The sequence below is a fragment of the Hippopotamus amphibius genome, chromosome 13 (assembly GCF_030028045.1).
Source record: "Hippopotamus amphibius kiboko isolate mHipAmp2 chromosome 13, mHipAmp2.hap2, whole genome shotgun sequence".
NCBI classification, from domain to species: domain Eukaryota; kingdom Metazoa; phylum Chordata; class Mammalia; order Artiodactyla; family Hippopotamidae; genus Hippopotamus; species Hippopotamus amphibius.
This window is the reverse complement of record NC_080198.1, coordinates 20,801,045-21,954,477: the sequence shown is the minus strand read 5'-3', so window position 1 is coordinate 21,954,477 and position 1,153,433 is coordinate 20,801,045. Positions and strand designations below refer to the sequence as shown.

At 38.5% G+C, this 1,153,433-nt stretch overlaps 2 protein-coding genes, 1 long non-coding RNA gene and 1 pseudogene across 3 annotated transcripts; 2 read left to right on the top strand and 2 right to left on the bottom strand.

The window, feature by feature from the left end:
* The first annotated feature begins 282,707 nt into the window (after positions 1-282,707).
* Positions 282,708-768,767, top strand: TAFA1 (TAFA chemokine like family member 1). Its single transcript, XM_057705999.1, has 5 exons — positions 282,708-283,009; positions 284,943-285,063; positions 647,975-648,115; positions 762,037-762,161; positions 767,648-768,767. Exons 2-5 carry the CDS (start codon positions 284,946-284,948, stop codon positions 767,663-767,665), a joined length of 402 nt encoding a protein of 133 aa, XP_057561982.1. The 5' UTR covers positions 282,708-283,009; positions 284,943-284,945; the 3' UTR covers positions 767,666-768,767.
* On the bottom strand, positions 622,619-623,782 carry LOC130834921 (telomeric repeat-binding factor 2-interacting protein 1-like; annotated as a pseudogene).
* A 182,308-nt stretch (positions 768,768-951,075) lies between the features above and the next one.
* On the bottom strand, positions 951,076-1,080,466 carry TAFA4 (TAFA chemokine like family member 4). Its single transcript, XM_057704583.1, has 4 exons — positions 1,080,453-1,080,466; positions 1,075,603-1,075,718; positions 967,947-968,102; positions 951,076-951,227 (listed from the first exon to the last, which is right to left on the bottom strand). Exons 1-4 carry the CDS (start codon positions 1,080,464-1,080,466, stop codon positions 951,076-951,078), a joined length of 438 nt encoding a protein of 145 aa, XP_057560566.1.
* On the top strand, positions 973,268-975,432 carry LOC130834338 (uncharacterized). Its single transcript, XR_009048670.1, has 4 exons — positions 973,268-973,339; positions 974,055-974,223; positions 974,839-974,914; positions 975,109-975,432. It is a non-coding gene; the product is annotated as an uncharacterized LOC130834338 (long non-coding RNA).
* Positions 1,080,467-1,153,433: the final 72,967 nt, after the last annotated feature.

Below are 1,153,433 nucleotides of genomic sequence, written 5' to 3'. Positions count from 1 at the left end.
ACACTAGAGGAATTTTCAGAGAGGGAATGTTGCAGGAAGCCTCACAAGGACATAGGCTTTCTAGAAAACCATTGAAAGGGTAAATATTGGTTTTGCAGACCCAGAGTGACTCACTGAGTAAGCTGAACCATTTATAATTTCCTCAGCATTTAAAATCTCAAACCGTGAGAATTTGAGTTTTCTCCTATGAAAGGATGGGTGGAAGGATTTCCTCTAGGACTACTGGTTCCACGTCTTTCATATCACTCAGGGCTCCAGCTGACATTCTTAATTTAACGATTCAATATGAAATATTTCCTTCTTTCACTACCGTACCCATCATTAGGTTGGAGCTACATCCAAGGTGTCAGTATCAAAGCTTCACAGATGAATTCCTTTGAAAAGGTTGCTGAGCAAAGCCTCTATTTTATTTCATAAAATGTCAGATGATTGTCCCTGGATGTTTGCCCTGCCCTTTTAATTGCTGATCTGTACTACTGTCAACAAACTGGAACTCCACCCTCCCCATCGTTCATCCCATTTTTGCCCATGGCAAATGTGACTGTTGTTCTTTTCCTCAAATAAGTCCAAAATGTGAATTACATCAGTTCCTCACAGCCAAACCTCTTTTTAATTGCAGATTAATCTCAAATGTCCCCCCTCCAGATTAAAATGAAGCACACAAAGTGCTGCCAACTGTTTCTCCAACTCTTCCAAAGTGGAGTATATCCAAAATGCTACCAAGCATTCTGATACATTGAACCACATTAAGACACATAAACATTTAAAATCACATCTTCTTTGCTGTTTGGGGAAAACGTTAACATTTGAGTCATGGAGGTTGCTGGTAAGGATGAGTGTCTATCTGTTGACTGCCCTCTGCTTTCCTTTGAAGTTAAGAATGAGTTTTGCCAATTTTCAGTTGTTCACCATTTATTCTGCCATTTGTGATCAAGTGTCTGAGGCTGCATTGCTTATGAGGAAGGACAGAACCATTGGAGACAGCCATTTAAAGAATTTAGTACTTTTTTTAGAGCAGTTTTTGTTTTTGTTTTTTTTTTACTGGAACTTTCATTTTCCACTCTTTTTTTTTAACTGAAGTATAGTTGATTTACACTATTGTGTTAGTTTCAGGTGTACAGCAAAGTGACTCAGTTATATATGTATATATTTTTTCAGATTACTTTCCATTATAAATTATTATCAATGTAAGATTTTGAATATAATTCCCTGTGCTATACAGCAAATCCTTGTTGCTTATCTATTTTATGTATAGTAGTTTGTTAATCCTATAATCCCAATTTATTCTTCCCTCCCTCCCTTTACCCTTTGGTAACAATGTTTGTTTTTTTGTCTGTGAGTCTGTTTCTGTTTTTTAGGTAGATTCATTTGTATTATTTTTTTAGATTCCACATATAAGCGATGAATAGTTGTCTTTCTTTGTCTGACTTACTTCACTAAATATAATATTCTCTAGATCCATTGTATATTACTGCAAATGGCAACATTTCATTCTTTTTTATGGCTGAGTAATATTGCATTGTATGCATATACCACATATTCTTAAGCCAGTAGTTTGTTGATGGGCACTTGGGTTGTTTCCATGTTTTGCCTATTGTAAATAGTTCCACTATGAACACTGGGGTGCATGTATCTTTTTGAATTAGAGTTTTCATCTTTTCTGGGTAATATACCCAGGAGTGGGATTGCTGGATCATATGGTAGTTCTGTTTTTAGTTTTTTGAGGAACCTCATACTGTTCTCCATAGTGGCTACACCAATTTACACTCTCACCAACAGTGTGGGAGGGCTCCCTTTTCTCCACACCCTCTTCAGCATTTATTTGTAGACTTTTTGATGACAGCCATTCTGACCAGTGTGAGGTGATACCTCATTGTGGTTTTGATTTACATTTCTCTGATAATTAGCATTGTCGAGCATCTTTTCACATGCCTGTTAGCCATCTGTACGTCTTTTTTGGAGAAATGCTTATTTAGGTCTTCTGTCCATTTTTTGATTGGATTGTTTGTGTTTTGATATTGAGTTGTATGAGCTAGAGCAGTTTGTTAATTAATTAATTAATTGATTGCATTGGGTCTTCATTGCTGCACAGGCTTTCTCTAGTTGCAGTGATTGGGGGCTACTCTTCATTGTGGTGTGCGGGCTTATTGTGGTGGCTTCTTTTGTTGCAGAGCATGGGCTCTAGCCGTACGGGCTTCAGTAGCTGTGGCATGCAGGCTCAGGAATTGTGGTTCGTGGGCTCTAGAGCACAGGCTCAGTAGTTGTGGCACACGGGCTTATTTGTTCCGTGACATGTGGGATCTTCCCAGACCAGGGATCAAACCTGTGTCCCCTGCCTTGGCAGGCAGATTCTTAACCACTGCGCCACCAGGGAAGTCCCTAGAGCAGTTTTATTCACAGCAAAATTGAAGGGAAAGTACAGATATTTCCCACATACCCCTCCCCACACATGCATAGCTTCCCCATGATCAACATACCCGCCAAAGTTGTATGTTTGTTATATAACAGTGACGAAACTGCCTTGACACATCATAATCTCCCAAAGTTCATAGTTTACATGAGGGTTCACTCATGGTGTTGTGCATTCTGTGGGTTTGGACAAATGTATAATGATATGTATCTCTCATTATGGTATCATACAGCGTAGTTTCACTGCCCTAAAAATCCTCTTTGCTCCACCTATTCATCCCTGACTCCCCCAACCCTGGCACCCAGCTGATATTTTACTGTCTCCGTAGTTTTGCCTTTTTCCTAATGCCATATAGTTGAAATCATAGAGTATATAGTCTTTTCAGATTGGCTGCTTTCACTTGGTCATATGCATTTAAAATTTCTTCATGTCTTTTCACGTTGTTGTAGCTAATTTCTTTTTTAGCACTGAAAAATAGTCCACTGTCTGTATTACTACAGTTTATCCATTCACCTACTGAAGGATATCTCATTTGCTTCTTGGTTTTGGCAATTATAAATAAAGATGCTGTAAATGTTTATATGTACGTTTTCATGTGTACCTAAGTTTTCAAATTCTTTGGTTAAATACCAAGGAGTGCAATTGCTGGATTGTATGGTAAGGGTATGTTTAGTTTTGTAAGAAACAGCCAAACTGTCTTCCAAAATGAAAGTTCCTTTTACACCACATCCTCGTGAGCATTTGGCATTGTCAGAGTTCTGGATTTTGCCCATTCTAGTAGGTGTGTAGTGGTTTCTCGTCGTTGTTTTAATTTACATTTCTCTGATGTTATATGAGGGCGGATGGCCATTTTAATAGCTGTTTTACCTTAGGCTTGTCCCTTGACTTCTACAAACTTCAGCATCCTCATTTGTAAACTATGAATGGTGATTGTCAGGAGACAATTATAAATAACAAATGTAAACTGTGTGATTTAAACAGGCCTTCATCAGTGAAGCTATTGTTAGGATCCACAAAGTGATAATGTCCAAGTGTCACACAAGTCAGGCCCCCTAGTATTTTGGATTTCATGAACTAAGACAATTTTTTTGATGGAGCTGATAGAAAGTTGACAAACTTTACTTTTATCTTCTTAAGTGAAGATGATAAAGAAGACAGTCAATCCAACTATCATTTACTCTCATCACTTATCTAAAAGAAAGGAATTTTTGCAATAATAACAATAAAAAAAGGAAACACACAATCAAAGAAAACAATACTGTCCTTTAAATTCAATAAATACAGCTTTGTGAAAGAGGTTCTTACTCTTTCATTTTGCTGTGAATGGTAAAAATAATTCATCTGAAGTAGGCATTGGTTGCACTGATGAATTCTCAGGAAAGTCTGGAACACTTTCTTTGTTGACGTGTTTTGTCTAAAGCCATGTTTTTCTCCTTGGCTGGGCTCCTCTTGTTTTCTGAATGATCAACATGTCACTGTTATATCTTATTAGGGAAATAGGATGGTGTCATGTCTTTTTTTTTTTTTTTTTTCCCACTGAGATTGAGTTTACATTCTGCTGTTTCAAATGCATCCCTGTTAGGCTTTGCTGCTTTCTGATCTATTTTCAGTGGCTCTGCATCTGACCTGAAAACATGCATATGGGTGCTTGTTCACTGATGTTCCCATCTGTACAGATCTGCTCACATTCTCAGATTTAGCATGCCTTATTTTCCCTTCCCATTTTCAGAATACCACAGGAGAACTCCCTGAAAATCTTGTCATCCATGGCTTTGTTTACAGTTTCTTTAGAAGTGAAGATGGCCACAGGTATTCATTTATCCTCTACATTTGGCAATGATTCCTACCTTAATTTTTAAGGTTGTAAATCCTACAAAGTTGGGCATTTGGTTTAACATATGTATCAACAGAAGAAGTGTACATTCTGTAACCATGGAAAAACACATGGGATTGTCTCTATAAGAGTGGAAACGTTGGAGGAAGAATGTCATGTTGATATAGAATTAGAATATCGAGTTCAAAGATAGACTTCTTTGTAATATATAGACTAAAAGACCCTTTTGGGTGGAAAAGTTAACATACTAGCAGGGGAAAGATCTGCTGATGGTCACATGGGGAGTTAGATCCTGGATAAAAAACTGTAAAACCATGTTGCAAAGGATGCTGTATTGGTGACGGAGCTGTTAAAGAATGTCTACTATTCTAGAATTACTTTACTAGTATCACACTTAGGGTTTTGGATTATGACCCACCTACAACATAAATATGATTGTCCTGAGACTTAAGGATTTTAATTGCCCTGAAACTGAGTTTAGAGTCATAGAAGAGTCAAGAACAGCAATAGCCAAACATAAATATTGCATTTGCACCCTAAACCCAATTTCCAGTTACACATTAAGCATATACTGGTATTCAGTGCACCGCGAGGCAGTTCCCAGTAAAGATCCGAGCTTTGGTGCCAGAAAAAACAGTTTGACCCTTGGCTCCAAAACTTATTGATTGTATGAACTTCAACAATTTAACTTCTTTCAGACTTAGTTTCTAACCTCTAAAATAATATTAACTTCAGGGATGTTTTTGTCAGCAGTTTATAGTACTGTGCTAGTAAACAAGTAGGGTGTGTTCATTCATTGGAGTGAGGTTATACCTTGAAGGTTACTCCTCTAAACAATTTTTGCACAAACAGAATATTAATAGAGTTTTGGAAACCAGAGTTAGGAGGGTCAAAGTTAAATGATCAGATATGACAATTACAGGGAGAATTGTGTGAAACATATGAGCAGGATGAAATATATAATGAAACCATACAGGATAGTTTATGGCATCATACGTAGTAGTATGTGATGGTATATAACATGGGTTGGCAAACCATGGGCCTGCTGCCTGTTTTTGTAAATAAAGTTTTATTGGAATGTAACAACGCTGATTCATTTATATATTATCTATAGATATGGTGCTTTTGTGCTACAATGGTGAAGTTGAATAGTTGGGACAGAGACCAGATGCCCACAAAGCCTAAAATATTTACTATCTGGACCTTTATAGAAAATATTTGCATATCCCTGGTATATAATATACAATGGGTTCATTTCTGTTTTCACTGGAAGATAGCAAAGCAACAAGCAGCCTTTATTTCCTGAACATTCACTGCAGTGCCCAGCTCAGTGTTCTGCACATATGCAGCCAGCTATACATTCCGTGGTGTACTTTTGCTATTTCCTATAACTTTAGTAAAAATAAATAATTAACATAAGATAGTTATTAACAAGGGCAATGTAAAGAGCTAATTACTTTCCTAAAATCTGCTTCATAAAACCACTATCCCAGCACAAATCTTATTGGTTTAGCTTAGTAGTTCTAAAACATAAGCATGCATCAGAATCACGTGAAGGGCTGGCTAAAGCAAACATGGCTGTGTCCCACCGTCCAGATTTCTAATTCAAGAGGTCTAGTGTGGAGCTCCAGAATTTGGTTCTTTTCACTGTGCTGCATGGCTTGCGGGATCTTAGTTCCCTGACCAGGGACTGAACCCTGGCCTTGGCAGTGAAAGCACCAGTCCTAACCACTGGACCGCCAGGGAACGTCCCTTTGTATTTCTAACGAATTCGCAGGTAACGCTGATGCTGCTGGATCACAGACCACCTTTGAGCATCACAAGCATCTGGACTCTCTGCACAAGGTGATTGGATTGCAATCTGTACAAGGCCCTGAACTTCTGTATTTCATTCATTTAAGTATATCCAGCCTCTGTCACAGGGCCTGGCCTGTCTTTTCTCGGCACTCAACACATTTGTCAAATGGATGAATAAAAAGCTACTACCTGCTCGAGAACCATTAGAGTCTCATGAATCCTGAGAAAAGACATCCATTGTGAGCCCACTCTGAGAGAGGAGGCTTGGTGAGGCTTCCGCAGGAGACAAGATTCCATCTTAATCACATCTGGACACCCATATGGCATATATCCCCATGTCCTTGACAGACATATTAAAAAATCTATTGTATGTAAAAATGGACACTCATTTGCAATATTTCTGGTCCACAAATGCTGCTTTGTGAGCTAGACCAGGGGTCAACAAACTTTTTCTTGAAGGCCCAGTTTATAAGTACTTCAGGCTTTACAGGCAAAGAGGCAAAATCAGGCCGTTAGACAGATACTTATATAATCATTTAAAGTGTCATCATTTAAAACTCTTTTTCATTTGAGGACTATGAAAAGATAGGCAGTTGGCCAAATTTGGCCCAGGGGCTGTACTTTGCCAACCCCTGGGTTAGGTACAAAAGAAAATAGGAGAGAGGTCAGGGAGAGAAAAGAGAAGGTCTGAGTATAAACTCTGAGGGGAAAGAAAAAGAAGTTAGCAAGGTGAAACCTAAGTAGAAACCCATTTTATTCTTCTACTTGGGCAGGCCCTGAGACATTGGCATCTAGTCGTTCAAAGCTGTGATGGACATAACTTTATGAGACACTTTCTAGTTTAACTCAGGGCTCATTATCCCAGTTACCAGTATCTGTAACCTGATACAGCAAACAGCTTTGCTTTAGAGTCTGTGTGAAGAAACTGCATGCTCTAATTCATTCTGACAGATACAGCTAGTTTAGTCGTTTGCAGCTGTGTGCATCCTGCCATCATTTAGAAAGTCGCCTGGTACACCCCCAAATCCACTACCCCAATTACATTACCCCACCTCAGAGCCTGACTGTGTGCAGAGTGTGTACCCTCACTCTAGGTCTCGCATCCATACGAGCCCCTCCCCTCCTTCACTCTCCTTATGTGTCCTGGAAGCACCCTGTACAGCTGTGAGCTTGGCTGCCAAACTGGCAGGTGAGAAGCTTAGTTCAAAGGCTCTACGTTTGGTTGTACCAGTTTCTGTGAAGAATATTAAGAAACAAGAAAATCCTACCTGGAACTCCTGTCATATGTCCTGAAACACAGACTTTATGATTTTGACTTTGTTGTTATTATTGACATCGTTGCTTGTTGGTTTTCTGGGTAAGCAGACCCTGAGACACAGATTAGTATGCAGGAAGTTTATTGGGTGCTGCTCCTGGGATCAATACCTGTTGGGAAGTAAAAGAAGGATTGTCAGAGGAGAGTTTCTAGAGGGGGCCCGAGCTGTGAGCTGTCAGTAGCCAACCTTCTCAGCAGCTGAGGAAATGAGTACTGCAGTCCTGGGAGCAGTCGGGGTATATCTGAGAGGCACACTACAGCATTCGCATTTTAACAATTTATTTTTTTCATGAATACATTTATATGTATCTCTAAGAGATAAGGACACATTTTAAAAAACCCATCATACTGTTATCATGCCCAAATTTAATTATCAGTAATTCAGTTTCCAATTGTCTGATAAATATTACATAACTATATGTAATTAATTAATTTGTTTGATTTGGGTTTCAAGTAAGATCCATAAATTTCCATTATTTGATATTTCTTAAATCTCTTTTGGTCTGTAGGTTTTCTTTCATTTCCTTTTTTTTTTCCTTGAAATTTATCCATTGAAATAAACCTGGTAGACTTCTGTACTATAGAGTTTCCCACAATAAAAATATACTTTATGATTATGAAAGTAATAAATGTACATTACAGATAATTTAGAAAATATGGGAAAGTAAAAAAAAACTTTTAAACTTCTTGAAACCTTTTCTACAGATTAGCAATTCAGATATGTTGGTATATGTCTTTACGGCAGCATTTCCTAAAGTCTGTGCCACTGGACACTGATCCCATGATGTGTCCCTCCAAAAGAGGACCCATTGTTGTATTAGTTTTTTGTGGCGGCTGTAACAAATTGCCACAGACTTAACAGTTTAAAATAACACCTGTTTATTATCTCACAGCTCTGTTCAGAAGTCCTTCTGGTCAGAAGTCCAGTGGGCTTAGATGAGTATTCTGCTTAGGATCTTACAAGATTGAAATTAAAGTGTTGGCTAGCCTGTGCTCTTAGATGGAGTCTTAGGGAAGGGTGAGTGGGCGGGTGGAAAATCTACTTTCAGAGTCATTCAGATTGTCATGAGAATTTTGTTCCATGTGGTTAAGGGACAGAGAACCCGTGTCCTTGCTGCCTGTCAGCCAGGGATCATTCTTAGCTTTAAGAGTCAACCTCCACTCTCTGGCTTGTAACCCCCTTCATCTTCAAAGGCAGCATCAAAGGTCAAGTCCCCTCATGTTTTGAATCTCTCTGGCTTCTCCTTCTGTCTCACCTCTCCAACCTTCAGCTGGAAAAAATCCTCTGCTTTTAAGGGTTCATGTGATTAGATTGGACCTGCCCAGATAATCTGAAATAATCCCCCTATTTTAAGGATTGAAACATCAATCTCATCTAGAAAACCCCTTTTGCCAGATAAGGTAATATATTCACAAGTTCCACGGATTGGGATGGGACAAGTTTTGGGGAGCACTCTGCCTACTGAAGTGACCAATTAAGTTTGGAGGATGTGTGTTTTCTACCTTTATTTTGTAGATTTAAAGGTCATCAATATTTTTGAAGCTTTGAGTCAAGAAACATTTTCAACTTCTTTTAACCCAGAAATCCTTAAGATTTTTTGACCATAGAAACAAGCTTGTTTATATATACAAAGCACTTATTATAAATATTCTACAGAGTTAGTTTCTGAAGAACACATTTGAGGTATGGACTTTTCTCTTTATATGTATTACTTTATATCTCAGTGTATTTTAAACATTTAGGATCATATATTTACTACTGTAAACTACTTTTTTGAGTTATAACAATAATATTCTTCTAACCAGGGGTCAGCAAACTTTTTTTCTGAAAAGGGTCATATAGTAAATATCATAGGCTTTGAGGCTCACACAGTCTGTTTCACAAATACTATCAACTCTACCTTCATAATGTGAAAGCTGCCATAGAGTTATACAATGAGTGGGAATGGCTGTGCTTAGATCAGGTGGTGGGCGAGATTATTTGCTGACCTCTGTTCTATACTGTATCCCTGGTCAGGGAACTAGAGCCCACATGCATGCTACAACTAAGAGCTCGCATGTCACAACTAAGGAATTGGCAAACTGCAACTAAGGAACCTGCCTGCCGCAACTAAGACCTGGTGCAACCAAATAAATAAATTAATTAAAAAAATAATAAGCTGTATTTTTTTAAATGATTGCATAAGACTCCATTATAAGGACATTTGTATTATTGTTGCTTTTAGTAAATTTTATTGTACTATAATACACATATGGAAAGGTGTATATATTATATATAATAGCTTGATGAGTTTTCACAAACTGGCTGTAACTATGTGACCAGCATCCAGGCCATAATCACTTTTGGGTGGACATTTCAATCATTTCCAATTTGGGGTTTTGATGCCTGGTCTACTTTACTACTACATTTGTACACTGGTCGTATTAGTTTTCTATTGCTTCTGTAACAGATTATCACACATTTCATAGCTTAACAGTACAAATTTACTGTCTTACAGTTCTGCAGGTCAGAAGTCTGACACAGGTCTCACTGGGCTAAAATCAAGGTGTCAGCAGGGCTGTGTTTCTTTCCAGAAGCTCCAGAGGAGAATCTGTTTCCACACCTTTTCCAGCCACTAGAGGCTGTCCACATTCCTTGGCTTGTGGTCCCTTGCTCTGTTTTCAATACCAACAGCCTTGCATCTCTGATGATTCTTCCATAATCACATCTCTCTCTCTCTGTGCACCATAGGAAAGATTATTTGATTTTTAAGGACCCATGTAATTAGATTAGACCCATCCAGATAATTCAGGATACTCAACCGGTCTCATGATTCTTAATTTAATCAGTCTGCCTTTTGCCATGTAACATTTGTGCCATGGTCTAAGAATGAGGGTGTGAATGTCTTAGGAGGTGGTAGAGCTATTATTCTGCCTATTCACACTGATTCTCTGAGCCAGTCAGCAAGCACACATCCTAGTTGGTAGGAAAGCCAAGCTCCAGAATTTTGCCAACTTTGCTTTTCAGTTTTTAAAAACAGTACAAGAAAACTCAGTAGCACGATCAGTTAGCTAACATAGATCATCTACACAATAGATAGACTTGTAGTGAAAATGTATCCAGCCCACTTAGGGTAGAGTGTAAGCTGTATGCTATTTAGGGCTCTAACAGAAGCCATTCTTTATATAGTTATCTACCTCTTGCCTAATGCATACATGCTTTGACAGTAGTTCCTTTACGTCTCCTCCTTGTAACTGACAAGCTCTTTTGAACTCTTTGCCTTGGCATCGCACATCATTTTTCCAAACAATTATTTGTTGGAGGCTCATATACAGGTGTTCCATCCAGTCTCTAACAGCATAGAAACACACAGCTTGGGTGTGTTTTCCGCTCTGAGATCAAAGGTCTGAACGACACAGCATTTGTCTTTTCGAACTTCTTCCCAAAGAATGGGAGGCTGGAGGAAAAAGGGCAGAATTTTGTGTATGAGAACTAATTTTCAAAAAGCTCTGCAAGGTCTTAAGAGAGCAGTTGGTTAGAAAGTTTCTCTCCAGCCAAGATCACTCTGAAATGAAAGAAAATGAATAGAGGTGCATTCAGAGAACACAGTCTGACCTGCTGGGGGCAGTGAGGGATCTCCTAGGAGGAATAAGTATAGAAGCTTTAACTATTCAATCTAAGACAAAATCTAGGGGTGAGTGAGAGGAAGAGGTTAGAATAGCGTCTTCAAGTGTCCAATGGAGTGTAACATGGAAGCGGGCTTGCGCTGGTTCTGGAGAATGCAATTCTTAGACCTTAGCCTTCATTGCCATCATTGGGAAGATTCTAAATGCAGGTTCCCAGACTCCATCCACCAGTGGTTCCAATTCAGTAGATGGAGGGTAGGGACATAAAAGCTGATAAATTTTAAATTTATTTATTTATTTATTTATTTATTGGCTGTGTTGGGTCTTTGTTGCTGCACACGGGCTTTCTCTAGTTGCTGCGAGCGGGGGCTAATCTTCATTGTGGTGCGCAGGCTCCTCATTGCAGTGGCTTCTCTTGTTGCAGAGCACAGGCTCTAGGCACGTGGGCTTCAGTAGTTGTGGCACACAGGCTCAATAGTTGTGACTCACAGGTTTAGTTGCTCCGTGGCATGTGGGATCTTCCCAGAGCAGGGCTCAAACCTGTGTCCCCTGCATTGGCAGGCGGATTCTTAACCACTGTGCCACCTAGGAAGTCCCTGATAAATTTAAATAAGCTTCCATGGCTGATTCTTATACGGGTGTTTCAAGGACCTCATTCATATATTTATTCATTTACTCATCAGAGGTTATTGAGCATTTACAATATACCAGGCACTATTATAAATGTGGGGATACAGCAGCAAATAAAACATACCAGCTTCCTGTCCTCAAGGGACTCATATTCTAGAGAGGAAAGACAGACGATGAACAAATACATTAGGAAAAATTTACATTATTTCAGATAGTGGTATAGAGAAAACAAAGAGCAAGAAAGGAGTTAGGGAGTGCCGGGTAGGGGGATGAGGTTGATTTTTTTTTTTTAAATTGGCTGTGTTGGGTCTTTTTTTGCTGTGCGCGGGCTTTCTTTTTAGTTGCGGTGAGTGGGGGCTACTCTTCATTGCGGCTCACGGGCTCCTTGTTGCCGTGGCTTCTCTTGTGGCAGAGCACAGTCTCTAGGTGCGTGGGCTTCAGTAGTTGCAGCACATGGGCTCAATAGTTGTGTCTAACGGGCTCTAAAGCGCAGGCTCAATAGTTGTGGCGCACGGGCTTAGTTGCTCCGCAGAATGTGGGCTCTTCCTGGAGCAGGGCTCGAACCCGTGTCCCCTGCATTGGCAGGCGGATTCTCAAACACTGAGCCACGTAGGAAGCCCTGAGGTTGATTTTTAAACAGTTGACATTAAAGCAAATAACTGAGTGAAGAAAGAGAGCAAGCTGTGTGGTTTCTGGGAGAAAAATGTTCCACTCAAGGTATTGGCAACAGTGGAAGAGCTTAGGTAGGCATGTAGTGGTATGTGTATGGAATAACAAGATGCCAGCGTGAGCTTGGATACTGGGCTGGGAGGAGAACAGCTGATGCTGTGAAGTGAGATACGCTATTTATGCAGCAGGGCCACCAGTGAGGGAAGACTCCTTTGGAAAAGGAATGGATATATTTACTCCAAGAATAAAGATCTTTGGGTCATCTTGGGAAGGTTACTTTCAGGCATATTGATATGTCTTTTGCAGGTACAGTTCAAATACCTGGCTGGGGGTTGAACCAAGCCATTGGTCTTTAAACCTGGCTGTGTCTCAGCATCACTTGAGGAGGTAGAAGTGGACATCAGCTCTTTTTACCTGCCAGTATCTTTGCCCCCTTTTCTGGTAATAGCATCCCATTTTTTGTCTTTGATCAATTGCCACTCTATTATTTGTAGTTTTGATGGAATTGACAATCAAAATCTCTGTTCTTCCCTGGCCAGGAAGTAGGAATGTGGCGCAAGATATGTTAGTCACTCTTTCCCACTGTAATTTAATCTTGAGTAGCGTGACACGTGTGTGGATATGGCAGGGGCCGATTCTTACTAAGGCCTGTGGAGAATCCAACATTTAGTTATTGCAGTGCAGTCCCCTGGAGCTGTTCCATTTCTTGTCCTTTTAAAGGCCTGTGTTTTTAGCCTTTCCTTTGACTTTGTGAGCCACACCAAAAATATTTATTTTTGCTTAATTAAACTAGAGTCGGTTTTTGTTCATTACTTGAACCAAAAAACAAACCCTCTGATGCAGAGATTCATAAAAATACATATCCCCAGGCCTCACTCCCATCCCACCAAATGACAATATGTGGTAACAAAATTCTAGGACTCAGTAGTTTGGAAAAAGTCTTTAGGTAATACTGATTCAGTTTGTCAACCCTGGGCTACATGGTGCTCCAAACAGACCCTTGCTCTGGAACCTCTGTGCCTCCCAGCTGATCTGGAGCAGGGGTTTGCAGCTTGAAGCCTGGTGATTCCTATTCTCCTGTCCAGTGGTGATCCTCCTCTCCTCAGCCTCGTTAACTTGTGCAGACTCAAGTCAAACAGACAGACAAACCAAGTTCCTATGTTAGGAAGAACCCTGTACAGACAAGGGCCAAGGGAATGTTTGCATTAGCCCCACTCGCCAGGGTCTAGCTCTGTGAGCTTGGGTAACTCACTTCTTTCTGCACCTCCACGTGCTTGTAGAGAGGGTACATTTTCAAATTCTGCCCCAGGAAGCCCTAAAGTTTTTTAAAAAAAGGTACAAGGGGCTATTACAGTATATGTGGATATGTTTATTATTTACTCATTTTTAGCTCATTTTATGCACTTCTCTCCTAATATAAGCTCCATGAGGGTAGGGACCTTTTTGGTTTTGTTCATTTCCATGTTCTCAGTTTCTAGACTAGTCCCTGGCTCTTAGTAGGCTCTTAGTATTTTTAGAATGAATTAATTTTTTAAAACGTACTGGACATCTATTGAAGTTTTACCAAAAGTTTTGTTATTAACTATCAACTTGAAAACCTTGCAACTACAGGTAGCAGTACTTTCCGAGTCCGAGGCTAAGGTGGGCTGTATCAGAATTACCTGAAAACCTTAAACTGCAGGTTCCTAGGTTTGCTTCTGAAGCTGTTGATTCAGTTATCCTAGGGCTTTGAATGATTTATTCTTACTATTTTTTTAAAGAACTTTTATTGAGATATAATTGACATACAATAAACTGCATATATTTATTTGTTTGTTTATGAATTTCCTTTTTTTGACATACAATAAACTGCATATATTTAAAGTGTACAATTTGATATTTTTTTATTAGTAATGTGTATATGGCAATCCCAATCTCCCATATTACTATTGTTATTGTTGTTATTATGTGGTGGCTGTTTTGAATTGCATTGTTTTAAAGCAGTAGACTAGATGATTGCTAAAGAAGTCCCTGACATCCTAGAAGATGGTTCTGGTGAGAAAAACAATGCCAAAAACTCCACCTAAGCATCCCTGAGATCCATTCCCTTCAAAGTTTGGTTCCCTTCATGAGGAGTTGCTGATGTTGCCTGAGAGGATTTTGCTTCCTTGCTTTAGGACTTGGGAAAAAAATCCCCTAAAGTAATTTCACTGATTTGTGGTCAAAGGAAAAGGAAAGCAGGAGGGGAGGGGGAGGGGTCCACATTCCTTTTGGTGCTCTGGGATTTCTCAGGGGTAGTAGAAATTCTTGTTTATTAACATATCTTACGTGTGCTTCTTCCCTGTGGCAGGTAGGGCAGATTAGGCAGTGAAGAAGGTTGACAGATTTTTCTGTTCATACAGAGTTTTAAACTCTAGCAGGGGAGACAGATATTAAACAATGACACAAATAAGAATTTAAATTACTGTCATGAAGAGGCAGAGAATGGAGGGTTTTTAGAGCAGTGGAACTATTCTATATGATACCATAATGGTGGATACATGTCATTATGTATCTGTCTGAATCCATAGAATGTACACCGAGAGTGAACCCTAATGTAAACCACGGATTTTGGGAGATGATGATGTGTCATTGTAGCTTCATTTATTGCAACAAATGTCCCACTCTGTTGAGGGATGTTGATAGTGGGGGAGGCTGTACATCTGTGGGGGCAGGAGGTATATGCAAAATCTCTACTTCTGCTCAATTCTGCTGTGGACCTAAAACTGCTCTTAAAAAAGTCTTAAAATTAAAAAAAAAAAATTTACTGTCGTGACTATTTCCTTACTTGGGGAATAGCAATTGAAAAAGAAGAATTAAGTATTTATCCTTAGTGTTTCTTGTATGAACAGCATTTTAGCATAAGCAAAGAGCCCAACCTGGTAAGGGAAAGTTCTTTATATAAGAGCTCTTACTAATAAAGGGGAAAGGAATGAGGAATCACTATTTTATTACCCATGAATAATAATTAGTGCAGGTCACACTCATCAATGAATGGAACCATTAGAAGGAAAGTTCCTGGGGAACTTGACAACGGAGGGATCAGTCTGTTACATCCCTATGCTTACCTGAAATTTATTGTCTCAGAGTTCTAGAGGCTAGAAGTCTGGAATCCAGCACTGCTGCATTCCCTTCAGGAACTCTAGAGAATTCATTCTTTGCCTCTTCCAGCTTCTGGTTCCTGCCCTGGAACTTCCTAGGCTTGTGGCCACGTCGCTCCAATCTCTGTCTCCATCTTCACATAGCCTCTGTGGGGCTACCCCAAACTTCCTCTTATAAGGATACATATGATTGCATTTATAATCCACTCAGATGATCTAGGATAAGTTCTTCTTTTTACAGTTATTAAATTAATCACATCTTTTGCCATAAAAGGTAATATTCATAGGTTCTGGGGATTAGAATGTAGACATAGCTTTTTGAGGACCACATTCTTTCCACCAGATGTGTCTTCTGATGGGGTGCATTATGAACCACATGGCATCACTTGTCATGTTTTCTTGCCATAAAAGTTATATCTGAGTTTAATACAGCCTGTAGAACTATGATTCTTTACAGGAAATATTGGGGATAGAGAAATAAGTGGAATGACTCTCCAATGTGGCAAAACTAAATGTAGAACAGTGTACAGGACAACTAACATGTTTTTTGTATAAACCAATCGCATTTAAAAAGACGAGAGCGGACTATTCTAGAGTAAAAGAGACTTGAGGACATAATAACCTTAACTAATTAAGGACGTAATTTGTTTGGATCCTAATTAGACCAAAGAAGCTCTAAAAAAACATGTTTGAGGCAATTGGGGGAGTTTGATTTTGGACTGAGTATTAGATGATACTAAGGAATTGAGGTGAATTTAGTTAGCTTTGGCAATGGCAGTATAGCTGTGTTAGGCACCTCTTGTGTTCTGGATCTGGTCTCTTCAGCTCCATGCTCATCTACCTGTTGCTGTTGTACCCAGAGTTGTGTGGGGGGAAACTGATGGCACCTCCCCTAAACTGCCCCACAGACCTCCCACCTTCTGCACCAGGCTTCTTTGTTGCATCCTGCAGATCACCTTTAGGGACGTTTCCAGCCCTGCTGTCTCATTCTGAAGCATTCCATTGCAAACTTGGGAGTGTAAGAGAGCTAACACTCACCCAACGGGGCATCCCCGACTGTAGGTGGTATGGGAATAAGTGGATAAGCCCCATTCCCTTTTTCGGTTACTCTGTGCACAATTTGAATAAAATTCAACAGCTCTTCAGAGAGTCCTCAACAAAATCAAGCCCCAGGTGCCCCCAGGACTGAACCTCTGATAATACATCTTTGGATTGGCTTTCCCTCCTTCCCTGTTCCACTCTTCCCAGCTCCGCATTCTCCCTTGGGATCACTTCCCAAAGTACTGACTTGTATGCAGGCCTTTGTTTCAGGCTCCACCCAGGTGGAGACAGTGGTTATAAAGAAATTTATCATTTTTAAGATCCGCATTTTGGAGTATTGAAAGATGAAATGACATGATCCCTGGGTTTTGCTTTCAATATTTCACCAACATACGGCCACTGTGGAAAACAGTATGGAAGTTTCTCAGAAAAGTAAAAATGGAACTACCATATGACCCAGCAATTCCACTCCTGGGTATATATCCAAAAAAAACAAAAACACTAGTTTGGAAAGATACATGTACCCAAATATTCATAATAGCATTATTTGCAGTTGTCAAGATATGGAAGCAACCTATGTGTCCATCAACAGATGACTGGATAAAGAAGATGTGGTGTATATATACAATGGAATATTACTCAGCCATGAAAAAGAATGAAAATTCGTAATTTGCAACAACATGGATTATGCGAAGTGAAGTAAGTCAGACAGAGAAAGACAAACAATGTATGCTATCACTTGTATGTGGAATCTAAAAAATAAGGCAAATTAGTGAATATAACAAACAAGAAACAGACTCACAGGTACAGAGAACAAACTAGTAGTTACTGGTGGGGAGAGGGGAGGGGGGAGGGGCAACATAGGGGTAATGTATTGAGGTACAAACTATTAGGTATAAAATAAGCTACAAGGATATATTGTACAACATAGGGAATATAGCCAATATTTTATAATAATTACAAATGGAGTATAACCTTTACAATTATGGACCACTATATTGTATACCTGTAACTTACTTAATATCATACTTCAACTGTACTTCAATAAAGAAAATTAAAAAAAATATTTCACCAACATAAAAGAGAAAAGAGAAAGAAGGGGTAGCTGAAGCAATGTGGTAAAATTACGACAGTTGTTCAATCTGAGCGTTGAGTATATGGGAGAAGATTCCTGAGTAGTTTTAAATTTATTGTAACAAAGTGCAAAAAGTTAAAATTACTACGAAGGCTGTGAGGCAGAGGAACAGAGTGCTCTGATAGTGTATACAGAGGACCTAGTCTAGGCTGAAGATCAAAAGACTTTTCTGATGAAGTGGCTTTTAAACAGTGGCTTAAAGAACAAAATGGATTTCTCAGACCCTTTTTTTCGAAGGCCCTTAAGGTACTTTGGTGAATCTTCCTGCAGGTTCAGGATCACTTCTGGAATCTTGCTTTGAACACTAGATACAAAGCCTGCCACCCATGTCCTTCTAGGGCTGTTTTTCTTTTTAGCACTTACTGCTTCCAGATATCCCATTTCTCCCTTGTTGAATGAATCTATGCTGTAGGTGGTAAATCATTTTGTGTGAAATATATTCATTCACCTATAGTTACCAACTGTATCTCCAAGTGACTCTTTGAAACCTGGTTGTTTCTTTTCCTTGTTATGAATGGTAGAGAGGAAACAGGAGGGCTGTTTTAGGGTGGTCCAATGCTTTATGAACTCCCTGGTAAATTTGATGGAGTGAATGCCTTCCTGGGCTATTTGCAACATTGGAGTGCTTAGGTCTGTTTGATGCCAGTGGGTTCAGGCCAGGTTCTCTGTGCTGTCATTTAGTACTGTGAATGAAGCTGCAGGAGAACTTTTCCCTGGTCAAAGTACATTCACCCTCTACACTCAAAGGAGAAAGGAAGACTTCATAGCTGTGTTGCTGACTGGGTTACGAAAATGCATTTTGCCTATAATTTCAGAAAATAACCAGTGAAGTCATTCTTTTTAATTTGCTTTGCTTTATAGTGCCTTACTTACAGATTTTTTTCCTTCACTGCTATTGACATTTCATTCCCAAGGCTTACTGATATGTACCAGTACCATTATGTGATTGTACCTTGCATATTTGCTTTCTATATCTCAGGGTACTTTTGTAACTATCTCATTTAGACCTCAACACAACCCTGGGATGTTTTCTCTCTTCCTTTCCTCCTTTTTTTCTTTTCTTCTCTTCTCTTCTCTTTACTTTTTCTTCCTTTTTTTCTTTTTATTCTATTTTCTGTCCTTTAACTTGTGGGATCTATACAAACACCAATTAGTATCAGAATTGAATTGAATTGTAGGGCATCCAGCTGGTGTTGTAGAGAATTGCTTGGTGTAGGGGACCTCCCCCAGCGCCCGCCTTTAGTGTCAGGGTGTTGTGAGTGTGATAGAAGAGGAGTTTATTTCCTAGGTGGATTCCCATGGCCGTGTTGATGTTATGGTCACACTGTACAAATGAAGATTCACATACGCCAGTCATTGTTTGCTTAAACTTTCTAAGCACTCACCTAGTATAGCGTAACAGTTAAGAATGGGGAGTTTAGATCTACCAAGAGCCATTCTTTATCCTTTACTAGTTGTGTGACCTTCCTAAGCCTCTGTTTATCATCTGTAAAATTAACAGTGGTAATGACTTCATGGTGTTATTGTGAAGAATTAATGAGCAAATACACAGAAAACATTCTACATAAAATTTGGTATATGGGATGAGGTTATCACTCTTGTTCATTTGCTTGTTAAATGTATTTTGAATACCTCGTATGTACTGGACATAGACCAAGTGCTGGAGATACAAAGGTGAGCCCTGTTTAATTTACCTTCAAGGAGTTCACAAAATGTTGTACAAATATTTTTATATAGCAAAGCAGGATTATGGTAAAAAATGATTAGTGCTCAAAGTCGCCCAATCCACAGAGTTGCAGTGATATATGTCAATTGTACAGTCTGACAAGGCACTTAATTTGGCTCCATGTATGACCATAACTGATTTTAAATTTGACAGTTTCCTTTTGCGTTCAATACCTGATGCTTCCATTCATTCCAAAGAAATGTCTTTCAAGCAACACTTTTCAAAAATTATGTTAGAATATTATCAAATAACCTAATGCAGTTAGAGCCACACATTGCTGATGTGATCAATTTCAAAACCTCTAGCTTTTGAATATAACACAGAATAATTTATGGTTAAACTCCACTTGAGTTTTCAAATTAGATTCCATGTTATTTTAGCTGAGTAGGAGCTTATAGAGCCTGAAGGCACAAGGAAAATATAAGCAACTGAAAAAAGAAAAAGAACATAGACTGACAGCCTTACCAAAAAGTGATCGAATTTGAAATTTCATAGAAACTGGGCAGTCACAGATTGTTATGATACCACATAATGTCAAATCGATACTAACCATAAACTGGGTTTGTTAATTATTACAAACTTTCATTGCTGTGCAGAGGTCAAACAGGGAAGGAAACAAACGATGGTTATAAGCCAAAGACTCAGAGGGGTATATGCCAGCTTTATTGAAAAATATTTGCTGGCTTCAGGGCAAAGCAATGCATACCCCAGGATTAACAGCATCTTTACCCCATCAGCAATGCTGACAGAAGAAGTCACACAGTTTTAGTTCCTTTTTTTTGCAAAAGAAAGAATATTGGAAAATTACCATGTACCTCAAATTTAAAAATTAAAACCAAAATGGCTTGACTAATCTGGGGTGATGTCTCAGTTTCTTTTTATGAAAACATAGTTTAAATGAAATACAACATGAGACGGTTGAAAATCTATTCATCTGATAAACCAAGTAATTCGAAGATGTGGCTTAAATAACAGAAGCCATATGATAGTGGAAATTTCCTGATTTCAAAGGTAAACAAGTGCATTCTCCCCCAGTGCTGGTTTGCTTAAGCCTCCTTGCTTTCTAACATTACTCGTTACCCAGATCTTTTCCCCTCTTTTAAATGAATAGATTCATTTTTATCTATTATCCAGCTAATCTGAGTTGTCTATTGCCAACGTACATTTCTTGACTAATTTCCCAGCTATTCTCATCCCACTCAATCTTTTTCCTGGTTTTCTAGGACTGTGCTTTCTCCTGATTATATCTTACTGTTATCACACATTGGCATTTACTGTTCACTCTCTGTTTTTGTTTTTTGTTTGTTTTTCCTGTATGATAAAGTCCTACTCATCTTCAGGGACACATTTCCAATATTCCCTCCTCTGTGAGGCCTTGGCTGTATTCCTCAGGTGATTCTTGCCCTCACTGTTTACATTATCCTAAGTTATTCATTTGGTTTGGGTCTGCCCAAGTGGACTGTAGACTTCCAGAGGGGCAGGACCATATCTCATTTATTTTTGTATCTTCAGAGCCCAGCACAGTCCTGGCACATGGTAGGTCCTTCATAGATATTTGTTGGATGCAGGGCTTCTTTGTATGATGATTAGCATCGTACACAAAAGCATCTAGCTAAGAGGCAGTGCACTAAAATCCAGCTTGCCATGGCGTGTAGCAGCCCTAAGGAGAGGCAGCTATTTTGTAACTTATTTACCAAGGAGGACCCTTTTCTGCAATTTCTATAGGGGCTATCATATGTGTTAATAGCAGACATAGTTGGAGGGGTAGATAAACAAGTGAATGAAGTTTCCCATAATTCCTAGAGCTATTAAAATACAAAAAAGCTAAAGAAGCTTTTTCACTGGGCTAAAACTATTATCTCGTGTAGTTATCATAGCTGATCAGATTCAACAGGTAATTGCTTATCTCTTTATTCTAGTCAATCTCCGACTAACGCTGTGAAGGATGAACCCTGACATCTGTGTCTTAGATTGTATTACTCCATTGGCAATGGCATCTGAATGGTATTATTATTATTATTTTATTTATTTATTTTTTCATGTTTATTGGTGTATAATTGCTTTACAGTATTGTTAGTTTCTGCTGTACAACAAAGTGAATCAGCTATATGTATACTTATATCCCATATGCCCTCCCTCTTGAGCCCCCCTCCTACCTTCCCTATCCCACCACTTTAGGTCTTCACAAAGCATCCAGCTAATCTCCCTGTACTCTGTAGCAGCTTCCCACTAGCTATCTATTTCACATTTGGTAGTGTATATATGTCAATGCTACTCTCTCGCTACATCCCAGCTTCCCCTCCTCTCTTCCTCAAGTCCATTCTCTACTTCTGTATCTCTATTCCTGCCCTGCCACTAGGTTCATCAGTAGCATATTTCTAGATTTCATATATATGCATTAGCATATGGTATATGTTTTTCTTTTTCTGATTTACTTCACTCTGTACAGCAGACTCTAGGTCCATCCACCTCACTACAGATAACTCAATTTTGTTCCTTTTTATGGCTGAGTAATATTCCATTGTATACATGTGCCACATCTTCTTTATCCATTCATCTGTTGATGGATATTTAGGTTGCTGCCATGTCCTGGCTATTGCAAATAATGCTGCAGTGAACATTGTGGTACATGTATCTTTTTGAATTATGGTTTTCTCTGGGTATATGCCCAGTACTGGGATTGCTGGGTCATATGGTAGTTCTATTTTTAGTTTTTTAAGGAACCTCCATACTGTTTTCCATAGTGGCTATACCAACTTACATTCCCACCAACAGTGCAGGAGGGTTCCCTTTTCTCCACACCCTCTCCAGCATTTATTGTTTCTAGATGTTTTGATGATGGCCATTCTGACCAGTGTGAGTTGATACCTCATTGTGGCTTTTTTGTTTTGTTTTGTTTTTAACAGTTAATAAAATATATTATTTTTCTAGATTTGGTGACATTTGTCAGATTTTAAAAGTTTATAATTTCCTGGTTTTTTTTTTTCATTCTCAATGACTATGTATTTTTCTTTTTTTTTCTTTCTTGTTTTTTAAGAACTTTTATTGAGGCACAGTTAACATACAATAAACTGCATATATTTAGAGTGTACAATTTGGTATTTTTTTTCATATTAGTAATGTATATATAGCAATCCCAATCTCCCAATTCATTCCCCCCCAACCCTCCCCGCTTTCCCCACTTGGTATCCATATGTTTGTTCTCTACATCTGGGTCTCTATTTCTGCCTTGCAAACTGGTTGATTTGTACCATTTTTCTATATTCTGCATATGTGTTGATATACGATATTTGCTTTTCTCTTTCTGACTCACCTCACTCTGTATGACGGTCTCTAGGTCCATCCATGTCTCTACAAAAGTCCCAGTTTTATTCATTTTTACAGCTGAGTAATATTCCATTGTATATATGTACCACATCTTTTTTATCCATTCATCTGTTGATGGACATTTAGGTTGCTTCCATCTGAATGGTATTATTTTGAATGGGAGAATTTCTTATGATAATTTTGTGTGTGCATACTGTCCATCTTTCTCTGCTACAGAGTAGTGTCAACTCTTAAATGTTATGCAGTGATACTGAAATATGTCAATAAAGAGTTCATCAGCTGTTACATAAGCATTTATATCCTCAGTAAAAGAGGATGGCTCCAAGGTTTAATTATGTAAGAGCTATTACAAAAAGAAAAAAGAAAGAAAACAAAAAAATTTCTAGGCAAAAGGCAGGCTGTTTAGTCAATTGAAAATAAATATTTTGTTAGAGTGGATTTGTTCCAGCATGAAACAAAAAATGCTAATTTCAGATATTTTTTCAAATATCTGAAAATGCTAATTGCTATCCTGTAACACCTCATTTCATATTATAAGCAGACCATAAGAGAACGTTGAATATAATCTCATTTCTTCATTCACTCATTTAATTACTCAAAAATATTTCCATTTCTTCAGTGCTCACTGTAATGCTTAACCTATAGTAGATACTCAGTGAATATATTGAGTTTATTCACGTATGCATTCTTGCGTTAATTTTCATGGGACAGCCACCAGAGGCTAGACATTGTTAAGTCCTGGGGATGTGTTGGTGATCAGCACAGATAGTCTCTGCCCTCATGGGGCTTAAAATAATTGATCTACTTTATAGTTTCCATTCTGAATGAGTAGACTCTCTTCTTAAATATTCTACTAAATGAGGTATTTAATGAATAGTTTTCAATCCTGGCTACACTTTAGAACCACTTAAGATGCTTCTTCACTATACTTATGCCTGGGCCCCTAACCCAGACCAATTAAATCAAAGCCAACAGAAGTGGGAAACAGGCATAGCTATTCTTCAAAGCTTGCAAGGAGATGATGAGGCACAGCTAAGACTGAGAATAATAAGCCATTCCCTACCCTTTTGGACTATCACTGTTAGGGCTTGAATTGTGTCTCTCCTCCCCCCAAATTCATTTGCTGGAGTCCTAACCCCTAGTACCTCAGAGTGTGACCTTATTTGGAAGTAAAGTCCCTACAGAGGTAATCAAGTTAAAATGAGATCAACAGGGGGCCTGTAATTCAGTATGACTGGTATCCTTATACAAAGTGGGTATTTGGAGACAGAGACCCACGTAGGGGAACACCATGTGAAAAGGAAGGCAGAGATTGGAGTGATGTTTTTACAAGCCATGGAATGAAGTCCCTGAACCCAGGGGAGATGCTATGTCTCTGCTCAGTCCAAGGCACATTATTTCCATTGAATTAAAGTGTTGAAATGTAAACAACCAGCCTACCTGGAGCTGGAGTCTGATCGCCAGACTCCATGATGAATAATCAATGCACAGTAATTCCACTTGCCAAGCAAAGCTCAGGGTCGACAGTAGCTGCCTCTGGCAGATCGATAAAGTACTCAAAGACACTTGTTTCAGTGGCTCTTTAAATTCCGCATCATCATTTGATTTGCTCCAACAACATTCAAGTCTTGCCTCTTTAAGTTATTGTTTTAGCAAATTCAATTTACAATTACTTACAATATGAAAAGCTTAAGAGATTCACTTTAATGCCTTATTAGCTGTAAAATCAACCACTGTTTCAACTGCACCATGTGAGGAGCCCTGAAAAGGCTTTCGTTGCTTGCCTAAGCTTTCCCTCTGAGTTTCTGACCGAGTGACAGCTCCTTCAATTTCAGAGCTGTCCTCACAATACTTGCTTTCTAAGCTCCTAATCATTGGACCCAAATTTGAATTACATTTCCCTCCAGTGTCAGGGATTCCTGGGGATGAAAACAAGCTACTCTGAAGACATGACTCCCAACTGTGAATTTTTGCTTATCAAATGTGAATGCATGCAATAGACAATTTATAAAGCTCATAATGATGCAGATTTTATTTTTTATTTTTGGCCGCACTCGTGGCACATGGGATCTTAGTTCCCTGAACAAGGATGGAACCTGCCCCACTCCTGCAGTGGTAGCGTGGAGTCTTGATCACTGGACCTCCAGGATAGTCCCAGATTTTATTTTTAAATCAAGGGACAAAATGGCCATTACAGCAGGCTGCCTTATTAGGGGTAAAGAGGAGAGTCTGTTGCTATGTTGGTTGAATCATTTATAGCAATGGATATTTGTGTCTCTAGATAACTAAATGTTGAAAATGAAGAAAATCCTCACTACTTCAAATATAAGACCTTCTTGCTATGGTGCACAAGGTCCCACAAGACTTTTTTTAGCACCTGTCTCTTGGAACTCAACTTCAGGCACGCACCAGTAATCATGGCCCTCCTGCCCCTGATCTTGATGTCCCCAAGTGTGGAAGCCTGATCCCACGTGCGTTGATAGATAGCATTTATTGATAGAAAGCTGTTCCCTCGCATGTTTTTTTGCGTGGCTTGTTTCTTCTCAACATTCAGGTTTCTGATTAAACATCATCAAACCAGAGAAGCCTTCTCTGACCATCTTCTTTGTTCCCCTGCCCACCTCAGTCACTCTCCATCTCTTTATCTTGCTTTGTTTTCCTCACAGCCATCACCTCTTTGTATGTAAAATTATTTCATTGTTTTTAAATCATTGGTCTTTCCCTTCCGTACTCTCAAGCACTAGGACATAAACTCCTTTGAAAAAGGGACCATTGTTGATGTTCATCTGTTTGTACAGTGCTGGTGATTGACATATAGTTTGTGCTCCATACATATTTGTTGAATGAAGAAATAGCTGAAGCAGTACTTTACTTATTGCTGCCTAACAAACTACCCAAAAAACCAAGTAGCTGAAATCAAAACTCATGTATTGTTTGTCTGGATTGGTGGGTGGTCAGGCAGTTCTGTTTTCTGTGCGTGGTCTGGGTGGCTCCCTTGCAGCAGCTGGGGTGCCTAAGCCTCTTTCTCTACACATTCTTTCATCTCATATTCTTTAATTTATTCAGTTATGGTGATCTCAGGACTTAAAAGGGTAAAAGCAAAAGCTGCAAGGCCTTTTAAGACTCAGGCTTTGGAACTCACACAAAGTCACTTTTGCCAGATTCTGTTGGTTAAAGAAAGCCACAAGACTTGCCAAAATTCAACTGAGTAAATAAAAAGACTTGGCCTCTTGATAGAAGGAGTGACAATGGAGCATGGGCACAGGGAATGTGACTCATTATGGGAACATTAATATAATGATCTGCCCTAAGTCCCAGATGACATATTTTTGTGCAAAGACTCCATCTGACCTATACATGAGCATAAGCTTTGGAGACATAGGATTCATGTCTCACACATTCATATCTCAGACATTGCATTTCTATTGACTCTCATAATACCCCACATACCATAGACAATAAATGTCTCGTTTTTGCTGCCACTGTTGTATTTACATCGCTCTATTTAGAATATGCTTTATTTTTACACTCACATCAATGGACATGCAGGGATTCTCCAAAGACCTTAGGTACATCATTTCAAGAAAATGGGAGTGGAATCTGGAATAAATTATGTTGATTTTAATTCAGACATTTAAATTTTGTTTATTGCTTTTACAATTGAAGAATTGATCTCAACAAGGTAGATGAAGCAAAAATAGATTGGTTTTATTGAATTCACAGTGACCTGGTTAAAAAACATAGTTGTTATGAGATAAATAATTTTCTTTCCTATTTCATTACAGATTCTTTTTTCCCTCAAAAATTTATTGGCTTAATATAGTAAGTAAAAAAGAAGACGAATTTTATTTGGAGTTGTGCAGAATTGTTTGGGGCGCAGTTAGAAAACACATTTCTTAGAATGTATCTTTCTTATTTAGATGATTGCAAAGCTTATTTTGATCAAGAAGATGCTTCTTACTGTGTTATGCTTTTTATGTTGAATGAGCAACACTCTGATGGACAATCAGACAATTCACATCGAACTGACTTAGATCCTTTCTCCTTAAAGAAATATTGAAATATGAATCATTAATCGAAATCTTTTCTTAGAAAATGAAACACTCAAGCTTGATTTAGAACATTTCTAGAACATAAGGGAATAGAGGAGAAAGTAAAAATCACCTCATCTCCTGAAATCACATCTTGACCATTTATGATTAAGATATATCATGCAATATTTAATTAAATTTTGAATGTTCCCTATTTGAATTCAGGAGACCAATAGATTTGGATACATTTCCTGAGAATTCTGCTAACCAAACTGCTGCTACCAAATAGATTTTGGATAACTTAGAATGCCTTATTGTTAGAAATTGTTGTGTAAACTCCCCCCAACGGAGATAGGATTTGGATAGCAAGGTGTCCTTTTATATAGGTTATCTATGCTCTTTAAAGAAATCGGTATCCTACTGATCCTATGATCTATACTGTTTGTAAGTCACTGTTTTTCCTTGAAAAATGTATTGTGAAGGGAAGATTCCAGCTGGGTACATGATTTGTCAATCTCTCTAAGGCCCCACATAAAAACAGAATAAGTAGACAGCAAAATCAAAGCCTTCAGAGAATATTTAGCACAAAGCTATGTCGCAGGGTCTTTTCACAGATTCCACATACAGCCCATGGGGAGAAATATATTTACACAAGTAATAAACATGGTGTGATAAATGCTCTGTTCTGAGCACTATTAGGGTGAGGTTGGGGTGCAGAGGGTTCCCATAAAAGCTTCATAGAGCATCAAAGAATATTTACAAAGAAAAATGTCATGTTGGTTACTTAGAGATAAGCCTCACATATAGAGTTCTTCCTTCATTCGCCCACATTCTTCTTATTCATTCAGACACTTTTTTGCATGGTACTAGCTGTTTATATTTGATATTCTAAAGTTCTAAGTGTTGCTTTCTACTTTTGCAAGATCAGTTACAGATATTTCAAGAAAATAGGTCTTGTTATTTACATACACATCAAGGAAAATAGTAATGACTACTGTCTCATCCTTAATTAGAGTTGGATTCATTGTCTACTCCCCCACTTCACCTTTATTTTACTTTATTTTTTCCAGCTTTATTGATATGTAGTTGACATATAACATTGCACACATGTAAAGTGAACAATGTGTTGATCTGATACATTTATATATTGCAAAATGATTACCACCTGTATCTAACACCTCCATCATGTTACATAATTATCATTTTCTTTTCCTGGTGTGAACATTTAAAATCTATTCTCTTAGCAACTTTAAGTATGTAATTCAGTACAATTAACTATAATCACTGTGCTGTACATTAGATCCCCAGAACTTATTAGTCTTGTAATGGAAAATTTGTACCTTTTAGTGGCTATATTTTTAAACAGTGTTTTTCAACAAAGCCCACTATACACAAATAGTTGCAAGTTTTAGGTGTTAAAATGCAAATGTAGAAGGTTATTAAATCCATTGTTTCTATGCTTTGGCCTTTGCTATGTCCCAACTTACAGTAGATAGAGTTTGATTACTAAACAATTACTGAACCTTGTATTATTTTTTTATAATACATGCTAGTGATATAAGTGATGCACGCTGATTTCAGAAAAATTATAAAATATTTATTAGGAAAGGTACAAAATATTACCTGTGCTTCCAATTTTGGACAAAAGCTAATGTTTAATGTTTGGGCTATATATTCTTTCAGGATTTTTTTCTATTCAAATATATCATTTTCTCAAAATGAGATAATTTATATACTATTTGCAATCTGATTTTCTTTTAACAATTTCAATAAATAATTCTCCACAGCTTTGTTTCAAATGGCTTTATGGTACTTTATTGTATGGACATAGCATAATAAATTAACTGACCACCTGTTATTATTAGATATTCTCATAGTCTTCATTTTTTTAATTTCTTGAAAATTATGTAATAAAAACTACACATTTATTTTGACTAATTTGTCCAATTGCTTAATTAAAAATAATTCATGGGGGCTTCCCTGGTAGTGCAGTGGTTAAGAATCCACCTGCCAATGCAGGGGACATGGGTTCAAGCCCTGGTCCAGGAAGATCCCACAAGCCATAGAGCAGCTAAGCCTGTGTGCCACAACTACTGAGCCTGTGCTCTGGAGCCCGTGAGCCACAACTAATGAGCCCCCATGCTGAAACTACTGAAGCTTGTGGGCCTAGAGCCCATGCTCTGCAACAAGAGAAGCCGCAGCAATGAGAAGCACATGCACTGCAACAAAGAGTAGCCCCTACTCTCCGTAACTAGAGAAAGCCTTCGCACAGCAATGAAGACCCAATGCAACCCATAACAAACAAACAAACAAACAAATACATTTATAAAAAAATGAAAAATAAAAATAATTCATGGACATGTAATTAAGATTTATTATTTATTTGTTTATTTATTTATTTATTGGTTGCATTGGGTCTTCATTGCTGTGCACGGGCTTTCTCTAGTTGTGGTGAGCCGGGCTACTCTTTGTTGTGGTGCAAGGCTTCTTATTGTGGTGGCTTCTCTTGTTGCGGAGCACGGGCTCTAGGTGTGCAGGCTTCAGTAGTTGCAGCACGTGGGCTCAATAGTTGTGGCTTGCAGGCTCTAGAAAGTAGGCTCAGTAGTTGTGGCACATGGGCTTAGTTGCTCTGTGGCAATGTGGGATCTTCCTGGACCAGGGATCGAACCCATGTCCCCTGCGTTGGCAGGCGGATTCTTAACCACTTCTTAACCACACCAGGGAAGCCCCATGCACATGTAATTAACAGAAAAAAAATATGCATGTTAATGCTTTCAATCAAATTACAAGATTGCTTTTCAAACTGTACCATTTTACATCTTACTAGAAATGTCAGATGATGCCCTGTTATTCACAAGTAATGAATTTTTTTGCAAGTAATGAATTTTTCCCATTGTTATTTTAATTTTCATTTGATTATTTTAGTAAGGTTAAACATATTTGTTTTTCATATTTATTGTATACTAATAGACCAAAGGAAGAGTTAATAGTAAATTAAAAGAGCTTAATTAAATTGGGCCATGAAGCATTTATTGATTATTGGCCCTCAACCCAGTGATTTAGTGTATTAATAGAAGAACTTAAAATTAAACTTTGGTTTATCTGTGTTGGAATAATTTGTAGCTTTGAAAAAGAATTCAGTAGTCTCCTATATACTGAAAAGAAAAAAAATCTATAAGAAATGTTAAGTGATAAAAAGCATAATGCAAAATAATCCATATAGTGAAATTCTGTTCATGTAAAAAACAAATCATAAGACGGAACTTAAATTTTTTACAATTAAAGTTTATTTATTAATTAAAATTTTAATTTTATCATACATTTTATTTACTTATTTAAGTTCAAAATGTAGAAAGGCTTATCTGTGTTGAGACTCTTTCCCACCTGTCCCTAAAGGCTATCAAGTTTGTTTTATCTTTTTAATCCTTTCATAAATATTTTCATGCATTAAAAAAAGAATGGGTGCATACTTTACACAGTGTTCTGTATCTTGCTTTTTTCATTTGACAGTATATTTGAGACCTTGCCATGTTTATACATGAAAGTTTCCTGACTTGTCTCTTGTGGCCTCAGAGAATTTTATTATATGGATGAGTCATTTATTAGTCTCTTAGTAATAGATATTAAGCTTTTCCCCAATCTTTTGCTTGTAGTAAAAATGCTGCATATATAGATAGATAGATAGATAATTTCAAAATGAATTTTAAAATGTCTGAAAACTTTAAAAACAAGTAAGGTTGACTACCACCATGGAAAAGGGAAGGAGAAAGGAGTTTACTAGGGAGGATTTTACAGCTTATAACATGCACTTTTTGATTGTGCAAATCTTTTATTCTCAAAGTTTTACTACTTCGAATTTTAAAACAAATTTAGAAATCATTAGGTTAAAAATAGTGATTTAGATTCAGAATTATGGTTTGGACAGATAAATCCATTTGGGAAGTTGGCACTGGAAAGAAATTTTAATGGAAAGTTGGTCATTTCTAAACCAATTCTTTCTCCTCGTGGTAGTGGTTAGGCAGTTAAATATCACCTTGCAGAGAAAAAAAGAAGAGTTTTTGTCCTTTAGAACCTCAGTTCTAGAAAGAAATAGGCATAGAACTTGATTTTGCTCTTTTGATTCTCAAATTCCTCAGTTGGAAGCCAGGATGACTGAAGCCTGGTGGGGCAGGTTTTCTGTAGTTGAAGGAAGTAACACATGCAGACATTAAATATCTGTGTAACACACTGTCTAGAGGGATATTTGTAAATCAACAGTGATTCCAGTGAAAATGAAGATTTATACTTTTAAAATGATTTATCCCATTACATTTTGACCTCAGACTTTTCACTGGATCTTAATATTTCACATTGTAATGCTTGATCAGATTGAATATTGAACGTGAGAAAGAGTACAAACATTTATGAAAAATGACATAATTTATTTTGTGAAACCAGTTCCAAATACATGAAAACATGGGGCTTAAATTAATTCATCAAGAATATCAATAAGCTGATAAATCAGGGGCATTTTCATTTCAATCATAATCTTTAAGCTATATTCACAGAAAATTTACTTATTAAAGCAGCCATATGTGTGATTAATGGGTTGGTAGTGGTACTAATTACTCATTAGAATGCAAGGACTAAAATACCGTAGGACTTGAGAAAATGTAGTGATTTTCATTAAAAGTGTTGGCTAGGTCCCAGATTCTCAATGGGTTTGTGTTCCAAGCTTTAAGGGCATGGTTTTGATCTAAAATGAAAAGGAAATTATCTTAGGAAGGTCTAAAGTTACTCTAACATAGTGAAAACTTTCTTTGCTATATGCTTATTTCATCAAAAGTCCCCATTTTGAGATAAGGAACCAGGTTTCCATCTGTCTACATATATTTTAAAAGTTAAAAATTTGGAATGTGTCATTTTTTTTTAACCTATTGAATGCTTGATCATCTACTGTTAAGGTAAATGTTCCTCCGTTCCCCATGGCTAATTGTATGAGTCCTATGTTAGCCTGCTGGCCAGTGTGTGTTTAAACAGTAAAACCAAACTTTAAAATTCATAAATTCAATTGGACATCAGATTAGCAGCATTAATCACCATTAGAAGGCAAATAGTGCATGTAAGGATGACTTTCTCATATATTAAAAATATTTTCTCCATCATTACCACTGAACACTGCAGCTTAGAGTAGAGGAGGACCTGCTGTTAAGTAAAGATGAATACCCTGAAATAAATCTAAATGTAAAATGCAATCTGAAGGACATCAGATTATTTCATGTTTTGGATTACACAATCATGTTAGAATTCTAAGTATCAACTATAATTTCCACATGAGTAACACCATTAATTTTCATGGGCTAACAACAGCAACAAAACACCCCACCCCAGAAAACGCTTTCATTTTAATTACACGCCTTAGAGATGAGTTCTGTGAATCACAGGGGTTTTTGCTTTTGACACTGGATACAGAATAGAGAGCTTGATGCTTTAAATTTCATTTTAAAAAAGTCAGGAAGGATTCTAAATATATTAACATTACAAATAGCTTAAAAACATTGAAACACCAAATTAGCATTTTGAGAAGTGAGAGAATTTTATTCTTTGAGTGATGGATCTAGTGAAATTTTTGCCTCTGTGGAAAAAGTGAGCGTTCAGCAGTTCTATAACTTCCCTGTTCGTGGGATGGTAGAGAAGGGCAGCAAAATCCCCAACACCAATAAAGAATTAAGAAAGAACAGAATGATGTGAAGAAATTATGGACATTAATTTGCTATCCATAAAGTATCCAGTGTATACGTCTAAGTAAGATGACCTAGCATTAACAACTGAATATATAGCAAGCTACTGTACCTTTTCTCGAAGACGTTAATTATACTCTTACTTCCTTTTTCTTTCATGAGGAGTTTGACTAAAATAACTTGTCATTCTACAGCGACAGTGGGTAAACATTTCATGGGTAATGGGAGACTGAAATAATTACTCTTATACCTGCAATTGTCAACTCTTGACATCTCACAGAAAGACCCACAGAAAAATCTGTTGGTCATGTAAAGCTCTTACTAAACCTACTGAAGTAAGAGAGATGACCACCTTTGTAAAGTTTTAGTGCTGTCTGAAAATGTGAAATTAGGGGAGGCTATTTATAGAATTTTAGGGTACAGCCTGGGTGATTTTAAAGTCAGTCCTGCCAGGTAGGAAACTGTTTGTGATTGGGCAAAGTCTATGACCTAATAGCTCTGGACTGGTGGGCACAGTGAGATAAGGGTCTTGAAGACACTTTGACAAGCAAGATTAAGCTATCTTAGTTTACACTCTCAACTTCCAAGAGCAGGTGTTTCTTGGACCAAGCCTTTTAGTAATATTTGTTTGTTTTAGATGTTGTTTAATGTAGGGAAAGTATGCTCCACCTCAGTGTTATTTAATATGGGGAGAAGGAATTGTGTTGTGTGATAGGCAGCCTCTAAAATGGCCCCAATAATCCCTGTGAGTGTTCATGTCCTTATAGAACCCTCTCCCCCTGAGTCTCGGCTGGTCTTAATGGCTTCTATGAATAGAATAGGAAAAAACAGGATGAGTTCTCACCTCAGATTAGATTATAAAACATTGTGACTTCCATATTGCTATTCCTTCTTTTGCTCCTTCTTGCAGCCCTTGCTCTGGGGGAAATAAGCCGCTATATTATGAGTAACCCCATGGAGAGGCCCATTTAGCAAGGAACTGGTATGTTTAGTCAACAGATGTCAAGGCCATGAGGCCTGCCAGCAGTGTGAGTGAGCTTGGGCTTGGATCCTCCCCCAGTTAAGGTGTGAGAGGACTGTAGACCCAGCTGCCACCTTGATTGCAGCCTGGTGAGACTCTGAGACAGAGGCATCCTGCTGATCTGTGCCCAGATTCATGACTTTCAGACACTGTGAGACAATGAATACTTGTTATTTTAATTTACTATGTTTTGGGATTATTTCTTAAGTAGCAATAGATAGCTAATAGGTATTGCTTTCGCTTTTCAGGATGCATGAGTATATTTTATACTGAAGTATCTACTTATTTCAGAATAAATGGATTTATTGGCTGGACTATTGGTTACATTTACTAACTCTGTAGAGTGATATTGAGACTTGCGAGCAATGCATCGTGTTATGTCCATTATGAACATTTCTTCCTTCTGCTCTATAGAAAGTGGCCATATTTGAAGTAGATAATAACTACTCTATGAAGGCACAGCTAAAGGGACTGATGTGGGGTTAATGCTTCCTTCATGAGGACACTGGATTAGTGCACTGAAAAGAGTTACTCTATATACGGAGCATCTTCCTTCAGCTTTGTCTCTGTCACTTGGTGGGCCTGAATTTTGCTTGAGAAGAGCAGATGTGTGCCCGAGACCTGCTTCAGAAGCAGGATTTCTTAGCCTTAGCATCAAAGGAACATTGCCAGAGGTTGTTTGGCACTGAGTCCTGCCCTGCCCACTGTCTGTGATCGCTTCCACACCATCCACATACCAGCTGCATGAAGGAAACCATTTCCTTCTCTCTTCACCAGCCCAGGCAAATCCAGTTCTTGAGAGGCAGACATTTTTCAGGACTTTATCATTGTTTAAATGTAAAAAAAAAAGTGTCAAGTGTTACTCTGGCAAATTTTAGAAGGGACACATGGTCACTAAATGGGACAAGGAAAACTGGAACGTAAACCCAGGTAAGAAATGGCTTCTAGGATAATTTGTTGTGGGACAGTTGCCAACATTGTTCTGAAAAATTTCAAGATATCAAGTTTCTCCAAACCACTGTTAACAAGCTAATGAATTCAACTGCTCCTGCTGAGGGTGAGAGACAGGCAAGAACAGTTGGAATGTTTTTGTGTTCTGTGTGTCTCCGAGTTGACTTTGGTCTCAAATATGGATTCAGAGTAGTAGCTAAATTCCATTTCTTTCAAATATGCAACTTAGTTTGGGCCATACACATTTACTGTGATTGTTTACGTTTGGGTTTGAGGAATTTATTAGCTCTTTCCATCTTTATTTTTCTTTTCTCTGTCTACCAACTTTTGTGTCCATCAGTTACCCATGTCTCCCTACTTTTGCAATGTCTGTGAAGATGTTGAATGAGGAAAAAGAAACTAACGGCCTGAGTGACATCTGTTGACTGTCCATGGATAAATATGCATAAGGCAGGTACTGTGCTGAGAGTACCATGCATTAGTCCATCTGTCCTTACAACATCCTTCTGGATCGTGTGATCTCAGGGTCACTACGTACTAGCCGTGTGGCCTTGCTTTTTCTACTTTCAGTGCCTCATTTTCCTTATCTGCAGTCTCTTCTGCCATCATGAAGAGCTTAACTGATACACGATTCACAATGAGAGTCTTTGCAAGCCATTGTGGAGGTTTTTATTTACGAAAGTCGATGGTTCCTGTGTTGAGGACCCTGATTTCTAATTTGTTACATTGCTTTCTCAGGAATGGTCCTCACATCTGTTCAGGTGTGCTGTTGCTAAGTCTGCTATGAAGTTGGCTTCTATCCGTAAAGCTTCAGGGTTCCCAAATGCCTATATTTCTGTTTTGCTCTGGGGCTGAGGCATCCAAGGCTCCAGTCTGAATCATTACATCAGAGAGGAAAGGTGTTGAGCCTTCTTTAGCTTGAACTCTAGTGTAGATGAGTCTATCCTGGGTAATCCAGAATTTCTAACCAGTTTTTCCGGGGTCAGATTCAGGATGAGGTCATTCAGTGAAGCAAGGTATACTTAAGACCTTGAAGGTAGAATAGGCAGAGCTCTGTGGATGAAGGTTGGTAATGGGATGCACCTGGGCAGCCAGAGTTTTAATCAAAAGCCTAGTCAATAGTAAAGTGGCTTCCAAATGGGCAGCACATTAGAATGCACATGTGATCTTTTAAAAGAAACTGAAGCTGGCTTCTACTCCAGATATTCTAATTTCATTATGTGCAGTGTTACCTGGGATGAAGATTTTTAAAATTCACCAACAATAGAATTGCTGTACAGCAAAGGTTGAGAACCACTGGAGTAATAGTTAAAGGCCTGAGTTTTAAATTCATACACATCTTAGTTCAAATTCCAGCTTTACCACTAGACTATATGACTTTAGTTTTTTGACAACTCTGAACTTCGGTGTTCTTTTCTTTTGTTTCCTTTTCTTCCCTTTTCTTTTCTCTTTCCCTCCTTCCTTCGCTCCATCCCTCCCTTCCTTCCTTCCTTTTACTTTTGTAAACTGGAGATAATAATAATATCTGGCACGTGCGCTTACTATTAACTTTAATATATGTTTAGCACAGTGCCCAACACATAGTAAGTGCTCAGAAAAGACTAGCTAGTTTCAGTGCCAGAGTTTCAGTGTTCGGAGGAGGCTTGATGGTGATTAAAGCAAGGTGTACTTAAGACAGCATGGCGTGGAGAGAAATGGGGCTTCCCTCCTTCTCTGGCTTCTCCCTATGGCTGCTTCCAGGAATCAGGTAAGGGGGAGTATTTGAGAGAACTGCTGTCTGTTACTCCCCAGGGGTTCCGCCTTACAGAGTCTCATCAATCAACCCATTTGACTTATTGCCATTATGTGTAATTCTGAGGTTTGTGTCAAAGGAACAGGTTGGTCCTGGTTTTTCTAATTATGGAGAAATCAGATAATATATATTATACATGTATTTTTATGGCAGGTCATTTAGAAAACAGGCTTTGTTTCTAATAATTTAACAAAACAAGAGAGGTGGTCTAAGGCTTAATTAAATCATTTTAAGTGCATGTTGGACTGGCAATTTATGGATCCAAATATTTCAAATCTGTGCTGAAAACAGCTGAGAATATACTCAGGACTGTTAGGATTTAATTTGTAGAAAGATGTGTGTATTTTAGATTCACATTGTCCTTTATTTCATTTTTAACTAGAGCTAAGCATACATTTTGTAGATACTCCTGTCATTGTTGGCAGATGGCTGCATTCATACTAATGAACAGTGTCTTTTTTTAATTAAACTTTTCATTTTGAGTTAATTGTGATTACTTCAAAAAGTAGATTCACATGCAATTGTAAGAAGTTTAATGTACTCTTTCCCCAGTTTCCCCCAATGGTAAAATATTGCAAAGCTATAGTACAATATCACACCAGGATTTTTTAAATTTAATTTTTATTTTATATTGAGGTATAGTTGATTTATAATGTTGTATCAGTTTCAGGTGTATGGCAAAGTGATTCAGTTATACGTATACATATATTTATTCTTTTTCAGATTCTTTTCCCATATAGGTAGTTACAGAGTATTGAGTAGAGGTCCCTGTGCTACACGTTAGGTCCTTGTTGATTATCTATTTTACATATAGTAGTATGTATATGTTAATCCCAAACTCTTAATTTATCCCTCCCCTCACCTTTCCCCTTTAGTAACCATAAGTTTGTTTTCGAAGTCTGTGAGTCTGTTTCTGTTTTGTAAATAAGTTAAGTGATATCATATGATATTTGTCTTTCTCTTTCTGACTTACTTCACTTAGTATGATAATCTCTAAGTCCATCCATGTTGCTGCAAATGGCATTATTTAATTCTTTTTCATGGCTGAATAATATTCCATTGTATATGTGTACCACATCTTCTTTATCCATTTCTCTGTCAGTGGACATTTAGGTGGCTTCCGTGTCTTGGCTATTGTAAATAGTGCTGCAGTGAACATTGGGGTGCATGCATCTTTTCAAATTATGGTTTTCTCCAGATATATGCCCAGGAGTGGTATTGCTGGATCATATGGTAGATCTATTTTTAGTTTTTTTAAGGAACCTCCATACTCTTCTCCATAGTGACAACCAGGATATTTTTACTGATACAATCAAAACCAAAACATTTCCATGACCAGTGTGTTTATGTTGCCCTTTTATAGCCACATCAACCTTACTCTCTCCTTAATGCCTGGCAAACACTAATTGTTCCTTTTCGAATTGACTTTTTTCACTCAACATAGTTTGGTATCTGGGTAATACTAGCTTCATAAAATGAGTTGGGGAATGTTCCTTCTCTTCTGTTTTCTGGAGGAGCTTGTAGAATCAGTGTGAATTCATCTTTAAACAATTGATAGAATTCTCTAGTGAAATTATCTGAATCTGGGAGTTTTAAAATTACAAATTCAATTTCCCTAATAGCTATAGAGCTATTCAAATCATCTATTTCATATTGGGTGAGTTGTGATGGCCTGTGCTTTGGTGAGGAAATGGTCCGTGTCACATAAATTGTCAAATTTGTGTGTAGAGTTGTTCATAGCACTCCTCTATGTTGCTTTTGATGTCTGCAGGGTCTGTAGTGATATCCCATTTCATTCCTGTTGTTGGTAATTTGTACCTTCTCTCTTTTTTCTTTATCAGTCTTATCAGATATATGATTTGCAGATTTCTTCTTCCATTCTGTAAGGTTTTTTCACTTTCATTATAGTGTCCTATGAAGCCAACAGTTTTTAATTTTGGTGAATTCCAACTTATGTTTTTCTCTGATTGCTTATGTTTTAGGTGGTATACCTGAGAAACCATTGCATGATCTAAAGTCGTGAAGATTTACACCTATAGCTTCTTCTAGGAGTTTTATAGTTTTAGCTGTTACATTTACATCTTCATCCATTTGAGTAATTTTTTGTATGTGGTATGAGTTACAGGATCCAATTTCATTTTTTGCATGTGAATATCTTTGTTTTGATTAATGTTTCCTTGATACATCTTTTTACATACTTTTACTTTCAATCTGCATCTATTGTTATATGTTTCTTATAGATAGCATAATTTCTATTCCTTAACTTGTGCATTTAGACTATTTATGTTTAATGAAATTATTGATATGTTAGGGCCTAGGCCTGTCATTTTATTTTTTCTTTTCTGTTTGTTCTTTTTTTTAATATTTTTTATTTTTGTTTTGTTTCTTGGGTTTTTTTTTGTCTGCCTTCCTGTAGGTTATGGGAACATTTTCTAGAATTCAATTTTGACTTATCTATAGTGTTTTTGAGTGTATTTCTTTGTTTAGTTTTTTAGTGGTTGCTCTAAAAAACAAAAAATGGTTTCATAGACACAACTTATCACAGTCTACTGATGTCATTTTACCAGTTTGAGCGAAGTATAAAAAATTTGCCTTCATTTATGTCCCTTTACCTTTCCTCATGTATAATATAATTGTCTTAAATACTTCCTGGTCGTACATTTAAAACCACATCAGTCTTATAGTTTTTGCTTTAACAATCAAATATATATTAGAACACTGAAGAGAAGGAAAATCTATTGTGTTTATCCATACTTTTATGGATACAAATCTATTGTATTTATCATGTTCTTCCTTTCTGAAATTCCTAACTTCCCTTTTTTATCTCTTTCTTTGTGTTTAGAGAACTTCCTTTAGCTATTCTTTCAGCGTAAGACTACTGGGGACAAATTCTCTTAGTTTTCTTCCATCTGAGAAATGTCTTAATTTCTCCTTATGAAGGACTTTTTCTCTGCATATGAGGTTCTGGCCTGGGATTTTTTTTTCAGCACTTGAAAATATTGTGGGGATTCCTTCTGGCTTCCACTGCTGTTGTTAGAATTTCTGGATTGCTAGTTTCTTCTGCCTGGAATATAAGAAGCCAAAAAACAAACAAACAAACTCAAAAATCCCCAAACCAAATAAGCCCTGGGAACTTACCACTGTGTTGTTCCTGGGGTCCCAAGGCCCCCAGCTCATTTGTCTTCTTCTCTCTACCTTTCCGAATCTCTGTATGTTTCTGTCATGTGTAATGCCCAGGGTTTTCAGTTGTAGTTAGCAGGAGGAATAGGAAAAAGTACATCTACTCCATCTTCCCTGACATGGAAGTCCCCCAAATTCTGTCATTTTAATGGCTAAAGCTTTTTAATTTATTACAATGTGCATCTTGGCTTCTCTAGATTAGACAAAAACCAACACAGATTTTTTTTTCGTGTGTTCATCACCTGAGTCAAGAGAACACCCTAGAACATGTGTCAAGCAGCCTTTGGCAATAAAGTTAGCATCACAGTCTCCCAAAAGGAAATGTTGACAAATACATTGGATATATAACTCAGGACTGACATTTTACTGCTGCATTTAAATTTGTGAATATTATATTTGTTTGTTTGTTTAAATCTTGAGTAGCTTGTTAGCATACTACCAGCAACCCATTCCATTTGGAATTAAAACCTTTCTGTGGACATTAACGTTGTAGAAAGAGCAGAAATCAGCACTATAAAATTGGTTTATTTTATAACCAAATGTCAACTGATTACTCCAGTAAGTTAAAAAGCCTTGCTCATTTTAACCAGGGTTATATTCATTTTCAGAGGAAAAAAAAGTCTTGTGTCATAAAATATCTCTGCTCCCCTCCTACCTCCCTGTTATAAAAAGTTAAGTATTCTTTCATCTGGGTTTTACTATAGGAGTGTCATAAATGATCAGATATATTAAGCATAGACTTTGTGGGTGCATTCGTGAAAGTGACCCTTATGGCCTTCAGTCTATGGACCACTCCTTGTGCCTGGGGCTGTCGTTCAGTTTTGTAGGCTCCCACAGGGAATCATTTGACTTAGTTTGTTCTCCCAAGCACTGTCTTCCTCTTCCCTGGGATTGTGTCCAGGGCATGCCCAATTTCCCCATCTTTCACTGCTCTCAGCTCAGTTCATCACACCTCAGGAAATCTCTTTCTTACTGGTACCCATGCCTTTTTTTGTTTGTTTTAAACAGATTTATTGAAATAGAATTTACATACCATAAAATTCACCTCTTTTAAAGTGAATCTTTTTTAAAATTATAGTTGATTTACAATGTTGTGTTAGTTTCAAGTGTACAGCAAGGCCATTCAGGTGTGTGTGTGTGTGTGTGTGTGTATCCTTTTTCAGATTCTTTTCCCTTAAAGGTTATTACAGAATATTGAATGTGATTCCCTGTGCAACAGTAGGTCCTTGTTGTTTATTTTCTATATAGTAGTGTGTATCTGTTAATTCCAAACTTCTAATTTATCCGTCTCTTTCACCTTTGGTAACCATAGTTTTGTTTTCTATGTGTATAAGTCTATTTCTGTTTGGTAAATAAGTTCATTTGTATTAGTTTTTTTATTCCACATATAAGTGGTATCATATGATATTTGTCTTTCTTTGTATGACTTACTTCACTTACTATGATAATCTCTAGGTCCATCCATGTGGCTGCAGATGGCATTATTTCATTCATTTTTATGGCTGAGTAATAGTCCATTGTGTATATATATATCCTCTCATATGTCAATGGACATTTAAGTTGCTTCTATGTTTTGGCTATTGTAAATAGTGCTGCTATGAACATTGGGTGTATGTATCTTTTTGAATTAGAGTTTTCGTCTTTTCCAAATATAAACTCAAGTGGGATTACCCACGCCTTTGTTTTAACTCTGGTTCACAATTTTTTTCCCTTACAACTTCAATTACATTCAGAAATCTCAGAATCGTAGTCTCTTCTTATACAAATATGGAAACAAATACCTGGGGAGATTAAAGTAGTTTTGTTAAGATTTGTATGTTGACAGTAGAAAGAGAGGAAAAAGAACTTCAGTTCTGTAACAAAGAAAATTCTTTGTTAGAATAGTTCTATGATTCCCTTTTTCTCTTTTTGTTACATTTCTGCATCTCCCTGGGGGCACTGGAGGAAGGAATAAAACATCACTAACAATGGGTGATCAATGATAGGAGTAGACCCAAATCAAGAAATATGAACAACTAGTGACCTCTAATTCAAATCCACTTGGAAATCTCTGGAATCCAACCCACCTGGTATCCGAATCTGGAGACAGGTTGTGTGGGTCTTCCTTGGTATTCTCACAGAAGTGGTATAAAACATATACTGTAAGTTGACATTTGTTGTAAAATAAATCAACTCTTTTGGTAGAAAGTGACAGAAAGCCAACTAAAAATGCCTGAAACATAAAGGAAAAATCATTGGCTTATGTATTTAAGGAATAGGCTTGAGGCACAGGTGTTTAAAATTTGTAGTCAGGAATTTAGCTTTCTATGTTCCTTGGCTCTACCCTTCTGTGTTGGCTTAATTTCCAAGTAGGCTCAACGGTTGCTTTTTGTTGTTGTTGTTGTTGTTGTTGTTGTTATTGTTTTATAAGCAGCACCAGGCTTGCATCTTACAAGCCTAGAAACTCTGGGGGAATGAAGATCTTTTCCCCAAGAGTCCTGGTAAAAGTCATGCACCTTGGTTCTGACTGGAATTGCTAAGGTCATGTGCTTATCACTGGCCCAGTCACTAAGTTGAAGGCTGAAATGCTGTGATTAGCCAACCCAGGACTAAATCCCCAGCACACTTCTTAACCTCAGAGATGGAGTCAGTAAACTTCATGAACTGAGAGTGAAGTAGGTTTTTTTTTCCCCTGAAGGAATATTGAGATGCTATCACACGATGAAGGGGGAAGTGATGCCAGGAAGATAGATCAACATGTATCCGTTATCCATGGGGGAAGTGGTAATGCAGTACTGAAAGAAGTCAGGGGAGAATTATTCCCATGAATGCCAAGGCTATCCTTGCTGCTATTGCTGGGTCAAGTATCTCTTCTGAGTTGGGGATGGGATTATACATGTTCAAATTTTTCACAAAATTTGTTTCAGAATTTTTCTGAAAGTCTTCATCTATCTCATTCCTTTTATTTAAAACTGAGCCTTCAAGACGTTTAAAAATGGAAATATAATTTAATTTTACTTTTTCTGCTTTATTTAACCATGAACACCAAGGCAGTATGAACTCATTTGTGAATATACCTTATTCTAGCAAAATTACAGGCTAAATGAATTTGGGGGCTAAGCTGGAAAAGTAATCACTTTTTAAAGAAATTTATTTATTTATTTAATTTATTTATTGGCTGTGTTGGGTCTTCGTTGCTGCACACGGGCTTTCTCTAGCTGCTGCGAGCGGGGGCTACTCTTCATTGTGGTGCGCAGACTCCTCATTGTAGTGGCTTCTCTTATTGTGGAGCACGGGCCCTAGGTGCGTGGGCTTCAATAGTTGTGGCACATGGGCTCAGTAGTTGTGCCTCACGGGCTCTAGAGCACAGGCTCAATAGTTGTGGTGCACGGGCTTAGTTGCTCTGTGGCATGTGGAATCTTCCCAGGGCAGGGCTTGAACCCGTGTCCCCTGCATTGGCAGGCGGATCCTTTACCACTGCGTCACCTAGGAAGTCCAAGTAACCACTTTTTATAAATACTTTTTTAACGGAAAAATGAATTTCATGTTCCACATAACTGGTTTACAAATAGACCATTGGAGTACAATCCATTCGCAAGCACACACTGCTAAAAAATCTAACAGATGCATCACTGAACTCTAATTACATGGAATCATTTTGATAAACTTTGTCTTTCTCCTCTACTCAATAACTAGGTATCTACCTGGAGCAAAGTCAGGGCAGATATGATCAGACATATGAGAGATGGGTCAATCATGTTTATGTGTATGGATGTCTTAGAGAGGACCATGCCAAACAGAACTCACTGTCCTTCCTGGTGAGTATAGGGGGAGATTAAGAAAGTATTCATATGTTCAGTGAATTTATCAGGAAATTTTAATTCCATAAAGATAAAAAGATCTTAGTGGCTCTTAAGATGGGCAGAATCTTTGAGCTGGTCAGGCTTTGGAGAAGTCCTTTAAAAAAATATAATTCTCAAGAGAGAACTTCCCATTTCCACAAGCAGTGTTTGTCCTGATCACCCTTGTCTGTTACCTCTGACTTCCCTAACTTGTAAGACTAATGGCAGTTGTATTAAAATGCAGTTCAGTCTTTTGAGGATTTCATCCATTCATTCACTGAGTATACACAGGTCCAGGGCTCTAAAAGGTGAGGGCAGCCAAGCCATTGGTCCCCAAGCCTCAAGCTTACAGAAACCTTGAATCTTGACATCTGCTCAAGCACCAATGTGCATGGGAGTAATGTGAGACCTCATCACAGATGCTGTATCCACCTGAAATCTGAGGGGTCCAAGAATAATTAAAGAATTAAACTAAAAGGATGTCCTCAACTGAATCTAAAAGCTGCTTGATTCCAAGAGAATCTCTCAGAAAGTGTTAGAGATGTTTTGCTGGGAAAATAGAGAAACCAGTAAGGAAAGATCTCAAGAATTTACATTCTGTTGGAGGAGATTGATGTGCAGAAGTTCACTATAATACAAGGCAAAGAGAAACAGTTGCTATGCTGGCAGTACAAGCTTTGGACTAAGCAAGGACTCAGAAGAGCTGCAGCCCCACATTTTTGACCTTGTCTGTAAGCTCTTGTCTGACAGCCTTTGGCTCCTACCACCTCTGCCTTCACCTCAGTGGTGAGTATCTTACTCTTTGTAGTTCCAGATAAAAAGAATCTCCTGGCCCGGAGATTCACAAACTTTCTTGGTTCATAGTACCTCTACGCCAAAAGAAATGCCTAACAGTTTTGTTTGTTAAGTAGCTAGGTCCAAAAACTTTAAAATGTATAATGTATTTATGTCCTAACAACTTAGTAGCCATCTGAAAAAATACTTACATGTTCAATGAAAAAAAGTGTTTCTTTCATTCTTACATAGTCACCATTATTTATTGATTGATTTGTGTGCCTGTTGGGCACTGCACAACTTCTGAAATCTTGCCTTCAGATTGGACACTGACACCCTTGTTTCCAGCTCCACATCAGTTTTTGCTGGGCACTAGTTTTTTATCACAGCAACTTCTGAAAACCCAGCTTGTGAAGGTAGGGTGTCCAAAGGAGCTGGAGCTAATATTGAAGCTGTGAATTACTGTAAACTAGTAATTCATGCAGTGTGAACAGATCTGGAGTATCGCTGTGTTTCTCTTACAAATAAAATACCCTGTAGCACTTTTATGTTTGTGGTAGTGCCCTGTGCACAGTTTGGGAAACAAGACCTTAGCTGTCTTTTCTCTATATTCATTCTGGTACAAGAGCCTTCCTCCTAGTGTTAACCATGGCCTCAGTCCCCAGATCCTGTTTTCAGGTTTGGATAGGAATGCAGGGTTTTGCTGGGTCAAAACATGGACTCAGAGAGTTGCCAGTAAACTGAGTCAACATCAGTTATGTTGCATCGAACTACACCCAGGGAGAAAAACTATTCGATCTGGAGAGGATAACAGAATACTCCTATTACTTAAGTCTAGAGTCATTGTAGCTTGACATATTTTTATTTTTCATGATTCAGAAGCAATTCTGAGTCTTGAGGTCCTCACCATGATCACTTACTAATGGTGTTCTAGTGAGTTCAGTGGGGCCCAGTTTATAGATTTATGATGTCAGAATGCCAGTTTTATATTCACTGTACTGTATAATATATTATTTATCTAATTCAAGTAATATGAAATTGGTCTAGAGCTTCAGATGACTTTGGAATACCTATGTTTTCTGCAAGCAATGAGGAGAATGAGACATAGGTTTGTGAGCATAAGAAATCATGTTGAAAATGGGAACCTAATAGACTTGCCAAGTTCTCTTTCAGGACAGGACATGTGTAAAGGGGTTAATGTTTCTGAAATGTAAAATAGATCCATTTTTTATTTAAATAAATCATATTGCCCAGTGATTCCCCATCAATGAAATTCACAGCATTCATTGGCTTAAGGGAAGGACAGGTATCACCCAGGATAAAGAAACCATTGCTGGGCTCTGAGCCTCAATGAGAATATTCTGGACTCCCTACAGCAGTGATTCTCCAACCTTAGTGAGCATCAGAATCACCTGGAGGGTTGCTAACAGACAGATTACTGGGCCTTTTTCCAGAAACCCACCCAGAGTTTCTGATTCAAGAAATCTCGGGTGGGACCCAAGAACTTGTATTTCTGATAAGTTTCCAGGTAATACTAATGCTGCTGGTTTTGAAAACTACTCCCCTAGGGGACAGTAGTTCCTGAAAGTCAAGTGTGCTGAGAGGGAAAGGGGATTTATAAATTTCAGAGCTTCCATTTCCATATCAAAAGCAAAGCCTGAAGTTCTAAAACTGGGACTTTACTGTAAATAATGTTAGTAGGCATCACCACGCAAGATTTGAGGTCCCTTCTGCTGCTAGAGAGAGGTGACAAAAGGGTGGGAAAGGAGACAAAGTGACAATAGAGTAACCCTCTCCTTAACACCACCTTGGAGTCTAATTTAAGTGGCAAGAAGAAACAATCCTTAGTTAATGTCAGGGAATCAAATATTCAAAGCCAGTGCCCATTTTCTTGCCTTGAAAGGTGTCAGTCCTCCCGTGAAAACTTTTCTGCTAGGGTGTTTCAGTACTCCCCCCTATTGCTATTAGATTTTATTCCTATGCATAAAAAAATTATTCTTACTTCAGAATCCAAGATACAGCTTCATGAAAGTTTCACATACTTGAGCACTTAATTCACTGATGACTTAAAATAAGACATCATTCTACCGCCCAATGAATCAATGTTTTACAAAGCATCAAATCTCCCCCCCACCCCGCCTTTTTTTTGTGAACAGAAGGTTCATTCAGGACTTTTAATTGTTAAGAATCTTCCTTTTGTTTCACACTGAGGACAAAAGCTATATTCTTTTTGCAATGGGTACAACCCTGCAATGGCATTCTTTTCCTATTTGGGTATGACAGATACCCTCTCAGGAACTAAACTCATTTCTGCACAATGTACTTGAGACTTGGAGAAGTAAAGCACAATTTATCTCCTCTAAATAGCACTCCCCAGTTCAGAGCATGAGGCAGATAACCTCCATGTGAACTTTGCCTATGGATGTTTATCTACAGCCTCCAACTAATATGGATTTATTCTGGTAATATACAGACCATTTTGCAGATAATGTCGAGAGCAAACATTTTATTACTGATTTCTTGTAAATTACACATGGCTGTGTTTTAATGGATTTTCCTTGCAAGCCTCAGTCTCACAATATGAGTAATTATACAGATTTTTATTATGATCTTGAATATTGACTTTTAATTATGCACTGGTTAACAAAACAAATAAGGCTGTCATTTCCATCAAGGGAACATTAAGGATGGAGGGTATCTTTTGACATCCCTCCTACTTTCCCATCCCAGTACTAGTTTTTAACATCACCCACGCCAGGCATAAAAATGCAAAAATCTCATATTACTTTAAGAAGACCCTGGAGCAGTGTTTAATTATGTTTATCGCAAAGGATACATGGCTTACGGTAATGATAGTTGAAGGGCACCTTAACAACTGTATTCAAAGGGGCATGAGAGGCATTACTTCCAGCTCAGTTGAAGACAGACTAAAAAACATACTTTAAATTGAAGCCAAAAAAGCTAGACAATCCATTGAACTTCCTGACCACAAGGATATCTGGGGAAGCAAGTCATTAAAAAATCCAAGGACTAAACTCCACTCCTTCTGGTATATTTCATTTCTTAAGACGGCCTCGTAGAAACTCAGCATCTCACAGCAATGGCCCAAGAGTCCTGCAGATCCAAAGTCAGCATCCAGAAATGGTGACTCTTCTAACACTACTCTCATTGGAAGGCTCAGTGATCTCATCTTTGAAGATAAGAAGAGGTGGTAAGGAACTCCTGTTGGGCGTGTATATTTTTAGATTCTGTTTCTGAGTTTGAGGAGGGTTAAAGGCTTTTGAAATTTCTTCCTGGCCATTCAGGCAGGAAAATAGGTCAAGAGCTCAGTAAGACCAAGGAGATCAGTGGTTTATTTCTGTATGGCAGTTAGCATTCTCTTTAACCCTTTGTTCCCCAAATATGCTGAAGTATATCCTGTTCGGAAGTGTTAGAGGTGAAGACAAATTCAGGATATTTGAGGTCTTAATGAATGTTGTTTAATAAATCTTGGTAGGAGATATGAATGAGTGAATGAACAGATGAAATTTTGACAATGACACAAGTGAGATCAAGTAAGTTTAATGCATTTTATTTAGAACTGAGGAAAACTGGAGTAGGAAAGGACCTCAGAAATGAGTCTAATCCATTTTTTAAAATTCAGGTTTTAACTCATGGGGCAATGGAATAATTTGCTCCCCCACCCCCCAGAATAATATCATCAGAGCTGGGAATTGACGCCAGTTCAATGATATTTTCATTATGTTATACTCTTCTGGGATGCCAGTTCTCTCTGCAACTTATGGGAAAACTTAGAGGTATTTTTTGCTTGTTTGCTTTTTACTCCTGTATACAACAACAACAACAATAAGCACTGAAAAATCCCCCATACCAGTTATTTAGCTCAGTCAGGAAACGATAGAAACTAATGTCCTGCACCATATTACAATTCTCTATTCATTTCTTGGAAACCCAACTTTGGAAACCCAACAACAAAAATAAGATAGTATTAATTACTTCAAGAAATCATCACCTTTGGTGTACCTCAAAAAAAAAAGAAAAAAAAAGAAAGAAAGTGGATAGTAAATTAAAAAAAATAAAATAAAAAAAATAAATTTCCCAAAGACTATAAAAAAAAAAAGAAATCATCACTACACAAAACAATAGTTTTGTCATTATGATAAAATGTTACAAACCCTAGCTAAACAGTGAGAAAAGGTGTTGCTGGAAAATATCAGCTACTTTAGGAGTCAGTGGGCTTCTTCATAGCTTATCAATTGATTGATCCCTGACTTATTGGTTGAAATGGAATGTAATTCAGGGAGTCCATGGAAAAGTGTCACTTTGAGTGGCGAATGCCTGTATTTTGGGACCAAAACAAAAAATGGGGCATTTTTCTAACACAAGGGAGCTTTAAGATTGCCTTAACACTTTTAGAGAGAGAAGCACCCGCTTGATAGAATTGCAGCCTTTCTGGCCAATTATCAGGCATTCTTTCTATCCTAATGATGGAATCAACTCTCAACAAGAAAAGAAGGAGCACAAGCCCATCATGACTTGAGAAAACTGTGTTTATTTTAGAGTCTCAAGGAGCCATGTGTTGTTAAATAAAATATAAAATGTGCAATAAACTTCAGGTATAAAGGACTTTGTTGGCTATAAAATTTTATTTTACTGCTGTCTTCCTATGGCTAAACACGTTCGAGATCAATAAAATATTAAAATATTCAAGATGACAGAACATGAATCCTAATTCCAGAAATACAGCAGTGAGAATGAGTGACAGGGGCAGACACAGAATGCCTATCTGTCATCTGTATAAAGTCCCTCATTTCAGTATGTACTTAATTAAAAAGGTTGCAGAGGGTAGACTGAGCATCCTTAATTGGTCATTTCTGTTACTCTTCACACAGACACTGGTTGAAAGTGAGAGTGACAACTTTGAGCCAGAATCTTCTTGTTACCGTGAGTCGAAGGCAGGCACGTCTGTCTTACTGACACACACAGTCAGGATGTTGGAGAGTTTTCTGGAGGCCCAAATTGTTTTTGTAAGTCTGTGGGAGCTCAGAAAAATACATACTGTTCTGAATTTCCCTGAACTTGCAGGGAGGCAAGAATTTGTACTTTGAAATAGAAAACCCCTTATATATTGTCTAAAGAAAGCCTTTGTTACTGAAATAAATCTCCCTTTGGGGAATTGTAGTTTCCAGGGGAGCTATGCCTACTAATTAGACTCAAGGTTGATTTGGACATTGTGATATTATATTCCCTCAGGACAGGAATTACTAAATAAGGAGAAGGAAAATCTTAAAAAGGAGGGAACAGTGGAGTTTCCTAAGGAACCCTTGCAAAGTAGGAGAATTAGAAAATTCTTTTGGATCTTCTGTCAGACTTAAAAGCATGATTAGGATGGCATCACTGAAGTTCGTCATTTTTTTTTTTTAGAACTTTTATTGAGATACAGTTAACAGATAATAAACAGCATATTTTTAGAGTGTACAATTTGGTATCCCATTCTCGCAATTCATCCCCCCCAACCCTCCCCGCTTTCCCCACTTGGTGTCCATATGTTTGTTCTCTACATCTGTGTCTCTATTTCTGCCTTACATTTCCTCTTTCATAGTTGTTAGCATTTGCCTTATGTACTGAGGTGCTCCTATATTGGGTGCATATATATTTATAATTGTTATCTCCTCTTCTTGGATGGACCCCTTGATCTTTATGTAATGTCCTTTCTTGTCTCTTGTAACATTTTTTATTTTAAAGTCTATTTTATCTGATGTGACTATTGCTACTCCAGCTTTCTTTCGATTTTCATTTGCATGGAATATCTTTTTCCATCCCCTCACTTTCCGTCTGTATGTTTCCCTAGGTCTGAAGTGAGTCTCTTGTAGACAGCATATATATGGGTCTCGTTTTTGTATCCATTCAGCCAGTCTGCGTCTTTTGGTTGGTGCATTTAGTCCATTTACATTCAAGGTAATTATCGATATGTATGTTCCTATTATCATTTTGTTAATTGTTTTGTTTTTGTTTTTGTAGGTCCTTTTCTTCTTTAATGTTTCCCGCTTAGAGAAGTTCCTTCAGCATTTGTTGTAGGGCTGGTTTGGTGGTGCTGAATTCTCTTAGCTCTTGCTTGTCTGTAAAGCTTTTGATTTCTCCATCAAATCTGAATGAGATCCTTGCTGGGTAGAGTATTCTTGGTTGTAGGTTCTTCCCTGTCATCACTTGAAATATATCGTGCCACTCCCTTCTGGCTTGCAGGGTTTCTGCTGAGAAATCAGCTGTTACCCTTATGGGAGTTCCCTTGTATGTTATTTGTCATTTTTCCCTTGTTGATTTTAATAACTTTTCTCTGTCTTCAATTTTTGTCAATTTGACTACTATCTGTCTTGGTGTGTTTCTCCTGCCTGGGACTCTCTACACTTCCTGGACTTGGGTAGCTATTTCCTTTCCCATGTTAGGGAAGTTTTCAACTATAATCTCTTCCAATATTTTCTTGGGTCCCTTCTCTCTCTCTTCCCCTTCTGGGACCCCTATAATGCGAATGTTGGTGCATTTAACATTGTCCCAGAGGTATCTTAGGCTGTCTTCAGTTCTTTTCATTCTTTTTTCCTTATTCTTTTCGGCATCAGTGCTTTTCACCATTCTGTCTTCCAGGTCACTTATTCGCCCTTCTGCCTCAGTTAATCTGCTGTTGGTTCCTTCTAGTGTATTTTCATTTCAGTTATTGTGTTGCATATCTCTGTTTGTTTGTTCTTTAATTCTTCTAGGTCTTTGGTAAACTTTTCGATCTTTGCATCCAGTCTTTTTTCAAAGTCCTGGATCATCTTCACCATCATTATTCTGAATTCTTTTTCTGGAAGGGTGCCTATCTCCTCTTCATTTAGTTGTTTTTCTGGGTTTTTATCCTGTCCCTTCATCTGGTACAAAGTCCTCTGCTTTTTCATTTTCTCTCTCTTTCTGTGGCTGTGGTTTTCAGTTCCACAAGATGAAATACTGCTGATACTCCTTGATACTGCTGTCTGCCCTCTTGTCCGAAGTTCGTCATTTTTGTTGCTTCTGGAGTATCATAGTTATATTTGAACTTGATTTTTCAAGTTCCAGCTTTCTGGTACTTGTACACATGGTTTAAGGTGTTTTTTGTGGCTTTTGTTGTTCCCCTGAGTGTGTATGTGTGTGTGTGGCATGGGGTAAGGGCAAGGGTTCTCATTATTGTATCCTTAGTTTCTAGCATAGTACCTGATACATAGCAGGATTTCAACCCATATTTTTATTTTATTTTATTTTTTTAGATTTTGTTTTTTTTTATTTTTATTTTATTTTATTTTATTTTATTTTATTTTATTTTATTTTATTTTATTTTATTGTTTTGGCTGTGTTGGGTCTTTGTTGCTGTGCACGGGCTTTCTCTAGTTGCGGCGAGCAGGGCCTAATCTTTGTTGTGGCGCACTGGCTTCTCACTGCGGTGGCTTCTCTTGTTGTGCAGCACGGGCTCTAGGCATGCAGGCGTCAGTCATAGTGGCATGTGGGCTCAGTAGTTGTGGCTCGTAGGCTCCAGAGCGCAGGCTCAGTAGTCGTGGCTCATGGGCTTAGTTGCTCCACGGCATGTGGAATCTTCCCGGACCAGGGCTTGAACCCCTGTCCCCTGTGTTGGCAGGCGGATTCTTAACCACTGTGCCACCAGGGAAGCCATTCAATCCGTATATTTTAAGGAAAAGTATTTTAGAGCATGTACTTTTGTCCCTTATTTATAAAAATCATACTTATTCATCATAAAAAAATATAAAGGAAAACAGAAATAATAGAGATAGAAGTTAAATTCACCCATAATCTAACATCTAGTGACAATTACTATTAATGTTGTAGTGTGATTCCAATGATCTAATTTGTATACGTATATGTGTTTATGCACAACTATATCTAGAAACCCAGAGGTACATACATATATACATATATATGCCAGACACTCACAATTAATATAAAACCAAATATTCAGTTATATATTCTTTTTTTTCAACTTAATGAGTTGAGAGAGATATTCCACTGAGTGGAAATTGTTTATAGAGTTCACAGGGTCCACTTACTAAAAATCTCTCAAACCATGGACTCCACAACCTGGAGTTGAAGAAGCTTCCCTGTGTTTCGCTTACTGTCTAGTAGTACTGTTTATTGAGCAATTACTAAGTGCCAGGAACTCTACTAAGCACTTGACTCATGGTATTCTGTTTCAATCTTCTCAACAACTTTTGGGGGTAAGTGCTATTAGGATCTTCTTTTTTTTAAATTAATTAATTTATTTTATTTTTTATTTGTTGGTTTCATTGGGTCTTCATTGCTGCGCACAGGCTTTCTATAGTTGTGGAGAGCGCGGGCTACTCTACATTGCAGTGAGCAGGCTTCTTAATGTGGTGGCTTCTCTTGTTGCGGAGCATGGGCTCTAGGCACGCGGGCTTCAGTAGTTGTGGCACGTGGGCTCAATAGTTGTGACTCGTGGGCTCTAGGGCGCAGGCTCAGTAGTTGTGACACAGGGGTTTTGTTGCTTCATGGCATGTGGGATCTTTCTGGACCAGGGCTTAAGCCCGTGTCTCCTGCATTGGCAGGTGGATTCTTAACCACTGCACCACCGGGAAGCCCAGGATCTTCTTTTTAAGACCTGGAGAATGTAAGTAATTTTCTCCAGTTCACGCAATGGTAAATGATAGCACTGGATTTTGAACCCAGGCCGGCCAAATGCAAATGCTGAGCTGAACCCTGGGTCTACTACTGCTGTGACTGTTGCCAGAACTTTGTCACACATCTGGACCTATCTTTGAGCTCTCCACCTTTTGATCACTTGGTACTGTTGATCCTATTTCTCAAATATCCCCTGTTTTCCAATCCCCTATCAGTGCCTTAACTCATTGTTTCTCAACTAGGAACAGTCTGCCCTCCAGTGAGACATTTTTCTTTGCTGCACCTTGAAGGGGGATACAACACCATTGGGTAGAGGCTAGCGGTGTTGCAAAACGTTCTACAATATTCAGGACGGGCTCCCACAGCTAAGAATTATCTAACCCAAAATGTTAATAGTGCCAAGGTTGAGAAACCCTGCTTTAGCTCATTTCCCCAGGCTCTCTTGTCTAAACACAAATAGCCTCCTAATTAGTTTCCCTATCTTAAGTTTCATCCTCATCCACACTGCTGCTATAGTTCTCTCTTTAAACACAGATAAAATCATGTCACGCTATTGCTCTGTTTAGCTCTGTAGCTCTGGAGGACTGCCTGGGTCCAAATACAGATACAAATAGTTCTAGACTGTATGACTTTAGGCAAGTGATTTATCCTCTCCACACTTCAACTTTATTACCTGTAAAATAAAGGAATAATAGCTAGCATCTACCTCACAAGGTTCTTGTGAGGATTTTAACACTTCATGGCTCACACAGTTAAGTCTGCGATAAATGTTTTCCATCATTAAAAAAAAAATCTTTGAAGGTTTTCTATCACCTGCAGAAGAAAACTCAAACTCAGCATGACATTCCAGACTCCTTCACCATGGAGTCCTGCTCAGCAGGCTCTTCTCTGGCTTGCTGACCTGGATATCTGTGCCTTAGTCTAGAGGATGACTACCTGTAGAGGTAGAGGATGACTACCTGTTATCCTCTAGATTCATGGAGATTTGGATGTCTTTGTCTTTGCTCTTTCTACTCTGCCAGCCTGGGAAGTCCATCTCCCTCTCCTTCACCTGGAAACATCTGTCTTCTTCAAGACTCAGGTCAAATATCACCTCTTCTGTTTAGCCTTCTCTACGAGCTAGTCATATGTACTTACTCCTTTCCCTACATGATCACAGTATTTTGATTATTCCATTTATCAGTTTGTCCATCCATCCATCCATTCATTTGCTGTAATACATAGTAGTTAAGATCACGAGCTCTGGAACCAGATTTTGTTAGTTCAAAATCAGATTCCAGAATCAAGTTTATGTAACCTTGAACAAGTTACTTGACTTTATGAAGCCCTATTTTCCTTGCCTTTAAAATAAGTGCAACAATAACATATAGTTGATATATTATTGTAAGGACTGAATGTGTGTGAACATTATGCTTGCTATGCATAAGCCTTAAATAAATGTTAGTTCTCATCCAGGTTGTACTTGTTGAGCACCTACTCTCTGGCGGGCCCTCTTCACATTGTTCCCTGAATTGTATCAGGTGGTGCATGTGCCCAAATCTCTCATTAGATGTAATGCTTGTTGAGGAAAGGTAATTTTAAAAAATCTCCTCCTTATACCCACACTTGAGATTTAAGTGACAAAATTAGCATTTCTGCCAACATCTGGCCTGCGTTTCATAAAGTTGTGCTGGTCAGTATTTCTCTCGTAAGATGATGTGTACGTATCTCCTGATGTGAGGAGCATGGCTGATCAAAAGGAGTCTCCTATTCTCCTGCAATGATAGACCCACAACCCACCTTTTAAGTTGCCACTCTGGGCATAATACAATCAAAAGAAATCTTTTCATGATTATAATAATGGTCTTGAGCCTTCTCGATTACCCTGGAGCAGGCTAGATGATGTTAGTGACATATTCTTGTAGAAGGAACTCAGTGACTGCTTAATTTTACATGTGGATTTTGAATGCTTTGTATTGTGTTAAAATCCAGATTACATTTTTCTCACTAAGCAAGTGGTCCAATCTGAGTAATATAATACATTCTCCTCTGTTGCCCAACATCGCCAAAGGCAAGGTATTACTTAGGGAACCACCCCCTCCCCCCAACATACATACACATAAATGCAAAATAAATAGATCTGTACAATCATTATTGAGCTAAAATAGCACTTAGAAATGTATTTTTATTGTGAAAAATGGCCAAATAAGATTTGCTGACTGTTTGTAGCCCTGTAATATGTCAGATAAATTGGTGCCCAGAAGTCTGACATTTCAAAAGCCCAAGAATATGTTGTATTTTTTCTGATATGCCATTTTTGTAATTCTCCCAGCTATTTTCCTTTTGCAAAAAGCAATTCTTCTGTGCCCAGGCAGTTCAATTAGAGCATTGTAGAAGTTGTCAGAATGACTTCAGCATAAGTGCCCCTGAGCAATAGGTATAATATTGGAGAGGCACAAGTTCTGTTCTTACCACCCTGGTGTGGGCAATGGTGTTAACTAACTTGGAAAAAGGAATGCACCATCTGCACCTTCTCCACTCAGTTAACCTGCCCAGAGAATTATAAGCATATCATCTTACCTCAGAGAGGGTCCCTGTGTGGGTCAGCTCAGCATCCTTGAGCCCTTGTTTAGCCAATAGCACCCTGATTGCCCTCTCAATGTGTACATACTAGGTGGGTCCGCCTTTGGATGGTTTAGCACGTCAACAAATTCTCCCCTTGAGCATGGGCTGGCCTTAGGTACTTACTTGTAGTGAATAGAATGCAGCAGAAATGACACAAGTGATACTTGAGACTAGGTTAGAGTCCCGAAACTTTTTTTGTAAAGGGCCAGATAGTAAATATTTTTGGCTTTTCAGGCCATACCCATCTGTTCTCTGCCACAACTATTCAGCTCTGCCGTTGTTACAGGTAGCACAAACAGGCTTGGCTGTGTTCTGATGGAACTTTATAAAATTAAGTGAAGGGTCAGATTTGATCCAGAGGCCATAGTTTGCCAACCCATGTATTAAGTCATAAAAGATAATGTGGCTTGTGCTGTCTCTTTCTCTCTCTACCTCTAAATAGACTTTATTTTTCTAGAGCAGTTTTAGGTTCACAGCAAACTTGAAGGGAAGGGACAGATACTTCCCATATACACCCTGCCTCCACACCTGCATAGACTCCCCCATGATCAACATCCATCACCAAAGTAGTACATTTGTTACATCACAATGCTGAAACTACCTTGACACATCATAACCTCCCAAAGTTCATAATTTACATGAGGGCTCACTCTCGGTGTTGTGCATTCTTTGGGTTTGGACAAATGTATAGTGATATATATCTCTCATTATGGTATCATACAGAGTAGTTTCACTGGCCTAAAAATCCTCTGTGCTCCACTTATTCATCCCCTACTCCCCCAGCCCTGACATCCACTGATCTTTTTACTGTCTCCATAATTTTATCTTTTCCAGGATGCCATTATAGTTGGAATCATACAGTATATAGTCTTTTCATATTGGCTGCTTTCCCTTAGTCATATGCATTTAAGATTACTTCATGTTTTTTCACATGGCTTGACAGCTCCTTTCTTTTTAGCACTGAAAAATAGTCCATTGTCTGGATGTACTACAGTTTATTTATCCATTTACCTACTGAAGGAGAAGTTTTGGCAATCGTGAATAAAGTTGCTATAAACATTTGTGTGTAAGTTTTTATGCAGACATGAATTTTCAGATCAGTAAAAAACTGCTAAACTCTTTTCCAAAGTGGTTGTATTATTTTGCATTCCCACGAGCAATAAATGAGAGTTCCTGTTGCTCCATATTCTCTCCAGCATTTGACGGTGTTAGTGTTCTGGATTTTGGCTACTCTAATAGGTGTGTAGTGTATCTTATGGTTGCTTTAGTTTGTATTTCCCTAATGATATATGACGTGCAGCACCTTTTCATTATATTTATTTGCTGTCTATATATCATTTTTGACATCTCACTATCCATTCAAGCCACTATGTCCAGCTGCCCAGAAGCCACCATGCTGGAGAGGCCATGAGGAAAGACTACATAGAGATAGAAGGAGATGCCCAAGTAGCCTCAGCTGTCCAAGTTTGTTCTCACAGATTTATGAGGAGGAAGTCTTCAAGATGACTCCAGCCCAGCCAAAATCTATCTGACGGCCACCATAACTGTGAGACCCTCCCAGCAAGAACAATCTAGCTGAGTGCAGTTACTCTCCAGAAATGGGAGATGAAGGGTTGGGAACATGACATAGTCTTGGCCTTTCACTATGTTGCACCACCCTGCCCATATTGCTTCATATAAGGATGCACATGCATCTCAGTTTGGTCCAATGAGACTCAGTTCTTTGATCTTCACAGTAAGAAAGAGTGGAGGAACTCTCTTTTTGTTGTGTTTCTAACTGGATAGCATGTAAGCCTGGGGATGATAGTGGACATTTTGACATCATGCAGGGAGACCTTGTCCAAGACAATAACCAATGAAGAAAACAGGGCAGACAAGGGGAGAGAGAGAGAGAGAGAGACGGAGAGAGAGAGAGAGCGAGCACATGGTATCAACTATGTCATCTATGAAGCTATTCCTGAGGATTAACCCTGGGTATTTCAGTTATAAGAGCCAATTGCTGATTATATATATTCATAAATCATAAGTTCAGGTTGATGGATTTTTAAAAAGCTGGACACAGCTATGTAACCAGCACCGAGGTCAGGAAACCAAAGTTTACAGCTTTCCCAAACCCCTGCCTCTTGCCTCCTTTCAACTCCCCAGAGATAAACATTATCTTGAATTTTAACAGCATATATTAGTTCTTCTTTTGGTGCTTTGTAGAAATGTAGTCATCTACTATGTACTTTTTTTATCTGACTTCTTTCATCTGACATTCTGCATGTGAGATTTTTCCATGCTTTTGTGTGTAGATTTAGACTGTTCATTTGCACGTCTGTATACTTTTCAACTGTGTGAATATTAACACAATTTATTTAGTCTATGATTGATGGACATTTCCAGTGTTTGTCTATCATGAATAGCGATACTATGAATATTCTTGGACATGTTTTTTGGTGAATATATGCCCATGTTTCTACTGGGTTTGTACCTCACAGTGAAACTACTGGGTCATAGGGGATGCATATGTTACGCTTTATTTGATTGTACCAAATCATTTTCCTAAGTGGATCTTCCTCCACCAATGTAGAAGAGTTCTGATCACCCCACTTTCTCATCAGCACTTGAGTAATTTCCATCTTACTCATTTTAATTATTCTTCCAGGGGCGGTGCAGTATTGCATTGTGGTTTTAATTTATATTTCCCAGATAACTCATGAAGTTGAGCACCTTTTATTTATGTTTATTGACCATTTTGATATCGTTTCTGATGAGGTGTCCAAGTCTTTTGCCCATTTTTCTATTGGGTTATCTCTCTTTCTCTCATTGATTTATAAGAGTTCTTTATATATTTCAAATGTGTATTTGTTTTGAGGAAATATAGATATGTCAATACATTTTTAATTGTGTGTTTGAATTGGGACTTTGTCACTTAAAACTTTGGCTTTTTAAAGAACGTGGCTTGGCTGAGACACTCAATTTAAACTCCAGGGCAGTAGTACACTCTCTATTCCATAAGGGGAAGACCCAGATGTTATGGCTTGGTTGAACAGTGAAGAATTCCTCTAACTGTCCCAAGTAGGCCCTTTTTATGAGCTATAAGTTTGTCAGGCAAGCACATAGAGTGACAGGTCATGTCCCCTTCTTTGCTAAAATAGGCGAGTTAGGGAGGAGGGATATTTAATTTGAAATCGGCTACATGGATGAATTCCCTGCATTTTCTATCCTCTCAATTTACCTTCTCTACTATTTGCCTTTCAAAGTAGGTTACACTAGGATGCACTGCATTGTCACATGTTGCTCCTATGTGCACCAGACTCTCTGATGATCCTCAGGTTGGTTCTTAAATATCTTTTAGAAGCCCAGACAAAGAAACCAATGCATCACTGATTCCAATTGTGAAAAAGCAGATAGTGGGACTTCTAGGCATTCAGATTCTTCAGGGAATTGCCTAACCTCAGAAACTCTCAAATTCTTCCTTTCTTCCATGCCATTAGCAGCAAAATATAAATCAAACACAACACTTATCATCACGAGAGAAAATGTCTTTTCCATTCTCCTCTGAAACCTACCTTCACCTCCAGGTAACACATGGAAATGTGGATTCTTGAGCCTTTTTGTGTGTGTGTCCTTGACTTTAGGTCACCTTTGAAGTGCATGCTGGTAGAGGACCCAAGTATCAATTAAAAAAATAGGTAGCTAGGGACTAGGAAAAAATAGAAATTTACAAATCAGTTAAAACGGCAAATATAAAATAAAGATGCATCAATAAATAAGACCACATTCTACCTCAGGATTTTTAATATACTTAACTCTGGAAATGAGCTATACTGAAGAGATCAAGAGATGAGATATGTACAGGAAATATTTTATTAACCACTTCGCTAACTTCAAGTAGATTTTATGTAAATAATAAAAACATTGGTTACTGCCTACAAATAGTTAAATTTGAATTTGCTGTTCACAAAAGTAAATCAGCAAGGCAGCAGTGACTTTTAACACATAAGCATGGAAACCTAATTCAGTTCTCCTTCTCAACATGTTTCTACAAGGTCTTAAGATCAATTAGAGTGTTTTTGCATGGGATATGACTGGTATTTTAGAGGAAGTGAGGCTCAAAGGATTGAGAAATAAATATTGATTCTGCCTTACCCATCCTCTCCAATGAACAGACTGGTAAACAATTGCATCAGTCTCTTAAGTTTGACACAGTCTCAGGAGGTCAATATTGCCCCTGTGGTTATGCTGATTCTTCCCGTGATCTATCAGGTGTGGTGAAGCACCTTGCCTTTACCTTGGTAAAAGGAACACAAGTTGATCAGATTGCAAAACTCGTCGACTTTGATATCTCATCATGTCTAGGCAGTTGATGGCCCTGCCTCTTAGGACAGTAGTCAACTACTTTGCATCAATAATTTGATATGAGGACATTTTCGAGATGCTACACTTTCCTGTCATCCCTTGCTGTGCCAAACATCTATCTTTCCACATTCATTATGGCCAGGTAACTCAGTGGGCTTAGTAACACTTGGTTTAATTAAAGTTTCTCAAGGAAGAACCAAGAGGGCTCATTACCTTAAAATACTACCTGTGGACAAATTAGAAAAATGTTAACTAAATTTTAAGCATCTAATAGAGTTGCCCAATGTGTATTTGTTGTAATAGAATTTGAAAGCCATTGTCACATCTGAATCTGGATTCCAGTTTTTAAAAACCTAGTATTATTCAAATTTATAGTTAAGGGAAGAATGCAAGATAGTATGGTAAATAATTTTTTGGGGAAATGAGAAAAATGTGAAGTGGCAAAAGAGCAATAAAAGAGTCAGAGTTTAATAATACGGATAAAAATCATAGTAACACTGCCACGCATATATTTGTATAAACATTGATTTGTGCCAGTTTTACAAACAGACTAACCCTGTGGCATTATATTGAGTGAACCCTATTATACCCATTATAGAAAAGGAGACATTGGATGATTTGACTGAATTCTTTTTAACACCAGAGCTAAGCCTGGAATTGGAATCTCTAACTTACCTGTTTAAATAGGCAATAAGAACATCTCAAAACAAAAACAAAACCTCTAGAGAATTGAAATTGGTTTTGGGAAACAAAGTTATTATTTGCTTCATTTCTAGTGAATTGGTATTATTACTTAGAGCTACTGTTTGTTTTGCTTTTACTCTAGACACTGCTAGTTACTCCGTTAAAAATACATAACAACTCTATGATGTAGGAGTTATTACACCCACTTTCCAGGTAGCTTGTCAAAGGTTACATAAGATGACCACCAGAGAAAACATTACCAACATCCTAACAACAAACACATAACAATAGCAACAACAACACCCTGTAGAACCTAGTGCTAATGTCTTGGTTTCTAATGCCATTCTCCAAAAAAAAAAAAAAAAGGAACAAGAGTTTCTTGGAAGAATGGCTAATTCTAGGACTGGGACAGGAAATTAATAAGATGAACCTAGAGCATCCTGGAAAGTCAGGAAGTAAAGAAGTGCTCTGAAAAATGAAAAAACAAAACAAAAAAACCCTCACGCTGATGGCGGTATATCAAAGAGACACAGAAGTGAAATGAAAGCACTCCCAGTTGCCAAAGTGGGACAATTTGAGCAACAAAATAGCGTGGTACTGAATTATAATTCAAAGTGCAAAATAAATATCCACATGTCCATGCCAATATAAGTAAATGATGAAATAAGAATAGAAAAATCTCCTGTGTAGAAAATTACAAATATTTTATGAGGACACCCTACCTCAAGGAAATGGAATGTAACTCCCCACTCAGTAAGTGTGGACTGTGCACAGTGACTCGCTTCCAAAGAGGACAGTATAAAGGAGGAGGGTAACACAGTGAAGAAACCTGACAAGCATTACCTCAGCCAGGTGACCAAGGTCAACATCATCATGTCATGTTGATGGCACGCACCCTTGATATGATGTGATGAGAATGGCTCTTTATCTCTGTGGTCTTTCTTCCAAAAACCCCATAGCTTCAGTCTAATCATGAGAAATACACCAGACAAAGCCCAATAGAGGGACATTCTACAAAACACTTGATTAGTACTCCTAGAAACACCCAAGGTCATTATAAACTCGGCTGAGAAATTGTTCCAGCCAAGAGGAGCCTAACTCTTTAGAATCTTTAGACATGACAGCTACATATAATATGTTATCTGAGATGGGATCCTAGCACAAAAAAAGAATATTAGGTGAAAACTAAGGAAATCTGGATAAAGTATGGGATTTAATTAATAACACATCAATTTGTGTTGTTCATAACACAACACATGTTCAAAACACAACTATTTTTTCATTAATTGTGACAAACATACCATGCTGATGTAAGATATTAACAATAGAAGGATAAGCAATATATAAGAACTTTGTACTAACTTAGTAACTTTTCCATAAATCTATCCTATAATGAAAATTTTATTTTTAAAAAACCTCTTATAGCCTTGAAATAAAATATGGGGAAAGCAAAACATTCAGTAGAAAATGTATTTATTTACTAACTAATCAACTCATCTGTTCATTTGTTTGTTTATTCACTGATATCCTTAATTGTTCAACAAATATTCTTTCATGTCTACTTTGTGGTAGCATAGTCCTAGGTTGTAATGATTCCTTAGCTCTGCAATGGGCATCTAGCAACTGGCACAGTCCTGGGAAGAAGTTGTATACCATGTTGGGTAGTCCAAAATTCTAGGGCAGTGCAATACACTGATGACATTTGGTAGTATCCATAAAAGAAAGGAGGGTAGTATTAGAGGGGGAGGTGGCTACTTGAAGATTACTGTGAATGGAGAATTTCCCATAATTGGAGTCTGATTATAGATTATATTGCATACACTGGGACATTGAAAATTACTTTGCTTTTTTTGACTGCATGGTCTTCCAGTGTACCATAGTGTTACTCAGAGCTTACAATGACTACCTCTTTATGGTTGACTGTGGCACTATTGTTTTCTGAGAGTAGAAAATAATTAAGCGACTTTATGAAACTTACCACTTTGGGCCTGCAACATAATTCAACAGAAGTTGGTCTCATTTTTTAAGTCCCATTCTATAAAAGAAATGAATTATACTCATGGTCATTTTGTGGTTCACCAGGAGTATACTCTGATTGTCAAACTTATTTTCTAATTGAAAAATATATTGAACACAAAAAATGAAGTTCTTGAAGCATTTGAACACCTATTTGTTTTGCAGTGACCACTGCAATGTTGAGGAAGGCTAACTAGAAATACATCTTCAACTTGATGATCTAATAGCTATCCTCCAAGCCTCCAGACATAACACATAGCATAAATCTGTGTTTTTTGGAAATATCACATTGTGTTCCTGAGGATTTCAGCAAGGAAATGATCTCCAGTGTAAAATCTATATGAGATGTATGGAACTCTCTACAAGGAATATTGGATTATTGCACTCTGTAGTTTTGAAAACCATCTTTCTTGGATGGCAGCAGAAAGCTTCAATATACTTGCATGAATTATAGATGACACTCAGTATTCTTGTTAAAGTAGCTGCAGGATGCTTTTCTAAGACCCCTCAGCCTATAGATGTTATTATGCATCTGTCGCACCAAAGATTTGCCTTTGGAGATACTTTAGTATTCTAGACATTTTTCAGTAAATTGAGCATAATACTCAAAGACTGTTTTTTTTTTTCTCCTTTTTTTCCTTTTAATTCTGAGAATAGTACAGACATGTATTTAACCTGGAAGTGAAGTCATGGCTTTTAAACAATTAGCCCCAAAGAGGAATTGATTTCAAAGAAAGTCTGTCTGTGAAGGGGTGGGAGACAAAACCAACATTGATTCTGGAGTACAGCTTCTTAACAGTTCAGACTTTTAGGTGCCTAAAAATGAACATCTTGTCAGCAGAGAAATGGGGTAGCATACAGATGAGAGCCCCAAGTCACCATTCTCCTTTTCAAAGACATACTGCTGGGTTAATTCGCATGCTTTTCCATACCTTTTTTTGATATTCTCTCTAAACACTGTACACGTTACCAACATGAATGCTTATCATTTCAGGAATTTTCCTTAGTAACAGACTAAATAAATCAATAGTCACTTGGGCTTTAGGAAGTACTTACTGTTTAAAAGTCAGTGGAATGAAATCAGACTCTTGAGTATTTAAAGTGGAGGTATATTCAGCTGAAAAAAAAAAGGTATTTTGTATTTTAATTCATAGTCCTTTTTACTGTAGAAGAAAGTAATTTTTAATACCCTAAAATGGTTTTCTCATTAATTACAAGTTGGTAGAGTCTTCAAAGAAGTGGACCAAATCATGTGTATGATATTGGATCACGTAGATTCATTTTTTTTAACAAAATAGTTTTCTTTTTTCCTTTAGATCTTTATTGGAGTATAATAGCTTTACACTGTAGTGCCAGCTTCTGCTGTACAACAAAGCACATCAGCTGTATTTATACATATATCCCCATATCCCCTCCCTCTTGAGTCTCCCTCCCACCCCCCCATCCCACACCTCTCGGTCATCACTAGTCATCGAGTTGATCTCCCTGTGTTATGTAGTTGCTTCACATTAGCTATCTGTTTTACATTTTGTAGGGTATAAACGTCAATACTACTCTTTCACTTTGTCTCAGCTTCTCACTCCGCCCCCCCCACGTCCTCAAGTCTGTTCTCTACATCTGCGTCTTTGTTCTTCCTCTGCCACTGAGTTCATCCGTACCATTTTTTTTAGATTCCATATATATATGTTAGCATATGGTATTTATTTTTCTCTTTCTGACTTACTTCACTCTGTATGCCAGACTCTAGATCTATCCACCTCACTACAAATAACTCAATTTCATTCCTTTTTGCGGCTGAGTAATATTCCATTGTATATCTGTGCCACATCTTCTTTATCCATTCATCTGTCGATAGACATTTAGGTTGTTTCCATGTCCTGGGTATTGTAAATAAGGCTGCAATGAACATTAAGGTACATGTATCTTTTTGAATTATGGTTTTCCCCGGGTATATGCCCAGTAGTGGGATTGCTGGGTCACATGGTAATTCTATTTTTAGTTTTTTGAGGAACCTCCTTTCTGTTTTCCGTAGTAGCTGTATCACTTTACAGTCCCACCAGCAGTGCAGGAGGGTTCCCTTTTTTTCAGTGTCTCCAGCATTTATTGTTCCTAGATTTTTTTATGATAGCCAATATGACTGGTGTGAGGTGATACATCATTGTGATTTTGATTTGCATGTCTCTAATGATTAGTGATGTTGAGCATCTTTTCATGTGTTTGTTGGCCATCTGTATGTCTTCTTTGGAGAAATGTCTGTTTAGGTCTTCTGCCCATTTTTGGGTGGGGCTGTTTGGTTTTTTGATATTGAGCTGCATGAGCTACTTATATACTTTGAAGATTAATCCTTTGTCAGTTGCTTCATTGGCAAATATTTTCTCCCACTCCAAGGGTTGTCTTTTCATCTATATTTATGATTTCCTTTGCTGTGCAAAAACTCTTAAGTTTCATTAAGTCCCATTTGTTTATTTTTGTTTTTATTTCCTTTACTCTAGGAGGTTGGTCAAGAAAGATCTTGCTGTCATTTATGTCATAGAGTGTTCTGCCTGTGTTTTATAGTGTCAGACCTTACATTTAGGTCTTTGATTCATTTTGAATTTATTTTTGTGTATGGTGTTTGAGAATGTTCTAAATTAATTCTTTAACAAGTAGCTGTCCAGTTTTCCCAGTACCACTTATTGAAGAGGCTGTCATTTCTCCACTGTATATTCTTGCCTCCTTTGTCAAAGATAAGGTGACCATATGTACATGGGTTTATCTCTAGGCTTTCTATCCTGTTCCATTGATCTATATTTCTGTTTTGGTGCCAGTACCATACTGTCTTGATTACTATAGCTTTGTAATATGGTCTGAAGTCAGGGATTCTGATTCCTCCAGCACCGTTTTTTCTCCCCAAGATTGCTTTGGCTATTCTGGGTCTTTTGTGTTTCCATATAAATTGTATAATTTTTTGTTCTAGTTTTGTGAAAAATGTCATTGGTAATTTGATAGGGATTGCATTGAATCTGTAGATAGTTTTGGGTAATATAGTCATTTTCACAATATTAATTCTTTCAATCCAAGAACATGGTATATCTCTCCATCTGTTTGTGTCATCTTTGATATCTTTCAGTGTCTTATAATTATCAGTGTCTTATAATTTTCAGTGTCTTATAATTTTCTGCATACAAGGTTTTTGCCTCCTTAGGTAGGTTTATTCCTAGGTATTTTATTCTTTTTGTTGCAATGGTAAATAGGAGTGTTTCCTTAATTTCTCTTTCCGATTTTTCATTGTTGGTGTATAGGAATGCAAGAAATTTCTGTGCATTAATTTTGTATTCTGCAACTTTACCAAATTCTATGACTAACTCTAGTAGTTTTCTGGTAGCATATTTAGGGTTTTCTGTATATAGTATCATGTCGTCTGCAAACAGTGACATTTTTCTTCTTCTTTTCCAATTTGGATTCCTTTTATTTCTTCTTCTTCTCTGATTGCTGTGGCTAAAACTTCCAAAACTGTGTTGAATAATAGTGGTGAGAGTGGGTACCCTTGTCTTGTTCCTGATCTTAGAGGAAATGCTTTCAGTTTTTCACCATTGAGGATGATGTTGCCTGTGGGTTTGTCATATATGGCCTGTATTATGTTAAGGTAGGTTCCCTCTATGCCCACTTTCTGGAGAATTTTTATCATAAATGGGTGTTGAATTTTGTCAAAAGTTTTTTCTGCATCTATTGAGATTATCATATGGTTTTTATCCTTTGATTTGTTAATATGGTGTATCACATTGATTGGTTTGCATTCCTGGGATCCTGGATAAACCCCACTTGATCATGGTGTATGATCCTTTTAATGTGCTGTTGGATTCTGTTTGCTAGTATTTTGTTGAGACTTTTTGCATCTATGTTCATCAGCGATATTGGTCTATAATTTTCTTTTTTTGTAGTATCTTTGTCTGGTTTTGGTATCAGGGTGATGGTGGCCTCCCTCTTCTATATTTTGGAAGAGTTTGAGAGGGATGGGTGTTAGCTCTTCTCTAAATGTTTGGTAGAATTAGCCTGTGAAGCCATCTGGCCCTGGGCTTTTGTTTGTTGGAATATTTTTAATCACAGTTTCAATTTCAGTGCTTGTGATTGGTCTATTTATATTTTCTGTTTCTTCCTGGTTCAGTCTTGGAAGTTTGTACATTTCTAAGAGGTTGTCCATTTTATTGGCCTATGGTTGTTTGTAGTAGTCTCTCATGATCCTTTGTATTTCTGCAGTGTCAGTTGTTACTTCTCCTTTTTCATTTCTGATTCTGTCGATCTGAGTCTTCTCCCTTTTTTTGCTGATGAGTCTGGCTAATGGCTTATCAATTTTGTTTATCTTCTCAAAGAACCAGCTTTTAGTTTCATTGATCTTTGCTATTGTTTCCTCATTTCTTTTTCATTTATTTCTGCTCTGCTCTTTATAATTTCTTTCCTTCTGTTAACTTTGAGATTTTTTTTTGTTCTTTCTCTAATTGCTTTAGATGTAGGGTTAAGTTCTTTATTCGAGATTTTTCTTGTTTCTTAAGGTAGGGTTGTATTGCAATGAACTTCCCTCTTAGAACTACTTTTGCTGCATCCCATAGGTTTTGAGTCATTGTGTTTTCATTGTCATTTGTTTCTAGGTATTTTTTGATTTCCTCTTTGATTTCTTCAGTGATCTTTTGGTTATTTAGTAGCATGTTGTTTACCCTCCATATGTTTGTATTTTTTACAGTTTTTTTTCCTATAATTGATATCTAGTCTCAGAGTGTTGTGGTCAGAAAATAGACTTGATATGATTTCAATTTTCTTAAATTTATTGAGGCTTGATTTGTGACCCAAGATGTGATCTATCCTGGAGAATGTTCTGTGTGCACTTGAGAAGAAAGTGTATTCAGTTGTTTTTGAATGGAAAGTCCTATAAATATCAATTAAGTCCATCTGGTATAATGTGTCATTTAGAGCTTGTGTTTCTTTATTTAATTTCTTTTTGGATGATCTGTCCATTGGTGTAAGTACAGTGTTAAAGTCCCCTACTATTATTGTGTTACTAGTGATTTCCCCTTTAAGATAAAGTATTAATACAAAGTGCACTAGAATTGCAGTCTTATCATCTTATATTGTTTGAAAGGAAATTAGACAAAATTACACCTTGGAAGTATACAGAGCCAGGACTAGTGGACAATGAGTCTATAGGATCCTAGAGATTCTAGTTTCTTCTCTAGGGTTAACTTTTTGAAATTCAGTATTCTCATTTATAATAAATTTCTAGTAGATCTATAGCGCATGATTTAATATTAGAATAATGGAGTTAAAAGTGACCTGAGGGTAATTCCAGGGTCACCCTCACTAAGTCTTACAAAAGATCAATAGCTTCGTGAATTAGAATTAGAAATACACAAAAAAGATTCCTAAAAGAATAAAAAAATGAGTGCTCTAAAAATGTAGGGCATGGAGTTCCAGTTTCAGCTCCAACATATAAAGTGCTTGGCTGTCACTACCAACCACTCTCATCCTTACAACAATGGCAAAATATCTATACAAACTGACTAAATCAATGAGTTTTCTTAGCTGCATCAGGAAATAGAGGCCCCAAGGCAAACCACCATCTGAAAATCTGAAGAGACAGAGGAATACAGAGACTGTCAGTCAAGATCAATTTACCTGGAGCAGAAGACACTAGAGCCACAAATTGGTAGGAATGAATTGCTGAAGACTGAGTGTGGACTAACTTGAGAGTAAGAAACTTTCAGGGCACAGTCTTTATTTTTTTCTTTCTTTCTTTCTTTCTTTTTTTTTTTTTTTTACAGTAAACTACATATATTTAGAGTGTACAATTTGGTATCCCAATCTCCCAATTCATTCCCCCCAAACCCTCCCCACTTTCCCCACTTGGTTTCCATATGTTTGTTCTCTACATCTGTGTCTCTATTTCTGCCTTGCAAACTGGTTGATCTGTACCATTTTTCTATAGTCTGCATATATGTGTTAATATATGATATATTTTTTTCTCTTTCTGACTCACTTCACTCTGTATGACATTCTTTAGGTCTGTCCATGTCTCTACAAATGTCCCAGTTTCATTGCTTTTTACAGCTGAGTAATATTGCATTGTATATATGTACCACATCTTTTTTATCCATTTATCTGTTGATGGACATTTAGGTTGCTTGCATGTCCTGGCTATTGTAAATAGTGCTGCAAAGAACATTGGAGTGCATGTGTCTTTTTGAATTATGGTGTTCTCTGGGTGTATGCCCAGCAGTGGGATTCCTGGGTCATATGGTAGTTCTATTTTTAGTTTTGCAAGGAACCCCCATCCTGTTCTGCATAGTGGCTGTATCAATTTACATTCCCACCAACAGTGCAAGAGTGTTCCCTTTTCTCCACACGCTCTCCAGCATTTACTGTTTATAGACTTTCTGATGATGCCCATTCTAACTGGTGTGAGGTGATACCTCATTGTAGTTTTGATTTGCATTTCTCTAATAATGAGTGATGTTGAGCAGCTTTTCAGGTGCCTCTTGGCCATCCATATGTCTTCTTTGGAGAAATGCCTATTTAGGTCTTCTGCCCATTTTTGGATTGGGTTGTTTGTTTTTTTGTTATTGAGCTGGATGAACTGTTTATATATTTTGGAGATGAATCCTTTGTCTGTTGATTCGTTTGCAAATGTTTTCTCCCATTCTGAGGGTTGTCTTTTCGTCTTGCTTATAGTTTCCTTTGCTGTGCAGAAGCTTTGAAGTTTCATTAGCTCCCACTTATTTATTTTTGTTTTTATTTCCATTACTCTAGGGGGTGGATCAAAAAAGATCTTGCTGTTATTTATGTCAGAGAGTGTTCTTCCTGTGTTTTCCTCTAGGAGTTCTATAGTGTCTGGCCTTACATTTAGGTCTTTAATCCATTTGGAGTTTATTTTTGTGTATGGTGTTAAAGAGTGTTCTAATTTCATGCTTTTACATGTAGCTGTCCAGTTTTCCTAGTACCACTTATTGAAGAGGCTGTCTTTTCTCCATTGTATATCCTTGCCTCCTTTGTCATAGATTAGTTGACCATAGTTTATCTCTGGGCTTTCTGTCCTGTTCCATTGATCTATATTTCTTTTTTTGTGCCAGTGCCATACTGTCTTGATCACTGTAGCCTTGTAGTACAGCCTGAAGTCAGGAAGCCTAATTCCACCAACTCCATCTTTCCTTCTCAAGATTGCTTTGGCTATTCAGGGTATTTTGTGTTTCCATACAAATTGTAAAATTTCTTGTTCTAGTTGTCTGAAAAATGCCATTGGTAATTTGATTGGAATTGCATTGAATTCAGGGCACAGTCTTAAGGGCTCCCTCACACTCTCATGAGTTTGACCTTCAGGAAGCCCACCAGATTTCCATGGTAATGATCCTAGGAAAAACCCTCATGTTTTGGTCAGGTAAAGGGAAAAAGTTATAGTTTTGAAATGCTTTCAGGGCATTCTCCATAACAAAGTCTTATTCTTCAAGGGGAACAACTTTATCAGAGCTTTATTTGACCTGGGGAAAGGGCTGTTAGCCAGTCCTAGGCCCCTCTAGTCTTCCTGTGTCACCTAAAGTAAGAGAAAAAAAAAAGGCTAGGAAATACTTCTGAAGGTCACAACCCAGGGTCTCAGACCCATTAAAAGCCTGAGATTTAATAATAAGATTGTAGAATGCCTCCCCCCACCGCTCCCCAGCTTACCAGCACATCAACAAGGCTCCAAAATAATAACAGTGGATTACAGCAGAAAAAGCTGCAGGACACAGACTCTATTTAAAAAGGAGTTCTTAGGAAAATCCAACAGTGGAAGAAGCTAACAAGAACACCAGAGGAAACTGAAGCATCTGGTATGCATAGCTATGGAAAACATTAAGCACAACCCAGTTTCTTGACAGGTTAACATAAAACCACATACTAAAGACCTCTTTGTCTCAATTCCCGTTGCCTGAATTATCACATTTGACTTTCAAGAAAAACTTATAAGGCATGTTAAAAGGTAAGAAGCAAGACAGTCTGTAGAGATAAAGCTCTCTTCAGAACTAAAGTCACATATGACAGAACTTGGAATAATTCAATAGGGAATTTAAAATAGCTATGATTAATTATATTATGAGCTCTAATGTAAAAAGTAGTCAATATGCAAGAACATGTAAATAATGTAAACTGAGAGATGAAAACTCTAAGAAAGAATCAAAAGGAAATGATATAAATAAAAAACACTAACAGAAATGAAGAATACTTTTGGTGATCTCATCAATAGCCTGGAAACAGACAAGAAAAGAATCACTAAAATTGAAGATATGTCAATAGAAGCTTTATGAATTTAAATACAAAGTTAAAAATGAATGGAGGGACTTCCCTGGCAGTCCAGTGGTTAAGACTTCACCGTCCAGTGTAGGGAGTGTGGGTTCAATCCCTGGTCGGGGAGCTAAGATCCCACAGGCCTTGCAAAAAAACCCAAAACATAAAACAGAGGCAATATTGTAACAAATGCAAAAAAGATTTAAAAATGGTTCACTTCAAAAAAACTTTTAAAAAATGAATGGAGAAAGAAAACCATCCCAGAATGTCCAAGAATTGTAGGGCAATTGCAAAAGGTATAACATATGCATAACTGGAATACAAGTCAGAGAAAAAGGAGAAAATGGAGCCGGAGAAATTGTTAAAGTGATAATAACCAAGAATTTTCTGAAATTAATGATAGATACCAAACCACAGATCCAGAATTCTGAGAATAGCAAGCAGGATAAATATCAAAAATCTAAATGTAAGTGTATCATATTCAAACTGGAGAAAATCCAAGTCAAAAGGATAATCTTGCCAGAAGCTGAAAGGGGTTTACAGTCTTACCTATAGATGAATAATGCTAAGAATTACATCAGACTTTTTGTCAAAAACCTCAAAACCATGCAAGGAAGTAGAGAATGGAATGAAATATATAAATTGTTGAAAGAAGAAAATCCCACTAACCTAGTATGCTATATTCATCAAAATTGTTCTTCAAAAGGGAAGGATATATAAAAATTTTCTTAGATAAAAACTGAGTGAAACTGCCTCTGGTAGACCTACCCTGCTAGAAATGTTAAGAGAAGTTTTCAAAAAGAAAGAAAATGATTTAGGTCAGAAATTTGGATCTTCATAAAGAAAGGAAGAGCATTGCAGAAAGAGTGTTTGAAAGTAAAATAATAGCATATAGATAAATGAGGTAAATGACAGCAATGTTATAAGGGACTGGAGGGAGGAAGTGAGAGTACTCTGCTATAAGGCACTTGCACTATCCAGGAAGCATATCCAGGAAGTTCATTGGATGTGGTTAGTTGTAAAGGTATTTTGCAAACTGTAGGGCAACCATTAACACATTAAAGAAGGAAATATAATTGGTATGATAAGAGATGAAACTAAATGTAATCATATAAACTATGCTCAATTAAAGACACTCTAATCAACACCGTACTGGAAGTACTAGGTAGTGAAAAACAAACAGACAGAAAAGGAAATAAAAGGTACACAGATTGAGAAGGAAAAAGAAAAATGCTGTCTTTGTTTGCAGATGTCATGTGAACACATCTATTTGGAAAATCCCAAAGAATCAACAAAAAAACTCCTGAAACTAATAAGTGATTATAGCAAGGTTGCAGGGTACAAGTTTAACATACAGAAGTCAATTGTCTTTCTATATATCAGCAATGAACAATTGACAATTGAAATTTAAAGCACTATACAACTTACATTTGCACCCAAAAAAGAAAAATACTTAGATAGAAATATAACAATATATGTATGAGATCTATACTATATATGGACAACTAAAACTCTGAGGAAAGAAGTCAAGGAAGATGGAAATTAAGAAAGAAATACTCCATGTTCATGCATAGGATGATTTAATATTATTGATATTAATTCTTCACAAATTTATCAATAGATTCTATATAACCTCAATCAAATCCCAGCAAGGTATTTTGTGGATATTGGCAAACTGATTCTAAAGTTTGTATAGAAATGTGAAAGACCCAGAATAGGTAACACAATGCTAGAGCAAAAGAGGACAAAAGTGGAGGACTGACATTACCTGACTTTAGGTTGTACTATAAAGGTACCAAATAAAGACAGTGTGATGTTGGTGAAAGAATAGACAAATAGATCAATGGCACAGAAGAGAGAGCCCAGAGAGAGAGATCCAAAACAAATACAGTCATGATTGTTGAAAAAGAGCAAAGGCAATTCAATTGAGAAAGAATAGTTTTTCTGAGAAATGGTCTTTGAAAACTAAGACATCCATATGCAATTAAAAAAAAAGAATGTGGGTACAGACCTTATATTTTTCACAAAAAAATAACTCAAATTGATTATAATTCTAAATATAAAACAAAAAGTGTAAAATTTCTAGAAGATAGCATAGGAGAAAATCTAGGTGACCTTGGGTTTGACAATGAGATTTTAGATTTAATATCAAAATCATGATCCATTAAAAATTGTTAACTTGAGTTTTTTTTTTTTTTTTTTGGGCACATGGGCTTAGTTGCTCCGCAGCATGTGGGATCTTCCTGGAGCTGGGATTGAACCCGTGACCTCTGCATTGGCAGGCGGATTCTTAATCACTGCGCCACCTAGGAAGCCCTTAACTTGAGTTTTATTAAATTAAAAAAATACTTACCTGTAAAAGTCATTTTTTGAGTTAATGAAAAGACAAGCTACAGATTGGGAGAAAGTATTTGCAAAATATATATCTGATAAAGGAGCTGTATCCAACAAAGGTATACTAATAACTCTGTATAATAAGCAAAAGATCTGAACAGGTAACTCACCAAATAAGATATACAAAGGGCAAATAAGATATACAAAGGGCAAATAAGCATATGAAAAGATGCTCAACATCATATATCATTAGGGAATAGTAAATAAAAACAACAATGAGGTACCAGCGTGTATCTATTATAATGACTTAATTCCAAAAGCCTGGCAATACCAAATGCTGTAGAGAATGCAGAGCTATAGAAATTCTCATTCATTGCTGGTGGGAAGTTAAAATGATACAGCCACTTTGGAAAAGTTTGTTAGTCTCTTACATGTAACTGCAGTCTTGCTCCTTGGCGTTTACCCAAGTAGGTTGAAAACATGTGCACACAAAAAACTGCCTACAAATGCTTATAGCAGATTTATTCCAGAATTGAAAGCAACCAAGATGTTCTTCAACAGATGAATGAATGAAACGTGGTACATCCATACAATGGGATATTATTTGGTAATGAAACTAAATGAGCTATCAAGCCAGGGAAAGATTTGAAAGAAACTTAAATGTATATTATTACATAAAAGAAGCCAGTCTGAAAAGGCTGTTTGTTGTGTGATTCCAATTATATGACTAGAATAAAGCAAAACAATAGAGAAAATAAAAAGTTCAGTGGTTGCCAGGTTTATAGGGAAAGGGAAGAATAGGTCAAGCACAAGGGATTTGGGGGGCTGTGAAAGTATTCTCTACAACACTGTAATAGTGGATATTATGCATTTGTCAAAAGCCAGGAACTTTGCAACAGAAAGAGTGACCATAATATAAATTTTAAAAAGTAATTTAGGAGGTTAGGGGATCCCAGGAACAGTGAACACTTGACAAGACCATCTGACTGTATTGTAAAGTATATAATACCACAATGGTGGCAGTATGTCAAAGGAACACAGGAACCTATTGAAGGAGCTCTCAATGACCAAAGCTGGAAAAAAATGAGCAAGAAAATAAAGTAGCATTGGATTATAACTCAAAATATAAAATAAATATTCATGTATTATATATATGTATACATACATATACACACACATACACAGACATACATATATAAAATATAAATAATGATTAAATGGGAAGGATAGATAAACCTGTGCAAAAGAATTCCAAACAAATTGTGTAGGTATTATACCCTAAAGAAATGGCACTTTAACTTTCTATTCCTTAAGTGTGGGCTCTGCACAGTGACTTCATTGAAAAAAAAATACAGTATGGAAAGATGGAGGAAAGAAGTAACTACAATAGAAAAACCTGACAAACATTACTTCTGCCAGGTTATCAAGGTCAAGGTCAACAACTCTAAATCACATGGGAAATATATACACAATATAATTTAATGGAAACAGCACTTTATCACTATGATCTTTTCCCCCCAAATCCAAAGCCTCATTATAATTACAAAAAAAGAATCAGAAAGGGCCCAATGGGGGGGGCATTGTACAAAATACCTGAAGAGTACTCAGACTGTCAAAGTCATCAAACCAAAGAAAATCTGAGAAGCTGTCCCAACCTAGAGGAGCTTTAGGAAACACAAAGACTAAATGTAATATGTATCTGAGATGGGATCCTGGAACAGAAAAAAGACAGTAGGTAAAAATTAAGGAAATCTGAGTAAGGTATGGGATTTAGCTAATAATAATGTATCATTGGTTTATTAATTGTGACAAATATACCATTCTAATGTAAGATGTGAATAATAGGGGTAACTGTCTGCAGAGGCTGGGTGGGCAGAGTATATGCGAACTCCCTGTGTTATCTGTTCAATTTTTCTGAAAGCCGTTTTAGAAATAAAGCTTATTGATGAAAAAAATGTATTATCATTGATAAAATTTTATACATAATAATATTAACTTATAGTATAGTTTATAAGAGTAACTTTCATTTTAGTTGTTACTTCATAAAATTATTAAAGTTCTTTAAAGAACTGCTCCACCCAGCACATCTACAATGTGGTTTTGTTTACAAATATTTTATTTGCAAATATATAATTTTACAGTATTGTAACTGTTGGGCAAATTGAGACATTCCTTAATGGAAATGATTGACATACACAGAATTTTTGAAAAGAATCCAGCTAAGTTTTTTTCTAGGATGTTTTATAGGACACAATTTATTCAGAATTTAAGCATCTCTCCCAACCATTCACGCTTGTAGGTTATCATTGTCAATGACAATTACACATACATTGAATTTTACACAACATTGTAATGATAAGATATCTTGGATGAATTCTGTTATGGAATGTTATTTTTAAAAGCAGTGTTATTAAGTTTAAATCCTGACCTGCTAATGTACTAAAAATGAATTATGCAAATTGCTTCATTTCCATATATTTTCTTACCTAAAAGTGGGTTGTTAAGAATAGTAACCTCTTTTATTTTCTTCTTAGTATTAATTAAGGCAATCATTGTAAAGCTCTTAACACTGAGCTTAGCATATTTTAATATTAGCTGTTGATACTGTTATTACCTTGTAGTGCCCAAGACATGTTTGGGATTAAAAACAACATAAGAGATTAATAATACTTCACATTTGCACAGAACCCTAGGGCTTTTTAAATGCTTGATGTGAAAGCACTTTAAAAACCTATAACATTTTTGCACATGTAACAAATTAGTATTTTCTTGGAGTCTTTGCAGTTCACGTCAACCGCTCAATAGTTCTGTGAGGTTGGCAGGGAAAGTGTCTCGATTTTATAAATGAGGAATTGAGATTCAGAAGGTTTACTAGTGAAGTCCATCACCTCTGCTGTGCCATCTTGGACAAGTCTCTTAACCTTTCTGAGCATCAGCTTCTCCATTAATGAAATAAGGGTACTGCCATTTACCTTTAGAATAGTTTCTGAGCGAGCTAATGTACATTATGAACTTAGCTTCATATCTGATTTTCTAAAAATGCTATAATAATTATTATTGCATTGTATTATTTTTGTCTATTCTTTTATAGGATGTTCAGCCTCACAGGGAAAGGCAGAGTGGGTGGACAGTAAAGATAAGGGTCATCTTTTAATTTTCATCCTTCAAGACTGAGTTTGATCAGTGTGGCTTCTGGATTCAAGATTTTATTTATTTACTTAAGCATTTATTGCACACCTCCCATAGCCAAGCGCTGGATGAGATACAGTGACTTATGGAAAGGTGAATACAACCTAAATTTTGCTCTCAAGGAGACAATACTCCTGTATAAATAACTTAAAGAACATGTAGGGAGGAGATGTAAAAATTTGCAGCAACAGATGAGATCACTTTATACTTGTAACAGTTAAGAAAGTATGCAGGAATAGGTGGCATTTGAACGGGATTTTGTACAAGGAGTGGAATTGTGTAGCATGCATTTGTGTGCTGGAAATACACATTTTTTAATTTGGTGACAGACTGTATTTTATTCTTTCAATAATTATCAGTGAAATAGTTATTTTAATAATAAAGATACATGAGCTATTCTGTTACTATGTTTCCATTATGCTCATTAGTTCACATACAATTGTTAATAGGTAATGATGTCAATTTAACACAGAAGTGATGTTGGAGTCACATGTGCTTTTCTTAGGCAGGGGAAGCTGGAATGAAGGGTGTAGAATTATAACCTTCAGCAGGAAGGGAAAGACCTTCAGTTTATCTGTTCTTTAGGCAGGAGACTTTTCAACTCCATCTTAAAGAAAGTTAAAAATAAATGTCTGTATCCAACATCCTCCCCAGAGGGGAGCACCTCCACTGTGCCTGGCTCTTGTCTTGTAGCAGGTTGCATTTCCTGCTGTGCCCACCTTAGCAGCAGCCGCACTGACTCAGAACTTTTTTTCCATCAGCATTGGCTTTGCCCAGAAGCCAGCATTTGCACTGTATTATTGTTCATTTCTAATTCCTTTAAGGCAGTCTCACGGAGCTGCTTTCTTGACCTGTTGAAGTTCTCTTCCAAGGTACCAGTTGTTGTTTCCTTGTTGATTTGGTTGTAAAGTTGAATAGAATTTGGAGTGCCCTTAACTGTACTTTTCCCCACAAGGGCGTCATTTTTAATGTACTCTTTTATAGAAGACAGAAGTTTTATTCAGAACACACGTGTTATTTTCCAGCTAGTACTGCCCTTAGATCTTGGCAAGAGAGGTCCTGGTCCCCATGCTTTAGAAGGCCCACCTCTGGCACTTCTCAGGATAAGGAGTTCTTGTGGTCTGGGGGCGGGGTGGGGGGCGGGGAGGGAGGGGAGGTGTCTACATGGTGCTTGTACAACCTTCTAGAAAATGCTCTCCTTACCTAGACCTACAATTACCTGCCAGATGGTCCTGATTCCACTCACAGAGGCTGTGTGAGCTCCTTTATGAATCTCTCCCACCCAGGACAGATCAAGCTGCCAGTTTGGTATACCCTAGAATCAGAGGGTATCTGAGAGGCAGTTGTTTGCAAGGAGTGCTGATGGGGTTGGATGTGCAGGACCTCACAGCATGAGATGAACCTGCTTGTGTGAAAGAAAGGTGAGCAGGGTGTGGCATGAGAGCTGGAGGATGGCTCTCCCCAGGCCACCATTTTCTACTTTAGAACAAGAAGGACTTTGAAAATTCTAAATTCAAATCTGACCTTCCACCTTTTTTTAATAAATTTATTTATTTATTTATTTATTTATTTATTTATTTATTTATTTGGCTGTGTTGGGTCTTTTTTGCTGTGCGCGAGCTTTCTTTTAGTTGCGGTGAGTGGGGGCTACTCTTCATTGTGGTGCGCAGGCTTCTCATTGCCATGGCTTCTCTTGTTGCGGAGCACGGGCTCTAGGCACGTGGGCTTCAGTAGTTGCAGCACATAGGCTCAATAGTTATGGCTCATGGGCTCTAAAGCGCAGGCTCAATAGTTGTGACACACGGGCTTAGTTGCTCCATGGCATGTGGGATCTTCCTGGAGCAGGGATCGAACCTGTGTCCCCTGCATTGGCAGGTGGATCCTTAACCACTGCACCACCTAGGAAGCCCTTACCTTCCACATTTTTATGAGGATGTATTTGTCAATGTAGAAAGAGAGACTATATTTATTTAACACTGTGAGATTTAAGTATTTAGTTTTGTTTGTCATCTTACTCTGAACCCGGTCAATATTAGGGGCAGACCTTGTTAACAGCAAAAATACACATACTAAGAAATTGGACATTGGAGACATGAACGTTCCATCTAGTTTGAAAGAGCCTCCAGCCTAAGTAGTAAAATATAAGGATTTAAAGGAAATAGTAATGTAAATTAGAATGGTTATTTCCAATGATTTTCAAAGCACTGTAGAGGACATTTTTATTATCTTTGCTATTATTATGCTGTGTATCAGTATCCTTTACCCTTGCCCCCACACCTATCCCCATTCTGGTGAAAACAGAGCTGCCATAGCCTCACCATAGGATCAGGCACATGACCCATTCTGGGCCCATCATTGTCTTTCTAGAATCTTCTTGACTGACAGTGGTAGAATTGTTTTTTCTGGACCATGGGTGTTGAATAGAGTAAGGAAGTGCCTCCATATCTGTGGGGCTGTGTCCTCTCCCAGACGAGGGGCCTGAGATAAGAAGGTCAACAGGAGAGAACTGCAGCAAGTGAAGAATCAGTGGAGAGATACTGGGTGCACCTACTTCCAGCCAGCCTAGGACCTGCCTTTGGTGCTTTGTTCATGCAAGCCAGTGAATTACCACATTGTCTAAGCTAGTTTCAGGTGGAATTCAACCAGTATTCTGACTAGCAAAAGTGCCTGTTGGGCGTAGAATCTTGTACAGATTGTTGCACTGGAAATGGAAACCTCTCAATTATTCCTGCTCATTGATCACATTTGACACCACTGTTCATTAGTGGGGAGGCAGTTTTGCTTCCAGGATACATTTGGAAGGTCCAGGGACATTTTTTGATTGTTACTACTGGGGAGGGGACACGAGTGGAGAGAAACCAAGGATGCTGCTAAGTATCCTGGAATGCACATGACAGACCCCTATGACAAAGAATTATCTGGCCCCAAATATTAGTGGTGCCAAGCTTGACAACCCTGATACCAAACAAAAAAAAAAAAAAAAAAAAAAGGAGGGAGATAGGAGAGCTAGGTTCTAATCGTATGTCTGTCCTTAACCACTGTGTGACCTTTGCACAACTTATTTCACCATTTTGGACAGAAGTACCATGAAGAGGCTGAAGCAAATGATTTTTAGGATATCTCTCACCTCAGCACTTACAGTATTTTATTATCTTTCACAAAAATGGGGTTTGTTTTTTCCTGCCTGCCCCCTTTTTCTATCAGCAGAGTCTCTTTTATGAATTTTCATTCCTTGTAGTTTTTCAAACTCAGTGCTATACAAACCAAATTTGCAATATACAAAGTTATCTTTAAGAACTCTATATAAAACAATATTCAAGAGCTTTAAACTTGGAGTGACATTTAAGGATAGAAACAGTCAGATAAAAAGATAAGTTTCTGATTTGCTCTAAAATGAATTCTCTGAATCTGCATTTCTAAAGCCTCGTGGAAATGGTTGCTTCAGTTATTATGCATGGCAAGGTAAAATTTCCACAGCCAGGAAGATTTAATCAAAAACCTTTCCTTATTTCTGCAAGCTACAAAACATTTTCTCCTTTCCTGATGGTGAACTTCCCATGAAATCTCTTTCATTTGTGACTTACATAGTCGTGGTGACAGCCTTTACCTTCCAAATCAACTAATGGTAAGAACATGGTGACAGATTCCACTGCTGGGAAACGTTAGTGGGTTAGGTGGTGAAAGGTTATATTTAATCACATCAATGGAAAACCTTGTGCAGCCAGAGTACAGTTGAGACTCAATTACATTGAAACAGAGACATAATCATCATAAGATTAAAATATATTGTAAAATAGATATCCAAGTGAGAACGATATAGGAGGGGTCATGAAATGCAGAGATGGAATTAAGTCAAGCAGTATTTATCTCCTGAATACCTATGGTGTGCTTTGTTCTCTGCCAGTCATGGGGGAGGACTGAAAAACCAAAACATGGCTCTTAATCTTCAGCCTCTAATTTACTTGAGGAGACAAGCCATATATGGAGCAATTAGAACAAACACGAAGCTGTGAGTGTTTTGGAGGAGTTTATGCATTCAGTGAAGGAGTTGTACATTGTGGAAAGGAACAGACAGGATGGAGGGGAACTCTGGCTTAGATTTGAGGGAAGGGAATTTTACCAAAATGTCTAACCAATATTTCCTACCGTGGAAATGCCTTATTCCTTCATTTCACTTATTTATTCATTAGTTTTTTCAATAAATATAGAGTGCCTCCTATGTCCTAAGCAATATTCTTGTGCTGGTGAGCAAATGCATTAATGGTAGAGACTAATAGACAAAATAAGATAAGTAATATGCAGGTGGTATTGTATCTTGAAAAAAAAAAGCAGGAAAGGAATAGGGAGCAGTGGTAAGATGACATTCAAGCTAACACCTAGAGGTGGTTTGGGAGTTAGTCATGCGAATATCTTAGGGAAGACCATTCAAGGTAGAGGAAACAGCCAGTACAAAGGCCCTGAGGCAGGGGGTGACTGGCATATTTGAGTAATAGCAAAGAGACCAGTAAGCCGTTGAAAGGTTTTGAAGAGAAGAATGTCATGCTCTGACATGTTTTAAAGGATCGCTCTGACTGCTAAAAATAGACCATAGAAGAACAGGGAGATCATAGAAGCCATGTATGATGCTATTAGAACAATTCAGGTGAGAGATGATGGTAGCAGTGGAATTGATGAAAAAGTGGCCAGGTTCTGGATGTATTTTGAAGGCAGAAACAACAGAATTTACTGATAGATTGGCTATGAGGTGTAAAAGAATGAGAACAATCAAAGAAAACTCCAAAGATTTTAGGTGCGTTTAGATACAATTTTGGAAAGCAAAAATATGAAGACAACACAATGCTTCTCCAAACAAATACTATAAATATGCATATGTCTCCAAATGCTCAGATGCTGGAGTTCATATACTATTGTTTGTTTGTTTTTTGATATGCAGTTTGGAGCCAAGCATAAACCACTTCAGCATATTTAGTCATAGATGTTAACATCTGGTTATGACCCATCCACCCAGAGTTGGTTGGAGTCAGGGTTTTTTTGGCTTGCTTTGTTTTGTTTTTACAAGTGCTCAGCCTTTTATGACAGCTTAGAAGTTGAAGCAGTTTCTGCCCCTTGCCATCTTTCTTGTTTTAATTAAGATTTTTGTTTTTAAATAATTGTAGATGTACATGTAGTTTAAAGAAATAATATAGAATGATCCTGTGTACCTTTTATTCAGTTTCTCCAGTCAGTGACATTTTATAGAACTATGCAGCATCACATATAAGATATTAACCATGATATTAACCGTGATACAGTCAAGCTTCAAAACAATTTCATCACCAGGAAGATCCCCAGTTTTAGGTGTCCTTTTATTATTACACCTAGTTTCCTTCCTCCATTCCCTGTTCTTAATGGCAACCATAGCCCCTCTACTCTCTGTTGTTTATTGTCACACTTAGAACAGTACAATTGCTTTAAGAAAAAACTGGTGACATTGGAATGTGTTTAGAGAACTGTTTAGAATGGGGAAGGACCATAAAAGCATGATATATGAGGAAAAATAACTGAGAATGTCATAAAGAAAATCAAACTCAGAGCAAAAAAATGAGCTCTTTTTATGATTTTGAAGGGCTACCATGTGCGTGAGGGTTTAAAGTTATTCTGTAGAAACAATGGATGCAGATTCTTTAAAAGATAATTCCATTTTCAATTAAAGGAAGAACTTTTCAGATTGAGGAAAACCATTACTGATTACCTCAGGAGGTGGTAAATTTTCTCTTGGTTCAAGTAAACAGAGGTAAAGCAATCACTAGCTAACAATTCAAGAATTTTCTAGGGGTTTGAACTGTATAATTTCCTTTCAACATTGACGTTGTGTAATGGTCTTTCCTTTTTCTTAGTGCCTTCATTTAGTTTAATTTTTTATTGAAGTATAGTTGATGTACAATATTGTATTAATTTCAGGTGTATAGCATAGTGATTCAGTATTTTTAGATTAGGTGCCAATAAAAGTTATTACAAGATAATGACTATAATTCCCTGTCTATGCACATTTAGTTTAATTTTCAATTGGAAAAAATTTTTGTGATGTTATAGACCAATATTATAAACTAAGATACAGTTGTAAGAAATAGTGCAGAAAGATTCCATGTACATTATGTCCAGTTTTCACTAATGGTAACATTTTACAAAGTTATGGTACAATATGGTAACTAGTATAATGACAGTGATACCATTCAGCAATCTTATTCACATTTTCCCATTTTCATATTTTCACTCATTCGCACGTTCTATACAGTCTTATCACATGTATATGTTCTTGGATCCACCACCTCAGTCAGATACTGAACAGTTCCAACAGCACAAAAGGGTCTCTTATGTTGTCCCTTTATAACCACACTCACCTCCCACTTGCATCCTACTTCTCCAGTCCCTTCCCCTGCTCACCATGCTCCCTTCACCCTACCTCCACCCTGGGCAACCACTAATCTGTCTTCCATTTAAAAGTTCCCTCATTTCAAAAATGTTACAAAAATGGAATCAACAGTATGTACCCTTTTGAGATGAGTTTCTTTCACTCAGTGTAATTCCCTAAGATTCTTCTAAACTATTGCTTGTATCAATAGTTTATCTCTTTTATTGCTGAATCATAACCCATGGCATGGATGTGCCACAGTCTATTTAACTATTCACATATTGAAGAACATTTGGGCTGATTCCAATTCTTAACTGTTACAAATAAAGCTGCTACAGATATTTGTGTACAGATTTTGGTGGCGAAAATAAATTTGTTTCTCCGGAAAATTTCTATTAGAGTAAAATTCCTGGGTTGTATGGTAGATCCATGTTTAGTTTTTAAAGAAGCTGCCAACCTGTTTTGCAGAGCAGCTGTACCATTCTACATTCCCAGTCTCTTATTTTCATTCTGTGGTTTGTCTCCTATTCATGAAATTATAATTGGGCTGAATGATCCAGAATTTGAGAAGGATTTTAGAAACTTTGACTAGACAAAAAAGTAAAGTATGTTCTGTACTAATTTGAAGAAGAGAAACTCCTGTTTAACTAAACACCTCTATGTAATAAGTTCACAAAAGAAGCTACATAATAACACAGAGAGTATAGTTCTTTTGGATTTTCAGAGAAGCCTTTGTTAAAAATCTACCAGACCCAGCTGTACTTAAAACCAAAGCCATAGGGATTAAGGGAAAAATATAAAGAATCAAAGGTCTTTACTGTGAGTTGAATAGCCCACTTTATGCCTGAATTCTTGTGTACTTACAGCAGCTTATAAAATGTTCCATCTAGAGTTGCGGAAGCTCTCCTTGAGGTTGTTAGCTTTCCCAGACCTGCTTTGATGTCCTAGAACTACTAATGTGGACAGGATGAATTGGGCTGCAAAAGGACGTGAGGATGTTGAGCATCACACCTTGATCACATCCCATCAGAGGGACTCTTTGGAATTAAAGATTAATCATCATTTTCATCCTGGGAACAATAAGCACATATTATAAATTCTAGTATTTATAGTTACGGCTGCCATTTTTGAGTGTCTACTATGTTGCAGGAGCTGTGCTAGATAAATCATATACACTATATGCTGTCTTCAAAAGAAGCTTGCAAAGAAGACATTATTTTATCTCTAACTTATAAATGAGGGTTCTTAGATTATTAGAAGTTAACTACCTGCATTTATTAGCCTAGTCCATGAAAGTGATCTAAAAGATATTATTACTATCCATGCTGCCATTATTCTAAGGGACCCTCAATTCCCACTGTCACCTACTCTTAATGATTTCTCCGTACATTGTGACTTAATTACAGATTGTGGGGACAGGGGAAGAGTTGGGGAGATAGATGGTACAGGTAGAGTCGCTTAAGGTACACAAATATAATAATCATACTTATAATAATAGTATTTTTATTATGCTACCATTTGTTGAGTTTCTGCAATATGTCAAGTTCTCTGCTAAGAGTCTGACATGTAAGATCTTGTTACCAAACAGCAACTTAGTAGGATATAGTCAATATGTTATTCTTGTGACTATTAAAGCAGCCATATAAGTATATGAGAAAACAGGCTTGAGGAGGTGAAATAATTTTCTATAAGGTCACACAGCTGGAGAGGGACCATGCTAGAATTTAAACAATGACCTATCTGACTCCAAAGCCCTTGCTCTGTCTGTTTGCTTTTTTGTGTTCATCAATGTGAACACACACACAAATACACGTACACATGCACAAGCACACATTAAATTTGTGTGTGTGTGTGAAATATTAGAGACATTGGAGACTCTTGGTTTTAAGTTGCCTTAATTTTTTGAAAATGGCTCAGATGATTATGCAAGGTTTACGAGCATGATGTACTAAAAATTAATGTATCTGTAAATACAAAATATTACATTACTAAGTTTTATTTTTTAAGTATATTTAGCAGTGTAGAAACTTAACGTTTCTTCATGGTGCTAAAGTGAACATTTCACTTTATCTTCCTCCCACAATAGACAGAAAGTGATTTTGAGAGTTTTTATGGCTCTTAAGCTTGAAGCAAAATCTTGGGTAATTGTCTTCAACAGTTAATGGAAGAGCCAGGAGAAGGATCAGTATAGCGTTATGGTCATTGACATGGTTCGTTCATGCTGATCAAGCTCTCCAGTCTCAACCATTCACCTTTATACTTATTACTCAAGTTTCTTTGGGGCTGGTGATCAAAAACTTGTCTACTTGTGATGGGTCGTAGATAATTTCCTACCTGGCAGAAGTTCTGTGCTCTCTTCCTTTTTCTGTAATAGACACTTCATAAATATTTGTTGAGTCACGAATGGATGTTTACATCTTTCTCTTCCACACTATTGACCTTCTTTATATCAATTGTTCTTTAACATTTTCACCATCTCTGATATCTCCCAAGAATGTCCGATTAGAAAGGTGACTCCCTGTGTTGTGACTGACCATACTGTTTACTTCAGTGTAACAACATTTAGTGAGTGTAGCATCTTGACCAGGGACCCTGCTGGGTGCTCAGGGCAAGGAAATGGCTGACATCACCTGGCATTCAAGGGGTTGCCCATCTGGTAGAGGACACAGCGCAGTGATAAGGGTATTTGTGTAAGGAATGGAGAAAACCTGCTAGAACAGATGATTAATTGTCAGAGAATATGGGCAAAGGTGGCTTTCCACAGGGGATGATATCTGAACTGGGTTTTGAAGGATAACTAGAGTTTTCTTTGTACACAAACTAAACAAGCAAGAGCTTCTATCTTACATAGAAAGTATTTTTGTTCCTTGAATTTGATTTGGAAATTATTGAAAATCCTATGTTGATTTTCAGGCTGTGGGCTCAGAATCAGAACCTAGGATTTAATGTATTAGGACTTTCACTTACATGGTATGCTCAGGTGAGGACTGGTTGATACAAATACCTCCTTTTGTGAACAATGGCTATCCCAACATTTTTCTAGTTCCTCGATGAATGAAAGCAGAATGAAAATCTTTGTGGGATATACAAATAAAGATGTCTTAAAAATTATTTGAACTCATGAGACTAGATAAGGATTCTGAGGCAGTATCACATTCAGTGGGGAAAAGCACTGTGAGCAATGATCAGGATATGTGTATGTATATGTGGGGTGAATTGTGTTACACTTCTTCCATCTCTCAATCAGGAAATCATGGACCTCCAGAATGAGTTGGGAAGCTAGATCACCTCATATTTAAATAATTATGAGCCCCTTAAACACCCATGAGGAATCAGCATTGTGTTTGTTTTTTTTTTAATTTTATTTATTTATTATTTTTTGGGGGTTACACCAAGTTCAATCATCTGATTTTTTTTTATTTTTTTTTTATTTTTTTTTAATTTTTTTTTGGGGGGTACATCAGGTTCAATCATCTGTTTTTATACACATATCCCCGTATTCCCTCCCTCCCTTGACTCCCCATCCACCCTCCTTTGAGTCCCCCCCACCCTCCCCATCCCAGTCCTCTAAGGCATCTTCCATCCTCGAGTTGAACTCCCTTTGTTATACAACAACTTCCCGCTGGCTATCTACTTTACAGTTGGTAGTATATATATGTCTGTGCTACTCTCTCGCTTGGTCTCAGCTTCCCCTTCACCCCCCGCCCCCTCTCATACCTCGAGTTCTCCAGTCCATTCTCTGCACCTGCATCCTTGTTCTTGTCACTGAGTTCATCAGTACCATTTTTAGATTCCGTATATGTGAGTTAGCATACAATATTTGTCTTTCTCTTTCTGACTTACTTCACTCTGTATGACAGACTGTAGTTCTATCCACCTCATTACATATAGCTCCATCTCATCCCTTTTTAGAGCTGAGTAATATTCCATTGTATATATATGCCACATCTTCTGTATCCATTCGTTTGTTGATGGGCATTTCGGTTGCTTCCATGTCCTGACTATTGTAAATAGTGCTGCAATAAACATTATGGTACATGTTTCTTTTGGGATTATGGTTTTCTTTGGGTATATGCCCAGGAGTGGGATTACTGGATCATATGGTAGTTCTGTTTTTAGTTTTTTAAGGAACCTCCAAATTGTTTTCCATAGTGGCTGTACCAACTTACAGTCCCACCAACAGTGCAGGAGAGTTCCCTTTTCTCCACACCCTCTCCCACATTTGTTGTTTCCAGATTTTGTGATGATGGCCATTCTGATCAGTGTGAGGTGATACCTCCTTGTGGCTTTGACTTGCATTTCTCTGATGATTAGTGATGTTGAGCATCTTTTCATGTGTGTGTTGGCCATCTGTATGTCTTCTTTGGAGAAATGTCTATTTAGGTCTTCTGCCCATTTGTGGATTGGGTTATTTGCTTTTTTGGTATTAAGCTGCATGAGCTGCTTGTATATTTTGGAGGTTAATCCTTTGTCCATTGTTTCATTGGCAACTATTTTTTCCCATTCTGAGGGCTGCCTTCTTGTCTTGTGTATGGTTTCTTTCGCTGTGCAAAAGCTTTTAAGTTTCATGAGGTCCCATTTGTTTATTCTTGATTTTATTTCCATGATTCTAGGAGGTGGGTCCAAAAGGATCTTGCTTTGATGGATGTCACAGAGTGTTCTGCCTATGTTTTCCTCTAGGAGTTTGATAGTGTCTGGCCTTACATGTAGGTCTTTAATCCATTTGGAGTTTATTTTTGTATATGGTGTTAGGAAGTGTTCTAAGTTCATTCTTTTACATGTTGCTGTCCAATTTTCCCAGCACCACTTATTGAAGAGGCTGTCTTTTTTCCATTGTATATTCGTGCCTCCTTTGTCAAAGATAAGGTGCCCATATGTGTTTGGGCTTACTTCTGAGTTCTCTATTCTTTTCCATTGGTCTTCCTTTCTATTTTTGTGCCAGTACCATACTATCTTGATCACTATGGCCTTGTAGTATAGTTTGAAGTCAGGAAGCCTGATTCCACCAACTCCATTTTTCCTTCTCAAGATTGCTTTGGCTATTCGGGGTCTTTTGCGTTTCCATACAAAGCGTAAGATTTCTTGCTCTAGTTCTGTGAAAAATGCCATTGGTAATTTGATCGGGATTGCATTGAATCTGTAAATTGCTTTCGGTAGTACAGTCATTTTCACGATGTTGATTCTTCCAATCCAGGAACATGGTATGTCCCTCCATCTGTTTGTGTCGTCTTTGATTTCTTTCATCAATGTCTTAAAGTTTTCTGCATACAGATCTTTTGCCTCCTTAGGCAGGTTTATTCCTAGGTATTTTATTCTTTTGGTTGCAATGGTGAACGGGAGAGTTTCCTTAATTTCTCTTTCTGCTCTTCCGTTGTTAGTGTATAGGAATGCAAGAGATTTCTGTGCATTAATTTTGTATCCTGCTACTTTACTAAACTCATCCATTAGTGCTAGCAGTTTTCTGGTAGAGTCTTTAGGGTTTTCTATATATAATATCATGTCATCTGCAAGAGTGACAATTTTACTTCTTCTTTTCCAATTTGGATTCCTTTGATTTCTTTTTCTTCTCTGATTGCTGTGGCTAAAACTTCCAAAACTATGTTGAATAATAGTGGTGAGAGTGGACACCCTTGTCTTGTTCCTGTTCTTAGAGGGAATTCTTTCAGTTTTTCCCCATTTAGAACGATGTTGGCTTTTGGTTTCTCATATATGGCTTTTATTATGTTGAGGTAATTTCCTTCTATGCCCATTTTCTGGAGAGTTTTTATCATAAATGGATGTTGAACTTTGTCAAAAGCTTTTTCTGCATCTATTGAGATGATCATATGGTTTTTATCCTTCAATTTGTTGATATGATATATCACGTTGATTGATTTGCATATATTGAAGAATCCTTGCATCCCAGGGATAAAGCCCACTTGATCATGATGTATGATTTTTTTAATGTGCTGTTGCAGTCTGTTAGCTAGTATTTTGTTGAGGATTTTTGCATCTATATTCATCAGTGATATTGGCCTGTAATTTTCTTTTTTTTTGTGACATCTTTGCCTGGTTTTGGTATCAGGGTGATGGTGGCCTCATAGAATGAGTTTGGGAGTGTTCCTCCTTCTGCGATATTTTGGAAGAGTTTGAGAAGGATAGGTGTTAGCTCACCTCGAAATGTTTGATAGAATTCTCCCGTGAACCCATCTGGTCCTGGGCTTTTGCGTGTTGGGAGATTTTTAATCACTGCCTCAATTTCCATCCTTGTGATTGGTCTGTTCATGGTTTCTATTTCTTCCTGGTTCAGTCTTGGAAGATTGTATTTTTCTAAGAATTTATCCATTTCTTCCAGGTTATCCAATTGATTGGCATATAGTTGCTTGTAGTAGTCTCTCATGATCTTTTGTATTTCTGAGGTGTCCGTTGTTACTTCTCCTTTTTCATTTCTAATTCTGTTGATTTGCATCTTCTCCCTTTTTTTCTTGATGAGTCTGGCTAATGGTTTATCAATTTTGTTAATCTTCTCAAAGAACCAGCTTTTAGTTTTATTAATTTTTGCTATTGTTTCCTTCATTTCTTTTTCATTTATTTCTGCTCTGATCTTTATGATTTCTTTCCTTCTGCTCACTTTGGAGTTACTTTGTTCTTCTTTTTCTAATTGTTTTAGGTGTAAGGTTAGGTTGTTTATTCGATCATTTTCTTGTTTCTTAAGGTAGGACTGTATTGCTATAATCTTCCCTCTTAGAACTGCTTTTGCTGCGTCCCATAGGTTTTGGGTTGTTGTGTTTTCATTGTCGTTTGTTTCTAGATATTTTTTGATTTCCTCTTTGATTTCTGTAGTGATTTCTTGGTTGTTTAAGAGTGAATTGTTTAGCCTCCATGTGTTTGTATTTTTTGCAGGTTTTTTCCTGTAATTGATATCTAGTCTCATGGTGTTGTGGTCTGAGAAGATGCTTGATATGATTTCAATTTTCTTGAATTTGCTGAGGTTTGATTTGTGACCCAAGATGTGATCTATCCTGGAAAATGTTCCGTGTGCACTTGAAAAGAAAGTGTATTGTGCTGTTTTTGGATGGAATGTCCTATAAATATCAATTAAGTTGAGATGGTCTAATGTGTCATTTAAAGCTTGTGTGTATTTATTTTCTGTTTGGATGATCTGTCCATTGATGTAAGTGGGGTGTTCACGTCTCCCACTATTATTGTGTTACTGTCGATGTCCCCTTTTATAGCTGTTAGCATTTGCCTTATGTATTGAGGTGCTCCTATATTGGGGGCATAGATATTTACCATTGTGATATGTTCTTCTTGAATGGATCCCTTGATCATTATGTAGTGTCCTTCCTTGTCTCTTGTAATAGTCTTTACTTTCAAGTCTAATTTGTCTGATATGAGTATTGCTACTCCAGCTTTCTTTTGACTTCCATTTGCATGGAATATCTTTTTCCATCCCTTTACTTTCAGTCTATATGTATCCCTTGGTCTGAAGTGGGTTTCTTGTAGGCAGTATATAGAAGGGTCTTGTTTTTGTATCCATTCAGCCAGTCTGTGTCTTTTGGTTGGAGCATTTAATCCATTGACATTTAAAGTGATTATTGACATGTGTGTTCCAATGACCATTTTCTGAATTGTTTTGGGTTTGTATTTGTAGGTGTTTTCCTTTTCTTGTGTTTCCTACTTAGAGAAGTTCCTTAAGCACCTGTTGTAAGGCTGGTTTGGTGGTGCTGAATTCTCTTAACTTTTGCTTATCTCTAAAGCTTTTGATTTCTCCCTCAAATCTGAATGAGATTCTTGCTGGGTAGAGTATTCTTGGCTGTAGGTTTCTCTCTTTCAGGACTTTCAGTATATCCTGCCATTCCCTTCTGGCCTGCAGAGTTTCTGTAGAAAGGTCAGCTGTTATCCTGATGGGTTTTCCCTTAGATGTTGTTTGTTGCTTTTCTCGTGCTGCTTTTAATATTTTTTCTTTGTGTTTAATTGTCGTTAGTTTGATTAATATGTGCCTTGGTGTATTTCTCCTTGGGTTTATTCTGTATGGGACTCTCTGCGCTTCTTAGACTTGGTTAAGTATTTCCTTTCCCATGTTGGGGAAGTTTTCCACTAGAACCTCTTCAAATATTTTCTCAGACCCTTTCTTTTGTTCTTCTTCTTCTGGGATGCCTATAATTCGAATGTTGGTACGTTTAAGGTTATCACTGAGGTCTCTGAGACTGTCTTCTAATCTTTTTATTCTTTTTTCTTTTTCCTGCTCTGTGGCAGTTATTTCCCCCATTCTATCTTCCAACTCACTTATTCATTCTTCTGCCTCAGTCATTCTGCTGGTTATAGCATCTAGAGTATTTTTAATTTCAGTTATTTTGTTATCCATTGCTGTTTGTTTTTCTGAGTTCTTATGAACTGTTTCTTGTACTTTCTCTATTTTGTTATCGAGATTTTGTATCATTTTTACTATCATTGCTCTGAATTCTTTTTCAGGCATTTTTCCTATTTCCTCCTCATTTATTTGGTCTTGTGGGGTTTTTTCCTGCTCCTTTGCCTGCATGGTGTTTCTTTGTTTCCTCATTGTTGTCCAAACTTTTGGGGTTGCTTGTCCTGGCGATAGAGGTGTTTATAGAAGACTGTCCAAGCGTCACACTAATGTCCAAGTATTGGATTAAGCAAATACTAAGTCTAGGAAACACATACATGTATAAGACACACAATTACTGAATCCATTAGGACATAAGCCTCTGGAAAGACCTGACAGAACCCCAGTATGCTATCAGATATTCAAAGAGAAACCCAACAGAAATTGACAACTGAAACAACAAATCAGAGACAAAAGCAAAAGCAAACAAACAAACAAATAACACCTTACACATGCAAACACTAATCCTGGGAGATTTTGTAAGCTAGGATCAAATATAGAAAAGAGCTAGAGTACCACCAGACAGAATGGAGATTCTCAGAATGAAATTAGACATTTGTACTAAGAACTAAGATAAAGACAAAAACCTAATATTAAATACCAAGGTGGTGCGTCATTTGGAGAATAGAGCAAGGAGTCTGAGCAGATCGATAGTGTTACTTATAAGTATGTTAAGATAAAATAAACTTAAAATGGTTGGAAGAAAGGGGAACAGAAGAGCATAGTGTGGTTGGAAATATGCAAATAAAAAGAAAGGAATAGAAATGTATAAAAGATAGGGATGAAAGGAAAGTATGAGAGCTATATTGTCCATACTAATAACAGCTTAGCTAGAAATAGAAGTATATAAAAAGGCAAAAAAATAAAAATAGAATAAAAAATAGCATTAAAAAATTAGGTTATAAAACTTGTAGATTTCTTAGGACTAAGTTCATAATTAATAAAGGAAAAAAAAAAAAAGAAAGAGAAAAAAAAAATTCCAGAACTGATCCCAGAATGGACCAGTTCAATAGGATTGATACTAATATTTCTGTTTCCTTAGAGTCTCAGCTAAAAGTGTCCTTCTACTCGCCTTGGGTTTTTTTGCAGTATTCTGTGACCAGCCGAGGTTCCTTTATTGTTCGTCTGTAAGCGTCAGTGTGTGGGGAGGGAGAGGGTACAATAGTGGCTCCTTCCCCTGGGAGTGAGTGAGCAGTGGCGCACTGTTGTTTCAGTTGGGCTTGGAGGTGCCTGTTGCAGAGGGACGCCGGTGGCTCAGGTGTAAACAGAAAGTCTTAGAGTTGGGCCTCTCTTGGGTTTTTTGTTTGTTTGTTTGTTTGTTTTCCGGGCAGCCTCCCTGCTGCCGGTTTTCCAAGGGGTTTTAATCCAGCCCCACCCGAGTGCCTGAGGGTGCTTGTTATCCCTGAGTGCCTTAGGTGGCCCGCAGGGCGTCTCTCCACTGCCTGTTGCAGAGGCCCCAAAAGAGAGAGAGAGGCTACGCGCGTGGCTCCTCCCCCTCGCCCGTGAGCCTGCAGCCTCCAGCCGCCATCATGGCCGGGCAGCTCTCAGGGGCAGGCCCTCCTCGCCGCAGACCTCTTCCCTCCTCTCCTCTCGGTCCGTCACCTTACTGGCAACAATGTTTCTCACCCTGAACCAGCTCTCTGGTTGCCACGCTCCTGCTTCCGTACCCGCTGTTCAGCTGTGGATCGTCGTGTCGGTCCAGGAGCGCTGAGCTGCGGTGTGGACCCTCCGTGTGTTTCTCACTCCCTCCTGTCTTCCACAGCTCCGCCGCTTCACCCTCTTTGAGCCGTCGTAGATGCCTCAGCATTGTGTTTTCAGCAAATTAATGAAAGATGATTTTCTAGAGTCCTTCCTTGCACAAGGGCAACCAAAAAATCAGTTATACTGTTTTATTTTACATAAAATAATGGTGTTGGCTAGAGAGTGATTACACATGATGTTTAATAAACACTTATTTTTACCTGGCTCTCTGTCATCCATCCTTTATAATAGGAAAACAATTTAATTTTGTGAGATACGCATGGAAATAACCACTAAAGCTTGTACTTATAGCCTGACAATGCCCTGTAGCGACTTCTATACAACAGAGGAGGCTCTTTCAATAAATACATGTCAAATGAAAGAATAAATCCCAGAGTCACCTCACACAGCAAGGGGAATAAGAAAGAGGCTAAACATGGGGAAATATTAAAGCAAATTTCTTGAGTTGAATTTTTCTGGCATACATGAAATATGGGATGGCAAAGTGTACTCCACTGTTTTATTGCCACTTCTTGGGGAAGGGCTATGTAATTCATTTGACGCTTCCCTTCCGGTGACTTATGCTGTCATCCCAGACTCATGGTAATGTAAGTTTACAGCACTCCAAATTGACGTATATTCTCTCTCCACTGTGTTTGCAGTTCCTCTCTACTTCAACTGCTTTCCCAGGGGAAGGGATTAATGCCCAACAGGCACCACACAGGGTATTGCTGTAGGTGACATTGCCCCAGGTAAACAGTGTCAGCAATGCGGTCATTCCAATGTGCATTGCACAGTGAATTTGTGTTTAGCATCTAGCTGGTGGCTGAAGGAAAGTATGGTGTGCCTACATAAGCCAAATTTTTGTGAAATGAACAGGATTTGTTTTCATCCAAGTACCTTCTTTCTACTCTATTCTAATCAGAAAAAAAATGTTTTGTTTATTCTAGATAACATTAGGGAGCATTCGCTCTGATGCCAGATAGCCTTTGTATGCATGACACAGTTGATCCTTCCCAAACCGTATCAGGCAGCAACATTATTGTCTCCAGTTTTCCACTGGAAAAACTGAATATTAAGGAGCATAAGTAATTAGTCTAAGATTCCATAGCACATAAGTGCCAAAGCTTAGTTTAAATCAAAGACTGTTGGATACCAATGTTTGTACTCTAATCACCGTACAGTATGGCCTCCCGAATGGAAACCGTGGTTGACATCTTTGCAGTTACATGGCTGATTTAATAGTCATTCCTAGAAGCTAGCAGCCTAGGAAGTTGTGTCAACCCTATAGAGCAAATGTTGGGAACGTAGTTTATAACTTGAACAAAATGTCTACATGTCAGGGAGAATACCAGAGAAATAAGACACTGGTTTATTTCCCTCCATTTTCCAATCTTTTATTCTGGTCTTAAAACTGCTAGGTTGTAACTAATAAATGTTATTGGGTGAATAAATGTTCATCCAATATACCATTTTTGACATAAATAATGTAATATCCAAACAATGCAGGAACTGCCTTAAATAAAACATGCGAATACTGGGTCTTTCTTGTAATAATTTGAAAAATATCAATAATGCTGTCAGTTTAACACCAGAACATGCTATCTGCCCTTTTCATCTTCCTGGTTATATTAGAAAAGGAAAAATGCACCCCTTCATCACATTAAAAAGTGTACTTCCCACCACCATTGTCTGAAGAGTTGTTTGAGGAACCCAACATTTAATTTTAGAAACAAATATCTGTTTCATCTTTCTGAAACTTTGAGGAAGGTGATCTCTTTAGTGAATAAGAACAAAGACTTTAGAATCATATTACTTAAATTTGACCCTCAACTGAGAAACTTTGGGCAGCATACTTAACTTTCTCTGAACTTCTGTTTCCCTATGTGTGAAGCAGAGATAATTACGTCTACCTCAGAAAGTTGCTGTGAGGATTAAATGAGGTAATGCATGGGTATCGATTCATTGACCAATTTAGATTTCAGGGCAGTACAAACAGGAAAGAACATCATTTATTTTTTCTCCAAACACAATCTCCAATTCCTTGTTCCTTAAGATTATCTAGTTGGGACCGTAGCTATAGGTAACATTGAGTGATAAGAATAATTTCCTCCTGGTAATTGTCTTAGTTTGGGTTTTCCCCACAAAATGACCAAGACACAGGAATTTGGATGCAGTTGGCCTGTCTGGGAGATGGTTGAAGGTAGTACAAGTGAAGAAACGGGGAGACAGGAAAAGAGAAAATTGTCAATAAAAGCTATGTATGAGTAGGTCATTGCTCTGAGTAACTAGGGCTTAATGTCTCTGAAATACCACGTGAAACAGACCTTAGAACATTGTCCTTAGAGGAAGGCAAGTGTAGTAGATGCTTCTGGTTCCTGAACTGGATCCTTTTATAGCGCATGCGTCCTCTCGTTACTCTGAACACTGGTTGCCTCACAGCCACTCCTCCCCATCCCTTCTCCAGAGGATTGTCCTTGGTTAAGCTCACCCTCTGTTCCAGTTGCCAGTAGCACTGACTGACTGATATGGGGATACAAAGGCCTGCCTTTTACCTCTGAGGGAACAATTCTGCTGCGTGGTTGATGCCACAGAGCCCTCTTCACCATGGATCAGGCCAAGGCTAGACTTACTGTGACTACATCTAACTTGATTCTTTCCCGTTTCTTATTCTCTTTCATTCCCTCTCTTACCGGTCCCTCCTGAGACGTCTGCATTGCTCCATCTCACACATCTAAATCCCTGTCTCAATCTCTGCTTCTAGGGAACTTGGTCTAAGACAGGGACATTGGGGGCAATTATTCAGCATAGTGCATCTCCCATTGGTTGAGGGTTCGGTGACACTGACCAGTTGCTGCCTTCTGTGGCCTCACACCACAGCCTATTTCTGATGGCGTTCACCTGTTCCCCTCTTGGAGTGATCTTGGGTGTGGTCCCGTCAGGATGGTTTGAGCCAGGTAACCAATGTACTTGGGAACCTTGCCATACGGGGTGGGCAGCCTGTTCCCACTGCTGACCTCTCCTGCTCCCAGCCAGCATCCCCTTCCAACTTCAGAAAATTTTAAGAGAAAATGAATATCAACTTCTTGTTTCACAAATGTTCCCAAACTTAGGGGATGCATGTGAAACTCCCTCATGAGTCTTGTCACTGAGCTCTGTATAGAGAGGGATGGGGAGAGTGGTGGGGAATGCTAAGATTTTCTGTAGACCTGAAAGCAGTCTGCTAGGGAATGAGACATTAGGCTCCTTATCTTCTTTTCAGTCTCCAGTCTCTTGTTGGAAACCCCTCACTTGGCTTGTGGAATGGCTACTGGGCCAACAGCCATCCTGATTCAATCAATCTCTCCTAACTCTAGTCTTCAGCTTATACATGAAGACTCGGTGAAGGGGGTGAGGGTCAAAGGACCAGTTTGGCCATCTTTTTTTGATAAGGGGTTACCTATTGCCTCTTTGGGACTTAATTTCTAGAAGCCACAGAAAACATTCTGTTTGATATTCTTTTATTATATACATATTTAAATTAGTACTTAAACGCTCATTAAATGGTAGCTGTTAATTCAATTATAAAATTAGTTTCTAGCATCTTTGAAAAGTCACCACATTTTACTGTTTGTTTTAATGATGTGACTCAGCATGTTTGATGAAAAGATCACAGTGTCTAAGAATCAGAAGACCTGGGTCATCATGAACTCAGCCCCATGACCTTTGCCAAATCATTTCACCTTCCAAGTCTTTGACTTCACAGCCATTAAATAGGATAATCAAAGCTGCTTTACATACCTCACAGGGTTGTTATAAGTCTGAAATGAAGGGAAACATGCAGAAACACATTTCAGAGTGTAAAATAATGAAATGTCAGGTAATAATTAATAAAGTCACCCACTTTTGAGGGAATCTACCAAAAGGCAGTTTCCCCTTCTCTTCAGATACTCACGCCAATATGACAAGCTGCTGTGGCTGAGACCTGACTCATTTGCAGCAAACAGATGCCATGCTAAATGATGACAAAGTGATAAACATATGTAAATATTTCATATGGAAGTGAAATCAATATGGACACATGTAAAAGACACAGTTCCCAGACTGGGAAAGCCGGGCTGTGCATAGTCACAGCAGAAAAAGACATGGGTGTCGGAGTGGATCATCAGCTAAAAACAAGACCAGTGTTGTTATTTAAAATCTTATCAGAAACTATTACTAGGCATGGACAATGCATAATTTTGCTATTTGTCCCAGACTTCATGATGTAGCATGCTATTAATCAGGCAAGTGTATCATATGGAGGAGAACGGGCTGGATTCTAATTCCTGCTCCTAGTGACATTGGCCTCATCAACTACCTCTCCACGTTCTTTGTTGGTTCAAGTTGGCATGGTTATGTATATCTGTTCATATCTGGTTACAGATAGTATGACGTTCTGTATGTGAAAGTGTTTTGAAGAAGTATAGTTATGCTGTAGGGGTAGAGGGTGATATTAAACAAGTGACAAAAAAAGATGAAAAAAACTAGAAGAAAGTAAGAAAACAGCTGGAGAAGAAGAAGCCAGAAGGTGTCCTATTTTATTGTACCACTATGGGCTGCCCAAAGGAACAAGTGTCTCTAAATTTCGTGGAGAGAGAGGGAGGGAGGGTGAGAGGAAAAAAGAGATTGAATGGACTCAATGATATAAAAACAAAGACCAGAGTCCCAGCCTTGGACTAGAGATCCTGGAGGGCTGTGCCAGCTGTAGGTTTGAAGCCATGCTTTGTGTGCTATGGACACTCACTTGTCCAGTGGCAGAGAGGTTTTACAGTATCTCAAAAGTGTAGCCCTTCTAAATGGCTCATGATCAACACATGAAATCAGGCATTTAAGTAAATACCAATGTCATTTCTCAGAAACAAGAGAGCTCTTTATTATGAAAAAATTTAATTTAAATATATACAAAGTAAACAGAATAGAATATTGATCCTCTTACATACCCATCACCCAGCTGCAATATTATCACCATTCTGGAAAGACCATTCCTTTAAGAAACATAGTCTTTTTAATTTAAACATTTTCATTTGAAGTAATTTCAAATAAAAATTGAATAGATAGGATTATATAGAGTAATGTAATATAAATAGAATAATTTCAAGTAAGAATTAGAATAGTGTAAAGAATATGCAGGAATCCTTTATCCAGATTCACTTGCTGTAAGTATTTTATTCTTTTTTGTTTGTCATTGACACAGGTGCACTTCCTCTCCTTCTCTGTAACATTTTCTGAACAATCTGAGGATAATTTATACCAACAGTGGACATTTACCCCAAAATATTTCACTGTGTGTTTCCTAAGAATAAAGGTATGGTTATATATAACCATAACAGAGTTACCAATCTCATAAATTTATATTGATACAATTTTATTGTGTTCCAAGTATACCAGTTGACCCAGAGATGTCTTTTACAGCACTTTGCTTCCTCTGTTACAATACCCAGTGTAGAGCCAGGTATAGCATTTAGATGTCACCTCTCTCTGCCTCCTGTAATATGGAACATTTCCCCAACCTTTATTTGTTACTTACAAAGTTGACAATTTAAAAAATGAGAGTCCTCCTTTGTACCCATTTGTTTTAATAGTGTTCCTCGTTTGGACTTTGTCTAATATTTCTTCATTATCGTACTCAGGTTATGCATTCTTGGCCAGGACACTGCCTAGGTGATGACAGTGTGTCCCCCTCAGGTGTCATGCTTGGAGATAGAACACTCATCTGCCCCTCATTGGGGGGTGTTAATTTTGAACACTTAGTCAAGGTGTTGTCTGATTTTTCCACCGTATTTTTTCCGTAGATATTTTTTTCCTTGCAAAATAGAAACAACCTGTGGGGAGATGCTTTAAGAGCATGCACATATTCTGCTCCTCATCAAGTTTCCCTCCTATATTTTAGCATCCATTCATAAACCTTGCCGATCCAATTTTTAAAAACAATTTATTATTTTTGGCTGCAGTTGTCTTCATTGCTGCACACAGGCTTTCTCTAGTTGTGGCGAGCGGGGGCTACTCTTCGTTGCAGTGCATAGACTTCTCATTGCGGTGGCTTCTCTTGTTGTGGAGCACAGGCTCTAGGTGCATGGGCTTCAGTAGTTGTGGCACATGGGCTTAGTAGTTATGGCACATGGGGTTAGTTGCCCCGCGGCATGTGGGATCTTCCCAGCCCAGGGCCCTGAACCCGTGTCCCCTGCATTGTCAGGCAGATTCTTAACCGCTGCGCCACTAAGGAAGTCCCACCTGATCCAATTTTTACTACAATTATTGCAAAATGCTGATTTTCTATGCCAGTACTCTTTCCACATTTATTAGGTGGTACATGGCTTTCTGTTGTAAGCAAGAGCCTTCTCTTTCCCTCTACTTATTATCAACTTGGAATAATGAATTCCTTTTTTTCTCCAAAATGGCTTTTGGTACATTACTACATATAGTTAATTATTTCGGTACTGAAATTGTCCCATATTTGGCTAGTGGGAGCATTTTTAAGCTGGCTTCCGTGTCTGGGACACGCCCCCAAAGTAAGTTTGAATACTTACTTTATAGCACAACAGGGTGTTTCAGGCTCATCTCATACCTATTCGCCCAAGCCCTGGCATCAGCCATTGCTCTGAGGATCCCTAGTTGGTTTTAGTGGGAAAAAGTATTAAATCCTAGCTCTTGGCACTAGGTGTGCTCATTGCACCTGGGATGTGGCATTTTGGCCCTTTCAGTGCACAGAGGTTGAAAACATATACATGCATGCACGCATTTATATGCATACACGTGCATACATACATGCTTAAACCCATGCACTTATACATGCATATGCACATACACGTATGTGTGCATGCATGATACTTATGCATATTTCAAAATTATGAGTTCACATCAATATTCCCAGTTTCCAAACCACACCTACAGGGTTCTTTCTTATCTCTTCCCATTTTATGTTTTTATGCACCCTCTTCCTGATTGAGAAAACTGGCTCCCAAATTTATTCGCTTGCTCAGTCTTAGAATACATCTAAAATAGTTTCACAATTGCTTGGCCCATTCCATGATAAAAAGTAAGCCATATTAAAAACACTTCAAGGTTTGTTTGCAATTGCCGTCACCCCCTTCTCCCGCAAACTGAGGGTATATAGTTAATTACTTGGATAGTTCCATCTTTGCTTCCTCCTCTCTTCCTCCCTTCCTGTCTCTCCTTCCGTTCCACTTAAGGGTAGTTTTGGTTTGTTTGAAATATCAATACAATTAAATTTATCTGGTTCATTTGGCTTCCAGTTTTAGTCCCTTCTGTAGATATGTATGTATATATATATGTATATGTATATATACACATACGTATGTGTATACATATGTGTGTGTATATATTAATATGTAGAAGAGTAAAGGCTTCAGAATGTCAAACTACATACAAAAAAGAATATTCAGAGGTGTCCTTTTTTTCTGCTCCACTCCTTCCCCAGCCCAATATGACAGTATGTTAGAACAAAACATGACAGTATATTAGAACACATTAAACCTAATTATATGCATGCCTTTAGGGGAATGAAAAGGAAATAGAGTTAGAGGTGAATTGATCAGTCAGTTGATCAAGATGGGGACTTTGCACCACAGGGCAGTAAGGATGACGTACATAAACTGAGGGACACGACTGACTACACTAAGTGCTTAAGGTTAAACATTTTTTTTCCCAAAGCCCCACAAACATACAGCAGTATTTCCCTATGTATGTTCTGCAAAACACTAGTCTCATGAGATAGCTCTGAGAGGAAAAAATTATTCCTGGTCAAATAAGAATGGGTAATAGTACACATTTGATCTCATTCCTGGAAGTCTTTCTGTTAAGAAACTAAGTATGTTTCCATAGGTTGAATTTTTTTTTAACTTAGGGAAACAGAGAGTAGAAAAGTAGTTGCTAGGGCCTGGGGGTGGGGAAAATGGGGAGAAGTTGATTGAAGGGTACAAATTTTCAGCTATAAGATAAATAAGGTCTGAGGGTCGAATGTATAATGGGGTGACTATAGTTAATAACACTGTATTTGTATAATTGAAGTTTACTAAGAGAATAGAACTTAAATGTTCCTACCCCACCACCAAAAGTAAATAAATAAATAAATATGAGAGGTGATGGATGTGTCAATTAACTAGATGGAAGGAGTCCTTTCAGTATGTACATGTATATCAAGTCAACATGATGTATACTTTAAATATCTTACAATTGTGTTAATTATACCACAATAAAACCTATATACAAAAAGAAAGGAGCTAAGTATGCTCCCTTACTTGACATGGATATCTTTGAATGAATATTTATAATACTTATCTTTTAGAAATAATCTCTAGAGGGACAAATTTGGGAAAATTTGTGTCCATGCACTCACTCCATTAAAGTTTATTGAATCCTTACTCTATTCCAGGTGCTGTTTTTGGTGCTGTGGATGGATAGCTGACAAAACAAATGAAGTACTTGTCCTGGAGGAATTTATAGTTTAGGAGGGTTTGTAGGGGCAGTAGAGGCAGATAGAGATATCATGTCTAGTGGTGACATATGGTATCCACTATTGTAGCCACTCAGGAAAGATGAATACAGACTGCCAATTCCCTTTCCACCTTCAGGTAGACTTCAAAATGCTGACCCAAAAGGGAAAAAAAATGGAGGAGTAAACGCTGCAACCAGCTTGGACGCTAAGCATCAGGTCAAGAGGGAGTATATCAAGGGGGCTTCATCCTTCTACTTCATCTACATACATCTGAGAACAAGCCAAAAATTAAGGGTGTAAAGTTAAAAAAAAAAAGGGAAAAATTCTTGAGTTTTTAATCACATTCCCATGTTGATAAAATATTTATGAGCTCTCCTTCAATTAATTAGAATAAACTATGTAACATTGCAGGAAACAAATTGAAAATTTAATAAAGTAAGTTCACTTCCAATTTCTTTGGAAGAAAGAAGCTAATTATATTTAGTTCTGTAATTATAACTTTAATTAAAATATAATGCAAAATATTCCATAAAGTGAAAACAGTGCTGAGTAATAAAATGGGGGTTTTAATACAATTTGCTCTTTAGATTAAAATTTATAATTTAAAATGAAGTCTTTAGTGTACCATTCTCCAAAAATTTCATCCTTTCAGTCTAAATTTAATTTAACAACCTTCCTATAAAAACTAACTGATGTTTATTTACTGTTTTAAACCTGTTTCCTTCTGTTAGTTGTGTGCTGAAAATCTCTTTCATTGGTTTTAGCCATCTTCCTTTTAGGCTTGGTTTAAAGAGACACTCCAACTTCCCCCTTGCACATCATAATGTACAGCACATCCCTTTTGAGTTGGAACATGGCTTGAAACTTTCAGTGACTTGAAACTTGAAAGCTCAGATGCTCTTAGAAGTATGTTCACATATCAGTCCCCTTCACCTGGCTGGCACGGAGATTATTTGATTGCTCCAGGCAGACATCCAGGTAGAAGGAAATTTAGATCCTCTAAAATGAAATTAGGAAGGTGATGAGATGACCTTCTGGTTATGTTTTTAATAATCATTTGCTCTCAAACACTTCTCAGAGGAATAGAGTTGACTAATAGTTTGCCCAGATGTTAAACTTAAATTCCAAAATCTACTGAAATTTGAGGCCATTTGCCATGATGTTAAAGTTGTATCCATTTCTAAAGGCCTTTTAGACTGTCCTTTAATTTGAAAGGTACTCTGCTTTTACCCAAATCACAGAGGTTTATGGAAGGGAAATGCTAACCGTGAGTAAGTCTCAATTTTTCAACTCAAAATCTCTTTGTACTTCAGCATTCAATGAAGGATTCACTTGGTTTCATCTGAGTCAATTTAAAATGACTAGAAAATATTTATTGAATGAATACTGTATAAAAAAATGTTATATTTGCTGTGCAAAAATATCTCCCTGAGGAGTTGTTGAAAATTGGATTTCTGTGCCACTGTTCCTGCCCTCACATTCAAACCCAGTATGTTTGGTGTGGATCCCAGTGATTTTATTCAGTTAGAGAAACGACTGAATGTTCACAGGCTTCTAGAGTTGAGTTATATAGTCCTTAACTCAAAGAACTTACATCCCTAGAGGATGATGTTAATTTGACCAGTAGTTCTTTCTGCTTTCCTTTGGGGCAGAACTGATCTTGCCTATGCAGGAGCGGAGAAGATGGTTGAAGTAAGGAAGGAGTAAGTAGGGAGAGGGGATTGTTAGCTCTTTGAACGTGGGGAATGAAGGTCCTGTTGCCTATGATTTGAGTAACTTGCAGGGTGATTACCTTGATTACAAGGTAATCAAGAAAAGATGTGATTGGGGACTGTTAGGATGCAGGGCAATGATGCATTCAAAATTAGTTTCCAATTCGCTGCTTTGCTTTAGGGCCCACAACCTTGAGTGCCCATTCCTAGAACACTCACTCGAGAGAGGACATTCCTAGAACATTCTGAGAATATTCTCGTAGCTTTTCAAACCTCCCCATCTTTTCAGAAAGGATTGGTGGCTTCGGGAAGGGACTTTATATGCTTCATTGTGGTCTCTTTCACGTGTTTAACTGGGGGTCTGCACATACCAGGTACTCTAATTATTACGGCCTAATTGTAAGTGATAAAATTGTTTGAAAAAATACTTGGAAAAGTTTTGCTCATTCTTCGAAGTCAAACTCCAGCAGGAACACATTTAGAAAAATCTCAACATCTCACCTACTCTTGCTCCAGCCACATCCCTGTTGTAATGAATGTGAGCATCTTTCCTATCTTCTGCTGTAGGTATATTTCAATGTTTTTTAACCAAATAGTGTACTATACACAGTACTCTGCATCTTCTTTTCAGGTTTTGTAAAAGCAAGCACTTCCCTGCAGAGCCTGTCTGCTCTTGCAGAGCATAGACACCTAGTGAGGGTGTCACAATGAAGGCTAGATCTATGGCCATTACAGCTCTATTCCCTGAACAGGAAGCCTCCAACTCAGTGGTTCTGGGAGGGTGGGGCAGGGAGGATGCATTTTGCCCCCCAGGAGGCATTTGGCAATGCTTGGAGGTATTTTTGGTTGTCATACCTGTAGGGGGTGCTTCTGGCATCTAGTGAGTAGAGGCCAGGGATGCTGTGAAATATCCTACAGTGAACAGGACAACAGCCTCCCGGCAAGCAAAGAATTATCTCGCCCAAACTATCAATAGTGTCAGGATTGAGAAACTCGAGAATGGAGGAACTTTGAGGACCCTGTCCCTGCAGAAGGAGGGGTCTGTTTTCATGCTTGTGAGAAATTCTGCCGGGAAAGAATATATGGTCACACATTTTTTCTGTACAATGTTTTTCTGTTTATAATGTACTTTCTTATTATCATGGACTACATGTTTGTGCCCGCCCCAAAATTCACATGTTGAAATCTTAATATCCAATGCGATGGTATTAGGAGTTGGGGCTTTGGGGAAGTATTTAGGTCATAAGGTAGAGTCTCCATGAAAGACATTCGTGGTTTTATAAAAAGGACTCCAGAGAGCTCTCTCCCCCACCCTCTTTCTGCCATGTGAGAGTACAAGGAGAAGTCAGCAGTCTACAACCTGGAAGAGGCCCCTCGCCAGCATCCGACCATGTGGGCATCCTGATTTTGGACTTCCAGCCTTTGGAAATGTGGGAAATAAAATTCTATTGTTCAAGTCACACCATCTACAATACTTTGGCATTGCAACCTGAACTAAGACACTTATTTCATTCCCATGTTGATGCTTATCAGTTGTGTGCAAGTGACCCCTGTGAGCCTCAGTTTCCTCATAGGTTAAGTGGACCCAATGTCAGCATCTACCTGACAGGGCTACGGTCGGAATTCAAGGAGATGGGGCACCTGAAAGTGCGTGGCCTGGACAGTGCTCCATATGCATATGTGGTTACTATTGTTTGGGATTCAGAGTTTTACTGGATAAACAACAATCACTCTATGTATTCCAGTATCAAGTGACTGAATTTAGGGAATTAGAGGCTTGGGCTATTTTTGGAAAGTGTGAGGAAGGAAAGGTCAGGAAAGCTGTTGTTTCTAAACCTCTCAGCCTGCAGCCCTGAATAGGCTGGTGTGAACACTTCCTGAAAGCTGCTGTGACTCCCAAGAGCTCCAGGAAGCCCACCTGACCGCCTCAGCCTGACTTACCGAGGGGAAGGAGCCCAGAACACGCTGCCACTATCTCACATACCCACAGCACTGAAGCCGGAGGTGTGCAGGGTGCACCCAGAAGCTGCTGCACACAACTGCTGCAACACCACTTCATTATAGTAATCACCTGCTTCCCCTTTCTGTTCCCCGCATCTCCTACCATTGATTCTCCCTGGCAGAATCTAACCTGGAGATGCTTTGAGAAGGGAACTGTGGGAATTATTCTAGCTCCTTCTGTGCAATGCAGAGGACACCCGAGAAGGAGGTGACAATGATGTCGAGGTGACAATGATATCAAGGTAACAATGGACAATTGGCATGCTTTGTCATTACTCTTATTTCTGTAGTTTTTCAAAATGGATATTATCCTCACTTTTTAAATGAGAAAGTTGCCACTCAGAGAGGTGACATGACTCTTCTCAAAGTCTAATTTGTGCCAAACCTGGATTCCAAAGTCAATACTCCCCCAACTACACCACCCTCTAGATGTGGCTGCCAAAAATTATTTACCATTTTGGAGTCATTAATGAGAATGAAAGGTTTACTTTCCCAAATATCTTTCTCCCGTAGGTCTGCATATCTTTATTACTTATTTGGGTTAAAATATTGAATTATGCTTTTAAAGTAACAGTGAAGGGGCAGGGGTAGATATAAAGACATTATTGATTATTGAAACCTTAGAGAAAATATCTTTTTCATCATATTAAGAGTATTATGTCAGAGAGATCCTATTGACCCTTTGGCTGGTTTCCCTGTAGAGCAATGTCATCAAGAGAGACTGGACTTTTGAATTTGCCCTGGGTTTTGTGATTTGCTTTTTAAGTGACTTGGGCAAGTTATTAGCTTCCCTTGAGCTCTGGTATTCTCATAAATGGAATGGAGATGACACCAAATACCTCAGAGGTTTAATATGAAGATTTAGGATAATATCAAGAGAACATAGAGACAGCAGCTTATTTCCTTCCACACTTGTATGAAAAATATTTGAGGTGCACCATTGTGTTGGGTGCTTTGCTAAGCATCATGAGGATATAGACGAGGTCCTGGAGTTTACAACCTAGTTTGTTTGGGAGAAAAATGTTATATACAAGTAAAGAACATAGGAAAGCACAAACACATAAGATAGTACAGATCGTCACAATCACAATAAAGAAATAAACAGGTGATAGGCAAGAGAATGGGGGTGTGGAAAGATATTTTGAATGGGTTAATCCTCCTTGAGAAAGTTCATATTTGATCTAGGACTTGAAGCTTAAAATTAATTCTCTGCAAATATTTATTGAGAAATCTGCTATGTGCCAGGCTCTATTCTAGGCACTGGAGATGAAACAGTAAAAAAAAAAAAGAAAAACCAAAAAAAAAAAAACCCCCAAAAAACAAAACTGACCGTCTCTGCCCTCAGTCCTAGTGAAGGGAGATAGAAAATAAAAAAAATTACATAAGTAATTTTACAGTATCTCAGAGGGCAATACATTCTATGAGGACAAATCAAGTAGAAGAGTAAAGTAGGGCACACAACACTGCTGAGAAGACATTGGAGCAGGCCCCAAAGGGAGTCACAGATGAGCCATGAGAATATCTGGGGGAGGAGTATTCCAGGCTGTTGGAAAGCAAATGCAAAGGTCCTGAGGCAGAAGCATGCCTGCTTGTTTGAGGAAAGCTTCGAAGCCAGTGTGAATAGAGTGGAAGGAACAAGGGAGAGGGTGGTAGAGGAGAAGCTCTGAGAGGCAGCATGGGTCCAGATCACATGGAGCTTTGTAGTTTATGGTGAAAATGTTGCCTTTTTCTTTGAGTGAGATGGATGATCCTGCTTGTGGAAAATAGACTGCAGGGAGCAGGTGTGAGAGCAGGGATACGCATTAGGTTGCTAGAGCAGTAATCCAAGTGAGACAGGATGGTGGCTTGTGCCAGAGAGGTAGAAGTGGTAGTGATGATAAATAGCTGGGTTCTCAATATATTTTGAAGGCAAAGCCAATAGGAGGGATACACTGAAAGATTGAATGTTGGGTGAACAAGAAGGAAGAGTCACACATGTCTCCAAGACTTATGGCTAGAGCAGTTCAGGAGATGGAATTGTCATTCATCAAGATGGGAAAGAGAATCACTTCTCTTAAGGTCTTATTAAGTTTAAGATTCTTCTAGATATCTATCTGAAAGTGGAGGTCTGAAGTTTAAGTCAAAGATAAGAGATCTGAGTTTGGGAGTTGAAAACATATAGTTGGCACTCAAGCCCATGAAACTAAGTGAGGTCACTGAGGAAGTGACTGTAGATCGGGTAGAAAAGAGGTCTTAGGTCTAAGCTCTGGGGCCCTGCAGTTTACAGATGGAGCAGATAAGGGACCCAACAGAAAGGATCTGTTAGTAAGGTAGGAGAAAACCGAGGGAAGAAAGTACTTTAAGAAGAAAGTTTGGTGAACTGTGTCAAATGCTGTGAATAACTCAAGGAAGGCATAAGCTGGAAATACTTTGGATTTAGCAAAGTGAGGTCATTGGAGATTTTGGCATGAGCAGTTTTGACATAGGTAGTATAGAAGTAAACTTCATTGGAGTAGGATTAAGAAAGACTGTGAGAAAAAGAATTAGATTCTCTTTGAGGATCAAAGAAATGGAAACTCAAGGCGGGGGCAGGGTATAGATGTGGGGTCAAGAGAAGGTAGACTGTTACTTAAGAGTCACTGGAACTTCAAGGTGCAGAGGTGCCTCAGAATCACTTGGGAGGTGGGACATGGCGCTTGTTAAAACAAGAGAGCTGGGTTTACTTCCAGAGTTTCTGATTCAGTAGGTCAAGGGAGGGGCGGGGTGGGGGAGTGCGACACAAGACTGTGCATTTTCATCATCATCTCTGGTGATGCCGATGCTGCTGACCCAGGGAGCTCATTTTCAGTATCACTGCTCCTGGTCATCGATTTCTTTGTTGACCCCTCTATCTAAAGTAGCGTCCATCCGCCTGTCCCTTTCTGCCGCTCTCTCACTGTATGAATCTGCCTTATTTATTGTTCGTTATTTAAATTTCTATTGGTATAGTCTTTGTAGGAAAGGAGGTCTGTCTGCCTTGTTCACCATTGTTCCCCTTGTATGTAACACAGTGCTGACATACAGTTGCAACTAAAAACAAAAAAAATTGGCATGGATTAATAAATGAAGAAATGAATGAATAAACAATTCCAACAGTGATAAGCATTGTTTTGTACAAGTTATGAGATGCCTAATGCTTCTTTGGAACTGTTTGTAAAGAAAAAAACAGTTATGTTTTGCCAAATGGCAAATGAAAATGTTAACAGTTAAATTTCAACCTCCGAGACACTGTGAGGGATCTGAGCAGGGTATTTACATTTCAAAATTCATGGTAACCAGCCCAGAGATACCCAATGTAGCTATTATGTGGTATTTCAAATACAATCACATAACTTTCAAAGAAAATGCTGCTTGAAAGCAATAGATTGTTTTGTCATTAACTATTTATATGTAGGTCCCCAACTGTCACCATTTTAGAGACCTCCGTAATGTAAGAGAAAATAGTAAAACCGTGCATTGGTCTTCAATGCACTAATTGGCCTATACGCCAAGCCATTTGTAGAAAGCTTTGTGTAACACATCTAGGTTTTACATGAGGGATATTTAAGGCCTATTCAGTTGGAAGAATTTATCTGTGAATCCAAGTCTCTTAAAAAAAAAAAAGCAACTGAAACAGGGCAGCCAGGTTCCTGTTAAAGTTTTTTCAAGAGTGTTAAATGAAAACATCTCTGCTTGATATTCATCATTTGGCAATGACCATTTCATCACTCAGACACCATGAATAAAAGATATTACTGTTAGTCATTAGCAACTTGGTCAGGGAATAGAGAAAAATTGGACATTTAAGAACATTTTACTTTTCTTTCATTTCAAACTAAATGACACTCTTAAATGATGGCTAGTCAAACCTACAGAATCTATTAGTAACTTGAAAATAAGTGTGAAGGGATGTCAAAACCCAAAGGAATCTTAAACTTGCATTTATCAGGCTTGTCACATCATTGCTACTGGTAATAAAAGCATTTTTGTTTTATGTGGTAATGTCTACAGAGAATAACATTTTTTTGCACCAGAGTAAAAGATGATATTGCAACATTCATCACATCCTTTGATATAAAGTAGCCTAAAAAAGGTTTAAAATTGACATTCATTATGTTAAGGCTAATTTATTTTTATTTTTTATTTTTTTAAGCTCTTTATTGGAATATAATTGCTTTACACTCTTGTACCAGTTTTTGAGGTACACCAAAGTGAATCAGCTATATTTATACATATATACCCATATCCACTCCCTCCCATGACTTCCTTCCACCCTCCCTGTCCTGGCCCTCTAAAGCATCACCCATCATAGGGTTGATCTCCCTTTGTTATACAGCAACTCCCCACTAGCTATCTATTTTACCTTTGGTAGTGTATCTATGTCTATGCTACTCTCTCACTTCATCCCAGCTTCCCCTTCGCCCCCCACCCCAGTTCCATGTCCTCAAGTCCATTCTCTACATTTGTATCTCCACTCTTGCCCTGTCCCTGGGTCCATCAGTACCATTTCTTCAGATTCCATATATATGAGTTAGCATACAGTATTTGTTTTTCTCTTTCTGGCTTACTTCGCTCTGTATGACAGTCCCTAGGTCTATCCACCTCATTACATATAGTTCAATTTCATTCCTTTTTATGGCTGAGTAATATTCCATTGTATATATATGCCACATTTTTATCCATTCATCTGTTGATGGGCATTTAGGTTTCTTCCATGTCCTGGCTATTGTAAATAGTGCTGCAATGAACATTATGGCACATGTTTCTTTTTGGATTATGGTTTTCTCTGGGTATATGCCCAGTTGTGGGATTACTGGGTCATATGGTAGTTCCATTTTTAGTTTTTTAAGGAACCTCCAAACTGTTTTCCGTAGTGACTGTACCAACTTACATTCTCACCAACACTGCAGGAGAGTCCCCTTTTCTCCACACCCTCTCCAACATTTATTGTTTCTAAATTTTTTGATGATGGCTATTTGACTGTAGTGAGGTGATACCTCATTGTGGCTTTGACTTGCATTTCTCTGATAATTAGTGATGTTGAACATTGTTTCTTGTGTTTGTTAGCCATCTGCATGTCTTCTTTGGAGAAATGTCTATTTAAGTCTTCCGCCCATTTGTGGATTGGGTTATTTGCTTTTTTGGTATTAAGCTGCATGAGCTGCTTATATATTTTGGAGATTAATCCTTTGTCTGTTGCGTCATTGGAAAATATTTTCTCCCATTCTGAGGGTTCCCATCTTGCCTTGTTTATGGTTTCTTTCGCTGTGTGAAAGCTTTTAAGTTTCATTAGGTCCCATTTGTTTATTTTTGATTTTATTTCCATTATTCTAGAAGGTGGGTCAAAAAGGATCTTGCTTTGATGTATGTCATAGAGTGTTCTGCCTCTGTTTTCCTCGAGGAGTTTTATAGTGACTGGCCTTACATGTAGGTCTTTAATCCATTTGGAGTTTATTTTTGTGTATGATGTTAGGAATTGTTCTAATTTCATTCTTTTGCATGTAGCTGTCCAATTTTCCCAGCACCATTTACTGAAGAGGCTGTCTTTTTTCCATTGTATATTCGTGCCTCCTTAGTCAAAGATAAGGTTCCCATATGTGTGTGGGTTTACCTCTGAGTTCTCTATTCTGTTCCATTGATCTTCCTTTCTGTTTGTGCCAGTACCATACTGTCTTGATCACTGTGGCCTTGTGTTGTAGTTTGAAGTCAGGAAGTCTAATTCCACCAACTCCATCTTTCTTTCTCAAGATTGCTTTGGCTATTCGGGGTCTTTTGCGTTTCCATACAAATTGTAAGATTTCTTGTTCTAGTTCTGTGAAAAATGCCGTTGGTAATTTGATAGGGATTGCATTGAATCTGTAAAATGCTTTGGGTAAGATAGTCATTTTCACAATATTGATTCTTCCTATCCAAGAACATGGTATGTCCCTCAATCTGTTTGTATCCTCTTTGATTTCTTTCATCAGTGTCTTATAGTTTTCTGCATATAGGTCTTTTGCCTCCTTATGCAGGTTTATTCCTAGGTATTTTATTCTCTTTGTTGCAATGGTAAATGGGAGAGTTTCCTTAATTTCTCTTTCTGCTCTTCCGTTGTTAGTGTATAGGAATGCAAGAGATTTCTGTGCATTAATTTTATATCCTGCTACTTTACTAAATTCATCAATTAGTGCTAGCAGTTTTCTGGTAGAATCTTTAGGGTTTTCTATGTATAATATCATGTCATCTGCAAAGAGTGACATTTTTACTTCTTCTTTTCCAATTTGGATTCCTTTTATTTCTTTTTCTTCTCTGATTGCTGTAGCTAAAACTTCCAAAACTATGTTGAATAATAATGGTGAAAGTGGACACCCTTGTCATGTTCCTGTTCTTAGAGGGAATTCTTTCAATTTTTCCCCATTGAGAACAATGTTGGCTGTTGGTTTCTCATATATGGCTTTTATTATGTTGAGTTAATTTCCTTCTATGCCCATTTTCTGGAGAATTTTTATCATAAATGGATGTTAAATTTTGTCAAAAGCTTTTTTTGCATCTATTGAGATGATCATATGGTTTTTTCCTTCAATTTGTTGATATGATGTATCACATTGATTGATTTGCATATATTAAAGAATCCTTGCAATCCAGGGATAAACCCCACTTGATCATGGTGTATGATCTTTTTAATGTGCTGTTGGATTCTGTGAGCTAGTATTTTGTTGAGGATTTTTGCATCTATATTCATCAGTGATATTGGCCTGTAATTTCTTTTTTTGTGACATCTTTGCCTGGTTTTGGTATCAGGGTGATGGTGGCCTCGTATAGTGAATTTGGGAGTGTTCCTCCTTCTGCTATATTTTGGAAGAGTTTGAGAAGGATAGGTGTTAGCTCTTCTCTAAATGTGTGATAGAATTCGCCTGTGAAGCCATCTGGCCCTGGGCTTTTGTTTGTTGGGAGATTTTTAATCACAGTCTTAATTTCCGTACTTGTGATTGGTCTGTTCACATTTTCTATTTCTTCCTGGTTCAGTCTGGGAGGACTGTATTTTTCTAAGAATTTATCCATTTCTTCCAGGTTATCCAATTTATTGGTATACAGTTGCTTCTAGTAGTCTCTCAGGATCTTTTGTATTTCTGTGGTGTCTATTGTTACTTCTCCTTTTTCATTTCTAATTCTGTTGATTTGCGTCTTCTCCCTTTTTTTCTTGATGAGTCTGGCTGATGGTTTATCAATTTTGTTAATCTTCTCAAAGAACCAGCTTTTAGTTTCATTGATCTTTGCTATTGTTTCCTTCATTTCTTTTTCATTTATTTCTGCTCTGATCTTTATGATTTCTTTCCTTCTGCTCACTTTGGGGTTTCTTTGTTCTTCTTTCTCTAATTGTTTTAGGTGTAAGGTTAGGTTGTTTATTCAATATTTTTCTTATTTCTTGAGCTAGGAGTGTATTGCTATAATCTTCCCTCTTAGAACTGCTTTTGCTGCATTCCATGGGTTTTGGGTTGTTGTGTTTTCACTGTCATTTGTTTCTAGATATTTTTTGATTTCCTCTTTGATTTCTCCCATGATTTCTTGGTTGTTTAATAGTGTATTGTTTAGCCTCCATGTGTTTGTATTTTTTACAGTTTTTTTCAGGTAATTGATATCTAGTCTCATGGCGTTGTGGTCTGAGAAGATGCTTGATATGATTTCAATTTTCTTGAATTTACTGAGGCTTGATTTGTGACCCAAGATGTGATCTATCCTGGAAAATGTTCCTTGTGCACTTGAGAAGAAAGTGTATTCTGTGGTTTTTGAATGGGATGTCCTATAAATATCAATTAAGTCAAGATGGTCTAGTGTGTCATTTCAAGCTTGTGTGTCCTTATTTATTTTCTGTTTGGATGATCTGTCCATTGATGTAAGTGGGGTGTTCAAGTCTCCTACTAGTATTGTGTTACTGTTGATGTCCCCTTTTATGGCTGTTAGCATTTGCCTTATGTATTCAGGTGCTCCTATGTTGGGTGCATAGATATTTACAATTGTTATATCTTCTTGGATGGATCCCTTGATCATTATGTAGTGACCTTCCTTGTCTCTTGTAATAGTCTTTACTTTAAAGTCTAATTTCTCTGATATGAGTATTCCTACTCCAGCTTTCTTTTGACTTCCATTTACATGGAATATCTTTTTCCATCCCCTTACTTTCAGTCTATGTGTGTCCCTCGTTTTGAAGTGGCTTTCCTGTAAACAGCATATGTAAGGGTCTTATTTTTGTTTCCATTCAACCAGTCTGTTTCTTTTGGTTGGAGGATTTAATCCATTTACATTTAAGGTGATTATTGACATGTATGCTCCTATTACCATTTTCTTAATTATTTTGGGTTTGTTTTGGGTTTGTTTTTGTAGATCTTTTCCTTCTCTTGTGTTTCCTACTTAGAAAAGTTCCTTAAACAATTGTTGTAAGGCTGGTTTGGTGGTGCTGAATTCTCTTAAATTTTGCTTGTCTGGAAAGCTTTTGATTTCTCCGTCGAATCTGAATGAGATTCTTGCTGGTTACAGTATTCTTGGCTGTAGGTTTTTCTCTCCCAGGACTTTCAGTATATCCTGCCATTCCCTTCTGGCCTGCAGAGTTTCTGCAGAAAGATCAGCTGTTATCCTTATGGGTTTTCTCTTATATGTTATTTGTTGCTTTTCTCTTGCTGCTTTTAATACTTTTTCTTTGTGTTTAATTTTCATTAGCTTGATTAATATGTGCCTTGGTGTATTTCTCCTTGGGTTTATTCTGTATGGGCCTCTCTGTGCTTCTTGGACTTGGTTAATTATTTCCTTCCCCATGTTGGGGAAGTTTTCCACTATAACCTCTTCAAATATTTTCTCAGACCCTTTCATTTTTTCTTTTTCTTCTGGGATGCCTATGATTCAAATGTTGGTGCACTTGATGTTGTCACCAAGGTCTCTGAGACTGTCTTCTATTCTTTTTATTCTTTTTTCTTTTTCCTGCTCTGTGGCAGTTATTTCCCCCATTCTACCTTCCAACTCACTTATTCGTTCTTGTGCCTCAGTTATACTGCTGTTTATACCATCTAGAGTATTTTTAATTTTGGTTATTTTCTTATCTATTACTGTTTGTTTGCTCTTTAGTTCTTCTGAGTCCTTATTAACTGTTTCTTGTATTTTCTCTATTTTGTTATCAAGATTTTGGATCATCTTTACTATCATTACTCTGAATTCTTTTTCAGGCATTTTTCCTATTTCCTCCTCATTTATTTGGTCTTGTGTATTTTTATCTTGTTCTTTCATCTGTGACATATTTTTTTGTCATCTCATTTTCCCCCCACTTTGGATGGGTGGGATTGTGTTCCTGTCCCACTGGGTATTTGGCCTGAGGTTTTAAGCACTGGAGTTTGTAGGCTGTTGAGTATAGCTGGGTCTTGGTGTTCCGGTGAGAATCTCTGGGAGACCTCACTCTGATGAATATTCCCTGGGAACTGGGTTTCCCTGTTAGTCAAATGTTTTGGACTCAGAGCTCCCACCTCAGGAGCTCAGGCCTGACCCTGGGCTTGTGAATCAAGATCCTACAAGCTGTGTGGAGCAGGAAAATGAAAAAAATTTAAAAAAAGAAAAAAAGAAAAAAAAAGTAGGAGAACAGCAGAACAACAGGAGGATAAAAAAACATGATAATAGGAAACTAACAGATGTTTTAGAAAAAAAAAGGTGGAGCAACAACTGGAAGGTAAAACAACTGCAATAGCCTAAGTGAGGAGGTGGGAACAACAACAACAAGAGCCAGAAAAGGCCTTGGCTATGGGCATGGGTCTTAGACAAGGGCGGGTGTGTGGGGCAGGTTAGGCAATGGGTAGGGCCTACGCTTAGAAAAGTCCCTGGGTGTGGTGGGGAATGGGGCTTAGGCCCAATGAGGCAGAGGGGCCCAGGAATGCCTCTGGTCCTAAGGCTAATTTAAAAGCCTGATGCATTTATAGAAGTTTTCCTGGTTGCTTTTTATAAAGTTCCAGCATTCAGTAGTCATTCAATTTTCAGAAGCATTTTCTTGCAGGGATTTCATGGATTTTGTTGTGTTCCTAGCAGTAAATGCTCAGGTTTTAATAGTGGTGGTAACCAATTTATTAGTGCATTTACTTTCTTATAATCAGTAAGAGGCTGGTCCTATTGCATTGCAATGACCAAGAAACAAAGAATTGTCATTTGTCAAGTTCTGTAAGATTTAATCAGAGTCTAAGCTTTTACCCTCGTCTATCGTTTTTCCCCTCAAGGTCTCTAAAGCACTGATTCAATGAAAGAAAACTTAATCTAGGCGGTGAAAAAGAACCCAAAACTCCAGGCACAGTTGATATAGATTGCTACACATTTATATGTACATTGATTTTTACATGACCGCAATCAGAAACAAAATACCATCCTCTGTGATCAATTCATTCCAAGTTCTCTTTTAAGATAAATTAAAAACAAAATGAATCCAAAGCGGCAGTTCTCTCTTTTAGCTATAGTTCTGAAACATCTCTCAAGAAGCGAGCATGTATTTATACCTCCCTCATTTGATGGACAGCTAGGACAACAATTGAATTCTTTGAAACTGTTGAGAATCTGCATGGAAGGTAGGTGCAATATCTGCAAGGAATTCAGATTTAAGACAAATTGCAATACTAGAGAAGCAAGAGATTCTACTTCTGACATTTAATCATCTTTCCAATGTTAGAGCGGGGAAAGGGAGATATAACATGACTTACATTTTCTGAAGGTGCTGGGGGCGGTGTTTATGTACCTCTCCATGATTGTGACCAACACTCAAGCTAGTGCAGTATTTCCCAGAGCATAGCACACATATCTTCTGGTAAAATGTAGATTGATTTAAAGAGGTACATTAACCAATGCATTTTATTTTACTGGTTAGAGATTCATTTTTATATCTATTAAAATATTGCTAGAATCTTTTTTGTTTTGACTTCATGGATAATATTCTTAAAGCAAAGTTAAGAAAAAGAGTTAATATAAAAAAATTAATGAAGATAATAGCATGGGGTATTGAAGACATAGGTGTAGTGTGAATGACTGAAGGATGGGAAATACTGCTAAGATGTAGTTATTTTTCTTTCTCTTAAGACATCATTGAGCTGTGTTCAATATTTACATGGTATTTGGAGAAACGGGTGGGAGGAGAGAGAAGGACGGAGGCACGGAGGGAGAGAAATGGACCTGACTGTTGGAGAGGTATAGCTATTGGAAGTTCATCAGAGAGGAAAAAAATATTTTGAAAACTTGAAAATGAATACAAAATATAGAGAATGATATACCAAACACCAACTCAACAATGATCAACTGATAGCCAATCTTATTTCATCTATATCTCCATTATCGCAGATTATTTTGAGGCATCCCAGATATTATATCATTTTATCTATAAACATATCTGCGTGTATCTTTAAAAAATAACAACTCCTGTTAAAAGCAAAGTAGACTTCCATTCTCTGGTCTGGAACTTATAAGTTGCCACTCTGTCCTAACAAGTCAAAAGTTGAATAAAGTGAAAAATCAGCAACTGTTTTTGTATCTGTCACTGAAGTGAAGTCACAAGGCAAACCACTACCTCAAAATTGGAGAGACAAATAAGTGGATACAGAGAAGCATAACTTACTGGAGCAGAAGCCCACAAGAAGAAACCCCCTTGGGAACCAGTGCCGGGTAGGAAAACCTGAACTGTAATTGGTGAGTTGCTAGAGGCTCAGTGTGGACAACTCTGAGAGTCAAAAACTCCAGGGAGATCCAGCCATGTTGAGGTCCCCACATTTTTGTTAGTTTTACCTCCAGGAACTCTATCATGTCCTCACAGTGAATACTGGAGAAAAATCCCCATGTGCTTCTGAAAGAGGAAAGGGAGAAGAAATCATTTTGAAATACACCAGAGCATTCTGTTCTTCTCAACAAGGCTTGCCCTCCAGAGAAGCTATTTTATCAGAGCCTAACCAGCAGAGGTTTTATTGAGCCTAACTGCTCCAGGCATAGGAAAATCCCCAACTTCAGCCCCCTGTAGCCTTCCTGTCTCAAGTAAGTGGGGACAAAGTATTTGTGAAGTTCACAAGCCAGAGGCACAGGCTTATAGACTGAGACCTAAACATAGGACTATAGAGCATTTCCTTCCCATGCTCCCTTACTGCTACATCACTAAAGGCCAATTTACAGTAGTCTCCTTTATCTAGTACATCATGTATGTACACTCTTACAAGGCATACTAAAAGGCACAAAAACATAGTTTAAAGAGACAGAGCAAGCATCAGAATCAGAGTCAGCTATGACAGGAATGTTGGAATTATTAGACTAAAGAATTTTAAACCTATGATTAATATGCTAAGGGCTTTAGTGGGAAAAGTAGACAACATGTAAAGATAGATGGATAATATAAGCAGAGAAATGGAAATTCCAAGAAGGAATCTAAAAGAAATACTAGATATCAAAAATATGGAGAAAAATATACCAGGCTAATACTAGTCAAAAGAAAGTGGGAGTAGCCATACTAATTTCAGATACAGCAGGCTTCAGAGCAAAGAAATTTATCAGGGATAAAGAGGGGCATCACATGATGATAAAACAGGTCAGTATTCCAAGAGGACATAACAATCCTTAATGTTTATGCATCTAACAACAAAATGCAAGAAACATAAACTGATAAACCTGCAAGGAGAAATAGATAAATCCACTCTCATAGTTTGAGACTATAACACCCCTCTATGATAAATGGACAAACTCAGCAGGAAGAGAATCAGTAAGGACATACTTGAACTCAACAACACCAACAATCAACTGGATATAATGGACATCTATAGATTATTTCATCCCACGACAGCGGAATACACATTCCTCTCAAGCTTACATGAAACATTCACGAGCGTAGACCACATTCTGGGCCATAAAACACACTTTAACAAATTTAAAAAGTATAAGTCATACAATGTCTGCTCTCAGACCACAGTGGAATTAAACTAGTAATCAATAACAGAAAGGTAGCTACACATTATCACATAATAATCAATATCAATAATGTGTAGCTACCTTTGTATCAATAAACAAGTAATGATGAGAAACTTGAAGCTTTTCTGCTAAGATCAGAAACAAGGCAAGGATGTTCCCTTTCACTACTGCTTTTCAACATGGTACTGGGAGTCCTAGCTAATGCAACAAGACAAGAAAAGAGAATAAAAGGTATACAGATTGGGAAGGAAGAAATAAAACTGTCTTGTTTGCAGATGAAAATATCCTCTATGTAGAAAATGTGAAGGAACTGACAAAAAATAGCCCCTGGAACTAATAAGTGATTATAGCAAGGTTATATACAGAAATAAATCACTTTCCTATATATGGGCAATGAACAAGTAGAATTGAAATTAAAAACATGTTATTACTTACATTAACAACCCCCAAAATAAAATACCTAGGTATACATCTAACAAAATACATATGTAATCTATATAAGGAAAACTATAAAATTCTTGTGAAAGATATCAAAGATGAACTAAATGGATGGAGAGAGATTTCATACTTATGGATCAGGTTGTTTGTTCTTCTTAGTTTAATCTTTAGACTCAATTCAATCCCAATAAAAATCCCGGCAAATAATTTTGTGGATTTCCACAAACTGTTTCTAAAATTTAAATGGTGAGGCAAAAGATCCATACTAGCCACCTCAGTATTAAAAGAGAAGATCAAAGTTGGGGGACTGATATCAACAGATTTTTGGGACTTTCTATAAAGGTATAGTAATCAAGAGAGTAGTATTGGTGACAGGATTGACAGATAGATCAGTGGGACAAAATGTGGAGGGCAGAAATAGACGTATATATTATACATATAGGAAACTGATCTTTGACAAAGGAACAAAGGCAATATGATGGAGCAAAGATAGTCTTTACAACAAATGTTGCTGGAACAACTGGACATCCATAGGCAAAAAAAAAAAAAGAATCTAGACACAGACCTTACATCCTTCACAAAATAAAGTCAAATTGAATCAGAGACCTAAAGGCAAACTGTAAAACTACAGAACTCCTGGAAGATAACATAGGAGAAAATCTAGGTGATCCTGGGTATGGTGTTGGCTTTTGAGATATACCACCTCCAAAGACACAATCCATGAAAGAAATAATAAGCTGGACTTCATTAAAATTAAATAATTCTGCCTTTTGAAATACAGTGTCAAGAGAATGAGAAGACAAGCCATAGCCTGGGAGAAAGTATTTGCTGAAGATACATCTGATAAAGGACTTTTATCCAAAATATATAAAGAACTCTTAAAACTCAACAGAAAGAAAATAATCTGATTGAAAAATGCACCATGGACCTTAACAAACACCTCACCAAAGAAAACACACAGATGGTAAATAAACACTTGAAAAGATGCTTCACATCCTATGACATCAGGGAAATGAAAATGAGAAAGTTAAAAAAATGAGATGCCACTCACTTCACACCGATTAGAAAGGTCAAAATCCAAAGCAATGACTACACCAAATGCTGGTGAGGATGTGAGGCATGTGGAACTCTCATTCATTGCTTTTGGGAATGCAAAGTGTTGCAGCTACTTTAGAAGACAGTTTGGCTGTTTCTTACAAAACTAAACATACTCTTAACATATGACCCAGCAAGAATGCTCCTTGGTATTTACCCAAATGAATTTAAAACTTAAGTCCTCACAAAAACCTGCACCAGGAGCTTTATTCATAATTAGAAGCAACCAAGATTTCCTTCAGTAGGTGAATGGATAAACTGTGGTATTGCATTTAGACAATGGAATATTATTCAGTGCTAAAAATAAATGAGCCATCAAGTCACAAAAAGACACAGAAGAAACTTAAACGCACGTTGCTAAGTGAACAAAGCCAATCTGAAAAGGCTGCATATTGTATGATTCCTGCTATTTGATATTCTGGAAGAGGCAAAACTGTTAAGAAACAGTGAAAAGATTAGTGGTAGCCAAAGAGTAGGGAGAGGGAGAGATGAATAGGCAGAGCACAAGGGACTTTTAGGACAGTGAAACAATTCTATACGATACTTCAATGGTGGATACATGTCGTTTTACATTTATCAAAACTCATGAAATGTATAACGACAAGAGTAAACCCTGATGTAAATTATGGACTTTGGGTGATGATGTGTCGGTGTAGATTCATTGATTGTAAAAAGTGTAGGTTTCTGGTGAGGGATGTGCATAGCAGAGGAAGTTGTATGTATACGGAACTTTCTGTACCTCCTGCTCAATTTTGTTGTGAATCTAAAACTGCTCTAAAAAATAAAGTTTATTAATAACAAAAAGTACCAGTGTGATTCTTATACCAAATAAATGACAGAAATTTCCAAATGCCATCAAACATCTACTCAATATTTAAATGTCCCTAATTACCTTATGAATTTATTTTTAATTTTCAGTTTGCTTGAATCAAGCTCTAAATAAGGTCCATACATTGCCATTAGCTGATTCATATCATCTCTTTTAATCCATAGATTACCCCCCTCTCTCTCCCTTACCTTTTCCTTAGTATTTATGTGTTGAATTAATGTAGAGTTTCTGAGGTCTAAATTTTGCTGGTATCCTCATGGTATCATTTAATCAGTTTCTCTGTCCCTCCTATTTTTGAATGGCTGGTGAGATTGTTAGAATTATAGATTTCATAAGGTTCAGTTTTGATTTTTTTTTTGGTAAGAATACTTTAGGTGGTATTGTGTGCATCTATCAGGAGTCTGAAATCATCTGGTCTTGCCTTATTTTGTGGAGTTAGCAGTCATTGATGCGTATCAAAATCATTATTTCATCAGGTGTTACAAAATGATGACATCCTAATTCTAGCATTCCTTCTGCAATTTTTAGCTTAAATACTTCTCTACAAAGGGAAAATTTCCCTTATCAACTATTGGTTACCTGGAAATAGAGCTCATTTAAGAAAGACGAAGTATATCTTTGAATTCTGCCCCCCACCCTATTTACTAGTTTTTTCTTAAATTTTTTTTAGGTCTTTATTGGAGTATAATTGCTTTACTCTGTTGTGTCAGTTTCTGCTGTACAACAAGGTGAATCAGCTGTATTTATACATATATCCTCATATCCCCTCCCTCCTGTGACTCCTTCCCACCCTCCCTATCCCACTCCTGTAAATCATCACCAATCATCGAGTTGATCTTCCTGTGTTATGCAGCAGCTTCCCACTAGCTATCTGTTTTACATTTGGTAGTGTATATGTGTCAATGCTACTCTCTCACTTTGTCCCAGCTTCCCCTTTTAAAAATAATGTGGCTGTTCCCCTGACAAAAGCGACCAACAATGTAAGAGGTGACACAATTAAATTCTTGCTGGCAGAATATTGTCAATGAATTGTCCCAAGTCAATTACCAGTTGTATTATATCGATAGTTTAATTATTATACCAATTGGTTTTAATTTTTTTTTCTATTTTAGTGAAAATGAAAGGCAATCTTTAAGCTATTGCAGAGCCTTTAATATTAGACTGACATTTCTTCATTTTCAGGTGTCAAGCACCCAGTGTGTCCAGCCCTCTGGCACGTAACATATATGAATGAAGTGGTTCAGATGAAGATTGTGGCCGACATGGGAGTGTGGGTTCTCTCTGAGGGTAGCAGAGGTTACTTAGCTCTGGCCACCATCACCCTATAGAAAGTTGTGCGGAGGTGGTCGGAGTGGAATAATATAGCCAGATCTTCAGAAGAAGCTGGTAATCTGAATTTTTCATATGCTGTCTCCTAACTTTTAAAGGTTGTCAAATAATGGGAAAATTTAAAACACCACCACACAAGGTCAAAGAAAGTACATTTGCACACGGATCTAGCTTATGGCCTGTCAATACATTATTTCTGCTGTAGGTAATTCAGTGTACTATTTGAATTTCTATTGTCTTCTATATTTTCCTTTTGGAAGTTAAGGGGGCATGTGCTCCCCTCCTTATTCCCCAGTCTCCCTTCTAGTTCCAGATTGTGACCATACCTTAGGAAGAGCTGATCTGGCCCAAAGGCTTCACTTTCCTGGTGGGACACTGAGGCTCAGAGAGGAGAACTGTTTTGCGTAAAGTCAACTGACTGTGTGGATGATCTAAACCTTGAATGCAGATCTGATGTCAATGCAATGCACCTTCTACTGGGTACTGCAGCCTTTTATGAGCATAGCATTAGTCCAGCACCATTACCACCTCTCCCCACTAGAAGCATCTACTTTCCCTGGCCTTGGCCTCCCATCACTTGTCCTATTGCTACGAAGCAGGGAAGGAAGGAAGGAACTAGCACTGACCTAGAAACTGCAATGCTCTGAACTCTGTCCTAGATGCATTATATCTGTTACCTTAATAATTAACCATCACACAAAATCCTCAAAATGTGGGTACTATTATCTTTTAGATAGGTGAAAAAACGGAGGCTCAGAGATTTAAGTAATTTTTTCTGGGCTACAAAAGTACTAACTAACAGACTTAGGTCTGTGTGACCCTCAAGCCTGTTTGTTTTTTTTTTCTTTTCCCCTCATAACCTCATACTGCCTCCCATCTCTAAGCTCCCAATGACACCCAATGTCATTTTCTTAATTTCTGCAACACCATAACCCAAGCCAGATGGCTTCAGTAGTAGTGCTGCTTTCCTAGAGGACAGCCAAGGACCACAAACAGCAGGTTGTCCTGGAGGTTTCTCTCCCATCATATCTACTACTCTTTTTCCTCCTCTTCAAATTGCTTTTCTGGAACTCATTTACTAGAAAGAACAAATCCACTGCCTAAGTTAGGGCCCTGGAGGAAACAGATAAAACATTCAAATGGGGTATTTGAGTTGAGTATTATGAGGGGATTGTTGTAAAAGTGTGGGCAGTGTTAAGAGAAAGAAGAGGTGGTGAAGCACCCCGTGACTGGCAACAGCAGGGAGCAGTTACTGTTGCCCAACCCCAGCTGTGGCCTTGGAAGAACACAGCCCCTGCAGCCTCATAGCCTAGCAGGGAAGGAACTGGGGAATAAACATGATTAAGTCTCCTTCTTCCATCAATAATAATAATAATAATAGATATAATAATAATAGACAAAGGGAGAGAGTGGAACTGGAGGGGCAAAAAAAGAATATGGAATATTCCGCCTGCTTTTCTATATGCTGTTGCCACCAAAGTAGACAGGAACCCTGTTCTGAAGGGCACCTCTGTTGGAAAAGATCAGAATGCCTCCTTCTCCTTCCCAGCTTCACTTCTGTCTCCCTGGCTGGAGTCCCAGCCAGCTTGCATGCAGACACACCTTCAGTTCTGCACTGGCAGACGTGAGAGTCTCCACCATCTGGGTCAGGCAACTGGGGTTTTCAAGTTCATACTATCATATCTTGAGTAGAAAAGCTGTGTTCTTTCCCTAGCACATCTGCACTGTTAACATCTGTATGTTCCTGCTCTTTCCAAAGGCCTAACCTGTGTTTTCAATTCACTCTCTTGCTTGCTCTGGCCCTACTCTTTTTCTTGAACCCCTAGGAATATTTCTCCCCCAAACCTCTCTGCTTCCAGGCCCAGAGTGCCAGAGAAATCAAGTTATTTTCATTTTATGAATATGCATATACAAAACCCAAGATATTTTCTGAGAGAAATTGCAAATTTGATCTGCAGGAAATGTGTTGCTATTTCTGGCAATGGGTAGAAGCATTGCTAAATTACACCAAGGGCAAGCTAGCTTTGTGCTCTCAGAAAGCATTTTGTCCTTTCGGAGAGCAGAACTACTTTTTCAGGATGCTGCTGTTGCTTGGAAAACAGCTTTTCATTTCCCAAACAACCATACAAAGTTGGGCTTTTGCCCTCCTTCAAAATACTTAGGAAAGAAGATGTATGCTCTTCTTCACACGGATGCATAAGTACTTTGCTTCAAAAATCCTAGTTTCTTTCCTAGACGCCTTAGGATTTCCTTCCTCATGTTAAGTCCTCTCTCAGGTAGTTAGCAAGAATGTTACAATTTGATACATTTTGGGCTCCTCACAGCTTCCCCCCTTCCCCTTACATTTGCTTGATGTATAACAACATGTGTGAAAAAGGAGTATATAATTTTTTTCACCATCTGCAACATGGTACAGAGAGTAGCAAATGAAAAAGACAGACCAAGATCAAAGGGTGGGAATTTAGTCATGAAAACACTTCAAAAATTGAAAGTTTATGCCAGTCAAACTTCGTGACAGTTGACAAGGATAGACCAATATTAAGTTATTTATGTGCCTGCTATATAAGCCTTCATTCCTCTGCTAAGCAGGGGGACATCCTTAATTGCAATTTTTCTTTGCTCCTCCCATTTCTTGATGCTGAAGCAGCATGCCCAGTGGTTTAGAGCACAGGTTCTGAAGTCTGACAGACCTGGGTCTGTGTCTTGGTTCTGCCACCCTTTAGCGACATGACTTCAGATAAGCCCTTAACCTCACTGAGTCTCAGATTCCTTACCTATAAAATCAGGAAAATAATAGTCCCACTGTAGAAGAATTCTGTGATTATCAAATGAACCAAATGCATGTAAATTATTTAGCACCAGGCCTGACATACAGTAAGTGCTGAACAAGGGTCAGCTATCATGTGTTAATTTCCATTCAGCTCCAAAAGCAATGCCACCTGTAGACTTATCTTCCCTGCTCCCTATGAACTTTGTTCAAAATTTGACAGCCATTTCCATAAATTACTGTTTTTAGTATCCTCTGTCCTAATGATTTGGTTTTGCATCATTCACAGAATTCTCTAGGCCCTTCCTTCATCGAGTGCCGTATTCTGAAATGCTCTTCCTTTTCCTTAAAGCCATTCATACACTGGAGTGGTAGCACATCTGATTGATGGCTAGAGCCTCTTGGGCCCTCCCCATCCAAAATAGTACAGCCCTCATCCACTTTTCAGCTTCAACAAGTTTCTCATTGCTGTTCTAAGACCTAGCCCAATGTCATTATGTTACATGAATTTAGAAAGTGATTGTGTCATTTTCAGTCTGAAATTATGTGTTCCCTTGGGAATTCCCTGGCGGTCCAGTGGATAGGACTTGGTGCTTTCACTGCCGGGGCCTGGGTTCAATCCCTGGTTGGGGAACTAAGATCCCACAAGCCATGAGGCATAGCCAAATAAAAAAATACTGTGTGCTCCTCTTCCATCTTTCATCTCACATCTCACTGCTGCCTTGACTCAAACTACAATCTAATTATTTTCTGTTGTCGACACAGTTTGTTCAGAAGCAGAATATTAATTTTAATCTTAATTGCTAAATCCATGACTTACTTTGTATTGAAATCATTCAGTACATATTACTGAGGGGTGTGGAATTTTTTCTTTTTAATTTCTAGTTTATTGGTGCAGTTAAAATATCCTTTAAAACAAAATGTAAGCTTTTTTCTTACTTTGAAAAGAACTGTAAAATTTAAAGTATTTTTAAATTTATAAAATATACATAGGGTATAAAGAACAATGATATAATGAATGCCTGTGTACCCACTACTCAGTTTATAGGGGAAAAATATTCCCTTTTCTTTGAAATCCCCTTAAGTGTCCACTCCTGAAATCATCTCTTTCTCTCCCCTTCAGAGGTAATGCCCTTAACTGAATTTATTATCTTTGCTTTTGCTTGCATTTCAATGAGTAAATGAATATTTTACAATTTACTTCTGCATTTTATGTTAATGGGTATTTGAGTTCTTTCTAGTATTTTTAAAATTAAACTTTTCAGTTTGCAATAATTGTAGACTCACATGAAGTTGTAACAAGTAATACAGAGACGTCCCATATAACCTTTACTCACTTTCCCCATTTGTAAGGTTTTAAACTCTAGTACAATATCACGGCCAGGATATTGACATTGATGTAGCGAAGAAAGATACAGACCATTTCCATCAGCCCAGAGATAGCCATACTCACTTTCCTCCAACCTTGCCTCTGTCCTTAATCTGAGGCAATCCATAATCTATTCCCCATTTCTGTAGCTTTCTCTTTTCAAGAATGTTTTGTGAATGGAATCATACAGTATATAACCTTTGGGGACTGGCTTTTTCCATTCTGCATAATTTTCTGGAAATTCATCCAGCTTGTTGCATGTAACAATAGTACATTTCTTTTTATTGCTGAGGTGTATTCCATGGTATGGATGTACCATAGTTTGTTTAAGCATTTTCCCGTTCAACAACATCTGGTGTTTCCAATTTTTGGCTATTACGAATAAAGCTGCTGTGAACAATTGGGTCCAGGTTTGGGTGTAAACCCAACTCCTCATTTCTCTATGCTAAATGCCAGGAAGAAATTGCTGGCTCATATGATAATTACATCTTTAGTTGTCTAAGAAACTGCTGAATGGTTTTCCAGAGTGGCTGTGCCATTTTACATACCCACCAGCATGCTTGAGTAATTCAGTTTCTTATCCTTGCCAGGTTTCGATATTGTCATTGTGGTTTATTTTACCCATTTCGATAGGAGTACAGTGGAATCATGTCATGCTTTCAATTTTCATTTCCATAATGGCTAATGATTTTGAACATATTTTCATCTGCTTATTTACCATCTATATATCTTCTTTGGTGAAATGTCTTTTGCTCTTTTGTATTTTGCCATGTTCTATTTAGCTTGTTTGCTTTTTTAATGTTGTGCTTTAAGAGTTCTTTAAGTATTCTGAATACTTGACCTTTGTTGGATATCTGGTTTGCAAATATTTTCTCCCTATCTTTAGTTTGTCTTTTGATATTCTTAATAGGATCCCTAGATTCCAGCCACTTTGCCTTCTCTTGACTGTGTAGAGTCATACATATCTCCTCCTCTAACCCCACCAGAAATTTAGTTGCACTTAGTGGAAGGAATAAGAAAAACTGCCTCTACTCTTTTTCCCTGAAATGTAAGTGGCTCAGTTCTTTTTTTTTTTTTTCCCTTTGCCTAGGGCTGTGCTGTTCAATATATTAGCACAAGTGAATATTTTGACTAAAATTAAAATAAAGTAAAATGAAACATCCAGGTCCTTTGTCACGCCACATTTTAAGTGCTCAGTAGCTACATGGGGCAAGTGACTACCATATTGGACAACCAGATTATAGAGTATTTCCATCATCATCAAGGTTCTATTGGGCAGCTCTGCCTTGGAGTACAAACCCAAGAACAGAATTAGTGGGTGGAAGAGTATGAGCTCCTTAAGCTTTATTACATATTGTTAAGATGTTTTCCAAAGTAGTTGTATTGTATCCATTAGCAGTGAATAAGAATTCCTATTGTTCCATATTTGTGGTAACACTGGGTAAGGTCACACTTCAAAAACTTTTGTCCTCCTAATGGTAGTGAAAATAGTGAGGTACCATTTTCTCATTTACTGAAGAGAATGGCTATCTTTTTATGTGGTTATTGACCATTATGAAGGAGGCTGTTCAAATCTTTTGCCCATTTTTCTATTGAGATGTTTATTCTTTTCTTATTAATTCATAGAACTTTAAAGAGTATACTGGATGCTCACATTTTGTCGAGTAGATGTACTGAAAATGGCTCCTCCACTTTGTAGTTGTCAGTTGATCTATGACATTTGTTAATCAGTCTAGCATAGGCTAAATGGGGGTAACAAATAAATCTTGAACCTCAATGGATAACAAAGGCTGATGTTAGTCATTAGTTCTCCATCTTGAAGCTGTGCCTTAGAAAACACATGCAAAGGGAGGAAAGCTGAGGACTCTGCAGGTTATTTCTAAGTGTGAGACCTGGAGGTGGCTTCTGTCACTCCTGTCCAAATTGCATCTCATCATGTGGCCCCAAAGGAGGCTGGAAAGTGTAGAATACTCCCACACTGGTATTGGGAGTACTCATAGTCTCTGCCGCATGGTGTTTTAAATGAACAGATGCTCTTAATTTTAATGTAATTGAACTTAACTCTCTTTGTGGTTTCTACTTCTGCTGTGTTTAAGAAATCTATCTCCATCAGAGATCAACTCCAGAAAAAAATGGAGAATTCCTTGGATGGAAGGGTGAAGACATTTCTTATATTACCTTCTAAAATTGTTATACTTTTGCTGTTCACATTTAAGTCTTTAATTCCTATAGAATTGTCTTGCAATTTTTTTTTCAGAACTCTTAATAGAAAAATCCCCATTTCTCATTAATTTGTCAATTGAACTTCCATAGGTGTATGGATTTATTTCTGAGTTCTCCATTCAGTTCCATCAGTCTATTCATCTATCCCTGGACCAATACCACTATATCTTAAATATTAGATTTTTATAACTCTTCATACCTGGTAAGGCAAATATCTCCACTATATATTTCCTGTTATGGGCTGTTTTGACTATTTTTGGTCTTTGTCCTCATTTAAATTTCACAATCTTTTTGTCAAATTTCAAAATAAAAACTATTCAGATTGAATATATACATCAATTTGGAGAGAAGCAATAATTTTACAATATTGAGTCTTCCCGTTTATGAACCATGGTACATCTTTAGATTTATTTAGCTCTTATTTAATATGTTTCATACAGTTTCATGAGTTTTTCTATGTTGTTAAGGTTTTGTGCAACTTTGGTTAGATTCATTTGTTGGTGCTATTGCAAATGCTATCTTTTAAAGATTTACATATTTCAACTGTTTATCCTATATGGAAACTTAATTGTTTTCTGTATATGTGTGCTCTTGTCTTTTTAATTTTTCAATATTTCCTCCTGGCTTCCATACAGAAGCAAGGTTTACATGGTTAATTTTCTTTTCTACTCATGAGAGGTACAGTTTTATTTCTAGTTCGCCTGCTGAGGGTATAATTTTTTAGCTCAGGTTAATGTGTGTAATCTCCTAGGAAGCTTCCCACTCTGAAAGATTCTTCTTATGTCTTCACTCTCTGTGAGGCCATGAAAAGTGAAGTTCAGAGTTATCTGGGTTCAGAAGATGCCCTTGTGGAAAAGGTGAGCTCTGTCCTCTGCTTACCATGTTGGACTCCAGTTTTTCTTTAACTCTGGGTCTCTGAAGAATTCTTACCTTCTAGCCAATTTGTCAAAGCAGTAAAATAGATGTTCATATTTTTATTTACTTTTATTTACTTTTGAGAGTTGAGAGTCAGTTAGATTATTCAGTCTACCGTGTTGCCAGCAGTTGAAATTGAGATACAGGCAGTAATACGTATATATTGTTAAACACCTTCAAAAATACCTAAAATGTTTCTAAAAATATATCTCTATAATTATTTTTAAAGGCTTGATTTAAATGACAGTTCATTTGAATTACAACTCTTGATAGCAAAATACTGTCACTCTATACTGTCACTCTACCTTTTTTAACTGGTTGCTTTTCCCCCCTCACTTTTCTTTCTTACTTGGCTATTAAGTGAATAAAGTGCTCTAAGGCTTGTGGTCAACAAAGTTATCTTATCCTTCTTGTTAAATGGATTGACATTTAAAAATATTCCACTCAGCCTCCTAACACTGTGGCCAACAATTTACATCCTGATTCGGTGAGAGTTGATGCTAACCTTGCTAGATCTTGCAAAGTCAAGTTGTCTCTGATATAAACTTTCTTTCCTTTCTTGACAATTAATCAACAAGTGGCTATTGAGTTTTCACCACAGACCTGTTCTGTGATAATGGCAAGCTTGTTCTGATAGCCATGGAGCATTAAACCAGATTTTCCCCAGGGTGAGAATCTAACTAAACAGATCTTCTATGACTACCCTAACTCTGCCCCTTCTTTCACAGATTCCCTATAGGAATTTCTCAGGGAGACTGGAAGATACAGTTAATTGCTTTTTGAGTTTTCTCCTCTGTGTTGGTAAAGCCAACAGATAAAACATAGAAATAATAATTTAAGCCCTAAGGAAACCTCTGGCAGTTGAATCAAGATTAACTGAAAATTCTTCATTCGTTTTGGTGCGTTATCATTATAATTAACATTAAAATACTTAAAGAAATATCCCAATCTACTAACTTCCTCTTTCTTGAGAAGTGAGCATTGGCCCACAAGGCATCATATGTGGGTATATAATGTCGTCGCTAGAGATCTGTTGTAAATCTTGTTCTATAATTTCAAAAAATCTGATAAATATGTCTCATGGGTCATGAAGCTCAGATCATTAAAACACTGCCCTTCTGAGTGGTCAATAAAGTTAATTGATATGTGTTCCTAAATATTTTAAATGTCATTAAAAATACTTATGTTTTAAAATAACTGATCTCTGCTGTTAAAAAAGAAAATAGAGCTGAGATAGAAAAAAAATCCATTATTTCATTACTCAGAAATAACCACTATAACATTTTTGAAAATGTTTTATTACAAAATAATTTCAAATTTACAGAAAAAGTGTAAGAATAATGTAGAGGACTTCTATGTACCCCTCAACTAGATTTTATATATATATATACACACATATATATATTCTGCATATATGTAAAATCTATTATTATATATATGTACATATACATAGATGTATATATTTACTGTTTTTTTATAATCATTTGACTGAAAGTTGCAACTATCATACCCCTTTATCCCTAAGTGTTTCAGGATATAGTTCCTAAGAGCAAGGACATTCCATTACATAACTACAATTCTATGATCAAATTTGGGAAGTTTAGCATTGATACAATATCCTAATTTAAAATGCAATCTGTATTTAATTTGTCATTTTTTTTCAAGAATGTTCCTTATAACAATTTCCCCTGATCCAGGGTTCAATCAAGAATCATGTATAGGATTTAGCGGACATGACTCTTTGGTTTCTTTTAATCTGAAACATTTTCTCAGCATTTCTTTATCTTTTATGACATTGACATTTTGTGGAGAAGAGGCCAGTTGGTTTCTAGAATGAGTCTCAATTTGTTTGATATTTCTTAATTTGGAAAGGGCTTTGAAAGAGTTGTATAATCTCACTGTCAGCCCTGCCTCCCAGTCTCTTTTGAGATCCTAATTTACTCTGACTTTTATACCTACTGTTCTTCCAAGATTGCTTTTATTCAGGTCACCAGTGATCTTCATGTCACAAAATTCAATGGTCGTATCTCAGTCCTCCTCTTATTCAGCCTTTCAGCAGAATTTGTTAGAATTTATGTCATCCTCCTCTTTGAGGGTATCATACTTTTGTCACTAGGCTTCCTTCACATAGCTCTTTCCTTTGCTCAGTGGTCCCTCCTAAGTTTTGCTGGACTCTCTTAAGCTTCCATTCCCTAAATGACAAAATAATACATGGCTCAGTCCTCAGACCTCTTTGCCTTCTACACTTATTCTGAAGGTAGTTTCACCTAACTAGAAAATGGATTTAAATACTGGTCCAAATCTATAAAACCAGCCTAGAATTCACTCTCGAACTCAAGATCATGCATCCAACTCTCTGCCTCCCATTTGGAACTCCTATAGGCATCTCAAACTTAACATGTCCATTACCAATTTCTTGGTTATTTTTCTAAAGCCTGCCAGTCTTTTCACTCTGCTCAGAATAAAAGTCCAAGTCTGCTATAGGGCATTACATAACATGGTTTCCCATTGATTTGCTTATCTGATATCCTACTTCTTCCTCTTTTACTTACTCTGTCCCTCCATACCAAGTACACTTGTACCTCAGGACCTTTACGCTTGCTGGTCCCTCTGCCTGAAATCCTTATTGCCTTACTTCAGTTTTCTGGAAAAATAATTTCTCATCAGAGAGTTGTTTCCTAACCTTCTTATACAATATCGAAATGTTCCCTGCACCAGCCCTATCACTCTTTATTCAATATTCCTATTTTATTTCTCTTTGTTGCACTTATTATTATCTTAAATACAGCTTTTTCTTTCTACCCCCTACCCCACTAGAATACTAACTCCATGTACATAGACATTTTGCTTTGTTTACTGTTACAGATGCAGCTCTTAGAATAGTCCTTGACTCATAGTAGGCATTCAGTAAACATCTGTAAGGTGAATGAATGAAGATCCTTTCAGATCTTTTCTATACACAGAAATGTCTACTTAAAAATTATTTGGACAATGCTCCCTCTGCGGTTCTGTCAGTTGCTTTCTTACTTAGTACCACGTCCTGAACATCTTTCTACATCACCAAATATAGATCTAAATCATTTTTAATAGCCTCAGAATATTCTGAGGTGGCATGACTGATTTATTCAAACTCAACTGATGGACAGTTGGATTGTTTTCAATTTTTTGCTATATCAAGCAATGCTGTAACGAATAACCTTGTATTGAAGTCTCTTGTAATCCAATTTGTCAAACAACTATTGAATATCTGCTTTTTGCAACTCACTGGTCTGAGCAATGGGATGGGAAAGCAGAGACAAATGTGACATTGCTTCTGCATTCCGGGAGCTCATGACCTACTCAGAGAGACAGATGATGATAAATAAGGATGATATATTTTAGAGAATTATGAGTACTGAAAGACCAGTAGAGAAATAAAATGTGCTAATAGAATTCAGGGATAGGAACTACCAGAGATAAAGAAAGGCAAAAAAGCTTTCTAGAAGGCCTATGTATTTAAACTGGGCTTTGGTAAAGGTTTCATTCAGTTGACAGAAAGGCTGGAGAGGAGAGAGTGCCACATAGTCAGAGGATGGTAGGAACTATCCTTGGATGTTAACTCTCTAAGTTGACTAGAACAGAAGATGGGTGAGTGATAAGGCCAGAAATGTAGGTCGAGGCAGGAGCATATGGCAGATAAAAAATCACTGTCCAGTCAAAGGACTCAGGGATAGAAAATAGTATAGACATGGATCCACTCAACTTACCTATCAAATTTTCCATTTTGGGAAAACAGTTGATCTGGACTATCCTGGCCTATGGGAATGCAAATTCATTACTTCTAAATATTCTGGTATTTGAAGAGAAACTGAAAAATGTGTCTTTTTAAAAGATAAAACTTCCTGATTTTTAACTGCTGGCCATCAACTTATATTTTTTCACAGCCTCTTTTTTGTGAACCACAGAACAAAACAACAACAATAATAAAACCCCTAATTCACTCACTCCTAATGGGCTATATGTATCCTGTGAGTCCCCAGTTTGCAAACTCTACCCTGAACAGACACTGTTCACTAGTGTGGTGAATTTCATTCTTTTGGGCCTTGAACCACAGCAAACAATTTCATTCTACATTGTGACGCACATAAATACGCATAACATGCACACATATAAACACAGATAAATGAAGCAAAACTTTCAGAAAACAACACTTGATCCTAGCAATGAACTGAAAGGAAAGCACTCTGATCTAGTCTGCTTCAATCTATTCTATTCTAAAAAGCAATGTTTGTCTTGACCTACTAAATTAACTTTAGGACTCACAATGGTTTCAAAACTTATTAAAAACACTGTCCTGTGATGATTCTTTTGCCTTCTAAATCTATGTTTTCTTGTAATATTGAGTTGCCTTCTCAGGTGTTTAGAATTTAGGGAGCCAACTAGAACATAAGTAGCTCTGGGCAGGATCAGCTTTTTTCTCTTAGACCCACAGTCTCAGCAAATGTAATAGGTGTTTGACTCTTGGATGTTGGGACTGGGGCCTCTGAGGAGCTCCACAGATCAGCTTTTATATTCTGAGTCCCAACAGCCTTGGGTCTGTAAGGACTATTATAATAGGACTGAGTAAGCCTATAATTTAGCTGGAGGAGATGGTCAGTGGATGTCAGTTAAGAAACCACTAACTCAGCCAGCTCCCCTTCAACAATGCATTTGTGAAACTCAGCTTAAGGTTGAGATCCTCTTGACCTCAGTGTCAAATTGACTCAGCTGACCACTCCTCCACTTCTAACCTCAACCCCAGCCCAGGTTGCGATTGGTAGATTCACTGTGAAGGACAAGTCATAAGGAACCCTACTATTTTAAGCTTCATGTGATCAGAACCCTTCCCGGTTACTAAGAAACACAAATTATTTTAGTTACCTTGGAATTAAACGTAGCCTAGAACACATCAATATTTGTCAGGTTGTATTGCAGATGAGCTACTGTATTCATAATGGATGTGTCACCATCATAAATATGACAAAAGGACATTTTCAAAAAGATGATTATCCACTCTGATGGGAGAGAAATACAAGCTTAAGAAATTAAAATTCTCACCAGTGCCTTGTCTCTCTTTCCTTTGCATTATTTAGGGATCTCTGGTGACTTGACTGAAGGCCTCCCTGCCCCCCTGAAACCCACAGAGTGCCAAGCTTTTGGAATATATACCACCCTGATATCAAAGGAAGGACCCCTGTTGGAGGAGTTGACATTTCCCCTCTCATCTCTGGGTTAATGCGAAGACCTGTATTCAAAGGTACCTTTGTCTCTGTGGGAACACTGTAAGACATCTTTGGTATTGATTTATATTGGTTGCAGGTACATGCTGGATCAAAGCACATGAGAGAGGGAGAAAGAAGCCAGATGCAGAGTTGATCCAGGGGAAAAACTGAAGTATAGGACATTTTGCTTCTTTGTTTAGCTAAGCTGTGTAATAATAACTGGCCAACATTTATTATTTATTATTATATTATTTATATTCATATTTTATTATTTATTATAGCATTTATTATTTATTCTTCTTTATTACTGAGCAATCATCATATACAAGACCAGTGGTCCCCAACCTTCCTGTTCATTCAAATCTCTTGGGGGGCTTTTTAAAACTATAGTTGTCCCGGCCTTACCCCCAAAGACTCTGCTTTAATTGGTGGTGGCTGGGGCCCAGGTAGTGGGACTTTTTAACAGCTCTCAGGTGATTCTAATATGCAGTCAGGGTGAAGAACCACTGTGTTAGATACTCTTTAAAAAGTTTTAAATTATTAGCTCTTTCAACCCTCATAATAAGTGTATAAGGTTGCTATTGATATTATTATCCTCAATTTTCAAATGAGAAAATAGAGGTAAAGAGAGTTAAACATCATTCCTATGACCATACAGGCCAGTTAGTGGTGGAATCCAAACTTGAATCCAGGTAGTTGGATTCCAAAATGCAAAACAAGTTTAATGCAAAGATCAAGGGCAAGAGGAACCCTTTCTGCCACGTTTCTGGAGCAAGAGGCACAAAAAGATGACTACAAAAGAAGACGAAATGGAGAAGTAGAAAGTTTCAAGCATCTGCAGACCTGGCTTCATGGGTGTGCAGCCCATACATGGGCTCAGAAGTGGTCCATTCTTGGTTTAATGCTCTGTGTTGCTGCCTTGAAATTCTTAATACATTTTGAACAAGAAGCCCCACATTTTCATTTTGCACTGGGCTTCACAAATTGTGTAGCCGGTGCTGAGGATCAGACTCGTGGAAATTGAATACTGGCCGTTTTCCTTAGTTTGAATCACGTGTTTGATGAGGTAGGTTATTGCTTCCCTGGAGTGATGTCAGCAATTTCAGTGAAGTAGGGACCACCCTCCACCTTCTTGGAGAGCACTTTTCCTAGAGGTGGAAAAGCAAACATCAAAGGCATTGACAAGGGAGCAACAGAACTCGGAATTAGTTGCATGCACTCAGACGCAAGGGGCCAGAGTGGAGGGAGGGGCAAATGAAAAACAGCAGATGCTCTAAAAGATAGGCCCTTCCATCTTTCTAAATAATAATTGCTAACATTTATTGAGTGCTTTCTATCTTCTAGGCACTGTTTTATGTAGTCTACATGCATTGTAGACTACAGTGATTAAAGGTGGTTTCCTTTAATCATCACCACTATGGGGTTATTAAATATTGTCATTTTATCCCCTTTTCATGGATGAGGGAAATGAGACACAGAAAGATTATATAACTTACCCAAAGTCACAGAACCACATAAGAGGAGGAACTGAGGTTTTCACCAGGCTCGTGCACCTCCCCACTACACTGTGTGGTCCCCTAGAACATAATGGATCAATTCTTATGTGTTCACCTGAGCTCCTGACCATCGCACTCTCCGGAGATGCTCTTTACCAATCTCCTCTCTCATAATTCCTTTACATGGAAGGAGTCAGGTGTCACAGGAAACAAAAAAAGATCAGGAACTAGGAGGCCCCAGTTCTCGTCCAGTTTCATCCCTACTGTTTACTAGTCAGATAACTCTAAGCAAGTCATTTTATTAACTCCTTTATTTTTACCCCATCATCACACATTCGATAGTTATTCATGGGGCACTTTAAATGTGCTAGGCACTGTGCTCCTTTCTTGAATTTCAATAGCAAATCAGAACAGGTCTCTTCCCCCTTGGAACATACCTCATTCTGAAAAGGGATTTGAGGTACTTAATTATCAGTCTCAGTTTCCCTGTTTGTTAAAAAGAAATCAGATGTGAATTGAGTTATGGATGGGACTGAGGGGAGATAATAGCTATTTAAATTTAAAAATAGAAGGATTTTGAGATGATGTTGTGCAAATACGACCTGTTATGACATGGATTTCCACCCCTGGACAGTTTGGGCTGTTTACTGAGTTCCCAAGTATGTCTTGTGATTACATCTCGTCTCCTGTTTGAACCCTACACTTCCTTTAAGACTAAGAGCAAATCCCATCTATTTCAACTGATTTCTTTTTCTGGAATTCTGTAAAACCAAATCATAACAAGGATGGTGATTCTCAGAGTAACTAACCTTTATGGAGCACTCACCATGTGCCAGATGCAGGGACAACACTCACTTGGATCAGCTTGTTTAATATAACCCTTACAACAACCCAGGGAGATAGGTACATTTTACAGGTGAGGGGACTAAAACTGGGGAAGGAGTACTAATACCAGATACTAATCCAAGAGTCAGGATTCAAACCTTATTCTGCATGAGTCTAGTGTCCAGGCTCTTAAACACTGCTGTGATCAAGCACTCGTTTAGTATTTCTATTATCACATAAATATATACTATATATGCATATTTACATTCATTCAAATATTATTTAACTTATTTTTGCATGTTGATATAACTCAACTTATTTGGTACTTAACTCAAAATATTATTGTACATTGACTTAGAACATATGTCATGTGTTAGCTTCCAAGCTCCTAGAGAAAGCTATATTTTAGACTTAATGTCTTATGTAGAATTTTAAATCATCTCTTTCACAGTGTAGATACTGTAACGTATTGATTGACCAAAATCCAAATGGAAAATATGCAATAATACCTAATCTCAAGTCAAGTAAAAAAATCTGCAAAAAATTTGTATTAGACTGTAATTTCTCTTGATATAATGTCAATTCTTTATTGCCCAAACTTCTAGAATTTTATTTAGAAAGACTGGTTTGTTTTCCTCACAAAAAAAGAGTGGTTAATGTTATTGAGCGTTTTTCCATATCCCAGATATTGCCTAAGTACTCTACCTGCCTTAAGCCATTTAATCTTCATAAACGTAGTGGATGTATTGCCCCTTCCTGCCTGGTTCACCCTTAGGCATTTACATTTACTCCTTGTAACACCAGTACTTCAGGGGAAGCAAACCTGTCTCCAGCTCCAGAATGAGTCTGACCTGTCTCCTATATCTTTGATAGTAATTGGTGTACAAACTCAGGCATAAGACAGCCAACCATTCCTGGACAAAGGGATTGGTTCAGGAAATGGCATATGATTCAGTGTAAGCAAAGGAGACTGGATGGGGTGTTTGCTGAGGGCATTTGGGAAAGAGAAAGCCATGGAAAAAGATGGCTTCCCTTGGCTGTGGACATTGTCATGGCAGACTGTGGTAGCCTTTTCACTACCAGCTCAAGGATGAAGTCAACAGACAGAAAAAGGGAAGGACAAGAGAACCACAAAGAAACAGATTCTGGGTCCTGATTAGTCTGCCCTATCTGTAGGACTTTTCATATGTTGAGCCAATGAATTCCCTTTATCATTAAAGCAGAGTTGAAATGGAGATTCTATTCCTTGTCTCTAAAACCATTCTATTATATGAAAACTCTGCTATGTTATATACCAGTATTAATATAAAAGGATACATCAAGAATCAAAATATGATAATAATAAAAATATATATAACATTTGCAGAGTGCTTAATATTTTAAAAAGTGCCTATTGTGCATTTTAATCTCATTGAGTTTCTATAAGCCTAATAACTTAGGTAACACAGGAAAGTTTGCAGTAGAATTATATCTTATTTAGGAGATGGGTTCTAAATATACAGGGGTAAAATTATATATAGTCAAAGTTACCTTTGAGAATCCCAGCCTTTAATATGTACAACTCAGTCAGCTTCCCCTTTCTCTCTCTTCCATCATTTATTCTATCAGTCAAAAATATTTACTGAGCACATTCTATGTGTCATGTACTAGCATGGAGTCATGACAAATTCTCTGATCTCATGAAAGTTGCTTTCTAGTGTATGAGAAAATTATTGAATAGATAAACAAGATAATTATAGACTGGGGTAGTTTCTAGAAAGATTAGGATTATCGAGATCAACAAGGAGCAGAAGACTTTTAGTGATGGTTGTCAGGGAAGGCTTTTCTGAGGAGGTGACTGAGACCTGAAGGATGAGACTGTTGACAAATGCCCAGAGGAACCTTGTAGAGAGAAGGAAGAACAATAATGGCAACGACCTCAGCTGGGAAAATGTTTGATGCTCATGAGGAACAGAAGAATAGACTACCTGGATAGTAGTGAGTGATGGGGAAAGGGGAGGAGATGACCTCATAGAGGAAGGTGATCATTAGAATATGCAAGATCTTTCAGTAGGGTGTGGTATGGAAATTGAATTTTATACAAATGGAGATGGAAGGGAAAACCAGCAAAAGGCTTTGAGTAAGGTAGTGGCATACTCTGATTTGAGGTTTTAAAAGAATTATTATGACAAGGACTAAGAGAGGAAAATAAACCAAGTTAGGGAACTATTGAAGTTCAAAAAAGTTATAGTGGTGTGTGGTAGGGGAGGAGAGAAGAAGTTAGGAAATGTATTTTGGAAGAACTAATACAACTTGGTGATGTTTGGATATTAGGAGTGAGTAAAGGGAAAGAAGGCATCAATGATGATGCTTAAGGTTTTGTCTTAATCAGCTGGGGGCAGAGGGATGACATGTACATGGACAGAACTACAGTATGAGCATTAGAATGAGAACTAAAGAGCTCTGTTGAGGACCTATCAAGTTTGAGATGCATATAGTGGGCATGTTATTGTGCAGTTGAGAAAGAGAACACAAAGAGGGGGCTAAATGATCTGTTCAAAGTTATACGATAAATAACTGGAGAACCTGAGCTTGAACTCAGGTGGGTCTGAAGACACAGGTGGCTCCCTTCCCCATGAGCCCACATGATTTTAGCAGTGACTGACCAATTGAGGTGTCATTAGATTATCAAACACCTCACAAATAGTACCCACATGATTTTAGCAGTGACTGACCAGCTGAGGTGTCATTAGATTATCAAACACCTCACAAATAGTAATGAATACATGTTTACAAGCTTCACAATGGTAGCAACAGCTTTTAATTGCTTGTGAGCATCTCTATTGACAAACCCCACAGAGCCAAGATGGGAATGTCAGTAGCGCTACAAGGCTAAGTTGGTTGATGGAATGAGTAGCAGATATTTCCTTCCTTGGCTAATTTTGCTGTCCTTTGGGTATCATCATCTCCAGGATTTCAACTGCAGAAATTCCTTTTGCCAGGTAACGACAGAAGCTATATACGGTAGTTGTGTTATATAACAGAGTTCCATACAAGAGCATAGGCTAGTAGGTGAAGTCAGATAATGATACAAATTATTTTTACTTGGCATTTGCCTACGACAACATTATTATGGAGAATACCATTCCTTATTTTCATCTTATTGTGTTCTTATATGAGCCTGTTGAGTTAGGTTATGCAAGCACTGTTACAGTTATTATTGTAGTAGAGTTGCATCAGTTTGGCAGTTGGGTTCTAAAGTACAGAGGCAGAATCTTGTCTATAGTCAAAGTTACCCCTGATAATCTATCTTTCAAAAAGTCCAACACAGCTAGTTTTCCCACAAATATTATAATTCACTGGTGCCTGTTCCACTCACAACTGGTAAAATGGATGGCTTCTCTCTGGGGTCAGGCCATAGCAAAAAATAGAGACGCAATACAGCAAGTTGCTCACTGTTCCTTCCTTTTTCTTTTCCTCCCCTTCTTCCTTCCTTCATTCCTTCCACAGATTTTATGGCCTCCTTCATGACAGATATTATTCTAGACACTGGAAATACAGTGATGAACCAGAGAGATAAGTTCTTGACCTCATGAGGCTTGCAGTTTAGCGTACATCCTGAGAGGCACACAGGTTGCAGGAACTATGGCCCAGGCCCCTAGAACACACAGCCATTGCCATTAATTATTAGCAAAACTCTTGCACTAATTAAATTGTTTCTCTCTCTCTTTGATGCGTGCTTACATTTGAATTTGCATAAGAGAAACTCCAATCAGACACAATTCTGTATTCCCATGATATATAGGGAAAAAATAGGCTTCGAAAGGTGACTTCTCAAGCATCTGATTGTAGTAGAATTAGGTTTTGAATCTAGGTTTTTAAAGTCCTAAGTTTTGCCCCCATGAACATCTTTCTCTCTCCTTTACATGGTCAGTCTCTCGGGCCTAAAGTCTGTCTGTACTAAATTCTGACCTCCTGTGTCCTTGCTCTTGCCTTTTGCTTACTGACTTTTCCCCAAGTAGATATAAATTTCTAAGTTTTTATCAGCTTTACCTTAAAAAGAAGAAAAGAAAGGATTCTTAATGTCTTCATTGCTCAGTCTTTTGTTTTTGAGATCCTTGACTCTTGGTCAAGATTAGTCTAGGCATGGCTATTCAATAGGAAGAGCCTGACTTCACTTTACTGACATCTTGCCCTTCCAGCTTCCCAGAAGATTCCATTATATTCCTACTACCCAGGTAGGGAACTGTCATTGTTACTGAGGATAAAACTATTTAGGTGAATGTCCCTCTGCAGAATCATTTATCTTCCATTCCAATTTATACTGTACACAGGGCTTTGATCCAAAACACAGTGATTTATTAGGGTTTCTATTTAGAACTGTGTTTAAAAACACTCTGCTGTACATTGTGGGATTGTTAAAGTAAGAAATACCCATATAATTAAATTTAGAGTAGAAAAATTGGTGTGAAGGAGGAGAGAGCATTGTCTAAAGTACATAAAATTCTTACTGTTAAGACTTTGGAACCCTTTGACTGTGTCGTGTCAGGTTGTCCTCTCCTATTTCTGGGTAAAAGTAGAAAATTTAATCAGTCTCCTCATTTATCTGAATGTGCTTTATTATAGAGCTACTTTAAATGTTTTAGAGTAGTTGCCACTGCAATTTTATGATATAATGACTTGGTTTAATGTCATGTTTGTACATTTTTTACATTTACCTGAGGTAAGGTATAAAAGAAAACAAATGATTACTTACAAACAGGAAACTTTTACAAGTTAGCTTTTAAAAATAAGAGAGATAAAAGCATGAAGTGTCCTGTGAATAGAGCAGTATCATTGAGTCGGAAGAGTACTGAATTGCTATGCCCTTAAGTCACTGTGGAAGCTAAACATGTGGCCACATTTCTGGGCCTTGGTTTCTGTCATGGTAAGTAATGTTAGCTGCAATGACAGACAACCTCAACATTTCACTGATTTAACACAATAAACGTTTCTTTCTCACTCACCTCAGTCTGAGGAGTGTGTGTGGGGAAGTGGGTTCTGACTTTTCCATATTTGTGGCTCAAGCACATGGTCTCAAATTACTACTATTTTAAAGTTTTTTAATGGTTAACACGATTGCCCTCATAAAGTTATTCTTTGCTTGTAGGACTTTTCCTCTTATCTTTTTCCTACCCCACTGAATGACTACAACATTAACTTGGATAGTAATGGAAGAAACATATCTCTTTGATACTAAATTATTAGCTTCCAAGAAAATGCTTAGTCTATAACATGTAATATTTTAGGCTTCTTAATTAAGTATTTAAAATAACAAATATAGTAACATTTGAGTTTGATGATTCTGGAAGTGTTCTTCACAAAAACTCAGCCATAAAAACAAAGATGTCTAGTTGATTCTGAAGAAAGTTATTTTTTTCCAAAAAGCATTTCCCCAGTTTCTTTATGGAATTACAATGTTTTTTAAACATCCGAATTCTTCTCTCTTTTCTTTCTCTTCCAAGAAAAGCAAACTGAAATACCAAGTATTACCAAGTATTTTTTTTTCTTTTAAGTCGAATATCTACCAACATCTCAAGGAACACATTTTGAATAATGCCAGTGGAGGAAATAGGAAGAATTAGAAGACTATAATAAAATATTTCAAAGAAATTTTAAAAATTTTAAAAATATTTCAAAGAAATTTTAAAAATTGGGGGTGGATTAATTTGATAAGTGTGTGGGACAGATTGGTGAAGGATGGGACCAAGGAGGCATGCAAATATATTTGAAGTCTTTAATTAAAACAATAAAAACACCCAAATAACCAAATAAGCAAATTAAAAAAAAGTAAGTGAAAATCAGGGGAAATCTGCTATTTCAAAAGAAAAAAAATTAAAATAAAAAAAATAAAAGGAGTGGCCAATAATGTGGAGTGATGAAAAGGGGGAAAGCAGTATATCAGCCATAGAAGGAGGAAAGCAGGGTGATTAACGGCAATATTATTCAGTCAAACATGTTGAGAGTTATTTCTTGACTCTTCCCTACTACCTACAGGACTTAGGGAAAGTGGCTTCACCTCTCTGACCCTAAACTTATTCACCTGAATACAGAGGCATAATTACAATACCTACTGCATATAGTTGTTGAGAGGATTAAAAAGCACATTGCAAGTACTCATGAAAGACCTTTTATTATAATTTTTCTTTTTTTTAATTGAAATGTGGTTGGTTTACAATAAGTGTTAGTTTCAGGTATACGGCACAGTGATTCAGTTTATACATATACTTTAAAAAACATTTTATTTATTTATTTACCTATTTATTATTTTTATTTATTTATTTTTTGACTGCGTCAGGTCTTCTTTATAGCACGTGGGATCTTTCAGTGCAGCATGCGGGCTCTTCACTGTGGCATGTGACTTCTCTATAGTTGTGGCACGCAGGTTTTCTCTTCTTTGGTTGTGGTGCACGGGTTCCAGGGTGCATGGGCTCAGTAGTTGTGGTACGTGGACTTAGCTGCCCTGCGGCATATGGGATCTTAGTAGTTCCCTGACCAGGGATCAAACCCACATACCCTGCAGCAGGATGGATTCTTTACCACTGGACCACCAGGGAAGTCCCTATATGTTCTTAATATATATAATATATATATATATTCTTTTTTCAGATTCTTTTCCCTTATAGGTTATTAGAAAATATTGAGTATAGTCCCCTGTATTACCACTTTTCTTATTGAATTTGGATTACTTTGGAGAAATTTGGAATGAAAAATGAATTTTTATTATAAATAGGGGATTTAATTATTTTTAAAAATTTTTGAAAAATTATGAAGCTGCATTCTTCAAGCTATTATAAGTAGTTAATACATCATGATTAATAAAAGGTTGCTGTGGTCAAAGGGAGAAGTCCATGTACTTGCTTCCATTCCTTTTCCACCTTGAGGTGTTATTCAAAGAAGCAGTGTAGAATACCAGGAAATCTACAGTTTATTCTTGAAAACCATTGGATAAAACTAAACCACCAGTGGCAATTTTTTTTAAATTTATTTATTTTATTTATTTATTGGCTGTGTTGGGTCTTCATTGCTGCACACGGGCTTTCTCTAGTTGCTGAGATCAGGGGCTACTCTTCATTGTGGTGTGCAGGCTCCTCATTGTAGTGGCTTCTCTTGTTGTGGAGCACGAGCCCTAGGCGCATGGGCTTCAATAGTTGCGGCACATGGGCTCAGTAGTTGTGGCTCACGGGCTCCAGAGCACAGGCTCAATAGTTGTGGCGCACGGGCCTAGTTGCTCCGTGGCATGTGGAATCTTCCCAGGGCAGGGCTTGAACCCTTGTCCCCTGCATTGGCAGGCAGATCCTCCACCACTGCGCCACCTAGGAAGTCCCCAGTGGCAATTTTTAAGATGAACTCTGAGAAGCTCATGGTATGAGTAGATCTGTTTCCCTGGAGGCTATGTGTAAGTAGAGACAAATAAATATATCCTAACCAATGTAAAGCATATGGAACCCCCAAAAGCTGAATTCTAGTGCTAGAGAGGAGCAAAAGTGAATGAACACTATGCCTCACTACTGATTTTAGAATTTAGTGGTTTTCATTATTCCTAATGAAAATTTAGTTTGCATAATAATTATTATAACTTTGCAGGGAAGGTGCTGGGTCTTATTCATTATAAGATCCCCAGTGCCTCACCTAATACATGCCACTTAATGATCGTCAGTAAATAGCAGAGGAATAAATGAATGATGGAGCAAGTGGATAAAGGAATGAATCTTTGAGTAAAAGGGGAAGTGCATAAATGGATATGAAAAAGAAACTTAAAAAGAAAAATATATCCAACACGGCTACAACTAGATGCACTAAATGAAAGAACAAAACTTCCTGATTTGTAAGAACAAAACAACTGAACTATGTGATTTTTCTTCTGGCTTATAAAGCCCATAATTCTATGTTTTGAGTTTCAACAGTCTCCAACTCTTTAAGCTTCATTCTAGAGTGCATTAATAGCATTGCATTTGATAGAAATTCAGAATTCGAGAGGAAAAGCCCATTTGGAAGAGACCATAAAAGAATATACTTTGAGGCATGTTGTACTTGAAGATCGGACATTGAAGCAGAGCTATCTAGTAGACAACTGGAGATATGGGATAAACTAGAATGTGTAAAGATTAAATGTGGTTCTCAAGTTCCTTCCCTTCAGAGAATGTAGTTTTGTGGTAAGGAGCAATCTACTAGCTGAGTATTTTCGGTATGCCCTGAGCATCAGTCATCATGTAATACCGAAGACATGGAGAGCACTGGTTAATTGTGTGAATTGATTACATGGAGGTCAGTGAATAGAGAGTCTAAAACAATAATAATAGCTTACACTTACAAAGCATATACAGTGTGTCAGGTGCATTAGTATTTTCATGTATTTTTATAGTCTTCCAGCACTTATGTGATATAGATCAGAAACCTGTAAACTCTTTCTGTTAAGAACCATATGATAAATATTTTAGACTTTGTTGACCATTCAATCCCTATTACAGCTGGTCAACTCTGTCCTTGTAGAGGAAAACAGTCATAGATGACATGAAAATGAGTAAGAATGGATTTGTCCCAATAAAACTTTATTTGCCACCTCTGGATATAGGTCATCAGCCTCATTAATGTCTTTTAATCTACAAAGCCAACTCAAGTCTATCTCTACCAGAGCCCATTCTCTTAATCACACCATTACATTGCTCAAAATAGGCTTCAGAAAAGAACCTCAACAAAGGAATGATGGCTGGGTTGGAAAGAAGAAACTGGTATTTAGACACAGGGAGACCAGATGGCAAAAGTCCAAATATGGTCCACCAACACTAAAATGAGAGAAGTAGAGGTGGCAGTGGCTGGAAGAGAATGGATATTGTAGGGACAGAATCCCCATGAATTTTCAACTGACTAGATTCATGATGGTACACTAGGACTGGGAATGCATATACAAGGATTGCCAAAGTATTATATGAAAACAGATCCTGACATTGTGCTTGTAAGCTGTGGCTATTAAAAAAGATAACCAAGATGAACCAACCCTACCCTTATGAATCAAAACACTGCCTTACCCCAAAGCATGAAGAAAATACTTGAGGTATGACCATCAGTGCAAATCTCCTGAATAAACCCCCTGTCCAACCAGTGCCTCAGCACTGTCCAATACAGGGTCAGCTTCCTTTCCTGAACTGGCCCTGACCTTGCCCTTAATCAGAGACATACTTTAGTAACTGCTTGGCACAATTGCCTGGAGGAATACCCTGTAAATCCATGACAAACTGTGTTACTCACATAAATGCTTTTGCAGCTACAGATTGTCCACAGGGCCTAAAAAATACCTTTTGCATGTTTTCAGGTTAGTGCTTATGCTTTTGCTGGCCAGGTTGCCCATCTCTGAGAGATGCCACAGAGTCTGTACATGGCTACATGCCCAAGCGTTTTCTGCTCCTTTCATTGGAAACATCCTTTTTTCCAGTTTCCTGCCTTTTGCAGCTACATGAGAACCTTAGGTCCACATTGAATCAGAGCTATTTATTCCCATGATTGTCTCCTTAACTTGATTGTAGCCAAGCTGAGGGCTAATGGCAGGCCAGTGTCTCCTTTGTTCTTCTAGTCTTTGGGTTAGCACATAGCAGGTCTGCTGGTTGAATCCAACATCAGATAATAAAGGTCCTGGAGATTTGTGGGTAAGGGAGGGAGCTGAGGGACATGAGGGCTCATGAACACATTTTTAGAACCACAGTGGTAGAGATAAAAATGATGGTTAAGTTTTCATAACATCTTTACATGCCAGACAAATACGAAGCTAGGTGTACTTCCTTCAATTGTTAAAATACTTGGTAGCAGACTTCTTTAAACTTTTTAGTATACGTATCTAAAAAGATTTCAGCTGCTCAGAAAATAAGCATGCCACAGAGGTGGAACTGACATGATTACTCTCACTATAGACGCTGAAAATGCCAGGCACTCAAGTTTCCAGTCTGCCTTACAGCTCAGGCATGGGCTGATGACAGACTCGGTAAGTTAGGCTACCCAGTCCAGGATTTGGGTGGTTTCTTAGTTTCGGATCTCCCAAGAGCTCACCTTGAGACATGGTTTTTGGTTAGTTTGTTTATCTGGGGAGTAATCTCTAGAAGCTCAAGGGAAGGAATAGGAAAGAGAGAGAGGGGATGGAGAAAAGCCCATTAAAAGGAGTGTTGATGAGCAGATTACAGCTATAAATAGCTGAGTCTCAATCTTCCTGACCACTGTTGGAGGAATCTTCTAGAAAGCAGGTTAGAAGAGCCTCAGTGAAAAGCTGGGCTATTTATCCACCAGCTTCTATACATCATTGGTTGAGGCTTTTCCCAGTGCGTAGGCTAAGTGAGCTCCTGGGAACCAAAGAAAGTCTCAGGGAAAAAAAAAAGTCCCAGGAGGCAAAGTAAAAAGACACGAGAGAGATGGGAGATGACCAGCATGCCAAGAATTGTCTGCTGTAGTGTCAGGTCAACTCTGAGCTGGGCAGAGGCATCAACAGTAGCTGCTCTGTGTTGGGACCTAGATGCCAAAAGAACAAAACAGTAGAGGAATCTTCTGTGATGACAAAGCCCTAGCTGAAGCACTCAGAATCTTGGATCAGCATTGGTACCCAGGGTAGTACCAATTGGTGCTACAGTAGTCAGTGATCTACTCTGAGGTCATTTCATTCAATCCTCATGACCAGTCCTTCACATCAGACGGGAAGGAAACAAAGTCTTAGGGAGGAAAACATAACTTGTCCACAATCATATAATTACTATTGCAAGATGTTCCCATTCGAAAAGTACATAATCGATAGTCAACAAATGGCTGCTCTTAAAATTTAGAGGAAATTAAGAATGTTATAATAATGCTAGTAATGAAAATTTCAGCTCTTTGTAAAGCACATGTCAGTGTGTTTTCTTAAACATCTGTTGACATTGCTTCATTCATGGGGCGGTAGTTCTAGTCTCTTTTTACAGATGGGGAAACTGAGGCTCAAATGTATAATAATTTGCCCAGGAAGCTATGGAATTAATTTCAGTCCAAGTGCGAGCTGTCTGAGTCTCTACCCAGCATGCTTCCCCCTTCCACCCACCATTCCCCCACCTCCCAATAGGCAGCAGAAGACAAATGTGCTATGCAAACAGTGCAGTTCATTTCCCTTGTAGGTGTATACCTCTCCGTATTCAATTCCCATGAAACATTTCATGAGGTTAAAGTATCTGTTTGCAGGAGTTTTGAAAAATCCCACTGTTGCAAAGGTAAACACAAAACTTTAATAATACATATTTCAGTCTCCCTAGTTGCAGGATGGAGTTAGCAAACAGTTGATATAACTACCTGCCATTCTCTAGAGAGAAGAAAGATTTAGAGGGGATGTGAAATCTGGAGAAATGGTTCCGTAGAGAATTAAGACTCTTTTAAAGGAAGTCTCCAGTTGTTACAACTGGATATGTATGAGTATTTCCTTAGGGTTTAAAAGAGAACAAAATTAGATTTTACAAAATACCTAGTGACAGTTTGCTGATCTAGACATTTGGGTTATGTGTACTTTCTCTCATTTTGGAAAGACTAGGAATGGAAGTTAATGGAATTCCAGGTGAAATATTGGAAATTTTGGCTGTACACAGTTGTCCCCATAACCTACAGAAATGTATAGATCTGCCAAGGCAGGTGATATAAGGCTGAAAGATGGAGTGAGTCATTTTAAAGTCAGTTCTTTTTGTCGTCAGTCCCCAAATGCACTGAAGTACATGCAGTTTTCAATGCACTGAGACTCTTGGGTTAATTAAGTCATAACCTTTGTATATTTGACCATTCAGTTTTTTTCTGATGCTTCCATGATAAAAATGAATGCGAGAAGTAATTAAATTCCAGGCCTAGGCTATTGGACTGTCAGAATCAGATAACAAAACAGCTCCTCTTGGGTTTCTTCCTGATACAAATATCAAACCAAAATGAGTGAGAGCAGAACAGTAAAAGAAAACCGTTATTAGAAACCTGTATCAAATAATGTATGCATAATTGCTCATTTGAAATCGATCTGTTGTACAAAGCACCAGAAAGTGATGCTGCGGGCTGGAGAAGCCTGTATCAAGATGAATTTTTACACAGCACACATATGCTGAGCAGCACGGGGCCGTTCTTCGAGTTAGCTCTTTCGGTTGTCTGTTACTGCTTAATGAAATATACCAAAGTCAGTGGCTTAAACAAAACCCATTTTATTTATTTGCTCCCAAATGACAGCTGGGCTGCTCCACTGGGGTTGGAAACTCTACTTCCAAGATGGCCTCAGTCACACATGGCTGGCAAGTTGGTGCTGGCTGTTGGCTGGGAGCTTGACTGGGGCTTCTGGCTGGGACCTTGTTTCTCTTCCACATGCGTCTCTCCATGCCGCTAGGTTGGACTTCTTCCAGCAAGGCAGTTTTAGGATAGTCAGATCTTACTTGATAGCAGGCTTCCCCCAGAGTGCAGAAGCCGAAGCCATAGGCTTTCTTAAGACAAGCACAAAACAGGTACATCATCATCTCTGCTACATTCTGTTGGTCACAAAGAGGGTCCAGGTGCAAGGGAAGGGGGGTTCCAAGTGGGCGTGAAGACCTGGAGTGTCGTTCATTAGAGGCCATTAAAGTCTACTGTACATTAACTCTGTATATTGTAATTTAGGACCAATTTGTGCACTTTCCTTTGGGAATTCAATTTGTGTGCAAAGATGGGAAATAGATGCCCTGCCATAGTGATGGGATGGAGTGTTCAGTCATCCTTGTAGGCTGGGGAAGGATGGGAATTGGGGAGAAGTGTGGAATTGGACAGTTACAAGATGTTGAACTAGCACTGTCTGACAAACTCTTTTTAAAAATCCACAGTATTACCTGTTCACAGGAGTAAAATGCCATGAATGGTATGAAACCTATCAACTACTTGAAATAAATACTTAGCATAAATTATTTGAATAATTCTCCCATTATGCTTTCAAGCAATAGAGATTTTAAGTGATTTGATTTAAATACAGAGTATTAAATCCTCCATTTCTCTGGAAGAATTGTGGAAACTGGGGTAAGCATTTCTGCGTGCCATTACCATTCAGCAGGTACACAGCATCCTTCCTTCTAGGTGGGGAACAACTGTGACCTAGGAATGGAACATCTCTTCTGTTAAAATTCAGACTCAAGTATTACTGAATATACCTCCATCAAATATAGTTATCCTTGACAGCATCATTAAAATTTGATATTTTGTTACTTAACTCTCTGGAAATGTATCAAAGTTAGGGTCTCTACCCTTGCTAATGGGACTTTTAAAACATGTCTTGGAAGTTTATATCCTAAAGCAACGTACCCGCTGATCAAAGTTTCTGGACCTACAAGCTTCATGATAATTTTCATAGTGAAGATTTCTGCCTGATGTTAATTTCCCTAAGGACTGCCCAGCTTCTTAGAAGGGATATTTCCTAATTTATATACCTTGTTAGTGAGGGCTCTGTAGCATCAAGGAAGATTGCTAAGCACTTGTAGCCTGAGTCATGACAAAATGAGGATAGCTGACAATTATTGAGCATGCTCTCTCTCTGCCACACACTGTGTTAAATTATTATCACCATCCCCATATCACTTTTTTTTCCAGGAGAAAAAACTGAAATACAAAAGAACTAATTATGTAAATTAGCAGAGCCAGGATTCAGACCTTCACAGCTTTGCTTCTAGATCTAAATGGTGAACGACTGTGGGACCTTCTGCAAAGGCACACCTTTCTAGACCAGTGGTTCTCAGGTGTGGTCCATGGACTGGGTTTTGTGGAAGGGCAGAATCCTGATCCCAGTCCAGATCTACTAAATCAGAAGCTCTGGGGGCAGGGGCCCAGCTAGTGTGTTTTCTCCCTCCTGGTGATTCCAATACACGTTCAAGCTTGAGAATCACTTATTTTGACAATTTACTTCAAGGAAAATGCTATAAATCACAGGTTTTTCTGATTAATGCTATGACTCCAAGGGCTTCTCAAGGAACCTACTACTCAACAAAGATCAACGTACTTCAGAGAAGTGATCCACATCCAGAGAACATTCCAGATATGGCTTGACTAAATGATCTTGTCTTTCACATTTGGGTTAAAAATCTGAATTTGCTCTATTTCCTGACTCTCCACTTGAGTCTATGCTTCAGTTTTCTCATATTAAAATATAGATAATGATGCTTGCTTTCTTCCCTCACAGAAATAGTCTAAGAATTAATGAGCTATATTAAACTCTTTCAGTTCCTGGAAGAAAGGCAGTATATAAATACTATATTAATATTTTAAACAGGTTAACTTTTTCTATGTGAATAACAGTCTTTTTTCTTTCAATGATCAAACATGTTGCCTTTTCTCCAAAGAATTTTTTGATTTTTAAAAAAGTTCTTCTTTAAAGGCGTCAGACAGATTTCTTTCTCAACAACAGGGGGGAGAGTATCAAGATGAGAAAGCATTTTTTTTCTGAAGAAAGCTGAAGTTCTAAAATTCCTGATTTCACTAGTGATAAGAGGCAGTGTGGTGATATACCAGGAACACTAGGTTAGAGGTCCAGTAATGCCAAGTTTAAGCTATTTTACTTTTTAGTTTTATACATTAGGGTGGCCTCTTCCTCCTTCTTGGCTTCAGATTACTGAACTGTAAAAAGTGACAACACAGCACAGAATTATAGAGGAGTACAGGCCCTGGCTTCAAGGAACTGGGTGTGAGTCCTGACTTGGCTGTGTTATTTACCCTCTCTGACCTTTAATCTCCTCGTATGCATAATGAGAACAGTGATAGAATTAAATAAGGCAGTGCATTTAAAGTGCTCAGCTCAGTGCCTGGCACTCAACAAGAAGTGCTAGCTATTGTGATCATTAATAAAAATGCGCGTGTAGACTACATGATCCCAAAGAGGTCTCACTGCCTTGGAATTTTAGGGTACTTCTTAAAGTTTCTCTCAGACTCTCCAGTTGCTTTCTTTCCTAGGAGTCAACATTCATTATGAATTAATTGGGCACTTACTATGGGCCAGGACCATTCAAAGCACTAGGGCTATACTGATAAAAAGATAAAAATCCTTGTCCTTCAGGGGCTTGCATGCCTGTCTTGAATTCTTCTGAGTGCGTAGAAGTACTCAATACATCTTAGTTCCATTGATGGAATTCCTTTTTCTGACTGAAAGATCTTCAACGCAAACAGGAAAATATTTTTCTTAGCCTTCACCTATTCAAGGAGATAAAGATTTCCCTTTGATGTGTGTTTTGCTTATTTATTTATTTATTTATTTTTATGAAGGAATGGCTTACCTCTCAGTGATGTGTAAAGAATTGTGGGAAGGAGGTGGGTGTCCCTACTTCATCTTGCCTCTATTGAGAGAAAACTTGATAAATTAGGGTGGGTTGGAAGGGAGGGAATAGCAGCTTGATTAATGGGGAGCAAGAGACATTTTGAAATCTATCTGTGTTGCTGCCAATCCCTGTTTTCAGGTTGAGAAGAAAGGGGTTTTGAAATTTAGCTACCTCTCTGTGTAGCGGAGTATTCATCTAACTAGAGGTTCTGGGAAATCTGAAATGATGTTCTTCCAGTCTGTTGGGAGGAGGATGTTGTTAAACCTTTTTGGATTCAGACAGAAAATCTTCCTCCTGATGCTCTGTCTCCGTGGCACAGGAATAACAGTGCCAGATCTCAGCTGATGTAAACATTTTAAGCAGGAAGGAGTGCACTTCTTTTATTTCTTATGACATAAATTAAACATCACAGCAGACATCGGGCTGGAAAAAGTTACAGGAACCTAAGGTACTTCCAGCACTTGATTAATGCAGTCTGGCCAGTGGGTTCTGAGGGGCAGTGAGATCAGCAGCAGGTGTGGAGCCGGGTGATTCCTAGCCAGACCCACAGACAGGCTGGTGCTCAGGAGGGCAAATATTCTGGCTCCGGTTGCTCTATCGTGCCTAGTCTGTTTAGGTCTGGAGACAGGAATTGAAAATACAGGCAGAGAGATGGGACCAGCAAGCCTTATCATCCAACTCACAGCAGCCCAGAGTCATGGTCAGGACAAGCTAGGAAGGGTCAAGTCCAGAGGCCAGGCTGGGCTGGTGAGGGAAGGAGCCAAAACAGTGTCCAGGCTAGAACAGAGGCTGTGCAAGGGTACTCGTCCACAGGGAAAGGGTATGTGGTTATGAAAAGGCTTGCCGGCAAAATAAGGTCAAGTCCAGCTTGCTGGGCCAGACTGCATACCAGTTTAGTATCCAGGGAGACACGTTCTAGTGGATGTATTAGTTTTCTAGTGCAGCTGTAAAAATCACCACAAACTTGATGGCTTACATTAGATATTTAATCTTTTGCAGTTCTGGAGGCTAGAAGTCTAATATCAAGGTGTTTACAGGGTTGGTTCCTACTGGAGTGTGTGGAAACAATCCATTCCATACCTCTCTCCTAGCTTCTGGTGGCCGCGTGGCAATCCTTGGGGTTCCTTGGCTTGTGGATACATCAACTCCAGTTTCTGCCACCCTCTTCTTATCATTCTTGTCCTCTTCTGATAAGGACACCTTCATCAGTTAGGGTCTACCCTAAATCCAGGCCGATCTTATCTTGAGATTCTTAACTACATCTACAAAGATCCTTTTACCGAATAAGGTCACCTTTTCATGTCTTGGGTTTAGGACTTGGTCATATTTGTTTTTGGAGCCACTACTCAATCTACTACAATAAACACCAAGTCAGAAAACTTGGGTTTTTAACCCCAATTAATAGTATGATAATAGCTACACTTTAAGTTTTTACCATTTGTAAAGGTATTTGTCAGGCATTTATTGAATATCTACTATGTGCCAGGTACTATTCTCAATTCTGGGACTTTAGGAATAAACAAAGCTGGCAGAAATCTCTGTCCTCATGGAGGCTACAATCTAGTGGGGGTAGGTGGAGATAGACAAACAAATGATAGGTTGAAGTACATGGTGTGTCTGATGGGGAAGAGGACCATAGAGAGAGTGAATTATGGGAGGTGGATAGGAAGTGCTGGGGTGTGAGAACGGTGCGATTTTAAATAGGTTGGTCCTGGAAAGCCTCAGGTAAGGCTCCTATTTGGGCAACGGCTTTAAGGAGGGGCAGGAATGAGCCTGGTAGATGGCTGGGGAAAATTCTTGCAGATAGAGGGAACAGAAAGGGCAAAGGGTCTGAGGCTGAAGGATGAAAGGTGGGTAAATGGGCCAGCCAAGCAGAAGAGGGGTGAGCAAGAGGGAAGAATTGAAGTAGATGAGGTGGGAGAGGTAACAGAGGCCAGATCATGCACCTACAGCTGGCTGTCCACTGTAAGGACTTCGGCATGTGCTCAGAGTGGAATGAGGAGCCACTGGGGAGTTTGAGAAGAGGCATGACATGATGTGGTTGCATGATTGCAGGATCACTTCTGCAGCTGTATTGAAAACAGACTCATGGGCAGAAGAGGGCAGAGTGGGGAGGCTGTTGGGACTATTGCCCTAATGCCAAAGAGGGATGACTAGGATTTGGACCAGAGGTGGCTGGGAGAAGTGATGGGGTGTTGCATGTGTTCTGAAGCTGGAACTACTAGAATATGCTGATGGTTGAATGTAAGGAGTCAAAGATACTGCCAAGGTTTTGGCCCTGAAAACTGGAAGCATTTACTGAGATGGGATAGTGCTAATTACTTTACATGCATTAGACAATCTACAGCCCAGCCCTGTAAGGCTGGTAATGTTACACCCATTTTATGGATGAAGAAACTGAGTCTTACAAAACTTAAGTAAACTGTCTAAAATCATGTAACTATTAAGTACCTCAAATAGGATTGATTTATTTATTTATTTAAAATCAGTTTGTTTTTTTGTTTTCTTTTTTAAAAATTAATTAATTACTTTATTTATTTTATTGGCTGTGTTGGGTCTTTTTTGCTGTGTGAGGGCTTTCTTTAGTTGCGGTGAGTAGGGGCTACTCTTCGTTGTGGTACGCAGGCTCCTCATTGCCGTGGCTTCTCTTGTTGCAGAGCACAGGCTCTAGGCGCGTGGGCTTCAGTAGTTGCAGCACATGGGCTCAATAGTTGTGGCTCATGGGCTCTAAAGCACAGGCTCAATAGTTGTGGCACATGGGCTTAGTTTCTCCACAGCATGTGGGATCTTCCTGGAGCAGGGATCGAACCTGTGTCCTCTGCATTGACAGGCAGATTCTTAACCACTGTGCCACCTAGGAAGCCCTCAAATAGGATTTAGATCCATGTCTCTTATATTTATTTATAATTCCAGACTCCTAACTCTCAATGCCCCAGTTTTTTTCCTCTGTGAAAAGGATCTTGTTATCTACACGCACAGGATTGTAAAGGTTATATGAGAATGAAAGTAAAAATGTTTTATAAACTACAGTGTGCTGTACAATTTTGTATGTTATCTATTGCTATGTAACAAAATACCCCAAACTTTGTGATGTAAAGTAATAGTTTATGATATATATTTTTTAAGGATTATTTTTGTTTTATTTTATTTTATCTTATTTTACCTTCTTTTATTTTATTTATTTTTTTCGCCATGTTGGGTCTTCATTGCTGCGCATGGGTTTTCTTTATTTGCTGAGAGCAGGGGCTCCTCTTTGTTGCTGGGCTTCTCATTCCGGTGGCTTCTCTTGTTGTGGAGCATAGGCTCTAGGTACTCGGGCTTCAGTAGTTGCAGCTTGTGGGCACTGTAGTTGTGGCTCGCCAGCTCAGTAGTTGTGGTGCATGGGCTTAGTTGCTCCTTGGTATGTGGGATCTTCCTGGACCAGGGATCAAATACGTGTCCACTGCATTGGCAGACAGATTTTTAACCACTGCACCATCAGGGAAGTCTCCAATAGTTTATTATATTATCTCTCATGGTTCTGGAGGTTGATAGAGCTCAAGTTGGTGGTTCTTCCTTGGATTTCTCAAATAGTTGCAGTCAGATAGTCTGGGGCAGGAGTCACCTCAAAGACTTCGTCACTCACATGTCTGGTGGGTGATGCTGGCTCTTGGTTAGGACCTCAGCTGGAATTGTCAGCTAGAACATCCACACATGGCCTCCTCATGCGACTTGGGGTTCCTCACAGCCTTATGGCTGGATTCCAAATGAAAGCATCCTTAAGAGAAAGAATCAGGTAGAAGATGTATTGTCTTTCATCGATTGAGCCTGGGAAATCACATAGAATCACTTGTATCATACTTTTGATCAAGGCAGCCACAGAATTCTACCAGGTTCAAGAGAAGGGATAGAGACATCACCTCTTGCTGGGGGAGTAGCAAAGTCACATGTAAATCACATGTTTAAAAGAGCACATGGGGTAAGAGATGTTATTTACAGCCATCTTTGGAAGATATGATCCACAACTAAGTGGAAGATATTATTACAAGGGAAGTTCATCAAGGCAAGAAGTCTTGATAAAATTAGACAGATTGGGCTCTAGGTTTAAGCCGTGCACAAGGAAACTGAGGGAGAAATTTAGAGCAGGTAACTAGAAACAGCCCCCTAGGGTTGCAGCAGAGTAAGCAGACAGCATCATACAACCAGATGATGATGGATGTCTGGGCCCAAATCAGGAAAATTTTGCTCATTGTTGCATTTTTCCTATCATTTTTATGATTTATTCCTAAACTTATAAAAGGAGCCCAGGTAATAATGTTATAGAAAAAATAAAACTATAAGGAAACATAACAAGAAAACAATTACCCACCATCCCACCATAGGTCCAGAGTCCATGTGAATGTACTGGTGCTTGGTCCTGTTGTCTGCCTGGGTAAGCCCTTATACAGGGCGTAAAAACTTTGGGCTTGGAAATCCCACACACAGGGTGTGAATTCTCTTTTAGCTGGGTGATCTCTGGCAAGTTACTTAACTTCTCTGTGCTTCAACGTCCCAATCCAGAAAATGCTGATAATTATAAAATAACTCTATAATGTGACCCAGGGGCTGGAAAATAGTAAGTTCTCAGTGCACATTAGTTTGTAAAATCATTATTAAATAAATACATCATTCTTTTTATAAAAATGGTGTCATTTACAAAAACAGCATGCATGCTGTTTTTATCTGCTTTTTTCACTTAATTTTATCTTGAACATATTTCCATATAACTCTGGAAACAGACACCTATATCACTGTCTTTAGGAGATACACACCTCCCCATTATATACATGAACTACAGCTTGTTTAACAGATTCTAATTGTTGGATACTTAGCTTTTTAAAAAGTTAATTTTTACCTATTATAAATAACACTAAAATAATCAACCTGAATACTTGCCTAATTATTTTCTTACTGTCTGGCACATTTGTTCAATTAAAAAATGAATATTTACAAATTTCTAGAAGTGGATTTGTTGTGCCCAAACTGTGCCATTCAAGTTTATTTTAAAATTTACTTTATATGAAAAATTCCAAACCAAAGAAAGGAAGGGTTGTGTAATGAACACAAATACATGGCTAGTACCTGTATTAGCCTGTTAACCTTTGCCGTATTTGGTTGATCTATGTTTTTTCTTGAGTATTTATAAATAAAACACATCCATCATGATGCTTTATTCTAATACTATAGTGTCTCATAAAAATGAGAGCTTTTTTTTTCCTGCATGACCATTATCACATATAACAAAATTAAGTGTAATACCCTAATATCATCTAACACATTTATTTTAAAATTTCTGAATTGTCCAAATTGCCTTTTACATCTTTTACAGTATATTTTTCAAATCAGGACCCAACCAAGAACCCGAATTACCTTTGGTTGTTATTGTCTCTTAAGTGTTTTTAAACCTAAAACAGTCCCTATCACCTTTGTTTCCCATCTTTAACACTGACTGGTTGAAGAGCCAGAGCTGGCTGACCTTTTCGCCTTCTCACTATTTAAAAAATCCCATTTTAAAGAAAATTCTCAGAAGTGAAATTGTTGGGCTAAAAGGCCATCCTGGTTGTAGGCAGCCCTCCCGGTGTGAGTACGGGCTGCTCCAAAGTGAGGCTCTACTTGGTAGACAGGTGCCTGAATTGTAAAGGTTGACTTTGGCAAGCTGCTGGGGAGGTCTTGCCCTTCCAGCAGGGATTCAGGGGTTTGCTGCTCACTAAAGTTTCCTCAGAGTAAGAGGGACCAGTTTTCAAAGAGTAAGAGGGACTACTGTAAATTAGTGCCAGAAATGACACCAATTTTAATGGACAAGGTAGCCTGAAGTCCAATACAAGGAAACAAGATGTTTTGAGAGATTTCATTTGACTCCAGCTTCAGAGGCAGGTGAGTCTCTCCTGGGTACATTTCTGGGTGGGATGGCTTTGGAAAAACCACTTAAAATTCCATTCTATTTAGCACTTTGATATGTGCAAGGGGCTGAGCCCTTTCTGAGGGACCTGTCTGCCTTACATACTGTTGGGTGGCAAAGATACAGCCTCCTTATCCTCCAAGATAGAGCCTCTCAAATATTTACATACATAAGAATCACCTGGAGGGCAGAGAGTGCTTATGATAACCAGCTGAAATTTTGATTAAGTAGATAAGCCTGTGAAAAGTTCGTTCGGGTTTTTCCATTAGAGCTTAGTTCCCTTAACAGGGACCCTAAGAGATTTTGACTCGAGTGGTCCAGGACCAGGCTTGAAAAGATCTTATCAGGGAACCTCAGTTTGCTTATTTGAAATAGGTAACACTTTATAGCAATTACTATGTGCCAGACATCCTTCCTACTACTTCATACGCATTGACTAACTCAATCCTACCAGCCACCCTATGAGCTAGATAGTCTTTGTACCCATGTTTTATAGATGAGGAAATTGAGCTCAGAGAAGTTAGGCAACTTGCCCAAGATTCACACCGCTAGTAGGTAGTAGAGCCAAGATATGATAATACATGGTTGTGTAAAACTTAAATAAAAAATTACCCCTTACTGAATTGTAAATTCAGAAGTTCTTAGAGTAAGAGATTGTTGCTACTGTTTGGTGATTTGCAAGGAATATTTCCCATTATGGTCAAAGACGTATGACTGAAGTACCTTTTTATTGAAACTGTGGTTGACTAATGGAGAGTAGTTGAATGCTTGGTATACAGAGAGCACTCAATGTGTGCTGATTGAATGAATGACTGAATATATTCTAATATGTATATTCCAGTTCTCTGCAAAGGTTAGTCCTTGAGCCCAGGCACTGATAACTGATGATATACTTCTATGTGTCCTTTCTTGATTTTTCCTCTTGGTCTAATTCTGCTTTTTCCACACAATAGCACCAATTGGAGGTCTAGTTGCTCAGTCATGTGAATTGTGGATTACCAAGTGACCTTGCTGCCTTTGCTTTCTCCTTTCCATCTGCCATGCTGATATTGTGAGGAAATCTTTGAACTGAAGCTTTTCAGGGCAGGCTCCTAGCATTGACGAGGAGTCAGTGGTCATTGGAACACCCCACAGTCTGCTCCCTTAGACACTTAAGGCTTCCAATTTGTTCACATAAAAATGGTGTTTAAAAGCACAGGCTTTGGTTCAATTTTCAGTTCTGACCTCAGGGAAATGGATTCAGTTCTTTGAATGTGAGATGCTTGCTCAGTCATGTGATATGTCAGTAATTAGCAGTGAGGACTTTGGAGATATTTTGCCTTTGTTTGAATCTCAGCTAAATTGTTTATCAGGTCTCCGAATGTTGAGAAAGTAACTTGCACAGTGGGGCAAATAATATCTACTTTAGAGGGTTAGTTTGAGGATAGAATAAGTAATATAGTAAAGCACTTTAGCACAGTGCCCAGCATATAGGAAGTAATCATTAACGTTAGACTTGTTATTGCTATGAAAATGAGGTCATAATACCTACTCTTTTGGGAGGTTGAAAGAATGTAAATTACTCTGACGTTTTGTAACTGCTCTATAAATAGTTAATTGTTAGGAGTACTATCACTGTACCATGAAGTTAAGCTCAGAAATTTACAAGAATATTTCCAGTGCTAACATTCCGTAATTTAAAAAAAAAATAACAAAATAAATGACCTGCCATTTTAAACTTAAGAGATATGGCAACCCCAGAAGAAATAACCACGTGATGTTTCGGAGGCTGCTTGGGTCATGAGGAGCTCTGAACTCAGGGCTGCCTTCTAGAAAACAAGCTGTTGGTTTTAAGAGTGAAGATTGATATAGATGTTTCCAGTGAGAAACTTCAGTTCCTGAAGATTAGACAAGATCATTGAGATCTGCTCTTTTTTCAACTAATGGAAATAGTCCTTTTGAGTGTTGTTGCATTATTCAATTTTGGGATAAGAAACACACAATCCTAAAGGATGCTTTTAGAAAGCAAAGTTGAGTCTATGGCTACCTTGTCCTGACATTCTGGTGAACCTATCTGGTTTCCTTCTGTACCCTGGGAGAGGCTGCTGTGGTGGCAATGCAAGATAAAATACAATATGCCTGGGCAAATATGAATTTCAGGTAAACAATGAATTTTTTTAGTATAAATATGTGTGTGTATATATAATATATAGATATACACATATATAATATATATATAATGTGTGTGTGTATGGCTGAATGTGTCCCAAATATTGCAAATATTTATTTGCTAAATATGGTAACCCTAGGCTGTGGTACAGGGCAGTGCTTCTCAAACTTTACTAAGGGTGTAAATCTCCTCAGAGTTCTGTTAAAATGCAGATTCTGATTCAGTGGTTGCAATGACGTTAAGGCTGCTGTTTTGAAGATCACATCTAAGTAGAAAGGATGAAGGGTAGAGTTTCTCAAACTTGCTGGATTAGAAGAATTATCTGCAGTGCTGATTGAAAATATAGATACTTCGTTATAACAAAATACCACAGACTGGGTGATTTAAACAACAGAAATGTATTTCTCACTGTTCTAGAGGCCGGAAGTCCAAGATCAAGGTACTGGTAGGGTTTAGTTTTTTCTGAGGTCTCTCTCTGTCTTGCAGATGGCTGCCTTCATGTTGCCTTTTTACATGGTCTTTTCTCTGTGCTCCTATATATCCCTGGTGTCTGTGTGTCCTATTCACCAATCAAATTGAACTAGAACACACCCTAACAACCTCATTTTAATTTAATCACTTCTTTAAAGTCCCTATCTTAAATAAAGTCACATTCTGAGGGACTTGAAGGTTAGGGCTTTAACATATGAATATTGGGAGAAACAATTCAGTTGGCAGCACCATCTGAGACCCACTGAGAATTTTTTTTGGAGGGGGTTTCAGGGGCTGATCAGTTTGCCAGCTTATCAGGCAAACTTAAGACATCTGGTGTAGAGCAATGACACTTAAACTTGAGCCTGAATCAGAATCACCTGAAGAGCTTTTTACCACCTCCCTGGCACAACCCACCCCCTCCCCACCCCCAAGTTTCTGATTCAGGAGGTTGAAGTTAAGGTCCAGACCCTACTTTTCTAACAAGCAGCCATCATTAGAATTACCACCTTAGGAGAATCCTTAAACCTCCTGAAGAGTGGGGTGGTAGTAACATGCCCCTTCTGCGGCTGCTGTGTGGATTTCCTGAGATTAGGAGGCAAAAGCTCTTGGGGACTCTAGAACCCTACATTAGATGAAAGTGTGTTTTTGTACATTTTCTACAAGTTCTAAAACATAGGAAACAAAGTCAGTGTATTTTCATATACAGAAAAACATTGATTTTTAAAAACTTTCCTCTTGTTCTATTCTTGAGAGTCAATGAACTGTATTTTATTATTGTCACCATAGAGGTCTTTGCTAAATAGTACATTATTAGATCCCATGTGGCCATTTTCCCAGATGTCATGGGGGATTGAAAATCAAATCTAGCTACTGTTGGGATGGAAAAGAGTTGAAAGGACCTAAAATCATGTGATTAAAACTTCAGTCTCCTGAGAAACTGCTTTCTTATTACAACTGGAATTCCTGAGACATAAGTTACTTTGATGTCGATCCTGTTAATACCATGTAAACAAAATCTTGCAGAAAGAGAAATCAATAGGTTTTTTTTTTTAAATATAATTTTCTAAACTACTTACAAGACTGACCCTTTCTGGTATATTAAAAATCTAGAAGTTAGCCAATCCAGTTAAATACTGAGGTCTTCGGAAAATGTACCTTTCTCTACATTACAATTTCAAAAGGGTCTCTCATTAAAAACCAATACTCAGTCATTTTTTTTTTTCTGAAGTAAAATGTGATAAGTTGGCAAGCAATTTTAAATGTCCTGTTTATAATCATGGACCATATATTGATAGTTTTGTTGCCATAAGTAGCAGTTTAGAGCGTCTCTTGGGAGTCCAAGAAACCAGAGATGGGAAATAGTTTCTGTTGTTGGGTACTCTTAAACATGTTTTTTTCAGAGCTTAATCTCCCCTTTGGTGCAGTGGGTTTAAGAGTACTACCTGCCATGACTTTGGTGAGAATTATATGTATGCAAAACCACTAATATGTGCTTGATGATACCTAATAGCTTCATACGTGGCAGGTGTCTTATGTATATGGTTATACGTTGGAATGCGTCGACTATTTTTTTCTGCTCATTTTAACTTTTTTATTTTCTTCTTCATTTTTTCTTCTTTTCTTTGTCCTTCCTCACTGAACAATCAAAATGTGGTCTAGTTTGAATAAGGGTACTTTGACCAGAAACATTGTGAGTAGGCTTTTTGTTTGTTTTGTATTTTGATCTTTAAGTAATAAGGAAAATGAGACCTAGAGTTTAAATAACTTATCAAGGTCAACCAGCTGGTTGTGACAGAGCAGAATTTAAACACAGGATTCTGACCATAAATGCCATTTTCTTGGGTTTATGCTCCTCTGATTATTCTTGGACTCAAGGTTAACAGTTATTGGATTTGGTGTTGAAAACTGACATGGGGAAGATGTATAATTTACTGCTGTTAACTTGGGGGGCAAACCATCCAGCTGATTCATTAGCAGAGCCCTTTTTCTCTTTGATAATAGTCTTTGGCTATTGGGTTCATTGATAATTCTGCTAGACAGATGCAAACTATTATATATAGAATGGATAAACACAAGGCACTACTGTATATCACAGGTAACTATTCAATATCCTGTAATAAACCATAATAGAAAAGAATATTAAAAATATATATATATAACTGAATCACTTTGCTGTACATCAGAAAGTAACACAACATTGTAAATCAATCATACTCCAATAAAAATAATGAACCATGCACTCTAATTTGAACTGTATTAAAATTTGAACTGTAGTAAAAATTTCAAAAAAATTCTGCTAGAGATTTACCAAGTTTACAATTTAGAATTCCTGGTTAAAAGGTAAAGTATGGTTGAAGAGTAGAACAAATCTTCTGTTGAAAACTGAGAAGTGATATTCAAAATATCTACTCAGATTGGATGCTAGGGTATGAGTCTGTCTAAGTGTTAATGCTTTGGTTGCTGGATTGAAGTAGTTCTGGGCAGCTGGGGCAGAGGTTGGATACTTGGAAGCTTAGGGTAGTGGCTACTCACCAACCAAGAAGTGTTTAGTTTAACTACTAGCACAGCAATACCAGTGTGAACAGGGTGGATATGTACCTGGGTTAAAAGCCTAGGTTCCTTAATATCCCCATCCCTTTAGATAATCAATAAAAATTGATGTTAGTGATATAAAGTCAAATTTGCAGCACCAAGATCTTTAATTTTTCTGGGATAATAAGAACTGTAAAATAAAGGTTAATATCAGGGTTTTAGATTAAAAATGCCACACAATCTTAATTATAAGTGTACGTCATAATTGCCTGTGCAGTTTTGCCAAAATTCATGTGCCTATGAATTTTGCTATGATTCGATTCAGTGAGAGTGGAGTGTGTTTCTGGAGTCAGTGTTTTCGTGAGTCTTCCCTAGAGGCTTCTTATCCCTGCTGTATTGGATATCTTCTGTTTCACCCTCCAGATGTACACAACTTTTTTTCTTTTCTTTTTTTTAACCATGCTGTATACTCAGGAGGCCAAGGTCTGTGGACAGCCTTGGTGAACTCTCTTACTTTCTGGCTTCCTGTTGGGAACAGCCAATGGAAAGTCCTGGCAGGATATGGGAAGAGGGAAGAAGGGGGAGGCTGGGACATTTTCTTCTCTTGGCTCCATTCTTAAGGGATCACTTTGGACTGGCTGTCACTTTGACCAAAGATTACAGCTCTTTGGGAGGTGGTCCTCTCCATGTGTCCCTTTCTTTCCAAGTACTCATAACTGTTCTCCTTCCTGGCCCCTTCCAGCTAAGGGGAGGGAACAGCTCTGTTGGCACTAACATCAGGGTACTATTATAGCCTTTAATGGTTTTCTTACACCCATTTGCAAACAGTCCCTTTATTAACTCTCCTCTTTATTCTATTTGTGCCATTTATATCCTGCTGGGACCCTACCTAATGGATGCTGCCTTATCCACTTCCCTAATCTTTCTTTGGACTTAGAGGATATTTAAGGAACTTCCCATTACCAATTCTCTGACTCTATCCTTAGCTCAGATAAGTCAGGGGGATTTCTGCCATGGTTGGTCTCCCCCAGGTTCAAGGAGAGATATGGAAAACCAGCTGGCGTTCTAACATTTACCTTCTACATCCTGCCTGCTTTGTGTGAACTCTCTGAAGAAAGGCTAATCCCAGATGGCAAAGAACAAATAAATTGAGGATCATCCTAGGGACAGAAAACTTAAGTGGACTTTGCAAGTTTCATTCAAATGATATAATATGATTAAAATATAAAGGAGTTTGCTCCCAAGGAGAACCACTTAAAGAGGCCTTAACTAGGTCTTTGTTTGGCAGCAGAATTTTATGCCTCTTGGTATTTGCATGGTCAATTAATCCCTTAAAGTGATGACTACTAGGCAATTTATTTGGACGGTACAAGAGGCTAATTGGTAATATTGTTACACAAAATCTTGTGGGCAAAAATTATGCCTGTCTTTTAAAAAATGTGCCTTTGGTATTTGAAGGGAGCGCTTTAGTGCCTTGGGCCTCAGAGGAATTCAGCCTGCTGATGTCAGAATTAATGAAGAATATGGACACTTAAGTGTGGGATGGATGGAGTGAAACATGCATTAAAGATTAATGACATTAGACTAGTGGGAGAGCCACATTTTCTGGTGATCAAAGACTCTGAGGCTTTCATCTGCCAGTGCCTGGGAGAATGTTGAACGTCTTGGAATTTGTTGTATTGCCTATGGTTAAGTTTTGTCAGCCTGCTCTTCAGCAAGGTGCTCCAAGGAAAACCCCTACCTTACAGCTCTGATCTGTTCATTCATTCAGCAAATGTGTTTTGAGTACCTACTCTGTGCCAGCACTGTCAAAAAAAACTGAAAATGGTGATGAGTCAACACACATACACTGCCTTCTCTCAAGGAGATTGTGACATAGCGAAATGAATGAGTTTTCTTAAATAATAGAGTAAGTGAAACAGTATGGCCCCATGGTTCTTCCCCCTCCAGCCCTATAACCTCAGTCTGCCTTTGTCTGTCAAAAAACTTTAGTCAAAGAATAAGTTTAATCAGAGAAGTGAGAAAATGCAGAAGCAAAGGAAAGGAGTCAAACAAGACCAAATAATAATAGTCATTAAACAAAGTCAAGGACCTTTAGTTCCTCCTCAATGGCTATAGATAATATTCTGAGCCATATCCTTTGAGCTGTTTTGTAGGTACTGAAACACCCACCAAGTGGAAGAAGTTTACATGATGACCAGACTGTAATCATGACATAAGCTGCCACAATTCCAAGAACTGGCCTCAAAGACACAGGAACAAACTGACCCCAGCACTGAAGATTAACTGTATTTAAAACAATCAAGTTGACACTGACCAGACCAATTTCAGGATGATTGTTAGAGCTGACTGTGCTGTTTCTACATGTAGCTCCTTCTCTCCACCTATACACCCTTGGAACTCCTGATAAAAGCTCTTGCCCACTGATTGTCAGTGCAGGGAGTCAGCCTTTGGACACGAGTCCACTGCCCCAGGTTGCTGGCTTCCAAAATAAAGCAAACTTTCCTTTTCCCCAACCTTGCCTCTTTATTGGCTTTCAAGTGGGAAGAAGCCCAACCCAACTTTCGGTAACATAAGTGTACATTTATATTCTGAGTTGGAGAAATTAACGTTTCTTGTAATAGTGTTTATTAGAAAAACAAGAAATCCTCCAGATTCAACATATCTGAAGCATTGGATGAAATATAATAAGAAACATTTCACAGGTGGGGCTGAACACCTCTAAAAGTCAATGAAATTGTCAGATGCTAGAAAAAAACAAGCTGAAAATAAGAGAGACGCGTCTGAGTTAAAAATCTGGTTGCTTTGTTTGTGGAGCAAGAGGGGACAATGCTCACAGATAACACAAAACAGTTCATCATGAATGAGAATCAGCAGACACACTGGGCAGTAGAATTTAAGCCCTTCCCACCCACCCCACCCCCAACTAAAGTGATGTTCTGGAAGAATCAAGATTGCACTCTTAGAGCACTGAGCCAAATGATCTGGTCTAAGGTGGGCCAGGCATCTGTTGTGGAAGCTTCTCTGAAGACACCATGCATGGAGTGGGCTCTGTGGGATGAGTTGCACTGGGGGACTTGAGGCCAGGGCTGGACAGTCCTAGCAGAGAGTTGACTGTGTGATATGTATCTGGGCCAGATGGGTCCTGGTATGTTGAAAGGACTGAAAGGCTACTGGGGCCAGAGAGAGAGAGAATGAGAGGGAAAACTGCAGGACAAGACTGGACAGCTAAGACAACAAAAGTCCAATCTTTATAGGCAGGATTTTCACCTGCGTCTGAAAAGCAATGGGCAAATCTTAAGTGTTTTAAGTAGTGTGATAACATCGGAGTTGCTCTTTTTAAATCTCCTTTTTTGCCACTTTGTATAGTAGGACTACAGTGTGGTGAGAGTGGAAGATGGTCCAGGCAAGAGAACAAGTGCTTTAAACCCCTGCTCTTATGCTCATCTGCCAATCTGAAACCACGAAGCAGAGGATGAAGAGGGAGAGATAAGAGGTAGCAAGAACATAGAGTTTTCTTTTTAAAATTTGAGGAATGCAGAAAATATAAAAATATAAAAAATTGTATAACATACCCTGGGATTTTCACATTGATAAAGATTTTCTTTTGTCAGTCTTGTTTCATGTTTTTTTTTTTTTTTTAATGAAAAAAAAAAACAAAGCATTAACAGATAATGTTCATTCCCTTTACCCCTCTCTGATCCCATTTCCTCTCCCATCCTCTCCTGAGTCAGGAGGGTGTACTTCAGGTCATGTTTTTCTATTTCTGGAAAATACTTTCCTATTTTCTAGAAAATTTTTATATACATATGTATAGTATTGAGTATTTAAAATATTCAGAAATTATGCCATGCTAGGTGTAACAATCTACAATGTAGGTTTTTCACTCAGCATTATATTTTTGATCTCTGTCCATGTTGAATCACATATGTATGGCTTTTTCATTTAAAATTCCACTGCATTCCATCTTAATTATCTATTCCACCACTGATGGATGTTTGGGTTCTTTATAATACCATTTCACGAATGCTGGTGTAAGCATTCTCAAACAGTGTTCTGGGGCACAAGTATAGTAGTTTCTATAGGTTATATACTTAGAAATGGTGTTGTTGAGTAGTAAATTATGCCCCTTTTAAAAATTACGGCTCTGTTGCCAAATTGTTCTTAAAAGTGGTTGCAGCAACTCGGTGGCTTCCAGAAGTGTACGCTGTTATCACTTTGTTAGGTCAGACCTTTTTTTCCCACTGATCTGAGGAGTATGAAATGGTATTCTGTTGTTACTTTAATAGGTGATGCTTTTGGTTGCTACTTGAAGTCGAGCTCTTTTTTTCCTATTGGGTTTCTGCTTTTTTGTTTGTTTATAGGTTTGGCTCGTATTTTCTAACTCATTTGTGGACTTTTTTTTTTTTTTTTTTCTGGCTGCACTGTGTGGCTTGCAGGATCTTAGTTCCCCAACAAGGGATTGACCCTGGGCCACAGCAGTGAAAGCGCTGAGTCCTAATCACTGAACCACCAGGGAATTCCCATTTGTGAACATATTTCTCTCTTCTGAATATTGTTTTCTATCTGTGTGTGCGTCACAAATAACTGCCTGTATTCTGTCACTTGTTTACGTTACCTTATATTATTCCTAAATTGATGCTTTTCATCTGAGTGGGTTTTGTTTTCTTTTGTGAATTGTACTTTTTCTTTATTAATGGCTTCTTTGGTGCAGCATAGCAGAATGGTTAGAATCTTTGTCTCTGGAGCCAGACTGCCTGAGATGGAAGCAGGATTGCCGCTTTCCTATCCTATCCTGTCCTGTCCTGTCCACCTTATCTTATCATATTGCATTCATGAAGACCTTCAGTACAGTGTTGAACAGTAGAGGTGGTTGGAAGAGGTGGATCAGTGGAGATCCTTGCGAAGTGGCAGCCTTGTCTTGATTGGGAATTACGAAATTCTTTTTTAGTTTGTCCTGTGTAGCAGGCATTGAGGAGGGCTTTTGTTGCTGATGCTCATCCTCGTAGGGACTTTGGTCAAGTGATCATTTGCTTGGAATAGTGACATTCTATGTCAGGATAGTCAGAAACACTGCAAACTATTTTAGGTCCACCACTAATTTGCTGTTTAGACTTCATACGTTTTTAAGTTTCCATTTTATTTATTGATGTCCCTTACTAGACTCGTGAGGATCTTGCAGGTCAATATTACTGCTCCAAAAGCCTGAAATACTACCTGGCATATTATAGGTAGATAGTTATTGAATGATTAAATTAATGACCGTGCTCCACCTCTCTGTTCAATGATATCTGTAAAATGGGAGCATTGGAACTTGCTCTAGCTCCCACAGTGAGTTGGGAAGATTAAATCAATGTGCTTTGAAAAGCTACCCAGAACTGATGATGACCATAGGTCTTGGTGGATAACAGCAGACAAGGAAGCACAAGAAGGTGATATATTTTTCCCACACTAGAATGTGAATTCCATGAGAACAGGAATCTTGTCTGCCTTGCTTATGGCTGTGACTCAAGTGCCTAAAATAGTATCTGGAACTCAGATATTTATTGAATGAATGGAGTAAATTCTAAGCAAGTAAAATTTAATCAAGTTCTTCATTTGACTCAGAGAAAATAAAGGAGAACATAAAGTTGAATTCAAGGGTTTGATATGAGAACATATACATGAATGAGGCTGTATATGAGAAGAGTGAAAAAGAAAAAAGCAGAAGAAAAAAATGGATAAGAAAACTATAAATGAGAATAAAGAAGACATTGTCTAGGACTTAAAAAAACCCTAGACAGAAAAGGTCAATTTGATATTTGAGCTTGTCTTTCTAACTGAGTGGGATCGATTGAATGACCAATCTGATTGCATAAAACTGGTCATTAAGATAGTAAGGGAACCACGATTTAACTGTAAATTCTTGCTTTAGTATTTTTAAGTCTATGAAGAAAGATGAGAGACAAGAGTCTGCAGATCTCTGACCTTTTGCATTCTTCGGAAGTGCTTTAAGAGTTGGACAGTTGCCCGTGCTTTGAAAACAATAATAATGTATCCTGAAGAACTTTGAATTTATACTTGGGTTTTGTCCATCATAACATTCTCTGTGATCTCATAAAAGTAGTTTTTAGTGTGCAGCTGCTGGTTTTGTTTGCCCTGCATCTATTTCTTTTTTCTTTTTTCTCCTAATAGTATCCCAGTTTGTTTTGGGGAGTAACTTCCCAACCTCATTCATTTGATTTGAGTTACGATGGACCACTCTTCCATCTCCTGGAATGGCCATGTGACCCAGGCCAGGGCAATCAACATAGACCATTTTTCTGGTCTTGCTTGACTCAGAGATGGAACACAAAGACCAAGATAGGCAAAGACACTCACTCTTGGAACTTTGGGTCTAACTATGGGGAGAAAGAAGTCATTCTTCAACTAGGGCTTCTGCACTGACTATCATGCGAAGAAGTGAAGCTAAGAAAAACTGAAGATAATGTTTGAGCACCTGAATCCTTTCTTCCCTGAAGCTCCTCTAGCCTAGCCATTTCACTCAGGTGAGCCAGTACATTCTGTACTTCATTTGAGTAGGAATTCCCTTGCAATTCAAAAGGGTCTTGATTAATACATTTTGATTAAAAAAAATGGAATTGATTCTTGAGAGCAAAGTCCTCAGACCTAGATTGGGGAAAGTCAGGAGTATGTGTCATACACCATATTCTAGATAATTAGTTATTGAAAATATATCTTTAGAAACTTAACCTTTTATCAGTGTTTGTACCTCTATAGCTAGATGTGGTTGAATTAGATGATCTCAAGATTATTTCTAGGTCAAAGTGTAAAAGTCTGAGGCAGCTTTTCTTGCAGTGACCTTATGATCTCTCGTATTTGCGGGCAGTTCCTGACGACCAAGACTAACTCTTACTGTTTTCCAGAGTATACCCTGCCATTCACTCCCCTTTCTTATTTCTGTTTACATTTCCTAATGCCCCATAACACAGGGAGGCACTGCAACTGGGGTAATAATGATGAAAGTAGCTACCATTTTGAATTCTTACAATACCAAGAACCTCACATACATCATTTAATTTAATCTTCCCAAGAACTTAATGACATGGGAATTAATATGAAATAAATAATCTCTGATCCACCATGAGAATCTTGGGGTTATTCAGTTTAACTTCACCTCACCTACCAACCAAGTGCAGATAGATATATTTTCTCCAACATCACCGTAATTACTGGTAATTAATGTCCAGAGTCTCATTACCATTTGAGGAGCTTGCTGTTTCCCTAAGAAGTTGAGAGGTGAGAATTTGAGGTCATAGGGTGTCACTGGGTCAATCAGGTGAAATCTACCAAGTCTTTTTCTATTAAAAAGCATTATTCCTGCTGGGTGCTTATAGGAGATGTTCTGTTCTTTTCACTTTCAGGGAAGATCAGTTGGCAAGTTCTTCCTTCAGCAATGGCTGGACAATTAGCGATGAAAGTGCTAGCTTATCTCTCACGTGACCCTCTGGTCTATATGAGCTCTGCCACTCCAGGTGATCCTTTTATGAGTTTGCATATCTGGATCTGCCTGAGTAGATGGTCTTCAATCTTTTATGGAAGTTGTCCCTAGGATCTGAATCTAACCTGCCAGAGCTTGTTGAAAATTTTATCTAATTCTTCTAACTTTCCTTTGATCCCTCTGCTGCCTTTTCCCTTTCCTCCTTCTTCTTCTTACTTTTTTTGGCAAACATTTTTTTTATTGCTCTTTAACAGTTGACAGGAGGGTATCAAACCCACAATGCAGATTGTTAGCAATCCCCTCAAAGTTGCTTTTTCTTCAAAATCATGAACTTAAACTTGAAACCATATCAGGAAGTGAAAGGAAATTCCTAGAATTGATCTTTCAATTTCATAAAGAAAAAGAGCTTAACTTTCTTTTTTAAAACATTGTGTAGAATCTAAAACTATTTCAATCCTCGTTTTACAGATTAGGGAACTGAGGCTCAAAGAATTTAAGCAATGAGTCAGATCACAGAGTTGTGAAACTGTAGAGTTCTGGTTCAGAGCTCAATAGGACTGAAAACAAAACCCTGCCATTATCCATTGAGCTTAGAGGAAGTGAGCAGGAAGTGGCCCATGGTGTATTCTTAGGAAAATGATCCCAGAAAAATGTTACAAATAATGGTTTTTAGGAAAAAAATCCATAAGTCGTACGCTTTGTCAAATACATAGGTTTCATCCTGCTGGCTGATGTAGACAGTATGTCAGTCGTTTTACAGTGGATCATGTTAGAAATTGTGTGGACGTGGTATGTCAGTTGCTGTGACATCCAAGGCAACGTTAGAAATGCTTCTCCACTTCTTTACATAAAGAACTAAGAGGTTTTTCGGGCAGGTGGGGGTGGGGGGAAGCAGTTGTGGGGAGCTTAAAGGCCATCATGAAGGATTCCTTACAATATAGTGGTTGTATCCAAGCTGGAAGGGAGAGCTGGTGTGAAAAAATACCAAAATGAAAATAAAAATCTAATGTGACAAGCTAAAAAGGTGAATAATTCCCTTAAGATTAATTCTGATTACAATGAAGTTTCAGAGGCAAAAACCCAAGAATGATATCAGGGTGATCTGGATTAAAATCTATTTATGAGGGGAAAAAGTAGAGGTCTTAGCTGACAACAGCACTGCTTATATAATGCAGCTGCTTAATAGATGATGTAATCTTAGGTTAAGCCTTGAGCCACTGCATACAGTATTGTCAGGTTATATCTAGAATGTAGGCTCCTTTCTTAAGGTAGTTAAGAAGGTGAGACAATTCTAAAATTCTAGGCTAGCTTTATCTAAGGAAGACCAGGAAATGTTGCTCAGAGACATGCACACCAAGGTAAACCATGTTTTCTCTCTCTGGCCTGTTAACAGTTCAAACTTTACATGTCGTAAATGGAATTGGTAATTTTCCTCATATTTGTTTTTTCTTCAGTACCTCTAGCAAGTGGTAAAGGGAACACTACTAAGATGAATAGAGATAATGTGTTACTTAGCTGTGAGCTTGGCACATGGCAAGCTCTCAGTGAACAGTGGCTTGGAGTTACAATGATTACAATAGATCACTTCATTTAATCCCTTTGAGAACCTTCTGAAGTAAATACTACTGTTAACCTGCATTTTTAGATGAGAAAACTGAGTATCGCTGAAGTTAGGTGGTTGAGCCAAGACAACACAGTTTGTAGGCTTCAGAGTAGGAGGCAAACTAAGGTCTCTCTGAACTTGGAGAAAGCTTATACTGTTAACCAGTACTCTCTCCTGCCTCTCAAGAGCATCTAATGGGATTGGATAATGGTGATGAAGTGAGTCAAGGTTATGATGTCCACATTCTCTTTTAACTTGTTCTGAAAGGCTTGTTACTTTCCATTGGGTCTTTAAAGCTTCCTGCACCACTCCTTTGTACTTTGAATGTTCTTCTCAACTAGGCAGAGAGGGAACTGCATTAGCTATTAAATTGGATACATGGCCATATACTATTTTCTGACTGAACTTTTTAGCACTTCAAAGACTTGAAGTACAGTTTAATGGTGTTTTAGCTGTCACTGGAATTAACAGTTGAGTGCTATTGTGTGCTGGGTTTTGTCCCCCCTTCGGCTGATATTTAGGGAAGTAATTATTCTCCTTGAGGCTTGCAAGGATGTGTGTACTGTGAAACAAACAATAAAGACAGACCTCTTGAGGTGTGCCATGGATTATTTATTTCCCCTTAATATTCCTCTCTGAGAACAACTCACGGCCTACATTTTTGATCTGCTATAACTTTTTCCTTAATGGAAAGGTAAAGAGACCTTAGATCTAACTCTTCCAAATTTGTATCATCACTAAATCACACAGTGAACAACCCCCAGAATCTTCTAGTCCTTAAGATTGCCAACACAGGGGAGCAAAGGCAGAGTTAGCCATCACTGGACACTGATGAAACACATCCAAAGTGGTAGCTTTCCTAAGAGGCTCATGGGGTGGACTGAGCAGACTCACAATTGCCTTTTGAAGAATTTATTCTTTTTTTTTTAAAAATAAACTTATTTATTTATTTATTGGCTGTGTTGCGTTTTTGTTGCTGCGTGTGGGCTTTCCCTAGTTGTGGCGAGCGGGGACTACTCTTTGTTGTGGTGCATGGGCTTCTCATTGCAGTGGCTTCTTTTGTTGTGGAGCATTGGCTCTAGGTGCACAGGGTTCAGTAGTTGTGGCACATGAGCTCAATAGTTGTGGCTCGTGGGCTCTAGAGTGCAGGCTCAGTAGTTGTGGCTCATGGGCTTAGTTGCCCCCATGGCATGTGGATTGAATCTGTGTCCCCTGCATTGGCAGGCAAATTCTTAACCACTGAACCACCAGGGAAGTCCCAAGGAATTTATTCTTCTATGTCCCCTCCTTTGTCTATACCAAGGGATAGACTTCTTTCCCCTATTTAAAATTTTCAAGTATATAGTCCCTGTATTTTGCCCATTGAGATTTGCTGGTTGTTGGCCTGATCTCCCAGTTAAAGCAGCGTATCTCCTGCTTTCTTCTCTGTTATCACATGTGTTGAGTAATCATTATGTGCTAGGTTAATGCAGGGGAGCTCCTCCTAGTCTTGAGGAATAGACAGACCAGTTTTCTCCCATGTTATTCAACACAACTCCTGGTTTGAAACATTCAGGAGATGCTTAATAGATACTTGTTAACTTGATATGCTTAAGAATGAGGCAAGAAGATGATGAAGCCCTGATTCCCTCCCAATAATAACCATGAGAAGCTTTCTGAATCAACCCCACCTGTGGCATATGGAACGTGAACAGCAGCAGTTGTAACCCTTTCAACATTAGGAATATTTGTTGTTGTATGGGAGCCATGACCACACAGGAAAGTAATGGGTGACAGAAAGTGCTCTCTAAGACAGGAAGGAGTTGTGGGGTTTGTGGGGACTATAGAGGGTGTGCCAAATCTAAAAGTATCCAAATTCAAATCTCTGAAGACAAAACGAAACAAGAAAGCATCCACAGACCTATAGGCTATTAGTTGTTGGGCTCTGATTAAAAAGAAACTGGGGCAAGTTCAAAGAAAAGCATCATGAGTATCAGGGGTTCAATTATGTGTTAGAAGGAGTAGTTGGAGCTGGATGCTTTATCCTACATAAAGAGAACTCAAATGGAAGATAAAATTTTTTTAGATATATGAAGGACTGACCAGAGTGGAATAGGACTCAGTGTCTGAGGGCTAGTATTTGGAATTCAGAGGAAGAAAGAGATTTTGCTTGAGTATGTTTTCTTGAAATTTTGAATGAATTCTGATGAGTAATGAGTTCCCATCACTGAAAGTGTTCAGGTTTATTTTAAAAAACTTATAGCTGGCATGTTGAAGAGGGGTTTAATTTGAGGATATTTATGATCTTCTACCAATTTTGCTACTTTATGATTCCTTGAAGGTCAAGGTGCAGAGAGACATTCTGGGTGCATGGATAGGGTGTCTTTTCACACACAGTTCCTTGCAGATGGAGTAGGTAGGCTATTTGTCCACTATGCCAAAGCGCCCTGGAACTGGATATATACCAAATGGAAGTACAGATAGACCTCTTCAGTCTTAGGCACTTGTCAGATCCCAACCTTAATGTGCATAGACTGCTGAAAGACTATTATGCACTTCATATCTTAACAGTAGGCAGCATTGACAAATATTTAAAAGTTTTTTCACTCTATTATTAAATAAACAATAGTTGTACAGTCTAGAGAATAAAGAAACTAATAGGATATTTGCCTAATAAATTAGTTACATGTCATAGAATAACAAATTATCCCAGACCATTGTGGCTAGAAACAACAATAATCATTTATGATTTCATAGCTTCTGTGGATCTGGAATCTGGGAGTGGCTTAGCTGGGCAGTTCTGACTCACAGGGTCTCATGATATCATAGTCGAGATGTCTTCAGGGCTGTAGCCATCAAGGCTTACCTGAGTCTGGAGAATCTGCTCCTGTGGTTTACTCACATGGCTGGCAAATTGATGCTAGCTGTTGGTGAGAAGCCTGAGTTTCTTCCCACTTGAGATTCTCCAGAGGGCTGCCTGAGTGTCCTCATAGTCTGGCAGTTGAGTTTGCCCAGAGTGACTGGTCCAAGAGAAAGCAAGGCAGAAGCCACAATGTCTTTATTGAACTCGCAAGTCACACTTCTTCATTTTTGAAAGGTTCTATTGGTTTCACAGGCCAGTCCTATTCATTATGAGAAGACACTACACAAGGGCATAAATACCTGGAGGCAAGAAACACTGAGGACTGTCTCAGAGTCTGGCTATCACATGTCATCAGCTCTGCCCTTGTGGATTCACATCTCAAATATTCCTCCAAGTCTGAAATATTTTAGTCAAGGACAACTTCATCATAATTCTATATTTTAAGGCTTTTTACTTTTATTTTTTCATTTACTCTTTGTAAGGGTGTTTTGAAGGACAAGTGGACAATGTTCCATCCTAGAGCTCTTGGATTGTAATTCCTCACAAAATCTTTTATACTTAACTACCAAAGGGCAAATGGATTGGGAAAAACTCGTTAGACCAGATATTGAACAATCTAATATTATTTTCTGAAATTTTGACTTGTTTGAAAATTTTAACTAAGGGTTAAATATTTTCAGTTCTTATAATTACTGGTATATAATTTAAAAATATTTAAAAGGCATAGAAATTCATGTTGTCCAACATTGGTTACTGATATTTAATATACTGCTCAAACCCTGGCCAACTCTACTATTTTTTTTAGTAAGAGAGTCATAAAAGGAAGGTTATATTGAGTCTATTCCATCAACTTTTTGAGGGGTTTACTAAACCTATCAAAGAATTGCTGTGTCAGAATATATCACTTTTAAAAAATGGGCACTTGGATGAGATATTTTTGTTTTCCTGGTTACAATTTTGTACCACTGTCAGTTCCTAACTTTTTCCCCCTCCCACCACAGATTGTTATAGTATTTAACGTTTATGTGTTCTCTCTCAGTACCAGCTGGGGCCATGGCCAAAATTCTGATTGGGAGTGGGTGGTGGGGTTGGAAACTATATATATGGATGGCTGAACAGCTGTGATAATCTACGTTTTTGAGGCAATAATCATGAATAATGCAACTTTAGCTATTAAAATAGAATGAGGGGATAACATCCTACTGGGTGAGAATTTTAAGGAAAAGTAATAGTTTTAGAATTATAATGATAATACCTATGGCAAGGTGTCAAGGTTATTACTCACTGTGTACTCAATTTGAGGATGAAAATGTAACATCTTTAACCCCTGAAGGGTAGGTGACAGGGAATCCATATGATGTTGTCTCCTCTGAGAAGTCTTTCCCTCTCTGATTCCCCTAAATTGGGTCAATGCTTTTGCTGAGTGTTCCCAGAGCTTCCCGTATTTATCCACTATTAGCAGTTGTTATGACTCATTGACTCATTGATATCTCTCACAAGGATGTTGATTCAGTGAAGCAGGGTTACTATTTGATTCCCTGCACTGAGAATACTATAGGCGTGTTAGTCAGTAGACCTTTAGCAGCAAGTGAGGGAAAAGTAACTCAGGTATGCTTGACCATAAAAAAGTAATTTATTGCTCAATATAACTGAAAAGTCTTTTGGTATATGGCTTCAGGCACGATTGGGCCCAAGTACTCAAAAGTATATGTGCCTCCATCTTGAACCTTTTTTGCTTAGTACTTGTATTCTTTTAGACAACTTCTTATGTTGAGGTAGCAAGATGGCGACCAGAAAGCCCCATGCTTATGGAGAAGAGTTTCTCTTCCTCAGTTATTCCAGCCTAAGTACCAGGTGCCAAAATACTTTATTTTGGTGGATCCATCTATGGTCACGTGTGTTGAGCAATTCACTGTTATTGGAGGGACAGAAATGTAGTAATTGATATGAGCTGTCTACAGACGAGGGACCTGCCAAGAATGTGGAGCTTGAAGGTTTTGGGTAGTCACTTAGTTTAGGGAAAAAGAGAGAAAAGGGAAGACATTCTGAATAGGAAAACTATAGCAGCAAAGACAAAGAAAGGATCATGGATGTTGAGAAACTAAAGAGGCAAGTAACTGATGGACTTAGGATCTGATCTCCAGTTTTCTGAATGTGAATAACACCCTACCATTATGCCACATTGCTCTCTTATGAATGCTATCCCGTAAATGCTATTTTATGCTATTTTTTATACCTTTACATTCTAACGGAATTTCAAGCACTGGGTAGGGTAAGATATCTCCAAACCATCTGGAGAAGGCAGAAGGAATTGATGTTTTTAGCACTCCATGTATTGGTTGAGCAGATTTTACCCACCTGGGTGATAAAGTTAGGTATAACTCTTAAAGCAGCTAAAGTAACAAAAGAAAGATAACAAATGACTCAAATGTGATGTCTGAAAATAGAAAGCAGATATATTAATCTATAAAGGCAGTGATTTTCCTGCAGTGAATCTCAAAGCAGAAATTAACTTAGGGTTCTTACACAAAGGATATTGAGACAAAGTAGTATGTCATTGTTTAATCCATAGTTGTTCAAAGGTCCAAATGTTATTGGTTGGTTCATTGGCTACACTATGTCCACAAAGGAGATAAGTAGTAGACATTTCCCATTTCACTTTCATTAAGTGATTATATGCCTTCAACACCTCACCTTCTTAGTTGCTGGTGTTCTTTTTATCCTCCCCAAACAGACACTCACATAATGTTCATACATATGCGAAAGCAGAGCATCCGACTCCCCAGACATGAAATATTACATGACACCTGATATGTATACAAAAGTACATTGTGTTGATGTCTTTGCACTGAGGTCATTTTCTCTGTTAGAATTTTAAATGCATGCAAAATGTCATTAAGTAGTTCAGAATATGATTTATTATTAATTGCCACTAAGATTTACTGGAAACCTTATTATGTGTCAGGTCCTGGCGCCAAGCACTTTATAAGTGCAATCTAATTTAACTGACCAGTATTTGTATAGATTAATAGTGGTCTGAATAGAGTAGAGGCAAAATTTATTTAGCTCCTTCCTTGGAATTCACATTAGGAGAAAGGTAATAACCTTCCTTATCTCCGTTTTGAATTAAAATAAGTGGCCAGAACATTGTCGTCTATTTCTTTCCCAGATCCATATCATTCAGGACCTGTCTACAACCATGAGCAAGGTGGCTGTGAGTTTCTGTCCCAGCCAGATGTTTCAGGCTACACCTGGAGGCAGACAAATGTGTCCAGTGGAAAAGTCACCACTTGTACTGGTGACCTTGTCTTTGGTACATCAAAATAGCCTCACTGAGCAGTTTGCAAACGTCTGGGCTATTCTCTGATTTGGATGGGGAGCAGGACCCTCTTTTAACACAATGGTTTAAAAAGCCAACAAATAAATTTTGTTCACACTTTAGTCCCAAGATAAAAAACAAGCACTCAAAGTTTCTAAATCTTAAATATTTAGTTAATAATTGATAAATGAATTCCCTAACGGAACCAGAAATTATGGTCAAATTTTGAACATTAAGTTTCCATGTGGTGAATAATTCTTATACTAAAACACACATTCCCATTTTCCAACTGCCAGTGAGACCTCAGAACTATAACCATCCTTAATTTGTGTATATATTTGTGGGTTAATCGTAGTAAAGTATTATGGTATAGGTTTTGTCTTAATGTTGACACTCTAGCCTCAATTGACATTATTTTCATTATCCTATTTGGTCAGATGAATTTCTGGTTATGTTATGTAAATGCTAGACCTTTGAGTATAGAGAAAAGGAATGCTAAATGTTCATCAAACAAAAGAAATTAAAAAAAGACCAAAGAACTACCAATATGGGATTTTCACCTAGAAACATAATGATCCACTTCTATGACTTGGCTTGCTCCACAGGAAGGGAGAATAGCTTCTGGCCAGCTGTTGCTTCTGCAGTATCTTGGCTCTCTCTGGCAGGAGGAAATGCTTTTTCCTTCCCTCAGGCAGAAAAGAATTTGGAATTTGGGGAAACATTGAGAAAAAGGTCAAATTTGATGGGAAAGGGCATTTGTAACAGCTGGTGAATGCTACTTTAGCTCTTATGAATCATTGGCTATTTCATACTCTAGAAAGCATTTTTATTTTCATAAAAATCTCTGAAGTTTGCATAAAAGTATTGGTCTTTGTCATTCAAAAATTCAGATATTAAAATAAGCCCTGGTGACCTCAACAGTTTGTTACAGGTAATAATTTTCAACTTTCTTAAATAAGGTGAAAGAATGTGTCACTTAGCTAGTGAGTGAACCAGGGAAGGACTTCCCTGGTGGCACAGTGGTTAAGAATCTGCCTGCCAATGCAGGGAACATGGGTTTGATTCCTGGTCCAGGAAGATCCCACATGCCACAGAACAACTAAGCCCATGTGCCACAACTGCTGAGCCTGTGCTCTAGAGCCCATGAGCCACAACTGTTGAGCCCTTGTGCCACAACTACTGAAGCCCACGAGCCTAGAGCCTGTGCTCTGCAACAAGAGAAGCCACCATGATGAGAAGCCTGTGCACCACAATGAAGAGTAGCCCCTGCTCACCACAACTAGAGGAAACCCATGCATAGCAAGGAAGACCCAACGCAGCCAATAAATAAATAAATAAATAAATTTTAAAAAGTCAATGAAAATTTGATATCTTTGATGTTTCCTATGTTTAGTAACATTTATCAAATTGATCAAAATTGATACTAATAGCAACTTAGTTTCTTTGGGAAAATGGCTACCACATGAAGGTGAATTGGAGGAAAGTTGAAAAGTGGGTTATTGGTGGGGTGAAGCCACTCAGAAGAAACATGTTTCTTGATGTGATTGAAAAAGAAGCAGTCAACCTGTATTTATCAGCTTGAGCATTTGTGGTGATCTCATTATCTATTTCTTTATCAATGTCAGGACATAAATGTCATTTAATGTATGTGCTTTAGTAGGCAGTTTTATTTTAATGTAAATAACATAATTAGAAGGATAATCACTATTTGGGATAGGACAGAATGAATAAAAAATGACTTAGTCTTCAATGATCCTCACCTTCTAAACAATTACCAAATTTGACACTGGCATCTTTCCCAACCCTGAAATTTTGTATTTTGTAGAAGTAAAATAAGGGGGAGACTTAAAAAGGAAAAAAAGAGGGGAAAACCAGCATAGTGCAGGTTAAAATTCAACCCTGCATTTATTGATGAAGAAAGAAGCACAGAGCTGACATCATTGAAAAGGATGGAATAAGGACTTCCAAAAGTTCCCTCCTTCATAGAAGCAATGACAAAACTGGATACATTGTCTGAATCAACTTTTTCAGAACTTTGGAGGTTAATAAAGGCTTGTAGCAATCTCAGGAGTGTTCATTCAAGAAAAACAGGTGAATCTTCATCAGAAGAGCAAGCTTAGTTGCATTTTAACTTGCTCTGTTCCCATCTCCCTCCTGACAGCTCCACAGTAGCATTGAAATCCAACAGATCACAATCATGGTGAAAGAATGGGAAGACAATGTGGTTGGAGCTTCTTCAAAGCCACGTTCGCAGAGAACTGTCATTTTTTGACCTGTTTGATGGTTCCGGAGAAAACCCCACTTGCAAAGCTGTCTTTATTTGACCTGACTTACAGCTCACTAAGTGGAGAAAGTCTTAGTGAAGAAAACATTTTCCCTAGGGACATTTGTCAAAAATATGTAGAGGCAAATGTTTAACTTTTTGGCTGTCTGAGGCAATGGTCAACAGTTAGGGCAAATAATAGGCTAACCAAAAAGCTTAGAAGGAAAAGCTCGGGAATGAGAAGTCCATAAAGGCTTTGAAAAACTCCCGCATATCTCTTGGAATTTAGAAAGCCATGAACATGTGTAGGGCTGTGCACATGCCAAGGGCTGTGTGAATGCTCAGGAAAGACCTGAGATATATGTCCTAAGCACTCACCTCTAGCTCACCTTGAGTTTCTGTATAAGAATGAAGTAAAGAACTAAGGTAAAGTTGTCAGCCGGCTGGCTGAGTGTCAAGATATGTCCCAACATGCACACCGAGCTTATAAACAAAGACTGAGATGCCTATTTGTTTCAAGAGTTTAAATAAATTTCTGTTTAGGGAATTCACTGATGGTCCATTGGTTAAGACTTTGCCTTCCAGTGCAGAGGGTGCGACTTTAGTCCCTGGTCGGGGAGCTAAGATCTCACATGCCTCATGGCCAAAAAACCAGAACATAAAATAGAAACAATATTGTAACAAATTCAGTAAAGACTGTAAAAATTGTCCACATTAAAAAAAAAAAAAACTTAAGAAAAAGGAAGAAATTTCTGTTTAATAATTAGCAACTGTTAAGCTAATTGAGCAGACATTTCATTTATCAAATAAAACACAGATTACAGATTTCACTAAACAAACAACAATCAGCAACAATAACAAACCCTGGGGAGGAGGGAAAATATAATTTTCAGAGTTTCCACATATGTCCCATTTTCCTTAAAAATTATGAGACATGAAACAAAACAAGAATGGATAGTCCAGATACAGAAAATAAGCAATTGTTAGAAACTGTCCCCGAGGAAGCACAGATGGTGGACTAAGTAGATAAAGATTTTAAATCAGCTATTTTAAATATATTAAAAATAACCAAAGAATATCATGTTTATGAAATCAAAGGAAATAGGAGAATAATTTTTTTCACCAAATAGAGACTACTAATAAATATATAAAAGTTATATTTAAAAGCCAAACAGAAATTTTGGAGTCAAAAAGTGTAATAACTGAAATTTAAAAACTTACTGGAACGGCTCAACAGCAAATTTGATAAGGTGGAAGACAAAAAATCATTGAACTTAAAGATAGGTGAATTGAGAACAGTTTGAAGAACAAAAGAAAAAAAAAAGGAAGGAAGAAAAATGAACAGAGCCTTAGAGAGTTGTGGTGTATTCGAGTATATGAATATACACGCAATCCCAGGAGAGAAAAGAGCAAAAGGAGTAGAAAGAATATCTGAAGAAATAATGGCTACAACTTCCCAAATTTGATGAAAAACATTTATCCACACGTCTAAGAAGCTCAGTGAGCTCCAGGTAGGATAACCTCAAAGAGAGACACACCTAGTCACACCTAGACATAATCGAACTGTTGAAAGGCAGAAACAAGGAGAGTCTTGAAAGCAGCAAGAGAGAAGTGACTATCACTTACAAGATTAACCACTGATTTCTTATCAGAAACTGTGGATGCCAGAGGCAGTGGGGTGATATATTCATTGGGTTCAGAGAATAAGACTGTCAACCAATAAACCATTAAAGCTAACCTTCAAAAATAGACAAATTAAGTGATTCTGATATAAACAAAAATCGAGAGAATGCTATATACAAAAATTAACTCAAAAATGGATCAAAGACCTAAAAGTAAGAGAAAAAACTATAAAACAGAAGGAAACACAGGTCTAAAACTTCATGACCTTGTGTTAGGCAATGGTTTCTTAGCAATAACACCTAGAGTGCAAGGAACCAAGTAAAAAAATAGATTAAAGGACATCATCAAGAAAGTAAAATGATAACCCCCAGAATGGAAGAAACTTTGCATGCACACATGCACACGACGGATAATATACACTTTTTCGATATATTATGTAGCATAACTTTTTATATATGGTATGAGGTCATCTCCAACTTCATTCTTTTGCATGTGGATATCCAGTTACCCTAGTACCATTTGTTGAAAAGGCTCTTCTTTCCCACTTGAATTATCTTGTCAACCTTGTTGAAAATCAATTGATCAGACATTTATGGGTTTATTTCTGGACTCCTAATTCTTTCCCCTTGATCTGTATGTATGTCTTTATGCCATTACCACACATATTACCACACACATTACTGTAGCTTAATACTAGGTTTTGAAATTGAACTTCAGAGGCATTTAAGATGTGGAATTGAGAGAAGTGATCATCAGTTTAACAGGCAGCTGAAACAAAGACACATTATAGTGTTTATGTTCAGTGCCCCAACTGGGATATTTCCAAAACTGCATTTTGCCAGTTGGGTCCATGTCAAGACATACAGCCAGAATGCTAATTTGTATGACAAATTGAACAAAGAAACATCACGTGGGAGTGTGACATTTCTGAAACTTGAGTCACCAAGTACCACAGCAGTATTTTTTGCTATAGCCACTTACCTACAATTTTCTCATTTTTTTCCTATGATTGATTCACATTAAATGCCTAATTGTTTTAAGTGATACCTCTATGTTAAGCACATCATAAGAAGTATTATCGATGAAATCATGGGTTTTAAGTGCTGGTAATATTTCTTCTAATACACATTAGAATAAGTACATAATTATTAAAAATAAAGTTTGTACACTTAACACCTAAAAATTTTTTAGGAGCCATAAGGCACATGAAAAACCTATTTTGGGAGACACTGCTGTTTGGAGAGATCCTTACTCTTATGAGGAGTTATTTGACCAGATTTCCAGTTTCTGTTGTATTAGTTTTGTCATCATTGAGCAAGGCAAATTCAGTGACCTTATGTGAAAAATGTGAGCAAAATATTTTACCCCAATATTAGCCATCATTTACTGAGGACTCCCTGGAAGCCATGATCTTGGGATGGCCTATCAGAAATTATGTGGTCAGTTTGTCCATTATCTACTGTCATGGACTGAATTGTGTCCCCCCAAGAGATATGTTGTTGTCCTAACCCCTAATACTTGTTAATGTGACCTTATTTGGAAATAGGGTCTCTTCAGTTATAAAAAAGTCAAGATAAGGTCACACTGGATTGGGGTGAGCCCTAAATCCAATGACTGGTATTCTTATAAGATGAGAGAAATTTGGACACACATACACATTGTGAGAATGCCGTGTGACAATGGAGGCAGAGATCTGAGTGATGGGTCTATAAATCGAGTAACACTGAGGATTTCTAACTACCAGAAGCTAGGAGAGTCAAGGAAGGACCATTTTACTAGAGCCTTTGGAAGGAACATGGCCCTATGGACGCCTGGATTTTAGTCTTCTAGCCTCCAGCAATAAGAGGATACAGTTCTTTGTTTTAAGCCACCCAGTTTGTAGTAATTTATTACAGAGCCCTAGGGAAAAAATACATCTACCTTTTCTTTTCTATGTGAACTAGATGAGGGCAAGTGTCTCTCATTTTTCACTGCTAATCCTCAGATTCTAGAACAATTTTTCACATTTAGCAAATAATTCCCTTTTTTGTTGTTGTTGAATGGATCAATAAGACTTAACAATCCTGAGAGTTATACATTTATTGTATTATTGAATAAACCAAGCCTAGGAGAGTTTGAGAAATAAGTCTAAGTTTACACAACTAGTAAATAGTGAGCCAGGATTCAAACTTAGATAATCTAATTCCAAAATCTCTGGCCTTTTCCCCATACTCTGCCTACTACAAAATATAGAGGTGCTGGAACCAAACGATCTCTTGAAGTCCCTTGAAGCGGAGAGCTGAGGGGGTCTATGATAACATACAAGCTTTTTAGAGATCATTGCTAAATATCAGGTCATTGCTTATAAAAATATTTATTGAGGTTTTAGCAAAATTGGGACTCCTAGAGAGAAAAATAATAATGACTAGTTTTCATTTCTCTAATTCAGTAAGTAGTGAGCACTTACTATGTACCAGAACCCATACATAATTTACTTGACAGATCATTTACTTTTCACAGTAGTGGTGCAAGTTGAAATGACTATCATTTCTATTTTACACATGAAGAAACTGAAACAAAGTTATGCAACTAGCTGAACGTCACAGCTTGGAAGTAGCCAAACCTAGATTCAGTCCAGATTTTGAAACTACAAATCTCTATTGCCTAAAATGCTTGTACCCTCCCCTTACATGTTCCACGCTTTCTACAAGTCCTAGTTCAGCATCTTGCAGCCCAGGAACCCTTTTTTTCATGTTTCACGTATTGTGGTATATTCCTTCTCTGTACCACTCTTCTGGCCCTTCCCTCTACTTTGGTGGGTACCTGGTCCACCTCTAGAGCTACACTCTTAAGCTCCCACACTTACATGCAGCAGATACATAATCCACATGGCTTGAGTTGGTGGTATAAACGGTGCCAAAAAAGGAGCTGTGTGGATACCTGAGACACATTGTCCAAATTTCCCTGGATTCTGAACTGGTTCAGACTACCATGCTGCCTCTGACCTTTTCAAAGTTTTTAATCTCTAGCATTAAAATCTCTTAGGGTGTTTGTTAAAAATTCATTTTCCTGGGCTTTGCTTCAGACTTACTGAATCAGAATATCTCAGGGTGGGATCTTCTCAAACTCAGCATATGCTACTGCAATGCCTACAGTGTCTTCTCCCCCAGTTCAGTGACTTCACTAGAAAAATTCTCTTTGTGTTTTTGGTGTCACTTTAGTTGTCCCAGTCTCTAAGAATGTTTCTTTTCACCACAGGCTAAAAGTGAGAAGCTCCTACATTGTGTTCCCATTGAGCTCTTTGGTATTTAGCATTTTGCATGCTCTAATATGCTTGTATTTTTACTTCCAAGTCTCCCTTTGACATCTCTGTGTGCTCCTTGGAACAGAGGTCTTTCACTGTCATATCCCAAGTTTTTATCGCAGTCCTTGGCATATATAGGTAGTCAATAATGAAATAGACAAATGCACCAATAAAAAGAGATAATGTAATTAATGAGCAATTAGGAATATTTAATTTCTACTCAAATTTCTGCCAAGAACACACGGGGACAGAATATGTCTTCTTTGTTTAGTGTTAGCATGGGTATCACATCTTGCCCGCCCCCCCCCCCCCAACTCAGCTATTTTTCTCAGTTGCAAGATTCGAGTTAGAATTCATTGTCATAGAAAAACAGAAGGAAACCACAAGAGTTGATGGGATTGTTTATCTTACTCATCTAGTTTGCGAAGGACACAAATGCAGTAAATTTAGATGTTAATGGAACAGCCCTAGCCTCCTAAATAATTTTGGGCCAGCTTGGCATGGCTTCTGTTGAAATGCATGAAGAAACCAGTAATGACAAACACATAATTTTGCAAATCATAGTATTTCAAACAAAACACACCCTTTTGGCAATCCAGGCTAACTACAAATAAAAGGAGCCAACATCTCTTTCTCTTAAAATCTAGGATGTTTTCACTTCCTGATATCATGTGGCAGGTGCTTTATTCTGCAGGCACTTAATAAATGCTTATGGACTAGATTTAAGTAGCTGGTACCCTTCACACTCATGCATATGGGAAGAAAAAAGTGCTTTTGGGAAAAAATTCTTTTGTGGTCCACACAATTACACAAATGTGCCTTTGGAGAGAAGAAAATCTGCTCTGTTCACCCAATCAATGAGCAGTGGTTTGTAGAAAAATTCTTGAATCATGATAGAAAATATTCTTGGTCTTGGTCTTGAGTTTGTCTCTAGCCAGGTGGCCTTAGCTAAGACATTTGACTTCTTTTATGTTTTTATGTCCTCACTTGTCAGAGGAGGAAAATTCCAGCCTTTTTGTTAGCTCATATGTTTATTCTGAGGATTTAATAAGACAATGTGCTAATGAGGGTTTGTCTTGTATATACGAGTAATAAGCAGTCAGTTAATAAATATCAGGAATAAATAAGTAAATGGACCGATGTGTATGAAAGGGCTCTAGAGATATAGAATTATTCAAGTGTATGTGCGGAGACCAGCTCGGCGACTCGAGGTGAGTGACGGGTGCCGCAAGCTTAAAGAAAACACAGACACAGATTTAAGAGAAAGATGGGACCGGGGGACTCAAGACCTCTAGGATCAAGAGCCTTGCTGATTGATCCCACGTTGCTTTTATTGAGTTCTTGGCATAGCCGAAGGGTCTAACACTCCCAGTTTAGTCCCACAAACAAGGTTATCTTTGAAATAAACAAACAAAGGCCTCACATGACTGGGGCAATGATCTTTGTTTGCCTCCTGGGTCCGATTTGAGCAGGGTGTGGATCTGAGCTGGGCCTGGATTTGAGCTGGGCGTGGAGAGCAAAGCAGCCCTGGGGGCAGGAGACCTCTCTCAGAAGGATTAAGGGTCTGTGCTCCACCCCTGTTGGCCCCTCTGCAACTGTGCCTGTCTTAGGTTGTTCTTCCCCTGAGGAATCTTACCCGTCTCTGGCTAACCAGCCATCCTCCAGGGCCAAACAGGGTGATATGAGGTGTGCAAGTGAGAAAGGGCTGCGCCCCCAGAGAGGGTCAGTATTCTATTTCCACGGTAGCCTATGCCCCCATGGTCTCCATGCCCAGCACCCTTAGTTCCTCCACTGCTCAAGCAGGACATTCTGCATCCAGTCACTCGGCCCACATACTTTAATTACTTTTAGTAACATTTACAAGGTTTCAGAAAGACTTCTGAATGTCTTCCCACATGTATGAAGTTAAAAGATTAGAAATTTCCAAAGAAAATTATTTCTAAAGGACTCAGTCTTCTTCCTACTTAGCCAGGATTAATCTCATCATTTGAGCACTGTGCTATGTCAGAGTAAGTCCTGAAGAAGAAGGGCCATAGATTGGATAGGTTTGATAGAAGGAGAAAAGGTAAGGGCTTAGGGAAGGAAGAAATGATTGGAGCCCAGGGTGTAATGTTCCAGGGTGGGCCCATGGATTGCCACACCTTGGGATCTGAGGCAACAAAAACCTGGTGGCAGTAGGGAAGAAGAGCAGAGAAAAACCTAAGCTGAAAAGCCAGCTTCTTTGTACTACTGTTGAGAAAGTTTCCAATGTACATGAAGAGTTCTGTGCTTTAGGCACTGGGGTCATAAGTAGTGATGTGCTGGTTAATATTCAAAAATCAATTCTTCAGAACAAAAAGTCTTGATTGTAGCATTAGCTGATTTCCATGGTGTAAATACACCCACTATGGCTGATTTCAAGCTGCCATTGGTTTAACAATAGGCTTGTAAAATTTCTGAAAATTTTATAATCAGCTTTCAGGAGCCAGTGTGAGCCAACTCTGGCAAAACATTATATAAATTAGCTATGAAGTTATGAAAACTTACTATGGAAGGTTTCAAAGAGTAGAAGGAATTAGCTAACAGACTCACATGTTCCCATTACCTAGTTTCAGTAATAATCAAACCAGGCAAAGTCTTGTTACATCCGTGCCCCACTTGCTCCTTCCATGCCCAAACGGAGTATTTTGAAGCCTGTACTACAATATGTCTCTAAAAGATAAGGGCTTTTTAAAAATATAACCACAATACAAAAAATACTAACAGCAATTCCTCAGAGTCATCAACTATACGGTCCATGTTCCAATTTACCTGATTGCATATATACATTTTTGGGGGAGGAGGGGTATACAGTTGGTTTTTTCAAATCAGAATCCAAATAAGAGCTATGCATTGCGTTTAGTTGATATATATTTTAAAACTCTCTTAAGCTGTAGGTTCCCTCTTTCTTTCCCCACCCCCTTTATTTTCTTTGCAATTTATTTACTGGGGAAACCGGGTCTCTTGTCTTGTAGTTTTCCATAGTTTTTGGATTTTGCTGGTTGCACTTCCGTGGTGTTACTTACATGTTCTCCTATCCCCTGTTTTATTCTGTAGAGCGCTAATTAGATCCAAATCCTTGATCTGATTTAGGTTCTCTGTGTGTGCAGGTGTGTGTGTATGTGCTCACACATGGGTCTTTTATGAGGGGATGTATTATGTCTGGTTCTCTCTCTTTTACTGATGAAGATTGATCAGTGATTTCAGCCTGAAATGGATGACAGTCACTGTTGCCAAAAAAATAACCCACCCAAAATCTGAGATAAATATTTTCTTTCTCAGTCTTGAAGATGCCTTTTTACCACAAACACATAAATCAATATATGAGTATAAACAGTTACTAAATCCACCCGTCTACTTTATTCATGGTCACTTCACATTTGAAAGCTCTTGCTGTGTTTATTTTCTTTGAACTGAATTTGGGGCTTTGACTAGGAAGCCATAAATCCATTTTTTGATGAAATATGACTTTGCTACTAATGCCAGATTGGAAAACATTCCTTGCTAATTTTTCTTCTTAACATTGGTTTGGTAAGTAGTAAGTATTCAATTTCATTCTGTACAGGGTAACACACCACACATCCAGCTTCAGCATTAGAGAAATTTTTTTCTTTAATGTTTAATATTTGATGGAGAAAGCATTACCAGGGACATTCAAATCTGCCAGGTTGTACAGGCAGAAATTGAAAGGTGCCTAAAGTGTGGGCAGGTGAACAAGTTCTATCACCTGGAGTTTAGCTGCTGCTTCTAACTTTCTCTAGCCACTAGTTAGGCCTTAATACACTTAGAAGGTTGCTCTTCTAATTTGAACTGTGTGAGACTTTGGCTGGAGGGGAGTTCTGTGTCCCAGTGATAAAAGAACACATAAAACAACCCAGTGCCTGATCATTCTCCCTGGCTGTCAGTGAATCATGTCTAATAGCATCTCCATGCAGTTTGTGCCAATTTGCTTGCAGTGGCATCCTTTTCCGTGGGTTTGCTGCTCGGCAGGCCCTGAAGCAATCTATGAATAACTTCCCAACAGATGCTGTTTATGAATTGAAGCAAATGGCTTCCCTGTTTCTCTTTTTTCTCACTTCAATAATTTTCAGTTACATTACAATGAATATTTATAGTCCTGTAGCAGTGCATAAAAATGGAGAACAAGCGGACCTGGGCATTGTTTCATACGTGAGTGCTATTCTAATGGGTTTTGGCTGACTGGTTTTAATAATGTTCTGTTGATGGACTGAAAAGAGGATGCAAATTGTAGATCAGTCATTTTCATTCACTGTTTTAGCAGGATGGGCGCTGACAGAGCACTGGCTGCCTCCGGTGCACACATATGATACCTTAACTCACCACAACAACCTGTCCTGTAGTCTGTCTGTCTCCTCTTGATACGTCTTTTGAGTAATTTCAAATACTTGACTTCATCAGAGACTCTGACACTCATTTAGGGGCTCATTAGGTTGATTTCACCCCTCTCTACAGGTACGACCATTTGTGACGCAAGTGACTAACTGCATTAGAAGCTGTAGCCCAACTAACATCATATTCCTAGGAATTAAAATGTAAAATCACAAGGAATCTGTTGGTTTTGATTTGCTGGCTTCCTTTACAGAAAGGTGCTGGGCCACATTTTACTCTAAAATGTCTTTTTCAAAATGTTTCATAATTCCCTGCTCTCTTAAATATTACAAAAATGAGAGAACTTAGATCTAAACATAGCTTCTAAATTTGATTCTAAGGAAACTACTCTGTCTTCAGTGGCTTATGTTTCAAATAGCTGATATACCTTACTTGCATTTTCTGCTTACAATAATGAGTCAGTTAACTAGCCTATATTTTCTGAACCATTGACTGTGTCATATTGGCCCACACACAAATAATTGCCTCTTTGGCCATTTGCTTATAAATAAGAGTGCTGAAAATTGTATGTAAATATGTACATGCATGCACAGTGAATATATATTGAAGCCTCCCCAAATATTCAAATTGTCCCATTTTCTACTCTTGCTTTATGAAATGTTCACCAACTACCGAAATGAAACCGTATTTATTATGCATGCAAACCCACAATATCTTCACCACCTATCATTTGTATGCTATACACAGAAGGTTGTGCTGTAACACAACAATAAAAAATAAAAAAGGCAATTTGAAGAGGAGTATGTTTCTTGCTGTAACTGCAAAATGTGCAAAGAGTGATTTTCCTTTGAAAAGGAGTATAACCCACAATCCTGAAATATCCTAAAAATTAGCAAAAAGCTGAAGAATTTAATATTTGATAGAAAAATGTTATTTTAAAGGAAACTATTGTACAGCATAATGTCTCAAAGTGATTATCCTGACACAAAAATATAGAAATAAAAACTCTGGAAAGATTTCTGGGCCTGGAGCAAAAGGGCTAAGAATAGAGTGAGGTGAGGTCCCTACGTTTACAGAACAATTCACCACAGCATTTTTCCATTTGTTTTAAATAATGGTAATGCATTGTCAAAGTAACAAATGTAAATGGTACATGAAGCTAAAGTGAAAATTGTTCCCCTCACTAGAATAACTATAGTTAACCGTAAATTCTGTATAATTTTAGGTGGTTATATTGAGTTTGTAGCATTAGTACAGGGATGCTTTTTCTTCATGCATGAGATTTTCTCTTTTACTATTGGAAATTTCTAGATCTTCATTTCCTTTCTGCCTCTAGTTCTGTGGTCAACAACTGGTCTGATTTCTAAGTAAGCAAGCCTTTTATTCAATTTGTTTTCTTCCATATTTCTTATCCCTTTACCCTAGAGTAACTTAGAATTTCATTTTAAGTATGATTTTTGAAAAGAAGGAGGAGACTTTGGGGAAAACCATCTTGTTGATGGTCTTTTTTATAGCGGTCACATCAGGGAATGAGTCCACTTCCCAGAACATGGGTGCTGCAAAAATATTTGAGTGTGGAGGGTTGTGTATGAGAAACTGGCACCTAGAATATTCCAAAGCCACACTAACCCTGCGGGGGCTTTGAACCTAGATCTGTATGAGACCAAAGACACTCTCTTGAAGAGTGTTCTCCTCCAGCCTCTCACACAGAGAGACAGAAGTGGGACAAACTCATGGATAGAAAAGGCCTTCCCACAGGTAGTGTGCTCCAGATAAAGAAACCATTCTGGATCAACCTCTGCCTGTCAACTAATTCTCCCCTTTCTCTGACTAAAAGGGCTGCAAGCGTCCCCACATCAGGCAGAAATTGGGGATTTCACAATTAGGGATTGTGAAAGTCATTTGCAAAATACTTAATGTCTATGGATGTCCAAAAAAATCTAGAATCATTGGCAAATCTATCACTATCATTATATAATATCATTAAAGAGATCTTCAAATTAAAGGAAATAAAATATTATCTATGTTTCCAGACTTTATGGACACCCTGTTAGAGAAACATGAAGAAACAGATCATTTTTTTCTCCTTAAAAGTGTGTTTCATACATTGTGGTCTTATATTATTCTTTGATTCCCATATCCAAGGTGACTAAATTGCTTTGTTATGTTTGTCACGTCTCCCCTTTCTCATCTGTCCTGTCATATTCCTCCATATAATTCATTTATCCATCCATCTCTTCGTTTATTTGATAAATAATATTTGTTGAGCAATTACTGGCAGTCAGTGTTGTCAGCACTAAGAATTCCCTAGTAAATAAGACGGAGCTCAAACCCACCCTAAGGGAATATTACCTTTAACGGGGTTTTTGGAAAATCACAAAGCTTATTATGACACAGTGAGATAAGTGTTGGAATAAGTAAGGGGAATAATATGTAAAGGTGCCTGGATAGGTGGGTTTGGGATGGGGGAGGTTGGTATAGAAATAGAGACCTGAAGGCTAGGTAAGAGTTGGCAGTGAAATGTGTAGGGATGATATAAAAATGTTCCATGCAGAGGAACCAGGATATGTAAAGGCCAAGTGGGAGAAAAGATCATAACTTTGAGAAGAAATGAAAGAAGGTCTGCATGTCTGGTGTCAGAGTGTGATAAGTGAGTGGGAGCCTGGGTGGAGATGCAATCAGAGCAATGGCATCATTAGAAATGAAGACTGGAGAGGTGAGGAGGTATGAATGGGCCTGATTTTAAAAGGCTGGGGAAGGCATGGTAAATACCTTGGGTTGCATTATTCTGAGGGTTATGGGAGTTCAAGATGGGTTTTAAGCAGAGCAAGGACATGAAATTTTCATTTTGGAAAGATCACAGTGTAAAGACAGCATGACAAGTACATTGGGAAAGCAAGACTGAGGGCAGTGGGGCTGCTTAGAATGCTGCTGTGTCCAATTGAGAGGTGACTGTGGTCTGAAGTGAGGGTGTCCAGAAAAGTAGATAGACTAGCATCCTTAGTCAGAAACCACTATATTGCTTATTGGTCTTTCCCTCAACCTGACATTCAAGATGTTTCCCAATATGGAGCTTGCTCCCTGAATTAATCCTTAAAACCCAACAGGGAGCTACAGTTGAGGTCAATAGGAATTCTTTATAGTGTCCCCAAAAAACTTCACTTTCTGTTTTCCCAGCCTTTTAGTGTTGTTATGGTCTCCTTTGTTTGTCTTACCTATGTTCTCTGTGAATCTTTTGTATAAATTTGTGTATGTTTATAAATTCCATATAAATTTTGTATATCTTGAAGATCTGTGGGGAAAGGAATAGGCTTTGGTGTTGGACACACATAAGTTTAAGTCCTGGTTTTGCTACTAAGTATCTAAGTGAGTTAGGATTTCTTAACCTCCCAAACCTATTTCCTTACTTTTTAAATGAGCGGCATCATCTTCATCTTCACCTTCATCTTCATCATCATATTTATCTTTACAAGCAAACACTAATCCCTCACAATAACCTTTATAGTGTCTGGTTCATTATGCCTGGAAAGGGGCCCATGATTTATAACAAGCACTGCCATGAAATTCCAAGTCATATGTAGAGAAATGGTGTATTAGTTCATGTTTCTTTTCCACTGGGTGTAGATATAAATTCAAATGTTTTGAGATAATGTAAACTAAAAATTCCATTATTGGGAAAATCAGACTTTTTAAACATTAACACCAATTGGCTAGTACAAGTTCTAAATTATTTTAGAAATTACATGTAAAGTTTATATTCTTTTATTTGCATAAGATAATAACTAGCGGTTAGATGTAGTTAAAAATGATTGTTTCCCCAGTTATCATAAAAGCATGCTTTTTAAAGAGCATATTTTAAACAGCACAGAAAGTAACTAATGGCAATTTCTCATGGAAATTACTTTTTTGTCCCTGGACAAAGAGTTCAGAGTCAATCAAAAACCAATCAATAGAAACACTAATGTAAACTATAATTAAGGATGACAAATAGGTTCTTGTGTGATGTTAAATAATGTATTTATAAAAATAAAAACCCAGAGTAATACTTAAAAAACCAAACCATCAATGTCTAGAGGATGCATGCTGGTGACAATTTCTGCCAATTTCTGTACAAATTTTTATGGATACCAGCAATTGACTATAAATGCCTTATGGGGCTGCAGATGCTGGAAGTATGAGTCCTGTGATATTTTAAAGGTAGTTTAGGTTTTTATGTCGGGATGACTCATTTTTAGCCAACTCTTGATATTCAGCCGCTATACTGATAGAGTTGCATAATTCTGATATTTTTTTGTGGGAAGAGCAGAGAGATCTCTGATGTATATGGGGCTCTTAGAACTTGAAGGGCTGGAAGTCTCCCATGTGTTAGCTGAAATCAACACCTATAAGAACTCACACAAAGCAAGAACGAAGATGCTGTCCATTTCAAAGCAAGGTTTTATAGGAAAAAACACAGGCAATAAAAGCTTGGAATAATTTTGGATAACATGTCTAAAAGGAAGTCACCACTTGGGAAACAAACAGGGCTGTCATTTTGCACACCTCCAGGGGTCCCAGTTCCTTTGTGCTCCAATGAACATCATTCACACTGGGAAATAATTATTCCCGTGGTATATGATACAGAAAATTAAGGTAGAATACCAGTGCACTCAGACTTTATAGAGATATCATGATAATCAACTTATTGGTAATGGGGCTGAGCATTTGGAAGAAAGGAATAAATTTATTACATTTTTGTATCGAATAGTGATGTATCGATACTAAATATGAGTGATGTATTAGAAGTATAGCAACCCTTCTAAGCCTTCAGTATTTCTAAAGAGTTATTTAATGTTTTATACTTCTAATGTGCTGTCTAATCAATAAAGTATAGATAAAAGATACTGAGCAAAGTTACAGCTTATATTATTAAAGAACACAAATTTAAGTTGATGACTTGAGTTTGTACTTACTTAAAAGCAAATTTCTGTTTCAAGTCACCAGCTGTTTATTTTGTATTTCCCTGTTTGAAGGTAATTTTCAAAGGGATTCACATATCTAATGGAGGAATGCAGAGATCATTGTCTTTAAACTTTGGTCCACTTCTATCTGCATGTCTGACTTTGAATTTGCCTGTATGAAGGACTCTTGGGCTCTGGGCTCTTTGCTTTCAAGAGGCATTGAGGGAGGCTGAGGACTTCTGTGTATCAGACCTGTGAGTATAAGGCATGGCTGTAGCAAAACCAGCTGGTAAGATTTAGCTTGTCAGGAATAAGCATAAAAATACCTGTTCCCCTCTACCACTTAGTTAAGTGGCAGGATCACCTGATCAATCTAGTTAGTTCTTTGCACTCAGTCAATCCTCAGGTTAAGTTTACTATGTTCTTTTTATTACTTGAATTGAAAAATCTTGCTAAATAACTTGTGATTTCAACTGTAGAGTGTCTTAGGTGTATTGGTAACCCTTAGAAGAATGTGCTTCTCATGGGCTTGGTAGATATATTTCTGGAAAAACTGACAGTGTTTCAAGATCTAGATTTCTATGACTTTCTTTCTCTCTCTCTCTCTTTCTCTCTCTCTTTCCCTCTCTCTCTCTCTCTCTCTCTCTCTTTTTTAACTGTATGTGCAGAAATAACTTGATATAGTGAACTGGCTTTTTGGGTTCTACTTTTTTCCAACTCTACCCAAGGTGATAATAACTATTTATTGAGTGTCAACTATAAGAAGAGTGATGTGCCTTAGCAGTTTAAATACAGTATCTAATTTATTCTGTGCAAGAATCCAGCAAGAGAAGACTCTGTAATGTTTTCCCCCTTTTATAGATGAATAAATGGAAGATCAGAATGATTACATAATTTGTTCAAGGCCACAAATCTAGTGTTTAAATCTAGGCATGTTAGAACTCAATGTTTTTCTATAACTTTTCAATAACTTCCTATCTGCCAATTGTGTAGACCAGGCACGCAATTTTATTTCTGTAGATACAGTTTTACCACCTATATAATAAAAGGTCCACAGTAAGTTACTTCTAAGGCAACAATACAAAATCTTGATTCCATTAGTTCATTACTTTTCTGTAGAATATAATTCAGTGTAATGAGTGTTTTTCTTGATCCCCCTATTCAAAGGGGTTAGTGAATAAATTATTAAGCACCTTATTAGGACTTGTTATGGAGGGGGTTTTGCCAGTTAGTTAAGCTAAGAACCTGAGAAACAGCATTATCAAACATGTCTAATGTACTATTCCCTTCTCCAGAGGCCAAAGAAGTCCTTCCAAAAACTGAAAACTTAGAGGCAGATTCGTTACTTATAAGACTTTATGTGCTTACATTTTATTCCTGGAATCGTCAGGGCAGATTTTTTTTTTTAGGTAGGTCGCGATGCCTGTTTTGCAGAGGACTAAAGCAATCAGCTAAAAATTTATTTTTAAATGATACTTGTTGCGTCTCTAGGGCCTACCCTGGGAAGATTTTTAAAAAAGAGCCCTTTCTTAACTCAATTAAGAAAACCACAGCGATATTTCCATTTCCCTGTGTTTTCTCCCAGCGTGAGATGACTCAACCAGAAATAGCGCGATAATATCGCAGATGTTCGTTTGCTCGGGTAGCTGGTTATTGCTTATCTCAATGATATTTTAATACAAACACACAACTGTTCACCCTGTTTTATGGCTGTCAGAATTTTGCTTCATATTTAACAAACGGAAGTTTATGAGCAGATGTATCATTGACTCAGAATTACTTTTTCCCTCGTGTTGTGTGGAGAAGCTAAATGCTGGAGAGGATATTAGCTACATCTGCACCGATAGACTGTTGGATTCAGGTTGCTCATCTGGTCTGTCAGTTCTCACCAGCTCGATAGCCCTGAGCTTCACTCTCCACTGTTAAGACCAAAAGATCAAAATTTGATTCTAGGATCTTAAGCAAAAATTTTCTCTGTTCTTGACAATGAACTATGTTTAATAGCACCATGTTCTCCATTTGCTCCAGGTACAACTTTACAGAAATACCAAGACAGTTTGCTCACCCATCATCATCTTCAAATGATTTTTTTTTTCTGATCTCGCTCAGTACACTGAACAAGGCTTTGGAACCAGGCACATGTGGCTTTGAGTTTTGACTCCCTCCTGATTTAGCCATATGACATTGGTCGATTCATTTACACTTTGATCTTGGTCTCTTTCTCTCCTCCAGCCTCATCTTGAGCTGCCATTTAATTTCACGTCAGTTACACTGGGCTTTTTGCTTTATTGAAACAAGTTGTGGGATTTGTCTCTAAGGGACCTGAAATACTAAGGGATTGCTATACCAGGGGAATTCATCCTGCATGACACTGAGCTAGGTATGGGGCTCTTAGCAAAGACTTCCACCTGCTTGAAAGTCAGTCTCTAAAACCACTGAGATGAGGCAGATGCCTAATGAAACGAAGTAACAAAATGAGACTGGCAAACAGAGACCCTTCCAGCTGACCTGCTGCAATTCTCACTCCAATCACAGTATGATCAGCAGCTGGGAAAATTTAGGCCAAAGAAATTTATAGCTCTGACTGAATATTAATATCCAGGCCAAATTCAATGTATGATCTCTCATACTGAACCATAGGAAATTATAAGGCTTTTCCAGCAGGTTGTTGCTCTCCCTACATCAGACTTGGCACACAGGCATGCACTGCAGTCTTCTGGAGGGAGCTGCAGTCAAGGGTCAGCCCCTGGGTCAGCCATGCTCCTATACATGTCTGCGCTCCTATCCCAAACGCCTCCGCTGACACCTCCTAATCAGGGGCCATGGCAGAGACATTTGTCCACTGGGACTTGGTACCTTCCACTCCTAACCCTTTCTCCTTCTCTCTCCCCTCCGCTGGCCCATGGTGCATAAAGATTCAAGAGCCTTTTGCTTCGGGCTCCAGGATGAGATGATTCCCTACTACGTGCATTGCTTCCACCTGACCCTTGCCTAGCACAGTTCCATGAGGGGGCAGTAGAGCTCTGGGAACCCAGCACACCTCTCTTTTGCATCTTAGTTGGCGCTGTCACAGTGAGTGAGTGAAGCCTTGATGGTTGCTGTCATTTTGGCTCATTGTCCTATCTGACCACCTTGATACCTGATTGCTCAACAGATACGGCGCTGTGTTTCCTGTTCTGTGTGCTTTAATAGCAGCAAGAAGGAAAGCTAAGATTTATTGAATACTCATTGTGTGCTTGGCAGTGTTTTAAGTGCTTTACAAAAATGAACTCATTTAACAAAATTCAGAAGTAGGTATCATTTCTGGTCCCATTTTGTAACTGAGATAACTGAGACAACAAATGGTTAGATTGCCTAAATCTTGTATGTAAGTGGGAAGACCAGGGTTTGGATCCAGGCAATGTGAGTTCAGAGCCTGTACTCCTGACCTCCAGAGTATATCACTGCTCCTTTCCTTCTCTTGAAAGAACTTGAATCCTCTGCCTGTGACTTCTGACATATCCCCATCAATCAATCAATCATGTGACTGAGCTGCTAGGCCATTACATCTGTGTCATTTCCCTTCTCAGGCCTTGTGCACGTAAAGTCCACCCTTACGTTCACCCACCCTGCTGCCTTGTATTCATCATCGTAAAGATCATTTTCTCAGAGAAACTTTCCTTGACTCTTTTCTGCATTTATTCTCATATCCTCCTGTACCTCTTCTTTGAGCACTTGTCACAATTGCAATTGAATTATTATTTGTTAACTCATCTCTGGTGCTAATGTTAGGTTCCCTGTGGGTAAAAGGTCGTGACTCTTCTGGTCATCATTGTACCTCCACAGTGAGGTGTAACGCAAAGCTCATTACCGAGCTTAATGCGAGAATTGTGGTTGAATAAATCAAACTTTATTGTGCATAAGTTTCCTCATTTATAGAGAAGGAACAAAAACAATGATCCGATCAGGATTTTGTGGGGATGAGATATAATGTATCTGATAGCATATACAGCAATGCTTGGCATAAATTATAATAGTCGTTCAATAAATACTACTTATTATTAGGTATGGTAGCAATAGAATCATTCTTCAAAATGTTTTTTCCTCTTTCCTGTGGGATGATTATACAGCCTTGACCCTCTGAGGTTAGGTTAGGCCTTGTGACTTACTTTGGCAAATGAAATGCAAGTGGAAGTGATATGTATTGTTTTCAAGTTGAAACTTTAAAAGTCATTGATCCCTCAGTATTCCCTTTTTTCCACCATGAAGTTGGCCAAGTCCTGACATGGGCCACTCCTTCAAAGATGAAGCATATGTGAGATACTGTGCAGCCCAGCCTTACTTCTACTGACCTCAATGTGAAATGCGATCCAGAAATTAAACTTTGCTGCTGCAAGCCAATGAGATGTTAGCATTGTTTTGCATGATAGTAAAAATTAGCTTAAGCTAACTGATATCTGAGCCAAATGTCAGTGTCAATAAATTATTGTGTGTATAGTGAATCTTTTTGGAAGTCATTTTATGAGGGTACTTTTTCCAGTATCAAATGCTCTCTTAACAATTTGAGACACATACATGAATGTATATACAAAATAAAAATAATAGCTAACATTTATCAATTATTTACAGGAATTTAATAACTTTTATAAATGCTTTGCAAGTATTAACCATTTTAACCCTCAAAAGCCTTGTGAAACCAAGTAGAAACTATGATATCCATTTCACAGATGAGGAAACTAAGGCGCAGAGCAGTTAGATTACATGCTCTGAGGATATACATCTCATAAGTGACATTCAGTCCAAGAATTTCAGTCCGGGTGTTCTGAGTTCAGAGTCTGTGTTTAATCAGTATACTACATTGTGTCACATACATAAATGCACAAACACGTAGATGTTAAGTACAAACAAAAACACCTACAAAATGCTAAGAACAATGAATATCATTGATTAAATATGATTTAGTTTCATCATATGGAAAATGAAAGGATGGACTGCATTAAGAGTCTTCTCAGATCTCGAGTTCTATCATTTAACTTTCTTTTCTTTTATTCGATAAGATGAGTACGATTCAGCCAAGAAGAGGATCAGTCTTATGCATTGAAATCTCCTACCTGTTGCCCAAAGGCGAATGTAGGTGGACCAATGTTTCAAATTCACAGATGCTTGGAAAGCATACCTTCATGAGAGTTGTTCTCAAGGGGATTATTCAACACTCCTCCTTCATTTACTGATTTGACAAGGGCTCTAGGATATCCACAGCAAATATCCAAACAACCACTCTGAAATTGGCTAGATGACCCAGAGTACTAAGAGAGCCAACACCCAGCTGAGATTTTTGGGTTTTCTATGATAAATCATAGAAAGATGTGTGCTTTCATTTTGTTGAAAGTGTAAAATATGAATATACACACATTTTGAATCATTTAGGAGGTAAATGGAAAGTTGAGGAAGAGCCAAAATGCTAGAGTTGTTGGAAGCAGTGAGTTTTGAGTCATCCAGACCTGGTTTCAAATCCTAGCTCCGACTCTGTGTGACGCTGGAGCATTGCTTAACAGTCCCTAAATTTCACGTTCCTTATCTATAAATTGAGCATGATGAATTCCTAAATCATATGATTACAATGAAAAATAAATTTAATTTTTATCATTACCAGCATATAATACATGCTCCCAAATTAATAAAGTAGCTATTATTTATAATTACTTATTAATTAAGAAACAAATCTCTTAAAAGGAAAATTCTACCTTTTAATATGTTGGATAGGTACTTACTAACCCAAATATCTCCCAAAGGACTTTTCCGTGGATTGATAATATCATGAATGTTACCGCAGAAAAACGAGCTTCCTTTTAAAGACGTTAGTGCCATTTGGCAAACAGGAAAAGCCCAGCATGCCCCTACTATGATTCAACATAGTGTTTAAGCAGCACCTAGATAAATAGATATCCCAAGGAAGAAACTGTTTTAGCATAACAACAAAATCAGATAAAGCAGAGACAATAAAATAGAGCAAAACAAATAGATTTTATAAAGTGAAAACCAAACCACCCTGGCAATTACAGCTCTCATAAGATTTATGTCTTTAATTTGTCTAAATCAGTGACCCAAGGAGTATTGGCATAAAAATTTCAAATTCAGCAAAAACCTAAATCACTATAAGGAAACACTGAATTTTTATTAGTTACCTTCTTTCATTGACTTCTTCCAAACAAAATGAATTCTTCCCTGAGTGCAGCAAAATGAAGGATTGTACTTTACTAAGATATTATCGATCTGTGATTCTTAGCATCCAATACGTCACAGAAACACAGAAACACAGCTTGACTGTGAAATTGACACTGCTGAATTACCATTCAAAGCTTTTTTTCCCTTTGCTTCTGTTTAATATGAACACTTAATCACATTTATTTGCTAGAAATCAACAGAAATGGACTGGCTAACTTGGGTTAAGAAAAAAACAAAACTTTTTGGAAAAATAAAGTATAGCTCAAAGACTCAGGAGAATAGGTCATATCCAGGCCTCAGAAAAGGACAAAAATCAATGCCAGGGATTTAGGAGGCATGGACAAATGACCAATCATTTCAGGTCCCCTCAGATGTGATGAAATAGCTGCATTGGATTTCAGTCTTGAATTACTTCACTTAAAATTCATATACTTCGGGAAAACTGATTGTCCTTCACCGGCCAGAGGAGGGCAAGGCACCTTGATTAACAGTGTTCACAATGAGGAGAAGAGATTCCTCACATTGGGGATCCCCACCAGTCTCCAGAAATGTTTGTAGTCCTGTTAACTAAAATCTTGATTTTAGCCTATAACCCGAAGTGTGGAGCTAGATCACCAGAGACTTGCTGAGAGTTGGTTGATCTGTGTTTTCTTAGGTTATGTGTTTGTCTATTTGGAATCCATTCATTATGGGGCCAATTGAATTAATGATATTTTCTTATTTCTGTATTCTTAATGCTCTGGCATCTGGGAACCTTAGGGTCCCAGGGAGAGATGCCCCTCCCAGGGCTGACCAATTCTTAGAGACAGCCATAGGCTCAACCAGAGGACATCTCTCACATGCAAACCCACCAATCCCAAGTCTATAGCCCCAACCACCTCTTTTATCTAGCTCTCACAACCATGCCAAGATTTCTCCTGCTCTAAATCATCCCAGGGCCAAGTACCAGACACCTTGGGACCATCCCTATGCCCCACAGCCCACTGGAATGATTCAAACTAGCCAATCTAAGCTGTTGACTCTGTCCTATCTTGTCTTTCCCATGAAAACCCCAGTACAGGTTCTGGCTGAGACTTTCCCCTCACTCCTGTCTGTCTTCTGCCTCCTGACCACCCTGATGCTCCCCTTTTGGCCTTTTGTGGTGTGGTATGCCCCCTCCTCATGGGAAATGTGAGTGCTAAATTCTTTCTTCCCTAGCATTGTCCTCTCCGTGTTGTCATTCAGTCAGACCACTCTAAATTAAATCTTGGGTACAACTTTAGAACAATGGCAAACCTAATTTTAAGAATTTTAAGAATGACCACCTCTGGATTATCTAGGCAGTGAAGGTTGGAGGGAAGAATGAAGAAAAGTGTAGGAGTGACACACCCTTTTGTTTTCACACCATTGCCCCACCAGGGGCGGGAAGGCTATGTATCCTTCTACCTAAATCCAAATAAGATGTGAAGGAAGGGGAATGCCAAGGAGGTGAGGGGAGGTATTTGTCGATTTTTGATTAGGCCTGTGGTCTTAGAGGGAAGACTAAAGCACACTTTATGGTTTCACATAGGCATAGTGAAAGAGACTCCACCAGGAGAAGTTTCAGGAAGGGCCAGATGACTCAAGACGGGGATGAATGTTAGGAAGTCCTGGGCTAGGAGGAAAGTTGAAAGTGGCCAACTGGACAACAGGCACAGTGTTATGGGAACTCTAGTCAGAAGCTCCCAACGGGAGAATGCACCAGGCTCAGCTACTAATCTTCCTGGGCTAGGTTCTCCAGGCCTCAGAGACCAATCTGTTGAGGAGTCTGCAGAAGGATGGGCAGGGGGACAAGAGAAGCCAACCGCACCCTCTGTGTTCTCTATATATTCTCTGGTTAAAGTGGATTTGAACCAGGGAAGGAAAGCAATTTAAAACATACTATGGTGGTTATAATGTACCTTAGACTGGGCTTTTAGTTACTGAAATTAGACAGCTCTTGTAACTTGAAAAGGCTGGGAGAAGCTATGGGACTTGTCCAACTTTTCAAGTAAGAACCAGAAAGAACCAGCATGCAGTCCAGGTCAGGAGAGACAGTGGGAGCAACCTGACCAACTTTTTTCATGATTGCATTTGGCCGAGTCCAGCATTTTTCATATGTTGTTGTTTACACAGACAATAAAGTAATTTGTAGACCCAAGGAAACAAATCTAGTACTAAAACAATGGCATTACAGAAGAGACACAGTAATTAGAAATACTAAGGAAGAGAATCAACATTGAAAATTAAATTATTGACATAGAGGGAAGACTAGACATAATCATAATGAATTCTGATGAGAGTAAGACAATAAGAATGCTGGCAGATAAGACTAAAACAACCAGCGTAAGAAGAGCTGATCTGAGGTGATATTCCTCCAAAATTAAAAAAAAAAAAAAAAAGTGGAGGCTGGGTATTCCTCTAAAAGAAGGAAAGAGCCTGAAATGAAGAAAGATCCACATCTGTAGATCAACGAGCACACATTGACACCCTGATCCAGGAACACATTCAATCCTTCAGGTTTCCATGCATAAAAAGAAAATCATGTGCTGGGGTAAGAACTCTGGCTGGCCCCAGACTTTTCCATGGTGACACAGTAACGTCCAATGCCAGAAGACAAAAAGCAATGTCTACAGTGTTTTGACACAGAGACAGTACCACCCAAGGAAATTTTACCTGGCAAAGTTGCTCTTATTTCCATTGGTCACAGAGAGACATTATCAAACATAAAAGAAATCAGGGAATATAATTCTATTAGCTCTTGTTGGAAGAAAAATATCTTGCAAACTAAAGCCAGCCAGTTGAGAGAACAATGAGACTAAGAATTCAGAAATGACAAAGCCAGGAATGATAAAAAAAGTCCTATGGGGAACACTGATTGCATTTAAATATAAACATAAAATCTTGTAGATAGAGGAGAGTAACTCAGTCAGTCTCCATTCTACCCTCCTTTGATGGTACAAAGTTGTGAAAGTAGAGCCTTCCTTCCCCAGCATCCGTTGGTTAAGATTGTGCTAATGTTCCTGAATTCTGTTCTCTCTGCTTGGAGGCCCCCACGGGAAAGCCTTGAGTTTTCTGCTGAGATACTGCAATGAGTGATCATGAGCTGTGGTTTCGGGTCAGGGTGAAGGACATCCCATTTGTCTTCTTTCTTGGCACTGTGGATCTGGGAAGTAGGGTGCGGCTCTGAAACAGGTAGTTGTGATGGCAGTGTTTTCTGGTATCTGTGTCTGTCCCTGCCTGGAGTTGACCATTCCAAGATGGCTTTTTAGTACCCCACTTTCATGACACTGGTAGAGGCAGTAACTCTCATTTTGGACCTGTTCTTTCATATTATAAAGTTGTATTATGTTTTGAGTTGAGTAATTGTGTCCCAGGAACTGTACTGCACATTGCAGGATGTTGAACCTCTATCATTGAGGGGCCCATAGCACCTGTCCTCCTCCCCACCTTTAACAACCAGAAATGTTTCCAGATATTGCCAAATGTCCCCTGAGCGTTAAAATCAACTCCTGTGAGAACTACTCGTCTAAAGTCATACAGCCTATTCTACAGTCCTTCTGATCCTCTTGTTTGGTTTTATGCTGTGCTAAGATTTGAAAAAAGGAAGAAGGTTTCAAATATTTACGCAGAGCAAGAATTTTGGAACAAGGATCACAGCATGGCTTTCTATCACTGGAACAGCAGGGCTCTGTTTAGGGAGGCTGAATTACTTTCTACCTGAGTGTGTAACATGAACAGTGGCTGAGAATACTATACTATTCTCCCCAATCCTCATTCTAGGAGTCTCTTCCATCTTCACCAATCTTGTGCTGGAGGTCTTGGGATGTTATAAAACTATATAGCAGAAGCATGTTCTAGGCAGAAAATTTACTCTGCCTCACCCTGGTATCCAGTGCACTATTTTATTGTTTCTTATGATTATTATTTGTAGTACCCTAAGGGGTACAGTTGATAAATTATAAAATAGCTATTTCTTATTCTATTTCCCTCTCCTCTATTCTCTACTGAATTTTGGGCAGACTTTTTATAGCATCACTTTTCAAATGATAAATTATAATAATACATGTTCATTTTAGAAAATCTGAAAAATATAAAGAGTACAATAAAAATTACCTATAATCCAGCTGGCCACAGATATCTATTGTTTATGTTTGGGTGCATTTTTTAAAAATGTTATGTATCTCTATATGTTGTGCATGCTTATATTATATTTGTGATTATATGCTCTTTAAACCAAATTTCATGTCAGTGTGTAGTTTTCATGGTGCTTATTCACATAACTGTATTATAGTATGTAATATTCTACATAACATTACAATGCAAATGTGAATTTTCTTCCCACTATTCTAAGTTCGTGTTTTTTAGGGCCATTCTTCTCCATCTTGTCTGTGCCATTCATTTGTTCAACAGGTATTTATTGAGTAGTTCCACTATGGTGGGTTCTGGCTTAGGCACTGAGTGAGGATCCACAGCTAAGCAAGAAATCGCTCCTGCCGCTGAGGAGCTTTTCAAGCTGAGATGCATGAAGAAACATAATTTCAATGCCATTTTCATTGCTGTCACTGCCACTGAAGCTGCTTTGTTTTTTGCCATTATTTAAAATTAGGTATTAAGTTCCTGACTGCTCAAAGGACTCATTTGGGCAGGAAGCTAGAGATCTCAGGAAGGCATGCCGATAAGACACAACAATGAGCTGTTGACCTCAGTTGGAGGTTAGGACAAGTGCATTTTTGTGGGTGAAGGCAGGGGTCAGTACCCAATTGGGAGGAGAGCTGGAAAAGTGATCAGGAGCGCACAGCACAATGAGTTGTTTGCCCAGCCAGACTTTGGAGAGTCTTTGAAGCAAAAAAAGTTGTAAGAGAAAAGGATGGATTTGTAGCATCAGCTGGTGGAATGTATTTTATACAGAATGTTACCTGTTGCTTTAGACTTCAACGTCTGCAACATTTCTTAAAAACAGAATTATAGCAGAATTAATTTGCATCCATCCCAGGCTTCCAAGTAGCCATGCCCCTCAGCCATTACAAACAGGCAGGCTTGACTTGGACTCACTAGACATATGAAAGGAGTTCTGAAGGTCAAACACCCTGGAAGTCAAGAAGACTGTTGATATCTTACTGTAGTTCTCCGTATCTAGGGTTTAAATTGACTAAACAATAGTCAGCTCTGGCTGCTGTATAATCATGATGACATTTTGTTGCTCAAAGACGCCTTGAAAAGTATTTTTGACCAAAGTCTTCTATCTGTTCTTATGGTTCTAGAGTTTTTGTGGACTTCCGTCCTCTTGGGACAAAAGCCAGACTACTTACTGCGAACTGCATTGTGATTGCTGTGGTCAAAGCCACAGCAGTTTCAGCCCTGGGTCTGGACGCACAGAGCTCTGGCTTTCCCAGTAGCTGCCTGGAAGGACTTTGTACCATAACCCAAAGGTGCAGGAAGGTAATAGTCCATGGGGAGAACTATGGCCAGTAAGTGACAGGAGAGGGAAATGAGCCAGCAGATTAAGTGTTGCTACTATCACCCTTGATGGACTGTTCTTATTTATAGCTGTCCAGTATGGCATCTGAGGGACTGGGTAACTGCACTGTGTTCTTCTGGGACACTGAGGCCAGCTTGGTGATCCACCACCTGGTCTTGGTTTCCCTTCCTTTCTGCCTAACTTCACCCTTTCCCTCAGTCTCCCTAGGATTAAATACCCCTTCATAAAGCAGGAACATATTTTTAAAAAATATGTCTTACCAACCACAGTTGGATAGTTACAGAAAATTCTTAATTTTGAATTTTAATTAATTTCAAAAATTTAAATAAGGTGTTTACAGACAATCTCCCTGAACATTATTGCAAAAACAACAGATTTCACCTCAAACTAGTGGTGACACTGTAACTAGCAGGGCAGTCAGTCAGTGGGAGCAATTTGCCTACAAGGTCACCATGCCTGTGGGGTGTGAAAGTGAAGGACTGGAATTAAAGAACGTCCATCAGTGTTTGGAGTGTCTTAGAGAAGTGTGTTATAGGATGCCAGCATTAGGTCAGTGGGTATCCCAGTGGGGGATAAACATAAATGTTTATAGTCACAGAGCTCAGTGTACTGGAAGTGCGCTTGCACAAATTCCCAATCCTTTGGCTCTGTCCCTGCAAAATGTGTCACTGAAAAAAAATGAAAAGACCAATTCACCCTACTGGTACCTAGCACCTTCCAAGCAGCCAGCTGGGTATTTCTACTAAGGTATGATCTGTACTTGTCCAACCATATTTTCCTAAATGGAAATGGCACCAAGAGAGAGAAAATTTCTCAGGCATAAAATCATCATACACGCTTAATACTGAAGGGGATGTTTTCAAATTAAAATAAGGTCCCTAAACCAGAAACTAACATACTACTAGATGAAGTAAATTAAGGATATTGACTGCTGAGATCTTTGAAGGACTGTCTGAGGTATCTAATATCAGTATAACCATATTGCCAATTTTTACTCCTGTCGATGAATAACTCAAAACGTCTTTCAGAAGCAGCAAGTTAAATGCCTAACTCTCATCCCCTGGGGACCAAGGAAGCAAACCAGAGCTCCCACATTCTGGCCACTGCTCTATCTGTTGGGGACAAACTTTTCAGTAACTAATAAATATTTTTCTTATTCCTAATTTAGTCCCAGCTCGGAGATTACTGTAACTTTTCTTTGACAGCTTATTTCCTTTGAATAGTCATTTGTTATAAAAACCAATGGGAAATGAATAATATATACATTTTAAAAACTACCCTTTCTCAACTCTCTCATTATGGCCCACTGTGTTTTTAGTAGCTTGTGTGTTAGAGGAGTGTTTGCAGTATTCATGACTTGAACATCTAATTTATGAGCTCTTAAAGCTACACTAATCATCAGCACACTGTTAATATTGTACTCGAAGGATTTTCCCTCCAACCCCTATTCCAGACAAAAAGAACATTCTTAAAAGTAATATTCAGTGACTTCAATAAACAGGCAGGTCAGGTTGGAACATGAGCCACTGGCATTGATGTGTGGATGGTAGTAGTATAAGAAGTTATTTACTGCATGAAATGCCAACCTTGCCAATTTTTAAATGTTAATGGCCTTATGGTAAAGATGAAAGGTTTATGCATTCCACCTAGGGATTTCAGAATTTTGCAATCTTGGCATGGGAATGGCTTGATTATCTAATAAGTCATTTTTACTTCTCTTTTAATTATACGTGTTTATGAACTTTTATAAATTTAAAAGCAAAACTTTCTGGTATGTTGTATATAATAATTGAGCCTAAAAGACTGAATTTAATATGCTGGATTTACTGATTTGTGGGGGAGAACAAATTTTTTTGTTAGTCCTGGGGGGAAAAAATGAACCAAAATAAACTTTAAATGGATTATGCAGATTTATCTAAGCAAATCCAGAATGTTCACTGCTTTTATAGGAAATTCTAATTGACTCACTGTAACTTGAATGTATCATCTTTAGCAAATTAGAAAGACTTGCCCAGGGCCCAGCTTATTCTAAGAGACTTTGCTTAAATGTTGATAAAATTTTAGTTCATTACTTAATTTTTATTTATCATTTATGAAGCTACTTCTAAAAATGTTCAACTCAAAAAATATCTTATATTTGGATAATATTCTTTAGATGTATTTCACCTTAATTGATTGCATGCTAATTGCAATATTTTAGAAATCTAGCCTTAAAGTCCTTATTTTAAAAGATGGTTAAAACTTTCACAAATTATTCATGACACGCTACTATAGTTATTAATATGCTATGTACATGTGATTTGTATGGATGATACCACTAAATCTATCAGGAAGCATTACCCAAACACTTGCTTAATAATGGAAAAGCTGTGTGTTCTCCAATCTGAAGTTACTTATGGTTTCAAGACGTTTAGATAAATGTATTACTTTTTCAAAGTTGAATTCAGGAATAGGTAGAAATTTCTGTGGCTGTGCATAATATTCAACTTGGAATTTTCATTAACCTTTTTGAGAAACACATTTTGAGCAATAATTAAATTTTACACTAATAAAAATGATGAAATAATTTAGTAATTATAGAGGATAACCTTCTAACCACCCACTAGTATAAAAAAATGGAATGTAGACAAAAAGTACTCGTTAGTATCATCAACGATAATCATTGTATCTTTTGGCATATTTATTTTTAGTCTTTTATCTATACAAAGCCTGTTTTTGTTTCAAATAGTGCTATATTCAAATGCATAATGAAATTCTACATTATACTTAGGCTATACATTTTTCTATGTAATTTCAATGCAGTCATGGTGACATGAAGGTGTCAGGTAATTCCACACGCAGAAAATAGTTTAAAAAGATTCATATCTAGAATTTGCCATTTGTATATCTTCTTCTGTGAAATGTCTTTTCATGTCTCTTCTTGTTTTCTAACTGACTGTTTGTTAAGGTTATTTATATATTCTAGGTATGAGTGTACCAGGAAAATGCACATTAAAACCACAATGGGATATCACTGTATACTTATTATAATGACTAAAATAAGAGTAACAACACCAAGTGTTGATGGGGAGCTGGAGAAACTTGATCACTCATGCTGATGGGAGTGAGAAATGGTACAGTCACTCTGGAAAACAGCTTGCAGTTTTTTTTTTTTTTTTAAACTAAGCATGAAGTTGCTATATGATACAGCAATTATTCTCTTGGGCATTTGTCCCAGAGAAATGAAAACCTGTGTACACAAAAATAACAAACTATACACAAATGCTTACATCAGCTTGATTCATAATAACTAAAACTGGAAATATGCCAGATGTCCTTGAACAGGTAAAGGCTAAACAAAATGCAAACATATTTATTCCATGGAATACTACTCAAAAATAAGAAGAAAATAGCTATTGATATAGCTCACAACTTGGATGAATCTCTGGGGAATTATGCTAAGTGAAAAAAAATCAATCCCAGAGGATTACATAAAGTATGATTCCATTCATATAATATTCTGAATTGAGAATATTCTAGATATGGAATACTAATTAGTTATTTCCAGGGGTTAAGGAAGGATGGGGTGGGAGGGAGGTGGATGTGGTCATAAAAGGGCAACACAAGGGATCTTTGTGGTGATAGAACTGTTGAGTATCCTGATTGTGGTGATAGATACACAAACCTACAACACAAATGCTAAAATTTAATAGAATGAACACACACACACACAAACACAAGTGAAACTGGGCAATGTGGAGAAGATGAATGTATTGTGTGTCAATACCATGGTTGTGATATTGTATTGTAGTTTTCCAAAATGTTCTTATTGAGGGAAACTGAGTAAAGTATACATGGAATCTCTCTTTATTATTTCTTACAACTTCATGTAATTTACAATTATCTCAACAAAAACTACTCCAACCTCCCTTACCAGATGATAGAGTTCAGAGTACAGAAACATCTGAACTTCAGAGAGGAACTTTTGAAAGTAGAAAAGCTTCAAAGGTACTGAAGTCCAAAATCTGAGTATGAAGTCTCCTCAAATTCCTAACTGACCACAAAACTACACATGCTTGGAATTAAGAGAGCCCAGGAAAAAAGTGAAATAGAAATTAGAGAATCAGCTCCCACTAAAATTCAGAGCTGCTGCTGGTGAGGTTTGTGAGTTTGCTGCATTTTTGACTGAGTGTGTTCTCCAAATCACACACAACTCAAATGGCAGAAAGCAGAACGCTTCCTTATCTTAAGTGTCAGAGGTATGAAGTCGAGGCTGGAAAAACATCTGGAAATTTAGAGAAAAGCCCCCAGAAACAAAATAACCACAGAAGTGAGGCTTAAAATCTAAGTGTAAAGTATACCCAATTTTTTGGCTGACAGCTAAACTTTGCAGGCACAGGGAGACTCCCGAGGGACAAGCCAAACAAGCAGCAGCTGGAAGTCAAAGAAAACTGATCAAACACCAGCTACTGCACATTGTAGGGAGGACTCTTTCACAGTTTGATTCTGGGCAAGTAAATTGCCTTCTGGAACAGAAAATTAAAACAAACAAACCAATCATCCTCAGACTATCCCAGAGTCATTACACAGTATAATCTACAACATAGTTTCAAAGCAAAAATTGCTAGATATGCAAAGAAGCAGGAAAGTGCTTTTTTGACTATGAGTGACAGTCAATAGAAACTGAAACTGAGTGGTCCCTACAATGTATTGAGCAAAGATTTCAAAGAGGCAATTTAAAATATATTCAGATGATTAAAGGAAAATAGAATATTAGTGAGTAAACAGATAGGAAATTTCAACAGAGAGATGTAAACTGGAAGAAAAAAGCAAATGAAAATTTTAAAGCTCTAAATATGATACTTGATATAAACACCTCACTATATGAACTCATCAGAAAATTTGAAATAGCAAAAGAAAAAAATTCAGTGAAATTAAAGTATCAGTAGAAATTACCAAATCTGAACAACATGGAGAAAAATGTTTAGCAAAATTAACAAAGCCCCAGAGAAGTGTGGAGCAATATTTAATAGTCTAATATATGTGCACATGGAGTCCCACAAGGCAAAGTGAGAGAGAAAAGAAAAAATAAACGGAAAAAAGATTGGTCAAATCTTCTTACATTTGCAAAAGAAAACCCATTAACTTAGAAATCCAAGAAGTTCAGTGAAGCACAAATAAACACACATGCACACACACAGGCAGCAGTTCAATCTCAGTATCAGTATACCATAGTAGAATACCTGAAAACCAAAGATAGAAATGTTGAAAGCACTGGGAGAATAAAGACACATTACATGCAGAGAACCAACAGTGTGATCAACAGCTGATGTATCACCAGAAATGATGTAGGCCCAAAGACATTGGGACTTACATATTCAAAGTGTGGAATAATTAAAACAAACAAACAAACAAAACCAACCAACCAAGCAAACAAAAAAAACCCTCCATGGCCGTTAAGAAATCTATAGTTAGTGCAAGTATTCTGTAAACATGAAAATAAGATAGACATTTTTGAAAAAATTTAGAAAAGGCATTGCTAGCAGACTACTGTTTCAAGAAATACTAAAGGAATATCTTTAGGTTCAAAGAAACTGACACCAGATGGTAACATGGATATTCAGAAAGAAATGAGAAACACTGGAAAATATACATATGTGGTGAAATATAAAAGGTTATACAAGTAATTTTTTTCTTTTCTTAATTTCTTAAAAAATGCAGTGTAGGATGTATAAGGTATATTAAGATATATGACAACAATGGCACAGAGGAGGGTGGGTAAATGGAATTATACTGTTTCAAGATTTTCATATTTTAAAAAAGTAATAATTCAATATTAAATATAAGTAGATTGCCATGGATTAACAATGCATATTGTTATTCCTAAGCAACTAATAAAAAATAATGCAAAGAAATACAGTCAAAAGTTAATAGGGATTAAAATGACTTACAAAAAATATTTTCAGAAAACCAAAGAAGATTGGAAAGAAAGAAGAGAGGAACAAAAAGGATATGAGACAAACAGGAAACACATAGTACAATGGCAGATTAAAATACTGTTATACAACAATCACCTTGATATAAATAGATTATCTATTCTAATTAAAAGGAAAAGCTTGTTGGATAAGATTAAAGGAAAAAGATCCAACCATTTTCTGTCTACAAGAGATGTACATGGTACACAAATAAATTGGAAGTAAAATGATGGTAAGTGATACAGTATTCAAACAGTAAGCATAAGAAGGGTATGGATATATTAATATCATGTAGACTTTAAGACAAGGAGTAATAGAGACAAGGAGAGTTATTTGATCCTAAAAAGATCAATACAACAGGAAAATAAAACAATTATAGATTCTATGTACCTAATAAAGTGAGAAATAACAGAACTGAAAAACTGGATAATTTAACAGTAGCAAGTATAGTTTAAAGTTTCAATATTCCCCTCAGTAACTGATAGAATAAAGAGTACAACAGTAAGGAACCAACTTGACCAAAGTGACATTTATAAAATGGTCATACCTAGACAGCAGAATATACATTCATTTTATGAACACATGGAACACTCACAAAGAAACACCAAATACAGGGCTATAAAACAAGTCCCAGTGATGAAATAATAAAAATAAAAGAAATCAAGAAAGAATATTATGAACAATTTTATGCGATTAATTTTGACACTTTGGATAAAATGGACAAACACCTTGAAAAACACAATTTGCCAAATCAGCCTCAAGAAGAAGTAGCCCTATGCACATTGAAGACATTAAATTCATAATTTTAAAAAGCTCCAAGAAGGAAAACTGTAGGACCATATGGCTTCTCTAGTGAAATTTATCAAACGTTTAATAAAGTATACCAATCTTTTGTAAATTCTTTCAGAAAATATAAGCATCTGGTTCCCAGTACATTTTATGGAGCCAGTATTGCACTGACACCAAAACCAGATTAAGATAGCTCAAGAAAACTACAGACCATCTATCATAAATACAGAAGCAAAAATCCTTAATGTTATATTAAATCAAGTTCAGCACTATATAAAAGGAATAGTTCATTACAAACAAGAAAGTTCAATCCCAGGAATTCAAGATTTGTTTAACATTCATTATCAATCAATGTAACTTATATTAATGGAGTAAAGGAGAAAAACTGTTTGATCATCTCAATATCTGAATTTTTTGAAAAAAATTTAATACCCATTCATGATAGAAATTCTTATAAAACCAGCATAAGAAAAAAAAAGTTCTCAACTTGGTAAAGAGCAGTTACAATAAATTCACAGCACATCATACTTAGAAGAATATTAAATATGTTTTGCCTAAAGTCTGGAATGAGTCAAGAATGTCTGCTTTCAGCGCTTCTATTCGATATCATACTGGAGGTCCAAATCAGTGCAACAAGATAAGAAAAAGAAATAGGAGGCATCCGCAGAAAGTGAGAAAGAAAACTATCTTTATTTGGAGATGACATTATGATGTATGAAAGAGTCTATGAAATATATTTTAAAAGCTATTAGAACAAGGAAGTTTAGTAACTTCATGGGGCATGAGGTCAATATACAAAATGAACTATATTTCTAATAGCAGTAATGAACAGTTAGAAAATGAAATTAAAAGTACAATTGAATTTACAATTGCATTTACAATGACAGCTGAAATAAGCAAGAGTACTTAGGAATAAATTGAACAAAGATTTTTATGTGGGACCTGTACACTAATTACTACAAAACATTGCTGAGATAAGTTAAAGAAGACCTAAACAAATGGAGAGAGATACTGTGTTCAAAGATTGAAGATAAAATATTATTAAGATGTCAATTCAACAACTGATATATAGATTCAATGCACTTCCCACCAACGTTCTGTCAGGATTTTTGTAGAAAGTGACAAGCTGTTTCTAAATGTATATGGGAATACAAAGGGCCTGAAATTGCCAAAATAACTTTGAAAAAGGATAAAGTTGGAGTTATACTACCTGATTTCAAGACTTAGTATCAGTCTTTGTAGAAATCTACAGTGAGCAAGCCATATCATGGTCATGTTTAAAAGACGGGCAAGTCGATCGGAGGAACAGAATAGAGAAAAAGAGTAAATTCGCACATTCATGGTCAACTGATTTTCAACAAAGTTGCCAAGTTCATTCAATGGGGGAAAGGAGAGTCTTTTCAGCAAATGATCCTGGTATAGTTGATGTGGGCAAATAATGTCCCGTGCCCCTCAAAATTCCTGCATCCTAATCCCCAAAACATGTAAATATGTTTGGCTACATGGCAAAGAGAAATTAAGGTTGTGATGGAATTAACTTTGTTAACCATAAAATAGGAAGATTATGCTGAATTAACAAGCTGAGCCCAATATAATCATAAGGATCCTTAAAAGAGGAAGAAGGAGGCAAAGAAGAACCCGAGAAAGACTGGGTCCAGTGCTGCTGGTTTTAAAGAAACCATGAAGGAAGACGGCCATGAGCCAAAGAATGTGTGCAACCTTTATAAATTAGAAAGGACAATGAAGTGAATTCTCCCTTAGAGCCCCCGGAAAGGAACACAGCCCTGCTGACAACTTGATTTTGACTCAGTGAGATCTGCATTGTACTTCTAACACAAAGAACTATAAGGTAATACATTTGTGTTGTTTAAATCAGTGATCTTGTGTCAATTTCCTATAACCATAGAAAAGTAATATAGTTGGATATCTGTATGGGGGGATATCTCAACTCTTATTTTATACCATTCACAAATTAAATGGAAATGAATCATAAATCTAAATGAAAGACCTAAAGCCATAAAACTTCAGAACAAAAATAGGAAAAAATCTTTGCATTCTTGGTTTACCCAAGATTTCTTAAGTATGACACTACAAGCATGAACCATTGAAGAAAAAATTGATAAATTGGACTTCAAAATTTGAAACAATTTCTCTTTGAAAGCCTCTGTTTAGAAATAGAAAGGTAATTGATAGGTAGAAAATATTTGCAAAACCATATATCTGACTAAGGACTTGTGTTCAGAATATGTGAAGGACTTAGAAAACATGCAACTCAATAATAAATGGGCAAAAATTTGAACAGACACTTCAATGAGGAAGATACATGATGACCAATAAAGACACTGTACATGCTCCATATCACTGGTCATCAGGGAAATGAAATGAAATTCTCAAAGAACAATCACTTAATACCCACTAGAATGACTAAAATTTGAAAAACTAATGATAACTAAATCTTGGCGAGACTGAAGCCAACGGAACTCTAACCCATTGCTTATGGAAATACAAACATGTCACAGCCGTTTTGAAAAGAGGTTGGCAGTTTCCTATAAAGTTAAATATTCACTTGTTTTTATGATCCATCAGCTCTTTTCCTAGGTATTTACCCATGAAAAACGAAATATAGTTCTATCCTAGGATTTCATAGCAGCATTATGTATGCTATCAAAAAACTAGAGTAAACCAAAATTTCCATCACCTGGTGAATGGAAAAACAAAATGTGATATAGCCAAACAATAGAATACTATTCCATAGTAAAAAGGAGCAAACTATTGATACGTGCAATGATATAGATGACTCTCAAAATCATTATGCTGAACTTGGGTACAAAATATTATATACTTTATGATTCCACTCATATGCTATTCTAGAAAAGGCAAAATTACAGTGACAATCAATGCACATTGACAATTGCCAGGGGTGAGGGGAGAGAATTGATTTCAGTGGGGTAAGAGGAAACATTGAAATGGGAGAAATGTTCTCCGTCTTAGGTGGGTGGTAGTTACAAGGCTGTGTATTTGGGCAAAACTTGTCAGACTGTACACTTAAAATGGATGCATTTTATGAAGTATAAAGTATATCTCAGTGAAGCTCTTAAACAATTAAAATATAATGACCTTGTTGTGTTTGTCATGCTTATGCTCTGATGTAATTAGCACTAATAATAAATAATGATTACTGAGTTTCTACTAGTGGGTTTGTACTTGAGTTATGAGATTCTGTGAGCCTCAGTTGCCTTGTAGAAGTATTGGAAATAATCAAGATTGGTCATTTAAAATAGATCAACTGGTGTGCATGGGAACCAATTAATTGAAAGGGGCATAGGCCAATTATAAAGTCCTGGTATAAATATCTGGTGTAGATAAAATGGTGCCTCATTGTGTATCATTCCTGGAAATAATAACAGTAGTGTCTCCCTAAAGATTATTATAAGGATTAAACAAAGCGAGTTAAGTGAAAGGCTTAGCACAGTGCTTGACACCTTATTCATCCTCTGTACAAAGCAATTGTTACCTTCATGCAATGTGAGCTTTTTCCATGGAGAAATGTGCACCCAGTCATTAGTAGTCAAATGTTGTTTCTGCCTGTCCAAAATATCTTTCCCTCTCTTTAGGTAACAAAACATCCACTTCCCCTTTGAGCAACTGCCCTTTTCCCAGTCAACGGGGTCCTAGTAAGGCAGTGAATACCCCGGAGGTACTCAGGTAGGCCCAGCTGGAATGTTTGATCCCTATGTTGCAGTGATTAGATCAAGAGAGGCTCTTGATCCCAGCCAGGCCAATTAGAAACTTATCTGAGATTTAGCAACTCAGTGATGTAAGTTAGTGTTGCAGTGACTTCCAGTTTTCTGTGCCTTGTTGGAAAAGCCTGAGAATGCAGCCCTCACCATGGTAGAAGAATTAAAAGCTAAGTACAACAGAGCCCTAGGGGCAATGTTTGGGCTTCTGGAAACAGCTGAACCTGTGACTTTCCAGTGTCATAAGTGAATTAAATATGTCCTGCATACCTCCTTTTGCCTAAAATCAGTTTGATTTAGATTTCTGCCATTTGCAACCAAAAGAATCTAGTATTTCTAACATTGATTTGAGAAACACCCTTTTCTCATGTATATGGTTGTTTTCATTTCTTTATTTTTTTATTGAAGTATAGTTGATATACAGTATCATGTTAGTTTTAGGTGTACAGCACAGCGATTCAGTTGTATGTATGCATATGTGTGTGTACATACTCTTTTTCAGATTATTTTCCCTTATGGCTTATTACAAAATGTTAAATAAGTTCCCTGTGCCATACAGTATGGTATATATAGTAGTGTGTTTATGTTAATCCCAACCTCCTAATTTATTCCTCCCCAACACCTCTCCCCTTTGGTAACCATAAGTTTGTTTTCTATGATAGTGCGTCTGTTTCTGTTTTATAAATAAATGCATTTGTATCATTTTTTTAAGATTACACATATAAGTGATATGGTATGATATTTGTCTTTGGCTTACTTTACATAGCGTGATGATCTCTAGGTCCATCCATGTTGCTGCAAATGGCATTATTTCATTCCTTTTTTATGGCTGAGTAATATTCCATTGTATGTATACACCACAACTTCTTTATCCATTCATTTGTTGATGGACACTTAGGTTGGTTCCATGTCTTGGCTATTGTAATTAGTGTCACTATGAACATTGGGGTGCATGTAGGTTTTCAAATTATGGTTTTCTCTGGTTATAAGCCCAAGAGTGGGATTGCAAGATCATATGGTAGCTCTATTTTTCATTTTTTAAGGAACCTTCATACTGTTCTCCATAGCTGCTGTACCAATTTACATTCCCACCAACATTGCAGGAGGGTTCCTTTTTCCTCACACCCTCTCCAGCATTTATTATTTGTTTTTGTTTGTTATGGTTTGTATTTTTCTATTTATTTGAAATTTTAATTCTCAGGATCCATTTATTGATGGTAAAACTTGAATATTACATGATAAAACAGATTTAACAGAAAATATTATTAGGCCATTGCATATAAGGCTATCTGGTATTTCTGACATTGAGGCCCACTGAGGCAGTTTGCATTTGGTTCTAGGCAATGCCAATACCTTGGAACAAACTATGACAGATTTTGGAGAGTTTTATATATTTATTTAAACTTAGATATACTGCATTGATAGTTCCAGATCTAGGATAACTGGCACTCGTGATCTTTAAAATATTTCATTCATGTTCATTGAAAATCCTTATTCATGGATATGCTGATTATCTCCTCCCTGTGAGAAACTTTGGCATTTGAAACCTGGTTCTGCTACTTTCTAGCTGTGAGATCCTGAGAAATTTTCCAAATCTCTCTGTTTCTTTCCTCATCTCTAAAATAAGAGTGATAATTGTTCCTATTTTTCATGAAGGTGTAAGGACTAAATGAAGTAATATATAGAGGGCTTAAAAACAGTGCCTGAAACTTACCTAGTGCTAAATAAGTGCTCTCATCACTGTCATCCAATTTCCTTGTTAAAGCTGTGTTTTCATAGGATGAAGAAGAGGATATAAGACACAGGTTTAAAACATTTCTAACAGCCATTGTAATTAGTGACTGGATTAATGAATTAAGTTGAATGGATGAGAAATTTTAACTAGTATTTTTAATAAGGTCATTCTTTCCCAATGCATCTTCCTTAGCCGGTGTCTTGCCTGGGGTAGGGGCTTCATATGGGTTGAATGAAATAGATTCCTGGTAGTTCATTATCCAAGCACATGCAGTAACCTTGTTGACCCTATGATATTGTAAATTCTGCGTCCTCGTGTGTGACTTGCTTGTTAATTACATAGTTATCTGTTCTGTGAGTAAAACCTTAACAACGACAACAAAAACTTAGCCATAAAGTGAAAGCCTTTCTATTACTACAATGAATTATAGCTTTCTCTGCCAACTTAAACAGTATTTTGAACAGAATTTTGTATCTTGTGTAAGATACCTTAGGGTTATCTTTTTGCTCTTATTGAACTCTGCGGACAACAGTGGTGTCCTGAGATGCCCCTCCTGATCCCGAGAGCTATACTTTTGAACACTTGTGTCAGATGCTGTATTATTTTCTCTCCTTTCCCTTGGTGTTAGACACCCCTTCTTGCTCCAAGTGTGTCTTACCTGCTCCCCTTCCCTTTCTCATTTGTTTTTTACAATAGCTTTTGTACAGGGAAATGAAATAACTAAAATTGTTCAAAGTATGTCTAAAAGAAGAGTAAATAAGTAATTAATGAGTGTACTTTCCTAGGAGTAAAATACATTAGGTGATTTATTTTATACATCTTAGTGCCTCTGGGTTCTATTTGGGGTCTTATGTACCCCAATCCTCCACCCCCCATTGAATTCCATATATGAGTTTACTTAAAAATGTTCTCCATCTGAATGAACTGTTCTCATAAGGTTTCTGGCAAAAAGCCATGAGCTCAGTTGGTGGGGCTTGTATTTAATGTTAGTTTTTAAAACAAGTGATATGGATAATATGACTTGTCTTTATGTAACACATGAACAGAAAAACCTGAGGATTTAAAAGTAACAATTCCTAAATAATATCTACCGTATACCACTTGAATATGCAGTAAATTTTTCAATATTATAAAAACTTAGGTTTTAATCAGAATTGTCTGTGTTATGGTTTTCATTAATCATCTGATCAATGCCCAGATTTACATTTTTATCTTGCTAAATGTGTAAAATAGTTCATATTTATGATGATTTTAAACTTAAATTAGGATTTGGGGTAAAAGCTTCACCAGGCCCTTCTGAAAATAGCAATAAGAGATAATGATTACAAAAATGAATCTATCACTTGTGGTCAACTGTATAATAGCAAAGTGAATCTCCCTTACTAGGAAATACAACAAGCCGTTATCTAAATTAAGGATGAGGGATGTTCAGTGACACTGATAACATACAGACTTGATATAGAGTTTCTTTTAATTTTTTTCTCACTGTTTGGGCTCTAGGCAACAGCTATGGAGGTAATAATGGTATTTTCATAGATGCTGGTATGCTTTCAGAGGAGACTTTCACAATATGGAGAAGTCACAACTTTCACCATTAGTTTAAACTAAGGGGTCTGATTTTGCCTCCTCTAAGTCACATAATTCTCATTTTATGTTAATAGAAATTATGCTTAATTATCAAGGGGAGAATAGATTTCTGAATTATAGTCTCTTCCAAAAGAGTTATGAATGTAACCTCCATTAACACTGGGGAATGTTAAGAAGGCAACTCTTTGAATGTTAAGATAAAAATATGTCCCTCTAGTGGAGAGATATATTTTTATATATTTTATATACATATATTTTATCCATAACTGAGTAATTTTGACTCAAGTGACCTATATTGAGAAATAGATTTAATAGTGGAAAGATTGTAGATTGATGGATCCCTGCTAGGCAGAAACAGAAAGTTCAGAGCATTAACAGTAAGTGGAGGAATATAGGACATGATGTTATTCCCAAAATTATCAGGAAGAAAAAATATAATAGAGGGAAAAAAATAGTGTGAACTGTTTCCCACCCCCACCTCCCTGGATGTTCAAGTTAGTGTTTCCTGAGACGGAATTTTTGTGTCAGATTTCTCATTTGAAACGGTCAGTGTGTTATAGGTTCTCATCTAATTAGAAATAAACCCAAAGCATTTGTTTATTTTTGTGGCAGTCACTGTGTCTTCAGTGTACAATTCTCTGAAGCCCATTCGCTGGTGTTGTGAGAAAATTTGCTGCCTCATCTGTGATAAAACTGGGATACACAGTAATCTTCCAATTTAAAGTCCAGATAAGAATGTTTTCTAGTCCTCAGAGCAATCTGAGTCTCTCTCTAATAGAATTGCTTCTTCATGGAAGGAAGTTTTTGGAGTAAGTTACATTGGTTCTCTCTTCCTTCCTTCCTCTCTTGCCTCCCCTCCCCTTCTACCCTCATCCTGACCCCTTCTTCCTCCCCCTCCTTTCTTTCTTTTTCTCTCTTCCTCTTCCCCTCCCTTTTTTCCACCTTCCTCTCCCTTTCTTCCTCCCACATTAGTTCCTATAACATTGCTGAAAAAATCTGTCCCAGATTTTAAGTGCTTTGAAATTTTTATGATAGAAAATGCACCCAGAATTTAATCTGATTATTTAGAAAAGACCTGCAGATTCAATTTCTTGTAATAACTTGTTGCTATTTTATTGACTTGATGTCTTTACGACTTAGCTAGCTTCATCTGAAGTGGGTGGTAAAATGAAAACAAACCAACAAATAAAAAATCCAAACAACCTGTATTTCTTCAATATGTAATACAGACTAAAAACTGTTTCAAAAATTTAGGAAATGTATCACTGATTTTTTCTGTCCTGAGTGCATAAAGGAATTTAGATGTGTATGTGTGGTGCATTAAACTATTTTTAAGGCTAATTTCAAAAAGAGCAATCATCAAGCTACAAAGAAAACTGAAAGATGCAGAGTCCTCAGTTGTATAACTTGGCTTCTGAGTAGGCATGGCCTTTGATCTTTGAACTGAGGGCTTGTATCTGCACCATCACTTCCTGAATGATCTAATTATTTCCAGGCTTTGGTCTATAAATCAGATACTTTGACATTCAATAGCACAGCTGCCTTCCTTAGAATCTAAGAATGTAGATTGATTTCTCACATAGCCATTCTTAGAAAATATAAGACTTGCCAATATCATGAAGGCAATAAAATGTTTTTTTTTTTTAAAGAACTATATACGTAAAGGAATTTGATCCCAGTTGAAGCTCAATCCTTTCTGCTCTTTCATATTCTGTGGCTAATTTTATTAAAATCAGTGGCTCAACACATAGTATAAGTTCATTAGTGGTGGTTCATAGGGAGGGGGAGAGATGATCTCTAATGACTCCCAACTTTCTGGCAATCATACCCTCTCTCTTTCTTTGATGAAAGGAATAAAACAAATTGAAAGTTGAATAGAAAATCTGAAGCTTTTAACAGGCTTCCAGGCACTGGAAGACTTGTCATCACAGTTACCCAATAGCATTAACGGCTGTATCCCTTGACTTGGCTTGTCTTGTTGAAGGTTCTGCCTTAAAATCTGTCTATACTGATATGGTGTGAGTCCCAAGATAAATTGTAAAATGCAATGAAGCAAGAAGGGGAGCAAATATACATATATACACATAAATATACATGCATATACTTTTGTGTATACATATATGATATGTATACAAACATTCACCATCTCTGAAAGGCTACACAGGAGTGGGCAATGAGATTGCCTTTAGAATGAGCCAGAGAGAAAAAGACAAATTTCATTTTCACTCTGTGCCTATTTAAGTTTACAAATAAGATTAAAAGTAACTTCTCCTATGTAACTATTCATAGTACTAAGCTGATATTAAAGCTGATCTCCTCAGTTAGATGTCTCCTAATTATATGTCGATAATAAGGTGCTTACCCCAATACCTTGACAAAAATCTTTTGTACATATGTTGATTAAATGTTTTTTATAATGTGACAGATGGAAAATGACCAGACCACACTGTTAATTAGGGTCTAAGCATTGGCTTTATCACTGTTGGTCTTCAGGAGTTCCATTGAGAAAGAAATGTAGAAAGTTCTGATACAAACTGGAGCATTTTTATAAAACTAACTCTAGGTTTGTGTATACAAATGCCTCACTGGAATCTTGTGGGCTGTCCGAACATACTCTTTTTACATAATAGATAGGAATACTATCTATTATGTAACAATACATAATATATGGAAATGCTAAGTTGTAGCAGAACCTCAATGCAACTAATGATTTACTGTTAGAAGAAAATGTTGAAGAACTGATGAAAAAAATGTATGGTCTGTGTCAGTTAGGTACGGTTGAGTAAAGAACCACCCAAAATGTGATGCCTTAAAATAACAAGCATTGGAGAAAAAGATGGCGGCGAAGTAGAGAGACGTGGAGTGCATCCCTCTCCACAGATGCATTGGGAATGCACGGAAGGACACAGTCATTCCCACAGAGAACCAGCTGAACACCAGCAGACGGCCTCAGACACCGGAAAGGGCTGCGGAGAACCTGACATAGCCGGTAGGGAGGCATCTACGAGGGCTCAAAGAGGGTGAAGCGGCGGAGCTGTGGCAGACGGGAGGGAGTGAGAAACATACGGAGGGTCCGCAGCGCAGCTCAGCGTTCCCGGACCGAGACATCGATCCGCGGCTGAACGGAGGGTCCAGGAGCGGGAGCATGGGAACCGGAGAGCTGGTTCAGGGGGAGAAACATTGTTGCCGGTAGGGTGACGGACCGAGAGGACAGGAGGGAGGAGGTCCGCGGAGAGGAGTGCCGATCCCTGAGAGCTGCCCGGCCATGATGGCGGCTGGAGGCTGCAGGCTCCCGGGCGGCGGGGAGGAGCCGCGCGCATAGCCTCTCTCTCTCTTTCTGCGCCTCTGCAACAGGCAGTGGAGAGACGCCCTGCGGGACCACATAAGGCGCTCAGGGATAACAAGCACCCTCAGGCGCTCGGGCGGGGCTAGATTAAAACTCCTTGCAACGCCAGCAGCAGGGAGGCTGCCGAGAGAAAAAAAAAACAAAAAAAAAAAAACCAGCATCAAAAAGAAAAAACCCCGAGAGAGGCCCAACTCTAAGACTTTCTGTGTACGCCTGAGCCACCAGCGCCCTCTGCAACAGGCACCTCCAAGCCTGACTGAAGCAACAGTGCGCCACTGCTCACTCCCTCCCAGGAGAAGGAGCCACTATTGCACCCTCTCCCTCCCCACACACCGAGGCTTACAGACGAACAATAAAGGAACCTCTGCTGGTCACAGAATAACGCAAAAAAAAAAAACCCAAGGCAAGGAAAAGGACACTTACAGCTGAGACGCTAAGGAAACAGAAATAGTAGTATCAATACCTATTGAACTGGTCCATTCGGGGATCAGTTCTGGATTTTTTTTTTTTTTTTTGATTTATTAAATACGATCTTAGCCCTAAGGGATCTACAAGTTTTACAACATAATTTTATAAGGATATTTTTTACTCTTTTTTTTTTTTTTTTTCCTTTTAAAATACTTCTATATCTAGCTAAGTTTTTGGTAGTACGGACAAAATATCTTTCATACTTTCCTTTCATCCCTTTCTTTTATACACTTCTATTCCTTTCTTTTTCTTTGCATATTTCCAACCACATTACGCTCTTCTGTTCCCCTTTCTTCCAACCATTTTAAGTGTATTTTATCTTAACATACTTATAAGCAACACTATCGGTCTGCTCAGACTCCTTGCTCTATTCTCCAGATGATGCACTGCCTTGGTATTAATATTAGGCTTTTGTCTTTATCTTAGTTCTTAGTACAGTTGTCTAATTACATTCTGAGAATCTCCATTCTCTCTGGTGGTACTCCAGCTCATTTCTATATTTGATCCTAGCTTACAAAATCCCCCTGGATTGATGTTTGTATGTGTAGGGTGTTATTTGTTGTTTGTTTGCTTTTGCTTTTGTCTCTGATTTGTTCTGTTTCAGTTGTCAATTTCTGCTGGGTTTCTCTCTGAATATCTGATAGCACACTAGGGTTCTGTCAGGTCTTTCTAGAGCCTTATTTCCTAACGGATTCAGTAATTGTGTGTCTTATACATGTATGTGTTTCCTAGACTGAATATTCGTCTAATCCAATACTTGGACATTAGTCTGAGGCTTGGACAGTCTTCTATAAACACCTCTATCACCAGGACAAGCAACCCCAAAAGCTTGGACAACCATGAGGAAACAAAGAAACACCATGCAGGCAAAGGAGCAGGAAAAAAACCCACAAGACCAAATAAATGAGGAGGAAATAGGAAAAATGCCTGAAAAAGAATTTAGAGTAATGATAGTAAAAATGATACAAAATCTCGATAACAAATTAGAGAAAGTACAAGAAACAGTTCATAAGAACTCAGAAAAACAAACAGCAATGGATAACAAAATAACTGAAATTAAAAATACTCTAGATGCTCTAACCAGCAGAATGACTGAGGCAGAAGAACGAATAAGTGAGTTGGAAGATAGAATGGAAGAAATAAACGCCACAGAGCAGGAAAAAGATAAAAAAATAAAAAGACTAGAAGACAGCCTCAGAGACCTCAGTGATAACCTTAAACGTACCAACATTCGAATTATAGGCATCCCAGAAGAAGAAGAAAACAAGAAAGGGTCTGTGAAAATATTTGAAGAGGTTCTAGTGGAAAACTTCCCCAACATGGGAAAGGAAATAATGAACCAAGTCCAAGAAGCACAGAGAGTCCCATACAGAATAAACCCAAGGAGAAATACACCAAGACACATATTAATCAAACTAACGACAATTCAACACAAAGAAAAAATATTAAAAGCAGCAAGAGAAAAGCAACAAACAACATATAAGGGAAAACCCATCAGGATAACAGCTGACCTTTCTACAGAAACTCTGCAGGCCAGAAGGGAATGGCAGGATATACTGAAAGTCCTGAAAGAGAGAAACCTACAGCCAAGAATACTTTACCCAGCAAGAATCTCATTCAGATTTGAGGGAGAAATCAAAAGCTTTCCAGACAAGCAAAAGTTAAGAGAATTCAGCACCACCAAACCAGCCTTACAACAAGTGCTAAAGGAACTTCTCTAAGTAGGAAACACAAGAAAAGGAAAACACCTACAAATACAAACCCAAAACAATTCAGAAAATGGTCATTGGAACACACATGTCAATAATCACCTTAAATGTAAATGGATTAAATGCTCCAACCAAAAGACACAGACTGGCTGAATGGATACAAAAACAAGACCCTTCTATATGCTGCCTACAAGAAACCCACTTCAGACCAAGGGATACATATAGACTGAAAGTGAAGGGATGGAAAAAGATATTCCATGCAAATGGAAGTCAAAAGAAAGCTGGAGTAGCAATACTCATATCAGACAAATTAGACTTGAAAGTAAAGACTATTAAAAGAGACAAGGAAGGGCACTACATAATGATCAAGGGATCCATCCAAGAAGAACATATCACAACGGTAAATATCTATGCCCCCAATATAGGAGCACCTCAATACATAAGGCAAATGCTAACAGCTATAAAAGGGGACATCGACAGTAACACAATTATAGTGGGAGACTTGAACACCCCACTTACATCAATGGACAGATCATCCAAACAGAAAATAAATAAAGACACACAAGCTTTAAATGACACATTAGACCATCTCGACTTAATTGATATTTATAGGACATTCCATCCAAAAACGACAGACTACACTTTCTTCTCAAGTGCACACGGAACATTTTCCAGGATAGATCACATCTTGGGTCACAAATCAAACCTCAGCAAATTCAAGAAAATTGAAATCATATCAAGCATCTTCTCAGACCACAACGCCATGAGACTAGATATCAATTACAGGAAAAAAACTGCAAAAAATACAAACACATGGAGGCTAAACAATTCACTATTAAACAACCAAGGAATCACTACAGAAATCAAAGAGGAAATCAAAAAGTATCTAGAAACAAATGACAACGAAAACACAACAACCCAAAACCTATGGGACGCAGCAAAAGCAGTTCTAAGAGGGAAGTTTATAGCAATACAGTCCTACCTTAAGAAACAAGAAAATGATCGAATAAACAACCTAACCTTACACCTCAAACAACTAGAGAAAGAAGAACAAAGAAACCCCAAAGTGAGCAGAAGGAAAGAAATCGTAAAGATCAGAGCAGAAATAAATGAAAAAGAAAGGAAAGAAACCATAAGAAAAATAAATAAAACTAAAAGCTGGTTCTTTGAGAAGATTAACAAAATTGATAAACCATTAGCCAGACTCATCAAGAAAAAAAGGGAGAAGATGCAAATCAACAGAATTAGAAATGAAAAAGGAGAAGTCACAACGGACACCTCAGAAATACAAAACATCATGAGAGACTACTACAAGCAACTATATGCCAATCAATTGGATAACCTGGAAGAAATGGATACATTCTTAGAAAAATACAATCTTCCAAGACTGAACCAGGAAGAAATAGAAACCATGAACAGACCAATCACAAGTACAGAAATTGAGGCAGTGATTAAAAATCTCCCAACACACAAAAGCCCAGGACCAGATGGATTCACAGGCGAATTCTATCAAACATTTCGAGAAGAGTTAACACCTATCCTTCTCAAACTCTTCCAAAATATTGCAGAAGGCGGAGCACTCCCAAACTCATTCTATGAGGCTACCATCACCCTGATACCAAAACCAGGCAAAGATGTCACAAAAAAAGAAAACTACAGACCAATATCACTGATGAATATAGATGCAAAAATCCTCAACAAAATACTAGCTAACAGACTGCAACAGCACATTAAAAAAATCATACACCACGATCAAGTGGGGTTTATCCCTGGGATGCAAGGATTCTTCAATATACGCAAATCAATCAACGTGATACATCATATCAACAAATTGAAGGATAAAAACCATATGATCATTTCAATAGATGCAGAAAAAGCTTTTGACAAAGTTCAACATCCATTTATGATAAAAGCTCTCCAGAAAATGGGCATAGAAGGAAATTACCTCAACATCATAAAAGCCATATATGACAAACCAAAAGCCAACATTGTTCTCAATGGAGAAAAACTGGAAGAATTCCCTCTAAGAACAGGAACAAGACAAGGGTGTCCACTCTCACCACTGTTATTCAACATAGTTTTGGAAGTGTTAGCCACAGCAATCAGAGAAGAAAAAGAAATTAAAGGAATCCAAATTGGAAAAGAAGAAGTAAAATTATCACTCTTTGCAGATGACATGATACTATATATAGAAAACCCTAAAGACTCTACCAGAAAACTGCTAGCACTCATTGATGAGTTTAGTAAAGTAGCAGGATACAAAATTAATGCACAGAAATCTCTTGCATTCCTATACACTAACAACGGAAGAGCAGAAAGAGAAATTAAGGAAACTCTCCCATTCACCATTGCAACAAAAAGAATAAAATACCTAGGAATAAACCTGCCTAAGGAGGCAAAAGATCTGTATGCAGAAAACTTTAAGACATTGATGAAAGAAATCAAAGATGACATAAACAGATGGAGGGATATACCATGTTCCTGGATTGGAAGAATCAACATCGTGAAAATGACTGTACTACCCAAAGCAATTTACAGATTTAATGCAATCCCGATCAGATTACCAATGGCATTTTTCACAGAACTAGAGCAAGAAATCTTACGATTTGTATGGAAACGCAAAAGACCCCGAATAGCCAAAGCAGTCTTGAGAAGGAAAAATGGAGTTGGTGGAATCAGGCTTCCTGACTTCAAACTATACTACAAGGCCATAGTGATCAAGACAGTATGGTACTGGCACAAAAATAGAAAGGAAGATCAATGGAACAGAATAGAGAACTCAGAAGTAAGCCCAAACACATATGGGCACCTTATCTTTGACAAAGGAGGCACGAGTATACAATGGAAAAAAGACAGCCTCTTCAATAAGTGGTGCTGGGAAAATTGGACAGCAACATGTCAAAGAATGAAATTAGAACACTTCCTAACACCATACACAAAAATAAACTCCAAATGGATTAAAGACCTACATATAAGGCCAGACACTATCAAACTCCTAGAGGAAAACATAGGCAGAACACTCTTTGACATACATCAAAGCAACATCCTTTTTGACCCACCTCCTAGAATCATGGAAATAAAATCAAGAATAAACGAATGGGACCTCATGAAACTTAAAAGCTTTTGCACAGCAAAAGAAACCATAAACAAGACTAAAAGGCAACCCTCAGAATGGGAAAAAATAATTGCCTATGAAACAACGGACAAAGGATTAACCTCCAAAATATACAAGCAGCTCAGGCAGCTTCATACCAAAAAAGCAAATAACCCAATCCACAAATGGGCAGAAGACCTAAATAGACATTTCTCCAAAGAAGACATACAGATGGCCAACAAACACATGAAAAGATGCTCAACATCACTCATCATCAGAGAAATGCAAGTCAAAGCCACAATGAGGTATCACCTCACACCAATCAGAATGGCCATCATCACAAAGTCTGGAAACAACAAATGTTGGAGAGGGTGTGGAGAAAAGGGAAGTCTCCTGCACTGTTGGTGGGACTGTAAGTTGGTACAGCCACTATGGAAAACAATTTGGAGGTTCCTTAAAAAACTACAAATAGAACTACCATATGATCCAGTCATCCCACTCCTGGGCATATACCCAAAGAAAACCATAATCCCAAAAGAAACTTGTACCATAATGTTTATTGCAGCACTCTTTACAATAGCCAGGACATGGAAGCAACCTAAATGCCCATCAACAAATGAATGGATACAGAAGATGTGGCATATATATACAATGGAATATTACTCAGCTATAAAAAGGGATGAGATGGAGCTATATGTAATGAGGTGGATAGAACTACAATCTGTCATACAGAGTGAAGTAAGTCAGAAAGAGAAAGACAAATATTGTATGCTAACTCACATATACGGAATCTAAAAATGGTACTGATGAACTCAGTGACAAGAACAGGGAAGCAGATACAGGGAATGGACTGGAGAACTCGAGGTATGGGAGGGGGCGGGGGGTGAAGGGGAAGCTGAGATGAAGCGAGAGAGTAGCACAGACATATATATACTACCAACTGTAAAATAGTGAGTGGGAAGTTGTTGTATAACAAAGGGAGTCCAACTCGAGGATGGAAGATGCCTTAGAGGACTGGGGCAGGGAGGGTGGGGGGGAATCGAGGGGGGGGGCGTCAAGGAAGGGAGGGAATATGGGGATATGTGTATAAAAACAGTTGATTGAACCTGGTGTACCCCCCAAAAAAATAAAAAAAAAAAAAAAAAAAATAACAAGCATTTATTTGGTTCATGACTCTTCTGGGCTGTCCTAGTGTGGGCTGGTCTCCCTCACGTGTGTGCAGCCATTTGGGAGCAACCATGATAGAGCTGCAGTTGAATCTGCTTATTACTTTGGTCTCTCACACATCTGTGATCACAATTAGGCTGACTGGCCTGTGACTCACATTGTCTCCCCAGCTCCTGAAGGCTAGCCAGGGGTTGTTCCATGACCAAGGCAGAGTACCCAGAAGCAAAGTGACGGCTCACGTGACCTCTTGAGGCCCAAATTTGGAAGGAGCATTCTACTCCCTTTACTGTATTCTCTTAGCCAAGCATACCACAAGCCAGCCCAGCTCCAAGGGGCTGGGAAACAGACTCCACTTCATGCTAGAAGGCCTTCAAATTCAGTCTTCTAAAAGAATGGGTCCTTGAAAGGAAACCCCTTTGGCCACATGGTCTTGAGCTTTATGGCAAGAACCCTGAGTTGGGTGAAATGTATTTAAAATTTCAAAAAATGTTTTCTAAACAGTGTTAAAAAAGGATAATTAATTTTAACTGTTTTGGGAATATGTCATAGAAATTCCATATCTTTTATTAGTTTTCATATTCTTCTACCTTCAACTACATTACAATAGTTGTTGTAATTTACTGAGAATTTCTAATGTGCCAGATACTATACAACTCATGAGGTGTTTTATATACATTTATCTCTCAGGTTTACCACTGTAATGTAAGATATCATTCCCGTTTTTTGGATCAGTAGACTAGGTTTTATCAGCTGACAGTGAGTGACAGACCAGGCCATTGATCCAGATCTGTGTGGCTTTAAAGTTCAAGCCTTTTCTTAGTACAGTGGAGTTTCATATCTGGGATTATTTTTTGTGAATTAAACTGTGGGTGTACCACAGAGGGGCCATATCTGGGGATTGGGAGAGAATGAAAGAGAAAATAATTTAAATATTAGGGATAACCAGCCAGGCATTTACCCAGTGACTATGTGTCCTACAGGAACTCTGATTTGGGGACCAAAATCTACTGTTAGCTCACGTAATTACAACTCCAGGTGCCTCTGAGGTGGATGTGATTTTGATATTTTTGTTTCTTTTTAGTAATATGGCTCTAAAGGCAAGCCAGCTCTTTTCTCTCATAGTCAATAGGAGGAAAAAATGGTTGAATTAGTGTTAGAGGAATAATCATCTATCTTGTAGGGTTGTGAGTTGTATTTCAGTCTCTTGTCTGTCACATTATCAGAGAATTTTCAGGGGTATTTTCTTTCTTTCTTTTTTATAAATTTATTTATTAATTGGCTGTGTTGGGTCTTCATTTCTGCACACGAGCTTTCTCTAGTTGCGGTGAGCAGAGGGCTACTCTTTATTGTGGTGCACGGACTCCTCATTGCTGAGGCTTCTCTTGTGGAGCATGGGCTCTAGGTGCGCAGGCTTCAGTAGTTGCAACACATGGGCTCAACAGTTGTGGCTCATGGGCTCTAGAGCGCAGGCTCAATAGCCGTGGCACATGGGCTGAGTTGCTCCGCGGCATGTGGGATCTTCCTGGAGCAGGGATCAAACTCGTGTCCCCTGCATTGGCAGGCAGATTTTTAACCACGGCGCCACCTAGGAAGTCCCTTCAGCGTCATTTCAACTCCACATACTTTTTATGTTAAGAGCAAAGTTCTGACCCTAAACCTCAATAGTATGCAAATCTAGTTAACTATGCTATATTTTCTGGAGGAATGGATTTTAATGTTTGTCTAATAAAATGCCTTTCTGAAGTGGGGTACAAAATATTCATTCTACAATCTTCAGGTGTATTAACCAGTTAAACCTATCAGGAAAATAAGTGGCAGAACAACAACAATGCTATCACAATGCTATGAAAACACTACTCCATCCAGTTTGTAGAACCAGATTTTGCATCATGTTTTTTGAATGTATCACTAGTTAATGTGTAAACAATATTCTGGAAGGAGAAAGACAGTCCTGTTCTTAAGTACACTTAACTGTTTATAATAAAATTAACATAAAAACAGTGTATAAATTGAGGTGAGCAAATGAAATTTTCTTGTCACAAGCGTTCTATTTTTATTTTATAGGGCTACATTTTTATTTGGCTGTAATTTGCATAGAGAAATGTGCACATGGACGTGTACAGTTAAATATATCTTCGCAAACTGTTTACACCTGTGTGAGTAGCACTCACAGACAAGCACATTAGAAGCCCTCTCATGCTTTTGTACAGATATGACTCCTCTAACCCCCAGAGTAACCACTATTCTGACTTTTCATAGATTCATTTTGCCTACATTGTACTTTATATAATAGAATCATATGGTATGTACTTTTTTGTGTGTCTGACTTTTATTCAGCATTGAGTTTGTAAGCTGACCCATGAGACTGCATGACATTCAGATAGTTCATCCTCATCGCCGATGAGTGATTATACTGCATGAATCCATTCCAGTGGCATGGGCATTTGGGTAGTTTCCAGTTTAGGGCTATTAAACATAATGCTGCTATGAATATTCAAATATGTATCTTTTATGAACATGTACACATTTCTGTTATGAGTGTACCTAGGAGTGGAAATTTGGGGTCATGGGCCCTGCATGTTTTCACCTTTGGTAGAAAATATCAGTTTCTAAAAGTGGTTCCCAGTTCAAACTCACATCAGAAATATGAGGGCTCCTTACCCATGTTATTTTCCATTGCTTTTATTTTAGCCAGTATGGTTACCTTACCTAAAATATTGTAATGATTGAAGTTTCCTATATTTCACATATATAAACACATATATATTTATATAAAATATAGGTATATTTTATAATTGCTAATCTAGAACACTGAGATTATATATATAATATATTATATATACATATATAGTGGATTATATATATATATATATATATATATATATATATATATAATCTCAGTGTCCCAGGTTAGCAATTCCAAGAAGATAATTATTAAAAGAAACCTCTGATTATTAGAGGGAAGATATTATACTTCATAGAGTTACACTGAAACTCACCTTCATGAAAACAGAACACAGAAAAATTATAGATTTAAGTCAAGAGTGATAGTAGGTGGTTTGTGGTTTTTTTTTTTTATCTCCCTTATCTCACCAAACTGTTAGGAATGACTAGCCCATGCTTTATATTCATTTAAAAAACAAACTTTTTAATGCAACAAGCTTTTTTTTTAATTGTAGTTTTCTTTCCTAAATATGATCAGAGTCTGACTAAAGTTAGAAAACAATCTTTTCAAAGTGCTCTTATGCATTACAATTCTAAGACACAATTCTATGTAGAAGAAACACCTATGTGACTTCCTTTTCTTAGCATATGCTTAAGTTAAAGAAGCCCATGTATACATGCAAGTTCCCCTTTTGCATCTCAGAAAATAAACTATTTATCAAAATGGTAGATCTCTAGACACCTTGTGATTTTTGGAGAATTAAAGTTTTTATTAGTATTTGATTAGGGAATTATATATTATAAAGTCAATAATAGCATTTTTGTGGATTGCTCAATAAATTATAAGTAGATAAGAAAAAGTTAAAATAATAGAAATTATAGGAAGACAGTATTACTCTACAAAAACAATGGTGGCAGGATTTTAAAAGTTGGTGTTTCTTAGTTTGAGTATTGTGTTACAAAAGGCTTTATAAATCAAGAATATAGTCATTTTCAGATGATATTATTTTGACTTGCTTGTATGCATTGTTTCATTTCCAATAACCCTAGTGGCAAGGTCACAAGAAGCATTGAGCCATGTACAGTTAACCACTAATTATTTTAAATATTCTTTAAAAATAAGCCATATGAAAAGAGACTGTTTATATTCATTTGCAGGTCATGACTTTTCTGAATGGTATTCTAACCTTATGGGTAAATAGCAACTGGTGTGAGCAGTGCGTCTTTTAAACATGTGAGCCGTCTTTGGGGGAAGACCAAAAAAAATCCAATAAACATATTACTCAGCCATAAAAATTAATGAAATATTGCCATTTGCAGCAACATGGATGGACCAGAGAATGTTATATTTAGTGAAGTAAATCAGACAAAGACAAATATTATATAATATCACATATCTGGAAACTAAAAAATCTCTCTACAAAACAGAAACAGACTCACAGACATAGAAAACAAACTTATGGTTACCAAAGGGGAAAAGCAAGGGCAGAGGAATAAATTAGGAAGTTGGGATTAACAGATACAAGCTACTATATAAAAAATAGGTAAGCAGTAAGGATTTACTGTATAGCACAGGGAACTACATTCAATATCTTACAGTAACCTATAATGGAAAATAATCTGAAATATATATATAATATGTATATATATAACTGAATCACTTTGCTGTACACCTGAAATTAACACAATATTATAGATAAAATATACTTCAATTAAGAAAATACATTTACCAAATAATGTGGAAAACACTAACATCTATAAAGAAAAGGAAATTAAATGTAACATTTTCTAGGCATTACCATATTAACATTTTTAGCATCCTACCTGGTGTACAAGGGCCTAATTAGTGATAACAAAAAACAAAACAAAACAAAAACAATGTTAAGTGCTGTTATAGCTCCATTTTACAAATGAAGATGTTAAGAGTCAAAAAATTAGAATAAGTAATTTGTCAAATCACATAGCTGATAGTTTTAAGATATAGGATTCAAATGATTAAACAATAGACATGTCATCTTTTTAGCTACCTGGATGTACAGTCAGAGGACCTTAGTGCAGGCAAACATCAACATAAATGAGGAAAGGGCTCGTGATGAAAATAGGAAGGTGTCCTAGAAGAAGTGACATCAGCAAAAAAATTCACATTAAAGGAGCTCTCAGAGATATTTCATGACATTGAAACTCAAGGATAAAGTGTTGGAAGGTGACTCACACTTAGAAAGGGGTATGACAGTTTTCCAAGGCATAGAAAAGATGCTGGCTCGGTATCATAAGTTCTATGGTACACAGAAGGCAAGCAGAGTTTAAACTACTCTTGATGTGATTTTTTTTTTTAACAAAGAAATAAAACACCTTGTCTTACTCAGCTTGGAGTGCTGTAACAAAATACCACAGACTGCGTGATTTAAAAAAACAGAAATTTATTTTTCACAGTTCTGGAGGCTGAGAAGTCCAAGAACAAGGTGCTGGAGGGGTAGATTTCATTCTGATGCATCTTTTCTTGCTTGGTTAGGGGGCCTAACCATCCCTGTATGCTCCCATGCTTGTTTGTGTGCTTGTGCACAAGGAGAGAGCTAGAGATCTTTCTCTTTCTCTTCTTATAAGGCCATTAATCTTAATAATCATAATAGATTAGGGCCCCACCTAAGCTATTCATCTTAAGAATGAGGACACATATACCCATCTGCTCCCAGCCCCCAAGGTCAGAAGTAGTCCCATGAACATTAACTACCTCACAGGCCCAGGAATTAAGCAGCTTCTTGTAGGTACCACACGCCATGACTTGTTAGATAAATTTTGGGGAAAGAAGCAAGAGATATATGAGGACTGGCAAAAAACCTCCCATTGAAAGACTTCTTGGAGCTATTTCATGACATTGGAAGTGCAAAGAATAAAATATTGGGAACTGACCCAACCTTCAAAAGGAGTGAATTACTGTGAGGTTGCACCAGCACAAAGCTGGTCAAAACTTGGAAGAAAACCATCGTGACATCAGTAGCTGGAGTGAATGATGGGACAAGGAGGATATAAAGTGCTGTAGAATAGTTATCTGATACACTATCAGATATACTATATATGTATATCCTTGTGTACTGTTTAGATTTATAAGAACATGACTGTCAAGGGTGATTAGGCAAGCCAACACTGAGATTCTTAGAGTAAGCCTATGGCCCCTGAGGGGTCTACAGTCATCCCAGGCTAGTTGTAACCCTGGACTTTCAGCAGAAGCAAAAGCAAATCCTTCGTAGTGCAGTGTATCCTCATTGTAGCCCCTTCTAGGTTCCCAATTCATTAAGGTCAACCAATAGGAGCTCATAAACCACCATGAGTGAGAGTTAGCAAAAGCAAGCTAGCAATCAAATTTAAGCACATAATTATTTGATGTAGGAATATCAGATACAGGATATAAATGAACTATTTAAAGAAATAAAAGGTAGAATAAAAATTAGCAACCAACTTTTAAAAGTTGTCAAAAATAATCAGATATTTGACAAATGAAAGTCTATTTTTGTATCCAGTGTAGCCAGCTCTTTGACATTAGAACTGTGCTAGAAAATAAACATATGTAGTTCATGCATGTACATGTATACAGAAAAAAATCAATTCAAATATTATTAGGCATTAAAAAGCCATTAAATAAAAATAAAAATCTCGACTCACTAGGAAGACATAATAATTCTAAACATGTATCCACTTCACAAAATAGCCTAAAAAATATAAAGCAAAAATTGTTAGAATCACGGAGAGAGATACTCTAACATCACATTAGGATATTTCTATAGCATTGTCATTTATGTGTCCATCTTATTAGATATTATTTATTTTATTAGTCTTTTCAATATTGCTAATTCCATGAAAATGATTGAATCTTACTTTTGGGCATAGAACATGGTAACATGTAATCAAAGTTCCAAGTTCACTTAAGAATGTGTTCCATTTAGTTGTTAGGTACAAGGTTGAGTTTGTATTTTCTATAGAGTCTTATTAATTGTAGCCCTCAAATCTTTTATAAATTTATAAATTCATTCACAAAAAGAAAGCAGATGGCTTTCTAGGAAAATTCTACAACAGTTTCAAAGAACAAATCATTCCAATTTCATGCAAATTCTTTCACAGGATATAAAGGAAAGACTACTCTGTAATTCCATTCTATGAGGCAAAGTGGAAATAATAAGTGATGTCATTCATAAGTTTAAATGCAAAGATATTAGTCAAAATAATAGCAAAGTAAAATTTGGCAATCTATGCAAAAGGTAGTGCATCAAAACTAAGAGGAGTTTATTCCAGGGATTGAGAAGTAAGTTAACATTAAATGTTTCTTCAGTGATTTCTTGGGTATGACATCAAAAGCACAGGCAACCAAAGCAAAAATAGACAAGTGGGACTATATCAAGCTAAAAAGTTTCTGCATAGCAAAGGAAACAATAAAATAAAAAGACAACCTGTGGAATAGGAGAAACTATTTGCAAGCTATGTATTTGATAAAGGGTTAGTATCCAAAAATATAAGGAACTCTTACAACTTAATAGCAAAAAAACAAATAACCCGATTTGAAAATGGGCAAAAGAACTGATAGACATTTCTGCAAAGAAGGCAAATGGATAGGCAATAGATATATAAAAAGATGCTCAACGTGGCTAATCATCAGGAACAATGCAAATCAAAACAATGAGATATCACCTCACACCTCTTAGGATGGCTATTATTTAAAAGACAAGAGATAATGAGTTGGCAAGGGTGTGGAGAAAAGGTAACCCTCATGCACTGTTGATGGGGATGTAAATTGGTACCGCCACTTTGGAAAAGAGTATGGAGGTTCCTCAAAAAATTAAAAATAGAACCGTATACAACATGATCCAGCAAAAACACTCCTGGGTATATACTGAAATGAAGTGAAATCACTATAGGAGAGATCTGCAACCTCATATTCATTGCAGCATTATTTGTAAAAGCCAAGACGTGGAAAAAACCTAAATGCCCATAAACAATGAAAGGATAAAGAAGATGTAGTATATAGCCACAGTGGAATATTATTCAGCCTTACAAAATAAGGAAATCATTCCATTTGTGACGACATGGATGAACCTGGAGGACATTATGCTAAGTGAAATAACCCAGACACAGAAGACCAAATACTGCAAAATACTACTTATATGAGAAGTTTAAAATAGTCAAACTCATAGAAACAGAGAGTGGAATGGTGGTTGCTAGAGGCCTGGAGAAGGAGAAAACAGGAAGGTATTAGTCAAAGGATACAAGGTTTCAATTATGCTAGATGAGTAAATCGTGGAGATCTTGGGTACAGCATAGTATCTTTAGCTTTTGGGGTTTTTTGTTTTTTAAGTTTTTTTTCCTTTTAAAAAGAATTTTATTGAGATATAATTGACATACAATAAACTGTATATATTTGAAGTATACAATTGGATATTTTTTCTTATTAGTCATCTATTTTATGCATATAAATATATATATGACAATCCCAATCTCCCAGTTCATCCCCCACCCCCCACCCCCAGCTTTTCCCCCTTGGTGTCCATATGTTTGTTGTCTACATCAGTGTCTCTATTTCTGCCTTGTAAACTGGTTGATCTATACCATTTTTCTAGATTCTGCATATTTGCATTAATATATGATATTTGTTTTTCTCTTTCTGACTTACTTCACTATGTATGACAGTCTCTGGGTCCATCCATGTCTCTACAAGTGACCCAATTTCGTTCCTTTTCATGGCTGAATAATACTCCATTGTATATATGTACGACATCTTCCTTTTTTTTTATTTTATTATTTGTTTATTTTATTTTTGGCTGTGTTCAGTGTTCATTGCTGTGCACGGGGTTTCTCTAGTTGTGGTGAGCGGAGGCTACTCTTCATTGTGCTGTGTGGGCTTCTCATTGCTGTGGCTTCTCTTGTTGAGGAGCATGGGCTCTAGGCACGCTGGCTTCAGTAGTTGTGACACATAGGCTCAGTAGTTGTGTTGTGGCTCATGGGCTCTAGAGCACAGGCTCAGTAGTTGTGGTGCACGTGGGCTTAGTTGCTCTGTGGCATGTGAGATCTTCCAGGACCAGAGATTGAACCCACGTCCCCTGCATTGGCAGGTGGCTTCTTAACCACTGCGCCACCAGGGAAGCCCGTGTACCACATCTTCTTTGTCTTTGAGTCTGTCAGTGGACTTTTAGGTTGCTTCCATGACCGGGCTATTGTAAATAGTGCTGTAATGAACATTGGGGTGCATGTGTCTTTTTGAATTATGGTTTTCTCTGGGTATATGCCCAGTAGTGGGATTGCTAGGTCATATGGTAATTCTATTTTTAGTTTTTTAAGGAACCCCCATACTGTTCTCCATAGTGGCTGTATCAATTTACATTCCCACCAACAGTGCCAGAGGGTTCCCTTTTCTCCACACCCTCTCCAGCATTTACTGTTTGTCAGTTTTCTGATGATGCCCATTCTAACCGGTGTGATGTGATACCTCATTGTAGTTTTGATTTGCATTTCTCTAATACTTAGTGATGTTGAGCAGCTTTTCATGTACCTCTTGGCCATCTGTATGTCTTCTTTGGAGAAATGCCTGTTTAGGCATTCTGCCCACTTTTTGATTGGGTAGCACAGTATCTATAGTTAACAATATTGTGTTATATATTTAAAAATTTGCTAAGAATATGATATTGCATACACTGTTTTTATAACACTCAAAATTAATGATAAATAAAGAGGGTTGAGAGAACTTTTGGAAGTGATGGATTTGTTTATGGCATAGATTGTCTTGATGGTTTCATGGATGTATACTTAATGCCAAACTCATTAAGATGTATACATGTGTACAGCTTTTTGTATACACCTTATTTATAAGCCACCTCTTATAAAGTGGCTTTTAAATACATTTATTCATATATTTTCCACATTAATGCATTGAAGGATAAAGATGTAAAGTAAGCACTTAATAAATTCCATGCTCATTTGTGATAAAACTTTTAGCAAACTGTGAATAGAAAAGAATTTTTTTAATCTGTTAAAGAGTAAGAAAATCTACAGCAAACATAATTCTTAACAGTAAAACAGTAGAAGCATTACATTTAAAGCTAGGAACAAGACAAAGATGCCACTTTTACTGCTATTATACAACATTATACTGGAGACCCAGCCAGTACAGCAAGGAAAGATGGAGATGCAAAGAGTACAAGAACTGGAAAGGAAGAAACCAAGCTCCCATCTATGTTTGGCATATAATTATTCTTGTAGAAAACTGTGAGGTATATGTAAATAAGTTAACACAGTAGAATTTAGCAAGGTGGATATAATACTGGCAATCAAAATTTGCATTTATATATAAGCAAAAATTTTTTAAACACAATTTTGAAAAGATGTTACATGTGTAACAAAGATTATATGGTACTTACAGGACTTCCCTGGTGGTCCAGTGGCTAAGATTCTGTGCTTCCACTGCAGGGGGCACAGGTTGGATCCCTGATCAGGGAATTAAGGTCCTGCATGCCGTGGAGTGGCCGGAAAAAAAAAGAGAATATATGGTACTTAGGAATAATTTCAAGTGTGCAAGACTTATGTGCAGAAAATTATAACACTTTATTACTTCATTTTCAAATATAAATAAATAATATGTAATCACTTTTATGAATAGGAAGTCTTAATATTATAAAAATGTTAATTCTTCCAAGTCGATCTATAGATTATATAAAATTCTAATCAAAAATCCCAACAGACCTTTAAAAAAGAGATTTACAAGCTGATTTTAAATTTAAATGGAAGATCAAATGCCTGAGAACAACCAAGACACTCCTGAAGAAAAAAAAGAGCAAGAACGTGAAAGTATTAGCTCTACCAGAGAGGAATAACTACAATAAATTTATAATAATCAGCACAAAATAGTGTGATAGGCAATTTGACTAATGGAACATACTCAAAAGCCCAAAAAGAAACCTAAACTTATGCAGCACTTTCATATATGGTGGAACCTATGCAAACTTATGGAAAGAAAAATGAACTTTTCCATAAATGATACTGTGACAGTTCATTACTCAAATAGAAAAATAAACAAACAAACAATATAATGGGTTCCCTATCTCATGCCCATAAACAAAATCAGTACTTGATGAATTAAAAACTTAAATGTGAAGGCAAGCATTTAAAATTTTTAAATTTTTAGAAGAAAATATAGGGATTACTTTTATAGCTTTAGGATTAAAAAAATTCTTATAACACAAAAATGATTAACCATTAGTTTCTTGTGCTTGCTGTAACAAATTACCACACACTGGGTGGTTTACAACTCAGAAATTTATTCGCTCACAGTTTTGAAGGCTAGAAGGCCCCTGTGCCTTCCGAATGCTCTAGGGAAGAATCACTCCTTAGCTCTTCCCAGCTTCCGTTCCTTGCTGGCAAGCCTTGGTTTTCCTTGGCTTGCAGTGGCCCCATTCCAATGTCTGCCTCTGTTTGTCATGTGGTCCTCTTTCCTGTGGCTCTTCTCAATCTGTGTCCAAATTTCCCTCTTGTAAGAGACCAGTGATTCGATTTAGGGCCTACCCTAATCTAGTGTGACCTCATCTTAATTTCATTATACTGGGTTGGCCAAAAAGTTCATTCAGGCATTTCACAGGATGTTACAGGAAAACCTGAATGAACTTTTTGGCCAACCCAATATTTGCAAAGACCCTATTTCCAGATAAAGTCACATTCACAGGTTCTGAGTGGACATGAATTTTGAAGGAACATTATTCAAGTCAGACCAACCATGAAGGAAAAGATTGATAAATCGTTTCACTATTTACCGTAAAAAGAAAGAAAAGACAAAACATATATGAGAGAAGATATTAGTAATACATATAATGGATGATTTTATATAAATATAATAAATATGTAACTGATATGAATCAATAAGGAAGATAACCCAGTAGGAAAATTGGCCAGGGTCATGAATAAGTAGTTGACAGAAAGGAAAACATATACCTAAGAAAAATGTGCCAAAACTTTTAGTAAGCAAGGAAATACAAATTAACATCACAATAAAATATTATTTATTTCCCCTAAATTATGAGTTTGACAATACCAAGTGCTGTTAAGGATGTACCATACAGGACCTCTCATACATCACTAGTGAGGTTGTCCACAGAAGCTTTATTTTTAACAGCATTACACTAGAAGAAACCCAATATTCATCGGTAGGAAAATTGATATATTGTGATATATTCACTAAATGCACTATTATATAACAATAAAAAATGGATTAACTATAGATACATATGACAGCACAGTTGATGTTTCAACCAAGCAAAATTATCTGACACAGACATATATATGACCAATCTGTTTACAAAAGCAAGAGAATGATAAATATGAAATTCAAGACAGTGGTTACCTTCAAGGAGGAGGCAGAAAGTTGATACAGAGAAGGAACATACAAAGATATTCACAATATTCTAGATTCTGGGTGATAGATTTATGTGCTGATTTTATTAGAGATAGTAGGGTAGATGCATGTTATATACGCTTTGTGCATAGCAAATATGTCATAACATAAATAAAACAAAATTTACATACGTTTTAAGTATCATGGTATGGGAACCCAGATATATTCAACACTTTGGAACTAGTCCCATCTTAATTGCAGTGTTGATGGATGAAGGATTTAAGCAGACGATAGAATTACTGGCAAATCCCTGGAGTCCCACTGCCTATATGGGAATCCTGACCCTGCCATTGACTAGCTGCAGGATACTTCTTAATTTCTCTTTACTTCATTTCTTTGTCTTTAAAATGAGGATAAAAATAGGACTGGCTTTACAGGGTTGTTATGAAAATTATATGAAAGAATGGGAGTAAATCCCTTAGTATACAGTTGATTAAACACATAGTAAGTGGGCAATGACTATGACCTAGGCAGATTCCATCAGCGGCCTGAAATGTGCTCACACACAGGCTCCCTTGCACCTCTGACATTGCTTTGAAAAGGCCTTGCCCCTGGTAGCTGCTGCCCCCTTTGCCTCCAGAATGAGCAGACATGAGCCCAACCTAGGATGAGAAGCCATGCCCCAGTGGCCCTCAATCTGAGTCAGGGCTGCCTGTCTGAGCTCAGCCAATATGCAGTTAGAGAACTAAGAATAAATAATTGTTCTTAAGCCTATGAATCTTAGAGCATTTTGTTTGCAAAAGTAGTTAACTGATATATGAGCTGCTATTATTGTTGTTGGTATTATTACTATTAAAGATTTCAAAGATAGTTGTTCCTGGGTCTGCAAAGGTTGTCTCATTCACGTTAGTTGTACCTAGGCAGGTTGGATTTAATGCCTTAAAAGACTAAGAATTTTCCGCTGCTATCTTAAGCAGCTGCCAGAAGCATAAATATTTTGTTTCTGTTGACCTCGTCTCTCCTCTAGCTCCAGAATACATAGGCTTGAGTCAGCTCAGCTGCAGCACACTGCCATTGTCAAAAAGACCTGAGGACAAAGATGAGATGTACTCTCCCCAGTTCAGTAGTCAGCTGTGTAACAGCTCTTTGACATCTCTATTATGAATGTTGTCCTTTGCTGTTAGAGCATCATCATACAGTCCATAAACCACCCATGCTCTCATTGTTTTATTGATTTGCACTGCAACCTGCCTGAGCTGGGTTCAGCGTTATGTTGCCTCGTGCATAATGGAGAGCTCTAATCTCAGAGCTATTGCAGTGACTTGCCCAGGGCCACAAAGCTTGTAAATGGTACAGCTGGACTCAAATCTGCAATTTCTGATGCCATGTACTGGCTTTCTCTTACTGCTTCATGGATGCCTTTTAATACCTCCAATTTTCTTGTTTGAGAATACACACCTTTCAACAGATTGCATCACCAACAGATTGGGTCAATCTCTCAGGTCATACTGGTGCCACGGGAAGCGTGCTAACACATAAGTAGCAACAGTCTGTCATTCCAACATCAGACAAATACACAGATTCCAAAACCATAACTTTGCAACTCTAGGTCTTTGTTGATTTCTCAAATTATGTTTGGTTAGAAGATCTGGAGGTGGGAGATGGGGGTTACAGATGGGATAGCAACAGATCTTTACCTGAAGTAACTTGGACATATCTGAACTCATTAACTGGCCTATGCATTAATAAGAGACTGCAGAATCAACACACAAAGCCCTCTTTTCCTATGCTTATTTAGAAGTTAGGAATCGTGTAAAATGAATTAATATATGAATTTATCATATTTTCTTTAGAACTGCTGCACAAAGAGAAACACAGTAATGGAGGCTTTCCAAGGGATTGGAACATTATCAGACATGTTTATTAGTGAAATTCTTTTAAATAATGTTGCAGTATTTTAAATCATATATCTTATTTCTACCAAATAAGATCATATAAGTTTCTAAACGTTTCTTGTTGCTGAACGAGAACTGGGTTTTGTGATTTAGAGTTAGTGAGGAAGACCTGGGCATTTGACTGTCTAAATTACAATCTCATTTCTACCACATGCTGTTTGTGTGACTTTGGACAAATTACTTAAGATCTCTGGCCCTCAGGTTTCTCACCTCTAAAATGAGACAACTGATAAGACCTTTCTCGCGGGTTTTGTGAAGATGAAATAAGATAATGCACATAGAGTGTTTAGTTATTTTAGTAATTCAACTAAAACCAGTTACTAAAATAGGTGTTCAAATGTTAGCAATTTATTACAAATTGTTCCTCAACCAGACATTAGCTGGGTATGACCTTTAGCAAGTGATTTCACCTTTGTCAGTTTAGCAGTGTATAGTATTGATTGATTTATCTGAGTATTATGAGGTGGTTCAGAGATTGGACTTGGGTCAGAACTACTTAGGTTTCAGATTCCATGGGCAAGTAACAGAATATCTTGAAACTCCAATGCTTTTTTTTTTTCCTTCAGCGCTGAAAATAAGAGAATCTACATCATAGGACTGTTCAGGAGATTAAATGAGAAAATCATTTAGAACAATGCCTCACACATGCCAATATTTTTTAAATGGTAGCAATGATACAACAATAAGGGAGTTGGAATAAAAAGCTGAAATTCATTATCTTTGTCTTTTCTGGTCTGAAAGTGTCGCCTCTGTAAACCTCTAACAAGAATGTGTTAGGATCAAGCCATTGACATCTTTGTGTTGTTAGTTGCCTGTCCCTGGATTATTGGTCTCTGGCCCCTGTTAGGTAGCTTCACCTGCACTTGGCTTTGGGCTCTCCCTCCCTAAAGGGGCACATTTGGGGCTGAACCAGAGTCCATACACATGCAGCGGGTCCCACAGCTCACAGCTGCTGTCAGTACGTTGCCTAAAACACTCTCTCCATGAGAGCGTTCCTCTGAGTTGTCATCCTAGTGGTGGTTGAATAGAAGGTTCCCCTCAAAAGTCCCTTCTTCCTGCATTAGATTCCACATTTCTGACAATTCTGCAATCCCATTTCTGCATCTCCTTTACTCCACTCCAGACAGGTTCTATCCTCTCAGTCCCTGGAATTCTTCTTTCACTCCAGCTTATAACAATCCAGGCCTATCCACCATTAAATGTCTAGCTAGAAACATTTATTCCTTCATAGTAAATCTGAAATTCTCTCCTTCATCTAAACCTCTCATCACATTAAAAAAAAATATCTAAACTCTCTACCACGGCCTGTAAAGCTCTATCTGTTCTTGTCTGCCTCTCTGATACCATCTCCTGCTTCTACACTTTAGGCAAACAAGCCTCTGTCTGTCCCTTTAGGACTTCAAATTCATTATCCCCTTATTACTTTAGTACTTACTGTTCAACTCTGCCTGGAAAGCTTTCTTCCAAAATATTTCCTGGTTGGCTTTTTTTCTTTTTTCCCTCAAAGAAATCTTTCCTGACCATCCAATAAAAAAACACAAAAACAAAAAGAAAAAAATTCATTCTTATTCCCATCACTCTTGTACAGTGGTTCTCAACTGGGGAGAAATTTATACCCCAGGGGATATTTGGCCATGTATGGAGATCTCGTTAGTCATCATAACTGAGAAGGTGCTATTGTTGTCTAGTGGGTAGAGCCCAGGGATGCTACTAAACATCCTACAATGCACAGCACTGCTCCCACAACAAAGAATTATCAGACACAATATGTCAGCAGGGCTGAAGTTGCAAAACTGCATTCAGCATATCATCTTTTTATTGGAATTTGTCACTCTTTGAAACTCTCTCATTCATTCATTCTTTTCTTGATTTGGCCTGTCTCCTGAATTAGGATGCAAGCTCCATGAGAGCAGGAATCTTATCTGTCTTGTCAATGTTGCATCTCCAGTGTCTACTATAGTGCCTGACACTTGGTAGAAGCTATAAATGTTTTAGTTGAATTACTAAACCGATCAGTGAATAAATTTCAGCAGAAACTTTTACTGTGTATGGTACTTAACCACATTAAGTCATACATGGTGTGTATTTGTGTGTATGTATGTGTGTGTTGGTTATTTGTGCATGTTCTTGGATTATATACTTGCTGGCAGGGATATGACTCCACAGTGACTAGCATGATGAATAAACACATGATGGTTGAAATGAACTCATTAGTAGGAAATACCCAATGTGAGTATATTTTGCTTTTCCTATGTGTCTAAGTATCAGTGTAGCAATCTTCAGGATCATAGGCTGGTGATTTTCTTAACTATGCTCTGCTAAGAGTGCTTCAGTGGTTCTTTGTACATTTAATTCTGATTTTATTTTTAACTATATTTTTTAAGAACTTTTATTGAGATACAGTTAACATACAATAAACTGCATATATTTAGATTAACTGTATTTTTAAGTACATAAAAATTAATAAAACCCAACATACACTCTCATAACACCTGTGAACCAGTTTTGAACACATTAAAATTCCAGGTTCACCATCTCTTTTTGTGCAGGCTTTGAAATCCCACCCCCACCCTCTGACACACAACCCTATTTCTATGCCTAGGCAGTGTTTGACAATCTTGAGAACATGTTAATGATTAGGAATTGTTAAACTTTGCACTGTATCATTGGATTAAAATTCAGAAGTGTACCCGTCTGCTCACTTGAAAGCAGGCAGGTGAGAACAAGCTCAATGAAATGGCAGTGATATCTCTGACATAGTTCTACAAAGGGCGGAGCAGCACACAGTGTAGTGACAAGAATGTGTGTGGTGTGTATTGGCACTGTCCTGTTCTGGATAGTTTCAGCAATTATTTTAAGCACGATAGAATGTGGACTTTACTTGTTGTCATGGAATCAGGGCACTCTGCACCCCTTTGTTCAAAAGGGAACCAGCGTATCCATGTGATGCTTGTTGGAAACTGTGCCTCCATCATTCCCACACTTCTGCAGTCTATGCACACACTCCTGTGTACATAGGAGACCAGACACATTTAAGATAACAGGGACCTGTGGATTTTCCCTCTTCCTCTGGAAAGGAGGTCAGGGAATTCAAGAAGACCATGTAGATGTTAGGAATTTCTGATCAAGTTGCTAATTGTGTTGTTTAAATTTTCTATATTCCTAGTAAGTCTTTTTCTGCTTGTACAAAATGTACACCATCCTTCCACTCTGACGGTGAACTTGCCTATTTTTCATCTTGTAGTCAACATTTTTTTTCTTGCTTTTTTTAAAATTAATTTTTATTGGAGTATAGTTGCTTTATAATGTTGTGTTAGTTTCTGCTGTACAGCATAGTGAATCAGCTATAAGCATAAATATATCCCTTTGTTGGATTTCCTTCCCATTTAGGTTTGCAGTGTTGACATTTTTACTTTATGTATTTTGAGGGTTTTTTTGTTTTGTTTTTTTTTGGTTTATACTAGTTTAGAATTGTGTATCTTATTAGTGTATTATACCTAGTACTAAACTATTACTATTTGTATAAATTATTCTTGTCTTAAAGTCTATTTTGTCTAATATTATTATTCTTTACCCACTTTCTTTTAGTTAATGTTTACCTGATATATCCTTTGTCTTTCAATTCCTCTGAGTCTTTAAATTTAGATCTATCTCCTGGAAGTAGCAGTTAGCTGCTGGATTTTTTAAAACCAGTATGACAATTTTGTATAACTAGACTAGAGATCTTAGCACATTTACATTCGTATGATTTCTAACATATTCACATTTATTGTCATCTTATTTATGTGCTGCAGGTCTTTTTTTTCTTTGTTTTTTCTTTTTTCTCTTATTTTAGATTGATGATGGAGTTTTCCTTCATTCTACTTTATCATTTTATTAGTTTAGAAGGTCTGTGTTGTATGTCTATCATTAGTAATTACCCAAGCTATTGTAACATGTCTGCCTATCTTAATGACATCTGAAGTTAATATTTTTATCATGCTGCAGAATGATACAAGACCTTACATCAGTTTACTCTGATCATCTCCTCCCAACTTAAAGATTACCATTGTCCAGTGTTTGTTTTAATTCCTCCCAAATTAGACAGTATTATTATATTTTATAGTGTTAATGATTTTTTAATTTACCCATATATGTGCCAGTATCTTTTCTCACATTTCTTCTTGCAACTTAGTCTTTCTATGTGACATAATTTTCCTTCTGCTTGATATACATCTTTTAGAATATCTTTTAGTGAGTCAGAACCTTCACTAAAACCTACTAAGTTGTAGCTGTATGACTCTTACTCTTATGATAGTGTGGGTGAGCAAATTCTTGATATTGTTAGTGATCAAACTTTAAAACAAGTTTCACCATAGTTCAAGTTTCTGGGTGCTCTAAATTAAGATGACTGGAAAGATCACAAATGGAAATACTTAAGAAACACAAAGAAATACAATTACTACCGTTACCTTGAACTACGGGATGTTGTCATATTTGCTGGTTATCATTGGTCAATATCAGGAATTTCATATTGTGTATCCTAATATTTATAGCTATTCATATATAAAGGTTCAAACACAGAAACTGATAATAATCTTAAACTAATTTTAAATATTTTAATTGATTAAAATTGCCTTCTTATTGATGGGCATTAATAAGAAAATATAAATTTGAACATAAAATTAATTTACATGAAAAAGATATCAGTTTGGTTTGTTTTACGTATTGGGTTTCTGTAAAATATTTCATTTGAGAACACAGTTCCTCTAACTAAACCAAACCAAAGGAGGAAGCATGTATTTTGTCATTAGATATATAATTCTTTAACTCTTTATTATTCTTTGATACAGAACCTTAAGATATACTGCTCTTGTTTTTTCAGATCAGTAGTATGTAGTCTCTGCTTCACTTTGACTAGTACACACAAAGCTTTTGAGAAAACTTCTGCAAAACTGTGAGTTAATCCAGACTTTTCTCTCATATGCTATGCCTGACATTTCTCTCACCAAAAGTGAAGGCTAATTACAATTTATATCTTCAATTGCATGCTTTTCCTAAAATTCTTTAAATACTTTCTAGCATACAATCACATACTCTTACTTGGAAGAGAATTTGATGTTTGTGATAAACCATTCTAGAATAAACGAATTGTTAACAATCCAGCTAATGACAGTAATTAATTAAACTATTTCTTATTAAAATTTCCTGCTTCCTGCTAAAATATAATATCCCTCTAGTTTACCTGTTTCATTGACACAGACTGTTAAACATAGTGATTTATTATGATAATGTAGTCAAAATGACTCTTCCCTTGTCTATAATATACTTCCAATTCATATAGCTCATGGAAATAAACATTGCAATTCCCATTATGTTCTTCACGCTTATCCCCTTACCTCCTGACATATTTTTAGAATTAAAGATGTAATTTTGGTGAACAAATAAAATAAGAACAACCGTTAAGCAAATTCAATAATTATGTAACTGGTTGACATTTCTACTTTTAATAATTTTATAATTTAATGATTTAAGTAACGATCCGTTTTTAGAATTCTTTTCCTGTGGAGGGATTATTTAATATAGATTTTAGTTTAAAAAGAACAACAATGTTGACATCATCATCTTCCTCCTCACCAGCCATTAATCATCATCTTAACAACAATTGTCAGTTACCGTTCTTTATATCATATTCTCTGCAAATTAACTTAAATTAGTTCATTTAATCCTCAGAATGATGCAGAGAAGTACATAGAATATGTAATATTCCCCAATTTAGATGTGAGAAAAATGAGTTCTATGCATTTTAAGCGACTTAATCAAGCCAAGACTTGATTCTAGACCCTCTGTTTCTGCCTAGTGTTCTTTTTCCTCCCTCTTGCAATCCCAGTACTTGCAAAGCTGAAACCTATCACCTGTAACTAGCAGTGATTTCTATATAAACTACAGATACCTTCTTAAAACAATTCTTGAATCTCAAAATTGAATATTTCTGTATAAACTAGAGATACCTTCTTAAAACAATTCTTGACTCTCAAAATTGAATACATGATTTTAGTAGATTAACCTATTGTAATACCTTAGTCATCAGCCACAGTTTGGACAGACCTATTGTTCACCTTGGTAGTTGCTAGTTTTATGTAATTGTTGAGCACTTGAAATGTAGATATCAAATCCACACTGGATTTCAAAGAGTTAATCCGACAAAAAGAAAGTAGTATATCTTATGAATAACTTTTAATATTACATGTTGACATGAAAATATATTTTGCATGTAATGTGTTTAACATATTATTAAATTAATTTCACCTGTTTTTAAAAACGTTACTAGAAAGTGTAAAATAATACACATGGTTCACATATATATTACATACTACATTTTTATTGGACAATACTGCCCAAGAGTTGTCATTTTTCTTGGGCACAGCTTCCTGATTTTACTCTTTATTTAACATGATTTCCCTTTTAAAGTGATTGAAACTTTTATGCTAGTCCTTAGGCTTCATATTAACATAGTCATTGGTTTATTTCCTGTATTTGGCACTCTACACTTTTATTTAGACCCTGCTAGGCTATTTAAAAATTTATTAAAACCTTCCTAGATAGTTGAAATAATTTTCAAATTAGAATTTCAGATGTGTCCTAAAAGTCCAGTGTGTTCCAAAAAAATAAAGGTAGAGAGAGGGTTAGATCACAAACAACTTTATCCTGCAAGGTTAGAACTGAATGATAAATGATAATGATAAAAACTTAATGATAAAGTAAAATTTTGCTGAATAAATACATTGAGAAATTTCTGCCTGAGTTTTCTCAACTATGTATAAAATATATATATATATTATACATATATATTAGCATATATACTTCCCATATATATATACACACACATATATATATTAGGGTTTTATATCAATTATTTATAACTATATAATATATATATATTATGTATAACAATGTGTGTAATATATATTAAGGTATTATTTTAGGGAGATTTTATATATACATACATATAAAATAACTTTATAAATATATATATGTATATACTCATACATACATACACATACAACTTTCCCACCTACATATATACACACACACAACTTTCCCAATGTGTATGTGTGTATGGTTTTCAAGGATAAAATGAGTTAGTACACATACAACAGAGAACACTGCCAGCCATAAACAGTAAATATTTGATTTTATTTTATTATAAATTTTATTGAAGAAACCTCCTAGATCATTCATTATATTCTCAAATGATCTATGTCACAGGAGAACTTCATAGCTAATATGGGAGTGATTGTTAATAAAAGACATTTGTAGAAGCATATCTAAATAACATTATTGTCTTTCCATATCCTTTTGCCTAAATATCCCTTCATTTTTTGCAACTATGCTCTTTATGTTTTTATTGTTCTTAGAATTTCACTACTAAAGGGAAAATGATAGGTCATTATTTCCTCAAACTCCCTTACCTAACATATGAAGAGGATGCCACCAAAAAAAGTTGTCATGCCTTGCACTCAGTTATTTAAGAGAGGGAGGAGTAATAGTGGCATTTTATTGAGCAATTGCCACAGGCTAAGGCTGTGTAAAAGCTTTGAAGACTGTATCTCATTTAAGCAACTAAGCAAGCAACCAAAATACTATAACTTCTCCCTGAAATATGTGAGAAAATGGAAGCTAGAAGAGATTGACTTAGTTGTCCCAGGTCACATGGCAGGTAGACTGAGAACCAGTGTATACACTCTAGTTTGATTTCAAAACTTGTGGGCTTGATCTTGTATTTTGTTGCTTTCCTTGTTGGTTTTGTTGTTATTTTGAAGCCAAAGTGACAACATAAAGGGATTACAAGACTCTCTACTTTTGGTTAGTCTTGGATGAAGGTGAATTGGAGGCATTTGTCGAATCTAAACTCTAATTGGCAGCAAATGCCAACACACAAAGGAGGCAGTCACAGATTTATGGTTGCAGAGCCCTGGGCAAACACCTCAGAGAGGCCCTTGATCTGTTCATCTCATTGGGAATAAACATACACGATGAGGAATTAACTGGGTTATGATAGACAAATATATAGACATACTTCCTTGAGGGACATGTAAAGTGACTGAAGGAGCAAAGAGTAAGAATGTCAAATGGACTGTGAAAATGACTTTTTGCATCTTCTCAGTTTAGAGACAGCAGAGCTTAACTTCTATCTCCCAACAAAAGCATTAAATGATCGAACAAATTTCAGGATCTTTAACAGACCTAGTATTAACGGATTAAATAACTTTAAAATTAAAGAAAATTGAATTAATTTAATTGCTTGCTAATGAAGGAAAAAAATCTTCTCCCTTTATTATTAAACTGGTTTAAAATTTTATCTTAGGTAATATGTCTAAACTAATATGAGGTCTACTGGGCTGCATGATTTGAACAGCCAAATTTGATTTGGAGACGACATGAATTCTTTGGATCCTTCTAGCTTGAAAAAAATCCTCCACAAATAAATAAATTGTTCATTCCTAATTTAAGGAGATGGAAGGAAGAATAGAAGATGAATAGATTTTATTCAAACCAAAAATATTGTTTCTAGTTTACTGGATCCAATGAGTACAAAATAAGGTACTTCTAGAAAATTCACATGGAAAGTGGCTACTGGTGGTAAGAATGGGTGTAATAGTTTGCTGTTACTGCTATAACAAATTACCACAAACTTGGTGCCTTAAAACAGTAGAGACTTGTTATTTGTTCTGTAGACCAGAAATCTCACTGGAGTAAAAATCGATGGGTCTGCAGGGCTGGGATACTTCTGGAGACTTTAGAGGAGAATCCGTTTCCTTGCCTTTGCCATCTTCTAGGTCCTGCCTGCACTTCTTGGCTTGTGGCTTCATTCCTCCATCTTAAAGGCAGAATAGCATGTTCAAATCTCTCTCTATGACTTTCACACATACACTCTCTTTCTTGTTTCCCTTTTCCACTCCTCAGGACCCTGATGCAACCAGCCTTCATCACAGAGACACAGTTCCGTCAGGCTGTCCCAGTCTTCCTTGTGATCAGCTTTACCCATCCCTCTCTTCCCATTTCTTCAGTCATCGTCTTAGTAGCCACAGATCCTGCTTTAAATTACTGTTGTTTTCATTTAGATAACTTATTTTATTCTACTCCATTATCATTCTAGAGGCTTTATCCACCAGATTTATCTGAGATCAAATTCGTTTCGTCATCTGTCCTCTTGTGACTTTTGACTAATCCATAAACTTGCATCAATACTGTTGGATCTTTTTTCTGTGTGATTACTGTGTGTCACCACTGGCATTGTTCATTCCATCTTCTCCATATAATTCCTACTATTCAAAAAATTACCTGGCTTAATCCTAGTTCTCTGTTTCCATTGTACCATGTGTACACTTGCTCACGATATATATACAGATGCTCACAATATCCAGGTGTGTGGACAGATGTGTGTAATATTTGAATATGTATACAGACACATGCCTATAATTATATGTAATTTATGGATGTAAATATTTGGCAAGAACACATTCACTTAAGAGAAGAATAACATCCAGTGCTTGTGCTAGATATTTGGAAAGTTTGGAAGATGAATTATATGGAACGAGTTATGATGAAATTATGGAGGTGGTTTTCTCAGAAGACATTGGTAGACCAAGGAACATTCTCTCTGTGCAAAAACCAAACCTTGGTTTCTGGAACCCAGACAAGTCTCACTGACAAGAGGTAAATCTTACCACAAGATCCTAGAAATATTTAATCACAAGGGAGTCAGCTTGTAGAAGAACCACAGTCTCGTATTAATATGGATCACTACTGGTGAATTAATGTTAGACTGTAGATGTGATTTTACCATATCCCTTAATATAAACCATGGTGTGAAATAAGTAAGCCTACAAGTGCTATATTCAGATTCAATAAATGGTCATTTTTTTCTGTTGAAGGTTAATAAATAATTTAATAAATCTCCCACCAGGATCCCATGGAATTCCAAATAAATCAGTAGATTTTCAATTTAGCTGTTTAGTGCTTGTAATGAATCCTTAATGTCTAACAATGTCTACTGTTTACATTTGCCTGGGGTCTCTAAAACATGAGATGAGACGATTTTTCTGGTCCTTGTTGTATGGCTGCCATGGAATTAAAGTGTTTCCTGAATTTCATATTTGAGCAAATAACTTCCATTCTTCAGTCTCTTGTGGGAAAGGACAAATAGGTGGGGCTGCTTTGAATGGTATGCGGTCTTGTCGAGACTGAATTTGTTATGAATTGCATGGTTCTCAGTTGTACTCTCATGCATCCTTAAAACAAACCACAAATTCTATGGGACATATTTTGTTCTTATAAATGATGATTTAAGGGCCATGAAACTGAAGTTGGTATAAGGCTACAAACAGCATGTTAATTTTCTTTAGAAACATAAAAGAGAGCTTGTTTTGAATATCGTTAAAAGTTTAATAAGAGTTCCTTTCAAGGCGCTATACAAAAGCAGCGCCACAGAAAAATAAATATGCACCCATCAGCCTTTGCTAAAATGTACCCACATTTCCAATTTTACAATACTTGTAAAGTCAACAATTTCCTCCTTTTAGAATCACTTAAAACAAGTGGTAAGAATTATATTGTTATTTAAATAGGGAACATTCATGTATAAAGAATGGATTTCTGTCTAAACTTGAGATTGCAGAATTTAAACATGATCCTATTTGAACACTTTGGATAGTTCATCAGGAGGAATCAAAACAGCACAGAAGAGCGAGTTAGCTGACTGGACTCTGGGGAGCAATTGGTTCCTAACCTTTTCTATGAGATCAGATAACTGAGTTCATTCAGCAGATCTCCACTGAGGTCCTATTATGGCTACACTTTGTTCTAGGCACTGGGGTATAAAGCTGGACATGTTAGCCGATGTCCTGCCTGAAACCGATTGCATTTACTTTTTATTGGGGTGACAGAAAAAACATAAAAAAATTGATATCTAGTGTAATGTCAGGTGGTTAGCTGTAAGTGCTATGAGGGAAAATAAAGCAAGGTCAGGGCCAAAATGATAGAGGTGTGACCTAATTGCCCAGGTTTAACTTTCCTCACAAGGAACTTTACCTATGATTTTGATTTGCACAAGAGTTTAAAGCAGCTTGTAGAAATACACAAGGCACAGAATAATTATATAAATATTCAAGGGAGTTGGGCATAAGGCTAGGGAAACAATTACATTCTGGGATTAAGTCAGAGCACAGAAATAGAGATCTTACAGTCTGGTATAGGTGCCGCATGTGAGCCACAAACTTGGCACAGAGAAATATTCAAGCAATCCTTAAGACTGTCTGTCTTCAAACATGAGTACTGCCGAGGGGTTCAGGAGAAGAACATTTTGCTGAAGTAGAGGCCTAGAAAGTTTTTCTGTTGTGGATCAGATAATATGCAGTAGAGTAGATGACTTTTTGATATCCCTTGGTGAAGGCCAGTGGTTTATCACTTAAGACCTGTTCAACAACAGTAATGAAAGGTCAGATTATTTCAGCATTGGTTGTTCATTTTCTCCTGGTCTTCCTTATTGTTTGTTTGTTTTGTGTGTGCGTGCGTGTGTGTGTGTGTGTGCGCGCGCGCGCGCGCGCGCGCTTTGCAGAAATGTCTCAGACCCCTCTGAGAATTTAATGAAAGCTATGGATCTTGTCCCCAGATTATGTACACCCATAACTGGTCACACTGTATCAGAGTGTCAAGGAGGTTCTGAAGCCCAAGCAAAAATCCCAAGATGTCCATTACCCCCTTATTATGTTAGCATGAAAAAGAGAGAAACATACTGTTGTAGGCTCTGATTTTTAAAAAATTCACGTGCAAATATTCTTTGGCCAGTTGTTAACAGAACCATATGATCTGAAAATTAAGACCTTCTGAGAAAAATTAAGGAAGGAAGAAAGACACTGGCATCTCTGACTGTATGTTAACAGGTTGGACGATCCAACTTTCATATTGTATCCAAGTCCGTCACCATTTATCTCTACTTTTTCTTCCTATTTTATTCACTTTTATATTTTTAAACAACATGGAAAGAATTTCTGTGTGTATATCTGCTTGTCAGTATCATTTCATATCCTAAGAAATTGAATTAACTAGGTAACTAATAAAATAGAATTGAATACAGTTTAACAAAATGCCTCTAGTTGAGCCAAAATTGAAACTCAAATCACAAAAAGATCTATCATGAACAGCAAAGAAAATAATACCAATCCGGGAGGATAAATGTCTTAATTGCCATGTATCACATTTTAACAGTTTGGTTTGGCATCGTTAAGAGGATTTCAAATTACTGTATCACCTACTGGGACTCATTCAATCATGCCCACATTTATCCACCTGACCTGCTTTAAAAAAATTAAATGAATCAAAATAAAACTGCTCATTATGACATGATATAACTTTACCCATTATTTTTCAGCAGTGCCTTTTCCATTCTTTCTTGTTTTTCCATTTTCTTCCCTATGGTATTCAAAACCTGTATTGGAAGCCAAGAAAGCAGAGGGTGGGGAAGTCATTAGTTACCATGAAAGAGAAGTAAGGTCTCTGCATGGGGCACGCAAGTCTTTGGCACTCAACTGGTGGTACTGAGTTAACGAATTGTAAAAGCCTGCTTCTGTTTTAAAGACCCACAATGGTAATACCCAGCAGGAGAGAAAAATACTTTTTTAAAGAACATAATTCCTTCAGTGTGAATTTCTCTTCAGGTACACTTGCATAAGAACTTGTTTTATATGAGTGGATCTTTTGACATACAGTAGGTGTGTTTTTTGACAATTCAATACCCCTGAGATATTTCTAACTTGAGTCCTGTTTTCCCAGAGAATTTGGCTAGATGTTGAGAAAACTTTTCATTTGTGACTTGCTAGTATGCTGATCATTGCTTAAGAGAATCAGAAACTGTAATTAAATAAATATATCCTTACAGATGCTGGCTTGGGAATATTCTCTAGGGTTGTCCACATGTGTAGCAGTTTGCAGCAAATCAATGCCTGAGATTCAAGGTATTTCCCTGATGACTTTTGATTTGGCCATATTTTTGAACTATGGTTTGTTTTCTGTTCCCTTGGTGTATTAAAATGCTGTGACTTAACATCCCAGATCGTTAATTTGCTTATTGTTAAAAAATGGAATAAAAAGAGTGCCTGTGGCATAACATTGTGGTCAGGATTAAATGAACTGATACATGTAAGACACATGGAACACACATAGGCACACAGGCAGCACCCAGTGGAACCGGCAGTCATGATATGAGGACAACAGCTTTTCTCTCTTGACTGGCAAATTCATAGATTTCTCTTTATACCCCAGTTCATTTCTAGCTGCTCTGAAGGCTGGCATCCTATCTTTTAGGTGGGTCCCAGTTTTGTTTACATAATTCAGCATCTATATATATTTGTAGTCTACCTATAATTACAGCTGCAGATTTGATCCTGTGATGCTGATGGAATCTTACCTCAAATGCCCCCAGGATCTCTTTGTTCTTCTGCATCAAAACTTCTCCTAAAGCCATGAACAGTTATTATATACAGGGAAGGTAATACCCACAGCAAATCTCAACTTTTGGAGGCTGAGTCTATGTATAAATGTCTCAGACACTTTGGGTTTTGGTGGGAGCATTCTGAGACACATTCTACCTTCTTATCAGATGATCTCCCAGTAGGAATGAACCTAGCTGCTTACAACCATCATCAGTTCAATAATACAGCTTAATTGGCTTTTTCTCCTTTTATGCTTCCTGCTTCTGGGATCGTCTATCAAATAAATTCCCAAGACTTAGTCTCAGGCTTTTTTTTGGAGGAGTCCAACTTCAGATACAGAACATAGCCTATATTTTTCACTTGGACCATCACAACTGTATTCTCCAAAATTAGTGAAAATTCTTGCAGATATTTTTTGTGGGATGTAAGAGAAAGGAGACAAGCTGAAAGAAAGATAATTTTATTTATACAGAAAAATCCATAAACCTATGCATCTTTTCTTAAAATTTTTATGGGCCTCCATGTATTAAATGAATTACCAGTAGATAAAGTTAGATATCCTAAAGATGCTAACTTCTTTATTCTATTAATCTTTCCATAAAAGAAACAATCCTACTTATAGTGTTAATTATGTTCTCACATGTCTCTTTTCTAGGTGTGGGTTTTGGGGCAGTTCTTAGGATTTATGACCAATAAGTAATTTCACTTTGAAGCTGGAAATGAATAGAGTCTATAGGGAGATATACATTGGAGGGAAGAAAAAGAAAATAAATTTTCATCCTGTGGCCATGGTGATTGACCAGTCAGCCCAACCATGACTTCTGCTGTTCACCCACTGGCCAATGGAATTGATCAAGATACAGAATATCTTGATTTAAGTCTGTACAGCTCAAATCTCAGTTGGTTAAGCCACCTCCACAAAACCAACAATTTGTGTTGCCCTGTAGCCATTTTTACAGTATCCCGTGTCTATCTTTCTGTCAGTCTATCTCTCATTATTATGAATGTTTTACTTAACCTTTTCCTTGTAGGGGCATGCATGAGATTAGTGGTTATTTTTTTAGAGAGAAAATTAATTAAGGTAAAGACTCAGGCTACCAGATCCTTCCCTTATGGAAACTTAGCATGCAACAATAAGTCCTGAAGAGATAAATCTTATCCAATATGGCTTTCATCATGCAAACTAGTAGCTTTTAGATTGAATTGATCTGGAAGATATGTTGGTTTGGCCTGCACAGTGATGATGATGTTTATAATTTGAATTACTTGTCAATTTAAAGATCAAGGTGATGTCAACAAAAATGAATATTCTGAAATACTGAAAGCTTTAATAAACCCAGGTCTCCATTTCTACAATGTACACATAGGCTAGAGCATGGTGTCAATGTCCTTCAGTTGGAGATCACCATGGTCCCCTCATAGGTCACCATGGTCTCCTCGTAGGTGGCCAATTCTTGATCCTTGACTCTTATTTTCTTGCTCCTTATCTGATTCACTCACTTATACTACCAGTCTAGCCCCCAGAAGATTTGAATTTAGATCTCAGTTTCAATATCAGAAAGGACACAAAATAATGTAACGTCCCTTTTTTAAGGCCATAATAAATGTAGGATACAATGGTACAATTTAAATCATCTAATTCTAGAGCTTGCTGGAGCCTTTGAAATTTGATTCAAACTCCCTTAATTTACTGATATGGAAACTAGGAACAGAGAGGTTAATTTCTGCATTAGGGTCCAGCTAATTGATATAATGTATCAGCACTAAAATGGTCTAAATAACACTTTGATGATGCTTCACTTTTTCCCTTGGAGTAGAAAGGTCATACATAGGCTATGTCTTTCTCCAAGATTTTGGTTATTTCAAATTTTACCTTTTTTTTTTTTAAAGTCAAGGTATTTATAAAATATGAATTACAAAATTCAGAACCTTTCAAACAGCCAAGAAATAAAACCATTATGTTTTGAAGCCATCTGGGTAGCTGTTGTGAGCGTATCATCAAGAAGATAGATCCACAGGAAGGTGAGAGCACACAGAAGTGGAAAGAGAAAGTGTTAATAGAAATCAAATGCTTTAAAGAGGTTGGATGTATGATTCTCTTCTAAATATTACCTTTTTTGGTCATTATTAACCCTAGTATTTTGTTTCATTCTTCATATTGGAAATTTCTTCCATTGTAAGATTTTGGCTTTGTATAAAAAGATAATAAGTATTCTAATCTATTTTAGGACCTTTGTAAATGTCACTCCAGGAGTGATCTGAGAGCTCTAACAGATATGCACACTGGAGTCCTCATTAGCTACTCAAACAAAAATTCTTAAAATTCAAAGAATTCTGAGTTGGTGTTAGGATGGAGTAAAGGGACCCTTTACTCTTTCGAAAGCAATGAAAATAAAAAATAAAAATACTCCAGTGATGACCTACAGGGCCTATTAAGAATTTCTAGATGTGACACGTGCTTGGTTGCTAAACTGGCTATTCATGGACATGAGTGGAGAGGAAGCTGGTAACACACAGAGGTCATGGAGATCCTATTAAATAAGTGCTGTTCTCCAAGAATGCCAGGCTTTCAAGGCCAGGGTAATTCAAATCTCTTATTTATATATTTGTTTTCTCTGAACAAACCTAAATTCTCCTCCCCCATCCACAAAACACCCTGGGTCATGCGTAACACAAACTGGTCCATATCTCTCTTTTTTTCAATTTATTTATTTGTTTATTTATTTATTTGTTGGCTGTGTTGGGTCTTTGTTGCTGCACACGGGCTTTCTCTAGTTGTGGCAAGTGGGGGCTACTCTTTTTTGTGGTGCATAGGCTCCTCATTGCTGTAGCTTCTCTTGTTGCAGAGCACCGGTTCTAGGTTCATGGGCTTCAGTAGTTGCAGCACAAGGGCTCAATAGTTGTGGCTCATGGGCTCTAGAGCACAGGCTCAATAGCTGTGGCACACAGGCCTAGTTGCTCCGTGGCATGTGGGATCTTCCTGGAGCAGGGATCGAACCCATGTCCCCTGCATTGGCAGGTGGATTCTTAATCACTGCTCCATCTAGGAAGCCCCCATATCTCTTTTTAAACAGGTGCTTCACATTATGTACTTTTTATTCCAATCATCTTACAACTGGTCTCTCTGCTTCCACCAGTCACCCCTTAGAGTCTATTCCCCTCCTAATAGGCACAGTGTCCTGCTAAAACAGAAGTCCTCCTGTGTCAGTCCTCTGTTCTAACCCTTGAATAGCTTTTATCTCACACAGAACAAAGATCCAAGTCGTTATGATGCCCTGCATGTCTCAAAAAATGGCCCCTGGACTGACAATATCAGCATCAGGAACTTGTTAGATGTGCATTTCTCAGACTCTACCCCAGAATCTACTGAAACTCTAGCGGTCCAGGGGTGGGCCCAGCAATCTGTTTTTTAACAAATTGACCAGGGAATTATGATGCTCAGCTAACGTTTGAGCAGTTCAGTGCTACAGTATCCCATGGTATTTAGATTTATTACAATTGGACTTGAATATTCTCCCTCCCCTAACCCGACCCAACCATCTGGCCTCCTTGCAGCCACACAAACATGCTAGGTCCACTCCTACTTCAGAGCCTTTGTACTTGCTGTTCCCTCTCCCCCCAGATAGCCATGTGGGTGGCTCTCTCACCAGCTTCAGGTCTTTTCTCAGATGTCATCTTCACAGTTGAGGCCTCCCTGCCCACTATATTAGTTTCCTAGGGCTGCTATTACAAAGTACTAAACTAGATGACTTAAAACAGCAGATATTTATTTACTCTCCCAGGGTTCTGGAGGCTCTAAGGCCAAGTTAAGGAGTGAGCAGGGCCACATGCTCTCTGAGACTCTGGGTAGAATCCCTCCTTGCCTTTTCCTACCTTCTGGTGATGGTCAGAAGTCCTTGGTGTTCCCTTGTTTATAATTGCATTGCTTCAGTCTCTGCCTCTGTAATCACATGGTGCTCTCCCTGTGTGTCTTTACAGTATTTTCTTTTTTTTAATTTATTTATTGGCTGCGTTGGGTTTTTGTTGCTGCGCACGGGCTTTCTCTAGTTGCTGTGAGCGGGGGCTACTCTTCGTTGCGGTGCGCAGGCTTCTCATTGTAGTGGCTTCCCTTGTTGTGGAGCACGGGCCCTAGGCACATGGGCTTCAGTAGTTGTGGCACATGGGCTCAGTAGTTGTGGCTCATGGGCTCTAGAGCACAGGCTCAATAGTTGTGGTGCATAGGCTTAGTTGCTCCGTGGCATGTGGAATCTTCCCAGGGCAGGGCTCAAACCAGTATCCCCTGCGTTGGCAGGCCGATTCTTTACCACTGCACCACCTAGGAAGTCCTTTACAGTATTTTCTAATCCTCAAGGACAATAGTCATAATGGACTAAGAGCCCACCCCACTCCAGTACGACTTTTCAACTAATTATGTCTACGTAGATTCTATTTCTAAGTAAGGTCACATTCTGAGGTACTGGTGGTTAGGACTTGAATGCAGCTCTTTGGAGGAACACAATTAAATGCTTAACACCCACCCTGTTTAACATTGCATTCCACCGTCAGCACTTCCTGTCCCACTTCTATTCTTTGTTTTTCTTTTCGCTATTTGTCAACTCCTAAAACATCCTAGGTTTTACTCATCTATTTGGTTTACTGACTGGCTCCCTTCTCTGGAATTTAAGTTTCGTAATTTCAAAGATTCTCTTCCTTTTTGTTTTCATCCTCACAATATGCTCAGCTCTTACAGCTACCTGGCACACAGTAGGAGCTCAATAAACCTATTCTGAATAAATGAAAATGACAGACCATTAACAAGACAATTTCATTGTTAAGAAGTCTGATTACCACAAAATCAATCTCTTTTTTTTTTCATTCCCTGGAGGCTAGGTATACAGAGGGTAGTAAGAAAGTACCCCCCTGAGAAACGTTAGGTTCATTCTAAAACTAATGGTAAACTTGTAGGTGGAACTGGGCTTTCTATCAGGGAGAGAGACCCAAGGGAAGCGCTGAAGCTGGGGATCTTATTGCATTAATAATGCCGCAACCTGGAACCAGGGAATGGGCCGATATAAGCAGTATAGTTGCTGAAAGCGGGACACGGAGTAAAAGGCTCCTACACTGGGGTCTCTTATGCCTGGATCTTTTTTTAAAAAAATTAATTAGTTAATTAATTAACTGGCTGCATTGGGTCTGTTGCTGCATGCAGGCTTTCTCTAGTTGTGGAGAGTGGTGGCTACTCTTCGTTGTGGTGCGTGGGCCTCTCATTGCTGTAGCTTCTCCTGTTGTGGAGCACGGGCTCTAGGTGTGCAGGCTTCAGTAGTTGTAGCACATGGGCTCAGTAGTTGTGGCTTGTGGGCTCTAGAGTGCAGGCTCAGTAGTTGTGGTGCACGGGCTCAGCTGCTCTGTGGCATGTGGGATCTTCCTGGACCAGGGCTCAAACCTGTGTCCCCTGCATTGGCAGGCGGATTCTTAACCACTGCGCCACCAGGGAAGCTGTTATGCCTGGACCTTGAAGTCTTTGTTCATTCACTTACTCATTTATTCATTCATTCATTCATTCATTCAGCAAATATTTGGATACCTAAGCGCCACATTCTGGGCTCCAAACTTGGAAGATGAGACTAGGTCTCTGAACTTATGGGACTTGCACTGTATGTGGGGATTAAATATGAGTGAGTGCATGGTTGCACCACAGCCACCTCTTTCATGGGACAAGACCTGCTTGAGTTGTCTTTGTATTCATCCCAAAGAAAATAATTTCCTTTCAGACAGTCCAGGCACAAAATAATACAGGCATTCAGTGACCACGTGGGAATTCACCAAAACAGAAGCCTGGATTGGACTAAGGTAAGGCTGCTGTTGATCAGGCCTTGTTTCTAGAGTTAGTGCTTAAGATCGCCCCTGGGAAATGAAATTAAAGGAGGAGCTGATTAGTGAGGTCTGTTAGCATGTGGGGCTGTAAGCTTACAGCCAAGTTTGCATATCTGCTCAGCCATGTATAAGCCATATAACTTTGGAAAAAGCTACCTAACCTGTCTGAGGCTCCATTTTCTTATCTATAAAATGGCATTCATCTTTCCATGTCGTGAGATGGACACAGCTAAAGAATATAAGCATGTAGCACAGTGGCTGGTCCACAGTCAGCACTCACTAATCTTATTCAAGGAAAACACAAATCCCGATGTGGCAGATTTTAAGACTTTGGTGGATGTTTGCTTCTCTTTAGTGACATCTTGGGCTAAAAGAGATGGAGCCATGAAAACAAGATGAGCCAGAGATCTGAAAATGTGCAACACCTGCCCAAATCAAGAGGTGGACAATTGTGTCAGGCATGGCCCAGAAAATTACAGCCTTCTCTCGTACTTACGTTTTAGGAGAGTATCTAAATTTGACCAGGTATGAATTTAGGGTGACAAATTTAAGGCAAGTTTCATAAAACACTACAGGAAAGTGACCCATAGTATGAAAACACAAGGTTTCATCCCAGTATTGCTAAAACTAGGCAGAATGGCTTTAGCCTCTCTCTTTAGAGGCTGTCTTACAAAAGACAGCAGGGAATTAAAACTGAACAGTAAACTGCACTCTCACCATCTGTCTTGAGAGAAGTATGACATGGGCCTGGCTGTCATTCAGGCTATTTGGGAAGGAAAATCATTTATAAGTTTCTCCAGCCTTGGGTTGAGCGCCCTGCACAGAGTTGGAACCAAACTATTAAAAATGCCTCCTGAGGTTATTTCCAGGGCTTGCATTTCAATAGAAATGCTTTGACAGTGAAGTTGAAGTTGATAATATAAATAACTTTACTGGACTGCGCTGATTAAAACACTGAAGGTAAGAAACTCTCTTCCATGCTTTCCTGTCCTGTTTCTTCTTCAGATTTTCTCCAACTGATCAATTGAAATATGGCTAGGATGTTGGGCTAATGTAAATGGCCATTAATTAACAACAATGGTCTTTGTGAACCTGATGCTTTTGAAAAATTGCATCTGTAGCCACAAGCGGGTTTGAAGCTATGAGAATAATAGTATGTTTTTAAAAAAAATTCTGCAACTAGACAAACAAAATGTCCTTTTTTTAGAGCAAGGATGTCATCGATGTTTTAGAGACAGAGGCAGGAAAAAGAAGAACCCAAGTAGCTGCCGTCCTCCTTTGCTAGAATCTCCAGCATTCTGTCAAGATATCAGTTTGCTGGCCCACTTCTGACTAAATGTAAAGATCTTTTCTTACAGGTAAGGCATTTGATACACATTTTTCTATTCTGGAAACACGAGCTGCGGCCTTTTTAGGTCAGATATATAGGTCTACATTATGGATGGTACCCAGTGCCTGCTTTTATAAACTGATTGCTGCTCTGTCCTTGCTTATCCTAGAGCAGAGAAGATATTCAATCCCAACAGGCATCTTTCTGCTAAATGACCTTTGCTCAGCCTTCCTCTCCTTATAACTTCACAATATGTCGCAGGGTTGGATTAAACTAGGTTTAGCGTCTATTCAGTAATTCCTTGAGCAGTGGGTTTTCTTATTTAAAATACAGGAGAACTCTGCTTTGTTGCCAGTACTAGGGGGATGATTTTTATGAGGAGACATAATTTGACTTAGAATATTCCCACTTCTTGTAACAGTGTGCTGTATTTTAATAGAGTTCCCATATATTATGCAAACGAAATGTTTTACAGACTTGTCACAGATGGCAGTTGGAAGTAACTATTGGACGAACACTCCATACCATCTTCTTCTTAAAAATGATGGGTTTGATTTGTCTCCCGTGATCCCTAATTTGAGGAGCATAAGCCATAGAATTAAGAAAAACTTCTAAAGAGTTACGCAGGAGTGGGAAAATACAGAGTTCTTTGAAGAAAGACTAGGAGAAAATATCTTCCTGTGTGGTTCCAAAGGACAGAATTTTATGCCTCCACTAATAAGTATCAATTTTTTCTTTTCACTCTATAATATGCATTGTGCTGGGAGGAAGGTGAGTGGAGAGAAAGACAAACATATCTGAGAGCTTTGAGGGTTGTTTATTTCCTACAGAGTTAAGCACTGCTCATTAGCAAAATTGTAGGTCAAATTTTCCCATCCTACTCATCTGTTTTAGGTCTTTCCAGACCAATTTTGGAGCATCCCCCAAACTGCATATTTTTTTGGAATCTATTTTCTGCTTCAGGTGCCATTCACCTCTCCCTGTGCCAGCAGCTCACAGCCCTCTTGACCTCTATTTCATGCAAGCAGAGCCTTTCCCCCATTTTCATTTATTACTTCTGTTTCTAAATCTGGTCACCATTAACATCTCCATGGACTTTAGTTTATTTATTGAATGAGCCACCTTTTGTTTCAGTGAATGCAATTTGGCTGAAAGACATCCAGTTAAGCTAGTTTGGTAGAAATGGGGATTGTTGATAGGACACAGAAATTTCATAGAAATAGAGGACAGGAAATACTGTAATGCCTGGGCATCATGGGAGATGAAACTGGGGAGTGAATCTGGATCTAAACAGCTCTGGGAGCCTCAACAGTCACAGAGGCCACAGACTTCATTCGAATGCTTTGTCATCATTATGCTTTGGCAGTCTTTCATGTGTCCTGAATTTTTTGCCCTACCACCAACCCATCCAATGTTTCACAGCCCCAAATCCAACTTCTTTGGAAGTGGATTGGTTGGCCTGACCTCACCTTTTCCGTTTATTTCCCTGGTCAGTGGTCAGCTTATGGTTGATCCTTCCTTGAATTGGGTGTTCACTTCTGGTCCAATCAGATGAAGTTGGATTGGGCTGTGTTGCGGAGAGAGTATGGAAGAAGAGTCACACACACTTGGAGTATCAGAGGTTATGGCCAGAGACTGGTAGTTTGAGAGAGGGGTGTGGGTGTATCCTCTAAGACAGTGGTCCCCAACTTTTTTGGCACCAGGGACCAGTTTCGTGGAAGACAATTTTTCCACAGACCAGGGCACGGATAGTTTTGGGATGATTCAAGAGCATTACATTTATTGCACACTTTATTTCTATTATTACATTATAATATATAATGAAATAATTGTACAACTCACCATAATGCAGAATCAGTGGAAGCCCCAAGCTTGTTTTCATTTGCCACTCACTGATAGGGTTTTGATATAAGTCTGCAAGCAATTCATTTATTATGGTGTCTGTGCAGTCAAACCTCCGCTGATAATAATCTACATTCACGGCCACTCCCCAGTGCTAGCATCACCGCCTCAGCTCCACATCAGATCATCGGGCATTAGATTCTCATAAGGAGCGCACAACCTAGATCCCTCACACGCACAGTTCACAGTAGGGTTCGCACTCCTATGAGAATCTAATGCTGCCACTGATCTGACAGGAGGTGGAGCTCAGGCAATGATGTGAGTGATGCAGAGCAGCTATAAATACAGATGAAGCTTCACTCACTCATTGGTCGTGGCCCGGGGGTTGGGGACCCCTGCTCTAAGATAAGGTAGCCGCATTTGTCCCCAGGGATCTTCATAGAAAGATTGAGTTTTGGGAAGACGCTAAAGATAGGCATGGTGGTTTTCACTTATGTTGAAATTATATTGCATGAGCATTTCTTATTTTGCCCAGAGTTTATTCCAGACAACAGTTAGAAAATAGAAGACTTACATATGTCCTGTGTGTGTGTGTGTGCACGTGCGTGCATGTGCTCTATGCACACACATGCACTAGGCACAGGAGAAGAGTAGTATCAACTTTTCATGCCAAAAGAGACCTTAGAGATCCTTGGTCCCAACCCACACATTTCACAGATGAAGAAATCCAGACTCATAAAGTTTATGTGACTAGCCTAAGGGCATACAGCTATTAAGTGGCAGAAAAGAGACTCAGTTCTCTTGAGTCCTCATCCAATGAGCTTTGTAACCCAGCACTATTATATTTTTGTCTCCAGCAAAAGTCTTTATTAATTGAAACAGAACCAGACATATATCATGCTTTGTCATCACATGGTTCACTTATTACCTTTCAAGTCCTAGCTCAAAGCTCCCCACTCCAAAGGGCCACCTGGACACTACTTCAAGTGGGTCCCGCTCCTTGTCCCTCGGTTTTCTATTACATTATTTTCATAGCTTTATATCACTTAGTCCAATCTTTAATCACCTTGTTGATTTTTCTCCTTCACTAAAACAGGAGATTCCAGGAAGGTAAAGGTTGTTTCTCCTCTTCATGTCTGTATCCTCAGCTCCTGTGATCATGCTCAGCATATAGTAAGCACATATCCATAATTAATCAGGCTTTTGTGGATTTAATAAATAGAATAATAAATCATTGAGGGGAACACACAGACTCTTTTCTGGTTATACATACTTCTTAATTATTGAGGTCAGGCAAACCTTTATATCCCTATGGTATTAAATTTCTCTAAAGGTCTCTACGTATTTTTTGTATACAGTGTCACAATTTCAGGCTAAAACAAAACCTGGAACTCATAGCAAAGGGAACCAGCAACATCTGATTCAGATGTGGCTTTACCTGTGTGGGTGTATTCTATATAAACTGTGAGTGTGTTCATGACAGAGAGTAACTTGGCTTAGAGATGCTGCACCCCAAATATCCTTTTTGTTTGTGAATGTTCCTGTGACTCTCTGACGGTAAAAACTGTTCATTCTTATTTCTGGCTCTTGGCAGCCTACAGATGCTTCCTGTTAGTGCTTCTGGCAGGTTCCTGGTGGGGCCTGTTGTTTATTGCCCTATCTATCAAGTCCTATTTATTTTTAAAATAAACTTTAAGTATACTGTAAACTCCCTTCACAAACAGATTTTTCCTCCTCTTTTACACTTGACAAGGCTCTAAAAGAAATAGTAACTCTGTCTCATAAATATTTGAACCTGAACCTTATAGGAAAGAATTATACTTAAAGTACTCAAGAATAGGGATGGTCTCAGTCTAACATCTCCCTTGCAACTACTAATTCTCTTTCCCTCAACCTCTCCTTCTCTCTCTCTCTTTCAATCCCTTCCTTTTTATTGTATTATCTCATTTCCATTTCCATACTGCCCTCTCCTCCCCCTAATTATTCCACCCCAGATCAAATTCTCTAGTTGAAACTGACATCCATATCTTTCTTAAATACTGCTTACATAATATAAATGTCTTTATCAAAAAGTTTAAAGGGTTTCCTTTTTGCAAGCTCATCAAATCTAAACATTTTACATCTCTTTCTTGATTCTCAATCATGTAAACCTACTATTCCTTTCATCAGTAACTCTACTATTCTCCAACAGAAAGGTGATGAGAAAGGACACTGAAGTAGTACAACATAAAAGAGCTTGGAATTCAGAGTCATACTGACTCTGGGTTCAATTCAAACACTACTATTGGCTTTGACAAACTAACTTGTCTTACGTATTTCCTCATTGGAAAGGTGTTTACCCAATACTTATTTGGGTAAACACTCCTGGTATTCTCTAAATATTTCCAGCTCTTCTTCTGAGCACATGGCAGTACTTTTCAGTTTAGGCATGGTTATGTTTTTGCTAATGCAATCTGAGTGGAAGTTCTTTGTTTCACTTGTGCATAGAAGTTTTTTAGAGGCAGCATGTGATTTGCTATGGTCCCTTCCCTCACTGAAGCAAATATGAAAGCATGTGTTGAGAAGGAACCTCCATTATCCTGAGATCTTGGCTGTTAACAATAAGCAGAGCCTTCTACTGATCCTCCATGGATATGTAGCAATAGATATTGGGGTTGTTTGTTATTGCAGCAAGTCTTGTCCTATCCTGATACATTTACTTTGCAAGATTGTTTGGAGGATGAGTGAAAATATATATAAAGCATCAACATAATATGCAATCAGTAAATGGTAGATGCCTTCATCAGTAGTATAATTATCATCTTTGTTACCATTGTTACTTTGTTAGATGCTATGTGTTCTTTTTCTTCTGTATTTTGTTTTTTCCCATTATCTTATGTGCTATAAATATGTATTTACATTTCTGCCCCTTCAATAAATTACAAGACCTTTGAAAAGGACAAGATAGTTCATATGTCCTCATTTAGGCATTCTCAGTTAGGTTTGGTATCTCTTCAAACCAAACGCTGCCATAGTAGCATAGAAGCATTTATAGATAATACATTAAAAAATGGATGTATTTGTGTTCCAATAAAACTTAATTTACAAAAACAGGAGGCAGACCATAGTTTGCCAACGCCTGATTTGTACTCTCTTCTTATCCCGTCTCTTTCTCCTTTTCTGTCTTTCAGTCTTAGTTTGTCTCTTTCCCTTTTGAGTGTGATGTTGCTTTCTACTGCCACAGGTAGAATTTCTCCTCATGGCAGATAGAAACGGTCACCAGTAGCCCCAAGTCTATGTTATAAAGGGAGCAAATCCCTTTCTCCCAGTGTTCTTCTGGATAATATGCCACACTTGGACCAATCTCTGACAGGACATGGGAATTCCTGATTGGTCAGGCCTGAGTCATGTGACTACCCCTGTGATTAGAGAATGGTTGAGGCACTCTGATTGATGAACCCTTCGGGACCACGTGGGGAAGGGATGGGAGAAAGAGCAACGTTTGGTAGAAATAGAAGAGTGCTCATTATAAGCCTCATTTCTCCTATCTATGCAGAGAAGCAGGAAAGAACCTAGTTTAGAGGGCCATCCCTAACAATTCTTCATTGTGGAGTGGACTTGTTATTTTATTGCCAGTCTCACTGGTCATTCCTCAAAGACCTGTGGGGTCTGGAAACAAAGGCATTGGCTGAGATGTTGGATAGAATGTACATGAGAAGCAAGAAAGTGAGCAACCAAAGAAGACTCTTAGGCTTCTGTCTTAAGCACTTGGGTGAGTAGAGGTGCCCTGTATTCAGAGGGTTAAAAATCATTTCCCAAACCGTGAAGGGGAAACAGCAACGTGGATAATCCCCAACTGGCTTCTAAGTATTTTTCTAATGATCTGAGAAAACTCACAAAACTTTATGAAAGGTAATAAACAAAGCAATATGATGGAATATGAGTCAGGACTCTCTGGAAGCTATCCAAATTCCTCTCTGCAATATGGGGAACACCTGCAAATTCCTAATATGAAATGCCATAATAAGGGAAAAGACTTATTCTTGTTATTCTTGGGCACATGAGTTCTGCCTAAAGGGCATCACTGCCTACCATGGATATGTGTTGGACACTGAAAATCTGAGTCAATTTGAGGTACCAGTACTTCCTCTATTTTTACTTGGCTCAGAAAACATAATGAAATTATACAAATCCCTGAAATCTAATATTTTTATGTGATAAGATTGTGTAAGAGGAGGGGGTGGAAGAGAAGTTTGGAAAATGTGGTGACAGATGGCAAGTGGGCTCAGGCACATAGCGTTCCTATATATAGGGGAGGGGACAATCTGGTTAATCAAGGGGTGGGGGGAGCATTTTTAAATTTAGATTCAAGTATTTTATATATTCAGCAACATCATTTACTGAAGCAGCCTAGCTGGATAGAACTTTAAATTTTTTTTTTGGTTGGGGGTGGCTTGTGTGATATATATTTTCAACAGTTTTGCATATTCTTTCATGACGTCTGCATTTGAAAATCAAATGGTCTCTATAGGCTTTGAGTATGTCTTTTGAGCAAGGGCTTAGAATATTTATTTCTAGAGAGAGTTCCTTCCAAGAAAATTTAATGACATTTTAAATATGAGGGTCATCACAGCTAATGTAGCAATAATTGAAAAGTAAAGTGAATGTTTGCAATGAAGACTTTATTCTTCAGTAGAATGAACAATGGACTAGAAATGAGGACACCTGAAATCCAAGCCCAGTTCTAGGTAACATAAGGCCAGGAAGATTGTGATACCTTGCACGAGTCATTTCGACTGTTTGGGTCTTAATCTCCTCATTTTTAAAATGAAAGTTTTGGTTAAATAATCTTTGGGATATTTTTAGTTTTATATTTCCATTGTTGTAGGCTGTCTCAGTGCTCTAATGTAATCATTAGGATGCTTTTGGTCGTAAGTAACAGAAAGCCACACTCAAACTGCCTTAAACTATTAGAGGGCAAGTTTAACATTGAGTGGATGTAAGAGTTTGTTTGATTCAGCAAAGGACATTTTTCCACACTTGTTCACTCTGCTTTTCGTGGTATCAGCCTCGTGCTAAGGTTGGCGCCGCTTCAGGATCTCCAAATGCTTGTTAATGACTCTTAGTGACCTGCTTTCTTGTTCAAGTCTGGATGAAAAGAAAAAAAAAATCACTTCCTAAAGCTGTCTTGGATGAATTAAAAAGAGATCTCTTTCCAAGAGATCTCTGCAAACCTGTCCTTGCATATTACTGGCACAAATTGACTTTCGTGCTCATCCCTGATTATGGCCAGGGGATGGGGCTACCCTGAGTCACAGGAGAGCCTCCTAGAACCAGCAGTTAGCTTGGCACAGGGGGTTGTGGCTAAATGATAGAAAATCAAGGTGGGGGGATGTATGTAAAGGGAGCAGTCATGATGTTTACTAACCATTGCTTGGAACACCTAAGGTTCACATCATCTATGCAGTTAAATATGAGGTAGGAAAATACCCCCAAATTAATGAAATAGAGGTTTTATATGGTAAATATTATCATATCAAGCACATAGTAAGCTCACCATAAAGATGCATACACTGGGCTAACCTTAAATCTGTTAAACACAGAGACCGTGCCTCTTAGTTGGCAACTAATTAACAAGAAAGCACAGGTATTTGTGGGGTTGCCATAGTGACCAGACTGACTACAATAAGTTTTTGTTTTAGTGCAGTGGTTTTCAAACTTGGCTACACAATGGAACCACCCAGGGAGCTTTGAAAAATACTGTTGCCTGAGTCCCACCTCCAGAAATCCTGATTTGATTGATCTGGGGTAGGGTCCAGGGCATTTAGAGTTTTACAAACTCCCCAAGTTATAACTCACGCTCAAGACTGAGGACCTCTGGTTTAGGAAATCCAAGTATGGGTATGTTCAAGTATTTTGTCCTACCTGCTTCAATCATGTCCAACATTTCCCTTGAACTCCTTTTCATAATTCTCTTCTCTACTCTAAACTAGCAACTGCTAGATTCTGCTCTCTAAGCTGGGACTCCCAGAGACACCACATGCTCTTCATTACAGTATGAACGTGAGGGTGGAAACTAAGAGTGGGAAAGGCCTACTTTCAATATGGTGTGATAGGAGAAAGGGACAAAAGGGTGGATGAGAAAAAATAAGCAATGCAAAAAGCCTTTCTCTCTGGCACTGGGATGTGGTTGGAGATGCACATTTAGGCATTCTCAAACTCAGATTCCCACACAAACACCCATACACGTACAGACACAGCATCTGAAATTCTTCCCAGCCTCCTCCCTGCTCAGCCCACTGCCAGCGGCTTGCTTAGAATATTGCTGCAAATTCATAAAACACCTAAAACATGAATAAATGAGAAATGGCTGTGTTTATTCATTCACGGACACATTCATTTATTCATCTAGTCTATAAATATTGATTGAGCACCTATTATGTGCCAGGTACATTGTCAGATGGTGAATGAACAGTGATGACTAAAACAGGAGTTTAGAGCCTGTACAAAGGCCCTGAATCTAGATAGTATTTGGAGTATGTGAGATGGGGCAATGATTATCTTGTGTACCAGTTCTTGAGTTTTGTTCTCTGTACTTGGTTTGTTGCATGAATGCTTGCTGAATGAATGAACACCTGCATGCTTTACTGAGAGAAGACCAGAATGACTAGAGCATGGTGAATGTGGGAGTAGGTATGGAGGAATGGAATGATATTTAGATTGAAAATATGGGCAGACATTGGTTGTGTTGGGTCTTGTGGTCTGTGGTTTTTAAACCACATTATATTCTTCGCATTGGAAAACCAATGCATGTTTTCTAAAAGGGAATGGTAAGGTCAGGGAAAGTCTCTCTGTGACCAGAAGGATAAAAAAGAGCCATCTGGGAAAAGAATAGATGGAAGAATGTTTCAGAAAGAGGGAACAAATTATGCCAAAGTTTTGAGTCAAGAAGGCATTATATTTGAAGGACTGAAAGGCACTATGCTTTATTTGGGGATTTGGAAATGAAAGATAGTCTAGTGAATTGAAGAGACAAGAAAATAGACAAGTATGGTACTGAGCAGTAGATACTGTAGCAAATGTGCTTGGCACTGAATTTTATAGAGATGGAGGGGAGAGGTGTCCAACCTAGACTTGGGAGGCCAAGAAAAACTCCATGGAGAATAATGCATGAGAACAAAATCTAGAAAACTGGGTGGATTTAGGAGAAGGAAGGGGAATAGAAAAGGTTAGTGGAGATGGAAGGAGAGCAAGAATGTTTCAAATTTTAAAAGTTGAGGTTGCAGAGGCATAAGACAGCATCTTAAAAGTTAGAGGTAAATCTTAGTTAGAGCCTAGATATCAAATTTAATTTTAAAAGTTTATAGAGACTTGTAATATTCCAGACATTCTGATATGCATCTTAACGATAATTCTTTGAATCAGTGAAGCAACTCAGGGAAAATCACTTAAACAGGATTGGGCAGTTAGTAAGTGGTGTTGCTGAAAGAAGGACCCAAACTGTCTGACTCCAGAGTGCATTCTCTTAGCCCTTCTATTATACTGCCTCACTGACCAAGTCAAAAAATAAAGAAATAGAAGGAGAGAGGCCCAAGGAGCTATGGATTAAAAGATAAATATTTCTATTTTTCAATATTTTTTCTATTTCTGGAAATTATCTTTCCCATAATTAAAATTCAAACCAGATAAGAAAAAATAGATAATCAGCTGTATTAATAATAAGATAAAGACCAGAAGAGAAATTTACTTAAATGCAGATCAAATACAAACCTGGGGTGTTGAGAAAAGTTCATAGGATTCAAGCCTGCACCAAACAAAGGGGATTTATGGTTTTCTGTTGTAGTTACCCACTGGCATCATATAGGATCCTATAGGGAAAAGAAAAATATTCTTGTTAATCCTCTGTCTTGCATAAGTGGAAATTTACTGCCACAAAAGTAAGATTAACCATAATTTATAAGCAACAGAGGGATGTGGAATGTTTAGGAAAAAAAAGTACTTTAGGTTGGTTATGTAGATTAAGGTCACCATTAGGGGAATAGTTATTGACATTGGGAAGTATGATATTTTCAGAAAAAAAGCAGATTATAAAACATATAGATGTGTGTGTGTGTGTATATATATATATATATATATATATATATATATATATATATATATATATATGCAACAAAACCAAGTAGGCATGTTTAGAAAGTGAAAGGAGTATGTGCACTTAAATGTGAATACTGGTGACTTTCATGTGACAGGGTCTCAATGAGTTTAAAAATTTTCTACTTAGATGTTAAGTTTTCTGCCTTTCAAAGATACAAATATATTACTTTATAAGTAGAAAAAAGTTATAAAAACGGCAAAGTACTTTAGTCCTTGAAGTACATATGAAGACATTACTAACTTTATCCACACTGTGATTGTCTTTAATATTCATGCTTTCTTCCTCATTACCGTCCTTATTTTCATTTAAGTATCAAACCTCCCTCACTCCATTCATCTCTTTTGGAGGAAGCTGATTTCTCTCTTGATTTGGGTCTGGGGCTTATAGTGTGCCTCAAAGTGCAACAATGTGACCTTTTCCTCCTGGCCAAGGTAACTGGCTCAAGGAGGGGCAAGTGACCCAAGTCAAGCTAAGGAGCCATGAGAAGTGGTTTGCTGGGGGAAGCTAAGAAAGAATCTTTCTTGCTCATCTGAGAGACTTTCTTGAAACAATCCTTTCCATCGCCATTATATGGATGAAGAAGTTCATAGCCCAGACAGCTGTTGGCCACTGTGTTTCATCCATGGTGGGGAGCCTGCCTTAGATTGACACCTTGAAGGGCAGAGAGACAGAGTTGAAAATGAGCTAGATCCTTGATGTTATTAGAGTTACTGAGTTAAACCCACCTAGAGGTGAGCCCCACCTGTGAACTGTCCACCTGGAAGAAGCCATACATCCTCTTTATTATTTACTCCACCTTGCATTGTTTTGTTTATTCTTTTCTATTGTAACCAAGGTCATTCTACCTTCTTCTATGCCATCCTAAGTTAAAATGAAACGAAATTAAAAATTAAAAAATTCATTTCCTTGGTTGCACTAGCCACATTTCAAGTGCTTGATAGCCACATGTGGATAGTGGCTACCATCTTGGTCAGCACAGATGCAGAACATTTCCAGTATCACAGAAAGTTCTACTGAATAGTGCCGTGAGGGAGCGAGAAGGAGAGAGAAAGAGAGAGAACATCAGATAAGGAGACTTGTATTCTAATGTGACCCACACAAGTGAACTCACTGTATTCCCTCAGGTAAGCCTCTTTACATTCTTAGGTCTTTTTATTTCCTTTAGAACAGAGAGGCTGGACTAGGAGGTTTTTAGAGGGATTTCCTCTAGGTTCAGTATAATGAAATTCTAAGTGCTTTCTTTTGATTTTTAACATTTATAGACTTTTCTTTATTCTTCAGGGATCAGCTGTGAGTTCTACCATCAGATTATATTTGGATATCAAATACTAAGAACCAGGGCTGAAAATTCAGAACAGTTTCATTTTTTATTTTTAGCAAAAAAAAAAAAAAAAATCCAACACAGATTTAGTGGCAGGTAGCTAAGGATTTAAAGACCATATGGACCAATTTCTTTTACTTAGTGTCATAACAGTAGATTCACACAGAACAAGGCAGTCATCCTTAACATGTATTGCCATTTCATACACGCGTGCTACCAAAAAGAATGAATAAAGGCTATTGGGGAGGGTACAAAATCTACTTATTCTAGAAAAACAGTTTGTTGTGCATGCCATCTTAAGAGTGGCCTCATATTTTACTTTTGATTCATTGATTATTATTTATTTATGATGCTAATATTTGAGTGCCTACTATATGTCAGGTAGTATACCTATGCTCGATTCTGAAGATATGGTACTGAACAAGATGCTAATTTTCCTTCTCTCATGGTAATTCTGATAAAGAGATAAAGCAGATATCATAAATTATTCCAGAAATAGTTATTTACAATGGTAGTTAAGGTTATAGAGATGATATCCTGAGGGCAATGAGACCACAGCGACTTTATCTAGTTTGGGGCCTTCCAGAAGACAATTGAGGGAAAGTTTCCCTATCCCACTCAAGGACACAAGAGAAGATTATAGTAGGAGCTGAGAGTGATAATGTTTGTAAAAGATGAGGCTAGAGAATTAGACGGACCAACTCACGCATAGCCCTGCCACCCATGGTCATGAACTTCGGCTTTATTTTAAGCTCAATGAAAAACCATTGCAAGTTTTTCAAATAACAAGTGTGGCATGATCAACATGCACCTCAAACACATTCCCTCTGGCTGCAGAGTGGGGAAGAGATGAGTGGGAGGTACACATTTGAAGGCAGATGGACTAGTTAGGAAAGTATTATCATAGTTCAGGTGAAAGATGGAGGTAACTTGGGTGAAGATGTTTGAATGGAGAGGGAGAGAATGGAGACATTTAAGACAGAGATGGTAAGTCAAATTAATAGGAAGTGACATTGAATGTGAGAGTTCATGGAGAGGGAGATGGCCACCTTCACTTCTGGCTGAACCACTGAGTGGGTGAAGGGCCACTTCTTAGATCAGAGAAGTTATGGTGGATAGTGATTATGATTGCCTATGGATCTGAGAGTTTTATAAACCATAGAAATCACGTTATTGTTTTTTATTATTATCATCAAAGCAGTAATTTTTACAACCTTTATTTACTTATAATATATGTTGATATTCTTGAAATAAAGAGACCACTTGGACTCTAAAAGACAGTTTATTTATTACTTTGATTAGTGCGACGGAGGTCGGAGGTGAAGCTGTTTGCGGTTTCAAGTTTCTTTCTGTTCTAAGAGGAGAATAAGGAGATGAGATGTGGAAGAACAAAAGAAATGACCTTATTCTTTCTTTCTCTGCTGCCTGGAAGACAGACAAGATAAGCAATGAGGAATTATAATTGATAAAGTAATTGCAGAGATAGGCTGCTGGAGGTGAAAAATGAGACTCCTACATGAAGGTTATCTTTTCTTCCAGCCTAAGAGATATCTTGCCTTCCATTTCCCTTTTCTTACAGTTACTGAAAATTCTGCCTTATGTATCCAGATCCAAGTTACAGAACTGAGAATCACCAGTTTTGCAGAAAATGATTCAGCCTCTGCTCATTCTCTGTCACCATTAATTTTTATTCCTTCTGGCACAGTTGTTTTGCTTTTTTGGTTTGTATGTTTTTGTTTGGTTTTTTACCTTATGGATGCTGTAAATTTTTAAGAAATAATTTTTCTCTTCTTCACTTCTACTGCTAGGAAGCTTAGAGTTGAAATAATGCTTCCTTTCTATCATTTGATGGTTTGCATTTCATGTTCAAACTTCACATCAGGCTCATCTTACTTTGCTTACTTGGTCTTTTAGCTTTATCATGTAAAATTTTTTGTTTCTTGCCAATATTGCTTGCCTAGAATTTGGTTGTTTAGAGCTTAAGCTCTGAAAATCAAATATAAGTTTGCATCAAGGGATGAGATGGAGCTATATGTAATGAGGTGGATAGAAGTACAGTCTGTCATACAGAGTGAAGTAAGTCAGAAAGAGAAAGACAAATATTGTATGCTAACTCACATATACAGAATCTAAAAATGGTGCTGATGAACTCAGTGACAAGAACAAGTACGCAGATACAGAGAATGGACTGGAGAACTCGAGGTTTGGGAGGGGGCAGGGGGTGAAGGGGAAGCTGAGACGAAGCGAGAGAGTAGCACAGACATATATACACTACCAACTGTAAAATAGATAGTCAGTGGGAAGTTGTTGTATAACAAAGGGAGTCCAACTTGAGGATGGAAGATGCCTTAGAGGACTGGGGCGGGGAGGGTGGGGGGGGACTCGAGGTGGGGGGAAGTCAAGGAAGGGAGGGAATATGGGGATATGTGTATAAAAACAGATGATTGAACTTGGTGTACCCCCCAAAAAATAATAAATAAATAAATAAATAAAAAGAAGAAGAAGAAGAAAAAAAAATATATAAGTTTGCATCAAAGTGTTTCGACCTTACTAGAGGTGTGACATTAGTTCAATCACTTAACTTCTCTGAAATTTGTGTTTTCACCCATAAAATAAAGATGACTATAATACAGACCTATTAGCATTTTTGAGAGTATTAAATGAGACACTGTATGTGAACACTTAGCCAGGGCTTGGCACATAGAATGAGTGCCTCCCACCAAAAAAGCGGGAGAGGGGGCATTAATACAGTAGCCTCCTCCCCCTCATTATTATATGATCATCAATCATCATCAATACTGTATATTCTTTTAACTCCCATTCTCTTGTTGTACTTCACCTGCTTTCTCTTCATTATCCTTTTCCTCATCTTAGCTTAAATATATTTTGAAACAATGCAAGGTACAGAATAGAGAAGTAACTGAGACAAGTATATAAACTTTATTTAGGTCCCAAAGTACGACTGACAAGCTAGGAGTGTTGCTGTGTATTTAGTACGGGGCACATACTAGGATACCAGAGTAGACAGGAAAATTTTGAGTGAGTTCCAGAAAAAGAGTGATGTAACACAAATGATTTATGCAACTGGGTTATGAGAGAAAGATAGGGTAACATTATTACTCAGCCAAGGGAAAGTTATATTGTCTTCTCATGATCGGGGATTGAAAATAGACATTGTCAGCCAACTGATGGGTAGCCCCAGTGACTACAGAAAAGAGAAACTGGGCTTCAGTGTTAGAGAAGTCATGTAGACAATGATCCTCTCATCCACGCCTTCATTTCCTTTTGCCAATTGAAACAGAACAAGAGACAACAACGGTGTTGTGAAATCACAACGAAAATGTGTTATTTCAAGAAATACTTAGAACTGTTTTAAATGGCATACATCTAAGCCACTTTCATTTGCATTGGACTGAAACTTGGCATCTTTCTCAGTCCAGATGCAATTTATTTAAATTCCTTTAGTTGTTTTTCAATTTAGAAATATGCATAGACATAAAATCTTGCGTCTCAAATTTGTTTTTCCTGCACACTTGTGAATTCAAATTAGCCAGATTATTAAGTGGATTGTTCTTAAACTGAAGTAAGGATGGCTTTTATTTCTAATGCCAAGAAATGAAAAGTGTGGTAATCAGGGAAATGAGGGATTTTATGGTGGTATTTTGGCCCTGGGTCCAGGATTTTGCCCTTCAATGGGTTTCACAATTAACTTAATAATGTGATATATATTTGAGTTTTTGTATTTTGAAACTTTTATAATCATTTGAAGAGATTCAGGGTGGAGTCACACTCCACTGGATATAGTTTTCCACAAGGAAATCCCCTTTGGACAGTTCTGTTCTCCTCATTTCTCTTCCGAGCCTCTAGAGAGCCTCTGTATTTGTCTCTCTCTATCTCTCTCTGTGCTTCTCTGCTCCCACCATTTTTCCCTCCCTCCAGGTTTCTGCCCTATTTCATCCTCTCTCTGCCATTCCTCCCTCCCCTGGCCTTTTATTATGCAGGGCAATATGCTGAACATTCTTGGCTATTTAAGCATTCTGAGTGTTTTATCTTTCATCCCCAATTATTTTCATTGGGCCTTTTTTTCAGAAGGTCTGATGAATAGGATTTTCTCTTTTTCATATAAACAAATGCACATATATATAGCTATTGTATTTGAACTACATATCTTTATGAGTTTGGCCCAACTGAGTAGGTATCTTGAATTCATGTAACTGGAAGGGCCAAAACAATTGTGCTGTAGTCCTTTGCTTTTGCAACATTGTGCTTGTATAACGGAATGACTGAGCAGGGCATGGCCGTGTGCATGTGAGTGATCACTTTATAACTCCTGGCTTATAGGAACCTAAAGGGATTCTAGCTGCAATAATCAATGCTTTGAATTTATCACTCCTCTGATCAAAAATCTCCAATTTCTATAGCAAGGTGCTCTGTGAAGGCAGGAAATGGGTCTAACATGTGAAAACTGCTGTCTCCTCAGAGCTTAGGGCAGTATATGGAACACAAAAATTCAATTAATACGTGATCAATATAGGTTAAAGTCTTCATCAGTCAGGATAGACTAGGTTATATTGCAATAACAAATAGCCTCCCAATCTCAATTGCTAAAGAACAGAATATTTCTTATTTACCGTCTACATCTATTGTGGGTGGATAGGGGAAGGGGAGGGCATCTACTCTTTGCAGTCTCTCAAGGATCCAGGCAGATGTGTAACTAGTCCCTGTTCCAGAGGCAAAGAGCGATCTGGAGGGTGTTGCTTCAACAACTAAACGCTCCAGCCTCAAAGAGATACCATCAGTTTTGCTGACACCTCATTGGCCAGAACATTATGGCCCATTAAACAATAAAGTGATCAGGTGATGGAGCCCTACCGTGGCCAAAGGTGCAAAGGCCTAACTTCTATGAAAGGTGTGAGAGTAATTTTGCTGTGAGTTGGAAGAATGGACTAAATTGCCTTAAATGTCAATATCTGTTGATGCTTATATTATTAGCGAAAATGATCACTGGCTGCAATACAATAGACAAGGTATTTGGAAGAGAAAATGGAACTAGGCTGATATTCTTATTGCATCACATACATATATAGAATCCACTTAAGAATGAAAGGGAAAGTCTTTATTCCAGTCTTTTAAAAAAAATCTAACAATGCCTGAGTACCTTGAACATAACCCATTAGTATGTGTTTCAAGTTTATTAAATTGAATTGTAGATAAGAAACTATGTTAAGCCTTAGTTTAATCCCTAGAAATGAAAAATATAGCATAGTTTTCAAATTGGTAGCCTTTATTAACGTATATGAACTTCCTTTTAATTTTAATGCATTAGCATAACAACCCGCCCCCCCAAAAAAAAACATTGGGGTAAAAACTACCTTCCACATTTCTATATTTCAAATGCCTGGAATATACTCAGTATATAAGTCTTGAATGAATATATAATACTTTTTTGAGACTGGTAAACAAATGAGAAAATATAATGGTTAATTTTGGAGGGTTGTTTTTTTCCATGAAATACTTAATCCTAATGTTTAGGAGGTGGGCTCTTGACCCAGATCATTGGGGTTTGAAATCTGCTCTATCACTTAGTAGCTATAATACCTCGAGCAAGTTTCTTAATCTCCTTATTCACCCTCTGGTTCCCCATCCATGAAATGAAGACAGTAATAATTATACCTATCTTATAGGGTTGGTAAAAAGGATTAAATTACACCTTATAAGCAACATATTATAGAGTAGTGCCAGCACTTGGTGAAGGTTTAATAAACCTTACCTGCTGCTACTGCAGTTATTATCATTTTTGTCTTAATGTTGAGCAGTCGGTGTGAGCTTTCTATACATACTCACCAACTCAACAATAATGAACCACAGAAATGAAACACACAATACCAACTAGAACTTTGGCACTGTTGACTTATTGTCATTCTAAGATTTGTATTTACTGTTATCTTGAAATGTGTTTAATGATGAGCTATTCTGTGTGTATTGCACAACTGTGCAGGACGAGTGGGGAAGACTGATGCATCTGAAGGGTCTCTCATTGTCTCATTCTGTGTGACGGGAGAGAAGAGAATGGCTTCTGAAGACACACTGCAGCATTAAACCTTCCTTATAATGCCTGTGAAAGGCAAGAGAGTATTCTGAGGCACTTGAAGACGTTTTTGAGGCTGGAATATTACGAGAACTACCTTGATTTTGAAAAAAAAATATGAAAGTATAGACAGTATCATCTATGACAGTGTCAATCACATCAATCTTGTTTTCTGCCTTGTCCCCAAGCATCTAACACATAGTAGGTGCTTTATAAGTGATTCATGAAATAACTGATTGAGTTATTGGAATGAATCATTGCTAGTGCCATCTGTAAGTGAAAACTAGGTCACCTTATATGCGTCATTGATGTGTAGGTACAATCATACTATATTTCCAAAGAAGAAAGTGTCTAAACTATAGTACTAGAAGCAAAACGTTGAACTTCTGAGTGTTTCCTCTCCCCACCCCAACATGTTATTTGAGGGAAATTTTTTAAAAATGTCTTGAGCATATTTCCTTGTCAAAACCCAACCTTCGATACTGAAAATGACATATTTCTATTTATCAAACATGTTAAAAAAAACCTCAGAAGGTTTGTTTTGGGCTTATGCCTATAAACATCTATATTATAGTCTCAATAGACCACAGTCCCAGATTTAGCTGCCAAAACAATCGATAGACAAATTTATTATAAACTCAATAATATTTTGGGTTAACTTACTGGTTAAAAGAACATTAAGAGGTAAGAAATGGCTTACATTTCACTTTCCCATTTGCTGTTAGAAGTCTAACACCCATTAACACTATCAGTATTTTGCAGAATGCTTTTTTCTTTTGTTTCTCCCTCCCTCTTCACTCTTTCGGCAAATGAATAGCAAAATCAGTAAAATCTCTAACAGAATGTATTGGGCAATACAGTGTTAAAGTGCTGCTTGAGTTGTTCAAGAGTTAGCGGGCAGGTATTACAATTCACTGTAGCTGTAATAGAGGGTAATATCACTTTAAGACATGTGATACTTTACAGAGGAGGGATGTATTGAAAGAGACTATTGCTACTTACAGAGCCGTATAGCAGCCCTGCTCCTACATTCTGCTGCCTTACTCTGCCCCGAATGCACCGAAGTGGGGATGGTCCGTCATTAACTACAAACTGATTCTCATCAGGAAACCGCACATTATCTCACCATCACTTCAAAGGTCTCGTCAGGCAGAGGTGACGCCAGGAGATGATTTAAAGGTGAAAATGACAAGGTTTCCAGCCCTCAAACCTTGGTTCCTTTTCTGACAATACATGAATGAACCCAATGTCTTCTTTACTGTGGAAGTAGCATCAGAAGAGAAAAACATATATATTTTTTTAATCCTGATAAAGAAGATTGTTGGGAAGCTCCTTTAAAAAAATCTCCAGTTGTGGCACAGATGGATTTTAGAAAGTGTTAGAGCTTTCCAATGAACACTAATAGAGTACTCTGCTCTTGGCTGGATTTTTCAGGTAAGAAGCCTCTTTAAGGATTTAAGATTCAGAAAGCAGATGTGAAACCTATTCAGTCAGGTCTAGAGAACTATGTAAGGCTGAATGCATTATTTCGGGGAGGGGGAAACACCTATTAACATAGAGACAACCTCTTGGTAAGAGAGTGAGCAAAGAGAGCTATATGCAGGAACCTTGAAAGTAATGCTGAGAATTAAAGAAAGTTAAATTAAAAAAAAGAAAAAGAAGGAAAATACTGCAAACATCAAACCAGAGCAATCTTTTTGAGGGCTAAGATCTATGTAGGTGAAGAAGAGAAAGCAGTCATTGAAAAACTGTTAAGTTTTGATTGTGGTAGGCTTTTTTCAAGTTTAGATGAATTCCTAGTGCATTTTAACTGAAATTTACAAGCAATCATTGCATGCCACAGTCACCTCTGTTTTGCCTTTCTTTGCAGGGTACTTTAAAAAGGCGCCCCAAATGCATTTATTTCAGAATTCATAAGAGGGGTGTTGCTCTTTATCTTTACTGAAGAGAATGCATCTATAGTACACTGATAGTTCTGAAGACAATGAGGCTAAATCTGTTGTACACAAAAGTAAACAGTGGGCTGTGAAACTAATTATAAAGTGAATGGTCCATGTGAATCACAGACCAGGCATGAAAGGCACCATGCTGTTGAAATAATGTTTTCCTACTTTGCAGTTAATTATGGTTGTCACCATTTGTCTATTATAGTTCTAAAACCCTTCTTAAAGACTACATCTCTCTCTCTCTCCCTCCTAAAACCCATAAATTATCTTGTATTATGTCTGTATACACACACACATAAAATTTTTTGCTTGCCGAACATCACAGCTTTTGAAAGAGTACCAATTTCCACAAATAAAGAAGCCACACTGGGAGGTCGCTAGGAGGTTTTAAATGTAGAGTTGAAACACTTGAAGTGTATGATGTGACAGTGGAAAAATGAAAAAAAAAAGAAACAATCTTGTTCCCAAAGCTCTATCTAAGAGAAAAGCATATACTTAAGTGAATTCTTGTATAGAAAATGCTTCCATATCAATGGCTGAGTAAGGAGGATGCTTCAAGTTTGATTAATTTGGCAAATATGAAATGCAGCATAAGGTGTTGTTTGAGAAATTGGACAATATGTAGCGCAGTTGAGCCTTTGTAGATCCTAAGATTCTCATAGGGGCTGAGAAGACTGTCAAAGTTTCAACGCCTGAGAAAAGGTAGATGTTCAGCCATAAATGCATACACCACCTGTATATGCATATTCATCAACACTACATAGAATGCCACCATAGGATCTTAGGAGGCAACGCAGTGTTGTAAATTACAGTTTGCTCTAGGACAGACGCAGAGATCTTATATCCTAAACTCATTTTGGCTGAAAACAATTCCTTCTGATTTTAAGTCCAGCCCAAAAGACCAATTCTTTCAGGAGATTACAACATGCCTCTGAGAAATGATTACTTAGTTTAGAAGACAGCTTTGGAATTAAAAATTCATGACTGTAGAATTAAAAAAAAAAAAGCCACTCTTCCTTTCCAGACTTATGTCAGACTTGCAATGAAGTTAGAATGAACAGGAGCGGTGCAGCCTTTCAATGCCTGGAATAACTATAGCTTAAAGATCATTGTGTAAAACAGGATGTTTAGTCAGGATACAGTGTTTCAAACTGCCTGACAGATAGTCAAAAAATTTATTTCTGTATTTTGGCCATCCTAAGAGTTCGGTTTTGCAGAATTTCAAAAATGTATTCATGATCTCGTGGAGAGTGAGTTCCCTCAATCGACTTCGTGGCATGACCTCTGCCGGGTCATTAATTCTAGCCAGCAAAGTAGCAAAGGGACATGACGTCTGAGACCCCCCTTCTCTCATCAGTGGGACTGACAGAGCTGGGGGCTCGATGCCGGGGATAATCCTTCCTGTCTAATGTTCTCTTTAGAGAATGGCAATGGTCTCTGCAATGTCCTGGGTCCTGTATTTGTGGATAAGTGCTTGTGCGATGCTGCTCTGCCATGGATCCCTTCAGCACACTTTCCAGCAGCATCACCTGCACAGACCAGGTAAGTTGGAAGCTGGCTCCACTACAGCCTCCAGTCTCACCGCTGTCTTCTAACAGATGGTTGAAGGCAAGTGACAGAAAGTGCTACAGGATGGGCAGCTTGCCTCTGAATTCCAAGACTTATTGTTGGCTGGATGCTTTGGGGAAAGTAGGGGGGTACTAAAATACCTTAGCAGTATTTCCAATAACTTCTCAGAAAAGGTGGTTTTCTCTGAGTCCCGCCACCCCGTGACACACACCTTAAAAAGCAGAAGTCGCTCGTTTTGGGATACTTTGGCCAATAGCGAAATATTCTGCAAAAGGTGGGACAACTTTCAAGACTTGAGGAGTTTTTAAGAAGGCGAAACAGGATCTTTGCAACCAAGAAGATATTGTGCCCATATTCCTGGGATGCATTTTTACCTAGCATAGATACCATAACCTTGGTGTGTATGTGGCTAAGGATTTTGTGCGGATGTTAGTGCCAAAATTAGCTTTGTAAGTAGTTTGTCAGTGAAAAAGCAATTAAGAAGTAACTTACTATTTCTTGTCTGGTTGTCTCCTCTCCTTTCTCCCTTCCTTCACTTTCTGTTCTTGCGGTATGCTCGATTGCTTGATGGCTTTTTCCCCCCTCCTATCTCTCTTGGCATTTTCGGGGACAATTTCTCTTTAGAGTGATTTTTTTTTTCCCCATGTCGAATTTTGAGTTCCAGACGCATTTTGCTTTCTTCGTTTTTCTGTTCGAAGCATATTTCTTACCCTTCCATGGCCTCAACTCTTCAATCTGGATTTTTCTCTCCTTTGCCTCTCCAGCTTTCTCATTACTGTTCCCCCAGCTCGATTGTCCTCACCCGCCCTGGTTCTCGGAAAGGTTGCCTTCCATTTTCTGCTTAGCTTCAGCCTTTGCAATCGTTTACTCCACCCTCCACCTTTACCTCACCCCTTCCCCTCCCCCTCCCACCCGATCGCCGAGTCCGGGCTCTGGGGACCAGTTGCGCGCCCAAGCTCCGGATCCTTAGTTCTCTAGTGCTCCTAGCTCTACATCCCCACCCCTCCTTCCCTCCAAATCCCTTCCTGGCCTCCTCCCAGCCGCCCCACTTCCTCCAGCTGCGTGGTCCAGCGTTTACGCCTTTGCTTTTTTCTGGCTCTGCAGCCACCCTGGGCACTGATCCTGGGCTCTTCGGCACTCTCCTCCAGCAACCCCTCCCAGAGCGCTGCTTGCTGCTTTCCCGGGCTCTGCTTCCTGGCTGGGGGGCAGGATCGAAAGAGTGCGGGTACAGCCCGGGTCCTCCGCGCAGGCTGCAGGGGAGCGCGCCAGCTTGCTGGATACTGGAGCTTGGGCCGCTCCGGAAGGAGAGGTTTGGCGGGGGCTGAGCTTGGGGCAGAGGCCCGGGGCTGCCTCCGGGCCTCAGCCGCCCTCTTTCTCCACGCCCTGGATAGGGAAGGGTAGGCGAGGGGGCGTTGGTGCCCCTGCATGTGGGCATGGAAATGGCTCTGCCGATGCTGCGCGCTGGTATTTCTGCCTCGCGTGTCCTGAGCCTGGATCTGCCACTGCCAGAGTCCGAGGCTTCAGTGCCGAGTTGGAGGAAAAGCAAACGTGGGTCTTGGAATCCCCAAGCTACCTCCAATCAGTACATCTCCAATCTGTTCTGGCAAAAAACCATCTCTGACTTGTTACAAAGTCATACAAATAACGCGAGAAATCTGCATTCATGGTAATACTTAACGATAAGCACATAACAAAAACAGCTATTGTGAGTGTTTTAGGCACAGTCTCAAGGTTAATTCACCTTTCTTAGCTTAACTCTTATTCAGGTAGGTGTAATTTCCCACCCTGTTGCTCAGGTGATTGGAGTTCTGAGGGTCTGAGTGACGAGTCTGAGATCACACAGCTAATACCTGCCATGGGAGATTTTGGTCTGATTTTATCTCTAGAGCCTGTTTCCCAAGGAGGAAATAATGTCTCCCAGTGCAGAGAACAATCTTGCCAACTAGGCTGTTTGAAGAGGTGTGAGCATCTTCATGTAATTTGTGGAAACTTTCAAGTTATGTTAATACACGGGCTCATTCTGAAAGGTGGCCATGGCAGAAGTGGTGAGGGGTAGCACATGGGGATGACAGAACTTAGGCCAGGCCATCATCTCATCTCTGTCACTTAACATTAGTGACATGACCTTGGGCAAATCACATTTCTTTTCCAGGCCCAACTTCCCATTTAGGGATATTGTGGGGAGTGTAAATAAAATAATCTTCACGAAAGTGCTTTGTAAAATGTAAAGCTCTTCAGAAATATCAGGAATTACTGGCATCTCCACTTAATAGACTACAAAGGTGCATGTCACAGATGTTGAATGAGTGATGTTTTGCTATTCACACAGCTAATTATCCACATAGTGACAACAGTCTTGTTTTTACTCTTGCTGTTATTTTTAACCATGAGGTACCTGGCTAGAATATACCACCAAATGCTACCTGTCTTATTTTGTGCCCTATGCGTACAGTCAAGAAATATGGTACAGTTTGCAACAAGCTTTCACGTAGACTGTCTCTCAATCAGTTAATATATTAGGTTTTTTTGATGGGGGGTTATGGCTATGCTACTTGCAACAAGTAAACTCATGTCTTTGTGGGGTTTATTATCAAAATACAGTAATTTTAAACTGGGAAATACATCATTAGGTTCTGTCTGCAGTAAACTCAGTGTTTTTTCCCCATTGTCTACTCTTGGTAACTGCTTATTATCATCATGCAACAGTGCATGGTTCATCTGTACCTCAAATACCCCAAGAAATGCCGCACTGAAGCCAGTTTCAACCCCAAGTGCTTATACATTTGAGACCCATTTCTGATTCATTGATGAAATGAAAAAACTATAAATACTCCCTTCTAGATGCAGAAAGATGAAAATGATATTAACTAAAGTCCAATGGTTCTATGTATTAGGTTTATTCAACTTTCTTGGGTTTTTCAACAATAGCTGCAAAGATTAAAGCAATAGATCTTGGACATAGCAATATTCTAGATTATTTCAGTCAGAAATACAATCTTCTTTAATGCAATCTTTGGTTTTGATTTTAAGAGTAAATATATGCTTTTTGTGATGAGACTTGTGATGTTTCCCTTCATGGGTCTTAAATCTTCAGGGACGCTAATGAAATGTGTATGAAAACAAAAGAGAAATCAGGGCCAGTTATCTGTGACAATCCCTCCCTTCAGTGAGCAAATAAATAAATAAATAGCTGGATAAATGAGCAAAAAGGAAAAACATAATCTCATTTTCTCAAATCGGTTAAAACAAGTGACATGATGAGAAAAAATGAGACACCAGCAGACCCTGAGCTTTGCCACATTTGCCTAAGCTTGAAAAATTGCCTCTTTCATAAAGCAGGAGCAGGCAGACACCATGTGCATATCAAGTATCTGGGAAATGTAAAAAGTGACACATCTTTCACTCAGAGCCCTGGATGGAGTGAAGGTTTTACAGCTGCCTCCTCACCTGCTTGGGAACAGCAGGTCCCCCTGTCTCCAGGCTCTTACAGGCAGCTTCGCAGTCCCCTACACAGTAAGATGGATGATGCTCTGATCCCAAGCAGCCAATCTCAGTATCTCAAGAAATAATCCACTGCACTGACAGATGAGTGGAATTTGACGCGATATTCCCCTCATTCAGACTGTGCCGCACCTGGATGGCACCAGCCAGTCAGGGTCCTTTAGGGGAAATGGTTAGAGATTTGGGCCAATTTCTGCTGTCAGAACATGGTATCAGGACAATGTTTCTGTGAGGACGTAAATTTGTGATCTGTCTTCTCAGTGCAATGGGTTTGTACATAAACGGAATGAGAATATGTTAACTAGAAAACAGACTGATTTTAATATATTCTCCTGCAGTCCCTAAGTATTTTCTATTTTTCATATTTATAGTATTAGGATTGCATCATTTATTTTCAGTGACTCACTAGTTAAGGAAGATTAAAACAGTCAATCAAATGAAAGTGAATTTTAAAATTACACAAATAAGTAAAATGTGCTATAGATTAACAGATTTGTAATATCAATAATTTAATATTTGGCTAAATCAAGTTTTTATTTTGGGAATGATGTAGGAAACTACCATAATAACTTGAAGAATACTCATGCCTTTTAAAAAATATATATATACTGTAAAGCTAGAAGGACACAATGTAAAAGAGATAGACCAAACAATGAAAACTCAGTGGTATTCCATTGTTTTGTGAAATTAAAATAGACAGCTTCAACTCTTTATAATCACCAGTTATTGTGTGACAGGTGAAAAAAGGATGAATGGTTTGCTAAACGTAACTTTCTAACATAGGATTAGCTTTTTCCATGTATGGGTATATGAATTATGACAGCATTTATAGTGGTTACTTAATTTCGTGTGCAGGGGATGTGAGTGTGGGTGTGGGGGGGTTGTCCTTCAAACTTAATAAAATATGGATGATTTCACAATACTTTAGTGAGAAAGATCTTTAGAATTCTTTAGTAATTTAAAATTATAGAGATAAATTACATGAGACAAGAAGTTGTAAATGCCTTATGAATCATTTATTCTTGAGTCACTGCTATTTTATTGACAAGGGTATATGGAAGAATAAAAAGATGACTCTGAATAGAATTGTCTATGTAACTTATACTTGGTCTGATTTAAAGCTTTATGAAGCAAACTGTGTATTTAGAGGTATTCATTTGTGACATTACATACTGAACATCAGCATCCATTTTAACATGTGATATTTTTGGTAAATATTAAAAAACATTCTTGTATGCCTTATAATTCTTTTTACCTTGCTGTTCAATATCACTTTATTGACAGCTGCTTAAGGAGTATGCACTAGAATACCAAGGTTCTCTACAATAAAGGATTGTTTTGTAATTGTGGTATAAAAGAAATAGTGAGAACAACAGTGGTTGCATATTGGCTTTTTTAGAATGTGTACCAACACTAGATTGCTAAGTGTAGTGAATTGGCCTAAGGATTGGAGCAGACAGGTTGTTATTTGATGTAACTGGTGCTAGTGATAACCCATTGATCATCTGATTGATGATATTGACCTCATCCCAGAGTTAGAGTGCAGCCATGGGCATTTGATAAGACCCCAAAGTATCAAAATCAGGTAGAGATGCAAGTAAAGATTTTCTGATGATCCCATAAGTTTATAAGAGAATTATTACAATGCTATCTAAGTACTGATACTTATGTGAGCTCAAGTCTATGGCCTCAATTTTATACAACTGTGCAAACAAATATTTAGAACTGGCACTAATGAGCATTAGTCTTCAGTTGTTTGTTTCTTAAAGTTCACTTAAGGTGAAAACTTAACTCCTTTTTAGTCTTCCAATTTTGACCTCTGTGTAAAAATTTCAAAGCTTGAGTATATAAATCGGTACATAGAATTTTTTAAAAAAAATTTTGCAGTGTTTTCCAAAATGTAACACGTGCAAGTCCTGACACAATTCCATTTCTAGACGCTTATTCTAAGAACATGATTGGACAGGTTTAAAAAGATGTATGCTTACAGTTCAGTCACAGCAACAATAATTTTAATGGCAAAAAAATGAGAGGGGCGTTTCATCTCCATCAAAAGCGGACTGGTACAATAATCGTGGTGTATCTGCTCAGTGGCATTCAGTGTAGCCATTGCAGTGGATGAGATACGTTTATGTGTACTCTTGTGAAAAAGTGCCCATGATTTACTGCTGAGTGAAGAAAACAAGGAACAGAACACTCAGCCTCAAAATAGTTTGGAGAAAATAAATATTTGCACGTGCATAAAATTGTCAGAAAAGATATAAACATTCTTTATACAGTGTTAGTTAAACCTGGTGGTGGGACTGGAATGACTTCAACTTTTTATCTCCTATGATTTTGAATTTTTTTCAGATTCATTGCTAGAATGGATAGATATTGATTTTTTAATGAAAAGCTTAAAATATTAGCTATGGAGAGTTTTATGGTAAAGTTAGAAATGTATCAGTGTTCCCAGTTTAAGGAAAAAGAAGGAAATATAGGTAGCAAAGTATCATGAGGCCCTTTTCCTTCTAAGAGCCTTAATCCAATAAAATGTTTAGGCCAGCATTTCCTAGTTCACAAAACACTGTCCCCTCAAGCTGCTCCTTGGAAAAAGCTGTTTACTGTTGGGGGAGCACTCACTGCATGACATGTTCTTCTCTTGGATATTTGCAGTGCCTGCGTGTGTATGAAAGTTCTGGAAAGATTTGCAGATAGGAATCCTGATTATGTTTAACTAAAATTTTCCAAACTCTTTTTATTTGGACAACATCTACAGTGCATATTCATATCACATGCATTGAGAAGTGTGAGCCAAGATAATCTTGGAATCCTATAAAATTCATCTTTTTATCTCTTGCTTCTAGTAAGGAACTTGGCATATAGTAGGCGCTCAAAAAATATGTGTTAAATTATTAACGAAAGAAGGAATGACTGTTCTGGTGGAATCTTAAACTCTCCCTTATTTTTTCCTACTTGTGTGTGAGTGTATGTATATGGTTGGATGCATGTGTATCTGTATGTGTGTTTATAATAAGGATATATCTCAAGTAGAGAGTATTATGTAAACACTAAATTGTCACTGTAACATATGCATGTACATACGTGTAATATCTTTGGGTAGATATTTGACTCTATTCAATATTTGACGGCCATTACATTAATCAAAATGGTCCAAAGAACATACTTACAAATGCAGTAAAAAAAAATTAAATCCCCAAGGTTTTCAGTCACAGCATGAGTATTTTTTTTCCATAGATTTGAAAATATTATAGGCGTGGTCTTGAGGGTCTGAAAAGGAAACTTCACTTAGCAAATAGGGAAAGGCCTTTTGCTTTCAAATCTTTTGATATCAAGAAAAAAATCACTTTATTTTTGCGGAAGGGAGAAAATGACACCAGACAAGTAATTTCCCCTTTCTTTAGGGTAAAGAGAAGATGAGTTATTTTGTTAACAGTTTATATAAACTAATTGGATTCTCCAAAGATCATGTCCTCAAAACATTTAGGGAACTGTCTTGGCCCACTATTTCCTTCTCTTCCCCTGACTTTATATAATAAAAGTCCAGAGAAAGAAAAGAGAAATGATATTATCACAGCAATTTTCTCTCAGAAGATGGATAGATATGCAGAGTGATCTGCCTACTCATTAAGTGAATCCTTCCTCCACACAAGGAAGGAGTCCAACCAAACTTCCGCCTCAGGCTAGAAGGGAGGAAGACCTCCTAAGTTTGGTTGGACTCAGCAAAGGCCATTGTTTTATTGATGAAATTACCAGTGTTTACCTTAACTATGCCCTTACTAGACCTTCACTCGAAGCATGCTTCCTTTATACCCAAGAATTAATACAAGCTGAGTCTGTGTGCATCCAAAGGGTTTTTCTAATTCCCCACTCATGTGGATGAAGAGTGAACCTATTGAATCATATGCTTTGAAGTGAATAAATGCCAGCTTCCAGATTTAGATGAATTGCCACACAGTGTGGGGGGAAAAGGATTTCAATGCTCCTGAAATTAACAACAGATCCTGGATTAGGGTCAGCAGGCCAGCAGGTCATCCTTCCCACTGAATAAATATTGTGTAGGTATTCAACCAATATTTGCTGATCAACTAGGCAAGAATTTTATATCTTTAAAACATGAAAATATTGGTGGGAAGGCATCACATTAAGCCTTTTTTTCTGTACCTAGTAGTGATGAAGAAAGAGCACCAGAGTAGGAGGACAGTGGAGTTTCCAGCATCTCACTTAAGTTGTCAATTGCAAGATTCCAGATGAGAAGGTTGGAAGGAATCAACGGTTTTCATATTGTCCCTAGCAGCTCCAACGAGGAGATCCATGCATTCCACAAATAGTAAAGTCTATTCTGCCAAATAAGGAAGCTTTATGCTGCCCAAGGAACTGATTCATTGACTTCATCCATTTGATACAGCAAGAAACAGTACAAAATCATCTTTGTATATTTAAAAAGCCTTCTGCTAAAGCTATTTGAAAACTTTCTGAATGATTTCATAGATGGAGAAGGCAAATAGCTTCACAGACCAGGTAGTTAACAAAAATATTAGATCAGCCTAGAGGCCAGACATTATAAAATGCTGAAAACCGTGGCAACTTAAGAGCATATGCACATCTAGAGGGCACAGCGCATCTTGCCTGATGGGCTCAGTGTGACCACATCATCCGATATTTCAAGGCAAGTCAGAAACCTAGAATTTTATGTGTAGTTTCTTTATTTTTTATGTCAGGTGGGCCAAACAAAACTTGACTCAGGGCTATATCCCACCTGCAGGCTGTCAGTGTGTGACCTCAGACAAGATTATCTCCAGCTCCAACATTTTATGATTCCTAATGAATTTATGTAAGCACAGTGGAGAGAGGTGAAGGCAATAGGGCCAAAAGGAGAATTTCTATGCAGATCTGTTTTGGCCTGCTTTAAAATTATGCCCACGGGTGAGTCCTACTCTGAGTTATATCCAACATGCTAAAATGCTGTGTGTCTGTGAGCCTTTTATATGCAGGTAACTGGTATTACTGGGGAGTCTGATAAACAGAGAGCAATAGTATTATGAGGCCAATGGCCTAAACAGAGGTCTCATTTGAATCTTAGCTAAAAATTAATAAACTTTACTTTAGATTAAGGCTAGGGAGAAAGAGTAATCTATAAATGTAATAAAACAGAGGGAAGCATCAGATAGCATAGTGATGCCTATATAAAACCCTTTATTTAATACTTTACTAAAGTTCTCAAAATCTAGTCTGCAGTCCACTAGTGGGTTATAAATTTACCTTGAAACCCAAGGGTTTTTGTTATTGATGTTGTTATTCTTTTGGGCAAATGATTTAAGATTTTTGTACACTCATTTTGTATATGAACATAGGCCACTTATTAGCATACCAACTGAGTTATTCTACTAGGATGACGTGTAACTAAGGTTTAGTGAGCTTCCTTCGTTCAGTACTCTTCTAGGAAAACTGGCTGCTAGCTCTTGGAAACATTGCAAAGTGCCTACATGCAAATAATTAGAATTCATGCAATTTGGGGCAGGATAATTTGTTATCAGTGTATCTTGACTGTTGTTTGAGTTGCTAGTGATTTTCCATTGCTGTGGTCCTTGCTTTTTAATTATAAATTAGTGTTACTTTAGTTTCATCTTTATCAATTACATTTGCTGTGAGCTGTTTCATTAACCCTGTAGTCTGTAATGATGCATATTTGCATATTTAGGGTCTTAAATTTGCTAAGGATTAGACTCTAAGACATTCTTGAGTTGCGGTTCAGAAATGATTCATCTATACACTGATTGTAAAACATGATATATGTAATCACTCTCAAACTTATTTGTATGGTGACACTTGTCTAGTGACATTGTTTATATACTGCCCTTGAACCTATGCAACATAAATCCTCAAGGATAGTCACATTTTTGGATTATTTTTATGTTTGTAGGGCATCGTTTTATAATATATTAGCACATTAATAGGCTTATCCTATTTTTGAAAACAATGAGGGATTCATAAATGCATTTTTCCAAGTAATTATTACCTATGTATTTATTATCTAAATATTTTCCCACTGGAAGTGGAAACAGGTAGGAATTGAATATTTCACCTCCTTACTGTGCTGTGATCCAGAAAATCTGAACATCACTGTTCTATGAAGTAATTGTATCTAGAGGCCAGCCCTACTAGAACTCTGATTTTAAAAATATGTGATATAGCAAAACATAAAAATAAAATAAAAAAACCATTTTTTTCTGAAATAAAATGATAAGATATGACAAGAAGACACTGTTTGGAAGCTTCTCGGATGAGGTCTTATTAAGTTCAATTGTTTTTGTAGCTTCTTACATCTCTTTATCTGATGAAAACACAAGATGCCATGTACTGGACATGTGCTTGAGAAACTAGGTCACTGGGTGAACATTTGTAGGGCAATGTTTTTGACAGCTACTCCCAGGATTGTTTAGAAGTAAAAGCAGATTTATGGCATACATGCTGCCAATCTCCAGTCCTCTATCTATCACACGCCAAGAGAATCAATCACAGTGATTGTTCCCACAGAGCCTAGATGTGATTTCAGAATCTTTTTCAATCCTCTGGGCATCACCTATCAAGTGATTGACACGGGCATGTAAGTTGAGAGTCTTTGACCGTCCCTGTTAATTCATTGACTGACCGTCTTTAGAATCCCTCTTCTATCCAAAAATGCATACCATGATCCTTTCATTAAAAGATAAGAAAAAGATCTAAAGTGTGATTAAATCAAATTTCAATAGCCACACATGTCTAGTAACAATGGTTTAAGATAGTGAATCTTTAGCAATTCTGTCAACTTCTAAGTCGCAGAACTTTCTTTTTATTACATCCAGAAATTTTTGATTCCTTTCCCCATTCTCCTTTTACTCTATGTCAGTGACGCAAAGCTGCTTGTCGTAGGAGCTCTAACCAAACAGGTCCTCTTGTTTGTAAAGCATGAAGCAATTCATTTAGAGCAGAGAGGATTTGGGAACCCCTCATAAAGGGCTGGATTTTGTGTTGGGCTTTGAATGTTGGGTAGGAAGTCAGCTAGTGGAAAAGGATCAAGGGTAGCATACTGAACTGGAGGAAACAGAACAGTTAAAGTCTTAGTGGCAGGTAAGGGGGATAAGGTAGGGCAATGACCTAAATGTCTATAGGCCCTCAACTAGTTGGAGAAACTTTATATTATTGCAATTAAAGGGAAAGCAAGATTTTGTTGTTGTTGCTGTCTTTTAATTGAAAGGCTGCCTTATCAATGTACCCTGATGATCACAGATGAACAGATAAAGTGAAAGAAAGAAGTCCCAGTATCCACAATTTGATTCTCTGTGGAAAGCAAGTCAGTTAATTAACAAAAAATGCAGCAACTGTATTCTGGCCAGACTCTCTGAGTCCCATGAGGCCCTTCACACCTTTGAATTATTGTTACCTTTGGGTAATACAAGGCAAGATATGTTACTACTGTTGATTTTAAAAGTCTGGTTATTATATTAGAGGAAACTGCATATCTCTAAATCAAAACCTAGGGAAAATAATTTTTATTTTTAACATATAACAAATTTAATATGTTATTCAACAAATGTTTATGATCCACCTACTAGGTGCAGCAAACTATGCTTCCCAATAGTAATAGCAATGCATCTTTATTATAATCACTGGTTTAACACTGCCTTTCCTGATCAGAGAGTCAGTTCTGTGAGGGTGGGGAAACCAGCAGCCTTGGGATGCCTGACTGACTCAGTGTCTGGCTCATGGTGGCAGTCAAATAAGTACTTGATGAATGAGTGAGTGAATGAATGGTCCTAAGCATTTGATGTTTCATTGAATCTTTACAGTAACCTTATGAGGCAGAACATCTTGCCATTTTACTCATAAGGAATATCTTAAAGAATAAGATAACTGATTTGCTCAAGGTCATCTAGCTGGGGAGGGTAAAGTTGGGAATTTTGTGGAGTAACGGCTCACTTTCCTGAGTCTGCTGCGTGTAGGCCCTGCTATGGACTGTTCCTTCCCATATGACCTATGACCTGTGACCTGTACCGCAACCCTACATGGTCAGCTCTGTTAACTCCATTATATAAAACGCTGCAAAGTGTGAATAGTAATTAAAAGCTGAGAGGAAAACTTAGGTTATGCCTTGACTTTTAGTCAGTTACTCTTTGCATCTCAACATGTGCTACTTTTAGGAATATCAGCAAGTTAGTCTTGGTTTAATTTAATTACAAAACAAGTTTTTATGTTGTGGGGCATTGTTCTGCATTAGCAGGCAACTGTGTCTTGGGCTTGACTATATCATGCACTAATTTTAATTTAGTGTGGCTGAATAGTGGTTTAGTCTTAATGTTGCTTTGCAAACAGGCCTGGCTGAGAGCATACTTTGTTTATTTGCTTAACAGCACCTCATTTTCAAGGATTTTTTATAGGGCTATTGTCTCCTGGTAAGTTTTTTTAGACTTTGGAGGCCCTTTCTGTGCTCCAGGAGAGGAAGGAGCAACATAGGATGAATCTGCATTTATTAGACTTAGTCTTAGTGTAGATTTTCTGTTTTACTTCAAATGAAGTTATAAATCATTCACACTGGAAAAGAATTCTCTCTAACTGCAATTTAACTTTTTGATAAGATTTTTTGGCATTTATCATGTTGAGACTTTATAAATTATCTAGAATATTGTAAAGTGGGCTGACCTTTCTGGTAAGTGGTATGATCGTTTGCAGCAGTATCTTTTTGCCAAAATGTGGAATTTGCTGTCTTTCAAACAAAACTTGTTAGACCCATAACTCAATAACATGTTCAGTAGAAATTGCTTACATAATCAGACCTGAAGTCTCCCTTTCAAATTCCTCTCATCAAAACAAATCCTTTCATTTGTTCTAAAATACCCCATGGCCACTGATGGCAAATTCCTGACACATAGCCCCACTCTTGCTATGATCATGCATTGCAGACATGATTGCTAATCAGTTATGGCACTCTTTGTATTTTTACCCAGATTCAACCTCTGAATCCTTCTAAGCACAGTGCTCCAATTATTGAATTGTAGAAAGAGACAGTATTTAGAAAACAACCACAACAACTACTGCTAGAACCATCATCATTTTTCACTATAATACTGTGCAAAGTGTCCTACTTGGACTTACCTGTTTAATTTTGAGATGAGACATGTCCATTCTTGATCTAGGCTGTTCTTATATGTAATTGAATTCCCCACAAAGGTGGGACATGTTATTCATTTAAAATAATGATTTAAATATTTAAGCATGTTAATACATGTAAAACATTTAGAATGGTTCCTGGAGCAGGGTAATTATACCTGGTGTGTGTAGTATCTACATACATCTTTGGAAATCAAGTAAAGAGTTGACTTACTTGCAGATTTTTTACCTGACCTTACCTGCATTGTCACCAGTGATTCTTGGCCAAAGAAACTGTAGGCATTGGAGCAACTTGGTGTACTAGGCAAACCAGGAGTTCCTATCCTAGGTGTATCACTATTAGCTCCAAGTGTGGGCAAATCATTGTAACTCTCCCTGCCACACTCATGAAATGGGGATTCCTGTTTATAAAATTCCCACCTTGTAGGCTTAAGTAAGAAACAGAGATGGTATCTGTTCTATACCTGCCATACAGTAGGTGTCCAGCACAAGGCATCTCATTCTATTGTTATGTAAATATATGAATGTCAAAGCAAAGATGGTATAGACTGCTTTATACTAACATATATACCCATAATATTTTATTCTCTCAAAATGGTGCATATAGAAATTTTACAACTTAGACTTATTTACTCAGTTTATGATCACATCTGAGACCTGATAATAAAATCCATGTACTCAGAACAGACAAAAGATAGGGATTTCATGGCTAGTCTCTACTCTGGAATACATAATGGTTAGCCATGAGTTCTAAGTCAATATGACCAGGTCAATACTCACAGTATCCTTCCTTTCAACAGCAGGTTGTATAGGTAATTACTGATGAAGGTGCTCTAATCAATATGTTTGGTAGGGTCTGTATGATGTCAAATAATAGGAAGGTTTGGTTAATTAATTTAAACATCGGACCAATAGTTCATTAGCAAGAAGTGGACCAAAAGTCAGCATTGGTGCTTCATGATTCTCAGAATGGGTTATAATTCTATTAAAACTCTTTTAAAAGAGCCACTAGTCAACTGAAGCCACTAGTCCTATCATTTATCCATACTTCCTCAGGTGTTTCTTTTTCCATTAATAGTATTGTCCTTACAATAACCCATCACCTCTTTATCATAGGACCCAACTGCTAAAGGAAGAAACCCAGGTATATACTGACCAGCACAGTAGTACCTAAATGCCCATGGGTTTCATCCCAGGGTATCATTTTTGTGTACTCTGATGTATACCCCATATTTTGTAGTCTGAAAACAAAATGATGTCTTTGTGTATTAAGGATTGCTTAAGTAGCATGGTGTCTCATATTTTGAGCCTAAGCAAAAGTAACAACAAGAAATGAAGTGCCAATGGTCAGTTTCTTATGTTTTAAGACTCCAGGGAATTTGAATTAGCATGAGAGAATAGCCTGTACAGTTACAAGGATTAAAGATATTATAAGATGATGATAAATCTGCAATTAGTGTTTGAGAGTCTCTTAAGAACCATATCCAACATATCCAAGAGCTCTCTACTGAAGAGGTCAAAGCCTTATAGAAGTCTCGACGAGTTATTTGATAAAACTTTATTGTCTCTTTTTTACTATTTTCATTAACATACTTCAAAAATGCTGTTAAGTATTTCTGGCAAGCAGAGCATCAGAGTAATTTTACAGTAGTGTAAAGGATTTATTAATTATAATCTTTTCATGAGCCTATTTATATTCAATTGTGACATTAATAGGTTGCCAAAACAAACTAGAGTTAATTGTATTTAATTAAATTGTTGAAAACGAGTAAGAGTAGTTTATTGTTATTGTAAGCAGAAAGCTCTATTGATGTACTTATTTGTGTGAATAAGATCTGGTGTAAAGTTCTTTCTAGTGGGTATGGTATTATTCATCAACAGAAAGCAATATAAAAATGCTAATTGGAGAAAGTTGTCATTATAATAGAACATTTGGAAGTGGAAGCTTCACATAGAGTTTGCAATCTTACACCCAGTATTAGATAAATATAGTGGGATTCCTGCCAAGACGGACATTGCCCTGTTGTCTTACTCTGCCCCCTGAGGAGCTCCAAGACCATCTATTCATCCCTCCTCCTTCCTTGGAAGGGTTATGTGGTGGAGAAAAGGTCTAAGATCTGGGTCAAGTCTTCTGTGAAAAAATGCTTTAAATGAGACCTGGAAAAGTAGAAAGGGTAGGATCGAGTTAGGGATGGAGTTTGGACAACAAAGAATTTCAGGAAAGGATAACAGCATTATGAAGGTCTGCAGTCAGAAAGGAAGATGCATTAGAAAAATGTGAAGGTCAGAAGATCAGGGAAAAGGCACTCCTTTGTCATGGATTAATATATGTAAGTGCTTTGAAGATAGCAGGAGACAAAGAGTGTAAGCTGACTTTAAAAAGCTATTTAGCAGTCCTCCTCCTTGATTGTATCTAAGATTTTCAATGTATCTACACTAAATATAGATTTTTACTATATTTTATGTGCCTGGCACTGTGCTAAGAATTCTATATTATTTCATTAATCCTTACACTTACCACTGTGAGGCAGCTACTTTTTAATTAATTAATTAATTAATTAATGGCTGCTTTGGGTCTTCAATACTACACATGGGCTTTCTCTAGTTGTGGTGAGCAGGGGGCTACTGTTCATTGTGGTATGCGGGCTCTTCACTGTGGTGGCTTCTCTTGTTGCGGAGCATGGGCTCTAGGCACGCAGGCTTCAGTAGTTGCAGCACACAGGCTCAATAGTTGTGGCTCATGGGCTGTAGAGCACAGGCTCAGTAGTTGTGGCACATGGGCTTAGTTGCTCCGTGGCACGTGGGATCTTCCTGGAGCAGGGATTGAACCTGTATCCTCTGCATTGGCAGGTGGATTCTTAACCACTGTGCCACCTAGGAAGTCCCAAGGCAGCTACTTCTGTTCTTTCTTCCAATTAGGGAAATAAGTTTGAATAACTTGCCCAGAGTGTACAGCTAATAGGTGGTGAAGCTAGGATATGAACTGGGTTAATCTGGTTCCAGATCCCATGCTCTTAATGAGTATAATGCTAAAATTCTTTGACTCTCCCAGTATCATTGGTTTTAGTTGTGATGGACAGAATTAAGAAGGAAATGAATGTGTTTCAGAGTAGGCTAGGTGATGCTATGATAACCATTCAGCTCCAGATTTCAATGGCTTAAGGCAACAGAAGTTATTTCTTGCTTGTGGTACTGTCCCCTGGGGTTGTCTGGAGACTGTGCTCCATGCTATCTTCAATCCAGAATTACTATTCATTATGGCAGAAAAAAGAGAGAGTATGAAGGTAACATTAGCAAATAAATGCTTCACCTTGGAAACGACGCATGTCACAACTCAGTGGCCAGACTTGGTCATATGGTTCAAGCCAATGGCAAGAAGCCACATAGTGCAATCCTACCATGTTCCCAGAAGGCAGATAGCGGGAGATGTTTGGTGAGCAGCATTCATGGTAACCACAAAATGCCTTAGTGGTTAGAAAATAATGTTTTCTTCGTTACAGTATTCTTTCATTCTTAGATATCCAAGCTTAGGTATCTTAGCTTATTTTAGCATTTGGATAAGACTCTAGAAATTTCACTTATTCAGTCTATAAGGAAGAGAGTAATCCAGTTAGTGAATCCAGAAAGCCAAATGCAATGTGACACCAAGCATACAGTTTTGTTCTGTTTTCACACAGCTGACTTTTGGAATGCATGGGTTTCACAAGACCCAAGTCCTCATGTAAGTGAACGTGAAGCAAACCTTTGGGGCCATGGGAGATCCTGCACTTTCCTCCACTGAGTCCTTTCCCATAGCAAACACCTAAAGCTGTTGCTTGCTCTGTCTCTCTCTCCTTCCCTCCCTCCACCCTCGCATTTATGTGAGTCTAATCTGTGAACTGATCCCTGTTTTAAGAAGAATTACCACCTGTGACTGAAAGGTCAAAGCATTCAATACTCTACCATCTGGGATGCTGCTGTTGGCTTTAGGTGAAATATTTATATGGCATATTTAGTAAGTAGATGTTTTTATGTTGTCCTAGGTATTTTTTATTCTTCTTATTTTCATTTTCAGAACTGTATCTATTTCTAGTTGGGAGGCAGAGAAATCAGTTATGGATCAAATGCACCCATTTGTCATGGATTGATGCATATAAATGCACTGATGACAGCAGGAGAGAAAGGTTTGTAAGGATGGATGCTGACTTTGGAATAAAAAAATTAATGAAGCTAGGAAAACAGTGATGGCAGAGAACATTGCGATTGTAGGTGCTAAATGACTTATTTTCAAACCCTAGGAGTATCGTAATATTATTCCTCTCCTCCTTCCTTTAATTAAGCTCTCTCATAGTCTGTAGTGACCTCAGCTGAAGAAAAGTTGTTTTAGGGAGAGTTAGGCTTCCTGGGAGCTGTTATTTAACAAATAGGGTTTTTTCTTATTAGCTAAAAAAGTGTGTGTTGATGGGCAGAAAAAGCTGTAATTCACCTCTGTGTGTCTAAAGGAAGAGATGAAGAAAAAAAAAATAGGAAGACTAGCTTGGTCCATCAACACCTCTGTCACAAATGTCATTAGCAAGTGTTGTTTCCCATGGATGGTTTAGGAAGATGACACACATATCAGGTTTAGTTCTGCTAAACTTGGCTTCAGTATCTAACCTCCCAACTCTTAGAGGTGTAATAAGGCTGAGGTAATTATTTTGTCAGGATTTTAAAGGACTTTCAAAACATCTCCTTGGTACGTGCACATGTGTGGGCACAGACACACAGACACACACACTCCATTATACATTGTTAAATTACTTAAAAATCATACTTACGTAACTTGAGTTAGAAATTACTTTAGCAGTCATCTAGACCAAGCTTTCATCAGACACTTCATTTGCCTCAAAACATCACCTGCCAAGTGATTGTGGATCCACTGGTTGGGTCCTCCGATGTGTTGTTTTGGGGCATGCTGAAATTGAGACTCCTTTCTTGACCTAGGTAAAATTCTTTTAATCATAAAAGTGATCTGCCCCCATCCCCAAGCCTCTTCCATCCGTAGTTTTCTTCATCTTAGTTAATGGCAATTCCACCCTTCCCATCCTTCTCATCAAGAAACTGGGAATTGCTCTCTACTCCCTACTTTCTCTCAGATTTCATGTTCAATCCATCAGCAACACTATTACTTCCCTGAATGAATGTATGTATATGTATAACTGAATCACTATACAGTACACCTGAAACTAACAGAACATTGTAAATCAACTACACTCCAATAAAATTTTTTAAAAAAGGATTGACATGTACACACTGCTATATTTAAAATGGATAACCAACAAGGACCTACTGTATTGCACAGGGAACTCTGCTCAATATTATGTAACAACCTAAATGGGAAAAGAATTTGAAAAATAGATAGATGTATACGTATAACTGAATCACTTTGCTGTACCCCTGAAACTAACACAACATTGTTAATCAACTATATTCCAGTATAAAATGAAAAGTTATTTCCTGAAAAAAAAAAAAAAGACTGACTTCCCTAACTTCAGAATATATCCAGACTCCAGCCACTTCTTACCTTTCCCCCCATCACCTCTGTGACGGCTTCTCCTACTCCCTTCTTTGCTTATTTCCTACATCCCCATCAGCCTCCTTGTTGTCCCTACAGAGACAAACACACTTCTATGTTTGTTGGCTCTTGCTCTGCTTGGAAAGATCTTCCCCAGATATCTACATGGAACACATCCTCGCCCCCTTCAAGTCTTTGCTCAAATATTGCCTCCTCTGTGAGGTCTCACATAACCACTTTACATTAATTTTAAATTTCACCCTCCTCCCAGCATTTCAGATCCCATACCCTGCTCTACTTTTGCAGTAGCATTTGTTGCCTTTTCACAGAAGATATTCACTTATTTGTTAACTTTATTATTTGTCCCTCCCCATTAGAATGTAAGTTCCACAAGGGCAGAGATTTTTTTTAAAAATCAGTTTTAGTCCCTGATGTATCACAGGACACAAAGAAGGCTCTTAAACACATTTGTTAACTTAAGACACATTTGTAATAAATGAATATATAAAAGAAATTTTAGGACCTCAGGAGATGGAGATCATTCCTTCTACTCCCCAACCAATGTTACATAATAAATATTCGTATATTACCTGTTACAGCCTTCAGCCCTCTGCTGAAAAGGAAATTCTGTCCTAGCTTCCGTGGTTCTGGATCCCTCAACTGGCATGACTCTATTGGCCACAGGAGTGAGCACAGGGGTTGGCCTGAAGCCCACAGTCTATGGCCAAACCTTATGACAATAACTTGAGGAAGTAGGAACTTTTATTATCCCAGTTTTCCAGATGAAGAAATAGAAGCTCAGAGGGGTTAAGTAAATTGCCTAATGTCACACAGCTAGCAAATGACAGAGTTAGGATTCAAACACAGACAACAGTTTATGCTCCTATTGCCCTAACTCTCACTTATGTGACCTTGTTTCAGGAAAGGGGTACATAGTTGTCTCAGGATGTCACTGTTATGGAAAGTGAACAATAGCCTCAGACTTTTTGGAGTGTCCTTTAAATCCTGGGATATTTTGCCTTTTGTGGTAGCCTGTTTCAATACTGGATGGCTGAAATGATTAGATTTCTACCCCACCATGATGCTTAGCAGAATCCTAGGGAAGAACATCTGGATTGTTTTTGGTTCTATGGCAGGCTTCAGAACAAGCTCAATATGTCTTCCAGAAAAACAATTTAGATATAAAGACAGTAATTCTCTCCTAGGTTGTCCTTTTCTAGGCTAATTTATTGTCATATGAAATAGTGTGGCTCTGAGCTAAGCCAGGAATATTGTTTGTGGAACCCCAATTTTTATTTAAACAGCCCAAGGCCACAGTAGCTGTGTTGGCAGCTCTACCAACCTGCCAACTCAGATTGAGTACATCATCAGTGAAAAGCGCAGGTCTCTTTCACACGCCACAGTGAAGTCGTTTCTCCTCAAGTCTCTGTTTTCACAGCTGGCTGTTTGGACCCAAGTGTGGACTTTAAATTTGTCCCTGTTACTTTCTATCTTGTTAGATTTCAACCTTCATTTGATCTTATTGGAAACTTTCAAAATTCCAATTCTCTCACCTAATATATTAACTAGCTTAATGGTTTTGAATGAATAGAGAAATCTACAAATTAAATATTAAAAAATTAATTCCTGAACATGAATTGAACACTCCCACATTTTAGGAGTGATGGTAGCATGTTAACATTTCATCATTTTGTGAATTTAAGATTTTTAAGCTTGTTACCTAAGTGACCTAAGAGATGGAAATTCCACAAAAAATATTATTTGGAAAGATAGAGAGCTTATTCTCTAGCAGTGTAGTACAATAGAAATATAATGAAAGCCACACAGGTAATTTAAAATATTCCAGTAGTCACATTTTTAAAACTTAAAAATAAACAGGAAATTAATTTTAATGTTTTCAACCCACCATACCCAAAATATGGCTGTGTAAAAAGTTACCAGAGATTGGGTTGCTTAACACAATAGAAATTTATTCTTTCACAGTTTTGAAGATCAGACATTCAAACTCAAGGTGTTGGTAGGGCCACACTCCCTCTGGAGGCTCTAAAGGAGAATTCCTTCTTTGCGTCTTCTAGCTTCTCATGGCTGTTTGTGCTCCTTGAGTTGTGGCCACCTCTCTCCAGTCTCTGCTTTGCCTCCTGCTCTTCTGTCTGTTAAATAGCTCTTGACCTCACTCTTAAAAAGACACTTGTGTTTGGAATTAGAGCTCACCTGGAAAATCCAGCACGAGTGCCTCCTCTCAAGATTCTCAGTTGCATGTGTTTTGCCATGTCAGGTAATATTCCTTCATTTACACATGAGATGATATTCACAGATTCTGGAGATCAGGATGTGGACATATCTTTTGGAAGAATACCATTCATCCCACTATAATTATCACGCCCATATGTAATCAATATAAAGCCTTGTTAATGAGATATTTTATATTCTTTTTTCTGTACTAAGTCTTTGAAATCTGGTGTGTGTTTTATACTTGAAGCATACCTCAATTCAGACCCTACATTTTCACTGGAAACACTTGATCTCTATTTAGGTTTTATAAAATTTAAAGTTAAAAAAATTTGGTTCACATACTTGGGTTGTTCCACCCATATTGAAAGTTTTCTAGTAAAAAATCACACAGCAGTTTTAAAATTTAAATTAAATAAATTAAATTCAATTTGAAGTTCTTTTCCTTGGTCTTACTAGCCACATTTCATGTGCTCGGTAGTCAGATGTGGCTGGTGTACTGCACAATGCAGTGCTATAATAATTCCTTCAATTATTATATATTAATTATAGCTGGTGCACTCTGTTCTATAGTGCCGACAACTTTAAGAAGCATTAAATTTTGTCATTTACTCTACAAGTATCTTTGAGCACCTACAGTGTGTCAGGACTTGGAAATACAGTAACAAACAAGATAGACCAAATCTCTCCCTCATGGGGTTTTCTGTCTGAATTCACATTGGTTTTCTTACCTTGCCTATGTCCTGGTTGACAGGAGTTGGTTTGGGGTGATAGGGAAGGAAACCAATGGAAAATACATCTGAAAATGTTTGCCAAAGAAGCCAATTTAGTCTAAAAAGATACTGTGCTCAGAACCTTGGCAGAACTTTGTTTTGGGCTTTCCATCAAGCATGATCTGAATGCCCTTCTAAGTTCCTCTAATTAACTTCTTTTCAGGACGTTAACTTGATGCTTTGTAAGATGAAGAAATAAGAGAATATACTTAAAATGTCAAGAGAATGAATGTAACTGGAAATAAAAGAGATAGCATTATTAATAATGGCAAACAGTAATGTCACATCAGTAAAACAAGTTATGAAGATAAAACAAGTTTATGCCTTTTTTTGACCAGCACACATCTTAATGGAGTTTTAAGCCATCTATCTTTTATATAGTACATTTTGCCTGAGAGGTTTCCCAAATAAGATGCTGATTGTTTGTAATAGCAATCCTAGATTGAAATGTACCCTTCTTAGGAAGAGAAAGAATGTCCTCTTTCTAGTGGTTTTGAAAAGACCACAAGTCAGCTTATATATCACATTACAAGAGCTTAGATTCAATACCAGAAAGAATTGCACCAACAAAAACTATTATGGCTTTTGAGATGGTCAGGCTACTAAAACATGTTGCTACTATTTGGCTGGCATGCATCAATTCCAAAGTTTGGAATTGTTTCTTAACTCAGAATTTCCTATTTAGAATCACATCCCAGGAAATTTTAAGGGGAAAAAAGCTTATTTAGGAGCAGAAACCTGCAGTCAGTTGGAAATATTTTAGTACAATCATTATTGGAAAAAGGATAAATATTCAGTAGGTATTGGGGCCTGGAATTATCCATATGGAGAGATTGATGTTAAAGTAATTTTCTAGTGGGATGTCTTGTGACTAATTTTATGTCCTACCTGGATTCCAATTTCATCTTTCCAACATTTATGTGGTGCTGTGCTGACACCGTTAGGTACTGAAAGAGAAGGTGAATAAAAGTAGACCTCATCACCAAAGCTCTTACAATGTAGTGAGGGATGCCTAAAGAATGAACGATTATATAAGGCAAGGAGGAGGAAGTGCTGAATAGAGGTGTGAGGAGGGAAAATAATCATGATTCTAACCTAGAGTTAGACTAAGGTTAGAGGGAAGACCTCATTTGTGGAGTAGATGGCAGATGAGTGGGCTGGGCAGATAAGTGAGAATAATTATTTACATTTGTCTGGTTGTCCCTGTTTGGAGGGCTTGTCATTAATCTCACAATCTAGCATCATAGAGTGGCCAATAATTAAAAAGAGCCTTGAATAAATTAAGCCAGCAATTTTGAAAGTTTTATTTAAAAAACACTTCAGGATTCTTTGTGTAAACATCCATTCCAAACAATGCAGAGCTACACTGTTTTGTCAGAGGGTTCCTTTTAATGACTGGTGTCTTCTGTTATATTTCCTGTGGCCTCTCTTTTCAGTTCTAATCTAAATACTGCTTGAGTCATATCCCATTGTGATAAACCAAGCCAGAATTGAGGAGACATGGTTTTCCTGCTTAATCACTAAATTATACCTATTTGAATCTTCTTATAGATTTTCCTTCTCTAAGCTGCAGGGTTTATTTACTTTTTTACTTATTGGACACACGAAAAATTGAGTCTTGTTATTTTTCTTTTCTCTGAGATTTCATTGTGTTTTTAATCTTAAGCCTCAAGCAGGTACCATCGTATGTTTTCCAGACTGTTTTTGGGTTTGGGCAGCCTCCTCTTGGCAGAACGAACCAAGGATTTAACTTGAGATTCACTAGTTGAAGCTCTCAAAATACTTTTGTACTTTTACAGAGTTCTAGAAGGTAGACAAATCTCTCTGGATGAGCAAATGTGCTGAAAAAAAAGAAAAAACAAAGAGAAAATATGCAAAAAGATATGCTTGCTAAAATTATGAAACAAGGGCAAGTTTAGTCGCTGTTGTTTTGATCTCTTATTCCTATCTCCTCCCTCCTTCTGTCCCTGACCTCATGTAAGTTGTGGACATCTAGCTCCCACCCAAAGCTCATCTCATTCCACTAACACATCTAAAAGAAATGCCAACAGGACAGCAAAAGTTTTAGAAGGTAATGCACGCCTTTCTTGCAGAGGTAATAGAAAGGGAATTACACCTTTTAACATGGAGTGAGACTGCTTCAATACTCCTTTTCAGCCCAGTCCTCCCAGCAGCTGCCTGTGTCCTTGTCCATGTTTTTCCAAACCCCAAACCACTCCTGTTCCCCATCACCTGACTCTGCTTCCCTCTCCACCCTCCCTCCTCTCTCTCGCCTCTGCTTCTCCCCTCCAGACTCCTCTGTTTGCTCAGGGGAACCCCAAGCCATCTCTCAAGGACAGAAATCAGTTCCTCTGGAGACAAACCCTCATACCACTCCTCCCAGTAAAACAGAAGGCTCTTTCTTAGGACCCATATGTCTAACAGTTCTTAACACTTGTAAATTCATCATTTACTCTGTTGCTTTTCCTTCTTCATTTCGTCACCCTGATGCCTTCTCTCTCCCCCTCCCAATTCTTCATTCCATTTCTTTGCCTTCCTGTGTGTAATATCCTTTTATTTCCTCCAAAATTAAGTCAGAGGAAAGAACATTGATACACAGAGTCGATGAAAAATATATATACTTAACGGTCATTTAGGAAGGCAATGCCTAGTTGTGAAACACTTTTACAATCATGAAAAAGTGGCTCAATTGCCTTCAATTTTCAACAGGAATAGATAGCATCTCTTGTAATTTTCCACATTTTTCCATTGACCTAGTTGCTATTTGATTGTATGAAAGTGGGGACTCATACATTTTTCTGTGTCTGAGCTTTTATACTCACTTCCTTTTCTGCCAACTTGCTCAGCTGTTCCAATCTTCACCTTCTCTCCGTCTTCACAGCTGGGGAATGTACTTCTACTTTCAACACCTGAAATATCTGGAACAATCTGTCTCAAAGTCATTCATCTTTACATTTTTCTTTTAGGAGCGTTGGGTTGCTAGGGATTTCTTCTTCAGTTGTGTGGGGTTTTTTTCATGTGTGTTTTTAAAGTCATTCATAGCGCAAGTTTTTAGCTTTTGACATTTATATTAACGCTTTGTTGTATGTTAGACATTCTCTTTTAAAGAAGAATATTTTCCATTCAATTTTAATGCCCCTCTGATAGCATAGTACTTTTGTATACATATAAGCCAACATGATATGACAGATACCAGCTTATGGCTTGCTGGATGAAGTGTATGCTGGACACTGTCTTACTAAGGCAACAGATAGAATAGAAAAATTAGCATTTAGAGAATTTTTCTGAAAGCAGGCAGTATTTATTCTTCAGTGTAACTGGAATATGTTTCCCTGTCAAAAAATCTTCAGCAGAGGACAACTCTATCAGTGTATAAATGCTGGAAATATACTTTACAACCTCCCGTGGGTTAGCCGAGGTGAACAAATTAGACACTATCTTTCGGTTTCCAATGAAGCCTTTTGGTTTGGAGTTCGGTGTCCTTTTCAGATCAGTCATTTTAATAGCAGGATGGAAAGGTGACAGTATTCCTGTAAAACAAATGAGAACATGATCAGACTAAAGAAGAGTAAAAAAATATAGTCAGAAGCAAAGCTCGTCAATGCGAACTGACCCCTCAACTTTGATCTACAAACTAGACACAGAAATGTCTTTTGTAGATATAGTACTGCCTCCTTGCAAACCTACACCTACCTTTAGTGCAGGTATGACCTAATTTATAGATTAAGCTAAATAAATACTACCTTGGGCTTATAGTAAAAATAAAGCCATGTAATTTTAGCATAAAAGGGACTTAGATCCCCTAGAACACTTCCTTCACTTGATATATGATGATATTAATTATGATGAGAATAGTCAACTTAAAAGTAATAAGAACTAACATGCAACACTTACCGTGTTCCAGGCATGAACCTCCCTACTTGTGTAAATTCATTGAATCCTCACCATAAACCTATAAAATGTTGCTGTCATTAACCCCATTCTTCATTGTCTTGCCCAGTGACATCACATGCCCAGCATGTGGGGGCAGAGGGATTTGAACCCAAGCAGTCTGATTCCAGACCCCAGGCTCTTAAAGATTACCTTTAGTGGGCTACTCTGGCCTGGCCTATTATAGGAAACCTCTCTTATGAAGTGGTGCTTTCAGCCTCTAGTTCTTGTCTTTCTTGGGATGGAAAATGAGAAAGTCACTATTATACTGTCATATCCTTGCTTGGTGAGTGAGAACACTGTCTATTCCAGGATGTAAGACCTAAGGCTCCTGTGTCCCTGTCCATGTGATAGTTTGGAGGAGAGAGAGACTGGGCACATCATTGATTGGTGAGGACAGGAATGCAGAGAGGAATGTTTGGCTGAACATGTGGGTTGGCAAATATATGACACTGTCTTAGAAAGGAGAAATTAAAAAATCTACACACCAAGGCAGATGTCTTATCTATTCATTACTGTTTACACGTCCATCCTTATACTGGTGTCAAGGTTGGAGGCACCTTAGGGCTGATTCACAAACTTTATTTCTACCTGAAGATTGTGTCTCCGAGTCACCCGCTCAACATTTACCGATAAGGCTGCTGATATAGTGAATTCTACATGGTGTCTCTTCTACCAGGACCCTAGCTTGGTTTGTTTTTTAAAGTCCTTAATTCTAATTCCTTTCTGAGATCTTTTCTTATTTCATACAGATTTTAAGAAATGAAGCATCTCTGATTTATCATTTGAAATCAGACCTTTCTTTCCAGACATTTGTGGTTCAATCCAGCCCATGGTCTCATTAGTCAAATGACTACTATTCCATCAGCACAAAGCTTCTACTTCACTTATAAGCACATCCTCTGTCTTCTTAAACCCACGCCTCTCTACGTATATATTTCCTAATATTTCCCTTTTATCATTAAATATTTAATGTATTTGGTAAAAAGAACACTCTCCATTGTTACTGTATCATTGCTCCACTAACTTATTTTATCATATTATACATAATTTTTGTTTACCTGTTTAAAGTATCACCTACCATTTCCAAGTATCCCATCTCAAAAATCCTGTGACTAGCATGGCCAAAATCAAAACAGACAAACAAACAAACAAACAAAAAACCCCCAACAACAACAGCAACCCAAAACCTGGCGATACCCAAGTGCTGGTGAGGATGTGGAGCACTTGTATAGCAATGAAAAATGCACACTTTCTTCAGAAAACAGTTCAGCAGTTTCTTATAAAATTGAACATACACTTTCTTTGTGACTTGGCAATCCCACTTCTAGGTATTTGCCCAAGGAAATGAAACTTATGTTCACACAAAAACCATACATGAATATTTATAGAAGTTTTCTCCACAGTGACTAACAAGGGAAAATATTCCAAATGTCCTTTAATGGGCGAGAGGATGTAAAACTGTGGTAGAGCTACACAGTGGAACAGCAATAAAATGGGACAAACTACTGAAATGTACAATAACATGGCAGAGCCTCAACTCCGTTGTGCTAAGTAAAGAAGCCAGACACAAAGGGTGAAATCCTGTGTGATACCACTTATAGAACATCCCGGCAAAGGCAAGACTATAGGGACAAAAAACTGATCAGAGCTGTCCAGGGCCAGGTTGGGAGTAGGGATTGACTACAAACGGGCAGTATGAGGAAATATGGGGGGAGGGGAATGGAAATGCTCTGTATTGTGATAGTGGTGGTGGTTACATGACTGTATGGATTTGTCAAAACTCATAGCATAGTTCACCAAAAAGAATAAGTTTTACTGTAAGTAAACTTGAAAATAGTGCACAAAATATAAAACAAAAAATGCCTTGGCATCATTTATAAGTTGATTGTATGTTTTGCCTAAAGTCGTGGAGCCTGTCACCTATCTTTATTTTAACCTTCTGTCTTTTGAGTTGGATAAAACTTTATGAGTCCATCAATTTGTGCATGTGTCAGTGTTTGGATATAGGTGACCTTCAGATTGGGAGGTCTTGGTGTGTTCCTGTGAGGTCAGGTTCGTTGCACCAGTATTGGTGAAGGTGGACCACCTACCTTTAGTTTCCTACTCATCTACCTGCTCTGCCCCCCAAATCTTTCCCCTTTCGTCATAGTAAATATTGGAGCACAGAGTCTACTTTGTGGATCCCCCAAAAGGTTTTGACTTCTAGGGCAATCTCTCTCATTTCTTTGCCAGCATGGTTCCCAGAAATCCAGAAATTTTTATAATAAAATCATTTCTTTAAATAAGAAGAACCAAGTTTGAGAGTATTATGCTTAGTGAAATAAGTCAGATAAAGACAAATACTATATATCACTCATATGTAGATTCTAAAAAATAATACAAATGAATGTATATACAAAACAAAAACAAACACAGACATAGAAAACAAATTTATGGTTACCAAAGGGGAGAAGGGGGTGGGAGTGGGAGACAAATGAGGGGTATGGGATCAACAGATACAAACTACTATACTTTTTAGGAAAACAGAAGAAAGAAGAACCTAGTCTGTGGCCATTCTGAAATCAACAGGATTTTGAATACTTTCCTGTCACATTGGAATTCCCTTATTTTTTCATTTGTACAGTTATTCATTTACTGAACATTTATTGAGCACTACTAAGTGCCAGGTCCTGGGCCAGAAACTTATGAAGTGGAACTGAGTGCTGCCCTCTGAAGCCCATAGTCAGGTGGGACAGACATGCAATGGTTAGATGCAGCATGGTAACTGCAGAATTGCAAAGAACTAGGAGGCAGTAATTAATTGTTGTTTTTTTCCCCCTGGGGGAGTTTAGGGAAGAATTAACCAAAATGATGGCAGCTGCAGTAAGTTTTGAAGCATGAGTACATTTTTTTCCAGGCAAAGAAAGGTGGGAGCAGGGAACTCCTGACAGAGGAAAGAACCAGGAGAGAAGCACCAGAGCATGAACAAGTGCAGTGCGTTTCTGAAAATGAGAAGGTGTGGACTTGCTGGAAGGTGACATATACAGGGGCTTGTGTCTGGAGATGACACCAAAGAGCTGAGGGCCAGATTTGCAGGGCCTTGTATATCATGCTAAGGAATTTACACTTTTACCTTGCAAGCCTGTGATGAGTAACCCACAAGCCACGGGTTCCACATGACTCTACCTGAGCCCACAATCCAGTCTGAGGTTGAAAGATTAGAAAGCTACCCTCCAAAAATGTCCAGGTGTTAACTTTTTAAGGATAAACTGCAGCTTTCATTTTTCCCAATGACACTCTTCTATTCAATAAAGTAGGTAATCCATTTTTGGAAGAATATACAGTGCATGCATGGGCTTCAGTAAAACTATTTTCAGTTTTAATGGAAAAAATTTCAGCCCGTCAATATTTTAATCTTTTCCTGCGGTAGATAGAAGGGGTCCTTCTAAGTGGTTTTTGGTAGGAAAGAGACACAGAGAGATTTGCATTTTAGAAAGATCATTCCAGAAGCAATGCAGAGAGGATGGGTCTCTGGCAAGATATATTTTACTGCTCTGGAGACTTAATTTAAGCAAATCCTTTTTAAGCATCTTATGGCCAGACAGGACGATAGAGGAAGAAAACATATTCTCACTCTATTCCATTCTACGCCTGTGGGAACACAATCTGAAAAATTGTGTGCTGAAGAATTGTGTGGTCTCTCATGTTCCTTCTCTCTGAAACACATAAGCAAGGAAAAGAAAGATAAAGAAAACCACAAAGAACTTTCCATATAATTGCATAAAAGCCTGATGTCATTTGAATTATTACATTATACACAATCCTCAACTGATTGTACCATTAACAGACCACAGAAGAAGCATTAGGAAGTTCCAGAGCAATGCTGAATTTTGCCTACAGTATATTTAGCTTAATATACTCTTGTTTTGCCTTGTAGAATACTTTACCATATTTTATCATAATTTTAAAGACCGTCATTGTCACATTTAAGAACAATAGATCACTGAGTCTGAAAAGTCTTCCTTGTGCTTTTTTTAATGAGTCAGTTTGGGAAGGGGAAGGGAAAGAAAGAATTCAAAAAAAATTGAGACAAGTAATTAAAAGCTTTTGAAAACCAAGGTTTTGTGTCACAGGAATCTTTAGTCAATGTTGGAAAGGTCTAAAATCAGTGTAACCAACATAGAATTCTCTGTTGAGGTCAGTTACAATAATTTATCCAATGCTTTGCATAACCAGTCTTCTTTGCTGGACTGTAAGCTCTATGAAGCTAGGCTCCACATCTCTCTCTGCTTATAGCTGAATGCACAGCATGTGGCAATAGAACATGGACTCTAGCAGAAACTCAGTAAATGTTAATTGTATGAATAAATGATGCCTGGAAGGCTGCAGAATTGATCTAAACACTGAATGGTTCAAAACAATGTTGAGATAAGACAAGGAGAAGCTCAAATCTGATGTGGAGTAAGATGACGGTCAAATTTTGAACTACAAGTAGTTTAAAGTAGAAGCTATCTTTAAAAAAAAAAAGCAAAAATTAAACAAGGGTCAAGGGTTGTAGAAAAAAGTTTACATTAACAGTAGAAACATAAACAATTCTACTTCCTTGTAGATGTTTAACCAAGATGGTTTTGAATGAATCTCACTACTTGGCATCATTACTGTTATATCATTATATAACCTCCCATCTTCTTTGCAATGCATCAACGTATTTGTTTATGCATTTATTTTTCTGAGAATGGGATGCTATTGTACAAACTGTTTAGTAGCCTATTTTTCTACTGATCTGTCACAAGTATCTGCATTTAATTCATTTGTAACTTGTACTGTGTGTGATTCTGCCCCAGTGTCTTTCTTCCTTAATAGACCGTAAACGCTAGGTGGGCAGGAACTGAACCTCCCCTGTCTTCAGTTCTGTACCCAGCCCAGCATCAGCATTGGTTGATTGATGACTACTGTTTTGTTTGTATTGATTGCATGGTTTCTTATTTTCTGAAAATACCCTCATTCATATGTTTAATCTTCTACTGTTAGAATCTTAGACTTTTAATAAATGTTTTTCACAGGGACATCGAAGTAATTTTATTCATATCAATATTAGGAATCAACACATACTTTAAATTATTTTAGTAATTATTACTTATAGAATAATGCATCAATACATTCACCATGTAAAAATGGGTATATTATAAATAATACCTAATTACTTTTTACCAATCACGTCTCCTTGAAGGGAGAGTCGTAGCTATCAGTTCGATTTGAATCTTTTTTTTAATTGAAGTATAATGGACTTACAATACTATATTTGTTTCAGGTGTACCACATAGTGATTAAATATTTTCATACATTATGAAATATCACTACAATAGGTTGTTACCATCTTTCACCATACAAAGCTATTAAAACATTATTGACTGTATTCCTTATGTTGCACATTACGTCTCTGTGACTTGTTTATTTTATAGCTGGAAGTTTGTACCTTTTAATCCTTTTACCCTATTTCACTCATTCACCCTCTCTTCCCTCCCTTCTGGCAACCACCAGTGTTTTCTGTATCTATGAGTCTGTTTCTATTTTGTTATGTTTGATTTTTGTTTTGTTTCTTAGATTCCACATATAAGTGAATCATACAGTATTTGTCTTTGTCTGACATTTCACTTAGCATAATACCCTCTAGGTCCATCCATAGTGTTGCAAATGGAAAGATTTCATTCTTTTTTTATGGCTGAGTAATATTTCATTGTGTGTATATATATATATATATACACACGTATACAATATATATACATACCACTTTTTATCCATTCATCTATCAATGGATGCTTATATTGCTTCTGTATCTTAGCTATTATAAATAATGCTGCAATGAACATAATGGTGCATATATCTTTTCTAATTAGTCTTTCGGATTTTTTTGGATAAATACTCAGGAGTGGAATTGCTGGATCATATGGTAGTTCTGTTTTTAATTTTTTGAGGAATCTACATACTGTTCACCATAGTGGCCATGTCAATTTACATTCCCACCAACAGTGTGTGAAGGTTTCCTTTTCTACTCATCCTCACCAACATTTGTTATTTCTTGTCTTTTTGACCAGAGCTATTCTGAGAGGTACGAGGTGATATCTCATTATAGTTGTGACTTGCATTTCCCTGGTGATTAGTGATGTTGAACATCTTTTCATGTCCCCATTGTCCATCTGCATGTCTTTGGGAAAATATCAATTCAGATCCTCTGCTCATTTTGAATTGGATTGCTTTTCTGGTATTGAGTTGTATGAGTTATTTATATATTTTGGATAATAACCCCTTATCAGACATATCATTTGCCAATACCTTTTCTTATTCAGTAGGTTGCCTTTTTGGTTTGTTAATGATTTCATTCTCTGTGCAAAAGCTTTTTGGTTTGATATAGTCCCATTTGTTTATTTTTGCTTTCGTTGCCCTTGTCTGAGGTGATAGATCCAGAAAAATATTGCTACAGAGCATACTTACTGTGTTTTCTTCTAGTAGTTTTATCATTTTAGGTCTTTCATTGAAGTCTTTAATCCATTTTGAGTTGATTTTTGTATATGGTATAAGAAAGTGGCCTAGTTTCATTCTTTTGCATGTAGTTGTCCAGTTTCCCAACCATTTTTTGAAGAGCATATCTGGTCTTTGTACATTCTTGCCTCCTTTGTCATAGATTAATTGACCATATAAGTGTGGGCTTATTTCTAGGCTCTTTATTCTGTTTTATTGATCCATATATCTGTTTTTGTGCCAGCATCATACAGTTTTGAATACTATAGCTTTTAGTATAGTTTGAAATAATGGAATGTGATACTTATAGCTTCCTCAGATAATATCTCTTCTTTCTCAAGATTGCTTTGGCTATTTGGATCTTTTGTGGACCATAGAAATTTTAGTATTATTTGTTCTAGTTCTGTGAAAAATGACAGGTATTTTGATAGGGAGTGCATTGAATTCAGAGATTGCTTTGAGTACTATAGACATTTTAATAATATTAATTCTTCCAATTCATGAGCATATATATCTTTCCATTTATTTGTGTCATCTTCAGTTTCATCAGTGTCTTATAGTTTTCAGCATTCAGATCCTTCACCTCCTTGGTTAAATTTATTCATAGGTATTTTATTCTTTTCAATACATTTGTAAATGGGATTCTTTCCTTAATTTCTCTTTCTGAGAGTTTGTTATTAGTATACAGAAATGCTAAAGATTTCTGCATACTAATTTTGTATCCTGCAACTTTACTGAACTCATTCATTATTTCTATGTTTTTTTTGGTGCAGTCCTTAGTGTTTTCTATGTACAGTATCAAGTCATTTGAAAGTAGTGTCAATTTTACTTATTCCTTTCTAATTTAGGTGTCTTTTAGTTCTTTTTCTTGTCTGATTGCTGTGGTGGGAACTTCCAACACTATGTTGAATAAAAGTGGCAAGTGTGGGGATTCTTGTCCTGTTCCTGATCTTAGAGGAAAACTTAGCTTTTCACCATTGAATATGATGTTAGCTGTGGGCTTGTCATTTATGGCCTTTATTATATTGAGGTATGTTCCCCCATAACACTTTGTTTAGAGTTTTTATCATACATGAATGTTGAATTTTGTCAAATGTTTTTTCTACATCTATTGAGATGATCATATTATTTTTATCCTTTGTGTCTTAGTATGGTGTATCACATTGATTTTTTTGCACATATTGAACCATTCTTCCATCTCTGAAATAAATCCCACTCCATCATGATGTATGATCCTTTTAATATATTGTTGAATTCAATTTGCTAATATTTTGTTGAGGCTTTTAGCATTTATGTTCATCAGGGATACTGGCCCATAATATTAGGGGTTTTTTGTACTGTCTTTGTCTGGTTTTGACATTAGACTAATGCTAGCCTTGTAAAATGAGTCTGGAATTGTTCCTTCTGCTTCAGTGTTTAGGAATAATTTGAGAAGGGTAGGTATTGACTTTGAGTGTTTGGCAAAATTCACCCGTGAAGCCATCTGAACAAGGACTTTTGCTTACTGGGAATTTTTTTATTCAAATTTCATTGCTAGTAATTAGTTTGTTTTTCTATTTTTTTCCTGCTTTAGTCTTGGAACATTGTATGTTTCTAGGAATTTATCCATTTCTTCTAAGTTGTCCAATCTGTCAGAGTGTAATTGTTTGCAGTAGTCTCATGATTCTTTGCATTTCTATGGTGTTGGTTGTAACTTCTCTTTCATTTCTGATCTTATTTATTTGGACCTTCTCTCTCTTTCTTTTTCTTGATAAGTCTGGCTAAAGGTTTATCTATCTTGTTTACCTTTCAAAGAACCAGCTTTTAGTTTTATTGATCTTTTCTCTTGTTTTTTACTCCCTATATTATTTACTTCTGCTCTGATCTCTATTATTTCCTTCCTTGCATTAACTTAGGACTTTGTTCTTCTCTGTCTAGTTCCTTTAGGTATAAACTTAGATTGTTTATTTGGGTTTTTTCTTGTTCTTGAGGAAGGCATGTATCACTATGAACTTCTCTTTTAGAACTGTTTTTATTACACCCCATAGATTTTAGAAAGTTGGGTGTCCATTTTCATTTTTCTCAAGATATTTTTTGATTTTCCTCTTTGATTTCTTTATTGACTCGTGGGTTGATTAATAGCATGTTTTTTAGTTTCTGTGTTTTTGTATTTTTTGCAGTTTCCTTTCCGTAATTGATTTCTAATTTTGTACTGTTGTGGTCAGAAAAGATGCTTGATATGACTAGTGTTCTTAAATTTATTGAGAATTGTGTTGTAGCCTAACATGTCATCTATCCTAGAGAATGTTCCATGTGCACTTGAAAAGAATGTGTATTCTGTGATTTTTGCATGAAATGTTCTGTATATATTAAGTCTATCTGATCTGATGTGTCATTTAAGACCAAGGTTTCCTTATTCATTCTCTGTCTGAATGATCTATCCATTGATATACGTGAAGTATTAAAGTCCCCTACTATTATTGTATTACTGTCAATTTATGTCTGTTAATATTTGCTTTATATATTTAGGTGTTCCTATGTTGGGTTCATAAATATTTATAAATATCATATCCTTTTCTTGGATTGACCACTTTATCATTATGCAATGCTTTTTTTCTTTTGTTGTAGTCTTTGTTTGAAAGTTAATTTTACCAGATATGAGTATTACTATCCCAGCTTTCTTTTTTTTAACATTATTTTTAATTAATTAATTTATTTTTGGCTGCGTTGGGTCTTCGTTACTGTGCGTGGGATTTCTCTAACTGTGGTAAGCAGGGGCTACTCTTCATTGTGGTGCACGGGCTTCTCATTGCGGTGGCTTCTCTCATGGCGGAGCACAGTCTCTAGGCACACGGGCTTCAGTAGTTGTGGCACTCAGGCTCAGTAGTTGTGGCTCACGGGCTCTAGAGTGCAGGCTCAATAGTTGTGGTGCACTGGCTTAGCTGCTCTGCAGCATGTGGGATCTTCCTAGATCAGGGCTTGAACCCATGTTCCCTGCATTGGCAGGAGGATTCTTAACCACTGTGCCACTGGGGTGGTCCCCAGCTTTCTTTTTGTTTCCATTTGCATGAAATATCTTTTTCCATACCTTCACTTTCAGTCTTTGTGTGACTTTAGATCTGAAGTGTGTTTCTTGTAGGCAGCATGTAGATGGGTTTTTTAAAAAAATACATTAAGCCACACTACATCTTTTGGTTGGTGCATTTAGTCCATTTAATTGTGGTTGATTTGAAGTGATTATTGGTAGGTATGACCTTATTGCCATTTTGTTAATTGTTTTCTTGTTGTTTTTGTAGTTCTCTGTCTTCTTCTTCTTCTCTTGGTATTCCTTTGTTGTTTGATGATTTTCTTTAGATTTATGTTTGGGTTCCCTCATAATTATTTTTGTGTGTATTTATTGTAGGTTTTTGGTGACCATGAGTTTAATTAATATCAACTTGTATATATAGGAGTATATTTTAAGCTGATAGTTGCCTAAGTTCAAATGCATTCTAAAAGCACTGCATTTTTACTCCCCACCTCATGTTTTATATTTTTACATCATATTTTATATTTTTGCATCATATTTTGTATCTTTTTTATTTTGTGTATCCCTTAATTACTTATTGTAGTTATATTTGACTTTACTTCTTTTGTCTTTTAGCCTTCATTCTGGATATTTAAGTGGCTGATCCACTGCCTTTGCTATATATTTGCCTTTCCCAGTAAGATTTTTTTCTTTCATATATTTTCTTATTTCTATTTATGGCCTTTTCTTTTTTGCTTAAAAAAGATCCATTATTATTCCTTATAAGGCTGGTTTAGTGGTGATGAACTTTAGTTTTTGCTTGTCTGGGCAACTCTTTATCTTTATTTCACATGATTTATAATCTTGTATGATACAGTATTCATGATTGTAAGTGATTTTTTTTTTCTTTCAGAACTTTAAATATATCTTGCCACTCTTTTCTGGCTTGCAAAGTTTTTGCTGAAAAATCAGCTGATAGTCTTATGAGGGTTCCCTTTTATGTGACTTGCTACACTTAAATTTTTCTCTTTAACTTCTATAATTTTGATTATGCTATGTCTTGGTTGGATCTCTTTGGGTTCCTCTTGTTTGGAACTCTCTGTGATTCCTTAACCTGCGTATCTATTTCTTTTCCCAGGTTAGGGAAGTTTTCAGCCATTATTTATTCAAATAAGCTTTCTCCCTTTTTCTCTCTGTTCTCCTTCTGGGAACCCTAAAATGCTGGGGTCCCCAACCCCTGGGATGCAGACTGGTACTGCTCCATGACCTGTAAGGAACCGGGCCACAGAGCAGGAGGTGAGCAGTGGGTGAACGAGCAAAGCTTCATTTGCCGCTACCTGTCACACCCCATTGCTCACATTACCACCTGAACCATCCCCCCTCCCCCTGCCCTGTCCATGGAAAAATTTTATTCCACAAAACTAGTCCCTGATGCCAGAAATGTTGAGGACCACTGCTATAGTGTGAATGTTAGTATGGTTGATGATGTCTCAGAGGTCCCTTAAACTACCTTCACTTCTTAAAATTCTGTTTTCCTTTGTGCTGTTCTTACTGGGTGATTTTCACTAGTCTGTCTTCTAGATCACTGACTTTTTCTTCTGTATCATCCATTCTGCTACTGATTCCCTCCAGTGTGTTTTTCATGTCATTTATTGTATTCTTCAGTTTTGATTGGCTCTTTCTAACATTATGTTGTAGTTCTCACTGTGTTCCTCATTTCTTCACCTGAGTTCTGTGTTATGTCTGTTGCTTTAGACTCTGTATCAGGTAAATTACTTATCTCCTTTTCCTTAAGATTTTCTTGGGTGGGGAGGGCATTTATCTTGTTTTTTCATTTGGAGCATATTCCTCTGTCTCATCATTATTATTGTTATTACTGGCTTATGTGTCTGTTTCTATGAATTAAATGAAACAGCTGTCTCTACCAGTCTTGAAGACAAGGGCTTGTGTGGGAGGATCCTCTGTGTAGACTATGTGTGTGCTAAGTAGCTTTGGCAGACCTGCTGGAGCCACAGCAGGTGCAGACCAGAGGGTGGAGGTGGGGTCCTGGGGCACACTGTGTCAGGACTGCCTTTGTGGGATGGCTAGAGTTGGAGCAGGCATGAGTAAGCTGGGGTGGTAGGGGCCCTGAAGTGCACTGTGCCCAGGTTGCCTTGGTAAGATGGCTGAAACTGAGGTGGCCATGCCAGGGCTGTCTTGTAGGGGGTAGCTCTATCTTGTGTGGGCCAAGTACATGGGTGCATTGGTACAGCCTTTGTAGCCTAACCAGAGGACTGGGGTTGTGTTCCTGTCCACACTATCAAGGTAAAGGAGGAAGGCAAAGAATGGCACTCTCTGCTGCCTCCAGTGTCTCTGACCTCAAAGAGAGTTCCAGCAATTCCCTGCCCATTTGGCAGGTGGTATAAGGTTAATAAATAAATTCACTTCATGTATAATCTAGGTGCACTTTAAACCTCTGTTATTTTCACTGTGCTCCAGGGCAGGTAAATCTGCATGTGGACCCCTCAGTTGTATCCCTCCCTGCTGCAAGTCATTGAGTCAGGGAAGGGGTTCCCATCCATACTGTGTCTCCATTTCTTCTACCCATCTCTGCATGGTTCTTCTGTTGCTGTTTTGTGCAGAAGCTGTTCAATCAGCCCCCATTTCTTACTCAGGAGGAACTGCTCTATATGTAGGTGTAAATTCGATGTGTTCACAGGAGGATTTGAGTTCAGAGTCTTCCTAGGCTGCCATCTTGGACCCCCCTCTCTAATTAGAATCTTTGTAGATCACTTTCTTGGCTTTTACATAATAGATATACACTCATAAAATTATATACTATCATTTTGTGTGTATGTTTTTTATATAATTGATATAATGTCATTATTCTTATGTAACAAATTTCTCAGTGATTATGTTGGATTTTATTATATAACTGTCCTGTGACAGACAATTCATTTTCTTTCTTACCATTTAAAACAATGTTGCAGTGAACAGCTGGGATCCCCCAGATGCAGACCTTGAAACATGGATTGGAGTGCAGATAGTTTTCTTGGACATAATTGGTTATCTCAGGAAACACCAGTAGGGGAGCAGGGAAAGGAGACAGGAAAGGGAAGGAATAATCCATAAGCAGATTATTGCTCTAGACAACTAGAACTCAATTTCACTGCGAACTTCTGGGGGATGGTGTACAACGTATCTCTGAGAAGTCCTATTTAAGAGTGAGCAAATAGGTATGAAGCCATCAACTCCAGTTTGTCATTAGTCGTGAGCTGCTCACAGGGGTATTAATTCCACAGCACTTCTGACCTGTCCTGTGAATGTGCTGAGCATGTCCCTGCCTTCATGCCTGTAGAAAGTTCCCCATCAGGTGCTCACAGGAGGAAGTTATCAGCATGAGGGCATGGTGGTTGCTGAAAGAATTTAGGCAGAGCATCAAGAACATCTGCCACAGCATCCCTGTGCATGCCTTCTTGTGAGTTTGTGTCCATGTCTTAATAAGTGTTTGGGGGAAGTTTTGTGAAATTATTCTTTTAATGCTTTTAACTGGACCCTGTATCTTGGCTCGGTGTATTTTCTTGTGGAAAACACTCTTTTGCATGGCAGTCTTACTAACCTGCTACATTGTTCAGTTCTACCCAGAACTGTTTCTGTTCCTTTTGAGCTTCATCCTCTGCTGAGTCAGCCATTCACTTTAATTGCCTTGAAATATTCTCCGGATCTCCTGATAAACAATTCAACTCTGTAACTTTCTCCCAGGGGAGGTTTTCTTCTCCTATAGGTGCATTTCAAGTGAATAGAGTCAAAAAATGCAGTCACTGTTTAGTGACTCTGAAGCTGAATGCAACCTGTGTATCCAAGAAAACATCTTTTTTAGTATTGAGTAAGCAGAATGTAATTTTGCTGGTGCTCCAATGGTGGATTAATGATTTATCCATAGCCACTATAGCTTCATTTTGTAAAGGGTGTTAGGTTTCCTCTAGTCCAGGGCCTCATGGAGTGTGGCCGTCATCCCAGCAGCGTCAGTATCACCTGGGAATTTGAGGTGCAGGTTCTTGGGCTCTCCCTCCTCCACACTTAGCAAGTCAGAATCTCCTGGGGTAGAACTCAGCAATCTGTTTTAACAAGCCCTCCAGGAGATTTTGATGAGCACTAAAGTTTTAAAATCACAGTTGTAGCTGTTTACAATTTACATTTGTCCAAGTATTTATGGCCAATTAATTTTTATAAAATAAAATTTCTTTTTTTTTGAGGAAAATACCAAATTCCTTCCCATTTTAACAACTTCTTTTTTCTTTAATAACACATTGCTAGTGAAGATTCCAGTGCCTTTAATCTCTGCGCACATTTATGGAGTAGTGAAAATAACATTATTTTCAAAATCATATTAAGACGATGCCTCTGTGTTTCCCAGCACATCAAGGATTATTGCAACCATAAAAATTAATTATCTCATGATTATATCTTTTATATTATTTTAATAGAATGGTATGATTATATTTGCAAGTATTATGGCTAGTAATTATAAAGGCATGTGCCTCACTCTAGAAAGAAATCTATAATCCAAAACCAAAAAACTTTTATTCCAGCACCTTTCCCCACCATGTTACGTGGTTATTGACATTCCCAATAGTCTCTTTGTTGAGGTTCTTTTACATAAAACACATACTTCTTGCTTATTAAATCATCTGGTTAAAAAATAATGAAAGTAACTTATTTGGTTTACCAAAACTCAATTTATGTGCTCTCCAAGAGTTTATGCATGCATTAAAGTGAGAGAACACACATATATGCCTTTGAATTTGTCTGGAAATACTCTTATGGAGAACTTGAAGCCATTCATCAAGATGATTTCATGAATCTTTGCTCTATCTTCATGAAAGATACATTTTTTGTCTCCCATTTTCCTAATACTAATATATAGGAATAACTCAAGTGTGGAAAGGCTCAGAAAATGAACCTAGGTTCAAAGGTTTGGAACCTAACGCTTTGCTCATTACATCATTCAGTCATTGAAAAATATCGAGTGTTTACTGTATTAGACATTGTGCTGGGTGCTAGGGCTGCGTGGGGAAAGAAGATAGACACAAAGTAAACTTTCAGTCCCAGACAGGCAAAAACCAGGTTCCCCAGTACTTGCCCCACTACACATCAATGTTTTTCCAACTTTTTACAAGAGTGGAACTTATTGATTCAAAATATATCTTACCTAGAAGTCCAATATCTAGAAGAGTTTGAGTTACTCTGGAGAAAAGGAATATAGGGGACCCAAGAAGGTATGGTTTATTGAACGCAAGCCATGATTCCTAATCTTCCAACCTAGCTCTTGATCTTCAGTGGCGTGTGGTTTGAAAACTATTGACCTAGCCTGGAAGTGGCAAACATATCTCACAGAGAGATTTTGCTGGATACTATCAACATTGTCATCATACTAAAAAATTTCAAATTATTTGCCAATATTTTAAAAATTTGGAAATATCCAGAGTTCTAGTTTTTCTGGAAAAATTGGCAGATCTGGCCACAATGAACTTTCATTTCCCCACATTTGGCTGTAATTCACCGTAGATGCCTCCAATCCCAGTTTAATGACTACTCTTCTCTTACCCTAATTTATACCACCTGCCTTGAGCCTGTAGGGTGTTCTCTTTATAGCCTTAATTTCCTATCTGGGAACCTAAACAATATGTAATAGTCACAATTGCTTGAGATCATAATAATCCTTTACATTTATCTAGTGATTACGTTCCCATGAGTTATGCATAGCAGATATTGTTTTTGATTTTGATTAATGGAAACATAGAATTTTACATATTTTTATTTAAATGGCTATAGTGTGCATTACCTATATATGTGTGCATACTCATTTAATCCTCATACACATCTCTTGTAACAGATATATTTTTCTCTTGTTCTACAGATAAGAGGTACAGACACATGACCGTGATTTTAGTCCCCAAATCTTTATGTGAACATTAATTACCATTTCAATCGCCATTTATATTGTGCTGTTCTGAGTTTATATCTTAACAGAAGGAGAGTGGAGTATTTGATGTGAAAAATTAGCAGGTTTTATCTTTTTTCTCACTGTTTGCTGTGTGACTCTGCTACTATTTGCTTGAAGGGGAAGATGGTGATATTGGAGGGAAAGAAGAAACTGTTGAAGTTGTCTTCTCATTAATTTCTCATTTCTGTTCATTTTAAATCCACCTAGTTTCCCTGGGCTTTTTTTTTTCTTTTTTAAGAACTTTTATTGAGATACAGTTAACAGACGATAAACAGCATATATTTAGCGTATAAAATTTGGTATCCCAATCTCCCAATTCATTCCCCCCCCAACCCTCCCCGCTTTCCCCACTTGGTGTCTATGTGTTTGTTCTCTACACCTGTGTCTCTATTTCTGCCTTGCATTTCCTCTTTCATAGTTGTTAGCATTTGCCTTATGTAATGAGGTGCTCCTATCTTGGGTTCATATATATTTATAATTGTTATCTCCTCTTCTTGGATAGATCCCTTGATCTTTATGTAATATTCTTTCTTGTCTCTTGTAACATTTTTTATTTTAAAGTCTATTTTATCTGATATGAGTATTGCTACTCCAGCTTTCTTTTGATTTTCATTTGCATGGAATATCTTTTTCCATCCCCTCACTTTCAGTCTGTTTTTTTTTTGTTTTTTTTTTTTTTTTAACTTTTTTTTTATTTTTGTGACATAAACTTTATTTATTTATTTATTTATTTTGGCACATGGGCTTAGTTGCTCCGAGGCATGTGGGATCTTCCTGGAGCAGGGATCAAACCCATGTCCCCTGCATTGGCAGGCGGATTCTCAACCACTGCGCCACCTAGGAAGCCCACTTTCAGTCTGTATGTGTGCCTAGGTCTGAAGTGGGTCTCTTCGAGACAGCATATATATGGGTCTTGTTTTTGTATCCATTCAGCCAGTCTGTGTCTTCTGGTTGGTGCATTTAGTCTATTTACATTCAAGGTAATTATCGAGATGTGTGTTCCCAGTACCATTTTCTTAATTGTTTTGTTTTTGTTTTTGTAGGTCCTTTTCTTCTCTTATGTTTCCCGCTTAGAGAAGTTCCTTTAGCATTTGTTGTAGGGCTGGTTTGGTGGTGCTGAACTCTCTTAGCTGTGGCTTGTCTGTAAAAATTTTGATTTCTCCATTGAATCTGAATGAGATCCTTGCTGGGTAGAGTATTCTTGGTTGTAGGTTCTTCCCTTTCATCACTTTAAAGATACCGTGCCACTCCCTTCTGGCTTGCAGAGTTTCTGCTGAGAAATCAGCTGTTAACTTTATGGGAGTTCCTTTGTATGTTATTTGTCGTTTTACCCTTGTTGCTTTTAATAACTTTTCTCTGTCTTTAATTTTTCTCAGCTTGACTACTATATGTCTTGGCGTGTTTCTCCTTGAATTTATCCTGCCTGGGACTCTCTGCACTTCCTGGACTTGGGTAGCTATTTCCTTTTCCATGTTAGGGAAGTTTTCAACTATAATCTCTTCCAGTATTTTCTCAGGTCCTTTCTCTCTCTCGTCTCCTTCTGGGACCCCTATAATGCGAATGTTGGTGCATTTAACATTGTCCCAAAGGTATCTTAGGCTGTCTTCAGTTCTTTTCATTCTTTTTTCTTTATTCTTTTCTGCATCAGTGATGATCACCATTCTGTCTTCCAGGTCACTTATTCACCCTTCTGCCTCTGTTAATCTGCTGTTGGTTCCTTCTAGTGTATTTTTCATTTCAGTTACTGTGTTGCATATCTCTGTTTGTTTGCTCTTTAATTCTTCTAGGTCTTTGGTAAACTTTTCAATCTTTGCATCCAGTCTTTTTTCAAAGTCCTGGATCATCTTCACTATCATTATTCTGAATTCTTTTTCTGGAAGCGTGCCTATCTCCTCTTCATTTAGTTGTTTTCCTGGGGTTTTATCCTGTCCCTTCATCTGGTACAAAGTCCTCTGCTTTTTCATTTTCTCTCTCTTTCTGTGGCTGTGGTTTTCAGTTCTGCAAGATGAAATACTGCTGATACTGCTTGATACTGCTGTCTGCCCTCTTGTTGAGGAAGCTATCTGGGAGTCTCCTGTGTGCTTCCTGATGGGAGGGACTGATGGTGGGTAGGGCTGGGTGGGCGGAGCTCAGTAAAGCTTTAATCTGATTTGGTGGGAGGAGCTCAGTAAAACTTTAACCTGCTTGTCTGCTAATGGGTAAGGCTGTGTTCCCACCTTGTTGGTTGTTTGGCCTGAGGCCACCTAGCGCTGGAGCCCACAGGCTCTTTGGTGGGGCTAATGGTGGACTCTGGGAGGGCTCACACCAATAAGCACTTCCCAGAACCCCTGCTGCCAGTGCCCCTGCCTCCTCGGTGAGCCACAGCTGCCCCCCACCTCTGCAGGCAACCCTCCAACAGCAGCAGGTGGGTCTGGTTCAGTCTCCTATGGGGTCACTGCTCCTTCCCCCTGGGTCCTGGTGAGCACATATTTTTGTGTGCCCTCCAAGAGTGGAGTCTCTGTTTCCCCCAGTCCTGTGGAGGTCCTGCAATCAAATCCCGCTGGCTTTCAGGGTCTGATTCTCTGGGGATTCCTCTTCCCGTTGCTGGACTCCCAGGTTGGGAAGCCTGACATGGGGCTCAGAACCGTCACTTTAGTGGGTGGACTTCTGCAGTATAACTGTTCTCCAGCTTGTGAGTGACCCACCCAGCATTTATGGAATTTGATTTTAACGTGATAGCACCCCTCCTACCATCTCATTGCGGCTTCTCCTTTGCCTCTGGATGTGGGGTGTCTTTTTTTTGGTGAGTTCCAGTGTCTTTCTGTTGATGATTGTTCAGCAGTTAGTTGTAATTCCGGTGCTCTTGCAAGAGGGAGTGAGCGCACGTCCTCCTACTCCGCCATCTTAATTCTATCTCTCCCTGGGCTTTAAGTTCTATTTGAGGTAAGAGAAGAATTGTTTTTAAGAATTGATTGGAAGATTAACTTGCTAAAAGAACTTCCTTCCAAAGTAAAAGAGCTATCGAGATAGAATAGCCAATATTATTCATTTTCTAAACATTACTTGCAAATTTTTATTTTTGGTAAAATATGTATTTGGTGAAATACTTATTTTAATGTATGTTTTTGGGTAAGATGATAGAAAAATTAGGCAAGCCAAAACACATAAACATGTAGCCTATTTTAGAAACGAAACTCATTTCCCTTAACATGTATCAGAATTCTTCAAAGTGATGTATTTTGCTTTTGCTTCTGAAGAAAAAGCCAAATTCACAACATGAAAAATAAAAATGCGAGTTCATTATTCTTAAAATTTTCTATGAGTTCTTTTTTTCTGACATCTAAAAGTAAGGCTGGAGTTTTGCTTTTTTCCCCCCGAATCCTAAAAGAGGCTGGTGCTACTTGTAGGATTCAGACATTTTTTTTCTTGCCTGGATTTCTTTCTTCCTGGGCCATTCTATATAGGGTGCTGCTTGCCAGAGTCAAAAACTGCCTATCTTATTGCTGATGGCATTCATTTTGAAGTCAGCTATTTCTAAGGAATGCATATGGGCATTTTTCAAGGAAGACTCATTCCTGCTTTCTGACCTGGATCCCTTTCCCATCATCCCAACCACCCTTTCCACTCAAGTAAAAAGGTGAGAAAATTCAGCATCCTCAGTATTAGGATTCTACTCTTTGAAGACCCACGTTTAGTACCATGGATGACAACCTGTCATGCCCTTTGATTTGGATGAGAATCATTTCTATCAGTTTGTTCACTCATTTGTTCATTTGTTCATTCATTCAACCATAGTCTACTCCAGGCTCTCAAAGAATTATGTACTTTTTCCTTCTAGTGCTTATGACAGTTCTATTTTTGCCTTTATTTTTTGGTTCTTCAATTAATATCTTGCTTTCATTCCCTGCACTGTAAACTTGATGATGCTAAGGACTTTTGTACTATTTTTGCTCACCGTTGGAAACCTAATGTCTGTCAAGGTGCTTATTAAATGTCTACTGAGTGAATACATGGATGCGCACATTATTTGCTCCCCGTTTCTTGGCCCTCCATTCTGCTCTGAACTTCCTAAAATGACCTGGGAGGTCCTAGGTAACCCACCCTGGTCATCTACCTGATTTCTAGTCTTACTACCTGTTTTCTCCTTTGCATATTTCAGCTTTGAGCTGTTTTCTTATGGTTAAAGAAACATGTGTATCTCCTTCAGGAAAATTTTATTGTTTCACATTGATATATTGATAGTGATAGCTAGATAAGAAAAGAGAGAGAATAAGTCTGGTGTTTAAGAAAGAACATGGGTTTTGGGAATTGGACCAGAATTCAAACCATAGACTAGCCACTTACTAGTTATTGGAAGTTTAGCCCATTTTTAAAACTTTCTGTGTCTCATTTACCAATCTCTAAAATGGGAATAGTAGTACTGTTGTTGCAGAAATGTTTTGAGGATTAGACATAAAATGGCAAAATGCCTGGCATATAGAAGTTATCTGAGATAGTAATCATCATGTCATATATGCATCTTAATTATATTAGTCAGCTGCTGCTGTGTAACAAATATCCACATAACTCAGGGCATAAAATATTAGCATTTTTTTCCTTCAAACTTCTATGGATTAATTGGGGGCACCTAACAATTGATCTTAGCTAGCCCACTAATGCAACTGGGTGTCAGCTGATCTTGGCTGGGAGGTTTGGCTCAGAGCTGTGAAACCAGTCTGCTCAGATAAATTATGTTTCACAAGGGCATGAAAGAGGGGAGTGACAGCACAGGTGATTTGTGTTTATTATTTATTATGATTTATTTATCACTTGGCTACTAGATGATCTCTTAAATCCTTTTTAGCTCTCTAATCATTCATTTTGTTATTTTCCCAAGTTTTATTCCATTTTGAAAATGTGCTGAAGTTAGCAAAGGGGAACATGCTTATGGTGAGAACACCTTGTATTCCAGAAGAAATTTCATTTATAAGTGAGTGTGTGCTGTAAATAATCTGAAGTAGTGTTCTAGTGATATTGTCATAAATTAATTAGTAAAGTTTGGGGAATTAGCTTAGTGACATATTTTAATTAACTTGCCCTATTGGCAGCATATTTTCCCTAATAGGTTTACTGTTCCTCTTAGACTTACAATAATTCCTTCATTTTCCCCTTATCTCCATTATTTGTGTAAGCCGTGTTCCCATTGAGAATATTTGCTCTTGCAACTGCAAAAGCTGGATGGGATACAGTTATTTTGGCGGTGGTTTTCAGTATTTGAAACAAATCCATATCTATATTTAATTTCTCTACTACATGAAAAATTGAAATGCAGGTCTAGATAAAAATTTTTTTGTATTATAGCCTGTAATGATAGGATTATGTTTAAGTGACTAATTGCAGAGTATAAAATAATTCCTTTTTGAAGACATGGCTAAGTAGACTTTTGAAAGTTGTAGCTTCCTTAATCTGAGAATTTACTTAATTTCAACTTTATTTAAAACATTTTTTCTTTATTAGAGCCAACTCCCATAACTATTACTGAGTTTACAATCATACACTTTCAACTTTTTAAGCAATTGATTGGTTACAAATAAGCTTTCTAGAAATAAATCGACAAAATTGACCAAGTTAGGGTCTAATTGTCTTACTGTTAAGATCAATGTTGAGTAGGTTGATTCTTTAATGATAGTAAATATTGACTAAGTGCATACTATGTTCAAGCATCATGATAAATGTGGTCTGTGGCTTATCTCATTTAATTCAGACAACACTCTACATGGTAGGCACACCAGTTGAATTTATAAGTAAATCAAGGTCCAGAGAGATTATTTAACTTAACTGGTTAGACAGCCAACAAGTAGCAGAGCTGGGAACTAAATGTAGGTAGACTGATTCAGATCCTGAGTTGCAGTAACATGACCGTAATAAGGTAAAACCTGTTGATACGAATTTATCCTTGGTAAGTAATATCACATACAGCATATTGATTTTTAAAAGAAAGATACAGGTAAATGTGCACGAGTTGTATCATAATTTGTTAGACATATAATGTAGGTGCTGTAGTTAATTAAAATTAGGGAATAGCTTTTGCCTCATTAGTCATTGTAGCATAATATCTATGAAAAGGTGTTTTAATATTTAAAATAGTTTTATCTCCTTAATATCTCCATCTTCATGAAGGTAAGTTAGCTGTGGGTTTGCACACATTAACTTCATAAAGTATTTACACTTAGAACACTTTTCCTTTCCTTCTGATAACTCTAGGGTGTCATATGGGGTATTGTCACATCTTTCAACATAGGAAACTCCTGTACAGATTCAAAATGACCCTTTTCAGATGGCAACATAAATTCACATCCCTGAACTCAGGTATTAAACAATTCTGAAACAATCTTCCAGTTGAAATGAAACACACAGACAATATGAGAAAAATAAATAAATTCAAGACAGAGCTCATCACAAAGGATTAAACTTTCTCCACAAGGGAGAATTTATTTTATATGAGTAGCAGGTACTTTTAATAAGAACTGAAAACCCTCATCTCTGGAATACACTAGAGTTCATAGATTCTGTTCTTTCTTTTGAATGCCATGTAATTTCATTAGATGCAAACTGTAGTGAGAGAAACATTCCTTTCTGGTAGCAGTCAAGTGAGTTGTTATAGCAACTTGGTTACAAGGAACAGAAGCTCACTTAAGTTATATTAAGTAATGAAGGATGGGATATATTAGAAAGATTTACATAGGCAGAACCAAGGAACAAAACGACCAGGCTTCAGGAAGGTACCACCTCCTGCGTGGTTCTAGATATGTGATAGTCCTACAAACTTCAGAAAGCTAGCTTCTGACTCTGTTGCTCTACTACAAGAGAAGGCATTCAATTACTGTAAGGGCCTCTCAGTTTAAGCGAATGGATAAAGTTGGCCAGGTGTTTTTGATAGATGATGCTCAGAGCTGCAGTAGCCATTTTGTGATCAAGAGGCAGAAGCTAAGGTAATTGCAGAGGAATCAACCCAGAGCCCTGATACCGTGGCATCATTAAGATAAGAACTCTAGAATGCCCTGTTTCCTTTCTTCTTGCTTTATGAAATATAACTGCTCTTAGTTGAGTACTCTGCTACTGCCAAGTGGAAGCATTCTGAGACTCTTTATGAAAACCATTAATCCTAAATAATGTAATAGTCATGATTATATGAATGTATTGGGCAAGACAAATACATGTAGGGTTCATGGACCTTGGAAATGGGTTTAAGGGAGGGCTGCCATGTATAGTTGGATAGATTTTTCACTGCACGATTGTAAGGAACACCAATCACATGGTCTACAATGTGCAACTCTATTGGCCCTGGCTGAATTCATTATTTCCTCTTTCTGAGACCACTCATGTTCTCAAAAATCTGATTCTTATAACACATAGGCTATTAAAAGAAAATAAACCCCAAATCTTTGCCTATAGTGCCTGGGGTAGGAGCAAGTGAGGGGTGTCTATTGAAGAAGGACTTTTCCCCTTGGGGAGAAGCTCTTCACCACCAGACAGGATGTATGCGTGACAGACAGCATGATTTCATTGCTTCTCATTATATGAGACTTGTGGGCTGTGCGTGAGGAATTATGGTGGTGGTATAACAATCAAATGTGTCATTTTTTAATCCCTAAGACAAAAAGGAATGATGGTCTGTTTTGTTTTCCCCCACTGAAGAGGAACAGAAACGTGATTTGTGTTGATGGGCACACATGGATCCTGCATCTCAGTAATGGCATCTACACAGAGTTTCATAGCTATTATAAGGCCTGGGGAAATGGTAACCCCAACTGTTTACTTGGAGCTTAAGGGAATATTGTGGGTCATGGCTGGTAATGGAGCACAAGCAAAGGGAGTGTATAGATGTTACTTTCCAAGACTAAAGAGATGAAAATGTGCCTATGTCCCTCTCTCTTGGGTGTTGGCATGGAAACTGACTGTCCCTCCTAGATAGGGAGGGGAAGAAGCAGAAAGCAGGCATCCTCTGTGTGTGTGTGTGTGTGTGTGTGTGTGTGTGTGTGTGTGTGTGTGTGTTTCACCCTGAAATAACAAACTCTGAGATAATGTTGATGCTTATCTATTCTTCCTGCATAGTAGAGAAAGGAGAACAGGAATATCCAGAATGTCCCCCTAAATGGCTATTACTTGGGAGTGCTTTGGTTAAGAGTATGAACTCTGGAGCCAGATGGCCATGTTCAAATCCTGCTACCACCAATTACCAACTGTGTGACTTTGGGCTAGGTACCTAACCTCTCTGGGCCTTAGTTTTCTACCTATAAAAAATTACAGAAATTTTAATTCTCTCAGGCATAGAATCCGAGATAAGAATTCAAGTACAGGTAGGTTATTTGGGAAATGTTTCCAGGAAACCATAGGTTGGGAAAGGGGAAAGTGGGAGAGGGGAGGGAGAAAGCCAACAGAAGATGTATTATCCAAACAGTTACCACTGTGGGAAACAGGGAACTTGGGGAGTGAATGTGAAAGAAACCTGGAATATATTCCACAACAGGGGTAAAGACACTGAGGAATTTATCACCAACCTGTTGAAAGTTGCTTATGTGTCATTTATCCTCTGGTGCTTCCCACTTGTCCTGTGCTTTGGCCAGATATGCTCCCAAGGCAAGGAAAGCAAAGCCCTCACTGTGTAGACGTGAATGCTGCAGGGATACGGACTGGGCACCAACAGCATCTGCTACGGCACGTCATAATGCCTCACTGGGTTACTCAGAGGATCAAGTGAGTTTACACATATGGACACTTAGTGGAGTGCCTGGCACATAGTAAGGCTCAGCTCTGTGCTGCTACCATTCCTGTTGTGCTCTACAGAGCCCTGTGGGTTAGAACCTGGGTGTGGCATTGGGCTGGGATCAAGTTCTGGCTCTACTACTTACCATCAGAGGGACCAGCTTCTCAGCCTCTAAAGCAGGGGTCACATCAATGGACTTTTTGTGTAAAAGACCAAATGGTAATTCTTTTCATCTTTGTGAGCCCTACAGTCTCTGTCTCAACTTGCTCGACTTGCCTTTCTAGAGTAAAAGCAGATTCAGACAAAATGTAAATGAATGGGCGTGGCTATGTTCCAATAAAAGTTTTCTACTAAAACAGGTGATGGGCTGCATTTGACTCATGGACCATTGTTCGGCCCATGGGCCAATTTATCTTTTTCCACAGCTGTCTAATGTAAAATAAAAATAGTGTTTACCACACAGGAGACATTAGAGCATGGACTGTGAAATTAGAATCTGTGTCAGCCTGTCTGATTTGGAATATCAGCTGTTATACTTTAGTTTTTTGATGATTTTATGCAAAGCATTTATTCTCAGTAACCCTCAGTATTCTCATCTGTAAAATGGACATGATAAGAATACCTGCCCCATAGGGTTGTTGTGAGGCTTACATGAGTTAATCCATGTCCTGGGCTTGGCATAGTGTTTGACACATAATCAGAACTCAGTGTTCCCAACACATTCATTTTGATTTCTATTACTGCTCTGCTTTTTCATTGGAAGAATCCACTGGAATTCTGTTGGGGGAAAAGATAACAAGATAGTTCTTGAGTTCCCTGTTGAGATTCTGGCACAAATATTTACTAGTTAAATTTGAATAGCCTATTAGAAGTGCATGGGCTTAGGTCAGTGGTACTTAACTACAGGTGATTTTGCCCCTCAGTGGTGGTTTGGCAATCTTTGGAGAATTTGTTTTATTTATTTATTTATTTATTTATTTATTTTGGCACACGGGCTTAGTTGCTCCGTGGCATGTGGGATCTTCCTGGAGCTGGGATCGAACCCGTGACCTCTGCATTGGCAGGCAGATTCTTAACCACTGTGCCACCTAGGAAGCCCGAGAATTTTTGAATTTCTCTAATTAGGGGTGAGGAAACTACTGGTGACTCATGGGTAGAGACAAGCGTGCTGCTAAACTTCTGACAATGTACAGAATAGTTCTGTACAGCAAAGCCTTATCTGGCCCAAAATGCCACTAGTGCTGAGGTCAAGAAACCCTGATTTAGATAGAATATATCACTTCTAAACTTTTACCCTCTAACATTTGGCAATATATATGTCACAATTTTTCATATGAGTTTTAAATTATCATGATTTGTCTGGTTCACAGGCTTCAAAAAGATGCATGGAAATATTTTGTCAAGATAAATAGATTTAGGTGTGGAGTACTATATTTCTGAATGACATTATCATTTAAAAAAATACACTAGGTGCCTAGTTGACAAAACCACATACTTTATTTTCTTCTAAAACAATTTTAAATGTTGAAGAATCTTTTTAACAATACGAATGATGTTCTTCACATTCCATCTTTCTGTCAATCTAGGACAATTTGAGATGATAGAGCACAGCCTCTCAAATCTGTCATCTTTGTTGTGATTTAAGGAAGCTTTTTTCTCCATAAATTACCAAGGTATCTGGCAATGAAAAAAGTGTGCAAGGCTATTATTTATACCTGTTTAACTCTCAATATTATGACAGCATGGTTTTTGAAATGGACTATCTCAATTCAAAATGCTTTCTGTTCTGAATTTCACCACATTGGAGTGATTGTTAATAGCTCTTCACTGTCGAGAAATCACCATGACCTCTTCTTTCTCTTATTTGTAAGTGTTGAGATATTCTCTCAACTTGACAGATGAATTTGCTAGAGAATTTTTATTTAAAAAACTACTCTAAATAGGCCATCTCCATCAAAACATTCCTTCTCAGTGACAGTCTCTTTTGTTGTGGTGCTCAACTTTCATCTAAATCTCTGCAGATTTCCATGACTAATCTGGGTCTTCCAATGGCCTCACAGTGTTCTTGCATCCTCTCCTAGTCTGTATGGAAACTTTGGGCTACTTGGTGAAAGGCATCCTTTACTCTGAGAAAATATATCCCCATGAACCAGTACACAGAGCCTTGACTGGGAGCTCTTGAAGAGCGCACAACTTGTACACTGTTACAGGGCACTCCTGAAAGTTATATTGTAGCTATGCTTGAACCTTAACTTCCTATCCTGTTGGGACATCACCATTTATTTTATTTGTTCATTTGTTTATTTCACCAACAAATATTTATTGAGTGCCTTCTATGTGCCTGGCACAACATTGAACAAAACAAAGTCCCCTATCTGGTTGACTTTTGAATCTTGTGTCTAATGGCAAAGGAAAATTTATAAAAAGATAAAACCATGACTCTCACACAAATATAAAATGAACATGTGTCAAAGTTTTTATTTAACTCATTAATTAATGAGGGAACCAATAAGATTTAACAACTGGTTCAAATGAGAATTCGATTTACAGAGATTTATAATCTCTACTGGATAATATTCATTTGCCTTGCCACAATCAGGAATAATTTGCCTTGTTCTCTAAGGAAAAGCTGTACTTCACCAGCATCATCTAAAATTTAACTTATTCTTCTCACAATTGCAGAACAACCTGGTGAAAGACAATCAAAGGTGTGCACTCCACATAATCACGTTGTTTCTGAGGGATCCATTTGACGTCTCTCAGAAATGGGGGTGCAAATCAAAATTAAAACCACACCAAAACTCCAAATAAGTGAAGAGAAGTCCAGAAGAAATTCAAATTTATCTGACTGCTAAGCAGTCATTTTTTATCCATTTCAATGTCTTCACAGCTTCTCTTAGCACTAGCATGAGCAATTTTCAAACACACAATCATTTCATACGATGATGAGTGTAGAGACAAACAGAGCAGTGCGCTGTGACAGAGGGTGGCTGGGTGGGGGTGGGACAATTTTTAGATGGCAGAACCAAGAGAATCTAACTGAGAATTGTGTAAAGTATTACTCCCAGCATCACCTACTTGAATTTTAACAGCTGTGATAAAGAACTTGTTTACAAGTGGAAAATGTTTACATTTAAGGCATAATTGTAGGCTACTAGTGGAGTCCATTGGTGCTTTTTTCAATAGAAATAAAAACAAAATCAGGTTTACTGTTAGGTCTGCTCCATTTCTTTTTATTTCTCCTCTCAAAACTTTGGTGTCCATATTTTTTTTATAACTGTTAACACAGTGCTATTTTATTAATTTTTGGTATATTAGTAAATATGTAGAAATACCTTAAAATTGTCTTAAATTTTATTAATGATTGCTTCTAAGGTTAAGCATGTTTTCCATAGGATAATTTGCCACTTTTATGTATTAAAATATCTGTTTATTATTTTTAATAGCAAAATTAGAAAACTATTAAACTTTTTTTGTTTTATTAATGCTATTTTAATTATCTTATCTCTATTGGAGATAGAGGGGTTAAACAAGTAGCTTCTAAGTTAAAAAGGAGCAAGTTTAGGGGAATTCCCTGGAGGTCCAATGGTTAGGACTCTGCACTCTCACTGCTGAGGGCCTGGGTTCAATCCTTGTTGGGGAACTAAGATCCTGCAAGTCATGTGGTGCAGCCAAAACAAACAAACAAACAGACAAAAAAAAAGAAAGGAGCAGGTTTGGTTAACAGTTGCTTGAGAAATTTTATTTTTATTTAAAAAAATTTATTTTATTTCTTTTTTTAGATTTATTTATTAATTTTTAATTGAGGTATAGTTGATTTACAATATTATATGTTTCAGGTGTATTTATTTTATTTTTATGCAATGGAATATGTCTCTGCTCTTTATTTTGTAAAGCTTATTTTACAGTAGTTTTGTGGGATAGAATTACCCAAATGGCAACTTAAGGTTTCAGCAAAGCAGGGCCACCAAAAATGAGAAAATCTGTTTTTTTTTAAATTATATTTTAAAAAGTATCAAAATAGCCATCAGGTAAGTCAGAATTTCTTCTGGACTTCTCTTCACTTATTTGGAGTTTTGGTATGGTTTTAATTTTGATTTGCACCAACATTTGGCAAAATATGGCCCATAAGCCAAATTGGCCTGCTGCTTTTTTTTGTAAATTAAATTTTATTGGAACACAAGTTACACTCATTTGTTTACATCTTACCTATGACTGCTTTCATGTTACAACAGCAGAGATGACTGGTTATGGTTGAGACTGTGTGACCTGCAAAGCCTAAAATATTTATGATCCAGCCCTTTATAGGCAAAGTTTTGCCAGCTCCTGGGCTGCATAATTGGTGGGAGTTAATCTTTTCATTTATTCATTTGTTTCTTCATTTATTGAACAAATATTTGATAAGTAGCTGCTATGTGCCAGACACTGTTCTAAAATCTGGGGTTACAGTATAGTGGGAAAACAGTTTTATGATCTTCAGGTTTTTAATCTGGTACTAAATAACATTTCTCTTTTTTCTTTTAATTTTTGGGATGATAGAGTAAAGAATGTGCTCTAAAGTTTTAGTAATGAGATTTTTGCCTCCATGGTTTGGTTTGGGATCTTCCAGAAGCAAACTCTAAGGGCAAGGATTTGGGTGCAAATATTTTATTTGTTAGAGAAAACACCCCTAGAAGTGGGGAAGTAAGAAAGGGAAAGGAAGGTAGTCAATAGAAGGTGCATTAGTCAGCCACCTGTCATTGCAGTTCCAGGAAGAAAAAAAGCCTTTCAGGCCCAGAGATGCAGAGATTGACAGCTAGAATTTGACTGGAGACACTAAAAGATCTGAAAGATATGAGTGTGGCAATACAACATTTGTTGAACCTCTCACCCCTGGCAGTACTCAGATCCACTTATGACCTGTGATAAGTTGACTTTGTTATAGTAAGGTATCGGATGGACACAATTTACAACAGGAGGTTTAATGGGAAAAAGCTACAATCTTGGCTGTTAGACTTAAGCCACAATTGAAGTCCACCATCTCTGTCCTCTCCCACCTATTTTAGATTTTGTTTCCCTCTTGGCCAGCAGTTCTGTTGGTCCCAGTTGTTCCTCCAGTGAGAGTAGAGTATCCTTTCCCGTATCAGAATCAATATATAGTCCACAACCCTGAACTGGGAGACAAGGATAGAAATATAATGTTTACAGATTTGCCACTATGATAACTCAAATTGTGTCTAATGACTGATAGCTAGAGATGTTACGGTTAGCTGTACCATGTGGCCAAATGCCATCACTTGAAACAGAGCCCCACCCAAGCCAGCCTCCTCTCATTAGTACTGGAAGAGGTGATGCTATGTATTTTCCTCACTCCTTTATTGCTGACCACATAAATAATTCTAGCTTGTTGAAACTACATCATTTTCACCGCCTCATGTAAACATGGATCTTTGTCACAGAAAAGATGGTAGGATGGAAGCAATTTACTTCCTGTCCATTTTTATATATTAGAAACAATTCTTCAGTTGTAATTTTATAACATGGCAATGGAAGGGAATGGTGGGGAAAAAAATAGCTTGCCCAGAGATGTTTACATCCTAAACCACAAAAGCTATGAATATGTTACCTTACATGGAAAAGGGGACTTGGCAGTTGTGATTGAATTAAGGATCTTGATATGGGGAGATGATCCTGGCTTATCTGGGTAGACCCAGTATAATCACAAGTGTCCTACGAGGTGGCTCTACTCAGAGTCAGAGAAGATGTGATGATGGAAGAGTGGTGAGAGTGATGTGACTGACGACTTTGAAGATGGAGGAAGGAGTCATGAGGCAGGCAATGGGGGCAGCTTCTAGAAGCTGGAGAAGGCAAAGAATGAATTCCTTCCTGGAACCTTCAGAAAAAATGCAGCCCTGCTAACACCATGATTTTAGCTCCATAAGACCCATTTGAGATTTCTGACCTCCAGAACTATAAGAAAATTTATTTATGTTGTTTAGACCACTAAGTTTACGGTAGTTTGTTACAGCAGCATGGAGTAACAAATACACAGGGTGTAACAGATTACAGTCCTCTTTGGAGCTAAAGTGGAGGCAGGGATGTTTCTATTTCTGATGGAAGTATAGTGTAGATGCTGAAAACCTAGGGACTGAATTCAAGTTCCATGGCTCTGTGGCTTATTTGCAATGTGACCTTCAGAAAGTTATGTAACAATTTTGAGTCTTGGTTCCCTCATCTGTAAAATGGGAATCCTACTGATATGTCTTACAGTGTTATGAGTGTTGAACAAGATGATCTATACAGTGCGTTTAAAAGAATTCCTGGCACATAATAAGAGCTCAAAAACATTGACTATTATTATAATCTAACAATAATGATCTTTATGCTGGTGATGATCTCACAGTTTACAGTGTTCTCATATATATGACCTTAAACTTAAATTAATCCAGTGAGATTGTTTCCCCTTTTCTCTCCCTCACCATCTTCCAGAGGGATACATAGAATTGTGGAGGGGATACTGGATATTCACAAGGTCTTTGAGTCATTAACAGGCACGGCTGAGACTGGCTCCTAACCCAGTGCTCTTCTTCCACTCCTGAGTTGATGTTGAAAATATGATGAAATAAGTGCTAAATTTCAGAGGAAAAGAAAACACAAATGTGCTTCAACAATGGTACATGCAAAGCTTCACATGTTTACTAATGTCTCAGAATGAAGTTGGCTCTTGTTTATTGGGTAGAGCTGTATACGGATATCTAAGTTTTCTGACTTTTGAAACTTTACAATTTGGTTACTTTAAAATGAATAGACCATAGAAAAGGGCTCATATAATATTCCAAATAACTTCTATCTTTGAGTTCAGTCATTAACTACCTAGCGAGATGAGTGCTGGTGGCAGAAAAAATGTCATAAATTGAGATGTTTCAGGATCAGAAGCCACCTAGTGATTGCTGAAGATGGGACCAAATTGTGGAAAAGTTTGCTATTTTATATAAAATCCCCACATGCTGAGTAATAAGTAATTGTTTCTATCACTTTCAGGGTATGAATAGTATCAAAATGCCTGCTTTCCTGACACCTCATATTTCCTACAGGGGCTGAGAAAAAGCACTGGAGAAAATTCATGCTAATGGCTTGAAAAAGAAGACCATATGGTAAAAGAAATCTTGTCCTTCATGCCATTTATAACAATGGTAGCAATAGCTAATGCTTACCGAGTCTTTGGAAAGTGCCAGGCACTGCTCTAATCGTGTTTTAAATATGTAAATACATTTATTCCTCACAACAATCCTGTAAAGTAGGAACTATTAGTTGTCTGACTTTGCAGATGAAGAAACTGAGGCAGAGAGGCTAAATAACCTAGAGATCACAGAGTTAATAAGTGGCAGAAGTGGGATTTGAACTCAAGTGACCTGGCCCCAGAGCCTACAGTCCTACCCACTAGTAAGTTTCCTTGAAAGGTAGAGAACAAATTTCTGAGAGAGCAGAATACAGGATAGGTGAGTTTTAAGAGCAAAAAGAGGGAATTCTGGGTAGAGAGTACATACTCAGATAAGGTACCATCTCAGGGTCCCTGAGCTCTGTGTGGTAAGCAAGGGCCACTCTATGTATATTTGTGCAAAACCAGAATGGACCTGGGAGGAAGAGAAGCAAATTGAGAGAAGAGGCCCCATGCTTAATGCTTATCTATTCCACAAGTTAGCCAAGGGATGGCCCTAACTAAGTAAAGATTCAGAGCAAATAAGGTCTTAGTAAAAATGTGCTCGTTTGATTTACTGACTCAGCTGGGAATTATTAACCCAAGTGCCATGGCAGAGGGAGTGTAATTGTTTTTACTTAGAAGAGCACCTGAGCTTAAATTGCTGGATGCAAATAAATCTATTTCTGGGAGGCAGTGGGGGGCTCCAAAGACTTATTTCCGGATTCCTTATGTGGGGGCTAGATGAACCAGCTATTCACATCCCATTCAGGAGACTAGAGAGAATTTGCTCTGAATGCTGAAGAGGACTTGCTCCTTTGATAATCAAGGCTTGCCCAAGCAAAACTGGGAAGGAAGAGTTTATCTTTGATGCCTCCTTATTATCCTGTAACCTACATGCTCCATTGCCTCAAAAGTCTCCCAGTGCAACCATATGTATATGTGTTTACATACTTACAGCGTCCCGTGTTCCCTTTTTCTCCCTTTATCACTGTTTTTGTACCGGCTGGTCGGCATTCACATGAGCAGGTGTTGGGTGTACAATGCTAATGCAACTTCAAGTTGTTACCACCAGGATGGGTATTTTTATTTCAGAACACATTGTTGCAGGCCATGATACCTTACCTTGTGGGACGGAAGCTGGAATGGGGGAATTTTGGTAGAGAAGCAGGTGAGCAGAGGGAATATTCTGGACCAGTAAAATGAGATTCTGAGCCCTTCCTGGGAAATCTGCTCATTGCGTTTTTATAGTGAATTTCCTTTTTGCTTATGAATCACATTTCCCTGGCCCTGTGAATGTGGAGAAACTGGCTTCAACTGTGACCACATCCTGGGCCTGTTCTCTGTTGAGCTGTGGGTCTTTGTCATGGATGTCAAGCACATACGCCTTAGAAGCAAGATAAAAGAGTTGGAGGGGCGGGCTTGAGAATGGCTGTATAATTTTATTGAGCAATATTTCTTCTTTAAATGGGCTCGTGGATAATTCAATTAGCTGGCTTTTGATTGCTGTTCTTAGCAGGTAGGCTCTATATAATGAAAATGTGGATTCTTCAAGTCCCACTGTCACAAACCATCTTGTCAAGATGGAAGATTCAACTTGATCCCATAGTGTGCTCTGACATCGGTTGAAATTTAACATAGGTTCAAATTCCTCTTTCGCAGCATGTGCACACGTGCTGTCTCTCATTTCCTCTCTCTGGATGTTTTTCTCAGCTTTGTTTAGAGATAGAGCTAACAGTTGTAGAGGATAAATATCTGCTTAAACTGAGTGGACAATCAGCAGTGCAGAGACCATGAACTCTGCCCAGTGGGAAGCTCTGTGACCTGACATGTGTGAATCTGTCATTCTCATCAATGCTGGGTGCAGATGGCACATAACTGGTGGCAGAATTTGAAGACATTTATTAAGTCTCAGGTTAAGAGGTTTCACGTCTTGATTATGAACATGACATAAATACATATGGACCTTCTACACCAACAATTCTACATTCAGTCTATATACCTCAAGGAGAATGGGGAAAGCTGGAGAAGTCCTAAGAGACTGAATAAGTTCAGTGTGATGAGATGGTTTCTCGACAAGAGCAGGCTAAAAGGCACAGTGGGAGTCAGCATAGGGATAGTAGGTCTGAGGAGGAATATACGTACATCCACAAGATTAGAAAGCGGTCAGCATGATGAATGTGCCTTTGTTTATCACATCCCTAAAAACTGAGGGTTTTGTTCAAAGCTTGAAAGTGGTGATTTAAGACTTAGAATAAAGGATGCATTTTGCACAGGTCATAAGCACTATTGATCATGTACAGTGGCTTGAAAGAGAAGTAGATTCCAAAGAAGAGCAGATAAAAAAGTGAAGAATAAAACTGTAGTTGACGATTAAAGGTGCATTAAGAACATTCAGGAACTATCTCTCTTTTTGAGGATGAGGTCATTTTTCTCCACAAAACACCCTTCAGGGAAGGAGGGGAAGTTGAACTACTTGTCAAGCATGGTTTCTCTCTTTTTATGTTTCCTGGATATATGACATTTATCCCTGATCAAAGTGGGATTTTCCTCTGTACTGGCAAATGTAGAAATGACACCTCAAACAATTTGGTCTCTGTTCTCAAATTCATAGTGGTGGGTCTAATGCTTTCAGCATACATATACTAGGCATAAGAAAGTGGTATTTTATTTTGGAAGCTGTCAATTTACCTTCTGCTACTGTGTTTCTAACAGTCAAAACCTCATGGTAGATTATCACTTACGTTTTCTTTCTTTAATAATTTTTTCTTTGTTTAGACTAGGTGGTCTCAAATCAAAATGCTTCAGAGAGGGTTGGGCAGGCACATAATACAGGCTCTTGAGGTGGGTCCAGTGCACTACAATAGGGAATAGTGAGGTCTGTAGCAAACTGGAGATCATATTCCTTTAAGGGAGGCTGCTGCTACTCAGTTTCAGCCAATAGTTGCCACATGGGGCTGCAGGCCCAATGTTCTGATTCTGTACAAACATTTTCAAGAGATGCAAGAAATATGATCAAATAAATGACATTTTCTGTCTTTTGAAATAATGTACAGGCCCCGCAATACTAGTTTGTGACTTCTGGAGAATAAGCTGTTAAGGAAGAAATTAACATCAAACAGATAAACAGCAACAACAAAGCACCACCAAAACAAAAGTGTTCTTCGATCAACCGATTCAAACAATAAGTAATTAAAATGACTTTATGTATATGCACAGGACCCTAGGTTTTGTCCACTGGAAAATCTAAACCGAAAGGCAAAATATGTACTCTCCACTAGCTGCACATTGAGAGTGGAGGCAAATATTTCAGTTTGGAGTAGCAAATGGAAGGTACTATTTGAGTTGTGGTTTGAAATACAGATATGGCCTGGTTAATAGCAAATAGATAATGAAGAGACAGTTCTAATAGTTGAATGAAGGGAAGAAAAGTCCATGGTAGGAAAAGTCCATGTCTCTTTGCTGGGACAGTGGTGACACCGTTAGATTTGCATAAAAAGCTCATGAAAATAATTAATTGAAAGCACTAGTGGTTGAGAGTCTTAAACAACAGGCTAAGGAGAAAGGACTTTATCCTCTAGTAAGACATTTGCTGACTCAACTGTCCACAGGGGCCAGCAGGGGACCAAAAAGAAAACTTAATTTGGAGAGGAGGCCACTGTATCTGGGTGGAAAACAGGCTCAGTTCCAGTGGACTCTTGCTGTGTAGACACGCAGTGCCAGCTTTGCCCACAAGAAGTTGGAAATCTGAGTTTTCATTTGAAAGTTACGGTTTTTAAATGTTGGCAGCACATTCACATTAAAAAATAAAAGTGTGAATCAAAGCTTATTTGAAAGCCCACACGTAAAATAAACTTAGAGCTGCTGGGGGATGAGGGGAAGGTTACCCATGTCCCAGTCATGAGCCTACATTCTCTCCCTTCTGGAGCTGATAGGGGGTCTCTCATCTTAAAGCAGATTTTAAATATTACCGCTACTGAGAATTCCCTGGTGGTCCAATGGTTAGGACTTGGTGCTTTTACTGCTGGGGCCTGTGGTCAAGCCCTGGTTGGGGAAGTAAGATCCCCCAAGCCTTGAGGCCAAAAAAAAAAAAAAAAAAATACATTATTGTTACAGGTGATGGGAAAAGATGGAAGATATAATAAATTTGGTATGCATTGTAATTACAAATATGTAAAACATGTATGCATATGGGTAAGAAGTATTAAATGAAGATAGTTTCTGAGTGTAAAAAGATGACTTTTTTCAAAAGTTGTGTTTCATAATTATAGTGTAAAATTTTAAATTAGAAACACATTAATTAAATCTTTTTAGAAGTTTAGAAAAAATATTCCTCCAACTCAGTAGTTTAAACCAGAGAGAATCCAGTTTTGTGAACTCAAACTAAAACATAATTACATCTTTACTTCCATTATCCTTTAACCCAGCAGTCCCCAACCTTTTTGGCACCAGGGACCAGTTTCATGGAAGACAGTTTTTCCATGGATGGTGGAGTGGGGAGGATGGTTCAGACAGTAATGGGAGCGATGGGGAGCGATGGGGAGTGGCAGATGAAGTTTAGCTCAGTAGCCTGCCACTCACCTCCTGCTGTGTGGCCCGATTCCTAACAGGCCTCGGACCTGTGGTTGGAGACCCCTGCTCTAACCGAAGTGTAACATTTTCTCCAGTTTTGAGATAGTTAACAAGCCACAGAAGCCTAAGCAGTACCCCTGTGACTTTATCACCAATAGAAATCCCAGGTATTTTCATACTGTTAAAATGCAGATGGCTGGAAATGACAGTTAGGCTTATTATTACAGATACTTAAAATCACAGCAGTTAGCAGCCCCAGATCATGTTCCTCAATGCATTAGTAAAGAGGTACATATACTACTATGTCACATATTTAAAAATTAATATTTTACCATAATTAGTTCCATTTTTATCCCATATTTTAAATATTAAAAATATTGCATTGAGCAGGGTCCATTGGCTTCACCAGGTCACCAAAGGGGTCTATGACATGAGAAAGGTTAAGAAACCCAACTATGAACCAGTAGATAAAAAGGTTTCCCATCCTGGAGATGCTAGGATTGCTTTTTTTTTTCTGCCAGCTTTCCTATTTGGGGTAAGAACAGCCTTTCCAATTGGAGTTCCCTCTTGCTTATAAAAATTCAGGAGTAGTTAGGATCAGTCACTGTTGTGAAACAGAACAAAAAAGAATTAAAAAATAAAAATTTTTGAAAAAAATTAAATTCAAGTATATAAAAACAGATTAAGGGAGAACTGACAGAATGTTGCTGTGTGGGTTGTATCTGTAGCAAACAAAAATGAGGAGATGAAAACGTGATCAAGTGGGACCTGAAGCTGGTCAAGCTAGCTCATGTAAAAGCCATCTAAGTGCACAATTTCTCCAAACGGAAATACGGCATCAGTATTCTGGACAGTGGCTGGGAGACAGGGAGGGCTCTCTTAGCTCTTTAGAAAAAGTATCTTCTGAAGCATTTTTTTTTTTAACCTGAGTGGTGATTAAAGGACAGAGTTTCCATCTCCCAGGGAAATGTACTGACTGTGACCAAATTAGCTCTGAATTTGCTATTATTTAAATGAAGTTTCTTGTATTTATTAAAATGAAGTGACTGTCATATTAAAATTGAAAACGAGCAGTCGCACATGCAAATTATTTCTAAAGTTCAACTGCTGCTAAATGAGACGCGGTGCTCCTAAACTTAGAAATGCTTAACATAAATTATGACCTAATTAACATTTGCATGGTAATCTGGACTTCCTACAGCTTATTCTGCTAATTAACACATGACAAATGAGCACACATTAATATTTTATTGTAACATAACTTGTCCAAGAAAGCTTCTTAACTCTTTGGAAAATATTTTGTGTATGTGTATGTGTGTTTTTCCATTTTCTGCCTGAGAAATATCCTATTGTGGCTTACGCCATTATATAATTTTGATGATAAAATTGTTTCATGTTGTAGATTTAATAAGAGAGACAAAGATGCAAGCTCTAGGAGTGCCTTTTTCTTTCTTCATTTAGATTCTTTTTTCTTTACTCTTGCTGGGAAATATCTGCATTTTTGAGAGGAAAAAACAATTGCCTTGGTATGTACATCTTAGCTAATTATCACTTGCGATGGTTATAGACTCACATTATTGTCTCCCAGCACTAAAATGTTATGAGTGAATCCAGACCTGTTGAGTAGAGCAAAAATATGTGTAAAGCTATGGATTTTATTCTTAGCAAATGATTTTCTATTGGTCATATATTCAGTTAGTGTGTGTCTTCTAACCAAATCACAAGAACCATCAAGTGAGTTAGGGAGAGCAGAAGGCTTCCATCTCTACCAGGAACAGGAAGTATCTCTTCAGTGTCCATTACTTTCACTGTTGTTGGGTTGCAGTTTTTCAGTTTTGGTTTACCTTCCTGGTATATTGTAGGGGATTTTGTTTGTTTTAGTTTGTTTTACTTGGGACTTACCAAGGATGATTGCCAATTGGCTTCTTACCTGATCACATAAATGTGAACATATGATCTTTGGCAGAAGATTTTCTAAACCAGAATGAAAGTAATTGACTAGGTGGGTAATGTGTTGGGTGTTCTGGAAGCCCATTACAGGGGCACCTAATGAGCAATTGAGAGGGTCCTTAGTGTCTTGCCCTCTGTGTTTAAAGATACCACTGGGCTCACTGAACAACCCTTCTTGCCTAATGCTTGAATCTTACTCATGGTCTTTCAAACTTATTTCTTTTGAAAGTGTTTTCATCTGCACTTCTGATACCAACCTTGTGAGATATTTTTCTCCACCACAACTGGTTCTCTAACTCTCTGGTCACCTACTGGATGTCCTATAATTCAATTCAGTTCTGACACTGACTACTTGAATAGAGGTTAAGGGCTCAGTCCCACAACTCTGCCCCTCCCCCCCAGCAAATGCCAGTCACAAGTCCCAAGCCTCCCATACTTCTGACCAACTGGCTATAAATTGGGAATTCCTATAACCCCCTGCTTAGACTCTAGGAATTACTAGAATGGCTCATAGAAGTCAGCAAAACATTTTACTTACCATTATCAGTTTATTATAAAGGACAAAATAAACTACCAGGTGAATAAATACATAAGGCGAGGTCCAGGAGGTCCGCAGTACAGAAGCTCTATCCCCACAGCGTTGGAGTGTACCACCCTTCTGGCACATGCATGTATTCTCCAACCCGGAAATTCTTCAAACCCTGTTGTTAAAAAATTTTTGTGGAGGTTTCATTTTGTAGGCATGGTTGATTAAGTTATTGGCCACTGGCTCTGGGCATCGATGAGTAGCGATTAAGAACTAATCCACACTAGACAAACACTTCTGACTTTAAAAAAAGTTTCACACTGACCAGTAGGTAACATAAATTAAATAACTGATGAACATAAAATAAAAAATGCAACATGGAGCAAGATTTTGAACTTGTGGATGACTATACTCAAGATATCATTCTGTCCATCAAGGACTTTAATGCCCTCATGGGGTTAACTTTCTTGTAGATCTTCTCTTTCAGAATCAGACATCTATTTCTAGCTCAGACAGATTCCTCTTGTTTATATTAGCTGGCTATTTCTGCTGTTCTGAGGCTTGAGATATCATAGTATGACAATGCTGATGGTTCTAAGCTTTTAAATCTTTAATCACTCCAATTCCTGTACTTGGGGTCATATTACTTAAGTAGGCGCCACTATTCTCAGGAACAGAGCTGCTAAAATAAAAATGTAACTGTGTCTTCTCTTCCCCTGTGGTTTCCCTACAATGAGACCCAGAGAACATGGACCTGGAAGCCACAAAATTCTTATTTCCTTCCAAATTCTTCTTTGTCTGATCAAGGAAGACCCCACATGTTACGGTTTTAGTGGCATGGCTTGCTGTCCCCCTTTCCCACCTTGTTCCTTAGTGAATAGAAAAATTGTTCTTGCTTCTTCCCCTTGGATCGAACAATGGTAAAGACAACCATAAGAACAATAGGAACTAACATTTTGAGCATTTACTATGTGAAAAGCCATGGGCAAAGTGCCTTACATGCCTTATCTGACTTAATCCCCCACATTGTTGCAGGTAAGAATCTACTATGTAGATTGTAATGCAGATATCCAGACTCTTTCCTCCGAGATTTGAATTCAGTAGGTTGGGTGATTTTTAGAAAAAAGAGAAACTTGAACTCTGTAGCTTTGAACATACATGTTGAGTCATTCTTATGAAGGTATTGCTAGGATTGCACTTTGGGAAATAGTGGTCTAGGTGCACCATCAATCACTAGGATGGAAAACAAGAGTCTGAGACTCCCAGTAACTAGGTCTTACCAGTAGGATCGGTGGAATGATATAGGTAAATCATGGAAGGCTCACTGGAGGAGGTGAGGTGTAGTGGTTAAGAACAGAACTCTGGAGATAGGCAGCTTGAATTCCCATTCCAGTTCTGCCATTTGCTAGTTGTGTGACCTTGAGTGAGTCCCTTACCTTTTTGTGCCTCAGTTTCTTCACATGTAAAATGAGCCTAAAAACAGCCCTTGACTAACATGGTCATTGGAAGAATTGAATGAGCTCATACTTGTAATTTGCTTAGCCTGGCACATTGTTAAGTACTATTTAATTATCTGCTCTTACTATATATTTCGTTATCCAAGGGTATAATCTTTGAGCTGAGGCTTAAAGGGTGAGGAGGAGTCTGCCAGATCATTTACCAGATGTGCTAATAGCAGGTGGCAGTCCCAGCAGAGCAGAATCTTGTGCAAAAGCATAGAGATGGGAACAAACTCAGGTTGCTAGACCAGAAAGTGGGGGATGTGAGGCTAGAGAAGTAGGCGAGGATCAGGTCTTGAAGGTCCTTGGATTTTATATTGTGGATTCCTTCACAGGGGTATCGGGGTAATATTTTTAATATTATTCTGGTGAATCTATGGAGCATGGGTTTGTAGGAAATATGACAGGCAGACCAGGTGACCAGTTAGGGGGAACTGCAGGGATCCAGGTGACAGATGGTGAAGAGATGGAACATGAACACTAGTGAAAGGATGAAGAGAGAATATTTAAGAAATGCTTAGGAGTTTGGGATTAATATATACACACTGCTATATATGAAAAGGTAAATAACAAGGACATACTGTATAGCACAGGGAACTATACTCAATATCTTGTAATAACCTGTAATAGAAAAGAATCTGAAAAAGAATATATATGTGTATAACTGAATAACTTTTATGTACACTTGAAACTAACACAACATTGTAAATTAACTATACCTCAGTAAAATAAATTGAAAAAAAGAAATGCTTAGGGGATTCAATAGGTAGGTCTTGATTGTCTGTGGACAGGTTTAGAAAAACAGAGAGACAAAAGTCAGGTTTCTGTCTTGAGAACTGGGTAAACAGCAATGCCACTAACTGAGACAAAGCATAACGGAGTGCTTATAGATTCAGTGAGTTCAGTTTTGGACTGTGTAGTTTATGGTACCCGGGGGATGTCCACACAGAATGTCTACAGCCAGTTGAACATTATGGGTCTAAAGTTTGAGTCACTGGTTTGATCTGAAGTTTGGAACACGTGACCTAACATATACGTAAGCTCAGGTAAACTGAAAAGAACATTACAAATATAAAGCTTTCAGGGTAGTGTTATCCCATTCTTACGGTTTTCAGCAATAATTAGTTTATGTTAGAATACAAAGAGCACCAGTGAAATTTTTCTAAAAAGGAAAAATATGCTCTTCCCTTAGCTCATTAGAAGGATTTCTGAAGAGAAAACACTGTGTGCAGTGACATGCATCTAAATTCTAGACCTCCAAAGGAAATTTTCAGACAGGCCATCTTCATTCTTGGTTAATTAGAAAATAACATAAAGCAGCAGAAGAGACCTCCTTTGGGCAGATTTTTCCATTTGTTGTGGGCTTCTGGGACGATTAGTTAGACCTATGGTTTTATTTTAAGAAAAAGGCATTTTTATAAATTTACAGAATATTAGTGTTAGAAACAACCTGATACTGTATCATCTGTGATAAAAAAAGAAAAGAGAGACCCCCCTGAGGCTGACTGATTTACTTTAGATTTCATAGCAAATATATGACAGGACCAGGCTCTAGGAGTGAAGTCCATTGGATTGGGGCAGTGGATATCTCCAGGGTTCCATGCTGACCCTCATTTTTCAATATTGAAAGCTATCTATCTATCTATCTATCTATCTATCTATCTATCTATCTAATCTTTGCACACCTTGATTCTTTTCTCCCCTTTCTATTATTTACCTTATATCTGAGGAGAACATAAAAATATGAATAAATATAGCACTACCAGGGTGGGCATGTTGGCTTGGAAATTTCTCTACAGCGAAACACAGCATACTCGATTCAAACTGTCTGATAAAGTTTCAGTATAAAATTCTGTTGGATTAAAATGTTTCCATATTTTTAAAAGACATATGTCACAATCTCCTGCACAATCCTTTTTTCCTCCAAGGATGTATTAGTTACAGTAGTGGTAGTAGAAACAGTAGTGAGTATTAGCAGGAGTCATGGTAGTAACTATAGAAGAATGGTAGTAGCAGAAGTAATAACGATAATGATAAGGATGGTGAGGATGGTGAAGTATATTTGTCAAGTGCTTTCTATAGGCCAGACACTCTATCTATAAGAGGCTGTACAGAGTATAATTGAAAACTTTAATGCTCAAGTTCAAATTCCTGGAATTGTATCCCAGTGCAAACATTTCCTAGCTGTATGACTTTGAGCAAGTACTTAAATTCTTGAAGTATCAATTTCTACACCAGTAAAAATAAAGAAAATAAAAGTGCCTTTATGAAAGGGATATAGTGGGACTGAAATGGAAAAAAACAGTATATAAAATGCATCTGGCAAAGCTTATAACCCAAACACTGTGAGGGAGGCTTTATTACTATCCCCATTGTACATATGAGAACACTGAGGCTCAGGGAGGTGAATTAATCCCCAAGTCTGTTTTATGGTAGGACTGGAATTCAAATCCAGATGTATATCACTCCTGAGCTTGTCCACAGTGTACATGTTCTTTGAATAAATTACTTCAATCTTGAATTTTGAATATTGCTTCTTAAATCTTGGAAAATCTTTCACTTAGGCATCTTTGTATTTGTTATCCCAGGACATTTTTTTAATATTTAGAATGTTCCATTTCTGAATCCTCTGGAATTGTTGCAGCAAGATTCCTCTGTTGTAAACATTAGTCCTTTGGGTCATGGATAATTGGCCTTTTCCAGGAAACTTGGCAGTTGACAAAAGATACACATGTAACATGCAAGACTGAAGACTAGGCAAAGTAGAGTAATGGAAGAGAGATTCAGGGTCAATAAATACGGCTGTTAGAACATTATTTAAAACTATAAATCTGACTGCTTCTTTTGTATACAGTATTGTGTTGAGACTGGCCAGCATTGAAATCTGCTTTATAGGGGCTGCTTAGTTACTGCCTTCCCTACTAATTGGCACTGGGGGTAAAATTAACTGCTTTTTGACTTTCCATTCAAGTCTGGGACCCCTGTGACTCTTACTCCTAGGCTAATAGACTATTAGTCACCTTCAATGAGTTTTCTTCCTCTCTCTTCCTTTTCTATAAGCTGATTCAGAAACCAACTTGTAGTTTGTGATAAGAATATTGAAAACCTAACTAGAATGTTACGTTCAGCTCCACAAAGAAAAGATCACTTTAGTAGAATTATAATGAATGACTTTCATTTTACACTGTTTTAAGTCCCAAGGACTTTAACAAGGGGGTTGTTAAAAGTAAATGCTGTTTTATTATACATTGTGAAGGAGCAGCAATTAAGATGTTGTCTAAGTAAGTTAGCCTTTTAAATCTTAGACATCTTCCAATTCTCTCAAGTGGATAGAAAAGTAGTCAATGTCAACATTATAGTTGATGGACCAAGAACCATTATCTTTCAAAGAAAAAAAAATCCCTCCCAATCATTTAAGAAAAATCTCCATCAGCAGAATTAAATGAGCATCATAGAAATGTTGTGAGATGTTTTTGTTGTTGTTCTATTGCCCTCTGAGCATTCTTAGTGAAGGTTGAATGGAAGAGCTGGGACCCGAGACCTGGTCTTTTGACTCTTAGTTGTCTTTGGGTATCAGAGTTTGATAAAAGAGAGCAACATATACCAAAATGCCTTCACAAAGACCAATAAGCCATCAGGAGTCTTTGCATCATTCCTATTTCCTAGTTAAAAGTATTCCTCATTTTTGTTCCTGGAGCAACTCATATAAACCTTAAATATAGGAGACACATCAATGCAGGGGTTTAGAAGCCTGAACTTTGCCAGCTGATAAACCTGGGTTCAGGCTCTAAGCATGACATAGTCTAGCTTTGTGACATCAAATAATTATTAATCTCTCCAAGTCTTGTTTCTACATCTGTAAACTAGGGCCATTGGTAGTGCCTGAACTTTTTTGGTTGTTTGAGAACTGAAAGATAGAATTTAAGTGAGAAAATAGGACAGTGCTAAATCATACCCAAGTGTTGATGAGGAGGGTGACAATGGCAAAGAAGAAGATGATGATTTCCTTTGTGCAGTGTGTTATAATAATTTGTTTCTGTCTACCTGTCCCACTAAACAGTGAAAGCCTCAAAGTAGGAGCGAATTGTATTTATGTTGAGTCCCCAGAGACTGACACAGTGATGGCTATCTTGGAAGTATCTAATAAATATAGGACTGAAAGTAATAAATTAGAGTTTAAGAGCAATTAAGGCCTAGCTTGTCATTACTGGCTATGCTGCTGTTTGACATTGAAGTCACTGCCTCCCTTGGTTTATCCATTTTTTCATATGTGAGGAGGAGGTATCCTACCTGCCCTTCAGACATGCTGTAAGAATGCATTTAACATTTAATGGAAAATTGTACCTTAATTTGTGAGGGATTAATATTTAATATTAATGAAATTCATAGCCTTCCATTTCACTCCTTTTTTTTTTTTGGTAGTCACAAAGTGCTTACCCGCATAAAGAAGCCCGAATGAAAAGGTGTGAAGGCCATGCCTTATGTCACACACATACCTAATGAGAGAGTGCCTCTCAAATCAGAGGAGAGATCTATTGAGGCAGAAAAAGCATTGCAAGCAGTAAGAAGGTTAATTGAGGCATTTAACTGCACCAAGCCCCAAACTCTCACCTATTCATTTCTAAGTAGTTAAGTATTTTAGATGATCGTCACTTTTGTCTTTGCTTAAATTATCTGGATTTTAATTGCCTCTTTTCTATAGATTTTATGTGAAAATCATTTAAAATAAAATTGTACATCAAAAAGACCACAGATGAATACCCCCAAATGATCATTATGTGTGAGCAGTGAGATTGTAAGTGATTTCTTTGTTCTTTCTTATTGTAAACTTGCTTTAATTTTGGCTCTTTTAGTGGCATGGAACAGATTTTTTCAGGCTGGAGCAACTGAGTGAATGCTTATGGCCATGAGGCCAGTGGGGCGCTGCTGAGACTCTGAACACAAATTGTTACACTGTTGAGGTTCTGGAGAAATGGAGATGAAAGCAAAGCATCACTGCAAAACTCTGTAATTCTTCCTTCTTCCCTCTGGCAGTTAAACAGGCTTCAACCATTCTGTTGGCCTTGGCTTCTTTTGGTGTGTTTTCTTGCTTCTGGTCCACTATCCACTAGCCTTCATTCAATCTTTGGAATTTTTCTCTCTCTGCTCCTGTTTCCTCATGGTCTCTGCTTTTTCATCAATTCAGCTCACTCACCAAAACAGATTCAAATATGAATCTTGCAGGTTATTACCAATCCTGACCCTTACAAGAGATGGAACATGAAGATACTGCTTTCTGCAGAGCTTGGAAGTGAATTTTGTTTGTTTTTAACTTTTATCCATTTCAAAGAGTGTACCTACCTATACCTATAAATGCCAATTTCTGTCACGTATTTAGAATTCACTAGACCTACCTAGTCACTCGGAGACTAGGAAAAAGGTTTATTACAACTTTAGATATTCTGCAGTTTGAGCAGTTTTTCAGTAAATGCCCTCAGTGTGGGAACTTTGATAATCATTCCTTGAAAGTGTTCTTACGGGGGCTGTACTTTCCCCCAAATCTTTTTCCCTATTGATGTACCAGGTGATAGAGAGCTATAGCACCACAGACATCCCTGCTGGAGCAGATGTGCCCAACGTGGATAATTCTAGCCGCAGGTCTTGATTTTTATTGCAAAGCTGAGCAATAATTCTGGTATTTGAGCAAACCAACATCTGATATTTGAAATTCACAACTCCCTCTTGCCCTGAAGGGATTTCTCTGTTCATAAGAGGCACACCCCATTTGTAAATACTAAAATGGCCAGTCATTAATCAAGACATCCAGAGTGAAGACCTCGTAAAGTCACTTCCTCTTCTTTCCCAAAGTGTTCTGTGGTCATAGACATTTCCAGAATATGGTCCAGGTTATTGGGGGCACTGATCGTCACCTTCATCCAGGAGAGGGTCCCCACCAGTGTCAGATGTCAATGACTGTCTAGGGTCTTGTGTATGTTTGGAGCTTTTTGGAGATGGAGGTTATTTTCTGGGTGGTTCATACAATGTGCAGACTTCTCACCTTTCTCTCTGCCTTTCATTTCAGCAGCGTGAGCTGTGAATTGTATATGTCTCTATTGTCTGATTGTTCTAAGTGTCTCTGACTGTTGCCTGTTAAAACAGCATTCTTGCTTCTCATATTCATTTATTCTTATTTCATGGGATTGACCAACTGCCTAAAAAAGCATTCTGACTATAATTTCCCCTTCTGATTTCAAAATTTGTATCTGAATTCTTATTTTTTGTTTTTTTTAATCTTTACTCTGTAATGTGAAAGTGGGAAAGGGAAGATGAGATAATTTTATTTACTTTTAATTTAGCCTAAAGAGTGATGGCAGCTTGTTGCCAATAGTATGTGATTTTGAAGTTTCGGACTTGTGGCCACATAGCCTATTGTTATATAGATCATTTTTCCAGACAGTGGCCTGAATTCTTTGATGTTATCGAATAGCAAAAGGCTTTAGATAGTGTTCTCTTAAATGATTTACGAAAAGAATCTTTCTCCTTGATCAGGATCATTGAGGTTAACATGAGATGTTAGAGCATTATTCTCCTTGCAAGATCATCACTTTATCAAAATGAAAAGAGTCTTCAACAAGACACCCCACAGATCCCAAGACAATAATTACACTCTTGGAACTGGAAATCTTGTGTGTTTGCAGACATTTTAGAGTTTGGCATTTGTGGCTCTTCGCACACTATGAAATATTTATGCATTGTTCAAATAACCCTGCTTAGTTACCATTGGATACCTACTGTTGTACAGGAATTGCATTTAGAAAGGAACTGAATCTGATTTGCAAAACCCATAAAGCTCTCATACCCAGGTATTTCAGTAGAAATCTTTCTGAGACAATAGTTGAAAATACTGGTTAATAAACCATTCATTTGGTTTGGAGGATTTTTTTATTTGTGGCAATGAAAAAAAATAATTAGTTTCAATATTTTGCATTTAGTATATAAGACATGAGATTGGCAATAAAGTTTGACTCTCTATTCCAGGCTTTTTTTAAAACAATGATTAATGTCCATACAAGTAATCAATTTTGTTAATGCAAAAACATAAAAATAAGCCATAGATTATTTATAACTATCACCTAGAGAAAACATTTTAGAAAACACCCTTCCAGATTTCTTTTGTTGTTGTTGTTTTTCCTCCTTTACTTATCTCCTTTCCTTCCTTCCTTCTTTCCTTCCTTCCTTCCATCCTTCTTCATCCTGGTCTTCTTCTATCCCACCTTCCTATCTATCCATTCATCCATCCTTGTATTTAAAACATGGTGTTATATTAAACATACACTTTTTACAGTTTACCTTTGTAATGAAGCAGCATACTTTGAGTGTCTTCCAAGCCAGTGAATATACTTCTACTTCACAGGGATTTTATTTCATTGTATAAATGTTCCATAAATTATATATCCAATCTCTTATTCCTGAGCATTTATATTGTTTCTAATTTTTGCCTATTATAAACATTTCTGTAATAAACAGAATTCATTAATTCATCTATTCAATAAATATTTATTGAGCTGACACTGTGTGCCACATACTGGGGTTACAGCAGTGTTAGGAACAGCTCATATTTTTGTCTTTCTAAAAACCCATGATAAGTAAATAAAACAAGATCATTTAAATTTAGCTTAGAGTACCATTTGTTTTTACTGAGACAGTCTTTATCATCCATTAGAAGGTTAATACTTCTGATTATTATTTTCCAAGCCCATTAAAAGGTTTTATACAAATAACGTTGTAATACAGACTTGGAAATATAATGTATACTCACAGTTGAGGTCAATAGCCTGAGCCTGCCTCATTAAAAGCATCCACAGCCTCTATAATTTAACTGAAAAAAATAATTTAACAATTTTATTACTTGACTGTCTCCACAGGGTGAACTGGTAGTATCAGGCAAATACATGGAATTTATCCTTCCATTGATTTTGGTTTTGTTGATTATCTGTGGTTTTGACACATCTAGAGGTTTCCACTCCTAGTCACCAGGTAGGTGGAGACAGTGTGACATCAGGTATAAAGTTCTGGCCAGGAGCTGGGGATCCTCAATATGAAATTGAGTTCAACTGCTTCTTAGCTGCTTGACCCTTGACAGTCATCAAATATTCCTAAGTTTCAGTTTCCTGCTCTGTAAATGAGAACATATTAGTAGATAATTTCTCAGTTTCTACCAATATAACAAGTCTCAGCTTGTAGACTTTTCACTGTTTCTACTGGAAGTTACCATTGAAATGGTCTGGGACCCCGTTATGAATATTGACTCCATCTGTCAGAGCTATGCTAAGAGATAGGGATGACAAAATAAATACAGCAAAAGCTTTGGACCAAGGAGTGGTTTGATATTTAAAATTTTGAAATGTTATTATCATTCTGTGTTTGAATGAACTATAGAAAGTCAAACGTGGAAGTAGAAAGACCATTTAGAAGGTAATTACAGTTGACAAGGCGAGAGATGACTGTTATCCCTAGATATGGTGAGAAATGGTCACATTCTGGATCTATTTGGAAGGTAGAGGTGATTGGAATGCTGATTACTAGGATGTCGGGTGAGAGGGAAAGAGATGGTCAGGTAGATTCTATATTTTTTGGCCTGAGAGACTAAGGTTGTCAGTCACTGGTTGTCAATCACTGAATTGGAGGATAGGAGGGGGCAAACGATTCATGGAGGAAGATGGGAGGGTGGTCAAACATTTTGGCTGTGAAGTACTTATTAGACATAGCCAGAGATGTTCAAGTGTGAAATTGGATGTACGAGTCTTAAACTCAAGAGAGTAAAGCAACTATACTCCAATAAAAATTAATAAAAAAATTTTAAAACTAGAGGTCATAGTGGGCAATTTAAACTTGGGAATTATCAACATTGGCTAAGTGATCTTAATCAAGGCAATTAATCTTTCTGTGCCTCAATATAATCATCTATAAGATGGGTATAATGCTTGTTTGTAAAAGTTAAATGAAATAATATAAATTTAAAAAAATTTTCAGCACTGTGCCTGTTATATGGTAAGTAGTTAATAAACATTGGCTACTCCTCCTCATTATGATGGTGGTTGTGTGGATAGGTGGATGGATGCATTGTTGATAAATTAATTAACATGAACACTTTTAAAACCCAGTTCAGAGGCTCATCCCATTTTGGAGAAGATAGAGAAAATGTTGATTCATCCGGTTTCCGTGTAGAATATGGAGGGTAGAGGAGAAAAAGCAGATCCTAAAATATATTTAGATTAGAGGTTTAGTAAATATGGGTTATTAATTACACTTTCCAGGGAAACCAAGCCATGAATCCTAGGGTTTATATTACCACAGTTGACTATGCCAACTCTAATCTTTGTGGTTGAAATGCGGTCCTGACCTTCCTTGCCTAGATGGAAATGTTAACTAGAAAAGCCATGTGTAGTCCTTGAGGTGTTTGAAGAGAATCCTTTTAATAATTCAGGCAACTTATTTACATGGTCCCCTGATGTCTGGGCTAGGCTTTGTTAGGAATAAAGGATAAAATATTAAAGAGAGAAATATAAACAATCCTGACTTGAATTACAATTTCTAGTTAAAAAACGTGTTCGTGACTCACAAGGCTATTATGTGTGTGATCTCTGAAAATGGAATTGGCTGGCTGACCTCCTAAGATCCCCTCTTAAACACTAGTGAATATTTCACTATAATGACCAAGACTTTGCAGTTGAGTTAGCAGCCTGAGCTGCCTACTCACTAAGAATCTGTGCTCATGCATTCAATCACCAAAGCTGTGAAGAGCAATTAACAGGAGCCAGACACCCTAGTAGCTGAGAATTGCAGAGTGTTTGAAGTTGTGATGGCCGAGTTGTCTGATAACTCAAAAATCTTCTCTCCAAATCATGAAACAAACAAATTCCTGCAAGATATGTGTTTTATTTATTTTTTAATTAAACCTTTATGTTGAGATACTTGTACGTTTGTATACAAAAAGATCCTGTGTAGCATTTACCCATTTCCCCTCCATGGTAACATCTTGCAAAATCACAGCCAGGATATTGACAGTTCATTTTTACATTAAAAAATGGACTCAAGTCTACATTATGATTTGACTCATTGGAAATACAAATGTAAGATTTAAATCTACAACTCAACACATGCAAAGATATCTTAGCTAATGCTGTTTTCCCTATTTTGTACGCTATGCTGTTCCCCTTCATCTGTGACCCTATGAGTCTGGATAGGTCTTCTGAATATTGCTCTAGTGCTCTTTGTGTACCTCTCCTTTTGTAACACTCAGCTCACAGGTAATTCCTTGTTCAGCCTCTGCTTTCTTTTGTGACTATAACCTCAGAGGGCAAAAATTACATCTACTATTCACTAATGTTTCTATGGCATCTAGCAAAGTATCTGACACTAAGAGAGTCTGGGTGAGTTTTATTTGGATGACAGAATCAATTAGTCAACCCTATGACAGGTCATAGAAAACTAAGATGTTAGTGGTGATGCTACTTCAAAAATCAATGTCAGTAAGACCTTTGCTTCTCTGATCCCAAATCTCTTCCTCAGAAAGTTTTCCATCCACCAAAACAACCAAAATACATGTGTTCTAACACATGAGAAAGTTATTATTCCTCAAAACAATCCAATTTGAGTTCAGTATCAATCAGCCAACTACTGAAATGTCTTGACATCAGGTGTGAAAACAATCTATTCCAGAATAGCTTTCTTAATGATTTTTTTCCTTTTTTTTTTTTTTTTTGGTTCTCCAGTGTTCTAATCAACTAGACCATCATAGCTGAATGCTTTCCCCTCTTAAATGACAATATAAGTTAACAGTTCTCAAGCCTTCCTCGTGATCACCCAGGGCACCCACATGCTTCTCTTTAGGGATGATGGAACATTGATAATTTGGCATTTTAAATAGCTTACCAGATTTTCTGAAATAGCTTCCTAAAGAGGTATACTCTGCTGGCTAACTTCTGAGAACATATCTTAAAAATTTTTCATTGAAAATTTTTGCTTTTTGGAGTCTGGAATGACTGGCCGACTTCCTAACCATTCTCATTTCTTCAGTGCTGTGAGCCATAAGATTTAACATGATTATCAGTGTCTGATCTGAGACCTTCCAAGATTTCTCAGTCTGCTGGGTGCTTTGTTCTTTAGCGGTGAGCAGTCACTTGGGTTAAAATGAAGAGCCAGTTAGACATGGTATCTATCTTTATAGAGCTTATTTTCTAGTATAAAGAACAGGCAAAATCTCAAGTAAGCAGACCAATGAATTTAATAATTATCAATTTTGATAAACCTCTACAAGTGAGTGAAAGAATGAACATTTCAGAGAGAAAAGCAGACCTGAGAGGCAGAAACTGGCCTCACATACACACTGGTGGGCCTTGGTTTGCTCATGTTGAACATAAAGAATTTCACAAAACATCAACATCAGGCAAGGTCTTTCTGTGACTGTAACTGATCAAGACAATGGCCCTGTAATCATTTTTGAACACAGACAAAAACACAAATATTGTCTAAACCACAAAAATGACCAAGCATTTCTCTATAATAGTTAATATGAATGACTGCTAGTTTTTAAAAAACAGTTTTAGGCTTGCAGTAGATTCTCACATTCTAGGTGAGAATTATTTATTAAGATACTCAATCATAGAATTATCCCAGCTTCCTGACAGTGTCCATGCAGAGCAAAGTCCCATTTCCTTGAATTATCTCCCAAATGACTTAATTCCAAATCCTTATAATGAGCCCTTTCCAACATCTCTCCCACCCCACTTAGCCATGGTATTCCCCACAGTGGAGCTCTTTCTCCTTGCCATAAGACAACAAACCCATCATTGTTCAGTTAAACTGTGTTCCTGCTGCTCTCTAGCTTGAAGGCATTGACAAATGAATGAAAGACAGAACTTTTTTCAGATGCCTAAAGATTTCTTCACTGATTGAACTGTTGAGTCAGATTTAGAATAAAACTTAACTAAAAGGGAAATACAGATGAAGAAGAAAATAGCTTAGTCAACAGTAACTGGTTACAAGGAAAAAATTGGAAAGATCTGAAGGCCTAAGCGATTCTCAGCGGGGACGACTCTGAGCAGCTGGAGATCAGCATATGATTTGGGAACAGGTCTGCGTGAGTCTAGGTAGACACTATAAAGAATAGACACCCGCATGAGAAATGATTTCAACTTATTCAAAGAAGTGTTTTAGACCAATGAGAGAGCTCTTGTGACAAATGCATAAATCTTGTTCTCAAGAAAAGAAGGAAATTGAGCCATGTTCTGCCTGTAAATTCTTCCTTCTATCTGAAGTAAATCTTTCATGGGGCTTATTAAGCAATTTTCCCTGAAGAGTTTGTAAGTAATTCAACAGGCAAAAGAATGCTTCTTCCTTCCAAAACACATCTCTCAGAAATCATAAACAGAAATTCTTAATATCTGGACACCTACCAGAATAGCAATTGCACTCCCCAAATGTGCCAAAATAAAATCAGTTGGATCCATGTGCGTACAGAATAAGGCAGGATAAATCATAATAGCTGAGTCAGTACCCCTTTTATCTAGAGATCAAGATTTATACACTACAACTCAGTTTTATTGTCTCTTGCTGAATAAGGTTAGCTGGAAATAGCTTAACATTAGATGTTTCATTCACTGCTAATTTTAAACACTCTCTTTCAGATTAGCTTATTCTCTTTTAGATAAATATTCACAAATTAATATTTGAAAGTCACTTTTATATACATTTATTTCCTCTCAAAAGTTTTCCCTGTCTTTCCTCAAAATCCAAGATGGCATTAGGTGTAGATAAAAAGCTTTTGTGGGGTTGGGGTGGGGGGAAAAGGGGAAGCTGGGATGAAGTGAGAGAGTAGCATTGACACATATACACTACCAAATGTAAAATAGATAGCTAGTGGGAAGTTGCTGCATAACATAGGGGGGTAAACTCGATCATGGGTGATGACTTAGAGGGCCAGGATAGGGAGGATGGGAGGGAGTCGCGGGAGGGAGGGGATATGGGGATATATGTGTAAATACTGCTGATTCACTTTGGTGTACCTCAAAAACTGGTACAACAGTGTAAAGCAATTATATTCCAATAAAGAGCTTTAAAAAAAAAAAAAGCTTTTGTGTGCTTAAGGTGATGGAGAGAAGGAGGCTGGAGGGAGTGAGTATGGGTAGCTGGATTGTCCCCTGGGTTGTTATCGGGTTCTGTTGAGATCTTTTCTTGTCCAACCTGGTGACTGAACATCATTCCTTGTATGTCTCTCCATTCCACAGCTGCTGAGACTGTTCTTCCCACGCAGTGGGCCATGGTGGCTTCCCTTTCCACTTCCCATTTCCCACTCTAGAACTTGGTCTCTTTTGGCTCCTGCTGGCTCAGGTGGTCCTCCTGATTCTCAGCTATGGCAATGTTAAACTGGTGCCCATCTTCCTCAGTTCAACTCAGAGAGAGACCCTAAAAATTACCCTAGCAGACCTATGGCAGGTTCTTGGTTCTTAATTCTCAGCTACCATTTTTTATACTCAAGAGATACTTTCAAATCTTTCTGATATCATAAACAATCCATGATACACCATGATACACTAGGGAGGTGGATCACCCTGAAGGAGTTACCTTCTGACTCTGCCATGTGGCCATTTCTATTCTGTGGCACCTTCCACATATTAGAAGGGTGCACCTTAATTAGCAGTTGCATTTTTTTCACGTGGCAGGTAGAAATCTTCTTATGGCATTCTATGAGGATTGGTCCCCAAAAGTGAATAGGGGTTGATGAGAAATCAGAACTCTACTTTCTGGTCTCCTCCATTTCCCCTTTGATGGGAACTTACATCATATTCTATCCTGAATTTTCTCTACTCACGGCATATAGAATAGCCCTATGGATACAGTCACCAGATTTGTCTCTTGATATGCAGAGGGAGCTTGGAGAATTTTTTTTTCTCTTTTGACAAGGCCTGACTGTCAGAACTATTATCTTGTTATGGACTCAAAATAAATCTAATTTGACAGTCAACATGAAGCATAGGTTTTGATATTCTAGATGATGCCTGCCCTTTCTCTGAGGCACTGAAAACCATTAGGGTAGGAGGGCTCCAGGGTATTGTGATTTAAGATGAATGAAGAGTACATCAGTTTAATATTTTCATAAATATTATACCTATCAAAACTCTCATTCCATCCAGTCATGATTCCCAACTTTGATGGGTTCGTAGGCATTTAAATCATTCATCTCCTCTGAGTCAATAAATCTTTCTCTGACATCCTTAATCATTTGTTTATATATTGAATTTATTACTTACTGTCTCACTTCTTCCTTTAGAATATAAGATCCACAAGGGCAGGGATCTTTGTTTTACTCAATGACATGTCTCTGGTGCCTGGAACACAGTAAGGCCTCACAACTCTTTGTTGAATGAATAAATAATGTAAATTAGATAGCTAGTGGGAAGCTGCTACAGAGCTCAGGGAGGTCAGCTCCATGCTTTGTGAAGACCTAAAGGGATGGGACAGGGAGGGTGCAAGGGAGGCTCAAGAGGGAGGAAATATGGGGATATATATATACATAAAGCTGATTTACTTTGTTGTACAGCAGAAACTAACACAGTACTGTAAAGCAATTATGCTCCAATAAAGATGAAAAAATAAAAAAAAATGAATGAATAAAAGAAACAGATTCCTTTATGCCCATTTAGCAACAAATATTAAAAAGATAGTCAGGTCTTACATATAGCTGAGAAACTAAGTTGTTGCAATAACGTGCATTGAAGAATGCTTAGGAAGGGTCCGTTAGGTACTGAGGTTACAAAATGGAACAAAGAGACATGTGCCAGTTCTCATGGAAGGAGAGAAGGAGAGACATTAATTGTCATCCTGGCTCTGCCAGTAATTAGCTATGTGATACAAGGCAAGTTATTCAACCCCTATGAGCCTCAGTATTTGCATCTACAAATTGGAGGTAGGGTTATCTATCCTATAGTGTTGTACATGGCACATCACTGTACTCAGAGAATGTTAATTTCCTTCTGTTTCACATCCCCAGGTATTAGCCTATAAAGTGATATGAGAAATCAGAGGGAAAAATGGAGGAAAAAAAAAGAAATTGAGCATGGACTCTGGTCCTCAACCATAACTGGAGTTTGCTTTAGCTCTATACTCTATTGAAGTATAGTTGATTTACATTGTTGTGTTAGTTTCAGATGTAGAGCAAAGTGATCAGATATATATAAATATACTCTTAGTGTTCCCATTTTACAGATGAGGAAACTGAGCTCAAAGAGGCTAAATGACTTGCCAAAATAGTAGAGCAGACTTCAGAGAATTTCCTGCCTCTCACTGTACTAAAAATGTTTTGGATACATTATCTCATTCTGTTCTTCCAGCAACTCTGTGAGATAGGAACATTAGCTACATTTTCCAACTGTGGAAACTAAGGCTCAGAGAGGTTAGGTAACTTCTCCAAGGTCACACAGCTTATAAATGGCAGAGCTAGGATTTGAAACAGCAAAGCGTATACTCCTAAATTTTAAATTAAACTATTATCAGAACTTGATGTCTAACAAAATACTGTGTTACCATGGAACAAGTCCAAATAGTGTATATATACACATACATACCCTACACCTTCAGCGAGTTGTAACCACAAAGTGCTTTTATACAGAGTAGAAGTGAGAGTTTTGGAAAGTTATTCTCAGAGATAAATGGTGAAGAGCAGTGGTGAAGATTGAAGGGTTTTGAAAACACCTAATTACCACCCAGCTGGTGTCTACCCCAGGCACATTCAGCAGGTAAAATGGTGTCTGGGGACCTGAGTGAATACTTTTCCTAGATGTGCTTTTCTGTCTACATTGTGTTTCTGTGAGCTGAGGGATTTAATAACCGATACTCTGGGATCATTCCTATTAAAGCGAAAGAATTGTCACCATAGATGCATTTCCCATCCTGTGTTCATGAGCACATCCTAAGAGAAATGATCATCCAACACATAAGCACAGTAGAGATCACAATGGGAAGTGTAACCCGGGGTTGGGTTTCTCGTGATGATAGTGACAGAATCTCAGCTTCATTAACATAGAATTTTACACAGGACACTTCTTTCCCATCATAACCCTTATGTGAAATGAATACCTTTCAGCCTCAAGGCCATAATACTTATGTTTGGATTGAAAAGGAATTAGTTTCTACTTAAGTTTGGGTAAACAAAATAAATTATTGTCTCTGTTTTCCATCACAATCTGTTTGATCCTGTGTTCCCTGCATGGCACACAATACGAAACATTTCTCATTTGTCCTGAAATGAGCATCAGATGAAATGTCTTTTTATGTACAGCTTGGACTTGTGTTCTGTTGTCTCAGAACAGTCATTTCGTTCTTTGAATACAGATAGATTGAATTATCTCATCTTTCAACACTGATAGGAGAGGGAAGACAGGAAATATGTCTCCTGCTTTACATAGCTTACAGGCAGAAAGACAGATTGGGATATTTTATTGATCTTGTTGCTGCTGTACCCAGTGCCTGGCACTTAATAGGTCTTCAGTAAATACTTGTTGCATGAGTATGTTCACAGTGAAGTATAGTAAGGAATATGACAGAGGGATGACCAGACAGCCATGGAAATGTATAGCCCTGGACCAATTTTCCCAACAGAGCTCTGAGGCAGAAGCTCTCTTTGCCATTCTTGATAGCCTCACTGGAAGAGAGCCCCCACAGCATGGAGGTCCAGAACATGCTACCGCTCTCAGATAAATATGGGTCTGGATCCTGCTTCCCCTCATGCTAGTCATGAAAGCACTGACAGGCTGTCCTTTCTGTTTTCTCATGTAAAATAGTAAATGACTCATGCGATGCTCTTAGTAACCAGCACATGCTAAGCCGTCCATACCCATAATTGCCATTGTTTTCAAAGGATTGGTTGGGTTCTCACTAAGCAGAACCATGTTATTCCTTTCAGGTGAAACTTTGCAGAGGCTTCAGTGTCTTAACGGGCTCATGATGAAAGTCAATAATTAAATGCCTTAAATATAAAAAAGAAAAAAATCACAGCCTCAAGGCATTTTAAAGTGATTATTTTTTAAAGGTTTTTGTTAAATGCATCCAAAGCTATGAAATGCAAAGAATAAATATAAGTGTATAAAGGCATTTACTTTTTTTTTTTTAATGATTGATTGATATTGGGTCTTTGTTGCTTCATACGGGCTTTCTCTAGTTGCAACGAGCGGGGGCTACTCTTTGTTGTGATGTACAGGCCTTTCATTGTGGTGGCTTCTCTTGTTGTGGAGCACAGGCTTTAGGTGCACAGGCTTCAGTAGTTGTGGCACATGGGCTCAGTAGTTGTGGCACATGGGCTTAGTTGCTCTGCAGCATGTGGAATCTTTCTGGACCAAGGATCAAACCTGTGTCCCCTGCATTGGCAGATGGATTCTTAACCACTGCACCACCAGGGAAGTCCCAAGGCATTTACTTTTCTATCTCAGAGAGTTTTTAGGAACCTATGTCTGCCTAGGGTCTACTTCATGGGTTCATAAAGTCATCAAATAGTTATTGGTAACTAGTTATGTGCAATGCATCATGCCTGCCATAAGATGGGATGTATGCCTTGAAAAAGCATGTGGTAGGGAGGTGGAGGGAAACAGACATGTGTACACATTATTTTAAGGGGGGATATTTATGGCAGAGAGAGATGCTAAGAGTGAGAGTCATGTATTAAGAGGCTCTTGGCTCAGCCTGGGACTGTCCACGTCCACAGGATGGATCCTGTGCTTTCCTAGTCCCAACCACAAATTCAGTGTTTGATAGTGCTTGTCAGTAGCTCTGCTGTGAATATTTAGACTGCATTCAAATCAATTCAAATCTAAGCATTCTTTCCTCAGTCATCATTCATTATTCCAGCTGTCTGTTTACCCAACATCAATCTATTAATCAATAAAAGGATATTTCCTGATATTCCTTTCAATGAATCAATAAAGGGATATTTCCTGAGCATGTATTGTATTTCTGGTACTCTGCTCTGAGATCAGGGATAGGTGAAATTCCATCCTTCTCCTTGAAAAGCTCCCAGCTTAAGAAATCACGTGGAAAAAAATGCAGATCGCTGTAGCCCAAGTCAGAATACAGTAAGACCACAAGCAGGAACAGAAGGCTGGGAAACAACTGAAGCTGGTGTTTTCACACCTCCCCAGCACCATGTGCTTAGTAACCTGCCCAACTACTCCAGATCCTGGAGGTGTAGATCTGGTCCTAGCTTGGGAAAGATGCAAGGTGAGTCTCTAAAGAGAAGGGAGATCTCAAAGGTTTCAGATGCCAAAATAGAGAGGTTATTCAGTAGAAAGAGCCTCCCACATTTTTAAAGCAGAGAGAAAAAGGGAACAGGAGTGGAACTAAAAAGCATTGTCCAGCTCTTGTGAGAAGGCTGAGGGTGAAATACAGCTCAGAAGTGGTCGAGCTGCAGGTTATATTTGGGGTGGTTTCTCTTAGGGAGTTTCAGGCATTTCAGAAGGGAGCCATTTCAGACTTTGGCAACTTCCCCTACATTCAAGCAGATAGTCCTTCAGCTTTGGACAGCTCCTGATACCTATGTGACCTCCTGAAACACCTTTCTGGGGCCCAAGTTTACACAAATCTCAACATAGTCAACCCTGAGGTGGAGGAACTTCTGTGAGCAATGCTAAGTGAGCCTGGATTTCTTCTTCAGAGTGAAAGTAGGGTCAGACTAATTTAAAAATCAAATGCCTGGTCAAAGACAAATGTGAATCCTAGACTATGTTTCACTTTTTACAAGAATAAAGGTAAACAAATGTGTGATGGTAATCAGTAACTTTTTGACATTTCTACCCTGGGATTTGTGGCTTTAGATTCAGTGTGACTGCTTTCTTTCGGTGCTAATTCATTTCAGGTAGAAACATCAAGACTGTCTTGAGCTGTGAGGCTGATGGGATCTCTTAAAATTTAGAAGGCTTTAAATTCTCTGTCCAAAAATGTTCTAAAACTACTTTCCAATTCTTTAAATACCTTGTGCTTAGGATTTAAAAGCCTGTTGCTTTACTACCATTCAATTATCTACCTCTCAGATAACAGTGATATTATAATTTTGCAACATCCTATAGTGCTGTCCAAGCATTCACTTATGTGTATAGCAGGGTTTCATACTGCCCTAATGAATAGGGGAACTGGATAGCGACATTAATGTCAGTTAACTCGCAACATCCATAGGAAGCTGCTTCTCATTGTTCCCTCCCTACCCCCTCCATTAAATTGCTATCTATACACATAAAATTTTAGCTAGGACTGAGTCTCAGATCCATGCTTACATAAAAAAAAATCTGCAACTGGCTATTCTATACTATGATTATCAGAACTTTACAGATCAGTTTCTGGACAGATAGGAAAAAGATGCCTGTACTTGCAAGCTATCTCAGTTAGGAATCTACTTCCACCACTTGCCCCCACTTGCCAGGAAGAAAGTCACTCTCTGATTCTTAGACTTTTCATCACTTAATTATAGTCAATACCATCGTCCCACCCAGGCCAACTAGCCCTGCTCTAGGGTTTGATCTTTAGGATGCACCTCTGTCCTCTGCTGGTTGTGCCCCTACCTGTGGGGAATCTTCAGGCCTAGGGCTGTGTTCATCCAGAACCCTGCCCTCCCTCCCACACCACGCTCTGGATATTTGAGGCTCGAGGATTCTCGGTACACGTGGCCCTGAACTTGTTTTCAGGCTCTCTTTTTCCTGAGTTTATTCTTTCATGGTAAGGAAATGATGTCAAGGGTGTGCAAACATGGTGTGAGCAAAGGATAGATATTTCTGGGATGGAGATGAAGGGCTTTGATGTCTGAAATCATGTGCTCAACTCTTTACAGTGGAGGCTGGTGCTAGGGTTAAGGGGAGGGAGGTGGGCTGGGGAGGAGATCTCCATTTGTACTCTTGCTTCAGGCCCTACAAGTGTTGGGGCAGGCTTGCTGAGACCTGTGAGTGCCCACTCTTTAGGAGGAGATGCAGGGGAATTAACTGCAGGAAGGGCAGCCTGATGCTCTTGAGGAGGAAGTTGTGGGGTAAGTGTGTTTAAAGGTTTTCTTGTTCTCAGATATGCTTATTAATTACATGTCACAGTGATGTCAGCTGTCACAGTGATGTCAGCCTTAGCAGTACATTCCTGAAGTTTTGGCACTGAATAATTGTTGAAATATAGATAAGCCCTCAGCGGTGCTAATGAATATTTTTCACCAGCAGCAATTAACATTTTTGCATGCAGTAATCCCATTAGCAAGTCACCTACCAAGGCTCAGGGGAAAACTTGTGTGTTTAGTAAGTTTCATTGGTGGTGAATTAGTAAGTGTATGGAAGAGTACTAGAATTCCCTAAATTTCTAAGTTACAGGCTTCAGCACTATAATAATAACACCAGTAGTTTATATTCACTGAAGATTTGCTATGTACCAGGTTCTGTTCTAAGCACCTTACATGGATCGTATCATGCAATCCTCATAGAACATAGAAAGTAGGTTCTTTTCTTATCCCTTTTGTAAAGATGAGAAAGCCTGAGGCTCAGAGTATAAATGACTTTCCTAAACCCAAGTCTCTTATCACTCCTTCCCATTAGCTTAGGACTCCTACTTTATTTGCATATGTCTTTTATCAAGCTAACTTACTGATTTGTCATTCATGTGTCTCCAGTGCACTATAGGAATTTTAAGTCTAACATGAGGCCATCTTGTGTATAACAATTAATCTTTATTGCCTTTATTATTGTAATTGTCCCATTCTAAACTCAGTAGCCAGTGTTATACCAGTCTCCTAGCCTGGTCATTAAGAGGCTTGGAAGATTGCCAACATTTGTACTAATATGGGGCTACTGTGTTTATTTAGCTAACCACCAAAGTGGTAAACTGGCATCGAACAATTCCAAGGACAATTCCCAGAGAATTATCACATCATTCAATTAAGTCTTTATTGTTTTTCAGAATGTATGGGGAAATATAGAATCTTTAAATGAGGAAAAGAAGTAAAAATTGTGGAATACATTAAAAGAAAAATTCATTAATTTTATATTGTGATTAAAAATATCACAATCCTAGAATATATAGCCACCATTAAAGGAAATGAATTACCTTTATATTTCATTTATTTTTACACAAATTACATTGGAATGAGCTTTCTGTCTTTGATGAAGTGGAAGTGAAGAATTATAACTCTAAACCAGGGGCCAGATCAGCCTCACAACCTATTTTTATAAATAAAGTTTTATTGAAAGACAACTAAGCTCATTTATTTACATATTGCCTATGGCTGTTTTTGTGCTACAACAGCAGAGTTGAGTGCTCCTGACAGAGATTGCCTGGCATGCAAAGATTAAGATAGTTACTATTTAGTCCTTTATAGAAAAAGTTTAAAGACTCCTACTCTAAACAATTTTCCAAACTGAAATGTTGGTTGATCTATATTTCAATAATAATTTGAGACACGTCTAACTGGAGACATTCCAAATCAACTAAAACACAGATATGTCAAAAAAATTTTTGGACTATAAAATGTTCAGCCATTTAAAAAAGCATTTTTTACTTTATCACCACATTGATTTGAAAGAGCTTGCAGAATCAAGGTGAGGTTCCCTCAAGCCTACGGTTGCTATTTAAGCAACAATATTTTCATCAAATTTAGTCACTAACAGGAAATGGAAGGCTACAGAAACCATGACAGTTTTTGTGATAAAACCCAGAATCAAGTGTTTACTTTTTTCTCTAAAGCAGAATTAAAATTGAAAAAGTTCATGTGAGAAATGCATTTTTTTTCTACTAAATAAACTTATTTAAAGTAAGAAGAAAACCAACTTGCACCTGTTTCCCACTAATAAAGATCTGTTTGCAGAGGCCCATTTCTGTACAATAAGAGGGCAAGGTGATATTTTCCTACTTTGATTAGATCATCCAATTAGTTTCTTTACAAGAGGCAGAATTTCCCTTGCATTTCAGCTGCTTCCCTGTGTAAACCAGGCCTAATCTACCTGGTACTCACAGATTAATCCCCTAAAGCGTAGCAGACAGAATGCCAGAAACAGATATTGGTTCAGTAGACAAAAGTCAGTAGAGTTTTCACCTCATAAATTTGGTGGCCCTAACTCAACTAGTTTTTGTTCTCTAATATGTTATCCCCAGGTGTGCCTTTTTTTGAAAGAAATCTTTAAAATACCAAAGGGAAAGCCTTGTGTCTAACTTTCACACACAAAGATTGTTATGTTAATAAAAAGTAAAGTAGATTTCAAAAATGTTGCTGGAATAATTTGAAATCCATAAGCAAAAACAAACAAAAACAACCCATACTTCAGACCATATACAAAAACTGACTTGAAATATATCAGAGACTAAATGTAAAGCCCAAAACTATGGAATTTCTAGGAAACTGATGTCCAAAAGGAACAATGAACCATAATGGAAATGTTCAATACCTGTTCTGTCTGATATGATAGCTACTAGGCAATAAGGTTACTGAGCACTTGAAATATGGTTAGTGTAACTTAGGAACTGAAGTCTTAACTTTATTTAATTTTAATGAATTTGAACCTAAATTAAAATATCGACATGTGGCTGGTGGCTATTGTACTGGACATATGAGTTTTAGAAGAAATTACAGGAACAAATATTTGTAACTGGAGTTTGGCAAAGATTTCTTAGATAGGATGAAAAAAGCAGAAACAATAAATAAAAAAATGACAAATTGGATGTGATCAATACTAAAAACTTGTAATTTTTAAAAGACACTCCTAAGAAAATGAAACTATCATTCACTGACTGAGAGAAAATATTTACAATCAAATACCCAATAAAGGACTCGTACTAAGAATATATAAAAAATTCTCCAAATGCAATAATAAGAGCACAAAATTGGCAAATGATTTGAACAGACACTTCATAGAAAAAGAGGTACGAAAGGCAAATAAGCACAAGAAAAGGTGTTCAATATCATTAGTCATTAGAGAAAGTCACATTAAAACCACAATAATATAATATTATATTCCTGATAGAATGGCTAAAATAAAAACCAGCTAGAACAATAATAAATGCCAGCTAGAATGTAGAGCGACTGGAACTCTCTTACATTGCTGATGTGAATGTGACATGTCAAAGCCTCTTTGGAAAATTGTTGGTCAGTTTCTTATAAAGTAAAACACATACTTTTGACCGGAGCTCTGTTGGAGTCAGTCCTTACCACTCATGAAAACTAATCATCCAACTCCACCTTTAGTGATGCCACATTGAAAGCTTGAAATATGGATGTGTTCATACTACAGGGATTGGCAAGTGCTACACATAAAAGGTTTTTTGAGGGGGAGCAATGATTAAATATCTACCCTTACAGCACTGCACATAGACTAGAAATTGTAGTCCTAGAGAAATTAAAACATATGTCCATATGCATACTTACACATTAAAGTTTTTGGTAGCTTTAATCATACTTGCCCCAAACTGGAAACAAACAAAATGTTTATCATTTGCTGAATGGATAAACAAATTGTGGTACATCCATAAATGAAATACTACTCAGCAACAAAAAGGAATGAATTGCTGATAAATGCTATAACATGAATGCATCTCAAAAGCATTAGGTTAAGTGACAAAAGCCACAAAAGATGACATTTTATATGATTCCACTTATATAACATTCTGGAACAGGCAAAATTATGGAGACACAAATAAAATTAGAAGTTGCAGGAGCTGAGAGTTGGGGAAGAGGATTAACTACAGAGGAAACCAAAGAAATTTTGGGGTGATGAGAATATACTGTATATACCTCTTTCAAAATGTATAGAACTATACACTTCAAACTGGTGCATTTTTTTATTGTATCTAAATTATATCTCACTAAGCCTCACTTTGAGAAAAAGAACAGATTTCCTATGGAAAAATATCTGTGTTGTATTTTTTGATTCTCTTGCAAAGAAACTGTTCTGAAAACTTATATGAGCGCAATTACAACATGTAAGAGAAGTTGAGTTTGATGAGGGAATCTCTCTCTGTCTCTGTCTGGCTCTCATTTAAAAATGAAACTACAAACATGAATTAAGCTAAATATTTCCCTTGAGACCTGAATCTACAATATTTTCTTCCTATAGGTTCCATATTGCCCCAATTCTTTGAGCGTGACGGGTACTCCGGAATTACCAGGCAGGCTGTAGTTGCTATTAACCCATCAGATATGTTTTTAGAAACATGCCACATCTTACACCAAACAAAAGAGATCAGAATTCCTCCTCTTTGTCAAGTTCCTAGAAGGGGTTTGATTTCGTACGACTTCTGATACTTAGACAAATAACAAAGCCTAGTTTCAACTCCAAATTCAAAGAGCTAAAGTCTTTTACCACGTAATTTAGTGTCTGTTCCAATTTACTAATCATGTTTTTATTGATTTTACAGAGGCCCTTGGATGGTTCTGTCTTAGTTATTAGAGTACTAATTCTATCAAACACTTATTATGAACCAGATTATCTATTCATGCCTAATCCTGGTGATTCAATGCTAAAATGTATGGGTCACACAATACAGAGATTAACAGGCTGATTGAATTTTTTTCAATATTTCTGGGCAAGTTTTTCAAGAATTTGGGTTAGTAGAAGAAAAATCACCTTTAGTAAATAATTATTGGATAGCTCTATGGGATGTATGTGGCAGTGTATTATAGCTTATTATTTTTATTCTCTAAAGTGTATTTTATATCATAAAATGTAGAAATTTGCTCAGGCAAGGACTGTAGGAGCTCTTTTTTTAATGAAGTCTACCAGTTGAACTGACTTGTAATAAGTATTGGGTTGGCCGAAAAGTTCATTTGGGTTTTTTGATGGTTCAGAAAAAAACCGAACGAACTTTTTGGCCAACCCAATAATATGTTTTTCTAATGCATTGATAGATCCAGAACCCCCCAAAATAGACCAAAGTATGCTCAAATTAGGTAACTTTTCTCTCTGAAATGTCCAGTATAATAAAGCCAAGATAAGGTAATGGGAAAGATATCTGATTTGAAAACTTTTTATGCACTAGAGTTAACCATTACAATATGCTCTAGCTACTGGCTGCTATTCATGTCTACCTATTTGTGCTTGGGACATCACAGCTTTGGTTGGTGAGTGGCGAGTTTCCTGGAAGAGCTTGCCAGACTAGACATGAAGTGGGAAGAACAAATTAATTTAGACAGCATAAAGCCTTACAATTGCATTAGTAATTTTTAACACCTTGAGTATAGTGTCATTGCTGATTAAATGAAGATGTAAAAATACAGCTAAATGAGATGTTCAAAGTTAAATAGGATATGATATTTTAAATTTCTGAGTGGCTTTTTTTGGTCTTTAATTATTATAAAAAACATAATATGTAGAATAAAATATTAAAACAAAGCAGAGATACAAAAATAGAAAATAATTTTTGCCCAATGCCAGTTCCACTCGGTAACATAAGTTACATATATATATATATATATACGTATATAGAGAGATCTATTTTAAAAATAAAAACTTTATCATTTTATACATCTACTTCTACAATTTTTTTCAATGAAAAACTTATCATTAACTTCTTCCATGTAAATACCTACCAGTCTTCCTCAAGGCAGCATATAATTAAGCTCTAAGATACATTGTAATGTACTTAGCTGAACCTCTCAGACAATATTTAGTTTTTTTTCCATTTTTTTCCCTATCACAGTGCATATTTTGTACCAATTATTTGCTTACTAATGTGACTGTTTCTTTGGATATATTACTAGTAGCAGATGTGTTTTTTTGGTTGAAAAATGCTGTTTTCTTGTGAAGCAAATTGGTTGGTATCAAATGAGGGATTTGGCATGAAGGATAAAAGAGAAGGATGATTTCATAAGACCATGACTGGATTAACGATTTATGTGTGATATACAGAGCTCTATATTCTGTGTTTCAGCAAATATATTTAGAATATCTGCTGTGTGCCAACATTCTGTCACATGCTATTATGTGTTCTTTCTTTATGTTGACTTAGTTTTATAAACAAATAGGACCTTTCAACAGTGTCTCCTCTATATAAAAAAGAGGTCTTTTCACATTATCTTTGACTGAGGTTTGCTTCATGAATAAAAAGCATAATTTCAAAGAGTGATAAAAGCTATAAAAAAATGAAATGAAGTAATGCACAAGAGCTGCTGAGAGGGGAGGACTTCATATGGGATGGGAGTGAGGGCCTCTTGTAAGAGGCAACATTCAAAAAGAAACTCAGTGACTAAGAGGATCCAGCCAAGAGATGTATTGAGGAAACTGTTTTTTCAGATAAAGGAAACTGTGAGTAGAAAGCAACTAAGGCAGGAACTAATTTGGATTATTTGTAGGAAAAAAATATTCTCTTCTGTCTAGAGAGAAAGGTAGGGTCCAGACCATGGAATGCCTTGAAGGTCAGGGTAAAAAATTTGCATGTTAGAAAAACAAGGCACTTCAAGTTCAGTGGGAAGCTCTTAGAGACATTTAAACTGGAGCATCATAATCTGTTTATGTGATTATGTGGCTGATTTTAAATGTTTGGTGAACGGACCACAGAAGGCAAGGGTGGAAACAAGGGGACAAGGAGGATGATATGAAGGTCACGCCAGGAAGAGGTGATGGGGATGTTGCAGATCAAGAGCAGACACAGATTAAGGATACATTTTGGAGGCAGAACATAGGACTTACTGATAAACTCATTGTAAAGTGTGATGGAAAGAGATAAATTGTCGCCATCTTCCATCTAGAAGAGGAGGCTCCCTGACAGAGGAGCACTTCTAACAGTCTGTAGCACTGGGAAGATGGAAAAAGTTCAGAACGCACTAGGGATGGAGTCCATTACAAACCCTTTCTGCTTTGGGCTGGAATACTGAAGAGTGGTATCCTGGGACTGAAGATGAGCCACAAGTAAACCAGATGTCACATGGACTGTATTATAGTATGAGTTGTTTGAATCATCCCCCAAATCTCAGTCCTTAACACTAGAATTAATATGTATGGTCCTAAATTGCTAGGGTGCAGATGCCAGGCTGAAAAAAAAATGATTATCTTTCCTGGAGAAATATAGGATGTTCCTAAAGCTCAAATTACTTCTACAAGTGATATTTTTTTTTAAAGTACATTAGTTTTTAAATTTTTTTTTGAGGGGGTCTGTGTTGGGCCTTCATTGCTGCGTGTGGGATTTCTCTGGTTGTGGAGAGCAGTGGCTACTCTTTGTTGTAGTGCGTGAGCTTCTCAGAGCAGTGGCTTCTCTTATTGCAAAGCACAGGCTGTAGGTGCACAGGCTTCAGTAGTTGCAGCATGCTGGCTCAGTAGTTGTGGCATGTGGGCTCTAGGGTGCATGGGCTTCAGTAGTTGTGGCATGCAGACTCAGTAGTTGTGGCTCACAGGTTCTAGAGTACACACTCAGTAGTTGTGGCACATGGGCTTAGTTGCTCTGCAGCTTGTGGGATCTTCCCAGATCAGGGATCGAACCGATGTGCCCTGCATTGGCAGGTGGATTCTTAAGCACTGCGCCATCAGGGAAGTTCCTACAAATGACATTTTAATAAAATTTCTGTAACACAATCAAAGATAACCAGGCACATAAGAAGATATAATATGCTGCTGTTTCCTGGGCCACATTTTGGGCAGGAAAGATCCATTAGCAGACGTCCTAACAGAAGTAATGGAAGCTAGAGAACAATGAAGTATCCTCAGTGTACAAAAAGAAAAAAAAAAGAGCTACCAATCTTGAATTCTATGGCCAATAAAAATAGTCTTCAAAAGGAAAGCAAAATAAAGATATTAATAGACAAGAGTGAGTGATTTTGTCAATAACACTCAAACTAAAAACTAAAGGAAATTCTACAGACAGAAGAAAACTGTTCCCAGAGAGAGTGCTGGAGAATAAAGAAGGAATAAAGAATGAGTGAAGTGGCAAATAGATTATGAATATAAACTGTATCCGTAGAATTAAAATATGCAGTAATTATAGCATATAGGTCATATGAGGGTCAATTGGGCTAATGTATTCTAAAATTCTTGAACTCCTTGGAAAGAGAGTATAAATTAAAATACAAATTAACATTAGATTAAAGTATGCTAAAATACATGCTTTAATCTCTGGGGTAACCATTAAAATAATTGCAAAAATTATAACAATTAAAAAGAGTAGTAAAATAAACATAAAAAGAGGGAGAAAGAGAAGGAAAGAGAAAGAGGAAACATAGAACAGGGCAAATTTAAAGCACTAACAAGACAGTAGATTATTTAAGCACAAATATATCAGTAATTACATTGTGTCCCAATTAAAAGCCAATCATTCTTCAGATGGTTATTTTACTAAAACAATAGGAAAAGATACTCCATAAAACACTAACTAAATAGAGCTGGTGTAGCTATAGTAATATCATAAATATAAAACCAACTATAAAACAACAGTACCAGAGGCAGAAAGGGGAACAGTATTATAATAAAACACTCAATTCACCAGGAAGATAGAATAATTCTAAATTTGTGTGCACTTAGGAACATGGCTGAAAATACATAAAGAAATAGTGGTTGCAATTATGAGCAGAAATAATCACACAATCATAGTGAGTGATTAAAAAACTTGTCTCAAGTGTATTCTATTTTTTAACAATCCTTGTCCTTTTTGTTTGTTTTCCATGCTGTTGTTCTGGAGAACAAACATCATCCTTCATCCTGTGGAATGACCATATTCTGTATTTGACTAGTTGCTTCTTCTCAATGTTGTTTACCCTTGTTTTCCTACCTTTCATTTCCCAGTAAATAGGTAGGTAGTTCTAGAGACTTGCTTTGACTCAGGTTTAATTTATTTTAGAGTAGATTTCTTCCTGGATGGTACTATATACTTTTTATTACAACTCTTCATGAGGCATATGATTAATCAGTGGGTTCTGGTGAATAGTGGAAAATTTTAACACCTCTTGTTCACTAACTAATATAACAAGCAGACCAAATATCAGTAAAGGTAAAGAAGATTTGAAAAACTCAGTGGATATATTTAACACTATACCCAATAACTGCAAGAAACACCTTTTTTTTCAAGCACATATAATGCAGTTGTAACATTTACATTATTTTAGAATGTTTCAACAAATTTCAAAAAAATAGCATAGAGGCTATATGTCCTCTGACTAGAGTTTAATTAGCATAGAAATTGAGAACAAAAAGGTACAAACTTATAGGGGAAATTTTCAGTACTTAACCATTAAGTAAGTAAATTGTCTGCTTGTGTTTTAGGTGAATATGATATATGAGATTAAAGAAATTCTCTTTTAGTCCCAAGAATTTTTTAAATTATAAAATAACATTTAATTTTGTCACTTTTTCTGAATTAATTGAAGTGACTTCCCTCTTATATTCTGTTAATGTGGTATATAAATTACACTTAAAATCAATCAACTTCAGCAACTTCAGCAACTTTGAATTTCTGAATAAACCCTGCATGGCATGATATGTGGCTAGAATCCGTTTGCTAATATTTGTTTAGGATGTCTGTTTTTATATTATGGATAAGACTGCCCTATAATTTACCTTTTCTGTAATTCCCTTTTTGGGGCTTTGGCTGGTTTAACAGGCCTCCATTGGGAACTTGGTATTGTTGCAGCCTTTTATATTTTGTGGAAGAATTTAAGATTATTGTTATTTCTTTCCTAAATGTTTGGTTAAATTACTTGATGGAAAAATCCAGGCATCAAGGAAACTAAACAAAATTAAATGTTATTTTATAGTTTTAAAAATTCTTAGCAAATGAAAGAGAATTTCTTTAATCTAATACATTCTATTCACAGAAAACACAAGTAGATATTATACTTAATGGTTAAGTGCTGAAAATTTCTCCTTTGAGTTTAAGTCACTAAGTTGTGGACTAGTTCAATTAACCTGCAGATGTGGAACATTTGAATAACTAGTTGGTCAGTCAGCAACAGTTAACTGAAAATAAGGCAATACACTTAAACGGGTCCTGCACACCAGAGCATATATGAATGACCAATAAGCATATGACTAATTGAGTGTAAGAAGATGCTCAGTCGCATTACTCATTAGGGAGATACAAGACCACAGTGAGAGTCCCAACAGAATGGCTAAAATTAAAGATTAACAATGTCAGTGCTGATAAAGATACGGAGCAACTTCAGTTCTCAGATGGTGCTGGTTGAAATGTAAATTGACACGAAACACTTTGACAAACACATCAGCATTAGCTAACACAATTGAAAATACAAATATCTTGTGGATCAGCAATTTCATTTCTAGATACACATTTAAAAGAAAGACATGCGTTTGTATACTGAGACATATATAAGAATGTTCAATTCAGCATCATGCATAATAGTCTTAAAGTGGTAACAACCCAAACATCCATCAATTTGTAAAAACATAGTGTTACCTTCTTACAGTGGCATACTATACAATGATGAAAAAAACTACAGTTAGGAGAAAGAAACTACATTTAAAAGCAGAAACTTGAATTGGGTAACAGAAGTCAGATATGTACTTTATATTATATTATATAATTGGAAAAATATATATTATATATTATGTAAGAATATAATATATTCTTACAATTATATAAAACTCAAAAATAGGCAAAACCAAACTAGTGTAATTTGTAGTTCATAGGAGATTAAAGTATAAAGGAAAGTATATAAATGGTAAGTATAAAAGTCAGAACAGTGGTCACGTTTATCAGGGAGGGAGGGACCTGTAATAGAGAAGGGGTACCCAGGAGCGTTCTGGGATGCTGGCCAAGCTTTATTTCTTAACTTGAGTGACAGATACATGAAGCCATGCTATGTGGTAAGCTATTAATTAGTACCGTAACGTTTTAGGCACTTGCTGTGAACATGTTAGATTTCACAATTGATAAGTTAGAGACAGAGAGGCATCATGCAAGCTCAAGAGTGGCAGGTGTGAATCTGCTGCTGAAACCTAACAACCCTGTTACTGCTCTCCCTGCTGTTACCATGACTACTTTGTCTATGAAGCAAAAATTTGGTTGACCAGATGGATTTAAGTCCTCCTTTAGCATTTTGGAACATTGAGTGCTAAAGTAGAATGCTAGTACAATTGCCCCCCCCCCCCCCCCCCATATTCAAGGATTCAATTAACCTGCAGATATGGAACCTTTGAATAAGTAAAGTGGACAGTTTTACATGTTTTTATATAAGGAACTTCAGCATCCACAAATCTTGGTATATGGAGGGGGTCCTATTTTGACACACAATCCAAATAATGAGGCCCAGAATTACTGAGAAATGACATCTGATGGACCAGGTTGAGGTTTTGGTGTGATTTGAGCAACAACCTACATTAGCTAAGGTGCCCTTAGAGTGCTTTGTTCTGTGCTTTCTTGGTGGCTTGAGTCATGCTACAGGTGTGTTCTTCCCTGCCTCTTAGCCTCAGACTTATCAGCAGAAAACATGGCAGGATGCAAATCAGAAGGTGCCTATATCTTATCGCTTCATTCCCCACGTGCTGCTCATTTATCTTATTTTTTGTGACAAGAATATTGTTTATTTGTGCAATTTAAAGCCTGCTCAGTATATCTAGGGATGATTTAGAATTGTTTATAATACTTGTGTAACACATGTCCTATTGTTACCATAAAACAATCCTGGTAAAAATAAAATGTGGGCATGAAATACCCTCTGCTGTTGATATGTAAAATTACCCTCTAATAAAGATATCTCTAACTGAGAAATTCTTAAATACTAACATGAAGTTTATATCATACATGTAATGCAAATGTAGTTAGTTTTCTTATGTGAGTGAAGTATAAGTACTCCTGTCAACCATGCTTTTTATAGTGCACATGTGTTGTCCTCTGTATGTTGAGGAAGCTAATTCATTAGCAGTTCATTGATTCAGTTTTGCTATTTCTCGTTTCTCCATCAGTTAAATTAACATTAATGATTTAATTATTCTCAACCATACCTAAAGAAACAAAGGTTATTTGACCAGATATTTCACCTGCAGAACTTTTAAAAAAGTAATGCTCCCCAAGCTCTACCTGTTGAATGAAAAATTTGCCAGATGAAGTTCTGTAATGTGGATTTTTGACAATCTATTGAATTGCCAGGTCAAATACCATTAGTTTGGAAGATTTTGGAGTAATCTCTTTCTAAAAGGAGATAACTCCATATCATTTAATGTTATTTGAAACATCTTTGTTTCTTTGTTTCTCTCTTTCTCTCTCTCTTCCTTCCTTCCTTCCTTCCTTCCTTCCTTCCTTCCTTCCTTCCTTCCTCCCTTCCTTCCTCCTTCCCTCCCTCTCTCCTTCTCTCTCTCTCTCTCTCTCTGCTTTCCCCTTGCCTCTTTGTTGGCACATGAGCTTCTTGAAAACAAGTCCTCTGAGCCTGGTTCGCCACTGTTTTCTAATATGTAGAACAGAAGTAGGTACCTATGGCCTATGGGCCAAATTCAGCCCACTGCCTATTCTTATAAATAAAGTTGTATTAGAACACAGCTTTGCCCATTGATTTAAGTATTATCTATAGCTGCTTTCATGCTACAGTGGCAGAGTTGAGTAGTTTGGAGGCAAAGACCATCTTGTCTGCAAAACCTGGAATATTTAGTACCTGCCCCTTCACAGAAACAGTGTACTGATCCCTGATCTAGAAAAATGGCTAAAGTATAGTGAGTTTTCCACAGCTGTTGAATATTGAATGAATGAAATAATCATTTATTAGTGTCTCTAAGCAACTCTCTTTTGCCCAAATAAGTTTATCTTTGCATGTTAGTGAATTGTTTTATTATACTGTGGTCTCTCTTTGGAAACTTACTCCCCTCATTGTGTTATTAAGTGCCCTTCATTTTGTCTTGGAGCCAATCTGGGGTTTTGGTTATGCTAAAGTATGATGAAATATGGGAGTATGTGAATCAGTTTAAGAACAACTTCTCAGGAATACATTAATTACACACTATGAGATTTGTTCCAGCTCTCTTTCGTTCTTAGAAGCATGGCAGTAGTGTATCAGATTACAAGTTAAATGGAAAGCCAAGTAAACAAGGATGGAATGTGGTGTATTAGAGTGGCAAGTATCACTTGTTTTAATCCCCAGTTGGATTTAATGACAGGTTATCAGCATCCAGGGATGAATTACATTATATTTTAACAGATAGTTAACAGGAAGTTCCATGTGGACTGATGTCTAGGTTTGTAATCCCATTACATTAACTGTCTATAAACTTGGGCAGTAGACCATTTCTCCAATTGAGTGTTCCTCGGGTTTTTTTCGCAACCAAAGGAAAAAAAATCTAGATTAGTTGATTTTACAGTTCCTTATAATTTTATTGAATTATAAATAGAAAACTTGATAACAACCAGAAAATATAGTAGAATCAAATTTAATGTAAGGGTTAGGTTTTAGAGGTTTTCATTACCGCATAATGGAAATTTTCTTATAGTCATAATTACCTTTATTTTTCCTCATGTGATCCATACAAATTTTTTTAAAAAATTGTGGTAAAATACATATCACATAAAATTTACCATTGAACCATTTTTAAGTGTGTAATTCATCAGTGTTAAGTATATTCACACTGTTGTGCAACCAATCTCCAGAACTTTTTCATCTTTCAAAGCTGAAACTCCATGCCATAAATGACAATGTTGCATTTCCCTCTCTACCCAGCCTCTTGCAATCAGCATTCTACTGTCTCTCTTTATGAATCTGACTACTTTAGGAAACTCATATAAGAGAAATCATGCTATCTTCATCCCTTTGCGACTGACATTTCACTTAGCACCATGTCCTCAAGGTTCATTCATACTGTAGCATGTGTCAGAATTTCCTTCCTTTTTAAGCTGAATAATAGTCCATCGTGTGTATATACCACACTTTGTTTCTCCGTTCATCCTTCAACGGACACTTGCGGTGCTTCCACTTTTTTGATAGTGTGCATAATGGTACTATGCACATGGGTGTACAAATATCTCTTTGAGACACTGCTTTCAGTTCTTTTGGGCATATGCTCAGAAGTATAATTGCCAGATCATATGGTATTCTATTTTTAATTTTTCGAGGAACTTCCATACCATTTTCCGTAATTGGATACACCATTTTGCCTTCCCACCAACAGTACACAAGAGTTCCAGATTCTATCACTAATACTTGCTATTTTCTGTCTTTTTAAAAAAATAGCAGCCATCTTAATGGATGTGAGATGGTATCTCATTGTAGTTTTGGTTTGCGTTTCCCTAATAATTAGTGATGTTGAGCATCTTTTCATGTACATATTGGCCATTTGTACAACTTTTTAGAAAATATCTAATCAAGACCTTTGCCCATTTTTATATTGTTTTGTTCTTGTTGTTGAGTAGTAGGGGTTCTTTGTATATTCTGTGTATTAACCCCGCATCAGGGACTTGCAAATATTTTTGTGATTTGTGATTTGTAACTATTTTCTCCCATTCCACTGGTGCATTTTCATTCTGTGGATTGTGTCTTTGATGTAAAACTTATAATTTTTATGCAGTCTATTTATCTATTTTTACTTTTGTTTCTTGTGCTTTTGGTGTCATATCCAGAAAATCATTGCCAAATCCAATGTCAAGAAGACTTTCCCCTATGTTTTCTTCTAAGAGCTTTAATTTTTTTTAGCACGTGTTTTTAGGTCTGATCCATTTTGAGTTAATTTTTGTATATGGTTTAAGGTTAGGATCAAACTTTATTCTTTGGCATGTGGATATCCTGTTTTCCCAACATGATTTGTTGAGAAGATTGTCCCTTTTGCATTGAATAATCTTGGCACTTTAGTCAAAAATCATTTGAGCATGTATGTAAGAGTTTATCTCTGGGTTTTCTGTTCTAGTTTTGATTACTGTAGTTTGTAATAAGTTTTGAAATCAGGAAGTGTGAGACCTCCAACTTTGTTTTTCTTTTTCATATTTTTTGACTATTTGGGGTCGCCCATACAGTTAAATGTACATAGTTTCTTGCAAACCTATAAGGTAAATTTAGTTTTATAGAACTATTGATTTAGGTTAAAAAAGGGGGAAAATAAGGTCCATATACAAATGTGAAGTAGGAGTTTTCAATCCATTCTTCTTTTAAGAGAACTATGAAATCCTAAACACGAAAGAGTGGGTGAAGAATACTCAAGTAGCCCTTTCTGCCTGCAAGATTTTGCCTCTCAGTTTTCATAATAAACCTCCAACCCTTAACATTTGCGTCTAGATCTGTTTACACTAGTGAGGGTTACAGAGATGACATGGCTTCACCTTACCTGAGACAAGGTTGATAACCTTGGGATAAAGGGCTGTTTGAAGACACCGCTGTCCATCTTCATGTTTCTATGCTGTAGATATGGGTCCGCTCTTTTATGAGAATTCACGGAGGAAGCTTGTTTTTCCTTGAGTCTTTGGGATCATTATTCTAGGATCTATGGTAATAGATATTTTCAGGGGACTTGGTTCTCCTAAGAGAATGAAAAGGACTGTATGAAGTACTTTTCCCAAGGACCTGTCACCTTTGGAAATGTGAGGATCTGGCTCCACTTTTTTATTGACAAATGCCTGAAAAGCTACTTAAAGACCTTTTAAGAACTTTATATGTAGCTTGGATTGAGAGCTAAATTGCAATTGAAATCCTGCATGGTGTCAGTAGTCTCTTCTTTCTTCCAGTAACTTTTTGTTTTGTCTCAGCTAATCCCCATTACTGACTCAGCAGTATAGGAATAACAAGCCAGGATGTAAATTTCTCCAAGTCTTAATAAAGAGAAATCTGTTTTAGTTCCCTTGCTAATAATATTTCAATGTAGGCTAAAAAAGCTTTTTATAATAGATTTCATCCTAATTATTCATAGGGTACGATTTGACTTAGAGTCTTCAAATGTTGTAGGTGAATGTATATATATATACATAGCCCTCACTAGAACTGGGGCCTCATATGAGTGAACTCAGGACATTCTGGCTCGATAATTATTAAATGATGGAGAAGAAATAAGAATGTTTCCCTCTGTTTTAAAAAATCCTAGCAGAACTCATTATTCTGTGTCAGTGGATCTTTCACATATGCAAGCTTATTTTTGGTGTTCCAAGAAATCTGAAGTTCACTGACAAGGTTTTTGAAGAACACTCTTGAACTGAATGTACGAGCTGTAATTGAATAAGAACAGTATGTGTTTTGAGTGCGAATGAACCAGCTGGGATACAAAGTTCTCCATGGTGTCCCTAATTCAATAATCATGTTTTCCATTTTTCTCAAAATGAAGCAGTGTTCATGGTTGAATATAAAAATATTATCACAAATGGACATAATTTACTATTTTTTAATATCATACTTCTGTCACCTAGATCAATTAAAATATAGCATTCACTGTGATATCTAACAACAAATGACAGTGAATTTAAAATGGAGTGTCCTTCACTTGAGAAGCTTAAGTATGATTCTTGATGTGAGCCTGAATTTTGCAGAGAATCATCATTTGGAAGCATAGAGAGAAGATTAATCGCAAAATGTTTGTATGTGGGTCCTTTGCATTTGTAATAATACCAACTAATGTTTCTGCAGTACTCAGTATGTGCCAAGCATTCTGCTAAGCCCTTAGGCATATAGTCCCTTCATATTCACATCTATCTCATGAAGTTGGTGTTCTTTTTCTCTCCACTTTATAAAGAAGAAGGCACAGGTCTGCTAGTAGGTCCTGGGTCTGAAATTCAAGAGTCATTTTATCTAACTCCAGAGTCAAAGTTTCATGATGCTCCTACTATATCTGGGACTCTGATACAACTCTTCTTTTATAATTTATTTCTGAGGCTTCTATATAATTTAACTCTCCTAATGATTTTGAGGATTCCCCATTTAAATGTACAGCCAGTTTTTCATCTCCTCCATGGCCATGACACCAACACTGGGAGGAGTTGTCCTTGTCATGTATAGATTTCACCCTATTTATTGATGCACTGGCCCAGAGGGAGTTTTGTCTGCTATGCAGTGTAAGTTAGAAAAGGTTAAATAATCACATATATCCCAGGAGAGCACAGATTGGAAAAGAATCGTAAATGAGATGAAGATAATAGAATGAGAAGATTATACGGAGCTAAACATAATGTGCAGCTTAAGCAATCCACATGGCAGGAACACTTACTCCTGTGTGAGGAGAGAAAATGAGTTAAATGTGAATTTAGGACCATGTTTTAATGAAAACCAATGTCAAGATAAACCTAGTAGTTTGCCATTGGCATAGTTTATGTGTTTATCGTAAAATGCAAAGCCTGGAAAAAAGCAAGTTGCTTAAAATTCCATAAGCAGTACATGAAATAAATGAGAAATTTATTTATTTTTATATTAAGACTTCAATTGCTTTCATTCACCATAACTTACTTAATGGCATTAATATATACGTGTGTGTGTGTGTGTGTGTGTGCGCGCGTGTGTGCGTGTGTGAGAGAGAGAGAGACTCATTGAAATTTCAAGACTCATTGCATAGTGGGAGCTAACCCACTGGAAAGAGCAGTAAAGAAAATAACAAGATTTAGAACCTTGTCTTTCAAAAATATTTGTGTAGATGTATTCCTTTCTTCCTCCCTTCCTCCCTCCCCTCCCTACCCCAGACAGCTCTTGCACAAGAGTTTCCTCTTCTTATAGGAAAGTGTGTTATTTTTCTCCCTTGTCAACCCGCCATCAAGCTCATTTTCAGGTTCACCTCCTTAGATGCTAAGATGTGTTTTGAGTGCAGGAAAGTTAAGAGAGTTAGAGGTATTCACCGAGGAGCAGAGTTGACAAGAAGCATAGAAAGAGTGGGCTGCTGCCTTTAGGATACTGTTTCAAGGTTTGCCAAAGGCTCCACATAGTTTGAATATTTCCCAGAGAACCTGAGAAGAATGTTGTCTAATAGGAAGAGGTGGATGAAGGACACTGAAAAGAACAGTGGGGAGAATGGAAAAAAATCATTTCCTCTTACACAACTTGCCCAGGCCTAGAGGGGACCTGCCTGAGATGATTCAGAACTTTCTTTATTGTATGCCCAAGACAGTATGGTAGATAATCAAGTTTGTGGTGACCTCTAGGTCTGATAAGACATCTCTACTTGTCTGAAAATGCAGACGGTCTGTTCTTGATGATAGAACAGACCAATGGTTGAATATATTTCATTCAGCATGAGTTCATCTCTTCCTAGTTAATACAATGGCTTGGTCTGGAGTTGGTTTAATAAGCAACCAGTCTAATGGTGTGTCCACTGGAAATATTTCTAAATCCACATAGTTGTTTGCCTGAAATTTGGTTGTAGGTTTGATAATAAAGAGTGATTGTACTGATGCTCCAGGCTACCTTTGCTTTCTTAATCAGCTGTGCTATAAGAATATTTACGCTATTTTTGTATTCTGATAAAGAATAACATTTTTTAAAGTGTTTGATTCACTAGAAACTTTAGGAATCACTGTCTTTGAGCTCTCTTGGGTTTTGTCATAATTTCCTTAAGTCAAACTATTGGACAAGTCGTGTGAGGATCCAGAGTCCTTTTAGTGTTCAACCCTTGTAATATTTGCTGATTTGCTGACCTATGTTAATCACTATGTATAAAGGGTTTTTTTTTAATAAGTTAATGTTGCCTTCGGCTTAATTAATTAAAATTTTAATTATGCTGGCTGTAAGCTTCACCACTCACTGGTAATAAGGGTTTTATAATTAGTAGAGGCTAAAAAGTGAGAGAAGCTTCTTTTTTTTTTTTTCCTTTCTGTTCCCACTGCTCTTAGAGTTGCAGCCTCTGGTCACCCTATATTTTCTGAAACACTTCCTTGGGTAAGATTTCCTGTGGACTGGCTAATAGAGGAAATGTCTTCACAGGCTCTACCTAGAGATATCCCTATGTAGACCATGGGGATGCTTGGTGAGTTGTGATGTCTGAGACTGTATGAAATTATGTGCATATGTGCATTTGTGAGGGAAGTCTGTCCATAGCATCATGACCTTTTAAATGGAAACAGGCCTCTCTAAGTTATGAGCATGAGCTCCTTTCACAAAGGACGTGTGGCAATGGAGAAGATAATAGCCAGTGCTTTCCATGTTTGAAGACACTGTGCTGTAGAATTTACAAATATGATCTAATCCATTAGGCACTGTTATAATGTCCATATTGCAGGTAAGGAAACCAGTGCTTTGGAGAACTTATGTAAATCAGGATTTGAACCCAGGAGGTTTGAGTCCAGAGTCTGAGCTCCTAGCTCCTTTATTGAATAGCAGTTCTGGAACCTGCTCTGTTGCTATGCAGCTATGATGTGTCACTACCCAAAGGAGCAGAATTTTTGCTATCTGGCAGCATCTGTTAATACGGATATGAGGGTAAGAATAAGGGGTGAAACTTTGGGGCTGGGGTCTCAATTGATAAGCTCTGTATTTCCTTTCCGTTCTGAAATAAAAGCAAACTAAGTCTGCCTCTACCAGGCATTGACTGATGAGCTTGTAATATCTGAAAACTATTGATTGCATACTAGAAATAGATAGGAAAAGGATGCAGATGATTGGAATGGGGGTGATGCCTGGGTTTTCTGTTAGGCTTAGACAGAAGAATATTGTGAGTACAGAATCTGGAATTTGACTGGGTAGGTTTGAGTCTTTCCCCTGTATCTTACTAGCTGTTTCACCCTGGGCATATCTTATAATTTCACTGTGCCTTAGTTGCCTCATCTGTAAAATGGGGATGATGATAATGGTTTTAATAATTCATCCTCACTGAATTATTGTGAGGTTAAAATATATGATCTTAGTATAGCACTTAGATCAGAGCCTGGTACATAGAGAGAGTGATTTGTGCCGCTATTGTTATTTTTGCTATTATTATTACTACCATTTTGTTGTTGTTGTTTTGAAAAATTAGCATTTAGTACACTTTAAAAAGTGAAAGTGAATCTTATCACCAAACCTGTTTATTTAATCTGTGGTTGTAAGCTGAAGGATGTTCTATATAGTCGAGAAAAACATGGTCCCTGCCTGTGGATATGTGGAATCTGAGATGGAGAAACCCTTTGTCTTTTAAGCTCACATACAGGATCTTGGCACAGGGCCAGTCAGTGAAGCAGGCCCTCATTAAAAGCTTGATAAAAGAATGACAGTCACTCTGTCTTTGGCATCTCATGCTGCATTCCCTCAGCTTACCCCTCATTTTAGCCACAGCTGTGGTAGGCATTGCCTTTGGGGCTCAGATTCACTTCTTGCTGGTAGCACCTGCCTCAGGTGCACTCAGATTTTCTGCTGAGTCTTTTCCAACACTGAGGGAGCATATGTGTAAAGGCAGCCCCAAAGAAACCCTTAACCAATGGAAATACCTCTCATCTTCCAGGTAGACAATTCTAGGAGGTGCTCTGTGTGCTTCTCAGAGGCACCTACTGCCTACAACAGATACACTCAAAACACTCCCTAATATTAGGTTTTCTCCTTCATTGTATCACTTTCCCTGCTCTCTCCCTTCTGTCTCACAGAATTACCTTCCAAATAAATGATCTGTATGTAAGTCCTTGTCTCAGTCTTTGGTTTCTGGGACCCAAACTAAGACATGTGCTGTTCTAAAGCCCTAATGCCAAAGCCAGTGTCACTGTGCAAATCTCATGTAAACTCCATTTCTTCTATTCGCTGCTGAGTTCCCAGTGCCTAGTGTGTTGTCTGATACACCATAGGCACTTGGTAAATGCTAGTTGAATGACTGAATCAATGAACAAATGAATAAACATGCTTCTTAGAACATGATAGTGAGAATATAAGTTGGGCACCACTCGATTTTATTTGCTAAGTGCTGTACCAGGAGCATGGTGACAGGTTGTCAAAATCTTCCTTGGAGGGTTCTTATGTCTTAACTGGTTCTTTCCATCTTTAGTCCTGGAAAACATTCAGTTTCCCCCTGAAATCCTGAAGGGGAAAAAATGATCGATTTGATGGTTCTCTGCCTTTACAAAATATATTTATATTTCCAAAGATAAAAATGTTTTACATGTCAACAAATATTCACTGGTCTTCTGTTATGGACCCTGCTGCAGACTGGGATAACAGACAAGGATGAACTGTTTGATGCAAACCTTACAAGAGGGAGTTAATTGACCAGATGCATAGTCAGTGTTACACCATGGGGCAATGTTTGGCACTAGGAGGTTATAATCCAAGGTACATCATGTTATATGGGGGCTTGTTTGACCACACACCTCACTTGCTAACAATAACACAGCAGCCTTCCCAGTCTGACTTGAGATTGTGGAATACTCTTCAGTGTGTGCTCATGTTTCTGCTTCATTACACAGGTTCATTTGCATGAACTCCTCAGTGCAATAGGTTCATAATTTCAGCCTTTCTAAAGGGAGAGGATTTGAGTTTTAGAACATTTAATCTGCAGAATCTGATGAACTCAATGTTTTTGGATATTGATTTCAAACAATGATATTACTGCCAAGCCTGAAAATATAAAATGTGTACAAAGGGCTTCCTGCAGGAACAATTAGTACAACTGGAAACTCATGAATGAGCTTTATTAACTGACTTTTGACTTGATCTGACCACAAGCAATAGTCACTAATCAGAAGTCTGGAGTTCCTGAGCAGATATGTGACTCACTGGGTCACTAAAGAGGAGGAGGAAGTCTTTCTAGATAAACTTTAAAAAGAGAATGAGTCTTATTTAGTGATTCATAATGAAATATTAAGGCCATTGACAGTGTCTGTGAGACAGAAAAATGGACTAAGAGCAGGACATTTAAATTAAGCTATCTAAAAGAGACAAAAATGGGAGATGTGAAAGACCTCCACCAGCTGCCACATGGCTTTTGCTTAATGTCTTAATAGCTTTTAAAGCTGCTTTTAGTTGTGATATGGAAAACTTGAGCACAGGTGAAATGGATATGGGAGAAAAGAAAAATATTTGGATTCAAGAAGAAGTGAAGGAGAAGGAGACATTAAGTGAGTCTTAAAGAATTGGACTAATGGGTTTGGGTGGACCATGACATTTTTGTTGCTGCTGCTGCTACTTATAATGCTGATGGTGGTGATGCTGCTGCTGACGGTGGTGATGCTGAGGGTGGTGCTGATGAAGGTGGTGGTAGCAATGATGATGGGAATGATGGTGGTGCTGATGGTGGAGATAATGGTGGTGGTGCTGATGGTGGAGATAATGGTGGTGGTGCTAACAGTCATAGCTAGTATTTATAATCCAGGGACTATGTTTCTCTTTTAATTTTTATAATCCCTCACTGAAGGAGGGTAGATGTCATCACTCTTATAATTATTTTTCAGGTTTTCAAGCGGAACAAACAGGCTTAGAGAGGTCACAGGTCACATAGTTAATAGTGGAGCCAAGTCTCAAACCCAGGCAGGCTGACTTCAAAGACCAGACACTTAATTCCACATGGTCTTTATACACATGTACATCTTGTCCTCCAATTTAAACTCACCAAGATCAGAGACCTTCCGGATTCAATTCTAAGCAAGACCCTACATCCTGCTGCTAAGGGACTTAAGAGCGTAATGAATAGAAAGCTGCACTCAAGTCCTGAAGTTAATGGCTAAGAGGCAGGGCTTCAACCACAACTTTATTAACCAGGCAACAATTTCATTAAGTAGAAAAGCAACTTGCAGAAGGCCTGTGAACAAGATGATATTGTGTTTTAAAGGTCAAAACTGGTTTCCTGTTGATCTAACGAAGGCAAGAATAAAGTGTGATTCGAAATCAGCAGCTTTCCTCATAGTCAGAGCAGACCCCCTCCCCACACATGCACAGATGTCACTCCTGATTGTCTAGCAAGTCTCATCATCTGCCCTCCCTGTTCTTATCTCCACCTGATATAATGTAGATCCTCTCCATGGAGAGGAAATCTGCAGTACCTTGGGAATTATTTAGCCATCAGCGACTATGTCCTTAACTCTCACTAGGATTCCAATTTTTCTCATATTACTCAGGCTCAGTGGGTTAACCCCAAACCAATTTCTCCCAGGTTTGAAAAAAGAAAAAAAAAAAAAAAGCTAATTACTCAAAGCTGATTTCTAGAAAAAGATAGTTTCCCCAGATTAAGTGATTATGTGCAGCTTTTGTCCTTTGTCATTTAAGCCTGGACTTTGACGTCAGAATAAATCATGCTAATCAAAATTCTGAAAGGGGCACAACTTTCCCTCATCTTTTGGTACCCAACATCCCCTGAGGAGCATCTTCCCCTCAAAAACACCAAATTACGCAAATGATGTTGTACAAAGTAATAAGACCACACATTTAAGAGGCGCTCCCACTTTGCCAGGAGCTGGGCTAAGTACTTGACTTGCATCGTTCCGTTTCATCCTCATGACAAACCTAAGCGTGAGTGGGGTCATTGCTTTCATCTGTCAGGTGTAGATAAGTTAGCCAGGGAACAGAGAGGTTAAGTGACTCACCTAACGTGACACAGTTGGTAAGTGCTGAAGCCGGGATTTAAACTCCTTGACTGCTTTACTTTGCTCTCTGCTACTACTTGTGGCTAGAATTAGAAGTCACACTAGCTTAACTGCTGCTATATCTCATCCCAGCATTTAAAAAGAGCGATCTGGTATAATGCTTAGAAGTACACATGTTGCTTGGCCATCAGTTGGATAAACGTGTGCAAGTAACTCAAGCTCTTCCAGGCCCAGTTTTCTCATCTGTTAAATGAGGATCATAGTGGCTACTTCATAGGCTTCTTGCTTGTTAGATTCAGGAAGACTGCATTCCCAAGATGTCTTACCTAAGCCTCCCTTTTAATTTCATTTTGTGACCAGTACCTTATGTTTTTGGTGCCTAGGCAAGATGTTGACTCCCTAACCTGGTAGTTCTTCTCCAAAGCACAGATAATTATATGTGCAACGTATTTTCTCTCCTGAAAGAGTCTGAATTTGGAAGTTCTCCTGGTGTCTCCATAACAGTCTTTTATATCTCTATAGTACATTGTTTGCCAAACTGTGTTCCACAGAAGTTGTAACCAGGTGGTTTGAAGGAAAAAGGTTCCTTCTTGAAATAAGTGAGAAATACAGTACTCTATTGATGATTCATTAATTCACTAAAGAGCCATACACATTAATGCATTAAAGGCCCTGATAAGTCCTGCAATATAGAAGCCTATACAGGTTTTTGACTATGAAACGCTTATTTTTATATTTTTTTGAACAAATAGCTTTCACTTTGGGAAATACTGGCATGGAGGCTTAAAGGCTTTTACTTTACTTATTATTCATTAATTAAATTTTCATGACAACCCTGCCAGGTAGCCAGGATTATAGATGTAGAGCCCAGTAAGCTTCAGTGAGGTTAAAGAGGTGGCCTACAACAAAGCAGCCATTCATGTAGGAAGCTGAAGCTGGAAGCAAAACTACTTAATATCTTTATCTTGAATTAGTTTTCAACATAACTCATTATCTTTGTAATTGTTTAATTCCCCACATTTCAGCCATTAGAGCAGTTTGCTGCTGACATTTGGAATAGTGAAGCCTTTGGGCAAAAGGCACAAGTTTTTCTCTCTCTGAGGTGCAGCTCAAACCTTTTCATTTATTTCCATTTCTGCTGCTGCCACACTCATCCAAGCCACCTGGGTCTACACTGCAGCCTCCTAACGAGTTTCCCTGTTTCTCTTCTTGTTCCATTGAATACTCATTTTCCACCCAGAAACTAAAATGCAGTCTGCAGCACAGCATGATGTTCTCCCATGGACCCTCTAAAACTTCCCTTTTCTTAGAATAAAATCTCAAGTTTGTTCCCTGGCCTACAAAGTTCTTCCTATCGGCTCCTGTCCACTTCCAACTCCCCGCATGTCAGTTTCCCTCTCCTACTAAATTCCAGTCACATTTCTCTTCCTCAAGCACATCAGAACTCTTTTCTGCCTGAGGGCCTTTGCACCTCTGGATCCCTCTGATTGAAAGGTTCTCCCCATACCAGAACTTTGCAGAGGTGGTTCCATCCCATCCTGAATGTCTCAGCTCAGATTTTACCTTCTCCATAAAACCCTCCTTGTCACTTCCCAAGGCCCTTTCTAGCCCACTGCACTGTCCCTTTCCTTCATAACACCATCATTTCCTTCATCCATTGGTTGGCTTGTTGATTATCTACCTCTCCAAATAAGAGGCAAGCTCCACGAAGGCAGAGACCTTTTCTGACTGTTCATCATTTCATTCTTAGTATCTGCATAATGCATGGCACATAGTGGCTCTTAATAAATATTTTAGGGGAAAAAATCCATGTGGAATGAATGAATTGCTGAATTATGCTCTCCCTGATAATTGCTTGCACTATATATGACTGGTTACATGTGTGATCTTTGAAACCATCATTAAGTGGTGGTTATTTTTCTTACTCATCAGTGGCTTTGTTATTGCTCCTCTTAGGGGATTCCACCTTCTCCCACACTCTGGGTAATGTGTAGTATCATCCCTCCATAGTCATCCCTGGAAACACACAGTCATCCCAGAAAAGGAGAGTCTGACTTTAAGCTGGCTGTCAGAACTGTTTAAACCGGCCAATTAGTTGACTTCTCTTCTCCCTGGAGGAAGAGTGTAAGTTAATTACCTTCAATTCTGACCCTTCCTGCATCCTTATTTTTATTTTTAGACTTCCCACCATCATGCTGTTGCCCTTAGTCAGTCTGCTGCTTATTTATTAGTGCTGCTCTGAGGTAGATTAAGCAAACTTTTTAGCTGTTGCTGTGAGCTGTTAAGTCCACAAAGAGTAAAGTATAGGCATAGCTACTGATCAGGCTGAGTTGGATGGTTCATGTCCTGCTGCGTGGGGCTGGGCTGCACAGAACCTTCAGCATCCAAGCTCACATCTTAGAATCATAACTGTAGCATCATGGTTGGAGCTCAATTTTTAGAGCCCAAGGGGCTACATGGAAGTTCTGGCTCTGCCATTTACCGGATGTGAACAGGGGTATGTTACTTAGTTTCTGTGCCTTGGTTTCTTCATCTGCTGAGAGGCAACATGCAAAAGAAGATATTTAACACAGTATCTGGCATGTACTAAGCACTCAAAACATGACTCAGGAAGCAATTAACAGTGGCATTTCTTTGGATCATATGTGTTTCTACTTCCTACTCACAGAAGCTACTTTGTTCCCAATTTCAAAGAAAGATCCCAAAGGGAACAGTCAAATTGCCCTCAGTTCACAAAAGCTTATTGGAGATATTAGGCACCATGCCAGCCAGTGGGGGTCAAAGAGGTGGAGGACACAGTCCTAGCCCTCAAAGGTCTTAGAAACCAGCTGAGGGGACATGATTTTCATATGGAAAATGATAGCTCTCAGTAAAGATGCAATTGATTGGACAGAGGATTAAAGAAAGAGGGAATGACAAAAGTTGGAGGCATTTCTGGGTTATTGTGGTCGGGATTAGCCTCTTGGAGAGTGTGGGATTTGCGCTAGACCTCAGAACAGGGGTGGAAATTAGTTGAAATGGCCAGTGCATGATGATAACTAACAAGGAAATCTGTGATTGATTGATTGATAAAATGATTGATTGATTGATTGATTTGAGTAAAGGGAGAGCTAAAATGGTTGACCCTGCAAAGCTGATTTTTGATTGATTTATATAATCAAAGCCACGAATATTTACTGATTGAACACATCTCATATAGCAGATACAATGCCAAGCAAGTTGATCTATGACCGCTAATCTTTCCATCAACTGCATGAGGTTGTATTCTTGGTGTTCCCATTACCACTGGGGAGACAGTGGCTTTAGAGAAGATTCTATGGCTCTAGAGGAAAGCCTTCTAGAATGGCATGTGCAGGAGGGAAGAGAGAGAGTGCAAACTAGGCACTGGGGTGGAGGGGAATTTGGAGATTTCAACAGCAAATAGATCTGCAGGTCTGAAAAGGAACAAGGACACAGGGGGTTAAATCAGATCAGCACTCAAGTCACATTCAAATTCTTAATGGGATGAGTTTCTGAAAGCACCTCTGATGTGTGTATAAAAAGCTGTTTCTTTGCCAAGTGTAATTTAAGGATCCACAGACCTCCTTTGTGAGCCGCTGTCATTTAGACGGACAAATTTCATTCTGGGTTGCATTTTCTTCAGGTTGAGGAACAGTTGGTTCTTGCTGTCAGTCAGTGTTAGTGGCCTGCTGGAGTATGTCCAGAATACATGTTTTCTTATAGTTAATTTAAACTGGGTTTAGCTTTAAAAAATGACATTCAGAAAGTTAGACCTTCCTCAGTGTTTCTTCTAAAATATCTATTTGGTTTAAGTAGCCATAGACCTCGTGTTGTTTAAGTGGAAAACTCTAGGTGCTGGGGGAGATATTAAAGTAAGTATAAAAGGCAGGGTCTCCAACTTCCAGGAGATTATAATCTTATTGGGAAGACAAGGACATGGGTCCTGACTTTTTGTTCTCTCCTATTCTAACAACATTTGTTTTAGTTGGGGCTGATTTTGACTTTGTATAACAGAAACCTCAAATAACAGTGGCTTAAATGAGATACAGGTAATTTTCTTTTGTGTAACTTGAAGCTTGGACTTCAAGAATCATTGTCTTCAGGTTTGTGAAGTTTCTTAGTATGTAGTTTCGACCTCCTGAGTTGCTTTATGATGGTGACTTGTGGCTCACCTTTCAGCCATTGGATGGGTGTTTTAGACAGCAAGAACAAGGCAGGAGGAGAAGCTAAAAGGGCACATGTCAGCCAACTAGAAACCTTTTAAAAAGCTTTGCTGAAAAGCTTACCCAAAGCTTCTGATTACATCTCACTAGCCACACGTATCTGTAAGAGAGCCTGGCAAACACAGTAGTTTAGCTGGGCACATTGCCACCTCTTAGTAAAGAGGAGACGAGATGGATTTCAGGGAGTCATCTACCAATATTAGCCGTAACATATCTCCTGGGTACCTAGCTCTGGCCAAACAAAACCTATAATTTCTTCTCTGACATTGCTCCAATACTCACTGATGGGTGAAGTACTTTGCATGACTGAGGTCCTGCATTTGAATTTTGTCATTTCCTGATTTCCGGCAGCATGGAGAAAGAAGCACAGACTCCAGGGTGTGCAAGACCCAAGTTCAAACCCTCAGCGTGGCTATAGTATGAAAGAAAAAACTTGGGCAAATTAACTACTCTAAGTCTCTATTTTCTTATTTATAATCCTCCATTTCATAGAGTTACTTCGAGGAGCAAATGCAGTTATGAATGTAAAGGATCTAGCCTTGTGCTTGGAATGTAATAGATGCTTAAGAAATTTCAGTGATATCTGTTCAATGCTCAGAGTTGGAAGCTGATTCTTTAGGGCTTAGACTGTTTGAGCTTGCTGAATAGCAGTTTATTTACACAGTTCTTATTGAAACACAATCGTAGTTTCCTCTTTCCTTTCAGTCTATCAAGATTTTTCTTTTCATTTTTTATTTAAACAACCATAGGCATGTTTACAGATGGATGTTTCACACATATTTTGTGGATAAGTATGTACCTCATACGCAGCTCTTCTGTAAAGCAAGGCACACTCACAAAAGGACAGAGCCTTTTCTGGAGACCTAAAAAATCGTGTTATATTTAAATTAGTGGGAGCAGAAATTATAATCTCTCTGGGGCTGCTGCAGCATTTCTGCTGACAAGTTACATGCCACTTTTCTATAGTGACTGTTCTTTACCTAGAACAGCTTCTCTATGGCAACCCCATTCACAGGGTGCCTTCATTACTTCACTCTTTGTAAATGAACACATTGGAAAGGAAGTAGAATATATATGTTTTGAGTTCATAAAGGAGAAAGGGAGGGACAACAGACACTGGGTACAGAGCAGAGGATTTTTTTTTTCCTTTTTCTCAATTTGCCTCCTTCTTGAATGGTTATGGGTCAAAAAGAAATGATTAAAAATCACCTGGTATGTTGCATTCTCTGTTCCATCAGTGAACATCCTGATGAGATATGGTTTGGATCAATTCATTTGTATCGCAGTTAATACTAAGTTTTAGCCCAGTGGTTTGCTGAAATTTCAGTCTCCTTTTCACCTGTTCATTAAGAACTGTCTTCAGCCACTCAGGCCTGGAGCATTTGGTTGAGGGAAAAAATCTCAGAATAGTTTTTTCAAGGATATAAGTTTTCAAAAGAGAAAAGAGAAAGCACTAGAATGAATGATTTTCCCATTATGTCAGCAGAATATTGTTTTCTAAATTCTTTTCCCAAGGTCTACAAATAGGAGTACTTTGTAGGAAAATCTCTCTGTTCACATGGTATAATTTAAGAGGCTCCTCTAAACAGAAACACAAAAGAAACAAAAACCCTCAAGAATTCAGTCATTTTAAACTACTTCATACAAATGCCCTGATTTTTTTCTTTCCATATCTTCTATTTTTCATTATTCTTTCAATTTTTATAATTAAATGGAGGAGCAAGCATTGAGTAGGTATTGACCTTCCTTCAATGCTGTGGCTTTCTTTAATTTATCCCATCAGGTTATATTCAGACAAAGAGAGTTGGATTTTAAATCAGGAAAGTGTATTCCACATTGCAGCATGTCTGTAAGTAACAACAGCAGTAGGGGATGCAATATTGCATGAAAGAAAGTTCTAGAAAAGGGGAAGTCCTGGAGTATACAAAAAAGCAAACAAAACAAAACAAAACAAAAACCAACCAAACAAACAAACCAACAAAAACTACCTCAGATTACTAAATCAGTAGATGTAGAGGTTTTCCTGATCTAAAATCTTGGCTGTTGAGTGAAGTAGAGAAGGATAAATGAAAAGGATGCCTATCCTACAAATTATCTCCCCTGGACCTGTGGTTGTGTGGGTCAGCTTTGTGTACTTAGAAAGTGAGGGCATTAACAGTAAATCATGGGAGGGATATAAGAAAAGACCTGAATGGGTCATCTTCACATCTGGCTGACACTTAAGCTTGATATTTTCCCATAAACACTGTTGAGCAAAAATTGGATCCGTGATATTTGGTAAGAAGTTGCAATGTTGTGGTGTTGATAATAGGGTAATAAAGATGTCCACACCCATTTCTTGTCACCTCATAGATACATTAATTAAAGGCATTTTCTTCTGGCCAAATATCCAAACTGCTAACGCATAAGACTAATCTTCACCACTTAGAGTGGGAAAAAATGTAGATTCAATGAACAGATAGTTACCTCCCATATATTAGGGCAAATAACTTGAAAATGCTTAATGCAGCATGTTTGCAAGTACTCAATGTGTAAGTCTCCTCCTACTTAGGAATCATAAAAAAGAGTTACATGGTAGAGACATTTGATGTTCATCAAATATCCGTGAGCCCCACCCCAACATTGTCCAATCTCCTTGCAGTTGGGCAGCACCATGTGACTAGTTTTGGCCAATGCTAAGAGCAGAATTGGTGTGTTCTTTGTGGGCTGAAGCATTTAAGAGCCAGTGCAAGATCCCCTAGGATCTTACTTCCCTTGACATGGGAATCATGCTACGTGGTGGAGCCCCAAGGTAGAAGGATGGAACACATACTGAATATAAATATATACATAAAAGTATGAAATATTGAAGTCCAGGAAAGGTGCCTATCTTGCATCACATTTTGTGGCTTAAGTCAGAGATACTGGGGTTAGTCTTTTACCGTAGAACAGCTGCTTCTATCCTGACTAATAAGCCTGAAATGTTTGTAACCAAGTTTGAATTTCTTCAGCCACTTGTTCAGTATAAATGGAGGTTATAGAGCAGTTGTTGAGGTTAGACTTTGGTGTCAAACAGAGCTGGACTGAAATCCTAACTCTACCACCTTTGAGCTGATTAGACCATGGACAAGAGATTTACTATCTCAGGGCCTCAGTTTCTTCATATGTAATATAGAAACTCCTTACACATCAGCAGTTTCCAGGAAGTAACTAGTGTAAAGCACTTAGCATTTAGTGCTCAGCACAAGATGTGTATTCAGTAGTTTTGGTAGTTGTCCTTGTTGTTATGTCATCAATATTTGCTTTCTATGATAGTGAGGCTGCATTTAATAGGGAACTGAATCATTGCAAACGTTTTCCGGGTAGAATTAGGATATGTTTGACGTTGCTGGAAGTTGCTAGAACTGGTGGAATTGGTACTCTAAATGCCACTGTCAAAGGGAGGAATTCTGAATGAACCAGGACGTGACAATTCCTCTGCTCTTTGAATTACTGCCCTTGAGTGTGGCCATGTAGAATCAGATTGTTTTTGTCTTATATTTTAGATTTGCATGGATATACCGTTAGAATTCTGGGAACTATCAACATATTTCAATTGTTAAAGAGTTCCATTGGGAAATGAATTTCTACTGTGTTGTTACATCCATCATTATATATATTTATGTTAACACAGGCAAACGTTGACATACCAAATACCAGGTCAATTAACCTTAGAAATTAATTGTGTATTTAAATTGCAGTAAGTGGAGAAATATGTACCATTGGAAATTAGAGTTGGGAATAGGTTCTGTAAAGTGAGCACTGTCTCAATAATATGTGGGAATGAATAATTCCCCCTGAAACACCAAAGTAATAATGTACTGTAAGCACTGCTTTCCTCTAAAGAATTTGCCAGGAATTCAGTGGGAGACAAGTAACATTATGGGAAAATATTGATTCACTGTGGGCACGGTGAGTCTGGTTATGATAAAGACAGAGACTGTGGCCATTTCTTTTTTCATTTTTTTATTTTGAAACTAAATATATGTAATTGCTTACTGTAATAGAATATTTATGGGATGAGCTAGAAAATTCCTTGGGCCTCAACAATTTTTTTATGACCTAGATACCTTAAGGTCATGAAAAAGTTGAGGTCATGCAATTATGCCAGATCGAGCTTTTGCATTTTCATTATGCCTGGAGTCTGGTATAGGAATCTCATCAAATCAGTAGTGAGACTCATCTTATTCATTTGCACTCATCTCCTGCTTCATCTCAGTCCATGTCAACATGGGAAACTGAGCATTTAGTGCTTAAGAGTATAAGCTCTCCATCATTGGCTGGCTCTCCTGCTTGCTGGCTCTATATGACTTGGGACCAGGTCCGTGAGCGAGCCTCTTTTTTCTTATCTGTAAAATGGAGTTAATAATAATAGTACTTAACCCCTGGGGGCAGTTGTCAAGACTAAATGAAAGAATGCATGTGAAATTCTAAATAAGTCCTCCATAAACACTAGGTGTCACTAGTGCTTCCTGTGGCACACTGTAGTACACTGTGGGACACTGGGCTGACTTTCACTCTTGCATCTCAAGTTGCAGTGAATAACACATAATAGATATGAGTGAAAGCAATCTCATCTTCCAGCCTGTCATACCATCCTTATCTTCACAACTTAGTTGGGAGGGTTGTCTGGTGACAGCAGTGCTTGACATAGATCATCAAAGTCGATTCAGAAGATGCAGCTGGCTTGGGGGCCAGTGCCCCTCTTCACTCATTTCATATGAAGATGATATGCTCCTAAAGCTTTGAAGGACAAGAACCAGGCATTTTTTCAGAGGTAGCTGAGTATGATGTGGTCTTACTAGAGTAACCAAACAAATCTGCTCTTCCAGAAAGTGCTTCCAGATTAAACTGTTGCATTTCCCAGTCAAGAATCATACCCTTTGCTCCTCAGTCATCTGAAATGATATCTACTACTTTGGGATTATACGTTTCTTAATGGAAGTGCACGTATTACCAGCTCTTCCCATCGGTGAACTTTTTTTAATTACCTACTATGCACAAGGCCCTGTGCTGAATACTTTCCTGCCACTTGCTAGAGGTATATCCTTGGTAAGTTCCTGAACTCACTGTGTGACCATCTATAAAATGGAGATAATAATAGTACCTACCTCATGGAATTTGGTATGCAGAGTCAATGCACAAAAGCATATTTCTAGAGTAGGTATGGGGCAAACTGAAAATGTTCAGTGGGCAGTAGCCACTATTACCATGATCTCTGTTAAAAGAAGAGGAGATGGTCTCAGGAGAGTTAGATAACTTGCTTAGGGATTTAGAGCCCACTCTGCCTACCTTAAAGTCTCAGCATTTAGCTCTTTTACTGCCCTGCTTCACAGCATCCACTGTATATAACTACGAGTCCAGGGAATGCCATCTTTTAAAAGTCCCTTACTGTCAGTTGAAGTGACCCCAGTGAGCTTAAGATGAAATGTACCAAAACTGTGTTGGAAAAAGACGTAGTAGAAATGTCCTAGAATAAGTTCAAATTTCTGCTTACCTATGAGATTATGAGACCATGGAGTTATGCTTAGAATCTTGTACCTAAGCTAAGTCTCCTCTTCTTGCTTTGACAGCCTAAGTCTAAGAATAACCAAAGAGGAGTCACAGGTCAGGGGCTGGCAGGAACTTGTGAAGGTCTACTTTTCTCATGCAGCCAAATCACTCCTTAAGAGACAGGCAACAAGGCACACAGCACCTATTTCCAAGAAGGATAATTTAAAATGAGATTTAAATAGCTCACAAGAAACTTCTTCCAGTCCAGCTATTCATAATCTAGTGTCATTTCCACCCCTGCTCAACTCAATTCCATAACCACCTGCATAATATAAAAGGAGGGAGGAAAGAAAGGAGGTAAGACCTTTATCAAGAAAGAGAACTTGGGTGGTCAGGAAGTGCAGTGCATAGTTCTATTTTTGCCTGACTGGCATCTATTCTACCTTTCCTTACTCCTCTCCTCTCTCAGTCTACCTAGTTCAGGTGCGGTGCTGACTGCAGGAGTAGGCTAGGCACACAACCCAGGCCTGAGCAAATCAGACTAAATCCTGAGACTTTCACCAGAGTGACTGGAAAAAATACATTCAGGTCTGCTGGGCTCGACAGGGAAAGAATGTATGTTTGGAATTCCTGGGGGTCATCACTGCAGAGGGCTTTGCTGAGAGTGAAGCAAAGAAAGCAAAGCCAAAGAAAGCACAGCCAAGAGATGGAAAGGCAGATTCCCAGTGATCTCTTTTGAGCAACTGGATACTGCCTAGCCTGAAGCTTTCCACCAGGTTTTTTTGTCTATAATAAGAGTTGATAGCTATCTTCCTGTTTTTGCTTTCAGACAGTTTTAGTTGACTTTCAATCACCTACCAAAGGAAGAGACCAGTTCAGCAAATTTTACCCTCATTCCGAGATATCTGCCTTCCTAGGTCACTTGTACCTTCTTGTGAGTGCTTGGAATTTTGTGAGACTCCATCTGTTGTCTTTGAAGAATCTGAGGTTACCGAGCTTCTTGACTTGCATTTCTCTCAGAATTCCTGAGATCATGCAAGTATACTGGGAAAAAGTGAAAAGTCTATGTCAAGGAAAATACATATCATCTCTAGGATAGTTCTGTTTCATACATGAGGAAAGACTAATAATTAATAGAAAATTTCTTTGTATCTCATTCAAGCTCCTCAAAGTCTCAAAAGAGAGGTCTTAGCATCAATCTCTATTGCATATGGGGAAAAGCAAATCTTGGACACATTAAGCTGCCCAGGATGACATAGTTAATAGCTGGTGTATCTGGGCTTCGAAACCACATAATCTTATTTGCACGTGACAGAAAGATAAGCTGGAAATGTGTAACCTTCTTCATGCAGGGCACCTTTAATCCAGACGTGATGCTTTGGTGTGTAGCCCAGAGCTCTTTCTTCACTTCTGTTTCCATGGTGCACCCTGCGTCTACATTCCTTAAATGTTCTTGCATTTGCTGGGGGTGGGAAGCCTTTCTCCAGACCTTAGCTTCAGATGCTGCCCACCCAACCATCTGTAGCAACAGATTTGTGTGTTATCAATTAAAGTCTAAAGGAAGTTGGTGAAACCTCCTACTCTAACAGGATGGGCTAAAGCAGTTCCTGTTAAAACAGAAATGGGTTGTGTCTGCGATATTGGTAGTTGGTAGCTTTCCAAGAGCACTTTAAATACACCCCATGCCATGAATTGCTCAGCTCTGATTCTCTTTAAGACATTCCTCTCAGAGGTGGCTCATTTCCAAGGAGTGGACCAGTGCATAACTAAATAGGGTTGCCCTTGTGGAAAGCAAAGCAACATCCACAGTTAGGAGAATCTGGCCCTATGGTTTTCACTTTGGGACTCACTTTGGAAAGCACAATTATTTTTTTTTAATCTACAAATCTTCATACATGTGATGCATTGTGCCCCATTTATAGTCACAAAGACTCCTTGGTTTCAACTGCACTGGAAGACTATCCATCCTTTTTGAGAGGACTCACCCAGGGACCCCAAAGTATCATGTATATAAAATAGCCTGTAATTTTAAGATAGACCATCTCTAGCACACGCCCTAATTTTGTGAAAGTCTGTATAGCTGTTTTTACATAAGTAGATGATTTGAATTTTTACATAGGGATTTGCAAAAAAATAATAATAATAATCTACTGTATGCCATTTCATGTGATAGGCCCTGGGAGAATAGAAATTAACTGTGTATGATTCCTGCCTTTGTGAAACTTACTATCCAATAGCTAAGACTGGCTAGTTAGGTCATTCTGACTACCAAAGAAAAGGGGGGGTTCCACATTATCTTATAAAGAAATGTGTTTCTGAAATGTGGAACTTTAGCCCCACTATAGAAAGGTCCTTGTACAGCAATATGCAAGGAATGACGCCCTCCCTTTCTCTCTCCTGTAAGTTTCTCAACTTCAGCTTGTTCACGTTGAGGCCAGATAATTCTTTCTTGTAGGGCTATCCTGGGTGTTAAGTGGTGTTTAGCAGCATCCCTGACCTCTACCTACTAGATGCCAGTAGCAACCACCTCTCCAGTTGCGATAATCAAAAAAGTATCCAGACATTGTTATATGTCCCCTGGGTGACTGGCTGGCTGGGGAGGAGGAAGGACAAAGTCACTCCCAATTGAGAAGTAAGACCAAGGGTAGGTGCTTAAGAGTGGAAAAATTTTCGGGTGCCAATCCACAGAAAAATCTGCTTCCCAATATTCTCTAAAAGAGAATGAATTGGTTCTATGGTGGTCCAAATTAATGGGGAAAGGTGAAGCCTTCCTGGAGACAGAGGAATAGACTAACTGACCTTCCAAGACCCCTACTGACCCTAGAATTCTTGGACACTGTGTACCCATGACCTGGCCTCATTCCTCTCTCTTTCTATCCCTGTGGGCCTGTACTAATGATAGTGCTGTCAGCAGCCTTACCATCCAGCATGCCCTTTATGTCAGCAGGAAGCCTGGAGGAGTCTCTCTTTTCTTTACTTTTTTTTCTTTTCTTTCTTTCTTCTTCTTCTTTTTTTTTTTTTTTTTTTGAGAAAACGGCAGAAACATTTTTTTTTTTAAAGAGAGAGAAGAAAAATTAAATCTAAGGGCTGTGGAAAAATAACTTTCTGTGCTCTTAGGTACTAAAATTGACCATTTGTTAGAACTGAACGTCTGCTAAAGTGTGAAAAATTCTTGGAAGGCATTTTCTCAATTTTGTCATTGTTATTTTATCAGTTCATTTCCATGAGCCCTCTCATTTGCTGTCTGTCAGCTGTCCAGGCTGGGCTGGCCAACTGAGACATGCACCTCTTGTCTTTTATTCTTAAGGTCCTAACATTTATCCATTGGTTGGGAAGAGGGTTGTGCCACAGCAGAAGCTCAGGATTTCAAGATTTTAAGACCTGGTTTTGAAGCTTATCACCATCACTTCTGGACTCTGAGATTTTAGGAAATATTCTTAAAATTTTCTCCCTTACTCTGTCCCTAAAAATGGAGATGGTAAATTTTCCCACTAGACTACTATGAGGAAAAAACAGAGAGTAACTATTTGCAGATTTGAAAATGACTATGCAGATTATTCATCAGGATGATTAGACATTGTAATCATATAGCAAATGTTTGTTTCACCACCATCCACTTATGCAGGGTTCTTAATTTCAAATTGGGGAAAACCAAGACCATGTCCCCTAAAATCATATTCTAGCCACACTTTTTATAATTAACCTCTCCCTTCAAATGTGATCCCAAAACTCTCCTGTAATTTCCCATCTCAAGAGTCTATCCTACAGTTCTTTTTTTAATCCAGTTTTTCTGTATGAACATATGAACTCTGCTATTTTTATGCTCTTTAACCTCGAGCATAACATCCTTTATAAACCCTTAGGAACCCCTATGCCCTTATGAGCAAATGGGGATAATAATAGATTATATCTTAGAGAATTATGTTAATAATATAAAATAATGACTGTAAAGTGGCATCAAGATGCCTGGACCCCATGAAGTGCTCACAAAGTGTTAACTATTATTGATAAACTTGAATTAATAAAAGCTGTTTGACAAAACTCTATATACAATGGCTCTATCTTCTACACAGCATAGTGTCAATTTTGAAAATACCTCTTGAGTTTATACAATTCTAGGGACACTGTGCACATTATGTTCTATTTGACTGGTGCCCTCTGGGGTTGTATAGCCACAGCCCTGGCTTTTTCTGCCTTTTAGTGGAATGTTGAACATACACTGCAGAAGTACCTACTGTTGACACATAAAGGTTTCCTCAAAGCCGGAATAATGAAACCCAGGGAGGGATTAAAAAATGGTGGATTAGAGCAGGGCTTCTTAAATTTTAATGCATCTATGACTTCCTTGAGGATCTTGTCAAAATGCAGTTTGGTTTGGTGGGTCTGGAATGGGACCTAAGATTTTACATTTCTAACAATTTCCCTGGGCTGCTGCTGAGGCTGATGGCGGGACCACACTGTGTAACAAGGTTCTAGACTAGAAAGGTTGTATTCATCACATCCTTTTTCTTTAGATGGTGTCCTTCTTTTTAGGAGGTGCCTTATGGCTCTTATTGAATTCAGACTCCATCAAAACATCCCTGCTCCTCTCCCAGAATTCATTTAGTCAACATGGAACAGGAGTCCCAGAAGATGTTCAACACCCAAAGGACTTGAGTGAAATAAATTTGCCAAACACTACAAACGTCCCATCTTGGAGACCCACATGATGCATGAATTTTTTAAAAGCTCTGAGAAATCCTACTATAAAGAAACTAGCAAACAAACAAAAACATTGTACGCGGTTCAATGTAGAATTTCCCTTACAAGTTGTGCAAGTATCTTAATGGATTAATTATATCAGAGTCTTAGGGGTGGAACCCAGGTATCTTGTTTTTGCACTCTCCCCAGGTGATTCCAAAGTGTAGCAGGGACACTGGGGAGGGAGGAGGACATTCTACCAACAGAGCTCACTTGTGGACAACCCACTAGCTGAAATACTTAAACTGATAACACATTGTTGATCAAATGCTAAAGATGATAGCTCCTGAAATGTTAGGCCTACATTTATACAATAGGTGTCTTGTTTAAATAGATTGAACTGTCTTAAATCAGGCTGGGAATATGGAGAAACTGGAACTGACAGATTTGGTGGGGAAAGAGCACAAGGACTTTGAAACACCCTCAAACCCTCTGTACTATTAAATGCATGTCTCTGTGTCTGCTATAGGCTCGATCCAAGAATTTGCTTACCATCCTTAAAATATATGAAAGGGGGATGTTTTTCATAGCTATACTACATGTGAGTTCCATTCTTGGCTCTTTTATCCATTTCATGATAGACTTTTAGCAAAGACATTTAGTTGCTCTCAGTGTCATGTTCCTTGCGTATAAAGTGGGGCTTGCCCGTGCCCTGTCTGCTTCTCAGACCTGTGGTACAAAGTAAATGGGACCTCACACACAGAGAAAACACTTGGTAGACTATCGTACCAAACGCATGTAAAATGTTACGAAATATTCTCATTGTGAAAGAAAAACGTCATGTACCTTTCCGAGAATTGGGTACACTCTTTGATATCTTTGATTATTTGCTGCAGAAATTTGAGTGAAAACCAGATCCTGTGCTTCTGCCAGTCTTCTTGTGAACATAAAAGCAGAACTCTTGACTTCTGCCCAGTGCTGGCGTACAAATTGGCTCTATGTGGAAGAGGCAGGAGAAATTTTGTTACCTGGTGTTTCTAATGAATAGCCACAGATAGACGTGCTTATCGTTTGCTTCTCTTATAGATCACTGGTTTCTGACCAATGGGTCATGTCCAAAGATGGCTCCATATTGTGCTACAGATTTATCCTATCAGTGACAAAAAATGACCTTTTGAAGTAGAGATGGCAGTCTCTACTTTACTAGAAGCCTTATGTATTTAACCTCTCTCTCCTGTGTCATTTTAAACGAGCATTTTCTACCTTCTGGGTTCCTCACTAATGGGCAATAAACTTTGACACGTGTTCAGATTAGTTTAAGAAATTTTGTGTTGGCATGACTATGTATTTGCATTGTCCTTTCTTCCTAAATTTCAGGGATAGGGACCAAAATACTTAACATCAAGGCAGACCCTTGAGCTCTCATCTGTGAAATGATGGGCACTTAAGAAAGTCGGTTCTGGGGAGTGTCACAGAGGTTTCAGAAAAGCATTTGGCCTGTGTCCCTGTAGCTTCTCAGCTCTTTCTCCATCACATCCTCTGCTGTGTTCAGCTTTCTTCCCAACTCTAGTAGCTTTTCTAAAGCAGCCTCCCAATTCATCCTCATCAGGTAGCTAGAGAATTCCATGTGCAGCTCCAGTCAGCCCTCTTTGGGGAGGTAAATCTAGAGGGCCCCCCCAGCAGTGCACAGGACATCCCCACATACAAGGGATTTTTATCAAGATTACATTTATTCAAGAGCAAAATACTTCGTGAAACTCTAGTTCCACAATAGTATCTGCATCAGAATGCCCAAATTTAAAAATAAAAGTCTTCCAAGAAATTATAAGCCCAAGACTTGGGATTTTTACACACACGCACACACACACACGTGCGTGCGCACGCGTGAGCTTTAAATATTAGCAATATTAAGGGGTTTTCTTGTCCAGTCCTTTAATGATAGTTTATTTCATCTATTTGAGTTGCAGCTGCTGTCATTACTGTGCCTACTACTGACCAGAATATGGAGTGTTTCACGTGTGCCTGGACGTAATGCACTTCAGATGTATCTCATTTTGTCGTCTTGACAACCATATGTGATAGATGGTGTTTTTAACCCTCATTTTATGGTTAAGGAAACTGAGGCTTGGAGTTGTTAATAGTTAAAAATTCGCTCAGTGCTTCCTCAGTGCCAGCTATTACTCGAAGCACTTTACATGCATGAACTCAATCTTAATTAACTCAAACTTTTCAACCTTGTGAGGTAGACACTATTATTATCCCATTTAATGGATGAAAACATTGAGGCATAGACATAGAAAACTCACTTCAGTTTTCTAGGTAGCAATGCCAAAATTGGACCCAGTGTGTATGTTTCTAAAGCTTGTGTGTAATAAGCTCACTCCTCTCTTGACAGGGAACTAGCAGTTGCAGACATGGAAACAGAACTGGGGCCTAGGCTGTCTGCCATACTTTGGTCCTTTACCTTGAGATCCAGCTCCACCTGAAAAATTGTGATTTATTTCACTAGAGATGCTGCAGGAAATGAAGCAAAATCTCTAGTGCTGAGAGGCAAATTCTGTAATCATCAGCATGACTTGATTCTTTATTCCAGTGATATGAAAATTGTCAATTATGGATGAATTATGGATGCTACAGATACCTGTAATTTGCGGCTGCAGTTTTGTAAACACATACAGCTGCCTTTAATTTTATTTTACCAGTCATGTAATTCATTAACACACACCTGCAGTTACTGAAGATACCGAGACTAATGAAGGTGGTTTTCAGTTTCCAGTATTTATGTTTAGTACACCTCTCTGTTTAATTACCACACTCAGAGGTTGAGAAATTGGTTAAAAACAGATGCATCCCAAGAAGGAGCCTGGTGATTATCCTTTAAGAATATACTCAGTGTCCCACCTCAGCCACTGACTTAAATCATTGCTTTATCAGCTGAAGCCCAGGCATTTTGAAAAAGAAGAGAATTGTGGAATTGATATATATATATTTTTTGCAACTGTTGTGGTAGCAAAGGCTAATCATTAAAAAACGGATTTGGGAGATAGCTGTTGGAGATCCGTTAACATCAAAGCCATCGTTGGTGCTGGTGGATTCATGCTGCTACCATGTGCCTGGGCAAAAGGCAACCTAGGAAATGAGGTCGTGCAAAGCTGGACTGTCAGGAAGTACTTTTTTTGAGCCTTTCTCATCTTCATTTCTTTTCCACTTATGGAAATTAAAGTCTTGGGTTCTTTCTGATCATTTCTTCTCCTCACTCTCATGTCTGTGGAAATATGAAATACTTTGTATGTTTTTTTCTGCAAAAACTTACCCTCATCTTGCCAGTTATTTTTTAAAATAACACCTCCATTGTAAAATCACAGTAATAAAAATAACAGCACATTCATCATATGTGAAGCACTCTATTAAGCATTTTATATCATGTATTTCATTAAGTCCTCAGCACAGCCTGACAAAATTGGCTTCATTTTCCTCAGTTTATACACTGGAAACCAGTAGCTAAGTGACTTATCAATGTGATGGCACATCTAGTAAATGGCACCTTGGTAATTTAAACCCAGGACAGCTGGTCCTCCTTCAAAGCCTGTCCTCCATATCAGGATGCTGTATAGACCTGTACCTTGTACAAGTATTCTTCTTATTTCCTCCACAACTTTCACCATTAACATCTTCCCTTGTATAGCTATGCCTGTTATGCAAGCTGCTAAACCAGTTCCATTGCCTTACTCACTTCCCTGTTTAGGCCATTGTTATTTAATGTACAAACTTTTCAGTGTGATGACTAAAGCTATATTGGTAAGCTGAATGTCCTAAGTGGCTTTAGGCAAGATAATAGGTAAGGTAGGCATTTTTTTCTTGGTATCTTCCTGTCCTTTGTACACCAGAAGGTTTATCAGGCTGGGCCTGCATCTTTCCCACATGAAAACATATATATCCTGTGTCGCATTGCTATAACATCTTATATGTTTCTAGATTCTAATTAGTAATAATTGGTTTATCTGTGAAGCTAATCCATGTAAATGAATTACCAATAGATACCATTGTTGGAGCCTTACGGCATGATAGGCTCTGTACTAAATACTTTATAAATATTATCTTGCAAAGCCCTCTGTGATGGCTTTATTATTTTCATATGTATATTAGGAAGTTGAAGCATAGAAAGATTATGCCATTTGTCCAAGGTATAGCCTGTAGGCAGTAGAAACAGGACTTGAAATTCATTTGTATATCATTTTAGTCTCTGAGTTCTGATCCGCTTGTCATAGTACTATTTCATAGAGTCTGGCTACCTGTGTCAGGATCATCTAGGTTCCTTGTTGAAATCAGTGATTTGTGGAGTGCTCAAAAGACATCCTAAGTCAGAATCTATATAGGGCTTAGGAGTCTGAAATTTTTACAATTTTTCCAACTCTCCCCAGAATCCATATAACTTTTACTAAGGAAAAAAGCTAATGACGTTTTGGAAAGTCCCTCAAGAAGTAACTACTACTGTGGTGACACTGGTACAAATCAGTGAGTGAGACAATTTTGAACAGCTAAGAATAAATGATGACTGAATACACCACTGTTGTGAAAATCTGACCCTGATGCTATCAGTTTAATTCAGTCCCATGATATCAGATTTGCTGCTTTTAGAGAAACTTAATTCCAACTGGATAAAGCATAAAAGATAATTTATTTGCTTATGTGCAACACAGCTCAATTCAGGTGCTCAAACACAATCATCACCGTGAATTGTGCTTTGGCTCACCTCTCCTCTGTTTGGGCTTCATTGTTAGGTAGCCACTTCCAAGTAGCAATGAGGTGGCCTCCACCACCTCCAAGTTTATGTACTGCCAGGTTAGAATTTCTAATGGGAAGAGTATATCTTTCAATGTAATTCCTTCAAGCCCAGATAACTACCATAACCTCCTTGAACCAAAGAGAGGACAGGTGATGGCATGCACCCCAAGTATGGCCAAACTTGGATCCTGTTCACAGTCCTGAAACTGGGAGGAAGAGAGAGCGAAAGGTGGAATCAGCCAGTCATGAACCATAAGAACTGAAAGAGAGGGAGGCTTGGTTCCCCAAAGGGAAATTGGGTCTTAGTATTGCAAGTATAGAGAATGATGGGCAGACAAATCAGTGGTTATCCTTTTTACCTTGAATAGGTAAAACAAGCCACACTCTGCTCATAGCTCTGCTGTCATTTTCTCCTTGGTGTTTAGATGTAGCAGAATTTTCTTAGCAATCTTTTAAAATCTTATCAAATCTAATATGATCCAGTGTTCTGTCAGGTGTGTCTCCCCATAGATCAATAGTGAACTATTGGGCTTCCTAGGTGGCACAGTGGTTAAGAATCCGCCTGCCAATGCAGAGGTCACGGGTTCGATCCCAGCTCCGGGAAGATCCCACATGCCGCAGAGCAACTAAGCCCGTGTGCCAAAAAAAAAAAAAAAAAAAGTGAACTATTCACATCAGACCCAATTAGTGTTCTAATGGAATTTATTTCCCAGATGCTTAAAATCAGTGAAACAGATAAAGTGGTTTATGACAGGTCATAGGACACATTCAAGAACCAGATATAAACTTTTGCAGGTTGAGGAGAACAGGATGGTCATAACTAGAAGCTGAGAAAGAGGCAAGATGAGGGACTGGAGAGAATGGGAACTTTGTCAGAAAGCTGAAAGATATGGATAGAGATGAGGGTGTTTCTTAAATGTAATTTGAAAAGCTCTGCTTTAGCTTTGAAGGGCTTCGGAATTGAGCTCTCAAAGACAAGTTTATTTTGTTTGTTCATATTTTATTTATTTTAAACCTCCAGGTATTAGCATCGTGCATATTTTCAGAGAGCACTTCATGGGGTGGTTAAGATTCAGATGCTGGTCTGATCAATCTATGGTGTTCTCCTGGTGGGATGGCTGAGACGGCCACTCTAACCTTGACATTTTTCTTGAGTGAGAGAACCCTGTCACATGACTCTAATGAATTCGTTATTAGAACAACCCATGGTGTAAAATACTTGCCTCTTATAATGCCTTTTGCCCATATGTTACTTAGACTGTTGCATGGAAAATCCAATTTTTGTAATAATAAAGCTATGTACAAATTAGGCATAAGTCATATCATATTTGACATGTTCCTTAAGTTAATTTTGCTTTCTATCCTGCACATGTTAGGGCTGATGAAAAATTCTATGTCAGGTGTTTTATTAATCTGAGTAATTAATGCTAGCCATTGTAATAAACAGTATCCAGTTGTTTGTGGCTTAATATCATATACATTTATATGTCTCAGTCTTATCATTGTCTCATTGCATATTTGGCAAGTGACTTTTCATGTAGTGATTACACACTGGATACTTCCATCCATTTTCTAAGACATCCTCAGATTCCTCAGCTGTACCCTATGCATTCAATAAGCTACTGAGCCAGGAGAAAGAGCACAGCACATTACCTGAAGAGTTTTAGAGGCCTGGAAGTCGTGTGCATCACTTCCACCCATATCCCATTGGCCAGATCTGGTAAAGTTAATTTCTTTGTCCATCCAAAGAAAAGAAATAGGTTTAGTGAGCATTCAGCCACTTCCTGCTGCCATCATTACTGGGGCTTTCTTTTCTAGATTGTAGTAAGATCTAGAGCATTTAAATGCCTATTATGATTGCAGCTGGCAACCTTCTTATCCTCTCACCTAAGTCCATGCCATTTCCTTGAGGCTCCTGTTTCTCTTCTCTAATTCCCATGTGGGGATTTATGCTGAGGCTGGAAACCATCCTTCTTAGGGGAGCCAAATAACCATCTATCCAGTCTTCTTGCTACTGCTCTAGGCTTTGCCAAGGAAAATAAGTGGAGTTTCCTGCTTTGAAAGCTGACATCCTTTCTCTTTACTGTCCTGGGGGTAGTTCTCATCTCCCTTTTCTTGAACTTTCATCTTCCTCAAATAACTTCTCCCCTAACCTTCAACACACACACACACACACACACACACACACACACACACAGGCGTGCGTGCGCACACACACACACGTCTAGTATTATCTCTCCAGTGCATTTGGGACATTTAATGCCTTATTGCATTTAATCATTAAACCAACCCTACAAACTAGGTAGCATTTCTCTTCATTTTCAGATGTGAAAACTGAGACTTGAAGAAGTTACATTACTGGTCCCTGGATGCACACCTCATTAGTTGGCAGGAATTCACATACAGTAGACTGTTGAGTCGCTAACAACTATATCACAATATAGTACCTGATCAGTGGGGAAGCTATAGCTATGATAGAGCCTCAGTAGAAGGCTTGCCTATCCCCTGAATTATGCAGGGGTTAGCAGACAGTGATGGCACCTTAACATTGATCAAGTATTGACTTTGTTCCAGACATTGGGTCAATCAATTTGTAGTCTCTATCTTGGTTACTTTCTCTAGAGTTAATATTATACCTATTTTACAGAGGAGGAAATGGAGGCTGAGTAAAGTTATCATTTGCCCAGTTATTTAAGGTTGGAGCCAGGACTCAAACCCTAAACTGTATGACCCCCTTGTCCATAATCCACTGCACTCCCCTGTACCTACTGAAGACCTTTTACAGCATGGTCCAAGGGAGAAGTCATCCTCCCTTGTGGTCTATGAGAGGAATAGACATATCTTTTTCAGTCTTGGGCTACAAATTAGAAATTGACAAATCATGTCATTAACCGCAGGTAAATAGAATGAGTTGGGCATATACAAGATATATGAGGATTAAGTTAGATCCAAACCTGAAGTAAGCACTTACAGAAATCTTATTCACAGCTATTTTCCTTTATTTGCTGCAGTCCTCTACTACATTGCAGTTTCATGAAGTAATTTTGGGGTTATTAAACGTGGACAGCTTAAAGTTATATAATTAATTGTATTCAGCTTCGGTTACAATTACTAACTGATCCAAGCCTGCCAGCTTGGCACCTGGCAGCAGTCAGGAACACAACAGTGATGGCCGGCAGGTGGTTGCAATAATTAGGTTGTTATTTCCGCCCTCCCCCCAGCTCCCTCAAGTACCAGGTGATCTAAATGCCGGGGTCAGGCCGATTGCGTTCGGCCCAAGGGCGCCATTTCTGATTCTGGAGTTCTTTTGAAGAAACTAAGAGCTATGATAGGACACGGTAGTAGATGAGAATAGGGTAAATAAAGCACAAGTACCCAACCGGCTTTCCTGAAGCAGAACTGGGGATGAGCATCCTGAGATAAGGTCTGGAGGAAGGGAGAGACTGTTAGACCAGCAGTCGTATCTCTGAGCTTTTGACCTTCAAGCTTACCTCTTCTAACCGGAGTCTCGGAAGCAAGGAAGGCTGAAGACCCAAAGGTAGGCATGTACTCTGAATTTACAGGCAATATCAATTCATGCTCATAAGCGTCGGGTTTGAAACCGGGCAGTATTTTTGCTTGCTCAGTTGCTCAGGGCTTTTTTATTTTTTTTCTCCTGGATTTGCTTCATATTAAATGTGAGACTTTAGGCAAATTACGTGACTTTTCAGGCCTCAGTTTTTCTCATCTGCAAAGTGGAAATGGAAAATATGGCTGTTGTCCCTACTAAATGAGAAAATGAGGAAATACTGCTCAGCACGATGTCTGTTGTACAGTAAATTGATCCATTAATGTTAACCTGTTTTAACTGTGTTGTCTCCAAAAGAGGAGACCTACATCTTGAGCTAGGATGATTAGCAACAAATTTAAACTCTGAAATACTAAACATTATCATCTTCACTTTTGTAATAATGAGCCACAATATATTGAGTATAAATTATGTGCCAAGGAAAAAAATTGTCTTGTGTTACCTTTAATTCATGTTATCATTAAACTTGAGGTAGATATTAACATGCCTATTTTATAGATGGAAAAACTGATGCACAGAGAGATTGTTTCTTCTCTCAGGTTTATACCTAATTTTAGGTACTAAATGAGGGAGATTCAATTTTTTTGATTCTATCACCATTAATGAGTGTGCTTTTCTGACTTCATAAACACTTGAAGCAACGTTCTCAGGTTCATTTTTGTGATATGAACAAACTTTTATGTTGGGGTGAGAGGTAATGCTAGTTCAACACGTGTGTTAATTCAGATTAACTTCAGAAGCAATCAGTGGTTTTGAAAACATGCATTCAGAGCATATTCAGAACGGATCTGGGAAAATTATTTATTACGTTTATTTTTTACTTAGTAGCTTCTCTCTTTTTGTTTGCTGTCTTTGTGCTTACAAACATGCTCTTGATCATCCCGTCGAAATCCACGCTGAAGTCAATATTCAGTGGTGGGTAGGAAACTTGGATAGGTCTGTGATCTTAAATCAGAGAGTCATTGCCACGAGATATTAAAAATAACTGCAAAAAAGGTGATCACTGTTCTATCAAGAATATCTGATAAGTAAACATTTTCTTTATTGGGAATGGAATTCTCTCAACTGCTGTAGAGAGGAAAGGAAAAAACCTTGCTTGGAAGGCACACAAACAGGAAAAATTACAGTTTGTTTTTTAAATAGTTTGGAAGAGAGCTCCAAAAGGACTCCAATCAATAGAAATGACTAAAAAGTTCTATGGTCTCATCTCCCAGGTTTTATGTTTCCCATTTATTTAACCAAGGTAATAAAAACTCATATGTGGTCTCTTCAGTCGTTTCCAAATAGGGCTGGCATCTTTAGTTTATCTCCAGATAGCTTTGGCTGCAGATTTCATTTTAGAACTGTCATTATCATAATCACCTGCTAGTTGGATAGCCAGACATCACCTTTGGTTTTCTTACTAGCAGAAATAAGGCTCTTTGGTTTAAAAGTCTTGGGTTATGATCATGAAACATTGTATCTTGTTTTTTGGCCCATGGGGAGTCTCGAGAGACCTGGGAAGCCTTCATATTTTGAGTCTTCACTCTCAGATGTATCCTCTCAGCCTTAAATTTAACAAGTTCCAGAGATCAATACCTTCAGTAAGAATCAGCTGAAATTAAAATCTGTGCTGAAGCTTCACCCGACCCCCTTACGAAACCTGCCCTGAAGAGCAGCCCAAGTTTCCAGGCCCCAGTCAAATGGTTTGGCTGGTCCTTTGTTCTCCTGACAGCCGAAATTGATAGGAAATAGGCTTCAGATTTTAGCACATCTTTTTCACTGGCATTCATCCTGCTGAAGTTAGCTCTGTGGCATTGCCAGTTCAGAAGCGCCTGCCCATGGTATTGTGTGGTCCAAGCAGCTAGAGTCCCAGCGTTTCATGGGAGTTCCTACTTCTCCATGAGTCCGCCAGCCTTGAGCATGTGATGAATACAGTGCTGGGGAGTGGCTTCTATTACAGGTTTTGATTTCAAATTCAACTTGCAGAATGTAAAATGTATAAATTGCTCATAAAAGTGATGTCAATTTCTCTTTATTGAATCTCAGTGACACAGATACTAGACACATTATGGCCATATTTATGCCAGGTTGGTGATGGATCTGAGCGCTCATCAATCGAAAAGTCCTACCAAGACAAATTATCAGGATTCGTCAAGTTTACTCTTTCTTCCATTGCATAGAAGATGACAGTCATTGGCTTGCATAGAGGGTCATGTGGTATGAAAAATACTCTTAAACCCTGGAATCACTGAGATGAGATGACCTCAATTTGAGAGGAGGTCAGGAATTTGCAACCAAATTATATTATTTTTCTCCTTTGCTCTCCCACTTTCACATTCCTTTTTCTCTTTTACAAAGGAAGCCCCTTTGATTTCATTTAATTTGAATAATGGTACACTATAACTTCATACATGTGTTTTGTATCAGGAGAGGGCATTTTACATGCGTAGAAGTAAAGAGAGAATCCTATAATTTCAATGGGAAATATCTTCATCTTTGAAGTTAGCCCAGCCAATGCTGACTGAAGGAAGGAATCCCAAGCACTGGGAAAGGGCCTGACTTTTGTTTCAATCACCTACTCATTCAACAAGCAATTACTGAGCACCTGCTATAATGTAAGCTTTGTTAATTTGCTGGGGACAGACATGAGAAGGATACCAACTTTGGTTTCAGAGAGCTTATGGTCTAGTCTGAAGGAGGAAAGGATTGATAGACAGCAAGGAAGCCATGTGACTAGAAGAATCTGGGGGAGCCCTAGATAAAGGGTAAGAGTAGACAGCCTAGGAGTGGTAGAGGACCCCCTTGAGATCCATGGTTGTTGGTCCTCTGGAGCAGGAGTCAGCCAGTGACAGCTCTGCAGACCAAAGCTGGCCCACCAGTTGTTTTTGTAGATATTTACTGGAGCACAGTCATGCTCATTTGTGTAAGTATCGTCTGTGAGCCGCTGATCTGACACTACAACAGCAGAACTGAATAGTAGACACAGAGGTTATAAACGCACAGAGCAGGAATTCTTTACTATTTGACCTTTAGTGTCCTAATTGTAACTTCAACAAGGCTCCTCCTCAACTGTTCTCTGCATGTTCCTCATTGTGCTGGACGACTGTTCATGTCAGGACTATCACTTTTCCCAGCTGAATCAGTAAAAGCTAAGTTTATTTTCCCCTTCCCCTGTGGCTCAATAGTGTGGACTCTGTCAGCATTCTGACCATCAGATTACCTCAATTAAGTATCCTCGAGCCATTCTCTGCAAGTGTTGTTAACTATGTGTGTACCAATGTGACTGAAATTCTGAAAACACTCCATGAAGAATGTTTTGGGCCCAGGCAAGAATCAAAACAGGAAATATACTCTTGCCTCAATGATTATGTTATCTGAAAAACCTAAAGTGTTTTATAGTGAGCTCTGTGTCCAGACTCAGAATGAGGAATGACAAAATTTTTAGATAAATTGGTTTGTGAAATATTTATGTGCACTTTAGTGGCACAGACAGGAGGTAATCTGTTTTGTATTGAATCAGCTTGGGACAGAAAAAAGAAGCACAACGTTAATGAGATTTTTTAAAGCCACTTTTAAATTCATGTTGGCAAAAGACAAATAGTCCAGACTTTTAATTTCTATAAACTTAACGGCTAGAGAACAAATAAAGCTTTATTAACGTAAATAAAAGTAGCTTTCCTTTCAAGGGCAAAGCAATTTTTCTTTCTGTGTAATCTTCTGACGGGCTGTTCTTGTCTATGTATTGATCAGTCTTTTCCAGTGTGTTTAGCTGGATTTTAACAAAGTACTGTTGATCTTGGGGGAAAAATAAAAACAAAAAAGAAAAACATAAGATGATTGCAGCTTGATGCAGTGGGCAAGCCTTTGATTTGGGTGTTAGCCAACAAGCATCTTCATACTATTTCTTCTATGGTCTTGCCAGAGAACTTTGATTAGACTACATTTCGATGTGGCAGTCACTTTCTTAATTACTAAGGTAAAGTGTGAACAAAATTAGTTGCAACTGATATAAAGCAATTGGACCGCCATTTCCGTTGCTTTCACCATGGCAGATATGACAGGTCGATGCCTGTACGTACCTTCTTTCTCCACAGAGCCACTCATAACTTCTCTCCAGTGAGTGTGCTGAGCAGCTAATATCAAGGAATAGGAACTGCTATGTAAATTGAAACCATTTGCCAATAAACAAGTAGATGATCTCTGGGTTCTTTGATAGTATGTATTACCATAGTAATTTTTTTTTCTCGTTTACATTCTGTAGTTTCACTTTCTGCTAATAAGTCCCCATTTTAAAGAGGGCGTATGTTAAGGTATGGATAGAACTCAGAAGAATGAATAATTACCCTTTGGTTATTAGAGGGAGAAGAAAATTACAGTGAAAGTTTTAACTTTGCCTTGTCCTTAAAAAAAATTCCTGGGAGATAGGAGATAAAGCAATTATAATTATTAAAATACATTTACCTTTGGTTATGTTGAAGCATGATCCCTACACACAGCTCTGATTTATTACTATATACTTTGTTTGAAACCCAGTGCTTAATATATTAAATAGAAAACCTTGTCTAATGTTCAAAAGATAGAGAAATTACCTGGTATATTACTGTCCTGGTAAAATTGTTTTTCTTATTATATACACCACATTTTGAGATAAATATTTTGGTACTTATTGAAAAAAATACTTTCTACCTGAAATCTGTTTTATAGATACTTTTTTTACCTGTTTCCAGTTTTCTGTATTGGGGCGAGGGGGATGTGCAGAGGAATCCCTTGGTATACATTATAATGGAAAACTACCAACAGATGTTGACATATCAGAAGGTGCCCCTAGAGGTTCCTGAATTCATTAACTAATATGACCCAGAGGTGAACGATACAGCTGACATGTTTAAGAAATCAACAGAATGTGTCATTTCCATGCAGAAGCTTGAACTGAGCTATAATGTTGGCCCTGTTAGATGAGTAATGCATACTTCTCTTCACTGGTGCATGCTTTTCTGTACTAGAGACCTAACTTAAGGAGCACTTTGGTGAACTACAGAGAGAAAATTCTCTTCATCTGAAATGGTTCCCACCCATGGCTATTTTGGTGCATGCTTGCTAATTTTCTTGATCCCCTTATTGTTCAATACCTATCTTGGAAGTTTGTCAGGGAAATCTGTGAATGATGAATGTAAAAGCCTACCAGAGTGCCTGGCAGTAGTAAGTGCTCAATAAATGATAGCTATTATTTTGTTGTTGATGCTGTCATTTCCATCTTTTGTGTCTTCTAAATAGCTCTCCTGCAACAAATATTTGACTAGTATTTGAATTCAGGTCAATTAAGATTTAATGGCTTCCTTTGAACCCTGTATCTACTGCTTTCCCTGGCTGACTTTCACACTACTTACAAGTCAAAATCTATGATCTGGAGAAAGTTACTTGGTTCCTCAGATGTGCCATGGAGGTAGTATCTACTTTTAGGGTGATTGGGAAAATTAAGATAGAGCAAGTCAAGTGTCTCAGTATAAAGTAAATGCTCAATTAATATTTACTATAATTATTATTATCCCATTTATTTAGATGAGACAATAAAGACTGTTGGTATTATACAGTTGTCTCTAAATTTGCATTCTAACTACACTCACTCCTGCCCTTTTAGTTTCTTTTCTCGTGCTTGTCTCCTTAGGAGGGTTTTCCTGATTACTACACCTGTATAAGCCTTAACTAGGCTACAAAATACAAAAAATTCCTTTAAAATAGGAAACAGATCTTATACCTAGGTTCTCTTCTCCCCACGGTGCCTAGCATAGTGATACCCTCCAAGGAAGTATCTCTTTTAATTAATAACCTCAGGGCCCTTGTACAAACAAGTGGCTATGAAATCAAAACCACAAAGAGGAAGAGAGCAGCGGTTCTCAGTATCTGCATGCTTAAGGACCATCTAGTGTGCTTAATAAAAATGCAAATTCTCATCTTTCTTCCTGATTGACTGGGTCTACAGTGGGATCTGGGTATCTTTATGTTTAACAATCACCCTAGAAGTGCACCGCCCAATTTGGTAGTCAGTAGCTACACGTGAATTGTCTTAGTCTATTCCGGCTACTCTACCAAGACACCTATAGACAGGGTGGCTGATAAATAATTGACATTTATTTCTCTCAGTTCTGGAAGCTGGATATGTGAGATCAGGGTGCTAACATGATGCAGTAAGGGCCGCCTTCTGGGTCTCAGACTTCTCATTGGATGATCAAATAGCAGAAGAGGGGGCTAGGAATCTCTCTGGAACCTGTTCTGTAAGACATAACCCACTCACGAGGGCTCCACCCTCATAACTTCACCACCTCTTGAAGGCCCCACCTCCTATTATCATCACCTTTGGGGATTAGGATTTCAACATATGAATTTGGGAGGGACACAAACATTCAGACCATAGCATGGTTATTTAATTTAATATTTAAATTAAGATGAAATGAAATTAAAAATTCAAATCCTCATTCACAGTGGCCCCATCGTAAGCATTCAATAACCACATGTGGTTATTTACTATATAATTTCATCATAGCAGAAAGTTTATTAGAAAGCACTGCTTTACACTATTTTGATGAACAGTGTCCTTCAATCACAATACAATAAGAAATGTAGGAATAGAGGCAGATCTGTGAAAACTCTCCTGTACCTGGTGACTTCAAATTGAAGAACCATCATTACTTATGTCTAATAATATTGGTAAGCATAGCAACTGCAACAGCAGATGCGATACTGCAGGAACCATTTTATTGAGTATGTTCTCGGTGCTCTCCATTCTCTCCCAGGTGCATCACATTCATTATTTTCTTCAAATCTCCAGGTGTTTCTATGAGCTGGTATTATTCCTATTTCATAGTAACTCAAGGCTAAGAAACTTGCTCAAGTTCATTCAACTAGTAAGTAGTGAGCCAGCTTGCAGTCCTGGTCTGATTCTAAGACCAATGCTTACTCTCTTCCACTTTATCAGCTGGTTCTACCCATATATAGATATTAGACTGATTTTAATATATGAAGTTGAGGCTGCACTTTGAACCTGTTACTTATTCTAGAAGAGTGTGCTAAAGGCCAAGTCAACCCTATGGCCTTTATGTCAAAGCTTAAAGCTTTCATTTCATGGACCTCCTTCAACCCAGGTTAAGCATCTCATCTCTGTGTTCCCCATAGTCCTCTCTACTTACTCATCTCTGCTCGTGCATAATTCACTTTGGGCCATAACTAGTTGTGTGTTGGCTGTATTCCCCTTGTAAACTGTGATGTTCTTGAGGGTATGAGCTGACCTTGATTATCAGCGTATCCCAACTGGTATATGATAGATGTTAAATAAATTTCAGGTAGATGAGCTAGTTAAAGAGAGAATTTTTGCTAAGGAACTGGGAAGATCTACTGTAAGGATAGGAATGACTGTGTAAACAGTGTCAAAATCTGCCAGGGTCTGTGCTAAAGAACACCCTTCTGGAACATGTGAGGGGAAAAAGAGACTGGATCCAGTTTGGAGTTCCACAGCTCAAATGCTTAGGGCAATAAACTCTATAATCCCTTTTAAATTTTCTGACCTTCTCTCCCAATCTTGCTATTGATGCAAAACTCCCCTTTCTGCTGACCGCTGGCAAAATGCTTTAGCTTGGGTGGCTGAACATTCTTATTTTTTATTTTTTAAAAGATATGCCAATCTCAGGAATGCTGCATTTCAGCTCTGGCATCATTAAAATACTATCCCATTGCCATTCTGCAATTCACTGCTGACTCAGCACCTTCATTACAATCTCTCCTTTTCAGGCTTTCTAATTTGGCCATAAAAATTCACTCAGGATAGAAACTTATCATAGGAGGTCTTGCTTCTGAACGGATATTTTTTCAAACACAATCTCAAAGTATGTTGTTGAATGTATGTGAACTATTGTGAAGTTCACGAACATTCCAGTGGAATTCTGAAAAGGGCCTATAAGGCATTGTAACTTGCACTGTTACCCGAAATGTTGATACTTCATCACGGAGGTGTCATCGGACAAGTTTTGAACAGATTCTCTTCTCTTCTCTTGGGTAATTGCCCATGGTATATTATGTAGACTATTCCTAGTTTTTGTAAACTCAACAAATTCTCATTTTTGCAGAATCTCTCCTTTTTCATTACATTTCTCTGCCTTTTCCATTTGCTTTTACTCTTATTCAGCCTTTTCCTCTTGTCCTCATCTACCACGTTCATTGTCTCTGCAAAATGTGTGTGTGTGTCTGTGTAAGAGGTGTCTACATGGAGAATTAGTACCTAGTACCTATGGTCTGCTCTCAAAATTTCACATATGATTACTCCCTTGGTGATTTGTCTTTAATTTTTTTCCCTACAATTTTACTTTTCCCCATTTATCTGGATTATAACCAAATCACCTCTTTCCCCCATTGAACACATTTAATGACTAAAAAGTCCTCTGTGGATCCTCTGAGATATGTCATTAGAGGAATGTATTTTGTCTTCCAAACTCCATAAAATATGTTGAAAGTCAGTTGTGTAAATGACTTGTTTAAATCACAAGTTTAAATCTTGTGACTAGGCCACTACCTTGTAGTATCTGGGACCATTTCCTTGCATATTAGGAGTAAACAAAGGGTGGCTGTGCATACTTGAACTCTTGGCACAAGTGTTCATAATGGATAGCAAGGAGGATCAAGTTCAGGCCATGGTGCAGCAGCCCAGAAGAGTCTGTAAATAGGTGGACAGCCGAGAAATCTGTGCAGTTTTGTGCATGGAGAACCATCAACTCTTGGAATTTTAGAATCTTCTACGTGATGAGTGACTCCCCAAATCAACCAACCCTCCTAATACCAAAAATTACTGGTGAGTTTGCAGCAGTCTCTAAGGCAGATGATGGGTACCTAAGCCCTTTCTGCCACCAGCCAAACTGCCTAATCGGCAGCAATGAGACCCCCACGTACAGAGTCTGTCCATTCCCCCATCTGTCTGAAGCCCTAAAGTTAGAAAAAGACTTCTCAGGGTAACACTTTGATCTTAAGCTCTCTCAGGATGAATAATTATCTAAGTTGGCCAACTAGCTTCTGAATATAAAGTGCATAAATGTAGCTAGAATAAGAAGCGTAGATAGCTTTATTTATTCAAGAGCATCTGCTCTGTGCCAGGTACGTGGCTCTGCTCTGCAGATGCAAGAGGTAAAGAAGACATGGCCTCTACACTGAAACTGCCTGTGGTCTGTTAAAAAAAAGACACAGACCTGAGCAGCATCTTTTAGTATAATTTAGCATTAAAGTAAAGGCTTCTTTATTCCGTGAACATTCACTAGGTGTTATCTATGTGTCAGGCAGTGTTCTAGGCTGTGGGAATACAGTGATGCACTACACAGATGAGATCCAGCTCTCCTGTCTCCCAGGAAAAGCAGACAACACACACGTCATTAGGCTTAGGAGGCAAGTGGCTTTGCTTTGCTCACTGCTATGTTCCTAGCATCTAGGGCAGTGGCCGGCACATATTATATATTCAGTAGATATTGGGCAACTTGAATAAACATAATGATGGGTAAAACAGGGCTACAGGTGCTTCAGAAGGGGAACTATTTACCTGGTGAAGGTGATCAGGAAGGACTGAAGAGGGGTAGCTCATTCTGTCTACAGGGGCTGGAGAAAGAGAGAGAGGGGAAGCAGCAATGGCAGGTGGAGGAGGGAAAAGTCCAAGCAGAGGCAGGTGTGAAAGACCATAACTCACTCCAGACACTGAAATTCATTGTGACCAGAGCTCAGAGACCAGACAGGTGGGTTGGAATTTGATTATGAAGGTCCTATTTGCCAAGGACAAGGTTTTGCTATTGTAAGGAGGTTAGAGACGCCTAAAAGTATTTAAGCAAGGTGGATCTTGACCCCGTCTGCATTTCAGAGTTCCTCCTTCCTCCTTTCCCCATCATGGTTGGTGGTTTTTCCTTCCTCTTAGTGCATTTTGTCCCTCATTTGTCAGCCAGTCACACAACCTATCCTTCTTTTGAGGCTTTTTCAAACCATCCCCTTACAACGAGCAGAGTTCCATCATGTGTCCCCTTGTTTGGACAATAACTAAACAACTTGCCATCCTGGGACCTCTAGCAAGGAACAGCCTCCTTTCTGGAGCACCTAAAGGAGTCTGACATATAGTGGGTGAGAGGCCCACAGCACAATCGGTAACATAAAACCGGCAGAGCCTGGCTTCCCACATTAAAAATTAAGTGTGCAATATACAGCAAAGCCTGCCACGCTCCTCCCTCATGGAGCTCATAATAGTAGAGAGCACCCCTCCCTGGAGGATGGGAAGGGAACATTCTCATACAGTGGTGCCAATTGAGTCATCAGAGGGAAGTTCTGCATATCAGATGGAGGGTAGGCTCTCAGGAAGAGGCTGGAGGTTTTATTGCCCTTTTGTGAGTCCTGAAATCCCCATATACGGTTGTATAAAGGCCAGGGGAAGTACATCCGCCATGAAGCCTTATGCAGAGTAGATGTGCAGTAAATATCTTCTAAATGATAAGATTGAGGATGTAAAATGGCCACCTCTGGCAGAGGCCTCAGCAGTAAGAATATTCTAAACATCATTTATAGAGGCTTTACGATTTACAAACACTTTAATTAATGTTGCTTCTTTTGTCTTCAGAACTAACCAGTACAAGACAGAAATTTTCACCATGATTAAGAGTCCTAAGAAGGTTAAGGGAACCACTGAAGGTCATACAACTCGTTAGTGCTGTGATTGGGAAATGAACTCAGGTCTGCTGAATCAAAATGTAGGCTGTTCTTTCTCTGCTCTGAGAGTGTAACTCCCATACAGTAATACTCTATTTCTCAAAGTGTAGAGTTAAATGATTGCTTCAAAGTCACTTGGTAAAAGGTAAAATGCAAATTCGAGGCCCTCGTCTAATCAACCTCTCTAGAAATAGGGTTCCAGGAATCTGCATTTTTAACAACAACACTCAAGAGAATTCTTACCACAGGAAATTTTGAGAACCCCTGCCCCAAAAAACACCTAACATAGCCTGAGATACTTAGTGAAAGTTCTAAAGTTTAAATTATTCCCAGGATAAATCTTAAGAACAAAGGAGAACCTGTGTAAAACTGTAGTCACACTTGGAGTAGATCTAAAGATCAATTTCAAGGTCATTGGTCAGAGGACAGAGCCCTCTATTACTCACTTTTGACTGCAAATTTTCTGATTTAGGGGGCAATTGATTACTATTATGAATTTAGAAAATTTTGTCTATTGGTCATAATAAACTTCTCAGATACAAAAAATACTTGATTTGTTGGGTTCAACAGCAAATGGTAACAATCTCTACACCTTGCTTTGAGTTCTATTCTTCTTAGCTAGGTAGCATTTGCTGTAACCTTTGGCCCTTTAATTTCAAAATTTAATGAATAAGTGTGTGTCTGTGACAAACTTTGGCATTGTCGGAGCAAATAATTTACTGGAGTCTCAGAATATTCAAGCAGATGATGTAGTAACCACATATTTATTCTCCATTTGATGTTTATATATTTGCCAGGGTTCAAAGCAAGTAGTTTAAAACTGTACAGCTTTACTTTTCTAGAAAGAGTCATAATTTAGATGTTGATTGCTGTAGACAGTATCTGGTTAATCTCTACTCCTGCCTAGGAAAATTGAAATTCAGAAGACATTGGTTTTTCTTTAGATACTGGTGGCAGATTATACTTGTGGTCAATAACTTCTGGTCTCAGTGGTTTAGCTAAAATTGCCTGTGGTAGTTTGAAGTTGCTTTGCCCACCATGAGGTTAAAAGTCTTTTGGTAAAACCTTAGTTCAAGGAGTCTAAATCTGCTTCTGACCTAAGAAATTTAAATAAGCGCATCTTCATTTCTATCTGAAAAGGAATTTATTGGGATAAATAATAAATAGACAACTGTTTTCTGATTTCTTAGTCATAGCCAAGGGTCCCTGTGAGTCCAAACCCCCTGTTAAAGAAGTTGGATGCCATCTCTACCATCTGTGCGTTCTCAGAGTATATAATCTTTCTTTCATTTACAGCACATCACTTATCTGTAATAGTATTGTTACTGGAACACATACCCCTTCATCCACAGGATCTCAAGCAAAATAGGTATTATAGCAGTAAGCCATTATGTGTCCTCAGTGTCTCCATGTATTTATGCTCTTCCCACATTTAATCAGTGCTGGCATTGCATGACCAACAGAATGTGCCAAGTGTGATGCATGACTTCCAAGCTAGGTCATAAAAGGCACTGGAGCTTCTTCCTTGTTCTCTTGGATCATTCACGCTGGAGAACACCAGCTGCCATGTCATGATGACACTCAGACGACCCTTTGATGAACTGAGACCCCTGAATAAAAGCCAACAGTAAGCTGCCAGCCTTAAAATTCAATCACCTTGGAAGTAGATCTTCCAGATCTAGTCAACATCTGACAACAACAAAGCAGAGCCCAAGCTGGGATCATTCAACAAAGCAGCTTTAATTTCCTTTTTCACAGAAACCAGGCAGCAATAGCTGCTTAATCACATAACCCTGATCATCTGTTTAATAGATAGGATTTTATGGCTAATACACGATGATCATTGCTCTAAGTCAACGCATGTTGGTATAATTTTTCTCAACAATAGATAACAAATATAGAATTTCTTGGCCAAAGACAAGAGCATGACATTAAAGTTTCAAATTACTAGATGCATGCCAAACTCTGTGATGATCATGATATCTCATTCTGTTGGTTTTGTGAAGAGAGAAGTTAGTTTTTAACTAGGTTTTATAAGAATAGATTATGGTGGTGAGATAGAAAAAAGCAACTTAGACTTGTGGTAAATTCTCAAAAGATTAAAGGCTGGTTGCCTTCAGTGGTTGGTCAGAAGGTTTGCTGTCCTGGTAATGATAAAAGTGTGTTAGTTCCCAAAAGGGTAAAATTTGAAGGTTAAGAAAGACATTTTAGGAATCCCTTCCAGAATAATGCAGTAAGGGCCTCTAAAAATCTTCCTCTCCACAAAAGAAGTGCTTACCCAAGAAAAGAAGCTGAATATCAGTAAGAAAAGCAAGCTTTCTGACAACTAGGGGTAGAAATCAGCTTCCTAAACCTAATAAAGTATGTCTACAAAGCCCTCATAGCTAACAACACATTAATGATCAAAGACTGAAGGCCTTCTCCTCTAAGATCGGGAACAAGAGGAGGATGTCTGTTCTCACCACTTCTATACTGCTTTGGAAGTTCTAGCCATGGAAATTAGGCAAGAAAATGAAATAACAGTTGTACAAATTGGAAAGGAAGAAGCAAAACTATTTCCATTTGTAGATGGTATGATTTTGATACAGAAAATCCTAGGGAATCTACTAAAAACCTGTTAGAACTAATAAATAAGTTTGGCAATGTTCCAGGATACAAGATCAATACAAAAAAAAATACTGTATTTCTATGTAGTAATGAAGAGTCCCAGGTGAAGTTAAGAAATAAATTCCATTTCTACTGGCAACAAAAAGAATAAAATACTTAGGAATAAATTTAACAAAAGAAGTACAAGACTTGTACATGGAAAATTACAAAACATCATTTAAAGAAATTATATACCTAAGTTAATTTAAAAGGATTACATGTTCATGATTGAGAGAGTCAATCTTAAGATGAAAAAACTGTCCAATTCTATCTACAGATTTAATGTAATTTCTGTCAAAATTCCCAGCTACTTTTTTTGCATTTTGGTAAGTTTACCCTAAAATTCATATGGAAATACAGGTAACCCAGAAGAGTGAAAACAAGACAGTGTGTTTCTGGAATTACTATATAATTTCCATCCTTATGCCTTGTATATTATGCATATCCTTATGATATAAGATAACTTACATTTTGGTCAGTTGGTTTTAACAAGGATGCAAAATCAGTTCAATGAGGAGAATATTGTCTATTCAACAACTAGATAATTTCAAGCAAAAAAGTGAATTTGGACCTCTACCTCACGCCATATAAAAAATAACTCATAGTGGATTATAGAACTAAATATAAGAGCTAAAACTACAAAACTTTAGAAGAACATGGAAATAAATTTTAATGACTTTGTATTAGGCAGTAGTTTCTTAGGTATGACATGAAAAACAAGCAACAAAAGAAAGATGAATTGAGCTTTATTTTTTTTTTAATCATTAAATTTTGTATTTAAGGGACATCATCAAAAAGTAAAAATACAACTCCAGAATGGAATTGAAAATAATTTAATAATTTAAAATTTATTTGAAAGTAATTTCAAATCACATACCTGATAGGTGTCTAGTATCTAGAATATATAAAGAACTCATAACTCAACAATGAAAACAATAAAAAGACAATTCAATTAAAAATGGGCAAAGGGTTTAAATAGACATTTCTCCAAAGAAGATTTACAAATGGCCAAAAAGTACTTGAAAGATGCTCACAATCATTAGTCATTCAGGAAATAGAAATAAGAATTACAATGAAATACCACTTCACACCCACCAAGATGGCTAATGTGAAAAGAAAGATAATAGCAAGAATTGAAAAGGATATAGAGAAACGGGAACCCTCGTATACCCATATATCGCTGGTTAGATTGTGAAATGGTACTGACACTCTAGAAAGTAGGTGGTGAACTCCTTGAAATGTTAAACATAGAATTACCATATGACTCAGCAATTCCACTCCTAGGTGTATACCCCAAAGAACTGAAAACATACATCCACCCATAATCCTGTACACAAATGTTTATAGCAGCATTATTCATAATAGCCTAAAATTGGAGACAACCCAAATGTCCATCAACTACTGAATGGATAAAGGCAATGTGGTTTATCCTAAAAGAGTATATTATTTGACCATATGAAGGTATAAAGAGCTGCTGCATGCTATAGCATGCATAAACCTTGAAAACATTATGTTAAGTGAACACAGCCAGTCAAAACTGCTATATCATATGTGATTCTATTTATATGAAATGTCTAGAATAGGCAAATCCATAGAGAAAGCAAGTAGATGAGTGCTCATCAGTGCTGAATGTAGGGGGGAACAGGGAGTGACTGGCTGGTATGCTAGTCCATATGGAGCCCTTTTGGAGTGATGAACTGTTCTATAATTAGCAGTGATGATTGCAAAACTGAATGTACTAAAAACTACTGAATTTTATAGTTCAGGGTGAATTTTAGGGATTTTGAATTTATCTCACTAAAGCTATTATTAAAAAAAAAAAGAAAAACCTTTCAAATTCTTAACTAATATGTCATTATACTATAGTAATTTGGGTTAAGTGTAGCAATTTGAATTCAGGAAGCTACAAAATCATTGCCCTGGTGTGTACATTGAGCAAAACACTTTACTGAACATTTGCAGTAGAGATGTATAACTGTTCTATCAACTGGGCAACACAGTATCAGGGTGGACCACCACTGAGGACCAAGAATGAGGAGAACCCAGCTAGAATCCTAGTTCAAGTTCTGAAAGCAAGTACATGTGTGCTATTAGACAAGTCATTTCATAATTCTGGAATAAAATGTGTGGGTTGTTTTAGACAAGTGGTGGAACAATCTACTCCAGGTTATCCTCTTCAGGAGTTGAAGAAGGTGGCACACTGTAGGAAAAATCTGAAAGGACAGGAGAGCAAAGGGACCCCATCCAGAGCAGATATGATTTTATCTGTTTTATGTGTTTTATATATTATACAATGTTTTGCTTGGCTAAAAAGAAAATTTAAAACTTCCCAGATTAGATAACTTCTGATGGATTTTTCAGCAGTATCACTGTAAGGTCTGTATATAAGGACTTGGTATTTAAATACATATCTCTCTGTCTTAAATATTTTCTTTGAGGCCCCTGCATTCCTCCCCAACAAAATTGCATGGTCCCTAAAAGGTAAACTATAAACCATTTGAAGTACCACAAACTTTGAGTGCATGTAATATTAATTAGTGTGCATGTTTCTCTGTTACTAACATTTCATTTGATGCAATGTCAAAGTTGTGAAACACACACATCATTCCAAAGCCATTTTGCAAATACTTGAGTGGCAGTTCACACCTAGAAATATATGTGTTTTCTGGCAAGTGGGAGATGTAATCCTTCCAATAAATGCAACAGAACGTGTACTCATTTCTGTAGTGCACTTAATAGCCTCTTCACTTTCCTGTGTAGGTTGATTTTTGAATCTCCCAGTATTTTTTGAATAAAGGTACATAGTTTGAGCAAATCCTCCAAGCTTAATAGTAGTGTTCTGTGTTCGTTGCTTCAATTTTTTTTTTCAGAATAGAAATTAGAATCTGTAGTCACAGAATATGGCCTAATACCCATGTGATGCTTTTTCATGCTGAGCTTAGGGACTATAACTTTTGGGCCAACCCACCTCCTAAGATTTTCCTTAAAGGCAATGGAATATCTTCACGTTGTAAAAGAGCATTTAATCATCTTGAGATGTCAAACTTGCAACAAAGAGAACCAGAGAAATAGTATATTGTGAGGTTCCTTGCTTTATCTTTTTCTATCTTAAATATATGAGGGTTCATATATTTATGCAGAGAGTGTATTTTGAAAACCTCAAACACTTAATAAACTTGCAGGATTCATATTCCTATGGGAATACATTTAAAGGATGGGGGATGTGAATATTGAAATAATTGCTTTCATCCTGCTTTTTGTCTTGGCATTAATTTTTCTTAGGAGTCTTTTCCTGAATTAGCAATATGGTTTGTCATACTGGTTGTTTGCCTTTCTTCAATGATATTTTTAAGTGACTCCCTTCATTTCTAGAATTACTGATTTTCAGAAGCGTTTTTTTTTTTTTAAACAGTACTAGAACCACTACTGAAAGAATATTCAGATAACAAGTTATAGGATTTTAAATTCTTTAAAAATCATATCTCCAGTTTTCAAGAAAGCATATATTTCTTGGTGTGAATCTGTCACCTAATTAATTTCCAAAATGATTTTTGAATGTTATAAAAATAGTACCATGAGAACTAAAATCTCTCGTAGAAATTTCATTCCAAGTAAACAGTAATAAGAAACAGCAGCTTGAGAGAAAGGCACAGTTCAAGGCCCCATTACAGAGATGAAGAATCAAAATGTGAACTGTAACCAGGTTGTGCTTGGTAAGCACACTGCATTTTGAGAAGCACTGGTTTGCATGGAAACTGAAAAAATGGTGGTTGGTATTACAGTTTGAAAGCCAAATTGCTGTTGTCGAAGGCAATAAAGAAAATAATGTAAATATAAATACAATTTACAGATCGTTTAGTCTCCTTTTTAATCTTGGTAAGTTTTTTAAATTGGGAGAATTTGGATTATTTGGGGTGTTTTCTATAATGGCAAACTATCACCATTTTGATGTCACTCATTAAAATTTACATAATTCATATTTGCACTAAAAGCTCCACACCCACGTTTACCAATACTCTATTCCAAAAATATCCCACTAAACCCTGACCTGTGTGTTTGTACATTTAGACAATGCTCCTCCTGGGATACCCAGGCCACATAAAATAGCGAAGAGTTCATTAGAACAATGTCACCAGCATAGCGATAATTAAAGCTGTATCAGCAGTTTAGGGGTTTATAACTTGCCGTAAAGTTGTACCCTGGAATGAAACTCAGCACAAAAGCTCAACCTGGGAGTAGATTGTTTGCCAGATCTGGGAGGAATGTGGGGGAAAATTGATTTGGTTGTTTATGATTCGCTATACTTCTCATCTGATTCTTGGTGGCATTTGAATTAAGATGTTTTATGGACTGGTGATCATTGTGAACTGGTATTTTCACAGATGTCTTTACAGACCTCAGTCAAACTGTAAATATTACAGTAACTCAGAGGGTGTCACTGCTTATATTACATAAATGGGGACAAGTATGCATAGGAATGCAATTAAAACGGAAGAGGAGTACTTCTAATTAAGGCAGAAATGGTAACATATTTCATTGAAGTAGGACACAGTGAATTCCTTAGCTGCTTCTATTTTTCTGCCAAGCAGACACCAAGGTATGCTCCTATGGACTGTTCTGGGATATTTAATTGGTAAATCAACCTTAATGGTTAGGGAAAGTTTAGATCCAGCTTTTTTAGAAAACTGCTATGCACATTTGACTTCCCTTAAATGTAGCTACAGAGCTAGTGGCTAAAGGGAAAACCTCACTAAATAAAAAAAATCCTGGGATTCTGTGCTCCTTTACTATCGCTTTGCTCTTTTGAAAAAAGAAACTTGCCATCCTGAGACTTTTAGGTGTAGTAATCAAGAATATAATAGGAACAAACTCCTATTATAGTCAATTTGTGATTAGATACATTGTCATCTTGGGTACCAGTTTAAATGTGGTTTTAGGCAGTTATCTAAAATGTAGTCCCAATCTAAATAATTAGGAACTCCTGATTTTCAACAAGGGATTTAATATTAATTGTATATGTAATACTTACGAGCTGGGACTCTTGAGTATGACAGAACTAAGTTCAGTCGCTGTTCCTGCTCTCTTTACTATCTGTCTGGGCTTTGAGCAAATGACTTAACGCCTTTAAACTTCTGTTTCTATTTCTATAATGTAGTGGTGGTGATAATAGCTACTTCAGAGGACTGTTATAAAAGTTAAAAAGATAACTCTGCCAAGCAAAGTGCCTGGTACATGGTAGGTATTATTATGTTGTTATGCAGCAGGTGAAACAAAATCACTTTTCAATGTCATTTACTCATTTACTCACTCATACACTACATAACTGCTTCCATGGTGCAAGACACTCTGATTAGATGCTGGCGCAATGGTGAATAGGGAAGGCAGAGTCGCTTTCTCATTTAGCTAATAATATGGGAAGAAGTAAACAGACAAAAAATCATTAATTGGGATAGGTATTAGGAGGCAGACATGCAAGGGGTTAAGATGGAAGTTAACAAGGGGAGAGGGACTTCCCTGGTGGTTCAGTGGTTAAGAATCCACCTGCCAATGCAGGGGACACAGGTTGGATCCCTCGTACAGGAAGATCCCACATGCCATAGAGCAACTAAGCCTGTGCACCGCAACTACTGAGCCCACGCACCACAGCTACTGAAGCCCATACACCTAGAGCCTGTGCTTGACAACAAGAGAAGCCACTGCACTGAGAAGCCCACACACTGGAACCAAGAGTAGCCCGCGCTTGCCACATCTAGAGACAGCCCTCCTGCAGCAACGAAGAACCAACACAGCCAACAAAACCCAAAACAAAACAAATTAAAAAAAAGGTGGGGGGGCGAGAGGGGCATAATAAATAATTGAGAATTCAGAAAAGGCTTCCAGGAAGCAGAACCTGTAAAACTGGTAACTGAGAAACAAAGAGTGTTTGGAAGAACAGCTCAGGGAAAAACATTCCCTGAAGGATCGATCAGCATGTGTGTATGCCTTGAGGTTGAAAGAGCTTGGTATGCTCAAGGATCTGAAAGAAGACCCTGTTGGCCTACAACAGGGAAGGTGAGGCAGAATGATGAGATTAGCTTGGAGAGGGGAATTAGGACAAGACATCCCAGGGATTTGCTACCCATGTTAGATGTTTAGAAACACTAATTTAAAAAAAATACATGCACCCGGATATTCATAGCAGCATTATTTTTTTTCCTGCATTAACATTTTATTTTATTTTATTAAGCTCTTTATTGGAATATAATTGCTTTACACTCTTGTACCAGTTTTTGAGGTACACCAAAGTCAGTCAGCTCTATTTATACACATATCCCCATATTCCCTCCCTCCCATGACTACCCCCACCCTCCCTGTCCCAGCCCTCTAAGGCATCACCCATCATCGAGTTGATCTCCCTTTGTTATACAGTAACTTCCCACTGGCTATTTTATAGTTGGTAGTATATATATGTCTGTGCTACTCTCTCACTTCGTCCCAGCTTCCCCTTCGCCCCCAGCCCCACCAACCTCAAGTCCTCTAGTCCATTCTCTGCATCTGCATCCTTATTCTTGTCTTGTCACTGGGTTTATCAGTACCTTTTTTTTTTTTTTTTTTTTTTTAAGATTCATTATACATGAGTTAGCATACAGTATTTGTTTTTCTCTTTCTGGCTTACTTCACTCTGTATGACAGACTCTAGGTCTATCCACCTCATTACATATAGCTCCATTTCATTCCTTTTTATAGCTGAATAATATTCCATTGTATATATATGCCACATCTTTATCCATTCATTTGTTGATGGACATTTAGGTTGCTTCCATGCCCTGGCTATTGTAAACAGTGCTGCAATAAACATTATGGTGCATGTTTCTTTTTGAATTATGGTTTTCTCTGGATATATGCCCAGTAGTGGGATTACTGGATCATATGGTGGTTCTATTTGTAGTTTTTTAAGGAACCTCCAGACTGTTTTCCATAGTGGCTGTACCAACTTACATTCCCACCAACAGTACAGGAGAGTTCCCTTTTCTCCACACCCTCTCCAACATTTGTTGTTTCTAGATGTTTTGATGATGGCCATTCTGACTGTTGGGAGTTGATACGTCCTTGTGGCTTTGACTTGCATTTCTCTGATTATTAGTGATGTTGAGCATCTTTTCATGTGTTTGTTGGCCATCTGTATGTCTTCTTTGGAGAAATGTCTCTTTAGGTCTTCTGCCCATTTGTGGATTGGATTATTTGCTTTTTTGGTATCAAGCTTCATGAGCTGCTTGTTTATTTTGGAGATTAATCCTTTGTTGCTTCATTGGCGAGTATTTTTTCCCATTCTGAGGGTTGCCTTCTTGTCTTGTTTATGGTTTCTTTCTCTGTGCAAAAGCTTTTAAGTTGCATTAGGTCCCATTTGTTTATTCTTGATTTTATTTCCATGATTCTAGGAGGTGGGTCGAAAAGGATCTTGCTTTGATGGATGTCATAGAGTGTTCTGCCTATGTTTTCCTCTAGGGGTTTTATAGTGTCTGGCCTTACATGTAGGTCTGTAATCCATTTTGAGTTTGTTTTTGTGTATGGTGTTAGGAAGTGTTCTAATTTCATTCTTTTACATGTTGCTGTCCAATTTTCCCAGCACCACTTATTGAAGAGGCTGTCTCTTTCCCTTGTATATTCTTGCCTCCTTTGTCAAAGATAAGGTGCCCATGTGTGCTTGGGCTTACCTCTGAGTTCTCTATTCTATTCCATTGATCTTCCTTTCTCTTTTTGTGCCATTACCATACTGTCTTGATCACTGTGGCCTTGCAGTACAGTTTGAAGTCAGGAAGCCTAATTCTACCAACTCAATCTTTCCTTCTTAAGATTGCTTTGGCTATTTGGGGTCTTTTGCATTTCCATACAAATCATAAGATTTCTTGCTCTAGTTCTGTGAAAAATGCCGTTGGTATTTTGATAGGGATTGCGTTGAATCTGTAAATTGCTTTGGGTAGTACAGTCATTTTCACAATGTTGATTCTTCCAATCCAAGAACATGGTATGTCCCTCCATCTGTTTGTATTGTCTTTGATTTCTTTCATCAGTGCCTTATAGTTTTCTGGATACAGGTATTTTGCCTCCTTCGTCAGGTTTATTCCTAGGTATTTTATTCTTCTTGTTGCAATGGTAAATGGGAGAGTTTCCTTAATTTCTCTTTCTGCTCTTTCATTGTTAGTGTGTAGGAATGTAAGAGATTTCTGTGCATTAATTTTGTATCCTGCTACTTTACCCAATTCATCAATTAGTGCTAACAGTTTTCTGGTAGAGTCTTTAGGGTTTTCTATATATAATATCATGTCATCTGCAAAGAGTGACAATTTTACTTCTTTTCCAATTTGGATTCCTTTTATTTCTTTTTCTTCTCTGATTGCTGTGGCTAAAACTTCCAAAACTATGTTGAATAATAGTGGTGAGAGTGGACACCCTTGTCTTGTTCCTGTTCTTAGAGGGAATGCTTTTAGTGTTTCACCATTTAGAACGATGTTGGCTTTTGGTTTCTCATATATGGCTTTTATTATGTTGAGGTAATTTCCTTCTATGCCTATTTTCTGGAGAGTTTTTATCATAAATGGATGTTGAATTTTGTCAAAAGCTTTTTCTGCATCTATTGAGATGATCATATGGTTTTTATCCTTCAATTTGTTGATATGATGTGTCACGTTGATTGATTTGCATATATTGAAGAATCCTTGCAATCCCGGGATAAACCCACTTGATCATGGTGTATGATTTCTTTAATGTGCTGTTGGAGTCTGTTAGCTAGTATTTTGCTGAGGATTTTTGCATCTATATTCATCTGTGATATTGGCCTGTAATTTTCTTTTTTGTGTGACATCTTTGCCTGGTTTTGGTATCAGGGTGATGGCGGCCTCATAGAATAAGTTTGGGAGTGTTCCTCCTTCTGCAATATTTTGGAAGAGTTTGAGAAGGATAGGTGTTAGCTCTTCTCTAAATATTTGATAGAATTCACCTGTGAATCCATCTGGACCTGGGCTTTTGTGTGTTGGGAGATTTTTAATCACTGCCTCAATTTACATACCTGTGATTGGTCTGTTCATATTTTCTATTTCTTCCTGGTTCAGTCTTGGAAGATTGTATTTTTCTAAGAATGTATCCATTTCTTCCAGGTTATCCAATTTATTGGCAAGTAGTTGCTTGTAGTAGTCTCTCATGATCTTTTGTATTTCTGTGGTGTCCATTGTTATTTCTCCTTTTTCATTTCTAATTCTGTTGATTTGCATCTTCTCCCTTTTTTTCCTGAGTCTGGCTAATGGTTTATCAATTTTGTTAATCTTCTCAAAGAACCAGCTTTTAGTTTTATTAATTTTTGCTATTGTTTCCTTCATTTCTTTTTCATTTATTTCTGCTCTGATATTTATGGTTTCTTTCCTTCTGCTCACTTTGGGGTTTCTTTGTTCTTTCTCTAATTATTTTAGGTGTGAGGTTAGGTTGTTTATTCAATATTTTTCTTCTTTCTTAAGGTAGGACTCTATTGCTATAAACTTCCCTCTCAGAACTGGTTTTGCTGCGTCCCATAGCTTTTCGGTTATTGTGTTTTCATTGTCATTTGTTTCTAGATATTTTTTGATTTCCCCTTTGATTTCTTTAATGATTTCTTGGTTGTTTAATAATAGTGCATTGTTTAGCCTCCATGTGTTTGTATTTTTTTGCAGTTTTTTTCCTGTAATTGATATCTAGTCTCATGGCATTGTGGTCAGAGAAGATACTTGATATGATTTCAATTTTCTTGAATTTACTGAGGCTTGATTTGTGACCCAAGATGTGATCTATCCTGGAAAATGTTCCGTGTGCACTTGAAAAGAAAGTGTATTCTGTTGTTTTTGGATGGAATGTCCTATAAGTATCAATTAAGTCGAGATGGTCTAATATGTCATTTAAAGCTTGTGTGTCCTTATTTTTTTTCTGTTTGGATGATCTGTCCATTGATGTAAGTGTGGTGTTCAAGTTTCTCACTATTATTGTGTTATTGTCGATGTCCCCTTTTATGGTTGTTAGCATTTGCCTTACGTATTGAGGTGCTCCTATGTTGGGTGCATAGATATTTACAATTGTTATATGTTCTTCTGGGATGGATCCCTTGATCATTATGTAGTGACCTTCCTTGTCTCTTGTAATAGTCTTTAAAGTCTAATGTGTCTGATATGAGTATTGCTACTCCAGCTTTCTTTTGACTTCCATTTGCATGGAATATCTTTTTCCATCCCTTTACTTTCAGTCTATATGTATCCCTTGGTCTGAAGTGGTTTCTTGTAGGCAGCATATAGAAGGCTCTTGTTTTTGTATCCATTCAGCCAGTCTGTGTCTTTTGGTTGGAGCATTTAATCCATTTACATTTAGAGTGGTCATTGGCATGTGTGTTCCTATTACCATTTTCTTAATTATTTTGGGTTTGTTTTTGTAGGTCTTTTCATTCTCTTGTGTTTCCTACTTAGAAAAGTTCCTTTAGCCATTGTTGTAAGGCTGGTTTGGTGGTGCTGAATTCTCTTAACTTTTGCTTATCTCTAAAGCTTTTGATTTCTCCGTTGAATCTGAATGAGATTCTTATTGGGTAGAGTATTCTTGGCTGTAGGTTTTTCTCTTTCAGGACTTTCAGTCTATCCTGCCATTCCCTTCTGGCCTGCAGAGTTTCTGCAGAAAGGTCAGCTGTTATCCTTACGGGTTTTCCCTTAGATGTTATTTTTTGCTTTTATCTTGCTGCCTTTAATATTTTTCCTTTGTGTTTAATTGTCGTTAGTTTGATTAATATGTGCCTTGGTGTATTTCTCCTTGGGTTTATTTTGTATAGGACTTTCTGTGCTTCTTGGACTTGGTTAATTATTCCCTTTCCCATGTTGGGGAAGTTTTCCACTATAACCTCTTCAAATATTTTCTCAGACCCTTTCTTTGTTTCTTCTTCTTCTGGGATGCCTATGATTTGAATGTTGGTGTGCTTTATGTTGTTACCAAGGTCTCTGAGACTGTCTTCCTTTCTTTTTATTCTTTTTTCTTTTTCCTGCTCTGTGGCAGTTATTTCCCCCATTCTATCTTCCAACTCACTTATTCGTTCTTCTGCCTCAGTTATTCTGCTGTTTATACCATCTAGAGTATTTTTAATTTCAGTTATTTTGTTGTCCATTATTGTTTGTTTGTTCTTTAGTTCTTCTGAGTCCTTATTAACTGTTTCTTGTATTTTCTGTGTTTTGTTATTGAGATTTTGTATCATTTTTACTATCATTACTCTGAATTCTTTTTCAGGCATTTTTCCTATTTCCTCTTCATTTATTTGGTCTTGTGGGTTTTTTTCCCTGCTCTCTTACCTGCATGGTGTTTCTTTGTTTTCTCATTGTAGTCCAAACTTCAGAGATTGCTTGTCCTGGCAATAAAGGGGTTTAAAGAAGACTGTCCAAGTCCCAGACTAATGGCAGAGTGTTGAGTCAAACAAATACTAAGTAAACGAAACACATACATGTTTACGAGACACAAATACTGAATCCAGTAGAACATAAGGCACTAGAAAGACCTGACAGAAGAACTCCAGTATGCTATCAGACATTCAAGGAGAAAACCAACAGAAATTCAAAACCAAAACAGAAGCAAAAACAAACAAACAACACCACACACACACAAACACAAATCCAGGGAGATATTGAAAGCTAGGATCAAATATAATAAAGAGCTAGAGTACCACCAGACAGACTGAAGATTCTCAGAATGAAATCAGACAATTGTACTAAGAACTAAGATAAAGACAAAAACCTAATAATAAATACCAAAGCAGTGTGTCATCTGGAGAATAAAGCAAGGAGACAGAGCAGACTGATAATATTGCTTATAAGTATATTAAGATAAAATAAACTAAAAAAAGATAGAAGACAGGAGAACAGGAGAGCATAGTGTGAGTGGAAATATGAAAATAGAAAGAAATAGAAATGTATAAAAGATAGAGATGAAAAGAAGGTAGAGGTACAGTCAGCACTACAAAAAAACTTAGCTAGAAATAGAAATATATAAAAAGGCTAAAAATAAAAATAGAATAAAAAATATGTTATAAAACTTGTAGATCCCTTAGGACTAAGATCGTAATTTAAAAAAAAAAAAAAAAACTAGAAGTGACCCCAGAATGGACCAGTTCAATAGAATTAATACTAATATTTCTGTTTCCTTGGTGTCTCAGCTGTAAGTGTCCTTCTACCCACCATGGGTTTTTTGTATTATCCTGTGACCAGCAGAGCTTCCTTTATTGTTTGTCTGTAAGCACTGGTGTGTGGGGAGAGAGAGGGTACAATAGTGGCTCCTTCCCTGGAAGTGAGTGAGCAGTTGAGCCCTGTCTGGGTCATGGTGGTTTAGTCGGGCATGGCAGCTCAAGTGTAAACAGAATGTCTCAGAGCTGGGCCACTCTGTGGGCTTTTGGATCTTGGCTGCAGGTACTCTAAGCCAGCCCTGCCTGGAGGCCTTTGTTATCCCTGAGTGCGTTAGCCAGGCCCGGAGGGGTCCTTCCTCTGTCCATCGCAGGTGCTGAGAGAGAGGCTACACCCGCGGCTCCTACCCCCTGCTTGTGAGTCAGCAGTATCCAGCTGCTGCTATGGTCTCGCAGCTTTCTGCGGTAGGCACTCTTTGCTGCGGATTTCTTCCCTCCTGTCCTCTCGGTCTGTCTCCCCATGCCAACAATGTTTCTCACCCTGAAGCAGTTCTCCAGTTCCCACGCTCCCGCTCCCAGACCCCCTGTTCAGCTCAGTGTGAATCGACATCTCAGTCCAGGCACGGTGAGCTGTGGTGCGGACCCTCCGTGTGTTTCTCACTCTTTCCCATCTGCCACGGCTCAGTGGCTTCACTCTCTTTGAACAGTCATAAATGCCTCCCTACTGACCCAAGGAAATTCCCCATTGGAGAAGGGATTTCCCCCTCAGATAAGGGGCGTTTCCCCGAATTCAGCAATCTCCCCTCTGTTTCAGATCTCCCCACCCTAGGGTGTGGGACCTGTCCCTTTCCTTTCTTCTCCTCTTCTTTCTCCTTTTTTTTTTTCCCCTCTGTCCTACCTCGTTATGTTGGGATCTTTGCAGTCCTTTCTGGTGTCCGAGGTCGTTTGCTGGTGTTCAGCTGGTTCTCTGTGGGAATTATTGCATCTTTCGGTATATTTCTAATGCATCTGTGGAGAGGGATGCATTCCACGTCCTTCTACTTCGCCACCGTCTTTCTTCCCCCTCCATAGCAGCATTATTTACAATAGCCAAGACATGGAAACAACCTAAATGTCCATCAACAGATGAATGGATAAAGAAGATGTGATATTTATCTGAAATAATACTACTGAAACAATGAAATACTACTCATCCCTAAAAAAGAATGAAATTTTGCTATTTGCAACAACATGTATAGACTTAAAGGGTATTATGCTAAGTGAAATAAGTCAGAGAAAGACAAATACTATATTGTATCACTTACATATGGAATCTAAAAATTACAACAAACTAGTGAATATAAACAAAAGAGAAATAGACACACAGATATAGAGACACACAGATATAGAGAGTAAACTAGTAGTTACCAGTGGGGAGAGGGAAGGGGGGAGGAGCAGTATAGGGGTAGGCAATTAAGAGGTAAAAAGTATTCCATATAAAATAAGCTACAAGGGAGAGAGAATGTAGTAAGAAGTCCTAGAAGAGGTGATGTAATAAGGTTGACAGTTTAAGAAGATGCTTCAAACTGCCCTGTGGAGAATGGCTTGAAGAAAATCAAAGGTGTCTCCCTGAGCTTCCTCCTTACTGATCAAAGGGGAAATCCTCAAACTTCCATATTTGGGGTTATTTTGTAACTGATGAACTCTGAGATGTTAGATGTTTTTGCTATGCACATATCAGAGAGTGTAGGGTGGTGCTCAGAAGGCACTAATTTTCTGAGCAAGAGCAGCTTTTTATAGCAGAACCACTCAAGATTGCACTTAACTGTTGTTTTGAGACTCACCTCATCATTTATAGTTTCATTAGGTCATACCTTACTTCCAGAAAAGTATTTTACATCTCCCCACCCTCCCTACACAAAAACACTACTTTTGGTATTTTTAAAATTTTAAAATTCAAGGACATGTATCAGATCAGCATATTTCTCTGATTTTCTTCTCTCTCAGTTGAAAATATTTTTAGGATATTACAACATTGTACTACTAAATGACCTTCAGAACTTAATTTGAGTGCATAAGTGTCACAGAGTGAGAGTGGGAGTCTTACTAGGATTTTTTGGTTTGCACCATGGTTTTTTTGTTGTTTATTTTGCTCAACTTTCCTTTTTTGTTCATTTTACTTTGGCTTATATTTTTAGAAAAATTGAAATTGTAAAAACCAAACTAAGGATTTTCTTTTTTTGTACTCTGTGTGTATTGCTGAATTATTAAGTAATAATATAATAACAAGCACTTATCTAGCGCTTTATTCAAGGACTTTTTATTTGCAACTCTACCCCTGGAGAACACTGAAAATATTTTCTTTTTATAGTTTCCAAAGGAACGTAGCTAGTCTGTCTCTTCTTGATGTACCCCTGCAATGCTAGAATTTTTCCATTTGTTATCAAATAAATGACATGGATGATATACCTCTGTGAAATAGAAAATAGCTTCTCCTGAATCGGGTTTGAAATCATATCAGTTAATTTTGCTTGGATATATGCTCTTGAAACTTGGGGGAACAGGCTCCTGTGTGTTCTTCATTTACTTCACCCATTCTTTTTGTGTTTATTTGATGCAAATAAGTCATTAACCAAGTCACAAGTCAACTAGTCAACTAGTGTACATCAAATTTTGACACTTGCATAAGACTAGTTCCTGCCTGTAGTTGAGGACAGATAATATTTTAATCATAACTGTGAGTCTCATATTGAGCTGGGCAAATGGTAAGCAGAAATGGGAGAGGAGCTTGTAGCAAATAAAAGATAAAGGATGAACAAGAACATGTAGTCATTTTGTTTGACCAGCCCATATTGTCCCAACATTTGAAATTTAGATGATTTGAGACAGGAACTAGGATTTACAGTCTCTCTAGAAAAATCAGTCAGTTGGCAAAAATGACCCCTCATTCCCACTTGGCCAACTACACAGGGACTATGTAGTATCGGCCTCTGCTGGAGGAGGCACATACCCTCTAGTTTGCCACAGTCCCTGTCCCTCCTTATTTCTCTTAGCGTCTGACATGCTTTCATTATTTATAATACTTTCTTGGCCCCTGTAGCGCTTTAAGTGTCTGATGAACAGTAACATCACCAATGTGGTAGACAGCTTCTGTATGATCCCCCCACCTCCCTGCAACAACCCCCACTTCTAGAAGTCACACCCTTGTATAATCCCTTCCCTTCGTGTATGGGTGGGACCTAGTGACCAGTCTCCTTAAAAAAAAAAAAAAATTAGTGAAAGTGATGACATCTGTCTTCTGAGTTTAGTTTACGAAACGCTGTGACTTGCATCTTACTGGCTCACTCTGTCTTGCCTTCTTAGCTTGCTTGCTTTCATGAAGTAAGCTGCCATGTTGGAGAAACACACTAAGTAGGAACCAAGGGTGACCTCTGGCCAAGAGCCATTCAAGACCTCCAGCCCTCAATCCAACAACCCACAAGGAGTGGAATTCTGCCAGCAAGCACATGTGTGAGCAGAAAAGCAGATCCTTGTCTGGTTGAGACTTGAGATGAAACCGCTGACCTGGCTGACACCTTGAGTGCAGCCTTGGGAGAGAGACACTGAAGCAGAGGACCCAGATTGCTAAGCCACAGAAACTTTCTGTTGCTTTAAGCTGCTCAATTTCAGAGTAATTCATGATGCAGCAATAGATAAATAATATACCTTATTACCTCAGAGGAAGACGGTGCATTGACTAGCACATACAAAAACCTTGCCTTGGGATTATATAAATCAAGGCAGTAAACCTTTCTATTCCCATGACTGTAGTTTCAGTGTAATGGCTGATGTTGGATGTACTCAGTAACTATGGAATGAATAATGGGTGACCAATGAGGAGTTAACTGCTGCAAGAGACTGTAATACTAAAATGTTGCTTATAGTATTTTCCAGTATTGTTTGAGTTTGTCAAATCCCTTTAGATGTGCTTCCAAATATTCTGATGATCAAAACTATGTCTCGGACACAAAAAGGCTGGAAACAATTGACCACAACAAGTTTCCAGAATACCTAACTCCTGTAGGAGACTACTTGAAATGATGCAGACATTTGGGATGGGCTGCTCTTAGTAGGCACTGGGAGAAGAGTGAAGGTTGCAACTCCTTAAATCTGTAAAACAGGATGAAATCTAAGTTAGGAAAGAAGCAGAGTAGGGCTAGAACACAGTCTGCAAAGATGTCAATGTGATTCTTTACTGATAAGCTGTGTAACACTTGGTGGATTACTTGTATCACTTTTTCAGTTGGAAAATAGGGTAATGTTCATTTCTGTATTTAGCAAGCTTTGTGAAAGCCCCTGTATTGTACCAGTTATTGTGCTCATTTTGGAGATAAAAATGAATCAGATATAGAGTGCTGTGCATGATGTCTTCAGCTTCTGAGGTTGTGATATTTGAGTAAAGACTACATAACAGTGTGGTAGTATTTTATTCAAAAGTACTGTACTTTTTGACAGCTAAACATATTTGAATATTGAAATGGGCAGGAATTATTAGTGCTAGGTTGTTGCTTCGGCTTGTATCTCTGCTGTTACTTAATTTCTCTGCTTTTATAGAATATTGAATTTTTCACATTAACCTGAACATCCTTTTAAAGTGCAATGATATTCATATACACAGATTTTAATGTGTGTTTGAATGTAATGTTTTGTAACCCTCAAACTGTTGCTTTGTATAAACTTTGCATTCCTGTTAACCTTAGGAAAAGCATATTGCTTTATGCATTGTGTACATTTGTTAGTAATTTTGACCAATTGAGATTCTTGTTTAGTAATAATTTCATGCTTTATGAATGTTGTTTATATTTTATGCATGTATGTGGTGATAAATATGGGTTGGATTTAATTAAATATAAAAAGAAACATGATCTGTATGTAAGTTCAGGCAGTTCATAGATAAAATGTCATAAATCATCAAGATTATGCTTCTGTATTATCAGCTGGTTCCACAGACCCTCCCAAATAATTATTCTACCATAATATCCTTGCAATATTCAACACCTTTGACCCGAGGGGCGTGTATGTAGTTTTATCATCAATCAGTTGCATCCCCTGGCCCTTGCTTCAGGTGAGAATGGTGGTGTGAGAGGGCTTTCACTCTTCAAAAGAATCCATGGACTAATTGTGCCCAAGTTCACCTTTTAAATTTTTTCCAGGACCACTCATTGTCTGTTAAGTATGTGGAGTAGATCAAAGGTTAACGAGTCTTAATTGGACTTCATTAAGTGATAATATAAGATCTCGAGCTCCTCATTATGCCCCAGGATTGGACAGCAATGTCATATCATCAGGAAATAATGAACTAGAAGGCATGCATTATCATGCATTAGAACACTCCAGCAACTTACTGTGTTTCAGGTGTATTGTCTCAAGTGAGGTATTAAGTGAGGTGCATATTAATAGGTCAGTCAAGTCCCCATTTTGAGAATGAACTCTATTTTCGGTATAATGAAGACTTTCTGGTTTGAACTGTTAGGATTCCGAAGACACTGCAGGACCCTGTTTATCTTCTATTACTATTTATTTGCTGCCCTCAACCTTGAGAGACAAGGTCATCTGCTCATTCCAGAGCTTTTGCAATCCACTTGAAACGTAGCTTTTGGGTCATGCATCACTTTTGAATTCAGCGGCTGTCCATTCCTTCATTTCCTGTATGGTGATTTCAGAAGCACTTTGGTAATATAGGGGATTAAGAGAGCATATTTGCTGCTAAGCACGTTCTATTTAGATCAGAGTCAGTTCTACGGTTTCCTTTTGCTCTGAGCATTGGAATCCATGCATAGAGAGCAGTCGTAACTGTAGTTAACATGTCAGGGAAAATGGATGCAGAAGTGTGCAGTGTAGTGCCATGTGCTTCAGAGATAACCACAATAAGGGATAATGAGCTCACCTTGGCCTTCTGTAACGCAGAGCTAATATACTCAAAAAGACACTGCCCTTCATCACAGTTTAGTGTAATTGCTCCTAATCCGTAACCTGAACAATACACGCAAACATCCTATCTCTACACTAACATTAAGCTGCTTTTCTTTCAGATGTCAATTTGACATTGTGCATTCATATGCCTCAGAGAGGAAAGGGACAGCAAAGGCTGCATGATGTGCTATGGTCTCCCTGAACTTCTCTATGGATTTCTGTGAATAAGGAATCAAATGACTGAGTTGACACTAATATTTATAACTCAGGTGATTGACAGAGGATGGCTGTGGTGGTGAAATAGATCACCTGCACAAGATACATCACAGCCATCTCATCCTAAATCCTACACGAAAGCAGTTACCAGATTCGATGGGCCTTGCAGGGCTGCAGGCTTAGAAAATTATTACAGTTCCTATTATGGAAATATCATGGCTAGAAGGTATACCAACATATTTTTTCCACATGTGAGATAAGCTCCGTGTGTGTGCATGTATGTGTCTGTATGAGAAAAACAGAATGAGAGCTGATTTTATCCTTCATAAGTATAAAAGTTATATTTTACCCCCAGAAAATAATCCAAAATGCTATAAAGGTATTTTGAGGGATATCTTTTTTCTGTCCCTAAATCAGATCTATTAATTAGCTCCACTGTATACTGGGAACATAGAAGCTCCCAATTGCTAACAAAGCAGGTGTTGAATAAATATTAGGTTTGAGCAAATGAGCAAAGATTAACTACTCATTCATGTGGAATTGCTCCAGGAAAAGAAAGATATCAAGCCCAAAGGATGTTGACTGTGACACGTATAGACTTAGCATCTCTCACAGTGGCCTGTGGACCACCATTTCACTTCTAAAATACGCTGGCTCCTGAACCCAATGTAATGAAGCAGATTCAGAGGGGCAGGAGCCTGGAAAAGTACATTCTACAGACATCAAATAAATTGTTGTGTATCCTTTATTTGAACAACCATCGGTATAAATTCTGTTTCCTGCTTGGGATGCTGTTTTTCCCAATTCAATTTAAATGGATAAATATTTAACTCTGCTATGTGACTGGAACTCTCCCCAGAGAGTCATCTCAAAGTCCCTGTTCTCATGAAACTCCCAGGCTCTTAGGAAAGACAAACATCTGAACACACAGTATACATGCACATGAATTGATCTTTGTCAAGAACAGCAGGAAAAGCAGCCCCGAAGATGTGACATTCAAAGGGCCCTTGAAAAAGAATAACAGTCAGTCAAGAGAAGGAAAGGAAGGAAAGAGAAAGAGAAGGGACATGCCCAAACAGAGAAAATCATGTTTGTGGGCCAGAGTCAATAAAACAGGGTAGATTTGAAAGAAGGAAAGCCTTAATGGTTGGAAAAGGGAGTAAGAGAAGTTTGTGGCTTGAGATGGGGCTGGGCAGAGGTGAAAACTACAGGATGTTATAAACCTCTGTTCACCAGTGTTGGGTACTTTCATATCATTTTCATGGTTTTGTCCACCTGAGTACCACTTGTACTTTTATTTCCTTAATATATTGCTGTAGATCTGTTTGCTTCCTTTCTTAAACAGATTTATTTTAAAAGCATCACATCACTGTGTATATATGACCCTAGCATCATCTCACATAACCAGAAGGTCACTTTTAAAATGAACTAAACTGAAATAAAATGAAGTTGTTAAATTGTAACTCAGCATTGTTGCCATTGGAAGATGCTGAGCGTGGGGTCTGCTCTTTGTCAAAAAGGGAGCAATTGTTAGGAAGGTGGTAAAGTTATCCCAGCACCAACATGAGCCTTCCCCCTTGGAAAGAAAGCTAAAAACCAAACAACTTTCTCATCATGCAATTCATAAATATTTGGTGGCTTTGTCACATACCACCCCCTTGGAGGACTATCTACTATTAGCTTGAAGGTCTCCTATAATATACATTCCTCACTCTTGGGGAATAATTATTATAAATCCTATAGATTTTGAATTTTTTCCTAAACTCATAAACAATTAGAGGATGTTTAAGCAATTCACGGTATGCTTTCCTAATTCTTCCAGGGAAGTGCCCAGAACAGCCAGAAGCCGGAGAAGAAAGCTGAAATGTCTTTGAGTTCTCTCTTTCCAACATTCGTGTGATTGTGTTCTCTAAAGCATAATGCAGCCCCTCTCATTACAATAAAAGGTCCTTGAGTAAAAACCCGTTTTACTAAGAAGTGAGAGCAGAGATTAGGCATTTTCTTTCACTGTTGTTCCCCTCATCACTTGCACAGAGACGGGCACTTAGTAGTGTTCAATAAATAGATGTTAGCCAGCCACGTTCATTGTGGCTTTTAGTGGCCTCTAACACATGCATTTTAAGGTTTCTCCTACTGAAGGAAAACATGCTTTTGAGTTGTCAGTACATTGATATTTCTATATTTGAAAAGCAATCTTTGGCGTCAGTTACTAGGGAAGCAGGGCTCTGCCTTCTCCTTACTCATTCTAACCAAAGCAACTCAGCTTCTGTGTTTTACACATGGACTGTGGGTCAGGTGTCCACTGCTGAAAAGAATCCTTGTTTCATCCCCACCTAAAGCTGGAAGTCATTGCTGATTCTACTGTAGGTGACTTTACCTCCTCTTCACTTTCCTCCTTTATCCAGGTACATAACCTGCCTGGGCTATTGCTTTTCTTCTTTTTTCTTCCCTCCCCCTCTTTCTCCCCCCTCCCCCACTTTTTTCCTCTTTGTTTTCTCCTGATTCTCTCTCTGCCTTTATCCTTGTCTCTCATTCATTCATTCAACCATTCATTCATTCCTCAAATATTAGTGTGTGCCGCACTCTTTACTAAGTGATCAGGATGTATTGAATTCCTTTAGGCTTCCAAAGAAGCTCAAGCTTTTGAAAATGACGTGTTAATTTCCCCCCTTACTAGGAGTTGGCCCCTTCAAAACATACCAGTATGCCTACCCTGCAAGGTACACTCCTAAAAATCATCTGTCCTCCTCTCCTCTGTGGGTAATTAACAGATCTTTGAAAACACATAAAACTTGTGAAGGCAATGAGTCAGGCAAGTTTCCTATTTCTCCATCCCATTTTTAAGTCTTTACTCTTTGTTTCAGGCCAAACTTTCATGGAAATTTGAAGTATGTTCGTAATGATAAAGTCCTCGGCCCTATGCTAAATTGATTCTGCCTATCATTATTTGGTACGGGTGAAGAATAAAAATGAGCATTGCCATTTTGTCTACTCCCCACACAATTTGATACCTTGAGAGGCTGCTTATATGGAGAAAATGGTATCTTTTTTTTTTTTAAGAACTTTTGTTGAGATACGGTTAACACACAGTAAACTGCATATATTTAGAGTATACAATTTGGTATCCCAATCTCCAAATTCGAGAAAATGGTATCTTTAAGTTTTTTGTATATGGAAGTGTAACACACAGAGAAGGGTATCAATCATAAATGTATAGCTTAATGAACTATCACAAAAAAACCACATAGATTTAGAAATAAAATATTATTAGTGACTCAGAAGCCTTTCTCATGACCCTCTTAATCACCCCCAACCAAAGGTATTATCATAACTTTTAACCCTACAGATTAGTTTTGCCTATTTTTGAACTTTATATAACGGGCTGACACGCTGTGGCTCCATTTGTTCGGCAGAATGTTTGTGAAATCGATTATCTTGAGTGATGTAGTTTATCATTGGATGGTATGATTACATGACAGTTTCTAGATACCCTCTGTGATATTGAATTTCAGTCGGGGGGCATTAAAAATAACAGTGCCATGAACTTTATTGCATGTGTATTGGAATCATGTATCTTTATTGGGTACATACTTAGGAGTGGGATTTGAGATCATTATATACAATAAGCATTTGTTTATCTTTAGGAGGAAATGGCAAGCAGTTTTCCAACATGCTCTGCAAGGTTATGTTTATGCTAGAAGCAGTATATGATAATTCTTTTGGATTTACATACTTGTCAGCACTTGTTTCCATCAGTCTTTTTAATTTTTGCCATTTTAGTGAGTATTGCAGTGGTATTTTGGCTTTAATTTGCATTTTATTAATTACTAATGAAGTTGAGCATTTCTTGGTGGAGTTATTGGCCATTGGAATATTCTCTGAGATCGCTGTTTAAATTTCTTGCCCGTTTTACACTGGGTTGTCTAGCTTTGTCTTATTGATTTGTAGATATTCTTTTATATTCTGGGTATAAGACCTTATCTGTGTTGCATATTCTATTCTGTGGATTGTCTTTTCTTTGTCTTAAGGGTATTTGCTTGCTTGCTTTTAAAATAAATGGAATTTTTTTTAACTTTAATGCAGTCAAATTTCTCAGTACTTTTTGCATCCTGTATAGGAAATCCTGAATTAGGAAAAACTAAATTCCATTCTGCCTGACTTTCCTGGACATTGGTGAGAGCAAGTTTACAGTGTTTGTTCGTCATATCACTTACTAGGTTAATTATTTTAAATAGTCATTTGGCTTAAAAAAAGAATGTTGCAATAAACTATTCTCCCTTTACTCCTATTCAGCATGTTTTAAAATATTTTCCTGTTTTTAAGCAATCTTTCTAAATATTTTTCCATATAGCCATTTGAAACTAGTATCTCATATTGGTTCGCGTTCGTAAAAGAAACGCTGGCTCTTTTTTTTTTTTTTTTTTTTTTTTTTTCTTTTTTTCTGGCTGCATTGGGTCTTCATTGCTGTGTGGGCTTTTCTCTACTTGTGCTGAGTGGGGGCTACTCTTCGTTTCGGTGTGTGGGTTTCTCATTGTGGTGCCTTCTGTTGTTGCGCAGCTTGGGCTCCAGGGTGTGTGGCTTCAGTAGTTGCAGCACACAGGCTCAGTAGTTGTGGCTCACGGGCTCTAGAGCACAGGCTCAGTAGTTGTGGAGCACAGGCTTAGCTGCTCTGCCGCACGTGGGTCTTCCTGAACCAGGGATCGAACCCGTGTCACCCCCACTGGCAGGTGGACTCTTAACCACTGTGCCACCAGGGAAGTCCCAAAACTCTGGCTTTTGCAAAGCAGTCTTTGTGTTTCCATTAAGCATTAAGTGGTTTAAAAAGAAAGGAAGGTAGGTTTTCTTAACTCCAAATTGGATTCCATGCTCTTTTGCACTGATGACAAATCCATAGAGGAGTAAGGAGAGAGGGATTTTTGGCAATGACTAACACGTGATGCTTCTTCTGGTTAATTTTTATTGTTCAGAGTAACTTTAGTGACATACATTCTTTACGGCCTGCCTACTTCATTGATGGATTGGGACCGGGTGTATGCCATGAGATTGAGGGGTGGGGGTTCATGACCATGCTCAGGTCTTGCTAGGCCCCGGCTCTAGTCATCACTTTTAGACAAAAGGTCATGTTCGATTACCACCAGTGATGATGTACTCAGGGGCTGATTTATACCAAATAAAATCCTTATAGAATAATCTAAAACCTTGGAATGTAAAATCATGGAATGGAAGTTCTAATAAGTTGGGGTTCTATGTCCTGTTCATCATTATGTCTACAATGTCTTGTCACATGGTAGGTACTCAGTAAATGTTAGCTCAATGAAAGAAAGAATGACTGATATTCTAGCACTATCTGTCCCATCCTTGACTCTAAATTCAGCATACCCACATGCTAGTTTTCTGGTATAAGGAATCTAGCCCTAGAGAGCAACTTTTGTTTTAAATGTTGTTTCCTGTTGATCTTTACGGACATTCAACCCTGCCCTTGTTCTTATTATCTCTGTTTGATAAATTCCTGGCTCTGTATTCCCAGTTTAAATATCAGCTCTGGGGTTAGCAACCCATTTCAGCTCATATGTCAAATATGGCTGCCTACTCAAAGCTCTACCTGACACCCCGATTTTATGGCCTCGGTGAAACCTTCCCACTTCCAGAACTGGCCCTTTAGAAGTTCACAAAATGAGTCAATGACCGGCACTCTATTAAAGAATTGGGAGCAACTTAAGAATTATACAAGGTATATCCTACATTCAGATAAAAATAGCCTGAATCATCAGCTCCACCTAATTATAATGTCAGCTTCCTTTAAATTGTTTGATCTCTCCGAGCCTCAGTTTCTTCACCTCTAAAAGCAGGATGATAATTACACCTCCCTCATAGAAATGCTTTGAATGTGAAATGAGATGATGCAAGATACGGTGCTGGCACAGAGGGAGCTGCCATTAATATTGCTCTTGTCACTTTTGTAATTCTTATTGGCACCATTGGCACTGTTAGTCATCTGCACCGGGGAATTTCTCCTGGCACGTGAGTGAACTTTGAAGACTCAGTTTCAGAGAAGAAGGTTGCTTGGGGAGGATGGATTAGAACAAAGGAAGCTGGTGAACTTCACAGATACTTCTAGCAAGCTGCAGTGGCTATAAATGAATTGTCTTTCTCCACTTGAAGGAGATTCTGTCAAAAGAACCACTGTTAGTCATGTGGAATCAGCCTGCTCTCTGCTTTGAATGGTGTCAGAAAGAGATAGTTACAAATCCTAACATTTTGTCATTCTTTTTCTTTACCTTCAGTATTCATTGTCAGTCTCCAAAAGCTGCTTTTGTGGCTACATTACCCTGCAGTGAAAGAAATGATTAATTAGATCACAGCTGATCTGGCAGTCGCTACATTACAGCCTGGCAGTCTTTCTGATATGGGGAGGCTGGCTACACTTTTGGATAAGCTGTAGGTGATACCAGCATGCCATTGGGAAAACATTTCCAAGTATTTCCTGAAGGTGCTTCCACTCATCCGTTTGAACTTGATTTCCATGAGTTTTGTTTTCTGGAGAAAATATTGAGGTAGAAATAGTACCCTCTTAAAGAGTCTGTGTTTCTCAAAGTATATTCTTCAGACCACCTGCCTCAGGGTCATTTGGGATATGAGTAAAACACGCAGGCTGTGCTCCACTCTTCCTGTTTTTGTTCTGTCAATGGGAGCACCTGCCTTTTTTAGTGGACACCTATGTGATTCTGCTGCAGATTAAACTTGAGAACCACAGCCTTAGCCCCTGATGATAGTAAATAAAGGTATGTGTGTTGAGAGGATTTTGTGAGAGCAGAATAAGCGCTTCACCACATGAGTTATTCATATTTTTCTTAATATATCTTTCTGAACCAGAAAAATATAAATTTTAAAAAATTTTTATTGGAGTATAGTTGATTTATGAAGTTGTGTTAGTTTCATGTGTACAGCAAAGTGAATCTGTTATACATACATATATATCCACTCTTATTTCGACTCTTATCCCATATAGGCCATTACAGTATTGAGTAGAGTTCCCTGTGCTATACAGTAGGTCCTTATTAGTTATCTATTTTATATGTAGTAGTGTGTATGTGTCAATCCAAACCTTCCAATTTATCCCTCCCCTCCTTTTCTACATCTGTAACTCTACAGAAAACTATAAATTCTTCATTTATGTCTAATTTAATATGTATTTGGTGCTTCCTCAAAGTAATACAAACTTCCAGTGAGACCAAAGTATGAATGATATAAGTAAATTATCTATTCCCAAGACACAATTTTAACAAACACCTCACCTCACATTGACATCCTACTAGTTTCAGTTCCTGCGTATATTGTGGAATTTGTATTTTAGAGACCTTAAAAACCACCTACACAGATGGTTGAATCCAAAGATTCAGATTCAGCTAGTTCAAGGTGGGGACTCCAAACATTTGCTAGAGAAAATCTCAGTGAGTGGTTCTCAAATGACACTTAGAAAAGAGAGTAGCAAATGCTGATGAGTCTATGGTGTGTCTATCTTGGTTTTGGTTTGTTTTGTTCTGTTTTTTGTTTTTTTCATTTTTAACTTTAGTGGCAAATACATCGTAAAATTTTTTGTCTGTATGATGTACTTTATCTTCTAATATCCCTCCTATGGAATCCTGAACAACAAGGCAGAGAGCTGAGTGTGTACTCACAGTAGCATGTATCATTGATTTAGAGTTTAAAAGCATTTCCCACAAGATACATAAGGCTATCATCATGGAAGCATTTATTAAGCCCATTCAAGCAGTACAAAACCATGACTACCGTCAAAGTGAATCATTTTCACAGGTAAATTGAAACTGAATCTTGTGGTACACTAAAGATGCTATGTTGAAGTTGTATGCAATTATTTTTGCCTTTTTTTTTTGTATGTCTATTGGTTGAGTTTTAGTGTAGTTATTTGTAGAGCTGATGGAGTGAAATATTTCAGGAAGTGCTTGTGGGTAGGTCAAGTTCCATACTAGTAAGTTGGACTTTACTCATCAGCTCCGCTTAATTCTATAGTTAGCACAGAATGTTTTATTACAACAAAGACAGTAGAAATCAAGGAGGGAGAGAGAGGACTCATTACACAGGGCCATTACTTGGCTTAAGGTCTCAACATGACAGATAAAGTTTATGTCCTGTAGGTTTGGGGTGAATACTCATGGGTCCATAAGGTACATGGTAATGGGCCCTTGGTTTTCACTATGGGCAATTTAGGAGGCCTGCTTGATGCAGTCATTATGCAGGACATTATGCAGGACTTCATGTTGTTTAGTCATCTCCAGAGTGTCGCAATAGCTGTTGAAAGAATTTCTCACTTCCTTTGCCTCAACCTTTCTTAGGTGAAGTCTCATTCTCTACACTGCCTCCTTCTGTATTCTTTGTTTCTCATCTTTTGCATTGGTTCCCCTTTCCTTCCCAAAGCTCTGCCTAAATGTGTCATTACCTTTAATTCCTAAGTATTTGTCTTCTGAACTATGAGAGTTCTGTTCACTCTGGCTCAACAATTACTTATTGAGTGACTACTGTGTGCCAGACTCAGGAACTCTAAGGGAATAAGTAGCATAGCTTTTGTTCTCATATTAGTAATTAAAAGTAAACTAATATCTTTCAGTTATGAGTAAATTCTGAGGATCTAGTGTACAACTTGGTGGCTATAGCTAATAACTGTATTATATTCTTGAAATTTGCTTAAAGTAGAGCTTAAACTTTCTTCTAAAAAAAGTGAAGTGATGGACATGTTAATTTGATTGTGGGAATCATTTTACAATGTATACACATAACAAATCATTATATTGTATACTCAAATATATTACAGTTTTATTTGTCAATTATATATCAATAAAGCTGGAAAAAAGTAAACAAATGTGATTAAAATTATAATGGAAGTTTTACTAAGGAAGTAAAGGAGGCTCTGAAAGCTTACAACAGGGGGCTTTATCTAGACTAAGGAAGTGAAAGATATGGTTCTGGAGAACATGGTCATCTGAGACCTGAAGTTTGACCAGGAGTTAACCTGGGCATGGAGGGACCTATGCTAATAGTCCAACGGAGGGAACAGGGCATGGAAATGTGCACAATTAAGTCCAGGGTGGCTGAAAAGCAAATAGTACAAAGTATAGTAGTGAGCATCCTGGGGTGAGTCTGGATGGTGGGCAGGGGAGATCATTCAGGGCTTCTTAAACTTTATGAAAGATGATGAGCTTTATCTTATGGGGGCAGAGAAGCCATTCAAGTGTTTTACACATGAGGACCTAGTCACAGAACCTACCTCTTCCTCCTAAGTATAAAATAAACTTCAGTGTATGTCAGAATAAAAGGAGATTTGGAAACATCTTAATTTGATGTATCATGCTATTAACTGGCAGTTGGGGGATGGGATCTGGTAGGAGAGAGAGATCTTACTTTTACTTTAGGTACTTGTCTATTATTCAAATATGTATTACCTTGGTATCAAGAATTTTTTAAAGTCAAGATGAAGAGATAGTAGAGCATTGTGACCAAAAATGACAAGAAAGGGACCAAGAAGTTAAAAAGAATTTACGGAGAGAAAACTTGCCCCCAAATTTTCCTTTGAAACTTAAACAGGAAAACAAAAAGGTAGACTATGTATTCTTCCAATGAGCCTTTTCACTTTGGCATGTTTTGATACTCATGGGTTTTTTTTGCACTGTCAAGGACAAGGACTTAGGTAGAGTTCTTGCTGCATTCTTGAGAGTATACCTTTCAATGTTATTTCGAAGACAACATTTTTCCCCAGGCAAAAACATCTCTGAAATGAGTGTGAGTCAGTAGGAAAATATGATTTAGTTTACAGAAATTCTGTTTTTCCCAAGTTTCTCAGGTTACTTAGGCTTCAAAGCTAATTTGCAAAAAGGGAAAAAAAAAAAACAGGTCTCCTCTGTATCTATTGTATCTATCTTATATGGTAACTGTGTTAGTTAGGTTTCTGTTGCTGTGATGCTGTTTAACAAGCAATCCTCTGAATCCCAGTTTCTGACAACTGTAAAAGTTTATTTACAGGCTCATGGGTTTGCAGTTCAGTTGTGATACAGCTAGACTTTGATTAAAATGACTTGGCTAGACTGTATTTCAGGCTTTGTGTCAGGCTCAGATGGGCTTTACGTGTCTTTGTTCTTAGACTCAGGAAAGATTAACGTCTATCTGGGGAGTACTCTTCGTTTGGCAAAGGGCTGAAGCTCAAGAGGGCTGGTGGAATCTTGCAATGCACCTTAAGACCATGGCTTAAACCCCTGCCACTTCTGCCCCACTGGTTAAAGCAAGTAAAATGACCAAGCTCAAAGTCATTAAGATATACATTCATACTCCACTTCAAATAAGGGGACTCATTACCAAATCGTATGACAAAGGGCATGTACAATTCTATCACAGGGAGAAAGTAAGACATTGGTAACCATAATCCAATCTACCTTTGTGGCTTGAGTATCATTAAATAGAAGTCCCTATTGCCTTCTCCACCTAGATTATCCCAGTGCACAAATTGTGACTCTTTTAAAAACCATGAAAAAAATTTAAAGAATTTGATTAAGTGAATTATCTTCATAGATATGCTAATGGAAAACCTAATGACGAATGATTAAACAGCAAAAGCTGTGCTAATCATTATCAAAGATACATTCCACTCACAAATTTTACCTAAATCATATGATCAAACAGTATGATTTTTTTGACCACAACATCCCGTTAAGAAAGAATGTGATTTCAGGGGTAAAGAATATTTGTATGCTGTAAATCATTAGAAATGTAGAATCAGAAATGAATCATTTTCAGAAATGATATAATATCAGGAAACTTTTTCAAGTCACAAGCATGTCATTTTTAGCTAATACAGGTCTTTTTACCTTCATGTAGGTTGAGTTAGGATTCCTGCAGACTAATAAGTCAAGAGTATTATTTTTGAAAGGGCAAACATGGGCTGACTCTAGTAGTATTCAGTGAATTTAATCTTCAAATACTCTTAAAGAGATTGATAGTGCTTTTAAAAATAGTACTGGGGTAGTCAGGACTGAGTCACCTTATGGGTCACCTGAGCTAAAAAAACCGAAATGAATTATGTTTGGTTGGGTGTAGGTCATATATCTCATTTCCCTAGACACTCTTATGTGTGTGTGTATATATATATATATATATATATATATAGATAGATAGATAGATATATTACATGCAGTGACCCTCAATTATGTCTCAGGGGTTTCAATCGTAATTTATAATTTAGTTTGCAAATTAAGCAGTCAGAGTGGGTACAAGCCAAACTGGAGAGGCCTTAGCTACATTTTGGAACTCTCCGGATGCCAGGTACCTCTGATGTAAAGTGAGGATAATGATAGCGCCTGCATCTCAGGACTGTTATTAATAAAATAAATGAATACTTACAATACATTTAGAAAAACGTCTGGCACATAGTGTTTCTTAATAAATAAATGCTTGTTAAATAATAAGGCTTACAGGTAGAGAATGAGGATGGGTCCTGAGTGGGGGTCCCAATTCTGTTCTTTACTTGCTGTAGTATGTTGAATTGTGTCCCACCCCACCCCCCAAAAAAGAGAGCTTGAAGTCATAACTCCTGGTACCTATGAATGAGATTTTGTTTGGAAATAGTCTTTGCAGATGCAATCAAGTTTTGATGAGGTCATATTGGATTAGTGGTGGGCCCTGTATCCAGTGACTCCAATGGGACTGGTGTCCTTATAGGAAAAGATGATTTGGAATTAGACACACCCACTTGGAAGAAGGCCCTGTGAAGAGGGAGGCAAAAATTGGAGTGTGGCAACTACAAGACAAGGAATGCCAAGAGGCTGGCAACCACCAGAAACTAGGAAGAGGCAGGAAAACATTTTGCCCTAGATATTTCAGAGGGAGTATGGCCCTACCAACAACTTGATTTCAGACTTCTAGCCTCCAGAACTATGAGAGAATAAATTTTTGTTGTCATAAGCCACCCGGTTTTGGGTAATTTGTAATGGCAGCTCTAGGGCATGCACTTCAATGGATGAAACCTTAGTTTCCTCTCCTTAAAATGGTAGTGACACCAGTAGCTGTCCCATTAGGTTGGTGTAAGGTTTTGTTTGTAAAGTGCATAGCATAGAGACTGGCATATAGGAAATATTCATTACAGGTGAGGCTTTGTTGTCTGCTGTTCTCCTCTTCCTCCTCCTCCTCTTCCTCCTCCTCCTCATCGTTAATCAGTGGTACTTGTCTTCTCCCAGATTTTTCTCAGATAATCAATCTTTAAGTACGGCCATTTAATTTCCTATAAATCTGTTAAAAGTGGATGTGTCCCCTCTGTGTTAATCTATGTCTGGGTCCTCATGTGCTTCTCTTGATGGCAGAGGAGGGTAAGTGTGTGTTTGAAGGGGCTGGGAATACAGTCAGAAATAGCCCACGGCATTTAGAAATGTTCTTTCAGGTTTCAACTAAATTTGAGTTTATGCTATAATATATGTGCATTTGCTTAAATATATGTATATATATATGGATGCTCTGAATTACTATCTAGATTGCTTAATTTCCTTTCAAATCCTCAAAGGGAGAGTTCAGGCCCTGGGAAGCTATAATATGTCTTCTCATTCCCATCCACTCCCCCTACCCCCTATACACTGCTGCAAACTCCTGGGCTTATCAACATCCTAGTTTGGTAATTAGAGTTTGAGAATTTCTGTATAGATATTTAAGACCGTGTCTTAGCTGGAATTCCAGATGATGGCCTTTCTATTTCTAAACATCACTACCTCTAGGCCCACGGTTCTCAGTCAGGAGTGCTTAGACTCCCCAGGGGACATGTGACAATGTCTGGAGGCATTTTTGGTTGTCATAGCTGAGGATGCTACTGGTATCTAGTGTATAGAGCCCAGGGATGCTGTACAAGATCCTACAGTGCATGAGATAGTCCCACACAGCAAAAATTATCTGGCCCACAATGTCAACAGTGTAGAGGATGAGAAACCCTACTCTAAGCTATGCCAATGTTGATACAGTGGTGTTTGGTCATGTCAGCCATAGAGATTTCTACTTCTCACTAGGGTCATTACCATATGACATTCAATTTCTTTCCTGTCTCTCTATGCAAATCCATATCTTATGTGTTTGTGTATTCCCTTTCACTCCCAGCACTGGTCCTAGAAAACAGTAGGTTTCAGTAACTGTTTATGAATGGAATCTACCACTATGAAAATGACCTGTGCCCATGTCACTTGGCCGCTCACACATAGAAAAATATTTCTCTCTGCTTATGCTTCAAATAGCATCAGAAATGCATAGGATTTCAGATGCAGCAGGGTTCTTAGAAGGTGGGTCATACATCAGAGAGCTGAGGTTTTGGGGAAAAAATATGATCCTTGAACAAGGGTCGGGTGGAAGCTGCTCAGGAATCAGGGAGCTGGTTCTCCCCTTCCCAACTGTGTATAAGCAGCTCCCACTGGGCCCAGATATTCCTCTGTTCTACATCACTTGTTACTTTCCCCTAAAGGAATTCAGTGGTAATAATTCTCTCATGTTAGCCCTCAGAGGAGTTCAGTGGTAATAATACTCTCATATCAATGGATAACTTGTGTTTGATTGATTGCTCTGATCTCCAAGAAGCATTCTCGGCCTCCAGGAATCCTCTCATCAGACCCCAAATCTTCAAGGTACTCTGCACACTGCAATTAAAGCTGTCATCACATTATATTAAAATACCAAAACATTTTAATATTTTGTCTGCCTTTCCCTCTCCACATTGAACTCCTAAAGGGCTTGTGTCTTGCGCTTATCTTAATAAGTAAAGATTTTTCCCAGCACCTGGAACATGGTAGGTGATCAGTGTGTGTCTGAATGGATGAATGAATCTAGCAGTCAATCAATCTATAAATCAATCAGCCAAATTGGATGATACTTACCTGGAGTCTACATTTGTTCTGGCTCGCCTGTTTCCCAATGTACATTCAGCATTCTTTTGGCCAAGGAAATAAAGTTTCAGTTAGTTTAAGGAAAAAATAAAGGGAGGATTATTGCTTTGGGTGTTTTCAAAGACCCAGCATGTAATTGTATATGGGGAGCAAAAATGATACTATCATAGTTCTATTTCTCATTTCTCCTCTTCCTTCTGTTTTTATATGTTACATTTTATTTATATTTGGAACCATGGGCTCAGACTGCTGTTGGCAGTGTTTCATGTCTCTGCCCATCTCACAGACTGGCTCTCTCAACCTAGTGGGCAAGACGGTCACCCTCAGGTCCTGCTGAGTAACAATGCCCCATAACTTTTTTAGAACTTTAGAATGATCCAGTGTGGGTCATTCACCAGCAATTAAGCCAATCACTTTGGGCACAAGGATGGGATCATTTAATCAGAGCCAATGACAGGACCATCCCTCTGGCTGGGGAGGTAGAGATAGCCCCAGCCAAAGGCATGGACTGGGTTTCAGAGAAGGAAGAGGTATATCATCACTAGGAGAAAGGGCAGAAAAAAACTGCTGGACAAGAGAGCATAGTGGATGCCCTGTATGTAAGATAGCCTATCATAACTTCAACATGTATCACTCCCCTGTTTTCTGCAAGGCCTAAAATCATGCTTTATACCCCAGCAGTAGTTGGTGAATGTAAACATATAGCCACCAACTGAAGAAAATGTGTCATAATTTACTACGTTAGGTGTTGCCAACACACTGGTTTATTTAGGATGATTTGCCAGCATAGTGCATGAAAAATTTTCTAGCCCATAAATAGAACATTTATGCTCTGCTAAAATATGTCTTCCCAGGCATGCTGTATTGCTTTTCTTAACAATAAAATGGTGAGATGTACGAGAACTGCATGTGTAGGGTATGGAGTACATGCCTATATCAGATCAGGAGTGTCTTTCAGAATTACTTGATTTTTACCTGGTAGGCTTGATGACAATTCAATCAGGACAAGCTCCTCTGGGGTTCAGGGAATGGAATACTCGTATACTGCAACAGGCAACAATTGAAATTCAGGACCATAGCATCTCCATATCAATGGCAACATCTAGTTATAAAGAAGGAAAGGTCAATTTTGCTGCTGTTGTTGTTGGCAAGGTAGTTGTATTCAATCTAACTTTGTTGACAGGGACTACTCAAGAATATCCTACAGAAATATACAATCAGACAAGGCATGAATATATCTTTGTCAAAACAGCAAGTAGGTGCTCTTTGTTTAAAAACAACAAATATTGTACCTTTAGGCTCTGATGGTCAACTGGGTTCTAAATTCACTGGTGAAAGAACATTTCGGAAGCTGAAATCTGTAAGTCGTAGAGTGTTATTTTGCATTCTGGATTTAATTGGTCCTGAATATAGATGGATTGGATGTTTCTGAGATGCACATTATATGTAATTAAATATAATGTAACTCTGGTCCTGCTAGAATGTGAGCTCAGTAGGTGCAGAGATTGTTGTCTGTTCTGTTCAGTACTGCATCCTCAGGATATAGCATGTAAAAGTTGTCCAGTACTCAGTGAATGAATGAATGAATTGTGGTTGATCTTTTAAAAATGAAAATCTTGATATGTTACTTAATAATGTAGATTTAAATATTGGGCATACATATATTTCCTAGAACCATAGAATCATTCATAGCATATATTAATTCATTCAATGTATCAGCTACATGTTTAAAGAGTAACTAATTCATTTCAGCATTATACTCATTTCTAGAGATTAAATAACATAATTTCTGGATATAGTAATCATAACTCAGAAGCAAGCGACCAAGCCTCAATTCCAATTATCTTAAGTGAAGAAAAGGAGCTTATGGGTTATGTTTTGGAAAGTCCAGAGGAGGAGAAATGACCGCAGGTATAGCTGTATCCAGAGGTCCTAATGATATAACCTGGGTTCTGACCACCCTCTTTCCATTTTTTATCTCTGCTTTCCTCCAAGTTGGGTTTAATTATTGGACAGGATCACTTGACCTAGTAGCAAAGATGGTGATGGGAGAGTCCATGCTTGCATTGACTTTATGGTTAGTTATCCCAGAAAAATGAGTCTAGTCCTTCATCCCATAGATCCATATGACTCTGATAGGTCCTCTTTTGTGACATTGCTCTTCTGAACCAATAACTGTGTCCAGAGGAAAGGAGGAAGGGATATTTTGATACATCAGCCTGAGTCATATGTCATCACTGGGGCAGGGAAGGTATAACTGGGACTAGCATCCCATGGGACTCACATGGAATAGAAAAGAGACAGATCCCAAAAGTAAGGACGAAGTAAAAGCAGCAACCACAGATGTCCAGATGTCCACTATATTCTCTCTAACAAGCTTCCTTGATGGTGAACCTTTGCACCTCCCTTATGAGCAAACTGAAATTGTCAAGGCTGAAGTGATTTGCTCAAGGTCATCCGGTAAGTTAATAACTAATGTATGAGATAAGCAAGAACTACAATTTCCCGGTCTAGAGCCTGTTCCCACTGTATTATTTGGCCTCCCAGGTGCCCTATAAACCCACTTCCCTTTTTTCCCTTCACTTCAAGCATAGCTATTGCCATTTAGTAAATCGTACCTTATTACAGAATTATAAAGTAGACTGGCCAATTGCAGTTCCACATGCAGTATAAAACTGACCTTGTATGTAATGAGTTGGAGTTCCATAACCTGGGTAAGCCCAAGAAAATGAACCATGACTTAATAGCACTGCAATGCAAGGATTATGTGCAGGAGGATTTCTTTTAACTTATTCTATAAGATATGGGTGGTTCTTAGACATCACACTCTTCCTGAGATGATTTAAATCAGTTCAATAACAGAGTTTGCGTTTTATGAGCTGAAACTCTTAGTCGATAAACCCAGTGGAAATCATTGCAAGGAACGAGGCTCTGGCTGTGTTCATTTCACAGCCCTTCTGAACAGTCTGTGTTGTCCAGCCAGTATCCATGGCAATATTCTAGACTTTGTCCTCAAAGCTTTATGAGGAGGTAAATGACAGTGAGGGAGTTTGGGGAATGGAAAAGAAAATAAGGCTGGGAGTCCATCAGGACTATGTGACTCTGGGCAAGGCACATCACCTCGGAGTCTCACTTTCTCCACCTATAAAATGTAGATATTTAAAGCACACATGCTGGGCATCAGTATTTGGTAGCTAAGTTACTATCATCAGGCGAAGGTGAACCTAGAGACGGGAAAGTATCCCTAGATTATCTTTTCCTCAAACCACGTATGTTTGTAATTGATGTGAATTTCCACAAAAATCGATTATAAGTGGCATATAAATGACTACGAGCTGTGTACCAGAAAAACAAAATTACTCTTCACCTGAGGATGGATGAAGGAAAAAGAGTAATTAGTCATAAAATTGGTCCACTTCACACTAATAAGAAAATATACTAGGTAACAAAATACTAACAGGGAGAAAAGGTAAAAATTAAGTAATGTACAGATTTTCTCTTCATTTGAATTGAGCTTTCAGGAAACATGCAAAAACATTCTGATTACAAAGCATTGGAATCCTTTGCAGTAGAAGTCACAATATAGTCACCCTGACATAGCAACCATGTGAGTAAGGACACAGTCCAAAATTTCTTTATCATTCCACATGTCACAGGGAGATTGGAATGATTTTAAGTGTTGTCATTCTTTTCACTGTGTTTTATTTTTAAACCACAGATTTACACATAAACAACCAGCAGTCTTTAGTGAGTAGTAAAAAAAATTGGGAGTAGATTTTAACATAGGTCTATCATTATGACATAAGAAAGAGATACACTGTGTGTTTATTAAGGGAGGAGGATAATGGCTGATTTGAATTTACTTCTCTAGCAATGTAGAGAAGATGATACTGTCTCAGAAAAAGAATATGTAATACAACCAGGAACAAACAGGAAATAGCTAGTCGACAGCCTTAAAATGAAATAAATGGTATGTTTCTTTCTCTTTAATATGTCTCTGATTTGTTTTAAAATGCTATAAAATATTAATTATGCATCAATATTAAATTACTCATTTTATAAAAAAATACCAATTTCTAAATGATAGTATTCAGGACTCTTTCAGTTGCAGATAAAAAAATTGGCTTAAACTGGCTTAGGCAGAAAAAGGATTTATTTACTCACATATATAAAAAAGAAATGATACCATGGCTTCAGGCATAGTTGGATCCAGTCGCTCAATGTCACCATGAATCATGCTTTACCTCTGAGCTCTGCTGTCCTCTCAGTAAGTCTCGCTCTCTGGTGAGGTCTTTCTGTGTGAACACAAGAGAGCTATCCTCAGCTCCTGATTTACATTCTATCCTAATTACCTTGAGTCCAAGACAATATCTACTTTTCAATTCCTTCCAGCCAAAGTGCCGGTGCTGTATCTCATTGAACCAAGTTGGGTCACATGCCTGTACCCGAACCAGTTACTGTAGTTTGGAGGATGAATTATGGTGATTGGCCAGACCTAAGTCACATGACTTTCGGAGAAACTGGGGTCAATCACACACAAACCATAGTGACAAATAATGGAGATGACTTTCCCCCTCAAAGTGACAGGGATGCTTTTTCCAAGAAGGTAGTCTAGTTTAACATCAATAAAATCCAAATATTGTATGTATGTAGTGTGTAGTAAACTAAAAAGTTTGAGGTCAAGGTTAATACCAAGTTGCCTGGTAAGGACTATATTGAGTGTTACCAAACGGTATGATCGATGGTTTTTAGAAAATCAGCATTTGTCAGCCCCAAATTACCAAAAATGAGGAGACTGCCATCTATTGAATAATAGGGAGTGAATTCTTGGTAACCAAGATCCCTAAATTTACTATTGTCTGAAGTTTTCCTATTCTTGAACAGGGCTTCAAGATCGAATACATTATGCTTTCTCTGTGTTTTCCAAATTAAATTATACTAAAATGTCACAGTTAATGAAAACTGGTACTGTTTCCACAGACCATCAGAGAAATTCATAAAAGTGAAAAATATCACACGTGAAAGGTTTACCTGTGCAGTAGAGTGTATGTGACTATGGGGATTGACTGTTTTTCCTATTCCGTTGGTGAAGTGACAAACTTCACAGAACAGACAGTGGTCATAAACATGTCACATCAGTTCTCAGGGCCATGCCCCATACTTAGTGAGTCAAAAACTTTGGGAGTGGGTTCCATAGTCTTTGTTTAATCAAGCCCTCCAGCTGATCCTGCCGCACACTAAAGTTTAAGAACAACCAACGGATCATTGTCAACAATTTTATAGCAATAAAGATCCCATTAAAATCTTTATTCTGATAGTATTAGTAGCAGCAGTAGCAGCTGTAGTAATTAATTACTAATCTTTTACTATATGTCAAACATTGTGCATATCTCATGCGACGGTCACACCTATAGAAGTTAGGTACTCATATTATTCCCATTTTACAGAAGAGGAAACTGAAGGGAAATGGTGAAGTGTTTATGAAGGTCACATAGCTAGTAAATAACATTTCCTTTTACCGTCCACCCTATTTATAATTTTGTCACTTGGAAAGGTACTCTCCTCAGGTAGCAATAGAGCAATGGAGTAACAATAGACTCGGACTTTTAGAGATAGAAAGGTCCTTCACTGTTCTACTTTATATTCACTTGAATGTAACCCTTGCCCATTTTTATTTTTAGTTGTATGGGAAAAGAGACGGTAGGGTTATTTTTAAACCCTTTACATTTTCCATGGTAAGATGCAGTGTGCCAGTCACTGCTGTGAGGAGGAAGCAGAGGTTGGGAGCTATCCTTTCCATCTGTATGTGACCTGAGCACCAGTATAAACTTAGTCATTTTATTTCAGCAACATGCGGCAGAGCCCACCATGCACTTATAACATTAGGGCTTACCATGCTGATTGGATCAAAGGGTTAACCAAGTTCCCATTCCTTTTAACAAGGTGGTTACAGCAAGCAGAACCGGTGCTGTATATCTGGGCACAGCTTTTCTCTTGGCCCTGAGTGCATATTTCCAGAGAACTCTTTCTATGCAGTTTAGGGTCTCGCCAGATTTAAGGAAAGACCCGAATCCCCTCTGCACCACTGCCCTTTCATCACCAGTTGGAAGAAGCTACTCAAACAACTGGTATTCTTTTATTCTCGGAATGGCAAGCTCTTGAACTGATCTAAGCCCTTTCATTCTTGTTTTGAGAAAAAAGCAATGTCACTTGTCCCTAAAGAATATCTTCACCTCCATCTTTTCAGTGTCCTAGGAAGCTCCATCTCCCTATAGAATAAAGGACCAAACCAGATGTCCTGGTTGCATGCTCATGCCTGTAGGCTGTAGCTGCCCTTCCATGCAAAAGTCCCTCCAAACTGTATGCCTGTGAGCTAGGCATAATTCTAAGATGCCCCTGCCCTTCAACCCTCACTCCCTTGGTGTGCATGCCCTGAAGGTAGAGTCCCATCTTCTGGAATGTGGTGGGCTTGACTAATCAGCTGAGCCCTTTGGAAGAGGGTCTAATGGTCAGAGACAGGAAAATCTAAGAAATTCAAAGCTGCAGAGACATGCATCCTGCTATTTTTTAAAATACCATTTAATGAATAGGGCCACATGGAAAGGACCTGAATGTGACCTCTGGGTGCTAAGGTTCCCAAATGACAGCTCACCAAAAAACAACAACAACAACAACAAAAGAAAGCTGTGAACCTCAGTCGTACAACTGCGAAGAGGTGAATTCTGCCAGTAACTTGAGGGAGCTTAGAAGCACATCTTTGCCTGGTCAAGCTTCCAAATGAGAACACAGCCAGCCAATACCTTGATTTCATCTCTGTGAGACCCTGAGCAAAGGAGCCAGAAGAGACATGCCAGACTCCACATAGAAAATGTGAGGTGATAAATGTGTGTTATTTTAAACCGCTAAATTTGAGGTAATTTGTTACACAGTGATAGAAAACTAATACAGCCTGGAACATGCTTAACCCTCTGTGCAGAATACTATGTTATGTAGAGGTAATTCCAAGATTCTTACACAAAAATGAGATAATGTGGTTTCGTAACAAATGGAATGCAACACAAAAATGTTGGGATTCTCATAGACAATTAAGTTAAGAGGGTGGCAATATCACATTATCCATTGTCCCTTCTTGCTTCTTAACCAGTTTACTCGCCATTTTGCAATGCAGTATTACATTATACGTCTGTTCTCTGCAGTTTCAGTTTGCGATTTTCTGGCTTCCAGTGTGTTTAGACAATGATTCAACATTGCAGTGGCATGTTTTGATTTTTTGAATGGTTGAAACAGTAGCATTCTATTAACAAATACTTCAGTATCCCTGAGACTTTTTTCCTTGATATTGTTCATGTTTGCAATATTGGAGAACTTATTTTGTTTTCTAATACAGATAAAACCATAATAAAAAGTATAAAAGCAAACACAATTTATATATAATTTAATGTCTCAGATTGAAATAAAAAAATATGAAGTCCAAATCAAAAGACATGAAATTGATACAAGCTGAAATTATAGGCCTAACTTTTAAGCTCATTAACATGTTTTTAATTTTTTTCTTAAGCATGGTTAAACATGATATGAAAGCACCGTATTCCATGACAAATCTATTTTTTTTCTTTTTGCTGCCCTGTATTTGTAATGAGCTTGTGTTTGAGCAAAAAAGAAAGGGAGAAAATAATTGGAACTATCTTTCCTATTACTACGAAGTCCAATTTCTGAAGATTTTTCTATTATTTAACACCTTCCATTTGTTTTAACTCAGAAGTGTGATTCAGTTATCAGAACCTGAAGAAATTGAATCTAACATAGAAGATTTCATCACAAACATCTCAACTCAAGTCAGAAAACAGAGCTTGTCAGAAGGGCTATCTCTTCAGGTCTTTTCTCTGAAATGAAAGTCTGCCTAAATAGATGTCAACTCAGGGGACCATCCTGAGAGTCCAGGTATTACCACAATGATCATCAGTGTTAATACACATTAATTAGGCACTTCTGTGATTAGGGGCTTTGCTAGGTGCTCATCCATTAGTGAAATCTGATGGGTGTTGTCTTGGGATTTGCTCCCCAGGTGATAGTATCCTATAGGATTACCTGACTAACAGAGCCTGACCCATCTCAAAATTCCAGTGTTCCACCTCTATCTACCCTTTGCCTTGGCATAATACAGGGAGCCAATTTTTTTTTTTTTTTTTTTTTTTTTGAGGGTTGGAGAACTCAGGTTTATTAAGCCGGTGGACCCAGATGAGCTAACGCTCCAAAGTTCTGGGCCCAGGGAGCCAATTTTGATGTCCACCATACACTGTCTCAGCTTCCCAGGTCTGAACAGGACTATAAATACTTAAATACCCTCTTCACTATGCATGTCCCATTCTTCCCTAGTCCCATTTGGATAGCTGCCCTGCTGTCACTGCTATCTAATGCAGCAGGTGCTTCTAGATGCCATTTTTGTTGTATTTACTATGTTCCAGACACAGTTTTTGTAGTGTATTGGTCAGCTATTGCTGCATAATAAATCAGCCTGAAACTTACAGCTAAAGCAACAACAGACCTTTATTATCTCACACAGTTAAAAATCTGGGACTGGCTTAGCTGAGTGATTCCAACTCAGTGTATCTGATGTAGCAGTGAAGATAGTGCATTGGGGCTGCAGTCTTCTGAAGGCTTGATGGGGGCTGGAAAATCCAACTCTAAAGTAACTCACATGCCTGACTGGCAAGTTGATGCTGGGTACTAGAAAAAGGCTTTAGTTCCTTACTGCTTATACCTCTCCATGGAGCTGCTAGGGTGTCTTCCCAGTGTGGGAGTTAGCTTCCTTCAAAGCATGTGATCCAAGGGAAAGCAAGGCAGTTATAGGTCTATATTTTGTAACCTAGCCTTGGAAATCATGCAGCACCCTTTCTATAATATCTTACTTGTTATGCAGATTAGCTCTACTCAGTGTAGGAGAGAACTACCCAAGGACAAGAATACCAGGTGGCGAGAATCACTGGGGCCATCTTGAAAGATGACTACCAGATGTAGGTATATCACAATTTTTTGCTTACAGAGTATATTTCATGTATGCTCTTCTTAACTATTAGATAATTTTCCTGGCTTGAAGCATATACCTGAGAGAGCAGATTCTGAACATACTAATTAGTGCTTTCACTTTCACAATACTATTACATGAATCTGTCTGAATCTGGATATTCAAAAATAATTACTGAAACTTGACTATCTGTCACCATTCTAGGCACAAAAGATACTGTGATGATTGAGGTAGGCAGGATGCTAGCCTTCCTGGAGCTGATAATCTAGGGGAAAGAGACTCTAAACAAATAAATAGATGTTATGGTGAGCATCATAATGAAAAGGATTAAGGGCTGAAAAAGAAAATAACTGAGACATGGAGGTTACCTAAGATAGGGTAGCTACAGATGGATAGATAACATTTGACCCTAGACCAAAGAATTGATTATGAGAACTGTGATAGGAAAATGGGCAATTCTGATTTAGAAGTGCGGAATCAAATCAGAGGAAAGAGCTTGGGGATGCGCCTTTAGGGAAAAAGCTCAGCCTGTTCAAGAACTGAAAAGTAACAGTGTGGCTGAAGCACACTGAATGGAGGGAAAAGGAATAAGAGGTAAGATTGGAGAAAAAGACCAGATCTCACAGGGTGCTATGGGTCACTTCTAAATGAAATGAAAGCCCTTGAGAAGTTTTAGTAGAGAAGCAATGGGATGTTCTTTATATTTTGGATTGATCAGCCTTGCCACTAGGTAGCAAACAGATGGTCAGTGTCAGCTGCTTTCTTTTTCCTCTGTCTTCTTATAGGTCCATGTGTCTACCTTTAGAACAAGGCATGTTCACCTTGGAATGTGCAGTTGCTCTTTTGTCCTCCTACTAGTAGAATATTGTTAAAACCATAATCACTTTTGAAAAGTCAGTCACTAAATGAGGCTAGCCAAAGTGAGACGCTGAGGCAATGGTGAGGAGGTTGGAGAAAGAAATAGTTGCTATGGGGATATTTATCCCTTACCCAGGTAAGCATCTTTGCTTGGTTCTGCATGTGTACACTCAGTCCTGTGATTGCTCAGACACTGAACTGCTAGATGGGATTACAGCACACACTCCCAGCCAAAGGAGGAGCTGTCATCTTTAGAAGCTCTCAGGATATTCCACACTCCCCCTCAATAACATTCCTCAGGGTGCGTCATACTCAAGTTGCAAATGGTGGTGTTTATAAAAATATTTTAGGCAGAGAAAAAGTATGACACAAACCTAGTGATGTTATCAGTTATTCTACACTTCAACAGAAATTGGTCCTTGATTCTTTTCGGTGATCTAAAAAGTTTTAGTACTTTTTTGCCAGTAAAAAAAAACAAAAAACAAAAAAACCCAACTCCAGCTAATACACAAAGAAAACGAATTTATTGGATGATGACCAGGAGACTTGGGAAATTGAAGAGAATGTTGGAAATAGAACTTTGAGGGGAAAAAAATAAAAATAAAAAACACAAACCAGAAATCATTATCTGCCCATGAATTAAGATGTAGCATCTAGTTTAGTCCCTTCAGATTGTCAATTCTGGAATGAATGGACTCCATCAACTTTTTTGTTGTTGTTTTTTCCTTTTTGCATCATTCTTCATATTTAATAGCTTAAGAGACAGCTTATTTAGCTTGGCAGTATGTAGTTTGGAGAAGTAATATTTCAGAAGGAAATCAGGGTGCTGTTAACAGAAGTGATACTTTTCGTTTATACTCCCAAATTCCTAACGTTCAGGAGGTACAGTGTTGGGTGTATGAAAGATATTAAATTTTAGGGAAAATGTCATTAAGGCTGTGGATTCTATCAATCCAGCCAAGAAGATGCCCAACTTACATACTCAAGGTAATTTGATCAATAAACTACAAAAAGTCACATGCCACATCTTTCTGTGTAATAAACTTAAGGAATTATACCCACAGTAAATGCTACAGACCAGAGGGTGTGCCCAGCTTAAATCTTAACATTGGAGCCACTCAGAAAGTTCTACTTAAATCTGGAAAAGCCTTTAGCACATTCTTCCAATGTTGAACCAATTCAACTTCGACTTTAATAAAATAGTATTTGACTTGCCTATCTTAACCTCAGATGGGTATTATTATATATAAAACATGACTGTGTAAAAAAAGTTAACTTCAAAATAGATAATACTGTTCCTAGTATCAGCTATATATGTACCTACTATGCTATACCATTGAGTTGTATTGAAGATGTTTGTAAATTGATTGTGACTATCCTAGTCAAACACATTAGGATTGATTTCTTGGACTAGCTTGATAGAAAGAATAGATCAGCTAGGCTATTGGTCTTGTCTTTGGCATGCATTGACAAGTCAGCATTCAACATGATGCTCTTGTCTGCCTTTTCATTCCTTCTGGCTATTTTTAGAATACAATCATTTCCTCAACCTGCCACGCATTCTTGGAACAATACAACTTACTTATAAATCCAATCAGGAATTAAACTGTGTGTATAGAAGCTGTGGTGCTTTGTCAATCTCCTGGCCACATGGCATAGGTAACACATTTTGGGTAGTCGTCCAGAATTCTTTCAATCAGTTCCTTACATGCTGTGAGATCTTTCCCTTTGCAAAAAAAAAACAAAAAACAAAACTTGGCATTATAAAGTTCCAGCCTTCTAACCACATGGTCTGCGTTGGGTAGAACAGGGTGCTACAGAGGACAGGCTCGGGATTCAGAGAGGCAAAAATTCAAATCCTTCAGCCATTGCTTTCTCACTGTGTAACCCCTGGGCAAGTTACTTAATTTCTCTGGACCTCCGTTTCCTAGCTTTCAGGTAACTATAATGATGATAACTGAGGTTAAACAATGGTATATATATTAAGTTTGTGTTATTGTGTCTAGCACACAGTAAGAATTCAGAAAGTATTTTAAGTTACCATCAGGTGCTTTAGTTTGCCCTTACAAGATGCTTCACAAGATGTTCCCAGTCTCCTTTTATACAAATAGTCTGTCGTTATTTATTGTAATCATAAGAGAATCCATTGCCCCAGCCTTTTCAATAATAAATGCCAGATGTTTTCTTTTGATGGTGGTGAGGAAAGAGAGACCCCTGGGAGCAAGTGGGAACTTTCCTTCAATCTTAACTCCAGTGTCGTAATAAGGAAGAAAGTCAAAGTTTTGCTTAGAGGCTGTATATACTGTTGCTGTGTGAAATGAAGGGCACTCAGATTTCTGCATTATTTAATCATATCAATATAAAGCTCCATAAAACTACTTTAAACTCAGTGATGCATCATTCGTCCAGTGTGCCAAGGAGGTTTCATTATGAATTGATGTTGTTATAAGTGAAATCAAAACCTAAGGTAATGTGTGTGCCTAAGAGGAATAATGATCATAACAAAAACAAAACAACAGTAATAATAGATAGATTCTCAAAATACTCAAAAGGCCCAGAGTATTTTCCATGCATTATCTCGTTTAATCTTCACACTAAGCAACATGGTTCTCAAAAGACATAAAAGTACACTAAGAACATAGTAATTGAGGGTTAGAAGATCTGAGTTGAAATTCAGGCTATGTAGCGTCAGCGCAGTTATTCTGCACATTCCATTTTTCTTGTCTGGAGAAAAGGAGTATATAATTCTTGAAAAATGGAGGGTTGAATAAAATCTAGGTGACAGTGGGTTTAATGACAAGTTTCTAGATAAAACACTAAAAGCATGATCCATGGGGAAAAATACTGATAAACTAGGCTTTATTAAAATAAAAGCTCTGCTGTGTGAAAGACTTCAAGAGAATGGAAAGACTTTGAGAGAAAATATGTGCAAAAAGAATATCCAGTAAAGGACAGCGAGCCATTAGAATGGCTACTGGCAAGTATAGGGAGCAACAGGAATTCTCTATTTCTTGCTGGTGGAAATGAAAACTGGTCCAGCCACTTTGGAAGACAGTTCAGCAGTTTCTTACAGAGCTAAACATTGTCTTACCATATGACGCAGCAGTCATGCCCCTGGGTATTTACCCAACTGATTTGAAAGTTTATGTCCACACTAAAACCTGCACATAAACGTTTATAGCAGCTTTTTTTTCATTAGCACTCCAGACTGGAAGCATCTGAGATGTCCTTCAACAGGTGAACGTATAAACCAACTGTGCTATGTCCATACCACAAAAGCCATAGCCATAAAAAGAAATGAGCTATCAAGTCACAGAAAGACATGGAGAAAATTTAAATACGTGAAAGAAGCTAGTCTGAAAAGGTTATAGGCATGATTCCATTAGGAAAAAGTAAAGCTTTAGAGACAGTAAACAGATCAGTGGTTGTCAGAGATTGAGGAGGGACCAGGATTGAGTAGGTAAAGTACAGGAGATTTGTAAAGACAGTGAAACTACTCTGTATGATACGGTAATTGTGGATAAGTGACACTATGTATTTGTCAAAACCCATTGAAATTTACAAAACGAAGAGTAAACCTTAATGTGGGCAAATATACAAAAGTCATTTGAGAGGTCAGGGTTATCCTGAATGAATACAGAAGTGATTTAAAAAACTAATTATATTAAAATATACACAATAGCCTCATTGAAAGGAATGGGGGAACAACACTGACAAGTAACTTTGGGAATAAGTAAGGTTTGTAAAACAAAAAGTAAAAGAAACTGTACATAAATACTGTAGTCTAGTTGATAAAGGTGTATCCACAAGAGTATGGGTTAAATGTTTATACACATGGGTATACATGGTAAACACACATATTTTCTTGCACTAGTGGTAAGCACATCTAATGCCCAGATCTTGGTTCCTGATACCACTATCTGATAAAAGGATCCAGGGCTCTTGGAGGAAATGGCTAAATCAAGGACTGGGGCAGAAAATAAACAGGATGAGCCTAGAACATCTTAGAGTACTAGAAAGTGAGTAAGTGCACAAAAAAGCAAACATCCCACACTAATAGAGTCAAAAAAAGGAACACAGGCACCCATTGAAAAAACTCTTAATGACCAAAACTGGAAAAAACTTGAACAAGAAAATATAGTAGTGAATTATAACCCAGAGCTTAAACTAAATATCTGTGAGTCCACACTAATATAAGCAAATGATGGAATACGTAGACAAATGGAAGAGAATAGACAAATCTACTATGTAGAAGAATTCCAAATAGTTTATGTAGCTACTCTACCCTCAAGGAGGTAGGGGCATAACTCCCCATGCTTTAAGTGTGGGCTCTGCATAGTGATTTCCTTCCAAAGTGAACAGTGTGGAAAGGGGGTGGAGAAGAATAACTTTACAGGGGAGAAATGTGACTAACATTACCTCAGCCAGGTGACTGAGGTTAACATAAACAGTGATGTCATGTTGATAGCATGTCCCTTTGATGTAAAAGATGAAAATGAAACATGGTCTCTCTGGTTTTCCTCTTCAAAACCCATAATCTCAGTCTTATCATTAGAAAAACACCAGATACATCTAATTTGAGGGATGTTCTACAAATTATATGACTGGTAATCTTCAAATCTGTCAAGATTATCAAAAAACAAGGAAAGCTGAGAAACTGTGACAGCCAGAGGGAACTAAGAAGACAAGATGCTTAAATGATAGGTATCCTACATGGTTTTCTAGAACAGAAAAAGGATATTGGGGATAAAACTAAGGCAATTTGATTAAAGTATGGGCTTTAGTAAATAATAATAATATGTCAGTATTGAATCATTAATTATAACAAGTATACCACACTATCTTTCATTAGTATGAAAGATATTTATAATAGGGAAACTAGGTGTGGAGAATGTAGAAACTCTACTATCTTCATAATTTTTCTGTCCAAAAAAATAAGGTTAATTTTTTTTAATGAAGAGTTGGTATAATTAAGATAATGTATATTCCATACACTTTATGTGTATGGATTTATTTCATTCTTGCAAAAAGTGCACTTGGTATCTCATATAATCTTCATGATAAACCTGTGCATTGCCTAACATGTTTTAGTGTATATATTATCAGTTTTATTTTGAATAGTATTTAGATTTGACGAAAATGAATACCCTTCAAGGTAAACCTCCAGCAATAGGCTGCTATGTACTTGCAAGGCTTTCTGGGGAAGATTGTCCAAAGCACTCACCATGTCTTCAGGTCTTCAAACAATATCTTCCCTGGAGATTTAATCAGCATCCCACAGGATATGATGGTTCAATTCTCCAGCATTAATTCAGTGTAAAAAATTCCAGCTTTTGAGGTCGTAAATGTAGAAACCTAACGAAGGGTCCTAAAATTTCCATTTCCATGTATTTAAATAGATGTAGATTTCAGGATATCTTCTCAACATTGAATGAGAAGTACCTTTAAGATACAAATGGTGTTCTAAAGTCTCAGCTCACAACATGTTTTGATGGAATGATGTGTTTAGGAGAATCAATTGTGACTTCTTAATATAGAGGTTAATTACTACAGGTTTTAAAAGGGAAAAATTTATTCTTGATAACCCAGATTTATGGTTTGTTGTGATTAATTTCCAAATTACCACGTGCGGGTGGGGAATAGTAGCAGCTACTTCTTTAGAGGGGGTTGTTGGTCTTAGTTTGCCATAGAGCTCATCACTCCCATTGTCTTGTTTCTTTATATCTTTATGTCTTTGTTAAATTTCATGCCTGGCCCATAGGTGTCCGATATATGAAATTTAGTAACAGCTGCCTTCAAATATTAAAAGTGCATCCAGATAGAAGAGAGAACTTATTCGTGGGAGTGCCAGGGAGCAAAATGTATATAAATGTTAACACTTACATCAAGTGAAGTTACTGCTTAATTAACTTGAAGAATACGTTGATTTACGAGGTGTAGATCTCTTACTGCAGTAGCTGGTGTAAAGGATTATCTGAATTGGGGATGGACTGAATGAATGTCCCCTGAAATTTTTTTCAAGCTTTGAGAGTGTACAGTAGTGTTTCTCTGGTAACTTTACTTTCTTACTGTCCATGACTATCACAAATATAACTTCATTTCACCTTCTCAGCTCTAAATGTGAAATCCTTTGGAGTGTTCTTGGTACTGCTGAAGGATGCCTAAATAGTACTACTCAATTCCTAAGCATTCTTTTTTTTTTTTTTTTGAAATAATTTTAAACCAAGATGTTCTCTGAAAGGATTTATAACTTACCATCAGAAATCCTCTTCATTGCATTTTAGCACTTTAGGATTTTGTAGGGATTACTAAAGGGATTTCTTTTTATCACTAGGGAAATATGGCTGCAGCTATTATATCTTTAAAAAAAAATTGTAGGCATGGCTCGACAGTGAGAAATGAATTTATATTCCACACCAGAATTGGTTTCCTTATAACCCAAATACACTTTTAAAAACTATTTTAATTTGACAAGAACTATAGTAAAAGAAAACCCAGAAGAGTAAAATCCTCTGTGAATATAGTTTACTAATATAGACATTATTGAATATCAATATACTCTAGAAAGCACGGTACTTAGGAAGTAGTGATATTGTAGCACTCTTTGACTCTTCTTGTTCAGATCTGTCAACAGCAATTGTGTATAAATACAGGCGTCTTTATAATCTCTCACTGTAGTACTGATTCTACATCCAGTTCCCTTCAACCAGCTTTCTTACTGATGGTCAGACAGGAGTCACTCTCTGTTCTTAGGAGACCCCTTTTCTCACACATGGCTGTTTATTTTCTTCCAGGCCTGCCAAATAATGTCTCTGATACTTCACTTTTTAAATGGTCACCTGATTGGGTCAGTTTCATCTAGGATAATCTCCCTTTTGATTAACTCAAAGTCAACTGATTAGTGATCTAATAAGGGAATACTATCCCATCATATTCACTGAACCTGCTCATACTTAAGGGAAGAGATTCTATAGGCTGTATACACCAAGGTGCAGGAACCTTGGGGGCCACCCTCAATTCTGCCAGGTTTGGCTCAGCATTTGTTGTGAGTCTGGGGATTATAGTTTGTTGCCAGAACAAATAGGAGACCTTGTATCTACTGGACAAACTGAAAACAAGAGCTTCTACAGTTATCAAAGCACAAGGAGGTTTTGTCCTCTCCAGTCATTCGTGGATTTAATGTGATAGTTTATAAGTTTCACATGGCCCCTTAATTATTTATTAATTATATTATCTACCTGTGGCTTAATTATACAAGTCACAATACAAACCATAGTAGAGCATGAATTAGATCTTTGAAACCAAACATTCTTAATTAGAAAGAATGCCACTTACCTTTTAAATTCAGTTAATTTATTAACCCAATAAGATGAAATATTGTATGTTCCCTGGGAGAGGTGCCCTCAAACAGCTTATAATTTTGTGATGTAAACATATAAATAGAATCTTCAGTACAGGGCTGAATGAAGTCAGTGCAGCATGGGTGAACCTAGGAATTGTCATACTACGTGGAGTAAGACAGAGAAAGACAAATATCATATGATATCACTTATAGGTGGAATCAAAAAAGAAAAAGGGGTACAAATGAACTTACCTACACAACAGAAATAGAGTTACAGATATAGAAAACAAATTTATGGTTACCATGGGATAAGAGTGGGGAAGGATTAATTGGGAGATTGGGATTGACATATACACACTACTATATATAAAATAGACAACTAATAAGGACCTACTGTACAGCACACGGGACCCTACTCAATACTCTGAAATGGCCTATATGGGAAAAGAATCTAAAAAAGACTGGATATGTGTATACGTATAACTGATTCATCTCCCTGTACATCTGAAACTAATATAACACTACAAATCAACTGTACTCCAATAAAAATTTTTTAAAAAATGTAAAGTGATATCTTGTCGATCTCAGATGAGGAATTGCTTAATTCAAACTGAGTTCTTTCAAATGTGGGGCATTTGTGCTGAGACTGGCAGCAGAACAGGGTAACAAATGTAATACTCACTGCAACTTGAATGTGCAGAGAAGATGAAATTTCTTTAATTCATTTATAATTAATATGGTCTTTTTCCTAAATCCTTTACCCACTCAGTGAAGTGAAAAAATATAACTCCCAAGGGATTGTCCAATCGGGCTTACAAATCTGTCTGATCTGTGAGTTCCCATAGTCTCTTTAGGGAGAGTTCAGTGTCTTGTACAGAAATGAAACAGTATCTTGGACAACTTCTCAGGTTTCCATCACCCCCTCCAGGATATTCTGCAGGATGGCGTCTGGGTGTGCGGGTGGAAGGGTAGGGCTCTCTCGGTCTCTTCATGGAGAAGCTGGGTTGAGACCCTTGGGTTATGTATCCTTAGGCTTCTCTGTCCACCGAGTAATATCCCTTCTTCATCTCTCCTGCTGTGCTGCGGGCTTGGGAGTGGTTGATGGTAGTCTTTACTAGCCTCTTTTGGCTTCACTGGAGCTCGTGGTTCTCCTGGCTGACTTAGGTCTAACATCATTTCCACTGGCACCATGGATGCCTCTGCAGATGGGCTGTGACCGCCATCAAGATCCGGCTTCAGTGGTTTGCATTAGGGCCTGAGCCACAGAGCTCTTACTCCTGCTATCCCACTCTTGTCAGAAGCCCCCTAGTCACATCCTCACTAGCCTTTAGTCCTGTCTCTACCACACAAGAGTCAAGTGTGGCTCAGGGATGCTCAGCCTGAGGAATTCCCTCTACCTGCTCTTGTATCACACAATGTCCTCAAACTGTTGTGGGAAGTGACCCCAAATATCATCTTGTTTTAGTACCAAATGCCATTTTTCATTTGTTGATCTGGGTACTTCCACTCATTGGCTTTTGGCTAGAGTCAAGACAATTGGGGCCCAATTTTGCTCCCCTTCTCTTCTCTGTTCTCTTTCTCTATTTCCCTGGACCTAAAACAAGGGTAGCTTTGTCCCTTTTTTTATCCAGACAGAAGTTACTCTTCTGTCTGGATCTTTTTTATATAAAACCCTAACACAGAGACTAGATTGCCTCTTGATATGTTAAAGGAGAAATAAAATAATTTCTATTGTATTTTCTCAAAAAAAATAGCCTGGCTTGAAAGGCAAGTGTTTTGCAAAAACATTGATTTTCTTTTTTAATAGTAGAAGCAAAAAGCTACTTTTTTCCCTATCTTACTTCTGTCTCTATACTCCTAACACCTCTGGGCTTCTACCTCGAAACAAGTGGATACACTGGAACAAGTAAGGTAGAAGTCAAAAAAAGTCAAACTGAAAGAGGAGAAGCACACTAATGTTTTTGAAAATCGTTTCAGAGAAGGTTAAATAGTATTTCAACAAGCTAAACATTTAGGTAGAGAGAACAGAATGAGCAAATACACAGTGGGAGATTTTCAATGAATATAATACCCAATAAATATGAGGTGACTGTGCTTTTCGATTCTTCCAATCCCTTAAGATGTGCCACTAAAAATCATAATAATTTGCCATATAAGTTGAACATAAAAATTGTTACTGATTTGTGTAGTAGGATTAGAATTCACAGTGTGTTTGGTGAACATGGAAATATAACAGGAAATGACACCTGGAGGTTGCTTTGGGGCCAATTGTCGAGAGCTGATTCCCTCAAGATGAATAACGGTTGGTCCTGAGCAAGCCAAAAATCCTCTAACTTTTTCATTTTACTTTCATGATTTTATTGAGGGTGAAAAGAATGCAAGAGAAAGCCTGACTTATTTAGGCTTGTGCTTCTGATTTACAAGTGAAAAGTTAACACATGCCACACCATACATTTTTAGAACTGCAGCAAGCTTAAGGAATACAGGCTGACGTGGTTCATCTTGCCTTTTAGAGCAAACTTTATCTGATGTCATTGAGAAAGAAGTCTGCCTTTAGATAATTGTTCTTTTCACAAGATAAATTTCATGCCAGAGAGAAAAGCACTATATTGTCCTTCCCATCTCCTCTTCTGATAGATCTTTATTTGCAGAGTTTAAAGTAAAGGCAATTAGAGGTGGTTTTTATGTGATTGTCTCCTTCTCTGACAGCTTCTGAGTCCTATGATGAGTGGGGATACTTTTCTCTGTATTTCCATGCCTTCTCAACTCTGCCGTTTCTAGCCTAGTTTTTTTCTTCCACCTAGAGAGTATTCAATCTATTTGATCCATTAATGTCATTCAATTAACTTTCCAGAGTTTATTTGTACAGAACCTTTTTCTCTCTCACAATCTTAATTCCATGACAGATGATTACTCTAGTTCATACCTTAAGAATTACTTTTTTTAGAGCAGTGAAGAGTATTGTTTTTTAAAATATGACTCATGTTCTGTTGAGCATCCTTAATGATGGCATTCTTTTTTATCCTTAAGGCTTGATTTCGCTTTGGGAAGAAACCAAATCTTTCAGACACAAATTTGGTGACTACCTTAGGTGATCAGGATCGGGGGCGGCGGGGGGGGGGGGGGGTTCCTCTTTCCAGCTAAAGTAATCAGTGTGATTTCCTTTAGGGCCTATGAAATGATTTTTTAATGCACTTCCAAAGTACTTAAGGGTAAGATAGCTTACCAAACCTTTCAAAATTTTCACGTACACTTGGAAGGAAATCTCTGCCAAAAAGCAAGCTAGAGTTTCCACTCAAAGTGTTCTTTCAATAAATGAGCACTTACTGTGTCCCAGACACTGTGCTAAACGCTTTATACACATTGTGTTATTCAGTAGAGCCCTCCAGTATTTACATCCAAGGTAACTGAGCTATAGAAATAAAGCCAATTGAAAACCATTACTCAATTTTTCAAAGGGTGTTTGTGTACATATATATATATATATATATATATATATACACGTAAGACTCTCATACACATTTCATATCATAGGCATGCCCTTGTAATAAAAAATCTAAGTCTTTGCAGAACTTCATCTACAAAGAGATGGATAGCGAATCCGTGGTGATCCAGTGGTTAGGATTCTGTGCTCTCACTGCCGAGGGCCCGGATTCAATCCCTGGTTGCTGAAATAAAATCCCACAAGCTGCGTGGCGCACTACCCTCCCACACACACACACACACAAAAAGACGGATAGCATGCAGGCTATCCCCCAAGCTTCCTAAGTGATGTCCCAAACATTTAGCCATCCAAGAGTTTTTCCCCCATGCCCATGGACAGTTTAAACAAATGGCAGAGTCTTATCAATAATGGTTATTGATCTGGGGCCATGATGGATGCTGGTCAGGGAAAACATAATTTATGACACAACCGAAGTTATTAGCAATCGTGTGCTGAAATTTGATTGATGAAAACTTGCTGGGTTTCACCCTGGTTTATTTTAACTTCTGTATTTAAAATTGAGTGCAAGGCTGTATGGCCATGTTTCTGTAAATGCCTCAACATCAAATAAATTAATTTGACTAAACCTTGATCCATTGTTTTCTTTTTTCAGAATATAGTTAATGAGAATAAAATTTATTGAGCACCAATTTTATGGCCATTAACCATGTGAGCCTTGACAAACTGCTCGTATTTTAGGGTGTTTTATGTCTCCCTCCACGACCAATGTTTTCTGGTTGGCTGCTCGCATTTAACATAAAATCTAAAACACTTTAGAAAGGTTTAAATGCATCTCCAAATCACCTTCAGTAAATAAAGGTAGATGTGGGCAAATTTAAGACTAACTTATACAAAAGAATTAAGATTAACACTAGCATCAATTCTTCTTCGAGTGGATTCCTTCCTTCCCAGTACTCTGACTCCCAGCTTATTTAGCTCAAGTTCAAATATAAGTGATTACACTGATCTACCCACTCTTTAGGGTCCCAGCTCTGACAGAGGAAACCAAGTCATTTAAATAAACTTTAATTCTCCTGTTTTTAAGAATTGTGTCATCTGAGCTAAAGGGCTGCTAACTTAATTTTAGTTTAGTGGCTACCCCTTGGGCATTTTAGAAATCCAGGAATCAGAGGAGTATTAGGTTTGAGGTGTGTGCTTGTTTCTTGCCAACTTTGTGGCCTGTGGCTTTCATTACAAGCTGGAGCACACAGCCTGGGGACAGGAGCATCAGGCAGAAAGACTGGCCACCAGTCACCCTTGTGGCTGACAATCACAGGCTCTTTTTGACAATCCCTTTCATTGCTTTGGGCCTCAGCAATGAAAAAAGCCATTCAGCCCGAATGATTTCTGAAAGGCCTTTAACGTGTGTTCATAGTCAATAGTAAAAGAAGGGATTCGAGATTTGTAATGGGGCCTGTGGGGAAAGGCAGGGTGAATGGGCCTGTGATTATGTGCCTTGGTCTTTCACGTGTCAGAAACCTTTGGGCTGTGATACTTTCTTTGCTGTTTGGGTGGCAGTTTTCATTGCTGGGTTTGATGTAACGTAGTCTTATGTGCGAGAGGAGACACAAGTGGGAGTTTTCAACAACCTGTAATGTCTAATCAGGATCTCGTGCTCATATGTTCATAGCAACTAGTATGGGGTCATCTATTTAAAATAAGTTTACCCACACCAAACAAATCCATTGAGGGCAACAGTCAAAATAGATCACCTTATAGTTCCTGCCTGTGGTGGCAATATGGTACCACGGAAGGAGGGCCAGCTGGCGACCTTGAAGAGGTCACATCTCCTGTAAATATGTCTGCCCTCTCTGCCTCAGGGCATAGATGCCAATAGTGATAGGAAATGCATATTTCCTGAGGGCTTACTATGTGCTAGGTATGATATCAAGCATCCAACATGCAGAGTTAGATAGCAGTATGGTAAGAGAGTAGAGTGTGGAGTCAGTCTTTCTGTGAAAGAGAAACAGTAACAATACCTGCATCTCAGGGTGGCTGTGAGCCAAACCAAATAAACGTAATTCATATGAAAATTCTTCGAAAACCATCCAGCAGTATGGAGAGAGAAGATACTGTCATCTATCAATTGACAGCATCAAGTGGTGACATGACTGAAAAAGTCATTTCACAGAAAGGAATAGTTACATTGAAACACTCCCTTGGCATGTGGTCATTATGAGTGTGAAAATTAAGGATTCATTTTCAGAGTTCATTTCACTTACATTCAACAAAAGACAGACTGATGGATGGAAAAGTGATTTTCTCAGTCTCAAGAGGCCCACCTTTCCCCCCTGTCCCTTAGCACTTCTTGATCAGACAGCTAAAAACTAGGGGTCAGGTTATAGCTCAAAATGAAATGATTTAGTACCATGTACAAATGCTTTCTGCTTGTAGGCAGACTGATGAGCTCAGAAGCGTCTGAGATGCTTTCATGTCTATTAACAGAGAGACAGGACCAACCGTATTATCACAACCACAGGATTCCCGTCACTGTGTTGCAAGCTCAGATGAATGGCTCTCATACTTCTGAGAGACAGTTTGACATGGGCATATGAATTGTCATTTCAGAATGCTTCCTTGCCCTCCTCCCCCATCATTTACTCCTGTCTCTATTGTGTCTTTCTGTGAGGTTCCAATATAGGAGACACAAGGCATTAACAAAAATAAAACTTGCAAGATATATATCTATATATATATAGCTTAAAAAATATGAGTATATATATATATATATAGATAGATAGATATCTTTAAAAATGTGAGAATTTCAGTGCTGGTCTAGTCCAAGAGATTACCAGATTAATTAACGGCAAAATGTGCTAGACAAAAAGTATTTGGACTAGTTGTCTAGTGTCGTCATAAGTATTACCTGCTATATTTCTATGTTTCTGATTTTTAACATCGTATTAAATACGAGTTACATAAAATGAAGGAATACAAATTGTGTGCTGATTTCTCAGTGACACTGTTCTTTTTCTCACATGTATTCCTCCCTGAATTCTTAAGCTAAAACTTGTGATATATTATCCTTGACCTCAAGGAGCTTATCATTTAAGTGGGAGAGGAGGTCTTATTTTATTTTTTTTTAATTTATTGGAGAGGAGGTCTTAATCATTCCTTCCCTTCTCCCTCGCCCTCTTCTTCATATTAACTTCCACTGTAGAGCACATTTGACATGATACTTTGTATATTACTTAAGATGTATATACTTTGATGTATATTACTTAAGATTCTCAACTGCCCTGAGATGTAGACAGAGCATGATTTATTTTCTTCGTTTTGAAATCGGAAAAACGTGGTTTTCGTCCCAGGTCACAGAGCCAGTAATTCTCAGAGACTGGTCACTACCCAGCTCCACTCCTGATGCCAGTGCTTCTTCATTCTACCACACCCATCGTGCATACACTTGGCAAAACAACTGTTAGAAAAGGCAACATCCACCAGTGAGTGCCTCCAGGAGCTGACTAGAAGTTCAGAGGGGCAAAGGGTACCTAGGCTGTCCTAGATACTGTGGGGCACATAAGGCAAGCCTATTTGGCCTCTGTCATTTAGAGAATTATTGTTACAGTGAAGAAGCCAAGATGCACACGAATGGAATAATGAGCTGCTATAAGTCTGGAGTCAAGTGGTCATTGTCGCTGGTGCCACTGTCTTTAAATATTTCAAGAATTTGTTTTGCAAGAGGCAAATATTTCTAGTAGGTCTGACATTGCAAATATTGCATGTCATATAATATATAAATGCATATGATGTATGATAAGTATCTTAGTTATTTGCAAAATTCATATATTTCATATAGAAAAATATTTACTTTTCAAAACGTAGATTAGCTTGTATCCTAGCAATCTCTGTTTAGGTTTCATATAACAGGAGTAGAACTAAAAATAAATCGTATGTCATTAGATAATCTCACAGTACATCCTTTAATTTCCCTTCCTGCTAAAAAGCAATGAAATTGTGGTTTAAGCTGAACATTACATGAAAAATGAGGAGAGGGAATAAAGACAGATTAGAACATAATTACGAGGGCTGGAACTCAGCCAGGTCCTTTTATGCCTTGCCAAGTTGGAGACAGCAGATCTTCAGGTGAACTTGGAGGATGAATACTTCAAACTCAGGATGCCACCTCCCACATAGCAACACTCCATACAGCAAACTGGGGGAAATACTGAATCATTAAAGACCACCAAATGCAAGGGGAACAAATAAGTGAAAGGCTGAATGGAAAATGGAAAAAAAAAAACAAGGCTATTTACTTCTCTACTATAGAAGAAAGTGTTGTATTTTTTTTTTCCCCAACTTTGGTCAGAGATATTAACTTTCTCTCTGCAGATCTGGCTTAAATCCTTGGTGAATTCCCAAACAGGGTGTGAATTTATCACTCAATATTGGGAGCATCTGGGATTTTTCATTTTATTAAAATGATTCTTTTTTTCCCACCACAGATGCTCCATGGAGCAAGGTCTGTGCATTATAAATGAAAAGTGATTCCCCAGAAGGAAATCTTTTATCATGAGCTGTAACTTAAAGTTGAGCACGTACTTTATTTTGGAGGCTGCTTTGTGGAGAGAACAGCAAAGGGTTGAACTTGGAGACAGGTTGACAAGCGCGTTAGTATCCAGCTTGTAGCTGGGCCTCCAGGATGGTGCAGAAACCACAGCCTAATTCAGCAGGTGTATTTGAGGTTTGCTCATCTGTAGAAATGGAGAAAATAAAAGTAGTGACCTGATTAGCTAATTGTGGAAATGAAAGGAGATCATGCTTATAAAGCATCATCACATCATCTGATATGGTGTAAGCCCTTGATAAATATTAACTAATAGTATATCAAGGTTGCCTGATAGCTACTCAAAAATATCTTATAGAAAATAAATACATTATTACCATACATTTTCTGTTCTATATAGCAAGATCATATGGCTCTATACTTTGACTTATTTCCTTTGCTCTGGTTCAACTGGTTAGTAATTTGTTTTCCTGCCCAACTCCCCTATTGTTCTGTGAATGTTTCAGGAACTAGGTTTCTTCTTGTTGTCTAGCTCAGGGCTCAGCATTTACTAGTTCTCAGTATACGCAAGTTTAATTGACTTGAAAGCAGCAGTTCTTCATTTTTTAGTAAAACTTGCTTTGGGAAATATACCAAGAGTGGAATAAAACCATCTGATATGATGTCAAACTTGCAAGGGAGACAGACGGGGATGGCACCCTTCTTCCACCTACACTGGGTCTCATCCAAAGATCTATGGTTAAGTGAAAGTTGAAGGAAGGAGAAGAATTGGGAAAAAGAAGAAGGAAAAAGGGATACTGTGGGAGATCGTGTGCAAAAAGGCTTGCCCCGGAAGAATGCATTTTGCCTAAGATGGTTTCCCACTCACTTTTCCTCCTCTAACCCCAGGGACGCCTACACTCTACCCCCTTCAAATATGGCATCTGACTCAACTTTGGAAAACCAGGTGGCTTGATATTCATCAAAGTCAAGAAATCTTGGCTAGTGACTAGATTTTTGAACCAAGTAAGCACAAGAGTCTTCGCAACATTTTGTGTTACAGTAGATTTGGAAGTCATACGGAATGTTTCTTCACTGGTTTTCGTTATTGGCAGTCAGGCACATAACTAGGATTTCCTTTTGCTCTTTCTTATTTTGTTTCAGTGTTCAAAAACATGTTTTCCCTCTGTGAAATAAACATGTATAAGATATCCTTATATGCTAGCTGGAAAAAATGTAACTTCTTGCTAGGATATCTTACTCTAAAACAGAAAAAATACCTGCTGTCCTATAGTCTAAAATATCATCTCTTCACCATTCTCTCTGGTTTATGGTTGAAACAGGGGAAGATACCCTGCAGTAACCAAAGTAGTAGCACAAAATATGTATATTTTTTGCCAATGTTGCAAAATACTTTTCAAATGTAGAAATTTAGGCTGGAATACAGCATGGCGAAACACAGTGACAAGGATTTTTTTCTTTAGTTTTTTTTCCCCCACATTATCAATCTTACTTTTGGTGGGTGGGGGAAAAGTAGACTAATAAAATTGGGACCATTATCATGATTTTAGCAGCTCCCAATGTGCATCTGTTAGACCAGAGTATCATTGTGAATTCAGATCTGTTTCAGATTGTAACTCCTCCACTTACTTGTGAATTTTAAACCCCTTAATCCTCAACTTCATCTATATAGTGGAGAAATTTATAGTCTGCCTCAAATAGCTATTTATGACAACTAAATGTGATAATGTATGTAAAATCCTTAGAACAGCAAAGGAGATATGGCAGTGCCTTAAGAGTAACTGTTTAAGTATGATTCAGTCTCTCTTCACTGAGTGTCATCTCTAACCACAAGAATCTTACCATATTTACTGTATTTTTCTCAAAGACAGTAAGGGTTTGTTTGTTCACATCTTTGTGTATTTAAATATATGCATGTGTTTGTGTATTTATACAGATATAAAAACTGGGAGGTCTGATCCTTTCCACCAAGTGCACAGACACCAATTTTTGTAATATATTTTACCTGACATTTTATTATGAACATTTCAAATACTCATAAAATACAAAAATTATATAATAAACAGCCATTACCAACACGTAGCTTGCACAATTAACATTTTATTATGTTTGCTTTACCACATTTCAGTCCATCCATCCCTCAATCCATCTTATTTTTGCTAAACAGCTTTATCGAGATAGAATTTATCCACCCTAAAGTCGACTTGTTTTCAAAGTACAATTTAATTATTTTTAGTACATTTACAGAGTGCACAGCCATCACCACTCTCCAATTTTAGAACCTTCCCATCTTCCCAAAGAGATACCTCACACCCATTCGCAGTTGCTCTCTCTTTTCAGCCACAGCCCTGGGCAACTGCTAATCTACTTTCTGTCTCTATAGATTTGAAAGGCCATAAATTTTAACCAACACAACCGGATTCATGGGGTACTCCTGTACTATGACTCTCAGGATTACAGAGATCTCGAAGAAACTTTCTCAAACCAGAGGGACCTAATTTTTTTCACGAGCAGAGGTTATATGCAGAAAAGTCTCCCTGCAGTTTATGCTGACTCGAATTCCTTATGTCCAGAGCACTAAATCACTCCCATTTTACTGATGAGAAAAAGGTAAGGCAAAAGAGAGGGATCAGAAAGACTGAAAGTGGCAGAAAGCTGTGGTAGTAGTGGAATCAAGCCAGGCAGCTTCTGTTTACCACTTTGCTCACTGCTCCAAAGCTGGCTTTGCTGAGTATCACTGTACCTCTTTGAAATGTCACTGGATGCGGGAATACATGCGCATTACTCAGCAGCTGATATTTCTGTGGGTTATCGGCCAGGGTAGTGGTTGCTTGAACAGATTCTCCAGGATGGTATTTTTGAGTGAAGGCAAAGAACAGTAGTGCCAGGTGTTTGTAAACTGCATTTGGAATTGGCCTCCTACAGAAAGGAGCTAGGTGCTGACTTGGTGGGTGATGAGGGATGTCGATGGTGTTCTCAGAGGGGAGTTGCTTCTCTGGCAGGATTCCAAACAAACAGATTTAGGTTTCTTTTACATTAAAATCCCCTGAAGATATATATGGGGGTGGGAGGGAGCTAGAGGAATGCCAACATTATGTGTTAAGTATCTTCTTTTTCAGAGATAAAATTGTCAGTGCTAACCCGAAGGAGAGTATTTAGGATTTATCAACTCTGGGTGTTATTAAAATATAAAATAAAGCACCAGTCCTTCCAACCTACTCTGCAGCCACAGTTCCCACTTTTCCATATACAAAAAGATGGGCTTCTGACTCACTGACCAGTGATCCTGTCCTGGGTTCCCTCTTACGACTGTCACCTGGCCCATGAAAGCTCTTCTCATCCTTCCAGATGGAGTCGTCCATGCTGACATTTTTCACTAACAGGTTAATTTCTCCGATATTTTGTTCTCAGCTTTGGGAAGTTTAAAAAACACCTAAACAAAACAAAACCCAGCATTTATCATGGCTGTGGTAAAGGTACTTAAGTTTCCTCTGACTACTCAGTCTCTGAAAATTGCAGGGTGAAAACCCAAGTGACAGATGGTTCACTTTTAACTCAAGCAGTGTAGCTTTAATGTCTATTTGGTGCAACTTGCTTTGAATTTCTGGCACCCTGTCCATGCTCAGTAAACACCCTTGAAGGAATGAATGAGGGGCACAGATGAACACACTATTGTCTTGAATAAACAGTTGAATCATTCCTGGTTCCTTGCTCCATACATGTGTGTGCATGCCCCCCCCCCCAATACACACACACATACACACACACACACACACATACACATACACACACACACACTGCCTGGAGTTTAAAAGGTCTAACTCTTAAAGACCAATATGCATTTGCATTTCAGTTCAAGGTGAAGGAGCTGTTTGCTGCTTCTGTAAGGGTGATAGTATTTGCCTCAAATATGGCAACTTTGTAGAGAAACTGAGTTCAGGTAGTTAAGTAGAAGTCTTAGTTTATTTAAATCAATATAAATTGAATTATTTTGAGTTAAGCACCTTTCTCTCCCATATTGCACTATATTAGCTGTGGAAAGCATTTTGGAGATCAGGCCTTTATGGCACGGGGCTCTTCAGGAGTAATCACTTCGTTTCTATTATGCTGATAGCAGTTCTAAAGTATACTAGCTATGAAATTCTGGGTATGTTACTAAAATATTTTTGGAGCACTGTCTCATCCTTAAGCCACATTTAATGATCCTAAGAAATAGGTGGTATTGTGAGGATTAAAGTTCACCTTTTAAGTTGGCACTAAGCAAAAATAAATTACAACTGGTGGAAACTAGGAACTTTATGTCTGTACTATACCCATTTCCATTTTTCCCAAAGAGTAGGTAGGCCTTATGATCTGACTGGTACAGATCCTACTCACACTCAGTAGGTCAGGTGTGCCTGGCTAATCAGATCTTCCTGTGACCCATAGTAGCCCAGTGAGACTCAGACCTGGTACCTTCCTAGATGTGTTGACATAAAGAAACCATCTTTCTGCTAGACTTAAAGCTGGGAGGCCATAAACCTAGACCTTCCAAGAACCACTACACACATTGAAACTTCTTGAGAGTGAAGACAAAGCACAGAAAAATAGAGCTGAGATATGGCAAAGACAAGGATGTATTCCTATCACATGGGTTGAATATCTTACAGTCACCTGTGAAATTAGAACCATTCCAGAACTTTTCCATTAAGATCATTATAAATTTCCTTTATTTGGTTAAGTTGGTTTGAGTTGGGCTTTTGACATCTGCAGCTGGGAGTCTTAATTAATGAACTGCTATACATATTAATAGTGAAACCACCACAGCATCCTACTCTTCTGTCAATTTACCAGGTCCTGCAAGATTGATGCTTGATAAAATCTGATCATTTGAAAGCTCATAGTTAAGCAGAATAGAACCAAGGGAAATGATCACTTTATTTCAAAAAGGTGGGAATTCTGGAGCTACTTAATTATTCACACCTCTAGTTCCTCAGGACATACTGGGTAATACTCTAAGCATTTTGGAAAAAAAAAAAAAAAAACACTGGAAAGATCATTTGGGTTGTAGGTGAGTTCAGTAGTTCATACTTTAAAAATTATATTTCCATAAACGAGCCTATTCTGAATAAAATTATAATTACTATTATTACTGAAATTAGGAAGTACCATTTTTTTTTCCGGCCCCGCTATGCAGCATGTGAGATCTTAGCTCCCTGATTAGGGATTCAACCTGTGCCCCCCTGCATTGGGAGCACAGAGTCTTAACCACTGGACCGCCAGGGAAATCCCAGAAGTGGCATTCTTATATAGACCAAAATACTGGCTTGAGGCTAAAGTCACTCTCTTTCATTTTTTGATACTGTACTCTGTGACAGAGTTATAGTAACAACAAGATGGGTTAAAAGGAGATATTAATGGACTCAACCTACTCAGGAGACTGTTAATGGCTAACAAAGTACATGATGGGAAAAAATGATAGGGTGGAGTTGTTGAAAGCCTCTCTATTGCACCAAACATTTTAATTGCGGTTTTTCATATTCAGAGTGAGTTAATATCATTCATGGGAAAATGTACATCTTAAAGTGGATTTTAATTATTCCTCCATTAGACTGTCCCTGTCTGGTTGCATAAATGTGGTTTCATGGAAGAACATCAACACTTAAACTGCTTCCTTGAATCTCTGAGCTGAGTAATGTTGAGAGGAGCAGCACCTTCTCATGAGATCATGGTCATGGAATACTTTGTGCAGGTTATTGACAGCGTGTCGATGGGAGCTCGTAAAACATGTGCTTTTAAGAATTAATGTGGCCTCAGCAGGCATCTGAGAGATAAATTAGATCCTTTGATCAAAATTAGATTGTGTTCACTAAACAGTAAGTCATTGAATAGTATCACTAGCATATGTTAGCATTATAATACAGGATACATAACAGACTATTGACCTTCAAGTAGCTAAAGAATCCAATTGGTTAGTTTTAAATGCTACCCACACATCAGGTGCTTATGGATAACTAGGCACGTGTGTATGAATTCATGTGTTTTTCAATGCAACTCGTGACATTCTGGTGGATGCCACATCTTAAATGCAGATTATCTTATACATATAATTAAAATCTGTATTTTTCTTACCTTCCCATTTTTTTTTTTGCTTTAAAACTTTGTTAGTTTTTGTTCAATTACAAATATATCCTTACTCATTGTAAAAAAGATGTTGAATTGGTAGGGGTCCAATTAGAAAAGAGAAACCACATAGTAATTGGGACAGGAAGTTTAATATAAAAATTTGTGAATTGTAATAGGAGATTGGAATATCAAGGGATTTGTTACTAAGAATTAAAGAGAACCCTAATTAATTTCAGAATAGCAGATATAAGAAGAGTCACTATCTTTAGGGCTGAAAGAGAGCACTCTAGGAGAAACTTCCTCCCCCAGGCTGAGGCCTAGACCTTGTTGGGGTTCATGGCCCTTGTTAATTTCAGCAGCTAATTTTCCTTATTGGCTGCATGCACCAAATAGAGTAGGAATTCAGGATTTCCTCTGTGGGGGATTGGCAACTTGATGCTAAATGTCATGACAGGCAGCAAGAGTCTACCACCAATTAATGCATTTCCTGCAGGTGAATTGTCCAGAAATGAAGCCTTCCCGTTGCATGCATAATACATTACATGATCGACTAATTCAACTACTTTTTGAAGATTTCATGTTTCTGATAATAACCACTTGGTAGGGATTTAAATGAGACTGTGGTGGAATGCGATGCTGGCAGAAAGTGACTAAATACCAAAGGGAGGAGTGGAATTGTTTTGTTTATCCTTTTCTTTGCCAAAATGATAGCTGATGATTAACTATTTGGTAATATTTTAACAGAAATGTGGCCATTTCAGATAACTGTAATATTAAACCCATCTTTTGGTCTCTTTTCTCTGCATGGCTCCAGTTGATACATACCTAATTTTATAAGAGAAAATTTACCCCAAAGGGAATGTTACTTTCTTAATGACTATTTAAATCCATAGATTAAAGTTAGTTTGCCTTAGAGAGACAAATTTAAGTTTGAAATATTGTGGAAATTAATGGTCTGTGGAGTTCTTCTTAAAGAAAACTTTAAGACAAACCCCACTTTTTTCTTATTTATGAATTCATTTAGGCTAATTTCTAAGAAATGTTTCCCAGATGGAAATACTTAAGCTAAATATTACCTTTTGCACATTAAATTTTTGCAAGAGAGTGATTTTGTGAGGCACAGACTTGAATCATGGCAAGGATGTGTATTGATGTTTATTTGGACCAAGATTAACTTTAATGGATACCTTAATCAAATGGGAGGTAAAAAGCCTTCTTAGTTTTCTGTCTCTCCCCTTTACCTCACTGTGAATTGAAGAGTTTACTGTTAATAAATGTAATAAAGAGGAAAGTAATGTCCAAGAATAAGTTTAGTGCTGACTTAAGTTGATATTAGAAAGGTGATCCCTAAGTTATTGGAGCTCAGGCATCCTGAATCTGTAACATACACATAGTTGTCCTGAAATCTGATCCATTGAGCTTTTATCACTCTCCTCTGGTAAAGAGCAAGATGGTCAGGGAACAACAAGAGGGAAGGTCTGGGTCGTATCCTTCTGTTAGAGTTCAACACACTTCCTGAAGCTGCTGTGCATTTTTACAAAGACTTTTTTCCCAAAGAACTCACGGACTGTCCCTTATTAATTTTGTCTGAACTCGAAAAAAAAAGGCAGATATGCATCTATTTCTAAGTCTAGGCTTTGCTGCACAGAGACAGAAAGCAACTTAGCCGCGGACACATAATTGTAAGAAGTATTAAATAACTCTGAGTTTTGGCCTCATTTATCTCTGCCAAAGAAAGCTTTGAGGCTATAAAATCAACTCAGGTGTGGATATTCTCATATTTTTCTTCAATTGAGTGAGGGAAAAAAAAAGATCTCCACAGATATAAGCCATCACAGAGTATTTTTGGCTTGCCTTTTTAAAACTAGACTATCAAATTTTTATATCTTCAGCATGATTAGGTCAGTTATCAAAGGTCTAAGGAAAAAGTTGGGGTTGCAAAGTAACACTTATTTTTTCATAAAATTGCTAATTAGAATACTTATTTCATATAAAAATGTACTGCTTGTTCCTGTTGGAAAGAGCACAAAATGCTCTTTTGTGATGTCTGTTTATTACAGACTTAAATAGAAGAAAAAGAATACAGTAGTTGCTTGGTGATCTTCTGTGTTCTTTCTCCAGATACCCTAGGATTTCACAAGTATCTTCTGGGATATTTTTGGACACAATATGATTCCCAATGGTATTTTATTTCTTTCTGGGCTGGGTATGTAATGGAAGAAACTATGCTGAGAAGTTCATCTCTTCATGACTTTTAGATAACTTGTTTTCAGCTTATAAATGAATTAGTGCAAAGGATAGTAGCCCTTGAGAGTAGAACACAGGGCATGACCCTAACTTCTAGATAAATGTGCTTTTCCAAGAATATAATTAGTCTATTCCCAATATAGCTTGGGTGGAACTTGTTGGGTTGTTGCATCTTAATTTTCTGTTAACTGGCCATTATGCTTTCACATGACTGTTTTCAGGAGAATGACCCAGCCTTTCTCCTCTTTGAGGGTCAATGGCTAGCTGACTGTGACTAGACAGAAGAAAGAGTATGGCAGGCAAATGGGCATCACACTCAATTTAATGTTTGATTCAAAGGTTTTATTTTTCTTTGCCAGTAGAATAAAACCCCCCAGATGTCCAGTTAATTTCAGAGCGAAAGCCAAAAGCAGGACCAACAGGAAGCATAAGATGTGAGAAAGACATTAAAAAATCAGTAATTGGAAAATCCTGCAACTTTGCAAATTTTCTGAGTAGAGCCATGTACAAATTTGGATACAGAGATTTTGTTTCGCCATTTTGTCATGTTAATTCTGGTTTTGTTTTTTTGTTTTATCCTACCAGCCTTTGACCTCTTGTTTTGCCTAAAGGTGAAGTAATAGAGCCTAAGGCCATGTTAGCAGACTGGCAAACTGGAGGTGCTTTTCAGAATAAGAGATTCCCTTGACATGAATGAGTTTAGGGGAATTTCTTGTTTAAGGTTTGGTCCCTGCTCTTGTACTGTCCTAAGTCCCCCGTCACCCGATTAATTAATAAGAAGGGTTTCTAATAAGAAACCCTCCATTCTTGCACACACAAGAGAGCTTCTTTTAAATGTTTGCTCAGTTTAAATATTCTTAGATACTTCTCTGCACAATTTGTTTAGATAGTAAATCTGTCCTTTTTTAAATATTAAAAATAATGACATGGATAGCACCCAGCATAGGTTGTCACAAGTTCTAAATTAGCGGAGTCTAAATTAATGAGGTTTTACTGTAGATTAAGTATAATACATCTCTAGTACTTGTACCTAATGAATTTTCACTCCTAGTAATTAGGCGTTGTTTAATTATGGTTAGAATCTTTCACATCACCTAGTTTAATCACCGTATTAAAGACTATTTGAGAATTGAAGTGATTTTCCAATTACCACAAATTTAGTTATAGAACTGAAAATGTGGTTCCTTTTCCCTATTTCAGTGTTATTGGTGAGAATTAAGTGCAGGCACATATTGTCATATAAACTGTAATTTTGATGTAGACTACATAAAATCTCACTCTATGTGTCGTATATAACACTGAGCATATGGTGACTTGTAAGCAATGATGTGAGGTGTGCAGATATGTGTGCCTGTGCAGGGGAAGAAGTGTGATGAAATGAACTCCATTTTCCATCTCTTATTTCCCAGGAAGCATTTTATATTTACTCTACTGGACAGTTCAGGCACTGCTGAGCTTCAGGTTTCATGCTAGAACTTTACATAAAGTGGATGGCTTTGAAATCAGCATAATTGTTTTAAACTTCTTATTTTGAAATAATAATAGATTCACAGGAAGTTTAATCTGAATGTCCAGGGATGTCCCATGTACCCTTTACCAAGCCTCCCCCAGTGTTGACCTTGTGCATGATTATACTATATCAATACCAGGAAATGAGCACTGGGACAATTCATAGAGCTTCTTCATTTTTTGCTAGTTCTAGGTGTACTCATATGTGCGTGTGCATGTGTGTGTGTGTGTGTGTGTGTGTGTAGATCAATGCAATTTCATGACGTGTAGCTTTGCTAACAACTACCTCCACAATGAAGATGTTTAATTACATTCTCCGCAGTCTTCCCTGATGCTACCCCTTTATAGCCACACCCATCCCTCCTCCCACCCCAGCTCCTCACAACCACTAATCTATTCTCTAGTTCTATAACTGTGTTATTCCACAAATACCACATAAGTGGAATCATACCATATATAACTTTTTGAGATTGACTTTTTCCATTCTTTGAAGTTTTTCCAGGGTGTTGTGTGTATCCATAGTTCTTTGTTTCTTATTGCTGAGTAATATTCCATGGTAGGGATGTACCACAATTTGAAGGACATTTGAGTAGCTCCCAGTTACTGATTATTAGGAATAAAGGTGCTATGAACATTCTGGAAAAAATAATTTTTCATTTCTCTGGGGAAAACACCCAAGTGTACACTTTCTGGATAATATGGTAAGTCCACTTTTAGGTTTTAAAGGCATTGCCAAGTATTTTCCAGAGTGGCTGTGCCGTTTTATATTCCCAACAGTAATGTCAGAGGGATCCAGTTTTTCTGAATCTCACCAGCGTTAGGTGTGATCAATATTTTTTATTTTATCTATGCCAATAGATGTATAGTGATACTTCATTGAGGTTTCAGTTTGCATTTTCCTAGTGCTAATGATGTTGAACATCTTTTCATGTGCTTATTTGTCATTCTACTGACAAAGATATCCTTCTCTTTAGTGAAACATCCGTTCGTGTCTTTTACCCATTTTCTATTTAGATTATTTTTTAATGTTGAGTTTTGAAGACTTTCCTCTATTATATATAAAAGTCCATTGTTACACATGTGATTTGAAAATAATTCCTTTCAATTTCTATTTTGTCTTTTTATCCTCTTAGTGGGATCTTTTCCCAAAGCAAAAGTTTTACATTTTGATAATTTTTCCTTTAACTGATTTTTCTTTTGATGTCAAGTCTCAACATTCTCTGCCTAGTCTTCGGTCCTAAAGGGTTTCTTCTACTTTTTTTTCCTAGAGATTTTAGTGACTTAAGTTTTAGATTTAAGTCCATAATCCATTTTCAGTTAATTTTTATATACAGTATGAGGTTTACGCTTAGGCTCATTTTTTTGCCTATGATGTCTAATTACTCCAATACCATTTGTTGAAAGTTTATTCCTCCTCCATTGAATCACAGCATTTTTTTAAAAGATATATAGCCCTTATATAAATTATGGGTGCTGCGTAATAATAAATAGAAATGTTTGAACACCTACTCTGTGCCAGGCATATTAACTGTGCAGGCACGTTACCTGCATTTTTAACCATTTATTGTTTGCAGGAAAAAAAAAAAACATTTTCACTTTAGAGATATGGAAACTAAGGCTTGAAAAACATTGTGACATGCTCAAGGTCATGAAGGTGGTGTGATGTAAAGATAGAATTAGAATTCAGATCTGTCTGATTTGAAGACACGTATCATGCTTAATACTAAGATGTTTTGTAAACAAAGGAAGCTCAGAGTCAAAGCTTTTCATCTCTCAAGCCCTTATTGTGTTGTATAGTAAGAACTGATGACCTCTTTGGCAGACCTTTAGAAATATGTTTCTCTAGCTTGAGAATTCAGCTAGAAATTTAGAGTTTGGTCATGGAAGTTGACCAGGCATTTGCCATTTTATCTGTGACCATTTTAGAAAATGAAATGGTCCCTTCGTCCAGTATCACTTTTTAGCAATACTCCTTGCTATGCCAATAGTGACAGCCAGAGCATCTGACACATTTGGCTCCTTTTATTCAGTTTGTAATTTTTACAGAACTTCTTCCAGAGCCATTTGATTTTTAACATAGGTCATGTAGCTAAGGATGACTTTCCTTATTTATTGAGTCTCTAATTCTTTTTCAAAATCTTGATAGGCTGTTTTCCCAGACATTAACCTGTAGTAATAATTTCTTTGTGATTTACGTGTTACCCCCTCAATTTACATACATTTCTGATGGGCTACTTTTCATTTCATGGAGGCTTGCTTAGATGTTGCATATTAAAGCAAAGTGAACAACAGGGTCATCTAGTGCCATATGTTGCTTGAAAGGGTATTAGCAGGGTTTGCTTTTTTTTAATCATAGTTCTACTTTCGTTCATAAACATTTGGAACTTAGTCACCTTTTGCAAATAGGAAATCTTGTGGATAAAGCGAAAATCAGAAGATGAATTGCTTTGTTTCCTCTACTGATCACTTGCTGAATGGCCTTGAGTAACCTCCCATTCTGAACCTGCCCAGCTTGCCAGTGCAGATCACAAAGGAAATAAATGTTTTTCCCCTGAGAATTAGCTTTTATTGTTTTCTTATTTTGTGATATGGATGTCCGTCTTTCAGGGGCAAGAGTAAGTGGTTCTTCTACAAGAGCTGTGAGGGAGGGCTCATCTAGGGCAGCAAGCAAGACACAGACATGGGTAAAAGTTCACTGTGGCACAGAATTCTCTCCCATAGTGGAAGCTCTCTGAGGAGAGGAGATCCATGTGTTTGGCTCCCTGCTCTATCTGCAGAGTCAACAACAGTATCAGGCACTCTCTCCAGTCTGCTGTTTCAGTTCCTGTTTCCACATCTGCACATGGATCTTGTAAGGTAGTGAAACGAGCCATGTGTACCTTGGAATTCCATACTCCGTCCTAAGGCAATGCTCCAATTCCCCGGGTATTGGAGAACTGGATATTCACCATATTGCTTACATTATGCCCCTCCCCCGGCCCCCCCCTCCCCCCAGATCCTCCCAAGTGGTCCTGGAGACAAACAAAATTGAACCAAGAAAAAGGAGTCTTGAATGATGTTAGTCAATCAGTTTTCCCTTGTGTGGTCTCAGTGTTCTGTCTATAGAGTGAGGAAATGACTCCAGACTTCACGGGTGTGTTGAAGGTATGAAATGAGACTGTACAGTGAATGGATTTTCTAAATGGCAAAGCACCATACCCGAGTCTAAACAGGATTATCTCTGCTATAACAGTGAAGTAGTGCCATAGCTCTGTCTCCACTCAAATCTTGGTTATGATGCCAATATTAAAATATTTTTAAGATGGGCAAAGCTTCATTTTTCCCATAGGGAAAATGGGAGTCAGATTGGGTAAATCTGAGGATGCAGAAGGATGATAAAGATTAGAACATGGAATCGGGCTGCTTGGGTTCAGATCCTGGCCCTGCTGTTACTGAGCTTCTTCTCACCTCTGTTTCTCCATCAATGAAGTAACATATAGTAATGAATGTTCATGGGGTTGACGTGAGAATGAAATGACATAAAATGATTAGCAAAATGTCTGGCACATAATAAACTTCAATAAGTACGAGTTATGATATTATTATTATTAAAACCTCCAGCTACCCTACCTGGTTCCTTCTCCTTCCTCCCTTTCCCTACCCTAGATCTTGAAAGATGAGTGTGATTCAAAACACACAGAATTCTGTTGTGTATCATCTTGAAGGAAGTCCACCTGAAATGTTCTGTCAGATACTAACTAAATCTTTCTTTCATATGCTTTCTTTTCTCTTTTAAATAAATTTATTGTTTATTTTTGGCTGTGTTGGGTCTTCGTTGCTGTGCATGGGCTTTCTCTAGTTGTGGCGAGCGGGGGCTATTCTTTGTGGGGGTGCGTGTGCTTCTCATTGCAGTGGCTTCTCTTGTTGCAGAGCATGGGCTCTAGGCATGCAGGCTTCAGTAGTTGTGGCTTGCGAGCTCTAGTGTGGAGGCTCAGTAGCTGTGGCGCACAGGCTTAGTTGCTCCACAGCAAGTGGCATCTTCCCAGCCCAGGGCTTGATCCCCTGATCCCTGCATTGGCAGGTGGATTCTTAACTGCTGCGCCACCAGCAATGTCCCTTTCGTATGCTTTCTTTGGAGGAGATTCCCTCTCTTATTGCTAGAAATTCTCTGATTTCTTCTGCTTTAGGAAAAAAAACCCCACAAAAACAGAACAGAACAAAATCATATGCACAGATTGTTTTTTTCTCAAAGCATCGCCAGAGCTCACACCGGTCCTAGTTCCAGCTCTGGTGAACTGGAGAGGACTTCTTCAGAGGGACCACATTTGGAACTTTGTCAATTTCATAGTGTTTTTTTTGCCTGAAGCTACCTGAGGTCCCTCTTTCTCTGGGTTTTCGCTGAGGGGCCTGGAGGTGATGGGCTGGTCAGGATCCACACACACCAGGACCAGGTTCTGCAGAGCTGTAAGGACGGGCATATGTTTTACTCTCTCTCCCGCCCCCACCATTTTTATGTGCACTTTCTGAATTCTTTCCATTTTCTCAAGTTCCTTTTAGCCAGGATCTGAATGCAGCCCTATGGGAGAAAGGAATATCGTACGTATGTTTTTTGTTTTTTGTTTTTTTTTTTAACAGCAACATAGCTGTGACTCTACCACAGAATGGGAAGGGAGGGAAAAAAAAAATCTCTCAACCAGATGATTAAATCAAGTTCTGCTGGGCGTCTTGGGCTCCCAGCTGTCTGCAGTGTTCTGCACTAAGCCCAAATCAATTAGTCTGATCACTCTTTCTCTTCATTTGTGTGGAAATGAGTCAAAATTCTGTCCTTATTAATAATGTAGGTAACTTTGAAAAGGTGACTTAAAGTTTCAGGCTGTGGTTTATAGTCCTTGTAAACTGAAGCTAATTTGAATATCAAACCACTTTTAGCTAAAGGGCAGAATTAAGGATGACCCCATCTGGAGTACTTAGTTGCAAAACTGTTGGGGGGGAGGAAATCTCACTTTAAGAACCCTTAAGATCTGCACGTTGAACATAGGGTGAATGTAAGCCTTTAGAATATGACTGATTTTTAATGTGTGATTATTGGAAAAAAGCTAAAATGATTATAAAACACTAAAAATATTCATCATATTAATTTCTTACAACCATTATGCGGTGGAAATATCACATAAAGATTTATTTGTAAAGTCTGAGGTGAGGCTATTTATATTATAAAATTAAGAAATTCCTGGTTCCATTCTTTCAAAACCCTAAGAAGAATCAGTAAGTAGAAACACTTGATAAAGCTGTGTAATTATAGGTCATTAGTGGAGAGAAGACTTCAATTTGCCTTAGGCTTGATGTTTCTGGAAATAAAATTAAATTATTTATTTATTTATTTTTTATTATTTTTTTGGGGGTACACCAAGTTCAATCATCTGTTTTTATACACATATCCCCGTATTCCCTCCCTTCCTTGACTCCCCCCCCTCGAGTCCCCCCCACCCTCCCCACCCCAGTCCTCTAAGGCATCTTCCATCCTCGAGCTGGACTCCCTTTGTTATACAACAACTTCCCACTGACTATTTTACAGTTGGTAGTATATATATGTCTGTGCTACTCTCTAGCTTCGTCTCAGCGTCCCCTTCACCCCCCGCCCCCTCCCAAACCTCGAGTTCTCCAGTCCATTCTCTGTATCTGTATCCTTGTTCTTGTCACTGAGTTCATCAGTACCATTTTTAGATTCCGTATATGTGAGTTAGCATACAATATTTGTCTTTTTCTTTCTGGTTTACTTCACTCTGTATGACAGACTGTAGCTCTATCCACCTCATTACATATAGCTCCATCTCATCCCTTTTTATAGCTGAGTAATATTCCATTGTATATATATACCACATCTTCTGTATCCATTCATTTGTTGATGGGCATTTAGGTTGTTTCCATGTCCTGGCTATTGTAAATAGTGCTGCAACAAACATTATGGTACAAGTTTCTTTTGGGATTATGGTTTTCTTTGGGTATATGCCCAGCAGTGGGATTACTGGATCATATGGTAGTTCTATTTGTAGTTTTTTAAGGAACCTCCAAATTGTTTTCCATAGTGGCTGTACCAACTTACAGTCCCACCAACAGTGCAGGAGAGTTCCCTTTTCTCCACACCCTCTCCAACATTTGTGGTTTCCAGACTTTGTGATGATGGCCATTCTGATTGGTGTGAGGTGATACCTCATTGTGGCTTTGACTTGCATTTCTCTGATGATGAGTGATGTTGAGCATCTTTTCATGTGTGTGTTGGCCATCTATATGTCTTCTTTGGAGAAATGTCTATTTAGGTCTTCTGCCCATTTGTGGATTGGGTTATTTGCTTTTTTGGTATTAAGCTGCATGAGCTGCTTGTATATTTTGGAGGTTAATCCTTTGTCCGTTGTTTCATAGGCAATTATTTTTTCCCATTCTGAGGGCTGCCTTTTAGTCTTGTTTATGGTTTCTTTCGCTGTGCAAAAGCTTTTCAGTTTCATGAGGTCCGATTTGTTTATTCGTGATTTGATTTCCATGATTCTAGGAGGTGGGTCAAAAAGGATCTTGCTTTGATGGATGTCATAGAGTGTTCTGCCTATGTTTTCCTCTAGGAGTTTGATAGTGTCTGGCCTTACATGTAGGTCTTTAATCCATTTGGAGTTTATTTTTGTGTATGGTGTTAGGAAGTGTTCTACTTTCATTCTTTTACATGTAGCTGTCCAGTTTTCCCAGCACCACTTATTGAAGAGGCTGCCTCCTTTGTCAAAGATAAGGTGCCCATATGTGTTTGGGCTTACCTCTGAGTTCTCTATTCTATTCCATTGATCTTCCTTTCTATTTTTGTGCCAGTACCATACTGTCTTGATCACTATGGCCTTGTAGTATAGTTTGAAGTCAGGAAGCCTGATTCCACCAACTCCATTTTTCCTTCTCAAGATTGCTTTGGCTATTCGGGGTCTTTTGCGTTTCCATACAAATCGTAAGATTTCTTGTTCTAGTTCTGTGAAAAATGCCATTGGTAATTTGATCAGGATTGCATTGAATCTGTAAATTGCTTTGGGTAGTACAGTCATTTTCACGATGTTGATTCTTCCAATCCAGGAACATGGTATGTCCCTCCATCTGTTTGTGTCGTCTTTGATTTCTTTCATCAATGTCTTAAAGTTTTCTGCATACAAGTCTTTTGCCTCCTTAGGCAGGTTTATTCCTAGGTATTTTATTCTTTTGGTTGCAATGGTGAATGGGAGAGTTTCCTTAATTTCTCTTTCTGCTCTTCCATTGTTAGTGTATAGGAATGCAAGAGATTTCTGCACATTAATTTTGTATCCTGCTACTTTACTAAACTCATCAATGAGTGCTAGCAGTTTTCTGGTAGAGTCTTTAGGGTTTTCTATGTATAATATCATGTCATCTGTAAAGAGTGACAATTTTACTTCTTTTCCAATTTGGATTCCTTTTATTTCTTTTTCTTCTCTGATTGCTGTGGCTAAAACTTCCAAAACTATGTTGAATAATAATGGTGAGAGTGGACACCCGTGTCTTTTTCCTGTTCTTAGAGGGAATTCTTTCAGTTTTTCCCCACTGAGAATGATGTTGGCTTTTGGTTTTTCATATATGGCTTTTATTATGTTGAGGTAATTTCCTTCTATGCCCATTTTCTGGAGAGCTTTTATCATAAATAGATGTTGAACTTTGTCAAAAGCTTTTTCTGCATCTATTGAGATGATCATATGGTTTTTATCCTTCAATTTGTTGATGTGATGTATCACATTGATTGATCTGCGTATATTGAAGAATCCTTGCATCCCAAGGATAAACCCCACTTGATCATGGTGTATGATTTTTTTAATGTGCTGTTGGAGTCTCTTAGCTAGTATTTTGTTGAGGATTTTTGCATCTATATTCATCAGTGATATTGGTCTGTAGTTTTCTTTTTTTGTGACATTTTTGCCTGGTTTTGGTATCAGGGTGATGGTAGCCTTGTAGAATGAGTTTGGGAGTGTTCCACCTTCTGCAATATTTTGGAAGAGTTTGAGAAGGATAGGTGTTAGCTCTTCTCTAAATGTTTGATAGAATTCACCCGTGAACCCATCTGGTCCTGGGCTTTTGCGTGTTGGGAGATTTTTAATCACTGCCTCAATTTCCATCCTTGTGATTGGTCTGTTCATGGTTTCTGTTTCTTCCTGGTTCAGTCTTGGAAGATTGTATTTTTCTAAGAATGTATCCATTTCTTCCAGGTTATCCAATGTATTGGCATATAGTTGCTTGTAGTAGGCTCTCATGATGTTTTGTATTTCTGAGGTGTCCGCTGTGACTTCTCCTTTTTCATTTCTAATTCTGTTGATTTGCATCTTCTCCCTTTTTTTCTTGATGAGTCTGGCTAATGGTTTATCAATTTTGTTAATCTTCTCAAAGAACCAGCTTTTAGATTTATTAATTTTTGCTATGGTTTCCTTCCTTTCTTTTTCATTTATTTCTGCTCTGATCTTTATGATTTCTTTCCTTCTGCTCACTTGGGGGTTTCTTTGTTCTTCTTTCTCTAGTTGTTTTAGGTGTAAGGTTAGGTTGTTTATTCGATAATTTTCTTGTTTCTTAAGGTAGGACTGTATTGCTATAAACTTCCCCCTTAGAACTGCTTTTGCTGCATCCCATAGGTTTTGGGTTGTTGTGTTTTCGTTGTCATTTGTTTCTAGATATTTTTTGATTTCCTCTTTGATTTCTGTAGTGATTTCTTGGTTGTTTAAGGGTGAATTGTTTAGCCTCCATGTGTTTGTATTTTTTGCAGGTTTTTTCCTGTAATTGATATCTAGTCTCATGGCATTGTGGTCTGAGAAGATGCTTGATATGATTTCAGTTTTCTTGAATTTGCTGAGGTTTGATTTGTGACCCAAGATGTGGTCTATCCTGGAAAATGTTCCATGTGCACTTGAGAAGAAGCTGTATTCTGTTGTTTTTGGTTGGAATGTCCTGTAAATATCCGTTAAGTTGAGATGGTCTAATGTGTCATTTAAAGCTTGTGTGTCTTTATTTATTTTCTGTTTGGATGATCTGTCCATTGATGTAAGTGGGGTGTTCAAGTCTCCCACTATTATTGTGTTCCTGTCGATGTCCCCTTTTATGGCTGTTAGCATTTGCCTTATGTATTGAGGTGCTCCTATATTGGGGGCATAGATATTTACCATTGTGATATGTTCTTCTTGGATGGATCCCTTGATCATGATGTAGTGTCCTTCCTTGTCTCTTTTAATCGTCTTTACTTTCAAGTCTAATTTGTCTGATATGAGTATTGCTACTCCAGCTTTCTTTTCACTTCCATTTGCATGGAATATCTTTTTCCATCCCTTTACTTTCAGTCTATGTGTGTCCCTTGGTCTGAAGTGTGTTTCTTCTAGGCAGCATATAGAAGGGTCTTGTTTTTGTATCCATTCAGCCAGTCTGTGTCTTTTGGTTGGAGCATTTAATCCATTTACATTTAAGGTGATTATTGACATGTGTGTTCCAATGACCATTTTCTTAATTGTTTTGGGTTTGTATTTGTAGGTGTTTTCCTTTTCTTGTGTTTCCTACTTAGAGAAGTTCCTTTGGCAATTATTGTAAGGCTGGTTTGGTGGTGCTGAATTCTCTTAACTTTTGCTTATCTCTAAAGCTTTTGATTTCTCCCTCAAATCTGAATGAGATTCTTGCTGGGTAGAGTATTCTTGGCTGTAGGTTTCTCTCTTTCAGGACTTTCAATATATCCTACCATTCCCTTCTGGCCTGCAGAGTTTCTGTAGAAAGGTCAGCTGTTATCCTGATGGGTTTTCCCTTAGATGTTGTTTGTTGCTTTTCTCTTGCTGCTTTTAATATTTTTTCTTTGTGTTGAATTGTCGTTAGTTTGATTAATATGTGTCTTGGTGTATTTCTCCTTGGGGTTATTCTGTATGGGACTCTCTGTGCTTCTTGGACTTGGTTAATTATTTCCTTTCCCATGTTGGGGAAGTTTTCCACTAGAACCTCTTCAAATATTTTCTCAGACCCTTTCTTGTTTTCTTCTTCTTCTGGGATGCCTATAATTCGAATGTTGGTACGCTTAATGTTATCACTGAGGTCTCTGAGACTGTCCTCTATTCTTTTTATTCTTTTTTCTTTTTCCTGCTCTGTGGCATTTATTTCCCCCATTCTATCTTCCAACTCACTTATTCATTCTTCTGCCTCAGTCATTCTGCTGGTTATAGCATCTAGAGTATTTTTAATTTCAGTTATTTTGTTATCCATTGCTCTTTGTTTTTCTGAGTTCTTATGAACAGTTTCTTGTACTTTCTCTATTTTGTTATCGAGATTTTGTATCATTTTTACTATCATTACTCTAAATTCTTTTTCAGGCAATTTTCCTATTTCCTCTTCATGTATTTGGTCTTGTGGGTTTTTTTCCTGCTCCTTTGCCTGCATGGTGTTTCTTTGTTTCCTCATGGTTGTCCAGACTTTTGGGGTTGCTTGTCCTGGCGATAGAGGTGTTTGTAGAAGACTGTCCAAGCCTCAGACTAATGTCCAAGTATTGGATTAAACAAATACTAAGTCTAGGAAACACATACATGTATAAGACACACAATTACTGAATCCGTTAGGATATAAGGCTCTAGAAAGACCTGACAGAACCCCAGTGTGCTATCAGATATTCAAAGAGAAACCCAACAGAAATTGACAACTTAAACAGAACAAATCAGAGACAAAAGCAAAAGCAAACAAACAAACAAATATCACCTTACACATACAAACATTAATCCAGGGAGATTTTGTAAGCTAGGATCAAATATAGAAAAGAGCTAGAGTACCACCAGAGAGAATGGAGATTCTCAGAATGAAATTAGACAGTTGTACTAAGAACTAAGATAAATACAAAAAAGAAATATTAAATACCAAGGTGGTGCATCATCTGGAGAATAGAACAAGGAGTCTGAGCAGATCAATAGTGTTGCTTATAAGTATGTGAAGATAAAATAAACTTAAAATGGCTGGAAGAAAGGGGAACAGAAGAGCATAGTGTGATTGGAAATATGTAAATAAAAAGAAAGGAATAGAAATGTATAAAAGATAGGGATGAAAGGAAAGTATGAGAGATATATTGTCTGTACTACCAAAAACTTAGCTAGATATAGAAGTATATAAGAAGGCAAAAAAAAAAAAAAAAAAAAGAATAAAAAATATTATTAAAAAATTATGTTATAAAACTTGTAGATCCCTTAGGGCTAAGATCGTATTTGATAAAGAAAAAAAATAAAAAGAGAGAGAGAAAAAGAAAAAAAAAAAATCCAGAACTGATCCCAGAATGGACCAGTTCAATAGGAATGGATACTAATATTTCTGTTTCCTTAGAGTCTCAGCTGTAAGTGTCCTTCTCCTCACCTTGGGTTTTTTTGCACTATTCTGTGACCAGCTGAGATTCCTTTATTGTTCGTTCTGTAAGTGTCGGTGTATGGGGAAGGAGAGGGTACAATAGTGGCTCCTTCTCCTGGGAGTGAGTGAGCAGTGGTGCACTGTTGTTTCAGTCGGGCTTGGAGGTGCCTGTTGCAGAGGGACGCTGGTGGCTCAGGAGTAAACAGAAAGTCTTAGAGTTGAGCCTCTCTCAGGTTTTTTGTTGGTGGTGGTGGTGGTGGTTTTTTTGTTTTGTTTTTTTTTTTCTCTTTTCTCAGCAGCCTCCCTGCTGCAGGCATTCCAAGGGGTTTTAATCTAGCCCCACCCGAGTGCCTGAGGGTGCTTGTTATCCCTGAGCACCTTAGGTGGCCCACAGGCGTCTCTCCACTGCCTGTTGCAGAGGCGCCTAAAGAGAGAGAGCTGCTACGCGCGGCTCCCTCCCCCCCCCCCCCCCCGCCCGTGAGCCTGCAGCCTCCAGCCGCCATCATGGCCGGGCAGCTCTCAGGGGCAGGCACTCCTCGCGCGGACCTCTTCCCTCCTGTCCTCTCGGTCTGTCACCTTACTGGCAACAATGTTTCTCACCCTGAACCAGCTCTCCGGTTCCCACGCTCCTGCTCCCGGACCCTCTGTTGAGCTGTGGATCGACGTCTAGGTCAGGGAACGCTGAGCTGTGCTGCGGACCCTCCGTATGTTTCTCACTCCCTCCCGTCTGCCACAGCTCCGCCGCTTCACCCTCTTTGAGCCCTCGTAGATGCCTCCCTACCAGTTATGTCAGGGTCCTTGCGGTCCTTTCTGGTGTCCGAGGCCATCTGCTGGTGTTCAGCTGGTTCTCTGTGGGAATTATTATGTCCTTCGGTGCATTCCCAATGCATCTGTGGAGAGGGATGCATTCCACGTCCCTCTACTTCACTGCCATCTTTTTCCCCAAAATTAAATTATTGAGAAAAGATTAAGGATGAGATAAATCACTTGGAAAGAAAAAGTTCATAAATGACTGAAAGGAAACATCAAAGCAAACATCTTTTTAAAGTTGGCGTGCCTAGTCAGACAATAACCCACACATAAGCCACCTGCCTTGAAAAACCCAATTGAAATTGACTTAAGCACCAAAAGAAATTTAGTAGCTCAAGTGACTAAAATAATCCAGAAATAAAACCAGACCCAGGAACTAGATGATGTCATCAGGATTTGATCTCTCCCAGTCCCTAATTCTGTCTTTTCTTATGTGGGTTTCACTACCAGGGAGAACCTTCCTTTTAAGTCAAAATATTTGGGGAGTTCAAGGCTTTAACCCTACTAGCTCAGCAATTCCATTTGGGAGAAAATGCCTTTCAGTAACTGTCAGTAACTGTTCTGAGGCTGAGTGTCAGTTAACTGGTTTGGGTCAAATGACCATCCCTGGGAAATTCTCAGGTGGCAGAGCTTGATTTCAGGGCTGTCTATTCCTTGTATTGAATAAGAATAGAAGAGAGGTGTTTACCCAGAGGAAATTAAGACTCTGTTACCAGAAAAGGAAGAATGGGCCACTTAGGATACAAAATAACATGGTGACCTCCACCACCCATCTGCCAAAGCTGGATTGGAAAGGCATAGGTTAGGAGAAGGTAAGACTATGAGCAAGTAGGGCCCAGGAGGGAAAAGAAAACTGAGAAGGGAGAGTCAGAAAGCGCCCCGCTTCCCTTACCAAACTCAGGTTCATCTGCTTGCCACCCAAAAGCCAATAATCGAGAGGCAAGTGTCAATAGAAAGGAAAGGTGGTTTCATCAGAAAGGACAGCAATCTGGAGAGAAGGTGGGCTCAAAATATCTGGCCTCACACTCCAGATAGTCTGCTCAGCCAAGACAGTTTTTAAAGGGAGAAAGGGGGTGGGAGAAGCTCGGTGAATCACCCAAGCCGGAGGGTGGGTTCTGCACCCTTCTCCATTTTGTGCAGACTGACTCTCTCTTCAGATGTTATCTTACCCACGTGGCCTTTCTGCAGGATTGCTAAGGGGGCTGTGGGGGGTTGAGAGCTCATTATTCTTTAACTACTTAATTCTTCATTCTTACTTATTTTTTAGTCTAGGAAAGGAATCAACAAGTTAGGCAAAGCACGGTGTGCATTCAGGAGAACATAAGTCAGGAGTTAGTTTAAACTGCCTGGTGACCTCTTTTCTATAATTAGGTTCTTTCAAGGTTACAGGAGGACAGAAATGGGAAAACAGGAAAGGGGCAAAAGAGCTGCTTTCAGCCCCCATCCCTGAGATCCATTTCACCTGTTCAGACATAAAGGAGCAGAATTAAATTAAGGTTGCCAAAAGTATAGAAGGCACACTATTGTCCTGACATGACTCCCTGACCAGGAGATTGGTTGGGTATTTTGTAAATACTTCCCAGAGTCAAATGTGGAGCATCTACCCTATTGTGGACCACTTTAGTATGATGCATGTGTTTCAATCACATATTCTTTGAAGGCCACATATCTGAATAATACCAAACATGAAAAATGGCTCTCTAAACATTTCTTGTTCTTTTAGCTTTCTCTATCTCTCAAATGTGCATTGATATGATTTTATTCAGACACTTATTCTATGGAAAAAGTATTTCAGCGAATAACTACATTCTCATCATCTCTAGTCATATTCCTCCCTCATTATCTGGTGTAATGACTCTACTCTAAACTTCTCCCCCTGCTAATTGTGTCACCCTTGAGACAGCGGGCTCTCAGTTTGCTGATCTGTCCAATGGGATAATAATACCCCCTACAGAGGTTTGTTATCACGGTGCCTGACAGAGGGTAATCATATGTGGGCTGTAATTATTGTTGAGGCATTTCAGCTTCATTTGGAAATGGTCTCAGAACTAGTCAGATATACTTGTATAGAGTATTCCAAGAAGATATAAAATACACTGATGCTCAGTATTAAGGTCTTGGGAACTTCACCAGGAGTTTCACTACTCCTAGCTCAACCTGGCCCCTGGTACCTATTTTATCCCAAAGGTTGCCCTCACCTTGTCTGCCCAGCCTTCCTAGGAATAACCAATGATATTTCCTAGTCTCAAGAGACTAGCTCTCTTTGCAAAACATTGATGTACTCAACAACAAGTTATCTTGCATACTTTAAAATTCTCACCTATTATTTCTTTTTCAGGCAAACAGCCCCTAAGGCAAAATAAAAATTGCTTGAGTGGGAATTCGGGGGAGAAAGGGAGTTTTTTAGTCAAACTGGGCAAACCTAAGTGATCCTTTAGTCATTTTTCTAGCAATTTACTTCTTCTCTGGAGCCTGACCCTGTAGGACAAGGAACGTTTTCAAGTCAATTACTATTCATAAAGGGCATAATTACATAAAAATCAGAAAAGGAAGCCAATTTCTCTTGTTATGGTAATGTAATGGTAATTTTTGAAAGAACTACAGTGCATATTGATAGAAATGGCATTTGCTTCCTTTCAACTTCTTATTGCTTTTAGTTTAATACCATATCATTCCCAAATCTCCAGTTTGTCAGCAAAGCAGCAGTAAGTGGCAGTTTGTAGTTTATCTTTAAGCAAGAAAGCAAAACAAAACAAATGATTAGTTAATAACACAACATTGTGGCTAATCCACTTCTCATTGGACAACATTCAAAAGTCTCCCTTAGAATTGAATGAATAGACCCTTGAGAGTTTGGGTGATGACAGCAGATCCAGATTCAGCTGCCCAGAAACCTGTTCACAGGCTCAGACTCCAAACTCCAGGGCTTGCCTCCAGTTCCCTGCCCCAATCTTGATATTTCCTATCCTTTTCAACTGCTTTAAAAAAATGTTTTCTCTGGCTACCTGCTGAGTGCTTTACACACATTGTTTCATTCCAGCTACATACTAACTTCTCTGTTAGGACTTCTGTTATTCCCTTCTTTGGCATTTTCCTTCCATTCATTCATATACATCAGTGAACATTCATTGAATGCCAGGCCATACCCTAGGTGCTACGGATATAGCAATGAGAAGAACCAAAACGTGAATTCTAGCTGGGAAGAAAGCTGGTAAATGGAAGGTGAAGAAGAAAGTGGAGGAAGAAGAAGAGGAGAAAGGGTCAGAGAAATGATATTTGATCAGAGACCTAAATAGAGCAATTGCATGAACTTAGGGGTTAAGTATTCCAGACAGAGGAAACATCATGTACAAAGGTCCTGAGGCAGAGACAGGGTTTGAAAGAACAGAACAAAGCCTCTGTGAATGGAATGTGCTGAGAGGGGTAGGAGGGACATGAGCTGGAAGAATGACCCAGGGCCTCATAGGCCAGGTAAAGACTCTGGATTTGTTTCTGAGAATAATGACAAGCCATACATGGTTGATGGCAGGGGAGTGACATGATTTACCTGTGAGGAAACTGAAACTAAAGAGATATTAAATAACTCATTGATATCACACATCTGGGAAACCCAGAGTCAGGACAGGGTTATGCAATTTCAGAGCCTTAATCATTTATAATCACAGCATCACTTTTCAGTCACTTAGTAGATAATTCCATGTATATATGCTCTGTTACTGCCTTTAAAATAAGCTCAACCCTTGAAACTAACCACTTTCTTCTAATGATACTCCCTCACTCAAAATCTCAACTGGCTTACTTCTCATCTTATTACTTAACTTTCACCATATCTCCCTCTCCAGTCACAAATCCAATTGTTCCTTATAAAATTCATGGGATATATATTTTCCATTGGCCCTGCTACTATTTGAGCTTCAGGCTGTGTGTATTCCATCTTCGCAAGATTTCTGAACCCTCAACAGTTTGGTACCAATTTACCTTTTCAGTCTCACCCCTCCTTATTTCCCGACATCTCATATTTGTCACTTGCAGGCCATATTTTGATCATAAACTCTTTTTTAAATAATTGCATACAAACTTAGATTACTGGCTTCTCTTTTTTAAAAAAAAAAAAAATCAGATTTGACAACACTGAGGCCACGTTCCCACAAGACAGAAGCTGAGCAGTGGCTACCAATTTTGTATGGGACATGAACTTTTCAGTTCTCCAAAGTGTCCATGGTCAGATACCCACAGGCATCACTTATAACCTATGGTCCTTGGAAGCATTCTCACATATCTTGGCAGTATTTAAGATTAGTGGCTCTAAGTACTTGCTAGAGCTGAACAGCCTGGGTTCAAATTCCAGCTTTAACACTTAATAACCTTCCTAAGTTGACTGGTGACTTAAGCTCTCTGTGGCTGCCCTGTAAAATGTAGGTAACATGATACCTACCTTATATCCCTGGTGTGGTGATTAAATGAATTAATACACACACAAACATTTACAACAATGGATGGACATAGATAGCACTCACTAGGGTGCTGTTTATACTTCCTGCTGTTTATCAGTAAAGTTGGTATACTTAAGCAATTGAACATACCTTTTGCAATCCCACCTCCCCTACCCTTGTGTACCTTAATCCTTCATCCCAAATGGCCTATCCAGTCTTCTATGATTACTGAATTCTATCCATCTCTTAAAATCTTCTTCAAATCTCTCCCTTTAATGAGGTCTCCACTGGCCCCTCTAGCTGTTCATCATTTCTCACTGTTCTCCATTCCACCAACTTTGATTTTGAGTGCTACCCATTGTATACTCATCTACTCCTTTGCATTGGCATTTAACTGTCTTGTGCTGATATTTTATGTCTCTAACCAGATTGGAATATCCTAATGGAGATGCATGACAGGTGATGATTGGGTCATATTTCAAATTGCTGGCAGATAGTTGGCACCAATGCTATAGAGTACAAAATTTATTTTCTGAAATCTCATGAGGGGAATTTTTATCATGACATTTTTCTTGGCCAACAAAACTAAGTTAGAAGATCAGGTTTTTGTCTAATCAGTGGAATAGTGAAATAGCCAGTTATAAATAACACAGTTTTCAGGTTGAAAGTTTTTTCATCCCTTCTAATATAGGTTGATGTGGATTGAAGGTCATTACTATGTGACACTACGTCCAAATTGAAGGTCATTATCATGTGGCAACTGTGTTATGATTTAGTTCCTTCCTACCTCATAGAAGCTACAAACCTAATTGACAAATCTATAAAATGATCAGGGGATCAGTTTCTCTGAAATTCTAAAAGTTATACTGGAAACTATATATATATATATATATATATATATATATATATATATGTTGAAAAATCAGTATGGTTCATATCAGGTCTTGGTCTTCAACATGGATAAAAGACAAAAGATGAGAATTCAACATGCAATAGGTTATGCAGTGGAGATGATGAAATTAGTTACTGGGAAAGTGTGAAAATCAATTACATTAAGATTGAACCAAATAAGATGTTTGTTAGTGGGGATGGAAGTTTCAAAGGATGCTTCTTCATTAATATCAGTGATGGCTTGCCTAAAATGCAATCAAAGCTCAGAAGAATTACTTAAACCTAGAAGGAAGATGTGTGCCATCATTTGCATAAATCTCTGAAATAATACACTTTTCCATATGCCATCAAGGTGGGGAGTGAAGCTATAATTACTGAGGCCACTTTCTAAATACTATTGCTGAAATCTATCCATATGTGAACCAAAGAGATCCTGTAATAGATAGCTATTACCTCTGTGGAGGACTATATAGGAATATTACAAATAACCTTAGGTTTTAGCAATGGGTCTACCACAATTAAGTCCCAGTTTTCTGAAAGTGACCTTCTGGAATGTTCATGTCTGATTCTATCAAGGGTCATGGTCTCATGCAAGGAGAAGGGAGTAATGAGATTGTTTGATTAATTAGAGAATGCCCAATTAATTCTTCTGGGAGCAAGCCAAACCCACAGTGCCAGTTTATATAGCACAATAAATAGAAAAGGTAATTTGATATTCTGGCTAAAACTAGCTCTGGAAGTGACAGCCACTTGGCCCCATTGAAAAGGTAGGGAGAAAATGAATTTTGTAATGAATTACTTGTCACTCAAAAGATATTTGATTTTACAATAGGAAATAATAACCCCTCCAAAGAGAGGTCATTTTGCCAAAAAGGACAGAATAAATCAATAAGTGCTAGTGCAACAGATGAAGAATATTCATTCCTGTTTAGGTCATCTACAACCCCAAACTATTGGATTAAGGTAAAACGATCCAACCTGAGAAATGTGACTGGGTAGAGAAGGAATAAAGAGAACACTTTAGTTCTCAAATAAATGTCTATTAAATATTATTTTTTTCTTTTATTAGATTTGTCTTACAAACCTATATTTTATAAATCTGGTTTGCGTCCAATTTAGAGAAATGTAATCCATTTACATTTATTGGTTTGGTTCTGATTGCAAGCAATCATAGAATCTAGATAATTAAGGACATTGGTCTGCTCTTCAGTGTACCAAAGAAGAATTGTGAATTGAGGACTTTAAGATCTTGAAGTGCAATCAGCAGTCACCAGTATTATTTCTTAAATGTGTTATCTGTTGGGAAGGAACCTGTATATCCCACTTTACTTCTGGTACTGTGAGCTAACTGTTGTCTATAGGTCGATTTAAAGGTTACCAGAATCAATGGCCATAGTACAGGAAATCACTACAGAAAAGTAAAGCCCATGCTAGAGATTTTTATAGTTTGTTTGTTTGCCTGCTTGTTTTGTGAGGAATAATGACTTATTTAAGCAGCTCTGAGCTTCATGGGACTTGTGTTTGTCTAATGTGTCTACAGAGGAAATGGTTGCAGGCAGGCTGATAGGAATTGAAAGATTAGTCCATTTTCTCTGGCTGAAAAAGGCAGTCAAAGCTGTTAAAAAGAAAAAAAAAAGAAAAAAAATCAGAGATTTCAGTTTTACCAAACATATTTTTAATTAACAGAGAAGAGGCTAATGAATCAATTTGTAAATGACTCTATTTACTAATATGGCTCTCTTTCAGAACACCAGCTCTGCTACAATACATACTATTTATCAAAGCCCGAAAATTGCATTAAAACATTTCCCAATACTACATTTTAACATCAGGCCAGATGGCTACTCCTACTGCCTTTAAGTTGGGATATTACAACAATCCTTTCAGGTGTGGAGTTAAATAAAATAATTTTCGGGATAAAATAGTTTTTAGTCTCACTTGGTCTAGGGATGACTTCCAGCAGGAGGACCTAGCACCCAGTTACTTAAAAGTTTCCACATTTTCTAAATATACTTTCTCACCTCAAAATGTCTTCCTTTAGCCACAGGGAAATGTCAGGGGTTCTCTCCAACTAAAATTCTGTTAGCACTGAAATATGTCATACTGGTTCAGAGCAAATAGACTGGCTGTGAGACCAAGACACTGGTCGAGTTTCTTGCCATGTTTGTACCTCAGTACACCTGTAAAGTGGGGATGATAATTGTACCTACCTCCTTTCATCATAGTATAAAGTCACATTAAAATAGTGGTTGACCTGTGGTGTCATTTATGCACCATTACTGTCTTTTTTGAGAGAATAATTTCTCTGTTGAGATGATTAGCAGCACTCTGTTAAAAGTTTCAGATGTCTGTTCTAAGAAATAAGGATGTCATGGAGAGCATCCTATTTGTAAAATTATTTTTGAATTGTTTAGTGTACATAGTCTTGTATCTAGTTTAATGGGGATGGCCTCGGCTTTGTGAAGAATGTTATTTGGAAACTGTGGGACAGGAGGACAGCAAATTCAACTGTAGGGTTGTAAGCCAGGAGGGTTAATTATAACATAAATCAAGCTAGGTGATATGGGAAAAGATTGGAGGAGGTTTGGTGTACATTTATGTTTATCGACTGGTACATCCACTTCCCCCTGCCTCTGCTGCTACCATCTCTCCCCTGAATCTTTGAGCCACAATAGTCACATCTCCTCCTCCACCCTGTTTCCCACACTGCAGCCAGTGTGATTTCTTACGGTTTCTGGCCACCTCATGTCATTCCCATGCTTAGCATCACGCATTGGTTGGACTTTGAATAAATAGAAAGCGTCAAGCTACTCCCTCTCTTGCTTCATCTCCCACCTCCCCGTACTCAGAATGCTCTGACTCTGCCATCCTTCTCCCTGGTCCTTGAAGTATTTCTAGCATCAGCACATGGGCATATGCTGTTCTTCTATACGAACATCTTCCAGTCCCTCTATGTCTCACTCCTGCTCATCCTTCAGACCTCAGCCAAACATAACTTTCTGAGAGAACACTTCTTTGAAGCCTAGCCTCCCCCATCATAATGCTAATTTTCTGACGTGGCATACTGATCTTTTCCTTTCTATAACTTATTCCACTGTGTAGTGCTATGTTTTTCTATGTGTTTGTTTCAAACATCCATCTTCTCCAATAGACAGTTAACTCCATAAGGGCAGGGACTGTGTCTTTTTTAAACCCTGTATCCTGACTCCCAGGATAATCTCTCAGACATGGTAGGTACCTGACGAATAGCTCTTGAGTCAATGAATGCATGGACAAATGAATGCTTCCTGTGTGCCAAGCACTGGGCTCAGTGCACACACTCATGATTTTATTTCATCCGCACAGTAACCTTTTGAGTTAATTACCATGAGAATCCCCATTTTACGAATGAGAATATATCTTCACACAATGGACCTAGAAAGGACTGTTAGATCCCTGCACATGGGCTATGTGCTGAGCTCACTGACTTGCTTCCGAAGAATAGAGTATGGAAAGGAAAATAATGGTAAAAATGGTGACTTTACAGTGGACTAACCTGGAAGACACTGCCTTAACAAAGTGATCAAGATTAATAGAATTGATGCTAAGGAGTTCATATCATGTACCCCCGGTATGTTGGTGTGATAAGAAAGGCACTTCATTTGCTTGATAAGCTTCCCCCAAACTCGTGACCCCGGCTTAATCATGAGGAAACATCAGAAAATCCCAATTTGAGTGACGTTCTAGCAAATACCTCTTCCAAACTCTCAAAATCATGAAAAACAAGGAAAGACAGAAAAACAGAGATCAGAGGAGACCAAGGGGACATAGGTACTAAATACTGTGTTGTTCCTGGAAAAGGTAAAGGACAAAAGTGAGAAAATTAGTGCAATCCAGATAAAGTCTGTAGTTTAGTTACAGTACCAACGTTAATTTCTTAGTTCTGATGAATGTACTATGTTATATAGGAGATTACTATTATGGCAAACCAAGTAAAGGGTATACAAGAGCTCTCTGTAGTAGCTTTGAAATTTTCTGTAAAATTATTGCAAAATAAAAAAAATTTTAAATAGCTGAAATGAGGGGTGACCTTTTATTAGTATACACTAGTTTTTTATGGCTGCCATGATTTAAATTGATGTCACTTGTTGATTCTGATTAATCACGGCTCCTATATGCACGTCATTGACTTTGGAGTATTACAAGTATGTTCTGCTTTCTCTATCTCTTTCAAAAAATACACATTTTTTAAGTAATCAACTTTCTATTTACTCTAGAGTATTGTCTTTAAAATAATTCTTTTCAGAATAATAAGAAACTGTTATGTGACTTGTCATTCTGTTTAAGAAATAGTTGTGGTGAATCCGTGTCCAATAAATATTTTTAAAATAAAATTTCAGATAAAAGTTAATGCCAGGGCACAAGAAAGACCTGCTGCTGGTGGTGTGGTCTCAAAATCACATAAAACTATACGAATTTATGCCTAACATTGAAAGCCTTCACATCCAACATCATTTAGGGCATGTTTTGCTGAAGATATTATCAGAGATATCCTAGCATCTTTCTATTCCAAATGCAGTCCAGAGTCCACCAGCAGCACCTGGGAGTTTTCTGGAAATTAAGAAACTCCAGCCCCACCCCAGAGTCACTGAGTCAGAATCTGCAGTTTATCAATAAGGTCTAAGGATCTACTGTATAACATGGCAACTGCAGTTGATAATACTGTATTGTATACTTGAAATTTGCTAAGAGAGTTCAAGTTAAATGTTCTCACACACACAAAAACAGATAAATATGTATGGTGATGGATGGATGTGTTAAATCACTTGTTGAGGGAATCCTCTCAAAATTTATACATGTATCAAATCATGTTGTACATTTTAAATATCTTACCATTTTATTTGTCAATTATACCTCAATAAAGCTGGGAAAAAAGATGTTAAGAGTTTGTTGATAATTATTAAAATCTGCTATAATAGTATATGTCTCTCCATATAAAATTAGCATATTTATATGAAAATGTACACCAAAATTGGGCCATTTTTTTTATAGAATATTGAAGTTAGAAACTCACATGCTGTTCAGCTGGCAATGCAAGAAACATGTTCAATTTAGGATAATTTCTATCATCCCAGTTTTGATTTTCTTCTCATCATGGTTCTGTTGAACTTGGTGCTTCTTTTCAAAAGGGTCTCATCAAAAGCCCTTTCTGAGGCTCTGATCACTTAGCTCTCTGTTTAATTTTCCTCAGCCATTATTAATACATGTTGATTTCATTTTCTTTGTCTTAATCATTTCTTGCTAGGAAATCTAACCACAGCGTTCTTGTTGTGTATTCCAAAGGGGCCCTGGCCCTGCTGCTTTCATCGACCTAATTTGAGAGGTCCTTTCAAGTGAAAATGACTCCCCATGATTAAGGGCAACCCATCCCTTAATTAAAGATGATTATGCAAACCCGCCCAGCATCCTTTCAAGACCAGCCAGTTGGCTTTTTGGCCACATCACACTTTCCATTCTCAGTGGGAATTTCCATAAATTCTGAAGTCTCTGAAAGATGTTTTGATCTGTCCCTCTAGGGAGAGGAACTTTTGTAGGACAAAGATGCGATGTGAAGCTTGAACTAACTGAGTTCATCTCCAGACCTGAGAAAGATCACACGAACGGAAAAGCATAGCTTTGCAGCCAGTTTGAAGGAGTGTCTCTGCGAGGCTTGTCAAGGAACTGGCCCAAGATACCCAAGTCCCTTCATTCCCATGGTCTGTGAGTGCTGCTGAGTGCCAAGGAGGCTAACTCAGCCCTCTAGAGAGGTCTGGTCTACATGGCTGGGACATGGCTAATTAAAGTGCCAGGCTTGAGTAGCACTGGGATGTTTCTCCGGGACACTTCACAGCTCTAGTATGTTGTGTTAAAGGGTTTATACCTGACAGTAGAAGTTGTGAATATTAAGAAGAATTAGACAGTCAGTGGAATGCTAACATCTTGAGTTCCTAAATTGAACAGTATCCTTAGATTAGGCTCCCCAGACACAGTCAGCAAGTTCTTATCCTCTTTGCACGTGCCTGGCTGCTGCCCTTAAGGCCATAAAACCTTTCCTTCCAAGAAAAAGAGAGCACCTATGATAAGGAGAGCATTTTTAGAGAGTGGTCCATACTGGGACTGAATTGAGACAGAAGTGGAATGCCATCTTTTTCACGTAGTGCAATTTAATCTACAGCTAGGGTGATCATTTAAACTTTTATATCCTGTAATAAAGTTGTCCCTGCAGTTGGTGGAGAGGGAAGTTCGATCTTTGACTTAGAAGAATGAGACTGAGATATAAAACATCTTTAATTGAAGAGCTCTGTATCACGTGTTGTGAAGTTGGCTTTGTAAGACATAGAACTACTGTCTACCTAGAAGTAACCGGAAGAGTTACCCTAAGTAACTCTCTGCCCCACTTTTGTCTCATCATGATAACGATGCTGACATTTGGTTCGTTGTTTACAGTTTACACGGAGCTTTTGCAAGCATAAACTTGTTTCGTCTTTGCCTCTCTTGTGTACACATTGTTATTATTCTCTCTTTACCAAGATATGTTTCAGGTTTGAAATTCTGTGTTTCTAGAAGTGTGGCTGCACATTATTTGATGTGGATTGGAAGCCTGGAACGTTCCTGGAGACACAGTAAGGGGTCCATGCAAGAGCTGGAAAAAGCACAGTTCCCAGACATGTGGGGTCGTGCACAGGATGGGGACAGGAATGCCAAAGCATCTGGCTGCCCTTGTCCTGCAATGTGTCTGCCTCCTGCAACCCTCCTCTCTAAGGAATGCTGCCCAGCTCCCAGAAATAAGTGTGTGGTTTTAATTGCCTTGTTACCATAATTTGAAGCTATGTGTCCTGGCTGACTAGTATTTAATGAGGCACATCCACTCTTGGGTTCAGTCAAGCAAAAGAGGCTTCTGTGGATTAATATACTCGAGTTTCTCCTGTGAATATTGCCAAAGGAGCAGGGGGCTTTGGGTGCCAATAAAATAGATTTCTCATTGATAGACTTCCTGCATGCAAATAGTCCTCCTTCCCAGGAGACACTTTAACAAGAGAAAGCTGAGTTTCCCCTCACAATAATCCAGATTTATTCCCACTCATTGGGGTAAACTGGTCCATCAGAACACATAGGTAAAGACTTTCTGAACCCATACTTTGAGGAAATCGAGCTTCAAAAGCTCAAGAAACTCATACAAGCTACATAGAAAATCGGGTATAAAGCCAAAATAGCAAGCTTTCCATCCATGAGGTGGGATTTTAGAGCTGTGTACCTGGTGGTCACAGGAATGATCCCACCTCATGGATGGAAAGCTTGCTATCGCCACCTTGGCTTAAGTGAGTTTGTAGAGTATATTTGCGCAGACTTTCCTGCATGAAAAAAAATTATTGATGGTCACGATTTCTCTGTTCACTTCTGCAAATTTCGTTATCCTGCACACGTTGTTTGAAAGATTTCATTTTTAATATTTAAAGGGTAGGGGTGGGGAGATCTAAGCCTTACATTACTCTGTGCATGTAACTTTTTGATTCTACCTTTGATATTCCTGAGTGCTTTTTCTGTGACTCATTTCTTCACATACGTATTCTGCAATGAGAACACTACTAGCACGTGACAAATCTCTACTAGACAATTGCCAGATATTACTAAGTTTGCTGGATGCTAGTATGAATATGAACTGGCAAAGATCACTTAGTTCTGGGATTGACTCATTAAAAGAGCTGGAGTCCCTTGCCACTGGCAGTCCAGACAATGCATTTTATTTGCTCTTTGTGGTGGAATTTTCAGATTCTGTTGAAAAGGTGTTAAAGGTGAGGCATATTTCCAGAATCGTTCTGTTTCTCTCTTTTATAATATAACACCAGCTCCAAAAATAAAGTTCTTGGGCATCTGACTGCCATTTTGAGTCCTTCTTATTGTGAAAAGATGTCTAAAGTTTTGGCTCCAAAAGTAATATTGTAAAAAAGGACAAGGCAGGTCAAGGTATAAGAAAATAAGAGAGGAAGAAAGAGCACCATTTCAGTTTCAATGAGAAAAGATGTATTTTCAGGTGTTGTCTAAGCTTTGACATTTTGAGGGTTAACAGATCCAAACTAGAGACCAAAAATGCTTGGACCCCATGACTCAATGCACTGTGGGTGCTGAGAAGTGGAGGGGGTGGGTAGGCAGTTCAATTGTCAGCTAAATATTAGAGTCCTTGAGATATTTGCTTCCTGTGCTACTTGACCTCTCTTTCATGGGCATTATCATCATTTTTCCCCCACTGGGAGAAAATACAGTGAAGGAAATGAAAAGTGAAAGCAATAGAAAAGAAGAGAATGGATGAATAGTAGGTAGAGGTCAGACACCCTGACGCCTGGAGAGGAGGGTCAAAGGAAGCCCTTTGGTTTTCTTCTAGAGACTTAAAAAATATCCACCTCTTGCCTGATTGACATTTCCACTCTACTTTCCTTATGCATGTGCTGTAGGGGCTTAACTCACATGTTCTCTGCACTTTCCTGCCGTTAGAATGAAACCAGTCAGTTGGGTAATCATGATAATTAAAAAAGATGTAAACTTTCAGAGTCGCTGACGCTAACTCATTACACGAAGCTGCCTTGCTTGACTGAACTAACTAATTCCAATACCCTCTTACGTCAGGCATGTAAGAGTTTCCAGCTAGTGTAGATATTTCTCCCTCCCTTTCCTTCCTTACCCTATAATTTACTTGCTTCCTTCCCTCTTCCCTCCCTCTCTTACTTTCTTCCTTCCTTCCTCCCTTTCTTCCTCCCCCCCTCCCTCCCTTCCTTCTTTCCTTCCACGTTTCTAACAGGCTCCCATTTATGTTGATGCCGCCTGTCCAAGGACCACACTTTGACAGCCTGTTCCACGCCAGTCTATTCTCGATTTGAATGAGCATGTGAATCACTTGGGGCCCTCACTGCAATGCAGATTGCAGTAGGTGGGTCCTGAGATTCTGCCTTTGTATCCATATTCCAGGAAATGTTGATGATCCTGGGACTACACTTCAAGAAGTTTCAATAGAATGGTCCACTCATTTCTAGTTCTGTTAGAGATAACCAATTTTAACCTTGTCAAACACTGTGCTGGAACCCGTTGCCTACATTTTCATCTGGTGAAACAATTCTCATGCCAGCTGTGGGAAATCTGTGCCTCTTTTCCCCACTGCTGGGAGCAGGCTGCAGGGGTCTCCATCAGATGTATCCTTCCCTTCTGTTGTGCTGCAGAATTGAGGTGGCCGAGACCTCTAGATTCAGGCAGAAGTGGATTTGAATCTCTGCTCCATCACCTTCTTATGTAACCTCTCTAAGCCCCTGTTTCCAGGATGAAAGTAGTAATTAGCTAATAAGGTTGTGGAAGGGCCTCATTGAAGGCTTAGTAAGCCTCAGAACACAGAAATGCAAGTTGTTAACATTTTGAGGTGATTTTTGTCACATTTGGTATGTTTTGTGTCTAGTAAGATGATTAGAGAATGTTCCAAAATCATTCATGTTGACTCTACGTGGAGTTAGAAAATATTTAATGTAATCTTCTGTGGACCAAAAGTTCAACAATTCTCAATGTAGTCACAAGTCTCTCTGCTTTTATGCAGCATTGATTGCCTGTCAGTACAGTTGTTTGTAATTTGCTTAGCATAGGTGTACATGATTTACCAAGAAGATCAGGTTATCTGTGGACCAAGCACAGAAGTAGAACCTGAGACTCTCAAAAGCCTCTCTCAACCAAAAATATCCTTCCCCTTGGCCTGTAGGTTCCATCATTAGAGCTGGTCCTCTGGATACAGGCATCAGAAGGAAGGTCAAAAATAACTTTATTTCCTGGGAGCGGTGGTAGAATAACTTACTAGCAGTTACAGGATGTATTATGGATTAAATAGAGAGAAATTTTAAAAATTTGAAATTTATTAGGGAAGCGCATGGGAGCCATTTAGCATATATGAGCTTTTTAGAAAATGAGCTCACAGAGTGATAAAAAAAAATAACTGAATTTATTGTTTCTATTGAAGATATCTTTAAAACATTGCTTCTCAATCTATATTAATCAAGAGTATTTGTTGAAAACGATAGAAACCCAAACAAAAAAAAAACTGCTTAGCCAAAAAATCAAAAAGAAGGATGTAGAATTTGTTGAGGTTAAATAACAGATTTTCAAGGATGTAGCTGGTTTGGACAAGGCATGATGTAAGGAATCAAACACTGTCATGTTCCACTGCTACCCCCCCCCGCCCCCCCCCCCACATCTCTCTCTCTCTTCCCCCTCCTGCTTCTCAATTTCAGGAATGATCTCTCCATGGAGTGACAAGAAGGGCTATTAGCCACTCCAGATCAATTTCCCATCAGGTCATAAAATTCTAATGAAACACAGAACTTCTGCTTCCCAAAGGGACCCATAGAAGTCCTGAGATCAAGTTTTTTGTTGTCGTCTTTTTGTTGTTGTTTTTTTAAGAAATTTTATTAAGATACAATTGACATACAATAAACTGCATATATTTAAAGTGTACAATTTGATATTTTTTTTCTTATTAGTAATGTATATATGGCAATCCCAATCTCCCAATTCATTCCCCCCCACCCCCACTTTCCCCACTTGGTGTCCATATGTGTGTTCTCTACATCTGGATCTCTATTTCTGCCTAGCAAACTGGTTGATCTGTACCATTTTTCTATATTCCACATATATGTGTTAATATATGATATTTGTTTTTCTCTTTCTGACCCTGAGATCAAGTTTTATAGGCCTGGCTTTGTCACACACTCATCCCTGAACCAGTGATGTAGTCCAGGATATGGAATTATTTCCCTCTAACTGGCCAGACCTTGGTCATGTAAACCACACCACTAAGAATGGGACAAAGATGATTTTCCTAGTAAAACTGGGGTATTGTTCCACAAAGAATAAAGAATGAATTGTGAATAGGAAACACAGTTGATTTCTAAGATCCAAAAGGAAATCAAGGTGATATATTCCTTTAAAGAACTTGGACAAAAGAAAGAGATTCCAAGGCTTTTCAACCAAGTGAATGAGCAACATTCTCTGATGTCTGTCACAAGCAAGGGGTGTTTGGCAAATATCAATACTTTATGGTTTATGAAGAGTTAATAGTTCAGAATATGGGAGTGGGGGGAGCATTTGGGTAACAGCTACCTGTATTTCGTCTGTCAGTTTCCATATCAGATTTTACTCCTACACTTACGTGTATGTATTATGTATACATAGGTATATGTGTACATATAGACATATATCATTTAATGTATACAATAAACTTATTCACCTCAGAAATGGGGATGGGATGCCAGCCAGAGGGTTTTACTCAAGTGATTGAAATGTGGTTAAGTGATTTTCAAGTATATAGCGATTTGTGCTAGGTAACTATAAATAGGTGCTCGGGGGAAAATGCTCTCCCCAATCCTGTTGACTTACAGAGATGTATGAGGAGATCCGAGCTCTGAGCAGAGTGAAATATGACTTTGTATTGCAGTTGCTTTCTGCCAAAGAGAAAAATCACTTTACATAGAAAGAGCCTATTCTTACCATGTGAAAAACTGCTCTTTTATAATACAGCACAATACTCTGGTAAAGCACATCAGCTCCTCTGGGCCACTGAAGTATCATTCAAGGAGGCAGGGAGTGGGGAGTTTAAAACCACGTACATTGGTACCAACTGACCCTTTCTTACCTGGGTGACCTGTTCAACTTACTAAGGATCAGTTTCCTCATCTTATTAATGACTGTGATCAAGTTGCTTAAAGCCTTAGGGAGTCATGAGGACAAAACAAGATAAAACCCATGAACACGTAACATCGGACCTGGCCTATTATAAAGGCACAAGCAATTGGTAATGGGTTAGATGTGTTGCTTAGGTGTATAAAAACGCAATAAATGGACTGTGATGTTTCAGTGCAAGTTAGGCAAAATAATACTTTCATTCTATTTTTTGAGAAACCGACTGGATTTTTTTCAATAAGTGTTAGATTTAGAGAGTAAGCAGATTTTGTGACGCTTGTAATTCATCTGTCTGGGTTGCAGTTTCCTCATCTGTGAAATGAGAGATTCAAAGACGACATTTAGAATCCTCTCAGACTTTACAGTTCTAAGGTTCTCAGTAAAACATTTTGATAGCTTTAGTTTTTGGGCATTGTGGGAACATGCTAAATGTTTTCGAAATAGAGCTAACCTTTATGATTAGGCTAATCAATGAATTAATAGTGGCTGAAACTGCTGAAATATTATAATTGCATTTCTTGTAATACCTTCACCTTCAAACCGTTGGCTATACATTGGATTGGGAGGTCAGAGCTTTGAATTCAAGTCTCATTCATTCCTTAATTCTATAAGGGTAAACTAACAGCCTCTTTGTCCCTCACTCTTTGATAAGCATAGGGCTTCTGTTTTAACTGGGGGAAGGGGATAAAAATATGTAACAGAAAAACTTATAAATTATGTCATATGTTATGAAGGAAAGAAAGAAAACAAAAGAAACAGGAATATTAGCAATGGGGGCAGCTTCATTTTCACGTAGCAAGGCCTCTAAAAGAATGTGACACTTAAGCTAAGTAAAAAGAATACAAACATACAAAGGAGAGAAAGAAGAGCATTTCAAGCAAAGGGGAAAGCAAGTGCAATGGCCCTGGGGTAAGCAAGGTCTGTATATATTTGAAGAACGGAACAGCAAGCATGGCTGAAGCATAGTGAGTTGGGGAGAGAAAGTAATATGATCTGTGATGGGAGAAAGGAAGGGGCCAGACCATACATGACCTTGTGACCTTGTGGTGTTGTCAAGAACATGCATTGTTTTCTTTGTGCATTAAAACACTGCTGCAGGAGACTAGAGTGATGCAAGTTATAATTTAAAACCATTCTTACTACTGTAGAGAAACAGATGGGAGGGTATAAAGAGTGGAAACAGGGAGACCAGTTAGAGATCAAAGAAATCCAGAGAAGAGAGGATGTTGAGCTACCTTAGATGGTGACAGAACAATGCACAGAAAGAAATGTTTCAGCCTTACCCTTGTCTGTGTGATTTGACTAAATTTCTTTCCATCTCTGGGATTCAGTTTCATTGTAACATAAGCACATAGAACACAGTCTCTAAGGAATCTTCTAGACCAACATTTGGTTCCAGTTCATAAATATTCCTAAGCCAGACTGACTCTTCCATCAAATCCATTTTGATGGAAGAACGCAGTGATTTGCTCTGACCAGTTCCCAGCCATTCCCCCAAGGCAGAGATATGGGAATATTGACCAGCCAAAGATGTAAGAAATTAGTGTACATCTTACTGAGAACTGTGGCAGTTGGATGGCCTTGAAATGATGTTATCTTTGCTATTACACTCGGAATGACCTCAAAATGATCCACTCAGGTACACAAATGAATTTCCAGTTCCAAATTCAGACTGTAAGTTTTGTGGGTCCAGATTATGAATATTAAATTTCACTCCATGGTGTTTAGGGTGATGGTTTTCACGAAGAAGTACAAAAGATGAAAAAGAGCTATGATGAAGGTTTCATAAAATGAGGGATTCGAAAGAGAAAATTCTCCAAACCTCCAACATTTTTCTTTCTGGTGTTCAGATAAAAATGATAAATTAAGAGGAGAGCAAAACAGTATGGGATGTCAATACATTCAAGAAAAAGCCAAAGTTCATTTCTGCCTGCAGATTCAAACACTTGTTGGCAGATCAATGGGAGCTTTTCAGTGTGCTTTGCAAAAATCATTCTGCAACTAGTATCCTAGATGAGACATGGCCTGCTTTGGCTACTGCAGGTGTTTGCTTGCATTGCTGTGGGAAGTGATATTTTTCACTGAGAGGACTTTGGGGGACCTTCTAGTTACCATCATCCACTAATCATCAGGACCTCACAAATGTAGGGAGAGTTTTGGTGTTTGCATTTTTTTTCACATAAAACTTTGTGTGTCTGTGTGTATATGGAGGGTATGTGTGTGTGTCCCCAGTCTTAGAAGTTCATGTGCTTCTCCTTCAATTTAATGACATTATAACTGTGTGTGCATGCTCTTTTTCTCTCTCTCTTGTTTAGTTATATTCCCTAGAAAAGATTCTCTTAGCAAAGGACCTTGTCTGCATTTTTGTTGTTGTTGGAAAGTTAATATTTAGTCCACATGAAATTTGCAGAATCACAGTAGAGGTGGATCTATAGAATTAGTATTTCGTGAGAAAACCAAACAAGATAAAAGTATTATTTAACGTTTTATTAGCTTTTTTAAAAAAAATATCAATTTCAGGTCTGCAGGATGGAGTAAATTAATCAGTATATATTTGTTGAGCACATATCACAAGGAAGGAATTAGGGTAGGCACTGGGGTGGCAGCAGTGAACCAGAAGTCAAGGGCTCTGCTTTCACAGAGTTTCCAGCCAAAAGAGAAGGTAGGTAAAGGGGGCCGATAATTAAAACGTATAAGTGATGTTTGGGAGAAGCAGAGGGCAATCTTTGTGGACAGTGGAAGAAATCATGTTTAAAGATAATTGCTGAAGGATGAACAGTTACTAGTCAGAAGGTGAGGAGAAAGTTTTAGTAGGAGTGGAGAGATGTCCAAAGGCTCAGAGACTGTATGTTCTGGTGAATAAGCAGAACAAGACTATTGTGGCTGGAAAGGAAAAAAAAGAGAGGCTGGAGGGCTTTAAGTAAGACCACCCACGTCCTCAGATGTTACATCCCAAGGCCTTGAAGTATCAGGGCACATTTTTTTCTGAAAGTTGTTGTTGGAGAGACAAGCACTAAACAAGTAAGCAAGATGATTTTAGATCAAGAGTATGAAACAGGGCAGTAGGACAGAGAAAGCTTAGAGGAGACAATAGGATGACCAGGAGCGGGTTACATTTGAGCAGAGACCTGAATGGCACAAAAAAATCCAATGGAGAAGAGATTTGAAGACAGGGTAATTCCAGCAGAAAAGTAAACAGAGCAAACACCAGGAAGCAGGACTGGGCTGTGTGTTTAATAAACAGAAACAAGGAAGTGGTTAACTGGAATTTGGACGATGTTTAGAGTTCATTTCACTGCTTTCAGGTGCTATCATCTCTCTGAGCCTCCTGTCCTCCAAGGCGTGTTTTCTGTCTCACTGCACAATAAACACATAGGCATTGGGACCATGTCTGCTCACTCATCTGTACACTCAGTGCCTGGGCACTGGCTAGTCCTTATTAGACACTGAGTAAAAATTTGTTGCATGAAGGGATCTCTAAGATAAAGTGGTCACATATCTAGGATTCTAAGACTGGGAAAAAAGCAGTTTCAATGTTGAAAACCAATTAGTAATCTAATAACTCCCCCAAAATCCATGAGTTAAAGCATCAAATTACTTGTATGAGTAGACATAGCCTAAATAATAAGACAGGGAAGAAATGTTTGAAACAGGGTTTCTATTAACATTTTGGACTGAATAACTCTTTGTCACTGGGGGCTGTCCTGGGTATTGTTTAGCAGCATCTCTTGCCCCTGCCCATAAGGTACTAGTAGCATCCCGTCAGTGGTGACAAGCCCAAGTGTCTCTAGATATTGCTGTATGACCCAGTTGAGACCACTGGTATAAAAGTGTTCATGCCATGATGCTTTATAAAACGTTGCAAAAGTTGTTGCACTTCCCAGAGGGGTTTCAGTTGATTTGTCTGCAAAGTTTCCCTAGAGGTATGATAAATGTATCCCCTGAATTGAAATACTGTACATCACACATGCATTTGTAACAGCAGAAAACAAAGATGCTTAATTTTTTATTATTTTTTATGGTGAGTGTTCAGACATCCATCAATGTATAAGAAACAACTCTCAAAATTTTTCTTTATAAATATTTAATGTAATTGTAAACTAAAGCTCTTCTATCATCCTGATGGGGGATCAGGCCAATACTCGTCTTGCATATTGGGTTTTGTCATGATTCTATTCTATTTTTTAAGTGGAAGGAGGGAAGAAAGGAAAAAAAGCTTTGATTTGCAATATGTTGAAATCTATGGAATGATACATTTCCACTTTATCATTAAGCTGTATAAAACAGCTTTCCTATACAGTTTTAATAATTTTTAAAAATAGCTTTGGGTTTTTTTCCAATTTTAAATATTCAGAAAATATAGGCAAGTATACAAAAGGAAATTAAAATCATCCATAATCCCACAATATAGAGGTCACTGTGTACATTACTCTTTTATAGATTCCCTTACTCTTTCATTTAATTATGTACCTGGCACTGCACTAAGGCTGAGAATTCATGGTGGATCAGATGTGCAAGGTGCCTCTTTAAATGAAACCTATCTGCACATATGTTAGTACATATATCCTATCTCTACTTATACCAGATGTACCTGGATACCTGGATAGTTAAATAATGCTTGAGTGGAGAATTGTTCGGCTGTGGGTGTCAGAAATCTAATAAATATTAATTAATGATTTTATTTTATTTATGTAATGCGAAGTTTGAAAAGAATCATTTAGGGCTAATTCATTCCACACTTGATTTGGGAACCCAAGCGTGGATCCATTACCCCAATGCTTACAAAACAGCTTCTCCTTCTCAGGTATTCATCTAGATTCCAAGCTGGAAAACAGGGGAATGGCAAAGAGCAAAATGTAGGGGCCACCTGAATTTGACCCTGTCAAGCAGCTTTCTCAGAACTTAAAACAGCTTTCCCTGTGACACCCATTTATATCTCATTGGCAGGAACTCTGTCACATGGCCCAAAGTACAAAAGGTGAAAATAGTACAAAATTATACAAAGTTAAAAGCTATAGACATCCTCCCCAAAATAGACATACTCTTCCCCCAGGGTAACCATTAACTGTTCAGTATTAGACTTTCGGATGCTTACCTATCTACATACAAAGAGAGCCATACACAGTATGCATCTTTGTACTGTATCCATATGCAAATAGGTGACTTCTGTAGATAAGCTTTCCTAGAAATAGTTACTGGATCAATTGCAATATGTTGCAAAAATCTAGCATGTACTTCAAATATCTATCCATAATGTCACACTCTGCTCCTTTCCAAAATGTCGCAACCACTTTCTTCTACTCTACAAGTAACAGTGCTGCATTTACAAGCTTATTATAACATTCTTATCAATGTTAATTCTAACTCATAAGCAATAATGTATCTCTGGATGGATTTATTTTTAAACTTTTTATTATAAAGGATTTCACATATACTCAAAAGTGGAAGAAATAGTATAATAAATTTCCATTACCCATCATCCAACTTTGATAATTACTAATGTAGTATCACACTTGTTTTACCTGCATGAGGTTTAATCCTTTTTCTTAATTTTCCTACCATATTCTTTTTTTTTTTTTTTTTTTTTTGGTTGTTCATCTTTTGCTTCTCATCCAAGTACCAATTCTGATTTCTTCCAAAGTCCTATGTATTTGGTCTTAAGCATTATATCCATGAGTCATGGTTTCTGTCTAGAGCAGAGATAATAAATAAGCAGCATGTGTCATCACTTCCCTGTTTTGCACCTGGGTGGGTATCATTAACTGATGACTACATCAGTATAGAGTAAGCCTAGCCCATCTTTGCAACCCTTTTTGGCACAGAACTTTAGACAATGGGTCTCAAACTTTAGCATACCTAAGCATCACCTGGAGAGCTTGTTAAAACACACACTCTTGGGTCCCTCCCTCAGAGATTCTCATTCAGTAGGTCTGAGGTGGCACCTAAGATTCTGCATTTCAACAACATGCCAGGTGATGCTGATAGTGCCTGTCTACCTATCACATTTCATTAATAGTATTCTAATCCAGGGCTTTGAAATTTAAATGTGCATATAATCCTTGGGCATCATATTCACGTGCAAATTTTTTATTCGGTAGGTCTGCTGCAGAGCCTGAGGTTCAGCTTTTCTAACAAGCTTCCAGGTGATACTGATGGTCTGTAGACTTTGCATGTCTAGGTCTTCAGTGCCCACTACCATAGATGGCTTGTGAGGTGAATCAATTGGCTATGCCTGACCTAGATAAAGGGGCTTCCTTGACCTCAATGTTTCCTAAATATCACTCCACAAACTGTAGAACCAAACTGGCTACAAAATTCTCTGCTTAGAAACCTTTCTTGAAATTTAGACTCTAGGGCCCTACAATGAGAAACTCTGATTCATGGAGTTTGGAGTGGGGCCTGGGAACCTATTTTTCATACAATTCTTTAATCAATTCTGGGGCACAGGTTAAGTGTGTAAGCCACTAGGTTACATGTCATAGATGATGATGTACAAGTCTTCTTTCCTATCTTATCAAGACACATGTATTTGCATTGACCTTTTACATAACTATGCTGGATGTTGTGGGCCATGCAGAAATGAATCGGGAGTTGAATCATAGAAGCTCCTGCTTATAATCCTGTGAAAGATAAAGACATAAAAATACATAATCAACATGTATAGGAAATCAGATTAGAAGAAAATTTCTTCTCTTTTTTGGAAGTTCATTCAGTACATTTAACAGGAAATTTTCCATTTCAAAAAGAAATATCGCAAAAGCATAGAAATGCGAAGGTGGTAGTTTTTCATGTAGCATTAAGTCATAATATGGGCTTTGCACATGGGTTGGATTCCTGATTAGTAGCTAGGCTTGCAAGTATAACACATGTTGTTCATTACTAGCACATACTACAGTGGGGAAATGAACACCACCTAGAGAACCATTACTTCCTTCTTTCCTTGACTTGGGGAGAATTTCAATTTGTAGTCTTAATAATGTACAACTGTAGTTTTTGCATTTTAAGTAATGTGCCAGTTGCAGTCTTGCATAGCATTCCTATTTTCCCAAATTCTCATTTTACATAGCTTTCTATACAGGGTGTGAAAATCACGAAATGCTAATAATGTAAATGATATGGTTACCATATGCTGGATAGTGCTCTTTGCTGTCATTGAGATTCTGAAAGAACCACTTGAGAAAACAGAATAACGGAGAGGAAAAAGAACAGTAATCAAGCATCAAAAGACTTTTCAAAGGGGGACTGAGACATCTTTCAGCAGTGACCTTTTATAACACTGCTATTGGAGTAGGACTGTAATTGTCCATGGCTCTTTTCAACGGTCAATACTCCACTCGCCACAACTCATTGATCCCTTGAACAACATTGGCGGGCAATCACTCTTTGTAAGTTACAAAGTTAGTGGCATTCCTTCTGTCCTGTTTTGTGGTTCACTGTTAGACAGTCTCAACATTCTGTCTTGATGAATGCAGCCTGGTAAGTGAATTAGAAAATTCCTCAGGTGGTATAGAGTGATTTTTTGGCAGGATATCATGCTGGTTAAAGGGAGGCATGGGTATAAACCGGCAGCCTCCCATCATCACTAAAAAAAAATTCTACTTCCACTTTTAAAGGAGTTGATCCAGCCTTTGAGCAGGTCCTTGATTTTTTTGTCTTTTCTTTGCTGTACAGTGGGATGGTTAGAAAGATTTTGATCTTGGTATGCACTTATTTCTTAATGTTCTGGAATATTCTTATGAAATAAAAAATCCACGTATTTCTAATAAAATAGTTTATAAAGTGTTACCATTTTAAAGTTTATGCATATAGTCCCTTTCAATTTTTGTGACAACCCTATTTAATAGGCATGATAAATGTTTTAATTGGGATTTTACAGATGAGTACATTGAGGCTCAGCGAGGCTAAAGAGAAGACTGGTTGTTAACTGGCAGCTCTATACATTATAAACAACTTAAGGTTGCACCCAAAAAATGATATTATGAGGCAAAAATCCCCATTTTCTAATTCGGTGCTTTTTCCACTATACTATTTTGCCCTTGAGGTTATCTCTTTACCATATTAAAATTCTATTTTTATTGTTTTTCAAATAAGAAATACTGAAAACATGTTGTGACATCAAGCCCTAGAATCAGTTATTTAAGATGTTTTGATTTTGCTGGGCACCAATTTCCACATTAACCATTCTAATGAAGCACATAGCTACTGTTGGGAAAGGAAGACCAGGAGAAGGCAATTAGGATGTTTACTTCTATTGCATACATAGCACCATAGTGATATAGGTGAATTGCAACCCACTTTGCATTCATATTCAGATTTTCCAGTCATCTGAGCCACTGATCACAAGAATCTGTTATTAGCTCTAAAATTCAATTAAAGTCATGGAGACCTTTTTTTTGATGGGCTAGCTCTGTTGGAGGAGGTGAATTTGTATTTTCGCCTCCATGGGAAGTTTTTATATTGCTCAGGATACTTACAAGAGTGGATTTGTGGAACCATTGTTCTACATCTTTGATTTCCATTAGAGTAAATTTTCAGTATTATTTCTGATCCATAGAAGGGAGTGAAATCACTTTGCTTTCGTTTCATTCCTGTTCCTGATGGTGATGACCAGGGACAACAGGTGTTGAGAACTTACCGTGGATCAGGCACTGTTCTGAATACCATGTATATATTTTTGTCTAATCTTCCCAGCTACTTTCTGGGGGCCCCTGTGATCATATGTCTGACATTACTTGGTTTCCTTCTTATCAAAGTCATTCTAACCACCCCTTTGTGCATCAGAAAATGAAAGCTATTTTAAGATCCTTTTCAACATGTAGTCTCTCTTTAAGGCTGAACATAGCTATTTCTGTTTAAGGGAAGATGGCAGGTCCACTTAACCTTATCTTTCCCACTACTTCCCTAATTGTTTTTGTCCATGCTCCATTTTCTTACTCGTCACTTTGAACACTTACTATGTGCTAAGTGCTCTAAGCATGTTAGGTATATTATCTTATTCAATCTTCACCATAGCCTTATGAAGTAGTTATGAGTGTATCCTCATTTTACAGATGAGGAAACCGTGACTTAGAAAGTTGAACTGAGTCATCCAAGGTCTAACAGGTAGTCCAAAACAGAGCTGGAATTTAACCTAAGAAGTCTGACCCTATTCTCTCTTTTTAAACTTTTCCTCAAGGGATACATGTTTGTCTAATTAGAGGCCATTATAAGAGTATCATTGTCATAGGAATAGGTGCCACATTTTATAAAGCTAGGGTTCTCATCATCCTTATAAATTATGGATGTATCACAAAAAATCTCTAATAGCAGTCAAAAGACCACCATTTGTGGTCTTTTTGAGAATTTTCAAGGTTCCTTAGGTCATGTTTTAACTACCTTGCAGTCTGATGTGTTCTCATGAGTGTGAGAGAAATCGGTGTAGTTAGAACAAACTCATGGAGCCCATAACCTAAGTACAACCCAGGAGCATGTCCTGCTCCCTGAAGATCACCATCTGTTATGAGTTCATAGCACAATCAAGGCTGGGAAGAAATGTTCCAAAGCATCTAATCTGTGTAGAATTCTCTCTTGGCCTTCAGTCTCCAGTGAGTCAAGTATTTGCCCAATGTGCTCAATCATTTCATGGCTAAGCTCCTCCACCTTTTTTTTAATGAGATGGTCTGAAGTATATCAAATTCCAGGTTAATTGATTCCAAGTTTGCTGGTAGCTAAACCATTGGCCTGATTCCTGGAAATGGTCTTCAACTTTGAGCTTACAATAGATGAACTGGAATCACTTTCTGGTCCAGCATGTACTAGAGCTTTGGGCACATACCTTAAATCTCTCTAAATCCCAGTTATACTCATAATAAATAGGAATATAAAGGAATCATACTGAGTGCACATATTACCTTTTGGCTGATTTTAGAATATAACCTTCCTTGCAGCTGTGATTCTGCTATGTTGTAAAACTCTCAGAACAGATGCAACGTGTTTTATAATTATAGAGGATTAATACTTAAACCAAACAAGTAAACTTTGCACACAAGGAGGAACATTTGAGACTGTTCTGCCGTACCTGTTCACCACTAGAGATTTCTTAAGTCCCTTAAAATGCAAAAAGGCAGAGAGCCCCGAATCTGCATATAACATCTTATGTTCTTTCTTTTAGTCTAACTTACTGATTCTCAAGCTTTAGCATGCTTAAGTATTACTCTTTCGGGTTATATACACCAAACCACTTTGCCCTACTTTGTAGGTAATTCAAAAGATTTTTAGGAATAACTTTTGCATAACTTCCTTACTATCTCTAAATTTAATATATTTCATCCTCTTGTAAGATAAAACTCTATGGCATTACTATTTAGATTCCTGGTTGTATTCTGGTCTAAGCACTTACAGTGAAAGCTCTTAAATGCCTCTAAGCCTCAGTTTCCTTCTCAGTAAAATGTAATAATAAAAACCCACATTAACATACTTTACTAAGGACATAATTCGATTCACAACTGTATCTACATAAAAGTTCTTGTGTAACAGCTGGCACATTGTATGTACTTAGCAATCGTTATTTCCCTTCCCATCTCACTCTCCCTACAGCCCATCCCTCCAGCCCAAAAAGCAGGAATGGGTGATCATTCCTGGGTTCAAAAGCATGCAGTTCTTTCCAGTTGCCCTTAATTTGCTTTCATATATTGTTTAACTGCATTAGTTTCAAAATATTCATTGATGAGTTGAATCCTTTTGGATAAATGGTTGTGCACTTTTGCCCATCTTGTCAAGTTAGGTAAATACTGTAAGTAAAAGGATGGATACATCAACTTTAACCAGACCTCAAGACCCAAGATTTCCCTAGAACACCTGCTGCTCTGTATGATCTCATCTTCAACTCTCCAGGATGACAGGCTTTTGATACTGAATCTGCTTAGATGCTCACTTCAGCCAAGGAATTTTAAAAAAGTGAAGAATTAGATGAGATTTGAATCTTTTCTCTTTCTGTGTTTTTCAGCCCCACCAATATTAATTGTACTTTTATTGATGTCAGAGGACATCACTTGAAAGTGTTCCTTCTAGTCTCAACACTTATGAAAGTTGTTGGGTTATTCTTAATTTTTTAGAACTTTTGAAATTAAAAATAAATGCTAGCACTGTACATTCATCAAGCAGTGCACATCCTTCAGAATAACTAAAATTTAACAGATGATAATATAATATTATGTGTTGCTGAGGATATAGAATAACTGGAACTTTCATACTTTGCTGGTAAGACTGTCAAATGGTAAACCACTTTAGACAACTAGCAATCTTTAATAAAATATATGCATCCCCTATGACCCAGCAATCCTATTACCTAGCATATATCCACAAGATATTAATTATGGATGTCTTCAAAAAGATCATGCCTGTACAGAGAATGGACTGGAGAACTCAAGGTTTGGGAGGGGGCAGGGGATGAAGGGGAAGCTGAGACGAAGCGAGAGAGTAGCACAGACATATATATACTACCAACTGTAAAATAGATAGTCAGTCAGTGGGAAGTTGTTGTATAACAAAGGGAGTTCAACTCGAGGATGGAAGATGCCTTAGAGGACTGGGGCGGGGAGGGTGGGGGGGACTCGAGGAGGGGGGAATCAAGGAAGGGAGGGAATACGGGGATATGTGTATAAAAACAGATGATTGAACTTGGTGTACCCCCCAAAAATAATAAATAAATAAATAAAATTAATAAAAAAAAAAAGATCATGCCTGTTTTTAGCAGCTTTATTCACAATGGCCAATGTCTATCAATAGGAGAATGGTAAGTGAATCATGATGTGTTCACACGATAGAAAATTACACAGCAATAAAAAAATAAAGTACACATATATTCAACACATGGGTGAAACTCAAAAATGTTATGTTGAATGAAAGAAGCAAGTTTTAAAAGTTCATAAGGTATAATTTCATTGATGTGACGTACACAAATAGGCAAAAACAGTGTATGCTATTGGCAGTCAGAATGGTATTTCCCTCTGGTTGGGTAGCTAATGACTGGGGAGGGACACATTTTCATCTTTTCTGTCTGACTGATGCCAATATGTAAAAATTTATAAAGATATGCTTTAAAATTTTGTAGATTTAAGTATATCCACATTATACCTCAAATTCCAAATAACCTATATATTGTACTGAAAGAGATTTATTAACATAAGATATGTCATAGGAAATTAGTGATATTATATGAAAAACCTTCTAAATACCCAGTTTCTTCAACAACATACATAGCATGAAGAAACGGGATAAAGAACTACTATTATAGATTAAAAATTATTTAATAAACATCAATCAAATGCAATTTATGTGAACTTTCTTTGGGTCCCAACTTGTTTTAAACTGAAGTATTTTGGGGGGTTATTGGGGAAAAATTGAACATGGGCTGGTTGCTAAGCCATATTAAGGGTATATTATTAAATGTTTTGTTGGGGGTGATAATAGTATTATGACTCAAGGTGAAGTGATAGCATGCCTGGGATTCGTGTTAAATATTTCCAACAATACAATGAGAGCAGGGAGATGAAACAAGAAAGGCCAAGTGTTGAATTTCAGGAATAAAGCCCAGTTTTATAACTTAGGTGACTAACATATGTAGCATAAAAATAATAAAGCAGTGTCAGAGTGGCATGAGGGGTAAGTTAATGAATCCATTTTTTTAACAGTAGGTCCTTGTTGGTTATCTGTTTTATATATAGCAGTGTATATGTGTTAATCCCAAACTCCTAATTAATCCCACCCCCCCCCCACCTCTCTACTTTGGTAACCATAAGTTTGTTTTCTGTCTGTGAGTCTGTTTTGTGTATCAGTTCATTTGTTCATTTTTTTAGATTCCACATGTAAGTGATATTTGTCTTTCTCTGTCTGACTTCAGATTACTATGATAATATCTAGGTCTGTCCATGTTGCTATAAATGGCATTATTTCATTCTTTTTTGCGACTGAATAGTATTCCATGGGGTGTGTGTGTGTGTGTACATATATATCACATCTTCTTTATCCACTCCTATGTTACTAGACATTGAGGTTGCTTCCATGCCTTGGCTGTTGTAAATAGTGCTTCATTGAACATTGGGGTGCGTGTACCTTTTCTACTTATGGTTTTCTCCAGATATATGCCAAGTTGCAGCTCTGAGTTTGAAAGAGATCAGATGAAAAGAACAAAAGTGCTAGCAGAAGCTGAAAGCCCCTCAACACTCAGAGTAGACAACAAAATTAGAGACCCTAGAGAATGCTAAGAAGGATTAACAAGGGAGAACTAGGAGGGAAAAAAAGCAGAATGCCCAGGAAAGTTAGGAACTGTAAAGGTATCTTTTGAATTTCATTCAGCAGTTATTTTCTGAGCACCCACTATCTAGGCACTAGAATTGGACTGTTGAGCGATCACTGCTGACAGCTTCCTGGGGACAAGCATGAGGTGGCAGGAATGGAGAACAGTCAAGGCATTGAGTAGAAACTTTTGCCAGGAGGGTAAGAGAGAAAGCAGAGTGAGCTGGTGAAGTAAAATCGAAAGCATTCTCTACTCCTAGAGCTGATACAACAAGAGGAGAGCATCTTACTGGGAGAGCCAGGCGCCTTGGCACGACACTTGTAACAGGGCCATCCTCAGTGCACTGCAATTGGAACAGAGGCTCACTGCATTTCAAGCAGGGGAACTGAGCAGTCATAGGGCCCTGCAGTCAACTACACTGCAAAAAAAAAGAAAAGAAAAAAATTAAAAAGCCAGGAAACAGTAATTTCTCCAGCAGAGAATTAATAGTGACCTACTTTCAGACTTCTTGGGCTCTGCATGCCCAACTGGAGACCCTATTTGCCAACTCTCGACCCACAGTTAATTCACTTTCATTTTATTTTTCCTTACTCCTGGATTGAATTATCATCACCTTCCTGAAAAGCTGCATGTGTAATGGAAAAGCTGACACCTGCCAAAGTGGGCTCTAGCAGCCCGAATGAGGCTCCTATTATTGCTCTATTACACGAGGAGCAGGCTTCTCCTTGCCCTTCATTCATCACCTACTAACTATGAAAACCTCATCAAGCCACTTTGTTTTAACGGCAGCTGTTCTGGCCCCTGACCTGTGCTGCCCTCCAACCCCGCTCCAGGAGCAGATAGATGAGTTCCATTTGGAGCTGAAGTTACTGTGTATGAAAATCAGTTAGGGACAAGGAGATTTTTTTTTCTTTGCCTTGATGGGACAGGAAGCATTAAGCACTTCTCCCTTCAAGTCCAAAACAGAACACCTGACTTGTGGGCAGCCTATGAGACCATCTTATCACACATTTAGACCAAAGGACTTCAGCTTTGCATTGTGCCTCCTGCTGAAGGCTTTTAAGATCCCTCCTGCTGTTTTCATATGCATTTTCAGTCTGTTAAAAATATATCCGAGGAAATTATTTTAATAGTGGGTGTTTCTTGGCCTGTGTTGCACACTATATACACTTCCAATTAGGGCTATTTATCCCTCCCTCCACCAGGCCCTGAAGCAAGGCCCATTTGTGAAATCTAATTATACCTGCTTCCTTCCTTAAAATGAAGGACATTTTTAGATCTTTCACCAGGCACACTTCTCCTGTTGGGAAGTTTTTTGTTTGAAGTTGGGTTTTTTTTTTCCCTTATGGGAGGGGGATTAGTCTTATTATTTTCCTGAGAGCACCAAAATGGTCAGAGGCCTGGTATTAATTTATTTTAACACCAGTTTTCAGAGAACACTATGTAGAAGCCAATGCAGCCTGCCTTTAGCGAAGCCCTTTCCTTGGGTGCTGAAATCTCTTTGGCTCTCGATTGTCATTGCTTTTTTCTCTGCTCATGGGGTGGTCTCTCCTCTCCTTGCAGGGCCGAGAGTTCTTGGCTGCTTCTAACCCAGAATTAGCAGAAATAGGAAAATATGCACTTCAAGGTCATCATTCTCTCCCATTTGCAGCTGCTTACCTGCCACAGGGCCAAATGAAATGTGGTTCTAGGCCCACGTGTGATCCCTGCCATTGCCCCAGGCACAAAAAGAATTTTTTTTTTTTTAAGCAGCTTCGCTAAGATGGCAATATCCTTGGGCTAGTGTTTGTGTCGAATCTCAAGCAGTCAGTGAAAACAGAAATGAGGCAAATAAAATGCAGATCGATTCTGGGAAACTTCCATTTCCTTGGCTCGGTTTACTGGAGAAATGGTCCGTGGAAGATGATGTTGCCATTTGCACCAAGTTACGGCCGTTTGTCAAGGGAGGCTAGCATTCTTTGTGTTTGTATTCCTACCTAGCCCACATGTTTAATGATGTCTCCTCTCCATTTCTCATCTAGACGTTTTTCCCTATGTGCTTTCAATGCTAATGCACCCTGTCCTGATTTTCAAATTAAATATTGTACTTAAAATATTAATACTCCTTGCTCTTTGATTCTTTGTTTATTCATCTTATGCAAAACGCAACAGTGAGCCCTCCATCTGTATGAAATGCTACTGTATGGGCAGATTCAATGACTTATTAATGACTGTTGCGTGATATGAAGAGCTAGGACTTTGTATAATCATGCAATTCTTATTCAAAAATGCTCTGCCGGTACTACCCTGTAGGGAAAAAATGAAATACGTCTATCTTTTCAAAGAAAAAAATGACTTGCTTTGTGAAGACCATTGTAGAGATAACTAAGTATTAAAACTAGGCCAAGTTACTTCAGTCTCCAAGGAAGTTGGCTCATGTCTTGAAGTATCTGGGTATGTAAATTTTTGTAACTTTTCTGAAGTTAAAACCACATCCCATAAAGGTATATAGCTCAATGAGTTATCACCAAGTGTATGGTCTAGAAATAGTATATTTTAAAGTGCCTTGTTCCTGTCTCTGGCCCATATTCTATTGGGTTGTTCCTGCTTTTTGTGTGATTTATAGGTGGTGTTTATATACATTTTTATAAGCCCTAGATGTGAATCCTCTGTCTATTGTATGTGTTAATAAAAGCCCACTATGGAGGCTGCATTTTTCACTCTAGTCATGGTGTCTTTGGATGACTTGAAGTTCTTAATTTTATTGCAGTCCAATTTATCAAGCTCTTCCTTTATGGTTAGTGGGAAATTTTTTTTTATTCTATTTTAGAAGTCTCCCTATCCCAATGTCATTAAGATAGTCTCCACTATTACTCCCTAGAAGATTTACTGCTTGTCCTTTGTAGTTAAATCTACATTTACCCAGAAATTTGTTTTGGTGTTACTGTGAGAGTTGCAGGATGTCACTAAGAATATTCGTGGAAGAGGCTTGGCATGGCTAGTTTATCTTTTATGAAGACCTTTCTGGCTGCAGTATGGAAGATGGACAGGATTTGAAGCAGAGAGAACATTTTGAATATTCTGCCTCAGTAGTTCGGGTGAGAAATGATTAGGGCTAGGAATCGGCTGGAAGCAGTGAAAATGGAGAGGAGTGGCTGGATTTGAGATATGCTTCAGAAGTTGAGGCTTCACATGTTGCAGATGGGGGGAGAGAGAAGAAGCGACATAAAGGATCCCTCCTTGATTTTTAAATTGAGCAACTGGGTGAGTGGTAGTATTATTGATCGTGATTGAACAGACCAAAAAAAAAAAAAGAAAGAAAGATTTGTAGGGTAAGCTGAAGAATTATGTTTTGTTCAGGTGAAGTTTGAGATGACTCACTGAGAATGAATGAAAGTCTGACTAACCAGTGGACTTGCCCATGGTAAACAAGCAACTCATTGGTAGAACTCGAGTTTGCAGGTGTTTAACTCTTATCCATTATACCAACATAATCCAGAGCCTACTCCGCTGAAGTCTAGTTTCAAAGTATTATAGGAAAACAAAGTCATGATCCTCTGGTCATGTATTTTATGTATTAACTCCCTTGACAATTTAATATATTAGTTAAGTCTCTGAGAAATTCTGCAAGAAAAAAAAATTCTTCTTTGACTTTACTGAACCCAGTATTTCTCAAATTTATTTTTCCATAAAAGCATTTTTAGAGGAAGACCTTTAAGATTTCCACAAATAGTACTAATAGTCTATGGAATAATCTTTAGGAAAAGTTTTTCTTTAATCTGCTACCATGTTAACATGTTGACACACAATCACATGCACGCACACACATACACTGGAGACTATGGCCTTACTGCAACACTTAAACAATATACAAGATAAACATTATTGTTGTTCAAGTTGGTCTATTTCTGCAATCTTACTCAAGTGGTAAAATGTCTTTTAACTGCCCTTTCTCAAGGGCAGTTCCCCTGTGTCCTAATAATTGAAAATTAAGAAGTTACAGAGCCGTAATTAAATTGTCCCCTTTGAACCTTTGTTGACTGAAGCTGCATATTAACCACATCCCATTCAGACAGGAGTAGCAAGAAATATTCTGAACACCAACTGCTACAAGATAACATAACAAGCTTTGACAGCTTCCTAATTACCTGACTACCTAATAGTTAAGAACTCTTTAATACTGTAGCAATTCTCTTCTTTGCACATAAGTCAAAAGGTATATCTAATTTGCTATTTAATTGATAACTATATTGCTGCTTTAAAAAGAAATTACGTTCCTCCAGTATGTTTAGCCATTAATTTGTAACCTTTGATCTGCATGAGAGAAATAATTATAAAAAGAAATTACTCATGTTATCAACCATGATGATGTCAATAATAGATAAATCTAAAAACTGCAGCTCAAAATGAATCAAATCCTTTTTTTTAAGCAAACTATCCTTTTCCCTCAAGATCTAGCCCATTTTCTCTTTAATAGCTATGTATTCTTGCAAGATTTTTCACCCTGATAAGCTGTATTTTTCTCACCTGTAGACTGGGGAAAATAATAATCTTAGGGTCATCATGAACATCAGATTAAAATGATGCAGATAAAATGATTAGAACAGAATCTGGCCCATATTAAACATTCAAGGAATGTTAGTTTTGTCTATCTCAATTATAAAGACTTTCAGATGTGACCGCAATATGAGTCAAGAAATGTGTTCAATGGAAATAATGTTAAACTCACCTTGAAGTTTCTCTTATTACGTTAGTAAACTAAGAGATGTTTAGAGCAGAGTCATGGAGATGTTATCCAGCCTTAGACGCAATTGACAATGTAACTATGAACAAATTAGTGGATCTAGAAGACACTTTTGAGAACAATGTCCAGGCTTCCGCATATGGAGTACTTTTTACCTGCCTAGTGGTGCGCTAAGCCCTTAACAGGCATGATCTCTGTTAATATCCACAAACCCCTTATGAGGTGGGTAGTATCACTAATCTCATTTTACAACAACAACAAGAAAAACAAAATTTGGCCAAAAGCCTCCAAGTAATGTGCCCCAAACCAAAGACCTAGTAAGTGGTGGAGGTAGATTTTGACCTAAGTCTGTCAGCCCACAGAACCCCATACTCTCAATTCAAGTACTGCTATTGAAAGAATCTTGTGAAAATAAGTCATTGTATAAAAGAAGGAGTGGAAGCAGAGATGGATGTATACATTAAAGTAGTGCAGATTGAAATAACATGTCCATTCCCCCACAGAAATAATCTGGATCATATGTAAATAATTTTTAAACTGTTATAAACCAGAATGATATTTAAAACCTTAAAACCACGAATCCCACTAGACCTAATACTTCCTTTCAAATAAACACATGTTTAGGTAGAGAATTCTGGGTCAGACGCCACACAGGAATATCAGAAATAAAAGGCATTTCCCTGCCTTTAAAAAGCTAGTGGTCTAGTGGGGAGAAAATACAGTGCCAGACATATATTATGTTATCTATAAATATATGGGAGGTAGCTGCATGAATGCGGTCATCTTAGACCAACACAGAAAAGACTATAACCACACATAAGATATGAGGTGGAGAAACCCTTTTTGAGGAATATGAACAAGAATGTGGGTATTTGCAAAAGGTGTTTCAGAAGAGAGGCCTTCATCTGGATGAGATTAGAACAGGTATGTTGGTTGGACAGTTTGCCTACAATTATACACAGGAGAATGTGTCTGGTTTTACTTGTCAGCTGTTCCGAGGAAGCTTAAGGTAGTCAGCCTGCCTGGAGGTAAATTTACTAGGAAATGAGAGAAAAAGTAAAGTTTCCAGGACAGGGAGTTTATATTTGATGGAAAACAAGCTATTCAAGATTTTTTTTAAGTCGCATGATGCCCTTGGTTTGTAACCTTGTAAGGATTCTAACAGTGATTTCAGCAAAATTTCAGAGAAATATACCCTTCAAATTTTTTATAACCTTATTTCTGTATTTCTGCAAATATGGTTTCAATTTTCATTCATGTCATACACACTCTCATTACCATTATCTCTCCCAGCCCAAATCAACCTAGGCATCAGTAGTTTTTTCCATACAAGTTACATCAAACGTTGTATATTCTAAATATCCAATGAAACATACTTAGACCACATTTAGTTGACTTCTGTGTGTATTATTGTTAGTAGCTGTGTGCAGTTCTTTAGTCCTGCCTACCTAGAGACTGAAAGACCAGACGTCATCTGTCCACATTTCCTATACCATCTTCTCTATGGCTTTTCTTCTTGCTTATTTACCAGACTTCTTCCCAGAAATGTTTGAAAACTTTTGAGGTTCTCATATACGTGTAATTTAAGTTTCATGTGTTTTCATCATCTTTTGCCTCTCTCTTCCTTCCTATTTTTTGAGTGCTCCTAGGAAAAAGTAATCACTTCCCCATTCTCATCCACAGGTTACATTAAGAAGTCTTTCATTGATTACTTCTCTTCCACTCCTTAATAAATTCCAAAAAGCAACATATTCAATTTTGCACCTTCTTTAAACTGTTAGTATGAAAGGATGATTTTCTTTTTCCTAAATGTCTTAGGTTTGTACTAACAACTGGAACCTGATAGCTAAAAAAGTTGACTGGAAGATTCACTTCTCTGTAGACCAAAGGTGCTTAACACTTCCTAGTTGATAAGGTGCTTTCAAACTATAATGAAAGTTATAGGTCCTCTCCCTAGGGAATGATAATCATATGTGGTCAAACTGTCAGAAGGACAAGGGCTAAAATCTCCCCCTTGCCTCTTTCTAGGTCTGTGATTGTGGGCACACTATCCACTCCTAGTCTTCCAGTTAATATTAGCATCCCTATATTTGGGTTTCCATAAGGATTAAATGAGATAGGACATATAACAGGGCATAGCTTGTTGACTGGCACATGAGGGTAATTAAAGTTTGCTCTTATTCTCTTCCTAAAACATTCATATTTATTTAGTGTCTCAGGCTTTTCAGTGGGAATGGAAGCCAGGGCACAGAAGCTAGTCTTTTGAAACCGTTGTGGGAATCTGAAGAGTAATTTCCAGGTCGAGAATTGTGATGGGAAAACCCCTTTTCATTTCATTTCCAGGCCAACCAGGGGGTGCTGCCTACAGCCCTCTTATGAACGAGGTCAGGGAGAAATACAAACCTTGTCGAAAAACACGAAGAAGCAGAACTTGACCAAAGGAAAGAGAATCTCTCTACAACATCATTGATTCAGATTTAGGATTTTTTTGCTCATTTGCCATGAAATCTTTTCTGAGAAACATTACCAAAACATCCTCTCAGCAGTTAAGAAAATTGCCTCTGATTCGAATCTTGCTTGGGTCTTCCCTCATCTTAGGAAATACATCAAAACATCTGTAATTGTCTAAGTATGCAATAAACAACAAAAACTGAAATTTTAATATTCTATATGCAGTTCTCCCAGGGGTCAAGGAATTGATAGGACAGTGTAATTCAGAGTAACATTACCCAAGATAAGTAAAATGCAAGCCAAATATATAATTTTACTATTGGAGCTCCTGTCCTCATAACTTTTTCTTTGAGTTCATATGACATCCATGTTTGTTGTTCCTATCTACAGCCTTTTAAAGCATGTGACGTGTCTCTCCATGTGTATATCCTCTTGAATTTCAGTTTTACCCTCTCTGGAGGCTAAATTCGGTTGAATTGCTCCCTAGAGCCTCCTAAATGGATTTCTGTCACATGTACCTTGAAATCTCTATTTAGACCACATAATCCCAAACATTACTTTGGAATCTGATGAAAATCCACCTAGATGTTTCCATGCTAAGCAGCTACAGAAAGATGGAATCAACTTTATGTATTCAGATTATCTTTGTAAAGAATACAAGGTAACAAGTGATTTTTAAGGGCTCAGAAAGACATCTACAGAAAAATATCTCCCACACTGGCTTTCGACCAGCTTGCTCTTAGGTCTCTAGTGAACTGACGTGTCCGGATGGAAGTATTTCCTGCTTCAACATCCACATTGCCCACCTGTGTACCTTTATATTAATATACTCAAAAATCTTGTATACCTACTGTCTTGGTTCAGGCTGTTGTAACAAAATATCATAGACTGCATGGCTTAAGCAACACAGATTTATTTCTCACAGTTTTGAAGGCTGTAAGTCTGAGGTCAGAGTGCCACCATGATCAGGTTCTTGGTAAAGGCCTTCCTTCTGGTGTGGAGATGGCTGTGTTCTCACTGTATCCTTACATGGTGGAGAGCAAGAGAGCAGTCATCCCTCTCATGTCTCTCCTTATGAGGGCACTAATCCCATTAGTGAAGGCTTTGCACTCATGACCTAATCACCTCTGAAAGGCTCCACCTCCGAATACCATCACACTGAGGACATAGTCTTCAATATATGAATTTTGAGGAGCACATTCAGTCCACAGCACTTAACCATGTGCAGACACTTTACTAGGCGCTCAGGATACACGAGGAACAGACAGAAATGGCTGCTGCCCTTAGGGAGCTTGTTATCAAATAATCAAATGGAAAAATGCAACTGTAATAAGTAACATAAAAAGGTAGGGCAAACAGTGATGTTGGAGGATTTAGGGAGGAAAGAACTTAGCTGGAGAGGTCAGGAAGGCTTCTATAATTAAGATCTAAAGTATGAAAATGCTAACTAGGTCATAGGAAAGAGAAAGAGGGAGGACCTTGTAGGTACATGGAACAGCATAAATGGAAGCTCTGAGGTAGAATGGAGCATAAAGGCACATTCAAAGAAGTTAAAGAAAGCCTCTGTAGCTGTAGCTTAGACAGTAAGCAAGAATATGACATAGGATGACACCGAAGGGATACACAGGGACCAGACTCTGCAGGACTTGGTAGTCTCTGTCGCAATGTTGATCCTTATTCTAAGTCTTTATCGAAATCTAATCTGATTTTCATTCTTATACGGCATTCCTTTTCATTAACTAAGGTTGCTGGGACTACTTAAATCATCACTCGTCTATCTTCAATTTTTTAAGCAAACCATGAATTAATGTAGACCTTCAAGGTCCTCGGAATAGTCACTTTCAATTCAGGATCTTCATCCCGGTTAGATTTACAACAGATTAGATGAAAAGACCTCTTCTCCCAACTCCTGGAGGTCCTGATTCCATTAAACCTTCTACTAGTGATTCTGATGGGCAATCAAGTTTGGGAACTATTGCATTAGAAATAGTTTTGTGTATTACCTTTTTATTTATAGATATCAACTTCAGTAGAATAGATGATATTACCAGCTTCTTTTGGAAATTATCTAATGGAGAAGAAGCTTATAGCAAGATCTTCGTCTCCTGATATCACTGGGGTTTGGGATATTTTATTTTTTGAAGTTTCTGGAGTCTTTTCTATTAAGAATATGTCTACATGTTTATATCCCCTCTTTTGCTTTCCTCCTTGCAAAATTTTGATTCTTTATAAGTTAGTGTTTCTCTTTATTCTGCAACAATTAGTTATTACAACAAGCTCATTTTCAGATAGTGCTATTTCTGTCTTCTTTCTCATTCAGTAAGAACTTGCTATACTTCAAATACTTTCTTGTAATCAATATTCTTTATTTTTTCTGAACACTTCAGTAATAAGACAAAGATGTTTCCTCTCAGACTAAACTATTTATTGGACCTGGAGATTGTTTACTCTGTCTTTATATGTTCATCCTTTTTCATCTGTTAGGTAGACAGAGGTGTCTGCACTTGGTGTAATCTTCCTGGAGAGCCTGGGCCCACAGTTCATGATAAACAAAGAGTGAGCCAGTAACACACGTATCTTAGCAGCACCCAGAGGTGGACACCAGTTCTAAAAAGAGCCACTTAGATGCTTCTTGAAAGAAATTCAAATAGGGATCAAACATACATAATAATTTCGTTTGAACTACTTGAAGTGAGAGACCATAGAGCATGGGGGCTGCAGAGGCTATGAGTAGCCATGGACAAGTGGTCGTGCTTGTCATATGTTGAGAAGTTGTTGGAAGAGGGGAAGTCAAGGGAATGGAATGCAATGAAAAGAAAATGGAAATGAAAATGACAGGAAGACAGAAAGTAAGACATTGAAGGTGATTGCAGCAATGATAGAATATCTTGTAGCTGAGGTAGTGGAATGGATAGAAAGAGGGACAGAAACACAGTAAGGGAGGAAAACTGAGAAGAACAGGGGACACTGAAAGAAAGATAAAGATAAATGGGCAGAGAGATACAGGGAGGGAGAAATAATCATAAGAAGACATGGGAAAGAGGGAGGGAGACATACAGAAAGCTGGGAGTACAGAGCAGTTGCTTTTACTCTGAAGAGTTTTCTCCCATCCTGAGTCCACCCAGCTTTCTCTGCTGCCCCCAAATTCTCTGTTGGATTGGTAGTTAGATTGCTCCTTTTCTTCCAGATGTTATTTATTATTTCTCTTTTTTCCTTATCTATCTCATTAGAACTTATCTGCTTTATGTCTTTTTCCAATACGGCTAATTCCTTGAAGTTCCAAGCTAACCGTGTAACTTTTGGTTTTTGAACTTTCTGTTTGAAAACAATTTTAGATTCAACCGCAAAAATAGGACAGAGATTCATGTAACCATCAACAAAAGCTGTCACATCTTTTTTTAAAGGTACTATATTCACATGGTTAAAAAACCAAAATAAGATAATATTAAAAGATATTCGGTGAAACATTTAAATCTCACCACACCCTCCTGTTGATCTTGTTCCCTGCCGTAATGATCACTTTTACTATTCTCTTTTATTTTCCTTCCATTCATTCATTTGAAAATACAAGCAAAATGATGTGTATTTTTATTTTTATCCTCCTTATATAAAAGCTCACTTATATAAACTACTCTGCTCCTCACTATTTTAACTTAATACATGTCGGAGATCATTTCGTATTTTCACACAAAGGGTTCCTCATTCATTTCATAGGTGCACAGTATCCTGTTGTATGTGCGCCACGCCTTGAATTTACTTAAGCAGTCTTTGAGCGGCTTTTTATACCAGAAAACCAAGATGCAATACATGTCACAAAACAAGAGTCTTGGGAAAGCTCAAGAGATGCTGTCCAAATGTGCCCAGTAAACTGTGGCAACTCAATCAGACGAAGAGGAGCAAAGTGGCCACCTGGCTGGGAGCAGGAAAAGTAAGGCAGAATTAAAGGCAGGAGTACACCTCTGCATTGAAAAGATGAATTTTTTTTAATCAAAGAGGGCATCACCTAAACTATTTAAGATAATGGGGTCATAACGGAGTTAAAAATTGGCACTGGAGATTCAGCCAGCACTCTGAAAATTGTCAGAAGTCTGTCAGATGACTGACAGTTGGTGCTTATGTGGGAAAGCAAGAAAGAATATTACTTAACTGTCTAGGCCAAGTTGAAAAAGACATTACGTTTCAGAAAGATAGGATGAATTAAACGTATATTTTAGAGATAGACTTTTTTGGTACGTTTATTCAGTTTTGTATTCTCTGTTCATCTTATCCTAGTTCATATTTTGTTAATTATTCATTTTAATTTTTTATTTTATTTTTGTGATACACAAAAGCTATTTAGGATTTATTCTATGACTTCTGTTGAATGTATATGCATATAGTTAACAGAAAACTAAATCCATTTAACTTCAATGATCACTACCAAAAATCAGATGTTTTCCTTTACCTTAATTGAAAGGAAGGGATAAATATTCTTATTTGGAGTTTGAAAGGCCAAGATAATATTACATTAAGTTCAACTCGTTAATAAAAGACTAGGATAAGAGGAGTGTTCCTTACCAGGCCAGCCCAGTGATCTTTACAGCTTTAGAGATACTGAGAGTTCCCTAGAAAAGCGGTTAAATTCAATGAATCTTGGTGAGCATCTCTTATTTGTCAGGCACTATACACATGTCCAAGAGGGAATTTCTTATTCAAAGTATGCCCTGGTCCCTCCCACTAAAATGTAGCATGACCTCTTCATGCAGAGCTGTTATTTCCAAATAACAGCTAACTACTTTGAAAAAAATGAATGGAGTTGATGGGCTGGTAGGTGACAATGGCATTGAGCTTTCCCAGCCACTTATATAGCATCTTTTAAAAATTTTCTTCTTATTTTTTTTTTGAATCCCTGTTCTCTTATCTATTTGTTTGCCTGTTATTTACTCCCACACACAAAAATGAAAGTTCCAAGAAGACGAAGTCCATTCCAGTCTTGTTCACTATCACACCCCTCACATCTAGGATAAAGTCTGGCACATAAAGATACTCAATAAACCTTGTTGAATTAATGGGACAGAGGCAGCTGTCTAGCCTACACGAAAGACCTCCATTCGGGGAGACCTGAATTCCCATTCTGTCTTTGACACTGGCTAACTATATAAACCAGGAGAAAAATCATCTGTAAGCTTCAGTTTTTGCATTTATAAAATAGGACTAATGATTCAGGGCCAAAGTACAGGTTCTAGAGCCAGGACACGCAAGTTTTATCACAGCTCTACTACTTACTAGTGATATATGATTTGGGGCAAGCTACTTAAAACTCTGTACCTCAATTGCCTAATTTTTTTAAATGGTAGAAAATATGAATAATTTACCTCATAAGATTTTTGGAAGGACTACATATTCCCCTATGGTATGTAGCAAGGTACCTGGTACATAGTAAACGTTCAGTAAATTTTAGCCACTCCTATCATCAGCATTATTGTGAGAATCAAATGATATATAGTGAAAAGTACTTTCACTGTATAAATAACTACACAGGTGTCTTTCCTTATTACTGTACTACGTCTCTCAAGGACACACATTTGTCTTCTAGCACAAGGCTTCTAGAACCACAGTGCTTTTAACAAACTCATAGATATAGTGAATATCCTTCCAAATAATGGCATGTTGATGGTGTGAGATTTGGGGAAATGGGGCTTTTGGTCAACCCTAATGTAATAATTGAAAGTTAGTCATTTACCCTATCTAAAGAGGGTACATAGAAAAGGGCTTTTGATGCAACTCTTCTCTTTATGGAGACTTTTAAGAAGAATTCAAAATATGTCACAAAGGCAAACTTCTTATAGAAAACCACAGGTTTGGTGACATTAATTGAAAAGCAGTGAAAAAACCACAGTCCTTCCCCTTATTAAAATATTTTTAAGAAAAAAATAAAAGCTTTTTATTCCTTGTGTTACCCTGGAAATATACCCACTAGACTTTCAATATTAGGGCTGTGCATGCAATGTAGTGCTTGGTTAACAAAGGTAGACATTACATTAGTAGAAAATTAAAGTGTACGGTAATAGTTTTACCCACAAAGGGTAAGGCAGAGCTATTTTAAAATGATAGAAAGCTGAAACTGGATATTTAAATATGGCAAAATGAAGGTGTCTAAAAGCACGTGGAAGCCTTCTGACCATATTTTCATCCTGTCATATTAAAGTAGATAATATTCAATAGCTATGTGATTTAAAGGATATATGCCTGATGTGAGCATATGTAAAGAAAAAGGTTGCATTTAGAATAAACTACCCAAAATCCAAATGCTGTTAGGGTTTTATTTGTAAAAGCACAAGTCAATACAAGCAAATATCTAACCACAGTGAAAAACCTTTTTGAAGTTTTGTTTATACTTGAGCTGAGCTAAAAGATCCTCCTGGTTATCATTGTACATATTATTGAATTTTTTCAGTATGTAACTCTATTCTTTTTTTAAAGAACTTTTATTGAGATATAATTGATATATAATAAACGGCATATATTTAAAGTGTACAATTTGATTTTTTTTCTTATTACTAATATATATATCTTTGGCAGTCCCAATCTCCCAATTCATCCCACCCCAACTCTTTTCTAAGTAATAAGAGTAAGAGGCGGGATTTAGATCTGCAGCGTGTCCTGTGCTCCCTCTACATGTTGGGATGTCCATGAAGTTTGACGATAATACCTTATTTCCTGGGTTTATAGTAATAACAGTGATAACTATTCCTGCAGTATCCAGGAAGTGAGATAAATCTCGTGTAACACTGTTACAGCTTTATTCTTTTCAAACGGCCACTGAAACATAATAGAAAAATACTTAATTACCTAAAGAAGTTGAAGAGAGACTTGGCAAGTCCGCAGTTTCAAAATGGAGAACCAAAAAAATAAAATTCCTTTCGATGCTAATGAATTACTTGGTCAGCCCACAGGAGGAAGTGCAAGTGATATTACTGGGGGAAAAGTTTACTGAGGAAGGTTTATTTGGTTGGTTGGGTATTTTCATTTGTGTGTTTTGGCTGGCCAGGCAAAAAGCCACTGGAGTAGACCATGTAGCATAGTACCTAATCTCTATCACGATGTCTCCATTTTACTTCTCTTCATGCAAACAAACAAAAATAGAATATGAAACACTATGTTAGTTCCCTAGGATTGCCAACACAAAGTACCAGAAACTGAGTGGCTGAGCACATCAGAAATTCATTCTCTCACATTTCTGAAGCCTAGAAATAGGAAATCATTGTATCGGCAAGGACATGCTCCCTCTGAGATTCTGGATAGAATACTTTCTTGTTTCTTTCTAGCTTTTAGTGGTGGCCATCAACTGTTGGCATCCCTTGCCTTGCAGCCTGCACAACTCCAATCTCTGCTTCTGTCACACTGGTGTTTTACCCATGTGTCTCTTTCTTCTGATGTTCTCCTCTTTTTATAAGGATGCTAGTCATACTGGATTGGACCCCACCCTCATGACTGCATCTTAACTTGATTACCTCTGCAAAGATCCTATCTATAAGTACAGTCACATCAAGGGGGGCAGAGGTTAGGACTTCAACATATCATTTTAGGGGGGCCATTGGGGGAGAGGGTGGTGGCGGGTGGGATAGTTGTCACAGTTCAACCCATAACAAAGGCTAAGGGAAAAGGGGAATTCCTAGATGTGTGAAGTTGTTCTTGCAGGTGAGACAGAAACTAGAAAACTTCAGATTTTAGGAGTAAATCCAGCTGTTGGAAGATCACTAGAAGTAGTTAAATGATACCTGATAATTGTCTAATTAGAGACTTCATGGCTTGTTACCTAGGTGATTGCATTTCTTTAAAGCTGTATTACATTGTACCTCATTTTTACTGGGTGGGTTTTTTTTTCCCTGTGAGCTTGGTGCCTAATGGGAAATAACAAGTAACTCTTTGAGTATGACCTTGCAAAAAATGTAATTAAATGACAGTAGTTATCAGGCAGCTATTAATTTTGAAACAACCAAGACTTGCATACCATTCAAGTTTGCCTGTCTAATTTTCAAACTTGAAGAAACATACTTTGTGAACTCAAATATACAGGTGTGTGTGTGTGTGTGTGTGTGTGTGTGTGCGTGCATGTGTGTGTTTAAATTTACATGCTGTCAAAAATAGTTTTTGACTGAACAGTTTAAACTTGTTCTCATACAAATTAATTGATTATCCCCAAAGATAGGTACAGATCTCACAGGAGATGCAGCTAGTCTCTGGAACCATATTATGTGAAAACCTGTCCCAACAACAGAGTTATTTGTCTCTAGTATTTGAACTGCATTGCAGGCTCCTGTGGACCAGGCTGCCTGAGACAGCCACTGTGCCTCCTTGGTTGCTCTCCTTGGTACTGAATCTTCAACTGTACAAGAAGGGACCTTTCTCTAGAGTTTCCACATTCCAGAACCAGCCTCACCTCAAGCTTCCCCATGATACCAATTATGGATTAACTTGTGTATTTTGAACCATTTTGTGCCAAATATTTGCACATCCTTCTCTGTAAACGTTTGGTGACATTTCAAGGCAGCATTATGTCGTGGTTAAGGACAAAATCTTGGGAGCCAGCAAGGACTGGTCAGATGCCAGCTCCACCATACGATGTTGGAAAGCCATTTTATTTGTATGGGTTTCTGTGTCTTTATTTGTAAAATGCTAATAAAAATAGTATAATTGGAATAATGTATGTTAAAAGTTTAATACATCACCCAGCACATAGCAACGCACCTAATCAACACTGCTAACTTTAGCTATGATTTCTCATCCCACATTTTCCAAGACCAAAGTCCATTTTATAATACAATGATAAAACAAATTTCTTAAAATATTTATATTTACCTCATTATTCAAAAGCTGGAAATTATTTGGTTTAGCTTGAGGAAGAAATTTTGGCAAATCTTGGAATGTAAAATAAGGAAGAAGATGGACAGTTGGAATAATTTTTCTAATATCCCAGTGCCTATCTAGAGTAGTCTTCCATGTAAGTTAACCTTCAGGTATGTAAATAGAGAATAGCTACAAGTTCTACAGTTCCAGCAATATGATGTTTGGATCAGTAACATCTACTACTTTCAACAGTAACATCCAATGGTACGTAGGAATAATATGGCATTTTAATTTTCTGAAATTTACTGGATGTGTGGCTTCATCCAGTTCCCATTTGTGGGTTTGATTGGAAATGTGCCTCCACTTTGCCTTGAAATACTTTTTGTATTTTATCTGTTTTACCTGATTGTTACTTTGTTCAGCTGATCAAGGCAAAACATTTGAAAGGACTGGAGATTTGAAGTATACTCCAGACTCCTTTCTTGATTTAGCATATTAGTTCCATCTGGAGAGAGTAAGCATTTATGAGAGAGTGGCTTCCCCAGGACTGGAAAGACATAATAAAGGTATGAACTCCACATGAGACGGTGAGCCTGAGGTCAGGGTTAGACATATGCAGAGATGCATAAGAATGGCTAATCATTGCACCAGAGACTCATAATTGCCCTTGTTACTTCATTGGTTTCTAATATGACTATTTTAGCCCTCCTAATGTTCCAAAATAACTGTCTTCTTTAAAAAGAGGGTGCTAAATTTTAATATTGCTAAGTATTGAATAAATATGTGTATAGTCATTCCCCAAAATACCAAATATAGTAATAAGTTGGATGATATGAGTAGAAATTTCACTTCCTAATTTGAAAATGAGCTTTAAAATAATGGAACATTCATATACTCAAAACATAGGATTTATAAACCAATAATATTATGTGAATTCAGAGCCTCCATGAAGGCTCCATACATAAGGTAATCATCTCACATATACTGCTTGAACCAAATTCTACCCTCTCTGTTGCATTCTGTCTCCATTAAAATGCTGCTACCTCTCAAATGGTCATACTCTGAGTTACTGGCCTTTTATATTTCTCTTTAAAGAGGTGCTTATATTCATTTTGTAATAAAAAAGAAATATTTTTCTACTTTTGTTGTTTCCCTGTACTCTCTCCTGCCTTTTCTAGTGAACTTACCATCTCCTGTACAAACCCATAAAATGGATAGTGTAGTAAGTTGATGCTGTATAGCAATATAGAAAAGAAAAGCTTCTCATTTGCCAAGTGGTTCATAAAACCCCATGTTACACTCTACTTTCAACACTGATGTGGTTATTTCCATCATCCCCTACGTTGGCATGGGAGCTAGTCACTTCCACACAGGAAAAAAAAAAGTGCTATTAAAACTATAGTACGTTGCCTGAACCATCATACGCATACACACAAACTCACACTCACACATTTACACCCCTCTGAAACTACAAGGTGGTTGAAAAGCATTGGTTGTACTAAAATGAAATCCGAATTTAGTACCCTAGCCTGCATGCCTCAGTGATCTTCCTGCCCACAGCTCTAGTCTTTATTACCTAGTTTCCTCAGTATGATAACTGCCACACCAGCTTGCTCCTGTCCCTAGAAAGCCAAGCCTGCTTCAGAGCCCTTGACCTTGATCTGGAATACTCTCATCATAGGTCTTCACATAGGTAGTTCCTGCACATCACTTATACCTAAGCTCCAAAGTCCACAATTCAAGATACTCCTTACACCAGACACTCTAAATGCCACAATGTTGTTTTATTGTCTTTATCGTGCTGAACACTCTTGGAAGTTTTATTTGTTAGCTTGCTTTCTTATTCATTTTTACCCACTCTAACATAAGTTCTGTGAAAACGGAATACATAGACACGCCTTGTCTATTCTGTTCAACACTGTATCCTCAGTCTTGAATGTACCAAGCATATAGTTGGTGCTTAAGGAATATTTGTCAAATGCAGGAATTAATCTATTCTTCAATAGTAACTTAATCATAGTATGTACAAATACACTAGTATCTTCAAGAGGAAAGAAAGAAGCGATAACAACATTTACTGAGCACCTACTAAAACCAAGGTATTATGACTAAATTATCTCATCTTTTAAGTTTAATTTTCACTTTATATTTGGAGTATAGTTGATTTACAATGTTGTGTTAGTTTCAGGTGTACAGTGAAGTGGTTCAGTCATACATATACATATATCGATTCTCTTTCAGATTCTTTTCTCATATAGTTGATTACAGAATATTGAGTAGAATTCCCTGTGGTATACAGTTGGTCCTTGTTGATTTTCTATTTTATATAGAGTAGTGTATATATGTTAATCCCAAACTCCTAATTTATCCCTCCCTTCCCCAACATTTCCCCTTTGGCAACCATAAGTTTGTTTTTGAAGTCTGTGAGTCTGTTTCTGTTTTGTAAATAAGTTCATTTGTATCATTTTATTTAGATTTTATATATAAGTGATATCATAGGATATTTGTCTTTCTCTCTCTGACTTATTTAGTATGATAATTTGTAGGTCCATCCATGTTGCTACAAATAGCATTATTTCATTCTTTTTCATTTTCACATCAACACAGTGCCACAACAGTAATAAATAGCTTACAGGGGTTTGAACTCATGTCTGTCTTGCAACAAAACCATGTCATTAAATATAAAAAAGGAAACCCAGAATATGTATAATGGGAGACTCAAAGACAAATTTACCAGAAATGGTTATTTATGCATGAATACTCTCTACGGAATTTGTATCATACAGATTTTTTTGTTAGCAGTGGCAGCATTTTCCCCTTAAAATATGCTTGAGCAAAAATATAAAATAAATAAATGTATCAGCCCAGGAAATTGAACAGATTGGAGGGATGGCTCTAAAGGAAGCTTGATCTTGTGCTCAAATTTTATCACCAGGACCCAGTTTTTCTCTCCATTTCTATACTCCACTTCCTTGGTGTTAACATGGCAGGTGGGTAGTTCTAGCAGCTCCAGGCATTATGTATTCTCTTTCACATCAGTGGGAAGGAGGAAGTTTGCTTCCCCAGTAGTCAAGGCTGCTGCCAGCCCATACAGCACATTCATGCAGAGTAGAAAAAGGTACCCCTTTCTAAAGGAAATTTCTAAAGTTGGTGGATGATTTATCGATAATAATTATTGAAACATACATAAACACTCCAAAAATTAACACTATTGAAAATAATACAGCAGAATGTATAAATTTTTAATTACAAAAATTAAGAATCCAAAGACACTTCCACATAGTAATTGATATACACAATACAGGTCTTCCTTTCAGAAAAACAAGATAGGATCACTTCAAAGGTTATCTGTACCAACAAACCATAGACTTTACCATCTTTCTAGTAGTAGTGGAGACTGTAAGTAGTTTTCACTTTGTGGAGTCATGTTCTTGACCAGTGACCAACATTGACTAAGTTAACTATATCCTAAATGTTTTAAAATAAAAGCATGTGGAATTTTTTTCTGGTGAATTATTATCAAGAATATTTTCGTACTGTAACAAGATACATTCCAAATGTTAGAAAACCTTGTATAAGTTTAGCTCCTCATATTCTGATCTCCTCTCATTATCACATTCCTTACTTTATTCCTCAATTTCAAGTTTATAGTTTGTGTTATTGGAGTAATTCATGTTCATGGCAAATTTTCACATTACATGTAATCAAACAGTGTCATAAACTACTATAAACTTGTGTTTTAAAGGTGTTCTATGTTAATGTAAAATATGTGTAATGAGAAATATATTTTAAAATTTAGTTCTGAATTATAGAAGATATAAGCATGATATTCATATTTGAAATGAGTTTCATATTTTCTATGCTGGAAAAGTCAATGTTAATGCTAAGATATTTGACATTTATGTGCCTTTAATTGTGTGTATTTTTAAAACATTACTTCATTTTTCTTCAAAGAATTTCTTTTAGTGGTTCCAATTGCTTTATATATGCTGAATTTTGGTTACTCATGTTGCTTATAACATTAGTTTTGTTTAAAATATCATACTAAATTCATATTATGTAAATGCATTCATAAGTGAATAATTTTGGAAGTATAATGTTGTCTTGCATCTCAGAACTATCTACTTTTTAAGCTTCTTGCTTAGAATCACACATTATTTTTGCCAGTGCTAGGTTGGTAGTCTTTTAATTCTCATGCTTGCTTATCCTTCATAAGCCAAAGCATAATGATCTATGTCTACACTGTTAGAACAAGTCTCATTTTCATCTGTTCGAAAATTGTCCTAATACGCTGATTTTCTTAGAGCATCTTAGCACCATCTGCCAAAAAAAAAAATGCTGGAGTTTACAAAGTTATGATAAAATAAGAAAAAAAAAGTCAAAATAATGAAGAACATATCAATATAAATAGTACCCCCTCAGATATAATGCCCTTCTTCAGTGTCTAACCTGGACAAATATATAGAACTACCCTGAAAAGAATACAAAAAAAAAAAAAAAAGCCCCCAAAGCCAATCTATTTGACCCTAGATGGCTTGGCTTGGGTCATTTGCATAAATCAGAAACTAAGGCTGGGGCATGGACTATTATTCTATGACCCTTGCCTCCACTCTAAGGGCCTGGGGTTAAAGTCAGTACCAGTAGAAGCCCAGGGGCTAGGGGTAGAGGGATGTTTTCCCTTTAAGAAACGGATGTAAATATTATACTGCAGAAATAACAAATGTGCCTTGCATGTTTGATTACAAAAATAAGTACAAATGTAGGAAGGAATCCATTTTTCAACATTAAGCAAAACCACAATTTCCACTCCATTATGTCTGTGTATCCCTGCGTAGGATTAAAATGACTCCAGTTCTTTATGTTTTCCTGGACTTCAGGATTTTGTTGAGTTTGATGTTTGATCATTGTTTTTCCTATGATAGCCTATGAAAGATGTTTAGAAAGAAACACCTGGTCCAATTAGAGAGCAAGAGTTGACATGTGGGTGAGTAGGCAAATGCACATTTCTTTATCAAATTCAAATAGGAACACCTGTTCCTGTTCACAGAGGAGTCGATCATATGTTCAGAGCTGAGTTTATTTGGATACTTTATTCATAAAGGAAATCAATATCTGCCTTTTTACAGAGTTACAGCAAACTCATCCTGTCCACACATAACCATGTCTCTCACTTCCTCAGTCCTCTATGCTCTGATTCTACTGCTATTAATGTTCCACAAATTAATGTCTACAAAGAAGTCTCCCTACATCAAAATCACATCTTATTAGAAAAAAAAAAAAAGGTTGGCAAATTTTTCTTTCGGTGGGATTGATTTTTGAAAGAGAAAGCATTACAGCATACGTAAGTTGGGGGGCGTCACACACACCACTATTTAGGATGACTGACAGTCAATGAATGAGAGTCACTTTGTCACTGATATTAATTACTTCATTTGTGAATGCATTTAGCAAGTGCTTTTATATTTGAAACATTAAAAGTTCTCTTAAAATACATGACCTATGATAAGAGAGGTCAGCCTGTCCCCTTCATCTTAATGAAACCAGAGATTTAGCACAGAAAAGATTACAAATAATATTTAAAGTCATACTCAGGTCCGTAGTTTAAAAGAGTTGGCTAAAGTTAGACTTACTCTGGTTTTTCTTAGGTCCGGGATCATGAAATAGACAGTGACAGTGATAGTTCTGTGTATATAGATCAATAGTGAATAAGAGAATATAATATATTAAGAAAATCATCAATTACACGATAAAAAATGTCTTTCTTCTCTGTTAATGAGGGCTCAGCAAGTAAGAAACCACAGAATAGTCTTCCGTGAAAATCACAAAAACCAGACTTTTCAGTCATTTGTCTAAAAAAGTTAGTTCTGCTTTTCCGGGAGGAGGGTGCCAACCCACATGTATTTTATCAGTTCCACTGAGCAATTAGATTCTATGATTTCTGATTGGAAAGTAATGAAATAGGAGAGCTTATAGAATTGTCGAATTGAATCAGTTTCACAGAAAACTCTCAGAGACAAGTGTATATAGTTCCCTGGTTGGTGAACACATGCTTGATTCTTTCACGTCCAGTCCTTGGTTTGGAAGGCCATCCTGTCCTCTCACACTGAGTTGGGGATGGTACCCCTGAGCCATCCTTCTCTATGAGTTGTGTGTGGAAAGTGCATGAGCTTTGCAGGGACAGGGAACTTTGTTTTCGTGGAAGCGCTTTGGAATTGAGTTAATGATGAATCCTCAAGCCTTAAACCCCCTAATGATTTCTCCTGGAGATGCATTACTCAATTCACTTTATTCTCCTTATGCCAGATGTGAACAGCTCAAAAAAATCAAAAACTTCACTAAACTTCCTTAAATAGTTCCACATCAAACTTTCAACTATCCTAGAATCTGACAAATCAAATCATTTTAATGAACCACAGCAAACAGCTCATGTTGAAACAGCTGTAAGCACAATATGCAAATCGTGTTTACTGGTAGCTTGTGCTCCAGAGAAATAATCTTTATGTGACTGCTTTATTATTTAGAGTAGTTTCGAAATTTAATTTTTGTCAACATTGACAGATGCCATCCATGTTAATACTTGGAATGCTATATATGGGAAAGGCTAAACATATGCAGAAATCTCACGTTTGTGAGCTGATAATGTGGTTGACAAATGGGTTTAACAATATCCAGTCATTTCTGAGCAGTCGAGGAAATTCACCTGAGGTCTGTGGTAACACTGAGGGGGAAGGTCAGAGGCATACGAATGAAGGAAGAAGAAAGCAAGGGCTCTGGAGAGCAGTGTGTATAATGAAAGCATGACAGAGGATGATTAATTATATTTCAGAGCCAGATAATTCCCAGAGAATATGTGTGTACGATAAAAAGTTTCTAACCTTTCCAGTTGTAATTAAATGAGGGATTCACTGATCTAAGCTGAGTAAAGACTACTTTGCTCCATCACCATACTAATGCACATATTGAAATGGTTTATGTTAAATATGCTTTTACTGCTTGACTTGTAAAGTTGACAAAGCTGAACAATACTTGGGGGGTGAGGAGGTGGTTTATCCCCCTGGAGAGGATGCTCTTCCTTAGAAATGATGAAAATGATTAAATAAAATTACAGTAGCTTGGAAAATTCACCTGCTCTAAAATATCTCAGAATTTACCCTCAGGTGAAAAGGAAACAAAACGAATTCTTTACCAACAGCAATTCATGTTGCTTCAGATTTAAATCTTCCACTGAATAATGTGCTTATAATGTTTGGGTTTCTCATAATGTTCTGTCTTTTTGGTTACTAACTTGCAATGTTCTGGACTTCTCTCCTTTTCTTGGTGTTTCCTTTCAGACAAGGAAAAGCAATGGGTCTAGAAAACATACTGAAAAACCTTATAGTTTTTATGAGGTGGTTTGAGTGAATACTAAAATTCATTAAATTCTCAGTTTTTTCAACAAATATCTATTGACCATTTTGTGCATGCCTGATTCTGCAGTAGGCACTAGGGGATTAATGCCTACAACCGTGCCTGGCACATACTAGGTCTCAATAAATGCATATGGAATGAATCAGTGAGGTAGAGCTGTGTATCCTTATTTGAATTTGATGGGTTGAGCCAATTATTGATCTGCTTTCTTAAGATATAGAGAAAAGTAGAGTGGACATAGTTAATAAACATTTCACAAGTGTTTTGATTAATAGAAAAATAGCATTATACTTCCATTATTTTCTTTGGTATTTTTTCCATTACAGTGTGGTGATTGCATGTGTTTGACTCAGAGCCAAGTTAACATTTGAAATAGATGGTACTGTGTAAGGCAAAAAGTCATCAAACTAAATACATATTCATTGAAGAGTCAATAATTTGTGGAAGAATATGGCTATAAAGTTGATTAATGGAGAGTTATTTGTAAAAAAAAAAAAAAAAAATTCCAATGCTCTCTTCAAAAGATTGTTAATATTTTGGATATCATAGAGATGTTATGTGTTTAGAGGTCCCATCTCTCATGCCAAATCTCTGGAGATTTTGATAGCAATTCTTTCCTCTCCCCACGTGAAATGCCCCACACTGGTGAATTAGTGAGAGTATGTTAGATTATGCTGCATTAACAAACGACCCCTATATCTCAGTTACCTGCTGTAACCAAGGTTTATTTCTTAATCAGGCTGCATGTCAGCTGCAGCTTTACTCTGTCACTTCCCTCCCAGGACTGACGATAAAGGACCAACGGCTATTAAGAACATTGCTGGTCCCTACAGCAGAAAGAACAGAGACCTGGAGAACTATATGCTGGCTCCTAAAGCCTATGTCCCAAAGTGACAGACGACACATCCACCCACATTTCATTGATCAGAGCAAGTTGCATGGCCACACCTGAGTTCACCAGGGAGAGGAGCTATATTCCTGCTATTGGGAGGGATACCCAGGGATGGAAACAGAATATTTGATAAGCTAGTAATTCAATCTATCATAATTGATTTTCCTAAATTTCTCATCACAGTATAGGCAATGTCTTTATCAGGAGTCTTGACGAGGAGTGTCAGGGATGGGGAGGGAAGGTAAAAATGTTGAAGTCATGGCAAACTCCCCAGGGGCTGTAGTGTGATTTATTTTGTTCACAATTAGGTCCTCTGTACCTAGCACAGTGCCTGGAACATGCCAGATGCTCTGTAAATATTTGTTGATTACAGGGTTAGCTACATTCTACGTTATTTGTGTGGCCCAGTGCAAAATGAAATGCAAGGTCTTTTATTCAAAAATGTTGGGGTAAAAGTACCATTAGAGTTGTGAAAATATATTTTCCTCTTTCCCCACCCCACGCTCTTCTCTGTCTTTCACATGGTGCTTTTATGTGCTATTTAATGGCTAGATTACTCAGGCACAGGGATTCTTGCTGGTGAGGACAGACCTGTGCATGTGCCTGGGAGGCCCACCCCATTAACCCACCAACTGCCCGGGTCCCCTCCCTGCAAACTTTTTTTTTTTTTGTCACAACCTGTGGCTTGTGGCACCTTCTTAGTTCCCTGACCAGGGATGGAACCAGGCCCTAGGCAGTGAGAGTGCAGAGTCCTAAACACTGGACCATCAGGAAATTCCCTGCAATCTTTTAATTTGACTCTCTTATCTTACCACTGAGGGACCCAAACCCATAGAAATAGAGTGACATTTCTGTAGTCATACTATAGTGCTTGGTACAGACTTGACAAGGATTCAGTTCTGGCTGTCTATCTAATGTTACACTGTTTTGATTTCTTGTTATGTTTTTCTTCCTCCTGGACTGTTTAATTTGCTTCTGTTTTCAGTTTCCATTAGAAGTTATAGGAGAGAATAAATATTTTTCTTCAACTGTTTGAGAAATTTGTTTTACCTAGTTCTTTGCACATCTGAGAATATATCTGTCTTTATGACTGCTTAAAAAATTCTAAGATAATCTGGTGAAAGTAGGCTTGTTTACCTGAGAATCAATTGAATTTAAGCCTTCTGAATTATGTCTTGTTCAATAAAGATGTACCATGTAATGCATCAAATACTAAAGGAACTGAATCACTATATTTAAATTTATAGCTAGAAACTCAAAACATGGATATATGTCCACTTTTGCAAGGAATTACTCTAATGGAGAGATCTCAGAAGACAGCATTTTTTTTAAAGCTCTTTATTGGAATATAATTGCTTTACAATCTTGTACCAGTTTTTGAGGTACACCAAAGTCAGTCAGCTGTATTTATACACACATCCCCATATTCTCTCCCTCCCGCAACTCCCCCGCCCACCACCCTCCCCGTCCCGGCCCTCTAAGGCATCACCCATCATCAAGTTGATCTCCCTTTGTCATACAGCAACTTCCCACTGGCTATCTATTTTACAGTTGGTAGTATATATATATGTCTATGCTACTCTCTCACTTCGTCCCAGCTTCCCCTTCGCCCCCTGCACCCCCAACCTCGTGTCCTCCAGTCCATTCTCTTCATCTGCATCCTTATTCTTGTCACTGGGTTCATCAGTACCATTTTTTTTTTTTAGATTCCATATATATGAGTTAGCATACAATATATGTTTTTCTCTTTCTGGCTTACTTCACTCTGTATGACAGACTCTAGATCTATCCACCTCATTACATATAGCTCCATCTCATTCCTTTTTATACCTGAGTAATATTCCATTGTATATATATGCCACATCTTCTTTATCCATTCATTTGTTGATGGGCATTTAGGTTGCTCCCATGTCCTGGCTATTGTAAATAGTGCTGCAACAAACATTACAGTACATGTTTCTTTTTGGATTATGGTTTTCTCTGGGTATATGCCCAGGAGTGGGATTACTGGATCATATGGTAGTTCTGTTTTTAGTTTTTTAAGGAACCTCCAAACTGTTTTCCATAGTGGCTGTACCAACTTACATTCCCACCAACAGTGCAGGGGAGTTCCCTTTTCTCCACACCCTCTCCAATATTTGTTATTTCTAGATGTTTTGATGATGGCCATTCTGACGGGTGTGAAGTGATACCTCCTTGTGGCTTTGACTTGCATTTCTCTAATGATTAGTCATGTTGAGCATCTTTTCATGTGTTTGTTGGCCATCTGTATGTCTTCTTTGGAGAAATGGAAGACAGCATTTTATTTGAATAGTTTTCTTTCTCCTCCTCCTCTTCCCTTCCTACCTAAGCGTCCTCAGCAAATACATCCTTTTTACTTGAAGCCTCTTGGGTCCCATTAGGCATATTGAAACTAAATTTTTGGCTCATTTTAAGAATATATAAAGAATAGCTATGAAAAGATTTAATCCCATAAAGAGATTTGATCCTTGGGTGTTACTTTTATACTAGTAGAATCCAATTCAACCTGTATGATTCTTAAAGCTAAAAGTTGAACTAATTCAACAAAAGTGAAAACAGTCACAACCAACAATAGTATAAGTGATATAACTGTAAATATCTAGGGTAGAAATTCTCCACTAGGAGTTATTTTGCCCCATCCTCCTCCCCCCCTCCTTAGGCAACATTTGGAAATGTCTGGAGACATGGTTGTCATGGCTGAATAGGGAATATTACTGGAATCTAGTGGGTAGAGGCCAGGGATGCTGTGAAGCACCTCATGTTACAAGGGACAGGCCCCCAAGCCCAACAAATAACTGTATGACTCAAAATGTCAATACTGTGAGGCTGAGAAACCCTGACCTAGAGGGTCCATCCAAGACGTTAAGGAGTATGGACGGCTTATAAAAAAGTGGTCAGGTTTTATCCAGTGATATCACCTGGACATGCTTTAGTAGTGTCTGTCATTGCTACCACTAAGGATTTTGACAAAGTTAAATTCACTCTGGGCGTTGTCCCTCAGGTAAAAATCATTTTTTCACATCCCCATCTCAAAATTAATTCATCCTCCTCAAAACAGAATACGCATCTTTTTTTTCTTTAAAGTTCAAAAGAGACATTTTTATATAAGAAGGATTAAAAATCCTTCATTCTAGTTTAGTATTCCAAAGATGGAAGGAACTAGCTAAGCCATGGTTTGGATCCAATTTATCCTGCTGAGCTGTTTAAAGTTTTCATTATCATAAAAATAATTGGTGTTTTCATAGTAACGTGAGAATGGTTGTTAGCTTTGATAAAGCAAGTAATGAGAATACTACTAAGACAGTGTTTCTTCTAAGATTATGATTTCACCTGAATACTTTAAGTCTTATTTGAATGTGTGTGTGTGTATGTGTGTGTGTGTGTGTGTGAGCAAAACAAATCCTTCAGTGCTTATGATCTAACCTAAGTTTGGGGACAGAGGGTAATAATTAAGCCCTTTCTCTTCTCTCCCAAATTCTGAGCCAGTTGAGAGATAATAGGAGTTATACAAATGAAGAGCACAATACTACCTTCAGCTTTATTGATGATAAAGCCAAGTTGAGAGCAAGCTTTAGGTACGTGGCCACCAATTGGCTTCTCTGTGTCTCCCCCTCTACATTGAATGTGCCCGCTGTGTGGCTATGGGCTCTCTCTGTCCTCAGATCCACGCATCACCCTCCCTTGCTCTGCTCTGTGTAGTGGGGCTGCATTTCCCTGGCTCCTGTGCCAGCTGGTCTCTCCCTTTTTCCCTCTGCTGTATCTGCAGCAGCAGCTCTGTCCCCTCCATGGTCCTAGACCCTCCTGGAGACATCTGCCATGGTTCCATCCACCACTGATAGGTTCTGGAACTGAGGCCCCCAGAGAAGCACCTCCTTTCATTCTTCTGACCCGGGACCAGAGAGGGCTCCCTGCTACTGCTGATCCCCATCTCTCTTGTAGCTTCACATCTTTTCTTTCGCCTTTGTGACCAGTTTTCTGATGAAAGGCATGTTCTAAATATTCTCTCACACCTAAACTCACCCAGAGCTCCAGTTTGCACCACAGAGGCAGGATCTTGAGAAGAGACAGTGCACACCCTGAGGACAGGCTCTTCCTCAGTGGGAGCCAGATGAAGTTTCCCTGCTCCTTTTTTCCCCCTGGATTCTCCCGTCACATAAGAACTCTTCCCAAAGGGACAAAGAGAGAAGCCTCTAGAGAGGAACTGAAGAAGGTCTATCCCATTGATCCCCTGGAGAGTGAGCTAGAAGTTACCATGTTTCCTCTACATTGGGGGCAACATAGACCATAGTTACAAGAATGAGTTCCAAAACCAGACCACCTGTGTTCTAACTTCTGACCTGCCCCTTGCTGGCTGTGTTATGTAGACACGTCAGTCAGCCTCTCTTTACTTAGGTCTCTTTCGATAAAAGAGAGGATAATATGGCCCACTTTACAGGATTATTATGAGGTCTATGTAATCTAACACACAAAAGCAATTAGAGCATTGCTTGGAACATGGGAAACCCCATACAAACTTAGCTACTATTATTATCCCTCCTTGTCATACCCATAAAATGGGGATGATAATAGCATCTACTTCATACATTAGTTGTAACAGTTAATGGGATAATGCATAGATAACCAACAAGGACCTTCTGTACAGCATGGGGAACTAAACTCAGTATTTAGTAATAACCTATAAGGGAAGAGAATCTGAACAATAGACATATACGTGTATAACTGAGTCACTGTGCTATATACCTGAAACTAAAATGATACTGTAAATAACTATACTTCAATTTTAAAAAAAAGAGTTAATAGAATAATGCATGCGCCTGGCATGTAATAAGTAGCCAGTAAATTACCTCTGTCAGCCCTCTCTAGTCTTTACGTGGACTTAGAGGCTCTGGAAACCACAAGAGGATGTTGTCTGCCACTTCAGAGGAGATAACCAACTGCAAACTCCAAGGTTTTCTGGAAGGTCCTAAAATATGAATAATCACTTTCTTCTCTCCATTCAAAAAAGATACATTGCTGTCTTAAAATAATTTCACTTGCATTTCAGCTATACCCCTTATCAAAAGCAGAGAGATCTTTTTCCACAGCCATGTTTACATTGAGAGTATTCCAGGGACTTCCCTGGTGGCACAGCAGTTAAGAATCCACCTGCCATTGCAGGGAACTTGGGTTCAATCCCTGATCTGGGATGATCCCGCATGCTGCGGAGCTACTAAGCCCATGAACCACAACTACTGAGCCTGTGCTCTAGAGCCCGTGAGCCACAACTATTGAGCCCATGTGCCGCAACTACTGAAGCCCACACACCTGGAGCCCGTGTTCTACGATAAGAGCAGCTACCGAAGTGAGAGACCCACACACTGCGACGTCGAGTAGCCCCAGCTCGCCACAACTGGAGAAAGCCCACACGCAGAAATGAAGACCCAATGCAGCCAATAAATAAATAAATTCAAAACAAAAGATTATTCCAGAACCTCACAGAGTACCTTGCAAATACAGATGAGTTTTACAAACAAAGCCCAATGGTCGAGAAGGCTACTTTTCTAATTTCATGGGCCTGGGGCCTTAAGCCAAAATTACCTACTAGGTATCTTTATGGAAAGCATTCACATTTTGCTTCTAACTCTATACTAATTGTTTTAATACAAAAATGGGATTTTAACCTACATATTAATTCAGTTACTTAAAGCTCAATCTTTTAGTAAAATCAATGCCTCCGTAAGATTTGCTATTTGTAACCATGTCTTCCTGTTCCTCTCACAGCCATCATATTCCTTTAGAAAGATGCACTCTCCACTCAAGGAATTCAGAGAGTCATTTTGTTAGTTCAATCTGACAATCCTAAGATATCAGTGCCAGTGGCTCCACTTTATTAGCATCTGAAGATTTGGAGAAGTGATGTGGCTTGGCCAATCAAGTTCATACAGTTAGAGACAAAGTTTGGACAAAAATTAAGCATATTAAGTGAGTTTAAAAAGCTCTAAGTTCCTCCCATTATATCATAGAGCCTCACTACCTCGAGGAAAATCAGAGCCAGTTAGGACCTAGAATCAATAACTATCAATTTTAAATCACAAGCTGTGAGGATCAGAAGTGTCTATGGGAATTAAGAAATGCGGAGAAAGATAGGATTAAGATGGCAGAGTAGGAGGACGTGCGATCACTCCTTCTTGCAAGAGCACCGAAATTACAACTAAATGCTGAACAATCATCGACAGAAAGACACTGGAACTCACCAAAAAAGACACCCCACATGCAGAGACAAAGGAGAAGCCGCAATAGGATGGTAGGAGGGGCGCAATCGCGTTAAAATCAAATCCCATAAGTGCTGGGTGAGTGACTCACAAACTGGTGAACAGTTATACTGCAGAAGTCCACCCACTAAAGTGAGGGTTCTGAGCCCCACGTCAGGCTTCCCAACCTGGGAGTCCAGCAATGGGAGGAGGAATCCCCAGAGAATCAGACTTTGAAAGCCAGTGGGATTTGATTGCACGACCTCCACAGGACTGGGGGAAACAGAGACTCCACTCTTGGAGGGCACACAAGAAAGTGTGCTCACCAGGACCCAGGGGGAAGGAGCAGTGACCCCACAGGAGACTGAACCAGACCTACCTGCTGGTGTTGGATGGTTGCCTGCAGAGGTGGGGGGCAGCTGTGGCTCACTGAGGAGGCAGGGGCACTGGCAGCAGGGGTTCTGGGAACTGCTCATTGGTGTGAACCCTCCCAGAATCCACCATTAGCCCCACCAAAGAGCCTGTAAGCTCCAGTGCTAGGTAGCCTCAGGCCAAACAACCAACAAGGTAGGAACACAGCCCCACCCATTGGCAGAGAAGCAGATTAAAGTTTTACTGAGCTCTGCCCAACAAATTGGATTAAAGTCTTACTGAGCTCTGCCCACCCAGCCCTACCCACCATCAGTCCCTCCCATCAGGAAGCATGCATGAGCCTCCTAGACAGCTTCCTCCACAAGAGGGCAGACAGCAGTATCAAGCAGTATCAGCAGTATTTCGTCTTGTGGAACTGAAAACCACAGCCACAGAAAGATAGAGAAAATGAAAAAGCAGAGGACTTTTTACCAGATGAAGGGACAGGATAAAGCCCCAGAAAAACAACTAAATGAAGAGGAGATAGGCACCCTTCCAGAAAAAGAATTCAGAATAATGATAGTGAAGATGATCCAGGACTTTGAAAAAAGACTGGATGCAAAGATTGAAAAGTTTACCAAAGACCTAGAAGAAGTAAAGAGCAAACAAACAGAGATATGCAACACAATAATTGAAATGAAAAATATACTAGAAGGAACCAATAGCAGATTAACTGAGGCAAAAGGACGAATAAGTGAGCTGGAAGACAGAATGGTGAAAATCATTGATGTGGAAAAGAATAAGGAAAAAAGAATGAAAAGAACTGAAGATAGCCTAAGACACCTCTGGGACAGTGTTAAACGCGCCAACATTCGCATTATAGGGGTCCCAGAAGGAGAAAAGAGAGAAAAAGGACCTGAGAAAATATTGGAAGAGATTATAGTTGTAAACTTCCCTAACATGGGAAAAGAAATAGCTACCCAAGTCCAGGAAGCACAGAGAGTCCCAGGCAGGGCAAACCCAAGGAGAAACATGCCAAGACATATAGTAGTCAAACTGACAAAAATTAAAGACAGAGAAATGTTATTAAAATCAACAAGGGAAAAATGACAAAAAACATACAAGGTAACTCCCATAAGGGTAACCGCTGATTTCGCAGCAGAAACTCTGCAAGCCAGAAGGGAGTGGCATGATATATTTCAAGTGATGAAAGGGAATAACCTACAACCAAGAATACTCTACCCAGCAAGGATCTCATTCAGATTCAATGGAGAAATCAAAAGCTTTACAGACAGGGAACAGCTAACTGAATTCAGCACCACCAAACCAGCCCTACAACAAATGCTAAAGGAACTTCTCTAAGCTGGAAACATAAGAGAAGAAAAGGACCTACAAAAACAAAAACAAAACAATTAAGAAAATGGTACTGGGAACACACATCTCGATAATTACCTTGAATGTAAATGGACTAAATGCACCAACCAAAAGACACAGACTGGCTGAATGGATACAAAAACAAGACCCATATATATGCTGTCTACAAGAGACCCACTTCAGACCTAGGGACAGATACAGATGGAAAGTGAGGGGATGGAAAAAGATATTCCATGCAAATGAAAATCAAAAGAAAGCTGGAGTAGCAATAGTCATATCAGATAAAATAGACTTTAAAATAAAAAATGTTACAAGAGACAAGAAAGGACGTTACATAAAGATCAAGGGATCCATCCAAGAAGAGGAGATAACAGTTATAAATATATATGCACCCAATATAGGAGCACCTCAATACATAAGGCAAATGCTAACAACTATGAAAGAGGAAATGCAAGGCAGAAATAGAGACACAGATGTAGAGAACAAACACATGGACACCAAATGGGGAAAGCAGGGAGGTTTGGGGGGTGGGGATGAATTGGGAGATTGGGATACCAAATTGTACACTCTAAATATATGCTGTTTATTGTCTGTTTACTGTATCTCAATAAAACTTCTTGAAAAAAAATAGAATCAATAAGTATAATGACTGGATAGTGGTACCATTGCTTATATTAGAGTGTTTTGAAAAATTAGTTGTACGTAAAATCCTAATGTAATTTCACCAAATTTTATCTCACCTAAGACATTGGCTTCATTCTGACCAGGGCTGTCTGCCCTAGATCCAGATGAACTAAACATATCCCAGGAAGAGAGACTATCTCCTCCAGATGAAATGAATCAGGATTTATGCGGCCACCTGTATAATACATTAGCTGCCACCTGCAGACCTACCCAGCTGTGTAAAATTCACTGAAATGAATTGATTCAAGCGGCTAGAACTTGGAAACAGGTTGAAGAGAGAAAATAGGAACCAACACAAATGCAAAGAAAAACTGAGGGTAGTTAGGAACCAAACCAAACAAAATAAAACATTGAATTTTACAAAGAAAAGAAGCAGGGACATCGGAGTTAACCACAGGTCAGTGATTGACAGTTCTCTGGCCAAAATTTATTGAATTGTTTGTCCTTGTGTATGGAACTAGGTAATCTGGGCTGTCAGAGTTATCATTTTTCAAGGCTGACATGCCCATAGTTGTCTTAAGCTAAAGAATAGCCAAGTATCAGAGACTGAAGGCGAACCAAATAGTACAAATATTTGTTTATTCCTTTAGCCTGTGAGATCAGTTGGAATTCATTTCTTGAAAAATAATTCTCAGAAGCAGCATGACATAAGGCAATGTTTACCGAATGCCAGCACTTGGTGGATTTACTAGGAAGCAAATGAAACTTTGCTTTGGAACCCTCCACTTGCACAGACCCCTGTATTGTGTTCCAGGTGGGGAGGGGATGCCAGACTGCAGTCAGGAGTAATTTCTTTCTAAGCATTTCTGATTAAGTGCGTAAAGGAATATCAGGAAAAGGGCACATCCATCTCCAAGACTCCAAGAATTCTTGTATTTATTTTCTCATTCTCAGTAAGTATCACCTTTCCTGCCTAATTTTGTATTTTTCTTAAGTAGCTCCCTCCACCCCCAAATTGTGTAAGCTTTAGGCTTCCCAGACCCAGATCTCTTCCTGGCAGTGATGGTTCATGGTAAGATTTTGCTCTGCCAAAATGAAATAGGAAAAATAAGAACAATGTAGAACACTCTGTCATCAAGATAAACTAATAATATGAACCATAATTTTGTAGGGGTTTTTAGGTGGGAAAGGGGAAGAGTATTAATGTTTTTCTGATAAATGCACTTTCTTTTAGGAATTATGGCTATGGATAGTAAATGTAATTCCTTTAAAACTATCTTCACCTAATTAAAAATATACAGTTAGCCCTCCATATCCTGGGATTCTACATCCATGGATTCAAACAGCCACGTATGGAAAATATTTAGGAAAAAAATTCCAGAAAGTTCCAAAAGGCAAAATTTTAATTTATCACATGCTAGCAATAATTTACATAGCATTTACAGTATATTTATCAATATTTGTGTAGCATTTACTTTGTATCAGATATTATAAGTAATCTAGAGAGGATTTAAAGTATAAGGAAAGATGTACCCAAGTTATATGCAAATACTGTGCCTTTTCAATAAGGGACTTGAACATCTGGGGATTTGGGTATCCTTAGGGGTACCCTAGAACCAATACCCCCACAAATACCAAGAGAAGACTGTATTTCAAAATTCTCTGTCAGTACAGCTGCAGAGCACCCAAGAATACCAGAAACATGAACAAGTCAATAAAAGCTCATCTTCTTACTGGAAGACCACACACCTTGGGAAAATGTAGGGAGATGTAGAATGATTGTGAGGAAAGACTTGTCATAAAACTGGGCTTTTTAGGTATTTGGGGGAGGTTTCATGGTTTTGCTCAGGATTGGGTACTTTCTGAAGTAGAGGCAATTCTATGATTGGGTACTTTGCCAATTTTTGTAAGTAGGTGGAAGGAACAAAGTGCGGCTGAAGCAATAATTAGTAAAGAGATAGCGGTCAGTCATATGAGTCAGGCAAAGCAAGGTTTGGTCATTTCAGTGGTTTGGATCATGTTCTTGCTTTTGTCTGCTCAGGTATGATTAGAGAGTGGTCTCTTTGTCTTGTTATTCTTCATGGTCGTGGAGTAGCTTTGTCTGACATTGGTTGGTGTTCTGTGGAATTGTTTTCATTCAGCAGGAAAGCATTATAGTCTGTTACAGCTTGATCTGCTCAAGCTGACATGAGTACACCAACCAGGGTTGTCTGTCTCTTATCTCTCAATATTACGACTTTTCACGAAATCTGAGTTTGGGAACCATTGTGATAGAGGATAGATGTCTGGTCTTAAAAGCTATGGGTTTGAGTCTCTTTCTGTCCCTTGCTAGATGTATAACGCTAGCATAGTCATTTAATGACACTAAATGTCAGGGTCATATGTTGTAAGAGGAAGGTCGAGTTAAACATATGATTCCCTGTAAAGCCCTGTGGTGAACCCTGTGAGAAAAAGATCCTTGTTTTCTTTGCATCTTAACCCCCACATACTGTGTGACCTATGAACTAGTTCTCTAAACTCTTCCTCATCTCTGAACTGATGGAAGATCTATTTCTAAGAATTGTTTGATGATTTAATTAGGCAATGTATGTAAAGACTCTAAAGCAGTACCCAGCACTCAGTGTTTGGTATATATTTGCTTCTAGTAGTGTGATGGTGCTTATGAAGATCGCTGTCATTATTAATTATGCACCTATTATCTTCCCAAAGCTAAGCTGGGCATCCTAGCAAATTCTCCTCTAGCAGCTGCAATGGCAGTGAGCTTTAGAATGAACCAGTTGAGGTTTTTCATAAGCATAGTTCTATTAAACAGATGTAATATCTGACATGTATTGAGTTTATCACTTTATTCCATTCTCATAATTCTATGAGGATTTCAAAGGCTCCTCTAAGCTCGCTTTCTTGAGTGAGGAAGTTGAGATTTGAAAAAGGTTAAATAATCTGCCCAGTGACACATATTTTGCTAGTAATAAAGGAGACTTGAACCCAGATCCCAAACTCTCAGTCACGCCTCTGTGACTATGGTGCTGCTACATTATGGGGTAAAAGATGTAACTTTTGTGGTCATAGCATCAAAGGAGGTCATTTGGAGTAGATTTAGGACTAGTTAAAATGTCCAAGAATGCAAGAAAATGGCCATTCCAAAGAAAATGTAAGTAAAGGGTTTAGCAGAATTTCCTGTGCTTCCAAATCCCAAATGCTGTTTTCCCAAAGCTACTTATTTTCTTTTTTGCATGTGACAAACAAGAAATTGGAATTTCCAGGCTGATAGAGAATATTGGGTTTCCTGTTTGCTAATGCCAGTGTTGAATGAAACCTACTTGTGAAGTGCCTCTTGTATCACATGTTTGCATTTAAAAGTGTCTGCCATTGTTTTAAATGAACTGTGGTTGCTGCAGCCTTTGGCGTGTGTCCTTGACAATTACATTTGGAAATTAAGCTTGGGAAGGCGGAGCGATTAAAACAGAATAGGTAAAAAAACAAACAAACAAACAAAACAGAATAGGTAGATTAAGAACCATTGGAACTAATACTACATTGTAAAGCAACTATACTCCAATAAAAATTTTAAAATAAGTAAGTAAATAAATGAAGTTTTTAAAAAATAAAAAGAGGAATCCTAACCACAAAAAGAGCATCCCATACTAAAGTGCTCTTCACATAGCAACCAAGAGTCCTTTAAAAGAGAAAAATGGTACAGAATTAAAGATAAAAAGAATCAGAGAAAAAAGATATAAATAAAAGTCATGCAAAGAAAAAAAAAGAGGACCCTTGGGAATTTGTTGGGTTCACAAATCTTACCTGTGCCACAGAGTTATTTCCCATTCAAAGTATGTGCATATTCACAGCAGCCTGGGGTGAGTTTACCTGAGAGTTTGCATTCAACATATTCTTTCTAATTCCCTGCATAACTGTGCTCAGTCTATGACACCTTTTAGCTAGTTGCCCCCCAATGTGGCCGGCAATTTATCAGACTCTGATGCTTAAATATGTATATATTCATCATGGAGCGTAAAAGAGTGATCATGGCAAAAGGAAAGAAAATTAAAATTTAAAGCCTTCTTTTTACTGGATACACATTATCAGAGATATTAGTGAATATTATCTCATTTAATCCTCGCAACTCTGGAAAGCAGGTATTATCATTTTCTTTGAAAAGATGAAGATGTAGGGCTGAGAGATGTTGTGTGACAAACCCAGAAACCTTAAAACAGAGTTTGGACATCTTGCTTCAAATATAGGGTCCCAACTTGCACACTATAGACTATGTCGCCCAAACTGCTACCTTCACCAGGAGTATTTTGATATTAACAGGGAGACTGTTTAAAGGATTTTGGTCCTATCACTTGGTTTTAGCAAGAAGTAAACCCTACAAAAGCTTGAAACAAAAATGGGTGTATATCCAAGGAGAGGCAGTATGAGTTAAGTAGCAGCCCTGATATTAGACCATCCTGGATTCGAGTGCTGGCTTCACCACCTATTGACAGCATGAAATTCTGGTCTAAATATTTTAACAACACTAGGCTTTAATTCTCTTATCAGTAAAGTGGAGCTATCAATACTAATTTCATAGGCTTGTTGAGAAGGTTAGATGTGTTAATTCATGCAAATCCTTGACACAGTGTGGGCACAAAATAAGTACTCAATGAAGGGTATTAGTTGCAGTGTTGTTATTGCTCTGTGTAAAGTTCAATATCATCTGGTTATAATAACTAAAATGCATGAAAACCTCCAACCTCTCATTAATGGTAGGACTTTTCATTGAAGAGATATTTTCAAGCAGGTCGTATCACTTAAAGCAATTCATATGGCTGCCTTTAGTCCACTATCAGTCTCTATTAGAGAAATAAATGAACCAGGATAATCTACAAACTAGACATCCTCCAAATTCTTGACAACTGTTACTATAGTCTTTTAATAATGTGAGGAGAGTTTTAAATGGAGGTATCTGGATATTGAAATAACTGATTTTACAGTGTTAACTTTTTTAATACTCTGGGCATGTTCACTGCTTACCTTGGTTAACAGTTTATCAACCTATGAAGCTGTTGATATAGCAAGATATGACACTGATGTCTAGGATCTCATTTTTCTCATCTGGCTTAACTGGAAAGCTAGCCTCAACTTTTATATTTTCTAAATGCCTTGTTTTCATGAATCAGCTGGTTGGTGATCAGCTGGGATTTTGTGCCACTCTCACAAATACATTCCCCAGTATCTGGCCTGGGCTGTGTGGAGCGTTGAAATTACCAATTTCATAAAATTGCTTTTGATGTTGGGTAAGATGCTATTTTTATTGAACACAGCAATTGCTACCCAGTTTCAGAAGGACAGTCTCTCCTTCTTGATGATCCTATTTAGTTTCAGATTTGTGTTTGGGGAAAGTAGTTATTACACAGCTTTGAAGCCCCTTGAGCTGAAATTGCTGAGGCAAGTGTCTGCTGGGTCAGGAAGCTAGTTGAAGCATTTCAGCTGTTTTCTGAGAGGTAACAAACCGACGTGACTGCCCTGTGCACATTTTAACTGCGGTGGATTATCACAAATTGTTTAGGGAGTTTTCCAGGGACTTGCATAAACCAGCAGGCTAACGTGAGGCACGGATACATTACCCAGTTTTTATTGTGCCGTGTACTTTGGCATTCACTCTGCCTGAGAAGCAGCTCACAGATAACACTGATTTCTGGACACATTTTATTTCTTCATTTCTGAGAATAAGCTCTTTATATATAATGAATGTGTGTATTGGCTTACAGCTCGAAAGAGCAGACACAAATGAAATTGAACTAGAAATTGGAGCTTAATGGTAAGAAACAATGACATGGAAGCTAAGAAGAAAGAGAGCTTGTGGTAAACCAAGAGGGGTGACAGAAGGTAATGAAATAAAAACTGCGTAGGAAGGCAAAAACAAAATGGCAGGCTGGTTCCACGTTATGTGCAAAATGGAAAAAAATAGAACAGCTATGGACTGTGAGGCTGTCCTTGGAGGAATAGGAAATCATCTTCGTTGTGACCATTTTTAAGGGCTAATCCACCATTTTCAGTGCCTCAGCTTCCAAAGTCTGCCCGTCATGGACAATCTGCACCAGCAGAGTCTTGCAAACCAAATTCTGTCACAGGATAAATCTCAGTAGACGGTGGTGGTTAATGATGCTTTGAAGACTGGCTTGAAAGCTCAGAAGCCCTAGTGACTCCTGACTCTCAGAGCCTCTTTGTTTTATTTAAGCAAAATTCCTGTGTGTGCTGTTTTGTTTTTAAAGCCCTCAGTCTCACGTGATGACCATTGGCTTTCTACAAGCCTCAGGCACACATCTGCAGGATTAGCTGCCGATAAACCCTATAGTTTGGAAGACTTTTACATTTGTAGAGCTGAAAACAGGAGAACCATAGATAGCCTGTGGCTTTGTGTGAGTGATATCTGAATTATCATGTTTGTGACGATGCTCTGGGCAGAGAGGTAGGGGAATTAACAGGTTTCTCATGCCTCATGAGTTGAAAATTATGTAAACAGGTTAATTTACCTGCTTCTGCATTAAATTTGCATTCGTCTTGGCTTTTTAAGTTAAAGGTGACAAAATCCCGATTCAAGCTTGCTTAAACAAAATGATTAAGGAAATACAAGCATACATAAATTCAAGTAAATAAAGTATCCATTAGTGCCTAATTACAGGCCTGGATGCATCCAGAGACTCAAAAGATGTCAATGAATTCTCCAGCTCCATCTTTTAGTCCTGTGTTCAGTGTGTTTTGCCCTAATTCTTTGTTTCTGCAACTGGCTTTGTCCATGCAATATGATCAAATGACCAAAAGAAAATACAGTTTACATCCTCCTTATGGTTGTAGATGCTAGAGATGCTTTTCTCTGCCAGTGTCCTCTTAAAAAAAATCTCATCTTGGACTCCAATTCAGTTTGGGTCACCTGCCATTCCCTGAAGTGATAGTCCTTGGTTTCGCCAAGCTGGTTCCCAGTGTTCATTGCTTTGACTGGAACAGGAGGCCAGTCTCACCAAACTGAATAAAATGCATTACTTACTATGTAAAGGATTTCAGTAATCAAATAAGGAAGGGACTCTGGACAGAGAAATACACCAGGTCCCCTCCACATATTCTTAGTTTACCTTGATTAAGCTCCATTTTGCTTTCAAATGCATATAATAGTAATGACCACTTATTGAGCCCTTAGAATGCTTTACATGTATTATCGTGTTTAATCTCCAAAACAATCCTATGAAACAGGATATGTTATCATTATTTCCAATCTTCAAAAGAGAAAATTAAGGCTTGGAGAAATTGAGTCACACAGCTGGTAAGTGGTAGGTAGAATTGGAATTGGAATCAGGTGTAACTGCCTACTATACCTCCTAATCTTTTGTTTGTTTGTTTGTTTTAATGCTGGAGATTTTTAGCTCTGAGATATTTAACTAAGATACCAATGGTCTTAGTCTAAGTAGCTCTGACATTTTCTACTTCAATAGTTAAGTATCTTTTTCTCTTACTAGATTTAAAGCCTTTTAAGACAAAGAGTTTCATCTCTCTGTCTCACCATTTAAAAATGGTTCCATACTCAAAAAAATTGAAAACAGGTGTTCAGACAAAACTTGTACATAGAACTTGTCACAGAAGCACTATTCACAACAGCTAAAACGGAGAAACAACCCAGATATTTAACAACTGATGAATCTGTAAACAACATCCAGTATGTCCACACAAGGAAATATTATTCAACCATAAAGAGAAATGAAGTACTGATACACTATAGGGTCATACCTGGAAAATATTATGCTAAGTGAAAGAAGCTAATCACAAAGGCCACATACTGTATTTATTTAAAATATTTATTTAAAATATCCAGAAGAGGCAAATCCACACAGACAGAAAGTAGAATAGTGGTTGTCAGGGGCTGCAGGGAGAGAGTAATAGAGAAATACTGCTTAAAGTTTTAAGGGTTTCCTTTTGGAGTGATGAAAATATTCTTGAACCAGATTGTGGTGATGGTTGTACAATGTCGTGAATATGCTAAATGCCACTGAATTGTACACGTTAAAATGGCCAAACTGGTGAATTTTATGCTACCTGACTTTTAGCACACACATGCAAATAATCCAAGCACATAGTAGGTATTCAAAAAATACTTGTTAAGTAAACAGATGAATGAATACTAGTGACATAACAGACTTTAAAAAAAATACAGGCTATGTTGGTCACTAGGACTCTATTCACTTCTGTTGCAGAGAGAAACATGTTTGTGGTAACCTGAAGCCAAAATCACTCATCTTATAGATTATCAACAAATTTGTATAAGACGATTTATATGTGTTTTCCTTTCTTGATTCCCCAAGATAGGAACAGAAAACATTCATGCTATTAGTTATATTCTGTTGCAATGCTGATGTGATAGATTTCAATTATTTCTTTGTTGCATTTGTCAGATTTGTGAGACAGCTCTGAAACTTGTTGAAGAACCTTCTTAAACAGAGAAGGCCATGATTGTTCAGGAGAGCTAGGTATTTCAAATGTATCAACATTGGACAAAGTTAAGCAATGTATATAAATCAGAATAGACTCTCAGTGCTTCTAAAACTATGCAAATCACCTCTAGTGATCTTGCAGCCTCTGTTTCAGTTGTTGTGGTGTCGGGCCTGAGATTCTGCATTTTTAATAGTCTCCCAAGTGATAGCGATGCTGTTCTATCATACACCACATGTTGATTTATGCTGTGGGAAGAAATGAACTCTGAAATCCCAGGGTTTTAACACTCACGCTATATGTCTTGCTCAAGTTATATGTCTTACACTGTATGTCTTACTATTTTATATATGCCCAATGTGGGTCCAACGAGATTCTCAGCTCTGCAGAGTCGCTCAGGGACCCCTATCAGTGGAGGATTTACCATCTCGTACTTGAACCCTCTAAGGGATGGGAAATGAAAGGGTTAGACAATTGAGCCTCCGCAATTAAGTACTTTGACCTCAAGGTGTCCTATGTCACTTTTAATCATATTTCATTAGCCAGAACAAGTCCCACGAGCATGCCTCAGTTCAAGGAAGCAGAAACATGTAATCCTCTGTATATTCAGGAGTAGGGCAGAATCATATACTAGTGAATCTTAGGGAGTAGTACTTGGGGTTTCATCATGTGAGCATAACAGTTCACAAATCATTATTCACAAGTTTCACAAGAAATATATTTGCCTTAAGGTTTCAGTTACATGCTTTCTATTTATAAGAGTTTGGAGTGATTTTTCTTTCTCCTCATGAGATAAGCTAATGATTCTTATTGACTCATAGAGTTTTGGAATTGAAAAGAATTGTAGAAGTTATTTCCAATCCTCTTACTTATAGAGGCATAAGAAAGAGGTAATCACTTTTCATTTCAGAGTAGGAATATCAAGTCTAGATATTCAGTTATTTTGGCTTCCATTCTGTGAATTTTTCCATGGCACAACTGCCCCTTTCTGACCAGTGGCAGACAATGAATGGATAACCCAAACAGGGACCAACTTTTCCATACCCCTGGTTAGTACACATGATCTTAAAAAGAATTTTGTGCCACCTTTAGTTTTAAAATAGTTGAATTAGAGTGGACTTTAGATGCCGAATAACTCAAATTTCCAGGGCACTCCAATGGTTTATTTGCATAATGGGACCATTTTTTTTAAATTGGAGGATGTCCTACAGAATTTAAGACTTACAGTTTTATACATACATACAAACACACATAATGGCTTTAGAAGGCACATAATCATAGTCCAAACTTGGCAGGTCATGGAGTCCACTTATTGTAAGAATTTGCATTAATTCTAAAATTTACAAGATACGTAATGGATGATGTCAGTAGCCAGAATGAACACCAACTTGTCTTTGACTTATTGGCTTCAACAAAGATGTTCTTAGAAAGGAAGTCACATGATATGACAAACTTTAGTTATGGAAAACATTTCTTAGTTGCTTTTTCAAGTTTTGATTTGTAAACCTTCTTTGCAGTTCCTGAATCCCAGCCCAATGTTTTTAACATTTGTCCCGTGCTTCTCTTCCCCCTAAATATAACTGAGTTAGAGAAGCGATGGATCGTTAAGGAAGGGGAGCCTTGGAGCCAGGCAGACCAGCCAGCACCATCCTTTGCCAGCTGTGTGACCTTAGGTAAAACACTCTGATGATTGAATTTTTAATCTTACAATAAAGAACATAGTATCTACTTTGCAGAGTAGTTGTGAGGATTAGAAACAATATACCTAAAGCCTCTAGCAGAAGGTTCAGTTCATTGCATGCATTCTTTAAATGTGGCTGTGATTATTTTAATGCAGGTGATCTGGGCTTTCAACCTGAAAGCCTGAGCCCTGACAACCTGCCCTACCAGGACAGCAGCTTTGGTCTCTCTTTTTTTGCATATGTGCTTTCAGGATCCTCCCAATTTACTGCCTGGCAATTACTCACCTCCAGAGCACATTTGTCATGAGGAACCCTGGCTCGGGAATTGCCATATCTCTTTAAAAACTTTTTAAAGAAAAGCCAGAAATTTGTTTTTGTGAAATTTCCTACTTTTTGGCACCCACCAAAGAAAATAAATCTGTGAGGCACAGGAAACACATCTTTGGCCCATGGACCGGTAGTTTGTGACCCACCCCCTCCCCAGTTCGGTACCCCTCAAAGTACGGTCTTCCAACTATCTGTTTGACAATGACCTGGCGCACTTCATGGGAAAAGGGAAGTTCCCATCATTACTCCAGACCACTGAATAAGGATACGTGGGTGCTAGGCAGGATATGCATTTTAAATAAGCCTTCCAGTTGATTCTATGCCCTCTAATGTTTGACATCTTAGACTAGTTGAAGTACTGCCCTTTGAAAGTAATCATGAAACAGTATCTGGGAGACATGGGGCGAGGGGACATTGCAGCTTTCAAGGAGATTTTCATTACTGAGGTACGCATCCACCAAAATTTTACATTCTTTACTGTTTACTTGTCTTCTCTCCTCCATATGAAAAAGAGCATCAGGTCACGTCTGAGACACTGAGTTCCTAACCAATTTCATTAATTTACTTAAGGCCACATGATTGAGTTTTCTAATCACTTAGTGGGTTTCTGTCAAATTAGATAAGCCTGTGTTCCAGTTAAATCTTAAAGTCCTTTGGCTTGGAGTTCATTTACTGATGTGGGTATTTTTTTGCTGTACAAGCTTAGGTTGAAAACTCTTCTCCCTGGTGAGCTCTGGGCTACCTGTTATGGATCTTTAGTGCCTGTTGTTAAGAACAGTTGGGTAAGGCCATGCCTTAATTTTTACTTATATAATGGAAGTCATCCATCAAATTTTACAGAGACTTTTCGATATAGTCAGTGCTTAGTGGTGTTCAAAAAATAAATTCCTGTTCCAAACCCATGTTTAATTCCAAAGCAATTGCCTTTGGCCGTGTTCTATAGTCAATACTGAATATGTTCCCTTGCAGGTGGTTTTGTTTTATTAGTGATTTCAGACTCTAAACCAAAAATAGGCTTTTTGCCTCTTTTCCAGATTTCAGTTAGTATTGATGTTTTTGTAAATAGTAAATGTTCAATAAATGCTATTTAATAAAAATAATACTTATAGCTAACAATTTTTGAGCTTTTATTATGTCCCATAGTCTATGTTAAGCCCTTTATAAAGGATCATTTTGTGGTGGGGATTCTCAGTTCTCACTCACCAGAAACTTGTGAAATAAATATTACTGTCCTCTTTGAATTAATGATAAAACAAAGGATAGATGGGCTATGAATACTTGAGCTGAGATTCAAAACTTTGCTTCCACATTCCAAAACCTGTACAAGGTTGATTTATAGAAACTGTCATAAAAAAAGTTTAAATAGTTTCTGCTTCTGCCTAACGTCTGGTAACTATATTAGTCAGCTATTGCCACAACACTGCTACATAACACATTACATCAGAATTCACCTGCTTAAACTAAACATTTATTTAAATAAGTATTTATTGTATACTCATGGGTCGTTGAGTTGCCTGGAGTTTGCTTGATCTCAGCTCGGCTTGTCTAAGCTTGGATCCAGGCTATCACTTGGACTCAAATCTGTGTCCTGTTTCTCATTCTGGGGCTCAGGATAAAGGATGGCAGCTTCCAAGGGCATAGTCTTCTCATGGTCAATGGCAAGAACAGAAGATAAATACACAATGGCTCTTGAGGACATGGACTAAGAAAGACACACTGTGGGCTCCACTCACATTCTATATGGACAAGACTCACATCAGTGTGATGGGAAGTGTGGACATGAGTGTGAATACTGGGGGAGGGGTGGGTGTGAAAGAATCACAGCGATGATTAAATATACAAGAACAACTCTCCTTTTTTTTCTCTCTGTTCGAGACATGTAATTAGATTATAATGAGCACAGCATTAAAAAACTGTATTTGTCTAAAAGTGTAACAGGATTTTATTTTCTGACTTTTAGTAAAGTAATTCTAACATAATTTTAGAGCATTTTTACCACAGAAGACTTAGTTATAAAGGTAGTGAATTGCATTATTAGAATCAGGGACTCAGTATGTACCATGATTACTGTTTTAAAGACGATTAGGACAATATACGTGGTAATGGCCACCAAATTTGACAGAGAACGTAAGTTTAAGGTTCAGTAAATCTTTGAAGATATATATACTACAAGAAAAAGAGGAAATTTGTTAAAAGCTCTTTTGATGCTTTGTTTTGGTAGAGCTATGACTTTTAATCCTCTTGTTCTAAATAGAATCCGACTTCTGCAATGTGTACAATTCTACTTAAACATTGTTGGGTTTTTGAATATGCAGCCACTGATACCATTCTTAATGTAAATTTTTGAGGATACAAAACATTAATAAGAATATCTGTCTACTTTTTTTTCTTCTTTGCAAACTATGGCTATACTACCTCTACTCAGTGGTGTGTTGGTAAACCAGCTCTCCAAAAAATTACAAAAACAGGCTTTGAGATGTAATGTTTGCCAGTTTCTATGATGTAAATATTCTCACCATGCTTCCAGGTTACCAACGGCTCTAAAAACCAGCTCACAAAACTCTGCTTTGAGCCAGTTCCCACAAACTTGTCCTACTATAAATAATGCAATTTGTTCCATAGAGGAGTTCTTATTCCTTTTATTTTTTTCTAATTATTCTTTCACATATCCTGAGTTTGTTCCCATCCACCATCAAAACGTTGCATCAGGCTTAAGTGATTTTTGAAAACCAGTATGAGAGGATTGTGCTTGAAGCCTTGTAAACAAGCCACTGTGTTTTTGATGTACATGGAAATTACATATTCTACATTAGAAGGTAGTATAGAATTATAAGATATTGTAGAATGTCATTTGTTACATGTTCCTCATGACATAAGAAAGAAGCTAATGTCCTCTTTGAACTTGAATAGCCAAGGTTTCAGTGAGTCAAATCTAATAGGGGAAATATAAATCTGAACTTTACCCACATTTCCATAGTATCAGGAAAGCAATGGGCCCACTGAGATCAGTGCTATGGGTTCAGATCAAAGAACTCAAAGGCTTTATCAGTAGGGGTGCCTGGAGTCAGAAAAAGCCTTCCTGGAAGAGGTAGCATTAATAATGAGTAAGATGTTAACATAGAGAAATTGGGGAAAAAGTGAGATAGTTGTTTTGTTTCATGCAAATTATGCTCGGAGACTGAGATTGTCTTTGCCAATATTTTACTTAACACAGGTTCACTGTGGGAATTATAAAAATTTCATAAGCTAATAGCACACACAATGTCTCTTAATAAGCCAATAAAGAAATAACATATTTAAACCAACGCTAGATTAATTACACTACTGTTCCAGGCAAGAGGAGATGAAAGGAATAAAGCCCAAGTTTAGTTTGAAGTCTAAATTTACCTTTCCATGAGTTGATTCTCAGGAGAGATAGCTTAGCCAACCTAGAGCTGGTGTCCAGCTGGCAGTGCAAAAGCAAAAGTCCCCTGTTGCTAGAGCACGTTGCTAGGGAACAAAGGCACTGGTGTTGGCAGGCAAGATGATCTCATTTGTGGCGCTGCTGCACGGTTTTCACCACTGCCTAGCAAAAAGTCACCTTTCCCAGGCAGGAGCTAATGCCCCAAGGTCTTCTTTGCTTTAGATCAGCAAAGTATTGCCTTGCTCAAACCAAAAACTCTTGGATATCTTTCACTAACTCTGGGTATTTATAGTCTAAATGGCCTGTTACCATAGTTGCTTCTTCATATGCTCTTACTGATAAGCCCCCAGTGTAGCCCCTCAGCAGTTGAGCTACTGAGCCCTGACCGGCACCATACGTGTTGGAGATGGCATCCTGACACAACAACTTCACTTTTATATCAAAACAACTTACTCACACTGCTCTATATAAGATAGATAACCAATAAGGACCTACTGTATAGCACAGGGAATTCGACTCAATATTCTGTGATAACCTATAGGAAAAAAGAATCTAAAAAAAAAAAAAATGAATATATGTATATGTATAACTGAATCACTTTTCTGTACATCCGAAACCAACACAACACTGTAAATCAACTATACTCCAATAAAATTAAAATTTTAAAAAAGCAACTTATAGAAACAACTTGGTTTTTGTCATAAACAAGTAGATTGGAAGTCATCAAACCACTGCACAACAACTGTCTTCCCAAATAGAAACAGTCACAGAAGTAAATGTTCAGAGGTGGGGGACTAGCTCGTAAAGACCAAGGAATCCTGGTTATTCCATTTGGCTGGAGTTTAAAAGAAGCTTTAACAGAAGCAAAAAGGAGACATGGAATTAAAGTTCAGCCTTGTTAAAAAGGCCTTCAGTACCAAGGTTGTTTGGGAACGACGGGCATTGAGAGTTGATAGTTGAGTGAGGGTATGTTTGGAAAGTTGATCTTGCTAAAGAAATTGCATCGTCAAATGGTTTCTCCTAATGCCTGTCACACTTTTAGATGAATGGATGGATGGAATGTTTCCACCTTTTTGACCGATTCTTCTGCAAGCTGATTGGCTTTTCTAAGCAATGACAACTGACCTTGGCAAGAATAGGATAAAGGGAATAAACCCACAAAGTAAAGGCTGCCCCTGCCCTCCATGGCCTCGGTAATAATATATCAGCAGGATTGGAGACCCAAGCCAGTATGGAAGTGAACATAAGATGCTAGAAAATCTAAGTTTTGCCACCTCGATGTAGAACAGCAGAGTGGTTGGCCTGTTGGCTTTTGTTTTGGTTCTCTTGTCTGATCCTCCTTAGAACCAAGAGTTTCAGCCAAGTATCTTTAATCAACTCCAAAAGGCTGCGAACTTGTTTATTCCAGTATCAAGGCATCAAGATGGAGCTAGTTAAATTTAGCTAAAACGTTAAGTACCATTCACATATTTTTTTCTCTTTCCTTAACTGTACAAATCCCGTAGAAAATACGATTTTCATGTCTTAATTGTGATACCGAAAGTGTCTTTTATTCTCAGCATGCTTGAGATAGCAAAGTAATTTTCAAACTGAATGTGATTGTCTCAGACAGTCATGATTCAAATATTTAATCTAAAGAGAAAATTCCCAGAGTGCTTCTCTCATCATTTCTCAGTTCTGCTGAGAATAAAAGCCTCAGCTTTATATGATCTGATATTATTTCCATTATTGGTATTATGCTGTAGGCAAATATCCTTCAAGAGGCCAAGTCTCCTTCCCTCGTGCTTAGAACGGTAGGCATCACAAAGGCTCAATCTGGCCTTGACAATATGAGCTTCTGCTACCTTGTAATCTGTGGGGAATTTAATAACAAAATTTCACTTTGTGCAGTGCAGCCTTTAAGATTTAATAGTAGATTCTTCACACACTCAAAGTATCTTTTTTTTCTTTTCAAGGCCTCTCTCTTATTCATGGATCAAATTTCCTATAGGTTAGTTGTTTTAACAAAGTGCTATCAGGTGAACTCTGTAGGTGTGGGTGAAAATCTATAGATTGATTACCTGGGGAATTTGATGAAAGAAACTTACTTAGCAAGCCCCTGGAGTCATTTTGAGCTTTCTCATTACCCATTAAGAAGAAAATGTCATCGGCTAACTCTTCTCGAAATGGCTGGCATTTGCATGCATGCCAAACAAATAAATGTTACATCTCAAGCAGTTTTTCTCCAGGGGTAGTCTCCTGACCCCCTACATATAAATCTCCTGGTGAGAATAAAAATGCAGATTCCTGGGGGCACTCCCAACCCCAATGAATCAGAATTTGGGGGGAATAGAGAACCAATAATACACATTAAAAAAAAAGAGAGAGAACTCATACAATTCTTAGGCACATTAAAAGTTGAGACCCACTGCTTTCTGGGCTTGGCAGTTTCACTATTTAATTTTATCCTTGCAATTGCTATATATTTATAGTAGCCTCCGCCATATTTGTAGGTAACGACAATGAGGCCAAGAAGGGCTTAAGTCTATGGTTCTCAAACTGTGTGCTGAGTCACCCCTGGGCACTGCATTGATCTCACAGACCCTGCAGGATATTTTAAATTTTCCAGGAAGATACAGTGATACTCAACATCTCTTGAATACTCCTAGCTCAAGGTAGTCCAGTTTCAAACTGCATATTTTTTTTGTATTTTGCTACCTATTTTTGATGATGTCATATCTTTGTACAGCTGGGTTTTCAGTAGTTGCTGCAATCAAAAGCACATACCATGAGAAAATCAGTAGGGAACAAGAAATAAGAATATTGATGTCTAAGAAGTTGTGCAGAAATTATTTTGTAATATTTTATATACATTATCTTTATATACCTTATCTTTCAGATTATCTATATTTTACTTTCAGATGGTTGTTAAACCATTAGGATGTGAATATCTGTTAGGTTGTTTGAACTAATTACTTATGAGTGGAGATGTTAAGTATTTTGGGGGCCTAGAATGCATTGTGAAGAAACTGCTGAGATACCACGGGTGCCACACAACCTGGCAAAGCTTGGAAACCTCTGGCTTAAGGCATGAATTTGGGGAAATAAAATATGAACCCGAGTCTACCTATTTTTACATGCTCTGTACACCAATGCTTCTGAGATCATAATCTCACAAAGATGATTTTTAGGTCTGAGTCATCAGCATTAAGAATCCTCCCCCCACTACAAATGGTCAGATTGAACCAAATATCAAGTAACCTTGATTCTAGCCCTGACTTCACTCTTATCTAGCTGTGTGACTTGGGCTAGGTCACTTAGCTTCTCTGCATTTCTAGGTTTTAGTTGAGTCTACTCTAGCTAATAAGAGAGAGAAGAAAAGGAATAGTAATAAACATCTAAGAATGTATACCTGACAGGAACTCTGCTTAATGATTTGCACCACTATTTCTTTTTAACCTTCAAATATCCCTGAGTTAGGTCCTTTTATTATTCTTACTTCACATATATGCAAACAGACAGAGGGAGGTGACAGGAACACAGGCTTTTCAACACCAGAACTTGTGCTTTTAATCCCTGACTACTAGAGTGATACCTAAGTTGATTTTGATTTAGGTTCTTTTACGGTTTTTAAAATGAAAAAGTAAAGTCAAGTGCCTTATTCATATTTAGATCTCAGTAGAGCGATAGGCATGGAGTCTAATAAAATGTTAGCCTTCACTAACAGTCTCCATCCAGGGCCCAGAAGAGATCATCATTTTGGACCAGACCAACCGATGATCTCTCGAGACTGTGTCCTGACACATGCCCACAGACGTGTCATTGAGGCAGGAGGCTGCAGCGGATTGAAACAAAGTGGGTAAGCAGGGTTGGAGGTCACCTCCACCTAGTCCAGGCAAAGAGGCTTAGAAGAAGAAGTGTGACTCCAGGACCAGGCAGGTGTGGCTGTGTATTTCCCATTTGCCTGTAGTTCTCATCACTGCAGCCTTTCCTTATATACCAGGACAAATACAGAAAGAGAGATGCTCTTTTACACAGGAACATCCTCTGACTCGAGAAAAATAAAGGATGAACAGCACTCAGAATATAAGAAGTCAGAGAAGAACGTGAGAAACCTGCAGTACACTGACATGAACCATAAAGTGACACTGGAGCTTCACAAGGAGACCCAGGAGAGCATGTTCAAGCATTTCGTTAAGGCAGAAAGATACCACCTCATTCAGATTTTTGCTCTGTTCTGGAAAATACTCTCATCGCTAGAAATTTAATTAAAAAAAGAAAAAATCAGGCCTCAGCAAAAAGTGTCATGTTTACCAGATGACTGTGTTAGATCTTTTTTTTAATGAAGATTCTGGAAAACCAGGGGTACCTCATTTGCAAATTGGTACTTTGTGTGGGGGTGGGGGATGGGGGGAGAGGGTGAAAGTAGGAAAACGTGAGTTAGAAGATGTACTGAAGGTTCTTGGTAATGAAATATGCATTTTCTTTCTAAGAGGCAAAGACAGGAAAGATTGCCAGAGAGAGTAGCTTGTTCAGTTATGTATCTGGCTTCACCAGCCAACTAAAAATCTGTTTCGAATTGTTCTAAAAGGAATGGCTGGCTGCCTAGTTGCTGTTCTTTATACGCAGTTTCTCCAGGACCTACCTACCTACACATGGATTAGTTTTGTCTAACTGAGAAGCTAAAATATATTTAAAAGTACTAGAGAAATGGGTAGCCCACCAAAATGGAATTGAGCTTTATATGTCACTCTTCAGCAGGGTGTGCTGTTCTACTTGGCATTTTCCTTCTCTGAGCCCCAGAATCTCTACTCCCATTGTCACGAAGGCGTCCTCCCAGCATAATTATCTCCAAACGACCATACTTGGAGAGATTCTTTAAATCACAGTTTTTCCTAAGACAGCAGAAATGTTGATTGACAATGACTGCTTATACTTTTTTGAGCCCCTTTCTTTCTGACTATTGCTGTACATAGTGCTTGATATACATTATCTCATGTAAATGCCAAGGCAGCCTTCAGAGGCTCCAAGGCACAAAGTAACTTGGACAAGTTTAAATTTTTTGAGTGAAGTTGTTCCATACTCTTCAATAATGAGCTGTATCAGTTTCCCAGCGTCTTTCCCTGACATATTTATCTCTTTATACACACTGATGTATTTTATTTTATAATACATATTTGTATTTATAAATGTATAGTTTATATAACTATACATTTTATTGTATAAATTATTATATAATCTATATATTTATTATTTGTAAATATATATAAATATATAATTTATATATATATATTATATAGCATGGTGGGGTAAAGTCATTCAACTGATAAAGGCAGCTGGAGGGCTGATGAAATCAGTACAGTAAGTCCCCTATGTACGAACCTTCAAGTTGCCAACTTTCAAAGATGCGAACGTGTGTTCCATCACATCAAGCATGAGTGAAGTTGCAGCTTGCTCTCCATCTCCTATTGCTGACCATCCTTCAGCTCTACCATCTCCCACCTCCTCTCCCTCATCCAGTCAGTAATTCTTCTTGCCTGTTCACTCGATGCCAGCCCCTGTATGCCAGCTGTTGTACTGTACTACTGTACTTTTCAAGGTATTACACTGTACTTTGTAGTTCCTGTAAGATTAAAAATGTTTATTTTTGTGTTTGTTTTTTATGTATCATGTGTGAAAAGTATTATAAATGTATTACAGTACAGTACTATGTAGGCAATTGTGTTAGTTGGTACCTAAGCTAACTTTGTTCTAGTTATGAACAAATTGGACTTACAAACGCTCTCTCAAAACAGATCTCAAAACAGAACTCATTCGTATGTAGGGGATTTACTGTAGTGTATCATGCAATAAGATCTGTGTGATGTAACTTTCCAGGTTCTGTGTTCAGGCTGGGGTGGAGAGGAGGGAGAAGAACTGGCAACATTTTATTTTACATACCCATCTACAAAAACAATTTGACTATAGAAAGCATGGAACAAAATTCTGATTAAAATCTCCTGATCTTCCTAAGAGAGAACTGATGCTATCATTCCTTTACGAAGGAAGGGTCTTCCCACTGGTCCAGTCTGTTTTCCCCACTGAGTTCTGGGATCTTACTGTCATCCCATGCCACCAGCACTGAGATGTCCAGTTTTGGAATTACAGCCATTATTATATCATATTCATCTGGAATATTCTTAGTGCTTATACTTTAGCAGAAAGTACAATCTTCACTTTATGGTCCTTTATGAAAGGTTTTGCTTTTTTTTTTTTTTTTAAACATACTCAGCAAATACTAGTTGTCAGTCATTTAACAGGAACGCCTTGGAAGTTGTCACAGCTCCTGCACACATGCTCTGTCTGCCTCTCACACTCTTGCTCCACAGAGACTGAGTGCTTTCCATGGCTCAGGCACAAGAGCAAGAGGTTTTGTTTTTTTTGTTGTTTTGTTTTGTTTTTTAGAGCTCTTTATTGGAATATAATTGCTTTTCACTGTTGTGCCAGTTTATAAGAGGTTTTAATTCTGTTCCTTACTTCCGGCTTCAAGTCCAAGCTGAAAACAGTTCCACTGTAGTCCAGCACCATCGCTTTTCTTATGTGACACAGAATTTCTCTAGGACCGGGCTTGGTAGCCTTATTTTGTGATGAATCAGACAGTAAATATTTTAGGTCGTGCAGGCCAGATGGTCTCTGTTGCAGCTGTACAACACTATAGCATAAAAGCAGTCATAGACAATATGTAAATGAATAGCTGTGGCTGTGTTCCAATCAAACTCTATTTACAATAGCAGGTATTAGGCTGCATTTGGCCCATGGAGATGGATTTGGCCCGTGGGGCTACAGTTTGCTGATCTCCACTTTAAAATCACTGGCTCTGGCATTATTTTACGTGTGTGTAAGAGCCTTACGTTTAAATCACATTATATATTCTAGCGACAGTCAATCATGATCTGCCTTTTAAAAGGGTCTATTTTGGGGTCTCCACTATCATCCTTCTCTGCAACGTGTTCACTGGTAATATCTCTGAATGGCTACTCTCTGTTGAGTTCCTTTCTCTGTAGCTCTATTTTGAACGGCTGACTGCAAGGTTTTCAGGTGGGGGATGGGGTGGCATTATGGAAAGGGCACTGATGTCACAAAACCTGGGTTCTGGTCCTGGTCCTGTTATTACAAACTCCATGATGTTGATTCCTCAGAGTGTTTCCATACTTTATCTGTGAAACAGACATACCTCACAGGGTTACTGGAAAAGTAAAGGTATAAAGGGCAGGGGGTTTTTATTCTGGCCTCTACCTCTTATATGCTGTATCTAAAACAAGTTACTTCACCTCTCTAGACCTCAGTGCCATTACCAATAACTCCGGAAAATACTTATAATAATTAAATAAGTTAACATATGTAAAGTGCTTGCTATAGAGCTTTGTACATAGTAAGTCTATACTTACTTGTTATGTTCATTTATCACTATATTTATGATGACGGAATGCTTCATAAATTCTAAGCCAGAGTATTGACTTAGACACAATGTTTGTCTCAGTTTTCCTCTTGTTTAAATCTCTTCTAGCTGGTATACTTTCAGTTGCTTAGCTTGTCTTATACTGTCAAATGTATTTGACTTTTCAAATGACAGAGCTTATTTCATCTTACACGTATATTTTCTTGAGCTAGAAATTTAGGGGATGGAATACCAATTTCAAGCTACCTGAGATCTTTATTCCTAATTTTAACCTTAGGTACATTTGAGAGGGACATTCAGGCTGTAAGACCCAAGTCAGGCCTTTTTTTTTTTTTTTTTCCTAAGCTATTAGTTAAATTTAAGTTTGGGTCCTGAAATACCAATGAATTATCAAGGACTTCCTTCTTGTTACAATTCTGAAATAGTTCAACTCAAAATTTCTTTATGATCCTTGTTTTCTTTCCTCTCTCCTCTACCCTCAAAACCTCTGCAAGGAATTTTTAATACTCAGCATGAAATGTAAGAATGAATTACTTCAATCCCCTACAGCCACAGGGATCATATTCCTTCAAGAAAAGTAGCATGGTTGGAAAAACTACAGTAGAAAAGATCAAGAACTCATATAAAATAGAAGGTTGGAGGAAAAGCAATAGGAATGGCTCTTAATAGTTTTAAAACATGCTTGATAAAAGTTCTAGAAGGTTTTTGCTTCTAAAACATACTGGATTTCGGATGTTAAACTTTATTAGTGGTAATCATTTCACAATATATGTAAATCAAATCATCATACTGTATGCCTTAAACATGTATAGTGAGATATGTCAATTATTTCACAATAAAACTGGAAAAACATTTAAAAACCTTATTGGAAGGCTGATGCCAACCTGCTTCTTGTTCCTTTATGGAGGACTGATGTGTTTTGTTTTGTTTTTTTCTTTCTGGAAACTTCTCCTGAATCATCCTCTAGGTATTCAGGAAATTTTGCAAATTTTCCAAATTGTAAAATTTGAGGTTGATTCTCCCACAGGCTCTGTTATTTAGACTGTACCTTTTCTTTGCAGGCTTATTTTTTCTTAAATGAGTCTTTGCTGTCTTCAAACTCAAAGTCATTTGTGCCTGGACACGATATTCTCTTATGAAAAGATGTTACAGAAAAAAAATACACTGTCTCTCTGTGCCCTAAAGAGTCATATACCAACCCATACAGACAAAAGGAAGGGTGAATAAAGATTACAGGTGACCCTAGAACAAGATGAGTTTGAACTGCACGGGTCCACGTATATGTGGATATTTTACAATAGCAAATACTACAGTACTACACCACCCAAGATTGGTTGAATCCACGGATGCAGGGAACTGCTGATTTGAAGGGATGACTGTAAGGTGTATGCAAATCAACCTCAGGTGTTTGAGTCCACTGTTCTTTAACGTATCTATTTTATTTGGAAATGACGTGCTTTTAGAATTTGATCTAGCATGTTAAAAAATCATACACCAAAAAAATCTAGATCAGGGATCAGCATATTTTAACTGTAAAGGGCCACATAGTAAACATAGTAAACATTTTAGGTTTCGAGGGCCGTAGTTCTTAGCCGCAAATACTTAACTCTGCTATTATAGGGAGGAAGCAGTTATAGGCAATATGTAAACAAAAGAGTATGACTTTTTTTCAGTAAAACTTTATTTGAAAATGCAGATAGAGGGGTGGATTTGGCTCTCAGGCCTGAGTTTGTACACTCTTGATCTAGAGTTTCACCTTCTCCTGGGGGAAGAGACTGGAAGATCAGCACCTGTGGCTCTGTATTCCCACATCACCATAATAGCCCTGGGCCAAATATCAACTGTTCTTTTTAGACACAGCGGAGCTATACATTTGTCATGGCCCGCACTATTTCCTGTGAAGCTCCCAACCCAGTTGGCTTGATTCATTAGAATGCTTTTCTGGCCTCTGTACAATTTGGAGTCGTCTTATGACCAATTTAAGGGATGTAAACTGAATCATGCATATGCAAAAATATTGGTATATAAATAGCAAGCATTATTTTAAAAATCTGGTGAGCCAAAATAAGGATGATGGCAAGACTGCAGTTAGGAAGAAATTTATATGTACTCAGTCAGTGGTTAAATTGGCTTTGTTTGATAAAGCATTCCTTTAGAAGCCATGAATATAATCTCTGATCTAGAGGTGCTGAGAGTTTAAGTTTCTGCGCAAATCTGGAGAAACGGAAAATGTATAATGAGAGCTAGATGTTGTTTTTATTTCAATATTTTACACCGGTGTTTGGAATCAAATGACAGGACAGAGCATCTCAAAGTCTGGCCCCTGGACTATTTGCACCAGAATTATGAAGAGTGGAAAGGATGCAGGTTTATAACTGGATAGGAACTGCAGATTCCTAGGCCAGCCACAGATTTCCTGAATCAACCTTCCAGGGTGTGCATTTTTAAAAGGTCCCAAGGTGTTTCATGTGTGTGGCAGAATTTGCAAACCTGCTCCTATAAAACAAATGTAGGTATTGTACTTCCTGTTTGTTTATTGAATGTAATTTAAACTCCTTTCTAACAGAAAAGCAGCAGGGTGCTTCTCAAAACAGAGTCAATTACATATAAAAACATTGATTACAGACAATTAAGCATTGGTGAAGTGGTTGCTGATCTGTGGCAGGAAGATCTCTGTGCTGGGTCTTCTAATAACTAGCTGTGTGGCCTTGGACCAGCCCCTTAACCTCTCTGGCCTCACTATTCTAACCTGAGGGCAGAAATATGGGCTTTGTGAAATGACCAGAGACCCCATGTAGCTAGAACACTGACTTAAAAACTCTATAAAAGAAATCCTGTGCTGGAGCATATGGGGCCTGTCATATTCTGCTAGTGAGTTGGAAGAAAATTATTCCTTCTTAATAGGTGCCTCACCTTTATTCTAGCACAGCAGAGCTGCTCACCCTTAGCTGCACAATGACATCACACAGGAGCTTTTAAATCCTGATGTCCAGGCTGTGCTCTAAATCAACTAAGTCCAAATTGCTGGACAGGGGACCCAGGCAGCAGTATTTCTTGTTAAATCTCCCCAGGTGGTTTTAAGGTGCAGCCAAAAGCCTTGAATATATAGCCAGAAGGTTATTTGATTACAAGAGTCACCTGGGATGCTTTTAAGGTGCAAACACCAGTCCTGAGCATTTAAATCCATTTTGTGAGGGGTGGGTCCTGGGAATCTGCATTTTAAATAAGTAAATTGTCATGGTAAAGTGAATGTGGGGAAAAACCACTCAGAGGATTGCTTAGCATATCAAGGAGAGTTCAGCGTGGGAGGGAGAACTGCTAAGTGTTGTAGGGAATAAGGGATGTTTAATGGGAGTACGGCTACACAATTGTGGGAAGAGCTGGAGACGCAAGGATTCAAAGGAGTTGGAAGACCTGAGAAAAGTCACTAACCAGCCCTCACCTAGTGAAGGTGGACAAGGAGGAGCTTGCATGGGAATATGGGAAGACAGGTGCCTCTGCCACTGGGCAGAGAAGCCCATGGAAGGAAGGCGATTGTCCTAGAGTTTGATGGTGGACCTGGGGTCACTAATGACCAGCAGCATCATCAGGGGAGAGAGAGGACAACCAGGAGTCCACCTCTGTCTTTGAATACCTCTAACTACGATGGCTTCAGAATCTCACTCACACTTTTGTTCTGACCAACTCTGACTCGGAGTCAAAAAAGCGAAGGAGAATTTGGAAAATGTAGTTCCAGTTAGCGAAATTGGCCCCATAGTAAACCACTTAGAAACACACTTGGAAAGTGGCTTCTTTGTCACCCTCAGCTCATTCCTTGTCACAAATGAGGTTACTGCCTTATCAATTCTTAAACTGTGCCCAGTGGAGAATAAAAGCTCACTGCACAGATTTGTTGCTGTCTTCTGCTGGAATCAAGCCATGTCTCCCAGGCTCTGAGTCTTCACCTGCTTTGGGCAATTCACCTAAGCTTTTGCTCCATCTTTGGACACATGAGAAGTCTGTATTCTGAAGTCTTCTCTATTCCCTAGGAGTCACGCTGTCAAGAAGGACTTGCATGCAAGCATCTCTGTTTCTTAAGTAAAGACACACATGTCCTATTAACCATTTAGAGCTGATCCTGGCCTTATAGTTTTATGCTCGGTGGCACAAGCACATAATGTGACTATTCTGGCATGAGTGCTACAGTAATAATTCTTATTTGGTGGACTGAAAATTTCTTGATGCTTTAATGGAACGGGTGCTTCTGAATTAGGTTTATGGATAAGTACATCGTTTTGTATTCATAGCCACTATCTGCTGCATAATCTGGCTTTTCATGCAAGAGTGGCTGCAGGAGAGGAGGGAACAATAGAAGAAAACTAAATATTCAGGAAAAGGTAGTAAGGAGAAAAATCAAGCCTGGGACAGAGAGCAGGGGAGGAAGGCCAGTGGGGAAGGAAGAAAAGGGAGCATCTTTAACTATAACAAGAGCATACAACATTTCAGTCACATTATGTCTTACCATGTGTGAAGTACTTCATGAGTGAAATGCATAAGGCTTGCTTTATTCCAAGTGTGGAATAAAAAGAGAAAGTTCTATTACAATTTCAGAATTAATCAGGTCTGGCCTGAGCAGTATGAAATGGAGATTCTAAACAAAACACTGCAGTTATTTCATGTGACTTTGAGCAAAGTATTTTTGATCTCTGTGCCTCTGCTTCCTCATCACTAAATGTGACACTTGGACTGGATTAGACATGGCATATTAGCAGCCCGAGGGCTGCATATGTATTAAGTGACCCTCAAGTTTTGGCCACAGGGTCTTTTTTTTTTTTTTAACTTATTTAAAAATTAAACTCCAGACTTAATTCAAATTTCATTTGTTTTTCCACCAGGGTCCTTTCTCTATCCCAAGATCTAGTCTAGGATACCATAATGCATTTAGTACGGGTGATTTTTTTAAGTGGAATTAATTGTCAATATTTAAAAATGAAATATTTCATATAAAAGATCTGGATTTCACAGTTCTCCTGAAAGCTCAGGTGATCTGATGACAAGAGCCCTGTGTGCATAGCTTGAGAAGCTTGACCATAGCCATGATAAGCTAAAGCTGAGTCACCACTGCCCCCTTTAGACAAGGCATGTGCCCTCCAGTTTGCTGCAGTCTACTCTATTCTCTATTGCCTCCTGGAAAATGGGGCCAAGTGACAGTAACCATTACCATCACTTGGGACAGCCAATTACAGCACATTCAGGAGGCTATGGACCATTCATTGCACTCATAACACTCTGAAAAGCGAGAAATCAAAAGATAGCCTGACAGCATGTTTCCAGAAAAAATGGACAAAAATGAATTTGAAAAAATAAAGATACATTTAAATAACCAACCCACTTCCCTCATTCAAACAAGCTTCCTGGCCTCTGTAGGCATTTTGGTATGAAATCACTGAGCAAGAGCAGCTTTTCTGGTTCCTTTCATTGTGGCCATTTGAGGAAGTAGTATTTGCAGTCAGGCCAGGGTTCTTGTGGAAATACAAGGTTCCTGTATCTGCAATGCTTTCTTTTTAAATCCTCTCCTACTGAACATAGGAGTTCAGAACTCAATCACTGCAGTGTGATTTTTGTACTCTTTTAGTACCTTTAACTTGGGTCTTGAGAAGCCAGATTGCCGAGTGGTTAAGACTATGGGCTTTGAATTCAAATTACCCAGTTTCAAATTTGGCTTCACCATTTCCAAGGGCTATGACTTTGGTCAACTCACTCAACTTCCCTTTGCTTCACTTCCTTTTCTTAAAATGGGGCTAACAAATAGGGCTTAGTCTCTAAGGTTGTTGTAATGGATCAATGAGCTAAACTGTGTACAGGGCTCAAAACAATGCTGGGCGTGTACAAAGTGCTTAGGACAAAGTAATGATTATTACCATCATTATGTCATCACCATCTCAGGATGCTAAAACCCCGCAGTAGCCACATAAAAAAATCCTCATCCCAGAATGCTTTGTAATTATGAAGATTTGTACATGGTGAAGAATATTAGGGGTTACTATTTTGTGAAATTGATTGAGCATGCTTTATGTAGCTCCAGGGGAAAATTAGGAGCAAGTAAGTAAAAGTTAGAGGGAAACAGATGTTGGTTCCACATAATCAAGGCCTTTCTTATGTTCGTAGATAGAAAGCAATTGAATGGGCCGTTTGTCAGGTGACAAACAACCTGTCACTTATGTTCTAGCAAAGACTGGATGATTGTTTGCCAGGAATGTTGTAGATTTGCTGTCCAAGTTGGTAGGCATGAGCTATGTATGAGTATTTAAATTTGTTATTTAAAATTAAATAAAATTAAAAATTCAGCCTTTCAATCTTACTAGCTATACTTCAAGTGCTAATAAAAATAGCCATGAGTGGCTAGTGGCTACTTTATTGGACAACACAGACATAGAACATTTCTATCAGCATAGAAATTTCCACTGAACAGCACATTCTAGAGGGATGTCCTGCACTGAATTTCTGAATTTGATGACTTGGGAAAGGTCAGTCCACAAAGCATGGAAGAGGAATAAACAAGGAACTGAGATACTGAGCAGTATGAAGCTTTCTTACTCATGGACTCCTTACAAACTCATGCATGGCCCCAGGCAAAGCACTGTTTCTCAGTCTCAGTTTCCCCAGCTGTATAATTAAAACTTACCCCAGAGCATGATTATATGTGTAAATGAAGAAGAGTCAGGCTCGGCGTCTGGCACAAGCAGGACACACAGATGCTCGCCTTCTTTCTTTAGCTGAAGGGAAGGAATCATATAGAAGCAGTGATCTCAAGTATAGCAAAGCAGCCATTTTATGCCAGCTGCCCAGAGAGCAAGATGTTTCCAAAATTAATAGTGTGCACTTAACCATGTACCAGGTTCCAAGCTAAACTCCTTGCATACAGTATCTCATGTAATTCCCACCACCACCCTGAGAGGTGGCTTCTCACGCTGTCCTCCTACTGAGGAAACTGAAGCATAGAGAGATTACGTGAACTGCCCAAGGTTGTAAATTGCTGGATACAGAATTCAAATGTGGGTTCTCTTTCCTTTTTTAATTTTATTGGTGTATAGTTGGTTTACAACGTTGTGCTAGTTTTGTGTGTACAGCGAAGTGATTCAGTTATACATAAACATATATTCATATATTTGTATACTTTTCTTATATAGGTTATCACAGAATATTGAGTAGAGTTCCCTGTGCTATACAATAGGTCCTTGTTGGTTATCTACCTTATGTATAGTAGTGTGTGTATGTTCATCCCAAGCTCCTGATTTATCCCTCCCCACCCCCATGCAGATTCTTTTGACCCAGGATGATCGCAATGTGTAACTGTCAATATCTGTAGATTGTTACGTATGACAGATTCTGTGTTCAGAATATTAATGTGTCATCTCATTTAATTCCTCTAGCTATTTTATAGATAGAATTTTTTTCTGAAGATGCAAATATCTTGTTTAACAATAGGAACTGGCACAACTGGTATTTGGACCCAAGTCTCTTAAGTATCAGGTGTTTGACCACTGTGCTCCCAGCCTAACTTCCTTGTTTTTAAGACAAATAAGCAAAATCTTTAAGGATGACTTCACTCTGGACTTTGTCATACAGGGATAAAGATGCCAAGTGTATCTCTCCCCATCGCAATGATACTGTAAGGTCTTAGTAGACTAGAATTATATCTATAACATTTGTTTCATCTAGGTCTCCCAGAACTGTACAGAACATACAAAAAGTAAATAACTCATTTCCTAATTAAATGCAGGTAAATCTTCAAAACAGACATATTTACCAAGAAATGCTTCTTATTAAGCAACTTACTTCAGTGCAACCCTGTCCATCTTCATGAAGTGAAGCAGCACTCATCACGTATGTGTTTGTTATCGCTTTAACTGTCGATGGGTGCCTGTCAACAAGGTGGAAAGGTCTATCCACTCTCAGAAAGAAAACTAGGGCTACATGGAAGGAGAAAAACATTTGGCTGATATAAGACCTGACAGTACATTTTTGGTTTCATTTTATCGCTGTTTAATTCCTTAAAAAGTTATGATGATGGTTGTTTACTTTTAAGCAATTTCTTCCCCTTCTATTGTGAAGATAGATCTCCCTACATTAGTCAGTGTAAGTTTCTCTGCTAAGCCAGCCATGTAGAAAACTCCAATTGGTTAGTTAAAGTGTTACTGGAACTGAACACGGGGAGGAAAACAGCCATTGGTAATTACATTCTGTCCAAGCATTCTGATTTTTGTTTGTTGTGCAAAAGGCAGACTGATGGTGGAATGACCAGGCACTTTTATATCCCTGCTGGAGATGTAAATGCTCTTTGAACTTGTGGATTTCAATTACATTTGTTCTGATTCCCCCAAAATTATGAGCAAGATGTGACATTTTAAGTTCTGAATCTTTGAAACTGGAGAGGATTTTTCTTTGAAAGATGATAGAATGATATCAGATGTTGAAAGACTTCAAATATTACACAGAAATGCTTAGACAGACTTTATATATTGGTCTATGTGCTTTGTTCCTGTTTTTACAAAAGTATTATGTGTTTGTTAAATAGATTGCCTATCAGTACATTGTTTTGGTGATATTTTTCAGGGAGCCAGCCTTCAACAAAGCTGTTTATTCTTACCTTGGTAATAAAAATATATCTGTATTCAATGCTACTCCAAGAATTATTATTACCAGTTAGGTGTGTGTATTTTCAAACATTTTTCTATACTTATATGAACTCTATACATAATTTTGAGTTGTTTTTACCAAAAAAAAGTGGAATTTTTGTTCTAATTCTATATCTTAAGTTGCATTATGTTCCTATCCTAAATGTCTTTTCATGTCTCCTTATTGAGCTAATAAAATATTTATAGTTATAATGCCAAGAATAGCCAGTAATTATGGAGGACATACGATATGTCAGATTCTGTACTAAGATATTTACATCGTCTCATTAACATTTCACTAAATATGAGGTATTATGCCAGGTTTATCATTATCTCTATTTTATAGGCAGGGAAACTGAAGCTTAGAGGCATAGAGTAACTTGCTCAAGGATGCATGGACTGTTGGACTTTATCAAACACTATAGGACATGGTTTCACTTTTTACATGGTTGAATGTTATCCCATCACATGAATGTCTCATTATTGCCCTCATGACCTGGACTGACCCCATTCCTTTCCTGATCACCCTCATCTCCCACCCCCTCCAAATCTCTAGTCAAGCCCATTCCTCAATCCCTGCAGTCACCCACACGCTCAGCTACAGTTACTGCTGATGAATGAATGCTGTTCTTCTTTTACAATAAACCTCACAGCCTTCAACATGACAGCCCCCGTGGCATATGTTAGTGACACTGTTATGATTCTTAGATATAGGTGTAGAAAACTTCCACCAGCATTATGGAGAAGACAAGAATTCTTCCACGACTGTTATTTTAAGCTGTTGGTATCCACTGAGCGTTCTGAATTGATTTTCTGCTTCCAAACATCAATCTACCTTTAATCCTGCTTAAGGCAGAAGTTACTGTAACATATGGAATTAACCGGGTATCCTCTTCTGTGAAGGTTATGTCTGCTCCACCACTAAAATAGAACTGGGTGCTCACCACTTAAAAAGTCTTTTTCTTGCATGAACCCAGTTGACAGCATAAATTTTGTGGTCAGTGCACTATTGCCTGCTCTTGGACCAAATATGTATCTATTATGGGACCCTTCTCCGTGGAGATATCTCCTTTTGTATTGTTCACATGAAATTCTCCCTATGTGTTCTGTGGCAAAAGGCAGATATTCTTAAAATTATGTTTATCAGAAATTGCCAAAGAGATTCTGGTAGTTCTTAGGTTGGTCAATATGGTAGGTAGAATAATGCCCCCCCCCCCCCCACCACCAATAAATGTCCACCTCCTAATCCTGGGAACTGTGCATATGTTACCTTAAATGACAGAGGCAAACTAAGGTTGCGGATAGAATTAAGGTTGCTAATGAACTGACTTAAAGATAAGGAGATCATCCTGGATTTTCTGGGTGGGCCCAATGTAAACGCAATGGTCCTTAAAAATGGAAAAAGGGAGACAAATATAGACAGGAGTAATATGATGTGAGAAGGACTCAGTCTTGGCTTGCTGGTTGTGATGGTAGAGGAATGGGGCCATGAGCCAGGGATTACGGGTAGCCTCTAAAAGCTGGAAAAGAGAAGGAAGCAGATTCTCCTCTGTAGGCTTCAGGAAGGAACACAGCCCTGCCAATCCCTTGATTTTAGCCCGATGAGACCATGTTGATCTTTTGAACTTCAGAACTGAAGACAGTGAATTTGTGTTGTTTTAAACACCTAACTTTGTAGTGATTTTTTACATCAGCAAAGGGAGAGAAATACAGCCACTAAATACCCCTTCATAGATTACCAGACTGTGACTGGAATCACCTTTATTTTATTGCCAAAGCAGAGGTCTTTTTCCATCAAAGGAGCCACTTTTCTGTTTTTGTACTGAGCCATTTTGTAGATTCCATTAGTGGAGACCTTCACGTGAGATGTACTAACAAAACGTGGGTAACTCGAACAAGAAAATTCAAGTCTTTTCTCCCTTATAAAATCTTACGTCAAGAGGGCTTGTGGGCTCACCATTCTTGTTGATAGTTGGGTATGGTTTTTAGACCCCAACTTATATTTGTCAGAACTGAATCCATGCCCCTGTATGATTCACCACTATGATCGCATATTGGTGTAGATCCCCCCGCCCTTGAACAATGCAAGTAAATAATCAACTTCAGTGGCTCTTCAATTCCAGGCCTCTCAGTGTTAAATGACATGGAGGTTTGGGTAGAGAATATTTATTCAACAGATCCTCATAGAAGCCTACAACACGCAGAGAATCCTGACGGCACCACAAAGAGCCGCCCTTGTGAGCAACCACTTTAATCAATGCAAAGCTCTTATGGTTAACAATTTAAATGCTTAGTAGAGCATAGGTGCTTATCCTTTCTGCAAGGTTGTTTGCCTAGGTTACACATATCATAATATGTGATATGACAGACATCATGGCGTCCCAGCACTACTGCTGGAGTAACTAATTCAAGTTTTCCTCCCAGAGGAGGATGCCAACTCCCCTTGTAACCCCACACACGCTTAGAGAGAAAGGGGTTTGGGGTAGAAGGAAAAGGGAAAAATTCACCGTATTAGTTACTCAGTGGCTATGTTATCTAGTGTATATTTCTTGAATCACAAGTGTTCCCTCAGTGGGTTGAAAATTTCAAATTGGTATCACTAATATTTTTATAGTTAGTCATTTGAAATACTCTCTGTACACATAAGTATGACATATGCTACTATTTAAATTCACAGCTTGGCCTCATATGAAGACACAACAATGCTAAAATCACTGACTCATATGGAAATGCTTTCATTTGATGCTAAAACAGAAATCACTGTACTATACATTAGCATGCTGACAACATATTGCAACTCTGAAAAGTGTTTTATAGTACTCTAATGAAAACTAAAATTTATTCATATCAGTTGTTATTAAATATTAGAAAGATCTGGTAAGAGGCTTTTAAATCAGTAAGTTTAATGTTCACAGGAAATATGATTTTCCAGTCTTTTCTACTGTGATGATAGAAAAAAGTATGGTACAATTTTATGCTAAAAAAATAATAAGGCAAAATAGAGTTTTGCTGAAAATCTGATATAGTACCAACATCTGAAGAATGATCTCACAATTGTCTCTGAGTATTTAAGTAACTGTAGGAGAGTAGTCAGTATCCACTGGTTGCCTCCAAAAGCCTTGAGCAAGAATAAACAGGTTTAAATTGTAGCGCATCAGACTTGGGTAAGACACAAGAGAAACAGCAGAAGAACCAACATTTCCTGAGCAGGCATGATGTGTTATCTTTTGTGTTGGATGATTTTGTGCATTACTTCATTTATTTGTGACACAAAAAATCTGTGAGGTGTGTCTTCTTATTCTCCTTTTACACGTGAAACTTGGTCTCTGAGAGGATCGTGAATTTTTCACAGAGATAGTGAGTTGTGGAGTTGTTTAAATCCAAAATCGATTTGAACTAAATCTTATAAGGTAGATAATATTGTCCCTACTTGATAGATGAGAAAACCAGTCCTCGGAGAAGCCAAGTGACTCTTCTAAGATCTCATAGCTAGTGCATGGAAACGTGGCATATTCTAGACCGCTAAGTTAAACTGTCCTATCCAGAGCAAGGCGAAGAAATGTTTGCATCTTCTAATCATGTCATCATAAAAGGCAATTTGAAGGAAACAAAAAAAATTGTCATTTTTTTTTTTTAAATGCCTTCTGCCTGACTTTGTTTAGAAGATCTATCCTGGTTCTTATCCTGGTTCTTTTTAAAGCATTAGCTCTTTTTCTTGCCTAGAACAACCAATGAAATTCTCCAGTGCACTTGAATGGAAAGGCAAGTTATAGCTTTCTTCCTTATGGGTACCCAAGCTAAGATACAGGCAGCCTTGCTGTACTTACCAAGGCCGCAATGATGCCAACATGAGATTTTTACCTATTTTCCCTTCTCTCTGCAGCCTTGGGAGTCTTGTTGCTTCTGTCTTGTTCAACATGCCATGAAAACCGTTTCCAGCTGATGGATCTGGGTGGCTCAAAAGCATGAATACTAGAGACTAGGAATCTCAGAAATGAAGATTGCACTGTGTGTTTGAGAGTAATTGCTCACAGGAAAAAGCTGAGAAATGTACCCAGTGGGCCTGGGAGGAGTAATACAAGAGAAAGTGAAATAAGAATCAATCTAACTGGAGGTCTTGTAAATATCTCCCATCTCAGCTCCAAGTCAGCGGTTAGGACAGAGGGATTCAGCAATAAGAGTATCATGGTGTATGGTGTGTTTGTTTAAAATACTCATTCCTGGGCTCCAATACAGACTTGCTGAGTTCAGATAATCCAGAGAAAGGACAGGTAATCTAAATACTTACAAATATTTTTGGTGATTCCTAGCATAAGAGTTTAGGAAATAATGATTCATGACAATTAATATGCATTTCGTAGCTTGGATGCTATTTGACTCAAGGCCCACATCTCCAAAATTTTAAAAAATAAGTTGCAAAATGACAAGATGAGCACCTTAAAGAAGGATCTGGAGCAAAGTATTAAAGAAGGTAAAGGTAATAAAGCGAAGGATGCATTTCAGAGGAAACATTTCTAGGGAAATGTTTTTAGCTTATAAATGTAAGGGCATAAAAGTTTATAACCTATAAACATACAAGTTTGTAGGGAAACTTAGACACGTACTTAAGAATATTATAGACCATATATTCTTCAGTTCTCTATTGCAGTACAAATCTGGGATGAAATTAACTGAAGTAATAACTGACATACTGCTTAATATGTACAAGGCAATATTCTAAGAACTTCATATATGTTAATTTTCATATTGACTTTTGAATCTTTACAACAATTCTATGATGTAAATATTTTTATCCTCATTGTATAGATGATAAAACTGAAGCATGGAGAATTTATTTATCAAAAATCACACAGAAAGAGCCAGGGCAGAGATTTGAACCCAGACATCTAGTTGTGAAGTGTCTGCTATATATAATTTTTATTTTCGATGAAAATCTGCTTGTCTAAGAAGGAGCTTATGCTCTTAACCTTGATCATAAAGCTGAAAGATTCCTTCATTGGGGGTGGATATGGAAGAATAATAATAATTGTACTTGTTTTTGTTATAGCAGCTAACATATTAAGCAAGCACTATACTTACAACTTCATATACATTGTTTTATGAATTGCCCAGTGAAGTAGGCTTAGGTCCATTTTGCAGATGGGTAAACTGAGATTCTTCTCTAAGATCCTCAGTAACTTTCCTAAGATCATACACGTAGTGATGGTAGATCCAAATTCTGAATATAGGTCTTTTTTTTAACTTTGCCACATAGCATGTGGGATCTTAGTTTCCCAACAAAGGATTAAACCCATATCCCTTGCATTGGAAGGGCAGAATCTTAACCACCCTGGACCACCAGGGAAGTTCCTATAGATACGTATTACTGCAAAGTTCCTTTTCTAGAAACTATTTGCTGCTTCCTATGGAATCAGTATTGGCACTCAGAAGATTTGAGACCAAAGAGTTAAATATGATTTCTAATGCAAGGCCCATGGCTACTGAGGGCATGTCTTTATCTGAATGTATTTGTGGAACTTCCAAATTACAGAAGAATGCAAGGTTTGTGGTTTGGATGCTCAAACGATGCAACACAGGAAAATTTTAGCCACAGGAGAGGTTCAAAGGGAGGGAGGGGATACTGACCCAGAATATCAAGGATTAAGTTACCTTGAAGGACATTTCAAATAAAAATGGATAAATGTCTCCCAGTCTGTCTCTGGCAGTGGTAGCTGAGCCTGACAGAAATGTTACAGGACTGAGTGTGAAGTGAAATGGCTTGAATCTTCACTTTCAGAAAGGGCAAGAGGCCCTATGACACTGATGTAAACCCAGAAATTCACAGTCTTCTTTTAACATCTTTACATCATGTCCCTGTTTTCAAACCATTACACAATGTGGTGTTGATTCTCCTTAAGCTGAAGTGTTCAAGATGGAAAGAGGGACTTCAACTGCATGGAAATGTAAAGTCACAGGAGGTACTGAAATATAATAGATAAAGATGTGTTTAATCCCTTGCCTTATAGCAAGGCATCTATGGCAGGGTTTCAGAATACAAGTTTAAAGTCCAGACAGTTCAAACCCAACTTAGCACTTTGGACAAGTAGCTTTATTTCTCTAAGCCTAAATTTTTTCTTCTGTAAATCAAGAAGAAGAAAAATAATACTTATCTAGGATTTGTAAAGGTAGATAAAACAATGAATATGAAGTGCTTTCATACAGTGTCTGATCGATAGTATGTGCTCAGTGAAGGGGACTCATTGTGATTGTTAGAAGCAAGATTTAGAATGAAAAACTAGGAATCACATCTGCCTCTCTAAAGCCAGATAAATTCAAAGGTTTTTATATTCTGACCTCTCTGTCAATTATTACACCCTGAACAGTGACCATGACTCTGGCAAACTTCTACAACTTACTGTCCATATGTTCTACTTCTTATAAATTAACCTGGGTTTCCTCATCTCTTAAACAGGGATAATGACAGGGATAACCTACCTCACGAGGTTATTATAAGTATTGAGTGAATTATGACATATAAAGCACTTTGGACAGTCTCAGCACATGAATGGTCATGTCTATCTTTAAGTTGTACTTGAAGCTTAAATGGGATGTTTCTAGCACAGAAGTCTCTCAGAGTCTAAAGTCTTATAGTTCCGCCTTTAGAAATAGGAGTTCTTATAAATAACCAGTGACACTCTTGAGTAGTCGTAATCCATGTAGCAGCGCATTGCTTAACTTGGTGCTCTTGTTTTAGAACGTATGCAAGATCTCTTTCAGCTTTAATAATGTTGCAGTGGTGGGATTAAAATAGGGCAAAAGGAAACAAAATTAAGTCAAATGAACTTCTCACCTTCTAGTCTAGTAACAGTTTGCAGGGTCCATCAAAGGTTGTAAACTGTGATTTTTCTCCATCAGCAAGGAAAGGATAAACACATCAAGGGCAACACAAGCCACCTGTAAGTGAGGAGACAAGGATGGAAGAGGTGTTTCATCAAGGAGATGCTTCTAAAATCTGATGTAACTCATATTGAGATTGTGTCATCTACCACCTCAGATACACATTAGAATCACCTGAGAAGCTTTTAAAAAATACTGTAACCTAACCATACCCCAGGCAAAATATAAGGCATTCTGTGGTAGGACCTCCAGTTGGTTGGTTGTAAAGCTCCCCAGGGGCTTTCATGCTAAGACAAAGTATGAAATGGGATACAAAAGTTCTAATAAGGCAGATTCTAGGATAGAGACAGACTGACAAAGGACAACTGCTTGGATAGAGGGAGTGGTTCTATTGCCTGTAAAACTCATGTTCAACATTAATGGCTCACTTAGCTGCTGCCTATATCTGGTGGTAAAGCAAATTAACTCAAATGCAAACAGTTTATATGTACACATTCCCATACATTTTTTGCAATCCCTAGTGATGCTCTAAAAGCTAATTACAATGAAAAATAAGCCATTCTATGTGTAAATATACATGCGGTTCTGCTGGCTAATTGCTTAGAATTTTCATTTTGTCCACATTCCCAAGTGAAACAGGAGTTTTCCCCCCAAGTAACAGACAACTTGGGTATCCTTTAAAAATGTGCTCCACCTCATTATTGTCTCATATAATTTCTTAAATGAAATTTATTAGATAAAACAAACCTACTAAATTAACATTGGATTCATATAGGTTTTTCTTTGGTCACTCATCCTTCTATCAAGAGAAACACTGAACGTAGAATTTGGTCCATTAAAAAGAGTACGTGTTTCTCAGATCCCAGTGAGAGGTCATATTTGCAGTCACAAGTACAACTGACCTCAGTACTAGACCTTGAAATCATTTCTGATGGACCTTAAAGCCCTTATATCTCTGTGTCCCCTAAGGATGACACCATCCAAGGAAATAAAACCCCTTTATACAGAACATCCAAAAAAGTACCTCATAAGGACAGCTGGAATGTCAAGCTGAAGAGTAACCTGCGACCATCTTGAGACCTTTAGTGTTGTTTGTAATAAAAAAAAAAATGGAGATTCTAGATTGTCTTCTCTCTTCCCTCATTCAATTCTTCAGAATCATTTTTAGATTTATGTGTTTGCACAGGTAGAAGTGGAAAGGAGAACACAAAATAACAATCTTTTCCCTCCGTGCCACCAGCATCTTTAACAACAAACCCCTTTACAAACACAAGGAAAGTTGAGGGCAATACATTCGCGGAGTCAGCTGCAATTTAGAAGCAAGATGTCATCACACATGAATGTATTCTGAATTCATGATTTACACTTATTCTTCTCTGCTATTTCCTCTGTGAATAACTTTCTATTAGGCCCAGAACATGTGTGTCGTGGAGAGTCACAGAATCACTTAAGAAAAGTATCTGAGGAAGATTAAAGGTATTGTGTAGGAGCTATAAAAAATGTACATAAATGGCTATTTTATTACTTGATATGAACTGCTGATATTATATATAATACATAGCATGTGCTTTGTTATAGCAAGTACTTCACTTCTCTATAGCAGGTTTTGTAACCCCAATACCGCATGCGTAGTCAGGAGAAAGACATTCTAGGACATCAGTGCCCACAGCACTCACACACGTCAAACAAAAATAGAACTAAAGAGTCTAGTGTATAAATTGTTTTGTAATGGAAAGTTGTTAGATCAACAACCATTGTAACTGTTTGGTGAGCTTCTCACAAATCTTTAGATCAGAATTTCTTCTAATCTAAAGTGGATGTGAAGAAAAAGGTGATGTATTAGCTCACATTATATGTCCATACATTAACGCTGAAGTTCAACAAAATTGTACAAAAAAGTGAGTTATTTATTCTTTGCAGAGAAACCATGCCTTCAATGAAGGTATATATGTATTTAAACTGGCAAAATATTTATGAGACCCAATTTTAAAAATCAGTACTGTCAACAACTTCATTCCATTGGTTACTAGCCAACAGTAGTCACAGTTCAAAGAGGGTATTGTCCTGTCTGGTTTCTGAGTGATCTTTCTCCCTTCACCAATTCTATTTTTATAGCTCTTGTTCCATTTAAATCCTCAGTTTCTTAGGGATTTGCCATTACTCTCTCTCACATTGTTTTCAATCTCAATATAAATTGGCTCTGCCTCTTGCATGGTTTCTCCAAATACTCTTCTTGTTAAACAAGGACTTCTTTTTCTAGAATTCTTGTTAGGAACAAGTCCATGTTCCTTTTCAAAATATTTGCAAGTGCCCCACCTTCAAAAAACAAAAGAAATCCTTCCTGAAGGTAATAACAAAGAAAATAAGACCACCCATAGGCTTTTAAAACACCCAAGAGATTTCATGGCTGAATATATATTTGTTTTAAATTATAGAACATTCATTTAAAAAAAATCTTGCAATGTGAATTTAACCAAAGTGAAAGAAGTAGCTGAACTTTGGTTAAAATCTAAAAATCTAAATGAATTTTTGACTACTTAAAGGAAATAGGTGTTACAAATGGGATAGTGGAGTTATTTTTTTCTAGTGTGAGAGAGAAGGGAAGCCACATAGAAAACATCACAAGAATTAGGAGTTGTCTTCATGAAACCACATGTAAGAGCCACAAAAATTCTCTCAGAAAATTGGAGAGTGGCTATTCTTTTTGTTAAACTGCTTTCCTTTCTTTGTGTCTTTTTTTTTTTTTTTAATTGTCCAAACTCTGTAGTCACTGAGTTATTGAATAAGTTACAGAATCGTAGGGAGGAGGCTGGGAGCACTTAGAAGTGATGCTTACAGAATTCCCGTTACATGAAGTGTTGAGACATCTGCCAGTCAGGTCCAATTTCTAGCCAATGAGGGAACAAACAGGGGAGCCTGGTCCACTGGAGGGAAAAAAAAATATTTACCAACTTAATTGACTGTCATCATATGATTGCATCTTCTGGTTTGAAGAAGATATTTGGGTGTATGATCTTCCGGAACACCACTTTTCCTTTCCGCCCTCTCTAGCGATTTTGACTTAGTTATTTGCTCCTGTAACTGTAATACTAAAATATAGAAATCAGTGAAGAAAAGAGATTAGCAGCCCAAGGAAGCCAGAAACATTTTGTTTTTCTTACTTTACTGACTCTTCTGCTAAGAGATTGTGATTTTTTTCCCTTTTCCCATTGATACAATATAAATAAGCATGAACCCATTCTTATTAGAAGCAAATGTCTCTGAGCCTTTGTTTCTCACAATTTTTATGAAGTTAAAACCCTTGAACTCCACTAATGCAGATGTTGCCACCTCAAATGCATGCAGGGTGCAGAAAATTAAAAAATAACCAAAGTGGCCAAATGGGAGACAGAAGGGAATGGTGGAGGCTGTTGTAAACAAGGGAATACATGTTAATTTTCATTGGGAGGGGGCTGATGATCAGCTTCAGCACCTGCTAATTATTCCCCTCGGGGCATGATGGCCCAAGGTTGCCAAACATTCTGATATTTGTCAGAGAAACTAGTAATCTATATTCTTAAATGAAATTTGATTGTGACTAATTCAACCTTGTGAAAACCTCAAGGCAGGCCCGTATCTAATGAACCAATTTTTGTAGGCAGTTTGAGGTCTGTGATCAAACACATATAAGGTACTTAAAGTGCCTCCTTATTGCTCTCACTTTTATTTGATGACGAGTTAAAAAATTATTTAAGATGCACCTAACACAGAAGTTAGGTGTCATTTGTTTGTTTTGGAAATATAGTAAGACAGTGTTGATATGCTTGTGGTCTGGACAACCCAGAGGAAGAACATAGCTTTGCAGTACTGGGGGATCCTCTGGACCCAGGTGGCAGCATGAAATGTACATTCAAATAAAGGGCAAGGCCGTTATGGATGCTGATCTAGAGTCTAATGGAAAATAGTCAATCCCAGAATCTGACAGCATGGAACCACAACCTGTGAGTTAATGAGCACTTTGATGAAGGGGGCCAGGTGGGTTTGGAGATGGACTACCAATCTTTGGTGCTCCTCTGGGCATGTGCTCAAAATGCCATTTTTACTAATTGCTAATCACATGACAGATAGCCTAATGTGGAGCCAGCAGGTGATGTGAAATTGCAGGGCAAAGAAATTTCAGGGCATAATACAGCATTGCCTTTTCAGATAGAGGCAAATGAAAACTGAACTAGAAAAACACAATTTGGGGAATAAACTGCAAAGACCTGCATACACCAAAGGTTGAATTAATAAAATGAAATAGCACAGCCAATCAGATGGGAAAAAAAAAACCAGCACTGAAGAAATCGGTGATTAGAATAAAGAAGTGAAAGACACAAAGGAATAGCCTCAACGAGAAGCTGAACTCAGGGATCTGTTGGAAAATACAAAACTTATTTGAAAAACTGTCGAGGTTTATAAAGGAAGCCAATGTGCAAGGCCCCCAATCTGTCAGCGGGCAAATCTCCCACTGGAGAGGGAAATGGATTTGTTCGGCTTCCATCTCAGTGGGAAGAAATTGGTCCCTCAATATGTAAAGTTCAGAGTTAATACATCTTTCCTGTTTTAAATTGCAAGTTTCCACTAGCATTTATTGAGTACCAGGGTGCTGCCTACAAAGGAAGGTATAGATCATCGCCTTGTAACCGTGGCCAAGAGTAAATTGTCCAAATGATTCAACTCTCATACAGGTGGTTGAAAAACGAGCATGAGGAGAAAATATATATGTTTATGTATGTTGCATTTAAAATGACAGCAAAAAAGGAGACCACTGCCTGCTCAGACAGAACCTTGTAGGGGTCTCCAAAGACCAAGAAGTTCGATCCTTCATTATGTTTGTTTCATGTCTCTAATGCCTGCTAAATTATAAGCACTGTGAGAACATGGGTGTCGGTTTTGTTCACTAATGCCATTCAAGCCCCTCACACAGTGCCTGACATGTAGCAGGTATAGGAAAAAATACATTCATTCATTGTGGAATGAATAAGTAAATGAATTTAAAAATGAATTAAATCCAATAGCTCAATCTGGCCTAATAATGGTAACTACTATGTGATGAACAACTGTTATCAAATCAGATCCCACTGCTCACCACTTATAAAATCAATACTCACAAATGTTGACAGAAAGGAAAGTTGCTTTCAATCAGAATGCAGGCTATCTGGTGAAATGGTAGACTCAGCATCCCTCAAAATCCGCCTCTGAAGATTCTGCCCAGCCATGAAAGATTTTAAAGGGAAACAGGGCCGTAATCTCAGTTCATCGAGATGGGGTCAGCGTCATCACCATGCCCCACTGTGTGCAGGTGTGTCTACTTCTTGTGATTTTTCTTTAATGCTATCCTGCTCACACAGTTTTTTTCATGAGATTACTGAAGGAGAAGCTAGGGAAGAGATCTGGTCATCTGCTAATTACTTATTCTTCATTTCTACTTCTTTGATCTATGAAAAGAACCAGCAAGTTAGGCAGAGTATTGTGTGATCAACAGATTGGAATGGTGTGCTAGGACCAGAGATGAGTAGAGTGTGAGGGCAGCTGGTTTAAGGTTAGTATCACAACAAAGGGGTGTATCCTGCAGAGAGCTCTTTCCTGCAAAGAGCTTTGAGCTTTTTCCTGCCAAAAGTTGCTTACATAACTACTAGGTGCCCAGCTCCTCTGATGTTTCTTACTATGATTTTCAGGTTACAGAGGAGGCATCTGAGGCTAAGAAAGTGTGAGGAACTGAATTCAAGTCACATGACTATTAGTAAGTAACAGAAGTGAGATTTGAACTGATGGCTAGTTAACTCTAAAGGTGTACTCCTTTCTTTATACCATTCTGTGTTCACTCAGATATGCTTAGGGGGAGTGGCTTAAGCTATTCAAAGTAACAGAAGGCTTAAATCCAGGTAACCCACGCTAACCCATTGCTCTTATACTATAGTCGCCATAGTTGCTTTGTTTTCCTCACTGCAGCCTCAGCAAACTGCCTTTTTTAGCATGTTTTACACAGCAGCCCCCAGCATATTCTAGCTATGTAATAAATGTTGATGTCAGAGCTACCATAAGAGACAGAAGTCATTTCATTTTACATCAAGACGTGAGCCACCATCTGGAAGACCAGATATGCCAATCTTAATTTGAAACCAGATTTTCAAATCTGACTCCAATGTGAGGGAAATGCTTATCAGCATTCAAACTGAAAACCTGGGTCACTCTGCCCAGCAAACATTCATTTTGTCAGGACCCTCTTTTCATGAGTAAAAGCGAATGGATTCTGCAAACAGCTAGAGCCCATTTCTGTATTAATTCAGACTCTTGTTTGACAGGAATAGAAACCCACTTGAACAAGAATACAGCACAAGAAGGAAATTTATCATAAGGATATAGAGTGTCTCCTTGAACCTAAGGGCAGGAATGCATCGAAGACTCAGAAATAGACCAAAGATGGGGTCGCCTCCTCTCTGTATTTCCCTACTCTGTAAATTAGCTTTCTCTGTTTCTCAACCCACACAGTAAAACATGGTAAAACCCACAACTTCTGTGATTAAATCCAGTTATTCAAGAGACCAACCAGATGGATATAGGAATTCCATATCCCCCTTGGCTATTTTGGTCAATTACCCACTCCTGGCCAATCAAGTGGGGAGGTAGGGGTCATGTTTTATGAATATGGTTGCTTGCCCTGAAGCCATATGGATAGAGCAGAATAGTAAGAAGGAGGGGTGTGAGGGAGAGTGGGTTCTGAGCAGATTAATCACTCTCTTGCCCCTGTACTCATATATATGCACTTATAAAAAGAAAATTATCCCTATGGGATACAATTAAATACAGAGTGGAATTTGGAGAGAGAGTTTACTGATTGTAAAGGTTTGCAGTGATTACTAAAATACATTGGCTCATTGAACACTGTAGAATTCAGTATGCCTTGATGCATAAAATGACTAGTAAAAATTCCCACAACTATTCTGTATTATATAACCCCCCCCATAGATTTCTTAAAATCACCACAGTGTGTCAACATCACGGTAGGCACCCACCTTGTGATTTTGTATCAGTGAAAGTCACCTACTTCCAAGTCTCCTAGATGTTACGTTAGTTACTATTCTTTCAAATGTCTCCATCCCTGCCAGGAACTCCAGCTCAGCCTTTTTGTATTTTCTCAATGATCCCAGGAGCTCTGTCTTTATATGTTCAGCATGGATCTCATTACTTTCAACACCTCTTATCTCCCTGCCTGCAAAATCATTCTCCAGTGGAAAAGTTAAAAAAAAAAAAAAAAAAGTCTTATCTATAACCACCCTTTTCTCTTGACGATGGTACAGTTGACCCTCCATAGGCTAATCACATTTCGGAATCATTTTGTATTTGGGGATAAATTTATGTGGTACTGATCTTATCAAAACCGAATCTTTGTGGAAGAATATCTTCTTCTGACATGACTCTACCAGATTTTTTTTCAGAGCTACCACCTGATCTCTAATCCTCCCAAACACAAATAGCCATCTTGTCTCCTGTTTTTCACTCTACTTTCTGATCAGCTGATGTCATCTAAGGCCAGAGCTTCCTTTCGTTCCAGAAAGGACTGCTTTCCATTGTGTATCCTACTCTAGACAGTGATAGTCTCACATGGTAATGACTAACAGGACTTTCTAGTACCTTATATAATAATTTCTATTTTGATGGATATAGTTAATTAAAATCATGGGTTCTGGCTTACCTACATAAAACACATTTGGAATTAACTCAATGAGTATATACTCTGTACTAATGCCATACAAGTCATTGAACAAAAAGAATGGAGATGAATTAGATGTTGTCCCTGACCTTAAGACAGTCATGATCTATACATTCTGTCTATAAATAAGTCCAATCAACTCTCATGTCTGGAAAAAGTCAATATCAGATTAACTTATAGACAATTTCCAAGGACTACTATGAATCATTTTTCCTGGTTTAACTCAATTCATTAAAAGAGATATGAAGTCTGCTTTCTTTCTTTCTTTTTTTTTTTTTGTCTGCGTTGGGTCTTCCTTGCTGTGCATGGGCTTTCTCTAGTTGTGGCAAGTGGAGAATATTCTTCATTGTAATGCATGGGCTTCTCATTGTGGTGGCTTCTCTTGTTGCGGAGGACAGGGCTCTCAATGTCTGGGCTTCAGTAGTTGCAGCACGTGGGCTCTAGGGCACACAGGCTTCAGTAGTTGCAGCACGTAGACTCAGTTGTTGTGGCACATGCACAGGCTCCAGAGCGCAGGCTCAGTAGTTGTGGTGCACAGGCTTAGTTGCTCAATGGCATGTGAGATCTTCCCAGACAAGGGATTGAATCCATGTTCCCTGCATCAGCAGGCGGATTCTTAACCACTGTGCCACCAGGGAAGTCCCTGCTTCTTCATTTTTAACATTCTTAATTAACAATAATAACTAATATTTTTGAAGTGCTTTCTGTGTATTAGGCTCAGTGCGAAGTACTTTATGCACACAAGTGATTCAAATGTGTGGCCAAGTTTGAGGCCTTTGCTGTAGCCCACTTTTAAATACACATACATAAATCCTTCAGATAATTCCAATGTATAGTCAAGGGTGAAATCTTTGCTTTTAGCTCCACCCCAGTCCAAAATGAGTGAGACTCTCTGGACAAGCAGCCCAGCCATCTATATATTTTAAAGCCTCCCAGAGACGTTGCCCAGTGAGTGCTTGAGAATCACTATCTGAATGTGATGATGTTTTTCCATTGACCTTTCACTGCATTTCAAAGTGTCTTTGGTTTTTCTCCTGGTCTTCAGTAGAATGTGCACCTCCACATTCTTGGTCTCTGTCAAAGATGTGACATTCTTGAGAGCAGAAAAGGGACACTTCAGTGCAGAGTTTAAGTGCTTCGACGTTTAACCTCGGAACCCAGTATCTTGGGGTTGTATCCTAGCACTGTAATTTACTGTGTGAGCTTGGGCAAGTTAACCTCTCTGAACCTCACATTCCTCATCTGTGAAATGGAGATAATATTCAATAATAGTGCCTGAGGATACTCTGTCTCTAACTTCACGTGTAGATGGCACAGAGTACGTATTTGAAAAGTCCACATGTGGGCCAATCAGTTCCATTTCACCTGTGTTGAGAACTCATGCAGAATGCTAACTGAATAAATTAATCCAGGTGAAGCACTTAGCACAGTACATGGCATATTGTAAGCAATTTCAAAGATTTCATATCATTAGGTTTTTTTTTTAATAAATTTATTTATTTATTTATCTATTGTATTGGTTGTGTTGGGTCTTTTTTTGCCATGCGGGGGCTTTCTTCAGTTGTGGTGAGTGGGGGCTACTCTTCTTTGTGGTGCACGAGCTCCTCATTGCCGTGGCTTCTCTTGCTGCGGAGCACAGGCTCTAGGCACGTGGGCTTCAGTAGTTGCAGCACATGGGCTCAATAGTTCTGGCTCACAGGCTCTAAAGCGCATGCTCAATAGTTGTGGCACACGGGCTTAGCTGCTCTGCGGCATGTGGGATCTTCCTGGAACAGGGATCAAACCCGTGTCCCCTGCATTGGCAGGTGGATTCTTAACCACTGTGCCACCTAGAAAACCCCCTCATATCATTAGGCTGTATTCATAATATTATTATTAAGCATATCTCTAAACCATTAGAAATGACAACCTCTGAGCCAAATGCATCTCACCTCCTGTTTTTTGTAAGTAAAGTTCTGTTGGAACACAGTGACACCATTTATAGGCTGTCTCTGGCTGCTTTTGTGCTACAAGGGCAGGTTGAGTAGTTGAGACAGAGACAACATGGCACCTGAAGCCTAAAATATTTATTATCTGGCCTCTGGCTGTTAACAGAAAAAGTTGGCTGACCTCTGCTAAATTTAATGCCCACAACATAAAAAATAATTTCTGTACATAACACCAGGTGGTTACTACTGTTATCCCTATTTTGCATAAGAAGCAGAGACTCAGAGCTATTATGTAAAATAATTCACTTACCAGTCACACAATTAGTAAATAAAGCTGGAACTTGAACCACTTTTTTTTTTATGACTCCAAATACCCGTCTCAGATTAGGTTGTGTCGTTCTTTGATGATCTGTAGTGACTGTGGTTACTAGTTACTGTTTTACTCTGTCTCTGACTTCACATGTAGATGGCACAGAGTATACATTTGAAAAGTCCACATGTGGGCCAGTAAGTTCCACTTCACCTGTGTTGAGAACTCATGCAGGATGCTATGCACTTGATCTAGCCTGCTTTCCTAGCTCCATCTTTGTTGACATCCAGCCTCCCCTTCCCGGGAAGGAAATATTTGCCTTCACCAACAGCATTGCCTCCAGAAAGCCAGCTGGGCCACTGATGAATTAGGGCTGTAGACTGTGGCTTTCTTTCCTCTTGGCTTCTTGGATGTCTGCTCTGTAGGTAGTAGGTGTGAGACAGTTGAAATGCCGAGTGTCTGAAGCTTTGCTTGCCAGAAGCTTATTTTGTTTAAGAAGGTACGATTTCCCTTTGATTTATTTTTGAAATATATTATATGCATAAGAATTAGGTCCTAGGAACAATTTCCCATGAGATCAATTTGCAAGACCCTTTAGTTTAGAAAGATTATTCTCTAGTGTCTATGTTGGTTTGATATGGAAATACATACACTTGCCCTACATCTAGATTGCCAGTGTGCTCAGAATTTTCTTTGAAAAGTCAGAAATTAAATCCATACTCCCTGTGCCTTAATGTTCTTTTTTTGGCATCTGCATATAAACACTTTCTTATGGATGAAGCCCTTAAGTGCAAGAAGAGCTTGATGGAATGAATCTCAAATCTACACCTTCAGAAAGCCATCTTTGTTGTTGACTGAAAGCAGGAGTAAAAATTCTGGTGTCTGTAAATCCAGACACTGTACTTCCAGTGATAATTAGGTTTCTTACGGATCTGAGATCCTCTGTGCTAGACTCAAAATGGCAATTATTAGCTCAGTAAAAGGAGCCTATTTCAAAACACTAAGAAAGACATTGTTAGATTGTCAAGTCACTTTTGGAGTTTTCCGGCTACATAAAAGCATCTCCTTAGGATCATTTATTCTATACAATGTTTATAAAGCCTAGTTAGCATTTATTTATGCTTTTTTATATTAAATAGTACCATCCAGGCAACTTTTGTATGTAGCGATTCATGCCAGTGTACCATGGAAGTTTTGTGTCTCAGTAAAGAGTCTTGGTGTGATTTTACTTTTTGCATTCCATCTTCAAGAGACCTTTATTTAGGAATAACTGTGCCTGGCATGATGATGGGTGCTGGGGAGACAAAAGTATGAAGATGTATTAGGTTGATCTGTCTTCCCAGATTTTCTATTCATTTCAGAGTCTTCTTTCTTCTCTCACTTAGGACATCATTTGTGAGTTCTCTGCCGTAGTTAAGGATTCCCTGACAGGGTCATCAGTAGTACTTACAGCTTCTGACAGTGAAATGGAAAACTTTTTTTTTTTTTTTTTCCAGTGAAGGAGCTCAAGGTTGCTTTGTGAGACCACAGCCTTGGGAAGTTATTTATAATGTGCACTTCATTCGGCTCCAGGTTTTCATACAAAACAATGATTGTATTCCTTAAAGTAGCTAAACCCTTTCTGACTATATAGTTAAAACTAATACCTAAAATTTAAGGTAACATTTCCTCATTCCATGAAAGAAACTTGTGTTATTTTATAAATAAATATGAATCATTAATCACTAATTAAGCATATCCTATATAATTTTAAAAGGCATATTCCATATTTCAATGTAATGTTATTTTCAGAAATCAGGTAAAATTCCTAATGTCTTAACTCACATCACAAATAGTTAGGGTACTAGAAATCTTGGCTGGAAGAGATATGCAAAAAAAAAATTTTCTCTGAAGGGATCTGGGGAGGCGTTTATGCCACTAAATGAATGTATATTAGAATCACTAGGTTTAAACCTTTTATAAAAAGGTAGTATGAATTTAAGGGGAAAAAAATGGTTGGAATCGTTAAACTAGGTACTAAACTTGTATTAATGAAGCCCAAAAGGACATTAGCAATTTTAGTAACCACATCACACAGAGGCCTCTTTCGGAATTCACTATCAATTTAAACCTCTCTCTCCTCTTTTTTAAAGCCATTGCTGCTGCTAAGCCGCTTTTCCATTTATACTTACACCTCTTTTTTTCTAATATGTTGTATCTAACATTTATCAATATTACTTCCTTTTGCTGTATTCAGCTTATTATATTGCCTATGAATTTCTTTTTATTATAAATCTTACCACCAGCATCCTGTTTGTTCTCCCTAATAGATCCCCATCATTTCAGCAGGTGTAGATAGCGTGCCAACTGGATCTTCATCATGCCAAGTTCTTTGTGCCTATATTTCAAAAGTGTGAATCTGACAAAACAATTCTACTAGACAAAACCATTCTTAATAAAGGCATGCTCCTTTTTAAAGAATTTATGGCCACATGATGTTTTCTGACTATAAACTTAAGCAACCAAAGGGAACTTTTGAATGGTCTTTCTAAAGCTTAGTAATTAGCCAACAATTTTATCATAATGGAATATAAATCTCCATGTGATTAGCCACTGATGCTTTAGCTTTACTTCAAAAATCTGTTTTGTAGAAAATTAGGTTGTAATTTTTTGCACAGTTAAGTGATATTTATCTGAGAAAGTGGCTCAAGAGAGCTGTTGTACATTGGTGGTTTAGAAAAGGGTTTTTTATTGTGCACGTTAATGAACCACAATACAGGTCACTTTATTTTTTTTAATTTTTTTTATTTTTACAAAGTTCTATTTATTTTCAATAATGAAATTACCACAACAAAGAGGAATTAATCCTCTAATTTTTAAGTCTAACACAGTTCTTAGCACAAAACTATTCTCAACAAATGGAAACACATTACTAGTAACCAAGTAAGAGTTTTCTCCAGACTCTCTAGAGTTTTGTGTGTTTTATAAACAAAACTGGACGGTAGGTAAAGAAACACATGCTAGAGACTTAACTGACACAGACTCGAAGAAAGGAACAGCCAACAAACAGGGTGCCCAAATACAAGTTGGCAAAAGGTATATGGGATTTTCAAAGCAGCCCAGAAATCAGAGTTCAACCGGGGATGCAAGGGTTTGGGACAGTCCCTGTTCAAGGCCTTGTAATTAAATCTTTCCACATTTCTAGATTCTTGATTTGGAATCTATCACAATCTAGAGGAGCTTCTGCCAAAGGATAGGAGGCTCTTTATTCATGCTTACTTTGTCAACTAGCTCCTGTAACCAATAAAACAGGTATCCCATTCCAGAAAACGATTACTACTATGTATACTAACCTCTCTGTTTTCGATTTTCCTTTCATAACTGATACTACCAGGAACACCTCTAAATATATCCAACTTCTTTTATTTTCATCCTCCTACACAACTTTGCTTGGCTACAAATTCTAGGACTGACAGAACAGCAGCATTGATCAAAAGATGAGTGTCAGTTCCAATGTAAAAATCTCTGAAGTTCAATGGTCACAAAAAAATTTTTTAATGCTTTATCTGCCGAACCCCCCCCCCCCCATTATCTTGCCAATTATTTCTTTCGGAATTCAATCCTCCGAGCTACATTCTGAGCACCAAATTTTTGGACCAGTGCATCCCGAGTACCCTCATCCTCTTCTTGCAAATCTAAGTCATCCTATCGGAACCAAATGGGATACCCATCAGCCCTCTGACCAGACTCTAAAAAGGAGGAAGCAGCCTTCAGCTCACCATTATTTTTTAGGAAGGCCTGTGTAACTGTTGACAGATCTAAGTTAAACTTTTCCATTAACTGCCGGATGATCTTAATGGCATCTCCCACCTCTGGTGCAGAAACTTCTTCTTCTTCCTCATCAGGCTGTGACTGAGTCTTCCTCAGGTGTAGGTGGATCGTCATCACACATTGTTATATTTATTTCAAATTCAGGGCTCTCCTCCTCCACAGTCTCCTCAAACTCCCGGATGGCTTCCACAAGCATCTTTCTGACTGCTTCTTCATTCTCCTTGATCTCTTCCTTTTCAAATTCTTCAGGCAAGTCTGGAGAGCTCTCCTGCTGTGGTTCCCCGCTCTCAGCAGCCTCGGGGTCTTCCTCAGCGTTCCGCGCGAGCGTCTGGGAGGAGGAGCTCACTGGGGCCTCCCCCAACATGGACCCACGCTCCTGGCCCCGCAGGCGCTTGAGGCAGCGCTCCTTCATGGACTTCCACAAGCGCTGGGTGAGCGAGCTCTTCTCCATCGCTTTCCACAAGGCGTTGCCGGTGACGGAGCTGGGCGAGCGGGCATGTTCCTTTACTTAGGTCAAGATGGCCACGTCGTCTGCGTCCGGGAAGACGATCCGCCCAGCGTGCGTCCGCGGCTCGGGCTCCGCGGCGGCGTCCCCGGCCTTCGTCTCTGGGGCCTGGTCGGCCGCTGGAGCTGGGCCCAGCCGGTAGGCCTCCAGCTCGAGCCTCTCGTTGCGCTCCACGCAGTCCCGGATGTGCTGCGTGGAGATGAAGTCGCCTCGGCTGCCACCTCCCCAGGCGGAGCCAGCAGCACGGCCCCGGGCTCCTGCACGCGACACAAGGTGCCGCCGCCGTGCAGGATGAGCATCGAGAGCCGGCGCTTCGCCAGGCTGGGACGCACGTAGAAGGACATGGAGCTGCCATCCTCCCTCACGAACAGAGTCGAGGAATGGGTAGGCCCATTGCGGCCTTTGCCCAAATCCACTGCCTTCGCCATAGCTCAGGCCGAGCACCAGAAAAAACCGCCCCCTTGTGAGCGCCTAGGGCACAGAGCCCCAGCGCCCAAAGTAGCGCTCGACACGCCGACGGTGACGCCCGTCGCTGATGGCGACGCCGGATGCCGCCTCGAAAGCCCCGTCGCTTTAACTCCATTCTCTACGTGAACTTTCTTCTATAATGAAAATAAGAATATTTCTGACCGTGAGTCAAAGGGTGTAAGTAACTTTTTAATTAAAATTCTGGATTCTGCCAACTAGTATATAGTCCATGATGATAAGGACAGTTCTGTATCCTTAAAGTTTATACTTGTAGGTGTCTATCCTGGAAAACATGCCTGGACAGTCTCTACCTGGGATCGAGGAGACCTTGTTTATAGTTGTCAGTCTGAGATGTGCTTTGCCTTGATTTTTCAATTATTCCATCTGTGGCTAAACATAGTAGGTATTTGACAGGTGTTCATAAGCTCCTATTTTTTACCAGAGGTAAAACACATAAAAAGCTTTCATCAGCCTGGCCTCTTTGTAATTAAATTTCTTTTTCTTTTTTATGTCATCTTTAATTATCTCAGTCTCTCTATTATGAATAAGGCTATGCTGAATAACTTTGTACATACATCTTTGTAAACCTTTGTAAGGGTATCAGTAGAAGAGACTTTCAAAATTGATGTTACTGCGTCAAAGAGTATCTCCATTTAAATATCCGTAGATATTGCCCCAAAAAATGCCTCTTAATAATTCCTCAGTTGTGTTTGAGAGTGTCTGTTTTTATGTAAGCTCGTGAACTCTGGACGTTAACTTTCTTTATACTTTTTACCAAGCTCATAAGGAAAAATTATTTCTGGCTTTACTTTACCCTTCCTTGTCATAAGTGAGTATATGTTTTTCTTCATTTATTTCTTTGTTTATTTTAGAGTCTAAAAGTCTCCAGTGTTTTCTTTTTTAAATAATTTTTAAATTGATACATACTATACATTGAGAAAAGCATATGTCACAAGTGAACAGCGCAGTGAGTTTTCATTAACTGAATTCATCCATGATATCACAGTTCACATAAAGAAATAGAACACTACCAGCAATCCAGAAGCATCCCTAGTGACCTCTTCCAGTTACTGCTCCCTCTTCCAAGGCAACTACTTTCCTAACTTTTAATACCATATACTCTTGCCTTTAAAAATTTTTTTATCTAAATTCATTAATATCCTATATCCTCTTTGGCATCTGACTGCTTTACTGGCTTGGTTGCAAACAAGAGTAGATGACTCATTCTCATTTCTGTATGTTATTCTACTGGATAAACATATCTGTTTAGTTCTGTTTTTGATGAACATTTAAGTTATTTCCAGTTCAGGGCTATAATGTCTAAAGCTGCTGTGAATATTCTTAAACAGTTCTTGGATGAATGCATTCATTATTCTTGGGTATATACTGTTGGGGAAGAAATAGTTTTAGGTTCCTGGGCTGGTCTAATAACCAAATTGACATAAAACAGATGAACAGGAGTTTAATTACATGTGTACCTTCTGTACACCTGGGAGAGACCCAGGGAAACTGAATAACTTGCCAAAGTGGCCAAACCACCACCTTCATCTTCAGCTAAAGACAGAAGATATTGGGGTTAGGTGCAATCAGTTATGGGAGATTACCAGGAAGAGCACAGTAAACAAGGGTGAGGTTGGTATGCAAATTGAAGTTAATACTTTCTCCATTGTTAGGAGTTTTTAGAGATTGAGTCACCCTCTTCCTCCTGGTGCAGCATGGGAGACATCCTTAGAAATGGAGATTTTCCTTATAAATGTGAATGTTTTTTACAAAGAGTAACTTCTAATTGGTTTTCAGAGCTTTTTCTGTGCCTCCATTTTCTTAAAAATGCCAGCTTAAAATAATCAATATGCCAAAGAGGCATATTTTGGAATGACCAATTCTGCTCCCCTACAATACCTAGAAGAGGGATAACCATTTCCCATAGGAGTGTAATCAGTTTTATTAAAACACCACTTCGATCATGTCATTTTACTCAATGTCATTAGAATAAACTAAGAACATTTAAACATGGATTTTAAGGATTTTATACCAAGTCATTTTTCATCGCTTCCCTTATTCTCACATCCAACAGCACCCTCCCCCGTTTGACCTCAGCACTCTGCTCTCCAGCCATACCACTTTTCTCAGGGCAAAAACCTCTAATACTATGCCTAGAAAATTCTCATTTCTCTTTTACCCTGTTGCCTGAGAAGATCTTGCTCATCTTTCAGCTTCTTAAGACATATAGATGCCTTCACCCACCCCTCACCCCCCACCCCCACCAAATTGAACTTAGGTTCCCTTTAGGAGCTAACCAAATTCATAACGTTTACATCACTGTATTGGATTTCTTTTTTTGTTTTTTCCACTAAACTACAAACACCTTGGAGATGTTTGCATTGTTGTATCCTCCTGCCTAGCACAGTGATGGCCAACACTAGCTGATCATCAGAATATTTGTTGAATGAGTGAATGATTGTATAAAGGAACAGATGAAAGTTACGTACATGCCCCACTGCTGGCTAAGATAAGGACATATAAAAATCTGAATTCTTCTACTTGAATTTCTGGAAACTTTTGCAAACAGCATGCCTCTTTCTGTACTTTCACTTCTATCTTCCTTTGCACTCCAACATGACTTCTTCACTATGCTCTGTAGCTCTCAAGCCTCTCCCCGCTACAACCAAACATAACATACCCTACACAAAATAAGTGTAAAAAATTTTTAGACCAAAGTGGACAGATAACTTTGCACTGCTTCACTACTGTGAATGACTGTAGTTGGAAGACCTGGGTTGCAGTCCCAGTTCCAATCCTTATGTCAACTTAAAAAAATTGCAAAATGTGAGATTTGCGAGTTTAGTTTCATTTGGGGCAAAATGAGGACTGCAGCCTGGGAGACAGTATCCCAGATAGCTCTGAGAAACTGTTCCAAAGAGGCAGGGGGGAAGCTCAGTATAGATGTGGTTTTGGTGAAAGGGAAAAACATGCAATCAACACATATTGTTTAGAGAAGGTTACTGCTAGTCACAAGGAGCAGTCACCACCATGAAGGATTTTAGTGTTTTTCTAGATATGAGGAGATACAAAAATTGGGCCCATAAAGTTGGTTCCTGAAAATATCTAACTGTCTAATGACCTGTTCTGCCAGTTTTTCACAAAGCACAGAGTGCCTCATTTCAGCTCTCCACCCTGAACACTTTTCAAGGGGGCATTGACAGCAGCTGCAGCAGCAAATGATTTACTCTTTGTAGAGGTAGATAGCAAATGCCAGTTGTAGTTGACACTTAGTAACTGTGTCCTTGAGTAAGTCTTGCTGAGTTTCAGTTTTTCCATTTACAAAGTGGGTAATAACAGTAACTAAGTCTGAGGGTTGTTGTAGGATTAAAAGAACTGAAGTCTGAAGGTTAAACCACTGTGCTCTACCAATATTAATGGTCACTATTGCTCCCATAGCTTCAGGCACACTCTTTCAGATAGTGGAAGAGTGGGGCAGAACAGGATTTGTCACCTAGCAGCAAAAATGCTAATTTCCCTCTGTCCGTCTCTCCACTTATCCAGTGCCTAAGGAAAAAGCTAGAGTTTGAATTCACCTAGAACAGGAATCATGAATCTTTTTCCATAGGTGAAGGCGAACAGACTTTGCTACCCCAAAATATGCCTCTTTGACATAAGGATTAATTTGAGCTAAGGCAACCAAAACTCAGATTCAGGAAAAGCTCTTACCTCCTCATTAACTGTTTAAATTTACATTGGAAAGAAAGCTATTACGAGAGATACCTTTTTACTAAACAATTTACCTGCAAGTATAGCAGGTCAACCTTTATTTTTCAACTATATCCTCTTATTTTCCTATGAATGGGCTTCCTTCCCTTTGTCTCTCCAGACCCCTAGCCCTTTCCTTAGCTCAGGATGTTTTGTAAGCCTCAATTACCTAGTTGCCCTTTGAGTCTCACATTTCTATGAGCTCTGATACATATGAAATTATTTTTTTTCTCCTCTTAATCAGCCTTATGTCAATTTAATTACTAGACTAGCCAAAGAACCTACAAGGAAAGAAGGGAAAAGTTTCCTTCCCTTACAAAGGCAAGATAGAAAGAGTTCAGGCTTCGTGGGCCAAAAGGCACAAGTGAGAATATTATGTAGATACTTAAATAACATGGTAAAGCGAAAACAAAGTTCCACAAAATTTTTATTGCTCAAATTTAAAATATAATAATCATGGAGTCAAACTGATTCTATCTGTAATCCTCCAACACAAAGAGCAGCAGTGCCCCTCTGCATGCACTGAACTTAATTCAACCACACATGGTCAAGTAAAAGAGAGCTAGAGCGAAAAGAAATAAATAACAATTTACATAGTGCTAACTCTTAGGATTCTTCTTGGGAATGCCCTGGAGTGGGCACGGACGGGATGGCAGTCTTGAGTCAACCATTCTCCACTTCTTAATTCTTGTTGCCTTCTACACTGTTAGCATCTCTCCAGTCTAATGAAGGAGTTAATGATTTTTTAAGGTAATTTTGACCTAATGTGTTTTTTGGCTATTCCTCTATGTGCTTTTTAAAATTAACTCCATTTAACAGATAAGGGAACTGACCTTTAGCGTAATTTATCAAGGATTCTACCGTTAAATTAATCCTAGGTAAAAGAACACTGTGAATGGTCAGAATCTGTTCTCTTGACAGCTGTTTTACATTGCTTCTTTTAGCTTCCAAAGATGACATGCTGAACAAAAGGAAAAATTAAGTGTTAACTTTAGGGGTGAGAGATTAGAAGATGAGAAGTGATTGAGTAGGAAGGAAGACATTCTAGGCTAAGACAAAAGTCTAAGCAAATCTGTGGAGGGAAAGGGAAGAAAGGTATTCCTTCTGTAAAACTCTTCTCTGAAGACCTTGCATTTTCACAAACAGTATCTGGAAATAGCATCCCTCCAATGGCTTTCATGCATTATTGAGTGCAATGGAAATTTGGTATGTGATGCCTAGGCCTCCTCAATAGCTTCAATTCCCATGTTGACCCCATTAACCTGAATATAATTTGCTGTGAAGAAGAAAACTTTAGCCTTAGGTTGAAATTTATGTACTTTTCGGCCAGCTTTTCCCTAATGTTATTTCATTATGACCATTAACTTACATAGCTGTTTCTTCAGGGAACTAAAAACTTCAGTAACCATATTCTGCTGTTCAGATTATCACTCATAAAATGTTTGCTGACACACTGACATCTAACCAAAGAAGAATGGTCATTTTTTTTTTACAGACTTCTCACTGCAAGGTCACTCATTGTTTATGTATGACTTGTCTAAAGGTGTAAGTTGAGACTTTGAAAGACAGCATTCTTTTACGTTAGGTGGGAAATTTACTCTCTCATTTAGTCTAAATAACTTAAAGTCTAAATTAATCTATTTTTACATGTTGCTTATACATTGCTCAAATGACAGTTAATCAATATTGTTTGGTCATAAAAATGTTAAGGTCTAATTTACATCACTTTAGAGTTGAACTCGTGTGTTCATGTCAGTCAGTATAATTAAAACATCAAAAGCGATGATGATTATGAGGTTTTACAGTTTGAGTCAAATTGTAGTGAGCTGTTCATATTTATTACTCCGTTTATTCTTTGCAATTATCTGATGAAGGTGTTCTTACAATCCCATTTTACAAAGCTCAGAGAGCTCAAGAAATGCATCTGTTTTACATGACCTATAAGCATTAGAGTTAGGATTGGAATCTATGTTTCATTGATTACTGAGTCTAGGAGTCTTCACCGTAGTATTTTGCCAATCCTTTCATGGCTCTACTATTTGGAATTTCTTAACAACAGAGGCCATCCAGTTGGCCATGAGTCAATTCACCTGATTGTTTTACTATCAATTGCTAGGAATCAGTATGGTGAGTTATTTGGACTTTATCTACAATAGAAGTCTCAGAAAATCAGTATCTAGTTGATTCTCTCTCCCAGTTGCTCTCAGTAAATTTAGAGATAGTCAGCAATTCTTGCAGACCCATAAGCGTATTAGCGAAATAAAATTCCAGTCTCTTCATGATAAAAAAAATATAATTGTTACAAGTAACAATAATAGTAACAAAAATGACTACACAGTTTGACCACTTATTATATTTCAGGCACTGTACCAAATGCATTATGTGCATCTTTTAAATTCAGTTCTCACAAAGATTCTATGAAGTACAAAGAACACTCATGAAAGTTGTTTTGTCTTTGTACCCCTTTCCTGGCACACAGCTGCTAAAACCCTTGGGCTCTCTAAAGTTATGAGTGTCTTCTGTATGCTAATGAGATGACTGGTGGATGGGGATCCCTAAATAGTTTCAGGACCAGAGCTGATGACCAGAAAGACAAAGGCATAGTCAGAGAATTGGAGAGAAGCAAGGCTGAAGTTTGAGTTCATCACCAATGACCAGTCATTTAAATCAATCATGCCCAGGTAATTAAACCTCCATAAAATGGCAGGGTTTTGGGAGCTTCTGGGTTAGTGAACACATTGAGGTGCTGGGAGGTGGCAGCACCTGGAGCAGGTACAGAAGCTCCACTTACCACTCCCACCCTCACCGCCCCCCCACCCCGCCACCACCCCAACCATACCTGTCCTTTGCATCTCTTCCATTTGGCTATTCCTGAGATAAATCCTTTATAATAAACCAGTAAGCATAAGTAAACTGCCTTTCTGAGTTTAGTGACCCCTCTAGCTATTTAACCGGAGCGGTCATGAGAATGCCTGAGTTTATCACCACGTTAGGCAGAAGTGCAAATGGTTTGGGTACCCCATTTGCAGCTGTTGTTTGAAGTGAGGTCAGTATTATAAGCCTGAGCCCTTCAACCCATGGGGTCTGCACTAACTCCAGGGTGTTAGTGTCTGAATTGAAATGGATTGAATTGAATTGAATTGTTGGATACCAGTTGCTGTTAGAGACTTGGAGAAGTAGTGTGACAAAAAAAATAATAATAAAAAGCCACAGAATTCTAAACAGCTAAAGCCAATACAATAAAAGGAAGAGAATGTATTGGCACAATTAAAGAGTTCAGAGGTAGAGTCAGCAGTGTTGGATTTAGCAGCTCAAATGTGTTATGAGGGCCAGATCCCTCTCTATCACTTCTCTCCACTGTCCTCCATGTCAACTCAGTCTCACACAAGATCTCTGAAGAGGTCAGCTTGAATATTCTAGTCCAACAGGAAGAATGCTTTTTTTCAGTTTTTAAACTTAGCCTTCAGGTTCAGTCTGATTGAACCAACTTGGATGACAAGCCCATCCGCAGACCAGTCTCTGTGACTGTGGAAGTACTGTGCTGTTTGGCCAGGTCTAGGTCACAATCCCACCCCTGGAGGTTTTGTTCACCTGCCCTGCACGGACTGAAAATAAGGTGGGGATAGTTACTTCCCAAAGGAAACCTGACATGCTGTCATCAGAAGAGAGAATGAAACATAGGAAAGCAGAAACAGAAAGTGATAGTCAAAATTACCTCCATTTTACAGACATCTAAGCATCAGAAAGTTTAAGTGACATGTCAAAATTTGCCAGTTAGCAAGACATGAAGCCAACATTCCAGCCAAGGACTCTCAGGGTAATCACAAAACCAAAGTGCATCTCCAGAAACAAAGTCGTCTATGTAAGTGAAATTTTCAAGAGAACTTCATTGCTTCTGCTTTTTATTCCAACTCTAAGGAACCAACAGCGCTTGAACCCTGTAATGTGATATTCCATTATCTTATCCTCACAGCACTGAAGAGAACAAAGAATTATGTCTCAGTAAAGTAAAACTGTTACGTTCTTTTCTTCCCTGAACAATCAGATTCTTAAAGACCAAAATGTGTGTTTTCATACTTGTTTAGACCTTATGAATGCTGTTGATTTTTAGGAGATGTCTTTGGTAACTGAAATCAAATATCAAATGCAGTAGAGATTTTTATCTGAAATTACCTAACTAATGCCTAAGTATTTGAGGAAAAGTGTACTAGGTGGGTATGAGTTGACAGACACATAGACTCCACACAGAGGATCCACTGAGGAAATGTCAACTTCCATATTCCTTTAGATTGTTGGCAGAGTTCATGTCCTTGCTGTTGTATGACTTCCAACCAGGGGCCACCCCCAGCTCTCAGAGGCCACCTGCAATTTCTTGCCATGTGGACATTTCCATAAACCTTCTCACAGCTCAATTCTCCAAAGCCAGCACAGAAAACAGAGTCCTTCTAATGCAGGCTAACAAGACTTGATAGAGATGGAGATACAGATATAGATGGAGGTACAGATAAAAGATAATTATGGGAGTGATAGCACATCATCCTTGTTGTATATCTAACCTAATCACAGAAGTGACATCCTATCACCTTTGCTATACTCTATTCCATAGTCTATATTCTAAAAGTACCCCCCTCATTAAGGGAAGGGGATTAGAGCATGAAGAGGGGGCTACTCTAGAGTCTGTTACAGGCCCCATCCTTAGGTATTTGCTTACCCTATTCTCTGAGCCTAAAGTGTCCATCTCCTGTCACCATAAGAACAAATCATCATTGAAGGACGAAAGACTCATCAAATTCTTTTACTCCAACAAGTCTTACTTAATCCATTGAGATAAAGGTAGTATCTTCTAATTCTTCAGAAACTCCAATAATGGAGTCTACACTCTCATGACAATGATTACTTTCTAGTTTGAATTATTCTTTTTTATTTTCTCTCTGTCTCAGCTCTCTGACTAGATCTTTGAAGCCAAGGATACTTCCTTCATTTACCCATACATTTTAAAAGTATTTATCAAAATCATAACATGTACCAGTATATCAGGACTACACTTGGTTGCAGGTAATAAAAATCTCAACTAGGTGGTCAGTTAAGCAAATGAGCAAGCATTTTTTTTCTTGTGCAGTAGAAATTCTGGAGGTTCGTTTGATGACTTTGGCTCAGCTCAAAGTTAAAATCTCTGATTCTTTTGGCTTTTTCTTTTGACCTTCCTTTCTCTCTTTGGCACAAAATGGCTACTGTAGTTCCAGACTTCAAGCCCTCATTTCAGGCGAGAAGAGGCAAAGAATGGTAAATAGGAAGGGAAAAGTGTTATGAAAGGAAAGCAAAGTCTTCCTAGATAGCTTCAGCAGATTTTCATTTATATCTATTTTCATTTCATTGACAAGAAATGTGTCATGTGTCCATCATAGGTATAAGGGGAATAGAAAAATATTTTTGAATGTGTGGGTGTATAGCCACTCTGGTCAAAATTGTTGTGCTAGCTCTATGAAAAAGAAGAGAATAAGTACTCAGTGTTACAATAAGCAACACTGTTTTCCCCAGTTAGGTATTGTGTCCGGTACACAGGGTAACATGGTCATTGACAACAGATACGGTCCCTGCTTCACAGGGCTTTTTACTTATTAGAGGAGGTAGGCAATAATAAAAAGTATTTAGCAAACGCATGTAAATTTTCAGTTGTGGTTGTGCTGAAGTGGACAAGGTCACGGTGCTCTGAGAGTCTGGAATGGGAGGGAGGAGATGTGAGTGACCTAATAAGGGAAGTTAAGGAAGGTTTCCCTCAGGAGGTAGCACTGAGATAGGGTGATACCTGGTTCAATTTTGGTACCTACCATAGGGTCCTGCATATAACACAATTTATAGAAAAGAAGAAAAGATAATTTCAGAAAATCTTCTTAATGCCTTTAGTATAACTGTACTTCATGACTCATTATTGCAAGTGATAGAAAAAAAATAATTCAAACTCAGTTTTGAAATAAAGGTTTTTTCGGCTAAAGCTTAGCCTCCTGCTTCAGGCACAGCTATAGCAAGTAGCACTAACAATGGTGATAAGCTCTCCACTTTTGGACTTGGCTTCCCTCTTTGTTGATTCCATTCATTTGTACTTTTCTGTCATGGTACTAAGATAGTGACAAGCTCCAGATTCACATCTTTTCATCAGAAACACTTGTAGAAAAAAAATTATATTTTCCCAAGAATAAATGTTTTACTACTGGATCTCATTGTGTGTGGCTTGAGCTAGGTACCAGCCCATGTAGCAGTTGCTTGGTCACTAGAGAGTACATAATCCGCTTAGCTAGTCTTGAGTCTTGTGCCCTCTTCTGGATCAGGGGTAGAACGAACAACTTCAAAACACCATGAGCTGGGAATGGGGAAGAAGGCTTTTGACTCCCTAAGGAAAACAAAGAAGCAGCCACCAGTAGAAGTGGGGGTGTTTTCTGGACAGGTAAAAATAATAGAGACGTACTACAGAGTAGAAATTGACTCGTGGCATTAATGACTGCCACAGTGAATGATAAGAATAACAGTACTAACAAACACTTATTTTGTAAGTGTTTTTTTATTATACTCACCCCCACAAACTCATTCTACCATTCCCATCATGCTGAGAATTTATCCAGCCTGATATACCCAAATCAGAAAGCAAAACTGGCTGTATGTTTTGAAATTAGTGAATATGAGATTCCCAGAGAGCAGGGTTTTGGTAGGACTAATACCTTTTCCTCAGCCCCCAAGTCCACACTGAATGCCCCAGTGTGCACTCACTCATGCAAACATTTCTTCCTTATTGCTGACCTGATCCAGCAGGTCCATTAAGTGAAGCTCCTTTCAAGCGCAGATGGTCCCAAGTAGCTCAGCGTCTGCCTAGTGGCCAGACTAAGTGATTTCGGATGGCCTTAGACTTCTGATCACGTCCATGCAGCCAGGGAGGAAATGAAACCTTGTTTATCATCTTGATAAACAGTCCCTTTCAGTGCCTCTGGACGCTTTATGTAACTCGGTAGAGTCAAATACTATTAAATTGTCATCACTGTCAAAAAGAGAAGTAATAAGTTTTTCTACCTGAGTCACAGTTAATGACTTCTACAATGTGTAACACAAATCAGAGTTTCTGTTTGCCTTCTTTTCCTCTAAATGTGTGTTTTCTGATCTCCCTGGCTGTGGAGGAGAGGCAAAATCTCATGGCATAAAGAAATATATACTTTTATGATTACCTCTCAGCTAAACCAATAAAACACCTAGATGACAAGGGCCAGATCCTTAGCTTGGGTGAGGTATGTGCACAGAGGAGGAAGCTGAGCAGCTATATCTCATTCCAGTTCTTCATGGAAGGCATCGATTTGAAAGACGATATTTCACTGGTAAAAGCCTTGGAATGGTTCCACCCTAGTTATCATTAAACATATTTACAGAAGCTATTTAAACACTCTTAAGGGGGTAATACACCTCTTTTATTCTTATCATCTTAAAGAATAATATATTAGTTAAATTAGGCCGTATTAAGCTGCAATAACAAACCACCCTTAACTCTCATTGGCTTAAAATAATGAAGGCTTGTTTCTTGATCAAGCAACATGTGCACTGTGGTTCATCAGTGGGGTTGTGCTTGGAGGAGTTACCCAGGAACTAGAACTGCTGGAGCAGCCGTTATCCAAAATAGGGGTTGGCACGCTATGGCCCACAGGCCAAATCTGGCTCACCATTTTTTTTTTATAGCTCATGAGCTAAGAATGATGTTTTTGTTTTTCAAAGGCTGGAAAAAATCGAAAGGAGAATATTTCGTGACAACTAAAAGTTACATGAAATTCAAGTTTCAGTTTCCATACATAATATTTTATTGGCACACACCCACACTTTTTGTTTATGTATTGTTTGTGGTTGCTTTCGTGTTTCAATAGCAGAGTTTGGTAGTTTTCACAGAGATCAGACAACCAACCAAACTAAAAATATTTTCTACCTGGACCCTTATAGAAAAAGTTTGCTGATCCCTGATCTAAAATACTTCTGGTTGTCACACCAGTGGGAAGAGAACCCTGGAGAGTCTTCTACAAGTAACTAAAACCTTGGTATGAAAGTGACACGTCACTTCCTTTAACACAGAAATAGTCACAGGGACCCACCTCCCACAAGGGAACTAGGAACTACCATAAGCCCAGGAGGAAGAGAGGCAGAGATTGTCATTGAGAAGCCCTAGTGGCTACAACAGCTAAAATTAATAACAGCAAGATTACTAATAGTAAACACTTGCATTGTTCTTATACTTCAGGCACTGTTCTCAGTGCACTGCAAGTGTTTACTCATTGATGCTCCCAACAACCTAATCATGAAAGTATTGTTATTTTCCCCATTTTACACGTGAGGAAACTAAGGATGGAAAGCTTAAATGATTTTCCTGAGATAATACAGCTCACAAAGGGTCAAGGCAGCATTTAAATCCAGTCAATATGGCTCCAAAATCCAGTCTCAAATGCTGTACTCTTAACCATCCCACCACACACCTCTAGGACTTAGATCCTCTAGGACTTAGAAAAGTCCCAGCCATTGATATTGTAGAGACAACTTCCTCACAAAACCCTTAATTATAGAATTCAGTAGACACCAGCAAAATGCTAATTTTAGTGTTTGTGTAACAGATTTCCATAACACTTAATAATTCACTTAGGAGTTTGAGAGTAATGAGACATCTATGGATTTTTCATGTGGTTCTCCTGTGGGTACCAAAGAAAGGACTTAGAATTTAAGATTGGTTAAAGACTCAGCAAGAGGACCCACCAGGGAACATCAGACCCTAAAGTAAAAATGTTTCTTTCAGGGGATAGTATTTCACAGTCATTTCTCCCTAGATTACCTCCAGTTGTATCTCGATCTTCTTGTCTTTGCTTCTGGGACAACTGAGGAATGCTGTTCCATAAGTGTGTATTTTTGTTTAGCTGGAGGTAAAATGGCACAAAATAGTTATGGTTTAGAGATGATGGATTTCAAGTCATCACATTGCGTGCTGTCCTTTTATGTTTCAATAATGGAATTTCTGTATTATCATCACCCATGTTCCTTTTAACACCCATTACACTTACCCATGAAGGATAATAGAAGAATATCATTTTAAGAGAATTTTTTAAAGTTTATAATTATTATTGGGCTTCCTTTTCAGAGTGTATGACTGCTTGTATGCCATTAAATAAATATCATGAAGAAACCAAATAAAAATGAATAAAGACATAGGAGCAGATGAGAGAGGGATGCAAAGGAGAAAGCATGTTAGACCACCCATCACTGCATAAACAATTCAAACATTTGACAGGAGGGTCTTGGAGCTTGATAAGTAAATGCCTCCATTTTTCACCCTTTCAGAATTCTGTCCTTCCAACAAAACTCATGTCAGATGTAACTGCCTCCAATATTGTCTTTGAAACTGGGTTTCAATTTTTAGATTAACAATGAGAAGAATGTCAACTCTTGTTTATAGTGGACCTCCTGTGTGCTGCTCAGTGTATTAATTGCTGTTGATACACAATCTGTCTTCCTCACAGCATTCCTTAAGTTAAGCATCTTACTTAAAAGGGACCAGGGCTTAGAGGTTACATCTTGCTCCAAGTCACCCAGCTAGTAACTCAAATGATGTTGATTATTTCAAATAATATTTATGTATGAATATATTCAACGTTTCATGTCAGTGTTTCAGGTAATTTTAAAGAAATTAATATATGCAGAGGTATGGCACCTATAAAACAGGGTTGCCTGTTTCTTTTGAAGTAATTGTTTGCATATTGTTCTCAGCGTTGAAGGCTAGCAATGAAAAAGCAAAACCTGATAAAGTATCACCCAGCTGGATCAGGGATGTGAGTTTAAGGACAGAGTCGGGAGAAATCCTAGCAGGATTTAGATTGAGAATGTTGCACCTTAGAGGGGAACAGTGGACATAGCTGTCTTTCTAAGCCTTATTTCATTCCAACTTTCCCTAAATCACCATAATAGAATTTGATTAATTTATTTGAGATCATAACTGAGGGAAGCTGAAGGGCACTGATACTGTGATTTCGTTTCCAGAAACTTACATCAACATCCAGGGTGAATGTCCCACACAATCTTTCAGTGGCTTTCCCTACTGGGCAATAAGTTGTTTCAGTGATTACATTAATTTGCAATGGATTGACAGCCAATCCAGATCAGACAAACAAATTTGGGGGCAAAAAATAGACAGGAGGAGATGTTGCATTTTCAGCCTTATTTTAACAAAAATTCTCAGGCAGATCTGAGAATATCTGATATTGGGTATCAGTGCCAGTCTGATACCCAAACCATTACTTGGATACCCCTCCCTAATGCTATCCAAGGCATTCTTCCTGGAAGGAAGTAAAAGTTTTGTAGTATATAAAGATCAGTAAAGATTCAAGAATGTTCTTCTTATAACCTCATTGGTACATCTTTGAGTAAAATATGTTTCCATTTTGTTGGAGCAGTTTTCAAAAATGATTTCTACAGTAGGAGTTTGAACATATCCAATGTTTGAGCCATTTTCTCCTTTAAAAACTATAAAGGAGAAATCTAAGGGATGCGTGTTGAGTTTATTTTAGTATACATTACCTTTAGCATTCTTATCTCAAGGGACTGGTGAGGTCTAAATGTTGTTCCCCCATTATTGACCTGGGATAAGAGTAAGGAGATGGGTGTGGGGGATGGTCCATGTTGGTCAAAAGAGGGAAAAAATAAGAAGAGTCCAATATTTTTCCACAAATAATTCTGATCTAGTCAAAGATAATAATCCCAATAGTATTACTAACAGCAGAATATCGTCTAGTGCCTACTTTGAGCCAAGTATTATTATAATCAGTTTGCCTGTATTTATTTATTTCTCATATCTGTTTAGTCCTCAGAACAACCCGAATAAGTTAATGCTGCTATTATCCACATTTTACAGAGGAGAACCCTGAGACACAGAATGGATAATAATAGGAAGCTGATTTAGGACTTGAACTTTGGGGGCCTTATTCTACAATATTTTATTTTATTCATTATACTGTACTGCCTCATACATGGCTCTCTGGCCCAGAATTTGTTTCTTTTTTCTACATTTGTTCATCCTGTGTATACCCCGGAACCCTAGGACAGAGGAGATGGTAATTTGTTTAATCTCAAGCATAAACAAATCAAGCAGCCATTTTGCCCTCCTCAACCAAGACATGCTTAAAGATCCATTAGTGTCTGTCTTGTCAGTGATTTACAAAGACGCTTGGAGCTTCCTTCCAGTCCAGTGGGTCAATAAAGCATTTTTAACACAGTCTTAAATATGCATTTCTGACATCCGCTACAATAGATTCCAAGAGAGCTATTTATAAGACCTTGATCAAAAAGTCCTATAAAAGTGAATCTCAAAAAACTTGTGCTTTTTCTTACATTTAACGGCTTTTAAAGAAAGGAACCGTTTGCAATAAAGTGAAAATACATGGATTTGTATTATCATGTCAATCTTAACATTCCTTAATCACATTTTATTCATTTCCTCCAAAAGTTGGCTTCGACTATAAGCAGATATATCCTGGCTTAACTATTAATGAGGACTGAAGTTTCCTTATGGTTACTCTTAATTGCTATTTCATTTTCCAGTCATTTCACTTAGAATAAAAAGCTTTTCCTTTGTACAATTTGGCTGTCCCCCAAACCAAAGTTCCAAGTTAATTTTTCTAGAAGGTGTATTAGAAGGTCACTTCTTTGCAAAAGCTATGTTTATCATTCAAGTTTATTTTCTGAAAAGACCACATAATGGATACTTAGGAAGACTTCCCCAAAGAGGATTAATTTATACTCAGCCTTTCTTCTCTTCTTTTCCCTTCTCTCATTTTCTCCTTTTTTCCTCTTTTGTTTTCCCATCTCACTCCTTCCCTTCCTTCTTCCCTCCTCTGCTTCTTCCCTTTTTTCTTTCTATCCCACATTCAGTCATTTAATTATTCAGTAACTTAGCAAGTGTATGAATGTCAGGCACTGGGGATAAAGAAGTAAACAAGATATGGTCCCTGTCATCATGGAGTGTGCAGCCCAACAGGATGGACAGGTAGGAAACCAATCATTCCAATGAGGAGACATGCTATAAAAGAAAAGTCTGGCTTACTTAAGAGAGCATACAGTGGGGAACAAAAGCGAGTCTTTGGGAAAGAGGCTCACTCAACAAATACCTACAGGCCAGACATGTACCCAGTAGCAGAGTACTGAAACAGAAAACTTGCTGTTCTTGTAGAGATAAGGAAAGTGAAATATTCCTTAAAAATGCCAAAATAATGCATTGTGAATATTATTATGGGATAATTATGTGAGATTGTAGGTCATATTGCAGGGAGATCTAATTTACAATCTGATTCAAGGAGATCACCTAAAGAAGACTTGGATAGTGAATACCAGGACTGCCCCCCCCCCCCCAAAATACAGAGTTTAGACTTGTGTTAACTTTAAAAAAGACAGATAATTCTCTTCCATTTCAACTTTATGTTCTCCCCCCAGCATCTTCTTTCCCAGAAAACGTGGTGTTGTGATAATTTCAAATTGTTTGGCTCTGCTTGGTCATGGACATGAAACCATCCACACCATAATATACTACTGCCTGTCAAATTCCCTGGCAGATGAAAAGGATTAGACCTTAGCAGCCTCCCACAAGTGCCCATCTTTAAATGGTTGACCCAGTTTGTAGCTCAGAGCAATCCGGTTGGTTGGTATAAGCTATTTCCATTAGATGTCCATTTTGGGGGCAAACTGTTTCAGGATGCCAACCTTCAGGTTTTTAGCCATCTGCCTGCCAGTCATTCCTAATCGCATCTTCCCCTTCCATCATGACATATAATTGTCATCCGTAGGGACTCTTTTTAAAAAGAAATATTATCCTTAGCAATTCTTCTTTGTGTTTCCTCACTAGTACAGGGTAAGACAGTGATGCATTGAATTGGGAAGGAGGGATCATTGCTGGGAGCATATTGGGCTTGGCATTTTTTTTTAAGTTCTCCAGCTCAGAGAGTGTTTCTGCTGCCAGAAATAATCTTGAAATGCTGTCTTTTTTTTGGGGGGGGGGGGTATTAGAACTTTCTCTTCTTGTTAAAAATAGGTTTTGATAATGTACTCAGAGCGCTGACAAATCCAAAAGAAAAGAGCAGACAGGGGAAGTGGAGAGCTGCCCCGGGGGAGCTTCCCTGCAGGGGACTCTCCCATCGCCACCTGGCGAACATGGGCAAGGGGAGTGGGAAGCAAGGCCACTGTTTTAAAAATGTGTGTGTTGGAGGGAGAACTGGGAAACTGATGTCCATCTAACACATCTAACTTTTCCAGATTGGCTCGCCTTACTCATATAATTACTGTATTTACCTTCTAATCTGGAAGAACAATGGGACCCCTTATAAGGCTAGATTGAGGGTAAGAGGCTAATTTCTTATATCTTATCTTAGGTGCGTTTTCTGTAGACAAAGTAAAGTGATGATACAAACAACAACCTGGGAAGTCTGAATAGTACAGACAGATTCCACACTGGCTTGTGCTTGTGACACATTCTCTGCCATTCACTAACGGGTTGCTTCACCTGTCTTCTTTGCTGGATCTACAGACGCTGAGTGAAATCCAGAAAAGAAGCACGTTTCCAGGTAATCCGTAAGCAAGAAAGGAAGCTCAATTTTCCGAGCCCTTAAATGACTTTGCTTTGAGAGGCTATAGATCATCTTGAAATCATTTTGACTGGGATTGAGATAAAATTTAGAATGGACTGGCATTGGTGCCAAAGCCTGAAAGGCATTTACATGACAACTATGATCCTTATGGTTTTGCAGTAACCTTGGCAGTTAGGTTTGAAAGGACAGTTCACGAGGTAATTCTTAAAATGCAGATAAAATAGATTTAAAAGAACAATTTTCTAGTTCCCAAGAAGGGTTATGACAAACCTAACTCTTCCCTTTCATGGGGGCCAAAGCTGGGAATATTTTGATTTCCAGTCTTCTTTTTGAAGCAGCCAGATAATGAGGTCAATAGGTAAGTAAGACTACAGTCAGTGCCAGAGGGTCTTGAAAAGTTTTCTCTCTGCGGTTATTATAGAAGTCCAGAATTTTATTTCTTTTCACAGAATTTGATCAGCCTCTCACTATGTCTTGGGTGGATCAAAGTAAATGTGGGCTTCTCATATAGCTAAGAAATAAGAAAACACATAGAAATTGGAAAGGGCGAGTAGATTTTACCTGCTTACTATTTACTACTGTACCAAAGACATCTAAGCTTCTCAAGAAACAGTAAGTTCCATGTTAAATGATTGTGCAATAATCCATGACAGATTTGTAATTTATTTTTCATCTTGTTCAGTCATCCATCCATCCATCCATCCAACAGATACTTGTCATTTGATATCAACTTTAGAGCTGATCATCAGCCAAGTACAGTGGTTTTCACTTTTTCCTTAGCAGAGGAATCCCTTTGAAGGATTATACTGAATGTTAAAATAAACTTTTAAATAAAACATTGAAGTACTATACTGAATATTAAAAATATTTAGAGTTGCTTTCTCCTTTTCTCCAGTGATATAACTGAGCCCCCTCAGATAATCTGTGAAGCCCCACTAGGCATAGCTTGAAAACTTCTGATCAAAGGATTGCAGATGAGAGACTTTTCCTATCAAAGATGTAATATTTTTTGTCATTACAAGTCAGTGGACCAGGCTTTCACAGTTAGAACAGACTGAAAGATTAAATTTCTCTGATTGACTATGGGTAGGTCAGTCACAAGCGTAAACCTTGGGAATCAGAGGATTTGGGTATGACAGGGCCAATCAGGCTTTCTAAATGGCAGGGTCCTGTGGTCCTCTGAGACCTGGTTCTGGGCTCCACATTGGTGTTCCTGAGCAGTAGGTATAATTGAAGCCATAGTTCAACTTGTCAAGACCAGATGAGCTTGTTATTTAGAGCAACGCCTCTGGCTTCCAGTGTGCAAATCCATCATCCGTGAGCCTGAGGAAGATGTGGTCTGGGGTCATTGACTTTATTTACAAGATTTTAATGAAAATGGAGCATTCGTCAATTCCCAGTCCCTTTTCAGAGAAATGGCAGCATGTGTGCCAGGGTGGGACTGGGGAAAGAACACATATATGGGGTCAGAGGATCTGAATTCTGGTCCGGATGCTGCTGGGACCAGATGCTAAGTAAAATGTGAGCAAGTGTTTAAGCTGCTCTTGATTTCAGTTGCCTGCTCTGTAAAATGAAAGCAATCATAACATCATTGGGCTTTTGTGAGCATATAATAAGTTGCAGGTCTATACGGTATCTACCATGATGTCAGTTACATAGTAAGTAGTCAATAAATGGTTAACTACTGTAATACTATTATTATCACCATTAGTTTTATGGCTGTGTCATTTGGCTGCTTTAAGTCTGCATCCTCACTAAAAACTACAGATAACAATAGCCCTGTTTCTATCTTTGAACAATTTTGCCGTTTAAATGAAATATGTATTAAAAGTACTTTTGAAATTCTAATAATACGCCAGACAAAGTTTAATAGAGAACAATAGGAATGCCTGTCCTTAAGGAAATTACATTCCAGTGGGGAACACACAATCAGTATAATAAATAAATAAATTATATGCTGTATTTGAAAGTTACAGGGACGTTGGCGGCAGGGTGTGGGGTAGGGGATGGTACAGAGGAAAGTGAGATCATGCGTGTGGGCTAAGGGGGTTATGATTTCAATAGGGTAGTCAAATGTGCCCCTGATACAGTGACATTTGGGGAAAGAGGTGCAAGAGGCGAGAGTAAGGCAGAGATCTGCTGGAAGAGTGTCCTAGGTGGTGCATAGGTCAGCTTGTCGAGACTGTCTTTTCTTTACAGCAACACCTCCCTGGTTCAGAGCAACCTTCAGAAGGGACGATCCTGCCATGTTCAGCCAATAGCCTGCAAGGAGACCGTTGTCCCTGGAGCAGAGGGAAGGAGAGAGGGTGGAAACAAATGAGGTCAAAGACACGGTTAGGGGAGGGGCAGGTTGGATACTTAACCTTGATAGCCATTCTAAGCAAAGCGTCAGACTTCCTTTTGGAAGTTCTTCATCAACAAAGAATGCCTACTTGTGAAAAGAGGCAAAAAAAGTGAGTTTGGAGTCCACCAGACCTGAGTCACACATGGGTGATTCTGGGCAGATTATTCAACCTCCCTTTCATCTGTAGAATAGGGACAATGCCTTATACAATTTCTGGGAGGTTCACAATTAATGTAGGTAAAGTGCCAAGTACAAGCACCCAAATCGGAGCTCACTAAAGGGCAGTGAGCGCTGAGCTGACAGGGGACTGTTCTTGGTCATCTACAACAGTGCAGTGAGAATCTGGGTCTGGGCCTCCAGTGGCCACATTGTTGTCCGTATTATTTAACTCAGTCAGTAACTCAGATGATCTGGCATGTCTGTCACCCTGTCTGCTGGCTTGACTGTAAATCAAATGAGATTCAAGTTATATCCTGGGAGCTTTCATATGCCTTGTGCCATTTTCAATCATAAATGTTGCTGCAGTCTTGTATTAAAGCCAAGTGGTAACTTTAAAATTGGTGGTATTTTCATGAAGTATAAAACCAGCTATTACTGAGTTGACTGGGGGCACTTGTAGCTGACAATTATAAGCTAAAGTGACCTGATTGCAGGTCGACCTGAATGTTAAAGAATGAACTGTGTGGTTAGCCCTGCCGTTCCATTAACTGTCATTCCAGTGATGGGCAGGTGGTGAGAGGGAGATACTCTTCTTGTCAACCAAGTTCAAGCCTGCTTACTTCCTGCTCAGAATTTTGCAGTGGCCTTTTGTTTCTTCTGCTTTGCCCTCTATGACCCCTCCTGAATACAGTGGACATGGTCATCACTTGAGAGCAATATCCAGATCACACCAGTCCTTCAATCACATTATGCCTCATTGTAATGTAGAATCACACCCGAGGCCTCTCCTTGGAGAGGGAAGCCCTCTCCTGTTCAATCCTATGTCAAGTCTTCAATTCTGTCTATTCCAATGTGTTCTTTAAAATGCCCTGACTCTCCTTAGAGAAGTGGCTGATTCTGAGACTGGGGCAGGACATATATAAGATGAGCCAGGAGCATCAAGTAGGGCCAGAAAGTACGGAAGTGCTTAAAAAAGACAAAGAAATAAACTGGAAGAGCTCATAATGGCCAAAGCTGGATCATTTTGAGCAACAAAATAAATGACATAGCATTGGATTATAACTCAAAGTATAAATAAATAACAATGAGCCATGAACCCATAATGATGCAAATGATTGACTAAATAAGTGGGCGAGAACAGACCAATCTACCTTACGGAAGAATTCCCAGTAATTTTAATGGATACTGCAACCTCACAGAGATGGAGACACAGAGCATTACTCTCCTTTCTCTAAGGGCAGGCTGTACACAGTGACTTCCTTCCAAAGAGGACAGTATGGAGAATGGGGGATGAGAGTAACTTTATGGAGGAGAAATCTGACAAGTACTGCCTCAGCCATGTGATCAAGGTCAACATCAGTAGCAGTAAGTCATGTTGATAGTATGTATTCTTGATGTGACATGATGAGAATGGTACTTTACCTCCATCGTCTTCCTCCAAAAGCACATAACAATCTAATTATGAGAAAACCATTGGATAAATCCCGGTTGAGGGATATTTTATAAAATTCCATTTGAGGGATCAAAACTGTCAAGGTCATCAAAAAGGAAGGAATGTCTAAGAAACTGTCAGAGCCAAGAGGAACCTAAGGAGATAAGACAACTAAAATTAAGGTGGATTCCTTGATATGTCCTGGCACAGAAAAGGACATTAAGCAAAAGTTAAGGAAATCTGAATAAAGCCTAGAACTTAGTTAAAAATAATGTATTAATTGTAACAAATGAAACATGCTAATATATGATGTTAATATTAAGGGACTAAAAGTAGGAAATGTGTAGTAGGGTGTGGCATGTTTGGAAACTCCCAGTACTACCTTCACAAATTTTCTGTAAATCTAAAGCTGTCCTGTGATTAAAAGTTTGTTTTCAGATGATGTCCCAGCCTCTCACATTAGTGAAATGCTTCTCCTTCATCGTTGCCTGCTGAATCTCTACCTTTCAACTCATAACTTAAGAAGTCTTCCTAATTCTTCAAAAACAAATGAGTCGGGCTTCCTAGGTGGCGCAGGGGTTAAGAATCCGCCTGCCAATGCAGAGGTCACGGGTTCGATCCCAGCTCTAGGAAGATCCCATATGCCGCAGAGCAACTAAGCCCGTGTGCCAACAAACAAACAAACAAACAAAACGAATGAGTCTCCGCTTCCATCTGGGTCCAAAGAACTTGATACTACATTATGGTGTTAATTTTCATTAATTTACTTATTCTTCCGTTCATTCAACCAACAGTTAAGGAGCACCTATAGTGGTTATAGATAATAGGGCTGTGAGGAGACAAGTAAGAACCTGGACCCTGAACAAGCTTACAGGTTGCCTGGGGTCATGGACACATGGTTACAATTGTGAAAGGAAATGTGTAGGGTGCTAAGAGAATGAACAGTGGTGGAAGTGAGAGAATATTCTCTAAGGAACTGACCTTTGCAGTTAGTACAAAGGAGAGCTAAATGGGTAGATGTGTTTGAGTTGTGGGTTGGTGGATTGGAGGATGGGATGTTGGAGAAAGAATTCTGGGAGAAAGCCTATTTGCAAAGTTTCTGAGGCAGAAAGGAGGGTGGCATCCCCAAAGAAATATAACATCAATGTGTTCCTATCATCATAGGTAGCATATATGGACTCTAACTATATGTCAGGCTCAAAGTTAACCCCTACATGAGTGTTATTTTGGTTTATACTCGTATAACCCTATGAAGCAGGGTTATATTTATTTCTATTTTATGGATAAGGAAAGTGAAGGACTAAGGTAGTGACAGAGCTGAGATTCAGATTAAAACAGGCTGGTTTGAAAGCCCAAACTCTTTCCTTCTGTTGAGGGAGGCACAATGAGTCTGCCTTAAGTCAGAGGTTCTTATGGGTGTTTCCTTCATATTAAACAGCATTTCTTGGTACTATTGATATTTAGGGCCAGATAATTCTTTGTTGTGTAGGCTGTCCTGTGCATTGTGGGATGTTTAGAGGCATCCCACTAGATGCCAGTAGCTCCCATCCTCTACCAGGAATGACAATTAAAAATGTCTTCAGACTTTCCCACATATCATTGGCAGGGAGGGGGAACAGCAAAATCATTCCATCCCCTACCCCTGCACTGAGTACCACTGCGTCACGCTGTATGTTCTCAGGATGGGATGGAGTTGTGTTTAAATTCTTCCCTCCCTCCTATCTTCTTTTCCTCCTCTCCTTTTTTTTTTTTTTCAATGTTTCCTAAGTGCCCACCATATACAGGCTGGATACACATCCCTTATCATTTATAACATAGTAACTTGTCGACAGTAGTTGCTTAGCAAAAACTTGAGGAAGTACTACCAGCTGAATCCTAAATGCCAGGGATCCTAAATGTTATGGTACCATTTTTGTCAAATAAAAAACATCCCTCCTGAATGCAAAACTTGGTGTCAGGAAAGTTAATTCCTGGTTTCTGATCACTTGGAGTATCTTTCGTGTCCCTGGAAAACTGGCTTAGCTGGTGTCCTGCAAGCTGGAAAGATCCACCTGAATCTCTCCAGCCTTTAGAAAGACCCAGCAGAGCGCCTGTTAAGAACCTAACAGAGAATGGCATACGTTAGGTTCCCACTAAATGCTGATGAATGCATGGCTGGCCTGTTACAAATAAGTGAAGCCATATGCCTCAATCTATAATTTGAGATTCTGTTTAAAGCACATACTGATTTTCTCCAGGGATCCTTTCTATCACTTTTGGGTGAGATCTGGATTGGGGAAATGACTCCCCAACTAGATTTTCTATTCAATCCCCTTGAGAGGAGCAAGTGCTGGGAAGGAAAGCTCATTTCTGGGCACTTTTACTGCCACTGCAGGTTCTGTATCACTAGAGTGTCAATTGCTTGTCATTAGGAGCACAGAGAATTCTAAATGCAAAGTTAACACGGGTGAGCTCCCCAAATATAATGCATTTGAATCTGGTAGCATCTTTTTTGTGTGTTAGCTCCAGGCACTCACTGTTCCACTGCCTCTCCGTACATACAGCTTGGAAGTGTTGCCTTTTGAAGGCTATTCATTGGTGCTTATTATTGCATTTAAAGTGTAGTGCTGTGATGCCTGTCTTCTCCAAGATGACACATTCCTTGTGTATAATCTTATATACATGTATATATATACACACATATTATGGGAGAGAATCCCACAGTAACTGTACTTCATGGAAACTCTTCCTTTTATCTATCTCACTTTCCCAACCCCTTCACACATACCCACACACATCTGAATGACCACTGAATTATTTCTAATCAGTGTCCTAATTCTTTCTCTCTGGCCAGAAGGAGGGACATGTGAAGTGATCGCCGCACACAGGTGTTGTAATAAGAACCGCATTGAGGAGCGGTCGCAAACAGTCAAGTGTTCCTGTCTGCCTGGGAAAGTGGCTGGAACGACAAGAAACCGACCTTCCTGTGTCGATGGTAAGTAGCTGGTTTCACCCCTCTCTCTAGTGGTTCATCTGCGTCATCACCATGCATAATGTACTTGTATATGTTTTGTTTCATCTAAATATGGTTCAGGATATTTAAGAAGGTGCCTCCAGAGTGCTGGAAAGTTAGACAAATGCTAGCTGTCCACATAGAGTTTCAATTCTTGTTCCTCTGGTTTTGGCATTTTTCTAATAGCTGTATTTGAACATTTTTTTAGAGAAGATAAGGTAAAGACATTTTTTCAAGTCAATAAGTGTGAGGGTCTAGCTCACTTGGGAACTGATTTGGGGTTGAGGTTATGTATAACGATGATGATAACGGTAGTAAAGATATATCTGACATTCATTCAGCACATATTAAGTGAGCATTTACTATATGCCAGGCACTGCTCTAGGGCTTCACATACATTCATGAACAGATAGAAGTGCCCTAAGAGTTCACTGTGTCAAGCGCTGTCCTAAATATTTCTCATGCATTATTTTATTTGCTCATCGTAAACAAGCCCATCTTTGTTATCTATTGCTGTGTAACAGTTTACATCCTCCCCAAAAGTTAGCAGCTTTAAACAGCAAACATTGTCTCACAATTTCCATGGGTCAGGAATTTAGCTTAGCTGGATGGTTCTGGCTTAGGGTCCCTTCTGTGGTTACAGTCAAGATCTGAAGGCTTAACTGATCCTGGAGGATGGTTTTATCAAAAGGATGGCTTGTTCACATAGCTATTGGCAGGTGACCTCAGTTCCCTGCCACGTGGACCACTCCAAAGGAGCTGGGTGTCCTCACAGCAGGGCAGCTGGCTTCCCCCAGAGTGAGTGACCCAAGAAAACAATGTAGAAGCAACAATGACTTTTTCTTTTATGATAGAGCCTCAGAATTTGTCCTTCATTCTTTCTACAATATCCTATTGGTTATATAAGTCAACCCTATCTGTTTCCCATGGGAGTGGACGACAAGGACTTGAAAACCTGGAGACAGGGACCACTGGGACAGATACATTATAAACACGAAGGAAACTGAGGCTTAGAGGTGTTAATTAATATTCCATTGGTCCCATGATTAATAAGTTGTAGCTGTACTAACTCTTGAGATGAAAGTGACTCTAATACCAACTCTTGACCACCATCTTTAAACAATTTTATATGCCTGTCAAACAGAGAGTCCAAGGTTCAAAGGGATCACAAATATCTCTCCCCATCTTTATCTTTCATAATTTTAGAGCCAGGTCTGAGTTGATCTTAAAATTCTTCAGTAAGAAAATCAGGACTCAGAGAAGTGACTCACTTGCTCAGGTCACACAGCAGGAATTAGAACTTAAATCTCTTGACTTAGGGTCCATGATCCTACCTCTAGATACAGATGGGGAAGGACACCTTCTAGATGGGCTCATGTTATGTATTTTCATTATGAATCATCAGGTGTTTAGAAAGGAAATGCATACAAGCTAGACCAAGAAAGAGGGAAGTTATTTTTATAAGAAAGTAGAGGAATCCTGGGGAATCCGTTTACAGGAGATTTAGCCAAACCTCATGGGATTCATAAACTAGTTAGACAGCTGCCATATTGTTTTCTTTGTTTTTGATCTGTCTTTCCGTCATTCTTCTCTTTGTAGACTGGTTCCCTCCTCAAGGATTTTAGCTTTTGCTCTCCTGCAACTTACGGTTTGGTTGAAGCTTTTATTTCTGTGGTACTAACTCTGATCTCACTCAGCATCATGGTATAGCCCAAGTATACCTGACTCACTTAAATGCCTTCTCCAAAAAGACTAAATGTGATTGACCCAGCTTGAGTCATATGTCGATCTTTGCCCAATCAGCCACAGCCAGAGGGACAAGCTCATAGGGCGTTCTGTACCATGGGAAGGTCAAGCTGTTTTTAAAAAGATGTGAAAAGTCCAGGTTTAGGAATACACTGTGATCAGTAGTTCTCAATCAGGCCAGTTCTCAGGGGTCATTTGGTGATGTCTGGAGACAATTTTGGTGTAGACATTTGTTACAGCAGAGGAGTGCTACTGGTACCTGGTGCGTAGAAGCCAGGGAAGCTGCTAAACATCCTACAATGCACAGGACAGGGCCAACAACAGAGTATTATCCCACCCCCAGTGTCAGTGGAGCTGAGGTTGAGAAACTTGTACTATGATTATTTACTTATTCTAGATCACAGTCAGCACAGTAAGGCACCTCCATCGCAGGGAAAGCAGGCAGCTAGACTAGAAAAGCCACTGCGTCCTCTTACAGAAGGAAACTCTTGGCCCTAGAAGCCAATAAACATGATAAAACCATGATGATTTCTCCTAGTCTCTGCCAGAGAAAGCATTGAATCTGTTAACTGTAAATCTCCATTTTGTTTCCAGTTCATTTTTATCACTAATGATCTAGAAATAGAACTGCCTGCAGGATTTGGATGGAAGACACAAAGGGCAATGTGTTGTCTGTGCTGGCAGAGGGGGGATGGCATTTGGCTGTCAGTTTCCATGAGAAGTTAAGTCACATAGTGGTAACATTTTGTATCTCAGAACAAGTTTGTTTGACTTTGGAAACTCTGAGCCCTTTAGTGTGGTAGTTTTAGGCAGGAGAGCTATTAATGTCTGTCTTCTGAGCAAAAGTCAATAAAGTATAGAGTATTCTATAGTTTTATGCTGATTGCTTATAGTTTCCATATCCTTCTACTCCTCCAAAATCTTGGAATCCATTGGCATGTGTGGGAGAAGTCAATGTGTTGCTTTGATCAAAACTCTTTTTATAGCCTAGATGTCTACATGTAGATGTCTATGTGCGAATTAAATATGAAGTGGGTATATAAATTAACAATTCCAGTGTAGTTATTAAGACCATGAACTGTTAAATTAGACAGACATGAGTGGAATCCCAGCTGTACCAGTTACTAATTGAATGACCTTGGGCAAGTCACATTTGCTTCTGAACCTGTTTCCTCATCTGTAAAATGGGAAGAATAATTGTTTCTGCTTCATGAGGTTGCAGTGAGAACAAAGGAAATCATGTGTATAATGTGCTTCGCATAATGTCTGGTTCTCCTCAAGTGCTCACTAAATGATGGTATCAGTTTTCTATCTTACTAATAATTGTGGGTAATGCTTAGAAACAGACATTATTTTATGAAGTTTTGTTTCATATTAATTCAATACAGTGGCATTATAGCCACCATGTTTTCTTGGAACTGCTTCTATCTATCTACCCTGGATATCACTAATGATGTTAAGTCTTCTCCAGGAATGTATGTTCATTATAGGAATTTTGAAAAATACAGAAGTACATCCACACATTAAAATCACCCCTAATATTTTTGCTGAGAGATAATCATCACTTCATAAGAAAATAAGTATATGTTCTTCGAGGTTTAACCCATCACTAAAGAGAAACTCACAAAGTAGGTATTTTATTGAACCAAAATGTGATAGTACTATTAGATTGACAGCTTGTTTCCTTTAATATGTGATGAACATTTTCCAACTTAATACATACTCTTACAAAACATTATTGTTAATAACTACATAGGATTTTGGGGGTGGACACACCACCATCTATCTATCCCCTCCACTTTGGCACTTTTATAATGTATAAGGCATTTCCCTTTCTCATCCTAAGAATGGATGGAAACCAGTTTCTCTCCATGACAGCAGTTGACAATCCGTATACATTTGTCCTAAATATATTCTGTCCTACACAGTGCATTCTCATGGGGAGTGCTCCAATCGCTGTTACTTGCTTCTCTCTGAAATTGCAGGTCAGTTGCCTTTTTATAGTGTTTCCAGAAACAGAGGCACAACTTGATTTTTTAAAAAGCTTATATTGGATTGTTTTAAGATTCACAATCTGAGACCAGATTGTTTTAAATGGGACATAAATATTACAGTATCATCTTAGCAACTTATTCAAAATTATAATACATGATATTTGGAGAGATTTTTAAGGAGTGGGCTTTCAGTGTAAAAGTGATACTCTGTCACCTGATAACTGAAAATACCAAAAATACACACTCAACAACTTAAATTTTGGCAGAGTCATTTGCAGATATTTTAGAAAGCATTATACCGTTGGATATGTGCCTAGCACTATTCTGAGGGAATGTAGGTTGTTACACTAGAATTAATAACTTATTATTTCCATAACTCCGAATAGATGGGGGGACACCTTACTCAATATCTTTGGTTAAGACCAACTAAAAACATAACTTACAGTCTTTATGTAATCAGGAAACTAAATTTAAATTTACTTTCCAGGGACTAAATATAAAATAAAATACTCATAGACAAGAAGTTGATGGCTCAAACACAATTATTTATTCAGGCAAAGAATTTTTCTAAGCAGATGATGTGAAACAAACAAAAGTGAATTTCTTGGGGGCTTTTGAAGTTATATTTTATTATTCTAATTGATCTATATGGCATAAAAAGAATATCAGTCTCAAAGTTTTAAAAATAATTGGGGACTTCCCTGGCAGTTCGGTGGTTAAGACTTCACCTTCCAATACAGGGGGTGCGGGTTTGATTCCTGGTCGGGGAGCTAAGATCCCACATGCCTCGTGGCCAAATTCCAAAACATAAAACAGAAACATAAAACAGCTAAGATCCCACATGCCTCATGGCCAAATTCCAAAACATAAAACAGATCCCACATGCCTCGTGGCCAAATTCCAAAACAAATTCCAAAACATAAAACATAAACAGAAATTCAATAAAGACTTTAAAAATGGTCCACATACAAAAAATCTTAATACATATATTAACAATAATGATAACAATAAAAATAACAGCTAACATTTTTTTGAAGGCTTACTATGTACCACTTTTCCAAGCACTTCAAGTTTGTATATGCATTTAATTCTAACCCCAACCCCATAAGGTGTAGCCTTCTATTATTTCCATTTTACTCGACAGGAAACTGAGGCCCAGAGATTGGCTATAAGATTGATCAAAAAGCCAGAAGATCCACCTGGGCTTTCTGACTCCAAGGCACCCATTTATCAAGCACGGGCAAACCAGGATCTAACACAAACACATGTTATGTTCCAAAGGCTTTCTTGCAAGATGCCAGGATATCTGGTTGAGAAGAGAGAGGAAGTCCAACCATGTGGATACTTACAGAAACATCAGTACTTTGGGAAATACCTTTCTGTGTCTTGGAGATGATTGATTGACTGATTGATTGATTGATTGATTACCCTTCCTAAGGTTGTTGTCATTGAGCAATAGAAGCATTTTTGTAAATAATGGTTTCAGTTTTGTAGAATGATTGACGTATCATTGTTTAAGGCATGGGGGGATAAAACGACTATTTGACAGGGAAATTTTCATGCAGTTTTCTCTACTTAAGATTTTATTCTCATGTACTTTATATATATTTCTAACTTAGACAAATGTGTGAAAAAAATCATTACAACTACTGCTTAGTAGAGGAAGTCTTAATTCACTGTGGATTTTTAGCATCAATCTAATTAATAAAAATCTCCACGATAAATTGATAGGCCTTCCCTTTTCATTCAGTGAAACTTATGACTACTTCAGTGACTCTGATTGCTAGCAAATTTTACCTCATATTCTTGTCTTCTTGGACTGGATTACAGCCAGAGACAGCAGCAAGATGAGACCAGCTCACATCACAAAACTTTCTAACTTTAACAGATATGGAAACCCCAGGTTATTTTGTTTTTAACCATCAACGTACAGTTAATATAATGAAAAAGGCATCATACTCCTGGCTATTTCCGTGAAGAAACCCCCCCACAATATATCAGGATATTTGGTTCCTGACTTATCATGACTTTGTTTCCAAGACTACAGCAAAAGAGACAAAAGAAAAGACATACAAGACTCAAACACAGGAAAACACACAGAATTACAGGGAAGGATACCCACAGTCAGTGAGATGGAGGGATGTAAAAGAGGAGCATGGGAAAGAGAAACCAGAGAGAGGGATAAAACAGAGGGAGAAGACAGTGGATGAATAGAAGGAATGTTAAGACATCTGTCTATAAAATGACTTCATTCATTTTTCCAAACAGCTTGTTTGTATTCGGTCTCACAAGTGTGTAACTAGTTTTACCAAAAGTGTATTTGATGGATTGAGACTTTAATTTTTTTTTTGAGTTGTATTATTTGAGATTCCAGTACCAGAATCTCTACAAAAATTGCTTCTGAAGATTGCTCCTTTGGAAAATATGCAATAAAATTGTCTTGACCGCATACATTGTATTCCCTAGAAAGAGTCATGATAGAGAAAAAAGTGCTGAGAATTGAGGAAAATTCAAAATTCGGCAACAGTTTTCTGTAGAATAGCATGTAATATGTACGAGAAATATTGCATATAATAGCCCCTTCTTAGCCTTCTAAAACATGATAGCATATTCAAGGCTCTGAGAAGTTCTGCAGAAAAGAAACTTATAGAACATTAGTATTTCCTGAATGTTTTTTATCATAGAACCTTCTCCTATGTAACACTTATTCAGATCCTACAGACCCAGTGTTCCATGAAATGGACCTCAGGCCATGCTGGTATTAGACCATATGGACTATGTTTTTGTTTTTGTTTCCAGGAAAGATTTTTAGGTCTTCCAAAACCAATTGATAATTCCTTTGCCCAAAGCTCAGTGTTTTTCCTAAGTGTTTGGCTGACCAAACACTGCACAGCAGGTCCTGGTAGTAATGTGATTTATAATATTTCAGTGACATGTCAGGCTCAACTGCAGTTTGGAAGTCATCTAGAGACCTTCCAGAGAAATATAGTATGAAAAAGTTTAAACTCTTATTTTTATTCACACATATTAGGCATTTTAGGGGACAGGGAAGATGACCTGTTTTGGTTCTGCCATTTGTTACTTGTCGTCCACATGTAATAAAAGACCAAAATAATGAATTGCTGTGGTGGATTAGGGCCACATGCCACAGTATCTGTCTGCAGTCTCTTCATTACCATCTCTGTTTAAAACTTGCCTTGTTCTTTCAAGGCAAACTCTGGCTTATTTAATAGAAGGCTGAGCTCAACTGGCTTCATCACGAGGCATTGCTGAAAGGAGATTCTATTGTTCTTGTTAGAAGAAGGTCTTTTATAGCATCATTAGTAAAATTGTGGCATTTTCAGGCATAATTTCCGAATTATATGTAAATTTTCTTTTGCTTCCCTACTTGGCACCTATTCCTGCCCAGGTATGTAAGGGATCCAAGTCTACATTAGTAAGAGTAATGAGAGGAAGTGTGTATAAGAACTGACAAAGCTTTCTAGACTGTCTAATAAAAGGGCTGTCTCTGTTTGTTCCTTGTCAGGATAAAGAGAGCAGGAATTCAGTCTTCGGATATTCCCATACCTCTCAGAGCGGGTGTCCCATTTTTTTTTTTTTTTCCTTAAGTTTAAGGCAGTAAGTTCCAACTGACAGCCCACTGGCAGAAGCTACCATTAGACCTATTCCTTAGGTTGGCAGAGACATGGAAAAATTGACTTTGCTTGCTCTTATATGGGGCACTCCAGTTTCCTGCAGACCTCACCACTCCCTATTACACACCTGGCTTTGGCACATTAATATCACTTACCTGATCCCTGAAGACAGTGGAAATGTTTGGTTCCTGGCTCATGGAGTCATTTTCCTACTATTCTCAAGCTAATAAGCAAATATTTTGTTGGAAAAAAAATTTGCTCTTTAACATAAAACTAATAACCTGGTGTAAATAGAAATACATGTATCCAAAAACAGCAAAGGATCAAAATAAGAGTAATCCTCCTTCTCCTCCCCTTCCCCACTAATCCTTTCACATCTTAATTGCCAGAGGGAACCATCATTACCAGATTTCTGTGCATTCTTACAGATAATGTCTATGCACATGCAGGCCTATGGATACACACAGATGAAACTCAATAAATCAAAATGGTGTCACATTATAAAAAATATGGTCTTAACCTATTTTTTTAGCATAAGAAAATATCTTAAATACTTCACTCTTTCAGTAAAAAAAAATGGCTGGTAAACACGGAAAAAATGCTCAACATCACTCAAGTGAAGAAATGTAAATTAAACCCTGAAATGTAATGTGTCATCAGTCAAATATATGCAAAGATGAAAAGTTCAGTAATACCCAGTGTTAAGGAGGGAGGAGAGGAAAATTACATATAAATCATACTCAGTGATAAAGGGCTTACAAACTCAGCCACTTTTCTTTATTTGGTTCACCGAAAGGGAGGAAGATAAATAGGAAATTTTGTAATGAGACTGGATGTCTGGGAAAAATAGTACAAATCACATGCATTATAACTCCTTACAGTAACTTTAGCTACAGTTCTTAGACATATAATTCACTGCATTTCCACAACAGGATTGGGTTCATGAATCTAGATACCATCTAAGAAATCTTCTGAGGATTTTGGTGTCCTCTCCAGGGGGAAAACTAAATATGAAAGTATATTTAGTGCATATACTTGGACCTAAATATAGTAAGTCTCATGGTAAAGCCCATCTATGTAGCCACTTAAGAAATACACAACTCTCTGCACAAACTTTTGTCATGGTGTGTGTGCTGTGTGTATGTGTGTGTGTGTGTGTAAATATGGCACAGCTCATCCCAAATCCTCGTCAGTTATCTAGTTGAAGTGTACTTGGTTACAATGAATTCCAAATTCATCAACAAGAAAATTTCCCTAACATAGCTCCAAAGTCATTGGTTTCCATTTATCTACAAGGAGCTCAGGTGTTTTCAAAGACCTGTTCTTGTCTGATATGAGAGCACCTTTAATCACTTCTTTTTTTTTTTTTTTTTCAGAAAGGGGAAGAAAAATGGTGCTCTAAATCTAAGGAGTCAGCTCCTCGTCCCTCTAGCTGGGCTCCAACCTAGATAAGACAAGATTTCAGGGTCCTGTGTTATTAATGTGCTGTCCATATGAATAACGAGCAAGGCTGGTGAATTATTTTACACTTCTAGGAAAATCTATAGCCCTGTCCTTCTGCAGCAGCCCTGGAAGCTGCTGAGGATATTGGTCCATTTCTATGTGGAAGATTCTGATAACTTCATCTAAGGAAGTGGTAAAAGTTATGTCCCCTTCTGAGGCCCATGTAGAAATTAATGCAGATGAATAATATTTTGAAAAATTAATAATGTATTCTTCCATATTCTCAAGCTCCTTGAATTTTTGAGGACCTACTCCCAGCCCAAACAGCAAGATATAAATTATGCACTGACCAGAGAATAGAGGCCCAAATAATATTTAGTGTTTAAGTTCAAAAGTCGTTCAGAAACTCAAGTAGAAAATTGAAGGATTAGGATTTTTTTTGCCCCCAAACTAATATGGATGCTGTGAGCCCAGGTGGGGGAGAAGGGAAGGACCACGTGAGTAGGAAAAATGTGGTCCACTGGAGCAAAGGCTATCTGCCACTACTGCCAGAGAGATGTGTCACCACCTATGGACCCATCTCTCCAGCTGCCAGCTGAGAAAGCGCTATATGTGATAATTCAACATACTCTTCATATCCATTTGGTTGCCTTTCAGTGAAGACCATCCACGAATTTCAGCTAGCATACTGCACACTGATAGTCCCACAGGAGTCATTACCACTAGTGTCCTAAGGCCTCCTTAGCCTTCCACCCTGCTTAGATGAGCTCCAAGATACTTGTGAACCCCAGGAAGTGATACAAGTGTCCTTAATTGGTGGAGTAGATGTGGAAGGGAAATTCCACACACCAACTACACAAGACCAGATGGAGTCAAGATCTCCAACTGAACTAGGGCATTGGTAGAAAATTCTAACCTTCCCCAACCCATCTATTTTATTTATAATCCCTGATACTATATGATATTTTCATTATTGCTTCATTTAAAAGATTTAATGGTAGAAGTCACTAGACTCAAATTCAATGTAAGCTAACATTACTTAAGCTGGTATGACTGGGTGGTTAACTAGACATTCATTCAAAGGAAGATCATATTTCTTCAGATTTAGAATGGCATGCTAATGCCAGTTCAGAAATGTTCATTCATGATCTCATGGTGCCTACACACTAATATTGCTTTGTGCTGGGTACCTGTTCTCATCAACCCTCTCAATAGTGGCTCAAGTGAAAAGGGAAGTTACTGTGGTAATATACTGGGGACACCGTATCCAAGAGCAGAGAGTGCACAGTAGGAGTCCTCAAGGCAGCTAAAACCGAGCCAGGCTGTATGTGTTCATCATAGCATTCACAGATGATGTTCACCTTTCCTCTTGGGCTCTTTCTGGATATCTGCCTCATTCTCTTTTACCTGCAAACTAGGGAGGTTAAGTCTGTCCATGTCAGCTGGCAATTGTCTTGTCAACTATATGGGACACTCGTTATAGTACTAGTTTAAAACTGATAACTGTACTAGCTTATAATTATTGAGTCCTTACTATGTGCCAGACCCTGTGTATTACATGTATTACTTTATGTAATTCTCACAACAGCAGCCTTATAATATAGGTACTGCTGTTATCCCCATTTTATCGAGGAAGAACCTGTTGCCTTAGAGAAGTTAAATCATTTCTTCCAAGACATGATAGCAGGAGCTCTGAGACCCTAAATGAAGAACTGCTAGAAACGATGGGTAGGAAATAGCATCAAAAACATAGGGAGAAAGAGCTCAAGTACTTTCCATTTCTTGTATTCCCTTCCTTGGAGAATGATACCATCAGGCAGGCATGCTGGACTCTTAAGCATCCTCTCCAACAATACACATCATCATCATTCATATCCCATATATTTCAAATCCATCATTTTGTCACCATTTCCTAAGTTCAATACTGCCATGGTGTGGACTCTTCTCTTGACCCTAATTAATCCCTCTGATTGAAATGTGCCCTCGGCACTCCTTCCCTACCCTATCTGACTCAAACTTCATTAACGAAGTTATATCACCAACTCCAGAGGTTCTCCCTCAAACCACTGCACCCAAAACTAATAGATTCCCTTCTCTGCATCCCTGGCATGTCCTGTATAATATTTATCAGAATTTACTGTAATGTAGTATAATCTTCTGTTGACCTGTGTTCTTGTCTGCTAGAGAGACTCACCTCTTGATTCAACAGTTGTTTTGAGAACATTGATTATGTGCCAGGAATTATGCCAAACACTTGGTCACGTAATGATGAACAGAGTCGGTCCCTTGCTCTTGTGGAAGCTACAGTCCAGCAGGGGAGACAGACTTTAATCATATGTCAGATTGTTGAAGTAGAAACTGCATGTTCTGAAGCAAAGGAATTCAGTCCTGGGAGAGGATGTAATAACAAAGAATCTAAAGGAGTCTGGGAAGCTGAAACTTCTGGGAAGAAGTGACGAGAGGTCTGAGATGTGAGGTGTGACTTACGCTACTTGGGTGAAGAGCATTCCAGGCAGAGAACAGCATGGGCAAAAGCCGTGGGTTTTGGTCAAGAACTTGAGAAGACCATTGTGGCTTTCTCAAAGAAAAATGAGATCATATGCCAGAAGAGGCTGAAAACACAGGAGGGGCCAAACAATAGTGTTATAACTGAGCTGTGCATCTCCAGTTCCTAGTATAGTTCTTGAAACTGAGATGTGCTAATCAAATACTTGGAGAAGGCATCAGTGCAGGAATCTGCTGGGGGAAATTGGATGGAAAGTCAACCTGGAATTGCATGAGTGAGGAGACTTCATTGAGAGCCCTCTGCTTAGACAGAAATCTCCCTATGTAGTGCCTGACAGCAGATTTCAAAACCTCTATACTGACACTTCAGACAATGCCAACGCGAAGCAAATCAAATTGCCTTTTTGATATCACCACCTTCCACACACGCTGTTATCCACATGGTTGCTGTCACCTGAATGTCTTACAATCTCTCTACACTCAGCCACTTACGCTGCTGCAAAGAAGGCTCACGACCACCCCCAAATCAAACAAGCAAAACTTTCTGATAGAAATTTTAAGTCACAGCTTTTTAATTCTACTGAGTTTAGAAAACATTTTAACTAGTAGGTTTATTACACCTGGAAGGGCATCAGGGTAAAGGGCTGATAATTTAAGATATATTTAAACACGGTGGATAACTACAGGTTCAAGTTAGTTTATTTTCCTCCTGATTAACCTGTATGTTCTTTGACTCTAGTTTATTTCATTAGGAATTGACAATGTCATGTTCTATGTAGCAAAAAGGAAAAAAACTTCCATAACACATATCCCCAGTGGATGCCTGATCAACCATTCCTGAAGTCTCGGGGAGTGTGTAAAATTCACATAGCTATGCAGGCATTACATGAGCCTACTTTGTGAAGAAGGAACCAGTGGAAAAATGGTTGTTGCTCACATTCCTATGTCCTGCTCCCTTCAAAATCGTCATGTACATGAGGTTGAGAAGCAAAGTAATAAAGCCACAAGCACACTATAAAAATTCTCTACTGTACTAACAGCCATTAAAAAAAAAACCACAAAACGGTAATGACCATAGGAGCTGAATGTTGTGGAGCGCTATGTGGTACCCCACTGAGAATATGACCAGCATTTTCACATCTAACCTTTACAACAGCACATGAGATGGGTACTGTGAAGATTATCCCCATTTTACTGATAGGGAAATTGAGGCTCAAAATGAGATGGGGCTTATTGAAGGTCACACAGCTACCAGATCATAGAGCCAGGGTACAATCGAGGAAGTCTGTTAAAAGCATCCACGTAAGATGTTACGAGGGCTTTCATTCCCAGTAGACAAATGGACATTTCTATGGCAATGTGGACTCACTTTACCTTGGAGTGCACACAGACCTGGATTTCAAACCTGGTTTTGCCACTCATCAGTCACGTGTCTTTCAACATATTCCCTTGGAACTGTAGTTTCCTCATCTGTAAAAAGGAAATGAAAAGAATGTGATGTCAGAGAGCCTATAGGAATATTAAATGAGACAATTCATATAAACCACAAATTTGTAATTCAATCTCCAGGCATATACTGAGTCCTCAGTTATGTTAGTGATAATGAACTCATGATGAAGAAAATAATATTAAATCGATACCTTTATTGATGAGTGCATGTCTAGATTTGGAGATAAGAAACTAGAGTCAGAATTGCAACTTTTATTATAATACCAGTACTCACATACCTCTTCCTCATTTGATTACTTCCAACATAAAACAAGGCTTTCAAGCTTCTCAAAATGTGTGAGGGGAAACAAAAGCAGTTTGCATTATGATATAGAAGCCTGCCTCCAGTGAAACATGAAGAGAGAAGACAAGTTGAATATGATTTACTTGTTTTCCATTCAGAAGTGAGGAATACTTAGTCCCAATCCAAGTGAAAGAAGACACATTTTCCAAGTACCTGTTGATACACCTAAGCATCTCTGAGATCTCATATGCATCATGGATTTCAGAAATGAACAAGGAGTGTACATTTCATTGAAGATGAAGTTCGTTAGGTACAGACTGACTTTGGTCTTCTCTAGCCCTCACGTAACAGCTGTTTTCTTCTCCTATAAACACTCTCCCTACATGGCTTGATTCATACCTTCTCCTGGTTTTGGAGACCCAGACAAGCTCCCATCTAACCTAATCCATTCTTCCAAACTCCAGGCCCTTTATTCAGGCAATTATTAGACATCTCCATTTGGATTTCTCAAAGACACCCAAATTCAATACTCTCAAAATGGAGCACACATTTCTACCAACCTGGTAACCAAAGCATCATTCCCATGTCAGTGACTAGCACTTAGATTTCAAAGGACTGAATGTTTTTGTCCCCACCAAAATTTATATACTGAAACCCTAACCCCCAAGGTGATGGTATTAGGATATAGGGCCTTTGGGAGGTAATTAGGTCATGAGGGTGGAGCCTTCATGAATGGGATTAGTTTCCTTACAAAAGAGACTTCAGAAAGATCTTCACCCCTTCTGGCACCTGAGATACAAAGGCAAGTCAGCAGTTTGCAGCCTGAAAGAGGACCTACACCAGAACCTGACCATGCTGACACCTTGGACTTGGAATTCTAGCCTCCAAAACTATGAGAAATAAATGTCTGATGTTTATAAGACACCCAGTCTATGATATTTTATTATAGCAGCCTGAAAGGACTAAGATGCATCAGCTCCTTACTCAGGTCATCCTCCTGAGAAACATCTTTGCCTTCTCTTACTTCCTTGTAGCCACATCCATTTTATCAGACTTCCTTGATTCTACTGCCTAAACATCTTTCCAGTCTTTTTGTCTTTTTTCCCATCCCTGCTTGCAACAACCAAGCTCAAGCTATTGTCATCCCTTGCCTTGATTACTGAAAGGTCTTCCTTCTTATTGCCTGAAGTTTTTTTTTTTTTATCATACATGATTTCCAGAAACTAACCTAATTCCTCCTGATGAACGCTACCAGACTGTCTTGTTCTCCTCCTTTTGTAACATCGTTCTCACTTTGCATTATATTTCCATACTATCTTCACTGCTGTCCAGTATGCCACATGAATGTCCTGCCCATGGCTACACTCCAATGCTCAACACAATGCCCGCCATAAATCCTCAAATAATTCATACCTTTTGCACCTAGTAGTAAAATCAGACAGATTTATCTACTGCTTTTAATCCCAGCTCTACTATGATCTGAAACCTGCTTCCATATCTGAAAACAGGAGTCATAATAATACTATTTCATGGTGTGATCATGAGGGTTGTTTGAGGAAATGCATGTAGAACACTTCATACAGAATTTGTTCCCAATAACTAGTAGTTCTAAGAATTCAGAGGATTGGTTGGTAAAAATTTGGCAGACCACCTCCAGGGCTCTCTACTCTTAATATGGAGAAATAAAGACAACACAGCAACTCCCAGGCTTATACCGGAATATGTATTATTTATTCATAACAGGACATTCTTTTGGCCTGAATCTGCTACAAAGTCAACTGAACTATTCCACTCCTTCAGTTTTTCTCCACGCTGAAAGTAGAGGAAATACAAAGTGTTTGTACTGGGTGGTTTTTAACTTCCCAGATGGTTTTTAACTTCAGATATCAGGTGGTTTTTAACTTCATAAAGAGGGTAATAATCACTATGAACAAAACTAAGTTGAAAACTAACTCTTTTAGACATTCATATGATCTAAGATAAACTTGAGTTTTTATACTGTGTTACTTTTGAGTTGCTGTGTGACTTGGAGCTTGTGTGGACTAAGTTTTTGCAGCACAAAGGACTATTAAAAAACTATTCTGTGGAAGGTTTGTCTGTCCCTTGCCTTTGTGCATCTGTCTAAATGCAACGCCTTCTAGCTATGCGCTTGTTACAAGCAGTGCTCATTAGAAGATAGTGTAAATATTCTCTTGGCCACTACTTAAAAGAAATCGTGTATTAACAGATTCATCCATAGAACCTCATCAGATCCTGCACTTCAGATGGCTGTTTTAAAGGGTGTTAAGGAGAGCTTGACATTACTTACCCCTCTTCTTGTGTTCATATACTGAGAGTTTTTCACTCCATTTTAAAGCAAACAAAAAAGAAGACCTCAAGCAGAGGTATATTCCATCACTGACTGTTCCTGGTATTCCAGGTGGAGACAAAACATATATAAAGGTGAAGTTTACGTAGAACTTTTGATCAAAGTTGGAGTTATTCAATATACTCAATTATTCAGATAGGTAAATTCTACAAAAGGTCTTGCAGCCTGCTGACTGACAGAATTTTGGTGTGTCTTTCAGAGTTAATACCATTTGTCGAAAACCTGTCATTTGTGAGGATGTATTCTGCAGAATCTGTAGAGTTCAAGAGACAAATGTCTAACATGACCTCCTGTCTAAACCAAAAATAATAGAGAAAATGGCCCAGGAAAATGCCCAGCTCAGAAGATTCATTCCACAAACACTGACTCATCCTCTTAGATGCTGAGCATCAGAGGCAGAGTGACCAATAGGACATGATCTTTGCTTTAATGATCATGAGATCCAGGGGAGATGACAGTAAATGGATGATTTCAAAAATGTGTGATGAAGATTAGCCCAAGATGATCTGAGAGCAGGGGGGAGGGTGTTAACCCACAGCAGGGGAGGGCTCTGGGTGGTTTCCCAGCAGAATTAACATCCAAACTAAGCCCCAGGTATCTAGGTAAGATGATGCGATAGAATGTTCAAGGCAGAAAGAACAGTGTATGTAAAAGTCTGGAGTCAACAAGGAACTTGATGAATTCAAGGAACTGAAAGACGTTCAGTGTGCCTGGTAGAGGAGAGCATGGGATAGGTCTGGAAGAAGTGAGACCTGAGCAGTCCTTAGGGTTGGCTCATGCAGCACCCTGGTAGCCACTTGAGGCACTGGAACTCTGTCTGAAAGTGATGGAGTCTGGCACTAAAGGATTTTATGCCAATAAATGACATGATTAGATTTTCTTAGCATTTATTTTCACTGCCTAGCAAAGGAATTAAAGAAATTGCTTCTGCTATAACTGCTATTTATGGTACTTAGACATATTTCTAAGAAATTGAGAGTAAACCCAAGAAATGCCAGAAAAAATGCAGGTCAGTTCTCCTATTTAGGTCAATGCTTAGTCAGCAAAGGTACATCAAATTTGCTGGCAAAAACTCAGAGTAAAGATTATGCAAGAGGATATGCATCCCAGAAGAAACCCTAGCATCTAATAAGCCAGAGGACTAGAAAGCCCTGACTTGCACGTATTCGAAAGGTCTAGGACAAGGTTCCAAGATTCTTCAGGAAAACTTTTGGTTATGCGTCACAATCACTATGGCAAGGGGAGAGTTAATTCCACTTAGAAAAAGTGAGAAGAACTGGGATTAACCATGAGAAGAAAAGAGACTTCATGCTCAGAGGATTGAAGAGTATCGTGAATTCACCCAGCTGTGCATTAGAATCACCCAGAGAGATTCTGAAAAACATCAGCACCTTGACCATTTATTTAATTGAGCTAGGGTGGGGCCTTTGTATTTTTTGAAAGCTCCATGGGGGATACTAAGGTGTAAACAGAGTTGAGAACCAAAGGTGTAGCAGCCCAGAGCATGGGCTGGGGAGGAAGGCAGTGTGAATTGGAATTCCAGCTCTGGCTAGAAATGGAATTATTTTGCTCTTTTAATTCTTCATTTGTAAACATTCCATAAAACATTAAAGGTGGCTTATATGGATATATCCAACACAGCAAGATAAAGATAAAATGTAATACAGACACTAAAGGAATTTTTAGCTTGTACCCATCTGCCCTTAGTTTCCTCATCTGTAAAAATGGGAAAAATAATAGCATCTCCCTGATAGGATCAATGCAAGGATTAAATGAGTTAACAAGTAAAGTGATTTACAAATACCTGGCAGATAAGTGCTCGATAAATGTAAGCTATTGTTCTTAAACCAGATGCAATTAACAGGAGAAACAAGGACAGAGAGATGGAAATCACAAGGCATGTTCCGAAGGACACCAGTTAGTTTGGCTGGTGCTTCGCGGAGTAATAGGAAAAGACATTTAGAAAGGCAAGTTGGGGCCAAATTGCTTTCTTAAGTTCCAGGCTAATGTTGAAATGTGAGCAAGTGTTCCTTAATTGATCATCTAATAACATAGTCCCCAAATATGAGGCAAACAGGTGTACATTGTACAAAATAGAATAAATTAAAGGATTGCTCAGAGTCCATTCTAAAACTTGGGCTCTGATTTGCATTGAACACAAATGTGGAATCAACAGATGTGTCTGTGAAAAGTTGAGATTAAATCAACACAGAGCTTCAAAAATGAACAGCGAGTCACAGGGTATTAATAATCCCTGGTGCCCGGGAAGACAGATGCTTGTCTTGCTGACACCTTGGCTCTCATGCACAGAGAGAGCCAACTCCGCTTCTCTTGTCCAGATTCAGCCCACTTTATTAGGAACCTCTAAATTGTGCTGAAAATTGTTTCTGTTCTTTCCCCTTTTCATTTAAAAATATTCTGAAAAAGAGTAAAGGTGACTTAGACAGATGAGCCCAACGCAGCAGGGAGAAATAAAATGTAATACAAACGTGAAAGAAGTCAGGATGCAGGGAATATGAGGGTGGGGGACTTAAGAGGAGGCCTCGAGGGATGTGAAGGTGCTGAGAGTAGGCCCTAGGGACCTATAAATATGCCAGCAGTGGGCCACAAATAAGCTTGAAGCCTTCTAACAGGCAATGCAAAGAAGGAAACAAGACTGGTTACAAGATTTAGAAGGTCCCCAGCTTAATCCAGGCAATTGCTTAGGAGAGAAACAGCTATTTCTGGAACAGCGCTGGAGAGAACTATCTCCAGGTTTAACTAACGAGGAAACTGTGTAAAATTGTAATAACATCGTCACATTCCAACACCCTAGTAGAGTGTATGACACATAGTGGCTACCAATACATATTTAGTGGATAAATGGACGAGGAAAGAAAGTGGGGAGGGGGGCTGTACCATATATCACAAAATTCATGGGATGCTTTGCCAACATTCTTCAGTGTGGGCTGAGGGCCTCCCACGGGTCAATGAAAGTAATTCTAGAAGCTGTGTGTGCAAAATGGCCCAGTGCAGGCATCAGTACTCAGCTAGTCTGGCTGAAACCAGAAATAGATTTTAGTGCCTAGAGGAGGGAATAGATTAAGTATCCCACAGACAGTCTTTCCTAAAGACTTTCTCTCCACCAGGCAACTACTAAGGGTTGAGGGGCAGTAATTTGATGTTATACTCTTGATCCATGGGCTTAACTTAGTGGCTGTTTACTTCTCCTCCACATCACAACCGATTCATATGTACCTGAACGGCAGATAGCTCCCCTCCAGGTAGTAATTCAGAAGCTTCCATCCTTCCATATTGTGGCTCTGGCATGTATGGCTGGCTACTGGCAGCATCCACATCAAGGGGCAGACAGGAAAGAAGGCCCACCTATTCCTTCGCCAACTTGGCCCAGATGGCTCACCTCATTTCTACTCACATTGTATTGGTGAATGCTCCCACCTTGTCGCAAGGCAGCTGGAAAACAGAGTCCCTAGCAAGGCAGGCTCTTCCCAGTCACATCCTTCCTCAATGAAATAAGGACAGGAGCTCTAGAGGGTGGCTAGCTGTGTCTTCTGCAATACTTATGTCTAGCCACCCAGTATCTCCCCATGTACACAGCACACCATTCCTCTCACCCAGAGAGACAGCCCAAAGTTCAGGGTTTCCAGGTCATAAGTAGTTTCTTCATCAGGTCTAAGTGAGACTTCTCTTAGAGCCTGGCCTCCCAGAAACCATAACATGAGTGATCTATGCCTCAACCCACCAACATACCAAATATACAGGTGTTAGAGCAGGGGTAGAATTAGTTTAAAAACTCTCTTTCAGAGGAGGAAAGAAAGGGAAAAAGCAGCAATCCTAATAATCTGAAATCCTGCCTAGTTGGCACTATCAGGACCCCTACCTGGGGATTATGGGAGGGTCTCCTGGACCCTCTCCCTCCATGGCCCTGCCTCTGTCCTCTGGCAGGTTGTCTTTGTTCATCATCCTCCAAGGCACCATCTGAAGGCAGTGGCCGGCAATGTGCCTTCCTTGTGGCTCAGTAGCTTTTACAGCATGTATCTTATTCATACTAATTTGGGAGCCCAAGAGTTGTTTTAAGCTCAAATAGCTAACTATTATTTTTTTTTTAATCTGAGCTTATTGTTGCTGAGGGCAACAGAGTTCCCTCAAACATTCAGAAGGCTCCTGATCCACTTTTCCCCCATGATGTCTACCCACCAGTGACCACTTTCAGTGTTGTTTCCTAGAAACAGTTCTCAAGTCTGCTTTATTTCTTTGCTCTCTCACCCTCATGTGACACATACTATTTCTACTCGCATGCCATTGGCTGAGAGTAGTCACATGACTCTTCCTAAATGAAGGGAGCCTGGGAAATGTAGTCCTCATCTGGGCTTTCAGTAGCAGTGCTACACCATGGAAGGGAGTACAAATCTTCAGTGAAGAGCTGACAGTTGAGCCTTATTGCTCTAAGAATATTTGCAGACATATGAATATTCGGCTATGTACATGTAATATAAAATGCTACAGTTGCTAGCTCTTCTTTTAATTAAGATGAATCTGGGTTCAAGTCCCATTTGCAATCCCTAAAAGCTTAAATATTGATCTAGCCCTTCTGAATATTACATATTTCACAAGGCTGTTTTATTGAATAATATATTGAAAATATCTATCTAACAAATAACTCTCCAGCAATTTTAAAGGAGTGTGATGTTATCTTGATAATTGTGGTCACTATCTGTGTTTAGTTTCTGTAGTAACCCTATAATAACTAAATAGGACTCTGACAAGCTCGTGTTTACCTCTTTAAGGCATTTCATGCTTTATAAACTTTGCATTTTGAGCATTTTATTTCCTTTACTGCAAAACTAACAGATTTACTAAGACACCTGCTCAGCAAGTTATATATAATATATGGTCTATTTCTGCCATTTTTAATTTTGCATATTGTGAAAGTGCTATCAACCACTCCAATCTTCTTGAAAGGAAATCTTCTGACTGTACACCAAACAATGTATAATTTGATCCAAATTTGTGTGGTGGTAAGATGTGCACCTTTGTAGAATTTAGCACTGAAGGATTAACCACTTTACAAGATTATTGTCTTAATCAGTCAACAAATGAACAAATGATCTATGCAGTGAGGTATAGGCAAACTAATTTTCTCTGAGGAATTCTCCATGGATAATTTATATTGAACAAATATATAAATACTGATGCAGTTGCAGACATAAAAATTAGCATTCAGCATGAACATTTTTTGAAATGAATTCTAGCTGTAAACTGGGTAAGAGGGAATTCTATTTGGATCAGGCGTATGGTACCCTAGGCTAAAGCAATGGTTCTCATGCATCAGAATCACTAGAAGGCTTCTTAAAACAGAGTGCTGGACCTCATCTTCAGTGTTTCTGAGGCTCAGAGGTAAGCATTTCTAAAAAGCTGCTAGTGATGTTGCAGCTCCTGCTCTTGAGATCCCACTGTGAGAATCACTAGCCTGAAGCCAAGGTCAGAAGAACTACATCTTGCACCCCCAGTCTGACCCACCATTTGTTTTTGTAAGTAAAACTTTATTGGAACACAGCCATTTGTTTATGCATTGTCCACAGCTGTTTTCACACTATAATGGCAGAGGTGAATAGTTGCAACAGAGACCATAAGGCCGGCAAAGCGAAAAATATTGAATATCTACTCCTTTGCAGAATGTTTGCAGACCCCTGGCTCAAGAATAGGGAAGTGAGTGTAGAAGATGGCAAGAGACCTGGCCCCTTCCTTTTCATTTAAGTTCCCTTTATTGCCTTGAGTTAGGAATTTGCTATGAGCTCTCCAGCAGCACAGTCAATTTATAAGGACAAATCATTTATATATGCCTATCATTAAGGAGTGAAAATTAAAAGGAATTGAATTACACAGTTCAATACCCAATTTCTGCTAGATGGATAGAAGACTGACATCTCAAAAGAATCATATAGTCAGCTTTCATCTCAAACCTTTCGCTCCTGGAAAAGACACAATGGTTAGCTTTCCCTCCCGAGATGATGAAGAGGCTCCTTCAATGTCACAAATGGTTCACTGCCATGTTCAGTTAATTAGACACACAGGCTCACCTGCAGCTGAAAAATGAGAAATACAACAAGGTGTCCATTGGACAGAATCAGGTAATCTGACAACACTATATGATGAGGTCATCTTTGGTGGTATGGAGTAGTTAAAAGGGAGAGATCTGTTTCATTGTGGTGACTTCCTAGCTTTTGACCACCATACTTAGAGACATCAAATACCTGCCAATTGCACTTTTGAGTTTGTCCAACAGTAAACATTGAGGAATCAGATTCTTTTTGATGGTGTTAAGTCATTTGCTGTCACCATTTCGATAAGAAACCTTAAGAGGATCTTTATGGTATTGGAATGATATCCCATACTTTGAAAGTGAGGAGTAGGAAAGGAAACTAGCATTTGTTGAATATCCCTAAATATACCATGTACTATTCTTGTATTTATGCATATCACCCCCAACACACATCACACATCACGGCAGCCTCATGGCATTTGTTGTAGTGTATTCTATTCCACAGAAAGGAAAACTGAGCTTCAGATTGATAAATGGAGTTCAAGTTCACCCATTAGTGAATGCCAGAGGAGGCTTGAACTGTGGTCTAACAACCACCAAACTACTGGCTGATCTGCTTTGCCCACTGCAAATTCCCAACCCTAAATTTTCTGGATGTGGTCACTAGATTCATCCACAATGTTTCACTTTCTCTGGATCCACTTGTTCTACTAGGGAGCCTGTTGTCTACTCTATAGAAGTGCCAGGACTCAGGCACCTGTTACCATTTCCCCCAAATTCTCTAGTTTCTGGTCTGATCATTAACAAGCCACAAGTTCATTTCAGAGATGTAGACAGTAGGTAGATGAGTGTGGATAGTGCTTGAAAATTATAAAAGTGTATGTTTTCATAGAGTAGTGTAACTCAAAAATATGGAGAAGTACAGCCAGGCCCATCAACAGAATAATTCCAAGATGGGCAAATAATTTCTACCTCTCGAGTCACCTCTGGTCAGATGTTCTTGGCTGATGCAATGCTGTATTGAGAAGGATTCTGAAACTGTGTTCTGGCTTGGAAGGAAAGAATGTAATAAATAGTAATCAGAAGAATCAAACATAACACCCAACTTGCCAAGTATGGGACTAAGCATTTTAAACATATTAACTTGGTTAATCTTGAAACAATCCTATAAAATAGGTACAAGTGAGAGAACTAACGCACCAAGGTTAAAGGATTTGCCCACTCCACAAAGTCAGTGGTATTAATTAGCTGAGCTGGGTTATGAGCCCAGGAAGTCTGCTGCAGAATCTATGGAGTGTGTGGTCATTTCTGCCAGAGGGAGCAGGAGGGTGTTCATCCCTGAGGGACCCTCCTACTGAAGGGGCAATGTATGCAGGAAGTCTCAGGAGTTGCTAATCTGTTTTGTACCATGGAGCCCTTAATGATCATGCAAGACCCATAGACCCCTTCTCAATATAATGTTTTAAATGCATAAAACAAAACACATGGAGCAACTAAGAAAGTCATAAATATTAAAATGCAGTTGTTAAAATATTTTCAGAAGTAAATTTGTGAGAGAGTAACATACATGCTCCTTCATTAATGTGGTAAGTTACAAGAGCCATCAGTGAATCTAAAAGCAGCCATAGTTTCAAATAATGAAGAGCATAAACAATAGTTCAAAGAATCTCTAACTGTACTGTAATACGAAAATCTTTGTGATTTCCATTGACGAAGTCACAGACTGCTGATTGTAGTGTGGTTTGTTGCCTTCTTAGATAATTGAAGGAGATGCTAAATTTCAGTTAAAGGTTAATGAAAGTGAATATGTTATTTTTTTTCCCTCTTAAGGTCACAGACCCTCTAAATTCTGTCCACTGAAACTCTGAACTACATTAAGAGTAGCTCTGTTGTTACAGAAGGAAAACTGAATATGAAAGGCAGAAGAAAGAGAGTTTAAGGAGGCAAGGATATACAGTGGAGAAAAGGCAGTCTCTTCAATAAGTGGTGCTGGGAAAACTGGACAGCTACATGTAAAAGATTGAAATTAGAACACTCCCTAACACCATACGCAAAGATAAACTCAAAATAGATTAAAGACCTAATGTAAGACCGGACACTATAAAACTCTTAGAGGAAAACATAGGAGGAACACTCTGACATAAATCACAGCAAGATCTTTTTTTGACACATCTCCTAAAGTAATGGAAATAAAAACAAAAATAAATAAATGGGACCTAATGAAACTTAAAAGCTTTTGCATAGCAAAGGAAACTATAAATAAGACAAAAAGACACCCATCAGAATGGGAGAAAATATTTGCAAATGAATCAACGGACAAAGGATTAATCTCCAAAATATATAAGCAGCTCATGCAGTGCAATACCAAAAAACAACCCAATCAAAAAATGGGCAGAAGACCTAAATAGACATTTCTCCAGAGAAGACATACAGATGACCAACAAAAACATGAAAATCTGCTCAACATCACTAATCATTAGAGAAATGCAAATCAAAACTACAGTGAGGTATCACCTTACACCAGTGAGAATAGGCATCATTAAAAAATCTAAAAACAATAAATATTGGAGAGGGTGTGAAGAAAAGGGAGCCCTCCTGCATAGTTGGTGGGAATGTAAATTGCCACAACCACTATGGAGAACAGTATGGGGGTTCCTTAAAAAACTAAAAACAGAATTACCATATGACCCAGCAATACCACTATTGGACATATACCCAGAGAACACCATAATTCAAAAAGACACATGCACCCCAGTATTCATTGCAGCACTGTTTACAATAGCCAGATCATGGAAGCAACCTAAATGTCCATCAACAGATGCAAGGATAAAGAAGATGTGGCACATATATACAGTGGAATATTACTCAGTTATAAACAGGAATGAAATTGGGACATTTGTAGATCATGGATGGACCTGGAGACTGACTGTCACACAGAGTGAAGTAACTCAAAAAGAGAAAAACAAATGTCGTATATTAACGCATATATGTGGAATCTAGAAAAATGGTACAGGTGAACTGGTTTGCAAGGCAGAAATAGAGACACAGATGTAGAGAACAAATGTATGGACACTAAGGAGGGAAAGCAGGGGTGGGAGGTAGGATGAATTGGGAGATTAGAGTTGACATATATACACTAATATGTATAAAATAGATAATTAATAAAATAAAATTTAAATGAAGAATGAGTTGCCTGTTACTCAGCATTCATTCTTACTGTTTAAAAAAAGTTTTATTGGCTGCCTACTGTGTCCACACTGGGATAGGTTTCATGCTAAAGTACAAATGAATGAAACAGGTTTACTGCCTTTAAAGGAGGTTGGAGTCTACTGTGGTAAATACAGTCACATCTCCATAAAATAGTGAAGGAAGTGCAGTGAGATGGAAATGCATAGAGAAGAGGCAGGGAAGGCTTCCTGTAAGAGGTGATGCACCAAGCCTTAGGTTGAATAGAAGTCAGGCAATAAAAGAGGTATTGACGTTACTGTTAGAGGGGACAGCATAATAAGTAGCACAGAAGTAAGATATGAGCTTACAAACGCAGAAAATGAAACTCATTTTGCCACTACCAGAGCATAAAGTTCTAGAGAGGGGAGAGATTTTTGAGAGATAAGAGGGGAGAAGTTGAGTTCAGAACACGGGACTTCTTACCACTGTGTTAAGCATCTTGGACTGTATTCCGTAGGGGATGGAACACCTTCCTGTCTTCTGGTCAAATGTATATTTTTGGAAGAGATTGCAAATTGGTCGCCCTCTAGAAAAATCTATAGTTTACATATATGTGTGGCCAGTATATGAATTTTAAAAATTCTTCCTATATTTAAAAATCAAGAGACTACACCTCCTCCAAAAATTTGAAAGATCCAACATCCCTGAGTTGCTATTCCATATGGCATCTATTGGCCTTAGCTAACTAGTGACTGTCACATTTGGACTGCACATGGGCTCTCCAGGTGGCCTTGATCCCACCACTCTTTGTATCCCTGCCAACACTGAGCCCAAATAAGTGAGGTCATTTATCATCAGGCTTACTGCACATTTTTCTTATAGCAAAGAAATATTTCTCCATACTCCTGTCTGTGTGAAAAGTGGAAAGTGAAAGATAGATGAAGAGGACCATGTACTTCAAAATAAAATGGGAGAGACAGTATTTCCTTTATTATACTAGTAGGCTTTCCTCACTCACAATACCTGCCTTTAAGACTGACACTTGAGTTTGCAGCCCCTCTTGCTAAAGACAGCATGGAGTGATGGACTCATAGAAGATAGATTTCATGAAGCAAAACTAGAGGCAGGGAGAACAGTTCACTGATTGCTAGGATGCAGACAAGGAATGATAAGAGCAAGAGTTAAAAGAGTGGTACTGAGGTTGGAAAGCAGAGATGGATTCATTCAGTCCACAGATGATATAATCACAGGTTCATGATTCATTGGCTCTGAGGGTAAGAGAAGAAAAGGATAATTTCTGTGGTTTCTACTTTGTAGGTGGAGGTTGGTGGTGGTTCAATCAATGAAGGAAATAAGAAAGGAAAGGCAGGTTTAGGGTGAAGAAGATGAGATCCATTTTGGACTGATTGGGTTGGAGGTAAATTGGAAGCATCAATGTTCAGTAGAAAGTGGATACATGGGCATGAAATAAGCAGAGAGATCTGGGTTAAAAGTTTGGATTTAATGAGTCAGCAGCAGATGGTTGGCAGATGAAGCCGTAAGAGTGAATTCCATCAGTCAGGGAGAGCCTGAGGTTCAAGAATGGCTCATGGGCAGATGCTCAGGAAACAGCACATTTACGGAGTATATCCCACAAAATAGACCCAGAGGAAAACAAACAAACAAACAAGAATGAAAAGAATCCAGGCATGAGGGTATTATGGTGGTGAAGGAAGTAGATTTTTAAGAAGTGTCAAATGCAATAAGAAGTGAAGTTGGTCCATTCGTTTTGGAAATATCGAGTTCATTGTTAATCTTAGAGCAATTACAGTGGCATTATAAGGACAATGCCAGATAACAGTAATAACTACATTGTACTCTGCCAGCCATGTAGTAAGTTCTAAGTGCTTTACATTTTAACTCATTTAAAACAATAACCTTATGAAGTACTGTGGTTATCCCCTTGTTAGAGTGAGGAAACTGAGGAACAGAGATGTTATATAATTTTTCCAAGGAAACAGCAAGTAAGTGATGGGGCCAAAGTTTCAAACTCAGGCAGTCTAACTCCAGAGTCCAGGCTCTTGTTTTCACTCCTATTAGACTATCTTTTCACACCACAGTGGGTAATAAATAGGATGACTCAGTTTATGCCTGTTGTCCCAATATCCTATCCAAGAAGCATTGCTCTCCAGATTGAGATGCTAAATTATATCTGGTCACTCCACTCATGAAATAAATGGACAGTCAGAAATGAATATTGTGAGCCTCGACAATTCTTTGAACCACACTGTGTCATAGTTCATAAACTCTCAAGAAACATTTGTCAAATTGATGCCTGAGAAATGTTGAGTACAAGAGAAGGGAAATTGGTACCTAGAATGGTAAAGACTTGAACATATTAATAAGATTTCAAGAAAGTTGCCAGTAGAGGAGAAATTTGTGAGAATACACCAGAAAGTAGGTGACTGATTAAGTGATGTCTCAAAGGGTGAAAGAAATGGTGATAAAGGCATTCCTATATCATAAAGAAAATAAAGGCTATTAGACCTTTATCCTTGAACTCATATTCCTGTCATTTTTTCTCTCCATCTCTACATTCATCTGTAAATTCAAAACATATTTATTGAGTACTTATGTTCTAAGCACAGAGGGCTTTGAAAAAAAGAAGGAAGGTAAAACTCAACCTCTGAAACAGGAAAAAGAGAGGTACACAGGTATACACAGACATATAGACATGTAAAGATACAGGATGGAAAGTTAACAAAGACCATACTGATGAATTAGACTCTTTCCATGAGACAGGGATGAGAGCCATTTGCCAGGAGAGAACTATGTGAGCTTGAGGAGAAGGGGAGATTTGGAAGAGTCAATGACCCACTGAAAAATGAGATGGAGAGTTGGCTGATAAATAAAAGGGATAAAGGGCAGTTCTGATGGCCTGGGGCTGGAGACCAAATATTTTAGGGTGAAAAGATGACTGTAGTACTGTTTCTGCATCAAGGTTTTTCTGGACACATGTGATGGTTGGTTAGGACTGTGAAGGAATCCAGATGGTTTATGAGGGAGTAGCCCAGATGACCACTCAAGAAAGAAAGAGAAGCCAGGGGAAGGGATGATGGGCTTGGAGAAAATAAAAGGACCAAGTACCCAAGTGCCTTGATGATGGTGAAAAGCAGGGATGGTGAAAGGAAGAGCTGAAGAAAGCCTTAAGGATAAGGGGCTGTGGTCAGAGAATAAGAATTTAACTCCAAGAAGGCAAGTTACTTTCTCTTACACCCCACTTCAATGGAATGTATCCACTACTATCCTTACTCAGCTGTGGAGGGCACACTGAACAAGGAACTTTTATTCAGCTCCAAAGCATATATCTTATTCTCCAGATAGTGCCCCATGTTGTATGTTGAGGAGCCATGTGAGTTTAAATACAGGACCAAAATGAAGACTTGGCATCGGTGTGCCCATTCAAAGAGGACATTTTTGTCTTCCACTAGGGAGATGTTCCAGAGTAGGTATGAAATTGATTGTAAATCACTTGTGTTGTTTTCTAGATATTGAACATGCCCATTTAACATATTTAATGTGCTTCTGGCATTTACAAAGTGCCTATCAAGCTTTGGACAATCATTATCTAGAGCATTTCACTGAAAGTACCCCTGAGTAGTCCCTAAACATTGCATTCTTTTTCAGTCGATTCTGAATATCCCTGAAGAGGGAATTGTAAATGTTGAACACTGTAGTTGTCAATCATGGGCTCATCTACTCGCCTCTTTGAATGATAATATAAATTCATTTGAAGTGCTGCAAGTAGCCAGATACTCAGTTTTTTCCTCATTGCTATGGCATTGCTTTATTTCACTAGGATTGAAAAAAACGGATTACTCTCTAGAGATATGTGCTCGCTAACCTTGAGAGCTACCCAACTCAAGATTTTTGAATTTTTTTTAAGAATGATGGGTCAGAGGTAGTGCCCCAAACCCTCTGTCTTGACAAGAGAGCCACTGCAGACAGCTCTCCTCCTCATGTAATTTGTGTGCTGGGGAGTGACAGGTCCTATGTTAGGATGTGAAAATATCTCCAATCAGAAAATCCAGCATGTTTCGAAAATGACAGAAGTTGTGCATGTTATAAACACAACTCTTTTTCAAGCCACTTTTCCCCCCCATTCTGATGAACATGCACACTGTAGTCCTATACGCGGTGACTGGTGCGTTCTGGATGCCCAAAATGAGACGATGGGGTGTAAGTGTGCTTGAACCAGCAGGTGAGTGGTGGCGTGGAGTGGCAACAGGAATTGTCAGTGTAGAATACAAATACAAATCTCTTTGTCCTCGGTTATATTTTGATACATTCTCTGCATAGAATATCAATGCTATCTAATGAGAAAGTGTGCAGCTAGGACATTTGGCAATGGGCAACAGATTTTGTGTAAGCATCTGGCCCAGGAATAATTTGACAAACAGCAATATGCCAAAATTGTGTTAGATAATTTCTAAAGAACTATTTGTCAAGCTGAATCCTCATTATTCCTGGGATGTTATTCATCAACCCCATGATTTAACTGACAATTAGCCACACGGTTTACACTGCAATCGAGGCATGCACATTTCCCATAATCCTCTGCTTGCTTATTTTTTATTGATAAAGATGCAGTAACTTCTGCGACTTCTCACCTCGGCACTCTAAACTCAACTTTTGGGTGCATCTGAATAAATGAAGCTTAAGGAGAGGGAATGAAATGAAAAATTAATTCTTTGCACATCCCATGGAAGTAGAAGCAGGTTAACAGATGCTCGTTACCAATGGGGCACCTCTAGCAACTTGGAAATTTACAGCCGTGGCTGCAATAGTGTTTTTAAATGAGCATTCTGCAACTTCAAAATATGAGATCGGCTTAGTCGACCCAGGAATTGCAAAAGAATAGCAGCAGCTTTTCCAGGCTTCTAGCATCATTTTTATAAGAAATAGGGTCACCATTATGTATTTTGGCTTAGATGTTCTTCTCTATCTTTAAACTTCTGGTGCTTTCATCTCCTCTGTCGCTCCTACTGATACTTGATTTTACCACTCCTGGGAACCCTTGGGTCCCTCTAGATTTCCCTAGTCTACCAGCTCCCAATTGGTCTTGACGTCCTTCCTCCCTGGTCTTAGATCTTGGTGTCAGCTGCACAGCCTTGAACCAGAACTGTGAACTTGGCAGCCCATATCTCTAGTCTCTTACTGTATCCTATTTGATACAGCCTCCAGCTCTGAATTAATAGAAAAGTCCATCACCTTCAAACCCATTCCTGAGCTTCTAAGAAGTACAAGAAGTCTTGGGCTATTTGGACATTGTGTAAAGTGATTTCATCCATCCTCATCTGAGCTCTCAGTGGCAATTCTTTGTTATTTTTGTAGCTAATGCACAATAGCTGTTGTTTCAGACCTTCTTTCCATGCTTGAGCCTTGACACCCATCCCTGTCCCATAACTTTTCAGGTTGCACGAGTTATCAAGAATGTTTACTTAAAATACTATTTTCCTAATACCACCACCCAGAGATTCTGATTCATTAGTCTGGCAGTGCGGGATCCAAGAATCTGCATTTAAATCAAGCATCCTGGGTGATTATGATTAAGTTTTCCTGTGGACCATGCTTTGAAATAGTTTACTCTGTCGCTCTTAGGTAAGGAGCTGAATCCTTGAAGCATTTTAGTTAATCATCTGGTCTTATTCTACTATAGCAGTATATTGTATGAATCAATAGCTGGATATTTGATAAGCCAGAGTTACAGCTTTGTTTTTCACGGGGATCACTTACTTCTTCGCTGTTTTGTCATTTCCAGGAAGCCTCAGGAAAGTTCAGTGGTCTGTCCAAAGACATCAACTCAGTTCAATACTAGGACACAGAATTTGAATCTAAGTTTACCATTCACCCCGATTTTCCTAAAAGGCTCTATAGATTCTCAACTGGGAGTAAATAATATAATGGCAGCTACTAGTGTGACATTTCCAGATGTTTTATGAGCAAACACTCCATATATAGGTCACTTAGAGCTGCTTGGGTGAGAATCATATATGGTTGGAGTAGAGACATATTTGAATAGTGTTTTCCACTATTTAAAAACTGTATCATGACTCCTACAGGAAAGGGTAGATCATGTTCTATTTAGTTATAACTTAAGTAGGTTCCCTGGGAAACAGACCTTAAGACACATTTGCTTGCAGGAGGTATATTGAGTGAAGTCTTCAGGATCAACACCTGTGGGAGATGTGGGGCAAAGAAGCAGGGCTGGCAGAAGGCGGAGCTGAGTGGCAATAGTCATAGCGAAGTCTGCCAGTCTGTGAGGACAGCTCTTCAGAGTTGTTCTCTCTTAGGCAAAGAATTAGGCCCTTTTATCCTCACATTTGGCAGTCATTGAATGTAGGTCGCCCCTTTGGGGAGAGTATGATTTTGGGCAAGGAAGCTCTCTTCAACGGAGGGCAGTTCTCAGTGAGCCATCAGCCTCCTCAAGAGCTAAGAGAATGAACCTCTTGGTCCTGAGTGGGGATCCAAGCCACAGTATCCACTACAAGTAATAAGTTCCTAATCTTGAAGACAATAAGTAATAACATTTAAAAAGAAAAACAATAGATAGGTTTTAAAGTATTGAGCACTTGAAATTATTGAAAAACGTGTATATTGTTATACTTTGATCTTGAGTTCACACTCTATATCTTAGAAATGAATAGTAACTGTTAAGTAGGGACTAATTTCAAAGATATGATTTTTGGGGGTCCTCTTTGTCTTTTAATGCACTAGGAGAAGTAAGCAATGATTCAGCTTTGAATGCTCATTTTTGCAAAATTGAATAAATGTATCTAAATCCTGGTTCTGAGGACAAAATAAATGAATCTAATACTAGTTTTATGGAAGCTAAATGAAAGTGTTTGCAGTTGATAGAAAGTATTATCTCATCTTTGAAGTGAGTGATAAGATCAATACAAAGAAATCTCATTGCTGCTTTTTCCCTAATTCCCTATTTGCCCATGTAAGACTTTCATTTGAAGACGCCCTAGTCAAATGCTCATGAAGTAATATCATCCCTGGTGAAATAAAACAAAATAATAAATTAAGGTAAACTTCTCATGTGTAATCAGAAATACCTGGAGCTCTGGAAAACATAATGAAGCTATGCTGGACTCATCTTTAAACTTGGGCTGTATTTTCAATGTTAGTTTGTTTAGAGTCACACAGTAATTAACCACTGCTTTGTTATTTAGGGAAACAAATGCACATCAGGCCCTTTATTGGAGTTTGAGAGATGAACAATTTCTCCATCATCTCTGAAAGACTTTAGGGTCTTTACTCCCATCTTGAAGTGGGTTTAAGAAATTTCTTTTTTAGGACTTCCCTGGTGGTCCAGTAGTTAAGACTCCATGCTTCCAGTGCAGGGGGCACTGGTTTGATCCCTGGTTGGGGAACTAAGATCCCACGTGCCATGCAGCATGGCCAAAAAATACAAATACAAATAAAATAATAATAAGAATAATAAAATAATTTTTTAAAAGAAATGCTTTTTAAAAAAAAGTCTAAAAAAATAGAAATGTTTTTAAGGTCTCAGAAGGAAAGGGAAATGAGGCTTTTTTGTTCATGCCTCCACTCCCTACTGCAAAAATTTAGGTGGAATTGGTTAGAGTTGGCATTAGTAAAGTTAAAAAAGGAAAGAGACAAAAATGTACATTTTCAAATCTCAGAATTCCAGACTTGGGAAGAAAGTTTAGAGTCCATCTGACTCATCAGGGTTCTCCCTCTTACCTCATGGAAGAAATCAATGTAAGGCTGGCAGGATGATTTTATTTTTCCCCTCACCACTCACTTTCTGGTGTCTGGTTCCTCCATGAATAAAGGATTTTTATTTTTCAATACTGTCACTCAGGTCCAGGGAAGAGGCAGACTTTTAGCATAATAAGGTACAAGGTAGGTGCCAGCGAGAGCGTAACCATCTCAACAGAAGAAGCTGAACTATATTTTTAGATACTGCATTTAGAGGCAAGATCTCTGTGAGAATGTCTTCCTTTCCTCCATACTCCAGGTTCAAAGCATCCCCTGCTCTTTTCCTAGGAGTGGAGCCCAGAAACACAGGGAATGAACATTCACCCACACAGATGCCAGGGACAGGAGGAAACAGGACTTTGAGGGGCTTGTTAACACACAAGTTGCTGAGACCCATTGCCAGAGTTTCTGATTCCCTAGAACTGGACCACAGCCTGAGAACTTGCATCCCCAGTAAGTTCCCAGGTGATGCTGATGCTACTACCAACGATCTGGGACTACACACTGAGAATCACTGTACCAGCCACTCTCAAAAAATTTTAAAGACATATTTAAAAAGAGAAAGATGTCTTAAAGTAAAATCTTTCTTCAAAACCCCAGATACAAAACAGATATAGATCTACTCTCAGAGTCCAAGGTAGGGAAGAAAAAGAGTACAAATAACCTGGCTAGTGTGTCTTCAAGGGGCCTACCCTAATTGTGCTGCATACATGTACACACCCCATGTAAAGCTAGTTGAACCAGTTTTTTGTGGGTTTTTTTGGGGGGGGCGGTGTTTGTTTTTAACTTTCCTACTGGAATCAAATCTTCTCAGCTTCCCTGGTGGTTCTCACTGAATCCCGAATCCTGGTAGGGGTGAGAACTTAAAGAGGGATTGAAGCCTTGATCCATATACTCCCTCATCTTATTTTTATACCCTTTCCACAAACAGTGGCCTTATGGTTTTTGTGGAAACTCTGGTGCTGGACAGAGCACAAACCTACCACAACATATCATCATATTGCCGTTAAGAATGAAAACCTACCTCAGTTATTACGTTCATCTGTTCTCAAGTAGGAGGCAGTTACACCCATGGTCCTGTATGTCTTCTTGCAGTGGAATCATGGGTAATTCCTGTGGTGCTGTCCTGTGACTCAGGGCAGAACAGTGAACGTGTCCGTCTCTGCTGGTGTTCTGGTTACTCTTCCCTTGACAGCCAGAGTTCTGCGGGCACCTTTGTGGATGCATGAGAGGTTAATATGTGTAGAGAAAAGAAACAATTGCTCCGAGAGCTGTTTTCTAGGTTGCAACAAGGAAGTTCATGGTAAAAAAAGTGGGAAAATCACACTGTGCAGCAGTAAGAAAGTTAGCGATGGTGAGGCGTTGATAAGATAGAATAAGTTTTGGTTCATAAAAGGTAAAGTTTTAAAGACTTTGGAAAAATTGTCAATACAGTGGAAGGTAAAAAAGGGAGCTTAGGAGAATAAAATATTTTTGCTTTTTTCTTTATATTTTAATGTGTTTTTAAGTATTCATGAATATATATATACAAACATATATACATAAACTTAATTTTTAATAAAATATAAATAAGTAGAAAATAAAAGTTAGGTAAACCTAATAGATAACAGATTCATTTTATGGAAAGCAAGGTACCCTAGTTATTCATAATTATATCTCATTACCGTTCGTTTTGTCTTAAATTGTGTTGTGAGGAAGGTTCATTGTCACAGAGTGAACTGTTTAAGCTTTGGGTTTATCAAATATGCTAATATCTTTTCATAAATAGAATAATCTCCTTTTAGAGTAACCAGGCATTTTCAGATTAAATCATAACATATACCCAGGACTTCTTTTTATTTCTTGAGAATCAAATTGAAATTCAGCGGCACATATATATTTTACCTCTCAAAAAAAGGGAAAATTTACCTTTTGTTATGAGTGTGGCTTATGTACCATTTCATGAATTCCCAAATTGGCAAGTACTAAGATAAACAAAACCACTCAAAAGGTTTGTTATTTTCAATTTAAGTGGCCTCTTTAAAAATATGGATTACACTATTGTAAGCAACTCACTCTCTCACCTCTTTGTATGGTACCTGCTTCTTAGTTCTTTGATTTCTTGTGATTATTATAATTTTAACTGAAAGGGCATCATAGAATTTTCTAGCGCATGGAGAGGGGCATAGATTTCTGTCCGGGGTGACGCATTGATTGAGTCAGCCAGTAAATTAACAGCAGAAGAACACCATTAAATTTTAAACTTAATTGCCTTCTCTTCTTAATTTCTATGGATATAATCAATAGGTGCCAGAGAAAAGTTAAAGGAGTTATTTAGCAAGCATCTATTTCCTGGAGTGTAATGGAAAATAAAAACCACTGTTTCATCTCGGAGTTGATGCAAACAACTTGCATTTTAAATTCAGTCACTTATAAGGTTTTAATCAAAAGGTTTTACTTTAGGTTTTTTATTTTATTAGCCCTTTTTCTTGACAAGCAAATGGAAATTCTAGTTATATAATCAGTTTAGTTTTTTTCTAGATCTGCTCCCAGGTATCCTTGCCTGCTGAATTGTATTGTGTATCTTCTCCATCTTTGTCACATTCCAACTCTCTATCTCCACGTTGAATCTGTGTTCCAGATTTACACAGAAAAAAACAGCTCAATATAAATTACTGAGCATGCCCACATACCCAGGAATAAGCTCTGCCAGTTAGTATTTGGTATGGTATTGAGTGAAGTTAAAATCTGATGACATATTTTGTTTTTTATCTGTGGGATTAGCATTCAGGTTTTCTTTCCTCAAGCCATTTCTGCTGAATTATGGGCTATAGCTTAACAGGCAATTTTGTTGTCTCTTGAGTGGCCATCATGAATAAGATCCGTACTGTTATAAAATAAGTAAATAATTAAAAGAATATTGGGTTTAAAACAAATTAAGTGAGCTACCTGGATTTAAAATAGTATTAATCTTTAGGTGAGTGGATAGGCTTATACTTTTCATTTTATTTCAAAAACTAACTCTGCTTCACCTGACCCTTTATAAATATCAGTTAGCACACTCTTGATGTGGCAGGGTGTCATTTCATTTTTGTAGGCAAAGGAAACTTGATTGCCTGCCAGTTCCTTTAGCCAGGTAGGGATGACTCATGAATACCACCACCATCACCCAAATTTTTGTTCATTTGTTCATTGTGTTGAGCACCTACCACATACCAGGTACTGTCTACTTGCTAGAGCTGTGTAAGTGAAGAAAATGGACAACACCCTGGCTTTCACTCAGCTTGTAGTCAGGGTAGAACAGTAAACAAGAATGCAGAACAATTTATAAATGCATAAATAAGATCACTTCCAATCATGAAATTACCATGAAGAAAACAAAGCCAAGTTGAAATGAGTTCATAACTTTTGGAGAATACTCACAAGTCCATTTTGGCTGGAGCACAGTGGGAAGAGAGAGTGGCATGAGAGGTAGGACTGAGGGAAGCCAGGGTCACACGGTGTAGGACTTTGTAGGACACAGAGGTGAGAATGTTTTTATCCAGGAAATGGAAAGTTTCAGGTGGGTTGTAAGCAAGGGCAGTAAGATTATATGACTTGTTTGAAAAATAATGTAGTCAATGCCTACTGTTTGAGAATAAGTTGAAGGTAGGAGGATGGGTGAAAGGCAGTGCAGTAATGAAGTATCCCTTCTCTCTACCCTTTCATGTTGTAGGTCTGTAGGGGAAAAAAAAAAACAACCTAGATCTATATGACTTGCTAAGTGTAAAAGTAGAGGGGAAATGAAAGCGATTCTTTAACTGCTGAGGCATACAGTTTCCCCCCTTATTCCTTAATCTGTAGAATCCTATTTTATTTGGACAGTAGTCTGCTCAGGGAAGGGCAGCCCATTCCCCAGCCCCGAATGTCAGTCACAATGCCCTAAGTCATAAAGAGTAACACCAGTTCCCTTTGCTAATGACTGGTTTAGGGGAGGGCAAGTGACTTAATTCTAGATATAGAAGGAGAAGATTCCTTGTGGAGGGAGGTGGGTGGGAGGGGAGAGGAGCAGAGAGCAGTAATAAACTTCTGTAAAGGATATTGCTTCCTGATAAAAAATAGAGGTAACATGAGGTCTCCTTTCTCTTCATGCCTTAAGTACCATTAGAAATAACTTGCATTGCAGCCATCACTCCATACAGTGACCAAATCTAACATGATGAGGATCATAGATGAGAAAGAAAAAATTTGAATCTATGGAGCGTCAAATCTGTGGAACCATCCACATCTAGACACTTCTAAGTGTCTTTGTTGTCTAAGCCAATATTGATTTGGGTGTTCTGTTACTTGCAACCAAAAGTAACATTCATTCCTTCATTTTATTGAATAAATTTGACATGTAACATTGTATAAGTTTAAAGTATACAGCATGATGCTCTGATACATTTATATATTGTAATATGATTGCCAATGTAGCAATAGTTATCATGTTATGTACTCAAAGTACAATATTATTGTCCGTATTCATTCCACTGTGCATCAGATTTCTATGGCTTATTTACTACTTGTTACAAGTTTGTACCCTTGAATATCATCACTCTTATCCCTTCCCCCTCCCAAACCTCTGGTAACCACCATTTTACTTTCTCTTTTCTACATGTTTAAACTTTTTAGATTCTACATATAAACAATATCACATGTTACTTGTCCTTCTCTGTCTAATCTCACTTGGCATAAGGTACTCAGGGTCCACCCACATTACTGAAAATGGAAGGATATCCTCCTTTCTCATGGCTGAATAATATTCTAAAAAAGTGCCACATCTTTTTTATCCATTCATCTGTTGATGAGTATTTGGGTTGTTTCCATTTATTTTCTGTTGGGCATAATGCTAAGATAAATATGGGAGTGCATAGACCTCATCAAATCCCGTTTTCATTTCCTTTGGGTATACACCCAAAAGTGTAATTTCTGGATTGTATGGTAAATCTATTTTTAATATTTTGAAGAAACTCCATGTTGTCTTCCATAGTGGTTGGACTAATGTGCCTTCCCATCAAGAAAGTGTAAAGGTTTCCTTTTACCACATCCTTGCAAACACCTGTTGTCTTTTGTCTTCTTGATGATAGCCATTCTAACAGGTATGAGGTGATAGGTCATTGTGGCTTTGATTTGCACTGCCCTGATGATTAGTGATGTTGAGCATTTTTTTTCTGTGTCTGTAGGCCACTTTGAGATCCTCTTTGGAAAAATGTCTACTTAGTTCTTTTGCCCATTTTTAAATCAGATTGTTTTTGTTATTGAGTTCTTTGTATATATTTAGATATTAACCTCTTATTTGATATATGGTTTGCAAAAGTTTTCTCCCATTCTATAGGTTGTGCTTTCATTTTGTAAATTGTTTCTTTTGCTTTACAGAAACTTTTGAATTTGATCTAGTTCTTTTTGTTGACTTTTTGCTTTCATTATTTGTGCTTTTGGCATCATGTTCAAAAAATCATTGCTAAGACCAATATCAGTGAGGTTCCTCCCTATGTTTTCTTCTAGGAATCTTATGTTTAAACCTTTGATCCATTTCAAGTTAATTTTTGTGAATGATGTTAGAAAGGGGTCCAGTTTTATTGTTCTGCTTCTCCAGTTTTTCTGGGACCATTTTTGAAGAGACTATCCTTTCCCCATTCGGCAGTCTTGGCTCCCTTGTTGAATATTAGTTGATTCTAAATACTGGGATTTAATTCTGGGGTTTCTATTCTATTCCATTGATTGATGTGTCTATTTTTGTGCCCGTACCATATTGTTTTTATTATTATGGCTTTGCAGTATAGTTTGAAATCCAGAAGCATGATACCTCCAGCTTTGTTCTTTTTTCTCAAGATAGCTTTAGCTATTCAGGGTCTTTTGTGGTTTTACACAAATTTTACAATTATTTCTTCTATTTCTCTGGAGAATGCCTTTAGCATTTTGATGGGGATTGAGTTGAATCTGTATATAGATGGCTTTGCGTAGTATGAACATTTAAACAATATTAATTCTTTCAATCCATGAACATGGAATATCTTTCCATTCATTTGTGCCCTCTTCAATTTCTTTTAGCAAAGTTTTATATCAATACTTTTCATTGTATAGATATTTCACTTCCTTGGTTAAATTTATTCCTAAGTATTTTATTGCTTTTGATGCTATTGTAAATGAGATAGTTTTTTAAATTTCTTTTTCAGATGCTTCATTAGTGTAAAGGAATGCAACTGATTTCTGTGTGTTGATTTGGTGTTCTGCCACTCTACTAAAATTGTTGATTATTTCCAACAGTTTTTTGACTGACTTTTTGGAATTTTCTATATATAAGAACATACCATCAGCAAATAGCGACAATTTCACTTCTTCCTTTCCAATTTGGATGCCTTTATTTCTTTGTCTTGCCTAAACTCTAGTGAGGACTTCCAGTGCTTATATTGAATAGGAATGGGGAGAGTGTACATTTTTGTCTTGTTCCCGATCTTAGAGGAAATCCTTTCACTTTATCTCCATTGAGTATAATGTTAGCTGTGGGTTTACCATATATGGCCTTTATTATTTTGAGGTATGTTTCTTCTATGCCCAATCTGGTAAGGGTTTTTATCACGGAAGGATGTTTTATTTTGCCAAATAACTTTCTGCATATGTTGAGATAATCATGTGATTTTTATTTTTCATTTTAATGATGCAATATATTACATTTATTGATTTATGTATGTTGAACCATCCTTTCATCCTAGGGATAAACCCACTTGGCCATGGTGTATAATCCTTTTAATATGTTCTTGAATTCATGTTACTAATGTTTTGCTGAGATTTTTTAGCATCTATATTCATTAGGGATATTGGTCTATACTTTTCTTTTGATATCTTAAGCTGGTTTTATTATCAAAGTAATGCTGCATTTGTAGAATGAGCTTGGAAATGTTCCCTTCTTCTCAATATTTTGGAAGAGTTTGAGGAGGATGTTTATTTTGCAAACATTGTTGTTAAAATGTTTTGTAGTATTCTCCAGTGAAGGTGTCCGGTCCTGGAGTTTTCTGTGTTGGGAATTTTTTTTGATTACTGATTCAATTTTTTTTGATTACTGTTTACTCATTATCAATCTGAGCAAATTCTCTCTTTCTTGCTGCTTCAGTCTTACCAGGTTCTATGTTTCTAGAAATGCACTTTTTTCTTTTAGGTTATGAAATTTGCTGGCTATAACTGTGTGTAGTAGTTTCTTATGATTTTATGTATTTCTGTAGTATCAGTTGTAATGTCTCCTCTTTCATTTTTAGTTTTATTTATTTGAGCCTCTTTTCTTTTTTTCTTAGTCTAGCTGAAGGTTTGGCAATTTTATTTGTATTTTTGAAGAATCAGCCCTCAGGCTTATTAATTCTTTCTATTGTTTTCTGGTCTGTATTTCATTTATTTTTTTTTCTCTGATTTTGAAAATTTCTTCTAACTTTTTCTTCTCTTTTTAGTTCTTTCAGGTATGAAGTTAAGTTGCTTATTTGAGATTTTTCTAGTTTCTTAATATCTGTATTATTGCTATAAACTTTTCTCTCAGAATTGCTTTTACTGCATCCCATAGTATTTGATATGTTGTATTTTCATTTTCATTTGTTTTGAGATAATCTTTTTTCCCTTTTGATTTCTTCTTTGATGCAATGTCTGTTTAGAAGTGTGTTTTTTAGTTTCTACATATTTGTAGGTCATCTCACTTTCCCACTGTTTTTAATTTCTAGTTTCATACCACTGTGGTCAGAGAAGATAGTTGGTATCATTTCAGTCTTCTTAAATTTGCCAAGATTTGTTCTGTGGACCTATCATAAGATTCCACCTGGAGAATGTTCCATGTTCACTTGAGAAGAATGTGTACCCTGCTGCTGTTAGATAAAATGTACATTTCTATTAAGTCCTTTTGTTCTAAACTGTGGTTCAATTCCAACATCTCCTTGGTTTTCTGTCTAGATGATATATTCATTGCTGATAGTGTGGTGTTGAAGTCCTCTCCTATTACTGTATTGTTGTCTATTTCTCCCTTAATGTCTGTTTTTATTTACTTAATATACTTTGATGCTCAGATTTGGAGAACATATTATTTACAATTGTTATATTTTCTTGATGACCACTTTATCACTATATAATGAGCATCTTTGTCTCTTGTTGCCCTTTTTTGGCCTGAAGTCTATTTTGTGTAGTATAAGTACAGATACACCTGTCTTATTTTGATTTTTTCTTTTTTTGGAATATCATCTTCCATCCTTTCATTTTGAGCCTATATATGTCTTTAGAGCAGAGATAAATTTCATGTAGGCAGCATATAGTTGGGTCTTGATTTTTAAAAAGAATCCATACAGCCACTCTATGCCTTCCAATTGGTGAGTTCAGTCCATTTACATTTAGGGTTATTATTGACCTTTAAGGGTTTACTACTGCCATTTTACCATTTCCCTTCTGGTTATTTTATCTCCCTATTGTTTCTTTGCTTCTGTTTCTGTCTGCTTTTGTAAATTGGTGGTTTTCCATGGTGATTTGCTCAATCTCCCCCTTTTTTCAATGTTTGTGTGTCTGTTGTAAATTTGTGCTTTGTGATTACCATGAGGTTTACCAAAAAAGGGGGGGGGGGGCATTTTATAGATAGAATAATTCCTTTTCTGCTGATAGCAATTTATCTTTATTTGTGTATATAGTTTTCATTCTTTTACCCTTTTATATTTTTGATTCCCCAAATTATTTATTTTTAAGCTGTTTTTATTAACAAATTGTAGTAGCTATAGTTATTTTTAGTGTTTTTTTCCTTTTACCTTTATGCTATAATTAAGCGTTTAATATCCTATTTTAAAGAAAGAGTTACAGTTTTCTAATTCTGACTATTTATCATCTTAGTCAGAGTTTTGTGTACTTTCATCTTTTTATATCAGCTTGAAGAACTCCTTTCAACATTTCTTGTAAGGTAGGTATAGCAGTGGTAAATTCCTTCAGCATTTGCTTATCTGGGAAAACCTTTATTTTTCCTTCATATCTGAAAGATAATTTCATAGAGTATTTCTCAATGGCAGTTTTTTTTTTTTTCAATATTTTGAATACATCATTCCATTTTCTCCAATAGAGTTTCTCCTGAGAAACCTGATGATAGTCTAATGCAGGTTCCTTTGTAGGTTATTGTCTTTTTTCTTCCCTTAGCTGCCATTGCAATTATTTTTTATCATTGATTTTTGACAGTTTTAATATAATGTGTCTTGGATTAGGTCATTTCACATTGAGATAATATGTTGTTCTGTTAGCTTCAGGGACTTGTATACCCAGTTATCCAGATTTGGGAATTTCTCAGCTATTATTTCTTAAAATAAACTCTCTGACTCCCCCCCCCCCCCATCCCTGGCAAAATATCCATTATTCTCATGTTGACTTTTCTAACAGAGCCTAATAATTCTTACAGGGTTTCTTTGCTTTTCTTAAATTGTAGTTCTCTCTCCTCTGCCACCTGAGACATTTCTAGATTTCTGTTTTCCAGCTTGCTAATTCTCTCTCCCATCAGGTCTGCTCTATTTCCAGTGCATTCTGTTGCATTCTTCTTCTCATTTATTGAGTTCGTCAGCTCCAGGATTTGTTTGGGGGTTTTTTGTGTTTGTTTGTTTTAGAATTTCAATCTCTTTGGTGAAATACTTTTTCTGTTCATTAATTTTATTCCTGAGGTCATTGTATTGCCTTTCTGAGTTTTCTTGTAAGTCATCAAATTTCTTCATAATAGCTATTTAAAATTCTTTATTAGTTAGATTACAATATTCTATCTCAGGGTTTAGTTGCTGGAAAATTATAATTTTTTGTGATACCTTGTTACTGTGATTTTTTCGTGGTCTGTCATTATATTTGAAGCAGCAAACACTTTTTTTATTTAGGCAAGGCTTGGTTTACTTTGATTCTAACAATTGTACAGATTGGTAATTAGTCTTCCTTTTGTTTTCCAGGAGATGGCACACTTTTGGGTTTCTCTTACCAGAGCTGACTTACCCCTAAGGTTGGGAGTGGGAGTGCACTTTAAAAATAAGGAAAGAGTTGTGGCAGAGTGGGGTAAGGTGTTACTTACCATCTGGGGCTTTGGACATGCCCACAGCCCAGTAGGGGGATCCTCCGTTGAGGAGATCTCAGAAGTCCATGGGCCCAAATGCTGAGGCAGACAGCAAGAGACAATTTCCTTTAGATCTCTTTGTCTATTTCCCTTTCCTTTCCTTCCCTCAGTTACTGCAGTCTTTCCTCAGAGATAGCAATGTGTCCCTCCAGCTGCACAACACCTGACCACTCAGACCCCCACTCACTGCCTTCACCTTCCACCTCCTCTGCCAGAGAGGTGGTGCTGTCCTGCTGCTGAACCTGCCATGGCCACCTCTGCTACCTCCAGCTATACCACTGCTCCCACTGTTCCACTGTCCCCTTCGTGGTTCATTCCACCCACTTTTCACCTGGTGTACTGTGAAGAGGATTTTTTTTTTTTTTTTTTTTTTGGCTATGGATGTCCAATTGTAAATCAAAGAGGAGAGAAAAAGGAAGAATTTACACTACTATCATGCTGACATCACTCTCCCAAATGCATTTTAATGGGTATATCTGTGTGTAAATTTGCTAAGTCCTATGTAGTTCTTCATAATTGACAAGAATGGAGCAGTGAAGCCCAAAATAGTATTGATTTAAACAATAAAGCCATTTATTTCTGAGTTAAAGTCTAGATGTAAATATTCCAGGACTATAATGATATGTCTTCTCTCTTGTTCTCCTACCATTGGTGAACTCTGTTCCAAGGTTACCTTGTGGGACAAGGTATCTGCTCCAGCTCCAGACACCAGGTCCATATTCTAACCAGCAGAAAAGAGGAAAGACAGAGAAAGATATTTCCCTTACTTTGAAGGGAAACCATTTCCATTTACATCACATTTGTCCTTAGTCACATGAATATTCCTAGCTGCAAAGAAGGCTGGAAAATGTTGTCCTTTGGCTAGGAAGCTATGTATCAAGGTAGATTCGGAGAATTGGTTTAAAAAGGAAGGAGAAAATAACCTACTGGGGGGATGGGGAGATAGCAGACAGTCTCTCTGCCATAGACAGCTGTATCAAAAGACCAGCATTTATCAGTTTGTTGAGAACTGATTATATTGTGGAACGGATATGGTAATAGCTACTATTTGATGAGCGTGTCAGGCTCTGTACTTGAACTTGCTGCCAAATATTTAACTTCTCACTCTAATTCTGGGCACATGGTAGATTTATGCTCTTCCTGGAACTCTTGAGGTTAAGAAAGGTGTGAGTGAAGTGAGATGCTTCACTTCTCAAGAAAGCATTATTTACTGATGTAAGATTATACAGAGTTTCTCCTCTCCCACAGCAGCTGGCAGTGTTCTGGATGGTGGCTGCTCTGCTGGTCTAATGCCCAGAGTATGAACAATGAGTTGGAGCAGACACCCCAGCCATCATGCAGTGGACACGTGTGATAAAATAAACCTTTGTTTTAAGCCATCAAGATTTGAGGATTGTTTGTTCTCACGGTGTAACCCAGGAATCTGGGCTGATGCATTTCTTTTATCTTAAAAAATGACATCCCTGAAATATCACTATTACCATCCCTGCCTTCATATGGTCACAGAAGGTAGATGACATATCACACATACCTTAAAACATTGGATCCTGTTTAGATATGAAAACTTGGGTCTTTCCAGTTCTCCATACTCAAATCTAAATGTTGTACTACTTATTTATCCTAATGATAAATACTTTTGAACAAACTATATATTTTTCAAGTCCTACTGGACTCTCACATCCTTTGATTTTACTATTTTTGTTTTACACTAGCCTATTGACCACTGAACAATCATACTAAGACTATGCTTATGGGTAGGTGAATATCCTCCAAACTAGAGAGGTTTGTAAACATTATATAAATTATAGTAATGGGTAGCCTTCATCTTTGGGAAAGCAAAGATAACTATGTACCTTACAGCGATGTCAAAAAATAATCATCCAGTCCCTCATAAATTCTCTTAAATTTTCTTTCTGTGCCATAAGCCACTTCTACTTTTTGATTGTTTTGATACATAAAAAAGTTGAGATACTAAAAGAATGTTTCAAAAATTTTGAAACAGTTCAAAGACTTATATTTAACAATTTAAACTGTTAATGCAAAATGAACCTAACACAATATAAATATGTTCTTCACACCATAATAATGGGAAATATAAAAAGTATTAATTCACATTACTTAGATTAGGGAGGTAGTGGTCTAGAAATGGCATAGAAGTTTAAATATGTATGAAAAACCTATTTTTCTTTCAATCCTACGCTGACTATGTGTACAGCACTTTATTTGAAGATATATTCAAAAGTCTATATTGAGATATTTGTGGGACATGAGACAAATTATGCTCCCAGCCCCTCGAGAGACTCTACTCCCTGCTTTTCGCATTTTCTCAGGCCAACCCCCCCCCCCCGCCCCCACCGCTAGGTTGTGCCAGGACAGGAAGGAGATGAAACTCAGATCAGTCACACTGACTACTTGTTATCCATTCCTGACAAGAGTTTGGCCCAAGAGGGCACTGAAACTATTGGATAAAATGAAGTTTTTAGATTATCACTGGATTTCAATTACAGTATTTGTGCTCTCCTAGACCCCTATTACCATCAATAGTTGGGAGTTGGCAATATTGTTGAGATTTATGATGCTTCCTCACTGATGAGCTACATCCAGCATGGGGCCCACTTTGTCAGCACTTTTCCATTATCCTCAAATCTGCTTTCTAAGAAAGACATATGTTTGCTGCCTGCATGACTTTAAAAACTGCCAACTCATCAATAGGTACATCATTTTTAGTAAGAAATGAATTCCACAAGTGTCAGATTATTCCTTGTCAAAGTGGTTGGTTCATTGAAAAGTCACAGAAGAAGAAAAAAGAAAAAGAAGAAATAAGTAGTATACCACAGTGGCTCAAGTTGAAACCCTTTTCCAAGCAGTTGATAAGATCAAAGCTGGCAAAGGCATAAGAAGTCAGAAAATAGAAAGCATTTGGGGGTATTTTTATGTTTTCTTTGTTTTGATATTATATATAGGATATTGAAAGAAAGAATTTGTTAAGGAACAGTCAGGAGACTTAGTTGCTCTCCAAATGCAAAGGAGGCATGTTAACCATAGAAAAGCATGAAGCATTATTCATCCATCATTTGTTGCTCACTTTCAAGGTTGGTTATTCTATTTTCTCTTTTGAAAAATCAGAGAGACATTCAGGGATATATTGGGAGCTTCACTGGCTGTCTTACAGGGGCAAGTCCACTCTCCTATGGGGCCAGATATTAAATAACGTGGTTCACATTCTGGTTCTAATACTTATTAGTTACGTAACCTTGGACCATTGACTTATGGTATCTAAGCTTCAGTTTCCTTACCTGAAAAATGGAGATAATAATAGTATCTATAGGTACAGTGTAAGGATTGAACTTTAAAAGTACATATAAAGTCCTTGTAGTAATGAAAATAACTGTTTTGTATCTTGGCTGTGGTGTTGGGTACGTGAGCCTACAACATGTGCTGAAATTGCTTAGAAGTAAATGTGCACGTGCACACACACACGCGCACACACACACAAGTAAAACTGGGGAAATCAATAAAATCTATAAAAGCTGGTTGTGATATTGTACTACAGTTTGACAAAATATTATTGGAGGAAACTGGGTAATGGATACATGGGATCTCTCTGTTATTTTTTTACAACTGCATGTGAATATACAATTATCTCAATTAAAAAGTAACAAAAAGCATGTAAAGTAATTAGCTTAGTGCCTGGGACATCAGATGTCCTCAGCAAAATGATAGCTACTTTTGCACCAGGTGTCTGCTTGTCAAATGAATTACTTTCACTATTAAGATTGCTTCTGGTATGGGATACAGCAACATAAATAATGAGCAATGGTATATCGGTCAACCTGTAAACAGAAAAACAGAAGCCACTCTACATATTTTGACTAGCTAGACATTTACTACAAGAATGACAGGCTTACCCAAATGATATGAGGGCTAAGTTGAGGGAGAGAGGAAGTGGTCAGGAGACCACTTTCAAGAAATCTTGATAATCCCATCAGCTTTCAAGACCAGTGATTAATTTTCAGAAGAACCACAGATGATAAAGCAAACCAGTATCCATTATCTCAGCTACCTGGGAATTTTCAGTAGTGCAGGAAAGCTGCAACCTGAACTGCCCGCCTGAAACTTCCACCAGAGAATAATGGCTTCTCTTTCTCTCCTACCTACACAAACTCCCCCAAATGCCTCACGTTGACTGTATCTAACCACAAGACACATGGGGAATGGACTTCTAGGAAACAGTGTTTTAAGCTTCTTCCTAGTGACAGATAGGACATGTAGGAGGGGATGGTGGAGGAGGACGGTGATGATAATAAAGGCCAAGCCCACAGTGATGATGACACTGGCAATTATGATGTGAATCCATGACAGAAAGTGTAGGACAGTTAGAAAATGAAGAATTTTCTGTCGTGTCTCTGGTGGCATAAATTGCTATGTGGATTTTTGCTTAACTTTCCAATCTATTTTCATATTTAGAAGATTTATTTCATATTTCATTTTTTTCATTTATCCCCAGACACTAAAGATCAAGTGGTCTTATTAGTGGATGGTGTTGTTTTGGTGAAGAAACTTGCTACCAGATAGCAATAGCCTTATGTATTTGGTTTGCTTGCTTCTCAAATAGAATTGGCCAAAGGTAGAATGATTATCTGCGATAAGGACTCTCAGGTCTACAGTCTATTTGCCATGGTAAGCTAGAGAAGCAAAGAGCCACAGGCAAAGAAAGTGTTTTTCCTAGTCTTTATCACTTGGCTTCCCATTTGCTACATGCCCAGAAAAGACTCCCTACTTAACTTCCCCAACCCTGGCTGCTCTATCAGATACAGTAGTTTCTTTATTGTTATTGTTTATTTCCTTCCTTGAGCTTATCACAATCTGTAATCATGTTACTTACATGTTTGTTTAGTCTTCATCTGCTCCCTTACATATTAGAGTATATTATCCCCACAAGGGGGATAACCTTTTCTAACTTATTCTAATCTAAATCTCCAGTGATTAGAGCACCTGACACATAGAAGATACCAGATATTTATTGTGTAAAGAAAGGCTTCATGGAAAAGATGGTCACCATGAAAAGAGTGCATTAGCTTACAGCCTAGAACGAAGTAGTACATTTGCAAGAAAATGTACCACCTAAACGAATAAAATGCCAAGCTGTGATGATCAGTCCTGACTACAAGGGAAGTGCCAAACCATTCCCTAGGTACTTTACAAAGGTGCTTTCTAATACCATAGTGCTACCATGTAGATATTATTTATCCCATACATAGATAATGAAACAAAGGCTAAGGAGATTGAGTAAACCAAAGTTACTAAAATTACTTAGGAAGTAAGTCCTTATGTTTGCAGAGCCTATATTTTCACCGCTACTCCAGGCTGCCTCACTTCTGTGAAGGCGCTAGAAACAGTCTTTGCAGTAGGAATGATGCACTTGCCACTCACCCATTTGAGAATCTGAAGCTTTACCTAAGGGTTAATTTCCACACCTGTGTCCTGTTTCTGAAACACTGGTTAATTGGCTGTACCCACCATAGGAGCAAGCCAGGGCTATCCCGTCATCAGAAGTGTATCCTCATCCAGCATCTTTAGACACTTTTTGGCAGAAACCACCAGGGTCAAGCTCCGTAAGATAGGGACTCACTGTGCAAACTTGGTCTTTAGTATTTGGAAATTGTTAAATGCAACTTCCAGAGAACAGTGGTTGTCCAAAAAACCAAGTTTACATGGATGTATTGCAGGTTCAGCATCTTGGTTTCATAAATCCTTGATTATTTTCCTAACTGTGTTCCCAACCATTTCTATTAACCTCCCATAGAAAGCAAATTTAGACGGGTCATCCATAGAGAGGTATCTAAGAAATTAAGACAAAGAGAGCCAAATAAATCATCTCTAAGATACGGTCTCTAGCAGAGGGGAAAAATAGCACAAGAGAAAGAAGCAATGTAAGTGGCAAAGATAACTTTGACTCCTGGGCCAAAGATCTTATTTATCACATTAGTGTGGCTGTGTTTTTTTTTTAGTATGACTGTTTTTTCTGTTGAATATTAGAAATGTGGAGAGTTTCTCACAGCCAAGATGCAATTTGCTGAACCGATTACCCAAGGTTTTACTTTCTTTATCAAAGAGGCTCTGTTCCTTTGAGTTACTGTTGATGCTGAAATTGAAAATCCCTTTTGCTCAGGGTCAGATGTGACAAGGTTCTGGTACCACCTGCTAGAGCAACTTTTTAAATGTTGGCTTCTCATTTTGAAGGGCCTAACCTTAAGCTGTTAAGTCTGAGATAGCCACAGCCTTCAGAAACCTACAACCATTCAACACAGTAAGAAAGTGCTTAGAACCTGTCCTGTTTGTCACACAGGTTATAAAAGGAAAGCATGGAATCAACTACTATTTTTTTCCCAACTTCACTGAGTATAATTGACAAATAAAATTGCAAGATATCTAAAGTATATACTGTGGTGATTTGATATATGTATATATCTTCTTTTTCATTTTGGTGGGAACATTTAAGTTCTACTCTCTTAGCAAATTTTAATTTTAATTATATGATACATTATCAACAATAATCACCATGCTTTACATTGACTCCTCAGAGCTTATTCATTTACAACTGAAAGTTTATACCCTTTGACCAACCCCTCCGCCATTTCTCCTACTCAGCAGCCCCTGGCAACCATTTTTCTACTCTGTTTGTATGGGTTTGACTTTTTCAGATTCCACATATAAGTGATACTGTGCAGTATTTGTCTTTCTCTGTCTGGCTTATTTCCCTTAGCATAATGCCCTCAAGATCCATCCATGTTGTTGCAAATGGCAACTAGTGTTTAAAAATAGAGATCAGGTACCAGAGAATTTGAGGTATTATGCAAATGTGTGAAGAATTCAAGATTAACCATCTTAAAGTTTACACCTATTCCCCCATTCACTCATATCTGAAAGGGTGGAGTACATGAATATTTTAACGTGATTAAAGAAACCCAGTATCATTTTTCTGAATTGGCTTAGGATAGCTTCAATAGTTAGATACCTGCCTCTTACTCAACAGTTGAGGCTACAATATATAATATGACCTGGGCCTCACCTGAATTGACCCTGAGTGGATTATTTCCAAATATCTGTCCTTTAAAATTCATAGGAATTTCTTTTTGCCAGGATCAAAAGAAATTTTAAAGGAAATGTAAAACACATTTGTAACCTGAAAATGTTCCACCAATGTTAGTTATAGTTATTAGAACAGTCAGAATTGGTAATACAATGAAATGAGTAAATTCTGTCATGATAGCTATTGTTTTTTGTGTTATCTTTATCAATTAATAACATACGTACTAAAATGCTGCTGTAATTTACATGAAGAGAACACACCCCTATACCCAGCACTCAGATGGCAGAAACAGAACACCATCAGTACTCTTGTGTCTCCTTTCAACCTCTCCATCCCCCAGGCTATCTATGTCCTGACTTCTAACACCATATATTAGTTTTAACACTTTTAAAAATTTTGTATGAATGAAATCATATACTATATACTCTTTTATGTCCGTTTTTTAATTTAATTTGTTTGTAAGATCCATCCATGTTGTTACATATAATAGTTATGTCTTAATTCTCATACCTGCACAGTATTATTCTATAGACCAAATGTATCATTTTTATTAATTTATTCTACTTTTGATTGGAATGCAGATAGCTTCCAGTTTGGGACTATTGACAATAGTACATTTATAGACATACACGCCTTTTGGCAAATGTACGCGAGTATTTCTGTTGAATATAAACCTGAGTGAAATTTCTGGGTAAAAGAATATGAATTTTTTCAGCTTTAAAAGATACTGCCAGACAGTTTTGCAAAAAGTTTCCACCAGTTTATACTCCTGCCTGTAGTGAATGAGAGTTTGAATTGCTCTACGCATTTGCCAATACTTGGCATGTGTATTTACAAGTTTGCTCAGGGCAGGCTTTAATCACATTGATGATGTGTAACAGTATCTCATCGTCATTTTAATTTGAGTTTTAGAATTAGAGTTTAGAATGAGATGCACAGACCATCAATGATGTAAAAGCAGTTCTGCTAAAGGCTTGGGGATCATTCATCTTTTCATGAGAGATCTGGATCTTGTGCTTTATACACTAGAAAAGGGAGGAAATTTTTCAGTCATAAAATGGAATTTTAGAGCTAGGAGTCTCCGAGATCAGAGCTGAAGTTGGTCCTGGGAGGTGTGATAGACACACTCCCTCTGATTCTTGGGTTCTCGCAAAGTGACAGCAGGAGCATTTGCTGTCTCATTAGGTACTCCCAAGTTTACTGCTTTCTTTGTTTAACAAATCGGAACACAGTGTGGCAAGTTGACAGTAGAGTTGAGGAGAATTCTGAGCGATGCTTATTATGGGCTCAGGACACCTGTGCATATTTATTTGGTCTGCTCATGCTCCTCAGCAAGGAAGCCTACAGGCCCTTCCTTAAATGAGAGATCTGCAAGACTTCTGGCAATCTGTTTGTGAAAAAACATCCAGCAGCTTCTAGGACATGAAGGGGAAGTAAGAGAAAAGACAAAAATTATTTTCAGGAAGGCTTAGAATCTGCTAAACATGGAATGCTTTCTCGATGAATATTTATTCACCTCCCATAAGATGCTAAAGGCTGAAATAATCATTCTTCCCTCAAATTCTGGAATCATCTCTGTGCCATGGTAGTTTATAAGCTATGAGAAATGGGGAATAAATGTAAGTTTGTGTAGACTGAACTTATCAATTCTAAGACATTGTTACAAGTGGTCCTCAACTTCTGTTCCTCTTTGAAGCAACCAAACTTTTTTTTTCATTAACATAAAAACAACCTGAACTATAACACGTAAGTGTACTGTAGTTAAAAATTACTGTTTACATCAGTGGATAATTTAATGAAAAATTCACACAAGTGTCATGTATGCAAAAACCAAACTCTGTATTTCTGTATTATAAAAGAGATTCCAGAGAGAAAATTAACTTTATGAAATATTTAGATATACATTAACTCATATATAGTAATCGCATATGAGTATTATGCGAGTATTATTATGTATGTATGTGTATACATGTATATAAATATATATAAGAATATATATATTGCTCTACCCTACAAATGGTAGCTCCATGCACACATATACACTTATGTGCTATGTATATATTTATGTGAACACATGTATTTCTATACCCTGTATAAATGGTAGCTCTAGGCACTGTATTATAGCTTTTCTTTTTACTTTTTAGATCTTATAGCTCTTTTAATTTCCTAAATAAGAGTTCTGCAAGCGTTTCAGGAGTCATTGTCAGTACATCTCTCTTATTTTTTGGAATGGCAGCATAGAGCCCATTGCAGGCAACTATCATAATTCAGCTGAACACTCTTTTCTTGATGGACCCTTTGGTTCTTTGTTGTTGTTGTTTTTCCTATTAAAACAATGCTAGAATGAACTTCCATACTTGATATTTTTATATAACATGAGACTGTATTCACAGGATAGATTCTGGGAAGCGTGTGTGCTCAATCAGAGGGATTACATAAATTTTGAAGATATTTCCGGGCTTTCTTCACATGCTTATCTCTACAGGTGGGCATGACATCAACTCCACTCAGATCATAGGAACAAAGAGGAGGGGAAGCATTGTTATGACCAAAAGAAGGAGTAACGGATGCTTCATAGGCAAAAAAGTAATCAGCATATGTATATATACATGTGTACGGTATTTACGTTCACACAATCACACACACATACACCAACTCATGCACCCACATCTCCACGTTAGAGAGGAGCCCACAAATTATCATTTGCTTCATTTTTAGTTGTGAAGTTAGCTAACACTTTTCTGACTTGGATTATCTCATTTGCAAAATGAGAAACTTGGCCTAAATCGGTGGCTCTCAAAGGGTGATCCACATACAAATAACGTCAGCATCACTTGGCAACTTGTTATAAATGTAAATTCTTAGGGTCTGTTCAGGACCAGCTGAGTCAGAAACCTGGAGGTGGGGCCCAGTAACTTGTGTTTCATCAAAGTCCTGCAGGTCATTCTGAAGGACACCGAAGTTTGAGAACCACTGGCTTAAACGATCTGAAATACCCCTTCCAGCTCTCAGGTTCTGTGACCTAAGAGCTTCAAGACTCTAGATGTCTCTTTCCTTCCATTTAAATTGTAAATTTTGGGGGAGCATGAAGTGGGCCAGAAATCTAATTAATTGTCAGTGTCTTTTGCTTCATGTAGCAAATAGTGAGGGTATAAGCATTATAAGAATCCTTTATAATCTTGGCTACCTTATAAAGAATTATGTTTTTGAATATGCATGCGTGACTTGCAATATCTCTTTACTGGATCTGACACATCATCTCGGATTCTGTGATGACAAAGCCATGAGTTCTTCATTCAACTCATGACCATTATTTGAATTCTAACTTGATCAGACTCCATCAGGGAAGTCTACTGAGGAATTAATATGCCAACAGACATTGGGGAGTCTATAAACAGTGGGTGACGTCACCATTTTTCCAAAGAATTTTATCATAAACAAGTAACGTCTTGCTCAAATTGTCCAACTAATATGGACTCTCAACCCCAAAGTCACTCGTTTGGGACCTAAAAGAGTTTTAGAAGAATTGCATACCTCTTTTGGCATTAAAAACAGCGCAATCTTTGGAGGCAGATTTTCATTCAGATCTAGATTTTACCCTGATTCACTGCATAACTTTGGATAGCTTACTTAACATTACTAAAGTTCTTTCCCTCTTTCTAAAATTAGAATATTTCTTACCCCAAGTGGTATTGAGAGGCTTTAATTTGTTAATTTATATAGAGCAAATACATGTGTCTAATACATAGGCAGGTATCAATAAACAGTTTTTTTCATTGGGCTAAGCTTTTGATCAATAATTTAGAAATTTGTTTCTAGATGAGTGATATAGGAGAGAATTTCTAGACATGAGGTCTAGAAATTACTTTATCTCTTTTCCTATAGCCATGGCCCAGCCTTTCTTATCCCTCTTCATCTCACTCCATAATATAGCAATGGCTTTCTGGCTTCAATCTTCCCAACTTTTTTCTACAAGTCACTACCAGAGTAATCCTCCTAAAATAAAATCTTTGTATGGTTATTCCTTACTCAAGAAAAGGGTGGTTAAAGCCCATATTTATAAACATTTAATGAACATGTATTGGGCTCCTCCTGTACACTCAGCACTGTGTTTGGATGCTGTGAATACGAGCAAAGTCCTGTTTCAAGAAGCTAGAAATTCCTGCAGGAAAGAGGCACATTGAGAGAAAAAGATGGCGGCGAAGTAGAGAGACGTGGAGTGCATCCCTCTCCACAGATGCATTGGGAATGCACGGAAGGACACAGTCATTCCCACAGAGAACCAGCTGAACACCAGCAGACGGCCTCGGACACCGGAAAGGGCTGCGGAGAACCTGACATAGCCGGTAGGGAGGCATCTACGAGGGCTCAAAGAGGGTGAAGCGGCGGAGCTGTGGCAGACGGGAGGGAGTGAGAAACATACGGAGGGTCCGCAGCGCAGCTCAGCGTTCCCGGACCGAGACATTGATCCGCGGCTGAACGGAGGGTCCAGGAGCGGGAGCGTGGGAACCGGAGAGCTGGTTCAGGGTGAGAAACATTGTTGCCGGTAGGGTGACGGACCGAGAGGACAGGAGGGAGGAGGTCCGCGGAGAGGAGTGCCGATCCCTGAGAGCTGCCCGGCCATGATGGCGGCTGGAGGCTGCAGGCTCCCGGGCGGGGGGGAGGAGCCGCGCGCATAGCCTCTCTCTCTCTTTCTGCGCCTCTGCAACAGGCAGCGGAGAGACGCCCTGCGGGGCCACATAAGGCGCTCAGGGATAACAAGCACCCTCAGGCGCTCGGGCGGGGCTAGATTAAAACTCCTTGCAACGCCAGCAGCAGGGAGGCTGCCGAGAGAAAAAAAAAAAAAAAAAACCAGCATCAAAAAGAAAAAACCCCGAGAGAGGCCCAACTCTAAGATTTTCTGTGTACACCTGAGCCACCAGTGCCCTCTGCAACAGGCACCTCCAAGCCTGACTGAAGCAACAGTGCGCCACTGCTCACTCCCTCCCAGGAGAAGGAGCCACTATTGCACCCTCTCCCTCCCCACACACTGAGGCTTACAGACGAACAATAAAGGAACCTCTGCTGGTCACAGAATAACGCAAAAAAAAAAACCCAAGGCAAGGAAAAGGACACTTACAGCTGAGACGCTAAGGAAACAGAAATAGTAGTATCAATACCTATTGAACTGGTCCATTCGGGGATCAGTTCTGGATTTTTTTTTTTTTTTTTGATTTATTAAATACGATCTTAGCCCTAAGGGATTTACAAGTTTTACAACATAATTTTATAAGGATATTTTTTACTCTTTTTTTTTTTTTTTTTTTTTTGCCTTTTAAAATACTTCTATATCTAGCTAAGTTTTTGGTAGTACGGACAAAATATCTTTCATACTTTCCTTTCATCCCTTTCTTTTATACACTTCTATTCCTTTCTTTTTCTTTGCATATTTCCAACCACATTACGCTCTTCTGTTCCCCTTTCTTCCAGCCATTTTAAGTGTATTTTATCTTAACATACTTATAAGCAACACTATCGGTCTGCTCAGACTCCTTGCTCTATTCTCCAGATGATGCACTGCCTTGGTATTAATATTAGGCTTTTGTCTTTATCTTAGTTCTTAGTACAGTTGTCTAATTACATTCTGAGAATCTCCATTCTCTCTGGTGGTACTCCAGCTCATTTCTATATTTGATCCTAGCTTACAAAATCTCCCTGGATTGATGTTTGTATGTGTAGGGTGTTATTTGTTGTTTGTTTGCTTTTGCTTTTGTCTCTGATTTGTTCTGTTTCAGTTGTCAATTTCTGCTGGGTTTCTCTCTGAATATCTGATAGCACACTGGGGTTCTGTCAGGTCTTTCTAGAGCCTTATGTCCTAACGGATTCAATAATTGTGTGTCTTATACATGTATGTGTTTCCTAGACTGAATATTCGTCTAATCCAATACTTGGACATTAGTCTGAGGCTTGGACAGTCTTCTATAAACACCTCTATCACCAGGACAAGCAACCCCAAAAGCTTGGACAACCATGAGGAAACAAAGAAACACCATGCAGGCAAAGGAGCAGGAAAAAAACCCACAAGACCAAATAAATGAGGAGGAAATAGGAAAAATGCCTGAAAAAGAATTTAGAGTAATGATAGTAAAAATGATACAAAATCTCGATAACAAATTAGAGAAAGTACAAGAAACAGTTCATAAGAACTCAGAAAAACAAACAGCAATGGATAACAAAATAACTGAAATTAAAAATACTCTAGATGCTCTAACCAGCAGAATGACTGAGGCAGAAGAACGAATAAGTGAGTTGGAAGATAGAATGGAAGAAATAAACGCCACAGAGCAGGAAAAAGATAAAAAAATAAAAAGACTAGAAGACAGCCTCAGAGACCTCAGTGATAACCTTAAACGTACCAACATTCGAATTATAGGCATCCCAGAAGAAGAAGAAAACAAGAAAGGGTCTGTGAAAATATTTGAAGAGGTTCTAGTGGAAAACTTCCCCAACATGGGAAAGGAAATAATGAACCAAGTCCAAGAAGCACAGAGAGTCCCATACAGAATAAACCCAAGGAGAAATACACCAAGACACATATTAATCAAACTAACGACAATTCAACACAAAGAAAAACTATTAAAAGCAGCAAGAGAAAAGCAACAAACAACATATAAGGGAAAACCCATCAGGATAACAGCTGACCTTTCTACAGAAACTCTGCAGGCCAGAAGGGAATGGCAGGATATACTGAAAGTCCTGAAAGAGAGAAACCTACAGCCAAGAATACTCTACCCAGCAAGAATCTCATTCAGATTTGAGGGAGAAATCAAAAGCTTTCCAGACAAGCAAAAGTTAAGAGAATTCAGCACCACCAAACCAGCCTTACAACAAGTGCTAAAGGAACTTCTCTAAGTAGGAAACACAAGAAAAGGAAAACACCTACAAATACAAACCCAAAACAATTAAGAAAATGGTAATTGGAACACACATGTCAATAATCACTTTAAATGTAAATGGATTAAATGCTCCAACCAAAAGACACAGACTGGCTGAATGGATCCAAAAACAAGACCCTTCTATATGCTGCCTACAAGAAACCCACTTCAGACCAAGGGATACATATAGACTGAAAGTGAAGGGATGGAAAAAGATATTCCATGCAAATGGAAGTCAAAAGAAAGCTGGAGTAGCAATACTCATATCAGACAAATTAGACTTGAAAGTAAAGACTATTAAAAGAGACAAGGAAGGGCACTACATAATGATCAAGGGATCCATCCAAGAAGAACATATCACAATGGTAAATATCTATGCCCCCAATATAGGAGCACCTCAATACATAAGGCAAATGCTAACAGCTATAAAAGGGGACATCGACAGGAACACAATAATAGTGGGAGACTTGAACACCCCACTTACATCAATGGACAGATCATCCAAACAGAAAATTAATAAAGACACACAAGCTTTAAATGACACATTAGACCATCTCGACTTAATTGATATTTATAGGACATTCCATCCAAAAACGACAGACTACACTTTCTTCTCAAGTGCACACGGAACATTTTCCAGGATAGATCACATCTTGGGTCACAAATCAAACCTCAGCAAATTCAAGAAAATTGAAATCATATCAAGCATCTTCTCAGACCACAACGCCATGAGACTAGATATCAATTACAGGAAAAAAATTGCAAAAAATACAAACACATGGAGGCTAAACAATTCACTATTAAACAACCAAGGAATCACTACAGAAATCAAAGAGGAAATCAAAAAGTATCTAGAAACAAATGACAACGAAAACACAACAACCCAAAACCTATGGGACGCAGCAAAAGCAGTTCTAAGAGGGAAGTTTATAGCAATACAGTCCTACCTTAAGAAACAAGAAAATGATCGAATAAACAACCTAACCTTACACCTCAAACAACTAGAGAAAGAAGAACAAAGAAACCCCAAAGTGAGCAGAAGGAAAGAAATCGTAAAGATCAGAGCAGAAATAAATGAAAAAGAAAGGAAAGAAACCATAAGAAAAATAAATAAAACTAAAAGCTGGTTCTTTGAGAAGATTAACAAAATTGATAAACCATTAGCCAGACTCATCAAGAAAAAAAGGGAGAAGATGCAAATCAACAGAATTAGAAATGAAAAAGGAGAAGTCACAACGGACACCTCAGAAATACAAAACATCATGAGAGACTACTACAAGCAACTATATGCCAATCAATTGGATAACCTGGAAGAAATGGATACATTCTTAGAAAAATACAATCTTCCAAGACTGAACCAGGAAGAAATAGAAACCATGAACAGACCAATCACAAGTACAGAAATTGAGGCAGTGATTAAAAATCTCCCAACACACAAAAGCCCAGGACCAGATGGGTTCACGGGCGAATTCTATCAAACATTTCGAGAAGAGTTAACACCTATCCTTCTCAAACTCTTCCAAAATATTGCAGAAGGCGGAGCACTCCCAAACTCATTCTATGAGGCTACCATCACCCTGATACCAAAACCAGGCAAAGATGTCACAAAAAAAGAAAACTACAGACCAATATCACTGATGAATATAGATGCAAAAATCCTCAACAAAATACTAGCTAACAGACTGCAACAGCACATTAAAAAAATCATACACCACGATCAAGGGGGGTTTATCCCTGGGATGCAAGGATTCTTCAATATACGCAAATCAATCAACGTGATACATCATATCAACAAATTGAAGGATAAAAACCATATGATCATTTCAATAGATGCAGAAAAAGCTTTTGACAAAGTTCAACATCCATTTATGATAAAAGCTCTCCAGAAAATGGGCATAGAAGGAAATTACCTCAACATCATAAAAGCCATATATGACAAACCAAAAGCCAACATTGTTCTCAATGGAGAAAAACTGGAAGAATTCCCTCTAAGAACAGGAACAAGACAAGGGTGTCCACTCTCACCACTGTTATTCAACATAGTTTTGGAAGTGTTAGCCACAGCAATCAGAGAAGAAAAAGAAATTAAAGGAATCCAAATTGGAAAAGAAGAAGTAAAATTATCACTCTTTGCAGATGACATGATACTATATATAGAAAACCCTAAAGACTCTACCAGAAAACTGCTAGCACTCATTGATGAGTTTAGTAAAGTAGCAGGATACAAAATTAATGCACAGAAATCTCTTGCATTCCTATACACTAACAACGGAAGAGCAGAAAGAGAAATTAAGGAAACTCTCCCATTCACCATTGCAACCAAAAGAATAAAATACCTAGGAATAAACCTGCCTAAGGAGGCAAAAGATCTGTATGCAGAAAACTTTAAGACATTGATGAAAGAAATCAAAGATGACATAAACAGATGGAGGGATATACCATGTTCCTGGATTGGAAGAATCAACATCGTGAAAATGACTGTACTACCCAAAGCAATTTACAGATTTAATGCAATCCCGATCAGATTACCAATGGCATTTTTCACAGAACTAGAGCAAGAAATCTTACGATTTGTATGGAAACGCAAAAGACCCCGAATAGCCAAAGCAATCTTGAGAAGGAAAAATGGAGTTGGTGGAATCAGGCTTCCTGACTTCAAACTATACTACAAGGCCATAGTGATCAAGACAGTATGGTACTGGCACAAAAATAGAAAGGAAGATCAATGGAACAGAATAGAGAACTCAGAAGTAAGCCCAAACACATATGGGCACCTTATCTTTGACAAAGGAGGCACGAGTATACAATGGAAAAAAGACAGCCTCTTCAATAAGTGGTGCTGGGAAAATTGGACAGCAACATGTAAAAGAATGAAATTAGAACACTTCCTAACACCATACACAAAAATAAACTGCAAATGGATTAAAGACCTCCATGTAAGGCCAGACACTATCAAACTCCTAGAGGAAAACATAGGCAGAACACTCTATGACATACATCAAAGCAACATCCTTTTTGACCCACCTCCTAGAATCATGGAAATAAAATCAAGAATAAACGAATGGGACCTCATGAAACTTAAAAGCTTTTGCACAGCAAAAGAAACCATAAACAAGACTAAAAGGCAACCCTCAGAATGGGAAAAAATAATTGCCTATGAAACAACGGACAAAGGATTAACCTCCAAAATATACAAGCAGCTCATGCAGCTTCATACCAAAAAAGCAAATAACCCAATCCACAAATGGGCGGAAGACCTAAATAGACATTTCTCCAAAGAAGACATACAGATGGCCAACAAACACATGAAAAGATGCTCAACATCACTCATCATCAGAGAAATGCAAGTCAAAGCCACAATGAGGTATCACCTCACACCAATCAGAATGGCCATCATCACAAAGTCTGGAAACAACAAATGTTGGAGAGGGTGTGGAGAAAAGGGAACTCTCCTGCACTGTTGGTGGGACTGTAAGTTGGTACAGCCACTGTGGAAAACAATTTGGAGGTTCCTTAAAAAACTACAAATAGAACTACCATATGATCCAGTAATCCCACTCCTGGGCATATACCCAAAGAAAACCATAATCCCAAAAGAAACTTGTACCATAATGTTTATTGCAGCACTCTTTACAATAGCCAGGACATGGAAGCAACCTAAATGCCCATCAACAAATGAATGGATACAGAAGATGTGGCATATATATACAATGGAATATTACTCAGCTATAAAAAGGGATGAGATGGAGCTATATGTAATGAGGTGGATAGAACTACAATCTGTCATACAGAGTGAAGTAAGTCAGAAAGAGAAAGACAAATATTGTATGCTAACTCACATATACGGAATCTAAAAATGGTACTGATGAACTCAGTGACAAGAACAGGGAAGCAGATACAGGGAATGGACTGGAGAACTCGAGGTATGGGAGGGGGTGGGGGGTGAAGGGGAAACTGAGAAGAAGCGGGAGAGTAGTACAGACATATATATACTACCAACTGTAAAATAGTCAGTGGGAAGTTGTTGTATAACAAAGGGAGTCCAACTCGAGGATGGAAGATGCCTTAGAGGACTGGGGCAGGGAGGGTGGGGGGGAATCGAGGGGGGGGCGTCAAGGAAGGGAGGGAATATGGGGATATGTGTATAAAAACAGTTGATTGAACCTGGTGTACCCCCCCAAAAAATAAAATAAAATAATAAAAAAAAAAAAAAAAAAAAAGAGGCACATTAACCATTTATTCCTATGTGGTGTGAGCAGTGCTGATGTAGAGGAAAGCCCAGGGCCACAGGAGACCAGACTGGGTATAGGACTCGGCTGGAACAGTGGTGCAGGGATCTGTGAAGACTCCCAAGAGAAAATGAAGGCATTTCTACAAGACTTCAAGGACGAGGTAGAAAACATCCATGATTTTTGCGACATAGCTTTCATTTCCTGCTTCTCCTAATTTTCCCCAGGAAGATCACCTTCCCCACTCTCCCCCTTCTGGTAGAATGTCTGTAGACCTCACTCAGCAGGCTGACAATTAACCTAGCTTTGAGCCAATTAAAACAACAAATATTTTGTCCAGCCGTGGGCAAAGGGTTCAGGCGTGGGCATATGGTTTAATTAGAACCAAATCGGAACAATCTCCCTGGGACTTCTGGAACCTTATAGCTCTGGGAGCTCTTAGAAGCCTTTTTGCAACCACAAGAGGAAGACCTGCCTGAGATTAGAGCCAACACAGAGGAACAAGAACACAGTGGTGGAAAGAAAGAAACCAGCTCCTGCTGACATAGTTTAAACCTTTGGACAAGCAGTGCCTAAAGTTACTCTTATTCTCAGACTGGTTAATAGAACCACTTTTTTAAACCAGTCAGAGTCATTTCTGCTGTCTCTTGCAACTAACATAGGACTTTACCAGATTCAGAGAAGAAAAACATTTCCAGCCAAGGAAACAAGTAGAAAGGTACGGCTCTGGGAGAAGATGGTGTGTGCAGGCCTCTGCGTTTTGCCTGGCTCGGCTGCAGCATAAGATGGAAGAGAGGAAGTGACTTGGGAAGACACCAATGCGACAGACAAGGCCCAGCTCATAAAGGATCTTGCATAACGTTTAAAAATATATATCAGTGATTGACAAATGTTTTCTGTAAAGGACCAGATAGTGAATATTTTTGGCTTTGACCAAGAGGCCACATATGGTCTCTTTACAAATAATCAACTCCACCTTTGCAGCAGGGAAACAGTCATTAAAGTATATGTAAACAGGGACTTCTCTGGCAGTCCAGTGGTTAAGACTTTGCCTTCCAATGTAGGGGGTACAGGTTTAATCCCTGGTCAGGGAGCTAAGATCCCACATGCCTCCCGGCCAGAAAACCAAAACATAGAACAGAAGCAATATTGTAACAAACTCAGTAAAGATTTTTAAAATAGTCCACATCCAAAAATCTTAAAAAAAAAAAAAGAATATGTCAACAGATGAACACGGCTGGAAGAGGGGCCATGGCAGGGCATGGGGAGGGGGGAGAGACTTGGCCTGTGGGCCATTGTTTGCCAACACCTGATCTATATCATACTTCATGGGGGACAAAGCACATTTACAAATGGTCCATTGATCCATTCAACAACTATATTGCTGAACGTTTGCTGCACAACAGTCTCTGTTTAGCCTCTAGATGTGAAGCTACACTTAGCACACACACTGTGCAGCTTTTTGCCCCAGTTGCTATGGTTGGGGATGGGATGGGCTCAGTTTCATTTGAGAGAAAACAAGTGACCAACAAGATTGTTTGAGATGATGCTGATTGTTATGAAGAAGGGCATGCAGGGTGATATGACTGGAAGAGTTCACGCAGTTACTTTAGCTGGAATGCTTTGGAAAATTAAATCTCTGCAAAAAGGTTCCTTGGGACTAAGACAGGTGACTGCCTGGGAGAGAAGCCTTCAGAGTAGAAAGAACAGCAAGAACAAAAAGTTTAAGAGGAGAATGTCTTTCACATATTGAAAAGAAAAGCCAAAAGGCCAGTGTGGCTGAAGCCTAGAGTTTATAGAGGGACATAAGAGAAAGTCAGCAGCCAGGTCACTCAGGACTTTATTGATTGTGATAAAAAGCTAAGACTTTGGGCCTTGGGAAGCCATTAGGGGATTTTTAAGGCACGTGATCTGATATATTTTATTATACTGCTATCCAATACAAGTACATAATTTTAAATTTTCTACTAGACACAGCAAAGAGTAAAAAGAAACATGAAATTAACTTCATGACTATGGTGTCTTTAATCCAGATGTATCCAGAATATTATAATTTCAACATGTACTGAATATAAAAATTATTAATGAGGTTTTTCCATTTTTTTTTTCCTTTTGTTCAAATTCTCTAAAATCTGGTGTATTTTAAACTTACAGCACATCCCAGTTGGAACCAGCCACATTTCCAGGCCTGAGAGCCACTTATATTTAGTGGCTACCATGTTGGGAGTTTCAGAGAGATCACTCTGACTGCTGTGTATGGAATGGACTTTTGAGAGTAAAAGTAGAAGTGAAAAAACCAGTTAGGAGACTATTGCACTGGTGTAGATGAAAGGGGATGGTCCAGGATAATACTAGCAGAGAGATTAATTTGGGATGTGTTGTGGAGATAAGGTCTAATGAATTGGATTTGGGAAGTGAGTGAAGAGAAGAAAGAAAGGTGATTTCTAGGGGTTGGTATAAACAACTAGGTTGTTGGTTCCATTGTTTTTGTTTGTTTGTTTGTTTGTTTTTTTGAGTCAGCAAAGCCTAGGAGAGAAGCTGGGCAGAAACAGAATGAGGAATTTGGGTTTAGACATATTAAGTTCGAGATGCCTATTAGGTAGTCAGGAAAGCAGTTAAGTAGTGGTTCTGTCCCAAGGATCCGTCATTAATCTTATAGGCAGAGGTAGTTTCTCATATTTCAAAATCTTTGAAAAAGCAAGTTTTAATCTACATACACTTGGCCCACATTCTCCCCTTCTCCCTTCTCCTTCTCCTGTTTCTAAAGAGATTGATTTTACTTTGCATGAGCTGCTACAGCATTTTCAATTTAAATAGAAACCTCAAATAAATTGGATTTAAAATCTTCTTGGGGAAAAAGGAAACAATTTGTTTGCTGGGGTTTAATTTCAAGGCAAGAATCATAACCAGGGCTGTTTTAACCCATCCCTTGATTGCCTTCCATGGCAACACATGCCCTTGCAAAGGCAGAGGGATTTTTGAAATTTCAAGGAGGAGGATGTGGCTGTATCTACCCATTCGAAGAAGCCATGGAAGGGCTCATTGGTTACAGTCCCCAACCTCTAGGGCTTCTAATCTACCCAGAACAAATAACTGTCTTTTCTCTTCTTAATGATTTCCACAGCTACAGGCTACAAAATCTCTCTTGATAGTCAACTCCACTACCTTATCGCACACAAGCCAGCTGGGGAAGAAGGGTAAATGTTGTCAACTCACCAGATGCTTTAAGCAGATGTTTAACTGATTCCAGCCAGTTGTTTTCAAAATAACCACTTGTTTAAATGAAGCCACGCTCTCCCCAGACACTCTACATAGGTAATAGTGGCCTAAATAAATCCAAACATTTTTTCTACTTTGCCACAGGCTTCCTTAGAGAGTTAGGAGAAGTCCATTAATTCTTTTTTACCCCTACTGGTGAAGTCAGGATTTAGATATTAAGACAGATGTACCTGATGGGAATTTACTGAACCAGTCTTGAAGCAATATTGAAACCCAGTCGATCCTTACCATATTTATCAGGAAACATCTATGATGTTTTCATTCTTCTCTGACACTCCAAAACATGTAGGCAAATTAGAATGATTGAAAAAGGCTTTGTGTCTACCAGATAGAGAATTCAATATCAAGTCAATTAAATTTGAATGTCCAGTTATTCATTCATTAGCTGATTCAGGCCCCCTCATTGGCCACTTGCCTGAGGACAGTTCACCACTGATTAGCACCTTGAACTCTTAATTTCCAGGAATCTTTAAATACCGAACTGGGCATTTTGCTACAGTGAAAAGCTAGTGCAAGGATTTAAGAGGAGAGCTCAGAATTGCTGACTCCACTCCAGCACTGCTTTGAAAAGTTTCACGTATATTTCATTCAAATTTGGTAGCAAGGAAAATTTTATTCATTGCTAAATTCTTATTCAAACAGTTGAAACAGTTGCTTTCTAAACAACTTGTTTAGGCTAAGTGAAAATTGCTAAATGAAAAAAGCAGCCCATATTTATGAGATTGTTTTTGCTGTTTTATCTACATCAGAGCAGCCAACTAAAGAACTGGGAAGAACACGTGATTCTGTTTTGGTTTGCCTTCATAGTGCTTTTTAAAACTTTGGATTTGAAAGCTATCCAGCAAGGCATGAAGTCTCCAGTTCCTCCGAGTTCCCTGTAGTCTGAAACAGGACCAGGTTCACAAGTTCAGACCATCTGCCTGGCCCCTGGGAGCAATTCCATTTGCAGCCCCTGAGTCATACCATGCCTCTACCATAAGCAGAGCCTGTACTTTGAAATCAAACAGACATGGGTTCAGATCTTAGCCTTGCCATTTACTAGCTCAGTGGTTTCTGCCAACTTTATTAATCTTTCTAAGCCTCAGTGGTTTCTGCAGAAACTTACTTACTCTTTCTAAGCCTTAGTTTTCTCATCTATCAAGTGAGGATCATAACTCACTTTTTTAGAGGGCACATGTAAGGTCGTTGTTATAAGAGAGTGAGCTGTACTTACCCAATATGTGGCACATAGCATAGCATCATTTAACAATGATGACCTCTCAAATCTGTGAAATGGACTCATGTTTAAGGATGTCAACACAGCAATAATCCTTATAAAAGGTAAGCATTTAGTTGATTACCCAAATGTCTTGACATCTGGGCATTTGAACAACTGAGTTACCTATTTCTTATCTGGTTCCTTGGCAATTTTGTCATCATAACCAGTGCTTTCTAAAGCTTCTCAGAGGCAGCTTGGCTTCACCCTATGTGTCACTGGTATGCTTATTTCTGAAACCAATTAAAACTAAATATGAGTTTATTGTGAGGCTTTATTTCCAGTAAGTTTTGACAATCAACCAAGGACAAAATGAATTAAAATACCAAAAATTACAACCCTTTGGGATCCAATTAACCCAAGCAAGGTTATTCTTAAATTTATAAAAAGATGGAAATGTTATGATGGGTCAGAGAATGTTTGAAAATTTCAGAATTTAATTGCAAATAAGGGAGAATGTCAGTTGCCCACGAATGTGACCTAAATCCAAAATATTCTAATGTCAGAAAAGATTTTGGAAAATTTGATAGCACTCTCCACCAAAGTTCAGATGGTTCTTGTTACAGTCACAAACCAGGGAGATCTTCTTTTTTTTCTAACATGCTATGAATTTCCTTCATTATTTATTTGATAAAACCATGTTCTCGGTTTTAATTTTTCACCGCCAGCTAATTATGCTTCGTTATATGATTCACAAATTGTGGCATATTTGTGAAGGTGGAAGTGTGTGTTTATTTCTATAAATGTTGAAACTTCTGTTAGTGTCAAACTGTTCTCTCTACCAAAAAGGTGATGTGATAAATTATAAATCAGTCTTATTGGAACATGTAGAGTCTTTCAGATGTTTCTGCTTGTTCTTTTCATTGGTGTGTGTTAGGGAATTTCCACAAAAAGAGGCGTCTATGTGATTTGATGTCCACAGGCCTGCGGTAATTAGCACAGATTTCCTCTTTGTAAGTGACCCCAACATTGATAATCGGTGACCAGTAGAGATGAATAAAAATTGGATAGATAGATATACATTCAGTACATACCAGTGTTACATGTGGAAGGCAGTCCTTGAGGTTCTTAAAGACAAAAACTTTGGAGCCCTACCTGAGTTCACATCCAGGCTCTACTGTAGATCTTGAGCCCATTCCTTAAATTCCCTGAGCCTCATTTTTTTCCATCTGTATAATGGCAATAAAATACCTCTTTCACAGAGTTTCGTAAAGATTAGCTGAGATGATGGATATAAGATAATTAGCATAATACTTGCAATGTGGTAAGTGCTCAGTACTTGGCATTTATTTTTGTCTTGTTATTTCTGGTGGCATTAGAAATGGTTGCTGGTTATTGACGGCGTGTCTGTGCCTCATTTCCCTCATCTCTAAAACAAGGTCACATAACTTATAGGGTCCCTGTGAAGATTCGGTACATGGCTCTGTCATTATTGGCATCACCAACAGAACTAACTTCTGTTATGCACTTAAGGATTTGACAGACTCTGAGCAAAATTCTTGACTTCCATAATCTCACTTAATCCTCACAACTTTCATAGTATTATATTATCCCCATTTGGAAGATAAGAAAACTGAGACTAAGAATGACTGAGCTCACTTCACAAGTCATATAGCTAGTCATAGAAAAATTTGGATTTTTAACTCTTGCATATACAACTTCAAAGCCTTTGCTTTTCATCATTTTATCATAATACCAGGATTTACAGACTCAACCTGCTTTGTACCTAGGAAGGTAAATGTAATGAATGAAATGAATTGAATATGGACACCAGTGGGCGGAAGCAGCGAGGGAGAGTTGGGATGGGATGAATTGGGAGATTGGGATTGCCATATATGCATTAGTATGTATAAAATAGATGACTAATAAGAAAAAATATCAAATTGTACACTTTTTAAAAGATAAAAATAAATAAATTGAGTGGGGATTATGGCAACTGGAGAGGAGCCTGCCTCATGTAAAAGGATAGCCATTTCCACATATATACAATGGAATATGACTCAGTCATAGAAAGGAATGAAATTGAGTTATTTGTAGTGAGGCAGATGCACCTAGAGACTGTCATACTGAGTGAAGTAAGACAGAGAAAACAAATACCATATGCTAACACATATATATGGGATCTAGAAAAATGGTACTGATGAATATAGTGGTAGGGCAGGAATAAAGATGCAGCCGTAGAGAATGGACTTGAGGACACAGGCAGGGAAGGGGAGGCTAGGACATAGAGAGTAGCATTGACATATACATACTACCAAATGTAAAACAGATAGCTAGTGGGAAGCTGCTGCATAGCACAGGGAGATTAGCTCTGTGCTGGGTGATGTCCTAGAGGGGTGGGATAGGGAGGGTGGGAGGGAGGCTCAAGAGGGAGGAGATATGGGGATATATGTATACATATAGCTGATTCACTTTATTTTACAGCGGAAGCTAACACAACATTGTAAAGCAATTATACTCCAATAAAGATGTATAAAAAAAGAAGGGTAGCCAGTTTGTCATCACCAGGAAGAAACTGAGAATCCACTGCTATCAGATCTCTGATCTTTCAAGAAAAGTCCAGGACTTGGGTTTTGATATGAAATTGCCTAACTATTAAATGCTTAAAGCTAATTCATATTTTTTTTAAATGCTGTGATGGCCAAACAAAATATATCTGCTGGCAAAGTTTAACTTGCAATATTGACTGTATATTATTCTCCAGAATGGTGATTCTCAAAGTGTGATCTGTAGACCCCTGATGATCCCCTAGATCCGTTCAAGGCAGCTGCATGTTCAAAACTTCTTTCACAATAACAATAATTTATATTTTCCATTGCACTGACATTTGCACTAATGGTACAAAAAAAATCATGCGTAAAATTGCTGTTGCCTTGGCATGAATTAAGGCAGTTTCACCAAAACATACGAGTAAGCACTATTTTATTCACCAGCACATGTTCACAATAAAATGTTTTAAAATGCCAGCTGTACTTAAGAATGCCATTAATAAAGCAGTAAAAGTTATTCATTTATTTAATCTGAACCTTTGACCACATATATTTTAAATAGTCCATGTGATAAAAGAAGTTTATGTAAAATTCTTTTCTCTAGCAGAAGGATTAATGTAATTGATCAGATAGCAAACTAAACTAGCCACCTTTTTTTATAGAACACCATTTTTACCAAAAAAGTTGACAAACCATGGTTATTCAGATTTGTTATTTGGCATACATTTTCTAAAAAAAAAAGTAAGCTTGTCACTTCCAAGGAAAAGAACTGACAGTATTTGTTGCCAGTGATAAAGCTTACAAGTAGACTTGTAAAAAACTCCCTTTCCTCCTGTGATTGAGTCTTGATAAATTAAGAAGCAGTGCCTTTTTCTGACCTTATTCTATTTCATCCAGTGCCCTTTTTTGCATCAGGCCTTTTCCAGAACACTCAGGCCTCTGTGTCACTGAGAATCTCTTTTATAAAAGTTAAGGCAGCAAAGCAAAGAGAAGCCAGGCTACAAAGAGAATTTCTGAGTAAGCTGCTTTTCTGATAGTCTGCATTCCCTCCTTTCTCCCTTATTCATCTGATCTCTCTATGAATGAGAGAAGAAACCAATGAATGAGTCAGAAAGGAGTGTTTTCTCAAGTTCTCTATTGTTTCACTGTAGTCTTTCATTCTTGACTTTATTCACGGATGGCTTTTTAATCCTGAAGTTTCAAGATAAGTGACTTTGGACTTTGAGTGGTAGTTTTCTTGTGATGTTTCCATATTTATTTTGTAGAGAAGACAGGAGAAGATCAAGAATAAACAACATTTTGTTATTATTTCTTCTTTTTGTTGGAAGGAAAGCCTTAAAAAAAAACTGTTGTGGGAAGACATTTTCACCTTTAAGTTCCTGCAAACTTAGCAGTAAGGAGAAAGCATTTGATTAAACTAGGTGAAAGGTATGTTTCCCACATTAGCGTGATCATAAGGATGAGCCAGGCAGGTTTTAAATATAGATTTCTTGGCTCAATCCCAGATCTACTGACTATCATCTCCAGGGAAAAAAGCTGGGAATTTATTTTTTGGCAAATATTTTAAGTGATTTTTATGATCAGGCAAATTTGGATATTGAGTGATTGGAAAGTTTGAAAACAGTTTTAAGGCTAATGAAACATATTGCTAATTGCATATTGTAAACACTTGATATTTTCTTGCACTGAGCAACATTCCCTGGGGGCTTCATGTATAGAGGGATGAGATGGTGTCAGGAAATTGTGTTGACTCTTCCCCAAAGCACGCAATGGTATTAGTGTGGTAGAACAGTTTAGAGCTCCCTCTTTGGAATCTGATAAACCAGGATTCTATTTCCATCTCTGATCTTATTTGCCATGTAATCATTTGTGGGCTTAACCTCTTTAAGACTGAGTTTCCTGAAAATTACAGCTGATATTATCAACCTCACAGGGTTGGTGGTAAGAATTAAATATAACACCATGCCTGGTATAAATTTTAGGCTTTCACTTACTACCTTGGTGATCAAGATCTAAACTTTGATAAGCCTCAGTTCCCTTCTCTGTGCAATAGAGATAGTAAAAAGAACTAGTCTTTGTCTGCTAGTTGATGCCCTATTCTTTTCCTCCTTTGTAGGAGAACCCAGATCTTAATGCTGAGTATCAAATTGCACAGCTAAAAAATACCCCAATCTCCATCACAGACAAGTGTGGCCTTAGCAGTGTAAGTTCTAGATCTTAGATAGTTCCTCTAGAGAACTTTCCTCCCTTCTACCCACAAAACAGAAGTGATGACTCTGGGAGTCATCTTGGATCATGCAATAATTTTGAAAATGGAAGTCACACATGATGAATGAATTCCTAATTCCAGCCCTGGGCTGTTTACATTTTAAGTTATTTTCCTTAGACAAAAACCGAACTTCTTTTTGAGCCTCTGTTATTCCTGCACTAATCAATGCAATTAATTCAATTTCTAATTGATGCACTACCTCATGGGGGTTTTGTAAGGATAAAGTTTAGATAAAGCATGTGAAACACTTATAACAGGGCCTGGCACATAGAACATGCTATTAAAAATGATACTGTTTGTTTAAATTAGGCCTAAATTTTATAGGACTTGGCACAGGGCCATGCTGATTCTCCTTTGGACCGTGGACAATGTGATTTTCCATGAGGCTAAGTGACAGTCACAGTGAAAAGCAAAGGAACACAGCAGAAGCTCTCTTAACTGACCTCTAACCGAAACACCACGTGAATGGAGAGTCTCCCTCTGCTCTTTAAAAATCCCAATGGAGAAAAGCAACTCAGTGAGACTTCGGACTTTAGGTCACTTCCTAGCTCACCTGAGTACTGCTGTTCTCACCAGATGAGTTGTATACTGAGCAACAGTCTGTGTTTCCAAACCTTTTCATGCCTGTTGTATTTGCTATTGAAATACATAATTTAATTTTGTATACAATATACACTTTCATATTTGGAAAAGCTTCATGAAAGAGAAACATTACCCCTTTGCCCACGGGAAAAAATCATTTAAAAACTTCAAAGTAGGGGCTTCCTAGGTGGTGCAATGGTTAAGAATCTGCCTGCCAATGCAGAGGACACAGGTTCGAGCCCTGCCCCAGGAAGATACACATGCCACAGAGCAACTAAACCCGTGTGCCACAACTATTGAGCCTGTGCGCTAGAGCTCATAAGCCACAACTTTTGAGGCCATGTGCTGCAACTACTGAAGCCCACAGTCTTAGAGCCCATGCTCCACAATAAGAGAAGCTGCCACAATGGGGAGCCCATGCACCACAATGAATAGTAGCCCCCACTCACAGCAACTACAGAAAGCCTGTGTGCAGCAACAAAGACCCAACAGAGCCAATAAAAACATAAATCCAATAAATAAATAAAGATATATATATATAAAAAACAACAACAACAAAAAAAAACTTCGAAGTAGTCTGTGTTCTGCCCTAAGTTCTCATTTTACTTTAAAGTAAACAAAAACGGCATCAAGGATGATGCATCATAAATGTAGTTTATGCAAGAATGACTACTTGGAACCTCAAAATCTAGACTCTTATTTCAAGAAAAGTCCTTGGCTTTACACTTTAAAGTTGGCAAATAAGTGTAAACTTGGTTGTTTTAAGTTAGACTGAAATGTGGATGAGGGGTATGCATCAACCTGTCATTTATTCCTTTCACTGAATTTTTCAACTCACCCACTGCCATTCTCAATCATTTTGGATCAGGGGGGCACATTTTCGGTCCCATCCAGAGTCCACACTGCTACAGGCATCGCCCGAGGACAGATATCTAAAGCAACTCCGGGTTGATTGTGAGGGTTCAGGAAGACACATGCTCCCTTGGCTCCCATGTGGATCAAGAAAGAAAGGAAACTGAGAAAGGAATTTACATCAAAGAAAGTTAGGCAAAGTCAATCTTTCTTCACAGGCTTAAAGGGAAAAGTGATCTCCATGGACAGTGATTTAAGAGGCATCCTTTGAAGCGTTCCTGTTTGTTCTGCAGGATTTTCCCACTTGCCTCTTGAAATAGAATGATAGTGAAACTTCTTTCCCTCAAGCAAAAAAAAAAAACAAAACACTTCTCAAACCAAATACCACTGTGTCTATGGTTTGTCTAAAGGATGCTTGAAGTTGTTCTCCTTTGAGACCTGGAAGGAGAGTAGCAAGGCTACCTGTGAAATTTAAAGGACAGATAGATAATAATATTACCTATCTTGTTAAGTGCTCTTTAGGACCATATACGATTGTGCTGCATGTAAAGAACATGGCATGTAGTAAGACACCACCAGTGCCACCATCATCACCGTCATCACCATCATCATCTTTACTATTACCAACACTACCACTACTGTTGATGTTGTTGTTTCTTACTGGTTTTTAGGAGGAAAAAGAGATCTCTGATTTGGTCTTCAGGAAAAGGCCAATAAAAATCAAAACCAAAAATGGCCACTTTGTTCAGTTCTTGGAACAATACCTTTTATATAGTAAATGCTCGGCATATATTAGCATTATAATGCCACTGTTTTTTTCATTGTCAATGTTCCTGGGTAAACTATTCCAGTGCTCTACCAACTATTCAGATTTTCAAGACATATTTAAACCTTTTATCATCTCTAAGGTAATGGTTCCTAGAAGTGACACAATTTAATTATTTAACATATGTCCATTAATTCATTCAACAACTTTAGTATCTGCAGTATGACAGACCTTTGAGTGGATACTGGAGATATGGCAAGAAAGGAAGGCAGACATTCAACACATAATTGTAAGGGTATAATGAGAGTTTTAAAATGAGAGAAGCAAGACAAAGCTATGATTATATATATTAGAGGAATCTAAGACAATCTGAGATTGGAGTATATCAAGAAAATCCTTTCTGGCCAAGCTGAGACCAAAAGGAAAGATGAGTAGACTTATGACAGCAGGTCACAGTGACACCATTGGATGGGTGGAAGCCTGAGATGTTAGTGTGCCCAGCAGAAGAACCAGCCAGAGTAAACATCTTGAGCTAGGAAAGAGCATATTTCCTCCAGGAAATGAAAGTAGATGAAGTGTGGCTGGATACAGGAAAAGGAGCTTGAGAGGAGACTAGAAGAGTAAGCAGGACTTTCTACATTCAGATGAAGATTTTGACTTTTTCCTAAGGTATATAGAATACAGTGAGGGTTTTGGAGTAGGAGAGTGACTTGGTCAGAATATTGTGTGTGTTTGTCAGTTTGTTTAGATGTCTCTGGCTGCTGTATATAGAAAGGATTTGAGTAACATACATGTAGCCCAGGAGAAAGAGGTTAATAGCGTGGACTAGGAAGTGGTGGCGTGGATGGAGAGAAATACTCAGGAGTCACCCGCCAGTGGATAATTATCCCCCATTGGTAGCCAACGAATGGAATTTTTCCAAAGGATCCACTTGGATCTGATGCTACCCTGGAGAGCATCACCTATCAGTGACTTTGATTACCAATCCCTTGCTTGGTACTAAGTACTCTTCACTAACAGTGGCTTGAAGTTCAGTCCCTGGCATTATGAAACAGTTGAGAGATTTTGAATCAGAATTTGAATCTTGGCTCAGCAATTACTAGTTGTTGTATGACCTTGGAAAAATAACTTCTCTGTGCCTCTGTTTCCTCATCTGTAAAATGGGCATAAAACGTAAGTGTCTACCTCATGGGGTTGCAGTGAGAATTAGAAGTATGGAAACTATTTTTAATCATACCTGGAATGGAGAAAATCTTCAGTGATAATAAGTAGTAGTATTTTGTAATCATTCATTCCACACATATCTATTGAGGCAGGCACTGGGATTCAAAGATGAATTAATTCATGTCTCCATTCTCAAAGATACATAAAATAACATGTATTGGGTTAGAAATGGGTGCTGGGGACTGAGTACAGTGCTGCAGCTGTGTAAAATATGAATACCAAATTAGAAAAACACATTGTGACAAGTAGGTCCAAGAGGCTGCATCTCTCTGAAGCAGAGTTTATTATTTTAAGAAAAAAAGGCCAAGGGGACCCCTGACTGGAAACATGGTAGTTGCAGAGCCCTAGATGTCACTGGAAATGCAAGATGGTGTGAAGACACAAAGATAGTTTTCCTTCAAAAGCGGATCAAGTGGAGGATTTTTTTAAAAACCTATTTTGGATTATAAAAAAAATGCCTCCAAAAGTTTTTTGATTGGCTTTTTTTTTTTTTTTTTTTTTTGAGAGAAGACTATTTTAGTGGCCACCATATAGAAGGGAACATTTGAAGTAATGTCTGTGTCTGGTGGGTCGGCTGCCAGGGTGATTGACTTTGAAATGGTCTTAGGGGACTTTCATGAGTACAGGAGATATTTTTTAACACTTACTAAGAACTGGAGCCTTGAAAGCCTGTCTCCAGCAAACAGGATTTTTGACATGTACTGGCTGGAGCCTAGAAGTTAAATTTTCCCTCTTTTGCTTTTGCAACAATCTTTTTACCCTTTCTCTTGGTAGAAGCCAAATAGTCAACTTCATGTGATTAGAGTGGACTTTAGAAATCGTTGAAGAAGTATATTTTCTCCCAACTCTCATAAAGCAGCCTGGAGATCCGTGCAGAATTTTTGTTTATACTAAGGCACTTATTTTGCTTGTCAGGGCCAAACTGAGAAGAATAACAATTATCTGGAGCAGTATTTTCTGTGGAAACTCTCTATATGTTAATTTTTTAAAGGTATTGTTTATTGAAGCATTCAGATCATTCTTAATATATTTTGGCAATGACATGACTTAGCTGAACCTTAAATTCTCCAGAGGAAGGGTATTTTTACTTTTTGTTTTTGTTTACCGTTTGTGGGTTCTTTCTTTCTTAGAATACACACTGCAAACTAAAATTCTTGATTTCACATCTAAAATTTAGAACATAAATACTCTAACCAAAAAAATGTAAGTATAGGCAGAGTCAAGATGGCCATGTGGGAAGACACAGAGATCGCATCTCCCCACAAATAGAACAGTTACCAGAGGCCAGCGGGGGACCTGAGGCCCAAGCAGACTGCAGGAACCCCACAGCAACCACTTGTGGGATCTTGATACACAAGCCCAGTGTAAGGCCTGTGCTCCTGAGGTAGGAGCTCTGAGTCCAAAACATTGGACTAACAGGGAAAGCCAGTTCCCAGGGAATATCCTTTACCATGAGGTCTTCCAGAGGTTCTCAACTTAACACCAAGAGCCAGCTGTACTCAACAGCCTACAAACTCCAGTGCTTGAAACCTCAGGCCAAACACCCAGTGGGACAGGAACACAATCCCTCTCATCCAAAGTGGGGGGAAAATGAGATGACAAAAAAATATGTCACAGATGAAGGAACAAGGTAAAAATACACAAGACCAAATAAATGAAGAGGAAATAGGAAAATTGCCTGAAAAAGAATTCAAAGTTATGATAGTAAAGATGATCCAAAATCTCGATAACAAAATAGAGAAAATACAAGAAACAGTTAATAAGGACTCAGAAGAACTAAAGAGCAAACAAACAGTAATAGATAAGAAAATAACTGAAATTAAAAATACACTAGATGGTATAAACAGCAGAATAACTGAGGCAGAAGAAAAATTAGTGAGTTGGAAGATAAAATGGGGAAAGTAACTGCCACAGAGCACGAAAAAGAAAAAAGAATAAAAAGAATGCAAGACAGTCTCAGAGACCTTGGTGACAACATTAAGCATACCAACATTTGAATCATAGGCATCCCAGAAGAAGGAAAAAAGAAAGGGTCTGAGAAAATATTTGAAGAGGTTATAGTGGAAAACTTCCCCAACATGGGAAAGGAAATAATTAACCAAGCCCAAGAAGCACAGAGAGTCCCAGACAGAATAAACCCAAGGAGAAATACACCAAGGCACATATTAATCAAACTAACGAAAATTAAACACAAAGAAAAAATACTAAAAGCAGCAAGAGAAAAGCAACAAATAACATATAAGGGAAAACCTATAAGGATAACAGCTGATCTTTCTGCAGAAACTCTGCAGGCCAGAAGGGAATGGCAGGATAGACTGAAAGTCCTGGGAGAGAAAAACCTACAGCCAAGAATACTGTACCCAGCAAGAATCTCATTCTGATTCAACAGAGAAATCAAAAGCTTTAGAGATAAGCAAAAGTTAAGAGAATTCAGCACCACCAAACCAGCCTTACAACAATTGCTAAAGGAAGTTTTCTAAGCAGGAAACACAAGAGAATGAAAAGACCTACAAAAACAAACCGAAAACAATTAAGAAAATGGTAATAGGAGCATACATGTGAATAATCACCTTAAATGTAAATGGATTAAATGCTCCAACCAAAAGACACAGACTGGTTGAATGGATATAAAAGCAAGACCCTTCTATATGCTGTCTACAAGAAACCCACTTCAGACCAAGGGACACATATAAACTGAAAGTAAGGGGATGGAAAAAGCTACTCCATGCAAATGGAGGTCAAAAGAAAGCTGGAGTAGCAATACTCATATCAGACAAATTAGACTTGAAAGTAAAGACTATTAAAAGAGACAAGGAAGGACACTACATAATGATCAAGGGATCCATCCCAGAAGAACATATAACAATTGTAAATATCTATGCACCCAACATAGGAGCACCTCAATACATAAGGCAAATGCTAACAGCCACAAAAGGGGACATCGACAGTAACACAATAATAGTGGGAGACTTGAACACCCCACTTACATCAATGGACAGATCATCCAAACAGAAAATAAATAAGAACACACAAGCTTTAAATGACACATTAGACCATTTCGACTTAATTGATATTTGTAGGACATTCCATCCAAAAACGACAGAATGCACTTTCTTCTCAAGTGCACACGGAACATTTTCCAGGATAGATCACATCTTGGGTCACATCTTGGGTCACAAATCAAGCCTCAGTAAATTCAAGAAAACTGAAATCATATCAAGCATCTTCTCTAACCACAATGCCATGAAACTAGATATCAATTACAGGAAAAAAACTGTAAGAAATACAATCACATGGAGAGTAAACAATACGCTATTAAACAACCAAGAAATCACCAAAGAAATCAAAGAGGAAATAAAAAAATACCTAGAAACAAATGACAATGAAAACACATTGACCCAAAATTTATGGGACGCAGCAAAAGCAGTCCTAAGAGGGAAGTTTATAGCAATACAGTCCTACCTCAAAAAACAAGAAAACTATCGAATAAACAACCTAACCTTACACCTAAAACAACTAGAGAAAGAAGAACAAAAAAACCCCAAAGTGAGCAGAATGAAAGAAATCATGAAGATCAGATGAGAAATAAATGAAAAAGAAATGAAGGAAACAATAGCAAAGATCAATACAACTAAAAGTTGGTTCTTTGAGAAGATAAACAAAATTGATAAACCATTAGCCAGACTCATCAGGAAAAAAAGGGAGAAGACGCAAATCTACAGAATTAGAAATGAAAACAGAAAAGTAACAACGGACACTACAGAAATACAAAAGATCATGAGAGACTACTACAAACAACTAAATGCCAATAAATTGGATAACCTGGAAGAAATGGATAAATTCTTAGAAAAGTATGATATTCCAAGACTGAACCAGGAAGACATAGAAAATATGAACAGACCAATCACAAGTACGGAAATTGAGACTGTGATTAAGAATCTCCCAACAAACAAAAAGCCCAGGGCCAGATGGCTTCACAGGCGAATTCTATCAAACATTTCGAGAAGAGCTAACACCTATCCTTCTCAAACTCTTCCAATATATTGCAGAAGGAGGAACACTCCCAAACTCATTCTGTGAGGCCACCATCACCCACATACCAAAACCAGGCAAAGATGTCACAAAAAAAGAAAATTACAGGCCAATATCACTGATGAATATAGATGCAAAAATCCTCAACAAAATACTAGCTAACAGACTCCAACAGCACATTAAAAAGATAATACACCATAATCAAGTGGGGTTTATCCCTGGGATGCAAGGATTCTTCAACATACGCAAATCAACCAATGTGATACACCATATTAACAAATTGAAAGATAAAAACCATATGATCATCTCAATAGATGCAGAAAAAGCTTTTGACAAAATTCAACATGCATTTATGATAAAAGCTCTCCAGAAAATGGGCATAGGAGGAAATTACCTCAACATAATAAAAGCCATATATGACAAACCAACAGCCAACATCGTTCTAAATGGTGAAAAACTGAAAGCATTCCCTCTATGGACAGGAACAAGACACGGGTGTCCACTCTCACCATTATTATTCAACATAGTTTTGGAAGTTTTAGCCACAGCAATCAGAGAAGAAAATGAAATAAAAGGAATCCAAATTGGAAAAAAAGGAAGTAAAATTGTCACTCTTTGCAGATGACATGATATTATATATAGAAAACCCTAAAGACTCTACCAGAAAACTGCTAGCACTAATCGATGAATTTAGTAAAGTAGCAGGATACAAAATTAATGCACAGAAATCTCTTGCATTCCTATACACTAACAATGAAAGAGCAGAAAGAGAAATTAAGGAAACTCTTCCATTTACCATTGCAACAAAAAGAATAAAATACCTAGGAATAAATCTGCCTAAGGAGGCAAAAGACCTGTATCCAGAAAACTATAAGACACTGATGAAAGAAATCAAAGACGATACAAACAGATGGAGGGACATACCATGTTCTTGGATTGGAAGAATCAATATTGTGAAGGTGACTATCTTACCCAAAGCAATTTACATATTCAATGCAATCCCGATCAAATTACCAATGGCATTTTTCACAGAACTAGAACAAGAAATCTTACGCTTTGTATGGAAACGCAAAAGACCCCGAATAGCCAAAGCAATCTTGAGAAGGAAAAATGGAGTTGGTGGAATTAGACTTCCTGACTTCAGACTATACTACAAGGCCATAGTGATCAAGACAGTACTGGCACAGACATAGAAAGGAAGATCAATGGAACACAATAGAGAACTCAGAGATAAACCCAAGCACATATGGGCACCTTATCTTTGACAAAGGAGGCAAGAATATACAGTGGAAAAAAGACAGCCTCTTCAATAAGTGGTGCTGGGAAAATTGGACAGCTACGTGTAAAAGAATGAAATTAGAACACTTCCTAACACCATACAGAAAAATAAACTCCAAATGGATTAAAGACCTCAATGTAAGGCCAGACACTATAAAACTCCTAGAGGAAAACATAGGCAGAACACTCTATGACATCCATCAAAGCAAGATCCTTTTGGACCCACCTCCTAGAATCATGGAAATAAAATCAAGAATAAACAAATGGGACCTAATGAAACTTAAAAGCTTTTGCACAGCGAAAGAAACCACAAACAAGACAAGAAAACCCTCAGAATGGGAGACAATACTTGCCAATGAAGCAACAGACAAAGGATCAATCTCCAAAATATACAAGCAGCTCATGCAGCTTAATGCCAAAAAAGCAAATAACCCAATCCACAAATGGGCAGAAGACCTAAATAGACATTTCTCCAAAGAAGACATCCAGATGGCCAACAAACACATGAAAAGATGCTCAGCATCACTAATCATTAGAGAAATGCAAGTCAAAGCCACAGTGAGGTATCACTTCACACTGGTCAGAATGGCCATCAAAACATCTAGAAACAACAAATGTTGGAGAGGGTGTGGAGAAAAGGGAACTCTCCTGCACTGTTGGTGGGAATGTAAGTTGGTACAGTCACTATGGAAAACAATTTGGAGGTTCCTTAAAAAACTAAAACTGGAACTACCATATGATCCAGTATTCCCACTCCTGGGCATATACTCAGAGAAAACCATAATCCCAAAAGAAACTTGTACCATAATGTTTATTGCAGCACTATTTACAATAGCCAGGACATGGAAACAACCTAAATGCCCATCAACAAATGAATGGATAAAGAGGATGTGGCACATATATACAATGGAATATTAGCCATAAAAAGGAATGAAATGGAGCTATATGTAATGAGGTGGATAGACCTAGAGTCTGTCATACAGAGTGAAGTCAGCCAGAAAGAGATAAACAAATACCGTATGCTAACACACATATATGGAATCTGAAGAAATGGTATTGATGAACCCAGTGACAGGCAAGAGTAGAGGTATAGAAGTAGAGAATGGACTTAAGGACACGGGGCTGGGGTGGGGGGCGAAGGGGAAGCTGGGACGAAGTGAGAGAGTAGCATAGACATATTTACACTACCAACTGTAAAATAGGTAGCTAGTGGGAAGTTGCTGTGTAACAAAAGGAGATCAACTTGATGATGGGTGATGCCTTAGAGGGCCAGGACAGGGAAGGGGGGAGGGAGTCGCAGGAGGGAGGGGATATGGGAATATATGTATAAATACAGCTGATTCACTTTGGTGTAGCTCAAAAACTGGTACAGGAGTGTAAAGCAAATATATTCCAATAAAGAGCTTAAAAAATGTAAGTATAATAAAACATCTTAAATTTCTAATAGAACTAAGGTACTACTTGGTAAAACTCTGTTATTTTTACAGTTGGGGAAATAAATGTATGAATAAGAGAGGTGATTCTCCTAATACCTCACAGTAAGTGAAAGATAAGCAACTTTATATTTGTCAGGATTCTCTTGGTTACAAGTGACCAAAAACTCTGTGAAAACTGGCTTTTTTTTTTTCTTAAGGAGGAGGAGGGATTTATTGGCTTATGTACAAGTAAAGTTCCGTACTAAAACTTATTAGTTGGGGAAAGAGACAAAACACAAATAAGCAGTAGCAAACTGCGGGTTTAATCAAGGTCTCAAATGATGTCATCATGGTCGATTTCTATCCACCTCTTGGTTGTACTTTCCAATATATTGCCTTCCTTTCTAGGCTCTTTGCAGTGACTCCAACAGCTCCAGGCTCACAGTTTCCAGATTTAAGTGCCAAGGGGAAAAATGAGTCTCTTCACATAAGTCTTGGGATCAACTTGGTTCAGGCTGATGAGTTTGGCTTAAGCCGTGTTGTGTTCTAAGCCAGTGCTTCTCAAACTTTCCATCATGAGAAACTTTTTATCATTTTTTTTACACATTCAGTATGTCATGGACGAATGCTTTTGTAAAATACAATTAAAAATGAATTAGCATAAAAATTAAAGGAAAAGAAATAGACTTACAAAATACAAGCCCAAATTATTATTAGATTTCACAAACATAAAATTACTCTGTCAAAGTGATATAAAATTTTCTAAACACTTATTCTCAATTTTGGTACTTAACTTATAGACCCATAACAAACTATCACACTTTGAGGACCAGTGCTCTAAGCCAGGGGATCGGCAAACTAAAATCCACAGAGAGAGTCTGGTTCCCCCACCAGCTGTTAATACAGTTTTATTAGAACACAGCCATACCCATTCGTTTGCATGTTGTCAAGGTTGCTTTCATGACATGACAGAGTTGAGTAGTTGAACAGAGATTGTGTAGCCTGCAAGGGCAAAATATTTACCATCTGGCCCTTTACAGGAAAAAATTTGCCAATTCCTACTTCAAGCAGTCCTTGTGAGCAGAAGACAATGAAATTATGATTATCCAAGAAAAAGTCACATGCCCACACCTAAGCACATGGATGGGTAGTAGCAATGGGATGATTCTCCAAAGGAAATTGTTACCTGACTACCAAAAGAATGGGAAAATTATTCTAGGAAGCTAAGTTCCTTCAAATGTCTAGTGCAGAATTTAGATCTTTTTACTCTTAATATCCTCTTCTCTTGATGCTACTTTAAAATGAACACCGCAATGTCAAAACATGCCTTAAGTGAATTCAGGCCATAAGCAAGGCTCAAAAATTGTCATCTCAAAATCTTTGAGGATTGAAGAGGAATAAAATATGCAAAGGAATAAATAAATAATTTTAAAGTGTTATTATAATAAAAGAATTGATGACGTACCCTGATAATGTATAAAATAATTACACTTATAAAATACTTATTTAACTCTCATTTCCAGAAATGGAAATAAAAACTATTTGGAGATTTATTTAGAAAATATTTAAGAAATATACACCATGAATACCTAAACACTGTGCTAGATATTGATTCTTTCAAGAGACGTGGAAGGAAGGACGAACAAAACTATAGTCAGTGGGTAATTAAATAAAATCACTGCAGGTTATAATTAGGCTATCATTTAACTCTAGCAAAAGGAAGGAAAAATAGAGGTTAATAATGAAGGATCTCCTTTAGCAGAAGGCATCTACGAGAAGGTGGAATTGAGGCAAAGTTCCACGAAAAGGGGAGCAGTTGCTAGTTAGCCAAGGGAAGCGTGGAGTACAGATATTCCCAGCAGAAAAAAGGCAGGTGCCAGGTCCCCGCAGCAGGAAATCTTGATCTGTTCAGGGAAATAAAGCCAGTGTGGTTGGAGCAGAGTAAACATAAAGAAAAATACTCCAAAAACATTTGGGACGTTAGAGGCCAAATCACTCAGGCGGGGCCTTAGTGCATGTGAATTCTTTGCTGACTCAGTAATAAACTTCAAGACATTGAAGGGTTTTAAGCAAATTGATGACATGGTTTGATTTACTTTTTAAAATATTGCTTTTACTACTGTGTATTAAATGAGTAATACTAATGATAATAATGGTTGACACTTTTAAGGGCAGTATTTTTTTTAATAAGTATTAAGTTACTTAATCCTCATGCTAACCCTATTATTTATTCCATTTTACAGGTAAGTATTATAATTACACTTTTTCTTGTCTGCTAGGAAAATAAATGTGGGTTTTCTTGTGCTTTAGAACACACAGAAACAAAGACTGTCATCAAACATGAAATACTTGTTAATGGAACCTTAGCAACAGTGCCTAGATATCCTGATTTGTGATTATTAGTCTTAATTATTTCACACAGTTGGTGGATTACAAAACATTGAGTAATTGGATAGAAACAGAAGATATTCCTGGAAACACAGGTGAATATAGACAGTCAGACTAATAGTCATAGGCAAGTAGATACAGTCTCGAACACTACCAGTGTAGCAGATTATGAGAAATTATATTTCTTCAGAGAGCCCCAGGCCCGTTTTTCTGTATGTCTCTCTCTCCTTGACTCCTCCATGCATACTTTCATCTGCTACCTTCATTCTGCCAAGTCAAACGGCTCCTTCTAAATGCTCTTAGAAATATAACATGCAGAAAACTATGATGTTGCCAAAACTGGTCTTAACCATATCCAAAGACTGGGAACCAAACCTTAAGATCATTCTACGACCTCCCCCCGCCCCAAATTGAAGGTATGTATTCAAATCAAATTCCTTACACAAGTATTCCTAGTAGCATTACTCATAATAGCTAGAAGGTAGAAATAACCCAAATTATCTATTCAGTGGATGAATAGATAAGCAAAATGTGATATAGCCATAAAACAGAATATTATTCAGCCATAAAAGGAATGATACTATACATGCTACAACATGGATGAACTTTGAAATTTTTTTGAAAGAGCCAAATGTAAAAGGCCACGTGCTGAATTATTCCTTTTATATGAAGTATTCAGAATAGGCAAATCCTAAGTAACAGAAGAAGCCTAGTGGTTGTCTGGGGCTGTGATGAGAGGGGTATGGGGAGTGATGCTTAATGAGTACCGGCTTTTCTTTGGGGATCATGAAAATGTTCTTGAACTAGATAGTAGTTGAGTTATACATTTTGAATGCACTAAAATCCACTGAATTGTATACTTTAAAATGGCTGAAATGGTGTGTTTTAGTGATAGAAATTGTACCTTAATTTTTTTAAAAAATCATTCGAAGGGCTTCCTAGGTGGCGCAGTGGTTAAGAATCCACCTGCCAATGCAGGGGACACGGGTTTGATCCCCGCTCTGGGAAGATCCCACATGCCACAGAGCAACTAAGCCCGTGCACCACAGCAAGAGAAGCCATGGCAATGAGGAGCCTGCACACCACAACAAAGAGTAGCCCCCACTCACCATAACTAAAGAAAGCCTGCGCACAGCAAAAAAGACCCAACACAGCCAATTAAATAAATAAATAAATAAAGTAAATAAATAAATTTATTAAAAAAAAGAAAGAAAATCGATTGTTAATTAAAAAAAAAAAATTCCAAGAATCATTCCTGCTAGGGAGGCCTTTCTGGCAAAAAGCTAATATGTGTGCGTTTCCTCCGAAAGAGGCATCATTTTCTGATAATACATGTTCCAGAAAGGAAGCCAGTGAAACAGCACTGGTGGATTTGTTTTTGGATTTGAACTAAATGCTCAATGCAGAAAGAATGGTTAAGTAAATAGTTGATGATGATGTTGACCCCCATGACGGCCATGGTCATCCTCATTACCATTATGCCATCATCATATAATCTGGACAAACTTGATAATAAGAACAATATTAATACACTGCACAGCAAACTGAATGGTAGGGCATACTTAACTGACTGCTTTCTTTTTGAGGGTTTTATATTTAAAGCATAAATTTGTGGTGAAGGGACAAGGAAAAGATGAATAACCACATTTTAGTCTCATTTGTGTACAACCAAATAAAAAACAAAGGGTAAGTCTTCACAGCCATGAAGTTTGTACATCCTCTTTGTATGCCACAGGCATTTTCCCATAAGGATCTTGCCTATACGTCCACGCTTCCCTTGCCCAGCTCGCTAGGTTGAGCCGAGCAGCCACCCCCACCTGGGTTGTTCCAAGCACAAACTGTCCACAGAGCGGGCAGTATGTGTTTGTCTGCTTCTGTACTGGGAAGGACCTCCCTGGACTCAGGTTGTGTTCCTGGAGCATCTTAACTAGGAGTGTAACCGGGATCTAAGCATGACAGCCACATTGTCCTGTAGTGTCTGCCATTGGGACCTTCAGCTGACTTGATTAGTTTCACCTGGTCCACACAAGCGCTGTCTCAAAAGACCTGCCGCTGTCCCTGTCATGTCACCACATATCAGTGTCCTCACATCTGACTCTGTCTCTTTAAAAGGAAAAGGAAAAAATCCTCTACCACATCTGAATGGTGGTTACCAAACCTTTTCTTATCCCTTTGCTACAAATTTACCATCTAACCTCTTAACATTTACACTCATGAGTTTCGAATTTTCCCCCATCTTTATCAACCAAAGTATCAATGGCGGGTTAAAATCTCTCCAAACGTAGCAAGGCCAAGCGATAGCACTTTCAATCTTGTACTCTGGTACACATGTGTACTACAATCCCTTAAAGGATCAAAATATGATCAAGAAATAAATATTACTCCTGCCAAAACTGAGGCTGTCTATTTAAAAACAAAGGTTACAAGAAAAGGCTGTCAGATGCCATAATGTGTGGGTTGTGTGGAAGAGTAAGAACAAACTGCATTTTGCTGCATGTAGAAGGTAAGTGTGACATTCTGTTAAGCAGACACGAAAAGTCAAGGTATATTTCCTGAAACATGGGACAGCCACCTCCACTGGATGTGAGAGAACAGAGTCAGGACAGCAAAGGTCTCTACCTAGTGACAGGGTTTTAGATGATGTCCCAGTGGAAAATGAGATAGCTGCAGAGAAAAACTCAGTTTAATCCTTGCAGTTGTTCAACCAAAATTTCTAGTATTTAAAAGTGTTTAGCAAACATGAAAAGTGAAGAACCTCTGTTACGGAGATAGTTATACATGAGGCAAGCTGTATTCTTCCATCTTCTGCTTTTGTCTATTAGCAAGTTCTCTCAGCTTCCCTGACATTTTGATATAACCTTAACCCATCACCTTATAATCACACTAACAACCTCATAATAACCTTATAATTCCAAGTTCAAGAGCTACATTTTAAATTATTTCCCATCTTATGTTATTTTCCTATTTCTGCATAACAAATTACAAATCTAACAACTTAACACATGTTGATTAATGCATAGTTCCTCTACAAAGGGAGTTCAGGCGTGGCTTAGCTGGGTCTTCTGCTTCGTGTCTCACCAGGCTCAGTCAAAGTGCCAACTGGGCTGTGTTCTCATCAAGAGGCTCAACTAAGGAAGAATCCGCTTCCAAGCTTATTCAGGCTATTGACAGGATTTGTTTCCTTGCAGCTGTCTGACAGAGAGCCCTAGCTTCTCACTGGATGCTACATGGAAGGGACTCTCAGGTACTAGGGCTGCTTGTAGCTCCCTACCACATGGTACATCCGTGGGCAGTTCACACCATGGTGACTTGCTTCTTCAAGGCCAGGAGGAGACTATCTCTCTCCAGTCTGCCAAGATGGAGTCTTATATAATTAAGCATAGTTATGGCAGTGGCACACCCATCCCTTTGGCCATATTCTGTTTCTTAAAACCAAGTCACAGGTCATACCTGCACACAAGCAGAAGGGATTACACTAAGAAGTGGATCATTAGTGGTCACCTTAAGGTATGTCGCACACAAACCGCATGTATAGCAAATATGCTCTATCAGTTTACACTTCATGCTAGTTTCCATTATCTAATAGCTGGTGTAAACCCTATGTGGACATAATCAGGGTAGTACTGAGCTCCACAGGTCTGTATTTGGTTGTGGTCTGATTGGTTCATTTATGCCTAATAATTCAGGGTAAAATAACTCCTCTTGTATTGAGAAAATGTATATTTTAAAATATTTTCCATAGAAGTTAATTTTGTAGGTTGCTCTTAGTACCTAATGATGTCCGTTTCAGTGAATTTGTCAGATGAAATGTTCCTGAAAATGTCATTTAGAAATGACTGAAATAGCCCCCACAAGAGGGCAGACAGCAGTATCAAGCAGTATCAGCAGTATTTCGTCTTGTGGAACTGAAAACCACAGCCACAGAAAGATAGAGAAAATGAAAAAGCAGAGGACTTTGTATCAGATGAAGGGACAGGAAAAAACCCAGAAAAACAACTAAATGAAGAGGAGATAGGCACCCTTCCAGAAAAAGAATTCAGAATAATGATAGTGAAGATGATGCAGGACTTTGAAAAAAGACTGGATGCAAAGATTGAAAAGTTTACCAAAGACCTAGAAGAATTAAAGAACAAACAAACAGAGATATGCAACACAATAACTGAAATGAAAAATACACTGGAAGGAACCAACAGCAGATTAACTGAGGCAGAAGGGCGAATAAGTGACCTGGAAGACAGAATGGTGATCACTGATGCAGAAAAGAATAAGGAAAAAAGAATGAAAAGAACTGAAGACAGCCTAAGAGACCTCTGGGACAGTGTTAAACCCGCCAACATTTGCATTATAGGGGTCCCAGAAGGAGACGAGAGAGAGAAAGGACCCGAGAAAATATTGGAAAAGATTATAGTTGAAAACTTCCCTAACATGGGAAAGGAAATAGCTACCCAAGTCCAGGAAGCACAGAGAGTCCCAGGCAGGATAAACCCAAGCAGAAACATGCCAAGACATATAGTAGTCAAATTGACAAAAATTAAAGACAGAGAAAAGTTATTAAAAGCAACAAGGGAAAAACGACAAATAACATACAAGGGAACTCCCATCAGGTTAACAGCTTTCTCAGCAAGCCAGAAGGGAGTGGTATGATATATTTCAAGTGATGAAAGGGAAGAACCTACAAGCAAGAATACTCTTCCCAGCAAGGATCTCATTTAGATTCGATGGAGAAATCAAAAGCTTTACAGACAGGGAACAGCTAAGAGAATTCAGCACCACCAAACCAGCCCTACAACAAATGCTAAAGGAACTCTAAGCTGGAAACATAAGAGAAGAAAAGGACCTACAAAAACAAACCCAAAGCAATTAAGAAAATGGTACTAGGAACATACATATCGATAATTACCTTGAATGTAAATGGACTAAATGCACCAACCAAAAGACACAGACTGGCTGAATGGATACAAAAACAAGACTCATATATATGCTGTCTACAAGAGACCCACTTCAGACCTAGGGACAGATACAGATGGAAAGTGAGGGGGTGGAAAAAGATATTCCATGCAAATGAAAATCAAAAGAAAGCTGGAGTAGCAATAGTCACATCAGATAAAATAGACTTTAAAATAAAAAATGTTACAAGAGACAAGAAAGGACACTACATAAAGATCAAGGGATCCATCCAAGAAGAGGAGATAATTATAAATACATATGCACCCAATATAGGAGCACCTCAATACATAAGGCAAATGCTGACAACTATGAAAGAGGAAATGCAAGGCAGAAATAGAGACACAGATGTAGAGAACAAACACATGGACACCAAGTGGGAAAAGCGGGGAGGGTTGGGGGGGGATGAATTGAGAGATTGGGATACCAAATTGTACACTCTAAATATATGCTGTTTATTGTCTTTTAACTGTATCTCAATAAAAGTTCTTAAAAAAAAAAAAAAAGAATAAACCAGATCTGAAATAAAAGTCATTACTTTACAAAGAAGGAAAAAAAAAAAAGCTAACAGCATCATTTCAGAAACTCTTATTTGGAAAACTACCAGTGTTTCTAAAGGATCTCAGCACTTTGCAGGCTTTAGCTATTAAGGTCTCCAGCCATTCAGGTAGTCCTGTTCTGTGTGTGTCTCAAACTCTTCTTCCTGGAGGGGCCAACTGCAGATCCAGGCCTGTTAAGAGTTAGGATTTAAAGAGCATACACACATACAAAGGATAATTTTCATCTGACGTGGAATCAGATCTCATGTTACCCTTCTGTTTGTATGCCCTTTAATCTCTCTAAACTTCCAGATGGCTCCATCTCAATGCAATGCTGGCCTGAAATCAGTACTCAGTGAACTTGTAGGGGAGGAGAATTTTGCCCTTTTCCCCCTCTCAGTTGTTCAGGCTGGCAATTAAAATGACATAAGGCAGATTAACAGGAGAAAATTAAATTTATTACATATAAAAAAAAAAAGAAATGACTGCAATATAGCTGTTCACTTCATTTGACTTTTTCCCAAAATCAGCTATAGTACAAATGAATCAGAAGCGCATATTCCTATGGCAATAAAGTATTCTACATTGTTTTTCTGAGTGGAAAGGGTGTTTATTATAGCCTCATGCAATGCCTGTGATTTAGGAAAGATATTGGATATTTGAAATTGTAGACCACACATAGAAAATGCATAGGTTTCATGCTGCCCGTTTGCCCTTCTAACCCATGGCAGACATTGATAATCAATCACAGTACTCTTCGTCCTCAAGTCTAGACCCAGCTCTGGAACCTTAAACAGTGTGCCCCAAGCAGCCACTAGCAATGACTGAACTAGAACTTAAGTTAAAGTCTATTGGCAACCTGTTGTCTGGAGAGCCACCTAACCTACATTACCAGAGAGCCATCTTTGGCCCCCATGTTGAACTAAAGATGAGATAATCTGCTGAAAAGAAAACAAGCTGATGGAGAACAATGATGATATGGGGTAGAGCAAGAGATCGCCACTACTGAATTCATGGTTCTGATTTCTATTAAGGGCTCTCTTCTTGGCTTGTGGCTGGCCACCTTCTTATTATGTCCTCATATGAACTTTGCTCAGTGCATGGCCCAGGGAGGGAGAGAGAGTGAGCTCTCTGGTATCTCTTCTTATAAGGGCACTAGTACTATCATTTCACAGCCCCATTCTTATGACCACATTTAATCTTAATATACAGCCACATTGGGGCTTATGATTTCAGCCTATAAATTTTGGGGGGACACAAACATTCAGCCTGTAACAACATGGGAAAATCCCAGTTGCCTAGATATGTAGCTTGGGATTGCCTTTATATCTTTTATAGCATTCATTGAGCTTTCACTGGATATCAAGCTCTTCATTATCTCATTTAATCTTCATAGCAACCCTATATGGTGGATATGGTCATTATTTCCATTTATTAGATGCTCAGAAAAGTCAAACATCTTGCCCAGTGACCATATGCCTCGTGATGGAACCATTTATTCATCAGATATTTTTAAGTCATGTTCTATGCCAGGAACAATCCTAAACTCCTGAATACATCCATGAGTAAAATAGAAAAAGACCTCTGCCTTTGGAAAGCTTGCATTCTTGGGACTTCCCTGGTGGCACAGTGGTTAAGAATCCACCCACCAATGCAAGGAGGGGACACAGGTTCGATCCCTGGTCCGGGAAGATCCCACGTGCCGTAGAGCAACTAAGCCAGTGCACCACAACTACCGAGCCTACATTCTACAGCGCATGAGCCACAGCTGTTGAGCCCACATGCCACAACTACTGAAGCCCGTGCACCTAGAGCCTGTGCTCGCAACAAGAGAAGCCACCAGCAATGAGAAGCCCACTCACCACAACAAAGAGTAGTCCCCACTCGCCACAACTAGAGAAAGCCTGCATGCAGCAACAAAGACCCAATGCAGCCAATAAATAAATAAATAAATAAATTTATAAAAAAAAGAAAAAGAAAAAAAAAGAGCTTGTCTGATTTAGAATCAGACAAACAAAAAAATCAGACAAACAAAAAAACAAAATACCTCAGTACCGATAATATATACCAAATTAGGAAATTATAAGATAATGAAAAAATAGAGTAGGTTATGTTGGATCCAGAGTGCTGGGAGAAAGGGAGGTAACTCATAATATTAAATAATGTGGTACAGATAGAGCTGATGGGGCAAGTAAGAGTTGAACAGATGCTATAAGTAGATGAGAGAGTCAGCCAAGCAAATGCATGGGGGAGAAAAAGAGATTAGAAGCAGCAGAAAGAGCGAGAGCAGAGGCCTGAAGACAGTAGCGTGGTAGGTATGTTGGAGGATCAGCAGTGAGGTCAAGAAGTGAGGTCTGTCTAACCCAAGACTTGGACGTCATAATCACAGTCACATAGGCCTCTAGGCGTTGATGTGTCCTTGTAAATCTCTGTGTATAAAAGAGGAGAATTACTATTTATTGAGCACCTGATCTGTGTCAGGTGCAGTGATAGGCCCTTTATGTCCACTCTTGTGTCTGTCACAAACACATTACCAGAGGAGCCCAGAGGGAAGTCTGTGTTATATGGTCCCACAGGAAAAGAGAGAATACAAATTAATCAGTGAGATGTCATCAGCATATGTGGCATTGCTAGAGTTCATGTCATGTCCATTCTAACCTTTACAAAGGCCATGAGACAAACAGTTGTAGACTCAGTTGAAGGACACTGGCCAGATTTCCCTTGTGGTCCTGTCCAAGTATATCTTCCTTACAGCTGTCTCTCCTGGAATTCCACATTACGCTCTTCCACTAGTTTAAGCTATTAGCAAAACAAAAAGAAACTATTCCTAGTTTTATGTGAATAGAAAAAGATTCATAGAATTATCTGAATTTCAATTTGTCATGTAAAAATTAGATATGCTTATGGGCAAGGACTAGTTGAGATCATGAAAAATGGGAGATATATTTTTTTAAATTACTTATTATCCTAATTGTTTTAAAAACCCAAAGCCCTTTGAAAAGGTAACCTATCTAGTCATTTTTTTTCCCTTTGGCTATGTCAGCTCTTCGTCGCAGCATGTGGGTTTCTCTCTAATTGTGGCATGCAGGTTTTCTCTCTCTCTAGTTGTGGCGCACGGGCTGCAGGGCGCCTGGGCTCTGTAGTTTGCAGCACGCAGATTCTCTAGTTGTGGCATGAGGGCTTAGTTGCCTCGCAGCATGTGGAATCTTTGTTCCCCGACCAGGGATGGAACCTGCATCCCCTGCATTGGAAGGTGGCTTCTTTACCACTGGACCACCGGGGAAGCCCCTTAACCTGTCTAGTCCTACCGGCCAGTATCATGTGAGAGTATTTTCTTGGTTCAATCCCTTTCAGGAAATAACAGAAAACTCTACAAGGAAAAGCAAAGGGATGTCCCCAGAATGTGCACACTGCCCAGGAGGCAGAAGATGGGAGATATACCTGAAGGAAATAGGATCTCAAAAGAGAGAATAAAATGAGTCTGAAAGGAACTGGACCCATTTTGCCAAGGCACCAGTCTCCAGAGGGCTACTACAGCTAGTTTATGTCCTTTCTGGACCCAAGTGGAAAAGACCCACATTATATATAACTTTGAGTCCCCATCATGTCAGGATAAAGTCCATTGCCATTATATGCCTTATAAAATCCTTGATGATCTGTCCCCACCTCCTTGCTCCATGCTTCCTGTCATGTTCAGAAATTTTCAAAGGTAGTCCCTCTGCCTCCAGTGCTCCCTCCCTCCTTTGCGTCACTATCTCCTAACGGACATCTTCCTTAATCATTCTCCAAGGCTGAGTCTGGTGCCCTTTGCCTGTGCTGCTCACTCTGCTGTAGAACTTTACACTGACACATGATTGCCCCTTAACTGTCCCCTCACTAGATTTGGAGGAACTCAAGGAAAGAAAATGGACAGTGCTTTGGCCATCACTGTATCCCCAGTGCTTAGCGGTTTGCCTGGTGCTCCTAGGCTTTCAGGTGATCACGTGATCTCTCTCTCTCTCTCTCTCTCTCTCTCTCTCTCTCTCTCTCTCTCTCTCACACACACACACACACACACACACACACACACACACATGTACATAGTCCTTTTTGATATTTTTCCTTCTACTCAGAAAGTGGAGAATTCTGAAGAGGAAACTCTGGCCCAGTCATACCACCTTAACCTACAAGAAGCACAATTTAATCCTCCCGTCTCCTGCAAATAGCCTGCTTCCTTGTTAACCCAGAGAACCACCCATGGTTGGCCACGTGCACCATTGCGTGTCCCACTTACGTGTCTCAGGGCATCTCTGTTCCTAACTATTCATGTGCTATTACCAAATTTTATACTGCATCTAAAACTTAGAATTCACTCACTTTTTTTTTAATTAATTAATTTATTGGCTGTGTTGAGTCTTTGTTGCTGCACACAGGCTTTCTATAGTTGCTGCGAGTGGAGGCTACTCTTCACTGTGGTGCGCAGGCTTCTCATTGAGGTGGCTTCTCTAGTTGTGGAGCACAGGCTCTAGGCTCATGGGCTTCAGTAGTTGTGGCACACAGGCTCAACAGTTGTGGCTTGAGTGCTCTAGAGCACAGGCTCAATAGTTGTGGCTTGAGTGCTCTAGAGCACAGGCTCAATAGTTGTGGCACATGGGCTTAGTTGCTCCATGGCATGTGGAATTTTCCCAGACCAGGGATCGAACCCATGTCCCCTGCATTGGCAGGTGGATTCTTAACCACTGCACCACCTAGGAAGTCTCACTCACTTCTTAGGAGAAAGAAATGGCGACTCAAAAAAGTTGAGTAAGTCAAACAAGGTGACACAATTAATTATCAACAAAGTGTAGACATACACTGGGGAATTTTGACACCCAAGTCAATGTTCTTTCCACTGTATCATTTTGCATAGTAAAGAGAAAACATGAATAAAACAAAAATAAAAATGCAGGAAAGTGACAGATTTATTGAACTCTGCAGAAGAGTAAAGAGAAGAAATAGGCAAGTTATTATTCCTCTTTGGCTATCAGGTAAATAGAAATTTGCTCCCTGATGTAAATCAGCTCATTGCAATCCTTAAGATTTTATACCTTTTGATTTCAGTGTGTTCTTGCTTATTCAGAAGAACAAGAGGAAGGTCAGGTATCTATCGTATTGATTTTTCATAGTGTATATTAAGAAGATGCAAATACAAATGCATCTCTCCACTCTGCTAGCTATTTCCTTGCCCCTGAAAGGGGAAAAAACTCATTAGATCTTTGGAAATCATATTTCATTTGCTTTGCACATTCAAGATCACACCCATTGCTGTTTTTTAAATAAACATATAGTGTAAATATCTGGGTAGCAATATATATGGAAATAAGGCTCAGCCTCTTGCTATGTTGAATTTAAACATGAAGTAATAGGTATGAAAACAAATGTGAAAATAATACTATTAGCAAATGCAGTTACCATAAATGTTATTAGCGTAATTATCTTCATAGCTTTGCTAGGAAGCTTTCTAATCATATATTTCCACTAGCAGACAAATTGAAATTACTTATTCCTTCTAGAACTTGATTATAAATACACTAGAAAAGGTAAACATTTTTCCTATATCAAAACAATAAAATCTAAATTAATTGAACAGAGGCAGTGGGTGTGATCTGGGTAAATAATCATGAGTTTTCATCCTATAAAATGATTCTAAGGACTCTCAATTACTCTAAGAAAATAGATATTGAGAATTATATGGCGAAAAAGATAGTTTCAAATTTTACAAGAATATTATGATTTAAATACAGATTAATACTCCCCAGGTTTACAATCTTTTGACTCTTTCCTGGTAGTATTAGTTACCATAGATAAACTTAATTTACTAAAATCATTTCTGTCTTGATTATAAGTCTCAGTATAGTTTACCTATTCAAAGTAAGACCAAATATATCATTTATTACAATAGAGGGTACTAAGTGCTATCCAGTATTTAATTGAGCACTTGTCGTACCCCAGGAATGGTTCTGGGTAGTATAAGTGCTGATGGCGACTGTCACCCTCATCACTAATAACATATGTCGCACTTAAATCTGATGGGGCTTCTCCTAAATTCTTTCTATATTAACTGTTTAACATAATTACTCAAACAACTCTATGAGGTAGGAATACCATGATTATCTCTGTTTGATGAAAGAGGACACCAAGGTTTACAGAAGTCAGGTAACTTAATCCAGGTTATGTAAACCTAGGCCTCTCTGACTCCACAGTTAAAGTTTCAGCCACTCACGTGCTGCCGCAGAGCACATGACCTATCGATTTGTTTACAAAGTTCACTCTGTTTCTTTCATCATGTAACGGACATAGATGTATTTCCCACAGTATAGAAATGAGGGACTTCCAAAAATACTTTTTAAAAACCATCATTCATTGAAATAATGCCATTTGTAGCAACCTGGATGGACCTAGAGATAATCACGCTAAGTGAAGCAAGCCAGACAAAGACCACATGATATCACTTATATGTGGAATCTAAACTGTGGCACAAATAAACTTATCTATGAAACAGAAACAGACTCACAGACATAGAGAACAGACTTGTGGTTGCCGAGGGGGATGGGGGAGGAAAGGACTGGGAGTCTGGGGTCAGCAGATGTGAACAGTTATATATAGGATGGATAAACAACAGGGTCCTACTGTATAGCACAGGGAACTATATTCAATATCCTGTGATAAACCATAATGGAGAAGAATATGAAAAAGAATGTGTATATGTGTATAACTGAATCACTTTGCCTTACAGCAGAAATTAACACAACATTGTAAATCAACTTTACTTCAGTAAAATAAATATTAAAAAATCATTCATTAACTTTTAAAAGTAGAGACTCTTATATCAGCATTAAGCACAATGAGCAACTAGCTTAAGAAAATGTACTTTAAAAAAAATTAGATCCTGGTATCATTAGCTCTCTGTAATTTTCTTTACCTAACGTCAGAAACCCAGATACACTCCTATAGCTGTCTTGCCTATGTATTGATTGAAAGCCATGCAATTGTTTGTGGTGCATCCAGGACCAGAAGGGTTAGCTGATAACTTTTAGTCCATTCTGTGTGCCAGCTACAATTCTAAATCATTTTATCTCACTTAATCAGCACAGCATCCGTAATAGGTTGGTTCTTGCCTTCAGCTTTACGAGGAACGTGGAGTTAAAAGTGCTTAAAAGCTTGTCCAAGATCATACAACTAGCGAGTGACTAAAATGGGATTTAAAGCAAACTTACAATAAATAAATAAATTTTATCTTGTGTCAGAGCAAATGATCTTGACTGTGTTGCTACATTAACTGTAAAATTAGATCTTGACAACTTCCTCTTGAGAAAAAAATTTCACTTTTTAAGAGCTTTGCTAATCTTGACCTTTGTACATTTTTTCAAAGCGCCTATGTTCTTGCATGCAGTGTCACCAACAACTGTGTAAAGAAAGTGGTATATCCACTTTACAGATGGGAATCTGAGACTTAATAACATGATTGGCTGAAGTTGTCACCTACATCAGTATTAGATGTAGGATCAGAACCCAGGTCTTCTTGTTATCGACCAGGGTTTTTTGGCCTTACCCAGTCAATAGAAATTGACTTAGAGGCCAGACAAGAAATTCAGGCAAGGCTTTATTGGGGCCCCTGCTGCAATATGGGGGAGTGAGAACAAACAACAGGTTCCTCTGTTCCCCGAGGAGGGGCAAGCTTGTTTCTTATATGGGGTAAGGGTAGGGGTGTGTCCAGGGGTCAGGCCAGAGGGGTTGCTTAGGTATTTTGTCCCCCCACTTAGGTGGTGGTGTGTGCAGGGGGCATGCACAGTACCTTACTTTTGCTCCTGACACCCTGTTTTTGCTCCAGGCCCTTCAAAAGTGGCAGCTGGGTTTTTTAGGTCTCTTTATATGTTTTGGGTCCAGAATTTGCTGCAACTATGCATGCACGCAGTTCTTTTTAGTCCCCTACAGTTTCTTTGTATTTTGTTGCTTGAGGAGAGGTGTGTCCAGGTGCAAGCATTGCAGCACTGCAGCAAAGGGTCCCGGGTCCCAGGTCCCAGGTCCCAGGTCCCAGCCTGTTTCATTCTTAGGATTTCAGTCTACTTTATGTGATTCCACAAGTGCCTCCAGAGTGGTGAGCATAAGACATGGAAAAGACGTAAAGATCAGAGCTCCTTTAGGAGTGGTGGGGATGCTGCTGGTGATGGAGTAGGTGGGTTTATGCCAGGTGACAGCTACTAGATGCTGGGCAGATGGAATGTCCAGTATATTAGGCCAGTGCTATCCACTAGAGGTTTCTGTAGTGATGGAAATATTCTATTCTGCACTGTCCAACATGGTAGCCAAAGCCATATATAGTTCTCAAGCCCTTGAAATGTGCCTATTACAATTGATAGGATACATTTTAATTGCATTTAATTGTAATTAATTTACACCTAAGTAGTCACATGTGGCCAGTGGCTACTATGTTTGACCGTAATGGCAGGGGACATTTTTAGCATCAACTTCAGGTGTCAGATATGTCTTTTCTGTTGACATATATCACTGCCTATTTCATAAACACTGGTACAGCCAAATAAGTTGCCCCAAACTGTGAGCTCTGAACATGGCTTTACTTGCCTGTTTCCAGTTGCCTCCAAAAGCACTAACTCATTTCATTAAAAACTCTGTGAAGGAAGCAGGAGAGGTATTATTCCCATTTTACAGGTCAGTAAAATAGATCTCAGGTCATCAAAGAAACTTGCGCACTGAGACATAGGCTATGGTTTTAACTGTTATACTATTGTGCTTGTTTGTTTTTTCTCCAATAACTTTTGATCACACTATGCATCTGTACTTTTCTGTTTAGAAATACAATTGGAAAGATCAGAATGACCTCTGAACTGAAAGCCCTCTTATAGGGCTTTCAAAATATTAGGCCTGGCAAAATGTTTTTACATGAGTCCTTAAGCTTGCCTTTCTTTTTAGTATGCCTCCACCTTTGAAGCTGTGCCTTAATATTAATTTTAAATAGGCACACGTGTACAAATATACACACACACAAGTCCTTCATTTTCTTGTTTGCACCCCTTCCTTCTCATTTCACCTTTCTCCCACTAATATAGCTTTTCTTGGTTGAAACTTCTTCAGTGGCAAGAAATGAAATTCAACTGATTTAAACAAAAAGTTTACTTTGCTATGAAATAAAAGGCCAAGGCTATGACTGTCTTCAGACATCACTCTCTCCATCCTTCTTCTCTTTCTTCTCTACTGGCCTCAGTTTCAAACAAGCTGTGCTCCAGTAGTAATAAAAATGCTACCAATAGCCCCAGTTTTGTATCTTACCAGATCACCACCTAACAAGGAAAAGAGAGTTATCTTTTTCCCAATAGAATTAGCAAATGAATGTCATTGGTTGACTCAGGTCACAGGCCACCTCTAAACCAATCGTTGTGGCCAATGAGATTTTTCCAGTCTATAATGCTGCATCATAACCCCAAAACTTACTGGCTTAAAACAATAATTGTTTTATTACATTTTATGATTTTATCAGTCAGTAATTTGGGTGGGTCAGCAGGCTGATTCTTCTGTTTCACATGACATTGACAGAGGTCACTGCATGGTATTTAGCTCGTGACTAGACTAGACTGGTCTGGTCCAAAATGGCTCATTTACCTTGGCTTAAAGTGGGTGGCTGGAAGGATGGGTTCAGCTGGAATTATCAACATGGTACCTATGCCCTTTCCAACATGGTAGTTTCAGGGTAGCCGAACTTCTAACCAAATGGTTCAAGACTCCCAGAGAGAGCATTCCAAGAAGCCTGGGTAGAAGCTACAAGACTTTATATGAGCTACCAAATGTCACTTCTGCTGCACTTGGTTGGTCAAGCAGTGTACTAGGGCCATCCCAGGTTCATTAGGAGGGAAACGGTACTTTACTTCTCAAAGAAAGGAGTAGCTAATTTTTTTGCAGCAATCTTTAACCTACAGAGAGGTGGAGTTACCTGATTGGACAAGCCTGGTCATGTGCTATCTCTGTTTCCAAGGGGTGGGGTCAGCTCCATTGGAAACATTGGACTAACACTCTGAGGATAGTAGTTTCCCAAAGTAAAATTAGGGTATTGTTGCCCGTAGACAAGGAAGCAGATGCTAGGTACGTAGAAACAAAGCTGTGTTACAAATTAACGTTGGCATCACCAAACCTGTGCTTCCAATAGGCATTCTGGAATTTAAAAAGTACATAAAATGTTAGGACTGATAAAAGCCTGAGTTTGTATCCTAACTTGTACTATCCATTAGGTTGGGCTAATTACTTAAAATCTGAACCTTACCTTCCTTATCTGTAAAATGTGGATAATAATAGCCTTCCCGGGGTTGCTGCAAGCATTAGCTAGAATACCCTTTATAAAGTACTTAAGATTTGCTCAACAAATGTTATCCCCCAACCCTGCTTTCTTTCCCAATGAAACATCTTCAACTGTAGATGTGAGCTTCTTTTGAAATTAGCACCCCCTTTGAGAGTGACATAGAATATAATAGTCTAGGGAGTTTCAAATGTGTCGAAACCAAGCATTGTTTACAGGCTACATTGGCCATTACTTCCCAAAATCCAGTTCACATTGTTCAGTTTGATCAATAAAAGCAGATACAGGTTGGTCTCTGTTCACGGGAGAGAGTGCCTCTATGCATCTTTGCAGTGACATACTATTTCCTATTTCATCTTCAAAATTCATTTCTCTCAGAATCCTGAGCATCCAAGGCCATCGGTCTTTTAAGGAGTATTGGAGGTCACTCAACCCATCATAATAATGAAATTTTAGGGCTGAATTTAGCTTTTCTCTTTTATTGGTCATCACTAATAAAACTTGCTTGATTAATATTTTTTCCTGGACATTCAGGTACTGGAAGCTGTCTCCCAAATTCAGCCATTAAATGTGTCTTAAAATACCAGACCGATGACTTTTTAGCCTGGTGCTTTTCATCATGGAGACAGGGCTGAAACGGAGCTGTCCTTCAAGAAATGTTAGCCTTGGTTGACACAGTTTTTAATGTGAATGCCAGCTGAAAAACTCAAGCTACTAATATTGCAGCCCTTTCATGGCTTACAGTTTCATTTACTTATTTCTCTCATTAATGTGTCTAGTTCTTGAATGTGATCTAAATAAAAGTAGTCCAGGATTAAAAGCAATCAGTATATTGTAAGGTATCTAAGGACAGCATTAGCTCTTTCTCCCTCCAGCTACTAAAAGAGGCAATAAGAGATGGAGAGACTGAGAGAGACTGTTTCATTGTGTTCCATGTGCAGTGGTCATACCACCGGTGATAAATGAGATCATTTTAGGTAATAACAGACATGACACTAAATAACAATGAATATTAGAGTAATTAGTACTTCTTTTTCAGTTTTTATCTGTCCTTGATGTCTTGAAGGAGAAGAGCTTGGTGCTATTGCATCTTTAACACCTCTCTAAAATTTCCTCTTCGCCAATTTTTTAAAATAGATGGAAGAAATCAGTTTAGGAGGACAGCAATATCTAACTAGATGCAGTAACCTAATGTGGGGAGGGGTACGCTTGTGTTTTTGACCTTATAACAAATGATACCAATTTACCACTTAGACTGAGGAAATAAAGTTCCCTTTTTATATAAATTCATTTCAGTAAAAGAAGGAATACCTAAAAGTGCTACCCTATGGCTTAAAACTCAAGTAGAACTCCCTTCTTCGGTCATGTCCTCCTGCAGTTTCTTGTGTCCTGGCTTCCTGTCTATAAACCGAGGATCCCTAGCTGGTTTTGCAGCCTGGGTGCAGGGAAAGATGTGGAAGCCTGTGGTCATGCGACCTTCAATCAGAGAAGTGATAGAGATGCTGAGCAGACATCCTCCACGCTACCCCTGATGGAGACCTGAATGGAAGGAAATATTTGGCGAAGACAGACTGCTTTCTTCTGCCGAATGAATTAATGCATCCCCAGTGCCATCTACTAAATTGCACTTTCCAAATTTGGAACCATGGCCCAGGAGAAGAAATTCATCTGACAGAGAAACAGTATCACCTAAGATGAGAGAGAGCTTGCTCTGAATCAAGAGTGATCCTTTCCATTATCCTCATGGCATCTTTGATTTGCCACCACATAACTGTTTTTATAAAGCCATTTTACTTAACAAGACCTTGATCAAATTCCTCAGTACCTAAAATACACCAAATCTCACCTTCCCTTGCTCGCTCACAAACACACATGCATTTTTGCTCCAGAAGTGCTCAGTCACCAATGGTTCCCAGAGTATAGCATTCTAACTCACACTTCTGGGTTGTCTGGGTTGTGCACAGCCTTTTTTTGTTCGTTTGTTTGTTAATTTAGTTTAGTTTTGTTTGGCTGTGTTGGGTTTTCATTGCTGCACGCAGTCTTTTTCTAGTTGAGGTGATCAGGGGCTACTCTGTTGTGATGTGCGGGCTTCTCAGGGCGGTAGCTTCTCTTGTTGCAGAGCACGGGCTCTAGAGCACAGGCTCAGTAGTTGTGGCGCCAGGCTTAGTTGCTCCGTGCCGTGTGGAATCTTCCTAGAGCAGGGCTCGAACCTGAGTCCCCTGCATTGGTAGGCAGATTCTTAACCACTGCACCACCAGGGAAGCCCTGTGCACAGCTTTATCTCCACTGAAATTATCCATCTCTACTTTGATCACTTTGCAAATTACTATTCACCCTTCCACATTTATCTTAGACATCACTTTCCCAAACCTTTAATCAGCTCTGGAGAAAGTTGCTTTGGCTAATTCACAATTCTACCCCTTACTAGCTGTGTGAGCATGGGTAAGTCATGTAACCTCCCTTTGATTCAATTTCCTCCTCTCTAAAATGTCAATAATTCTTCACAACTCCCAAATTATATGAGTTGATACATGTATCTATATGTTTCAAGACGTGGAGCTTCTTGGTCTAAACTACACAACAGGAAAGGGCCAATTAGAAGGTTCCTGATGATTGCCTCATAGTTTTGTATCCACTGCGCTGATGCATTTCAGAAATGAATTGAACTTAGGATGCAAGTGTTTTGTGGATTTACATACTGTATGTGCTTTACCTTTCTGAATTGAGGGGGGGCATTGTTCAAGAAAGTTTGTATAATAAGATTCATAATTGAAAGGAGGTAATTTTGGTATATTCCTTCTTATAGAAAGGGGCTCTTATGACCCAACAAAACCCTGTAACACAAAGGCAGTAAACCTTTACTCAAAATTTCATGTTAAGCCATGTTGTTCCAATGGTTGGTTTTTTTTTTGTTTTTTGTTTTTTTTTTGAGAAAAGTTGTCTCAGAAATTGAAATGAAAATGGTTTTTCAGCTTGGTACTTGAGCTAGAGCAACTTAAAAACTCAGAGCATAAGAAAAAAATATTTCTTTAGACCTGCCTTCTCCCCAGAGCACATCAATTCAAAAAAAATTTTCAGACTCTGTCCCAGTGGCTTGGACTCAGATAGACACATTTCAGCCTACTACGGGTAGAAGAGAAAATGATTTTAAATCAACAATAAATAAATATTAGAAGTCTTTGCTTTAGTTGCCCTCTTTCTCTTTTGGTGGCTGATTGTCAGTCCTCTCCCAATTTCTTTCTTTGCTCCAGCAAGCCTCAGAAAATACTTCACCATGAGAGCAATTTCTATATGCGCTTCTCTTCTTGCCCAAACAGTACATCCAAATGAATCTTAATAGTTTAGTAAAATTGAATTTAGCTTCTCTAGACCATAACAGTTAGTATTACTCCATTGTGAGCATATCTGGATTGTAATTAAGAAAATTCAACATTACCACTGACACTGAAATGCTCTGGGAAAATGCCTAATTTACATACAGCTATGCCAGTTCTGTATCTTCCGCATCTGGTGAGTTGTGACGGAAGGTATGATTATGCATGCAAATTGGAGACACACATAATGAGGACAGAAAGCTACTCTCAGGATTGTCTATAGGTCAACTGAATTTCTAAATTCAAATGCCAAAAAAAAAAAAAATCAATTTTTGACCACTGTGAATATTTAGTACCAAGTGGACAGAAATGGCAGAGAGATGGCCTGGGTGCAAACATCTGGGTTCATTCATGCATTCACTCATTCATTCAGTTAGTCCACAAATACTTGTTGAATGCCTTCAGTTTTACCTGCGGTTGCATTAGGTGGTGAGTAATAGAATGCCCAGCTGTAATAGCTTGAGTAATAAGAATTGATTTTTCTTGGATAACAAGAAGTCCAGAGGTTTGGGTCGTTGACATTGGTTTAATGACGTTAAGTGCCAGCAGTGCAGCAATTTTCCTGAACTTTCCTTCATGACTGCCACTGAAGTTGCAGCTGTCATATAAGTATTCAAGACATGAAGTGGGGGGATCAAGGAGCAGGCTAGCAGTGAATTTTGTAGAGCTGGCATCTAGGATGGCCTCAGCTACAAGTCTGATGGTTGGCAGGCTAATTAGTCCACGAGGGCATCAGATAGGATAGCTACTTTCTGCTTCACATGACCTTTCATCATGGTCAGCTCAGGGTTCTAAAGGGCAGCAAACCCCAAGCAAAAGTACTTTCAAGCTTCTTCTTATGTCCTGTTTGCTATCTTCTAATCAGCCAAACAAAGCACATGACCAAACCCAGAGAGAAGGACTGTGGAAATAGACCCCACTTCCTGATGCGAGGAGAGGTAAAGTCACATTTCAGAGGGGTGGATATAGAGGGGGAAGAAGAATGTGCAGCCTCTTCTAAAATTGGAAAATGAAAAGTTAGTATCACCTGACATAAAGAGAAGGTAAACACAAAAAAACAAAAATGAATCAGAATCTCTAAATCACTATTGCTATTCAAGAAAGCTTTCAAACTGCCATGGAAATCACAATCCTCCCCACCTTCGGAGATCCTTAGTTCTCTGACTGGGAAGTACTGTTCTAGTTTCTAGGTTTTGCTGTTGAATTTGGGGAACGCATTACATCCTGCTTCCAATTTAGCTAAACTTAGAGTTTTTCAATTTAGCAAGAAGAGTAGGGGAGATGTGGCTTGAGGCAGTAGAACTATGATTCTGAACTTTTTGCAGCTGGATGCACCGAAAACATTGCCAAATATATATTCCTGGCTTTCTTTGATTTTCTCACTTTCGTAATACCGTCATCGACGTGAACATGATAAGTTGCAAAGTGCCAGTACTGTGAATTTTCCCAGGTGTGTTGACAGTTTCTAAAGGCTCATTCTGTTTGTTTAAATAAAGTTGTTTGATATTTTAGAAATTAAGTATTTAAAAATAAGGACCTTCTATCATCTCTCATTTGCTCATCTACTTTAAAACTCATGTGAAAGCTTTGACATGTTTTTATGTCACTCAGACTGCCTACATTAAGTGATGCTAAGCACAGAGCTGATAGTCTATAGACATTTTCTTATAAATGAAGCTGAGCTTTTCCAAACCATCCCAACAATTCCACCAGAATAACCATGCTAGTTGTGTGGCATTGTGTAAGAGAAAATAAAACACCAATCGTTATCTTCCATTTCTCAAGGGCTTGGTGAGTGAAGGCATATGCCAAAAAGATATTGGGCAGTTCTTGCCAAATTATAAACATAACCAATTATCAAATTATGTTGCCATTTCAGACACATACACACAAATAAAATTAGATTCAAGAGTGCTCTGTGATCAAGGTTTATACATTTCATCCTCACATGAAAGTCAGGTTATGTTTTCTGGAGTTAAATTAATTATAATAAATCAGAAGGCATCAAGGTCTTCCCCAGAGATTGTGTGAGCATAATAGCATTGTAGAGTGTTTTTGTTTTATTTTATCAAGCATCTGTGAGACAGGCATATAAAGCACGAAATGCCACAGGCTCTTCATCTAAGCCTCACTTCTCCCCAAATTTCCATGTTTTCAGTTTTAATTCAATCACCAAGGCATGACATCTGAAAAAAATAAGAGAAACAATGTTTCCCATTCAATTCCCCAGGATTTGGCTTCTAAGGCACTAGGTGAGTTCAGAGTTAGAGACACTTCTCTCCTACTTGCCATCAATTTGTATAGATCTAAAGAGGCCTAAGAGGTTCCGTGTGTCCTGTTCTCTCACCCTTGTCTGAAGTCTCCATCAGCACCAAGAGCGTTTCACTGGGAGTTTGAACTTTCCTTTAATCTAATCCATTTAGAAAATGACTCAATTTATTGACTAAAATTGAGAAAATTGATACCTTTTTATTAGGCTGACAAAAGTCTTTTTCACTGCTGGCATCTGAAATGTGTTTTCTATTTAAATTTTGTTTATATCAATCTTCTCTAGTGGGAGCGAAATTAAAATGAAAGACAATCAGTGTACAACTTTCCCCTTACTGCCAAGATTGTGAGCACTGGTTTTGCAAAGGAATTTGATGCCAAGAATTTTCTGGGAATAATTTAATATTGGGGATTGCTTGCAAAATGGAATCAACCAAAGTAATATGTTAATATATCAATAACTATAAAAGTGATTACCTTACCTATGAAAAGAAAAAAAGGGTACTTAACTAACATTATTTGATTCTGGTAAATCTATAGCCATTCAAGAAAAAACTATGTTATAGAATCTAATAATAACCTCATAAAGTAATTTTTCAAATTGGGAAAATACTGATATACAAATACATTCCTCCAACGAGCCATTTTTTTTGTTGTAAGAACACAGAGAGCTAGGATCTAAAAGGTACGTAGGTGTACAAGTGGGTTGAAAGTTGCTCGTAAATATAATTTTTAAATCTGATTTTCCCTTTGATTTAAAATGTAGAACCATTTTGGAGTTCTTCTCTATACCCACATCAAGGTTAACGCCTTTCCCATTTTGTTGCCATGAATGTAAATGGATCAAATAGAAGTATATCCGCAGGGACACAGAATTCCAAAAGGACAAACATAAATGCATGTCCTATTCTGAAATAGCAAGATTCTTTACACTGAGTTGGCTAAACCTGAGAGACCCATATGCAGCAGGCATATCCCATCCACTGGGGACCTCCAAGAAATATCAGCGCGCACCAAGGACTCCAGTGTAGTGTTTCTGGCTTTGTTTCTGGCTTAGAGCCTTCACTATGCCTAAGCTCTTTAGTCTGTGACATCCCTCTCCGTTGGATTTCTTTGAGGCGGAATTATTCACAAAGAAATTGAGACCTTATTACTATGTCAGGTCACTCTTTTGAGAGTCAGATTGGACTATGAAAGCTGGCAGTTAACTGGGCTCCCTAGCTAAGGAACAGGTGTCTGCACCCTCCAAAAGTCAAAGTTCATATTTCACTAAAATCATTAAGAATGCTAACAAATATTGGAGAAGCTGTGCAGAGAAATGGGTAATTTTGGTGGGAAATATGAGTTAGCATCAATTTTCTGGAGGACAAATTAATGATATATGTCACAAGTACGAAACTTCTTTTACACTTTGACTCAGAAATTCCACTCCTTGGAATTCGTTCTGGGGAAATAAATACTTACAAAGATGTATGTACAAGGTTGTTCATATAAGCATCCTTTCTAATAACAACCAACCAACCAACCAACCCCCCCCAAAAAAGACAATTTAAATTTCTAACAGTTGAGGATTGGTTCAATCAATTAAGGTGCAGCCTTCCTATGAGATATTATGCAGGCATTAAGATAACAGATGAATGGATAAAGAAGATGTGGTACATATATACAATGGAATATTACTCAGCCATTAAAGGGAAAAAACTGGGACACTTGTAGAGACATGGATGACATAGAGACTGTCATACAGAGTAAAGTAAGTCAGAAAGAGAAAAACAAATATCATATATAAAAATCCAATTAAAAATGGGTCTTGGGGGAGAATGGATACATGTATATGTATGGCTGAGTCCCTTTGCCATGCACCTGAAACTCTCACAACATTGTTAATTGGCTATACTCCAATATAAGTTTTTAAAAAATGAGTAAAAGTGAACAGACATTTCACCAAAGAGGATATACAAATGGAAAGTAAGCACATGAAAAGATGTTCAACATCATTAGGCATTAGAGAAAGGAAAATTAAAATCACAATGAGATAGTACTGTGTATCTATTAGAATGAGCATTAGAATTTGGGACATTTGTAGAGACATGGATGGACCTAGAGACTGTCATACAGAGTGAAGTAAGTCAGAAAGAGAAAATATCATATAGTAACGCATATATGCATTACACTTACTATCTACTGTAAACTTCAGGGTTCGTCTTTAACATAGAATGTTAAATTTAAGAACGCAAGGGATGTGCAGTAGGAAATTTGTCTAATAACCACGATTCTTTGTGTTCCTTCTTAACCATATTTTTTATTTTTATTTTTTAAAATTAATTAATTTGTTTATTTATTGGCTGCATGGGGTCTTTGTTGCTCTGCATGGGCTTTCCCTAGTTGCTGAGAGCGGGGGCTACTGTTCATTGCTTCTTATTGCGATGGCTTCTCTTGTAGTGGAGCATGGGCTCTAGTCGTGCGGGCTTCAGTGATTGCAGCACATGGGCTCAGTAGTTGTGACTCGCAGGCTCCGGAGCGCAGGCTCAATAGTTGGGGTGCATGGGCTTAGTTGCTCCGTGGCATGTGGGATTTTCCTAGACCAGGGCTCAAACCCGTGTCCCCTGCATTGGCAGGCAGATTCTTAACCACTGTGCCACCAGGGAAGTCCCTTAACCATGTATTTTAAATTACATACCTACACAAATGCAGCTGAATTTAATTCTAAAATAAAACCATCAATTTAGGGAAAGCAAGACCAACATCCAGCGTTTGAATTATAAGTGGATGCATGAATAGAGTTATCATGTATTGAAAGTGCAAAATAAACCAGAGACTCCAGCCCTAGTGTCCAGGCCACGAAGAGGAGTATTATTGTTGACAGTAATTAGGAGTGCTCCCTTAAATTGGCAAAAAGTCTGAAAATTCTCTCACCAAGCAGACAGCTTTTTTAGAAAGCATTAGGAACTATACCCCTGCATGCTGATAAGACAGCCCATGACCAGTAAAAGAATTCTTTGTTTTGTGTTTTATCTTAAAATTCATGTGAAGTTAGCCTTTTACCTCATAATAAATATGCTTATTTGCTTTAATATGAAACCACTTCGGTTAACTACTTGGTGCTTAAATTACCTCCTCAGTGAGAACTTCTTTCCCGCCATCATCCTGACACTAAATGAGATCCACTTAGTTTCCCTTAAAGCATGTCATATCTTTTTATGTATCGCAATTTGTCAATATATATTATCCCATCATTACATATAGTGTTTCTCTCCCATAAGAGATTGTATGCCACTTTAAGGTAGGATCTCTCTCTCTCTCTCTCTTTTTAGGATTTTGTTTTCAAATCTTTATTGGAGATTAATTGCTTTACGATGTTGTGTTAGTTTCTGCTGTACAACAAAGTGAATCAGCTGTATTTATACATATATTCCCAATATCCCCTACCTATCCCACCCCTCTAGGTCATCACCAAGCATCGAGTTGATCTCCCTGTGCTATTCAGCAGCTTCCCACTAGCCATCCATTTTACATTTGGTAGCGTATATATGTCAATGCTACTCTCTCACTTTGTCCCAGCTTCTCCTTCCCCACTGTGTCCTCAGGTCTTTTCTCTACTTCTGCCTCTTTATTCTTGCCCCATCACTAGGTTCATCAGTACTGTTTTTTCAGACTCCATATATATGCATTAGCATACGGTGTTTGTTTTTCTCTTTCTGGCTTACTTCACTCTGTATGACAGACTCTAAGTCCATCCACCTCACTATAAATAACTCAATTTCATTCCTTTTTATGGCTGAGTAATATTCCATTGTATATATGTGCCACATGTTCTTATCCATTCATCTGTCAATGGACATTTAGGTAGCTTTGTGTCTCTTTTATGTCCAGCACAAGTTAATGAATAGCTTTTGAGTGAATAAAATATAACTTTTGTCTTGAAATACCTTCAAGGAAATCTATCACTCAAGGAGGTTGTACCATACTCACCTTGTGTCTTTAAGTACTGTCCATTTCACAACCCACATCATCACTTACACCCTTACCAAGATAAAATTGCCTCAGTTTGCAAAGCACTAGAATAGAACTTGTAGAAGAGAAGCAATGGTAATCAATCCTATCATCAGCTATTAATTTTATTTATGTCTCTGAAATATATTATAGATCCTACAAGAAGTAGAGTCTAATCAGTGAAAAGCAAATATATGTATCCCAGAACTAGGATAAACTTCCATTTAAAAAAAAAAAAAGGCACTTACTCTCTATACAGATAATTGCATGAATGCATACATAGCTAAATAGAGGACACATGGATAAATAATAGTAATAATTTCCATGTGTTGAGTATAAAGTTTATTAGGTATTATGCTAAGTATCTTATTTCATCTAAAATTCACAATAACCAGTTGTGATTTTCATTAACTCCATTTATAATTCAAGAACCTGAGACTTGAACCAAAGAACTTTCTGAAGCCATTCTACCAGTAAGTGATGGTGTTAAGGTTCAAAGCTGGGTCCCCCTGTTACATACCTAAGAGCTTAGAGTCTTAGCCAGTTCACTAATCCCTCCAAACTGGATCTAGTCCTTAAATGTGAGCTCACAGAAAAGAGGGAGTTTGGAATGTCTGCAGGCAATGTTATTCATTGCCTTTAATTTTCTGTTTGCTTTAATAAAGACAGTCACACACAGGGAGTCGCTGCAGGTCTTTTGAAGAAGAGCATCGTAACAGCTGTTCCAACAACCTGTGCAAAAAGGGAGGCTGGAGAGCTGTCCCGTTCCTCTCATGGAGTTCCAGCCATTGTTTTAAATTGCATGACAGGTTGCACAAAGATGAGCCTGGAAATTTGTCTTGATTGATGTGCTTATAACCTACTTCTGGGAATATGAATGCAGTCATGTGTTCAATCATTTAATTTATGCTCAAACACTCATAAGTCATAGGAGTGAGCTGAGAGTTTGGCATAACATCGAAGAACAACGGTGTATTCACTAACTTTGTGAAGAATTTCCTTTTCTCTTTGGGAAGGATTTTATTCTTTCGAGTAATGAAAATGATGCTGCTGATGCTGATAGTAATAGCTAATATTTATTAAACATTTGCTGAATGCCAGACACTCTGCTAAGTGCTTGGGATGAATTTTCTCATGTGATCCTCATAATCTTTTGATATAGGCACTGTTTGTTTTTTCTTTCTCTTTTTGTTTCATTTTTTAATTCATTTATTTATAAATGGCAAACCTGTCTTGAGCTACTCTGTGCCATTCAAAGATGAATGCAATATGATCTGTACCCTCAAGGAGTTCACTACCTAGTGAGTGGGCAGGCACATGAGCTAATAAGCTAATAATTGGAGTTCAGTGTGGTTAGGATTACAGTTAACATGGTCGACATACTGGCAACAGTGTTTCCTCAGTTGTTCCTAACCTCACTTTCAGCTCTGCTCTGCTTCATGATTCTAGAGCAGGCATCCAAAAATCAAGACCTATCCTTCTCTGTTTGAATGCAGCAGGGCTCATCTGGCATTTTCAGGTGCTTACTTCCCCTTTCTTGCATCTTACACATCACTGCCAAATTCATCTTTCCCAACCTCCCCTGTTACATGTCCTCTGTAAGTTCACAGAATCTAGAATCTTCAATGACTTACCTTAAAATAAAATTAATGTAAAAAAAAAATTTTTAAGCCCAAGCCTCTTGCTTTCAGAAACTTCTACAATCTTACTAAGAGTTTCTCTTTTCCTACTCCCCACTGTGAGTCTGCTCTTCTAGTACATTAATGTAATTACTACTGGAGAAGCACTTTTTGTTCATTGATATCTCTTTACCATAACTCATGCCAAAATGCCAGTAATGCCTATATTGATAAACCCTGAGCTAAGATGTAGGCTCTGAGGGCAGGGAGTATGTCATGTTCATTATTTTATTGCCCTCAGTAAATCAGGTAGTGCTTTGACTATGCAAAGTACCCAGTAAAACGTTTGCTGAACTGCAACTCAAATGTTATCTACTGAAATGATAAAAAGGGGACTGCAGTTCTTAGACAATATGATGCTTCTTTCTATATTTATTAAGTCATTGCTTATTATATCTTGTTCTATTTCCGTGGGAAAATTCCTCAAAGTGAAGAAAAAAAAAAACCCCACCAGGATTACTGCTCCATTTACAATTTATCACTGAAAGATGGATTGACTCTCCTTTTACAGTCTCTCTTCTGCTCAACAGCAATATGACCTGATATAAGGGTGAAATCAGGACTCATGATTAAAGTGGCCTTAGTGATTTTAAGAATCTCTCAAGGAAAGATGAACATTCTTGAAAAAGTTGAAGATCAGATATTTTCCTGAACATGGCACATTCATAGAGAGAATCCCAGAACCCCAGGGTTAAAAGGGACTTTTAAGACCCTTTTTCATAATCACCACAGATAAGAGAGAGTTGGGTTTCACTGCTGATAATTTAATTAACTCAGTTCTTCTAAGGAATAAAAGTTCTTAGAGTAGTTGTGCATCTACCTCATAAGTTTCTTATGGATTCAGAAAGTGATCACTGGTGGAAATTTCTATTAAATTGCTACAACTAATGAAATCAAGCAATGTGTAGCTGAGACTAAGAAGAAATAAGTGAGATCAACTGTCCTTGCCCAAATTATTTTTTAAGTTAATTTTACGAGAAACTGAATTGTTTTGTTTTATGCAAGTGTTTGTGTTGATATGAAATTTATTTTCACTAATCATAGAGCAGAGAGAATTCATTCATCCACTCAGCAGTCAATACATGTTTTTTTAGAGATCTGTGAATTTTGGATGCACAACTAGAATGAGTTAGCACTATCATGATGGAAAGCATGAATTATGTGATTAACCTGGCCTGGATTCTTGTGTTAATTTCTGAACTTTCTACCTGTGTGAGCTTGGCAAAGCTACCTAACCTTTCTGAGCATTAGTTTTTGTATCTAAAAAAATGGGTTCGTAATAATATGTACTTCATAGGGTTACTTTGAAGAGTGAGATAATACATTTAAAAGCATCTAACACAGGCACATAAGAAGCATTCAGAAATGTCAGTTATCTTATTGAACTGACCATTATAATTCAAGCCATTTAAAAATTATTAATATTTATAGTTTTATCATTATAATTATCTCTGTAAGAAAAAATTATTTAAAAACAACTAAATAGCATTAATATTAGCTTATTTTATTAAATCTAATTGATCACTCCTTGTCCAATAATCAGAAGGTTTTCAGTGGCTTCCAAATTGGGAGAAGAGGCAATTTTTAAATCATTTCTTTGTGAATTTTTTAAAGATGTTTCAGGAAATATGAGTTCATGAAAAAACTAGGATGAGGGACTATAGTTTGACCTAGGACATAAAATAATACATAGTAAGATGACAGTGGAATGCACAGATCAGGAACAAGATAGGTCTAATAGCATCTTTAGAAAAGCAACGCCGGAGAAATTAACTAGATTCTAATAAGCCACAGGCTAGTGCCAAGTTCTCAAACTCCATTTACGAGAGGCAACTGTACTATGAATTTTTAGAGAATGTAGGCAGGTCTGAGACATTTTTATTCTTAAAAAGCCTGTTCTCTTCCCCTCCAAGCCAGTGGGTCTTTATAAACTTGAATTAAAAGTGATACTCGGGTTTTGAGATGTATTCCTACTGTCTACATTTTCATTGAGGAGATATTAATGCTTAAGAGAAAGAAGAGAACCTGCTTTGTGAGCTTGCAACAAAGTAGGTCAGCTGTGAGAGGGTAGAGAGCAGCCTAGAGAAGACAGAACAGGGTCCTTCGGTAAAGATGCTGATGTCTGAGCTTATCAGCGATTGTTCATTATTTGTGTCCTCTGTGAAAAAAGAGGGACAAATGCTAAATCAAAGACCATTGGGAAAGGCAGTTTCCCCTCAGAGCTAAGATCAGAGGGTGTCTGTTCTTGATGGTTGAGATGCAGGGCAGCAATATTGAATATTAAGTGTGCTCTAAGGGGACAAGCATGTCAAATGTGATTGGCCTGTTTGTGACTGAGCTCTAGTAGGAAGGAAGCCTCAGACTGAAGGCTCTCAATAAACACTGTCAAACTCTTACTTGTATCTTACGTTACTGAAAGCTTTGACATTTATTTTTGTTCACCTTCAACGCTACATGTTTTTCTTGCTGCCAAAGTATATGCTTCTCTAATTAGTATTGTCACCTGTTAATTCACACAAACAAGGCCTCTTAACTCATGACTAGATTCTTCTTCTATTCCATATCCTGATGCTGAGACCTGCTATTAAAAAGAAAATCATTCAAAACATTCATAATCATTTTGGACCCCATGGAGGACTTGTGTTTTCTGTTATTAGTCTGTGTTTTACCAAAATTATTACACTGTCTTGCATACGGATAGAACTATATGCAAGATTTTACTTCCTTTGCTTGCCTTATCCAATGGAGTTGCATTTTTATGTGATTTGGTCTGATCTACGTATAAGGTGTACGTTAAATACAGGCAAAGGTACCCTTGAAAAAAATCCTTAAATTGACCGTATAATAGAGTAGACATGATTTTGCATACATAACCCTGCAGAGTAATTTTTATTCAAAGGAAAGTTTGAGGAAGACTGGATTCTAAAGGAGGGGAAGTCTGAAATAGGAAAAGTGTAGAAGGAGGAAACCTAAATGCAGATAGATGTCTGGATGTTTAAACCATTCTGCTTCTAAGGTAGCTATCAAATCCCTCTAGTGAATGCTGGGTCGGTAGAGAATTTTAATGTGCTCCTGCTTCCCTGTGATGTGGACTCCATTTCACTTTAATATTAATCCTCTGTGACATTAAGAGATGTCATGTGGGTTCTTTGTTTTCGTGAGAATTAAACCTCATGGTGGAGACAAGGTGGAAATCTGAGGGGTTAGGAGGTGACAAGTTTTTTAGATAAAGAACTAGAGTTCCAGTCCAGTGTAAAGACAGCCATTTGGAAAGTATCACAGAAGAAACACTCACAGACATTTTGAGGATTTTGGAAGATAATGCCCAGGTGGATTTGTTTAAAAAAAAAAAAATCAAACAAAAAAAGCTACTGCCTTGAGGAGCTTCAGAAATGACCAATGCTTGTGCAAAAATAATTTTCACACAAGATGTGGAGCTGCCTGATTTGTACTGAGAGAATCTAGTCTCCAGTTTTATAAAAATCTCATTATCCAAAAAAGTGTGCTATAAATCCATCCTCTCAATTCATTGCCAGTTTCCTAATGTCATCATCCTCAATATCATCCTGAAAAGTAGGGCTATTTTATCAGAGGGTCAAGTTTTAAAAGTTTCACTCATATCACCTCAAATATATTGAAAGGAAACCACAGCTCATATCAAATATACTTTGACTATAAACAAATGGCTTCATTTATTATGACTGTTGGTTTTAAATTTGCAAGTTCTCTTTTGTACTTTTGGTCTATTCATTTTTTCTTTTTTGGCGAGCCTTTGAAATTCTCAAAGGCCCTAGGCTGGGAGATAAATCCTAATGCTGGGTGGATAAAGTGGCCTTTCTGAAAAGAATAGCTCACTCAGTCATTCTGAAGAACATTTAGCCCTTTGTCCTTTCACTGAAATGAAAGTACCAGGTCCTTGATCTACAAACCTAACACAAAAGTTTCTCCAAAAAGTAAATATCCCCATTCTGTATGTTTTCATCATACAGAGAGATTGTGGACAAAATGTAGCTTGATGAAGCCAGATGGCATTATTATATCTGCATTTTAAGATGTTTAAGTTAAAATCTCATTCTTCTTAATACAGTATTCTTAGCTAATCATGAAAGGTTAAAAAGGACCTAATGTGTTTCAAAGAGCATTAATATCTGCAGAAGGACACAGCCTCATGCCCAGGTTGTTTGGATGAATTGCAGACACACTTGTTTCCTGTCTTTGTACAGCCTCCATAGTGATTGGGAAATGGTGGTGTGAGATGGAGCCTTGTCTAGAAGGAGAAGAGTGTAAGACACTCCCTGATAATTCCGGATGGATGTGTGCTACAGGCAATAAAATCAAGACCACAAGAGTAAGTTCATTTTTTCCAAATGTCTCATGCATATTACAAACCGTACTGTTTGCCTTTGTGTTGTATTTACAAACAGCACCCAGAGAAGCTTTGAACAGGAGAGAAAGAAGCCTTTTCCCCAATAGAAACTATTCTTAACTGCTCAGATCAGTGTCTGTCCATCAAAGAGAAGTCAGAGATTGAACTTGATTTTTCCATACTGAGCAGTTTAGCATTTCTCTTACTGACTCATAAATAAAGCTAGGTTGCCATAGCCAAAGGGAAGAGGAGCAGTGAGGCAGTTATTTGGAAAATGCATCCGACATCTATGGTGCTCAGAATAGATAATAAAATAAAGGTCTTGCCTAATTCATCCAGATAGTTTGCTGAAAAGTTCTGCATAAGTACAACCATCTTCTAAAGGTCCTTTAATGGAATATTTTGATGCTCTTTTAGAGAAGTGAAAGGTTTTTCCCATTCAAACAATCATTCCTTGCTTTGTGTGGTTAGATCAGGAGTTGGCTTCAAAATATGTAACAACCTGTATGAAGCTACACAACCCATCAGAATTGGTGTCATGATGCTGGAACAGGTTGGAGAAGCCCAGTTAGGTCACCCATTGACCCTATAGATACTGGTGCATAGGGGAGTCTGGAAGTTCTAATGGGGGTGTGGTGGGGGAGGTTCCTGAGGGCACTTAAGACAGTAACTATTTATTCACTAGTACAAAAGTGTATCAATATTTTAACAGCCAGTATGGTGATATGTACATGTACCACATGAATATCAGCCCTGTTGTATGTGTATGTGTCCTGAGTATTGGGTATTTTTTAAAAGCAAGCTCTACGGTTACAAATTCCAATATGTTGAACTTGCAGGCTTCCAAAAGGGTGACCCAAATTTAAAAGGGCATCTCTGATTCCAGCTCCTGTGTTATGAGTCTTAATTTGGTCTTTCTTCTCGGAATTGTCTTCTCAAGAAATAAAATTGGTTCTTGCATCTTTGTGATGCAGAAAATATAACACTTTACGAAATTTTTTCATACATAAAATAAGTGGAGGTTCTGTGTGTCAAATTTAGTTGCCTGTATTGACCACGTTAGCCAGTAAATGGCTATACCTCCCTGGCTTGCAGCCAGGAGGGATGTCTGAATCACCCCAGCTTGTTAACATGCAAATCACATGTGCCAAGAGGCTCAGCCTGGATTATCGTATTTCATTTCAATGAAACACCTACAGAAGAGAGTATTCAAAACTGAGTCCAGTTCATGCCACTTACCCCCAGAAGTCATCTTAATTAGCTGGTAGAGTATGGATTTCTGGTTTCCTTTTGGTTACATTTTGCCTGAAGATGACTTTATCAGATAATTTGAAGATACCCTCACAAATTAGTTTTAAGCTGCTCTGAAATTTGGCCAGTATGATTGGAACCCAGTCACCACTGTTTTAAACACATTGCTGACATATTCCCTGCCAAATCTCCATTCCCTATTCCAGATGATAAGCAGTCACCCTTTATGGATAGTAAACCCTGCTCTAATAGTGCCTCTAGTCTTGAAACTCTGTAAAGACCAATAATGCAAGTCAAAATATTTCAGGATTTCGATATGGGAAATTCTAAAAGTACCAATGAGGAGACTCTGGCCGGTAGAAAATAAACAAACAAAACACAGAAATTGTTAATGCTACTTATTTGTGACCCATATCACTTGCTTTTATTTGGCCTTTGTAGAGTATATTTTAAAAGCATCAGGCGTGTTATAATACATCCTGGACATTCTTGGGCATCACCAAAGTATGGTGTGGGATCTGATCATGGTAATAGAAGCTGGTCCACGTTTATGTTCACTATGCCCCTGGGTGGGCTGAACACAATCCAGACGATTGAGTGTGTAAGAGAAGTAAATATCCTTACAGCCAGTTTAAAAGCAGAGGATGTACCTGTTCTGATGTGTGCATCTATTTCAGGCAAGGAAATAAGAGAGTCCTCTACAGCCATGTGTGCGGCACATCAGTCACTGAGAATTCTCAAGTCTGTCTTTAGAGAGGGAAAAAGAAGACACTAGAAAAAGCTGAATTTTTTAAACTTTAAGAAAGCCCACACACCAACTGACTTATATTTTCTTCCCCCTTCCTTACAAAGAAATTCACAATGAAGTAAGCACTTTTAAACACAAAAAGCACGAGTTAAGTCTGGATGACACATACAGGAGCTCCATTCTGTATAAATAGCCAACACCAGTCCTTCGATCATATGCGCCCCAAATAGGTTTTTTATGAATTTTTCTAGTATGCCCTGTGTATTTTTCCCCATCAGAGTATAAATATGCCTACACACTCCAAATGTTGACTCTAGCAATGTAACTTTTAAAAACAATTTAATTCACAGATGTACTTTAATTATGAATCATATGTTTTCATTGTTAAAAGGTAATCTTTAGGGTAAAAAATTCAAGTTCTTATTGAAGTGAAAGGAAGAATAAAGAAAATCACCTCTTTTGTTCTTATGTGTAAGATTGATTGAAAGAGTTCTTTCTCTCAGAAAAAGACAAAAACAAAAAACTGAAGAAACATACCCAGATTGCTAATGGCAACTGGGAGTTTCCTTCACATTGCTGTTTTTTAAAAGTAACTTCAGTGTAAAGAAATTTGCAAGCAAGATTCCTGGGACTTCATTCTTTTTCTCTATATAGGTTTTTTTCTAAAACCTCGCTATTATATGGGTTACTTCCCAACTAATCATCCTAAGCCAAAATTCTCGGCATTCTTTGAAATGTAGATAAACAAAAGATGGTTCAAAGTGTGGTCTAATTTAAATTTTTATGATGCTCATTTTTTAGGGAGGGTGGAGAGTAGAAATTCAGTGTTTCATTTAAACAACCAGACGCCCTAGAATGTGGACTAGCCAGGGTAACAAGCCACAATCATAAGGAAAACCTTGAGGAATTGGATCTAGGTGACAATAAAACTCAGAAGGAAGGAGAAAAGATAAGTAGCATTAAGCCAAGTCTTCCCTTTCAGGAGATTTGAAAGAATAAATCATAGGGAAAGAGGAAGCTTTCTGAATGCCACCCTGTAAAGCAGTCATGCATTAGAGGTGTTCCAAAAACCCAGCCTGGGGTACAATAAAACTGGTAACAGATACCTTCTGGGGAGAAGTTTGGTACATCTGGTGAAGTTTCTTGGCTAAATTTTAACCCTGCTCCTGCTTGATCCTTGCTTCAATTGTTTTATTAAATTGCTTTGTTGGAAGTTTGTAACAAGACTGACTTAGACATTGACTAGAGATCTTTCCCCCTCTGCGGTTTTAGATACCCGTTAATCTCTTTTCTTTAAACTGATATATTAAAAACATAAGTTTGAAAGATGGGGAGGCTATATTCCATGCATTCAGGAACAAATCGAATATGTTGTGTATTCAGAAACAATGACTTCATTTAGAAAGCCAGACTTCCTCTTAGAAGAAATAAGCTGTTTGACAGTGCTGTGATAATTTATGTGTAAAAGGTGAACTTTGCTTGTTTGGGAACAGGAAGAGGAAAGGAATAAAATGAGGAGAAAACCAAAGTCACCAGGGAAGGAAAATTAGCAGATTAAAATACCAGAATATAAGCTGTTCTAATAGCTGGGGATATATCAAGCAGCTTTGGATTTCTGTCAACCCAATATGTTAGTGTCTTTCACACTAGCAAGGAAATGAACAGTTAGTACACAATGTAGAATCAAGTTTTATTCCCCAAAAGAGTAAGTTACAGACCTCAGATTACACACCTAACTGCAATAGCCATCTTGTCAGATTTGATATTCTCTGTGACTCGCCCAACACAATTCACCACAATCATTTGTCCATAGCCCTCTGGGCCCATGCTCCTAATGGCTACCCTGACTTTGCGTATCTCTACCTATTCAAATCACTCAGATGCTTTTTATATTACTGAAAAGTAAAGTACCAGCTTTGACATATTCCAGCTCCTTCCCTCAAAATTCCACCAGGTCTGAAATGTTCTGAGAGCCTTTACAATCTCTATCTCTAGTCTATTTGTTTTACTAAAAGTAAAAAGGTGTGTGTGTAGGGGCGGGGGACAGAGAGAGAGAGAGGGAGGGATGGTGGGGAGGAGGGGAGGCCAGGGTGGGGGAGGGGGGTGGTAGTTAGAGACTGCATGAAGGAAGAGTAAACCATCTTCTTAAAGAATAAACTATGCTGTCACAATTGCCCCTGGATCCAAGTGCACTCATTCATTTCTTTAACTAATAAATAATGTTAAGCCTCTGTTATCTAAAATTAAAGTCTTGGGGATGTGATGGTGGACATGATATGACCCCTGGTCTTTCATGGAGCATAGGGCCTAAGGTTTGGTGGAATGGAGCAGGGGCAGGGTCGGAACAGATAAAAGAAAGGTGACTCCAGTTCAGTTTTGGAAATGTCACTTTTTCTCTCAGTGAAAAAGAAGACAATGAAAACAAAATGTGATAAACACCACTAGACGGTTAGGAAACCAAGGTTTGGAAGGATCTGTTATTTATATGGAAAGAATAAAAAAATAAATATGTAAAGATTTCTCATACATTCTGCCCCTGGCCCAACCAACTTTTGAAAGCAGATGTGTGTGACTGTTCCTACCTAACCCTGAAAATTTAAATGGACTTCACTCCTGGCCTCAGAATTCTCAGTTTCTAAAACTATAAAGAATTAAGAGATGAGGAAGAAAAATGCCTTAATTCCTGGAACTCTAAAGTAGAACCTTCAACTCTGTTAGAACCATCATTCATGCTCTAAACCAGTGATTCTTTGTTCATGCATCCTTCTGAATATAAGAGTCTTGGGACCATATTTGAATAGATTAAATGGCATCGATAGTTATAGGAGTATGCCCTTGATTGCCCTTGAGCACTTTGTCGTTGTTTGAGTGAAACAGTTCCTCACCTTTCAAAGGTCTCTTTCCTCAACAAATGTGATCTGACCTTGGCAATGAATTCACCTTATGCCACCCCTTGGCATCTTACAAGAGACCAACATGAAAAGACCATGGAATTTCCTACTCATGAAATTCTCATCAGACAGACCTGGGAATGACTGTATAATGTGCAGAAAGAGCCCAGTGCAAATGAAAACACAGCGGCCCTTGTTCAAAAATTACTAATAATTTGAAGACGGCAACCACAGGTCATTAAACAAAGTATGGGTCCCTTTTCAACAAAGGGCTCCCTGCAACTACATAGGTTGCATGCCCACAGCTCCAGTCCTGTCTAGGCACTGCTTCAAAAGTCTGTCTCCTCAATTGTGGCAAAATTAACTGAATGAACTGATAAAAATATGGTGGCCTGTCCATGTGCTTTGGTCACTGTTTAAGAACTACTGCTCTAGATTTGAACATGTTTTACTTCACTTGAAAGAAGCAGTATCCTAAAAATTCAGTGTGTCCTCATTTTCTGCCTAATCACCTTTCTTTGTGCCTTCATTTCGTTCTTTTCTGCCTGAAATTTCTTTCTTTCTTTCTTTGGTTTCAGATTCACCCAAGAACCTAACAGAAGCATTTGTTAGAGTAATAAAGGAAAACCTACTCTGCGGAAAATACATTTTAAGATTTTAAAACGTCTTATATATTAGAAGCCAAATGGATTTCTTATTTGCACTTTGACTGATTACCAGATAATCACAAGTGCTTTTACTGTGTGTCATGAAGTCTCCGAGAGTGAGAAGACACAGAGTTTTTGGCAACACCATGGAAAGTGGGTTAAGGAAAAAAAGGGTTTTCTCAATGGGAATTTTTGGGATTACGAAGAACGATCAACTGTCTTCTAATTTGGATCTATAGTTACTTTGTACCATTTGAAATATATGTATATATATAATATTTTGAAATATTATATATTCTCTTCAAAAAATGAACTGTACCACAGTTTGAGGCGGCTGGTGTACCTCTTTGAGTTTTGGATGTTTTGTTTTGTTTTGTCGTCATTTCTTTTTCTATCGGCAAGGAACACATGTGCCCTTCTGAGAGGTCAGCATGGCACTCACACTGGAAGGCCAGCTACAGGTGGACTCCTGGAATCTGAGGCCTCAAAATGATACTGAGTCAAGAGCTTCCTTCTGTTTCTACCAGATGCCCAAGGAAGCACATCGTCCTGTTTTACTGTTTTCTACCCTGTGCAATATTAGCATGCAAGCTTGGCTTACGTAACCATACTTTATATTCAATTGATATATAATAACCGTTCTAACCTCTTCCAGGAAAATATTTTTAGAACTACTAGCTTTTCCACAGATAAGAAAAATGAGGATTCTTGAGGGAGCCACTCCACCATGCTATTAAGACTCTGGCAAAGTGATGGTCAAATATGGATTCCCTGCATTAAGTTCTGTAAATACAATGTCTTAAGGCTTTGTGTAGCTGTCCTGCAGAAATGTCCTCTGATTAAATCCAAAGTCTGACATCATTAATTACATGTTGCTGTAGCAACAGGTCTTATCATGGCACCTCTGTCTATGTTTGATTTGCTTTTCCCAAGAGTATTCAGATCTCTTCTGGTGAGATGGGAAGACCATTAAAGCAATTAGGTTTCAGAATGATCTGTGTGACCAAAGTTTGGACAGCCCTATTAAAGTGGTAAATAACTTCTTTCTAAATCTACTTGTCCTCTTCATTTGCCATTTATTTTTCCTCAATCAACTTTAGCCAAATGCAGAGAACATCCACTCAGTGACATGTAGTCCACCAGAATTTTTTGCATGAAGTCACTGCTGCCATCATGACCAATATTTCCAACTCTAAGCATTTGAAAACTAGAAATTCATTACTATTCAGTGTTCTCAGCAAGCAAGATGAACTGTCAAACCCTATTCTTGGGCTTCCATAGTAATCACTTGGACGATACACATTGGGCTCACCTTCCAAAGGATAAATTTGTGTCCATCTTCTTTTTTTTGAGAGTTACTGAGCTGATGCTTATAAGAAGGAAATATCTACTTAAATGCTAGTTTATCTGGTAGAACGTAATAGTACTATACATTCCTGTTACTTATCCTATCATATTGCAAGTGTATTTGTTTTTTCGCCAAAACCTTTCCTCTGGAATACATGTTATTAGAGGCCGTTACTAGATCAGCAGCACGGCGGGTCTCCGAGTGTGGATTTTTTAAGTTAAACGTCAGGTAAAATCAAGAGGCTCCTTCATCTCTACCAATTTACCTTGAAGTCTGATTGAGTATATAAGCACTCTAACCAGGTGGGTTTGTTCTGCAACTTGAATGCCTATAAAAGCACCCAAAAATGGAAATGAAATCCTTATTGCAAAATCTGAGCTTCCTAAATACTTTCACAAGTATTTTCCAGAAGGTAGCATAGAATTAATACCAACAAATCAGAATTCCTTGAAATTTTTGGTCCATATCCGTGTACCAAGTAATATATTAGAAATTGATTTTCATCTGTAAATTTTGGAGTGAAAATTGAAATCATAAACCCAAAGAATTGTCTAGAACAGTACATCCCAAAATATGGAGCAGAAATGTCTATAATATATTGGGGAAATTTTTTTCAACCAAATAAAATAGAAATATTTACTGAGGGATTGTCCAAACCTTTAATACACCAGAAGATACTATGTGTCTTCAAGAAAGACTAAAACAGGGGGAGCCAAGTAAAAGGCTTCCAAAATCCAGGTATGTTGAGGGCTCCTTGACTAATGGAGTGCTCGTTCCCTGACCAATGGGATGCTGCAAGAAATTTTTTCTGTGTAAGGTTATATCCACTGCATTGTCACATCTTCAATTTTTTGAGAGAACTGGAAGTCTGGATTTTTACATAAAATCTAACATTCTCAAATAAAATGAATCAAAGTGAGATTATTTCCGTTAAAAAAAAAAACAAAACTCTGCAAGCATTATTGTTGCCCAAAATGTCCTGACCATGTGGCCTTTTCTATGAGATTAGTGTTTTCTGGAATACCCTTTGAAAAGTATTGGTCCTGAATAAAAATCCAATGAGAAGCAAAAAGGATATTCTCTTTTCTATGGCCTCACACATACAGACCATTCTCATGATTCACAATATGTGGGGCTCACAGCTTTTTCTATTCTGAGCCAGAGCCTGTAAGTCAATAAAGGAGCTGGTCTAGAGGTCCAGGTCTGTTAGTTCATCTCCTGTTGGTGGCTTAATGCAGTAGCTTCCTTGTGGAAGACCTGGTAGAAGTGAGAAGGGGAAAAAAAGATCACATCAGAATCAAACAACCATCCAAGAAAACAATGCAAATATTTGTAAATGTCATCAAACTCAGTTTCAGTTTATCCAAGTCCCTTACCAAAATGTGTGAACCATCAACTTGTGTTTAAATTTAACTTGCACCAGTTGGGGGAATTTTTAGTAGCTACCATCTGCCTATTGAATCTGAATGTATATGGTTTAAAAACTTATATCACATATTTCTGGTTAATAAAGAGCTCAGTGTGGTATGACTAATATTGATTTTGAGCTTTTGCATCAAGTACGATGAATAATATTACAACATAATTAGAGCAAATGCCAAGGGTTTCATCCAGATCCCTTCTCTTGGTAAAAGGGGAAATGTGACTTATTTCATAAGACAGAGATTTTTGAGTAAGGTAAAGCTTTTCTGTCTGTAATTACATTTCTCCATTAATGGACTTGACAAGCACATGAAGAAGTTTTACTACTTTTTTTTTTCCATTATAGAATGATGAAGAATGTTTTCACCAACACACAATTCACATCTTTTTCTGATCAAATCCAATGTAACTTTCAGCAAGCAATATAGCGATTTTATAGTGCAGTGTATTATGTCACCTTGCCAATGTCACTGATAAAATAAGTTATGGAGGCCATAAAAACTGTTTATATGAGGAGATCCACACATTCCTCACCTGCATGGGATGTGCACTCCTTCCTGGAAGGTTAAATATTGTGTCATAATATGCGTTTCTCTTTTCATTAAGCTTGACAATCCCATTTCAAAGTCTGTTTGGGTTTGCTTGACAAAGAAGTGTGTCGTCTCTTTTCATGAGCTGTCTACCTTCTAAATAAAAAGATTAGTGTCTAGCAAATTCTAGGGCTCAAGTCACTTCCATCTAGTTTATAAATATAAGAAAACAAGATAGAGGGCATTCTAAGGAATGTGGCGACTCAGGACTTGTGCAGTAGTGGTAGAATCTGATTTCCTAGTACCCATGGGGATTATACAAAAATGATAAAATAGAATCATGTTCACCCTTCAAAGTAAATTAAAGAGGAAGCCACTAATTGTGCACGCATGCACATGTGTGTGCACACACACACAAATCCCCTGTTAAAAAAATTTTTGATTGTATGTTGAATAGGCCAAGATTTTTTTCCTTATAAAATATCTTAGGGAACATCCCAGTGGTAATTGCATTATGTTGCCACCTTTGGTCCACAGTGGCTCTCATTTATTTATTTTATTTACTTAGTTGGTTTCATTTAAAAAAAAATGTTAAGCTCTCATTTGTTGATTTTGGTAGCTGGTTACATTATTTAAAAAAATAATAAGCCATCACCAAACATGAAAGCCAGGACCTCAGACATAACTGACTGTATTTATAGATCAGGGGATGTCCACCAGCCCTAATTCCCACCTAGTTAGAGAGACTGTAACCTGAGAGTAGGTTAGACTCCATGCATGCCATGAAGAAAAAACTGAGGTCAGACTTTCCTTGAGACAGTGGTTCTCAACCATTGGGTCATGGCACATGGATATGTGGCCATTTTTTATAGAGTAGGTTGGAAGTGGCTTCTTAATACAGTCTGCAAATACAGTCTTTTAAATTAACTTTTATTGAAATATAATTGATGTACAGTGTTGTTAGTTTCTGCTGTACAACAAAGTGAATCAGGTATACATATATCCACTCTTTTTTAGATTCTTTTCCCATATAGGCCATTATATTTCCCATTATTGAGTGGAGTTGTCTGTGCTATACAGTAGGTCCTTATTAGTTATCTATTTTATATATAGTAGTGTGTCTGTGTCAATCCCAATCTCCCAGTTTACCCCTGCCCCCACTTTCCCCCACGGTAACCATTAGTTTGTTTTCTACATCTGTAATGCTATTTTTGTTTTGTAAATAAGAAGATTATAATTGGTTCACAGGTAGTTCTCAACCAGGGCTAAGACACATATGCCTACAAGAACTAGCCAGGTAATGCTAGTTATCTAACCAAGGTCACATGTTACTGCCCAAGCACACAGCGATGAGGGTAGGGACGTGGCACTGGCAGGTTCCAGCAGGCAGTATTTGGTCCCAGCCTATTATTGTTGTCCAGCATCAGGGAGCTAGTATGGCCCAGTTCTTCTATTGTGTGTGTGGTTGTTTTTTTTTTTAAGAAAATCCAGAAATTACAAGGTTTATATGAAATCTCCAAATTGTTCATGTATATAACCTATTGAACTTTTATTAAAAGATATGACCAAAGATTCTATTCTGTCTCTGAGAGATCAGTTTGCACATCTGGCCTAAAGTTCATCCTCATGGGCTTCTTCTGATGGTGGAAAAAATGATGGAGGTAGAGCTTGTTTGCAGTCGTTTGCATGTAACCTGAAACCTCTCCTGCTTTTGCCGCTGAGAACGCTGTATATAGCAATAGATATCAGTTATGCTCGATTGGGGGCAAGCCAGGTTCACAAAAAGAGGTCAGCCCTGTACTAGAATAGAGTAAATGGATTAAACTTCCATAGATTCCACCTTTGGAGTCACCAACCCAGTGTGGGAACAAATTTTAGGGCCTAGAAAGAAGAAGTTTAAGGTCAGCAGATTCCCCGAGTTGCTGCTAAAAGGCTTGAGAAGCTTGTACATTTAGTTAAATCCTGGGTACTAACTGCCCGGTGGAAATGGACTCCTCCCTCTGCTACCTGATTCTCTCCTCACCGTCCCACACCCACATGCATGAATTCGCGATTTCTTTGCCCCCTGACCTGGGTCCGCCTCGAGATGGCCAGATCGAGATGCTCTCAGGGGCTCCCACCTCTCTCACCCCTGTCATTCAGCTCAGCACTGTCACATTTCCTCTTCTCCCTTTCACATTTCAGTGCTAAAAAGCACTGTGTGTACTGAAAAGAGTTCTAGGATTGTAAGCCAAAAGGGTCCCCCAAAGATCCATGTCCTTACCCCTAACCTAGGAAATCTTATAACCTCTCCCTCTGAGTTTTCCTCTCTGTAAAATGGAGATCATTGTACAAAGTTGAAAGGTTATGGGACGACTAGGGAACTAGAGAAAATGGAAACATTATAAATGGAAAGCAGAAGGTAAGCTCTTATTGTTATTATTATTCCCAAATTACTCCTTCAGTGTGTCACCTAGAAACTCCTTGTGTTAAGCAAAAAGAACAAACTTAGAAAAAAACAAGCAAAAATATTATCTTACACTTTCTTTCTAGAAAGCTCAAGAGTAGACAGATTCTTGCTCAACCCTTAGAATTCCTCATTTGTCATTATTATTGCTAATGTTTTTAAACCACTGGAAAATGCTGATGTAACCTGCACTTGAGCACTGCCATTGACACAGGCAAGTAATTGCCTGTAGGAGAAGGCGCCTGGTTGGTGTCCAGAATGTTCACCCAGAACTTGAGCTGCTAATGGCCAGAGCCATCTGGTGTGTAGGAAAATTTTCAGCAATTACACACAATGTCATCACCAGGCCACTCTTTCCCCACACCTAGCCCTCCTGTTTCAGGCAAAATGTGCATGCAAATTCACATGCAACCCTTGTTATTGCAGAGATACTACCTTTCATGCCCACCCTTACACCCATCTCACTGGTAAAGACAGATTTCCTTCATTCATCCACTCATTCATTCAGTAATCAAATATCTGTTGACCACTTAACTATGTGTCAGACACAGTACTAGATACTGAGGATGGCTTCAGACCTTACGTGACTCTGGGAGAAACAGACGAAAATAAAAGTGAACAAATAATCAAAAATCATGATAAAATAAATGCAAAAGGAGCCAAGAAAGTAAATAATGGGAAGGAAACATGAACTTTATATAGGATAGTCAGGGAACATCTCCTGGAGGAGGTGGCATTTAATTTGAGAACTAGAGGACAGCAGGAAACAGCCATAACAGAGAGCCAAGGGGTAGAGGAGAGGGAGGAGGTGTGGGTGTCACAGGACAGCAGATTAGTATGTGCCAAGGCATCAGCCAAGAAAGACTTCAATGTGTTTGCAAAATGGAGAGAAAGTCTCTTTTAGTTTGCTGTCTAAGCAGGGTGATTAGGACAAAGCGGCATGAGATTGGGAAAGTAACCTTGGAGTCAGGTCATGGAGCCGCGTAGAGCATGATAAAGTGTTTGAGTTCTATCTGAATTGTAACAGGAAACCATGAACAAGGTTTTTAAGCAATGAGTGACACAATCTGATTTATACTTACAGCAGACACTGTTAGTGTCCACCTATAGCCTCTCTTTGGTCCCATACACATTCAGGGTAGACCAGATGTACCAGGGAGTCAGAAGAGCAACATTGGCAGAAGGGACTTGATGTATAAATTCTCCAGCTTCCTCGCTCCCAAGTGGGACAACTATGAGACATGTTCTTTACCATGGCTGTCTGGTAGAACTTTCTGCAATGTGAAAATGTTCTATATCTGAACTATCCAGTATGGTAGCCACTTGCTCCATGTGGCTATTGAGCACTTTGAATGTGTCAACTGTGACATAAGAAGAAATTTTTACTTTTATTTAATTTTCTTAACTTACTAGACAGCCACATGTGGCAAGGTGGCTACCTTATTGGACAGCACAGTTCTATTTTGTCTTGAAGAGGTACCAAGTAAGACTGAGCCCAAGTTGGCATAGCATGCTCATAAACAAACATTTTATTGACTTCCTTTCATTTCTTGTCTCACTTCCTTACTTCCTTACCAGTGTTGCCTGGATTTACCTCTCAAATATGTTCCTTGCATTGAAATTTTTGTCTCCAGGTATTCCTATGGAGAGACCATGTAAGGCAACATTTTAAGATGACCACTTTATTTCCAAAATGGAGAAAAATGGAAAGGGCACGCAACTGGAGCTGAGGGGATCAGTAGGGAGGGTTTTGTAGTATTTAGTAAACATCTGTGGAGCATTTCCTTGTCAGAGCCTGAGGACAGAGCGGTGAATCACGCTTTTCCTTTCTTGGAGGAGCTGATAGCTTAGATTCAAGTCTCAACTATATTGGTCAGTTGCCACTTTATAGACACAGTCATCCAAGGCTATCTTGATGAAACAAGAGTAAGGTTATGCTGTATCTCTTAGAGGTAAGTCATAGTGAGAAAGCTTCAGTCCCTTCTGATTCAGCTTGTTCCCAGATACCTAGCCTCATTGTTAGTGAACAAAGATCAAGTTGAATTATTAATGAGGAAGTTCCAAGTTTGTCTCTAATCCCCGTATTTTCTAAAAACCAGATGGTAAAACGTGCATGGCATCCTAGAAAATGCATTGGGTTAAAAGAACCCTGATCTCTAGTCGTAACTTGGGGAATTACCTAAACTCCTTGAGGTGGTTCTCAGAAATGGCATTCTGTGCAGGCAACTGCACATCGTAACTATGGGGGAAAATGGTGAACTAATTAAAGCAATTTAATTGAAATTTTAAGGATGTAGGCCAAAGAGTTTGCAAACACAAATAATCAGGGAAGACTATGTATAAGTATCAGAGACCTCTAAGAATATAGTAGGAAGGTTAAATTGACTTATGACTTAAATTGACTTCCAGAAATGTTAAGGTCAATGTAAGAAACTTTTTGTAGCTATATTAAAAGTAAGTAGGACACAACTACCGCGTGAAGCCTATAATGTATAGGTGATAGAGAATTCAGGTTTTTCTCAAGCAACTGTGTTGTTTCTGTTTTTCTTATGTCAGTAAAAGTTATCTTCTGGCCAAAATGTCTGGAAGGGATGTTGTTAGGAGAAAAATAAACTCAAGACAGGAGGAGATTTGTAAAAGAGCATCTAGTTCTTGTCAGTGATTCAAGCACCCTGGGCTCAGTGATGGGGGGAGGAGGGAAGCCCTAATTTATACATGTTTTTGTTATTTCTGTGGTGTAAGTACTCCCATCACTGATTTCAAGCTATCAATGACAGGTTGGGAAATGATGCACATTGTTGGCCCTCGCAAACCAGTGAGAGCCAGCTTCAGCAGATCACTGCATAAGGGAAATCACATTCCTAATACCAAAAAAACTGTCAAAAAATTACCACACTAGTGCTAGGGAATTGTGAACTAACCTGGGAGAGGTACCAGAAGTCTAGTATGGGTTAAGTATAGTAAAAATTGTTGAGAGAGAGAGGGGAGAAGGGGATAAGGAAGGAAGGAAGGAGGGAAGGAAGGAAGGAAGGAAGGAAAAGGAAGGAAGGAAGAAGTAGGGAGAGAGAGAGGGAGAGAGGGAAGGAAGGAAGAAAGGAAGGGAGGGAGAGAGAGAGGAAGGGGATTCAGAAATCTATAGATCAGTGACCCTGAGGTCAGCCCAGGGCAAGATTCCAAAGTAGATCATTTAAGGAATTTGGGGGGAATAACTAGGGAAACAGTGTCACCAGGAGTCAACTTGGGTTCACTAAGAAAAAAAACATCATGCCACACAACTTTTTCATTGACCTCAGTGTTTTCTTTAACCAGTCTAAAGTATTTTTAAAAATTGATGGACATATCTAGTTATTAACAAGGTACGAGTCTAGGCTAAGAATTGGCAAACTATGGCCCTTACACCAAGTCTGGCATGCTGCCTGTTTTTGTAAATAAAGGTTTATTGTAAACCTTGTTTACAAACTGACTATAGCTGCTTATGCAACAGCAGCTGAATGGCTACAACAGAGATTTTATGCTCAGAAAGCCTAAAATATTTACTGTTTGGCTCTTTATATTTTGATGTCCCCTTGTATATTCTGGAGACGGCTGGGTGATAGTAAAAATTGTATGAGCTCATAACCATAATGAACAGTCATATTCAAATGTTTCTAATTTACAGAATAATTATATCCTAGAGAAAGATTTCTAGTAGCAGAATCCTGGGTTCTGCCCTGGCTGTGTCCTGTGCTTTGTTTTATTATCAACTGTGTGGAAAACAGTATTGGCATGGTGTGCAGACCAGTTTTGCAGATGATCCACAAACTGGTCATCGACTACTTAGCACGGTTAAATTTAAGTTCAAGCAAGTAGACAGAGAAAAGCACTTAATGATGATCAGAAACAGTTGAAGGAGATTGATGTTTAGATTCATGGAAAAAGAAGAGTGGGTCAAGAGTGAGGAGCTGCATTTAAATATTTGAAGGTCTGTCATTTAGAAGAGGGATTAAATTAGTTTCTGAAGAGTATGTGGAATTTATATCTACACATATATCAGTTTAAGAACAATTTACCTGATTGACTTTCTTTAGTAGTTAATGCATTTCTTGCTATGAATGGTGTTCAAACATAGACCAGGAGAACTCAGGGAGCCTGTAGAAGGATTCATGCCTATGGAGTCCTGTACTTCTCGGAATTTGTGATTATCTGAGCCTGATTTCTTATCGGTAGAATGAAAATAAAATTAGAGATACTCTGTAATGTCAGATACTTACAACATAACAAATTATTAGGTTCTGAAGAGCAGCTCAAACTGCCTACATCCGGATTGCTTGCTTTAGACATACAGATGTCCCTTAACTGCCCCCAGAAGTGTTGCTCACCAGCAAAGAAAAAGGTCCTCCTTCCCAATTTCTGTAGCATCTGTTTCTTCAAAGTCTCCAGCCACAGCTGGAGCAAGCCAGCATCATCACTAATCAGTCATTGAGAGCAATAATAGGGTGATGATGGAAGTGAGTTGCAGTTATAGGAATTTTATAATAAATCGGCAGCCCTTGTTACGGAGACTGCCCAAAAGACTTCAGGGATGTTCAGTCAGGTATAACTTACAACTACAAGGATGAACCAGTTGGGAGTTTGAGAACAGGGAAGCAGACCCAAACCACATAGGTCAGAAACAAAATGGTTGAAGGCAGGAATTGGTTTAAAAATGTAAAATTGAGCAAGTCATTGAATATTTTAGCCAGGTAAGTCTCCACTACTTTTTCCGTGGTTTATCAGATTATAGATATCATCTAATTGTATACTAGATTTTAAAAGGCAAGAAGATGTATGGGTAGTGAGAAATTCCATAAATGAAACTTCATCTACACAAAAATTTCACAACTATATTTCACATTTCAGTTTTAACACACTGCTTATAATCTCAGTGCTCTTTCCAGGAATGCTTAAGTAAAAGACCATAGTTATTTCTTTACTCTGTTGCAAGTTTTGTTTTCTTTATATGGAAAAAAGTTGTTATATGGGAGCAGTCAGTACTAACACAGAGTTGCCCTGTTCGTTACTAATTAACCTGTTGTTGTGGCAAATTTACGCAGAGTCTGACAGCAAAATGCAGTACACGTGTCCCAAATACCCTAAGGATCTGCACAATGCCTGCATGCATACGAATGCCACCAAAGAAATGCATGGCTTGTGTCAGAAGGGCATTGCTCTACAGGGTAATCTCTTTATAGTCCTGCCCTGATACAGTGATTATCAACCCTGAAAGATCCAATGGCCCCTTTAGACATCACCTTACTCTTCTGAAATGAAATTCATGGATACTATAACCTTCCTAATCATGTAGTTTCAAAAATTTAATATAATGCACAAATATAAGAGAAATGGAAGAAAAATTATATTTCTTTTAATTTGTAAATCTCTAGAATATAATGTCAAGAAACATAATAAAATACTTAAATGTTTGAGCATAGTAAGTTTGGATTTAAGAGAAGTAATATCAGATACTGTTGACACATTATATTTTAAAGTACAGACTAAGTAAAAGCAGTTGTGTGCATATATTTTATTTTTTTAAGCTCTTTATTGGAATATAATTGCTTTACACTCTTGTACCAGCTTATAAGGTACACCAAAGTCAATCAGCTGTATTTATACATACATCTCCATAATCCCTCCCTCACGCGACTCCCCCCGATCCTCCCCATCCCGGCCCTCTAAGGCATCACCCATCATGGAGTTGATCTCCCTTTGTTATACAGCAACTTCCCACTAGCTATCTGTTTTATAGCTGGTAGTGTATATATGTCTGTGCTACTCTCTCACTTTATCCCAGCTTCCCCTTCGCCCCCCACCCCCCCAAACTCATGTCCTCCAGTCCATTCTCTGCATCTGCATCCTTATTCTTGCCTTGTCACTGGGTTCATCAGTACCTTTTTTTTTTTTTCCCTAAGATTCTGTGTATATGAGTTAGCATACAATATTTGTTTTTCTCTTTCTGGCTTACTTCACTCTGTATGACAGACTCTAGGTCTATCCACCTCATTACATATACCTCCATTTCATTCCTTTTTATGGCTGAGTAATATTCCATTGTATATATATGCCACATCTTCTTTATCTGTTCATTTGTTGATGGGCATTTAGGTTGCTTCCATGTCCTGGCTATTGTAAATAGTGCTGTAATAAACATTGTGGTACATGTTTCTTTTTGAATTATGGTTTTCTCTGGGTATATGCCCAGTAGTGGGATTACTGGATCATATGGTGGTTCTATTTGTAGTTTTTTAAGGAACCTCCAAACTGTTTTCCATAGTGGCTGTACCAACTTACATTCCCACCAACAGTGCAGGAGAGTTCCCTTTTTTCCACACCCTCTCCAGCATTTGTTGTTTCTAGATGTTTTGATGATGGCCATTCTGACTGGTGTGAGGTGATACCTCCTTGTGGCTTTGACTTGCATTTCTCTAATGATTAGTGATGTTGAGCATCTTTTCATGTGTTTGTTGGCCATCTGTATGTCTTCTTTGGAGAAATGTCTATTTAGGTCTTCCACCCATTTGTGGATTGGGTTATTTGCTTTTTTGGTGTTAAGCTGCATGAGCTGCTTGTATATTTTGGAGATTAATCCTTTGTCCGTTGCTTCGTTGGCAAGTATTGTCTCCCATTCTGAGGGTTGCCTTTTAGTCTTGTTTATGGTTTCTTTTGCTGTGCAAAATCTTTTAAGTTTCATGAGGTCCCATTTGTTTATTCTTGATTTATTTCCATGATTCTAGGAGGTGGGTCAAAAAGGATCTTGCTTTGATGGATGTCATAGAGTGTTCTGCCTATGTTTTCCTCTAGGAGTTTTATAGTGTCTGGCCTTACATTGAGGTCTTTAATCTATTTTGAGTTTATTTTTGTGTATGGTGTTAGGAAGTGTTCTAATTTCATTCTTTTACATGTAGCTGTCCAATTTTCCTAACACCACTTATTGAAGAGGCTGTCTTTTTTCCATTGTATATTCTTGCCTCCTTTGTCAAAGATAAGGTGCCCATATGTGTTTGGGCTTACCTCTGAGTTCTCTATTCTATTCCATTGATCTTCCTTTCTGTTTTTGTGCCAGTACCATACTGTCTTGATCACTATGGCCTTGTAGTATAGTTTGAAGTCAGGAAGACTGGTTCCACTGACTCCATTTTTCCTTCTCAAGATTGCTTTGGCTATTCGGGGTCTTTTGCGTTTCCATACAAATCGTAAGATTTCTTGTTCTAGTTCTGTGAGAAATGCCACTGGTAATTTGATATGCATATATTTTAAAATGCAGGCTAAATAAACATATGTATGCATAAAACCAAGAATGCAACATCTATAAATACAAAATGAAACAAATAGTTTTATTACTGACTCAAATCCACAATCCAGGTTCCTATTGGTAATGTGATTTTTCTAAAATGGTGACTAATTCTTAGTAAAATTCAGCACAAAACAAGACAGTCTTTCCCTCAGTCACATGGTAGTTGCACTTCTGAGTAATTTTAGTACATATCAAAATCATGCCAACACAAATGTCCATCAGTTGATGAATGGATCAAACACAGTGTGGCTTATCATACAATAAAATACAATTGAACCATGAAAAGAAATACAGTACTGGTACATGCTACAGCATGGATGAAATTGGAAATCATGCTAAGTGAAAGAAACCAGACGCAAAAGGTCATACACGATATGATTCTATTTTATTAAGTGTCCAGAATAGGCAAATCTATAGAGACAGAAAGTGTAACTGAATGCAGATTCGGCTTCTTGCACTCAACAGTGGATAAATTGAGGGGCAAGCTTCAGTAGAGAAGAAAGATGCTTTACGCAGAAAATCCAGCAATCTGGGGAGAAGGTGGACTTGTGTCCAGAGACCAACTCTGAAGATTCTGCTCAGCCAGTGACAATTTTTAAAGGGAAAAGGGGGAAACAGTCAATCATTAAGGCAGGTGGTCAGATTCTTTGTCATTTTTCCATTGCTTGCAGGTCTGTTGACTTATCCCAATCTTACTTGAGATCTGTCTTGCTCATGTGGTCTGCCTGCGATTAAATGTTCTCTTGCCCATGTGGTCCACCTGTGCCCACAGGGTCCACCTGCAGATTTACTAAGGGGAAGCTAGGGGTAGAAAGTCAGTCATTTTTTTTTTTTTTTTTGGGCACACGGGCTTAGTTGCTCCGCGGCATGTGGGATCTTCCTGGAGCTGGGATCGAACCCGTGACCTCTGCATTGGCAGGCAGATTCTTAACCACTGCGCCACCTAGGAAGCCCCAAAAGTCAGTCATTTTTTAACTACTTCATTCTTATTCCTTCTAATCCAAGAAAGGAATCAACAGATTAGGTAAGGTGTTGTGTATATTTAGAAAAGCAGAAATCAGGAATTAAGTTAAATGTTGCCTAATAATCTCATCTTTATGATCAAGGTCTAAGGAAAATAGGGATGAACAAACAGGAAAGGGGCAAAGGAGCTGCTTACAAAAGTAGATTAGTTTCCAGGGGATGGAAGGGGGGAATGGGAAAGTGACTGCTAATTGGTTGTTTGAGGTAGATGAAAACTGTCAGGAATTAGATATTAGTGATGGTTGCACAACCTCGTACATATACTAAAAAACATTGACTTGTAAACATCTTTAAAAGGGTGAATTTTATGAAATGCTGATCATGCCTCGGTTTTTTAAAAATATACAAAAATACTACCTTTTGTATCTGAGTTCAGTTCTGGACTCAGAACATCATAAACAGGTTTTCTTTACCTACATTAATCTTCAGTGTGGCACTAAGAACTCACTGGGACAGTTATTCTCCCCTGAGCAGAAGTATTGCATTCACTTCAGGGCATATAGCATTTCTCCCTGCCCATCACATAGTGGTAGCAGCCCACAACCTCTGTAACAGCCAAGAAATCACTGCACAAATGTCCACATGGCCCTTGAGGGTAAGGTACTGCCCTTTTTGAGAACTATAGTCATAATAGCATGGAAAAATAATCAAACCATATAAATACTTTGCACTGCGACTTTCTGGATTCCAAACTGACAGTCACCACTCACCATCACTTAGAGATCACTTCAAGGACTATTTACTGTATCAGTTGATGTTTTCACCTGTCTCTCCGTCCCATTACATCTGATTTTTAAGACAACAGTGCAGAAGAATATACTCCTGCCCAGTGATCCATGAAATAATTGGCAGGATTCTGTTTGGGTTTTTTCCTAAATTAATAACTATTAGGATGTGTGGTATTTCTCAGAATTTGCAACATCCCTTACAGTTCAGTGATGATGTGTCTCTCAAGAAGGAACTCAACAACTTTATAGTTCAATGGTGCTTTGAGATAGAGGGTTAAGAGAGACTCGAGGCATGGGAAGGGCTTCAGTTGTGAACTCGAGTAGCTGTTTGATGAGCTGAAGAAGCACCAGAGGCTGTGGTGATGTCACGCATTAAAAAAAAAAAAGCAAAGAATTTTTTCAGGTTTTCGCTTCATGAATTGGTCCCTAACAAGTGATGAAGGCTTAAAATCAGGATCTAAGTCAGCAATTCCCAAACCAAGTTTTGGTACACACACAGATGTCTCTAACGGTTTCAAGGAGAGTCTAAAATTCTCAAAATACTTCATTTTTATTTGCAATATTTTTCAAAATAAAATATGCCCCAGAGTAGCTTAGAAGAGGTGGGCAATGTAACCCAGACTTTCTCAAAAGTGATATCCCAGCCTGCTGGCCACGGACTGAAATCACTATGAGAATGCTTTCTACAGCCTCCTGTGAACCACTGACGCTTGTGGGATGGGATTTTGATGACATAGGTATTCGGCTTAAAGATTGACTATAGTCCCAAAGACAGGAGAAAAGAAGGTATTTTATTCAAAAATGTTGTTCTCTTTCTAAACACCATAGTGGATTTTTAATGTCCATAGCAGGATTAGAGATATGGCTGATATTTTTTAATGATAGTTCCATTTGGCCTTCTAACATAAGCACTGCAAATTCTACAACTGGAAATAAAAGCTCTTTTGGTCAAATATTATAATCTGAACATACAATTCATTATCTCTTTGAATAAGGTGAAATCTAGCTTTCAAATTGATCACTCAGCATTTCACATTTGTTCAAGATAATTTCTAAAAAGAATAAAGATTTGTGTCAGATCAAAACTACCGCTTAGAGAAACTCAAGATGGGCTCAAAGGCTCAAAGTCTGTCGGGGAGAGTCTTTCAGTTTACAAGAAAATGATGGTCATTATGCTGGTGTTATCACTTCTGAGATAAACAGATTTCAATGACATTTGAGATGTGGGTGTGTATGTGAGACGTACGGATTTTACAAAGGGGGCTTTGAAGTTCTGTGGGTTTGGATTTGGCAACTGTAAATGTAAATTAAACGTTTGATTAAAAAGTGAATCTTTAGAGCCCTCACCCTACCCTGTGTGCTCTTACAACTTCCAGCTCTAAAGACAAAGCCCCTGAACATGCTTGAGGATTTCTAGTTCCATTTTATTCCATGCTGGAACTCTTGTTCTTTTTATACTTTTTTTATTATAGAAAGTTTCAAGCATAAGCTAACGAAGATTAAATAATGTAATGAATCTTTGTTTACCCATCAGCCAGCTTTAACAAATACTAGTACACAGCCCACCTTGTTTCATTCAAATCCCCACCAACTGCCCCCAGCCCAGATGATTTTGAAGCAAATCATATCATCTCATCTGTAAATATATCAGACTGTATACAATATGGCATTTTTAATCACAATATGATTATCAAAAACTAGTAAACAATTAACAATGTTATTAATATCATCAAATAAAAAAGTCAGTGATATCTGTGCTCTTCTAATTGTCTTATCATTTTTCAGTAAGTTGCTTGAGTCAAGGTTCAAATAAGTTCCATCCGTGACAATTAATTGAAGATATGATTTGCCTCAAACTAATTGGGGTGAGGGAGTTGGTATGGACCAATACAGTGGATTATATTTTTTCTTGGTTAGAACCACCATCCATGAAGTTCATCAAATAGCCCATTCCCTAGGATGGAGGAAGACTGAGAATGTGTTGCAGAGTAAGCGCTTTATAGGGACCCAGTCTTATTTTCACAAGCCCTTTTTTGGTTGAGCAGAGGTAGGGAGAAGATGGAGACAAAAGAAGAGACTTAAGAAATTTTTTTTCAGGTCAGACTATCTTTTCCTGGGAGAGGATTAAGCCCGGTGAGCGGTATCTTACCACTGTCAAGCATTTTACTCTAACCCAATAAACTTTTTCCTGCTAACTGGAGACATAAAATAAGCGTAATATCTTAACAGTGTTTCAAGTAGATGAGCTGCAATCCTAGTGTTTAAAATGGTCTAATGCTCTTCAACCATTAGCTATTTTCCTCCATCACAGTTCCTATTACACAGTATGGTTCGATGAGGTTTGAGAGTAAGTGGGAATTTGCTGTAAAGTCAAGCAATGATTTTGTTCTCCTAGCAAAGTAACATTTACATAATAAGATGAAATCAAATGTTTCTCTTAATGACTCTTTACAGGAACAATTGACTGAAAAAAAAATAAGCTGTGGCAAATTAATATGAAGGCAAAGGTATTTTAGGAAAAGAATAACAACAGATGCTAGTAACATCTCTCCACATTCATTCCCTTTGACTGAAGCTCTCTCTTAATAGATGGAAGAAGGAAGCTGCTATCTCCTACCAGGGACCTTGGGCTACATGGGAAAAAGAAGATGCCACAACAATATGAAATATCTGAAGGAAAAGCTAAAAATGAAATCAACCGTGTTTTAATAGATGTCTAGATATACACATCTTTTACACCAGATAGCTAGATCATGGGCCAGCAAACTTTTTTCTGTAAAGGGCCAGAAAGTAATTATTTTAGACTTTGCAGGCAGTTACTGAATTCTGCCATCAGAGCATGAAAGGAGGCATAGACAATGCATAAACAAATGGACTGGGATATATTCCAATATAATTTATTAAGAAAATCATTTACAAAAACAAGCAACAGGCTAGATTTGGTATATAAGCTCTGATATAGATGATATAGACGATGTTTGCATGTGGGAATCTGGCAATTAGTTATAGGTATAAGATGAAAGGTGCAGATTATAGAATTTTGTTTTTAAAGTGGCTCAGGTAGGAGGTCAGAGCCCAAATTTCTACAGGTTGCAAACTTTCAGCCACATGAAGAGATGTAAGTGTGTATAAGAGATTTGGAAGTGGTGAGAACATAGCCAAGTAGAAAGACCCTTCTCTCTCAGTGGAAAGGGTCCCTGTTACTCAGCTGTACCTGACTGTCACCATGTGGAAATGTTCAGTATCTCCATCTCCTCTAATGGTTCAGTGAAATCTCCCTATTTGTAAATGTCGGAAAATAATTAAACATTTTTAAGACAATGCAAGGCAAACTGAAACAAATTGTAGGGCATCCAGAAAAATATCAAATAGACACACAGTAGATTCTCCATAAATGTTTTTTTGTTTTGTTTTTAATTTTTATTAGAGTATAGTTGATTTACAATGTTGTGTTAGTTTCTACAGCACAAAGTGAATCAGTTATACATATACATATATCCACTTCTTTTAAGATTCCCTTCCCATTTAGATCACCACAGAGCATTGAGTAGAGTTCCCTGTGTTTCAATAAATACATGTTTGAAGGGCAAGAAGGAGAGGGAACCAAGAAGGAGAGGGGGATGGAGGCAGAGAGGCTGAGAGGGGGAAAAAAGAAAGGGGAAACGGCAGAAAAAATGAAAAAGAGGCAAATGAACAAAACTATTCCTTACACTATCAGTTTTCAAACTCTGGGCAATAGGCTATGTCCCAGTCATTTATATTTGGCACCTGCACTGGCCTGATGACATGGTATGTTTGTATTTGTTTATCCTAACATGTGCTATTTTCAACCTTATAGAAATGAAATAGAGTGAAGACCAAAACCCTAGAGGGAGAAGTCTCCATTTTCCTTTATGCCCCCACATTGTGGGACACACGCCAAACTTCATCTTCAGTGCACGTGTAGTTGTATTCTCTCTTGTACACAAGTCATCAGGGAGTTTTGTAAGAGGGTCAGCGTGCAGTCAGAGCCCAGAGAATCTGATTGAATGGATCCAGTGTGAGGCTCAGACCTCGATATTTTTTTTTAATGACCCCCGTGTTATTCTAAAGCACAGCCAGGGTGGAGAATCACTAAACATTAAAGACATATATGGTGTTAGGAGGATATTTAAATTTATGAAGAGTAGACACTGCAGAATTACTTTGGATTGCCACTCAAGGATGTCTCCACTAAAGGTCTACATTGTTCAATTGGGTTATCCAGCAAGTTCAGCAGTTAATACAATTACACTCCCTAATCCTTCCCAAAAGTACCACCTGACCCATGTCTTAGGTAGGGGTCGGCAAACTGCAGTCCACTATGGGCTTGTGTATAGCCTATGCGCTAAGAATGGTTTTTACGTATAGACAACCAACAAGGACCTACTGTATAGCACAGGGAACTTGGCTCAATACTCTGTAATAAGCTAAACAGGAAAAGAATTTGAAAAGGAATGGATACTTGTGTGGGTATAACTGAATCATTTTGCTGTACACCTGTAACTAACACATCATTGTTAATCAACTATACTGCAGTATAAAATTAAAAATTTTTTAAATAAATGAAGAAAAAAATGGTTGAAAAAAATTCTTAAGGAATAATATTAGTGACCTATCAAAATTAAAACAAATTCAAATTCCAGTGTCTGCAAATAAAGTTTTACTTAAGCCTAGCCATGCCCATTCATTTACATATAGCCTGTGGTTGCCATTACGCTGCAAGGGCAGAGTTGAATGATTGAAACAGGAACTGCAAAGCCCAGAATATTTACCATCTGACCCTTTACAGAAAATCTTTGCCAACACATGTCTTAGAGGGTATAGACTCTCTTTTATGTGAAAAGACTAACAAATATAACAAACAACTTGAAAGTCTCAGTAGTTAACCCAACAAACATTTACCTCCCCCATATGTCCCAAGCTCCTTCCATTGGGGCTGAGATTCTTAACCTTTTTGTGTTGTGGACCCTTTGGGGAGTCTGGTGAAGTCTCTCAATGCTTTTTCAGGACAATACTTTTTAAATGCATAAAATAAAATACATAGGATTTAAAGAAAATTTTATTAAAATTCAATAATCAAAATATTTTTTAAATGTGATGTAATATATGTGCTTCTCTACTAAATAATTAAATAGCAAAATCTAGCAAAAGGTTTAATAACTGTCCTAGTTTTAAAACAGTAGTAAGTGTAAAAAATTTTTTGAAATATCTGCAACAGCTGTAATACGATATGAAAAATCTGTGATTTTTCCAGGTGACAAAGTCATAGGGCATGCTTGAATCATTGTAGTTATTTGCCTACATTCATAGTAGAAGGAAATGCTAAATTTAGGTTAGAGTTTCATGAAAATAGGGATGTAATGTTTTTCTAACCAAGCCCATGAACTCCTTGAATTTCGTCCGTAGATCAGGTGTCTATGGACCCAAGGCTAAAACTTCCTCAGAGGCGCTACCATTTCTGAGCCCATGGAAACTTCCATTTGAGACTCTGCTTTCCACCAGGAGGCATGGAATAGAGAGCAAGCACAGTCCTGGAAGTGACAGAAAATACAAAAGCCCACATTCCATAACTCTGGTTTATTGGAGATTCCAGCAGAACCCACCTAACTGCAAGGGAGGCTGGGAAATGCAGCCCAGCTGTGTGCCCAAAAAGAAGAGACCCACTTGGTGAACCCTCAGCTGGTCTCCACCACAGCCTCTTCTCCAGAGCATTAAACAGAAGACCTTGGGAAGCTGTATAAAACAGCTTGGGCTGCCATAATAAACACCACAGGCTGAGTGGCTTAAATAACAGAAATTCATTTTCTCACAGTTCTGGAGGCTGGAAGTCCCAGGTCACGATGCTGTCTATTCAATTCCTGGAGGTTAGACCCCATCTCCTAACTTGTACATGGCCACCTTCTCACTGTGTCCTCACATGGAGAAGAGATAGAGTGAGATTTCTGGTGTCTCTTGTTATGAGGACACTAATCCTAAGGGTTCAGGGCCCCACTCTTAGGACCTCATATAAGTTTAATTACTCCACAGAGGCTCTACCTCCAGAGGCACTGGGGGGTTAGTCCTTTAAGGATGAATTTTGGGAGAACACATTTGAGTCCATAGCAGAAGCCATGCCAAGTTCTTCTTTAAGACTTAAAGGAAAGAAGATGTTTTGTTCAGAGTCTCCCTGGTGGCTTGATCTCAATATGGTAAACAGCTCCACATTTTTCCATTTTCATGTTTTATCCTGAAGCAGCAGAGCATTACATTAATTGACTTGTCTTATTAATTCAGTAAGCTGCTTCCAGGATGAAATGCTTAGCTATGCTTGCTTGCTTTGGGTCCTTTTTGGTTGTTGGGAGAAAGCTTCAAGGTTCAACCCGTTCTGCTATTTTTCACAGTCACTGAAAATCTTTATGCACTGGTAAAGATTTGCCACATTTGGCATTACTACAAACTGCTAGTTTCTCATTATATTATAATTTAATTCACACTTTTTAGCATGATAAGAAAATATTGGGTAGTTCACATATTGTAGTAGGATATTTGCTCATAGAGAGTTAATACTGTGTTTTAGTGTTTATCTTAGAGGGAATTCAATGCAGCACATTTGACAGCTGCAATTAAAGCCAAAGGAAACTCTCATACGGACGGTGCTAACTCTAGACTAAAACAGTGGAATGTGGACTTCGCTCAAATACTTTTTTGAAAATGAAATTAGGAAATCAACTGAGTAGAAAGTGAAAGCTTTCTACAAATACAGGGAAAAAATCTAGATGTTTAATTATCAAATCATTACATTGTATGCCTTAAACTTACACAATATGTCAATTGTATCTCAGTAAACCTGGGCAGGGGGTAGAAATCTAGATATTTAAGAGACTAAAATCTTTCGGGAATTAAATCTTGACAGTGACTTTTTAAGAAGTTCCCTGACTTATATTGTTGGAATTCTTTTCCCCAAAATCCTTTGGTACAGTACCAGAACAGTATAGATGGGTGCCTAATGTATGTTTTTAATTAGATTTCTTTCGATGATGATAAATGTGGTATGGTAAAGCATGGTAAAGGGATGTTTTAAACAATTATTAGTAATTTAGACACTAATCTCAAGGACAGTTTGCAATTTGCATTATTATTATATAAACAGTATTTTAAAGCAAAAATAAAGACAATCTCCTCTTTCCACAAGGACACAAATGGGCATGCGTTTCGTTTTGCTTCTTGCAAAGAGGCTATTGAACAAAAGGTTTTTGCAAAAATCCAAGAAGGTTTAAAATGCTTATTCTACACTATGTTTGATATATTGAGCCTGCAAAGCAGTTCATACCTAGACAAGTGGGTTTAATATGAATAAATATTCATGACCCAATGCCCACTTAAGCCTGGAACAAAATGTGGAAGTAACCAAATATTATTTTAAGCTCTCCTCTGGTGTGTTGTACCAAAGCTTGATGCAAATCAAAGGTTAATGCAATGCATTAGATAAAAGGGTTTTTATTGATAGAACTGACTTTTTAACAGATTTTCCAGCACTGATATTAGGAGAACTGATAATGATGAAAAATATAAGGTTAGTAGCACGGACTTGCAAATCTGATCTGATCTTTTTAGGGCTTGCTCTGTTAGTCCTAGAATTTCACAAACCACTTCCTTGCTTCCACACAAAGCATAGCAAAAGAACTGGAAACAGGTGAATCCATGCATTCATTTGTTCATGTAAACATTTAGTCATTCATTCATTTATTCATTCAAAATTCATTCATCTGTCCAGCAAATGTTTCTTGAATAGTTACTATGCACCAGGCTTTCGCCCATTCATTCATTTTATCGCACTTTTTTTTTTTTTCTTTGCCCAAACGTTTCAGGAATACATTCCCTGAAAAAAAGTAATTCAAACAATAGAGATCATATAAGGTAAAAAATCTAAAATCTCTCTTCACTCTTCCCAGCACCATGGCCTTCATCATAGCTAACCAAACTTAGATCAGGAGTCAACTACCTGAGAGACAGTGAGACCAGAGGATTTTATTTTTATATATTCCATGAACTAAGAAGATTTTTTAAATTTTGAAAGAGTGGTTTAAAAACAAAAACATGAAGAATATGCAACAGAAACGGTTAGGTGGCCTGCAAAGCCTAAAATAGTTACAGTCTGGCCCTTTACAGAAACAATGTTTGCCTACTGGCACTGACTTCCAGACCTTTCTTGAAGTGTGTATCTGTGTGTGTACATATCTAAAAACACTACTAGACACACAGAAATCTAGAATTCTGTTTTTCTGTTTATTTATAGAGATGAGGTTGTATTTGTTCATTGCTCTGCAGCTTCCTTTTTTTTTTTTTTTTGGTACTTAACTGTGTATCTTAAAGACTGTTCCATGTCGTATTTATCTCAACTTCTTTTTTTAACCCCTAGTGGTATTTCATACAAATTTTCTATTCCCTACATCTATAAAGCCATTGCCCCCTCTTCAATTTGGAGCAACACCTTTTCTGAAGAATCTCCCACATACATCCTCAGTTTGGCTCTCAAGTATGTATGCTTGTCTCATATTTTAAACATCCATCCATTTATTTATTCATTCTACAAATATTTTTTCACACATACTATGGATCGGGTACTGTTCTAGCCCCTGAGGATTCAATAGTGAATCCAAAATTCCTTCATAAAGTTTACCTTCTAGTAGAAGAAACAGAACCCCCTAGTGAAATATAATACGAAGCAAGGAAGGAAATATCAAATGGTGGGGCTTGAAATTTAGATCAGGTGGTCATAGATGTCCTCCGTGACATAGTGACTCTTGAGGAAAGACCCTTGGGAAATGAGGGTGCTGGCCCTGAGAACATCTGAAGGGAGTAGAATATTCTGTAATAGAGGGAGCAGCAAATGGAAAGGCCCTGAAGTGGGTGCACACTTGCTGAGACTAAGGAGGATCAAAGGTAACAGGAAGAGCAACGTGACAGAAGCAAATTGAATGTGGAAAAACACAGTGGAGGTGAGGTTAGAAAGCAATGAGGACCCTACACTATGTGGGTTAACCTGTGGGTTATAACGAGGACTTGGGCTTTTACTCCAAATGAGAGGGGAGCTGTGGGAGGGTATTGAGCAGAAGAGTGATGTAGTCTGATTTTCTTTAAAACAAAATCACTCTGGTTGTTTTGTTGAAAGTAGATTAAAGAGGCAGAAGACCAAGAATAGAAGCAGTTAGAGCAGTTAAGAGGCTGTGATCATAATCTAGGTGAGATATGATGGTGGCCTAGAATAGAGGGGTAGGAGTGGGGGTGTATTATGGAATAAATGTTTATGTCCCCTCTGAATCCATATGTTGAAATCTTAATCCCCCAGTGTAATGGCAGTTGGAGGTAGGGCCTTTGGGAGATACTTAGGGTTAGACTAGGTCTTAAGGGTGGGGGCCTTGTGATGTGATTAGCATCCTTATAAAAAGAGGAGAAGATACAAGATCTCTCTCTCTGCTCACCAGTATGTGAGATACAGTGAGAAGGTAGCCCTCTGTAAACCAAGAAGAGGGCCCTCACCAAGTCCCACATCTGTCAGCATCTTGATCTTAGACTTCCCAGCCTTAAGAACTGTGAGAAGTAAATGTCTATTGTTGGAGCCACCCAGTCTATGGTAATTTGCTATAGCAGTCTGAATTGATTAAGACAGGGTAGTAAGAAATGGAGGCTATAAAAAGCCAGAGGAGTAGAAAACCAGTCTTGAGACTCCAGCATACTGACCCATAGGTAACACTCTCATTCCAAAAATGATGAAAGTATATTACAAAAAGAATCTTCAGATCTCAAAGAAAGGCCATGATCAGCCTAGAAAATTAATCTTTATGTCTAAGATCACACCTTATATAGGTAAACTCCCTTAAGACTTTATTAACTATTTTAAGATCAAGGCTATGTTCTTATGAAGTGTCATCTTAGAAGTTTATTTTTAAGCCCTGTTGTAAAAACAGTGAAACTAAGAGAAGGAAATTTTTTTATTTGCAACTACTCCAAGAAAGAATCCAATAACATGTGTGCATTTTTTTACCAGAAAAATAAAGAGTTTGAGTGTAGGCTAAAGAACAAGGAGGTTCCCAGAGTGTAGGGCTTTTTGGTAGCAGACACGAGTTGATGAGGGCAGAGCCTAAGGAAACAGCCAACTGTGGTCATGAAGGCTCTTGGCCAAATCCCAAGGGTCGATTTTCAGCAGGTTGGGACAGCTCTGGTGGTCACTGAGGCATCTCTTCTTCTTGGGGGCTTGAATTCCTCAGGCCGTCAGTGGAGGCCACATACCAGCATTCTTCTGTGTCTCCACCTGAAGGGTGTGACCTTTCTCTGTCTCCCTACAAATTCAGAAAGCTGAGATGAGTTCTACTGAGTTGAATGGCTTCTCAGAGGCATAGTCTCAGGGGCAAGTTTTAAGTCAAGAGTCTTAAAAACATTGCATAGAATCTGAAATTCAGAAGGTTCTGTGCTTTTTTGTTTGGGCTGTATCTAACTTTAAACAATAATGATACTTGGATTTGGAAAGTGGACTCGGTGTATGCTAACATATGTAAGATCACTCTCCCCTAAGTGTGAGACACAATGAGGTTAGAAGACATCCAAGGGAAAGGAGAAGCCCAAGATATATTTCAAACTTTGAGAAAAAAATAATATTAAATATATTAACACTCCTAATACCAGTATATTGATTGGATTCTTTTGGTTACAAATGGCAGGAAAAAATGACCCTAACTCAAAAAGAGAATATATTTGCTCATCTAGCTGTGAAGTCCAGGAGGGGACACAGACATAGAAGAAATTTACATGTTGGGTATAGCAAATTCTGGGGAGTCAGATGATATTCACTTGCCTTTCTTTCTCCGCCTCTAGTTCTACTTCCAATATGTGTTGGCCTCATTTTTGTTCTTCTGTCACATAATCTGATACATCACAACCAGCAGTCCTAGGTGTAGATCAGTCTTTTTTACAATGTGCGATCCAAGCCTAAGAGGATGCATCTTTTCCATAGTTCCAGCAAAGATATCTAAGGAGAACTGTGATTCGCCTATTTGAGTTGTGTCCATCTCCACAGTAGTCACTGTAGTCAGAGAGAGGGGTTATGTTGGCCAGAACTAGATTACATGGTCATTCTTGGGTTCAGAAAGCAGAGGCAGCCACACACAAAATCACATACAAAGTGGGAGGAATTGTCCCCCAAAGAAGGTGGAATGGAGAAGACGAAAGCCTGTGTCCACTATAACTGTATTTCTTTTTTTTATTGAAGTATAGTTGATTTACAATATTATTTTAGTTTCAGGTATACAGCATAGTGATTCAATATTTTTATAGATTATATTCTATTTAAAGTTATTAAAAAACAATGGCTATATTTTCCTATGTTCATCAATATATCCGTGTTGCTTATCTAATTTATACATGGTAGTTTGTATCTCTTAATCCCATACCCCATCTTGCCCCACCCCCCTCCCCTCTCCCCATGGGTAACAACTATTTTGTTTTCTATATCTATGAATCTGTTTCTGTTTTGTTATATCCATTTGTTTTTTTAAGATTCTACATGTAACATACAGTATTTGTCTTTATCTGTCTGAATTATTTCACTAAGCATAATACCCTCTAGGTCCAACCACCATGCTACAAATGGCAAATTTTTCATCCTTTTTTTATGTCTGAGTAGTATTCATGTGTGTGTGTATCCTCTTTATCCATTCATCAGTTGATGGATACTTGGGTTGCTTCCATATCTCAGCTATTATAAGTAATGCTGCTGTGAAGTTTGGGGTGCATGTATCTTTTTGAATTAGTGTTTTCCTTTTTTTCAGATATATATGCAGGATAGGAATTGCTAGATCATGCAGCAGTTCTGTTTTTAATTTTTTTGAGGAATCACCCATACTGTTTTCCATAGGGGCTATACCAATTTACATTCCCACCAACAGCATACAAGGGTTGCCTTTTCTTCACATCCTTGCCAATATTTGTTATTTGTAGACTTCTTGATGATAGCCATTCTGACAGGTATTAGTTGATATCTCATTTTGCATACTTATGAATTATGTGGTAGTATTTCATTTCTTCTTATAGATTTGAGACGTGCTTTCTATTTCAAAAACAGCTATACAGTTTAGCCTAATGGAGACAATACTTTGGTAGAAATATGTTGAGGAAATTTCCAAGAAGTTAGGGACAAGGGGAGATGTCTGCAGCTTATGAACTGTCAGTTCTTGAAGGCAAGCAGGCCCTGTAACTTACTCAGCATGGGTCTGACCTTGGATCTAGCTCATGCTGTTATGTAAGTAAAAACTTGGTCACCAAGTATTTATTAAGATGATTGACTTAACAAGAGAGAAGCACCAGACTGCTACTTGCTTCTCTACAAGAGGAAGGCGATGCTACCAAGAAGCTAAGTATCTGTCCTGATGTGACCAGCTTAAACACCTGAGGTATACAGGTCATCATTAGAGGCCTTCGTTCAGCCTTTTTACTATGCTGGGGGCTTTGGGAGTCCTTTCTAATTATTAGAGTAGAGATTAATTTCCCACTGCAATGTTGCAGATATCCCACTTTTGTCCCTCTGTATCTATTCTTCACTGCATCTCTGCCTCCAGGTTGACCTGTATGTTTCTGTATTTTCTGGCTGTCGTTCTGGTTCAGCCAACAGCATTAGAAGGAAATTGGAAGGACAAAGAAAACTGAGGTTAGAATGTTAATCCCCAGATCCTGCCCTGAAGGGTTACATTGGATATAACAGACCAAATGTTGTCTCTCTGCTAACCCTGGACTAGATCAGCTCAAACTCTCTAGCTCTTGAAGTCCACAATTCCACATTTCCCTCCTTCTTTTTGTTATGTTTCTCTTTTTTCAACCTATTCCACCTATTTTGGTATTTGGAACCACAAGTGTCCTCCCTTGTCTTTGAAGTCACTTTTCAATTTCTTTTGGCCTTAGGTTTGCAACCTCAGACTCCAGTCTGTCCTTCTGGTTCTGATTATCTGGGGTTTGGATACATTTACTGTTCAAGGGTATATGACAGAAGTTGGGCAAATTCTCCTTAATAATCCCTAATAATAAAGGACATCTTATATGATACCCATAACCCGAGGGTCTTCCATTCATCTCCTGTGTCACCTATTCCACATAGGATCCCAAGTCACTATCACTGCATCTTGTGCACCCAAAAGGGCAAATATTGCCTCTGATGCACTTTTAGAAAGCAAAAGTTGATTATGTTTATTTCCTATACTAAGACAAACAGCACTCTCTGTCACCAGCAACAGTTATGATAGGGTTCATTTCTACCCAATGAATTTAATTGGCTATATTTCTAGAGTGCCAACATCAGCAGTGCTTCGCTGGTTCATCAATGGCTGTTATTTCATCTGCTGAATGCAGAGGAGGGCATAAATCCACAGCAATAAAGACGTTTGGTGGTTAAATAGTCTCCAGCATATATGACTACTAGATTGAAGAATGAGCTCATAGAGAAACTATTATACTGAACACTGACTCCTGCGTGGATCTCAGAAGAATGAGATTCAATAGATAGAATGAGAGTTCTTCATGGAGCCTTTATTTGCTTTTTAAGGACCCAAGGACTTCATCAAAAATGGCTTCACTTATGAGAGTGTTCCACAGAGATAGTGAAATTTTACAGCAAGTGAAATAAAAACCCTTGGCATCAGAAAAGCTTGGGCTTGAATTTTCTCTACACTCTTTGCTACTTGGAGGACCTCGGGCAAGTCAGTTAATCTTTCTAAGTAGACATATCTCCTTCTGTATATTGAGGGTAATGCTGTACCAAGTTATAAGGTTGTTGGGATCATCAAATTAGATAACCCTAGGAAAGCAATTAGCACAGTGCCTGGCACAAAGGAAGCACTCAAGAAATACCTGCATTTTGATGATGATGGTGATGGCAACCATCACTGGATCATCATCATCCATCATCATTATTTGTAAGACTGAAGGGCATTTTACACTCTTATTTCTCACAAACAAATCTCTTCATTCCTTTTGGACAAAAGAGCCATCTCTCTAAGTACACACCCAAGCTTCATCATGGCCCTCAGTCTCTTAGGATCACTCCTGGCTTCCTAGTCAACCTGCTAAAGTTGAAACTCCTGAAGATACCATATAGGCATTCATAATCTGTTCTTCTCCCACCTCTTCGGCCTCATTTCTGGATTCTTCCCACCCTGAATGTTTTACTGCAGCCATAGCAGACTTTTCGCTGTATCCCCCCCTCTTGCTCATGATATCATGCCTTCTATATTGTCTTCCCTTGGCCTGGAATGTTCCTATGGAGGGTTCAAGGCTCTAGTCAATGATCACCTTATTAGCTCATGTTTGTTAAGTGCATACTGTATGCCCAGCATCGTGATGACTAACACGTCTGTGATGTGGTACTTTTACTCAGCATAAGGAGAAATCTGAGGCTTGGCAACATGGAACTCAGCAAAGTGATCCAGGGATACATGTCCAGGAAGTGGCAGAGTGAGAATTCAAATCAGGGCATTCTGACTCCAAAGTAGCTGTATTAGTTTCCTATCGTTGCTGTAACAAGTTACCACAACTTAGTAGCTCAAAACAACATGTACTCGTTATCTTACAGTCTTAGAGGTCAGAAGTCCACAATGAGTTTTACTGGGTTAAAATCAAGGTGTCAGTGGGGCTGCATCCCTTATGGAAGCTCTGGGGGAGAATCTGTTTCCTTGGCATTTCTAGATTCTAGAGACTGTGTTCCTTGGCTCATGAACTCTTCCTCCATCTTCAAAGCCAGAATTTTTCTCTCTCTCCCTATCGCTGACTCTGCTTCCATAGTCACTTCTCCTTTTGTGTCTTCTACCTTCTTGCCTCCCTCTTAAAATGACCTTTGTTATTACATGGGGCCCACCTGGATAATCCAGGATAACCTCCCCATCTCAACTCTAAACTTATCACATCTGTATAGTCCCTTTTGCCATGTAAGGAAACTTATTCACATGTTCTAGAGATTAGGAATGGACATCTTTGTGAAGTCTACCACAGTACTGCTCTTAACTTCTGTATTATTCTGTCAGCTTTCTCTAGGAAAGTTGTCTTTAACTTTTCCAGTAACATTTCTATAGACAAGGATCTGCTCCTTTCATGGGTTCCCGGAACCCTCTATTCATACTTCTCCTTTTGTGCTTATCATATTGCATTGAAATTATTTCTTTGCCTTTCTGGCTCCACAAATCAAACTAGAACTTCTCAAGGGCAAGATTTATGTTCCCAGCATCCAGGTCAGAACCATGTACATGGTAGGCATTCGCTGAAAGTGCGGTGGATGGAGGCAAGGAGCACATGTTTGAAAACTACTGATATCCCTTTTCAAAAATGTTGACATCCATACCCATTTTAAACAAATACATTAATGTGGCTAAAAGGATGTCTGCAAAGTTTATATATGCCAAGAATGAACACTGTTCTGCAAGAGGTGAGGATGACTGCAGTTCATAGAGTCTCTTCCTACTGGTGCTTGATTTCCTCAGTCATGCAACACTCAAATGCAATCTACATACTAAGTGTCAGGCCCCAGAGATATAAAGATAAATTACACTCTTGCCACTGAGGAGCTTCCTGTTTCAAGGGCAGATATTTATGAACTCACCAATTGATCAGAAGTAATAGGTGCTATACTCATGTGAAAGAGCCATTTTTCAGGTCTTGCTGGAATCCACAAAGGCTCTTTGCAAAGCCATGCTTCCGTAAAAATGAGAAATATAAGTTGTTAGTATCTCTGAGGAGGTAATGCTGTTTAGTGGTTAAGGATGCTCATTAGAAAGCCAGAGTCTTAGGATTAAGCCCTATTTCATAGAGGTCATGTGGTCTTGTTTAAAAACACCATTGGTGGGAATGTAAATTCATGCAGCCACTATGGAGAACTGTATGGAGGTTCCTTAAGAAACTAAAAATAGAACTACCATATGACCCAGAATCCCACTCCTGGGCATATACCCAGAGAAAACCATAATTCAAAATGATACATGCACCCCAGTGTTCATTGCAGCACTATTTACAATAGCCAGGACATGGAAGCAACCTAAATGTCCATCAACAGATGAATAGATAAGGAAGACGTGGTACATATATACAATGGAATACTACTCAGCCATAAAAAGGAACAAAAATGAGCAATTTGCAGAGACGTGGATGGACCTAGAGACTGTCGTGCAGAGCAAAGTAAGTCAGAAAGAGAAAAACAAATATCATTTAATATCGCTTATATATGGAATCTAGAAAAATGATACAGATAAACTTATTTGCAAATGAGAAATAGAGACACAGACGTAGAAAATGGACATATGGTTACCAGGGGGGAAAAAGAGGGTGGGATGAATTGGAAGATTGGGATTGACATATATACACTACTATGTATAAAATAGATAACTGATGAGAACATGCTGTATAGTGCAAGGAACTGTATTCGGTGCTCTTTGGTGACGTAAATGGAAAGGAAGTCCAGAAAAGGGGGGATTTATGTATACATATAGCTGATTCACTTTGTCGTACCGCAGAAGCTAACAAAACATTATAAGGCAACTATACTCCAGTAAAAATTAATTTTAAAAAATGCATACCATGAAAAAAATAAATGATCTAATTTAATCTTCTCAAACTCCTCCCTTATCCAAAAGAAATGAGATCAGTATCACAAAGAAATATCTGCACATCCCTGTTCAGAGGAGCATTATTCACAATAGCTAAGGTACAGAAACAACCTAAATAGTCGTCAACAGATGAATGGATCAAAAAAGATCATACACAAATACACAAGCACGCACGTGTACACATGCGCACACACACACACAAACACACACAGGAATAGTATTCAGCCTTAAAAAAGAAGGAATCCTAACATCTGTGACGTGGATGAACCTGGAAGACATTATGCTAAGTGAAATAAATGAAAAAAGAAAGACAAATACTACACGATCTAAACTAGTCAAACTCATAAGAAGCAAAGGGTGGAATGGTGGTTGCCAGGGCCTGGGGTTGATCAAGGGTACAAAATTTCAGTTGTAGAAAGTGAATAAGTTCTGGAGATCTAATATACAGCAATGTGAGTGTAGCTAACAATACTGTGTTGTATACTTGAAATTTGCTAAAAGGGTAGATCTTAAATGCTCTCGAAAGAAAGAGAGAGAGGGAGGGAGGAAGGAAGGGAGAGGGAGGGAGGAAGGAAGGAAGGAAAGAAGGGAGGAAGGAAGAGGGAGAGAGGGAGGAAGGAAGGAAGGAAAGAAGGGAGGAAGGAAGAGGGAGAGAGGGAGGAAGGAAGAGGGAGAGAGAGACGGAGAGAGGGAGGAAGAAAGGAAGAAACAAAGGAAAATGGCAAGCATACAAAGTGATCAATATGTTAATTAGATTGATTGCAGTGATTATTTCACAGTGTATATGTGTATCAGAACATCAGCTTGTACACCTTGAATAGTTACCATTTTTCTTTGTCAATTTTACCTTAATCTGGAAAAGAAAGAATTTTTTTTAAAAACTTTGCAAGCAAACACTAACTACTTCTGTAATGGGGAGGAAAACAAAAATCACATTAATTTAGATTGTTTTATTCTACATTGTATCTGTCTGTGAATAATCTGTGTTTAGTACTTATTAAGCTATAAATATATTTCTATAAATCTGGTTGACATTTAGGTATTTTATTAAACACAGAAAATGCCAGAGAAAATTGAATTAAAAAAAAAAAATCCTCCCCCCTGAAAATGGAAATTGTGATCACACCTATCCCATAGGGATTTATGAAAATCAGATGAGATTTATGAAGAGCTTAGCTTAAGATTTAGCATATTCTTTGCATCAAAGAAATGCTAACTATAATTATCATTTAGGATAATCCTTTGCTTTTTTTGGATGTTAAAAACCACCCATTACTCAATATAACAGAATAAAATTTCAAAGTGTTTACCCAAGTACTACTAACTACTTCCCAGTATAGCTGCTGACCATTCATTTTAGTAGCCAAATGGATGAACACCAGTGATAGAAGACACAGGATCCACCACTGAGAGCAAACGTGACATCCTTAGCCTCCAAAAGGAGGAATGAGCAGGAAAAGATGTTTTCTTCCTGTCCCCAGATTCCATGAAAGATCCTCTAAGCTGCAGATAGAGAAAAGAATTTAGATGAGAAGAGAGACAAGACATTCCAGGGGCCATGTACTCTGTCTCCCTTTCTTGGAACAAGTCCTGGTGATGGAGAGGGGAAACCACCTCACAATTAATTTTGATTTGGGATATGGAAATAGAGAGGATTGGCACCCTGCAGTAATTCTCCATCTCCTGTGGCCCTCCAAAGGATGAAAGACAATAGTCAAACCTTTAGGAGAGTTTCCAAAAGACCAAGGTTGGGCTGAAAAATCTGAATGAGCCTGGAGTCAAAAACAGGAATGATGGAGATTGACCTGAAGGCGTAAACAACAGAGCTAAGGCAAACCTTGACCATTTCAAGGGACAGAGTTGCTAGAAGCCAATGACCATAAGTTGTGAAGGGTGAAGTGCCATCAGAGACTAGATAGCACACCCAAGACTCAGGCAAGACAAGTTTTGCATATTAAAAATCTCTAACAAAGTATTAAGATAGAATAAGTCTAAGATCTGGACTTGGCTCCCCAGTGGCATCGTATAACAATTATCTTAGCTGTGGGACATTTAAAATCAGTATTGAATTAGAGGGAAGGAGAGAACCTCGAGATGGTTGTGTGGGATTTTCTAAATGATCCTGCATTTTAACCCAGAAGAAACTTAAGTAAAAATCTCTGGATTGGCCTGAGGAAATCCTGAAAACGTTTAGGTTAGTTTTTCTCTCTGGGGAATTCTTGAGTCATAAAACCAAAAAGTTGCGTAGAAATAAAGTTCATTTTTGCACACCTGAGATGGTCACCTTAGGTGGATAGCCCATGAACATTTACCTTTCAGTAACTCATTCTCTCAGGCTGAATAAGGGAGGCTCCAGTGAATTCAATATACTTTTGACAACTGTGTTTAGAAGAGCTCAGGTTGCATTTTATAGTAAGCGTGTTGCATGAGCAGTACCAGGGGTACTGGGTTACTGAAAGGACTCACTGGCGGGGGACGGGTGTTGTGTGATTTAACACATAGTTCTTGCTTGGGGAAGTATGACAAGTGGAATCTGCTAAATTAATCGTCCTTTGCTCAGGTACTGCTCCTCAGATGAAGGAACAGAAAAGGAGAGTGAAGGGTTGAGAATAACAATTGTTCATGTCCTGCCCTGGGGCCTAGGAGACAACTTTTAGAAATCAAAGTGGTTACTGTTCGGCTCAAGGTTTGACAATGTTTTTTCCAGGGGATTATATCTTAGTCAGTTTGGGCTGCTATATAACAAAATATCCCAACCTGGATAGCTTGTAAACAACAGAAATTTATTTCTCACAGTTCTGGAGGCTGTAAGTCCAGGATCAGATGCCAGCATGGTCAGCTGAGGGCTCTGTTCTGGGTAACAGATACCTTCTTGTATCCTCCCGTGGCTAAAGGGGCTACGGAGCTCTTTAGAGCCTCTTTTTTAAGGAGGTTAGGATTTCAATATATAAATTTAGGTGGGGCTGCGGGACACAAACATTCAGACTATAGCAGACTGGAATATTTTAGGCTTTGTGAGTCATAACATCTCTGTTGCAGCTACTCAACTTCACTGTTATACCATGAAAACCATCATAGACAATATAAACAAAGGAATACAGCTGGGTGCCAATAAAACTTTATTTACCAAAAAGAAAAAAAAAGCAGCAATTGGATTTGGCTCACAAGTCACAGTTTGCCAACCTCTAGTCTAGTTTATCTGCACCACACAATGTCGGTCAGGCCATTAGACAACAATGTGAGCATACAAATGTACTTGCTTGATAGATGGATAGAGCAGACATAGGAAACAGTGGGCATTGTTGGTTTTGTTTCATGGCCTCCTTAGGATCTATGTCCCTTAATGTCCTTTGGGAACCACCATTACCCTACCCTCAGCCCACATGCTTTTGCTTAGGCTGGACTCTTGGCCTCACAGGTAGAGAATGTGATCCAAATCTAACCAGTGAGCACACCTATCTCCCCAGCCACAGTGACTGGTGCAGAGATGGGGAAGTGGTCCCAACTCGTCCAATCAGGATGAGATTTATTACATGTTCAACCAGGAGGAATCCCCCAAAAGCAGACCCAGAGACAAAGATTTGAGTGTAAATGGGTTTTTTTGAGAAGTAATCCCAGGAAACTGGTTGATGTTATCAAGCTAGTTACAGCTGAGGGGAATTGGAGCTTCATCCTGCTGGAGGACTCTGGGACCCAGTGTAGAACCGGAGCTTCAGAGGCAGCCCACCCCAGGGGTACATATGAAGCCCCATCAGTCATTGGTTGAGGGCTGCTCCTCAGGGGGTTCATCCCTGCTACTTCCGACCTGCCCTGAGCACTAGCACAGTGGATGTTTCAGCCACAAAAAAATAACCTCAGGCAAAGAGGTACAAATGCTAGGATTTGGAAGTCAGTTCTTACTGCACTGAAATAAAACCTGAGAGGGAATTACATGGAGGACCTACATCTTTTGCTGCCATAGAACTTCATTAGTCTCCCTTTTCGGGTTCTGAAGAAATTGGGGGTTTATTTGACTCAGATCCTTTGAATCACCCTGTGCCTGAAGCCATTTCATGGACACTTTCTTTACATGAGCCAACAGCTTCCCTAATTGTTTAAACCAGTTTGAGTCAAACTTCTTACTGTATGAATCAAGAAGGACTAAGTAAAGCACGTGGAAAGTTGTAATCTATTTTCTACTAATATTGATTCGCTACACAGTCTGATAATTACTTAGGGGTTTATAGAATTCTTAAGATTATAGGTATAGATATATAGATATAGATCATATATATCATCTGTATTAGGTATAGATATATCATGTGCATCATCTATATCTGTGTCTATAGCTATATCTATGTACAGGGGTGTGGTGCTGCATGCAGGGAAGAGCTACATACATATGCTGGTTTTTAATAGTACACAAAGAGTTAAGTAAGGCTATAATGTAGACTCTCAGAAAAAGGTCACCAAATCGCCACAATCCTTTTATCTATCCACATGACAAAAACCCATGAATATCTGCTTCCGTGAAAGAAGCAACTGTGCAAAGTTGCCCAGCAGAGTCTCAGGAACGGTTTAATAAAAGAGATAAAAGTCCATTCCTCATGAGAACTTATTTTCGTCCACAAAAATGCTTGAGGTTTATCTCTCTTTCTCATTTTTTCCACTCCTATTTGCTAAATGGAATTAAAGGATTAGAGTTGAGATGGTCTGGACAAATAGAAGAGGATCAGAAGATAATAAGACCAGAAAAACCAAATGTAGTCATTTCAGGGAAAGTCAGAGAGTCAAGGGAGTAAGCAAAGGATGACACATGCTTATGAGAGCTGGCAAAGGGTCAAAAAAAAAAAGATTGAAAGAAGAAATTTTGTAATGCCTGGAGCATACACACCCCCTTTTTTGTGTTCTCAGAAGAAATGGAATATTTTCCTATTATATTATTGTTCGGACTGCTATTTCGTTTAATGTGATTCTGTGCTGATCTATGTTCACTTAGGCTAAGTTAGCATGTGAAACCCTTTGTAATCTGTGACCCATGGGGTTCAGTCTTTGGTGTCCACTTATTCAGGAGTCACAGTTCAACAGTCTAGAAATAAAGATGAATTCCATTCATTCATTCATTCAACATTTCTCTTGAACAACTTCTATGCCAGCCATTACCCATGGCACTAGTGATTCAACAGTAAATGAACGAAAAGGACACTCATTGAGTTTAAATTAAGTGGGGAAAGACAGATGATAATCAAAATAAATAAAATATGTGGTAAGTTAGATGATGGTAAGTGATACATAGAAAAACACAGCAAGAAAAATGACTTGGGAGTTGTGGGAGGGGTGGCCCTCTTTGAGATGATGACTTTTGACCAAAAACCTGAAGGAGGTGAGGGATGAGTCATGCAGGTGAGGGAAAAACATTCCAGACAGAAGGAACAGCAAGTGCAAAGGCCCTGGGGTGGGAGAGTGCAGGACCCCTTCTTGGAACTGCAAAGAGGCCAGAATGCAAGCAGAGCAGGGATCAGCAAACTTTTTCTATAAAGAAAGAGATAGTAAAAGATTTTCAGCTTTGAGAGCCATACAGTCCCCATAACAACCAGTCAACCCTACCATTGAGTCACGAAAGTTGCCATAGACTACAGGCCTTAGGTCTAGAAGAATGAGTAGGTGGTAATGAGACCTGAATGTGTGGAGCCTTATGTATCATAACATAAGGACTTTACTTTGTGTATTTGTAAGTGTTCTTCAGAGAAATTTATAAGAAGAACCAATAGAATGTGTGTGTGTGTGTGTGTGTGTGTGTGTGTGTGTGTGTGTGTGTGGAGAGAGAGAGATTATAAGGAATTTGCTCACATGATTATAGAAGGTGACAAGTGCCCATATCTACAGCTGACAAGCTGGAAACCTAGGAAACTCATGGTGTCTGAAGACCAGCAGCTTTGAGATGAAGGAAGACTCAGTGTTTCAGTTTTAGTCTAAAAGCAGGAAAAACCTGATGTCTTGCCCAGTTTGAAGACAGTCAGACAGGAGGAATTCCCTCTTATTCAGGGTAGAGTCAGCCCTTTCATTCTATTCAGACCTTCAACTGATTGGATGAGGCCCACCCACATTAGGAACAATGATCTGATCTATACTCAGTTTACCAATGTAAATGTTAAACTCACCCCCCCCCCCAAAAAAAAAACCTTGACAAAACACCAGAATTACATTTGACCAAATATCTGGGCACCCTGTGGACCAAATTGATACATAAAATTAACCATCGTATTTTGCATGGGATGAAGAGATATTGAAGGGTTTTCAGCAATGAAATGATATAATCTGATTGACATGTTAACCATATCACTCTAGTTGCTGTGCCAGGGCAGACATAGGGAGACCATCTATGAGGCTTTTTCAGTATTTCAGGCAAGAGATAATGGTGGTTTGGATAAAGGTGGTAGCAATGGAGGTGGTTAGATATAAACAGATTCTGATTATTCTGAGAAAATTAGATTGGTTTTTGACAGTAGCAGTGACTATATTTTCTGATTACATGGTATGAATATGGAAGAAAGATTACAGGAGGGTGGACTCTAAGACTTTGTCCTGAGCAACTTAGAGGATTGAGTTGTCCCCAACTGAGACAGGAAACATGGTGAGAAAAGTTGATTTTTGAGAAAGCATAGGAATTCAGTTTTGGACAGGTGGTATTAAAATGTCTATTGGATACCCAAGTGTCAAAGTAGATGCTGTGGTCAGAATGTTTGCGCTCCCTCCCCCCAGATTCCTATGCTGAAATTCTAATGCCTAATGTGATAATATTAGGAGGTACAGCCTTTGGGAAGTACTTAGGTTATGAGGGTGGAGCCCTCATGTATGGGATTAGCGGTTTTTTTTTTGGCACATGGGCTTAGTTGCTCTGCGGCATGTGGGATCTTCCTGGAGCTGGGATCGAACCCGTGACCTCTGCACTGGCAGGCGGATTCTTAACCACTGCGCCACCTAGGAAGCCCAAAGGGATTAGCGTTCTTATAAAAGAAATCCCACAGACATCCTTTGCTCCTTCCACTGTGTGAGGATATAGCCAGAGGGTGCTGGCTATGAACCAGGAAGACGCCCCTGGCCAGGACGTAATCATGCCAGCACCTTCATGTTGGAATTTCAGCCTCCAGAACTGTAAGAACTAAAATTCTGCTGTTCATGAGCTACCCAGTCTGTGGTATTTTGTTACAGCAGCTCAAATGGATTAAGATGGTAGAACAGGCAGTCGTATACACTGTTTGAAGTTCAAAGGGAGAGGCCTTTCCCTCACCTAAATTCAAAAGACAATTCAAGAGATCCAATTCAAAATGTTCAGCATTTTCTGTATCCCCTTTCCTCTTTTCTCCACACACCTGAAACTCCCTGGAGCCCTTATTTGCCTCCTGTCCACACTCTTCCCACCCTCTGCAAAGCCAGACTTCCCTCTTCTGCATGGTTTTCCTGGACCTCTCACCAAATCCTACTCCTCCACTCATGCCCGTCTGGGTCTTCCCTTCCCTGCCCTTTACTGAATCCGTATCCCCAGGTCTCCTGGCTGGGGAAAGGCAAGGAATGGATTATAAAGAGGGCAGGACAAAGAGAGATTTGGGCTGGAAATTATGCATTCTTTTGGGCAGCTATAAGGATGGGTGAGATCTATAGACATCCCTGTGATAAATAATAGTAACAATAATTATATATGCATGCACGGATATGATTCGTAAGTAGCTAATGTTCATCATGTCAATGCGTATTTATCAGAATCATAGGATTTTAGTAACTCTGGAAGTTGAAAGATCATCTTGTCCCACTCTATCTTTTATAAGTGAAGAAACCAAGATCACAGCAGCGAACTGACTTATCTAAGCTTCACTTTTTCTCAGAAGTGTATTCATCTATTGATCACCATGGCAGTATAATGTGTGTGTGTAGATGTATGTATATCTCATCAGTGTAATACATGGAACATCTATACACGTAGCACTGTGAAAGGTGCTATATGTTCAAAATTTCTTTGAATCCTCACAACTCTATGAAGTAGGTAAAATTAGCCCCATTTCACAAATAACTGTTCAGAGGGCTGAAGAGGTGAAGTGACTGGCCATGGGTCACTAGCTAGGCAGTGACTGAGCCAGGATTAGAAATCTGTCTAAATCCAGTACCTTTTCCTGCACGTAGCTGCCTTTCAATCATGAATCATTGCATGCATTGGGGAAAGGATGAAGAGTAAGGATGATCCACATTAGATGGTAATTCATTCTCACCGAATCTGTTTCAGTCTGCTATCGACATGTTTGGGAGTCCCTGTGATTGAACTTCATAAGCTCTAACTTTCTGTGAATGACCTGGCTTTCTCTTCATTCATAGTTTTGGTTTTTTATCCTTTTGTTTGCAAGAGTTTGCATGTTCTATAAGTGGGAATAGTGGTGGGAGAAAGATAGAGAGGGATAGAGTACCTATCCTATTCTAAAAAGAGAGAGAAAAAACACATAAAGGAGTGTGTGCAGTGTGCAGGCTCTACTAGCTGAAAGTATTATGATATGAAAGTCAATTACAAACAGAAATTTGACATGAACAAGTGTTAGGAACTTGTGACAACCAAATATAAGAAAGTAATCGTTGCCCACTCTAACTAACTATCATTGTTGCCCGCCCTAACTCACTCACTCACTCAAGAGAAGGCACAAACAAGCCATGGTCTGTTACCATGTACTACATTGTATTTTTCAGTCACATAATTTCTCCAGGGTAAATTCTAGAATATCCTTCTATAGAGGAGGATTGGAAAGGAGTCTTACTTCTTCTTACTAAAGAGAATTTTGCCAGAAGGGAAAGAGGGAAAAGGTAACAGAGCTGCCCAGGGACATGAGCTTTTATTTCTAATTTAGCAGATGCTGAAATGTTTTCATTCATTGCATCTTCTGTCTTATGTGCTCTACTTTAAAAATCCTTTCTTCTTTTTTCAAATATATCTTACTCTTCAAGGCAAGCAGAAAGGCAAGGGAAATTTGTGCAAATGCAAAAGAGTCTTTGAGTCAGCCTGATGTTTTCATTTTGGTTGGAACACTGTATGGTGTCCGTGGATTGTGTTCACACCTTTCCCACATTTTCACTCAGAAGGTCTGGATAAATAGTAGGCAGTACTTGTCCATATGACTCATTTTAACTTCTGGAAATAGACTAGGGTTTCTCAATTTGACACTGTTGACATTTGCAACCAGATAATCCTTGGCTGTGGGGGCTGTCCTGCGTTTTGCAAGATGTTTAGCAGCATCCCTGGCCTCTACCCACAAAATGCCAATAGCACCCTCCTCCCAGTCATGACGAACAAAAACCCTTCTGGATAGATGGGTGATTCCATGGCTGGAGAAGGAATTAACATGATGAGTCTAGGGCATCTCTTAGCATCAGAAAAAGAAAGATAGCTATCAAAACACACACACACGCACACACACACACAAATTCAGTGATGGGGTGTGTCAAAGGGACACAGAAGAGCTCTCAGAGGCCAAAGCTGAATAATTTAAGCAACAAAATAAAGTAGTATTGGTTTATAACCCTAAGTATAAAATAAATATCAGAAGTCCATATTAATATAAATAAGTGATTGAACAACTAAGTAAATGGGGATGATGGACAAGTCTCCTCTGCAGAAGAATTTCAAGTAATTTATGTTGACACTCATTTTCATGAACATATATATAATATATATTATGAGTTATATAATACTATATATGTGTGTGTGTGTGTGTATAAAATGAGTTAGGTAGTCATCAAGAAGGTATGTGTAACTCTCCCCTCCTTAAGTATGGGCTGTGCTTAGTGACTTCCTTCCAAAGAGCATCATATGGAAAGGAGGGATAAAATCAGTGAGTTCACAGTGAAGAAACCTGACAGACACTGCTCAGCCAGGTGGTTGAGGTCAATATCAGCAGTGATAAATCATGGTGACTGTGTGTACCCTTGATATGATGTGATGAGAATGACACTTTACCTCTGTGTTCTTCCTTCTAAAACCCATGACCCCACTCTAATCATGAGAAAAGCGTGGACAAATCCAAACTGAGGGATATTCTACAAAATATTTGACCAGTACTCCTCAAAACTGTTAAGGTTATCACAGACAAGCAAAGTGTGGGAAATTGTCACAGCCAAGAGGAGTATAAGGATTCAGATGCCTAAACCTAATATGGGATCCTGAAACAAAAAGGGACATCAGATAAAAGCTAAGGAAATCTGAATAAAGTATAGAATTTATTTAATAATAATGTATTGATATTGGCTCATTTGTTTCAAGTGTACCATACTAATTATTAACATGAGAGATGTTATTAATAGGAGGAACTGGGCATGAGATATATGGGAAATTTCTTACTATTTTTGAAACTTTTCTGTAAATCTAAAACAATTCCAAAATAAAAAAGCTAATTAAAAAAAATCTCTTGATATTGCCAAATGCCCCCATGGGAAGCAAAAAGCCCCCAAGCTAAAAGCCATTGCTATAGCATGTCCGAGTTCAAGTCTCACATCTTCCATTTTCTAGCTGTGTGCCCTTGGGAAAATTCCTTAGCATCTCTGAGCCTCTGAAAAATGGGGATAATAATACCTATCTCAGAAGATCAATTTAAGGATGAAGTGAGGTAATGTAAAGTGGAGGCTGGCACTTAATAAGCACTTGATAAATGTCGGCGGGGTGAGACTCGCAACAATCATCATTATCTGTTCACACTGTATGACTAATGCACTACTGACACAGTCCTATTTGTTCCTAGCCCATCAGGCTCCAGAAAAAAACTATCTCAAGGGTGAACTGGGTTTAGACAAATCTCCCTTCTTGCCTTGAAGAACAGAATGTGCCTTTTAGAAAATGATAAACTCTCCCCTGGACCTGCGGCTTTCTCAAGAAAAACCCAAATGATGATCAACAGTGGCATATCCTGCCCTAATACCAAGTCAGTCTAGCCATCCCACATCAGATTTCTTTTGGTTAGACTCATTTATTGAATCACGGGGTGAGAAAGGCAGCACAGTAACACAAGTGGAAGATGAAGCCATCTGTCTGGCTGGGGAACAGGATGGGAAAGTGAGAAGAGTGGGCTCCACTGCATGAAGGGCAGCCTGGATGCACTATCTGTCAGGTCAACCATCCCTGGAAAACGTCTCCCATCTACCCTCTGACTATTCAGTGTTGGAGCGTTTTAGTCATCTCACCGCCCACTTTTCAGCATCTTGGACTCAAAACTAGTTAGCTGTGATGACTTCTACTGTTAGGCAATTTAGGGCTAAAGGACAATGCAGAGAGCCAAACAATTTACATTTTCAAAAAGGATATAGAGTGAAGCAGCCCCTTGTTGCAGCTGGGACTAAAATGAAATGCTCAGCATCAAGCGGCCTTTCATTTATCCATCAGTGTAGAAAAGTATGATCCTTAAAGTCAGATTGACTTGGTTTCACATTCCTCCAAAGTCACTTCCAGCCAGGTGACTGGGAGCCAGGCTCTGCTGCCTCTTTTCTCCCCATATAAAATGGGGATGATGATGATTAATGAATGAAGGGATTTTTATAAAATAAAACCAAAAGAACCAAAATAGCAGCAGTGGTCAGAGAGATGATGACTCTAGACAGTCTGATCCTGAAGAGCGATACCTCTGAAGTTCAAGGACACAAAAACAAAACATTGCATCTGCTAAGAGAGTCTCACTTCTCTCCAGCCAGGGACCAGCAGGACACCTTATCTCCTTTGAACTGAGATCAGAAGATGCTGATGTCATAGAGTGGAATTTGTTTTCTCACACCCCTGTGTTCAGTTACTGAGGAATAATTTGAAAAGCTGTGATGGAAATAGTTTAGTCCAAGCAGTCTTTGTGGGGAGTAGGTGCTAGAGAGCAGGGTAGCTCCAAGAGAGGGTGTGAGATGGAGTGTAGGTCTCCTGGCTCCAAGAGAGACAGGTGTATAGGGCTTTGGAGGCATAACCTATGTGTTGTTGCATTAACTAATCTTCAGCTTCTTGAAACTTGACACTTCTCTTGGACCTTGACCTCTGAAATCCTGATTTGAGCCCACTTTCAAGGATTTGGCTTCATTCATTCAAGAAATTATTAAGTGCCTACTGTATACCTAGGCACCAGAGAGACAGTAGGTAAAAACAAACAGGCTGCCAGCTGGCCTTGTAAAGGCAGGAAACAATAGCTAAGGAAAGATACAAATGAATGAATAATCAAGATAGCCTTGGTGATGAGCTCTATAAAGAAAGTAAATCAGGGTCGGGGACAGCAAATGACTAGATTTGTGGTAACTTCCAGACAGGGTTGAGGAAAGCATCTCTGAGGAGGTGGCATTGGTGATGAGCCCTAAAGGGATAGAATGAGACAAATATGAAAAGATTTATAGAATTATCCAGGCAGAGCCGACAGCCTGAACTAAGGATATTCTTCATTGCTTCTCATTTTCTACTTTACTGACCTTACTCAGATCTGATCATCTAACTTCTTCCAACTTAGGAAAGTATTTTATTTTTTTAACTTTTTATTTTTTATTGGAGTGTAGCCAATTAACAATGTTGTGATAGTTTCAGGTGCACAGCAAAGGGACTCAGCCATACATATACATGTATCCATTCTCCCCCAAAGTCCCCTCCTATCCAGGCTGCCACAAAACACTGAACAGAGTTCTTCAGGAAGGTATTTTAGACTCTGCTTGTGTGGACAAGTTGTTTATTTATTTATCCATTCATTCATTCATTCACTCATGCACTCAATTATTTATTAAGCACTTCCTACTTGCCACACACAGGAAACAGTGAGTAGAACAGACATGAGTACCCATTCAAATGGAAATGGAGTATTCAGACACTATCCTCGAAGTATTTCAGTGCCTCATCCACAAATAGTAGTCTCCTGGATCTTTCAGAGCCCCTACCTCAGAAACAGCTTATTTTTTTAGGGAGTCATCCATGGCTGGTAGATAGAACCCCAAAACTTGAGTGCAGATGGATGTTGGGAAAACATTGGACATTAGGGTCAGAAAGAACTTGGCTTCAGATCCTAATACTGTCATTGGCTAGCTGTGAGACCTTGGCAAAGTCACTTAACCTCTCTGAGCCTTAGCCTTCTCCGCTGTAATATCTAGCACAGGATTTGCACAGAGCAGACTCTCCATAAATGATTAAAGTGACATTTTGACCCATTTTTGCTGTCTTTTTGAGTAAGTAAATTGTAGTTTTTTTCCTGAGAGAGCAAAACTATATAACCTTCATCAAGAAAAGAGGTTTTTAATGAATCTAGTTTAATCTGATTTTTACAAAGAGCCTGTCAGATCTCTTTAAAATCCAACGAGGGTATTCTGTCCAAAGTTGTCCATTCCACTTTCTAGATTAAGACGTTCATTCTCAACAGAGCTTATATAAGCAGTCCCTTTCCTGAGACCTGGATTCTCCACTTGCCTATATAATAATGTTAGTTAAATAATTATCTAATATTTACATGGATGGGATATAGGGGGGGAAAAAGCTATTATTCCCACACTTCGAATGGGAACTGTTGTGTAGAATTCATGTAAATATCCTGAAAAAATAAATGCTGTGTCTTAGTCTTTGGCGGTAACCAGCTCAACTAGGAAAACAGAATTGATCAGTGTTGAATTTTACCTTTTTCTTTATGCCCTACCAAATATGGAATCCAGAAACTACTGCATAATGTTAACCCCCAGCAATAAACCACTTCTCAAAGCAGTTTAGCTCTAATTATAAAAGGAAACAGATGTCGCTAGTTCCTATCTGTCACACATCCTACATCTGCCAAGGCCCTCTGCGAGCCAGTGGGGGACACCCTCAGGGGAGAATTAGCTGTTGGGTTTCTCAGTCACCTCCTGGAGTGAGGATCAGTGGAAGAAATAGAGAGGTGTTGTATGAAGGTCAGTTTCTAGCTACATCATGTACCAGCCCATAACAGGCAGCAGGGAGCAACACTACTGATTTGTACCAAGGCCCCAGGAGTTACTCAGCTGTATTAAACTATCAGGAAGAAGAATAAAAATCGAAACAGATTGCATCCATTTGAGGTGGGCTGTTCAAAATGCGTTCACTGGGAGTGTTAAATTCAATATAGATGACAAGGTCGGATGAGACCCATTGCCTTATTCCAAGCAGATTAACGTTCAAGTGCTCACCACAGGATATTACTGCACACTTCATTAGATTATACTTCTCACCTGAAACAATAACTGTTAAATTCCAAACTCCATCTGAGTCTTGGAGATCATGCCTCAGAGATACCTTAACCTTGGGACGGGTAGTTGAATGGGAATTGATTTGTCATCTTTTAGAACTTGCAAGAGCTAAGAGTTCACAAATTGACACTCAGATGACATATTCTGAATTCTGCAGTGATTTCAACTTAACTAGAGACTTGTATAGTTCTGTCTGGCCAAAATTGCTGCAGCCCTTTGAAATACTACATTGGACACTGCCCTCACTATAGAAGGTTGTTTACATTAAAATTATGTCTGCCTTGTGACCCTGTGGCCAAATTTGTCATCAGCTAACTTCAGACAAAATTCATTTTTACTCGCACCATTTTGAGGTCATGAAATTTAACCTGACCGGTGAGAATATAACCACAAATTTTCAACCCTTTTAGTTCTGCATTTCAACTTCATCTTTTTGCTGCCTTGTTCTTACAGGCTTGGGGCTTATGTTCCTTGATCAATCTTGTGCTTTCGTAAAGTGACAATGTTTTACCCAGACATTATTTTTCACCGCCCTAGCCCTCCAAGGTATTATCTGTCTTCCAGACAAAAGAGATGTCTTCATGATTACAACCGGCATTCAGTCTTTTCTTCAGAGGTTGAATTCATTCATTCATTTAATATTAGTTGAGTACCTACTATGTGTCAGGCATTATTTTAGACCTGACAGTTGCAGTGATTATACTGAGGGAATCTTTGGAACTTACATACTACTGAGAGTGAAAGACAATAAAAAGTAAATAAAATCACCTAATTTCACACAGTGAAAAAGATACATACCGTTAGGGTAACTACTGAACACCTTTCTAAGAGCTGGCATTTGTGCAGATATCTGAAAAGATCTGGGGGGAAAATATTCCAGACAGATGGGACAGCAAATGCAAGCTTCTGGGGCAGGGACAAACTTGGTTGGTTGATTAGAAAAACAAAAAGTGTCCAATGCAAAAAGGGTGAGGTCCCAGAAGTAGGTGACCTTCCCAGCCCCAATTAGGAGTTTGGATTTTATTCTCTGAATGATGGAAAATCATCACAGGGCTTTAGTAGAAGGACGTGATCAAGTTTAATATTTTTAATTAAATTTTGGCTGTTCTGTAGTAAATAGATCTATGGCTATGCCTAAAATATAATAGCTTGATAAAGTGGACTTTGGTGATTGGGTAGTTCTGAGTTCCAATTCCAGGTGTACCATTCGTTTGTCTGTATATTCATCAAATACATATTCAACCACTGATCATCTGCCTCTTCAGAGTCCAGCATGTAGCAATTTTTATTAGCTGTGTATTATTTTTTATTATTTTTGAGCATTTGATTTCCTGTCGTTACTCCCCCAAGTTTTTAATACAAGGAGGTTCCAAACTTGCCATTCCTCTGTACTTTTGTTTCCTCAAATCCCAGTCCCTCCTGAGAATCTGCAGCATTGCACACATAAGCACGTAGATTGTAGACCCCCATTCACTAAGTAAATACTGAGCTGCTCTCCCTATAGTATTTGAAGGATAAGGTTTTGTGGTGCGAAGTTAGTGATCCTCAGCCTATAACATACCAGAAATCCCCTGGAAGCCAAATCAAAGAAGGAAAAGTAGTGGCATTAAACATTATCAAAGGGAAAATTTGTCTTCAAAGTGGGCCTGATGACATTGTTTCTAGGTATAATTTGAGAGGAGGGAGGCCAAAGAGCCGTTTATGTACACAACTCCAAGATTGTTTTAAAATTGTATTCTGAACCTACAAAATGTAAATTTTGAATATGCACTAGAGATTTTTTTAAATAAATGTATTTTTTTAATTTAAAAGTAAAATCAAATATCAGAAACTTTGGCCACATATTAAAGCAATCAAGAGATTGAAGACAAGAATTAAAAAGTCTGTTTTAACTACAGTACAATGCTATTAAAATAGGGTAATATTTCAGCATGTACCAAAGTAACCATTGTTTTTTCCTCTCTGTTGATTGCCCCTCAACCCAGTGCAGACTGTTTACTTTCCTGACTAAGCTCCCTAATATACTCACTATGCAAAATTGTTGAGTAGCCCACGCTTTTTTTCATGCTAATTTGACATCCTGATTAGCCTCTTCTGACTCACATCAGATTTTCTCTACTTATAGGACTTCCTAGATCTCACTCAGCACACCCTCATATCTGACAGCAATCACTATAATAATATGAACCCTCAGTTGTAGCAAAAATTAATTGTACCTATTGATCAAAATTTGAAGGCAAACGTGAAGGATTCACAGCACTCTAGTAATATTGTGACATCCCTTTGATAACCGCTAAAATAAGGACTGTCACTGGACTCCTGATTTTTATTTCAAATCAGTAATGATTGCTCCTGGGATCCTACCACATAGACTGTGATATTGGTGCACAACACCCCCAACCTAGCATTTGATTAAAATTTTGCAAAGCCAAAGAAAGCTCTGATTTTTCCTGAGAGCTGTCTATGTCGTAACTCATTGTGTCCAGACAGGTTTGTGACTTATGAAAAGATTTCTTAGAATGACACTTCTCACAAATTCAGACTAATGAACACATTCCAAAATTCTAATGCTCAGAGCATGGCAAAATCAAGTATGAAGTTAAGAGGTCCTATGAAGTGTGCTTCCAGATGCCACATGTGGATCTTACTTAAGATCATTACGTTACACAACTCTAATATATATGCTTATTAAAATTTGAGAACCCCTGAAGGAAGAAACATAAGAAAGTTATCTATGTAGATATCTGGAAATTCAAACCCTTCAGCATTTAACATAACTAGAATATCCTTAGCAGTAGATGAGATATGTGAGAAACCTCTAAAATGCCCCTACTTGTTCAGAGTTTGAGCCAATTTCCTGCTAAAAATACCTGTTTGAGGAGATGGAAGAGTAGTATCTGGATATGGTGAAGGGGAGGAGGTGGAGCTGAGAAAAAGTTAGATCTAAATTCAGCTTGTAGATTAAATGCATGTGTGTTCCATCTCTACCATAACTCCTATTTTACCTGCTAAACCCAGAAAAACTTTATAAAAATAAATTAAATAATTCTATTTCACATTCCCTCTGCCCCTTCAGGTGCAGTGCCAGAGCCCAGGGATGCACTCACCTTAAAAAGATACACTGAGAGTCTTTTTTAAATTGAATTATAATTGACATACAGTATTATATTAGTTTCAAGTATACAACGTAGTGGTTTAATATTTTTTATCCATTAGAAAATGACCACCACGATAAATCTAGTTACCATCTGTCACCATACAAAGTTATTACAATATTATTGACCATATTCCCTATGTTGTATCTTACACCTCCATGACGTATTTATTTTATAACTGAAAGCTGGTACCTTTTAATCCCCTTTACTTATTTTGCCCAACTCCCCACCACCCTCCCCTCTGACTGCCACCAGTTTGTTCTCTAAATGTATGGGTCTGTTTCTATTTGGTTTTGTCTTTTAGATTCCACATGTAAGTATGATCATGCAATATTTGTCTTTCTCTGTCTGACTTACTCCATTTAGCGTAATGTCCCTGGGTCCATCCATGTTGTCATAAATGGCAAGATTTAATTCTCTTTTATGGCTAAATAGTATCATGTTGCATGTATATAGCAGATCTTTTTTATTTATTCATCTATCAATGGACATTTAGATTGCTTCCATATCTTGGCTATTATAAATAATGCTGTAAGGAATAGTGGAGTGCATTATCTTTTCGAATTAGTGTTTTTGTTTTCTTTGGATGAATACCCAGAAGTGGAATTGCTGGTTTGTAGGGTAATTCTATTTTTAATTTTTGAGGAACTTCCACACTGTTTTTCATAGGGGCTGCACCAGTTTATAGTCCCACCAATAGTATAAGAGAGTTCCCTTTTCTCCACATCTGCACCAACACTGGTTATTTGTGTTCTTTTTGATGACAGCCATTCTGACAGGTGAGAGGTGATATCTCATTGTGGTTTTGATTTGCATGTCCCTAATGATTAGTGATGTTGAGCATCCTTTCACATGCCAGTTAGCAACCTGTGTGTCTTCTCTGGAAAAATGTCTCTTCAGGTCCTCTGCCCATTTTTAAGTCAGATTGCTTGTTTTTTTATATTGTTATGTGAGTTCTTTATATAGTTTGGATATCAAACCCTTAAGGGATATATCATTTGCAAGTATCTTCTCCCATTCAGTATGTTGCCTTTTCATTTTGTTGATAGCTTCCTTTGCTGTGAAAAACTTTTTAGTTCAATGTAGTTCTGTTTGTTTATTTTTGCTTTTATTTCCTTTGCCTGAGAAGACAGATCCAAAAAAGATATTGCTAGGACCGATATCAGAGAGCTTGCGGCCCATGTTTACTTCTAGGAATGTTATGGTCTCCAGTCTTATTTTAAGTCCTTAATCCATTTTAAGTTTATTTTTGTATATGGCATAAGAGAGTAGTCCAGTTTCATTCTTTCGCTTGTAGCTGACCAGTTTCACAAATACCATTTATAGAAAAGACCGTTTTCCTCATTGTATATCCTTTGTTGTAGATTAATAGACCAAGTAAGTGTGGGTTTATTTCTGGGCTCTCTTTTCTGCCCACTGATCTATATGCCTAGGATTTTTTTTTTTTTTTTTTTTTGCCAGTACCATCTTGTTTTGATTACTATAGTTTTGTAGTAGCATGATACCTCCAGGTTTGTTCTTCTTTCTCAAGATTGCTTTGGTTATTTGTAGTCTTTTATAGTTTCATACAAATTTTAGGATTATTTGTTTTAGTTCTATTAAAAACGTCATGGAGAAGAAAGATGGTGGCAAAGTAGAAGGACGTAGAATGCATCGCTCTCCACAGATGCATCAGGAATACACCAAAAGATGCAATAATTTCCACAGAGAACCAGCTGAACACCAGCAAATGACCTTGGGCACCAGAAAGGACTGCAAAGATCCCGACATAACTGGGTAGGACAGAGGGGAAAAAAAAAGGAGAAAGAGGAGGAGAAGAAAGGAAAGGGATGGGTCCCACTCCCTGGGGCGGGGGGATCTGAAACAGAGGGGAGATTGCTGAATTCAGGGAAATGTCCTTTATTTGACCAGGAAACCCCTTCTGCAATGGGGAATTTCCCTGGGTCAGAAGGGAGGCATTTGGGACTGTTCAAAGAGGGTGAAGTGGCTGAGGTGTGGCAGACGAGAAGGAGTGAGAAACACATGGAGGGTCCGTACCACGGCTCAGCGTGTCCGGACTGAGACATTGGTTCACGGCCGAACAGGGGGTCTGGGAGCTGGAACGTGGAAACTGGAGAACTGGTTCAGGGTGCGAAACATTGTTGGCAGTGGGGAGACAGACCGAGAGGACAGAAGGGAAGAAATCCACACCGGAGAGTGCCTACCTCGGAAAGCTGGGCGGCCATGGCGGCGGCTCAATACTGCTGACTCACAAGCAGGAGGAAGGAGTAGCAGGTGTAGCCTCTCTCTTGGCGCCTGTGATGGACAAAGGAAGGACCCCTCTGGGCCTGGCTAACACACTCAGGGATAACAAAGGCCCCTGAGCGTGGCTGGCCAAGAGTGCCTGCAGCCGAGAGCCAAAAGTCCGCAGAGTAGCCCAGCTCTGGAGACATTCTGTTTACACCTGAGCCACTGGTGTCCATTTGCCACAGGCACCGCCATGGCCGACTGAGTCGCAGTGACCCAGGCAGGGCGCCCAGGCAGAGTCGTAGCAGGGGGGAGGAGCCATGGTTGGAGTCACTCTCTAGGCCTAAGCCACCCAAGCTGCCCTGACCCAGGCAGGGCCCCACTGCTCACTCATTCCCAGGGGAAGGAGCCACTATTGTACCCTCTCTCTCCCCACACACTGGTGCTTACAGACAAACAATAAAGGAAGCTCCGCTGGTCGCAGAGTAATACAAAAAGCCCAAGGTGGGTAGAAGGACACTTACAGCTGAGACCCCAAGGAAACAGAAATATTATTATTAATTCTATTGATCTGGTCCATTCTGGGGTCAGTTCTAGTTATTTTTATTTTTTTATTTTTTTTTTATTAATTATGATCTTAGTCTTAAGGGATCCATGCGTTTAATAACATATTTTTTATTCTATTTTTACTTTTAGCTTTTTATATATTTCTATTTCTAGCTAAGTTTTTTGTAGTGCTGACTGTATCTCTCCTACCTTCTTTTCATCTCTATCTTTTATACATTTCTATTTCTTTTCTTTTTCTTTTCATATTTCCAGTCACACTACGCTCTTCTGCTGCCCTGTCTTCTATCCTTTTTTAGTTTATTTTATCTTAATATACTTATAAGCAATATTATTGGTCTGCTCTGTTTCCTTGCTTTATTCTCCAGGTGACACACTACTTTGGTATTTATTATTAGGTTTTGTCTTTATCTTAGTTCTAAGTATACTTGTCTGATTTCATCCTGAGAATCTTCAGTCTGTCTAGTGGTACTCTTGCTCTTTATTATATTTGATCCTAGCATTCAAAATCTCCCTGGATTTGTGTTTGTGTGTGTGTGGTTTTTTTTCTTTGTTTGTTTCTTTGTTTTCTTTTGTTTTGTTTTTTGGTTTTGAATTTGTGTTGGTTTTCTCTTTGATTGTCTGATGGCCTACTGGGGTTCTTCTGTCAGGTCTTTCTAGTGCCTTATGTTCTATTGGATTCAGTATTTGTGTGTCTTATACATGTATGTGCTTCCTTGACTAAGTATTTATTTGACTCAACACTCTGCCATTAGTCTGGGGTTTGGACAGTCTTCTTTAAACCCCTTTATTGCCGAGACAAGCAACCTCTGAAGTCTGGACTACTCCACCAGAAGTCAAGTAGGAGGCTCTGGGGAGGGAGCACTGAATCCAGGATGCTAGACTACTAGGGATTCCTCAGACACAGGGAAGATTAACTGCATAGAATTCTCACAGAGCCTTGTATCAGAGTCTGAGACTCAGCTTCTTCTGACTGTCTGCAGCTGCCAGTGCTGGACACCTCATACCAAACTACAAACAAGACAGGAACACAAACCCACCCATCAGCACACAGACTACCTAAAGGCATATTAACCTCACAGATACCCTAAAACACACCACCTGACACAGCCCTGCTCATAAGAGAGAAAAGACACAGAGCCACACACTGGAAAGCAGACAACAGACCCCCCCCCCCACCAGGAAGCCTACTTAAGACACTGGACAAACCCCACCCCAGGGGAAAGGGAAGAAATAAGAGGAATTACTACTAGGCAGCATAAAGAAAGGAGACAGCAAATCCAAAGAATTAGACAAAATGAGAAAGCAAAGTAACACCATGCAGGCAAAAGAGCAGGAAAAAAAACCCACAAGACCAAATGAATGAAGAGGAAATAGGAAAATTGCCTGAAAAAGAATTCAGAGTAATGATAATAAAGATGATCCAAAATCTTGACAACAAAATAGAGAAAATACAAGAAACAGTTAATAAGGACTCAAAAGAACTAAAGAGCAAACAAACATGTTGGTGACAACATGAAGCACACCAATATTCCAATCATAGGCATCCCAGAAGAAGAAAAAAAGAAAGGGTCTGAGACAATATTTAAAGAGGTTATAGTGGAACGCTTCCCCAACATGGGAAAGGAAATAATTAACCAAGTCCAAGAAGCACAGAGAGGCCCATACAGAATAGACCCAAGGAGAAATACACTGAGGCACATATTATTAATCAAACTAATGAAAATTAAACACAAAGAAAAAATACTAAAAGCAGCAAGAGAAAAGCAACAAATAACATAAGGGAAAACCCATAAGGATAACAGCTGATCCTTCTGCAGAAACTCTGCAGGCCAGAAGGGAATGGCAGGATATACTGAAAGTCCTGAGAGAGAAAAACCTATAGCCAGGAATACTCTACCCAACAAGAATCTCATTCAGATTTGACATAGAAATCAGAAGCTTTCCAGACAAGCAAAAGTTAAGAGAATTCAGCACCACCAAACCAGCCTTAAAACAATTGCTTAAGGAACTTTTCTAAGTAGGAAACACAAGAGAAGGAAAAGACCTACAGAAACAAACCCAAAACAATTAAGAAAATGGTAATTGGAACACACATGTCAATAATCACCCTAAATGTAAATGGATTAAATGCTCCAACCAAAAGACACAGACTGGCTGAATGGATATGAAAACAAGACCCTTCTATATGCTGCCTACAAGAAACCCACTTCAGACCAAGGGACACACATAGGCTGAAAGTAAAGGGATGGAAAAAGATATTCCATGCAAATGGAAGCCAAAAGAAAGCTGGAGTAGCAATACTCATATCAGACAAGTTAGACTTTAAAGTAAAGACTATTACAAGAGAAAAGGAAGGTCACTATATAATGATCAAGGGATCAATCCACAAAGAACATATAACAATTGTAAATATCTGCGCACCCAACATAGGAGCACCTCAATACATAAAGCAAATGCTAACAGCCATAAAAGGGGATATCGACAGTAACACAATACTAGTAGGAGACTTGAACACCCCACTTACATCAATGGACATCATGCAAACAGAAAATAAATAAGGACACATAAGCTTTAAATGACACATTAGACCATCTCGACTTAATTGATATTTATAGAACATTCCACCCAAAAACAACAGAATACACTTTCTTCTCAAGTGCACATGGAACATTTTCCAAGATAGATCACATCTTGGGTCACAAATCAAGCCCTGGTAAATTCAGGAAAGTTGAAATCATATCAAGCATCTTCTCTGACCACAATGCCATGAAACTAGATATCAATTACAGGAAAAAAACTAAAAAATACAAACACATGGAAGCTAAACAATACACTATTAAGCAACCAAGAAATCACTAAAGAAATCAAAGAGGAAATAAAAAAATACCTAGAAACAAATGACAATGAAAACACAACAACCCAAAAACCTATGGGATGCAGCAAAAGCAGTTCACAGAGGGAAGTTTATAGCAATACGGTCCTACCTCAAGAAAAAAGAAAAATATTGAATAAACAACCTAACCTTACACCTAAAACAATGAGAGAAAAAAGAACAAAGAAACCCCAAAGTGAGCAGAAGGAAAGAAATCATAAAGATCAGATGAGAAATAAATGAAAAAGAAATGAAGGAAACAATAGCAAAGGTCAATGAAACTAAAAGCTGGTTCTTTGAGAAGATAAACAAAATTGATAAACCATTAGCCAGACTCATCAGGAAAAAAAGGGAGAAAATGCAGATCAACAGAATTAGAAATGAAATAGGAGAAGTAACAATGGACACCACAGAAATACAAAAGATCATGAAAGACTACTACAAGCACCTATACGCCAATACATTGGATAACCTGGAAGAAATGGATACATTCTTAGAAAAATACAATCTTCCAAGACTGAACCAGGAAGAAATAGAAACTATGAACAGACCAATCACAAGTACGGAAATTGAGGCTGTGATTAAAAATCTCCCAACAAACAAAAGCCCAGGGCCGGATGGCTTCACAGGAGAATTCTATCAAATATTTAGAGAAGAGCTAACACCTATCCTTCTCAAACTCTTCCAAAATATAGCAGAATGAGGAACACTCCCAAACTCATTCTACGAGGCCACCATCACTCTGATACCAAAACCAGGCAAAGATGTCACAATAAAAGAAAATTACAGGCCAATATCACTGACAAATATAGATGCAAAAATCCTCAACAAAATACTAGCTCAGAGAATCCAACAGCACATTAAACAGATCATACACCATGATCAAGTGGGGTTTATCCTTGGGATGCAAGGATTCTTCAATATATGCAAATCAATCAATGTGATATATCACATCAACAAATTGAAGGATAAAAACCATATGATCATCTCAATAGATGCAGAAAAAGCTTTTGACAAAATTCAACATCCATTTATGATAAAAACTCTCCAGAAAATGCACACAGATGGAAATTACCTCAACATAATAAAAGCCATATATGACAAACCAAAAGCCAACATTGTTCTAAATGGTGAAAAACGGAAAGCATTCCCTCTATGGACAGGAACAAGACAAGGGTGCCCACTCTCACTGTTATTATTCAACATAGTTTTGGAAGTTTTAGCCACAGCAATCAGAGAAGAAAATGAAATAAAAGGAATCTAAATTGGAAAAGAAGAAGTAAAATTGCCACTCTTTGCAGATGACATGATATTATACATAGAAAACCCTAGAGACTCTACCAGAAAACTGCTAGCACTAATCAATGAATTTAGTAAAGTAGCAGGATACAAAATTAATGCACAGAAATCTCTTGCATTCCTATACACTAATAACAAAAGAGCAGAAAGAGAAATTAAGGAAACTCTCCCACTTACCACTGCAACAAAAAGAATAAAATACCTAGGAATAAACCTGCTAAGGAGGCAAAAGACCTGCATGCAGAAAACTATAAGACACTGATGAAAGAAATCAAAGACGATACAAACAGATGGAGAGACATACCATGTTCTTGGATTGGAAGAATCAACATAGTGAAAATGACTGTACTACCCAAAGCAATTTACAGATTCAATGCAATCCCTATCAAATTACCAATGGCATTTTTCACAGAACTAGAACAAGAAACCTTACAATTTGTATGGAAATGCAAAAGACCCTGAATAGCCAAAGCAGTCTTGAGAAGGAAAGATGGAGCTGGTGGAATTAAGCTTCCTGACTTCAAATTATACTACAAGCCCACAGCGATCAAGACAGTATGGTACTGGCACAAAAACAGAAAGGAAGATCAATGGAACAGAATAGAGAACCCAGAGGTAAACCCAAGCACATATGGGCACCTTATCTTTGACAAAGGAGGCAAGAATATGCAACGGAAAAAATGACAGCCTCTTCAATAAGTGGTGCTGAGAAAATTGCACAGCAACATGTAAAAGAAGGAAATTAGAACACTTCCTAACACCATACACAAAAATAAATTCCAAATGGATTAAAGACCTACATGTAAGGCCAGACATTATAAAACTCCTAGAGGAAAACATAGGCAGAACACTCTATGACATACATCAAAGCAAGATCCTTTTGGACCCACCTCCTAGAATCATGGAAATAAAATCAAGGATAAACAAATGGGACCTAATGAAACTTAAAAGCCTTTGCACAGTGAAAGAAACCATCAACAAGACAAGAAGACACTCCCCCGAATGGGAGAAAATACTTGCCAACAAAGCAATGGACAAAGGATTAATCTCCAAAATATACAAGCAGCTCATGCAGCTTAATTCCAAAAAAGCAAATAACCCAATCCACAAATGGGCAGGAGACCTAAAGAGACATTTCTCCAAAGAAGACATCCAGATGGCCAACAAACACATGAAAAGATGCTCAACATCACTAATCATTAGAGAAATGCAAGTCAAAGCCACAAGGAGGTATCACCTCACACCAGTCAGAATGGCCATCATCAAAACATCTAGAAACAATAAATGTTGGAGAGGGTGTGGAGAAAAGGGAACTCTCCTGCACTGTTGGTGGGAATGTAAGTTAATACAGCCACTATGGAAAACAGTTTGGAGGTTCCTTAAAAAACTAAAAATAGAACTACCATATGACCCAGTAATCCCACTCCTGGGCATATACCCAGAGAAAACCATAATCCAAAAGGAAACATGTACCGTAATGTTTATTACAGCACTATTTACAATAGCCAGGACATAAAAGCAACCTAAATGCCCATCAACAGATGAATGGGTAAAGAAGATGTGGCATATATATACAATGGAATATTACTCAGCCATAAAAAGGAATGAAATGGAGGTATATGTAATGAGGTGGATAGACCTAGAGTCTGTCATACAGAGTGAAGTAAGCCAGAAAGAGAAAAACAAATACTGTATGCTAACTCATATATACAGAAAAAAAAATGGTGCTGATGAACCCAGTGATGGCAAGAATAAGGATGCAGATGCAGAGAATGGACTGGAGAACATGGAGTTGGGGGGACAGAGGGCGAAGGGGAAGCTGGGACGAAGTGAGAGAGTAGCATAGACATATATACACTACCAACTGTAAAACAGATAGCTAATGGGAAGTTGCTGTATAACAAAGGGAGATCAACTCCATGACAGGCAATGCTTTAGAGGGCCAGGACAGAGAGGGTGGGAGGGAGTTGCAGGAGGGAGGTCATATATGTATAAATACAGCTGATTCACTTTGGTGTACCTCAAATACTGGTACAAGAGTGTAAAGCAATTATATTCCAATAAAGACCTTAAAAAATAATAATAAAAAATAAAGGGAATGAGAACTATGAAAAAAAATGTCATGAATATTTAATAGGGATTGTGTGGACTCTGCAGATTGCTTTGGGTAGTATGTACATTTTGACAATATCATTTCTTCCAATTCATGAACGTGGAATATCTTTCCATTTTTTTGTATCATCTTCAGTTTCTTTCTACATCATAGTTTTCAGAGTTCTTGCTTAAATTTATTCCTAGAGAATTTATTCTTTTGATGAAATTTTAAATAGGATTATTTTTTGCTTTCTCTTCCTGATAGTTCATTATTAGTATATAGAAATGCAACAGCAAAAATAAAGATGCAGATGTAGAGAATGGACTTGAGGACATGGGGTGGGGGCAAAGGGGAAGCTGGGATGAAGTGAGAAAGTAGCATTGATATATATACACTGCCAAATGTAAAACAGATAGCTAGTGGGAGGCTGCTGCATAACACAGGGAGATCAACTCGATGATTGGTGATGACTTAGAGGGCCAGGATAGGGAGGGTGGGAGGGAGCTGCAGGAGGGAGGGGATATTGGATATATGTATAAATACAGCTGATTCACTTTGTTGTACAGCAGAAACTGGCACAACAGTGTAAAGCAATTATACTCCAATCAAGAGCTTAAAAAAAAATACAACAGATTTCTGTAAACTAACTTTGTATCCTACAATTTCACTGAATTTATTTATTGGTTCTAACCATTTATGGGTGGAGTCTTTAGGACTTTCTATATATAGTACCATGTCATCTGCCAATAGTGATAGTTTTACTTCTTCCTTTCCAGTTTGGCTTTCTTTATTTCTTTTTCTCATCTGATTGCTATCGTTACAACTCCAACACTATGCTGAATAAAAGTGGTGAGAGTGGGTATCCTTGTCTTGTTCCTGACCTTATAGGAAAAGCTTTCAGCTTTTCACTGTTGAATATGATGTTAACTGTAGATTTGTCATATATAGGCTTTATTATGTTGAGGTACATTCCCTCTATATCCACTTTGTTAATAGTTCTTGTCATAAATGGATATTGAATTTTGTCAAATGTTTTTCTTTATCCATTGAGATGATCATAGATTTTTATCATCTTGCACCTCCAAATGAATCCCATTTGATCATGGTGTATGATCTTTTTAATGTACTGTTGAATTTGATTTGCTAAAATTTTGTTGAGGTTTTTTGCATCTGTGTTCATCAGGGATATTGGTCTGTAATTTTCTTTTTTGTTGTTTCTTTCAATTAGTTTTGTTTGGAACCCTTGGGGCTTCCTTGACCTGGATATCTGTTTCCTTTCCCAGAGTAGGGATGTTTTCAGCCATTATTTCTTCAAATAATTTTTCTGGTCCCTTCTCTCTTTTATTCTTCTGGGATGCCTATAATGTGAATATTATTCCACATGATGTTGTTCCAGAGGTCCCTTAAGATATCTTTGCTTTATTAAATAATTCCTTTTTTATTTTGCTGCTTTGTCTGGGTGATTTCCATTACTTTGTCTTCCAGCTTGATGATTCATGTTTCTTTTGCTTCTGTTCTGCTGTTGAACCCTTCTACAGTACTTTTCAGTTCAATTATAACTTCTGTGTGCTACTTTCTTGCATATTTCTTTGTTGAGGTTGTCTCTGTGGTCATCCATTCTTCTCCTGAGATTGATGAGCATCCTTATGACCACTACTTTGAACTCTATCAAGTAGGTTGCTTATCTCTAAGGTCTTTTGCTGGGAATTTGCCTTGTTCTTTGGTTTGGAACATATTCCTCTGTCTCCTCTGGTAAAATGGTTAGGTAAAATGGTTACCTCCCTCAGTCGCGAAGGAGTAGTCTTGTGTAGGAGCTGTTCCAGATGGCCTAGAAGCACAATTTCCCCTGGGCCCCAGAGCCAGCCACTTACTGTGGGCTGTGTGTACCCACCAGCTTGATAGGGCTGTGGTTGCTGCACAGGAAGGGTGGGGCTCAGGGTGCTTACCTGATCTCATTGTGGCTTGGCCACTACAGGGAGAGGGAAGGGTTTGAGTCGCTTGCCCATCCCAGTTGCAGCTTGCCTGCTGCATGAAGAGAGTGAGGCTTGGGGTGCTCAGACAGGCTGGTTGTGGATTGGTTGCTGCCCAGGGAAGGCAAGTCTCAGGGTGCTCACCTGACCCTGATGCAGCTCAGCTGCTGTGCAGGGAGAGTAGACTCAGGGTGCTGGGGGTCATCCTTTTTATTGGCAAAAAAAAAAAAAAAAAAAAAAATGCTTGCTTTAATAGTAGATGCTCTCTACCTTTCCTAACACTTCTCTTTCCCTTTGCCAACATCTGGTAATTCAGGTTAGTTTTGGCTTTAAACAAGGAAAAAAATCTATGCTCTCTTATTCTCCCAGGAAAAAGGGGTCACTCTGTCAGCCCAAAGGCAACTCCGTCTCTTCTCACATAAGCCATGGAAATCAGGGATGTGCAAAAGATAATGCAAATGTTCTTGAGACCTTTCTGGATAATTCATAGCATAATGAAACGGGAAGACCCTGGGCTATAGACTGAGATTGACTTTGATGTGAAACTTAATTCTGTATTACTGTAGTTAACATAATTTTGGGCAAATCACTTAACCTTCTTTTACCTCCACTTCCTCATCTGTGAAAATATCACATGGTTTTTGTAATGAATATGCAAATCAGTGTATATGATCAACCTTTTATAGTACATGACACATAGTAGGTAGTCAGTTAAATGGTAGTTTCTTTGTTGTTATCAGTGTAGCTTCCGTTTTTGCTGCTGTTCTTACCAATAAAATATCTGGCCCGTACTACCCCTGAGGAAACATTAGCTCTTATCTATATTATGCCCTTTTTACTCACAGCCATCTTTACCTTCTCTGCTTTCCAGCCCACTCCATGAGGCCCCCAACTAGTTTCCTAGTCCAATATGTAAATAGTGAATATTGGAACCAATGTTAATTTAGCCTAGCTTTTGTTCCAGCCTTCCCACTGGCCTGCCTTTCTAGATAGATTAACTGGAGCAGGAGTAAGGAGGCAATGTTCTCTCTTCATATCACATTCCTAAGGGAATTTTTTTTTCAGTCTTTTGAGAACATTCAGCTCTCCCTCCAACTCAAAGTAACTCTCACACTACCAACTGTAAAATAAATAGCTAGTGGGAAGTTGCTGTATAACAAAGAGAGATCAACTCAATGATGGGTGATGCCTTAGAGGGCCAGGACAGGGAGGGTGGGAGGGAGTCGTGGGAAGGAGGGGTTATGGGGATATATGTATAAATACAGCTGATTCACTTTGGTGTACCTCAAAAACGGGTACAAGAGTGTAAAGCAATTATATTCTAATAAAGAGCTTAAAAAAATAAAATAGTAGGAAAGACAAAAAAAAAAAAAAGTAACTCTCAATGAGAGAAATCATTCATGGGAAACATGGGAAGTCTATTGAATATCAAAGCCAGACCAAACTACAGCTGGGACCCCCTACAACCCTCTCAAGAACAGCAAGAATAGGAAAGCAGCAGCTAAAAAACTAGAGCGGTGGGATAGATTGGAGGTGGGGCGGGATGTGCGGACCACGGTAAAAGACTACCATGGCATTTATATAGCACTGACAGGCTAAAGAAATTCCAAGCCAAGACAAATTCTCTACAACAGAAGCAACAAACTTTCATATTTTAAACTTCTTGTCATTCTCATATGAAGCCTGCAAGTCCATATTAAAAGATTGTTGCCTGGAAATTGGAAGGGTTGGAAATGATTAGTAAAGTTACCTTACAGGGAAGTCTCTGAGCCCAAGCCAGCTTTTTTTTTCTCCTGTTTAGTTTATCTTGTGGGCGTGTGAAGAATGGATTGCTGGCTTTTAAATGTAGCTTATTATTTGGCTGGTTATGCGGAAGTTGCTGTTTTCGACTCCCTCTGAGTTTCTGGCTTTCTGATGGGAAGTTTAATAGCTCATTAATGGTATAACCAGTCATTTTTTTCCCCAGCCTTACTTTTTGCTGTTTTAATGTGTGCTGTGGAATTTGGAGATGTATCCTCATTTTAACAAATAATGCTGGATAAAGAGCCATGCTCAGCCCAGGACACAGGGAGGTATTTTTTTTTAAATAATGTGAACTGAGTTCATAATGAGATAGAACCATTACCGAAACAGTGCTGTAACATTTGCAAACTTCTTTCACATACATGATCTCATTTAATTTTCACAAGGTAGAAAAGTATTCATCCATTGAAAAAGAGCTTTGTAATTCCTATGAAGTGCCACGCATTGTGCTGAAATGCTGGGTCTGCAATTCTAGATAGCACCTTTTCTCTCTTCATTTTCAGATGAGGCACCTGGCTTCAGGAGCAATGAGTGACTGCCAAGGTCATAAGCTAGTGAGCAGAAATACCAGGGTCTCTGATTTCAAGCCCCATGTTGATTTCCACAGGAGAAACTTATAACTGAGTGGGGCCTTGGAAATTACATAATTCAGTGTTGTTACTTTATACATGAGAAAAATAAATATTCTTTCCAAGTTTACATTTGACAAATAGTTGAATGGGGATGAGAACTCAGATCCCTCTGACACCTAATGCATTGCTCTTATCCAAAAGGATAATTTTAAATGTATTTTATATATATATATATATTTTAACAGACAATAAACAGCATATATTTAGAGTGTACAATTTGGTATCCCAATCTCCCAATTCATTCCCCTCCAACCCTCCCCACTTTCCCCACTTGGTGTCCATATGTTTGTTCTCTACATCTATGTCTCTATTTCCGCCTTGCATTTCCTCTTTCATAGTTGTTAGCATTTGCCTTATGTATTGAGGTGCTCCTATATTGCGTGCATATATATTTATAATGGTTATCTCTTCTTCTTGGATTGATCCCTCAATCTTTATGTAGTGTCCTTTCTTGTCTCTTGTAACATTTTTTATTTTAAAGTCTATTTTATCTGATATGACTATTGCTACTCCAGCTTTCTTTCGATTTTCGTTTGCATGGAATATCTTTTTCCATCCCCTCACTTTCCATCTGTATGTGTCCCTAGGTCTGAAGTGGGTGTCTTGGAGACAGCATATATATGGGTCTTGTTTTTGTATCCATTCAGCCAGTCTGTGTCTTTTGGTTGGTGCATTTAGTCCATTTACATTCAAGGTAATTATCGATATGTATGTTCCTAGTACCATTTTCTTAATTATTTTGTTTCTGTTTTTGTAGGTCCTTTTCTTCTCTTATGTTTCCAGCTTAGAGAAGTTCCTTTAGCATTTGTTGTAGGGCTGGTTTGGTGGTGCTGAATTCTCTTAGCTGTGGCTTGTCTGTAAAGCTTTTGATTTCTCCATCAAATCTGAATGAGATCCTTGCTGGGAAGAGTATTCTTGGTTGTAGGTTCTTCCCTTTCATCACTTGAAATATATCATGCCACTCCCTTCTGGCTTGCTGAGAAATCAGCTGTTAACCTGATGGGAGTTCCCTTGTATGTTATTTGTCGTTTTTCCCTTGTTGCTTTTAATAACTTTTCTCTGTCTTTAATTTTTGTCAATTTGACTACTATATGTTTTGGTGTGTTTCTGCTTGGGTTTATCCTGCCTGGGACTCTCTGTGCTTCCTGGACTTGAGTAGCTATTTCCTTTCCCATGTTGGGGAAGGTTTCAACTATAATCTCTTCCAATATTTCCTCGAGTCCTTTCTCTCTCTCTTCTCCTTCTGGGACCCCTATAATGCGAATGCTAGTGCCTTTAACATTGTCCCAGAGGTCTCTTAGGCTGTCTTCAGTTCTTTTCATTCTTTATTCTTTTCTGCATCAGTGATTATCACCATTCTGTCTTCCAGGTCACTTATTTGCCCTTCTGCCTCAGTTAATCTGTTATTGGTTCCTTCTAGTGTATTTTTCATTTCAGTTATTGTGTTGCATATCTCTGTTTGCTCTTTAATTCTTCTAGGTCTTTGGTAAACTTTTCGATCTCTGCATCCAGTCTTTTTTCAAAGTCCTGCATCATTTTCACCATCATTATTCTGAATTCTTTTTCTAGAAGGGTGCCTATCTCTTCTTCATTTAGTTGTTTTTCTGAGATTTTACCCTGTCCCTTCATCTGATACAAAGTCCTCTGCTTTTTCATTTTCTTTATCTTTCTGTGGCTGTGGTTTTCAGTTCCACAAGACGAAATACTGCTGATACTGCTGTCTGCCCGCTTGTGGAGGAGGCTATCTAGGAGGCTCCTGCGTGCTTCCTGATGGGAGGGACTGATGGTGGGTTGGGTTGAGTGGGCAGAGCTCAGTAAGACTTTAATCTGCTTGTCTGCTAATGGGTGGGGCTGTGTTCACACCTTGTGGGTTGTTTGGCCTGAGTCAACCTAGCACTGGAGCTTACAAGCTCTTTGGTGGGGCTAATGGCAGATTCTGGGATGGCTCACGCCAATGAGCACTTCCCAGAACCCCTGCTGCCAGTGCCCCTGTCTCCTCGGTGAGCCACAGCTGCCCCCCAACCTCTGCAGGCAACCGTCCAACACCAGCAGGTAGGTCTGGTTCAGTCTCCTATGGGGTCACTGCTCCTTCCCCCCGGGTCCTGGTGAGCACACTTTTTTGTGTGCCCTGCAAGAGTGGAGTCTCTGTTTCCCCCAGTCCTGTGGAGGTCCTACAATCAAACCCCCTGGCTTTCAAAGTCTGATTCTCTGGGTATTCCTCCTCCCATTGCTGGACTCCCAGGTTGGGAAGCCTGACGTGGGGCTCAGAACCCTCACTTTAGTGGGTGGACTTCTGCAGTATAACTGTTTTCCAGTTTGTGAGTCACCTACCCAGCATTTATGGGATTTGATTTTAACGTGATTGCGCCCCTCCTACCATCTCATTGCAGCTTCTCCTTTGTCTCTGGATGTGGGGTGTCTTTTTTGGTGAGTTCCAGTGTCTTTCTGTCGATAATTGTTCAGCAGTTAGTTGTCATTCTGGTGCCCTTGCAAGAGGGAGTGAGCGCACGTCCTCCTACTCCACCATCTTGATCCTATCCTTTATTATATATTTTAAGTCATGTCTAAAAACCCACAACCTTTACTGGAGAACATGCTCTAGTATTCTTCCTTCAACTCACACCTCCTTGGAGGAAATGATCTTAGAATATAGAGGAAAATAAGGGGCATGATGATAGTTAATGTGACTTGGCACATGGCAGTAGCTTAATAAATATCTATTAGATGGATACATTAATGGCCTAGTAAATCCTTTAAAAACTCGTATGATTAATGTGTTCATTCTGGCCTGCATTCAGATCTCTGGAAAGCAGGCACTTGTCTTATCTCTGTTACTCCCACATTACCTCACGTGGTGCCTGACAAAAAGCAAATGTTCAGTAACGTTTATAGAAGAACCATCCCATGAAGAAATAGAACTCAGTAATATTACTGATACCAAGAAACAGGTATTTGACGGAGGCTGCTAACATTCTCAGTCCAACGAGAATCATTTTCTGTCTCCCTGCCTGCCTCGTTAAGCCGGCTAACGTGCCTCTGTAGCTTCGCTGAGTTTCCATTTATGTTTAAAGCTGTGTTTGTGAAAGTTATTTTAATTCTGGTGTCATTAAGTTTGAAAAAGCTCTTACTAGCCCTTGCAGAGGAGTCTCCAAAAATATAAGCAACTTAACTGATGATGGCTTCCATGGAGACTGGATGTCATAAGAAACTTAAACATAAATCAAGGAAAAAAGAATAAAAGTGACAGTAACACCCTTATGGCCATCGACCATCATCCTCTGGATAGTAAATACTTCACTGCTGCAGTTTTAAATCTAGAATTTTAAAAGGAATAGTGTGATACAGGAAGAATGGTAACATCTTGAATGTATTAGCATTGTATTTATACCAGGAGACCCTGTCTACCTTTTCAATCATTCCTCCACAAAAAGAGCTTGAGGGAGTTGTACACACTATCAGTAGAAGTGGAGGAAAGCAAAATACCAGCTGCCTGGTAGGTGGATTTGTGCCTGCTACTCTAGCAGAGAGCTGCACTTTCTGGCAAGCTGAGTTGAAGCTTCAGGCTGTTCTTGTATGTTGTCCACAGCCCAGCAGCACCTGCTTCACGTGAGAGCCTGGTAGAACTGCAGAATCTCTGTCCACCCCTCAAAACTACTGAGTATCCATATTTTAGCAAGGTCCCTCCAGTGATTGTACACACATTTATCTCAGAAGTAAGACACAGAAAAGAGAAAAGCAGAGAGAGAGCTACATCCAGTTGTCATGTCAAATGAAACACACATGCCACCCTCTCCCCTCCAGTCAATATCTCTGAGAAAAGAGACCATGAGTTTGGGAGAACTTGGAATTTGCTCTTCCTGTTAGCATTTCCTGTATCTTGAGAGTCAAGCAAAATCCCAATCCCAGGCTGACTCAGAAAAAAAGCTTTCACAAGGATTTTATAAACTCCAAAGCGAGAGCAAGTAACATACTTGCTGCCACTAATTCATTCAGCCAGAGATTGTAAATGCCCACACCTCTGAGACAGAATGAGGAGAGGAGGAGACCTGAGATAGCTTATCACTTAATATTTCAAAGATAGAAGAATATACTCCTTGGAACCCAATAATAAAACTTTAAAAATGTAAATTCCTAGACAGGAAAACTTATACTTTTATTCACCTTTCACAACTATACCCTTGCTTACAGTGGCCTGTAACTGATTCTTAGAATGGAAAGTATGAATAAAGGAGAAAATAGCTTATCTGAGAAAGAAAGAAAGAAAAAGATGAAAATTTATTATGCCATTGTCTAACTATTATAAGGGATCTACTTTTGTAGACATGAGACAGATATTAAGGGAAGACCTCTAGATTTAGAATCTGCTTCAGTTCATTCAAAGTCTATTTTAACATTGAAATTTCTTCAGTTTTGATACTGTTCCTCAGTACCATATGGGTTACCTCTTAATTTGCAGTGACTCCATCCACTAATAAATTTTCCCTAAAGTAATCTAGAATCTGACCAAAAAAAATGAGTATTCCGTTTTCTTGGGAGGAGCAACAAAAGGGATGATAAAGAAGGTTGATGAGCTCTGTATGACATGTAGGGTTATCCTCATGCAGGCAGGCTTAATGGGGAAAATGAGATTCAAAGGGCATTGCAGAGGCGGGGTGTGTGTGTGTGTGTGTGTGTGTGTGTGTGTGCGCGCGCGCGCGCACGTACAAAGGAAGAATTACACAAGAGACTGAAGGATGGGTAAATATCTATTGGTTTCAGACCCCTGAGAAATTCTTCAGAGTTTTGGTCACAGCTTTAAATCTTCCCCAAGCAGAGGGGAAAATAATGCCTTCTAAATATAGTTTCATAGAGTGGCAAACCTTTATCACTTTCTCAATGTATTTTTTCCACTCCCACTTGAGTGCGGAGCTGCACAAGGAAGCATCTCCCTTCCTTGAAAGGATCTTTACATTTAGGTAAATAAATTCCCTTACCCTACTTAGCATAATTTCACCTTCCACTAAGGTTTTTGAGACAAGGTCTTAAATGCTGACTTGAAACCTTGAGGAGCAGTAACCACATTAAACATGGAGTTGTTTTTCCTCTCAATTCACCTTTGAGATATTTAAACCCTACAAAAAGAAAAAAGAAACTCTTTTAATTTTAATGTCATAGTATTGCTAGCGATAGGCAACCTCAGAAATAAGACAGTGCTTTATTTAAAAGAAATCTGATTTGTGATAGATTTAAATATTCTCTTCCTACCCACACAATCCCAGCTGTCTAATGGACTGGTTACCAGTCAATCCATGTTGGAGTTTATGGGATCACGATTGTCTTAACAAGTTATAGGGTTTCGTTACTTAGTGAAAACAAAATTTGAACTATGATTATACAGAACATATCTGACATTATATGTTTTCATATGATTCCTGGAATCACCCTCCAAAATAAGCAGAAAAAAATTTGATTAATTTTGTTTATAAATGAGAAAATAGAGCTAGTGAGATTAAATGATTGCCCAAAATAGCATATCTGGGATTATGACTCCTGATTCCTACACTGGTGTTATTTCCCTTCTACAAAGTTGCCTCATGTGCTTCTAGGAGAAAAACATTTCTCTGAACTCTGTATCATGTGTTGATGTAAACCATGACAGCCAAAACATTGTTGAATGCATGTGATGTCTTGTACTGGATTAAAAATTTTGTAAATTATCTTTACAGTATAGATAATTATCTTTGTAAATTATCTTTAATATTTTACCTGTACCTCCTTAATAATAAGTGAGAGAGTTTTCAGAAGGGCATGCATAGATGTCAAAAGGGATGAGGCCAGCTGCCCACACAAAGCCAAGTTCTTAGTAGGCCTGGCTGCTCTCCATGATGCTGATCTGGAATGATGTCCATGAAAGCAGCTCTGGCTCTTATTTCTTGCAGAGTATAGGGTTGTATCTATTTTCATACATTCATTTTATAACAATGTTCCGCATGTCTACTGTGCATCATAACAATAAATCAGGAAGAAAATCTGGGTCCCAGTGAGGTGTATAAAGAGAGAGGTGTATCTAAGTTCCTAAGTAAATATAGGATATCTTCAAAGAAAACAGACATTTTATCTAGGTTTCAGAAAATATGTAGCATTTGGATTGAAGGTTGAGGCATCCTGTGTGAAAGAACAGTATCCATACAAAGGCATGGAGATTGGAATTCTTGTGAGGAATAGTATTCCGCTGGAGAGTTAAATAAAATATGATACATAGTCGAAGATGTGGGTAACAGTTGAATTTATCCAGAACCCTTTTTGAACCTTTGAGCTTTCCAGTTATGTCATTTTCTTGGGTAAATGAGTTCTACAGTGGGCTATTTTCTATGTAATATTGTATTTGTTTGAGGTGCTATCAAGTCAATCCCATCATGCTACCAGTGAGGTGATGGGGTATAGTGACAAGGACCTGGGAAGAGAAAGACCCAGGTTTAAATCATGGCTCTGCCACTTCCAGCTGTTTGATTTTGGACAAGTTACCTAACTTCATTACAAGTGTTTACTAATTGGTAGGAAATAAGATTATAATAATTTAGTCAAGTTATATTAACCTTCTAATGCCTATCAATAAATTGAGATGATATTACCTGCTTAATGAGGTTATAAAGAGGATTATGCTAGATAATGTGTCTAATGCACCTTGCCCACACATTGCCAGTATTCAATAAATGTAAGTGTTTACACTTCCCCAGATTCTATGTGCCAGAATTTAATAGATTGGAATTTTCCTTTTGCATACTACATCCCTAGTCATTTTATACCCTATCATTTAGATTATTTCAAAACTGCTTTAGTTTATAGTGTATTTGATTTTTCTTTAGCCCACCAATTCAGTTTATCAGATGTAAGCATTTTTTAATCCCAGAATATTTATTTTTCTTATTCAAGAAAGCCTATGCAAGGGATGTGTGGATGTATATGTAACAGAAAAAGCTAAAGATGAAACTGATAGAAGATATTCAAGGTAAACAAGGCTTTGTGGTCCCTTCCCTTTGGGTTTGGTTTGACCTGGAGAATGCTACGCTAATGGCATTTTCTGAACCATCTACTTGAGCCCCTCATCTTTTCCACTCAGGGAGAGCCAGCAAAGTAACATTTGTTCTTAGAACCTTACTCTAATGGCTGGCTGTAATGGCAAAGATACAGCCACAGTCCCTTCCAGAGCTCGGAATTTCTAGGGTGTCTCTCCCTACTTCTTTCCATCAGAAAAGAATCAGCTTTTTAAAAGTCCCTCCCCTGAAATAATTAATCAAAATCTAGGGGGACCTATCTGTCACTGGATTTCTTATTTCAAAAACTCAAGAGCAGACAGGGGAAATACTAATGCACCAAATATTTTATCTTAATTAGGGAGACACAGTTAAAAAGTCACAGCACTCATCTGGCTGTTTCCTATTGACCAGTACAAAGTTGTGAACTGATTTGTAATATGGAGCTAAAACACGCTTGCTACCTGTACACCACACATCAGCACCAAATTGGTTTATTATTCCAGTTGCAGGATTAGATCATCACAAACACCTTGAAGAATTATCTCCTATACACCTTCCACCTGTCTTAAAACTAGCATTCCTTTCAAGCAAGTTCTGCAGAAACAATCCTGGTCCTAAGCTGAGGCAACAGAATTCATTGCCGAGGCGCATTTCTTTGTTCATGGAATCACCCAGTGTGTGGCACAAACTGCCAATCTATCACCCATTTAACAGACATGTATTGTGTGGCGGCCCTGTGTCAAGTACTGTTTTAGGATCTAATAATAAATTGAAAAGTAGAAAAATTTCTTCATTTGGGTAAGCTAGAGAGAGAGAGATAAGTATATCAATATCTATTGTAATATTGAGTAAGAACAAAGAAAAATAAAGCCGTCCATGGAAGCAGGAAGTGTTGAAGAAGCAGGGAGTTGTAATTTTACATATGATGGCCATGGATGGTCAAATGGAGAAGGAAACATTTGAATAAAGATCTCAGGGAAGTGGGGAAGTGAGCAGGCACATATTCAAAGGAAGAGCCATTCGGGTAGAGGAGGTGAAAGAGCCAAGGTCCTGAGACAGAAATAAGCTTGGTGATTTTGAAAAACAGAGGGAGGACTCTGTGGCTAGGGAAGAATGAATGAGTTGATGATGTTAGAATAGGAGTTCAAGGTCAGACTTTGTAGGGCTTTGAAAGTCACCTCAGGGACTTTCAGTTCATCTGTGGCTGATTTAGAAGGCACAAAAAGGTTTTGAACAAAGGAGAGACAGGACAGGTCTTACATTTTTAGAGGTTCACTCTGGCTCCCATGTGTCATATTTTAAAAAGTGTTTAGTGAACATATACTTAGTATCAGGCTTGAGGCCATGTATTAGGGACATAAAGTTAAACAAAATCTGTTTTCTTTTTTCAATTCATGGACGTTGCAGCAGCTATGTATACGTGTTGCTGTGAAAATGAGTAAATGTTTTACTTAATTCAGTCCATAGGCAAAGACCATGGTTGTGAGTAAGTGAGGCTATAATTTTAGTCCACTGCTGAGTGCCTCCACCATTCCTCTATATTGCCTTCTATTTGCTTTCTGGCAAACACATTTTTCACAGCCTCATCCATTACCTTCCTTAATCTGACTAATAACTCCCATCTTATGGTTAAACCAGGGCTGGTATATATTCAGCCAGAAGCAAGGCACATTTAATCAGATTTCAAAAAACCAGTTTCTCTCTACAAAGAAAAAATGTGAATTATCCACAGGAGCCTTATTGCTATTTGCAACTATGGGTAGCTTCATGGAGAAGCAAGCAAGTAAGTAGTGTTAAAATCATTTCCTTTCCACCTCCCCCACGAAACTGGCAGTTATTTCACTGTACATGAGTCCTCAGGGAAATAAATGTTCTCAGGCCAATTTGTGGGTAAATGATTTGGCAAAAAAAATTATCAGAGCCCAAAAGCAGCCTTTCTAATAACTGCCATGACACAAAGTCACTTCTTACTGTTGCTGTGTCTATGACATGTTTACAGATTCCCTGTGGGCAGAAGGGAAATAAGCAGGTATATTTTTCACATCTAGTGTATTAGTCAGCTTCTGCTGCATAACAAGTTACTAAAAGTCTCAGTGGCACGCAAGAATTAGCAATTATCTCTTGTTTAAGTTTCAGCAGATCTGGTGTGCTCTCATTCAGAGTGTGGGTTGGGGAGTAATGAGGGAAACCAGTCCATTCTAATGTACATATAGCTACATTTTTTTTAAACTAACTCCCAGGGCCTGGCCTGTATGTCCAAATCTGATTTATTTCTATTATTCATTGAGCATCTGTGGTTTTAAGGTCAGGAATTAGATACTTTACTCTAAAAAGATAAGAAGGATAGAAAGATAGATTCAGGACTTCCCTGGTGGTGCAGTGGTTAAGAACCCACCTGCCAATACAGGGGACATGGGTTCAATCCCTGGTCTGGGAAGATCCCACATGCCACAGAGCAACTAAGCCCATGCACCACAACTACTGAAGGCCTTGCACCTAGAGCCCATGCTCCACTACAAGAGAACCCACCACAATGAGAAGCCCATGCACCACAACAAAGAGTAGTCCCTACTCGCCACAACTAGAGAAAGCCCTCTCACAGCAACAAAACCCAGCACAGGAAAGGGAGGGAGGGAGGGAGGAAGGAAGGAAGGAATTTATACCAAAGCAAATAAAGCCAGATGTTTAAACTGAAAAAAGAAAAAGACTCATAGATACATAGATAGATGACAGATCTATATCTACTTAGATACAGATATGGAAATAGAGATAGAGACAGAGAGATAATGTAGTGGGTGATCCAATAAGCTAATGAGCACTGGGGTAATATCTTGTTCTCCCATTATCACAGTGCCTCTCTTCACAGTGTCTAGAACAGTTGTTAAACTGACTTAAAGTAGGATTTAGACATTGCTTCCAGTCCTGGCTATGTAACTCTTAAAATTTTGTTTTCCCTTCCTATAAAATGGGAGCAGTGGAGTGCATCCTCAGTGAATACCAGTGCATAGACAACTAACAGTTTAATTGCACTTAGCCAAGCCAAGTTCAGCAGCAAAGAGGGTAGTAATAGTGCTGCAGTTGATCAGTGATGTCATGGCCGTAAGCATCACATTTCCCTCATCCTAGTGATGGGCAGTTCATGGAGTTCAGGAAAGTGCATGTTAGAAAATGCTACCTTGAGAGAATTGAGGGGGTACATCCGACTGTGTCAGGGGACAGTGATCCCTATAAATGTGGAAAGAGTAGTATGAGAATGAGTTTGCCTAGAATTTTATTTGTATATTCACCTTATGTTAAATTTTATGTAAAACATATTGTATTATTCTCCTTGATAATAAACCAACTTGGTTTTATTTTGAGAAAAATATATGCTTATTCCAACTCCTTTACCTCCAAACATTGCACGCCTGGGAATTTAAATGTGACTGGGGAGAGGGCGATTTTCTTTGCTATCTACTGAGCCACTGGTAATTTTTGTTATAAAATGTCATTCTCTCCACCAAGTTTCCCCTTGTTGCAATTTAAAATGGGCAAGTGATCCACACTCAGAGAGGAAAAAAATAAAAAATAAAGCCAACCTCTATCAGAAAGTCTGACAGACCCTTAACAATAGCATTGCCATCAAATGTTACTACTGTAGCTTGTAAATAATTCATTGATCACATGGCTTTGAATGGTTCCTTCAGACTCCACTAGAAGTGGCAAATTATTCCTCAACACAATCATTTGTTTTCATCCATGAAAAATAGTATGCATTAATACCATGGCAAATAAGAATTGAAACTCCAGCCAGGCAATCTTTTAGAAGAGTTGTGTAGATCAAAATCTGCAGCATACTTTGTGAGATTGCCTTTCTTGTGCCACCACTTCATGGAGTCACTGTCCTTGTTAATTTCATTAATTCGTAGGTTTGATAGCCGACCTCAGAAGTGGTTCTGAAATTCTGCAACACACTCAGTGAAATTTTCTAGCAAAAGCCTAGCAGAAACATAGTTGGATCAGAGTGTATAGAAAGTCAACTATGGACTCTATGAGACAACCAGTTCTTTTATCATATTTGGCTTGGTGTATCTGTTTTCTCATCTGCCCATTACAGAAAGAAAAATATAATTACACATAGATAGGTAAGTAGATAGATGATAGATTAGATAGATAGATAGATAGATAGATAGATAGATAGATAGATAGATAGATAGATATTGGATGGACGAGTGATGAAGCTTAGCGGGAGAAAATGTTCTATATATCCTTGGAAAATCAGCATTAAGATGAAGCAAGCAAAATATCTCAAAAAAAGACCATTCTACTGGTCTCACGTTCTAAACAAGCATGGTGGGTGAAGTTAGAGCAAAGTCCTAGAATATGAGATAAGCAAAAGCGATTTCCTCCTAGTCATCCCCAAACATCCAAACAGTTCAGGCAACAAATGGGAGCACTTTATATAGGCATCACCAAAGGGTGCCAATTTAGCGTGATGGGAATGAGTTAAAAGAAGCTGAAAGTAACTGAAACTAAACAGTCCTTTCTCTCCTAAGTGCCCTTTCTCTTCTAAGCGTCTACTACAATTTCAAGCCATTTTTCTTTGAGTCGAAAGCCAGTGTGAGCAATGAGTCCCTTATTTCAGAATCCTAACCATGTCGGAGGCAGCATCATATTGTACCTGGACCATTGGACTTAAACAAGAAAGTTCCAGGCTATGATGTGAGTCAGCTATTGTGTAACCTCAAATGAGTCACTCTACCTCTCTGGGATTCGATTTTGTTGTCCTGCAAATGAGGCAGCTGGAACAGGGAATCTGCTGGGTGCATTTTAGCTCTGAGCACAGGGCATTATGCAGAGGTTAAGAGTATGGGTTTTGGCAGATAGGCCAAGACTTCCACTTAAATAGCTTTGTCTATGAAGTTTCTTAACTTCTTTAAGTCTCAACTTTCTTATCTGGAAAATGAGCTTAATAATAGTGTCTGCTTCACAAGGAGATTGTTTACATAAAGAACCCTGAAACATAACATATAGTTAATAAATAATAGCTGATGTTCCTTGGGTTGTTTTGTAATAATGACTGGTTTTAATTTTTAAAACCAGAAGATGTTATAGAAGAGAAATAAAGTGGGAGACAAGTCATGTGAAAAGGAGGCTGTGCAGTGGTGACCCCCAATCAGGCCGCATGGTGGTCCACGTGACCTCAGGCCATCTTGGGAGACCATGTGATAAAGTTAAACCATGTTACCAATTGCTATTTATGATATTACTTTTTAAGTTTTTAGTAACATCAGGCAGAATGAAGTTGGGATAAACACAGAAATGAAACTTTTAAAAATTATTCTTTTCGGTGGAAAGCTTTAAAAAATAGAGAATGGCTTAAAAGTTTTTCATTTGTTGAACTTTTTAAAAATAAAACTTACTAATCGGGAACTTGTTCTACTCTACATGTTCATTTCTCAATTCTATATTCATCCATTCCTGAGGTCTTGACAAACTGTGAGGTGGCAGAAGGAGGTGGCAAAAATATCCCTAACTTCCATTGGAACACAAATGCAGTCTGTGTGGGTTTCAGAGAGCTGTTTTAAGGCAAGAGGTTCCCCCCGAAGGCATTCTCATTATTATTTCTTGACTTCAGAAGACAACCTGAATGTCCTAGATGAGGAAACCAACCCCAGAAGAGAAGGGGACAGGCCAAGTTTTCTAAAAGCAGGTTTATAAAATATGGAATTGGTTTCTTGGGCCCATGTGTTGTGGGAATATTAAATCTGTGCCTTGAATTAAGGATCTGTGACTTGTTCCATGAAATGCTTGTGTCTTCAAGAGGGGCTTTATGTGGCAGATGAAATAGAGGTGAAAGAGAAATGCAGGATTTTCTCAAGATGTGCTGCTTTGAAGAAAAGTGGTTTTGTTGTTTGGACTTGCAAGGAATTGACTTCAGTATATAGAGTGAGGTTTACTTCGATCACTGTGACAGATCTATCTATCTGGTTTCTATGTAGTCTTAAATAAATAACATATGTGCCTGAATATAAGGCAAAGTATTTTCCTCAGAATTCACCATTCAGAAAATAGTCATCTTACAAGTTCATACAAAGTTTCTAAATTACCTTATTTTGAACAACCAAGTATAAACAGGGGAAAACCTAGCCTTAAAAATACTGTCGATTTTAGTTTAAAATATTTGTAGAGGTCCCTGTGCAGGGTTAATTTTTTACATTTAATTTCTGCTTATCTTTAAACACATATTTCATGTTTATTCCTGGAGCTATGACCTTCACAATTGCAAAGTGTCAGTGTCATAAATAGGCCTTTTAAAAATCTCTTTACAATAAAATAGAGTAGGTAGTGGCATTGAGGAGATCACAAGTGTAGTCAATGTCCAACAAGTGGGGAAAACAGTGTCCTAATATTATGTGAAGAATGTTTGCAGCTTGGGATAAAATATTGAAAATCAGCAAAATGCCCGGATTCTCTGTGGGCTGCATGGTAAACCAAGCCACAAAGGTGGTATGCTCTAGAAAATCGTAGGCGACCCAAACTGTTTCTAGTGATGATGGAGACGTTGAATCAGAGATACACACCTCCAGCTGTCTGTGCCCTCACAGTCTGCTCAGCTGCAGAGAGCTGCCTCATGCAAGAGGACACCCTCTGAGAGCAGCCCACATTCAGTGACTGATGTAGTGAGAGGATAAAGGTCTGGCCCAACCTGGGACAACTTTAGTGGGTCCTGTGCACTCCAGAGCCCTCCACCAGGTGAGCTAAGACCTTGTTGGGCCCGCCTCACCACAAACCTTCTCTCCTTTCTCAGTCCTGCATCTCACTTCCTCTCCACCTTCCCATTCACAGATGTTGATCCCTAGTCAATACCCTGCTCACCAAACTCCATCTTAACATTTACTTCCAGAGAATACAACCTGTATGAGCTAGTTTGAGGGCAGACAGGGAGGAAAATCACATGCTCTGTTCTAGGTGGGATATGTGTAAGGTATCTATTAGGCAGCTGTGGGGAGGGGATGCCAGGGTAGCAATTCTATATACGAGCCTAGTGCTCAGGGGAAAGGTCAAGGCTGGAGAAACAAATTTGGGAGACAACAATTTAATAGATGGTATTTAAAGCCAGGGGACTAGATGGGAGTTCTTAGGAAGTAAATATAGACAGTGAAGAAAAGAGTTCCAAGGATTAAGCCCTACCGCTTAGAGGTCAGAGGAAGGAAACCCAACAAAGGAGATTGAAAAAGAAGCAACCAATGAAGTAGAAGAAAGACCAGTTGTGTTTGGTATGCTGGAAACCTAGGAAAGAGTTTCAAAGAAATGACCAGCCATTTCAGTGTGCTGAGAGTTTGAGCCAGATGAGGACAGAGGTAATCCCTAGATTTGGCAAGACAGAGTCCTTGCCAACTTGACAAAAATGATTCCACAGAACAGTGGTCTGGATAGAAAGCCTGGTCTAAGTATTTTCAGGGTAGATTGGATGTAAAGAAGTGGAAAGGGGGGCCATGAAGAATTCTTTTCTTTTGCTATCAAGGGAAAGGGAGAAATGGAGTTGTGGCTGGAGGGAGAAATAAGTTCGAGGGAAAGCATTTTAAGGAGGGAAATAATTTCAGCATGGTTATATACTGATGGGTATGAGCCTGTGGAGAGCGAGAAAATAATGACACGAAAGGAAAAGAGGAAGATTATGGGAGGAAATTCCTAGAGTGGGTGAGGAGAAATGGCATCTCATGTGTAGATGGAGGGACCAGATATGAAAAGGGACAGTTTATCCCATGTGTCAGGAGGGAAAGAACAGAAATGGGTACAGATGCAGGTGGGTAGTAAGTAGATCTGGTGGTGGAAGTATGAGGGATCTGTTCTCTGGGTGTGCCTACAATCTCAATGAAATAAGAAGCAAGGTCATCATCTGAGAGTGGGAAAAAGATCTTGATTTTCCAATGCCAAGAGCATCATCTTTTACTCTTTTGTAGTCATCCCCCCACTTCACTCTTCTGTGATGTGTGGATTTTGAAACGCTTGTGACTGGCCACTTCTCACTTCCCTTCCCTTTTCCCATAGCTATATCCCCCTGGTCCCTTGGCAGAGTATCCTCTCTCTCCTTTTGTGATGTTCATTTTTTCTAATGGGTTCACTGTCTTGGCAACATGGCGTGCGTGACTCACAGCCATGCCATTTCTTCACACCTGAGTCAGTTTCCTTTCAGGTCTCATGACCCATTGATTCAGCTCTTTCTTCCATTTGTTGGAGCGGGGTTTTTTTCTTACACTTTTGTCAGGATGCGTTTGTCACTAAACATTGTGTGCCTCCCTGTTCAGTTCCCAAATCCTGCACACACAAAAAAGTTGATGCCAAATAGGAATATTTAGATACAAAAATTAATTGTTCAGCTCTTTGCATATGTCTGCACCCCTGGAGGCCATTGATAATCACTTTGCTTAGTTTCCCAGAGATCCTACACTGCTTGATTCCTAAAATAACCTCAGCAGTAGAACATTTACCCAATGACAGGTTCGCAGTCATTTCCCATTGAACATTCATCCTGTGAATCTTCTGCACACACGCAGCAAAAGATCCTGCCATCACCATGGGAGACCTCAGAGATCCCCAATGCCCCTCATATGCCGGGATAGCCCAGGCTCTGGACTCAGACTTGCAGCTTTGAGTCCTGGCTCCATCCCTTCTCACCAGTTATTTAAGTCATCTAACCATTCTGTGCCTCAGTTTCATTGTCTCTAACATGGGCAGAGTCATATTCGCCAACTTCATAGAGTCAATCAAATGAGTTAATATTTCTCCTGTTTTTGACACACCTTCTGAGAAGGGAGTGTTTAGTCAACAGGAGCTGCTAATTTTATGTCAGAAGCCCTGAGGTATGTTATAAAGATTAAATCTTGAACTTTTTTCTTATTAAAAGTTTTTGGCCATAAAACATTTTTTTACCTAATACATATTGGAATGTTTTTCCACAGAATCCGCCGTTGGTACACGTGTTTGTTTGCTAAGGCTGTGGTAACAAAGTATCATAAATGAGGTGTCAGAATGACAGAGATATCCTCCAAAGTTCTAGAAGCTAGAAATCCAAAATCTAGGTGTCAGCAGGGGTATCTCTCTGAAGGCTCTAGAGGAGGACGATCCCTCCTTGCCCCTTCCTGTCCTCTAGCGCAAGTCCTTGGAATTCCTTGACTGAAGTTATTGCAACTGCGTAACTTCAGTCTCTGCCTTCACATGGCCTTCTTCCCTGTGTCTCCTCTCATCTTCACGACTCTCTCTTTAAACAGACACCCATCACTGGACTTAAGGCCCACGCTAATCCAGTATGACCTCATCTTAACTTGATTACAACTAAAAAGACCCTACTTCTAAATTAGGTCATGTTGCCAGGCACCAGGGGTAAGGACTTGAACTTGAACATAACTTTTCAGGGGATACAAGTCAACTTACAACAATGTCTGTAAGACAGATACATGCAACCATACTTTATTTGGCCCAAATTAGCTGCCCCCCGTTAACTGTGATGGAGCTTGGTGTTACTTAGTGTGTGGCCCCATGACTGATGCCTTTTATGAACTGTCTGACTAGGTCTGAGACACAATAAGTACAGAAAGAGTAAGCTTTTAGAAATTGCCATAGCAAAACATTGGCATTGTCATGACATCCATGCATGTATTCAGTGGACTTTGTTTTAAAGGGAATAAGCTAGTTTGGCTGTTTTCAGGCTCATCTGGTGAGTCACCTGTGGCGTTGGTCATCCCATGGATTGGGAAGTTTTAAAAACGTTGCTTTCTGCTGATCATCTGAGATGCACTGACGTGGCTAACAGGCTGTGAATTGTCACAAATGGAAAAAAAAGTTTACCCTCTCTGACTTTTCCCTAGGTATTTACATAACCCAACCCGCAGGTCCTAAACAAAGAATTGTTATTATTTCTGCTGACCGATTATTCTAGATCATTCCAAAACCTCCCTTTTCCTTTTAAAGAACACAGTCTAAAATAAACTTGCAGTAAAACCTTCCAGGGAGCAGAGTTTGTTCATTGTTTGCAAACAACTTTGTGATTCTGTGGACATGGGCTGCTTTGTTTCAAAACGCAAACTATCAGTTAGGAGCGTTTAAATGCCTTTGGTGATATAAAAGAAGCTGTTCTTCTAAAAGTGAAATATGGAGTTCATTATGTTTTTCTGTTATTTCTGCCTGCTGGACACATTTGCCAGTGATGACACCATGTATTTTCCTGCACTTCCAACTTGAACTTCCAGATATTTTTGCATTACAGCGAAGATATTAATTCTGCAAGGAAACCGTTGCTTTGGAAAACTGTCTTTTACATAGGAAAAAAAAAACAAACCATACTCTTTGACTCGAAGTGAATTATTATTCTGAGAGGAAAAAAAAAGGAGCAAGATCAAATTCTAATACCTGCTTGCTCTTTTAGGGATGGCTATATGGTGGACTCAAGTTTGGATAACAATTTGTGTTTGCTTTGTCGGCATTTTATTTTTGTTTTGTTTGGGTTTTTTTTTAATGTTTTCTCTAAACATTGATGATAGATTGATCAAACAGTACAAATGATGTATTATGAAAGATATTACTCTTCTACTGCACACTCCTAGTCCCCTAAATCCAACTCCAGGGGTAATCTCTGTTATCAGTTCATTAGGTGTCCTTTCAGAAAGAATCTTTAGGCACATATGTGTGTATGTGTACAGGTATGTGTGAATATCCACAAAACCAAAACAAATGACAGCATACTAGGCCTACCATTCATTCCCTACTTGCTAAGAGTTTATCTTGTAGGTAGTTTCATACCATGGGGTCTCTTCTAAGATGACATCCAGAAATCCCCTCCTCTTGTGTAGTCCCCCCACGTTGAAGTGGGCTGACCTGTGTGCCGATAGGACACTCCAGAAAGGATGAAGGATGATTTCCAAGGCTAGATCAAAAAACAGCATTGTGATTTCCTCCTTGCTTCTTCGCAGATCACTCACCCTAGAGGAAGCCAACTGCCATATTGGGAAAGCACTCAAGTAACCCTATGGAGAGGCAAGGAACTGAGGCCTCCTGCCAATAACCATGTGAGTGAGTCATTTGGGAAATGAATCTTCCAGTTGTAGTAAGGCTTTCAGATGATTGCACCCCTAGTCAATATCTATCTTCAGCCGCTTTAAAGACTAAGAGTCAGAACCACCCAGCTGCTCCCAAATTCCTGACCCAAAGATACTATAGGATAATAAACATGTGTTGCTTTAAGCCAGTAGGTTTGGGGGTGATTTTAGATAACTAGTATATACCAATACGTGTCATTTTTGTTACTTATTGCAAAGGTTACTAACAAAGAAACAACAATCCTAAAATACAATGACTTAAATAAGAAGATTGTTTCCTTCCCATAAAATAGGTTGAAGACGTGAGACCCAGCCTGGTAGGACGCTATGCTCCACGCAGTCTTTCAGAGGCCCAGGTTCCTCCTGTCTTGTTGCTCTGCTATCCTCTAGGGTGCTGTCATCATCTGTAAGATCAAAGCCGGTTGCTATCCTCTCTATATCCCAGCTCACAGAGAGGAGAAAACAAGGACATCTAAGGCAAAAATTTTCTTATAAAAAGTATGAAATGAAAGCTGCATCCATCTCATCTCAGGAGCATTTGAAAATCAATCTCATGACCCCCCCGCCAGGTGCAAGGAAAGCTGGGAAATTATTTACCTAACTCACCAGCCATATAGCCAATAAAAACTGGAAAACAGGTTTTAGAAGGACCATCATTCTTCCCCAGCTTTGTAGTGTTCCTTTGTTTAGATGCATATACTTTTATTTAGCTAGTCACTGAATGATGACTACCAGATATTGGGCTCTTGAGGCCACTGCAGCAAATTACTCAGGAGAAGAAAAGTCAGCATCATCCTACAGGTGTGAGAAATGTACAGAAAGTGCTCAGGTTGTGCACAGTTTGAATGATCATGGTCTTGTAGGTGACAGAGAAAATGACCTGCACCTGAGGATAAAATGGGCTCTTATCCCCAGAGCATACAGTGTAAAAGTCAAAGCAACATGTCCCACAATTTCTCAGTAAATATTCCTTTCACCCCAAATTTGTGAAGTGTGTCTGTGTATCTAAGATCATGGTTCTAAAAGTGTGACCCTTGGAAAACAATATCAGCACCACCTGTGAACTTAGAAATACAAATTCTTAGGTCCCATCTCAGACCTGCATGATCAGAGATTCTGACGATGGGGTCCAGCCATCTGTGTTTTAACTCGCGCTCCAGGGTAATTCGTTGCTTGTTAAAGTTTGAGAACCACCAGTCTAAGACTGAAAGCGGCATATGCCACTTACTAGCTGTGTGTCTTTAGGCAAGTAACCTCACCTCTTTTCCTTAATTTCTCCGTCTGGGAAATATGGATAGTAATAGTACTTATCATTGATACAGTGAGCATCGAAAGAGCTAAAATGTATCAAGTGATTTAAAAAATGCTTCACATACAGTGAGCCCTCAATAATAAACATTTTTGCTATTGTTATCTTTATTTTACTGACTTCTAATTTCACCAGCCTGTGGTCCAAAATGAGGCCATGGCTTTTTTTGTTTTCATCAATATTTATTTTATTTATTTGGTTGCATTGGGCCTTAGCTACGGCAGGCAGGCAGGCTCCTTAGTTGCGGCATGCACGTGGGATCCAGCTCCCCGACCAGGGATGGAACCCGGGCCCCTTGCATTGGGAGCACGGAGTCTTAACCAGGGAAGTCCCAAGGTCATGGCTTTTAATATACAAGAGAAATGACTCTGAGACACAGTGCTTCCTTCAGAGAGAATGATGTCTTTCTTCCCTCCTTGGGCCAATTCCCCACTCACAATTACTCTAAGGCCCCACGAATGCTTTTTAAAGTCTGGTGGTCAGTGACCCCAGCAGCAGCTAAACAGACTGACTGAACACTTCATGTATAGAAATGAATGAATAATAAGCCTACAAGGGTATCAACCAGAAGCCCAAGTCCAGCCAAAATGGCTAATCAGTCCCAAAAGTCTTTCATTTTGAGCTCCCATTTTTACCAAGCAATATGTGAGGTTGTGGGGAATTGGGGACAATGTCAGGAATGCCCAGTACCTATTGGTGGGAATGTAAATTGATACAGCCACTATGGAGAACAGGATGGAGCTTCCTTGAAAAACTAAAAATAGAATTACCATATGACCCAGCAATCCCACTACTGGGCATATACCCTGAGAAAACCACAAATTCAAAAAGACACATGCACCCCAATGTTCATTGCAGCACTATTTACAATAGCCAGGATATGGAAGCAACCAAAATGTCCATCAACAGATGAATGGATAAAGATGTGGTACATATATACAATGGAATATTACTCAGCTGTAAAAAGGAACGAAATTGGGACATTTGTAGAGAGGTTTGCAAGGCAGAAATAGAGACACAGATATAGAGAACAAACATATGGACACCAAGCAGGGAAAGCGGGGAAACCGGGCGGGGGGGCGGTTGGGACGGGATGAATTGAGAGATTGGGATTGCCATATATACATTACTAATAAGAAAAAATATCAAATTGTACACTTTAAATATGTGCAGTTTATTGTATGTCAATTATATCTCAATAAAAGTTCTGAAGAAAAAAAAAAAAAAAGAATGCCCAGTATCAACATGGGTCAGCCTAAGAGACCTAGAAAGTGGGTGAGTAGGGGACAGTAGTGCTCTGACCATCTGTAGGAAGCCGTATGTAGAAAACCCCTTGCCACCTGAGCTGTTCCCACCAGGGTTGCCTCCCTGGAGTCTGACCTCAGATGCAGAACAGAGAATAGGCTGCGATCTTTTCCATGACCAAAACATTGCCTAAAGTGAAGCATTTTTCCTCTTTGCTTTGACAGTGGACTAGAGGTCTGTGGACCCTTCTGAGCTGCATAAGGATGGCCTGTGGCCTAAATAATTACTTGGAATTGAGAAACGGGTTCTTTTTACGCAGTCATCGTCAGTGCTATGGCTACTGCTTTAAGACTGTGAGAATGTTTTTTGCAGGCTTAACGATTGATCACACTATTGGTTTTTACAGTCTTTCTCTCTTTTTAATTGAGCTAGAATATTGTATTAGTTTTATATCTACAACATAATGATTTGATAGAAGTGTATATTACAAAATTATCACCAGTATAAGCATAGTTAACATCCGCCACCACCCACAGTTACACTTTGTAACTATTTTTTCTTGTAATGAGAGCTTTTAAGATCTAATCTCTTTTTTAGGTTTTTAAGGAACCTCCATACTGTTCTCCATAGTGGCTGTATCAATTTACATTCCTACCAACAGTGCAGGAGGGTTCCCTTTTCTCCACACCCTCTCCAGCATTTATTGCTTCTAGATTTTTTAATGATGGCCATTCTGACTGGTGTGAGGTGATACCTCATTGTGGTTTTGATTTGCATTTCTCTGGTGATTAGTGATGTTGAGCATCTCTTCATGTGTCTGTTGGCCATCTGTATCTCTTCCTTGGAGAAATGTCTATTTAGGTCTTCTGCCCAGTCTTGGAATGGGTTGTTTGTTTTTTTGATATTGAGCTGCATGAGCTACTTGCGTATTTTGGAGATTAATCATTTCTCAGTTGCTTCGTTTACAAATATTTTCTCCCATACTGAGGGTTGAAATAACCTGGGTGGCAAGGGCTAGCTCTAGCTTTTTCATGGGATCTCATCATGTTACAAAATTATGGGAATATGTTGTTTGTCTCTCAACTATCTGTCCCCACTCCACCCCACCAAAAATCAGGTCCCTGGCTTTTCTTTGGGGATGTTATACTTCAGCCCTTCTCCACCTGTGTTTCAGGTGGGGTTCATCTCATACCTTCATTTCTAATCAGAGTCTCTGATTGGCCTAAGTCAAGACCCCTCCCTAAGGAATTGGCTCAAGAATGAGCATCTGACCAGATCAGATCCAATAAGATACAGGAAACATTTTGGAGGGAGAGCGGGTGTTTCCAGGAATGAGCAACCCTGGCTTTCTCAGCCCCTATAAAGTGAGGTGAGAGGAGATTTCGGAATCTAGCTCTGCTACAGAAATACTGCTGCCTTTAGAGAGCGTGAGAAGTTGCTGAAGGCAAGTGCAGAGCTCAGAGATGAAGGAAATTCTGCAGGTGGCAGGACAGAGGACAGCCACTTGGGTGCTGGTGACATTATCTGTGCCTTTTTTTTAATTGAAGCATATTTTATTTACAACATTGTATTAATTTCTGCTGTACAGCAAAGTGATTCATTTATACATATATATATTCTTTTTTTATATATTCTTTTCCATTTTGGTTTATCACAGGATATTGAATATAGTTCCCTGTGCTATACAGTTGGACTTTGTTTTTTATCCATCCTATATATAATAGTTCGCATCTGCTAACCCCAAACTCCCATTCCATCCCTCCCCCACACCCCCTTCCCCCTTGGCAACTGCAAGTCTATCCTCCATGTCTGTGAGTCTGTTTCTGTTTCATAGATAGGTTTATTTGTGTCATATTGTAGATTCCACATAGAGGTGAGATCATTTGGTATTTGTCTTTCTTTGTCTGACTTGCTTCACTTAGTATGATAATCTCTAAGTCCATCCACGTCTGTGCCTTTGAATGATGCCTTACCTGAAATATACTACAGTCCCTAGACCAGCACTTTCCAATGTGTGGTCCCTGGACCAGCAGAGTCAGCCTTAGCTGAGAACTTGTCTAACGGTGCAAACTGTTGAGTCCCCACTCCAGATTTCCTGAATCAGAACTCTGTGCATGGGGCTCCACAGTCTACATTTTAATAAGCCTTTGGGGTGATTGGGAGGCACACTAAAGTTTGCTGTTGACCAATACAGTAAGCTAATAGAAAATTAGCTGGTCTAACTCAAGGACAGTTATTTCAGAGTTCTCAGTACCACAAGCCAATCTATGCCTTTCTCATGAAAGCTGGTCTAAATTTGGTTTTTATATTCCTCATCCTAGCTTTAATTTTTTTGTTCTAATAATAGGAAAATCAGATGAATTGCCTTAATCAGAATTCTTCCTTATATTTCCAAAACATATTGAATTATGTGATCCTTGCTGTTCCTCAGGACAGCTTTCTGAAAGACAGCAAGAATGTTCAGTATACCAACTCCTCATTGTAGGGATGAGAAAACCAAAGCACCATCTCTTAAACCTCCTGGCTGGCTGAAATTCTGATCTGGTTCTTTCCACCATACTTGGCTACCTGTGTGGCTGAGTAATTAGACCCACAGGTGCTGGAGTTGAGCCCAGCCACGTTTATATCCTGACTCTGCTACAAGGGAGCGTTCTAGCTTTTGTGTCTCAGTTTCTTCATGTGTGAAATGATGAAAACAGTTCTACTTCCTTCAGATGCCTAGCGTGAAGGATCTATGAGAATTAGTATGGAAAGGGCCCAGCACTGGGCAAGTGGTCAATAAATGGTATCCATTCAGAATAATATTGTCAAATCCATCATTGCTACCATGCTGTAAAATGCAGGGGCTGCACCCACAGCAGACTGTACTGAGCCAAGGAGTGTTATCTGGGAGAGGCAGCATCTCGGTCCTGCATGGAATTATCCAGCCTGCTGATTTCAGGGAGCCCTCTGAATTCTCTCAGCCAATCACCCTAACTCAAGCGGCTCCAATCAGCATCATAATGTAATCTCCCACTTAAGCTTCCCATCAGAAGCTGTGTTCCTATACCTCATCTTCCCCTTTAAGGCCATCTTTCTTCTGAAGGGAGTGAGGCTCCTGGTGATTAGGAGTTCTTTAAATTGCCATCAAAGCAATTAAAAGGTGAATCATTCTTGCTAAAGAACTGGTCTGCTTGAATCAGTGGGTGTCTGGCTCATTTCCACGGATGCTTAATTCATGTCTGGTCCGCACAGAGGGAAGTGGTTTATTAAGGATTATGACCTCCTGCCTTCTTTGGGCCATCCAGACAGTGTGCTGCTCTGGAAGGGGAGGGACCATATTCAGCGCAGTAATATTTTTATAATTGCATTTGTCTTGCCTGGCTCTAGATAATTGATCTGGCCTTTCAGCATGGCTATAACTTAAGTGACATGCCAGGGACATTTCCCTGATAGGTCTTACTTGGACCTGAATCTTGTATCTGCGTGAATAAAATGGATGTCTGTTTAATAACTGCCTGGGTTCAAATCCCACCCTTGCCACTTAATACCTGTGTGACTGTGAGGAAAATATTTAGCCATTTGGTGGCATTACCCCCCTTTGAACTGGGGATAATGGAACCTAGCCATAGGATGATGATTAAATAAGTTAATGTTTATTAAACCCTTCAATGAGTAAAAATGAATAATAATTCTAAATAATAATATTTACCTTTTACTAAGAACTTATTTTGTGCCAGACTTTATGCTAAGCACTTTACATTTAACAGATAAGTTTATCCCAAACATAAATCACTGTAATACTGTGATGGTAATAATAAACAATAATGATAACAGTATTAATAATAATGGTAGAAATAATAATAATGTGTGTACTCAGAACTATAGCACTGTGTCTAACCTCACAAAACATTATTAGTGAGGTTCTATTATAAGCTCCCGTCTGCAGATGGGTAAACTGAGACATAGAAAGGATAAGTATCTCACCCAAAGTCACACAACTAATAAGTGGCAGAGTTAGAATTCAAATTTCATCCTCCCTGACTCCAGATCCCAAGCTTTCAATTGCCACATAAATATTGCATCATAAAATGAAGATGTCAGTGTTCACATTTTGTAGATGCATGGGATAGATCAAAAATGTCAACACCATTTTTTTCTCTAGGCAAATAATTCCAAATGGGCACATAAATGGAATGGAGAATTGTAGAGGTTCCCAGATGGCTGTGGGGCCAGCCCTGTGTGCTCCATGAAAACGAGGGATTGTTTTCCAAGTGAAAAATGACTACATTAGTAATAGGTTTTAAAAACTATAGAGTCAGCACCTTTCAGAAGATACTCAGTTGGATAATAAAAAAAAAATGTAGAGGTTTTTATAGCATCCAATTACGTGACCAGTGAGTTACATTTAAAAGTATTGAAAAAAGTGATTTCAAATGTGAAATGAGGAGTGCTAGCAATTGTAACTAGTCCTCATATTAAGTTCTTTCCAAGCCCATGGGAGAGGTGAAGAAGTCATAAAGGATAAGAATGTAACCTGACTTGAACTTGATAAATCTGCATGTAAGTAAGCAGTGTGTCTGGTGATCAGAGTCATCACTCTGATGATATCACTCATCTGCTACCTACTGCATGCCTACGTCTGTGTAAAGTCCCTCCCAACATCCTGTTTTGGTCCTTTCTAAAGTGTTTCAGTAGGAACCCTTATGAGCCCCATTTTACAAATGAGGAAACTGGAACTGGGAGATAGTAAGTGACTTACCCACGGTCCTACTGCCTGGTCACGGGCCAACCTGGGGTTTGTCCTGGGGTCTGTGTACTTGAGAGCCAGCTTGCTTCCCACCACATTATGTTGCCCTTCTAAAAAAGAGACCACGAGAGAAATTCCAGGATTTGAAGTCTCAATTTTAGGAGAAATGACTTTTGATTTTCTTTGCACAATGTCACATTTAGGTTGAGAGGTAATTTTTTTAGAGGTGGAGACAAATTTAAGTCTTGCTCTTACGGCAATACCTAAGAAAGGAGAGCCTAATGAGAAAGATTAGGGCAAATCCCTTCTGGGACTAAGTTCAAGAGAAGGATTTGTGTATTTACATTCATGTCCTAGTGTTTTATGACAGGCTGGTGTAAGGTACATGCTCCATAAACATTCACTCAGTTGGCTTGAATTTTGTTCTTTTAGTTCCCAAACCCCTTAGGCAGAGCCAAATATATTTTGAGTTTCTTGAACCCTAGGAGAATGTCTGGCATTTCTTTGGTACCCACATCTGCCCTCCAAAGCACGACGGTAAGCATGTAGGTGCTCAAATCAATGCAGTTAATACAGACCCCGTGGGAAATTCTGTTAAGGTTTGCTTCAAGTTCAGTGCACTTTGGGAGGCTATGAAGGACTGAGCTAGACATTCATACCCACCAAACCAAAATAGTAGCTGTATTCTTGGAAATTTTGATGAAGCAGGATTGAGAGACTAAAGACTAGAGATTGAAAATTTAAAATAATACTGTTTACTGCAAATGCATATACAGAAAGAAGAAATGATGGGAGCCCAAAAGAATGGTTTAGCTCTTCCATCTTCTTAGAATCTTGAAATTATAATCATTGCTGTATTCACCCTGATGTTGAATTAGCTTAGTTGCTTAAACAAGTGGCCGGAAATCTACCTAGAAAATTGTCTTTTTTGTGTGTGGTTAGAGGTGTTGCTATTTTAATTTGTTTCTCTAGAACTGCTTTTAATTTTTCCTGTAGTCACAGAATTCTGGTAATGTAAAGGAGTTTGGGACAGAGGTGTCTCAGAAATTAAGGGAAGTTTATAGATTCTGGTAGTAAAGGAAGGCAGTAAATTAATAGCTCCCCAAAGATGTCCTAATCCTCCAAACTGCTGGTGAATATGTTACCTTTATATGACAAATGACATTTTGCAGATGTTTAAGGGTTTAAGATGATTAAGTTAAGGGTCTCGAGAGGAGAACATTTTCTTGGATTATCCATATGGGCTCAATCCCAAGGATCTTTCTAAGATGGAGGCAGGGTTTTAGAGAGAGTCAGAGAAGGAGATGTGGTGATGGAGCAGCGGTCAGAGTGATGAGATTGCTCAGCTGGAATACAGAAGAGGGTCACAAGCCAAGGAATACAGGCCGCCTCTAGAAGCTGTGAAAGGCAAGGCACTGTTTCTCCCCCGGAGCCTCCGGAGGGAATATAGTGAGACTTCTGACCTGCAGAGGTGTAACATAATACATCTGTATTCTTTAAGCCACCGAGTTTGTGGTTATTTGTTAAAGCGGCAGTAGGACACTAAAACAAAGACTACATTCCTCAGCAGCAGGCTCTGCCAGAGAGGGGTGCTTCTTGATGGGAGCTTCAGAAAATAGTCTCCCCGGCTGGACGCCTACGTGTTACCTTTGGCTCCTTATGATTTACCTTAGGGTTTCTCTACCTCTTCAACCTCAGCACTGTTAACATGCTGGCTGGATGATTCCTTGTTGTGGGGTGACCTGTGCATTGTAGGATGCCCAGCAGCATCCCTCCCCTCTACGCAGTAGATGACAGCAGTACCTCGTCCCCTCAATCACGACAGTCAGAAATGTCTCCAGACACTGCCGAAGTCCCCTAGGGAGAGGAAGAGCAGCAAAACTGCCTCCAGGCTGAGAACTACTCCTCTAGCTTGATCATGTGCTCCTCGGTTATAAAATTTCTGGGGACACTGAGCAAGCCATCTTTCTCCCATGATCCTAATTCATAAATTAGCCCAACCCTAAGACACACAAAATATGCTTTAGTCAGAGTCATTGCCGCTCAATTACAAGGCAAAAAGAAATCCTCACCTCTAGACTAGATAGAATTATCACGTGGCTTGTACCAAGAGATCAGACAGGATTTCTTTGTGGCTGAAACTCCACTGATAACCCAAGGCAAGTTATTAATCTACTCAGCCCAGCCAGCTAACACCTTAAGCCTATTACTCTCAGTAAATGCCAGATAAAGTGTTTTATCAAATTGAGTGAAGTGGCTTTGTGCCCCTCCTCTTTATTGGTGGAAGTTAATTGGGAATCCAATTCATAACTGTTACTGGTTCAAAACTCTCAAAATGTGTTGGGATGAAAAGTGGTAAAGTCTGAGTAAAGGAGAGGATGAGCTCTCTGCCTCCTCTGGCTCCCAAATGTGGGTGTTGTTGGACATGGAAGCAAAAGCAGTCTCTAGAAAGCCAGTTTTCCCTTCTCTGAGTTGACATACCTGCCAAAGGATGCCTGAATTCGGGGAGTTGGGGTGGGGGGTTGGAGAGAGAGAACCAATTCCAGTTCTCGTTCTAAAAAAAAATCATATTGTGCCATGGATAGGTTTGGCAGAGATAAAGCAGTCAGAAGTGGGAAAAGGATAAGACAATAAATGACCCAGAGTTACGATCAGCTAGGATGGATGGGTAGGATGGTGTTCTAGACTGAATGTTTGCATCCCCTCAGAATTACTTATATTGAAGCCTTAATCCCCAATGTGATGGTATATGGTGATGGGGCCTTTGGGAGGTATTAGCTTTAGATGAGGTCATAAGAGTGGGGCCCCCAGGATGGGGCTAGTGTCCTTATAAGAAGAAGAAGAAACCAGAGTTCTTTCTCTCTCCAACATGCAAGGACACAGCAAAAAGGTGACCATCTGCAAGGCAATACGACAGCCCTTACCAAGAACCCAACCATGCTGACACCCTGATCTTGGACTTCCCAGCCTCCAGAACTGTGGGAAACAAATGCCTATTGTTTAAGCCACCCAGTCTCTGGTATTTTGTTATAGCAGCCTGAACAGACTAGGATGAACAATTGAACCACAGAAATTTTATCAAGAGCTAAAAAGATACCAATATATTTGAGTCCCTTCGAGTGACCTGTACCATCACCACCAAATATGAGACCTATGGCTTTTTAATTAGCCCTTTGAATTTTGTAAACATGAAAATAACACGCTAGGTTGAAAACTAGATCCTCACTAGCTATATGATTGTGGACAGGTCTCTTTTGTCGCTTTCCATTTTTGCTTTCCATATTAAAATAGGAATAGTTATGCCTGCCTTGAAAGAGCATTATAAGAATAGAATGAAATCATAGGTATGGAATTGATAGGTATGTGATAGGCACTCAGTAAGGGTAAGTCTGCTCCCCTCCCATGAAGCCTCATCCTGATCAGTTGAAAATAGGTCTGACCTAAATGAGGCAGGTTTAGCTACTGTGTGTGGAGTGTGAATGAGGGTATATGCACATTTATGCCTGATTTGGATAATTACCAAACCTACTGTACTCAAGTATGAAGGGTAGTTTTTGTAAGGGTCTCCTTGTGGTAAATATCTGAAAACACTGCTTTGTTAACCCATCTTCTAGGCCCCATTTTTCTGGTAACTGCACTTTGATTCTCCTTTGAGAGGTCTCCTTTTTCTCACTCTAAATCTATGGGTTTCAGTGGGAGCTGACAAATCTCTCTCTCTCTGTCTCTCTCTCTCTCTCTCTCTCTCTCTCACACACACATACACACACACACACACACACACACACACACACACACATCTAACTCCAGGAAATAACACTTCCTTGGGTCTGGCCAGTGAATATATTAATCATTACCCAAACCAGAGCAGAATGAATCAATCTCAAGAATACCATTAGAACTCATAAAAAGGGGCAAGATCCATTTCTCCTGGGATTGCTGGAGTTGTCAGGAGCCACCATGATGAGAAGGCCAGTATAAAACTTAAAAGTCATGGCAGAAGAAAGCAGTGCTGAAAGATGGAGAGAGACTAATGCCAACAAGTCCCCTGGATCCAGCTGTTCCTGAAGCTAGTTGGTCCCTTGACCTTCCAGGGATTTGAAGCAATTTGTGTTTAAGCCAGAATGAATTCTGTATCTTTCACTTCCTACATAAAGACTCCTAAAAAATATACCTTCCCACAAGTATTTCAGAATTTCACCTTGGGGTGACATTCCCTGTGTTCAGAAATTAGTTTTCCTAGCCAAAAGGAAACTCTGCTGCTGCTCTTCAATTATTGTTAGAACCACCCCAGGGCTAGTTGGTTGAGAATGTGTACTGATGGCCAAGTTCCCAGCACCGCCTCCATATGCCTGGGAGACTGACCACAGCCACTAACTCAGTGCTAGTAGTAAAGAAGTTTCACTGTCAGCCAAACAATGCCCCAGTCCCCCTGAAACTATTAAAGCTAAATATCCGTTTCTAATAAAAAAGGAGAATTCTCCTTCCTTCCATGCGACACTGAGTAAGGGATACAGAGATAGCCTCATTTTATTTTAGCTACAAGGATTCCAACTGTTACTTGTTGCCTGAATTCCCCCAAACATGAAACAGTAGGGGCTACTTTTCTCCCTTCTGCCCCAAGTATTCTCTTTTCCAGAAGGCCCAGCCAGTACTTTTTCTATTTTAATAAGCATTTGAGAGGTTTTTCTAATCAGGGAGGGAAAAAAGACGGGTAACAATAGGTCAAAAAAGAAAGCAAGGGAAGCAGAAGTATGAGTGTAGGGTCCAAATGATGTGCTGGGATGATTTGTGATAAATATGGCAACATAGCATTTAGGAAGGAGAGTTGCTAATGAGAGGTTTCATTTTATTCATCAATTTTTCCTGATGTAAAAAAATATAACTTCTTCTTGCTACTTGACTGCCAAATAAACTTGGGAAAACATGTCCATAGAAATAATGAATCCCTCAGATACTACCCCAGCCCATGACATCAAGATGAGTGCAGTTATTAAGGAACCAGCAATATTTGGGTCCATGATTGACATACCAAGCTAGCCTTTTTGCGTCTGCAATCACTGTCTACCTTTCTGTGCACGAATATCCTTCTCTATGAATTACATAAGATGAATTCAAGTGTGTCATTTTGGTAATATTTCTTACTTAGGCACAACTTTTGTTAATTTCTCTACATTTCAAGTCAAAAAAAATGTGTCCTGAGTGAGTGACTATCTTTGAAAAGGTCTAAACTAGAAGTAGGTAGGTATTTAAAGATGGGTAAGATTAAGATGCCTCCGTAATTCTCTGCTTAAGTAACTCCAGCAATGTTATTATTCTATCACTTCTATGCCAGCAGGAACGCAAAGAGTTTGCTTTTTGAAATGGAAATATAAAGTGGATTTGATAATCAGACATGTTCTTTTCCCTTAACACTGACTAGTCTTGAAATCACTAACCTGGTAAGGAATCTGCCATGTGTCTGGAAACCAGAGACTACAGTTTCTAAGGGCACTGAATCCCTCTCTCTCTGTAGATCCCTTTCTGCTTTTTCTAGGGCTTCCTCTAAAGGCTTCAAAACCAACTCTGTTCCTTCCTCCCAGCTAAATGGAAATGTGGGACCCAAGCAGCCATCAGCCTATGTCTCTTGAAATGTGTATGCCCCAAGGTCAAGAAACAACAACCATAAACAGATTAGGATGCCTCTGTGTCTCATTCCCAAATCCCAAGAGAATCTGATGGCCAAAACTGGGCCAGGTGTTCACCTCCGATCCGATCACCTCATTCAGAGGGGTGACACCAGAAAATACAAACATTGTCATTAATAACCACGGGGTTCTTTTGGAAGTAACTCCAAATCACAGGTGGTAGCTTCAAAAGCCATCTCTGTCACTCCAAATTCAAAGTCCCCATTCCTTTTTTGTGCGCTGCTGCCTGGCCATCATTAGCTAATTACAGCTGTGGCACCTGCCCTCCGCATCCTAACCTGGAGAAAGCTTGTTTCCCTTTAAGTGGAGCTTAGCCAGATGGTGCTTTTTCCAAGGCAGATTTCTTAAAAACAGGGCCTGAAATTTAAAAGCAGTGCTTAAACCCCATTAAATAACACAGTTCTTTAGCAGGAATATCTCCTGGGACGGGATGTCTTCTATTCAAATGCCATGTTATGACAAGCATGACAGGCTTGATGGGGATCTGTTCTGACTCATGACATCCCTTAAATTAGGTTAGGTAGAATGTGTGCAGGCATTCTAAGAAAATCTCCTTGGGCCCCCAGCCCTATTATTTTTGTTAATAGCTCTGAATTATGTCTGTCTTCTCCTAGGGCCAATAAACCCTCTTTCCATACTGGCTACATCATGGAATGTTTTTAATACCTGCTACCTTACCAGCAAAGCCAGTTGGCCCACCACACATTAAATACTAATTTACCGTTGTATTTCTTCTCCTCTCTCTCTGCTTCCAATAGGCCAGAGTCAATTTGCCCCACCTGAACTTTAATGTCTGCACATGTTACAAGGGCCCCTCCTGTTTCCAATTTAAACTTCACCGAAGGGAAGAGTCCTGGGATGCCTTCTAACCCCCACCTTATGCCTCAAACTTGATTCACAGTCGCCATTTCTTTGGGGGCAAAGACAACTTGCCTGTGATCATTATTGGTTATATTGACTCTTTGATCAACTTAGTGCATCCTCTCCATTTATCGCTGCAATGTAAATCTACCTCTTTATTTTATCTTCAAGGAAATTTGAGGCAGGACTTAATCGGTTACAAGTCATCAGGACTAAGTTTCTGTCTCTTGGTTCTGCTTTCCTATCAGGCAGCTTTGTGAAGACACCTGGAAGCTGCAATGCTCCCAGCCTCAAGCCAGCAGAAGGCAAAAGTCAAGTTTCCAATAGAGCCAACAAAAATCCCAGAATTTCTGTTGGCCTAGTTTCAGTCACTGTGGTCAGGAGAATAAAACGTTCATTGGTCCAGCCTAGTTCATCAGTCTGCCCTTACACCTTCTACTCACTAGAGGCCACTAGCATGCCTCTCCTACCACCCCCACTGCCTCAGTTTGGACAACTGAAAATGTCTCCAGACATTGCTAAATGTCTCCTAGGGAGCAAAAGTGCCCCTCGTTTGAAATCATTGGCCTAGTCAGGCCCTTTGAGTGGCCAACCTCTCCTTGGTTTACTACGAAATAGCCATTCAGAATCCTCGAGTTCTCGCTCCTTAACCTTCTTGGAAGCATCACTTAGAAGGACTCATTGTGCATAAGAATCTACCAGTTCTCAGGGCCCATCTCCGGAGACCATAGCTTAGTAGTCATGTGTGGAGCCACAGAATTTGCAATTTTCATAAGTACTTTGAGACCTAGCTCCACAGAGTACTGCTGGTCATTTTGCCACTAGTTCCTTCGTTCAAGATCTATTTAGTGAGCAAGAACTGTGCTAAGAATTGTTCTAAAAGGTAGAAATACAAATATCACTTCCTTCGGTGAGCTTTCATTCTAGTGGAGGAGACAGGCAATAAACATAATAAATAAGTAAATTATATAGTATAATGAAATGTGGTAAGTGATATGGGAAAACCTCAATGGGAATGGCAGTGGTAGAGGGGGAATCCCAGGAGTGGAGAGAATAGACAGGGTGGCCTCAGTGAGGGAGTAGCATGTGAGCAGGCACCTGGAGGACCTGAGGAAGTGTTCCAGCATGCATCTAAGGGAAGAGCAGATCAGAGCGAGGACAGCCAGTGCAAGGCCCTAAGGTGGGTGTGCGCCTGGCTTATGCAAGCAGCACCAAGGAGATGACATAGCTGAGGCAGAGTAAGCAAGAGGAAGAGGTTGAGGGGATGAGAGGTGAGTTAATTGGGGGGGGGGAGGGGGGGAAGAATATCACCGAATCTTGTATAAAAAGTATGTGCACTTCATGCACTGAGAAGTGATAAAAGAAATGTTCACGTATTGTGATATAGGGAAGTCATTCTGGCTTATACATGAGTTAACCTGAATTTTATGCTAACTAAAAGAGCCTGTTTGTGACCTATCAAACATACATTGTACATCTGCTTTAATTATTAGAGAAAAGGACACTGACCAAAAGTAAAGAATGTCCATGTTAGATATAAAGATTGAATGCCTCTCTCTTCCTGGGACGCCAATGCTGGTTCTCCTTTGATAAGACTCCCTTCCCAGGTGCCAAGTCCATACTGACTCACTGAGTACCTGCTGGTCTGTTCTTTTTTTTAAATCTAGAAGAAATGCAACTCTGACTTGTTTAATGTTCTTGATTCTAACAAGATATAAAACTGTGCTGGAAACCATGCTCCTCTGGAGCTGTTTCTGAGAGTCATCTGGAAAGCAGGCTTCCAGCCTACTCCTCAGTTTGCCTCAAATAAAACTCTTTTCTATTCTTATTATTGATTGTTTATTGACTGTTTTCACTGGCAGAAGCCATGAACATGTTTTGAGCAGAAATGTGACATAATTTGACGTATATCTTGTTGCTGAGTTTAAAATACGGTATGGGAGGCAAAGACGGGAAAAGCAAGACTAGTGAGGAGGTTATTAGAAGTGGTTACAAGGAATTCATTGGTGACATCACTGAGAGCACTTTCAGTACGGTGACCTGCATGAAAGCCTGGAAAAACTGGTTGAATTGGTTCAGAGGGAAAGTGAAGGGTATTAGCATAAACAATGCTTAGAAGAGGTTTGCTCAAGGAGAGCAGAAAAGTGACGCTCCAGAGGGGAAGGAGCCATGGGATCAAGGGAGACTGTTTTAAGGTGGGAGAGACGTCCGTGGTTTTACACAGCTGGGAGCAATCTAGTAGGAAGGGACGCACTGATGACGTAGGAGGGAAAGAGGGGTGAGTTGCAGGAGCCGTGTTTTCAAGCAGGAGAGCGAGGACGGGCTCTTGTGCACGAGGGAAGGTGTTGCTTTTGGAGACGAGTGTAGTTGGCTTACCTACAGCGACGAGAAGGAAGACGACTAAGGTGAGTCATTGTCGCAGTGGGAGTTTGTGGACGTTCTCTTGTTATTGTTTTAATCTTCTCAAAGAAAGAAGGTTAAGAATGTTGAGCAGGAGATGTTAGCATTTGAGAAGGGAGATGTCGGAAGGCAAATGGGAGAGGGAGGCAATGTGGTACTGATGCTAGGAGCTGGGCTTCACACCTGAAGCTGGGTCAAGGACTACAAAAGCCATGGAGTCACTTTCTGCTGTGCTGTGTTGGAAGGAGGGTGTTGACAGGATAACGACGTCTTCAGGACTGGGCATTGGTTTGAGGCATGTGTTCAGGACACATCAAGGAATTCACCAAGTCTTGGCAAACTATGGCGGAGAGGACAAAACCCTGGCAGGCAGAACTGGAATTGGGAGGCACCTGAAAAAAATATCTTGCTGGACTGTTTGGTCTAAGTTTGACATTGGCCTTGGGCTACTTCTTAATCCTCTGGTATATAAGTATTTTCCTTGTAGCCCTCACATCACCAGGATTTTCTCGGGGTAGGGGCGGGGAGAAGCTGTGGGAAGGTGTTTGAAAGCCATTGCACCTCTTTGGAGAACAGGTGCTACCAATCACCAAGTGGTGTTCCAGCATTAATACCAGCAGGCTTGGAGAAACGTGTCTTTTAAAGTGAGGGTGCTTGTAATCTCGTGGTCACTGTGTGTTGAATAATAGATAGGTGACTATCCCTTCAGCAAAGAAAATGATATGGAAATGCATTTTTCCAAAGTTATGCATTTTCAGAAGAGGACTGAGCCATCAGCTCCTCGCCATCCTTGCGTAAACGAAGGCCCAACAGGATCAATTAAGCTCAGTTGTTGACTCATCCTATTAAGATGCCTCCAGGCCTCTAGGAAAAGATGGGCTCAAAATGCACCCTCGTCAAGGAGAAAATTGATGGATGAAAATAGATCAGCCAACCAAATTGGGTCTGAGAGGCAAGATTAGAGATTGGAAGGACTTAATTTGAAAATCATGTAAAACTGATGCTAAAAAAGAGCTGACTGTATCTTTCTATGTGTTCCCATTTGTCCATTAAAAAAAAGTGCTTTTCTTACCTCACACCTTTTAATGTATGTATTCAAATAAGCTTTGTTTCCTTCAAACTAGTTGCCTTTGAAGCTTAGTGTTTATCCTAGTGATGTTCACGTGAGCTGTTGTAATAACCTATGCAGCATACTTTTGCACTTCCCAGCATCCCAGATTCTCCTTCTAGGGGGTTTTAATTTCAAGGAGAAGCTACCAGTTGTTCTGAGTCAAAGCCAATAAATAACGTGGCTGATGAGATAGGGGATTTGAAATTTTAAAAAGAAAAGGCCTGATTTTATAATACAGTATGTAAATTAAACCTACAATTTGCAAAGTTGACTTGAGATGGAAAATCGGCACTAGAATATGATTGTAGCCTCCTACAACTAGATTTCCCCCAATTAGAAATAGCTTTATATCATTTCTTCTACTTACTATTTAAAATTTATACAGAAACCATACAAATGAAGTGTAATCTAACTGCCAAGAGGTAGCTGTGATTTATATTTTTGTGTATATCTTTTTTTAATTTTTCCTTGTTCCTGTAGAGTTCGAAATGAGGAATTTTCTTTTGTAAATGGGATTATTAGGATAATTTATCTTGTCATTTATGTAAAGTGAGTGCCATTCGGTGTTAAGCATAGAACTAGACATCATTTTTAGTGGCTGCACGGTATTGTGTTGTAGAAAGGATTCGTAATTTAACCAGCCCCCTCCTGATGAACACTTAAGTGGTGCCCAAAATGTTGCTATTATAAACATTACTAGGAACATTGCTGTCATCCCCAATTCTGTTATTCACAAAAGGCCTTAACCTGTTCTTCCAACTCACTAACCCTCCCTCGACTCTCTTCTTGAGGTAACATGTGTTTGAAGGATGTCTAACTTATAAAGTTTCCAAAGTCGATTTTTCATATCAGAGTACAAATAAAAATGTTCTGTTCTGTGGCCAGCCTTGGTGTTGACACTGGGGAGTCTCATCTCGATGTTGTCCTCTTGGCCAGGAGAGGACAAATTCTGTTAGCACCTGAGTCACAGTTCTAACCCGCTGTCCCCATGGGAACCCAGGGGACACATTTGAACATGTGTCACTGTGTAATGCCATACTCTCTGGGCTCACATGATAGGGTGATACAATAAGTCTGAGAAAAAATACAGTAAATTGGAGAAAAAGATGGCGGCGAAGTAGAGAGACGTGGAGTGCATCCCTCTCCACAGATGCATTGGGAATGCATGGAAGGACACAGTCATTCCCACAGAGAACCAGCTGAACACCAGCAGACGGCCTCGGACACCGGAAAGGGCTGTGGAGAACCTGACATAGCCGACTGAATATTCGTCTAATCCAATACTTGGACATTAGTCTGAAGCTTGGACAGTCTTCTATAAACACCTCTATCACCAGGACAAGCAACCCCAAAAGCTTGGACAACCATGAGGAAACAAAGAAACACCATGCAGGCAAAGGAGCAGGAAAAAAACCCACAAGACCAAATAAATGAGGAGGAAATAGGAAAAATGCCTGAAAAAGAATTTAGAGTAATGATAGTAAAAATGATACAAAATCTCGATAACAAATTAGAGAAAGTACAAGAAACAGTTCATAAGAACTCAGAAAAACAAACAGCAATGGATAACAAAATAACTGAAATTAAAAATACTCTAGATGCTCTAACCAGCAGAATGACTGAGGCAGAAGAACGAATAAGTGAGTTGGAAGATAGAATGGAAGAAATAAACGCCACAGAGCAGGAAAAAGATAAAAAAATAAAAAGACTAGAAGACAGCCTCAGAGACCTCAGTGATAACCTTAAACGTACCAACATTCGAATTATAGGCATCCCAGAAGAAGAAGAAAACAAGAAAGGGTCTGTGAAAATATTTGAAGAGGTTCTAGTGGAAAACTTCCCCAACATGGGAAAGGAAATAATGAACCAAGTCCAAGAAGCACAGAGAGTCCCATACAGAATAAACCCAAGGAGAAATACACCGAGACACATATTAATCAAACTAACGACAATTCAACACAAAGAAAAAATATTAAAAGCAGCAAGAGAAAAGCAACAAACAACATATAAGGGAAGACCCATCAGGATAACAGCTGACCTTTCTACAGAAACTCTGCAGGCCAGAAGGGAATGGCAGGATATACTGAAAGTCCTGAAAGAGAGAAACCTACAGCCAAGAATACTTTACCCAGCAAGAATCTCATTCAGATTTGAGGGAGAAATCAAAAGCTTTCCAGACAAGCAAAAGTTAAGAGAATTCAGCACCACCAAACCAGCCTTACAACAAGTGCTAAAGGAACTTCTCTAAGTAGGAAACACAAGAAAAGGAAAACACCTACAAATACAAACCCAAAACAATTAAGAAAATGGTAATTGGAACACACATGTCAATAATCACTTTAAATGTAAATGGATTAAATGCTCCAACCAAAAGACACAGACTGGCTGAATGGATACAAAAACAAGACCCTTCTATATGCTGCCTACAAGAAACCCACTTCAGACCAAGGGATACATATAGACTGAAAGTGAAGGGATGGAAAAAGATATTCCATGCAAATGGAAGTCAAAAGAAAGCTGGAGTAGCAATACTCATATCAGACAAATTAGACTTGAAAGTAAAGACTATTAAAAGAGACAAGGAAGGGCACTACATAATGATCAAGGGATCCATCCAAGAAGAACATATCACAATGGTAAATATCTATGCCCCCAATATAGGAGCACCTCAATACATAAGGCAAATGCTAACAGCTATAAAAGGGGACATCGACAGTAACACAATTATAGTGGGAGACTTGAACACCCCACTTACATCAATGGACAGATCATCCAAACAGAAAATAAATAAAGACACACAAGCTTTAAATGACACATTAGACCATCTCGACTTAATTGATATTTATAGGACATTCCATCCAAAAACAACAGACTACACTTTCTTCTCAAGTGCACACGGAACATTTTCCAGGATAGATCACATCTTGGGTCACAAATCAAACCTCAGCAAATTCAAGAAAATTGAAATCATATCAAGCATCTTCTCAGACCACAACGCCATGAGACTAGATATCAATTACAGGAAAAAAACTGCAAAAAATACAAACACATGGAGGCTAAACAATTCACTCTTAAACAACCAAGGAATCACTACAGAAATCAAAGAGGAAATCAAAAAGTATCTAGAAACAAATGACAACGAAAACACAACAACCCAAAACCTATGGGACGCAGCAAAAGCAGTTCTAAGAGGGAAGTTTATAGCAATACAGTCCTACCTTAAGAAACAAGAAAATGATCGAATAAACAACCTAACCTTACACCTCAAACAACTAGAGAAAGAAGAACAAAGAAACCCCAAAGTGAGCAGAAGGAAAGAAATCGTAAAGATCAGAGCAGAAATAAATGAAAAAGAAAGGAAAGAAACCATAAGAAAAATAAATAAAACTAAAAGCTGGTTCTTTGAGAAGATTAACAAAATTGATAAACCATTAGCCAGACTCATCAAGAAAAAAAGGGAGAAGATGCAAATCAACAGAATTAGAAATGAAAAAGGAGAAGTCACAACGGACACCTCAGAAATACAAAACATCATGAGAGACTACTACAAGCAACTATATGCCAATCAATTGGATAACCTGGAAGAAATGGATACATTCTTAGAAAAATACAATCTTCCAAGACTGAACCAGGAAGAAATAGAAACCATGAACAGACCAATCACAAGTACAGAAATTGAGGCAGTGATTAAAAATCTCCCAACACACAAAAGCCCAGGACCAGATGGATTCACAGGCGAATTCTATCAAACATTTCGAGAAGAGTTAACACCTATCCTTCTCAAACTCTTCCAAAATATTGCAGAAGGCGGAGCACTCCCAAACTCATTCTACGAGGCTACCATCACCCTGATACCAAAACCAGGCAAAGATGTCACAAAAAAAGAAAACTACAGACCAATATCACTGATGAATATAGATGCAAAAATCCTCAACAAAATACTAGCTAACAGACTGCAACAGCACATTAAAAAAATCATACACCACGATCAAGTGGGGTTTATCCCTGGGATGCAAGGATTCTTCAATATACGCAAATCAATCAACGTGATACATCATATCAACAAATTGAAGGATAAAAACCATATGATCATTTCAATAGATGCAGAAAAAGCTTTTGACAAAGTTCAACATCCATTTATGATAAAAGCTCTCCAGAAAATGGGCATAGAAGGAAATTACCTCAACATCATAAAAGCCATATATGACAAACCAAAAGCCAACATTGTTCTCAATGGAGAAAAACTGGAAGAATTCCCTCTAAGAACAGGAACAAGACAAGGGTGTCCACTCTCACCACTGTTATTCAACATAGTTTTGGAAGTGTTAGCCACAGCAATCAGAGAAGAAAAAGAAATTAAAGGAATCCAAATTGGAAAAGAAGAAGTAAAATTATCACTCTTTGCAGATGGCATGATACTATACATAGAAAACCCTAAAGACTCTACCAGAAAACTGCTCGCACTAATTGATGAGTTTAGTAAAGTAGCAGGATACAAAATTAATGCACAGAAATCTCTTGCATTCCTATACACTAACAACGGAAGAGCAGAAAGAGAAATTAAGGAAACTCTCCCATTCACCATTGCAACCAAAAGAATAAAATACCTAGGAATAAACCTGCCTAAGGAGGCAAAAGATCTGTATGCAGAAAACTTTAAGACATTGATGAAAGAAATCAAAGATGACATAAACAGATGGAGGGATATACCATGTTCCTGGATTGGAAGAATCAACATCGTGAAAATGACTGTACTACCCAAAGCAATTTACAGATTTAATGCAATCCCGATCAAATTACCAATGGCATTTTTCACAGAACTAGAGCAAGAAATCTTACGATTTGTATGGAAACGCAAAAGACCCCGAATAGCCAAAGCAATCTTGAGAAGGAAAAATGGAGTTGGTGGAATCAGGCTTCCTGACTTCAAACTATACTACAAGGCCATAGTGATCAAGACAGTATGGTACTGGCACAAAAATAGAAAGGAAGACCAATGGAACAGAATAGAGAACTCAGAAGTAAGCCCAAACACATATGGGCACCTTATCTTTGACAAAGGAGGCACGAGTATACAATGGAAAAAAGACAGCCTCTTCAATAAGTGGTGTTGGGAAAATTGGACAGCAACATGTAAAAGAATGAAATTAGAACACTTCCTAACACCATACACAAAAATAAACTCCAAATGGATTAAAGACCTACATATAAGGCCAGACACTATCAAACTCCTAGAGGAAAACATAGGCAGAACACTCTTTGACATACATCAAAGCAACATCCTTTTTGACCCACCTCCTAGAATCATGGAAATAAAATCAAGAATAAACGAATGGGACCTCATGAAACTTAAAAGCTTTTGCACAGCAAAAGAAACCATAAATAAGACTAAAAGGCAACCCTCAGAATGGGAAAAAATAATTGCCTATGAAACAACGGACAAAGGATTAACCTCCAAAATATACAAGCAGCTCATGCAGCTTCATACCAAAAAAGCAAATAACCCAATCCACAAATGGGCAGAAGACCTAAATAGACATTTCTCCAAAGAAGACATACAGATGGCCAACAAACACATGAAAAGATGCTCAACATCACTCATCATCAGAGAAATGCAAGTCAAAGCCACAATGAGGTATCACCTCACACCAATCAGAATGGCCATCATCACAAAGTCTGGAAACAACAAATGTTGGAGAGGGTGTGGAGAAAAGGGAACTCTCCTGCACTGTTGGTGGGACTGTACGTTGGTACAGCCACTATGGAAAACAATTTGGAGGTTCCTTAAAAAACTACAAATAGAACTACCATATGATCCAGTCATCCCACTCCTGAGCATATACCCAAAGAAAACCATAATCCCAAAAGAAACTTGTACCATAATGTTTATTGCAGCACTCTTTACAATAGCCAGGACATGGAAGCAACCTAAATGCCCATCAACAAATGAATGGATACAGAAGATGTGGCATATATATACAATGGAATATTACTCAGCTATAAAAAGGGATGAGATGGAGCTATATGTAATGAGGTGGATAGAACTACAATCTGTCATACAGAGTGAAGTAAGTCAGAAAGAGAAAGACAAATATTGTATGCTAACTCACATATACGGAATCTAAAAATGGTTCTGATGAACTCAGTGACAAGAACAGGGAAGCAGATACAGGGAATGGACTGGAGAACTCGAGGTATGGGAGGGGGCGGGGGGTGAAGGGGAAACTGAGAAGAAGCGGGAGAGTAGTACAGACATATATATACTACCAACTGTAAAATAGTCAGTGGGAAGTTGTTGTATAACAAAGGGAGTCCAACTCGAGGATGGAAGATGCCTTAGAGGACTGGGGCAGGGAGGGTGGGGGGGAGGGTGGGGAGGAATCGAGAGGGGGGCGTCAAGGAAGGGAGGGAATATGGGGATATGTGTATAAAAACAGTTGATTGAACCTGGTGTACCCCCCAAAAAAATAAAATAAAATAATAATTAAAAAAAAAAAAAATACAGTAAATTGCTTATACATCGTCTGATCCATCCTCTGCATTCTATAAACAAGATGCCCAAGTTCCAGGAAGGTGAAGTCATCCTATAGGCCAGGATGTGTAGCAGTACCTCACTGAGCTGGAGATCTAGGGTCTCACCTTGATAGGACTCCCTGGGACCCTGGTTAACAGCATTCTGTGAGCACATGAGTCAAACTCTAAGACTCAGTTTTGGAGAATGGAGTTCCAATACTTAACTCACAGGATTATTTCAAGACCATGGGATATAGTGACTTCTCAATAGTTTTATTTTCCAGCAGTAGTGGGACAGTGGCGGCAATTGTAGAGAAGTAGTTTTTGTTGTCCTTGTAACTATTGCTACGGTGACTGTGCAGTAGTGATAGTGCTTTTGGTGATTGTGTAGTAACAGCAATTGTGGAGAAGTATACAGCGCTGCAAGTAGGTCTTGGAGGAGAAATAGGCATTCTTTGTGGCTGTGGCCAGCATCATAGTTGCTGTTGATATTGTTGCTGTTCTAGGAGTAGCTACCGTTGGGGTAGAATTTGGGCAGAACTCAGGCTAGATTCCCTATTGAGTATTTCTTTTATTTTACCTGCCTTACTAAAGTTCCCAATTCATTATTTTGAACCCTACATAAAAGGCAGATTTCTCTGTGATATCCATGTGTGCTTCTATGGCGATACTAAGCCTCATTTTTTCCCTATGATTCAGGGGAGCAAAGTCACACCTGCTTGTAGTTCAAATAGCATCCTTGGTTGTCAGTTGCCCCCAGCCCCAGGGAAGCTCACATGTTTGGTTGAAGCTATTGGAGTGGCCATGTGTTTAAAGAATGAAATGAAAATGATGTTTATGACACTGATTTTTTTCTGTTTCATTTTTCTATTTGATTTGCATGACAGTGAATTCCTTTGGCAAAGTGTGTGTGGCTTTAAATTTTTAAAGGGAAGGGAGGAGAAAAAACTGTCCATAGGCAGGCAATCAATTATAATTCTCACAAATATAACAAGTGGATCACATCCGAGGTTACATTTTCAAGTTTTGTGTATGGATTTATTCACTGACTCCCCACTGACTTAATAGGAATCACACTGATAAATTACAACACATAACATTTTTTTTTAATTAAGGGCGAGACATCCACTAGGGTTGCTCAAAATCAAATTATTTTTTTTCTTGTGACCATACTCAGATAACCATTCTGAAGGAGAAACTAATTACCTTATAAGAAGGCTTGCAGAACTACCATACAACGATTTTCCTTTGGAATGTTTGCATCTCAGCTTCCTCCAACTTATCTGCTGTGATTCAACATCCAAAATGGTTGTAAGCCATGGCACCAGTGTTTGTTTAATGTTTATTACATGCCACACATTGTGCTAGGGGTTTTCCCTTATGCTGTGCGTCAGTCTAGAACAGCAGTTTTAAGCTGGGGGTGACTCAGCCCCAGAAGATACATTTGGTTGCCACACTGGAGTAAGTACTTGGCATCTAGTGCATAGGAGTTGGGGATGCTCCTGCACATTCTATCAACAAGAAATTTCACTCACTTTTTCCCATTTAAAAGAAAATTTTAAATTTGAAAATGCAACATATCTTTTGTGTGCCCTATAGACATTTTTAGTGATGCAATGAAATATAAAAAATATGGTATATTTGAAAATTTTTAAAGAAGCTGAACAGAATAAATCTAACTGACTTTCCACTGAGTTTCCTAGATGTTATTTTTTAATTTTTTCATTAGAGTATAGTTGATTTACAGTGTTGTGTTAGTTTCTGCTGTGCAACAAAGTGAATCAGGGAGTCAGTTATACGTATATATATATCTCTACTCTTTTTTAGATTCTATACCCATATAGGTCAGTACAGAGTATTAAATAGAGTTCCCTGTGCTATACAGTAGGTTCTTATTAATTATCTATTTTATATGTAGCCGTGTGTATATTTCATTCCCAGTCTCCCAATTTATCCCTCCCCACCTTCCCCCTTGGTAACCATAAGTTTATTTTCTATATCTGTGACTCAATTTATGTTTTGTAAATAAGTTCATTTGTACCATTTTTTTTAGATTCCACATATAAGCAATATCGTATGATATTTGTCTTCCTTTGTCTGACTTCACTCATATGACACTCTCCAGGTCCATCCATGTCACTGCAAATGGCATTATTTCATTCTTTTTTTATGGCTGAGTAATATTCTACTGTATATATGTACCACATCTTCTTTATCCATTCATCTGTCGATGGACATTTAGGTTGCTTCCATGTCCTGGCTGTTGTAAATAGTGCTGCAATGAACATTGGAGTGCATGTGTCTTTTAGAATTATGGTTTTCTCAGGGTATATGCCCAGTAGTGGGATTGCTGGGTCATATGGTAGTTCTATTTTTAGTTCTTTCATGAATTTCCATACAGTTTTCCATAGTGGCTGTACCGATTTACATTCCCACCAACAGTGTAAGAGGGATCCCTTTTCTCCACACCCTCTCCAGCATTTATTGTTTGTAGATTTTTTGATGATGGTCATTCTAACCTGTGTGAGGTAATACCTTAATGTAGTTTTGAGTTGCGTTGCTCTAATATTTAGTGATGTTAAGAATCTTTTCATGTGCCTCTTTGCCATCTGTATGTCTTCTTTTGAGAAATGTCTATTTAGATCTTCTGCCCCTAGATGTTAATTTATTTAACACACACAACAACCTGTTAGAGGATATTTGCTCATATTAATGCTAATTTCAGATAATCAGCAGTGAGATCCAGTTATCTAAGGAATTGCCCTCAGAAAAGCTGAGGAGCTTGCATGGGGTCACATGGCTAGGATATGGCAGGGTCAGGACTCAGGACTCACACAGAGACTTGAGTATTCACATTTCCCGATATAAATGTGTCCCAGCAGATTCCCTTGGCCCCATCCTTTATCTCCCTGATCCAGCTGTCCTCTCCCTCTCAGCAGCAACCCATCCAGAGATCCCTGCCTAGCACTGAGCTGGCTACCCAAGATGAACAACCCACAATCAGCATCTTTATCTGAATAATAGATTTCCAATACATATGTCTCAGGTGGAGATAAATTAATATTTCTAAATTTTTATAGGAGGAGATGTTGCTACTATTTACAATTGCTGACTATCTTCTTAAGGGGGCATAACTCAAGGAAAGGCTCAGAGCTAGTTCTGAATGTGAGAAAGCACATTAATACCAGAGAGATTGCCCAAAACTGTACTTCTAATACATTCCCCAGATGATTCTGATACAAAGTTTGAGGCTCACTTTTCCAGGAGGAGAGAGGAACATGTATCCTGGCAAATTATGGTGCAATGAGGTAAATTATGGTGTAACCAGTCAAATGTTAAAATAGACAAAATGCCTATCTAAATTCTATTTAGCTTTCAAAGCTGAATTCCTTACACTCTACGAAATATTTTTTGGCTGTCCAGAATACCATGATCTCCAAAAAGACTCATAATTGTTCTCTGTTTCTGAGTATCAGGTTGTTCTTTTCCATCTACCTTTGAGGGTCCTGGTCTTGTATCCCCTGGAGTGAATCGGCTAATATACTGAAGGCTCAGTCAGCCAGTAATTGTAGGCTGGTTGGCTATTGAATGGAATAAGTTTTATTCCTCTGTCAAAATACAGGAAGGGAAAAATCAAGATAGAAACTAATTGAAAGAAAAAAAACAACTTCCTTAACACTGAAATAGGTTGGTGTCCATCCAAAATACAAGTTCACCTGGCCCAATCCCCTCCCAGTCCTAATATTTTTGAAGTACTTTTACTAGGGTAGAGTTTTCCCCTTCTGAGGATTTGCCAAAGAAAAATTAGCAGGACCAGTCATCAATTTCTTGCAAACTTTGCTGACATGACAATCAGACTAGAAGCTGATGAGGTGTCATGAGTTTGAGGGCAAGGAACAGAGACATGGGAGAACACATCCATGTCCCGAGATCACCTTCCATAATCACTTGGAATTTATCAGAGATATTGTAGTAATTAACAGGCCTGCTTACTAGGATGTAAGTCAGGATAAAAACTCCATCTTGGGCCTTGAGGACAGCTAATGCAAAGCTTATGTTTGGATATATGTGCATTTATTATTTTATCAGTCTGCAAGGCCTATCTCACATAAAAGATACTATACATATCAAGATGATTGTCTGCCATCCTACAGAAAAATTCTTGCCATGAAAAGAACATACCTTGTGTAAAGAGAGAATTGTACAGGTCCTTGTGGCTCCTACCTGTCTGGTTAGAGCTCTGACACAGGAAAAAAAATTGAGTTGTTTAAAGTTATCACCATTTGCATAAAGCAATCTGACCATGATCAGATTTTTTTCTACACTAACTCTTCAAATAGGCAATTAGGCAATAATTCCCTTATCTTGTCCATTGAGGGAGGTAATCCACTCAATACAGCCCAAAAATGAATTTCGGAAGGTAGAATATAAATACCAACGATTAAAAAAAAAAGGACATGTAAGATACTATTTTAGAATAATACAGTATTTTGCAATGTTTTCATTTTTTTTCTATTGCATAAGCAACCCCAAATCAATCTTTAAACCATATTAAAGCAACTCCTTCCATCAAAACCAACCAATCCCCCCCCCCAGCCCAGTACATATGTATATTTGAGCACACAGTGTGCAAATTGTATGCAAATTTTGAAATTGTGGGCATGTTACACTTGCGAATAAGGAATCCAACCAGTTACCAGTTTGCGTTTTGTGAACTGCCTACAGTTACAGTTCCCAGAACTGATGAAATGTTCAGACACTAATATACTTTTTCTCATAATAATGAGGTAGAAAATGGGAAAAAATACAGAAGGAAAGCTTTTATTACAAATTTCTTTCCAGCAGTTTGGTCAGGCTTAGAAATGTTTTTTGAAAAGATAGGCAGGCAGAGTGATAGGGAAAAGGGTGGATAATTTTTCCAAGGCAAATATATGCTACTTCTTGTTCACTGTAGCACCCAAACACCAACACTTTTGTCCGTATGTGGCTGGTAAACCCAACAGGAATGACAAGCAGAAAATTATTCCATTCAGTATTTTTTTATTGGCCGTGATCCTTAGGGTCAAATCCATGAGTGATGCTAGGAGTAATTCCTTAGATGGCTGAAATAAATGTTCACTCGGGGGGAACAGTTAGGAGAGAGCATGGTGCAGGACCCATCAGGCAAAGTCACAAGAGAGAAATTGACTTGGACCTCATCTAGGGCCCCTAAATATCACCTCAAAGTAGAGATTTTGCTAAGGAGATAATGCCCAAAAGAAAAGAAAAAAAAAGGAAAAAAAAGGTAGTCCTTTTGGGCACACTTTGTGTTTTGCTGACAAACATTTATTTCAATTTCCCAAGCACTACCCAGATATCTGTGCTAGTGTATTGGGTAAAACCTGTCTCGAAACTTGCAGGCAGATGAATATGTCTTCTTGAGGTTCCCTCTGGGCCAATGAGAGCTCAGGCTGACATAACCAAGCCACAGGAGAAGGACTTAGTCTTTCCATGCAGAAAGGAGAATTGCATTATTTCTCTCAAGCTTATCAAGAAAAATTCTCTCCCTTCATCTCTGACCTCGTGGTATTTCTCAGTTTTACTGCGTTTCCTTGTTTGCTGTTTATACTCAGGAGATTCCAAGCAGTCACTGAATAACTGTCAAATGAGAGGAGATGAAACCTTCGAAATTGCCATCTAGGGGGTAAAATATAAGAATGGTATTTCTGAGCAAAATGTGTGAAACTTGCATACAGATGGAACATTACTTTTTATGCATGGAGATGTCAGGCAAACCAGGATCAAGTGATAGGAAATGTCTTGGAAATAACAGTATTTGTGATTTATTCTCAACTCCGATATTTCAAGCTAATTATCTTTGTTTGAGGTGAAAAACTAGAAAGACTTAATCTGTTTTTGAAGTTCAGCCCCATCAAATTAGGCAGAATATATATCGAGCTTCTTGCTGATGAAACTAGGATCCAGCAATTATTTAAAAATTAATAGCAACTGCCTTTTTAATGTTTTACTTTTTGGCAAATTTCATTTATTGATTCCTTAGAGGTTTATAATTGTTCTAACTCTCTAGGGAACTTTGTGTGCCACTGAACTAGTGGCCTCAGTTTAAGATCAGGAAAGGAAAATGGAAACTTTATTTTAATGGTGTCATTTTTAGGTAAAATGTGTAATGTATGCAAAAGTCCTACATATGTATAATTATTAAGGCATTAAACGGAAGTGACTAAAAGTTGAACTCTGGAATAAGTTAGACATGGAATAGAATAGAAGTTCTGTGTTTCTGCTTACTGTTTGAGCAAGTTTTCTTATCCCCTACAGCCTGTTTTGTGATCAGTAAAATAGGAATGATGAAAACTTTAATGAGGTTGTTGTAGGTAATAATTAAGTGCCTGGCATACAAATAAGCAAGAGTTTATGAGTACTGTTCCTTTATTTCAAGAACATTTTCCTTCTGATAAAGGAGAGGGAGACTAAATTATTGAACAGTCTATGTAATGTGCAATATATATCTACTTATTCCATATGTAACAATAAAACAGAGATTATGGTCCTCTTTGCAAATGAGAACAATGAAAAGCAAAGAGATCAATTACATGACTGCCCTTGGTCTCACAGCTACCCTTTGGTCAAATCAGAATTTGAACGAAAGCTGTTGGACACCAAACCCCTGGACTATTAGCCAGTACCATGAACAGATGGGTGCTCATTGGTCCTTTTGGGGGTTTTTTGAAAGCGGTGACAAGGATTCAGGAAACCAGGGCCCTGAAAGGCTACTTCACCTTCTCAGGGCCACCCCATGACAATACCAAAACTGAAGCCAGCTTTCTGATTCTTGCCTGTGGACCTTTCAAATCTCCCAGGCCAGGTCTTAAAGCCTTCAACCCCCATAATACAAAACTTTTTAGGTACTTAAAATCAGTGCCCTTTCCCATTTATATAAGCCTACTCATGTACTTAATTGTCATTCCTATAATTAGGAATGATCTTTATTCTTTTAAAGTTTAAGCCATGCTTTTCTAAGTGATGCTCCCATGTATGTGAATGCAACGTAACAACTCCCAGTATTTTTTTAAAATATCTATCAGAATTTCACATCTGTAGAGAGAGAAACTACTTCTCAAACAGCTGTTGCATTGAAAAGCATTTGAGGAGAGTTGTCTGAAAATTCATCCCTGGATTTTTTACCTAGCCATTTCAGAAACACCTGCTCTTTGATCTCAGGAGTCTGAAATAGCAAGCCCCATCTAAACATTCTCTTCTTTTGTTGCTATTTTAAATGTGTAATTCTCTATGTCATTCTATTACAGTTATGCACTAGACACATCTTTTGTATGGGTTTACCTTGGAAGAAAAACCAGTATCAGCTAACCTAGTAACCCAATTTTGTCTTCTACTTCTTATTTCCTATTGGACCTTTCACTGTTAAGGAACCGTGATTATTTAAGATCATTTCCATCATTTGTGATTGGTGAAAATCCCTGTATTCTCAACTCACTTAATCTTCTGGAAAAACTATATAGTTCAATATACTCTAATTACTAGTGGGAGGAGAAATATAAGTATTATTCCATTTGGTTGGATTAAATGTATAGCATAGTCACAGGTATTTAGAAAACTTCTGGAAAAAGACGGATTTATTGACTGAAATATAATTGATATACAGTATTATGTTAGTTTCACATGTACAATGTCTAAATATATTGTGAAATGACCACCATAAGTCTAATAACCATCTGTTCCCATACAAAGTTGTTAGTTTTATTGACCATATTCTTTATCCTATATATTACATCCCTGTGACTTGTTTTATAACTGGAAGCTTGTATCTCTTAATTCCCCTTACCTATTTCACCCATCCTTACCCCACACCCCTCTGGCAACCACCCATTTGTTCTTTGTATCCATGAGTCTGTTTTCATTTTGTTTCGTTTTTCAGATTCCACGTATAAGTGAGACCATACAATATTTGTCTTTCTTTGACTTATTTCACTTAGCATAATACCCTTTCTATCCATCCATGTTGTTGCGTATGGCAAGATTTCATTCTTTTTTTATGGCTGAGTAATATTCCATTGTACATATGCACTTTATCCATTCATCCATCATTGGACACTTAGGTTGCTTCCATATCTTGACTATTATAAATAATGCTGAGGGGACATTTTATCTTAAGGTCTAATGTGAATTCCTCATTCTCCTGCCCTGCATCCTGATTAATGGTTGCTTTTAACATTAAAAAAATTAACCTGTTAGGAACTTGTCAATATTGAAAATGAAAAAAAAATCTGGCTCTATGTAGATGAGTCCTTAAGTATACTTTTATATCTTCTCTTTACCTACTGCCTACTAGACCGATTTTTTTAAATTAATAAATTTTCTCTTTCAAGGTTTATGTTTAATTTTGCATTGTTTTGTGACCACATTAACATTAGTTATATAGAACTCCTGTTTTATTCAGTGCTAATTGTTCCTATTATACCATAAGCAATTCAAGTTTTCATCTATATATGTAAATTTTACATATATATCTAAATTTAAATGTGATTTATGTATTGGGTGGGCCAAAAAGTGCCTTTGGTTTTTTTAAGTAAAAATAAAAGGCTCACTTTTCATTTACACCAGAACTTTATTGAACAGTGTATTCACCCTTTTGTTCTACTACCGTCTGCCATTTTTCAGGCAACTTTAGAATTCCATCTTCCCAAAACTTTTTATCTTTTTGAGCAAAGAACTGTTGCAAGTGCCTTTTACAGTATTCCAGGGAATGGAATTTTTTCCATTTAGAGAATTTTGTAAAGACTGACATAAATGGAAATCCAAAGGTGCAATGTCTGGTGAATACGCGGATGAATCAGAACTTCCCGGCCAACCTGTAACAGTTTTTGCCAGGTCATCAAAGAAACATGCAGTCTTGCATTATCCTGATGGAAGATTATGTGTTTTCTGTTGACTAATTCTGGACGCTTTTCGTTGAGTGCCACTTTCAATTTGTCTAATTGGGAGCCTCACTTGTTGGAATTAATCGTTTGGTTTTCCAGAAGGAGCTTATAATAGAGGACTCCCTTCCAATCCCACCGTATACACAACATCACCTTCTTTGAATGAAGACCAGCCTTTGGTGTGGTTGGTGGTGGTTCATTTCTCTTGCCCCACGATCTCTTCCAATCCATTGTTGTACAGTGTTCACTTTTCATCACCCATCACAATTTGCTTTAAAAATGAAACATTTTCATTACTTTTCAGTACAGAATCTCATACAGAAATATGGTCAAGAAGTTTTTTTTCGCTTAACCTGTGTGAAACCCAAACATCAAAGCAATTCACATAACCAGGTTGGTGCAAATGATTTTTGATGCTTGATTTGGATATTTTGAGTATGTCACCTATTTCCCACATAATATCACATTGATTGTTGTCAACTATTGTTTCGATTTGATTGCTATCAACTTCAACTGGTCTACCCAATTGTGGAGCATCATCCAGCAAGAAATCTCCAGCACAAAACTTCCAAAACTGCTTTTGACAGGTTCGATCAGTTACAGCACCTTCTCCATACCCTGTACAAATCTTTTTGTGTGTTTCAGTTGTGTTTTTACCTTTCTTGAAATAATAAAGCATAATATGCCAAAATGTTGCTTTTTTCCTTCTATCTTCAACATTAAAATGGCTACACAAAAATTCATCAGTTTTGATAAGTTTTTTTTAATGCATACTGATATGACAGCTGTCACAATACAATCTAATAAAATTGTCTTGAATGAAGTGAAAGACAACTAAGCACTACTAGAGCCATCTTACGGAAAAAGCCAAACGAACCTTTTGGCCCACCAAATATATATATACATAATTGTTTTAAGGAAAGATATGTGTTTAATATATTTTCTGAGCCATTAAATGTCTAAGACCATCTTGCTATTGTCTTCAGAGATGAAAAAATTATTTAGGCAGCAGTAGATTTCTTAAATTAAGTGTTTTTCTCAAATGTTGGTGATTCACTTATTTTCTAGCTTTAGTATTACAGACTCTACAGACAGCTGGAGTTTTTTTCCTTTGGAAGTGACATTTTTCCTGGTTATAAGATGCTTTTTTAAATCCATAAAATTCAAAAGCTATCATAGGATAAGCCCAGACATTTTGCTCTTTTCATTAAATTTTCTTCAGGCCTTTCTTAAAGACAGAAAAATTGCCTGCTGTTGTTTTCTTTGTTACTCATTCTGCTCCATCAATTCTGCTGTCTTTCAGGGATTCCTCGCATGTATTTCTCCATGTTTCTAACATTTTCTCCCATGAATTTTATCTATTTTGCCTGAATTCTGAGCGTATTAAAAAAGGTTGCTGTATTCTGCAATAATCAGTTTACTAGGATATTTTATCATCTTTCAGTGCCTTTCTTGCTGTGTAACACATTTTTATGTAAAATTTTATGAATGCTACACATTTTATTAAAGAATAATCAGAAAATACAAGAAAAGGAAAAAGGAAACACTCAGTACAGTGCCATAGAGATAATTACTGCTGTTGACACATTTTTCTCAACTCCAAATATTTCTTATATGTGAAAAATATCCCCTTTTAGACTTTGTATATATATATAATGTATATTTCATAAATGTGTTCATACCACTTGTTAATTTGGTTTCTTTTAACTTAGGAACAATTTCCCTGATAATGCATATAGATTTAATTCAACACTGTTAATAGCTTCATACAAATCTAATTAGATGAATGTTCTACATGTTAATGATCCATTACCTAATTGATAGACATCTAGGAATTTTACATATTTTTTCTTTTTTATTAAAATGTAGTTGCTGTACAATATCATACAGGTGTACAATATAGTGATTCACAATTTTTGAAGGTTATTTAGAGTTATTATAAAATATTGGCTATACTCTCCGTGTCGTACAATATATCCTTGTAGCTTATTTTATACCTAATAGTCTATACCTCTTAATCCCCTACCCCTAAGTTGCCCATCGCCTCTCCCCACTGGTAATCACCCATTTGTTCCTTATATCTGTGAGTCTGCTTCTTTTTTGTTATATTCACTAATTTGTTGTATTTTTAGATTCCGCATATAAGTGATATAGAGTATTTGTCTTTATCTGACTTATTTCACTTAGCATAATGCCCTCCAAATCCATCCATGTTGCAGAAAATGGCAAATTTTCATTTTTTATGGCCAAGTGGTATTTCATTGTATGTGTATACCACATCTTCTTTAGCCATTCATCTGTCGATCCCTGATAATTAGTGATGCTGAGTATCTTTTCATGTGCCATTTGGCCATCTGCATTTCCTCTTTGGAAAAATGTCTGTTTAGTTCTTCTGCCCATTTTGTAATCAGGTTACTGGTTTCTTTGATGTTGAGTTGTATGAGCCTATTTATATATGTTGGATATTAACCCCTTATCAGTCACACCATTTACAAATATTTTGTCCCATTCAGTAGGTTGTCTTTTTGTTTTGTCAATTGTTTCCTTTGCTCTGCAAAAGCTTGTAAGTTTGATTAGGTCCCACTTGTTTATTTTTGTTTTTATTTCTATTTCCTTGGGAGACTGACCTAAGAAAACATTGGTACAATTTATATCAGAGAATGTTTTGCCTATGATCTCTTCTAGGATTTTTATGGTGTCATAGCTTATGTTTAAGCTTTTAAGCTACTTTGAGTTTATTTTTGTTCTTGGTGAGAGAGTGTTCTAACTTCATTGATTTACAAGTGGGTGATCAACTTTCCCAACATAACTTACTGAAGAGACTGCCTTTTTTCCATTGTGTATTCTTGCATCCTTTGTTGAAGATTAGTTGGCTGTAGGTGTGTGGGTTTATTTCTGGGCTCTATTGTGTTCCATTGATCCACATGTCTGTTTTTGTGCCAGTACCATACTATTTTGATAACTGTGGTTTTATAGTATAGTCTGAAGTCAGGGAGTCTTATCCCTCCAGTTCTGTTCTTTCTCAAGATTGTTTTGGCTATTTGGGGTCTTTTGTGTTTCCATACAAATTTTAAAATTGTTCTAGTTCTGTGAAAACTGCCATTAGTATTTTGACAGGGATTGAATTGATCTGTAGATTGCCTTGGGTAGTACAATGATTTTAACAATATTGATTCTTCTAATCCAAGAACACGGTATAGCTTGCCATCTGTTTGTGTCAGGTTTAGTTTGCTCTTCTTTTTCTGATTTCTTAAAGTGTACAGTTAGGTTATTGATTTGACATCTTCTTTAAAGTATGACTTTATAGCTATAAATTTCCCTCTTAGCACTGTTTTGCTGCGTTCCATTAAATATGTTGTGTTTTCATTTTCATTTTTCTCTAAGTATTTTCTGATTTATCTTGTGATTTCTTCTTTGACCCATTGGTTTTGTAAGAGCTAAGCTTTTTCATGATGCCCTTTATCAAACAGAGGGAATTATCTTCAATTGGTGGTTTGCCTAGAGTTTTTATAATGAAAGGATATTGAATGTTTTTAATGAATAGGCATTAAGTTTTGTCCAAAACTATTTGTGTATATATTGAGAATATGATGTCTCTTTTCTGCTTTATTCTGCTAATACAATGGATTGTCTTTATGATTTTCAAATGATAAACACACCTTGAGTTCCTGGGATAAATCCCACTTGGCCATAATATATGATTCTTTTTTATATATGGCTGTATTTAATAATGTTCAAGATTTTTGTGTTTTTTCTCTTAAGTGGTATGACTGTAGTTTTCTTTTTTAATGTCTTTGTCTGGTTTGGTTATTAGGATATTCCTGACCTGAAGAAGTTGGGAAGTGTAAGCTACTCCTTTATTTTCTGAGGGAGTCTGTGTAGGGTTGGTTTTATTTCTTTAATTATTTGGTAACACTAAACACTGAGGCTATCTGGGCCTGGGGTATACTTTGTAGATTTCCTTTAATAGATAGAGAGTTTTTCAGGTTATCTATTTGTTAAGTGAGCTTTGGTAGTTTGCTTCTTTCAAATAGTTTCTCCAGTTTTTCTGTTATCAAATTTCTTGAAATAAAATTATTTATAATATTGCTTTATTATCCGTTTAATAATGTAAGGTTTGTAGCGATGTCTTTGCTTTCATTCTTATTGTGGGTAATTGGTGCTTTCTCTCTTGAGGGTCATTCTGACTAGAAGTTTGTCAATTTTGTTGTTCTATTCAAAAATAACCTTTTGATTACATTAGTTTTCTCTATTGTTTGGTTTCCTGTTTCATTTGGTGTCTTTTTTTTCCCATTACCCTCTTCTTTCTACGTATTTTGGGTATTATTTAATCTCCACTTTACCTTTTCCCTGACTGTGCAGCCCTTCAGAGATGCAGATTGTCGTGGAGAGAGTCTCCTATTAGAATTACCAATTCCTTGGGCTCTGACTTCTCCCAGAGAGCTTTTCAAATTTAAAGGGTATTGTTTCTGTTCTCTGCTTAATTCTCTCCCTTCTCAGTTTTCCTTTCAATTTCAGCCAGCTAATTTCTTACTCTGTTTCTCTTTGTTGTTTTAAAAAGTTTATTTTATAATTTATTCTGCATTTTTGGTTGTTTTTCATAGTAGGATGTATCTGGAAAAGCTAGCCTCTATTTCCAGCAATTGGATCCCTACTAGTTTTTCCACTTACCAGGGCTATTGTCTCAAAGGTATCTGCAACCCTTTCATTCCCACCTCATATTTCATCAGAACCTTGATGATTGTGCTAGTGTCAGGACACTTAGGTTGAATTCAGTCTGCAGTGTCTAAATGTTTATTTTGCTTTTTTGGGGAAAAAATAATATTTGTATTTCCTGTGAGACTATCCATGAAAACTGTTTTTTTGATTGTAAATACAATAACTCTTGAATATTTTTAAAAGAATGAAAAGGAAGTATCTATATCTCTTCATCCTAAAGAAAACTGCAATGAATATAATAGTGCATTTCTTGCCAACAGGTTTTTTTATGTAGATAGATATACTGGCCAACTGACTGTGTTTAATAGGAATCATTCTATTATACCTACACTACCCAGTGGGGTAGCCACCAGCCACATGTTGCTGTTGAGCATCTGAAATGTGGATAGTCTTTTTTGAGATGTGTGGTAAGTGGAAGATAAACTCCAGATTTGGTAGAACTATTATTAAAATTTTAAAAAGGTGTAAAATACCTCATCTATAATTTTTATGTCGATCATGTGTTGAGATAGTATTTTGTCTATATGGGTTAAATAAAATAAATTATGAAAATTAGTTCTCACATTTTGTTTTACTGGTTTTTTTTTTTTTTGAGGGCCATAATTCCTCTTTTTTTTTATTGAGGTATAGTTGTTCTACAATGTTGTGTCAGCTTCTACTGTACAGTGAAGTGGCGTTTCCTATGCTATACAGCAGGTTCTTATTACCTATTTTATACATATTAGTGTATATATGTCAATCCCAATCTCCCAATTCATCACACACACACACACACACACGCACACACACACACACGTGCTGTTTCTTTACTCTTATGTTAAGCATGGCTTCTAGGCATCGACAATTATGTATGTGACTCATGTCTCTGTCTCTTCTTATAATTTTATTGGACAGAGCTGATATATACTGTTTTATATTCTTTTTTCACTCAACTTTATAGCACAGGAAGTTTTGCACACCATAGAGAATTCTTCAAAATTATTTTTGATAACAATTCCATATTTTATCATTTAGAGATACTATACTTTATTTGTACTATAGCATACAGAAACTTTTAAAATGTTTTTAAATTTATTGACATGTAGTTGATTTGCAATGTTGTGTTAGTTTCTGTTATACAGCAAAGTATGTATGTATGTATATGTATACATATATATATATAAAATAGAATCACATGTATATATATACACACATTCTTTTTCATATTTTTTTCCACTATGGCTTATCACAGGGTTTTGAATATAGTTCCCTGTGCTACATAGTGGGAACTTGTTGTTTATCCATTCTGTATATAATAGCTTGCATCTGCTAATACCAAACTCCCAATCTGTCCCTCCCTACTCCTCCTCCCCCTCCCCCTTGGCAACCACAAGTCTGTTTTCTATGTCTGTGAGTCTCTTTCTGTTTCATAGATAAATTCATTTATATCATATTTTAGATTCCACATATAAGTGATATCATATGGTATTTGCCTTTTTCTTCCTGACTTATTTCACTTAAGTATGATCATCTCTAGGTCCATCCATATTGTTGCAAAAGGCATTATTTCATTCTTTTCTATGGTTGAGTAGTATTCCATTATATGTATATATATACCACATCTTCTTTATCCATTCATCTGTCAATGGACATGTAGGTTGTTTCCATGTCTTGGCTATCGTGAATAGTGCTGCTATGAACATAGGGGAGCAGGTATCTTTTTGAATTATTGTTTTGTCCAGATATATGCCCAGGAGTGGGATTGCTGAACCATATGGCAACTCTATTTTTAGCTTTTTGAGGAACCTTCATACTGTGTTCCATAGTAGCTGCACTAATTTGCATTCCCACCAACAGTTGTAGGAGGGTTCCTTTTTCTCCACACTCTATCCAGCATTTGTTATTTGTAGATGTTTTGGTGATGGCCATTCTGACAAGTGTGAGGTAGTTGTGGTTTTGTTTTGCATTTCACTAATAACTAGCCACCTTGAGCATCTTTTCATGTGTTGTCGGCCATCTGTATGTCTTCATTGGAAAAATGTCTGTTTAGATCTTCTGCCCATTTTTTGATTGCTTTGCTTGTTTTTTTGTTGGCGATTTGTATAAGCTGTTTGTATATTCTGGAAATTAAGCCCTTGTCAGTCACGTCATTTGCAAATATTTTCTCCCAGTCCATAAGTTGTCTTTTTGTTTTGTTTATGGTTTCCTTTGCTATACAAAAGCTTGTAAATTTAATTAGAGCCCATTTCCTTATTTTTGCTTTTATTTCGATTTCCTTGGGAAACTGACCTAAGCAAACATGGGTACAATTTATGTCAGAGATGTTTTGCCTGTGTTAGCTTCTAGGAGTTTTATGGTGTCATGTCTTACATTTAAGTCTTTAAGCCATTTTGAGTTTATTTTTGTGTATGTTGTGAGTGTGTATTCTAATGTCATTGATTTACATGTGGCTGTCCAACTTTCCCAACACCACTTGCTGAAGAGACTGCCTTTTTTCCATTGTATATTCTTGCCTCCTTTGTTGAAGAGTAGTTGAAAATAGGTGTGTGGGTTTATTTCTGGGCTCTCTATTCTGTTCCATGGATCCTTAATTCTGTTTTTTTTGTTTGTTTGTTCATTTTGGTTTGTTTGGGGTTTTCTTTTTTGCCAATACCACGCTGTTTTGATTACTGTAGCTTTGTAGTATTGTCTGAAGTCTGGGAGGCTTATGCCTCCTGCTTTTTCTCTTTTCTCAGGATTGCTTTGGCAATTCTGGGTCTTTTATGGTTACATTAAATATTATTTATGACACATTTTTTCTTTCAGTGGGAATTCTACTCTTCAGTTACTCAACAAACATTTACTGCCTAGCTGATTCCTGTTCATATACTCCTTTCTTCATTCCTTCATTGTATTTCTTTTGTTTTCGCTTCTTGTATTCATTTACCAAATATTGTTGAAGACACTGATTCACAGGATAACGTAAAGATTAAGCATAATTGCCTCTGGAACCAGATTGCATGGGTTCAAATCCTAGCCCTGTCATTTAGTGGCTAGATTGCTTTAGGCAAGTGACTTAATTTTTCTAGTTTAGGTTTCTCAGTAATAAGATGAGGATTATAGTTGTATTTACCCCATACACTATTGTATTAAATAGAACATAATTAATTGTAACAACACATTTTGTGCAATGCCTAGAAAATTTTAAGTACCATGTAGGTTATAAGTTATTATTATCAATATCTGTTACCTTTTAAGAGTCTAGCAGGAAAGATGGGCACTAGACAAGTTACTACAATCATGTCAACTCTTAGGAAATCTCTGAGAAATACACCAATGAATAAGATATATTCATTGCTCTCAAGTAGTTAACAGCCTGTTAGGGGAGAAAGACATGAAAAAAAATAGTTCTCATACCATGGGCTAAATGCTAACAGGAATTGTACTCAGAATGCTACAGGAGAGAAGAAGGATGAGCTCACTTCCCTTGGTGGTTTGTAGAGACAGTATTCTTTGAGCTGAGTCTGGAAGGTTGCCTTCTCATTTTAACTCCAGTCATTTGATCATGTGCAGAGACTCATGGAAGACATTAACATCAGTCAGCAAAATAAAGTGCATTTTCGCAAGCATGTTAGCAGTTGAACTGGACTAGCCAGTTGCATTTTTATAAAGAGAGCAAAGTTCTTCAGTAGTTTCACATACATGGAATGGAGGCATGGGAGATACTTCAGCAAAAAAGGGGTTGTCCTTCATAATAAAAAACATAAACAGATTACCAGGGATTATTTTCTTCTATTGAAGATGCCAGGTTATCAAGCAAAATACCAAATACCTTATCAGGTAAAGTGGAAAGCTTTTCTCTTACACTGAAAAAGAACTAAAGACTTCAATTCTGAGCACAAGAGAAATGTTGGGCATTTAAGAAAAAATTTAACTTATATTAAAAAAAGTCCCTGATTTCAGAATGGAAAAAAATGTAATGATTGAAATTAATAGAATTGCTACTTAGTTAAATTATCCAATCTTATTATAATGTCCAGGTGACTTTGCATGTTGTTTTTTGTTTGTTTTTTGTTTTTGTGATAAGAGTTTACTGGGCAGAAACAATTGGACTAAATGCTTGTCTTTGTACTGAAGAAAATATATCAGAACTAGAAAGCTTCCTTAAAGTCATTTGTCTCTTTGTGCTCTTTTCACATCATGTTTATCTACTAAGTTAGTTCATAGTAGGCAACACTTAAACAAGTAGAAGGAATGTGTGGTAATGAAAGGTATAAAGATTTTGATTGAAAGCTAGACACTGTGACTTTAACATTGCTTTGTCATTCAATTAAGGCTGATGAGGATTTCATTTATTTTTCTTCACCTTTTCATTGGAAAGTCAAGATGTTTATAAATCCAGATTAATGATAATAGCAGTTAGCTACACCTGCTCATAAATCTTTTTGTGTTAGTATATTTTGACAGGTGGAATGTATTGTAATCTAACTCCCACTGTACGCGTTTCTCTTTTCTTTCCATTATAACAATCCCAAAAAGAATGCAGTAAGGGACACACTTATTCTATAATACGTTTTTGTGTTTTCATTTATTTTGTAAACTCATTTCCAATTTAGTTACACTGCCAGCTTTGCCATAATTTATGGTTAACTTCTTTGTTTTGGTTATATTTTTCTATCTGCATTAAAATGCTCTGATTAATGTAGGCTGATATGTTTCAAAATTAAAATGCTATGTTCTGTGCAAGTATTTAGTACATTAAAGACATTTTTAACACGATAGCTGCTTGGGACAGATAGAAATTTCTCTTAAGGCAGTCATGAATGATAAAATACAAGGTACATACACATAATTTATGAAACTCTCACCAAGGGATCCTGTGTTGACTTGATGTCTCTCTAACTGTTGGGTAACAGAGAACAGTCGATCCAGCTGTTCTCAACAGGAGTGATCCCCCCACCCCCCCGGGAACATTTGGCAACATCTGGAGATACTTGCCGTTATCACAACTAAGGGGTGGGTACTACTGACATCCAGTGGGTAGAGAGGCCAGAGATACAGTCAACATTCTGCAATGCACCAGCAAGTACTCTAACAAAGAATTTTTTGTGCAAAACTGCCGGTAGTGCCAAGGAAGAAAAACCCTTGTCTGATCTGAAGAATTTAAATCCCCTTCATACCCTTTAAGTGTGGCCATCCATATTCCTCTAGCTATTAGCCCTTGTCAGAGCTACCCAAGTGACATCTCAGATACATATTTGATGGTGCATACCTCCCTTGATCTAAATTGGCAAGAGTCCTGAGAAATTGAGGTGATTGAGTTGATCCCATCTGTACCTTCACTGGAACACATTGACACACACACACACACACACACACACAGAGTCACTCTTTGAATCCAAACATAGAGCCTATCTCTCTCACCTATATCCAGGCAGCCTGAAAATTGCTACAATTATTCTAACTTGCTGACAGCACCCCTCTGCCATGTTGGTTTCTTGTGGTTTTTTAATGAACCCAATGAGAGAAGCAGTGGGGAATAGAGAAAGTTAGGTGGCACCACTGTGAGTAGTTGCTTGCTTTCCAAGTTAGCTGTGCTTCTTGCCAAGCCTCAGCTCTTGTGTGCTGGGCTTTTGAACACCCTTTCAATGTGGTTCCTGTGGAGACAAGTGGCTGTGACTTCCCATTCAAGAGGTCTACTGTTTCCAGCCTACCTTTCCCAGTGGCTTGCAGGACAGAGAAAATAATACTGAGCTATTCAGAATCAGTAACTCTGTGTTTCAGAGACTAATTCTGCAGAATGTGCAGACACATCTGTCTTTCCATGTACAGGGTATGTATGAGTGTTTTCCTTTGAAAAGCACCAAGGGAGCTGGTAAGGTTTTACATTCTGGGTGTTGAGAAAGAAAAAATTCTGGAGGAAAGAAAGAGCTGTCATGTGGCTGCTTCCACTCACTAAAACACCTTAATTTCTGCTCCTGGCTGTCAATCACTCAGTATATAACTACCAAGTATTTACAGCATGCAAAGCATTCATGTGAAACTGTTCATACAAGGGAGAAAAAAAGCCTCTGAATTCTTCCAGAAGTTTGGAGGACAAGTGATTTCTCATGGTGAGAAATACAGATGTATTTAAGGAACAGTGAGAAATTAACATCTACTGTGTGTGTGCTTTGGGGTGGGTGGAAATGTGTAAGAGTGTGTGTTTTCCTCTTCATGTTCTTAGAGTTTGGGAGAAAGGGGGAAAATGCTATAAATTTGCTAGATGAAGGAAACACCAGTGTGTCCCCAAATGGATCCATTTGGGAAAAACCTGAGTGACAATTAGAAGATTAACTAACAGCTTGAGGTGGTGGGCAGTGTTTTTAAGCCATAGAGTCTATTCTTTATTTGGATTAAGTTATTGTTTCTGAATAGTTCTTTGTCCCAGACACGATCCACTTGGCATGGGTACCCGGCCCCCCATTCTTTTTCTTCCAAAACCTTTGAAAAATACATTCATCTGCTCTTGCATCATAGTTGTGTCTCTAAATACCTTCTCCTGGAAACATACATACACCTTCATTTCCTTCTGTGCAAGAACGTGCAGATGAAGTCAAGCCTTTTCAACACCCTCCCCAGCACTCACGGAGCTGTTAGTAGATACTGATTGTTGAGCTTTTCTTAGTCACTGCTAATGCACACATTGGCACAGTTTGAATTAACTCTGTGAGTCCTTCTGATGTCTGGAAGTCAGCCACCCTTACTGTTATGAGGGTTTACTCTGTCAGCAGGACAGCTACATTACCCAGTCTAATTATACACATGAAAAAAAAAAAGAAAAATGTCCATGTATCAAGCAGGAGATAGAAGTTAAACTATAACAGAAAAGAGAGACTTTTAATTCAATAATGTCAGTTATCTTTTGCCATCAGCTCAGAATTTAATTCAAGCACTCTCATTGAAAAAACACTGGGTCAAGAATCCTCCCTCTGGAGTCCTGGGGAATACACTCATTCTTGTCCAGCTCTGGCCAGATTCTGTTTGGAGGCCATTCCCACTGCTTTAATTAAGGGAAAAATTTTAATGTTGTTAATTCATAGCATGTCACTCCTAATTTCTACACAGTCCATCACACTCTGAGGCTGTGTGTGGCAGCTCTTTTTAATAAAGGATTTTGCAGAGCACCTGCTGGGGCTCAAACACTTTATCATCTTTGCTAGCTCCAGGAGTCCTAGCATTATGTCATGTTTGACTCCAAAAAAATATTATTATGAGCCCTGGCATCAGAAACCAAACCATGGAACTAGCTGATTTCAGTTGTCTGTGAAGCTATCATATTTTGAGGAATAAAACTTGGTAAGTTTTCATTTTAATCAAAACCTATAACAGGACCAGGGGTGCTTGTCTGAAACGAATAGTTTCCACATTTCTGGATGCTATCAGATGATGGCTCTCTCATCCATGAATTAATTATAAAACTAGAAATACTCTAAGAATATCAAATTGTATCCCCCACACTTTCTTTTAATGATAACTTTGTTTCATCAACTCAGTGCTTAAAGAATGGGAGTGAAGAGCCGTCAAGAGACAATTTTTAAAACATCTTTCCAGCTGCAGCGCCTGGGAAGATCATCAGGGCTTATTGTATCTCAAGCATCGTCCTAGTGTAAATGGGCTTATTGAAGATCACAAATTATTGGGGTAACTTTCAGGGAAAAACTTTTTTCCTAACAGTAGCCTTCAAGGAGCATGTGTAAAACCTCCTCTAGAATTTCCCAGCTGAGTAACATCTCACCTAGTATCTCAACCTAATTCCACAAATTTGAGCTATTTTTTACTTACTCCACTGGTCTCTTTGGGATTTGTATTGAGACACAGTCCTGGCTATTTTTAAATCTCATTCTCAGCTTTTCTCTTCTTTGCCCCAGTCCTGAATCTCACCAACATTAGGAGAGAATCTTCTGTCTCTAACCTGTCCCCAACGTACAAACAAAGTAGTTTTGTCACTCACAAACTTTATTTTTTTAAGAACTTTTATTGAGATACAGTTAACATACAATAAACTGCATATGTTTAGAGTGTACAGTTTGGTATCTAAATCTCCCAGTTCATTCCCCCTCAACCCTCCTCGCTTTCCCCACTTGGTGTCCATATGTTTGTTCTCTACATCTGTGTCTCTGTTTCTGCCTTGCAAACCGGTTCATTTGTGCCATTTTTCTATATTCCGCATATATGTGTTAATATATGGATATTTGTTTTTCTCTTTCTGACTCACTTCACTCTGTATGACAGTCTCTAGGTCCATCCATGTCTCTTCAGATGTCCCAGTTTCAATCCTTTTTACAGCTGAGTAATATTCCATTGTATATATGTACCACATCTTCTTCATCCATTCATCTGTTGATGGACATTTAGCTTGCTTCCATGTCCTGGCTATTGTAAATAGTGCTGCAATGAACATTGGAGTGCATATGTCTTTTTGAATTATGGTGTTCTCTGGGTATGTGCCCAGCAGTGGGATTGCTGGGTCATATGGTAACTCTATTTTTAGTTTTGCAAATAATCTCCATACTGTTGTCCATACTGGCTGTATCAATTTACATTCCCACCAACAGGGCAAGAGCATTCCCTTTTCTCCACACCCTCTCCAGCATTTGCTGTTTATAGATTTTCTGATGATGCCCATTCGAACCAGTGTGAGGTGATACCTCATTGTCGTTTTGATTTGCATTTCTCTAATAATTAGTGATGTTGAGCAGCTTTTCATGTGCCTCTTGGCTATCCATATGTCTTCTTTGGATAAATGCCTATTTAGGTCTTCTGCCCATTTTTTGATTGGGTTGTTTGCTTTTTTGATATTGAGCTGGATGAACTGTTTACATATTTTGGAGATTAATCCTTTGTCTGTTGATTCATTTGCATATTTTCTCCCATTCTGAGGGTTGTCTTTTCGTTTTGTTTATAGTTTCCTTTGCTGTGCAGAAGCTTTTAAGTTTCATTAGGTCCTACTGATTTATTTTTGTTTTTATTTCCATTACTCTAGGGGGTGGATCAAAAAAGATCTTGCTGTGATTTACGTCAAAGAGTGTTCTTCCTATGTTTTCCTCTAGGAGTTTTATAGTGTCTGGCCTTACATTTAGGTTTTTAATCCATTTTGAGTTTATTTTTGTGTATGGTATTAGGGAGTGTTCTAATTTCATGCTTTTACATGTAGCTGTCCAGTTTTCCCAGCAGCACTTATTGAAGAGGCTGCCTTTTCTCCATTGTATATCCTTGCCTCCTTTGTTATAGATTAGTTGGCCATAACTTATCCCTGGGCTTTCTATCCTGTTCCATCGATCTATATTTCTGTTTTTGTGCCAGTACCATACTGTCTTGATCACTGTGGCCTTGTAGTATAGCCTGAAGTCAGGAAGCCTGATTCCACCAGCTCCGTCTTTCCTTCCCAAGATTGCTTTGCATATTTGGGGTCTTTTGCATTTCCATACAAATTGTAAAATTTCTTGTTCTAGTTCTGTGAAAAATGCCATTGGTAATTTGATAGGGATTGCATTGAATCTGTAAATTGCTTTGGGTAGTATAGTCATTTTCACAATGTTGATTCTTCCAATCTAAGAACATGGTATGTGCCTCCATCTGTTTGTGTCATCTTTGATTTCTTTCATTAGTGTGTTATAGTTTTCTGAGTACAGGTCTTTTGCCTCCTTGGTTAGGTTTATTCCTAGGTATTTTATTCTTCTTGTTGCAATGGTGAATGGGATTGTTTCCTTAATTTCTCTTTCTGATCTTTCATTGTTAGTATATAGAAATGCAAGAGATTTCTGTGTGTTTTGTATCCTGCAACTTTACCAAATTCAGTGATTAGCTCAAGTAGTTTTCTGGTGGCATCTTGAGGATTTTCTATGTATAGTATCATGTCATCTGCGAACAGTGACAGTTTTACTTCTTCTTTTCCAATTTGGACGCCTTTTATTTCTTTTTCTTCTGTGATTGCTGTGGCAAGGACTTCCAAAACTATGTTGAATAGCAGTGGCAAGAGTGGACATCCTTGTCTTGTTCCTGATCTTAGAGGGAATGCTTTCAGTTTTTTACCATTGAGAATGATGTTTGCTGTGGGTTTGTTGTATATGGCCTTTATTATGTTGAGGTAGGTTCCCTCTGTGCCCACCTTCTGGAGAGTTTGTATCATAAATGGGTGTTGAATTTTGTCAAAAACTTTTTCTGCCTCTATTGAGATGATCATGTGGTTTTTATCCTTCAATTTGTTAATATGGTGTATCACATTGAATGATTTGCATATATTGAAGAATCCTTGCATTCCAGGGATAAACCCCACTTGATCATGATGTGTGATCCTTTTAATTTGTTGTTTGATTCTGTTGGCTAGTATTTTGTTGAGGAGTTTTGCATCTAAGTTCATCAGTGATATTGGTCTGTAATTTTCTTTTTTTGTAGTATCTTTATCTGGTTTTGGTATCAGGGTGATGGTGGCCTCATAAAAGGAGTTTGGGAGTGTTCCTTCCTCTGCAACTTTTTGGAAGAGCTTGAGAAGGATGGGTGTTAGCTCTTCTCTAAATGTTTGATAAAATTCACCTGTGAATCCATCTGGCCCTGGACTTTTGTTTGTTGGGAGATTTTTAATCACAGTTTCAATTTCATGACTTGTGATTGGTCTGTTCATATTTTCTATGTCTTCCTGATTCAGTCTTGGAAGGTTGTACCTTTCTAAGAATCTGTCCATTTCATCCAGGTTGTCCATTTTATTGGCATATAGTTGCTTGTAGTAGTCTCTTATGGTGCTTTTTATCTCTGCAGTGTCTGTTGTAACTTCTCCTGTTTCATTTCTAATTTTATTGATTTGAGTCCTCTCTCTCTCTTTCCAGATGAATCTTGCTAGAGGTTTATCAATTTTGTTTATCTTCTCAAAGAACCAGCTTTTAGTTTTATTGATTTTTGCTATTGTTTTGTTTCTATTACATTTATTTCTGCTCTGATCTTTATGATTTCTCTCCTACTAATGTTGGGTTTTGTTTGCTCTTCTTTCTCTAGTTTCTTTAGGTGAAAGGTTAGATTGTTTATTGGGGATTTTTCTTGTTTCTTGAGGTAGGATTGTTTTGCTATAAACTTCCCTTTTAGAACTGCTTTTGCTGCATCCCTTAGATTTTGGATCATTGTGTTTTCATTGTCACTTGTCTCTAGGTATTCTTTGATTTCTTCAGTGATCTCTTGGTTATTTAGTAGTGTATTGTTTAGCCTCCATGTGTTTATGTTTTTTACAGTTTTTTTCCTGTAATTGATGTCTACTCTCACAGCGTTGTGGTCAGAAAAGATGTTTGATATGATTTCAATTTTCTTAAATTTTCCAAGGCTTGATTTATGACCCAAAATGTGATCTATCCTGGAGAATGTTCCATGTGCACTTGAGAAGAATGTATAATCTGCTGTTTTTGGATGTAATTTCCTATAGATATCTATTAAATCATTTAAAGCTTGTGTTTCCTTATTTTCTGTCTGGACGATTTGTCATTGTGTCATTGTGTCATTTAAAGCTTGTGTTTCCTTATTAATTTTCTGTGTGGATGATCTGTCCATTGGTGAAAGTGGGCTGTTAAAGTTCCCCACTATGATTGTGTTACTGTCGATTTCTTCTTTCATAGTTGTTAGCATTTGCCTTATGTATTGAAGTGCTCCTATATTGGGTGCATATATAATTGTTCTCTCTTCTTCTTGGATTGATTGCTTGATCTTTATGTAGTGTCCTTTCTTGTCTCTTGTAACATTTTTTATTTTAAAGTCTATTTTATCTGATATGAGTATTGCTAGTCCAGCTTTCTTTTGATTTCCATTGGCATGGAATATCTTTTTCCATCCCCTCACTTTCAGTCTGTAGTGTCCCTAGGTCTGAAGTGGGTCTCTTGTAGACAGCATATATATGGGTCTTGTTTTTGTATCCATTCAGCCAGTCTGTGTCTTTTGGTTGGTGCATTCAGTCAAGGTAATTATTGATATGTATGTTCCTATTACCATTTTCTTAATTTTTTTTTTTATTTTGTTTTTGTAGGTCCTTTTCTTCTCTTATGTTTCCAGCGTAGAGAAGTTCCTTTAGCATTTGTTGTAGAGCTGGTTTGGTGGTGCTGAATTCTCTTAGCTGTTGCTTGTCTGTAAAGCTTTTGATTTCTCTGTCGAATCTGAATGAGATCCTTGCTGGGTAGAGTATCCTTGGTTGTAGGTTCTTCCCTTTCATCACTTGAAATATACCATGCCACTCCCTTCTGGCTTGCAGAGTTTCTGATGAGAAATCAGCTGCTAACCTTATGGGAGTTTCCTTGTATATTATTTGTCATTTTTCCCTTGTTGCTTTTCATAACTTTTCTCTGTCTTTAATTTTTGTCAGTTTGACTACTATATGTCTTGGCATGTTTCTCCTTGGATTTATCCTGCCTGGGATTCTCTGTGCTTCCTGGACTTGGGTGGCTATTTCCTTTCCCATGTTAGGGAAGTTTTCAACTATAATTTCTTCCAATATTTTCTCACGTCCTTTCTCTCTCTCATCTCCTTCTGGGACCCCTATAATGCGAATGTTGGTGCATTTAACATTGTCCCAGAGGTCCCTTTGTCACTCACAAACTTTAAAAGTGACTTTCCTGAAGGACTGTCTCTTGGCTCCAAGGAGGGAGGGTACCTCCCACCACACACCCCTGGTGAAAAGTAGAGGCAATAATTATTTTTTTGTTCTGTTTTGTTTTTGTTGTTGTTGGTTTTAAGGTTTCCTTTTTTTTGTTTGTTTTTATTTTATTGAAGTATAGCTGTTTTATGATGTGTTAGTTTCAGGTGTACAGCAAAGTGATTCAGTTTTACATACATAGATAACTATTTTTTCCAGATTCTTTTCCCTTATAAGTTATTACAAAATATTTAGTATAGTTCTCTGTGCTATACAGTAGATCTGTGTTGGTTATCTATTTTATATATAGTAGTGTATGTGTGTTGATCCCACACTCCTAATTTAACCCTCCTCCCGCCAATAGCTCTTTTTGCTCTACTTGTCTTATTAAAGGAGTGGAGGTAAGGTGGAGAAAGGGGGTCAGTTCTTCTACAGTGGTATTCTTAAGCAAGTGCTTCAGAGGAATAGCTGCCCTCTTCACTCTGACTTCAGTACATAGTATACTTCCAGATTCTTCTTCAGCTTTGGGCTTTAGCCACAATCCTTGGATGACAAGGGCAGTCTCCTAGGTACCAAGCATCATCCAGGTTCTTTATATATGCTCTCCTCAGCAAATTAATACTGACATTCTGAAGTAGTCTTGTTAGCTTCATTAGAAAGATCATGGCTTGGGGAGGTAACATACTATAGTGTCTATACTCCAGTGGTTAAATGAACAAAGTAATGTCAGACGGGACTTCAAGTTGTAGGCTCAGTAAATTATAACTGCTTAGTAGATCTAGGAGTTAGATGTGGGTTTGGGGTCTACCCTCTCCTCATTTTCTATGCACCAATTCTTACCGGTAGCTTCTCTGCTCCTCTCCAGGTCTATGCCTTATCTGAAGCTTCCTCACATAAACCCCACTGTTCCTAGAGATCCTGTTAATTTCCCAGATCCAAGCCTTTGCTCAAGTTGTCTTCCCACAAAAGCTCTCCCTTCCCTCATCTTCACCCAAAACCCCCAGAAGAAAAGCAATCATCAAATTATTAAGCATGGCCATTTATCAGGATAAGCTGGGTTTTGCTGCAGTAACAAACAAGCCCAAAATATAAGTGGCTGAAAACAACACAGATTATTTTATACTCATATAACGTGTATTAAAGTCATTTGGTGGCTCTGCTCCATGGTTTCCTCAGTCAGAAACAGTCTCGAGCATCCATAGCAGCTCTGTCCCAATTGATCTCTCTGTGATGAAGGGAAGGGTCTATATCTGCAATGCCCAAAGTGATACCCACTAGTCACAGGTGGCAACTGATTACGTGAAATGTGGCTAATAAGAGGAACTGAATTTTAAATTTTATTTAATTTTAATTCTTTTAATTTCAGTGGCCACAGTCAACCAATGGCTACTGTTTTGTAGAGTGTAGGTCCAAATCATCATGTGTTGCTAGGGAAGAGTGAAACACGGACACTTACACACTGGTCCTTAAAAGCTTCTAACCAGAAGTAGTAGTTGCCATGCTATCTGACATTTAATACACCAAAGTCCCATATCCACCTATAGCTTCTAGGGGGTGAGATAGAGCTGTCCCATCATGTCCTTGGAGGAGGAGAAACAAAAATATCAGTGAGGAGCACTGATGAATTCCACACCACTGCTGTTCAGTGTTCTGGATGTCCAGTGTGAAATGAAATAGATGTGTGCCTGGCCTTCATGGAGCTTAGGGTTTAATAGGGGAAAGAGGATGAGATGATCATTTAAATGCACACCCTCCTTAACCAAGCTTGAAATGTGATTAAGAGATTGGGCTCTAGAGGCAGACACACTTGAGTTCAACCCTAACCAGGTCAATTACCATCAATGAAATTATGTTGCATTTATAAGCTATTTCATTACAGTTTCAACAATAAATTATTATTATTGTTAATTCAGACTATATGATTCTGTGTCCATGGATAAAAACTGGGTTTTTTTCCACTGAGTGCAAAACAATTTAAAAAATCAATGAAAATAAAAATACACCCACAAATACATGGTTATATATCTTTAGGACACAATAACTGGCTTTTAAATAAAGGCTTGTAATTTAGTTAAGGAAGTAGGATGTATGAAAAAATGACCTGAATGATGAGTATGAAGTGGTTTAGAGTGTGGTAAAGAGGGTTTCAGACAAAGGGAAGAGCCAGTGTGAAGGCTCTGGATTTGGAAGGTACATGGTGATGGGTTATAGGAAGTGAAGGAAGGCCTGGGAGGTTGGAGCATAGGCCCAGGGGGGAATGTCACTGTGAGGTCCATGTCATACACTGTGTTGCAAGCTGTGGTGGGAGTTGAGAGTTGACTTTCATCAAAGGGAAGTCATTAAGGGGTTTTAAGTAAAGAGAGATATGATCTCCTATATAATTTTGAAAGGTCATTCTGGCTGCTGTTTGGACATTGGGTTTGAAGAGGGACTAGAGAAAAGGGAGAAAGCCATCTGTGATGGTGGTTAATTTTGTGTGTCAACATGGCTGGGCTAAGGGATGCCCAGATAGCTGGTAAAATATTATTTCCAGGTACCCTCCATGAGGGTGTTTCCAGGACAGATTAGCACTTGAATCAATAGACTGGATAAAGATGACTGTCACTAGTGTGGGTAGGCCTCATCCAATCCGTTAAGAACCTAAGCAGAACAAAAAGGTGGAAGAAGGGCAAACTTGCTCTCTTTTGAGCTGAGACATTTATCTCTTCCTGCCCTTGGGCCTTCAGATTCAGACTTCGTTGTACCACCATCTTTTCTGGTTCTCCATCTTGCATACCACAGATTGTAGGACTTTCTCTGGGAGCCTTGATTAACACACCTCGCTTCCAGAAAGGCTTTTGTATTCGTTATCTGTTACTACATATCAAAAAAGATGCCAATATAGTGATTGTAAACAACCCTCATTTATGATTTCACACTTTGCGTGGGTCAGGAGTCCCAGCATGGCTCATCTGTCCTCTGCTCAGGGTCTCACCAAGCTGCAATCCAGATATTGGCAGACGTACACTCTTTTCTGGAGCTCAGGGTATTCTTCTAAGTTCATTTGGTTGTTGCCAGAATTCAGTTCCTTGTGGTTATAGGATTGAGGTCCCTATTCTCTTAATAGATGTCAGCTGGGGTTCATTCTCAGTGCCTGCAGTTCCTTGCTGTGTGGACTTCTCACAGCATGCTAGCTTGCTCCTTCAAGGCCAGCAGGAGAACCTGTCTTTTCACAACAGGCCAGTGTCACTTTTAAGGTTTATCATCTGATGGAGTCAAGCCGACCCAGGATAATCTCCCTTTTGATTAACTCAAAACCAATTGAATTGGGGCCTTAATTACGTCTGTAAGATATCTTCAGTTTTGATACATAATCTAATCACAGAAGTGATATCTCATTATATCCACAGGTCTTGTTCATATGCAAAGGGAAGAAATTATATAAGGTGTATGTACCAGGGGCAAGAATCTCAGCTGGGGCCAGGAGTGCCATCTCAGAATTCTGCCTACCATGACTTTTTTGGTCTTTTGAGCTGACACATATCATTTAGCCTCTGAGAACCTCCCACAGCAGATATTGTCTGTACTCTAGGGAAAAGAGAACAAAAATCAGACAGCTCTTAACCCCTAAGAACTAGTTCACTCATGTGGGTCATGAAAAGCCACAGTCTACCATGTTTCGTCAACTTAATATACTCATCTATTTAGCTCTGCGAACCTAATGCAGGCTACCCAGGCTCACTAGAGACTGACCAATAGGCAAGAATGACATCATTCTTTTTTTAATTACTTTTTTATTGGAGTATAGTTGATTTACAATGCTGTTTTAGTTTCTGCTGCACAGCAGAGTGAGTCAGTTATACATACACATATATCCTCTCTTTTTTAGATTCTATTCCCATATAGAATGTTCAGTACTCTGAACTGTATTCAATACCCTTGGAAAAGAGAACAAAAAATAGGCAGCTATTGAATAGTTCCCTGTGCTATTCAGTAGGTTCTTGTTAGTTATCTATTCTATATATAGTAGTGTGTATATGGCAACTCCAATCTCCCAATTTATCCCTCCCCACCTCCCCCTTCCATAACCACCAGTTTTTTTCTAAATCTGTGACAACTTCTGCTTTGTAAATAGGTTCATTTATACCATTTCTTTATATTCCACATATAAGCAATATCATATGATATTTGTCTTTCTCTGTCTGACTTACTTCACTCAGTATGACAAGCTCTAGGTCCATCCATGTTGCTGCAAATGGCATTATTTCATTCTTTGTTATGGCTGAGTAATATTCTACTGTATATATGTACCACATCTTCTTTATCTATTCCTCTGTCAATAGACATTTAGCTTGCTTCCATGTCCTGGTATTGTAAATAGTGCTGCAATGAATATTGGGGTGTATGTATCCTTTCAAATTATAGTTTTCTCCGGATATATGCCCAGAAGTGGGATTGCTGGGTCATATTGTTGCTCTATATTTTTAGTTTTTTAAGGAGTCCCCGTTCTGTTCCCCATAGTGGCTGTACCAATTTACATTCCCACCAACAGTATAGGAGGATTCCTTTTTCTCCATGCCCTCTCCAGCATTTATTGTTTGTAGATTTTTTTGATGATGGCCATTCTAACCAGTGTTAGGTGATACCTCATTGTAGCTTAGATTTGCATTTCTCTAATAATTAGTGATGTTGAGCATCTTTTCATGTGCCTCTTGGCAATCTGTATGTCTTCCTTGGAGAAATTTCTATTTAGATCTTCTGCCCATTTTTTGATTGAGTTGTTTGGTTTTTTTGGTTTTTGTTTGTTTGGGGTTTTTTTTGATTTTGAGCTGCACGAGCTGTTTGTATTAATTTGGAGATTAATCCCTTTTCAGTAGCTTCGTTTACAAATATTTTCTCCAACTCTGTGGGTTTTCTTTTCATTTTGTTGATGGTTTTGTGTGCTGTGCAAGAGCTTTTAAGTTTCATTAAGTCCCGTTTGCTTATTTTTGTTTTTATTTTCATTACTCTCAGAGGTGGATCAAAAAAAGATCTTGACACGATTTAAGTCCGAGAGTGTTCTGCCTATGTTTTCCTCTAAGAGTTTATAGTATCTGGTCTTACATGTAGGTCTTTAATCCATTTTGAGTTTATTTTTGTGTATGGTGTTAGAGAATATTCTAATTTCAAGGAATGACATCACTATCTTCTGGCAAAAAATAATACTGCCTGGAAGGCCAAAATAATTGCGTTGGCTAAGGAAACTGCAGAAAGTTTTCAAAGAGTTTTGGGATCAGAGAGAGGAGGTTCAACATGGTCAAGTCCTTTAACTGTTCATAGCCTCAGTTTCTTCATTTTTAGAGTGGTGATCATTTTAATCACTATGCAGCATTATTTATGTGGAAAAAGTGAGATAACGTATGTCAAATCCTTAACACAGGGCCTGGCACCAGTTAAGCAACAACTGGTAGGTGCTGTTATCCTCCTTATCCTCCTCACCAGGCACAGCCAAAGCCAGGTAAATACCTGTTGCTGTAACACAGTGGAAGGCAGGCAGCTTGGGAAGCTGCCAGGTTCCGTCCCAGGAGGGGCTCCAGAGCTGAAATTAACAAGCTTACCAGTGTGTTGCTAAGCCACTCTGGGCCATCATCTCCAAGTCTGTAAAACGGAGATAACCTCTCCCTCCACCTCCTTTGGTTGAGGAAGTTTGTGGCAGCAGATCAACGTTTGTAGAAGAAATATGTCATGGGATAATTCTATAGTGATCAATACCTTGCTTCCATGTCTCTTGTTTCCTCCCAAAGCATAAAGGTGTTCTTGCAGCTCTGAACAACATGGCTTCTTGAGAAGGAAAAATGGAGTTGGTGGAATTAGACTTCCTGACTTCAAGCTATACTACAAGCCCACAGTGATCAAGACAGTATGGCACTGGCACAAAAAGAGAAAGGAAGATCAATGGAATAGAATAGAGAACTCAGAAGTAAGCCCAAACACATATGGGCACCTTATCTTTGACAAAGGAGGCACGAATATACAATGGAAAAAAGACAGCCTCTTCAATAAGTGGTACTGGGAAAATTGGACAGCAACATGTCAAAAAATGAAATTAGAACACTTCCTAACACCATACACAAAAATAAACTCCAAGTGGATTAAAGACCTACATGTAAGGCCAGACACTATAAAACTCCTAGAGGAAAACATAGGCAGAACACTCTATGACATCCATCAAAGCAAGATCCTTTTTGACCCACCTCCTAGAATCATGGAAATGAAATCAAGAATAAACAAATGGGACCTCATGAAACTTAAAAGCTTTTGCACAGTGAAAGAAACCATAAACAAGACAAGAAGACAACCCTCAGAATGGGAAAAAATAGTTGCCTATGAAACAATAGACAAAGGATTAACCTCCAAAATATACAAGCAGCTCATGCAGCTTCATACCAAAAAAGCAAATAACCCAATCCACAAATGGGCGGAAGACCTAAATAGACATTTCTCCAAAGAAGACATACAGATGGCCAACAAATACATGAAAAGATGCTCAACATCACTCATCATCAGAGAAATGCAAGTCAAAGCCGCAGTGAGGTATCACCTCACACCAGTCAGAATGGCCATCATCACAAAATCTGGAAACCACAAATGTTGGAGAGGGTGTGGAGAAAAGGGAACTCTCCTGCACTGTTGGTGGGACTGTAAGTTGGTACAGCCACTATGGAAAACAATTTGGAGGTTCCTTAAAAAACTACAAATAGAACTACCATATGATCCAGTAATCCCACTCCTGGGCATATACCCAAAGAAAACCATAATCCCAAAAGAAACATGTACCATCATGTTTATTGCAGCACTCTTTACAATAGCCAGGACATGGAAGCAACCGAAATGCCCATCAACAAATGAATGGATAAAGAAGATGTGGTATATATATACAATGGAATATTACTCAGCTATGAAAAGGGATGAGATGGAGCTATATGTCATGAGGTGGATAGACCTAGAGTCTGTCATACAGAGTGAAGTGAGTCAGAAAGAGGAAGACAAATATTGTATGCTAACTCACATATACGGAATCTAAAAATGGTACTGTTGAACTCAGTGACAAGAACAAGGATGCAGATGCAGAGAATGGACTGGAGAACTGGAGGTATGGGAGGGGGCGGGGGGTGAAGGGGAAGCTGAGACGAAGAGAGAGTAGCACAGACATATATATACTACCAACTGTTAAACAGATAGTCAGTGGGAAGTTGTTGTATAACAAAGGGAGTCCAACTCGAGGATGGAAGATGCCTTAGAGGACTGGGATGGGGAGGGAGGGTGGGGGGGAGTTGAGGGAGGGAGGGAATATGGGGATATGTGTATAAAAACAGATGATTGAACTTGGTGTACCCCCCCAAAAATAATAAATAAATTAAAAAATTAAAAATAAAACTAAAAAAAAAAACAAAAACATGGCTTGGTAACAGAACCTTCCTTAGCAATCTATTATTCCATTACTTTACAGCTGGAATTTGATTATTTATTTATTTGGACTCTGCTACAGACTGCTTCATACTGCTGAACAGCAAGCAATCAGTGCTCAATTTTCCTGTCGTCACACCTGTATGTTGGAATGGGCATAACTCCTATGCACCCTCCCTGCACCTCTGAAACCTCAGGAGTGTTCTTGGAGTCTTGAAGACTCAAGACTTGCCAGATATATTCTAACACATAGTTTCATGCATTCTCAGCTAAACACGATGTATCTTAGGATGCTCTTTTGTAATTGATTTGCAGGGATTTGTTCAGAAAACAGATGTGACTCATTCAAATCCACACATAAGGATGTTTTGGTTTGGAATGAGAATATATGTTTTCTCAGATTCATTATATGTCAGATGTTAGTATGCAAGTTTCCAGTAACATAGACATGGTTGGTAAAGAAAATGGAAATGTATTTTCACATCCATGTTTCAGAACTGGAGACATTGTAGAAGGAAGAATTGTTCTTGTAAATAAACTCATCACAATTTGGATGAGAATCTCTGTAACTGAGTAAAGTTCACAAAATCAAATTACTTGCTGGAATTATGCAGAGGAAATAGCTCAAAAGAACACAAAGAATGATATTGATAAAAGAACCCTAGTAATAATTCATTCTGCCAAAAACCATTTATCTAGACCACGGGGTGGTAAATATGGTCCAGCCCACTGCCTGTTTTTGTAAATAAAGTTTTGCTGGAACATAATCACACTTACTTGCTTTCATGTTCTCTATAGCTGTTTTGTCACTATACTGCAGAGTTTAGTAGTTGTGACAGAGGCCATATGGCTTGCAGAACCTAAAATATTATCAAGTCCTTTACTAAAACAGTTTTTCAGCTCCCTGATCTAAAACACTGGTTATTAACTTACATTTGTAAAGACAATTACATACAAAACTCATTTAGAATATTGCTGTATCTACATTTAACTCACAACAGAGTCAATTATGATAGAAAGAGTGTCAAGAGGAAACCGGTGCCCCTAGGAACACAGTCCCAAAATATATGAAGCAAAAACTGACAAAATTAAGGAAGAAATATACCATTTTATTTAATATGATGGAGACGTCAGTATTCTGCTTTTAGTGATGGATAGAAAAACTATACAAAAGATGAAAGAAGAAATAGAAAACTAGAACAACACTGTGAACCACATAAGCTAAGAGACACATATAGAACACTTCCTCCAACAACACTAGGTTACTTATTTTTCTCAAGTGCAGATGAAAACTTCTCCAGTATAGATCATATGTTTGGCAATAAAATAAGTCTTAAAAAATGTAAAAGAATTGAAATAATACAAAGTATGTCCTTCAACCACAATGGAATGAAATTGGAAATCATTAACAGAAGAAAATTTGGGGACTTCAGAAATTTGTGGATAGCATACGGCATACTCCTAAGTAACCAACAGGTCAAAGAAGAAATCACAAGGGAAATTTAAAAAATACTTTGAGATGAATGAAAACAAAAGCACAGTATGCCAGAATTTATGGGTTGCAACTAACATAGTGCTTGGAGGGAAATATTTATGCTGTAAACACATATATTAAAAAAGAAAAATCTACAGTCAATAACCTACCCTTACACATTAAGATACTAGAAAAAGAAGAAAAAATTATGCCAACACAAACAGAAGGATGGAAATAATAAAGAGCCAAAATAATTGAAATAGAGTAGAAGAAAATATAGAGGATATCAGTAAAACCAAAAGTTGATTCTTTGAAAAGGTCAAAAAGGTGGACAATTCCTTAGCTAGACTGGCCAAGAAAAAAAGACTCAAATTATTAAAATCATGAATAAAAGAGGGACCATTACCATGAACTTTACAGGAATAAAAAGGATTATAACAGAATACTATAAATAGTTATATGCCAATGCATTAGATAATCTACATGAAATGAAAAAGATCCTACAAGGAAACATACTATTGCAACTAACTCAAGAAGAAATAGAAAATAGACTTGAATATACTTGTAACAAATAAGGAGATTGAATTATTATTCAAAAATTTTCCACAAGAAAAAGCCAAAGAGAAAATGGCATCACTGGTGAATTCTATCAAATATTTAAAGATTAATACCAAAACTTACCAAACTCTTTACAAAGATAGAAAAAGTGAGAATAATTCCCAACTCATTCTGTAAGTCAGAAGTATCTTGATAACAAAACTAGACAAAGATATCACAGGAAATGAAAACTACAGGCCAAAATCTCTTAAGAATATACATGTAAAAATTCCTTACCAAACACGAGCAAACCAAATCCAGCAATCTATGAAAAGGATTGTGTACCATGGCCAAGCAGAATCTATCCCAGGAATGCAGGGTTGGGTAACATATGAGAATCAGTGTAATTCACTATATTAATAGAGTGAACAACAAACATACATAATCATCTCAATCAACATAGTAAAAGCACTTGATAAACTCAAACGTTGTTTCATGATTTTAAAAAATGTAGTCAACAAACTAGAAATAGAAGGAAATTTCCTCAACCTGATTAAGAGCATGTATAAAAATCCACAGCTAACATCATACTCAATGGTCAAACTGTGAAAGCTTTTTCTCTAAGATCAGGAACAAGACATGGATGTCTCCTCTTTCTACTTTTTTTTTTCAGATCTTTATTAGAGTATAATTGCTTCACACTGTTATTTCCACTGTACAACAAAGTGAATTAGCTGTATTTATACATATATCCCCATATCACCTCCCTCCTACCCTCCCTATCCCACCCCTCTAGGTCATCACCAAGCATCGAGTTGATCTCCCTGTGTTATGCATCAGCTTCCCACTAGCTATCTATTTTACATTTGGTAGTGTATATATGTCAGTGCTACTCTCTCACTTCATCCCAGCTTCCCCTCCCCACCCGCCGTGTCCTCAAGTCCATTCTCTACATCTGCATCTTTATTCTGTCCCTGCCACTGGGTTCCTCGGTACCATTTTTTTAGATTCCATATATATGCTTTAGCATACGATATTTGTTTTTCTCTTTCTGACTTACTTCACTCTGTATGACAGACTCTAGGTCTGTCACTACAAACAACTTAATTTCATTCCTTTTTATATCTGAGTAATATTCCATTGTATATATGTGCCACATCTTCTTTATGCATTCATCTGTTGATGGACTTTTAGGTTGCTTCCATGTCCTGGCTATTGTAAATTACTCTTTCTACTTCTATTCAACATTATCCTGAAGGCTCTGGCCAGAGCAATTAGGTAAGAAAATAAAAGGCATCCAGATTTGAAATAAAGAAGACTATCTCTCTTTACAGGTAACACAATCCTGAATAATGAAATTCCTAAGGAATCCACACAAAAAAAGTGTTAGAGCTAATAACCAGGTGCAGCAAGTTTGTAGGATACAGAGTATTATTCAAAAGTCAGTTGTATTTCTATACATTAGTAATGAACAATAAAAATGAAGTTAACAATTCCACTTACAACAGCATTAAATTGAAAAATGCTAAGGATTAAATTTAGCAAAAGAAGTGTACGATTTTGAAAATCTTACAAATCATGATCGTAAAATCATTGAAAGAAATCTTAAAAGACCTAAGAAGTGAAAAATGATCCCACATTCATAGTCAGAAGACTTAATATCGTTAAGATGATTATGGTTCCCAAATTGATAGATTGCTTTCAATTTGTATATCAAATCCCAGCTGACTGTTTTACAGAAATTTACAAACTGATCCAAAAATTCAGAAGGAAATGCAAGACACCTAGAATAATCAAAAATCTTGAAAAAGAACATAATTGGAAGACTCACAGTCACAAATTTCAATATTTGATACAAATCTAGACAATAATCAAGACAAGAATGGTACTGGCATAAGGATAGACATAAAAATCAATAAAAGAGGATTGAGGGATCAGAATAAACATATATTTATGGTCAAGTGATTGTCAACAAGTGTGACAGAGCTATTCAATGAGGGAATTAACAGCTGTTTCACACACAAAAAAAAAATGCTGCAACATCTGGATAGTGACGTGTAAAAACAAGGAAGGTGTACCCCTACTGTGGTAAGCTGAATAACGATTCCCAAAGATATTAAAGTCCTGTTTGCAGGAACTTGCAAATGTGACTTCATTTGGAAAAGGGGTATTTGCAGGTGTGATTAAGCATTTTAAGATTTGGGGATTGTAGGTTAACAGGGTGGCCCAAAATGCAATCACATGTATCCTTATAAAAAGGAGGCAGATGGAGACTTGACACAGTCAGAAGAGTGGAAGGCATGTGACCATGAAGGTAAAGACAGGGGCGATGGTGTCACAAGCAAGAAATGCCAAAAGTGGAGGTGACAAGAAATGGTTGTGTCCTTGAGCTTCCAGTGGGCACACAACCTGTGGACACCTTGATTCTGGCCCAGTAAAACTGGTTTCAGGCATCTGACCTCAAGAACCATGAGAGAATAAGTTTCTGTTGTTTTAAGCCACCAAATTTGTGATAACTTGTTACAGAAACCATAGGAACTAAGAGGTTCGTCTTGTGTCAGGTACAAATAATAGCTTAAAAAAGATCAAAGACTAAAATGCAAGAATACGAACTATATAACAGTTAAAACACTGTCATAAATTTTGGTGACCTTTTATTAGGTAGTGGTTTCTTAGATAATACATATAAAGCACAAGCAGCAAATGAAAAAATAAATAAAACTTTATTGCAATTAAAGATTTTTGTGGATCCAAGGACACTTGAAAGTGTGGAAAGACAACCCACAAAATGGAAAAAAAATTGTAAATTGTACATTTCATAAGGGTCTAATATCCAGAATAGATAAGGAACACTTACATCTCAACAATAAAATGACAAATAACCAAGTTAGAAATGTGTGATTAAAAAATAGGCAGAAGAATTGAATAGACAGTTTACCAAAGAGGAAATGTGGATGGCCAACAGGTACATGAAAAGATGCTCAACATCATCAGGGAAATGCCAATCAAAACCACAATGAGTTATCTCACACCTGTCAGAATGGCTGTCGTCAGAAAGAACACAAATAACAAATGTTGATGAGGATATGGAGAAAAGGGAAACTTTTGGTGGGAGTATAAATTGGTGCAGCCACTATGGAAAACAGTATGGAGGTCTCACAAGAAATGAAAAATGGACCTATCTTAAGACCCAGCAATCTACTTCTGTGTATATATCTGAAAGAAAAAAAAACCAAACCTCTAATTTGAAAAGATACAAGCACCCCAGTATTCATAGCAGCATTATTTACAATCATCAAGTTATGGAAGCAGCCTAAGTGTCTATTAAAAGATGAATGGATAAAGTGGTGTTATATATAATATGTACAATGAAATACTACTCAGCCATAAAAATTAAATTTTACCACTGGCAGCAACATGGATGGACTTGGAGGGTATTACCATAAGTCAGACAGAGAAAGACAAATAATGTATGATATCACTAATATGTGGAATCTAAAAAATACAATAAACTAGTGAATATAACAGGAAAGAAACAGACTCATATATTGAAAGCAAACTAGTGGTTACCAATGGGAAGAGGGAAGTGGGGGCAGGGGCAAGATAGGGGTAGGGGATTAAGAGGAACAAATTATTACGTATAAAATAAGGTACAGGGATATATTGTACAGCACAGGGAATATAGCCAGTATTTTACAATAAGTATAAATGGAGTATAACCTTTAAAAATTGAGTCACTCTATATTATATACCTGTAACATAAAATATTGTGCAGCAACTATACGTCAAAGAAAAAAAAAATTTTAGGGACTTCCCTGGTAGTCCAATGGGTGACTCCGCACTCCCAATGCAGGCGGCCCAGGTTCAATCCCTGGTTGGGGAACTAGATGCCACATGGTGCAACTAAGGGTCTGCATGCCGCAACTAAGAGTCCACATGCCACAACTAAGAGTTCGCATGCCACACCCAAGATCCCGCATGCCACAGCTAAACATGCCACAAGGAAGATTCCACATGCCACAACTAAGACTCAGCACAGCCTAAATAAATAAATTTTTTAAAAAAAATTTTTAAATGGGCAAAGTATTTGAATTGATATTTCTCCAAAGAAAATATACAAATAGCCAATTAGCACATAAAAAGATATTCCCATCCTCAGTCATTACTGGAATGCAAATAAAACTATTGGATGATACCACTTCACATTCACTAGTGTGGCTATAATTTAAAAGAAGGAGAAGGAGGAGAAGAAGAAAAGGAGAATGTGGACAAATTGGACCCCTCATACGTTCCTGGTGGGAATGTGAAACAATGCAGTCACTTGAGAAAACACTTTGCTAATTCCTCAAAAATGTAAAAACAGAAGTCCCATATGACCCAACAGTTCAACTACTAAGTGTATACCCATGAGAACTGAAAACAAATGTCCAAACAAAAACTTGAGCACACATGTTCATAGCAGCATTATTCATAATAGGTAAAAAGTAGAAACAACCCAAATATCCATCAATTGAATGAATAAACAAAATCTGGATAAACAGTATCTATACAATGAAATATTTATATATGCTACACCATGAATGAACCTCAAAAATTGTGCTAAGTGAAAGAACCCTGGCACATATACATGATTCCACACATATGAAATGTCCAAAATAGTCAAATCTGTAGACAGAAAGTAGCTTAGTGAGGGATGTGGGAAGGAAGGAATGTGGACTGACCATAATGAGTATGGGTTTTCACTCTGCAATAACAAAAATGTGAATTAGTGGTGATTATACAACTCTTTGGATGTACTAAAAGCTCACTGAATTACATATTTTAAAAGAGTGAATTTTATGACACATGAATTATATCTCAGTAGGAAAAAACAAACACAAAGCAGGTGGCATAGGTTGTTCATCACTGGACCCAAAGTCTCACATCCACTTATGTCTAAGAACAGTTCTCTAGAATTGGCCATTTTTTCCCTTTCTCATAAACACATTTCTTCTTGGATACCCATAAAGGTTAAAATCCTGTGGGAAACTTCCACTTCTGGGAAGATGGAATATATGTACTTTCCTTATTTGTCCCAATAAGTACGAATAAAAACTCTGGGAAAATATAACAAAATCTAAAAAGTAAAAAGAAGGCAGACTAGCCAGGGAGTCTGGGATTCAGGGAACATGATATTGAGTTCCATGGGTTTTTCTCTCTGCCTCACATAGATCTCAGACTGGGTGCTGGAGAAACCAGCAACCTCGAAACACCAGTAGGCATAGGCGGAGACATCTCAAGGCCCACATGGTTTTGCCAGAGAGAAGTCTACCATTTTTTTAAAGAATTAATACCAACTTTTAAAAGTCTCTGACAGAAAACAGAAGGGAACACTTCTCAATCCATTTTGTGAAACTAGCATTATTGTAAATCCAAACCAGACAAAGGCAATACAAAGAAAAAGAGAAACTATGTACCAAAATCATCATGGACATAAATACAATAATCCTTCATAGAAATTCAAATAGAATTCAACAATTTATGAAAACAAATTACACCGTAGCCAATTGCGGCTTATTCTGGACGTGAAAGTTTTGTCAAAATATTCAGATATCAATTGATATAACTCACTCTATTAACAGATTAAAGAAGGAACATAATAAGATCACATTGGTCGATGCAGGAAAAAAGCAGTTGACAATCTTCAACACCTATTTGTGAATTTAAAAAGCTATCAGAAAAATAAGAATAGAGATAAAAGCTCTCAAATTGATAAAGAGAATCTACAAAAAAACCTGTGGTTAATAATATTCTTTATGGTGAAAGACTAAATGCCCCCCCCCCCAAATTAGAAACAAAGAAAGGACAACAGTTCTCACCACTCTTATTCACTAAGCTCCTAGAAGTTTTATCCGGGGTGAAAAGGAAAGAAAAGAAAGGCAACCATATCAAATAGGAAGAAGTAAAACTGCCCCTTTTTGCAGATGGTGTGATGTTTGATATACATAATCCAAAAGAATCTACCAAAACAACAAGAACAAGGACGCAGATACAGAGAATGGACTGGAGAACTTGAGGTATGGGAGGGGGCGGGGGGTGAAGGGGAAACTGAGATGAAGCGAGAGAGTAGCACAGACATATATATACTACCAACTGTAAAATAGATAGTCAGTGGGAAGTTGTTGTATAACAAAGGGAGTCCAACTCGAGGATGGAAGATGCCTTAGAGGACTGGGGTGGGGAAGGTGGGGGGTACTCGGGGGGGGGGGAATCAAGGAAGGGAGGGAATATGGGGCTATGTGTATAAAAACAGATGATTGAACTTGGTGTACCCCCAAAAAAATAAAAAATAAATAAAAAAAAGAAATCTAGAGAGACAAAGCAACAACAACAAAAAAAGAATCTACCAAAACAAAACTCTCCTAGAATTAATGAGTTCAGTGAGGTGTCAGGACACACAAGCAACATACAAAAATCAATTGTATTTCTATATACTACCAATGAACACATGGAAAACAAACTTTAAAATACAATACCACTTGCAATTACTCCAAAAACATGAAATAATTAGGCTTAAATCCATCAAAACCTGTATTAAACTTGTATGCCAAAAACTACACCATGCTACAAAAGAAATCAGAGACAATCTAAATATATGGTGAGATATTCCATGTTCATGGACTGGAAGACTCCAATTAGTAAAAGGAATAATATACAGGTTTCACACAATCATATTTTTGTAGATATAAGCAAGACTACTCTAAAATTTATATAGAAAGGCAAAAGGACTAGAATAAGTAAAAATAATTCTGATTATGTAGTAATCTTATCTTTGGTGAAGAGACAGATGGAACTGTCTCTCGATAAATGGAACTGAACAGAAAATCCAAAAATAGACTCACACAAGTATGGCCAACTATATTTTTTAATTGATTTTTATTATTCCACTATTTTATATTGGAGTATAGTTGATTTACAGTGTTGTGTTAGTTACAGATGTACAGTTACCTGAATCATTTATACGTTTATCCATTCTTTCTCAGATACTTTTCCTATATAGGTTATAATAGAATATTGAGTAGATTTCCCTGTGCTATACAGTAGGTCCTTGTTGATTGTCTATTTTATATACTAGTGTATAGATGTTAATACCAACCCCCCAAATTTATCTCGCACCCCCACTTTTCCACTTCAGTAAACATAAGATTTTTCTCGGGTCTGAGTCACTTTCAGTTTTGTAGATTAGTTAATATGTATCCATTTTGATTCCACACATATATTATGTCATGTAATATGTCCTTCTCTGTCTGACTGACTTCATTTCATATGATCATCAATAGGTATATCCATATTGTTGCAAATGGCAAGACTTCGTTCTTTTTATGCCTGAGTAATACTCCATTATATACATGTACCACATCTTCTTGACCGAATCATCTGTCAATGGATGTTTTGGTTTCTTCTGTCTCTTGTTGTCGTATACAGTGATGCCATGCACGTTGGGGTGCATGTACCTTTTCGAACCGTGGTTTTCTCTGGGTATTTGCCCAAAAGTGGGGTTACTAGATCATATGGTAGCTGTTTTTTTCATTATTGAAGGAACCTCAATAGTGTTCTCCCCAGTGGCTGTACCAATTTACATTACCCCAAAGTGTAGGAGGATTCCCTTTTCTCCACCCCCTTTCCACTTTTACTGCTTCTAGAATTTTTGATGATGATGGCTATTCTGACTGTTGCAAGATGATTCTTTTTGCAGTTTTGACTTACATTTCTCTAAAAATTAGTGATCTTGAGCATCTATACATGGGGTTCTTTTTAAAACAGTGTGAGTACAATTCACTCTTAAATTGGATTCTTGAAAGTCAACCCTGTTTTCAATTCTTCTTTTGAACATACTTACCTGACAGCCTTTTGTGAGGGCAAATGTTATTACTTTACTGCCTCAAAGGCCTAGTGAATGTGAAGTGCCCAGAAGCACAGCGTTTCAGGTGGTTGTAATGGTAAACAGCCACAAGGTGGCAGGATTTCTTACTGCCCCATCTGGTTCCTTGGGCAACCAGAGCCTTACTGAAAGAAAGTTGTGTTCCTCGGTTGTAACATATGATTGAATGTGCCTGAAAAAAACCCAAGGACTTGTGTGTCATTACTTCTTGCCCATTTAGCTTCACCGCCCCCCCAAACAAACCCGACCACTGCAAAATTACTTTACCAAGACTGCTAAAGTTAATCAAGCAAAGCAACACCAAGGCAGTAGGGTGGAGGAAAAAACATCATCAGGAGAGCTGTACACCGGATGACTTTGGAAAACTCTTGATACCAAGAGGGTCCACCATAATTTGGGTGTGGGAGGCTTGGATTAGCTGAAGGAGGGCCCCAACCTGGATCTGAAGATTGTGGTTCCATCCAGAGAGGATCTGGCGCAACAGGTCCAAGCAGGGCTTATTGCTGGCACATTCTCCCCAGCCCCACGACTGTCTACCCGTGAGACCCAACCTGCTCGGGATGCAGGGGTGTACCACTGGCTCAGTTCCTAAGCCCTAAGGAAAAGATAATAGGCTTTTTCCTTTCCTTTCTTTTTTTTTTTTTTTTCTTCTTTGCTTTACTTGAATATTTATCGTACTTTGGAGTATACTTGATATACCATGTTGTCTTTTTTGTAGTTGTACTGCAGTGTGATTCCGATGTACACATACCTATGTCAATTCTTATTCCGCCTCTTTTTCCATATTGGTTCCGACTGATGAGTAGAGTTCCCTGTGCTGTACAGTAGGTCCTAGTGGATTATTTATTGCATATATTTTTGTGTGTACATAGTAATGGGAAGTTCCCAATGTATACCTCCACCCCACTGTTCCTTTTTAATAACCATAAGTTTCTTTTCCAAGTCTCTCTGTGTGTTGCTGTTTTGTAAACTAGTTGATTTGTATCACTCTTTACAATCCAGGTAAAATGTGAAAGTATAAGATAACTTCTCATGCTTAGTCGGACTTTCTTCACTTCATGTAGGTCTTTCCATGTTGCTTCAAATAGCAGTATTTTAATCTTTTTTATGTCTGTGTCCGATTCCGTTGTGTATACGGACAACACCTTTTTATCCATTCAGCGGTCGTTGCACATCTTCGTTGCTTCCATGTCTTGGTTGTTGTATACGGTGCTGCAACGCACGTTGGGGTGCATGTATCTTTTCGAACTGTGGTTTTCTCCCGGTATTTGCCCAGAAGTGGGATTACCGGATCATCTGGTAGCTGTATTTTTCGTTATTGAAGGAACCTCCAAAGTGTTCTTCCCAGTGACTGTACCGATTTACATTACCCCGAGCCGTGTAAGAGGGCTCCATTTTCTCAGCGCCCTCTCCAACTTTTATGGTTTGTAGACATTTTAGAATGGCCATTTTGACTGGTGTAATGAAGATTCCTTTTTGCACTTTTGATTTGCATTTCTCAATTATTTAGCCATCTTGAGCATCTTTGTGATAAACAGTATGAGTCGAATTGACCTCTCGAAATGGACTTCTTGAAAGCCATCCCTGTGTTCAACTGTGCTTTGCATCCCTACCTCAAGGCCTTTCTCGAGGGTAGATGGAATTTATTGGCAGCCCCCCAGAACTGCTCAACATGGAGTAAGCAGAAGCACTGGGTTTCAGGGTGTTGTTACGGGAAACGGCCACAAGGCGGCAGGATTTCTTCCTGCCCCGTCTGATTCCTTGGGCAACTAGAGCCTTGTGGAAAGAAAGTCGTGTTCCTGGTGGTAGAGTTGGATGTGCCTCAAAAAACTCCCATGGGCTGGTTTCTCATTCCTTCTTGCCTGTTACCCTTCACCCCCCTCCAGGCAAATCTCCAACCCTGCAAAATTGCTATGCTGAGGGTGCTAAGGGTACTCTACGAAAGGCGACCCTAAGACTGGAGGCTGGAGGTGGCAACCCCACTGTAGAGACTAGAAGACCAGGTGACTTTTGAAAGTTATTGCAACCCAGATAGTTTACCCTTCTTTCTGTGCAATATGCTTCGTGTATATATGGTGATGCCCCCTGGACTGAAGATGTGGTCCTGTCCAGAGTGGACCAGGCATGAGAGGTCCAAGGGGGCATATTTTTTGCATATCCTCCCTGGTCCCATCACCCCTTGGATGGTCTTCTCCTGTGAGCCACCCTGCTTGGTGTCAGAATTTTGACACCAGTGGAGGACACTGAGGTCAAAATTACAGTTGGAATGTGTTTCTCCCCCCCCTACACACACACACCCCTTTTTTTTTTTTTTGCTGTGATTTTTTTTTTTTTATGTTGGTGTATGTTTGATTTGCCATGTGTTTGTGTGTTTTTGGTGTACAACGTCCTGACTTTTGTTATACGTATACATATTCTTTTCCAATGTAGATACTGACAATGTTGAGTAGATGTGCCTGTGGTCTATGTTAGTCTCTGCGGATTTTGTCTTATATATATGTTCACGTGTACATGCAATGCCAACCTCCTTATTTATCCCTTCACCTCACCTTTCCCATGTGGTCACCTTAAATTTCTTTTTTATGTCTTTGAGTCTGTTGCTGTGTTCTAATTTATTTAATTTGTATCATATTTTAGATTCCACATAGAAGTGATATCATATGATATTTGTTGTTCTCATATCATGTGATCATCTCTAGGTCCTTCCATGTTGCTTCAAATGGCCGTATTTTATTGTTTTTTATGGTTGTGTAATATTGAATTGTATGTATTAGTACATCTTTTTTATCCAGTCATCTCTTTATGGACATGGTGGTGGTTTCCACATTTTGGCTATTGGGAATAATACTGCTATGAACATATGGGTGCTGGAATCCTTTTAACTTTAGCTTTGTCCAAATATAGGCCCAAGAGTGGGATTGCTGGACCATATGGCAACTCTGCTTTTAGTTTTCTGAGGAAACTCCATACTGTTTTTTCACAGTGGCCGCACCAACTTATGTTCTCCCCAACAGTGTAGGAGGCTTTCCTTTTCACCAAACCCTCTCCAGCATTTGTTATTTGTCGACTTTTTAATGATGATTATTCTGACCTTTGTGAGATGGTACCTCATTGCCATTTTGATTTTCGTTTCTCCAGTAATTAGAGATGTTCACCATCTTTTCATGTGCCCACTGTCCATCTGTATTTCTGCTTGGGAGAAATGTCTCTTTGGGTGACTTGTCCTTTTTTCGATTGGGTTGTTTGTTTTATTGTTGTGTGGTATGAACTGTTTGTACATTTTGGAGATTAAGCTCTTGTTGGTTGCATCATTTGAAAATATTTTCTTCACTTCCATATGTTATCTTTTCATTTTGTTTCTGGTTTCCTTTGCTGTGGAAAAGCTTTTACTTTTGATTATGTCCCATTTGTCTACTTTTGTTTTTATTTCCGTTGCCATGGGAGAGTGACTGAAGACAACATTGGTATGGTTTTTGTCAGAGAATGTTTTGCCAATGTTCACTTGTTGGAGTTTTATGGTGTCATATCTTATATTTAAGTTTAAGCCATTTTGAGTTTACTTTTGTATATGGTATGTGTATGTTCTAACTACATTCATTTACATGTGGCTGTCCAGGTTTCCCAACACCACTTTCTGAAGATACTGCTTTTTTTCTCATTGTATATTCTTTGTTGAAGTTTAATTGACAATAGCTGTGTGGGTTTATTTCTGGGCTCTCTATTCTGTTCCATTTATTCATATGTCTGTTTTTGTACCAACACCATCCATTTTAATTACTATAGGTTTTTAGTGTTATCTGAAGTCTAGGAGAGTTATGCCTCTTGCTTTTTTTTTTTTTTTTTCCTCTCTGGATTGCTTTGAAAATTCTGGGCCTTTCATTGTTCCATGTAAATTTTTGGATTATCTCTTCTGGTTCTGTGTAAAATGTGGTGGATAATTTGATAGGATTGCATTAAATCTGTAGATTGCTTTGAGTAGTATTACCATTTTAACAATATCAATTCGTCTAATCCAAGAGTATGGGATATGTTTCCATTTCTTCCAATCCTCTTTAACTTCCTTTATTAATGTTTTATAGTGCTCAGTGTATAAGTCTTTCACTTCCTTGATCAGCTTTATTCCTAGTTTTGGTTTGGTTTTTTGGGGGTGTGATTTTAAAAGGTTTTTTTTGTTGTTGTTGTTTACATTCCCTTTCTGCTATTTCATTGATAGTGAGAAATGCAACAGAATTCTGAATGTTAATCTTGTATCCTGTTACTTTGCTGAATTCATTTATTAGATCTAGTAGTTTTTGTGTGGCGTCCTCAGAGTTTTCTATGTATAGTATTGTATCATGTGCATATAATGGCAGTTTTACCACTTCCTTTCCAATTTGGATACCTTTTATTTCTTTTTCTTCGCTGACTTCTGTGGCTCAGACTTCCAATACTGTGTTGAATAGAAGAGGTGAGAGTGGGCATCCTTGTCTTCTTCCAGATTTTAGCGGGAAGGCTTTCACTTTTTCACCATTGAGTATTACATTGTCTGTGGGTTTGTCATAAATAGCTTTTACTATTACTATTTTGAGATATGTTCCCTCTATACCCACTTTGGTAAGAATTTTTATCCTGAATGGGTGTTGAATTTTGTCAGATTCTTTCTCTGCATCATCTATTGCGATGATCACGTGGTTTTTGTCTTGTCTTTGGTTTATGTGGTGTATCACATTGATTGATTTGCATATGTTGAACCATATTTGTGAAATTGGAATGAATCCCACTTGGTCATGATGTTTGATCTTTTTTATGTATTGTTGGATTCAGTTTGCTAATATGTTGTTGAGAATATTTGTGTCGATGTTCATCAAATACATTGGCCTATAATTTTCTTTTTTGGTGGTATCTTCATCTGGTTTTGGTATCAGGGTGATGGGGGCTTCATAGATTGCCTTTGAGAGTGTTCCCTCCTCTTCAGTCTTTTGGAAGAGTTTGAGAAGAATCAGTAAGCTCTTCTTGGTATGTTTGGTAGAATTCTCCTGTGAAGCTATCTGGTCTTGGATTTTTGTTTGTAGGAGTTTTTTAATTACATATGCTATTTTAGTTCCAGTGATTGGTCTGTTCAAATTATCTTTCTCCTTGATTCAATTTTGGTGGGCTGTATATTTCTAGAAACTTGTCCATTTCTTCTAGGTTGTCACATTTTTTGGCACATAATCGTTCATAAGATTACCCTATTGTTTTTGTATTTCTGCATTATTAATTGTTATGTCTCCTTTTTTATTTCTTCCTTTGTTTATTTGTGTTCTCTCTCTTTTCTTTTTGGTGAGCTGGTGAGAGGTTTGTCAATCTTGTTTATCTGTTCAAAGAACCAGCTCTTGGTTTTATTGTTTTTACTATTTTTTTAATCTCTATTTTACAGTTTTCCTCTCTGATCGTCATTATTTCCTTCCTTCTGCTGACTTTAGGTTTTGTTCATTCTTCTTTTCCTAATTCTTTTAATGGGTAGGTAAGCTTTGAGTTTGTTGTTGTTGTTTTGAGATTTTCCTTGTTTTCTGAGGAAGGCCTGTATTGATATAAACTTCACTCTAAGAATTCTAAGAACTGCTTTTGCTGCATCCCATAGATTATGTATAGTTATGTTTTCATTGTCATTTGTCTCAATGTATTTTTAAAAATAATTTCCTCTTTGATTTCGTCATTGACCCATTGGTTTTTTAGAGCATGTTGTTTAGTCTCCATGTAATCATTTTGTTCTGATTTCTTTTTCTGTGGTTAATTTCTAGTGTCATGCCACTGTGGTCAGAGAAGATGCTACAGATACTTTCTATACTCTTAAATGTGCTGAGGCTTGTTTTGTACCCTAATGTGTGGTCAGTCCTAGAGAATGTTCCATGTGCACTTGAAAAGAGTGTGCATGCTGGGTTTTGGGGGGGTTTTTTCTCTTTTCTTTTTTGGGTATAATATGAAAATATCAATTAAGTCTAACTGTTCTGTTCTATCAGTTATTATCTCTGTTGCCTTATTGATTCCCTGTCTGGAAGATCTGATCATTGATGTGAGTGTGGTGTTAAAGTCTCCTACATTTATTTCATTCCTGTCAGTTTCTCCCTATATGTCTTTTAGTAGTTGTTTTATATATTTGGGTGCTCCTATATTAGGTGTGTATATGTTGGCAACTGTAAAATCCTCTTCATTATATAGTGTCCTTCTTTATCTTCCTTTATAGCCTTTGCTTTAAAGTCTCTTTTGGCTGATGTAAGTATTGCAACTCCCTTTTTCTTGTCATTTCTGTTTGCATGAAGTATCTTTTTCTGTCCCTTCACTTTCAATCAATGTGTGTCCATTGCCCTAAAGTGAGTCTCTTGTAGGAAGCATATTACAGGCTCTTGTGTTATTCTTTTATCCAATCTGCCACTCTTGTCCTTTGATTGGAGCATTAGTTCATTGACATTTAAGGTAATTATTAATAGATATGTATTTATTGCCACTTTAAACCTTGTTTTCCCATTGATTTTATATTTCTTCTTTGTCTCTTTTTTTTTCTTTTTGTTTTTCATTTTGTGAACTGATGATTTTCTTTTGTATTATACTTGTGTTCTTTTTGGCTTTTGTGAATCTGTTGTATATTTTTGATTTGTGGTTACCCTGTTTCTCAATTATGTTAACCCCTTCCTATATCTACTTGCCTGAGACTGATAGTTACATAGGGTCAAAAACATTCTTGAAAAAAAAATTCTACATTTTCTTGCTCTCGTCCCCCACATTTTATGATTTTGATGTCCTCTTTTACATCTTCATGTTCATCCTGTTGCTGTTCATTGTGGTTCCATCATTTTCATGGAAAAATTTTTGATATTTTTTAAATCTGTGTACTTACATTTTTAAGTGATTTACTTTCCAATTGTGATTTTCTCTTTCCTATAGATTCTTATGTCTTTTCTATTTAGAGAAGAAATTTCGATATTTATTTAATTTAGGATAATTTATTTTAGGATTTATTTAGTATTGCTGCGTTCTTCCAGTTTTTGCTTGTCTGTGAAGTTCTTTATTTTTCCTCTTATTTTAAATGATAATCTTGCTGGGTATAGTATTCTAGGTTGCAATTTTTTTTTCCTTTCAGGCCTTTGAATATATCTTGCTGCTCCCTTCTGGCCTGCAACATTTCTGTAGAGAAATCAACTGATAGCCTTATGAGGATTCCCTTGTAATTAACTTTTTTGTTTTTCTCTTGCTGCCTTTAAAATCCTCACTTTGTCTTTAACTTTTGCCATTTTTATTTTAATATGCCTTGATGTAAGTCTCTTTGGGTTTATCTTGTTTGGGACTCTCTGTCCTTCCTGTACTGGTTATCTGTTTCCTTCTTTAGGTTTGGGAATTTTTCAACCATAATTTCTTCAAATACGTTTTTGATCTCCTTTTCTCTTTCTTACCCTTCTGGAATCCCTATTATGTATAGGTTGGCACACTTTATATCATACCATAGGTCTCTTATGTTGGCTTTCTGTGTGCTGTCCTGATTGGGTGATATCCATTATTCTATCTTCCAGGTCACTTATTCGTTCTTCTGCATTATTCATTCTGCTATTCATTTCCTTTAGCTCAGCTTTTGTCTCTGCAAATGAGTTTTTTAAATTTTTCTTGGATCCTTTTTATAGTTTCTACTTTCTTTTTATAGTACTCTACATTTCTGATGATAACCTTTCTTAATTCCTTCAGTATTTTCATTATCTCCTTTTTGGAATCAAAAAGACTAAAGAGATCTGCTTCATTGTTTGTTCTTTCAGTGGAATGCTCTTGGTCTTTTGACTGGAAGTGGTTCCTCTGTGTCTTTATTTTATTTATATTTCTCTTATCCTGTGAGTTTAAGAGAAACAATTATCTACTGTGTTCTTGGAGGGCTATCTGCATGTGGGATCATCCCTCTGTAGCTTGTGTGGGTTTAATATATTTGGAGCGAGGCCTGTTTTTAGCATGGATACCTGTTTCCTCTTTCCTCAGCATGTGCTGGTCATTATCCCCTTGATAGTGGGTGTGCAGATGCAGTGGCTGGTGCCTGGTCTTGGGGTTCTTGGCAGTGGTGGGCAGCTCAAGTGCACCCCTGGGGCACACAATGGGAGCAGAGGAGGCTCACAAACAATCCTGGGGTTTTGGAGGGAGGTGGCGAGGGCCCACAACTGCTGCTGGGATCTGGGCAGGCAGGGTCAGGGGCCTGCAACCACACCTGGGGTCTCGGCAGGCAGCAGTGGAGGTTTGCAGCTACCCCTGGAGCCAATGTAGGCAGTGTCCTGCCCTCCTTGAGTACACACACAGGGAAAAAGGCTATAATTCGGGTCCCGCCCCTCCCCTTGTGCACCCCCCCCCAAACAATGGTGACTCTTCCTCTAAGGTGACCCAGGCTTCTTCCACATACACCCCCAGCTGAGGTCACATTGAGTCTGTCTCCACACAGCCAACCCCAATCCTCTCTCTGGTGCTGATCTTCAAAGCCCAAGTTCCAGCACCCAGCCCTACCAGCGTGAGTGTCAGGCTAGGGAGTATAGGGTCATGCCACTGACCTTATGTGCAGTACTCCTTCTTCTCTGGTTTGCTTCTGGTTGCAACAATCTGGTTGCTGCAATCTCCTCTCAGTCGCTAAAGCTCCCCTTATATCCCAGCTGATCTCCCCCCCAGTGAGGGGGCTTCCCATGGTGCAGGAACCTTTCCTCTTTCACAGTTGGTGGTACAGGTCCCATCCCGATTTTCCCTTTATTTTTTTTTCTTTTTTCCTACCTTCTTACATGGAGATTTTCTTGCCCTTTCAGCAGTCTGAGGTCTTCTGCAGTGTTCAGTAGATATTCTGTGAGAATTTTTCCACACATAGATGTATTTCTGTTGTATTTGTGGGGGAGGGGGAGCTTCACGTTCTACTACTCCACCATCTTGATCTCTCCCCTCAGGTTTTATTTTCATTGCTCTAGGAGGTGGATCAAAAAAGATATTGCTATGCTTTATGTCAAAGAGTGTTCTGCCTCAGTTTTCCTCTAAGAATTTTATAGTATCCAACCTCACATTTAGGTCTTTAATCCATGTTGAGTTTATGTTTGTGTAAGGTATTAGAGAATGTTCTAATTTCATTCTTTCATATGTAGCTGTCCAGTTTTCCCAGCACCACTTATTGAAGAGAGTGTCTTTTCTCCATTATATATTCTTGCCTCTTTTGCCATAGATTAGGTGCATGGGTTTATTTCTGGGCTTTCTATACTGTTCCATCGATCTATATTTCTGTGTTTTTGCTAGTACCATACTGTTTTAATGACTGTAGCTTTGTAGTATAGTCTGAAGTCAGGGAATCTGATTCCTCCAGCTCAGTTTTTCTTTCTCAGTATTGCTTTGGCTATTCGGGTCTTTTGTGTTTCCATACAAATTGAATTTTTTTTCCTGTGAAAAATGCCATTGATAATTTGGTATAGATTGCATTGAATCTGTAAATTGCCTTGGGTAGTATCGTCATTTTCACAATATTGACTTCCAATCCAAGAACATGGTATATTTTTCCATCTATTTCTGTCATCTTTGATTTCTTTCATCAACATCTTATAGTTTTCATAATAAAAGTCTTTTGCCTCATTAAGTAGGTTTATTCCTAGCTATTTTATTCTTTTTTATGTGATGGTAAGTGGGATTGTTTCCTTCATTTCTCTTTCTGATTTTTCATTGTTAGTGTCTATGATTGCAAGTGATTTTTGTGTATTAATTTTGTATCCTGCAACTTTACCAAATTCCTTGATGAGCTCTAGTAGTTTTCTCATAGCACCATTAGGATTTTCTGTATATAGTATCATGTCATCTGCAAACAGTGACAGTGTTACTTCTTTTTTCCAATTTGGATTTCTTTCATTTTTTTTTCTTCTCTGATTGCCATGGCTAGGACTTCCATGATTATGTTGAATAAAAGTGTCAAGAGTGGACATCCTTGTCCTGTTCCTGATCTTAGAGGAAATACTTTCAGCTTTTCACTGTTGAGAATGTTAGCTATAGGTTTGCCATATATCACCTTTATTGTGTTGAGGTAGGTTCCCTCTATGCCCACTTTCTGGAGAGTTTTTATCATAAATCTGTGTTGGACTTTGTCAGAAGCTTTTTCTGCATCTATTGATCTGTTGAGATGATCATATGTTTTTTATTCTTTAGTTTGTTAATGTGGTGTACCACACTGATTGATTTGCGATGTTGAAGAATCCTTGAATCCCTGGGATAAATCCCACTTGATCATGGTGTATGATCCTTTTAATATATTGTTGGAATCAGATTGTTAGTATTTTGTTGAGGATTTTTGCGTCTATGTTCATCAGTGATATTGGCCTGTAATTTTCTTGTTTTGTGATATATTTATCTGGTTGCGGTATCAGGGTGATGGTGGCCTTATAAAATGAGTTTGGTAGTGTTCCTTGCCCTGCAAATTTTTGCAAGAGTTTTAGAAGACAGGTGTTAACTCTTCTCTAAATGTTTGATAGAACTCACCTGTGAAGCCATGTGGTTCTGGACTTCTGTTTGTTGGTAGTTTTTAAATCAGTTTCAATTTCAGTACTTGTGATTGGTCTGTTCATATTTTCTATTTCTTCCTGCTTCAGCCTTGGAGGGTTGTACCTTTCTAAGAATTTGTCCACTTCTTCTAGGTTGTCCATTTTATTTCATGTAATAGTCACTTATGATTCTTTGTATTTCTGTGGTGTCTCTTGTAACTTCTCCTTTTTCATTTCTAATTTTATTGATTTGAGCCCTTTCCCTTTTTTTCTTGATGAGTCTGGCTAAAGGTTTATCTGTATTTATCTTTTCAAAGAACCAACTTTTAGTTTCATTTATCTTTTTTTATTGTTTTCTTTGTCTTTATTTAATTTATTACTGTCCTGATCTTATGATTTCTTTCCTTCTACTAACTCTGTTTTGTTTGTTCTTCTTTCTCTAGTTGCTTTAGATATAAAGTTGTTTATTTGAGATTTTTCTTGTTTCCTGAGGTAAGATTGTATTGCTATAAGCATTCCTCTTAGAATTGCTTTTGCTGTGTTCCATAGGTTTTGGGTTGCTGTGTGTTTGTTGTCATTTGTCTCTAGGTATTTTTTTATTTCCCCTTTGATTTCTTCAGTGATCCATTGGTTGTTTAGAACATATTGTTAAGCCTCAACATTTTTGTGCTTTTTGCACTTTTTCTTCTTGTGATTGATTTCTAATCTCATGGGATTGTGGTCAGAAAAGATGCTTAATATGATTTCAATTTTCTTAAATTTAATGAAGCTTGAGTTGTAGCCCAGCATGCGGAGAATGCTCCATGTGCACTTGCGAAGACTGTATTCTGTGGCTTTTGGATGGAATGTTCTATAAATATCAGTCAAGTCCATCTGGTCTGATGTGTCATTTAAGGCCTGTGTTTCCTTATTGATTTTCTGTCTGGAAGATCTCTCCATTGATGAAAGTGGCCTGTTAAGTCCCCCACTATTATTGTGTTACTGTCAATTTCTCTTTTTATGGCTGTTAGCATTTGCCTTATATAATGAGGTGCTCCTATGTTGGGTGCATATATACTTACAATTGTTATGTCTTCATCTTGAATTGACCTCTTGATTATTATGTAGTGTCCTTCTTTGTCTCTTATAACAGTCTTTATTTTAAAGTCTATTTTGTCTGATATGAGTATTGCTAGTCCAGCTTTCTTTTGACTTCCATTTGCATGGAATACCTTTTTCCATCCCCTCTCTTTCAATCTGTATGTACCCCTAGATCTGAAGTGGGTCTCTTGTAGACAATATATATATAGGTCTTGTTTTTGTATCCATTCAGCCAGTTTATGTCTTTTGGTTGGAGCATTTAAGCCATTTACATTTTAAGGTAGTTATCAATATGTATGTTCTTATTGCCATCTTGTGAATTGTTTTGGATTTGTTTTTGTAGGTCTTTTTTCTTCCCTTCCTCTTTTGTTCTCTTGTAATTTGATGACTATCTTTAGCATTGTGTTTGGATTGCCATTCCTTTTTTGTCTATATATCTATTGTAGATTTTGGGTTTGTGGTTCCCATGAGGTTTTGATATAGCAGTCTGTATATAGACATGATTGTTTTAAGTTGCTGATCTCTTAATTTCAAGTACATTTCCAATTTCCTGCATTTTTACGCTCCTCGTCTCATGACTGCTGATTTTGACGTCATATTTGTGTGTGGATGATTTCCTTCCTTTACTGAATGTTTGCCTTCACTTGTGGGCTTTCCCATTCACAATTTTCTTGTTTTTATTTGTGGCTTTTTCTTTTCTGCCTAGAGCAGTTCCTTTAGTATTTGTTGGAAAGCTGGTTTGGTGGTGCTCAACTCTCTTAGTTTGCTTCTCAAGCTTTTGATTTCTCTGTCAAATCTGAATGGGAGCCTCAGTGGGTAGGGTATTCTTGCTTATAGGTTTTTTCCTTTCATCACTTTAAATATATTGTACCACTCCCTTCTTAGCCAACTTATTTTTGACAGTGGTGCAAGAGCAACTCAATGGAGAAAGTGTTGTCTCTTTAGTACATGGTGCTGGAACAACTGAACATCCATAGGCAAAAAAATGAATCTTGATTTAAACCTCATATATTATAGAAAAGTTAACTCAAAATGGGTTATAGATTTAAATATGAAATGTAAAACTATAAAACTTTAGAAGGCAACATAGAAGAAAATCTTAAGGACCACCAGGGCTTGTTGAAATGTTAAACATGACACAAAAAGCATGAACAAAGAGAAAATTTGATAAATTGGACTTCATCAAAATTTAAGACTTCTACTCTGTGAAAGATCCAGTTAAGAAAAGACAGGTTACAGACTAGGGGAAAATATTTGCAAACTACATTCCTGGCAGAGGATTCATATCTATAATGCATAAAGAACACTTAAAACACACCATGTAAAATGGTATAGCCACGCTAGAAAAAAAAAATTACACATACACTTACCATGTGCCCCAGCAATTGCACTCTTAGACATTTGTCCCAGAGAAATAAAAACCTAAGGTTCACCCAAAAACTTACGCAAAATTGTTCATAGCAAAGTTATTTGTAATAGCCAGAAACTGGAAACAATTAAAATATGCCTTAATAGGTGAATAGGCTAAACAGTGGTTCATCCATACCATGGAATACTACTCGGCAATAAAACTACTACTCAGCAATAAAAATATGCAAACTATTGACACATGATGAATTTCAAAGGCATCAGCATGAATTTTTATAGAGCTAGAACTCAAAGTTAGTAGTTATTAAGGGTTAGGAATGGTAGGTGAAAGGGGAAGTGTGACTAAAAAGGATGCTATGGTGACTAAAAAGGGTGCTATGAATGAGATCTGGAATAATCAAATAGCTTTATATCTAACATTGTGCACACATGCACACACACAAACGTTGTACCAATGTGAAATTCCTGCTTTTGACATTGTGCTAGGATTATGTAAGATGGAACCAGTGGGTGATGTTGGTGAAAGGTACAAGGGACCCATATCTCTGCTATCTTTACAATTCCTATAATTATTTCAAAATATTGAAAAATAAACCCAAGGGAAAACCCTTCACCATGGAGGGGCTAGATTGTCAACATGCTATTTTCCTAACATCTGTCACCATTATTTGAAGAGTCAAGTTTCCTGAGATTAATCTGCCTACCCTTCAAAACTTCTCAGATTCTAATGGGCAAATTGACTACATCTCCTTCAGTATCTTGGCACTGTCGGGACAACTACATTTCAGATACAATTGGTAGATGAAAACAGCAGGAAGATTGAAGCTGAAGTGCTGTAGTATCTTAACCTCTACTAGATGAGCACAGAATTATTCTGAATGATTAAATCAGTGTACCTGTTGAATGCATGTCACATAGAAAGGCATCTCTAGCAATTGATCTGTACCACATCACAGATGTTCCAAAGATCAGAAGAAAATGAAAGGAAACTTTTCTTTGTTTCTTGACTCATCCTGTTTTTTAACTGTGAACCAGAGAGTTGCTATTGCTTCTCCATGTCCATTAAAATACTCAAACAGAGCTTAAACATTACATATGATCAAATGTTTAATTGTATCATTAGGCACTTTTACCTACAAAGACTTTACTTTGATTCATTAAATCAGCCTTCACTAGGGGTCCTCCCTGGGGATACCATAAAACAGGACTTGGTTTTGTAATTTGTCCTTTTGAATATCTATGTTTCATTTCAAATGCAGTCATTAGAACTGACTCGGTGTCAATTATAATAACACAGTACTTACTATCTTTTTGAGGGTAACTTTTCAGATAAAGTAAAGGGAATTCTTCTTTGTTAGGGAAAGATTATGAGAAAGTAGAATGAAGATATTTATTGAAAAATAAATATGGCTTCAAGGCTTCATAGGAGATAAAAGGAAAATGTGCCTCTTTTTCTTGCATGTCTTTATTTTATTATTGCTTCTCTGGACCAATGTGTGGAGCAGTGGCCCAGCTTAAAGGGATACCTTTCTCTAACTGGGGGAAATGTTTGACTGACCAAGGAAATTCTTATGTTTAATGTTCAGATCAGAAAACAGGTGGTCATCACTTGCATAGTTACAAAACCAGAAGAGATTTTTTGCCAGGCCCTGCCTGCTCCTCCTCTTAGCCGTGAAAAACAACCTCCTTCTAGCTAATTGCATCCTCCTGGCTCCTGAGACCCTGTCTCAGCAATTGGGATGATGTTCCATTAAACTCAGACACGTACTTTCTCATTTCAGCAGTCTTGCTGACTATACTTCGCATAATGTCTTTTTACTAAAATCAATTAGTATCTTATCAAATTTTTAGTTAAGTAATTCTCATCTAAGTTTATTTACTTTCTAAGACCTCACATTCCCAGTTCTGGACAGTCTTATGTAATTACAAAATTAATTATAGCATTAAGCTCCAAATCTCTCTCCTTTTGACTTCTATTATCACCACCCTGATGTGGCTTTTTTTATAGTGCCTTCTCTGGAGGGGAAGGGGATTGCTCAGGCTTTAAGGCATTGAGAATGACTTGAGGTTGCTGACATTACTGCTCACTAACATTTACTCTCAGATTGCAAACCTCTAAGAAAGACTATGTAGGAATGTGACAAAAGGTGTGAATTTTCGTTCTCACACTTTGTGCCCTCAGGGTGGCTTTTCCTTCTTTCTAAGACTCAGTCTTTTCATCTGGAAAATAATGGTGAGCTACAACGTTGCACCTTACACATACTGGGTGTTCAATAAATAACAGTTCCCTTTTTTAGCGATTTCTGTGCACTGGAGCCAAAGATGTTTTAGGCTTGCATCAAAATCGAGAATGTGGGGCTTCCCTGGTGGCTCAGTGGTTAAGAATCCACCTGCCAACGCAGGGGACATGGGTCCAGGAAGATCCCACGTGCCTTGGAGCAACGATGCCCATGTGCCACAACTACTGAGCCCACATGCCACAACTACAGAAGCCTGTGTGCCTAGAGCCTGTGCTCCACAAGAAGAGCCTGTGCTCACCACAATGAGAACATGCACTGCAATGAAGAGTAGACCCTGCTCTCTGCAACTGCAGAAAGCCCGCATGCAGCAACGAAGACACAACGCAGCCAATTAATTAATTAAGTTTTAAAAATTGAGACTGTGAGGGACCAGATGGAAAGATAATAGATGAATTCTGATGGCTATACAAATCTCTTTCTAAACATTCTGACACATGACATCTCTCGGTTGGTAAGATTTCTATTTGAGAGATTGAGTTGAAACTGGTCATCTTGGAGAGTTTCAACAGTCAAACAGAATGTCATTTCTAGCTACCTGGATTGCCCTCCCTTGCCATGGAATAACAACTCTGTTTAAGTTAGAATGACTAGGTAAGTCGAGGGAATATCTGAAGGGAGATCAGTTAGAGATTAAATGTATCAGCGAACCTGTCACAAAGAAAGATTATGTAGAGAGGGAACTTGAAAGCACCCCTCCTCCTTCCCCTTAACATTTTATATATGAGATCTATGTCTGTATTTTAATAAAATGGGATCATACTAGATAGTTCAATGTAAATCTATGCCATTTTAATGGCTCTATAATATGCACTGCTTGGAGATACCATAATACAGTTAGCTACCCCTTCTCTATAGTGACTTTTTATTTTGAAATAGCTTCAGACTCACAGAAAGTTACAAAAATAGTAGAGTTGATTTTAACCAGATGCCTCTAATAATAATATCTTACATAACTATAATACCATGTCAAACCCAGAAAAATGGTGGTATAATCAGTCCTCATTATTCATGGATTCTGAATGATGAGGTTCTCAAATTTGTGAATTCATCTACTGGCCAAAATTTGTTTGTAACCCCCAAATCAGTACTCTCAGTGATGTCACAGTCATTTGGACATGTGTCTGCACAGAGCAGTGAAAAATTTTAGTCACCCCATGCGAATGTTCACAGCGGAGGTTGAGCATGGGAGCACTGCTCTCTGGTTTCAGCTCTCATGTGTAAATAAGTGCCCTTTATGCAGTCTACTTAGCACCATGTTTTCTTGCATTCTTGTGCTTTTTGTTGGTGAACTCACTGTTTAAAGTGGCCTCCTGGCTAGTGCTTCTACACACAAGAAGGCTGCAATGTGCCTTGTGGAGAAGATATGTGTTAAATAAGCTTTATTCCAGCACAAGTTATAGTGCTGTTGGCCATGAGTTCAGTGTTAATCAATCAACATTAATATATTACATAAGGTGTCCTTAAACAGAAATACACATTGAAAAAAGGCAATGTACTGATCAGTTGAAGAAAATGTTGTGACCATTGGCCCTTGGGAACATAGCCCAGTGTTTCCCTTAGGAGCAGTGATTCAGCTTTCATTCATTCAGTGTTCCTGTTGATGCTGTAGATCCTAACTACCATGAATACTCACAATCTCCTGCACAAAGCTGGTGAGGACGTGGAGTAGCTAGATTTCTCACACAGTGCTGCTGGAAATGCAGGATGGCACCACAACTCTGTAAAAGTTTGGCAACTTATAAAGTTAAACATACATTTACCACGCAACCCAGTTATTTTACCCCTGGGTATTTACCCCAGGGATACAAAAACTTACATTCGTACATCCCTTGAATTTGTAAGTTTCTGTCTTTTGTCAAATGTGGGACATTTTCAGCCATTTTTAAAGGTTTTTTGAGCTCCATATTCTTTCTCCTCTCCTTCTGGGTCTCTCAGGATGTGAATGTTAGATCTCTTGTTACTGCATCATGAGTCCTTAAGGTTCAGTTTATTTTATTTCAGTCAGTTTCCTCTCTTTTGTTCAGATTGGATGATGTCTATTAGCCTATCTTCAGGTTCACCGAGTCCTTCCTTGTTTCGATTCTGCAATGAAACCCATCCAGTGAGGTTTTTAAACATATTTATCTATTGTATCTTTCAATTCTAAAATTTTGATTTGGTTCTTCTTTATGTCTTCTATTTTATTGTTGAGATAGGCTGTTTTTAGATTTGCTTCATGAATGTTCATCATTGCCTGTTGCAGCATTTTTATGACAGCTGCTTAAAAAACATTGTTAGAAAATTGCAAAATCTGTGTCTTCTCAGTGCTGGCATCTGTTGATCACATTTTCTCATGTGAGTTGAGATTTCCCTTTTTCCTGGTGAGATGAGTAATTTTAGACTGCATCCTAGGCTTTCGAATATTACATTATTAGAATCTGGTTCCTCTTTAAATCTTCTAATCAACCTGTTAGGTTCTAAACACATCCTGGTCCACTCTTGTGGTTCGTGATTCAAGTATCAATTTAGTTTATAAAACCTCTGCAGTGGTTTTAAAAACCTCTTCCCCACACTCGCATGTTACTTAGATGACAAGAGTCAACCCTACAGTGTCCCCAGTGGTGGCTGGAGATGGGAAGGGGAGATATACGTCTCATTCCTGCAGGGTGGGGAAAAAGAGCAGAGTCTTATGCAGTGACAGACCTAGGGCAGGAGGGGTCACCTTGCTCCTGAAGAGAAGATTGAATCCAAATTTTGCCCACAGGCTCCACAGGGCCAAAGTATCCCCTCATTATTGTTGTGGTGGAGTGGGGAAACAAGTCAGAGTTCTTCCCACAGAAGAGGAAAGTTTGCCTTATTACTTTGGGTGGAAACCGTGGAGTTCAGGTTTTTGCCAGCAAGCTCTATGGGGAAGGATTACCATAGGGGATGTGGGAGGCAGGGCTCTGTCCGTAGGCTACACAGGAGGTGGGGCATATCTCATTGCCACTGCAAGAAAGTGGAGGACATCTGAGTTCATCTCCCAGCCCTGAAGTGGAAGGACACACTCAACACTGGGAGATGGGGATGCAGGACGGAGTTCGACCCGCAGAAGCCCCAGCTGCAGTACCCATTTGAGGGTGGCTGGAGAGGGTTTTCATGGTGCTCACTCAAAAAAAGACAGATGTGGCTAAAGGTTTCTGCTCTGTTGGATTGCCCTTTTCTCAGTCCTTTGCATGAAAGACAGCAGATTTTGTAGGGGGGCTATGTTTTTTCTGCACACTTTGGCATTTCTGGGTTGCAGGCTTCTCGACACCCATCTGGGTTACACAGAACACAAGAGAAAAAGAACAAAAACAAAACACCAGGATGTCACTGCCGAATTGTTCCTAGTGTTGACCAGAAAAAATGCACAATGTGAGAGTTGTGAGTTACGTTATATTTGGAGCAAAGTGAGGACTATAGCCTGGAAGACAGCCTCTCACATAGCTCCAAGGAACTGCTCTGAGGAGGTAGAGGGGAGGTCAGTATACGTGTGATTTTGGTGAAGGGGGTACGTGCAGTCAAGCACACATTTTGGCAAAAGGTTACTGCTAGACATAAGAAGTTTGCTGCTAGTCACAAGGAGCATATGTCTCCGTTAATGATTCTAGTGATTTTCTAGATATGAGAAGATGCAAGAATTTGGGCTCATAAAATCTTCTGCTGAAAAATGCCTAACTATCGGAAGTTCTGTTCTGCCAGTTTTTCCCAGAGCACAGAACGCCTCCTTCCTAATCTCCACCCTGAACTCCTTTCAGGGTGTGTTGAAGGTCAGTGGCTGCAGTGGCCAGTGACTTCATTCTTACATAACCAGATGGGAAGTGACAATTTTTAGTTGGCAATGGAGTCCCAAGGTCCTGAGCTAGACTGCCTGTCCTCCATCTTTGACCCTGCCAGGTTTGTTTGTTTGTTTGAATTTAAGTATTTATAATTTTGGCTGTGCCAGGTCTTAGTTGTGGCACACGGGCTTCTCTTTAGTTGTAGTGTGCGGGTTTTCTCTTCTCTAGTTGTGGCACATGGGCTCTGTAGTTGAGGCACAGAGCTCAGTAGTTGTGGCGTACGCGGGCTTAGCTGCCCTGCGGCACGTGGCATCTTCGTTCCCAGACTACGGTTCCAACCCTCGTCCCCTGCACTGGAAGGCAGATTCTTTACCAGTGGACCACCAGCGAAGTCCCCTGCCAGGTTTATAATGTGTTTTGTCCAGGGATTGCTGTGGAAATCAGCAGGAGTAAAATGGAATGCACTGTGCCCAGAACCAGAAGTGCAGCCCTTGTTGATGGTGATGTAGGGTTTCTGATTGCTCGCCCTCATGAGCAATTCTGGAATTCACATTGCTGCTCATGCCACTTGGCCTCTTAATTCCTTACATTCCTATAAGTAGAAACCTGAGTCAAGAAGGTTGACTGCTAAGGCTCTTGATGCAGTATGTACAGGGTAACATCACACCCCTGCAACTCCTGTTAAATATTTTTTTTCATACGCGCCAAACGGACATGAAAACTGTTCAGTCTTAACTACTCATCAAAAATTGCAATCCATTTGGCCTTTTTGTATGTCTTCTTTTGTGAATTTTTACACCTTTTGTTTGCTTTTCTATTGAGGCGCTCATCTCTTGCTTAGTGGTTTGTAAACGTTTTGCAGAGATGGGTATTAATATTTTGTCTACTTTTATAAGCTATAAAGACTTTTCCCAGTTGGACTTCTAGTTGGATTTATGTGGTTTGGCCATGAACAAGGTTTCGCTTTTTATAGAGTCAAATCTATCAATTTTTACAAATCTTTTCTTGTTGAGTAGATCTGTCTTCCAGGTCCTACTCTGAGCCTGAAGAGATTCCCCTTCCCCCTTTCGACTCCTTTTTGCATTTGAACCGTCAGGAGGGAGAAGAGAAACTGACACAGCTCTCTCTAAAGCACAGGAAGATGAATGGAGTAACAAATGGGGAGCCCTTCTACACTAGTCTTCTGTCTAATCAGAAGTGAAATAAGAGCCCTCCAAAAGCACACTCAAACCCCTTTCTCCTTTACTCTCTCTGACCACAGCCCAAGTGCCTACATCACCAAATCAGAGCCATCTGTACTGATTTTCCACAGGCAAAGTCCCTTTCCCTTGAGAATATCAGACATAGCATCTTTTCAAGGTCCCCTCCTCTATTCCCACTCTTCGTCTGTGCTCTAGCAGTGAGTCAGAAGAGACAGAGACTGAAATAGCACATGGCAGCATCAAACACCAATTTTTCTGACTCCGACAGTTTCAAGAGTTGTCACTAACTTTTTCTCCAGCTGAGACGTAGTGGTTTTACTCCCCTTTCTGTACTGTTTTGGCATTAAGGATCCATTTCAGTCCTCTGTCAGATATATAGAGCTCATAAATATTTAAATATCCCCAAGTATTGTCCTGATTCCTATTTCAACCCATGCCCCGACTACGCTGACCTAACCAGTCCGCTCTATTGATTTGTGTGTGAAGAGAGACAGTATGGATTATTTTTTTATGTTTTCTTTTCCTTTATTGCAACGCTAAAATAGTAAGGGCATGATTAAATTTTCTATGATGTCTGTGAATGGGCTATAAAACAGTGAATGTTGGACTTAATATATGTAACAAAGCACGGGTGAAGATGCAATTCAAAAATAGGGCAGGCACATTCAGAGATGCAGACTGAACTCTTGAGAGTAGGATTTCAGATTTGGAAATACAGGACCTAAGTTCATTTGCTTGCTTCCATTCCTTGGTTGTTAATTACAGTTATTCAATTAATAATTCAGTGTCCTGAACTATTTTGATAACTCCTCATTATGAAAATCAAAGCTGATAATTAAAGGATGGGTCACGGACCCTATCCACAGAGAGCAGAGACCCCTGTGAACAATATGAAAGGAGTACCACTGCACCTTCCTCACATGGTAGCAAGCTATGACTATTGATAGCACCAAAGAGGAGAGGAAAAAACTCAAGTATGAGCCCCAAATCAATACTACGAAGGCTGCCCAACATGCTTCAGTAACCATTCATCAATTATTTACAGGGCTCTTTTGTTCAAAGTTTCTGTTTACAAGATTACTTTGTAACTTGAAATGATTGTTTCCTTTCATGTAGCTGCTGGATCAGGCTTGAGTTTTTTACAAGATGAAGCTGAAAGAATCCTGTCCATGTGTATGTCCTACATCTGTCACCTCAGGTTGCAGATTCAAACCAGCATCCCTGTGTAGCACATCTTCCTTTGCAGTGGTGCTCAGACTTCCACCAGATAGGTATTACAGATTCAAGACATTGATCTGTCCATGCAGAAAGCATAAACATCTTCAGTACTCTGCCGCATGGAAAGCCAAGGTCAAGGAGGAGCAATGTTCCTTGAGTTGTTTGGTGAGTTAGTCCTTGCTCTGCTTTCTCAGAGTTTTTACTGACTTGAAAACAAGGAGAGAACACTTTAAGGTCTAATCTTATCAGGCCCCAGTTTTCTGTCAGTGGTGTCCACTGAAACCATACACCCTAGTTTTGAGCCCAGGGCCTGCTGTTTGCTTCTTTTTTAGTATGAAGTATGACTACTTGGATTATGAAATACTCATAACAGAGGCACAACCTTATCAAGAGCCTATTATTTTCTCATGCTGTTTGTAGATAGAAAAATTCTTACCAAAAACCTCCTGCGGATGGAATAGAAAGCTTTGAAAGGTGAGTAGCAGAGCCTATATTGAAATTTCAATTTGTCTACCTCCAGAACCTCAACTCTTTGCCACTGAGTTACAGGGTACTGGCGAACTCATAAAATAACACCGTGTTCTTCCATCATATAGAACGTGCGTTGGCCAACGTTTCTGTAAAGGAGCAAAGAGTACAAAAATATTTTTTGAATTTGTGGGTCATGTGGGCTCTGTCACAACTAGTCTGCTCTGCTCTTGTAGTGCAAAGCCTGAGATGCTTACACAAATGAATGCCATGGCTATGTTCTAACACACCTTTATTAACAAACCCTGACAGGCTGGATTTGACTGCAGTTTGCCAACCCCTAGTATAGAAGAACCCACGTGCTTTAGGTACAACTCTTCATAATGCTTTGCCTAGTTCAGAGAGACCCAGAATGGTGAAGCTAGTCCCCAGAGGAGCAGTGGATTAATCCTTGGTCAGTGAGTCCCTAATTGCCCATCACTAAGAATTTTGTGCAGAAGCCTTTTCCAGTCTCAGAGAAAGTATCTATGACAGGCATTTTGATGAGGTCGCTTCCACAGACATTGGCAGGAGTCAATTCCCAACCTTGTACACCAAAAAATTCTTTCCAAAGTTCTATAGCATGAGCAGAAACTCAAGCGAGGGGCGCTGGCCAAGTACCCATGGCATCGGACTGCTGGGGCAGTGCGGGCGGGGGTTGTGCATACCCATTGAAAGGGCTGCTGTCTCCACTCCATTCAACAGCATGGACGTAGAACATGGGCCCAGGGTCACTGCATCTTCAAGGAACCTTAGAAATCCCTGGAACACATACTTGGGATGCATCTGCCCTTATGCAGCCTCTCACTAAGAATTATGTGGAGAAGGGCGTTGTGCCAGTGTACACAGGGGTATACAGAACCTTATAGTTTCTTACAGTCTAAGTCATACTGATGAGCAGTTCAACTTTTTTACATTATTCCAGGCCAACAGTCTTTTTAAAAAAATATCGTTCTATTTTTTGTTTTGTTTTTTATTTACTATTTTATTGGAATATAGTTGACTTACAATGTTGTGTTAGTTTCAGGTGTACAGCAAAGTGACTCAGTTATACATATACATACATGCGTTCGTTCTTAGATTCTTTCCTCATGTAGATTATCACAGAATATTGAGTAGAGATCCCTGTGCTATACAGGGATCCCTGTTTGTTATCTGTCTTACGTATAGTAGTGTCTGTATGTTCATCCCAAGCTCCTGATTTATCCCTTCCCCCCATGTTTCCCCTTGGGTAACCATAAGTTTGTTTTCAATACCTGTAAGTCTGTTTCTCTTTGGTAAATAAGTTCATTTGTATCATTTTTTAAAAAATTAGATTCCACATATGAGTGATAGCATATTATATTTGTCTCTGTCTGACTTACTTCACTTAGTATGATATTCTCTAGGTCCATCCATGTTGCTGCAAATGGCATTATTTCATTCTTTTTTATGGCTGAGTAATAGTCCATTGCGTGTGTGCATATATATATGTGTGTGTATATATATATACACACACACACCACACATCTACCAAATGTCCATCCATCTGTGGACATTTTGGTGGCTTCCATGTCTTGGCTCTTGTAAATAGTGCTTCAGTGAAGGTTGGGGTGCATGTGTCTTTTTGAATTATGGTTTTTTTCCCCACATATAGGCCCAGGAGTGGGATTGCCCGATCATGCGGTAGCTCTGTTTTTAGATTTTTAAGGAACCACTGTAATGTTCTCCATCGTGGCTGCTAGCAGTTTCCACTCCCAGAGGCAGCTAGGAGGGTTCCCTTTTCTCCACACCCTCTCCAGCAATTATTATTTGTAGGCTGTTTGACGATGGCCATTCTGATTGGTGTGAGGGGATAACTGGTAGTTTTGATTTTCATTTCTCTAATAATTAGCACTGTTGAGCATCTTTTCATGTGCTTTAAAAAAACAGTGTAAAGTTTACCTCTTGAAACTGGCTTCTTGAGTGTCTGCCCTGTTTTGGATTCTTTTTCAAACACCCATCGCAGGACATTTCTTGAGGGCAGATGTCCTTTACAGCCCCACAGGCCTTGTGAATAGGAAGTGCCCATAAGCACTGGTTTTAAAGTTGTTCTTATGAGAAATGTCCACAAGGTGGCAGCATTTCTTCATGCCCCACTCGCGTTGCCCTGGCAGCCAGAGCCCTGGAAAAAGTCCCGTTCCTAGGTTGGAACTTAAGAGTTTGATGTGCCAGAAGAAACACCCCAGGGCTAGTGTCTCCCATCCAAGTACTAACCAGGCACCATCCTGCTTTGCTTCTGAGAGCAGACAAGGTCGGGCACGTTCAGGGTGGTATGGCCATAAAGTCATGTCTCATTACTTCTTTTCCCTTACCATTGACCCCCCAGACGAATCAATCCCTGCCAAAACAGCTATGCTGAAGGTGCTGTCGTACTTAGGTGGGGTGACTCTGAGGAAGGAGGCTGCTGGTGGGAACCCCACCACCAGGAGACGTGGCGACTAGGTGACTTTTCAAAGCTCTTCCAGCCTAGAGGGTCCACCGTCCTTTGGGTGCATTAGGCCTGGCTGAGCTGTAGGAGGCACCCCCTGGATCTGGAGATTATGGTCCCGTCTGGAGTGGAGCAGGCACTACCTGTCCAAGGCAGGCTCATTTGCTGGCATATCATCCCCGCCCCCTCAGACCCACAACAGTGCAGCCTTGGGACCCCGCCTGCTCAGGCTCCAGGGATGGGACACAAACGTAGAAAGCCTGAGGGGAATATAATAGGCATTTATCTTTTTAATTTAAGTTTTATTTTTTATTGGCGTATCGTTGATTTACAACTTTGTTTTAGGTGTACAGCTACTTGATTCAGTTACACATATGGACTCGTTTTCTAATTCTTTCCCCATAGAGGTTATTACAGAGTGTTGAAGAGTTCCTTGTGCTATACAGTAGGTCCTTCTTGATTATTTTATACATAGTAGCATGTATATGTTAATCCCAACCTCCTAATATACCCCTCCCACTACCTTTCCCCTTTAGTAAGCATAAGCTTCTTTTCTGTCTGTGCATCTGATTCTCTTTTGTAAATTAGTTCATTGGTATCCATGTTTAGATTCCACCTATAAGTGATATCATATGATATATCTCCCTCTGACTTACTTCACTTAGTATGATCATCTCCAGGTCCATCCATGTTGCTGCAAATGGCCATATTTCATTCTTTTTTATGGCTGAGTCCTATTCCATTGTATATATGGGCCACATCATTTTTATCCATTCCTCTGTTGATTTATCTTGCTTCCACATCTTGGGTATTGTAAATAGTGCTGCAGTGAACATTGGGGTGCATGTATCCTTTAGATTATGGTTTTTTCTGGAAATATGCCCCGGAGTAGGTTTGTTGGATCATGTAGTAGTTCTATTTTTAGTTTTTTAAGGACCCTCCATACTGTTTTCCATAATGGTTGTACCAATTTACATTCCACCAACAGTATAGGAGGGTTCCCTTTTCTCCACACCCTCTCTAGTATTTATTGGTTGTAGAATTTTGATGATGGCCATTCTGACTGGTGTGAGGTGATACCTCATTTTAGTTTTGATTTATAATTAGGGATGTTGAGCATCTTTTCATGTATTTTTTGGCCATCTGTATGTGTTCTTTGGAGAAATGTCTTTGTAGATCTGCCCTTTTTTTTTTTTGACAGCTGCACAAGCTGTTTGTATATTTTCAAGATTAATCCCTTATTGGTTGCATTCTTTGCAAATATTTTCTCCCATTCTGTGGGCTGTCTTTTCATTTATGGTTTCCTTTGATTTGCAAAAGCTTAAGTTTAATTAGGTACCACTTATTTTTGTTTTTAAGTTTCATTATTCCAGGAGGTAGATCAAAAAAGATAGTGCTGCAATTTATGTCAGAGTGTTCTGCCTATGTTTTTCTCTAAGGGCTTTATAGTGTCCAGCCTTACATTTAGATCTTTGATTCATTTTGAATTTAGTTTTGTGTATGGTGTTAGAGAATGTTCTAATTTCATTCTTTTACATGTAGCTGCCCAGTTTTCTCAGCACCAACTTACTGAAGAGAGTGTCTTTCTCCATTGTATATTCTTGCCCCCGTTTGTTGTAGATGAATTGACCATAAGGGCATGATTTTATTTCTGGGCTTTCTTCTCCTGTTCCATTAATCTATATTTCTGTTTTTGTGCCAGCACCATACTGTTTTGATGACTATAGCTTTGAAGTATAGTCTGAAGTCAGGGAGTCTGATTCCTACAGCTCAGTGTTTCTCAGGATTGCTTTGGCTATACAGGGTTTTTTGTGTTTCCATACAAATTGTAAACATTTTTTGTTGTAAAAAACTTTTAGAAAAAGCCATTGGTAATTTGATAGGGATTGCATGGAATCTGTAGATTGCTTTGGGTAATCCAGTCATTTTCACAATATTGATTCTTCAATCTGCTTGTGTCATCTCTGATTTCTTGCATCAGTGTCTTATTGTTTTCAGAGTAGAAGTCTTTTGTCTGCTTTGAAAGGTTTATTCCTAGGTATTTGATTCTTTTTGATGTGATGGTAAATGGGATTGTTTCCTTCATTTCTCTTTCTGATCTTTCATTGTTAGTGTATAGGAATGCATGCAATTTCTGTGTATTAATTTTGTATCTTGCAACTTTACTGAATTCATTGATGAGCTCTCGTAGTTTTCTGGTAGCATCTTTAGGACTTTCTATATATAGTATCATGTCATTTCCAAACAGTGACAGTTTTCCTACTCCTTTACCAATTTGGATTCCTTTTATTTCTTTTTCTTCTCTGATCGCTGCGGTTAGGACTTCCAAAACTATGCTGAATAAAAGTGGTGACAAAGGACATCTATGCCTTTTTCCTGATCTTAGGAGAGAATGCTTTCAGTTTTTCACCATTGAGAATGATGTTAGCTGTGGATTTCCACCAGTCTTTTTTAAATAAATGAAGAATACAGTTATTCCTTTAAACTCAAGCGGAAAATTCAATAGTGAATATTTTAATCAAATATTTAAATGTTAGCAGCATGACATGTTTCATGAGTGTACTGAGTTGGCAAAGAGTATAGTACACAAAGGGTCACATAGCTATGTTTGTGTGTATAAGGGAGGGCAATTTCCCCAACAACTCCGAGGGGTCTTGGGAAGGTTTACTAAGTGCTGTTGAATTTAATGTGTGAACAGAGTTCCACTTTTCCAAGGGCATGTACTAAAAGGGTATATATGTTTTAGAGCAGCAAATTAGAACCTGAGGGAGGGCTCTAAAATCGAGGAGGTTGCTGGTTCCTTTGGAGAGACCCTGGCTGAGTCCACCCACCCTAGCTGGGCAGTTGAAAATTCTAAGATACAAGAATTGAATGTCTCTCAGATACTGAGGCCACATGTGCCACAATCAGAGGGCCTGAGGCTGACATGACTGATATCCTCCTTTGGTATCTTTGCTTTAAATTCTTTAAAAATACAGGAAAGTCTCCAATCTACTTTCCTACAGGAAAAGAACAGGAATGATAACATACAGATGCTTCTCAAAGAAAGCCCCATTTCAGAGCTAACTTGCGAACTAGGTAAAAGGAACACTTTGAAGCAATTATGGATGAAATGGCACCTTTGATACCTGCCATTTTCCCACGGGGCCTATTTACTTCCTGGAAGTAGTTTATATCCTAGAAACGAACCTCAAGGTGAAGCAGTGTCATTTTTACTTGATCTTATTTGGGGTACAAGATCAGATGTGTGGCTGAAAAACTAAGACATTGTTTCATGTGCCATAAAATCTTTTTTTTTTTTTAAACGCACTTTCTTACAGTGGAAGTTCTCATATACTAAAGGCAGCAGAATACACGTAAAACATCATGAAGGTGTCTCAATTCAATCTTCCTAAATTTTAAAGTTTCCTTGCTGCTGCACAGGTTTGGGAGATGAAACAAAGGAGTACTCTACATAAATGCCAAGCTTGTCATATAACATTAAACTTAATGCAAAGTTGTTTCTCACATTTATAATAAAAATTTGCAAGCCTAAGAATGTTAACAACAAGTCTTAAGGCATAAAATAATCACAAAAACGTATACACCATACACCATCAGTGAAACGAATTTTTTACTTACTAATATGAGAGTGACAATTCTGGTAAGCCTCTAGTCAGTCAAATGCAAACAAAATTTAGCAAACAAGGAGCTATCACCTCTTGCCATTCCTTCTGCAAGAATGAAAGCAAATAGATGTAATTGTTACTGCTACAGAGTATTATTTTCCCCCTTAATTGTGAAAGGACAGGGTAATCAACAGTGCAGAAAGTATGTTTTTGGCATTTCTTAATATATAAAATTTATCTGTAATATGTTTCTGCCTGACAGCATCTGAGAATATGTGGCAACATGTCTGCTGCAAAATCATTAAACGGAGAAAGACATGACTCAGGTTTTACTTATATTTAAAGAAATAAGATGACTAACAAGTAAGGAAAGAGCTAGGAATAAAGCAGTTACAGTCTAACAATTCTGCGTTTAAAATATTTTGTTAACTCCAAGACAAAAGTCTTTAATGTAATCGACATAAACTGGATCTAAGAAATCACCCTTGATCTAAACAGAAACTGTTTTATAGTGTCAAGGATTTTCCTCTCTGACTACACTTAAGCCATAAAAATCCCAACAGGTTTTCTTCCTGTTGTGAATAGGTCATGATAGAGCTTTGGTTATAAAATTTGGGGAGTTGATACGCTTCCTTAGTACTCGGTAAAATGGCACGCAGAAGTTAAAATGGGAGCATTTTATTTCTGCTAACCTGCCAGTGAAACTGATAAAGCAAAGATTTTAAATCATCAAAAGCAATAATACAAATGGACACACAATAACCACAATATAAGTCCTTCTATTCTTTAAGGTTTATAAAATAAATTTTCATCACCAGTTAATCAGAGTTCATGAATCTATATATGCAAAAAGGTTCTGCCAAAATGTTTTGTTCTTTAGACCCCTTTCAAACTACTCTAATGCAACAGCTGAAGGGAAAGTTCAACAGAGGAAGAGCTCTTCGGAAATAGGTCCGTGCTCCTTTGAAAATGTAGACAGGACCTGAAGACCCGATATTCAGTTGGTGGTAATCCATTTTGAAACCTCTACTTAGTTCCTCCAGAGTTTCTTGGAGGTATGTTCCTTGGTAATCCAGATAGGATGTCAGCTGTGTACGTGGCAGCCCCCCAGGTATCAGTCACTGTCATAAAATCATGAAGCAGAGAGGGCCAGGAGAGTGAAGTAAATGCCACCCTTCATAGCACAAAGTAATGTGGGTAAAATCCAAGACGACTTCTGTCAAAGAGTTCAGGGCAGCAGTCCAAGCGAGCGCTGCATCCCGTTGCTCCCCCAGGGTTGAAGCACACCTCTCTCTTTGCTACCGTGTTACCTAAAATGAATTTAACAAGTTAGCATTCAACACCCCATACCCGCCAAAGACAATCCTTCCCGTTCGCGGGCCCGTAAATCCCTGTCTGTGTCGCAAGTATAGCATTTAGTAGTGGGCACCTTTATCAGTCACCAAGCTCACCAAATCAACTGTTCAAAATTAGTTTCTTCTTTACAGGTCTTGCTTCTAGGTTGCAAAGAAAAACACACCCAAAGCCTTGCACAACATGGTATCAGCGCCCTAGCTCTGTATCTTGTGGGGTTATAAACAATCCCATCAGACGACGTACATTCATTGCCCATCAAGTGAACTCATGCGTGCTAAGCATGCTTTGTTAATGGCACTAAAATATTTTCAAATCGATGCTGATTTCAATCAGTGTGTGTCAAGATCAGAATGTTGCCTTTGTTGTTTTTTTTAAGGTAGTTAACCTGTTTTTGAAAACGAAAGGTAATGAAAGTTATTTTTCAAAACTACCATATTTACTGGAAATTCACATCCATTAAAAAGTGTGTTGTTTCTTCCATTTTTAAGCACCCAGACTCATCATTACTTAGGATCTAAGAAAACTGGCCTGCAGTTTCTATAATTTGATTTTGTCATGTAAGAAATTGTACCGGTTAGATAATCCACAGACCAGCTAGGAATAAATAAATAAAAGCCTAATACTCCAACATGTCTACATCATCAAAATACTTTTAAAGTCAGTTATATTATTTGATCGCAGAGTCATCATGCCTGGGCTTTAGACACAATCAGGTATTTATTCAAACCTCCAATTTGCTTTTAATTGACATATGTCCTTTATTTGTGTACTCCACAGTGTAATTGCTCTTTCCTTTGTGCTGGGGATACTAAATAGCAAAATCAAAACCCTGTCCTCCTGGAACTTAGGGGTTCACATACTTTTTCTGTAAAACACCAAACAAAATATTTTCAGTGCTGCGGGCCATGCAGTCACTATCATAGCTGCTCAGCTCTGCCTTTATCCCACACAAGCAGCCATAGACGATATGGAAACTAATGGACATTGCTAGATCCCATAATACGTGATTCATGGATGTTGAAATCTGGATTTCATATAACTTTCATGCATTATAAATATATATTCCTTTCGCTTTTTTCCCCCCAACCATTTAAAATGGAAAACTCATTCTTCCTCTGTTTTTTTTTAATGGCCTGTGAGCCAGTGGCTGGATATGGCTCGCAAGTCATAGCTTTTTGCTGATCCCTATTCTAGAGGAAAAGGGCTGGACAAATAGGTAAATAAATAGTATGTCAGAAGGCGGTATAAGCTGTGGAGAAAAGTAAAGCAATACAAGGGCGCACAATACTGGGGCAGGGAGCGGAGAAGGCTACTGTTTCATCGAGGGATTTATGGAGATACTTGACAGAAAGGAGGGAGCCCTGACTAGCTGGCAGAGGAACTTTCCAGGGCGAGGTAAATGCAAGGGCTTTTCAGCCTTTTTCTGACTGAGGCACACAGAGGGGGCCGGACTGTCAACTTAAAGGGATCACTCTGGCTGCAGTGATAAAAGGGGAAGCCAGCAGAACGTGTGACAAATAAAGGATGTAAGGCAAAGAGGAATCAAGGACAAAGCCCAGGTCCTTGGCTTGAGCGACCAGATGATGAAGCTGGTCATTTTCTGAGCTGGGACCACCCTCTCTCTGCCTAAGGGTCTTCAACTGCTAAATGTCACGGGGTTAGTGCTCCAGAAATGGTGTCCGTTGCCATGTTAGCTCTTTCTGGATCTTTCTTTCATGCATCTGTTTAAAACCCAATCCTGGTTATAGCTAGCCAAGTATCAATCAACATCTAGGATGTAATTCTTAAAAGCATCTTATTTGAGGAAGCTCATTCTCCACGCCCAGCTTGTTTTGGAGCCTTTCTGCAGTGAAGGTGGGATGGTAAACTATTGAGACGGGCCAATTCAGTTTCTTTTAAAATATTTGTTTTGCTAATTGTTTATGGACAGTTCCTTGTTATTTTGGTGGATAAAAGGTTGCTATCATGTTGATATTAGCTCCACTCTCATGTGAGAGGCTACCCTGAGGAGTACAGGCTCTGGCTCTAGGGCTCAGAGAAGACTTCAGGATAAAGGAGTCATGTCAGCTAGACCTTGAAAGACAAGCAGAATTTTAGAAGTGGGAGGAGATGAAAAGGAAGGCAGTGGGGTATGGAAATACATGGCCTATTTGGTGAGCAACTGTGAAAGCCCATCTAAGATGCTTATACTCTGTATTTTCTACCAGTTACCAAGGGGGCATCTCTCGATGGTCTCTCACCAGGAAGGAACCTGGGCAGGGAGTTTACTCTGGTGGCACAGAAAACAGAGTACAGGCCAGTTAAAGGCGAGAACAGAGAGCAGGTGGGGAGCTCCGAAAACTCGGGATCCCTGCATGCTGCTTGCTCACCAGAGTCACCCTACGAACAATGTTTTCGAAGTATGGTTTTCTAAGCCCCATCCCGAAACATCCTACAATGAGGCTCAAAATAGTGTATTTTTAGCAAGTTCCCATGTCACAGATGATTTTTTCCTGTAGCCACTGATACCATTGTGGTAGAGAGGATGACCCGTTGCAGTAGTCCAAGAGACAGAGGAAAAAGGTATCAGAGCCATGTGAGGAAGACACTAGAAGGACCTTGGTCATCTTAGATCTTAAGGGTGAGGAAGGTTTTGAAGAGAAAGCCTGTTGTTTAATTTCTTACCTCCTACCTCTAGTTTTTCCAATATGACATACTGGAAACGCTCAGACACTGAATAGAAACTTTGAAGAACAAAAGGAAATAAGAATCAGGTAGGATGATTACCAAGAGCTACTAAAAAAAAACCCTATTCTAGAAAGCAGAGCTTTTCAACCTCAGCACCACTGCTGTGTGGTACTTTATAACTCTCTGTAGGGGGGACCGTGCTGTGCATTTTGAGACATTGAGTAGCATCCGTGGCCTCTACCCACAGGATGCCCATAGCAACTCTCCTCCTCAATGTGTGACAACTAAAAATGTCTTCAGACATTGCCAAATGTCCCCTTGAGGGCGAAATTGCCCCTCATTGAAAATGACTGCTCTAAACACATACCTCTTCAGTTTTAATAGACGTTTTAAAATTAGGAACACTTAAAAATCGGAAACTTCTCAAAATTCCACGTGATTTGCTTGTATTTGCAAACAACAAAAAGCCCTGGCAAATCACTGCCTTTGGTGCGAAGAAGATATTACACATTGTTGGAAGCCTTCATACTGACAGCTCAGATAGGGGAAAATGATTTAGCACATTTAGCACAGGGGAGGTAATAAAACTCAGAATTAAATTAAGGAAAATTGAGGCAGGATGACAGAGAGTTAGTTATATTTTCCCACAAAGCAGTAGCTGCGTCCTCCCTGGGGATGTTGAGAACTAGGCAAGCAGGATAAACTCAGTGCCAACCTTCCTGGCCAGGGAATTGTCCCCTCTCATGTTCTGTCTTCATCTAAGGCTATTCATATCTCAAGTTGACTGCTAACTTTGTCACATTTGCATTTAAGTGGAAAATAAAATTCGGACCTAGATGGCTTTCTTCAGATAATCTTATTTTTTAGCCTGTCTGTGTTTTGATGCTGCTGTGTATGAACTGTCAAGGAAAATGGAAACTGTTTTGTTATATAGTTAATACCACTCCCCGCCCCCACCCCCCCACCAGCTCGAGGGAGGTAATTGTTCTACCTGTATGGGACTGCGGTCTCACCCGGGGTGTAAGGTCCAGTGTCAATTTTAAGATAGAGCTTCTGTGAGTACCAGGCTCTTCACTGAAGCCAGTCACAGCTCCACAAATGAAGGTACTCCACGTGCCTAAGCTCCATAAAAGACATAAAATGTTTTATATAGTTCAAGTCGCACTGACTTGGATTAATAAAGGAAACGAAGTTTTATGACTTAGAGATTATTCTCCAGTGCTGTATCACTAAGAAGAAGATAAAAAAAAAAAGTAGCTACGTGTCATGAGGGATGCGGGAACTGTGTTATGCTTCTACAACTTTTCGAAGTACTAAATGAAATGTCACTACCGCTGAGGATGTAGCTAGAGCAAACTTCTAGCTCCCAGCACACACAGCCAAAAATGCCCCTCAGGGTTTGCTTCCTGCAAATGCCCTCGCTCACTGCACATAAACAGAGGGGAAGCTGCTGGAACAAGGGACTCCTTAGACTCATTCTTTTCCGGAACACAGCTGGCTGGTGCTCGCAGACTTATTTTACATGTATACGTAAGAATCAATACGAGTATAATCTTGCAAAATGTTATGTCTTGGTCTACAAGAAACAAGAGGAAGGAAAATTTTTTCTCGTTGGTGGATTTACGACGTAGCTCCTTGGCCACGCCAAGATTTTGATTTAGGAAGGGGTGAGGGAAGAACGGCTGAAAGGGGCCCACTGCGAAAGGATAGTGATCTTAAGGCAGGGTCTGCTTAACAGGCACACTTGGGTTTACACAGATTGGAAGTTTATGGGGAGTGGTTTAGAAGAGGCGCTGATGGAAATGATGGCAGTGCTCACCGCCTTCCTCCACCAACAACCTCCACGAACTTCTACTGCCCTGGGTCTAAAAGCAGAGAGCAGGCCACTTAACCTAGTTATCATGCTATCACTAACAAGGACAGGTTAGTTGATAATTGCAATGTTAAAATGACGCTCGATTTTGAAATTATTTTACCTAGATAATAAGAAACTAATCAAATGACTTATTCTATTGATACCTTGGGATATGATAAATATCAGCGGAAATTTACATTGAAAATGTATTGTAAAACCTTGTTTTATAATTGTATGTTCTAGATTTAATCTTACTAATGACATGTTTAAATATTTTATAAAATCTTGTGTATTATACTATCTCATACACTCATAGGAGGAGAACTCACCTGCTCTTGACCTCAGGGCTTGAAAATGATTGAGAACGCGAGTAATTCAAAATACTCATAAAGGGGAAAATATAAGCAAGATGAGAAACTATTCAAGAGATATTATCCCTCCTCATGGGCCAATGCGGACACAGAAACGAGAACTAAACAGTCATTCCATTCCAGTGTGTCTACCCAGTATAATCCTAGCATGGCCTGTTTTGTTAATTTTCATCCAAGAAATAGTTGCAAGAGACATTCAGCTGGCTCTGGGTAAGCAAACTATCTGGGTAAGCAAAACAGCAAGGGGCGCTGACTTCTCAGCTCTCCTTCTAGACAGAAAGCTGTCAGTATGAAGTAAAGAAGTACGGCACTCCATGCAAAATGTCACCATAGTACTGTGCTCAGAGGTACAGGGGATGTGAAGCCTATCAGAGAAGGATTCCCTGAAGAAACAGTGGTTTCTTTCTAGAAAAGAACGGCAGGAAGCATATTCCTTTGCAAGTGTAAAGGCACCACAGGAAGAAGGGCTCACAGAAGGCAGAGGCGGTTGAAGCAGAAAGAACGAAGGGAGATAGCTCGCCAGGTTATTTATCGAGGGCCAGACAAGCAGAGGCTAGCAAAGGAACACAGAGAAGCCACTGAAAGATCTGGGGGTGGATGAGCTTAGTAGCTTTGCCATTCACAAAAATGCCTATAGTCATCCTATGCAGAACAGACTGGAAGGGAATCAAGAGGCAGCAACCTCCGTCATCTGGATGAGACGCAATGGTGGACCGCACAGGGATTGTAACTATGGTGACGCGGAATGGTGTAGAGATTTGGGAGTAACGACCCCAAAGACAAAATAATAGATTGGACAGGGGAAGATGAGGCAGAAGTTAAATTTCTGGCTCAAGAACTAGGGGGAGTCTTTCAGAGACACAACGAGAAAGAGGATGATTTGGGGAGGAAACTATTCACTTACGAGGCTTGAATTAGAGTCTTCAACCATTAAATCTCCTCTTAGGCTGCAGGTATTTCCATGTCAGTAAATCATCTGGGTGTGGATTCTTGCCATGCTGTTTTGATACACGGGATTGTCAACTCTGAAACCTTTACTTTTAAATCAGCCCATGAAGGAGCTGAAATGAATTCAGTAGTCCTGCCTAAAATAATGTGTTCCCCCACCAAATCACTGCTCCGTAAAATCTGAAACTAAGGGTGATGCTGAGAAATGGGCTTTTCAAAGGGCCAAAGTCAGGGGGGCACTGCCCAAGCAGGTTTATCAACATAAAATAAGGCTGTCCTCTTGACAGCAGCAAGAATGAAGTGGGGAAACCCCACAGGTAATAATATACTGAAGTTGTAAGTTACAGTTGTGTTTTGTCTATACTTGCCTTTGTAGTTTTGACTTTATTGCCACTGCTACAGGACCAACCTGAGTAATCCGGCAGCACTTTGCAATCCTCTCCTTCCAAACAAGGATTCATGTGACACCACCATTTCTGAATCACAATGGAAGCTGGAAAACAAAGCCAGGTAACAGCTGTGACATTGCTTCTTCCTTCAAATACAGATAACATAAAGCTCCACATAGATGGGTACACTGGCTTCCAAAATTGCTTATGGTGAAATCTTACAAGTAAAGCATCCAATCAGCCATATATTTTACAGAAAAAAAATATTTCTTTTTATGCAATTGGCTAGCCGATTATGACGTAGTCCGTGAGATTGCACACTGTGCAGTATGCCTGCCTGGGTTTGAAGCTGATCCTATTTGGAAGGACCTTGGCCTAGCTTTTTTTTTACTCTCAGCTTCAGTTTCTCCATCTGCACAAATGGGAATAAAAATAGAGCCTCACCAGAAGATGGCAAGAGGATAAAGCCAACCTGTGTTGAATTCCTGGCTGACTTTGGACCAGTCACTGTTGTCAGAAAAGGTTAACTATTATTATGATCTCCATCGCTGGTTGCAGGTTATAATGTTGGATGCTGATACTGCACTTGTGTTTGATACCCTTTGTTGTCAATAGCAAAGACTAAGCACAGCTGACACGTTCATCCCACAGGGTGCCCATCTCTCCATGCCATTCCAGCCGGGTGAGTAACCACTTGGGTCAGCTACTAGATGCCAAGGTAAGATGGGAGGGCCTGGCACCCCTCACATCCCTACCTTCTCAACTAGTCAGTTAGCTCACCTGTGAATTCCCTGTCCTCTTCATCTCACCATCCCCACAGTAGTCTGCTAGCAAAATGATTGATGTTTTAAGCCCATGAATCAGAAACTAGCACCCTGGTTCTTTGGGTTTGTAGGCAGGTGAAGAGAAGTTAAGAAAAAACCATCAACTTGACTGGTTATTCCCATAGATTTCAAAGGACAAAAAAAGATTGGGTTCACCTTTCAAACTCAATCACATTCAGTAGGCTGGTATAGGACAAAGCTGGGGATAGTGTGTGTGGTTTGGGGAGTGGACGTAGTTTAGCCTTGTTTTTTGTTGTTCAAACAGTAGCACGTTGATTTAAAAAAAAAAAAAAAAAGAGGAAAAAACACACCCCAGTGGATTTTACCACTGCCTCAGAAGTCTGAAACTCAAGGTCAAGAAAAAGCAGGCATACACAGGCCTACCTTGGAGAAATCCAGACCACCACCATAAAGTAAGTGACACCAATTTTATGACTTCCCAGTGTATATAAAAGTTAGATTTACGCTGTAGTCCATTAAGGATACAATAGCATTATATCTTTAAAAAACCTCAGTGTATATACCTTAATTAAAAAATATCTTATTGCTAACCATCATCTGAGCCTTTAGCAAGTCATACTCTTTTTGCTGATGGAGGGTTTGAAATAGTGCTAGAGTTACCAAAATGTGACACAAAGTGAGCAAATGCGGTTGGAAAAATGGTGCGGATACACTCGCTCAGTGCAGGGTTGCCTCAAACCATTACTTTGTAAACACCTAGTATCTGTGAAGTACAATAAAACAAGGTACAGCTGTAAATCCTAACAGCTGCTTTTTCTTGAATGCGGGACACGTTGCCAGATGTCTTTCCTTCATTTTCTAATTTCAAATTCCTACAACTCTGAGGCTATAAGTGGTTATTTTTTCTTTTTGCATCTTATAGAGAAAAGAAAACTGAGGTCTGGTGGTATTAAGTGACTTGCACAAAGTCACACTTTTTGCAAGTAGCCAAGGAGCATTTGAACGGAGGCAGTCTAATGCTGGCGCCCACGTGCCCACACTTAATACACACCCCTTCCCTCACAGCAGCGATGTCTACTAGAGGCAATGACAAAAGTAGGTAACAGCGCAAGCCAGTGCAGTCAAAACTCTACTCCTGTCGGGCAAATGTGTTGTGACATGATGAGGGCACAGGATTTTTCCAGTATTGGCTGAAAGAACCAGATACGGTGTCTTCTCTGCGTGCAGCCACCCCTCCAGATTCTGGCCAGACACTGAGGTATTATCCAGTGAGTCCCATCCTAACCGACAGTACCTGAGTAAGGCAGATCTGTGATCTAGAATAACCAACTGCTATGTAAATCAGAAGGTGCCAATACTGAGAGAGGCACATAGCTAAATGGGTTATTTTGTCAGAGACTGACACTGAACTTGAGTGGACGGACACACTGAGGCCAAGTCTGACAAAGTTATACTCTTTTCGGCCCCCAACATCACCACAGTGGCACCTTAAAATTGTACAAAGCTGTGTCATTTTCAAAGCACTTTTATGTACTACGCCTCTTGTGATTGTCCCAGGAAACTTCAGAAGCAAGAAGGGGAGGCAGATGGTTCCAGATACAAAACCCAGAGCTTTCCACAAAGTAAGTAATACTTGAAAACTGCTACAGAGAACAGACCATCTTCACAGTGCCGACCAGTCATTCATTATTTTCTGAATACCTTAGTTTGTTCCCAAGTAGATATAAAGACAAATAGGAGGTGGTTCCCAGCCCTCAATTTAAAATACCATCTGCAGGACGGGAAAAGTTATTTAAATGTTGACAGAGCTTAGTTATATTTACACAGGGTCAAAACTGAGTTTGAAATACTTTTTAAACTTTTTAAAAAATCTTTAAAACTGTTCCTTAGACAAACTTTCTTCCACTCAGCAGTAGAAACCTAGACACTCTTGACAGGTATCAGGGCTACCTGGACGCTTCAAAGGAAGCTTTGACAGATGGCCAGCGATCTGTCCAGGTGAAGGCAGGAGGGGCCCTGAACGGCCACCTGGAAGGCAAGAGACCCACGTGGCTGAAGTGAGGGGTCAGCCAGGAAGTAAGGGACGTTCAGCTGAGAAAGGTGGTCTCGGAAGCAAACCTGAGGGGCTGTCAAGGACAATTCAAAACTTGATTCTCTAAGCAGGAGGGAGCCATGGAAAGTGTCTGAGCAAGGTGGCGCAGTAAGCTGGGAAAACCTATATCCCTAGGACCGTGAGTCCGGCAGGAGATGATGAAAGAATTTAGAACAAAAAGGTGTCTGAGAGAGAAGACCAATTGAGGTGAGAAATCTGGGAATAAACTCCCTGCAGAGGAAATAGATTGAATCAGATTATCTCAACTTCACAGCAGAGAAATACTAGTACCTCCTTACTGGGCTCATGGGGATGCAGGATAAATTTGATGCCAAATCTAGAAAAGGAGCTTGAGGGGGAAAATGATGGATTCAGGCATTCAGCACAGAAAAAAAGTGCCAATTCTTAACTACAGAAGTGCCTAGTAGTTTATTTAAACAAATTACATTTAAATCCTTAAACAAAAGAAGGGAGCATATATAGTCAAGCCCTTATGAAATTATTTACCAGTGTCCTTTCATTTAATTGGAAAATATGGAGTGATGTTTCTAAAGACAGATTCACAAGATTCACAACAGACTCCTTAAAATAGCAAGCTGCCCTGGAATTTAAAATATTTCTATTTGTAAAAAAGAAATCATGTTCCTATTTGAAAGAGTACATTGAGTGAGGGGGCTCTATAAGTAGATACTTTATCCAGGATAAAGTCTCTTTGTGAAAGACTTAATCGCGAATGTTCTTTCAGAAAAGAGAGACATAATAAGAGCCACCCCAGTAGCCAAAATGCACGTTTCAAACTCCTTTTTGAGTTAAGGATTGACTAAGGAACTCACAGCTAAGGTGAAAGCCAACCAAGGGTTTGACCCAACAAGAAATAAGGTGGTAAAACAGCCCGGAAGTTTCAGCTTTGAGTGCATACTGAGTAGGCTGTGAGCTGAGACAAAGGACTCAGAAATAGCATTCTATTAAAATAACTCTTGAGAACATCTGCCCACTTAACCGAGTCTTGTCTCCACAGGAAAACAAGTTTGTAGGAGGCATACATTTTTTTTTTCCTGTTACCAAATACCATAATACACTTTAAATGAGAAAGTGTCTTGTCACGTCTATTTTTAAAATGAAGTTCTTTAAAAAGCCCCATGCCTTCCTGACTTAGGAAAACACACAAAATATCCCCATCTCCAAGCGGCCAAGCTATAACGAATTTCGAGTTTTATGCAGAAACGAGATTAAAAAAAGCGAAGCCCTGGTTTTATGGTAGCAACCAGTACTTTCTATAATGTTGTTTTTTAGGTGAAAATGTAAGGTGACTAAGTAACTGTTTTGCTCCTGGTGCATTTTCTTTGCTCTCTGTTGTATAAAATAGATGGAGTTCTTTTGTTTCTAGCCCTTGTCCCAAATAAATATCAATCTATTAAATAAAACACAATATGTATTTATATAGCTATTTAGATAAGCCCACCTTGGAATAAGACGAACAGGCTCACTTCTCAACAGCTGGTGTCTCCTTTGTTGATTTAGTTTGGTTGTATTTACACAGAGTTAAGGCTTTTCTAAAGAAAAGTGTATTTTTACCCTGAAAGTGCGGACAGAAAGATTAAGAACACATCTTCCTAGAATCTATGTCATCCAGAAAATGGAAACAGTCACAGGAATATGCGCTGAGGTTTTAATGTATTTTATCTTTAGCTATTTTGCTCTTACCACTGTTATTTCAAGACACTTACTGTGTTCTTTAAAATTAAGCCATTTAAAAAAATAATAATAAAATAAAGCCAGTTATTAACTTTTAAGAGAGTCCCGCCAATTGATATTTCTTGTTATTCAAAGAAGCCATTCCAACCTGGCCCAGGTAATAGGCATAAAGGCAGTAGTGAGAGGACCATGATTTTTTTTTTAAGGAATCTTTCCCTTCTTCACACATTTCACAGATGACACGGTATTGTTATTTCCACAGAGTACGGAGCGAGGCTGGGGATATATATGTACAAGCTCCTCTTTTATGATCTAGGTTTGCCTTCCCAGCTAAATGCCGTCTCACACAAGCACGTCCGCATGTGGCAGAGACACTAAGGCAGCGTCTCTCGACCTAGGCACCACCTACGTTTGGGGCCGGTAATTCTTTATTTGGGGGAGAGGGGTACATCCTGTGCATTGTAAGATATTCAGCAGCATCCCTGGCCTCTACCTGCTAGATGCCAGTAGTACCTTCTCCCCCAGCATCACAACCAAAAAGTGTCACCAGACATTGTCAAATGTCCCCCCAGGGTGGGGATAGAAAATCATCCCTGGTTGATAAACATTGATCTATGGTGACGATTTACATGTACTCAGCCCCAAATGAGAGGTTATGTTAGACCATCAGACCTCTTCAAAGCTTCGGCCTGTGAAAATAATACTAATTCATGGTAAATATCACGTCACCTCTTCCTTCCTCCCTGCACTGTAGGCAATTCCACAAGTCTAACCTTTGTATCTCTCTCTCATACACACACAGCCTGAGCTCACCTGACACCTAGGCTGACAATCTATTTGACCTGTCAAATGCAGAGATCACATTTCTCCTTCTCAGAGATCACAGGGTATTTTATATGAACTTTGTTCATAGCACTTCATACCCTTTCTTACTGGCAGAGTCTACTTCATCCGTTCTCCTCGAATACAAACTCCCAGAAGGCAGGCAGTAAGTCCTAAAATTTGATTTGCTCCAAGGCCTTTAATATCACAGGCTCTGTTTACATCTCCAGCTTTGTCTTCTACCATTTGTGAGCCAGACGAGCTACTACCACTTGCCAAGGTTGCCCCACTCATTCCCATGTGCTCTACACTCCTGCTCTGCCCAGCTCCCTCCTACCTGGTAAAGTCAGACGCATGGCTTCTCATGGGTACCACCCTTGACCCTTCATCTGCTTTCTCCATAAGCCCTTCATTTACTAGAGTTTAATTATGTATCTTTCCTAGTAAACTCTGGGCTCCTTGAAAGCAGGACCTGAGTCTAATTATTATCCTACTCTCCAGCATCTAGGACATGCCAGGCACAAAATTAAAACTTGATAAATGAACAAACGTGTGCAAAGGGCATGTCCTTCCAACTTCCACAGTACTCTTGTAAACGACACTTCATTGTTATTTACCTGACGGACACTGAAAAAAACTGAGAACATTGCTTTGTCTTTCAGGTGGCACAGAGAACATAACTAGTAACAAACCTTGTGAACTCTCCTCTTAAAGAAAGACCCTGCATCTCACCAAACAATCCATAAAGCCAGGAAAGATGTCTGCAGTACATGCAGTAAATCTTGTCCTTAACTAAGCAAAATCTGACATCTCAGAAAAGATTAAGCTTTTCAAACCTGATGTTTAGAAAGCATTCACTTTGACAAAAGAAATTAAGCTTCATTGTACTACATGTTTATCTCATTTTATCATAAAACGATTCAGCATTCTCTCTACAGAGTTATATTTTGATAAATGTGTAGAATAACGGTGCCTACCACAAAACAGCCCTGTCTATGCCGGTAGAAGATTCAAAAGCAAGAACGCTTAACAGCTAAGTAGTTTCTGTTTTAGGATCCAAGTAATCATAGCTTTAATCAAGTAATTCCCCATCCCTTCTCCCAAATCCCAAATGTGTATTACAGACACATTTCAATAATTCAGGGGGATTTTATAAGTTAATTATAACAAAAAAGCTTGATGGGAGAAAAAAAACAGCTAATTTTTCTCCTTTTTTAACTAGTAAAAGCTATGATTTTATGAAAAAGCAACAAAAAAACACTAGATAATTATCTGGATTAACAAAAACACATAAAGATAGTCCAGCTTCTATACCAGCATTAATAAGTGCCCCCCCATGTCTTCTCCCCTTTGTTTTAATCTAAATGTAAATTCAAGTTATTTTAGATCCTCTCTGTGCTCATTGACAAGATAAAAGGAACATATCAGCAGAGACCAGGTCTTCCCACATGCCAATTAGCAGCATGATACTGCATAATTATTATGGGATAAAGATTAAGCAGGTAAAGCTAAAAAGCCCTAATCAAAACAATTCAGATAAGGAACAGAAGATCAGGGAGATATGAAAACAGACATACATCCTAACTAGAGCCTAAACTACAACTTCCTCCACCTCCTCGGTGACTTTGAACCAATAAACACTGACTGAACACCGACTATTTGCCAGGCAATGCTAGTGCAGGACACAACTATGAAGACACAATGACAATCCCATCTTTCAGGGTTTTGATATGCTCTGGCCACCGAATGTTGCACTAAAGTTACATACTTACATAAAGCTTATCCTGCACTACCCAGTGTAGAAGCTTCTAGTACAAGTTCCCATTTAAAGTTACACTAGTCACATCTCAAATGCTCAAGAGCCACATGTGCTTAGTGGCTACCAACCGTACTGGACGCATTTACATCATGCCCTGCAGATATGGAGATAAACAGAAAGAACATTTGCATCATCACAGAAAGTTCTACCGTACAGACTCTGCTCCGACACCAAACAGATGGTGTCTGTCACTTACTGATCCTCTGCTCTAGGGAAATCACGTAGCCTGTAAGCGTGTTTCCTGTCCTACAGACATAACCAAAAAGGTCTTTCAGTAGAAGAACAGCTAAATAAATTATAACCTGTCCACGTAATGGATGCTGTGGAGCAATGAAAAACTCAGGTCAGTAGGTACTAGCACACGAAGATCTCCACGACTTAATACTGATAGGAATAATGCACATTGGATGAAGAAATATCCAGTGTGAATCTAAAAAAAATGGTTCCGATGAACCCAGTAGCAGGGTAAGAATAAATATGTAAAGATGCAGATGTAGAGAACGGACTTGAGGACACGGGGTCGGGGGTGTGAAGCTGGGACGAAGTGAGAGAGTAGCTTTGATATATATACACTACCAACTGTAACATAGCTAGCTAGTGGGAGGCTGCTGCATAACACAGGGAGATCAACCCAATGCCTTAGAGGGGTGGGTAGGGAGGGTGAGAGGGAGGGGATGTGAGGATATATGTATAAATAGAGTTGATTTACTTTGTTGTACAGCAGAAACTGGCTCAACAGTGTAAAGCAATTATAGTCCAATAAAGAGCTAAAAAAATTCAGTGTGATAACTATTTGTGTATAACATACATTCATACTGGAATCTACCACATTTTCTACAGACCTATCTTAAATACACAAGTATATGGAAAATATATTGACCAAACAGATAAATATAGATAAATGTAATTAACCATAGGGTAAAGGCCAAAAGAGATTTTTCTCATACATAAAATGTAAAACAAGCCAGTTTATGGTAAGGTATTAATATTTCCTTTACTAAGAGGTGCTACTCTAGTAGATAGAAATTACTACCCTATCTGTGCTTCCCAGGCACCAACGAAAGTGCTTTGAGTATTGTAAAACATTATTTAGATGTATCAGATTTTTATATCCAAATATTCTAAACTAGACAGCGTATAAATACAGTCTATGTTATGATTCATGAGTTCTTGTAGAAGTTTAACATCTACAGAGATAATGTTGGTTCCGGATTGAAATTGTAGAGTAAGAAGATCCTGAGGTCACCTCCTCCCTAGGAGTACATATTTTCTACAACTCAGGTTATAAAGAACAGGCCACATCCAAATGGGGAGGAAGGGCAGAGATGTGGTCCAGTCAGAACCCACACCCCTGATGCAGGGACCCACAAGCAGTAGAGATATCACAACCATGAAGCTCCCTGCTGAGGAGCAATGGGTCCTAGTCCCACGTTAGGTGCCCCAGCCCCAGAGGTCCGGCACCCGGAAGGTGAGCCCCTAAAACATCTGGCCTTGAAAACGAATGGGGCTCATGTCTAGGAGAGCCAGAGGAATGGAGAAAAGACACTCCACTCTTGAAGGCTTCACACACAAACTCACTCGCTCCAAGTCCCAGTACAGAAGCAACAGCTTGAAAAGTTCCTGTGTTATACAAGAAGGAAATTCATTGACTAAAGTTAGGACATGTGCCAGAGGGGCAGGGATCTGGTGGAACTCTCCAGGGACAGAAGTGCTGGCAGGAAGCTTTTTCTTGTTAACCTCTCCTTTTCCCTAGCTGGCCCAGCACCGATGCGCACCACTTCTGTAACTCTCCACCTACGTAGCTAACACTGTGTGCCCCACCCCAGCGTTCCCCTAAGACCCTACCCCGCTGTGGTCAGTCCCTCCAAAGGAGCTCGTGCCCTACCTGGTGGGCCACCTCAGCCATTACCAGTGCCCCTCCAAAATGGTTCTTGCCCCGACCTCACCCAGCAGCTTGGCCAGCACTGGTGTCCCCCCAAAGCAGCTCCCATTCGGGGGAGCCCCACACACCAACACACCCACAAGAGTCATGATCAGGCCTCACAGCCAGTTGTGCCAGAGACCAGTTCTGCATATCAGGGTGCTATACAACAGCCCTGGCCAACCCATGCAACCAGCCAGCCTGGGGGTCAGCCCTGCCCACCATTGTGTCTGTAGCATTCAAGACTCAACCAGAAAAGAAAGGTGCGTACAGCCCACCCCGGTGATACCTCTGGAGCACCTGGCTCTGGTGACCAAGGGTGTCTGTGCCACTAAGCCCCACAGGGCACCTTGTACATAAGGCCACTCTTTCAAGACCGGGAGACATAGCTGACATACCTCACATACATAGTTAGCCAAAATGAAGAGACAAAGAAATACCTTCCACATGGAAATAAACAAGAAAAAAAAATCGCAGAGGAAGAACTACAAGAAATGGAGATGAGCGTTTACCAGCTAAAGAGTTTAGAGTAATAGTCATAAAGATGCTCACTGAACACAGGAGATGAATGAATAAACTCAGTGAGAACTTCAAAAAAAGAGACAGAAAATATTTTTAAAAATCAAAATGAAAGAATACAGTAACTTCTACTGAATACTCTGTAATGGCCTATATGGGAAAAGAATCTAAAGAAGAGTAGATGTATGTATAGCTGATTCACTTTGCTATACACCTGAAACTGACACAGCATTGTAAATAAACTATACTCCAGTTAAAAAAAGACTATAGTAACTTACATGAAAAATATGCTAAAGGGAATCAACAGCAGATGTATCAATACTTAGAACAGACTCTAAAACACAAACTGTAAACAGAGACACATCAGGACATTACCTAAAGATAAAGAGATCAATCTGACAATGTATAATGCTTGTAAATATCTATGCACCCAAAATAGGAGCACCTAAACATAAATATTAACAGATATAAAGGTAGAACTTATAATAATGGGGGACTTTAACACCCCACTTACATCAATGGACAAATCACCCAGACAGAAAATCAGTAATGAAACATTGGCCTTAGATCAGACACATTAGATCAGGTGGCCTTAATAAATACGAGGGTGAGTCAAAAATGATCCACACTCTGGTTATATTAAAACTTCTATAAATTCTACAGCCAGAGTGTAGATAATTTTTGACTTACTCTCGTATATTCTGCCAAAAAAAGAAAAAAAAAAACCAGGAAGAAAAGTAAACTGAAAAGGGATTTAAGACCTAAATATAAGACCAGATACTATAAAACTCTCAGGGGAAAACACAGGCAGAACACTCTTTGACATAAATTGCAGCAATATATTTTTCGATCCATCTCCCAGAGTAATAGAAATAAAAACAAAAATAAACAAATGGGACCTAATTAAACTCAAAAGCTTTTGCACAGCAAAGGAAGCCATAAAGAAAATGAAAAAAGAACCCACGAAATGGGAGAAGACATTTGCAAACTATGCAAAATTTACAAACACTTCATGCAACTCAATATCAAAAAAATAATCCAATTAAAAAATGGGCAGAAGCCCTAAATAGATATTTCTCCAAAGAAGACATACAGATTGCCAAGAGGCACATGAAAATATGCTCAACATTGCTAATTATTAGAGAAATGCAAATCAAAATTACAATGAGGTATCCCCTCACACCAGTCAGAATGGCCATCATCAAATCTGCAAACAATAAATGCTGGAGAGGGTATGGAAAAGAGGGAAGCCTCCTACACTGTTGGTGGGAAGGTAAATTGCTATAACCTAGTTGTCCATCAACAGATGAATACAGAAGATGCCATACATATATGCAATGGAAATTAGCCATAGAAAAGAATGAAATGATGCCATTTGCAGCAACATGGATGGACCTGGAGATAATCATAGTAAGTGAAGAAAGTTAGAAAAAGACAAATATTATATAATATCGCTTATACGTGGAATGTTAAAAAAAAAAAAAGTGATACAGATGAACTTATTTACAAAACAGAAACAGACTCAGAGAACAAACTTATGGTTACCAAGGGGGAAAGGTGGTGGGGAGGGATAGATTGGGAGTTTGGGATTGGTATGTACACACGAGTATATATATTTTTTATCTGTAGATGTATTTATTACAAGCATATGCCCCAAACCATGAGGTCATTTTTTTAATGTTTTTATATACGTGTGTGTGTAATAATTATACAATTACATATTATATATATATATATGTATGTATGTATATGTATGTGTGTATACAGACACACGTATAAATTCAGGACCTTTTAATTGAGACAAAACTGAAAATTAGACACTGCTATATTTAAAATAGATAACCAACAAGGACCTACTATATAGCAGCAGAGAACTCTGCTCAGTATTCTGTAATAACCTAAATGGGAAAAGAATTTGAAAAAGAATGGATGCTTTGTATGAATATAACTGAATCACTTTGCTGTACACCTGAAACTAACACAACACTGTTTATCAATGATACTCCAATATAAAATTTTTAAAAAAGACTTTAAAGCAGAAAAAGCAATACATCAAGTGCACATGGAACATTCTCCAGGATAGGTCACATTAGGCCACAAATCAAGTCAATAAATTTAAGATAATTGAAATCAAGCATCTTTACCAACCACAGTGGTATGAAACAAGAAATAAAATTACAAGAAGAAACCTGGATAAAACACAAACACGTGGAGTCTAAACAACATGTTACAAAAAACCAATGAGTCAATGAAGAAATTAAAGAGGAAATGGGAAAATATCTCAAAACAAATAAAAATAAAATACAAGTTTCCAAAATCTATAGGATGCAGCGAATGTAGTTCTGAAAGGGAAATTTATAGTGATACAGGCCTACCTCAAGAAACAAGAAAAATCTCAAATAGACAACTTAACTTATCATTTGAAGGAAATAGAATAGGAACAAAGCCCAAAATCAGCAGAAGGAAGGAAATAAATATTACAGCAGAAATAAATGAAATAGAGACTAAAAGAGACAAGATCAATGAAACTAAGAGCTGGTTCTTTGAAAAGATAAACAAAATTGATTAACCTTTAGCCAGACTCATCAGGCAAAAACAGAAAGGACCCAAATAAACAAAATCAGAAATGAAAGAGAAGTTATAACCAACACCACAGAAATACAAAGAATCATAAGCGATTAGTACAAACAATTATATACCAACAAACTGAACAACCTCAAAGAAATTGATAAACTAGAAACATACATTCTTCCAAGACAATCACGAAGAAATAGAAAATCTGAACAAATTGATTACTGGCATTGAAATTGAATCAGTAATCCAAAAACTCACAACAAGATAGCAAGGGGGAAAGTGGTGTTGGGGGGGTTGGGATGAACTTGGAGACTGGGATTGACATATATACACTACTATGTATAAAATAGGTAACTAATGAGAACCTACTGCATAGCATAGGGAACTCTACTTGGTGCTCTGTGGTGACCTAAATGGGGAGGAAATCCAAAAATGAGGGGATATATGTATACGTATGGCTGACTCACAGCAGAAACTGACAAAGCATTGTAAAGCAACTATACTCAAAAAAAAAAAAAAAAAAAAAAAAAAACCACAAAAAACATAAACCAAGTCCAGGACCAGAGGGCTTAATGAGTGAATTCTATAAATCATTTGAAGAAGAGTTAATACCTATCCTTTTCAAATTATTCCAAAAATTTAAAGAGGAAGGAATGGATTCAAACTCATTATCCTTATACTAAAACTACAGACAAAGATGGGAAAGAAAGAAAAGAAAAAAGAAAAGGAAAGGAAAGGAAAGAAAAGAAAAAAGAAAAGAAAGGGAGGGAAAAGAAAAAAAGAAAAAGAAAAAGAGGAAGAAAAGAAAATTACTGGCCAACATCCCTGATGAACATAAATGCAAAAAATCTCAACAAAATATTAGCCAACCTAATTCAACAATACATTAAAAGGACCATATGCCATGATCAAGTGGGATTTATTCCAGGAATTCAAGAATGGTTCAATATATGCAAATCAATGTGATACACCACGTTTACAAAATAAAGGAGAAAATCATATGATCATCTCAATAGAGAAAGAAAAAGCACTTCAGAAAATTCAACATCCAGTTATGATTAAAAACTCTCAACAAAGTGAGTACAGAGGGAATGTAGCTCAACATAGTAAAGGCCATATACAATAAACCCACAGCTAACATCACACTCAATGGTGAAAAGCTCAAAACTTTCCCTCTAAAATCAGGAACAAGACAAGGATCCCTACTATCACCGCTTTTACTCAACACGGTATTCAAAGACCTAGCCACAACAATCAGATAAGAAAAAGAAATAAAATTATCCAAATTAGAAAAAAAAAGTAAAACTGTCACTGTTTGCAGGTGATATGATAGTATATATCAAAAAACCTTAAAGACTCCACCAAAAAGCTATTTAAACTGATAAATGGATTTAATAAAGTTGCAGGATACAAAAATCAATATATATATATAAATCTATTGTATTTCTATAAAGTAACAACAAACTATCAGAAGGAAAAATTAAGAAAGCAATCACATATGGGATAAGCGAACCCTCATACACTGTTGGTGGGAATTTAAATTGGTGCAGCCACTATGGAAAACAGTATGGAGATTCCTCAAAATAGTAAGACTAAAACAACTCATATGATCCAGCTATCCCACTTCTGGCTATTTATCCAAAGAATACAAAAACACTAATTAGAAAAGAAATATGAACAATTTTATGTTCCCTGCAGCATTATTTACAACAGCCAATGTATGGAAACAATCTAACTGCCCATCAACAGATGAATGGATCAAGAAGATATGATTAATTTTATATAGACAGATAGATAGACACACAGAGGATTGATTATATATATATAATTATATATACATATAATTACACACACACACACACACACACACACTGGAATATTAGCCATAAAAAAGGAAAGAAATTCTATCATTTGCAAAAATGAAGGTATCTAGAGGGTATTATGTTAAGTGAAATAAGTCAGACAAAGACAAATAACATATTATTTCATTTATATGTTTACAAAAAAGAACAAACAAAACCAAACAGAAACAGACTCATAGATACAGAAAAAAAAACTGGTCTCCAGAGGGGAGAAATGTGGGAGGTTGGACAAATAGGTGAAGAGAAATAAGAGATACAAACTTCCAGTTATAAAATAAGCCACGGGGACATAATATACAGCATAAGGAACATAGTCAGTAATATTGTAATAACTTTGTACGGCGACAGGTAATTACTAGACTTATCCTGCTGATCAATATACAATGCTTATCCATGTCGCATCACTGTATTGTACACCTAAAACTACCTTAATATTGCATGTCAACTATACTTCAATAAAAACAATAAAAATCTTTACAATTTTTAATAAAAATTTAAATAAAACCTACAGAGGCAAGCAAACATTATCTTCCCAAATGAATCTCTGATTAGGGAAGATGAAATAATTCTCTCCTGTGCTAAACCTCACCGTGCACCAGCCAATGTGGGGAGATGTAAATAAGAGACCCAGTTCTCACCCTCAAGCAACTTGCAGACTAATGGAAAGACACACATTCAGCAAGTTTTTACAACCAAATGAGATGCATGTCATGAACTGGAAGTAGGGGGAGATACAAAAACAAATAGAAGAACTGAAAAGAGAATAGGCATTAAGCGGACAAATGTGTGTCGGGGGGATGAAGGCAATAATTCAGGCAATGGATATAGACCGATGACGTGCAGAGATAAAAGTGAACAGGAAAGACTCCAGTTTGGCTGGGGTACAGTAGTTGAAAGAAAAAAGTAAGAGAACCAGATTATGCAGGGCTTTCTCAGCCAAGCTATGGTAAGGAATTTGAATTTCATTTTTAAAGACAGTGGAAAGTCACTGAAGTGTGGTTTTAAATACAGGAGTGACGTGATGAGTTCCGTTTCTGTAGAAGGATCATTCTGGCTACAGGGTGAATACTGGAACACTAAGAGTAGTCAGCTCAGCAGAATGTAATTAGACCCTTAGACTGTAGAGATGACAGCAGGATAGAGAAAAGTGAACTGATTTGAGAGAGAGCAAGGAGACAGAATGAGTGTGATTTGGATTCAATAATGAGAAAAGATATATCCTAAACTGTCCCAGCTGGGGAGACAAACTTAGCAATTTTTTTTTAATGTTAAAGAGCCTCATCTTTTTTTATAGGTCTACAATCCTTTATCTTTAATCCCCAAATCCAGAAAGCTCTGAAAATGGCAAGAATTTCTTTAGGATGGCAGCAATACCTGACTTGAATTAACATGAGGTTCTTCATCTTGCCTTATCCTATCCTGCATGAATATTCATGTATTTTACTGTATAAATATATCTGTGATTACGGGGTACAACTGGGGAAGATATTAGGTCTGTCAGGTAATAGATGGAATATGCACTATGATATCTGGATAAAATCTGACAAAATATGAATCTGGCCACACATTTGCCCCCAGGGTTTCTGGTGAGGAGTTGTCCATGGGAAATTTTCCATGATCACTTTCCAGCTTGAAAGGTGGCTGAGCTCATGCTGATACACACCATTGGTACGTTTACCATACGTGTACACTATACAGCCTATAAATTCGTGTCTGTGTTTGGCAGGGGATGTGAGATATGTAAGTCAGCTATTCCTGCCGATTGCATGATTCTAGAGATAAGAATGTGTGTGTGTTTTAATCACTGACCTTTAGAAATGCATCAGATTAGACAGGAAGTGTTCATTTTCAGGGAGGTTTCGGCCACTGTAGAGAATCTGCTACAAGACTTAACCTCATGTATCTGTTCCCCTGGGGACCGGATACTTGTTTCTAACAAAGTATCTGCTCGAAGGAGTCTGGGCATGGAAAGGAATCAATCCCAGGCCTCCACCCTACAACCATCAACATTCATTCTTTTTTTTTCTAAACTGTTGGCACAGTATTCTGCTAGGGGATATGGAAACAACAAATGAATGATACATGATCCCAAAGTATTCTCAAGGAACTTGCTCCAAAGATGTTTCATAAATAGTAAACTAGAAATAAAGAGAATATTAGTCTGTAACATTAAATATGATGTGAGAAAACCAGATGGCTTAATTTTTTGAGTAGACTTGGAGAGCAGGGAGAAGAGCATGTTTAGGGAAGCAGCCACTCCAATGGGTGATATTTTCAGAGACAGCTGGGCAAGAAGAAATCAAAGCATATCTTTCTGATTGTCCAGTAATAGAACTCCTCACTGGTACCTCTTGGGAGACATCATTAATACCCTACTCATCAAGAAATTTGTGGGGTTATATTTATGTTCATTTTTAAAATCACACTGACGTCTGACTTTCCAGTGGATAAGACTTCGCCTTCCAATGCAGGGGGTGCAGGTTTGATTCCTGGTCAGGGAACTAAGATCCCACATGCTTCAGGGCCAAAAAAAGAAAAAAAAAAAAGCAATATTGCAACAAATTGAATAAAATGGTCCACCTCAAAACATCTTAAAAAAAAAAAAAAAAAAAAGACACATAGCTGACCTAGTTGCAACCTAGTTTTCTTCCAGTAGCAAAAACTTTAAAGTATGGGGGTTCTTTAGTGTTAAGTCCTTTTGCAACATTAGGGAAACTAACCAGAAAGGTCTTACCTTCAACACAAGAAGGCTGAGCCCGAGTTGTGCCAGCAACCTGTCCTGGGAAGCAAGAACACTTGACCGTTTGTGATCTCTCCTCTATGCGGTTCTTGTTACAGCACCTGTGCACTGCGACCACCTCACACGTCCCTTGTTTGATTTGGGGGTGACCTGGTAGATAACAGGGGAGCAAAACAGACCCAGTGCTGTTAGGAAGAAATGAAACTACCAAGAACGTGAACAATGCCATGACTACATATCCCAGTTCCATGTACTGTGTTTATGAATCTTTTTACCTTCTTTTGTTTTGATGTAATTTTAAACTTATCAATATATAAAGGTGGCAAGAATAGTGCAAAAGACTCCTGTGAAACTGAGGTAGACAGAAATTTGGTTTCGAGGACTTTTAGCCCCTGGTATCACACCTATAGCTATGTTATATAATTTACATAGCAAAGGAGATTTTGCAGATGTAATTAAGATTATTAATTGGTTAAGTTTAAGACTGGGAGATTATCCTGGATTATCCATGTAGAGCTAATGTGATTACACGAGCCCTTCAAAGCAGAGAGGTGAAGCAAAGGCAAAATCAGATTTAAAACATGAAGAGGACTCAAAGCACCATTGCTGGCTTGAAAATGAAGGGGCCAAGAGTCAAGGAAATGGAGACTTCAGTCCTACAACCACAAGGGACTGAGTTCTGCCAAAAACCTGGATGTGCTTGGAAGCAGATTCCTCCCCAGGGTCCCCATAAAGGAATGCTGTCCTGCTGATACCTTGATTTCAACCCAGAGAAGCCAACCAAACTGTGCCAGACTTCTCACCAACAGAAACAAGCAACTCAACTTATGGTACTTTGTCACAGCAGCAATAGCAAACTGATATAAGACCTTTTACCTAGATTCCCTAATTGTTAATGTGTGACCCATTTACTTTATCATTCGCTCTCTTCATATATTTTTCTGAGCCATTTGAGAGTCAGTTGCAGACATGACACTCCTTCACCTCTAAATACTGTGTATTTTGCAAGAATAAAGACATTCTCTGACATAATTAACAAATTCAGGACATTTAACATTAATACGATGCTATTATATAATTAACAATCTACAGTCAAATGTTTCCCATTGTCCCAAAAATGTCACTTTAGAGTCTCTTTGCCCCGTGCTCAGGATCCAATGCAGGAGCCTACATTATATTTACTTTCACGTTTCTTCAGCCTTATTTAATCAAAAACTATTCCTCAGCCTTTATCTTTCTTGACCTTGACATTTTTAAAGAACACATGTCAGTTATTTTACAGAATGTTCCTCAGTTTGGATTTGTCTAATGTTTCCTCCTGATTAGAGCGAGGTAATGCACTTTTAGCAGATTACCCTGGAAGGGACACTATGTTCTTCTCAGTGCATCACACCAGGAGGCACATAATGTCATTTATCCAGCTCTTGGTGTTATTACTTTTTTAATCACATGCTTAAGGGAGTGGCTGCCAGGTCTCTCCATTTCTAAAGGTACTATTTTGTCCTTTGTGATTAACAAGCATTTTAAGGTGAAATCTGTTCAAACTATGTAAACACCCCACTCTTCAAACTTTTACCCACTAGTTTTAGCATCCACTGATGATTTCCACCTGAACCAATTGTTAATAGGATGGTTGCAAAACTGATTCCATATTAATATTCGAGTTATCTCAGATCAAGACAGGAGGAGACCCTTCACGCTGGCAGCTGTGTCATTTTAACATATCCCCATTATTCTTTGAGATCTTACCTTTTGGCTCAAAAGATGTACCAGGCTTACCTTGTATTTTCCCTGCCCTCATCGTTTTTCACCAAGGAGCCCTGCTTGTTTTTCATGGGGCATCAGATTTAGAAACCAAGACCTTGGCACAAAGGTTTATTCATTGCTACCAGGGAAAGATTTGGGGCTGAAAGGGCAGATAGACCCAGGAAGTGTGTGTTTGTAATATACAGTGTAAGTCCACACTAGTATCTCCAATTCCATCCTAGCGCCACAGGTTCTCACTACTCTGTCTACAATTCCGTATTTCTATCTCCCATCACCAACAGTGATAAACCTGACTTCCACAGTCCTATAACAAATGGAAAGTAGTTTAATTTATATTGGAGTCCATTTTACCAGTTAGGAGTCTTTTAGCACTGGAAAGTGATCTAAACTCACTTAATCCAAAGAGAATTTATTGGAAGATTATCAGGAGATTGCAAAACCAAAAGAGAGTGGCTGGACCTGAGGGAATGATTCTACTCAATGAGTCTGTCATTCTGTTCAAGGTCATGTCAGCTGTGGCAGCCACCATCTAAGATGGTCCCTAATCCTCTCTTCCTCCTATTGTCCACACCTTTGTGCAGTCCTTCCCACATGGTACCAGAATTGGTCTTTATGACCAAGAGCATGCAGCAAAAATGATGATATGTCACTTCCAAAATTAGGTGGTCACTCTTTCTGTGCTCTTTGGATCATTCACTCAAAAGAAACCATGGGATAAGTGGCCCTATAAAGGGACCCATGTGGCAAGGAACTGAAGTCTCTTGCCAACAACACTGTAAGTGAGTTTGTAGGTATATTCCCTCCTATGCCACACCAGCATTGGTCTGTGTGCCAATACCAGTAGCATACATCAGAAGTGATGGTTTGTCGCTTCCAGAGTTAGGTTATAAAAGACAGTGGTGCAGTCTCTTGCTTCCTTATCATTCACTCTGGAGGAAACCATGATGTGTGCAGCCATGAGTGAGTTTGGAGTTGGATCCTACAGCCCTAGTCAAGGCTTCAAAGACTACAATCCCAGCCAACAGCTCAACTGGAATCCTTAGCTGCACCACCCAGCTAATCCATTCCCAGACTTCTGCTGCTCAAAGACTGTGTAAAATAAAATACAGTTGACCTTTGAACAATGCAGGAGTCAGAAGCTCTGACCCCACAAACACAGTCAAAAGTCTGAGTATAACTTATGGTTAGCACTTCTCACCTGTAGTTACCCATCAATGGATTCAATGAACCACAGGTCGTATGGTACTATAGTATGTATTATGGTACTATAGTATATATTTATTGAAGAAAATCAGTACAGTGGACCTGCACAGTTCAAACTTGTGTCGTTCAGGGGCCAACTTGTATACTGACTGTTTCAAGTGTCTAAGATCGGGGCTAATTTGTTACACAGCAATAGATAACTAATACACCAACTCTGGGTATACCAGGATGGCAATATTTTTCTCTGATTAAAAAACAAGGTAAACAAGATTGTAGAGGCAATGTTTAGAAATTAGTAATGAAAGGCAAGCTTTTCAAGCACCCTTGAGCACCCTCATGATTTTCAGATACACCATTTACATGTAAATTACATTCTGTGAATTACAAGAATTCTCATCTACTCATTAAAACAGGTTTCCCCAGGGATTCCCATGGGTTAATTCTTTGCCTGGTTTCTGTTGTTTGGTGTATGTGCTTCGAATAACAAAACTCATTTTTAAAATTCCATATTTCAGATTTTTAATCCATAAAGATAGGCCTTCTACAAAATAACCTCTATATCACACTGACTTTTTTCTGGCCCTGCCCTGTCATACTATCTTAAATGGTGGAAGCAAAATCCAATTAATGGTGAGAACAAATACTAAGGCAAAGTTTCATTTGTAAAATACATAAAAGCAGAACCAGTACCCAGAGAGTCGAACCGCCAGCAGGAGAGAAAGTTTTCAATCCACTACAGAAGGAAACATAAATATTAAAGAAGTAATTAAAAGTATAAGCCTAATTAAATGTTCACAAGAAGAGTGTTGATTTCCCATAGGTAGTTGTGTACAATTGTAAAAAAGTAAATAAGTAAAAAATAAAGAGTGATTACAATGTTGGTAAAGTAACATGGGACTTTAGCACCAAGTAAGCAGAAAAGTGAGGATTGGGGAGAATTCATGGGGAGGTCCTTTCTCTAGTTTCCAATTGCAAAGAAGCACTTTCAGGTCAAACAGTCCTGGACAGGTAGTGACTAGCCATGCGGGGGAAGAGGGGGTGACCAGGATGAATTCATCCTCTGTTCTCTCTCAGTGACTGCCCTCAACAAACTACCACAGACTGGGTGGCTTCAACAACAGACATTTATTTCTCAGAGTTCTGGAAGCTAGAAATCCAAGGTCAAGGTGCTGGCCAATACAATTCCTGGTGAGAGCTCTTTTCCTGGCTTTAGACAGCCTCCTTCTTACTGTGGCCTCACATGGCAGAGAGAGAGAGAGAGAAAGACAGTGTGCACGCTCTGGTGTCTCTTCCTTTTTTTTTCCTACACATGCCAGCCCTATTAAACTAGGGCCCACCCTATGACCTCATTTAACATTTATCACCTCCTTACAGATGCTGTCACCAAATACGGTCACATTTGGGGGTTAGGGCTTCAACATATGAATTTGGTGGGTGAGGGGGCACAAACACTTAGTCTGTAACAGCCATCATGCCTTAATTAGATTTTAAATGGCCCTAGAGAGTCTATAATGAAAGCAGCCCTAAACCTCATTAAGAAAATAAAAGAAATATACTTTAGTAACTTCCTAGAATAGTCAAGAAGTGATGTGAACATTCATTAATATTATAGTTTGCTTAGAATTTTGTTGCTATTTAGATAATTATCCACAAATGCAAATAGATTTTTTTTTCTATTCAATCTTATCTCTGACTAATCAGCTTGCCTGGTCTAGAATTTTGTTCATTTATATAGCACCAGCTATGGTATTTCATTGATTTTAAGATACATATTTTTTTTCATCTTTTAACTTGTCAGGATGTGTCACAACAAATAGCATCTTACCATTATAATTGGCATTGCTTTCTCTCTTTCAAATACACAAAATAGCAGCATATTTCACAATTGACAGCATCTTAGATTTGATAAAATATGGCAGGTTGCAGGCACTGTTCTAAACTTTCTATAAATATTATTCTATGTAATCTTTTAAAATGCTACAATACAGGCACTATTTTTATTCCTATTTGACACTTAATAAAATGTCCAGAAATTAATTTGCCCAAGTTAACACACCTAGAAAACAGAAGAGAGATTCAAACCCAGGCAGTGTCTATGCTTTCACAGCAGAAAACATAGTAGCTACGGTAGCTAATATTTCACCACATACAGCCAAGATAGTATCTTCACCTCAGCAAGTCACAAGGTATGGCTCAGTTTCCCACGCAAACATCTTTTCTACTTGAGGACAGTGTTTGTGTAGCTCCATTTAGACAGTCTTTCTAGAAATGTATGTACTGTTGACATTTGACAGTAATCTTTGAATAACGATGTGCTTTGTTTCTTAGTAGTCTTTGTTCCTGGTGCAGGAGATGGGTTCTCAGAAACGGCTACTTAAAACTGCTGAAGAAATGATGGCAGAAGATAGGAATCCCATGTGGGTGATGCACAGAAATCACTGATTATACATGCTTGAGCAGCTCTTGCATTAACATTGTATTAGTCAAGGTTCTCCAGAGAAAGGGAACCAATAAGATATGTCCAAAGGTGGACAGATTCATGACGCAGTAAAAGCTGATGTTTCAGTTTGAGTCCCAAAACAGGAAAAGACACGTCCCAGTTCAAAGGCTGGAAAAATTCTCTCTTATTCAAGGGGGACGTTAGGCTTTTTGCTTTATCCGTGCCTTCAACTGATTGGATGAGGCCCACTCATATTAGGGAGGGCAGTTTGCTTCAATCAATCTACAGATTCAAATGTTAATCTCATCCAAAACACCATCACAAAAACATCCAGAATGTTTGGGCACCCCTCCAGTCAGGTTGACACATAAATTTAATCAGCATAAACATCATGCAGCTATGCAGTATAGTGTTCTTAGATGGAAAAAAAAATGAAAGTAGAAAACAGACAAGATACTAGCGGCTTAGTTCTCTAAAAATGTACAAGCAGGATGCCTTGTTCCATAAGCTTAGTACCAGAGAGTGGCCACTTTCAGCTAAATTCACTTAAAGCAAAGATGCATTTTCCTCAAACAGCAGGGAGCATTTTGGTTGGGGGATCTGTCTTGAAAACTACAGCTAAAAATATAAACATAAGACCTATGCAATAAGTGAGAAGCTATAGCTAAAATTTCTCATTTCTCTTACTTTAGAGCTTCAAGGTGTTTATTGGAGTATATACCAATGAGTTATCCAGACGTGGAGCCAGGTTCACGGGACAGAAAAACTGGCGGAAGCGGGATGGGGGGAACACCTATCCTTTTTTGGCTGTTAATCCTTGTCAATTTCTGGGCCACTTCCCTTCTAGTTTTCTCCAGACAGGTAGATGGAAGTGTATTTATTTCTATTTATTTAACCAACAATTTCATACAGTGTGCTATGTGCCAGGCAGTATTCTCAGTCTGGTGACATATTTTATAAATGGGGAAACTTTAAACTTCGTTGATTCTTTTCCGTACTTCTGAACTTGCAATTGGGTTGTATATGTTCTTTTAAAAAAAAAAAGGTGACTTTAATATTGGCAGAATTGTAAAATTTAAGATGCCTGGTTCCTCACTCACCTACATAATTAATATATATACCATTAAAAGAGTTATGATAATCCTTACATCAAAAGTTGATTGCTTTGGGATTGCTACAGAGGATGGATTAACTTTATCAGCTTAAATACATATCTTTTTTTCTTATTAAATATGCTTTTAAGACAAGTTGCAAACAGCAGAGTAAACAACTATTTGTCCAAGTGCAGTTAGGGCCTTCCCACTGTAAAAGGAATAAAATATAAAACCACATTTGCAATAGAAGTTCTTCCACTGAAACTACTTGAAAGCTGATGTAGAGAGCGAAGGCATCAGATTAGAGTGACTTTCTTTGTGCTATTACTTCCTTTGTATCTTTTTCTTTTTGTTTAAATGTTTTTTCCCCTTCCTCCTCCAGCCCAGCACAAGAAAATACACCCTCAGAGGGAAGCCTCACACTCCAGTGATCTTAGAAGACATTTATCTGATTTGAGGTGGGTATTCTCTATGGCATTCTCAGCCTCCCCCTCCATGGAAGCAGAACAGAGGAAACAGAAGGCTGAAAACAAGACTTCATGAAATGAAAGCAGAGAATGAGGCCGTGGCTAGTCACCTGCCTTTGGCAAACAGGCCCAGTATTCCTAGTTGTGCTTCCCTTATAATTCTCAACTTTCTTCTTCTATCCCAGCTCCAACTTGGCTTTTTGTCAAAAAGACAGACGTCACGGAAGTTAAGACTCTGGTAGCCATGGGACCATCAGCTGTACAAACATAATAACTTAGTTGTGCAGACAAATATCCCCTGAGCCCCTACTATACCCCAGGCCCTCTGCTGGGGTTGAGGACACAGCAGCAAAAAAAGAGAGATGCTTCTGGCCTCAACAAGTAGAGATCCCAAATGGAAATATCTGATGATTCTCCTAAGGTGGAAATGGACTTCTTCTCTGATGGTAACCAGGAGGGAGCACTGGACTCGGAGTCAGAATTGTTGAGCTGGAATGCCAGCTTCCAGACTTGGGGAATTCAACTGAGTGATTCAATCTCATTTTTTTCTGGTACACAACTAGTATATTATTTATCATAATGATGGTTATGAAGTTTCAGTTAAAGTGTTGAACGAATGAAAAGTGCTTAATTGTGAGCTACTTACACCATAGATGTTGAATAAATGACTTTGGGTTTTTTTATTTACATCTTTATTCAATAAATATTTGTTGAGCACTTGCTCTGTACCAGACACACGGAAACATAACACTGAACAAAACAGGATGAAAAACTCTCTTCCTCAAGAATCTTTCGTCTTTTTGTGATGAAAGAAACGCAAAGCACCAAAACTGGAATTTAAGCTAGGGAGGGCCTAAGAAACTAACATGTCAGTGTGAAATTAAAGCAGGTGAGAGCCTATTACTTGCAGGTACCTGAGGGAAAGAGGCCCTTACCCGGAGCTATGTGAGAGAAGGGAAGATCAGTAGGAGATGATGCCAGAAAAATAATGCAGGGTGAATGGGCAGGTCACCCAGAGCATGAAGGGTCACCATGGGGGCCTGCGCTTTTAGTCACAACACGATGGGACGCCCCTGGGAAGTCTGAACTGAGGATGACCTGATATGACAAATATTTGTAAAGGATCTACTGTGATGAGCCCAGACTAACAGGGAACAAGGATGAAAGCAGGGACACAGCTCCTGTCACCATAATCCAGGGAGAGGTGATGATGGCTTGGCCCAGGTGGTAGCAGTGAAGATATAAGAAAAGGTGGGATTCTGGATATATTTAGAAGATAGAGGTGACAGGATGTGTTGATGGTTTAAATGCAGGATGTGAGAGGAAGAGAGGAGTCGATGCAGACTCTGAAGCTGTTGCCTTGAACAATGAGAAGGGAGGGGTTGACCCTTAAATAAATGAGGGCAAACCAGGCGCTTCCTTGTTAGGTTTTAGGTCCTGATTAGATACCTGAGGAACATTAAATAGGTGGCTAGGTTAGACGTTTGAGTCTGGAGTTTAAGAGAGAAGACTGGTTTTAAGATAGACATTTGTTCATCATTAGAATACGTGGATGGTATTTAAAGCCATCAGGCTGGGAAAAATCCCCAAGGAAATAACTGTAGCTTGAGAATTTTTTAAAAGGTTCATTTCAATGTTAAGAGATTGGGAGAAGAGAAGGAGTAGCCAGTGGCCTAAAAAAAGAACCAAGGATGAATGTGTGGTGTTCTGGAAGCCTAGTGAACAAAGCTTTCAAGGATAAGAGAGTGAGCATGTTAAGGGCTGCTGTGAATTCAAGTAAGATGAGGGCCACTGGATGTTGCAGTATTAAAGTCAGGGGTGACCTTCACAAGAAAAGTATCAGAAAAACAGTGGAAGCAAATCATGATTGGAATGGGTTTCAGAGAAAGCACACCGTGAGAAGTCGGAGGCAATAACTATGCTAAAAATTGTGTTGTAAAGGGAAGAAGAGAAATGAGAATGTAACTGATACGGTGTACGGTGTTAGCAAATTTTTTAACATGTGAGAATTTGCAACAAACATGTATGCTATGGGGAAAAATCTGATAAGAGAGGGAAAACTGAGAGAGAGATTTCTGAGTAGGTAGGAGGTAATGGGTGGAATCTAAATGAAGAGGCAGGCATTTGATAGGCGCACAGACAGTTCCTTTTTAACCCTCCTCTTCCCAATCTTCTGTGTATCCCTCTTGTGCTTGGATGGTGTATATGGAAGCTGTGTTAATTGCTTCGTGAGGATTCATTAACATCATCAGAATAAAAAAATATGCCTAGTCACACATAAAACTAGTCCCCAGTCAACACCAGGGACTCTCCTGTCAAGGCTGTCAGCCAGCCTCTCGACGATGGTCCAAAACAATCCTGTGATGCAAATACTACAAAGGATGAGGAATTTCATAAAGTCATTGAAAGTGACACAGCAGAGCTGAAGAGGAAAATTAGAAACTTGCACTCAGCTAAAAATAACTCCATGCTTGTTCTGCTTTTGTGAAATATGCTTGCTGCGCCGAGAAAAACAAAAAAAACAGGATGACTTAGCAATCCAATGTAACTTTAAGATGTTTTGCTGAAAAATGGAATGTTCTGCACTTGCTCTTGTAAGTTTCTGTTTGGAAACTTCTGTGCTCTGTAAACAAGTGCACTGTAAAAGTAAAGCTCACCCTGAGTTCGGGGCCCAGACTTTGGAGCGTTAGCTTATCTGGGGCCGCCAGCTTAATAAACCTGAGTTCTCCAACCCTCCAAGTGTGGTGCTTGGTTTCTCGACGGGCTGATTTCTGCAACAGAGCTACCTGAATACCACTCAAAGCCATTCACTGAGAATATGGTAGATTTAGCTCAATAATTAAAGAGGAGAACGTCACTTGGAAAGACATCTCAAAAGAGAGTGGCTGAAGTGGCAAAGGGCTAAAGAGAAGCTCATGGGGAAACTGGGGAAGCTCCTGAATGGTTCTGTAGACATTTATGATCATGCAGCAAAAGGCAATGATAAAATAAAAGATGGTACATTACACTATGTTACAGTTTCCCCCTGAAAAGCCATTTCTATTCCAGTCTAAGAATTTTATCCCAGTTACCTTTTCCTTTACCCCTCAAGACCTTCCTCCTGCTCTGAAAAAATGTAACTTTCCTCAACAAAAACTGCCCATCTGGGACGTCCCTGGTGGCACAGTGGTTAAGAATCCACCTGCCAATGCAGGGGCACGGGTTCGAGCCCTGGGCCGGGAAGATCCCACGGGCTGCGGAGCAGCTGAGCCCGTGCACCACAACTACAGAGCCTATGCTCTAGAGCCTGAGCCACAACTACTGAACCAGCATACCACAACTACTGAGCCAGCATACCACAACTACTGAAGCCCACGCACTTAGAGCCTATGCTCCCCAGCAAGAGAAGTTCTCCACAATGAGAAGTCGTCACACCACAACGAATAGTAGCCACCATTCACCACAACTAGAGAAAGCCTGTGCGCAGCAAAGAAGACCCAAGGCAGCCAATAAATAAATAAATTTATTAAAAAAAAAAAAAGAAGGAAAAACTACCCATCTGCCTAGAACACTGTCCTTGTGAGAAAAATATTGTTATTCTATTCTACCTGGTATTACAAATACAATTTTTCAATAACTGATTGAAAGTCAAAACAATAGTATGTTCTAACTAAACACAACCCAGTCTCTTACCTTAGATTTTTAGAACGTCTAAAAACTTCCCATACTCAGCATTCCTAATCCATCTTAACAAAATTTTTCTTCTTTCATTACTCAGAACAATACACCTATTCTAAAGACTTTCCCTCCACACTTTTCTTAATCAAATCTACTATCTCTTTGCCATTCTTTGTCAAGAATACCACTGGCTAGAAGACACATATACGGAGAAGATAAGCACCATGGAATAAATGCTCAGAGAGGATCTCATCATTAGATGAATATGTATTACATATCATATATATACAGTATTTATCATTATTTATATACATAAACTAGAAATAGTTCCCAGTTTAATTATAATATAAAAGCTATAGAAGCAGGGAGGGCATATAGGGATATATGTATAAAGACAGCTGATTCACTTTGGTGTACAGAAAAAAACTGGCACAACAGTGTAAAGCAATTATATTCCAATAAAGAGCTTAAAAAAATAAATAAAAGCAATCTTTAATTAGTAACAGGTACTTTCTGCAAACAAATCAACAGACAAAGGATTAATCTCCAAAATATATAAACACTTTATCCAGTTCAATATCAAAAAAACAAACAACCCAATCAAAAAATGGGCAGAAGACCTAAATAGGCATTTCTACAAAGAAGACATACAGATGGCCAAGAGGCACATGAAAAGCCACTCCTCATCACTAATTATTATAGAAATGCAAATCAAAACTACAATGAGGTATCACCTCACACCGGTTAGAATGGGCATCATCAGAAAATCTACAAACAGTAAATGCTGGAGAGGGTGTGGAGAAAAGGGAACGCTCTTGCACTGTTGGTGGGAATGTAAATTGATACAGCCACTATGGAGAACAGGATGGGGGTTCCTTGCAAAACTAAAAATAGAGTTACCATATGACCCAGTAATCCCACTGCTGGGCAAATACTCAGAGGACACCATAATTCAAAAAGATACATGCACTCCAATGTTCATTGCAGCACTATTTACAATAGCAAGGACATGGAAGCAACCTAAATATCCATCAGCAGATGAATGGATAAAAAAGATGTGGTACATATATGCAATGGAATATTACTCAGCTATAAAAAGGAATGAAACTGGGACGTTTGTGGAGACATGGGTGGACCTAGAGACTGTCATACGAGAAAAACAAATATTGTATATTAACACATATATGTGGAATATAGAAAAATGGCATAAATCAACCAGTTTGCGAGGCAGAAATAGAGACACAGATGTAGAGAACAAACATATGGACACCAAGTGGGGAAAGCAGGGAGGGCTGGGGGGGAATGAATTGGGAGATTGGGATTGCCATGTATACATTACTAATAAGAAAAAAATACCAAATTGTACACTCTAAATATATGCAGTTTATGGTATGTTAACTGTATCTCAATAAAAGTTCTTAAAAAAAAAAATAACCAGCTCCACTTGGGGATCAAAATATTCACATTTACCAAATTCAGAGTTATTTTTCAATTAACTATTATATGTGTAAAAAAAAACTAACATGTACTTTCACATGTTATACTGAGATGCTACTTTTTTTTTTTTTTAAAGCTCTTTATTGGGCTACTTACTTTTTAGTAGACTTAACCTTCCCACATTTCAGGAGTATGCCTTCAAAGCGTCTGTCAGAGACTGAACTGTGCCCCCCCCCCATTTACATGCTGAATCCCTAACCCCCAATGTGACAGTATTTGGAGATATGACCTTTAGGGAGGTAATCCAGCTTAAATGAGGTCTTAAGGGCAGGGCCCTAACCCAACTAGATTAGTGTTCTTATAAGAAGAGGAAGAGATAGCAGATACTTGCTCTCTGCACACACGCACACAGAACAGGCCACATAAGGACACAGCGAGAAGGGGGCCATCTGCAAGCCAGCAAGAGAGACCGCACCAGAAAATGAATGTACTGGCACTTTGACCTTGGACTTCTAACTTCAAGAACCGTGAGAAAATAAATTTCTGTTGTTTAAACCACCCAGTCTGTGGTAATTTGTTATGGCAGCCTGAGATGACTCATACATTGTCACTTATTAATTCTAACTTCATGGACCGAAAAAGGTGACATGCTTCACATCAAGGGGTATTGCAGTGAAAACATGACTAGGAAAAATACATCTTTGGGGGTCATTCATGTTTCTGAAAAAAATCTCCATCTGCATGTGTGTATGGTAAATTGAATTTTTAAGGCCAATTCATTATCTGCCTCAGTTTATAGCTACATAGTTTATTACAATAGCAAATTGCATTGGGCTATACTGGGCGCCCCAGTTTCTGTTTCTCTGGCTCCTGGTTTCATCACTGCCTAGTACTTTTAAAGGTTTTAAACTCAGCAGGACCACTAGGGGACAGGAAATCAAATAAAGTGGCTCCCCATCCTCAGTTGATCAGACTGGGCATCTTTTTCTTCTGAAAGGGCAACATAATTGCAGAGACATAGAAAAGATTGCAAAAAGCCTCTCCCATAGTGGTAGCTGATGAAGTAGAGAACTGACATTATGATTTAGTGGCACCTTCTCTCCCAGCCCCAGACACACTTCCCTCCTTTCCTAGCACTCCCACAGATCAGGAGAAAGTGTAAGAAAGAAAGAAAAAGAAGACAGAAGAAGCGAAATTGCTGTGTTCAGTTTCAAAGAACCTGTTATGCAACCAGTGTACATACATGCTAAAGTTAGAATAAAGCCAAATGGAGAGTTTAGAAGATAAAAATAAACAAAAGGACTTGTTTTAGTCCCTGCAAGTCTCTTCAATATCTGTGATTTCAACAACATTTCACGCCCAGTTGGATAGATTTCTTAATCGTTCTTCTACTAAATTTATATGCAGAACCATCTCAGTGAACAAAAATAAGTAAATCTATGTGCATGTAGAATTGGTGATAAGCTTCCACTTGTATATTTCAAATATAAAAAGTACATATGTATTTTTTTTAACATTTTCCCTTAGAAACTTTTGTTCTATTTTACTTCTAACTAAAATAGACTGCAGCAAAATACTGCATGTTTTTTTAATCATAACCTAAACAAAATTTCAGTTGTTATTTAAACTCTTACAAACATTATTTTTGTTGTCACCTTATACATGTCACTAAGTATCTAAGCCCAGAATTATCAATCAAATAGCAATCTGATATGCTACCCTGACATGTCACCATGAACCTTTCCTTAACAGCAACTTAGCAGAACCAGTTTTCAATAGGTGTTTTAATTTTTTAATTCCCTAAACATCGTAAATTACCCTCCTATGTTCATGTTCTCTCCTTCCTAAGACCCAAAAAATACCCTTTGTTAAGGAAGACAAAAGATTTCAACTCACAAGAGCAAAGAATATCAGCAAGTGAGAAACATTTAATAGTGTTTTGGGAGATGGAAAGAAGGTGAATTAGGAGTGACTGATTGAGACAGCAGAAGTGGAGGAATGAGACTGATTCACTGCCTCAATAGTCCTTCAAGGCATGGGGCTCAAAGCAGAAGGCTTGGCTGACCCCCAATATACTCAGATTCCACTGGTCACCATGTCTTATACATATTCAGAGACTTCACTCTTCCATAAGGAGGTATGACATTGAGAGAAAGTCTCCAATATCAAAATGACTAAAATAAACAAAATAGAAAAAATAAAACTAGAGGACACAGAGTTAACGCAAGGAACAGACAAAGACCTAAGAGTACTAACAGCAATATGACTCCAAAAGAAAAGGAGGAGAACGAGGAGGAGGAAATGATTAACATTTAGGATATGCGAAATAGTCTGTTTATTAATAATTAATATATATTATAATAAACACATATTTATACTGGTTTTATATATAATTATACATAAAATTTCACAGTTATTTACGTCTTCCGCCCATTTTTGGATTGGGTTGTTCGTTTTTTTGATATTGAGCTACTTGTGTATTTTGGAGATTAATCCTTTCTCAGTTGCTTCATTTACAAATATTTTCTCCCATTCTGAAGGTTGTCTTTTTGTCTTGTTTATGGTTTCCTTTGCTGTGCAAAAGCTGTTAAGTTTCATTAGGTCCTATTTTTTATTACATACAGATGGCCAACAGACACATGAAAAGATGCTCAACATCACTAATCATTAGAGAAATGCAAATCAAAACCACAATGAGGTATCACCTCACACCAGTCAGAATGGCCATCATTAAAAAATCTAGGAACAATAAATGCTGGAGAAGCTGTGGAGAAAAGGGAACCTTCCTGCACTGTTGGTAGGAATGTAAATTGATACAGCCACTATGGAGAACAGTATGGAGGTTCCTTAAAAAACTAAAAATAGAACTACCATATGACCCAGCAATACCACTACTGGGCATATACCTGGCGAAAACCATAATTCAAAATGATACATGTACCACAATGTTCACTGCAGCACTATTTACAACAGCCAGGACGTGGAAGCAACCTAAATGTCCATCGACAGACGAATAGATAAAGAAGATGTGGCATATATACACAATGGAATATTAGCCATAAAAAGGAATGAAATTGAGCTATTCGTAGTGAGGTAGATGGACATAGAGTCTGTCATACAGAGTGAAGTAAGCCAGAAAGAGAAAAACAAATACCGTGTGCTAACACATATATATGGAATCTAGAAAAATGGTACTGATGAACCTAATGGCAGGGGAGGAATAGGGACACAGATGTAAAGCACGGACTTGAGGACACTGGAGGGGGAGGGGAAGCTGGGACTTAGTGAGAGAGTAGCATTGACATATACACACTACCAAATGTAAAATACATGGCTAGTGGGAAGCTTCTACAGAGCACAGGGAGATCAGCTTGATGCTTTGTGAAGACCTAAAGGGGTGGGATAGGGAGGTTGGGAGGGATCCTCCGGGCGGGGTGGGGTGGGGTGGGGTTTGGGGATATAAGTATACGTATAGCTGATTCACTTTGTTGTACAGCAGAAACTAACACAATACTGTAAGGCAATTATACTCCAATAAAGATTAAAAAAACTCGTAGTTATAGAACATATACATATGTGTATAGATATACAGATATAAATAGAGATATATTCTCATTAAATCTTTGACAGTAGGGAAGGAAGGGAATAAAACAAAGTTTTACAAGACCATCTATCAAGTATTCAAAAAGCAACAACAAACCACAGCTCAAATCCAGGTAATCTGATACTGTAAAATGCTATAACAAAATCAATCTGATAATGAAAAAGCACTCAAGAATTTTTTAATAGCTGAAGCCAAAGAAAATCTCTCAGAAAATTTTGAAAAATGAAGATAAAGAGATGGAAATAATGAACTAAACAGTAAATACTTATAGAACAATCCAAATGTCCCAACATCCTGTTCCAGAGATAGAAAACAACGAAAACAAAAAGCGTAATGAAGATATCATCAAAGAAACACATGTCCAAATCAGGACTTGAATCCAGTGAGTGCCCAGAAACACAGAAAGAAGAGGAGACCTACGCCAAGACAGAGCTGCATGAAATTTAGACTTCTCAGAATAACAACAGAAACAAAACAAAAGGGTAAGAGCTTTGAGAAGCCAGGAGGAAAATATTAATATGTGGAAAAAGGAATAAAACAGTTTTACTAGCCTTCCCAAAAACAACACTACATGCTAAAAAGCAACTGAACCATGCTTTCAAAATTCTAAAGGAAAAGATTGCTATACCCAAAACTATCAATAAATTTTCAAACATTGTTTCCAAAGTTTTACTTTCATGAACCCGACTATTTAGGACTTTACTGAAGGATATGCTCTAGCAAAAAAAAAAAAAAAAAAAAAAGGAGTAAAGTTAGAAAGAGAGAGACAAGGGAAAAGAAAGAATCCAATCCAAAAGACAGATGAGGGATTTCCTAGGTGGCACAGTGGTTAAGAATCCGCCTGCCAAAGCAGGAGACATGGGTTCGATCCCTGCTCCAAGAAGATCCCACATGCCGTGAAGCAACTAAGCCTGTGCGCCACAACTATTGAGCCTGCGCTCTAGAGCCCGTGAGCCACAACTATTGAGCCCATGTGCCACAACTGCTGAAGCCCACTCGCCTAGAGCTCATGCTCTTCAACAAGGGAAGCCACAGCAATGAGGAGCCCGCACACCACAATGAAGAGTAGCCCCCACTCGCCACAACTAGCGAAAGCACGTGTGCAGCAATGAAGACCCAACACAGCCAGTTAATTACTTACTTTAAAAAAAAAAAAGGCAGATGCAAAAGAAACTAATGCCAGAGGGTCAGTCTTTCAGCTGGACACAATGGAGGAAGCAGCCAGAATGGAAAAAATCTCTGAAACAAAAAGGAATTTGATATGATGCATAAGCATGCATTTATGCATGCAAATAAACAATAAAACTATCCAAGAAGGGACATGTATTCTTAATCTAGAAGTTTAATACATAAGATCTAAACTTGATGAATCAATAAATCACAGTACATATATATTGTTTAGAAATACATTAACAGAAAATCTAAGATATAAAAAAAGAAAAGAGTATTTGCAGCTGTTCTGCAGCCATATTTCTGGAGGAAACCATAATTCAAAAAGATACATGCACCCCAGTGTTCATTGCAGCATTATTTACAATAGCCAGGACATGGAAGCAACCTAAATGTCCAACGACAGATAAATGGATAAAGAAAATGTGGTACATATATACAATGGAATATTACTCAGCCATAAAAGATAATGAACTAATGCCATTTGTAGCCACATGGATGGACTTAGAGATTATCATCCTAAATGAATTAAGTCAGACAAATACAAATATATGATATCACTTATATGTGGAGTCTAAAAAGTGATACAAATGAACTTATTTACTAAACTGACTCACAGCCATAGGAAACAAACTTATGGTTACCAAAGGGGAAAGGTGAGGGGAGCGATAAATTAGGAGTTTGTGATTAACATATACACACTACTATATATAAAATAATCAACAAGGACCTACTGTATAGCACAGGGAACTCTACACAATACTCTGTAATAATCTATATGGGAAAGGAACCTGAAAAAGAATGGATATATGTGTATGTATAACTGAATCACTCTGCTATACACCTGAAAGTAACACAACATTGTAAACCAACTATACTCCAATATAAAATAATTTTAAAATAAAATCTTAAAAAGAAAACAGTATTTGCAGCTGGAGAATAGGACCAGGGACAGAGAGGAGAGGCTGATCATTTTTCAAATATATACCAGTATTACCTTGACAAATTTACTCATGTATTTTGAAATTTTAGCCAGCCAGATGACTTCCAAAGCCACAGTGTCTTACATTCACAGCGAAGTCCTTACATACATCCGTGTGTACACACACGTACACATGTGTATATGCATACACATACATTAACTCCTTAGCTCTTGATAACCATTTCTAAACAAGTTTTCCATTTTTAGTAAATTTTTTTTCTACAATACAAAAGTTATTTTCAGGTAAAAAAATATTCTATCTTTAGGAGCATTTCTCAGATCTACTTAAGCAGTCACACATCTGTGTGCGTACACAATACCTTAAGTGAAAACTGACTAAAAATTCTTGCTCAAACTTTCAAGACAAAAGAGGAAATCCCAATTAGTATATAATAATATTTAATTGACATTAGTTTTTTCCTGGGCACCGTCTCTTTCGACTCAAAGATTCATCAGGGCAGGGAACACAGCTCCCTTATTCATGATTGGATCCCATTGTAAGCAGTAAGTTCTTCTTGAATTAAGGAGTTCATCCTTTCAATCCTCTTTTCCATATATGGCTTACATTAATACTAAAAGATAATTGCTACACAAAGCTTCCTCAGTGGCATACAAACTTGAACCAGTAATATCTTTACATCATGAAAACCCAGGGAAGAGACTGTGTGCTTGTCCTCTAAGCTAGTCATGGGTTCAGACTCATTTTTAACACTCTAAGGACAATTGTATTCAAATTGCAAACCTTTTATATCCTGGATTTTAATTTGCTAGTTCATTTGGGATCTTTGTTTTGTTTCATTTATTTTTAATGAAATTCTAGGTAAAAATACTTTGTCAAAAATGCCTCCCAACTAAAAACATGATAGCTTTACGAATGATGGTCAAATAGGGATAAAAGTAGGGTTAACTTGTGGGGATTATGCATTTTAAATGTTGTAAGGATAGATAAGTTTGTGACCACTCAGGGCAAGTTGATGATAACAAGTTTTTGAAATGGTCAAAAAAATTCCAGTACAATAAACCACTGCTAATAACAATGATTATCTCTGAAGAATGAGACTGAGGAAGAGAAGTTTTAGAATAGGCCAGGATTCATTCTTATACTTAAAGAAAATAAAAATCAATTATAAAAATGGAAGTCAATAAAGCAGAAGCTCTCTTAATCAATGTTCTCAAATAGCAATTTTCAAATGAGGGTATGTGAACCCTTAGAAATACACAGACTTTCCAAGGGGTATCCCCATATTCAGCTTTGAGTCAATCTCTAGACTATTCTCCAAACATTTTTTTAACCAATAAATGTAGGATGTGCCTATGAGGAAGGCACATGCCTGCTCTCCAGACCCACCTCACCTGCTCTGACTTTACAAAGAAAGACTCTTTTGGGCAGCCCATATCTCAGTATGGTATTAGGAATGAACATTTCTGAATTAACACCCAACAAAAGTAGAGTTTGAAATTTGGTGTTATTGAAAGCCCCTCTCCAATATTCACCTCATGAAGAGATGACATGCCAATAAAATTTTACAAATGAGGAAGAATTGTAGATGTCAACCTCAAGTATGCAAAAAGCTCCCAAGTTGTTCTAAATGTGACTGCTACACTACCCAATGACTTTCTAGGGTTTCCTAATGGATTGCCACAGCACACTGGATGCTGTCACACAGGGAGAGCAACAGCTGAGTGGCACACTCATCAAAATTAAGAGTGTATCACCAAACACACTGACACCATTTGTAGTATAACTGGAATTACGTCACTTAATTGAATATTATGTAAGCTGCAAGTGTTATTTCGTCCCCCAAATGTAACCCAAATGCTTGGAGAGACTCAAAAGCAAATTATGAAAATGCAATCAAATAAGATGTAGGCAACTGGGACTTCCCTGGCGGTCCAGTGGTTAAGACACTGCATTCCCAATGCAGGGGGCCCAGTTCAATCCCTGGGCGGGGAACTAAGATCCTGCATGCCACATGGAGCAGCAAAAAAAAAAAAAAAAAAAAAAAAAAGGACTTACAGTAAATGTAAGAGGAGGGAACAGAGAGGTCCACCCTTCATTTTTACAAAGAGCCCAGAATTTGGGGATGACGCAGAGTAGGTGAGCTTTAAGCTTTATGGCAACAAGACCATATGGAATTCAGACATTAGACCCACACTCAAAGAAAAGACCTTAATCTAACATCAAATGATTGGTAAACGAATGTATATTTGTAGGTATTAAGTTCAAATGAAATATTTAAGCATATTTTACCTTTTTTAACAACTCCTTCTCTAAGTGACTTTCTCACTTAACCAAACAACTATTGGTCTCAATCCCCTAGATAAGAAAGAACCTACTAAAATAAAAAGTAACTAACTTCAGCTCAGTCATTCCCAAAAGAGTACATAGTAGCCCCTATAACAGGGAGGGGTCCCTTATAAGACCAGCTACTCAATTTCCACCCCAACTGGGTCATACTATAATACAACTCTGACACGGTCCCAGAGGTTAAGGGCAAAATCCTCTACAGGACTGTTCCCACTCCAGACAGCAAGTCACCTGGCACTCTGGACCAAGCTGGCTACCAATTTGGGGTCTCCCATGAGCCCCTTAGCTTTAATAATTCTCCATAACTACTTGCAGGACTCATGAAGCGCTATGCTTACAATTACAGTTTTATTATAAAAAAAAATTGCACATTGGGCCAAGTCTGGAAGGATCCTGGACAATGAGCTTCCACACCCTCTCCCCTTGGATTCAGGGCACATCTCCCTCATGCCACATCAGTGTGTTCACCAACCAGTTCCTCTAAACTTCAGTGTCCAAAGTTTTTATTGGGATTTCATTGCACAGTCATGATTGATTAAATCTGACCATATAACAGAACTCAATCTCCAGCCCTCCTCCTCTCAGCCTCTAGAGGTCAGGAGGCTAAATGTTCCAACCTTCTGATCACATCCTGATCTTTCTGGTGACCAGTCTCCATCCTGAAGTTATCTTGGGACCCACAATGAGTCACCTCATTAGGATAACAAAGACAGTCCTATCTATCACTCAGGAAACTCCAAGCGTCTCTGAAGCTGTGCGCCAGGAATCAGGGACAAAGACCAGATACACCCTTTATTATACTACAACAGGTAAATTAATATTGTGTAGTAGAGACAATTTCATTAAAATTTTAATGAAATTTGGGGTAGAGAGAAGACTAAGAGTAGGGGAGCTTAAGAAGAGGTAAGGAGGAGAGAAAGCAAAGAAGACTGAGAACAGTGATGAAACCACACAGAGCCAGTAAGAGAACTGGACCAAGGAGTCAGCGATGGACTGAGATCAGAATAGTGTTGTCAACATTTTTGCCAAAAAAATAGTTTACACAGAAACAAAGCATCTGGAGGGAAAAACCAAACACCGATAAGACCTTGCTTCTTCATCTAGAAGATGAACTAGAATGATCACCTAGGGCAGATGTTGGAAAGGCGAGCAATAACAGTAGGAATCCCCTTGCCAAGCTCCCATCCTAGGAGAGGTGTCAGTATTTGGAAAGGAAGCCTCTGGACGGAGGAGTTCACTCTTAGAATCTTAGAATCTTAGAATCAGCAGTGAAACACTGGAATTCACAAATGATGACAAACACAGTATATTGCTAGTATCACAGAATTCTTTCATTCTGCCCCAAGGATTAGGTAGGTGGAAACTACCACTTACTTCAGTAGAAGACTATGCTTTACTGAGTATTTAATACATATTATCCCATTTGAAATAGCTCTTGAACTGGAAGGAAAGAAAGATAAAACCATGAACACAGAGGCATGTCTTGTGGAGAGGAAAACTCTCTCCATGCTGTGTACTATCAAGCAACAACACCAGAAAGTAAATAAAGACAATGTGCTTAAATGGAATAACAGTAAAGATTAAGCATGACCTGAATCCTGTGTTCGACCCCTTAACAGCACATATGTGAGAAGCAGTAGATCAAAGATGAAATTAACAAATGGTATTAGGTCAACTCAACAGCCACTTGGAAAAAATCAATCTGAATTAATATGTAATGCTACACACCAATATACACTCCAGGTGCATGAAAAATTTGAACATAAAATAGTAAAATGTAAATGCATTATTAGAAAACATGAAAGATATTTTTTCTTTCCATTTTGTAGTAAGGACACTCTTTCTATTCAAAACATAAAACTCAGAGGCCTAAGGGAGAAGAATTATATATTTGACAGTGTAAAAAGGAAATTATGTGGCAAAACCAAAAATACACAGTTGAACACAGGAGGGGGCTCAGCTTGTGAAAATGACGAAAGAAAGCCATTCCCACCATAAAAAACAAAAAGTAGATCACTTACAGAATCATAACTTCTTTGAGCCTATCAGACAGTCACAAAGCACTTGGATGAACTGAATTCCAAAGGATGGCAAGTACCTCTGAGGACGTGAATTGCTTGAGTTTTGTCACAAGAAGGGAGAAAAGGTAGCTACCATGAAAGCAGACAACGAGAAAACAACTGAAATGTAAACCATTTCTTAAAGGCCAAATGTAAGTGGGGAGCCCCAGACACCAGAGAAATCTGCACTGACTCTTTTCCAAGGTCCTCCACTGGGTGCTCAGGAGCAAGACTAGGGACAGGCTAGGACAGAAAGAAACTCCCGAGGCAGTGCAGGTGTGAGACTGGTGATCAGCAGTCAGTGGGGAACACACATGACTCATTGTTCTAGAATTTTCTCACATACTATGCACAAGTTATGTGCAGTGCCAGCCAAAGGTTGTGATCACTGTGAAGGAGGTTGAACACCTTAGTGTGCTTACCCACCCTGCCATCAGACAAAAGTCACTTGGGGGGAAATAGGAAAACCCACTAATTCCCAGGATCCAATAAATGATTAAAAAAAAAAAAAAAAGCACTGGTTGGAGTGGGAAAAGGAGAAAGGCAGGCAACCTACTCTATCCCATGTCACCATCCCCCACAGATACCAGAATAAGTTCAGCCACCACGGATCGAGAAGCAAGAACAAGAGCTTTGAGAGAGCCCCGCCCTTGAAGCTCAGGCCTGCAGGACCTGCCTAAGACTGATGCTGCAGAAAAGCCAAGAAGCCCTGCTCCCCACAAGACATCCCATGAATAATGAGGACCCTCAGTCTACCACTGGGGAAGAGACAAGAGCAGGGAGGGAGGCTGCCTCCTGTCACAGGTGTCTGGGACCTGCTGGCGATGAAGCAGGAATGATGGGAGAAGATGCTCTGCTAACACAGGTCCCACACTAAGCATAAGGTGGCATCAGTCCACTGCTGCAGGGATGGGAAGGCTGTGAGGCACTGAGGGTAGTGAGCGCAACAAGAAAAAACAAATCCAGCGCAACTGACAGATTAGACTGGTCTGACTCATGGTCTTACAGAAAAAGAGAAGGGCCTATTTCTGATCATAAATAACGTTTATCTTAGTCTCCTGTGCTATAAACACCATCTCATATTCAGTTACAAAAAAAAAAAAAACCTTCAGACATTCACACAAGAAATCAAGAAAAAATGACCCAGAAGACAATGGAGTGACACTGTTAAAGTACTGAGAGAAAAACTGTCAACCCAGAATTCCATGTTCAAACTTGAGGGCAAAACACAACAGGACAATTAAAGTAGAATTCCAAAAACTGTTTCAGAAATGACAGGAAAGGGGAAACAGAGGGACAGAAAAAGAGAAGGAGCAAGCAAAAAAACAAAAACTAAACTGGTAGACTCAGACCCAAACAAATCAATACTTATAGTAAATGGTAATAGATTATGGAATTCAGTTAAAAGGCAGAGATTGTCAGAATAGACAAAATGAAAACAAGGCACAAATATATGCTATCTACAAGAGACACACCTTAAGCAACAGAAAGGTAGAAAAAAACTGAATTGAAAAAAGATATATCATGAAAAAAGTAAGCATAAAAAGATTGAAATTATTTTATTAATAGTAGATAATGTTTCCAAACAATATGCATTGGCTCCTTGCACAACGAAAAATAGAGTTACCATATGACCCAGCAATCCCACTCCTGGGCATATACCCAGAGAACATCATCATTCAAAAAGACACATGCACCCCAATGTTCACTGCAGCACTATTTACAACAGCCAGGACATGGAAGCAACCTAAATGTCCATCAACAGATGAATGGATAAAAAAGACATGGTACATATATACAATGGAATACTACTCAGCTGTAAAAAGGAATGAAACTGGGACGTTTGTAGAGACATGGATGGACCTAGAGACTGTCATACAGAGTGATGTGAGTCAGAAAGAGAAAAACAAATATATTAACACATATATGCGGAATATAGAAAAATGGTACAAATCAACTGGTTTGCAAGGCAGAAATAGAGACACAGATGTAGAGAACAAACATATGGACATCAAATGGGGAAAGCAGGGAGGGTTGTTGGGGAATGAATTGGGAGATTGGGATTGCCACATATACATTACTAATAAGAAAAAAAATACCAAATTGTACACTCTAAATATATGCAGTTTATTGTCTGTTAACTGTATCTCAATAAAAGTTTAAAAAAAATACACACAATATGCAGTGCCATGAATATAGAGGGACATTTCATTGTTTAAAAAAAAGCTAAATTTTACAGAGAGATATAGAAAACATTAAAGTGTATACAATAGAGCTTAAAAATACACAAAGCAAAGTCATGGACTAAAAGGGAAAAGATAAGTCTACAAAGTGAAAATTTTCACCCCCTTCTCTCAACAACTATCAGAACAACAAGATGAAATCAACAAAGACAGAAATCAGAACAGCACTATCAATCAATTTGAGTTAATAGTTAAAGAACACTCTACTCAAAAACAGAAAAAACTTACATGTGCCCAAAATAACGTGTATCAGAATAGACCACATCGTGTGCCATATAATTAAGTCTCAATCAATTTAGAACTATTAAGATAATAAAAAGCATGATAAATGAACACAATTTAATTAAATTAGAAACCAGTAATACTAAGCCAGGAAAACCATTTGGATATTAAGCAACATACTACTAAATAATCATAGAGTCAAGAAGAAATCATGAAAAAAATTAGAATATATTTTGACCTGAATGATAAGAAAAAGAGAAGGCAAAATAAAAACTTTCTCAGACAAACAAAAGCCAAGAGAAATTAATGTCAGCAGATCAACAAAACAGAATAAAAAAGGAGTTTCTTTGGGGAGAAGGAATTTAACACTACATGGAAATTTGGATTCATACAGATAAACAAGGTGTGTTGGAAGTGGTAGAAATGTAGATAAATATGAAAGACATTTTTCTTACTTTTATTCTTTTTAAATTATAACTGACCATCTACACCAAAAATAGTAACACATTAAAGGGTTTAAACCATAACACAAAAGATGGATGAAACGAAAGCACGCTACTGTGAGGCTCTTACACTGTGCATGAATTGGTACATCACGTGAAGCTAGGCTGTGAGAAGTTAGTTATCTATGTTAAACACCAGAGCAGTACTACATAAGAAAACATTCTTTGATGATGAAAATGTTTTATATCTGTCCTATCCAAAACAATAGCCACTAGCCACAAGAATAACCATTAAAATATTGTGTAAGAAAAATGCACAGATAATTACTAATAATGGAAGGAAAAATAGAATCATGAAAAATAAAAATCGGCAAGAAGAGAAAAAAGATGTTAAAAACATATGGAATGAGGAGAAAACAAATATTGTAATAGATTTAAAACCAAATGTCTATATAATTATGTTAAATATAAATCATTAAATATACCAATTAAAAGGAAGAGATTGTTAGAATGTACATACAACAAAACCCAACAATATGCTGTCTACTTTCAATATAAATATATAGACTGCTTAAAAGGAAAAGGATAGAAGAAATATACCTTGCAAAAATATATCACTAATGAAAGAAAATCTGGAGTGGCTATATTATTATTAGACCACATGAATTTCAGAAAAAGTAATATTACTAGAAGTAAAAATTGGAACTTCATTATCATCAAAAGGTTAATATATATCAAGAGGACACAATAATCCTAAATGTGTATGCATTCAATACCACAGTTTCAAAGTACACAAAGCAAAAACTCATGCAACAAAGAGAATAGAACAGTTCACAATTATAACTAGAGGCTTTAAAACTGTATTCTTAGTAATGAATAAATCAGCAAAAAAAAGAAATCAGCATAACTGACATTTATGAAACAACTCCAAAGAACATCAAAATACACATTTTTAAGCACACATGGGACATTCACCAAGAAAAATTATATTCTAGGCCATAAAAAAAACTCTAAAAACTTAAAAAGACAGAAATCATGCAAAGTATGTTGTCTGTCCACAAAAGAATCAAACTAGAAATAAGTAACAGAAAAATATTTGGAAAACAATCCAACTATTGAAATTTAACTACACATCTTTTAATTGGTCAAATAAATCACCAGAGCAATTCAAAAACATTTTGAATTGAATGAGAATGTAAACACAACATGTCAAAAATTTGTGGGACACAGCTCAGGTAAACTTATATAACTAGGTGCTTGTATTAAGAAAGAAGAAAAGTCTCAAGTTTAAAGTTTATGATTTTATATTAAGAAACTATGACAAGAAAAGCAAATTAAACCCAAAGCAAGCAAAAAGAAGAAAATAACAAGAGCATACAGTAATGAACAAGATGACAGAAAAATAACAGAGGATAATAACTAAAACAAAAGTTGTATCTTTGAAAAGGCCAATTAAGTTCTTAAATTTCCCCAGAATGATCAAGAGAAAAAGAGAAAAAAATACATAATACCAACATCAAGAGAATAGGAATCATCACTACAGGTCCTATGAAGTTAAAAGGATAAGTGAATATTGTGAATAACTTTATGCCAATAAATTTGATAACTTATCAGAAGAATGCCCTAAAAAATACAAACTTACCAAAGCTCATTCAAAAAGATATAGATAACCTGAGTATTCTTATACCTAATGAAGAGAAAGAATTTTTATTTTAAAACCTTCCCACACAAAGGGAGTCCAACTCGAGGATGGAAGATGCCTTAGAGGACTGGGGCAGGGAGGGTGGGGGGGAATCGAGGGGGGGGGCATCAAGGAAGGGAGGGAATATGGGGATATGTGTATAAAAACAGTTGATTGAACCTGGTGTACCCCCCAAAAAAAATAAAATAAAATAATTAAAAAAAAATAAATAAATAAATAAAACCTTCCCACAAAGAAAACCAGATACTAGATGATTTTACTGCTGAATTTTTAGAAACATTTAAGGAAGAATTAATACTCATTCTATATTAATGCTTCCCGGAAACAGAAGATATGGAAACATTTACTAACTACCTCAATTTATGTGGCCAGCATTATCGTGATGCCAAAACCAAAGACATTATAATCAAAGAAAATCACAGACCAATATCTCTCATAAACATAGATATAAAAGTGCATTTGAAGTCCAGCAAATCAATAAGAGCTAAAACTATAAAACTTTCATAAGAAAACATAGGAGTAAATCTTCATAAGCCTGGACTTAGCAATGGAGTCTTTTCTTTTCTTTTCTTTTCTTTTAATAAATTTATTTGTTTATTTAATTGTTGGCTGCGTTGGATCTTTGTTGCTGTGCAGGCTTTCTCTAGTTGTGGGTAGTGGGGGCTACTCTTCATTGCAGTGCACTGGCTTCTCATTGTGGTAGCTTCTCTTGTTGCAGAGCATGGGTTCCAGGCGCACAGGCTTCAGTAGTTGTGGCACACAGGCTCAGTAGTTGTGGCACACAGGCTCAATGGTTGTGGCTCGCCGGCTCTAGAGTGCAGGCTCAGTAGTTGTGGTGCATGGGCTTCGTCACTCCACAGCTTGTGGGATCTTCCTGGACCAGGGCTCGAACCCATGTCCCCTGCATTGGCAGGTGGTTTCTTAACCACTGCACTACCAGGGAAGCCCAGCAATGGAGTCTTATAACACCAAAATTATAAGCCAGGAACCAAAAATAGATAAAATGGACTTCATGAGAATTAAAAGCTCATCAAAAAACATTTAAAAATTAAGTTACAAGGCACACATTGGGAAAAATAATTTGGAAAACATATCTAATAAATGGCTTTTATCTAGAATACATAAAGAACTCTTCCATCTCAATAAAAAGACAAAAAAAAGAAAACCACCTCCTGTCACTGAAAAATAGACACAACATTTAAGAGACATTTCATCGAAAAAAAATTTATGAATAGACAAATTAGCATATGAAAGTACTTACAACACCAACAGTTATCAGAGGAATGCAAATTACAGCTATGGTAAGTTACCACTAGCTATCTATGAGAATGGCTAAAATCATAAAATTGACAAAACCAACTGCTGGTGTGAATGAGGACCAGCTAGAATTCTCATACATTGCTGGTGGGAATGAAAAATGGTATAGCCACTATGAGAAGAAAGTTTGCGGTTTATTACAAAGTTAACCATACAATTACCATACAACCCAGCAATCTAATTCCTCAGTATTCACCCAAGAGACATGAAATTATATTTCTATACAGACTTATACATGAATGATTACAGCAGCTTTTTTCCATAATAGTCAAAAAGTGTAAACTAACCTGGTGAATACATAACCAAGCTGTGGTATATCCATACAATGGGATACTATTACTGAACAATAAAAATGAATGAATTACTGACACACAATGACATGGATGAATCTTAAGTGCATTATGTGAGTGAAAGAAGCCAGACTCAGAAGTCAACTTATGATTCTGTCAATCTAGAAATCGCAAAATTATAATGACAGAAATCAGAGCTGGGTGTTGGGGGAGAGGGTAGATTGGGTAAGTGTTCAAGGATACTTTGGGGGGTGATGGAAATTTTCTGTACCTTGATTATGATAATTAAACTCACTATATGTATTTATCAAAACTCATCAAACTATACATTGAAAAGGGTATCTTTGTTCTTCTTTCTCTAATTGTTTTAGGTGTAAGGTTAGGTTGTTTATTTGATATTTTTCTTGTTTCTTAAGGTAGGACTGTATTGCTATAAACTTCCCTCTTAACAAAGAAACCCCAAAGTGAGCAGAAGGAAAGAAAACATAAGATCAGATCAGAAATAAATGAAAAAGAAATGAAAGAAACAATAGCAAAGGTCAATGAAACTAAACGCTAGTTCTTTGAGAATATAAACATAAATCATTAGCCAGACTCATCAGGAAAAAAAGGGAGAAGACGCAAATCAACAGAATTAGAAATGAAAAAGGAGAAGTAACAATGGACACCACAGAAATACAAAAGATCATGAGAGACTACTACAAACAACTATATGCCAATACATTGAATAACCTGGAAGAAATGGATAAATTATTAGAAAAATACAATCTTCCAAGACTGAACCAGGAAGAAATAGAAAATATGAACAGACCAATCACAAGCATGGAAATTGAGACTGTGATTAAAAATCTCCCAACAAACAAAAGCCCAGGGCCAGATGGCTTCACAGGCGAATTCTATCAAACATTTCAAGAAGAGCTAACACCTATCCTTCTCAAACTGTTCCAAAATATAGCAGAAGGAGGAACACTGCCAAACTCATTCTATGAGGCCACCATCACCCTGATACCAAAACCAGGCAAAGATGTCCAAAAAAAGGAAAATTACAAGCCAATATCACTGATGAATATATATGCAACAATTCTCAACAAAATATTAGCTAACAGAATCCAACAGCACATTAAAAAAAATCATACACCATGATCAAGTGGGGTTTATCCCTGGGATGCAAGGATTCTTCAATATACGCAAATCAACCAATGTGATATATCATATCAACAAATTGGAGGATAAAAACCATATGATAATCTCAATGGATGTGGAAAAAGCTTTTGACAAAATTCAACATCCATTTATGATAAAAACTCTTCAGAAAATGGGCATAAAAGGAAATTACCTCAACATAATAAAAGCCATATATGAGAAACCAAAAGCCAATATTGTTCTAAATGGTGAAAAATGGAAAGCATTCCCTCTAAGAACAGGAACAAGACAAGGGTTTCCACTCTCACCATAATTATTCAACATAATTTTGGAAGTTTTAGCCACAGCAATCAGAGAAGAAAATGAAATAAAAGGAACCCAAATTGGAAAAGAAGAAGTAAAATTGTCACTCTTTGCAGATGACATGATATTATATATAGAAAAGCCTAAAGACTCTATCAGAAAACTGCTAGCACTAATCAATGAATTCAGTAAAGTAGCAGGATACAAAATTAATACGCAGAAATTTCTTGCATTCCGATACACTAACAACGGAAGAGCAGAAAGAGAAATTAAGGAAACTCTCCCATTCACCATTGCAACAAAGAATAAAATACCTAGGAATAAACCTGCCTAAGGAGGCAAAAGACCTGTATGCAGAAAACTTTAAGACAATGATGAAAGAAATCAAAGACAACACAAACAGATGGAGAGACTTACCATGTTCTTGGATTGGAAGAATCAACATTGTGAAAATGACTGTACAACCCAAAGCAATTTACAGATTCAACACAATCCTTATCAAATTACTAACGGCATTTTTCACAGAACTAGAATAAGAAATCTTACAATTGGTATGAAAAGGCAAAAGACCCCGAATAGCCAAAGCAATCTTGGGAAGGAAAGATGGAGTTGGTGGAATTAGGCTTCCTGACTTCAAACTATACTACAAGGCCACAGTGATCAAGACAGTATGGTACTGGCACAAAAATAGAAAGGAAGATTAATGGAACAGAATAGAGAACTCTGAGGTAAGCCCAAGCACATATTGGCACCTTATCTTTGACAAAGGAGGCAAGAATATACAATGGAAAAAAGACAGCCTCTTCAATAAGTGGTGCTGGGAAAATTGGACAGCAACATGTAAAAGAATGAAATTAGAACACTTCCTAACACCATACACAAAAATAAACTCCAAATGGATTAAAGACCTAAATGTAAGGCCAGACACTATAAAACTCCTAGAGGAAAACAGAGGCAGAACACTCTATGACATCCAACAAAGCAAGATCCTTTTGGACCCACCTCCTAGAATCATGGAAATAAAATCAAGAATAAACAAATGGGACCTCATGAAACTTAAAAGCTTTTGCACAGCGAAAGAAACCATAAACAAGACTAAAAGGCAACCCCCAGAATGGGAGAAAATACTTGCCAACAAAGCAACAGACAAAGGATTAATCTCCAAAATATACAAGCAGCTCATGCAGCTTAATACCAAAAAAGCAAATAACCCAATCCACAAATGGGCGGAAGACCTAAATAGACATTTCTCCAAAGAAGACATACAGATGGCCAACAAACACATGAAAAGACGCTCAACATCACTAATCGTTAGAGAAATGCAAGTCAAAGCCACAAGGAGGTATCACCTCACACTGGTCAGAATGGCCATCATCAAAACATCTAGAAACAATAAATGTTGGAGAGGGTGTGGAGAAAAGGGAACTCTCCTGCACTGTTGGTGGGAATGTAAGTTAGTACAGCCACTATGGAAAACAGTTTGGAGGTTCCTTAAAAAACTAAAAATAGACCATATGATGCAGTAATCCCACTGCTGGGCACATACCCAGAGAAAACCGTAATCCAAAAAGAAACATGTACCATAATGTTCATTGCAGCACTATTTACAATAGCCAGGACATGGAAGCAACCTAAATGCCCATCAACAGATAAATGGATAAAGAAGATGTGGCATATATATACAATGGAATATTAGCCATAAAAAGGAATGAAATGGAGCTATATGTAATGAGGTGGATAGACCTAGAGTCTGTCATACAGAGTGAAGTAAGCCAGAAGGAGAAAAACAAATATTGCATGCTAACTCATATATATGGAATCTAAAAAAAAAAATAAAGTACTGATGAACCCAGTGACAGGGCAAGAATAAGGATGCAGATGCAGAGAGTGGACTGGAGGACAAGGGGTTGGGGAGGTGGGAGGCGAAGGGGAAGTTGAGACAAAGTGAGAGAGTAGCATAGACATATATACACTACCAACTGTAAAACAGCTAGTGGAGTTGCTGTATAACAAAGGGAGATCAACTCGATGATGGGTGATGCCTTGGAGGGCCGGGACGGGGTTGGGGGGGGGGAGGAGTCACGGGAGGGAGGGAATATGGGGATATGTGTATAAATACAAAAAAAAAAAAAAAAAGAAAGGAAAGGGTAATTGTGTATATGTAAGTTATGTCTTAAACCTGTCTTTTAAAAAAAAAAAGCAAGCTGAGAGGCAGAGAGTGATCCTGAAGTCCAATAATTACGTCCCCAATAACAAACGAAAACAAAGTCAGACAGTCTCAGAATCAGACAAATATAGACAAAGGAGCTCCATCCAGCTTGGGAGCTTCAGCATTGTGAGCAAAGATCAAACAGGGAGAGGCTCATTTACACCCTCCCTAGAGAAACAAGAAAAGGATCCTTATAAGCACTGAGGATTTTCCTTCTTAAAGCAAATGGAAAAAGGGAGGTGATACAAACAAGTTAATGAATCTGGTTCAGTTTCCCACCTCGTTTTTTGCCACTCCCAGTGGCTCCAGAAATTGCAAGCTAAAACAAAGTTTGAAAAACAACCATCACACACACACACTCACACATACCGGAAAAGGGCTAGATGAACTTTTACAACAAAATAACAAAAGTGGTTGACACTAAATGACAGAATTATGATGACTTCCATTTTCTTCTTTTTGCTTTTCAGATTTTCCCCACTTTAATCTTACAATTAAGACAGGCTGGAACCTCTGACCCTTTTCTGCAATGCTGCAATGCTTGCACCTGGACAAACTTCTCCTCAAGCAACAAAATACAAAGACACTACATGGGACTAAAAATAACTGTGTGCATGCCCGGCAGCTGGGGCAGATTCTAGACCCAAAAGATACGAAGAGACCAAAAAACCCAAATGCCACGTTGAAAAGCCTGGAGCAAAAACAGGATGTTGGAAGGAAAAACAGGGTGCTGGGCCCACCCCCTGCACACAGCACCACTAAGGGGTGGGCAAAACACCTAAGCCACCCCTCTGGTCTGACCCCTGGACACACCCCTCTCCTCACCCCCGTAGAAGGAACCAGCTGGCACACCCCTCAGGGAGCAAGCAAGCAAAGGAACCTGTTTGTTCTCCATCTCCCCTGCTGAAGCAGAGGCCCCAGTAAAGCCTTGCCTGACTGTCTTGTCTGGCCTCTAACCAATTTCTATTGATTAGGGAAGGCCAAGAACCCTGGTCAGTGTCATAACAACCGTGTATACTCTTGGAATAAAAATTGGTTGTTGTCTCTTTTTAATGAAAAAAGGTCAAAACACAAATGATAAGTTGGGGAAAATATTTGCAACAGGACACATATGTCCTTCAATACACAGAGTTCTTAAAGTCATTAAGAATAAAAAAAAACCATGAATAACAGAGAACTGGAAATTAAATATTGATACAAATTGCTTATAACCATAAGAAAAGATGATCTACCTCACTAATTCAAGAAATGCAAATTACAGCAACGGTCAATTAAAAAAAGCTTTATCATTTAATGCATTAGACTAGTTGTAAGGGAAGGCATCATCTTTCATGTAAATTGTTATATACTTATACTGTGTAAATATTGTAATGAAGCATTAGGACACCTTTAAAAATACGCATGAAAATTTTAAGTGCATCTACCTGATAACTCAGCAATTCTGCTCCTAGGAATTTGCCTATTTGTCTAGGAACAGGCATACATGCAATATATACACAAAGACCATGTAAAAGGCTCTTCAGACCAGTCCTCTTTTCTAAGAAACTGTAAACAACTTAAATATCCACCAATAGGAGACTGGTTAAATAAACTATGCTAAATCCCCACAGTGCAGGAGGGAGAGCTGCAAGGCCTGAGATCATATATGTTCAATCTCCACCCACACAATTAAGTAAATAAAGTAAGTTGCAGATGGAGGACATTATCCTCTTTGTTAAGAAAAAAAAATAGACACAAGTTTGAACATGCATGGAAAACTACTGGAAGAAATGCAAGAAAATAGTTAGATGTGGTTACCTCTAGACAGGGAAACTCTTGCGTATCCTTTGTTCTGTTTTGAATTTTATTGTTTACATGTATTAGTTTTCATAACCATTTAAACTTGACCAATAATCTTGGTTTTCTACTTTGTAAAGTGGTAATAATACTTGTCCAGCTCACTTCAGAAGATATTTGTGAATACTAAATTAGAAAATGCACATGCATTGAAAGCTATTTGTAAGCTTTATACAGTAATGCATAAAAGTTGGGTATTATTGCTAATGATTTTGGGGGTTTTTTGTTTTGTTTTTTGTTTTTTGCTACAGGAAATCATTTTATGACCCAGGATTTACAACAGATAAGTAGAGGAAAATTTAATTTAGGGGAAAAGGATAAATGAGAAATAAAGGCTAAGAACAGTGCTACAAAATATGAGTGGAAAAAGGCTTTTGTCTTCTTTACCTTTAAGGTCAGAGTAGAAAAAATAAAAAGGGTCAAAAATACGTACAAACGCACATGTGAACTTAAAAAAAAAATCCTCTGCTAAATAAAAACTTAATCCTATATAACATTTTCAAGATCCTTAAAAATGAAGATAGAAACCTTATGTGAAGGTGCACAGGAGCTTTATAATTAAAGGAGAGTCAGTTGAGGCCAAGGTGATTCAAAGAGAAATATGTTCCCTCCATGCTGAGTGAATTTTAAACAGGTGTTTGCAGGTATCAATAAAGCTAATGTTAAGGAGAAATAGAAAAACAAGGAGACCTCAGAGTATTCAGGGGAGACTGAAATGGCAACAAACTAACCCCCTACACTCACTATTAAAAGCTCATTAACTCCCAGCTGTTCATCCATTAGACTGAGAAGAAGAAAAAATGCATGCCCTCAGTGTCACATATTTATACCAGAGGTTTTCATCTCATAAAAGGGAAAGCGAGGGAAGATAAGGAGGAGATAACCATAATTATATCCCCAGGCTGTGGAGAAAGCTGTGCTAAGTATAATAAAACTCTCGGGCAATAAAGTCAGATGAATGTCCAAAATCTGCCCTGTAAGGAGGAAAGAAGGGTGGAGTGGACGCCCAGCAGCATCACGGGACTTGTCCTTGAGCCACTTACAATCCAGAGCCCTGCGACCCACCCCACCAGGTCACATCTAAGCTACACTACACACAGCCACACCCGCAATGAAAATATTTTTCACCACGTTATTCACTGTGGTACACAGTCCTTGACTACAACATTAAACAAAAGAGGGCATAGGAGTGCAAGCCACATTTAAAACAATCTGTGCACAAACTACTGTTTGCTTTGAAAAGTGATGGAATGGAGCTGCTTTTATGATAAAGCTTCCAGGCCAGTGGTCACACAAAGGCAATCTGCAGGCCGACTCTGGCCCATGGGTGTTATGTTTGGCTCAGAGCTCCAAACAATTTGTAACATTTCAGTTGTCAATATTTACAAATCAAGAGAAGTAACTGAATGGTCTATCTGCAGCTTGTTTGGCAAAATTGGAAGATTGCGATGCGAGGCCTACACTTGCGTATTTCAATAGAAGACAAGACTAGTCTTAGGTATTTGAATTTTTTGACCCTTGTTATAGCCCCCAAAGAGTGACGTATTAAAAATAAAATACAGATTTCCCTACATCAGTCTCATGCTGTGCTTTAACAAATGGTTGGTCTTTCTTAAATCTTTTTCACAGCACCATTGAAACTGTGTACACGTCCCTGTGTCCTTGTCTTTCGAAGTAAAATGCTGACTCAGGAGTTAATAATTGGGATATATGAAGATATAGAAACAAGGAATAGCTGTTGGGCTGGGGAACTGGAAACAATGTAGACTATCATTCTGCCACATAGCAGAATCACCAAACTCCCAGTTCCCTGAATGATATAAAGGTCTGACACATTCCTAAATTTTGTTTTTACGTGAAGCAGACCCCCCACCAGATGGAAACTGCTGACCCTAAGAACATACACCCTGGACTGGTTGAACAGAAGGTTGATGATGCTTGAAACTTCACCTCAATGCCAACCAACCCAAGAATTGTCCACGAGCTGATCACACCCTGCTCCTTGAACCCTGTAAGACTCCTCATTATCCCCTCCGGGGTGGGTCCCATAGTCTAGAGGGCATTAGCCAACAGTGGCCCCCTTTGCCTGGCAAAGCAATACAAGCTACTCTTTTTTACTTCACCCAAAACTCTGTCTCCATGTTTCTATTTGGCACTGGTGAAAAGAGGCCAAGTTTCGGCAACACCATTTTTATGGCCACATCTACGCCTATCCGGCCCCATTCTTGCATGCCTCACCACCCGTCTCCCTTGCTACCTGGGCCACCCCGGCCTCCTTGCTGCTCCTCACACATACCAGTCACCTTCTGTGTCAGAACATCTGCACTTGCCGTTTCCTCATCAGGAACATTCTTCCGCCAGATATCATCAGGGCTGGTTCCTTCACCTACTCTCACATTCCCTTCTTAGAGAGCTCACCTTTTGACCATGCTTTTAAAAGTCCATCTCTGACCCCTGCTTTATTTTTTCCCATAGAATTCATGACATCTGACTCTCTATGCTTTACTTATTTGTTGTCTATCTCCCTCCACACATGATGTCAGTCTCAAGAGAGCAAAGTTACTGTTCTGTTTGGTTCACTGACTGATGAATATCAATGCTGAGCACCCAATAGGCATGGAAAAAAAGGAATTCCCATTGGACAAACTAACTTTGTTTCTCAGGAAACAAAAGAAAAGCACACATTCAACACATACTCACACACACCAGTGAAACCACGGTGACTGCATACCTCTAAAGGGAGAGTATAATCGGTCAGAACAGATTTTCCCTGAAAGAAAAGCTGAAGGATATTCTTCAGGCTAAAGGGAAATCACATCAGAGGGAAATCTGGAACTTCATCAATGAAGGAAGAGCAACAGGTAAATGGTAAATATCTGGGTAAATATTTTTCTCCTTTTCAGTTTTTAAAAATGTGGATGACTGTGGAAAGCAAAAAATATAACATTATCTGGTAGGGTTTTCAATGTATGTAGATGTAATTAGATATGTAATACACACATAAAGAAAGGAGACTTAACGGACCTATATGCTTGTAAAGCTTCTACATTTTGCTCATTGTGCCAAAATATTAACTGTAAAGTGACTGTGAAAGATTAGTATGTACCTTTTAAGCATTAGATCAATCCCTTAAAAAATGCAGGTATATAGTCAAAAAGCCAATAAATTAAAATATAATATATTAAAAATTATTCAAATGACCCAAAATAAGTCAAGAGAGGGGAACAAAGAAAAAACAGGAGTTACAAACAGAAAAAAAAGAATAAAATGGTAAGCCTAAGTCCAAATACATGAATAATTACTTAAATGTAAATGATCTAAACACACGAATTAAAAGACAGAGAGTATCAGATTAGCTAAAATGAAAATACTCATAATTTAACCAAAGAAGAACCCTGTGTTGAAGAAAAGGACAATGCTGACTATACTCAGGTGACCTGCATTACACAGTAAATTCTCAGGTGGAAAGTCAGTGTCACATTTACCTAGAGATGGGGATCCCCTGAGTTAATCGTGCAAATGACCTCAAGTTAGACATGAGTGGAACAGCCAGCCATGAACTATTACAATGGCACAGTAATAAAGCAAAATGACTCAAACCACTGGATCCAGAAACCCGGGGCCAAATGGAAGAGGATGAACCAGAATCAGTGAAAAATTTTAAAGTATCCCTCCCACCTTTCATATGACCTCAACACTAATGAAGGAAGGAAGCAAGTCTCAGGAATCCTACTTGAGTCATTTTTGGCTCTCTGGCATCCATGCCCACTCCCTAACAGCATACTGATTTCCTTCTGAAATATTTATGGCAACCCCCTCAATATGTGCAGTGGCTTAATGGGAGGATAAGGCAGATGTGTATAGATGGAGACTCATAGAGACGTGATTGAAACAGGAAAAGAATATGTTAAAGAACTAAAACAAGGTCACTGGGCTGGAGCCATCTATTATTGTGGATTCGTTTCCAGCCACATGGTCCACAAAAGGGCTTCACCCTACTAGCTCACTACCTATGGCCCAGGAGCCATTGGTCATGCTGGTCCTGGTCTCTGTTCAGTGCAAGTGATGTGTGTTGAATTGTGTCCCCTCAAAAGACATGTTGAAATCCTAACCCCCAGTACCTGTAAATGTGACCTGGTTTGGAAATAAGGCTTTTGCAGATGTAATCAAGTTAATATGAGGTCTAATCTAATGTGATTGGTGTCCTTATAAATAAGAAGAGGAAACTGCCATGTGAAGAACAACACAGAGTGTGATGATGGAGGCAGAGCCAGCCAAGGAAAACCCTTGGAAGAGGCAAGGAAGGACACTCCCTTAGAACCCTGAAGGGGAGCATGGCACTGCCAACACCTCAGTTTCACACTTTCAGTCTCCAGAAATGATAGAATGAACTTCTGTTGTTTAAAGCTACCCAGTTTGCGGTACTTTGTTATTGGCAGCCTTAGGAAACTAATACAGCAAAGGATGATATTTCTCTTCGCAACACAGCATCATTTGAAAAGGGTAAAGGAGAAGAAAAGACAGGGCTTTGCTCCCATCAGAAGAACTAGACACTCAAGAAAAAAATAAAATAAAACTATACCCTGCTTCACATGAAGCAGCAATCTTAAAAACTATAAAGTGAGAGAAACAGCCATGTAACCTAATAGGGCCCAGAAACAAATGGGAACATCCCTTATCTAGACATAGTTGTTCATAGAAGTCTCTTATGATCTTTTGTATTTCTGTGGTATCAGTTGTAATGTCTCTCCTCTTCCATTTCTGATTTTGAGTCCCCTCTCTTTTTCTCTTGGTGAGTCTAGCTAAAGGTTTGTCAGTTTCATTTATCTTTTCGAAGAACCAGCACTTATTTTCATTGATCTTTTCTACTGTGTTTTTAATCTTTATTTCATTTATTTCCACTCTGATCTTTGTTATTTCCTTTCTCCTACTTACTTTGGGCTTTATTTGTTCTTCTTTGTCTAGTTCCTTGAAGTGTACAGTTGGGTTATCTGAGATTTTTCTTGTTTCTTGATGTAGGCATTTATCACTATGAACTTTCCCGTTAGAACTGCTTTTGCTGCATCCTGTAAGTTTGGCATGTTGTATTTCCATTTTTATTTGCCTTAAGGTATTTTCTGATTTCTCTTTCGATTTCTTCTTTGATCCATTTGTTGTTCAGTGGTACATGATAGAATCTCCACATACTTTAGAATTTTCCAGTTTTCTTCCCAAAATTGATTTCTAGTTTTATACAACTGTGATTGGAAAAGATGCTTGATATGATTTCAATCTTAAATTTATTATGATTGTTTGGTGGCCTAATGTATGCGCTATCCTGGAGAATGTTCCATGTGTGCTAGAGAAGAATATGTATTCTGTTGCTTTTGGATGACGTGTTCTGTGTATATCTGTTAAAACTGTCTGACCTAACAAGATATGCTAATACTTTGTTAGAAACTAGAAATTAGGATTTTGACATGATATTCCCACACTGAAACACTGTGCAGGCTGAACACAGCACATATTGGGGCCAAACATGTCTCACAAGCCACCAGCTTTCAATCCCTCCTGTCAACCACACCCCTGCACCCCAAGACAGAGATTCACATTCTAACGAAATCCTTAGACTAGCAGAAAAATCACGGTACTTTCAACAATCTACCAATGGCTTTCATTAGTTGTCTAGAGTTCCTGAAGTATTAAGTAACCATAATTGTTCTTAGAAAAATACCTTCAACATCCATCCTTGCAAGTTCATTTCACTTATTCATAAAAATGAAATGCTGGCCTGATACCACATTATTAAATAGTACTCATCAAGGAGAGAGGTTAATGGGCCAAAAAACCCTTAATTCATCATTAGTAGAAAAAAATACCAAATATCATCTTATTTCTATTGTTGGTTGAGAACATTAGCTACAGTTATGTATGTGGACTCACCCATTCAGTCATTTTCCTCCTCAATAAGTCAAAGAAATCTTTTGGAAGAGGCAGAAGTGAAATTTCAATTTTGGTGGCACATATCGTGATTTCACAGTCTGAGATATGACCTGAGCATCAGGATGTTTAAGTTTCCCTGATGATTCTAGCATGCAGCAAAGTCTACAAACCTCTACAACAGACAATAGAATGCAGGGCTTTTTCTAACACTGCGATAACATTCTCTACTTAAAATTCAAAATATGATGCACTCATACCCCAAAGATAATCCCTTCAAAGCTTTCAAAATTTCAGGGAAAAAAATCAGATTCATTTATGCTGTCTCTTGCCCTGCTTTTGGTTAGTGAAAGTCTTCTAGGTTCCTAAAATGCTCTCAAGTTGCCCATGTCATTTTGTAATCATTGTTCTTCATGCAGCAATAATTTTCATCTAAAATGTTTTCAAATTAACTAGATTAAAAGAAATGCCACTTATAATGAACAAAATGTGTTCTGAGGATAGATACAACTTTCTTCCATTCCTAATGAAACTCAGACCTTTCATCTTAAATTCAAGCAGAATATCAAACACTAAAAGGAAATGAGTTTGATACTTTCATATTTCTATTAAATTGATGGCCATCTACACACAGGTAAAAAGCCTCCTCCTTCTCTTCATTATCCCTGTACAGCTGTGCTACTGCTTCTGTGAGATCAACGGGTTATATTGTCTCTTAATAGTGGGATTACATTTTTCCTATATTTCTGCTTTTATTATTCTTGACTTCACAAAGCATCTCAACCCTGCCAAGCAAATATAGGCAGTTAATCGCTCTCTGATTTCAGGGAAGTAGAAGCTGACTTATCCAAATCCTCCACTGGGAGACAGATCTTCGAATGAGATCCTTTGAACAATTCAGAAGAAAAGAAGATTGTCCACGGGCATGACCCCAACAGTTGCTAAACAGAAAAGGAGACTGGACTATTGTTTTTAAATTCCACTAAGCAGATTGCATAATTAAGAGAGTATAGGCCCAATAAGTGCTCTCAGATGATGACTGCTCTACTGAAAAAACGCCCTCTGTTTTAATTGCCTGCTTGTAATTCATTTCAGGGTTTGCTTTTGCAGCAAACTGTTTCAGATAAGCAGTCCTATTTGGTGTTTCAGAACCAGGCAGCCCAATTTGGAAATCCAACTGCCTCTTAGGCAATGATTAATCATAAAGCTAAATGGCAAAAATGGCATTTTAATTTTGAGCTTACATTTGAGCAAGAGAACATTAAAAACATTTAGCACGAACCAATGCTCTCCAGTAACAGTTAGCTGAACTTCCCAGAGAGTAACAATTACAATCTTTCACAAAAGGAATGAGTGAGACTTTGAGCCAGTTTTTTAAAAAAGGGAGCTGCCATTTTTATTGCTGTGCCTGAGTTATGGATTTTGAAAACTGCATCTCGTATGCAAGTTTAATGCACTCTGTAACAATGAATCAAATGCAGGCACATAAAGGGGGATTCCAAATCAGATAAAGTGAAATTCAGAAAATGCCATCTTTACCTGTCGATCTGTGTAATAACTCAAGATGCAGCCTCACTGTATTTAACCGCATTAAAAAAAAAAAAAAAAAAAAGTCAAGACACTGGAATGGCGAAGCTGCTCCACTTACACCCTGTCCCCGATGACTCATTTAACAGTGGGCAGGCAGTTCTCTGGTGGTCCAGTGGTTAGCACTCAGCACTTCCACTGCAGGGGACCTGGGTTTAATCCCTGGTAAGGGAACTAAGATCCTGCAAGCTGTGTGGCGCAGCCAGAAAAAAATACTTTAAAAAATAAATAAAAGTGGATGGGTTGTCACAATCAATGGGACGTAAACACCTCTTATTCCCTGAAGAGCTGCTAGGGTCCTGACCTGTGCAACCCCTTATTTTTCCCACACTCCTCTTTTTGAAGTAAAAGGTGTTCTTGAAAATTCTAGGATCTCTTAACAAACCTTGGTAGGAATATGACAATTTATTTTGCCATTGATGAGAATATAGATTTCATGTTATAAGGAGTCTCTGTCTATGAACACAAGTGTCTATGAAAGACGGCACCAGTTAATTTGTGCCATTTTTTTTGCCCCTTGACTTGCCCCTTCCTGGAAAATTAATCATCAAGAAGGGGAGGTCTATTTTCCAACCTGGTTGTTTTCCTTTCTTCCTTGTACTTTGAAAAGCTATAGGGTATATAAAGATCGCTACATTTGACATGTTAAAGACATGCACATTATTACAAAGGAACACAAGGCAACTTTAAAGACCCTCACATTAAATAAAAATAACAGGGACAGCTCTGGCCTTCAGATGACTTTTCCTCTTCCCCGTATTGACCACTGATCTGCTCTCCCATCTCCTTACATTTCCATATCACTTCTCCCTGCTTTCCATGGCTCCCTCCTTTCTTCACATTTGTTTCAAAATTCTTCACTATGTATTGATCTTAGTGAACAGCTCAGGCCTACCTGCAGTTATCAGGGTAACTGAGAGCCAAGAAGATGTCTGTTAATCAATCATTTGGAATCAAGGGGTGGGTATAGATGTATACACTCCACCCCTCAGAAAACATGCTCCAACCCCTTTATTGGACATGGCCCAACAATTCTGATTCTTTTTATTATTATTTTTAATGGTCATCCACTTAACTCCAGGAAGGCAGAGTAGTCAGAACTGACCCCATCAAAGACAAAGAGAAAAAAAAAAACAAAAACACAGCTAGTGCAGAACCAAGTGTTGATGAAGATAAGAAAACATAGGCAACCAAGAGGTATAAATCCTAAAGTAAGCCTGTGCTTTTGAACCATGCTTATGCTTCCATAAGGGAAATCACACTTAATTTTGAAAAATTAAATGTGGAGTGCTATAAATGCTTTACTAGCACTTAAAAATATACTTGGATTTTTATTGTGACTTGGACAAGAACTGCAGGTTACAGAAGGAATAAGCATAAAACACACTTTTCTGGCAGAAGTGTTTCTCCAGATGTGGAATTTCCTGAGGAATTAGAGTCAGGAGCAAAGGAGGTAGCATTTGAGTGGAAGCTGGTTTTCTGATGTGCTTCCGAATGTCTTGTTTAGAGAAGAAAGTCAGATATATGAGTCCATGAACTACAGAATAAATCTCAAGAGTTCCCTCTTTCAACAAATAGGTATTTGAAGGCTACTGTGCGTCCAATACCATGCAAGCACCAGGGATGCACCTCTGAGTGTCAAAGGCCCCATCCCCGTGAAGCACTTCTCTACTCCATTCAGTGGATGAATATGAGATAACAATGTGGATGTCACAACGCTGTACATTGTTAGAAGAATTACAAACCATTGTGACCTATACATGTATGCACACAAAGGACCGAGGCCAAAGAGCAAGCTCTCAACATATACGTTATCAAATGCATCACGGCAGGAAGAACCAGAATGTGTAGGTGTTATTTTTCAGGTAGGATTTTCTGGAACAGGGAATTTTTGAGCAAGGTTTATTTGTAAGGAAATGAAGAACACAGAGTAATAGTCCATGTGTAGCAAAACTGGTGCTACGACTTGGTCAAACTCAGGTGACAACATTAAGAAGATGATGATTCCACTTAATTAGAAGATAAACATATGCCTAAGAAGCAGAAATCACTGTTGAAGGTGTTGGGCAATAGTTTGTTAAACTTTGTAATGCTCTCTGTCCTATATTTATATTCTGGTTGGGAGCAGATGACACACACACACACAAGGTAACTAATTATGCCTCCTTCACCTCCCACATTCAATCACCAATGTCCTGACAACACTGTCTCCTATCTATAAATCCATCATGGCGGAAAGCCAAATCAGCCACAAATTACTCCCCTCCTTTCATCTATGCCTTTGCAATGTGACTTTGTAACTTCTCCCACCAAGAGGTGGAGTCTTTTTCTACACCTGAATCAGGGTTAGACTTGTGACTTGCTTTGGCCAATAGGACATCAGCAAGCATTTGAAAAGCACTTGCATGTTAAGACTTGCCTTTTTGCTGCTCTTTTAACTGGCTGCCCTGTGAACAAGCCCTGGTTAATTCTGGATGACAAGAGACACGTGGCCCCGTCACCCCCTCCTAGCCAGCAGCCAGCCATCCTCAGATGTATAAGTGGAACCATCCTGACTAGTCAGCCCCCAGCTGATCTTCTAAGTGACTACAGACAAACAAACCAACAGCCTGTCATGAACCAAAAGAACTGTCCAGAAGAACTGTGAGCTGAATAAATGCCACTGTTCTAAGTCGTTTAAGTTTTGAGGCAAAAGCTTATACATCAACTTACTCATCCCCTTCCTCTGCCATCATAATTTCTCACCTAGACTATTACATTTTCCATCTTGCCCTCACCAATCCACTCACCACAATGCAGCCAGATGAATCTTTGAAATTATATACATATGTGTGTACACGTATTTGTACACATATATTATGTATGTATTATATATATTCATATATTAAATATATATTTATTTACATACATATACATAAAAACATACATATTTGATGAACACACTGAATGGTGTGTGGTAAATATTTAACAACCCTCTCAAGGGCAGGAAGAGTGATTTGTGGCACTTTCCAATTTCCAAGGCATAAAGAGTCCCACCGTGGCAGATTTCAATCTATCAATGGTTTAAACACTTGCTTGCCCGAATTTTGAAAAAGGAACAACCAGCTTTCATGAGCCAGTATCAAGCCCACTCTAGTGTAACACTCTTCTCTGCTTAAAACTGTCAATGTTTTCCCATTAAACTCAGGATAAAATCCAAACTTTACACGCCATATCCTATAAGATCTGTAGGACCAGACTCTGCTTCTCTTTCAAACTCTACAATCCAGTCCTTTTAAATTTCTTTCATTTCCTTTAATGGTGTTTCTCAAAGCATGGGCTTAAAAACATTGGCATAAGAAGCTCATGGGAGAGACTTCCTAGGTGGTGCAGAGGTAAAGAATCCGCCTGCCAATGCAGGGGACACGGGTTCAAGCCCTGCCCTGGGAAGATTCCACGTGCCACGGAGCAACTAAGCCCGTGCTCTAGAGCCCATGAGCCACAACTACTGAGCCCATGTGCTGCAACTATTGAAGCTCATGCACCTAGGGCCTGTGCTCCACAACAAGAGAAGCCACTACAGTGAGGAGCCACGCACCACAATGAAGAGTAGCCCCCGCTCGCAGCAACTAGAGAAAGCCCATGTGCAGTAACAAAGACCCAATGAAGCCAATAAATAAATAAAATAAATAAATAAATTTAAAAAAAAAGGAAGCTCATGGGAGGAATACTGGTTAAAAATTGGGATAACAGGGGCTTCCCTGGTGAAGCAATGGTTACAAATCCACCTGCTAATGCAGGGGACACAGGTTTGAGCCCTGGTCTGGGAAGATCCCACATGCTGCGGAGCAACTAAGCCCGTGTGCCACAACTACTGAGCCTGTGCTCTAGAGCTGTGAGCCACAACTACTGAATCCATGCACCACAACTACTGAAGCCTGCACACCTAGAGCCCATGCTCCACAAGAGAAGCCACTGTGATGAGAAGCCCGTGCACTGCAATAAAAAGTAGCCCCTGCTCTCTGCAACTACAGAGACTGTGTGCAGCAACAAAGACCCAACGCAGCCAATAAATAAAATGAATAAAATAAAATAAATAAATTTATTTTTAAAAAATGGAATAACAAAGCTTCATCCCAGTGATCTCAAGTTAGAAGTTCTTGAGAGTGGAGTCCAGAGATTACAAGTTTTAACTACCTGAAAGATTCAGGTGTAGCAGAGGTAGCAAACTAGACAAAGGACCACTTTAGCCAGCAGAATTTTATTTTGCCCATACAGTGGTTTTAAAATTTTAATCCATAGCCAAATTTTCTGAATTGGCAAATGTCAAATAAAAACTCTTCAAAAATCAGATGTGGCAACCTGGATCGGAGCAGAGAGGACAAAGCTAGTGAAAATAGCCTATTGACTCACAACCCTGCCAACATGTATTGTCCTGATCCTGGCCTGCTTCTTCCTCTCAGACACAGGAGCTTGAGACCCTTGGTGTAAGACAGTTTCTGGGTCTGTCTACTTCCTTCCATCTACAATAGTCCATTCCCCTTATCCTAAACTATCCTCGTCTGTGTCTAGGTAATTCTGGGATTCCCATCAAATAACACCTCCTCATGGAAGCCCTTTCAGATCCCCCAGACTAAACGTTCCTTTTATATTCTCCCACCCCTTCTCCTTTTGTAACATCCATCACACCTACAATTACTTGTGAAATGCCAGTCACCTCCTCTACATAGTGTGTCCCTCAGAGGAAATAATCAACATTTCTGTGCTCCGCACACAGGTCTGAGAGATGAACATACTTTAGACATTTGTTAAATGAACAGATAGAGTCCATAAATAATCAGATAAATTCGAGATCATTTTATGCTGGGAGTCCTGCAGGAAGGAGTCTGAGAAGGGGTAAAGTTTTAGCTAGACATTAAAGAACAGATGTCGATACTAACAACAGAGAGAGCAGAAAGCATTCTAGATACGACAATTTCACAACAGCGTCCATTGTCTTCAATGCCAGTAAGGGCCTGATTTTCCTTCAGTAAAAGGACTTCCCTATTTTCAATCTCATGATTCAGGTGGGGCCCCACCATCCAGCTGCAGTTACAGATCCTATGACCCAGATCCAAGATGTAAGTGCCTTGCATTTGCCCCCTGTGTCACAATAATTGGTTTAGTAAACAATAAGGTCCTACTGTATAGCACAGGGAACTATATTCAATATCCTATAATAAATCATAGTGGAAAAGAATCTGAAAAAGAATGTCTATATAAATATATATAACTGAATCACTTTGCTGTACAGCAGAAATTAACACAACACTGTAAATCAAGAAAATAAAAAAAACAAACAAAAACAATAATTAGTTTAGTAATGAGTTCAAGTCTACCCGAGCAGGCCCAGTTAGAGCTAACCCCGGTCTTATATCCAACCAACTAGTATGTTGCTGTATCCCATGACAATGAAACACAAAGGATGTAAGGATTGAGATACTATCTTGCCACCACATGGACCCTAAAAATAAAATAAAATCCAGAAGAAAGCAGAGGCAAAAGGTAGAGAAAAACTGAACCTTGAAGCTGTTGTTTGAATCTCAATCAAGCTATAAACAGAGGAAACTCTGCCTTCCCAAGAGCCACTATATTTGCCTTTTGCTTAAGACAAACTGGATGGGTTTCTGCCAGTTGGAAAGAGACCTAAGTAAAATAAGCAATTATATGAGCAAATTTACAAAAGTTCCATACCCTCAATAAACCACATGCTTGTTGCAGGAGTTTTATAGGTCAGTGACTAGGGAATGGAGCTGAAAAATAAATAAAAATGGTTTTCTGGCCAAACTACAGAGGAGCAAAGACCTGATTGTAACATATAGATACCTTACTACTATCAAAAAGAAAACAGTGATGCTACTCAATATTTTTAGAATCTATATACAGAATGGTGATACTGTGATTCACAATAAGAAATATATATTGGGTCTTCATTCCCCTTATTTCTGGCACAGAGCTCCCCAGACCTTTGAAATTTCCTAAGTGATAAAAGTGATAAAGATGTCTTCTGTTACGTTAATGACGTGATTTTTGAACTGTACATAGGATGGGGCTGGTTGCGAGTGGAGCCAGCCCTGTGATTAGAGGGTTGGAATTTCCAGTCACATCCCCTAACCTCTGAGGAGGGGAGAAGGGCTGCAGATTGAGTTCAATGGCAATTAGTGGTCAATGATTTAATCAATCATGCCTAAGTAATCAAGCCTCCATAAAACCCCCAAAGGACAGGATTCAGAGAGCGTCCTAGTTGGTGAACACGCAGTGGGGCTGGGAGGGTGGCGGCTGGAAGAGGGCACAGAAGCACCGACCCTTCCCCCATCTTGCCCTACACATCTCTTCCACCTGGATATTCATCTGCAGCCTTTAGCATACCCTTTAACAAACTAATAAGCACAGGTAAGTGTGTCTCTGAGTTCTGTGAGCTGCTTTAGCAAATTAACTGAACCCAAGGAGAGGGTTGTTGGAACCTCCGATTTATTGCCAGTTAGTCAAAAGCACATAGGGCTTGCAACTGACGTCTGAGGGGTGTGTGGGGGCAGCCAGGGGGCCGTCTTGTGGGACTGAGCCCTTAACCTTGTGAGGTTTGACCATCTCTCTGGGAAATAGTGTCAGAATGGCATTAAATTCATATACACACCACTATATATAAAATAGATAATCAACAAGGACCTACTGTGTAGCACAGGGAACTCTACTCAATATTCTGTAATAACCTACATGGGAAAAGAATCTGGAAAAGGATATATATATAAATGAATCAGCTTGCTGTATATCCAAAACACAACACTGTAAATCAGCCATATTCCAATATAAAATAAGAACAAAAATTTTGAAAGAAAGAAAGAAAGAAAAAGACAGAGACAGAGAGAAAGAGAGAGAGAGAGAAACAGAGAAAAAGAAAGAGAGAGAGAAAGGAAGAAAGAGAGAGAAAGAAATACCTACAGTAATCCACTCAGGCCTTGGTGACCTGGGCCAGCGTTAAATCCCTAAACCCAAGGGGTTGGGTCCCAAGGCTGGACTGTCCTGGGGCTGAGGGAGCAGGGAGGATGTGCCAGCAAATAAGCCCCCCTTCCCCTCTGGATGAATCCACAATCTCCAGATCCAGGTGGGCCCTCCTAGAGCTCAACCAAGCCTAGTGCACCCAAAGGACGGTGGACCCTCTGGGCAGGAAGAGCTTTGAAGAGTCACCTTTTCTCCAAGTCTCCTGATGCCGGGGTTCCCACGGGCAGCCTCCTTCCTTACAGTCGCCCCACCTACGTACAACAGCCCCACCCCTCCCACCCCCGCCCCCATAGCTGTTTGGCATGGGTTGGGATTTCTCTCAGAGGTGAAAGGTAAGGGGTAAGAAGTAACGGGACACAAGCAAATGGGTGTCTGTTCTGGCACATTCCACTCTCTTTGACAGCCTAGGAACACGACTTTCACAACCAGAGTCGGGCAGAGAGAAGTGCTGCCACCTTGTGGCCATTGCCCAAACAACACCTTTCAAATCAGCACTTACAGGCACTTCATATTCACAAAGCCTGAGGGGCTGTGAATGACACCTGCCCTCAAAAAAATGTCCTGGGGTAATGAATAGAAAAAGAATTCAAAGCAGGGCCAAGTTTCAAGAATTGACTTTCAAAAGGGAAATTGTACTTACACTGTTCCAAAAAAAAAAAAAAAAACCCACATGAAAAGATGCTCCACATCGCTAATTATTAAAGACATTCAAATCAAACCCACAACAAGGTATCACCTCTCATCAGTCAGAACGGCCAACAGTAAAAAGCCTACAATCAATGCGGGAGACGGCATGGAGAAAAGGGAACCCTTCTCCGCCCGTTGGTGTGACTGTAAATTGCTGAGAGGCACTATGGAGGTTCCATAAAAAACTAAAAACAGAGCTACCATAAAATCCTGCAATGCCACTCCTGGGTGTATATCTGGAAAAAAACATCATCTGAAAAGACACATGCACCCCAACGTTCACTGCAGCAGTGCTTACCATAGCCAAGACATGGAAGCAACCAAAACGTCTATTGACAGATGAATGGATAAAGAAAATGTGGTACATATCTACAATGGAATATTACTCAGTCATATAAAAGGAAATAATACCATTTGAAGCACCATGGATGGACCTAGAGATGATCATACCAAATGAAGTCAGACTCAGACAAATTTTCTCTGTTATCACTTAGAGGTGGAATCGAAAAATTGATAAAAATTGAACTGATTTACAAAACAGAAGCAGACTCATGGACTTAGAAAAACTGATTGTTACCAAAGGGGAAAGGTGGGGGAGGAGGAATAAATTAGGAGGTTGGGATTAACATATACACAGTAATATATGTAAAACAGGTAACAAGGACCCACTGTATAGCACAGGGAACTCTACTCAACACTCTGTAATAACCTATATGGGAAAAAAATCCAAAGAAGAAGAGATACATGTATGTGTATAATTGAATCAGGTTTCTGTACACCCAAAACAAACACAATGTTGTAAATCAACTATATTTCAAAATAAAATAAAAATTAAACTTATAAAGAAAAGAAATGCCAATGATATTCCCCTCAGGGTTCGGTGACTTGGGCTGGTGTCACAAACCAGGAGCTGGAGCAGCCTCAGGTCCCAAGGCTGGACTGTCATGGGGCTGAGGGAGCAGGGAGGATGTGCCCCCAAATGAGCCCCCCTTGGACCTGGAATGCCTGGTCCCCTGTGGATGGGACCACAATCTCCAGATCCAGGCAGGCGCTCCTACAGCTCAACCAAGCCTAGTGCACCCAAAGGACGGTGGACCCTCTGGGCTGGAAGAGCTCTGAAGAGTCACATTTTCTCTAAGTCTCCTGATGCTAGGGTTCCCACGGGCAGCCTCTTTCCTAGGAGTCACCCCACCTATGTGCAACAGCAAGCTCAGCACAGTGGTTTTGGCAGCGTTTGGGATTTGCCTGGGGGATGAAGGCTAAGGAGGAAAAAGTAAGGAGACACAAGCCCTGGGGTGTTTCTACTGGCATATTCCACTCAAATCTATAACCCAGGAACAGGACTTTCTCTAAGGCTCTGGTTGCCAGGGTAACCCAAGTGGGGCATGAAATAATGCAACCTCCTTGTGGACATTTCCCGTAACAACAACTTTCAAACTGGTGCTTAGGGACACTTCCTATTCACAAGGCTTGTGGGGCTGTAAAGTACACGTCTTCTAGAATGTCCTGGGGTAGATGATGGAAAAATAATTCAAAACAGGGCAGACCTTCAAGAAGCCATTTTCAAGAGGTAAATTTAATGCACGCTATTTTTTTGTTTGTTTGATTGATTTTAAAAACACATGAAAAGATGCTCCACATCACTAATTATTAGAGAACTGTGGAGCCAAACTACAATGAAGTATCACCTCACACCAGTCAGAATGGCCATCATCAAAGTGTCTACCAACAATAAATGCGGGACAGGCGTGGAGAAAAGGGAACTCTCCTATGCTCTCTCTGGAAATGGAAATTGGTAACAGCCACAATGGAGAACACTATGGAGGCTCCTTAAAACACTGAAAATAGAGCTACCACGTGACCCAGAAGTCATACTCCTCGCGTATACCCAGAGAAAACCATGCATGTGTACCCAGATGCACACCTGAAACTAACACAGCACTGTAAATCAACTATACTCCATTACAAAATAAAATTCTTAAAAAAGAATTGCATTAAGGCAGAAATAGAGACACAGATGTAGAGAACAAACATATGGACACCAAGTGGGGAAGGTGCGGGGGGGGGGGGGGTTGTGGCAGAATGAATAGGGAGATTGGGATTGCCATATATACATTATTAATAAGAAAAGAATACCAAATTGTACACTCTAAATATATGCAGTTTATTGTATGTTAATTGTATCTCAATAAAAGTTCTTAAAAAAACAAACAAAAAAAAGAACTGCATTACATTGTAGGACACCCAGCTGGTATCACAGAGAATTACTTGATGTGGAGAAAAAACCTCCACATATTTGGCGACTAGAAGTGTCAGAAGTGAAGCATTCTCTTGGTAAAGGAGACACACTGGCAAGAAATACGTAATAGGGAAGAACTGGGTTTTTCCTTGGATAGAAAGATAGAAAACTGTAAACTTATTCATTTACAAGAATAAAACCATCAACTTCCTTTTCCAAAATAGTAGACCTACTAAAATTAAGTTATACAAAATAAAATAGGACCAAAGAAAATAATAAAACATGCAAATTTAAATTTCCACATCATTATTGCAATTAAGTTTAAACATGTCACTGAGTTTTTTGATAATCAGCTTTCTTGTAGGCTTTGTTTCATTTTTAAAAGATGCATCTTGAAAATACTCTACTCTCTGGGCAACAGGGAACCATAGAAGGGTTTTTGAACAGAGACATGTTAGGAGCATGTGGTGGACAGAATAAAGCCACCCCTCCCCCCGCCCTACCCAACCCCCAAGATGTCCACGTCCTAATTCTCAGAACCTGTGAATACATTACCTTACCTGGCAAAGGGACTGTGCAAGTGTGACTAAGTCAATGATCTTAAAATGGAGAGATTATTCTAGATTCTTCTGGTAATCACAAGGGTCCTCCTAAGATGGAGGCAGGAGCCTCAGAGTCAGGGAAAAGGCAATGTGACCAGGGAAGCAGAGGGAGAAAAGGCAAAATGATGAGAGCCCACACACAAAGAATGAGGATAGCTTCTCATAGCTGGAAAGGGAAAAGAAAGAAATTTTCCCCCAGAGCATCCAGAAGGAACCAGCCTTGCAGACACCTTGATTTTAGGATTTCTCACCTCTCAGAACTATAAAATGATGCATTTCAGTTGTTTTAGGCAATTAAGTTTGCGGTATGAAGCCCGTTTTCTTATAGACACTCTATCCTAGTGACACTTACAGAATCAAACTTTTAAACAAATGGAAGCATGGCGTGGATCTTGTTCAGCTCCAAAATTTGGCTTATATGGAAAAAAGGGAGCCAGGGAGCATCTAGGCAACCTGCCAAACTCAGAACGTGTGAGTTCTTGGCCTCCCAGTTAGCATTCACCTCTCTAACAAGTTTGCTCCACACTTGCTTTGAGTTCTCCAGAGCCTGGCACCAGAATGCAAAGGCTGCTTTTGAAGAATTTCATTAAGGCATGTTTGAAAGTCTTGTCACAACTTAAAGGGAGAAAGAAAAGCACGTTCTTCTGCCAGGTGCATCTTCCACAAATTTAATGAGAACTGAAGCACGTGAAGAAGTGAGTTGGCATCATTATGAACGAGAGGGGGAACTGAAAAGACTAAGGACAGGACAAAGTCATGAGATCAAAATGATGGGACGTCAGCTTTGTCACCAAAGCCACGGGCGTGTGGCAGGCATTGAGGGGAAGAGAGCAGATGCCATCCCTTCCACAGTTGCGAAGCTAACTGGGTTTGCAAGTGTCAAATGGCCACAGCTGCCCGGTACGAAAGAGGCCCCCCCCGTTAACCTACGTGACCAACCACTCAAGACCCCAGAGTATCACAGCCAGAACTGCTCTGGATTTAAGTTCTAGGAAAGGTTACTCCTCTACCCTCCAAGGTCATGCGTTTTACGGCGATAGGAGATTTACAAGAGAGAGTCAAAAATTATCCGCACTCTGGTTATAGAAGCGAAAAACAAATACCATATGCTAACACGTGTATATGGAATCTAGAAAAATGGTGCTGATGAACCTAGTGTCGGGGCAGGAATGGAGACAAAGATGTAGAAAATGGACTTGAGGACACGGTGGTGGGGGGGGAAGCTGGGATATAGTGAGAGAGTGGCATTGGCATATATACACTGCCAAATGTAAAATAGATACCTAGTAGGAAGCTGCTACAGAGCACAGGCAGATCAGCTTGATGCTTTGCGAAGACCTGAAGGGGTGGGATAGGGAGGGTCGGAGGGAGGCTCAAGAGGGAGGGGATATGGGGATATATGTATACATAGAGCTGATTCACTTTGTTGTACAGCAGAAACTAACACAATACTGTAAAGCAATTATGCTCCAATAAAGATGAAAAAATTTAACAAAAAACAACATAATGGAGAAGAGTATGAACAAGAAATATATATATATATAACTGAGTCACTTTGCTGTACACCAGAAACTAATACATTGTAAATCACCTATACTTCAATTAAAATATAAATTAAAAATAAAAGATTTTTTCTTAGATTAAAAAAAAAAACAAAGAGCCTTACCCAAAGATTATAGAAATAAACTATGAAGTAAAAAGTAAAATAACAAACAAAAACCAAAAAAAAACGAAAAAAACTTCTAGAAACTGTACAGCCAGAGTGCGGATAATTTTTGATTCATCCTCGTAATAAATATTTTCAATCATTGTCATGGGCATGTAGATTTCTAAGTGAAATTCACACCCATATCCTTACTAGCCAAAGTTTTAGGAAGAATTACCATTTTGCTGATGTATCCTTGTTTTATTCTGTCTTTGCCTGATTGACCATCCCCTTGTTGCTCTGAATGAGCTCTAGAATCCCTGTGGATTTTATTGCAGACTTTGAGGGGAATATGCAGGTCCAGGTTGAAATGACCACTCTCATTCTTTCCCACTGATGGCTGTTCAGTGGCTTATGTGAAAAGCTGGGATTAAGAACCTTCTTAATTTACAAAGTTTCTCCACTCACAGTACCATCTGCAGTGGTGCTTTGCTGACTACAGTTATCTGTTGACCACAACATGAATGTGGCCCAGAAAGGCATTTTTTCCTACTACATATCTATCACAGCAATGCAATTAGGCAAAGTTTTATTACCATAATCTAGGTCAGAGGTTGGCAAACTTTTTCTTAAAAGACCAAACAATAAATACATTAGGCTTTGAGAGCCAAGAAGCAGAGTCAAGGCTATTATATCAATGCCTAAATAATCATTTGAAATATGAGCATTTAGAAATGTAAAGAGGGCTTCCCTGGTGGCACAGTGGTTAAGAATCCGCCTGCTAATGCAGGGAACACGGGTTCAATCCTTGGGCCGGGACGATCTCACATGCCGTGCAGCAACTAAGCTCGTGAGTGACAACTACTGAGCCTGTGCTCTAGAGCCTGTAAGCCACAAATACTGAGCCCACAAGCTGCAACTACTGAAGCCCACACGCCTAGAGCCCGTGCTCCAAAACAAGAGAACCACTGCAGTGAGAAGCCGAAGCACCGCAACAAAGAGTAGTCCCCGCTCGCCACAACTAGAGAAAGCCCGCACGCAGCAATGAAGACCCAGTGAAGCCAAAAATAAAATAAATAATAAAATAAATCTTTAAAAAAAATGTAAAGAATATTCTTAGCTCATAGACCATACAGAAAGATGGTAGTGGGCCAGAGAAAGCGCAGGGAGCATACTTCACCAACCTCTTATCTAGATAGTGAAGAAAGCCTATTCACAGGTGGGCATAAAAGACCCTGGAATTTGAATTTTGAAGTGTTCCCTTAGTCATTCAAGTTCTTTACATAAAATCCATGTAGTTTTTTTTTTTTTTTTTTCCTGGAGCCCAGAAAACAATAGTGGGTAGAAGATGCAAACCAGCCACTGGGAGCTTCAGGGTTTTTTGCAGGTAAATACAATTAAGGAATACTGATACACACTTATGTTCACGAGGTTTTTCGAAATAACAGGGTGGGGATTACATTATATTTTTACTCTACTGCAAAATGGTAAGAGTGGTATTAAGCAACACAAGAAGATATTCTAACTGATATCACCAGTTAGCTAACTTTTGTATGCGGTTTAGCCTTCTCTAATTGACATTTTATAAATGGTGTCTGCTTCTAAGTGTTCCATTTTGATTCATACCAATCTGTTGGCATTGCACTTGAACTGGAAGAAAATACGGAGCCTTCTGCTTCAAGTATCCTAATTTACATGCTAAATCAGAAGGTCAAAATGAATCTTTGTCATACTTAGAGCCCTGTACATTGCTCCAGAAATAAAAGGCAGCATGTTGATTTTGTGGTTGTTATTGTTGTTGTTGTTGCTATTGGCAGGAAGGATAATTCCAAAAAAAAAAAAAAAGAAAAGAAAAGAAAGACACAAAGAAAAGCAGCAAGTCATAACTCAATGTGAGTTTAGAACAACAAAACTCTAGTCACTGGAAGAGAAATACTGTGGAAAGTGCTTTGGCATGATGAGTATGGCTCTGTTTAAGTTGAAAATTCTGCTTCATTCTGATAGTAGTCAAGCAGCAGATGGCCTGAAGTTATCATAAATATGTAAGCCCTAGAAGTGCTCTGCATTGAAGAGCAGCCAAAACACGACAGTGTTGAACAACACAGAGCACAGAGAGAACCGTCTGACACCTATAGAAGAATGCGAATCCTTCCCCATGCAGCACAATTTCTAAACACAGTAGAACATCTGAGACGTCACCTAGCTTTCCCACACAGCAGTAACGCATAGAACAGCCCTGCTCCTAAAGGTTCCATGGCAAGGAAGTTAGCCTTTCTTTCAATTAAATTACCACATTTTCGTGACATAGAACTTGAAAAAGAACTTCAAATTCTTTCTTCTTTGGAAACTTGCTGTCAAAATTGAAGCTTGCTAGTAAGAGGAAGAGCTGTACATTGCAAAGGAGAATTCTAACAGGATTGTTTGCTTCAGCTTAAGTGTAACTTTCCACCCTTCTCTAGGCACTGTGATTTTTCCCCTTATTCCCGTCTGCCTAAATGAGTACCTGAAACGCCACCCAAAGAGGTCTTTATTGAAAATTCCCTTCATTGATGAATTATGAAGGTAGCTCACTTTATATCTACGGCAGCTACAGCCATAATATTTTGTAGTTACCAGGCTTCAATAAATAAATACATGTGAGATCCATCCATTTGTTAATGCCTATTATGTGCTGTGCTAGATAACAAGAAACACAGAGATGAATAATTTACAGATAACAATACTCCTCTCCCTGTGTTGCAACAGAACTTGTTTGGAACTACTGCCTTCTCACACTCAGTCCTCCAAACAGGAAAAGGAGGAACTGATTTGATTGGTAAAATAATAAGAATCCAAAATCTCTGGTCCGTCATTCGGTGCTGGGCAAGGTTGATTTATTCACAATTAATTGCTGTGCTGACGAAGGCCATGGTTGGCCATGATGCTGCATGCGGATTTCTGGATAAATGTCTCTTCTGCCATATGTGAGTCCCAAGGAGGAAACTCAGGGTTGTGGGGGGTAGTGGGAAGGGAGGAATCAAGAAGTCCATCTGGGGGCTTCCTAGGTGGCACAGTGGTTAAGAACCTGCCTGCCAATGCAGGGGACACGAGTTTGATCCCTGCTCCAGGAAGATCCCACATACCACAAAGCAACAAAGCCCATGTGCCACAACTATTGAGCCTGTGCTTTAGGGCCCATGAGCCACAACTATTGAGCCCATGTGCCGCAACTACTGAAGCCCACACGCCTAGAGCCCATGCTCTGCAACAAGAGAAGCCACCGCAATGAGGAGCCCGCGCACCACAACGAAGAGTATCCCCCGCTCACTGCAACTAGACAAAGCCCATGTGCAGCCATGAAGACCCAACATAGCCAATAAATAATCAAAAAAAAAAAGAAAGAAAAGAAAAGAAAAAGAAGATGTCCATCTGGGCTAGAGGTCTGAGTCTCATTCTTCAACCCTGTTTTACCAGAAGTAAAGCTGATGTTTTTATTTTTCTCTGCCTGTGTTTGCTTTTCAATAGCTTCTGTAAGTGGGGGGGAAAAAAAGAGGGATATGACTCATTACACTTCTCAAACCCCAACAAATAAGATTTCTGCCCTCAAGAAGCTCAGAACCTTCCAAGATCCTTACTTCTGTTTTTTTTAAACACTATATATAGTATATATATAGTGTTTAAATCATGAGTAGAAAACAAGGTCTAGCACACTTTTCCAAGAAACATGAATTCAATTCAACTCTTTAAAGGAATTACCAATCTATACCTAAAGATATCTAAAAACATGGTCTCTGATTAACTCAATACATAAAGGGCATTAGTTACATATAAAATGTTATATAATTATGAGAAAATAACTCAAAAACAGCAAATTGAGTACATGGTGTCTTGGATTTAGGTGGCTTTAAGCACTTGGTAACATTTTGAATACTGTAAAAAAGTCACAGGCCAGTGACCTGAGCAGTATTTTATTTTAGAGTTTATGCGTTGGTAATCAGGAGGCAGAGAAAAAGACTTTCACTGAAGTCTGTGATGTGGCATTTTCCAAGTAAGGAGAAAAGTGTTTTGCTCAAATTCACTAGTGGGTTGAAGACACTCTTCTACTGGTTTCCACACGTTATAATTATTTGCTTTAAAAATTATCAAAAAGACAGAGAAAGACAAATATTATATCACTTATATATGTGGAATCCAAAAAAAAATGATACAAATGAACTTATATACAAAACAGAAATAAACAAAATTGATAAACCTTTAGCCAGACTCATCAAGAAAAAAAAAAGGGAGAGGATTCCAATCAATAAAATTAGAAATGGAAAAGGAGAAGTTACCATGGACACTGCAGAAATACAAAGGATCATGAGATTACCACATAACTATACACCAATAACACGGACAACCTAGAGAAACTGACAAATTCTTGAAAGATACAACCTTCCAAGACTAAACCAGGAAGAAACAGAAAATATGAACAGACCAATCACAAGTACTGAAATTGAAACTGTGATTAAAAATCTTCCAACAAACAAAAGTCCAGGACCAGATGGCTTCACAGGCAAATTCTATCAAGCATTTAGAGAGGAGTTAACATCTACCCTTATGAAACTCTTCCAAAAAACTGCAGAGGAAGGAACATACCCAAGCTCATTTTACAAGGCCATCATCACTCTGATACCAAAACCAGACAAATATAGCATAAAAAAAAGAAAATTACAGACCATCAGTTCATATCACTGATGAACACAGACAAAAATCTTCAACAAAATACTAGCAAACTGAATCCAACAACACATGAATAGGATTATACACCATGATCAAGTGGGATTTATCCCAGGGATGCAAGGATTCTTCAATATATGCAAATCAATCAATGTGATACACCACATTAACAAATTGAAGAATGAAAACCACATGGTCATCTCAATAGATACAGAAAAAGCTTTTGACAAAGTTCAACACCCATTTATGATAAAAAAAAAAAAACCAACAAAAAAAACAACTTTCAGAAAGTGGGTTTAGAGGGAACCTACCTCAACATAATAAAGGCCATATACAACAAACCTACAGCTAACATCATACTCAATAGTGAAAAGCTGAAAGCATTTCCTCTAAGATCAGGAACAAGACAAGGATGTCCACTCATAAAATAAAAGTGGTGACACTTTTATTCAGCATAGTTTTGAAAGTCCTTGCCACAGCAATCAGAGAAGAAGAGGAAATAAAAGGAATTCAAATTGGAAAAGAAATAAAACTGTCACTGTTTGCAGATGACATGATACTATACACATAAAATCCTAAAGATGCTACCAGAAAACTACTAGAGCTCATCAATGAATTTGGTAAAATTGCAGGACACAAAATGAATACACAGAAATCTTTTGCATTCCTATACACTAACAATGGAAGATCAGAAAAAGAGATTAAGGAAGCAGTTCCACTTACCATCGCATCAAAAAAAACAAAAAAACAAAAAAAAACAAAAAAACAAAAAAAAACCTAGGAATAAACCTACCTAAGGAGGGAAAAGACCTATACTCAAAAAACAAGATACTGATCAAAGAAATCAAAGATGACACAAACAGATGGAGAGATATACCATGTTCTTGGGTTGGAAGAATCAATACTGTGAAAACGACTATACTACCCAAAGCAACCTACAGATTCAATGCAATCCCTACCAAATTACCAATGACATTTTTCACAGAATTAGAACAAAAAATTTTATGTTTTGTATGGAAACACAAAAGACCCCAAATAGCCAAAACAATCTTGAGAAAGAAGAAAGGAGCTGGAGGAATCAGGTTCCAGACTATACAACAAAGCTATAGTAATCAAAACAGTATGGTACTGTCACAAAAACAGAAATATAGATCAACGGAACAGGATACAAAGTCCAGAGACAAACTCACGCACCTGTGGCCATCTAATCTATGACAAAGGAGGCAAGAATATATAATGAAGAAAAGACAGTCTCTTAAATAAGTGGTACTGAGAAAACTGGACAGCTACATGTAAAAGAACAAAATTAGAACACTCCCTAATGCCATACATAAAAATAAACTCAAAATGGATTAAAGACCTAAATGTAAAACTGGTTACTATAAAACTCTTAGAGGAAAATATAAGCAAGATCTTTTTGCAGCAAGATCTTTTTTGATCCACCACCTAGAGTAATGAAAATAAAAACAAAAACAAACAAATAGGACCTAAGTAAGCTTAAAAGCTTCTGCACAGCAAAGGAAACCCTAAACCAAATGAAAAGACACCCTTCATAATGGGAGAAAATATTTATAAATGAAGCAACTGACAAGGGATTAATCTCCAAAATACACAAGCAGCTCATACAGCTCAATATCAAATAAACAAATAACCCCATCCAAAAGTGGGTAGAAAACCTAAATAAACATTTCTCCAAAGAAGATATACAAGTGGCCAACAAACACATGAAAAGATGTTCAACATAGCTAATTATTAGAGAAATACAAATCAAAACTACAGTGAGGTATCACTTCCCACTGGTCAGAATGGCCATCATCAAAAAATCCACAATCAACGCTACAGAGGGTGTGGAGAAAACAGAACCCTCCTACACTGTTGGTGGGAACATAAATTGGTACAGCCACTATGGAAAACAGTATGGAGGTTCCTTAAAAAAATAAAAATAGAGCTACCATGTGACCTAGCAATCACACTCCTCAGCATATATCCAGAGAAAACCATAATTTGAAAGGATGCATGCACCTCAATATTCATGGCAACACTATTTACAATAGCCAGCACATGCAAGTAACCTAAATATCCATCAACAGAAGAATGGATAAAGAACCACATGTGTGGTTCATGTATACAATGAAATATTACCCAACCATAAAAATGAACACAATAATGCCATTTGTAGAGACGTGGATAGACCTAGAAAGTCATATAGAGTGAAGTAAGTCAGAAAGAGAAAAGCAAATATATAATATTGCTTACATATGGAATCTAGAAAAATGGCACATATGAACTTATGTGCAAAGCAGAAATAGAGTTACAGATGGAGAGAACAAATTTATGGTTACCAAGATGGGGGCGGGGAGTGGGATGAATTGGGAGACTGGGATTGGGATTGACATATATATAATACTATGTATAAAATAGATAACTAGTGATAACCTACTGTATAGCACAGGGAACTCCACTCAATGCTTTGTAGTGACTTAAATGGAAAGGAAAACTAAAAAAAAGTGGATATTTGAATACATATAACTGATTCACTTTGCTATACAGCAGAAACTAACAACATTGTAAAGCAACTATACTGCAATAAAAATTAATTTAAGAAAATAAGCTAAAAGGATATATTGTACAAAATGGGGGAAATAGCCAATATTTTACAATAACTATGAATGGAGTATAACCTTAAAATTGTGAATCACTGTATTGTACATCACTTATATAATACTGTACAGCAACTATACTTCAATTAAAAAAATGACAAAGACAAAAAAAAAAAAAAAAAAAAACAGAAACAGACCCACAGACATAGGAAACAAACCTATGTTCCAAAGGGCAAAGGTGGGGAGGGATAAATTAGGGGCTTGGGATTAACAGATATACACTACTATATATAAAATAGATCAACAACAAAGACCTATTGTATAGCACAGGGAACTATACTCGACATTTTGTAATAACCTATAAGGGAAATGAAATATTCTGAAAAAGAATATATATATATTCTACATAAGATATACTTAATATCTTATAATAACCTATAATGGAAGAGAATGTAAAAAAAAGAATATGTATATTATACATATATATATATATATATATCTGAATGTATATACATCTGAATCACTTTGCTATACACCTGAAACTAATACATTGTAAATCAACTACACTTGGATTTTTTTTTAAAGTTTAAAAAAAACCTTAAAAAATTGTCAAAAGCAACAAATGAGAAAAAAATGTTTTAATTCAAGTGACATTTCTAAACAACAAACAAGCCCTAGCCGTTTAGTTTGCCATTCTATATTACTTATCTAAACCATGTATTATATACTCTGTGGTTAACATTTTATTACAAAAAGCTTACCATCCAGGACTTGGTCAAGAGTATACAAGACACTGTTGATATACAAATGTCACCAATATTCATTCAATAGTTGTTCACTGACTAAGATGTATCAGAAACTGTTCTAGGAGCTGGGGATAAGAGAGGGAACCAGCTTTTACCTGGAATGTTGCTGTGCATCAGGACAGATGGAAAAGAGAACATGGGAAAACGGAAAAGAGAACAACCCCCAATAACTCTTAAGCTTTTGTTCAGAAGCTATACAGACTTTGTTAGCATTGTGGAAGCAATTCTGCAAATTATTTTACCAACTATTGTGGCTGTTATTTTAACAGTCAATACTTACAAATTAAATTCTTTAAAATCTATAATAATGTCATCCATACATTCACTGATGCTGAAAAACATGTCCAAAAATCAATAGCTTTTGAACAACTGCCAACATATACCATGCTCTTAATCTAAGTACAAACTCTGAGCTATTAGAGATAATACTAAGGAATTAAACACAGCATCAAAGCAACAATACGATATGATGGCTGTAGATTTATGGACCATGAAGACAACTACATTTGGTTTTTTTTTTTTTTTTTTTTTTTTTCAGGAGAAAATCAGCCTCGGATGCATTGTGCATTGTGAATTATGTGAGTTCTTTAGGTACCACTTCTCACAATAAACCCCAGTGCCACCCTGAAGTTTAAAGCTTGCAGCAAAGAATGAATCCAAGCAGGCACATTCCCAATGACTACACTTCATTGGGGTGTTTTGCCCCTATGTAACTTTTTTTTAAATTTTATTTATTTATTATTTTTTTGGGACCCTATGTAACTTTTTCTCTCAAAGACCAATGAGAAAATATTGACTGTGTAAACCATAGTAAGTACCTAACAGCTCTCTGTCTTCTATTTTAAGACATGGCTGTCAAATTTATCACTTAACCAAGATACTTGTGAGTCCTTCTCCAGTAAATCTGCAGTGGAAACTGCCTGCAGAAAGGCTCTACTGGTATTAATTTTGCAATCTTAGTGAGCCTCATGTTAACAAAATAAAAATGTATTATGCTCGCTCCTGTTACATGGCAGGTGTGGACAGCTTTGAAAAGCTACGTGTTTACTTGTGGCTGCCATAGCTTTCTAAATTATCCAGTGAAAACAAATATTGACTTTTCAAAAAATGTAATCCAAATGGTGAATAGGGTTCTTGAGTCAAACCAATTTGAGCATCCCTACTATGTGCAAAGCCATGTGCCAGGTTTAAGCCTAAAACTCTCACCAAATAAGCTATTTGATATGCTAGCCAATGAGTTCCTCTCTTAGGAACTCTGGATGCAGCTCATCTATGGATACTGCGCAGTGACAATGGTCAGCACACTTTCCTGGACCTTCTTACTGATTCTTGGTCAAGAAAATATTCCTGACCACTATTACTTATCCAAAATTGCCTCTAAGAGGCAACTTCACCGAAATTCTTATAACACTATTTATTCCTTTCATTGCATTTAATACTTTGCTAATATGGAATTAATTTCACTCTCAACACTGTATCTTACTATTTGATAGGTCTTCTCTCCTGGTAAGTTAGCTTTACAAATAATGTTTCAAACCATGAAGCCCAAATAAAGAGTGGGTTTACAAGAGTGGCTTTGGGTTTACAAGAATGTCTTTGCCCTTTTCCAAATGAAACAGAGCAGTCATTTCCTTGTCATAACAGACCTATAGTCCCTTCAATCCTTAAGGATTTACAGAATACACACACTGACTCTTGATATAAGTATTAAGATCTTGAAGTTTCACTATACCACCTCGTGGTCTTTCCACAATGCCCTTCCCAGGGATTTATGCTTGCAGTCCTCAGGCCCCAAGGGGGTCTACAGTCAGAAATGGAGTTGGAAGACATGGCAAGTGAACCAGAATGGGGAAAAAAGTGACATTTTCCTTCCACTAACCTCAAATTGAAATCTAGCAGTTCCTCCAACGATGAGGCGATGAAATGCAATAGTATCAGCAGTACTTGCAGTTTTATTACCAAGATATCATGAATATTTTCATCTCACATTTCAGTTTTTGTAGATGTGTTGAAGTATCATTTATGCTCATTACTACTTCAAAAGTACAGTAGATTTAAGGCCTGCCACAGATCTTTTTTAATGTGTTACTAAGGTTCAAACATCACTTTAATGCAACATTTGGGGGGGGGGGGTTTAGTATTTGATAAGTGTAATTCAGTATAATGGAATTTCTGGGTTGTAGTACTGATTTTATGAATTAAGAAGAGAATTATGAGAACAGTCCATAGACTTTACCTAAGTCTTTACACTGCCGAAGGGGTCCATGGCTCAGAAAAAGAACCAAAAGAGGTGCAGTACAGGGACACACGTGAGTACCAGTGAGAACCTAAAGCTTAAGAGATTCTGTGAACTGCCCACATTGCCTGGCTCACTGCCCCTTCCTTCTTCAAAGCCAGCAATCACCTCACTCCAGCCTCTGCCTCTGTCACCCCATCTCCTGACTGACACTCCCATCTCCCTCTGTCACTCACAGGGACTCTTGTGATTACTCTGGGCCCGCCCAAATCAAATCATCCAAAATAATCACCACATCCCCAAATCCTTAATTTAATCACATCTGCAAAGTCCCTTTTCCCACGTAAAATAACACTCTCTCAGGTTCCAGAGATTGGGATGTGGATCTCTTTGGGGAACCATTATTCTACCTACCATCCTGACCCTATTTCCTTCCAACCATGCTTTACGTGGCATAACAATTCAATGAGTTTGAAAGTATCATCTTCAGTGTAACAGATGAGAAGTCTGAGATTTTCAGTTCAGAGGTCAAAGTCATATGGCCAGCAAGGGGCAGAAACAATAACTAATCCTCTTAGACACCAGACATTTGGGGGTGTCTTCTATGTATTAGATGTTTCATATCCAAATTCCCTTATCTTTTACCCTCCAGACTTGCTGATGCATACTCTCTAGACTGACTCTCATTTATACTTGGATGCAAAGTTCAATGCCTTCTTTCAAGGCTCTCAGGGGCCTGGTACTTTCCCTGGCACGTCCCCCCATCCGTCCCTGATTTTTATTTTTATTCATCCATTATGTTACTGCACATACTTCAGCGTAGGGGGGACGCAAAAGGAGAGGCTCACTTAGCAGCTTCTTTACCCTTCGATGAACTTGGTCTCCATAACTCATAAGAACAAAAATGCAAACTTTGAAGGGAATGACTTTCAATATCTGTAAGGCCTTCTACAGGGAATCTCAGGTCAATTCAATGACCGTCTCTGCTCTCTGGTGCAAGACTTTATATTGGATTCTATTGGGGACACAGAAAGGTGTCCCTCCCTGCTCACAAAGGGATGGGAGAGATAATAAGTAGAAATCAACTAGTGCAAACGTGACTATTTGACAGGGAGGGATGCAGTAGGTGACCCAGGCTACAGGTCAGCATCATGAAGGGGCTTTTAATAACAGAACAAATCAAACCAGCAGGGCCTTCCTTTAGAAGAGGCAGGGAACTCTGCAGATGGAAGAGGGTTTTGCACGTGAATGAGGGCTGTTGGGTAGAAATCATGGCATAGCTCAAGGAAGAGTTTTATTTGGGCTGAAGGGAGGAACAGAACACTGGACCTGGAATCAGAAGGCTGAGGTTTGAGGAGCCAGCTCTACCACTATCTGTATAACCATAAATACTTGATTATCTCAAGTTTTCTCACCCATAAAAAGGGATAAGGAGAAGGTGGGAGTCTAATTCAGAGAGGTGGTATGCAAAACTAAAATAAGTGAGTCTGTGTAAATGTTCATCTGCATTTGAGGGTAGAATCCCAGTAGAAGAGCATCACCGGGAAAAGAAGGAGACGCAGTATAGTCTGCAGAGGCTCAAGAATAAGGAAAACCCACCGGCCTTCTGAAGACCCAATACTTTTCTACTCCAACTTCTTTCTTCCTCAGTAATATTAGAGCAAAGAGGTATGAAAAGAAACAACAGGTCCTGTATTCTTTCAGAAGATTTCTATCTTAAAGGAAATCAGCTCTTCTCAAAAGACCACACAATAATCAGATTCAGCAGAAGTACACAGAGACAGAGTCTAGAATTTTCCACGAGTGAAATCCGACTCTGTATGAAGTAGTGCTCTCAGATTTATAGTAGCATGTCTTGTATAAGGAGCCCCAATAAAAATACCAATGTAATAATTATTTTGAATATCTGAAGCATTCAGGTACTTGGGAACAAAAATGAGAGTAAGAAGTTATGCTAAAAATAAGTCCAATGAGAGTGGACAGTCCCTAGTCTTTTTTATTTAAATTGCATCTAAATATTTAATGTGGTTGGAAAAACTACTTTTCTAAATTCTTCTCTGACTTTGTATAAAAGTTTCCCTTAACTGACGTCTACCCTAAACACTCCATCAGCAATAATAAAAAACAAATGCTTTCATGCCTATAGTTTAAAAAAAATAAAATGATTACCCCTTTGCTAGTTCATTTCTTTACAAAACATAGCAGAGGAATTAAAGACTAGTGTCAAATCACACAGAGGTCTTCCTATTCTGAGCTACACGATCGTAGGTAAAGTAGCATCTTTAAGCGTGAGCTGTCTTATCTGTAAAATGATGATAAAAATGTGAAGATTACTTGAAACAATTAGTGTAAAGAATCTCATATAGTTAGATGGGTCCTGGTGAGATATGTATTCCCAACTCCTTATACTCCATTAGCTAGCATTAAAGCTCACCCTGGCTTCTCTCCCCAAACCTCAGGAGCCTTTCTCTAGAGGAAGAAGAATGACTTACGCAGTGACGGATTAGCAAGTTTATGGAGAAGGAAGCGACTTTCAAGGTCTGGACAGATAGGCGTTTTTTTAAGATCTGCTTACCAGAGCAGACGCTAACATTCTGATCTGCTCAGTACCTCTGTGCAATAAGGGACCCACCCCTGAAAATGTCCACCTCGACCATACCTGGTAGAAAAGCTCACCTGACTTCAAGAGTAAACTATGGGCAAGTCCACTTTGCCATAGACCCAAAGCCACGTTCTCTAATCCTGTGATTATCAGCAATAAAGTTGAAATTTCAATTCTCTAACTGTACAGTTTTTGTTTAAATGCATCACTTGGTTCTGAATACAGACATATGAAAAAGAATGTTTTTATTGTGTTCATTCACTCAAATAATAATAGGCACTCCATCCTAACTGCCCTCAACACCATCACCATCATCTTCTGAATCCTCCATATGACTTTCACCACCACACATCCACGTGCCTTCTTGACCTCTTCATTGGAGTAGCTCATCAGCATTTCAGCTCAAAGTGCCCCAAATCGAACACTTGATGTCCATGTCTGCCCCCACCCCTGTTCCTCCCATGCACTCCCTCATCTCAGAAACAGCATCACCTCCCTTCTGGTTGCTCAGGCCCAAATTATTTGCCTCACCCTTGATCCCTCTCTTCCTCTCACCATCTATATTCCACCTGTCAGCAAAATTGTGTTGGCTCTATTTCACAATATTTTCAGAGTCTACTCAGTTCTTGCCATCTCTACTGCCACCACCCTCATCCAAGCCACCCATGTTTCCTGCCAGGAATTATTTCAATAGCCTCCTAACTGGTCTCCCTGCTCTGCCTCTCACCCTTGTATTGGGTTGGCTAAAAGTACCTTTGGTTTTTAAGTAAAAATAAAAGACACATTTTTCATTTTCACCAAGAACTTTATTGAACAACATATTCTCCAATTCTCCATTTTGTTCCACTACCTTCTGCCATTTTTCAGGCAACTTCGTAATTCCATCTTCCCAAAACTTTTTATCTTTTTGAGAAAAGAACTCTTCCAGGTGCCCTTTACAGTCTTCCAAGGAATTGAAATTTTTTCCATTAAGAGAATTTTGTAAAGACTGAAATAAATGGAAATCCAAAGGCATGCAATGTCTGATGAATACAGTGGATGAATCAGAACTTTCCAGCCAAGCTGCAACAGTTTTTGCCAGGTCATCAAAGAAACATACAGTCTTGCATTATCCTGACAGAAGATTATGCATTTTCTGTTGACTAATTCTAGATGTTTTTTGCTGAGTGCTGTTTTCAATTGGTCTAACTGGGAGCAGTATTTGTTGTAATTAATTGTTTGATTTTCTGGAAGGAGCTCATAGTAGAGAACTCCTTCCAATCCTACCATGTACACAACATCACCTTCTTTGGATGAAGACTGGCCTTTGGTGTGGTTGGTGATGGTTCATTTCATTTGCCCCATGACTTCTTCCATTCCACATTATTGTACAGTATCCACTTTTCATCACGCATCACAATTTTTTTTTTAAATGGAACATTTTCATTATGTTTAAGTAGAGACTCGCACGTGGAAATACAGTCAAGAAGGGTTTTTTTGCTTAACTTATGTGGAACCCAAACATCAAAGCAATGAACATAACCAAGCTGGTGCAAATGATTTTCAACTCTTGATCTGGATATTTTGTGTATGCTGGCTATCTCCTGCATGGTATAACATTGATTGTTCTCAGTTAATTTCTCGATTTGCTCGCTTTCAACTTTAACTGGTCTACCCGACTGTGGAGCATTGTCGAGAGAGAAATCTCCAGCACGAAACTTCGCAAACCACTTTTGACACGTTTGGTCAGTCACAGCACCTTCCCCATACACTGCACGAATCTTTTTGTGTAGTTCTGTTGCATTTTTACCTTTCTTGAAATAATGAAGTATAATATGATGAAAATGTTGCCTTTTTTCTTCCATATTAAAATGGCTACGCAAAAATTCACCAATTTTGATGTTTTTTTTTCAAATGCATCGCTGATATGACAGCTGTCAATACAATCTAATAGAATTGTTTCAAATGAAGTTAAAGACAACTAAGTGCTAATAGAGCCATCTTACGGAAAAAACCGAATGAAATTTTTGGACAACCCAGTACTCATCAACACACCTCCAGAGTGATGCTTCTAAAAGTGCAAGTCAGATACAGCTCCCCCTGCTCAAAACCCTCCAAGGTCTTGTACTTCATTCAGGGTAGAAGCCAAAGTCTTCGCAATGGCTTATGAGGCCCAATACTATCTACATCCCCATCCAGGGGCAGCAAGTGGAGTATTCACTCCACGAACTCTCTATTCCCTTCCCTCCCCTCTCACAGCCTTCACGTTTGCTGTGCCCCCACCTCGAACACTTGCTCCCACTTATCCTCAGGTCTTTAAATGGTACCCCCAGGAAAACCTTACCGATGGAGCTATTTGAAATAGCTACCACTTCCCACACCCACCCCACTCCCCCAATCCCTTGAATCTGTTATTTTTCTCCATGGAACTCATAACCACCTGATGTTTACTTTTTTCTGTCTGTTGACTGTCTAGCTCCACTCACTAGCATGCAAAACTCTTTGAAGGCAAAGACTTTGTCTCCGCAGAATAACACTAACTGATACACAGTCAGCATGCAAATATTTGTGGAAGGAATAAATGAAACAATGAATAAATGAATGAGGATCAGGTACACGATAGAAACAAACGTATTTCTTCCTTGCCGGCTGGCTTCTATAAGGCCTGATGATAGTACATGTGATGAATAAATAAACTCCCAGATTGTAATGTCTCAGTTTTTCTATTGAAGGTAAACTGGTCAAGTTACCTGCTCAAGTACAGTACAAAGAGAACACTCCTACAACAAATTTCACTACAGAGCCCAGATGTCGCATGGCAGTCTTGCTTGGGCACAAAGCTGGCTTGCAGGTGACATCATTAGGTCACCTGAGGCACGAAGGCTGAGAAATGCTAAAGAATTTGAGTCTCCTTGTAGCTTTGGCAGCTACGCCTCTCCTCATGCCTCTTCAGGGTCAAAAGCCCGATGCCATGCCCACCCTTCCAGCAGCGTCTCTACTTTAGTAAATTCCACCTTAAGCAGCCATTTTGTCTTCTTCATGTCCCCTTCTTCAAAAAGTATTTGTGATGCTTTAAACACACCTGTCAAATTGCCCTTCTCTTTGCATCAGAAGCACCTCGTACAAATTACAGTATATCTTTTAACAATACATGGTATGGTTACCAAGAAACCCATTCCAGCAAGGTCTGTGGATTTCATTTTTTTTTTTTTTTTTTTTTTTTTTTTTTTTTTTTTTTTATTATTATTTTATTTTATTTTTTTTGGGGGGTACACCAGGTTCAATCAACTGTTTTTATACACATATCCCCATATTCCCTCCCTTCCTTGACGCCCCCCCCTCGATTCCCCCCCACCCTCCCTGCCCCAGTCCTCTAAGGCATCTTCCATCCTCGAGTTGGACTCCCTTTGTTATACAACAACTTCCCACTGACTATTTTACAGTTGGTAGTATATATATGTCTGTACTACTCTCCCGCTTCTTCTCAGTTTCCCCTTCACCCCCCGCCCCCTCCCATACCTCGAGTTCTCCAGTCCATTCCCTGTATCTGCTTCCCTGTTCTTGTCACTGAGTTCATCAGTACCATTTTTAGATTCCGTATATGTGAGTTAGCATACAATATTTGTCTTTCTCTTTCTGACTTACTTCACTCTGTATGACAGATTGTAGTTCTATCCACCTCATTACATATAGCTCCATCTCATCCCTTTTTATAGCTGAGTAATATTCCATTGTATATATATGCCACATCTTCTGTATCCATACATTTGATGATGGGCATTTAGGTTGCTTCCATGTCCTGGCTATTGTAAAGAGTGCTGCAATAAACATGATGGTACAAGTTTCTTTTGGGATTATGGTTTTCTTTGGGTATATGCCCAGGAGTGGGATGACTGGATCATATGGTAGTTCTATTTGTAGTTTTTTAAGGAACCTCCAAATTGTTTTCCATAGTGGCTGTACCAACTTACAGTCCCACCAACAGTGCAGGAGAGTTCCCTTTTCTCCACACCCTCTCCAACATTTGTTGTTTCCAGACTTTGTGATGATGGCCATTCTGATTGGTGTGAGGTGATACCTCATTGTGGCTTTGACTTGCATTTCTCTGATGATGAGTGATGTTGAGCATCTTTTCATGTGTTTGTTGGCCATCTGTATGTCTTCTTTGGAGAAATGTCTATTTAGGTCTTCTGCCCATTTGTGGATTGGGTTATTTGCTTTTTTGGTATGAAGCTGCATGAGCTGCTTGTATATTTTGGAGGTTAATCCTTTGTCCGTTGTTTCATAGGCAATTATTTTTTCCCATTCTGAGGGTTGCCTTTTAGTCTTGTTTATGGTTTCTTTTGCTGTGCAAAAGCTTTTAAGTTTCATGAGGTCCCATTCGTTTATTCTTGATTTTATTTCCATGATTCTAGGAGGTGGGTCAAAAAGGATCTTGCTTTGATGTATGTCAAAGAGTGTTCTGCCTATGTTTTCCTCTAGGAGTTTGATAGTGTCTGGCCTTATATGTAGGTCTTTAATCCATTTGGAGTTTATTTTTGTGTATGGTGTTAGGAAGTGTTCTAATTTCATTCTTTTACATGTTGCTGTCCAATTTTCCCAGCACCACTTATTGAAGAGGCTGTCTTTTTTCCATTGTATACTCGTGCCTCCTTTGTCAAAGATAAGGTGCCCATATGTGTTTGGGCTTACTTGTGAGTTCTCTATTCTGTTCCATTGATCTTCCTTTCTATTTTTGTGCCAGTACCATACTGTCTTGATCACTATGGCCTTGTAGTATAGTTTGAAGTCAGGAAGCCTGATTCCACCAACTCCATTTTTCCTTCTCAAGATTGCTTTGGCTATTCGGGGTCTTTTGCGTTTCCATACAAATCGTAAGATTTCTTGCTCTAGTTCTGTGAAAAATGCCATTGGTAATCTGATCGGGATTGCATTAAATCTGTAAATTGCTTTGGGTAGTACAGTCATTTTCACGATGTTGATTCTTCCAATCCAGGAACATGGTATATCCCTCCATCTGTTTATGTCATCTTTGATTTCTTTCATCAATGTCTTAAAGTTTTCTGCATACAGATCTTTTGCCTCCTTAGGCAGGTTTATTCCTAGGTATTTTATTCTTTTGGTTGCAATGGTGAATGGGAGAGTTTCCTTAATTTCTCTTTCTGCTCTTCCGTTGTTAGTGTATAGGAATGCAAGAGATTTCTGTGCATTAATTTTGTATCCTGCTACTTTACTAAACTCATCAATGAGTGCTAGCAGTTTTCTGGTAGAGTCTTTAGGGTTTTCTATATATAGTATCATGTCATCTGCAAAGAGTGATAATTTTACTTCTTCTTTTCCAATTTGGATTCCTTTAATTTCTTTTTCTTCTCTGATTGCTGTGGCTAACACTTCCAAAACTATGTTGAATAACAGTGGTGAGAGTGGACACCCTTGTCTTGTTCCTGTTCTTAGAGGGAATTCTTCCAGTTTTTCTCCATTGAGAACAATGTTGGCTTTTGGTTTGTCATATATGGCTTTTATGATGTTGAGGTAATTTCCTTCTATGCCCATTTTCTGGAGAGCTTTTATCATAAATGGATGTTGAACTTTGTCAAAAGCTTTTTCTGCATCTATTGAAATGATCATATGGTTTTTATCCTTCAATTTGTTGATATGATGTATCACGTTGATTGATTTGCGTATATTGAAGAATCCTTGCATCCCAGGGATAAACCCCACTTGATCGTGGTGTATGATTTTTTTAATGTGCTGTTGCAGTCTGTTCGCTAGTATTTTGTTGAGGATTTTTGCATCTATATTCATCAGTGATATTGGTCTGTAGTTTTCTTTTTTTGTGACATCTTTGCCTGGTTTTGGTATCAGGGTGATGGTAGCCTCGTAGAATGAGTTTGGGAGTGCTCCGCCTTCTGCAATATTTTGGAAGAGTTTGAGAAGGATAGGTGTTAACTCTTCTCGAAATGTTTGATAGAATTCGCCTGTGAATCCATCTGGTCCTGGGCTTTTGTGTGTTGGGAGATTTTTAATCACTGCCTCAATTTCTGTACTTGTGATTGGTCTGTTCATGGTTTCTATTTCTTCCTGGTTCAGTCTTGGAAGAGTGTATTTTTCTAAGAATGTATCCATTTCTTCCAGGTTATCCAATTGATTGGCATATAGTTGCTTGTAGTAGTCTCTCATGATGTTTTGTATTTCTGAGGTGTCCGTTGTGACTTCTCCTTTTTCATTTCTAATTCTGTTGATTTGCATCTTCTCCCTTTTTTTCTTGATGAGTCTGGCTAATGGTTTATCAATTTTGTTAATCTTCTCAAAGAACCAGCTTTTAGTTTTATTTATTTTTCTTATGGTTTCTTTCCTTTCTTTTTCATTTATTTCTGCTCTGATCTTTACGATTTCTTTCCTTCTGCTCACTTTGGGGTTTCTTTGTTCTTCTTTCTCTAGTTGTTTGAGGTGTAAGGTTAGGTTGTTTATTCGATTATTTTCTTGTTTCTTAAGGTAGGACTGTATTGCTATAAACTTCCCTCTTAGAACTGCTTTTGCTGCGTCCCATAGGTTTTGGGTTGTTGTGTTTTCGTTGTCATTTGTTTCTAGATACTTTTTGATTTCCTCTTTGATTTCTGTAGTGATTCCTTGGTTGTTTAATAGTGAATTGTTTAGCCTCCATGTGTTTGTATTTTTTGCAGTTTTTTTCCTGTAATTGATATCTAGTCTCATGGCGTTGTGGTCTGAGAAGATGCTTGATATGATTTCAATTTTTTTGAATTTGCTGAGGTTTGATTTGTGACCCAAGATGTGATCTATCCTGGAAAATGTTCCGTGTGCACTTGAGAAGAAAGTGTAGTCTGTCTTTTTTGGATGGAATGTCCTATAAATATCAATTAAGTCTAGATGGTCTAATGTGTCATTTAAAGCTTGTGTGTCTTTATTTATTTTCTGTTTGGATGATCTGTCCATTGATGTAAGTGGGGTGTTCAAGTCTCCCACTATAATTGTGTTACTGTCGATGTCCCCTTTTATAGCTGTTAGCATTTGCCTTATGTATTGAGGTGCTCCTATATTGGGGGCATAGATATTTACCATTGTGATATGTTCTTCTTGGATGGATCCCTTGATCATTATGTAGTGTCCTTCCTTGTCTCTTTTAATAGTCTTTACTTTCAAGTCTAATTTGTCTGATATGAGTATTGCTACTCCAGCTTTCTTTTGACTTCCATTTGCATGGAATATCTTTTTCCATCCCTTCACTTTCAGTCTATATGTATCCCTTGGTCTGAAGTGGGTTTCTTGTAGGCAGCATATAGAAGGGTCTTGTTTTTGTATCCATTCATCCAGTCTGTGTCTTTTGGTTGGAGCATTTAATCCATTTACATTTAAAGTGATTATTGACATGTGTGTTCCAATGACCATTTTCTGAATTGTTTTGGGTTTGTATTTGTAGGTGTTTTCCTTTTCTTGTGTTTCCTACTTAGAGAAGTTCCTTTAGCACTTGTTGTAAGGCTGGTTTGGTGGTGCTGAATTCTCTTAACTTTTGCTTGTCTGGAAAGCTTTTGATTTCTCCCTCAAATCTGAATGAGATTCTTGCTGGGTAAAGTATTCTTGGCTGTAGGTTTCTCTCTTTCAGGACTTTCAGTATATCCTGCCATTCCCTTCTGGCCTGCAGAGTTTCTGTAGAAAGGTCAGCTGTTATCCTGATGGGTTTTCCCTTATATGTTGTTTGTTGCTTTTCTCTTGCTGCTTTTAATATTTTTTCTTTGTGTTGAATTGTCGTTAGTTTGATTAATATGTGTCTTGGTGTATTTCTCCTTGGGTTTATTCTGTATGGGACTCTCTGTGCTTCTTGGACTTGGTTCATTATTTCCTTTCCCATGTTGGGGAAGTTTTCCACTAGAACCTCTTCAAATATTTTCACAGACCCTTTCTTGTTTTCTTCTTCTTCTGGGATGCCTATAATTCGAATGTTGGTACGTTTAAGGTTATCACTGAGGTCTCTGAGGCTGTCTTCTAATCTTTTTATTTTTTTATCTTTTTCCTGCTCTGTGGCGTTTATTTCTTCCATTCTATCTTCCAACTCACTTATTCGTTCTTCTGCCTCAGTCATTCTGCTGGTTAGAGCATCTAGAGTATTTTTAATTTCAGTTATTTTGTTATCCATTGCTGTTTGTTTTTCTGAGTTCTTATGAACTGTTTCTTGTACTTTCTCTAATTTGTTATCGAGATTTTGTATCATTTTTACTATCATGACTCTAAATTCTTTTTCAGGCATTTTTCCTATTTCCTCCTCATTTATTTGGTCTTGTGGGTTTTTTTCCTGCTCCTTTGCCTGCATGGTGTTTCTTTGTTTCCTCATGGTTGTCCAAGCTTTTGGGGTTGCTTGTCCTGGTGATAGAGGTGTTTATAGAAGACTGTCCAAGCCTCAGACTAATGTCCAAGTATTGGATTCGACGAATATTCAGTCGGCTATGTCAGGTTCTCCGCAGCCCTTTCCAGTGTCCGAGGCCGTCTGCTGGTGTTCAGCTGGTTCTCTGTGGGAATGACTGTGTCCTTCCGTGCATTCCCAATGCATCTGTGGAGAGGGATGCACTCCACGTCTCTCTACTTCGCCGCCATCTTTTTCTCTGTGGATTTCATTTTAAAAATCTTATTAAGTGTCCTAAAATGAGAAACTCCAGAGAAGAAAGAAGCAAAGGCCCACTTGTCGGGCCCCTTATTTCCTCTGATTGGTGATATGACAATCGACTGTTGATTTTGTTTTGGAGGAACATCCTGTCACAAGAAGATAGGAGTTTTGTCTGGAATCTCTTGCCCCAGGAATTGTCCTTGATTCCGCCATAAACCGGGAGGTTTGCCAGAACACAATTTTATTCCCAATGCTGAGAAGGGAGTTAGGGCTCAAAATTAGGATGGGTAGTATCCGTTTGAAGCCAAAAGGTAACGATCTAGGTTGCTGCAAATGCTATTTATCACATTTAAGTGCACTGCTGAGCATGGAAGAGCCTGAGTGTAGAAAAATCTGGTTCCGAGGACTTGCACTGAGGTTCACTGACTGTATCAATGGTTGCATTACTTTACTTTAGAAATCTCTTCACATAAAAACACTAATATTGGAAGTGGGAAATCACAAAATAGCCATTCATCCAGTATGTGTTTATTGAGCACCTCCTGTGTTCCAAGCCCTCTTCTAGCCAGTGAGGATACAGAGAGAACCAAAGATAAAGATTCCTGCCCTCATGGAGTGTACGTTCTACCAGTCCCTCAACAGAAAAGTTATTTCCAAAGCAAGATTTATTGCTAATGTGGAACCCAACGTGTACAGTAGATTGGAGTCCAAAGGTCAGGGCTCGCATCTCAACTCTGCCACCTGATGAGATTCAAGAACAGGTACCATCAGGACTTCCCTGGTGGTCCAGTGGTAAAGAATCTGCTTTCCAATGCAGGGAGTGCGGGTTTGATCCCTGGTCAGGGAACTAAGATCTCACGTGCCGTGGAGCAACGAAGCCCACGCGCCACAATTACAGAAGCCCACGTGCCACATCAGAAGATCCCAAGATGCCTCAATGAAGATCCCGTGTGCTGCAACAAAGACCTGATGAGGCCAAAAAAATAATTAGTTAAAAAAAAGAACAGGTACCATCACCTGGCAGCTCATTTGAAATGCGGAATCTGTGGCCCCACTTCAGACCTGAATCAGAATCTACATTTTAACAAGATCCCCACGTGTGATTCGCATGACATGGAAGCCTGGAAAACACTGCCATGCAGTGTGCCTCGACGATGGAGGATCCTTGCCCTACAGTGATATGGTCAATTTCACCCTTCCCCTTCCTACCAATACATGAATTAAGAACAATGATTTTCCACCTAAGTGAACATCAGAATCACATATGGAGCTTGTTAGAAATATAAAGTCCTGGGACCTCCCTCCAGTGATTCTGATTCAGTGTGTCTGAGGTGGAGTCAAAGACTCCAAATTTTTTTTAAACACGTACCCCCTGGGGACTTCCCTGGTGGCACACTGGTTAAGAATTCACCTGCCAATGCAGGGGACATGGGTTTGATCGCTGGGCCAGGAAGATCGTGTATGCCACACAGCAACTAAGCCCGTGCACCACAACTACTGAGTCTGCACTCTAGGGCCTGTGGGCCGCAACTACTGAGGCCGTGTGTCACAACTACTAAAGCCTTGTGCCTAGAGCCCGTGCTCTGCAACGAGAGAAGCCACCACAGTGAGAAGCCCGCACACCGCAATGAAGAGCAGCCTCCACTCTCCACAACTAGAGAAAGCCCACATGCAGCAACAAAGACCCAACGCAGCCAATAAATTAATTCAAAAAATAATAAAAATATAAACAAGTGCCTCCTGAGGAGACGAAGACACAAGTGACCCTGGGACATCACTCTGGAAGCACTGCTTTAAAGGAGTACGCTTTTACATCCAGTAGAGTTGGGCCCCAAATCAAGAAGCATCATTTGTGTCCACTACTGTTAATGTTTTTCTTTTGGACACTTAAAATACCACAAGGAGGTCTGTCAGCTACCATTTACTGTAAAGTAATGACTCATGAGGCCTCTGTGGCTACAAAGGGGTTAAGTGCCGTAACTCTGAGCCACGATAAATATTTTACCACAGTCACTGTTTTCAGTGACAGGAATCTAGGTTTAGGTCTTCACGGCCATGTTCAAGACACTTTACTCAACATCAGATGTTTGTGACACATCATTCTAGGAGAGTCCAAAACTGAGGCACTCAGGTGATATTTCTTCACTGCACAAATGGTTATTGAGAGTCGGCTCAACAGCCAGGCACTGCTCTAGGTCAGGGGTCAGTAGATGCTTCTCTAAAGGGTCGATGGTTAATATTTTAGGCTTTGTGGGTCACATACAGTCTCTGTCGTGTATTATTCCTCCGGGCTGTTTTTTTTCACCCATTTTGTAACCCTTTAGAAAAAGCAAAAATCACTCCTGGTTCTCAGGCAGTACACAGAGACAAAGGGCCCAGTGTGGTCTGTGGGCTGCAGTTTATCAATCCCTAGTCTAGGTGATAGAAATACAGGAGTGAAAAAAAGTCCCTGCTCTCATAGAAATTACACTCTAGCATATGAGGACACATATAATAAAGCAATAAATACAGTAAAATGATGATAGCAATTAGGTTCTATGAAGAAAAACACTAAAGGGATTAAAGAGTGACAGCAGAAGAGGACTTTGCATAGAGGGTGGCCAAGGAAGGGGACATTTAAGCAGAGATTTGAATGAAGTGGGGAAGAGCGTACTCCTCTTCCAGGTATGGCAAGACTAGCTCACATTAAACTGTCATCATGGGAGTGACATCAACACCATTTGGGGAACGGTAGAAACAATGTCCAAAACAAACAGAAGTCATTCACCATGAAATGGGCTTCAGGCCACACATATGAAGAGTCAAGGTGGAAGTGAAAGTTTTACTACGTGATGTAAAAGCAAATGCCTCAAACAGGGCCTGGAAAAGTCGGCACCAACCAAGCTTCATTAACACCCAAATGCAATTCGCAACCTTTTCATATTGAGCAATGTTCCCCTGCCTGTTAAAAAAGCGCTCTGACCCCTCCTTTCCCTGACAAATGGCCTGCCGCTCTGCTTTCCAACCTCATGTTAATCCATTAGGAGTGTTAACTCTGAGATCAGTGGGTCTTCACCACAGAAGTTTGTTGCAAAAGAGGTGCCTTGGAAGTTACAGTTAGGGGGAAAAATCTAAAGAGTGCAACTCCTTAAGCTGGCTGGAAGTTTCAGAGGTCAGACAGACCATCAACTATAGTCAGAGAGGCGCTGGTATGGGAGGGGAGGAAAACAGGAGAGACCACTGATAGGTCCGTCATAAAAATGTAGCACTGGCTACAGATTTAATACACAGTTCAGAAAGCTTTCTTAGACTTTCTTCACCTCCCTTGGCTTCCAGGGAGAAGTTGTGATATGACACTGTCTTTCTTCTTAAAATAAGCTTTTGTTCCCTTAGGCTAGTCTCAAGAAAAGATGGAGATTGTGAGACAGAGGACCTCATGGCAAATGTGGGCCGCACCAGTAAACCTTCTCTGTCTAGAAATCAAGGTCTTACCACTTAGTGGTGTTAGAAATACCATTTGTTGGCACAAATGAACTTATTTACAAAATAGAAACACTCATAGACTTAGAGAACAAACTTATAGTTATCAGGGGGAAGGGAGAGGATAGATTGGGAGTTTGGAACTGACATGTAGACACTACTATATTTCAAATAGATAACCAGCAAGACCCTACTGTAGAGCACAGGGAACTTGGCTCCATATTCTTTAATAATCTAAATGGGAAAAGAATTTGAAAAACAATGGATACTTGCATGGGTATAACTGAATCACTTTGCTGTACATCTATTACTAAAACATCATTGTTAATCAACTATACTCCAGTATAAAATAAAAATTTTTTTAAATTAACTGCAAAAAAAAAAACAAAAAACAAAAACCATCTGTAAGGCTAGGTCAGTAGTCTCTCCAAGAAATGCTGGAGAGACTTTTAAAAATTAAATTAAAACTCTCAAACTCTGTTTCCTTCAATACCCAAAGACAGAAGCTGAGAAGCTGGCAGATGACATTTATGTGTACCCAATATGGCAACGGAGAAGGGAAAATAGAGCCCTAGCCCTTCCCCACAGTTGGTTCAGCAGCAAACACTCTTCCTGCGTGACAAGCTTTTCATAGTCTGTCCCTGAGTGCCACCATCCCTGCCAAACGTCACGCTGGGCTCATTGCCCCGACCATGGCTAGAATGGTTCTTGCTTCAGTCACTGTTACTTCCTGAAATCCTGAACTAAGTGGAATTTCTTCCTAATACTAGGACTTGCCCTGTCTCACATTCCCCGCGTCTGCTGTCAAGACAATAACACTATAAACAGTGCAAAAACCTAACAACACTCAAAGGCTTTCATCCTGTCTTGACAAGTCTGAAATGAAGGTTATCTGAAACACACACGCACACACACACACAATTTAATTTGCATTAAGTCTCTGTGGTTTCACAACTGTTGGCACTGTTCTTGCCTTACTTCCCTGACAGCACAAGGCCACCAGCCCCCGAGCTAAATCACAGGGCGTGACTACCACCCTACACAATTCATGCCATGTCACCTCCAGTTGATTGACTGGAGGGCTTTGAGAGGAACGGAGCTTCTCAAAGGCCACAAGTTCCAAATTAGTAGATTTGAGCACGGTAAGGTATGAAATCACTTGGTCATAAAACCCACATTAATTTCCCAGGTGTACAGCATAGTTTGGAAACATTTACTACCTTTGCCTGTACTTCCTGCTTTGAACTTGTCCTCCAGAGGGTAAGTGAAACACATGCAGAATTCACTCATCTAACATTCTGAAGTTTGTACTTTGTGCCAAGAATTAATGCTAGGAATTGCTCTAGCAAAGACGAATACTACCTCTACTAGCTACCACTTTTAGAGCACCCTACCCACTTTATATGCAACTATGTTCTTAATCTTCACACCTCTACCAAAAGGTGACTGCTGTTGTGAGCCTCATTTTATAGGTGAGGAAACTGAGGCAAATAAAGATTAGCTAATTAATTTTAGTGTATACAGCTATTATACAGCAGAACCAAGATCTGAACACAAGAAGTCTGGCTTCAGGACCTGTGCCTTTAACTGCCCCACTATACCACCTTTGACAATTGTGGAAATCTGTCTTCTCCATATTTAAGTGGAATACACACAAAATTAACCTGTCCAGCATTTTCTGACACCTTACCCTCTATATGATTCCATTTTTTAGACATAGGACAAGAGACAATAAATAGAACAGTATGCTTTCTCTACTCCCAGCCATGTAGCAGCAAATAAAAATAATGGTCTCAAAAAAAAAAAAAAAAAAAAGGTCTCCACTCACACTTTTTAGTTTTTTAAGCACAAGATGTAACCGGTGTTTCCTATCACCTATGTGCCTTTCCCCTACAAAGCAGGTAGCCTAAATCAATAAGGTAGAAACTTTCAACACCCTTTTCATCCTACTGTTCAGCTTTTCTATGGACCATAGGTGGTCCATGACTTGGTGGCAATGGTACCATGAAAGGTAATGAATGGAAAAAACAGACATGCGTATTAATTGCATTACTTCCCCATGCCCATCAAACACCTCCCATACCCCTTGCCCGTGGCTCAGACAATCACCTGTATTGGCACCTCCAGAGGAAACAAAGCCTGTACTATACCACTCCCTACCCCAAGACCAAGGTCCCTAGCCCCTCTGCCACTTTCTCAGGCATGACTGTTTTAGGATGGGAACACACAGTTCATAGTACATGGAATGTGGCAGACTGTCTCCTTTCCACCTCATTAGCTCACCATATAAAAATCAACTTGATTCATTGGAACGGTTTGCCAAGGAGACCACTAACTTACAAAAAAAAAATACCTACGAAGGAAAACAACACTCCTCTACAAGTTCTGTCTACAATAGATTTTCCACCTTTAGCACACGTTATCTTTCCAGGGAAATGGGAGCAATGAAGACTACAGCTGGTGAATATAATGTATATATCATTTTTCTATTATGTATCTTTCCCTGGCTATTCTAGTAGGATTCTTGCTTTCGAACTCCTATTTCCTTCTTCTCTGATTTCTTAAATTCCTTTTGGCCAACAGATGCATCAAAAAGTGGTGGTAAGGGACTTCCTAGGTGGCGCAGTGGTTAAGAATCCGCCTGCCAATGCAGGGGACACGGGTTCAGGCCCTGCTCTGGGAAGATTCCACATGCTGTGAAGCAACTAAGCCCATGCACCACAACTATTGAGCTCGTGCTCTAGAGCCCGTGAGCCACAACTATTGAGCCAGTGTGCCGCAACTACTGAAGCCCACGTGCCTAGGGCCAGTGCTCCACAACAAGAAGCCACTACAATGAGGAGCCCGTGCACCACAATGAAGAGTAGCCCCCGCATGCAGCAACTAGTGAAAGCCCACGTGCAGCAACAGAGACCCAACGCAGCCAATAAATAAATTAAATAATTAATTAATTAAAAAAATCACAACCCTTTAAAAAAAAAGTGGTGGTAAGTCATTGTGGCAGATAAAAGATGGCCACAAATGCTTTGATCCTCCTCTGAGGGAGAGGTGGGGGTCCATGTCCCCTCCGTGGAAGATGATGTGCTCTGTGACCACTGTGAATAACAGAATGTGGAAGAAATGACACTGCACTGGTTTGGGGGCCCAGGCCTTAAGAGACCCCCAGCTCCCACTCCATGGCTTTTGGAAAGTTTGTTCTCAAGCTGTGAGCCACTATTAAGAAGTACAATAACCCCGCTCCCCAGAAGACCACGTGGAGAGGCCCTGAGACTCATGCAAAGGGACCCAGCTGGGCGCCACCTCCCCACTGCCCACCAAAGTGGCGTAAACATGAGTGAAGGCACCCGAATCCTCCAACCTAGCCAGATGTCATCTGAATATCACTGAGCAACCCAGGCCACGTGGAGACCACCCCTAAGCAAGTGACTAGAACTCCTGATCTGCTATCATGACATATGATAAAACACTGTTTTCAGTCCCAAGATTTAGAGTCATTTCTCATGCTGCATTAAATAACTGGAACACCAGGCCTTCCACAAAACCCCAACTTTCATTCATGTTGCCTCTCTCATCTCCTTCTCTCAAGGGATCTGTGACTGAATCGCTCACTCACCAGCCCTCATCAGGTTCGTGCCCACCCCCGTGCTTCAGTCTTACTAGATGGCGTTTGGCTTGCTGGTTGCCATTTACCATTGGGCTGCAAAACTGCCTTTCACTGTGGTACAAACAGATCTATGCCCTCCCCTTCAGATCCCATCTGATCTACTAAGGGTTCTTATACCTTCAAATAAATGCAACTCACTAACACTAAAAACTTAGGGGTAGGCTTTAGAAATCTGGTTATCTAATTTCAAAGCTCACTGATATAGTCGTAGTATGTACAGAAGATCAAAGGAAGGGAGAAAGTCTAGCAAGACCAGAGGGGGAATCAACCTGGGGAGAGAGAAATGAGGCTGGATCCTGGGATGGTGGCAGCTGAAATGGAAGGAGTTTCAGCAGACAGTGATAAGGTTGCACCTATAGGACTGGGGTGAGCGAACTTCAGCATGCCTCAGAAGGACCAGGAGACCATCTTAAAAATTCAGACTCCTAGGCTCAAACTAAGAGGCTCTGATTCAGTACATCTGAGTGGGAACCCAGGAATGTGTGTTTTGATAGCTTCCTGCTGATTCTGATACAGTGGCCACACACCACTTTGAGAATCCCTACTTGAGATCTTAACACCTGATTAGTGAGAAAGATGGAAAAAATGATGAGTCGGCAGTGACTCTTAAGTCTCAAGGCTGAGTAAAGCCAAGACAGAAGTAGGGAAATCAGGAGGGGCTGGTTTAGAAGGAGGTGACTGTTTCACGCCAGATACAATTAGGAGGGAGTAGGCTTTGAAGGGGAGCAACTAACTGAAATACTAAGTTTTGGAGGATAAACTGAGCCCAGCCCCTTCCTTCTCCTAGCCTGCATTCCTACAAGACACTTGTGTTTGGTCAGTTCTGAGTCATGTGAGGGCTACTCCTGTGTCATGGGCTTGTGGTTGTCCAACCCTGTCAGCAACAGCGTAGAGAAGTCCTTCTAATTCCAGGCAGAAGCCTTGGCAAGCTCCTCTGGCTACAGATGTGAAGACACATTCTCCAAGCAGCTTGAGCACAGCACAAGGCAACGTGCTCATCTCCGCTTGCCTGACTCCGTAGCTCTCTCCCCACCCGTTCAGACCCAGAGTAGGGGGTACAAGTTGCCAGGCCTCCCAAAACTCCAATTAAAAGCTTTGAACTGAACGGGCGAAGCTTCAGCTTCGTCATAAAAGTCAATACACATCAGTCATCAATTTCCTTTCACATTTACTAAGCCTGGATCCTTCGTCATTGAAATTCATTAACAAAGTTCCCAAAGACTATTAGTCCACCCTCAACTTAGCATTGTCATTGACCAAAAAAAACCAAACTAGCAAGACTGAGCTCTTTGGTTCTTGAGAGCCGGGGTGGGGGGGAAACAAAACAAAAAACAAAATACCCCCTCATCTCATATTCATGATCAGAGTAGATAATCCTTTTGAATCTAAAAACCCTGCATGTTTCCCAATAGTGTTCTGAAATAATTCCTCCTTAATAAACAAACTCTTCTCCCTTCAAAGGAAAACTAAGGGTTCTTTTTTTTTCCCTTTTTCTATGAGTTTGTTTGCTTTTTATCTAATTTTTAATTGTGTATACAACTTTAAACGTTACAATCCACTTACAGTTATTACAGAATATTGACTTTATTCTCCACGCTGTACAACACATCCTTGAACCTATCTGACACCCAATGCTTTGCAAATCCCGTTCCCCCAGCCCTCTGTTGACCTCCCCTCAACTGGTAACCAATCGTCCATTCTCTGTACCTGTGAGTCTGCTTCATTTTTGTTACATTCTCTAGTTTGTTGTACTTTTTAGATTCCACAGAAATGTGAAGGTTCAGTTGTGATTCCCTTGAGTCTTTTGCAAGAATATGGGAAGAACGTACGAAGCAATGTGATTTCTGCATAAGTAAATTATACTTTAATTTATGATGTCAAATAGATATAAAGCTGGTGTCACAATGTTTATATATCTATTAGCTTTAATGAGTATCATTATCTACTACAGTTAAGGGAAAAACTCTTTCCCTTGCCAGTGTTCTAAAAATAAATCTTCAGATGTTAATAGATATGACTCAGTTGTGTTTTCAATACAGAAGAGTGTGACTCTGAAATACCCATCTTCCTTCTATTACCTTCAAGTCTATTTTAAGTTATGTTTCAAATGCATGATTTATCATTTTTACTAACTTTCCGTGGAAGCCCTACCTTTCCCCCTCTCCGCCTACTAGAAGAGACTTGTTCTTAAAATCCAGGTGAGCTCCATCTCTCCTTTGAGGTGGGGTTGGGATGAGGCAGGGGTTGGGCCATGATCTTTCCTTTCCCTGGATCATCCTTGGCTAATTCCTAATTTATACAACACAATCATCACCTCTCTGCATGCTCCTTCAGTCTCTTACCACCCATTTTCCTTAATATGGCTCTTTATTACTCATTCCAATGCAGTAAATATTTATTGAAGACCTTCTGTAGACCAAGACAGTGCAGTGCAATGGTTAAAGGATCAAAGAATGCCCAAGTACGAGGGCCCTCCACTTACTCCCTGCTTGACTTTGGGCTAGCTGTTCAACCTCTGTGCCTCAGCTTCCTCTTCTGTACAAAAAGAGCTGATAGTCTGACCTACCTCAAAGATTCTTCAAATAAATTAATGCTTGCACAGCACTTGGAACAGGGCTTGGAGTGTAGGAAGCATCGGTAAACATTAGCTATTATAATTATCACTATTGCTAATCATATTCCTGGGCTCGGGCAGTACAGGAATAAACAGGGCATGGTGCCTGTTTCATATTTTAGAACTCATTCACTGATTTAGCAAAGATTTACTGAGCACCTACTATGTGCCAGGCACTATTCAGGGGACGTGACTGTTAAAATTCTCTTTTTCAATGCCAGAGAAAAACAGTAACCAGTAGAAAAATGAATGAAGACATAGCAGGATGTCAGATGATGACGAGTTCCATAAAGAGTGATAAAGAAGGGTAAGGGGAGAGAGAGAGAGATGTAGCAGGAGAGGGGACACTAGAAGAGATGACAATGAAAGGGGAGAGTGAACATGAAAGAAAGGTTCAAGACAAAGGTAACACAAGCCCAAGATGAGGATGTTCTTTGAGGAAGGGCAAGGAGGCCAGCGTGGCCAGAAAAAGCGAGTAATAAAGAGAAAGGCAGGAGATGATGCCAGGGGTGTAGCCAGGGCCCAGGCCAAACAGGGCCTTGGAGGTTACAGGAAGGACTACGGCTTTATTCTAAGGCTCATAGGAAGCTGCTAGAAGCACATTATCTGCTATGTGGAGGATATACTAGAATCACATATATTTTCATTAATTGTCAAAATGCTGTATGTTCACTAGCTGCTCTTGTGAGCTCTCTGAGCTCCTTGTAGGCTGGCACCAAGTCTTATAATTCTTGGAATCTTATACAGTTCACGTGGAGAAAGGAACAGACACATGATTAAAGCCTTATTGATTGAAAAAATGACCTTCACCTCCCATTTAATGCAGTTTAAAAAAAAAATCACCAAGGATCTTCAAATACACTTGTCTCTCTCTGGTTCTGTTTGTCTGTTTTGTTTTGTTATTTTTTGTGGGGTTTATTTTGTTTGTCTATTTTCCTAACCAACTTTCAAAACAAGTTGAACAACAATTTCTCTTTCACAGAAGTCCATTTTCCAACAACCTCAAGTTTCTGGAATAGTCTTGAAAAACAAGACAAGAAACATTCTACTGAGCTCTCCAAGAATCAATCATAACTTCCCAACACACAATCTCTGTATTTTACTTGTCTGGATACACTCTAGTTTACTTAGTTAATATACAATCCTAACACCCCTGGTCCCAAACCCCTAACAGAATAAAAATCATAACAGGGGATAATGCAGTTCTTAGGGGCCAGAAAACTGACAACGTAAGAAAAAGATGACTCTATGGAAGCTAAGTAAGAAAGCAAATCTAAATTACAACAGAACTATGCTGGGTGCTCCCCCCAAAACTCAAAGCTAGTTGTTTCTAAAGTAGCTGACACCAAAGAATTCAATTATGTTCTGTATCTTTTAATTTACAAAAAAGGAAACAGTAAAATATCATTGAGAGGGATCTCTATGCAAAATGGTTAAAATCAGCAAAGTTTTGGTATATGATAGAAACAGCTTGATTTACTCTTGTACTTTACACATAATGGGAAGCAAATTTGATTTCTATAATGAAGCCCAATAAATTACTAACATAACAAACTGACAAGTAGGGAAAATAAGTTACAGAACAATATCTAGAGTATACTTGGTTTATGTTAAAAAAAAGAGAGATTTTACACATACTTATACAGGTACATAAATTCACTGAGAAAACAATGAGTGGATAGGCAGACACTGGTAAATACCAACTCAACATCCCTTTGTCCCATCTTCCTTACTACGGGAAACACAATTTTTTCCCCAAGTGGTCATGTAACAACATTCTGAGCAATAAATGTAAGCAGATTTCCCTGGGCATGGTCTCCAGAAAAGTTACTGGTTTCCTAACAAAAGCTGTCATGCACCTGTTTCTGTTTGCCCTATCCTGTTTTTCCTGCCACAAATGCACACAGGCTATCCAGAACTACAGCAGTCATCTTGCCAACAGGACAACAAAAGTCGCAAACTAAGGATGGTGAGGCAGAAAGGGGAGAGTCTGGATCTTTGAACAGTTGTACCACTCTGGAGTACACACCCCTAGACTCCTTGTCAGGAGGCAAAAATGAACTGATTTGTTAAGTTTAGTCGATTATGTGTAGAGGATCACAATCCTAACTGATTCATACACCAAACTTACAGCAGTGGTTACGCTGAGGAGAAAACTCGGTAGGGTCACAATGGCAGAAGAAGATTGGGAGCTTTAAGACAGTTTTATCTTTTTAAATGTTTTAAAATAACAATGCTGTATTATTTATGCCGTATTTAATTTAAAAATAGACGACAGATAGTGAGTAGATTTATCATGGTGGTCATTTCACAATGTATAAAAATATCAAATCATCTGAAACTAATACAATATTGTAAGTCAATTATACTTGAATGAAAATAAATAATAATAGAATAGAGGATCATTCTGAGAGTCATGTATAACATGACACAGAGCAATAAGACCGCCACTGTGGTTGCCCTACACAGCATCCCTCTCCAAAAACTGAGATGTTCCCAAATATGCCAAACTTGTCTTACTAACCCCTCTTAGAACATTCTTCCAGAGTCTTAAGGAAACATCTCAGGACTTGCATTTTCAACCCAGTAGGCAGCCTCTTGGGATAACAGACTTTACAGTCCATGGAGCAGTAAACTTCTCATGATTTTCTTTTTTCTTCTTTTTTTTTTTTTGACATACAATAAACTGTATATATCTAAAGTGTACAATTTGATTTTTTTTCTTCTTAGTAATGTATATATGTCAATCCCAATCTCCCAATTTATTCCACCCCAATGCCCCCCACTTTCCCCACTTGGTGTTGTTATGTTTGTTCTCTACATCTGTGTCTCTATTTCTGCCTTGCAAACTGGTTGATCTGTACCATTTTTCTATATTCCACATATATGCGTTAATATACGATATTTGTTTTTCTCTTTCTGACTTAGTTCACTCTGTAAAACAGTCTCCAGGTCCGTCCACATCTCTACAAATGACCCAGTTTTGTTCCTTTTTATGGCTGAGTAATATTCCATTGTATATATGTAGCACATCTTCTTTATCCATTTGTCTATTGATGGACATTGAGGTTGCTTCCATGACCTGGCTGTTGTAAATAGTGCTGCAATGAACACTGGGGTGCACGTGTCTTTTTGAATTATGGTTTTCTCCGGTATATGTCCAGTAGTAGGATTGCTGGGTCATATGGTAGTTCTGTTTTTAGTTTGTAAAGGCACCTCCACACTGTTCTCCATAGTGGCTGTATCAATTTACATTCCCACCAACAGTGCCAGAGGATTCCCCCTTTTCTCCACAGTGATTTTCAGATTAACTCTTAAGAATGGTACTCAGGCAGGAAGCTTAAGCTGGAAAACAGACACGGTCCCACTCTCACCTCTAGCATGCATCAGTAGTGGGAAAGTCACTCAACTCATGATGGAGTTGACAACATTCCTATGGATGGAATAAATGATAATCCTACCTCACCCATTCTCAGGGAGGTACAGGTGAGAACCACAACACAGAAACAAAACCTATCACTGGTAAAGCACTGGGTGTGGGGCAGGAAGGAGGCAAACTGGTGCCATTCCAGCCCCAGCCCCACCACCTGCTGGCTGTGTGATATTAGGCCACTGAACGAGTCCGAGCCTCCGGGCAAATATGATGGGATGACAACACAGACTCCAGGATCACAAATAAGTCAAATGGGATACACACAGGGCAGGGGATTTGGCCCAGTGCCTATTAATTATATCATACTCTGCGTTAGTACTGATAGTAAGCTCATCAGCATGTACACAGCATTCTTCCTGAATTAAACTTATATTCCTGAGCACCCTTATTATCAGCTTCCACGCACCTGACATACGTACAAAGTGTAGCAATCGGATTCCCTTTCACCATGGCATTCGATGATGCTCCCACTTCATGCAAACTGTCAAAATGTAACCACGTAGCCATCTCTGAAAACTCAAAGATAAATTGTTCGCACAATTGTTAAATAACACAGCACAGCTAAAGGACAAAGTCCCTCTTAATAAAGGAACATCATGGCCTGTCGATTCGCTAAGCACCTTATGCATACACAGAGTATTGGAAGAAGTGAAACGCAACGCCTATACCCTAAGGTATGGAACTTATTTGAAAGGAGGATTAACAGGAAATAATGGTAGATGTTAGCAAATCAGAGCCCATGATGGAAAACTTTCACCACCCATATAATGCTTTTAATTGTCATCAAAATGATTTCAAGTCATTGAAGTTAAAAATGGCTTTCAGGGACTTCCTAGGTGGCGCAGTGGTTAAGAATCCGCCTGCCAATGTAGGGGATACAAGTTCGATCCCTGCTCCAGGAAGTTCCCACATGCTGCGGAGCAACTAAGCCTGTGAGCCACAACTATTGAGCCCATGTGCCACAACTACTGAAGCCCGCATACCTAATCCACAACAAGCCACCAAAATGAGGAGCCCATGCACCACAATGAAGAGTAACCCCTGCTTGCCGCAATTAGAGAAAGCCCATGTGCAGCAACAAAGAACCAATGCAGCCAATAAATAAATATTTTTTTAAATCCAAAAAATTAAAAATGGCTTTTATATGTTATGATTGCTTTGCTAACCTATCATTACCTAAAAAATGCGTTATGTAGAAGTGAAATGTAAATTCACGTACATACATGTAGTATATATATAGAAGATACATATATACACACACATACACGTACTATAGTTAAATATTATTAATTTTCTTGAGTGTTAGAGCCCCAGAGGAAAAAAAAAACACTCAAAAATAGCACTTACAACTCATATATATGGAATCTAAAAATAAAGAATGGTACTGATGAACCCAGTGACAGGGCAAGAATAAGGATGCAGAGAATGGACTGGAGGACACGGGGTTTGGGGGGTGGGGGGGGAGGGGAAGCTGCGACGAAGTGAGAGAGTAGCACAGACATATATACACTACCAACTGTAAAATAGATAGCTAGTGGGAAGTTGCTGTATAACAAAGGGAGATCAACTCGATGATGGCTGATGCCTTAGAGGGCCAGGACGGGGCGAGGGGGGGGGGGGGGGAGGGAGTCACGGGAGGGCAGGGATATGGGGATATATGTATAAATACAGCTGATTCACTTTGGTGTACCTCAAAAGCTGGTACAAGAGTGTAAAGCAATTATATTCCAATAAAGAGCTTAAAAAAACAAAAATAAAAAAAATAGCACTTACTTTTAGCACTAAATAGCTTTGGAAGCCAACATCATCTTTTAAAATAAGGAGGGGGGTGGGGGAAGAGCCATATTAGCTGAAGAAACACAATATATTAAGCTCTGATTCTAGTCAAGAGAGGACATAATGACTAAAGCAGGCCAATTTATCTCCATCTCATTCCATCATCCAGTAATTTAAATCTGATTTCTGATTCTCCATCTGCTTATCAACCACCAAACACCACCATGAGACGCTGTCTCCGAGAGCGATCCTGCTTTTCTTCCCCCTGTGGACTGTCAGATCCTGCTCACTTTATCCATCAGCCTGGCATTATCTCCACCTCCTCGGGTGCAGCATGGAAGCCATCACTTAAAGCCATCTGATTTGCCTGTAAGAAACAACGCTCTCGCATATCAGCAGAATGCTTTGTGGAAGTGCTTGGCATCCTTTATATGCGTAACATCCCCTTAAGTCTCACTGATTGGAAGGATATACAGAGCAGGAAAATGTCCAACAGCTTTGACGATTTCTTTTTTGTAGTTAAGTTAAAATGGAGTTAGAAACACTACCATCCTAGCATACCTGCCATTTTAAGAAACATCACATGAAGCCAAAAAATATTACTTTTTGTCTGTTTCAGCTGATGAGAAATGGAAATTATTTTATTTACCTATTAAATTTTCTTTTTCAACCAAACTGTATTTTTAAATATTGATTTTAAATATTTGATGAGTTAACATGAACAAGGCACTATTCTAAGTGGTATGTGTGTGTTTATCTGTGTGTTAGTGTGTAATGGATACACATCCACACAGATGCCAATAGAATCCTCACAGCAACCTTAGGAGGCAGATACAACTTCTGTCCAATTTAAATGAGACAACTAATGTTCAGAGAGGTTAAGTAACCCTCTTAAGGTCACACAGCTAAAATGGAAGAAACCGGCACTTGTTTCCATGCAATTTTGATTCCACAGCCCAAACTCTTAACCACTGTGCTATAAAATAACAAAGATGCTTGAAACCTGAAATAAATTCTTCCAGTTATTTTTATCTTCATTTTGAAACATGTGAGTCAAGGCTCTCAAACTCAGTTGCTTATACTGCAGTGCCAAGGAGGTCAACACAAATGAGGGAAGCAGGTGACAAAGATAGTGAAAAATGCCCCAACTGCTGGCTGCTGGGAGCAGCCAGCCATCAGCTACAGCAAACTGTTACAAAGTGGAAAAAAAAAAAAGAAACCAGGGCCCCAAATCTGGATTTATATGTGAAATGCTGTGATTTTCAAACAATGCAACCAATTTTTAAAACACTTCTTAAACATAATCTGAGCCAAACAAAACACATCCACGGGCCTAAGTTACCTGTGGGCCACCACATTTGAGACCTCTGCTTCAGACCATAACAATCAAATTTTTGGTGGGGGAAAAATGTATCAAATCACTGGCAATAAATAATCGGTAATATTCACATTTCATTGCAGGTGTTCATATAGCATGTGTTTGATTCTCTTTGATTCTGAAAATCTCAACTCCCTCCCCCTCCCGAGATGTTTAACTCAACCTGTTTCTTCACTCATGTCTTCCTGCTGCAGGTAGGTCAGGTAGAAAATGACCTTGCTCGTTCTATTTATTATTTAACAGAACTCGGTCTCAAAATCCCTGTCATAATCTATAATAAAATAGAGAGAGCAAAACTTAATCGGCTGTAAATGTACAGTAGTTAGCATTCACCGCAAAATGCTAATAATATTTCGAGAATGCCATTTCTCTTCCTGGCCTTTTGACCAAGTTGGTTAATGGACTGAGACTTGGGAAATATGGAAATAATTTAGGCAGAGAACTTCTCAACCATGCACCAGCCTTCAATTGCATTGCATCGAAGCAGTGAAAGCTGCACCAAGATGGCCCATCACGCAGCTTTGCCAAGAGCTCACCATCCAGTGTGAACACTTGTAACTCCAACAAAAGGAGAATCTAATATTTCAGTTGCAAGTGGCCAATACCCACCTTGTAAGTATCCCTAGCACCAAATTTTCTTACAATACTATGAAATTAAAATGGAATGCCTAATATGTATGTAGAATGCTTGAATCCTATGATTGTAAAGAATAGTTAGTTCCACACGTACTTGCATAGCACTTAGGTCCCTGACCCAAAATACTAATTACATATGCTTATCAGTGGCTATGATTCTGAAACTGATCAAGCAAAGCACAGAAATGATTTTCTAAAATCTTTGCCTTCAAGTTCCTTCCTTTCGAAGAGGACATCTCACACGCAGCTTCTGGGACTGTTAAGGAGAGTGGCCACTGTGGCTGGCCATCTGTTAGTATTTTGTAATGTTAAGTATGCACCCGCTTCCCTGGCAACCCAATAATTCCTTCCATCCAACCGTATATCCCCAAAATTCCTGAACAGGTCCATACGGCGACATTTATGTGGATCATCACCAGGGCACCTTTGTTGTTTGTTTTGTTTTTGTTTTGAATAGTGGAGAGAGGGAGCCATCTGTCTGTCTGTTACTAAGCGAGCGGAGAATTTACCTGTGATGGGCGTTCACAGTGGAAAACTCCACCGCAACCCCTACCAACTGAGGTGACTTATGAAGGGCAGGTAGGCTAAGATACTGCTGGCAACACTCACAGCTATTCCTCATCTTTTTTGGTGCCATGGTGAATCTGCAAACGTCCTCTCAGAATAAATATTGTAAATGCATAAAATAAAACTCATAGGATGGCAAAGGAAATCAGTTACATTAAAATACTCTAAGCTAGGAACCCAAGCAGTTTGTAAATATCACGTATGGTGGGTGGGGGCGGGGGTGTACATAGACACGTAACCATTAGTGAAAATAAGCAGAGAGCAGCATATAGATAACATGACAGTCCTTACAAGGATGTTTCTTCTTACCCTAATTAATCTGTTTTTTAACATGTTTCTGAGGATTTCCAAACTAGCACGTGTTATGGGATATTCACAGAAAGAGGTTCTAACTCTACCCTTCAGGAGCGCCCGAGCTATGAGTATACTCTAATCGTATGTACATCGCTCTACCTGCCGCCCATGCCACTTTCTGAGCCATCAGTGGCGTGGATGGAGGACGGCAGTGAACACTGTTCAGGGGCCAGGGAGGAGAGCCGAGACATCTAGTCACCTGGGACTGGAACCATCGGAACAAACTGGCATTTCAGTGAGGCCGAAATGCACTAGTCACAAATGGTGATCAACTAGTACCTCACAGCCTCATTACACCTCAAACCTTGAAACACCCTCAGCAGAAGACCATGTAGCTGGAGGTTTCCCAGATAAAATGAGTCAGACTACACTTTACTAGTAAGAATAAAGTTTACAGTGTATTTCCAATCAGACAGTTTTTGTACTGCTCTACTCTGATTATGAAAATATAGACATGACACAGCATTAACAGGACAAAGTTCCATTAATTTCTATTTTCTTCATCAAATGCCATCAACACACGCTTAAAAAATGAGCTACACGCAGTTGAAGGACATCTATCCAATCTACTCAGTTATTAGTACCAAGATGAATAAAAAGACCCATAAGAATCTGCCCTAAAAAAAAAAAACGGTACTGATGAACCCAGTGACAGGACAAGAATAAGGATGCAGATACAGAGAATGGACTGGAGGACATGGGGTGGGGGGACGGGGAGCGAAGGGGAAGCTGGGACGAAGTGAGAGAGTAGCATAGACAAATTTACGCTACCAACCGTAAAATAGATAGCTAGTGGGAAGTTGCTGTATAACAAAGGGAGATCAACTCAGTGATGGGTAATGCCTTAGAGGGCCAGGACAGGGAGAGCGGGAGGGAGGGGATATGGGGATATGTGTATAAATACAGCTGATTCACTTTGGTGTACCTCATAAGCTGGTATAAGAGTGTAAAGCAATTATATTCCAATAAAGAGCTTAAAAAAAAAATCTGCTCTACCTCTAGTGGGCAGAGCTACACACTGTGAACGTAAAAACTCATCTAACTTTGTACATGACAGCTGTATAAAGTGAGGCCAACACATGAAACAATTTGTCATGGTCTACACAACTAGTTATTGACCAAGTCTGGAAGAAGAGCTGGACTCCTAGATTCCAAGCTGGTGGTCCTCTCACTGTTGAGAGCTTCACAAATGCAATCTTTTAAAAATATTCTTACCTGTAAAGCTGTATTGTTTAAATTGTTGCACATCTTTATTTTAAGTCACTAATTCAGACTAATTAGTGTGGGACTATCAATATGGCTCATTAAAATGGCTAAGTCATTTAAAAATAAATCTATGATTTTATTATTTTCAAGTACTCTCAGCAACTTCGCCTCAGTAACAAGAGGAGAATTTATAATGAGCAATGTTTTCTTACTTACTCAAAATGCATAAAGTTCACCAGACACAGAAATTAACTCAAAATGAGCCAGACCTAAATGTAAAGACTAAAATTAAAACAGTACATAGAAAACAAGCTTCGTGACCTTGGGTTAGAGGCAAATACTTCTAAGACATCAAAAGTATGGTACATAAAAGAACAAACTAGTATATGGGACTTCATCAAAACAAAAAAATTGCTTTTCAAAAGATGCTGTTAAGAGAAAGAACAGACTGGGAGAAAATATTTGCAATTCATTTATCTGATGAAGGAATTGCGTTGACAATATACAAAGAACCCTCAAAGTTCTATATTAAGAAAACAACCCAACTTTTTTAAAAATCGGCAAATGATCTGAACACTCTACAGATATAAAGAAAAGCAAACGAAAAGACATACAACATCATTAGTCATTAGGGAAGTGCAAATTGAAACCACCCTCTGATATCACTACTCACCTAGTGAAAGGGCTAAAATTAAAACACAGATCATACCAAGTGCTGACAAGAATGTGAAGGAACTAAGACTCTCCTACTCTGATGATGGGAGTGTGAGCTGGTACAACCACAGTTTGACTGTTTCTTGAAAAGTCAATCATACATCTACCATACGAACCAGCCATTCTCTTCCCTAGATGCTTCCTTAAGAGAAATGAAAGCATATGTTCATAGAAGCATTTGTATGAAATGTTCATAACACCTCTACCTGTAATAGCCCAAACTGGGAACACCCCAAATGTCCGTTGACAGGTAAATGGATAAAAACTGTGTGACATGGGATGGACTACTATTCAGCAAATAAAAAAATGAGCTTCTGATACACAGGACACCATGGATGAACCATAAAGCAACTATGCGGGAAGAAATCCAACAGGAAAAGAATACATCCTGTATGATTTTACTTAAACACAATTCCAGAAAATGCAAACTCATCTACAATGACAAAAACATCAGCAGTTACCTGGCAATGGTGGAGGTAAAGGCAAGAGGGACTGATTATAAAGGGGCACAAGAAAACTTCCAGGGCTGATGGGCATATTCATTATTTCAATCATGGAGATGGTTTCATGAGTGTTTATATATATAAATATACACATTAAAACATCGAATTGTATACTTACAAATATACAAAGCTACTGTATGTCAATTACACCTCAGTAAAGCTGTTTAAAAAAAACACAATTAAAATAATGCATTAAATTCCCAATGTAATCCCCACTCTTCATCTCAACTATTTTATTTAAGCCCCATGAAAACACTGAGATAGAGTGCTGTTATACCCATTTCCAGGGAAAAGAAACTGAATCTCAGAGAGATTGAATAACTATAGCTAGGGCTTCACAGAGCCAAGACCCAAGCATTTTGATTTCAGGTTAAATAAACGCTTCCAAAGCACTTGACAATTTTTTAAGATAACTTGCACATCTCCCAGGCAAACATATTTACACTATTTATTTGCTTAGCAAATCTCCTTCCGTAGACAGCGCATGGGTAAATGTCAATCCTATCATTTCAGGATCATCACAAATTCTAAAATTAATAGGGTTCAATTTAAGGTTTCAGCGACTGAGAGAAACAATGCAGGTTCTGATGTGTCACACACCCAAGAGTCACCAAGTCAGGCTCGTTGGAAAACAAACTCAAGATCAGCATAGCATGTGGTAGAAAAGAACGGCTAATAACCTTTTCCCTCCCACCCTGAGAGATCAAACACTGTATTTTTATTCCAGAGAACGAACACACAAACACACACACACCCTCCCCCTGGCAAGCAAAACATTGAGCTTGCCATTGTGTGGATGTTTCAAGTTTCTAGCTGTCCAGTAACTAGAAAAATATTGTGTTGACTGCCACTGTCTTGCTTTACATATGGTCATTATTTCCTGTCGAACGTGATTGACCAGCAATAGCTCAAACACATAGAATATCCCCAATTAGAAGTTGCTGGCCTCCACTGGTCGGCACTTTGGAAGTCTGCTGGATGACTGCAGGCCATCTGGGGAGGAGGCGGGCAGAGGAAACTTCAAGTTCATGTCTATGGCTCAAATCCAACCAGGCTTTCAATGCTCCTCTTGCAGGAAATGACTTCCGCCATGCCTTGCAAATGCTTTCACAATAGCAAAGCTTAAAACTATGTTTAGCTTGAGGGAAGAAGACACACACCTCAACTCTGTGCCAAGTTCAAGCTGTTCAAGTCCCTCCCACCCCCTCCACACACACACACACACACACACACACACACACACACACACACACACGCCTGAATTGCTGGTATTTATTTCCAGCTCTTTAGCAGATAGTTATGCAAAGTCAGTGACAAACTACAGAAAAATGACCCACTGGTAGACTCAGTTATTCACTTCAGGGCCGTATTATTTTCTTCCTGAAACATAGTTCTTTACTGTTTCCCTTTCTGGCCTCCCCATTACCCTCTCTACAGCAAGTAAGAAACAGGAAAAGAGAGCCCACTCCAAGATGCCCCCACCTTCAGGCCCTCCTAGCCTTGTTTAAATTGGTTCTAGTTCTTATATGATTTCAGACACTCTCTAAAACATATGCATTGATGGTACAAGATATAAGGAATGGAAAAGCTTTCAACTATTGAACACACAGTATTCTCAGAGTGAATTAATCTGTTTTAATAGGTTTTAAAATATCCCTTTAATAATATTACTGCCAGTGTGCTATTCTGAGACCACCATATGGGCCAAAATATTTCATGCATCTAAACTACTCCTAAGGACTTCCCTGGTGGCGCAGTGGTTAAGAATCTCCCTTTCAATGCAGGGGACACGGGCTTGATTCCTGGTCCAGGAAGATCCCACATGCCGCAGAGTGACTAAGCCCAAGCACCACAACTACTGAGCCCATGTAGCGCAACTACTGAAGCCCGCGCGGATAGAGCTTGTGCAACAGGAGAAGCCACCGCAATAAGAAGCCTGCACACTGCAACGAAGAGTAGCCCCTGCTCGCCACGACTAGAGAAAGCCCGTGTGCAGCAAAGAACACCCAATGCAACCAATAAATAAATGTATTTTTAAAATAACAATAATAAAATAAACTACACCTAAAAACCCCAAAACCTCATTTTCCTTCCCATGCCATCTCTACCCCTCCTGACTCTTCTAACCAAATGATTTCATTTTTCTTATATGGGACAAAAGATTCTGATTTCCTCAGATAATGCTGACATACAGATGAGATACTGACCTCTAGCTTTTTAAACCCCAAATTGTAGGCTTTGTTTAGATAAGTTCAAGTGCATGGCTTGAAAGAAGAAAGAGGAACTTTCTTCTCAAAGGTAAAGAGAATCTTTTTCCTAACCACCCAGAGAACTCTTCAAAGGCCATGGGTTGCCTCTTCTGCCTCAAAGACACAAAAAAGGTGCAGGAGAAAAAGCCTGCTCTGCTACGCAGGGTGGCTCACAAGCTCATTTAAGGAACTAACTTCTTTACTCCCCTGTCAGTGAAACAACCCCTCCTCCCACTGAAAAGTACGTGAAGCACATTCATCTGTCAGATATTTTGCAAAGTTGACCTTGCCGGTGACACTGGGGCTTGAACTTGCAGGTGAGAAGATGAGAAGATGTCAAATATTAACACCTCATATAATCTGTCCCTTTCCCCTCTTATGAACACTGAGATTATAATGAGCCCATCAAGATGGCACTAGAGAAAAATAATGTGGGTTCCAAGGGAGGTCAATGGAATCCCTCATGCTACAAGTTTTTAGTATCCAGGAACAGCCATGCCAGTGCAAAATAACCAAGAATTTTCACAGTCCTTCCAAAGAGATGGAGATGGAGGTCACCGTTATATGGACAAAACACACCTCTGTTCAGCCTGGCAGTGCGCAGTGAGACTGGAGACTCATCACCACTGAAATCAAACTGTAGCTTAACAAGAGCTTGCGTCAAACCTGATGTTTTTCTTCTGCATCAGTGGTTCTGATACTCACCAGGCAACTATTAAATAATACAGTTGACTGGGCTCCACCTTGCAAGATTCAGATATAACACAGCTGTGGTGGGGCCTCCATGTTTTTAGTGTAAAAGCTCCCCAGACAGAGTCAAGGAAGTATCATCACACAGATGCCCTCTTCACTACCAAAACACAGGCTTTTTGCCAATCCCAAATCTTTCTCTGGTTTATAAAATAGAGAATATTCCCGTGGAGTTGCCTGCATAGAACTATATCCATATAGTTCAAGAAGTAACCATTCACTTGGGGCAGGGCAGGAAGATGGAAACAGTTATGGAAGACACTATATCAAAACTGTATCATTGGATTTCACGCCAGTGGACAAATGCTCATTATTGGTCAAAATAGGCTTCCAGGCAATAACTTTAAGATCTAATGACTGAACCCAACCAAAACATGGGCAGAAGACCTAAACAGACATTTCTCCAAAGAAGACATACAGATGGCCAAGAGGCACATGACAAGCTGCTCAACATCACTAATTATTAGAGAAATGTAAATCAAAACTACAATGAGGTGTCACCTCACATCGTTAGAATGGGCATCATCAGAAAATCTAACAAACAATAAATGCTGGAGAGGGCATGGAGAAAAGGGAACCCTCTTGCACTGTTGGTGGGAATGTAAATTGATACAGCCACTATGGAGAACAGTATGGAAGTTTCCTGAAAAATTAAAAACAGAACTACCATATGACCTAGCAATCCCATTACTGGGCATATACCAGAGAAAACCATAATTCAAAAAGACACATGCACCGCAGTGTTCACTGCAGCACGATTTATGATAGCCAGGTCACGGAAGCAACCTAAATGTCCATCGATAGACAAATGGATAAAGATGTGGTACATATATACAATGGAATATTACCCAGCCATAACAAGGAACGAAATTGGGTCATTTGTAGAGATGTGGACGGACCTGGAGACTGTCATACAGAGTGAACCAAGTCAGAGAAAGGAAAAACAAATATTGTATATTCATGCATATATGCGGAATATAGAAATACGGTACAGATCAACCAGTTTGCAAGGCAGAAATAGAGACACAGATGTAGAGAACAAACATACGGACACCAAGAGGGGAAAATGGGGTGGGGGGGGGAGGGGGTAGGGGATGAATTGAGAGATTGGGATTGACATATACACACTAATATGTATAAAATAGATAACTAATGAGAACCTGCTGTATAGCACAGGCAACTCCACTTCACTTTGCTGTACAGTAGAAACTAACAACATTGTGAAACAACTATACCTCAGTTAAAAAAAATTCATGATAATATCTTGAAATTTCTCAACTCAAATTAAAAAAAAAAAGACTTAATGGCTGAAGCCATCACTCACATCGACACACACACACACAGACACACACACACACGCAATTTCAAACTATCCTGCTACTTTTCTCTCCCTAAAAAATATGCTCTTGCAAAGAATGATCACATGCGCGGTTCATTAGGAAATGGAACCACCTTCCCCACCCTTTACAAGGGCTACAAACCCAACTCACCTGGCACTTTCCCTGAGTTTAGAGGCAATCATTTAGGAAAAAAATAAAAAGAACTAAAACCAAACACATAAAAAGAAATTAAGTGAAATAAAGGGAGAGAAAACATTGTGCCCTAGGATTGACCCATGAAAATACAAATATGTCATAATTCTAATCTTTCCGAGAGTAATGTGAAGACCCAATTCATTACCCTATACTAAATAGATTACACTGGCCTCTGGCTGCATGTAGCTAGCTATTGAGTGCTTAGAATGTGGCTTGAGCCACAGGTTGAAATGGTCATGTTTGAATGTATTAGATTAAATAAAATATATTACTAAAATTAACTTCACGTGTTTCTTTTTACTTTTTAGATGTGATTATAGAACATTTAAAATTACATATGTGGCTCTCCTATTTCTACTAGACAAGGGCTGCATCAGGCTAGAGTCCTGCTTCTGCCTATTTAGCTCTTCTAAGCCTTGCCTGCCCCCTAGTGTCAGAACTCTGGCAATGCAGACAAATTATTTTTCAAAACCATCTGCACTGTCTTTGAAAGAAATAAAAGTTTCTCATGGAAAATTAGGGCCAAAATAGTCATTCCAGTCAAAGTCATCAGAAAGGTTCCTATAAAATTTCAGCCGTTATAGAGGACAGAAATATGAGCCCAAACTTAGGTGCAGTTATTATTCAAAGAATTTAAGCAAACTTAAAAACAACACAAGGCACCAAAGCACACAAGCCCAACATGTATACTCTGCATTATCATTTACAACAGAGAAAACAGAAACTCTAACTTTCCATAAATGTAAAGATTACAGAACCTCTATAAAATGGAATAAACTCAAAAAGAGAAGGCAGTTCTCAAAAAAGATGACTAACATTTATTGAACACTTACTGCACAAATACGTTTCTTAGCACTTTCCAGACATTAACGGACTCATTATGACTCTATGGGGATGACTTTTATTATTATCCCCACTTTACAGAAGAAGAGACTGAGTCCCAAGGAGGTTTTGTAACCAATTCAAGTATGAAAGGTGAACGGAAGCTAACCTGAACCTCTGCTGCTTACTGTGCAGTAAGAATAAATCCTTTGTTGGGACTTCCCCAGTGGTCCAGTGGTTATGACTCCACCTTCCAAGGCAGGGGATGCGGGTTCATTTCCTGCTCGAGAAACTAAGATGCCACATGCTGCGCAGTGTGACCAAAAAAAATTTTTTTTTAAATAAATAAACCCTTCATCTCTGACCCAGGGATCTCATGTCTTCTGCCAGCATCCAGGAAACTGACAGGATACCCTGTTAGCTTGCAAGTAAGGTGAAATCTCAGACCCAGCACAATTCTTGACATCAACCCCTGATCAATGAAGTGTCCCCCTCCACAGAGGATCTGGCTGAAGGCCAGCAGGTAAAAGGGTTCTCAGCAACCCCCAGGGTCACTCTGTCCCCAGCTTGTTGAAGCCTTGTTTGCTAGAAATTTCTTTCCTCTTAAGGTTAAGCTGAAATCCCAGTCTTCATAAAGAAGTTCTCTTCATTATAGTCAACTCTTAGAGCAAGGGAAAACAAGCCTTTTTTTCTTGTACACGATAAAGCTTCAAACCTTAAGCCACTGATCGTATGTCCCTACACACATGGAGCCCTCAATCGTTCCTTGAAAGTTTCCAGACTCCTTCTCATTCTGGATGCTTCTAAAGATGAAAATAGCTACCATTTATTGTTTACTATGTACTCATCCCTTCACCTACTTTCTTATCTAGTCATTCCAATAACCCCATAAGGTAGGCATGTACATCATTCCGTTCTTACAGACAATAAAGCAAGCTCAGAGTGGTTAAGTGACCTGGACAAGGTCATACAGCTGGAACATGGCAGAGCCAGCATTATGTTTGACTGCCTCATTCTCAGTTTTGTTCCAGTTTCTAGGGACCTTAACACGTGGACAGAATATATTAATTAGGAGACTTTATACAAAAACAGAGTGTATTAAATATAGGCGGCTAGGCACCATGACATCTGTTGGAATTAAAACACCTCAAACCGGGTCATACTTAAAGCTCTCTGGAGAAATGGAACTATTAAAATGAACTTGTGAACAAGCAGCACCCCAGTTCCCAGCTCTGTCAGCTATAGCAGAAAAATAGCTATGATTCTGTCTTCAAGGGGGAAAATTTACATTTTTAAGTGTCCAAATATTGCTAGGGATAAATCTCCAGAACGTAGGGTGTTTTGTGTTCCAAACTCATCATGTGAACATGCGATGACACTTTCACAAAGATCCCTAAACAGTTGATTTCAAATGACTCTCAAATTTCTGAAAGGGTCAGCATCTTTCCACTTCATTACATTTGCTGCCCTCTTGTGGGAAATGATGTTACATGGTGGGGGGGAGGGGCGGGCAGGAACAGGGAACAAAAGGACAAATTGCTACTTGAAGAAATAATAGAGTTAACTCTGGCTTCCTTTTAAAAGAAACTAACCTCCCAATTGGCCCCCTGCACACGTTTTCTATGGTTCAGGGCTACAGAAGCCCATGTGGTCCCCTACTTAATCATTATGTCAGGTCGAATTTTAAAAACTACAAAGATGGCCTTTTGTGTTTTCTCATTCCTTAAAAAAATACTATCTCTGGACTCTTGTGGAAGATTATCAATGCCGTTGGCCTTAAAGAAAGATTCCCACTAGTGATCCTCTGAAAATTAGGTGTGTTTTTATTTTGCTTTTTACACTTGAACTAAACTGACATTTCAGTCCATACCTAACACCCCATCTGATCTGCCCGCATTCGGGGTGGAGTCCACCTTCTCTCCCTCTGTCTCTGTCTTCGAGGGATGGGTGGAGACCGTATTGTAGAATATCTCTTTGTTTATACACAACCACCACCAAGCCACTCTCCTAATCTGAACCATTAAGGTTTCCTAGGGCCACAGTTCCTCTAATTGGCCAGCATGAACCACAAAGCTCTTGGGACGGTGTCAGGAGTCCTTCTGGACACAGCACAAAGGCTTCTGCAGTTAACTCTCTGCAGCTTGCTCCCACTCTCAGGCTGTTTCAGATACACCCAAACACCTGACCAGAGTTTTTCAGGTCTGACCCTTGACTCTGTCACCAGCTGAGCGCAATTCCGGGAAGAAACTCCAAGTGGCCACAGCAGTGTCTTTAGAGAAATTTACAACACCCGCCTCCCACCACCATTTCCCTCCTCATCCATCTCTCTCTCCTTCCCTCCCGGTCCCTCTGCCTCTCTATCTGTGTGTCTCTCTCATACACACACGCATGCACGCACACACACACACACACACACACGCAGAGCCTGATGGAATACACAGCCTCGCTAGAACAGGAGTAGTGGATAAAGAAAAAGCAGGAAGAAACAAGGAAATGATGGTCAAAATACTCAGGTGTCCTCAATTTACAAAGAGCTTTCGCAAATTGACAAAAACAATCAATAGAGCCAAGACAAAAACAGTTAAAGGATAAGATAACGCAAAGAAAAACAAATACAGATAGTCCCCCAGCACACTGAGTCTTTAGTCAAAAAGAGATGCAAGTCAAAACAATCCAGCAGCAGTTCTCATGACCATATTTGCAAAACACTAAGACCTGATAGCACCCAGAGTTGATGAGGGTCTGGGGAAAGGGGTGTTATCATACTATTACAAGTATAAATAAGTCCAGAGGCTTTGGAGGGCACTCTGAACTATTAAAACCTTAATGCAAGTGTCAGAGGGTGCAGGATACTCACCAAAAATCATTGTCTCCTCTTCGACCTGGGCCCACAGCTAGGGTATGTTTCCCAGCAGCTCCTGCAGTAAGGTGTGGCCATGGGCTTCAGCTGCAGCCAATGGCAGGACAGGTCAAGGGATGCAGCCAGCGTCTAACCCATTTCATCGACACCTCCCAGGTGTACCCTCCATGCCCATTTCCCTTCCAGCTGGCTGGAATGAAGACTGCTCCAAAACAACCTTCCAGGCCACAGGTAGAAAACAGTAGAGCTTCTACCCACTGCGGCTCTAAAGACCACAGCATAGGAGAACATCCAGCTGACGTATTACCCACCCAGCACTCACGAGCAAGAAATATAACTTCTTTTGTTTAAGCCATTACGTATATTTACTTGGTCTATGTGTTACAGGAATTAGCCTACTCTCACTAATCCATTTACAGGCACTTTAATTCAGTAATTTCACTACTAGGGAGTCATCTGAAGTCAGGACATGTATATTTGTATAAATATGGTAACAAGCTAAATGTGCACTGAAATTGGGAGTGATCAAATAATTTACAGCACATCCATACAATAGATGACTGTGCAGTGTTACAGGGAGCGGGGTATGCACTCAAATGAAAAGACCCCTAAACTCTACTGCTAAATGGGGGAAAAAATCAAGGTACAAAACAGGGAGCATAGTGAGTTATCTGCGCATACCCAGATGCTGGTATACATGTTCCTTTTTCTAGAAGGATGGATGTGTGGATAACATGAAATCTATAAAATCATACAGAAAATATAGGTGACTATATAAAATAATATCTAGAAGAATATACGAAATTATCAACTTGACTGGACCAGGGGACACCCAGATATCTGCTGAAACATTACTTCTGGGTGTATCTGTGAAGGTGTTTCTGGAAGAGGTTAGCATTTGAATTGGGGGGCTGAGTGAAGCCGATGGCCCTCCCCCATCTGGCAGGACCTCAGCTAATCCCTTGAGGACTTGAATAGAACAAAAAACCAGAAGAAGGTTGAACTTGTTCTTTGCCTGCCTGTTGAGCTGGGACGTTGACCATCTCCTGCCCTCTGTGCTCCTGGACCTCAGGCCTTCAGACTCAGGCTGGAATCTACACCATCGCCTCTCCAGCTCTCAAGCCTTTGAACCACATCGTTGGTTTCCCTGGGTCTCCAGCTTGCAGACTGCAGGTCATGAGACTTCTCAGCCTCCCCAGTTGTGTGAGCCAATACTTTATATCAATAATAAATAGGTTGTGTTGGTTCTCTTTACCTCTGGGGAACCCTAATATGCAACAAAAAGTTAAGAGGCTAGCTTTTCACACCTTCCTATTATTTCCGGAAATTTTATCACCAGCAGAAAACTATATAATTGATCACATGATGACAAATGGGCAAAATCAGCCTATTAAGAAATATTTATTTAGCACCCATGAGGGACACTGGACTTCACGTAAGATTCAGGAGCCCTCATTTGAGGTGAGGCAAAGGGTACCAGACAGACTTCAGGGATTTGCCAGTTTGATTCCAGACCCGTGCAATAAAGTGAATATCGTAATAAAGCAAGACGTGAATCTTCTGGTTTCCCAGTGCATATAAAAGTTATGTTTACACTGTACTGTATAGTCTATTAAGTGGGCAATAGCATTATGTCTGAAAACACAATGCATATACCTTAATTTTAAAATACTTCGTTGCTCTAAATGCTAACCATCATCTGAGCCTTCAGCAAATCATAATCTTTTTGCAACGATCACATCAAAGATCACGGATCACAGATGACCAAAACAAGTAAAGTAATAATGGAAAAGCTTGAAATACTGCAAAGATTACCAAAATGTGACACAGAGATGTGAAGTGAGCAAATGCTGTTGGAAAAAAATGGCACCAATAGACTTGTTGGACAAAGGGTTGCCACAAACCTTCAATCTGTAAAAAAAAAAATGCAGTATCTGCAAAGTGCAAGGAAGAAGCTACGTGCAATACAACGAGGCACACCTGCACTGCTGCGGAGATGGTTCTACGTGCAGCCTGCAGCCCCCGTGAGAGAACAGCGCCCCCTGTGGGCAGGAGTCCTTTCTGATTGCTTTGATGGTTGTTAAGATGGGGTATGAGAAGGACTTACACTCCAAAAATGAAAGGAGGAAGAATCCCCTCAAAGTCAAAGAGAAACCAAAAGTGGGCTGAGAATCCAAATAAAATCACCTAAAAATTCTAGGATGAAAATTTCATTTCTTTAGCAAGACTTGCCAAGGCTTTGCTCAAACTTCTCACCCTCCCTGTTGCTGTCAAGTTTTTGCTTATATGGAAGATACTGCATTTCTCGTGTGTACATGTCTAATCTTCATCTAGATTTATCCTTCAAGTTCCACGTTTTCCAAATGTAAAGGGTTATGGTATGAAATGAGGATTGCCACAAAGATTAAAAAGTGAAGGTTCACATAAAGACTACCAGTGTGTATATCTTGGGTGAGGAGGGTTGATCACAGCAAGTAAAGAAATCTAATCTCAAAGGAAAAAACAATCTAAGTATAATGCCTTTTAATAAACAAATACTGATCACTGCAACTAGAGAAAGCCCTCACACAGCAACGAAGCCAATAAATAAATAAATACATACATACATATATACATACGTACATACTGAGGAGAAAAAACTGAAGGTTCAGTCATGTCCCCTGTTTCCTTCAAGTTTAATCACGTTTCATCACAATCCCTCAAACCCAGTTCCTGGAAATCTGCAATGTGCTGTTGATAACCTGCCCCACTGAAATGCTTTGCTTGTTTACTAGCCTGACTCTACCTGCACCCAAGAAAAGAGAGGTGTACTAAACAGAGAAGACTGATGACTTCAAATGCTCTATCCCTGAGAGCAAGTTCATCGAAAAATACACAACGCAATAACCAGCTAGCCCTGGGCACTTTCGCAGCACCCAAATGGTATTGATTTTATGCTGATTCATTAAAATTTCAATCATTATTTTTCTAGTCTTGAAACTGTTGCGTAAGGAAAATTGAGTGATGAGAGAGTTTAAAAACGTAAGCCTAAAATTAAGTCTTAACCTTAAATTATCAGAATAACTAATTGGAGGGCTTGACCTGCTGTATATCTGAAGGAAAGGATATCTAACACACTTCTCTACATACTTTCTTGGAGAGAGACTTTACAATTCTGACGCATACATGGTTTAGGGTTCAAGCTTTACTCTTTCACTAAAAAGTCAAAGTATGCCTGGCACTGCCACACCTCCAATTACTGAAGCAGAGACAGTAAATTAATTGTTTGGCAATGAGTCCGCTGACAGATATGAATTATTCAGGAAAACACAATTCACTGGGGAGTTTCCAAGCCAGTGTCACTTGAAATGTGTATGTAACAAAGAAATGGGGAGAGAAACACACACGAACACACACGCAGATACTTAACTGGTTATTTTCATCTTTCTTTAGAAATAAGCAAAGTACAGACATGGGTCTCACTAGAAATTATCAGAATGATTCTGCAAAATTTCAGATACATTCTCTTTTAGGTCCTGTGCAAAAGTTACTACTGCTTTTTTTTTCCTTTTCTTCTTTTTTTAATCATTCACCACCATTTCTTAAAAGGGTCTTAAATTGTGTGAAAGCTCCCTTCACTATAACCCCATAAGTGTTCATTTAAGTTTATCAATTACCACATTCCACCTTCAAAGGAAGCTGAAGTGTATAATCAAAAAGTGCTGCTGGTTTTCCAGGATTCTTTGAGAAAAATCACTAGAAAAAAATGTAAGTGCACTCAGGAAAGGCAAAGGAAAAAAGGAAAAACCTGGAGAACATCTTAAAAAGACGTCCGGAACAACACTCTTTAAGCATTAAACCGTTAAACTGCTTTACCCTGCTATATTTTATGCTTCCGCTGGTTATTTACACACCATCAAAAGCTCTTGTCAATTACCTGTGTCTAAAATGTGGGCTTTGGCGTTTGAAAGGGTTTTATTAATTGATCCCCGTGACGCATAACGAGCTTAAAGGGCTTACCTGCATGTCCCCGGAGGTGCTGGCTGGAGGCGGACATCAGCTTACAGCAAACCATTAACACGTAGGCCAGCAAGAGCCAGTGCGACAGCAAGACTGACCTAGCACAGACTCTCATCCTGGAGAGAGAGCAGGATGCAAGTCAGTGAGGGCTGAGTGATGCAAGGCTTTTCAGCAAACACAATCCTGAAAAGGTGAGGAAAGCGGTGGAAGATGCTCAATGATGGACTTCTCTCCCCACAAGGAAACTGAAGGCCAATCAAACCATATCTGCACTGTGCATTCACTCAATTTTCAATAAACACCTTTTATAATTAAAAGTTTTCCAAGTTAGCTACATGCCTCAGTGAGACGTCTACTTACGAATCCCTAGAGTGTAGCCTGAGTGGTCCTGATAGAACGTGGAGGTTATATACTACTCTATATCATGACATTTAAAAAGCAACATACTTAGAGCTGGATTCAAAAAGATATGTGGTTTCTGCATCTGAAAGAAACCACAGAAATTTTCACACCAGGCCTGAGAGCTTTCTGCCTGGTTTCTCTGACTGTTTTTTAACGCCTCTGGTCTAGGAGATTGGCTAAATAATTTATTAATCCAATCTCAAAGTCTGATGGGAATATGGGCAAGTACAGGTAAATATATAAGCAACTTCTTATAGGTATCAACAGATGAACAGATAAAGAAGATGTGATTATATATATGTGTGTGTATATATATATACACATACACAAACATATGAAATGAAATATTATTGGACAATGAGAAAGAAGGAAATCTTGCCATATACAAAATTTTAGATGGACCTTGAAGACATGATTGTTAAGTGAAATGTCAGATAAAGACAAATACTGTATGATTTCACTTATATGTGGAATCTAAGAAAGACAAACTCAGAGAAACAGATTAAGTAGCAGGGTGGTTACCAAGGATCAAGGGTGAGGGAAATGGGTAGGTATTAGCCAAAGGTCAAATCTTCCAATACATGATTAACAAGTTTGGGAATCTAATGTATAACATGGTGATTATAGCTAATAATACTGTACCATATACTTGAATGTTGCTAAGAGAGTAGATCTTAAATGTTCTCATCACAAGAAAGAAATGGTAACTATGTGACAGCAGGAATTTGCAATTGATAAACATATAGAATCAATATCTTGCACACCTTAAACATACGCAATGTTACGTGTTGATTATATCTCAATAAAAGCTGGGAAAATAAACAAACTTCACTTCATATGAATGGACAGTATCCAAACAGTTGCTCAAAGATGATTCAGTTCACGAAGGTGGTTGTGTGGTCTCTTCTAAAACAATCTCACACACACCAAGAAAAGAGTAAATAAAAAGAAAATAGCCAATATGCATTCCATCCCCTTCCTTTCTGCCCTTTTTGATGTTATAGGGAAATTAGATAGCACTGGATTAACTTTTTTGTTTGCTCTTTTTTTTTCTAAATTAACTTTTGAAGCAAAAGTCAAAGCTCTTGGCATTTGAAACTCCAGTGATACCAAGTTCTGCCTGGCACACATCTCACAGTGTCTTGGATAAAAGATCACCACAGAGGATCAAAGGAACCCTCTTTTCATATACACAAGATGAATAAACACTCATGGGCAGACGAAAGACATAGTGCGTGGGGTTGAATTCCTGTTTGGGTAACAGTAGAGGCAAAGCTTCTGAGGAAATTTTGGAAGAAAGGGTCTAGCAACCCCACGGCTGCCAGCCCTACAGCACCTCAGCGAGAACCCTGATTCCATGCTCAAGGGAAAGCGCAGCCTTGGAGGCCTGGTGCCGACATCACACTCCAGGGAGCAGGCTCTGGCCTCTCACAAGATAGTCAAATAGATCTTGTTGAAAGATCTCATCTTGCTCACTGATCTGAGACTTGGTCTGCTTTCGAAGCAGCCACAGAAGGACAAGATTCTAAGATGATCTTTGAAGAGCACAGTGTTAAAAGGAACTCAAAGCTTGGCATCTTTTTGCCCAATTTGCCTTGGAAATCCTGAGCATTTTAAACTGGCACGGAAACACCGGGTCTCACTGCTTTGAAGGGCCTGCATGCACCTTAACTCTTTGCAAAGCATGTCTTCCGTCTCCCCCTCCTCAGCAGACACACATGGTAGGCAGAAACCCTAGGATCAGTTCAAAAGGTAGCAAAGAATATATGTGAGCCTATGTGAGCCTGAGGTGCTATTATTTAATTACATTTCCATTTCAGGAAATTGATTATTAATTTATTTACTAAACTGGGAAAGCATGGAGGTTCAGAATTCCATATTTGCTAAATTTTTGAATGAGGTGCTCTGCCCATCTGTAATGTTTTAAAACTCCAGTTGTGGGACTTCCCTTGTCCAGTGGTTAAGATTCCACGCTTCCACTGCAGGGGGCACGGGTTCGATTCCTGGTAGGGGAACTAAGATCCCGCATGCCACACAGCACAGCCAAAAAACCCAACAACTCCAGTTGTTAACCCCAATATCAGTTATTGATCCAAATGTTACAAAGGCTTATCCCTTTTACACGAGTGTCAGAAATTCAAATATCTCTAAATAAATGTGCAGGCTGGGTGGGCCAAGGGCACTGGTGAACAGTAGGGATTGTAGAGACCTGCCTGGGAACAGCTGCCCCCAGGGATGCCAGGAATGACTTTTCAAGAGAAGCTGGATTCTGATATGCAGTCTGCACGCTTTATATGTCAGCAAGTAATTCCATTTGCTTTGTTTTAAAAACACAGTGCAGACCAAACAAAACACATTTTCAACCTGGTTCAGGTACCCCAGTTTCCAGTTTGTAGCAATTAGTGGCCCAAAAAGGAAAATTTCAAGGAGTCAGATGAATGGAGTACTAGTTTTCTATTGCTATATAAGAAATGATCTGCCAAATTTAACAGTTTAAAGTAATAGGTCTCCTACTGGCTTCTTAACTCTTCTACCCTCCACTTCTTCCTGCTTAGTGGGTTGACTCCCCTGCCTTTAACCACAGTGCCCCCACCCAATTTAAGGTCTGCAAGTTCAAACTAGCTCTTTTGGATGAGCTATAATCCCTCCCACCTAGCCTACAAGTGAAATTCAGTTTCCATGTGTTTATCAGTCACTGCATCACCTAAACTTGTACGGATGGAGTTTACCAGGTTTGGAGAGTATGTCTGAGATGATCTGTCCCAAAGGTTGGGTACCCTGGGAAGCCAGCTCTGAGATGGAAATTGATAAGCAGGAGATTTAGGGAGAATCAGCTGTGGAAGGGGAGGGGTGAGAAAAAGGCAGGACAGAAGGAGGAAGCAGCCTCAGATAACCCTATGGAGAGTTCCAAAGCTGAGACGCGTCTTCTCTGTGGTCCCAACTTGGGGTGAGGGTCCAGGCCTTTATACTTGGACATAAGGGAAAATCTTCAATCTTCAGCAAGGAGGCTCTTTGTTTTGTTTGTTTGTTTCTTTCTTTTTGGCCTCACCATGTGGTGTGTGGGATCTTAGGACCCTGACCAGAGATCGAACCTGTGCCCCCTGAACTGGAAGCTCAGAGTCTTAACCACTGGACCGCCAGGGAGGTGCCCCAGCAAGGAGAAGTTAAAGAAGCTGCAGGCCATCTTCTGCAATACTTCCAACAGTTGAGGAAATAAATACTTCATTCCTGAAGGGGGTTCTGGGCACTGAATCACAGTCTACTACTGTCCATCTTCAGATAGAAGATTCCAGGGTATATGCATAATTTACTTGGTGAGGCTGTGAGGATCAGCCTCAAGAGAAGACCCTTCCTCTGAGGTAGAAAAGCCCAGGCCGTGCTCATTAAAATGTCAAATATAAACTCTGTGCCAGCCTTGGCCTGTTTTGCCCTCAGAACCATGCTTTCCCCTTCCCCCAGGGAACACCTGTACATCACATTTCCCAGCCTCCGGAACCACCTGGCTCCTGGCTGGGCTTAACCAATAGGAGACACTGGCTGGAGCCTGGAGGGTGGAAGGGAAAGGCCAGTGTAATTCTCCCCACCTTCTCTGTCTTGGCAGGGTCTCTGGGGTGGTCCTTTCTCCTCCATTGTGTCAATTTCCACCAGGAGAGCACACTGTGGTTCCAGCTCCCCCTGAAGGCCCCTTCCCCTGGGTCCTGGCCAGCAGGACTGCCTTCCTGTGTCCCACCAGCCTCAGGATGGCAGGAGCTACCTGCTGTCGCTCATCTCTGGGCTGCCTCTGGGTCTTCTGCTTGACGTCTCTGATTCTCCCATTACACGTGTAACCAGTTCCCTGAATTCGGTTCCCTCTGTTCCACATGATCAGGATGGCTTCTGTTTTCCTGGCTGGATCTCAACAACAAACCCCAAATCGAAAGTCTCGAGGGCCACTGTTCCCAATCTCGGGTGGTCATCCCTGATCTGACTTCTTCTTGGACAATTCTATGTACCAGGGTCGGGGGTGAATAGCTACAAGTTCCCAGTGCCTAGAAAAGGATTTCCTTAACAATAGCTATGATTCCCCAAGGAAATGCCTACGGATTCTTTATTTTATTCAATAATCTAGGATCCCCCCCCCCCGCCCAGTAAAAGGATTTCTCACCTACTACATCTACTGTGATACTTCAATTTCCTCAACATTGAACATTTTTGTCCAAATGTAAAATGAAACTGGTTTATCTTAAAAATATCACCTTTTACCCTGTTGAATAGCCAAAACACTGCTTTACAAACTAAAATAATTTCAAAGATGAGAGTTAAAAATTTTTAAACTCCCCAAATTCCCAAAAACTCAACATAAAAGAAGGCTCTTACAAAGGATCATCAACTCTGAGATCCTCAGTTTGGCTAAATTCTTTATGCTTCATAAAGATATCATCTCTAGGTATGTGTTAAAATCATTTTACCTTGGAGACTTCATAAGATTTGGTTCCAGTCAAACACAATTATTCCAGGATGTATTTCAGAGTGACTCCAAATTCCCACTGGTAACTAGGACCAACCATTTCTGCAGTTCCAAAAAATTACCTTAGGTTTGTAGACCTATTTAAAAAACAAAAAAGACAGGAAGCCATTAGCATTTTAATGTTGAAATGATACAGATTTCCAATAGCAAAATAGGGGTTTGGTGTTTGTTGTTGTTGTTTTTTTAAATGACATCTGCATTTTCAGGCAAGTGGTAGACAGCCAAACATCCACGTTTGTGAAGTCTCTTAATAGATGGGAGGGGCGGGAGGAAGATACAGAATTCTGCACTTATTTACTAGCCACATATTAGTTAACAGAATATAGTTTTAAAGTAGAAGTTCCCTCCGCAGCAAAGACATCCCCAAGCAGACAGAGAGTCCCAAACTATTCATGATGCAAAATGTCACTCTCATTTCATTAACCTTGTGATGAAAATGAAATTGGAGATAATCCAATCCCAAGAGTTCTACAACTTGCCCAAGTTCACAGAGCAGTGGAAAAGCCAGCATGAAGATCTGAGTTCCTATGTATGTGTGATATAAATGTAATGGTGCTAAAGAATTTGCAAGACACACTACCATGTGTCAAATAGAAAACCAACAAGGACCTACTGTACAACACAGGGAACTGTACTCATTATTATGTAATAACCTATAAGGGAAAAGAATCTGAAAAAGAACATATATATGTATATATATATACACACAAATATGTATATACATATATAGACATGTACGTATGTATGTATAACTGAATCCCTGTGCTGTACACATGAAACTTACATGATATTGTAAATCAACTATACCTCAATTAAAAATTTAAAAATAAAAATAAAACAATTTGCAAGGATGCTTTTTGAAAAAATATTGATGGGAGGCAGAGGGCAAAAATCTTTCCAACACAAAACCCCATACCAAAATACAAAAAAAACTTGTTAATACCGTAATTGAGACTCAACGCACTGCTTTAAAGGACAGACCTAAAAGGACTTTTCTGCTCAGTGAAAACATTTTTCAAGAAGGACTCACATGACTCCAAACCAAAAGACACTGCAAGAAAAAAAAAAAAAAAAAAAAAAAAAGGAACACAAAAGTACCCATTTTTAACGTTGCTAAGTTAAATACATCCCTCCTAGGGGTGGAGATCAGAGAGAAATAATGATGTGCAACAACAAATATTTAAGTTGCAAATATGACATAAAAATGATCCTTGCAACACAGTCCAATCACTATTGAATCATGTTGAACCCATTACACATCCACTACAAAGCAGAGCTGAGATGTTCCTCTTCTTTGGATGCCCCTGAATGTCATTACAGATGTTTGGTCTAGAGACCACTTTAGATGATAGACTTGAGATCCATCCTTTCGGGGCTACAGAAGAGATAGAGGAGGCCTTGAGTGATATGCGCTATGAGGGGGAAGTGGTTTTGAATAACTGTATAAATATAAGTTATTTGAAAAGAAATCACTGGGAAATATTCATCTCCCAGATCCTCCAACTTTATTAGGTATGTTTGTCCTGATGTCCACCCAAGGGCATAACATGACCTTCTGTTATCAGAAAGAAATACACAGTGTAACTTATCAGAACCCATCCTAATGAACTCCCCACATATTGGAAACCAAAATGACCTTTCCTAGCTAATATTTATCCTCTTTTCCTCACACAAAGGGAAAACCACTGGGGATTCTTTTTTCAATTCATTAAAAAAATGGATCCATCAGTGAAAACAAATGTGATCTAATAGTTCGTACGCCAGGCAAAAAGCCAGGAGTTTACCTTTAGGCTGAGCAGTAACTCATTCAGTCAGATTTTCCCAGAGTGTACCCTAGACACTTGCTTCAAAGGATTGACTCTTTCTTGTCACCTACAAACCTTAGTACATTCAAGACCATCAGTAATTTTGTGCAGGACACCAAAAACATTTACTCCTGGTCACTCTGCTTCCATCTCGGTTGTTTTGCATCAATAGCACATTCCTTTCTATTATTCTGCTTTAAAAGTCATTCATTTTTCTATTGTATATTGAATGCATAAATAACAAGGTCCTACTGTACAGCACAGGGAACTATATTCAATATCCTGTGATAAGCCAAAATAGAAAAGAATATAAAAATGAATGTACACATATATGTATAACTGAATCACTTTGCTGTATGGCAGAAATTAACACAACATTGTAAATCAACTATACTTTAATAAAAAGTAAAATATTCAAAGTTTTAAAAAAAGTAATTCGGAGGGAGCAAAGGGGAAGCTGGGACAAAGTGAGAGAGTAGAATTGACATAGATACACTACCAAATGTAAAATAGATAGCTAGTGGGAAGCTGCTGCGTAACACAGGGAGATCAACTCGATGATGGGTGATGACTTAGAAGGCTGGGATAGGGAGGGTGGGAAGCAGTCTCGGGAGGGAGGGGATATGGAGATATTTGTATAAATACAGCTGATTCACTTTGGTGTACAGCAGAAACTGGCACAACAGTGTAAAGCAATTATACTCCAATAAAGAGCTTAAAAAAATAAAAATAAAAATAAAAATAATAACTTAAAAAGTAATTCATTTTTAAAGAGTCTGGGTGTTTACAATGATGAAAGACATTGGCCATATCTAGACTAAAAAAAAAAATTTAACTTCTCTGGTCATTGTCAGAATGAAAAAAGCTCAGCATTTGGACTCTAAGTTACATATTTCATCTTTCACCTTACCTGTTGGTCTTATGTAGAGACAGTCACTCTTCTACAACAAAAGAGCAGGATGTCTGTTTATGTTTCCTGGTACCAAGAAATTTTGAGTTTCCCCGACAGAGGAGGCCATTCTTCAGATGTTTAATTTATTTCTGTTGTACACAAAAAAGAATTCTGCCTACGCTTGATTTCTTTTCAAGGAAATAGCGAGGCTCTCTACCTTTGTCTCTTGATCTACTTGCCTTCACTATTAGCAGAGTGAATTCCCTGAAAGGCTTATTTTTGTTTCGTTTTAATTTAATCTAATTTATTTATTTGGTTGTACCAGGTCTTAGTTGCCGCATGTGGGCTCTTAGCCGTGACATGAGGGATCTAATTTCCTGACCTAGGATCAACCCCTGGTCCCCTGCATTGGAAGTGCGGAGTGTTAACCACTGGACCACCAGGGAAGTCCCAAAAGAATTATTTTGGGGGAATATAGTTATTTACTTGCTGTAGATAAGCATCCTCAAAATGTCTCTTATGTGAGTTTCACTACACCCACCTCACTCCACACGAGTCAATCAGCATGATGTTCTCTTCCTCTTTTCATCCTAAAAATCTACAGCAATGAAACATCACCATTCCTTTTAAAACCATAAGACATAATAACCTTAAACCAGGACCTAATCATGAGGAAAAACCAGACAAACTCAAATTTGAGGGACATTCTGGAACATAATTGCTCTGTATTCTGAAAAAGTTTCCAGGTAAGGAAAGATGAAAAAATTGAGGAATTGTTCAAATTAAAGGAGTGATACACAGCAACTAAATGAAATTGTGACCCTATGGTGGATCTTGGATCAGGAAAAATACACACACATACTCATTCTCAAAATGAACTGCACGTACACACACATACACACACACATATTTACACACATACAGCTAAAAAGGACATTACTGGGACAATTAACAGTTTCTAAATATAGCCCATAGATTAAATTACAGTGTTGTATCAACACTGAATTTCTTGATTTTGGTCACTGTATTATAGTTAAGAGAGAGAATGTCCTTTAGAAAACAATCTTGTGGTTGCCAAGGAGGAGGAAGTTGGGGAAGGGATGGACTGGGAGGCTGGGGTTAGCAGATGCAAACTATTATATATGAAATGGCTAAACAACAGGGTGCTACTGTATAGCACAGGGAACTATAGTCAATATCCTATGATAAACCATAATGGAAAAGAATATGAAAAAAGGAATGTGTATATATGTATAATTGAATCACTTAGCTATTATAGCAAAAATTAACACAACATTGTAAATCAGCTCTATTTCAATAAAATAATAAAAAAGAGAAAAAGAAGAGACTGTCCTTGTTATTAAAAATACACCCTGAAATATTAAAGAATAAGGGGCAAATGTCTCCAACTTCTTTTCAAACGATTCTGAGGGAAAAAATAGAGAGGAGAAAAAGAAGAGGCAAGGAAGGAAGGGAAAAGTGAGTGAATGAATGAATGAACACAGAAACCAATGAACAAAATATAAGCAATTGGTGAATCCAGGTAAAGGGTAGATGGGAGTTCTTTTTACTATTCTTTCAACTTTTCATTGTCAGAAATTATATCAAAATTAGACAATACATAGTCACTAAAAAGGCTTCAGTTTACCACATACACTAAAATGATTTAGAACTTAAACAGTAAGGAAAGTTGATAGTTGGACGGTTCTGGCTAATTCAACTCTCTGAACACTCACCCAATGCCCCAGAGGAGGTTTATTTTTATTTAAAAAGTGCTTATAGAGTGCCTACTATGGGCTAGACACTGTGTTAAGTATCTTAAAATAATAACTCAGTTAAAAGTAGGATTTATTTCTATCCTGCTATACAGATGAGGAAAGTGAGGCATAGAGAGGACAAGGGACTGGCCCAAGGTCATTCAGCTAGCAAGCGCCTGAGCCAGGATGCAAATTCAAGCCATCGGGCACCAAGGTACCTACTGTTTCAATTCTTGTAAAAATATTTTCAAAAAGTATTAGCCCTTTTTCATGCTTTAGTAAACAGACTGAAAATAAATCTATCTTTCTTCAGGAATTCAAGACAATGGTCATCAACCTAAAAATAAAAATTCTGTCTGTAGACCATTGGACTGAATTAGTTACCAGACCCTGGCTTGGAGCCTAAGCTATTTTATATTAACCCCTAAATAAATTTGACTTCATCTCTGAGGAGCTGGTGAACAGCAGTGACTCTGATTTGCTGCAGGCTTCTGCTTTACTGCAGATTTATTAAAGGCTTATGTCATTTTCCAAATTAAGACCAAACATACGAGAATTCTGAAGACCTTGAGCACTTAAGCTGCCATTTTTCGAACAGATGGAAAACAACTGCACTTCAGATCAGAACTCCTCAAAGACACATCAGCGAAAATATAGCTGAGGAAGAACAGAAGGCTACATAACTTGTGTCAATTTCTATGAAGGAATTCAGCATCAAAACAAAACAAAATGGATTTCCGTCGGTGCAGCCACTCAGATTCATTTCCTGACAAACTCCAATTCAGAAGCATTTTGCAACAATACAGCAAGGTAGATTCTGGCTTAATAACAAACTAGACAGTCTTCCAGCTACCAATCATCACTGCCGTTTCCTGCCTGCCCACTCACCTAGGAGGTTTACAAGCCCCGTTTTGCATCACCTGTGGAGTAGGGATGTTTGAATCATTACCTATTTCCGGACTCACCATCAGTGCGGCTGACCTCCCGGGGTGGGATCTACTGGGATGATCTGATAATTGTGGTTCTCAGCCCCTCGGGTGTCAGGGCACAAGTAAGGAATAATTCTGCCAGCTAATGATGTAAGAGGTGACACCCTTAAGCGTTTAGACATCGCTATAAATCATTTTTTCACACTAATTTCAAATCAATCAAGATGGAAGATGATAGAAGTGAGTTATGTTTCATAAATTATCCATCTAGATGTGGGGCATAAAAACAGAGTTTTATGATTGGGAAAAGGGGTGAAAAGATGCTCTCACTAAGTAAGGTCTTGTCTGATAACCAATGGAAATTTTGAAACAGAAGTTGCCTCCATGAAATAATTCATCATTTCTTCAGACAGAGAGGAAGAAAGATGCTTCTATTTCTAGTTGCTTAAATAACACAACCACATTGAATTGTCTTCTGGAAATTTTCAAACAGTTTATCCATAAAAGTATGCACACCAAATGTAATCTCTCTCTTGACAAATTTATACTGGAACAAGACAAGTATTAATGAGCATCTTATATTTAAGAGGGTGCTGATGACAGCAAATGTACCTAATAGGTTATCGATGCTTTTGTGAATGTATTTCAAGCACTGATTTATGGCTGAAGCCTCAGCTGAGCTATCACTTATAACTATCACATGATGTGTGGAACTATTTTGTAATTCAGAGCATGTTCACTGTCTTACATTCAAGTGGACATGTTTTTCTGCCAAAATGTGGTATACACATGTCATAAATTGCTTTTTTATTGCTTGCTCAAAATTTACTCCTTCATTTTATAACATGCTAAAGCATGTTCTAAGTGAGCCATTAAAGACAATAACTGTGTCTGTTAAAGAATTTTATAAAATATTATAAAAGGGCATTTTAATCTCAAGTGTTGCCAATACCACCTCATTTAAATCAGGTGGTAAAGTTCTTCAAAAGGGCCCTTCTGGTCAGAGATGATTTAAACACATTAAATAGACATGCTGTGATCTCATAAGGTTCACACTCCATCACTTTAAGAACTGAGAAATACCTTACAACCAGGCAGCATCTTTATTTCCAGGCAGTGACATGTTCCTTCCCAGTGGAAGTGTGGGCAAACAGTGCATTTCGTTAACGAATAAAAACTCTAGCCTACAACTGACCGCGAAACGTACGAAAGCAATAATCACTGACTGATAATGGTTCACTGAGAACGGTTATCACTCACAAAACAGACAAAACAAACCTGCGAGTGACATAAAATAAAACGCACTCACCAAATTCAGGGACATTCGGCATGATTCCACAGCTTGTTGTCCAAGTGGAATTGCCCAGGTCTGGGGCTGAACTAAATGTGAGCGGTAAGGGCAATTTAGCCATAAATCTCTCAAGGCCCAATTATCCTTACGGCTAAGGGTTTATTTCTTTTAATTAGACCTGTTTTTAATTGGAAATTTTCCTCTCCCTTCTCATTTTTCAAAGAATTAAAACAGTGTCCCAGGATTTTATTTAGCACAATAAATAGCCAACATGATATTTTGGAGGCTACCCCACAAGTTGTCGAGCATGCGAGCTCCTATTTTAAAAGTTTTTATGTGATATGATCTAACTTCTACATAATATTATAAAAATAAAGTGGTACATAAATATCAATAACAGAATTTCTATGACTTTAATTGTTACATTGATGCGGTGGGCGCCGTCTGTTCATCTCCAAACAAAATATAAACCTCTTGAGGGGAGGGGTGATATCTTACTTCTCTTCTACCCGAATCCCTAACGTAACGCCCTGCACATGGTAGCTGTTAAATGTATTTCACTAAATAAATGAATAAATATAACTCCCTAGTTTTACTCCCAAATGAATGGTCATTTCACTTCTATGCTTCCCTAATTCCTCACCTGTAAACTAATATAGTTCAACTGCACCATCACCGAAGTGCCTTCCATCTGTAACAACGCCTCGCAGAGCATTTTAGGAAAAATACAGTAAATTCAGCTACTGATAACACACAGCTCATGGACATATATCCACGGTAAATTCAACTGCGACAGGATTACACAGCAAGACAATGCCCATCGCAGGCAATATTGGCCATTTTAATCCATTAGTGGGATAAATGCTTCTTGAAAGCTTAATCTAAATCATTATTAAATTGCCAAGCTTAAAGTATCTTTTGTTTGACAATAGTGCCCCCATGTGGCAAAAAAAGGAAATCTTTTGACTGCTAACATGCTGAGTTACAATGTTTTTTATTATAAGTGCATGTTTTAATTTTTTTAATAGTCATATTTATAAACAGAATGCAAACTAGCCTTAAATAATCATAAGATACTATATAATTTAAATAACAATTTCACACTAAATGGCATCACAAAAGAAACAAATCAAAATATAGTAAAAAGCTTCTAAATGAAATGGTAATTATTCATAAGGAAAACTACATATAATAAACACAAGCATAATGGAATTCAGTATTTATTGGTTCTCCCTGTTACTTCTATAACACAAATCTATGATACAGTCTATCAAAGTTCCCCAAGCTACTTAGAGATGCCCTAAACACTCATTTCTGGCTTTATACCAGGACATGCTGAGGGAAATCAAGAATAAGACTAATTCCTGTCTAAAAATGACAAACTAATTTGAAAAGACATACATGGGGCAACCAAGAGAGTAGGTCATTAATATTTGCCATTGTCTTTTGGAATAACGAAAATGAAGGCTTCAACATGTTGAGAAGAGTAAGATCAGTGAGGATTGCTGCAATCCAGGAAAACTTCCTGGAGGAGGCAACAACACAAAGGAGTAAAAGTAGTAAAGGCATGTTTGGAGAAAAGAGTAAAATGGTGTTCAGGAATTTTAAAATTTTTGGTTGGTTGGTTGCCGTTGTGGGGAAAAGAGCTGCATATGTGTATGAGTTTGTTTTATTTTGTTCTGATTTGACCTGGTGGGTAAGAGGAAAAGGCCACTAAAGGAAATCACACAGAGAAAGGGGGAAGGGAGAGGAGGTAAGTAAGGTGGGCTGACAACATGTGGAAGTCATACAGAACAGGTGAGCAGTCTTCCATGTTCTACCCCACACTCAATGGGTCACCTCTGCATGATTCCTTCAACACATATTTTTGATCAACTCTTTTGCACCAGGCCCTGTGTTGGGTGCTGAGCACAGAAGATAGATCAGTTCCTGGGTACCATGGGGCTTGCACTGTAGCATGGGAAGACAGACAAACAGGCAAACAAGTGTGAGTAAGATAACTGTGGGTTCAGGTAGGTGTGGCAGAGAAAACAAAAGTAAATAGTGTGACACAGACTGGCTGGGTTTGGAGGGAAGAGAGGCTACTTGGACTGGGTGTTCAGAAAAGGCCTCTGAGAAGGTGACTTTTGACATGATGGTGAATGATATGATGTGACTTCCAGGTGAAGAATGTCCCAGGCAGAGAAACAGCGTGAGGACTTCCCTAGTGGTGCAGTGATTAAGAATCCTCCTGCCAATGCAGGGGACATGGATTCGAGCCCTTGTCCAAGAAGGTCCTACATGCCATGGAGCAACTAAGCACGTGAGTCACAACTACTGAGCCCATGTGCCACAACTACTGAAGCCCGAGCACCTAAAGCCCATGCTACACAGCAAGAGAAGCCACCACAGTGTCTGAGTTGAGAAGGCCCACTGGGGAGCAGGAGTAGAAAGTGAGAGACTACTGCAGACGTCCAAGCAACAGATGGTGATGACCTGAAGCAGGATGGTGACAAAAGAACGGAAGAAAAATTGATGTTGGGAGTTCCCTGGTGGTCCAGTGGTTAGGACTTGGCGCTTTCACTGCCAGGGCCGGGGTTCAGTCCCTGGTTGGGGAACTGAGATCTCACAAGCTGCAAGGCATGGCCGAAAAAAAGAAAAACAAAATTGATGTTTCAATGCCTAAAACAGTGCCTAGCATACTTTTAATAAATATTTGTGAATGAATAAGTGCTTAAGTGAGCAAACTCCCATTTTGCAATCTCCCATTTCCCCCTCATTAATTCTCTTCCTAGGGCTGTAGTCTGTCTGACACGTAAGTGCAACAAAATTACTGCCTTACCTAGGCCCTCAAGAAAAGAAAAACTGGCAAAACATTTTATCAACTGCTTGTTTGGGTCAGGCTAAGGTCTCAGCCTAGAAGTACAAGAGAATGAATCTGGCCAGTGCTCTGAAGAGCAGAGCACTAATGAAGTCAGGCCTCTCTAAGAAGAGTTCTCACACACAGCACTGGGTATCTTGGATCCTCCATCTGGAGTCAAACTACTGAACTAACTTGCAAGGTTCAAGTCTCAGGTCTTGTAACCAAGAGTACTAGTTTTTATCTTGTGAAATTGTATATCCTCTAATCAACTGTTTTTTGCTCTTTACTTTGGCTACTAGGAAGCTCAGAGACAAATTTAGAGTCCACCTTTAATAAGTGAGGACCTTTTGCTAAGCATATCATATACTAACCTTCTGCTTAGTTGTCCTTATTCTCCCTTTATCTCTAATTTCATAAAATATTTTTTAAAGTTTTCTCAAATCTCCTTTGATAGAGGCAGGTACAAATACATGAATATATAAAGAAGACGCCACATGCTTTAACAGTCCAACTTGTCCTGTCTCTTCATCTACTTCCCTTTTTTCTACCCATTCTACTTGCCAGACCAAAACTCAAAAATCCCACCCTGACATGGTTACTTCAGGGAAAAGCATTATTTCCAAATAATAAAATGAAGAACATTACCTAGACTTAACCTAGAAACCAGCAGGCGGTGAATCACTTTGGGATTCACTGATGGATTTCTTGGTAGACCGCAGGGTGTGAGTGAATAAGGACGGTAGGGTTTGGCTTACGGTGAGTAAGAATGTGAGAAACGAGGTCTAGTGCCTGATGTACAGGGAAGTGAGCACAGTGAGGGGACCCAGAAGAATACAAGGTGAAAACAGGAAGGGATGGGAAAGGACCCGAGGACACAAAGATCAGCCCTGGCCAGTGGTGATTCATAACCAATCCCTCCCTCTGATACTAAGATCACATTGTATATAATCTAACAATCCAGAAAAGTGGTCATAGGACCTAGAAAACACTGGATAGCCATATCTGACTGTTTTGTACCTTAAGTCAAGAGAATCAAGGAATCTGACATCATGATAATAATTTAGCAGCTGGAAACTGAGCCAAACATTAGCTCAGACATCATCACTTCTCATCTCATGGAACCCTTAGAACAACCCAGAGGCCAGTTTTACTTCATTATGTTTTAAATCTCCAACGTGGGAGAATCTAAGTAATTCCACTTACTTTCCCAAGGACACAAAACAAGTAAGCACTGGACCCAGGATTCCAAACTAGGCTGGGAGATCCCCTACTCTGGGCGGAATAGGGAGGGTTAAGTAGAAAAAAGTCTGGGAAAACCAGAGAGGGGGCTGGAGGTGGAAAGTTGTCAGTCAAGGCTGTTTCAAGACTGGAATTCTCACAGCACAGAAAATCCAACTCAGAACATCTCCCAGTTCAAAAAAGGAATTGTTACAAAAGATGAAGGCCTCCTAACACCTGGCCATATCTGAGGAAGGAATACGTCACATCATTTCAGTCCACATCCGCTTTTTCTGATGTAAACATTACGAAATAAATCTTTCATTTATTTCGTAATGTTTACATCAAACATTTCCAATGAAAATTTACCATCCAAGTTGATGTATGCTCTAAGTATTAAAAAGCACACAGGATCACAAAGATTTAGAAAGAAAGAAAAAAAAGAACTCCCTCATTAGTAAGTTTTAATATTAATTACCTGTTGACATGACAGTGTTATAGATACAGTGCGTTAAATAAAACACATTATGAAAGTTAAAAACAAAACTCAGGCTTATGGGTACCACCACAAGTTGTTATCTGCAGACAATATACTCTGGATGATTTGTTTCTTCGTTTGGGAAAACCTTTTGGCTTTCACAGCAGTTGTCTTCAACTCCTCCTGTGGTTTGACATCACTGACTCACATAAAGGCCTGTGAGGCCACTCCTCTTATTCCGGCTCTAAAAAAGACACAGCTCACATTTATGATGCAGTACAGCCAGAGCCTGAGTTCTGAAATTTCTATGTCTCATTCACGTTTCCAAGCAAGAATTCACTAACCACGCTTCACTCGCGCATCAGAGAAACATTTTGGCAGCAAGTACACCCATATAATGAAATATTAGGGTGTGAGCCCATAATTCCAATGCACAAGAGATGCACCACACCCTTTAGGAGATTTTTAAAGCAGAAAAACACGAGAGGCCAGCAAGAATGACCTCTCTTTCCAGGGACCCGTTTAGGCCCTCCAGGTAACAAATCTACTCTTTATCCCCAGAAAAGAGAAATGCGTGTGAAAATGAAGATTACCATGGTCTGCTGCATAACATAAAACTGCACAAAGTGTAGATTTCTCTTCATGACCTATAGGACCTTAACCCTTTAATTAAAATGACAGAGTCCCCTGAAAACCCACCAATTATAGTCAATGCCAAAGTATTTTTGATATAACTGGGGCCAGGGGAGCAGAAACAATAAAATTCTAATATAAACCAAGTGAAGTTCCTCCTCTGGAACTTAGAAGGGAGACTGAGAGACAGCTAGTCATTCTGGAATAATTGGCTGAAGGACGGAGATACACATTCGGGGGGTGTGGGATGACCATCCGTCTCTCATCACGTGCAGGGGGAACAAAGAAAGCCTGTCTTCACAGAGATGAGATTAGCACAGATGGTCCAAGAGCAGAAATGACCCAGAAGAGCTTGATCACGACCCTGAAGGTTGTTCTATTTTTGGCCTGCCTTTATTCCTTCCCTTGGATTCCACAAGAATGGCTGTAACTTTTCAAAAAATAATAACAGTTTCTGTCTTTTGTTTGGCCTCACTGGAATGAATTCTTAATTGAATCCAAAGAGAACTGTCCCATTTCACAGACAGGAAACTGAGCCCCAAGGAATTAATTATCTTCCCCAGGTGGCAAAGCTAATTGGTAGTAGAGCTGGGCTTCCCACCCAAGCCTTGTAACACAAGAGTCACTCTGCCTGCACTGTCCAACTGGCAGCTACTAGTTACGTGTGGTCATTGAAATTTTTTTAATTAGTTAATTTATTTATTTACTTATTTATTGGGCCTTCGTGGCTGTGTGCAGGCTTTCTCTAGTTGTGGTGAGCGGGGGCTACTTTTTGTTGCAGTGCGCGGGCTTCTCATTGCGGTAGCTTCTCTTGTCATGGAGCACGGGCTCTAGGCACGCAGGTGTCAGTAGTTGTGGCACACGGGCTCATTAGTTGTGGTGCACAGGCTTAGTTGTTCCGCAGCATGTGGGATCTTCCCAGACCAATGATCAAACCCATGTCCCCTGCATTGGCAGGTGGATTCTTACCCACTGCGCCACCAGGGAAGGCCTGGTCATTGAAATTTAAATGAACTTAAATGAAGTCAAAGTTATAATTGAGTTCATCAGTGGCACTAGTCACAGTTCAAGTGCTCAGCAGCTCCAAGTGGTGATTGCTGTTGCCATGAACAGCACAGCTAGACAACATCTCCATCACTGCAGAAGGTTCAATGAGATGGTGCTGGATCCCTAAAGGAATAATCCTCTTCATTTGTGAAATCTGAAACGAACTGCAAAGGCTCACTTCAGCTGCTCTACTAAATGCAGTGGGACCCACTGGAACCTGGATAGGTGTCTCACCATCCCAAAGCTTGGGTTCTTGTCTGCACTGCTTCATAGCCTTTCAATGGGCAAATCACTGAATCTCTCTGAACTTCAAGTTCTTCATCTTGAATAAGGATTTTAAAATAGCTACGCAGGTCACTGTGGGTTTCAAATGAGGTATGGTACAGGGAAGGGCTCTGCGGACCACACCTGTACTAATATCAGTTGTTCTAATGAATAAAGCAGCAGCTTATAACCACTTCCAGAGCCCATACTAATGCCGGGCTCTGCTCTAAGGGTTTTCTATGCATTGGCTCTCTTCATCTCCTCCACGTGCTTGGAGGTAGCTGCTATCATTATTCCCATTCACAGTGCAGGAAATTTGGATGCAGGAAAGTGATGTGATTTGCCCAAAGTCAGCTAACAAGTACCCAGTGGCAGAGCTGGGATCTGAGCCCAGGTTCCAGAGGCTGCCCTCTCAACCACTGGGGACACCACCTTTCAATATCTAAAAATGGGCATTCTTCCCTCCCTCCCTCCCTTTTACCGCCCCCCACCCCCCGCCACCATTTTTTTCAGCTAATACCTATATAGTTCACTTTGTGCAGGCACACTCCAGTTACAATCTTGCCTTTGGGGCTTTCTCTTCTAATACTTTTCCCTCCTGCATATATATTTGTATATGGGTACAAAAAGCTTACTGGACACAAACACACTTGATGTCAAAACCAAAAGCTGGCTTGTTCACTCCACGACATTCTGCAGAGTAGTAATCAGCAAACGGATCCTGCCTGAGAAAACCTGACAAACCAAGTTAGTAAAATTACTTTCCAAAGTATTTTCAATCTAATAAGTAATTTCAGACACCATTGGTTCTCCCAATCAATGGCCATTTCTATAATAGATGAAAGGAACAACAACAAAAAATAAGCAGAGACAGGAACCCTGAGAGACAACAACCCGGCATCATCACTCTTGTGATTACCATTCACCTGACCTGTAACAACAGCAGGCACAGTGCTCGGTGATGCTTTCCTTCAACCAACATTTGCCAAGCATCCCTCGTGAGGCAGATACTGGAGCAAACGGCCACCACCCACCTAGCAAACAAAAGCTTCAGCACAGGCCTTGAAGCACCTGCCACTCCTGAGAAAAGGGCTTCCGAATCTAGGGTTCTTGGATAGAATTCAGGGGTCCACGAACTGCGATGAAGGGGAAAAAATGGCATCTTCATTTTCACTAACTCCTTCTTGAATTTCACTACTCCCCTCGATTATAAATGGCAGCAACAAACCCGAAGGGTATTTAGCAGTTCCTAGGACTTGATCACATGCAGAAACCACAGGTGTTTTCAAGCCATGTTATAGTCTGTTGCAGATACCTCAAAACATGGGCCCATCACAACCTCATAATTATAGAGTTAATGGACCTGCCTGCAGATCGTATTGTTTAATGCATTCGTGCAGAAGCATGCATGCTCTGTATCACAAATACTTTAATGTTCTGATGACTACATTTCTGTAGAGTTGGCTTCTTTTGTAATCCTACGAACTTTGTTTTAATGTGTTTTAAAACATTATTTTGAGACAGGATCCACTGGTTTCACCAAGCCTCCCAGGGAACCCATGGCAAAGAAGAGGTTAAAGGATCTACATCCTAGGAGTTGGCAAAACCCTGTCTTTGATGTGCAATATCACAGCTGCCATCTCCTTTTTCCTCCACCCCCAGCCTACATAAACTGAACCTTTCACCCATCAATTCTGCCGATACTGACACAGAAGTTTGAAAGGTAACTGACAGATGACATGATGACTTCTGTGTAGGGCATAAACCAGCCACAAAAGCACCAGGTAACAGTTGCAGAATGATTTGGGAAAGGTTTTTAAAAAAAAAACCAATTTGCCCTGTATAGAAAGCACCATCGTTTCAAGTACTTCTTGCAACCACTATCTGTAATGTATTCCAACTTCCAAGTGTAGAAATGGCCTCATTATCTCCACAGAGGTCTTCCAGAAAGTCTATTTCAAAGCAAGCACCTCCGCAAGTTGGCCCACCTTCTAAAAGCCAGAGCTATAAATACGTATGGGAAAGCAACAGCAAGCTGGATCCCATGATTGTCTTCAAGAAAGAAACTGTGAGAGCTGGGGCCAGCGGATTGCTCAGTGAACAGCTCTAAGAAAAAGGAGATGACGTTTCTAGGTCTTTAGGATAAAAGGTCTCGAAGTCCAAGAGACCCTTGTCATCCTGAAAGAGACAAAACACATAAGCAAACATAAAGACGTTCATAAAAGGTTTCCCAATTTATGTTGCAAATATCTATACAGACTATGACAAAGGGCAGGCAATAACAAGTTATCGATATGAATGGGGTCTTACGATGGGGGCATTCCAGCCCAAGAGGTGTAGGGAATGGCTCCTAGAATCATCCACCCAAGTCCAGAAGGTGGGGGCATTTACACATCGGTTTTCCATCAGTGGCATTAACTCCCCAGTTCTTCCGGGCTGCTTCGCCATTGTATCAGGGGAAGCCCTGTGACGAAGATGGAAAGATGCTTGGCGAATACTAGAGACAGAACATGAGCTGCTCATCCTAGCTGGTACCTTGCATCCTCAGCTCCCCACAGAGCCACCTCTGAACCTGCTCAGGATGGTCCATTGCATTTCTGGGGAGCTGAGGGCTAGGACAAGAGGTACCAGAGGTGCTTGCTACCTGGAGCGAAGGTGAAATATAAGCTTTTTCCTCCTAGAGTAGCTTCCCCTGCATTAACTTTTTTCCTTACAGTTTTGTTGAGACATAATTGACATAGAGCACCATATACACAAAGTTTACAGCATAATGATCTGACTTACATACATCATGAAATGATGACCACAGCACCATGATGATAAACATCCACCATCCTCATAGAGATACAACATTAAATAGAAAAAAATAGATATTTTTTCCTTGTGATGAGAACTGTTAAAATTTACTCTTGATAACTGCCATATATAACATAGAGCGGTATTAATCATATTTCTCATGTTGCACATTACATCCCTAGTACTTATTTATCTTATAACTGGAAGTTTGTACCTTTGGATTCCCTTCCTCCAATTCCCCTTCCCCCCCAACCCCTGCCTCTGGGAGCTGCATTTCTGAGCTCTTTTTCTATGACTTTATTTCTGGCTATAATTGACCTATAACACTATGTTAGTTCCTGGTATACAACCTAGTAATTCAGTATTTCTATACATTTCAAAATGATCACCATGATAAAGTCTAGTTAAGAGATGTCACCACACAAAGATATTACATAATTATGGGCTATGCTCCCCATGCTGTACATTTCATATCTATGACTCATTTATTTTGCAGCTGAAAGTTTGTACCTCTTAATCTCCCTCACCTAGGTCTGCATGGAATTTTAAAATTCATTCACTCACCAAATATTTCTGAGCCCCATCTATGCACTAGGAACACAGCAATGAACAGGACAGATGAGGTCTGTGCCCTGATACACCCTGTATCTGAAAAAATGAGTACTCCAGACACTGACAGAAAGAGATGACAGAAGAAACAATGATGAGGGAAGGGGAGAGGGCAGAGGAGATAACTTAGCAAGGGTAGCTAGGAAATGTCATCTTGGTTTGGAGCCTGAAAGATGAGGAATCAGCCCTGGGACATGCAAAGGAAGAGCTTTTATTGTAAATAGAAGGCACAGCACGAGCAAAGGCCCTGAGGTGCAAAGAAGTCAGAGCTCCAGTCAATGCGACTTCCCACAGGATGGGTAGAGGGGAGCATTTATTATAATCATGAGTTCTCTTCCGTCAGACAGCAAGTGAACTGTGGAAATCTGTTTTCATACGGCAAAGAGCTCTGGACAATACACAGGGTCCTCTCTTAAGGCAGACTTCCAACCAAATCAAAGTGTTTGTTTTCTTTTTTCCTGTTTTTTCTCTCACCACATTTTCACCCATGGATCACTGAACTTAGAGTTTCACAGTGTTAACCAGGCTTGAATCAAAGTGAAAATCCCTAACTGCCTGTAGTCCAAGGGCATTTGGGAAAAAAAAAGAAAAAAAGTAAACCATCAAGTCCTTCCACATCTGAGGAAGAGAAGGTAAGGAGCAAATGGGGATCGGTACCTGTGGACCGAAATAATGTTCTGTGTACACAGCCGGCCAGATAAGGAAGCAGAATGTGGGCTCAATGCATCTCAGGGGATCAAGTGTCCTTCCTCAGAGTGGCCAAGCCAGCTTTGCATCTCTGTTTCTTTCTCACATCCTGAGTGATGATACATTGACCAGCATTAACAGAAAATCAGGTATTGATTTCACGTGTCCTTCTCTGGGCATTAGAATTGAAGATCGTGCCAGCTGACTGCCCTTTAATTTCAGTTATTTGGGGCCTTTTAGCCTTGAGAGACTCGGTATGCAAATCCAACTGCTGCCATTAGAGAGCTTTTACTTAGCATTAACTATGGGCCAAATACGATGCTGAAAACTTTTTCTACACATTAACTCATTCAAGTCTTACAATAGCCTTCTGAGGTAGGGACCTCCTTAGAGGAAATTCAAACTCAGCAAAGTTAATCACTGCACCAAGGTCATAAAGTTGATAAGTAGGGAAGCTGGGATTTGAATCAGCCAGGGTCTGACTCCAGAGACCCTCTCCCAACCACAAGCTCTAGGGCTTTGTTAAGTCTGTGAGAACCACATAGCTGACTTTCTGTGATGATGGCGTTTTCAAGGTGTCAGAAGCCTGCCTATAGAGAAAACCCTGTATCTCATCAGAACTCAACAGCCATCTGAAAACCACTTCCCACAGTATACGGCACCTATCATGGAAGGGTCTTAATAAAGTGATTTTAACCAAGAGAGAGAGAGAAAAAAAAGGCAAGGGAGAGAACTTTCAGAGAAATTGATCCTCCACTAACACCCAAAAGTAGTCCAAGAAATTAATGCTCATTGTCCAAATCGAAGGTGGAGGCAAAGATATGCACCAACTGTCATTCTCAGTATAATAGCTTTCTATCTTGCTGGCTCCTGTAAGTCATCTGCTTTGGAGAATACCTCGATTCTCAAATGAGAAATCTTTCAGCTTCTGATATGAGTGTCAGGAAGGCAAAAGGCTGGAATGAGCTGAGCCCAGCAGAAAACGCGCAAGACTGCAAAAGGGCTATTTCTGTTACACTCGGGGCAAGGAGAACAACAAGACGACACTGGTCTCCTGTTCAGAGACGGTGGTGTGATGCTCGTGGGTGACAGCAGGTGGCATTACCCAACCTCCAGTCTGCACCCATGTTCTGTCAAGAGGGATAAGATGCTTCCCATAAGGAGTACGGGGGACACAGGTTAGAGGGAACTGAGGTCCAAAACAGGTGCTGCGATTGTCAGAGCACCTGCCCTCTCTGAATGAGTCCGAAGCTCCTGGCCCTGATGAATTAAACTCCATGCTACTGATGGCATGAGGTGGGATGTGGCAAAAATATTGTTGGCAAACTCTGAAGAATATTGGAGAAGAGAAGATACACCAGCACATGAAAAGAACCGAAAATAGAGGTTCTGCCAATTATAAATCAGTAAGCAACTGCTGATCTCACCCAAAAAATTCTTCAAATGCCATGATTAATATGGGGGAGGGGAAGGGGGAGGGAGCAGCAATGATTACATGCAATATGCATGGATTCACTACGAATAATTCATACCAGGCAACGCTCGTCCCCTTTCTCCATACTCACTGAAATGGACAATCAAGAGACTGTTACAAAACTTAGGGTGACCAAAGGGGAAAGGAGGGGAAGGAGGGATAGATTAGGAGTTTGGGATTAACAGATACACACTACTGTATACAAAACAGACAAACATGGGAATTCCCTGGCTGTCCAGTGGGTAGGGTCTGAGCTTCCACTGCAGGGGGCACGGGTTTGATCCCTGCTGGCAGAACTAAGATCCTGCATGCAACCTGGCCAAAAAAAAAAAAAAAAAAAAAGATAAGCAATAAGGACCTACTATATAGCACAGGGAATTACATTCACTATAATGGAAAAGAATGTGAAAAAGAATATACATAACTGAATCACTTTCCTGTATACCTGAAACTAACACAACATTGTAAATCAACTGTACTTCAATTTTTAAAAAATGTATAACAAAAAAAAGAGCCTGTTATGGTCATAAAATCCAGAATTCAACAAGTTACTCTGACTAGGTTTATCATAAAATTCCAGTGCAAAAATATAAAGAAGTATAGGCTAGACATAATGAAAATAAGTAGGCTGAATAACTCACTAAAAGTTTTCTTCTCAAAGTTTTCCTCTGCTTAATTATATCTGTGTCAATGTAGAATGCAGTCTCTAACAGTATGCCACTGGGCTCCATGCAGAGTTCCATCCTATTCATCTTTTTATCAATAACTTGGATGCCAGTATTGCTGGCATTCCACTCAAATCTGGGGAGGAACTGATGCTTAGAAGGATAATGATGGTTCTGAAATGTTGGAAGCAAAATTGAAAAAATTCCAATACAGTGCCCAATCCATTGAATGCTAACAAAATTAAATTCTCTAGAGGTAAATGCAAAATATTAATATGAAGCTTGGGTCTAAAAACAGAAGTAGACAACTACAGGAAAAAAAGAAACACTACTCTCTCATCACCTGGGTAAAGATTGCCCATAAATGTCTGATGGGCTTGGAATTTAAAACGAGGAATACAAAATGGCTGTTAAAATTGTTACTTTGATCTTATGTTTCATTAATAAAAGTATATTATTTACAACCAGAGAAGGGATATAGTTCAGTCATACTCTGAGTTAGACCAGAATGAAAGACACTGTAGTATTCAGTTTAGTGTAAGAATGCCAGGGTTTATTCAGCATCTGTGCCCAGGATGGAGATGGAATTCCAGCCCTGACCTAGACCACTTCCCGCCATGAAGAAATGTTGTCTTTCTCCAGTGCAGTAGTGACTACCCACGCGTGCCTACTGAGCTCTTGATTTACGGCTCATATGGCTGAGGGATCTGAATTTTTTTAGTTTTACTTAATTCTAATTAATTCAAATTTATGTAGGCACTTATGGCTCATGGCTACCATATTAGGCTGCCCAACTTTAGACAAAGCCATATGCCAAATGGTGGAAGTGACTGGGAGGTCAGCACCCTGCAAAAAAAAAAAAAAAAGACCCAGGGGGACAAAATGACAACAGTGTTTAATCTCTGAAGTGCAGTCTCATGGAAAAAGGATTAGAAATATTCTCTGGAGCCCATTGGGCAGAACTAGGACATAGACAAATTAGTGTGAGATAAAATTCATGGCTGTGTAGAAATAAGTGTTTAACAATGATGGCACTGTCAGTCCTATAGTGCAGGACCGTGGCCACGGTACCTACCCCCAGCACCTTGCACACCACCTGGCCTGGAGGAGGCTCTCAGGAAATACCTCTATTGCTTAAGTAAATGAATCAATCAATGGAAATAGGAAGCTGTCTAAATGGAATACCAACGCCTCAAAAGACAATTCATTCCCCCAGTCAGGAGAAGTCCCACAGTAGCTGGCTGACCACTTGCCAGGGATACCATGGAAAAGCCAGGCATCCACCAAAAGGCAGCAGAACTAGAGGACCTTTAAGGTCCTTTCAGATCTGCTAAGATCCTTGTGTCTACCATCAGATGGGACTGGGTTCAAATCCTGACACTCACTACTTGTGTGACTATATTAGATACCTATTGCTGTATAACATTCTATATATGAGTTTTCTTAGTGACTTCAAACAGCACACACCTATTATCTCGTAGTTTCTTTAGGCCATGAGTCTGGGCATGGCTTAGCTGAGTGCTCTGCTTAGGGTCTCATGAAGCTGCAGTCAAATGTCAGCTGGGGCTGAGTTCTCATCTGGAGGCTCAACTGGAGAAGAATCGGTTTCCCCATGCACATGGCTGTTGGCAACATTCATTCCTTGTGGTTGCAGGACTGAGAGTTTTAGGACTGTTTGCTGGCTTTCAGGCTGAGTGCCTGCATTCTCCTAGAGGTCATCTGTATTTCTCTGCCACATGGCTTTCCCAACATGTCCATTTACATATCCAAGCCATCAAAGAGAGTCTCTAGAGCAAGCCTGCTAGCAAGCAGAGTTTACATAATGTAACATAATTATGATGGGGTGACACCCCACCACCTCTGCTGTATTCCATTGGTTAGAAGCAAGTCAAGTCCTGCCCATATTCAAGGGGAGGCAATTACAGAAAGGGGTGAACACTAGGAGGCGGAGATTTTAGGGGGCAAACCTAGTGTCTGTCTGTGACTGTGACCTTGGCAAGTCACTCAGCACACTCCGGATTCTTCTCTATAAAAATGAGGCCCCTAAGAGCACAACGGAGTCATTAGAGGCACATTTAATATACAAACTCACTTTAGAATGTAACCAAGGTCAGGTTTGTCTCCACGATAGGGTTTAAACTTCACAATAACAAATCTAGTAGGATAGATTTAGGTTAAAGAGGCTTCAGATTAAAAGGGAAGCAAGTCAACTCTTTAAGCCAGAGAAATGCTTAAGAAAGCTCAACCCATCACCCACCTATAGAACTTTGATAGTTATAAGCAGAATTGAGTCAGCATTCACTTATTCAATAAATTTGAATGACCAGACTTCCCCATGGAGACATTCCTTTTGTTCCTTCCTATGGACTAGCTCAATGATTTTCAAACTTTAGGGCTAAGGACTCTTCTACAGGGTGTACACAACAATTTTTAATGGGATTTTTCAGAGAGTAAATCTGACTATATATGAGTTTTCTTTTACACATCCCATGTACAATCAGATTCCATTGTCCCAACCTCATAGATTTCTCCTAATAAAACACCATTAGAAGGGTAACTTAATGCTTGGTCCTTAATTGTTTGGTGAACATCAACTCTCACCTCCCATTAAATTATTAAGCATGTAAAAAATATCTGATGATAGATTTTGCCTAAAATATTTGCTCAGTTTAATTTCACATTCCCCCAAAAATAGGGTCAAACCTGGTATCTCTCTCTTCTGCTCAATTTACATTTCAATAATGGTAGCCCTGAAACACACGGTAAGGGCACTGTTCACATTCCCAGCAGCTTGCTGCTGAGAGCGAAGACGCAGCTGATGTTCAAGAGATGAGCAATTATGCCAAGCCAATCAATACAATGAACTGTAAAGATTAGTCCTCCATAATTCTTTTTTTTTTTTTTCTATAGAAGCCTGCATTGGAGATTTCTTGCTGCTTTCGCCCACGCCTCCATCATCTCATAAGACAGAAACAAAATGTCAACAATTAAGAGGTGCTGTCCAATTAGAACCAAATTTTCTTTTTTTTTTTTAAGATTAACATTCCCTGTGGATTTTGGACGGAGAGAGTAAAAAGAAAGGGGACAATAACAGAGACGTTATGTGTCGAACACTGTGCTAGATGAGGTCCCCATGCTAGGTCATTTGTACCCCACATCCACCCTAAGTGATGGGTGTAAGCAGCTGTGTTTCACAGCTGAAGAAATAGAAGCTGTTAAGATAGGTCACATGGTTTGTTCAAAGCCCTCCCCCACACACAGACACATCCCCCAAACAGCAGCTGGAAACTAGACCCTCAGGAAAGGATCCCATAATATAGAGCATGTCTCCAGCACAGGAGAATCCCCAAAATGTATCATCCGTTCAACAAATACTTGAAAGTTTTCTATGTGCTGGGCACCACCACCCGCCACATGGCTTGTAAATAAACCAGAGAACCAATAAACAGGGGAGGCCCAGAAATACAAGTTCACCTGTGATCTGGGGGTAGCAGGAGAGGGACAGGGAAGGAAGATGGCTTCATGTACCCAGGATGTCAGACAAGGTGAAAGAGAAAAAATAAAATGCCACAAACCTTCCTGGGGAGAGTGCCTATATGTTGGGTTGTATACGTCAGCAGATGGGGTTGCCTTGGCTCAAAACTCTCATTAGTAGTAATATGTTTCTTACCCACGCAGACGGCTCTAGCACCCAGCTCATCAGCCCAAGCGCTGTGAAATCATTTCAGTTCTCTGCACCTCACCTCCAAGGCATCACTCGCCTCCCGTAAGCTCCCTCGGATCAATGTTTCATCTGTTACGTTCGAGCGAATCACTGATCCTCCCCCTTCATTCTTTTTGTCCAGGCTCACAGAATATTTCCCGCACCTTTATTCCATTATTGCCATTCTATTATTTTCCCTGTTGTCTGTTTCCCACTTCCCAAAACATTAAAGAGAAGCCCTCTCCAAAGAGGTATACAAACCAATTTCCTTTTCTTCACCTACCAGGACCCCTTTAATCATGAAACATCAGGAAAGACCTCCAAACCCAAATCTCCCTTCTACTTTTACCAGTCCCATCAAATCAAATCTGGGTCTCTATTTGCCTGCTGAACAGTACATCAAAAGAAAGGCGGGGGGAAATGCTTAAAAGACTGCAGCAGCTCAAGGACACAACCAAAACGTTACATGCCTGACTTCACTACTGGCCACTAATTAAAGGCAAAACAGTAGCATCGATGCAAAATGGGACGAGCAACATTATATGGGGTTTTCCTTCTTTCTGCACAATGAACACCCCTGGTTTCCCCCACCGCCATCCCGCTGCATTTTCAAACTGTTTGAGACCAGATGAGCAAGCATGCGGGATGCCGTTAATCAGCCCTTACTCGTCTGTGTGTGCCGCTGCATTCAGAGAGAATTAATAACGGGGTTGAGCTGAAAACCAGAGGACCAAGGTGCTGCTGGCTCCCGTGCAAGTGCTCGCAGATTCGTGGCTGTTCTTTTAAACCCCAAGAGCTCAAGCTCACTTGGTCTTCTGTTAGAGCCTAAAAATTGGAATAACCCTACGAATACGCTCTCTGAGCTTCAGAAAACCACTGGAGATAAACAAAGTTGAGGGAAAAGACTATGGGTTCTTGGATATTTTCCTCTGCATGGATGTTAAATCACTTGTGGATCTCACTTTGGGGGTTCAAAGTATTTACCCAGATTCTTAATGCAGGCTGGCTGCTGGGAAAGGCATGATTGAAGGTAACAGGGGAAGGAACTCAGTCCCCAAATATTTCCCCAGCCAGGTCATGCTATTGAAGATCAGTATCACTGGGACTGTTAAGGAATTGTCTATTCTAGAGGAATTAATATGGGAAGAATTTCAGCTGCCCAGTCATTCATTGAAATGGCCCTAATGACGCACCTTTTGAATAACAACAACTAAAATAAATAATAATGAACACGATGGCTGATTATATCTAATGAAAACATCCTGTGTGTCAAACACCATGCTGTGAGCTGTAAACACATTTCCCATCTAATGCTCACGTGATGTTTTCTCCATTTTATGAATGAGGCACCTGAAAGGGTTGCACAGATAGGACTGAAACCAAGGTTTAAATTCAGGCAGGTGATGCCAGAGCCCAGTTTTCTAAAGACCATCCAGTTCTGCCCTTTTCACACATGGTGGCTGGGTGGGGTTGCAAAGTAAAGTTGGCCAACCAGGAAGAGAACAGAGGGCATGGGGGAGGCAGCGCTGCCAGCTGGGGTAGCAAAGAGCCCAGGAAGAGGGGGAGAGAGGTATGGGAAGGGACAGGGAGAAGCTGACCAAGATGAAGCTTCTTTTATTTATGCAGAATAATTAAGAGCGGAGACTTTGGAGCTATACCTCCTGGGTTCAAATTCCAGCTCAAATCATGAGCTGCTGAAGACTGGCCTACAATGCTGTTCCTCACTCACCCTGTCTCTGGCACGGGGTCCTACACCATGCTAACCACTTGGAGAAATCAATGTAATTAATCTGATCAATGCTTGAAAGATGATGGAAAGAGACAGAAAGAAATTCAAGCTTTGTAAGTTACTAGCCGGTGACTCCGGCCAAATGCTCCAATGCTCTGTTTCTCAGTTTCCTCATCTGTAAAATGCAGACAATAATCCTACTCACCCCAGTTAGAAGGGCTGATATATCCAAAGGATTCAGAACAGTGTTTCTCACAAGATAAGTGTTATTTAAGCGTTAACTGTGTTTCATTTTTATTTTTAGAACAATTCTGGCGATAAATAGCCCTGGTTCAAACATCCAGTCTGAAAAACGCCAGGATAAGCAACAGCAACGAGTGTGTATGTCAATCAAAGACATGATGAGGATGTTCACAGCAGCCTAATGCATAGATAGGCTAGAAAAAACCCAAATGTTCAACACTGGAATGGATGAGTGGAGTAGTTTTTTAACACAATGAAACACTACACAGCAATAAAGAACTACACTACATGCACCAGCAGAATAAGGTAGACCAAAAAACTTGGACAGGAAGGAATACATAATATATGTTTCCATGGATAGGAAGCTATAGAAGATGAAGAATTAAGCTCTGCTGGCAGAGGCGGACAAGAGGTCACCTAAGTGAGGTGGTTATGACAGAAGAGGGTACAAGGGACCCATCTGGGAGCTGGAAATTCTGCAGTCTGTCTCAGTAGCGGTTTCAGGAGGGTGTATGTTTATGGTGAGGCCATTCAAGTTGGCTGCTTTCTTGCTCTCTCTACACCCCCTGCTCGACCAGGCCCTGCTTCACTCACATGACTGTCCAATTCTCTGAATTACACGGCTTAATCAGTAGCTGCCCAGGTGCCCACCCCTTACCCCAGCTGCTGGTTTCCCTGGTAACTGATAAGCCAACCTGACGTCAGTTCCCTCTATAAATGGTAGCCTCTCTCTCTTGAGTAAAGACTGCTGCCATGTCCTCCCTGCTGTCTGCTATCAACGGTGGGGTATTGATCCAGGACCTTCTGCTTAAGATCCCCTGTCCAAGAAACCACCCATGTCCCTGTTGCTGTCTCCAGGCTCTTTCTTCAGTGTCAAGGCTGGGCAACTACAAGGCTTGCAGGCCTGTGGGTGCCAATGGTACATATGTGCAAATTCACTGAGCTCTAATGGTTAAGCTTTGGGTACTTTATTTTTTTTTCCTCAGATCTGTATTAGAGTATAATTGTTTTACAATGTTGTGCAGTTTCCACTGTACAACAAAGTGAATCGGCTGTATTTACACATGTATCCCTATATCCCCTCCCTCTTAAGCCTCCCTCCCCACCTCCCTATCCCACCCCTCTAGGTCATCACCAAGCATCAAGCTGATCTTCCTAATGCAATTGAGTTATTTGTAGTGAGGTGTCTGTCATACAGCATGAAGTAAGCCAGAAAGTCTGTCATACAGCATGAAGTAAGCCAGAAAGAGAAAAACAAATACCGTATGCTAATGCATATATATGCAATCTAAAAAGAAAAGAAAAAAACACGGTACTGATGAACCTAGGTGCAGGACAAGAATAAAGATGCAGACGTAGAGAATAAATAGTCTTGAGGACACGATGTGGGGGGAGGGGTGCAGAGAGCTGGGATGAAGTGAGAGAGTAGCATAGACATATATACACTACCAAATGTAAAATAGCTAGTAGGTACTTTACTCAAAGTTACACCTCAATTTTTAAAAATTAACAAAACATAAAAAAAAAAGTTAACAAAACATACTGAGTCAGTATGGTATGTGATGTGATTTTTATATTCCATTTTAGTAATTAATATTTAATTAATATTTAAGCAGTGGTTCATTTAGCCTGTATTTCATTAATATAATTAAGATGAGACTGAATATGTCTTTCAATAAAAATATGGTAAAATATGGTTAAAAAAATCCTCAAAGGCAATGTGCAAAAGACTGAAATTTGGCAATTGCTAGGCTATGAGCAGCACACACCTTGGCTATAGAGGGAAGTCAAAGCGGCCTTTATTCTAGCCCAGAATGAAAAAGATTATGCCCAAGGACCAAGTCCAGCCCACTGCCTGTTTTTTAAAACCTGGAAACTAAGAACAGTTTTTACATTTTTAAATGGTTGAGGGAAATCAAAAGGATAGTATTTCTTGACACATGAAAATTATATGAAATTCAAATTTCAATGTTCACAAATAGAATGTTATTGGAACATAGCCTTGCTCACTCATTTACATATTGTCTCTGGCTCTGTTCCTGCTACAACAGCAGAGTTGAATTGTTGTAACAGGGACCATGTGGCCCACAAAGCTTAAAATATTTACTACATGGCCACGTACAGAAAAAGTTTGCTGATCCTGGTCTAGCAGCTAATTTCCATCTTTGCCACTGATGCTGCCCATAAAGTTACCTACTCTCCTAATATTTCCTCACTTATACGCTGTCCTCAAATACCCATCATGATAAGCTCCTTGGCTCCAAATTCTGGCTTTATAAAGCACACAGTATGTATCTAAACTCTGAGTTCTAACCCAATGACAACTAGAGCATTATCAGAAGACCCTAGCCACAAAAGCCAATGCAATCTCAACCTACCATGAGGAAACATTAGGAGTTCGTTTCTTGTATCACACTGTATAAACGTCCATTTTTTTTCTGGAATGTTTACTCTGCCCTCGGGTTAGTTCTTGCTTAAAAACCAACCAACTACAGAGTGCTTTTTTTGTTTTCAAGCCATTAGTGTATCTTCAAAGTATAAACATTTAAGGCTGTTTTTGGAAATGTACCAACATAACTGAGGTGCTAATTGGCTGATAAGAAAGTTTAACTATCAAAGGGTGATGGAAGATGAATTTTCCCACCTCTGAACCTTCAATAGGCTTATTTCCTCTACATGGAATATCCTTCCGACTCCACTGTAACCAATTCTTCCCTACTACCCTGAAAGCTCACTGAATATAAAATCTACATTAGAATCAAGAATCATATCCAGCCCACCACCTTATGCAAAAGAAGCATTTGAGAAAAACAGGGAGAAAGGAAGAAACTTATGAGAGAAAATCCTATCTTCATTCAATAAATATTGAATTCAAGATATGCTGAATTTCTCTGTTCATCTCCTTAGATTTTAAGTGACTACTTCTCTATCTGCAAAAGCAAGAACTATTTTTGACAGAAAAGTTCAAAATCTACCAGGGTGAATGTGTACTTATGGAAGCAAGGTAAATACCTTGTGATTGTGAGAAATTCTTTCCTGTGGGATGCTGTTTAAGAAAAGGTAAGCGGTTGCTACCAGCTCTAATGTTAATCATTTATGAAACACTGTGGTTGGAGCTCAGCAATTGGACTCATTGCAGGCAGTAAATATACATTTCCTGTCAAAACACATCGAATGGATAAGGCTTAAATGTATTTGAGAATGAGTTGTAACTAACTTCAATATTGGCAATTTGGAGAAGTCTCTGATGGCTTTTACTACCTTGGCTGTTTTCTTCACTTCTTGCCCCTAAACCACAGGATATCTCTGAGTGATTCTCTCCAGAAATGGCTCTCAGGATCTGTCTGTGTAGTATTCATTCCTCCTTTTTCCAAATCTGTTGTATAGGGTAGCCTTCCCATCAATCAGGTCTTCCAGAACCAAAGCTGCTTCTACACCTAACTTGAAAGGATGTTCTGGATTGACAGACTATAAATCCCTCTACTGCATTATGAACTTGTTAAGGGTAGTTCTAACCTTACTTGTCACTGCATTGCACCTGTATCATTTCCTCTCACTGTATGAAACAATGACATAAAAAATAAAGGCTTGCTCTTTTCAAAAAAAAAAATTAAGTCAAATGGCAGGCAGTTTCCTCAGCTCCACGGATCAGGGCCTCAGGCTACTTCCATTTTTCTCTTCAGCCATCTGCCTCTCAAGGTCACCTCATAGTCCAAGATGGCCACTGCAGTACCAACTATCACACCACATTCCAGGATTTAAGAGATCCAGAAGGACTCCCCTCTCGATTTTACAAAGACACCCCAGAAATACCAGCCACTACTTCTACATTTATCTCACATGGTGAGAGAGGCTGTAAAACACAGTCCTGATTCCATGCAGCATGGGCTTGGCTAAGGAAGGGGGAAAGATGTAGGAAAGTAGCATCTCTTCCACAAGCCTGTATCATATATGTCCATTTTGGATGGATAACCATCAGTATCTAAATAAATGAAAGACATGTAGATTCTCCAACATGGTGTCTTTTCATCACCTTGGGGAACCTCCCAGAAGACTGCATTCCATCACCCTGAAAGGCAACATTCACCACTACATGTATTTCTTCTCAGTTTGGACATTTATTCTCAGAGTGGTCAGTACTGCATATTTCCTTATTATGTTAACACAATGAAAGCTATCAGATGCAAACAGTAACTCGACTGCACTTACCATGAGACTAAGGTGTTCTATGGTTTAAATTTTTAGGTTTTGTCTTCTGTGATATTTATTGAGAAAACCATAAGTGTTTTTATCCCATTGAACCCAAGAACAGAATTAAAGCCTTCTACCCCTGACACTTCCCTGTGTGTCAATGTGGAAAAGACTGAGAGTTCAGAGAAACAATGGCGTTTATCTAAGATGGGATGAGAAGGCAGAAACCCAAACTCTGAATTCAACACCTCTTGAGTTTTCACTCCAATGCCCAGCCTTATGGAAGATCACCACAACTTAGCAGAAGGAAGGTGGCTTCTGGGAGAACTTCAGCAATAATGACAATGCATCTTGACACACTGAACTGCAGTTTTCCAAGGATTTCCACATAATAGTAATGGGAAACTCCCACGAATGCTTTATAGAGAACAGACTGCTTTTGCTCCAAGTAGGTGAAAGACTTAAGTACTCGAAGTAACGTTTGAGAATTAAAAAATGAGAAGGAACTGACCAGAAAAGGAAAAAAATAGGGGATGCACATTCCAAGGTAAGTACAGAGCTACTGAAGAAGGAATAAGTTTAGAGCATTCTAGGGAAAAGATGGATGGCCAGTGTCATTACAGGAAAGTAAGCAAGGAGGAGAGGTCTCACATGACATCAGATTGAAAATCAAGACACTGGCAACAATAATGTTTTGATACTACCTCTAATAGAACTTCGGCTTTTCCTACAACCAAATGCATTTTCACCATAAGAATCTTATTTATAATCTGTCCATCTCCATCATCCCCGTTCAATCTATTTCAAAAACTGTCTTTCAAGAGAAGAAAGAGAAGGTATTGTTTTAATGGCAAAGTATGCCTAATTTTAAAATACACACAAAATTCCAGAAGCAGAAGACATGATTTGCTTTAAAAGCAGGTTTTCCATAAACTTCCTTTAGGCTCTATTTGTGTATTTTTAAAAATAAGATGTACATACAAATACACAGTCCTGCTCCTTATATACCAAGAGAAAATCTTCAAAATATCCCTCTGCAAGAACAGAATTCCCAACCGCTGTCATAGAATTTATACCTAGTAGGCCCTCAGTTTCGCTGGTTCCTTTGGCTGTGACTTGCAAGGTCCACTGCTTCAACCAGTTAGAGGAAAAGAAAGAAAAATTTTTTAAAATATCTTGGCATCCATCAACTGACATTTTCAAGGGTAAGAGAACGGCAGCGCCCAAGGAGCTGTCCGAGGTGCTTAAGGTTAATGGCTGTATTTACATAGCCATCAATTCACTTTACAAAGAACTGCCCCAGTAGAACTGTGCAGCTCCCACCAGGCAGCCCAACCCGGCAGGGTAGACAACGGTCTCTAAACAAGGGAAGGAAATGCCTGATAAATCTTAACAGCAGCATCTTGTTTTCATTAGATTATTTATCTCTATATTTTCAGTTAAAGGTCTTTAGCCTCTTATTGAACAAAGCAGACTACTTCCATCTCTTCATGAGTCACTTTCAAAAATATTTTGAGACCAAAGTAAAACAGTAGCTGTATTCCTAGGGTGTTGAATACCTACCACTTGTACTGTCCAAAATGAGAGCCACTAAACACACATGGCTATTTCAATTTCAAGTTAAATTAATTAAAATTAAATAAAATCTAAAATTCAGATTCTTGGTCACAATAGCTACATTCTGAATGCTCAACAGTCACTTAGTGGCTACAAAAGCTGACAGCATGGATTTTAGAACACTCCCCTCATCACAGAAAGTTCTATTGGAAATTATAAGATTGTTCATCTGTAAAGTCCAGGACCTGACCTGTCCTGGAGTTTGTACATCTTAATTCCAAGACAACATGATGATGAAAGAAGCTTTCTGCATCCCCACATTTTCCAGATGCATTTTTAAGCAAGCTGATGCTCTAAAACATACCCTCTGACCTGGCAATTCCACTTCTACTCCAGAAAAACATGTACACATGGCTACAAAGAGATGTGCAATTATGAGAGGGCTTTAAACAGTAGACAATGGGTCTCAGTGTCAGGTACAAATTTGTTCAAGAATGTTCTCATGACACTCTCTGTAATAGAACAAATTGGGGAAAAAATGTGAATGCCCATCTGTAGGAGAGCAGCTAATTAAAATGCAGTACATTCATAATGGAACATTAATGGCAGTTAAAGAAATGGACAAGCACTGTGTATGTATCAACATGGAGAGACCCTGAAGACAATGGTAAATGAACAATGCAAATTATTGAACCAGATGAACCCTATGTTACTATTTAAATAAAGTTAAATGACAGATAGGATTCCTACTTCTGTTGATCAGTGAGCATTGACAAATCAACTCCAAATGGTTAGAGAGAGCCTACTAGGATACCATCAGTACATTCTTTCTCTTCACATTTGGATAATGCATATTAAATATTTTAAATATATGCAGAAAAATATAGGCCGAACTCTTAAGAGAATTCAAGGAGTGAAGAATAGAAATGTATTAGAGAGATTATTAAAGATGATCTGTACTTTTCATTTTAATTTTACTGTTTTCGAACTCGTGTGTTACCAGCAGGGCTTCCACAAAGTCGCTATGATTCTGTATTACAACTGATGGCACCCTTGTCCATGTGATTCAATGCTAGCAGCTGTAATAACACTGACCAGCCATTCCCAGCCAGCAGAGAACACAGTCTACATGTACCAGGCTTTACAGTGAATCAAATGCCATGTTTTTTTCCCAAGTGGATATTTGTTCTTAAAAAAAAAAAAAAATCCAGCAATTTTGTTGTTTGGATGCTTCTGCTGTTTAGTCTTGCATGTAAGCTATCTTCCACTGTGCACTCATCTGCCACTCAACTTGGAAGCCTCATCTTCTAACTGTCTGGAGTTGAGTGCTGCAGGGGAGAAAGGGCAAAGTGACAGGCAGCCAGGGAGGAGAGTCGTAGCATCTCAACAGTTGGGCAGAGATGACCAAAGTAAAAACCTGCTGAAGGGACAACAGTGACTGATGGGTCCCAAGAAAATGTTAGTACAAACCTAGTCATACGCAACTTGCCACAGCACCACAGTTCTACAAACCAGTTATGTAATTAAAACACAGCTCTGGAGACAGAGGAGGTTAAATGCCTTTGACCCAGCCCATCCACTCTTCTTGGTGGTTGCCAGTTTCCCCTTTCCTGCCAACACCCACACATTTCTGTAAGTTGGGCTATCTCTAAAAATATCTCACAGAACCCCAATTTTTAAAAATGACTAAAGATTTTTTTTTAAATCAAGCTCCTTTCATTTGTCTTTTATTCAGAAGAGACTTCAGTTTGCAAACTTCACTTTTTTTTTAAGTAGTGCAAGACAAAGTCAAATCCACCAAAAGCTTTTCATTTAAGCAAACACAGAAGATAATTTATTCCTCCAAGTGGCAGGAGAACACAAGAAGCAAGGCATCTGTACAAAAACTTTCCATACCCCCTCAAGTTCTATAACTTTATCTACAACTCCATCTTCTGGTCCTGACTAAATCTTCAACTATTCCCAGTACGGGCGAAATCTTAAATCCACATCAGCTTTTAACATCTGCTGAGTCTTAACTATACAGGAACAAAAACGAAATTCCTGTATGTTACCTGCCAACAGGATTACAATTTAAATCAGACTCAAAAGTATATGGAATTGAATCCAGATTTTTTCCCTAGTCAATATAGACATCAGAAGAAAAAAAATATATATAGACATCAGTCAGAAGACAGAAGAAGGCAATATGTTAGTTACATGCTCTGTGCAGCAAAACTTCCTCAACATCCATTTGGACAACGATCCAATACTTAGTTTAAAAGTCCTCCACTACAGAAAATGCATCTTATGCTCTAAAAGAAACTTAGGGACATAATCAACCTCAGTTTTTCATCCATAACACCAATCCAATCAACATCTAATTTGTATTTTGGGCTCAGGAACTTAAATCAATCTTCAGAATCATTCTATTTAGACTAGCTTATCAATGTGTATCACAAAACGTGAAACCCACCATCTAATCTACATAGCCTTGTTTTCTGAAAATCTTCATATTAAAAATTTTAACTCTGAAAGATGAACTGTAAAAAGAAGTGGTAAGCCAAGTGTGGTCTGAGGCTTGCTAGCGTCAGAGCTCTGTGGGAATCTGTCAGAAATGTAAAGTCTCAGGCTCCATCCCAGACTTTCTGAACCAGCAGCTCTGGGGGTAAAGCCTGGGAATCTGCGTTTTAACAAAGCCCTTCAGGTGATTCTTATACACTGGTCTAAAAGTACTAATATTAAGAATTGCATTAATACTGGAATTGGGGGACAAGCATACCAAATAAGACTGATGGCATGAAATAATTTTTTAAAATCTGCCCTCATCTGACACTCAACTTGGAAGCCTCAAATTTGCAGAGGACAAAAAGAAAAAGAAAAAAACACCTACAATCAACATGAGCCCAATATTCATCTCCCCTCATCATTTACCTCTAAGTAAATGAAGGCAGTGAAACTCATATATGGATGTAGTCAACTGCTTGTAAGTTCATGTCTATTTATGCTATGGTTCAGAAATATTTACACATCAAACCAGAATCTGAGTTTACACCTGGGATCCTGAGTCTTTTGTAAATGTGAAGAGAGTCAATTCAGAATCAAAATGTCTTGAAGAAACAAGTCTTCCAGGAATCTTGCCAGTGCTTTTTCCCAGGATGACCTTAACTTTCAGACTTGAGGAGTGTTTTCCTTCCCTGATTCTTTTTTAAATTAATAGTTACACATGGCACTGAAATTTCTTACTTTTCTTGAAACAAAGGAAGAGAGAAAACATATTGGATTTTAACCTTTCATCTGAAAGCATATGTGTACATCCACCAAGACAAAATACATAGGGATCAAAATCCACACGCACACACAAATATATATATGTATATATTATATATACACACCTTCAACAAACATGTGATGAGACCCTAAGTTGTGTTACTTTTTTTTATTTTAAGCTCTTTATTGGAGTATAATTGCTTTACACTGTTGTGCCAGTTTCTGCTGTACAACAAAGTGAATCAGTTGTATTCATACACATACCCCCATATACCCTCCCTCCCGCAACTCCTTCCCACCCTCCCTGTCCCAGCCCTCTAAGTCATCACCCATCATGGAGTTGATCTGTCTGTGTTATGCAGCAGCTTCCCACTAGCCTTCTATTTTACATTTGGTAGTGTATATATGTCAATGCTCCTTTCCTGATTAATACTTCTGTAGGATGATTAGCGAACTTTGGTCACGTATATGTCGGGACTAGCTGCCTCCCCCTCTGCTATCAAGAACACTAGAGCTTGCTGCCCCACCATAAAAGGGTAGCCCAATATGGTGGACCAGTTTCAATGGCAGAGCTTACTGTACTCTCTGCTACCTTGACTCCCCCATGGAAAATGTTAGGCTGATGTGTTCCAACATTGCCACTCTCCTTTCAAACAACACAGAAACCCTGCAGATGAACTACACACATCTGATTTAGAATTCCAGGAGGACTCCCCGCCCCAACCTAGATAGATGCTTTCTAGGCCTTTAGAATCAAATTAGAACATCCCGTCAGACACCTATTTGCGCAGATGTTAATTTCAAGTATATTTAAATGTCTTTACATCTCGCTTTGGCTCATCACATCAAGCCCAGCCGCTTCCGCTGTGTAATCACAATAATGAATAAACATGGAGTGCTCATAAAGGACCCGGGCACCACAAAACTGATCAATTGTGAATTCTCTAAAGTAACTACACGTGCCTTCTTTTGCAGTGACTCCATTAAACTGTGTTTTCGGTGGGGAAAAAAAATGCCCATGTCCTCTGCCCACTGTCTCTGTAAAGTAAAAATACAATCGTCAGTCAGATCCGAATGAAGGCTTATCTTAATCTTGATTATTTCCTTGTACTGTCTCAACCCACCACTACCCTCCACCTCCAACAAGTAACAAAATTGGCATGGTATTTTAAAAAACATGGGCTGCATGGTTACTAATTGCCAAAGGACTTGAGGAGGCACTAATATTAACAGCCGAAAGAACCACTGTATGTATTTATTGGCCTCTTATTATTTTGATCAAAGATTGACTTCTCAATGAGTTTTTGACCCACGTCTCAATCAAACGCCTCAGAGTGGGAGCATGAGGGCTTTTAGAGCTTCTCTTTGGAATCAACGTGTTTGTTACCAGCTCTTATTCCCCAACCATCCCTGCGCCGTATGCAGGAGGATTCCAGTCAATCTTTCCTGAACTGGAAAAATGGACCCTCTAGTGAGTGCTTTGGCTCTACCACACTGCCTGGGTTCCAATCATGGCTCTTTCACAAGCTACCTCTGTGGCTTCATGCCAAAATGCCTCGCTTTTCTCATGCACAGAATAGAGATGATAACGGTAGCTACCTTGTAGGGCTTGGGGGAGGATTAAATGAGACAGTGCGTCCAAATGCTCAGTGCAGTAAAATGATATGGCTTCTGTGGAAAACAGGACGGTGGGTCCTCAAAAAATTCAAAAAGAATTACCAGATGACTGATCCATTCCACTTCTGAGTATTTACCCAAAAGAAATGAAAGCAGAGACTCCAACAAACTCTCAGGTGCACAGCACGATTATTCTCAATAGCCAAAAGGTGGAAACTACCCAAGTGTCCATGGATGGATAAATGGATAAACAAAATGGGGTGTATACACACAGTGGAATAGTATCTAGTCTTAAAAAGCAAGGAAATTCTGACACACACATACTACATGGATGAACACTGAAGACATCATGCTAAGTTAAATGAGCTGGTCACAAAAGGATAAATAACGTATGATTCCAGAGCAGCTGAATTCATAGAGATATAAAACAGAATGGTAACTGCCGGGCACTGGAGGGAGAAGGAAATGGGGAGTTGTTGTTTAGTGGGTACAGAGTTTCAATTTTCCAAGAGGAAAAGAGTTCTGGGGATGGATGGTGGCGATGGGTGCACAACAACGTGAATGGACTTAATGCCACTGAACTGTACACTTTAAAATGTTTAAGGTGAATTTTATGTTATTTGTATTTTACCACAATTTTTGTAAATGTTCAGTACAGTAGCCAGCAACTCCCTTATTTAACAAACGATAGCCATTGTTGCTATTATAATTTTTCAAAAGCTCAACAAAGCAAGTATTTAACAAACATTCCCTCGTGTAAAGATGGCAAAGACTAGCAGAAAACTCTAGTGAAAGAGATATTTGCTACGAAATGTCCAATTCTATTTAAATGTCTCCTTGCCTATCCCTACGTGCCCTTATTGGGGATGTTTAAGTGGTAACCAGTTTCCCAAATCTCCTCAACTGAGCACCAGCCCCTAGGCTTTAAGGTGGTGGAAATTCAGCACACATGGAGAATGAGACTGGTACCAAAGGACAGACTCACAGCCATCCCCCAACTTGCTCACGGGAGCTCTGCGCTCCTGAGCTGACCCGATGGTCTGTGAAGAGCAGGACGGAGCATAAAGAAGCAGGGAGTTTTATCCTGGGAGGACTGAGCTCATGGTAACTAATTTTATGGCTCTTTTGATTTGTGTCTGTGGATGTGTGTGAGAGAGAGGGAATTAATCCAAAAATATACATGAAGAAAGCTGTGGGTCTCCGATGTGAAGCCCAGTTGCATAATCAGTTCTGAAAGCAGAGAAAAGGTAACAGATGTTTACATTACAATCTGGCTGCTTCTGGAAGAGCTGCCAAATGATTTAAATAGTCATGAAGATGGCAAGATCACGGGGCCCCAGTGATTTGTTGTCCCCCCAATTAGATATATGCAGAGAATTCACCTCAATAATATTTTCTTTGGATGGCCTCAATTAAATATACCTTTTATATAAAATTTTTTTAGCTTTCAATGTACTTTAAATCTTAAACTGGACCCCCCCCCCCAAAATAAAGGTAGAACTCAAGGACTCATTCCAACACTAATATCATGAAACTTGCTGTCTTTGGCAAAGAGGAATGCATTAAGATAAATTTTTAAATAGAATAACATACAGGCATGAAAAAGAATGGCATATAGCTCTTTCCACTGATTCATCATCCTTCCTAGAATGGCCCCAGAGCATATCTGAGTCTCATATGAATGCATGTAAAATGTTCACCACTGCACAAGAGGTCTCCACACTCAAGGGGATTTCGCCTGCCATCATGGATGTCAACTGACCACGTGCATATCACCTGACCATGTGCATATCAGCCTCCTTCCCCAGCTGTGGGTTCACCAAGGGCCCTCCAGTAGCCTTTTGCCAAGTAAACAAAACGACACATTATATAGTGTATGACACCATTTATCTAAAATGATTTGGTCTGAATGTCTGTATGTGGATAAAAGCAGAAGGAGGGAATTGGAAATAAATTTACTGAAATACGAAAAGGAATTGTCTCAATGGCAGAATTGGGTTCATTTTTCTTTCCATTTTATACTCTTCTACAGTGTTTAAGTTTTCTACCCCAAACATGTATTATCTTTATAAATTTATTAAAAAGAGAAACAGAGAAAGAACTCTACAGAACAGATGCCTAGAGCGATTAAAAGAATCCTGGCTTATGGATTTAGAAACCGGGGTTCCCCAACAAAAATTAGGAGCTAGGGATGTTGGATAAGCCATTTCACGACCTTGGGTCCAAGAAGTTGCACTTAAGCAGGGTTTCTCAACCTCAACACTATTGGCATTTCAAGCTAGAGTATTCTTTGCTGCAGGGGCTGTCCTGTGCATTATAGGATGTTTAGCAGTTTCCCTGGCCTCTACTTACTAGAGATGCAGCTAACCCCACCCCAGCTTGTAACAATAACTATGACTCCAGACATGGCGTGTGTCCCCAGGGAGCAAAACTGCCCCCAGTGGAGAACCACTGCTCCAGATGATCTTTAAGTTTCTTCCTTGCTCGAAACCTTCCTTGATTATTTTAGGAGTTGTGTCTAAAGTCTGAGGTTTTAGGCTCTATGAGGCACAAGGAAGTACCTTTGTTATAACAAGGACACATCAATATTTTAATGATTCATTAAGCACAGGATGATATGAAAATGAATAAAGAAATAAAAACCATGAATTTTCAGAGAAAACTTTAGGACACAGACGTAAAACTAAGAGAATTCAAGCAGACACAATGGTAGTTAAAAAACTAGTAATAATAGTAACTCTAGTTTTTCATAGTTCCACCTTGAGTTAAGACAATTGAAATGCTGCAGAAATACATTTCTGGTTTGCAATGAATTTACAGCATTAACAAGCCAACATAGATTATTTTTTCTGCAATGCCATATTTTTATTAAAAAAAAAACAAAACTCCGTGTTCTCTTTATAAGAAGTACAAAGATATCTCCCTATCTTTCTGAAAGAGATATTTTACTCTTGCGCACTAACAATACTATGAAAAATCTCATAAAAGGCGACAAATTATCCACATCTTTACTATCTTTCTAAATACAGCATCTTCCTTTTATTTGGCATTTTATTAACAAGAACTCCCTAATATCTGACACTACCGTATCTCTAAATTAAAATTATTTATGCTCATGCTAATGACTTGCTACTGTAAGACCCTGATTTTTTTTTAATTAAAAAGAATGCCCAAAAAAGATTCAACATGGTTTTATATGCATAACTCTTTGAAAATCAGTAGTTCATCCACATAGAGAAAGCCATTTATTAACACTGGCACACACTAAGTGTTCAAGAAAGGTAGGATACCATTATCAACATTCACAACCAGGCTAAGAAAAAATGTTTTATTCCAAATTATTGGTTTGGCTTTACAGCAACTAGAAGGCACAAAGTATGAAAGAAGAGACTACCATACAATAAATGAACATTCTGAGTTCTCAGACCTTAAATGATGCCTCAGCATCATTTTATCATCTGTGTCTTTTCTTGTGCTCAAATAGGTCCAAACTGAGTCACCCTACCCAGTCCTCATCCACCACCACCTCTCAGTTAAATGTCTCTTTTATAACTGCAGATACTATGACAGCTACCAGGAAGTGACCCAAGCTAACTGGTGCATACAGTTATCAAATCCTTGAGTCAGGTTCAGCTAGCACAACATTCTAACTAACTGAGCCTTGATAATGGAAGAAGTGGATGTGGTCCTCCACGGAGACAGCTGAAATGCAGGGTCCTAGCGCATCACAATAGCCATTCCCTGTAGGTCTCCATTGGAAAGGGTAGTGGGCTAGGAGTAAAGACGCCGGGATTCCAAGCCCACAGTGGATGCAAGGCACAACAGCTCCTACCCTTGATCTTCTGGAAAACTGAACTCTGAGGTACTTTTCAGATTTAAAATTCTACAAGCCTTTGAATCTTTCCTTAACCCACATTGCACACTTACATTTATGTTTTAAAACAACAACAACACAAGAGCCCTCTTAACTGACTTTATGGAGGAAAATGGATTTAACTTGAATGGCCACTGTAAAACAGCAATAGTTACTTTTATTTTTTCAATGGATATTAAATACACAGGGAGCCAAAGTTAATTTTGCCTTGTGCAAGGTGGGTTGCCAGAGTTCACTAAGTGAGTGGGCTGTTATTACAAAGCCCAACTCCACATGCCCATTCAAGCCAATGTCTATAAGTAGGGCTGCCTAGGAAGGACATGAGCTTTTTCTAATAATGTTTTCAAAACAAATAATCATGAAGTCATTACAGTAGCCAAGATCATTCACAAACCCTTTATGGACATCTTTTTCCTACTGCCTGTTCCCCTGCCTTCAATCTTGAATCTTCTCAACAAATTAGGATAAAGTGCACTGTATGATTTCCCAGTCATTTATGACTGGCTTCAGGACTTGTCATGTTGTCAATCCTAGCAGGTTTATATCCAAAACCTGGTGAAATCCACACATGTACGCAAACAAGTAAGTCCATCACCTAGATGTTCCATCTATCTCGAGGAAAAAAAAAAGTCCATTTATTATGCTATATCGTCATATCTGTAAAGAAATAGAGCCAAAATGCAGGGTGAAAAATTCCCAAAGAGCAAAAAAGCAGAAGGGGAAAAATGTACTTATGCAAATACTGCAGAGATCTATAAAACTGCAATCTGAGAATTTTATTATTAAGCTAAGCTTCTTAGTATAGAAATCCCCAAACTCTCCAACTGGGCAGATAATTGAGAGTTAGGAAGACCCCAAGGATTTCCCTCTTTCTCTGATTCATCACAGGCAATATAGAAACCCTTGCTGAATATGATAATGTGACTTTTGTCAATGCATGTTCAAATCAGATAGAGGATTGGCTGATGATGATGTCATACCCATGGGTTAATCTCTAGTGAATGCAGTTTTAATATAATATGCACCAACACATCATTTACATAACAACATATTACATTAAGTGTACCAACAAATGAGCTATGTAGATAAAAGCAGCTATTAGAGAAAGGCTATGTGCCCCTGAAAAGGAGGCAGGGGCACAAAGCAAAGAATCTTTGTGTGTGTGTGTGTGTGTGTGTCTAAATGGAACTAGGTCATCAAACAATACACATCTCTAAAAGGAGCCAAAAATGAATATTGAAATTCAAGTGACCTAGAACATTCTAGTACTAGAAATATAGATAGGTTGCCTCCAATGAAAAAATTCAGTAATCGAGTTGAGATATTTGTAGGGTTTTTTGGGGGGGCAAAGGGGAGTAAAAAAAAATTTAGTCATTCAAAAATAAGTGAATTGGCAGCCACTGCCTGTCTGGAAAGAGCAATTTTCTTATTTTTCAACAGGGAAAACCAGCCACATCAAGTCGTGACTTAAAATCTTATAATAAATTTCTAAGTGTCAAAGGGTAGTTAAGAAGGTACAGAGGGAAGAGAGCCAAGTCATCCAAAGCTGAAAAATGAGACAGAAGAACTGAGGAAGAAAACCTTGAAATCCAGCTTTTGGCTATGAGAATATTGATCAAGAAATGTCTACACTGATAAAGAAAGCTTTTTTGCACAAATGAGCGATGCCAACTCACATGGTCAGTTTGGGAGGATATAAGTCATCATTAGTCGTAATGATTCTGAAAACTGCTCTCACATCGCCTTATTAAGATCTGTATTTCCAATCCAAACAAAATGTTGGGCTTACACAATGATTTATGACTGCAAACTTAGCAGAAATGCTCCTCACCGTAAAACCCACAGTGAGCTGTTGAAGAATTCTTCAAGTCACACACCTGTCCTCAAATGACTGAGTGGAAAATGCAGATTATACTGGGAAATGGACATTCTTAAATTATTGGAGCCTTTTTTGGTTTGTTTTTAAATCCAGGCCCTGCCTGAACCGTGCTCAGACACACAAATTGCCCTCACCTCATTCTCCCTCAGCAAGTGGCCTGGAAGGGACCGTATGATCAGAAAACTAAGCCATTAGCACTCACAAGTTTGGGCATCTAGGTCTGCAGGTAGGGGCTTCAGGTTGTTGTGAACAATCCCCAGATCACGGATATTACAGAAAGAATCAGACCAAGGCTTCCAACATGTCTATTCCCACACACCGGGATCGCCCGTCACATCACATCAACCTTGCCTGTCTTGGAGGGACGGCCATTGAAAAGTTAAAGGGGAACCGAGTACAGGGATACAGATGCTTCATCAAGGATGTCCTTAAATCCTGTGGGGGGATGGGCACATGGGTAGGTTTCAGCGAGTAAGCATGAACTTAGGCATACACATCGTGCAGAGAAGTTGATTCATAGCTTGGCTGAGTCTCTTACAGGGGTCCGCGGAGCCCCCAAACCTTAAGTGATACCGATTCAGGAGAAAAATGCACCAGTGGCACCGTGTCTGACTTGGGCTGCCTCCCTAGGTGCGGGATATCCGGCTTTCCACTTCATCCTCCCCGAGGATGAGCTCATGACTTAGGGTTAAAAGATGCCCTCCCTTCCAGAAGCAGATTGACAGCGCAAATGAAGCAACAAATCCGAGGTACCTAACGTGGGAAGAGACAGAACTTCCAGACCCGCTCCAGTTCACCACTTGCGTGGGAAGCTTCGCACTCGCCGCTGGAAGACAAGCCCCGGGCTCACGGAGAGTCCTTCCAGCAAGCGCCCAGCACTCAGGGCTTCAGGTGTAGGCTAACCTGCTCCCTGCTTCAGGCTCCTATATGGATACCAGCTCAGACCTAAAAGATGAAGCCTCAAGCCTGGCTTCTCCAAAACAAGAACTCGCGGCGAGTTCGCCCTCCCCCTTCTCATACCAATACATCAAATGACCTCTCCCCCATCCACGGAGCATCCCCGGGGTCTCTGACTGGCAGACACGAACCCCGAAGTTGGAAGCATGCCACATATCCGCACTTTGCAGCGCAGCTTCCAACTTCGGGTGCACGGCAACTACCGCACAGGAGGTCACTCCCGAGCTCCAGAGAGCAGGGATGAGTGGGGCGAGCCGAGTCAAGTCGGTATCAACTAGAGAGGGAGCTGCTGCCCAGGAGACCGACGCTGAGCACGGGGTCCAAAGCCACCCAACCCCATCTCCCCGCCCCTTCCTTTCCTTTTCAACCCTCCTTACTCGACTAAAGCCGGCAGTCAAATCAGAACTGCGCGTCCGGGGCGAGGCAGCAATCTCCGCACCAGAGCCGGAGGACGCTCACCGAGCAGCCTCCCAGCAGACATCCCGGGAGTAGCGGCCCATCCCCTCCGCAGGCTCTCTGTGAAAGAAAGCTCCCAAGTCTCTCCGAAGACAAGCCCGAAACTGCATCGGGAGAACCAACGTCTGCTGAAGCAGCAGCTGTGACTCCACTCCTGGGGTCTGGTGACAGCGGCGCACCGGCAAGGACCGGGACCCGGGCGCCCGGTCCAGGGCAGCGCGCAGCCAGCAGTGCAGACCCGAGCCTGGAGACCGCGCTCGCGGGGAGGGGCCGGGCCGCCGCAGGCCGCGCTCATTGGCCAGGCTGGTTGGCTACCCCCGCCCCCGCCCCGCCCGGTGATGCACGCGGGCCGGCTCCCTCCCTGCCCCACACCCCTGCTCTGTCCCGCGCTCCCACCGCAGGACTCCGCGTGCCTCTCCCGAGCGCCTCGCTGTGGCCACCGCTCAGCAGGTGCTGGGGAAAGCTCTTCTTTCTGAGTAACTCAGAGCCTCCTTGAGCCCTGCGTCAGGAAGAGGAGTTTAAGGTTTGGCTCCCAATCGAAAACAATCCCCACACATGGTGCCTTCATCGGGGGACCCAAAGCAGTTTGCACACAGGCTTCCTTAGCCGTTTGTATGAGCGTAGCACATGCATAACTAATCCAGCTTCTTATGTAACTTGCAAGCAAAAGGAGGGAAATCCCCACAGTTATTACCTGAATACTTTTCTTATTTTAAAAATTATGAAAGTACAGCTAAGACTGCTGTGCCTCACACCCTATACCAAATCCTCTTCCCTCTCCCTTTCCCAAGTAACAGTCATAATCCGTGATACCTAAATAGTACTCATTTCACAGAGAAAACCTCATCTGATCTCCATTTTATAGACAAGAAAACTGAGGCACAGAGACGTTAAATAACCTACTGAAGATCATACAGTTAATCAGCTGTAACTGTAAATTTGAACCCTGGAAGTCTGGTCGCAGAATCCCTGTTCTTTGATATTCAAAGGGTAATCAAGAAGAGGCATCCCCTGAGAACTTGTTAAGAATGAAGACTTTCAGACCCCACCCGGATTCAGAATCTTCATTTTAACAAGATCCCCAGGTGATTATCTGCATAAAGTTTGAGAAGCACTGCTCTCCATCACCGTGGTGTTCACTGTCATTGGTTTGCCTTATCATCTTCTGGTCCTTTTCCTCTGCATTGACATATCATTATGCATCATCTCGCCCCAGTTGTCCTCCAAAATATATTTGCCCTTCTCTGAGCCCACTGCTTGAATTAGCAGGCTTCCTGCCTCTGCTCCCCATGCCTTTGTTCTACAACACACACGTCATGCCATGTTATTTTGTGTACCATTTAACCTTTTCAATCATTTGCTCTTTTATTTTCAGAGTTGGGGCTCTGCAGTCAAAAACAGTCGTTATTACCAAGATGTCACCAGTCGAAGAGGGAATTCAAGCATCAGAGGTAGGACTTGATCTTTGAGGAGTCCTTCAGTGCTGAGATTCTATGAAAGACAAGGGCAGATCCAAGGAAAACCTGAAACTACATGCCAGGAGATGCCAGAGTTCTCTCTGGAGGGCATTCATTCATTCACTTAATGAAATTGAAGGCATACTCTGTGTCAGGCACTGTAACAGGTGCTGGTATATACAGAAGTAACAATAGTAAACAAAACAGTAAAAATTCCTGCTCCTGTGGAGCTTACCTTCTAGTGAGGGAAGACGGACAATAAAAACCATACGTAAGTGAAGTGCAGAGTATGGTAGAAAGTGTGTCACAGAGAGAAATAAAGTGCAGAAAGGGAAATGAGCTCAAGGAGGCTGTGATTTTAAACATAGAGCTCAGACTAGTTTTCACTGAGAAGGTAACATGGGAACAAAGACTTGGAAGAGCTGAGGGTGCAAGTCATTTGGGAGAATTCTATAGCCATTCAGTCCCCAAATACTGATTGATCGAGCACTGTGTGTCAAGCATGGCTCTGACATGAGTCTGTGTGTTGACTTAAGCCCTGCTGTGTTTCATAGGTCTAAGTTTCCCTGGACTGAAGTTTTCTTGTCCTGGTGGGGAAAAATATGTAAGCAATTTTGTGTGGCTCAACTTACTATCAAATTTTCCCATCCTGGATGCTCAGGATTGTAAGGGGTTTGTATTCCCCAAATTCTTATGTTAACATCCTCACCCCCAATACCTTGGAATGTGACCTTACTTGGAGATACGGTCTTCACAAAGATAATCAAGTTAAAATGAGGTGATTAGGGTAGGCCCTAATCCAATGTGACTAGTGTTCTTTTAAAAAGGGGAAATTTGGAGACAGACACGAACAAAGGGAAAACACCATGTGAAGATGAACACAGAGATTGGGGTGATGGTTTGACAAGGCAAGGAATGCCGAAGGTGGAGGTCAAACCGCCAGAAGAGTCAGATGTGGAACAGATTATTTCTCTCTCTTTCAGCCCTCAGAGGGAACCAACCTTACCAACTTCCTGATCTCAAATGATTACTTCCAGAACTGTGAGATAATAAATTTCTGTTGTTTACGCCACCCAATTTGTGGCACTTTGTTACGGCAGGCCTAACAAGCTAATACAAGTATGTATCTAAGGTAAGATGGTACAGTTAAGTGACTCATCTACAAATTTCCAATAACCTGATGCCTTTTGTGTAATAGCAAGCCAAAATGAGTTGAGATTTACCAATCAAACCACCACAAGAAAAGGCAAATTATACTTTTTAAAAAGCCAAAAGAGCCCCAGTTATTCTATTATTTCTTCATCAGCTATGCAATGCTTGCTATCTGCCAGGCTCTGAGATATGGTGACAAACAAGGCGGATGTGGTCCCTGCTCTCGTGTGACTTGTGTATATCATCATGTGGAGAATTAGACGGTAAACAAATCAACAAACACAAACAAGCTAATTCCAGAGCAGAATAAGTGCTTAAAAGAAAATAAGGTAAGGCTAGAGAATTAGAAGAACGGGGGGATGGGTTTAACTTTGATTGGCTGCCCAGGGAAGGTTCCTATGGGGTGACATTTGAGCAAAGACCTCCATAACAAAAAGCCATGCAAGCAAAATCTGACAAAAATTGTTCCTGGCAGAGATGACAATTCGTCTTGTAAGAAAACATCCCTGCCATTCATTCCATAACACCCTTCCTTTCTCTCTTTGCTACCCATTTTGCATCCTTTGAGGCTGTCCAAAATCAGTCAATGTCTTTTTCATAGAAATGGGGTCAGAGTATTTACCTTCTTACATAAGAACCTGTGAAGGTTGTGCTAACAGGGTTTTGCGCACACACTCTCACAAAACATCCCGCGCCGTGTCTCTGTGTTTACTGGTAATGACTTCACGTGACTTGGACACTGTGTTTATTTTCCTCGATTGTATAACATCCACAACAGACCAGGCATGTCCTGGTGCTTAATCAATATGGTGATGAGTGACAGTGCCTCTGAGAGAACATCCTGACTCTCCCAGGCCTGCTTTTAAAATCCTCTTATTATCAAATGAAGCTTCATTTTTAAGTTTTTGCAGTGCTCACGTGCTCTGAAGGTAGTTTTTACTTAAGGGACTAGTGAGAATAACAATTAACATTCATCTGAGGCTTGTGTGTGGCTCACTCTGCCAAGTATTTCCCGGGGATTATTATTTCCATAACCCTGCAAGGGAAGTTCTTTTTATAACATCCGCTTCACAGATGGCAAAACTGGGGCTCAAAAAAAAGTAAAGGAATAGGCCCAGGGTTGAAGTTATTATGAAATGGTGGACTTCAGCCTCGAGCTGGTCTCTTTCACTGCGAGGCTTGCGCTAGGGCGGATGAGCAGAAAGCAAAAAGCATTTGTCCATCCCTTTGCGTTTGTCTTTGAAATGTTCAAAGCACTGTTTTCTAACTTTTTTTTATTTATTTACGCCAGCCCTCTAGCTTTCAAGTTCACTTTTCTAGTCAGATATTAGCTTTGCTTTCCCTTGCTTCAAACCGGGAACCGCAAGAACTTTGATAAATGAGACGACAGATATATTTTCTGTTTTCAGCCTGTCTGTTTTTCAGCATCCTCTGAGGAAATGCGAGTCAAGCCAAGTAGAGATCAGCCTACTCTGACAGACATCCGTATCTCCCACACTGACAGCTCCCCTTCACAAAGGGGGTCCCCTCCCCTCACTCAGCTCATAGGGCACATTGCGCCCCCTGCCAGACCAAATGCTGTGCGTGCTGCCAGCTCTGGCCCTCTTTACACGGCTACTAATAGGTCCTCCTGCCTGAGAGTGAACATCTAAAAATGGCTTCAGCTGGTCTTTGTGAATCGCTTTCTATTCTCGTGGCTTCCCCACAGTCCTGGTCAGCGAGAAAGCCTGGGGAACTTGCAGTGGTGAAAAGATGTGAGGTATCTTTCATTGGATCCCGGATTCCCCCACCTCGCTTAGGAAGTGGGCAGCCGTTTTCACAGTTAAATGACTTCCTGCCTGGGATGGCTTGGTCAGGCTTGCTCTAAACTTCTGGAACTCAGACAAGGTGTCTGGCCGTTCACTTTGGAAGGCTCAGGTGGGGTTTCACTCTCCTTCCCTTTGCTGACCACAACTGCTTCAATAATTTATGCCTTGGAAAAGCACAGCACTTCAGGGCAAATTAACATTAGAAGGATTTATGAAACCACAGTGGGAAGGCATATTTAGAGACCAGACGAGCTGGTGCATGGAGCAGTATGAGCTAGTTCCAAGCAGGACCAACCTTAGGCAGAATCACCAAAGAAATCACGCTCCTTCCGGTACCCTTTTTTCTTCCCATCCCTTCCACCCAGCATCTTCCAATGTGGTCATATGGTTCCTAGCTACGCAGAAGACTGCTGCTGTCATTCATTAATTCATTCTTTCATTGATTCTTTTATTAACTCACATAAAATTTTTGTTTGTCAAAGACACATTCGTGCATCCGTGTTCGCAGCAGCATTACACACAATAGCCAAAAGGTGGAATGTGTCCATGAATGGAGAAACAAAATGTTGCATAGACATGCAATGTACCATCACTCAGCCTTTAAAAGGAAGGAAATTCTTACACAGGCTACACAGATGAATCTTGAGGACATTATGCTAAGCAAAATAAGCCAGTCACAAAGGGACAAATACTGTACAATGCCTTTTATATAGGGTCCCTAGAGTAGCCAGATTCGTAGAAACAGTCGAATGGGGTGAGAGGTGGCAGGGAAAATGGAGGGTTAGTGTTTAATGGGGACAGAGTTTCAGTTTTGCAAGATAAACGTGTTCAGGAGGTGGATGGTGGTGGTGTTTGCATACCAATGTGAATGTACTCTGTCACTGAACTATACCCTTAAAAAGGGTTGAGGCCATCTTATGTCTATTTTACTACAGTTTAAAAACAATTTTAAACCTAGTGGGAATTCTTCCTCAATCAACCTAATGGAAAACTTTTCAAGCTTAAAATGCGACATGTGATTCAATTTGTATCACAACTTACCAGACTTACACTAAACACACTTTCATGTAAACAAAAAAAAAAACTTTTTAATCTTTATGTGTGTGTGCTAGACATTGTACCAGGCACTGGAGATGTAATTGTAAAAGACATTCATAATCCCTGACCTCAAAAAACTTAACAAATACCCCCATGATGACCTGAAGGAATCCTTTACTCAGGTCATATTTTCATCCCCCACTGAACATTTAGTGAGTTTCTACTGTGTGATAGGCTCTCTGTTACCTGTTCAGACACATTGGTGAACAAGATAGACACAGACCCCATGCTCACAGGGCTGCCAGTCTAGAAAGAAAGAAGATAATAAACAAGAAATTATTGTTTCTCTAACTCCTCTGCTCCATCTAAATTTACTGATTCTCACCCAGACTCTCTAACAAGTGACCTGGTGAAGTCTACTAGTGATACCCAGGCATAAAGCTTCTAGCTGTCATCTCCTCCATATTTGTAACATACACATGTGGTAACATTAGAAACTATATATTAATCCAGTTTTTTTTCCAAAACATGGCTTGCATCCCAAAGATGGTTTGCAAAATGATTTTAGCTAAAACACAGAAAAATTATGTTAACAGTTATAACTTATTTTAATGTATATTAGGGAAAAAAGTTAAATGATAATATCAAATGTGCGATTTCATGAAAGCTGTTATTTACAATGAGGTTAAATTAAAAGGTGATTCCAGTTGAAGAAAAGTATTATGATAACAATAATAATTTAGGCATATGGCAAAATCAGGAAGGTGAGACCCAACAAAATCAGGAAGAGAGCTGACATTTGTAAAAATTGGAGTGACTCTATTGGCAGAAATGCTTGACCAATGATAGGCTGATAACAATGATATTCTGAGGAAATACAGGTTTTATAGTCACCTTTGCATCCTATGATGGGTCTAGCCAGGCTCCACTGTTCATGTTCCCCTCCCTTTCTAACTCTGCAACTCTCAGAGGCAGCTACCCCATATCACACTGAGCAATGACATGTACTATAAATCTCTTCCTTCCCCATTCGCCAACTCAGCTTCTTTTGAAAAGACTCAGTCTAGGGGAGGATGGTGGTGAAGAATGGAAGATGGTCAAATACCTTTGGTGCTTGGATTCTGAGCATGCGGAGTTTGTATCACGCAAATTGATATTGTAGCAAACTAACAGTAAGGACTGGAAATGTGATTACTGTTTCTACTGTTAGTTTGCTCCCAGACCTCTAGGGCAAAGTTTTGGGCAAAGCAGAAAAAAGAGTATTGGGTTTTATTCCAACTTTCTTTTCATCTGCCCCATTTTAATACCTGCAACAAAAACCACATGCCAGTTGACTTTTATTTTTGGACTTGAGTTTTTTGCCTCTACCTTCAAAGAACATTATTTAGTAAAAGGTCATGAATGTTAAAGTAGGATTTAAAAGGCTTCATTTGGACATCTGACATTTGGAACACTCTCAATCAGGGACTTACCCACCAGGGAAGCCAAATCTATCGGTAGATCTCAAATCCCATGGATTTCAAGAAAGTGAAGGACTAGACATTTGCATGCCTGCCAAACATCCCCTTCTGAGAAAGCATGCTAGCTAGAACCCTTGATTGCAACTGACGGAAACTCAACAAAAACTGACATAGGCCGAAAGGGGTAACTGTCTGTTTACGTTACTGAGATGCTCCAGAAGTGTTATTGGATACTGGCGTTCAAGGGAGGGAATGAATTTGTACCTACATCTTCTCCATCTCTTGACTTTCTTTTTGTTTTTTGTTTTTGTATGGATGGGCCTCATTCTTTCCAACCAAAAGGAGGTGTCTTCCCAAAGGCAGGGAAGAAGTCCTTCAACAGCTCTGTGCCATATTTTTCCAGTCGAATGACTCTACAAGCAACAAGAATACTTATTTGGCTTCAAATTAAAGAAATCTGGCCCAGCTTGTTTCATAAGCCCAGCTACATGCCCAGTTTGGGCAGAGGAGATGGCAGTCCCACCATAATCATATTATAAATTCCTCCAAAAGAGGGAGTATTGGACAATAAAATCTAATGTCCAGGCAGGAGTCTGCCCTACCCGATGCCCTGATTGACCAACTCATATAACAACAGCTAATTAGACAACTCCTAAACCAACAACTGTCCCTCCATCCAATACTTCCGACTTGTGTGCCCTGGCTAGAAAAGTGGCATGGGCCAATCAGGCTTTTCCCCTGGAATTTGAAAATGGGAGCCCAAGAGACTGAGTCTTTAGGCAGCTAAACTAAATGACATGACAGACAATTATAGGCAATGTGCAGTTGAAGTTATGAAGAAGCTAGCCCACAGAAACTGGAGATCAGAGCAGAAAGAAACATTGACTCTGAGACCACATCACCTCTGAAAGAGATGTTCAGGGGGTAGCTGACTCACTTTACTGGGAATTTCAGTGCCTGCAGATTTTGTGATATGACATTCTTTGGTTGAATGTAATCGGTAATCCAGGCTAGTGTTCTGGGACTGGGGTGGTGAGAGATGTCACATACTGAGATGAGTAGGGTACCCAGGTAAGAAATGGCTAACACATTTAGTGCTTTTACTCACACTATCTCATTTCCTCATTAAAGTAACTCCATTAGAAAGTCTTTATTCTCTCCATTTTACAGATGAAAAACTGAAGTTCACAGAACCTATCAGATCTTTCTTAATGTGGTTTTTCAATCTAGAAAGCCTCCAAGTTGAGAATGTTTACCCCTGCTCCAAGTTGCCTCAGACCCTTGAGTAGCAGGGAAAGATCTTGCCTGGAGACATGGATTTGGAAATCAACTACCTCAGACTCTTAGTGATACTCATTAAAGCCATGGAAGGGAGTGAGACTGCCAAGTGAAGAGTCACAGGTAGAGAGTAACTGTGATAGCTTGTCTTTGAGGTACTCCCTCTGCTTAAGGTTCTGCATGTTCTGTACTCTATCAGAAAAAGAGAGATTGAGGCAGAATTGAAGGAGGTAACAGTGAACATGCTTCTAGGTACCATAAGATGAAAAGGACTTTCAATAGTTTGTTTTTGAGGACTTGGTCATTTTTCTTCCATGTTTATGTGGCTTCATCCTCACATTGTGCCCAGTCTGAAAAATTCAAGAGACTCTCCCTTTTACACACGAATTTCTAAACAAATCTTGCAAATTAGCACAGGCCTAAAGGGCCAGATGGCAGAGAATGAGGTAGAATGTCAAGGAGTGGGTGTCAGGTTGAATATGGAGACCCCCAAGGCAACACTTCCACCCAATCTTGATAAACAAGGTTTCACATTGAGTTGATTTTGCCCCTGGTGAATTTAGGATATTATAGCATTTTAATAAGATTTTTTTAAAGCGACACAAAATAAATTGTGATTCATCATGTCAGCACTTTATTTTGTACGGTTATTAGCACACAGTGACATAAATTTTAATGAATAAATAAATGTGCTGAGATAACTTTTAAAATATTCCTTTTGCTTCCTTTTACTCTATGACCCTCCATCCTCGCCCATAACAAATTCAAGCAGCTAGACAATATGCTTACAACCCCAGGGAAAAATATACCAAAGCAAAACTCGGAGAACAAAGAGACAAAGCCATGGCTTGTGAGTTTCAACATAGGCCGCTGAAACCCATGCCAGAGATAGTAGTTTTGAAAGGGTTTCTGAGCCTCAGAAGCCAGTTTTTTGAATATCAAAAAGCCACAGCATTCCCTGAACAATAGATTGGGGAAAAAATAGCCTCCCCTCTAGATTTCAGATGAGGTGCAGATTCCATGGGCTGGATGGAAGAGAAGATAATTTAAAAAGAAGAAAGTCAGATGAGGGTGAGTGTTACCAAGAGAGACCACTGTGGACAGCTGACCCTGAGTTGTGTGAGGTTGACCAGAAGTCTGATCTAGAATGGACATTTGCAGGGCTCCTCCTTGTTGCTATTGGCATTTCGGCTGGAAAATTCTTTGTTGAGGGGGCTGCCCTGGGCACCATAGGATGTTTAGAAGGATCCTTGGTCTCTACCTATTAGCTACAAGTAGTACCTCCAAGTAGTGACTAACAAAAATAACTTCAGACATTGCCAAAACTCTACTGGGGGAGTGGAGAGAAACGGCTCCTGGTTGAGAACCATTGAGATAGAGAAAGAGAAAGAGAGATTCTACATACATACACACACATAGCTTTCTAACTAGAAAAAAAATTGTATGTTCTTTATACAGAAAACTGTAAGAACACAAAAAACCATCCCCCCCCCCAAATTATCTATACTCTACCCACTCAGAAATCAGTATTGTTCATGTTTTATCTACACACAATTTTTCATATACATATATGTATTTCCACGTTACCCAAAAGTGGGGCTATGTTACCATATGCTTTGTAATCAGCACTTTTTTTTACTTAAGATATCATGAATTTTCTTAGAGATATAGCATTCCTTTACATACTAATAACATAATCTAATTAGCCATTCACCTATTTCTGGACATTTAGGTTACTTCTAGTATTTCACCATCATTGGTAATGCTCTGGTGAACATCTTTCTATATTCCTTTGTTTATTTTCTTAGGATAAATTCCTGGGGAATGTTTTTAACACAGAAAACTGGTATTTGAGGGTTGTACCTATAATATTTACTGTTTCACTGGTTTAAGTTATAATTTGCTGATTTAAAACCATACCTTTTACTCCTCTAGTGCCCTTACCTTTCCACAGTGCTTTCCACTTTGCCAAGTGTGCAAGGCAGCTACCAATCATCCCTTTTTACTGATATGAAAACTGGTGTTTATGGGAGTTAAATGTCTTGCCCACAGCAACACAATTATTTAGCAACACCTGAGCAACACCATATCACCTGAGCCCTGGGTTTTTATTACTGCTCACATTGGTAACACATATACCACCAAAACTGAAATAATCCAGAGAAGATCAGTATGTCCTCCATTCACAGATCATGTGCAATTTTTGTGAGCACTAGGATGTTAGGATAATTCTTGGTTATAAGTTCTGCCTCTAAGTACAATTTTGTGTAGATTCTAGAGGTCCCAAAACGTAGTCAAGGCTATGAGACCTTGGATGAGTGAATCCACCGCTTCCCATGCACAATTCCAAAACCAATCTCATATCCCAGTGCTGACTTACAGGGATAATATCTAAAGATGCTAATTCCATGGGAGATTGGGATACCAAATTGTACACTCTAAATATATGCAGTTTATTTTATGTTAACTGTATCTCAATAAAAGTCCTTAAAAAAAAATAAAGATGCTAATTCCAACATCCACTTCCTTTTTATCCCTGAAGCCAAATTATATTGGTACAGTATGTTTTTACTTCCAGTTGTACTCTAACACAGATTTATAACCGATTAATTTCTTAGCGAGGAAAAACAACCCCATCATAAGTATTTGAGATAATGACATCTAAGTATTCTATGTTACTTTAACTCTGAACAGTTAGAATACAGAATGCATCATCCAATGTTCATTACCTCTTAATGCTTGCATTCTTTTTCATGTTTTGATTCACAAAAAAATGAAAATGCTACCCGCTGCTTAGCCATTTTTTAGGTTTAATGAGATTAAATAAATTCTGAGAGGGAAAAGAGTACAGCTTCATAATGTTTTAAGTGGTTTGTAGAAACATTCCTTCTACCATGGGCACAATTTTAAACCAAAGCCAACTTCTGCAGTGCCATTGAAGGCTAATGAATGCCTTAATAATACGCAGAGGAAGAAAAAGCAATGAGTTGATTAGATACAGAAATATCTGAGACCTCTGAAATACGATAAGAAAACAACTCAATTGTATTCAGAGATGGAACTCCTAACGAAGAATTATCCTACCATCCCAGTGATCTATTTCACTACCATTAATAATAAGTGATCTTGGCAGCATATGTTGAGGTAATTGACACTCACTGATTTGAGGGCTAGACTTTAATAGACTCCAGATAAACCCTGAACCGATTTCCCTCAGTTCTAATAATACCTAGAAAATTAGCACAATTTGAAACATCACGTATCTTTTCTATCTTCTAAAATCTGGTTGATGCCAATCCTTCCTTCAGCTAATTAAAACTCTTTTGCAAGTTCATACTTTTTTTTTAAACAAAGTGTTCAACAGATTCATCTGGAAACTTTATTTTACTTTTCCTGGTTGCCTATTTAGTTCTAGAACTATTATGTTTGTGTCCATCTCTCTCTCTCTCTCTCTAAGATTGTTACCTTCAAACATACTTGCTTTCTAATAGACATCTAATTGTATAAATGTACATTACATAAACCTGAAATAGTTTCTTACAATCTGGCAAATTCTAAGACGGTTGTTACTTGATCCTTGGAGTCCAGAGCAAAGGGATACATCAGATGTGACGCTGCCTGGGTAAAGAAGGCAAATATCAAATAGCAGGGAGCATCTGAACACATATACCGTTAGGAAGGGAGCTCTCAAAGAAAGTGAAGAATCGATAGACAGGAAAATGAAAGCAGAGCAACAATAAAAAGGAATTAATTACTGATACATGCTACAACACAGATGAACCCTGAGAACATTGCTTGACTCTATTATTAAATGAAACCAGCCAGTTACAAAAGTCTACATACTGTATGATTCTAATATCTGAACTGTTGAGAACAGGCAAATCCATAGAAAAAGAAAGTAGACCAGTAGCCAGGGACTGGGGGAAGGGAAGACAGGAAGTGACTGCTAAATGGATAGAGGGTTTCCTTTAGGGTGATGAAAATATTCTACAAATTAGTGGTGATGGTTGCTAACTGTCAATATACTAAAACCACTGAACTGTATACTTTAGATAGGTGCATTCTATGGTACATGAATTCTATCTCAATAAAGCTTTAAAAACAACAACCAACCAACCAAACAAACAAAATACCCAAACAAAAAAAAACAGGCAGACAGAAAGGAGTCAGAAGAAAAGACCCAGAGGGCTGAGAGGTACAGAAACCTCAGTCACTAAGAAAAGCTTCTTTCCTTATTGGTATAAGTTGACTGATGAGGTTTCCAGGCAAATTTGAGGCAACTGGAAATATTTTTATAAACAAGATAAAATCAATGCTGGACCTGTGTTCACCTCAACCAGCTAGATTCAGCAAACACAGCCCAGCACCTACTATGTGATAGCCACCTAAAAAATAAAAGGTCACTGCCATCTTGGAGTCACAAGCTTTTAACTAGAAAATTTAAATATTTTTTAAATAAAGGAAGAGAGTACAAATGTTAAAAATGATTCTTTTCAGATGATGGAATTATGAGTACTTTCTTTTTTTTAGTGTTCTAGCATATAATGACTTCTTATAAAGACAGGGAAATAATTTTTAATGAAAAAATAATAGAGAAAAATATAAGTGCTCTCTTAAAGCTATGGAAGTACAGAGGAAGGAGAAAAGAGTTGAGGCTGAGGGAAATCAGAGAAAGCTTGACAGGCAGTCTTTTGGTGTTAGTCCCAAGAGATGAGAATCTTGGGCTTGGAGAATTCTGGAGATGTTTCGCCATTCTTCATTTCTGATTAGCAGGACATAAGAAAGACTGACTCCTTCAGAGTCCGGAGCCTGCTAGAGTGGGCCTCAAGATTCATCAGCCCCCTGATCCCCACCCCCGGCCCACTCTGGGGGAACAGAGGGGCTGTAGGCTCTGGTCCCGGGAAATACCATCCACTCCCCCAGCCCCCCACTCACCTCCACCCACCATTAGGACTCACTTTCTGTTTCAATAAGGGCAGGAAGATTGTTAACAAACAGAAATCATTAGGAAAGAATTAGCTTCTGGATTGGGGCCAGTGGGTACCACTTCAGACTCTTCTACTGCTGCCAAAGGACATAACACAGTAAGATGGTTTGCTGCAGAAGTAAACACGGAGAACTTTCCTATTAATGCACACATAGGGTAGGCAATGGGGAGAGGAAAGCCTCTATGGGGTCAGTTATTCTGTAGGAGAGAGAGTTGCCTTTTCAAAGCCGATGCATGGTATTCATTTATCATTATGAACTGTGTTCATCACCGCAATTCTCACCCCATCATCCTTCGCCTCCTGCTTGCGGTTATCCCAGCCTTCTCTGATGGAACAAAAGAAGACAGCAAAGACCACACAGGCTCAAACCCATGGTCCATCCCTCCCTGCATTCTGAATGCAAAGCAGGTAGGCAGCCCATTATGAGAAAAGAGCATGGGCTTTAGGTTCAAATTCTAGCTCAATCAATCCATCAGCTAATTGACTTTGAGAAAGTTATTCCAGCTCTCTGGTGCTTTGTATTTTCCTCTCTAAAATGGGCATCGTTTTAATAATGCCCTCATAGGTTGGTTGTGAGAACTATTTCAAATAAGATACACACAATCGTCCGGCACCAAAGGTATTGAATAAATTGGAGGTCATTTTCATCAGTTCTCTTCATGGAAGATTCTCTGTAGCAATATCCGCTATTTGGGACCATGTGTATGAATTCTATCACTTTTCTTCCTTGATTTATTTACAAACAAATATATATTTATATATAAACACACTATACTTTGATATGTATACACATACGTATCTATATAGCATCTACTTTGTTAGAACTGTCTTGGTCACAAGTGACATAAATTCAATTTCACCAGCTTAGAACCCCTCCAAAATTTTAAAGTCTATTTGCTGTTCACATATATGAAAAGTCCAGCAACAGTTGAGTTTCAAGCACAGCTGTATCCTGAGACCCAAATAATACCATCACAAATACCATCACATGTCTCTCTTCATGTGTTTTAAAAAATATATATTTATTTATTGGCTGCGTTGGGTCTTTGTTGCTGCACACAGGTTTTCTCTAGTTGTGGCAAGCAGGAGCTACTCTTCATTGTGGTGCGCGGGCTCCTCATCACGGTGGCTCCTCTTGTTGCGAAGCACAGGCTCTAGGCACATGGGCTTCAGTAGTTGCAGCACACAGGCTCAATAGTTGTGGCTCACGGGCTCTAGAGCGCAGGCTCAACAGTTGTGGCGCATGGGCTTAGTTGCTCTGTGGCATGTGGGATCTTCCTGGGGCAGGGCTCGAACCCGTGTTCCCTGCATTGGCAGGCGGATTCTTAACCACTGTGCCACCTAGGAAGTCCCTCTCTTCCTGTTTTAATCTCTTTTTTTCTGTGTGGTTGAATGAATTAACAGACTTAAAGCACTTAGGATCGTGTTTGGCTCCTCATATAAATATTTGCTGCTATCATTTCATTTGATCTTCCCTACCACCCCCTGAAGCATGTACCACTAGCATCCTACTTTTTTTGTTTGTTTTCTGTTTCTTTTTTTAATTTAAGTTCTTTATTGGAATATAATTGCTTTACACTGTAGTATCCTACTTTTGTAGACAAAGAAACTGAGGCACAGGGAGGTCAGATAGCTACTCAATCACCAAGCAGGGCCAGGCAGTCTGATTTAAAAGTCTTTTCTTGACCACTTCTCCAAACTGTCCCCTCATTGGACTAGAAAAGAAGGTTAAGCTCTGATTACAAAGGGATGGGAACCCTAAAGACAAGTGCTTCTAGTTAAAGTAAATCTTCAAGGAAGGTTAGGTCATTTGCCACTTGATGGGGTACTAGCCTTTTGGATCTCTTTATTTTTGAAGCAGAAAATAAGTTCCTTTTTCTATAATTCACCCATGGATTCTATCAGTGCTACACAAGAGCAGGAGTTACACCCACTTAAAAATTCTCAAGACAGAAAGTGGTTGGAATATGAGTCCTAGTACGGGTTATTCTTTGTTAACAACCCTATCTCCTACCCCCAATCTATTTTCTGCTCTTGCCTGTCCTGCTCTGTGCCTATGAGGCTGACCTACATGGTCTGACCTCTGGGGTACTTTTTCCTCTGGCTTCTAGTTGGGTTTGGCCGATGGTCACATGCCCATGTCAATTCAGGCCCAAAGGTGGTGATGATTACCATGGTTACTTCCGCTTGAGTGCCTCCATCCCCCTCACTGGTTTTCTTAACCCAAACCACACCTTTTCAAAGGGCCCCTTCAACTCATTCTCTTCAGTGAAAAATCTTTGAGTTTGTCATCCGTTTCCAGGTCCACACAATGACTTTTATGGGCCCTTGGCATTTTCACCTTTGTGAATTTCTTCCTCTAAAAAACTATTAAGACTTTTTTATTTTATGGCTGCATTGATACAAAGACAAATATAATCCAGGCTGGATTATAGCCACTTTTTTTCTTCTGGTTTTAAAAGAAATTAAAATATTTTCATGGGCTTCTATAAGCAACACAGGCCCCAGGCACTGAGCTTGCTGTGTTTAATGGAGAAGTTGGCCCTCGTTTTCTGCCCAGACTCTTAAGACGGGGTTTCTTCCACCTACAGACCTAACAGGCAGAAAATGGACAGAAGCCCCCAGGTAGATAGGCTACTATCAAGTTAAAACCATGATGCTTAGGTCAAATTTCCCAAACAGCCTTCTTGCATTACAGTAAATGTCCTTGTCTCCAAGCAGATCCTATTTCCAAGTCACAGCTATGATGACAAGATAATAACAGAAAGAAATCGAGTATCTAGTGTTGAATTAATTCCTAATTCATTCACTACTCACCACATTCCAGTGGCTGATGACACAGCAATCAGAGTAAACCTTCATTAGTAAACCTCATGTTCCTGTATGTAAATCTATCACTTGATAGCTGTGAAGGAGAGAACTTTTTCTATATGTTCTCAGAAAGATCCCATGTTTTGAAGAGCAAGATTAGAGCTTGTTTTGCTTTGTTGTCTTTGAGAACAGTTTCTGGACGATGCATAGCACCTTTCCTTGGTCATTGGTTAAGTACTGACGATACTGAAGGCTATATTTAGGATTCTATTTGCTTAGCCAGCTCGCAGTCTGTGGTCACCTCACAGTCCAGGGAGAGGGAAGTGGACAATGTAAAATGATGCTGGGAAGAAGACAAGCTAGACAGCAGAAAGAGTTTTGAATCTAAGACTAAATTATTGATTTTCCTTTGGAGGTAAACACTTCATACCCTACGCAAATGTGGGACCAGTGCCCGCTCAGATTCACTTTGCCTCTTTTTAATCTTCAGTTCTAATTTCAAGGGAATGCCAAATTTAAATCTCTAAGCCTCTGGATCTCTCTGCATCCCCTTGCCAGTGGGTTCTTTGACAGACTGGAGGAGCGAGGAGGTCCCGGAAAGGACAGGGGAAGCTGAGAGTTTGCCCGCTCGGCACCCTAAATATCAACCATAAAACTAATGAACTGTGGCAACAGAACTGTCTAAGTTCATTCGAAATTATGTCTTGGTAAAGTTCATCTTTGTTTTCAATTATCATCCTGGAATCACAAATGTCGAATCTGAGGCACAGCTTCTCAGCTCTCCGAATCTTGTTTGCATTCTTCTTACTGTTAAGCCCGTGATGTGCAATGGCCCACTTTGCTGAATACCTAGGGCCATGCGTCCTCTCTTGGAAAAAAAAAAAAAAAAACCACAAATAAAAAAACAAACTTTTATTTTTAAGGAATTAAATCTGAAAAAGTCTCTGAAAAAATTGCCCTGATTCAATGAATCTCAGTTTTCATGTGTTGCTGAAGATGGTGTTTTTAAGTACCATCATAACCCACTTACAAGTTCATGTATATTTTATACCTTTTTTTTTCCTTCATCCTCTTATGACTATATAACATTTACCCTGACAAGTTCATAAAGAATATTGAGGCTGGTACTTGCTGGTCTTAGTAGAAATTAATCAAAATCCATCTGTTCCCTTCTCAGCCTGGACAATTTCATTACAACTAAACCAGGGATTATAGGATTCTTACAGCTTCTCTTTTTCCAACACAGCTCAGTTGATTTAGAAACAATGATTAAAGCTGCTTACTTTAAGGAAGATTGTTTCCAATCTTCCCTTCTTGCAAAGCAGAGAAAGATGAAAGCATCTTGATCCTGAAATATTTATATCTAAGGCTGGAAATCTGTATTGGAGGCAGAATGAACGATTCCACCCAAAGACTTTTTATTTGAAAGTCGTATTTCTTATCTTTATGCTTCACTTTCCTCACAAGCTGGAGCAAATAAGCGCTATATACACTCACTGTCCCCTAACCCAGGTAGATTTTCTATCTTTATTTAATTGTAAATCCAGTGTGGCATAATAAAGAGATTCAAAGATAAAGATTACCTTTCTGACACTGACTATTTATAGGGATAAATATCAGTTATCCTTATGCAGCCTTAGAATGACTGCCTTCAAAGGAATGCAGAACACAAATTAGAGGGAGTGAATTTAAGCCTCCCGCAAGGACATACCTTGATCTGGGATTCAAGAAATCTGAAGAATTAGAAGTGATTACTAGAGAGTAATTCTGGGTTTACCCAGCCTCACGCAGGTGCTTTAATTAACTATTCTCACTTTAAACAAAAAAAATAAGGTTTCCATGTTTTTTCCCCTCTAATGCCCTTTTAGTTGAGGTTAAAATGCTCAGATCTTCAGTATACAGCTGGATGCACTTTGATAAATGTATACACTCATAGAACCATCACCCCAATCAAGCTCCAGAACATGCCCCACACTTAAATTTCTGTGTTTTTAAAACCAGGATGATTACAGCCCTCTGCTACCAGGAATGAACTCTGCTCTAAAATCCAAAAGGAGTAAAATAAAACCAAAGACCTCTGAGCTGGTTCCCTGTGGGGCCAAAAAGCTGTTTGAAACCAGTCCATGTCCAGGGCCTTTTAACAATATAACCAAAAAAAGGAACTGAACGTGACTGGCAAGCACAGGGGATGGCGTCATGGCCCCAACATCAGATTAGAAACACAATGATTCCCTGGGACGGGACACTAAATCCTAGCAGACGAGGCCGCCTTTCATCTTCTAAAATGGAGAAATTGAATGAAGCAAGGCCAACTCTGGGCCAGACTGTTGGATGAGATTCCATCTTTCTTTCTTTCTTTTTTTAAAGTTCCTAACTGTTCTACATAGACATTAAAACTTAATTTACTGCAGACGTAGACACTGTCCTCCTGCCCTTGACATTTCCTCCTTCCGCCCAAGTTCCTGTGCAGCAGGAAATCAGTTACCCACCTAGATTCCCAGACCTCAGGACTCTGCCCCTCAGGGGTGCTTCCCTGTATGGCAGGAATCCCGCTGCGTAAAAGGAGAAGTATCAACACCCATCCTTAGAAAGTTTGAAGGGAATATTGTACAGGTACAGCCTAAGAAGTACAAAATGCTCTTCATTCAGGAATTGCTGGTCAGGGACCTACATACAAAAATAAAGTATGAATGGACTATAAAGTATAATAAAAGAGTTGAATTATGGGAAGTTGTTTCTGCTAGTTTGTTTAAAATGAGGAGTTCTGGGTTACCAAAGGGGAAAGGTGGGGGGAAGGGATAGATTGGGAGTTTGGGGTTGACACATACACACTGCTATATTTAAAATAGATAAGCAACAAGGACCTGCTGAACAGCACAGGCAGCTCTGCTCAATAATCCGTAATAACCTAAATGGGAAAATCTGAAAAAGAATAGATATATATATATGTATACCTGAATCACTTTGCTGTACACCTGAAAGCAACACAACATTATAAATCAACTATAGTCCAATATAAAATAAAAAGTAAAAAAAAAAAAAAGAGGAGTCCTGTCCTGGCAAGTTTTAGTGTCACCACACTGTGGTAGCAGAGTACCCAAGTTCAAATTCTGGCTTTGTCCACAGATTTGATACTTGACTTTGAACAAATGATTTACTTCTCTGTACTTCCATCTCCACCTCTGTAAAATGAGGGCAATAATGGCACCCGCCTCAGGGGTCAGCGAACTTTTTGCATCCAGGGCCAGATACCAAGTCCTTTAGGCTTTGCGGGCACTGTGGTCTCTGTCACAATTGCTCAGCTCTGTCAAAGTAGCCCCAGACCCTATGCAAATGAATGGACGTGGCTGTGTCCCAATAAAACTTTCTTCTGATATGTGAATCTCATGATTTTAGGGAGTCAAGAAATATCCTTCCTTTTGATTTTTTGATTTCCACCACTTAAAAATGTAAATGATATTCTTAGCTCACAGGCTATACAAAAATAGGTGGCAGCCGAACGTGGCCTCTGGGGCCATAATTGACCAACTCCTGAATGAGCTCACAGGGTTGTTAGACTATTAACACAGATACAGCTCTCAGACCAGCGCCTGTCACATCAGTATCACTGCTTCCGTGTTACGATTTGTGATTATTATCTATCGGAATGTGATTAGTGCAACAGAGAGTACATTCTCCAGCGGTCTGGTATCAGTACTATTTCCCAGAAAGTTGACCTTATGGGCTTTTCCTTTTGAGAAAAAGAGATAGAGGGCCTAAGAGAGAAAATGATCTTAGTGTCTTCCTCCAATATCTAAAAAAGATATAGTGAACACTGTCTCCAGATATGGATTCAACATACCAAGCGCACCATTGTATAGATCCCATCATTTGGGGAATGATTTTTTAAAGCCATTGCTGTCCACTTTTGCACATTAAATCCCACAAAGAGATTTATTTACAACATTAAATCATTTCCTTGCTGCCTGGCTACATTTTTAACTATTAAAATATTCATCACACACTCTAAGAACCTAATGCCAAGTGTTTTATGACCTTTTAGAGGATGGCTTCTTTAAAAAAAAAAATCACCTTCAAATGTGGATGTTTCCAAGCGGGTCTGATGAAGAGCACTCCCCTGTCAAACATCAAGGAGATGAACATGAGATCACTGCCCTGGAAAGCACCCCCGGAGATGGACCGCTTAAACAGAAGTGTATGCACAAAGTTGTGGGTTGGGGTTGTGGAGGTGGGGATGAGAGGTAAGGAGGAGCTTGGGGCAGAACGTTTTTGCTTCCTACTATGAGAAACACCCTCTATCATCTACAACAGTGATTCTCAAAAGGGGGCAGTTGGGGCCCTAGGAGACCTTTAGGAATATCTGTAGACATTCTTGGTTGTCATGACTGAGTTGAGGGATTGGAATAAGAAAGGCATCTAATGGGTAGCGGCCAGGGATGCTGTTAAACATCCTACAAATCATATCATAGCCCTCCCCCAAAGAATTATCTGGCCCCAAATGGGAAGTAGTGCCAATATTAAGAAACTCTAGGACTTCCCTGGTAGCACAGTGGTTAAGGATCCGCCTGCCAATGCAGGCGACACGGGTTCAATCCCTAGTCCGGGAAGAATCCACATGCTAAGGAGCAACTAAACCTGTGCACCACAACTACTGTGCCTGCGCTCTAGAGTCTGTGAGCCACAACTGCTGAGCCCGAGTGCCACAAGTACTGAAGCCTGCTTGCCTAGAGCCCATGCTCTACAACAAGAGAAGCCACTGCAATGAGAAGCCCGTGCACCACAATGAAGAGTAGCCCCCATTCGCCACAACTAGAGAAAAGCCTGCACGCAGCTACAAAGACCCAATGCAGCCAAAAATAAATAAATTTATTTAAAAAAGAGAGAGAGAAATAAACTCTAGTGTACAGGAATCACCCCAGCTGACCCCCACCTCACATCAAACTTTATTTTTTTTTTACTTTGAATTGGCTATTACAGGCATGTGTCAAACAACTAAAGATAAACCCAGGAAAGCATCCTTCCCTATGTCTCTAATTTGAACTCTCCATCCACCTACTTTCTCAAAGGCATTGTGATGGAAAAATTGCAAGCTTCATGTTCATTTAAATTACAGAAATTAATTCAGTTACCCTGAAGAAAACTGGTACCAGATCACCATATTGCTGAGCAACTGATGCTAATTTGGTAATTCAATTTACTAAAGAGGTAATGTGACAAATGTTTAAAAGCTAGTCACTTGGAGCTAGTACCAAGCCATCCAAGGAAGCCTCTTCTTCCTGGGTATCAATTTGGATCCAATCCTACTTCTTGCTCTTGACCAAAATGAATCTGCTCAATTTCTTTGAGTAAATAAGGCCCTTCTAGACCAACACAAGGTAAAAGAAGAGCTGAAAATCAACTCCCATCCTTTTACAAAGAGCCAAAATACTAAACAGACAAGGAGAATCAATTTATGGAAAGTTAAAATCATTCTGATGCTTCTAATGTAACTTCAGATTTTAAGTACACTCATTAACATTGAATATTTAATACTGCTTTTATGTTTGTAATATCAGTTTAAAACTTTCTTTCCACAATAAAAATCTATTTAAGCTGTATTGATGGAGCACTTTACAATTCTATTTAAATTCTTCTATATTTGTAGAGTGCTTTATAATTTATGAAGTACATTCACATATATTATTTCACTTGGGCCCTAAAATAATTCTGAGGAAAAGGGGTGGCAGGTATTACCATTCTTGATTTACAGATGAAGACATAGGTTTTAGTCCAATGTATAGGTCCCTTTGGCTTAAGAGAACAGTCTACTGATAGCATCATGTTTCAACATTAGATTAGGAGGGAGTGCGGCACAGTGAACACTGCACTGTACCTCACAATTTGATGGGACAGGACTTCAGGGGGAAGTTGGCGGAACAATTCTGCTGTGTGGCACTCACTGGGCTCACGAGGGTCGTTCCGGGATATTCAACTGTTGGCTGGGTTGGAAGGTCCAAGGCAGCTTCACTCATCCACCTGAGAAAGCAGAGGCAAGCAGGGCTCAGTACCTGTGTGTTTGCTTGTGTTCTCTGCTGATGGACTGCTGTCTTGATCCTATCTATTCCCAAGGCTTCGACCACCATTTCTACGCCAGGTGCATCTATGCTGCCAAGCTCCATGGCTCCTATACCCACAGGGTACCTCTACCTCACAGGCACTTCAAACTCAACACATCCAAAATGGAACTCACAGCCTTCCCTGGTGACGCAGTGGTTAAGAATCCACCTGCCAGTGCAGGGGACACGGGTTCAATCCCTGGGCCAGGAAGGTTCCACATGCCGCGGGAGCAACTAAGGGAGCAGCTAAGCCTGTGTACCACAACTACAGAGCCCATGCGCTGCAACTACTGAAGCCCGCTTGCCTAGAGCCCGTGCTCCACAACAAGATAAGTAAGAAGCCTGAGCACCACAATGAAGAGTAGCCCCCGCTCACCACAACTAGAGAAAGCCCATGTGCAGCAACAAAGACCCAGCGCAGCCAATTAAATATGATTAAAAACAAAAAAAAATGGAACTCATCATCTTGCGTCCAAAACCTGCCTCTCTCCCTGCTTTGCTGATGCAACAAGTGACACAATCAACCACTCTGTTTTCCAAATCTGCATCCTGAGTATCATCCTTGACCTCTTCACCCCCAGTTTCTTACATTAATAATCAAGGTCTATGGATTCTAACACCTAATATGGGCCCACTTCTCTCCACTCACACTGTCACTATCCTAGTTCATCCTCACTTCCCTCCATTCTTACTGCCACTGTAGATAGTTCTCTATCTATACTTCTCTCGTATCTCCCCTGCCCCGCTGTCTTGCTTCCGTACAGTCCAGACTGACCTTTCTAAAATCCAAATACGATTATGTCACTTCCCATTTTAGTTGGGAAGCATACTGTTAAGGATAAAATCCAAACTCTTTAATGTGATTTACAAATTTCGTTCTCGTATGATTCAATTTGAAGACATCAAATGCCATCCTGCCCCCAAATATCTCTCTCAATGGCATTGCCAGTAGCAGGTCCCAATCATCCATTCCCTCCAGGCAAGGCATCTGGAGAGTCTCTCAGTTGCAAATGGTATCCAAGAGGAGTAGCCCCAATTAACATCATATCAGCCATTAACTCCTTCAATGGGGTTCATTCATCAAAGTATTTCTGTGGCTATTCAGTTCTTCGGGAATGGGTCATAGGACAGATAAGTTTTGAAGAAAAGCAAGGGTCGTCAAAGTTCCTGCCTGGAGCCACTTCTAATGCATAACAATTAAAACAACTTACTGATATACATAAAATTTCAAGACTCTGGAAAGACTCTGTATTGTGAAATTATCCTGCATGCCATTTTTTGGATGAGGAAATTAGTGATCAATAGTAGTCAAAAAATAGGTGTCCGATGAATGAAACAGTGGCGATAGCCACCTTTGATCCAAACTTTCAAAAATTATGTGAGGAATCATCCAACCATTTTCATTTAATAAGATTGGCATAGCTAGAGAGTCGATCAGAACTCCAAGAAATAAATTCCATGGGATGACTTACATGCATTGTTCACATATAAATTTGCAGTATCAATCATTTCTGGAAATTAGGAACCCATCAGGCAAGACTTAAAAATTATTTCCATATATAGCTCTACTTCTACATTGTAATAGTATTTATTACTATAGTCTGACTTGACCTTTAGTAGAATTTAACATTTAAAAAACTCAAGTTCTCTGTCTCCTCCTCGTCCATCTTCTACTGATGTTTCACTTCTCCCAGTTTCTATTCTGGTGCCGAGAAGTGGAACACAGACATGTGGCCACAGTGATCAGAAGACCCAAGCCCTCACCATCCCCTTGGCTGTTCCTAATGGTGGTTCTTCTTCACTGATCTGCTTTTCCCTTTTCTCCTGACATACTTCACATTTTCCATCATCTCCTTTCCCAGCAGCCTCTTAAGCCCCTGCATCTCATCACTCAGCTTTCCAAAGCTCCCATGTCATTTGCGTATAAAATCAGAATTCCACTGATGGCAACGGCAATGGCAATGATGTTTAGTTAACATAACGAAGTGATGAAAAACTGTTATCTTGAACTATCTTCTGTAATCTCACAATACCACTACTATGTCCAAATATTATTAGTATCCCTTTTACAGAACAGGGACCTGCAGCTCAGAGAAGTCATTTTGCTAAGGCTGTACAATTACTGAGTATTTTACAAAGATATTCTGATGATGCTAAATCAGAAAATTTAATTGATTAGGACCCATCACCCCAAATCACCTTTTTACACACCAAAATATTTACGAGTAAAATGATATGATTATCAAAGACTGGCTTCAGGACTTCCCTGGTGGTGCAGTAATTAAGACTCCATGCTCCCAATGCAGGGGGCCTGGGTTCGATCCCTGGTCAGGAAACTAGATCCCACATGCATGCCGCAACTAAGAGCCTGCCTGCCACAACTAAGGAGCCCACAAACCACAATGGAGGAGAACGCCTGCCATGACTAAGACCTGCTGCAACAAATAAGTGTATTTTAAAATTTTTTTTAAAAAGATTGGCTTTAACATAATTCAGTGCTAGAGGAGGTAGGATTTAAATGAAAAAAGAGTGGCTGATGGTGATTGTAAGTGGGTCACAGGTATGTGGGTGTTCATTGTTCTACTCACCCCACTTCTGTGTATATTTGAAACTTATCAAACAAAAAGGGTTTTATAAATGTCATCTTTTTCACACAGTTAAAAACAACCCAAGCCTACCAGGATAGCCCTTCACAGTGTTTGTAGGTAATTTCTAAATGTTCCATTATGCATCTAGGCTTATAAATACCTTAATATGGGAATATGGGAAGAGCACTCCAGTTTTCAGTATGAGTGTCTAATCTTTGTCACACAGTTTATATTTTTCCTAGACCTCTGTAGTATACATTGCATACCTTTCTTAGTGGAAGAAACAATTACCCAGTGCTGTGTCCAACTGCATGGTGTTATCTTTTAATTAACCTGTGCAGCCTTTTTTTACTTAACCTACTTTGAGAAGTGACAGCCACTTTGGCTGTCTAAATAATGTTCACCACTGTTCCTTTATTGGGTCTATTCAATCAAAACAATAGTTCCTAGTGTGTGGTCCAGCTCTCCAAAACTGGAGATACTTTCTATTCAGCTGTGATCCTTCTCACAACATCAGTATCACAACTTATCTTCCTAACCAGAGTGTCCAGAATTGTTTCAACGTATGAAACACAGATTGATCCAATACGTTCTCATCTCTCAGTGTTTTTGTGTAAAAGCTATTCTACAACTCTACTTAAAAACCCTCCACAGGCTTATCCAGCGTTGGGAATACATGGGGTAGTTGCACACTCAGATATCTGCTGCAGGGTTAGATGAAAAGTGCCACATTTCTGGATGGAAATTTACCATTATGTAATCAAATCTCTAAAAATGAGTATGTCCTGACATTCAGCAGTGCTGTATCTAGGAATTTATCTTAAGGAAATAGTTGGACAGATGCATAAAGATGTGTAAGGATATTCAAGGCATGGCAATTTTTTTACCTAGTAACATTAAGTAGCTAGAAAGAGTCTCACTGCTTAACAATATGACATTGGCTTAATGAAATTACCTGCAGACTTTAAAAATGTTGATGTAAATATTTTTATGGTAATGGGGAGGTGTCCTTTAAATCCTCTTAGTGAACAATAGCTTATCCAGAAATATGCATAGCCATTCATATGTATGTATGTATATCAATAGTTTAGCATGAATAAAGTTGTATTTATATACCTGTGTGTGTACAATTTGTGTGTATGTGTTTTAGGGAGTGTTGGTGGTGTGTGCACAGCCTAAGTCTGGATTGATAAATACCATGGTTTCCTTTAAGTGATTTTTTTCCCCCATGTGTAATTTCATATATTTTCTACAATCAACATTAGCAGCTACATAAGAAACAAAAAAAGAAAAATAACAGATAAAACGTATTCTATCCAAAGGTCTTTCAAGAGTTCAGATAAAAGGGAAATGAAATAACCCGGAGTAGATGTAAAAAATATCCTTTGGGAGCACTGTTTCAATAAAGAAAAGCCTTTCAGTATTAATGATTGAATAGAAATGATGGAAAAGGTAATGGGGAAAGGAGCAGAGAGAAAAGGGAAGAGTTACCTTGCAATCGGTAACAACCTGCTGGGAGCTGGGAGTCAGATGTGCATCCCCCATCCCATCAACAAAGCAACAGTGAAATATTGTAGCACATCTTCCCTCCCTTTCGGGAGGTGTCAGAGCTCTTTAGAGCTCCTATAATAAGCAAGGCATTATTAGTTGCTGACCCTTCAGCAACCGCTCAAGGTGGGCATTCCTAAAGGGTGGCCCCGGGGGGTTGATGCCTCTCCCAAGGTCATAGAGCTGGGAGCCTCGGGCTGAGGTTACGAACCCAGGTGTGCCCTTTACCGTTACCCTTCAGTGGCTCTCCAGGACAGAGAGAAGAAAGAGCCATGAAAGCTCAGAGGGAGGCAGGGTCACTGTTGTGTTAGTGACCAAGAGAGGACCTTGGTAATGTCTGGGTAGAATTCTCTGAAGAGGAATGGGGTCAAGCCGAGTTGTGCAGGCAGTAATGAGAGGACCGTTTTAGGAAGCAAGGTGAGCCTTTGTGACTGTCCATTATTCAGACTAGATGTTTACAATGAGCCAGTGTAGCTTCAGGCCAATATTAATTTCTGTTCCTATTACTATCAGATAAATTGCATTTTGTTGCTTTTTCTAAATACACTTCAAATCAGGAAACCTATAATTCAGCAGTTAGTCATTAAAGTAACAGCAGATCTGCAACTGTGTTATCTGAAGCTCATCTATGAAATGAAACAAAAATCCAGCCTTGGTTGTTTTTTTGTTTTTTGTTTTGGGGTTTGTGGGTTTTGTTTTTTTTTTGGTATGATAAACAGAGCATTAATGATAAGTAATGAGGATGTGATTTCTAGTTGGAAAATGTCTTATCTGAAAAATTCTTCAGATAACAAAAGAAATCAAGGCAAATAGACAAAAGAGGATTAAAGGAACATGGGTAAATTTGCATTTTAAACAATGGCTCTCTAGAATACATTAAAAAATATGGTTGTAAAAACTGTCATTTCATTACACAAACTATGAAATATACAAATACTGTGTATATTAGGATGTTCATGTATAAAGATAAGATAGATTTACAGGGAGTTAGTATTATCTGACAAATTTCAAATACTAAAACATTAAAAAGTCGTATTTCCCATGTACTTCAGAGACTATATATATAAAAATGCATATATATCAATATATACTTAAATAAAAGTCTTCATTTTTCATTGTTCCCCGTGATCACATGCCTTTACATGCAGCTGATATCAAGTACTGTTCCACAGCTGATCAATAAAAAACGGTTTACATCAAATGACCCGAGAGTTGTCAATTTTTAAAAATCCCAGCCTCTTGTGGGTTGCTGACTTCAAAGACGTGCATTAAGATTATTAAGCAAGCAATGATTGATTTATTACATAACATTAAGAAATGTTTTCTTTGAAGCACAAATTAAAAGGTCACGGATGCCCCGATTTTTCTCCAGGTTGAGAGTTAAAAATGCAGAATAGATCATTTTGCTGGCCGTGAAGGACACATGAAGGGGATTTGAAGTGACTCTCCTTTCCAGGCAATATTTTAATGAAATGCTTAATATTCCGCAGTGGATTAATGAGGCTGTTCTCTACTTTCAAACAACGGTGAACAATTAAGACCCAATCCTGAAAACAAATTGACATGGCTGTTATTTTGTGACAGTATTAAAATGACCATCGCCAGAGCAACAGGGCATCATTTAACAGGACGGAAAATAACCATCGACATCAAGCGGTTCAGTGGTGATATCTGAGGGGCAAAAAATGTCCGTGGCAGCTGCTGTTCCTAGAAATAAAGCTGACATTTTAGGATGAAAGCAATTTGACCAGCTGAAACCTCGATGTGCTTTGTGCCATGCTCAGAAGTCACCCAAAATATATGCCAAGGTCTTAAACATTCCCCAGAAAGCCAGCAGGCTGTGCAATTTCTCAGCCCTGGTTTCAAAATTCTCAGAGGAGAAAAGAGGGGTGCAGATCTTTGAAAAGCTCAGATTTGTGAATGAATGGAATTAATTAGCCACAGGAGTATAAGCAAAACCATACATCAAGTGTGGGAAAGGAATCTACGTATGGAGATTAACTGGGAAAAACTGCCCTTCCAACTGTGAACTCAAAATTCAATCTGAGACTGCCCTTGACACCCACACATCCTAAATAATCAAGAACTATACTCCTCAGCAAGCTTGCATCACGATAAATGATTTCATAGTGTCCCAGTGCCTTATTATGGAAAATGACGAAATTCCAGTGGTCAGTGAGAAGGAACTATTTTTCATGCCCAAGATTCATAGAATATCAGGGAACTTTTCTTACACTTTTGTGAGCTGTTACTGTGTTTACCTCACTATCTTTCCTGAGGAACATTCTTTCTAATTCTACTTCTCAAAGCTCTAGTCTTTGCTTCACAGGTTGCAAAGTTATTTGCTTGCTATTTTAGAAACCTTCTGTAATGTAGTTCTGCCCCTGCAAAAGCAAAGTCTATGTGGCCAAATTGATGGTATGAAATGATAGGTTTAAAGAATAATTCATTATACTATCAAGATCTTGGCATGCCAATTGCTGAAAAGACTATTTTGAGCTGTCAGGTCTAAAGCACATATTTTTTCATTGACTGACATGCCAAGTGCTTGATGGAATAATGAATTGTTCCCACTGACATGACCATTGCACACAACCCTTGGGCACCGTGTAGCATTTTTCAGGGTGATGAATGACACTGCCACTCTTTGCACAGTAGATCAAAGTGGGAAGGTGAGGTCGGGTACAGGGACTTGCCAAAGACGAGGATGGGGTTTAGGGATGGAGGGAAGACCAGGGACACGACAAATGTCCGCCATGATGGTGGTACATGTCCTACACTTCACCATTAAAAGTATACATGAATTCACATTTTGACATGATTGCAGCAAAACAGCACCTTCCAAGTAGTATTCTGTTTTCTTGCTTGGAAAGGTTTTTTTGTTTTTCCCCCTCCTGACTTGGAATCTACTTGCTGCTACTGCATTCAACTCAGAAACTCAATTCCTCTGACTCAGAGTCAACCAAGCCAAAAAAAGCCACCCAGATCCAACCATTCTGGCATTGTCCTCAGCACAGGTCCTATACATATTCCCAAGTGACGCTCTGCTCCTGAGGTACCATTATCCATCCCTGTGTCTCTATGGCAGGCTAAATCTAAACCTTTCTAGCCAAGGGAACACCTTCTGAAGGCCTCAAGACCCACTGAGCAGACTTGTCAGGAGCCCTTGGTGATGTTCGAGGGCAGATGGACAAAATGCTGAATACTGACTAAGGTCACCATCCACATAGGCAGTAATGCATTAGGCACTTCCCATTCACGTAAAGAACTTTTTTTTTCTGTGTTAAAAGGCAGGCTTGGGTCTTCATTGAAACAAATCTCTAGTTTCTCTATCATATTTGCCACTGATACGACGGATGAGTGGTTAATATCAAACATTTATCAAGAGTTCATACAACTCAACATCAAAACGAAACAAAACAAAACAAGACAACCTGATTAAAAGATGGGCAGGAGATCTGAATAGTCATTTTTCCAAAGACAATATACAGATGGCCAACAAACACATGAAAACATGCTCCACGTCACATCACCAGGGAAATGCAAATCAAAACCACAATGAGATACCACCTCACGCGTGTTAGAATGACTGTCATCAGAAAGACCACAAATAACAAACGTTGGCGAGTACGTGAAGAAAAGGGAACATTCATTGAGTATTGGTAGGAATGTAAATTGGTGCAGCCACAGTGGAAAACAGTATGGAGATTTTTCCATATGACTAAAACTCGAATTACCATATGACCAAGCAATTCCAGTCTTGGGTATATTTCCAAAGAAAATGAAAACATTAATTTGGAAAGATATATGCACCCCAATGTTCACAGCAGCATTATTTACAACAGCTAAGACATGGA

What these genes read in the sequence shown, in the direction of transcription:
- TAFA1 (XM_057705999.1), top strand. Translation starts at nt 284,946, where the DNA reads ATGGCAATGGTCTCTGCAATGTCCTGGGTCCTGTATTTGTGGATAAGT. An exon ending in GCATCACCTGCACAGACCAG is followed by an intron (nt 285,064 to 647,974) that starts GTAAGTTGGAAG and finishes CTCTCTGGCCAG; the next exon opens with AAGGAGGGACATGTGAAGTG. An exon ending in CCGACCTTCCTGTGTCGATG is followed by an intron (nt 648,116 to 762,036) that starts GTAAGTAGCTGG and finishes GTCTTTGTACAG; the next exon opens with CCTCCATAGTGATTGGGAAA.
- TAFA4 (XM_057704583.1), bottom strand. An exon ending in GCACCTCCGGGGACATGCAG is followed by an intron (nt 968,103 to 1,075,602) that starts GTAAGCCCTTTA and finishes GTTATCTACCAG; the next exon opens with GTCACCCCCAAATCAAACAA. An exon ending in TCAGCCTTCTTGTGTTGAAG is followed by an intron (nt 951,228 to 967,946) that starts GTAAGACCTTTC and finishes TTTGTTTTCCAG; the next exon opens with CTTCCATTGTGATTCAGAAA.